This window comes from Pan troglodytes, chromosome 12 (assembly GCF_028858775.2).
Source record: "Pan troglodytes isolate AG18354 chromosome 12, NHGRI_mPanTro3-v2.0_pri, whole genome shotgun sequence".
Lineage (NCBI taxonomy): Eukaryota > Metazoa > Chordata > Mammalia > Primates > Hominidae > Pan > Pan troglodytes.
Genome location: NC_072410.2, coordinates 77,534,768 through 78,688,200, shown reverse-complemented (window position 1 = coordinate 78,688,200; position 1,153,433 = coordinate 77,534,768). Strand labels below are relative to the sequence as shown.

At 41.6% G+C, this 1,153,433-nt stretch overlaps 7 protein-coding genes, 3 long non-coding RNA genes, 1 other non-coding gene and 3 pseudogenes across 35 annotated transcripts in view; 8 read left to right on the top strand and 6 right to left on the bottom strand.

The window, feature by feature from the left end:
- Positions 1-111,292: 111,292 nt before the first annotated feature.
- On the bottom strand, positions 111,293-111,399 carry LOC112208232 (U6 spliceosomal RNA). Its single transcript, XR_002942652.1, has one exon. It is a non-coding gene; the product is annotated as a U6 spliceosomal RNA (small nuclear RNA).
- Positions 111,400-122,615: 11,216 nt separating this feature from the next.
- LOC134807921 (uncharacterized) lies at positions 122,616-123,470 on the bottom strand. Its single transcript, XR_010149546.1, has 2 exons — positions 123,333-123,470; positions 122,616-122,890 (listed from the first exon to the last, which is right to left on the bottom strand). It is a non-coding gene; the product is annotated as an uncharacterized LOC134807921 (long non-coding RNA).
- A 1,179-nt stretch (positions 123,471-124,649) lies between these two features.
- On the top strand, positions 124,650-208,971 carry PPM1B (protein phosphatase, Mg2+/Mn2+ dependent 1B). Of its 6 annotated transcripts, none has more exons than XR_010149545.1 (7): positions 124,865-125,320; positions 162,854-163,713; positions 170,902-171,019; positions 175,366-175,427; positions 179,665-179,776; positions 180,178-180,235; positions 193,981-195,739. XR_010149545.1 is itself a non-coding variant. In XM_063789899.1 (7 exons), exons 2-6 carry the CDS (start codon positions 162,868-162,870, stop codon positions 186,953-186,955), a joined length of 1,197 nt encoding a protein of 398 aa, XP_063645969.1. In that variant the 5' UTR covers positions 124,865-125,320; positions 162,854-162,867; the 3' UTR covers positions 186,956-186,982; positions 205,869-206,023. The 6 variants fall into 6 exon arrangements, 4 of the variants coding, with proteins under 4 accessions (XP_001144167.1, XP_525747.1, XP_016803941.1 ...); XR_010149544.1 differs by lacking the exon at positions 193,981-195,739 and adding an exon at positions 192,079-193,138; XM_063789899.1 differs by lacking the exons at positions 175,366-175,427; positions 193,981-195,739 and adding exons at positions 186,893-186,982; positions 205,869-206,023.
- On the bottom strand, positions 201,219-201,312 carry LOC112208287 (small nucleolar RNA U13; annotated as a pseudogene).
- Positions 208,972-240,412: 31,441 nt separating the features above from the next.
- Positions 240,413-241,480, top strand: LOC459193 (large ribosomal subunit protein uL11-like; annotated as a pseudogene).
- Positions 241,481-245,682: 4,202 nt separating this feature from the next.
- SLC3A1 (solute carrier family 3 member 1) lies at positions 245,683-291,354 on the top strand. 2 transcript variants are annotated; one of them, XM_054677817.2, is made up of 10 exons: positions 245,683-246,221; positions 250,938-251,117; positions 251,626-251,780; positions 256,266-256,391; positions 270,591-270,710; positions 271,624-271,748; positions 274,679-274,874; positions 283,094-283,261; positions 284,380-284,496; positions 290,729-291,354. In XM_054677817.2, exons 1-10 carry the CDS (start codon positions 245,768-245,770, stop codon positions 291,167-291,169), a joined length of 2,082 nt encoding a protein of 693 aa, XP_054533792.1. In that variant the 5' UTR covers positions 245,683-245,767; the 3' UTR covers positions 291,170-291,354. The 2 variants fall into 2 exon arrangements, with proteins under 2 accessions (XP_054533792.1, XP_515443.3); XM_515443.7 differs by having other exon boundaries at positions 245,684-246,197.
- Positions 289,293-332,441, bottom strand: PREPL (prolyl endopeptidase like). Of its 14 annotated transcripts, none has more exons than XM_054677812.2 (15): positions 332,104-332,441; positions 330,077-330,330; positions 316,827-316,949; positions 315,072-315,138; positions 314,300-314,506; positions 312,976-313,111; positions 309,714-309,930; positions 308,919-309,104; positions 303,026-303,223; positions 299,499-299,674; positions 297,248-297,464; positions 293,795-293,944; positions 293,262-293,385; positions 292,358-292,431; positions 289,293-291,976 (listed from the first exon to the last, which is right to left on the bottom strand). In XM_054677812.2, the coding sequence occupies exons 2-15, from the start codon at positions 330,293-330,295 to the stop codon at positions 291,887-291,889; spliced, it is 2,184 nt and encodes a 727-aa protein (XP_054533787.1). In that variant the 5' UTR covers positions 330,296-330,330; positions 332,104-332,441; the 3' UTR covers positions 289,293-291,886. The 14 variants fall into 14 exon arrangements, with proteins under 14 accessions (XP_054533787.1, XP_001144400.1, XP_054533788.1 ...); XM_001144400.6 differs by having other exon boundaries at positions 330,077-330,618; positions 331,960-332,418; XM_054677813.1 differs by having other exon boundaries at positions 330,077-330,618; positions 332,104-332,415.
- A 74-nt stretch (positions 332,442-332,515) lies between these two features.
- Positions 332,516-747,036, top strand: CAMKMT (calmodulin-lysine N-methyltransferase). 3 transcript variants are annotated; one of them, XM_001145471.8, is made up of 11 exons: positions 332,516-332,723; positions 343,289-343,461; positions 360,822-360,886; positions 677,711-677,771; positions 679,715-679,769; positions 680,829-680,892; positions 688,680-688,746; positions 718,058-718,132; positions 728,468-728,531; positions 740,847-740,978; positions 746,478-747,036. In XM_001145471.8, the coding sequence occupies exons 1-11, from the start codon at positions 332,586-332,588 to the stop codon at positions 746,553-746,555; spliced, it is 972 nt and encodes a 323-aa protein (XP_001145471.1). In that variant the 5' UTR covers positions 332,516-332,585; the 3' UTR covers positions 746,556-747,036. The 3 variants fall into 3 exon arrangements, with proteins under 3 accessions (XP_001145471.1, XP_009440680.1, XP_009440681.1); XM_009442405.5 differs by lacking the exon at positions 718,058-718,132 and having other exon boundaries at positions 332,586-332,723; XM_009442406.5 differs by lacking the exon at positions 740,847-740,978 and having other exon boundaries at positions 332,586-332,723.
- Positions 368,949-371,624, top strand: LOC134807920 (uncharacterized). Its single transcript, XR_010149543.1, has 3 exons — positions 368,949-369,041; positions 371,385-371,497; positions 371,608-371,624. It is a non-coding gene; the product is annotated as an uncharacterized LOC134807920 (long non-coding RNA).
- A 148,726-nt stretch (positions 747,037-895,762) lies between the features above and the next one.
- LOC100610590 (uncharacterized) lies at positions 895,763-914,015 on the bottom strand. Of its 3 annotated transcripts, XR_010149542.1 has the most exons (4): positions 913,484-914,009; positions 898,053-898,261; positions 896,867-896,974; positions 895,763-895,892 (listed from the first exon to the last, which is right to left on the bottom strand). XR_010149542.1 is itself a non-coding variant. In XM_054677819.2 (2 exons), the coding sequence occupies exon 2, from the start codon at positions 897,038-897,040 to the stop codon at positions 896,357-896,359; it is 684 nt and encodes a 227-aa protein (XP_054533794.1). In that variant the 5' UTR covers positions 897,041-898,261; positions 913,484-914,015; the 3' UTR covers positions 895,763-896,356. The 3 variants fall into 3 exon arrangements, 2 of the variants coding, with proteins under 2 accessions (XP_054533794.1, XP_054533795.1); XM_054677819.2 differs by having other exon boundaries at positions 895,763-898,261; positions 913,484-914,015; XM_054677820.2 differs by lacking the exon at positions 913,484-914,009 and adding an exon at positions 909,940-910,446 and having other exon boundaries at positions 895,763-898,261.
- A 2,611-nt stretch (positions 914,016-916,626) lies between these two features.
- SIX3 (SIX homeobox 3) lies at positions 916,627-920,719 on the top strand. The gene is made up of 2 exons (XM_016948454.3): positions 916,627-917,563; positions 919,220-920,719. Exons 1-2 carry the CDS (start codon positions 916,761-916,763, stop codon positions 919,410-919,412), a joined length of 996 nt encoding a protein of 331 aa, XP_016803943.1. The 5' UTR covers positions 916,627-916,760; the 3' UTR covers positions 919,413-920,719.
- Positions 920,720-970,921: 50,202 nt separating this feature from the next.
- Positions 970,922-971,358, top strand: LOC129143115 (keratinocyte-associated protein 2-like; annotated as a pseudogene).
- An 8,316-nt stretch (positions 971,359-979,674) lies between these two features.
- Positions 979,675-984,140, bottom strand: SIX2 (SIX homeobox 2). Of its 2 annotated transcripts, none has more exons than XM_515444.8 (2): positions 983,074-984,138; positions 979,675-980,984 (listed from the first exon to the last, which is right to left on the bottom strand). In XM_515444.8, the coding sequence occupies exons 1-2, from the start codon at positions 983,631-983,633 to the stop codon at positions 980,669-980,671; spliced, it is 876 nt and encodes a 291-aa protein (XP_515444.3). In that variant the 5' UTR covers positions 983,634-984,138; the 3' UTR covers positions 979,675-980,668. The 2 variants fall into 2 exon arrangements, with proteins under 2 accessions (XP_515444.3, XP_009440689.1); XM_009442414.5 differs by having other exon boundaries at positions 979,682-980,984; positions 983,068-984,140.
- A 167,761-nt stretch (positions 984,141-1,151,901) lies between these two features.
- The window catches only part of LOC107973449 (uncharacterized), a 1,903-nt gene continuing 371 nt past the window's right edge, over positions 1,151,902-1,153,433 (top strand). Inside the window, exons 1-2 of the long non-coding RNA XR_001715755.2 lie at positions 1,151,902-1,152,449; positions 1,153,395-1,153,433. The exon at positions 1,153,395-1,153,433 is cut by the window's right edge and continues 371 nt beyond it. This is a non-coding gene — a long non-coding RNA (uncharacterized LOC107973449). The remainder of the gene's footprint in view (positions 1,152,450-1,153,394) is intronic.

Sequence of the window (1,153,433 nt, the reverse complement as noted above, 5' to 3'; positions counted from 1 at the left end):
TTCCTGCCAAAGTGGAATTACAGGTGTGAGCCATCACGCCAGGCCCTCATTTGGTTTTATTTGGATTTATATTTCAGCACCGGCTGGGAAGAGAATGTGTTCTCATGCCCTGTGGGCATTTGGACACTCTCACAGGTCCTGGTGGGTGTGCTAGGGTCTGTGTGAGGGTCAGGTTATGTGTGTGATTTTGCATGTGCCTCTGTGGGTGTGTCAGTGCCACACGTGCCTTCGTTTCTCTGTTCTGGCAGTTGTCTTTTCAAATCTAAAGTGTTTGAAGGAAGGAATCTCCCAAACTTCCCCAAAGATATTTCTTGCCTCTTCTCTATAAGTCTCCCTATTCTCAGACACCAGACTGAGGCTGAATTTTACATAATATGAAATAACCATGATCTGCATGAGGGTCAAGGGCACCATGAAGAGTGTGTGTGTGTGTGTGTGTGTGTGTTATGGAAATTTCTAAATATACTCAAAACATTAGAATAAAAAGAATCTCCATGTATCCATCACCCAGCCTCAATCATTATCAACATTTGGCCAATCTTGCTTCCTCTCCCCCAACTCTTTTTTCCTTCTAGTGTATATTAAAGCAAATATTAGGTAGTTTGTCATTTCGTTTGGAACACTTAAGTTTTAATCTGTAATTGATAAGACTTTTTAATACATTTCACAATGTCATTGTTTACTTAAAAAAAAGAACAATTCCTCAATATCATCTAAACTCAATCCATATTCAAATTACCTGATTATCTCAAAGACATCTTTTTTCAGTTGTTTTTTAAAACTCCACATATTGCATATGGTTGTGTCTTTTTCGTTTCTTTTATTCTGAAGCAGTTCACCCTTGTCACTGATTTGACAGGGAATCAGGTAATTTGTTCTGTACAATGTCTTAAGTTCCGTATCTGTCTGCTTCACCGTGGAGTGGTTAACATATTCTTCCATCCTCCATATTTCCTGTAAACTGATAGTTATATCTGGGGCCTTGATTAGATTCAAGGTCAATGTTTTTAGGCACCTATACTTTCTAGGGTGGCATTACTGTGGGACATATAATATTAATATCTTTTTTTTCACTTTTAATGCTAATAGGATTGATCAATGGGTTTAGGTAGCATCATCCCATAAAGTTCTCCATTAACCTTTCACCTGATGATTTTAGCATTTGTTGATTGTGACCTAAGTCTATTATGTCATTTCAAGTCTTAGTGATTTAAAAAATTTTTTTTCAGGCCGGGCACGGTGGCTCATGCCTGTAAACCCAGCACTTTGGGAGGCTGAGGCAGGCGGATCACGAGGTCAAGAGATCGAGACCATCCTGGCCAACATGGTGAAACCCCATCTCTGCTGAAAATACAGAAATTAGCTGGGTGTGTTGGCACACGCCTATAGTCCCAGCTACTCGGGAGGCTGAGGCAGGAGAATCACTTGAACTCAGGAAGCAGAGGTTGCAGTGAGCCAAGATTGTGCCACTGCCCTCCAGCCTGGCGACAGAGTGAGACTCTGTCTCAAAAAAAAAAAAAATTTTTTTTTTCTTCCTTCTGCATATATTATCTGGTATTCTTCGAGCTCCAGAATTTTGCTGATCAAAGGGAATAGTGGAGTTGCCAGGCTCTCAAGGCCAAATGAGGGCCCTGTTTTCTTGGCCTCTTTCCATGTTAAAAAGGTTAATCCACCCTCCCCATAGTGGCCACACCTAAATTCTAGTCTCTAACCGAAGGCAACTCTTTGTGCTCAGATGAGGTGGAAGTCAGCAACGATCCTAGTAGAGGGGTCAACCCTTTGCTCCAGGTAAAAGGGGCTCTAGGAGTAGCAGCAAGGCCTTCCCAGGACACAGGGAACTCAAGGCTGCTCAGGAACTGAGGCCTGATCTCCAGAGATCATCATTAGTTTGGGGAGGGCTCCCTTTGCTCCACCCCCTTACCCTACCCCAGTCAGGCTCATTCTGGGGCCCTGGATTTCTGCTCTTCTCCAGGGAAGCAGCAACATTCAGCCGCTCACACCAGAAACAAATGTCTGGGGCTGTGGCTTTGACTTTCTGGTGCTTTTCCCTGTATCCTCAGATGAGCTCCATGTCCTTTGCCACCCTTGGCTTGGGCACTGGGCTGCATACCTCCTGCAGTTGCCCTTCTTTGAGGAGCAGGGACAGAGCTGATCTCCTGTTCCATGTCCCTCCATTAGCCCTTTCCTAGATCTAAGTCTTCCCCAAAAAGCCCTGGGACAAGCAGTCCCAAAGGCAGGGCCCAATTGCTGGATTAAGTGCTTAACTCCGAAGGTCCAGGATATATTTTATATATATATATATATATATATCTCGATTATTAACTCCATCCCAGGCTCCATCCCAGGCTCCATCCCAGGCTCCATCCCAGGCTCCATCCCAGGCTCAGTGTGGATAACTCTCCCCTCAGCAGCCGAATAAATCAGACCATTCTTCCTCTCCTATAGAAGTTAGGTCTGCATGGTAAAGACAGCACTTACACTCATTTCTAAGAGGAAGATGTACTTTAAATTCTGTATGAAAACATTGAGTTCCATGGTATACACTGTTGGCATGAAAACAATGAGACTTTTAATTCCTCCCAAAACTCTAATATATATTAGAGTTAATAATTAATATATAATATAATAGATATTATTATATGTAATATTTTATATATATATATATATATATATACTTGAAAATAGTCACCTGCCTTTAGACAGTTATAAGCCACAGGGGAAACTCTTTGAATTCCCACCAATAACCATTTGGCTTAGAACGACTTTCAGCTGTTTCTAAAAATCAAATTCACCCTGAAATGAGGGTGGTTTGCTCTCACCTCACGATGGTGGGGAGGAGGTGGGCAGCAGTTAAATATGCTGTGGGGCTGAATGTGACCAACACGACAGTGCAAGGAAAGCTCCTTTGTCCCTGCGCGGCCCAGACTGGGACGCTAGATGGCAGGCTTACCTTCTAGATGGAAGCTTCCGGCTCCTTCTAGAGGGAAGCAGCCAGCCCTGGCAGCCCGGCCTCTGCTGGCAGTAGCCACACACTCCTGAGCAGTTCCCAGGGGCCTCCAGTGGGCTCCCCAGGGAGGGTGTGACCGATCCTCAGTGGGAGGCCCCAGAGGTGTCTGATGTGAGAACAGGGAACGCCTGCCTGTCTCCTGCAGCTGCAGTGGGATCAGGGTTAGGGCCCACTTGATCCCAAACCTCATGGTTTGTGGCTATGGTGACTTTAAATTCCATATGGTGACTTTAAAATCCACTGGGCTGCCAGCCACACCCTCCTCCCACCTGCCTGTCCCCGTATGGGGCTGAGAAATGTCTCCAGCTTTCTTGGGCTGGCCCAAGGTTCAAGGTCTTTCACGATGTCTGAAACTTGAGGTTACGCTTTATGCAACCTATTATCAAATAGAGGGTCTGGTGGGGTGTGGTGGCTCATGCCTGCAATCCCAGCACTTTGGGAGGCCAAGGCGGGCAGATCACCTGAGGTCAGGCGTTCTAGACCAGCCTGGCCAACATGGCGTAACCCCATCTCTAGTAAAAATACAAAAAAAAAAAAAAAAGAAAAAAAAATAGCGGGGTGTAGTGGTGCGCACCTGTAGTCCCAGCTACTCGGGAGGCTGAGGCAGGAGAATCACTTGAACCTGGGAGGCGGAGGTTGCAGTGAGCCAAGATCACGCCACTGCACTCCAGCCTGGATGACAGAGCGAGACTGTCTCAAAAACAAAAACAAAAACAAAAAAAAACCGAGGGTTCTATTCTGGGTGTGGGCACTGCTGAGTGCCAGGAAAGAAATGTACAAGCCTGGGCTGACCACTGGGCTTGGGGTCTGTGGTTTCATTAATGTTCACGCCTCAGAGCATTCTTCACCCTTCTTCTTTTGGCTGCCCCTGCCCTCCTCCCATCCTACCCAGGGTTTACCCATAAGTACAAGTTCTCTTAAAGGGCAAGAACCTTCAAGGACTTGCTTCTGGATTCCTGTGCCTGCTGCGTGGTGAGGCTCAGTGAATGTCTGCTAAATGAGTGATTGATTAAATAAATTAATGTTGGGATCCAGAAATCATCTGGCTGAGCCTCCTCCTTTTAGAAAGGGTATCAACTAATTGGAAATGTATTATGTTTTCTAGGATGCCTGCTTTCATCTTTACCCTCCTTCCCCTCTCCCATTTGAGATCCCACTCCCAGGGTCTCCATTTGGGAGTGCCTGAACCTTTCTTACATCTAGCTGAAATCCCACACACTGCAATTTGAGACTGATCTTTTTTGCTCTGACTTCAGTGTAAGCCAAAGATGGAATTGGGGAATAATATTGTTATGGGCTGAACTCTGTCCCCTATAAATTTTCTACTGGGAAATTTGAGGTACTCCCAGTATCTCAGAATGTGATTGTATTTGGAGACAGGGCCTTTAGTTAAAGTGGGGCCATTAGAAGGTGGCCTAATCCAGTCTGACTGATGTCCTTGTAAGAGGAAATTTGGACTAAAAGATACCACAGAATCACACACAGAGGAAAGACCAGGTGAGGAGACAGCAATCGGGTTGACATTTGCAAGCCACGAGTGGAGGTCTCGGAAGAAACCAAACCTGCTGACACCTCAACGTTGGACTTCCAGCCTCCAGAACTGTGAGCAAATAAGTATCTGTTGCTTAAGCATTCCCCCTCCCCTAAGACTGTAGTATGTTGTTAGGGCAGTCCTAGCAAACTAAGACAAATATGACAGCTACATGATTATGCATGATACCTGATTATGATAGAAAGATACATGATTATAATAGAATATAATAAAAATGCTATGATACAGAATACTTTGCCCCTTTGTCGGCATGTCCAGCATCTATAGAACTATTATCCAGCTGATGTGATGGTAACTGAGGTTTCCACCCCCACCTCTGGCTGCTGGCTCTTGCCAGACAGGCAAAGAGGAGGGAGAAAGACCCCTTAAGAAAGGAGAGATGTTCACAGCTTTAGTCAGCGTGGGCTGCCTGCCTGGCTAGGTTTTTTTTTTGTTTTTTTTTTTAGAAAACCAGGCTCAAATGTGATGAAAAATAGGTTGGTACGGCTCCCAGGAGAGGGGGTTACCTAGTAGGACAAAAGCCAAGCTCCCCAAAAAGGTCAGCACAGCCTCAGTGGCCCAGAGGTTGACACATCAAGATAAATAAGGTTTGTCAGAGAGAGAAAGGAGCAAAAGAGGCTGCTCGTTGGAGATTAGATTAGACCAGAGAAGACTGTGTAAAGGCTACACAACGGGGGGATTGAGGAGATGGGACGAAAAGAGGGAGGGCACAGGGCTGGCTGAGGAAACGACAAAGAGAAGCTGAAACTTTGAAGCAAAATCAGCCCAGTGAACACAGAGCACCTTGGGGTCAGAGATGAGCCAGGGAAAGCTGTGAAAATCAAGGCAATGTCTCTCTCCTACCTGGGTCACATTTAAGTGGTAGGATTTGGTCTTTTGAGAACTGACTAAAAGTAATTGACTCTCTTTAAAGTGGAAATTCTTTTCTTTTTTTTTTTGAGACAGAGTCTCACTCTCTTGCCCAGGCTGGAGTGTAAAGGCGCAATCTCGGCTCACTGCAACCTCCGCCTCCCGGATTCAAGCGATTCTCCTGCCTCAGCCTCCCAAGTATCTGGGATTACAGGCACCCATCACCATGCCCAGCTAATTTTTGTATTTTTTTTAGTAGAGCCAGAGTTTCACCATGTTGGTCAGGGTGGTCTTGAACTCCTGACCTCAGTTAATCTACCCACCTCGGCCTCCCAAAGTGCTGGGATTACAGGCATGAGCCACCATACCTGGCCTAAGGTGGAACTTCTGGAGCACACGGAGAGTGAAGGGGGAGGATGGATGGAGAAAGCTAAAACTGAGAATCTGCTCTCCTGGACACGTAGCCACAGGACATTTCTGGGGCACAGTCAGACCCTCCCTTTCCTTATGCTTCCAGAGACCATTTCTCTCCTCCCGTAAATGTCACTGTAAGATATCATTGGGAAAAAGAGAGAAATTCCCCAACAGGAGCACATGTAGAGGTGAGACCATCATCCACAGACTGTCTCCCGCCTGGCACAGACCTGCAAGAAGGAAATCAGGGAAAGGGGGATAAAATTTAGATGTCCCCTTTGTCCATCCTCTCTCCTCTGCCCCCAATTTCCACCAACTTAGCCTGGCTCAGATGAGGAAACAAAGAATGGACCTTGGCTCTGCCTCTCAGTGCCCTTGGTCTCTTGGTCCTGGATTTAGAGAAGTGACCACACTCCCACCCCCAATGCCCTTTCCCTCCTTCTCACCATATTCCTCACTCAGGGAAAGGGATGGAGGAAAACCTGGTCTTGCAGCTCCAACCATGTGTGCATGGGTAGCAGAGTTGGGAGGTTGCACTTTAGTTTTAGTAATACTTGGGTCCCTAAGGAAAAAGAACAAATCTTGAAAAGCTTAGAGATCATCAAAATAACTCCCCCACTTTCTTGATAAAGTTGTTGCATTAGTCCATTTTCATGCTGCTGAGAAAGACATACCCAAGACTGGGTAATTTATAGAGAAAAAGAAGTTTAATGTACTCACAGTTCCACGTGGGTGGGGAGGCCTCACAATCATGGTGGAAGGTGAAAGGCACATCTTATATGGCGGCAGACAAGAGAGAATGAGAGCCAAGCAAAAGGGGAAAATTCCTTATAAAATCATCACATCTTGTGAGACTTGTTTACTACCATGAGAACAATATGGGGGAAACCAGCCCCATGATTCTATTATCTCCCACTGAGTCCCTCCCACAACACGTGGGAATTATGGGAGATACAATTCAAGATGAGACTCGGGTGGGGATGTAGCTGAACCATATCAGTTGTTGAGACCCACAATGGGGAAAGGACCTACTGAAGGTCACAGAGGACCGATCATATTGTCCAATAGGTTTTCCCGAATATATCAAAGCCATGTAGGTCATTTAAAAACATGTCCCATAGAGGCCAGGCACTGTGGCTCACACTTGTAATCCCAGCAGTTTGGGAAGCCAAGGTGGGAGGATTGCTTGAGCCTAGGAGTTTGAGACCAGCCTGGCAACATGGCGAAACCCCATCTCTAAAAAAAAAGTACAAAAAACTAGCCAGGTGTGGTGGTGCTTGCCTGTAGTTCCAGCTATTTGGAAGGCTGAGGTGGGAGAATCAACTAAACCAGGGAGGGCCAGACTGCAGTGAGCCATGATCGTGCCACTACACTCCAGCCTGGGTGATGGAGTGAGACCCTGTCCCAAAACAAACAACAATGACAACAAAAGCCTAACACCATGTCCCATAGAGCAATAGCTTAAATCCAGTCTATTTTCAAAAGGCCAGTTCTTGAAGCACATTATAATCCCCATAACTACTTTATGCCAAATAAAATTGTAACATGCCCAAGAAAATAGATGGAATCTGGTCCCATGTAACTGCATCTGGGTGAAGGTTCACTTCTGGCCTTGGGTTTTATAAGGGACATCAACGTGGTAGATGAGGGGTGGCCTGACTATGGTGGTGAGGAGTTCAGAAACTAGGTCATACGAGAGCACAGAAGAGAAACTAGAAGTCAGATTCGGATGAAGAGTAAAGAACTTTCCAGGTTAGAGTGTGATAGAATGAGATTTTCTTTCCTCCTCACTCCTCTCTGGAAAGGAAAGGGTCTTTGGTAAGATGTAACTGAAATTCACAAGAGAAAGGCTGTGACCTTGTAGATGATTCCCTCTGAGGGACCCAGAGCCACCTCAGAGACCTCAAGGAACTGCAGTCTTTCCATGGTGGAACCAGCATTCTGTGCAGAGGGCAGATAAGAAGATGGCAGAGGAGGAGAGGAGTGGAGAAAGAGGGGCTCCAGAATCCATGAGTGCTGTGGTACTGCTGAAGCAGCGGGAGCTGGTGGTGCAGTTCAGTCTCAGCTGGAGGTGTGCAGTATGTGAGTGCTCTGAGTACAATGACGCTCCAGTGCTCTCTGTTCAGGGACATGGGAGCCATTTTGCAGGGCACATAGATCTCAAGGTTGGATTGGGGTTTCCTTTGTGCATCACGGTTGCAAATGCAGCAGTCGATATCATGCACACAATATTTTTGAATGGGTTGATGGGGGTTGCACGTTGAGTGCCCTCAGCCCTTTCCAGTGGAGGAGAGTGGAGAGCGACTCAGTGGCAGTAAAGGCAAGGCCACCGTAGGGGAAGAAACACAAAGTACTTGCACCGTCGTTTTACGTACGTTCTCTTTTGCCTTGAAGCCTGGCTGCAGCATGTAGTTGTGTAGGTTGTGCACTGCACCACTCCAGGAGGCATTATTCACAACCTGTGCAACTCTAACTGGCAGGGACTATGTAAAAGCCAAGAGCCAGTCCCAAATTGCCATTCAAAAAGACTCATTGCCTTGAGGGGGACAACTAGCCTTTTCACAGACATTGGGATGAGATTAACAAGATTCCACCCACACCTCTGATGAAAGAGGAGTAGCCCTTCCAGTTATTTTCCCACTGGAGACGACCTTCAGGAAAATGACAATGTCAGTTGTTCTCAAGTTCTAACTTTTTTATTTTTTTGAGATGGAGCCTCACTGTGTCGCCCAGGCTGGAGTGCAGTAGCACAATCTCGGCTTACCTCTGCCTCCCAGGCTTAAGCAATTCTCATGCTTCAGCCTCCCGAGTAGCTGGGAATACAGCCACGCACCACCACGTCTGGCTAATTTTTGTATTTTTAGTAGAGACAGGGTTTCGCCATGTTGGCCAGGCTGGTCTTGAACACCTGACCTCAAGTGATCCGCCCGCCTCAGCCTCCCAAAGTGCTGGGATTAGAGGCGTGAGCCACCACCCCCGGCCTCAAGTTCTAACTCTTGATATTTCTATTTTATTTTTTATTTACAACACTCAGAAGCAACTTAACCACAATGATATGCGGATGGAAAATGTTGCAGACTTGGACCCCAAAGTATAAGTTATAGGCCTAATTTTGGCCTAATGTGATTTGAAATGGGAAACCATAGTTGCAAATAGCCCTGAATGTGATTAAACCCCAATGGGGGTTGGAAATGATGGAGACATGACAGATCCCTTGCAATAGCTCACCCCACACAATAGGCTAATGAAATTACATTACCGACACAGAGTATTTTCTGAAAACTGAAAATGCATCTCTGCAGTTCATATGCTGGGTATTTTTTTCCTATGGAGAACATTAAATTTCTAAAAATTACTTGTTATATCTTTTTAACTTGCAGGAAGAACTGATTTGCCAGTTCTGTTTCTTAGAGAATATACAGTTCTCCTGAAAAAACGTCCACCTTCTTTCATAGGTTAATAAGAGAAATCTGGAAGGAAGAATGATAAATTGGCCAGGATGTTGGGGAAGGAGAAAGTTTGATGTGGACAAAGTCACAAGACTGGGATTAAAATAAGGCATAAGCTGGCCTGGTTTTCACAGAAACTTGGGGTGGAGATTCCTTCAACCACTGAAAGCTCTAGAGTAGACTTAATTTTGGTACAATCTTGACATATTGTGAGCAAATGTGTTTTGAAGACAGTTTTTACACCCCATTTTTAAAAAATCCTTTTTTAATCCTACTACTTTATCTCATTGATCTGTTTCCCTGTATTGCAAAGTTTCTTAAAAGTTCACTATTCCTATTGAAACCACTTCAGTGCAAGCTTTTGCCTCTACGACTTCACAAAAACCATGCTGCCTAAGGTCACCAATGGTCACCATGTAATGGAATGTGTAATGGAATGTGATAGTTCTTAGTCCCTCTCTTCCTTTTCCTGTCCTTTTTTTTTTTTTTTTTTTGAGAGGGAGTCTCACTGTGTCACCCAGGCTGGAGTGCAGAGGTATCATCTTGGCTCATTACAATCTCCGCCTCCCAGGTTCAAGCGATTGTCCTGCCTCAGCCTCCTAAGTAGCTGGGATTATAGGCGTGCACCGTCACGCCCAGCTAATTTTTGTATTTTTAGTAGAGATGTGGTTTCACCATGTTGGCCAGGCCTACCTCAGCCTCCCAAAGTGCTCAGAGACCAGCACAGTGCCCAGTGGGGTGGACATCTGACCTTCATGTTGGGAAATGCCTAGCAAGATAGATTTGGGTCAGATGGTGGAGGCCCTTGAATGCCTGTCTCAGGAGTTTGGCCTTGATCCTGCATTTTCCAGTAGGCTTCAGTTTAAGGGGAGTGGGAGCAACTATGAAATTCACTTAGCATAGTTATCTCAGCTGCCTGCCAAGTAGTCTATTTAGTCCAATTCACAGGCAGAGCTTTGTTGAGCATTGAGAAGTCACTTGCTCCATATGAATCCAATCACCACGGCAGGCACACCTCAAAGAGGCAACACACAGCAGCCTCTGAAAAGCCTGCCCCATACTTCAGCAACTCAATTCATGAATATGCTTTTCCAATGTCTGACGCTGCTGCTTAGCAAAGATATTATGGGACAAATCCTTGATTTGACCTTTTGTATCTCTATCCATCCCACTGTGCTAAAAGCAATTATGTGCATCTTGTGTGTGGCTGTTGGAATGGGGAGTCACTTAGCGACGGGTCCTTTTCACACTCCAACTGTCCTCTCGCTCATTCCTTTCCCTCTCTCAAGCTGGCCCGCACAGCAGGCCTCCTCGGCTGCTTGGCAGAGTCTAAAATGGCATCAGGGGGAGGCAAGCAGGGATGTAAACAGGTGGAAACAGTTCCTGTCATGGTGATTAGCATTCTTCTTGGCCAGGCACAGCTATGGATGAAAGAATGGGGCCACAAGGGGGACAGGGAGGAGGAAGCTGGCCAGGGAGCGGGAGACAGAGGAGGGATGAACACTTTGTCAAAGGCACAGACAACTTCCTGCAAAAACTTCCTAGGAAAAAAAGCAATCCCAGTGTCAGGGTGGGTAGTAGTGGTCTCTGCTGGGGACAGATCACTTGTCACTGTCTTCTTTGCCTGTACTAAGTAGACTCGTGTATGCTTATGTCTGTGTGATTAAATACGAAGATTGACGTCTGTGTATGATAGAATGTACAGTTATGTCTTTGCGTATCTTATGTTGATAACAATGTTTGAATGTCTGTATAATGCCTGTGTGCTATATATTTATATACTGTGTCTATATACTTATATGTATATGATGCCTATGTCTATATACTTATATGTATGGGTGCCTCAGAGAGCTCATGTCAGTGTGTGTCTACATATGTGTTAGGGTGTGTATATGGCGCATGAATGCATGCATGACTGTGCGCATGTCATTTCCAGATGTGTTGAATTCCTTTATGTATATGCGTGCATGGGTGTGCATGCTGGAATGAAGTACTAGAAAAGGACTGAGTGGGAAAGAGCTCCCGTATCCTCTTGCTGGAGCAGTTCGGCATGACTACAGAGGCCACTCCAATCCTGTCCAGAGAGAGGAGCCCTGATCTTGCTAAATAGGCTGAGGGTCTGGATCTTCAGGAACTGGTATCGTTTACTCAGTTCCCCACTTCCCCCAAACTCCAGGCCTAAAAAGTAGGGGGAAGACCCCAGAGCTAAGGAAGATATCCAGCAAGACAACAGAGGGAGAGAGTTAAAATGCTGGAGGCAAGACTCTGGAGGAATTGGAGGAAGATCAAGGATTTTTTCTGAACTTTTGAATATAAATAATTTACCATGGGAAAGTGAGCTGGACTCTTGGGCAAGAGGTAAATGCAGATATAATAGTGAGTAAAGTGATCTGCTCTCAGCTGAGGCTCACTCCTGATTGAGTTGGGACTTGGCTGCAGAAGGAGAGTAAATAAAACCGGTGCTTGGTGGGGAGTTATCTGAGCTGACCTAGACCAGCTCTGCTGTTTGAAAGAGCTGAGGACACAGGAGTTGGTCCCAGGTAAAGTCACCTGATGGACTCAACATTGACTCTGGAAACTAGAGCAGAAAGGAGAAAATTAGCAATGTCTACAGTCAGAATTGTGCCTTGTTACCCAAAAAACTTCCTTGGCCAAGAACCCTGGGAGGCTGATGTGGGTAGATCGCTTGAGCCTAGGAGTTCAAGACCAGCATTGGCAACATGACAAAACTCCATCTCTATAAAAATACAAAAATTAGCCGGGCATAGTGGTGCATGCCTGTGGACCCAGCTACTAGGGAGGTGAGTGGGAGGATGAATTGAGCCCACAAGGCCGAGGCTGCAGTGAGCTGTGATTGCATCACTGCACTCCAGCCTGACAGAGCAAGACCTTGTCTCAAAACAAAAACAAAAACAACAAAAAACCTCCCAAGCACAGCAGATTTTACTGCAATTGGCAGCTTTCTGCCATACCAACTTCCAGCCATATGTGACCTGGCATGATCTTACCACCTATTACAGATCACCTTTGGGCCACTCAGGTTATTCTCAAAGTAAGAAGGGAGTGATGAAACCCCAGGGTCCGGCCATTCACTTTAAAAATCATCCAAGAGGCTCATTCAGACAGGCCTTTTATGATTACCCATTAATCGTATGCACATTAAGAATGGAGATATAAAATAAAAATTATCCATGAGTGCCTGTAATCCCAGCACTTTGGGAAGCTGAGGTGGGTGAATCATGTGAGGTTAGGAGTTCAAGGCTAGCCTGGCCAACATGGTGAAACCCTGTCTCTACCAAAAGTATAAAAATTAGCTGGGCGTGGTGGCAGGTGCCTATAATCCCAGCTACTTGGGAGGCTGAGGTGGAGGCTGCAGTGAGCTGAGATTGCACCACTGCACTCCAGCCTGGGCAACAGAGCAAGACTCTGTCTCAAAAAAAAAAAAAAAAAATTATCCATGAGGGTATAACCTGGAAATAACCAACATTTAACATTCTGACAGATAGCTTCCCAGGCTTTTTCCCACCTTCCTTTGTCTTCTGTGTATATAGCTATTCACATGTACATATATATCTATAAGCTATAACTTATTTTCTTCACTTATTAATACATCAAATATCTTTTCATATCAACACAAATGTACATTATATTTATTTTATTTTATTTTATTTTATTTTATTATTTTAAGACAGGGTCTCGCTGTGCTGCCGAGCCTGAAGTGCAGTGGCCCCATCACAGCTCGCCGCAGCCTTGACTTCCCAAGCTCAAGCGATCCTCCCAGCTCAGCCTCCTGAGTAGCTTGAGCTACAGGCATGCACCACCATGCCCAGCTTTTTTTTTAATTTTTAGTTTTTGTAGAAACAGGCTGATCCTGAACTCCTGGGCCCAAGTGATCCTCCTACCTTGGCCTCTCAAAGTGCTAGGATTATAGGGGTGAACCATACACTGTCAGTTTATTTTATTTGTTTGTTTGTTTATTTATTTATTTATTTTTGAGATGGAGTCTCCTTCTGTTGCCCAGGCTAGAGTGCAGTGGTGCGATCTTGGCTCACTGCAACCTCCACCTTCCGGCTTCAAACGATTCTCCTGCCTCAGCCTCCCAAGTAGCTGGGATTACAGGTGTCCGCCACCACACTCAGCTAATTTTTTGTATTTGTAGTAGAAATGGGGTTTCACCATGTTGCCCAGGCTGGTCTGAAACTTCTGACCTCAAGTGTTCCACCCACCTCGGCCTCCCAAAGTGCTGAGATTACAGGTGTGAGCCACTGCGCCCAGCCTTATACGCTGTCATTTTAAATGGCTGCTAAATATCTCATTGCATGGGCACATTATAATTTATTTAACAGATCTTCATTTGTTAGATATTTATGGTTTTTCTTTTTTTTTGGTCTGGATTTTAAAACTTGTGAATAATGATAATCCATAATTTAAAACAATAGTTCTTTTATAGTCCCCTAGGTGGTACTGGTGGCAAAGGTGACATTCGAAGCAGAATGTTTGACTCTGGGGTTTTTATCACCCCCTCCTCACCTTGAGAATAATCTAAGGAGGTCTGAAGGTGACCTGGGATGATGATAAGATCATGCAGGTCCTATACCACTAGCTTGAAGCTGCAGTTGCAGGAAGCCACCAGCTGCCATGCAATTTGCAGTGTTTGGAGGGTTTCAGAGTGATGGATCTTATCTGATTGTAGACACTGCTAACTTTCTCTAGGAAGCAGCCTTCTTGTTCTGGTTCCATGCACAATGGCAGCATCACTGAGAACCCTATGGAGAACAACCACTCTCTGCCTTCAGCCCTTGCAGACAGCAGAGAAGGCCAGGGCACAGAGCAGAGACTTCAGCAGATTTGCTCAATCTTGGCAAAGAGTTTCATATAGAGGGTGTTTTTCCTGTTCTGAATCAATCTGGTTGCTATTTCTACCTGGATCTCCTGAAATTTGTTTTACCTGCTTTGTCCTTCAAGTATTTTCTGAACAGAAGGAGGAAGCAGAGATTAAGAGATACCACAGCTCTCACTCTTCCAGACCCAGGTGAACGCTTCATGTCTCCATAAATCCTCCCAGGCAGGGGGCAAGACTTCTCCATCTTGGCTCCCACATCTCAGCCTGTACTGCTCTTACCACAGGACTGTCTGCACCTGAGACTGAGAGCCTCTAAAGGCCAGGGACTAGATTCTACTTACCTGCTTGCACGCAACACCTGGCCTAGTGTTGTACACATGGCACAATGCTTAATGAGTGCTGCATAGAAGGGTACATAGCAGCACGAACCCACCCCAGTTCCACTGCATCATCATTCCAGCCAACCCCCGATGACCAGTCCCCTCTGCTCCTGCGGACGATCTCAGCTAAGTAAGCCTGTAGACTCTGAAGCCAGGGCATGTGGGTTCAGATCTCTTCTCCATTTACTAGTATGATCTTGGGTTACTCACCTAACATAGCTGTGCTTCAGTGTCCTCATCTGTCAAATAGAGGTAACAATAGGACCTACCTCATTATTAGGCAGGGTGAAGATTATTTGGCTAGTGTGTGTAAAGCACTAAGAGCAGTAGTGGGTACACGGGAAGTTCTCAGTCATGGCTAGCTGTGCTCATTCTTTCAAAAGAAAAGAAGTGTTCCTTGAGTGAGCCTTATAGCCAACCTTGGAAGACTTGGCTTCTTGTGATTATATCTCTTCTGACTGTTTAAAAGTAGCTCTGCTCTTTCAAGTTTCTCTCTTCCTCTCTCTAGGGGCCTAAACCATGGCTCTCTGGAAGCCATTAAGCATAGCATGAGCTGTGCTGTCCATGTTTATCCAATGAAGAGTACCTGGACTTTATTACTCTACTGCATCAGAGGGTTTGTTTTGTTTTGTTTTGTTTTTTTTGAGACAGGGTCTCACTCCTGTTGCCCAGGCTGGAATGCAGTGGTGTGATCACAGCTCACTGAACCCTTGACTTTCTGGGCTTAAGTGATTCTCCCATCTCAGCCTCCTGAGTAACTGGGATTACAGGTGCTTTTTTAGAGATGAGGTTTCACCATGTTGCCCAGACTGGTCTCAAACTCCTGGGCTCAAGTGATCCACACACCTTGGCCTCCCAAAGTTCTCAGATTATAGGTGTGAGCCACAGCACCCGGCCCAGAGGTGGGTCTCTCTCAAGCATATATTTCAGGGATTAAAGGATAATCTTTGTCCCCTGACCTTACACAATCAAAATCTGATGCTTGGTTCCAAACTCACCTTTGTCATTTCCCCCCAGGACCCTGGAAGCCCCATTCATGCCAGTAGGGTGTTGGTGGCCTATAGTGACACCAAGAGTGTTTAAGGTAGACACAGTGATTCATTGGCACATTGGCTTTCATCAGAAGAAAATGACACATGCTCTAAATTGTACATGGAGGCTTGGGTATGGGCTCATGGAATTGTTCACATTCTCAGAGTCCATTGTAATATCTAGTACATTACATTTCTTAAAAAGAGCTTTTCTGGGGCCAAGCATGGTGCCTCATGTCTATAATCCCAGCACCTTGGGAGGCCGAGGTGGGTGGATCACTTGAGGTCAGGAGTTTGAGACCAACCTGGCCAATATGGTGAAACCTATCTATGAAAAGTACAAAAAATTAGTCAGGCATGGTGGCAGGCACCTGTAATCCCAGTTACTCAGGAGGCTGAGGCAAGAGAATGACTTGAATCCTGGAGGCAGAGTTTGCAGTGAGCCAAGATCGCGTCACTGCACTCCAGCCTGGGTGACAGAGTAAGACCCCATCTCAATAAAAAAATAAAATTTAAAAATTGACTTTTCTGGAATTAGAAAAACCGTGTGTGTCTCAAGCAAGGCAAGTCTTTCACAACATGTGGAGGAGGTAAACTCTGTCCCCAGTACATTCATCTGTTCATTCAAGCCCTGTTTACTGATTCATGCTGTATTTGTTGAGTGACTACTATGCTGGGCAGTGTCATAGCCAAAAGTCAGACATGGAACTTGTGCCCTGGGGGCTCACAGTTAACCGGAGGATACAGACAATACATGTAGTACAGTGCATAATATGCTCCAATGAAGGAAGTACAAGGAACTATGGGGATATGAGGCTGGGGCATCAAACTCTGACTGAGATGAGTGGGGAAGTGTTCCTGGAGGACTGATGTCTGAAATGAAATCTGAAGAATGCATAGGAGTTAGGCAGTCAAAGGAGTGGGTGCAACATGTTTAAAGCAAAGGTCAGAAAGCAAATGAGAGCAGGGAATGGGGAAGGGCATGAAAGATGTTGGGTGTTGCAGGATTCTAGTGTTACAAAGGCGAGGGTGATGAGAGATAAAGCTGGGAAGGCAGGCAAGGGCCAGAGCATGACGGGTATTGTGAGCCAGGTAAGGAACTGGACTGTTCTCTCCACCCCATAAATATTGTCCTGTGTCCCATTCTTCCTGATTCCCAGTTACTGTCAGCTGATAAGGCCTAATACTCACTGGGAAGGTGGGGAGGTGCTGCATTTTAGAAAGGACCACAGACGAGGAGTAAAACATTTTGCCCAAGACAATGAGACTATAATGGTGTAATGACAGGCAGTGGGATGGACATTCCAAAAGTGGGGAATTTGACTGAAATCCTCTTCAAGCAGCACTTTTTAAGTAACTGGCTGCTGCTGAGACTCAGGAGACTGAGTTCTTTGTTTTCGTTTTTCCTAAGAGTCAAGTGGACTAATTTTTGCCTCGTAAGAACACAGAAGCCGTAACTTTCTGCATTGTGCCCAGGCAGTAGCCAGCAAGCACACAGGAGCAGTTTAAACGGACTGAAAGCAAGGGGACATGTGTCACAGGGCCTCTCACAGCAGACAGCACAGAGTAGACACTAAATAAACACTTGCTGAACTTGACACCCTTTTGACTAGCCATCCTCAGATGCTCAACGGCCCCTCCCGAGCACCAGGCATAGTGTGCAGTAAGTGGTGCTAAGAAGTACAAAGACAAATCAAGACCCAGGAGTGTGTGGTCCAGTTCAGCAGTTCAGACATCTCCACTTTGAATGCACATGGCACCACATGGCAGTATTGAGGCCCAACAAATGGATGGCTGAGACAAGCAGGGCTTTCGGTGCTGTCTTCTGGAAAGTTTCCTGGAGGAGACAGGATTTGAGGAGGTATATTAGTCTGTTCTCATGCTGCTATGAAGAAATACCCAAGACTGGGTAATTTGTAAAGGAAAGAAATTTAATTGACTCACAGTTCTGCATGGCTGGGGAGGCCTCAAGAAACTTACAATCATGGTGGAAGGCACCTTTTCACAGGGCGGCAGGAGAGAGAATGAGTGCAAGTAGGGGAAATGCCAGACGCTTATAAAACCATCAGATCTCGTGAGAACTCATTCACTATCACAAGAACAGCATGGAAGTAACCACCCCCATGATTCAATTACCTCCCACCGGGTCCCTCCCACGACACATGGGGATTATGGGAACTACAATTTGAGATGAGATTTGAGTAGGGACACAGCCAAACCATATCATTCTGCCCCTGGCCCCTCCCAAATTTCCTGTCCTCATATTTCAAAACACAATCATGCCTTCCCAACAGTCCCACAAAGTCTTAACTCATTCCAGGGCACAGTGGCTCACACCTGTAATCCCAGAACTTTGGGAGGCTGAGGCAGGCAGCTCACCTGAGGTCAGGAGTTTGAGACCAGCCTGGCCAACATGGTGAAACCTGTCTCTACTAAAAATACAAAAATTAGCCAGGTATGGTGGCAGGTGCCTGTAATCTCAGCTACTTGGGAGGCTGAGGTAGGGGAATGGCTTGAATCCAGGAGGTGGAGGTTGCAGTGAGCCGAGATTGCACCACTGCACTCCAGCCTGGGTGACAGAGTGGGACTCTGTCTCAAAAAAAAAAAAAAAAAAAGTCTTAGTTCATTCCAGCATTAACCCAAAAGTCCAAGTCCAAAGTCTCATCTGAGACAAGGCAAGTCCATTCTGCCTATGAGCCTGTAAAATCAAAATCAAATTAGTTACTTCCTAGATACAATGGGGGTCCAGGCATTGGATAAACACACCCACTCCAAATGGGAGAAATTGGCCAAAACAAAGGGGATACTGGCCCCATGAAAGTCCAAAATCCATAGGGCAGGCATTAAACCTTAAAGGTGCAAAATAATCTCCTTTGACTCCATGTCTCACATCCAGGCCGTGCTGATGCAACAGGTGGGCTCCCACGGCCTTGGGCAGTTCCACCCCTGTGGCTTTGCAGGTTACATCCCCCCTCCTGGCTGCTTTCACAGGCTGGTGTTGAGTGTCTGCGGCTCTTCCAGGCACATGGTGCAAGCTGTTGGTAGATCTACCATTCTGGGGTCTGGAGGATGGTGGACCTTTTCTCACAGCTCCATTAGGCAGTGCCTCAGCGGGGACTTTGTGTGGGGACTCCAAGTCTACATTTCCCTTCCTCACTGCCCTAGCAGAGGTTCTCCATGAGGGTTCTGCCCCTGCAGCAAACTTCTGCCTGGACATCCAGGCATTTTCATACATCCTCTGAAATCTAGGCAAAGGTTCCCAAACCTCAGTCCTTGACTTCTGTGCACCAACAGACTCAACACCACATGGAAGTTGCTAAGGCTTGAGGCTTCCGCTCTCTGAAGCCATGGCCTGAGCTGTACCTTGGCCCCTTTTAGGCACAGCTGGAGTGGCTGAGATGCAGGGCACCAAGTCCCTAGGCTAACACACAGCAGGGGGTCCCTGGGCCTGGCCTAAGAAACCATTTCCTTCCTCCTAGGTCTCTGGGCCAGAGATGGGAGAGGCTGCTGTGAAGGTCTCTAGCAGGCCCTGGAGACATTTTCCCCATTGTCTTCGTGATTAACATTTGGCACCTCGTTACTTATGCAAATTTCTGCAGCTGGCTTGAATTTCTCCCCAGAAAATGGGGTTTTTGTTTCTATTGCATCAGCAGGCTGCAAATTTTCCAAACTTTTATGCTCTGCCTCCTCTTCAGTACTTTGCCGCTTAGGAATTTCTTCCACCAGATACCCTAAAACATCTCTCTCAAGTTCAAAGTTCCAAAGATCTCTAGGGCAGAGGTAAAATTCCAGCAGTCTCATTGCATAGCAAGAGTCACCTTTACTCCAGTTCCCAAGAAGTTCCTCATCTCCATCTGAGACCACCTCAGCCTGGACTTCATCATCCTTATCACTATCAGCACTTTGATCAAAGCCATTCATCAAGTCTTTAGGAAGTTCCAAACTTTCCCACATCTTCCTGTCTTCTGAGCTCTCTAAGTCTCTAGGAGTAAAAAGAGTAGAGAAAGGGGAGGTGACACCAAGGTTCATTAAGGTATATTGACCTGCAGGTGATGAGAAGTCAATATTGATTTCTAGTGGAAAGTTTTACTGTGAATCAAAATCCAAAGTACAAAAGAGTTGTTTGATGTTTTCTATCACAATACAGCTCACTGATGTGTAGGCTTGGCTATAATTTCATTTTGCCTCCTGGGGTGGTATAACAAGTACACTTGAAGGCAGAAACATGTTCTTTTCCCTAGGTGGGTTGAAAGGGTTGCCTCAGGTCTGGCTGTGTCAGTGAGGGTCTGTCATGCAAAAAAGGAAAACACAGGTAACCAATCCTGCGTCTTCCTCCCCGTTGCTCTGCACTGCTCCGAAAAGTCCCCATTCTGGCTCCCTTTTTCTTCTTCTTCTTTTTTTTTTTTTTTAAATTTAAAAGTAAACTTTAATGTCAAAAATGAAAACGTGGGGAGGGCAGAAAGATCACACACAGGGCAGCCACTTCACACTTGGAGGGTTGCACAGCAGCCGGGCAGAGGCGCTCCTCACTTCCCAGACAGGGTGGCCTCTGGGCAGAGGCGCCACTTCCCAGACGGTGTGGCGGCCGGGCGAGGTGCTCCTCTCTTACCCGACGGTGTGGCGGCCGGGCGAGGCGCTCCTCTCTTCCCAGACGGAGCGGCGACTGGGCAGAGGCGCTTCTCACTTGCCAGATGGTGGGGCGGACGGGCGAGGCGCTCTTCACTTCCCGCACAGTGCGGCAGCCAGGCAGAGGCATTCATCTCTTCACAGACGGTGTGGCGACCGGGCAGAGGCGCTCCTCACTTCCCAGACAGTGCGGCGGCCGGGCGAGGTGTTCCTCACTTCCCAAACTGTGCGGCAGCCAGGCAGAGGTGCTCATCTCTTCACAGACAGTGGGGCAGCCGGGTGAGGCACTCCTCACTTGCCAGACGGTGGGGCGGCCGGGCAGAGGCGCTCCTCACTTCAGAAATAAGCCCCGGAACCAATGTCTCTCTCTGTTCTTTGCCCCAACCTCCCTGTCGCTCTGGTCCTTTTTCCCGAAGAAGCAATAGAAGGGACCCTCTCTGGAATTTGCTTATCTGATTTCTAAGAACGCTTAAATGCAATTGTCTTAAGACTCCCTCCCTGGGGAGCTCATCAACTAACCAGGAATGATCAACCATGAGAGAAGAGACTCAAGTCATCACCATGCCGAGGCTGACTCTTCCTCTGTTATGAGGGTAGCTCCAAGAGATTACCCGCAGCGGGGAACTTTAGTTGCATAATAAGACAACCTTTGTTCCTGTGAAGCAACCTCTGTTCCTTACGTTTCTGTACTGGTGGCCTCCCAACGCCATTCGTTCTCCCTAATGATTTACTACCCCTTCAAAGAATTGTCTACAATTCCCATCTCCCCACTCCCTTATGAAAAAAGGGGAGCTTCTGGACCGCACTGGTTTTTGGGTGATCAGTCTGTAATTTCCTCCCATGCATGTAAATGTTTTTATGCCTTTTCTCCAATGAATCTGCCTTTAGTCAGTTGGTTTTCAGTGAATTTTCAGACACTTCCCTGGAGGAGACATGAGGGCTTTAGGTGGCAACCTAGGGAGGTTACAGGGAGCTGCTCTTGGCAACTATAACTGTAAGGGAGTAAGGACTAAGAAGAGAGAGAAACTGAGCTCTGGCACTGTTAATAAAGGCCTCCATTGATCCCGTGGGGAGCTCTGAAGCTGGGATAGTCTTTTAGAATTGCTCTCAAATGGCTGCGTGCAGCGGCTCATGCCTGTAATCCCAGCACTTTGAAAAGCCAAGGCAGATGGATCACTTGAGGTCAAGAGTTCAAGACCAGCCTGACCAACAGGGCGAAACCCCGTTTCCACTAAAAAATACAAAAAATTAGCTCAGCATGGTGGCATGCGCCTGTAATCCCAGCTACTCGGGAGGCTGAGGCAGGATAATCGCTTGAACCCAGGAGGCAGAGGTTGCAGTGAACTGAGACTGCAGCACTGTACTCCAGCCTGGGTGACAGAGTGAGACTCCATCTCAAATAAATAAATAAATAGTTCCAAATTGAGGCAAGGGAGCTGAATCCATGTATCCCTATTTTGACCACTCATTAGATGCATTCCCCTTCCCCCACCCAGGAGGGGTATACCTGAGAAAGAACTCAGCTGTACGACATCTGTGCCCAACATTCCTGGCAGATCTAAAGGGCAAATCTAGATGGTGCACTGCAGTCTCTACTATGAGAGTCATCATGGAGAGAGAGGTACAGAGTCATCTGTAGAGGAGTCCAAGCTGGTGACTGGTTGGGAGTTGCAGCCTGACCTCAGAAGATCTGCAGAACCAGTATGAGCAGAGGTGGAGCCAAGTCACTATGGAGGAGGTGGCAGCACTCCGGGGGGAACAGGGCTGTGCATTTCCCAAGCGAAGGGAACACATTGTGCTTCATGCCACCCATGATGCCTCAGCAGCAGAGGCAGAGAACCAAAGCCAATGCCTGCAGATAAGTAGGAGAAGGCAGCTCAGCTGGAGAGCACATGGGCAGCAGCAGCCCCTCCCACAAGGCCATGAGGTTCTGTAGGGCCTTACTGTTCTCAGCTACTATCCTGGGAGGGAGGAAGGGAAGCCTTCTCTGGAGGAGAGATTTTAGGGGGTATTTGGAAGACTGAGCAATTTACATTTGAAAGACTGTAATTTCTCAGCAAAAACTGAGTTAACAACTCTCAATCCCGCCATTTTTTTAAAGCTAGATGTAATAGAATTCGCCTATTTATTTATTTATTTTTGAGACGGAGTCTCTCTTTCGCCAAGGCTGGAGTGCAGTGATGCGATATCGTCTCACTGCAACCTCCACCTCCTGGATTCAAGTGATTCTCCTGCCTCAGCCTCCCGAGTAGCTGGGATTACAGGCGTGTGCCACCACACCCAGATGATTTTTTTTTTTTTTTTTTTTTTTTGAGATGGAGTCTCACTCTGTCACCCAGGCTAGAATGCAGTGGCGCGATCTCGGCTCACTGCAAGCTCTGCCTCCTGGGTTCACGCCATTCTCCTGCCTGAGCCTCCCGAGTAGCTGGGACTACAGGCGCCCGCCACCACACCTGGCTAATTTTTTATATTTTTAGTAGAGACGGGGTTTCACCATGTTAGCCAGGATCGTCTCGATCTCCTGACCTTGTGATCTACCCGCCTCAGCCTCTCAAAGTGCAGGGATTACAGGTGTGAGCCACCATGCCCGGCCCACACCCGGCTGATTTTTAGATTTTTAGTAGAGACGGGGTTTCACCATGTTGGCCAGGCTGGTCTTGAACTCCTGACCTCAGGCGATCCACTTGCCTCAGCCTCCCAAAGTTCTGGGATTACAGGCGTGAGCCACTGCACCTGGCCAGAATTAGCTTCAATTGGGAAGTTTAAGTCGTCATCTCACCGTAACCATTAGAGGAATTGGGGTCTTTTTTTATTTTTTGTTTTTTGAGACAGAGTTTTTGCTCTTGTTGCTCAGGCTGGAGTACAATGGCGCAATCTCAGCTCAACGCAACCTCTGCCCCCCGGGTTCAAGCGACTCTCCTGCCTCAGCCTCCAAGTAGCTGGGATTACAGGCATGCACCACCATGCCCAGCTAATTTTTTTGTGTTTTTAGTAGAGCTGGGGTTGCTCCATGTTGGTCAGGCTGGTCTCAAACTTCTGACCTCAGATGATCCGCCTGCCTCGGCCTCCCAAAGTGCTGGGATTACAGGCGTGAGCCACTGCACCTGGCCTGAGGAATGGGGTCAAGAGAGAAAGAAAAAGTAAGTTACAAGGAATAAAGAAGCAGGCCTGTGCACTGTCCCACAGCTGTAATCCCAGCATTTTGGGAGACTGAGGTGGGAGGATCCCTTGAGGCCAGGAGTTTCAGACTAGCCTAGGCAATGCAGAGAGACTCTGTCTCTAAAAGAAACTAAAGAATTAGCCAGATGTGGTGGTGTGTGCCTGTAATCACAGCTACTAGAGAGGCTGAGGGGGAGAGGATTCCTTGAGCTCAGGAGTTCAAGGCTGCAGTGCTTATTTATGCACTCCAGCCTGGGCAACAGAGCAAGACCCTGTTTAAAAAAAAAAAGTGAAGAAGCTAATTTTTTCCCCCAGCTGAATTCTGATATGTAAATTTCATCCCTCCCAGTTCCCTCTTTCCCTCAAGCCTTATCCTAAACAACTACTTCCAAAGTTATCTTTAGGAAACACAGGTTTGATCATGATGCTTCCCTGTTCAAACCATTGATGGCACTCCAATTGCATGTAGAACACTACACTTGATCTTAGCCAAAAGGCTGAGAAGCAATTGCCTATAAAATAAAGTTAAAACTGCTAAGCTTTTCATACCCTGTCTATTCCCACCTACCATTTCCAGAGATATCAGCCCTGTCTCAAGACAGGGTTTTGCCATGTTGGCCAGGCTGGTCTCGAACTCCTGACCTCAGGTGATCCACCCACCTCAGGCTCCCAAAGTGCTGGAATTACAGGCATGATCTACTGAGCCCAGCCTTGGCTACTTTTTCTTTAAAGTTTTTGTAGAGATGAAGTCTTGCTATGTTGCCCAGGCTGGTATCAAACTCCTGGACTCAAGAAACCCTCCAGTGCTGGCCCCCCAAAACACTAGGATTACAGGCATGAGACACCACGCCTGGCCCTAGCATGGTTTTTTGGGTTTTTTTTTCACCGTGTAAGGAATTTTTATTAAAGCAAGAATTTTATAATCCAAATTACGTTTCCTTGCTCAGTTATCAATTCTGTTACTTAAAACAGAACTGACATTTTGAGCTATTTCACAGTAAATAATTATAAAATTAAAGAAAGGAATGCTTTAAATTTTTGTACTTTGGTGAAAATTCTTTTTCCCGGGGTCTATAAAACATTAATTTGTTTTTATATTTTACTACTTTTTGTGGGTTTTTTTGTTTGTTTTTAAATCAATAAGTAATCTAGGACTAGCATTATGTTTGCTAGACCTGGCATTTGCTCAGTACGTAAGGTTCAAAGTTTCCTTTCCTTTTTTTATTTGTTTTATAGTTTGCAATTTTTTCCCATAATATTTAAGTTTTCTGATGTTTAGTTATTTTTCTTTGGTGCAGCACAAGTTTCTTTTCATGGTTCCTGATCAATTTTAAACAGTTGAACAGCAGTGGCACTGTTAACTGCTTTCTGGGCAGCCTCTTTAGCTTGGTGGGCTTGTAGTACAGCTACAGCTTCAACAACCTTAGAACGGAGTGACTCTGGAGACTCGAGCATATGAAGAAGTTCTGAATTATGATGTCTCCAACCACATGCCAGTGATTTTACCGGCAAGAGTAGGGTGCATGGCTTGAATAAGAGGAAACAGCCGTTCACCCAATATTCGCTTTTGCTCTTGAGGAGGGGCAGATGCCAACATGGAAGCAAAGGTTCCTGACCTTGTACATGAACAGCAGCAGGCTGTTGCATTGTAACTTGAAGCACAGTTTTGTTTTTTTTTTAACCTCCCTCTTTTTTTTAACTTCCCCAAAGTGCCTATAGGATTCACTGCTCCCTCTACCATGATTCTATAACACTTTGTAAAGATCTGTTACAAATCCTGACACACTGTAATATCATTTGCTGTGAAGATGCCTGTATCTGTACTCACCCTTAGATTATGAATCCTACGCATCCTTCAAATCCTCACCTCCTTTTTATAGCTTTGTTGTTTGTCTCCTGAATGACTCTGCTGTTCTTACGTACCTTGTCCTAACCTTGGCACACTTAGGCAGGGGAGCAACAGAGTCACTGTAACTGCTATGGGATAAGAGATTTAATTCCATAGATTAAAGAGTTAGAATTTGCAAAAGAGCTGGGGAACTGAAGATCCAGAACAGGAAGTTAGAGAATCAGAGAAAGAGTCACCCACCTGTCCATCCAAAGAGCCAACTCTATCTAGTCACTGAGGCAGAGGCATCCATGGGAAGCTGTTGCCTATAGGTAGCTACCCTCTTTGTCAATTCACAACCAATAATTTGGTGTTGGGGAGGGGCCACTGTTGGTCAGTGGGGCCAGGCTGGTCACAGAGAGTGAGAGTGAGAACAAGCTGGAAACTGCTGGGCAACTCTGTGTCTGTTGGTCATCTCATCTTACCATCAAATGACTCTCAGAGAAATGACTCCTCTTCCAAATCTCATGCAAGTTCTTTTGTCCAACTTTAACCCAGAACCATACAGAGAAGGAGACCCTGGGAACACCAGTTTAGCCAACTTGACACAGCACAAACAACCATGACACTGTATTATAGCCATCATTTACTTCTGTCTGTCTGCCCCTCAACAGGGCTGAGAATTCCCCAGTGTGAGCAAGAATTCACCAACTTTTTTTTTTTTTTTTTTTTTTGAGACTGAGTCTTGCTCTATTGCCCAGGCTGGAGTGCAGTAGCACAATCTCGGCTCACTGCAACCTCCACCTTCTGGGTTCAAGTGATTCTTGTGCCTTAGCCTCTTGAGTAGCTGGGATTACAGGAGCGCTCCACCATGTCTGGCTAATTTTTGTATTTTTTTTTTTTTGTAGAGACAGGATTTCACCATGTTGGCCAGGCTGGTCTCGAACTCCTGACCTCAGGTGATCCGCCTGCCTTGGCCTCCCAAAGTTTGGGGATTACAGGCATGAGCCACCACGCTCAGCCTGTCTTCCTTTTTTAAAAACTTTTTTTTGGTGTAGTCAAAGCCTAGGACATTATTGGCAGCATTGTAGACTAGATATCAATGGCTATTTTTGGAATTAAATTCAAAATGAAATACACTGAATTGAATAGACAGCAACTGAGTCTTATCCTTGTGTCTACAGCTCGGAGCACAGTACCTGAGGGCTCATGCTTCTCAATGGTAAGTGTCAAGTGGATATTTGTTAACACATGGAATTTCCCAGAGAGGTTGTTTCAGAAGGAAGATGGAATACACTTTGAGTGGAGGGTGAATCTGAGGATAAGTTCCAGCTGTTTCTATTGTTCATTGTTTGATTTTTTGATACTAGCCATTCTATTAGAAGAAAACATAGGAGATATGCTTCAGGACATAGACTTTTTTCATTCAAGATTAATAGAAGACATGGGCAGAGGGGTATGTGTGCAGGGGTGGAGGAATTATGCCCTTTTCCATGGAAATGAGAGAATGTGGAGAATGGTGACTTGTGCAGAACAGAGCTCAGGGAAGAGAGAGGTAATTGAAACACCTGGTGATGCCAAACCGTCATCTCAAGATTTTCTTATTGCTAAGCGCATGTTTAACTTCTTTTTGGTAATTTGGCTGGGAATCTGCCTCTACGGTAGTAGTTTGTCCAGTTAAGTATATCTATATAAAATCAGCAGTGCCTTGTTGTTCTAATAACCTGTTTCACTCGACCAAATGAAAAGCCAGATTTTGACAGATTCCTTCTTGATTGGGGGATGTGTGCTGCTGTCTATCTGTAGAGATGGAGAATTGTGATTGGTGTTTTTTTTTTTTGTTTTTTTTTTTGCCCCCACAGTTAAAGCATGCTCCTGGCTTAGGAAGGGCAAGAAGCCACAGTGTCTTGCAGCTGCTCCTAAAGACTTCTTATCTGGGTGTGGGGGCTCACACCTATAATCCCAGCACTTTGGGAGGCAGAGGCAGGCAATGGCTTGAGCCCAGGAGTTCGAGAACAGCCTGGGCAACATAGTGAGACCCCCCCCCATCTCTATTAAAAATAATAATAATAATAAAACAAAACCTTCTAATTCTGGGTCAACCCTATACTTCCCCTGACCAGCTGTGGAGCTTTCTTCATCTAGGGCAGCAAGACATCAAAGGCAGAGGAGAGGTTGACGCTTCCTGAAATCAGAATTTGTCCTCATACAGCAACTCTTGCCAGGCCTAGAAGAGAAAAACCTCTCAAAATTTACCTGCAAAAAAGGGAGAGAAAGAGTAAGAAAAAGTTTACTTACACTGGAAAAATGCCATGGTTAGCAATGACCAACAAAAGCTCTTCCTGGATTAGGAGTGCAGACCTAGATACTTTGGCCTGACCATTGACTGAAATCTCTTTAGTCTGATCTCTTAATACACACACACACACACACACAAACTCGTACTAGATACATAAGAGTATATTGGCCAGTTGCAGTGGCTCACGCCTGTAATTCCAGCACTTTGGCTGAGATGGGTGGATCACCTGAGGTCAGTTCAAAACCAGCCTAGCCGACATGGCAAAACCCTGTCTCTACTAAAAATACAAAACTTAACCAGTCAAATAATAAAAAGTGTTTGTGAGGATGTGAAAATATTGAAACCTTCATATACTGCTGATAGAAATATAAAATGGTGCCATCACTTTGGAAAACAGTCTAACAGCTCATCAAAAATGTAAACATAGACTTTGCATTTGGTCCAGCAATTCCAGTCCTAGTTGTATACCCAAAAGGAATGAAAACAGGGCCAGGTGTGGTAGCTCACACCTATAATCCCAGCACTTTGGGAGGCCGAGGCAGGTGGATCACTTGAGGCCAGGAGTTTGAGACTAGCCTGGCCAACACGGCAAAAACCTGTCTCTACTAAAAATACAAAACTTAGGCTGGCATGGTGGCACATGCCTATAGTCCCAGCTACTCAGGAGGCTGAGGCAGAAGAATCACTTGAACCTGGGAGGCGAAGGTTGCACTGAGCCGAGATCGCACCACTATATTCCAGCCTGGGTGACAGAGTGAGACTTTGTCTCAAAAAAAGAGTATATCGCCCGTGTTATAAGAAGAACCAGTTGTACTTCTTGTAAGAGGCTTCAATTTGTATTTCCTTAATGATTAGTAACATTGAGCATTTTTTCATATATTTGTTGCCCATTTATGTGTCTTTTAAGAAATGTTCATTTCAGTTTCTTTGCCTATTTTTAAATCAGATTATTTGGGGATTTTTGCTGTTGAGTTGTTTGAGTTCCTTGTGTATTCTAGATATTAGCCACTTGTCAGATGAATCATTTTCCCCCACTCTCCAGGTTGTCTCTGTACTTTGTTGATTGCTACCTTTGCTATGCAGAAGCTTTGCCATTTAATACAGTCCCATTTGGCTGCTTTTGTTTTTGTTGCTTGTGTTTTTGAAGTCTTAGCTCAAAGCTTTGCCTAGACCAATCTCCTGAAGCATATCCCCTATGTTTTCTTCTAAGAGAATGGCTGTTATCAAACAAACAGCAACAGATACTGGCAAGGATATGGAGAAAAGGGAACTCTTATATACTGTTGGTGGGAATGTAAATTAGTATAGCCATATGGAAAAGAATATGGTGGTTTCTTAAAAAAAAAAAAAACAACAACAACTAAAAATAGAGCTACCATATGATCCGTCAGTCCTGCTACTGGGTATTTATACAAAGGAAAGAAAATCAGTATATCAAAGGGATACCTGAAACCTCATGTCTATTGCAGAACTATTCACAATAGCTATGATAGTTTGGGCAAAGTGGCTTACACCTGTAATACCAACACTTTGGGAGGCCGAGGTGGGTGGCTCACTTGAGGTCAGCCTGGTCAACATGGTAAAACCCTGTCTCTACTAAAAATACAAAAATTAGCCTGGTGTGGTGGTGCATGCCTATAATCCCAGCTACTGGGGAGGCTGAGGTACAAGAACTTGAACCTGGGAGGTGAGGTTGCAGTGAGCCGAGATTGCGCCATTGCACCCCAGCCTGGGTGACAGAGCAAGACAAAAAAAAACAAAAAACAAAAAACCTCACAATAGCTATGATATGGGATCAACTTAAATGACCATCAACAGATGAATGGATAAAGAAAATGTGGTATATACACAATGGAATAGTATTCAGCCTTAAAAAATGAATGAAATCCTGGCGTTCACAGCAACATGGATGAGCCTGGGGGACATTATGTTAAATGAAACAAGGCAGGCACAGAAAGATAAATACTGCATGTTCCCACTCACATGTGGAAGCTAAAAAAACTTTTTTGAGCTCATGAAAGTAGAGAGGAGATCGTCGTATTAGAAGTTAGGAAGGGTAGGGAGAAAGGAAGGATGCAGAGAGGTTGGTTAAAAGATAACAAAATTACAGCTAGTTAGGAAGAATGAGTTCTAATGTTCTTCAGCACTGTAGAGTGAATATAATTTATTGTGTATCTTCAAAAAGCTAGAAGAGAGGATTCTGAATGTTCACAACACAAAAAATAGTAAATATTTGAGATGATGGGTATGCAAATTACCCTTATTTGATCATTATACATTGAATACATGTATCAAAATATCAGTCTGTATCCATTAACATGTACAATTATTGCATGCCAACTAAAAATAAAGGGAGCAGGGAAGAGCTTTCATTTATAAGGCACTTTTTGCAAACATTATCTTGTTTCATCCTCACATGAGATAACCGAGGGTCAGAAAACAGCTTGTCCAATGTCACATAGATGTCAAGTGCTGGAGTCTTTTTACTCCAAAACCCATGCTATTTCAGCACCTCAAAAGTGCCTCACACACACACGGGGAGCCAAAGCCACTGGAGGGTTTGTTAGAGGAAAAAGATATTAAAACTATATTTATATGGCTGGGCACGGTGGCTCATGCCTGTAATCCCAGCACTTTGAGAGACTGAGGCAGGTAGATCTCCTGAGGTCAGGAGTCTGAGACCAGCCTGGCCAACATGGTGGAACCTCATCTCTACTAAAAATACAAAAATTAGCAGGACGTGGTGGCGTGTACCTGTAATCCCAGCTACTCGGGAGTCTGAGGCAGGAGAATCAATTGAACCTAGGCGACGGAGTTTTCAGTGAGCCAAGATCACACTGCTGCACTCCAACCTGGGCAACAGAGCAAGACTCTGTCTCGAAAAAACAAAAACAAAAACAAACAAACAAAAAACAATATTTATAGCTGGGCATGATAATTATGTGGGGCCTGAGACAAGAGGATCATTTGAGCCCAGAAGTTTGAGGCTGTAGTGCACTATGATTGTGCCTATGAATAGCCACTACACTCTAGCCTGGGCAACATAGCAAGACCTTAACTCTAAAAAAGTTTTTTTAACTTAAAAAACAATATGCTAGGCCAGGTGTAGTGGCTCATGCCTCTAATCCCAACACTTTGGGAGGCCAAGGCGGGTGGATCACCTGAGGTCAGGAGTTTGAGACCAGCCTGGTCTACATGGTGAAACCCCATCTCTACTAAAAATACAAAAAGCCAGATGTGGTGGCATGTGCCTGTAATCCTAGATACTCAGGAGGCTGAGGCAGGAGAATCGCTTGAACTTGGGAGGCAGAAGTTGCAGTGAGCCTAGATTTTGCCACTGCACTCCAGCCTTTGCAACAGGGTGAGACTGTGTCTCAAAACACACATGCACACACACACACGCACACGCATACAAAACTATATTTATAACTGGGCACGATGATTATGTGGGGCCTGAGAAAACAAAAAAACCCACTATGCTAATAGTGTGACCTTCATCTGTATGAAAACATATTTATATGTATATATACCTGCACAGAAAACAGGAGGGCACAATACATTGAAATAGATGGGTATATTGGTGACTTGTTCTTTTTGACTCTCAGTATAACCTAGAGCAGCAATGTCCAATAGAGCTGCCTGCCATGATGGAAACGTCTGTGTTGTCCAATATGACTAGCCACTAGTGACATGGGTTTATTGGGCCCTTGATGATGTGTTGTATCTGTGAAGTACACACTGGGTTTTTAAGACTTGGTCTGAAAAGCAAAATGTGAAATATCTAATTAGTTATTTTTTATATTGGTTAAATGTTGAAATAATAATATTTTGGATATATTGGGCTAAATGAACCAGTGTCAAAATTAATCTTATTTATTTCTTTTTTCTTCTTTTAATGTGGCTATTAGAAAATTTTAAATGATATATGTGGCTCACACAGTATATTTCTGTTGAACAGCACTGGTCTAGAGTGCTTTTTTTTTTTTTTTTTTTTTTTTTTGAGAAAAGGTCTTACTCTGTCACCCAGACTGGAGTGCAGTGGCATGATCTCGGCTCACCACAACCTCCGCCTCCCAGGCTCAAGTGATTCTCCTGCCTCAGCCTCCTGAACAGCTAGGATTACAGGCGCATGCCACTATGCCCGGCTAACTTTTGTATTTTTAGTAGAGATAGTGTTTCGCCATGTTGGCCAGGCTGGTCTTGAACTCCTGACCTCAAATGATCCACCCACCTCGGCCTCCCAAAGCACTGGGATTACAGGCATGAATTACCGCACCCGGCCTAGAGTGCTTTTTGTTGTTGTTTTTTCTTTTAGTCAACTGATCATATCACATGGTCTAGAGTTTAAGTGCATGGAATTTGAAATCAGACAAACTGGAGTTTAATTCCCAGTCTTCACTTTTCTAACTAGGTGACCTTGAGCTGGTTACTTAATCCCCAACCCTTGTTTTTTTTTTAGTTGTCAAACAGGGGTAATGGCTGAACCTAACTCAGATAGTTCTGTGAGGATTAAATGAGTCGCTCATGTAAAGGCCCTACTACAGGGAATACCTGCCATATATTAACTGCTCAATAAAAATTAATAGTTATTCTGGTTTCTAAATTTTCTATGGTGAATATGAATTTTTTATGTAATAAAGAGTAAAAAGAAAATCAAAACAATTAAATTTAATATTAAAGCAATTTATTCTTAACCACAATCAGAAGATAAATATCTTGTTCTAAAGCTGTGTAATAATGTTTGCTTTGTCATGTATTGGGTGTGTGTGTGTGTGTGTGTGTGTGCAACCCTTGGATGGGAGTGGAGTTGAGGACCGTGACGTGACCATTTATTAGGTAATCCCATTCTTCCCTCTGACCCTGGTCCTCTCTATTCCATCAAGGGGAGGGGATAATTGCATCATGGTTCTCCCTGGCACTCACAACACACCATGTGTTCGCCTATATTTAGCCAACATGAAGTCACTGAAACTCTATGCCCACTGGAGGCAATTTGTGCTTTGTTGTTTGTGGCTCACATGGCTTCTATCCTGACTGCTCTGCATAGTTTATGTCCTTAGATGAATTTAAAGGACTGAAAACCTTTTGTTGGTGGAAAAACTGTGTTTGGGGAGTCGAAACTGAAATACCAAATCAATGAGATCCTTGGAAGGGTCCCTGAGATGAATACCTGATGTTTCTCGCAAGCCAGAGAGACCTCAATTATCCTCTTCTTTGACAGAAGGAGAAGGACCAGGGTGAGCAGGCTGGGGAGGGAGGAATTGTCTATATTCCACTCAAATGGTAAAAGCAGCACATCCATTCCGCGGCTCCCAGTAACAATGCCAACTCTACTCTCCTTCCAGCAATTAGAAACGACACATGGAGGCCGGGCACAGTGGCTCATGCCTGTAATCCCAGCCCTTTGGGAGGCTGAGGCAGGTGGATCACTTGAGGCCAGGAGTTCGAGACCAGCTTGGCCAACCTGGCTAAACCCTGTCTCTACTAAAACAAAAAAATGAGCTGGGTGTGGTGGTGCATGCTTGTAATTCCAGCTACTCGGGAGGCTGAAGCACAAGAATCACTTGAACCTGGAAGGCAGAGGCTGCAGTGAGCTGAGATCGCACCATTGCACTCCAGCCTGGGTGACAGAGCGAGACCCTGTTTCAGGAAAAAATAAAAATAAAAAAAATAAGGGCTGGGCACAGTGGCTCATGCCTATAATCCCAGCACTTTGGGAGGCCGAGACGGGTGGATCACTTGAGGTCAGGAGTTTGAGACCAGCCTGGCCAATATGCTGTAACCCTGTCTCTACTAAAAATATAAAAATTAGTGGGGCATGGTGGTGCACACCTGTAATCTCAGCTGCTCAGGAAGCTAAGGCAGGAGAATTGCTTGAATTGCTTCAACCTGGGAGGTGGAGGTTGCAGTCTGGGCAACAGATTAAGACTCCGTCTAAAAAAAAAAAAAAAAAAGAAATGACGCACAGAATGCAGACACATAGCAGCTCAACAAGGCTAATGTTACAAGAGGACAAGAGATGGAGGGGCTGCCCACAAGGTGTGGTTTCAGAGGTTCAACCTGTTGGCTGCTACTTAGATTTTACTCTCAGTGTCTCCTTCCTCTAGCTTGAGGCTCTGAACGTGTGTGTGTGTGTGTGTGTGCGTGTGTGCGTAGGCAGGTAAACATTGGGAACCTCAGCTTAGCATCTCAATTCTCAATTTTTTGTCTCTCACTTTGGATGAAAATTGTAGAAGAGACTTACTCCTATCAGAGAATACAGTTTTGTTTAACAAACAAAATAGCTTCAAGGGAGTGGCCAAAGAAATAAGGCAAACACTAATATATATATTTTTGAGACAGGGTCTCGCTCTGTCACGCAGCTGGAGTACAGTGGTTCCATCATAGCTCACTGCAGCCTCGACCTCTTGGGCTCAAGCTATCCTCCTGCCTCAGCCTCCCAAAGTGTTGGGACTGCAGATGTAACCCAGTGTGCCCAGCCAATAAGTTTTAAATAGTCATTTAGTCATTAATTCAACAAATATTTATTGAGTACTCAGTGTGAATAATACTAGTTACATTTCACTTGTGTCATTGCTTTATCTGTTTTTATTAATCATAATTATTTATATATTTTTATTACAAATTAACAATTTATAATTGTATATATCTATAGGGTAAAAAGTGATGTTATGATTTATGAATACAATGTGGAATACGTAAGCCAAGCTAATTACCACACCCATCACCTCAAATATTTATCATTTTTTGTAGTTAGAACATTTGAAATTTACTGTCTTAATTTTGAATTAATTATAATGTTTAAAGTTTTACTAAAAAACATGTTTCCAGTCTCATTCTTCTTCACTTCCACTATAGATTTGGTAAGCTTATTAAAAATGTATCCTTGGGTAACATTAAAAAGAAAACAAAAACAACCACATAAGCTCAACTCACTCACAAGGCAATTTGAAGAGGGCCCTGGCTTTAATGCTGTATCATTATATCCCTATGGGCTGTAACAAAGAGGTTATGGACAATTACCAGCACACCTGTTTTCTCTTACAAAGGAAGCAAGCAAATAAGAGTCAGGTGAATTCATTTCAGGAGAAACAGTGAGTTAACTCAGATTTATTAAAAAGTAAATTATTTCAAACTTCGGCACTTTATTATTAGTAACAAGTTAATTTCCACATACCTCACACTCTAATGAGAATGACTGTGTTGGACAGCAACCAGTCATCAACACCTCAGTGTGAATGAGGATCTGAGAGTAGATTGTAAGAGGTGGAATGAGGCACAGAAAACAGTGGGTCCTTGGAGTAGGGAGTGGACAACCTGGGGACAAAATGTCTCTAACTTCCTAATTTTGCACAGGGACCTTGTCTCAGGAGTAACTTCCCTATGTCCTTGTCCTACTGGCCTCAAAATCACAGAAACTGAGTTCTTTAAAATTGTGGTTTATATTTTACTGCCGCTAATTGCTATGATTATCGCTACTAATTACCATGATAGAAAAGGAAAGTCTGCTCTTTCTGAAGCTTTTATACATTGACAGTCATTATAGTCACCACTTACGGTAAATTTTTGAATGCTTTAATTGGTTATAGTGAGGCTGGGGGTAAATACTGTTACTATGTTTTTAAGATATAAATACATAAAAATAATAATTCCATTAGTACAACAGTCTCAAATGTGCCACAGTATAATTATCAATAGCTTTTACTGCTATAACTGCATAACAGGGTACTTTTTCAAGAATGTTCTGTAAAGATGATGTATTCCAAATCTGTGTATAAAATAGATTATTCATTAAATGGGGTACCCATCTGAAAAAGAAAATGAAAGTGAATCTCTATCTTGATCCTCATAAAATACATTTCAAACAATGTATGATTTAAAAATAAAATAAATGAATCACTTATAGAAGGTAAACTGAGTAAATATTTTTATAGTCTTGGAGTAACGACATTCTTTTTTAGCTGAAATCCTCAAGGAAGATTGTCAATTGGGGCTTTTTTTTTTTTTAAGTGGAAATGTCTTCAAAACAAAATACATAAGAAACAAGGTTGCATCAATGCTGGGGAAAATATTGCAATATTTGTGACAGAGGGATATGATACGATATACATAAATTTACATATAATGACCACAATAACTTTTACATGTAAGAACAAACAATCCTGCCTGGGCGTGGTAGCACACGCCTGTAATCCCAGCACTTTGGGAGGCCGAGGTGGGCAGATCACTTGAGGTCAGGAGTTCAAGACCAGCCTGGCTAACATAGTGAAACCCCGTCTCTACAAAAAATACAAAAAATTAGCCAGATGTGGTGGCGGGTGCCTGTAGTCCCAGCTACTCGGGAGGCTGAGGCAAGAGAATTGCTTGAACCCGGGAGGTGGAGATTGTAGTTAGCTGAGATGGAGCCACTGCACCCCAGCCCAGGTGATAGAGCAAGACTTTGTCTCAAAAAAATAAAATAAAATAAAGAACAAACAATCCTAAAAATAGGTGGGGGCGGGTGTAAAAAAATGACAAACAATCCTAAAAATAAATGGGCAAGGGGCTTGAATAAGGAGTTCACAGAAGTACAATGGTCCCCAAACTATTCAGCACAGTAAGATGTGAGAGCCAGAAACACTTTGGAGATGACCAGCCTAACCCACTGCTTTACACAGGAGGAAACAGAGGCTCGGAGGTGTTTGGTGATGTGCCTCATGTCACCTCACCAGTTGGTGCAGATTTAATTCAACTTCACATTGAAACAGTCTACAGGATCTTTACACATCGAATGTGAGGAAAAGCAGATCTAGTTGCAGCCCCCACATTCAGACTTCCACATGTCGCCCTTGGAAAGCATCAGGGACAACACCAGGAAAGAAAATGGAGATTCCCAAGGCCCCATTTGCACTCTTCGTTGCAGAACATGTGAGATGTGAGCTCATTTGGCCTGGGCCAGTCATGTAGCAGCTTCAGAGGCTGGGATGTGGGACACTGAGTTAAAAAGACATTCCAGGTCAGCCACCATTTGTTTGGATGACAGCCTCTAGCCCAGCTCTGCTAAAGGTCACTACCTGCAGGGCAAGGCTTTGCTGACAATGGATGCAAAGACCTGGCCAGCAGTCCAGGGCTGGACACTGATACAATCTGAATAGAAGTCAAGAGGGAGGCAAAGAAAGCAAAGGATGTGTCGTCCTAGTGGCTGCCACTATCACCCAGGTCAGGGGTTCCCCAAGTCTGGACTGCACACAACTGAGGGCATGGGAAATAATTATTTTAGGTAGCACCCAGATACTTTATATTTAATGGCCTTGTATTTGTTTTAATGTGTGTAAAAACATAACTGGAACATCAAAATCATGATTTCATATATATGGGGTTTTTTTGGTGGTTTTTGTTTTTTGTTTTGTTTTGTTTTCTTTATTTTTTTAGGATGAGGCTGCAGTAGGTATTTAGGTTAAAAGGTGACTTTACTTAGGCTGGGCATGGTGGCTCACGCCTGTAATCCCAGCACTTTGGGAGACTGAGGTGGGCAGATCACTTGAGGTCAGGAGTTCGAGACCAGCCTGGCCAACATCGTGAAACCCCATCTCTATTAAAAATACAAAAATTAGCTGGGTGCAGTGGTGCATGCCTGTAATCCCAGCTGCTCTAGAGGCTGAGGCAGGAGAATCACTTGAACCCTGGAGGTGGAGGTTGCAGTGAGCCGAGATGGCGCCACTGCACTCCAGCCTGGGCAACAAATAGAGACTTTGTCTCAAAAAAAAAAAAAATTGACTCCATTTAAAGAACAATACTAGGCCAGGCAAGGTGGCTCATGCCTGTAACCCCAGCACCTTGGGACGCCAAAGCAGGAGGATGACTTAAGCCCAGGAGTTTGAGACCAGCCTGGGCAACATAGGGAGACCCCATCTCTACAAAATTAAAAAAAAAAAAATTAGCTGTGTGTGGTGGCATGCACCTCTAGTCCCAACTACTCTGGTGGCTGAGGTGGGAGGATCATTTGAGCCCAGGAGGTCGAGGCTGTAGTGAGTTCAGATCACATCACTACACTCCATCCTGAGCAACACAGCGATACCCTGCCTCAAACAAACAAACAAACAAACAACAAAATAAAGCACAATACTAAGCAATTAATGGTGCAGGTGTTATTTGAATACAGTCACAATTGTGAATGAGGTATGCAAATGACTGAAGTTTGGGAAACACTGATATAGTCCATGTTGTATAATTTTTTTTTTACCACTCTGGAAAGAAATGCAGTTATTATTATTATTATTTTTTTTTTTTTTTTGAGACAGAGTCTTGCTCTGTTGCCCAGACTGGAGTGCAGTGGTGCGATCTTGGCTCACTGCAACCTCTGCCTCCCGGGTTCAAGTGATTCTTCTACCTCAGCCTCCCAAGTAGCTGGGACTACAAGTACGCACCACCATGCCCGGCTAATTTTTGTATTTTTAGTACAGACAGAGTTTCACCATATTGGCCAGGCTGGTGTCGAATTCCTGACCTCGTGATCCGCCCGCCTCAGCCTCCCAAAGTGCTGGGATTACAGGTGTGAGCCACTGCGCCTGGTCAAGAGATACATTTTATAATGCCTGCCAACCCATACATACATACATTTATGCAGGAGTACAAAGCTTTTGTGAAACAACATTATTCCTGTTTGTGTGATGCACTCTGGACCCTAGATGCATTTGACTTTCACTTTCCCTTTCTTTCCCCTTCTCCTCATGTCTCTAAATCCTTTCTGTCAGTTCTGCCGCTGCTTTTTTTTTTTTTTTTTTTTCCCCGAAAAAGAGTCTTGCTCTGTCGCCCAAGCTGGAGTGCAGTGGTGCCATCTCAGCTCACTGCAACCTCTACCTCCGTGGTTCAAGCGATTCTCCTGCCTCAGCTTACCAAGTAGCTGGGATTACAGGTGCACGCCACCCCGCTTGGCTTTTTTTCTTTTCAGAAACAGGTTCTCACTCTGTCACCCAGGCTGAAATGCAGTGGCACAGTTATGGCTCACTGCAGCGTCGACCTCCTGTGCTCAAGCAATCCTCCTACCTCTGTCTCCTAAAGCACTGGGATTACAGGCACGTGCCACCATACCCAGGCCAGTTCTCCTTCTAAAAGGTCTTTATGCATTCTCTTTCTCATCTCCAGTGCTTCAGTCCTGGTCTATGCCCCATCACCTTTCACTTGGACTATATCTTAACTCATCTTGTCACTTCCAATCCAATTTTTCCCCTTCAATAAACCCTCCACACTATTGCCAAAAAGATCTTTCAAAAACTCTGATTTGGTGGGCGTGGTGGCTCACGCCTGTTATCCTAGCACTTTGGAAGGCCGAGGCAGGCAGATGGCTTGAACACAAGAGTTCAAGACCAGCCTAGGCAACATGGTGAAACCCTGTGTCTACAAAAAATAAAAAAAATTAGCCAGGCATGGTGGCACATATCTGTAATCCCAGCTACCCGGGAGGCTGAGGTGGGAGGATCGCTTGAGCCCAGGAGTTTGAGGCCACTGAGATCATGCCACTGCACTACAGCCTAGGCAACAGAGCGAGACCCTGTCTCAGTAAAAAAAAAACAAACTCTGATTTGGCCCTGTCATGCCCCAGGGCACAGGAGAAAGTCCAAGCTACTCAGTAAGACTTTAAAGGAATTTGGTTGCTGGTGCCTGCTGACCTTCCCAGACTCAAATGCTGGCACATCAGGACTTGAAACCCTTCTAGATTCTCGAATCTAGTGCTCTTCTCAACACATCATACTGCCTCCTCAAAGACACTCTCCTGGTTGTTCTCATTCCACATGTGATACCTGCAGAGGTGACTCCTGCCTCTCTGGCACAGGGCATTTTGAGTAAACCCTGTTCTGAAATAAACAGAATGTCACAAAGTAGGTTGGACATGAAGGGTATTGTGTCTTTGAACACATAATATAATCAGTGGAGGTCACAGAATGAACTAGTGATCAAAGCGAATCAAAAGGAAATTAAAAGTGGACCGGGCGCAGTGGCTCACATCTGTAATCCCAGCACTTTGGGAGGCTGAAGTGGGTGGATTACCTGAGGTCAGAAGTTTGAGACCAGCCTGGACAACATGGTGAAACCCCGTCTCTACTAAAAATACAAAAATTAGCCAGGCATGGTGGCCGGTGCCTGTAATCTCAGCTACTCGGGAGGCTAAGGCAGAATTGCTTGAACCCGGGAGGTAGATATTGCAGTGAGCCAAGATCCTGCCGCTACACTGCAGCCTGGGTGACACAGCCAGAGTCCATCTCAAAAAGAAAAAAAAAAAGGGAAATTAGAAGTGTTTATTAGGCAACACTGCACTCACACTGGAGCCCGCCAATACTGCACAATGATCTGTGCCAGCCCCACTTTGCAATTCTTCCACAAGAAGCCAATGTCTCCAGGGAGCAGACAATGACCCACCGCTTATATTTCAGTCTGGATTAGTTCACAACTGAGCTGTCACTTCCAGCGGTCTTCTGTGGGGTTTGATGTGCCCCCTTGCCAAGGACAGCAGTGTGAGTCCTGAGACTTTTGGCCCACTGCTGTCCCAGCGGCCTTGGGCATTTCTGGTACAAAGGGTAAGAGTGTCAGAAACCTGTGAGATTGAAAGGCCTTTAACAGCTTCTATTAAATGTTTGCTTATTCATTTATCTAAAAAATATTTATCCAAAAAATATTTATCCAGCATATACTACATGTCAGGTACTAGACTACGTGCGAAGAGATAATGGTGAGCAAGACAGGTGGGGTCTGGCTTTGATACTCTTGATGCTTCTAGTTAGCTTAGGGTTTAAACAAGTGATTTTCATAAATCATGATTCCAGCTTTGATAAGGGACATATAGAATGGTATGGAAACACAGTGCAAGAACAGCCAAAGCCAGGGGGCTGCGGCAGGAACACTGAGGCCAGGAATTTGAGACTGCAATGTGCTGTGATCACCCATATGAATAGCCACTATACTTTAACCTGGGCAACATAGAGAGACTCTTTAAAAAAAAGTTAGGGCCGGGCGCGGTGGCTCACTCTTGTAATTCTAGCATTTTGGGAGGCCGAGGCGGGCAGATCACTTGAGGTCAGGAGTTCGAGACTAGCCTGGCTGACATACAGGCTGGTCTCTACTAAAAATACACGTGCCTGTAATCCCAGCTACTTGGGAGGCTGAGGCAGGAGAATCACTTGAACCAAAGAGGCAGAGATTGCAGTGAGCCATGATCGCACTGAGCCAAGATCGCGCCACTGCACTACAGCCTGGGCGACAGAGCTATACTCTGTCTCAAGAGTGGAAAAAAAAATAGGAAAAAATATAATAAAAGAATAGTTAACCAAGTGTGGAAGGAGTAAGAGGTGGCTTCCAGGAAGAAATGATTCTTAACCTGAGACCTCAAGGATGGTGTGTAGGAACTAGTCAGAAAAGGATAGCGGCAGCTATAGCCAGTAGAGGTGCTAGCATGTGCAATGTGCAGAAATTGGCAGCCAGAGAAACAATTTCAGACTGCATATCTGATTATATCAACCCACACCCTCATAGTGCACACTTTTTGCTGCCTCTCCAAAAGACCATTTCCCTCTCCCTCCCTCCTTGCTGGCAGAAACCTCCTTCCATGAGACAGGCTCCCTAGTTCCTTCAACTAGGCCTTGGGCACATAACCTAATTGTGGCCGGTGAGGCTGACATAAATTCTCTGCTTGGCCAAACTCTAGTCAGGCTTCTGAACTTTCTCCTAAGCCCATCTGTATACTTCCTTGTAAAATCCAGTTTTAGCAAAAACCCCGCTAAGTCAATTTGCCAAGAATATCCCACTCTCATTGTCTGATCGCCTTTAATATCTGACTGAGTTCCTCATTCTCCATCATCTTCCAGATGATAACTGATAACCATGGACTGCCTTCAACAAGAATCCTGTCAGGTCAGTTTAGCCAGAATTTCCCCTAACCCACTCGGATGCCTTTCTCTCTCCCTCCCTCCCTTCCTTCCTTCCTTCCTTTCTCTCTCTCTTTTCTTTCTTTCCTTCTTTCTCTCTCTCCTTTCTTTCCTTATTTCTCTCTCTTTCTTTTCTTTTCCTTTTTTTTGTTCTTTCTTTCCTCCTTTCTTCCTTTCCTTCCTTTCTTCCTCCCTTCCTTCCCTTCCTTTCTATTCTCAGGGTCTCACTCTGTTGCCCAGGCAGGAGTGCAGTGAAGCGATTGTAGTTTACTGTAACCCTGAACTTCTGGGCTCAAGCGATCATCCCACCTCAGCCTCCTGAGCAGCTGGGACTACAGGCATGCACCACCATGCCCAGCTAATTTTTTTAGTTTATGTAGAGATGAAGTCTTGCTAACTTGCCCAGGCCAGTCTTGAACTCCTGGCCTCAAGCCTCCCACCTCAGGATCTCAAAGTGCTGGGATTACAGGTGATAGCCACTGTGTCCAGCTTATGTTTTCTCTTAGTAATTTTCCATCCACTGCCCCCCCAACCACAACCCTGCTTCTTAGCTTAAATTCCCAGTGGCCCTTGCGGTCAGAGTTGAGCTCAATCTCACTTGCACTGGAAAATCCCATTTCAGTAGTCCCTACACCTATGACAATGGTCCTGAATAAAGTCTTCCTTACTGTACTTTAACAAGTATCATTAAATAATTCTTTTTTGTTAACAGGGCCTGAGGGCAAGTCTGTTTGGGGGTTTCTGGGAAAGGTTTTCCTCCTTTGTAAAAAGTTGCAAGGAAAAAAAATTTAACTTTCTTTGGCTAGATGGAGTCATGTCTATACGATACCTGGGACTGAGGCAGCTACTTTGTGGCCATAAGGTAACAAACCTAAGGACAAGTCCAATAGGCTAAGGATAGTGAAGATAAAAGGATCCTTCATGACAATATTGACCACCCCAAACTACTCTGGAAGCACCTGTCTTTTGCTTTTTGTTACATGAGATAATAAATATCCTTATGTTTAAGTCACTTCTAGTTGGGTCTACTGTTATATGTAGCTAAAAAACCTTCTCACCAATACAGCCCTTAAATAGTTGGCTGGGCACAGTGGCTCACGCCTGTAATCCCAGCAATTTAGGAGGCCGAGGCAGGTAGATCACCTGAGGTCAGGAGTTCGAGACCAACCTGGACAATATAGTGAAACCCCATCTCTACTAAAAATACAAAAATTAGGCCAGGTGTGGTGGCTCACGCCTGCAATCCCAGCACTTTGGGAGGCCGAGGTGGGCAGATCACTTGAGGTCAGGAGTTTGAGACCAGCCTGGCCAAGATGGCAAAACCCCGTCTCTACCAAACATACAAAAATTAGCCAGACATGCTGGCGGACGCCTGTAATCCCAGCTACTCCGGAGGCTGAGGCAGGAGAATCACTTGAACCCCAGTGGCAGAGGTTGCAGTGAGCAGAGATCCTGCCACTGCACTCCAGCCTGGGCGACAGAGTGAAACTCTGTCTCAAAAAAAAAAAAAAAAAGCTTTAAATTATGTAGGTATGTATTTATTTATTTTAGTAGACACGGAGTCTCAATATGTGGCCCAGGCTAGTCTTCAACTCCCGGGCTCAAGCAATCCTCCCACCTTTGGCTTCCCAAACCCATTATTTTTAGAATGAAGAAGGAATTCTCTTGTGACTCCCAAGGCCCTACTTGACCCCTGGGAAGTGTGCTCTTCTGTTTTCCCCCCGCGCTCTAGCACCACTCGCCTTCTTTCACCTCCCTCTCCCCTGCAAGAAAAAAACCTTTCATACCCGCGGCTCTCTCTGCCAGGAGAACCCTTCCTCCTCCATTCCCCTACCTGGTTCTCAGCACTTTGAGGTGGTTTGTAACGCAGCAAAACTGATCCAAAAGTAAAGTGAGTTTGTGTTTGTTTTCATCAAGTTAAAAACCAACTCATTTTCCTTTTGTGGATCATGTGCAGGGGAAAAGCAATAATGCGCAGTTGACCTTCCCCGACCCCGGGCCCAGCGCATTTCTGGGGCATCTCCCAGCATGCTGCTTGTGTCCTGCAGAAAGCTCCGCAGCCTCCTCGCATTAGCCTGACGGGAAAGTAAATTAGGGCTATTTCACCCCCGCACTCCCTCCCCCGCCCCAGTCCCAGCGAAGCCCGAAGCAAAACCCCAAATCCGGTAGCCCTCTGCGATTAGCCTGGCCATGCCGCTGCTTCTCCCTCCAGGACTGGAAATCTGGGAATTGCTTTCATTAAGGGTGCCCAACCTTGGGGATTGTGTCCCCACCCAGTTTTAGCTAGAAGTTATTCTGGCGAGAGTTCACGGTGTCTGACTCCTTTTATAAAAAGAATGCTCCCAGGAATCAGAAGCCAGACGGGACAGCGCAGTAACGCCCAATGGCCCGGATTACGCAGCCCTCGTTTTCCTCTAGCTGAGGTCACGGAGGAGCTTCTTGCCCCTCTGTGGGTTTCTTCCCTTCCCCGCGACTTTCCAGCGCCGGCCAGTTCTCCCCCAGTTCCCTTCCAGCCGTCCCAGGTCCGCTTCCCCTGGGCCCGGAGCCGCCGCGCCATTGAGGACACTCTCCTCGAGGTGGCAGTAGAGAGCCGTTCCCTGCCCAGTCCGCTGACGTCACCTTGTTTACCCGGCTCCGGGTCATTTTTAGATCTAAGATCACAGGATGTTAATTGGGCCAATGATTTCCCATTCATTTGGGCAAGAGGCCCTCCTACTGGGCGTTCGGACAAGTATGATGTCCTTCTTGATACATATTGCTGCGGGGAGTATTTATTTGCAAACACTTGTAGTTTCATCTTCAGGAGATAAGGGTGCTACCAGTGGCTCCATGCTATGGGCTTTTTAGGGTCACTTGAGTTTTGGAGCCTGAATGAGGGTGGCATTAACTGGGGAGAGAAGAAAGGGTAGATATTACAGTGGTGTTTGGGGAGGCATCCTTAGAGCCAGCAGAGAGCCTCCAGAGGGAATCTGCCTTTTTACTTCCCCTTCCCTTCCCCTTGTAAAGTAACCTCTGTAGTCAGCAGGAAAGCCTTTGGACTTTGGAACTTGGAGGGAGAAGGAAAGCAGCTGATTTGGCCTAATTGTGTCCTGATTAGTCGTGGGAAGGCACCTTGTAACTTAGGGGCCAAGAGGCCCCTGCTTTGGATGCTCTCACCCAGGAATTGGGTCTGAATGCCTCAGAGCCATAAATCACACGTTTCACACACTGGAACTTTTCATCCCAACAGTAGCAAGCACACACTATTTCTTACGGGTCACTCCCAGCTACCCAGCTGCGGATGAGGAAAGGTGAGGCACACAGCAGCTGAATGACCGAGCTCACTCTCTCATCTCCAGGCCCTGCCTAGTTTTAGCAAAAGTAAAAACATCAAAAGCACCGGGACGCCTGCTCTTCCAGCGCCAGGTTTGGTGGGTGGCGAATGGAAGGAGCTGGGAGTTTGTCTCTGACTGTTCCAGAGGCAAAATAAGCAAATACAAGCAAAAAGGATCAGCTATGAGATCCTTTACAAGACAGCAGAAGCGTCTTATGCGAAGGAGAAGAAAGAGAAAAGCTATAATGTTAAAAACAAATGAGCCTTAGAAGTTTTTAAAGTGCCTGCTCCTTCCTCTCTACCTCCCATTCCACCTTTTTACGTGCTGCTGCAGCTGCCATATGAATACCAACTCCCAGAAAGGGCAGAAGCGCTCTTCCTAGTTTGCAGTCCTCTGGAGTGATCAGGCTAGGCTGAAGAGATAGATGGTTTTCATGCAGGCAAGAAGAGAAGGAAAATTCGATTCAGTTCAATTCAACAACCATTTCTTGAGCTCCTATTCTGCGTCAACTACTCAGACAGGCAATATAGCTTATGAAAACATGGAAAGATACCATTCCTGCCACTGTGGAACTTTGAGTCTTGATGAGTGTATAGACATGGGGAGCTTTTTGTTCCCTTGGTGAAGCACAGGATGAAAGAAGGATGGAGAGAGACATTACATTGCAATAGAAAGGGAGAACGCCAAGTGAATGGCTTTGAAAAGCATTTCTCCACTCTGCTGTGGCATCTGCTTAAAAGTAGTGTTGAGGACAGAACCTGGAAACAGTGGGAGAGCTGCTTGGCAGAGAACAGGAGTCCCACACCACAGGCACTCGGACCTCTAAGGAGGCTGAGAGAGGCTGAAAGAGAAGAGAGGAAGCCACTTGCTCAGAGATCAAACTGGACATTGAAGGGCAGGGATTTTGGCAAAAGTTAAGAAGCGTCACAGAACCATGCAAGGAAAGTACAGGGGTGTGGAGCATCCCCTATAGCTGTCCCAGGTGTACGTTCAGGAAAAGCATTTAGACCCAGCCTGAGTTTCTTGCATCTGTGAATAGGAAGAAATATGTGACCAGGAAGAAATAAGTGCTCCCAGGTCCCCTCGTCACCAATAATATCATCTTTTCAAAGGCCTTTTGTTGAGAACCTGGTGATAATTCAGATCCATCCTAACCACAGGGAGGTAGAGAGGAAGGAGCAGGCACTTTAAAAACAAGGAGAAAGCAGACAATAAAAAGTTTTTATTTTTCATGGTTATATGAAATTTTGAAAATATTTCTAAAGCTCTTAAATTGTTAAATTTAAAACAAATACAGACAACAGCATAAAACAAATATACAGCTTCAAAATGCATAAAGCAAACATTCTAGTAACCTTGTAACCACCCATGAGAAGAGATAGGACCATGTCAACCACCCCAGCAAGAACTTTTTAAACTATAGTAACTGCTGTAGGCTCCAAGACTGGGCGGATTACTTCCAGGATGTTATGAAGCCTCCAAGGAAGGAAAGGGCCTTTCAACTATCAATCAAGCAATATGATCAAGTGCATATAATAGTGTCACATACAAAGTGTAGGACCCTATCCCCACACATTTACCTGAGAGAGGTAAGGAAGGAAGAGGACGAAAGAAGAGAGAAAGGAAAGGAAGGAGACAAGGAAGACAAGAAAGGATTCAGTATTCATGGAGTGCCTGCTATATGCTAAGCGCTTCACCTACGTTCTCTCTCCCTTTTAATTTTTAATTTTTTTTTTTTTTTTTGGGGGGGGGACAGAGTCTTGCTCTGTATTCCAGGCTGGAGTGCAATGGCATGATCTTGGCTCACTGCAACCTCCACCTCTGGGGTTCAAGTGAGTCTCCTGCCTCAGCCTACCCAGTAGCTGGGAATACAGGCGTGGGCCACCATGCCTGGCTAATTTTTGCGTTTTCAGTAGAGACGGGATTTCACCACGTTGGCCAAGCTGGTCTCAAACTCCTGACCTCCAGTGATCCACCTGCCTCAGCTTCCCAAAGTGCTGGGATTATAGGCATGAGCCACTGCGCTCGGCCTGTATGTTATCTCTGAAGGAGATACATGAAACATTAATCCTCACTACAGTTCTGAGGTTGGTGTTGTTAGGCCTACTTTACAGATGAGGACACTGATGCACAGAGAGGTTAAGTAACTTGTGCAGAGTCACATGGCACGAATGGGGCAGAGTCGCTCCAGAGCTCCAGTCTTCCTCCCCACTCTAAATAGTGTTATGTATTAAGACTATTAGTTAGTGTTAGTTATGTTAGTTAGTGTTAGTTAGGTTAGTATGCTGGATGCTTCGGTTTGCCTTTCTAAATCGACTCGTGATTCTTTTCTACTCTGCCCTATGCCACTAACGGTATCAATGGGCTTGGTTACTCTTTGGCTTCTAGTTGGGTTTAGCCAGTGGGTATCCTAGGTAGGAGATCAGAGGGAGGAAAAGGTGTGGGAGCCCTGGGGGATCACCTCTGGGCTGGCTGTATCCTTTGACACATGGTCGCAGCTCTTCTCAGGTGCTGCTAAACATGCAGGGCATACTCTACAGGTTCTGGTGACTGCACCACCCCTGACCCCTTGAGCCCTAGGGTGGCCAAGTTGCTGTTACTTATTACACTACCCCTGTGGTTTCCCTACATCCTGTCTGCACCTTTGTAAATAGCCCCTTTATTCAACTCTTCTCAAATTACTCAATTTGAGTGTGCCATCTGTTTCCTGCCCAGGTCTGGCCTGATATAAATAGAAAGTCAGGAAAGCAGCAGCCCAGAGGCCTCCCCGCTAAGTGCGCTGCATTCCTCAAGGGTACAGGACCAGTCACAGGTGAATCAAGACACCCTCTCATGTGAAGGGCTTCAGGACGCGCTCTGTCTCTCTCCCTCTCTCTCGCTCTGTGTGTGTGTGTGTGTGTGTGTGTGTGTGTGTGAACACATCTTTGGCTTCCATGTAAGCCTAGACATCCTCCCACTGTTTCAGGTTTCTCAATGTTATGCCAAGGAGCTCTTGCAGTGTCTGTTCATTGATTCAGAGATTCGTTCATTGATCAGGCCTTCACAGTGTTTCAGGAAATGTGAAGAAAATTCCGTCTTTGGGTGACCATTAGATGCATGAGACTAATAGGAATTGGAGAAGGAAGAGGTGGTAAGCCAAGGATAAACACTGCAGATGGTGCCGGAATGGTCTCTAATCTGTCTCAACTAGCAGCTCTGGGGGTTTGTGGCAGTTGTCTCTGGGTTTTTATGGTCAACTGCCATCCTCGTTTTACAAGGGAAGAAAATGGAAGCTGGAGGGTATGGGATTTATTCATTTCCTTGGGCAAGGTCAACAAGGAGAGGCAGTGCTTGATAGGAACTGAAGAAACCCCCACACTTTCCTACCCGTGTCCTGCAGAGTCTCCAGAAAATAATATTCAGTCTATAACACCTTCCAAGCTTTTACCAGAATCAGTGCTCTCTTGAGCAAGCCAGGATCAGAATAGGGCCAGCACTCAGTCCCAAGAGCTTAGTACCACCATTCTCTGTCTTTACTGGGCACCACGAGCGTGTGTGTTTGGGGAAAGTATCTGGGGAGGTGATGGGGAAGGGAGAGGCAAACACAGGAAACAGCTCTTTTTGAGCTTGTCTGCAGAGACTGTATTATGAATATGAGGGATAGGATTTCCCTCAGTGAGAAATGCATGAGAGAAGCCAGTGTCAAAAGTTTTAGCCTTTCCCAATTCCAAATGCCATGGCAAGGTTTGCAGGACCAATCCAGAGACCCAGTATCAAAATGTCCAAGGGTGTTTCCCATTCCTCCTTCTTGCTTAGAAGCAGCATCCGGGACCTCTCATAATGGCTGCTTTGGATGAGGACAATGGCTTCATTACCCATCCAGGCAGTTTCAGGAGATGGGATTTCTCCTTTTTGTTTCTTCTATGCCATACCATCAAACCAACTAGTCTTCCTCAGTATGCTTGTCCTCATTTCTTCCATTGTGTGGAAGCTAAGAAGAGGTGGAATGTAGAGAAAAACATGGAGGCAGACTAGATCTGGGTTTGAATCTGTGTTGCAGGACATAATAACTGGGCAACTTATATAAATTTACCTATGGCTTTAGAGTCTCAGTTTCCTCATCTGTAAAAAGCAAATAATAAAAATCACCTCAGGGAGTTATTGTGAGGATTAAAGTCAATGTTTGTATGGTCCTGGTGCATGGCTGGTGCTCAGTAAACAGTATCTGTTATAATAAGGTTCCCACCAAGCTGGCCTTTCACCTAAATACCTCCTATACAAAAAGATCTGGTTAACTAATTTTGTCAATTAGGATGATTTCAGCTATAATAAACAAAAAATCCAACTGAGAATAGCTTAACAATAAGGAACACAGTATTTATTTAGTAAGAAATCTAGAGGTAGCCTCAGGGTTGGCTGATCCATAGCTTAACAATATCATGGATCCCACAGATTCTTTCATCTCTCTGCTCTACATCCTCAACCTGTCTACATTGTCCCCAGGTAGTCTTCTTGTGGTTTCAAGATAATGGGCACAGTTCTAGGAGTCACATGGAAACACAACACTGAAAAGCAGAAGACGTCTTTCTTTCCTTTCTCTTTCCTTTCTTTCCTTTCTCTTTCCTTTCTTTCCTTTCTTTCTTTCTTTCTTGATGGAGTTTCACTCTTGTTGCCCAGGCTAGAGTGCAATGGTGTGATCTCGGCTCACTGCAACCTCTGCCTCCACAGTTCAAGCAATTCTCTGGCCTCAGCCTCCTGAGTAGCTGGGATTACAGGCTTGCACCACCACGCCCGGCTAATTTTGTGTTTTTGGTAGAGATGGGGTTTCTCCATGTTGGTCAGGCTGGTCTCGAACTCCTGACCTCAGGTGATTCGCCCACCTCGGCCTCCCAAAGTGCTGGGATTACAGGCATGAGCCACCACACCCCACCCAGGACTGTCTCTTTCTATGTCTACCTTTTAAAGCAAGGAAATCCTTCCAGAATCTCCCCAGCAAACTTTTGATCTTATCTCATTCATCAGAATTATCTCATTTACTTATGTTTGATCAAGAAGAATATGATTACTGCAACTGATTGTTTCAATCAGGTTTTGTTGCTGAAACAGGGAGGATGATTATTAGATACCAAATGCCAGGTTTGAGTGTGTCCTCCGGAATTCAAGTGCTGGAAATTTGGTCCCTGATGGGGAAGTGTTGGGATGTGGGGCCTTAAGAGATGATTAGGTTGTAAAGAGGGATTGATGCCATTCTCACAGGACTGAGTTCATTCTTGAAGGAGTGAGTGAGTTCTCATTATTACAGGACCGGGTTCGTTACCATGAGAGTGTGTTGTCATAAAGTGAGGCTGCCCCTTGTGTTTTGCCAGTTTTGCCTGTGCCCGCTTCTCCTGCTGCTTCTCTGTCATGTTATGATGCAGCACGAGGCCCTTACCAGAAGCTGATCACATGTGGTCACCCTGTCTTGGACTTTCCAGCCTCCAGAAACATGAAACCAAATAAACCTCTTTCTTTATAAATTATACAGTCTGTGGTATTCCATTATAGCAACAGAAAATGGACTAAGACATCATTTAACCAATGATCTGCTCCATTATTTGTCTACAATATCACCACCTCCAAATTTATTGAGCAACTATTATGTTCTCAGGCTTTGGAGGTACAGACACAATAGTTTAATGTCAACCACTGCAAATTTAGAATCTAAACAATGGATTTTAACTCACAGAGAGGAGACTCCCAGAAATTTCCTATGAAGCAAGGAGCTAAAGGGCAAGGCTGAGGTGCCTGGGCCAAGTTCATAAGTATTTATGGCCAGGCAGCTGCAGTTTTGAAGGCATGGCTTGCTAAGGAGGTGAGGAGCTCCCAATGTTTCAAGCTGGCACTCAGCTCCCAATTACGATTCCAGAATTATTAGCTTTGATTCTGTGAGAAAGGAACACATCAAAGCCAGAATCCGATGAATTAAAATGTTGACTAATAGAGCTAATTATAGTTCAGTCATCTGAATTTTCACACAATGAGCTGAGTTCTCATGAAAGCCTTCTCTTGGGCAGGAGGCTTTGATGATGAAGCAGCCATTTATGTCCCAGACCTAGTCCTCCTCACTCTGGCCAGGGGATCTTCACTGAAGTGCCTTTGGTCAACTCAATCCCTTTATGAGTTTGGCCCCAGGTTTCTTAAAAGCTAAGGCAAACACAGTTGAGGTGGAGATTACGAAGATGTTGGGAGCAAGACTGCCCTGCCTGGAGAAACATCTAACCAGTGTGTCAGGATGTCATGAAAGGATTCTTTTCATTTTCAATTTTATTCCAGATTTTAAAATACTTAGGTAATTTACATCACCTAATTATACTTTAGGGAGAATCTTCTCAACATGTCTCAGTTATCAGATGCAGAGTGGTATAATAAATTTTAATCACTGTTTAGATGTTCTTTGCTGCAGAGTTAATAATATAGACTAAGCCTAAATCTTTGATGAGCTAGAATAGGAGAATTCCAGCTATAAGGTAGCTCTTCCAAGAGAGAATTCACTAATTTTAAGCATCAGTTGGATGCCAGAAAAAATGATGTGTTAAGGAGTGGTTCTCAACTGGGGAAAATTTTTGGACCCCTCCTCCCTTTACCCCTTGCCAGGGACATTTGTCAATGTCTGAAGACAGTTTGGGTTGTCACAACTGGGGAGGTGGCAGAATACTATTGGCATCTAAAGGACAGGGATGGTGCTAAATATCCCCCCAATGCACAGTTTAGGCCCTCACAATAAAGAACGGTCGGACCCAAAATGTTGATAATGCCAAGGTTGAAAAACCCTGTGTTACAGGGTGAAAGTTTTCTACTCAACATTAGTCATACATTAAGGTGACAGCATCTTTGCTTAAATGGTGTTACATGCCACCAAAAGATATATTTGGGCAGACTTCTTTACATTTAGCATTTCTAAAAGAGAGCTAAGAATAAAGAAGTGGGTTGAATACATGACTATCGTAGTCTTGAGTCTTATGGGAGATGATTAATTCTTCCTACTCAATATGCTTGCTTCTCAGGTAGCCTGTACTTGATGAATGACAGTGATGTCTGTTTATGGATGCACAGGCCCACTGATTAGGCATTCTTCCTGTCTGGACAATTTTAAAAGTAGGTATATAGAACATGATCCACCCAGTATATTTCTGTCCCCAAAATACCTCTTTATTAAGGAAGTTTTTATTAATCTCTATTATAAATATAATATATAAGCAACAAGAAGGTTTAAAATAACACAAGGCCTAGGTACAAATAAATACCCTTGTAATCAGCTGTTATCGAACAGTGCCTACATCAACCAAGACATTTTTACCTTATTCCTGACTCTAATCCCTTCCTATGTTATCCATTGTATTTAGAACTTGAAGTTAATTTATCTTTCTACACATTCTTAACTGTAAAGACTTTCTGTTTTGTCTTATCCTTTTGGAGAAAGGTTACTTCAAAATTGTTTTAATAAATACATAAATATAATTTTAAAAGTTCAATAGTATTAAAAGACCAGTGAAATTCAGCTGTTTCCTTTTTTATTCTTTCTCCCTCTCCCCAGTCTTGTTTCTTCAGGCATTTACACATTGCCATATGTTAAATAATATGCATGTACTATTCTCTTTTGATTAGATAATTTAGATATATGATTTTCCTATTATGGTAAATGAGAATTTAGCACTCTTTTCAGCCATCTCTTCTGTTTTCTCTCCCTAATTCTCCCTGCATAATTATATTATAATTTTTGGTTAATTCACTGTGTGTTTCCATTATCATATACATGTAAAAAAAGTGGAGCATTGTAGTGTATTATGATTAAATTTCTTTGTTGCATTTTGTTTTTCCTGAAGTTAATAATTGCCTTGTGTTTTCATTGGTGACTACTTTAAATTTCTTCCTTTGCAGTCACTTTGATCAAAAGTATCATACTGACTGGGTGCAGTGGCTCATGCCTGTAATCCCAGCACTTTGGGAGGCTGAGGCAGGAGGATCACTTGAGGTCAGGAGTTCAAGACCAACCTGGGCAACACAGGGAGACCCTGTCTCTACAAATAATTTTAAAAATTAGCCAGACATAGTGGCACATTCCTGTGGTTCCAGGTACTTAGGAGGTCAGGAGGAGTGCCTGAGCCTGGGAGGTTGAGGTTGCAGTGAGCTGCGATCTTGCCACCGCACTCTAGCCTGGGTGACAGAGTAAAATGCTGTCTCCAAAAAAAAAAAAGCATTGTACTTGTCATGTAATTTCTCTTTACCTAGCTGACATTTAGCTAACATTTTAAAGTTTTGGCCCCTGGATGTCATCTCTCTCATGAATCACTAAAAAGAGACTAACCTAGAGGCACAGCCCATTTGCCATATTAGCTTTATTTTCCCGAAATGGGTCATTCTTCAATCAGAGGTTTTCATTGCCATTTAAAAACCTACCTCTGCCAGGCAATGTGGCTGATGCCTATAATCCCTGCACTTTGGGAGGCTGAGGCAGATGGATTGCTTGAGGCCAGGAGTTCGAGACCAGCCTTGGCAACATGGCAAAACCCCATCTCTACAAAAAATACAAAACTTAGCTGGGTGTGGTGATGCACGCCTGTAGTCCCAGCTACTCAGGAGGCTGAGATGGGAGGATCACTTGAGTCCAGGAGGTTGAGGCTGTGGTGAGCCATGACTGAGACACTGCGCTCCAGCCTGGATGACAGCAGGAGAGCCTGTCTCGAAAAAAATAATAATAATGACGTTAAAGAAGTAGCAACCCTCTTCTGGCTTCTGGCTTCACTGAGAATGGTCTATCACATCCTCAGGATTTATTGCCCTATTCCTATAGTCTGCTCTATTAGGATCTATGCTGTTGCCAATATCTGAACCCCGAAGCTGGTATTCTGGCCCCAAGTGCGAGAGGATCTGTCATAGAAGATGAGAACTCCGATATTGAGGAGATGGAACCTCACTAAAAATAGGCATGTTTCAATTCCTCCGGAGAAAAGGCCTCATTCAGCAGAGCATCTCCATCAGAAGAGCTCCTCTCCTGAAGTATGCTGGCGTCTCATGGTGCTGATGGTGGCTTCCTGACTTAGCTGATTTAGCTCTGATCTGCCCACTCTTGGAGAATGCTTGATCATGGATCATGGCAGCTTCTTGGTGATAACTGGCCTTAGTCTGCCAAGCCTATGTCTATTCCTGTACCCCTTCTTATAAAATTTCTTCCCATCCAAAATCAAGTAGTTGAGGGAGGAAGTCAAGCAGTCTACCTTAAAAAATTTGAAAGCATCCAGGTCTTCCCCCAAACTCAATAACGCTTGCTTCTAACAGAACAACAGGCACACACACACACGCTGAGGCTCAGTAACACTATCTCTTCCTCAGCGACGACCCTGGGTTTCTACTTCTGTATCTCTGCTCACTTCTCAACACAGAACAAAGGGATTTTTGTGGGGGCAGACACACCCCACATTCCTAGTTTACAGAATTTATTTTTGGCCAGAGCTGCATTTAGCAATATATGAGCAACTCTACTAGTAATAAGGAGAGGAAGAAGAGAAGGCGTATGTGTGGATTTATCTTCCTAGGGCTATGTGGCTCAGGTTAATATTTAAAATGGTCTTGCATTCTCTGAGCACACACTGACTGTCTGATGGGGGAGGTGATGAGGAGAGGGACAGGTGGCATGGGGAAAGCTGACCTAGGATTAAAAATTAATTGTGCTCGATTTTCAAATCAGATCATTGTAGACAGATGGCTATGAATTTTAATGTGATTTCATGTTTAACTTTTTTTTGAGGAGATTTAAACTCTATTATTCACCAGCTAGGCAATTTATGAACTCACATTTCTGCTTTAATTCTACCTCATCACAAGCAGAATTATAGGGCTGGAAAAACTCCACCAATCATCCTCTGTTTGAAAGAACCACACCCAAAGCTAACCAAGGCAACAGGGATTCCTAACACATCTTCTATGCCTTCTAATTTAAGGTATTCCACAGCCAGTCTCTCTTAGGAGCAAATTCTGGTGTTCTGCATTTCTATTCTGTCAGCCTCTGCTATGTTCCCTCTTCCCCTGCTCCATGAAGCTGTGTAGACAGAGAAGGCTTCCACCCACCCCAAGGCTTCATCAGTTTCAGCCTCAGCCTTAACATTGCATGGGGCCTGACATCCTGTTCTGTGGGCTGTGAAGTCAGGCATGCTGAATCAGGCCACAACCCTGCAACAAAAGGGAGGGAGAGTAAACAGGGAGAATCCTGCCCACTTAGGGTATAGGACTTGGGCTGGAAGGAACGAACCCAATCCCAGAGACTGGCCTCCAACAGAACTTGGCCTATTCAAGATGTGGTACCCAAAGGGCAAAGAAAGCTTTGGACAAACAGTGATATTAGGGGGTCCTATTTGGATGGTGGTGTATAGCAGGGAGGGATTCCAGGCAGCAGCAATAAGGCAGGAATTAAATGCAGCAGAGTTGTGGTTCTGGAAGAGCTGAACACTCATGGAGTATATTGGCAAGTAGATGAGGGCACAGAGAGAAATATGTTTTTTGTTTTTTGTTTTTGAGACAGTCTCATTCTGTTGCCCAGGCTGGAGTACAGTGGTGCGATCTCGGCTCACTGCAACCTCTGGCTCCCAGGTTCAAGCTAGTCTCCTGCCTCAACCTCCCAAGTAGCTGGGATTACAGGCGCCGGCCACCACACCAAGCTAATTTTTGTATTTTTAGTAGAGATGAGGTTTCACAATGTTGGCCAGGCTGCTCTTGAACTCCTGACTTCAAGTGATCCGCCTGCCTTGGCCTCCCAAAGTGCTAGGATTACAGGCTTGAGTCACCACGCCTGGCCGAAATATGTGTTCTTTAAGGAAAAGAAACTGGCAAGAACAAGGCAGGGTATCAGGGCCATGAATAAGTAAGCAGGGGATCAAAATAGCCTTCAAGCTCTGGAGGGAAAGTGGGGCCCCTTGGAGCAGTCATTATAGATGCAGCGCTGCTCATCCTGCCTACTCTGCCTGAGTGCCTCATTACATCGTTGAAGTCAGTGACCTCCAGGATAACTGCCTTTCTTTAGATCTCCAGTCTAGGCCCTTTCCTGGACTTCAGCCCTTCATATCCAGCTGCCCACTGGGCCCTTTCACTTACATGTCCAAAGAAACTCACTCGTTTTTTCCAACCTGCTTCTCTTCCTATACTCTTTATCTTTTTTTTTTTTTTTTTTTTTTTTGAGACGGAGTTTCACTCTGTCACCCACGCTGGAGTGCAATGGCGCGATCTCAGCTCACTGCAGCCTCCACCTCCCAGGTTCAAGCAATTCTCCTGCCTCAGCCTCCCGAGTAGCTGGGATTACAGGCGTGCACCACCATGCCCGGCCAATTTTGTATTTTTAGTGGAGATGGGGTTTCACCATGTTGGTCAGGCTGGTCTCAAACTCCTGACCTCAGATGATCCACCTGCTTCGGCCTCATGAAGTGCTAGGATTACAGGCGTGAGCCACCGCACCCAGCTACTCGTAAGAGAAGCAGTCATTCTTGTCTCTTCCTTCTTCACACCCACTATATTTAGTCTTTGGTCAATTTCAGTTGTGTTGGCCTCCTAAATTGCTCCTACTTCCATTCCCTCTCTGCTATTTCAGTACTAATGTCTTCATTCCAGTCACCATTACCTCTCACCAGAATTTGCACTACAACCTCTTAACTATTCTCCCTGCCTCTAGTAGTGCATGCCCTTTGCCAGTCCTTCCTCCTCAATGCAATCCCAATTTGATGTCTCTTTTGCTCATACTCCTTCACTGCTACCCATTGTCCCCAGGATAAAGTGCAAAACATATTAGTATAACTAAAATGCTCATGACCTGCCCCTCTTGCCTGTCCATCTTCACCTCTTGTCCCTTCCTACACCCTCCACGTCATTGTCCAGCCATGTCATTGTCTAGTAGGTCCCTGAAGAGCCTTGAAGTCTCCACAGCTGTGCACCTGGGGTTCTCACTGTTTTCATCTGGGCAACTTTTACTCATCTTGTGGGATTCCATGCAAAGGATTATCTTCCTTAGGAACCCTTCTCTGGATAGGGCACCTCCTACATGCTCTCATACCTGCTCAGTCTCCCTCTGACCTCATGCCTGTGTCTATCTCCCTGACTAGACCGGGAACACTTTGAGGTAGAAACCGGGTTTTGTTTTTTTTTTTGCTGAGGAGCAGTTCTGCAATGGGGAGATGATGGCCTTCGGAATCAACCAGATCTGTGTTTGAAAACCAAATGTAGGTTAACACACCCTGGGCATGAGTATCACCTCAGGATCTCTGTCTCATTAACTATGAAATAATAGCACTTCCTCCTAAGCAGTTGTCAGGATTAAATGCGGTAATAACACAAAGCACTTGGCATTGAGCCTGACACATCATAGATGCTCAATATCGTTGGATGAAAAAGTTCAGGAGGAGAAGCTCCAAATAGCCTTATGGGCTTGTGGTCAGTCATGAGAGAGGCTTATGTGAGTCACCGTGGCCTTGGCCAGCAAGGCAGAGAGACAGCAGAGCTGGGTGGAGTTGAGGTCAGAGCCTTTGTCTAGGGAGGAAATGCTAACTGAGCAGGAGCCAGGCAGCAACCAAGACTGATGAAGAGCAAGACAGGGAAGACAGAAAGTTAATGCAGGAGGCCTCGGTGAGATTGCATGGCAGCATCTGGCTGGGCCCTTAATGAAGGTTCATGGCCCAGCTCAAAAGGGCAGGCTTGCCAAATGCTGTAAGCCAGCACTGGGCATTAGGAAGCACATTCTCACCCTCAGTCTTGAAGCTTTGGCCAACACTCTTGCCTGATCCCCATCTCCAGAGGTTTGGCTTCAGGTGCTCTAAGGTAGGCCAAGGATCGGGCATTTTTAGAAGCTCTTCAGAGAATTCACGTGCATTGAAGGCTAAGAATCATCACTCTAGAGTGAAGGCAGCCCTGTACAGATTGGGGAAGGAAGCACCACATCTCAAAGGCTACATGGTCACTGGGTTTGCCCCTGGGCCTCTAGGCTGTTTTCACTGATGATAACTGAGGGGATCAAGGGTGGAAGGTAGCTGCTACTCACTCACCTACCCTGGTGAGGACTAGCTTAGCTAGATCAAGTGTGAGGGAGCAGAGGAAGACAGAGAAGAAACAACGAGGCTGGGATGAATGCACATCCTTCCTTATCTCAGAATCCCAGCCTGCCTGCCCAGTCCCTCCCCAGAGGAGATCAGTTGCTCTTTGAGAGGTAGGAAATCCTTTGGGAGGTGATGGGATGGAGAAACACCTTCTCTTCCTTTGTATTTATTCCAGTGGTAGAGGGGGAGGCCAACGGGAAGTTGCTTTTACTTCTCCTGGGGAATAGCTCAGAGATAGCAGTTTAGAACTCAAGGCCATACTGAGAATTTAAAGAATTTTTTAAGATAAGAAATGAATCCCCAGCCAGATGCAGTGGACTCTTAGTTTGAAGAGGTCATAAAACAGAATGAGAACAAAGTCTTATTAGAAAATTAGAATCAACTGACATTTATTTGAAAAATGCCTACTTCTCTGCTCTGTGGATTTCTACAATCTGTGTATCTGCTCTTTTCAAAAGTAATCCAGAAGATACATATATTATAGTTCACAAGGAACAGACCCACGAAGAAGTGGCATCGCAAAGCGACTTTCAGTAAAACTATCCTTTATTCGACCACCTTGGTTCTCACTAGACCCTGCAAATGTTTGATCATGCAAACATGATCAAGCATCATTGATCATGGGTCTATGCAATTCAAGCAGTCTCTTTCTTAATCCCAGCATAGAAAAGATGAAAAGGATAGCCATGAATCAGTAAGAAGTACAAGTGGGCCCGGCACGGTGGCTGACGCCTGTAATCTCAGCACTTTGGGAGGCTGAGCGGGTGGATCACAAGGTCAGGAGTTCAAGAACAGTGTGGCCAAGATGGTGAAACCCCATCTCTACTAAAAATACAAAAATTAGCCAGGTGTGGTGGTGGGCGCCTGTAATCCTGTCTACTCGGGAGGCTGAGGCAGAGAAGTGCTTGAACCCAGGAGGCGGAAGTTGTAGTGAGCAGAGACCACACCACTGCACTCCAGCCTAGGCGACAGAGCAAGACTCCATCTCAAAAATAAATAAATAAATAAGAAGTACAAGTGGGCTGGACATGGTGGCTCACACCTGCAATCTTAGCACTTTGGAAGGCCAAGGCAGGAAAATCACCTGAGCCCAGGAGTTCAAGACCAGCCTGGGTAACATAGCGAGACCCCATCTCTACAAAAAAAATTTTTTAAATTAGCCAGATGTGATGGCGCACACCTGTAGTCCCAGCTACTTGGGAGGCTGAGGTGTGCAGATTGCTTGGGCCCGAGGGGTCAAGGCTGCAATTGTGCCACTGCACTCTGCCTGGGCAACAGAGTGAGACCCTGTATCAAAGAAAAAAAGAAGAAGAAGAAGTACAAGTGGCATCCCCTCCCATCAGCTGTCAGTGCAGAGGCAAAGCCCTGAGCGGGAGAGCACATGAAATAAAAAGTAACACAAGGCATGAGGTCTACTTGTTTCTAACTTCTGTGTGTGTTTCTATCTCCCCAGCCCCCTACCCTCAACACCTTTCACTGATGTGCACCTATATAAACACCTATTCCTCTTACCACCTTACACTAAAATCCCTTCTATACAAGAACTATAGCTTTGTGTCAACAAAGCATTGCACCCCTATGCCAAAAACAAACAAACAAACAAAAAACCTTAGAAATGTTGTCGTGTGGTTCGTAATCTTCCTGGAACTTACCTAATTGTAAAAAGACCCGAAAATAAAAGGACTTCTGTTCCCTATGGGCAGAGAAGTGACGTAGACTATTTTATAGTTCAATCATCTCTTCCTTTCTGGAAATTAACAGCTCAAGTCTCTATTGATTTAACATGCTGTCCCTGTGATACAGTGGGGGGTTCACACAAGTAATGAGGACAGGCCGTTCTGTGATTATTGAATCCTTCTTGTTCTTTGTTTTGTAATTTTCTCTACATGATAACAACTCCAATACATGGAATAATCTACTAAAGGGAACGAGACCAACATCAGCATGACCTCTTGTATTTTGAAGATATAGACTGAAACATACTGTAGAAATAAGGAGATTTCAGTCTGTGTCATTGCATTGTGCTTCTGAACCACAGATATTCTTGTGAAAGAGCAGGCTCTGCAATACATTAGGACAATAAGCAAGTGCCTGGGCAGGAAATAGAGGGAGGAATGAATATAGTCCTTGATTTTCTTTCCTGGGTCTCTGACTCTTTGTTTCAGAGTACTCTGAGGCTGTGTTTGCTGGGGATGATATCAACTTGCTGTGGGGAGAAATTATGACGGTGGCCTAAATTAGGCACCATGACTTCAGTGTTGGGATGAAGAGGAGGAGGGAGGAGAGGAGGCCAGAGCTGCTGTTTAAAGTACACTAAATGGAGTAACTGTCAGGATCGATCAGTTACTTTGTACCAAATTGAATCTTCAGGGATGATTCTTTCCTTTGTTTTGAGGAAGGAAAAAGCAAAGTCCTTTATTCCTCATGATTTTAAGGACAAGGAAAAGTCTTCCAAATTGTGAGAGGGGAGAAAATAAAAAGAGAAGCCTCATTACCCTGACTACTTAGCAAATGTTCAATGAGCATCTTCTATGTGCGGAAGCCTGAGCTGGCAATGCAGGAGAAGCCCTGTCTCTGCTGTGGAACGGGGAATCGTGTGGGTGGAGAGGTCACCATGACATCCTGGCTTGTACCATGTTTGGACAGTGTTTCAGTCTCACACACTATTACAAGTCAGTAAAATTGGCTTCCGCAATCCTCCTCCCCACGCTTACCTTGTCTGGGGTCATCCCTGTGTGGTCTTCAGGTTTTGCCCCATTGCCTCCCAACCTGGACACTCCCCTTTCATTTTCACCTCCCTGAGTGCACCATCATTCTTTCTCTCACTTAAATGCTGCATGGGGCAGTGGAAAGAACATTGGTCTGCCCTCACTGGCTAAACTTTGATAAGTCGTTTCATTTCTTTGAGGTTCAATATTTCCTGTAAATAACAATAGCAACACTTGTGAGGATTACATGAAATAATGATTGTGAAATTCATTATAGCTAACCTTTTTTTCACTTTTAAAAAAATAGGCCGGGCGCAGTGGCTCACGCCTGTAATCCCAGAGCTTTGGGAGGCTGAGGTGGGTAGATCACTTGAGGTCAGGAGTTTGAGACCAGCCTGGTCAACATGGTGAAACCCAGTCTCTACTAAAAGTACAAAAATTAGCCGGGCATGGTGGTATGAACCTGTGAGCCCGGCTACTTGGGAGGCTGAGGCACGAGAATCGTTTGAACCCGGGAGGCGGAGTCTGTGGTGAGCCAAATGCCACTGCACTCCAGCCTGGGTGACAGAGTAAGACTCTGTCTCAAAAAAAAAAATTATATATATATAGAGAGAGACTGAGAGAGAGAGAGAGAGAGAGAGAGAGAGACTCACCATGCTGGCCAGGCTGGTCTCCAACTTCTGAGCTCAAGTGATCCTCCCACCTTGGCCTCCCAAAGTGCTGGGATTACAGGCATGAACCACTGCACCAGGCCATGATAGTTAATCTTTACAGAAGATGTGGCACATGCAGACATCATGCTGAATGCTCGGTGTACAATATCCCATGTCATCCTCCCAACAGTCAGTAATGCAGGTATTCTCTTCCTCGTTTACAGGGAGGAAACTGAGGCTGAGACTCAGTAACTTTCTCAAGTCACACAGCCAGTTTGTGGAAGTGTCAAGATTGAATCAGTTTGTGTCTTACTCCAAAGTCCATGCTAGTAACCACAATACCACACTGCCTCTGTAAATGACCCTGTAAAATGTTATGTCAACAGAAGATAATTTTTACTAGAATCACAGCTAACACATAGTACCATTCCTTTGTAGACAAATTTGAATGTACCAAAGATCACATCATTTACAGATTTTTTTAAATGCAGGGCAATTAATTTACATACAACCACAGGCTTGTAGAGGTGAAAGGGACCTTTGAGATGATCTAGGCTTGTGGTTTTCAAATTCTGCTTCTCAGAGGCCACATATCAAGCTTGGCTTTGATCTGTTTTAGAATGCAGTGTTATTTGTAAGCAGCATTTTGTCTGAAGAATGGTTCTATAGCTTATTCTTTTCTAATCCACACTATTGTTATACAGTGGCCTTTTTTGTGGCATTTTACTGAAGTCTTTAAAGACAAAAAGAGGCCTAAGTTTTCCTGACTTCTGATCCAGGAGTCTCTCCATTCCTCAGCCCTATCTCTTGACACACTGTGTCCAATGCAGTAAAGCATTGAGAATATTAAAAATTAATAATCAAGAAGGACTTTTGGAAAGAAATCTCTCTCTCTCTCTCTTTTTTTTTTTTTTTTTTTGAGACAGAGTTTCACTCTTGTTGCCCAGGCTAGAGTGCAGTGGCGTGATCTCGGCTCATCGCAACCTCTGCCTCCCTGGTCCTGGTTGAAGCAGTTCTCCGCCTCAGCCTCTTGAGTAGCTGGGATTACAGGCACGCGCCACCATGCCCAGCTAATTTTTGTATTTTTAGTAGAGACGGGGTTTCACCATGTTGGCCAGGCTGGTCTCGGACTCCTGACCTCGTGATCCGCCCGCTTCAGCCTCCCAAAGTGCTGAGATTACAGGCGTGAGCCACTGCGCCTGGCCCAGAAAGAAATATCTTAAGAGAGCAAATAGGTCTGGCTGATCGAAGTAAAGGCAATGTAAGTCTCAACCACAAGAAAATGAGGCATGGTAATGGGAATAAGAAAAAAAGATTCTGAGGAGGCTTGGAAATGATGGCAGCAACGAGTATTATGGAAGTTGTGTCCTATGAGAATAAACAGAAAAATACCATTTTGTTACAGTAAAGGGGTCCAGGTCCAGACCCCAAGAGAGGGTCCTTGGATCTCGCCCAAGAAAGAATTCAGGGCGAGTCCACAGAGTAGAGTGAAAGCAAGTTTATTAAGAAAGTAGAGGAATAAAAGAATGGCTACTCCAAAGGCAGAGGGCTGCTGGTTGCCCATTTTTACGGTTATTTCTTGATTATATGCTAAACAAGGGGTGGATTATTTATGCCTCCCCTTTTCAGACAATACAAGGTAATTTCCTGATGTAGCCATGGCATTTGTAAACCGTAATGGCACTGGTAGGAGTGTAGCAGTGAAGACGACCAGAGGTTCTCTGTGGCCATCTTGGTTTTGGTGGGTTTTAGCCAGCTTCTTTACTGTAACCAGTTTTATCAGCAAGGCCTTTTTGTTGTTGTTGTTGAGAAGGAGTCTCCCTCTTGTTGCCCAGGCTGGAGTGCAGTGGCGCAATCTCAGCTCACTGCAACCTCTGCCTCCAGGGTTCAAGCCATTCTCCTGCCTCAGCCTCCTGACTAGCTGGGATTACAGGCACCGGCCACCAAGCCCTGTTAACTTTTTGTATTTTTAGTAGAGATGGGGTTTCATCATGTTGGTCAGGCTGGTCTCAAACTCCTGGCCTCAGGTGATCCACCCACCTCGGCCTCCCAAAGTGCTAAGATTACAGGCGTGAGCCACCACGCCCGGCCTATCAGCAAGGTCTTTATGACCTGTATCTTGTGCTGACTAAGTCCTGTGACTTAGAACGCTTTAACCATCTGGGAACGCAGCCAATTGGTCTCAGCCTCGTTTCACTCAGCCCCTATTCAAGATGCAGTTGCTCTGGTTCAAACGCCTCTGACAATTTCATGAGGTCTTTAGGTTCATCCATTCATTCCACCATCATTTATAAACCGTCTGCTGTATGCCAGGCACTGTGGTAGGCAGAGGGACCAAAAGGTGAATAAAACAGTGTCCCTGGCTGGGCACGGTGGCTCTCACCTGTAATCCCAGCACTTTGGGAGGCTGAGGTGGGCGGATCACCTAAGCTCAGGAGTTCGAGACCAGCCTGGCCAATATGGTGAAACCCTGTCTCTACTAAAAATACCAAAAATGAGCCGGGGATAGTGGCAGGCACCTGTAATCTCAGCTACTCAGGAGGCTGAGACAGGAGAATCACTTGAATCCAGGAGGCAGAGGTTGCAGTGAGCCGAGGTCGTGCCATTACACTCTGTTGCCTAGGCAACAAGAGCGAAACTCTGTCTGAAACAAACAAACAAAAAAACAAAAAAACAAAAAACAAAACAGTGTCCCTGAGCTCACAAATGGGTGTAGGGTTGGCCATGAGGCTGAGAGGTTGTGCAGTAAAACCAATGATAGGGATCTACAAAGAATCTTAGAGGTACTTAGAGAAGGAACAGATGTTCCTTCTCTCTCATCCAGCCATTAGTGGGGAGAGGTGGTGGTCAGGAAACACTTCCTGGAAGACAGAACACCTGAGAGAATTCAAAACGAGAGGAGATCCACGTGGGTGAGTAGCCTTGTTTTGGCCTTAGGTAGAACAGAATTTAGTTTCTACTTTCTCTGATGAGGCAGAGACGGGCAAGATGGCAAGTCTTCTTGACTGTAAGTCACAAACTGATAAACCCAAACCACATAGTCTCAGGGCAATTGCTAACTAGAATTTCTGCTTTCAATTACTAAAAATAGTTTCTTATAAAAATTTTTTCTCACAGTGATGAAAACAGCTATTCCTCAGAGTCAGAGCTGGGGAGTATCTTCCTCAGTGATCACTTAGATTTTAGCCCCTTTGGATGGCTTCTAAATAAGTGTATGCTGTGGTAGCTACACTACATATCTATGGGATGCTTGCAAGAATACAAAAATGAACTTTACTAGTTATGAGAGACTACATTGCTGAAGCCAATGGACTCTAAAGTACAGTGGTTCAAACCCAATAGAAGATTATCGCACATAAAGCAGGGTGAATATTCCAAGTCAGCAGCAACGGTCTTCCGCATGGAAAATCAGGACTTCAAGCTCCTCCATCTGAGATTCAGCTTTCCTAAGGTCTTGATGTCTCTTTGGTCCAGTTAAAGGAAGTGGGGTGGGGAAGGAAGGTGTGGACACTTTCTTAAAGGGCTACGCTAGGGACTGGTACACCATATTTCTCCTTATATTTTGTTGGCAAAAATTAATCACATGGCCACAGACAGCTGCAAGAGCTGCTGGGAAAGTTAGTTCCAGGTTGCGCAACTGCTTCCAGTCATAACTCTATTTCTATGGACGAGGAAGATCTTGGTGAGCAGGTATTGTCTTACTCACAAAAACTGAGAGAAAGAAAATGGATAAAATGGATAGCCACAGAAAATCTAAGTTAAGTCACTAATAAAAATGCCTCTCTGCTCCAGAATGTTTTATTATTATTTGCTTGGTAATATCAATACCTGACCAGAAATACCCTTCTTAAAAGCTTCAGATACAAGCCCATCCATATATGAGCAACAACCAGGTGATTATATATTGTTCATTAGTTAAAAACCTGGTTCTTTTTTTTTAAATTCCAAGAATCTGATAATGAGATAGTATTCACAGCAGGAAGTCATGGGAAGCTGTCAGATTTTTCTAATCAGAGCAATTTAAAAACATAAACAAATATTTTTCAATGCCTTTCCTACACTAAATATTTTGGGGTAATAGTTTTAAAAAACACTGTCATAAATAGATATATTTATATACATACACACACAATTAAGACTGAAATACAAGTGATGTAACTCAGTAATATTACTGATTGCTAAAGGGGTTGTTCAGAAAAAAATGTAGGTCAGAAGGCATGGTGAAAGGAAGATTAGTGCAAAGCCTGAGCTATGGGTAAAATGTTGATAGGTATAACGGATGGGGATATAGACTGGATGTTTGTCCCCCCTTCAAATCTCATGTTGAGATGTGATCCCCAATATTGGAGGTGGGGCCTGGTGGGAGGTGATTGGATCACAGGGGCGGATCCGTCATGAATGGTTTAGCACCATCCCTTTGGTGATAAGTGAGTTCTTACTCTGAGTTAATGAGATACCTGGTTGTTTAAAAAGTGTGTGGCACCATCCCCCTCAACTCTCTGTTGCTACCACTCTCACCATGTGAGACATCACTTCCCCCCTTCACCTTCCGCCATGATCAGAATCTTCCTGAGACCGTCACCAGAAGCCAAGCAGATGTTGGTGCCATGCTTGTACAGCCTGCAGAATTGTGAGCCAATTAAACCACTTTTCTTTATTAATTATCCAGTCTCAGTATTCCTTTATGGTAACACCAGAATGGCCTAACATGAATGGGAAGTCATTACATGTATCAGAGTTTCAGAAGCAGATGAGAACAAAACATATGCAGGGCAGAGGGGAGATCATCATCATGAATGCAGAAGTTGATAACAGTGACTCATTATGATGGAGATTTTCCATGAATGAGATGAGGGTGGGAGAACAGGAGTTAACCTTCTATTCCCTAGGTGAAGATGAGGCAAAAAGTAGTATGTGTAGCTTAAAAACAGACCGATGACATTCTGTTGCTGTCTTCATTGAAACATTATGAAACATCAGTTTAAATATGTTATATTTAATCATTTATTGAAAATGTTTGCTGGGCATGGTGGCTCATGCCTGTTATCCCAGCACTTTGGGAGGCCAAGGTGGGCAGATTACTTGAAGTCAGGCATTCCAGACCAACCTGGCCAACATGGTGTAACTCTGTCTCTACTAAAATAACAAAAACTAGCCAGGCAGGGTGGCACGTGCCTGTAGTCCCAGCTACTCAGGAGGCTGAGGCAGGAGAATAGCTTGAACTCGGGAGGCGGAGGTTGCAGTGAGCTAAGATCACACCACTGCACTCCAGCCTGGGCAACAGAGCGAGACTCCATAAAAAAAAAAAAAAAAAAGAAAGGAAGGAAGGAAGGAGGAAAGAAGAAAGAAAGAAAGAAATGAAAAGAAAAGAAGAAAAAAAAGTTTGACTTAAAAAAAATTTTTAGCCTGGGATAGATTTCAGGTTTGAAGCACCTGAAACAATTTTCAGATGAAAAATAAGATTCTGGCCGGGCAAGGTGGCTCACGCCTGTAATCCCAGCATTTTGGGAGACAGAGGAGGACCGATCGCAAGGCCAGGAGTTCGACACCAGTCTGACCAACATGATGAAACCCTGTCTCTACTAAAAATACAAAAATTAGTCAGGCGTGGAGGCGCGCACCTATAATCCCAGCTACTTGGGAGGCTGGGGCAGGAGAATCGCTTGAACCCGGGAGGCGGAGGTTGCAGTGAGCGAAGATCATACCACTGCACTCCAGCCTGGGTGACAGGGCGAGACTCCATCTCAAAAAAAAAAAAAAAAAAGAAGATTCCATTTAGTATAAGTGTGACTGATGTGATGTACTTAGTCAAAGGCCAATAAATAATTGTTATTTAATTGATAAACATTGACAAGCACCTTAAGATAGATTCATAGAATCTATGTAGTAGGAAGAATTTTAAAAGTAGCCACTAAGATTCCTATCCCCTGGCTCTTCAACCAAACACAAATCTAGGCAATGCTATGAAGCAATTTTGCAGGGATAATTACAGTCCCAAGTTAGTTGACTTTAAGATATGGAGGCAGGGAGTTATCTCTGGCTGAGAGCAAAAGATGATGTCAGAGAGATCGACAAGGCATGAGAAGAACTTATTGGGCTATTCCTGACTTTGAAGATAGAGCAGACCACATGAAAAAGAATGTGGATGGCCTTTAGAAGCAGCAAGTGGCCTCTGAGTGACAGCCACCGAGGAAACAAAACCTCAGTTGCAAGGAACTAGATGCTAACAACAACCTGAATGGAGTTGGAAGGTTCTTTCTGAAAGCTTCCACATAAGAGCCCAGTCTGGCCAACACTTTGATTTCAGCCTTGTGAGACTCTAAGCAGAGAGCCCAGTTGAGCTCCTCCAGACTTCTGACCCTCAGAACTATGAGCTAATATATAAATGTTGCTTTGAGCTGCTAAGCATGTGGCGATTTGTTATATAGCAATAGAAAACTAATACACATAGATATCTGAATGAGATTCAAGCAGTTGGCCAGATGTGGTAGCTCACACCTGTAATCCCAGCGCTTTGGAAGGTCAAGGCAGGGGCATCACTTGAGGCCAGGAGTTCGAGACCAGCCTGGCCAACATGGTGAAACCCTGTCTCTACTAAAAATACAAAAATTAGCCGAGTGTGGTGGTGGGAGCTTGTAATCCCAGCTACTGGGGAGCCTGAGGAAAGAAAATCACTTGAACCCAAGAGGCAGAGGCTACAGTGAGCTGAGATTGCACCAGTGCACTCCAGCCTGGGCGACAGAGCAAGACTCTGTCTCAAAAAACAAACAAACAAAAAAACAAATTTAAGCACAGTGTGGTGGCTCATGCCTGTAATCCCTGCACTTTGGGAAGCTGAGGTCAGCTGATCACTTGAGACCAGCATGGGCAACATGGCGAAACTCCATTCTCTACAAAAAATACAAAAATTAGCCAGGTGTGGTGGCACATGCCTGTAATCCCAGCTGCCCAGGAGGCTGAGGCGGGAGAATCACTTGAGTCCAGGAGGTGAAGGTTACAGTGAGCCAAGATCATGCCACTGCACTCCAGCCTGGTGACAGAGCCAGACCCTGTTAAAATAAATATATATATATATATAGTACAATCTCTGCTTATTTTATATATATATATAATTTATATAATATAATATAATATATAATTGTATATAATATATATTATATAATATAATACATATAAATATATATTTATATATATAATTTATATTTATATAAATTATATATATATTTATATATAAATTATATATATTTATATAAATATAAATTTTATATATATATATATATAAAAATAAGCAGAGATTGTACAATTCAAGACCCAGTTTTAATCTTCCATGAAATCCTTCCTGATCACCCCAGAGTGATCCTTTTTTCCTCTCTACTTTTACAGGACTTAGTTTTTTATCATTCTGGAATCAGATATCACAAATTACCTGGTACTTTGTGTACCTAACTTGTTTTATCCCCCCAGATGATGAGCTCCTTGATGGCAAGAATCAAGTCTTTGCAATTTCTGCTTCTAAGAGTTCGAGATTATAGGAGGAGGTGGTATGCAAGCCAGATTTTCAGAATTTTCTATCAAAAAATACAAATGAAATGTTCTTGAGGATGAGCAAATGGCTATTGATTTCTCTCAATAAATAAGAACCTGAGACAATACTCAGTTGCTAAGATCAATGTTAAAGATCTGTGAGTGCTAGCCTGACCAGGGTACTATTGCTACATAATGGGCAAACCAGAACGACTGGTTTGACTCATAAAGGTATAATTGAGACCCTCCTCCATTTATGAGTCTGTTTTATTCTTAGTGCCAGTTATTACTCCATAACCATGGTTTCACCCTGTTCCTGTTTGCTGCTGAAGCTGTGATCGTGGCAGGGCATTAAAGCCTGGCTTGCAAATTCTAATGTTTTTTTCTTAGGTAATCATGTGAAAACAGTCCTACCAGCCTCTAGATGCAATATCATTTATTTCCAAGAAGCTCCTTAATTCACATCTTTTTGATGCACATCTATTATAAGTGGATTTCATCCATGTACTTTTATGCATAAGCCACTAATGCAAATAATTTAAATTTTTTTAATGTCCACATGTTATAAACTGGTAGACTGATTCTGTAAAGGATTGGCAATGCACTCACATAGTTCTGGAAGGAGTGTGAGGGCCTGCTTGGGACAGATAATTCATTTCTTCTTCCTTCCCCCATGGGTAGCAAAGGAAAAATTATCCCTTTTGAGGCAACCTGCAGTGATAGAGCGAGTGAGGGAGTGATCAGACAATCCCTGAAACAGAATATTTTGCTTGGGATCAGTGGGTTTGTGTGTGTGTGTTTGCTTTTTGTCTTTTTTTTTTTTTTTTTTTTTTTTTTGAGACAGGGTCTCACTCTGTCACCCAGGCTGGAGTGCAGTAGTGCAATCTCAGCTCACTGCAACCTCCAACTCCCAGGTTCAAGCGATTCTTCTGCCTCAGCCCCCCAAGTAGCTGGAATTACAGGTGTGTGCCATCACACCTGGCTAATTTTTGTATTTTTAGTAGAGATGGGGTTTGGCCATGTTGGTCAGGCTGGTCTAGAGCTCCTGACCTCAGGTGATCTGCCCGCCTCGGCCTCCCAAAGTGCTGGGATTACAGGTGTAAGCCACTGCACCTGGCCAGGGACCAGTGTTTAACCTGAGGTTAGAATGCCTGGCCAGGTATGGTGGCTCATGCCTGTAATCCTAGCACTGTGGGAGGCCCAGGTGGGCAGATAACCTAAGGTCAGGAGTTTGAGACCAGCCTGGCTAACATGGTGAAACCCCGTCTCTACTAATACACAAAAATTAGCTGGGCTTGGTGGCGTGTGCCTGTAATCCCAGCTACCCAGGAGGCTGAGGCAGGAGAATCGCTAGAAACCGGGAAGTGGAGGCTGCAGTGAGCCGAGACCGTGCCACTGCACTCCAGCCTGAGCAACAGAGCGAGACTCCATCTCAAAAAAAAAAAAAAAAAAATCCTGATTTTAGGAAACTGTCATGGCATTCAATGGTGACTGGACCTGGTAAGTTTAGGAACAAAATCAAATGTGGTTTTCTTTTTCTTTTTTCAGTTAAAAAAAGATTTTAAAATTTGCCAGCAATATTTTTACTGGATCCTCAGCCTCAAGTACCCTACAATTGTTCTTCTACTTTTAGACTAATCTATTCACCCCTTTTCCCGTTTTGCAGTAATTCAGAAAGTATCTTAAAGTCCTACTCAGTCCCTTCCACCACTGCAATATGCAAGTACGTATTGAACAAATCCAGGATATTCTACCTCCAAAATATCTTTCTTTCTTTTTTATTTATTTATTTTTTTGAGATGGAGTTTTGCTCTTGTTGCCCAGGCTGAAGTGCAATGGCACAAACTCGGCTCACCACAGCCTCCATCTCCACCTCCCGTGTTCAAGCGATTCTCCTGCCTCAGCCTCCCGAGTAGCTGGGATTGTAGGCACGTGCCGCCACCATGCCCAGCTAATTTTGTGTTTTTGGTAGAGACAGGGTTTCTCCATGTTGGTCAGGCTGGTCTCGAACTCCCCACCTCAGGTGATCCGCCCGCCTCAGCCTCCCAAACTGTTGGGATTACAAGCGTGAGCCACCGCGCCCAGCCTCTCAAAATATCTTTCAAAATCATTCTCATGTCTCCATCTTCATCCCCCTCCTTTGGTTAAGATCTCCAGTCTCCTGGCCTTTCTTCCCTGCAAACTTGAGCTGAAATGATTTTTCTAAAACATCAACCTAGTCATAACTCTCACTGTTTTGCTTAAAATCCTCCATATCATTTCCATCAGGGTATACTTTAAACTCATGAGCTAGACAGACCATGCCTTTGCCTGCTTTGCCAACTTTAACTCCTGTCTTCTCCCACTTCTTTTCTTCAGTATTTCTCAAAGTATGGTCTTTGGACCATCCCCAAAAGAATTGCCACTTATTAAAATTACAGATTTGGCCAGGAGCAGTGGCTCATGCCTGTACTCCCAGCACTTTGGGACGGGGAGACCGGTGGATCTCTTGAGCTCAGGAATTCAAGACCAACCTGAGCAACATAGTGAGACCTCATCCCTACAAAAAAATTTAAAAATTACTCAGGTGGGGTGGCATGCACCTGTGGTCCTAGCTACTCAGGAGGCTGAGGCGGAAGATCACTTAAGCCCAGGAGGTCAAGACTGGAGTGAGCCGTGATTGCACCATTGCACTCCAGCCTGGGTGAGAGAGGAAGGCCCTGTCTCCAAAAACATTAAGTAAATAAATAAAATTACAGATCACTGGGCCCTGTCTGAGGCCTGTAGAATCTGAAACCATGAAGGTAGGATCCAGAAATCTTTCTGGTTAACAAGCATCACCGCTGAATTGATTCTTAGGCAACATGAAAACAGAATAGCTGCTAGTAGCTACTTCTTCAGTGCCTCACATTCTCTCTTCTTCTTGCCTTTGATGGGATTGAAAATATGCTTCCCCAAAATATGGCACCTTGACATTTGACGAAACAGCAGAAGCAAGCCATAGAAACTAGAAAGAATTCCCTCTGCCCCTTCTCGCCTGATGTGGGCCATAAAACCCAGCTGACCGTCCCTGAAAATAGGTCATAAAACCTCATTCCAGATATTCTGCGGATAGACCCTTTCCTATACCCAGAGGAGAAGACTATCCTTACTCTGGAAGACACACAGAGATGCCAAGAAAACTCTAAGCAAACAGGCCTTGCTTACCTCCCCGCAGTGCATTGCCATTGGCTCATACCTTCTGTCCTCTGATCATATTTCTGCACCACTGTCCATAAAAATATAATTTTTCCTCTTTCTTTGGGTCTTCATTTCTGAAGGCTTCTGTGTCACATAAATTTAAATTAAATAAATGTGTATGCTTTTCTCTTGTTAATCTGTCTTGTTATAGGGGCCTCAGCCATGAATTTTGTGATGGGTGAGGAAAAGCTATCACTGGTCCCCAACACCTTTCTTTGTGCTGTGTGCCCCGCACACAACACATGCTTCTTTGCCTGGCTGACTTTGGACTGCCTTTCTAGAATAGTTTAAATCCTCCCTAAGAGTCACCTCGAGAGGCCGGGCACTGTGGCTCATGCCTGTAATCCCAGCACTTTGGGAGGCTGAGGCAGGCGGATCACCTGAGGTCAGGAGTTCGAGACCAGCCTGACCAACATGGAGAAACTCCATCTCTACTAAAAATACAAAAAATTAGCCGGATGTGGTGGCACATGCCTGTAATCCCAGCTACTCCGGAGGCTGAGGCAGGAGAATCGCTTGAACCCGGGAGGTGGAGGTTGTGGTGAGCCAAGATCGCGCCATTACACTCCAGCCTGGGCAACAAGAGCTAAACTCCATTTAAAAAAAAAAAAAAGAGTCACCTTGGGAAGCCTTCCCTGACCCTGCTAGGCTGTCTAAGGAACTAGCTTCTGCATTGCCCTTATCAATATTATCAAAAAATAACAATATTTGTTATTGTTGGTGATGATTCTTTTACCACCAGATTAGATGCTTATAAATGGGGACTGTTTCTTTCATCTCTGTCCACAGAGTTTGGCAGAGTTCTGCGGATGTTGTGGTTCCTAGTAAGTATTTGTACATTTGTGAATAAATAAATGTACAATTTTCAGATCTTAGTATCTTCAGTATCTTCACATAATTTGATACAAGAGGAAAAAATTAAGAGTTTCTTAAACTCAGGGAATTTTGCTTTTTTCTAGTAGACAGTCATTGATTGTAACTCATAGCATCAATAATTCCAATCACTGGTAGACAACAGTTTTGTAGATAAAAACACTTGTTTCTCTGAATTTTTCATTTTTTCCCAAGGATGCCCTGAGCTCTGATGCACTGTGCTATAGGAAAGACAGATGGATCTGGGAGTTGGACAGTCCTGGATTTCAATCTCAGCTCCGCCAAGCGCTAGCTGTGTGACTTTTAGCAAGTTTTTAAATTTCTCTGAGTCTGTTTCCTCATTGTGTGAGTCAGAGAAGCCTTTCTACACGTGAACAGAAGGAATGATAATATGCAGTCATAGAGGGAAAATGGTATGGAACAAAATACAGTGTGTAAGACAATAGCAGGTAGTGAAAAAAATCATTCTCTTTTCTTTATAGTAAAAAAGGAACTTAAATTGTTACTGCATTTCTGTTGTTTGTTAAGTGTTTTGTTAGATATTGGAGATGGAAGAGTAATGGATAAAAATAGAGAGATTATATACTTTCTAATTCAAGAGACAGTATTTTTGAGAGAGCTTGTAAGGTAATGAGCATTATAAACAAATTAATAAACCAATTTTATTAATTTTTATACACAAAAAAGTCTCAGCTACAAGGAGACTGCCAGTTGTCCTCTAGAATCCATTCTCTCCTTCTTCTACAGTGGTAGAATCCTTAACTTTAAGCCAAATACATGGCCACCTGGAATAAAAAGGTTACAGTTACATGTGACCATATGTCTTACTTTTGGCTAATGTAGTATGAATATAATGTAAGGAAATTCCAGGAAGCATCCTTAAAGAGAAGAATGCTCTTCTTCCATTTTCTTATTTATTTATTTATTTATTTGTTTGTTTGTTTGTTTATTTGAGACTGAGTCTCACTCTGTTGCCCAGGCTGAAGTGCAGTGGCTCAATCTCAGCTCGCTGCAAACTCTGCCTCCCGGTTCAAGTGATTCTCATGCCTCAGCCTCCCGAGTAGCTGGGATTACAGGCACATGCCACCACGCCCAGCTAATTTTTGTATTTTTAGTAGAGGCAGGGTTTCACCATGTTGTCCAGGCTGGTCACGAACTCCTGACCTCAAGTGATCTGCCTGCCTCAGCCTCCCAAGGTGCTGGGATTACAGGCGTGAGCCACCTCTCCTGGCCCCATTTTCTTCTTTTTGCTGATAGATGGTGGACTTGATAATTGGAGTAAGAAAAGTCACTGGGACCGTAATGTAGAAGCTATGTGTTGAGGATGGAGAAGCAGCAAAACTCAAGGAGCTTGGTCCCTGATGGTCTTAAGATGCCATCATATTAGACATATATTGCCTGTGTTTATCTGAGAGACAAATAAACTTTAACCCACTGTTTGGGGGGCTTTCTATCACTCACAGCTGAAGTTAATCCTAATGCAAACTAATAGGTGTTTACAAAACTTCAAGCTGCCTTTCCAGTCTGGTCTCGAACTCCTGGCCTCAAGCAGTCCTCCCACCTTGGCCTCCCAGAGTGTTGAGATTACAGGCATGAGCCACTGTGCCTGGCCCTTTTTTTGAGTTTTTAATGCAGAAAGGGTTATGTCATAATGGTGAGTTAAAACAATGCAGGAGACAACGTTGTGTGTGCAAAAATACATAGAAGACATATAGGAAGAAAATATACCAAAGTATTAATTTGTTGGCTTAAGATAATAGAAAAATGGGTAGGTTTTTTTCCAGTTTCATATTTCTGTATTTCCCCCCAGTTTTTAATTAAAAATTATATTTTCCTTTTTTTTTTTTTTTTTTTTTTGAGACAGAGTCTCACTCTGTCACCCAGGCTGGAGTGCAGTGGCGCGACCTCGGCTCACTGCAAGCTCCGCCTCCCGGGTTCACGCCATTCTCCTGCCTCAGCCTCTCCGAGTAGCTGGGACTACACGCGCCCACCACCACGCCCGGCTAATTTTTTGTATTTTTAGTAGAGACGGGGTTTCACCGTGGTCTCGATCTCCTGACCTCGTGATCCGCTCGCCTCGGCCTCCCAAAGTGCTGGGATTACAAGCGTGAGCCACCGTGCCCGGCCTATTTTCCATTTTTTTAGTGGATATACATTGCAGTTCAATTAGTAGTAGTCATTGTACACATCTCAGTGCTTTTGTTATCCTGTAGTTCTAAAAACTTGACGTCATTTCCTATATCTGGGGTTGATCACAGCAAAGTGATTGAGAGCATGACTCTTGAGTCAGCCAGTCCTGGGTTCAGTATTGCATTCTGACTGTTTGACCTCTGGCAAGTTACTTATCTGGGCTGGTCGCGGTGGCTCACACCTGTAATCTCAGCACTTTGGGAGGCCGAAGCGGGTGGATTGCTTGAGGCCAGGAGTTCGAGACTAGCCTGGCCAAATGGTGAAACCCCATCTCTACTAAAAATACAAAAGTTAGCCAAGTGTGATGGCGGGCCCCTGTAATACCAACTACTCAGGAGGCTGAGGCAGGAGAATTGCTTGAACCCGGGAGGCAGAGGGTGCAGTGAGCCGAGATTGTGCAACTGCACTCCAGCCTGGGCAACAGAGTGAGACTCTGTCTCAAAAAAAAAAAAAAAAAAAAAAAAAAAAGAGAACTCAGGTAAGTTACTTATCTGAACCCCAGTTTCTTTATCTGTAAACTAGGCATGATAATTTTACCTATTTCATAAGATTATGGCCTGAATTAAATAAGGTAATGGGTATAAAAACTGCTTAGCACCATGTGCATAGTAAGCAGTCAATACATTCTGCATAATATAGTTATTATATCTATTTCTATGTATCAATATAGTCTACTTACTGGCATTTTCACCAGCCACATAATGTCAGTATTTTATAGCTTGCTTAGCTATGTCCTTACTACTACAAATGGATGTTGTTTTCAATTTTTCATTAGTAGATGAAATAGACTTGAATTATTCAAGAGAAGAGGCTCTCCCTGGCCAGAGAGTCATGGGTGAAAGCTAAGGTGACTATCTATGATCTGCTAATAAGAAAACTATAGCATTTAAAATCAGGACTGTTTCAGAAATCCTGGAATATTATTACTGATAAGAATTTAGCAAGTGGTTAAAAAACAAATGGCATGGTGTTCCAATAAATATGTATTAATTTGTTTTAAATAAAAAATTGTTTCAGTGAGAGCAAAAAAAAGCCTTATTTTCAGAGAAGTAAGATAATAGGCTAGAGAAGTGTGTGTGTGTGTGTGTGTGTGTGTGTGTATGTGTGTGTGGTGGCATGATTATCGAGGAAGGATCTTGAGGGGTAGTCTGAAGAGTTTGAATTAGAAACAAAAAGAGTTCTGGGCCAAGTGTGGTGGCTCATGCCTATAATCCCAGGATTTTGGGGGATCAAGGCAGGAAGATTGCTTAAGGCTAGGAGTTTGAGACCAGCCTGGGCAACATAATGAGACTGAGTCTCTAACAACAATAACAGCAGAAGTGTTCTGGAATAAATATGAATTCAACTAGTAAGCTTTTCGGTTTTTTCTAATGTTCCCCTCAGGGTGGTCAAGGGTTTATTTTTATTGGAAATTATATTGTAACAGAAGGACAAAGTAACTCATGCTCAATTATAAAAGAAAAATCATAAAAGAAACATCAGGAGGGTTAAAAGTAAAACAAGGAAAGAAATCAGCATGTATTCTTTTGAAACAGTAGAAAGAATTCCTATTCATTTTAAATTAAATACTAATAAAGTCTTGCTTTTCATAAAGGGATAAATAAATCTGTTACTATTTTTATTAAGAGAAAATCTGGATGATTGGAGAGCTATACTTATTTAACCAGATCCTAAGATAAATTAGTAGTTGTTCACCTAGTATTTCATGTTTCCCAATACTTCCCAGCCTCCTTGTCAGTTTAGGGCCATATGACCAGTCCTTCCTGGTAGACTGTGAGCAGAAGTGATTATGTTTGGGCCACTACACTTAAGCCTGGGCAACATAGCAAGACACCATCTCTTTTTTTTTTTTTTTTTTAAAGGGATATGAAAGACTTTTATTCACTATGAATACTTTATCATATATATATAATGAACTTCCTCCATTTTATAGAGTACAGGGAAAATTTATTGAGAACTTAATTCAGTGCCAAGCCCTGTTAAAAATATACCATTCTAATATAGTACCTTAAATTCTAAGTGAATTATATGTATTAACATTAACTCATTATAGCCTTAAAATAACCCTACAAAATGGATGCTATTATTATCCATTTTACAGATGAGGACAGTAGGCACAGATGGGTTAAAGACCTGCCCAAGAGTACACAGATGGTGAATGATGAAGCCAGAATTTGAACCCAGGCAGTCTTTCTGGAGCTGCATGTACAGCCTTTACTAATTCCAAGCAACAACGTTTTGAATCTATGAATTCTGTGGTTAGATTTTGTGGTTTGCTTTTTTCCCCATGCCTTGCATGCAGTGCTTGAGTCACGTTTCCTCTTTGATGCCTTTGAAAAGTGACTCTTTGGTTTGGAAACCAGTTAAAACTCTTGCCCTAAGAAATGGTATATTTCAAAACATGAGTAAACGTAGTATGAGCTGAGGATCAGTGCTTTAATTGCAACCAATTCAATTCAGCAAAGTATTTGTTGAGTAACTACTATATGCCAATCTCTGTATTGTGTACTGGGGATACAATAGAGACGCTATCCTTGCCTCATAGGACCAAGCCACCATTACTGAGGGGTTTATGGTATTTTCCTCAGGTGTGTTAGTGAGGAAAAAAATCAGGACCATGGTGTTTTCTATCTATACTAAGCTACTAAGGAGGAACTTAGAAATTAAAACTCAGAATTTAATAATGTTTATTTACTCATTTAAAATACTAATAAATCAGCCAGTTGCGGTGGCTCATGCCTGTAGTTCCAGCACTTTTGGAGGCCGAGGCAAGTGGATCACCTGAGGTCAGGAGTTTGAGACCAGCTTGTCCAATATGGTGAAACCCCATCTCTACTAAAAATGCAAAAAGTAGCCAGTCGTGGTGGCATATGCCTATAGTCCTAGCTACTCGGGAGGCTGAGGCAGGAGAATTGCTTGAACCCGGGAGGCGGGGGTTGCAGTAAGCCAAGATTGCGCCACTGCACTCCAGCCTGGGCAATGGAGGGAGACTCTGTCTCAAAACACTAAATAAATAAAATAAAATACTAATAAACCCATTATATAAACAGGTTGACAATAATAATATGTTTGATGAAAACAATTATTTCCAAAACAAAAAAAAAATGGTGAAAAGAGTGGCATTGGTTTTCTCTTCTTTTGGCTAGTCTCCATAATATCTTACTTAATAGAAGACAGGTAGGTTCTCATATCCACTCCTGCATTCGATCTATTGCAATATGTCGTTTTAGTTGAAATATATGAAGAACATCTGGCCTCACACAGGTAGTTGGAAAAGGAGGGACATTTTAGTAGTCATTTCAGATTCAGATAAGTGTGGATATTCTTATTTGATATTACACCAAAACTTGACAAGTTGTAGTTTCCTAAAGGTTAGTAGCAATTTGAGATCTGACCTTCACATGCTGTTATATTAAAATCAACTTATCTGGCCGAGCGCAGTGGCTCATGCCTGTAATCCCAGGGCTTTGGGAGGCCAAGGAGGGTAGATCACGTGAGATCAGGAGTTTGAGGCCAGCCTGGCCAACATCGTGAAACCCCATCTCCACTAAAAATACAAAAATTATCTGGGCGTGGTTGTGCATGCCTCTAGTCCTGGCTACTTGGGAGGCTGAGGCGGGAGAATCACTTGAACTCAGGAGGCAGAGGTTGCAGTCAGCCGAGATCACGCCACTGCACTACAGCCTAAGTGACAAAGTGAGACTCCATCTCAAAAAAAAAAAAACAATTTATCTATCATGCTTTGAATAAGTATTTCACCACTGCATGATTGTACAATATCACACGTTGTTCCTTCAGAAAATATTGGTCTAGTGAGTTATACAGATCTTCCCAATGTTGACACATCTCACTACACAAAACCCAGAAAAATCATGTTCATTAATATCACCACCAATCTCATTGGAAAGGACTTTAAATACGGTGAAGCTGTCAAGTTCACAGTAGCAAACACAGGTTTTCGAAAATTCAGATTTTTTACTTGAAAGCTCCAATTCGATCACTGGTAAATTTGGAAATACTGTCAATTGTTTTCCTTGAAGTGACAGGCCCACTTTGTTCATTTTTGAAAAAATATCTGCCAAATACCCAAGCATGAATAACTGTAATTTGTCCATCAGTCATTGTTTTAAATCAAAATGGTGTTCCATTAAAAAACAGTTAGTTCACCTTGCGCCTCAAACCACAGGTGCTTTTCCTCAAGATAGCTCCCTAGCTCAGTATGCAGCATGAGGACTTGATGTGTGCTTCCCATTTTGTCACACAACACATTAAAAAGACATGTACTTTAGGACCAAGGTTTAATAAAATTGAGAATTTTACTGCTTCCCCAAGTACTTTTGTTGTTGTTGTTTTTGTTGAGACAGAGACTCGGTCTGTCACCCAGGCTGGAGTACAGTGGCGAGATCTCGGCTCACTGCAACCTCCGCCACCCGGGTTCAAGTCATTCTCCTGCCTCAGCCTCCTGAGTAGCTGGGATTACAGGCGCCCACCACCATGCACGGCTAATTTTTGTATTTTTAGTAGAGACGGGGTTTCGCCATGTTGGCCAGGCTGGTCTCAAACTCCTGACTTCAGGTGATCCATCCACGTCGGCCTCCCAAAGTGCTGGGATTACTGGCATGAGCCATCGCACTCGGCCCCCCAAGTACATTCTTAAGTGAAACTTGTATTTTAAATTTAATTGATTGTATTTATTTGCTACTAGTGCTTGGCAATAAACAATGTAATGACTGTTATTACAGTTTGGTGCAACTGCCTTCATTGGTGTTAAGGCAACAGCAGTTTTACCCACCACTGGTTTGGTACCATCAATGTTAATATCGACACAATGAAAAAGGCAAACATTGTTTTAGTATAAAGAATAGTTTTGACTTCATGGATTTCCTGAAAGTGTTTTGGTGGCCTCGAGGGGGTTGCAGACCATATTTTTAGAACTGTCATGCTAGAAAATAACTGTATTTCCTCACGAAGACTTTAATATCTGAAATAGAACACTGGGGTAGATCACTGATTATTATACATGCCCTTTTAATAAGATAAACACTATAAAATCACAGACATAAGAAAACAAAAGGATTTAGTACTCATTTAGCTTTTCTAGTGGATGTGCTTAGAAAGCAAACTTAGATTCAAAAGTTTAGAGACTTTAGGCCAGGCACGGTGTCTCACACCTGTCATCCCGGCACTTTGGGAGGCTGAGGCAGGTGGATCACCTGAGGTCAGGAGTTCTAGACCAGCCTGGCCAACATGGCAAAACCATGTCTCTACTAAAAATACAAAAATTAGCTGGGTGTGGTGGCGGTGCCTATAATCCCAGCTACCTGGGAGCTGAGGCAGGAGAATTGTAAAAGTTTACAGACTTTAAATTTAGATTAGTTAATTCTTTTTGTTTTTAAGCATTAGAAGATCTATTAGTGAGATGGTTTTCTCTCTCTTGTTACTTGTTCTCTAAAAAATAATTATATTAATGAGAAAGGATCCGAATGGACATTTCTCCAAAGAAGACATATGAATGGCCAATAAACATATGAAAAGATGCTCAACATCACTAATCACGAGGGAAATGCAAATCAAAATCACAGTGAGATACCACTTCCTACCCACTAGGATGGCTAGAAATTATGAAGTCAGACAACAATAAGTATTGGTGAGGATGTGGTGAAATTATAATCCTCATACACTGCTGGTGAGAATACATAATAGTCCAGCTACTTTGGAAAACAATTTGGCAGTTCCGTAAACAATTAAACATAGTTACTGGCTGGTTGCAGTGGCTCATGGCTGTAATCCCAGCATTTTGGGAGGTCGAGGTGAGAGGATTGCTTGAGACCAGGAGTTTGAGACCAGCCTGGCCAATATGGTAAAACCCCATCTCTACTAAAAACACAAAAATTAGCCAGACATGGTGGCACACGCTTATAATCCCAGCTACTCAGGAGGCTGAGGCAGGAGAATCACTTGAAGCTGAGGCAGAGGTTGCAGTGAGCCGAGTCATGCCACTGCATTCCAGCCTGGGCAACAGACCAAGACTCCATCTCAAAAAAAAAAAAAAAAAAATAGAGTTACCATATGATCCAGCAATTCCATACCCAGGTACATACCCAAAAGACAGGAAAACATACGTTCGCACAAAAACTTGTATACAAATGTTTATGGTAGCATTATTCATAATAATAAAAATGTGAAAATAACCAAAATGTTCATCAACAGACAAATGAATGAACAAAATTTGGTATATCCATTCAATGACCTATTATTTAGCCACAAAAAGAATGAAGTACTAATATATGCTACAACATGGATGAACCTTGAAAACATTACGTTGCCTGAAAGAAGTCAGTCACAGAGCACATACTAATACAGTTTGACTCATATGAAAGCCCAAAATAGGGAAATCTGTAGAGACAGAAAGTAGATTGGTGATTACTTCGGAGTAGGGTGGCGTGGGGCATGCGGGAGAATGTGCTAGCCAAAGGGATATGTGATTTCTTCTTGAGGTGATTAAAATGTTCTAAACAATCTAAAAGATGGTTGCACACATAAAAAAAAACATTGCATTGTACACTTTAAATGGGTTAATTGTATGGAATGTGACTCATATCTCAATAAAGCTGTTAAAACTAAATACAGTATAGAAAAAATTAGCAATAAGCTTTTTTTAGAGAAACTTTTTTCTTTCCTTTTTTTTTTTTTTTTGAGACCGAGTCTTGCTCTGTTGCCAGGCTGGAGTGCAGTGGCGCTATCATGGCTCACTGCAACCTCTGCCTCCCAGGTTCAAGCAATTCTGCCTCAGCCTCCCAAGTAGCTGGGACTACATGCGCACGCCACCATGCCCAGCTAATTTTTGTATTTTTAGTAGAGATGGGATTTCACCATGTTGGCCAGGCTGGTCTCAAGCTCCCGACCTCATGATCCACCCGTCTTGGACTCCCAAAGTGCTGGGATTACAGGCGTAAGTCACCGCGCCTAGGGAGAAATCATTTTATAGATGGGAAGACTGATCCCCAGAGAGATGAGGGGACTGACCCAAAGTCACAAAAACCTGGGAAAAGAACCCAGGTTTCTCTTTTTTTTTTTGAGACATAGTCTCCCTCTGTCGCCCAAGCTGGAGTGCAGTGGTGCGATCTTGGCTCACTGCAACCACCACCTCCTGCGTTCAAGTGATTCTCCTGACTTAGCCTACTGAGTAACTGAGTAGCTGGGACTACAGGCATGTGTCACCACGTCCAGATAATTTTTGAATTTTTAGTAGAGACAAGGTTTTGCCATGTTGGCCAGGCTGGTCTTGAACTCCTGATCTCAGGTGACCCACCCACCTCGGCCTCCCAAAGTGCTGGGATTACAGGTGTGAGCCACTGTGTTCCGACGAGAACACAGGTTTCTAATTCCTGTAGTAGAGTACATTTCCTCCCCCAGAATAGTAATACAATGCCCTTTTTTCACTCCTGCGGTGAAAATGACAATGATCTTACCAAATGCATTCAAACTGGAGTCAGCCTAAGAGGTGAAAAGAAAGTATCTACAAGTCCTCTATCTACAATTCTGCTCTGAACAATGTCACCCTTTGTGGAAAGAAATAGGAAACTGCAGAAAAGCTGAGCAGAATAAGAGAGGAAAAATGAACATCACCTTCTCACTTTCAACACCAAACCGCTTATGGATGGTCTTATAAATGTTGTCATACCAGTGGCATAGGCTTTTGTCAACTCGTCTTAAAATAGCTGTCCATAAAAATAGTAGACAAAATACAGCACAAATATTTTGGTATGTCCACTGGGCTAGTAAGTATAATACCCATTCATGTTCAAAGATATAAAGGACAGCAATAGCGCTTTTCTCACAAATGCCTGGGTTGCAATGCTAGTCAGAATTACGGTAATACCTCTGATGTATCATACTTTGAGTTTCAACTTACTTTTACACAATCCCATCTGACGCTCAAAACAGCCTTGTGAAATCAATAGGGCAGGTATTATTAGCCCCATTTTGCAGATAGGAAACTATTTTTAGGAAAGTAAGACAAGGTTTATTACCATCCTCATTTTATGAATGAGGAGACTTATTTTACATGAGCAACGTGCTATAAATAGCAACAGGAGAGAGCTTAAACCTGTAGCTGGTACATGAAATTTGGGGAACTATTTAAAACTGGAGACTAAGAGAACAGAGTATGCAGCTGGGATACTCACGAAAATGACAGGTTTATTGCTGCTTTTTATTTATTGCATTCCATAAACTGCTTTTAGGCAGATCAGAACCTGCACTTCCAAGCCCTGGTATGATAGAGAATGATTGACAGGGCTCTGCCTTGCACAACTTCAGGGGACAGCATTCAGATGAGGTGATGCCATCCCCGGAGCATTTGTTACTCAAGTGGAGCCTTGACCCTAAATCAGAGATGCTATATAGATGTCTCAGACACGAATCAGGAAAATCTCAAGACCCATCACAAACTGCACCTCCTCCATGAAATTTCCGATAACTTTTCCTGTCCTAACAGAGTCCATTGTATGCATCATATATTTTGGTATTCAAGTATATTCCATTTTAACTAAAATTTATCTTTTATATTATTCCTCAATGTTTCATCTTTATTTGACTTGTAGTACAAGTTTTATCCTCTTCAAAAGATTCTAACCCTTTGAGGGCAAAAACCGTGCTATTTTCCATTTCTTTATGCTTCAAACTTTCTTCTGCATAACGATAAGTACAGTAGTCAGTAATTCAGTTGAATTCATCAATTTGCCCTCAACAATTTAGTCATTTGATATCATAAGTACAGTAAAAGAATATAAGTAAATCTAGAAATATGTCAATTATTCCACGAATAATATTTGCCTTTGAATTTACTAATTTATTTATACTTCATTTGTATAGCTTTCTGGTGTTTAGATTACTGCCTTAAATCTTTGTGCCCTTATTGGTGAAGCATATGGACAAACAAATTTGAATTCTATTTACTAATGCTATTAAGTTTCAAGAGCCAACTGCTGGTAGAACAATTACCCAGTCATTCAAAGATATATCTGGATTGCATTTTCTAAGTCAGGAGATGTACATAGCTTATAATTCCAAATAGCTTATCTAAAAGCCATGACTTTAAGGAAAAGTCTAAATTAATTTAAAACAAATAACTCTTTTTAAAAAGTGTATCAGCGGCCGGGTGCTGTGACCACCTGAGGTCAGGAGTTTGAGACCAGCCTGACCAACATGGTGAAACCCTATCTTTATTAAATACAAAATTAGCTGGGTGTGGTAGTGGGTGCCTGTAGTCTCAGCTACTCCTTGGGAGGCTGAGACAGGATAATTGCTTGAACCCGGGAAATGGAGATTCCGTTTCAATAAGCAGCAACTAGAAAAACGTATCAGCTGGGCACAGTGGCTCATGCCTGTAATCCAGGCATTTTGGGAGGCCAAGGCAGGCGGTTAGCTTGAGTCCAGAGTTCAAGACCAACCTGGGCAACATGGTGAAGACCTGTCTACAAAAAATTAGCCTGGTGCCATGGCACATACCTGTAGTAACAGCTACTCAGGAGGCTGAAGTGGGAGGATTGCTTGAGTCCAAGAGGTCAAGGCTGCAATGAGCCATGATCATGCCACTGCACTCCAGCCTGGGCGACAGAGTGAGACCCCATCTAAAAAAACAGAGAGAGGCCGGGTGCGGTGGCTCACGCCTGTAATCCCAGCACTTTGGGAGGCCAAGGTGGGCAGATCACTTGAGGTCAGGAGTTCAAGGCCAGCCTGGCCAAGATGGTGAAACCCCGTCTCTACTAAAAATACAAAAAAAAAAAAAAAAATTAGCCGGGCATGGTGGTAGGTGCCTGTAATCCCAGCTACTTGGGAGGCTGAGGCAGAGAATTGCTTGAACCCGGGAGGCGGAGGTTGCAGTGAGCCGAGATGGTGCCACTCCACTCCCGCCTGGGCAACAGAGCGAGACTCTGTCTCAAAAAAAAACCAAATAGAAAAACAAAACAAAAAATGTATCAGTGAGAGGTTGACTTTAGCTGCATCTATTATAAATTTGACGACACTGGTAATCCTAACCAAATAAGGTTTTAGTGTTTTCAAATTACAAGATGTCTAGAGGCAGACAGGGTAGCCAGCTTTAGGAAATAGAAAGCAGTGAACCCAGTTAAATTTGAATTTCAGATAAACAACAAATAATTTTTTAGTGTAAGTATGTTGCACATACAAGTTTAACTGGGCAACATGCATTTTATCTGGCAATCCTAGGAGCAGGCATGGCTGGTGCAGTGGTTCAAGGATGTCTGCAGACTTCTTTCATTCTATCCTACTGTCTCTTTCTTTGTGATTTTACCCTCATGGTTGCAAGATGGATGCTCTACCTCCACATATCAAATTTGTGTTTTAGGTGGGATGAATGGCAAAAGAAAAATGGGAAGGACAATAGAAGTAAGCCAGGTTTTCTGACCCCAGAAAATAATAGATTCTCTGGAACTCTCTTTGAATCAGGAAAACAGTAGCTTCTCTGGAAACTCCATGCAATAGACATCCACTTACATTTTATCTGCTGGAACTGGGTTGCATGGCCACTACTAGCTGCAAAGGCGACCAGGGAGGTAAATATTTTTAATTGGGTACTCTGCCAATCTGAACAAATTGAGTTTTCATTAGGAAGAAGGAAGAGAAGAGTAGATGAGGGTAGGCAACTTCCAATATCTACAATGAAAGATGAATGTCATTTTCAATGTCCAGTTTCTAATGTTGTGTTCTTACATTTTGTAGTTTATATACACATATATGCATTGTGAATTTTGGAAGATGAAAGACACCCCAAAGGTAGAATTTCCCATTTTTAGTCTTAACTACCTTAGGACCCTCTAACTTTCTAAGAAATTATTGCCCACAGTTTTAAGAATAGTCTTTACTCTAGAAAATTTGTGGGAGGGCTGGGCATGGTGGCTCATGCCTATAATTCCAGCACTTTGGGAGGCCGAGGCAGGTGGGTCACCTGAGGTCAGGAGTTTAAGACCAGCATGGCCAACATGGTGAAACCCCGTCTCTACTAAAAATACAAAAATTATCCTGGCGTGACGGCACGCCTGTAATTCCAGCTACTTGGGAGGCTGAGGCAGGAGAATTGCTTGAACCCAGGAGGCAGAGGTTGCAGTGAGCTGAAATCGCGCCACTGCACTCCAGCCTGAGCAAAAGAGCGGAACTCCATCTCAAAACAAACAAACAAAAAAAAAGTAAAGAAAAGAAAGAAAGAAAATTAGTGGAAAAAAGATTTTGCTGGTAGGCATGACCCGAAAGTGGAAATGGGGTCTCTAGAACCATACTTCAAAGGCTATTGCTAGGAAGATGTGTCTGTTGCCTGGAAGATCCATAATAACTATGTTACTTTGTTGAAGTCCTTAAAGGAAATTCATCTAAAAAATATCGATTAATGATTCCAACTCCATGGTCAAAAATTCTTAGACTTGATAAACTGAAGTCCTCTTATCCTGCACAATTTTACAATGAGATTTTGTCCCTGATCTAAAAGTATCATGTGTATGATTTTCTTATCAAGAGACAATTAACTAACACCAGACACCAGCACCTCTCTCAACATCTTTAAACAATTAACATCAAATTATTTCTTTTCTTGTGGAAATTAAAAAGGAAATCACTAACAAATGCTACCCAATTGCCAGTTACAAGATTTTGTTTTTCCTATTTGATAGTGGGCTTACAAATACTAGTGGGTTGTTGTTGTTGTTGTTGTTTTTCCTGGCTATACCATCAGGAGTCTGACAATTTTGATGGAATATTTTCCATCAGCAACAAAAGTATTGGTTCACCTAATTTGACACTATCAAAAGCAGTATCATGTGATGACCTTAGTTTTGTTTTTCTGTACAGATAGCGAGCTATATGTAAAACAAGCATGCAATTTGTGCCATGAGCAATATATTACCATTATGATTACTATATAGATAAATTCTCAAAGAAAAATAGAAATTTCTTTTTACTAAGCCTTTGTTCATTTTGTTTTATTTTTACAACTTGGCTGCCTGTCTGCCTTTATTAAGGTAATACTTATTCAATATCTAGTTAAAATAAAAGATTTATGTCTAACTGAATAAGCAGCATAATTATTTTGTCAGAGACTCATGAAAACGAACATCTTCTTAATTTTTTGGAATGGTATAGTTTTTACAAGGTATCATTCAGTTAAGGTCAGACCAAATAGAAGTTTTGCTCATTGGATTAAAAATAGATCAGCTCAGTGACTCAGCATGTAGCTTATTGCAGTTGCCTACTGAGAACATCTTAATTCTTCCTTGTGCTACATTACAGTGGAGTACTCATGTGGCTTTATGGGGATTAGCTTATTTAGCTATTAGAAATAAGATCGCAGTATATCTAGGACATTTTGTGAGACACGACACTGAGTATTATGGGTCAAATTCTGGTTAAGTATACATAGGCGTATATTCAACCTATCTATTTAAATTCCTTTTACTAAGAGTGTTATGGGTAACATTCTGGTTAAATATAAGCAAGCACATAGTCAGAATAATAATTTAAGTTTCTTTTAGTAAATTTACAGTAATATTATGGCTAAATTAAAAGTGAAAGGTGGAATCAGGTTACAGAGAGAACTTGACTGTGCTCTGATTTCTAGAGCAATGCCTGCTTTATTATTTCATGAAACTTTCTACCTGATTCTGCTGCTGTGTGGGAAACTTTGGTAGGGGAAGGGGGCTTTAATACCTCTCTTTTGTTTTAAAGACCACTGAAGGGAATCAGAATATGCCACCTCAATATGCCACTTTGGCATAAGGACTACTTGAGCTCAACACAATTGAGAAATAGCAGAAACAGGAGACGCTCTTTGCCCTTCCCCTATCTGCCTAAAAGCAGGGCATTAAATTTTCATTTGTAAAAGTGTCCCACTCTCCCATATAAAGGAGAGGAGAATGACTCCAGAGACAGCTCTTATCACCAGGGACAACTTGAATCTGCATAACAAACCTTACTAAAAAATCCTTATCTACCACACATTTCCTAGTCACCTTCCCACAGTTTACCTCTCTATAACCCAAATGCCCTTTTTCTTTGTCTAGTCACTTGTCCACAATTTATTGCCCTTTGTTAAAATGGTATATAAGCCCCCAGGTCTAATCACCTGTTTGGGTTTTCACTTCTTTGCTGTGACTCCTCTTGCACATAAAATAAAATTTGTAGGCCTTTTCTACTGTTAATCTGCTTTTGTCAGTTTAATTTGCATATTCCAAGTAAGGAACCCAAGAGTTCAGAGGAAAAGTTTTTTCTACTTCTATATCCACATTCAGGCAGTGACCAGGAAAAGTTATCTCTAGTCCCAATCAGATAATCTTATGCACAAATGGAAGTTCTCCTAAAAGGAGACAGGAGGAATAGAAGACCCATCCTCCCTCCAAAATATCTCCCTCCAAATTATTGGCTATCAATAGAGAAACACTGGGCCAGGCATGGTGGCTCATGCCTGTAATCCCAGCACTTCAGGAAGCCAAGGCAAGAGGATTGCTTGAAGCCAGGAGTTTGAGACCAGCATTCACTTAAAAATCACCTTTGGGCGGGGTACTGTGGCTCACACCTGTAACCCCAGCACTTTGGGAGGCTGAGGTAGGAGGATCACTTGAGGTCAGGAGTTCAAGATCAGCTTGGCCAACATGGTGAAACCCCATCTCTACTAAAAATACAAAAATTAGGCAGGCATGGTGGCATGCGCCTGTAATCCCAACTACTTGGGAGACTGAGGCAGGAGAATCGCTTGAACAGAGGAGGCAGAGCTTGCAGTGAGCCAAGATTGTGCCCTTGCACTATACAGCCTGGGCAACAGAGCAAGACTCCATCTCAAAAAAAAAAAAAAAAATCACCCTTGTACAGCCATCCTATGTCACATGCCAAAGATAAAAAAATGACGCTTCCTTGAGCTCCTGATTTATCAGATCCCTGAGTAAATAGACAGGTAAGTTGTGATGTGAGGGAAAAAAAAAAAGTATGAAGATGAGAAGTAGGAGAATGCAGGTCTTGCATAGCACTACAGTAGAGCATCATCTTGAGTCAGCCAGGATAGCAGGCCTAGAAGGAGCAGTTTGAGGGCTCTAGAGGCTTTGAAGAGAGGCATAAAATCAACATGGGGTTATGAGAGGGGCAGAAAATGAGCTTCATTATCACAAAATTTGGCCTTGAGCTAACTTTGGAAATATCATCTGGTTTAGTCCATCCTCTCTTAGGTTAGGCCTTCAACAAAACAGAGGTAACTGAAACCTATCTTTGGCAGGCAGTCTATACTCCTTTAGTACGGCTATTTTTCCTCCAGAATTGAATTTACTGTAATTTCCTCCCAGTCCCTGTCACGTGGAGACCTTTCTTCTCTGCTAATATTATTAATTGATAGGAAGAAGTTATGGAACACTTAATTGATAAGGACTTAAAGTGAGTTCCTTGCTAGTAATATTTGCATTTTAACTCTTCAAAGGAGACCCCTAAAACTGCAATCTAAAATCAGACTCTAAGGTTAACTTATAAGGTTATTCTTATTCACTATCTCAAGTCTTTGTCCTAGGTCATAGCCCTCTAAAGTTTCATTGAAAAATAACAGACATGTTAAGTAGGTAGTTAGGCAGAGAGGAGTAGGGCAGTAGAGAGCCTCCCTGACCCCTACCCAGGAATGTCAGGTGACCATCAGGTGATGGTCAGGTGGTTGTTAAGCTGTCTCTCTGAAATAATAATTGGTTGCAGCTAGTCCCAGGGAAAGGCAGTCTCCCAATAGATAGAAAATACCTGAAACTGGTGATCAGCAACTTCCCGATAAGATCTCGGGAGCTGGGCAAATGGGCTCAAGCATGCGCACTGAGGCAAAATGGTGGAGTTTAACTACTGTATGACATTCCTCTAGGAACACTTGACCGGTGAGGGAAAAATGCCTCAAATGAGCATTGCACGCAATTTCAGTAAACACACTGCACATGCAGACAGCCCACCCCAAGGGAAGAATAAGGGGCAAAGAGATGTAAGACCTCGGAAGCATGCCAATGTATAAAACCCAAGTCAGAGGTCAAAAAGTGGCCAGGTGCAGTGGTTCATGCCTGTAATCCCAGCACTTTGGGAGGCCAAGGCAAGTGAATCACTTGAGGTCAGGAGTTTGAGACCAGCCTGGCCAACATAGTGAAACCCTATCTCTACTAAAAATACAAAAATTAACCACACGTGGTGGCAGGCACCTGTAATCCAGCTGTTCAGGAAGCTAAGGCAGGAGAATCACTTGAACCGAGGAGCTAGAGGTTGCAGTGAGCCGAGATGGTGCCACTGCAGTCCAGCCTGGGCAACAGAGCAAGACTCCATCTCAAAAAAAAAAAAAAAAAATCAAACAGCTCAGCTGAATCTCTCAAGTCACCTGCTTGGCCCTCTTCCAAGTGTACTTAACTCCTTTTGTTCCTGCTCTAAAACTTTTTAATAAACTTTCACTCCTGCTCTAAAACTTGCCTCAGTCTCTCACTTTGCCTTATGCCCTTTGGACAAATTATTTCTTCTGAGGAGGCAAGAATTGAGGTTGCTGCAGACCTGTATGGATTTGCCACTGCCAACAACATGAGGCAGACTGATTAACAGGAGAAAAAGCACACAAATTTATTTAACATGTATATACATACATAGAAACCTTCCCAGTGAAGACCCAACCTGCTAATGAGGTACAGAAGCTCATATACCATCTTCAAGTTACAGAAAGAATGTGGACTCAGAGTGTGGCCAAAAACAGGTTTTAGTGGCAAGATAGGTAATGGGAGGGTGAAAGGAAGAGGCTTGGCTAGTAAAGTTGGTCTTGTTTTTTTTTTGTTGTTGTTGTTGTTGTTGTTTTGAGACAGAGTTTCGCTCTGTCACCCAGGCTGGAGTGCAGTGGCACGATCTTGGCTCACTGCAAGCTCCGCCTCTCGGGCTCACACCATTCTCCCGCCTCAGCCTCCCGAGTGGCTGGGACTACGGGTGCCCGTGACCACACCTGGCTAATTTTTTTGTGTTTTTAGTAGAGACAGGGTTTCACCATGTTAGCCAGGATGGTCTTGATCTCCTGACCTCGTGATCTGCCTGCCTCGGCCTCCCAAAGTGCTGGGATTACAGGCGTGAGCCACCATGCCCAGCGAGTTGGTCTTGTTATAAAGATGAAGCATTCTAGGTAGCAGCCCTCAGAGACAATAGATGGTAAATCTTTTTTTTTTTTTTTCCCCAGATTTTGAAAGGTGTCAGATTCTCAGTTAATCTCTCCTAGATCTGGGAAAGGCCTAGAAAGGAGGGCCTGGATGAATAATGGAGACTCTCTAGAGATGCAAATTTTCCCAGTGAAAAGTAGTTTCAGAGGGCTACCTTAGTTAGATGGCTTGGCAGCAGCCATTTCAAAATATATTTGGGGGGAAAATATTTTTATTTCCTTCAGCCTCCTAATTTTACTTCTTTCATTATATATCAGTTAGCTTTGTAAATGACTTAAACAAACAAACAAACAAAACAAAACAAACAGACAGGACCTTGCTCTGTCACCCAGGCTGGAGTGCAGTGGTGTGATCGTACCTCACTGCAGCCTCGAACTCCTGAACTCAAATGATCCTCCTCTCTCAGCCCCGCAAATACAGGCAAGCACCACCATGCTTGGCTAATTTTTTTGTTTTTATTGTTTGTAGAGGTGGTATCTCCCTCTGTTCCAGGCTAGTCTTGAACTTCTGGCCTCAAGCAATCCTCCTGCCTCAGCCTCCCAAAGTGCTGGGATTACAGGTGTGAGCCAAAGCTGTGTAGGGGAGAAAAAATAATTTTCTTTCTACCTTTCATAATTATTAACAGGGAGTCCCTTTAACAAAAGACAGATTACCAAGAGAAAATCAAACAGAAGTTTATTAACATGCATGCCTCATGGATACATGGTGGGAGCCAGGGGCAGAACGCAGCACAAACCCCAAGAAATTAATAAATCTTCAGAGTGGATCTCAAAGAAAGTTTAAACTTCAGGCTTAAATATTACCTTTTTCTGAAACAAAGAAAGAAGGGAAAAATGAGATGGCCAGGAAAAGTACATTAAACAAAGGTAGTATTTATTATGCAGATTTAAATCCATACCTTCTCCATTGTTCAAGAGTCTCTTATGATTTAGTCACCCTTTTCTTCCTGGTGCAGAGAAGACAGTCTTACAAATGGAGATTTCCTTTACAGATGTAAATTTCTCTTACAAAAGGATAACTATGTCTATAGTTTCTCAAAATAATCAATATGCTAAAGAGACATATTTTGGGGTGGCATATTCTGGTCTTCTACGTTTGTTGGGCTGTTGTGTCCTGAGCCCCATGAGTTGAGTATAAAAAAAAATAGTTGAGTAGGAATTTTCTAAACTGTATTTAAAGGTTTATCTATCTAACTTACCTGGGAACTACTACTAAGGTAGACTTAAATATATTCTCTGCTCACAAATTCTTTGGGACAGAATTGCTCATAACTTCCAAAAGGCAGACTCATGTGTTGTCTTTGGGCCCCAGACCCTTTCTCTTGCCTGACTCTGGTCTGTTTGGCAATGGATTGAACTCCAACAACTTCACATTTTGCTCCTAAGTTCTTGGAGCTGAAAGCTGTAATCATTTCATAAGATTTTCTACGTCCTTCTTCTTGGCAAAGGAATTACAAGTTTATATAAATAGAGTTTATATCAGTCCAAGAAAATGACTTGCAAAAATTTACAAAGCAACATAAAATTAGATATAAATAAATACAGGGAAAAAATAGTGTATGAAGTAAGTCTGAGAATATTGACTGATCTTTAATGCTAGATGAAATGTAAGGGCAAATGCAAAATTTCCTTCGGTAGAAAAATAAGGGAAGAGTATTTTCTCTCACTTCTTCCTTTTCTTTTGGAGTTTATTTCTCTGTCCTTGTCAAAAGTATGTAAATTATTTTAATGGCTAAATAAGCCACTGGCCAGTCTCACAACTCAGGAATGTTTCCTCAAGGACTTGGGAGTCATCGCTTTGAAATGTTATCATTTAAGAAGATAACGCACCACCTGATGCCACTCCCATCTTTCAGTTTTGTGGGAAATGATGGACCTGCCTACATTGTCACCTGATTCCAAATTGCAAAACCTATCTAACAGTTTGCATGGATTGGGCTATGGTTCGAATGTTTCCTCCAAAACTCATGTTGAAACTTAATAGCCATTGTGACAGTATTAGGACGAGAGACCTTTAAGAGGTGGTTGGATCATGTGGGCTCTGCCTTCCTTCATTAGTGGATTGATGCATTATTGCAGGAGTGTGTTCCTAATGAAAGGATAAAGTTTGGCTCCCATTCCCTCTCTGTCTCTCGTGCTTGCTTGCCCTTCTACCTTCCCTGGTGAGATAACGCAGCACAAAGGCCCTTGCCAGATCCCAGTACCATGTTCTTGGGTTTTCTGGCCTCCAGAACTGTGAGAAAGAAATGTCTTTACTTTCCAATTATCCAGTCTCTGATATTCTATTACTGCAGCAGAGAACAGACTAAGAGAGTTTGTATCCACTTAGCTATAAAAAGAGTCAAATTCCTTTCTAACTTTGCAAACCCTTTAGTAGGTTTCCTATATTGTGCATCACATTCTGGTTTAATGCTTATTCAATAATAAAATCATTGTCTTTCTCTTCTACCTTTACGGAGGGGTTTTCTGGGTTGGGAGAAGATTTTGTTTTTAATTATATTTCTCTCAACACAGGATGAGCTGAGCTTTTCTGGAAGCTGTGACATTGATGCCAGGTAGTTTCAATCATGACATTAATCCTCTCTGTTTTCTCTAAGTAATAGAGAATAATTGCAGCATGGTGGTCAAGAATGTGGACTCTGGAATTAAAACCCTTGCCTTCAAATTCTCGCTGTGATTCACCAACAATGTAACTGTGTGCCAATCAATTAGATGTTATGCTGAACTGTCCCCAGTCTAAATTTTCTCATCAGCTTTTCTTAGCCGCAGTTTTCTCATCTCTAAAATGGTGAATTATGAATAGTGCTCACTCTATAGGGTTGTAAAAATTGGGTGAAACAGCATATGCTTGGTATAGTGCCTGGCATACAGTAAGCACTCAAAAACATGTTAGCTGTTATTTAAATTCTGACAAAGGAATTCATATTAATTATTGCTGTATAACTAGATTATTCTCAAAATGACATTTTTATTCTTAAGAAAGTGTTTAAAATTCATTTTATTATTTTTAAATTTTAATTTTTAACACTGAGCACTAGTGTTATAAAAAGGAGTAATTGTTTCATCTAAGAACAAATCTCTCACAGAGATCTAATTAAAAATAGAAACAAGTTTTCATAGTTTTTCCCCTTCCTTTGTACTTTATTCTTAAAACAGGTCTTTTTTAAACCCCAGGTTCTAGGGGTAACTATTAACAGTTTGATGTGCATCCTTCTAGACATATAAGTCCAGTTCCCCACTCTACCTGGATCATACTACACGTAGCAATTTGCTTTAAAGACCTAGCAATATATCATTGATATAGTTCCATGTGAGATGATATTGTAACTGTAATAGGTTCATTGCCCAATGCATGGCAAGTAAATATGCTGAGACACCAGGTTGCAGCAGAGGAAATGGTTTACTCACAGGGCCACTGAACAAGGAGATAGGAGGAAACCTCAAATCCATCTCCCCAAGGAGTTTGGAGCTAGGGATCTTAAGGGTTTTGGAATGGGCCAAACTGTGGAGATCATTGATTGGTTGAAGAATGCAGGGTAAAGTCATGGAACAGAGAAATGAAGAAACTGTATTCTCATGCTGATTTAGTTTCTCTATGGGGATCTTCAAACTGGGTGGTATCAGCTGTTCCAGTGGATTTCAGAATCTGAAACACATTCTAAGTAGTTTTTTTTTTTCCTTCTTTCTTTCTCTCTCTCTTTTTTTTTTTTTTTTTTTGAGAGTCTCTCTCTGTCACTTAGGCTGGAGTGCAGTGATGCAATCTCAGCTCACTGCAATCTCTGTCTTGCAGGTTCAAGTGATTCTCATGCCTCAGCCTCCTGAATAGATGGGACTACAGGCATATGCCACAACGCCTGGCTACTTTGTGTATTTTTAGTAGAGATGGGGTTTTGCCATGTTGCCCAGGCTGGTCTTGAACTCCTGGTCTCAACTGATCCACCCGCCTTGGCCTCCCAAATTACTAGGATTACAGGCATGAGCCACTGTAACCGGCCCTAAGCAGTTTTCAAACAAAAACCTTATGATTCCAACATCAGACATCTTATCTATAGGAGCAATGGGGATCCAAATCATCAGTATCTAGTGCTACATGATTTTACAAGGAAGTGGGCCAACTTGCAGCCTCATTAATGCTTAATTATAACTATATTTCTGTCCAGAATTCTTGTTAACCCTGTGAGGACAGCTTCAATATAGATAAATTTCATTCTTTATGGCTATGTGGTATCCAATAAGACAAATGTACTTTGATTTACTTAACCATTCAATGTTAACAGATATTAAGGTTATTTCCAATCTTCAGCTATTTTAAACCATGCTACTGTATGTCCTTGGAGGAGCATTTCCTTATTTTAGTTTCCAAGGCCGAGCATTTGAAACCATCTGTCAAATTACACACCCACAAATTGTGTACGAACAGAGTAGTTTCCCTTATCGCCATTGCTCGATCTTATTTATTTTCATTGTTGCCAATTGGAAAAACCAATAGTATCTCCTAATTTTTAAAATTTTCATTTCTTTGATTATTCGTGATTTAGAATTTTTTGTATTTTTTGTCACTTGTTCTTATTCTGTGAAATGTCTATTTGTATCATCTGCTTTCTCTCGCTTATGATTTGTCTATTTCTTAATGATTTGTAGGATTCTCTTTTTTTTTTTTTTTTTTTTTTTTGAGACAGAGTCTCATTCTGTCGCCCAGGCTAGAGTGCAGTGTCTCTATCTTGGCTCACTGCAACCTCCACCTCCTGGGTTCAAGCGATTCTCCTGCCTCAGCCTCCTGAGTAGCTGGGATTACAGGTGCCCACTACCAGGCCTGGCTTTTTTTTTTTTTTTTTTTTTTTTTTTGTATTTTTAGTAGAGACGGGGTTTCACCATGTTGGCCAGGCTGGTCTCGAAATCCTGACCTCAGGTGATCCGCCCACCTTCACCTCCCAAAGTGTTGTGATTACAGGTATGAACCACAGTGCCTGGCCTGTAGGATTCTTTATATAGAACATCATTAATGTGTTATCTGCCCTTTAGCTCTGTTTCTGGAACTGCTGTTTCCCTGAATTTGGATCAGTACTCACCCCTATAACTTTGCAACCTACTTCTGGTCTTCACTTTTCCTTGCCCTCAACTCAGGTTTCCCAACTCTCCCCTCTTGGACCTATTTGGGGCACTCCTTGTGAATTCTCACTCTTGATCTTACCTTTGTATTTTTCTCACTGAGAACTGTGAAGAACTGGGAAAGAGTGGGATTATAGAAGGTAGAGATGAAAGTACCAGGAAGGTGGTGAAGGTAGAGATTTGTAATATCTATACCATTGCTCATGTGACTTCCTTTTTTTATGTGCTTCAAAGATGGCACTTTGTTGTGGTGTCCTCACATGGCAGAAGAGACGAACACTGTGCCCTCATATGATGGAATGGGCAAGAAAGCTTTCTCAAGCCTCTTTTATAAGGGCACTAAATCTAGTTTATGAGGGGAAACCCTCATGACTTAATCACTTCCCAAAAGCCCCATATCCTATTTCTATCACATTGGGTATTAGGTTCCAACATATGAATATTGAGGGGACACCAACATTTAGACTGTAGCAGACTCCTTCCTGGAGGCATAGCCTAGAATCTGCATACAATCCCTTCCAATATTTTTGCAAGCACTTAATTCCTTAGATTATATTCCATTTCATGTATTACCATTTACTAGTAAAGTCACCTCAATTATCTGCAAAGTAAGTCCTGATTAATTCATCCCAATTAATTAATAGAACATAGTAAGAATTTTGGATTTTATTTAGTGAAAGGATGGAAGCTTCTCTGAGGAAGCAATGCTTGAGCTGATTTCTAAAAGATATATATATGTTAATTAGTGAAACGAAAGGAGGAGAATATTCCTGGCAGAGGACTTAGTGTATGCAAAGATGCTGTTGTTTAGGAGGGAACTTGGAGAGAGAAAAAATGGCTGTAAGAAGCCTATGTGGCTGGAGCATGGAGAGTGAAAGGGAGGGAGGCACCAAATGAGGATGGACAATAGGAAGAATGGGAAAGTAATAAGGGAGGAGGTAATAATTTGATCAGATTTGCATTTTGAAAATATTACTCTAGCTTTGGTGGAAAAGGAGATTGGATAGGGTCCAGAGATGATGAAGATACATCAGTGTGTTGGAGCCTCCCAAAAGATACATGAGAAGATTTTGGATTAGCAGCTCACTAGCAGGTGATGAAAGAAGTGGATGGTTGATGAATTTTGATAAGACTTGGCGATGGGGCCAGGCACGTTGGCTCACACCTATAATCCCAGCACTTTGGGAGGCCGAGGCGGATGGATCACCTGAGGTCAGGAGTTCAAGACCAGCCTGGGCAACGTGGTGAAACCCCATCTCTACTAAAAACACAAAAATTAGCTGGGCATGGTGGCACGTGCCTGTAATCTCAGCTACTCAGGAGGCTGAGGCAGGAGAATCGCTTGAGCCCAGGAGGCAGAGGTTGCAGTAAGCCAAGATTTTGCCATTGCACTCCAGCCTGGGCGACAGAGTGAGACTCCATCTCAAAAAAAAAAAGAGACTTGTTGATGGACTGGAGATGGGGGTGAGAAAGAAGCAAGTGTTCAGGATAACTCCTCGGGGTCTAGTTTGCCAGTTGTATGGAGAGCAGTGACATTCACTGAGACAGAAAACCCTTGGAGAGCGCAGGGTTGCTTAGAAAGGAATTTGGGGCTTAAATAACTAATAATTCCGGGGGGTAATTTTGGGATTTACCTCAGGAATAACTGTCTCCAAGGGCTCAAAAAATTACAGTAGAATACACTATATCTGTCTGTCCCTAGGACAGGCTCTCTCTCCATGTGGCAGAGACTATTCCCACCAAATGTCCAAGACATGTTCTCTCTCGCTCTTTTTTTTTTTTTTTTTTTCTGTAGGGTTGAGGTCTTACTATAGTGCCCAGGCTGATCTTGAACTCCTGACCTCAAGTGATCCTTCTGCCATGGCCTCCTAAAGTATTGGGATTACAGGTGTGAGCCACTGCACCCAACTAAGACATGTTCTAACAGCTTGGTAACCCTAGTGCACAGCAGCAAAGTTCAAGGTTTGCATTCTGATTGGCCTGGCTTGGATCACATTCCCACCCCTGAACCAATCAGTGTAGCCAGAGAAAGATGGTGTCCTTGACTGATCAGGCCTGGATTATGCATTCAGCCCTTTCATGGTAGGAAGAGGAAGTTTGGGAAGGTCAGTCCTAGATGAATCTTATGGAAATTATTTTCCAAAATAGAAAAGTGGATGGGGATGCTAGACAGGCCATAGCAACTGTTGGCAAGACCACTGTTAATCTTCTACCACTCAATGTTAAGCTCCTTGAAGGCAGGAGCCATGTCTCACTTAATAGCTTCAATGCCAAAAATAGTACCTAATATTTAATAAGTGTTCAATAAATATTTGCTGAATGAATACATAAGGAATAAATCAATATCATAGGCAAAGTTTCAGAGGTCACAAAGTTGGAACAAGTAATGTAGAGAGTAGCGGTGGGAAATATGACTGAGGTATAGGTGAAGACCGTATAGTAGGAATGCTTAAAAGGAATTTGTGGATTACTATGTAGACGGGAGGGAACCACTAAAGGGAAATAATAGGATCAGAGCTAAACATTAAGAAGACTAAACCAGTAGAAAGGTCTGGAATGAATTGGTGATAGGACCCCAACAAATAGGAAGATCTTTCTAACAGAAGGCTATGGCAATTATTTGGTTAGAGCAGTAGCTCTCAACTGGGGATTAAGATTTTTTTCCTCAGGGGATATTTGGCAATGTCTGGGGATATATTTGATTTTCACAACTGAGGGGGGTGCAATTATCAGTGGGTAGAGGTCAAAGATGCTGTTAAACATCCTACAATGCATGGAACAGCTTCTCACAATAAAGAATGATCTTGTCCAAAATATCTATTGCACTCTACTTGGGAAAACCCTGGGTTAGAGGTAATTAGAGTAGATAACAGGAAGTGAAAGAATGGAGCAAACCTGCATGGCACCATGGAAGTAGAACACACAGAATTTTGAAAACATATAGGGCAGAGAGAAGGCAGGATTAAAAAGAAAATTCCAAGGGTTAGAGCTGATAACTGAGAAGATGATGGTGTCACGAACAGAAACAGAGAAATTAGAAGGAGAATCAAATCTTAAGGGGGGCCAGGTGTGATGGCTCATGCCTATAATCCCAGAACATTGGGAGGCCAAGGCAGGCAGATCACTTGAGGTCAGGAGTTCAAGACCAGCCTGGCCAACATGGCAAAACCATATCTCTACTAAATATACAAAAATTATGCTGGTGTGGTGGCACGTGCCCATTCTCCCAGCTACTCGGAAGGCAGAGGTTGCAGTAAGCTGAGATGGTGCCACTGCACTCCACCCTGGGTGACAGGGTGAGAGTCCATCTTAAAAAAAAAAAAAATCTTAAGGGAGGATGACGAATTTGTTTTGAGTTTAAGATGGCAACTGGATACCCTAGCGCAGATCCAGAGGCAGTTGAAAATGTACTTGCAAAGCCTAGCAAGAGCTTAACACCAGAGATACAGATTTTAGGAGACATTGGCATTGAGTTATTGGATAAGGAAAGGGGAGCATATGAGAGGCTGAGAAAGAGCAAAGAGCAGAAGAGGTCTGAGAACAGACTTGTGAAACGCTGGGCAAGAAATGCAAAGATCTGTCAGTCGGTGTAAGGCAGTGATGTTTATAAAATCATATTGTTTTTCAGAATAATTATTTGCTTCAGTGATTAATTTTTCCCCACAAATGTTTCATACTAATTAGACTACCTGGAAGTGAGTCTTTCCTAACTGTTCCTTAACTCTTGTTAAATCCATATCAAAGAGCCTCTTGTTCTCTTGTTTTTAAATCACGATTTTATTAAATCCTCAAATCCTCTTATAAATCTCAAACATATTTTCAAGCTTGGCTCAATGGAACAGTGTTTTTAAAGCATTCTTTTCCTTTTTTTTATGTGACTATCTTTAGTATTTAAGAATTGTTTCAAAATTATTTTTAAGGTCGACCCTCTGCAAAATTGGGAACTAGGTTATTTGATTTCGGAGCATAACAAGCCTGAGGCTTTTTTCCTCTCCATAAAGGAAGGGAGTGTGAGCATGAGAGTTTCTATCTCAGCTCTGCCACCAGTAAGCTATGTGACCTTTGGTAATTTTTTCTCTCTCTCTCTGTTTTTTACAGCTTTTAATTGAATAATACCACACCTACAAAAAAAATCACAAGCTTTGTAAGAGAATGACATAAACATTTAATGTGGTAGTTTCCCATCACTGTGTAATTCATTGCTTGTCTCTTCAGTGTAAATTCCAAGGCGCAATTCAGAAGCATGACAGATTTTCACAAACTTTCCAAAGTATTTTTTGTTTTGTTTTCTCTTTTCCTTTTTTAGGTCTCCCAGGCTGGAGTGCAGTGGTACAATCATAGCTCACTGTAATCATGAACTTCTGGCCTCAAGGGACTCTCCTGCCTCAGCCTACCTAGCAGCTGGGACTACAGGCGTGCACCACCATACCTAGATAACTTTATTTTTTTACTTTTTTTTTTTTTGAGACGAGTCTTGCTCTGTCCCCTAGGCTGGAGTGCAGTGGCGCAATCTCGGCTCACTGCCAGTTCCGCCTCGTGGGTTCACACAATTCTCCTGCCTCAGCCTCCTCAGTAGCTGGAACTACAGGCGCCTGCCACCACGCCAGGCTAATTTTTTATATTTTTAGCAGAAACGGGGTTTCACTGTGTTAGCCAGGATGGTCTTGATCTCCTGACCTTGTGATCCGCCCTCCTTGGCCTCCCAAAGTGCTGGGATTACAGGTGTGAGCCATCACGCCTGGTCTTATTTTTTCACTTTTGTAGAGACAGGATCTTGCTATGTTGCTCAGACTTGTCTCAAACTCTTGAATTCCTGGTCTCAAGTGATCCTCCCACCTTGGCATCCCAAAGTGCTGGGATTACAGGTATAAACCACTGCGCCTGGCCTTCCAAATTTTTTATTTTGAAAAATGCCAAATCTATAAAAAGTTGAAAACAATAATACAACGAGTACTGATATACCATTCACCTAGACTCACCTATCATTAACTTTTATAGCATTTGCTTATCTATCTGCCTCTAACTATCTGTATTTTTTTGTTAAATCACTTGAAAGTAAGTTAAAGATATCATGAAACTTTACCCCTAAGCACCGAGTATATATCTCCTAAGAATTAGAACATTTTACTATATAACCACAATATTATTATCTCACACAAAAAAATTGTGCATTAATAAAGTAGTATTATCTAATATGTATTCAAAAAATTTAAATTGTTGCCCAGATAAGTTTTATTTATTTATTTATTTTTATTTTTTGAGACAGAGTCTCACGCTGTTGCCCAGGCTGGAGTGCAGTGGTGTGATCTTTGCTCACTGCAACCTCAGCCTCCTGGGTTCAAGTGATTCTTCTGCCTCAGCCTCCTGAGTAGCTGGGATTATAGGATGCGTGCCACCACGTCCAGCTAATTTTTGTATTTTTAGTAGAGACAGGGTTTCTGCCATGTTGGCCAGGCTGGTCTTGACCTCCTGATCTCAAGTGATCTGCCTGCCTTGGCTTCCCAAAGTGCTGGAATTACAGATGTGAGCCACTGTGCCCTGCCATGAAGGCACCACCTTTGAAGCAGAGAGCAGCCCTTATTAGACGCCAAATTTGCTGGCACCTTGATCTTGGACTTCCCAGCCTCTAGAACTGTGAGCAACAAATTTCTGTTGTTTATAAACTACCCAGTCTAAGGTATTTTATTATAGCAGCAGAGATGGACTAAGACACTTGAGTGTGTTTGTTAATGTAATAGCTATGGCAGGCCAGACATGGTAGCTCATTCTTGTAATCTCAGCACTTAGGGAGACCAAGGGAGGAGGACTGCTTGAGCCCAGGAGTTCAATTCCAGCCTGGGCAACATAGCAAGACCCCGTCTCTACAAAAATAAAAATAAATCCCCACTTGGAGTTATCTGCAGTGCTGTTAAGGGACTGCAGATGCTCGAGGAGTTGCAGTTACCCTACATTCCCAGGCAGATGTTCTCTACTCTCTTTGCCTTCTTTGACCTCACTGCTGCAAACTTCCACTTGTATTGAACATATTTATTGAATATATGTTGAGGAGTGCTACAACATTTTACTTGAATGTATGTTGATGAATGCTACATTTCACTGTGGCCTCAATTCACTCCTCTGCAAGATAACTTCAGTAATTTAGAAGCATTATCACTAGTTTTGTAATGTTTCTTTAGAAATGTTAAAGGCATCTATAGGTAGTCACTGAATTGTGAAGAGTATGAGATCAATATTTAGATGAAGCTGAGGTCAGCATGTGTCATTATGAAAGTAATCCTATTCGTCATCATATATATATATATTTTTTTAGAGACGGAGTTTTGCTTTTGTTGCCCAGGATGGAGTGCAATGGTGCGGTCTCAGCTCACTGCGACCTCCTCCTCCTGGGTTCAAGTGATTCTCCTGCCTCAGCCTCCCAAGTAGCTGGGATTACAGGCACCCACCACCATGCCCAGCTAATTTTTGTATTTTTAGTAGAGATGGGGTTTCACCGTGTTGGCCAGGCTGGTGGCAAACTCCTTACTTCAGGTAATTCACCCACCTCGGCTTCCCAAAGTGATGGGATTACAGGCGTGAGCCACCGCGCCCAGCCTTGTTATCATATTTTACAGACCCTGTCCATGTGAAAACTAAGCCATTATACCCAGTTACTCCAAGATAACAAAAGTCATTGGGTCTCTTTCAAACATGAAGGGGTCTACTTCAGATTTACAGAAGTATGTGTGCCCAGGAGAAAAGTGACACAGGTTTGGTGAGTAGTCAAAGGGCTATAAAAGGTTTGATAAATCCCCACTTGGGGTTTTTCCTGGAACAAATGAACAAAAAGCAATATTTAAATATTTAAAAGGTCTTCCTGACTGCTGTGTTACAAGGAAACCTACTGAGGCCTAAACTGAAGTGAAAGCAGGAATCTTAAGAGGTAAAGTGAGTACCAAAGATGGCTTAGTCCTAAGGTTTCTGAAGAACTCTGGAGACCTTGAACTTCTACTCTGAAGGCTGCACAGTGTTTGGGGGACAGAAGATAATACCTAGGGCCTACCCAAGTAGAGAGTCTACTACAGGGTCCCCATAAAGCTGAGAACTCCCTGCCCCAAATCCCAGAGAGAAATAGACTTACCACTTAGAAGTGAACAGCAGGCTGGGCGCAGTGGCTCATGCCTGTAATTCCAGCACTTTGGGAGGCCGAGGTGGGTGGATCACCTGAGGTCAGGAGTTCAAGACCAGCCTGACCAACATAGTGAAACCCTGTCTCTACTAAAATACAAAAATTAGCCAGGCATGGTGGCGGATGCCTGTAATCTCAGCTACTTGGGAGGCTGAGGCAGGATAATCGCTTGAACCCAGGAGGCAGAGGTCACAGTGAACTGAGATCATGCCATTGCACTCCAGTCTGGGCAACAAGAGCAAAACTCCGTCTCAAAAAAAAAAAAAAAAAAAAAAAGTGGTGAACAGCAAACAATTTGCTTATCTTGAACTTGACTCTGGGTAAGGAGAACAAGATAGAAAAATTCCCCCCTGGGCATTTGCTACCACAGACTGGCCTCCAAGTGGATTTTTAGTCCAATAGCATGCTCCCTATGAGGTTTGAAAACCTAAAATGATCATTTATATGGTTTGGCTCTGTGTCCCTACCCAAATCTCATCTCAAATTATAATCCCTATGTGTCAGGGGAGGCAGCTGGTGGGAAGTAATTGGATCATGGTGGCAGATTTCCCCCATGCTGTTCTTATGATAGTAAGTTCTCATGAGATCTGATGGTTTAAAAGTGTGGCACTCCCCATCCCTGCCCCCACCACCTCCTGCCACCATGTAAGATGTGCCTTGCTTCCCCTCCTGCCATGACTGTAAGTTTCCTGAGGCCTCCCCAGCCATGTGGAACTGCGAGTCAACTAAACCTCTTTTCTTTATAAATTACCCAGTCTCAGGTCTGCCATATTCTCAGGTCTGAGACTGGGTAATTTATAAAGAAAAGAGGTTTAATTGACTCACAGCTGTATAGCAATGTGAAAACAGACTAATAGAGTCATATAACTTGAAGTGGTCCCAGGCTGGTAGTTCCTTCAGTAAATAGGCAAGAGGATTGCAATTTCAACCTGGACCTCAAAGAAATCCTGCCAATAAAATGCTAAGGCTGGCCAGTCGCAGTGGCTCATGCCTGTAATCCCAGCACTTTGCGAGGCCAAGGTGGGCAGATCATGAGGTCAGGAGATCGAGACCATCCTGGCTAACATGGTGAAACCCTGTCTCTAATAAAAATACAAAAAAAATTAGCCAGGGTGTGGTGGCGGGCACCTGTAGTCCCAGCTACTCGGGAGGCTGAGGCAGGAGAATGGCGTGAGCTCAGGAGATAGAGCTTGCAGTGAGCCGAGATTGCGCCACTGCACTCCAGTGTGGGTGACAGAGCAAGACTCTGTCTCAAAAAAAAAAAAAGCTAAAGCCAGTGATTCAGCTCACAGTGAAAGATCTAATGACACAAAGAAATAAGGCACTCAAAGCCAAGAAATAGCCAAAACTAAAGAGCAAAATCGGCTAGGCTAGGTGGCTCATGCCTGTAATCCCAGCACTTTGGGAGGCCAAGGCAGGTGGATCACCTGAGATCTGGGGTTCGAGACCAGCCTGGCCAACATGGTGAAACCCCATCTCTACTAAAAGTACAAAAATTAGCCGGGCGTAGTGGCAGGTGCCTGTAATCCCAGCTACTTGGGAGACTGAGGTAGGAGAATCTCTTGAACCTGGGGGGCGGAGATTGCAGTGAGCCATTGCACTCCAGGCTGGGCAACAAGAGAGCGAAACTCCGTCTCAAAAAATCAAAAAAAACAAAAAAACAAAAAACAAAACAAACAAACAAAAAAACACTAAACAGCAAAATCAAATCTGCAAAGACTTCAGATGTTGAAATTGTCAGATCCGACATCAAATTACTGTTTTGTATATTTAAAGAAATAAAAGGGTGGTTTCAAAATATGAGCAAGGAACAAAAGACTATAAAAATAGTTAAGCCAATATGATAAAGAGCCAAAGAGAATTTCTAGAGATGAAAATTTTAATCATTGAAATTGAAAACTCAATAGATGGATTAAGCTTCAGAATAGAAACAGCTGAGAAGAGAATTTGTAGAAGAGTCCAGTCCAGGCTTATAGTCACATAACTCCAGTTTTGTCCAGGGCAGTTTCAAAATTCCAAATGTGTTCAAAGCTAAATCTTCTCTGATTCTCCAGCTCAGGGCTGCCTCAAGCATCAGAGCCAGAGGTAGGAGAGGCAGGCTTGTCAGCCACTCCTCTCCTCCCATACCACCTCCTGAACTTGCTAACTGCTGTTTCTGACCTCTCCACCCTGTACCAGTGGGGAAAGGGGATTAGGGGAAAAGGCAAACAGTCTTTTATACCTAGTACAGTGTCCTCTGGCATCAGTGCCCTCTGGGAATGGAAAATGCCCAAAGCTGACTCTCTCTCCCAGGTCACCCCTCTCTCCCCACCTACCCTGACTGCAGTTCCCTGATGCAGACAACACTTCTCTGGCTGTCAGCTTTTGATGACTTCCTCAATTTGGGCTTCTGGTGGTTCCTTCACTCCTTGAGGAGCGAGGAGGCAAGATTTCTCTTCAGTTCATCCCAGGTGCAATGGTTTGAATGTCTCTTCCAACATTCATGTTGAAATGTAATTGCCATTAATCCAGATTAGGTCATGGACTAATGCCATTATCACAGGAGTGGATTAGTTATTATAGGCTTGCAGGCTCCCTTTTCTCTCTGTCTCGTGCACTCTCTTGCTCTTCCACCTTCTGACAAGCGATAATGCAGCAAGAAGACCTTGACCAGATGCAGCCCCTCAGTCTTGGACTTCCCAGCCTCTAGAACCATGAGCCAAATAAATCTCTTTCCCTAATACATTACCCAGTCTGTGGTATTCTGTTATAGCTGTGGAAAACAGACTACAAAAATTGGTACCAAGAAGTGGAGCTGTTGCTATAACAAATGCTTGAAAATTTGGAAGTGTCTTTGGAACTGGATGATGGGTAGAGGCTTGAAGAATTTGGAGGAACAGGCTAGAAAAAGCCTGGATTGCTGTGAATGGAGCATAAAGGGAGATTCTGATGAGGACTCAGGAGAAGAGCTGTAGGGAAAACTCTTAGAGATTAATCGATGGCTGTGATCAGAACGTTGGTAGAAATATGAATGGTAAAGCCCATTTTGATGAGGTCTCAGGTGGAAATGAGGAAGAAGGTGATGGAAACTGAAGTAAAGGCCATTCTTGTTGTGCAGTTGCAAAAATTTGGCAAAATTGTGTCAGTGTCCAAGAACTTTATGGAACGCAGATCTTAAGAGCAATGAACTAGGATATCTGGCAGGAAAAAATATCTGAACAGCAAAGCATCTGGGCTGCTATGTGTCTACTTTTAGTCACATACAGTGAGATGCAAGAGGAAAGACATGAACTTAAATTTATAATTTTTTTTTGGAGATGGAGTCTCTCTGTCATGCAGGCTGGAGTGCAGCTGCACAATCTCAGCTTACTGCAACCTCTGCCTCCCAGGTTCAGGTGATTCTCCTGCCTCAGCCTCCCAAGCAGCTGGGATTAAAGGCGCATGCCACCAAGTCCAGCTAATTTTTGTATTTTTAGTAGAGATGGGGTTTCGTCATGTTGGCCAGGCTGGTCTCAAACTCCTGACCTCAAGTGATCCGTTCGCCTCGGCCTCCCAAAGTGCTGGAATTACAGGCGTGAGCCACTGCATCCAGCCAGGAATTTATATTTAAAAGTGAAGCAGAATAGAAAAATTTGGAAAATTTGCAGGCTGGTCATGTAGAGAGTGAAAAGGCATTTTTTAGGAGAGCAAACCAATGCTGTGGCCAAGCAACCATTTGCTAAAGAGCTTACCGTAGATAGAAGGGAGCCAGGTGCTAGTTACCAAAACAGTGGGAAAAATACCCTGAAGGCATCTCAGAGAGTTACAAGGCTGCCCCTTACAGCACAGGCCCAGAGCTATAGGAGGTTTCAGGGGATAGGCCTGGGACACCTTCCGCAAGCTCCTTCCCAGGGCTGCCACAGGTCTCTGATCCCAATAGCCTTCCTCAGCTGCCCCAGCTACGGCTCAAGTGGGCCCAGGTGTGGCTCCACCCACTGCTTCAGAGTCTATAACTGGTAAGCCTTGACAGCATCCACATGCTGCTCATTCAACAGATGCATAGAATGCAAGAGTTATAAGGGCATAGCTTCCTCCACCTAGATTCCAAAGGATGTCATGGACAGACTGTGGGTCCAGACAGAGACTTGTCATAGGGCTGAGCCACCGCAGAGTCCCCCCTAGAGTAATGCCTAGTGGAGCTGTGGGAGCAGGACCACCAATGAGGCCCCAGAACTGTAGAGCTACAAATGTACAATGCCAGCCTGAGAGAGTCACGAGCACAAGACTTCAACCTGTGAGACCTGCTGAGTGGACTGAGCCCACGAAAGCCACAGGGGTGGGGCTGCCTGAGGTCTTGAGGGCCAACCCACACATCAGTGTGTCCAGAATATGGGACATGAAGTCAAAGGAGATTATTCTTTAAGACTTAATGTTGTTTTTTTCTGATGGGTTTTGTACTTGCTTAGGACCAGTTAACCCTCCTTTTTTGTCTAGTTCTTCCCTCTAGAACGGGAATGTGTATTTTATGTGTGTCGCACCATTGTATTTTGGAAAAAGATAATGTTGTGATTTCCCAGGCTCACAGCTGGAGGGAATTTGCCTCAGAATGAATTGTGCCTTGAGTCTCATTCATATCTAATTTATTTCATTTTATTTATTTATTTATTGAGACAGGGCTTCACTCTTGTCACCCAGGTTGCAGTGCAATGGTGCCATCTCAGCTCATTGCAACCTCTACCTCCTGTGCTAAAGCAATTGTCCTGCCTCAGCTCCTGCATATCTGGGACTACAGGCGCACGCCACCACACCCAGCTAATTTTTGTATTTTTCGTAGAGACGGGATTTCACCATGTTGCCCAGGTTGGTCTCACACTCCTGAGCTCAAGTGATGCACTTGCCTCAGCCTCCCAAAGTGCTGGGATTACAGGTGTAAGCCACCACACCTGGCTTTCATTCATATCTAATTTAGATGAGACTCTTTGGAATTTTGAGTTGATGCTGAAATTAGTTAAGACTTTTGGGACTTTGGTGATAGAATGAAAGTGTTTTGTTTATAAGAAGGACACGAAGTTTGAGGGGCCAGGGGCAGTGCTGTGGTTTACATGTCTCCTCCAAAACTCATGTTGAAACATTTTTTTCCAATTACCCGGTTTCGGGTACTCATGTTGAAATTTAATTGCCAGTGTAACAGTGTTGAAAGGTGGGAACTTCAACAGGCGTTAGTCCTCATGAGTTGATTAATGCAGATGACAGGAGTGGGCTCGTTATCACAGGAGTTTGGCTCCCTTTCTCTGTCTCATGAACTCTCTTGCCCTTTCACCTTCTGCCAGGGGATAAAATGGCAAGACCCTCCCCAGATGTGGCCTCTCCACCTCAGACTTCCCAGCCTCCAGAACCGTGAGCCAAATAAATCTTTTTTCTTTATAAATCACTCAATGTGGTATTATATTATAGCAACAGACAACAAGCTGAGGCTGGGTGTGGTGGCTCACGCCTGTAATCCCAGTACTTTAGGAGGCCGAAGCAGGAGAATCACTTGAGATAAGTAGTTTGAGACCAGCCTGGCCAACATGGTGAAACCCCATCTCTACTGAAAATACAAAAATTAGCCAGGCATGGTGGCACATGCCTGTAATCCCAGCTACTCGGGAGGCTGAGACAGGAGAATCGCTTGATCTGGGAGGTGGAGGTTGCAGTGAGCAGAGATTGGACCACTGTACTCCAGCCTGGGCGAAGAGTAAGACTGTCTCAAAAACAACAACAACAACAACAAAACAGAGACATCCAGCACTTTTTGTGGATTCCACTTTGTTCCCTGGGAATATTTTCCTTTACCCACTGTAAATGAAAGTCCACCAGCCTGGCCAACATGGTGAAACCCTGTCTCTACTAAAAATACAAAAATTAGTTGGGCGTGGTGGCAGGTGCCTGTAGTCTCCATTACTCAGAAGGCTAAGGCGGAAGAATCGCTTGAACCTTGGAGGCAGAGGTTGCAGTGAGCTGAGATCATACCACTGCACTACAGGCTGGGTGACCGACTCTGTCTCAAAAAACAAAAAAAGAAAAGAAAGTCCAGTTTACACCCAATGTGACCTTGCGAACAGGTGAACCTTTGGCCATTTTTTCTACCTTCATACTTGGCGAGGATCAGACCCAAGTCTTTCTTCCTGAAACTCCAGGGGACAAATTCTGGGAGGTCTCCTTGAGGCACCTTTCCTTTGGCTTGAGGTGAGGAGAGGAGGCACCTTTCTCCCTGCCCGCATGTGAAAGTCAGGGGAGGAGAAAGCACTTTCTAAAGAAATCCTCACTCTCGCTCTTTCTACCTCAACCTCCTCATACTTTGAAGGTCAATGATGGGTTCATGAAAGCCAGAAGTGTGTTTATGATCTTAACAGGTCCAGAGTGACTGTGGGAGTACTAGTCCCCAATGGATTGGTCTCAGCTTTTGGGGCCTGACTAAAACAGAGAGAGAGAGAGAAATGCCATTTGAGCATATGGTTCCATTGGATTTTATCCCAAATAATCAAAATCATTATGTTTTTAAAAGAAGTAGAAAAATGCAAATAAGATGTCTCCATTTCTTTGAAGTCAAAAATTCAAAGCTAAAAATGCAAACCACAGAGGAAGAGAAGATATTTACAATGCATATTACAAAGAGCTTATGTTCAGAATACATAAAGAATTCCTATAAACCAGTAGAAAAATGGGCAAAATCTTGAATAGGCTCTTCACAAAAGAGGATAGTCAAATGACCAATGAACATAAAAATGTACTCAAACTCATTAGAAATCAGAGAAAAGCCGGGCGCGGTGGCTCGTGCCTGTAATCCTAACACTTTGGGAGGCCCAGGCGGGTGGATCACGAGGTCAGGAGATCGAGACTATCCTGGCTAACATGGTGAAACCCCATCTCTACTAAAAATACAAAAAATTAGCCAGGCGTGGTGGCGGGCGCCTGTAATCCCAGTTACTCAGGAGGCTGAGGCAGGAGAATGGCATGAACCCGGGAGGCAGAGCTGGCAGTGAGCCGAGATTGCGCCACTGCACTCCAGCCTGGGCGACAGAGCAAGACTCCATCTCAAAATAAATAAATAAATAAATAAATAAATAAATAAAATTAAATAAAATTAAATAAACACTGAAGCGGCTGGGTGTGGTGGCTCACGCCTGTAATCCCAGCACTTTGGGAGGCCGAGGCGGGCACATCGTGAGGTTAGCAGATCGAGACCATCCTGGCTAACATGCTGAAACCCCGTCTCTACTAAAAATACAAAAATTAGCTGGGCGTGGTGGTGGGCGCCTGTAGTCCCGGCTACTCGGGAGGCTGAGACAGGAGAATGGCGTGAACCTGGGAGGTGGAGTTTGCAGTGAGCTGAGTTCGCGGCATTGCACTCCAGCCTAGGCGACAGAGCGAGACTCCGTCTCAAAAAAAAAAAAAAAAAGAGAAATCAGGGAAAAGCAAGTTTAAATTATACTGAGATATACCATTACACACTCACTAGGATGGCTAAAGTTAAAAGCAGAAAACACCAAGTGTTGATGAGAATATGGAGCAACTGAAATTTTTCTGTATCAGAGGAGTGGAAGCATAAATTGATCTAACCACATTGGAAAACTGCCAGGAGTAGCTATTAAGTCTGAACTTTTGACTTAGCAATTTCATTCCTAGGTATTTACTTAATAGGGCATATATGTGGTGTACTAAAAGATATATTCATGAATGACCATAGCAGTATCATTCATTATAGCCCCAAACTGGAAACAGTTCAAGTATTTATAGATAATAGAATGGATGCATGCATCATACTGTATTCATAAAATGGAATACAATGTAGGAATAGAAATTAATGTACTGTTACCCACTTAAATGCAAGCAAATCTCACATGAATAAAAGAAGTTGAACACAAAAGTATCCATAATGCATGATTCCATTTATTTATTTATATATATATTTATTTTTTAATGAATGCTTCATAAATTTGCATGTCATTCTTCCACAGGGGCCATGCTACTCTTCTCTGTATGCATGATTCCATTTATATAAAGTTTGTAAACAGGCAAATCTATGATATTAAAAATCAAGAAGGTGATTTCCTTTGGGGAAGAAGGAGAGAATAGCTATTGGGAGGGGGCAGAAGGGGAGTTCTGGGGTGCCAGTCATGACCAATTTCATGCCTTGTTGGTGGTTACATGGTGTGTACAGTTTGTGATAATTCATTGAGCTTTATACACTTATGATTTATGCACTTTTTGGTATCCATTTTATACTTCAATAGAAAAAAATAGTTTCTAAAGGGAAAACAAAAACCAGAACCATCTTAAAACTCCTGCTATAAGAAGACAAAGATGAAATATGAGTACAGAAACAGCACTGGTTTTGAGTCGGTGTTGTATCCTTGTTAGATTAATGACATTAAACTTGATCAGTGTCACTGATCACTTGATCAAACTTGATGTCGCTGAGCCTCAGTTTCTTCATTTATGAAATAGGAATGATATCACAATACTTTCTTAGAGGACTATTGTGAAGGTCAAATGAGAGAATGTGTACAAATGCGCTTTGAAAACTAAAATATTTGTTTATGAGTAGTCATGCCAAAAAAATCTAAAACAAACATCACATATAATAATACATATATTAAATGACAAAAAATTCAAGGCCATTTTTCCTTCACAATTTGTTCTCTCAAGAAATCATCTATCCCAAGCACAGCTGCTTTTTTTTTTTTTTTCTTTTTTTTTTTCTTTTGAGACAGGATCTCTCTGTGTCATCTAGGCTGGAATGTGGTGGCACTATCAGAGCTTACTGCAACTTCCACCTCCCGAGCTCAAGTGATCCTCCCACCTCAGCCTTCCGAGTAGCTGGGACTGTAAGTGTGCACCACCACATCTGGCTAATTTTTTATTTTTTTAGAGGTAGGATCTCCCAGTCTTGCCTAGGCTGGTCTCGAACTTCTGGGCTCAAGCTATCCTCTCGCATTGGCTTTCCAAAGGGCCGGGATTACAGGCATGAGCCACCATACTCAGCCCTCACAGCTGCATTTTTAAAAAGAAAAGAAATAATCTAACACCCAATTAAGAATCAGGTAACAAAGGCCTCCCATGCTATTTAATCCTCATGAGTCACCAACGGATGTACTGTATAGCCATGCAGATATGTGAGTCTACAGATAAATTTAGAAACTTTTCATGGCCATGAAATAGTGGCATCTTGATACAACTGACTTGTCTCAATGGACAAGTGTAGGAATCCTTTTTCTTACTTTTAATCTGGATGTCTCAGTTACAACTATTTTGGTTGCAAATAACGGAAATCAACTCAAGCTAATTTAAGCAAAAAAAGAATGTGGAGATATCTCACAAAACTCAAGGGCTTCTGGAATCAGAAACTCTTAGCCTTGAAGAATCCAGGCAGAGCTGGCTCCTTTCTCTCAGCCCTACCCCTTTAAGTCTCTCTGCTTCATTCTTCTCTCACAACTAACTGGCTCTCTCTCCTTCTCTGGGCACAGAATGGGGAAAGGTGGCCTGAAAGCTCTCTGAGTTGACAGCATTTCCTCTCAAAATACAAGCTTAGCCTGATGGACATTTTCTTGGTCTCAAATCAAATTTCCCAGGAAAAAAAAAAATAGTTTGGCCTGACTTAGGAAGAGTGACCACTGTGGTCTGGTCAAATGACCAGACCTCCAGTGTCATTTAGTACCAATGCATCTGTTGGAGACCCATCCCACTGGGCAGTGGGTAAAATTCTCAGAGGAAGGGGTTATGATCTGGGAATACACCCACAAAAGTTTTTTCTCTAGACTTTAACTGTAGTAGTTGCATCCATCAAGTTGCCTGCCTTCTGTGTCTTTTCTGTACTTTGAGGGTTGTTTCCACAACCCTTAAAGCCTATCAGATGGCAAAGGCCTTGCTATCCAGGTGATAGCTGATTGGGCCAGGGATTAATATGTAACCCATTATAGGCCAATTATATTTTTTCTGCCAGAAATTTGGAAATGGGATGTAAAGGCTGGGTCAGTTACCCATGGGTCTTGGGTAAGGTAGAAAGTGGATGCTGGAGTAGCCATGCTGATACACATACAGAGGAGAGAAACCAGCCTCCATCTGTGCGTGAGGCAGAAGCAGCTGGACAGAGAAATGGAGAGAAGACAGACTATGTCAGCTTTTAGAAAAAGAGACTGGTTTCTGACCTCCCAGTTCCCAGTTGCAGAGACATGCAGTCTTAATCACCAACCTGTAGTTGGGTTCTATGAAATCCTCCTGTCTGTTTATTATAGATGTCTATGTAGCTAAACCAACTTAATTAGATTTATGCTCACTGTAACCAGAGGATCTGAATGAATTTGAAAACATCAAATGGATGGAGCCTCGCTCTGTCGCCCAGGCTGGTGTACAGTGGTGCAATCTCGGCTCACTGCAACCTCCACCTCCCTGGTTCAAGCAATTCCCCTGCCTCAGCCTCCTGAGTAGCTGGGATTACAGGTGCACGTCACCATGCCTGGCTAATTTTTTTGTATTTTTAGCAGAGACGGGGTTTCACCATGTTGGCCAGACTGGTCTCGAACTCCTGACCTCAGGCAATCCGCCCGCCCGCCTTAGCCTCCCAAAGTGCTGGGATTACAGGCATGAGCCACTGTGTCTGGCCTAGTGAGAGTCCTTTCTACCCCACACAGAAATGAAGTCATTTGCTTTGAGCTCTAGCCATAGTTGTACAGAAGCAATTGCTCTTTCTGGATTTTCCCATAAATAATCAACAAGATATGAATGGGTGCCTACCATGTTTAGCATAAAAAGCCATAACAGAAGTATGATACATGGTCCTAGCCTCTGGGACTACAGTCTAGTTGAGAAGAGACTACATAACATACCTGATACAATTAGAGACTAGCACAAAACAGTATATAATTAAGTATAAAATTGCGCAGCACAAAAACATTACTACTGTAGCTCAGGAAAGAGAGAGGAGATCCTGTAATCTGTTGTGACCAGCAGAGATGATAGAGGAGGGAGAGAGGGGGCTATAGTGAGTAAACTAGCGGGATTGCAGAAGGTGGTTCAGGTTGTTAATTGGTAGGAAATTTGCTTAAAAATATTTCTCTTATGTCTGATTACTAGCTTCCAGTTGGTGTTGAGTTCTGTTGAAGTGTTGGGAAATTATAAGACACATTGCTTTAATTTAAGTTGTTCTTTTCTGTAATCTTATAGCATTTTCTATCCAATATACTTTCACTCACTTCAGCTTGAGATACAGAGATTAGGTTTCCTGGGGCCATTCAGCTGTTTGTCCCCATTGAGAAAGTATTTTGCAAAAAATCTAGCAATCATGTCTAATACTTTATGTTGGTTATTCTATATTGTCCTGAATGATGGTGATTAATAGCAAACAAACCATAATACAGTTGCCCAAATATGAACAAATGTGCATATTCATGTAGCAACTGAAATTCACAAAAGTGCTTAACTTTATAATATAATCACCCCACAGTAAGTAAATAAAAGTAACACTGCAAAGTTATTGTAAAAGAAAATTGTTTCAGTGGTTGTATGTAATCTTCTAAAGCACACAAAGAAACATGTCCAGGAGAAAGTAACAAAAATATAAATACATGCTTTTATGACTTATGAAATTATTATAATTATAAAATTGACCTATAAAATTATGAACAATGACCTTTATTTGGTGTATATCCTTGCTATAAATTGTATGAATTTGGTATTACAAAATCACCAAAATAGTTGTCCTTCGTGGATAGACATAACTATGATAGAGTTTGAAAATTATACTCAATTTATTGTTGTTTTTTTTTCGAGACAGACTCTTGCTCTGTCGCCCAGGCTGGAGTGCAGTGGCATGATATTGGCTCACTGCAACCTCCGCCTCCCAGGTTCAAGCGATTCTCATGCCTCAGCCTCACAAGTAGCTGGGATTACAGGTGTGCACCACCATGCCCAGCTAATTTTTTGTAGTTTTAGTGGAGACAGGGTTTCACCATGTTGGCTAGGCCGGTCTCGGCCTCCTGACCTCAGGCAATCTGCCCACCTCAGCCTCCCTCCCAAAGTACTGGGATTACAGGCATGAGCCACTGCGCCCATCCCAATTTATTGATAGACAATTGAGTTCCAAAATAATACAATGAAAAAAAAGCTTTGGCAGATGGCTTTCTCCCTCTCTATAGCTATTTACTGGGTCAAATTTAACCTTAAGATATAGCGATAAATATAAATCTACGTAGAGAATTTTCTCACCTAGTCTATCCATTTTGCATCCTTTTCTAAATAGTACTCTGAAAATAATCATTTTTTAATTTTTATTTTAAGTTTGGGATACGTGTGAAGGTTTGTTACATAGCTAAACATGTCAGGGGGGTTTGTTGTACATATTATTATATCACCCAAGTATTAAGCCCAGTACTCAATAGTTATCTTTTCTGAAGAATTTTTTTTTTTTTTTGTCTTTTTTTAGGCAGAGTCTCGCTCTTGTCGCCCAGGCTGGAGTGCAATGGCATGATCTCGGCTCACCGCAACCTCCGCCTCCCACTTTCAAGTGATTCTCCTGCCTCAGCCTCCCGAGTAGCTGGGATTACAGGCGTGCGCCACCATGCCTGGCTAATTTTGTATTTTTAGTAGAGACGGGGTTTCGCCACGTTGGCCAGGCTGGTTTCAAACCCCTGACCTCAGGTAATCCGCCTGCCTTGGCCTCCCAAAGTGCTGGGATTATAGACATGGCCACCACGCCCGGCCAGAATTTTTCTTTTTTTTTGAGTCAGGATTACGCTTTGTGATTTAGACTAGAGTGCAGTGGTGCAATCATAGCTCACTGTAACCTCAAACTCCCAGACTCAAGCAATCCTCCTGCCTCAGCCCCCAGAGTGGCTGTGACCACAGGTGCGCATCATCATACTTGGCTAATTTTTAAGTTTTTTTGTAGAGACTGGGTCTCGTTGTGTGGCCCAGGCTGGTCTCAAACTCCTGGGCTCAAGTGATCCCCCATCCTTGGCCTCCCAAAGGACTAGGATTACAGGCATGAGCCACTATGCCCAGCCTGAAAAGAATTATCCTTTTTTTCTTTTTTTGAGATGGAGTTTCACTCTTGTCACCCAGGCTGGGGTGCAATGGCACGATCTCAGCTCACTGCAACCTCAGCCTTCCAGATTCAAGCGATTCTCCTGCCTCAGCCTCCCCAGTAGCGGGGATTACAGGCACCCGCTACCATGCCTGGCTAATTTTTGTATTTTTTAGTAAAGATGGGGTTTCACCATGTTGGCCAGGCTAGTCTTGAACTCCTGACTTCAGGTGATCCACCCACCTTGGCTTCCCAAAGTGCTGGGATTATAGGTATGAGCCACCGCACCTGGCCAAGAATTATTCTTTTAATCTTTAATGTCTTATTTTATCTTTCCACTTCAAAGATAATGAGGGCAATTTCAAGGCATTAGCCAGACAATTTTTTTTTTTTTTTTGAGACGGAGTCTCACTCTGTCGCCAGGCTGGAGTGCAGTGGCATGATCTCAGCTCACTGCAACCTCCGCCTCCCGGGTTCAAGCAATTCTCCTGCCTCAGCCTCCTGAGTAGCTGGGACTATAGGCATGTGTCACCATGCCCAGCTAATTTTTGTATTTTTAGTAGGGGTGGGGTTTCACCATGTTGGCCAGGATGGTCTTGATCTGTTGACCTTGTGATCCGCCCACCTTGGCCTCCCAAAGTGCTGGGATTATAAGTGTGAGCCACTTATAAACAGAGGGAGACCCTGTTTAAAAAAAAAAGAAAAGAAAAGAAAATTCAACCAAAAGAGGCACATAAAATAAGGAAAATTACTATCACACTTAATGAGAAATTCAAGAGTAGAGTGGTTCCAAGGTTGTTTAATTCAATAGCTTGACAATATCATCAATGGTTAAGGTCCTTTCCACATTTTCACTCTTTCATGCATAGTGACTTGCTCTTTGTCCTCTAGTTTGGTCCCTTCATGGTCACAAATGGCTGTCATAGCTCCAAGCATCACATCCTTACAAAATAATAATAATAATATAGCTAAAATTTGCACAGTAATTTTGATAAGCAAAAGACTGCTCTAAGTACTTTACATATATTAATTCTTTTGGTCCTCACAGCAACCCTATGAGTTGGTTCTATTATCCTATTTTACAGATGAGGAAACCGAGTTACAGGGATATTAAATAATTTTCCCAGAGTCACTAGGTAGTGAGTGGCATAACTGAGATACACTGCAGGAATCTGGGTCCAAGAAAGGAACAGTGGGTATCTTTTCTCATAGTCCTCATTCTTATGAGGATTATGAGGAACTATTCTTACGAGGATTATGAGGAACTATTTAGGATCCTCCACTTCCAGCATATTTCCTATCAAGTGTCATTAGCCTGACTTGCCTCACATGCACATTCCTAAACCAATCACCCGAAAGGGGGAATGATATTATCATAGATAGCTTAGACTGATTAAGATTAATCTCTGGGGCTGGAGAGCAGCTCAGTCTCCCCCAGAGCATACCTCAATTAAGTGAGGTTCTATAGCAGGATACAAGATCGATTTAGGGGGGCTGCCAAGAAGGCAACCAATAGGAGAGAAGTGCCATGGGATGTTGAAATGGACAAATCCAGTAGGTAGCTGAGGACACATCAAGAGGATGGAGCTGGTGCTCCACACTTGGAGCTCAGATGCATTGAGGCAGTAGTTGAAGTCATGAGAATGGGACACATTTCCAAGGAAGATATCAAAATCAGCAGACTAAAAACTGAACCTTAAAAAAATTGGTGGGAGGGATGTTTGAAGCAATAAAACAAAATGTTCAGAATTGTTTAAGCTATGTGATAGGTACACAGGGTATATTATATAATACTACTCTCTTTAGTTTTGTGTGTGTCTGAAATTTGGAATAAAATGGTTTGAAAAAAACAAATTCAATCCCAGAGCCTTTGCAAACTCTCTCTCAATATGAAAAAGCCCCCTGTCCTTGGTCCCCAACCTCTCGGTAGACTTGTAATTCGACCCTTGTAGAAGGTTTATATCTACCCCCATATTTTGGGACAAGTTCTGGTCCCAGGCGGGGAGACAATAAGAAGCCCTAGTGTGCTCTCTAACTGGCTCATTTTCCAGCCGTTTTTGCTGCTGGTTAGTTCTGGTAACTCAGCTGGGAGTCTCTTGCATCCTCTCCTGTAACCATTTCTATCTGGCCTCAGAGCCTGAACTTTTCAACACTGATCTCCAATCTTCCTATGCCCAGGTCCTGATAAGTTACCTGCCTCCAGACCAGTTACCTAATTGCGAGGATCTCTGCTTACTTGCCAGAATTAGGCCTCTATGTAAAGGACATTAAATATGGGCCTTAATACAAAACCTTTTTCTTTTTTTTTTTTTTTTTTTTTGAGGCGGAGTTTCGCTCTTATTGCCCAGGCTGGAGTGCAATGGCGCAATCTCGGCTCACTGCATCCTCTGCCTCCCAGGTTCAAGCGATTCTCCTACCTCAGCCTCCTGAGTAGCTGGGGTTATAGGCACCTGCCACCACGCCCAGCTAATTTTTTGTATTTTTAGTAGAGATGGGGTTTCACTATGTTGGCCAGGCTGGTCTCAAACTCCTGACCTCAGGTGATCCACCCGCCTCAGCCTCCCAAAGTGCTGGGATTACAGGCGTGAGCCACCCGGCCCAATATGAAACCTTTTAAACTAATTGCACTGAAGTCCTGCATGACTCTTTCACCAAGAATTTTCGATTTGCAGGTTTCCTACAACTATATCCCTGCATACTTGTCGAATAATAGACTTGTGATTTTACTCCTATGTTCATCTCCTTGATGTCTGCTCCAGTGTGAGTCCGCTGAGATTCCTTTTTTGTTTTTTTGAGATGGAGTCTCTCTCTGTCGTCCAGGCTGGAATGCAGTGGCGCAATCTCGGCTCACTGCAAGCTCCACCTCCTGGGTTCACGCCATTCTCCTGCCTCAGCCTCCTGAGTAGCTGGAACTACAGGCGCCCACCACCACACCCGGGTAATTTTTTGTGTTTTTAGTAGAGACGGGGTTTCACCATGTTAGCCAGGATGGTCTTGATCTCCTGACCTTGTGATCCGCCAGCCTCGGCCTACCAAAGGGCTGGGATTACAGGCGTGAGCCACCGCGCCCGGCCGAGCACAGTTTCACTAGCAGGAGAAAAAGAGCTTTCAGACAAGTAAACAGGAAGAGTTGCTGCAGATGTGGAAGGAACATAAGGGAAAAGTAGCGCAATGTTGCCCTTAGGTTTTTGAAGCATGAGCAAACCACCACATTGGATGAGCAAATGGCAACGCTATGATAAAGCGAAAGATGAAGAGTTGGCAGAAATGTATACTTTATTGTAAAAAGAAAAAAATAACAAAATCAATGAATAATGTAAATGAATTTGGGCATAAATGCTAAACTGCTTACACAAATGGCTGTTATTAGAGTTTTCCACAGCCAAGCATATTTAAACATTTAGTAATGTTGCACCATTTATAGTTGGGCTCCATGTGAATAGTTTTCCTGATACCACCCACTGTGTTATAATCATAATCTCAATCATCTTATGTGTATGACACTCACTTTAAAACATAAAGGAGGATCTGGTTCTGAGGAAGCCAGTTTTGGCCTCCTAGGCTGTGGGGATTGCATGTAAGATGGTGATAGCTTGATCAACTTCCTCTCTAAGGAGGAAGCAGGGTTGGGGGACAGGCCCAGGCTTCAGGTCGTAGAACTGAGAAAAGGAAAAATGTCCAGCAAACTACTTGAAATCCTCCAAATGCAATTCAAGAAATACTTATCAAGCATCTATTGTGTATGATTTACAATAAAAGAAACGATGTCCTTGCTGAATTGGAGGTTATAGTCCACAGTAGGGGTACGACCTCCTGCATGCCTTTTTTTGGGCAAAGGTTCCCTTTGGTGAATCCTGTGGATTTCTTCTCAGAATAACATTTAAAAATACATAAAGCTCATTAAGATTATAAAGGAAAACCAATTATAATTAAAGACAGTTATCAAACAAGTACATTTGTGATATGCTTCTTTTTTTTTTTGAGACAGAGTCTCACCCTGTCACCCAGGCCGGAGTGCAATGGCATGGTCTTGGCTCACTGCAACCTCCGACTCCCAGGTTCAGGTGATTCTCCTGCCTCAGCCTCCCGAGTAGCTGGGACTACAGGCACGTGCCTCCACACCTGGCTAATTTTTGTATTTAGTAGAGACAGGGTTTCACTAGGTTGGCCAGGCTGGTCTCAAACTCCTGACCTCGTGATCCACCCGCCTCAGCCTCCCAAAGTGCTGGGATTACAGGCATGAGCCACCACGCCCAGCCTATGCTTCTTTATTAATGCATGAAATAACAAGATCTAGTGATGAGTATAATAATTATAATAATTTCAAAAGAGTGGTGAGTATAAATGACATCTAAAGAGATTGTGATGCTTGGTAAAGACTGGGAATCTCTGCTCTAAGCAACTTGTGACCTCGCAGTTCCCTAATTGTTTGGGCTCCCTTGCAGCTAGGGGTGATCATGTGATTTCCTCACCCAACTTTTTCTACATTACATTTAATATTGTTTTTATTTAAAACTATATATTGGGGAATGATTTGCATTACTAAGAGACTCTAAAACTCTTCATGTGGCTCTGGAGAAAGATGTTACGATTCCCATTTTGCAGAACAAACCAAGGCTCAGATAGCTTAGTTACTAGCTCAAGTCACACAGCTAGTTCGTAGCAGAGCACATTATGATGGTACTCAGGGTTTATGACACATTATGTTTATGATGGTAAACACCAGTTTTCAAAGTTGTGAATCTTGTTGGGCTTTCTTTAATGGTTAAGTGTTTTAAGCAAATAAAGCATACAACAAAGTTAACCTTCAAATCTGTTCTGGGGTGTCTCCATACTTTTTTTTTTTTTTTGCTCTTGGTGATTGAAAGTATGAATGATATGTAATTATCAGCCCACCTAAATGACTGAGCTTTGTATTTGTTTTTGGGTCAACCAAGGGAAGGTGAGAAGGAAGTCAAGCAAGCCAAGAAACTGTTCTCATGCCTTTCTGTGGTTGCTTGTATTCACAGGACAAGGGTCCCTAAATGTCTTCAGTTTTTTATCCTTCGCATGGTTCCCATTTTAGAAGCTGAGGTCTCAGACTCCCTTCTGCTTACATAAGGGGTGTCAGGCAATGGAGTGTGATTAAAGAAAATTTAATTTTTTTTATAAGTCACTTCAATAATACTTCCTGCAGACTGTATGATCTCACGCTGATAATAAAGGGGACAGTGGAAATGTGAGATATACATATGTTCTCCCAACATGCAAAAGTGAGGAAATTAATTTACTTTTCATCTGCCTCCATTATCCTGTGCCAGAGGGTCTCAAACATTGATGCGCATAAAAATCATCTGCAGGCCAGGTGCGGTGGCTCACGCCTGTAATCCCAGCACTTTGGGAGGCTGAGGTGGGAGGATCACTTGAGGTCAGGAGTTTGTGACCAGCCTGACCAACATGGTGAAACCCCGTCTCTACTAAAAATACAAAAATTAGCCAGGCGTGGTGGTGGGTGCCTGCAATCCCAGCTACTCGGGAGGCTGAGGCAGGAGAATCACTTGAACCTGGGAGGCGGAGGTTGCAGTGAACCGAGATTGCACCACTGCACTCCAGCCTGGGCGTCAGAGTGAGACTCCGTCTCAAAAAAAAAAAAAAAAAAAAATCATCTGGGGAGCTATTTTAAAATTCACCTTTCTGAGCCTTGTCCCCAGAGTCCCTGATTTGTAGGCATGAGTGGACCTGGGAATCTCTATCCCAGAATCCCAGATGATTCGGATGCTGGTGGTCTATTCATCATGCTGTAAGAAACACCATTCTCACACAAACTTGATGAGTAGGTTTTAAAAATCTGAATTGCAGAGGCGGAGCCGCCACCCTGCCGCGACTTTCAGACTCCGACCATGGCCTCACGCTGGTGGCGGTGTGCCCGGCTCCCCCGGCCTTGCAGGGCCTCCAGGGCCGCGCGCCGCTGCCGGCGCCCGCGCTCAGGCTCATAGGCGGAAGGGATTCGGCTTCTCTCAGATACCCTATTTTAGTCTTGTGAAGCGCTTAACATCTGCCTGTCCAAATGTATACAGTATATCACGGTTTTATCACACAACCCCGGACAGTAAAACACACAGTGGTGAGAAATATACAGATCACCGATCCTTTCAAATTCGGTTGCAGAGACTTGAAAGGTCTGTATGAGGACATTAGAAAGGAACTGCTCATATCAACAACAGAACTTCAGGAAATGTCTGAGTACTACTTTGATGGAAAAGGAAAAGCCTTTCGACCAATTATTGGGGTGCTAATGGCCCGAGCATGTAATATCCATCATAACAACTCCCGATCCGATGTCCAATTTTCACAAGCTGATTGCTGAGAAGGTTCTAGGCGGCGTCTGTTAAAAAGCATTGCTGTCTGTTAATTTGACATGTGCAAGCCAACCACCGCGCCATAGCCTTAATTGCAGAAATGATCCACACTGCTAGTCTGGTTCACGATGACGTTATTGACGATACAAGTTCTCGAAGAGGAAAACACACAGTTAATAAGATCTGGGGTGAAAAGAAGATACGGTTTTTTGGTTTTTAAAAATCTCTCTTACCGAATCACATGCTTTTTGGACCGCGTTTGCTTTTCAGATTTGTCTTATTAAAAAGTAAAATATGCTTGATCAAAAAACAAAAAAACCCGAATTGCAATTAAGTCTTTGTTTCTGCCGTCCTTATGACGGCCTGGACAATTGTCCTATTACTAAATTTGCCCTTTTCTATAAAACATTGACAGCCCCTAACCTGAATAGCACTCTGTTGGGTCTAAGCTTAAATTGTCTACCCAAACCAATTTATACCAAAGTAGGAAATAGGTTTAAGTTCTTTTAGGACATTCGGATTAAATATATATATATATATATACACACACACATATACATATATATATATATCCTAAGGTAAGTATTATAATACCTCTATTACACTTTTGTTTCTCGTTTGGAGAATTAACATGGCAGCATCGTCTAATTTGATAGCTAGAGGAGTCATGTCCACTTTCCCCATCGGCCTGTTAAACCCCTATCATTCATTCTTGACTCATCCTGTGTCTTTGTGAAGCCTTTCTTGGTAAACCTATCCACAAGGAAGACCCTTTATGTCGTCACCAGCCCTTGTGCATGTTTCAATTGTAGTACCTATCATCTTGTACTGCGATTGCCTAATTTATTTTTGTATCTCCAGTTCTACATACAGTACCTGGCAAACAGCAGGCGCTCAATAACTGCGAAATGAACAAGTCCATGTCAAGAGACTAGGCTGGGAGTTTTAATATCAATGCCGACTGAGAAACAAAATACGGAAATGTCAAGGGCTGGTATAAAAATAATCTCTAATAGCACAAAATCCTCCTGAAGGGAACACCTGTCCCACTTTCTCACGTTGCTTTCCAGGTTCTTCCGACACCCCAATTTCCCGCCCACTCTTCTCACTCCGGGGTACAGGTCAGGCAGGTATCCCAGCTCGGCGGCTCTGATAGGTCGGCGATGATTTCATTGTTAGGGAACATCCGGGCCTTTCCCCTCCCCGCAACACCTCCCCAGAGCCCGGCCTTCCCAGTTTCCCACTCTCGCGTGCGCCCCACCCGCGGCTGAAGCAAAACAACCGCCTCTCCCCTGCCCACTTCTTGTCCTCGTCTGAGCCGTCCCTTCTCGTCTCCACGCCGAAGAGAGGCGTTTAGATCCTCCAATGAGAGCCTAGGAGGACTTTCTTAGCCAATCAGTAGCCAAGCCCCTGCAATTCCGGGTGGGACCAGGCGTCCACACCTATAGCTGGACTGCTCGTTGGTCCCTTATGGCGCTTCTTTTACGCGAGGCTTAGAGGTCAAATACAAGGGGGCACGGTCCTCACAGAACGGAAAGGATCCGTACAGACTCTCCGGGTTTGACCGTTTTCTAGGACGAACCAATCGCTTTCCAGATACTTCCCCGCCTTTTGCGCGTTCATTTGAAAAAAGCCGGTGTGACGGACTTGGAAATTGGCTCAGTGACTGACCCGCAAGAAAGCCAGTGACTGGGGGTTCGGATCACGAGTTGGACCAATAAGAAAAGACAATCGCTGGGGCCGGGGCTTTGCTAGGAGGAGCGCAGGTGGGCGTTATTTGATTGACGGAGGGCTCTACTTATGGCTGGTAGCGGGGGCTGGTCCCTGACGTTCGGGAGGTAGGACCTAGCGGAGGCGGGGCCGAATAAAGTAAATGGTAATAAAGGGTTGGGTCTCACTTGGTGGGCGGTGTTTGATGGACAGCTGACCTTGCCAATTGAAAGTAGCCACTGATGCCCAATGGGAAATTAGAAACGCAGAGGCGGGGCCGGGTGGGCGGGGTAAACTAAGTACGGAGGTGCCGAGGGAGCAGCACGGGGTGGGGGGGAGCGGTGATTGACAAGACTCCCAGCAAACCGGGGGCCGTGAGAGGGCGCGCGGCATCCCAGTGGGTGGCAGCTGGAGGCGGGGCTCCCTGAGGGGCGGGGAAGGACTAGGGTGCGGGGAGGGGGTTGCAGAAGGAGCCGAGCGGCTTCTGCTCAATGGCGGAAAAGCCGCCGGTTCTCTGACGGCCTCGTTCCCCTAGCAGTTGCGGGGGAGTTTCCTGCCGGCGCGGCTGGAGTCTCTGATTCTCAGGGTTCGGTGGTTGGAAGATGCTCCAGAGAGACGAGGCTGCGACGGAGGAGGTGGCGGCGGCCGAATCGGCAACGGCGCTAGGGTGGAGAGAAGGCGGCAGCGGCGGCGGCGGCGGCGTGAGGGGTCGGGCGGTGTAAACAGCCCCGGAGGCGGCGGAGGCGGCGGTCGAGACCCCGAGGGGGAAGCGGCGGCTGAGTCAGGGTCGCGCCTCCGTTGGAAACTTGGGCTGAGTACCGCGGCGGGCGCGAGCGAGGCGCCCTAGACATCTTCTCCCTCCCTTGCCTCAGGTAAGGCCGCCCGGCACCCCGCCGGAGGGGAAGCGGCTGACCGGCCGCGCCGCCGAGGCCCCGGGCCCTGGACAGGTTTTCGCGCTGCTGCCGAGCCGCGGCCGGGGCCTATGTCCTTCCGAATCCTCGCTGCTTTCCCTGCTGCCGCGGAGCCTAGGCAGGGGAACGCCGGGCCTGGCTCTCGGGTATAGGCCCCTTCCCCGGCCGCCGCCTCCGCTGGGCTGAGGTCTGGGAGAGGCGCGGGGAGAGAATGGGAGTTTGCTGGAACGCCTGGAAGCCGACTGATTCTCTCTTCCCTCCGCTTCAGTCTGCAAGCATCTCTTTCACACGAAAGCACTGGGGCTACCCCAAGCCTTGGCGCTTCTCTTCCTGGTGCATGCCCTGTTTGAAAACACTATCTTTTCCCATTCGTTTCCTCATCAGCTTCTGCCCTACTCTGCGCTCCACTTCCTTGTTAAATCGTCTTTCTCTGCTGTCTATGCGTTCTACCCTCGCCTTCCCTCCTTAGTGGCTTTAAATTGTGTGTTTCTCTTTTCTTCGTACCCCGGCATCTCTTGCCTGTCTTCCCTAGCACCACCCTTTTCGGATGTCATTCCTAACAGTGAAGTTCTTAATTGAAACTGCCACTTATTGTCAGTACCCCAAATCTACCGGAGCCCCATTAAGAGTATAGACTGACTAGCCATATGTGGTAAATCAGTTTTTTATAGTTTAAGCCTAACAACCTTGAAAAAATTGTATTATTAAACGTAAAGTGTGAAAATAACACCGAAAATAATTTTTTAAATGAAGGACTCAGTGAGTGTTGGAAATAGTTATTTCTTCATTTTTTAAACTTGCATGACCTCTCATATCAGATTTAGCAGATCTGGGACGTTTGCCCATCTTATTCGGCAAAAAAAGTGCTTCTTAGGCGTTTGATAGCAGCCCAAATTCATCAATATTCAATTTCTTCTAAGAACAACTTGAAAACTTTTTTAAAAAGAGACATTAATAACTGGGAAGTTGTTTTGATAGTCACAGTTAAAGAGCTTTTAAAATAGGCTCCACATGTTTAATGTATCAAAATAAAGTTGGCAGGCATGTTGTAAAAGGATTATTTAGGAATTTGAGTAGTCTTAGTGTTATGTAGCTATTTTAGGAAAAACATTCTTTTTCTGTTAACAAACGTTTACAACTACGGTGATGTGAGAATTACTGAGGCTTATTGTGGGATTAACACAGGAACTGTCTTTATTTGAGCTACTGCATGGATGAAGAAGTGGTAAATTGTTCAGAGTAGACAGTGTAAGTCACAGTATGTTCTAGGAGATGGAGAAACATGCCATGGACACTGAATGTTAATAGATGTTATTTCATTTACTTTCTCTGTTGTGCAATAGCAAAGTTCCTATTGTTGGCCTACTTTTAAATGGAGCATTTCTAAGTAAATAGTGAGACAAGTTATTCTAATTATTATGATAGTCTTTTCCAAGTGTACAGGCCTTTTAAAAATATAGTTGAAGTAATGGTAATTTTTTAAGGAAATGTTTTTGTAGGTCTGCCAAATGGACAGTGTGTTGTTCTAATCGAAATTTTAAGATTAAGTATTTAGAACAGAATATTTTAGTCCACACATTTTCAGGGATAATCTTTATTTTGTGCTGCTTCTCTCAATGCTTTCTTTGTCTTTTTTTTTTTTTTTGTCTTAATGGTTGTTGTGTTTTCGCCTCTTCATTTGTTTTTGCTCTCATGAAGTCTTATAACAGTTTCTGCAGTGGTTCTTTTTGTTGCTGTATATTAGCAAGCAGTAGTATTTTTATTTGAGCTTTCATACTCTAAGATTTCCCCAGTTTCTAGTACGTTATCCTCTGGATTTGTTGAAGTGATTGTTCTCTTTGAAGTGACCAGCAGAGCTTTCAACACCGTTTTCTTTCACTGGGTGTCTGATTTCTGTGAAGACTCTAGGAATAGGTGAAAGGCCTTTCAATTTAGTCATGTCAGTAAATACTGTTTTATGTTAGTAATTCACCTAATTACTAAATTCCTTAAGATTACATCATCTGAAGGAATAGTGTAGTGTCCAAGTAACTGTGCTTCTAAGAACAGCTGATTCACAGGTTGACAGGGTCAGAAAAAGTGGCTCTTGTTCAAAGTTATCTTTTCTATAACAAACATTTTTTATGGAATCTTTTGAATTAAAATATGATGCTGATTATGTCTTGGCAGTCTTGGAAGCGTAGAATTGGCCACGGTATCACTTAGTGATTGCGGTGATTCATTAAAAAGAGGCTATATAGGCCAGGTGCGGTGGCTCATGCCTGTAATCCCAGCACTTTGGGAGGCTGAGGCGTGTGGATCACTTGAAGTTAGGAGTTCATGACCAGCCTGGCCAACATGGTGAAACACCATCTCTACTGAAAATACAAAAATTAGCCAGGTGTGGTGGCGCGTGCTTGTAATCCCAGCTACTCAGGAGGCTGAGGCAGGAGAATCACTTGGACTCATGAGGTGGAGGTTGCAGTGAGCCGAGATTGTGCCACTGCACTCTAGCCTGGGTGCCAGAGTAAGACTCTGTCTCAAAAAAAAAAAAAAAAAAAAGCTGTATTTCATGAATATTTTTATATGTAACTATTTTAAAGTATTTTGTGACATTACCTAGCATAGAAAGTAGTTAAGTAGTATAATTCTAACTCTCGCTTTTAAAAATGCAACATACAGTATTTTATATTTTCTGTGAAATATGCCTTTCACAATTCACTGATTTTAGTAAAAATTAGCAAACAAATAACTGGTGGCATCAGAATAATAAAAGTTGGTTTAATCCAAAATTATAATAGCAAAATTTATTCAAGTAATAGCATAAAATGTGAAATCATGATTATGGTAAGATAATTTTTGGGAGTATGATATTCCTGAATTTTCAGTTATTCTTCACATTGTACCTGATTTCTTTTTGTTTTTCCCTTGCTGAATTAATTTCAGAATTGGAATGAAATGGAATACTGCTATTATATTAGCAGCTTTTAAGTTTTATTGTAAAATGTATCTTATATTAGCAGAATTGATGGTTAAGTATAGTGACATTTCACTGTCCTATACTCAAACATTGATGGTGAAATAGAGTTTTGGGAACTATTTAATTTTTGTAGTTTGTAGTTGGCTTTCATAAAATTTGCAGAATGACAGAACTGATCATCAGCTTCTAGTGGCTGATCTAACAAGAACAGGTGAAGAAAAAGGTACATGAGCTTCATAATGTGTATTTTTTCTTTGTTTTTGTTGGTGTTCACTTACATCAATACATTGAGTTAAAAAATGGGTTTTCATCTTTTGGACTAATTTAAGTATGCTAAAGCCATTTTAGAATCTTTACAAGTAAAATGTTTCTAGGCCGGGCACAGTGGCTCACTCCTGTCCCAACATTTTGGGAGGCTGAGGCAGATGGATTGTTTGAGACCAGCCTGGGCAACATAGCAAGACCCTGTCTCTACAAAAAATAAAGTTAGCTGGGCGTGGTGGTGTGTGCACCTGTAGTTAGCTGCTTGGGAGGCTGAGGTGGGAGGATCGCTTGAGCCAGGGAGGTCAAAGCTGCAGCGAGCTGTGATTGCACCAGTTTGCTCCAGCCTGGACGACAGAGTGAAACCACGCCTCTATTTTTTAAAAAATTCTGATGTGACTTAATCTCTTTGTGTCCATTTGATTTAAGATGATTGACACTTTTGAACATTTCCATCCATATTCCTTTTCTTAAAGACTACCTAGAAGACTAACAAGTGTGGCCAGGCGTGGTGGCTCACGCCCATAATCCCAGCACTTTGGGAAGCCAAGGCAGGCAGATCAGTTGAGAACAGCCTGGCCTGGCCAACGTGGTAAAACCCAGTCCCTACTAAAAATATAGAAATTAGCCAGGTGTACTGGCCGGCCAAAAAAGACTAACAGACCAGATACTTGAATCAGCGTTATGGTGAAAAGAACCCTTTACTAAATTCTTGATGATGTTACAAAATTTTCCAAAAGTGTAATCTATATAGTGTATTTATTTCTCAGAGTATTTAAAGATTTTGAGATTTAGTTTTTAGTAACATATAACATCCTAGGAAACATAAATACTGTACAATAACTTATATACTTTTTTCTTTTTAGTTTTCTTTTTTCATTTCTTTTTTGCCCCTCAAGATCTCATACTTCGTAGTTTTCCTTCAAATTACAGGGTGCTTTATTTCTCCCCTTTGGTTTAACTTTAATAACAACCATAAATACTTCTGAATTAATGGTAAACCATGACACAGAACAGTGCTTAAATACATTTTTTTCTTTTTGTTTTACTATAACTAATCACATCTACAGTATCTTGTTATTGCTTGGCATAACATATACCTTTTATAATAATACTCTTCATGGCCGGGCACAGTGGCTCATGCCTGTAATCCCAGTACTTTGGGAGCCTGAGGTTGGTGAATCACTTGAGGTCAGGAGTTCGAGACTAGCCTGGCCAACATGATGAAACCCTGTCTTTACCAAAAAATGCAAAAATTAGCCAGGTGTGGTGGCACATGCCTGTAGTCCCAGCTACCCCGGAGGCTGTGGTGGAGAATTGCTTGTACCCGAGAGGTGAAGGTTGTAGTAAGCCAAGATCACGCCACTGCACTCCAGCCTGGGCGACAGAGTGAGACCCTGTCTCGAAACAAAAATAATAATACTCTTTGTAATAACTTGTTTAACCTCAAGAACCTTGTAGCTTAATCAATTGTAGTATTTTAATTTGTTAGTTCATATATTATACATTTGACATGGTTTATAACATTTAAAACACACTTTACTAATTTAAAACTTTTGATTTATCACACAGTTTAATATTAACTTGCTAAATATAAAATGGATTCAAAGTTTTCTCTTGGAGAATGTTTAAGTATCATCAGTATTCTATTTTTTAGCTTTAAATTGATTCATTTCTTGAAAATTAAAAATCTTAAAGTTTAGAAACATAACACTTCTTGGAAAATTGTTTTGCATCCTTGTGAACAAAAGAAGATCCAGTTAAATCCGATCTCATACTTACAGGAGACAGACAAACTTTGGAAGCCATGTATTGACTATTAAGGAACTTGTCTTTCTCTTAGAGATGGTACCAGTTACTGGTAGTGATATAGGGAGGATAAGACCTGTCTCTAGGATTGCTGTGATTATTGTCTACGTAGAATGGCCTTCACTTCAGAATCAGTTGTGAATGAAAAGTACATTTGTGTGCTAGAAATAGGAAAAAACCTTGTCTTTTATAGAAAACTTTTAAAATGCAGTTATGTTATCAGGTAGATTCAAACGTATAATACACAAGAAAATAAAACAAATGAATAAGTGTTGTTTGCCTGAGAAGAAGCAGTTCTGATAAATAATATGTAGAGTAATTTGTAAGAGTTTGAAGGCTTGTGAAGCGCTTTTAAGCTTGAGAGTAATGTCAACTCATTTTTAAATCTAATCGCATTTTATTTTCTTGATTGTAGGTATCAAGAGCACTCCTCGCATTGAAAAGGGCTGGTTACTAGATGTTCTTATGAGTAGGAGAATCTAGAAGTGTCAGTATGGGTGTTTAACCTATTTGGGCAGTGTTTTTCCTTTTCCTTGTTCTGACTAAAGCATTTATCTCTGAGGTGGGGAAATGGCATTTTCTGTTGAACATAGGTGGCCCTTCTTAGTCCCTTAAAAAGAGGACATGACTGGGCCTGGTGGCTCATGCGTATAATCCTAGCACTTTGGGAGGCCGAGGTGGGTGGATTGTCTGAGCTCAGGAGTTCGAGACCAGCCTGGCAACACGGTGAAACCCCATCTCTACTAAAATACAGAAAATTAGCTGGGTGTGGCGGCATGTGCCTGTAATCCTAGCTACCTAGGAGGCTGAGACAGGAGAATCGCTTGAACCCAGGAGGTGGAGGTTCAACCCAGCTGAAATCGCGCCACTGCATTCCAGCCTGGGCAAAAGTGAGACTCCGTCTCAAAAAAAAAAAGTGGGGGTGGGGGAACATAATTAATTCAAAGCACTCCAAATGTTAAGATTATATAGGAGATTTCGTTGAGCTTTGGGAGGCTTTCTGCTTTTATTTACTCTGAGCTACCAACCCACTGAGAAGTAAAGAATTCAGAACAGTCTAATAGTATTTAGTCTGTAACCCTCCAGCCAATTCTTATGTTCACTGAGTGCCTTCTGTGTGCAAAGGCCCCCATTTCATGCCAGTATCTGAACAAAACAGACAAAATCCCAAATCCTTGTCATTGACGATCTTGCATTCTGTTAACCAGCAACTCCCAGTTTACATTACAGCTGAACTCCTTATGTGGCTGGCTTAAAAACTTGAGTGGAAAATTTGGGGTGTGTGTGTTTTGTACACTAAACTTAAAAGCTGTGATTAGAGCTTTACTATTTTTAACAAAAGGAAAGGAAGAGGTTTTCTGTAATTGGATAAAAACTAGACTGAAAAGAGGAAAGAGGAAATACTGTTGTGCCTTAGAGAAAGACATTGGTTTAAGATTTTTTTTTTTTTTGAGACGGAGTCTCAGTCTGTCACCCAGGCTGGAGTGCAGTGGCATGATCTCGGCTCACTGCAACCTCCGCCTCCCAGGTTCAGGCAGTTCTCCTCCCTCAGCTTCCCGAGTAGCTGGGATCACAGGCATGCACCACCACACCTGGCTAATTTTTGTACTTTTAGTAGAGATGGGGTTTCGCTATGTTGGTCATGCTGGTCTGGAACTCCTGACCTCGTGATCCACCTGCCTCGGCCTCCCCAAGTGCTGGGATTACAGGCGTGAGTCACCATGCCCTGCCTGGTTTAAGATTAAAAGATGACCCAAAGAGAGAAAAAGAGATCCCTGCATTAGACAGACATGAGGGAAATTTGGGGCCTTCAGGTGTTTCCATTTACTGTACAACCTTGGATAGATGAGTTCCTGGAAAGGAGGATGGGAGTAAAGGTGGAACAATAGGAGAAGGGTGAACAGGATTTTTTAAGTCTGATTTAAATAATTGGGATATACCTATAAAATATATGTTGTCATTTATGTTTAAAAAGCTTTCTGTTCTTACGTGAGTATAGCTGAAGGATTAGTGGTTGACCAATAGTGCCTGGTACTGATTTGTAATGGCTACTTTTGTGCTCTTAGCAAAGATGGCTAATGGAGCCAATTTGTCTCTTGGTTTATTGTGCACAACTTGGTCTATATATTTATCAATGCTTCTCCTTCCATAGCTTTGTTGTATTACTTAACGTTGTGCCTTTGTTTTTTCTGCATGTGAGATTGGCATATTGCCCTTAGATGTGTGAAGCAGGTGCTTAATTTTTGCTTTTTGTTCTTTCTATTGCTTTCCTACTGAACCAGTTTGGTAAAGAGGCCTCTTCTTCAGTTTATACAAACATTGCAAACTTAAGCATAAAAGATCTTTCATCTTTTTGTTCTTATTTTAATGCTTGGTGGTCTTGTGCTTTCATTTATGAGTCAGTTTCATTTGATCTTCATTGCTAAAGTGAATCAAGATTGATTTTTTAATTTTAAAGCAAATCAACCAACTTGCATTTATTTCAGTGCCTCAATATAAAAATGAATGTTCTATTTATGACTTAAGATTCCTCATTTATTATGCCCAAATACGCCTTCAGATTACTAGTATATTTGTGTGTGGGGGTGTATGTGTATTTTTATTATGTATTTATTTATTTTTTGAGACGAAGTCTTGTTCTGTCACCCAGGCTGGGGTGCAGTGGTGCAATCTCGGCTCATTGCAGCCTCCACCTCCCAGTTCAAGCGATTCTCCTGCCTCAGCCTCCCAAGTAGCTGGGATTACAGGCCTGCGGCACCACGCCCAGCTAATTTTGTATTTTTCGTAAAGACGGGGTTTCACCATGTTGGCCAAGCTGGTCTCAAACTCCTGACCTCAGGTGATCTGCCCGCCTCAGCCTTCCAAATTGCTGGGATTACAGGCATGAGCCACCGTGCCCAGCCTAGTTTCATTTTTAATGTATTTTTGTAATTCTGTTACTTTATCAAAATGCTGATATGCAAGAGAACTTGAATTTTTGGAATATATTAAATTTAGTATTGTAATTCAGTCCAGATTCATTAAGTTGTTCAACATTTGGCCATCTATCTTAGATTTAAAAATAACCAAAAACAACCTTACTTGAATTTAAAAAAATTATCTCTTGTAACTGGTTTTGTTTATATAATCTAACATTTTATTAAATCTTTGGTGGTTGCTAGTCCTAAACTTAAGGAAATTGAGTTTGTTTCTATTCAGCTGTTCTGGAGTGTTTGGAATTGCAATGTGAAAGTGAAATAACTTTTTTTTTTTTTTTTTGAGATGGAGTTTTGCTCTTGTTGCCCAGGCTGGAGTGCAATGGCGCAATCTTGGCGCACCACAACCTCCACCTCCCAGGTTCAAGCAATTCTCTTACCTCAGCCTCCCGAGTAGCTGGGATCATAGGCATGTGCCACCATGCCCGGCTAATTTTTTGTATTTTTAGTAGAGACAGGGTTTCTCCATGTTGATCAGGCTGGTCTCTAACTCCCGACCTTAGGTGATCGCCCTCCTCAGCCTCCCAAAGTGCTGGAATTACAGGCGTGAGCCTCCGTGCCTGGCCATGAAATAACTTTTAGCTTAATATGTAAAATATATGTAGTGGTTTTCAGTTATGCCCCTCCCACCCTCCTTTTTTTATGAACTCTAACTGTAGTTTGTAAGGGCAGGTTTGGAAAGATTAGTGATGATATTGACTTGCATTATTGTTCTTACTCTACATCTTGGATCTTCTTCCCAGTGACATAGGTTTACATTTAAGTTTAGGTTACACTTCAATGTGCTTTTGCTTTGAGTTGCTTTTTCTGCCTATGTCTTTGCTTAACTGATTTTTAAGTACAGGGTGGCCACCAAGTTTGTATACACAGGTGGATATGCAGTAATTGTATATTGGTGGTGTATTACAGAATATGAAAATAATATCTATGTTGGCCAGGGGCAGTGGCTCACCCCTGTAATCCCAGCACTTTGAGAGGTGGGCAGATCACGGAGTCAGGAGTTCGAGACCATCCTGGCCAGCATGGTGAAACCCCATTTCTACTAAAAATACAAAAATTAGCTGGGCATGGTGGTTTGCACCTGTAGTCCCAGCTACTCGGGAGGCTGAGGCAGGAGAATTGCTTGAACCCAGGAGGCGGAGGTTGCAGTGAGCCAAGATTGCACCACTGCACTCCAGCCTGGCAACAGAGCGAGACTCCGTCTCAAAAAAAAAAAAAAAAAAAAAAAAAAATCTGTGTTTTCAGACCTTATGACCACCCTACAGAGGGCAGTTCATGTAGCTGAGTCTTTTTGTTCAGATTTATATTGCCAAATTATGGAGTCAAGTATAAGGCATATTTGAATATAAAGGAGTAGTGATAATTATAGAGAACCGTCTGGAATCACATTGAACCTATGTTTTTAAGAGGACTGAAAGCAATCTCAAGGTAAAAATGAGTTTGATATTTAGTTGGTCGTCAGATACTTTGGCTAAAAAAAGTTCGGGAGATGCTAGACAGCAGTTGTTTCAGTGGTGTATTTGAAAGATGGTTAGAGAAGTTGTCCATATGGTAATGATATTGGTATTATTGTTTCTCAAATGTGGATGAGGTATCTTCTCAACAGATTTAGATAAATATTTCTGAATTGTTGCTACTCTGTGCTTGCAGGTAATGCTGTAGGATGCTTATCACTGTTTATAAGTGTATAAAGTGTAAGAAGCCTTTATACTTAGAGTGGGTTATATTTCTGGAAAAAGGAGGACAGCGATTGGGAACATTGACTCCAAAGTGATATTCTTGGATTTGAATCCCTGCTTCACCACATAGACAGGTTACCTACCCTAGGGTAGGTTACTTAATGTTTCTAAACTTCAGTTTTCTCATTTGTAAAGTGAGATTGTTCATAAGATTGTTGGGTTGGGATAATCTATGTAAAGCTTTTAGCATAGAGACTGGCACATTGTAATGGGTAACCTTTATTCAGTGCTTTCTATTGCTGTTACTACTATTAATACTGCTACTATTATACTACTAAATGATATATGGTAAGTTGAAAGAGTACTGAAACTTGGGAACAGAAGACCCTGTTTGTGGTTCCCACTCAACCTTTTAATGGTTCTGTGGCATGTGTACTTACTCTTTCTAGGATTTAGTAGCCTTAACCTTCAATCTTAACATTTTTATCAGAGTTAAGGGAGAGACCTGGACTGTGTAATATCTTGAGGTTCTTTTGACTCTAAAATCAGGAGTCCTGTTCTAAGATTCTCATTTTCTACCAGAGCGTGAGCCACATAAGGGCAGTAACTGTTAGTTTTGTATGCTGATTTATCCACGTATCTGTATTGTGTTCTACAAATATTAGCTGAATAAATGAGTAAATGAGCTAAACAGCATCTTCTAGGGAGAGGAAAGGAGTAATGCAGAGGTCCCCAACCTTTTTGGCACCGGGGACCGGTTTCATGGAAGACAGTTTTTTCCATGGATGGTGTGGGGGTTTCAGGATGATTCAAGCACGTTACATTTATTGTGCCCTTTATTTCTATTATTACATTGTAATATGTAATGAAATAATTAACACAGTTTACCATAATGTAGAATCAGTGGAAGCCCTGACCTTGTTTTCCTGCAACTAGATGGTCCCATCTGAGGGTAATAGGAGACAATGACTGATCATCAGGCATTAGATTCTTATAAGGAGTACACAACCTAGACCCCTTGCATGTGCAGTTCACAGTAAGGTTTGCACTCCTGTAAGAATCTAATGCCGCTGCTGATGTGACAGGAGGTGGAGCTCAGGCAATAATGCCAGCCATGGGGAGCAGCAGTAGCTTCACTTGCTTGCCTACTGCTCACCTCCTGCTGTGCAGCCTGGTTCCTGAAGTCCACAGAGGGTACTGGTCTATGGCTTGGGGGTTGGGGATTCCTGGATTCGTGGGTAGGAAGAGGGAAAAGGATGGTTGTTGAAAGTATGAACAAGCGGAGGTTGTGGTGAGCCGAGATCGTGCCACTGCACTCCAGCCTGGACGACAGAGTGACACTCTGTGTCAAAATAAAATAAATAAATAAACACAAATTTCCTTCTATTCATTTTTGTTTAATCAATAAATATTGTCTATGGGCATTAGTCGCTTTGGAGAACAATGATAATTCAAAGTATCTTGTGATTTTTGCCTTGTCCTCACTTTTAGAAATCACATGCTTAAAAGGAAAAACATCAGGGTCATGACCTTTTGGAGAATTTATTTTGGGTAGATTTTGATATTTAACCTTGAGGACTCTAGGGGAGACTTAGGACTACTTTAATATTTGGGGGGAGAGTAACAAATTTAATAAATTATAAATCATCTCATACTGGATTTTTTGCTTAATATGGAAAATTTTAATGCTGCAAAACATTATAGTAGTACACTGAGTGCCTGTATACCAGTCACTAAATTCAACAGTATTTTGTATTTTTGCCTGTCTTAGTTCAGGCTGCTGTAAAAGAATACCACAGACTGGGTGGCCTATAAAAAACAGAAATGTATTTCTTACAGTTCTGAAAGCTGGCAAGTTCTAAGATGAAGGTGTTGGCAGATCTGGTGTCTGATGAGGGCTGTCTTTCTGGTTTGCACATGGCTATCTTGTGTGCTTACATGGTAGACAGAGCTAGAGAGCTCTTTGGGGTCCTTTTTATAAGGGCACTAATGGCATTCATGAAGGCTCCAACCTGATGACCGGATTACCTTCCAAAGGCCCCACCTCATATCACATTGGGGGTTAGGATTTTAACATATAAATTGTGGGGGAGGAGCGGACACAGATTCAGTCCATAACATTGCCATATGAGCCATTTAGAAATTACAGAGATGTCATGTCACTTTACTCCTAAACGCCTAAGTATGAATCTCCAAAAAATGATTTTCCTCTATACCTGCAAAATTATCTTACCTGACAAAATTAATTCCCCAATTCATCTGGTCCACAATCCATATTCAGACTTCCCCAGTTGGGTAAAAAAAAAGTCTTATGTAGCATTCCCCCTGCAAACCAAGGTCTTTGAAAATTGTGCATTACATCATGTTTGTTATTGTGCCTCCATTCTCTTACAAATTTTTTTTTTTTTTTTTGAGATGGAGTTTCACTCTTTTTGCCCAGGCTGGAGTGCAATGGCACAATCTCGGCTCACCGCAACCTCCGCCTCCCGGGTTCAAGCAATTCTCAGGACTCAGCCTCCCAAGTAGCTGAGATTACAGGCTTGCGCCACCACGCCTGGCTAATTTTGTATTTTTAGTAGAGACGGGGTTTCTCCATGTTGGTCATGGTGGTCTTGAACTCATGACCTCAGGTGATCCACCTGCCTCGGTCTCCCAACGTGCTGGGATTATAGGCGTGAGCCACTGGGCCCGGCCTTGTTCTCTTACAAATTTAAACACTCAAATGATTTTCTCTTTTTGAGGGTACCAATTATCTTGTAAAATGTCCTGTATTCAGAATTCGTCTGATTATTTCTTTGAGATTTTGTTTAAAACTTATTTCTTTGTCTTCTCAAACTATTAAGTTAGATCTAATGACTGTTAAATTTAGGTTAACCATTTTGGCCAGGATAGGTTATAGGTGATGCTACTTTATGTTATATTTCATCAGAAGCACAAACTGCCTGGCTTTTTGTTTGTTTGTTTGTTTTTGAGACAGAGTCTCATTGTGTCACCCAGGTTGGAGTGTAGTGGCGCAATCTCAGCTCACTGCAACCTCTGCCGCCCGTCTTCAATCTATTGTCCTGACTCAGCCTCCCGAGTAGCTGGGATTACAGGCGCCTGCCACCGCACCTGGATAATTTTTGTAGTTTTTTAGTAGAGATGGGGTTTCACCATCTTGGCCAGGCTGGTCTTGAACTCTTGACGTCGTGATTCACTTGCCTCAGCCTACCAAAGTGTGGGGATTACAGGCATGAGCCACCATGCCTGGCCAATGCCTGACTTTAACATTAGTAGTGGTGCTAAGTTTGATCACTGGGTTAAGGGTGGTGGTAACTGCTAGATGTCTCTATGGAGAAGGAACATTTTCTCTTTTGTAATTATCAGATGATCATGGCATATATTGTTACTATGCAAATCCATTTCCCCTTCAGACTTTCACTTAATAGATTTACTGATACCTTTTTTAAAGGTGGATCTGGACAGGTGTCATCAAACTATAACCTCTCAGCCAAATTTGGCCTGCTGCTGCTTTTTGTAAAGTTTTATTTGAAGATAGCCATGCTCACTTGTCTATGGCAGCTTTCCCATTACTAAAGCAGAGTTGAGTACTTGAGAGGGGAACCATATGGCCTTGCAAACCCAAAAATATTTACCCTTTTGACCTTAAAAGAGAAAGTTTGTTGACCCCAATCTAGGGTGTATGTTTTGTTCCCTTTTTCTCGTTGTAGTGGTATACAATTGGTATTTATGTATTTGGTGTTTATATTTTTGGTGTTTGCTGCATCTCCTGTACCCTGGTGTTATTCAAGGGATAACTGCTTTTAACATTGTTAAAATTGTGCAGTTACTGCTTCATTATGTCCCCCAAACCATAAAGTATACCCAGTTAGTGCTACACGTGGTATGTAAAGTCTTCTGTTAAAAGTTTGGAAATATTTGAGACATAGAGTTACAAATATTGAACAATGAAGTGCCCACCACCCAGCTTTGTTTAGGTAGTTGAAGTTCTTCTGTAATCTTCCTGAATTCCATCTCCTTTCTCTGCCTCGATCTTAAATTTCATGCCTGCCTTATAGATATGATCTTCATACATGTATCTGTTTCTTTTTCTTTTTCTCTTTTTTTTTTTTTTTTTTTGAGACAGAGTTTCCTCTTGTTGCCCAGGCTGGAGTGTAGTGGCATGATCTCGGCTCACTGCAGCCTCCGCCTTCAGGTTTTAAGTAATTCTCCTGTCTCAGCCTCGTGAGTAGCTGAGATTACAGGCACGTGCCACCACGCTCAGCTAATTTTTGTATTTTTAGTAGAGACAGGGGTCTCACCATGTTGGCCAGGCTGGTCTCGAACTCCTGACCTCAAGATCTGCCCGCCTCGGCCTCCCAAAGTGCTGGGATTACAGACATGAGCCACCGCGCCCGGCCTACATGTATCTATTTCTAAATAGCCTATAGTACTGTTTTAAGAGGCGTATGTACATGACCATATACAGAATTTTTTTTTTTTTTATAATTTGTTCTTGTCACTTAATATTTTTGCAGTTCTTTTTTTGTTCTAGTCCCTTTTTTCCATAGTATTGCATATATATTGCATAGTATTCCACTGTATGATTAGAACAGTTCTTTTTTTTTTTTTTTTAATAAGACAGTCTGGCTCTGTTGCTCAGGCAAGAGTGCAGTGGCTCAATCTTGGCTCACTGCAGCCTTGCCCTCCCAGGCTCCAGTGATCCTCCCACCTCAGCCTCCCAAATACCTGGAACTACAGGCGTGCACCAACACATCTGGCTAATTTTTGTGGTTTTTTTGTAGAGATGAGGTTTCACCATGCTGCCCAGGCTGGCCTCTAATCCCTGAGCTCAAGTGATCCACCTCCTTTGGCCTCCTAAAGTGTTGTGATTACAGGCGTGAGCCACCACACGCAGCTAGAACACATTTTGTCTAGTCTTTTTTGGAAGGACATTTGGATTATTTTTGTAATTTTAATCAATGGTCTAAAACCATTTACATGCCATATATATATGCGAGAATTTCTCTAGGGAGTAAAATGGCTGAACTGTAGGCCATCCTTATCTTATAGCCCTAACTAGATATTTCCAAAATTCTCTCCAATGTTGCTATACCAATTTATACTCCTACCAATGGTGTATTTTATATATATATATATATATATTTTTTTTTTTTTTTTTTTTAGACAGAGTTTCGCTCTTGTCACCCAGGCTGGAGTGCAATGATGCAATCTTGGCTCATTGCAACCTCCACTTCCTGGGTTCAAGCGATACTCCTGTTTCAGCCTCCTGAAGTAGCTGGGATTACAGCCACCTGCCACCACACCCAGCTAATTGTTTTGTATTTTTAGTAGAGATGGGGTTTCACCATGTTGGCCAGGGTGGTCTGAACTCCTGACCTCAGGTGATCCTCCCGCCATGGCCTCCCAAAGTGCTGGGATTACAGGCATGAGCCACCATGCCCAGCCAGAAGTTTCTGTTGTTTTAATTCAGTGCTGTCCTATATAAATGTAAGGTAATTTAAATTTTTCTAGTAGCCACATTAATAAAAAAGAAATAGGCAAAGTTAATTTTAGTAATGTATTTTATTTAATCCAGTATTTCCAAAATGATTCAATATATAAACAGTGAAGTTAATTAGATATTTTACATTCTTTTAAAAAATAAATGGTGTGATTGGGCTGTGTCCCCACCCAAGTCTCATCTTGAATTCCCAGGTGTTCTGAGAGGGACCCTGTGGGAGGTAATTGAATCATGGGGACAGGTCTTTCCTGTGCTGTTCTCATGATAATGAGTAAGTCTCATGAGATCTGATGGTTTTATAATGGAGAGCTTCCCTACACAAGCTCTCTCTTTGCCTGCTGCCATCTATGTAAGATGTGACCTGCTCCTTCTTGCCTTCAGCAGTGATCATGAGGCCTCCCTGGCCACGTGGAACTGAAAGTCCATTAAACCTCTCTTTCTTTTGTAAATTGCCCAGTCTTGGGTATGTCTTTATCAGCAGTGTGAAAAAGTACTAATAAATTAAATATTTAAAATCCATTGTGTATTTTACACTTACAGCAAATCTCTATTAGCATTAGCCTCATTTAACATTCCTACTAGCCCCGAGTGGTTAGTGGCTACTATGCCAAACAGCAAAGCTCTGTGTTCTTGTCTGTGTTTGATATTGAGAGTCTCTCTCTCTCTCTCTTTTTTTTTTAATCTAAGGAGAGAGAAATGGTGTTTTATTTTGACTTTAATTTTGCATCTTCCTATTAGTTTTCCTAATGACAAAATCTTACAGGCATAAATATGGAATTACTTTGCTGTTGGAATGCAGGTGTTTATTTTGTTAATTGTGTTTAACAGTTTTTAGATATTAGATATTAGATTTAGATGTTAGTGTGTCTATAAAATGATGGTACTAATTAAAGACTTTAACCTGGCCGGGCATGGTGGCTCATGCCTGTAATCCCAGCACTTTGGGAGGCCGAGGTGGGTGGATCACCTGAGGTCAGAAGTTCAAGACCAGCCTGGTCAACATGGTGAAACTCCGTCTCTACTAAATATACAAAAATTAGCCAGCTGTGGTGGTGGGTTCCTGTAATCCCAGCTACTCAGGAGGCTGAGGCAGGAGAATCGCTTGAACCCGGGAGGCAGAGGTTGCAGTGAGCCGAGATCCTACCATTGCACCCCAGCCTGGGCAACAAGAGCGAAACTTCGTTCCAAAAAAAAAAGACTTTAACCTCAAGTCAACTCTAAAATATTCCCCAAAATGTGTATTTGGATTGAAATGAATGCTTGGAAGGACAGTACTTGAATGGCAATAATAGGGGTAGGAACAAGGCAATTGCTTAATACTTATGGGAAACAATCCTTTGTATATATTTCTTTTCCTTCATATATTTCTCCCTTTGTTTTGCTTAATCTTGATCTTTCTTTCCTCACTTAGGAAGAGTTGGCTGAATGGATCTGATCTAGAGCCAAAGATGTTCTCAAAAAGGGCTACAGGGATAGACTGACTTTGGGAGTTGGGGATACTCTATGCCCATCATCAGGAAACAAACCAAGTAATATAAATTCATTAGTGTGTCCTCTGCCCACAGTAAGTAGGTGTAATTGGCTAGGTGATTTAAATGAATCAGCAGAAATAAAATTGCTGGAAATCAAGGACTGCTTGTACTTAATAAATGTTGCAGTGGATAATAGAGGTTAATCAGCATTCCAATAGATTTTTAGGTCTCTGCCAATTTAATATTTCTGGGAATGTTAAAAAATTTAACTAGGACATTCTTTCTTGAAGAAGGATCTTTTTAAATTACTTTTGGTTTTTTTGGAGATGGTGTCTCACTCTGTTGCCCAGGCTAGAGTGCAGGAGTGTGATCATATCTCACTGCAGCCTTAAACTTCTGGGCTCAAGCTATCCTTCTGCCTCAGCTTCCCGAGGAGCTAGGACTACAGGCGTGGGGCACCATGCCTGGTTAAGAAGTGTCTTTTAAGTTAACACATATTTTATTTAGTACCTACTAGATGCCAAGGTCACGAATTAGGGTAGGAAAGGAGCTAAGAAGAGCAAAAATGTTAAAAGGAATCCAAATGATTTTATAGGAGTGGTGAGATGGTGGTAGGAAGAGTTGGGATGACATCAAGGTGGAAGAAGTGTTTTGTTTTGTTTTGGAGACAGGGACTTGCTCTTTTGCCCAGGCTGGAGTGCAGATCACAGCTCACTGCAGCCTCGATCTCCTGGGTTCAAGCAGTCGTCCTACCCCAGCCTCCCAAGCAGCCGGGACCACGGATGTGTGTCACCATACCTGGCTAATTTTTAAATTGTTTGTATAGACAGAGTCTCACTATGTTGCCCAAGCTGATTGGTCTCCGACTCCTGTGCTCAAGTGATCTTCCCATTTTGGCCTCCAGAAGTGCTGGGATTACAGGCATGAGGCACCATACCCAGCCTAGGAAATATTATTTCACAGGCACCTTGAAGGATTTGGCTAGCTAAATAAAGTAGAAAAAACTGACTGTGAGATGGGAATGACCATGATGAAGTTGAGCTGTGTAGAGCCTAGGCATGACAAATTAGAGAAGGTTCTTGATAAGGGTGTAAAAAACCACTGCATCTTTTAGGGACATTTAACGTGTGTTTTAGGGAAATCAAGCTCATGATAATCTGTAGGTGGATTAGAGGAAGATGGGGTTGAAGTCAGGGAGATCCACTAGGAAGAAGTTAGATAATCAATGCATTATGTGATGATGCTAAAATTAGGATGGGAGGGTAAGAGAGACACTGAAAAACAAGATTGATGGAACATAGTGATTTAATGGTGGTTGAATATATATCAAAAGATTTATGGCTTCTGTCCTGGATTAATACTAGAGGAATGCTCTTACTAATACAAATAGGTGGGTAGGCATATGAAGGTGGCTTGGGTGCAGAGATGAAGTTTTTGATTATGTTATATTTGAAGAGAGATGTAGCATAGCCAAGCTTTATGTTTAAAATCTAGACTAAAATTCATCTGAGAAGTCAGTGTAGACATAGCTTAAGCCATGAGATTGCATCAGAGGGCAGATACTGTGTTTTGGGTTGAAGGTTAATTATTATCTTGGGACCCCACTTCCCTTTTTCAGAGGGTACAGAAAAAAGAATAAAGAATAAAGAAAAAAGAATAAAGATTTTTTTGATTTGAGAGTGTTTTGAAAGTCAACACAAGTGTTAAGAGTTTCCAGAATCGAGGCGTTACCAATAGTTTGAAATGCCACAAAGTATCTTATTTTGAGAAGCTGCTTCTTACGACTGATAGTTGGCTAATTCTACCACACAGGACATCAGTGTTTGAGCTGTTTGGTCAGGAATATTGGTGTTTTGGGTTCTGAAATGGCTGTATGTTATATCGTGAGAAACATTCTCTATGGATGATACTCCAGACATATGGGAAATACTAGTAATTTCTTTTTTTTCTTAATTTTTATTTATTTATTTTTTTGAGACAGAGTTTTGCTCTTGTTGCCCAGGCTGGAGTGCAATGGCATGATCTTGGCTCATCGCCACCTCCGCCTCCCGGGTTCAAGTGATTCTCCTGCCTCAGCCTCCTGAGTAGCTGGGATTACAGGCATGCACCACCACGCCTGGCTAATTTTTTGTATTTTTAGTAGAGATGGGGTTTCTCCATGTTGGTCAGGCTGGTCTCAAACTCCCCACCTCAGGTGATCCACCTGCCTCGGCCTCCCAAAGTACTGGGATTACAGGAGTGAACCACAGTGCCTGGCCAATACTAGTAATTTATAATTACTTTGTTCTTGATTACCTAATATTTAAGTTTTCTAATTGTGATTTGCTTTTCTTTTTTTACTTTTCTCTTTAGTTTGTTTTGAAATAATAGGTTACAGGTTTCCTCTGTTTAGTAGGCACTTTTTTCCTAGTATGCTTTCTTTGACTCTAGGGGCTTTATTTTTCATACTTTTTTTCTTTCTTATAATTACTTTGTGTAGAATTGGACCGTGATGTTTTCCTGAACTTTTAGGAAGGTAGGGTATGTGTGGATTTTTTTGTAATTTAGAGTTTCTTCTTAGCAGTTTTTCTTTAGTGTAGAGCTTCATCTAACAAGGGAGCATTTATTTCAGAGTTTATGGGATCTAGATTGCTCCAGCACTATCAGATCTTGTTGTATATTGGTCCCTTTGCATGACCCCAGCAGTTGGGTCTTGCAGAATTCCCTTTCAGTTTTAGCTGTTACTAGATTATCCTGTCACACTTTTCAGTGAGTAGCTATTGGTGATGTTGGAGTTTCTCTCATCTCAGGATCTTCAGAAGCCTGTTTTCCTTTTGCTTCCTTTTGCACAAATGCTAATACCACTTGGGTCTTATAACAGTTTGTAGTTTATGGGGGAATAATACCTTTGTTGTTGGATTGCTTTGTCTGGGGGAGGATATTAAAAACCTCTGCTGTGACCACCACTACCATCTTAGACTGTCCCATGTGCATGTTCTTAAGTACTGTGTTGTATTACTTGCCAAGTGACATTCGATGAAATCAGACCATTTAGATGAGGAATATCCACATTTTGCCTTGAACATTCTTCCCGTGTGGTTTTGGAAACAAATATCTGCACAGAGTAGGATAAGTAAGACAGAATAATAGGTATTTAACTGGTTGGAGAGTCAGTCTCCAGAATCAAGTACAGCTGGATACTGGGATAAGGTTTACATAAGTTGTTAGGTAGGCCTGAATGACCTAAAACCAGAGGAAGCTAAAAGGCCTGCCTCCTCATCACCACCCAGTAAAGCCTAAAGCTTCAGCTTCTTTATTACTTAAGTACGTTGAAGGGCATACCAGTGAGCCCCAGGAGGAAGGGAGAGAATTAGCCAGAGAGCTTTTTGACACAACTTTGAGCCTGAGGATGAGATTTGGCTTTGGAATTGGACTGCATGGTTTAGTATCTTAGTTTTTTTTTCTTCTTTTTTTCAAGACAGAGTCTCGCTCAATCGCCCAGGCTGGAGTGCAGTGGCGCGATCTCGGCTCACTGCAAGCTCCGCCTTCCGGGTTCACACCATTCTCCTGCCTCAGCCTCCAGAGTAGCTGGGACTACAGGCATCCACCACCGTGCCTGGCTAATTTTTTGTGTCTTTATTAGAGATGGGGTTTCACCGTATTAGCCAGTATGGTCTCGATCTCTTGACCTTGTGATCCGCCCACCTCGGCCTCCCAAAGTGCTGGCATTACAGGCGTGAGCCACTGTGCCCGGCCTAGTTCTTAGTTTTACCACTTGATAGTTGTGTGTCTTTGGCAAGTTCTTAACCTCATTGTATGTTTCCTTATTTGTAATGTAGTGATTATAATAGTACCTTCCTCATAGGATTATTGTGAGGATTAAATGAGTTCATGCCTGTAAATACGTTGAAACAATTCTTAGCACATAGAAAATGTCTGCTGCTCTAATAGGTATCCAGTGGTTGTTCTTTTTGATAGGACATTGACCTGTTAGCAGCATTTGACGCAGTTCATCACTTCCTCCTCTGTAAGCACATTTTTCTTTGTTGTCAGGGGTACCACACTGTTGGTTTTCCTCCCACAACTCTGGTTGCTGATTCTCAGTAATTTTTACTGCATTTTTTTTCATCTCTTGACCTTTAAATGTTGGAGTGCTAAAGAACTTAGTTCTTTAGTGTCTTCTCTTTTTAAATTATATTTACTCTGTTCTCAAGGGGTTTAAGTGGAGATTTAATTATCATATAAATGCCCCCAAATTTATGTCTTCATTCTTGATCCCACTCCTGAATGCTTTATTTCTGGATCCACCTTCCTGCAGTATCTCCACTGGACATATAATAGACATCTCTAACTGAACATGTTCAAAACTGACTACTTGATAGATTATGCCTCCCTTCTTCTCCCCTAAGTTGCTGTTGGCACAGACTAAATCAGGGATTCTTAAGCTGGAGCCCACAGACCCACATAGGGATCTATCAGTAAAATTCAGGAGGATGATGTTTTTATTTTCACTAATCTCTAACTGAATTTTAACATTTTCTTCAATTATCAATGTAGTATAGCAATACTTTTTTACTTGTCTTCTTTAGAAGTCACATATTTCTATATCACTTTATAGTTGTTGCAGGTATCTTAAAATATTATTAAACTCACCACTACTTCAGAATTATGACACTTATTAGACCTGCCACTAGATACTATTGTGTTAGTGAAGAAGACATGTATTACTATGCCAAGTTTTAAAAAATATTTTGATAATGACTTTAATATTATTGGGTTTTATAGTAATCCTAATTATTGTATACATTTTATGCTTACCTGGCTTCTAAACTGTTTTGCCTGTTTTTACATTTCATTTAAATGGAATCATACATTGTATACTCTTTGATTTCTAGTTTCTTTCAGCATTGTTAATGAGATTCATCTAAGTTCCTGCCTATAGTTGTGTCTTGTAGAATTTGAAAAAGCATGACAAGTGACGTTAAATTAATTCCTCTTGTATGATACCTTGCCCTGTGTTGAGAACTGCTACTTTAAAGTTGATTAAGTGGTACTTTTCTGTTTTTGATATAGCCTGAATATATACTTTTCATAGGTCTGCATGTAGTTTGGTTTTTAGAGCACACTGTATGTATTCAGTGTGATAGATTTTTTTTCTCAGATTAAATTTGCGACTAAAGCAAAATACCACTGTCAACAAAGCTATTTCCGTTTTATGAACTATATTTTTCTTGTTGAAAGGCTTGGAGAGGGATAAGTTACACTGTTGTCCTGAGTTTGAAATTTCTAGCTGAGCTTTTGATTTGGGACAAGAAAATCTAAATTATTCTTGTATCTGGGGTCTCTCACTTATGATTTCAGAGAATCTGATTTACTGAATAAGTTTGTTTTCATAATCTTGCTCTAATGTAGAGCTATAGTTTCCAGCTTTTGGAGAATTATTAAAAGTGACTAGCCTATTTTTATCAGTAACATCTCCTTGCCATTGGACCTGGGTGTGGTCAATGCCAATGTTATTCAGCAATTATAATGAAAACTGTAAAATATCTCTTAAACAATTATTCAAGCCCTTTTGAATGTCAGTTATGATTTTGAAAATCTTAAGTGAATGCTACTACAGTTTATCAGAATTGATTTGGAGGGGGGAGGACTTAAATAATTTAATTCTGATGATACTAAGAATTGGAAGAAAGGATGTGAGCTACATGTTCTGTTTCTGTGAGTTTACTGATGGGTGGAGTTGTTTTTCTTTTGCTTCTCATTCAAGCAGTTTAGGATTTGATGCAGGTGTTTGTGAATGAGTATGTTCTGTAAGGTCCTGGAATGGTGTTATTAGTATGTGACTTTTCAAGCATCTCTTTGAACATAAGCTGGTTATTAGATTTTATTACTACTATCATTTATTTTAGCAATGTTTTATAATAATGAAAGCCATTAATCTACACATTGTCTAGGAACAGGCTGGAAGTGAAGAGTACTTGGCTATATCATAGAAATATTTCTTGGTAACACTTTGGAGTATATGTGGCATCAGTTAAATTTTGAAGATAGAAGCACATTATTTTAAGTATTTCATGTGTACAAGCTTTTTTTCTTTTGAGACAGGGTCTTGCTCTGTCATCGAGGCTGGAACACAGTCATATCATCTCAGCTCACTGCACCCTCCACCTCCTGGGCTCAAGCAATCCTCCCACCTCAGCCTCCCAGGTAGCTGGGGCTACAGGCGCACACCACCGTGCCCAGTTAATTTTTGAAGTTGTTTTTTTTTTATAGAGACAGGGTCTCACTATGTTGCCCAGGCTGGTCTCAAACTGCTGGACTCAGGCAATCCACCCGCCTGAGCCTCCCAAAGTGCTGGGATTATTGGCGTGAGCCATTGTGCCTGGCCTGATTTTTAACTAAAAGGTTTATACAACTATTTAATGATTTTTCATTTAGACATTATCATTTGATTTTCTGCTGTGGAATGTCAAAGGAATTTTCTGTGGTCTAGTTTTGTTGATGAGAAGTCTCGTGCTATTTGGATTCTTCTTTTTGTGTAGATGACTTTCTAGCTCTACTCTTACCCCCAAAAGCTTAAATAAAATTTAATTGTAGTACAAAAAGCACATAATACAACATAACCATCTTAACCATTTTTAAGTGTACAGTTCATATCAGGCCATGGTTGCTGCAAAAAAGAAAAATAAGCATACAGTTCAGTAGTGTTAAGTATATTCACATTATTGTGCAACAAATCTCCAGAACTTTTTCATCTTGCAAAACTGAAACTCTGTGCCCATTAAACAACAGCTTCCCCTTTCCCCTTCTACCTCCAGTCCATGGTAACTATCACTCTGCTTTCTTTTTCTATGAATTTGACTGTTTTAGATACCCCATGTAAGTGGAATCATGTAGTATTTGTCTTTTTGTGACTGACATGTTGTCCATGTTGTAGCATGTGACGGGATTTGCTTCACTTTTTTTAAGGCTGAAGAATAATTCATTCTGTGTATATACTACATTTTGTTTATCCATTCGTTTGTCATTGGACATTTGGGTTGCTTCTACCTCTTGGCTGTTATGCATAATATGGGTACTACGATCATGGGTGTACAAATAGAAATGTCTCTTTGAGATCCCACTGTCATTTTTTTGGATACATACACAGAAGTGGCATTGCTGGATCATATGGTTGTTTTATTTATAATTTTTTGAAGAAGCACCATACTGCTTCCAAAAGCTTTTAAGTTTCTTTTAATTCTTGGCCATCTGAAAGTCCATAATGATCTGTCTAAACATGGGATCTCTCCCCTACTCTGCCTCTCCGCCAAGCAGTAGGCTTTGAGTCTGAGTATTTGTATCTTCCCTCAGCTCTGAAAAATTATTTTTGTTTTATTGTTTCTTTGATAATTTCATTTCTTCTCAATTTCTGGAATATTTGGTCCAGCACTGCATTTCCTGGATTGAACCTCTGTGATGTTCACCTTTACTTTTTTTTTTTTTTTTTTTTGAAATGGAGTCTTGCTCTATCGCCCAGGCTGGAGTGCAGTGGTGCGATCTTGGCTGACTGCAAGCTCCGCCTCCCGGGTTCATGCCGTTCTCCTGCCTCATCCTCCCGAGTAGCTGGGACTACAGGTGCCCGCCACCAGGCCCCGCTAACTTTTTGTATTTTTCTTAGAGATGGGGTTTCACCATGTTAGCCAGGGTGGTCTCAATCTCCTGACCTCGCCATCTGCCCACCTCGGCCTCCCAAGGTGCTAGGATTACAGGCGTGAGACACCGCGCCCAGCCTTCACCTTTAAATTTTTTAATTTGATACACAGTCCAGGAGATTGCTTTGGCTTACTTTAACTTTCAAAAACCATCAAGAATTTTGGGGTTTTGTTTGTTTGTTTTTAAGAAGGGGGATGGATTGAGGCAGTCATGTTTAAATCTGAAAAGCAGTTTTTTTGTACTATGTTCCATTTGTTAACATCCTGTTATTCTATGGAAGCCAGATGAAGTATCTTTTTGAATCTGAGGATTCTGATTTCTGATTTAAAAGAAGAAGTCTTCTTTGATTTAGTTTTTTCCTTCTCTTCTCCCAGTGTTTATCATGGCTTTAGTGCTGCTGCGTTTCTTTCTTTTTTTTTTGAGACAGGGTCTTGCTTTGTTGCTCAGGCTGGAGTACAACAGTACGATCATGGCTCACTGCAGCCTCAACCTCCCAGGCTTAAGCAGTCCACCCATCTCAGCCTCCTGAATTGGCTGGGATCAGAGGCACGTGCCAGCATGACTGGTTAATTTTTTAATCTGTCGTAGAGATGGGACATTGCTGTGTTCCCTGGGCTGGTCTTCAACTCCTGTCCTCAAGCGATCCTCCTGCCTCAGCCTTCCGAAGTGCTAGGATTACAGGCATGAGCCACTATGCCCAGTTTGCCTGCCTGCTTTCCTTCCTTCCTTCCTTCCTTCCTTCCTTCCTTCCTTCCTTCCTTCCTTCCTTCCCTCCTTCCCTCCTTCCCTCCTTCCCTCCCCTTCCCACTCCCCTCCCCCTCCCCCCACCTCCTCCCCCTCCCACTCTTTTCTTTCTTTTACTGGGATCACATAGCAACAGAGGAAGCAAGATAGAGAGGGGAGGTGCCAATTTGGGTTTTTTGTTGTTGTTGTTTTCCCCCCAAGCACTTCAGCCTTGATCTCCTGGGCTAAGGTAATCTTCCCACTTCAGTCTCCCGGGTAGCTGGGACTACAGGCATGCCGCCACCACACCTGGCTAATCTTTTTGTATTTTTTATGGAGATGAGGTTTCACCATATTGCCCAGGCTGGTCTTGAACTCCTGGGCTCAAGCAGTCCACCTGCTTCAGCCTCCCAAAGTGGTGGGATTACAGGTGTGAGCCACCATGCCCAGCCATGCTGCCTTTGTTTCTTCACATGCCTCATTATCCTTAGCTGTTTATACTTATTCTTAAATATGAATAGAGAATTCATCTTAAGTTTCTTGAGAAAAGACAGAACACTTCTGCTTTTTGTCTGTATGAGAGGAGACTGGGGTTGATGGTTCTCTATAACTTAGTTTCACCCTCATTCTTACTTGCAGGCATGATCCTATTTTACTACGTCTGTGAACGTACTATGTCTGAGTTCTCAAACTGTCTAGGATTCCCTCCGCAGTTCTAACTTGCTAAGCTGCTGGTCCTTCCATTCTTTTTTATTTTTATTTATTTATTTATTTTCGAGAGCCTCTGTCGCCAGGCTGGAGTGCAATGGCGTGATCTCAGCTCACTGCAACCTCTGCCTACCAGGTTCAAGCAATTCTCCTGCCTCAGCCTCCCAAGTAGCTGGGATTACAGGTGCCTGCCACCACGCCCGGCTAATTTTTTGTATTTTTAGTAGAGATGGGGTTTCGCCATGTTGGCCAGGCTGGTCTCGAACTCCTGACCTCAGTTTATCCACCTGCCTTGGCCTCCCAAAGTGCTGGGATTACAGGCATGAGCCACTGTAGCCTGCCCATTGTTTTTTATTAATCACTGCTTCTATCTGCTTTATGGCTTCCAAAGGCTTTTGATATCTCTACCCATTGATGGCATACCTCTCGCCCCCATTTCCTGCTCTTAATTTTTCATTGCTTCGTGTTTTACACCTTTTTAAAATTTTTTCTTTACTAACATTTTGATGGCATGTTGGGAGGGATTAGAGATAAATGGCTTTGTTCCACCTGTCTTGAACTAGAAACACTTTTATCATGTGGATTGTATCTTGTGAATGTGAATGTTTTCATTATAAAAATATTTCACAAAAGATTAAGCTACCACTGGGCATTGTGGACAGATCATTATTTGATACTAGTAGAGTGGACAGATCATTATTTGATACTAGTAGAGAAATTTGAGTTTATTTGATTTTTTTTTTTTTTTTTTTTTTTTGAGACCGTCTTGCCCTGTTGCCCAGGCTGGAGTGCAATGGCCCAATCTCAGCTCACTGCAACCTCTGCCCCCAGGTTCAAGCAAGTCTCCTGCCTCAGCCTCTCGAGTAGCTGGGACTATAGGTGCCCGCCACCACATCCAGCTAATTTTTTTGTGTATTTTTAGTAGAGATGGAGTTTCACCATGTTGGCCAGGCTGGTCTCAAACTCTTGAAGTCAGGTGATCTGCCCATCTCAGCCTCCCAAAGTGTTGGGATTACAGGCGTGAGCCACTGTGCCTGGCCATGTATATTTGATTTTGAGAAAATATTGAAACTTACTCTCATGTCTTTTTTTCCTGTATCACTTTTTGAAGCTTTTCTCCCCTTTGCTTGTTCTTACTTTTTAAGGCATTTTTTTCCATTTCTTTTGAAAGTAATTTTAAAGAACTCTCAAAAAATTTAGTAGGCAGATACATTTAAATGAGTTGATCTTTTATTTGTAAGCGTTAGACCAGGCGTCTGTTAAAACAGAAGTGACATTTATTTTGGCTAAACAGTTTCTGTTCTACATATGTGTTTACATAGCATTTTCACACTCCATAAATTGAACAGCGCAAGTACCCATATTTTTGTTGACTAAGTTTTACTGTAATATTTGTCAAGGAAATGGGTATTTAATGACCATTTAATAATAAAATAAATTGTACAATTATTGTGTTGAAATAAGATTTTACTGAGACATGAACTGTTGTTATATCAGTGTGTGCAGCTTATTTGAATAGTCTTGCAGCATGAACATTTTTGCTTCTTAACATAAGGATCCATGTTCTCACCACTAAGATTTAACAGACATTAACATTTTGCTGTTTGCTTCAAATTGATCTCAGAGACATGTTAACCAACTTTAAATATTACCACTTCACTATTTCCCTAGAAGTAAGTACTATCAAGTTGGTCTTAGTAGTTTTAGTGTTTATACAACTCAAGCATGTTTTTAAATACTTTTGCCACATATTCATGTATGTAAACTAATCTATTGCTTTGTAAATTTTATTTGTTTGTGTTTTTGTTTTTTTGAGACGGAGTCTCGTTCTGTTTCCCAGGCTGGAGTGCAGTGGAGTGATCTCGGCTCACTGCAACCTCTGCATCCCAGGTTCAAGCTATTCTCCTGCCTCAGCCTGCCGAACAGCTGAGATTACAGGTGCCCGCCACTATGCCTGGTTAATTTTTTTCTATTTTTAGTAGAGATGGGGTTTCACCATGTTGGCCAGGCTGGTGTCGAACTCCTGACCTTGTGATTCGCCTGCCTCAGCTTCCCAAAGTGCTGGGATTACAGGCGTGAGCCACCGCTCCCAGCTTCTGCTTTGTAAGTTTTATAACTTTGCATAATGGCATCATACTGTATGTATCATTTTCCAGCTACTTTGTTTTGATTTACTCATGGTGATACAAGTTAATGTAATCTATACTTTTAAATTCTGTAGAGATTTACATTGTATCAGCATTATTGTATGCTTCTGCTTGTATATATGTGAAAATTTCTCTGGGTGGATACTCTATAACCAACAATTCTCCAGGAAATTATATGCATTTTTATTCTACCAAATATCACTCTGGAGATTTCTCATGCTGTTTGGGTTCTTAATTCTTTATGTGTGACTTATTTTTTCCCCTTTTTTCCCTCTGGGAAATTTTAGGTTTTATCTTTATCACCAGTGTTTTGAAATTTCAGTTGCTTTTTGTGTCTCTGTATGTGTGTGTGGTTGGTTCTACTTTCAGTCCTGACACTTAGGGTGTTTAGTTCTCTTTCCTTTTCTTCTTCTTTCTGTAATAACTGTTAGTTTCAGGACTGATCCTGCAGCTTTCTTAGTTTTATTCTTTACTACTTTGAGTCTGTTTGGTTTTTGTGAAGGGGAGGGGTCTGGGGGATTTTACTTTGGATTTTTTTTTTTTTCAGTTTGATTTTCTAAACTTTTATTGACAATTTTCTGTCATTTTAATTATTTTTATTTTATGTTATTTTATGTTATGTTATTGTATTGTATTGTATTGTATTGTATTGTATTGAGATGGAGTCTCGCTCTGTCGCCCAGGCTGGAGTGCAGTGGCACGATCTCGGCTCAATGCAACCTCCATCTCCTGGATTCAAGCGATTTTCCTGCCTCAGCCTCCCGAGTAGCTGGGATTACAGCCCACAAACCATGCCCGGCTAATTTTTGTATTTTCAGTAGAGATGGGGTTTTGCCATGTTGGCCAGGGTGGTCTCAAACTCCTGACCTCAGGTGATTTGCCTGCCTCGGCCTCCCAAAGTACTGGGATTACAGGCGTGAGTCACTGTGCCTGGCCTGTCATTTTTATTTTTAAAATGTTTTCTTTAATTTGACATTATAATCTTACATATGTAGTAGGTATAAAATGATGTTATAAGATATGTATGCAGTGTAAAATGATTGAATCAAGCTAATGAACGTATCTATCACCTTAAATAATTATTATTTATTCCACCTGTCTAACCACAACTTTCTATCCTTTGACCAACATCTCCCCATTTTGCACCACCCTCCCAGCCTCTGGTAACTACCATTCTACTCTCTGCTTCTATGAGTTTGATTGTTTTAGATGTCACATGCAAGTGAGAATATACAATATTTGTCTTTCTATTCCTGGCTTATTTTACTTAGCATAATATCCTCCAGGTTCATCCATGTTGTTGTAAATGACAGAATTTCCTTCTTTTTTTAAGGCTGAACAGTATTCCATTGTGTATATATACACCACATTTTCTTTATCCATTCATTCATTGATGGACACTTAGGTTGATTGCATAACTTGGTTTTGGTAAATAATGCCACAGTGAACATGGGAGTGCCGATACTTCTTCCACATACTGAATTCAGTTCCTTAGGGTTATATACCCAGAAGTGGGATTGCTGGATCATATGGTAATTCTGGTTTTAGTTTTTTGAAGAATAGATAGTTGTCCAGAATTACTGTAATAATTTATATAACCACCATCAGTGTACAAAGGTTCAGTTTTCTCCATATCCTTACCAATACCTGTTATCTTTTCCTAATAGCCATTCTGAGAGGTGTGAGATGATATGTCATTGTGCCTTTAATTTGCGTTTCCCTGATGATTAGTGAGGTTGAGCATTTTTTCACATATCTATTGGCCATTTGTATGCCATTTTAATTTCAAAAAGCACTTTTCTTTCCTCTGAATTTTTTTTTTTTTTTTTTTTTTTTTTTTTTAGAGACATGTTGTCACTCTGTTACCCAGGCTGAAGTACAGTGGCCCATCACTACAGTCTTGAACTCCTGGGCTAAGGCAGTCCTCCCGCTGCAGCTTCCCTAGTAGCTAGGACTACATGTGCTTGCTACTGTACCCAGCTAATTAAAATTTTTTTTCTTTCTTTCTTTTTTTTTTTTTTTTGAGAGACAGAGTCTCGCTCCATTGCCCAGGCTGGAGTGCAGTGGTACGATCTCAGCTCACTGTAACCTCCGTCTCTCAGGTTCAAGTGATCCTCCTGCTTCAGCCCCCCAGTAGCTGGGATTACAGGCACGTGCCACCATGCCCGGCTAATTTTTGTAATTTTAGTAGAGATGGGGTTTTACCGTGTTGGCCAGGCTGGTCTCGAACTCCTGACGTAAGGTGATCCACCCGCGTCGGCTTCCCAAAGTGCTGGGATTACAGGCGTGAGCCACTGTGCCCGGCATAAAAAAATTTTTTTTTATAGAGACAGAGTCTCACTTTGTTGTCCAGGCTGGTCTCGAGCTACTGGCCTCAAGCAGTCCTCCTACCTTGAACTCCCAAAGCCCTGGGGTTGCAGGCATGAACTACTGCATCACCCAGCCTGGTTTTGTTTATTTGTTTGTTTGTTTGTTTGTTTGTTTTTAATATCTTTTTGGTTCACGAATAGAATACTTTTTTATTTCTCTTAAGGATTTTTTTTTCCCTAGTCCTTGCATGGTTTTTTCCTTCTGATTCCTTTTTCTTTGTTTGATTTATTTTGCTTTTCATGTTGTATGTTTCCTTTCAGTATCTGGTAATCTTTGGATAGCTCCTCATATTTAAGTGTAGCCTTGACAGGGATGTCATTTGATAGGCCTCGCTGTGGGATGATTGTGGAGACCAAGCATTTTATGGAGTATTCCTGTGTGTAAGTAATCTGTGGGTACTTTCTCTGGGACTAGTGAATTTCCTCAGAGAGCAATAGAGCTGTTGCCTGCTTGTGGTTTCCTTGATTTCTGGGAGTTGGTAAAGAAGGCTGAGCAGGCCTGGCTTGTTGGCTCATGCCTGTAATCCCAGCACTTTGGGAGGCCGAGGCGGGCGGATCACGAGGTCAGGAGATCAAGACCTTCCTAGCTAACACGGTGAAACCCCGTCTCTACTAAAAATAGAAAAAATTAGCCAGGCGTGGTGGCGGGCGCCTGTAGTCCCAGCTACTTGGGAGGCTGAGGCAGGAGAATGGTGTGAACCTGGGAGGCGGAGCTTGCAGTGAGCCGAGATCGCGCTACTGCACTCCAGCCTGGGCGACAGAGGAAGACTCCATCTCAAAAAAAAAAGAAGGCTGAGCAGGCTGAGCATATCAGCATTCATTATGCAAATTTATAGTTTATATCACTGGTTTTCTGTAAGGCTTCTTACTCTGGTCCTCAGCTAAATCTGCTGTCTCTAAACCCAGAGTCTCTATAGTTCACTCTTTGCAAGATAAACCTCCAGTCTTTTGCTTTTTTTTTTTTTGAGACGGGGTCTTACTCTGTCACCCAGGCTGGAGTGCGGTGGCGCAATCACTGCAACCTCCACCTCTCAGGTTCAAGTGATCTTCCTGCTTCAGCCTCCTAAGTAGCTGGGATGACAGGCGCTTGCCACCACACCGGGGCTAATTTTTGTATTTTTAGTAGAGACAGGGTTTCACCATATTGGCCAGGCTGATCTCAAACTCCTGACCTCAGGTGATCTGCCCTCCTCGGCCTCCCAAAGTGCTGGGATTACAGGCGTGAGCCACCCCACCTGGCCTTTTTTTTCTTTCTTTTTTTTTTTTTCAAGAGACAGGGTCTCACTCTGTCGCTCAGGCTAGAGTATAGTGGCATGATCATAGTTCACTACAGCCTCAATCTCTTGGGCTCAAGTGATCCTCCTGCCTCAGCCTCCCAAGTAACTGGTGCTGCAGGCATACGCCACCATGCTAGGCTAATATTTTTCCCCAATTTTTTTTTGGTAGAGATAGGGTCTTGCTATGTTGCCCAGGCGGCCTCGAACTCCTGGCCTCCAGTGATCCTCCCAGCTAGGCGTCCCAAAGTGCTTGGATTCCAGGCATGAGCCACCATGCCCAGCCCAGACATGTATTAAAACTACCAAACAGGCCAGGTGTGGTGGCTCACACCTGTAATTCCAGCACTTTTGAGGTGGGAGGATTGCTGGAGGCCAGGAGTTCAAGGCTGCAGTGGTCTATGATTGTACCACTGCACTCCAACATGGGTGACAGAGCAAGATCCTGTCTCTAAAAATAAAAAATACATGTCTGCAACCTATTTAGTAATCTTCTCCTTTGAGTGGTGGGGTCTACGTTCCTTTGTCTTCAATCTGAACAAGACTTAGTGACTTTCTTGTAACCAATAATGCAGCAGAAGTGACTTCTGAGGGTGGGTCAGAAAATACCATGTACCTCTGCCTGGGAAACCAGGTGACATGTAAGAAGCCTGACCGTGTTGAAATCCTCAAACTGGAGAGGCCACATACAGAAGATACTCCTTGGGACAGTCTCAGCTAAATTCCTAGCCAACATCCCTCATCAGCTGCCTATCATGTTAAGTGAGCTTTCAGGTGACCTTCTCCCCAGCCAGTATTTGTATGCAGTAATATGAGAAAACCCAAGTGAGAACTGTCCACTTGAACCCTTACAATTAATGAGCCAATACTGATACATTGTTAACTAAAGCCCATAAAGCCCATTCTTTATTTGCATTTTCTTAGTTTTAACCTAATGTCCTTTTTCTATCCAAGATCCCATTAAGGATGTACCACGTTACATTTAGTCATCATGTCTCCTTAGGCCCCTGTTGGCTGTGGCAGTTTCTCAGGCTTTTCTTGTTTTTTATCGTCTTGACAATTTTGAGGAGTACTGGTCAGATATTTTGTAGGATATCCTTCTATTGGAGTTTCTGTAATGCTTTTCTTATGATTAGACTGGGGTTATTATGGATTTTGTTTTGGAGGAAGACCACTGAGGTAAAGTGCCTTTCTCATTAGATTATGCCAAGAATATAAACCGTTGATGTCAAGTTTGATTACCTGGCTGAGGTAGTGTTTGTCAGATTTCTCCACTGTAGAGTTATTCTCTCCCTCGTTTTCATTTTGTACTTTTTGAAAAGAAAATAACTGCCCAATCCACCCTTATGGGGTGGGAAGTTGTGCTTGACCTATTTGAAGGTGGAAGATCTACATAAACTGTTTGGCATTCTTCTGCATTAAAGGTTTGTCTGGTATCCCCATTCATTTACGTATTCAGTCCTTTATTTTTATCAGTAAAGACTCATGAATGTTTGTACTATGGGTTATAATCCAATATTACGTTATTTTGTTGCTCAGATTGTTTATCCATTAAAAAAGAAAATGATCTGTCATAGACCAAGAGTGGTTATAACATCTCAGAAATAGAATCACTGGATCGGAGTTTCCAATTATTATATAATCTTGGTATTTTTAGGATACATTTCTAAGCCACCTTAGCATGTTTGGCAAAATCACAGGTGGAGAGATTTTCCATAGCCAGTCTACCTTGCTTGTACTACACTGTACTTGGAATGACTTAACTGAGGCTTACCTTTTAGTTTTCATTTTTTAAATAAACTTTTAATGTTGAAATAATTTCAGATTTACAGAAAAGTTTGCAAAGGTAGTACAGAGTCTTCCCCATCTACCCCCTACCCAGTTTCCACTAACGTTAACTTTTTTTTTGAGACAGGGTCTTGCTGTGTCACCTGTCATACCACTGGAGTGCAGTGGTATAATCAGGGCTCACTGCAGCCTCAACCTCCCAGGCTCCGGAGATCTCCCACCCCAGCCTCCTGAGTAACCCAGGCTACAGCTGTGCGCCACCATGTCTGGCTAATTTTTAATTTTTTGTAGAAATGGAGTCTCATTATGTTGTCCAGGCTGATCTCGAACTCCTGGGCCCAAGTGATTCTCCTACCTTGGCCTCCCAAAGTGTTGAGATTACAGGCATGAGCTACCACACTTGGCCACTAATGTTAACTTTTTGCATTTACTGTAGTGCATTTATCAAAAACTAAAAAAAACTAACATTACTCTTCTGTTAACTAAACTCTAGTCTTTGGATTTCACCAGTTTTTCTAGTAATTCTGTTTATCTGTGTCAGTATCCAGTCAGGGATATGACATTGAGTTGCCTTTTGAGCCCCTGAACATTTATATAACTATTATTTATTTTTTAAAAGGAAGAAAAAAGCTTGCAATACCTTAGCCACTGAAGCCCAGAGTTTGAGAATGCAAGATTTAGGCTAGTCTTAATAGGTTCTATTTCTGATTAGCCACTTAGTTGTGTTGTCTGGATACCCTAGGTATCCCAGTTTTCTCAAGGTAAAATGAGAATATAAATAGTGCTAACCTTATTAAGTTGTTATTAGAATTAAATGATATAGTGTATATCAGTATCTTAGTGTAGTGCCTGACATCTAGAACTCATTAAAAAATGAGGCATTGTTATCGCTATTTATGTTACTTTTCTAGTCGAAAGAGCAACTTACTAGCCTTCAGAAACCTTTGGGAAAAATTTTATCCATGAGCCTGAAGCATCCCTAACACCACCGCATTTTCTTTGATAGGAAGCAGATGGGATTGACAGATTGTGCTGTTCTTAAGCAAGGCTTGCCAATGTCCATGTGCCCCCTCTAAAAAAGTGTGCCAAGTGCAGTAAGGAGGAGAATTTTGAAGTATTTGGTCGTCTTTTCTTGAAGTTTTATGATTTTTTGTTTGTTTGTTTTTGAGACGGAGTCTTGCTCTGTTGCCCAGGCTAGAGTACAGTGGCACGATCCCGGCTCACCACAACCTCTGCCTCCCAGGTTCAAGCAGTTCTCCTGTCTCAGCCCCCCGAGTAGCTGGGATCACAGGCACCCACCACCATGCCCGGCCAATTGTTGTATTTTTAATAGAGACGGGGTTTCACCATGTTGACCAGGCTGGTCTCAAACTCTTTGCCTCAAGTGATCCACCCGCCTCAGCCTCCCAAAGTGTTGGGATTACAGGCATGAGCCACCGCACCCACCCTGAAGATTTTTTATTAAAGGTTTCCCTGATAATTGTTTGCTTTTTTGATATTTGTTTTTCTAAAGAGTAGAATTTAAATTAGTTAATGTTTGTGAAGCATTTAAGACAGAGCCTACCACAGAACAAGCACTACAGAAGTATTTGCTTATTCCTTGGTCCCTCAAATAAGATAAAAGCGTAACATAATGTGCCTCTGTTACAAAAATGAAACGAAATAATAAGAGGTACGAGGGTCATTAACTCTCTCAGATTACTTCCCTGGTTGTCTCTGCAGGGGCTTGGTTTCGGACCAGACCTATGTGCAGTCTGCCCCATCATGCTCTTAAGACTGTTGAAGATTCTTAACTTTTGGTCATAGGGCTGGTAAAAGTGCAGGTAGTGTCTGGCATTTGTAATTAGTAGGGAATAAAGGGAGAATGAATTAGTTTAAGCAGTTTTTTCACTACGTATTTTGCAGTTGAAAATTTCATTACAATCACAAGTATCCCATATATGGCTACTAGGAAGAAATGGTCCTGGCCAGGCGTGGTGGCTCATGCCTGTGATCCTAGCACTTTGGGAGGCCGAGGTGGGCAGATCACAAGGTCAGGAGTTCAAGACCAATCTGGCCAACATAGCGAAACCCCATCTCTACTAAAAATACAAAAAATTAGCTGGGTGTGGTGGCGCGTGCCTGTAACCCCAGCTACCCGGGAGGCTGAGGCAGGAGAATGGTGTGAACCTGAGAGGCGGAGGTTGCAGTGAGCCGAGATTGTGCCGTTGCACTCCAGCCTGGGCGATAAAGCGAGATTCCATCTCAAAAAAAAAGAGCCGGGTGTGGTGGCACGTGCCTGTAGATCTCAAAAAAAAAAAAAAAAAAATTGAGCCAGGTATGGTGGCACGTGCCTGTAGTCCCAGCTACTTGGGTGGCTGAAGCAGGAGAATGGCTTGTGAACCTGGGAGGCGGAGGTTGCAGTGAGATGGCACCACTCAACAGAGTGAGACTGCATCCCCTCACCCCCCAAAAAAGAAAGAAAAGTGATTTAGTAAATACAGCCAACAATTCTGTTTGATTTGCATTTAAGTATCTTTTAAAGTTGCCTTTCAGATGAAATAGCCTATACAAGCAAGCATATAAAAATGTACTTAGAACTAGGCTTTAAAATCATTGTATCACAGAGAATTAAACCAGCATGTTCAAAAGTAATCAAGCATATTCTGTTACATTGCTCTCAGTACAAAATATGACATTCTGCTGATAGAATGAAAAATAATTTTTACATGATTTTAATCTTATCCTTTCAGGACTCTTTTTCTATAAATACATTTGTAATTTATTAATACAGTATCACATATAACCCAGGAAAATTATAAAACTGGTATGTAACTTATATTTACATATATATATCGAGTGGTTCATCAGATTTTTAAAAATGGGGATATGTAATTTTATTGTAAAGTTCAATAATGATCATACCTGGAAAAAATCTCACAAAGATACGTAGACCCAAATGGAGGTAAAATTGATCTAGACCAGTGTCTCTCAAAACTTTAAATCACCAGCATGCTTTTTTGATGATTCCATCTAAGATCTATTGAAAAAAATCCTTAGGTGTGGGAATAGGGCTATGGAGTCTGCATTTTGAGCAGATATAACAGCAAACATTTTATGGTGTTTATTGTGTTTTAAGTGCTGTTTTAAGCACTTTACATTGACTCATTCTTCACAGCAGCCCTATGAGGTATAGGTATAGGTGACTAAGAAATTTGCCCAAGGTCACCTAGTTAGAGTGTAGCGTTAGCATTGTATGTAGAAAACATACCAGAGAATTCTTTTGCATACTTTTGGGAACCATTACTCTAAGTCTAATCTAAGTCATTTGAAATTGGGAAAGCTTTATTCTATAAAATAGTAAATTTGGGTAGGCGGGGAGAGGGTGATGCATAGTAGTACTTTCCAGTTCTAAGGATTTTAAGTCTTTGTCAGTCAACACTGGGTAGCTACTTCATGGATTTTAAGTTCAGCAAAGTGAAGTCCATTTTTTAGCACCATGTTAAAGGTATGTTTTTAACAGAATCAAAGTAATGATAAGGTTTTCAGTTTTATAGATATATAGTAAAAGTGATAAAACCAAATGTGTGTAGAATGGAGATTTTTATGTTTTAATTGAATTTTGGGGTTGTCTTTAGGTTCACTGGGAGGAGAAATCTTGATTTCAATACTTGCTTTTGAAAGTCTTCTAAAATATATTAGTATACCTTCCTACCTTGATTTATTGAACAAGATGACTCACTGTTTTGAATATTCTCATTGTCCAGTCTTCTGTAAACTTACATGTCGAACCCTAGACTCACCTTGTAAATTAAATCAGAATAAAATTATTAACGAAGTTTTATTTCTTGTTTTTTCCTTTCTCCTAGAACAGTGGTCTCAACGTGGCTGCACATACAAGTCACCAGAGAGGCTTTTAAAAGATGATATCTGTGTCCCATCCCTAGGGATTCTGATTTAATTGGTCTGATTATTCTTACGCGCTAGGGCTGAGAAACCACTGTTCTGTAGGATGTAGGGGAGGAAATTTCTTGGGCTTTTGTTGTTGCTCCCGTAAATTAGGATAATACAAAAAAAAAATACTTGAGGTAGGAGTTACTAGACTATAGAGGGAATATTGTAGATACATTTTCTGTCAAATTTAAACATTTAACACCTGCATTTTTTATTTCAGATTTATTGCTAAACATGGGTGCATTTTTGGATAAACCCAAAACTGAAAAACATAATGCTCATGGTGCTGGGAATGGTTTACGTTATGGCCTGAGCAGCATGCAAGGATGGAGAGTGGAAATGGAAGATGCACACACAGCTGTTGTAGGTATTCCTCACGGCTTGGAAGACTGGTCATTTTTTGCAGTTTATGATGGTCATGCTGGATCCCGAGTGGCAAATTACTGCTCAACACATTTATTAGAACACATCACTACTAACGAAGACTTTAGGGCAGCTGGAAAATCAGGATCTGCTCTTGAGCTTTCAGTGGAAAATGTTAAGAATGGTATCAGAACTGGATTTTTGAAAATTGATGAATACATGCGTAACTTTTCAGACCTCAGAAACGGGATGGACAGGAGTGGTTCAACTGCAGTGGGAGTTATGATTTCACCTAAGCATATCTACTTTATCAACTGTGGTGATTCACGTGCTGTTCTGTATAGGAATGGACAAGTCTGCTTTTCTACCCAGGATCACAAACCTTGCAATCCAAGGGAAAAGGAGCGAATCCAAAATGCAGGAGGCAGCGTGATGATACAACGTGTTAATGGTTCATTAGCAGTATCTCGTGCTCTGGGGGACTATGATTACAAGTGTGTTGATGGCAAGGGCCCAACAGAACAACTTGTTTCTCCAGAGCCTGAGGTTTATGAAATTTTAAGAGCAGAAGAGGATGAATTTATCATATTGGCTTGTGATGGGATCTGGGATGTTATGAGTAATGAGGAGCTCTGTGAATATGTTAAATCTAGGCTTGAGGTATCTGATGACCTGGAAAATGTGTGCAATTGGGTAGTGGACACTTGTTTACACAAGGTATGTAAACTTTTTTGTCATTAAAATAACATGTTAATTTTGAAAAGTTACGGTAGGTAAAGTTAAGCTAACTTAAAATTTTAAAACTTTTAATATTTTCACAGAAGCTGTATATTTTGAAATACTTTACCAGAAATGAAACCATTGTTTTCTTTGCCATCCTAGTTTGTCCCAGCCTTCTAATTTGAAAATTAAGCTTGATAAATTTGAGGCATTTGTTGTCATTTAAGTACTTCATAGCTTGTTGCTGTAGCAAAAGCATTTACACAGAGTGACTTTTTCTTGACATTGGCAGTAACCATCTTATGCCTGATTATGAAGCAGCTTGATAAAATATGTATATAGTAGAATTCTGTACTAGATATTACTAAAAGATCAAGAGCCATGTGAAATATTGGAAGATGTACTAGATGCCTAGCCTGTATAAAATTTAGTCCTGAGCCTCCTAGCAGTGAAGACAAAAACTGAAATAAAAATATGGGTTGTATATTTCTCATTGTCTTCTAAAAGCAGCTCTTATCTGGCAATACAATCTAAAAAGGATTTACATGTGGCTCTCTATGTAAGTAATACATGACTTGGATAGTATCTTTTGTAGAAGATAAAATTCTTTTCATATAGATGTTTTTATTATTTCTGATTAAAAACCAAAGGCTTATATAAAACATAATCTTGTGAAAAATTCCTGTGGAACACTAAAGTTTATTTAGATTTGTAATTTTGTATGAATCATTGCTTGATACGGTAATAGAAAAAAAGTCCAGAGTAATAGATAATTGGCAATCCTTTGAATATCTTTAAAATACTCAGTTGTTTCAAGTGGGTTTTTGACAGCATCTATATATAATTCAATTAAAATTTGAGTTATCTGGCCAGTGTCTGGAGTGTGTAAGTATTTGACTGAAAAGATACCAAGGTAAAACTGACCTTTAGTTATATGAAATAAATAAAGGGTTTGACTTATTTATTCTGTCTAGATTAGAACCATTGTATCTCCCTACTCCAAAATGTACTGTGGAAGGTATGGGCATAACCAGAAAGTTTTTCAGAAAGGATCTCTGGGTCTCTGGAAATGCCCAGATTTTGGTTAAATACCGATTTATTTTTAATAGAATGGAAAGAGGCAGTTTTAAAAACAGAAGATTTGAAGGCCGTTCTTGTCAGTGGACAGCCTTTTTCTGAAAGGATTTTAATGATGGTACCTCTAGCTCCTCTGATTTTTATTTTTAACACACTGTATCTTTTTACTTCTGGGTGAGTTAAGTAAAGAAGTATTGATGGTTGTCAGTGATCAAATAGTAAGTGGGTCTAAAATTAATGTATTTGTCTTTGAAGTCTAAATGAAGCAATTCTGACCTGTAGATTTTTGAGACAAGCATAGGCATATGTTTGTTGCCTGACTAGCTAATGAAAACAGCATTTTCCCCAATTATAAAAAAAAAAAGGTATATACTTATTATTGGAAAAAAAATCCAGATGATGAAGAAAATATAGAGAAACACCCAAAATTTTGCCATCCACCCTAAGTCAGCTACTTTAATTGTTGTGGTGTATATTGTTCCAGTCTTTTCTGCCTTCCTGCGATTGTGTGAATTTTTATAAAACCGAGATGATTATACTTGTTATTCTACAGCCTGCCTTTTCCAACAATATATTGTAGAGAGATCTCCATGCCTATAAGTATTGATCTGTATCATTTTTCTTGGCTGCGTAGTATTTTATTGAAAGAATGAGGTTGTGAGGGAATAGCCAAAAAATCTATTAGGTCTGTAATTTGGACTAAGGAAAGAAGTTTGTGTTAGTAGATTAACTCACTTATCCATTGAAAGGATGCTAGTTTTTGAGAATTTTGACTCGACCCTTCTGAATGAGGTTTAAATATTTCTGGTGGTATATCTTCACTTGCTAGCTTTTATCAATTTAGAGTGATTAAATGTTCATGTTGATGGTGTTAAAAGATTCTAGATGGCATCCTAGAATCTCAGAAATGAGGAATGATAATAACAGACAAGAAGTTGGGGCCCATGATTCATTCAATGTTAATGGAAGCTGACCATCATAGTTCCTTCTAATGGAGCTGCATTCAAATTGAAATCAGTTTGGAGGTTTGAATTGAAACAAAACAGACTTAAAATTATTTTTGAACCTTTGAAAGTTACTTATGGAAACCTTCATTTCTGTTTACCTTCGTAATTTTGTCTTTCCATTTATTTGTATTGTCAAAGCAAGGGTTAGCAATAAGATCAAATATAATTACTTTGAATTTACTCAGAAAAATTGTAAGTTAAAAATTCATGGAAAGCACTTAGCGATTGCACAGTAGTTACCTGCTTTAAGAGGAGAGGAAACATTAATAAGTAGATGTTTCCCTGATAAAGAGATTTAAATGAAGTCCTAGTTTTTTCTAACACCTCCATCACTTGTCATACTTTCATAATTTATAAGCACTTTTATCTTAACTCATTAAATCTTGGGAGGTTATCATAATCATAATCGTGGTAGTATTAGTAAATTATTGCTTTCTGTAAGCCAAACGCTATTCTAAATACTTTACATATTTTAACTCATGTAATTTTCACAACCATATGAGGTAGTTAGGATGATGAGGTCAGGAGATCGAGACCATCCTGGCTAACACAGTGAAACCCCGTCTCTACTAAAAAATAGAAAAAATCGGCCGGGCGTTGTGGTGGGCGCTTGTAGTCCCAGCTACTCAGGAGGCTGAGGCAGGAGAATGACTTGAACCCGGGAGGCGGAGCTTGCAGTGAGCCGAGATCACGCCACCGCACTCCAGTCTGGGTGACAGAGCGAGACTCCGTCTCAAAAAAAAAAAAAAAAAAAAAGATAAGCATTTTTCAGGGTTGCCAGTTAATATTAATCTGTAAGTGTTGGATGACTGTGGTCAGGTATTATCCTATTTCAATTAGGTATTTGACTCGAGGGGAGAATGGGAGCTAAGAAAGCAACCCTCCCATTTTATTTCCAATGCTGGCATTTATGGTGTTTACTGCCAACTAATTTCGGGTTGTTTAAAATATGTAACTGCCACGTGCATAGCTTTTCATAACTTGTAAATGATACATACTTATTAATCCTCATAGTAACTTTCTGAGGTGAACAAAATAAAAGTTTTTTAAATTTGCAAGTAAGGAAATGGAGGTTGTTTGATATTAAAAGATATCCATAAGTCATATACTTGGTGAGTATTGAGGCTGAGACTAGTTTTCTGACTCAAGTTTAGTATTTTTGTTAACAGTATTTCCCAGAAGGGTCTGATAAAATAAAGAAGAGTGTGTGTGGGTGTGGGTGTGGGTGTGTGGGTGTGGGTGTGGGTGTGTGTGTCAGGGTGTGTGTGTGTGTGTGTGTGTAAGTGTCTGTCTGTTTCGGTTTTCATGGTCTGAGAAATTTTTCCCCAAGGGAAACATTAAGACTAAATTTTTTTTGTAACAGAGATGTTTGAAGTAAAGTGATTCCCCTTGATGTTTCTGCTTTCCAGTCTCATCTCACTTAGGGAACCACTGCTCATGGTTTGCTGTATATCTTTCCAAATGGTTCTCTGTGATTATTGATAGAAATGTATAAACGTAAAATAGGATTTTTTCTTTTTTTCTATTTTATAGAAAAAGATCATGCTATGTTTGTTACTTTGTCACCTGTTTTGTTTTTCTTAAATTATAAAAGTCGGTATTCTTTTAAATTGTTCTTTTAAAACATTATTTGATTTTCCAAAATTTCATTTATATACCAGCTACCAGAAGCCTATTTATTTTAAAACATGAGATAGTACCTCATAGTTGGATAAAATTGAGGGAAATTATCATTTTCCAAAGGCAACATCATTCTATATTAATTTATATAACATAGAAAATGTAACCCCCTCAATAATTGTTTAGTTCTAAACTCAGGAGAATTGCTTGAACCTGGGAGGCAGAGGTTGCAGTGAGCTGAGATCGCGCCATTGCACTCCAGCCTGGGCGACAGAGTGAGACTCTGTGTCAAAAAAACAAAAACAAACAAAAAACTGTATCAGATTGTTTTCTGTTTAAGTTCAGGTGCCCTTATTTATGGCAGGGGCACTGGCTTCTTTGATCTAGTACTATGATTATTAAGAGTGTTAACTGCTGTGCTGTTGTAAAAAGTAAAAAGAATATGTAATAATCAATTTTTATATGCAGAGCTAATTTCTTTAGTTATCCAAACTGGATTTAGAAAAAAAAATGTTTTATTTATGGACTTAGTGAAAACTTTATACTGATTATACAAGGATGATTTGTCTCTAAAAAACAATGGCACAAAGGAAAGGACCTTTTCTGTTGCTGTATAACAGCTACTGAAACATATTCATACTTGGTGTTTAGGGGAAAGCCATCTTTACATAGAAATAGAAGCAAGCCAGGCAAGGTGGCTAAGAAGCAACATCACTGAAATCACACATGCCTGAGATGTAAATATAAATTATTTCCCTTAAATGTCTTTGGAGAACCATAAATTTATTGGAACTCTCTTTCAATTAATTTTCCAAAAGTATTTATATTTTATAACTTACAAAAATCGAATGGAAATTAGATAAGGAAATGTTCCACAATGCTCATGTTGTTGTTACCAAAACTAAAAAGGGTTAAATTAGATTTCTAAAAGTGTAAGGTGTTAATTCCGTTTATGCATAAAATTGCTTTATAAAGTGTAATTATGCTTGATTCTTTTGTTGTTGTTGTTGTGTTTTAGAAAGGGTGTCTCACTATGTTGCCCGGGCTAGTCTCAAACTCCTGGCCTTAAATGATCCTCCTGTCTCAGCCTCCCAAACTGCGGGGATTACAGGCAGCCACCATGCCCAACTGTTTGATTCTTGAATATCCATGGTGTACTTTAAAATTATTTTTAATTAAAAATTTTTGCTTGAACTGCCCTTATGACATTTATACAAGTATATTCATATAACCAAACACATACAGTATTTCTAATATAAAAGTTTTGGTGGGTTTCATTAAGGAATGAATTAATTTGGCCAATTTGGAAATTGTTTTTCCAGATAACCGGGAATCTAATGAAATACTCATGTTGGTTCCTTGTTCCAAAGCACAACAATCTGTGACAAGTTAATTTATTTTGAAGTCTTCTGAAGACCCAACCTTCACTGCCTTCAAACTTTACTCCCATTGAATTAGGAGGTGAAGGCAGAAGTTATTCAAGGCCACCTGTCTTTTGGGCTGTGTCATGTAGGTTCTGAAAGGCACAAGTCTGAACCGAGCCATGCCTGCCTAGATTCTAACCATAATAACTGAAAAGACTAGAAAGGGTGTGGTCTTGGTTTCTTTCACTTGAGTTGGCAAATTTGGCAAACACTATCAGACAAAATAGCCTACCACCTCCATTGACTTTGTTTTTTAGAGTGAACAGAAAAAGAAAGTTTGAAAAAAATCATTATTCCAAGAACAGTTTCATCTGCTTCTGCTCTTAGAAACTCAGTTAAAGTAATATACCTTTAGAAAAAGTAATGAGAACGTATTTTTAATTGATTGCACATAATCTCATGGTACTAGAGTAGTATATATTATATGCTTTTTTTTTTGAGAGAGAGTCTTGCTCTGTTGCCCAGGCTAGAGTGCAGTGGTGTCATCACGGCTCACTGCAATCTCCACCTCCCAGGCTTAAGCGATCCTTCCACCTTAGCCTCCCGAGTAGCTGGGACCTGGGACTACAGGTGTGTGCCACTAAGCCCAGTTAATTTTTGTGTTTTTTGAAGAGACAAGGTTTTGCCATGATGCCCAGGCTGGTCTGGAACTCTTGGGCTAAAATAGTCTGCTCGCCGAGGCCTCCCGAAGTGCTGGGATTACAGCCATGAGTCACAGTGCCTGGCTTTATGCTTTTTTTTTTTTTTTTTGGAGACAGAGTCTCACTCTGTTGCCCAGGCTGGAGTACAGTGGCTCAATCTCAGCTCACTGCAACCTCCACCTCCCGGGTTCAAGTGATTCTCCTGCCTCAGCCTCCTGAGTAGCTGGTATTACAGGTGCACGCCACCACGCCTGGATAATTTTTGTATATTTGTGTAGAGATGGGGTTTCACCATTTTAGTCAGGCTGGTCTTGAACCCCTCACCTTGTGATCTGCCCTCCTCAGCCTCCCAAAGTGCTGGGATTACAGGCGTGAGCCACCGTGCCCAGCGTATGCTTCCTTTTTAACATAGGTAATTTGTGATGGTGTGGTTAAAAGGGAGGAATAAAATATGTCCTTAAATTAACTATTTTAGCCACTTTATAAAGATTCTGAAACTACTTGCGACTGTATAGCAATCTTATGTCTTTTCTTTTAAAAGTTATCACATGACTACAGTTGGATCTCAGTTGTCCAGTTACAGTCCACCCTGTTGCTGTGCCCTCTGAATAGTTTCTTGTATTAATAGTTGTGGGGCTGGGCGCGGTGGCTCATGCCTATAATCCCAGCACTTTGGGAGGCTGAGGTGGGTGGATCACCCGAGGTCAGAAGTTCAAGACCAGCCTGGTCAACATGGTGAAACCCCATCTCTACTAAATATAAAAAAATTAGCCGGGCCTGGTGGCCGTCACCTGTAATGCCAGCTACTCAGGAGGCTGAGGCAGGAGAATTGCTTGAACCTGGGAGGCGGAGGTTGCAGTGAGCCGAGATCGCGCCATTGTGCTCCAGCCTGGGCAACAAGAGCGAAACTTTGTCTCAAATAGTAATAATAATAATAATTGTTTAGTTTAGTATTTTGGGTATTCTGCCGAATAACAATTTTCAGCTATGTTAAATTCATGGAGTCGTAGCATTGCTCTGAGGCAGTTTAAAAGCTAAGCTGGAAAACATTTGCATATGTGTTTGGGAGGATCCATTGTGGACTTAAGCCAGCTTGGGAATAGACAATCTTGAGTGGGAAATAGTTTAGAAGATTTAATATGTATTGAAGATATCTTCATTTCTCATACTGGAATGGCTGCGGGTAATAATAGTTCACCAGAATTAAAAATACAGAAATGCTTACAGATCTACCCATACTTAGACACCTTGTTTCTTCAAGTTGTGTTTTTAGTAGTTCATTGGAATAAAAATGAATGTGTTAAACATAAACGTTCTGGATGATTAAATAAACTATAATTGCTTGAAGTATTTTGAAGTAAATAATAGTTGATTGTAGAAATACAATTTTTTTTCTTTTTTTTCTTTAATACACAGGGAAGTCGAGATAACATGAGTATTGTACTAGTTTGCTTTTCAAATGCTCCCAAGGTCTCAGATGAAGCGGTGAAAAAAGATTCAGAGTTGGATAAGCACTTGGAATCACGGGTTGAAGGTAAGACAAATGCTTTTTAAAAATATAGACAGGCCAGGCGCGGTAGCTCATGCCTGTAATCCTAGCACTTTTGTCGCCTGGGCGACACACCAAGGCTCTGTCTCAAAAAAAAAAAAATTTAGAGAGGGAAAGTATTCTTTTTGTTTATCAAATGATTATTTTAAAATTTCCTGGTCAGGCGCAGTGGCTCACACCTGTAATCCCAGCACTTTGGGAGGCTGAGGCGGGCAGATCATGAGGTCAGATCGACACCATCCTGGCTACACGGTGAAACCCCGTCTCTGCTAAAAATACAAAAAATTAGCCGGGCATGGTGGCACACACCTGTAGTCCCAGCTACTCGGGAGGCTGAGGCAGGAGCATTGCTTGAATCTGGGAGGTGGAGGTTGCAGTGAGCCGAGATTGCACCACTGCACTCCAGCCTGGGCAACAGAGTGAGACTCCATCTCCAAAAAAAAAAAAAATTCCATAGGACAAGTATTTCAAAACAAGTCCTTGAAAAAACACATCTATCTGTCTAAAATTTACTATCTTGGACCAATTTCTGGGGATTTATTGACAGGGAGAAGACAAATATGTCTGTTTCACCACCAAAGAGAAACATAATTTGAAGGTAGTTGGTTAGAGCTTGCTGGTTTATTTTTTTCTTTCTTTTTCTTTCCCTGCGTACATTCCTAGTAGTAAGTGGAGAATCCAGTGAAATTTCCCCTAACAGTGTCATGAAAACAAGTACTCTTAATTCCACTAATACTAATTCTCCCTTCTCGGGTTAATTATCATTGGAATTCATTACGGTATCCTTTCCCTTTTATTGATAGAGTTAACATTAGTGTTTCAAAAGATTATTTTACATATTTTTTTAAACTTCATTTGGCAATAAATTTTTTTTTTTTTTTTTTGAGATAGGGTCTTGCTCTGTTGACTAGGCTGGAGTACAGTGGCATGATCTCAGCTCACTACAGCCTCAACTCCCTGGGCTCAAGTGATCCTCTCACCTCAGCCTCTCCCAAGTAGCTGGAACTACAGGCACGTGCCACCACAGCTGGCTAGTTTTCTTTATTTTTTGTAAAGATGAGGTCTCACTGTGTTGCCCAGGGTGGTCTCAAACTCCTGGACTCAAGCAGTCCTCCCACATTGGCCTACCAAAGTGCTGGGATTACAGGCATGAGCCAGCACAGCCAGCCTAATAATTTTAAACATACAGAAAAGTTGCAGAAGTATTACAGGAGCTCCCATGTACATGTAGTATCCTTTACCTAGATTCCTTATTTGTTTATGTAACACCACGTTTGGCTTATCTCTATATATACTTTCTGTAACATTCTCATTTTCTCTCTCCCTCCTTCCTTCCTTCCCTCTCCACCTCTCTCTCCTCTTATTCCCCTGCCCCCCATATTACTAACCTTTTTCCTGAGCCAAATCAATTGAAAGTTGCAAATATGATATATCAGTACTACTTAATAAAACGAAGATTACGTGACACTACATAACTGTAGTATATCCATAAAAATTAGGAAATTGACCCAGCACGGTGGCTCCCACCTATAATCCCAGCACTTTGGGAGGCTGAGGTGCACGGCTCACGAGGCCAGGAGTTCGAGACCAGCCTGGCCAACATGGTGAAATCCCATCTGTACTAAAAATACAAAAATTAGTCGGGCGTGGTGGCAGGTGCCTGTAATCCCAGCTACTCCGGAGGCTGAGGCGGGAGAACTGCTTGAACCTGGAAGGTGGAGATTACAGTGAGCCGAGATCATGCCACTGTACTCTAGCCTGGATTACAGAGCAAGACTCCATCTCGGGAAAAAAAAAATTAAGAAATTAACGTTGATACAATATTACTGTGTAATCCACAGATCCCATTTAAATTTCCCTAATTATCCCAGTAATGTCATATGTAGGTCCAGGATGCACTCTAGAGCATGTGTGCTGCATTTAGCTGTCATGCCTCTTTAGTCTCCCTCAATGGAAAAAGTTCCATAGTCTTTTTTATTTCTGTTGACCTTGACATTTTTCAAGAGTACAGGTTTGTGGAATGTGCAGCTTGGGTTGGCTGATGTTTCCTCTTGGTAAGATTTAGGTTATACATTGGCAGGAATACTGTGGAAGTGATTCTAGATTCTTCTCAGTGCATCACAATCAGGGAGGCATGTGATGTTGATTTATAATGTTAACATCTTTTGTGACTTGCTTGGGTTGTTGTCTTTCAGGTTACTTAATTAATAATTATGTTATACCTAATAAGTATTTAATAAATATGTTATACTTATTCATAAGTATTCTATGGGGAGGCACTTTGAGATTGTTAATAACCTATTGCTCATTAAGATTTTAGCAGATAGTTTTAGCATCCATTTGCGATTTTTGCCTGAAGAATGATAGCCAACTGGTGATTTTCTGATTCTGTCTTTTTTTTTTTTTTTTTTTTTGTGATGGAGTTTCACTGTTGTTGCCCAGGCTGTAGTGCAGTGGCGTGATCTTGGCTTACCGCAGCCTCGGCCTCCGGGGTTCAAGTGATTCTCCTGCCTCACCCTTCTGAGTAGCTGGGATTACAGGCATGTGCCACCACACCTGGCCAATTTTGTATGTTTAGTAGAGAGGGGGTTTCTCCATGTTGGTCAGGCTGATCTCGAACTTCCTGACCTCAGGTGATCCGCCCGCCTTGGCCTCCCAAAGTGCTGGGATTACAGGCGTGAATCACCGCGCCTGGTTTAGTCATTCTTTTTATATGTATTAGCATTTTACTGCAAGGAAAAATGTTCTTTTCTGCCTGTTTGTTTATATGAGCACAGACTCACGGATTCCTGTTCTATTCATTGTATTATCACCTGTTTCAGCCAATGAGAGCCTCTTAAAACTTGTTGTAGCATCTTTTTGTCCTGCCTGCAACTATACAGTACTACAGGATTTATTATAGTTTTCTCCCTTTTCATATTTATAACTCTATTCTACAGAAAGAAACCTGTCCTCTACTGTCAACCCAACAAATCTGTCACGGCTAACTCTCATGCATATGCCTTCCTCACTCCAAATTGCCCATCCCAGTTCACCCTATAGCCATCCTAAAGCTATGCTTACTGTGGTTAGGCATGAATATCCCATTCTGGACCAATTTGTGGCCACTATTTCCCCCTCCACTCCCTGAAAGATTTGTTTTGCTTAGCTAAACAAATCCAATCGTGTTGGACAAAATTATTCAGGAACATGAGAAGGGAGAAGCTAGTCTGTTTATCTTTAACATAATTGCTGATATGTTTGAGTTTAAATCTGCCGTCTTTCGTGTTTCATCTATTTTTTTTTATCCTCCATTCTTGCCTTCTTTTAGATGTATTCCAGTTCATCCTAGGATTTGCTTATTAGTTACACGTTCTTTAAAAAATTCCATTTAGTAGGCCAGTCATGGTGGCTCACGCCTGTAATCCCAGCACTTTGGGAGACCAAGGCGGGCAGATCACGAGGTCAGGAGATTGAGACCATCCTGGCTAACACGGTGAAAACCCGTATCTACTAAAAATACAAAAAGAAATTAGCCGGGCGTGGTGGTGGGCGCCTGTAGTCCGAGCTACTCAGGAGGCTGAGGCAGGAGAATGGCGTGAACCTGGGAGGTGGAGCTTGCAGTGAGCCAAGATCCTGCCACTGCACTCCAGGCTGGGCGACAGAGCAAGACTCTGTTTCCAAAAAAAAAAAATTCCATTTAGTAAAAAGGAAGAAATTTAGTGGTTACCCTGAGAAAATGAAAAATTTTCAGTCTTAAGGCCCTTTTCTTTTTTTTTTTTTTCTTTTCCACTTTCAACCCTGAGAAGCTAAGTATCATAATATAACCTTTTGGTTTTATATATGCTGTTTTTAAGATATGAAATTACTTTTTATAAAGTTAGATTGTCAATCTTTTTTCTTTTCTTTGTGGGAGGACTTTGATATCATACCAAGCTCTTCCACTCAAGGTTACATAGTTACCTGTATTTTCTCCTAACACTTTTATGTTTTGATTCTTTTTTTTTTTTTTGGAAAAAATACATTTGAATGATATAACTTACGATGATGGTATAATAGTTTGTTGTATTTGGCCATTTTGTATATAGTATAATAGCTTTGTTGGATTTGGTCATTTTGTATATAGTAGGCCACAGTAATTGGTGAGAGTTTTGAAGTGTGAAGATGTGTGATTTCTAATATGTAATTACAATTAAAAGTATAAAACCAAGAAGAGAGTCTTTTGCAAATTTGGAGAATGGGGATTTATCTTTTCTGTCTCTACAACTATCTAGCTATGCACCCTAAACAATGTGCTTAAAGTTTTTTGTGCACCTACAATTTCCTCAGCCCTAAATTAATCTTGTTTTTAGGTCTCAATGCTTTTGAGTCTCAATGAGTCCTGCTTTGAGGGTGATGAAAACGTGAGAAACATGTAAGAACACATTGAAGATTATGTCAGATGCGGTCATATTCTTATTGATAATATCATTAAGAGGAGCTGTTTTTATAGGAGTTAATATTTAATGATAAATTGTAGTATATTGGGGTTGCAGATTGCTGACTATAGTTTATCAGAAGGTGGGAGGAATTCTCTTAGTTTCCTTCTTCCTCATTCATAAAGAAACTGGGTAGTTTTTATTTTAGGAAGAGCTCTCTAGTTTGGTCAGCTGGCTGTTATGTGAACTTATCCAACTTGCTTAACCCCTCAAGGCGCCAGTTTCTTTATTGGAAACTAAAGATAAAAACACCAACCATAGAGTTTTTTGTTTTTTGAGACAGAGTCTCGCACTGTCACCCAGGCTGGAATGCAGTGGCGCGATCTCGGCTCACTGCAAGCTTAGCTGCCCGGGTTCACACCATTCTTCTGCCTCAGCCTCCCAAGTAGCTGGGACTACAGATGCCCGCCACCACGCCTGGCTAATTTTTTGTATTTTTAGTAGAGATGGGGTTTCACTGTATTAGCTCAATCTCGTGACCTCGTGATCTGCCCGCCTCAGCCTCCCAAAGTGCTGGGATTACAGGCGTGAGCCACTGCGCCCGGCCCCATAGAGTTTTTTTTTTTTCTTAAATAAATTGTTACAAAAAAAGCTTATTGATGACACTTGTTAAAGATGGTAAGGCAGATATTTTTTCGGGGGTGGGGGGGGCATGGCAGTAGATATAGGGACCACTATGATAGAATCTTGCAGTGGCAGAAAGAAATTAAACTCAACTTGGGGTCCCATAAAGATAAGTGGAATTTATAACTAAGGAGCTGAGTGCTTGAAGGGAGTGTCAGTGGATGGAAAATTATTACTAAGAGGAAGCATCAACATAAGGGGTTTCTGGCTAAACTGACTTGATAGCATGGCAGGCCAGGCTAAAATATCCAGAGTGGTCATATATCAAGTGTGTGGGGGTTTTCAGTAAACTGACTGAGCAGGATTCTCATTCAGCCTGGTTTCTACAAGGACAGAGAGGGAGCCTAAAGGTCTGCTAGTCAGAAAGAACTCAAGAGTCTTGCTGAAGGTTTGGTCCAAGCAAAGAGTTTTTGTCAAAATAAATGAGAATTATGTTTGTTAAGCACCTATTATGGTGCCTAGCACGTAAGTCCTCAGCAAACTGTAACTTTATATGAACTCTTAACTTCTGTAATAGCCACATTTTAATTTCTTAAAGGTGTGGTCAATTCAGTTTAACATGAGTTAATAATTTAATATTAATTTTCTTCTGCATAGTTAATAACTTTCTAAAGTATATATTATATAGGAGAGATAACAAATATGTAATATGATCTCTAGGGCCTGTAGCAAATAGTTATTATTAATCAGGAGACAAAATTGTTAGCTAGGCAGCCACTACAAATCAATTTAAGTTGGTACTTAAAATGTAACTTCACAGTAGCTTACACCTATAATCCTTGGGATGCTGAGGCAGAAGGATTGCTTGAGACTAGGAGTTCAAGACCAGCCTCGGCATCATAGAGCTACAAAAAAGTTTTAAAGATTAGCTGAGCATGGTGGTGCACACCTGTAGTTCCAGCTACTTGAAGACTGAAGCAGGAGGATCACTTGAGTCCAGGAGTTTGGTGTTACAGTGAGCTATGATGGCACCACCGCACTCCAGCCTGGGCCACAGAGTAAGAACATGTCTTTAAGAAAAAAAAAAAGTAACTTTTTATTTGTAAAGCAGTGTTCTTCAGGAGCATTGTGTTTCTTCTGGGATTTTAAATCATGTAATATGACATTAAATTTTGTGGTAAATACATTCTGGTGTACTTGGTAAATCTGTGTATGCTTTTAATGATGACTGGTCAGGTGGGAAAGGAATAATATTAAAATAAACAGGGAATAGTAGTTCACCTAAATTGATGAATTATATATTTAATGATTGCTTTCTACATACAGGTTTACTCAGTGTTTATTGAACATGAGTCACTGAGGATATAGCAGAAAAAGAAATCTCATGGAATTTGTATTCTAGTAAAAACCTATTTTTTAATAGAGAAATAAAATTGAGTAAGTAGAGAACAACAAGGAATATTGGTTAGAAATGTCTCTGTGAGGAAGGACGTTTGAGCAGCCCTGCATGGAGAGAGAATATCTGAGGGAAGAACATTCCAGGCAATGAGAACAGCAAAGACTAGGAGGGAATGTTCTTAGTGAGTGCAGCTGGGTTAGAATAAGCCAGTAGAAAACTAGAGGAAAATTAAGAGGTTTGTAGGAGGCGTATCATGTAGCGTCCTGTAGACCAAAGTGAGGACTTTGGACTTTGACTTGTGGGAATTCATTGGAAGATTTTGAGTACAAGAGTGATTTGTTCTTTTTTCCAAAGGATCTCTCTTAGTTGCTGTAAGGAGAAGAGATTGTATAAAAGGGACAAGAGAAGCCAAAATACTGATTAGAAATTATGCATTAATGCATGGTAGTGGTAAATTGGACTAGAGTAGAGGAGTGTAAAAATGTCTGGAGACATTTTTGGTGTCATAGCTGAGGGGGTGCCACTGGCATCTAGTGAATGGAGGCCAGGGATGCTGCTTAATATTCCACAGCACACAGGACAGCCCCCACAACAAAAAAATTGTCTGGTGTAAAATGTCGGTGTTGTTGATGTTGAAAAGCCTTATACTATAAGACACAGATTTAAGGTAGAAAACTTACAGTCCTGCTTTCATGAAGCTTGCAGTCTATGACCCAATAAACATCGTGTATATGGGAGTATATAGCATTATGGTATACAGTACATGTCATGCATATGGGAGTGTATTGCAGTGTACCTACTCAGACTTAGGTCAGAGAAGGATTTGAGAATGTGACATATAAAATTGAAACCTCAAGGATGAAAATAGGCATTCATAGCTGGGCGTGGTGGCTCAGGCCTGTAATCCCAGCATTTTGAGAGGCTGAGGTGGGTGGATCACGAGGTCAGGAATTCAAGACCAGCCTGGCCAACATGGTGAAACCCCATCTCTACTAAAATACAAAAATTAGCTGGGCGTGGTGGCACATGCCTGTAATCCCAGCTACTTGGGAGGCTGAGGCAGGAGAATCGCTTGAACCAGGGAGTCAGAGGTTGCAGTGAGCTGAGATAGTGCCACTGCACTCCAGTGTCTCAAAAAAAAAAAAAAAGGGACATTCACCATACAGAGGGGTTGGATTAGAGTGAAAAGTGTTCCCAAACCAACGAAAAGAGTATGTGAAGATCTAGAAGTAGAAGTCTTTGAATGGATCCTTTGGAGATGAGGGAGGCGGGCAGAGTTGAAAGAGTAGTGGAAGTCAACGTAAGGGTCTTGTGAGGCATGGTAAACAGTTGTTTTGAAAGTAAGGCCTGGGCTGGGTGTGGTGGCTCATGCCTGTAATCCCAGCACTTTGGGAGGCCGAGGTGGGTGGATCACTTGAGGTTGGGAGTTTGAGATCAGCCTGACCAACATGGAGAAACCCCGTCTCTACTAAAAATACAAAATTAGCCAGGCATGGTAGCACATGCCTGTAATCCCAGCTACTCGGGAGGCTGAGGCAGGAGAATTGCTTGAACCCAGGAGGCAGAGGTTGCAGTGAGCCAAGATCACACCATTGCACTCCAGCCTGGGCAACAAGAGTGAAACTCCGTCTCAAAAAAAAAAAAAAAAAAAAAAAAAAGCTGTAGAATGTAACTATTTCAGGTAAGTATCAACTTGTAAAAATGATTTTTAATTTGTCCCCTTTTTCTTATAATTCTTATCTAGCTAAACTTTTATTATCCTTTAGTAATGGCATTCATAACTTTTATATTGTTTTTACTTAATATTAGATCAGAAGTATTTTTCCATATAGCTGTTACTGTATTCATCAAGACACCTATTTCATAATTTTTAGTGATTATAAACCATTTCACTCAATGGCTACACCAAAGTTTTTAACTGTCCTCTTGTTGCTGAACATTTAGTTTGTTCCAGTTTTTGCTTTTTATGAATAATGCTGGAATGAACATACATATGCAAATAACTGTTTTTTCTTTTTTCCCCCTGCATAACAATGTTTCAGTCAATAAGTAGCTTTTTGTATTGCTTTTTAAAAATTTTTTGTGTGTTGATGGTAATTTTTTAAAATATATTTTAAAATAGGTACTACCAAATAGTATCTCTTGTTTCACTTCTTGGTGAGTACTGGCTTATCACATTAATTGAGGAACTTTTTTAAAAAAACCTACAGAGATTATGGAGAAGTCTGGCGAGGAAGGAATGCCTGATCTTGCCCATGTCATGCGCATCTTGTCTGCAGAAAATATCCCAAATTTGCCTCCTGGGGGAGGTCTTGCTGGCAAGTAAGTAGAACAAAAAGCTAATTTTGAGTTTGTTCGTAATTAGTAATTAAATAATTTGGGGTAAGAAAACTTAAATCAGAAGTACATCAATTATCTAGAGGTGAAATGGGTTAGTGTTTCTTATACTAGAGAAGAACTCTTAAAATTTCATCCAAAAACGATTTTTTAAAAGGAATTATCTATCATACTCTTTGAGTATGAAGGTCCTTCTTTCCTTGCTAAGGAGTACAAATGGATTGTGCAAAATCAGATTCTGAGAGTAAAGTGTAGAAGGTATGTTCTTGACAAGTATAGAGTGTAGCAGTTACTTTTTTAGTGTGGTCAGGATGAAATATTGAGATATTCACAAGCTTAAAATTCTGTGTAATTTAATAAAACTAAAGCATTTTTTTTTTTTTTAGGCGTAATGTTATTGAAGCTGTTTATAGTAGACTGAATCCACATAGAGAAAGTGATGGGGTAAGTTTTATTTTATTTCATAAGCATTTGAAGTAATTTCACGATATAAATACTAAATATGAATACATTCACATTAACGAAGTCTATAATAAATTATAGTCTGTAGTAAATTACTACTGCTTTTCATTTTAAAGTGTCAGTTAAAGTTTAAGAAAACGTATTGAAGGTAGAGATAAAATTTTGTTTTGTAGATAGTTTTGTTGTCACTTTCTGGGCATCAAATGACCTTTTTTGTTTGGGCTGTCTTTATTTCTTCTCTATATGTCTGCTTTTCCTTCTTCTCCTTTAAACCTTAATTTTGAGGCAAGAATGCTCTTTTAAATATCTCAATTTCTCCTCCAGCAGGCTGCTGCCATCACCAGAAGTTAGTGATAGTGAGTGAGTTGTTATTTTAATAACTAGACCTTTCAGTACCCCTGTATGCCCACTTGGAATACCCAAGGATAGTTTTTTTCTAATATTATTGTTGTATTATGGGTATATGAGTGTTGAGCTGAGATAACCATTTCTGTTGTACCTTGCTGTACTTCATCAGAGCAAGACTCTATACCCTTACCTTTTATTTTGCTTTTCTTCGAAATGTCAGTGAGCTGCCAGCTGCCCCTCTATATTGTTTTGTTTTGTTTTAGTACTATTACCAGGAGACAGAAGTGTCCTTTTTTTTTTTTAAAATCCAAGTTAGTTCAAATAAGTATTTTTCTCTTGGGTTTTCAAGTTTTTATGTCTAAAAATAAATTATTTAATTTTTAATATATATGCTTCAAAGCTTTAAGGGAACCAAACTTAGAAATGAAACTGATTGGTAGGAAGAGCCCACCTCCAGTCTCCAGCTCCTCTTGGCAGATTGAGAGAGAGAGTATCCATTGGCTAGAAATCATATGTCATCTCAATTGCATTATTTGCTAGGATTCATTGTTGCACAGCAATATAATATGATTTCTTTTCCTTAACAGTAAAAGTTATCCTGGCAAAAAGGAAAATTTAACAATTAATATAATTTTAGTGAGTCATATAAAAGTGATGCTATATATTGCTAATTATAATTTATATCTTGGTCTAGAGCAGTGATTCTGAGTCTTTTTTTGTGGCAGGTTCCTCAAAGTATTAAGAATTGTACCCAAGGCCGGGCACGGTGGCTCATGCCTGTAATCCCAGCAGTTTGGGAGGCCGAGGCGGGCGGATCACCTGAGGTTGGGAGTTTGAGACCAGCCTGACCAACATGGAGAAACCCCGTCTCTACTAAACATACAAAATTAACTGGGCATGGTGGCGCATGTCTGTAATCCCAGCTACTCGGGAGGCTGAGGCAGGAGAATCGCTTGAACCCGGGAGGTGGAGGTTGTGGTGAGCCGAGATCATGCCATTGCACTCCACCCTGGGCAACAAGAGCAAAACTCCGTCTCAAAAAAAAAAAAAAAAAAAAGAATTGACCCAAAGCTGAGAAAATTAATTTAAAAATCCAAATATTTTATGTGATCCATCAGAGAACCCTCAAAGAAATGAGTATAGGATGTTGACATGACTAAAAGGATGGTGGTAATTTGGAAGGTTGAGAGAAGAGAATCTTACCTCTTCAGCTAGATTATAGATTCTTCAGGGCATCCACTACCTTGATTAGAGGAAATAAGCCCTCAGAAGACAGTTATTGATTCATTATTAGCCATAGAAGTACTCCCATTTCCTCAGGTGTTTCAAAGTGTCAACCCTCATGTGTAATCTTTAAAAATACATATATATATACCTTGCTGGATTTTGGGGTCCTTCATAGTCTATTTTTACTCCAAACATGGTTTTCTGTTTAACATATACCAAGGATAACTTTTAAATTTTTTAAAAAGAAAAAATGATTACACATAGTAGCTACATAAACAGGGAATAAATAGGCAACGTAACTATGAAACTGGGGGGAAATGCTCAATATATAAACCTTACCTTAAATAGATTATTATTTGGCTATAGAAATGGGATATATGTACTTAATTACCTTTATACATAAATGTTCTATCAACATCAGCAGATCAAACACTGACAGTGTGTCGTATAGTGGATTCACAGAGGGAGAAGACTAGAAAACGTAAGACATGACCCCACCTGTGTGTCTAGTGCAGCTTACACTGTAGTTATAAACACACCTTAAATGATCAAAATATTTCGTATAGCTTGGTAACAAATAAATGACAAAATCCAGAATGTGACCATTGCCATGTGACTTGGACAGTGATTGCTGTAAAAGTTCAGCTACTTAAGCAGGGGGAAAGTCAGCTTCTTAGAGAAAAGATAGTATTTGAAGAATGATTTGAATGGTAGAAATGACATGAGGATGATGACCTTTCAAGTGGACTAGAGAGGCAGGGACAAAGTATAAGATATCTTCAAAAGAAAGGACATCTTTTTTGGCTAAAGCAGAGAACTGTTGTGGTGAAAAATAAGAATTTAGGTTGCAGAGGTACTTGCTAAGAGAGCAGCCTTTTGAACATCATTTTAGGGTAATGGACCACCTTATGTTTAGAGCATAAGAATGATAGATTCAAAAAAATATCTGTGGTATTTTAATCTGTTAGAAACATTTACCGTATTAGATTAAAGAGATGCAGGCAGTCAGGTAGTTGAGAAATAATTACAGAGACCAAATGGTAACTGTAAACTTATTATCATTACATAGATATGTGGATTAAAGGAACTTTCCTTGTTTACTGTGAAAACTGACTTTACAGCCTAGAATTTTAAATGGGGAAATATTATATGCCTTTCACAATAATCACTAACTTAGAAAAATGTTGAACTATAATTGCAAGTAGCAGAAATGTGCTGAAAAATACCGCAGAAGGAGAAAGAATGAAGAAAATACAGACGTGATTAAATTCTGAGCTCTTAACTTGACCCACTGTAGCAAAAAGCTAGCCGCAAAGGTGCTCCATAAATGCTTCTTAACAGTGTGGATGATGTCGCCAGGAGCTGGATGTTAACTTGCGGGGTGGGAAAGATGAAAGTATGCTAGAATTACAGAAGAGGAGAAAGTTGGAAGGTATTATAAAAATTAAGTTTTTTTAAATAACAAAAATTATTTTTGTTTAGATATTTAAACAAAGAATTCTAGCCAGAGTTAAATCAGAGGGTTTTTTTAGACTCCTGAATGTCTGCTTTATGTCGGAGAGAATTGTTCTGTTGTAAATGATTACAAGTAGTACCACTAGAAATAGGGATTCATTCATTTTTCTTATAATTAAGACAAATCTTTTAAATAAATATTTTTCAGAAAGTAGAGTTGAGTATAAGTCATAAATTAAGTAATTTTAATATATATTCAGAAAGGTTACTATTTAGGGGAAACTTCTTAAGTTCTTTACTAAATTTGTTATTTAGTATGCGTTCCATACTAAACTAACTTTTTAGAATGTGTTCCATCTTCTTACCACAAACAATATTGATATTTTCCCAACTTTTAAAATACAAATTTGTAACAAAGAGTTTAGCAGGGATTCTTAGTCTAGGGATTCACGAATCCCCAGAAATCTTTTGGAAAATTTCCAGAAAAAGCAAAACTACATTTTGCTGTAAGTTGTCTTTATATTAGACAGGGCTCTGGGATCACACTTCTTCCCTTTTTCTAAATTGCTAGTTTGTGTTTTATAATTAGAATATAAATTCTGTGAGATCTGGGACTTGATCTGATTCATTTATGTCTATAGTCCAAGCACAATCCTGGCATACGGTGAAAGCTCAGTAAATATTTTTTGAATAGGAAATATTTGTATTTATTCATTTCTAGTAATTTGCTTAAGGCTGTCCTTAAGTCATATATTTAAAAATTAATATGAGGTTACTAATTGGTATGAAAGTCTGTATTTATAGAGTTTTATACTTTCATGCAAAAAGTTCTTCCCTTGAAAAAGACTCATAATGCTTTTGAATTAGTATGCCACTGATCAAGTAGTTGCATAAGTTGGTAATTTTCCAAGGGTAAAGTTGAGCCGGGGGGTGACCTGTATTTACCCAGCTCCTACTTGTGCCAGGCCCCTTATTTATACATACACAGAGTCATAGGTAATCTCAGCACCCTTCTTTTACACATGAGACTTACAGAGATGAGGTAGTTTGCACAGGTCACAAAGCTAAATAAATCACGCAGCCAGAATTTGAATTAGTCTGACTCCTGTTCTCTTTACATTATTCCATGTGGCCTCTTTAAGGTAGAGATTATGTATGTCTGTACCCCACCTCTGTCTACCATGCAGGAAAAATCATTTCCCATTCTTTTGTAAATATCATGTTTATCAGTCTTAAGATACTCTATTTTATTGATTGAGACAGGGTCTCATTCTTTGTCCCAGGCTGGAGTGCTATGGCACCATCATGGCTCTCTGTACCCTCAACCTCCCAGGCTCAAGCGATCCTCCCAGCTCAGCCTCCTGAGTAGCTGGGATTACAGGCACACAGCACCACACTCGGCTAATTTTTTGTATTTTTTGTAGGGATAGGGTCTCGCTTCATTGCCAGGGCTAGTCTTGAACTCCTGGGCTCAAGTTATCTTCCTACCTCAGCCTCCCAAAGTTCTGGGATTACAGACATGAGCCACTGCATCCAACCACAAGATAATCTGTTTTTAATGGTAAATATTTTATAAAGTTGTTGAAAGGAATGAGTTAAGCCCAATTCCTTGTCAGTTATTTTTCACTTAAATACACATATTTATCTTAATCCAAAAATGGTTTAAGGCATTTTGATCTTAGAGAAGGGAAGGAAAAACAGGACAGATTAGTCTCTTTTTGAGCCCAAAAGAATCTCTGTATTGTTTTCAGATTATTAAATTTTGCATGCATTTTTCTGTTTTACTTCAAACAGATAAATGCAATACCCATAGCTGCTTTTACATTTTTATATCACAGTTTTTAGAACTATGTGAATATTAGTTTTTTCATATTTACTTTTTATTCACTTGTCAAAGCATTGCTATGGAGAAGACCTATACTGTTTGAAAATGCAGGCCGGGCGCGGTGGCTCATGCCTGTAGTGCCAGCACTTTGGGAGGGCGAGGCAGGAGGATCACGAGGTCAGGAGATCAAGACCATCCTGGCTAACACGGTGAAACCCCGTCTCTACTAAAAATACAAAAAAAACAAAACTAGCCAGGCGTGGTGGTGGGCGCCTGTAGTCTCAGCTACTCGGGAGGTTGGGGCAGGAGAATGGTGTGAACCTGGGAGGTGGAGCTTGCGGTGAGCCAAGATTGCACCACTGCACTCCAGCCTGGGCAACAGAGTGGGACTCTGTCTAAAAAAAAAAAAAAAAAAAAGAGAGAGAGAAAATGCACTAACATTAGTCACTATGTTTTTAAGGTATGATTGACATAACACTTAACTTTGCTATGTGGTCTTGACCATTCAAATGACACTGTCTAAAATTATTCATTAAATTTGACATGATTCTTCAAGTAACATGTAATTTATTAGAGTCTTCGTTAGTCATCAATTGTATCACATTTTGTCATATTCGAGAATTTTTAGTTTAAAAATTTTTTTGTCTGACAAGCAGCACATAGGACTTCACAAGAAACATTTTTACTAGTGTTTACTTTTTCTCTACTGTTATAAGTAGTCATTTTAAGAATTTTGGTTATGGGCCAGGCACAGTGGCTCACGCCTGTAATCCCAACACTTTGGGAGGCCGAGGTGGGCGGATCACAAGGTCAGGAGATTGAGACCATCCTGGCTAACATGGTCATACCCTGCCTTTACTAAAAATACAAAAAATTAGCCGGGCGTGGTGGCGGGCGCCTGTAGTCCCAGCTACTCGGGAGGCTGAGGCAGGAGAATGGCGTGAACCCAGGAGGCAGAGCTTTCACTGAGCTGAAATCGTGCCACTGCACTCCAGCCTGGGTGACAGAGCAAGACTCTGTCTCCAAAAAAAAAAAAAAAAAAAAAAAGAATTTTGGTTATGAGAGCTGTGTTTCAAAAGATAAATATTGCTGCAAATAAATATTAGCTGGTTAAATTTTATTTTTTTAAATGTGCTTAGTTCCCTTCCTTCCCCCTCCTATTACTACTCTCTGCTTGATTTATCTAATTTCTATGTCTTATTTGGTGTAAGTTAGTATTTTCATCATGAGAGATTCGACTTTTAAGCTATGTTAGTCTAGCTGATAGTAAAAGCTTAAAAACTAGGGTGGATGGGAGATGTCCTGAATTCTCATCTCAGTAATTGCCTTCAATTTACTTTACAGAATAATTGTAAACATCCCAGCTGATATGATAGTTTAATCAACATAACTAGTGTTCTATAGTTTTATTAATTTTACTATATTAAGGAAATATAAACTTCAATATGAAATAACCTGTGGTGTTCTATGATAATTTCACCAATATTTCTTTAGTAAGAGTCTTACTTGTATGAGGTACTTCCTATGCAAAAAAGGTCACTCGCCATAATGTATTCAACAGAGCGCAAAGATAGACATTGATGTTAATTATACCTGTGCACAAATCAGAGCCCTGCCATTTACTAAGATTGTCACCGTGACAAATAACTTAAATCTCTCCGAGCTTTAGTTTCATCACTTATAAAAATGATAACTGGAGTCCTTACTTTGTAGGGTACCTGTGAGGATTCAGTAAGATTATGTATATAAAGTTCTTAGCACAAATATTATTTTTCCTTCCCTAGATGGTAGGAGGACATAGAATGGAATATGAAATTGTCTTTACTCTAAAAGAGTTTGCAGTCTAAGTGGAGAGTCTTGTGAACCGTTGCAAGGTAGAGTTAATTGCTATAATAGATGTGTAAAAATAGGTGTGCTATATCAACTGTACGAGTTCAGATAAAGAAAGTGCAGGAACCTAGATAATAGGTTTCTCTTCTAATATTAAGGAAAGCCCATGAGAGAGTTACATAACAGTGTTTGGAAAAATCAAATATAATGGCTGGGGAAGAGGTTTCAGTCCTCTATTGTCTATCCAGAGTGATGAGAAAATGTAATTTGCCATAAGATAAAATGACTTTTAAGTGTGGTCATTAGCTAAAGTTCTTCTCAATTTAGTGATTCTGTAATGTCAGCCATTGCAAATCCGTGTCTACTTGATTTATTGGTTTGGTTTTCTTTTGCTTTTTATTTTTTTATTTTTCATTTTTTGAGACAGAGTCTCACCCTGTCACCGAGGCTGTAATGCAGTGGTGCAATCTCGGCTCACTGTAACCTCTGCCTTCCAGGTTCAAGCGATTCTCCTGCCTCACCCTCCCAAGTAGCTGGGACTACAGGCATGCACCACCACGCCTGGCTAATTTTTCTATTTTTAGTTGAGATGGGTTTCACCATGTTGATCAGGCTAGTCTCGAACTCCTGAACTAAAGTGATCCACCTACCTCGGCCTCCAAAAGTACTGGGATTACAGGCATGAGCCACCGTGCCTGGCTATGGTTTGGTTTTAGTATGTCTTTTTTTTTCTTTTTTTTTTTGAGACAGAGTCTTGCTCTGTCGCCCAGGCTGGAGTGCAGTGGTGCCATCTCAGCTCACTGCAAGCTCCGTCTCCCAGGTTCACGCCATTCTCCTGCCTCAGCCTCCTAAGTAGCTGGGACGACAGGTGCCCGCCACCACGCCCAGCTAACTTTTTGTATTTTTAGTAGAGACAGGGTTTCACTGTATTAGCCAGGATGGTCTCGATTTCTTGACCTCGTGATCTGCCTGCCTCAGCCTCCCAAAGTGCTGGGATTACAGACCTGAGCCACTGCGCCCGACCTAGTATATCTTTTAAAAAGCAACTTCTCTTCCCCAACTGTCACTACTATAGCAATTCACAGAAATACAGGTGATTAATAATGTAAGTGTCAGTTGGAAAGCGAGAGGTACTTTATCTGTTGAACTTGCCAAAATTGACCCAAATACGACAAATGGAACAACCTTTCATCAAACCTTATTAATAAGTCCACCTCCAAATAGAGTCATGCCATTTAGTCTATATCAGTGATTCTCAACCCTGGCTGTATATCAGAATTACCTGTCAGGCTTTAAAAGAACAACTCAAATCCACTGAATCTGTGTATTTTGAAATGGAACTTTGGCATGTGTGCAATTTTAAAAGCTCCACAGGTAATTCCAATGTGGAGCAAGGGTTGATAATCACTTTATATGTAAATCTTTGAAGCAGATTTTGTTTTAATGTCCTGTAATTTTTTTTTAATAAAATGGTAGGTTTTTATCTTTTTTTTTTTTTTTTTGGTTTGGGGGTTTTCGGGGGGAGAGGGTTGTAGGCCCTGCATTAAAAGGTCTTTGTGATATACCATAAAGTAGAAAATTTCCTCTTAAAGACTGACAAGGTTTATCATTAGAGTATACTTATCACATGTTGTTCCATCTCAACCCTTCCTGAATAGATTAAAATGGGAAACTTTTTATTTATTTATTTATGAATGAATGAATGAATGACAGGGTCTTCCTCCATTGCCCAGGCTGGAGTGTAGAGGCATGAACATGGCTTACTGTAATCTCAACCTCCTGGGCTCAAGTGATCCTCCCACCTTAGCTTCCCAAGTAGCTGGGACCAGAGGTGTGTGCTGCCACACCTAATTTTTAAAATTTTTGTTTTGTAGAGACGGGGTCTCCCCGTGTTGCTCGGGCTGGTCTCAAACTCCTGGGCTCAAGTGATCCTTTCACCTTGGCCTCCCAAAGTGCTGGGATTACAGGCATGAGCCACCAGCCCTGGATGAGAAACTTTATTTAGGGAAACATGTTTTAAGTCCACATAATAAATTTTGCAATTAAATGACAACTAATATGCTTGTTGTGGAAAATTGGAAAATTCAAAGAAAATAAAGTATCTAGAACTCCCTACCCATTATCATTATATTGCTGTATTTCCTTTCTTTCCAGGTATTTTTACATATGCTAACATGAACAGATACACAGACGTATATGTACCCAAAAATCATGGGCCATACACAGTATCATCTTTTTTTTTTTTTTGGAGATGGAGTCTTGCTCTGTCGCCTAGGCTGGAGTGCAGTGGGTGTGATCTTGGCTCACTGCAACCTCCACCTCCCGAGTTCAAGCAATTCTCCTGCCTCAGCCTCCCGAGTTGCTGAGATTACTGGTGCACACACACCATACCTGGCTAATTTTTGTATTTTTAGTAGAGATGGGGTTTCACCATGTTGGCCAGGCTGATCTCGAACTCCTGACCTCAGGTGATCCACCCATCTCAGCCTCCCAAAGTGCTGCGATTACAGGCATGAGCTACCATGCCCGGCCCAGTAACATCCATTTTTTGCCATGAGGATACTTCCCCGCCCCATCCCCACCACCACCCCGTCTGAGGCAGGAAAACAAGCACTTTTTTTTTTCTTTTTCTTTTCTTTTTTTTTTTTTTTTTTTGAGATAGAGTCTCACTTTGTCACCCAGGCTGGAGTGCAGTGGTGCGATCTCGGGTCACTGCAACCTCCGCCCTCCGAGTTCAAGCGATTCTCCTGCCTCAGCCTCCTGGAGTAGCTGGGATTGCAGGCACCTGCCACTGCGTGCTGCTAATTTTTTGTATTTTTAGTAGAGATAGGGTTTCACCATCTTGGCCAGGCTGGTCTTGAATTCCTGACCTCGTGATCCACCCGCTTGAGCCTAACAAGCCCCTTTTTTTTTTTTTTTTTTTTTTAAAGAGGGTCTCACTCTGTCGTTCAGACTGGTGTTCATTGGTACGGTCATGGGTCACTGAAGCCTCAACCTCCTCGACTTAGCTCAACCTCTCACCTCAGTTCCCCAAGTAGTTGGGACTATGGGCGTGTTCCTTTTAAACATTTTTTGTAGAGATAGGGTCTCATTGTGTTTCCCAGGCTGGCCTAGAACTCCTGACCTCAAGCAATCCTCCTACCCCTGTCTCCCAAAGTGGTGAAATTGCAGACATGAGTCACTGCTCCTGGCCAATGAGGGCAACTTTTTAAAAAATAACATTCATCTGCTCTCATTTTTCTAATAAAACATTGCCATTTATTATATGGCTTTATTAGTGTTATCTGTGTTGCAAAAGTATATGTAATAGTCACTAAAGATGGTTAAGAGTTTGTGTCACATCAACTGTATCAATAACCTGTTTTGTATTTCATTTTCCCAATATTTTAAGATGAAAACTTCCAAATGTATTTAAAAAGGGGATATGATATATTGGAACAGCTGTATATTGTCTGTCTAGATTCAACAACTGTTAACATTTTGCCATAGTTGCTTTATTTTTCTTTCTATATCTACTGTTTTTTTTTTCTTTCTTTGACTGAACCCTTTGAGAGAAAATTGCAGACATCATATTTTACCTGTAAACATTTAAGCATGCAGCTCTTAAGAATGAAGATATTTTTCAGCCAGACACGGTAGCTCACACCTGTAATCCCAGCACTTTGGGAGGCCGAAGCAGGCAGATCACCTGAGGTTGGGAGTTCGAGACCAGCCTGACCAACATGGAGAAACCCTGTCTCTACTAAAAATACAAAATTAGCCGGGCGTGGTGGCACATGCCTGTAATCCCAGCTACTACTCGGGAGGCTGAGGCAGGAGAATCGCTTAAATCCTCGAGGTGGAGGTTGCGGTGAGCCGAGATCATGCCATTGCCCTCCAGCCTGGGCAACAAGAGTGAAACTCCATCCCAAAAAAAAAAAAAGAATGAAGACATTTTTCTATATAACCATAATACCATTATTATACCTAAGAAAATTCATTTTTTTAAATTTATTTTTAATTTTTGTGGGTACACTGTAGGTATATAAAATAATAAATTGTATAATATCAAATATCAAGTTTAAATTTCCCTAGTTGTCACTAGAATGACTATTATAATTGTTATTTTGAATCCCAGTCTAATCAAGTTTATCAATCAAGCACATTAAACAAGTCTTTAATCAGTCAAGCCCCTCACCTGTTTTTTTCCCCTTGAAACTGACTTTGAAGAATCTGAGCCAGTTTTTTACAATACGTCCTGCATTCTGAATTCATATGATTGTTTTCTCATGTGTGCTCTTAACTTGATCCTCTATTCCCTTTTTTCCTGTAAACTGGGAATTAGCATTATTAGATTCATTCTAAACATTTTTTGGCACGAATACAGGACATGACTGTACTTTATAATGCATCATATCAAGAGGCACATAATGTGAAGATATCTTTATTTTAGTCTGTCGGCTTAACTGTCATCAGCTTGGATGATTAGAGCTTGTTCTGTACAGTATTAAGTAGTTACTATTGTAGAAACCTGTAGATTTTCCAAAATTCACTAAAATATGAAAGGATTGAGTAGTTTATTATTCATACTGAGAATACTTAATTTATTTTTATCTAGAGATGTTTTTATCAAAATAAGAGCAAAAAGTAAATACAATTTTTATCCATGAAAACTCTGAAATCTTTCAAAAATCTGTTTGAATCTATATAGTTTTATGTTTTGTATTTCCTACTTATTTAGCAGAAATGATGAAGAAACTGTTCTGATGGCCTGCTTTTCTGTCCTTTTCCTACTGCTTTAAACATTGATTTTCTTTTGTACTAAATCATATAGCCAAATATTGTTTAAGTAAGTCAGTTTTAGGAAATGCTTGTGTTGCTGTTGAATTATAAAGGCTGAGTAAATTTCAGATTAAACTTTAAATGACTGTGAAATAAGACATAAACTAGTTAATGGTAATTTGCTTAAAATGACTTGAGATTATAATTGGAAGTTTTTATTATTTGATACAGGTAAGAATCGATATTTAATAAAATGTTCTCATGCTTAGACTATATTACTTTTTGGTAGAGAAATTAGTATCTTGCTGTAATGTGTTATGAAATACATGTGATATCCTAGTTTGTCTACTGACACTGGGGTCTTGAATCTTAAAAAAAGGCCTCCGATGAAGCAGAGGAAAGTGGATCACAGGGAAAATTGGTGGAAGCTCTCAGGCAAATGAGAATTAATCATAGGGGAAACTACCGACAACTTCTGGAGGAGATGCTGACTAGTTACAGGCTAGCTAAAGTAGAGGGAGAAGAAAGCCCTGCTGAACCAGCTGCCACAGCTACTTCTTCGAACAGTGATGCTGGAAACCCAGTGACAATGCAGGAAAGCCATACTGAATCAGAAAGTGGTCTTGCTGAATTAGACAGCTCTAATGAAGATGCAGGGACAAAGATGAGTGGTGAAAAAATATGACTTTCCTTTTTGGTAATATTTTTGTGATCTTTGATGGTTTTTAACCTAGGAAGTGTAATGTATGCATTTATATAACCGTTTTGTTATTTGAATCTTGGAAAACTAGTTTTATTATATTCAGATAGCCTTGTTTTTTAAAAAGGCCTTTGCATACACCTTTATGAGATAGTGTAAAATTGACTATTTATAGTACTCTGGATTTAATGAAATTATATGTCATTTCACATTGTATGCCAGAAATTAGGCTATCAATTATGAATTAAAGTCAGTAGTTAAATTAATACTAGATAGATTTAGAAATTTTGATTAGAGAGATTATGCTATATTATGGAAAAACTTGTTAATGTAGAATTATACTGCTTCATATTATTTTACCTATTAGTACACTCATAGTTAGCTTTGTAATAAATTTATGTTTTCTTTAATAATTTTAGTTCTTCAAAGAATGGCTGATGCTGGCCTGTAATTTTTCTTTCAAGGATGATAATTTGTGTGTTGTTTGATTTGTTTATATTTTACATCTCTGTAGTTTTATTTTTAGAAGTTGTGAGATATTGGATGTGTGGCTATTTTTCCTTTCTCTGTATTCTTTATGAAACATAACTTTTGAAAAACCTATGTATTATTCATACAGCTTTGGTTTGTATATTCTGTATAGCCTAACTACACACATCAAAATGTATGTCAACCAAGTGTTTAGAATGAAATTATAAGTGTTTAAGTCCAAATAAAGCATGTGATGTGGAATAATCTATGCATGTTGTACTTATTTTTGAATTAATTTTTTAAAAACAACCAAGTTTGGTATATTGGAAGAATACCCATTAGAAATTCATTTGTATTTATATAACATTTAGAACACTTTTGGCTTACCTTTTTTCATTAACAAAAAGGAAAAGTTTAATATTAAAATATATGTGTTGCATACTTAAATCTATTCTTTTTCTTATCCATCTTTTGTGGTACAAAATATTAATCTTTGGACATTATGGGCACACATAGACATGTGAGAAAATTGCCACAGTGAGCATTTTAAAGATTGCAGAATTGTCCATTTTGTTACAAATTTTTATTAGTTATTAATAAATTGAATAATTATGGGCTATTTTTAAAATAGTGGCAGATGAGAGTTTTTGTTTAAAGGGATTTTTAAATTATAGATTTGTCACATAGGGAAAAATATTTTTTAAAAATTATTTTATGACTGTAGAACATTAACTTTTCGTCTTTACGTTTATATTTATATCATGTGTCTAAAGTTGCTTTAAGTTACCATAAATTGAAACTTCGGAATCTTTGGATGTTATAGCTGATGTTTTGATGTATTTTTCCAATGCCAGAATATTTTTAAGTGCTTTGAGAAAGGAAGGCATTTGATGGAGAGGGGAGGAAAATAACCCAACCCAGTTATCTATCTATATTAGATACACGTGTACACACACAATATGCAATACACAACATCTCTCTGTAAAAGTACCCTTTTCAGACAAAGAAAGGAAGGTAATTTGTTCATCAATTTTGTTTTCTTTTGAAATTCAATCCAATCTGGAAGTGGTATAGGTAAATAATAATATTCTTCCTTTTCTCTTCCTGTAGGGTGCTGGAGATCTAGAAGACCCATGGTAGCCTTAAAAACCTTCTAAAATGCTTTTGATTCTGAAAATTGGGGGAAAAAACTTTTAATCACAATTTTCTTCAATACAAGGGGAAAATATTCTTGCGGATTCCCAACGTTTTGTGATATGAGCAGAAAATCATTAGCATTTCCCATCATTTGTTCATATTTGTGTTTTCTGACAGTTGCCACTTGTAGCATTGCCTGTACTACAGTATTTTTTGCCAACCTCAGGCATACTCGTTACATCTGTATTGAACTTTTGGCCCTAGAAACCAGTGGAGTTATTTCACCACAAATCAACAATGTGCCTGAGGTGCATGGGAAATATAGTTAGCTATACTCTGAAAATACATTATGTTTTTTTTTCTTTAAACAAAACACACAACATGTAAGCATGTAAGAGTAAAGAATTGTATGATATGTTCCTTTTTTCAGTTCACCAAGTTGGAAGCCTTTTGCAGCTCTGTGGCTTGGAATTTCATTTGAGCAATTTCTATAGGATATGTATTTATTATTGATTGTTATTTAATTTTTTTCCAATTTTACCTGTATTACCAAACTGGGTTCTCCAATAATGTCCAAATTGTAATGTTGCCTTGCTTCAAGATAAAGTGTATTTGGGAATAATATTATAAACCCTTACAAATTTTATGCATGTATCTACTGCATCCTTCAACTCTCACTAGAAAATCTTTTGAAACCAAATGGATTAATTTATGGCTATTTATAATTTGCTTTGACATCTTACTGTTGGAAATTTTTTAAAGATGAGATTTGCCTTTATAATGTAAATTGTGATTTTTGTTTTACATGCGGGTTTCTATAGTTTTAATTTTTTCAGCTTTTAAGATACGAGTTTTGTGTAATTTGGTATTTTTAATCATTTATGTTATTTTAAAAGCTCAGAATATCACATTGAAATTACTATAAATACATTTAAAATTATCTATTTTAGATCTAAGGAAATACTACAGAGATATTTTCATGGGTTCAGTAACTTTTCATTTTATAACATTGGGCACGGTACAGAGTGATTGTCACATAAGGTACTTGAAGATTTATTAGTTTAATTCTATTTTTACAGTAACCTTGAATTCTTCTGAGTTTTGCATGTATTAAATTCAATTAATGCTGAACATGAAGAATAAAGTATTTATCTGAAAGAAGTTTCTGGGTTAGGAGAAGTAATGAATGTATCCATTTGTACATGGTTTACATGTTGTGGATGCTTTGTGAACATTTTCCTGTATGTTTAAATAGTGTTTCAGCAGGATGTAATTGCCCTTGTGTGTAGTTAAAATGAGTCATCATCTGGTCCTATGTGAAATGGAATTCATGGTATTTTCTGTAACGTTTTCCTGAAGCTGTTTCTGGAGAGCCACACATTTAAATACAGACAGCTTTCCTGATCATTTGATTTATTGTGCACCTGATTTTTGGTCTAAAAGGAATTATTGCCACAATATATTTTATTTATTCTTTAGATTTTAGCCTTGTAAGTTAAAGTGCTTTATATGATGATGTGAAAAGCTGTTTGTCCCTTTACTGGGTTTGGGGGGTTGTTAAAAGATAGGGAATGAAGAATGCAAAATGGTTTATCGTTCAAACTGTCCACTCTGATCCAACCCTGTACTGATAGTACTTCCCAGTATGATATTGTGATGTTTCATACAATGCAGTGAACATAACCAACTTGTTACCTAAATAAAGAATTGATAAAAACAGTGTGACATATTACTATTTGGTATGATTCAGTTTTTAATGTTATTTTAAACTTCTTATATGGTTGGCATATTTCTGAAAATTTAATTCCAAAGAGGAATTAACCAAACTGTACAGGACAATATTAACCCCTTCTGTACTCCAGAAATATTTATACTCCTTTTAAAAAAACCTGCCTTTGGCCGGGTGCATTGGCTCACGCCTGTAATCCCAGCACTTTGGGAGGCCAAGGCGGGTGGATCACGAGGTCAAGAGATCGTGACCATCCTGGCCAACACGGTGAAACCCTGCCTCTACTAAAAATACAAAGATTAGCTGGGCATGGTGGTGCTTGCCTGTAATCCCACCTGCTTGGGAGGCTGAGGCAGAAGAATTGCTTGAACCCAGGAGGCGGAGGTTGCAGTGAGCTAAGATCGCGCCACTGCACTCCAGCCTGGCGACAGAGCGAGACTCCGTCTCAAAAAAAAAAACCTTTCCGGCAGGGGGCAGGGTGGGGGTTACTGGTGCTTGAAACAGAAATAATGTATGAGTTAGTAAAAGAAAAACCCATATTCAGTGTTGACTCATCTGAATTTCCTAGCCTGGCTATTCTCAAGTATTTTGGTCTGAGGACCCACTTATACTCTTACAAATTGTATACTCCAGTGAACTTTTGCTTTTGTGGATACTATCGATATTTACTATATTAGAAATTAAAGCTGAGAAATTATACATACCGTTTTAATTTGTTAACAAAACAATTACATGTTAATATAGAAACCATTTTATGAAAAATAATTGTCTTATAAGTTAGGATACAAAAATTCAGTGTAAAAAGGACCATTTTTCATTTTTGTGAGCCCTTTAATGTTGAACTGAATTCTTGTTTGTGCTTCTGCGTTCAGTCTGTTGAAGTGTGGTATGGCCCGATGGTTGAAGTATATGAAGAAACCTGGCCTCACACAGATAGGTAGTTGGAAAACAGGAATATTTTAGTCACTTCAGATAACTGTGGATATCAAAACTTGACAACTGATAGTTTCTTGAAGATTGGTTGCAATGTGAAATCGGAAAGTTTATTAGAGGACTTTTCTTAGTTTGTTATGTTAAAATCCACTGGGTCTCTCTTGCATTTTGAATGGACCTTCTGGCTATGCATGATTTTGTCACATCATGAATTAGTCATTTGGAAAATACTGGTTCACTGAATTATGCAGTTCTTCTAAATATTGATCCGTTATTCTGCAATGATTAAAGTTTTTTGTTAAGGGTAGGCACAGTGATTCATGCCTGTAATCCCAGCACTTTGGGAGGCCGAGGCAGGCAGATCACCTGAGATCGGGAGTTTGAGACCAGCCTGACCAACATGGAGAAACCCTGTCTTTACTAAAAATACAAAATTAGCCAGGCATGGTGGCGCATGCCCATAATCCCAGCTACTCGGGAGGCTGAGCCAGGAGAATTACTTGAACCCAGGTGATGGAGGTTGCAGTGAGCTGAGATCATGCCATTGCACTCCAGCCTGGGCAACAAAAGCAAAATTCCATCTCAAAAAAAAAAAAGACTGCTTAGCTGAATGTGGTAGCTTATGCCTGTAATAAAGCAGGAGGATTGCTTGAGGCCAGTTCAAGACCCGCCTGGACAACATAGCAAGACCTGGTTTCTACACACAAAAAAATTTTAATTACTCTAGCATGGTGTCACATGCCTATAGTCCCAGCTAGTTGGGAAACTGAGGCAGGAGGATTGCTTGAGTTCAGGAGTTCAAGGCTGCAGTGAGCTATGATCCAGCCACTGCACAGCAGCCTGGGCAACAGTGAGACTCCATCTCAAATTTTAAATATATGTCTCTTTTATATTAAAAAAACTCAAATTTTAAAATAACATTGTGAAGGAATAAACAATCTAAGCAACAAATGCTTCCAAGCTGCTTCACCGTTAGTTTATTAACCTGAGTAGAATTTACCACCAAGAGTCATAATTTCTTAATGCTAAAAGTAGAAATCCACTGGGAGTTGCATTGTCATTGAAAAAAAATTATAATGAAGGCCCGGTGCAGTGGCTCACGCCTGTAATCCCAGCACTTTGGCAGGCCAAGGTGGGGCAGATCACTTGAGGTCAACAGTTTGAGACCAGCCTGGCTAAAATGGTGAAACCTGTCTCTACTTAAAAAATAAAAGTAAAAAAATTAACTTGGTGTGGTGCTGCGTGCCTGTAGTCCTAGCTACTCGGGAGTTTGAGGCAGGAGAATCGCTTGAACCTGGGAGGTGGAGATTGCAGTGAGCCGAGATCGCGCCACTGCACTACAGCCTGGGCGACAGAGGGAGACTCCGTCTCAAAAAAAAAAAAAAAAAAAAAAAAAGTTGTAATGAACTGGTCTTCCTATATGAAAATAATGGCGCTGCCTTGCTAGTTGTGATTCTTCTTTCTACCCAGGCTTTAAAATGGTTTTTAATAACAGGAGAAATAATATTAGTTGGGGAAAAAATGTTTCTATAATCATATTAGCCTTATATTTGAGCCAGGAATTGACAGCCTCATTAGTTTACTTTTCAAACTGCCTGATATATTTTCTGAAACCTTGGAAAATACGCAAACCAGAGGAATATATGGTGCCCAAGTCTTTATCCAGCTTCAGTACTTGAAATTAACTGGAACATGTCCATCAAATATCTTTTGCTGACCAAATATTATTCTTCATTGTCTTGAATTTAAGGTTTTATTTTTTAAATGACATCTCACACTGACATTTCCTCTTCCAAATTGCCTTCATTTGTGTTTTGAAGTTCATCTGGTTTAAGTATTAAGGGAAAACATGTGATAAGATTTCTTGTGGAACACATTTTGTTTTGAGAAGCTAAATAGTATTTAGTGAAAAATAGCAAAGTGTGATGTTTTTCACATATTAGACAATTCCTAGTTGTGCAAAAAATCCATTATATATGTAAAATAGTCAAATGCTAACATAATTGTTAAGATGAATTCAAGCAATGATTTAATTTCAAAGCAATTCTGAAGTTACTTTTTAAATTCTGTACTAGAAAATGCACTGAAATGAAGTTACTTGCTTTTAGTTCATAATGGGCATTATAACAATTTGCACTGTCGGTTTTATGCTAAATTGCTTTTAAGTTTTTTTCTATTCAACTTTGGGAGTTATTTTGTAAACCCTAAAGAAAATGCTAAACAAGTGTTTGTTTTTGCCTGTTGTTTTGATGATTCGTGTATGTTACATTATGGTCTAGAAGTAAATAGGTGTAGCTACTAATAGAGAATACATTGCTTTTCAGGCAGCATCACCGCCATTTCTCACTTCCTGCTGGCTTTTCTGGCTGTGGTATTTTCTCCCCCTTATTTCCTTTTTCAGTTTTGTTTTACCTGCAAACACCACTTACTAGTACACTGTTTTGTGCTCAGATGTAACTGGTAGATATGCTCTTCTAATTCAGAGGTGAGGGTCACTTAGGAAGTCAGTATTTCTGCTATCTTGTAAGTATCCACAACTCCAGTGGGACACAAAAGAGCCATACCTTTTATGGAAGGGTAGAATGAAAGAATGGGCTTTACTTCTTTTAACTAGTAAACCTAGTCTATAATATTGGCAACAGTGATTTTTTTAATGATTAAATCTGTACAACAAATGTATTCTTTCCATATAACATTCACCTATAATGCATTTAAGATGAAGAGGACCAGTACCACCCAGGAGTTACTCTAATAGTGGATCTGATACCTTCTTTCCCTCTCCTGAGTCGTTTACACTTACTTTTTTGGGCACTGATTATGAAGAGGTGGTTTTGCTTCATTCCTAAGTCTTGAAGTTATGAAATGCAATTTATTATTTATTATTATTTGAGATGGAGTTTCATGTTTGTTGCCCAGGCTGGAGTGCAATGGCACGATCTCGGCTCACTGCAACCTCCACCTCCCGGGTTCAAGCGATTCTTCTGCCTCAGCCTCATGAGTAGCTGGGATTACAGGTGTCCACCACCATGCCCAGCTAATTTTTTTGTATTTTTAGTAGAGATGGAGTTTCACCATGTTGGCCAGGCTAGTCTTGAACTCCTGACCTTGGGTGATCCGCCCGCCTTGGCCTCCTGAAGTGCTGGGATTCCAGGCGTGAGCCACCGCGCCCAGCCTGAAATGCAATTTATCTTAACAAAATTCCACAGTAACATGATACAGAGTACCATGGGGTTTATTTTCATGAGATTTTGCCTATGAATAATCATAATTATATAGTATAAAGCTTATTTTAAATATTTAATATTTGCTATTAAAATTGTATTTAAGACTGCTTATGATTGATATAGCACTTTGGTTCTACTGAAGTATACTCTTGAAAGTTACTGGGTTCTGCTGGGCACAGTGCCTCACGCCTGTAATCCCAGCAGTTTGGGAGGCCGAGGTGGGTGGATCACCTGAGGTCAGGAGTTAAGGGACCGGCCTGGCCAACCTGGTGAAACCCCGTCTCTACTAAAAATAGAAAAATTAGCTGAGCCTGGTGGCAGGTGCCTATAGGCCTAGCTACTCAGGAGGCTGAGACAGGAAAATCTCTTGAACCTGGGAGGCGGAGGTTGCAGTGAGCCAAAATCGTGCCACTGCACTCCAGCCTGGGCGACAGAGCGAGACTCTGTCTCAAAAAAAGAAAAAAAAAAAAAACATTTTAGGGGGAGCTTGAACTACATAAACATTCTTAAGTCTAGTTTACTTCTGACTGTAACTAATTTTAAAATGTGAAGTCTTCATGAAAGTTCTGTAGGCTCCTAAAGATCCTATACTCCAAGAGTTAATTAAATCCAATAACTTTAAAATGTATTTTAAATGGTTGTAATAATATATATTTTACATGTACAATCAAAAGCCTTAATGTAAACTGAAATTATTTCACTAAAAATCCTAACTGAAAAGAGGAGGGAGAGGGAGAGAGGGAGAGAGAGAGGAGGAAAACAAACAAAACAGAAAATTGGCTGGACATGGTGGCGTGTACCTGTAGTCCTAGCTACTTGGAGGCTGAAGCAGGAGGATCCCTTAAGCCCAGGAGTTCAAGTCTGCAGTGAGCTACAAATGGATCACTGCATGCCAGCCTGGGTAACAGAATGAGACCCTGTCTCTAATACCAAAAAAAAAAAAAAAAAAAAAGAAAAAAATCCAGTTGGATAAGCATGAAATAGTATATAATTTGCATTTCTGATTACATGTGAGAAAAACATCTTTCCTATATATATTGGCCATTTGAGTTTCCTCTTTTCTGAATTGAATGCTCACACCAATTGTCCATTTTTCCATTGGGTTTGTCTTTTTCTAATTGATTTGTCTTTTTCTATATAGTCTAGATACCAATCCTTTGTTATGCGAGCTGCAAAACCTCTCAGACTGTTTTTCTTTTTTTCTTTGTTTATGCAGTCTTGCTATTTGTCATTTTTTTGCTGTATGTTTTTCTTGTTTAGGAAATCATCCTCATCCCAAGTTCATATAGTCTCTAATTTTTTACATTTATATATTTTCATTTTCATATCAGGTGGATAATGTAGTAACAAGGCTGAGGGGAGGCACATCTCATGTAAGTGTGAAAACCCAATCATCATGCTTGTGAACTACAGAAGGATCTCTAATGTTACCTTCCAGCCATTTTAGAAGTCTACCTCCCAAGCACATATATTTAGGTTTTTAATCATTCTTGAATTTCTTGTTACATAGTACGTGAACTAAGGAATCTTTATTTTCCATCCAGCTAGCTAATTGTGCCAACACCATGCCACCCCTGTCAGATTCCCATTCCCCAAATATGTGTGGTCCATTTCTAGTTTCTTCTGCTCTATTGTTTTTTTTTTTTTGTCTAACCCTGTGGAAATATCACATCATTTTGATTACTATAGCCTCTTAAGCGCTGACATCTGGCAGGTATACATTGTCTTCACCATATTTAAATTTAGTTCCTTTTATTTTTTATTTTCAAGACAAGGTCTCACTCTGTTGCCTAGGCTGGAGTGTAGTGGCACCATAGCGCACTGCAGCATGGAACTCCTGTCCTCAAGCAATCCTCCTGCCTCGGCCTCCCAAAGTACTGGGAGTACAGACATGAGCCACCGCACATGGCCTAAATCTAGTTCCTTCTAATAAAATACAACTAATAATCCACATTCTAATATAAAGAGCTTGCATCCATTTGGGGATATAATATTGAAAATTGTTCGCCCTTCCTATAATTATTTTGTGTGTTTCTGTTGTACATTTACATTTTTAATTGTACTCTGGGACCATGTTGCTCACTCATTTTAATCTGTCACTCCCTTTCCTCCCCCTGTAAAACAGGATTAGTAACTATACCATGCCAAGTCATGTGGGAGCCTAAGGCAAATGGAAAACTCTGTAATGATTATTTTTTTCCCTTTTTCTTTTTTTCAGCAGAGAGTAGATTCTGTCTTATTTAAAATTTTTATATTATGTTCGTCATTTTGTATTAGTTTTGACTTTTTTAATGTTGCATCAAAATATCTAAAATTAAAAAAAAAAATTTATCTTGATTACTTGCCATTCCTTAAATTTTGTCCCCAAAGCAAGTGCTTCACCCTGGTCCCAGATGATATGTGAATTCCTGGGCCCTTGAAAAGACCATTTTCCTGATTTAAGGCAGATGTTCCCAAGAAGGAATAACTCCTTAGCCTACTAGTACCCATTAGCATGAAACAGCGTTTTCTGGGGTGGCTCTGTAAAATGGAGGGAGCGCTAAGCTAAGAGAGTCCCGAGCTCCAGCAGCAGCCAGGTGCTGTTGGCTTCCTTACGCAGTGAGCTGTCTTTTAATACTTTGAAAACATGATGCTGAGAGAAAGCAAGTTATAAGGGGATGTCTTGTATGTAAATTTGTCTCCAAAATTAATTCCAAAACACTTCGTATTTTAATTTCTTTGAAATTGGGAAGCATCTTTATTTTTATTTTTTATTTTTTTTTTTTGAGATGGAGTTTCACTCTTGTCGCCCAGGCTGCAGTGCAATGGCGCGATCTTGGCTCACTGCAACTTCCGCCTCCCGGGTTCAAGCGATTCTCCTGCCTCAGCGTCCCAAGTAGCTGGGATTACAGGAATGCGTCACCACGCCCGGCTGATTTTGTATTTTCAGTAGAGTGGGGGTTTCTCCATGCTGGCCAGGCTGGTCTCGAACTCCCGACCTCAGGTGATCCGCCCCCCTTGGCCTCCCAAAGTGCTGGGATTACAGGTGTGAGCCACCGTGCCCGGCCAGGAAGCATCTTAACAATTGTCTTTGACTAAGGCAGCCATCATGGCATAGTTGCACCAGCTTGGTCATATCTCAATTCACAATTGGGTTTTGTACTGTGTCGGGAATACATGTGTTAATATTTAAGTGCTGTTTAAAATGTCTTCAAGGCCAGGCTCGGTGGCTCACACCTGTAATCCCAGCACTATGGGAGGGCGACCTGGACAGATCACTTGAGGTCAAGAGTTCGAGACCAGCCTGGCCAGCATGGTGAAACCCCATCTCTACTAAAAATACAAAAATTAGCCAGGCGTGGTGGTGTGCACCTGTAATCCCAGCTACCTGGGAGGCTGAGGCAGGAGAATCGCTTGAATCCAGGAGGCAGAGTCTTCAGTGAGCTGAGATCATGTCACTGCACTCCAGCTTGGGTGACAGAGCAAGACTCTGTCTCAAAACATAAAATGTCTTCAAAATGATTATATTATGATTTGGCATATAACACAGAAATAATAGCATATGTAAGATTAAAAAGAGATCTGTCCTAAAAACCTGTTATAATAAGTATTAGAAAATAATCTTTTTTTTTTTTTTTTTTTTTTGAGACGGAGTCTCGCACTCTCGTCCAGGCTGGAGAGCAGTGGCGCGATCTCAGCTCACTGCGAGCTCCGCCTCCCAGGTTCACGCCATTCTCCTGCCCCAGCCTTCCGAGTAGCTGGGACTACAGGCACCTGCCACCACGCCCGGCTAATTTTTTGTATTTTTAGTAGAGACGGGGTTTCACCGTGTTAGCCAAGATGGTCTCGATCTCCTGACCTTGTGATCCACCCGCCTCGGCCTCCCAAAGTGCTGGGATTACAGGCATGAGCCACCACGCCTGGCCAGAAAATAATCTTAAATGTTAACAAAACATTATTTCGTAGTTTAATTGGCAGCATTTTTTCTTAACATATAAAAGAATGGTATTTAAAATAATGGAATCTTAGAGTTGATGAAATATGATAGGTACAATTTATGGATAGTAGTATGTACATATAAGACACACATGAAAATAATACACATTAACTTTAGAACAGTGGTTACTTTTTTAAAGATATTGGGAAAAGGAGCTTTTTATTTTCTCCTTAAAAAAGGTAAAGATGTCAAAATGTTAAATCTGGGCAATAGGTAAAATTGTTGTATTTTCTCTAATTTTCCATATGTTTGAATTTTTCATAAAATCTTGAGTTAAAATACAGAAACAAAATTCAGTGTCCTAAATTGCCTTTCAGGAAGAGGGTACATATTTACAATCTTAATAGTATACAAGAGTAGCCATGTTTTTCACTTTCTTACCAGTGTTGCACATTGCCAAGCTGCTGGGTAAAATATTGTAACCTACATTTTCTTGATTTAATTCCCAATTATTTGATTACTAGTGAGTGAAAATGTTTTTCTCATATTTGCTTATTCTTTTATTATAAGCCTGCTCACACATGTTAATTGGCAGCATTTTTTCTTAACATATAAAGGATATTCTGTTTACATATTTATAATTTTTCTTGATTTGTGAGAGCTCTTTATACATGTAGGATTTTAACCATTATTCTGTTACCTATGTCATGAATTATTTTCCTGAGTTCACCATTTGCCTTTCAATACTGTAATACTGTGTATGGTTTGTTGTTGTTGTTTTTAAGGAAAGATATTCACAGATTTGACTAAGACCAAAGGACATCTAGCCATACCGAAATGACCTAATTTTTGAAAAAAACACAATCTCAACCTCATAGGGATTTCCCCCCCAAAAAAATCACATCATGCAACTTCTGAGCTTTTTCTTACACAATAACTTTTTGTTTCGATGCCAGCTTTTCCTACAGGCAGAATAAGGGCTTTCTACTCACTATGATTGGAGTGGTACTAGAGAGAGGGCTAAGATGCTCAGAGCTGAAGAGTATAAGAGAGCTCTCCTTGGTCAAAAATATTCCCTTTTACCCTTCATATACACTTTTAAATCAAATAGGATTTATTTTGTTTTATTTTACTTTAAAAGAATTGAAAATTTACATACAGTAAACTACAAAGAGCTTTTGTGTTAAATTTGATATGTTTCAACAAGTGTCATACTTTTACATTCAAAATTTTCAGAATTTTCTTTAACAGTTTCATCAACCTTCAGTTGCATACAAAGACAATTTTTTATATCCTAAGTAAATATTTACATATATTTTAAGACATTGGCCTTTTGAATATTTGTACTTTAATACAACTGGAACTTATTTCTGAGGTAAAAATCTAATATAACATTTTCCTATAGATTTTTTCATTATCCCCTTATACCAGCTATTACATAAGCCAATCTTTTCTCATTATTTGAAGTTGTCCTTTATGACATATTCATGTATATGCTTGTATTTTTATAAGCATTCTATTTTATCGTTTTGTGTTGTGTGTCAGTACCATGTCATCTTAATTATCATATTTTTATTATACATTTTATTATCTGATAGGGAAAATGCCCCTTATCATTCTACATTTACAAAAATTGAATGTGTTTATTTTTCCAGATGAATTTTTCAATAACTTGGCCAAGATTTCCCTGCCAAATAAAAATCTCATTAATGTGTTGATTGAATTGTCATATGTGTAGATTAATGTAGGGGTCATTGGTATCTTTAGCCAAGGTGAGTTCCACCAGGAAGATGCTACATCTTTCTATTTATACTAGTGTTTTTAATGTCCCCAGTACAGTTTTGTAATTTTCTCCATATGATCTACACCGTTCTTAAATTAATTCCTTGTTATTTTATATTTCTTATTGCTGTGATGAGTGAACGCCCCTCCTCAGTATATTTTAAATGTATACCTTCTTAGACAACTAGTTTTATTTACTTACCAACCCCAATCCTGCAAGAAAAAAAAAACATATATATATATATATATATATTTCAATTTCTATCATATCCACCAGATGGCAGTCTTGGGCACGTCCATTTGTAAACCTGCTGAGAGCTCTGGTGACAAGAAAGGCAGTGGCTGGCAGACCTTCCAAGCACTCAGAAGCACGCGGACAAAAAGGTTTTTTTGTAAACCCGAACGAAAAATAAACCCAGCATTATATAATTATAGTATTTGTCCTGCTGTTAACCTTTAATCTTATAACCCATTAGTGGAGACGGAGAAGAACTGTCACTGTGCCCTTCAAAATCATATTTTTTCCTGTCCATGTGATAAACACCTGTGGCTTCTTGGCAGCACTTTTGGTTTGATTCCAGGGACTCTTATGGTTAAAGGCAGGCTTTAATCTGGCGTTGTTTTCCTTCTCCTAAAAGCACCATTTAAATCGGAAGTTACTGGATTTCTAAACGGTTAAGACCGTCTTCCGACTGGTTTTTATCATTCCCAGATCTCTTCTGAATGGAGGTGGTGTGCATAGTTAATATGAAAGGAACTGGCTTGTTCTACGCGAATACAAATCTGAATAACTCTTCTATATTAGACCTTTTTTTTTTTTTTTACTTTAGTGACTTCCAGTATCTATATTTAGAAGTGTAAAGTGAATTACTTGAGATATATATATATATATATATATATACACATATATAGTGTGTGTGTGTATGTATCTATGTGTATATATATACATATACACATGTATTTTTAGGGCTTTTGGCTTTTTTAGGGCGGGACACGTGAATCTGGCAGTTGAGACAGAATTTTTCCTATAGCGGTGTAACAGTGTACAATACTAAACTAATGAAATGTCTTTCACTATCAACAATTTACGTATCCATGCTGATTGCTTTAACACTAGAAAAAATATGCCAAAATAAACTACATTTTCTAGACGCTTTCACACCAAAAACACACACACACACCTGCTTGCCCATTTGAGAACAGCCAATAAAGCAAACTCTTTGAATGATTTGTGGTTTTGTGTCCCCAGAAGTTTTAACAGTAGTTCTGAAGATTTGTCATTTGTGTGTGCTTCAAAGATAGAGTAATACATTTTATAGCTGGGCAGATCTCTAACTATGTAGTTATAAAATCTCAAAGCTGAGAAAACCCTGAATGCCAGATGATCTTTCAGCAGCCTCTAGTGTGAGTGTCAGGAATGAGTTCATTTCCATCTTTGATCAGCTCTGCCTGTCCTGTTGCATCTCTGCTTCTTCTCCTCAGTTGTCTTATTAACCCTCGGGGCTATGAAAATAAGTATTTAAAAGCTCCTGGAACCCACAAAAAACACTAAGCCTTGAGAGAGATGTAGTTGATCTGAGTCACATATGCTAACAACTTTTTATTTCCCTGATTATTCTTCCTGTTCTGTACAATGACTAGAGAGAATAAAACTACATCAGGTACAAAAACCACCTGCCTTCTTAATTAATGACCTTTGTTATAGATTAACTTCTTCTTTGTTGTCCTGCTTCACTTAGATCAGATGACAGAAAACCCATGACTACACCCTCTGTAAAAGGTGTTCAGTGTACCTTTCCCAAGAGAAACACTGCCTGTAACCAAATTGCTGTAACTATGTGCCAACCTTGTAAGAAAAATGTTGCAATCCTGCCAAAAACTCCTGTCTCTGCCTATGGAAATGAAACCTTGAGCTTCCTTCCTTCAGCACGCTGACTCCATTCCTTTGGAGCTGGTGCTCCTGGGTAGGCTGTCCTCAAACTCTGCGCTTGAATAATCTGTTTAAATTAGATTCTGACCTTTTTGATTATTTTAGGTTGATAGGGCCAAAATTTAACCCCACCTATTAGGATGACTTCCAGCATATTCTCTTTTCTGTCCCCCATTATTTCATTGATTACCATTATATATCCTAACGCCAACTGTATTCACCATCCAGGACCCTTTTCTCCCAATGTGCTCTCATTTTCTTGATCATTCTTAAAGTATGCAACCCAGAACTGAACATTTTTGGGTAGCAGAACTGTCTCCTCCTTTATTCTCATTAATACTTTTCTGTTCTTCTGTTTAACACCCAAATATTGAACTAGATTTTCTGGCAACTGCATGATACTGTTTGAGTCCTTCGAGCTTATTTTTGGTTGGTGTTTTGGTTAACCTATTTTGCAGGACCTTTATTTGTTCCTATTAAGTTTTCTTGGGTAAAATTTATTAACCTTTTGGGTTGGTTGTGGATTTATCTAAGATATGTTAGCTATCTTCTTCTTTCCAGTAACTCCAAAATTTCATACATAAACCTCCCATACTGAATGAAACAGGTCCAAGTACTGAGGCCCTGTGGGAGGCCTCAGAAACTTCTCTTCAGTAGGATGCAAATTGACCAATCTTTTACTCAACACCCATTAGGTAAGAATTTCAGCAATTTACTGATCCACTTATCTGCTCATATTTCTCCAGTTTATCTACAAGGATATCATAGGATTTTACATTCTTTGCAGAAGTCACTTGCATATAACCCAGCTTATGCGGAGGCTTCACTTTGACCTATTCCTCTAGGTCCTTGCAAATTTTTGGTGTTGGTTTTTGCTTGTGGTATTGCTTGCATCATTTATGCATTTTAAAAATCCTGAGCTTGTTACAGTTCTTCCTGTGTAACTGCTGATTTCTTGGTTTTGTTTTCATTGTTGTTTTATTATTTTTAGGTACCTCTGCCTTTTTATTCTGTATGTATGTTATACTTCAATTAAAATATTTTTTAAAATATCCCTGATGCATTGAAAAAAATCAAAACTACAAGTTGCTCTGCAACCTGAAGGCCAACTGTAGCAGTGTAGGTTGGTTAAGGTAGAACAGTGCCTCATCCACAGACACCAGTCGCATCACAGACACGTGGACTTAGATGTTGCAACCACTCTCCAGCAAGTGGCAGGAAAGTGTTCTAATTCTAATGAAACTAGTATAGTTATATTGCAACAAATACCTGACAGGTGGAAGTAACATGACTTGCAAAAAAAGTGCTTTCTTTGGAAGTGGTTTTTCCAATTTACCGAATCTGCCACATGGGCCAGCAGCAGCCCTGGAGCCTTGAATTCCTCTGGGAGAGGAGACGAGGTAGCTCTGCACCCTACATTCTCCCCTACCTGATATATATCCTCTTTCTTAAAAAAAAAAAAAAAAAAAAAAAAAGAACAATGGAAAAAGGCGACACTGTAGGACTGTGGCACAGGAATTAAGCAGCATCTGAGCAATCTTAAAGGACCAGTTTTGGTTTCCTAGGCTGGAGTTCAGCCGTTTTGGAAGGGCCTGTGACACACTCAGTATGTCCTTCTACAACTCTTATTCTCTTGACTTCCTCAGTCACCAGGCTGAAAAAATAGCAAATGAGAAATAGTGGAAAGGAAGGGAATGCCCCAGATGTAGATAGCATTGTAAATTTCTGCAGATATATGTGTTATTTATAATGTGTATATAGATAGTGTATATTTTTGTGCACATTTCGGTATATATGCTATACTTCAATAAAAATTTAAAGAACCTTGAATAATGCAATAAACCTTCATATATATTTATTTATATGAGGTTTCTGTTGGTGGAAAACATGGCAACAGTTGAATAGATGTGGATATGCTTCGGAGAATATGGATTAAAATATAAATTACATTTATGAAAAAGTCATTTTCAGGGAAGGAGTGCACACCTTCCAAGAGACAGGCAACAGTTTAGTCAGGGTAAGCTAAATTGCTATAACAGAACCAAATCTGTAATGTTCAAACATAACAGAAGTTTGTTTCTTGTTCATCTATAGACCAGGCTAGGTGTTCCAGGTCAGAGGCTTCTTCTCTTCCATGTGGTGACTCAAGTTTGAGGCATTTTGCATCTGGTGGCTACTATCACCCAGGGCCTTATTGTTATATATATCCCACCAGCACAAGGGGAAAGAGAGCAAGGGAAGGGTACCCCTGCTTCTTCAAAGCCTCAACCTGAAGGTGGTGCACTTTGTTGCTGTTCGCACTTCGTTGATGAGAACATGGCCACACTTAGCTGTAGGTGCAAGGTGTGGGGCTGAGAAACTATTCCTGGTTAGTAGCTGCATTGCAGCTACAACTCAGTTACTATGGAAGATAGGAAGCACAGTGTGAGGGCAACTCCTGTGTCTGCCACAGGCAGCCATTCTCCAGAGCAGGTAAACAGGGTCCACCACTTCGGAGAGATGAGGCATACATATTAAGGCACTGTGGACAGAGAAAACGAATGATTCAAACACAAACTTCAAAAATGAGATACTCCACGCACCCACCAGAATTACTAAGATTAAAAAGACAGATAATACCATATGTTGGCGAAGGTTTGTAACAACCAGAACTGTTGGCATTACTGGTGGAAGCATAATGACATAATCATTTTGGGAAAAGTTTTGGGGTTTCTTTTTTTCTTTTTTTTAATTACACTTTAAGTTCTAGGGTACATGTGGACAACGTGCAGTTTTGTTACATAGGTATACATGTGCCATGTTGGTTTGCTGCACCCATCAACTCATCATTTACATTAGGCATTTCTCCTAATGCTATCCTTCCCTCAGCCCCCCACCCCCCGACATGCCCTGGTGTGTGATGTTCCCCTCCCTGTGTCCATGTGTTCTTGTTGTTCAGTTCCCACCTATGAGTGAGAACATGCTGTGTTTGGTTTTCTGTCCTTGTGATAGTTTGCTTAGAATGATAGTTTCCAGCTTCATCCATGTCTCTGCAAGGGACATGAACTCATACTTTTTATGGCTGCAGAGTATTCCATGGTGTATATGTGCCACATTTTCTTAATCCAGTCTTTCATTGATGGACATTTGGGTGGGTTCCAAGTCTTTGCTATTGTGAATAGTGCCACAGTAAACATACGTGTGCATGTGTCTTTATCATAGAATGATTTATAATCCTTTGGGTATATGCCCAGTAATGGGATTGCTGGGTCAAATGGTATTTCTTATAAAACAAAACATACACCTACATTATGTCCCGTCATTTCCAGGCGTAGGTATTTACCTAAGAGAAATAAAACATATGTCCTGCCTAGTGCAGTAGCTCCCACCTGTAATCCCAGCATTTTGGAAGGCCAAGGCAGGCAGATTGCTTGAACACGGGAGTTTGAGACCAGTCTGGGCAACATGACAAAACCCCATCTCTACTAAAAGTACAAAAAATGAGCCAAGCGTGGTGACACGTGCCTGTGGTCCCAGCTACTCAGGAGGCTGAGGTGGGAGGATCACCTGAGCCCAGGAGGTCAAACCTGCAGTGAGCCATGATTACATTACTGCATTCCAGCCTGGGCAATGGAGTGTGACCCTGTCTCAACAAAGTAAATAGGCCAGGCGTGGTGGCTCACGGCTGTAATCCCAGCACTTTGGGAGGCCAAGGTGGTGGATCACCTGAGGTTAGGAGTTCGAGACCAGCCTGGCCAACATGGCGAAACCAACCCCATCTCTACTAAAAATACAAAAATCACCCAGGTGTGGTGGTGGGTGCCTGTAATCCCAGCTACTTGGGAGGCAGAGGCAGAAGAATTGCTCGAACCCGGCAGGCGGAGGTTGCAGTGAGCCGAGATCGCACCATTGAACTCCAGCCTGGGTAACAGAGCAAGACTCTGTCTCAAAAAAAAAAAAAAAAAAAGAAAGAAAGAAAAAGAAAACAACATACGTCCACAAAAAGACTTGTACAGGAATGTTCCGAGCAGCTCTATTCCTAACAGTGTCAAAAGGAGGACAGCCCAGCTATCCATCAGTAGGAGAATAGATCACTGCAGTATAATCACAAAATAGAATGCTACTCAACAATAGAAAGAACTATCACTCTATGCAATGGCGTGGATGAATCCCACAACATTAAGCTGAATAAAAGGAGCTTTACACAAAGAGTGTGCAGCATATGACTATGACTACATGACTTTTTAGAAGAGGCAAAACTATGATGAAAAAGAATCAGCCTGGTGGGTGCTTCAGTTGGGCAGGGGAGCTGGAGGTTGACTAGGAAGGGGCATGAGGGAACTTTCTGGGATGACAGGAATGTTCTGTATTGTGATAAGAGGCTTGGGCTACACAGGTAGATGCATTTGTCAAAATGTAGCACATGTTCACTTAAGATGTATTCATTTCATTGTATATAAATTTTATCTCAAAGGATAAAATTTATAAATGAATTTTACTCATATGCTTGTTAAAGTATTTAGGGGGGAATGCACTGTTACCTGAAGTTTATCTTGAAATGCATAAAGAAATAAGAGGGCTGGGTGGATAGAGGGATGCATAGATGGATAGGTCTGTGATAAAACATTATGAGACATCCAGACTGCTCAAAATGGAGAAACAGGAACTGGACAGAGTCTTTCACATTATGCAAATAGAAAACCAGGCAAAATACCCGAAACAAAGGCTTATAGACAGTAGGCTATAGGCAATATGAAAATGAGATTGCTGATTGAAGGTTAAAAAATGAAGTGTGTCCTTTGGTTTCTCCAGCTTCCTGTCTAGAAGCAGTTTCCAGGCCATGGCACAGAGTATGGGAACCCAGACAGAACTGGGTAGTCTTACTGAGTTAGCAAAGAGAAATCCGAATTTAGAGAGCCCACAGTGCTATATTTCAGCCAGAGAGCAGTGAGCTGCATGGAGAGAAAGGACCCTAGAAACCTGCAGAGGTTTCCTTCAAGTTTTTACTTTTTTTTTTTTTTTTGAGATGGAGTTTCATTCTTGTCGCCCAGGCTCAAGTGCAATGGCACAATCTCAGCTCACTGCAACCTCTGCCTCTCGGGTTCAAGCGATTCTCCTGCCTCAGCCTCCTGAGTAGCTGGGATTACAGCCACCATGCCTGGCTAATTTTTTTGTATTTGGGTTTCACCATGTTGGCCAGGCTGATCTCGAACTCCTGAGCTCAAGCAGTTCTTCTGCCTTGGCCTCCCAAAGTGCTGGGATTATAGGCATGAGCCACCATACCTAGCTTCCTTAAAGTTTGGCTGAGTACTGAGATCCTATACAGGTGAGAGGAAACCCCACCTGAGGCCTGAAACAACTACAGGCAGACCTTGTTTCCTTGTGCTTCACTTTATTGCACTCCACAGACCCTGCATCAAGCAAGTCTTATGAATGAGCAAAGAAAGTGGTTTCTTGAGATGGAATCTACTCCTGGTTCTGAAGAAGCTGTGAACACTGTTGAAATTACAGCAAAGAATTTAGAATATTCCATAAACTTAGTTGATAAAGCAGTGGCAGGGTTTGAGAGGGCCAATTTCAATTTTGAACATTTTACTTTGGGTAAAATGCTACCAAACAGCATTGAATGCTACAGAGAACTCTTTCATGAAAGGAAAAGTCCAATGATATAGCAAACTTCATTGTTGTCTTAGTTTAAGAAGTTGCCACAGCTATCCTAACCTTCAGCAACTCCCACCCTGATCACCCAGCAGCCATCAACATCAAGGCAAGACCCTCCACCAGCAAAAAGCTTAGGATTCACTGAGGGCTCAGATCAATTATTAAAATACATTAGCAAAAAGCATTTTTAAATAAGGTATGTACTTTTTTAGACATAATGCTATTGCACACATAATAGACTACAGTATAGTGCAAACACAACTTTTATATGCACTGGGAAACAAAAATGTTTGTGTGGCTCCCTTTGTTGTGATATTCACTTTATTGTGATGGTCTGGAACTGAGCCCACAACATCTCCAAGGTGTGTCTGTACTTGAAAGGAGTAGGCAGAACAATGAATAAAATATACACAGGTCTAGGAGGAGTTTGTGTCCCCATAAGCCAGAGTGAAACAACTTCATAAGACAAGGGGCATCGAGAAAAATCCTTAGAAGAGTGTGGACTTAATAATGGGACTAAGTTAGCCCTAGAGAAAGTGTATCTCTGGATACATCCTAACAATTCTTTTTTTTTTTCCTTTTTTTTTCTTTTTTTGAGACAGAGTCTTGCTCTGTCACCCAGGCTGGAGTGTAGTGGTGCGATCTCGGCTCACTGCAACCTCTGCCTCCTGGGTTCAAGTGATTCTCCTGACTCAGCCTCCCAAGTAGCTGGAATTACAGGCATGTGCCACCACGCCCGGCTTATTTTTGTATTTTTAGTAGAGACAGGGTTTCATCATGTTGGCCAGGCTGGTCTCGAACTCCTGACCTCAGGTAATCCTCCTGCCTCGGCCTCCCAAAGTGCTGGGATTACATGCGTGAGCCACCGCGCCCGGCAGATCCATCCTAACAATTCTTAAAGTCAAGTCTCAAAAAGTTCAAACCACTGTGAACCAGAACCAAATCTAACACTATTTAAAGGAATACAACAAAACCCAGCAACTACCAATGTAAAGGTCTCCATTTCCAGCATCCAATAACAAACTACCAGGCATGCAGAGAAGCAGAAAAAATATAACCGATAGGCAAGAGACAAGCCAGTCAATAGAGACTGAGAAATGGCAAGGATGATGGAACTATCAACAGGTAAGTTAACATGGCTACTATTAAATATGGTCCATTTATTCAAGAAGACAGAGGAAAATATAAGCATGATGAGGAGAGTTGCAGAAAAAAATTTAAAATACAGTATTAGAAATTCTAGAGAAGAAAAATATAATATCTGAAATAAAAATCCATTGGAATGGATTAACATTAGATTAGATACTACAGAACAAACGATTGGTGAGCTTGAAGAAATAGCAATAGAAATTATCCAAAATGAAGCACAGAGAAAAATGATAGGAAAAACAAAACAAAAGAAGAAAACATTAGCAACCAGTGAGAAAATATCAAGTGATCTAACATATATGCAGTTGGAGCATCAGAAGAAAGGACGGTGAGAAAATAAGGCCTAAAATTTTGTCAAAGCTGAGAACTATAAACCCTCAGATACAAGAAGTCCAAAGAACCATAGCTGGATAAATAGGAAGAAAACAACACCACATCACATCATAATCAAATTGCTAAAAACCAGGGATAAAGAAAATCCCTTAAAAGACAGTGAAAGACAAATTATGTATAGAGAACAAAGGAAAGAATGACAGTATATTTCTCATCGGAAGCTTCACAAACCTGAAGACACTGAAGAGACATCTTTAAAGCCCTGAATAATCTGCCCGTGTAGAATTCCTTACCTACCAAAAATAACTGTCCAGTGTTATTTGGACAACAACTCTTTCAGATAAACAAAAGCTTAGAAAATTCAAAAACTTTATAATTTTTCTCATTTTTGATTATTTAAAAGAAAATTCTTGGCCAGGCACAGTGGCTCACACCTGTAGTTCTAGCACTTTGGGAGGCCAAGGTGGGTGGATCACAAGGTCAGGGGTTCGAGACCAGCCATGACCAATATGGTGAAACCCTGTCTCTACTAAAAATACAAAAATTAGACAGGTGTGGTGGCACACACCTGTAATCCCAGCTACTCAGGAGGCTGAGGCAGGGGAATTGCTTGAACCCGGGAAGCAGAGGTTGCAGTGAGCCGAGATCACGCCACTGCACTCCAGCCTGAGCAACAGAGTGAGACTCCGCCTCAAAAAAAAAAAAAAAAAATTCTCTGTTCAAACAAATATAATGTAGGTTGTGTAGCATATTTATAAGTAAAATGTATGACAAAAATGACAAAAGATAGGAAAGAGGAAATGGAGGTATGAGATTCTTACATAATACATGAAGCTGTATAATATTATTTAAAGGTGGAATGTGATAAGACAAAAGTGTATATTGTAAAATTCAGAGCAATTGATTAAAAAATAAAGAGATATGGCTATAATGGCATTTAATGAAGATAAAATTAAATCATACAAATCAATTCAAAAGAAAGCAGAAAAAGGAAAATATAAAGAGCAGGTACAACAAATGAAAAACAAATAGATTCATAGTGGGCATAAACCCAACCATATCCATGATTAGACCAAATGTAAATGGTCTAAACACTTCTGTAAAAGGCAGAGATTATCACCTGATGCAGTGGCATGTCCTGCAGTCCCAGCTACTCAGAGGCTGAGGCGAGAGGATTGCTTGAGGTTGGCAGTTCAAGGCTACAGTGTGCTATGACTGTACCAGTGAATTACCACTGCATTCCAACCTGACTGACATAGCAAGACCCAATCTCTTAAAAAAAAAAAAAAAGGGCAGAGGTTATCTAGTTAGATAATATAATCATTTATGGAAAGTTCAACTATATGTTACCTACAAGAAAACTTCTTTAAAAATAAAGACACAGATAAAGTAAAAGGATAGGAGAAAATGTACCATAAAAAATACTAATCAAAGGAAAGATAGAGAAGAACAAAATTGAAGGACTCATGCTTTCTAATTTCAAAACCTTACAAACAAAGCTAACAGTAATCAAAACAATGTGATACAGATATAAAAATAGGCATATAGGCTGGGCGCGATGGCTCACGCCTGTAATCCCACCACTTTGGGAGGCGAAGGTGGGGTGTCACAAGGTCAGGAGTTCGAGACCAGCCTGGCCAACATGGTGAAACCCCGTCTCTACTAAAAATACGAAAATTAGCCAGCCTTTGTGGTGCACACCTGTAGTCCTAGCTACTCAGGAGGCTGAGGCAGAAGAATCACTTGAACCCGGGAGGCAGAGATTGCAGTAAGCCGAGATCGTGCTGCTGCACTCAAGCCTGGGTGACAGAGCAAGACTACGTCTCAAAAAAAAAAAAAAAAAAAGGCATATAGATCAGTGGAATAGAATTCAGAGTCCATAAATAAACCCATACATCTATGGTCAATTGATTTTCACCCAGGGTGAAAAGGCCATCCAATGGGGAAAGAATACTCTGTTCAATAAATGGTCCTGGGACAACTGGATATACACATGCAGAAGAATGAAGTTGGATTCCTATTCACACCATATACAAAAATTAACTCAAAATGGATCAACTTAAATATAAGAGCTAAAACCATAAAATTCTTACAAAAAAAACATAGGGGCAAATCTTTATGATCATGGATTTGGCAGTGAAAGATAGGTTATCAAAACACATGAAACTAAACAAATATAGATAAATAGAGCTTCATCAAAATTAAATACTTTAGTGCAACAAAGGACACCATGAAGAAAGTGAAAAGAATCTACATAATGAGAGAAAATATTTGCAAATCATATATCTGATAAGGGTCTAACATCAGAATATATAAATAATGCTTACAACTCACCAAAAAGACAAAACAGCACCATTTAAAAATAGGCAAAACCCAGTTAAAAATTTGAATAGACATCTCTCCAAAGAAGATATTAAATGGCCAACATGCATACATACGGATGCTCAACATCATTAGTCATTAGGAAAATGCAGATCAAAACCACATGGAGATATCACTTCACACCTACAAGAATGGCTACGGTTGAAGTGGGGAAAGTGTTGGATGATGTCTTAGTCCATTTGTGTTGCCATACAGCAATACTTGAGGCTGGGTAATTTATAAAGAAAAGAGGTTTATTTGTCTCATGTTTCTGCAGGCTGTACAAGAAGCATGGTGCCAGTATCTGCCTCTGGTGAGGGCTTCAGACTGCTTCTGCTCATGGTGGAAGGTAAAGCTGAACTGACATGTGCAGGGATCACATGGAAGAAAGAGAGAGGGGGGAAATGCCTAGTTTTTTTCATTTATGTTTGTTTTTGAGACAAAGGGCAAGGTCTTGCTCTGTCATTCAGGCTGGAGTGCAGTGGCATGATCACAGCTCACTGCAGCCTTGACCTCCTGGGCTCAAGTGATCCTCCTGCCTCAGCCTCCTAAGTAGCTGGGACCACAGGTGCACACCACCATGCCCAACTAAGTAAAAAACAATTTTTTTTTGTAGAGATGGGGTCTCCCTATGTTGCTCAGGCTGGTCTCAAACTCCTGGGCTCAAGTGATCTCCCGCCTTGGCCTCCCAAAGTGCTGGGATTACAGGCATGAGTCACCACAACTGGCCCCAATTTTTTTTTAACAACCAGCTCTTGCGGAAACTAATAGAGCAAGAGCTCATTCATTACTGCAAGAAAGGCAGCAAGACATTCATGAGGGATCCACCCCTATAACCAGAAACACCTCCCATTAGGCCCCACCTCCAGCATTGGGAATGAAATTTCAACCTGAAGCTTGAGGGGACTTAACATCCAAACTGCAGCAGGAGGATGTGGAAAAATTGGAACCCTTGTACATTGCTGATAGGGATGGAAAATTGTGCAGCCACAGCAGAAAACAATGTGATGGTTCTCAATAAGTTAATCGTAGAATTACCATATGACCCAGCAGTTGCAGCCCTGCACACTTACCCAAAATTGTAGAAAACATTTTGGCTATTCATAATAACCAAAAAGTGGAAATAATACAAATTTTCATTTACTGATGAAGGGGTAAACAAAATGCAGCATATATATACAATGGAATATTATTCATACATAAAAAGGAATAAAGTACCAATATGTGCTACAACATGGACAAACCTTCAAAACATTATAAGTGAAATAAGTCAGACACAAAAGGCAGAATGCTGTATGATTCCATTTTTATGCAGTGTCCAGAAGAGGCAAATCCATAAAGATAGAAAGCGAATTAGTGCTTGCCAGGGGAAGAGGGGAGTGGGGAAGGGGAGTGGCTGTTTAGAGGGTTGTGGGTTTGTTTTTGGTGTTATGAAAAGATTCTGGAACTAGATAGTGGTGATGGGTACACAACATTGTTAAAGTACTAAATGTTACTAATTGTAAATATTACATATGTCACAAGAAAAAATAAAAGAAAGCTAGGTAGCTATATTAATATCAGATGAAGTAGATATTAGGACAATGACTGATACCAGGGAGAAAGAGAGACATATCATAATGATAAAAGGCTCAATTAATTGGCCGGGCACAGTGGCTAACACCTGTAACCCCAGCCCTTTGGGAGGCTGAGGCTGGCAGTTCACATGAGGTCAGGAGTTCAAGACCAGCCTGGCCAACATGGTGAAACCCCATCTCTACTAAAAGTACAAAAAGTTAGCTGGGCATGGTGGTGCACACCTGTAGTCCTAGCTACTCAGGAGGCTGAGGCAGGAGAATTGCTTGAACCCGGGAGGCAGAGGCTGCAGTGAAACAAGATTGCACTACTGCACTCCAGCCTGGGCGACAGAGTGAGACTCCATCTCAAAAAAAAAAAAGGCTCAATTAATCAAAAGGATTATAAATATAAACATGTATGTATCTAATAACAGTTTCAAAATACACAAGGCAAAAGCTGATAGAACTAAGAAGAGAACTGGACAAATTCACCTTTATAGTTGGAGGTCTCAACACTTCTCTGTCAATAATTGATAGAACAAGTAGACAAAAAATGGATAAGGATATAGAAGACTTGGCCGGGCACGGTGGCTCACGCCTGTAATACCAGCACTTGGGGAGGCCAAGGCAGGTGGATCATGAGGTCAGGAGTTCAAGACCAACCTGGCCAACATGATGAATCCCCGTCTCTACGAAAAATACAAAAATCAGCCAGAAGTGGTCGTGGACCTGTAATCCCAGCTATTCGGGAGGCTGAGGCAGGAGAATTGCTTGAATCCAGGAGGCAGAGGTTGCAGTGAGCCAAGATCGTGGCACTGCACTCCAGCCTGGGTAGCAGTGAGACTCTGTCTCAGAAAAAAAACACAACACCACCAATCAACTTGCCTAAAATGACATTTATACAATACTCCACCCAACAACACCAGACTACATATTCTTTTTAAATGCCCACAAAACATCCACAAAGATGGACTATGTTCTGGGCTATACAGGGAGTCTCACTAAATGTAAGGAAGGTTGAAATTATACAAGGCATGTTTCTGGTCATGGGGAGGATCCCTCATGACTGTCTTGTGCCTTTCTTGCAGTAATGAATGAGCTTTTGCTCTATTAGTTCCCAGAAGAACTGGTTGTTAAAAAAAAACTTGGGGCCAGCCGTGGTAACTCATGCCTGTAATCCCAGCACTTTGGGAGGCCAAGGTGGGAGGATCACTTGAGCCCAGGAGTTTGAGACCAGCCTGAGCAACATAGGGAGACCCCATCTCTACAAAAAAAAAAATCGTTTTTTACTTAGTTGGGTGTGGTGGTGTGCACCTGTGGTCCCAGCTACTTAGGAGGCTGAGGCAGGAGGATCACTTGAGCCCAGGAGGTCAAGGCTGCAGTGAGCTGTGATCATGCCACTGCACTCCAGCCTGAATGACAGAGCAAGACCTTGCCCTTTGTCTCAAAAACAAAAACAAATGAAAAAAACTAGGCATATCCCCCCTTTCTCTTGCTTCTATGTGATCCCTGCACATGTCAGTTCAGCTTTACCTTCCACCATGAGCAGAAGCAGTCTGAAGCCCTCACCAGAAGCAGATACTGGCACCATGCTTCTTGTACAGCCTGCAGAAACAAGAGACAAATAAGCCTCTTTTCTTTATAAATTACCCAGCCTCAAGTATTGCTGTATGGCAACACAAATGGACTAAGACATCTTCCAACACTTTCCCTACTTCAAATGTAGCCATTCTTTTAGGTGTGATTTCCATGTTAGAATTAACCTAGTAATAACTGAAGGATAAAAACAACACACTGCTAAATAATTCATGTGCAAAGAATATATTACAAGTGAAATTAGAAAATACCTTGACTAGCATGAAAATGAAAACAATTTATCAAAATCTGTGGGCTGCAGCTAAGGCAGTGTTTACAGGGAAATTTATAACTTGAAACACATATTAGTCCAGTTGTGGTGCCTCACGCCTATAATCCTAACACTTTGCGAGGCCGAGGCAGGCGGATTACTTGAACTCAGGAGTTAGAGACCAGCCAGGGCAACATGGCGAAACCCTGTCTCTACTAAAAATACAAAAAATTAGCCGGGCAGGGTGGCACGGGCCTGTAATCCCAGCTACTCGGGAGGCTGAGTCACGAGAATAGCTTGAACCTGGGAGGTGGAGGTTACAGTGAGCCGAAATCATGCCACTGCACTCCAGCCTGGGTGACAGACTCTGTCTCCAAAAAGAAAAAAGTAAAAGAAAAAACACATATTAGAAAAAATGTAAGATCACAGATTAATGATTTACCAACTTAAGAATTAAATACAAGTGCAAGAAAGGAAGGAAACAATAAGAGTAGAAATGGATGGCATAGAATATGGAAAATAGAGGAAAATCAAAAGCTGGCTCTTTGAAAAATATGAATAGCATTAATAAACCTCTCTAACCAGACCAAATCAGGAAAAAAGAAAGACACACATTATTAATATCAGGAATGAAAGGGAAGATATCACGACAAACTTGACAGACATTTTTTTTCTTGAGACAGGGTCTCACTCTGTTGTCCAGGCTAGAGTGCAGTGGCACCATCATAGCTTCCTGCAGTTTTTTTTTTTCTCTTTTGAAACGGAGTTTCCACTCTTGTTGCACAGGCTGGAGTGCAGTGGCGCAATCTCAGCTCACTGCAACCTCCACCTCCCGGGTTCAAGCTATTCTCCTGCCTCAGCCTCCCGAGTAGTTGGGATTACAGGCACGCACCACCACACCCGGCTAACTTTTTGTATTTTTAGTAGAGATGGGGTTTTACCATGTTGGCCAGGCTGGTCTCAAACTCCTGACTTCAAGTGATCTGCCCGTCTCAGCCTCCCAAAGTGTTGGGATTACAGGTGTGAGCCACTGCGCCCAGTATAGCTTCCTGCAGCCTTGACCTCCCAGTCTTGAGTGATCCTCCCACCTCAGCCTCCTGAGTAGCTGGGTCTACAGAAGTGTGCACCCATTTCTAGCTAATTTTTGTATTTTTAATATAAACAGGGTTTCACTGTGTTGCCTAGGCTATCTCGAACTCCTGGGCTCAAGGGATCCTCCTGCCTTGGCCTCTCAAAGTGCTGGGATTACAGGCATGAGCCACCATGCCTGGGCTAGACATTTTTTTAAAGTTAAAGGAATACCATGAAAATGTTTATACTAATAAATTTGACACCTTAAAGGAAATGAACAAATCCCTTGAAATGCATAAACTACCAAAGTTCACTCAAGAAAAAACAGGTAACTTGAATAGCCCTGTGTTTTTTGAAGAAATTGAATTCATAATTGGATAGCCCTATATCTATTACAGAAATAATTGCCTAGATATAATACTAAATATACATAAAGTCTCCCAGAGAATTGAAGAGGAGGGAGTCCCTCCAAAACCATTTTATAAAATTACCATTACTTTGATATGAAACCAGACAAATCTATTACAAGGAGAAAAAACTACAGACCAATATCTCTAATAAATATTGTTGCAATAATTTTTAACAAAATTTCAGCAAACTGAATCTAGCACAATACAACAAGAATAACAGCTTATGACCAAGTGGGATGCATCCCAAGAATGCAAGATAGGTTTAACATTTGGAAGTCAATCAATGCAATTCGACATGTGAAGTTGAAAAAAATCAAAAAACAAAACCATTTCATTGCCTCGTTAGATTCAGAAAAAGCATTTGACAAATATGGGACCCAGTCAAGACAGAAATTCTCAGCAAACTACCAATAAAAGAAAAACTGGAAGCATTCCCTTTGAAAACTGGCACAAGACAGGGATGCCCTCTCTCACCACTCCTATTCAACATAGTGTTGGAAGTTCTGGCCAGGGCAATTAGGCAGGAGAAGGAAATAAATGGTATTCAATTAGGAAAAGAGGAAGTCAAATTGTCCCTGTTTGCAGATGACATGATTGTATATCTAGAAAACCCCATTGTCTCAGCCCAAAATCTCCTTAAGCTGAAAAGCAACTTCAGCAAAGTCTCAGGATACAAAATCAATGTACAAAAATCACAAGCATTCTTATACACCAATAACAGACAAACAGAGAGCCAAATCATGAGTGAACTCCCATTCACAATTGCTTCAAAGACAATAAAATACCTAGGAATCCAACTTACAAGGGATGTGAAGGACCTCTTCAAGGAGAACTACAAACCACTGCTCAAGGAAATAAAAGAGGATACAAACAAATGGAAGAACATTCCATGCTCATGGGTAGGAAGAATCAATATCGTGAAAATGGCCATACTGCCCAAGGTAATTTATAGATTCAATGCCATCCCCATCAAGCTACCAATGACTTTCTTCACAGAATTGGAAAAAACTACTTTAAAGTTCATATGGAACCAAAAAAGAGCCCGCATCGCCAAGTCAATCCTAAGCCAAAAGAACAAAGCCAGAGGCATCACACTACCTGACTTCAAACTATACTACAAGGCTACAGTAACCAAAACAGCATGTTACTGGTACCAAAACAGAGATATAGATCAATGGAACAGAACAGAGCCCTCAGAAATAATGCCGCATATCTACGACCATCTGATCTTTGACAAACCTGTCAAAAACAAGCAATGGGGAAAGGATTCCCTATTTAATAAATGGTGCTGGGAAAACTGGCTAGCCATATGTAGAAAGCTGAAACTGGATCCCTTCCTTACACCTTATACAAAAATCAATTCAAGATGGATTAAAGACTTAAACGTTGGACCTAAAACCATAAAAACCCTAGAAGAAAACTTAGGCAATACCATTCAGGACATAGGCATGGGCAAGGACTTCATGTCTAAAACACAAAAAGCAATGGCAACAAAAGCCAAAATTGACAAACGGGATCTAATTAAACTAAAGAGCTTCTGCACAGCAAAAGAAACTACCATCAGAGTGAACAGGCAACCTACAAAATGGGAGAAAATTATCTCAACCTACTCATCTGACAAAGGGCTAATATCCAGAATCTACAATGAACTCAAACAAATTTACAAGAAAAAAACAAACAACCCCATCAAAAACTGGGTGAAGGATATGAACAGGCACTTCTCAAAAGAAGACATTTATGCAGCCAGAAAACACACGAAAAAATGCTCATCATCACTGGCCTTCAGAGAAATGCAAATCAAAACCACAATGAGATACCATCTCACACCAGTTAGAATGGCAATGATTAAAAAGTCAAGAAACAACAGGTGCTGGAGAGGATGTGGAGAAATAGGAACACTTCTACACTGTTGGTGGGACTGTAAACTAGTTCAACCATTGTTGAAGTCAGTGTGGTGATTCCTCAGGGATCTAGAACTAGAAATACCATTTGACCCAGCCATCCCATTACTGGGTATATACCCAAAGGATTGTAAATCATGCTGCTATAAAGACACATGCACACGTATGTTTATTGCGGCACTATTCACAATAGCAAAGACTTGGAACCAACCCAAATGTCCAACAACGATAGACTGGATTAAGAAAAGGTGGCAAATATACACCATGGAATACTATGCAGCCATAAAAAGTGATGAGTTCATGTCCTTTGTAGGGACATGGATGAAACTGGAAACCATCATTCTTAGCAAACTATGGCAAGGACAAAAAACCAAACACCGCATGTTCTCACTCATAGGTGGGAATTGAACATGAGAACACATGGACACAGGTAGGAACATCACACTCCGGGGACTGTTGTGGGGTGGGGGGAGGGGGGAGGGATAGCATTAGGTATATACCTAATATTAAATGACAAGTTAATGGGTGCAGCACACCAACATGGCACATGTATACATATGTAACTAACCTGCACATTGTGCACATGTACCCTAAAACTTAAAGTGTACTAATAATAAAATTAAAAAAAAGAAAAACACAGGAAAACAAACAAACAAACAAAAGAAACCGTAGAAGGTATTTAGGTGGGGTGGGGGAAGGGGTTGTCACTTTTTATTTTATACACTTCTGTATCATTTGAATTTCTAAAAAAGTTTGTATCAGGATTGTTAACAAAAAATGAATAAGAGAACATAAATAAGTTTAGAAGGTGTCAAAAAAAAAAAAAAAAAGAGAGAAACTGCTCAACTTGATAAAGGATAACTATGTTACAACTAAACCTAACATCATGCTGGGTGGTGAATCCATAAAGGTCTGCAGCAACCTCAGTTCTTGCCTCCTCAGATGAAATAATTCGACTAAGTGACAGAAGGCAGAGTGTGAGACTGAGGCAAGTTTTAGAGCAGGAGTGAAAGCTTATTAAAAAGCTTTAGAGCAGGAATGCAAGGAAGTAAAGTACACTTGGAAGAGGGTCAAGTGGATCAAGTGCAGTTTCACCTTTGACTTGGGATTTTATACATTTGTGTGCTTCTGGGGTCTTGCATCCCTTCTCTGATTCTTCCCTTGAGGTGGGCTGTCCAAGTGCGCAGCGGCCTGTCAGCGCTTCGAAGGGGTCACGCGTGCAGTGTGTTTACTGGAGTTGTATGCATGCTTACTTGAGGCATTCTTCCCTTACCAAAGGTTCCTAGGTCATAGGCCAGTTAAATGCCACCATTTTTGCCTTCAGTGCACATATGTGAGCCCACTCGCCCTACTCCTGAGATTTTATTGGGAAGCTGCTGATCGCGTTTCAGGTTTTTTCTGTCTATTGGGAGGCTGCCCCTTCCTGGTGCCAGTTGCAACCAATTATTATTTTAGAGTGACAGTTAACAACCACCTGACCATCACCTGCTGGTTGCCTGATATTCCTGGGGGAAGGCAAGGGGCCCTCTCCTGCCCTGCTCATGCCTGACCAGCTACCTACTGTAACAATACTTAATGGTAAAAGACTGGATGTTCCCTCTAACACAGGGAACAAGGCAAGAATGTCTGTCTGCTCTCACCACTTGTATTCAGTATTGACTGGAGATCAATTGCCAGTACAGTAAGGCAAAACAAATAAATAAAAGGAAATAAAAGGCATAAATATTGGAAAGAAACAAAATGGTCTTTATTTGCAGATGACATGATTATGTAAACAGAAATTCATAAAGAATCTATAAATAAGGTATTAATAAGCTTAGCAAGGTCACAGGATTCAAGGTCAATGTACCAGTATGCATTTCTATATATTAGGATCAAACAGTTAAAAAATGAAATTAAAAAATCAATACCATTTACGATAGCATTCAAAACTATGAAATACGGCCAGGTGCAGTGGCTCACGCCTTTAATGTCAGCACTTTAGGAGGCCGAGGCAGGTGGATCACCTGAGGTCAGGAGTTCAAGACCAGCCTGGCCAACAAGGCAAAACCCCATCTCTACTAAAAAATACAAAAATTAGCTGGGTGTGGTGGTGGTCACCTGTAGTCCCAGCTACTCGGGAAGCTGAGGCAAGAGAATCACTTGAACCCGTGAGGCAGAGGTTGCAGTGAGCCAAGATCACACCACTGCACTCCAGCCTGGGTGACAGGGCGAGACCCCATCTCAAAAAAAACAAAAAACAAAAAAACCTATGAAATATTAAAGATAAATTTAACAAAATATGTGCAAGACCTGAACCTGGGAAACTACAAACCTTTTTGAGAGAAATTAAAGAAGACTTAGATAAACGAAAAGAGATACCATGTTCTTGGATGTAAGATTAATATTGTTAAGATGTCAATTATCCACAAATTGATTTATAGATAAAATAAAATTCTTGACAGAGTCTCACTCTGTCGCCCAGGCTGGAATGCAAAGGCATGATCTCAGCTCACTGCAAGTTCTGCCTCCTGGGTTCAAGCAGTTCTCCTGCCTCAGCCTCCCAAGTAGCTGGGGTTACAGGCACCTGCTATCACCCCCGGCTAATTTGTTGTATTTTTAGTAGAGACAGGGTTTCACCATGATGGCCAGGCTGGTCTTGAACTCCTGACCTCAAGTGATTCGCCTGCCTTGTTCTCCCAAAGTGCTGGGATTATGTGAGCCACTGCGCCTGGCCAATTTATAGATTAAATAAAATCTAATGAAAATTCTACTAGCCATTTTTTTGGGGTAGAGTTTGACAGGCTGATTGTAAAATTTATTTTAAATCTTAAATAATGCAAGTGACCTTGAATAGCCAAAACAACTTTGATAAAGGGATTAAATTGGTGGATTCATATTACTGGATTACAAGAATTCCTATAAAGTTGTGGCAATTAAGATAATGTGGTTTTGGTGTCAGGATCTATATATCAAGGGAACACAATAGAGAATCTTGAAATAGACCTGTATATATATGGTTGCTTGAGTTTTAACAAAAATGACATGGGAATTCAATAGCAGAAAGGAAAGTTCTTTATTTTTTATTCTTTGAGACGGAGTCTTGCTCTACTGCCCAGGCTGGAGTGCAGTGATGCGATCTTGGCTCACTGCAGGCTGGACCTCTGGGGTTCAAGAGATCTTCCCACTTTAGTCTCCCAAGTAGCTGGGACTACAGGCATGCACCACCACACTGGCTAACTTTCGTATTTTTTGTAGAGATGCATTTTCCCTGTGTTGCCCAGGCTGTTCTCAAACTCCTGGGCTCAAGTGATCTGCCCACCTCGGCCTCCCGGAGTGCTGGGATTACAGGTGTGAGCTACCACGCCCAGCTGAAAAGTCTTTTTAACAAATGGTTTTGGAACAAATTCATAGCCATATGCAACTACAACAGTAACAGCAAAATCAACCTTGACCTTCTTATCTCATGCCACACAAGAATTAACTAGCAATTAATCACAGCCTTAATGATAAGAGCTAAAACTAAAATTTCTAGATGATAACAGTGGAGGAAATCTTTGTGACCTTGAGTTAGGCAACACTCAGATAAGATACAGAAAACATAAGAATAAGTACCATAAAAGAAATTACTGGTGAATTCGATTTAATAAAAATTAGAAACTTCTACTCTTCAAGAGAAACTGTCAAGAAAATTAAAAGTCAAGCCTTAGGCAACACATATCTGATAAATAACTCATACTTACAAGAAACAACTTTTACAACTCAGTAACAAAAAGCAGAAATAGGTAAAATATTGCAAAATTGAATGAGCATTTCACTAAGGAAGATATACAAATGGCAAATAAACGCTAATGTTCAAAGTTATTGGCCTTTAAGGAAGCACAAATTATAATTTTGCTCACTAGAATGCCTAAAGTTACAAAAACTGGCATTGCCTGTTGTCAGCGAGAACGTGGAGCAATGGATCTTTCACACATTGCTCATGGGAATGTAAAAAGGTCCAAACCTTTTAGGAAAGAGTATGGCAGTTTCTTGTAAAGTTGAACATTATACTATATACTGGTCTTATGATCCAGTAATTCTATTCCTCAGCATTTACCCAAAATAAATAAAAACATAGCCAGGCACGGTGGCTCATGCCCGTAATCCCAGCACTTTTGGAGGCCAAGGCGGGCAGATCATTTGAGGTCAGGAGTTTGAGACCAGCCTGGCCAACATGGTGAAACCCTGTCTCTACTAAAATTACAAAAAATAGCCAGGTGTGGTGGTGGGTGCTTGTAATCCCAGCTACTTGGGAGGCTGAGGCAGAAGAATGGCTTGAACCCGGGAGGCGGACGGAGGTTGTGGTGAGCTGAGACTGTGCCACTGCACTCCATCCTGGGTGACAGAGTGAGAGACTCTGTCTCAAAAAATAAATAAATAGCTGGGCGCGGTGGCTCACGCCTGTAATTCCAGCACTTTGAGAGGCTGAGGAGGGCAGATCACAAGGTCAGGAGTTCAAGACGAGCCTGACCAACATGGTTGAAACCTGGTCTCTATAAAAATACAAAAACTAGCTGGGTGTGGTGGCATGTCCCTGTAATCCCAGCTACTCCAGAGGCTGAGGCAGGAGAATCGCCTGAACCCGGGAGGTGGAGGTTGCAGTGAGCCAAGATCGCTTCACTGCAATGGGTGAGCCTGGGTGACAGAGTGAGACTCTGTCTCAAAAAAAATAAAAAATAAAAATAAATAATAAAAACGTATGTCCACACAAAAACCTATCTGTACATAAATGTTCACGAGACCCATTATTCATAATAGTCCAAAATTGGAAACACCCCAAAACACCATCAACTGGTGAATGAATAAACCATATCTATAACAAGGAATGCTATTTAGCAACAAAATGGAATCAATTACTACAATAATTAATTCAACAACATGGGTGAATCTCAAAAGCATCATACTAAATGAAAGAAGACAGACAAAAAAGACTACATACTATTTGAATCCAATGATCTGAAATTCTAGAAGAGGCAAAATTAGAGTGACAGAAAGCAGGTCAATTGTTGGCAGGGGCTGGATTTAGGGGAAGGACGTGAGGAATCTTTGGTTTGGGGTGATGGCACCATTCTGTATCATGATTGTGGTGGTGGTTACATTTATCAAAACTCATCAAATTATATGCCGAAAAATGGTGAGTATGCATTTGATGCCTCATTAGTGAAGAAGAGGAAGAGGAGGAGGAGGAGGAAGATGTTAATGTAGATGTTGGGTTTGTTGGTATTTATTGTAAAATTTTTTCAAATCTAGTTTATATTTGGTAATTTTTATTTTAAAATACTCCAAAGCAGTCAGGGTGGCCGAGCTGTCTAAGGCGCTGCATTCAGGTCGCAGCCTCCCCTGGAGTTATGGGTTCAATTCTCACTTCTGACAAAGCTGAATTTCCTGCTGGGTGTGGTGGCTGACACCTGTAATCCTAGCACTTTGGGAGGCCACGGCGGGCAGATCATCTGAGGTCAGGAGTTGGAGACCAGCCTGACTAACATGGAGAAACCCTGTCTCTACTTAAAAAAATACAAAAATTAGCCAGGCGTAGTGGTGAGTGCCTGGAGTCCCAGCTACTTGGGAGGCTGAGGCAGGAGAATGGCTTGAACCTGGGAGGCAGAGGTATATATATTATATATATATATGTATATATATGTGTGTGTGTGTGTGTATATATATATATATGAATGTATTTATTATCTGAATTATTTAATCATTTAATGATTTTCCTGAACAACTGCTGGGTGATGGTGGTGATGGAGTAAGGAGGAAAGCTAGTATAAAATACTTTGCCAAGTAATCCATTTATATAGGTTGAATTATATCATATGAAATTGATCAAGCCTTCTTTTATTTTATTTTATTTTATGTTATTTTTTGAGACAGAGTCTCGCTCTGTCACCCAGGCTGGAGTGCAGTGGCACAATCTTGGCTCACTGCAACCTCCACCTCCCGGGTTCAAGCAATTCTCCTGCCTCTGCCATCCAAGTAGCTGGGACTCCAGGCATCTGCCACCAAGCCCGGCTAATTTTTTTGTGTTTTTAGTAGAGATGGGGTTTCACCATGTTGGTCAGGTTGGTCTCCAACTCCTGACCTTAAATAGTCTGCCACCTCGGCCTCCCAAAGTGCTGAGATTGCAGGCGTGAGCCACTGCGCCCGGCCAGCTTCTTTATTTTATAATCCCATCTAATACCCTCACCCAACAATCAGGAAGACCTATTAATAGAATCTAACTTTGGAATGTTGTAAAAGTTACTAAAGCTTTATTGAAATCCAACTACAGAAGATGCTCATAGTTGGTTTTTTTTTTTTTTTTGCTTTTCAAGATCACAGTTTTGTAACCTTTTAGAACAGTCCCTTTTGCATGGCATTCTCACTAATGCAACTGATACGGTTTGGCTGTGTCCCCACCAAATCTCAACTTGAATTGTAGCTCCCTGAAATCCCAGGTGTTCTGGGAGGGACCCAGGAGGAGGTAATTGAATCATGGGGGCCGGTCTTTCCCGTGCTATTCTCGTGATAGTGAATAAGTCTCACGAAATCTGATGGGTTTAGCGGGGTTTCCGCTTTTGCTTCTTGTTCATTTTTCTCTTGCTGCCACCACAGAAGAAGTGCTTTTCGCCTCCTGCCATGATTCTGAGGCCTTCCCAGCCATGTGGAACTGTAAGTCCAATTAAACCTGTTTTTCTTCCCAGTCTCGGATATGTCTTTATCAGCAGCGTGAAAACAGAATAATGCAGTAAATGTTGCCAAAGCCATGCACACTTTCATTTGCTACTTATAAGGTGTAGGGTGCCTCCATTTTAATTTCGACTTCTATTTTGATGCCTCTCTCAAGCTTTAGGAAAGCAGGCTTCTACCTTTTAAGCAAAGATGATTGCCTTTCCTGTAAAAAGGTATGCTATAGGCTTAGGACGGCATCCTTTAAGGCTCTGGAAGTGGTAACATTGTTAGTAATGATCCCTTAACATATATGGTTATTGTTCTTTATTCTATAGATCAGAGTCAACAAACTTTGTAAAGGGCCAGAGAGTGAATATTTTAGACTTTGAAAGTCATGTGGTCTCTGTCTCTCAACTCTGCTGTTATGACAAACAGCCATAGACAACACATCAACAAATTACAGTGCTTGTGTTCCAATAAAACTTCATATACAAAAACAGGCTTGGAGCTGGATTTGACTTGTGCTGAAGTTTATTGGCCCCAGCTGTAGATTGTAAACATCACTGAAAACAAATGTGCAACTTGTTATGATAGACTGTTAGTACAATCAAATAACATAGGTGCTTCTATGAAGAGAACTAATACTGGATAGTGAAATATCCATCAGGAATTCCCCATATCTGAAAATTAGGGTGTGCATCTTCTAGGACTCTGCATGATTAACTGGTATGCAAAAATCTCTGATTTATAGAAAATATGAAGATATTTATCCAAGATAGTTTAGAAATGTTTCACAGGTTAACCACTTTGTTTGCTAATCGAAGTATACTTTAGCTGCAAATGTAAAATTCAGATTAGGTTTTACTTTTACTTTGACTTTCTAAAAGATTATACTTTTTTATATTTAGCAAGTAATATAAGGTGACCATTATCCTTGTTAAAACATTCCAACAAATCAGATTGACTCCTATTGAAGATTTAGCTCTACAGTTTTTTATTCTTGGCTATAAGGAGTAGATAAGGACACAGCTGCCATCTATGACTATAATTTATGCAATTTGCAGTGTTCCCTTGTACTAGGATCATTTCCCTTGACTTAAAACAGAATTATTACTTAAGAACTTCTGAACAATCATGATTTACACAAAGGTACTATTATTAAATAGAACTTAGGGCCGGGCGCAGTGGCTTATGCCTGTAATCCCAGTACTTTGGGTGGCTGAGGCAGGTGGATCACGAGGTCAGGAGATCGAGACCATCCTGGCTAACACAGTGAAACCCTGTCTCTACTAGAAATACAAAAAAATTAGCTGGGCGTGGTGGCACACACCTGTAGCCACAGCTACTCGGGAGGCTGAGGCAGGAGAATCATTTGAACCCAGAAGACAGAGGTTCCAGTGAGCCAAGCTCATGCCACTGCACTCCAGCCTGGGAGACAGAGCGAGACTCCATCTCAAAAAATAATAATAATAAAAAATAAAAAAAATTAGCTGGGCATGGTAGTGCACTCCTGTAATCCCAGCTACTTGGGAGGTTGAGGCAGGAGAATCACTTGAACCATGGAGGCAGAGGTTGCAGTGAGCTGAGATTGTGCCACTGCACTCCAGCCTGGGTGATAAAGCAAGACTCCATCTCAAAAAATAAAATAAAATAAATAGAACTTAGAAGAGCTAAGAGTCTTTGTCCTCATGGTCATATCATTTCTATTAAACAAATATATTTTAAAGGATGGAAAGGAGGAAAGAGAAACAAAAAAGATATTATGGTGAATATATATTGTTTTGTTGTTCTAGTCTCTTCCTACTTGGTGTTTACTATCAAGTAGAGCTAGTATTTATTTCTTATTTAGTGAGAGAATTTTCTAGCTTCTTTTTGGGATAAGTGAGGATAGAAAAATTACTTCCACCAGGCGCTCACATCCGTAATCCCAACACTTTGGAAGCCTGAGGCGGGAGGATCGCTTGAGCCCAGGAGTTCAAGACCAGCCTGGGCAATATAGGGAGACCCATCTCTACAAAACAAACAAACAAACAGCAATAACAACCACAAAAAACAACTTAAAAACAATTAGTCAAACATGGTGGAGTACCCTGGTGGGACAATCACTTGAGTCTAGGAGGCAGAGGTTGCAGTGAGCCAAGATCACACCACTGCACTCCAGCCTGGGCGACAGAGCAAGACCCTGTTAAAAAAAGAAAGGAAAGGAGAGGAGGGAAGGAAAGGAAAGGAGCAAAGGGAAAGTAAAAGGGAAAGGGAAATTACTTCCAAGGAGATCATTCTTATCTTGTGAAGAATAATTTGAGATGTTCCCTTTAGTTATGTAAATGTAGTGAGTAGACCCCATTGTCCTGAGAGATAGACCTTAATACTGACTGTACTTTTATTATCATACTTATTTTAACAATGACAACTTTTATCCATGATATAGGCCTTGCTATGCAAAGCTCTTTGCTGGCGAGGGAGCTGACCAATTTTTACAAGAGGAGCCCATTACCACTGGTAGGTAGTTTAATATGCCATTTTATTTAATCTTTATAACAACGTTATAAAATAAGTGTAACAGGCCAGGCGTGGTGGCTCACGCCTGTAATCCCAGCACTTTGGGAGACCAAGGCAGGTGAATCACCTGAGGTCAGGACTTTGAGACCAGCCTGGCCAACATGGTGAAACCCCACCTCTACTAAAAATACAAAAATTAGCCAGGCGTGGTGGTGTGCACCTGTAATCCCAGCTACTTGAGAAGCTGAGGTAGGAGAATTGCTTGAACCTGGGAGGCAGAGGTTGCAGTGAGCTGAGACCAGGCCATTGCACTCCAGCCTGGGCAACAAGAGCAAAAATCCGTCTCAAAAAATAAAAATAAATAAAAACAAAGTAAGTGTAACAGATGAAAAAGTAAAGAGACTGAGTAACTTATCCAAGACCACAAAGCTCGGAAGTTGCTGATCTGAGATTCACACCCATGTCGATCTGGCTCAAAACCTGTACTTTCCCATTTCAACATGCTGAGTGAAGACGAATTACCATGAAACTATAACTCCATCAGAGAGAGCAGAGGGAGCACTAGGCTATGCCCTTAAAGCATGAGACTCCGAGCAGGTCATGGAGTCTTTCTGTGTCCCACTTCTCTTAACTGTCAATAGGATGACTCCGATAATCAATGGTTCCCCAAAACCAGAACTTGGGTCAAAATTTGCACATGTCCATCATACAATTACAAAAATAAGGACTGCCAGGTGTGGTGGCTCACGCCTGTAATCCCAGCACTCTGGGAGGTGGGTGGATTCCTTGACCTCAAGAGTTCAAGACCAGCCTGGCCAACATGGCAAAACCCCATCTCTACAAAAATACAAAAATTAGCCAGGCATGGTGGCGTGCTCCTGTAGTCCCAGCTACTGGGGAGACTGATGGGTTGAGCCCAGGAGGTAGAGGTTGCAGTGAGCCAAGATTGAGCCACTGCATTCCAGCCTGGGAGACAGAGCCAGAGTCTGTCTTAAAAAAAGGAAAAAGAAGAACAATGTAGATTTTCCATAAAGCTACCATTTATTCTACTTAAAAGAGCTATCCTTTGATGTAAGATTATGTTTTTTTCTGCATGTTTTACAATGTCCTTCACAAAATAAGATATTGGGAGGAGATGATAGATTATTTTTATTTTATATTATTATTTTTTTTTGAGACTGAGTCTCGCTCTGTCACCCAGGCTGCTTATTAGCCTACAGGGCTCCAAATACAAAATTTCAGTTTCATGTGTCTTCTAAGCCAAGCCTAGAATTCTCTTCCGTATAAATTCCTGGATTCCTATATAAGAGAATAAGCGAAAAAGTCCAAATTTAGCAAGTTCAAAGGCAGTCTGAGAGTGGAAACAAAGACTCCTCAAATATTGGCACAAACTTACCTTCTGTGTTGCAGTTGCACTCCTTCTCAGACCCATGTGCCGACATTTCTCACCTTATTTAGTTAGTTAGTTAGTTAGTTAGTTAGTTAGTTAGTTTTGAGATGGAGTCTTGCTCTTGTTGCCCAGGCTGGAGTGCATTGGCACAATCTTGGTTCACTGCACCTCTGCCTCCTGGGTTCAAGCGATTCTCCTGCCTCAGCCTCCCAAGTAGCTGGGACTACAGGCATGTGCCACCACACCCAGGTAATTTTTGTATTTTTAGTAGAGACGGGGTTTCACCATGTTGGCCAGGCTGGTCTCAAACTCCTGACCTTGTGATCGTCCCGTCTCGGCCTCCCAAAGTGCTGGGATTACAGGCATGAGCCACCATGCCCGGCCTTTTTGTCGTTGTTGTTTTTGAAACGGAGTCTTGCTCTGTTGCCCAGGCTGGAGTGCAGTGGCACCATCTCAGCTCACTGCAACCTCCATCTCCCAGGTTCAAGTGATTCTCCTGCCTCAGACTCCCAAGTAGCTGAGATTACAGATGTGTGCCAACACACCTGGCTTTTTTTTTTTTTTTTTTTGAGACAGAGTTTCGCTCTTGTCACCCAGGCTCGAGTGCAATGGCGCAATCTCGGCTCACTGCAACCTCTGCCTCCCGGGCTCAAGCAATTCTCCTGCCTCAGCCTCCCAAGTATCTGGGACCACAAGCGCCTGCTACCATGCCTGGCTAGTTTTCATATTTTTAGTAGAAATGGCGTTTTACCATGTTGACCAGGCTGGTCTTGAACTCCTGACCTCAGGTGATCCACCCGCCTCGGCCTCCCAAAGTGCTGGGATTACAAGCGTGAGCCACCATACCCAGCTAATTTTTGTGTGTATATGTGTGTGTGTGTGTGTGTGTGTATAATAATAATAATTTTTTTTTTTTTTGCGATAGAGTTTCGCTCTTGTTGCCCAGGCTGGAGAGTGCAATGGCGCGATTTCAGCTCACCACGATCTCCACCTCCTAGGTTCAAGCGATTGTCCTGCCTCAGCCTCCCGAGTAGCTGGGATTACAAGCATGTGCCACCATGCCTGGCTAATCTTGTGTTTTTAGTAGAGATGGGGTTTCTCCATGTTGGTTAGACTGGTCTCGAACTCCCGACCTCAAGTGATCTGCCTGCCTTGGCCTCCCAAAGTGCTGGGATTACAGGTGTAAGTCACCACGCCCAGCCAATTTTTCTATTTTTTGTTAGAGACAGGGTTTCACCATGTTGGCCAGGCTGGTCTCAAACTCCTGACCTCAACTGATCCACCGCCTCAGGCTCCCAAAGTGCTGGGATTACAGGCATGAGCCATCACACCCAGCCAGATTATTTTTAAATATCTTTATTGAGCAAAATAAGATGTTGACACCCTACTTTGGCTTCTAAAATATTGTTGGACTTTTTTGGGAATTTTCCTTGCCTATGAAATCCCAAAATTTGGGAACCATTGTTCTAATTGAACACACAAACTGGCCAGGTGTAGTGGTTCATGCCTGTAATCCCAGCACTTTGGGAGGCCGAGGCGGGTGGATCACCTGAGATCAGGAGTTCGAGACCAGCCTGACCAACATGGTGAAATCCCATCTCTACTAAAAATACAAAAATTAGCCAGGCGTGCTGGTAGGCGCCGGTAATCTCAACTACTCAGGAGGCTAAGGCAGGAGAATCGCTTGAACCCGGGAGGCAGGGGTTGCAGTCAGCCAAGATCGTGCCATTGCACTCCAACAGAGTGAGACTCTGTCTCAAAACAAAACAAAACAAAACAAACAAACAAAAAAAAACCACCACACACACACACACACACACACACACACACACAAACAAACTAGCAGAGGTTGACTATTTATTGATTAAGGGACAGATTTTTTTTTTTTAGTTAATTTCTTTTTTCAGTTTAAAGAATGCTGTTGTATAAATAAACCCTGGTATAGAGAGACAGTTATAACCTCAGAAGAGCAAGGACTCGGAGTATTATTCCATCACACAAAAGGTCCTTTAAATCAAACATGAATTTGAGTGTATTGGCAACATTTAAAATGGGCAGAATTTTACTTGTTAATACAGATTTCCAGCTTCCCTAGAAAAATTAGATCTGGCCATCTTGAGCCCACATGTTGCTGGAGCACAGTGGCTGTGGCCCTGCAGGCATGGCATGAGCCTCTGGTTTGCCATCATCCCCACCGTTTTCTACTGCATGTCACCCTGCCTGCTTCATTCATATGAGTGTGCCATCCCAATCCTGCAAGTTTTTATGTTTGCAACCTCATGCAAGTGCAGTCTAGGGACCACAGCACTGATGTCACCTGGGAGGTGGTCAGAAATGCAGAATCTCAGGCTCCACCCAAAATCTACTGAATCAAAACCTGCGTTTTAACAAAATCTCCAGGAAAATCTTATGCACATTACAGTTTGAGAAGTCCTTTGAGAAGAACCTGGAACTTCAAGATCCTTTCCTCAACCAGATTCTGTGACCATGGGCAAAACTCTGAACTATTCACTGTGGCAACAGGTACAACTCACAGTGCCTAGGGTGGGAAGACAGAACAAAATCATATATTAAAATAGCTACCGCTGGGCATGGTGGCTCACACCTGTAATCCCAGCACTTAGGGAGGCCGAGGTGGGCAGATCACGAGGTCAGGAGTTCGAGACCAGCCTGGCCAATATGGTGAAACCCCATCTCTACTAAAAATACAAAAATTAGCCGGGCTTGGTGGCAGGCGCCTGTAGTCCCAGCTACTCAGGAGGCTGAGGCAGAAGAATTGCTTGAACCCGGGAGGCAGAGGTTGCAGTGAGCCGAGATTGCGCCACTGCACTCCAGCCGGGGTGACAGAGCGAGACTGCATCTCAAAAAAAAAAGCTACCATGCCAGGCGCAGTGGCTCACGCCTGTAATCCCAGGACTTCAGGAGGCTGAGGCAGGCAGATCACCTGAGGTCAGGAGTTTGACACCAGCCTGGGCAACACGGTGAAACCCCGTCTCTACTAAAAATACAAAAAAATTAGCTGGGCACGGTGATGTGCGCCTGTAGTCCCAGCTACTCGGAAGCTGAGGCAGGAGAATTGTTTGAACCTGGAGGCAGAGGTTGCAGTGAGCCAAGATCATGCCACTGCACTCCAGCCTGGGTGACAGAGTGAGACCCTGTCACAAAAAAAAAAAAAAAAGAAAAAAAGAAAAGAAAGAAAAAAGAAAGCTACCATTATAAGGATGAACGTACAAATAAATGACGCAGACCGGGCTGGATCAGTGTCTCCTGGTCTGAGGGTGGTGGTAGGGGGATGGAGGCTGGAGTTGGGCCTCAAAGACAAGAGGGAGAAACTGTTCAGAATGAGGTGCTCACAGTCTGTAGTGAGGGAACCCTCGGCAGTGCTGATCGGGTGGAGCACAGAGCCTGATTTGGAAATACTAAGATAGCAAAAAGATTGGAAATATATTTTGAGCATAAACTGTAGCTTAGACTTCTATACTAAGATATTGGCATTTGTTCTCTTTATAATGAGAAGCCATTGATAGCTTTAGAGGTGTGAAATGAGTGTTTTGAGGTTAATAGTCTGACAGATTGTGCAGGGTCAGTGGGTTTTATGTTAAAGTGACACATTCAGAATGGTTTTATACACAAGCCTAGATGTGAATAAAGCAAATTCCTTAAGGTATCATACATTTTGTGTCTTTCCCACCTATAATGGCATGCATTTCTCTGATATGTGTATTCAGAGTCCCTGACCCAGCACCCAAAGTCATGATGAATCTTCCCTGGCTTTTTATCAGGCCTTGCCATGAGAGTGACCATTAAAGGTCAGAGAGTCATACGGCCTCTCCCAGGGATACTGGGCTGGCCTGGGAATTGAGGAATTCACTCCGCATCCAAGAACCACATTTCCCCAGCTGTAAGATGGCAGAGAATAATGTTTGTGTCCCAATGAAGTTCTAACACACAGTGTTCTCAGATGACTGGCAGCATTTTGAAAGTAACATGTGACTGTGTAATTTATGCTCTTTGAATTTGCAGTGAGACTATTTGTGGCAGTACAATGTCTATCCATGCTCCTAATTAGAAGTTTTCCAGAACAGCTCATGTGTCTGAATTAGAAATATTTGTCACAGGGCATTAAATGTGGTATTTAGCTGTTGGGTGATTTTTTCAATAGAACTTTGTTAAAGACCAGATATAATGTGTCATTGTTTCTTTTGTGATTCTGGATTTTTTTGAGAACTAAATGTTTAAGCAGTAAAGAGCTGAGACACCCTATGGGTAAGATCCTTTATAAATCAGCCCATTACACCGTGAATTCACTTACATTGTTGGTCAATGACGTCATGTAAGGATCAGATTATGCTTTTCTGTTTGGGTGTGTTTTGTGTTGATTTGTCAAGCCTGGAGGGTTGGCCACCAGGAAGAAGTTGAAATGGCCACTGAAATCCCCTGGCTGTGATTGTCACAAACTTGGGTCTCAGATACACAGAAACACTTGCCTGTCATCAGGCTGAAGCTTTCAGCTCAGGCTGTGCCAGTGCCTGTTGGAAATATAAATGAAAGCATTTTTACAACTCAGCAACAAAATATCCAATAGCCTAATAAAAAGATGGGCAAAAGACTCGAACAGACATTTCTCCAAAGATGATATCCTAATAGCCAATGAGGACACATGAAAAGATGCTCAACTTCACCAATTTCATTAGAGAAATGCAAATCAAAACCACACTGAGCTATCACCTCACACTCATTGGGATGGCTACTATCAAAATACAAAACAAAACAAAACAAAAAACGGAAAATAACAAGTGTTGATGAGGACGTTGCAAAATTGAAGCCCCTGTGCACTGTTAGTGGGATTGTAAAATGGGGTAACTTCTATAGAAAACAGTATGAACAGTCCTCAAAAACTTAAAAATAGAACTACCATGTGGCACAGCAATCTCACTTTTGAATATATATCCAAAAGAATTGAAAGCAGCGTCTCAAAAAAATATTTGCACACTCATTTTCATAGCAGTGTTATTCACAATAGCCAAAAGATGGAAGCAAAGCAAGTGTTTGACTGATAAACGGATAAACAAAATGTAGTATATACATACAATGGAATATTATCCAGCCTTAAAAAGGAAAGGCCAGACACAGTGGCTCATGCCTATGATCCTAGCACTTTGGGAGGCCAAGGCAGGAGGACTGCCTGAGGCCAAGAGTTTGAGACCAGCCTGGGCAACATAGTGAGACCCCCCCATCTCTACAAAAAACAAAAATTAGCTGGATGTGGTGGTGCATGCCTGTAGTCCCAGCTACTTAGGAGGCTGAGGCAGGAGGATCGCTTGAGCCCAGGAGTTCAAGACTACAGTGAGCTATGATTGTGCCACTGCACTCCAGCCTAGGCAACAGAGCAAGATCTTGTTTTTAAAAAAAAAAATAAAAAGGAAAGAAATCCTGTCACATGCTACAACATGTATGAACCTTGAAGACATTGTGCTAAGTGAAATAAGCCAATCACAAAAGACAAATGCTATAGGATTGCACTTATATATCTACAGTGGTCAATTCATAGAAACAAAGTAGAATGTTGGTTACCCTGGGCTGAGGGGAGGCAAGGGGGAGTTGTTCAAAGGATATATACAGTTTCAGATTTGCAAGATGAAAAACTTCTGGAGATTGGTTTCACAGCAATGTGAATATACTTAACACACAACCATTTAATTAAAAATGATTAAGATGATAAATTTTATATGTTTCTACTACAATAAAAATTGCACAATAGATAATTGCATTAATAGCCCAATTTGTAGCCTCCTGTATTTATGTCCTTTGCCTTATAACTTCTTAGTCCCTTCACACACTGTCTCTGGGCTTGGCACATAAAGTACAGTCAAAAACAAGCTATGTAACTTCTGAGGCTAGGTCACAAAAAGGATATTCTTTCTGCCTTGCCTGCTTTCTCAACTGGGACACTAACATTTGGTACCAAGCCAGCATGCTATGAAGACGCCCACAGTAGCCAACATGGAGACTACATTGAAGCAGCACAGGTATTGAGAACAGAGATGCCCCCAGCCCCACTCCCCACCCAGCTGGCTGCCAGCATCAGCTGCAACAAGGAAGATGTATGGATGGCAAATAAGCACATGAAAAGATACTCAACACCATTAGTCTTTACAGAAGTACAAATTAAAACCACAATGAGACACTGCTACTTACCTACTAGAATCACTGAAATTAAACAGACAACAGAGCAAGTGCTGGCAAGAATGTGGAAGAATTCACACTCTCATACACCAATGAAGGCAACGCAAAATGGTACTGTCACCGGTAGAGGGAAGTGACTGCAAATTGTCCAGGTTCTTGGCGTTTTGAACAAAGAATTGGACAAAACACGCAGCAAAGAAAGAATGAAGCAACAAAAGAACGAAAGCAGCTCTCTCGGCTTTCGGCTCGGAGGAGGCCAAGGTGCAACTTTCTTCGGTCGTCTCGAATCCGGGTTCATCCGACACCAGCCGCCTCCACCATGCCGCCGAAGTTCCACCCCAATGAGATCAAAGTCGTATACTTCACGTGCACTGGAGTTGAAGTCGGTGCCACTTCTGCCCTGGCCCCCAAGATTGGCCCCGCGGGTCTGTCTCCAAAAGAGGTTGGTGATGACATTGCCAAAGTAACGGGTGACTGGAAGGGCCTGAGGATTAGAGTGAAACTGACCATTCAGAACAGACAGGCCCAGATTGAAGTGGTACCTTCTGCCTCCGCCCTGATCATCAAAAGGAACCACCAAGAGACAGAAAGAAACAGAAAAACATTAAACACAGGGGGAATATCACTTTTTATGAGATCGTCAACATTGCTCGACAGATGCGGCACTGATCCTTAGCCAGAGAACTCTCTGGAACCATTAAAGAGATCCTGGGGACTGCCCAGTCTGTGGGCTGTGATGTTGATGGCCGCCACCCTCAGGACATCATAGATGACATCAACAGTGGTGCTGTGGAATGACCAGCCAGTTAAGCACAAAGGAAAATATTTCAATAAAGGATCATTTGACAACTGGTTAAAAAAGAACGAAAGCAGGGATTTATTGAAAATGAAAGTACACTCCACAGTGTGAGAGCGTGCCGAGCAGTGGCTTAAGGGCCCCGGATACAGAATCTTCTTGGGTCCAAATACCCTCTAGAAGTTTCCCATTGGCTACTTCATGCCCACCTCAGGTAAATGAAGTGGTAGCCCACAATCAGTCTGATCGGTTGCAGAAAGCAGCCAACCAGAGGATGACGTGGTTACAAAAGTTACACTCCTGTGCAAACGTATGATTGGTTGCAGAAAGCAACCAATCAGAGGCTAGGGTGAAGTTACAAATTTATACTTCTATGCAAACGAAGACTCCGCCCGCAATCAGTCTGATTGGTTGTGGACAGCAACCAACCATTCGGAGGCTGGAGTGAAGTTACAAAGTTGCAAAGGAACACTCAACCCGCAATCAGTCCGATTGGTTGCCAATTTCCCATGCCTGGCAGAGGAGGTGGGGGGTTTGCAAAGGGGAGTAGCCTCTGGTCCTTTTGTGATTTAGTCATGTAAAGTTAGGGTTTTCCTTTCTGTTTAGTTCTAGGAACGCTGCGTGAAACAGCCTTAGGTTCCCTGCCTCCAAACCCTATATTCTCCTGCCTCAATACAACTACTTTCCAAAACAGTTTGGCAGTTTCTTAAACATTAATTATACGCTTACCATATTATCCAGCTATTTCACTGCTAGTTGGTTCCTAAGAGAGAAGGAAGCTATATCCTTAGAAAGAGTTGTACATGATTGCTCGTAGCAATTTTATTTATAATAGCCAAAAACAAACGAAAAAAATCCCACATGCCCACTTATAAACTGTGGTGTATATTCTTTTATTGTTTTGAACCTTACTCTGTCACCTAGGCTGGAGTGCAGTGGGGTGATCACAGCTCACTGCAGTCTTGGCCTCCTGGGCTCAAGCAATCCTGCCTTAGCCTCCTGAGTAGCTGGGATTACAGGTGCACGCCACCCCGCCCAGCTAATTTTGTATTTTTGAGTAGAGACAGGGTTTCCTCATGTTTGTCAGGCTTGTCCTCAACTCCTGACCTCAGGTGATCTGCCCGCCTTGGCCTCCTAAAGTGCTGGGATTACAGGCCTGAGCCACGACGCCTGGCCAGGAGCAGAGGTTTAATAGGCGGAAGAAGGAGAAAGGCAAAGGAAAATAGCTCTCTCTCTAGTGAGAAAGAAGGCACTTCCAAGAGGAAAAGGTCAGCTGCTGGATACGCCAGATTTTATAGTCCAGATTGAGGAGGCCGTGTCTGATTTAGGTAGGCCTCACGGGTTTTTTGGGTCAGGTGTGACGTTTACATAGCACACAGGGAAATCTGGTGGCCCCACCCTAATCTTATTATGCGAATGAACTCTCCCCTTGGCCGGTGCCATCTTGTCTGCTCCTTACTGTACACGTGGCTGGCAGAGAAGGGGAGGTGCAGCCGCCATTTTGAACATGTCTAGTCCCAGGTAGTTCTTTCCTGTCGCATCCACCTGTGCAAGCTCCCAGCTTGCTTGTCTATGTCTGCAGCTTGACTTTACTGGCTGCTCTTTGTTAGAAAAAGATTTGGGGCCTGGCGTGGTGGCTCACGCCTATAATCCCAGCACTTTGGGAGGCCGAGTCAGGTGGATCAGCTGAGGTCAGGAGTCGGAGAGCAGTCTGGCCAACTTAGTGAAACCCTGTCTCTACTAAAAATACAAAAAATTAGTTGGGTGTGTTGGCGGGCACCTGTAATCCCAGCTGCACAGCAGGCTGAGGCAGGAGAATCGGTTGAACCCGGGAGGTGGAGGTTGTGGGTGAGCTGAGATCACGCCATTGCCCTCCAGCCTGGGCAATAAGAGTGAAACTCCATCTCAAAAAATAAAAATAAAAAATATTCAATGGGCATAATTAATAATAATGAGAGGTATCACTGGGTGCATTCAGTGAGCCAAGTATTGGGATTTACTCAGTTTTAAATGTAATTTGTCCAAGATCAAGTAGCTCATTCCTCCATACCTCTATACTATACAATGCTTCTAAGCCACTCCACAAAGAGACACTAAGATTAGGGCCCCAGATAACTATCATCATTTAAAAGAAAAAAAAGTCTCATTATCAGATCAAATGATTCGTAGGACTGTATGTGCTCCTGATGAAAGGGACATCATAAATCATTACGTTCCTTTTTGTTGTTGTTGAGACAGAATCTTGCTCTGTCACCCAGGCTGGAGTGCAGTGGCGTGATCTCAGCTCACTGCAACCTCTGCCTCCTCGGCTCATCTCAGCTCACTGCAACCTCTGCCTCCTGGGCTCAAGTGATCCTCCCACATCAGCCTGCCTCCTGAGTAATTGGGACTACATGGGTGCACCACCATGTTCAGCTAATTTTAAATTTCTTTTGTAGAGATGAGGTCTTACTATATTGTCCAGGCTGGTCTCCAACTCCTGGGCTTAAGCTATCTTCCCACTTTCTCTATTTAACCATGTATAAGAAAAATAATTTCCCCCCAAAGTAATTTTTCTTATACCTGGCTAAATAGAGAAAGCTTTAAGCTTTAAAAAAAGTTGTGGTAAAACATATATAACATTTCAGTGGCATTACGTATGTTTATACTGTTATGCAACCATCACCACTATCATCTCAGGAACACTTTTCATCATCCCAAACTGAAATTCTCTGCCCAATGAACAATAACTCCCCATCATTCCCTTCCTCCAACCTCCAGTAACCACCTTTCTATTTTCTGTTCCTATGAATCCTACTACTCAAGATACCTCATCTAAGTGAAATCACACTTGCCCTTTTGGGTCTGGCTTATTGCACTTAGCATAATGTCCTCCAGGTTCATCTATGTTGCAGCATGTGTCAGAATTTCAGTCCTTTATTTATGTATTGGAGACAGTCTCACTCCATCACCCAAGCTGGAGTGCAGTGGTGCTATCTCAGCTCATTGCAACCTCTGCCTCCTGGGTTCAAGCGATTCTCCTGCCTCAGCCTCCCAAGTAGCTGGAATTACAGCATGTGTCCCCATGCCCAGCTATTTTTTTTTTTTTTGAGATGGAGTTTCACTCTTGTTGCCCAGGCTGGACCGCAATGGCGTGATCTCCATTCACCGCAACCTCCGCCTCCCAGGTTCAAGCGATTCTCCTGCCTCAGCCTCCCGAGTAGCTGGGACTACAGGCATGCGCCACCACACCTGGCTAATTTTGTATTTTTAGTAGAGATGGGGTTTCTCCATGTTGGTCAGGCTGGTCTTGAACTCCCAACCTCAGGTGATTCACTGGCCTCGGCCTCCTAAAGTATTGAGATTACAGGCGTGAGCCACCGCGCCTGGCCTAATTTTTGTATTTTTAATAGAGATGGGTTTGCCATGTTGGCCAGGCTGGTCTCCAATTCCTGACCTCAAGTGATCCACCCGCCTTGTCCTCCCAAAGTGTTGGGATTACAGGCGTGATCCACCATGCCCAGCCTTCATTCCTTTTCAAAGCTGAATAATATTTCACTATATGTATAACCACCTTGTTTATCTATCCATCTGATGATAGCTACCTGGGTTGTTTCCAATTTTTAATTTTTTAATTTATTTTTAGTTTCATTTTATTTTTATTCTCTTTCTTAATTATTTATTTTATTTTTTGAGACAGACTCTCCCTCTGTCACCCAGGGTGGAGTGCCGTGGCTCGATGTCAGCTCACTGCAACCTCTGCCTCCTGTGTTCAAGTGATTCTCCTGCCTCAGCCTCCTGAGTAGCTGGGATTACAGGCATGCACCACCACACCCGGCTAATTTTTGTATTTTTAGTAGAGATGGGGTTTCACCATGTTGGCCAGGCTGGTCTTAAACTCTTGACCTCGGGTGACCTGCCTGCCTCAGCCTCCCAAACTGCTGGGATTACAGGTGTGAGCCAAGGTGCCCAGTGGAGAATTTTTTTTTTTTTTTTTTGTGGGATGGATTCTCGCTCTTGTCGCCCAGGCTGGAGTGCAGTGGTACGATCTCGGCTCACTGCAACGTCTGTCTTCCGGGGTCAAACGATTCTCCTGCCTCAGCCTCCCGAGCAGCTGGGATTACAGGTGCACACCACCACACCTGGCTAATTTTTGTACCTTTAGTAGAGACAGGGTTTGGCCATGTTGGCCAGGCTAGTCTCAAACTCCTGCCCTTGGTGATCTGCCCGCCTCGGCCTCCCAAAGTGCTGGGATTACAGGCATGAACCACCGCGCCAGTCCCGAGATTTTTTTTTTTTAAACCTCTGTACTTTTACCCTTTCTTCCTTGGCTGGACTTTGTCCAGCTAGGTTTATTTATAAACCACACAAAGTTCATTAACAAGACCAAGCATTCAGCAAGCCACTCTTCCACCTCCCTTACTGCAGGAAGGCACTCCGAAGACATAAGTCGGTGAGACATGGCTGAAGATAAAAGCAAGAGAGACTCCATCGAGATGAGTATGAAGGGATGCCAGACAAACAACGGGTTTGTCCGTAATGAAGACATTCTGGAGCAGACCCCGGATCCAGGCAGCTCAACAGACAACCTGAAGCACAGCACCAGGAGCAACCTTGGCTCCCAGGAGCCCGACTTCAAGGGCGTCCGGCCCTATGCGGGGATGCCCAAGGAGGTGCTGTTCCAGTTCTCTGGCCAGGCCCGCTACCGCATACCTCGGGAGATCCTCTTCTGGCTCACAGTGGCTTCTGTGCTGGTGCTCATCGCGGCCACCATAGCCATCATTGCCCTCTCTCCAAAGTGCCTAGACTGGTGGCAGGAGGGGCCCATGTACCAGATCTACCCAAGGTCTTTCAAGGACAGTAACAAGGATGGGAACGGAGATCTGAAAGGTACATGCCCAGAGATCATTCAGGGTGGGTGCCAGGATGAGATTGGTTTATGGTTCTTTTGTTCTTCAGAACCAAATTATGCCTGGGTTGTTCAGTAAGCACATTCCATTATGACTGGTCATGCCAAGTTGCTCCTTGTTTATGATATTCTTAGAAAATCACTCAGCAGAACCCAGCAGTTATTTTACTAGCTGAAGGGCTATTTGCTGAAGGCCTTTGAGCCAAACGAGTTGTTTAATTTATTGCCCACTAAGTACATACAGTTGTTCAGTCATCAATTCTAACTTCTTAGAGCAGCCTTCCTTCTAAAATCTATGTCCTGTTTCTGGGGACTTTATAGTTGAATATGTCAGGGTGGCAGTTGGGAATTGCTTTCCCAGTATACGAAGCAGCTAGTTTGGCTGTGTGGCTGGGAGTGTATTAGTGAATAAAGCATAAATAATATTTTTTTTAAAAATCAAGTGATATCTGTAAAAAGTATAGGCTGAGTCTTAAAGTTTAAATTCTAAAAAAGGAAGGGAAGTAGAAAAGGTGTAGCAGTATGCATTCGTCATTACTTGAATTAAGGATTGTTTAAAACCATGTCCGTATTAGTATAAAACAAGTAAAGAATTAACCAGGGGTAGTGGCACATGACTGTAGTTGCAGCTACTTGGGAGGCTGAGGTGGGAGGATCGCTTGAGCCCAGGAGCTCTCAGCCACAGCTTAGGCAACATAGGGAGACCCCGTCTCCAAAAAGAAAAAAAAAGTGAAAAATTATTTTTTAAAAGCTAAGTTAATTTCTTGGTGGGTTATGTGTAAAACATCCTTACAATATATTGCTCAAACCAGAACATACTTCAGAGTAAAATTATGCCAGATGGCAGGCACACACTGGGAACTTCTGAGCAAATTGGTTGGTATGGTCACTCTACTTCAAGGCAACAATAGGAAACAAATAAGGAAACTAACAAACTAATGTTTTACAATGATAATTGGTTTGAAGAAAACAAAACAGGATGATATGAATGTGGAAAGTAGGAATGGGCTTAATGTATCTTTAAAATGCTACAAATGAATTCTTGAAACCTGCAGCTTTCTTTAATCACTAGTAAAAGGCTTTTCTTTTTCACGCTCCTATCATTCTCTCTCTCTTTTTTTTTTTTTTGTGATGGAGTTTCACTCTTGTTGCCCAGGCTGGAGTGCAATGGCATAATCTCATCTCACTGCAGCCTCCGTCACCTGGGTTCAAGCAATTCTCCCGGCTCAGCCTCCCGAGTAGCTGGGATTACAGGCATGCACCATCATGCCTGGCTAATTTTGTATTTTTAATAGAGACGAGGGTTCTCCATGTTGGTCAGGCTAGTCTCGAACTCCTGACCTCAGGTGATTTGCCCCCCCTTGGCCTCCCAAAACTCTGGGATTACAGGCATGAGCCACCACATCCGGCTGTATCATTCTCGTTTTAAAAATCATCCTGCATTGTCACTCATTGAAGAAGAGTGTATATGTCCTTCATGGTGCAGCTCAAACCCATTGCCTTCATTACTCTTTCTTTAGCCTCCCTAATCAGACCATGGGCTCCCCACCCCAGATCTTCGGCTTTGGATGTGTTTCTAGCATCCTTTAATCCTGCCTTGAGTGACTCCCTTTCCCCTGACTCATGACCTATGACCTGCTGCCTTTTGCACATTGAGTGCTTAGGAAAAGCAATGCTCTGACTGCATAGACCTAAAGCCCTAAATCCAGAGATACATTTACCACTTCCTGGCCCTGCCTTCCTAATAATCTTCTGGATAGGTCCAACATTCCTATAAACATGGTGGTCTGTAATCAGCTCTGGTGTTTGTCATTTCCAATACCTGTTCTTGGAGGAATGTTTTACTTCCTGCAATCCATAGGCATTTGTCTTCGAGGTTGAAGGGATTTCATTGTTGTTATTATGAAGATCCCATTCCAGCTTTGAGTCTGGTTTTGGTGATTGCCCTCTCTCCTCCTAAAATGTGGGGTGGGATCCCTTGTTTACTTTCTCCAGCCACTTTGTTTTCATCCTCATGTTCCTTTGTGCCTCATCATAAGATATATTGTGTTGCTGTGCTGGCTTAGATCAAAACCCTCTTGCTGCCTGTTGATACTGTGTGAGATCTTGCAGCTACCCATATGGGGGAACTGGGGTACAGAGACAGAAATAAGCAGCCTGTCAGGCCAGGCGTGGTGGCTCACGCCTGTAATCCCAGCACTTTGGGAGGGCAAGGCGGGTGGATCACGAGGTCAGGAGATTGAGACCATCCTGGCTAACACGGTGAAACCCCATCTCTACTAAAAAAATACAAAAAATTAGCTGGGCGTGGTGGCGGGCGCCTGTAGTCCCAGCTATTTGGGTGGCTGAGGCAGGAGAATGGCGTGAACCCAGGAGGCGGAGGTTGCAGTGAGCTGAGATCGCACCACTGCACTCCAGCCTGGGCGACAGAGCGAGACTCCAGCTCAAAATAAATAAATAAATAAATAAGTAGATAAATAAATAAAATAAAATAAATAAGCAGCGTGTTATAGGGGAAGAGCCCAGATCCCAGGTGTCGAATGACTCTGTGCTTTGGAATTAGTGACCTTCAGCCTGCGGTGTGGCCTCTGACAGTCTAATTCTAGGAAGCCACATCAGGATTACACAGAAAGTTACTGGAGATTGAATTCTAGACTCAAGTTGCTGAATATGCATTTGGGACTCTGAACTAGAAGGAGAAAACACATTATCTGCTCATTATCCTACAAAGTTCTAAATACAAAGTTTCATTTCCACGTCTTCTCAGCCAAGCCTAGAATTCTCTTCTGTATAAATTCCTGGATTCCTATATAAGAGAATAACCGAAAAAGTCCAAATTTAGCAAGTTCAAAGGCAGTCTGAGAGTGGAAACAAAGACTCCTCAAATATTGGCACAAACTTACCTTCTGTGTTGCAGTTGCACTCCTTCTCAGACCCCGTGCACCGACAACATTTATCACCTTTTTAAATTAATTGATGCATTTACTTATTTATTTATATTTATTATTATTATTATTTTTGAGATGGAGTCTCACTCTGTCGCCTAGGCTGGAGTGCAGTGGCACAATCTTACCTCACTACAACCTCCGCCTCCCAGGTTCAAGCAATTCTCCTGCCTCAGCCTCCCGAGTAGCTGGGATTACAGGCATGCACCACCGTCCCCAGCTAATTTTTGTATTTTTTAGTAGAAATGGGGTTTCACCATGTTGGCCAGGCTGGTCTTGACCTCCTGACCTCAAGTGATCCACCTGTCTCAGCCTCCCTAAGTGTTGGGATTACAGGCGTGAGCCACTGTGTCCTGCCTTCTCATCCTTTTTTAGACATGCCCTGTCTATTCTTGCTCCCTCCTTTCCTTTGCTGTGCCTGGAAGCCCTTCACTCTGATCCCCTTTGCCCACACCATCCTGGACCTTCTCTGTCCTTACCCTCAGGGGTCATCAGCTTCCTCTGCCCCTGGCGGTCAAGGGCCAATGCCCCGATGCCCTTAAAGCACTTTCTGCAGCTCTTCCTTAGCTCTTCCGTCTGATCATCATCCCACCCCTGCCTGCAGACACTTCCGAGACCAACACCGCCCAAAAGAAATACAATGGGAGCCACATAAGAAATTGTAAATTTTGTAGTAGCCACATTAAAAAAAGGAAAAAAGAAGCAGGCGAAATTAATTTTCATATGTTCTGTTTAATCCAATGTATCATTTCAACACATAATCAGTATAAAAATAAATACATATTGTTATTATTTTTTTGTATTTTAAGACGGGGTTTTATCATGTTACCCAGACTGGTCTCGAACACCTGAGCCCAAACAATCTGCCCACCATGGCCTCCCAAAGTGCTGGGATTACAGGCACATGCCACCATGCCCGGCCCAGTATAAAAATATTAATGAGATTTTTACATTCTTTCTTTTTGTACAAGGTCTTCAAAATCCAATACATGTTGTTCCCTTACAGCACATCTCAATTCCAACCAGCCACCCTGCAAGTGCTCAGTAGCCACATGTGGCTCTTAGACAGAACAGTGCAGTGTAGACCACGTGACCGACAGGGGCCATGCGTTACTCTACTCTGTTCCTTGACACTTAGCCCAGCAGCTGGCATAGATTAGCTGCTCAAAAACCATGTGTAGAATAAATGAACAATACCACAGTCTTGGTTTTAAATATAAAATATGAGTAAGTCACAGATTTTTTTATAATGCTACGTTAAAGGTCATCAATTACTGATAGATAACTAATTAGATTTTCTCTTTCTTTTTTTTTTTTGAGAAAGGGTCTTGCTCTGTCGCCCAGGCTAGAGTGCAGTGGTGTGATCTTGAGTCATTGTAGCCTCCGCTTCCCAGGTTCAAGCGATTCTCCTGCCTCAGCCTCCCAGGTAGCTGGGATCATAGGCATGTGCTACTGTACCCAACTAATTTTTGTATTTTTAATAGAGACGGGGTTTTGTCATGTTGGCCAGGATGGTCTCGAACTCTTGACCTTAGGTATCCTCCCACCTTGGCCTCCCAAAGTGCTGGGATTACAGGCGTGAACCACTACACACGGCCTAATTTGATATTTTTTGTAGAGCTAGATCTTCCTATTTGAATTATACTCAAATTCAACAAAATTCTAAGTATTTTTGCCTTCATGTAAATATTTCTATCTTAGGCATATTTGTTATATTTTTTGTCCTTTAACTAAAACAAAGTAGGATTTATTCATGACTTTGACTTTTTTCTTCAGGTATTCAAGATAAACTGGACTACATCACAGCTTTAAATATAAAAACTGTTTGGATTACTTCATTTTATAAATCGTCCCTTAAAGATTTCAGATATGGTGTTGAAGATTTCCGGGAAGTTGATCCCATTTTTGGAACGATGGAAGATTTTGAGAATCTGGTTGCAGCCATACATGATAAAGGTAAGTTGAATGGAAAGTGGGCAAGATGGGGATGAGGGTTGAGAGAAGCACTTTTTCAAATGTTTACTTAAAGCAGTTCTTCTCCTTAACTGTCATATACTATTTCTTTCCCTCCCTCCCTCCCTTCCTTCTTTCTTTCCTTCCCTCTTTCTCTTTCTTCCTTTCCTTCCCTTCCCTTCCGTTTCCTTTTTTCCTTTCTCCTTTCCTTTTTCCTTCACTATCTCCTTTCTTCCCCTCCCCTCCCCTCCCCTCTCCTTTCCCTGCTTTTTTTTTTTTTTTTTTTTTTTTTTTTTTTTTCCAGGCAGGGTCTTGCTCTGTCTCCCAGGCTGGAGTGCAGTGGTGCAATCATGGCTCACTTCAGCCTCCACCTCCTGGGCTCAAGCAATCCTCCTACCTTAGCCTCCCAATGTATTGGGGTTACAGGCGTTAGCCATTACTGTGCCTGGCCTGTCATATGTTATTCTAATACAATCTTTCCCTAGCACTTGAAATGTCTTTTACTCATTAGGTTTAAAATTAATCATCGATTTCATACCAAACCACACGAGTGATAAACATATTTGGTTTCAATTGAGTCGGACACGGACAGGAAAATATACTGATTATTATATCTGGCATGACTGTACCCATGAAAATGGCAAAACCATTCCACCCAACAACTGGGTAAGTGTCAACCTGTCTGATTTACAAAGGGGTAAAAGGCAGATATGTAGTGATTGAACTGATTTAGTAAAACCCTTTTGAGGGAAAAATGAATGAATATAGTTTATCGGAAGGGGGCAAGTTTCTGAAAGAAATAGAAATAAGGTTTCCAGTTATTATTTACTCAGGCTTCCAATTATTATTTAGATTTCTGATTTCATCATAGAGATGATGTGTTCTAGCAAATTCAAACCTATTTTCTCTCCTTCCACCCTTCCTTTACTTCCTACCCGGTCCAACTTGGATTCCATGTCCCATTAGTTTGATAACCATTTTTATACTATCCATACCCCTTTGCATTTTTTTTTCTTGAGATGGAGTTTTGCTCTTGTCTCCCAGGCTGGAGTGCAATAGCACAATCTCGGCTCACTGCAACCTCCACCTGGGTTCAAGCAATTCTCCTGCCTCAGCCTTCCCGGTAGCTATGATTACAGGCGCGTGTCATCGTACTCGGCTAATTTTTGTATTTTTAGTAGAGATGGGGTTTCACCATGTTGGCCACTCTGTTCTTGAACTCCTGATCTCAGGTGATCCACCTGCCTCGGCCTCCCAAAGCGCTGGGATTACAGGTGTAAGCCACCGCTCCTGGCCCCCTTTGCCTTTCTGACTTTTTGTCTCCTCTGTCTGACAAAACCCTAGCCATGAATGGACCCAATTATCTACTTTCTTTTTGCCTAAACCTTAGTAGTTGAGTCTCTGGAGACATCACACCTTCATTGTCCCCACCTGAACTGAGCCATCCACTCTTCTTGGGAATTTTGCTAATTTCAACCGATCAACTTTCCCTCCCACCCTCATTTCAAACATCGTATCTGCCTCTACCCCATCTTATCACTCTCAGCAGCAAACTCGACTTCACAGAGAAAACAGAAGCCATCAAGCCTGCCTGCCCCATTCCCACCCTCTTCCTACTCACTCCTTTTACAACAGAAGCCAGATCCCTCCTTTCCGGGGTGACCAGATTTAGCAAATAAAAATTCACAATGCCCAGTTAAATCTGAATTTTGGATAAGCAGTGCATAAATAATTTTTTAGTGTGGACCATACTTTCTTTTTTATTTTTATTTTTCAGAGACAGGGTCTTGCTCTGTCTCCCAGGCTGGAGTGCAGTGGCTTGATCATGGCTTACTGCAGTGGCTTGATCATGGCTCACCGCAGTCTTTGCCTCCTGGGCTCAAACAATCCTCCCAGCTATTCCTCCCAAGTAGCTGAGACCACAAATGTGTGCCACCATGCCCAGCTAATATTTTATTTTTTTGTAAAGACAGGGCCTCACTCTGTTGTCCAGGCTGGTCTTGAACTCCTGGGCTCAAGTGATCCTCCCGCTTCGGCCTTGCAAAGTGCTGGGATTACAGGTGTAAGCCACTGTGCCTGGCCACATGAGTAATACTTATACTCAAGAATATGCGTGTTGATCTGAATTCAGATGTAACTGGGCATCCTGCACTTCATCTGGCAGCTCTGCTTCTGTCTCAGGCCAGAGCTTCCCCTTGCCCGGGTTTGTGTTCTCTCCTGCCTTTATTCTGGATCATCCCTCCCTCTTCCAGTCCCTCCTTCTCTCTTCTGGACCTTCTCCATAAATATTTAAACATCAACTTTTAGGTGATCCAAGGACACTCAGAATTGATATATTTGCAGGTCAACTTTGTGATGTGTGATTTTCTCCCTATATCCTTCCGTCTCCCAGGTTCAGTGAATGGTACTACCATGCAGCCTGAGGAACAGGCTGTCAGCAAGTCCTGGCAGTTTCACCTCTTTTTTTCCTTCAGTTCACTGACTTGTTAAAATTGCAATGACATTAGCAAACATTTACAAAATACTTACTCTGTGCCAGGCTCTGTGCTAAGTGTTTTATATTCATTAATTTAGTTAATCCACTCTATAATCCTATGAGTCAGGTGTAATTCCTGTTTTGCAGATAGGCAGACTGAGTTTACTCAGCTAATAAATGACAGGGCTAAAGATGGGATCTAGTCATTTCAGCTCCATAGTCTGCTTTTAAAGATTGCTGCCATACTCAAACTATATCATTTCTTGCTTATAGAATGATCACAGCTGCCTTTTTTGTCATCCAGTTTTTCCATTGCTTTTTTAGTTCTCCACTATAGTCAAGGTTGCATTTTCTAATGTAATAGTTAATATGTTCAAAAATATGTATATGTATATGATGGATAAACACCTTGTAGTATATCATATATATAACCATATATTGCAAGACTTCGACTCTAAAAAAATTATGTTTTAGTTTCCTCTATTTTGAACTTTATGAAAAGTGTCATGCTAGGTATAGTCTTCTTAACTAACTTTTTCACGATTTATTCATGTAGCTTCAGGTAGCTATGGTTCATACATTTTCATTGTTGTATATTTCACAGTGTGAACAATCCATGGCTTACTTATCCACTCTTCAGTTGATGGGAAGTTGGGCTACTTCCTTTTTTTTTTATTATGAACAATGTTACTATAAACACTGTCATTAATCTATCTTGGGGTACATGTGCAAGGGCTTCTTTTTTTTATTTTTGAGATGGTCTTGCTCTGTCGCCCAGGCTGGACTGCAGTGGTGCGATCTTGGCTCACTGCAACCTCTGCCTCCCCAGTTCAAGTGATTCTCCTGCCTCAGCCTCTCAAGTAGCTGGAACGACAGGCACCCATCACCACGCCCACCTAATTTTTGTATCTTTAGTAGAGACAGGGTTTCACCATATTGGCCAGGTTGGTCTTCAACTCCTGACCTTGTGATCTGCCCAGGTCGGCTTCCCAAAGTGCTAGGATTACAGGCGTGAGCCACCACGCCCAACAAGGGCTTCTTTAAGGTAAATAACTAGGAGTAAAATTGCTGTGCAGGATGTTGCATGCTCAGCTCTACAGGATAGTGTCAAATTCATTATCAAAATGGTTGTACTAATTTATATCCCCCACAGATGTATAAAAAATACACATTCTCATTAATTCCTGATATTGCCCAACTTTGTAATTTTTATTTAAAAATTATTATTATTTTGTGTCAGGGTCTCATTCTGTCACCAAGGCTGAAGCATAGTGGCTCAATCATAGCTTACTGCAGCCTCGAGCTCCTAGGCCCAAGCAATCCTCGCCACCTCAGCCTCCTTAGTAGCTGGGACCACAGGCACGCACCATCATGCGTGGCTGAGTTTTTAAATTTTTTTGTAAATATGGGCTCTCACTATGTTGCCCAAGCTGGTCTTGAACTTCTGGCCTCAAGCAGTCCTCCCGCTTCAGCCCTCAAAGTGCTGTGATTACTAGCATGAGCTGCCATGCCCAGCCCAGACTTAAAACAATATTGCATTGAGATCTTAATTTTATATTTATTTAATTACTAATGATGATGTGTCTAATTCCTAATACAGTAATTATCTAATTCCTAATGATGCTGAACATCTTTTCTTACATTTATTCATTTGAGTGTCCATTTCTGTGAAACATCTCTTTATGGTTTCTTTCTTTTGAATTATTTATCCCTTTGAAATTGCTTTCTTCAGTTCCTTTTGTATTCTGGATACTGATTTTTTATTGTTTATGTACACTAAAAATCTCTTGCCCTGGTTGTGTCCAGGTGGGCTGTGTGTTGAATTGGAAAGGGTGCATGTCCTTGAAAGGCAGCAGCTACTACTCAGCATCTGCCTGGTGTTGCCATGGACATGTGGACTCAGTGTAACTACGTCTTCCAACTCAAAAAGATTTATGTAAAACCTCCCAGTTGTTAAATGTTTTCCAGATGTTCTCTTTAACATGAAATGGACAAAAGGCCTAGGACAGAGCCCCATGAAACTCTCACATTCAAGGGCCCACAGCGTTGACTTAAGGAGTGGCCAGAGATGTGGGAGGGCAGCCGGGAGAGTCATACCATGGGGCCATAAATGTGAGCATTTCCAGACAGAGGAGACCAGCGACAGCGTCAACTATTGCTGAGTACCAACACTTGAAGTTGCTTTTTATTCTTGGAGACTGGTAGAGATTTTAAGTGAAGGATTCTAATAATTTTCTGGGGATATAATTTAAATATTCAGTCTATCTGGACTCAAGCTCCAAGATGAGCGGAATGTTTCTTTCTTCCAAATTGACTACCATTTTGCTTCTCTTCACAAACAAGAGTTTGGATCCTGGACAGAATATTCAAGAAAATACATTAGTAATGTCAGTTCCTTAAGTTGACCTTGTCTTGGGTTTGAGAACATTGGTTTGCTGTTGCAGTTGTTACAAACAGCATCTACTGTAAAAATACATTGCAACCATGTTTGTGAGGCATTAGGCCAATGGGGTGGGGGGTATTTGGAAGGGGTTTCTTTAACCTGCTGCTCTCTGTAGAAGGAAAACTCTCAGGATTTACATACTCTGCCTGCAAAGGATCAGGGAGGGCAATGATCTTTATTTGTGGGCAATACCATTATAGGTCACTGATGTGCTGTTTTCTTTGTTTGCCAGTTAAGTGTGTATGGAAACTCCAGTTGGCACTTTGACGAAGTGCGAAACCAATGTTATTTTCATCAGTTTATGAAAGAGCAACCTGATTTAAATTTCCGCAATCCTGATGTTCAAGAAGAAATAAAAGTGAGTATAGATACCCACACAGACTTCTCCATTAATGGAGGTTTAGGTATTTATTTAAAACACTTTATATTGCACAGTAATTGTGTAGGCAAAATCAAGTCTTTAATTATTTGAAATACTCTATAGTTATTTGAAACACTTTATATTGCACAATAATTGTGTAGGCAATAATCAAGCCTGAATTAAATCCCAGGATTAAGCTCTCTGGTGCAAATGTAGACTCTCAGACATGTCTGTGACTCCTTCCTTCATCTAACCCAGAGTACCCTAAATGGAAGGAGTCAGAAACACCTGCCACCCTAGCTCCAAGTTGCCCCGCCACCTGTGACAGTGAGCTGTACGGTGCCTGTGACGGTGAGCTGTGCGGTGCCTGTGACTGAGCTGTGCGGTGCCTGTGACGGTGAGCTGTGCGGTGTCTGTGACGGTGAGCTGTGCGGTGCCTGTGACGGTGAGCTGTGCGGTGCCTGTGACTGAGCTGTGCGGTGCCTGTGACGGTGAGCTGTGCGGTGCCTGTGACGGTGAGCTGTGCGGTGTCTGTGACGGTGAGCTGTGCGGTGCCTGTGACTGAGCTGTGCGGTGTCTGTGACGGTGAGCTGTGCGGTGCCTGTGACTGAGCTGTGCGGTGCCTGTGACTGAGCTGTGCGGTGTCTGTGACGGTGAGCTGTGAGGTGCCTGTGACTGAGCTGTGCGGTGCCTGTGACTGAGCTGTGTGGTGTCTGTGACGGTGAGTTGTGCGGTGCCTGTGACGGTGAGCTGTGCGGTGTCTGTGACTGAGCTGTGCGGTGCCTGTGACTGAGCTGTGCGGTGCCTGTGACGGTGAGCTGTGCGGTGCCTGTGACTGAGCTGTGCGGTGCCTGTGACGGTGAGCTGTGCGGTGCCTGTGACGGTGAGCTGTGCGGTGCCTGTGACTGAGCTGTGCGGTGCCTGTGACTGAGCTGTGCGGTGCCTGTGACGGTGAGCTGTGCGGTGCCTGTGACGGTGAGCTGTGCGGTGTCTGTGACTGAGCTGTGCGGTGCCTGTGACTGAGCTGTGCGGTGCCTGTGACTGAGCTGTGCGGTGTCTGTGACGGTGAGCTGTGCGGTGCCTGTGACGGTGAGCTGGTGCAGGGAGGTGGGTCATTTGGGGTCTGGCTCCTGCATCTAAAATGGGCTTCTTGATGGTTATTTGGCTTTCATGTCTTAGCTGTCTCATCTATGAAACACAGTTGGTGGCAATATTTGTCTCATAGGGCTGTTTGGAAGATTAGATGAGATAACCCATGCACGACACTTCTGTACTCATTCAGTAAATATTAACATATTGCCTACTCCGTGCCAGGCCCTGTTCTAAGCACTGGGAATGCAGCAGTGAATAAAAGAAGCCTTACCCTCAAGGAGTCTCCAATATACTGAGGGGAAAGCAGGCAATTAGCCACTAAATATACATATATATGTTAGGTGGTGGTGAATGCCAAGGGGAAGGGGCATCGGAGTGTCAGGTAAAAGTGGCTCTTCTATATAAAGTGTGTAGGAGACACTTTCTTATGATGAGATACTGTTTGGACAAAAACCTGAAGTGAGAAAGGAACCATGTGACTATCTGGGGGAAGAGAATTTCGGGCAGAAAGAAGAACAAATGGAAAGGTCCCGAGGTGAGAGTGTGGTTCATGTGTTTCAGGGATGGCATGGAGGCCAGAGTGTAGGGTTGCCAAATTTAGCAAAGAAAAATACAGAATGTCCAGTTAAATTTTAAATGAATGATGCAAGATTTGAGACATACTGCTACCAAAAAATTGTTCATTGATTACCTGAAATTGAAATGTAATTGAGTGTCTTGTATTTTATCTGGCAACCCTACCAGTATGCTGGAGTGAAATGGGTTAGGGCGCTGAAGTAAGAGGTGGGGGCTGATCAGTTCTCACAATACAATTCACAAAACATATCAGCTATGTTCTTGTTCTTGTTCTTGCTGCTCCTATGGCTCCAGTGGGCAGAAACTTAGGGGAGTAGGGGAGTCCTCTGAGCCAAGTAGGTGGGAAGGAGACCCTAACAGAACGGGGAGCATTGGGTGCCTTTCCACAGCTCACCACGTCAGCCAGATAGAGTGGATGCAAGCTGTCATGCTGGAGTCACTGGGGGCACCTAGAACCCTTGGTTTAGTTTAATTTTGAAATAACAGTTTAATTGACATATAATTCACATACCATAAAATTCACCCCTTTTGAGTGTGTAATTCAGTGGTTTTAGTATCTTCACAGAGTTTCACAATCACTACTAATTTCTGAACTTTTTTTTTTTTTTGAGACAGTCTTGCTCTGTCGCCCAGGCTGGAGTGTAGTGGCATGATCTTGGCTCACTGCAACTTGTGCCTCCCAGGTTCAAGCGATTCTCCTGCCTCAGCCTCCGAGTAGCTGGGACTACAGGCATGTACCACCATGCCCGGCTAATTTTTGTATTTTTGTAGAGACAGGGTTTTGCCATGTTGGCCAGGCTGGTCTCAAACTCCTGGCCTCAAATGATCCACCCGTCTCAGCTTCCCAAAGTGCTGGGATTACAGGTATGAGCCACTGCACCTGGCCTAATTTCAGAACACTTTTATCTTCTCAAAGAGAAACCCCATATCCATCAACAGTCACTCCTTATGGCCCCCTCCCTTTCTTCCCCCACCCCCTGGGAAACCACAAATCTACTTTCTATCTTTTTACCCACCTAAGCCTCAGTTAGATAGATTTTGCCTATTCTGGACACTTTGTACAACAGAATCATGCTGTATCTGTATATCCCTGGTAGGTGTCTGTATCTGTGTTTATTTGAGAAACTGCCAAGTTGTTTTTCAAAGCAGCTGCATAATTTTACATTTCCATTAACAATGGGTAAGCGTTCTAATTTCTCCACATTCTCACCAACACTTGTTATTGCATATATTTTTTATTACAGTCACCCTAGTGGGTATGAAGTGGCATCTCACTGGTTGTATTTGCCAAATGGCTAAAGACGCTGAACATCTTTTTATGTGCTTATAGTTAGTTCATTTGTATATCTGCATTGTAGAAATGTCTATTTAAATCTTTGCCCATTTTTATTTATTTATTTTTTTTGAGATAGAGTTTCACTCTGTCACCCAGGCTGGAGTGCAGTGGTGCAGTCTTGGCTCACTGCAACCCCAGTCTCCCAGGCTCAAGTGATTCTTGCGCCTCAGCTTCCTGAGTACCTGGGACTATAGGCATGTGCCACCATGCCCAACTAATTTTTGTATTTTTTGTAGAGATGGGGTTTCTCCATGTTGGCCAGGCTGGTCTCGAGCTCCTGGTCTCAAGCAATCCTCCCTCCTTGGCCTCCCACAGTGCTGGGATTACAGGTGTGAGCCACCGCACCTGGCCCTTTGCCCATTGTTAAACAGGGTTGTCTTTTTATTATTGGGTTGTAAAAGTTCTTACATATTCTTTTTCTTTCTTTTTTTTTTTTTTTTTTTGAGACAGGGTCTCACTCTGTTACCCAGGCTGGAGTGCAGTGGCGTGATCTCGGCTCACTGCAACCTCCACCTCCTGGGTTCAAGTGACTCTCCTACCTCAGCCACCCAAGTAGCTGAGATTACAGGTGCGCATCACCATACCTGGCAAATTTTTGTATTTTTAGTAGAGACGGGGTTTCACCATGTTGGCCAGGCTGGTCTCGAACTCGTGGTCTCAAGCAATCCTCCTGCCTCAGCCTCCCAAAGTGCTGGGATTATAGGCATGAGCCACCACACCTGGCCTCTTTTCATATTCTTGATACATGATTTACAAATAATTTTTCCTATTCTGTTGGTTGTCTTTTTACTTTCTTGATGGTGCCTTTTGAAGCACAAGCGTTTTTAATTTTGATGATGTCCTATTTATTTATTTGTTTTTTGAGACAGAGTTATGCTCTTGTTACCGAGGCTGGGGTGCAGTGGCACAATCTCAGCTCACTGCAACCTCCGCCTCCTGGGTTCAAGTGATTTTCCTGATGCAGCCTCCTGAGTAGCTGGGATTATAGGTGCGCACCACCATGCCCAGCTAATTTTTTGTATTTTTAGTAGAGACAGGGGTTTTATCATGTTGGCTAGGCTGGTCTTGAACTCCTGACCTCAGGTGATCCACCCACCTCGGCCTCCCAAAGTGCAGGGATTACAGGCATGAGCCACCGCGCCTGGCCCAATTTATTTATTTTTTTCTTTTGTTGCTTGTGCCTTTAGTGTCGTATCTAAGAACCATTGCCTAATCCAAGGTCATGAAGATTTACTCCTATGTTTTCTTCTCAGTTTCATAGTTTTAGTCTTACATTTTAGATTGTCTGTGATCCATTTTTTGTTAATTTTTATATAGGGTGTGAAGGTAAGGAGTCCGACTTCTTTTTTTTTTTTTTTTTGCATGTGGCTATTCAGTTATTCCAATCACGTATGTTTAAAAATACTATTCTTTCCCTACTGAATTGTCTGTCAACTTTTGTTGAAAATCAATTGACCATAAATGCATAGGTTTATTTCTGGACTCTCAATTCTGTTCCATTCATCTATATGTCTGTCCTTATGTCAGTACCACACACTGTCTGAATTACTAGCGCTTTGTAGTAAGTTTTGAAATCGGGAAGTGAGAATCCTACAACTTTGTTCTTTTTCAGTATTGTTTCACTATTCCAAGTCCTTTGGATTTCCATGTGAATTTCTGAGTCAGCTTGACAATGTTTGCAAAGAAGCCTGCTGGGGTTTTGATAGGGATTGCATTGAATCTGTGGTTCACTCTGGGGAATATAGCCATCTTATGTTAAGTCTTCCAATTCATGAACATGAGATGTCTTTCCATTTATTTATGTGTTCTTTCATTTCTTTCAACAATGTTTTGCAGTTCTCAGAGTACATGTCTTGTACTTCTTTTGTTAAATGTATTCCTATAGACTACTTATTTTTAAGACTTTTTTTTTTTTTTTTTTTTTTTTACTATATATGTTTGGTGTTTCCAGAATTTGTATGAATTGTTTTGGAATTGGTTCTGGAAGTAAGCACCATGAGTGAGGGCACCTTGCCTTCATGGGGTTGTGGGGTTGTGGGGTTGTGGGGTGGGTAGTTGTAGACATGGTCAGCAGACTAACTAGGGGTTAGTTTTAAACTTCTCTGGTAGCCTGTGGACTCTCCTCTTCTTCATCACCAAAACTCCTTAGCACAGCCACGCCTCATGCTCTCCCCACACATTCTATGTGCTAAGTGCTGTTCCTGGATAATTTAATGCTCAGAATAAGCCTAATTTATGAGGTTTTGTGATCATTTTACAGAGAAGGAAATTGAGGCTTAGGTAGGTAAAGTCACCAACCTTGGGAGTCATGGAGCAGGATTGAAATCCAGACACTCGGACTTGAGTTCATGCTCTTAACCACAATCCTACACCTGCTTTGAGGCAATGTATGTGTTTCCCTCTCCATGCTTCACTTTTTCTGCACAGATTTGTCAAGGAGGTTTTCAGTTATATTTTGATAAATGTGAGTATAAACCAGCTGGTTTACAGTTGGTTTATCAGGCAGTAGATTTTTCCAGGCTCCTTGTGGCAATAGTGATGAATTGTCTGGGGATGTTTAGACAAGTGTGATAAATTCTGCAAAAATGTGCCAGCCAATACATTAATTATTTTTTTGACTAACCCAGCTGTGCTCTTCCAGATACCCAAGCCATGGAGTATGTGGATAGGATCCTTATTTACTGGTCTTCTGGCTGAAATCCCTCATGTGATGAATTATTAATGCCTCCGGTTGAGAGATTAGACTTTATTTGCAAGACTGGTTTAGAAGATTTACTATTAGAAGTAAATAAGAAATGCTGATAAGCTGAGAGGAAAGCCTCTTTGCTCCTGGAAAGGGACCTTTGGCATGAAGGAGACTTCTGTCACCCTCCTCCCCACCTTACCCCCAGCAGCGCTTGTTTCTGCAATAGAGTTAAGCAGGTTAATAATTTGCAGCTCAGAGGGTTTGTGTGGAGGCGGCGTTTGGAATGACTTGCTTGCATACCAACTTGTACTCCTGGAGCCTGAGCCCACTTCCTCCCCGCTCCTATCAGATTTTGCTTTATCTGCACAGTGGGAAGCTGGCATGCTGGGGAAATCCAGCGGAGAGCACCCTCTGCTCTCCTTCTCTTTCTCCTCCTCTTTGTACTGGCCATCAGGGGACTTGGCTCTGCTCTGAACCTCTTGGGGCTTGAGTGCTTTCAGCTGAAGAAGTCAGAAAACCTTCTCTGAGGTATCAGGGGTATATATTTGTATAATATTTTATACTTTCCCAATCACTTTGGTTTTTACTGGTCCTCCAAATTTCTTATTTGACAAATGAGGAAACTGAGACACAGAGAGGTGAAGTAACCCAGCGGGTTAGCAGCATGGCAAGGAAGAGACTCCAGATGGCCTGGCCTCGTATCTGGGGTTTGGAGTGATCCTACACCTGCCGTATGGGAATGCCGAGCCCCAGGGTAGGGACTGCTGGGGAGACCCAGCTGAGAGGGAACCCAGAGCACAGGCGTAGGCTCCGTTCTGTCCCTACTAAGCATGATACTGCTGGAGGCAGCAGCTCAATTCAAAACACAATTCGCTCACTACCTGCTTGATTAGCCATCTCTATGCTTGATAATAATAATTGTGCCATTTATTGCACCTCCTCTATGCCAGGCACTTTATTATAATCATTCACTCATTTAATGATAGGTATTGTGTGTCTTGACCATGTGCTAAGGGTGTGGGGGCTGGTAAGATAGATACCTCTTGTGGCCATCCTGGGGCTTATATTCTGGGGTGGGAGGTGGACAATTAAACAGGCAATTACAATAAAATGTGCCAAGCGGTCATGACAGTAGGAGGTAGGAATACACAGGGCAAGCGCCTAACCTGGACACATTTGCAGAGGAGGTGAGATACCTGAGGAACAGGCATGAGCTAAGTGAAGAGGCATGGGTGGGAGTGTTTCCAGCAGAGGAAAGCATGGATCATGACACATTAGAGGTGCTGGGAGTTGTCCAGTATCACTGGGATGTGATATATAGAGCAGGGAGTGACCCGATGAGACTAGAGAGGTCACTGGGGGTGAGGTCAGGAGCACCACTGAAGGCCCTGGTAAGGATTTGGGCTTAAAAGGTCTTAGGTATTTATTTTTATTTTTTTTCAATTTGAGAAATCAGTCTGGTTTTGGAGAAGGGGTTTGAGTAGGGCAGGTTTGGAGGCTTTGGGGCCAGGGAGGAGGATGGTGCAGTAATCGGGAAAGAAATTCTGGTGGCTTTAGGCCAGTGATGGAGGCATAGAGGTGCAGAGAAATCATCAGGGCTCTCGAGAGGAGTCCCCTGTGAATCCCAGGTTTTAGATTTGAATATGGGGTGGGTGGCAGAACCATTGTCTGAGATGGGAGACACAGGAAGAGAGAGGGAAATATCTTAGGTATGTAGAGTTGGAGCTGCCTGTGACACATCCAAGTGTTCAGTGGACAGTTAGATATAAGGACACTGGGCTGGGCACAGTGGCTTATGCCTGTAATCCCAGCACTTTGGGAGGCTGAGGCAGGTGGATCACATGGTCAGGAGTTCAAGACCAGACTGGCCAACATGGTGAAACCCTATCTCTCCTAAAAATACAAAAATTAGCCAGGCATGGTGGTGGGCACCTGTAATCCCAACTACTTGGGACGCTGAGGCAGGAGAATTGCTTGAGCCCATGAGGCAGAGGTTGCAGTGAGCCGAGATCATGCCACTGCACTCCAGCCTGGGCAACGGAGCAAGACACCGTCTTAGGAAAAAAAAAAAAAGATATAAGGACACGGAGCTCAGGGAAAAGTCTGGTCTAGAGATAAAACTTTGGGACTTGTTGACGTGGCTGATGTCTACAGAGCTCAGGCAGGTGTTTGGTGAGAGAAGCAGGCTAGGTAATGTGAGCAAGAGGGCCAACTGCAACGTAGCTGGAGCGAATTGCTCACATGTGAATGAGGGCCTGGTGTTGGTAGACCTTCCAATTAAAAGAAAAAACCAAGGGAGCCAGGCTAGCAAATAAGTCAGGGCACCGTACAGTTGCAATTCTGCTGCCACCACTTACCAACCATGACCTTGTCAAAGGCACATCATCTTCCTGAGCCACAGTTTCCTCATTGGTAAAGGGGGAACAATAATGGTACGTACCTAATGGGGTTACTTGAAGATTAAATGGTTTAACCTTTGTAAAGCACTTAGGATGCTATGTTTTTTACTGTATACAGTACTTGTTAAATAGTCAGTAAATTGGTAAGTAAATAAATACTATTGTGAAGTGAAATGTCCAGAGGGTGTAAGATGGAGCCCCAAGGAGCACTGACATCAAAGAGCTGCAGGAGAGACAGAGAAGGGAGGCAAACCAAGGGGCAGGGTATAACGGAACTAAGGTATCTGAGTGTTTCTAGAAGATGAGATTGGTCAACAGTGTCAAATGATGCAGAGAGATTGGGTAATATAAAGACTGAAAGGGGTCCGGGCGTGGTGGCTCATGCCTGTAATCTCAGCACTTTGGGAGGCTGAGGTGGGTGGATCACTTGAGGTCAGGAGTTCGAGATGAGCCTGGTCAACATGGTGAAACTCCATCTCTACTAAAAATACAAAAATTAGCCAGACGTGGTGACGGGCACCTGTAATCCCAGCTACTCAGGAGGCCGAGGCAGGAGAATTGCTTGAACCCGGGAGGCAAAGGTTGCAGAGCTGAGATCACACCACTGTACGCCAGCCTGGGTGACAGAGTGAGACTCCATCTCAAAAAAAAAAAAAAAATTGAAAAGTCAATTGACTCTGGCAGCAATACCTTATTTACTCCATACAGAAACCCTCCCTACTATGTTATTGATGGAGACACTGAGGCTTAGCTGGTCTTGCAGATGCCCTATGTCATGCAGCTGGACAGCGAGAGAGCTGGGTTGTACCCAGAGTGTCAGATTCTGAAGTCCTTGATCTTTCCTCTACTTCCTGCTTCTGGAGGAGTTAGCAAAGAATTTTTCCAAGATTTCTGAACATGAGTAGGGTCAGTTTTCTTTCTCTTGCCTCTAAGTAGAGAACCAGTTTCCTCTGTACTCTGAAATATTCTTTCTCATTCCTTCTTGAGATGGACAACCTGGGATTGATGACATTTTCAAGAGGATGTCTTCTGTTTGTTTTTTTTTTTTTGGTTTGTTTTTGTTTTCTTAATAGAGACAGGGTCTCACTTTGTTGCCCAGGCTGGTCTTGAACTCCTGAGCTTAAGTGATCCTCCCACCTCGGTCTCTGAAAGTGCTAGGATTACAGGCATGAGCCACCACACCTGGCTGAAGAGGATGTCTTCTCTATCATCCCATGTAAGAGTAGACAGAGCTTTTCCCAAACATGGGTTTTTAGGTAAACGGGCCCCCAAATGTCAGCCATCTGAAAAGGAAAGGCTTGGCTCGAGGTTCCATGTATTTGGATATGTTAACTTGCTTCCATGATGTTGACTTGCTTTCTTTTCACTCAGAGCAGCGAGTTATTTAAAGAGAAAGGAGTTAAAAGGTGCCCAGTGGAAAAACCAGGAGTGCGTGATGTCATGGGAGTCAGACAGGAGTCAAGGACGTAGTGTATAGTCCAGTTCCCAGAGTCCACGGCACCTACATGGGTCACTAGACCTAGCTGACCCAGGCTCTGTGCCCATTTTTGCATCTGGAACCCTGGGAGACCTTCACGGGAGTAAAGAGGGTTAACAATTAAAATCTGAAGCTCTTTTCCCTCCTGGTTGAGAGAATAAATAGCATGAAGCAAATATTTTTCACGAGCAAACTTTGGATTATCTTGGTGATAATCTGAATTATCAGCATTTAAAATGACTTTCAGAAAATGTCCATCAAGCTTTTACTGTTTTGTCTCATTAAACAATGATAATATTTCTGATTATGCTAGGGCCATAAACCTTCTGTGTGGTACAAGTTTCTCATGTTTAATGTCAGGTCAACATTTCACAATGCTGAGATCCGGACTCCGTAAGGAAAAGGACTGGCTTTATTTTAGGAAATCAGTGCCCAAAAGCTTGATGTTTACACAGAATGATGCTTAATGTTTTCCCACATTTTTGTCACAGGCTGCTTGGATGCCTTCAGTTATTCGTGCTCTGCCCCAACCAATGTTCACACTTTTAAAGAACAGCACCACCTGGGGGTGGACACAGGTTGCGCGGGGTCTGAAGCTGATAGTAATTTAGGGCCTTCTTAAAATAGAGCACAAAATTAAGTACAGAAAAGTTGGTATTTACTTAGAATGAGCAAAGAAGGGGAGTTAGATGAGTGCAAGTGAGAGGTCTTGAAGCTTAAGTTTGGTTAGCTTCATAGTAAGGTCACTCCTGAAGCCACTGAAAACCTGTTCTAGAAATGAGGTGCCTTTCTTTGCCCCACCAGACTTCTCTAGCCCATTCTCTGATGAATGGCTGTCACTTCCTGTTTGCCAGCTGCAAACCCTCCCCAGGGCGAATTGCTGTTTTACCCTCTTGTATTACTATGTTTCTCTCCTTTGTCTCAGCTGTGATTTAAATATTTTTGTGTTGCTATTTGTCTAGCTGGAGATTCTAAAATAATCCGGGAGACCTAGGACTGTGTCTGTTGTATTTTGCTTGTGGTTGTAGTTCCAGGGCTTGCCTAAGTGCCTGGTATACACTAGGAGTTCACATACTTATTGAATGAATGAATTTGGTAAAAGATAAAGGCACTAGTAAGAACAAATTTGTTTTTTATGCCCCAGAGAAAAATTCTACTGGGTAGAGATTACTGGAGGTTATTTGGGTCACCTGTGCCCAAGATAAGAGTTATTCGCCCCAGAACCTGCTCTTAGGCATAAAAAATTGATTCAAGCTTCACCATTCAAAATCTCAGCTTAAAGTGAATTGACAGGAGCAGTATTAACCCTTGCATTTAGCTGTTGAGACCCTTGACTTGACTTGAAACCTCCATATTCACGTGCAGATAGAAACGCACTTCAAGTCAAACAAGTTGATATGGTTTGGCTGTGTCCTCACCCCAGTCTCATCTTGAATTGTAATTCCCATAATCCCCATGTGTTGTGGGGCGGAGCAGGTGGAGATAATTGAATCATGGGTGTGGTTTCCTCCATCCTGTTCTCGTGATAGTGAGTTCTGATGGTTTTATAAGTGGGAGTTCTTCTGCACAAAGTCTCTCGCCTGCTGTCATGTAAGATGTGACTTTGCTCCTCATTCGCCTTCTGCCATGATTGTGAGGCCTCCCCAGCGCTGTGAAACTGTGAGTCAATTAAACAGCTTTACAAATTACCCTGTCTTAGATATGTCTCTATTAGCAGCATGAGAACAAACTCTAATACACAAGTGAACTGTGGGATAGTTGTCATTTGGGATCTGTGGCTCTGTTTCCCTCCGTAGGTGAAAATTGGCTGTTCAACTCTAGTACTTTACAGATGGTTCTGCTCTAAAATGATATATACATTCCTGTGAAACCTTCCATACAGCAAGGGATGAGAAAAGTAGGGAGAGCCACTGTTCCTTTGCAGAGCTTGTGAGCAGGTGCCGGAGCCGGAGCAGGCCTTGCTGGGAGAGGCTGGCTGGGGGGTTGAGGCAGGTAGCTGAGGCTCAGGACCTCTGCTTTTCAAGGTCACCTGGTCCTCCCACCTGTCCCAGTACAGGCCAGCCTCTGCCTCCACACTTGGCTCATGTTGTCCCATTCCCACCCTCCATTGAAATCCCACCAGGTCATCTAGGTCAAGTTCAAGCCCTAGCTCTTCCTTCTCCTGCTGTGCCCACCCACATATTTTGAAATGTCTTGAAGCTCTTGCAGCCCTGTAGGCAGAGGTGTCTCCTCTCATGAGGACCTGCATTATTAGGTGACCATCCCTTGACCCACATGTCCCCAACTGTTCTATAGACCTGAAGCCAGGGAACATGCTGTACTTCTGTAATGTTTGGTCATTCAGGCTCAATATGTCATTCTTTCATGCTGCAATTTGTTCAGTAAGTACCAGGTGCTGTTTCAGAGGCCTACAGACATGTACCACCACACGCAGCTAATTTTTCATTTTTTGTAGAGACAGGGTTTTGTCATGTTGCCCGGCTGGTCTAGAACTCCTGGGCTCAAGCGATCCTCCCACCTCAGCCTCCTAAATTGCTGAGATTACAGGTGTGAGCCATCACACCTGGCTAGAAAAATCTTTTCAAGGTTCATCCATGTTGTAGCATGTGTCAGCACATTGTTCCTTTCCATGGCCAAATATTCATCGTATGGATAGACCATTGGGTTGTTTCCACTTTCTGGCTATTATTAATAATGCTGCTATGAATATTTGTGAACAAGTTTTTGCGTGGACATAAGTTTTCATTTCTCTTGGGTATATACCTATGCGTGAAATTGCTGGGTCTTATGGTAACTTGATGTTTAACCTTTTGAGGAAATGCCATACTATACAGTTGATTCTTCACACATCAGATCTTTAAAAAAAAGTTAAGTCAGCCCACAGCCTTTTCTGATTAAAAATCCCTCCAGGGGTTTCCCATCACCCTCACAAAAATCCCAGATGTTTCCTGTTAACTACAAAGCTGAGCATGATGAGTTAGTTCTCTTTACCTCCTCCTCCTCTTACTTATGCTCCTCTGGCCACACTGGCCACCCCCCTATCCCTGCCACTGCCTTTTTTTTTTTGAAACAGGATCTCCTTCTGCCACCCAGGCTGGAGTGCAGTGGCATGATCTTGGCTCACTGCAACCTCCGATTTTTAGGTTCAAGCAATTCTCATGCTCAGCCTCCCAAGTAGCTGGGACTACAGGTGCATGCCTCCATGCCCAACTAATTTTTGTATGTTTAGTAGAGGCGGGGTTTTACCATGTTGGCCAGGCTGGTCACAAACTCCTGGCCTCAAGTGATCCACTCGCCTCGGCCTCCCAAAGTGCTGGGATTATAGGCGTGAGCCGCTGCACCCGGACTAACCACTTATTTGCACCAGTCTTCATCTCTCTAATCTTTGGCTTCAGCATTAAAAATGCCTGGGAACAAGGCAGCCCACGATGATGCTCTCAGGAGCAGGTGAGGCAGGGGAGAGGCTGAGCAGGCAATGACTACCTTCTCTCTAGCAAGGTGTGTTGGAAGAGTAGGGCAGGAGAGGAGAGTGAGCCAGGGGCATTCATACAATAATTGGGTTTCCAGCACACACCTTTGGAAGAAAGTCTGTCACCAAAGAATAAAATTAAATGTATGAGAACCTGGATTTTTAGCTTAACCATTTGTGTTTGGGATCAATTTATCTGTGAAATTAAAGCCAGTGGAATAATGTAGATTCCTTTTTTTTTTTTTTTTTTTTTAAAGACAGAGTTTTGCTCTTGTTGCCCAGGCTGGAGTGCAATGGCCCAATCTCGGCTCACCACAACTTCCACCTCCCGGGTTCAAGTGATTCTCCTGCCTCGGCCTCCCGAGTAGCTGGGATTATGGGCACCCGCCACCATGCCTGGCTACTTTTTGTATTTTTAGTAGAGACAGGGTTTCATCATGTTGGCCAGGCTGGTGTCAAACTCCTGACCTCAGGTGATCCGCCTGCCTCGGCCTCCCAGAGTGCTGGGATTACAGGCATGAGCCACCGTGCCCAGCCCATTTCATCTTTTATTATCTGAGTGTATTCAAGACAACGCTTGTATCTGAGTTTTACCACAGGATCGTCACTATTCTTAGTTATTTACTTGGTTGATGGTTGATTCTATTTTTTTTCTGTGTGTTCCTTCCATATTACTCCTAGCAGGAGATCCTTTAATATCTAAGCACTTATCTGCCTTCCTAATAAGGAGTGAAATATTTAACTATTGAACAATGTGTTATTTTCTTTGAGTTTGCAGTGACAGTTAAGGAGTTGGGCATGAGGGAGATGAGAAACTTTCCTAGTTTATTCTGAGTCCTATCTTTTTTTATGGTTTCATTCTTTCATTTTTAGTAGATTCTCTAAACTTTGAAAACATCCTTATAACATCCATTACAAATGTAACTAATTGTAATTCTGAATTCACATATGAAGGAGGTGTGGGAGTCGCTAAATGCAGTTAGAGTGCATTTTAGTAAGACAGTTATGCTAAATAGATAAAAATAGACTGTGAATACTGTGCTTGTTCTGTATGTAGATATCTATTTTATGATGCCAAGTCGTTAACAGTCAAAACTTTTATTAAACGTTGTGATAATAACATAGTTAATGTAACCAAGCATTTTGCTTCTTCATCTTTAGGAAATTTTACGGTTCTGGCTCACAAAGGGTGTTGATGGTTTTAGTTTTGATGCTGTTAAATTCCTCCTAGAAGCAAAGCATCTGAGAGATGAGATCCAAGTAAATAAGACCCAAATCCCGGTAAAGTTTTATTTTAAACGTTTTTCTTTTGCCTTTTCTGAAAATGTCATCAGAGTGTTTTCTTTCTCAGCCTGAGATACCAGTTACAAAGATGAGTTTTGTCCTGTGTCTAGCAAGTACCTTGATTTATTTCTTTAGGAAATGTGCAAGAGTTTCAAATGCATATGCACTAGATGTTTTTTTCCACTGGTTCCCTCCAGAGCGAGGGATCCCTTGAGGAGTCCTTCAGTGACAAGGGTTCTGAAGACATGGACAGTGTAGGCTCTACCAAGGGCCACAAAATAGAGGACATTTACTCCTGCAATTTTGTCATCTGACATAGGCTCAAGTGAGGAGGCCTTGGCTTGTATGAGATGTAATTTTTTGTTTTGATTCTAGGAGATTATTGTCATCCTAGAAAGACGTAGAAATGAGACACTGACATAGAAATCCTACAAAGATACAGAAACTAGGAAAAATTTACTGAAACCCCGAGAAAGTATAACAGTTAGGAGAAAGGATAGTGATGGTAAAGAAACAAATTTAAGTGCATGATGTTAATAGTTTTGTGAGCAGATAAAGTATACATGTAATAATGAGCTCTATAACCACTAAGATCTTTTTTTTTTGTTTTTAAAAGGGTCTGAAACATTTTGACAATTATGTGTTGAGAACTCTGTAATCAGTGTTTTGCTTGGTAAAATTTATTTGCTAAAATGGATGACAGTTTATTAGAGAAATATTGCTTAGTAGATTTATACAGTTAACAACTTGAGCATCAAATGAAGCATTCTTCTCCATCCACAAAACCATGTTTGAGTGTGCGTCTCGCTTGGCTTGAGCCCTTTGAAGAGGTTGTCTACATTCACATAGAGCGAGCTGTGGGCATGCGATGTATGAAATGAGGGTAACCATGTCGTCCTGGTTTTCAAAGGACACGGTCACACAATACTCGGAGCTGTACCATGACTTCACCACCACGCAGGTGGGAATGCACGACATTGTCCGCAGCTTCCGGCAGACCATGGACCAATACAGCACGGAGCCCGGCAGATACAGGTGACCACGGCATATGCTCTCATTTCTTCCCAGGCTTAGTGTGTGACCTGCAGTGTATCCCTCACAACCAAGTGTATTTGGAGGTTCAAGTAATAATGTAACAAGCCTGCATAACTCTAATTGATTACAGTTTGGTTGTACCAGGGCCTGCCATATTCCTTTCCTGTTTGCTTACTTTGCTGACTTTCAGTTTCCTCTTTTGTAAAATGATGCAGATCACACTACGTACTTCACAGGAGTTTTGTGAAAATTAGGTTAATGAAAAAGAGATTATATTAGCTAAATGTTAGCCATGAGCTATTATTTTTTCTTTTTCAAAAACCAGTTCCAGGCCGGGCACAGTGGCTCACGCCTGTAAACCCAGCACTGTAGGAGGCCAAGGCAGGCGGATCACGAGGTCAGGAGTTCAAGACCAGCCTGGCCAACGTGGTGAAACCCCATCTCTACTAAAAATACAAAAAATTAGCTGGGCGTGGTGGTATGCACCTGTAATCCTAGCTGGGTGTGGTGGTGGGTGCCTGTAATCCCAGCTACTTGGGAGGCTGAGGCAGGAGAATCACTTGAACCCGGGAAGCAGAGGTTGCAGCGAGTCAAGATTGCACCACTGCACTCCAGCCTGGGCGACAGAGCGAGACTCCATCACAAAAAAAAAAAAAAAAAAAAAAAAGAAGAACCAAAAAAACAAAACCAGCTCCAGCTGGGTGCGGTAGCTCATGCCTGTAATCCCAGCACTGTGTGAGGTCGAGGCTGGTGGATCACCTGACGGTGTTCGAGACCAGCCTGGGCAACATGGCGAAACCCCTCCTCTACTAGAACTACAAAAATGGGCAAGGTGGCACATGCCTGTAATACCAGCTACTCGGGAGGCTGAGGCAGGAGAATTGCTTGAACCGGGGAGGTGGAGGTTGCAGTGAGCTGAGATCATGCCACTGTGCTCGAGTCTGGGCAACAGAGCAAGACTCCATCTCAAGAAAAAAATAAAAATACCAGCTCCTTCTCTGCAGTATTATTTTTATCATTGTTATTGGATCTATAGTTTCCTTGTACAGTATATAAATCCATATGTTTCAGCTAAAGTATCAGGAACACAGCTTTGGAATCAGGTAGGTCTGAAGGAGTCCTGCTCTGTAGCTGTGTGACCTAGGGCCGGTTAATTAACATAAGTCTCAGTTTTCTCATCAATAAAAAAAGGATAGCAATAACCTTTAAGGAGAAGGTTATTTCATCTCCTTAAAGTAGGTACTCCGATTACTCTGTCTCCATTTTATAGACAAGGAAACTGAGGCTCTGAGCATGTATGTAATGTCCACAGGTAGGAGTGGCAGCTATGGGATTTGAACTGAAGCAGTTGGGCTCCAGAGACCATGCACTTATCCATAAATATGCTGCCTCAAATAGCTAAAGCCAGCATTGATCGGAGTCATTTCAGGTGAATGTGTCTTCCCCCAGGGTTTTGCTTTCAGCAATTGAGAGTGCACACCAATAATAAGGCAGGATGTTATAGGGACTCCAATACAAGGGGGAAGTTCTTTTGAAGAAAATACCCCACCTTATTTGCAGACATAAACTTTAGATTCTAAATGGAGTGATGAGAATTGCTAAAGAAAGTCTTCACGGATGTCAACGAGTTTTAGTGTCAGGATGTTACTGAATTTTGATTCTAGGAGATTATTTCTCCTAGGATTCTAGGTTTAGAAAGAAAAGAACAGGCTGGGTGCGGTGGCTCATGCCTGTAATCCCAACAGTTTGGGAGGCCAAGGCGGGCAGATCATCTGAGGTCAGGAGTTTGAGACCAGCCTGGCCAACATGGTGAAACCCTGTGTCTACTAAAAACACAAAAAAAATTAGCTGGGCATGGTGGTGGGTGCCTGTAATCCCAGCTACTCGGGAGGCTGAGGCAGGAGAATCGCTTGAACCTGGGAGGTGGAGGTTGCAGTAAGCCAAGATCACGCCATTGCACTCCAGCCTGGGCAATAAGAGTGAAACTCTGTCTCAAGAAACAATAACAAAGAAACAACCAATATAGACTGAGATCCAATTTTTTTTTTTTTTTAAAGACATTCTCACTTTGTTGCCCAGGCTGGAGTGTGGTGGCATGATCTCATCTCACTGCAACCTTCACCTCCCAAATTCAAGAGATTCTCCTGCCTTGGCCTTCCGAGTAGCTGGGATTACAGGCGCATATCACCACACCTAATTTTTGTATATTTGGTAGAGATGTTTCTCCACGTTGGCCAGGCTGGTCTCAAACTCCTGACCTCAAGTTATCCACCTGCCTCGGCCTCCCAAAGTGTTGGGATTACAGGCGTGAGACACTGCACCTGGCACCCAAATGTGTTTCATTTTTTGGGGGGGGGGGTGGATTTTTCTGCCTTTTTATTATTATACTTTTAGTTCTGGGGTACATGTGTACAACATGCAGGTTTGTTACATAGGTATACATGGGCCATGTTGGTTTGCTGCACCCATCAACTTGTCATTTACATTAGGTATTTCTCCTAATGCTATCCTTCCCTTAGCCCCCCACCCACTGACAGGCCCCGGTGTGTGATGTTCCCTGCCCTGTGTCCATGTGTTCTCGTTATTCAACTCCCACCTATGAGTGAGAACATGCGGTGTTTGGTTTTCTGTCCTTGTGATAGTTTGCTTAGAATGATGGTTTCCAGCTTCATCCATGTCCCTGCAAAGGACGTGGACTCATCCTTTTTTATGGCTGCATAGTATTCCATGGTGTGTATGTGCCACATTTTCTTAATCCAGTCTAACATTTGGTGACAGCTTGATTATGCTTTCTAGAAGGTGCTAGTCCTATATGGTTAATAGTGTGCATTCAGCCCCTACATCTTGTACATGCAAGATAAGCAGCTATGGAGTGCCTTCCCAGTCTTCTGACAGGCCCCGATGACATTGAACCTTGTCAACTCTTATAGGTTCATGGGGACTGAAGCCTATGCAGAGAGTATTGACAGGACCGTGATGTACTATGGATTGCCATTTATCCAAGAAGCTGATTTTCCCTTCAACAATTACCTCACCATGCTAGACACTGTTTCTGGGAACAGCGTGTATGAGGTTATCACATCCTGGATGGAAAACATGCCAGAAGGAAAATGGCCTAACTGGATGGTAAGTCCTCAAGACAACAGAGTACATAATGTGCTGCTGTTGCCTTTGCTGTCCAGTTACCTCTAAAATACAATGGACCTTTGTCTCTAAGTGACCATCACCTCTGCCTTATTTGGTGATTGTTCAGTGGTCAGGCCTGTCACAGCCTCTGCCAGGTTCTTTTCGTTAAGGGAGGGAGACTGCCTACTGAATGGAATGAATATTGAATGAGTGCTTGTCTATGCTCAGAACACTGCTAGGCTTTTTGGGGATGGATATCAAACCATAATTTCTCCCCACATATCTCAGAGTTTATGATGTCAATGGGAAGAAGGAGGATTTTGGGTGTGGAAGAGGTACACAGCAATTCAGGGCAACATAAAACTGTGACAAAACACCAATTTGTGGGGCAGGATGCACTGCAAAAAGCATTTAAACTACAGAGATTCTCAGAGAAAGAATTTCTCCCCCTTCTGTACTACACTCTTCAAAACAATTTTTTTTTTTTTTTTTGAGACAGGGGCTCACTCTGCACCAAGCCTGGAGTGCAATGGTGCAATCATGGCTCACTGCAGCCTCGACCTCTGAGGCTCAAGCAATCCTCCCACCTCAGCCTCCTGAGTAGCTGGGACTACAGGTGCATGCCACCATGCCTGGCTAATTATTTTTGTTTTTGTATTTTTAGTAGGGACGGGGTTTCACCATGTTGGCCAGGCTTGTCTTAAACTCCTGACCTCAAGTGATCTGCCTGCCCACCTTGGTCTCCCAAAGTGCTGGGAATACAGGCATGAGCTACCACGCCCAGCACTAACATTTTTCAAGACTGGCAATACATTACTTCAGTGAAGAACAAAAGATATAGCAATACATACCTGTGGTAACAGACCAGTATTCTCACTTCCACACCCATCAGGGTTGCTTTCCCTGATCTGATTTTTCTGTCTTTGGGTTTGAGTTAGAGGTCAATATTAGGCTCCTTCGTAAGATGTCTGTAGTATTATAGATGTAAGCCCTGCTGCTTCAAAGTCCCACGGTAATAGTGGTTTAAACAAAATGCAAGTTTCTTTCTCTCATATAAAAGACAACCTTTCTTTTCTTTCTTTTTGAGACGGAGCCTCCCTCTGTTGCCCAGGCTGGAGTGCATGGCGTGATCTTGGCTTACTGCAACCTCCACCTCCTGGGTTCAAGCAATTTTTCTGCCTCAGCCTCCTGAGTAGCTGGGATTACAGGTGCACGCCACGATGCCTGGCTAATTTTTTTATTTTTAGTACAGACGGGGTTTTACCATGTTTGTCAGGCTGGTCTTGAACTCCTGACCTCGTGATCCACCCCCACCTCAGCCTCCCAAAAGTGCTGGGATTATGGGCATGAGCCACCACTCCTGGCCTTCCTTTAATATATTATAAATGTAAACTCTAAAATGCCTCTTTAGTCTCGATAATCCTCCATCTCTCTGTATCTCTACCCCCTTAGGCTGTTTCTGTGGTCTCATCGTTTAGGTCTCAGGTAGGTGTCACCACAGGAAGCCTTCTGGAGCCCCCAAATGAGGTGTCAGTTCTACCTATTGTATACTATAGCACCCGTTCATTCCCTTTCCTTAAAGTCCACACAATTCCACGATGTCTGCTTTCCCCACTAGACAGTTCACTGGTTAAGGGCAGAGGCAGGTTCCCAGCATCCTTGCACGGTGCCCACCTCACACCGAGGTGCTCAGGCTCAGGGTTTGTTTGTTACTGGTGCTGTTGTTATTCGTATGCAGTTCAGCGACTTACCAAAGGTGTGCCTTATATATAGAGAGAGAGTTGCCTTACACTAGTCAATATCTTCTGTTGTACCCCCACAATACCTGTAGGTTTGATCTGGGCCCTGAAAAGTGGTATGATTTTGATACTTTTCGCACAGATCCTGCCAGCTATCTTACACAGCCTGATGAAAACCTGAAAGGATAAAGGAGAAAATGCAGCCTAGGCAGAAAAACACTGGCAGAATCTATGAACCACAATTAAGCTTATTTCAATCTTTTCTGATGCTTTAATAGGCAGGAATGTGTGTTTCCATTGCCAGAGCCTTTCTCCGTCTGGTGAGGGGAAAGAGGCTCAAATTTTTAGGCATGGTAAAAGCTTTAATTTATTAAATGTAAGTATTAAAACTATACTACAATTTTTAAATAACAGCTTTGTCGAGATAGATATAATTCACATACCATAAAACTTTTTTTTTTTTTTCAGACGGAGTTTTGCTCGTTACCCAGGCTGGGGTGCAGTGGTGTGATCCCGGCTCACTTCAACCTCTGCCTCCTGGGTTCAAGTAATTCTCCTGCCTCAGCCTTTAGAGTAGCTGGGATTACAGGTGCCCACCACCACACCCAGCTAATTTTTTGTATTTTTAGTAGGGACACGGGGTTTCATCATGTTGGCCAGGCTGGTCTCGAACTCCTGACCTCAGGTGATCCACCCATCTTGGCCTCCCAAAGTGCTGGGATTACAGGTGTGAGCCACTGAGCCCAGCCAAAATTTACCGTTATTAAAGTATATAATTAAGTGGATTTTTGGTATATTCACAGAATTATGCAACCATCACCAATGTCTCATTCCAGAGCATTTTCATCACCCCCAAAATAAACCACATCTCCACTAGCAATAACTGTGCATGGCCCCTCCCTCTCTGTCCTCAGTCTCTGGCAACCACTCACCTACTTTCCGTGTCTATGGATTTGCCTATTCAGGGCATTTCATATTAATGGAGCTATACGATATGGGCCTTTTGTGTCTAGCTTCTTTCACTTAACACAGTGTTTTCAAGGTTTATCCATGTTGTAGTATGTATCAGTACATCGTTCCTTTTTATGGCTGAATAGTAACTTCCATAAAGCACATTTTGTTTATCTGATCATGAATTGACAGAGATTTGTTTTCACTTTTGGACTATTATGAATAGTGATGCTATGGACATTTGTGTACAAGTTTTTATAAAAACATGTTTTCAATTATCTCTGATATACATCCAGGAGTGGAATTGCCCCACTGGGCATATGGTAAGTCTACATTTAACTATTTGAGGAACTGCCAAACTGTTTTCCAAAGTAGTTACACCATTTTACATTCCCACCAGCAATGTTACGAGGGTTCTAATTTTTCCACATCTCATCAAGCCTTGTGATGGTCTGCCTTTCTGATGATGGCCTTCCTACTGAGTGTCAAGTTGTTATCTCATTGCATTTTTTTTTTTTTTTTGCATTTCCCTGATGGCTAATTTTGTTGAGGGTATTTTCATGTGCTTATTGGACATCTGCATGTCTTATTTGGAGTAATGTCTGTTCAGATTCTTTGCCTATAATTAAATTTGGTTGTCTTTTTATTGTTTAGTTGTAAGAATTCCTGATATATACTGGATAGGTGATTTGTAAGTATTTTCTCCCATTCTGTGGGCTTTCATGTCACTTTCTTGATAGTGTCCCTTGAAAAGCATAAAAGTTTTTAATTTTTATGAAGTCCAATTGTTTTGTTGTTGTTGTTGCTTGTACTTTTAGTGTTATATTAGAAACCACTGCCTGGTCCATTTATTCCAGCACCACATACTAAAAAGACTATTCTTTGCTTCACTGGATTATCATGGAATCTTTGTTGAAAAATCAACTGATTGTAGGCTGGGCGTGGTGGCTCACATGTGAAATCCCAGCACTTTGGGAGGCTGAGGTGGGAGTTGAGCCCAGGAGTTCAAGTTTGCCTTGAGCCATGATTACACTCCAGGGTGAACTCCAGCCTGGGTGACAGAGTGAGACCCCGTCTCTAAATGTAAAACAAAACAAAAAAAAGAAAATCAGTTGATTAGATTTCCAGACTCTCAGTTCTGTTCATCTATATGTCTGTCTGTATGCCTGAACACCCTGAGTTGATTAGTGTAGCTTAATAAGTTTTGACATAGAGAAGTATGGGTCCTCCAACTTTGTTATTTTTCAAGATTGTTTTAGCTGTTCTGGGTACCTTATATTTCCATGTGAATTTTAGGATTTCCATATAAATTTTAGAATAGCCAACTGGGATTTTGATAGGGATTGCATTGAATCTGTTTATCATTTTTGGCAATCATGCCATCTTGTCTTCTAATCCATGAAGACAGATGTATCTTATTTAGGTCTTTAATTTCTTTGATGATGTTTTGTATTTTTCATTGTACGAGTCTTACATTTTTTGTTCAATTTATTCCTAAGTATTTTGTTCTTTTGATATTATTGTAAGCTGAAGTGTTTTCTTAATTTCATTATTGGATTCTTTATTATTAGTGTATAGAAATACAATAGATTTGTGTATATTGATCTTGTATCCTAAAACATTGCTGAACTTGTTTTTCGTTTCTAATAGTTTATTGTGAATTTCTGAAGCATTTTTTTTTTTTTAATTTGAGGCAGAGTCTTGCTCTGTTGCCCAGGCTGGAGTGCAGTGGTGTGATCTCAGCTCATTGCAAGCTCCGCCTCCCAGGTTCACGCCATTCTCCTGTCTTGGCCTCCCAAATAGCTGGGACTACAGGTGCCTGCCACCATGCCTGGCTAACTTCTTGTATTTTTAGTAGAGACGGGGTTTCACCGTGTTAGCCAAGATGGCCTCGGTCTCCTGACCTCATGATCCGCCTGCCTCAGCCTCCCAAAGTGCTGGGATTACAGGCGTGAGCTACTGTGCCTGGCCTTCTGAGGAATTTTTTGTTTTAAAATTATTGCAAAATATACATAAAACAATTTTAAACATTCAAAAGTGTGTAATTCAGCGCATTAAATACATTCAAAATGTTGTACAACCATCACCATTATCAGTTTCTAGAACTTTTATCATCCCAAACAGAAAATCTGTACCCACTAAACAATAATTCCTCACTTCCACCACTAACCCCTGATATCCTCCATTCTCTTTTCAGCCTCTATAAATTTGCCTATTCTAGGTACCTCATATAAGTGGAATCATAACAATATTTGTCCTTTTGTGTCTGCCTCATTTCACTTAGCTTAATGTTTTCAACTTTCCTTCATACATACAATAGCATGTATCAGATCTTACTCCTTCTTATGACTGAATAACATTCCATGGTACCTATGTAACACGTTATCTATTCATCTGTTGGTGACATTTGTGGTTTTGCCTCCTTTTGGTTGTTGGAATAATGTTAGAAACCAATGGTGTACAAGTATCTGTTTAAGCCCCAGATTTCAATTCTTTTGGATCTATACCATGGAGTGGAATTGCTGGATCACATAATACTTCTTGTTTTTGTTTTGTTTTTTGAGATGGAGTCTCACTGTATCACCCAGGCTAGAGTGCAGTGGTATGATCTCGGCTCACTGCAACCTCTGCCTCTGGGTTCAAGCAATTCTTATGCCTTAGCCTCCTGTGTAGCTTGGATTACAGGCATGTGCCAACATGACTGGCTAATTTTTGTATTTTTAGTAGAAATGGGGTTTTACCATGTTGGCCAGGCTGGTCTGGAACTCCTGGCCTCAAGTGATTTGCTGCCTTGGCCTCCCAAAGTGCTGGGATTACAGGCATAAGCCACCATGCCCAGCCTTTTTTTTTGAGACAGGGTCTCACTTTGTCACCTAGGCTGGAGCACTGTGGTGTGAACATGGCTCACTGCAGCCTTGACCTCCTGGACTCAAGCAATCCTCCTGCCTTAGCTCCCACCAAGTAGCTGGGACTATAGGTGCATACCACCATACCTGGATAATTTTTGTATTTTTTCTGGAGATGGGGTTTCGCCATGTTGTCCAGGCTGGTCTTGAACTCCTGAGCTCAAGTGATCTTCCCACCTTGGCCCTTAAAGTGTTAGGATTACAGGTGTGAGCCACTGTGCCCAGCCTTGGATTATATAGTACTTCTGTGATTTTGAGGAACTACCAAACTGTTTTCCATAGTGACTTCTCCGTTTTACATTCCCATCAGCCATGTACGAAGGTTCCAATTTCTTTTCATCCTCACCAACACTTTTCTGTCTTGATTTAAAAAATTATACTCATCATAGTACATATGAAGTGGTATCTCATTTTTTCATATTGAATAACAGTTTTGTTGGATATAGAAATCTTGGTTTACAGTTCTTTCTTTCATCACTTCGAATATGTCATCCCATTGCCCTCTGGCCTTCATGGTTTCTGCTAAGAAGTCAGTTGCTAATCTTATTGAGACTCCTTACATGTGATGTACCAATTTTCTTTGCTCCTTTAAAGATTCTGTGTCTTTTAACGGTTTAACTGATACGTCCAAGTGTGGGTTTTTAAAAATTTTGTCCTACTTGGAGTTCATTGAGGTTCTTAGATACACAATTTAAAAAAAAATCAAATTTGGGAAGTTGTTGGCTATTGTTTTTTTAAATATTGTTTCTGACCATTTCTCTTCCTTCTCTCCTTTTGAGACTCCCATTATGCATATGTTGGTATGCATGATAGTATCCCACAGGTCTCTGAGAGTCTGGTTTTTTTTTTTTGAGACAGGGTTTTGCTCTGTTGCCCAGGCTGGAGTGCAGTGGTGTAAACATGGGTCACTGCAACCTTGATGTCCTGTGCTCAATTTTCCCATCTCAGCTTCTTGAGTAGCTGAGACTACAGGTGCATGCCACCATGCCTGGCTAAATTTTTAATTTTTTTGTAGACATGGGGTCTCACCATGTTGCCCAGGCTGGTTTAGAACTCCTGAGCTCAAGCATCTTCCTGCCTTGGTATCCCAAAGCACTGGGATTACAGGTGGGAGCCACAGCGCCTTGCCTCATTCTTCTTTTTCTTTCTGGTTCTCAGGCCAGATACTCTCAATTGAGTCTTCAAGTAAGTTTTCTGATTCCTTTGCTAGTTCAAATTTGTCAAGTCCCTCTAGTAAATGTCTCACTTTAGCTATTGTACTTCTTAACTCTAACACTTTTATTTTTTCATAATTTCTCTTATCTATTTGATAACTGTTCATATACTTTAAATTCTTCAGGCACAGGTTTTTTCTTTGAATATCAAAATATTAGCTGGTTTAAAGTCTTTGTCTAGTAAGTCCAATGTTTGGTCTTCCTAAGCAATATTTGCTATTGACTCCCCCCACCATTATATGAGCCATATTTTCCTGTTTTCTTTGACTGTTTTGTATATTTGTTGTTGTTGTTAAAAACCCGACATTTTAAGTAGTATGACAATTCTGGAAATCACATTCTTCCTTTCCCAGTGTTTGTTGTGCTCTATGTCCAGAAGTCTTGAGAAATCAAAGGGTTTCTTGTCAGAAGATCTCATGACAGCGAAAAGAATAAAAGGATGGAGGCAAAAATTGACCTAATTTTCTGGCCATAAACATAGAAAAATACTTCACAATGGTCTATAAAAACGTAATTATAAAGATCATTTTCATACAGCTAAGGAAGTTAAAAAAAAAAAAAAAAACCAACCTCCTATTTCTTGAATTGTAGCAATTAAGTCTTGTCCTAAGACTCAAGTTCGAACGCTAGTTCTGTCTTACACTACTACTTGAATAAATGATGTAATTTCTCAGAGCTTGTTTCCTCATTTGTAAAATGGAGATAGTACTTGCTAGCACTGTTGTGTGAAGGAGGGAAATATAGGTGTGAAAGTACTTTTTAAAAAGTAAAGTGCCATGCTCAGCGTATGCACATGAGGGTTTGAGTTGTGGGTTATGGAGAGAGTTGTCAGGTGATTTAAAAAAATTCTTATTTAAACAAACTTATTTAAATAAGGGCTAGAATATACCTAGAACATTTAACATGGAAATGTATTTACAAATAGAAAACACTTAATAAAATTTCATCTTGGACTATGTAAATTCTAAAAGTTGATTTACTTTAAAAATTTTGTCTGGATAGTTCATAAGTCAAAACAATTTTTTAAAAGAGGACACATCAGAAGTCTCTCATGCCTGTCCCTTTTACCTGGGTTCCCTTGTCTTGCTCTCTGCCACAGTTTTGCTTCCTTTCCTGTCAATATTCTCTTATCCAGATATGAGAAAATATGACTTTGTACCCTCTGAGTTTTATTTGCAATATCATTGTACAATAAATTCTTATCACCCTTTTCTTGCTCATCAGTGGCCAAGATAATAAATTGGTCAGTTAGACAGCAAATAGCAGGCCTAGGACTCAAGTCCAGGCTTGCTAGTACCAAGGTACCACATCTACTTTGTTTTCCTGCGTTGTGAACTTTCTGTGAAATAGGGTAAATCTTTCAGAAAACTGTGTATACAGCTGTGTTCTTAACAATATCTGCCTTTCAGATTGGTGGACCAGACAGTTCACGGCTGACTTCGCGTTTGGGGAATCAGTATGTCAACGTGATGAACATGCTTCTTTTCACACTCCCTGGAACTCCTATAACTTACTATGGAGAAGAAATTGGAATGGGAAATATTGTAGCCACAAATCTCAATGAAAGCTATGATATTGTAAGTTGAATACAACTTGACTATTCATCACAGCTATAAAACCAAGTATTCATTTTTTATTTTTTGCCAAATCAGAGAACTTACTATCTCTCTATTCCATTGCTGAAAATCATGGTTACTTTGCTTTTCTTTCTTACTGTTAGTAAGAATTCTCAGCTTTCTTGGTGGTCTGAGAGCTTATTTTAAAAATGCTTTGGAGCCATACAACTAATTTTCTTGGGTAGGGCATTTTAAAGATGTTTTCTACCTGATAGGCACATTAAAATTTATTTATTTATTTTGCCAGGAATACTGTGTTGAGAGGCACACTAAAATTGGAGAACCAGTGGTTTAGTTTAGAATATGATTCATTTCCCTCTACTTGAAATGTGGAGTTAGGAACACTTATTTCTTTAGTTCTCATTTGTCCTGTTTGGTCTTGGGTGACCACAGCACAAGGACCCTTTTCTTTTCTGTTATCAGGTGCAGTGCACAGCCTCAGAGTTAAGCAGTTTTTATTTTGTAGCTACAGATTTCAGAATTGTGTTGCTGGGTAGATGACTATCTTGCAACTTTAATTGCCTAGTTAGCTTTCAACTGTATGAGATCCAATTTCCCTAATATTTGATTAAGGTGAAGCTTTTTTTCCTCTATCAGCTCCTGTATTTGTGTGTGTGCACTCATGAGCAATAATCAGGCTGAATAAACGAGTAGGACAGAATTCATACTCACTTGTACATGGCAGTGTTCTTAAATTCACCAACACTGTACCATAGTAGAAGTCGTATAAACTGGCAATAGCACATTTTGAAATCCTGTATTATTGATTTTTAGGAAAAAGCAGCAGAGATTTCAAGCATGTATTAAAGTTCGATTAGTATTGTCTATTCAAACTCAAAATGTTAAAGTTAAATTAGTATTGTCTATTCAAACTCAAAATGTTATTAGGTACTTTCTAGTTAAAAGGGTGAAACTGGTTTATGTACCGAAAGTTGAGCCCTTTTCATCACAAATGCTAATCAGTACAAACACTAGCTAAGAACTATAGGGAATTAAATAATTATGAAGTAAATCAGGACCAAAGCACATTTCTTTTAATAACCAAACCACTGTTTTCCCTTTCTGGTCTTTTGACATAGAATACCCTTCGCTCAAAGTCACCAATGCAGTGGGACAATAGTTCAAATGCTGGTTTTTCTGAAGCTAGTCACACCTGGTTACCTACCAATTCAGATTACCACACTGTGAATGTTGATGTAAGTATCAGTGAAAATTTTATGTTGATTCTAGAAACAAGAAATGGGTTTCTACTGAAAGTACACGCTCACCCTGAATGTGTCTAAACCTTAACGGATACTCTTTAAATCAATCACAGACTTCCTTGCAGTTTTCCATTTGTAAGGAGTTTGTAAATCATGCCTTTGTGAAAATACAAACTGGTACAAATCTACCAAGTGAAGTGAAGTATCATATAGAATATACAAGTCTTCATTGCAATGACCTTTACTAAGGCCTTTGAGCTATGAAGGAAATTTTATGAAGTTTTTTAGCTAGCCCAGCTGCCTTTCCTCCTCTCTTCCCCTCAAAAGGCAGGGAGAGAGGTGAGTGGATAGGCAGCCATGCAGGCAGGAAGGAGATCAATCAATCAACCCAGAGCAAGGCTCAAATCCACACTACTGTTCTGAAGAAACAGAAGCCATACATGATCCTTAAAGTGGTTGCTCTGGCATACTAATACAACTTTGGCTTTTACCCTTTTTTCTGTTCCCATAGTGATCAAGCACTCATGTCATTCACTAGTGAAAACTTCACTGGAAAACAAACTAAACCAATTTAGGGGAAATGAAATTATAGATGCCACATGGAGATACTTAAGAAATGCATAGCACCCTCTGCCACACACACACACACCATGCCCATCCCAGTCTACTGAGTAATCTGAGGAAACTCCCCAGGATATTCAGATATAGAAAGCCACACAAACCCTTCTGCTCCCACAGCTCCCTGCTACAAGCACCACTGAGAATTCTTGGATAGTATAAGCTTTGTTTTATATAGTTGTAAGTCTTGAAGACACAAAATATATATGGGTTGAATGCCTCTTGATTCTCATTATGTCTAAAATATTCCCATAGGCCAAGGCCAATCTGAATACAGTATGTAGGAAGTCCTACATAAAAATGCATACCAGCAAAGATGGAGAAAATGCAAATTAAAACAGTGATTTTTTTTTTTTTTTTTTTTTTTTTGAGATGGAGTTTTGCTTTTGTTGCCCGGGCTAGAGTGCAATGGTGTGGTCTTGGCTCACCGCAACCTCCATCTCCTGGGTTCAAGCGATTCTCCTACCTTGGCCTCCCAAGTATCTGGGATTACAGGTGCCCGCCAGGCGCCTGCCACCATGTATGGCTGATTTTTGTATTTTTAGTGGAGACGGGGTTTCACCATGTTGGGCAGGCTGGTTTCAAACTCCTGACCTCAAGTGATCCGCCCAGCTCGGCCTCCCAAAGTGTTGGGATTACAGGCGTGAGCCACCACGCCCAGCCAACAATGACACTTTTTTCTAAGTTATAAATCCCAGACAATGCCATTTTAATAAAATACATCCAAATGACCCTGGAAAGGAACAGAAGATTTAAGTAATTTCTAAAATATATAAAGTAAAATTAGGGCTGGGCACCATGGCTCAAAGCTGTAATCCCAGCATTTTGGGAGGCAAAAGCCAGAGGAATGCTTGAGCACAGGAGTTTGAGACCAGCCTAGGCAATATAGTGAGACCTTGTTTCTACCTTCCCCCTACCCCCACCAAAAAAAAAAAAAAGGGAAATTAGCTGGGCCTGGTGACATGTGCCTGTCATCCCAGCTACTCAGGAGGCTGAGCCCAAGAGATCAAGGTTGCAGTGAGTTGTGATTACCCCAGTGCACTCCAGCCTGGGTGCCAGAGTAAGACCGTCTCAAAAAAAAAAAAAAAAAGCAGAGAATAGAAGTGGGAGTCTAAAACATACAGGAGAAAAACAGTTCTAACAGAGACAGCACTGTAGGAATTTCCTGAACTCCTGCAATTTGCCATGGCATAATTTCCCTAAGGAAAAAAAAATCCAGAACTGTTTGGTGATCACATGCATGGCAGAATTAGTAGAACAAAGCCTGAAGCTTCTACAAGTGCATCAGAAGAAAGAAAAGAAGGAAAACAAGACCTAACTCTAGCACTGTCCCCTGGCGAGAATTCGCTGTGGAATGCTCTCAGAAAGGAGAGCTTTTACTACTCAGCTCAGAGTCACAGAGACCAGGAGAAAAAAGGTGGGAATCTAGAAAGCTTATCACCTTCAAGTAGGAAAAGAACCCTACATCCCAATGTCCCAAAGACAAGTCAGACCCACATCCAAGTTGGCTTCCCATTATGAGAGGCAGGCAACCAAAGACAGGCAAACAAGGAAGGTCAAAACACAAAAGCAAACAGATCAAGAATCACACAGTATCTGAGAAAAACCAAGGCCATGAAAGGGAGACACCATTCCTAACAGAACACTGTAGAAAGCAGAGAAAATTATAGCAAACATAAGACTTAAATATAAGTATAAATACCCCCAGTAGATTGCTGTTTAATGGAGCTCCTTGACATTCTTTCAAGAAGTGATTAGATCTCTCAGAAGTATAAAAGACTGTCAAACAATGAAATAAAATAGAACATAAGTGCTAATTAGTGTGCTGAAAAATTGATCCAGGGGCTTGTCCAGAACGTACTGAAAAAGACAAAGAATTAAAAGCATAAGAAAAAATCAGGATACATGGAAGATAGATACAGAATTCCGTACGTGCAGTAACAACAATTGCACAGGAGAACAGACTGGAGGAAACATACAAAGAAATAAAATACATAACCCAGAGATAAAGGAAGACTTTGTCTTCTTTCAGAACAGGTAGGATAAAGAGAACTCCAAAACTACTCAGAAAGAAACCAAACCTGAAAATAGATTGCCTGAGAAAAGGGTTGAGAATTGGACTAGCATCAGACTTCTCAATTGGATACTACACCACATTAGAACTCTATCTTCAAAGTTGTAATGGAAACTGAATTCTATATCCATTCAAACTAGCATGTAAGAGCAAAACAGAGATGGAAAAGCAAGGACCCACATTTTACCATGCGTGGCCACTTTCTGAAAGAATAGTCAAGGGACTATCCAACAAAACATAACAATTCTAAGAGATACAATGTATTAAAGAAGGAAAAGGAAATAACTTGATTTAAATAATTTTTGATACACAATGTAAAACAAGGTATTCTGGAACAAAAATCTTAGTGATTTGATTCTATATGGGAAATGCTAGCAGGGAGGGTGGGTGGGAGGGGGCACACAGGAGCAAGCAAATGAGAGAGCAGTGTTTGTTTTGCACAGGAAAAAGAGTAACTCTAGATTTGAGCTGTTCAGTAGCCATTAACCACTGTGACTATTACATTAAATAGAATTAAACATTTAGTTCCTGCTGGGTATGGTGGCTCACGCCTATAATCCCAGCACTTTGGGAGGCCAAGACTGGAGGATCACTTGATCCTAGGAGTTTGAGACCAGCCTAGGCAACACAGTAAGACCCTATCTCTTAAGAAAAAAATTAGCTGGGCATAATGGCACACACCTGTAGTCCCAACTACTCAGGAGGCTGAGGTGGGAGGATCACTTGAGCCCAGGATGTTGAGGCTGCAGTGAGCCATGATCATGCCACTGCACTCCAGCTTGGGCAACAGAGGGAGATTGTGTCAAAAAAAAAAAAATTCAGTTCCCATGTCATAGTAACACTTCAAGTGCTCATTAGCTGCCATATTGGATGGCTCTGATATAGAACATTTCCAGCATTACAGAAAGTTCTATTGGCCAGCATTGTTCTAGACATTGAGAAACATTATTTTCAAGTGGTCATAATTTTAATGGTAAAATTAGGACATAAAAATAATTTTCAAAGAATTATTTTCAAAGAACACTAGACATAAAATATAACATTTTCAAATTTTCAAAGAATACTAGAAGAAAAAAATTATACAGTCAATCCAATAAAAAGCTTAATAGAAAAAAAACCCAAACAATAGTATAACTACAAATAAAATAGGGCTTCCGAATTATGTCTAAATAATACAATAATTACAAATATGAATGGGTTAAATTAGCCTATTAAAAGATAAAACCACTCAGATAACAAAAACAGACATAAGAAACACTAAAATACAAAGAATTAAAATGAAGATATAGCAAGCAAATAGAAAGCTTGCAACCCAGCTATAGCTATAAACACAAAAAATGAAGTTATCTTTTGACCTAATAATTCCATTCCTAATACTTAGAAATATTTGCACATGTGCACAATAATACTTAAAGGATCTCAACACTTTTTTTTTTTGAGACAGTCTTGCTCTGTCACCCATGCTCGAGTGCAGTGGCGTGATCTCGGCACACTGCAGCCTCTGCCTCCTGGGTTCAAGTGATTCTCCTGCTGCAGCCTCCCAAGTAGCTGGGATTACAGGTGCACGTCATTATGCCCGGGTAATTTCTGTATTTTTTAGTAGAGATGGTGTTTCACCATGTTGGCCAGGCTGGTCTTGAACTCCTGACCTCTGGTGATCTGCCTGCCTTGCCTCCCAAAGTGCTAGGATTACAGGCCTGAGCCACCTTGCCTGGCCTGCAATATTTGTTTTTAATAGAAGACACAAGAAATGATTTAAATATTTTATCAATAGAAAACCAGTTCTATCAACTATGGGCCCAGTATGCAGCTTTTAAAAATGAGAGTTCTATATACATTGATATGAGACAATTTCAAACATGTATTCAATAAAGTATAGAATGGTAACATATCACCAACTGTGTAAAGAAAAATATATAAACATATGTTAGCATAGGCACAGAATGTATCATTTCATATGATACATAAAAACAAAAGAACATATAAATAGTTATAGTGCCTGTCTCTGAGGGGAACTGTGAAGCTATGGAAAGGTGTTGAAGAAAACCTTTTTATAGTATGTATTCTTGTAATTGAATAAAAAATAAAATTACAAAAATCAGGCTTGGAAATATTTAATAGCAGACAAAATATAGTTCAATATGAAAAGCATTATATGAGACAAAGGCAATTTTCAAAAATTGATAAAACATTCCACCAAAAATCATGACTATGCATCTAACAGCTTCAAAATATAGAAAATACTGAAATGCAAAATCAACAAATCTGCAATTACAGAAAAAGACTTCAACATACCTTTAGAAAGTAGTAACTCAAGTAGACAATAATAGCTAACACTTACCGGGCACTTCTTATGTGAGTGGCACTGAAACATGTGCTTTCATGCATTACCTAAGGCTAGAGAAAATGTTAATAACTTTGACAAGTCATACATGTATCACAAATATCTTTGTACCTGACAAACAGAATAAACATCTTTTTAAACACCATTAGATAATTATTTAAAGACCACATATTGGGAACCTACCCCTAAAGAACAATAACAACCACAATAACAACTATCACCCCAGTAAACATGGCTGGCAAGAATACAATTAAATGAACATTATCACTGATTTGGCAACAGCTCTTATGAAGAATAATTTGGCATTATGTATCAAGTGCCCATACTCTTTGACAAAGTAACTGTCTTTCTGATACTCTACCTTAAGTAATACAAAAATGAAGGGAGGGGAATAAAAGTAGAAAATATTAGAAACACTACCGTCAAAATGAAAGGGCATGGCTGAGTATGGTACAACCGTTCAACAGAATATTGTCATTAAAAACATTTATGGAGGCTATATTATATAGTCAATAATAGAAAATGCTTGAAAGGTTAGAAGTACATCATCAAATTATGTTTTATATAGCTGTAAAATAAACCCAAATAATCTTTAATGAACACATACTATTATGGTAAAAAAAAGTCTACAATTTCTAACTTTCACCTTAGGCAGCTTTTTATTTTGCATCCTTTTTTTCAACTTTGTCTTCTATTAGCTGTGCAAGAAATACATGTCTGCTAAAGTTACACTATCTTCGCACAACAGCAACCTACACATTAGTCTACAAAGGGGAACAAACCCAAATTCCTCAGAAGTCTGAGTCCACTGTTGCCTTCCTTCTGGCCATCTGGCAGTTACAATATAGCACAGAATGACTATGCAAGTTAAATATTCATCTTAGACATGGACATTTGCTTTGGGACTCCTAAAGTGGAGTCAAATTTGATCTCTACAGAAACTCTACAATGTAGCAGAGCACTGTGCATACTTATTGACTCCCAGACAAGCTGAAACCCCGAATTTGTCATTTCTATCAGTTTTTATATAAATTGTTCTTACCTACTTATTGATGCTTACAATTTGGCAATTATAAGGGGCAAAATTGGAGCAAGTGTTTTGGGTAAATAACTCCTTACAATATATTAAAAATACTTACAAACAATTCTTAGAATCAAACACTTATGTAAATACTTTTTTTAAAAAATAGGTCCAAAAGACTCAGCCCAGATCGGCTTTGAAGTTATATCAAGATTTAAGTCTACTTCATGCCAATGAGCTACTCCTCAACAGGGGCTGGTTTTGCCATTTGAGGAATGACAGCCACTATGTTGTGTACACAAGAGAGCTGGATGGCATCGACAGAATCTTTATCGTGGTTCTGAATTTTGGAGAATCAACACTGTTAAATCTACATAATATGATTTCGGGCCTTCCCGCTACAATGAGAATAAGGTTAAGTACCAATTCTGCCGACAAAGGCAGTAAAGTTGATACAAGTGGCATTTTTCTGGACAAGGGAGAGGGACTCATCTTTGAACACAACACGAAGAATCTCCTTCATCGCCAAACAGCTTTCAGAGATAGATGCTTTGTTTCCAATCGAGCATGCTATTCCAGTGTACTGAACATACTGTATACCTCGTGTTAGGCACCTTTATGAAGAGATGAAGACACTGGCATTTCACTGGGATTGTAAGCATTTGTAATAGCTTCATGTACAGCATGCTGCTTGGTGAACAATCATTAATTCTTCGATATTTCTGTAGCTTGAATGTAACTGCTTTAAGAAAGGTTCTCAAATGTTTTGAAAAAAATAAAATGTTTAAAAGTAAATTATGGCTTATAGGAGCTTATAACTTTATTCAGATAGCATCAATCAGGGATGACCAGAACACATTAGGACCCCAGATTATTCAAAAACTTTAACGAATTTTAAGGGGAAGAATTTTATCTTTTCCCTTAAAATGCAGTCATAGAAATTAGAGGATGACTCACTGCCACAGTGTCTAAAAGCATTTGCTAGCAAAGAGGCAGGACACTAATTTGTAAACTGCTCAACTGTTCTGACTGGAAGGGAGGCCTGGAGCTCTGCTATCACCAATCCTTCCCTTCCCTCTACTCCACATCCTTCTAAGGAGCATGATTTGAAAACTACTTTCCTAGGTTAATGGGCATGTGCATCAATGGAGAGAATAGTATAAGCAAGTGAGATGTAGACTAAGCAAAATTTAGATGGAGAAGCACATTTTAAAAAATTAATAACTTAAAAGTCTCAAGTTATTAATTTTTTTTTTTGCTAACTCAATTGGAAGTAAGACTATGAAATATTTCAGTGTGTTTCCAATTCCCAGTTGAATGCAGTGTTTCAGAATTTCAGGTATTTCTTAAGATCCTCGAAAACACTGGTGCTGTCAAGTCCAAGTTCCTCGTACAGGAATTTAATTTGGGCTGTAATCTAAAAGAAACACATTAAAAAAATTAAATAGAAGGCCTTTGTAGTAAAATGCCATTGTTTAAGCTTCTCTTTATCTATCCATCTTTACCTAACCGTGAAGTCAGCAATTTATGGCAAGAATACTTTCATTCGAGAGAGAGGCAAAAGGCTTCCAACAATTAAGATTAAATTATTTTCTTTAACAGAGCTCATGTATCAAGTACAAGAGAGAGACATTTCTCTTGATTGACACAGTGTCCCTCCCTCCCCTCCTGGGTCTCACCCATAGATAGGACATTTGTGAAGTGGCTTTGTCATAAACCTGCTGCAACCACTGAAAATGTGAAAACAACATGTATCTAGTTCGGGAATCTGTCCACTGAGAGGGCCTTGATAACATACCTTTTTGTGAGAATCCTCAATTACATGATTGCCTCCAGGCTGAATATCTAGAATAATATTAGGGGTCTGATAGCCTGGAAGAGTTAACATGTAGAACAATTAGAAGATTGTATGGGATCTTCTTTGGAAGATTGAGACCCATTCCTCCCCTCTTCTTTGAGTACTCAGTTCAAATAATAGTAAAGGAATAAAAAGCAAAAACCACCATCATCAACAAAAAGATGGGAGGGGACAAGCAGCAGAAGACAAACTTCTGACACAGCAAAAGCAGGAAGAGGCCGTATAGAAAAGACTATATGGTGCCACACGGACAAGGTTGAAACCCAGGAGATCATCAACCTGCCCTGTGGAATCTGAGAGTCTTATGCCCTGAAAACACCAACTACAGCAATGGATGCGGGTGACAAATGGAGATGAATACAGGGAGACTGATATGGCATGTAGTTTCAAGGCAAAAGGGAGGGATTCTTATCTCATAAAGCTGAAACAGCTAGCTAGAGGAAATTCATGCAGCTAAACAGTTTGGGCACTGATGGCCCAAAACAAAAATCTCAGAATCTGTCTTTTAGAGATTCCCAAGAATAACAGCTCAATAAATATTGTTAAATGAATTAATAATTGTATGGCAGTGCATCTCCAAGTTATATCTGATTCTTAAATTTCCTGTTTCCTTTGTGTCCTGCCTACCTATTTTAATACTGTCCTTTGAAAAAGAGGTGAGGCAGTGTATGTATAGATATGTAGTTACGTACACTTTAACTGGGGAGTCAACATAGCAAAATAATTGTTTGCCCTAAATCCTGGGCAGATGATTTGGCTACAGCCTGAAATATATTCCTCTGAGCAGTGTGCTGTGGGTAGTAGTCTGTTTGGCCATGTTCCCTGCTTCTAGGGGGTCTCCTACCTTCACCTGTGTCCTTAGCATGCTCCGCGATGGTTTCCTTGAGTTTCTCAGTATAACTTACAATTCCTTTCAGAGGTACTCGTTCATCGTTTTCATATGCCGTTATGTGAATTGAAGGATAATGCTGAAAGAAAATACATGCACAAAGAGTTTACATTATTTCTTACGGTCCCTTGCCACTATAGAGACTATGAAAAATAATTACCTCCAATTTTTCCCTGTAAGTGCTCTATGCTTTTTCTCACTTGCTATCTTGAGAGAGCCTCAGCATTACAGTAGTAGACTACTTGTTATCTGGAATAGCCTTTTCTTGACTAAAGGACCTTAGCTAATTTAGTAATTAAGGCATGATAAGTCTATTCCCCTGAGGTATTAAACATGAAGCATGAGCAGAGATGGTGCTGAAGATATCTGGGCATCATAAGTAGAAACATCTCTAAAGCTCCTATTTTTGCTTCAGCCTGGATAAGTTTTTTTTTTTTATTATCTTCTGTGTAAATTCAGGATAGTCTAACACAATTGTCTTTCACTACCTGAGGTTTAATATTTTGATAGGGACAGTAACGTTTTATGTAGTTCTTGTGTTTTTCATCAGATGAAGGATTCCCCCATTCTTCTAATTCTTCTAATGTCAGAGGAAGTGTAGTGTCCATCATGGTGTTGAGAACATCCAAGAAAGGTGCCTAAAAAAAAGGCAAAGAAACTTATACTTCAAGTAAGAGGTTGGTAAGTGAGTTTCAGAAAAACATTCTATTTTATGAATATACATACTAATAAGAGAGAAAATAACTCAAGCCATGTAGATTCCTAGGAGCTAGAATACTCCGTCCTTAACCAGGGCCTGTAATTTATAACCTACTTTTAAAGTCTTCAGATTCCTTAAATGACATATAACAAGAAATGGTTTATCTTCTAATTTCACAATATTTATTTTTAGCTTAGTACCTTTTATTCATTTATATTTTTTCTTATATAAAAGCAATAAATGCTACTGTCTCATACCAATTAGGACAGTTAGTTATTATATTAAAACAACAACAACAACAACAACAAGTATTGGCAGTAATGTGGAGAAACCGGAATCCTGATACACTGGTGGTTGGAATGTAAAATGGGGGAGCTGCTATGGAAAACAGTATTGTGGTTCATCAAAGAGTTAAGCTTAAGATTACCATATGATCCAGCAATTCCACTCCTGGCATATAATCCCCAAAACTGAAAGCAGGGTCTTAAAGAGATCTGCATACCTATGTTCACAGCAGCATATTCACAACAGCCAAAAGGTGGAAGCAACTCAAGTGTCCATTAACCAAAGAACGAATAAGCAAAATGTGGTATACACATGCAATATTACATGGAATATTATTCAGCCTTAAAAACGAATAAAATTCTGATCCATGCTACAATATGGATGAACCTCAAGGATATAATCTAAGTGAAATAAGCCAGTCACAAAAAATTTTGTATGACTCCACCTATGTGAGGTGTTTGAGTAGTCAAATTCACAGAGACAGAGGCTGTGGGAAGAAGCAAATGGAGAGCTGTTTAATCGGTACAGGGTTTCAGTTTTGTTAAGATGAAAAGCGAGTTCTGGAGATTGACTGCATAAGCCTATGAGTGCACTTACCACTACTGAACTATTCACTTAAAAATGGTTGAGATGGAAAATTTTATGGTATTTTACCATAATTAAAAATTTTTAAATGAAAAAAATACACAAGGAATAAAGTCTTTTTGACCAGTTGGACATTTTATATTAAAAGCAAAAAACGCTAAGTAAAGAAACTCTGGAAAATACCCAAGGTGAAAGAAGAGAAAACAACCCATTGTCTTATAATTAGTGTTACAAAATTTAATAAAACGAAGGCTGGGTCGCACATGGTGGCTCATGCCTGTAATCCCAGCACGTTGGGAGGCTGAGGTGGGCAAATCACTTGAGCCCAGGAGTTTGAAACTAGCCTGGGTAGCATGGTAAAACCACATCTCTACAAAACAACAACAACAACAAACCACAAAAATTAGCAGGGCATGGTGGCACATGCCTGTAGTCCCAGATACTCAGGAGGCTGAGGTGGGAGGATCACCTGAGCCCCAGAGGTTGAGGCTGTAGTGAGCTGTGTTCGTGTGCCATTGCATTCCAGCCTGGGTGAAAGAGCAAAACTCTGACTCAAAAAACAAAACAACACAAAACAAAAAAACAAAAACCCCACAAAAACAACAAAACAAAAATGAAGGCTGTATTTTTCACTTAGCTTTATTTTCTTCTGTTAACAGACTTTTTAGCTTTCCCTCATATTAACATTAACCAATTATAGTGAGTCATCTGTAATTCTTTTTGGCTGCCTACCATATGAACTTTTTTGCATTTGAAAAACCTCCAACCTTATCAGCTAGAGCCTGCCTCTCACTGTGGAGATACTAAGTGCTAGACTTCTCTTTCCCATTTTTCCCTGCAGCTTGGGAGTAGCTGTGTGACCCATGTGTGACTTGGGTCTATCAACCAGACACATGTGCTTTACATTCTGCATGGGAAGTTAGTGATTCAAAGAAGCAGTGATCACAGATAATTTATTCTGGCAAAAGTGCCACAGCTATATCCAGCTCTAGAAGTTGCACTGGCAGTGTGAGGTGATTTGTGCTTGGCGGTGGCGGCAGTAATAGTTTCATTGGGCCAATTCTATGCCTTTGGCTCTGAAGCCTCTAACACTGGTCTGAAGATACCTACATTTTCCTAATGCCCTTTAATCCCTTTTCTGCTTAAATTAGGGTTGATTTTTGGTGCTTATAAGAAGAATTTGACTTATATATGTATAAAAGGTTGTCTCCTAGTCTTCACTATAATAAGCAACCTAGCATAAATATCCTTCTCATTATTTCCTTTTATATTTCTAAAAGTCAAAAGCTAGTTGCTTTTTCTTTAAACTGTAAATAATTCTGCCATTATCTTTGTGCATAGGCTATTCTCCACATTTTTCTGTTTTTAAAAAATAGACTTACAGGTGACTACTATTTAACACTTATTTACAAGCCCACAGTATAAACTCCCCAACCTCAAAATAAAAAATCCTGAAAATAATTTACTCTCTCCCATCTCAGTCATTATTTTTCAGAGTAACCCAGAAGTAGGAGAATGATAGCAGTGAAACCAACTGCTATAATGTAACTTCGTAATTTCTGACACTGGGAAAAGATCATCATTTTCAGAACAGGGTAAGATATTTCAATTAAAATACGGAAAAACTATGCCCAAACGACCATTAAGAATGGGCTATCTAAAAATAAAGAGCCTATAAATCTAGGACTGAAATGTTGATGGGCAGTAGCCTGTCAAGGTGACCAGGAGCCAAAGGACTCAGTGCATTCCAGAGTCACAGCGTGCTTTGCCTGGCTTTCTCAACTGGGACTCATATATGCTTCAGTGCTTTTTCACCAATTCTAAATGTCCTTACAAATACAAATGAGCAATGGAAATAGCCATTAATATCTTTCAGTGGAAAGCCTTAAAGATAATAAAGAACACTGTATCAGAGAAGAATAAGGGTTAATAGTTGGATTAAAATAACTTTAGAAGTTCTCCTCAAGCTATAATTCTGAGTTTAAAACTTAAAAGCTTTGTTATACTCCTATGCTATGGTAAAACTGTAACAGAAATGTTTCTCTTTCCTTTTTTTTTTTTTGACAACGTCTCACTCTGTTGCCCAGGCTGGAGCACAGTGGTCCACTGCAGCCTCAACCTCTTAAGAGATCCTCTTACCAACAAGCCTGGGTAGGTTTTTTTTTTTTTTAATTTCTTGCAGAGACAGGGTCTCGCCATGTTGCCCAGGCTGGTCTCGAGCTCCTGGTAAGCAATCTGCCCACCTCAGTTTCCCAAAGTGCTGGGATTACAGGCATGAGCCGCTGTGCCAGCCCAAAAACATTTTTCTTAGAGTAGCCTATGGCTTCACACCTCCCCCATTCCATAAACAGTAGAGACAGAGCGTACTCACCTCCAAAGTCACCGCTCTCACCAGCTCTGGATTAGAATTACACAATGCTCCTGCAAGCACCCCTCCAGCACTGAAAGCAGTCAGGGTTGTTAGACTTGGCTGAGAAAAGCCTTGGCCATGAAGCGTCTTAATGCAAGCCTCTAAATCAGCAAGGCCATTGAGTTTTTTAGTTAGGCGGCCATCAGCATGCCACTGGAGGCCTAACTCACCACCACCTCTGAAATTGAAGGGCAAAAAAGTTTTAGTGGAAAAAAAAAGTTAATAATGTAGGCTGGGGTCAGCAAACTACACCTGGAGGCCTGTTTTTGTGTGGCCCTGGAGCTAAGACTGGTTTTTGCTTTTTAAAGGTTGAGTGAAAACAAGGAAATGTGCAACAGAAACTGTATGCGGCCTGCAAAGCTTAAAATGTGACTATGTAGTTCTTTAGAGAAAAAGGTTTGCCAACTCCTGATATAGACAATCCAGAATTGATTCAACGAATATATTTTGAGTGCCCGCCCATTTATCAGGGATTAAGTACAGACCTTAAAAGTAGAAACAAACGAAAATCCCCTACCCTGGAGAAGACAGTAATTTTGTGGGGTAAGAAAACAATGACTTACCCAGCAATGTGGTGTCATTGCTACAACACAAGTGTATTTAAGGTATTACAGGAGCAGAGGAAAAGAACATCCATCTGCCAGGTGAGGGGTATATACACGAGTCAGGAACACAAATGCTTTTAAGGAGATGATGCCTAAACTGAGTTGTGAAGGAAAAATTTGAGTTTCCAGAGGGCAAAGAAAAGGCATTAAGACACAGATACGACACAGCATGTATAAGGGCAAGGAGGTGACAGAGCATGTCATTTAAAAGACATGACTTTGGGGGCTGGGCACAGTGCCTCAAGCCTGTCATCTCAGCATTTTGGTAGGCTGAGGTGAGCAGATCACTTGAGGTCAGGAGTTTGAGACCAGACTGGTCAACATGGTGAAACCCCCGTCTCTCCTAAAAATAGAAAAAATTAGCCAGGTGTGGTGGTGCGTGCCTATAAGCCCAACTACTCGGGAAGCTGAGGCAAGAGAATTACTTGAACCTGGGAGGCGGAGGTTGCAGTGAGCGGAGATTGCGCCACTGCACTCTAGCCTGGGAGACAGAGTGAGACTCCATCTCAAAAAAATAAAAAACAAAAAAAAAAAAAAATAAAAGGACATGACTTTGGAAGGCTGAGGCGGGCGGACTGCTTGAGCTCAGGAGTTCGAGACCAGCCTGGGCAACATTGGAAAACCCTGTCTCTACTAAAATACAAAAAAATCAGGCTGGTGCGGTGGCTCATGCCTGTAATCCCAGCACTTTGGGAGGCTGAGGCAGGCGGATCACTTGAGGTCAGGAGTTCGAGACCAGCCTGGCCAACATGGTGAAACCCCATCTCTACAAAAATTTCAAAAATTAGTCAGGAGTTATGGCAGGCACCTGTAATCCCAGCTACTCAGGAGGCTGAGGCAGGAGAATCGCTTGAACACTGGAGGCAGAGGCTGCAGTAAGCCAAGATCATGCCACTGCACACTCCAGCCTGGGCAACAGAGCAAGATTCTATCTCAAAAAAAAAAAAAAAAAATTCAGACAGTGTGGTGGTGTGCGCCTGTAGTCCCAGCTACTCAGGAGCCTGAAGCATGAGAATCACTTGAACCTGGGAGGCAGAGGTTGCAGTGAGCCGAGATTGTGCCACTGCACTCCAGCCTGGGCGACAAAGCAAAACTGTCTCAAACAAACAAACAAACAAACAAACAAACAAAAAAGGGTCTGATGATAAATGCCACTACAGAGATCAATCAGACCATTAGGAGTATTATACTGGGGAATCTGGACTTTGTTCTAGAGATGGGGAGGTGGAGAAGAATTTTAAGCAGAAATACAAAATAATATTTGTGTCTTGAAAACAGCTGAAATAAAATGGAAGTTAAATGGAAAACAGTTCAGATTGAGAGGCTACTTAAACCTAAATTCAGGAGAACTGAAAGGAAATAATAATATTACTAAATAAGTACAGAGTCTGGTACCGCTATGCAAAAATCCTAAAAACCTATCCTTTTGCTTTTTGGATCAACTAATCTTTTACAGAATCAAGTTTCACCAGTGCTGGTTTAGGAATACAAAAATTGAATAATAAGAATGAAAAAAATAAGCTTTTGTTCCCTGATATATATTGTTATTCTTGACATCTCTCACAATGGTCTAGCACTTACATGCCAGGTAAAATATACTGACTCACCGAACATGGCAGTATGCTAATATCCATCCATCATCCACCAGGACCCGCCTCTCAGGCCTGAAATTCATTTTCAAATCCATTCCGTAAGCTCCATATACATGTACCAAGAGAGGTTTCTTCTGCAAGTCCTCAGAGTCAGTTTTGTGGAAAACAGTCATTGGCACTAATTTTCCATCCTAGAAATGAAGAATTACTATGTATGTAAAGAAGAGTCTTTTATAATAACTGTTTTATCCCAATTTAAAATACATTGAGGTGCACTATCCCCACTTGTGTGCTACCTACTGATGTTGAGCACAAATTTGTTTAAGAAAAAGAATTATGGTCTCTAAAAATAAATCATGGCTTTTGGTTTCAGCTACCTTGCTGTCCTACAGTATTAACCAGAAAAGAGCAGCAAGATTGGCCTGAAAACATTTTATTAAATGCAGCTTTTCATGACAATAATGTAATTTTAAAGAGTTCTTCACTACCTACTATAATTTTAAATTTTCAGATGAAACCAAAATACTTACCAAGGTTAGAAGTCCTAGTATAGCACTCTTTCTATGCCTAAGAGCTAGATATGGGCATTTTTCACTTTTGAGTATCTACAAATATGCTGACTAAAGTCTTACCAGCTCAATTTTCTATCCTCTGTAGTCGGAATTCTCAACCATTAAGACCTGAAATCTTACTGATGTTACTGATAACTACCACAATCCTCTTCAAAGGCCCATTTAACTTTATTAAAAAAAAATTTTAAGTGGTTTTAAAATTTTTAGGTAAAATTCTTTGTAGGGTTAAAGTAAGTTAAATTATTTGTAAGGTTACTAAGTTACTTGTAGGTTATGTAACCATCCCCCAATGTAGCTCAAACTCATCAATTCCAGTTGATTGAAACTAGGCAGTCTCGGAACAGACAAAAGAACTAATTCTGATCTACCTTTCACAGAAAAAAGATAAAGAAATTGGTTTTCACCCTGCTTAAACTAATGAAATAGCACCGTTTACATAAAGAAAATAAATAATATATCCAAGTCACTCTTCATATTTTCATTCTCATTTTGAAAACTTCACTTTGGGGCAATAACTGGAGACAGCAAAATGTAATCAAATAAGGAGGAAATTCTCCTCTCATTCTTCTTTAAAATACCCAAGTTGTTATGACATTGTTAACTTTCACTTTTAGTAAGATTCACTTTTATAAAACTTGATGTAGATTAATTTCTATAAAACGCTCTTGGTCTTTTCACTTCCCAACTCTTCCCCAACTTCAATTATACAATCAGAAAAACTTGCTTGTTGAAAAGTTTTGAAAGGAAGAGGTAAAACAGTAGCTACTCCTGTGATGGGCTGGATCTGGGTTTGCCAGCAGTACTAAAATGCCTGTGGAAAGGTATAGCGCTTCCATTCAGCAGCTGCTTCCCTTCTCCCCTCTTGGCTCTCCAAGAACATGGTGCTTAACTGTTCTTTCCATCTCGGGTCCAATAATTGCAACATTTTGATAGACTAGTCTAATTCCATGTTTGTAAAACCAAACAAAACCTATCTAAAAGATAATACACTAAGTGGGTAACAATGATTATTTCTAAGAGGTGCAGCAAGCAAATGGTACTGAGAAGTAGTCATTTAAGATTTGTTCTGTATTTTTGCATCTGTTCAACAAGCATGTATTGCTTTTGTAATATAAAAATATTAATATTTACTTAAAGATTGTCAGAGAAAAATAAATGAATTAAAGAAAAAAATTCCTAAGAATAAAAGGCTTGTGTTGTAATTCATTGTGTCAGCACATGTGAAATTATCTGATATATGATATGCTAAAGTCTGAAGTTTCCTTAAATTCAAGGCTATAGTTTATATATTAATTTGTTCCCTACTTGCATAAATTTGTAAATTCTGTATATTGAGTATACTTGGAATATGGATATTTGTTATTTCCTTTTCTGTGTCTCATCTCTCTCTACTCCTCACCCTGCCAATCTTCCCTCTTTTACTTGATTTTGGCCATAATGGCCTCCTTTGTATTTGTTCTTTTTCTGAGACAGGATCTTACTCTGTCACACAGGCTGGAATGCAATGGCGCAATCACAACTCACTGCAGCCTCAACCTCCTGGGCTCAAGCAATCCTCCCACATCAGCTTCCCAAGAAGCAGGGGACTACAAGCATATGCCACCATGCCTGGCTAATATTTTTGGTTTTTGTAGAGATGAGGTCTCACTATATTGCCCAGGTTGGTTTCTAACTTCTGGGCTCAAGTGATCCTCCCAGCTTGGCCTCCCAAAGTGTTGGGATTACAAGTTTGAGCCACTGTGCCTAGCCCTACACTTCTTCTGTAGACTGGAGAGCAGTGGTGAGGTCTTGGCTCACTGCAACCTCTGCCTCCTGGGTTCAAAGGATTCTCCTGCCTCAGCCTCCTGAGTAGCTGACATTACAGGCACCTGCCACCACGCCCGGCTAATTTTTTGTATTTTTAGTAGAGATGGGGTTTCACCATATTGGCCAGGCTGGTCTCGACCTCGTGACCTCGTGATCTGCCCGCATCAGCCTCCCAAAGTGCTGGGATTATAGGTGTGAGCCACTGCGCCCGGCCAGCCCTACACTTCTTGAATTGTATAATTTCTCCCCAAATTCAGGGCCTCTATACAAAATGGAATCCCCTATCTCCCTTCTAGTTTACTCTTAATCATCCTAGTGGTCTTACCTGAGACATAACTTCCTTGGAGAAAACTTCCCTGATCTCTCTAGACTAGGTAAAATCCCTTTGCTCTATGCTCCCACTGTACTCAGTATGTCCTCCTTTGCAGCAGTCAGTACATTATTAATGACTTTTTAAACATGTCATCTTTCCTGCTAGATGTAAGCTCCATGAGGGCAGGGACTGTATCAGTCTAGTTTACTCTAGTCAACTACCACCTTCACTATTTTTGCCATAACTACATACCAACTCTATTAATTTTTTCTTAAAATCAACTTTAAAAAATCGGACATAAACAATATGTAAAATAAAAAGTTTGACATGCTATAAATTTTCTTTTTTTTTTTTTTTGAGACGGAGTCTTGCTCTGTAGCCCAGGCTGGAGTGCAGTGGCACGATCTAGGCTCACTGCATGCTCCGCCTCCTGGGTTCACGCCATTCTCCTGCCTCAGCCTCCCAAGTAGCTGGGACTACAGGCGCCCGCCACCATGCCCAGCTAATTTTTTGTATTTTTAGTAGAGATGGGGTTTCACCGTGTTAGCCAGGATGGTCTCGATCTCCTGACCTTGTGATCCACCCGCCTCGGCCTCCCAAAGTGCTGGGATTACAGGCGTGAGCCACCGCGCCCGGCCGACATGCTATAAATTTTCTAATCCATGTTAAAACAAACATGAATATTAAGGTTAAAAAAAATTCACGTATCCCTAAAGTCATTTGGGTATTACTGTGGTCTAAGAAATCTACATTACGAAACCGTGCTAATGTAACTCCAACAACTGCATGGCATCTGGCAAACGGTATGCTTTCAGTAAATGGGAGCTGAAAGTGAAGATTATAAGACCTACCTTGCTTTTGGCTTCTAGACGTAAAACGCGACTAGTCTTTGTGATTGGGTCTTCATGCCCAGTTTCCTCAAACAGTTTGCCTTCTGCAAACTTGTATGTGTAATATTTTGGGGGACGTATTGGAGAGCAAAGTTGAAAGGGGCAGTTCTTTGGGTCAGAATTTGTATCCATTATGAATCCACAGGCCCAAGGAGGGAGCTAAAGAAATAAAACAGCTATTTTTATTCTTTATTTAGGCCACCAAGTATCATTAATTAAATTTCTAAGTCTTCTGCAAACAAGATGATGTGGATATCTCGTTTACTTTTTGTTACCACGTGATGCCTCATTCAAGGATTACTTTATCACAACAACATATATTTCAAATAAAAAACAAAACTGTACATTAATGACCAATAAAATAAGACAAACTATAGGAAAATGATTTATCATGATTCTAGCTTTACATGAAATTGCCTTTAACATAAAAGTTTATTTTGGGGTATAATCTTGGATAATAAAATAGTAAAATGGAAGAATAAGAGCAAATCAAATAGTAATTCCAGAACCCACTGACACTGCCAAGATCTCTGTTCTCAAAGAACATGAAATTCCTCACATGCGTGTGTTTTTCATAATTTCCCACTAGTCCTTACCCTGCTGCCTGGACAGCCACAGTGATGACAGTTATTATTTCAGGGCTATAAACGGGCTCAGCAGCATTAAGGCATTTGCAATTTGTTTCTAACTTTTAGCTCCTAGGCTAACCATTGTGCAGAACAAAACCTCTTCTGGCACATCTACTCTGAGAGACTCACAGCTATTATACTCAAGGTTCTTAACTTTAAGAAAAAAGGAAAGGAATCAAAATTTATTCTCTCAGAGCAGCAGGGTCCAGCTTCAAGCCTTGCACTAACATCCCTCTTACACCTTTTAAAGAACTCTGGTAAGCAGGTTGACAGAGTGTTAGAAATGGTACCAAGAGGCAGAACATTAAAAGAAAATTGCCTTTCTTTTCCTGAGTAATTGTAGAAAGAGCAAATTCCTTAGAAAATCAGAGGCACAGAAACATCACTGGTGGGCACTATTGAAAAAGGGCAGCCGGGGATTTGTGCGTAAAGAGGATACCATTCCACCCGCAGCAACTACAGCCAGAGTTTACGTTCTCTGAGCAAATCTCTTATTAATAAAAAAAAAAAAAAATCTATTTTCATGAAACACTAATAAGGACACACATCTGCAATCTCTAAAAGCTCCTAATGTATGCTTCTCACATTGAGGGTTGTTTTAAAGGATAACTTGTCTATTTAAATTTAAGCCATAACTGGAGAGTAAAATGTAAACAAAAATTGAGAAATCTGGTAGCATAGTTATAAGCAAGCAAACTGAGACTTGAGAGGGAAAAAAAGGAAGCACTGCTACAAACCTCATAACCAGGCCTCAGAGCGAGGGTACAAGGTTCCTTAGCCCATGGAAGCTCAAGTTTTTCTGCCCTTTGATGAGACTTCAGGACAGTCTCTATGTGACCCACGCAGTAAGCTGTCTTAGCTTTAGACCAAGTGGTTCCAATAAATCAAAAAGTATTTTTGGTGTTTTTCTAAAACTAATGGGACCAACATTAATGTTTTAATCATAATAAAAACTGTTTCAAGGCTATGGACTTTTAAAAGTTCATCCAGCTAATGCAGATATAAGTATTAACTAACTCGAGGATATCTTAAGCCACATTTCCTATTCAGATAAGCCTGCCGTGTATCTGTGTATATTAATGGACAGCACCAGAGAGTAAGTAGGCCAGGAGATAGGGAGACATTCCTTAGATACCTGACAGAAACAGGTTCAGTTTTAGCACTCTACCAGCAAACTATAGTTATTTCATCAAAAGAATAAGACATACATGCCGAAAGAAAATTGGCCTGAATATGCAGACTCCTCCTCTAAATAAAACTGATGTTAGCATACAGCAAAAAACGTCCCAACTGGCCTAAATTAAATATCATAACTTCTTTTTGTGACAAAAAAAAAAATACTTCCAGAAAATACTGATGGCATGATGACCAAGGATACGAGGCAAATATGTGAAGGGTTTTACATTTCTGTTGCTAAGATAGAATTTATTTATTTATTTAGAGACGGAGTCTTGCTCTTGCACCCAGGCTGGAATGCAGTGGCGTGATCTCGGCTCACTGCAGCCTCCAGCTCTCGGCTTCAAGTGACTCTCCTGCCTCAGCCTCCAGAATAGCTGGGACTATAGGCGCCTGCCACCACGCCTGGCTAGTTTTTGTATTTTTAGTATTCTTTGTATTTTATATTTTTTGTATTTTTAGTAGAGACAGGGTTTTGCCATGTTGGCCAGGGTGGTCTTGAACTCCTGACCTCAGGTGATCTGCCTGCCTTGGTCTCCCAAAGTCCTGGGATTACAGGCTGAGATTGAATTTAAAAAGATCTTTTAATCAAGTGCCCACCAGGCAGAGATACTGCATAAAGAAATATTTTATAATGCACTCACGCTATGGTTACAGATTTTGTCTTTTGTGTATGGATGGCACTGTCTATGTATATTAATTAACATTATTCAGGTTCATAAAAAGGGTCTGATCTATAAAATTCTCTTTATTATATACCAGGTACTAACCAGAAAGATCAAGAAGTATTTAATTCCACTTGATGATGACTAGAACATTATAAAAGTCGTAATAGGTACTATCATTTGGGAAGGGTCAGAAAATGAAGAGATAGAAGATACAGAATAAATTAAAGACATAATGTTTGTTCCAGTGGAATTTAAAACCATGGAAACTGGGGCATATCTTTAAAATAAGAATACTTACAAAAAACATAAAAGGTCATATTTACTTAGAAGTCAAATCATATAGCAGAGTAAACTCCACATGACATTTCTAACTTTCCTGACATAGAATTTTGTTCTAACAAGTGCATTGCTAGAAATTACATATTCTCTCCCATTCTTATTCATACAGACTGAAATAATAATAGATGCTCCACCAGTTTCCCAACTGAAGATGTCTGAATTTGGCACCAGTTAACATGTAAATGGTTAGCCATAGGCAGAAGATTGAAAACTGGACCCCTTCCTTACACCATATATACAAATCAACTCAAGATGAATTAAAGACTTAAATGTAAAACCTAAGACTATAAAAACCCTTGAAGAAAACCTAGGAAATATAATTCTACAGAAACGCAAAGATTTTATGACAAAGATGCCAAAAGCAATTGCAACAAAAACAAAAACCAGCAACTGGAAACTAAAGAGTTCCTGCACAGCAAAATAAACTATCAACAGAGTAAATAGACAACCTACAGAATGGGAGAAAATATTTACAAACTATGCATCTGACAAAGATCTAGTATCCAGAATTTATAAGGAACTTATATTAACAAGCAAAACAAACAAAAACAGAAAAAAACCCCAACACCATAAAAAAGTGGGCAAAGGACATGAACAGATATTTTTAAAAGAAGACATACATGCAGCCAACAAGCATACGAAAAAAATGCTCAACATCACTAACCATTAGAGGAATGCAAATCGAAACCACAATGAGATACCATCTCACATCAGTTAGAATGACTGTAGTTAAAAAGTCAAAATATAACAGATGCTGGTGAGGCTGCAGAAAAAAGGGAAAGCTTATACACTGCTAGTGGAAATGTAAGTTCAGCCACTGCGGAAAGCAGTTTGGGAATTTCTCAAAGAATGTAAAACAGAACTACTATTTGACTCAGCAATCCCATTATTGGATATATAACCAAAGGAATACAAATCGCTCTACCATAAAGACACATGCACACATTATGTTCATCACAATAGCAAAGACATGGAATCAACCTAAATGTCCATCAATGATAGACTGGATACAGAAAATGTGGTACATATATACCATAGAATACTACACAGCCATAAAAAAGAGATAATGTTCTTTGCAGCAACATGGATGAAGCTGGAGGCCATTATCCTAAGCAAGCCAACGGAGGAACAGAAAATCAAACACCACATGTTCTCACTTATAAGTGGGAGCTAAACATTGTGTCCATATGGACACAAGGAAGAGAATAACAGACACTGGGGCCTACCTGAGGGTTGAAGGAGGGTGAGGATTGAAAAACTACCTATTGGGTACTATACTTATTACCTGGGTGACAAAATAATAGGTATATCAAACCCCTATGGCAGACAATTTATCTATTGAACCAACCTGCACATGTACCCCTGAAAGTAAAAGTTAAAAAAAAGAAATGCTATCTAAAATAATAATATTAAAATTTTTAAAATTAGCAAGTGAAAAGAAATACTTTGCACTCCAGCAGATGAAGACAATAAGGACAACCCTCCAGTCAGTCACCATTTTGGTTTTAGGACACTTACATAGTGTTCTAAAAGACTGGACATTACATTTGATCTTTTGATTTTAGGGAGTAGCTGGAGAATTTCAGTTATTTCAGGCCCTTGTTATTTCTTATTTATACCAATAAAACAATCTCAAAACTAGCTTCCTGCCCCTTACTTCTTTTTGGTTTAGTGTATCCTAATATGGCTGCCACTCCTCAAACCATTCCCCTGCTCAAAAACTTCAAATGTTACCTTTCATAATTAATAAATTCCTCATATTGACACTCACAAAAAGTCAAATCATGGCTTCATCCCCCAGAAATGTATAGCGCTTTAATAAAACAGAACAATTAACAGTTTCCTGAACATTTTCTGAATGTCAGAGCATACAGCTTCATTTGATGGCTTTCTCATCTTGGAATACCATCCCCTCTCCACCTGTCAAAATCCTCTCTCTCCTCTCTGGTTTATTTCACATTCAACCAACTTTACCAAAAGCTTTCCTGGGCCTTCTTCTCTAGTTTGAGCCCCACAGCACATTTTATGTTTTTGATACTACTTATTTAAATCCATGATATACTTAACCTTTGTGTACTAGTTTAATCTTATGATTAACTATATCTTCCTTAAGGCTAGGATATTCTGCTTTAACAGCTTTTGATTCTATACTGCCCGATACAGTATTGTGCACATAAAAGTTCAATAAAAAGCCACTGAATTGACTGAAATTGCATTTTTACAGGAGTTTTAAGAATATTGGAGTTAGGGAGGTATAAATGGTCTATGCTGTTTGCTCATCAACTGGCTCAATAACTCTTTTCATATCAAACAAAATGGAAGCCATCCTCTTCCCTTCAGTGCCTACTACCTCAACTCACATGTTAATGCTGCTTTAAAACTAGGCAATAAGGTTGTCATTCACCAATTTTAGGAAGTTCACTTGTGAAGGCAGGTTATCTTTCCTGGTAGCCACAAGCAGTATCAACTAGTCAGCTTGCCAAGCAGTCTTGCCACTATTACCCTTCTGTGCTGCTGTGGAGACCACTGCTACTCCTACACTGAAAGAAACCAAAGTTTGCTCCCTGCATCCCCTGCGGATAAGAAAACTGGCAGAGAGAAGATGATGCAGACAAAAGCATGTAGTGGCTAAAACACAGTGGATACCACTACTGTCCCTGTTGGGGATGTGGGATGGGGGAACAGCAGTCAGTGTTTAGGCACTAGCTACCAAGTTTGGCCTGAGTTTTTACTATATCTAAAGTTGTAGAGATATGTGAGGTAGAGAGATATACAGAAAGAGAAATATTAGCACTTAACTCTACTTGTAAAGTCCATGCCATAAGACACTATCTTAAGTAAAACTGCATAAAAAGCAAGATCCTCTAAGTAATTCTAAGATAATCCTCCTAAACCCAAGAGTGAGTTTGCTAAATTCCATTTAAGTTACATTCCTTTCAAGAAAAAGAACACTGCTGCCACTATTCAAAATGTGATGTTCTGTTAAGCTAAACTGCATATATATTTTGATTAACAGTATTAACTTCTGAAAATTAAACATACCTTTAGAGACCGAACTGAATCATCAGCCAGACCAATCACATTAACATAAAGGAGATTGCTGTGCTTCAGAAATAGAACACAGTGATCCTTAAACATGTCCAAGTCTATCACTTTTGTATTTCTCTTCATTGTAAAAAATAAATCCCAATTCATAATTGCAGGGGTATCAGCCGCTGTTCTCATTAGCTACGTGGAACAAAGTTAGAAGACATATAGGTAAGAAAACACGAAAGCTGCAGCATGCAGAGATGCAATCACTGAGAACTAGACCATACTAGTCCTCACTGTTTTATGAAACGCTGAAGGAACTAACGCTGCATCAGGGATAAAGTGTGACCATCAACCATACGAATGAGTCCTGACTAGCCTGCTGGGTGGCGAGACAGTATGTCCAGTGCTTAGCCAACCACTGGACATTTGAGTGAGGGCACTGACAGCTAGCTGACTACAGATACATCAGTGAGCTTAGCTGATACCAGGAGAAGAACTGCCTAGCTGAGATCAATCCAAATTGCCAACTCATAAAATCACGAGTTTATAAGTTTGCTCTTTTAAGCTACTAAGTTTGATTTTGTTAACATAAACTCAGACGGAATATGTTTTATTTACTAACTTTTTAGGCACAATTAAAATATGTAGAGGCATTAGCTCTAAGGGAAAAGAAATGGGATTGGTTATACATAGGAAGGTGGCATCAATTTATAAAACAATGAGCTCTTGGAGCAAGAAATGTTGTTGATCGAAGTGTGACACTTCTTAACAGCCCAAATAGGAACAACGAGCATCCAGGATTACCTTAAATTCTGTAGGTTCTCCAACATTAGTGAGAATGTATAATTCATCATCTCTGTGTTCAACATAGTAAAGGACCCCATGTATTCGCTTCTGGATAAGTACTGGTGGGTCCCAAGGGCTCAGGCCATCTATCAACCACACTTCAGAAGTAGTCTTGTTCATAATATTTATGGTTAGGAAACGACTGTCTTTTGTAAGATAAAGGAAAACAAAGTAGCTAGAGAGAGAGAGAGAGACATGAGATCACAGTTTATTTCAGATGCATGCTACCTTGTTAAGGACAGTATCTCAGAGGTGGTCAGTATACATGTTGATTTATAATGCAGATAGGAAATTAAAATAATTCCTTAGTGAATATTACTTGTAACTTTAACAATTAGCTATTATTTTTCTCATTTTCTCCTAAAGGGCATTCAAAATAATTTACTTCTAACATTTTATCATAAATGTTTTTCAAAAATACAGAAAAGTTGAAAAAACCATCTTGATTCCATCATCGCTAACATTTTGCTATATTTACTTTATTACATATCTATGCACCTATTAATCCATCTTTATTTGGATGCATTTCAAGGTAAACTACAAACGTCATTTCTCAATCACATGAGTAGATAACATAGCTTTTTGCTGAGAAGAGGAAATAAACTTTGTATAGGAGACACAAATAGGGAATAAAAGGGACACGGAGTTATTTTTATTTTCTTCTTTCTCTGCATGCATCTTGGATTTTTTTTTCCTTTCTCCCAGTTTTTACAACAAAATAGAATAGGAAGAAAACCCCTCACCATCTTACTAATGTAATACATTTAAAACTTAACATAGCTATTTTACTTTTTAAATTTTTCCTTCTAAGTTATATTTATATTTCATGTGTGTCTTTAAATAGATGTAATTATAGATACAATTTTTGCTTCTGTATTTCTTACTTCATTTATCAATTTTCTCCCTACATGAGTTGAAAGTCTTTGTGATTATTATTTTTAATGGCTACCTAATATTATAACAGGTTTAATGGCTACCTAATATATCATAATTCTTAAAAATTTAGATTTTAATGTTTCATTATAATAAACAATATAACAAGAAACATATTCATGAAGATATTTTCCCCTTCCATGATCTTCACAATTATTTTCCCAAGACAAATTTTTAGAAATGGAAATACTAATAAGTGTATTTTTATGACTTGATGAATATAATCAAATAATATCCTAGAAGCACTATACTAACATAATGAGTGGCTTTAAATGTTATATTTATATTTTCCTTACTATAAAAGTAATTTATACTGAAACTACTGAAAAATGTAAAGAATCCCAATGCCCCCAAATAACAACTGCTTATAGTTTGGTAAAATTTCTTCTGTATTGGATCACATTACCATGTTTATTTGTCAATCGTTATTTCTTTTGTGAAATGTCTGTGTCTATTTTAAACTTTGAATGTAGCTTAAATTATTAGTATGTAAATAGCTCTTTAAAAATTAAGAATATTCGCTGGGCACAGTGGCTCACAACTGTAATCCCAGCACTCTGGGAGGCCAAAGCGGGCAGATCACCTGAGATCAGGAGTTCAAGACCACCCTGGCCAACATGGTGAAACCCCGTCTCCACAAAAAATACAAAAATTAGCCAGGCATGGTGGCAGGTGCCTGTAATCCCAGCTACTTGGGAGGCTGAGGCAGAAGAATCACTTGAACCTGGGAGGCAGAGGTTGCAGTGAGCTGAGATTGCGCCACTGCACTCCAGTCTGGGTGACAGAGTGAGACTCTGTTTCAAAAAAAAAAAAAAAAAATTAAGAATATTAACTTGTCTTTTTGTTGAAAACACTTTCCTCCATTTTGTTATCTAGATTTTAACTATTTACAATAGTTTTTGTGGTTTTTGACTTGAGTTTAATATTTTAGGTAATCGAGACTGCTACTACCCTTTGTAATTTCTTATATTGATTTTATGTTTCAAAAATATTCCAACCAAGTTGACTAAAAAGCTTATATTTTCATCTTATTAAAAAATTATTTTTCTCAATGGATTCTTTAAATCTCTTAGGAATGTATGCTGACATATACAATGATGAAAATTATTTTTTCCCAAATAGTATTTCCCATTGCATTATAAAATAACACCGATTCATTTTTCATTAGTTTGTGATGCCTTTTATCATATAAATTTTCACATAGACTAGGATCTGTTTTAGAGTTATTCTAGGCTCTATTATTTGTCTATCAATTTGTATTATTTTTACTGTTATTGCTTTATATGCTTTAATATATAATTGTAGGGCAAGTCCCCTACCCTACTTTGCTCTTTATTTTCAACACTTTCTTCGCTGTTTTTATATATTTTTGTTTGCTTGGTTTGGTGATGACAAATTAAAAATAAACTACTTGACCAAATAGTTGGTAGATATGTGGTTACAGGAAGTGAGAACACAAGTGGCTCTAGGGTAAAATGTGTCTAAGAGAATATAAGAAATATAACGAACTAGACGTTAATCTTTTTTTCCAATTATCTCTATCGACAATTATTTTTAAATTTAAAATGTATTATAAAAATAATAATGCTTATTACAAAAAGAAAAAAAGAAAAGTAAAAAAAAAACCATTGTTAGTACTTTGGGTATATTTCCTTTCAATCTTTTAAAAATGCATCTTTTTTCCTTGATACCCAATTGAAACCATAGCATATATTTAATTTTTTCACCTAGCACAATAATACATTTTTGAGTTAGTTTTAATTTATAATTTAGTAGCAACACATACTTTAAATTCTTCTAAATATTACTAAGAATTTAATGGTTAAAAGGTACTCAACAATCATCAGGAACAAGGGGTTTTAGTTTGAAAGAGAGATACCTATCTAAGTATATACCATTTATTTAAGCAATAGATACTGACTAAATAGCACTATACAACCTGGCACCCTGCTTATCAATTAAGATGCAAAGGTGAAACAGACTCAGTCTGTTCACAATCTAGCAGTTCTAGGTCATCTTTATGAATTTACATGAATGAACTATGTTGTAATTCACAAAATCAATTTCAGTTTTTAATAAAATATTAGTGATATATCTGTATTTACTCTGATTTTGAATATTACCAGACTCCAATTTTGAATACAAACAACTAATAAAAGAATGATCATCTTAGCCTTATTATTCCTGGTTCCAACCAAAATAAACATTTTAAGTCAACCAAAGTCAGTACTTTAAATAACTGGAGGAAGGTTCTGGAGAGAAAGATTTAATTATATTATTCTAGTACCTTGGGTCTTTTTCTGTGTAAAAGCGTTCATTACGTTTGTTATCACCAAAAGTGGCTCGATATACGTCATGACAGCGAAGGTTCCGCTGGAAGGTGTAGAATAAAACATCTTCATCTTCCTCGTCCTTTACCCATTCTGAAAGAAAATAATGAGATAATTATACATAATCACCTATATTCCATTAAAAAAAAAAAGCACAGCACATTCTAATTTTGAATGCCAGTGAGAACATGTGCAAGTTTATCCCTGGAAATCTAAATATTTGACTGTATCTAATCTGTGCTGTATATAAGCCAGAGAGCTTTCCTGAGAATAAACCACTACTACACCATTCCAAGGTTTCAAGTAGTTATCAGTCTCAGGGTACTCAAGTTTCTAAATAAGAGCTAAATGCTCAATATTTAGGAAAGACATTGGTAAAGTCACATTTGCTTTTAGGAGGTGAATTCCGTCTCAGTCTACAACTTGAAACTGTAAGTCTGAAGAAATATTGCATCTTTCTCTCATGTGTAAAACTTCTCTGTCTGCTTTCAAGCCACAGGATATCTCCAACTACCAAACACAATTTAATGCTGATTCTTGATCCCACCAGAAGCTGTCAACAGAAGTTTGCACACAATTACACCATGACTGCCACCTGGCTGACAGTGATTGTAAGTCATCATTGTATAATATGCACCATGATCTTAAAGGTTATAAAATGTAGAAAATATATGTCTTAGAATTCAATAGTTAGGGTATAATTTCAATTCACTGCAACAACATTTAGTTAAACAATGGAGAAAATGATGGCAGAAAATGAAAAGAGAGGACAAAATGTAACATATGTACCACTCAATGATAAATTTAAAGTTAGTTCTATTACTAAAAATGTCACAGCTTCCATTGATAAACAGGTTAGTTCAACACATACCAAGTTCTTTGGTAGTGACTTTATGCTGTAACAGCTCTATAAGATAACATGAAATTAAAAAAATACATTCAAGCTTAAAGTTGAATAAAATATTAAGATGCAACTTACGTGTAAAAATTTATTCTAGATAATAATTTGGCAAATAATTCTGATAAATCAAAACATATTGTATGACATGGACTCTAATTGTAACACTTTTAAAAACATGAGTATTTTAAAATTACCCATCTAGATATATAATTAAATAAGGGAAGGTCTCCTGAATAAGAGGTACATAGGAAGATGTATAGTCCATAGGGATATATGAATCAGGCATTCACCTTCTCCCTCACTCACATGCGACAAAAAAATGTTTCAAAAGTGTTACCGTTGCCTTTCAACACAGAGGACTATTTTGGTTGGTGGCTTACCAAAACTGGACACATTCGGGAAAGAAGCTTCCATTACGGGCTGATCGCTGAGCTTTATAATTACACAGGTAGATGCTTCAGAATCTTCAGTTCTTATCTTGGCAGCCACATATTTTTCATCTGGAGCAACTCTGATACAATCAATGAAGGGCTGGTCTAACTTAAGTTCCTCCAAATTGAATAAAACTTCATAATTATCATTGTCTGCTGTATAAAGAAAAATACGAAAGTGATAACTTCACAGGATGTACTTTAAAAAATTAAAACTGTATTTTAATGTTTTAAATTAGAATTCCCATTCTGTGAGAGGCCATATCCTAGCTTCTTTCAACAATGATGGCAGCTTAACTTGCACATCAACTGACAATAAGTTATTTAATATTACCTTATACTATTCAATACTATTCTGTGCATCAACCTGAGACATTATTTGATATTGTTATAGTCTAGTTTAGTATTTACAGACCATACAGAACCTAGAAAGTAAGTGAATATAAATGACAATCAACAATATATGCCAAGTGCCTAGCATAGTACCCAAGACACAGCAGATGCTCAAAAAATGCTGGATGCCATCTCCATTCTCCCTGCCAAAGCTTCTGAGTCTAACTATATCTTACACAAACCCAGATATTAAAAACTAGTCATTAAAAAAAATTCAGAAATAATCTTTAAAAAAATCTTTTCTCTATCTTTGAGAAATTAATAAATTTCCTATAAAAAATATGAAATCTGAAAATTAGAGCATGTAAAAAGAAAAATTGTGGTGTACCTTCTTCATCTTTGGAACGAACCAAGCAACAACCTTCTTGGTAATAAACAAAACCACCATGTTTAACCTGATAAAAGAAACATGCAGTTTACTTAATAATAATTTAATTAACCTTTTCATAGTCTGACTATTCAAGATGAAGATGAAATGAAGGCTCTTATAAAAAACAGACCTGTTGAAGTATATGAATGAACACATATGAAATATAAAATTGACCATTTTTACAATATAGTTGATAAGATATGGTTTTCATATGTTCATAACCACTAGAGGGGTTTTTAATACATAAATACAAGAGGCAATAAAGAAAAGGTATAACAAAATCTGTCAGTTCTCACAACTGTACAAACCACTTCTGCTACATTTTAGAAACATCTGATACCTGTACAGTGGGAGTCAATTAACAGAAATCAAGTGTCATCTTTAAGACAATCCAAAATGATGCAGATGAGGAAACTGTGGCTCAGACTAGCCTGAAAACCCAGTCAATAACTTTCTGAGACTCTTTCCTTTAAAATATGCTGTCACCAACAACTATACACAGTCTTGACTTAACACAAACTACTTCACCTGCTGTAGGGTGACAAATACAATTTGAAATTGAGAGAATTAATATTACCCAAATATAAATAGTGTTCTTGTCTAATGCCTACATATTAAATGTAATTGATTGGTTGATATGATTTCAGTGGCTTACATTTATTATCTGTTAGTTGGTGGCGTAATTTAAATCTGGAGATCCTTATTCTTAACCTACTATTTCCACTCTACTATGTAAGTGATTTTCACCTATTGCGGTTCAATTTTCCAATCTTATTGAAAAATTCAATTCATTTTTTCTTTTTTTTTTTTTTTTGAGACAGAGTCTTGCTCTGTCACCCAGGCTGGAGTGCAGTGGTGCAATCTTGGCTCAGGGCAACCTCTGCATCCTGAGTTCAAGTGATTCTCCTACCTCAGCCTCCTGAGTGGCTGGGACTACAGGCGCCTGCCACCATGCCTAATTTTTGTATTTTTAGTAGAGATGGGATTTCACCATGTTGGCTAGGCTGGTCTTGAACTCTTGACCTCAGGTGATCTGCCCACCTTGACCTCCCAAAGTGCTGGGATTACAGGCGTGAGCCACTGCACGCACAGCCCTCAATTCATTTCGACTGACTATTTATGACTGTGATAACCATAAAATGGTTAAACAGATACTTGGCTTTCACGGTACTATACTACTTAAAGTGAATTCCTTTTATTAAAAAATTTAGACAAAACAATCAAGTAATTTTCAAATAACAACAAAGTATGAACTACTTTCATTTGAACTTCTCCTTAGAATCATTAAAAAATTTTTAAATCAGTGCTGGGCATGGTGGCTCACACCTATAATGTCAGCACTTTGGGAGGCTGAGGTGGGAGGGTTGCTTGAGCCCAGGAGTTCAAGATCAGCCAGGGCAACACAGTGAGACCCTGTCTCTTGAAATTTTTTTTTTTTTAAATCGGAACTGATTGTTTGCAAAAACCAGAATTAATATATTACAGTTTAAAATTTATCTTACTTTCGATCTTTACATTTATTGAAAGATGTAAAGGATCACATTCTGTGATCACAATCTCTGAAATCTTTGCTTTTTAAGTTTTTCTGCATATTTTAAAGGCCAAAAGCAGTATAATCTTGACGTGGACTATGTCTCTAAATCACCAAGTATCTCATTTGCATCTTGATTGGTAATATCAAAAATTTTTTTTTAAAGACATGAGATATCTTACTTCCACATTGATGATTTCATATTCTTCTTGTGGCTGTGTTTCTAATTTTGTTCTCACTTTTTCAAATGCATCCATGTTTTCTGGAAGGGGTTTTTCGTTTTCTTGTTTAACAGGCTGAAGATCCTGGAAAAAGTTTTGTTATGATGAAAATATTTCAAACTAGGGAAAAAAAACTTTTGCTTTTTAAAGATAAGTACGTCTATACCGTAGACTTAACATTGTACAAAAAAGAAATAAGATTAAATAGTAGGCATTTCACAGATTTTAAATGTTCTTTCCTAGGCTCATCAATAAAATGATCTTTTTCGTTAAAAAAAGTAAACAAAGTAAGATAGACATTTGATGGTTATACTATTATTTTAGATGAATAAGTCCTTAAGAAGCAGGAATACTAAGAAGCTCAGAAGAATGTTCAGAAATACTATGGGGAAAATTTATACACAATTAAGGAGAAAATAAAATTCCATGAACTTTTACATATTTAATAGGAAAATCAGGTAGAGAAAAAAATCTTTCACGTTTTATAAGTACTGAAGTACTTCCTAAAAGAAGGGAAATATCAAAGAAGTGGAAGACATTATCACTACTAATAAATGTTCACTATTATTTTATTCACAGCCAGAGTGATAAGAAATATTTCCCTACTTCATTAACTATAATTTTTTACTTTTAAAATTTTTTAAATTTAAATGGGTCTGAGAACCAAGGGATATAATTTTCTTTTCTTTTGGGAATAACTAAGCCCCAAAATAGAACTGTTTATCAAATCAAAAAGTAAACTGGCGAGGCGCAGTGGCTCATGCCTGTAACCCCAGCATTTTGGGAGGCCAAGGAGAATGGATCACTTGAGCCCAGGAGCTCAAGACCAGCCTGGGCAACATAGCGAGACCCCGTCTCTATAAAAAAATACAAAAAAATTTAGCCAGGTGTGGTGGCACACACCTGTAGTCCCAGCTACTTGGGAAGCTGAGGTGGGAGGGATCACCTGAGCCCAGGAGGTTGAGGCTGCAGTGAGGCATGATCATGCCATTGCACTCCAGCATGCAGAGTGAGACCCTGTCTCAACAACAACAACAACAAAAAAGGGAATTAATGCCTAATGAAACAGAGCTTCTTTTTCAGTTTCTTTGAGGAAAAATAATATGTTCACTTTATGAAAGGAAGAACCAGGAAAAATAATAGAAAATAATGAACATGAGTGGAGATATAGATGAAAGCTAAATAAGCATTCACTGTGTCTTATCAAGAGTGACTAATAAGCTGAGAGCTTTATTTGAGTTCTGGTAAGCAAATTAATATCATATAAATCATTACAATTTGGATAAAGCAAAACCTGTTATCAAATTTAAAAACTGTTTAATAATTCAACACTCCAGTGGTTTGCCTTGTTTAAGCAAAAGGATTCTGGCCAAGATATTTTACTTCAGCTCTCTGCCAAAGATGACAATTGTACAGTGATTTGTACCAGAGGGGGGACTTAAGTCTTTGGTAAGGATCGCCAACAGCTGGAAAGTATTTATTGCATAAAATATGTCCATGATACTTTACCAACATTGTAGAGAATGTAAACTATAAATACAGTTTATATTACAAAGAGTTTACAATCTAAAATTAAACACAAGAATATAACGGAAAAATCACCAAAACAAATTAAATGGAAAATAATCATTTTCACAAAGGTTTTCCTTTTAGATTTTTTTGGGACACATTATTATTTGAATTAGATTAAAATTAGCAATAATGGTTGTTATGACAGTCTCAATCATTTAGCCTCTACTTACTATCATATAATTTTCTGAATTTTTTTTAAGAGACAGGGTCTCACTATGTTGCCCAGGCTGGACTCAAACTCCTGGGCTCAAGCAATCTTCCTGCCTCAGCCTCCCAAGTAGATGGGACTATAGATAGGTGTGTGCCTCCTCATTCCATACAGTTAAATTTTTTGAATAATTATTTGAAGATCAAATACTGGAGGCTTATATATTTATTTTTCATTCATTTTTAAAGCATTTCTATAAAATCTATGGTTGATCTTTAAAGTGGTGAGACATGATATCTGTATCAATAATCCCCTCATATCACCATCATAAGTCAGAAGATGACTAAAAATCTATTCTGAAACTGTAAAATAGCAATAGGAGCTGCCTTTGTATTTCTAGATTCAGGATTGTCTGTTCTGTAATTTCCATTAAAACTTTTTAAGTAGAGTCAGGATTATCTCTCTACTACCCTGTAGCTTCTAGCACATTCTAGGTCATGGAGCTGGGTTCTGTCACTTTTAAATACTCATTCTTACTGAGAGTCATAGCCAACATAGAGCCAAAAGCAACAGAGCGGGCTCCAAAACTCATCTTCTTAACTTTACATTCCTTCCTGATTAACATTTTTTCTGTCATATATCCAAATAAACTGAGCTTATCTGAACCAAAATAACTCTGAAAGCAATAGGATTTTTGACTCCCTTAACGAAATTCAAGCAGAACTCAACAGCTTTCTAAGTAACTCTTCTAAAGGAATTACTCCCATGGAAACTGAGATTTTATATAATATTCATTAAGTACTCCAAGTTACTTTTGGTTTTTGTTGCATCCCAAGGATACCTGCTAAGTGTTTTAAGCTTTCATTTCAATTTCAGCTAGCAATATCATTAGGGTACACAGCTAAAGCCATTCATTTTAGCCAGGTATCTTAGTCCAGTTGTTTCAAAGGCATATACTACCTAATGGAGCTGAGGTAAGGATGGCTTTACCTTCAGATTTTGAGAAGGTTACTGGTACAGTATCACTCCATTAGTGGTAAAAAGAAGCACTCCTTCCCACTCCCCAAGTGACCCACCACTAAATCATTTTAACAATGAAAGCTGTTATAAAATAGAAGGAGAATGATATGTGTTAACTTTATCATGGCAAAGATGCTGAACTCTAAAGATAGAAAAAATGGTGAAGGAGAAAGACACCGGACAGCCCTTCAGTCAAGACTAATTAGCCATTAGTAAATGGCTAATTCTAAGGCTAGGGCAGGGAGAAAATACATGGTAGGTCTGGGAAATCTTATGCCAGAAAATAAGGAAGTGCTCAAAGTTTAATGGAGACATGTCAAAAGAATACAAGTGTCAACTGAAGGGGTTTCTACAGGCCACATTTTGGACAACTGGAGCATCAAAAAGAATAATAAATAATAAATAATACATTGAAAAAACATAAATCCACAGCAATTGAAAAACAGAATGCAATATGAAGCATTTCAATTTAGGAAAACAGAAAAAGAGTAAGTCTTAAGGAAGTAGAAGAAAGGTAAGAAAATTAATTTTTGAAATTAAGTTGATAACAAAGAAACTAAAGAGAATCAAATTAAAAGTTGGTTCTTTTAGAAACCTATTAAAAAACAAACATCACAAAACTGATAGAAAAAAGAATACGAGGCCGGGCGTGGTGGCTCACGCCTGTAATCTCGGCACTTTGGGAGGCCAAGGCGGGTGGATCACGAGGTCAAGAAAAAAGAATACGAGGAGAGAAAAAGGCATAATTACAGATACAACAGAGATTTTTAAAAATTACAATAAGCTTCATGTGAATCTATTTGAAAATAAATGAAATGGGTAATTTTCCAGAAAGAAAAATTACCAAAATTGACTCAAGAAATAGAAAAGCTATATAAGTCACTAACTCTTAAAGAAATTAAATTGGAAACTAAATGTCCCCTTCTTGAAAGAAACACCAAGCCCAGACGCTTTCAAAGGTAGCTTTCTTGGATCTTCAAGAAACAGCTAATCTTTTCATATGTCAACTATTTAAAAAAATAGTAAAAGAGGTAAAACTACTCATTTTATTAGGCTAATATAACCTTGACATCAAAATTAGACAATGATGATATGAGACAATTAAAAAAATCAATCTTATTCTAAAATAAAACTTGATAAAATCAAATTTTTAATTTTAAAAAGCACAAAATAAGAACAGTAATAGTAATACCAATTAAACTTAATGTGACCAAGAAGGATTTTTTCCTAGGAATGAAAGGATGGTCCAACATCAGAAAAAAATCTATCAATGTAATCTAACACAAATAAAGGAGATAAATCTTAGAGCCATTTTTGATAAATGCAGGGAAAAAATAAAAAATAATCACGCTTTAAAAAAATGATAAAACCTTAAATTAGGAATAGAGAGGAACTTCCTTAATAGTTTCTGTCAGTTATCTTACACAGAAATATACTGAATCTGTAAACAAAATACCTGAAATTAATTCATATTAGCATATGCATGGTATTTAGCAACCATGAAACACCAATGAGATTTCCAAAATTTTAATAATGTTCATGTAAAATAACTAATTGTATTTGCTGTTAACTCATTTTATTTTTTAAAAACAACTGTTAAATGAAGGAAACTTGTTCCTTTCATCTTCTGCCTCCAATTCTTCTCCTTACCCCTTCTCTAGAGCCCAGACTTTTGCTCTTCTTATGCCACTGACTGCTCCTGTCAAGGTCACTCAATGGCTACCACATTGCAAAGTGCAAAAGTTAATGTTCAGTATTCATATTACTTGACCTGTCAGGATCATGATACAATTGATCACTTCCTCCTCCTAAAAACACTTTTCTTTACTTGGCTTCCAGGACACCTCATTCTCCTTGTTTTCCTCTTACTTCACTGGCCCTTCCTTCTCAGTATCTTTAGCTAGTTCCTTCTCAACTCCCTGGCTTTTTTTTGTTTGAGATGGGATTTCGGCTCCCTGCAACCTCTGCCTCCTGGGTTCAAGCGATTCTCCTGCCTCCGCCTCCTGAGTAGCTGGGATTACAGGCACTTGCCCACCACGCTGGCTAATTTTTTTTTTTTTTTTGTATTTTTAGTAGAGATGGGGTTTCACCATATTGGCTAGGCTGGTCTGAAACTCCTGACCTCAGGTGAACCACCCGCCTCAGCCTCCCGAAGTGCTGGGATTACAGGCTTGAGCCACTGGGCCTGGCATCTCCCTGGCTTTTTAACACTGGCAGAGCTCAATTCCTGCACTAAGTACTTCTCTTCTTTGCAGTCTGCACTAATTCCCTTGGTGATCTCATCCAGTCATGACCTTAAATACTATTTATATGCTGAGGACTCCCAAATTTACAGATGTAGCCTGAACAACCCTGAACAAGATGAACTTGTATATCCAACTGACTACCCAACATTTTTACTTAGATGTCTAATATGCCAAAAAATGTCCGAATCTGAACTTTAAATCTCCCCATATATCCCTTGCCCTATTAAAAAAAAAAAACAAAACCCTGTTCTCCAGGCAATCTTTCCAATTTACATAAATGACAAATCTGTCCTCCCAGCTACTCAGGCTTAAAAACATTACAGTTGGCTTTGTCTTTTTCTCTTGCCACAAACAACTGGTCTGCTAAATCCTGTCAATTCTACTTTCAACATATATTTAGAATCTGACCACTTCTCACACTTGGACTGGACTACTCGGCTAGCATCATCATCATTTCTCCCTTGGATTACTGCAAAAGCCCAAAAGCTTTCTCTGCTTCTGTGCTTGCCTCCCGGTCTATTTTCAAACAAAGGAGCTTGTGTGAGTCTGAAGTCAGATTATGTTACTCCACTCAAAACCCTCCAGTGGTTTCCCATCTTGCTCAAGAGGAAAAGCAAAAATTTTTACAATGGTCTACAAAGTCCTAAAGAATCTTGTCCCATTACATTGATGACCTAATCTACTGCTACACGCCAAGCCCACTTAGTCCAGTTAATCCATACTTGATGTTTCTTGAACATATCAAGCTTGCTCCCATATCAGTTTCTTAGAACTTGGGCCCTATGCCCAAATACCTCCTTAAAGCTATTGCTCAAATGTCATCTTCTAAGTTAGGCCTTTCCTAACCATTTTACTAAAATAACACCCCTCCCTATCCCCACACTGCCTATTCACATCTTCCCTGTCTTTTTTTTCTTTTCTTCTTCGCCATAACTATCGCTTTTGACCCACTTTGTATTTCATTCATGTAATTCTTTTTATTGAGAGATGAGGACTTGCTTGTGTCCACCTCAGTTGGAGTGCAGTGGCATGATCTCGGCTCATTGCAACCTCTGCCTCCTGGGCTCAAGCAATTGATCCTTCATCTCAGCTCTCAAGTAGCTGAGACTACAGGCGCCACCATGCCCAGCTAATTTTTGCATTGTTTGTAGAGACAGAGTTTTGCCATGTTGCCCAGGCTGTTCTTGAACTTCTGGGCTCAAGCAATGAGCCCACCTCAGCCTCCCAAAGTATATTACAGGCATGACCCACTGCACCTAGCCTTGTTCATGTAATTCTTTATTCTTTCCCTTTTCCTTTCTCAAGTAGGATGGTAAGCTTCACAAAGGCAGGGATTTTTGTTTATTTTGTTCAGTGTTATATCTCCAGTGCCTAGAATGGTGCATAGCAAGTGTTCAACAAATATTTGCTGAGTTGAATAAAATTCAGACAGCATAAAACATAAAATGAAAAAAACATATTTAACAAAAGATATCATAAACTGATAAGAAATACTAATAGGACACATATGGAGAAGATATCTACAGCACATCTAAAAGACAAAGGACACGTAAAGAAATCTTATGAATCAGTAAGAAAAGGACAGACAATTAAAAGAAGGTCAAAAGACAAGAATAGACATTCAAGAAGAAAAACCATAGGATCAATAAATGTAAGAAAAGATGCTCACTGGCCATGAGTGGCAGCTCATGCCTGTAATCCCAGCACTTTGGGAAGCTGAGGCAGGAGAATTGCTTGAGCCCAAGAGCTTCAGACTAGCCTGGGCAACATAGCAAGACTCTGTCTCTATTTAAAAAAGTTTTGGATTTTGGAGCATTTCAGATTTTGGATTAGGGATGGTCTACCTGTACTACAAGATATTAAAAAAGAAAGGTACTGTGAATTAGGCTAACTTAGGTCTACTTCTGACTCTACTAGTTTTCTTACTTAACTTTAGGCTCTGTGGCTTTAGTTTCTTCATTTGTTTAGAAAGAATTCACACGCTTCCTGATTTTAAGACTTATTACAGGCCAGGCGCAGTGGCTCATGCCTGTAATCCCAGCACTTTGGGAGGCCAAGTCGGGCAGATCACCCCGAGGTCAGGAGTTTGAGACCAGCCTGGCCAACATGGTGAAACCCCGTCTCTACTAAAAATAAAAAAAAAATTAGCTGGGCATGGTGGCAGGCACCTGTAATCCCAGCTACTCGGGGGGCCTTGGCAGGAGAACTGTTTGAATCTGGGAGGCAGAGGTTGCAGTGAGCTGAGATGGCACCACTGCACTGCAACCTGGGCGACAGAGCGAGAGCCCATCTCAAAAATAAATAAATAAATAAATAAAACGTATTACAAAGCTATAGTAATTAAATGTGTAGTACTGGCATAATGACAGACATATAGAAAAATAAGATGAAAGTGAGAGTCAAGAATAAACCACTGAATTTATGGTCAGTTGATTTTCAGAAAGGACACCAAGACAATTCAATGGAAAAAGAACACTCTTTTCAACAAATGTTGCTCAGACAATGGATATCCACAAGCAAAATAATAAAGTTGTACCCCAATCCCTTGCACTATAAACAAAATGAACTCAAAATGGGTCATAGGGCTGGGCATGGTGGGTCACACATGTAATCCCAGCACTCTGGGAGGCTGAGGCAGGAGGATTACTTGAACTTAGGAGTTTGAGACAAGCCTGCACAACAAAGTGAGACCCTGTCTCCACACACACAAAAAATCAAAAAATTAGCTGGGCATAGTTGTGGGCCCAGCTACTTGCAAGGTAAGGCAGGAAGATAGCATAAGCCCAGGAGGTTGAGGCTGCAGTAAGCCATGTTTGTGCCTCTGCACTCCAGCCTGAGCAACAGAGTGAGGCCCTCTCTCAAAAAAAAAAAAAAAAAAAAAAAAAAAAAAAGTATCAAAGACCTAAAGAAAGAGCTCAGATGGGATGATTTCTGGGGTATGTTTTCTAGCAATAAAATTTATGGTTATATGAAAAGAAAAAATGCATTAATTTAACTATTAATTCATTCTATAAACACGTTGCTTATCTACAATGTGGCAGTCATTATGCTATGTGCTGGCAAGATGTGTATTATAAAATTCTTGTCTTTAAGGACCTCCCAATATAATGGGGAGACAGGAAAACTTTAAAATGATGTAGTAATAGCAGAGAGGTAAATATAGTGATTTGACTCCTATGGCTTCAACTGCTATCTACATGTAACAACTCTCCCCAAATTCCAGACTCATATATCCAACTGCTACTGAAATCTCCACTTTACTAGTGAGTTATATTTATCCTTTCCTCTTCTTTTTTTTTTTTTGAGATGGAGCCTCGCTCCCATCACACCAGGCTGGAGTGCAGTGGCACGATCTCAGATCACTGCAATCTCCACCTCCCGGGTTCAAGTGATTCTCCTTCCTCAGCCTCCCGAGTAGCTGGGATTACAGGCATGCGCCACCAGGCCCGGCTAAAATTTTTGGATTTTCAGTAGCAATGGGGTTCTGCCATGTTGGTCAGACTGGTCTTGAACTTCTGACCTCAGGCAATCCACCCGCCTCAGCCGCCCAAAGTGCTAGGATTATAGGCGTGAGGCGCCACGCCCGGCCTTCTTCACCCTTAAGATCTGAATATCAGTAAGGTTACATACATGATTGTGAAATAAGTCCATCTGAAACATAAAGATAAACCAGGTACGTTTTAGAATTTTGAGATTTTGGAATGTTAACTGGGTACCTTATCTCAGTTTACAGGGGAACAACACTCTAATCAAATGCAGTAACGTTTTAGAGCCAAACATCTACTAATTGGGATAAAGATCGTAATAGCTTTGTGTCAGTTTAGGTCAGGTTTTGCCCATTCTCAATACCCTCCAATCAGTTAAAAAAAAATCGTTTGTTTTCTAACAGGCTTTTGGATTTTAGAATCCAAAGAGATGAGGAATTATCACTCAAGCTCTCTAGTCTTCCATTAAGATGTCTCAAATAAAATGTAATCAGGGCCAGCTGCGGTGGCTCATGCCTGTAATCCCAGCACCTTGAGAGGGCAAGGCAGGTGGATTGCTTGAGGCTGGGCTTCCAGACCAGCCTAGCCAACATGGCGAAACCCTGTCTCTACTTAAAATATAAAAAAATTAGCTGGGTGTGGTGGCACATGCCTGTAATTCCAGTTACTCAGGAGGCTAAGGCGCGAGAATCACTTGAGCCTGGGAGGTGGAGGTTGCAGTGAGCAGAGACTGTGCCACTGCACTACAGACTGGGTGACAGAGTGAGACACTGTCTCAAAAAAAAAAAAAAAAAAAAAGCAATCACCCTGTAAAGACTCTCATCTTCACTCATCTGAGTTACTGACAAGGCTTCCTACTTCCAATTTATTCTCTATTCTGTCAGAGTGATTCTTCTAAAATGCAAATCTGATTGCGCCTACATTTTTCAATAACATTCTACTGCTTAAAAGGATGTAGCTCAAACTTTTTGCAAGATATACAAAACTACATATATATAATATATATTATATATATAATATATATATACACACACACACACATATGAATATGAGACTATTGCAGGAGCTGCTAACCTGTATTGTAGAAATAGGCAAATGACATGTTTAACCAAAGGATTTAGTCTTCTCTCCTTAATTATACAATTTCATTTTTGTATCTTGTTCAAATTATCACTATTAAAGATTTTGGGAATTATTTTTTAGGCAGAGCAGAGCAGGATGATGTGAAAGATAAAGAAATGTGATATCTGGATGGATGCTAGTCTTTGAATATCACTGGCTGGCTTGTAAGTATAATAGAGTAAGTTCATCTTGCCATCTGCCTAATGTAAAATGGAAAGCTGAGGTACTTGCCAATAAGAACTGCAGAACTGAATGAATTCAATAAGGTTTAGATCGGCAACACTTGATCATCAAACATTTCCAGTTTCTAAATACAGGTCCACTGTCAGTCAAGTTGTGAGTTCCAGAATTACCTGATGTGAACTTCAAAAAACAGATCTGGGGCCGGGCATGGTGGCTCACTCCTGTAATCCCAGCACTTTGGGAGGCCGAGGCAGGTCGATCACCTGAAGTCAGGAGTTCGAGACCAGCCTGACCAACATGGTGAAACCCTGTCTCTACTAAAAAATACAAAAAAATTTAGCTGGGCATGGTGGTGGACGCCTGTAATCCCAGCTACTTGGCAGCTGAGGCAGGAGAATTGCCTGAATCTTGGAGGTGGAGGTTGCAGTGAGCCAAGATCATGCCATTGCACTCCGGCCTGGGCAACAAAGCAAGACTCCCTCTCAAACAAACAAACAAACAACAGATGTGTAGGCCTCAACCATAGAGATTTTCATTACGCAGATGTGGGGTGAGATCCAGGAATCTGCATTTCTAAAAAGCTCTCCAGGATTTCTGATATACAGTTAGACTGCAGAAGTTGATACTGAAGAGTCTCCAAACTTATAGGCAGTAATTCGTTGCTAAGGTAACAAGAGGTATAGAATCATGAAATTTTAGCACCTGTAAGACTTTCTACAGAATGACAAGTTGAAACTCCCTATTTTTTTTTTTTTTGAGACAGGGTATCCTTCTGTCACCCAGGCTGAAGATCTCACTGTGCCTCAACCTCACTGCAGCCTCACTGCAGCCTCGACCTCCCAGGCTGAATCAATCATCCCACCTCAGCCTTCCAAGCAGCTGGGATTACAGGCGTGCGCCACCACACCCAGCTAATTTTTAGTCTTTTTGGTAGAGTTGGGGTTTTGCCATGTTGCCAAGGCTGGTCTCGAATTCCTGGGCTCGGACAATCTGCTCGCCTTGGCCTCCCAATGTTCTGGGATTACTGGCGTGAGCCAGTATGCCTGATCAGAACTCCCTAATTTTTTCAGTCAGGAAAATTAGGAGTCCTGATTAGTTCAGTCACACCAATCGTGGCTAGATCTTTTGCCTTCTAACATTCCCACTACACATGCTACTTTTCTGTTCCTTAGTTAACTTATATAGGTAATAGCTCTTTAAGCAGACATTTTAATTTACCTAAAAGCAGTAACTACTTTTTCTACTTTATTGCACCCTATAAAAGTGGACAGAGTTGGAATTCAGTGGATGCTTGCTGAAAGAAGGAAATGTGCATTCTTCTCTACAGGTGTTTTCACAGCTGCAGGGGCATCTTTATAAAGCTTCCCCAGGTCTCAGTGATAAAGACCATGGCTTTTATATTACATCATTTCTCATAGAGGGAATGGTTGATACATGACATGTGACAGCAGGATTACTTTATCAGGTAAAGGAATTACTAAATGAACTATTAATACTTGAAGTTATTGAGTCAGGTTAAAGTTTCCAGGTAGTGGGAATCTATAAAAGAGAACAGAAAAGTTGCTTCAGGAACAAATGGAGGGAAAAAATAGTCAACCTTCTGTTCAGAATGTGAGCTAATATCACAGCTGTTACTCTGATGGTAATTCCTGCCTACTATTTATAAACTAAGTGTTAAGACAAAGTACGACATGATAAAATGTTCTAAACACAATGCAAAATAAAACAACCTAAAGGTCCAAAATTTAGTTCAATAGGTGAAATTAAAAATTTTATCTTTCTGAAGTAGGAAAGATACAAAAAACACAAAAATGAAATAAAAAGAAGTTATAAAGAATTTCTAAATGAGTAAAGAAAGTACTAAACTAAGGCAAGACACTACAAAAAGGAAAAGAATTTCAAAGACTAAAACATAAACAGTAAAAGTCTAGGAAGACTAGGGGGCTAACATATAAAATGTTAAAAGCAAAAGAGACACACACAACACCTAAATAGGTATCAGCTAAGATAGCGGCAAAAATTGAACAAAAACTAGAAAAACTGAGTAAAATTAGATTGAAAAGATAGTTTCTAAAATGAGAAGAATCTGCCCAAGTGTCCATCAATTAGAGGAATGGATAAACAAAATGTGGTTTATACATACAAAGGAATATTATTCAACTATAAAAAGAAATGAAGTTATGATACATGCATACAACACAGATGAACTTTGAAAGCCACTGAATTGCATACTTTAAAATGGATCAAGTGGAAAACTTTGTTATACATATATTTTACCCGAAGAAAGGAGGAAGCCAAAACATACTAAAAGAAAAATCAGTATGTGACAAAACCAGAAATTAAAATAAAAAAAATTAAAATCATAAATTTGTGAAACTATTGCAAGAATACCACCCCCAAATATCATTAAGGAACCTAAGGAACATAAGAAGTAAAAGGTAGGAGAGGGATGTCAAAGCAGTAGCAGCACAAATAGATCATTTAATCCTACTTACTGTAGGATGACCATATAATTTACCATTCTAACCAGGACACTTTTGAAAGGAAAGGGGACACTATTAATAATTACACAGGGACAACAGGTGTAGGCTGGAGCTGTCCCAGGCAAAAGTGGTTATGTGGTTACTCTCTATATAAGGGCAATCAGGTCCTTAACGTTGAGTTCACGCCCACAGCTTGGGGTCTGGCAGAAGTACAATACTCTGACAGTGTCTTCCTGTATGACTCAAGTGGTCAAAAACGCAAGATTATTTTTCATTTTTTTTACAGAGAAATAAAATACAATTCATGGCCTTTACTGAAGTTTACTGATTCGTGATTCATAAAACAATTAGGGTATCATTAGATTTTATTAAGAGCTATAATTTAGTGTTCTAGGAATTTTAGAAGGCCGAATTATACTTTGAAATGCACTGGCAGGCATACTAAGGAAGTCCTGAGGTGAATCATTTTTTATAAACCTACATTTTTATATATTACATTAGAGCCCTATAAATATATGTATACACTTTTTTTTTTTTTTTTTTTGAGACAGAGTCTCCCTGTCACCCAGGCTGGAGTGCTGTGGTGCGATCTCAGCTCACCGCAACCTCTGCCTCCTGGGTTCAAGAGATTCTCTGCCTCAGCCTCCCAAGTAGCTGGGATTACAGGTGGGTGCCATGACGTCTAGCTAACTTTTGTATTTTTAGTAGAGACAGGGTTTTACCATGTTGGCCAGGCTGGTCTCGAACTCCTGACCTCAGGTGATCTGCCTGCCTCGATATATATACTCTTTTATACTTACTTTTGACTAGAGACAATTGAGACTTGAAAATTAGAAAAATCAAGTTAGAATTACTGAGAAAATTAGTAGCTCTGATATTCTACCCATTCTTTATTTTTAAATTAAAATTAATCTTAATGACCTACAAATAGATTAACTTAAACAGTCCATACCTTACATGAGAAGCTCCGACTTGGGATGTTTCTTGCTAACTCTGATATCTTGGGTTTATTCTGAAGACACTTGGTTAGGTGATATTTTTTCAATTTTATTCTATTGTAATAATGATCAGCGAAGTTATAGTGATTCAAATGCTGTTTCTGCATGCATTTTCCAAGGTGAGGAATACTATACTTCAAAGCTTGGAGAAATAATTTGGTCTTCTGCTGCATGATATCAAAGTCCCTGGTTTATGCTCCTTTTGGGGCTGCCAGCACACGAATGATTTTATAGGTATGATTACAGAGTAGTGGGTTCTCAGAGTAACTAAGATCAGCAGTTCTCATCCCTCCTTTTCAGGGCCATGCCCCACTTAGGTTATGAATAACTTCAGACAGCTGATAACTTAGGCTAACTAAATCTAAAAACCTGTGTAAGTTAAAGTTTCATTCAAATCATAATTCTTGGCAGATGTGACTTAAATGTCTCATTTGTAAAGTTAATCCTATCAGGCTCAAACTGTGCAGCACTGACTCTGGCACACATAGGGGTTAAACTAAAACAAAAAACAAAACAAGAAACAAAATAAAAATTTGCAAATAAGTACACAGACTTAATGGGGTATCTCAGGAACTCAGGGCTGTAAAAGGTAAAAAGCCCTTTGGTCTTACATAATTATGAACATATCTTTGGTATATATGTGGAAGATAAACTGGAAAAGCCTAATTATTTAATAAAGGTGGGGGAGGGAAGATTAATTATTGTTGAGTGTTAACTAACTGCCAGGTGCTTTTATCTTGTTTGTCTAATTTAAATTTTATATGGACTTAATAAAGTAGATATTACAATGCACATTTTACAGATTGCCAAACTGTGGCTGTGGGAGGTTCTAAGCAACTGTTCCAGGTCACTTGGACAGTAACCTGTATAGCAAAAAATCCAATTTGGTTTGGTTCCAAATACTGGACATACTCAACTTCGGATTTTTAATGTTAAAAAGGTATTTAGCGCTTTAATTAAAAACAACAAAAAACCCCTGCAAGATGCACAAATAAAATGTAAGGCCATCTCTGGTTTGTCAGGAGGTAGCTTTTATTAACCTTGATTGCTAATAAGTAGTTAAGAGTCAGAGAGACCTGGGTTGAGGTCTTAGCTCCTACACTTAACTGTGTCTCCGGGCCTCAGTTTCTTCATCTGCAAAAATGAAATGACACCATTTACCTTCTAGGGTTGTTGTTGTAAAGACAAAATGAGACAGCTTAACGTTAAGACCATACAGTGCCTGGCACATAGTGACCACTCAATAAATGGCAGTTGCTATTATTTACGACAGGAATAATCTAGGTATGTTGCACACCGCTGAATGTCATTATGGAAGTCTTCCACAAAATGCCCCCTGGTATCAAAGGTAGAATGCTACGTCAAATTTACCATAGATCAGATGTGCTACGACGCCCCCGCCCCCCTTAATCCCTTTCCATGTCGCAACAAAATAATGGGCGATTGGGGGTAGGGGAGCAACACTAGTTTACTAGCCGACACTAGTAAAAAAAGGGGAAAAAAGACCCGAATAACAAGGGCCTGCAAAGGTCCTACATCACCACGTTCCCACAGCCTTTATCCATCCATCTTTCATCCTCAAGAAGACAGTATGCAAGGCTAGGATGGGGGTGGGGTAGATAAATGGGTGTTCTCAGGAGAACCTATTCGTTTTCCCCGTGCAACTCTCCACGCCAGGGATGAGGCGATCTGAATGCAACAGGGAGAGGGACCAGGTGACACGCACGCAGTGCCGGGACATTAGTCAAAAAGCGAGGACCTGGGGACTGAGGGGTGGGTGGCTGGGCGGGGGGAGAAAGGGGAGAAGGAAAGAGACCAGCACACCCCCCATACATACGCAAATTGAGAGAATCAGTCCGGCTCTGGACACAAACCAGTGAAGACAGGCCGGAGAACCTGAAGCTCTCAGAGGGGAGCAGGTGTCACCGCAGGCAAGTCCAGCCGAAGTCTGCGTTCCGCAGCCCACAGAACGACAACCTACCCAGAGCCGCCTAGAGCTGGTTTGCAGCACGCCGATCTACGTAACCTCAATCTAGCACCAGCAACAGGCAGATTTCGCCATCTTTGTTGTGGTCAAGGAGTCTTCTTGGGTTCCTGGGTTCTTTAGTCTCGAAATATATAAGACTTTTCGTTCTTCGCTAGTCTTCTGAGCTCGAGATGAAGCACAGAAGGCTAAAACAATGAGGGACAGCGTTCCAGTAGCCCTGCCACAGCTCTCTCATCCTCTGGTCCGCCCTCACTCAAGATGGCTACCAGCAAAATGGTGCAATGGCGTGACAGCGCGGCCCTGGTTGCCAAGGAGATGCGAGTACCGGAAATGCGGAATTCGGGGAGAGCGCGCATGCCTGGTCCGGTGGAGGGGGGTGCCGGGCGTCACAGGTCCTGACAGGGAAGAAGTTGGCAGGTCCTGGCAGGGGACGAGCTGTGGCGGTGGCACCTCCGGGTGTGGAAGGCTCCAGTGAGATGGAGTCGCGAGTCGCGGACGCTGGGACCGGCGAGACCGCGCGAGCAGCGGGCGGGGGTCCGGCAGTTGGCTGCACCACTCGGGGGCCCGTAGTCTCGGCGCCCCTGGGAGCCGCCCGGTGGAAGCTCCTGCGGCAGGTAAGGGAGAATCTGCTCGCCTCACCTTTGCCTCTGGTCACTCCTCTCTCACGTACCGGGGGAGCGACTGTTCGCAGCTCTTTCCTCTTGGCAGCTCTGGGAGACCCTTCTCAGTTTGCCGGGAGCCACCTGCGAAGCTCCCCCTCGCTTCACCTAAGCGTCCCATCCAAGAGGAGGAATCATGTGGGGTTGGGTGGGGAGCGGGACAGCCAAGGCTGAGCTCCTGGGAAACTCAGATCGAAGTAGAAGAACCCCTTCTAGACATTTTTGTGCGTCTGGGGGACTTTTCCCCTTCTCGCCAGTCTCTGGTGCGCCCGCCGCTCCCCACTGCTCTTTTCCTGCTTCTGTTTTGCCTCCTTCCCCAGTTTCTTCTAGCTTAACTCCCAGCCTGGTTCGAGTTACCGATATTCGTCTGCACCCTCTGGCCCCGTCTTTTGCCCAGCGTGGTTGACTATGCCGGGACTGAGACACGGCATGCGTTCCCTCGGCATCTTCCGTACAGCGGAGCGTGCAAGGAGTAGGAAAAGCTGATACCGTCTCTCACTGAGGTCTCAAAGTTAAATGATTATCTTGTAGTTTATAGTGATCAGCGAGATTCTCCGTGTCCAAGGTGGGCTAGTCAAAGTGTGTTCGTTTTTGAATGATGGTATCTTCTGGTACTTCAAAGTTTCTGCTGTTACTTACAACTTCACTCTTGCAAGCTTGACGGAAGTTCTGATTTATGATCACTCACATTCTTCGCTCACTTCTTGAAGTGAAGTCTGGTTATTGTTTTTGCATACCAGTGTTATGCCTCTGCCTGAAATTTTCTGCCGAAAACTTTACTCAGGAGGACATTTTTCCATTTCTGACAGTTGTGTTTGGAAAAGAGTTTCCCAGCTATTGCCACTTTACTTGAGATTGTGCTTTTAGTATTTTGGGGATCACTTTGTTTGCAGTTGCCTTGAGTCACCTTTTCATACAGTGGTCTTTTAGTGCTTTTAGAGTTATGAGTTAAGTAGATCATCAGAGTTAATTAATATTTATTTGCTGATACATTGACAGTCTTTCCAGACCAGTAATGATCTGGTTTTGCTATTGTTACAAATGGTATTACAGGATAAGAAAATGCATGTCCTCACAGATCATCATAGGAAGTATCTATAATAAAGTAAATATCTATTTTTTTTTAATAGTGACCACTAAATGAGATCTTGCGTGAGCTGGGGGAGAGTGGACTCAACCCCCCTTCCCCCCTCCTTTTTTTTGAAATGAAGTTTCCCTCTTGTTGCCCAGGCTGGAGTGCAATGGCTGCCATCTCCGCTCACCACAACCTCCGCCTCCAGGGTTCAAATGATTCTCCTTCCTCAGTCTCCCCAGTAGCTGGGAATACAGGCATGCACCACCACGCCTGGCTAATTTTTTTTTTTTTAAGTAGAGACGGGGTTTCTCCATGTTGGTCAAGCTGGTCTCGAACTCCCCACCTCAGGTGATCCACCCACCTCGGCTTCCCAAAGTACTGGGATTACAGGCATGAGCCACCGTGCCCGGCAACCCCCCTCTTTTTTTTTTTTTTTTTTTTTTTTCTCGATACAGAGCCTTACTGTGTTGCCCAGACGTGAGTGCGGTGGCGCAATCTCGGCTCACTGCAGCCTCCGCCTCCCTGGTTCAAGCAATTCTCCCGTACTCAGCCTTCCGAATAGCTGGGATTACAGGTGCTCGCCATTACGCCCAGCTAATTTTTGTGTTTTTAGTAGAGACGGAGTTTCGCCATGTTGGCCAGGCTGGTCTGAAACTCCTGACCTCAGGTGATTCACTTGCCTCGCCTCCCGAAGTGCTGGGATTACAGGTATCAGCCACCATGCCTGCCACGCCCACCGCCCCCACCCTTCCTTTTTTTTTTTTTTTTTTAAATAAGATAGAGTCTTGCTTGTTGCCCAGGCAGGTAACTCCTGGGCTCAAGCAATCCTCCCACCTCAGCCTCCTGAGTAGTTGGGATTACAGGGGTATGCCATGATACCTGGCTTTCAGTGATTCTCAGTATAGTAAAAACTACAGCACTTATGTTCATTCTATATTGCGGTCTAAATGAAAACAATGACAAGTTTCAGCTGTGGCTGTTACATGAAGTCCCCACACGTTCTGACATCGAAACTTTTGGTATATATCTGCCTGCTTAGAGTCTTTTTATCTTCTCTACTTGGTGAATGATTGTTCATTCTTCACACTTCCATTTCAAACTACTCTTCTGTGAAGCCACCCCTAATGCCTCTGGGCTAAGTTAGACCCTCAGCCCACTCTACCAGTGAGCCCTTTATATTATTTTATGATCATGTGATCAGGGTCTCTTTTTCTTACTAGAATGGGCATTCTCCCTGGGAAAAGGTGATGTTTTATTAATTTACATCCTCTGCACCTAGCGCAGGGCCTGGTTAATTGATTTTTAGTAGATGTTGTTAAGTGTCTGTGGAAAGCCTGAGAGTAAGGACAGTCTTTAAGTGGCGCATAGCACCTAGTCCTTAGTGTATTTTATCAGTAAGCTATTGCTAAGTAAGAACCGCAACATCACAGTGGCATACAACAGTTAGTATTTATTTTGTTGGTGCATCTGGGGGCCACCTGGGAGCTGACCGACATAGGCTGTAGTCATCTGGGTATCTCTATGATGCACATGTGGTCCATATGTCTCTAATCTTTGGACTAGTGGGCTAAAGTCCTCATGGTGATAGCAGAGGTATAAGAGCAAGGCCAACCACAGAGACACATTTTAAACCCCTGCTCACATCATGTGTTTATTTCCTATTGGCCAAAGTAAGATATTTGGCAAAGGCCAAATTCAAGGGGCAGGGAAATACAACTCCTTCCTTGGAGGTGACAAAGAGGAAGTGAATATTTTTCTATTACAATTTAATCGATCACATATATTAAACATTTACAAGCTCTTAGTAAATGTATTTCAAATGAATGAACCATTCCTATCTTATATGCATCTAGTACTGGAAAACTATAAGGAATCTAAGCAGTGCTAGAGATATGTGACTCCTTTTCTCGCTCGTGGGACATCTGAAGAACATCTGCTCTGTCTACTTGTTTTTTCCTTTAAAATTCTGTCTTTCCATTACCCTATAGAGCTCCAAGGCTGTCTCATGGCCTTTTACTTTATGTTAACTATTCAGTATTTTCTGTGTTTTGTAATTAACAAAACATAGGTTTTGAGAGAAAACCTGGTTGACCTAGTGCATCATTTGGTTCCAGGTTACATGGTAAGTTGCCAAGATTTGAGTCAAGCGAGTACTTAAATTAGATGAGGTCTGGAAGTTGATGAATCAATATCAGTAGAGGTTATGGATGTTGTTCTGTTTTCCTCTTTGTTGAGTCTCATTACATGTTGACGAAGATGGCCACTGGCAACTCCGGGCTTTCATATCCATCCAGCTAGTAATCCAGAAGAAATAACTCTTTTCCCCAACATCCAAATCATTTCCTCCAAAGGACTCTGATAGGCCAAGTTTAGACCAATTGCTGTGTCCAGAATGGGGCACTTTGGCTAACCTGGGTTATCAGCCCACCCTGTGGCAGGTAAGGTAACAACCTCACTAGAATTACATAGAGTGAGGGAGGGGCAGTTCCTAAAAGGAGGCAATGTAGGGCAGATGAAAAAGTAGCAATGACTGTTACACACGTATTTACAAACCACCTACCGAATGAAAAATCTTGCCTAGAGGTATGAATACTTGGCTGAAGAATCTGATTATGGAATATTTCACAGTTCAGTTTATATCAAAGTAGGATGCTTTTTCCTGGATTGGCTAATTGAAAAAGTTGGTTAAGAGGTGAATTGTAATAACGATACATATTCCAAGTGAAGTTATTTTCTGAGTGTCAAATCTTTCTAGATATTTGTAATTCTTCAAATGTTTATAGTTGGCTTCCAACACCTAAACTGATAGTAAACTTTTAAGCAACTTACCTTTATCTTTCTCAAACATTCAACTTGGCTTTTAGGGTAACGATAACTCCCTTTCAGCTCTATGTTATTAGTTTTGTAATATTTAATTAATGACAAGTTAAATATTTAATTGACGACAAATTTAATTTGTTATTTTGAAGAATAAGTAGAATAAAAAGGTTTGTGAAGAAGCACAGTTAACTTGGCAAGCATACAACTTGACACTGGCGTCAGATGCATCTAAGTCTTGATCCAGTCCTAGGTCTACTACCACGTACTGGATGCTCTTCACTGATCTATATCAAGTATTTAGATTGTTTTGGAATGTATTTTTGTTTCACCTTTATTCTTGACTTTGTTTTATATGCTTACTTTTGCTTTCTCTTTTTCTTCATAAATGTTATCTTGTTGTATTGTTCATCTTTTTAAGCCATCTTGAATCCTTTTGGTAATAGTTGTCATATAAGTCTTCCATAAGTTGTTGGAATTTGGACAACTTTTTACTTTCTAACCTCAGTTTTCTCTTCACTTAATGGGAGTGATAACACATACTTTGGAGGGTTGTTTTGAGTATTTGAGATAATATTTGTAAAATGTTTAGCTTGGAATCTGCCACATCATAGACTCAAAATAAATAGCAGCTATTGTTATTATTATTATTATTATTATTTGAGACAAAGTCTCACTCCATCATCCAGGCTGAAGTGCAGCAGTGTGATCTCGGCTCACTGCAACCTCCATGTCCTGGGTTCAAACGATTCTTGTGCCTTAGTCTTCTGAGTAGCTGGGACTACAGGTGCACACCACCACGCCTGGCTAATTTTTGTATTTTTTTTGGCAGGGATGGGGTTTTGCCATGTTGCCCAGGATGGTCTCGAACTCCTGAGCTCAAGCAATCTGCCCACCTCAGCCTCCCAAAGTGCTGGGATTACACGTGTGAGCCACCATGCCCGGCCTGTTGCTGTGTCTTAAAAACGGGAAACACTATAGCTTCTGCATGTAAAGGATAAGGTTTTCTGGTTTTTACTTGCATCCGTGAGCATAGATTCATATATAAATATAGGGATTCAGAATTCTGTTAACTGTCCTCTTAACTGTAGGGTAACTGGAATTGGCCATTTTTGTTGAGTGGATCCCAAATGTCAGTATCTACAGGTCTTTTTTTCTTGTTCCAATATCCGAGAAAGGAAACCAGGTTAAGTATCCCTAATACAAAAATTAAAGATCTTAAATGCTTCAATATCCGAAACTTTTTGAGAGCCGACATGTTGCCACGAATGGAAAATTCCATGCTTGACCTCATGTGACAAGTCGCAATTAAAATACAGTCAGAACTTTGTTTTATGCATAAAATTATTTTAAAAATTATATAAATTGCCTTCAGGCTGTGTGTATAAGGTATATATGAAAAACAAACGAATTTCATGTTTAGACTTGGGTCCCATCCCAAGCCTTCTCTTTATGTTTTGCAAATATTCCCAAATCCAAACAAATCCAAAATCTGAACACATTCAAAATCCAAAACACTTCTGGTTCCATTTTGGATAAGGGGTACTCATTCTATATTGCACTCTCCTCTCTGGCAGATATAAGACTAGCTGCCTATTATCTGGAAGCTAAGTGAAGGAAAGGGATATTGATCAGAATGAAGAGCCTGTTATACTACTTTAAGCTGTACTTGATGTTTAAGATCAGAACTGTTACTCATCTTCTCTAGAAATGTATCTATCAAAGTACCATTGTGGGGAAGTGTGGTTGCCTGGTGTTGATGATGTAATCAGGGCATCTAGCTACTCTTCTAAAAGATTTTCAACCAATACTTTTGTGTTTAGCCTTACTTCTCTACCCATCTGGTCTTCATAAGTGTTTCTGTATAGTTATGATCAGTTTAGTTAGTTCTGGAGTAAACAAACATTTCAGGTTAATAAATGGGTCTTTGACTTCCATTGTGTTCAGTTGCATACGTTGTTTACCTAATGGGTTTAGGGACCTTAGGACTTCATGTCTTTTTTTTCTTCTTCTGATACTTAATCTTTTGACATGAACTTATTTGGTATAGCATTGATATTTGACTAAATAGCTCATTGACTTACTTAGGAGAATGAGAAAATGCCTTGACTATTCCTTCACCCCAGATAATTTCATTTGAATATTATTTAATTATATAACATGGGTATTTGAAGGAGGTCTTCTAAAAGTGGTAGATGATAAGGTTATAACTTGATGGGAGATTTGAGTATCCCCTCAGTTCATTAAACTACCAATATTATTGATGGCCTTAAAATAACTGAATCTTCTTTTTAAAGCAATGTCAAAAGTAATTTGACTTGATTTCCTATTGCAATTACTTTTACCTAACATGGATTATATAAATGTCTTATTTGTTCTAAATATGTTGCCTGTTACTTTCATTGAGTATTAGCTTGTTGTCATATTGTCGATCATGTAGATCACGTTGTCATACTGTAGATCATGCAGATCATACTAAACTATGTAAGCCCCTTCCAGTATTATACATGTGGTGACTTAAATTATTTTTTACATTAGCGGTTTATGGTACCATTACCTTGACATCAGAGTACCTTGGTGCCATTACCTTGACATCAGAGTAATTTAGACTATTAAAAGGTATTTACTGTTTGGAGTTTAATTGGGCAAGATTGAAGATAATTTATAATGTCTACATTTTATATTTTTAAAAATTTAATACTTGGTTTTTTCCTAAGAGTAAGCTCTGTTGAGTAGTTTGTTTTTCTTCCTGTTGCCCATAGTTGACAGACTATAATAAGACCCTGTATTATTATTATTATTTTTAAACAGAATCTTGCTCTGTTGCCTGTGCTGGAGTGCAGTAGTGCAATCTGGCTCAAACAATTCTCATGCCTTCTGTGCCTTCTGCTTCCCAGGCTCAAGCAGTTCTCGTGCCTCAGCCTCTCAAGAACCTGGGATTACAGGTGCATGCCATGCACCACCTAATTTTTGTATTTTTAGTAGAGATGGGGTTTCATCATGTTGCCAGGCTGGTATCGAACTCCTGGCCTCCAGTGATCTACCCACGTTTGCCTCTGAAAGTGCTGGGATTACAGGCATGAGCCACCATGCCTGAACAAGACCCTGCTTTTGATTAAGTCTTTTAAACAATTAAAAATAAATAAAACCTTCAAAGAGAGACTACCTTTTCCGATCCTCCATTTAAAAAACTAACCTTCTAAAACTTCTACATAGTATATAAAATTTAAACATTTTTCCTATGAAATATATTCATACTGATATATTTTCTTGATTGTTTTGATCTCAGTTTGCCCTTCTACACATAAGATTTATGCATCTTTGGAATAAGGGTTCCTTTTTTGAAAATAGAAACCACTCTAGCTACTTTAAGCAGAAGGGGGTTTAGCATAGTGAATTAAGTGCTTACAAAATCACTGGAGAAACAGTCTAAGAGTGAATCCCAGAACAACAGAGTGCCAGAACAGTATAAAGCTGAAACTGGCCAGCCAAGTGAAATACTACCTCTACCACAATAAAGAACCTGAAGCTGTCTCCAGGATTACATCACTTTAGCTGTGATCTTTGGTGAACAGGAAGCTGCTGTGCCATAACTATAGATTCTAGAAGCAAAGTATGCCATAACTATAGATTCTAGAAGCAACCAGGAGAAGTGATGCCACTTGTGCTCCCTCTCACTCTCCATTAAATTAGAGAGTCAACACTGGAACCTCTGTTAAAGCTGCTTCAGAAAAACCAAGTATCTTTACAACTATTCTAAGCAGCACAAGTTGGTTGTGAATTATAGTTAACACCATCTTTCCTTGTTTCAAATCTCATGTTAGTGCATCTGATTAGTTAAACCAAAATCACATCTGAAACTTTGGCTGCTAAGGATTCCAGGAAATACAGCTTCTAGCTTTCCAACTCTATAAAATAGAAAGGTATCTTGGAAGCTGGAATGGATAGGTGATGCCGGTTTATCATATTCTCTACAAGCAGAGGTGTTAAGAGTTTAGGGTCTGTAGTCAGGCAGCCTGGATTTTAACCTTGGGTTTGCCTCTTGTGAGCTCTCTGACGTTGGGCAAATTGCTTAACTGCCCTGTGTTCTAGTTTTTTCTCTCACGTAGTAGATATCTATCCCATAGTGTTGTTTGAGTATTTAATGAAGAATGTGGTAAGACTTGAATTAATTCTTACTCAGACATGTAATGTAATTTTCTTGTAAGCAATCTAGGCCTGGAGTTTTCTTTGTGGTAAGTTTTATATTTATGAATTCAGTTTTTGAAATAGTTTAGACTATTCGGATTTTCCATTTCTTCTTGTGTCAGTTTTAGTAGTTGTGTTTTTCTAGGAATTTGTCCGTTTCATCTAAATTTTTAAAGTTAGTTTTCATAAATATCCCTTTATTATTATTTTTTAATGTCTACAGGATTTATAGTAATCTCCCTGTATCACATTGATACTTCTTCCTTTTTTCTTATTAGTCTTATTAAGGATTTATCAGTTTTATCAATCTTTTCAAAGAAACAACGTTTAGTATTATTGATCCTCTCTCCTGTGTTTGTGTTCTACTTCATTAACCTGTACTCTTTTAGGGATCTATTTTGCTTATTTTTCAAATTTTTGCAATGAATGCTTATTAACTTTTGGCCTTTCTATATTTTTTTCTGTAAGCCTGGATTTAGCTGCATGTCATATGTTTTGAAATGTATTTCTATTGTCATTCAATTCAAAATACTTTATAATTTTCTTTGTTTTTTCAGAGATAGAGCCTCACTCTGTTGCCCAATTTGGAGTGCAATGGCTTGATCATTGCTCACTACAACCTCAAACTCCTATGCCCAAGCAATCCTCTTGCCTCAGCTTCCTGAGTAGCTAGGACTACAGGCAGACACCACCACATCCTACTAATTATTTTTATTTTAAAATTTTTTTGAGGCAGAGTCTCGCTGTTGTCAACCAGGCTGGAGTGCAATGGCACAATCTCGGCTTACTGCAACCTCTGCCTCCTGGGTTCAAGCGATTCTCCTGCCTCAGCCTCCCCATTAGCTGGGATTACAGGCCCCCGCCACCACACCTGGCTAATTTTTGTATTTTTAGTAAGGATGGGGTTTCACCATGTTGGCCAGGCTGGTCTCAAACTCCTGACCTCTGGTGATCTACCCGCCTCAGCCTCCCCAAAGTGCTGGGATTACAGGCATGAGCCACTGTGCCCAGCCTATTTTTATTTTTTGTAGATATGGGGTCTTGCCATGTTGCTCAGGCTGGTCTGGAATTCCTGGCCTCAAGCAGTCCTCCTGCCTCAGCCTTCCAAAGTGTTAGGATTACAGACATGAGCCACTGCACCTGGCCTATAGTTTTTATTATGTGTTCTTTTTCTGTTTCACAGGTTATTTATAAGTACATTGCCTAGTTTCCAAATATATTTGGCTTTTCAAATCTTTTTCTTTATTTTTGTTTGCTTATGAGTCCGAAGTTATTTTATATCTAAGATTTTTCTATCATGGGAAATATAAAACATATATAAAGCTAGAGAGAAGAATACAATAATCATTCAGGTACTGATAAGCTTCAACAATTTTAACTCATGAACAGCTGTGTTTATTCTCACTTCTCCCATTGCCCCACCACCATTATTTTGAAGCAAATCTCAGATGTCATTTTTTCTTTAAATATTTCATTATGAACTTATAAAAATGACATTAAAAAATCACAATACCACATCAACCCAGAATAATTAATTGATGTCATGAAATATCTGATCAGTTTTCAAATTTTCCCCATTTTGTCATAATTTTTCTTTATAATTTGATTATTTTGGAGGAGGATCCAAATAAAATCCAAGCATTATTATTGGTTGATATGTCCCACACTTAAAAACCTGGCTTTCAGCAACACCAGCAAAATTATTCATTATGCTAAAACATACATACCTTGCATACTCAATATACCTCCCCATTCCTAGGTAAGCTTTGAAATTCGACTTTTCTCTCCTAGCTCCATAGGTTGTTAAAGAAGCAGCTTATCTTCTTGGTTCTTTCTTTTGGAATTGACAAATATCCCCAGGAGAAAAGTGGTTGCAAAAGTCAGAGTAACCTTTGTAGGTTTTCTCCTTTTAAAGATATGAGACTGCAAGCCAAGTGCTGTGGCTCACATCTGTAATCCCAGCACTTTGGGAGGCCAGGGTTGAAGATCACTTGAGCCCAGGAGTTTGAATCCAGCCTGGGTAATATAGGGAGACCCCATCTCTACAAAAAATTTAAAAAATTAACCAGACGTGGTGGTGCATACTTTTAGTTCCAGCTGCTAGGGAGCCTGAGGTAGGAGGATCGCCTGAACCCAGCTGGGTGACAGGCTGGGTGACAGTGAGGCTGCGTGACAAAGTAAGATCCTGTCTCAAAAAATAAAAAAAAGATATCAGACTTGTAAATCTTCACTGTCTTTGCTCTCTGATGTCTTCAAGTAATGCTTTAAAATATTTTGTTCATCTTTTATAGTTTTCTTCAGTAGGAGATATATCTGAATTATCTAATCTGCCATTATTAGAAGGGAAAGTCCCCTTACCACTTAAATTTTGAACATTTTGAACACTAAACTTACTATATGTTTAGATAACATGACTGCAATATTTGGCTTTATTTCAAAGGTTCTGAAGCAAAAACACCTGGATGATTGCCTGCGACATGTATCTGTAAGAAGATTTGAATCATTTAATCTGTTTTCAGTAACAGAAGGCAAAGAAAGGGAAACTGAAGAGGAGGTTGGTGCATGGGTCCAATATACAAGCATCTTCTGTCCTGAATACAGTATCTCCTTAAGGTAACCATTATTCTAGTTAAGATTTTGTAAACACTAGATTTGTCTTGGATAAGAAAAACAATCTAATAAGAATCATCATTATTTATTCTATTGAGTTTACGGGCAATCTTTTTCAGAACTTAGGTTTTACAACTTGTTTTAGGAAATCCTGCTATTTTAACTGGGTCTTGCTGTATTATCAGACTAAAGGAAACAAATTCTCACAAATATAGTGGCATTTGAAGATAAGGTGGTTGCAAATCAAAGGGTTCATTTAAACATTCTGTCATAGCATTTGTTTATGACAAAAAGCCATGTTTGTTCTGAGGCAAAGAAGGAGCTGAAAGTGAAAACAGAATTTTTCCAAACTACCCTTCAAGTAGTAATCTGAAAAATCAAGCTTTGGTATTTTTTCCATTTATTTTTTTTTTATTACTTTCAGAATAGAATCAATCTTAAGACTAAAGGAGAAAATTCAACTGAAAACACTGATATTGTAAGAAGCGTATGGACTGTTCTGACTTTAAAAATCGTTAGAAAAGAGACAAGAGAGTTACAGACTGCAATAACAAGATACCATTTTACTGAATTAATTTTCTCTCACAGTTATGTTCTAGCATGTTGCAATATTACTGTAGGTGTTTGATTTTATAAAATCTGCCTTTTCTGACAGTATTTCACATTTTGAAAGGGAGGGAGGAGCACATTTACAGTAACTGTAAGAAGAGCAAAAAACATTTTAAGTGTAAATGTGACTGAATAAGGTTTAGGTGAGGCTAGGAATAATTTTAAGAAAAAAATTTTCACAAAGGGTATCTTTTTATAGTATATGTTTCTCGAGCTATTTTAGTTTACAATATCTAAGCTTTAAAATATAATAGCTAAAAATTTGGGATTTGGATAAAAAGTGACTAGGTTGGGCAGGAAAGAACAATTAGAATCTGGTTTTATAATATTATTTTACTGAAAATGCCGGCTGGGCGCAGTGGCTCATGCCTGTAATCCTAGCACTTCAGGAGGCCAAGGTGGGTGGATCACTTGACCCTAGGAGTTCAAGACCAGCCTGGGCAACATGGCAAAACCCCACCTTTACAAAAAATACAAAAATTAATTGGGCATGGTGGCATGTGCCTATGGTCTTAGCTACTCCAGAGGCTGAGGTGGAAAGATTGATTGAGCCCGGGAGGTTGAGGCTGCTGTGAGCTGTGCCATTACATTCTACCCTGGATGACAGAGTAAGACTCTGCCTCAAAAAAAAAAAAAAAAAAAAAAAAAAACAAAGTAAATAAAATGCCAAATAAAATATATAAACTTACAGATTTTGGGGTGTACCTGTACATTAATTATGAGATTCTCATTAGGATACCCCAACTGCTTTGCCTTTTGATGGAGATAATCAGTTTTGTCCTTGATGAGAAAGGAAAGAAAGGTATATGCTTACTCTGTGTCAGGTACAGAGCTAGGTGTTTTGATGTATTCCATTTCAAGTGATCCTTACAATAACTTTGTGAAGCAGGAATGGAAATGATTAAACATTTAGAAGGAAATGAAAGACAAGAAAGGACAGAGTGATCCAGTAGGGGTCTTTAGGTATAAAGTTCTAAAACTTATCTTCTGCATCCACTGGTGAAAAGAGACAATAAGTATAAATTATAGCAAGAATAATTTCCTGACATCTTCAAGGCCCTGGTAAGGGTTAGCCAGTGAGAATGTGAAATAGTCTCTTCTTGAGATCTTTCAAAGCAAGTCATGGTTATCCACTTGTAGAGATGATCCTCATGTAGTACTATCCAGAGCCCAAGCTATAGAGTAAATTGGGACTCCTTTCCAACAGCATTGTTCTTTGTGATATATCTTCTTGTGATATATGAAAGAATAAATGTATATCTATACAAATATGACATTGAGTTGGAAAAAAGACACGTGACTGAGCTAAAATTTTGGCTTCATTGGCTGCCAAGATTTTTTTTTTCAAACTAGTTAGTATCTGTCCACATTAGTGCAAAAATAACAGTACTTTGGGAGGCCGAAGCAAGAGGATCACTTGAGGCCAGGAGTTCAAGACTAGCCTTGGCAACATAGGGAAACCCTGTCTCTACAAAAAATTTTAAAAATTAGCCAGGGGTGGTGGTATGTGCTTGTAGTCCCATGTACTCAGGAGGCTGAGGCAGGAGAATCCTTACAGCCCAGGATTTCAAGGCTGCAGTGAGCCATGATCATGCCACTGCACTCCAGTTTGGGTGATAGAGCGAGACCCCTTTAGGGATTACAGGCTTGAGCCACCATGCCTGGCCAGGGTTTCTGTTTTTTTGTTTTGTTTTGTTTTTTAATATTACTTGGAATAGCCCAAAGCAGTGGTTTAGAAGTAGTTTTGCAATGAAGTGGAGTACTCTCATCTTCCTCTATATTTTTTAAGTTTGTTTAATCAGCAGTAATGACGATTGAAAAAAAAGGGATGAATAGTGTTAAATTCAAACCAATAAATATTTAATAGCACCTTCTATATATATATAAAAAAACAGAAAGAAATATAAATATACAATACTATGCTTAAGGAGCTGAAATAGATAAAAGTTAAATAATAAAAATAATTAAATAAGGAAAGTTAACTATTCAGCGTAAGAACTCTCACCAGGCTGTGCATAAGTACTTTCAAAATGAGTGGAATACTCACACTTAATAGAAGTTTAGAGGTAGGAGTGAGTTTTGGAAATGATTTTTAAAAAAACTGGATCTGGAAGTACTTGAAAGTTCTGGGAGAAGGGGATGCCCAGATGATGGCAAAGGTACTAGAAAATACACAGGGTAAGAAAGAGCAAGACAGAATCATCAGAGGCTACTGAGAAGAGGCCATTGCAGTCTTTAGCTGGAGGAATGATTATCAATATATATTATATGGTGGATCTGCTCCAGGTTCTTGGTTTTTTTTTTCCTTTTTAGAGAAGGAGTCTCAATCTGTCACACAGGCTGGAGTGCAATAGCCCATTCTCAGCTTACTGCAACCTTTACCTCCAGGGTTCAAGTGACTCTCCTGCCTCAGCCTCCTGAGTAGCTGGGATTATAGGTGTGTGCCATGACACCTGGCTAATTTTTTTGTATATTTAATAGAGACAGGGTTTCACCATGTTGGGCAGGCTGGTTTTGAACTCCTGAAATCAAGTGATCCACCTGCCTTGGCCTCCCAAAGTGCTGGGATTACAGGTGTGAGCCACCACGCCCAGCCTGCTCCAGGTTCTGTTAAGGGGCTAAGCATTGGAGATTTTGGGCTGGGCACAGTGGCTCATGCCTGTAGTTTCAGCACTTTGGGAGGCTGAGAAGGGTGGATCACTTGAGCCTAGGAGTTTGAGACCAGCCTGGCCAACATGCTGAAACCCTGTCTCTACTAAAAATACAAAAAAAATTAGCTGGACATGGTGGTTCATGCCTGTAATCCCAGTATCCCAGTTACTCGGTGGCTAACACATGAGAATTGCTTGAACGTGGGAGGTGGAGGTTGCAGTCAGATGAGATTGTGCCACTGAACTCCAGCCTGGTGACAAAGTGAGACTCTGTATCAAAAAAAAAAAAAAAAAAAAAAAATAGACACTGGGGATGTTACAAGTTCCTCACAAATCATAATTGTAAACCCCATTTTCACTTTCTCAGTTCTTATCGCCTAGGATCACCTGCCACAGCTTAACAGAGATAACACACACAGGGTGATCAGCACTTGTTATCAATACTTATTAGTTTTGTCTATCTTAAACTTTTGCTACCCATTCATTTCTGTCTCCTTAAAGTTTTATTAGAGTTGAAATGAATACCCCCAAGAGGGTTAATGCCTAGGTATTTGTGAATTCAAAATACCTAGTTGTATCTTGTTTATATAAGCAGTGACCTTAAAAACTTTGACCATTATTTTCTGTCAGCCTTACATGATAATAATTAAAATGAAGGAATAATTTTCCCTTAGTGACTTTTCATCTGAAGCTAAAGTTTAAACAATGTAAAAGTTAGGTTACAAAATTCCCAAGGTTTGTTGTAGTCTTTGTCTACCTGTGGATGGTTGACTCTTTCTTTCAAATTACGTGTTGAGAGTTATGAAATGAAAATCCAGGGTATGACTCCTGGATTTTGTTCCTTGACAAACTATTCTTGCCTGTCTGGTACTTTCTTTCTTTCTCTTTTTTGAGACGGTCTCACTCTGTTGCCCAGGCTGGTATGAAGTGGCATGATCATAGCTCACTGAAGCCTTGACCTCCCAGGCTTAAGCAATCCGCCCGCCTTAGTCTCCCAAGTGGCTAGGACTACAGTTACATGCCACCATGCCCAGCTAATTTTTGTATATTTTGTAGAGATGGGGTTTTGCTGTGTTGCGCAGGCTGGTCTCAAACTGCTGAGGTCAAGGGATCTGCCTGCCTTGACCTCCCAAAGTGCTGGGATTACAGGTGTAAGCCACTATGCCTGGACTTTGGTACTTTGTTTCTTAGAACTTTGTAGAAGAGGCTCTTGTTATTAGATAGATGCAAGTATATAAGCTAAGAGACACCAGGAGATGTTTATACTAAAATTCTTTAATTAAAATTTCCTTTTCCCTATCTCATAAACTATAATCTATTGTTGTATAAAGCTTGCTGTGTAGATACAAGAAATTGTTCCTATCTCCCATATTTCAACTTAATTCCAGCACAGCAGGAATTTGCATATTCTGGAAGCTTTAAATTGCTTCCATTATATATGGAACCATAGAAGTGCCTGAGTTATTCATTTATAAGTGTATACGTGTCTTAGGTATAGAGAAAGCTGAGAGGCCTGAACTGTCCTTCTTTGTTTGAATAAGACTACTGTTACTATGGTAATTGCTGAATTCGAAGGCTAGAACTCTTGACTTTTGCCTTGTCCTGGGAACTTAGAATGGGCAAAAAGTCAAGAATGACTTTGTCTTTGACTGTGTTGCATCTTTCTATTATAACAAATGCACTACACCGAGATCATGCCTTCCATTTCTAGGGAAAGAAAAAGACAAACCAAACCCTCACCTCATTATTTTAGTTATATAGCTTGTGAATGTTCAGTAAATAAAAACTAGTGATTAGATGGTTTGCTTATGAAATTAGATGTATGGCAGATTATTTTTGTATGTGTGGTATAACCTAGGTACGTATATAGAGCTTGGCAAGGCTGGCATCTAAGACAAATACGAATACTGCATTTATATTTAAAAGCATAGTTTTATTGTTAGTAGTGATATTAACAACAGAGGTGATTATAGCAATAAAACAACGTTTTTTAGGACCTTTAAAATATGATCCGTAGTTTCCAGAAAACTGTGAATTCCATTGTGTCACATTTTTATGGATCTTAAATCATAGATATGGGCTAGTATAACTTAGTTTTCTAATTTGTTTTAAATTTCATTGCAATTTTTTATGTAACGTGCTTACATCTAAATATACTGTTTCAGTAAATTGAAATGTTCCCTTAAACATTTTCCAAATCCCAATATAGTACATGTAGAAACCATCTACTAATTTCCTAAAACTCATAAGACTGGAAAACATCTCTTTAGCTATTTTTAAAATTTGTAATTTTTAACCACTTATTTTTGAAAGAACTCCAAAGCATCTAGAATTAAGTTTGTTTGTTTGTTTGTTTGTTTGTTTTGAGACAGAGTCTTGCTCTGTCACCAGGCTGGAGTGCAGTGGCGCGATCTTGGCTCACTGCAACCTCCGCCTCCCGGGTTCAAGCGATTCTCCTGCCTCAGCCTCCTGATTAGCTGGGACTACAGGCATGTGCCACCATGCCTAGCTAATTTTTGTGTTTTTAGTAGAGACGGGATTTCACCATGTTGGCCAGGATGGTCTCTATCTCTTGACCTCATGATCCACCCACCTTGGCCTCCCAAAGTGCTGGTATTATAAGCATGAGCCACCGCGCCTGGCCTAGAATTAAGTTTTTAAAACCTTCTGAAAACCTCTCCTCTTTGTTCTTCTGCAGCCTTTTAGGACCCACTCCACTCTCTGGCTTACTTTGTATTTTTGGATCAATTTTCTTTCACTCACAATACAATTTACATAACAAAATTTGCTATTTTAATCACTTTAAAGTATGCAATTCAGTGGTTTTAAGTATATTTACAATGTTGTACAGCCTTCACCACTATTCCAGAACTTTTTCATTACCCTGAAAAGAAACCCCATATACATTGGCTGTAACTCCCCATTCTCCTCCTTCCTCTAGTCCCTGGCAACCAGTACTTGACTTTCTGTCTCTATGTGTCGTCTGTTCTGGACACTTTATGTAAATGGAATCCTACAATATGTGGCCCTGTATGTCTATCTTCTTTCACTGAGCATAATCTTTTTAAATTTAAGATTCAGCCATATTGTACCACATAACAGTACCTCATACTTTTTTTATGGCATCCCACTGTATGGCTAATGTATTTTGTTTTTTTCATCAGTTGATGAACATTTGGATTGTTTCTAATTTTGGGCTATTATGAATAATGCCACTATGAATATGCATGTACAGGTTTTTGTGTGAACATATGCTTTTAATTCTCTTGGGTATGTACCCAGGAGTGGAATTGCTGGGTCATGTGGTAACTCTATGTTGAACTTTTTGAGGAGTAGCCAACTATTTTTCATAGGGCTGTACCATTTTATATTCTAGGAATGTATGAGTGTTTTAGTTTCTCCCCATGCTTATCAGTGAAGCATTTGTTAATTTTTCTTCTTTTTTAAAAAATATTATAACCCTTATAGTGGATATGAACTGATATCTCACTGTGGCTTTGATATGCATTTCTCTATTGTCTAATGATGTTGAGTATCTTTTCATGTGCTTATTGGCCATTTGTATTTTTTTTCTTTTTTTTGAGAAATGCCTATTCAAGTTCTTTGCCTGCTTTTTTTTTAAATGTTTTATTTTCTTTCGAATGGGACTTTTGCACTCCTGTCTTTGTGTTTTTAATTGAGCTGTCTCTTTTTATTGTCAGAGTTATTTTTATATATTCTGGATATTAGACCCTATCATACATGTGATATTTGCAAATATTTTCTCCTAGGCTGTGCATTTTCTTTTAACTTTCTTGATATGTAGTATCTTTTGATGCACAAAATTTTTAATTTTGATGAGGTGTAACATGTCTATTTTTTCATTTGTTATCTATAATTTTAATGTCATATTTATCCATGGCTTGCTTTTCACCTCTAGTTTCAACCTCTTGGCATGTTTAGGCTTCAGATTTTTCCTCTAGCAGCTTTTCTTTTTCCCTCTTCAAATAATTATCTGCCCCAATGACTCGTTCCTCAGTCCTTACTCAGCAGGCCCTTTTTAGGAGGAAACTCAAAGTTCCTCAGTTCTAGGATAGCTTTAGGTGCTTGTCAAAAAAATGGTTTGGCCCTGGGGAGAAGAATCTGGCCATTGTTAATGGTTTGGGATAAAGCTTTGAAGTTTAGGACAAAGATGGAGTGAACTTTTTATACTCTGAATATGTTGGCAAAAAATCGTAGTTGTCACATAACATTAATTACAAGTATAATGCTAAGACTGAAGTTTTTAAGAATTTAAGTTTGAGCAGTTTCTTTTGTTATAGGCATTACTAGCGAACCACAGAGATCAGACAGGACCTAGGTAAATAGTTGAAAAACTAAGACTAGACAAGAGCTTGTAGACTTGACGCTTGAATAAAGTAGATGACTCAGTGAAAAAGAACAGTCCTTAAGTTTGGAACAAATGAAATGGAACTTGAAGTAACCAAACTGAATCTTCGTCATATTATATTGATAGCAGTTTTCCTATAATTAGAACTAACTTCTTATAGTTTTGAAAATAGTGATTATTAACATTATTCTTTCATAAGATGCCATCTTTTAGGGTTTTTAAACCCTGATAATTTCATGGATAATTGATTTCATTTTTATTAGTATCTTAGAGGTATAGGATGAGGTTTACTGTTTCTCCACTGCCTACCCCCTTAAAAAGGTCATAGGGTAAGCATTCTGTTTCTTTAAGAAATAATGCTTTCGGCTGGGCATGGTGGCTCACACCTGTAATCCCAGCACTTTGGGAGGCTGAGGTGGGCGGGTCACGAGGTCAGGAGTTTGAGACCAGCCTGGCCAACATAGTGAAACCCCATCTGTACTAAAAATACAAAAATTAGCCGGGAGTGGTGGCAGACACCTGTAATCCCAGCTACTCGGGAGGCTGAGGCAGGAGAATCGCTTGAACCCGGGAGGCAGAGGTTGCAGTGAGCTCAGATCGCGCCATTGCACTCCACCCTGGGCGACAGTGCAAGACTCCATCTCAAAAAAGAAATAATGCTTTCAAGAATGACAAGTTTTGTTTCAGTGATAAGTTGAAATCAAATTTTTTATTTTGAATAGTGTTTTTAACTTTAAAAACATGTACTTAACTTCTATTATCTCGGTTTGTTTTTTAGAAATTAAAAAAAATTACCATTATTACAAAATATGTGCATGTTATTTCTACTTGTTTCAGATTTAATTACAAGTATTTATTTCATCCTGATATATGAGAGACAGAGAGAGAGAGAGACAGATGCAAGAAGAAGAGAATATTCTTATTAAAATTAGGCCATAAAACAATTCCACTTTTAGCAACGTATCTTAAGTAAACAATCAGAAATAGATTTGATGTTTTCCACAAGAATGTTCACTGCAGCAGTGTGCACAATAGTACAAAATTGGGCACAATCTTAAAATCCAACATAAAGTTCTGGTTCAATAAATTATGGTGCAGACATCCATTGAACTTGGCAGCCATTAAAATCATGTTATGGGATATTACTTAATGATGTGGGAAACTGTTTATAATACATAATTTGTTATAATTGGTGAATAACAAATTGCAAAACAATATGGACAAGTGCTTTCAGTTCTTTAATAAAAGGAATATGTGAACATAGAATAAGATTTGAAGGCTGCGTACCAAAATTCTCATGTTATCTCTCCATGTTAGGATTATGAGCAGTTTTTTCTTGAAGGAACCGTATATTGCTTTTATATTAAAACTTTTTTTGGATTTCAATACTGTATTGTTGATAATTTTAATAGTTTTATCTTACACTTTTTTTTTTTTTTTTTTTTGAGATGGAGTTTCGCTCTTGTCACCCAGGCTGGAATGCAATGGCACGATCTCGGCTCACAGCAGCCTCTGCCTCCCGGGTTCAAGCGATTCTCCTGCCTCAGCCTCCTGAGTAGTTGGGATTACAGACGCCTGCCACTACACCTGGCTAATTTTTGTATTTTTAGTAGAGACAGGGTTTCACCATGTTGGCCCGGCTGGTCTTGAACTCCTGACCTTAGGTGATTCTACCTGCCTCAACCTCCTAAAGTGCTGGGATTATAGGCGTGAGTCATCTTGCATTTTGGAGGTTAAATATTTTGCTCATTTTCATGTTTTTTTAGTATTTACTGTAGTTTTCCATATTAGTGTAAATAACCTCATCTCTACCTAGAATCTTATAGGCCCAGAGAAGACAAAGAATCATTATGTTATTATGATTGTTTTATTTGTGATTGGTGACTTTGTTTTTTCAGATTATGATACTTTGGGGCCTAGTGCTTATTTGGTCAGTCATATTGCAAATAACTTTTTTCTTTTTCTTTTTCTTTTTTTTTTTTTTGAGACAGAGTCTCGCTCTGTCACCCAGGCTGGAGTACAGTGGTGCGATCTCCACTCACTGCAAGCTCCGCCTCCCGGGTTCATGCCAATCTTCTGCCTCAGCTTCCTGAGTAGCTGGGACTACAGGTGCCTGCCACCACGCTCAGCTAATTTTTTGGTATTTTTAGTAGATACGGGGTTTCACTGTGTTAGCCTGGATGGTCTCGATCTCCTGACCTGGTGATCCACCCGCCTTGGCCTCCCAAAGTGCTGGGATTACAGGCGTGAGCCACCATGCCCGGCCAACTTTTTTCATCTCATTTAATTACCCTGTCAAAGAACTGGGCCTCTGTGGCAGAAATAAAGAAAAGCTCTATTTTTATGGAAAGGGTAATACAGTTTACACGTATTCTCTTACTATGTTTTAGTTTGCTTGGCTGCCAAACCAAAACACCACATACTGGGGGGCTTAAACAAGAGAAATTTAGTTTCTTGCAGCTCTGGGAGCTAGAAATCTGAGATCAAGGTGTTGGCAGGTTTGGTTTCTTCTGAGGCCTCTTCCCTTTGGCTTGCAGATGGCCGCCCTCACACTGCCTTTTCGGAGGCCATTCCTCTGTGCATGCATGACCCTGATGTCTCTCTGTGTCCTACCTCCTCTTTTTTTTTTCAGTTGATAATTTATTTTATTTTAGTTTAGTTTTATTTTTTGAGGCAGAATCTCACTCTGTCACCCAGGCTGGAGTGCAGTGGCGTGATCTCTGCTCACTGCATCCTTCACCTCCCAGGTTCAAGCAATTCTCCTGCCTCAGCCTCCCGAGAGGCTGGGACTACAGGCGCATGCCACCACACCTGGCTAATTTTTGTATTTTTATTAGAGATGAGGTTTCACCATACTGGCCAAGCTGGTCTCAAACTCCTGACCTTGTGATCCGCCTGCCTCGGCCTCCCAAAGTGCTGGGATTACAGGCATGAGCCACTGCACCTGACCCCTTTTTTTTAATTTGTAATTTTAATTTTCATTTTTTTCCATAAGTTATTGGGGTATAGGTGGTATTTGGTTGCATAAGTAAGTTCTTTTGTGGTGTTTTGTGAGATTTTGGTTCACCCATCAGCTGAGCAGTATACAGTGTACCATATTTGTTTATCCCTTGTACCCCTCCCACTCTTCCCCGCAAGTCCCCAAAGTCCATTGTATCATTCTTATGCCTTTGCATCCTCATAGCTTAGCTCCCACATATCAGTGAGAATATATGATGTTTGGTTTTCCATTCCCGAGTTACTTCATTTAGAATAATAGTCTCCAATCCCATCCAGGTCACTGCAAATGCCCTTAATTCTTCCTTTGTGTAGTATTCCATTGTATATATATATATACCACAGTTTCTTTATCCACTCGTTGATTGATGGGCATTTGGGTTGGTTCCACGATTTTGCAATTGTGAATTGTGCTGCTATAAACATGAGTGTGCAAGTGTCTTTTTTGAATAATGACTTATTTTCCTCTGGGTAGATACCAAGTAGTGGGATTGCTGGATCAAATGGTAGTTCTACTTTTAGTTCTTTAAGGAATCTCCACGCTGTTTCCATAGTGGTTGTACTAGTTTTCATTCCCACCAGCAGTGTAGAGGTGTTCCCTGATCACAGCATCCACGCCAGTATCTATTGTTTTTTGACTTTTTGTTTATAGCCATTCTTGCAGGAGTAAGGTGGTATTGCATTGTGCTTTTGATTTGCTTTTCCCTGATCACTAGTGATGTTGAGCATTTTTTTCATATATTTGTTGGCCATTTATATATCTTCTTTTGAGAATTGTCTATTCATGTCCTTAGTCCACTTTTTGATGGGATTGTTTGTTTTTTTCTTACTGATTCGTTTGAGTTCGTTGTGGATTCTGAATATTAGGCCTTTGTCAGATGTTTAGATTGTGAAGATTTTCTCCCACTCTCTGGGTTGTCTGTTTACGCTGCTGACTGTTCCTTTTGCTGTACAAAAGCTCCTTAGTTTAATTAGATCTCAGCTATTTATCTTTTTTTTTTTGCATTTGCTTTTGGGTTCTTGGTCATGAAATCCTTGCCTAAGACAATGTCTAGCAGAGTTTTTCCAATGTTATCTTCTAGAATTTTGATAGTTTCAGGTCTTAGATTTAAGTCCTCAATCCATCCTAAGTTGATTTTTTATAAGGTGATATGAGTATCCAGTTTCATTCTCTGCATATAGCTAGCCAATTATTCCAGCACCATTTGTTGAAAAGGGTGTCCTTTCCCCCACTTTTTGTTTTGTTTACTTTGTAAAAGATCAGTTGGCTGTAAGTATTTGGATTTATTTCTGGGTTCTCTATTCTGTTCCAATGGTCTCTGTGCTTATTTTTATATCAGTACCACGCTGTTTTAGTGACTGTGGCTTTATAGTATAGTTGAAATCAGGTAGTGTGATGCCTCCAGATTTGTTCTTTTTGCTTAGTCTTGCTTTGGCTATGCAGGTTCTTTTTTGGTTCCATATAAATTTTAGAATTGTTTTTTCTAATTCGGTGAAGAATGATGGTGGTATTTTGATGGGGATTGAATTGAATTTGTAGATTGCTTTTGGCAGTATGGTCATTTTCACCATATTGATTCTACCTATCCATGAGCATGGGATGTGTTTCCAATTGTTTGTGTCATCTGTGATTTCTTTCAGCTGTGTTTTGTAGTTTTCCTTGTAGAGGTCTTTTGACTTCTTGGTTAGGTATATTCCTAAGTATTCCCTTTTTTTTTTTTTTTTTTTTTTTGCAGCCATTGCAAAAAGGGTTGAGTTCTTGATTTGATTCTCTACTTGGTTGCCGTTGGTGTATAGAAAAACTATTGATTTGTGTACATTAACCTTGTATTTGGAAATTTTGCTGAATTCTTTTATCAGTTCTAGGAGCTTTCTGGAGGAGTCTTTAGGGTTGTCGAGGTAAACAATCATATCATCAGCAAACAGTGACAGTTTGACTTCCTCTTTACTGATTTGGATGCCCTTTCTTTCTTTCTCTTGTGTTTGCTCTGGCTAGGACTTCCAGTACTATGTTGAAGAGCAGTGGTGAGAGTGGGCATCCTTGTCTTGTTCCTGTTCTCAGAGGGACTGCTTTCAGCTTTTCCCCATTCAGTATTATGTTGGCTGTGGGTTTATCATAGATGGCTTTTATTACATTAAGGAATGTCCCTTGTATGCCAGTTTTGCTGAGAGTTTTAATCATAAAGCAAAGCTGGATTTTGTCGAATGCTTTTTCTGCATCTATTGAGATGATCATGTGATTTTTGTTTTTAATTCTGTTTATGTGGTATATCACATTTATTGATTTGCATATGTTAAGGCATCCCTGCATCCCTGATATGAAACCCACTTGATCATGGTGGATTATCTTTTTGATATGTTGTTGGATTCAGTTAACTGGTATTTTGTTAAAGATTTTAACATCTGTGTTCATCAAGGATATCAGTCTGTAGTTTTCTTTTTTGGTTATGTCCGTCCCTGGTTTTGGTATTAGAGTGATGCTGGCTTCATAGAATGAATTAGGGAGGGTTTCTTATTTCTTTAGCTTGTGGAATAGTGTTAAAAGGATTGGTACCAATTCTTCTTTCAATGTCTGGTAGAATTCTGCTGTGAATCCATCTGGTCCTGGACTTTTTTTTGTTGGTAATTTTAAAATTACCATTTCAGTCTCGCTGCTTGTTATTGTTCTGTTCAGGGTATCTAATTCTCATGCTTTACTGACTGGGCTAGCTGGGTGCCTCAGGGTATCTAATTTTTCCTGATTTAAGCTAGGAGGGTTATATTTTTCCAGGAATTTATCCATCTCTTCTAGGTTTTCTAGTTTATGTGTGTAAATATAGTAGCCTTGAATGATCTTTTGTGTTTCAGTGGTGTCAGTTGCAGTATCTCCTGTTTCCTAGTGAGGTTATTTGGATTTTCTCTCTTCTTTTCTTGGTTAATCTTGCTAATGGTCTATCAATTTTATTTATCTTTTCAAAGAACCAGCTTTTTCTTTCATTTGTCTTTTGTATTTTGTTGTTGTTGTTTCAATTTCATTTAGTTCTGCCCTGATCTTGGTTATTTTCTTTCTTCTGCTGTGTTTAGGTTTGGTTTGTTCTTGTTTCTCTAGTTCCTTGAGGTGTGACCTTAGACTGACAGTTTGTGCTCTTTCAGTCATTTTGATGTAGGCATTTAGGGCTATGAACTTTCCTCTTAGCATCACCTTTGCTGTATCCCATAGATTTTGATAGGTTGTGTCATTATTGTCATTCAGTTCGAAGAATTTTTTAATTTCCACCTTGATTTCGTTTTTGGCCCAGTGCTCATTTAGTAGCAGGTTATTTAATTTTCATATATTTGCATGGTTTTGAAGGTTCCTTTTGGAGTTGATTTCCACTTTTATTCCACCATGGTCTGAGAGGGTGCTTGATATAATTCCAGTTTTCTTAAATGTATTTAGGCTCGTTTTATGGCCTATCATATGGTCTGTCTTGGAGAAAGTTCCATGTGCTGTTGAATAAAATGTTTATTCTGCAGTTGTTGGACAAAATGTTCTGTATGTATCTGTTAAGTCCATTTGTTCCAAGGTATAGTTTAAATCTATTGTTTCTTTGTTGACTTTCTGTCTTGATGACCCGTCTAGTGCTATCAGTGGAGTATTGAAGTCCTCTGCTATTATTGTGTTGCTGTCTATCTCATTTCTTAGGCATTAGTAATTGTTTTATAAATTTGGGAGCTCCAGTGTTAGGTACATATATGTTTAGGATCGTGATATTTTCCTGTTGGACAAGGCCTTTTACCATTATATAATGTCTCTCTTTGTCTCTTTTAACTGCTGTTGCTTTAAGGTTTGTTTTGTCTGATATAAGAATAGCTACGCCTGCTAGTTTTTGGTATCCATTTGCATGAAATGCCTTTTTCCACCCCTTTAAGTTAAGTGTGAGTCCTTATGTGTTAGATGAGTCTCCTGAAGGCGCAGATAGTTGGTTGGTGAGTTCTGATCTATTTTACGGTTCTGTGTCTTTTAAGTGGAGCATTTAGGCTATTTACATTCATTGTTAGTATTGAAATGTGAGGTACGCTTGCATTAATTGTACTCTTTGTTGCCTGAGTACTTTGTTTTTTTTTGTTTTTGCTTTTTAACTTGTATTTTTGTTTTATAGGTCCTGTGTGATTTATGCTTTAAAGAGGTTCTACTTTGATGTGTTTCCAGGATTTGCTTCAATATTTAGAGCTCTTTTTAGCAGTTCTTGTGGTGGTGGCTTGGTAATGGTGAATTCTCTCAGTATTTGTCTGAAAAAGACTGTAATTTCCTTCATATATGATGCCTACTTATATGATGCCTTGTTTCACTGGATACAAAATTCTTGGTTGACAATTGTTTTGTTTGTTTGAGAGGCCCCAGTCCCTTCCGCATTGTAGGGTTTCTGCTGAGAAATCTGCTGTTGATCTGATAGGATTTTCTTTATAGGTTACCTGGTGCTTTTGCCTCACAGCTCTTAAGATTCTTTCCTTCATCTTAACTTTTGATAATCGATGGCAGTGTGCCTAGGTGATGATCCTTTTGCGATGAATTTCCCAGAGCTTCTTGTAGATGGATGTCTAGGTCTCTAGCAAGGCCGGGAAAATTTTCCTTGATTATTCCCCCAAATATGTTTTCCAAGCTTCTTCCTCAGGAACACCGATTATTCTTCAGTTTGGTCATTTAACATAATCCCAGACTTCTTGGAGGCTTTGTTCATATTTTCTTATTCTTTTTCTCTTTGTTGGATTGGGTTAATTTGAAGATCTTGTTTTTGAGCTCGGAATTTCTTTCTTCTACTTATTCAATTCTATTGTTGAGACTTTCCAGAGCATTTCACATTTCTAAAAGTGTGTCTGAAGTTTTCTGACGTTTTGACTGTTTTTTCTTTATGCTATCTATTTCCTTGAATGTTTCTGCCTTCACTTCTTATATTGTTCTTTTGGATTTGCTTGCATTGGGCTTTGCTTTTCTCTGGTGCCTCCCTGATTAGCTTAATAACTAACCTCCTGAATTCTTTTTCAGGTAAATCAGGGATTTCTTCTTGGTCCGGATCCATTGCTGGTTAACTAGTGTGATTTTTTTGGGGGTGCTAAAGAGCCTTGTTTAGTCACATTAACAGGGTTGTTTTTCTGGTTCCTTCTCATTTGGGTAGGCTCCGTCAGAGGGAAGGTCTAGGGCTGAAGGCTGTTGTTCAGATTCTTTTGTCCCACTGGGTGTTCCCTTGATGTAGTACTCTCCCCGTTTTCCTATGGATGTGGCTTCCTATGAGCAGAACTGCTGTGATGTCTCTCCTGGGTTCTAGCTACCCAGTGAGTCTACTGGCCCGGGGCTGGTACTGGAGGTTGTCTGCACGGAGTCCTGTGATGTGAACTGTCTATGGGTCTCTTAGCTGTGGATACTAGTGCCTGTTCTGGTGGAGGTGGCGGGGCGGGGGGTACAATGGAGTCCGTGAGGGTTCTTAGCTTTGGTGGTTTAATGCTCTATTTTTGTGCTGGTTGGCCTCCTGCTGGGAGGTGGTGCTTTCCAGAGAGCATCAACTGTAGTAATACGGAGAGGAACTGGTGGTGGGCGGGGCCCTAGACCTCCCAAGAGTATATGCCCTTTGCCTTCAGCTACCAGGGTGGGTAGGGAAGGACCATCATGTAGGGGCAGAGCTAGGCCTGTCTGAGCTCAGAATCTCCTTGGGTGGGTCTTGCTGTAGCTGCTGTGGGGGATGGGGGTGAGATTCCCAATACCTCCTCTTCTTATAAAGAAACCAGTCACATTGCATTAGGGCCCACCCTAATGACCCTATTTTAACTAAATTACCTTTAAAAGCCCTATTGCTAAATATAGTCACCTTTCGAGGTACCAGGGTTAGGGCTTCAGCATAAGAATTTGGGGAAAGTGGGAGGCACACTTCAGTCCGTAATTCTATATATCACTTATGACAAGTTTTAAATGACAAAGTGAATGTTGAAGTAAATTTTTATGAATTATCAATGATTATTACAAACTTTTATAACGTTCTAAAGAACTTCAGCTGTAAATTATATGGGAGAGAATGTAGAGGATTGTAGATGGATTAGCACTAATTTTTTTTTTTCCCTGAGAAACTCAAACTCTATGACCTATTGCACAATTGAGTCTATTTGTATATAACAAATAGTATTTTTCATAGGTATTAATAAAATATCAGTGTCAAGTCAAATATTTAAAAGAGTTGTTAACTGAAGCAGGATTAGAATTAAAGGCATTAGAATTAAGATTAGTGGGCAAAAGATACAAAAACTTTGCTCCCTGACATTCATGACTGTCTGTAGATGGAATAGCAGACCTGAAGATTGGCTATTTCTTTGTGACTGAAGTTCTGAATTTTTTGTGCTGTTATAGAGTAAATTTATGTATTGAGTGTGGTTCTGGAAGGTGATGATTTTTCAGCTTGATTCTCTAAGTATACTGTGTGGGTTTTTGGCTTTAAAAAGGTTAAGAACTTCCCTTTACATAATGAAAACCCAACAAGTAAATATTATTTGTTAGTACTTTAAGATGTAGATTAATCATTTAAAAAGTCATTATGTTAAATATTCTGAGGACCATACTGTTATTTCTTTCCTTCTCCCTCTAGTGGGCAGAAAATATTCTTAAAATATAGCATGGAATAATTTATTGCTATTGGGTATACCATAATATAGAGTCTCAGTCTCAGCTTTTTTGAAAACTAAAAATGTTAACATTTCAGAATCACTAAAGCAAACGCTTTACTCCTTTCTAGGCATAATAGTGGATCCTTGAATGTTGAAGATGTCCTTACCAGCTTTGACAATACAGGAAATGTTTGTAAGTTATACATTCACTCTATAGAAATATATTTAGTGTTTTACAAAGTGAATTTATAGTTGATGTTTTCTTCTCACTAATATTTATTATACTCACTAAATGTGTGCATATATGTATATATAATAGAAAGTTTTACTGTCTTTAGCTGCAAAATAAGCCTTGTATAAGGTACACCGACAAAATGGGATACTGCAGTTTCTACACTTTGCAGGTGTGTGTGTGGGGGGGGGGGGAGGTGGGGGAGGGAGAGAGAGAGGGAGAGAGAGAGGGAGAGGGAGAGAGTAGGTCAGAAAGAACACTGGACACTGAAGTACTGTCCCTTTTATTTTTGTTTCCATTTTGACCTCAGTTAATTCAGTAGTGGGGCTGTTTCTTCCTTCTTTGCTTTGTTTCGGGTGCTTTCTTTGCCATTCCCTGCTTCTTTACTTTCACTGTAGAATAAACCCAGAACATATTTTTCTTGATGCTACTATACATTAATACCAGAGTGTTTTTGTTTGATGCAGTATTACAATATTACAGAATATATTGCCTTTTCATCAAAGCTTCTGATTAATTGGTGATAGATTTGTCCACTGAGAAAATCACTTAAATATTTCTTATAGTTCTTGTAATTAATTTCATGTGATGAAAGAAATCAGCCAAGAATACCTTTATGTCACTGAGTTAAACAGCATACCATCATAGGAGCTATGGACTTTTTATGTTTTTTGTATAGGACATTTCTCTTAAGATAGTGAATTGTCAATGAAATATGAGCATTTTAAATGTAAAAATAGTACTCATACTCTTTTTCTCAAAGAAAATTTCAGAACTGTTAACTTTTGGCTGAATTTAGGTAGTGTCTTTGGCTTAACAATGCAGCTTTATCAAATAAATAGATTTGCATAGAATTGTGTTCAGTAATACTCAGACAACACTTGTTCTTATGTCCACATTATGATAAGCTTTTGATTTTATAGAAAAATATTTGTGGTTCACTAAGGAATCTATAAATGTCCTTAAATTATCCTAAATACCTAAAATAATGTAGGTTTCTTTTTTATGGATAGTGACAGATGTGCCTTTTAGTTTCTTTCTTTTTTTTAAAAATTTTCCAAACACCAACTTGAACCTGAATGCCTTTTAGTTTCTCCATGTTGGCATTTAGTGAATTCTTTCCCACTTAGGTGTATCTCATATTTTTATTAGGTCTAGGCAAGGACTGGGCAAAGCATACCAATGATGGTTGAGGATACATACTCTTTTAGTTCTGGAGTAATGTTAAATATCATTGAGTCAGGCTTAAACATATGTAATTTCAGAAAATGATTCTAGAATGTTAAATGTGGAATTTTTGATTCAGTAATGTAAAAGTCAAGTATTGTTCCCCATTGGCTCAGTATGAAATAGGGTCACTAGCTGACAGCATTATGTAAAATAAAAATAATTTCCTAAAGGCATCAATTATTATTTTAGGCATGAATAACTGTCTTAGCCTTCTCTAACATTTTTTCCCATCAACTTGTTCCATACCCCGTGTTGTTGTTGCATGAACAAACGGAAATATTGCATATTCAGGGTGTTTTTTCACTGTTGTCTGTTGTTTGGTAGAAAGGTTTAAGACTTTGGAATGATACTCACCTGCGTTTGACTTCTGGCTCTGAAACTCATCTTGAGCAATTTGTATCATCTCTATGAACCTCAACTGTTTTCATCTCTTAGGGCTGGCTGTGTTATAAAGAAAGTACATACATACTGCATGGCTGAGAGTTGATATGCAATAAAAGTTATTAATTATTACTGGCGATGAGTACCTATATAACCTCTTTTGGTTTTTTCCTAATAAAGAAGATAATATTATTAGGATTATTCTGTCTTATACTATTTTAATTGAACTAACAGGGCAGAAAAATTAGATAAAATTAGCAAAATAGCTGTTTATTAAAATGCCTCATTATAAATATTGCCTTAAAAACCTGGATATATTGCTGAGTGATAGAAGTGGTGACAAAAATAAGACCTCTTAAAATATGTTGTTTTGTGTACCTTTTATGTTTACTTTTTATTGTAACAGAAAAATCTATATAGATGTTTCATTTAATGATAAATTGGTAAAGCCCTGTTCCAATGAAGTAAATATTGATTATGACTTTTATATAATCTTGGACGTAAAGTAACCATGGACTGAAAAAGTGATTTTTCACTTGATGCCTCAAAAATTTGATTTTATTATGCCGATAGTGATATTGAGTTTGTGACTAGAAAACCCAGCAGAGGGCGCCACAATCATAATTCTTTGTCATAGCCCAATATAATTAGGATAAATAGCTCAAATAATAACCCTAAGCTTTTACCATGTAGACATATAAAGATGTGTCTAAACATTTCTATTTGATTCATTTATAATATATTTAATATATTCAGTAATTCAAAAATACAAAAAAATAGATTTTTCCTGGCCGATTTTTTAGTTTAATTTTTAAAAATATCAGTTTAATTTTTGTACTTCTAGCTTTAAATAAAGAAGTACTTTTGATACAGAGCGAAAGTTCCATACAAGAGTATCAGTTCATAAATCACCACCATGGTAGTACGTTAAAGGACAATTAGAATGAGGAAAAAAGTTTCTAATAGATGAGAGAACCAAGAGATGGAATTATCTATTTATTTTAAGAATTTGTTTCTAGGTTAATAATGCTTCCTAGTAATAGAAAAAACAGCTTAACTAAAACATTTTCTAGTCACAAAAACCTGATATGTGTAGATACAGTAAAAAAAGGTATGGTCATGGTTTAGTAGAACCATTAATTTCAATTTTAAGTTCATTTTGAATATCAGGGGATGATTATATTCATTGCAAATTTTCAGAGATGAAAGGATCAGTCTTACCTTCTGAATTGGTTTATGCTCTAAGTGAAAAGACTTGGAAAAATCTCTTTAATTTTGGAAAATAAACCTCTAGATAACTTATTTACTTTTAGAAAAGATAATTTTTTTGTATTTACTTTTTTGTATAGAAGTTTTGTGGTTTTAAATGTATGAACTGCAAAGTGTTTTATATTTTTGAGGTAACTTTTCATTGCTTGAATTTCTTCGAATGTTGTGGGAAGAAATTAAGAGGAATCTCGTACAGAATGAATCACGTCTGCGTATTGATTTATTGCTGTGTGATATACGACCCAACCTTCTTTTTATATATTTATATTTACTATGGTGGAAAACAAACCATTTTGAAAGTGCTTACCTTTAACTAGGAATAGGTATGTATATTTCATTATTTGGTTTCTACTACTTGAGAACCTACTTTCTTTTGAGATATCAAAGCTTCTTGGTCAGGAGGTTGTGTCTACTATTGATTCATTGTGCCCAGAAATACGTGCTGACAAGCTACCTAGGGAAGAGTATAGGATGACATCTTTCACCTCAGATGAGGTACTGGCTGCTTCTGTGTCTCCTTTGATATGTCGCTCAGATACCTTGGGTAACAAGGGAGTGCTCTATAAGCATTGTAGCAGATTTCTTGCTTCTGCTTTTTCTGTGGGCAGGGACTCCTTTCTAGCTTGTCCTCTGACCTCTGGTCAAATAAGCTGCACCATGCTGTCTCTTCCAAAATCATTTTCCTTTTCTCCAAAGTCATTTCGTTCCACTACTGAAAGGAATTTTTAAAAATGTAATTCTCAGTGCTTACTTGATCCAAATTTGGATACCATAGTATCTAATTTAACTATTTGTTGTTTATAACATCTCATCTTATGCTTGGGTCTGTGATAGATTCATTGGAACATTTTAAGCACATCATCCTTTGTTGAGTAGTATGAACAGAAGTGTTAGTACTTCGTATAGTTTATTATAAACTATGTACAATATAATGTATATAATCCTTTAAAGGATAGGAGGTCAGCAGTTATATCATTTCAGTAATATCATTGTGAAGCAGGATTCCTGGCAAATGTTGCAGCTTAAGTCTGGGGGATGTATTGGTAAAACTTCTCTACTATTCTTTGAAAAAAATTTTTTTTCTTGGTTGAGCTCCATGACAGGACCCTGTGGTAGTTGGTGTCGCATTATCTCCTGGAGGAATTTGTAGACCCTCTGCCATATGTACTTGTACATGTGACAGTGGTGATTTTTGTTTTCCCCAGTGAATTCTAAGACTGACCAGGATTTTTTTTTTTTTTTAATGGAGTTTCACTCTTGTCCCCCAGGCTAGAGTGCGATGGTGCAATCTTGGTTCACTGCAACCTCTGCCTCCCAGGTTCAAGTGATTCTCCTGCCTCAGCCTCCCGAGTAGCTGGGATTACAGGCGCCTGCTACTATGTCCAGCTAATTTTTGTCTTTTTAGTAGAGACGGAGTTTCACCATGTTGGCCAGGCTGGTCTCGAACTGCTGACCTCAGGTGATTTACCCGCCACAGCCTCCCAAAGTGCTGGGATTATAGGCAAGAGCCACTGTGCCTGACCTGACCAGGATTTTTAATGCACACAGTTATAGACTTTGCTTCCTAGTGGTCTGATAGCAGAATCTGTTTGTCTGTTTGTGATGTATCTAAAACTGATCTCTTTTGGGGTGGTAATCAGTTATTATTGAAAGAAAGACTCATTAAAATAAAAGTCAGGTGTGGAGGTATGTTCTTGTAGTTCCAGCTACTCAGAAGGCTAAGGCTGGATGATTGCTTGAGCCCAAGAATTTGAGGCAAGCCTGGGCAATATAGCAAGACTTTTCCTGTAAAAACAAGACAATCAAATATTTATCTTCCTGGTTTTTCTAGAGGAAAAAAAATTATATGTTTTCACTTTTTACTTGTATTTAGGAAACCAAAGGTAATAGTTTCTTTGGAAATATGGTCTAAATTTTTAGTTTTTCAGTTTCATTGTTGTTATGTTATAAAGTTAGGGTTTGGAATGTTGGTGAAATTATCAAAGCTTCAAGAATGTCAGCTTGGATTTTAAAATGCTATTCTTATTCAAATAAAGATGTCTATATATGTAATGCATATGCATGTATATATGTATATGTAGCTATATAATGCATATATGTAGCATGTGTGTATACATATGCATATATACATATATGTAGTATATGTGTATACATGTACATATGCAGATATATAATGCATCTATGTAGTGTATGTGTATATATATGCATTATATATACATATATGCATTGTATATCTATATTTATATACAGATATATACATATACACAGTACAGTGGTTTGATTAAAAAATGAAAAAGTTGGGCTTTTATGGGTCATTGCTCTGTTTTTAATTTAGAGTGGTTATGGAAGGTATATGGGATATGAAGTTCAGGTTTTAGCTCTGCGGCTTATTAGCTGTGTAATTGTAGACAAGTCTTTGTACAAGTCTTAACTCCGTATGTAAAATTGAATAGGAAACAATAAGTGCTTTATAGTGAGGTGAACATAATATTAGATAATGTGAAAGTACCAAGTAAACTGTAAATAGTATTTGTATTTTTTATGGTTAGTAATATCATCTGCCTCATTCTTGAATTTTTTCAGTACCTTTGTTATTCAAAATAATACAAGATAGAAGATATTTTTGGTATGTGCCATTCTGTTTTAATATCATACATTATTTTGTTATGTGAAAACAATGTAAAGCTACACAATTAAAATAGTGTGGCATTATTGCAGAAATACACATATAAATCAATATTTTTAGAATAAAGTGTTCACAAAGACCTAAATGTATGTGACTTAACATATGATGAAGATACGATTTTAGTAAGAGAGGAAAGGATGGATTCTTTAATAAATAGTATTGGGACCATTGCCTAGGAATTTAGGAAGCTAATAAAGCTGACTCCCTCCTATATACTATATGCCAAAATAAATTTAATATGGGTTAAGTATTTAATTAAAAACATAACACTCTTAGATATTTCAGATGAATAATTTTAATATATTGAAATCAAGAAGGTCCTTCTAAGTGCGAGTCAAACACCATGAATTTAAAGGTTAATAGATTGACTAATTTAAGATTTAAAGACCCTTTATTCAAAAAGCAGCATCAAAAAAATTGAAATACAAATTACACACTGGAAATTATTATTTATGACATATATTCAGATGAAGATGTATTTTCTTTATAAAGAGCTCTTACAAATCCATAATAAAAAGACAATCTGAAAACCAGTAAGATAGAGAAAAACGTAGCCAAAAATTTAAGAAGAGGTATTTCACAAGAGAAATAGCAATGTTCTGTATGTACATCAAATGGTTATTTTATTAGGAATTGAAGGAATGATTTTTAAAAGTGAGATAATTTTTGCTTATCAGGTTGGCAAAGATGAAAGAAGTTAAGCAGTAATCAGTAAATTGTGGGGAACTGGGTATTCTCATACACTGTTGGTGGAGGGGGGTAGGTAAATTAATTCTACTTTTCCAGAGGCAGTCTGATTATATCTTTCATAATTTTAAATATCCATATCTTTCAACTAATGATTACCTTTCTAAAAAAAAAGAAAGAAAGAAAGAAAGAAAGAAAGAAAGGAACCAGGATGGGAACTGTGGCTCACACCTGTAATCCCAGCACTTTGGGAAGCCAAGGTGGGCGGATCACAAGGTCAGGAGATCGAGACCATCCTGGCCAACATGGTGAAACCCTGTCTCTACTAAAAATACAAAAATTAGCTGGGCGTAGTGGCGTGAGGCTGTAGTCTCAGCTACTCAGGAGGCTGAGGCAGTAGAATCGCTTGAACCCAGGAGGCGAAGGTTGCAGTGAGCCGAGATTGCGCCACTGCCCTTCAGCCCGGGCGACAGAGTGAGACTCCATCTCAAAAAAAAAAAAAAAGAAAAAGTATACAATATTTTGTTTTAAAATAATACTTTTCTTGAAGGAGCTCACAGCATGTTAGATGTTAATGTATTAGTCCCCCATTACACGTATGAGATAAGGAATCAGAGATCAAATCATTTTAACCCTTTCTTAGGTTGGGAAAGTACAAAGAGGTTAAAGTCAGTCAGTGGCAGAATATTGAGCTTTGGGCATAGAAAATTTATAAGTTGTGTTACAAAATAAATATTTAAGGTCATCAATGCATTATGTGGTTAGAACGCATGGGTAATGATCAGCAGCCCTGAGAGTATAGGGGACCTGAAAGCCAGTGGAGCACTGATGGTATGCAGCATGGCAGTAGATTCTTAGTCCCTCTTTAGCATCGTAATGTACATGTAGTCTTTGATTCTTAGTCTGTGTTAGAATTTTTGAAGGTTGGCTTCAGTTGCTAGATGGCAATTTCCCTAGCCATGTGTCTCCAACTTCTTAGCTCCACAGTTGTCAGGACAGTTTTTTCTTTTGGCTCAAAATTAGGTAAGCGTGCCCCTAATTCATAAACAGAGCCCTACACATTTGTTATCAATTACCAGAGAAGGAAAAAGACACATTTGTTATCAATTACCAGAGAAGGAAAAAGACACATTTGTTATCAATTACCAGAGAAGGAAAAAGAAGTCTCTTTTTAATGTATTTAAAAAATTTCTATTTGAAATAAGAAACCACAGAATTGGAATGATTCTTTGACAGTAGAACTTGGTGCTATCATGGGAACTGACTGAAATAAACCCTATAATCCTTTGTAGATTCATATGCCTTAATCAGTACAATAATATAGAGAGGTAGCTCATGTCTTTGTCATAAACCTGCTAGTTTCTCCCTCTTTTAAATATCTAAAGGGATGTTTCTAATTTAGGTACTTCCAAGTTTTAGCACAAGATATGCCAAGAAAGTCTTTTTATTTTTCCCCTGAGCAAATACTGAGTAGTTTTCCTTTGTCTGTCTTTTAAATAGCTACCATTACTTTTGCATCCTTTACAGTATTTGTCAGGAGCTTTGTAAGTACTGTCCCGTTTAATAATCTTAACGTCTTTACAAGGGGTGAGGAAACTGATGTCCAGAACAAGGTAATTTGCTTAAAGATTTAGTAGGTGGTGGCACAGGAATTTAACTATTCTACTTTATTTCTTAAAGCCTACATTTCTCCAAAACGGCGAGAAATGAATTTTAAAAGTTTGTGATGGGAATTGAAACTGAAAGTGGTAACTTGAAGGGCTAGAAAATAACTTTGGCAAATGGAATTCTGTGCAGCAGATTGTGTCTCAGAGAAGACTGATTAAAGGTCAAGAAAAATGGGCTCTCCAGGGTTTCTGCAAGGTAGTTGACAATCTAATGGAATGGGGATTTGGGGAGTGTGGATAAGGGACAAAGAATGCGTTTTCTTTTAATAGTCTTAAACCAAATGCGGGCTTTGTTTTACTTCAGTTTCTTTCTTTTTTCTTTTCTTTTCTTTTCTTTTTTTTTTTTTTTTTGAGAAGTGCTGATTTTTGTAACGGTAATACAATAGTAATAACAAGTTATGTTTTAACATAGCCCCTTCTCTAAGGTACTTCTCAAGCTTATGGCTATATATTTTAAAAGTGCTTACATAAACGTAAATCACCCAAAGAGCTCAACTAAAAGGATGTTCTTGATTTTAACAAAGTTGTTTGGATTGTGGATAGCCTTTCCACAGAGAATTGTTATATTTGACATTTATATGAACTGCGTATATTGCACTGCTCTTGTTAATGCTTGATAAGGACAAAATATTTGATGATTGAATGAATTTAGTGTTTGTGTGTATATACTCCATGTTAAAAAAAATTTTCTCTTCTCTGAACTTTTACTCTCCACTCAGCCCTGAGTCTGAATATTTTCATTATTTTCTGGGAGGTGGGAACAGTTTGCAGGAAGGAATAAGGAAAAGTTTCCAATCATTCTGTGTGTATGAGATTGAAAAGGTGCATGTTTTGTGTAATTATAGATACGCCACATGCTCACAATCTGCTTGTCCTGGTATACTGGATCAGGTGTAGTCTTTGCTGCACATGGTAAATTCATAGTTCATCTTAAGCCTTTGCCCTTCCAGGGTTTTGAAGATCAGACTTCTGTATCACTTAATTTCTGATTGATTTTCTACAAAAAAGTATTGTTTTTAATTGTGTGATAGTCAAACACAGACAAATAATATTTTGGTTAATCCTGGACTTTGTTTTTATTTTAATACTTGGTGACTTAATCAGAATTTAGTGGGGATTGACTGCACTGCCATTAGATACAAGTAAGAAATGATATGTGTGGGATGAAAACCACAAGTTCTCTGCTTGTGCCTATCCTCTGAATTTCTTTAAAAGAGAAATTAATGTAACAATAAATTTGTTGGGGGAGGGGGCATTGATTCTTATTGCCCTATTTGATCTTTCTCTTGTTTCCCACAGATTTGTTACCATTTCCTTTTTTTTCCCTCTCTCATCTACTGCCATCTCACATTGCTACTGGTTCTACACCTCTTAAATACAAAATAATCAAGAAAAAAAAAAAGCTAAGAAAAAATTCTAACTCTTGTATCCATCATGAGAAAACTCTTGTCTTCCATTTTACCCCCTTTCCTTCTGATTTCGTCATGATAGAACTGAGGAAGACGGCTGTCAATGTAGGATTTTTCTTGCAGGAGGTGAGCCTGGGGTAGGTAGACTGGAAGAAGAAGAGACAGAAACAGACCAGGTTCTTTTAGTTAGGGTGACTGTACAGCCTCGTTTGCCTCCAGTGGTCGCAGTTGTTCTTATCATAATTATTAACAATGCTTACTTTCACTCCCAAAAGTGCTCTGATTTGGATGATAAATTATATGTGTATGTTTAGAAGACAAGGAAAGAGAAAGATTGGAAGCTTAATTATTTATAGTCATTTATAACTCTTTATCCCAGCATAGTACCTTTCACAAAGCCTGACCCAAGTGGTATTCAGTAAGTATGCATTGATTCATTTGAATCCCAAGTCATACCCAAACAAATCTGTTCATTCTACACAAGTGTATTTATATTTGATATGTTAATATGTTCTATATAATGGAGAGGTAAATCTAAGTTTCAATTTTAGAGGACATATACCACAAGCCCTATAAACTAATAGAAACTGAGTTCAGAACACATACATTTTTTATTTAGGTAATACAATAATTTTTAAAAAATTACAACCAGGATTTAAAAATCAGAAATATTCACATAAAAATGTCGATTTTTCAGTTTCTTTTAGAGAAAAAAAAAATGATCTAATGGCCCCAGTCTGAGCTCACATGGTAATTATTATATGGAATGAGCAGGGTCTTTATTTTGCCTTGGCACTCCCCACTCTACCCATGGACATTCAGATTTGCAATCCCTGATGCATATTGTATATTTGGAAGCATTTAAGGTGTTAAACTTTGTATATTTAGTTATCTACTTAAGATGAGCCAGTTCTCATTAGTCATGTTGTTTATCAAAGCTATTTAAATGAAATACTTAAAAATTCTTTTGGTGATAAGCCTTTTAAAAAAAATTCAACAAGTTAATCATTAATCTTTGGGAAATATTTTTTTCCCATACCGTCCATGAGTGGCAACAGCTATTAACAAATATTTATATTATTTTATTTAATAAAAAATAAGCTAACACTATTTTAAATATTTTTCAACAGCCAGTATCTTCGAGAAAGCGTATTTTTGAAACATACTTATTTGAGTTAAAATTGTGAAATGCATTTAAAAATTGAAATTGGAAGTAGAACTACTGGAGAAGTTTTAAATATTTGTGAGTACATGTATGTGTGTATGTGCATGTATACTTTTGTGTATATATATATGTATGTACATAAAATACATAGTTAACTTGTTCTTCATTTGGTTCTTGTTTATTTATAGATTGGAACAGAAAGAGCAATCTCCACAAGTGTTTAAGTTCCTATTATGTGCTGTCCTGCATTTTCAATTCTCAAATGATTTATCAACTTTGAAGTACAAAGTAGTAAAACATTCTTTCTACACATGTTGAAGAAACTACTGCAAGTTAAATTTGGATAAATATCTCAGTATCTGATGCATCCAGGTACTTGGATGATTTCTGTGAACTATATCTGACTTCTCACCAGCAAACATGTTTTAAAAATAATACAAAGACGGGGCACAGTGGCTCACGCCTGTAATCTCAGCACTTTGGGAGGCGAGGTGGGTGGATCACCTGAGGTCAGGAGTTTGAGACCAGCCTGGCCAACATGGTGAAACTCCATCTCTACTAAAAATAGAAAAATTAGCCAGGCATGGTGGCGGACGCCTGTAGTCTTAGCTATTCAAGAGGCTGAGGCAGGAGAATCTGTTGAACCCGGGAGGCGGAGGTTGCAGTGAGCTGAGATTGCGTCACTGCACTCCAGACTGGGTGACAGAGACTCTGTCTCAAAAAAATAATAATAATAAAATTTAAAATAGCTACATTGCTTCACCAATGAAGAATTTACCCTGCTAACAATTTTTAGAATTTTGGCAAAAAAATGGCTTGAATAACTACATTAAATATGAATTTAATGGCTTGAACATATTGTCTCAGGACATGATTTTATTTGTACATTTTTAAGGTTTAATATATTTTCAGTTAAAATTATCTATATGTAAATCAATTTCTTGCTTTTGGAGTCTTTTCTGAAGCCTTCTGATGTCTTCCAGTTTGACCTACCCCAGCAACAAGCATCTTGACATCTTCCTTCACTATCGTCTTGAGGATTCATTTCATTTCTTTTGTTTTGTATCTCGTTCTAAATTCCATGGCTTCCTTTTTGTCTGGTCTGTTGTTTTGGAGGATTAGAAACTCCAATAGCTTCCTGAGAAAGTAAGGGGAAGTAATTTTTTGAGAACTTGTGATACTTTGGTTGGATATAAAATGATAGAATTGGCCGGGCGCGGTGGCTCACGCCTATAGTCCCAGCACTTTGGGAGGCCAAGGCGGGTGGATCACCTGAGGTTGGGCGTTCGAGACCAGCCTGGCGAACATGGTGAAACCCCGTCTCTACTAAAAATACAAAAAAATTAGCCAGGCCTGGTGGCGGGTGCCTGTAATCATAGCTACTCGGGAGGCTGAGGCAGAAGAATTGCTTGAACCCGGGAGGCAGAGCTTGCAGTGAGCCAAGATCTCACCATTGCACCCCAGCTTGGGTGACACAGCAAGACTCTGTCTAAAAAAAAAAAAAAAAAGATAGAATTTGAAACAATTTCCTCTTCAAAGTTTTACAGTAATGTGTCATAGCTTCTAGAGTTGCATTTGAGTAGTCCAATGCTATTCTAACTTATCATTTTTATGAAACTTGTTAATTCTCTGTTGATTGAATCTTCTGTTATTCCCATTATTCCAATATTTTATGATAAAATATCTTTGTGTGGCTGTATTTTCAAACATTGTGTTGGACATTTCTTGGGCACTTTTCAGTTTAGAAAGTCATATTTTTCAGTCTGGAAAATTTTTTTGAATTACTCTTTTAATGACTTTCTTCCATCTGTTTTCTCTGTTTCTTTCAGAAACTTCCATTTTTTGAATGTTGTACATCCTGGACAGTTCTCTAATTATCTTTTCATCTTTTGTTTTGCTTTTTTTTTTTTTTTTTTTTTACTTTTTCTTTACTTTTAACCTTTCTGTTGAGTTTTTTATTTCTATTTTTACGCTTTTTAATGTCCAAAAGTTCTTTTTCTCTTTTCTTAGATTTTTCCCCCATAGCATTCTTTTCATATTTCTTAATTGCCTTTCTTGCTTTTTTTGAAGATATTACTGAAAGTTTTTTTTTTTCTGTCTTTATAGTCTTTGTTTCCTTTAAATCGCTTTTTCTGTTTCTTTTCTTTGGTCTCTGTCTGTTATAGTAGAGGCTTTCATTACATTTCTGATGATCCTTAAGAGTTGTGTACTACAAAACTGATTGGAAGGGACACTGATATTACAGTTTCCTCTGTGGGATGATCTGGTTGGGTTGATTCTTAGGGAACCATGGCTGTCCATATGGTGTTTCCCTTGAGCTGGCCAGTTTATCAGAGAAAACACTTTTGAGTTTGCTGCTTTGGGCAGTGTGTATACCTTAGCAGCTAGCATTTTGGAAGATGGATGAGAAGAGTCCTCAGTTACTCAACCCCCCGATTCAGTTACTCCACCCCCAATTAAAAAGTATTTTACCTTCCTTACCACCACCCTCCTTGAGCTGCACGAATGCCCTCCAGTCTGGAGAGACTAGACCCGAAGACATCTGACAGGATGGAGCAGGGGTAGTTGCACAAATCTTTGGAATAAGAGATGAGATTTCAAGATCTAATTGTTTTGTAAGTAGATTTTCAACAAATTCTTCTGTGTTTAGTCCATCCTTGTCTCTACTCATAGACATGTAACTCCGGTTGCTTCTTAGCTTCTCACTACTGCTGATTTAAGATTCAGCTTTTTGTGCCTTTATGAACCTTCATTTTGTTTTTAAATATACTTACTTTTATTTTAGGTGGGGTGTCAGGAAGAGAGGGAAGCTAATAGGTAGATTCACTCTAACATCTTTAGCTGCCATCTTTAACGCATACACACATATATGCACTCATGTACATTAATTTCACATAAATGCTATAATCACTTAAAAATAAGGTAATAAAATTTTTAATACTTCATTTAATTAGACTACATATGGTTCTTGTCAAATCTACACTAGAACAGCATTTCCAGTTTACATGTATTGAGATAAATCACCAAGGCTTTGCATAAAGTTTAGAAATTCTTTCTTCCCTAATTTCTGAATTCTTCAGCCTTCAAGATTCAACTCACATGTCACCTATAAAGCTTTTCCTGACTCTCCTAAGCTATAGTTTATTGGTCCTTTCTATGTTTACCTATAGACTTTTTAATTTAATATACCATTAAAACATATCACATTGTGTTATAACTATGTCTAAATCACTTACTAGACTGTAAGCTTCCAGAAGGCAGGAGTGATGTGTTGTTTGTACAGTGCCTGGCATATAATGAATACCCAATATATGCTTTGTGGATTACTGAACTTATTATTTAAAAAAGCAAACCACACTTTAAGTAAATAAATTAGGATATGATTATTTTAGAAAATATTCACTATACAAAATAATTTACAATGCATTTAAAATTTCATTACATGGCTTGTTTTCCCCTCCAGGAACATGTTCATATTAGTATCATTTTTGCATATGTGTGTACATATGTATGCATTTTGCATTGTTCTTCTTTAGTAGTGGTGTTACTCGTCTTTTAAAATACATACGTGTTATTTTGTTACATATTGGCGATATTTTCCCCTCCAGATATCTTTTGCTAGGAGAGCAGTAAGTTGCTATTCATCTAGTTTTTTGATCACTGCAATATATTTTAAGCAACTAGTTCAAAAATACATTCAAATAGCATGCCCTATTCCTCATGAATTGCTATTTCTTTGCTTAAATTTCCCACTCAGACCACCAGCAATCCCTTAAGTACTTTTCCTACCAGCTAATGCTAGCTTTTAAAAATCTACTTAATGTTTCTCTTTTCTTTCTCTTTGTTGCCTCTGTCACTTAATATACCTGTGTGCCTGTCTCGATATTGTTCCTTCTCAAGGTCTTTTTATGCTTTTAGGATGATCTTTCCTAGTTTCTTTTTCTACTGTCTTAGATGCTTTGATTCTGCTGTTTCTCCATTGCAGAGAGCTTAGTGGAAGGAGGAAGTGAATATTAAGAGTGTCTTTTTAAAAAAAGTTGTTATGTATAATATTAAAGACAATATAAATGCTGGTGGTTACTATATAACTAGTGCTCCAAAAAGGATTTTGATAAACTTTTAGAGTCTTTCATGGAGGCAAAAATACGAAAATGCGTTGTGTTTAAATTTCTTAGACAAGGGGAAAAGGGAGCATTGAAATTGGGCAATTGTAAAAAATGAATGATAGATAAATGGGAGTTCATTATTTTCTATCTCTATGTTTTTGTGTATATTAAAATCTATCTAAATACAAGGTTTAAAAGAGGTTAAGTATCATTTTTCATTTCTTTTCACCCAATAATCCCACTTCTGGGTGTCAGTCCTCTAGCTCATAAAGACAGATGAGCAAGGATGTTAAATATAGCACTATTTGGATTGGAAAGGAACATAACTTGAAAACAGTCTGACAGCTGTACTTCCATTACTAATGGAATTGTTGGATAAATTATAGTGTGTCCATACAATATTATATAGCAATCAAAAAGAATGGATTGAGTTATATGCTATATTCTGGAGGGATGTCCAAGATGTATTTTTAGGTGTTCAGTAATGCATAAAATGTAATTTCATTTTAATAAGAAGAAGCTATGAATATTGCAAAAAGCTGTGAAGGCATATATACCAATTTATCAAAGTTACTTATTTTAGGAAATTGGAACTTGAAGGAATGGGGTAGAAGAAAAATTAACTTTATTAATCTTTGTACTTAATTTGTTTCAAGTATGTGTTACTTTTGGGGAAAATGTAATGAAGATTTGAAAAAAATTTAAAAATAAAATATTTTAAAAATGAATGTCAACTCATCCAAGATAATAATAACTCATTTTTAAAGCTGTAAAGAGACACAGAATGTGATATGCATAAGAAACTAAATGATGAATTAGATCATAATTTGCCCTTGGAAAGAAACATAAATGGATTGATAGCTCATGCCTATGAAATGTATATTCAACTCTGATTCTATTCCCAAACTTCTAACAGAAATTGCTGGGTAATAATTAGAAAGGAGACTTTGGCCTTTTGTATATTAATTCAGTATTCTCCTAAAATCTGTGCCTAAACTTTAAGACTTTTTGTTATGGTAACTGAACCAATCAATTTCATAGTTAAAGATGTCCCATTTTCAACAGACCATATTTAACTTGGAACCAGGGGTATCTAGTTATATCAGTTAGGGTTCTTTGGTTGTGAGCAACAGAAACTGAGTCTAGCCAACTTAGACAAAAAGAAATGTATTGGAAAGATACTAAGCAGGTAATAGAATTCATGTTTCACCTGACAGTTGGGCATTTCTTTTTGTGTTTTAGTATGCCTCTAATTATATTCTCTGCTTTCAATTATAGCATTGCTCCAAAAGTTCCTAACCAAGCGCCTTTGTCATTTTGCCTTAAGTCTTTTTTTTTTAATTACCATTTTTTAAAAGGGGAATTTATGTAACATCTGTTGTTCAAATTGTGCCCTAGTAAATGTTGAGTTTGGAGTTATAATAAGTTTGATTTATTATAAGAGATATTCCTATTCAGATACTTACAGATAGTTTCAACCTACATATTTTATTTTAGAATTGTCACCCTTGAGTTTCTCTTTAATACCACCCCAGTGTCTTTGTGTGTGTGTGTGTTTAGCACATTTGTTTTGTTTATCTTTTTTGTTGTTGTTGTTGTTTTGGTAAGTTTTCTGGGGAGATTAATTGTAAAATGTTTATTAACATTAAATTATTATTATTTTTGAGACAACGTCTCACTCTGTTGCCCAGGCTGGAATGCAGTGGCACCATCATGGCCTACTGCATCCGCAACTTCCTGGACCCAGGTGATCCTCCCACCTCAGCCTCCCAAGTAGCTGGGACTATGGAAGCGCACTACCAGGCCCTGCTTGTTTTTTGTATGGTTTTGTAGAAACGAGGTTTCTCCATGTTGCCCAGCCAGGCTGGTCTAGAACTCCTGGGCTCAAGCAATCCGCCCACCACACCACATCTTCCCAAAGTGCTGGGATTACAGGCGTGAGCCACTGCGCCCAGCCAAATTATTTTTTTATACCTATGCTATTCTTTATAATTTCTGTCTACTTAACTGGAACAGTCTCTTGTGCTTTTTAATTGGATTCCAGACATTGTGTGTAAAAGGACAGCAGGGACTAAGGTAATAAGATTCATGCCCAAAAGTGGTCATGCCTCTTCTGTTAGGTCATTAGTGTAGGAGATTAAGTCAATTTAGGCAGTAGTGAAACTGAGTTTGGTTTTGTTGTTGCTGTAGTTATCTTCAGTTGTTCTGGTGGGCTATCATTACCTTGTGCTTAGTTTAGAGCCTGGGGTCTTAGAGAGTTTTTCTCAATAATTTTGCTCCCTTCACAGCTTTCAGCAGACTTTGCACCCCTGTATGACAGATCTCTGTGCTCCTGAGCCTCTCTAGAAGTAGACTGTTAAGTTGGTTCAAGGCTTATGGTAGGGCCTGGAGGGCTCATTCTTGGCCATACCCTGTGCACCTGAGTCTCAGGGGTTAGACGTTTTCAATGTTTGTGCTTCTCCCCAGACGGCAATACACTTTTGCTTTGTATTAGTGCAGGATCCTTGGCATGAGTGGGTTTTCTCCCCTTTCACAGCAGCAGGTGTCTTTTGCCTAGTGTCAGGGCAAGGTAAGAATGAGGTGGAGATTGCCTTGGCCAAGTTAACCTTATGAACCTCTGCAGTAAAATGGAAATGATACTACTATCTGATGTAGCAGTGAAACATTTAGTTTAGTTTATTTGGTACTATACAGATGTTTGTTAATTAGGTAATATTTAATGCAGAAGATATAGGTTGAGCCATGGCTAAAAGGATTAGGACTTAGATGGGCAGACTGAAGGCAAGAGGGCATCTTGGGTAGGTTAAGATAAAATAATGATAGGCAGCTGCAATTTGATGTGAAAGTATTTTTTCTTAAATCAGTTATTCTATACCTCAAGATGTCATTCATTCATTCAGTTAGTCATTGTCTCTTGCTGCGCTTTACTAAAAGTTGGGGCTTCAGAAGCATATGGCTCAACTGTAATAGTAAGTTGTACTAATAGATGTCCCAGTATACTGGGAATGATCAGGGAAACTTAATTGAGGCCTGGGTTGGTTTAGAGGCAGAAGACAACAGTAGAGCATGTCTTTTTTTTTGAGATGGAGTCTCACTCTGTCCCCAGGCTGGAGTGCAGTGACGTGATCTCGGCTCACTGCAACCTCCACCTCCCAGGTTCAAGCGATTTTCCTGCCTCAGCCTCCCGAGTAGCTGGGACTACAGGTGCACACCACCACGTCCAGCTAATTTTTGTATTTTTAATAAAGATGGGGTTTCACCATATTGGCTAGGCTGGTCTCGATCTACTAACCTTGTGATCCACCCGCCTCGGCCTCCCAAAGTTCTGGGATTACAGGCGTGAGCCACCGCGCCTGGCCGTCTTTTACTCTTTATAGATTGCTATAAAGAGTTACTTGTAAGTAAAGTAAAGATAATGACAATAACAGTAAAATGATAATAGTAGCTCTAGTTTATAGAAAGGTTTCTTGTTTTTTATTGTTTGTTTTTGTCTAGGCATTGACCTCTTTTATTAAAGCCCTGCAATACATAAATTCTTATTTCCTATTTATTTCTTTACATCTTCAGATGAAGAAACTGTATCTCAGAAGAGTTAAGTGAGTTGCTCAAGGCCACTCAGCTAGTTTAAATTAGAGCATGACTTTGAATAAGGTTAGTATAACTTCAAAGTCTGAACTCATTTTGTTTTATTACTCTGCCTCCCAAGACTCAGATATCTAGTAAGGAAAGCTAGTATTCAGAAACATCTAATCAAGAAGCTCCTATGTTAAATTTAATTAATTAATTAATTTTTTTGAGACAGGGTCTTGCTCTGTCACCCAGGCCAGAGTATAGTGGCATGATCATGGCTCACTGCAGCCTCAACTTTCTGGGCCCAAGCAATTCTCCCACCCCAGCCTCCTGGGTAGCTGGGACTACAGGTGCACACCACCACACCTGGCTAATATTTGTATTTTTTATAGAGACAGTGTTTTGCCACGTTGCCCAGGCTGGTCTTGAACTCCTGAGCTCAAGCAATTTGCCTGCCTCGGCCTCCCAAAGAGTCAGGATTACAGGCATGAGCCACCGCACCCAGCCTGCTTCTATATTTTTAATTTTTAGTTGTTATTTCAGCCGATATATATATATTGCTACATAAAGACAACTAGCCAAAATTCAACGAAGCATCCAGCCAGTGCTTTGTTATGAATCCAGCATTCTTGCAGGTATGTATTATCTTAATAGTTAGTTGACATTTGGACTCCTAGAGATAATCATGACTTACTGGTGATATCTACCATGACATTTGTTATGTTCTTCAGACTCAGAAACATTTACACTTTCATATCATGTGGGGTTGTATGATTTACAAATTAGGTATTGGCTGGTTTTTTATCTCCTCTTGAAATTTCACATGAATCTTGGTTTGATTCTAAAAGTAGATGTTATTGTGTTATCACAAATTAGTAAATTTGGAATTTTGTCAAGTTTTTATATACTTCTTTGGCCTCAAAGCATATCTTAAAGCCATTTTATAGTAAGACTAGCAACTATTACAGTGGCAGATTTGGATGGCTAAATATTAAAAAACATAGAAGACTTGACATTGTTGTAAAAATGTCAGATCATACATTATGTCTTAAGATGGTAATAGAAAACATTTTATCTTTAATTGTGGAATACTCTAATTTATAGATACTTTAATAAAATAATTCATATGGAAAATCACTGTTTTTTTAATTGTCAAAATGCAGAGAAGCAATATGATGGAGATGTATGTAAGGACTGTGTCGTTTGTTCATTCATTAATTCAGTTAACCAATATTTACCATGCTGGACAATCTGTTAGGTCCTGGGGTATAAAGAGAAATAATATCTGGTCCTTGTTCTCAAATGGTTTAGAGTTTAATGAAATAGACAAATAATTTGATGAACTATAATATGTTTTAATAAAAGTAGGAAATAACTGCTGTGGAAGTATAGACAAGAGCTGAGAGCTGTGTATAGTTTTTAGTACGTTTTCTTTATGTAACATGGTTTTTATATTTCTGTAGAAAAGTATGAAACTGGTAGGGGGTCTTTTTCAGCAGTTTCTTACCATGTACTACCAAAGAAGGAGAATGTAAGAGACCAGTAATCCAGTAGTAATATGTGTATCCTGACAAACTTAAGTAATTAGCTTAGCATAAACCATAAATTGAAATGTCATCAGTAGATTAGTAAATACGAGTCCGGTATCAGTATATATATATATATATATATATATATATTTTTTTTTTTTTTTGAGATGGAGTCTTGCTCTGTCGCCCACGCTGGAGTGCAGTGGCGCGATCTTGGCTCACTGCAGGCTCTGCCCCCAGGGGTTCACCCCCTTCTCCTGCCTCAGCCTCCCGAGTAGCTGGGACTACAGGTGCCCGCCACCTTGCCCAGCTAATTTTTTTTGTATTTTTAGTAAAGATGGGGTTTCACCGTGTTAGCCAGGAAGTATATTTTACAAGACGCTTTTTGTGATTTATCAGCATACTTTCATGCCAGTGTAAAATGTGAGAGATCTTAAAATTGAGAGCTACAATCAACCCTGAAATTCCAAATCTATTGAAAGCCCAACGTAGACTCTGATGACTGTCATTTCACCTAAAGAGAACATATTCTAATTAATTCAAAGCAATATGTCAGTTGTCTGTTCTTTAATATGCTAAAAGATGGATATAGTAATTTGGAGAAATAACTTCATTAACAAGTGAAGGATTGCTGAAGCAAAGAGTAATTGTCTGATACTAATGGGATAGCAATATACCCAGAGATTAAAGAGTTTTAAGAGGTTAAAAACAAACAAATTCTGTTTAAGGATTGGTGAATTTTAGCTCCCCACCCCCCATCTAAAAATGAAGCAATTACTTTCTAAAATGAAATGTATCATTATGTATAAAATTAATTTTTAAAAGTAATTAATAGTTCTAAAGTAATAAATAACTTTTGGTTAAGATGTTCCTATTGGGATTATATACCTTAATAAAGGAAATGTAATCTTTTGAATACCCATCTTGAGTGTTATCAGAAATGGCCTTTACTGTCATACCCATTAGTTCCTACTTGTAGAATTTCTAAAAGTTGAAAATTTGATTTAGTTTTTTAAAATACTTCTCTTGTTTGAACAAATGTAATTTGCAGTCTTTATAGACAAAACCTTGTACATTATATTCCTGGGCATCCAGATTTGTTAGGGTAGGTATTTTTGTGAGTAATATTCTGGCTAGCTGAGCATTCATTCGTTTACTCATTACATATTTGAGTGACTATTGCGTGGCAAGTACTAGGCTAAGCACTGGGGATACAAAGGTAAAAAAAAGACATCGTCTTATAGAAAAGTGACATTTGGTTTATAAAGTTTCTGAAGATTTAGACTCCAAGGAAATGTATACTTTATACTCAATTGCATGTATTAGAAAATTTGACCTTGGTCATATGGTATCTCTAGATTTTAGCTCCCTCATTTATGAAGTGAATGCATCTGGATTAGGTAATCTACAGATTCTCAGAGAGATTTTAATAGTCTGTCAGTGCCTCATGATTCTGAATAAGGGTTAAAATTTAGAAAAAAATCCTGAGTACCAAACTTTTTTTCATATTTTATTCATTAGTATATTGAATATGCAAATAAATACTGCCTTGGACAATGTAACATTATTGTCTTTCTCTTATATATTGTATCCTTTCCCCAAGTTTTGTCTCAAGTATTTTTGTAAAATTCCATCCATCAAACTATTTTTTAAATGGTTTCCACCAGTTGCCTTAGTTTTTTTAAAGTCATCATTCAAGATAGTCTTTTTAATTTTTTTTAAATTGGCATCCTAGGGGCTTCAATTTCAGCTAAATCTTTAACCTCTCTTTCATTGTTGATTCATTGCCCAAAGTATCATTAACATTATTAAGAAACTTTGGCTTTGGATACATAAGCAATTAATATTTAACATGAACATTCTCTTCAATTTTTTTTTTTTTTTTTTAAGCAGACAGTGTAGATTTTCACTGAATCCTCCGTAATTCTTCTGCCAGGACTCTTCTAGGATAAAGACATTGTCAGAGAAAACACAGCATATAAAAGTAACCACAAGGAGATGGAACTGCTTGTCATACGCATTATGTTTCAATGTATTGACTCGAATAGCTAGTGATAACCCACAAAGAGTCTGTCCATTTATTCTGTACACCCCCTGCAATGCCTGTTCTACTCCCGTACATACAATGGGGGTTCAAATATCTGTTAAATGAATGAGTGAATAACCAAAATAATGGCTAGCATATCTTTGACACAAATTGTTTTTGGGCCATTATAATGTTTGTTTAAGTTTTTTTTGTTTGTTTGTTTTTGTTTTTGAGACAGAGTCTGGCTCTGTCGCCTAGGCTGAAGTACAATGGCACAATCTTGGCTCACTGCAACCTCTGCCTCCCAGGTTCAAGCAATTCTCCTGCCTCGGCTTCCCGAGTGGCTGGGATTACAGGTGCCTGCCACCACGCCCAGCTAATTTTTGTATTTTTAGTAGAGACAGGTTTTGCCATATTGGCCAGGCTGGTCTTAAATTCCTGACCTCAGGTGATCCACCCATCTTGGCATCCCAAAGTGCTGTGATTACAGGCGTGAGCCACTGGGCCCAGCCAGGTGAGTCTTTTGAATCAATACATTTCATTGAATTACTTACAAGCCTTCTAAAACTATTTTGACACTGAATAAGTAAATAAGCAGTAACTTAAGCAATAGGAAACATCCTCAAAATATCCTAAAAATTCAATTTGGAATGTAGTTTAAAAATAAAGAGGCTGGGCACGGTGGCTCACACCTGTAATCCCAGCACTTTGGGAGGCGGAGGTGGGCAGATTACCTGAGGTCAGGAGTTTGCGACCAGCTTGACCAACATGGTGAAACCCCGTCTCCACTAAAAATACAAAAATTAGCCAGGTGTGGTGGCGTGCGCCTGTAAACCCAGCTATTAGGGGGGCGGAGGCAGTAGAATGGCTTGAACCCGGGAAGCAGAGGTTGCAGGGAGCTGAGATTGTGCCACCACACTCCAGCCTGGGCAACAGAGCAGGACTCCATCTCAAAAAAAATAAAATAAAATAAATAAATTAAATAAATAAATAAATAATAAACTAATGGTGTTATCCATTCTGTACAGTTCTCTGGGGGCTGATTACAAGTGCTGAATGGCAGTATTAATCTCTGTTGTTTTTCACTTGAGTGATCCTATACATTAAAGTCACAGTGTACATTGTTTCTCTGCTTGATTTCTCCTCATCTCAAAATGTAGGGTCAAATGAAAGAGGTAGGTAGATATTTAGAGAAGAGCATTTTAATCTAAATATAACCATCACATACTATTAGTAAAGAAATTAAGAGGCTGGGCATGGTGGCTCATGCCTGTAATCCCAGCACTTTGGGAGGCCAAGGCGGGTGGATCATGAGGTCAGGAGTTCAAGACCAGCCTGGACAACATAGTGAAACCCCGTGTCTACTAAAAATACAAAAATTAGCTGGGCAGGGTGGCATGCGCCTATAATCCTAGCTTCTTGGGAGGCTGAGGCAGGAGAATCAGTTGAACTGGGGCGGTAGAGGTCGCAGTGAGCCGAGATTGCGCCACTGCACTTCAGTCAGGGTGACAGAGTGAGACTCCGTCTCAAAAAAAAAAAAAAAAATAAGAAATGGATCCATGGGAAATATATACATTTGTTGAACTGAAAATTATTTTTCTACACTTGATTTATATCTACTGTGTTGTTCACTTAAAAAGCAGGCAAAATGAAGATGATGCTTTAAAAGGAGTTATAGTTAGAAATTTGGAACTACCATACTGTTCCAGAAGACTCGATTTAATATTTGGTCATGAGTTGCACAATTAATAAATTTTAGACCTCATTAAATATATTTTCATGCCTGATTTATCCTTGATTGAGAACTCAATACAAGATTCATAGTAATATTTTAGCTTTCTAGACAGGATATTTAGTAGCCAGGCTCAGGGTTGCATTGTATTGGTATGCCAGTTAGTAGGCCTTTTGACTATACATTGGCAGGATAACTTGAATGATACCCTCTCCCAAACCTGTCCCACATCCTCATATCTCTGGCAACTCTATTGTAGAGTAGTTAGCCAGAGGTGATTGCTTGTAGGGGAATATAATGGTTATTTTCTGGTTGTTCCAAAGGAAAGAAAATATTATCTGCATGTATTATTTATTGCTATATAGCACATTGCCCCAAATTTAGCAGCTTAAAACAAATATTTATTATCTAACAAAGTTCCTGAAGATCAGGAATTTGGGTATGAATGGTTCCTATGGTTCTGGCCCAGTGTGTCTTTATCAGGTTGCAGGTAAGCTGTCAGCTGAGGTTGCCGTTATCTCAGTGCTTGACTGGGACTGGAAAATCTTTCCGGGGTCACTCACATGGTTGTTGGCAGGCCTCAGTTTCTTGCTAACTGTTGATTAGATGCTTCAGTTTTTCACCCTGTGGGCCTTCCATGAGGTTCACAATATGGCAGCTTCCACTAGAGTGTAAGATCAGAGAGACAGAGAGTGGACACCCAAGATGAGAGTCATAGTCTTTTGTAACCTAATTTCAGAAGTGACATACCATTACTGCAGCCATGTGGTGATCATACAGACCAACCCTAATCCCCTGAGAGAGGGGACTACACAGGGTGGAAATATGAAGATGCAAAGATCATTGAGGACCATCTTGGAGGCTGGCCACCAAACTCCTCGTGATGGATATCATCATTGGTAGTTCTCTAGCTGGCTATCTGTAAGTCTCCAAAGCTACACTTGAACTGTCTAGCATTTAGATTAGTACAGCTAGAGGAGCTAAGTTTGAATTTTTAAAAAATCGGCCAGGCGTGGTGGCTTATGCCTGTAATCCCAGCATGCTGGGAGGCCGAGGCGGGCGGATCACGAGGTCAAGAGATCGAGACCATCCTGGCCAACATGGTAAAACCCCATCTCTACTAAAAATACAAACATTATCTGGGCGTGGCGGTGCGCCTGTAGTCCTAGCTACTCAGGAGGCTGAGGCAGGAAATCACTTGAACCCGGGAGGCAGAGAATGCAGTGAGCTGAGATGGCGCCACTGCACTGCAGCCTGGTGATAGAGTGAGACTCCGTCTCGAAAAAAAGAAAAAAAATTCTGGGTATTATTCTTATTAGATACGTGTCAGATTATCAGATTACTTGGTGTTAGGCCTGGTATCTACAACTGAGTTACTAAAAGATTTCATCAAGTAGGTAGCTGATATTTAGGAAGAGTACTTAAAGAAAATGACTTGTTTTTAAATTTTCCTTCTTTATAGGTCCAGGTTTAATTCACTACAGAGGATAATTTTGTTTGCTTTGCAAGACAGCCAGACTAGAGGTTAAATGTTTTTTTTGACAGTATGTGGTTACAAATCAGTCTTGCCAGTCCTATGTTAATTCGTTATTTCCACTGTCTCCAGACTCTGGTGATAGTGATACAAATTAAGATAATCACATGAATAAATTAGTGGCAATAATTTCTTTGAGTCTTTTTCTTGGCCTTTAAGTTGGTCACTTTGCATTACTTGTATAAATTTCTAATGTAAACAGAGAGCAAATTGTGTGTGTGTGTATGCACATGAGTGAAATCTATAATGAAATCACAGTTTAGAGAAGGAATTATACGTTTAAAGTCTTCAATTTTATGAAAACAATGATTCCACATTTCTTCAAGTGGCTGCCATAGAATGGAAATTGAAATCGCTGGGTGGGAAGTGTGCTAGAAATCATAGTATTCCTTTTCAAAGTATTTTGCATCCCCTTATACATATATTCAGTACTTCATTTCTAACCCCTACACACTAAATCATGCTGTGATTCATAATACTCTGTTATGTTTTAAATTCAAATATTGTTTTTAAAGGGAAATTGCTACTAATGTTGGCTAAGCTGCACATAATAGTTTAGTAAATGGTTGTAGGTTTGATTCTTCTCATGTCAATCTAAATGTGAACTAACATTATTCAAAATCCTTTTAAGATACTGAGTAATTGTTTCAGTTAACTAAATGCTTCATCAAGTAATATCAATTTATGAAGTATGGTTGGGTTTAGGGCATTTATTATTTAAAGAAAAAAGCAATAGGTACATACCTACATAACAATGTTAATGGATATCTTTTGGGTGCCATGTGTTTGAAGAAAAAGGGATTTTCGTATCTTAACAGAACAAGTATAGATCATTGAAAAAATTTAAAAGTAATGTATGATTTAGTTTACTCTTATTTAATTTGTTAAAATATCAGCTTTAATGAGATATAATTTACAGAAATGCACCAATTTTGATGTACATTTTGATGAGTTTTGGAAGTTCTATACATTCATGTAACCTATGGAACATTTCTATCACCCCAGAATGTTTTCTTCTGTTTTTCTTCCAGTCAAATACTACTTCTCGGGTAAAAACTGATCTATTCTCTGTCACTATTGATTAGATTAAACTCTTCTAGTGTTTCATATAAATGCATTCTTATATGTTCTCTTTTTTTTCCCTAACATGTTTCACTTAGCATGATTTTTTTTTTTTTTTTTTTGAGATAGAGTCTTGCTCTGTCGCCTAGGCTGGAGTGCACTGGTGTGATCTTGGCTCACTGCAACCTGTGCCTCCTGGGTTCAAGTGATTCTCCCTGCCTCAGCCTCCTAAGTAGCTGTGATTACAGGTGCCCACCACCACACCCGGCTAATTTTTGTATTTTTAGTAGGGACAGTGTTTCACTATGTTGGCCAGGCTGGTCTCTAACTCCTAACCTCAGGTGATCCACCCTCCTCGGCCTCCCAAATTGTTGGTATTACAGGTGTGAGCCACCGCGCCTGGCCAGCATGATGTTTTTGAGATTCATCCATGTTGTGGTGTGTATCTGTTGTTCGTTTCTTTATTTTTTTCACTTTTTTTAGAGACAGGGTCTCCCTCTGTTGCCCAGGCTGGAGTGTAGTGGCCTGATCATGGCTCACTGAAACCTGAAAATCCTGGGCTTAAGTGATCCTCCTACCTTAGCCTCCTGGGTTGCTGGGATTACAGACATATATCATCATGCCTGGCTTTGTTTCCTTTTTATTCCCAAGTAGTATTGCGTTGTATAAATATGGCCACACTTTGGGAGGCTGAGGCACGGATCACGAGGTCAGGAGTTCAAGACCAGCCTGACCAACATGGTGAAACCCTGTCTCTACTAAAAATACAAAAAAAATTAGCTGGGCTTGGTAGTGCACACCAGTAATCCCAGCTACTCAGGAGGCTGAGGCAGGAGAATTGCTTGAATCCGGGAGGCAGAGGTTGCCGTGAGCTGAGATTGCACCACTGCATTCCAGCCTGGGTGAAAGAGGAAGACTCTGTCTCAAAAAATAAAAAATAAAAATAAAAAATAAATATGCCCACAATTCATTTATGTATTCATCTATTGACAGACATTCGGGTTGTTTCCGGTTTTTGGCTGTTTTGCATAAAACTAGTGTGAACATTCATATACAAGTTTTTGTGTGCGTGGACATGTGTTTTTCTTTCTCTTGGGTAAATACCTAGGAGTAGAATTGCTAGATTGTGTAAGTGTACATTTAACTTTGTAAGATATTACCAAACTGTTTTCCCAAGTGGTTGTACTATTTTACATTGCCACTAATAATGTATGAGAGTTCCAGTTGCTTCACATTTTTGCTAATGCTTGGTACTGTCAATTATCTTTAACCATTCTGCTAGGTGTGTAGTGTATCTCATTGCGGTTCTATGCAGATTCCTGATGACGATGACGTTGAACATCTTTTCATGTGCTTATTGGCCATTCATATATCTTCATCTGTGAAGTGTATGTCAAATGTTTTGCCCATTTAAAAAATCAGATTGTCTTCTTAATGAGTTGTAGGCCGGGCATTGTGGCTCATGCCTGTAATCCCAGCACTTTGGGAAGCCGAGGCGGGTAGATACCTGAGGTCAGGAATTCGAGACCAGCCTGACCAACATGGCGAAACCCCATCTCTACTAAAAATATAAAAAGTAGTCGGGCATGGTGGCACGTGCCTATAATCCCAAATACTCTGGAGGCTGAGGCAGGAGAATCGATTGAACCTGGGAGGCAGAGGTTGCAGTGAGCCAAGATCGCACCATTGCACTCTAGCCTGGGCGACAAGAGCGGAACTCTGTCTCAAAAAAAAAAAAAAAAAAAAGAATTGTAAGAGCTCGTTATATACTCTGAAGACAAGTCTTTTGTCAGGCATGTACTAAGAGTATTTCCTCCTTTGTGTATCCTGTTTAAAAAAATCTATGAATTTTTTTTTTATGTGTTCTTCTAGAAGTTTTATAGTTCTGGCTTTTATATTTTTAGTCTATGGTCCATTTTGAGTTAATATATACATATAGCATGAAGTAGAAATTAAGGTTCTTTTGTTGTTGTTTTTGTTGTTGTTGTTGTTTTTCACGTGGGTATTTGGTTGTTTTGGTATTATTGATTGAAAACACTGTCATTTCTCCATTAACTTATTGTTGCACATCCTTTTTGAAAATCATTTACCCAAATACGTATTAGTCTTTTCTAGAGTCTGTATTCTGTTTCATTGATCCATCTTTTATGCCAATGGCACTACATTGTCATGATTATTATAGCTTCATAGTGAGTCTGGAAATGGGATATTGTAAGTCCTCTGAATTTGTTTTTGTTTTTTCAAAATTGTTTTGTCCATTCTAGGTTCTTGCATTTCCATACAAATTTTAGGCTAAACTTATCAATGTCTACTAAGAAGTCTACTACAATTTTGATTGGATGGCACTAAATTTGTAGCTGAATTTGGGGAGAATTGACATTTTAACAATATTTGGTCATCCAATCTATAAACCTGATATGGTTCTCTCTTTATGTAGGTATTCCTTAATTTCTCTTAGTAAAGTTTTGTATTTTTCATTTTACAGGTCTTGCATATATTTTGTTAAATTTATTCCTAAATATTGCATTTTAAAAATAATATTTTAAATAATCTTTTAAACATTTTAATTTCCTGGTTTTTGTTGCTAGAAATCAGTTATTGAAACAAGGAAATATATTTCAAGCTAAATTATTAGAAAAAGCCCTTTTGATTTAAAGTATGTGCTATTTATGAGATCTGAAGAAGCAGGCAAACTAAAACTACTTTTCCAGGTTCCGTCGCAGCTAAGGTGCTAAATATGAATTAGGTTGTACCACTTAGATGCGCTTAGATGAGATTTGAAATGTGGACCTAAGATGATGCCTTGGCCAGCTCTTTCTGCTGGAAAGCACAGTGATGGACATGTTGAATGTTTCTACAAAAGCATTCCAGTGTTTGGTCATTAGCTTCATGGGTGAAAGTGGAAGGTACGATGGCAGCTTCCTGATCCCTAAATCTCAGGTATGTATTCTTGAACTCAGCAGTTCTAGTGGTGGCCTCCTATTCCCCCATCTGGAAGAGGAAAGAAGGCAGCAGTGAGCCAAAGGATGTTTGCAGCTTCTAGAAGCTTGTAATGGCAAGGACATAGATTCTCCTCTAGGCCTCTAGAACAGATAGTAATTTGCATACATCTTGATTTTAACCCACTGTTGTTGTTAAAAGACAGTCTCGCTCTGTCACCCAGCCTGGAGTGCAGTGGCACAGTCATCACCGTAACCCTGAACTTCTGGGCTCAAGTAATCTTTCTGCCTTAACCTCCCAGGTAGCTAGGACACAGGCGCATGCTAAAAATGTTATTTTTCCAAGAGGCAGAGGCTGAGGTAGGAGGATCACTTGAGCCCAAGAATTCAAAGCTGTTGTGCACAATGATCACACCTGTGAATAGCCACTGCACTCTAGCCTGGGCAATATGGTGAGACCTCCCCTCTTTAAAAAAAATTTTTTTTTCTTCTGTGGTTGCTAATATCTTTTTTAAAGTGCAAAGAGTCGTCTCACAGTCATTAGACACAATAGATGATGTAATGCCATTGTTTCTTTTTTTAGTATTTAGAGCTTTTTGCCATCTGAAAAATACTCATACAAGATTGCTGATCGCCCAAGTTTAGGTGAATACTCAGGAGAGGAAATTACACAATTATTTTAGTTAATTATATGTGAAGATTTATTAATTGTGTAAATGTAATGTGAGTTTAATAATAGGATATAGCTTAAATCTCTGGCTTCTATTTGAAAAATTTCTAAGGATCACATCCAGGCATATGAAATAAAAAGGTGACATGTTAATCTGTGTATAATTTGTATATTTCTGCATAATTATATGGTCAAGTCTCAGAGTGTTTTCTAATTAACATTTACTGTTGCTTTCATATTGTTTTTATCTTTCTTTAATCTTAGAATCCAACCAATACTTTTCTCTACATTGCTAGAGGGGGAATATATATGTAGAGATAAATAATAAAGTTGACTCTTGAACAATGCAGGGGTTAGGAGTGCTGACTCCTCCCTAATCAAAAATTTGCATATAACTTTTGACTATTAATAAACCTACAGTTGACTTTTATTGATGAAAATCCAGGTATATGTGGACCTGTGCAGTTCAAACATGTGTTGTTCAAGAGTCAACTATATATATATATATATATATATATTTTTTTTTTCTCTTCTTTTTGTGAAAACTGTCCAGGAGTCAACTGTGTATAAAACCTGGGAGCAGTGAGGCACCTCCCAGACAATATCTGCATTATTACTAAACCCTAGAAGATAGTGTGGATAATTTGGAGCTAAAATAATTTAATTATATTTTTTATAAAATATTTGTTGATAGGTTTGTACCCAGGGCTGTCATTCAAGATAGAGTATCATTTATTTCATAGCCTATATTCCACTAGCAGAAGCTTACTTTTTTTTTTCCCCCCTTGGGTAATTTTTTTTAATTGTCTAAGGGATTAACTATCACCTCATTATCTTTGTTAATCACTTCCAGAGCTTTTCGCTATTGTTCATCACAGTAGTCAAGAGGATCACAAAGAAAGTGCTAAATCCTTATTTACAAAGAAAATTGATTCTCAGCTTTGCTTATATCTGCTATATATTTCCTTTGAATATTTGTTAGGGTAGCAATGGTTAAAATTAAATATTTATTGAGAAGTGATTTTTAATGTTGTGGGAAAAGATTTTATGTCAGAAAAATATTGAATCTCAAAACCATGGAAAATAGAAAAAAATCATTAAGAGACTTGACTAATGTCTCCTCAGAATGGTTTACAATATTCTGCTATTCATTTACTTTCTTCGTGAGCAGTGATCTTGAAAGTTTTGAAGAAAGACTTTTGTCTTTTGTTAAATACTTTGGAATTTTTTTGGCAATGTGAAGAAATTTTATTTACATGTTTGATAAGAACATCCACAGACATCTCTTTTAAAAATAAAAAACTTCAATATGAAAATTGAAGTTATAAACTAAAGATCCTCTCTCAGCTAAGAATTCCTTTTTAGAAATGTATAAATACAATTATCCTTTAACAAATAAACATATCTTCAAATTTTCTCAGTAATGTGTCACTGAAACACATTAAAAGATGACATCGCTACTCACAATAACAGTACAAAATGAAGAAAATAATTGAAACATAGATCAAGGATGTTAAAGATGGGTGAAAAAAATTATCTTGCTTTTTATAACTAAAATTTGTTTAATATTCATAACAGGCTTATAGAATTCTTAATTGTTCTAAGTAAAATACCTAATTTTCTTTGTTTTGAAAGCATTCTTTTTTTCTTACTAAATCAAAAACAGAGAAAACTTAGAGTACACGAATCAATTATGGTTTTTAGAACAACAATGGATAAGAATGTTTTAAAGATTTAGGAATCTTTTAATCTCTGTGATGTTTCATCATTTCCATTCTGTGTTGAGTTTTTGGTTGCAAAGTAATAGAAACTGATGTTGAATAACTTGAGTAGAAATAAATTCATTGGATATCAAGCAATTCTCAGAGTCTATTTTGAAGGCTGGAAAATGGGACTTGGGAAATAAAGAGGAACCAAGGCAGGCTAGGCCCAGGAACCTCTACACAGATCAACCTGCATGATACAGTTTGGATATATGTCCCTGTCAAATCTCGCATTGAAATGTAATCCCCAGTGTTGGAGGTGTGGCCTGGTGGGAGGTGTTTGGGTCATGGAGGTGGAGTCCTCATTGCTTGGTGCCGTCCTTGTAATAGTGAGTACTTACAGAATCTGGTTATTTAAAAGTGTGTAGCTCCTCGCTTGCACTGTCTCATGAGTAAAAGCTCCCTGAGGCCTCACCGGAAGCTGAGCAGATGCTGGTGCAATACTTATACAGCCTGTAGAACTGTGAGCCAATTAAACTTCTTTTCTTTATAAATTACCCAGTCTCAGGTATTTCTTTATAGCAATGCAAGAATGGACTAGCACATTAATGTTGACTAACTTATGTAGAAATAAATTTGCTGAATATTGGACAATTCTCAGAACCTGGGGAAGGCTAGAAAATGGGGCTTGGGAAATAAAGAGGGACCCAGCCAGGAACCTCTACACAGATCAACGTGCAGGATCAGTCTTGTTGTATGGATGCTCCTCTCAGACACACATCAGTGCTAGCACTACTGGATTCTTAATGCTAGTTCTGCTGTTGCTGCTGCAAATACTTTATCACCTGCATCTGTATTTTGCCTTACTCCCTCAAGATTCAAAGTCCAGAATTGGACTATCCAAATATATTGGTCATTAGTTGGAACACAAATTTCTTTTTTTTTTTTTTTAATTTTCAAACATCTCAACAGCCAGATGGAGCATAAATTTTATCTTGTAGATCAGTGTTTTACTCTCACAAAGTTTTGTCTCCCAGTTGACACTCTAATGGAGTTGCCAGTTCAGCTTCTCTAAGAGGTGAGCTGCTTTTTGATGAAGAGATACATAGAACCAGTGAATTCCCTGGGTTATCAGCTCATGGCTTTATTTTTATCACTGTAAGGTGAGCTCCTTGTTCAGAACCAATGTGGTATGGTATACCAAATGTCCATTACATCTTTAGTCTCAGATTTTCTTTCTCATCTTCACTCTGTATCTTCCACCTGCAGCAGCAATAAAGGTATCACAAACAATTATTTTTTAGAATTCCTCAAGAGGAATAATATTTGTTCTACTGATCATCCTGGTTTCAATAGAATTATCCTAGGAGTGAGCAGTAATCATATGCACAGATTCAGACATCAGGACTCTATTTTATTTTATTTTATTTATTTATTTTGAGACAGAGTCTCCCTCTGTCACCCAGGCTGCAGTGCAATGGTGCGATCTTGGCTCACTGCAACCTCTACCTCCTGGGTTCAAGTGATTCTCCTGCCTCAGCCACCTGAGTAGCTGGGATTACAGTCATGCACCACCACTCCTGGCTAATTTTTGTATTTGTAGTAGAGACGGGGTTTTACCATGTTGGCCACACTGGTCTCGAACTCCTGACCTCAAGTGATCCACCTGCCTGCCTTGGCCTCCCGAAATGCTGGGATTACAGGCATGAGCCATCGCGCTGGGCCAAAACCCTTAACTCAAATAGCACTTCAAGCATCAGTTCTCTGTCTCCTCCCTTTCTGTTTTCCTGTGCTGCAGAGATGCCATCTTATAAATAATTCTGTGAGCCTAGTTATCACAATGAATTGTAATTTTGTTTTGTACATCATCTTCCTCATGGACTATGAGCTGCTGGAGAGCAGGAAGTTTTAATTTGTCTTTGTGTTTTCTGCACTTAACACTACATTTGGGACACAGTAATGGCTCAGTTTTTTAAAATCAAAGTAACATATACATACAGTTAAAATAAAATATATTGAAGGCTTTATAATGAAAATCAACAGTCTCCTTTTCTAACCTGTCCTGCTTCTTAGAGGCCAACATTTTTAACTTTTCTAAGTAGTCTTCTGGCAGTTATTTCCATATTTCTTTAAAAATATGTTTATCATGGTATTTCTTGATTCATCAATTTTAGAAAATTTATTGACCACCCGCCAACATTCCTGAGATATGTATGTATGTATGTGGGAGTATATATAGCTGTTTTTGTTTTTATGAATAATTAGCATGTATATTATTTGAACTATGCAAATTACATTCATTACAGAGCCAAGTAGTGTTTTGTAATTATATTTTCCATCTTACACAGCTTTCTTTTCTCGTCCTCTTATACTATTTGCTATTATATTTCCTTTCTTATACCACTTCTATACCTTATATATTATCTAATGTTTCTGTACGGTATGTATTTCTTAATTTTTTTCAAGCCCTCCTATAGTGGGAGCGGTCGCAGACAAAACCTCTTGGACACCGGTTTTAGGAAGGAATGGGCTTTAGTCAGCTGGGAGCATCGGTAGACTCTCATCTCAAGGTCCAAGCTCCCCAAAGTAAAGATTCCTGTCCCTTTTATGGGCTTACAACTCTAAGGGGTCCATGTGAAAGGGCCGTGATACATTGCGCAAGTGGGGGCTATGTGACTGAGGGCTACATGCATCAGTGATGGGGGCTAGCAGAACAGAACAGAAGGTTTCACAATGTTTCCTCATACAATATCTGGAATCTATAGATAACACAAGCAGTTAGGTCAGGAGTTGATCTTTAACTACCAGGCCTGATGGAATACTTCTCAGCCATAAAAAGGAACGAATTAATGGCATTCACAGCAACCTGGATGAGATTGGAGACTATTATTCTAAGTGAAGCAACTCAGGAATGGAAAACCAAACATCATATGTTCCCACTCATAAGTGGGAGCTAAGCTATGAGGATGCAAAGAATGACACAGTACACTTTGGGGACTTAGGGGGAAAGGGTGAGAAGGGAGTAAGGGATAAAAGACTACAAATTGGGTGCAGTGTATACTGCTCGGGTGATGGGTGTGCCAAAATCTCACAAACCACCACTAAAGAACTTACTCATGTAACCAAACACCACCTGTTCCCCAATAACTTATAGAAATAAAAAAATTAAAAAGAAAAAGAACACAGAGTGGAATGGGGACAAAACTGTAAAGTTTTTGGGATATACATGATCTAGAACATGAAACAAAAAAGTACCCGTTTTGATAAATAGATTTCATATCCTCCTGTAATATTCACAATTAGAACACATTCAATATTGTCACTCAAAGTTAAAGAATAAAATGTTGCATATTTTCAAATTGCATGGACTCCTTTAGAGATTCTGAATCAGAATAATAAAATAATTAAAAATAAACATAAAGAATAATGAAAAATAAAGCTATCTAACAATAGTTAATGGCTGGGTTTTTAAATGAATAAAACATTATCTTATCATTATCTTACCAAAAGACAACAATATTTCAAATCTACTTATGAAGACATTAATGATATGACTATCTAGTGTCTACTAACCATTATTATAACAACCATTTTGGTGGAGATTTACTACCTTGTTAGAAGAATATCATGACTAAAAGAAGAGAAATAGCAATTGCAAGTTATCGTAGAAGTATAAAGACAAGGTCATTATAGACTGATAGTTAATAGAGCAATAGAAAAATGACATTTGATATGAACTGTTTTGATTACAGAAAAGGCTGTGACTCATTTTTACATTCATATATTTATAAGAAAATTCCAGGTTTATAAGATTGATCCTTCAATTATTTTTTTCTTTTTTGTAACATAAAATGAGTAATTGATGTTACATTTTTCAAAGGGCAAAAGAATTGTTAAATCAAAAGCCGTATGTATAAGGTAGAGAGTATTTCAGGGAGACCAGTGTATTATCTCTCTGGTTCTATGTAGGATTCTATCTTTTTTTTTTTTTTCTGAGACAGAGTTTCACTCTTGTTGCCCAGGCTGGAGTGCAATAGCATGATCTTGGCTCACTGCAACCTCCACCTCCCGAGTTTAAGCCATTCTTCTGCCTCAGCCTCCCAAGTAGCTGGGATTACATGCATGCGCCACCATACCTGGCTAATTTTTGTATTTTTAGTAGAGAGGTGATTTCACCATGTTGGTCAGGCTGGTCTCGAACTCCTGACCTCAGGTGATCCACCCGCCTTGGCCTCCCAAAGTGCTAGGATTACAGGCGTGAGCCACTCTGCCCAGCCAGGATTGTATCTTTTAAGCAGAAAACTTAATAGCTTTGTTCATGAGTTAAAAAAAATACCATGAGAATCATTTTACCAAGTAATTTACTTTATACAAATAATTAGAAATTATGCTATCACTAAAACATAGTTTAAATATTTTTGAAAATAACTTAGTGTTGTTATAAAATAGAATTGGAAAAGGCGGGTAAATCAACATAATTGGTAACTGGCAAAAGTTTCAAGCATTCTGCCTAAGAACTGGAGCAAGACAAGGATGCCCATTCTTACCACTCCTATTCAATTTAGTACTGGAAGTCTTAACCAGAGCAATCAGGCAAGAGAAAGAAAGAAAAGGCATATAGATGGGAAAAAATGAAGTTAAATTGTCTCTCTTCATTGACCATGTGGTTCTGTACCTAGAAAACCCTGAAGATTCTGCTCAAAGACTCCTAGACCTGATAAATGACTTCAGTAAGGTCTCAGGATACAAAAGCAATGTACAAAAATCTGTAGCATTTCTATGTACCAATAACATTCAAGCTGAGAACCAAAATAAGAATGCAGTCCCATTTACAATACACATACCTAGGAATACTTGTAACCAAGGAGGTGAAAAATCTCTACGAGGAGAACTTAAAACACTGCTGAAAGAAATTATAGATGACACAAACAAATGGAAAAACATTCCATGCTCATGTACTGGAAGAATCGATATCATTAAAATGCCCATACTGCCCAAAGTAATTTACAGATTCAATGCTATTTCTATGAAATTACCAATGTCACTTTTCACAGTATTAGAAAAACTATCTAAAATTCATATGGAACCAAAAAAGAGCCCAAGTAGCCAAAGCAAGCCTAAGCAAAAAGAACAAAACCAGAGGCATCACATTACACAATTTTAAACTAAACTACAGGGCTGCAGTAACCAAAACAGCATGGAACTGGTACAAAAATAGACACATAGACCAATGGAACAGAATAGAGAATCCTGAAATAAAGCCATATACCTACAGCCAACTGATGTTCTACAAGGTCAACAATGGGGGAAGGATACCCTATTCAATAAATGGTGCTGGGAAAACTGGTTAACCATATGCCGAAGAATGAAATGACATCTACCTCTGACCATATACAAAAACTAACTTAAGATGGATTAAAGATTTAAATATAAGATCTTGAACTATAAAAATTCTAGTAGAAAACCTAGGAAATACTCTTCTGGACATTGGCCTAGGCAAATAATGTACGACCAAGTCCTCAAAAACAAATGCAACAAAAAAATTGACAATTGGTCCTAATTAGACAAAAGAACTTCTGCACAGCAAAATAAACTATCAACAGATTAAACAGACAACATACAGAATGGGAGAAAATATTTGAAAGCTACACATTTGACAAAAGACTAGTATCCAGAATCTATAAGGAATGTAAACAAATCAACAAGAAAAAAAATGCCATTGAAAAGTGGGCAAAGGACACGAACAGATACTTCTCAAAAGAAGACATCCAAGTGGCCAACAAACATGAAAAAATTCTCAACTTCATGAATCTAGAGGGATGCACATCGAAAACACAATGAGATACCAAACCTTAGCACCATACAATATACTCATGTCACAAACCACCACAAGTATCCTCTGAATCTTAAAATATGTATATGTATTTTTTTTTTAGCCTTCAAATGTAAATTAACATGGAGCCCAAGAGGCCAAAAAACAGCTGCTACAAAATATACTAGATTTGTATTATATTGAATTTGTGGCCTAAACCAGACCATATATTTTTCTGCCTGGTAAAAATGTGATAGTGAAATGGGAGAGTTCCTTTGACCCCCTCATGGGACTTGGACAGGGGTGGCTCGTTTGCTCAGCTGCCGTGCCCAAACCCCTTGTGGGAAAGGGAGCATACAGGTGAGGGGGTGCAGTCTCTGGGGTGAATGCCTTTGGGCACTGGCAGGAACAAACCTGCAGCAGCCTCTAGGGGTTGCCCACAACCTCTGGAGCCCCTAAGGGTGTGTGTTACAAACAATGCTCTTTTAGCATTTGCCTTCTACTGTTGGCTAAGTGTTAACCAGCTCAGTGGAGGGTCAGGGTGACAGCTTTTTACACCCTGCCCTCTTGGTACCTAGGTTCTTGTCCAATGTCCAGGAAGAATCAGATCACACGGACTTGAAGGATGGTGAATGCGGAGATTTCATTGAGTGGTGGAAGTGGCTGTCAGCAGGATGGAGAGTTGGAAATGGGATGGAGTGAGAAGATAATCTTCCCCTAGAGTTCGGTCGTTCCCAGCCCAACTCCTCTTTGACCATAGTCTCTGATGTTCAGCTGCCTCTTCTCTTCTCGACGTTCAGACACATCTTCTCTTCTTTCCTTCTCTGTTGTGCTGCCCTGCTCCTCTGCCAATGGAGGTTGTGATTTTTATGGGCACATGATAGGAAGTGTGGGGGGCAAAAAGGCAGCACTAGGGTAGGAAAGCAGAGATGTGAAGTTCTCATTTAGGGCCGCAGGTCCAGGCTCGAGGGTGGAACCCTCGCCAGGGAACCCACCCTTTTCTACTCAGTATTTCCCTGCCTCCTGTCCATATCAATAGATGTTGGCAGTTCTTTTAGTTAACATAGTCCAAGGTTTTTCTTGAATTTTTGTATGTTTGTGTATATGTATATTTTATATGTATGTATGTCTGTATGTATGTATGTATATCTTCAATTTTCTCAGACTTCATACCACAGCTTAGATTTATGCAGTCACGTTAACCATAATAACTCAAATTCCACCAGATACAACTCCAAATGCAAGTTTATGATGACTGCATGAGTTTGTAAAACTGTTAAAGACTTTCAAGGATCTCAAAGCACGGGCAGAAGGCATTTGTTTCTGGGCAATGTGCTCTGCTTGTTGGAGTGACCCAGCTAAACAGAGCAAGAAGTTATTTTGCCTTTTCCTGCCATTTCTCCATGCATTTGGGGGCTTTAAGAGTGCTTTGAGTCTAAGAAATATATTTGAAATGTAGGTTGGAATCATCTTTGTTCCAGTCATGTTGAACTTAAGGCTAAAGTCAAAGAGCCCAACTCTTCTTACAGGGCTCCTTGAGCCCCACCAGTGAAATTGTTTCTTGTCTGACCAGCCTAGACATACCAGAATCTCAGTTAGACTCAAACTGACATCCCTACCCTACAAGCTATGAAGCTGACTTTGAAGCAATGTGGAATGTGTTTGCTTTGGTGACTCAGGAGGTTTTATATATATGTGTGTGTGTGTGTATGTGTGTGTGTGTGTGTGTATGTGTGTGTATGTCTTATGGATGGTGAATTATACTGTTAATTCAAACTAATATTTCTGGATAATACATATTATATTCCTACTACTGTTTCGGTTTGTTCAATCTGAAATAGCCCTAGCTGGACCTGTATCTCTTTGCTTCTTTCCTGGTCTCTATGTTATCATACTTACTTCATCATCATTTAACATAATGGAGCTACTAATGACTCTTCCAAGGTTTTTGTTGTTGTTGTTTGAGAGTGTTACTTTAATGGGACCAAAAGAAGAACGTATAAGACAAAAGAATAAAACCTATCAGAGTCAGGTGCTAATTTACCCGTAATTATGTAGGGTCTCATTATATGATCTTGTTAAAGTTTGTGATAGTGATTATATATATGTGTATATATATGTATTGAGACAAAAATCTCTAAATGATAAAAATAATTAGTCATCCAGGACTCTTTATAGAGAAGCTCTCTATAAAGATGAGAGAATTTTGGGGGGAAATTATGACTTCTTGATATTTTCAATGGGCTTTCGGCTATGAATGTTTGAGATTCTCATGGTGCTGGATTAAGTCAAAGTATTCCATCTAAAACAGTGGTACTCTTGGTGGAAGCTAAAGAATAACCTGCCTTGTAGTCTCTGATGTTTCAAAAGAATCTGCCCAAACATATGATCTCCATCAACTGTAAAGTTAGGGCCTGGAATCACACCTTTCATTTTCTTTTTGTCTCCTTTAGCAGCCCTGAAGAGTTTTCACCAAATTGCAAACTGGAGTCAGGTAATAATGTTTGTTTCTGAGCTTTCAGAGGAAGCTGTTTATTTTAGTAGGCAATTTTCATGTGTGATGAAGTGAAATGTTGAGAAGGCAGCCTCTCATCAGTGGACAAACAATGCCTAAGAATTTAGCTAATGGCCCCCCTTCAGTGCAGAGAATAGATGGTAACAATTGTACTTGCATACTAGACCCAGAGCTACTTGTTTGGCTGCTAGGTGTTAATGCAAATTTGTTCTTCAGCTCATTCAACCCTGGGGCTCCCATCCTTTGATTTAATTAAATGTAATTGGTTACATTGCTCCTCCCAGGCCCCCGAGGTGTTTTTGTTTATTGCTTACTCTTTGCAATAAAGCTTCAATTCATGGCACAAAATGCTGGATAAATAAGAGTCTTTTTTTCCTGTGTTGGATTTGTTGGGAGATTATTTCTTTCAAATAGTTTGGCTTTACTGTTAAAAGTAAATGACCAGTGAAATAAACTCATTGGGTGGCAAATGTAGCATATCCAGAAGCAAGGAATTAAGTAGGGTAAATTACATGAGATTAGGAAAAGATAGGAAGTTGTAATGTTAAATTAGTAAAGATTTGCAAAAGTACTATAAGAGCTATCAACACTGTAAACAAAGCTTTAATAAGTGAGATTATCATTTTTGTAGCACGTTATTAAAAAGTTACTTTAAAATTTCAGTTATGAAATACTCAATTTATTTTGTAATCATACATAATTCTCTTACAAATATGCAGGTGGCATTGATTCAGGATAAAAGTGAGAATAATATTGATTTAAATTAGGTCAGCACAATTAACCTATTCTTTTTAATGAGAGAGATTTTCCCTCTGAAGTAAGTATATATATTTTTTCTACCTGAAGATATTATAAATAACATTTTTTGGTAAACTGATACTTTTTTTTTCCCTTTCAAGTTTTAATCTTAATTTGAGAAGTGGGGTAAATTAACTTTGTATTAACTTCTGAGGAATAACTCAGAAACTTAGGAAAATTGAGAAAATATTATTAGCACTTCCCAATTCAATTTTAAGTACCAAATTGTATAAATGACTTTTTTCCCTTTTTGTTACTGTCAATGGGATAAAATGGCCTCCAGAAGCTGCCATTTATTATAGTGCTACCTGGTTAGTTCCTTTGTTGCTTTCTTCTTTCCCTGGTCTTTATTTTTCCCTTTTTTACTGTAGAGGTAACATCAGTGACATTTTCATTAGTGCAACAGAGTTTCTAAATCTTGCTGTGTCACAGGCCTAACTCATATCTCTTCTGATGGAAAAAATGAAAAATCCATGATAAGAACCTAGGTATTCCCAGTGCAATATGAAGCTTCAGTTTCCCACAATAGGATTGTTTTGCAGAAATTTTTTTCTAGGCTCCTCTCACATTCTATTGTTGAGATACTGGGGTTTTAGGCTTATCATCTTGTGCTGTCGGGTTAGGCCTTTCTTCTGGTGGATGCCCCTGATGAAAACCAAGTGGTAATAGACAACTAGAAAACACTCCCATTGGGAAATGGGGAACTAGTCTAAGATGTTAGCTCAATTGTAAGTGTTCAGAGAAGAAATCAAGTACCCAATTTACTTCCTGGAAATGAGCTGTTAAAAAGGCTGTGCTTCACTTTCAGAGCAAGCTTTGTTTAGCTCCTACCAGCTCAGGTATAGGCAGAAAACCCAACTGTGGTCCTGGGTCCAAAAATCTTGGATGGAAATTACAGGCTTTCTTGACAGCAAGGCCAGGATGATTTAACTTCTTGGCTGGTTTAGTCGCATCTTAAAATAACTCTTGCCCCACATACAGAGAAATAAGAATGTTTAAAATATTATAATGTAGTGGTTACTGAGGGTTTCCTTTGTAAATGAATGTAATGTCATAGACAAAAGGGAGAGAAATGTTCCAGTGGTCTTTTAGATAAAACCAGATACTCCTGTACTTGAGTAATTTTCCTCCCTGCACACGGGTAATAATAAGCCCATTGCCCATCCCCTGACTCTCCTGTGACTCTCCTGAATCCACAGCTTTGATTGGAAACTCTCAACCCCTGACCAGCCTTGGGAGCACTGATTACGAAGGCACCCCACACACTTCCTTCATAAACATTTGGCAGATCAGGAAGTGCTGAAAAGCAATGCCCCTGGGTCTCAGAAGAGAATACTGGTGGGAGAAGAAATGGAACATTTTCCCTCTTGCAGCTGTCAAAGAGTGATTATGTCAAATGGGTTTTCAAGGAGCCACGAAGTAATTACAGGGTAACTTCTTGACATTATTTTCCAATGTTTGACTCAGCAGATGATGATTAATTGATGCATATTATTTTATGGCTCTCTGAAACTTTGTTTGATACTTCAGATAGAGGCAGAGCTAAGTCTTCACTTAGACTAACATAACAAAGTTGCCTTAAATTTTAACATGTTAACTCTTTCTTTGTAATAGATGATTTCCTAAACTAACTGGTCTTCTGGTTGCTAATAGAGACTGTGTTTGAGCTAACTTTTCATGTAAATTAAAAAAAAAATCATATGCTTTCCAAGTAGTGTTTCATTCTTTTACTAAGATGTTACTGTTAATTTTCCGTGGCTATTGTGAGAATTAAATGAGTTAAATAATGAAAAGAGCTTAATAGTTGGCACATGGTAAATGCTCAGTAAATAGCAGCTATAATAAAACATGACATAGTAATCATTAAACTCAGAAAGGTATTTCCTTATATTCTCTCTCAAATGTGGTCCTTTTGGCAGAGAGGAATTTGAACACCCAGCTCATTTTCTTGTGTAGTTATGTTACATTAGAGCTGGTCTATCTATTGGTTTATATCTTTTTACAAATTTTAGTTCAAGTTAAAATAGTTGGGAGTATTTAAATACAGTGGACTTGAAATACATATATATATCCTTTTCCAGGGTGTATTTTATATATGAATGTCTAATATTATTTGATTCCAAGCAAGTAATTGATTCAGGTAAGCCAAGATCTGGACATTCATGACTGATGCAATAGACGTGAAGAAAGATTAATTAACATAGTAAGTAATACATATCGTGGAACTTTTACTGAGTTTGTAAGCTTTAAGTGTATTTTTTTTTCAAATTCAAGTTGTCAATGATATAAGCATTTTGTGATCTTAGGGTTTTCGTAAGTTTGTATACGAAAAGATGTTTTGTAGCCAGAATGTTTCTTATAAGAAAAATGGAAGTGTCTGACATTATGAGAATTTGTAACACTTTTTGCTTAGTCTAAATTTAAAAAAGTCTTAAGTTTTATTTTTGCCTTTGTTTCATGCAAAATAAGTTCTATATGCTGACCCTAAACTGTTCATTAAAAAATAATTATACTGAGCATGATAATGTCATATGAATGACTTGGTATAGCATGAACCACTAATACTTGATTAACTTTTGAAAACATGCTTACATATAGCTTATGCAAGTAAGTGCTTTTGAGTAGAATTTTTTAAAAATTCAGTTATCAATGTTTATTCAAAGTATTATTTTTCCTCAATTTAAGAGAAATCTTTTAGAATCAAAGATCTTGCTATAGTGGGATCTCACCATGCCCTTTTACATACCAAATACATTCATCTGTCTGGTGGTGTGTCTGTGTGCCGTGGTTTGTAAATAAATGTGTGTTTTGTAAACAAATGGAGTAGGTGAGTTGTTTGTAAACTGTGCTGCTTCTGCCTGCCAACTAGATGTATCATCAACATTCCAGGTACAAAAGATGTTTAACCAGTTCAACTGAATAGTCCTCCTTTGTCTCCACACGTATTTCACAAAGAAAAGATGCTGCTTTCATGGTAACAGAAGGATGGTAGTCTAGGGTTTGCAGTGCCATCTTCATTATGTGTATGCTGAATGAAAAGAAACCAAGTATTCAACTGTGGGCTGCTGTACAGTTGTGAGGGATTTTTTTTTTTTTTTTTTTTTTTTTGGTGTTGGTTGAGGTTTCCATTGATAGAATATTTTAGACTTTTAAAAAACCATCTGTTTATCGGAAGCACAGGAAGTGCATCCGTCTGTTGACTTTATTAAGTGTATTGCAAATAACAGATGGCTTAATATTAGGTTTGCTCTTCTGTAGGAATTTGTTGCTTCTAAAAGTAACAAATTTTTGTCTTTCAATATTAACTCATTTAGGACATTTGGACTGATGTTTGATTTCATTCTAAAATAAAGCTTTCATTGACAATCTGACCTAAGCTCTCCATTTATGCCCTAATTGTAATATTGTCCTATTGTATGGTAATTATCTGCTTACTTGGCAATGTCCTTAGCAAAGAAGGTAGTGACTTTGTCTTATTCAATATTGTCTCCCCAAGATCAATTAACACAAGTATGTTGAATGAATGAAGCAGCTTTGTGTGTGTGTGTATGTGTCTGTGACAATCCAGAAGAAACATCCAGAGATGCTGTAAATTCCTCTGATTTAGGGATTGGTGAAATTCAGCTATTTTGTGAAAGCTCTCCTCCCATTTTTAGATAAAGGTTGCTAATAGGTTTCCAACAAAAAATGGCAGAAACCTAGACTGCTAATTTACTGTTTATGTTTGCATATATTAAACTAGGACCCTAAATGAAAATATCAGAGTAGCATGTTAATCACAATTTGAGGTCAAGTCAATTAGAAAACATTATAAGTAAGTTTGCTGTTATTTCCAACTTCATATAATGGCATCATTGTCTCTGGGGCACGTATGTTTTCAAATATGAGCATCGTTAGGTTCTTTTGAACAACGGTACACCATCTAATGAATTTACATACGTAAATACTACTAATTAACATTGGTTTATTATTTTGCATTTCACTGCTATTTACTAACAGATTTCAAGACAATGGACAATTTTGTAACCTCGATTTTATAAAAACCACTAGTATTTTTGGTCCCTAGCAACCATTTAGTATGTAAATTAGGTATTCTCAGGCTTAATGTACTTCATTTTTATAAAACAAATACATCATTAATCTGATTAAGTTCTTGGGTGGGAGTGCTGTCCTCAGATCATTGTGGATTATTTATTGTTGGGCACGCATCCAAAAAAAAATTCAAGCATGGCACTTACAGTCTAGATTTAGGAGAATTGTTGAAACCCCCTAAATGACATTTTCCAGAAGAATAGAAAGGCACTGCTTACTTACAATTGCAAGCATTACCTAAAACTTAATGATGTTCTTATCCTTAATTACAACTCAGTTTGATGATGATTCAGTGCCTGAAATTATGCCATGTTTTGCTTTGATGTTATAAAATGTATAATGAAATAAAGGTGATCCGAGTGAATCAAAAATAGATTCTGGCTTTCCAGTAGTGACTTAATCACTATGTTTCTGAATTCACAACTTGCTTGACTGTCATGGCTATTATTTGGTATGTCTTTAGCTTTTAGTCAAATTTACTACTTAAGAAGTGAGAATGTTTAATTTTAAGGTTAAGGAAAGTTCATGATGTTCTCATTCACATAGCAGAAGGACCTTTTAAAGAAAACTTAAAATTATTTGAATTCTGCCTTTTTAGTTCATAGTTTACCAAGTTGTATATCTTCCTTTTGGAGGTAGTCTTTGTCTAATGCAGCACGACATAATAATGGTTTTCATTTACTGAATGTCTCCCATAGTACTTCATTCATTTTGCCTAGAAATCCTGTGAAGTTGGTTATGTTTATACCCATTTTACAAATGATTAAACAAAGGCTCTGTGAGGTTAAGCAGATACCCAAGGTCATTATAGATAGCATGTGCTTAATCTAGGAATCAAACTCAATTCTTTTTTTCTTTTTTCTTGTTTTTTGAGACAGAGTCTCCCTCTGTCACTCAGGCTGGAGTGCAGTGGCGCAATCTCAGCTCACTGCAACCTCCACCTCCCAGGTTCAAGCGATTCTCGTGCCTCAGCCTCCTGAGTAACTGGGACTACAGATGTGCGCCACCATGCCCAGCAAACTTTTTTGTATTTTTAGTAGAGACAGGGTTTCACCATGTTGGCCAGGCTGGTCTCGAACTCCTGACCTCAAATGATCTGCCCACCTCAGCCTCCCAAAGTGCTGGGATTATAGGTATGAGCCCCTGGTCTGGCCAAACTCAATTCTCACTTCAGAGCCTCTGCCTCCTCAGATAGGGCAGATAAAGAAAGGGGACACCAATTTCCAAGGCGTGCTAGGCTGGGATCATTTCAGACAGGGATTGGGAAACTTTTTCTGTAAAAGGTCAGATAGTAAATATTTTAGGTTTTGAGGGCCACACAGGGTCTTTGTCAAATATTCTTATTTTTAATTTTTTTTTTTTTTACAAACTTTAAAAAATATAAAACCACTCTTAACTCCAGGGCCATACAAAAACATTCTGAGGGCCAGATTTGACCAAAAGTCCTTAGTTTGCCAACCTCAGATTTAGGACTGTGTCAGTAAGCCCTATAGGTATCTATTCTCTCAGGACTATGTGATTACAGTCAACAATAAAATAACTTATATCCATAATAGTGACTTTTAAACACTAAGAAAATGGATAAATTATGGTTCTCTATGCCCTATTTAAGAAGGCTTGCAAGTATTACATCTTAGATTTTCATCAAAAAAATAAAAATAAGGTTTTGGTGTTTATAATGATATTTTAGGTACCTGAAAGATTCAACTTTTTGAAACACTTCATTTCATAACAGATAAAATGAAAGGTATTATTACAAGTGGATTTTGACAGTTACAGAATTTATAACATACCATTTTAGTTTCATACCTGAGCGTTTAATTTTATTTTTAAAAATCTTACCTCCTTGATATTTGAGTGCTTACTATTCTGTCCAGATTTTTCATATTGCAGACTGTTACTTCCTTACCCACCCCCCAACAGTATACATTTTATTGAAGAATACAAAGGAGTAGCTGAGAAAATGGTTCTTTATCCTTCTTAAGAAAAAAGCATTTTATAACAATAGGTATCAGTTATCAGAGATTTTTGCTGATAGATTAATGTTTATATACATATGAATGTTTCTTTCTCCAACTCCTTAATTCATTAACCATCAATTTTTGACAGGCTAAAGTGAATCAGACTTCTGCTTCAATCCCTTTGCTTAAAGAGGCCCCAAGCAGGGTTACTGGGGGGGATAGTTGTTCTGTTGGGGAATAGGGGATGGCAAGGGACCTGGGGCCGTCAAACCAGTAGTTGAAAATGTTTTTTATTTAATTCCTTTATGTCCATGTTTTTCTGATTTCTTTGTTTTTCTTCAAGCCATAAGCTGTTAGTAGTGTTCTTTTGAAAAAGTCAGTATTGGCTGATCACAGTGGCTTACACCTGTAATCCCAGCACTTTGGGAGGCCGAGGTGGTTGGATCATTTGCACTCAGGAGTTCAAGTCCGGTCTGGGCAACATGGTAAAACCCCCGTCTCTACAAAAATTACAAAAATCATTTGGGCGTGGTGCATACTTGTAGACCCAGCTACTCGGGAGGTTGAGGTAGGAGGATTGCTTGAGCCCAGGAGTTTGAAGCTGCAGTGATTCAGCCACTGTACTTTGGCTCAGGCAACAGAGCAAGACCCTGCTACAAAAAAAAAAAAAAAAAAAAAAAAAAAAAGTATGATCAAACAGGATTCAGATTCAGAGAACTACTACCTTCTCTGAGTCTTCTTTTCTATGTAAGCTCCTCCAGAGATCCACCAAGTAATGTGTGTTTTTTTTTCCTGCCACCTCTACTGGTTTTTTAATAAAGTAAAAAATACAGACAGCTTCTTATTCCATGTTCTAAGCTCTTTATATGTATTAATTTACATGATCTTGGCAGTAACTCTTTGAGAAAGGTACTTATAGCCGCATGAGAAAACTAAGGCACCAAGAGGTTAAGTAATTTCTTAACTAGATCAAGGTCACTCAGCTAGTAAAATGGGGAGCTGGGAGTTGAACTCAGGCAGGCTAGCTCCAGTGTTCATGGTCTTAACCATTCCTCTAAACTCTCTCTCAAATATAATACTAGACTTGCATCTTCCTACTATTAAATTCAATATGAGTGAATTTGTTTCAGTAAAACAACATTATTCATTACATTAAATTGATGAGTTAAGTTTGAATATAATTGGTTTTGAAATTTCGTTTGTGTTTAGTTTATAAACTTGGTTTCATGGTTATATAAAAGCTATAACTTTGAGGAAGTTTTACTTGTGTTTGTGCATAATAATTATAATTACAAAAATAATAAGAGTTAAAGAGTAGTCCTCAACAACTGTAAATTTTTTCCTATTCATTTACATAACATTGCTTAAGTTTAGGAAACACTAGTCTGTGACATAAAGTTAGGCTCTTAATGCAGTATAGAGTTCCTTAAAGATATGATCCCTACCTGTCTTCAGTTTGATTTCTCACCATTTCCACCTTTATACTTTTTGACACTGAACTACTCAGGTGTGTGTTTTTTTTTGTTTGTTTTGTTTTTTTTGAGATGGAGTCTCACTCTGCAGTGCAGGTTGGAGTGCAGTGGCACAATCACGGCTCACTGCAGCCTTTGCCTCCCAGGTTCAAGTGATTCTCCTGCCTCAGCCTCTTGAGTACCAGGTGTGCTTTTTGTTTGTTTCAACTCACCCTTGCATAGGACTATCTCCTCTTATCTGCCCCTCCTACTGGGAAAATGGACACGGCATCCCCTTAACCCCTTGCCTGAGCTTGGTTGGTGCCCTTTTTTGGTAACCGCATAGTGTCCTGTGTACCCTTCTCTCATTTTACTCACCACATTGTTTCATAATTTTTGTACCTGTTTTAATTAAACTGATGACCTGAGCAAAGGGACAGGTACAGAAGAAACAGCTATAGTGAAAAGTAACCATACTTTCCTGGCCAGTTAGTTTCATTTTCTTGAAGCCACCATCTTTTTTTTCTCACTGTCTTTTGGAACCCAAATTGAAACCACCATCACTTGTTATTAAAACATTAAGAACTCTCATTGGGACACAGTTTATTATACTACATTCTTTCTCGTATAATTAGATCCTTCTCTTACCACCCCAATGACTTTATCCTACAATTAATCCTCTCTCTCTCCTACATCCTTAATTCCTCCTTCTTTGTAGAGTCATTTCCATCAGCAAACAAACATGTAGTACTTCCCTTCTTAAAAATAATTCTCTCTTGACCCCATTTCCAATCTAGTTGTTGTTCCGCTTCCCTGCCACCCACCTCCTCTTTTGATTCCTTTTTATAGAAAAACTTTTTGGTAGAGTTAGTTCTAGTTGCTTCCCCTCACATTCTTTCTGCTGATACTGGATTCAAGAAATGCCAATATGGGCCGGGCGCAGTGGCTCACACCTGTAATCCCAGCACTTTGGGAGGCCGAAGCAGGTGGATCACGAGGTCAGGAGATCGAGACCATCCTGGCTAACACGGTGAAACCCCGTCTCTACTAAAAATACAAAAAATTAGCCGGGCGTCGTGGCGGCCGCCTGTAGTCCCAGCTACTCGGGAGGCTGAGGTAGGAGAATGGCGTGAACCCGGGAGAGCAAGACTCCATCTCATAAAATAAATAAATAAATAAATAAATAAATAAATAAATAAATAAGAAATGCCAATATGCTGGGAGGACTTACATCCATCTGAAAACGTTTCCAGGGCTTATGAATGCTATAAGTCAGGAAATGTCAGGAGCCAACAGAGTTACTGAATGAAACCCCTGAAGATAAATATTTTCTACTTGGAGACAAAGGTCTCACTGGCAGGCTCAAGCCTCTCATCTTTTCTGACAGTGCCTCCATCTCATGGGATATGGCTTCTTATGGCGCAGGTCAGAATGAGAAAGGCGAGTGCTTAGAGGTAAAGAGTGTTGAATTAGAAAGGGTTTTGTTTGTTGTTGTTTGTTTTTTACTTATACAGGTCTTATAAAAATGTACTCATTTGAGCTGGACTTGGGATGCTGCATCCTCTAGTCCCATGATTCTAGTGCAGCCCATGATTTCCTTGAGTTTCCTGAGGTTCTAAAAGCCAACTTGGGCTCTTGATGTAACCTCGGGACCTCAGGGAAATCACACAAAGAGTGGGTCTTGATAGCAGTAATAGAAAATGCGGTATTATTTTATTTTTTGGATGAAGAACCCAACATTCAGATTGTCCCCAGGGCACCATGCTAGTAAATACTAGTAAATGTCAATGCTGGCATTTGAAAACCAGATCCTACTTTTTCATAGCATGTGCTCTTCCCATTCTTTCACCTATAAAAGATACACAAACACTTTAAGTCTTAAGCTGCACTATCCAATATGGTAGCCACTAACTCTGTGGCTTTTTAAATTCTAAATTTAATAAATTATGATAAAATTTAATTTAATAAATTAAATCAAAATTTCAGCTCCCCATTTCACATTTCAATGCACATTTCAATGGCTCAGTAACCACATGTGGCTACTATATTGGACAGGAATGATATAGAGTATTTCTATCAGAAAGATGTATTAAGACAGTGCTACTTCCTTTCCAAGACATTAATTTTCCACAGTAGTATCACATACTCTTAGAATTCTGTGCTATTGGTATTGATCGTAATTGTAGAACCTTTTATCCCTTATTTTTTTTATTATCCATTTTTAATATCATGGCATTATTTTTCACAGAATCCCTCTTTTACTTGGTGTAGTCAGAATTCTCCATTCCTCCTCTTAACTTACATTTTCTCTTTTCTTAAAATGGCCTGTTTGGAATTAGCCTTGCCACCCCTACTAATTTGAATTCCACATCATGAAATGAAAGTTCATACTTTGTGCTTACCTGGCCAGTACCTGGGGGAATTCACCTATTAAATCATATTCTTCCCCTTAATATATTCCTTTGGTTACTCTTCCTTAACAATTTTTTTTCTCACTTATTTGGTGTCTGTTAAATATCAAAACACTTTTCCTGTGACTCAATATATGTTTATATGCCAAGTCTTTTTTTCAGTTTGAGGTGTCTGGATACTTGAAGTTCGTGCCTTTTCGTTTGACTTGCTGGAAAATAGTTATTCCTTCCCTACATCATGAGTTTTCAGGATTAAAAGGTTTTTTGACCTTTAAATTGTAACTAATAATTTGCCTAAATCAGTGTTGCTGGGTGATAACATCTAGGATAACAAGTGAGTTACAGGTTCACAGTGATGACTCGGAATTAATCCTTAGCCTGTGTCATCAAGCTTGCAAATAGAGGAGTCTTTAGAACTAAGACATAGTACCAAGCATTTCATCTTGTGCACTCAATAGATGTAGATGATTAACTGTATAAAAAGACTGCGCTATCTTAGGGTAGGGTTAACTATCTCTTGATACTTCTTTTTTTTTTTTAACCCAACACAGACTGAATAATATAGTGCCTTCGAATATCTTTCAGATTGGTGCATTGATATTTGTAGATATAATTTCAAATTTAGAAAGTGCTTGGTCTTCTGCCATATCACTCTGTAGGTATGTATTCTCCTTATATAACTAGTTGTACTGTAGAAGGTGATTTGGAGCCTTACAGCTTTAAATCATTCTTGCCTTTTTAATATTTATAAGGAACCACAGTTTTCTGTGCATTTTGACATGGTAGCTTTTATACTTGAAATAATATAATGGCAAGGAAAATATCCTCTTTTATCTAGACTTCTAAGGCTTAAGCTTTGTTTTTTGTTTTTTCATTTTCTTTCAGCACCTGCGGTATGCAGCTATATACAAGGCTGATGGAGAGCAAAAGAGGCTGCCCTATAGCACTTTAAAGAAAAGTTATTAGGCTGGTCTTCAAATTGGCCCTTGAGAAGCAGGTAGCTCCCTTGCTACTAAACAGATGTGCTGGTAGCAGCTTGGGAATAAAGAGCAGCAGCAGAGTCTGGCCCAAATACTCATTTTTACCCAAGCAAGACTCCAGTCTGAGAGAAAAAGAACTGATTAGATAAGGTGAATGAAAGAGAAGTATGTATGACTCAGTTCTTTCATTTGCCTTGCAAACCCATCTGTGGCTCTAGTGGAGAGCAGGTCAGAAGCCCAAGAGCAATGGTTATCATTTCCCATAGAGTTGTGTGTATATATATACACACATATATAAAGCAAAATTATATACATAAAAATGATATATATCTCTCTATACATACATGTACGTATACATATTTTACATCTGCTCATTTTGCTTTGTTAGTCTAATGCCAAGGTTTCTATGAGTATGGCACCCTTGTAGTCCTTCACAGAACAGACTTGAAACCTATGGTTTCTAGGCACTAAACGTTATCTCTTGCTACTAAGCCATATTGTATTCCTCACATTCTCAGGTCAAACCTTTTGGTGACTCCTTGCATTTCAATATAATGTTACCTCTGTCTTCAAGGTCTCCTCTTAATTCTCTGACCGACTTCTACTGATGTTTCTAAATACAATTGAAATGCTACCTTCTTGTTAAAGCCTTTCCAAATTCCTTCAGGCCAGTGGTTCTATCCCTTGTGCTCCCGAAGTACTTAGTTCATCCTGCTGTTGCAGCACTAGGCACCTACTGTAATTAACACTTTATTTGTCTGTCATCCCTCTCTCTGATGAGCTGCTGGAGCAGGGATTGTTTTCATATCCTTAACATCTAGCACAGACCTAGACTTCATAATAGGTGCTCAATAAATGAGTGACTGCAAGAATAAATGAATGAATAAAATATACCACCTCATGTTTGAAATGTACTTGAATTCTTCCAACCAGCCTTTTCTTTTGTGCTGCTTTTCTTTATCTTCTTCCCGGCAGCACGTTCTTCTGTCCTACCTGGTAGATTTTAGAGCTTAGGAAATACGTGTTTGAAGATTTAAAATATAGTTCTTTGAACTCCTTAGAGGAAAAGTCTATGAATAAATAATTAGACTCATTTCACATCAAAATCTAAAGTGTGAAAAAATGTTCGTATCATTTGGTGCTTTATTCACTTGTATGGTAATCTAATGGCGTATCCATTGTTAACACTGAACTATACTGAAATATTTTACTCTCAGGGCTTTTCATCTGACAAAGGAGGCTTTTTGAAAATGAAAAATCACAGCTCCTGTCCCTGGTATGCTATGGGGAAATTTATTAGTTTTGTAATGCATGGGTTAATATTACCATTTTTTTATATTGAATATTACTTGAAAAAATTACTATTAGTATCACTGCAGCATGTATGTATATAAGTCCTGTCATCTTTGGGGTATGTAAATCAGGAATGTTGCTGAAGAACTACTTAGCATTTTCTTGGGGGTGAAGTGCTTAGTTTTGGAATTTAATTGTAGGTTTTACATTTAAGCTGTTCAGTATTACTCTTCTAAAGGTTCTATAAATTTCTTGCTTTGTAGTTTAACAGGTTTAGTCACCACAGTTGAAAGGCATCATCCTCATAATGAAGCCAGAGAAGAATAAAGGTTGATCATGCAGGGCTGGCTGGCTGTGACATTGAACAATAGAGCTTGACTTCTTCATGTCTGTTAAATTAGACTATGGGGTGTGCTTATCTTGCTGCAATGATACTGAATTGTAACATGAAAATGTTATGTTGTGCAGCTCTGCGAAGGGAGTGCATCCGTTCTCACCTCATATGTATGGCAAATGCTTTAAAATACTACTGAAGCTGCCTAGTGGGCTTAAAGTCTAATGGCACAGAATTGGGCATAATAATGAAACAAATAAAGAAAAAGTGCAAAGGCCTTTAAATGTCTTGTAAAATTTTATTTATAGTAGTCTTTTAAGGGTCTAAGGCAGAACACAAGAAGGGTATGCTGGAAAAATTCCATTTGGAAGAGGTCTTTGAAGGAGATAAGTGTTACGGCCTGAAGGAAAGGTAAGAAGATATGTTGCATAGGTGAGTGATTTGTTCTAAACTTTTCTACACGTGTACTTGATACATACAACTCAATTCTTTAAATATTGATAAAATACCTACTATGTTCCCAGCACCGTGTTGGATACCATAGGAGATTTTGAAAGAGCATTAAATTCAGTCCTGCCTTGAGGAATTTAGTATTTTTTGAGGCGACAGAAATGAAATCCATGAAATAATTTCTTAGAATTGTCGGATATGTGAATGACAGTATTATAAGCTGTCAAGATCATGTAAAATTTTGATTCTGTTATTATATGTATCATTCCCAGATGTGTCACATGAGCTTTTGATAGGCATACCTTTTATGTTTTTAAGTCTCTGATAAAAATGTTAAAAAGTCAAGGCCATGGTTAGGTTAGGGGCAAGAAAAAGCCTTCTGACACTTCCCATACTTGTTCTTCACACATGCTTTTTGTCTACTTTTGAACCTGTGTTATTTTCTAAATGTGTATAAACCACAAATTAGTAATCTGTTACAAAATTTTATCGTGGATGTTAAGCTACTGTTCAAGTTATACACACATACATGCGTGTGTAAAAATCTGGATTAATATTCTAGTTCTTTCAGAGCAATTATCCTGCAAATCCTGCCAGGTGATGGGAATAAATAGGGTGCCCATCACCCAGAGGTTTCCTTTTTGGGAAAGTAAGAGCATGGGAGCTAACCAACACCAAGCACCATGTACCCAAATCTCAGCAAGCATAACTATAGCTACCAGTTATCTGGGCATGTCACAGGACATCCAAGGAGGACTCAATTCCACAGTTTCACCTTAGCATTCGGCTTATGAAAAGGAGTCCATGCAACCCCCCAAGACACATTTTTGTCCCAAATTCAATTCCAAGCTTTGGGTCAAAGCCCTAGGAAAGAAAACTGGATCTAAGGGATCTAGAGGCAGATGATAATAGAGGTTAAAAGGCACAGTGCAGGTGAGCATGGCTAGTTTCTGCCAATTAAGCCAAGCCTCCCATTTCATGGATAAAGGTCAAGCTAATATTCATGGCATAAATGAGGTCCCGGGAACTCCAAGGCTACTGACAGTAGCAGGGATAGAGACATAGGTGAGAGCAGATAATTCCTATTCTCTAGGCCCTCCCTGCTTCATGGCTACAAACTGCTTTGGCACCCATGAGTGGCACCTGTTATGGTTTCTAGGACTCAGGGATGCAAGGATGGAAGAGGGAAAGAGGACTCACTTCCTTCTTTCCCTCACATACCCCAGGTATTTGCTAGGAAGAGAAGGGAACCAGGGATGCCTGCTCCCCTCTTTCTAGATGAGTAGCCATTCATCTTCAGTTTGTATCCCTTTCAAATGCATCCTGAACCCCTGGGATTCCCTTGAAAAATGCCGTCTTTTTTCTTTTCTCCTCCTTGGTTCTCTCTTCACGGATAGGTAATTGTGTCTCCATACTACGGGACATTCCCCTAAGATGCACCCTCCATACTGGGAAAAGTTAATTTCCCAAACCTTAAACTGGTTGGCTTAGGACTGGGCTCAGGGGAAGTCCAACATGTCGGCAAAAGGGTAGTTTTTTTTTTTTTTTTTTTTTTTACCAGTTGGGCTTTTGGTCTTCCTCTCCCCATGCAAACTGGTAAAAGGCCTCAGGATTTTTGAGGTGTCCTCAGCCCCCTCCTCTTGTTTCATTTTAATACATGTTTTCTAATAACCCAGTTTGTCTCTTCTTACTTTCAGACCATCAAACTCCAAATGGTCATGCAACCAAAGTCTTGAAGTCTCAGACAATGACCCCTTCTGCCAGGAACTCTTAGATAGGCCTCTGACTGCCGTTTTCCCCTAAACAAGACCCTCTGTCAGCAGGAAGCAGTTAAGATCTGTCTTCATCCTTATCTTTATCCTTATTCTAATGTCAGTTAGACATACTTCTTTAGAGGGGGGAATGTGACAGCCAAGTATAAAGGGGTCGCTGGAGAACCTCTGGGACTACAGGTGTGTGCTACCACACCCGGCTAATTTTTTGTATTTTTAGTAGAGATGGAGTTTCACCATGTTCGCCAGGCTGGTCTCGAATTCTTGACCTCAGGTGATCGGCTCACCTTGGCCTCCCAAAATGCTGGGATTACAGGTGTGAGCCACTGCGCCTGGCAACAGATACTTACTGAATGCCAGTTATGTGTCAGGTTCAGTTGCGTTGATTATTCACTCTCAGAGCCTCCCAGATTTGGTCTTTCCCTTATATTATTTATTTATTTATTTGAAACAGAGTCTCGCTGTGTCACCCAGGCTGGAGTGTAGTGTTGTGATCTCAGTTCACTGCAACCTCTGCCTCCTGGGTTCAAGCAATTCTCATGCCTCAGCCACCGAGTAGCTTGGATTACAGGTGTGTGCCACCATGTCCAGCTAATTTTTGTATTTTTAGTAGAGACGGGGTTTTGCCATGTTGGCCAGGCTGGTCTTGAACTCCTGGCCTCAAGTGATCCACCCACCTCTGCCTCCCAAAGTGCTGGGATTACAGGCACGCGCCACTATGCCCAGCCTTTTCCCTTATATTCTCATTCACTTCAATAACTTAAGTTCCGACCTAGAGGCCTCCATCTCAGTCTTCCACCACACTGTATACCTTGTTGTGCTGCCACAGGGTTTGTGGTGTCAAAGCAGGCATCTCAGTCCAGCATTGAGGGCTTTCATCATCACAGTCTTTCTATCTAAAGTTTATCTTCTGTCATTCCTCATCATACCCACAAGATTTGGCCATACCTGTGTCATTACCTTTGTTGTTGTTGTACATACACATGTTATGATTTACATTTGGGCTTTTCCTTATTCCTTTTCCACGTTAGCATTTATGAAGGTAGTCTATACTTGATTACCCAGGTGCTCTTTATTTAATGTAACTCGTATTCCTGACAAGCTTATCTGCACAAAATTTTGGTACATTGGACCATTTAAGACAAGAGTAAATAATCAATTTTAATTTATCTTTGTTTAAAGTTGGAGTTTTATTTAGTGGAGATATGATGCATCTGTATATTGCTTTGTGCTTTGTTAATGTTCAGATAAGGAAACTGAGATTCCTAGTGGTTAAGAGATTGGCGTAGGACATTTGGCTAGTAAATAGAGAGAGTAGGATTAAAAGTCACATTTTATAACTCATTGTCGAGTATGCTTTTCACTAGAATAGTTGATTTCCTTTTATTCTCCTCGTTTTATGTAATTCTGTTATAATATCCCTAAAGGTAAGAGCTGTATTTTGTATCACACCCCTCCTCCAAATATTCATAACATTAGTGCCTACAGTAGTTTTGGATAAAGAGATTTAATTGCCATGTTGATATATGTGAATGTATCAGTCATAGTGGGATAGGTTATGTTGCAATAATAAACAGCCCATCCCCCCCAACCTCAGTGGCTTACAACACTAACATTTCTTTCATGTTGCATGTTTATCTTGGGTTTATTGTGGCTATGTTTCATGTTGTCTGCAGTCTACAACCTGGGATCAATAAGCAACTTCTTGAACACTTGTAGTGGATAGAAAAAGGGCACAATAACCCATGTACTACTTCTCAAACAGTAATGTTTTCACATCTTATTGGCCAGAGCAATTTACATGGCGAAGCCTGTTGTCAGTAGGGCATAAAAGTATAATCCTTCTGTAGGTAGGGGCAGCAAATATTTTTGAAAAATAATACTCCCCCCAAAAAATCTGTGACCTTACATACAGAGCATTGAGCAACTTGTATTTTTCAGTTTATGGCATACTATCATCATTGGTCCCTGTCTGGCCACTTTGTTTTTTAATTCATTTGTCTGTCTGTTTTAATGTATTCTTATAAAATGCATTCTATTGTTTGGGATATGTATTTTAAATTTATAAGTGGTATAATGCTAGAGATTGTATTCTGTTTCTTAATTTTTTTTCACTTAACATTTATTATAAGATTTATTCACATTTCTGCACATTCATCCAGTTTGTTGCATCTGGTGAATATAGTTGTCCCTTGGTACATGTGGGGAACTAACCAGTTCTATACCAAAATCCACACACAGTCACATCTGAAAGTTGACCCTGCAGAAACTGCATATATGAAAAGCACCCCACCACCCACTGCTCCTTACGCACGGGTTTGCATCTGGGGAATGTTGTATTTTCCATCTGCCTTTAGTTGAAAAAAAATCCACATATAAGTGTATCTGCACATTTCAAACCTGTGTTGTTCAAGGGTCAGCTATCTATAGTATTGCATGATAAATATCCACTACACTTTACCTGTCCGCTTCCCTAGAGGGTCTTCAATTCTGTACTACAATAAATGGTGCTGCGTGAGAATTTCTTTGGGCTGTACACCCAGGTATAATATTGCTGGGTCTTTGGACATACATATATTTAACTATTTAAGTATTGCTTTCTTATTATTTTTACTAAGTCTTCACAGCTATTAAGCCTTGGTATTATGAGAGTTTAGTAATTGTGTATTCTATCTTGTAAGTTAACCTTACTAATTCTGTAAATAAAGTCCACCCAATTAAGAACACACGTGTAACTAATGTGACATGTAATTCACCTCTGTAAACAGATTTTTCACTAATGATTATGTATATGCATATGTTATAAACTGTTATTCTGAGGCATTATTTTGTATCTCTGTAAATCAGTGAGTGGATAAACAAAATGTGGTATATTTATTCAATGGAATATTTTTCAGCAATAAAAATGAATGAATTAATGATACAACCTGGATGAACCTCAGAAACATTGTGCTAAGTATAAGAATCCAGTCACAAAAGACTATTTTAAGATAGCATTTATATGAACGGTCTAGAACAGGCAAATCTGTAGAGACAGTAGATTAGTAGTTGCCTCGTGCAGGAAACTAGGGAGTATGGACGGAATGGGCTTTCTTTTGGGGGTGATGAAAATGTTGAAAAATTGATTGCGACAATGTTTGCACACCTGTGTAAATACACAAAAAACTATTGAGTTGTACCATTTAACTGGGTGAACTTTGTGGAATGTAAATTATGTCTTAATAAACCTGTTAAAGACAAAACAAAACTTCAATCAGATCATTTTCCAAGAAGCAGGTTAGAAATGAGTTAAATGTTGACCCCTTCATGTAGGGGGAAGATTTTCTCCCCTTGTGAGAACCTGAAGGGGAAAAATTGGGACAGTTTTATTCCCAAACTCTATCCTCAAGTTATTTGAAAATAAACCCATGCATGTTATTTCAACTGACCATCTCTGTGCTGATATACCCTCAGCCCTGATAATTTGTTTAACTGTTTAGTTATCTTCAGGATATTTTTACTTGTATAACCCACCACTAATTTTCTTCCCAATTATCCAATTTCTGCTGTCCTTTCGGTTTTTTATATCTCAGTAGTTTATATCTCAATAAATCTTGGTGATGTCTTTCTTTTTTCTCATTTCTAGATCAACCTTTTATCATGTCATATCATATTATCTTGAAATTATTTTTCACATATGCTTCTTTTTATTCTTTAGACTTTACACTGCCCAAAAGGAGAAAATAATTTCTTTCTTCAATGTTTTAGAAACAATAGCATTGGCAGATGTATGCTAATTAATACTTGCTTAAAAACAGCAAGGAAATTTCTTCTTTCAACACTATTAACAAGTGTCTGACATGAACTAACACTTTCACAAGTAAAAGGGATTCTGATATTTTACGTTCCTTAGTAAATCTTTGGAGGGGGTTAGTACTAGAAATTTTTTTCCTTTGGAGGACTGGTAAATTCAGTTCTAATTTTTACATTGTTTTACATATGTCCTTTTATGATCACTATAACATTGGTGTTTATCAAATAAGTTAAAGTATAGTAATTTTTAAGTTAAGTAGCAAAATCCATGATAATCCAGAGATGCTCAAGTGACTTGAATGCTTCAACTTGAGATGGGTCAGCTTTAGGGGTGAAGTTGTGAAGAGAAAGCCATCACACACACTTCATCAACACTGTGGAATGAGGGACCGATGCTTTTACTGAGCAGTGGATTTCCAGTGAGCATATAAACTAATTGGTGGGTGAACATACCCCAGGAGCAATGATTTTAAGGTCATAGCAGGCTCAGTGAATAATGCTGACTTACACTGCGTCTCACTGATAGCTGATCTTACCAATGAGCAGTTTAGAGGCATTCAAGCCTGAGCTCTCTTCCATGTGCCTTGAATGGCATGTCAGTGGTCACTGTTTTTGACATCCTTTGTATTTGTCCAGTCAGCTCTAAATCTTTAGGTTCAGCTTCAGAGTACTCAGGAAAGAAAAGAGAGAAGCAATTATTTTCAGTCATTGAGTTTTGAAGATCTTAGCGTTAATTATGCCAAACATTGTTGGTTCATCAACAAATACAAACCTTAAAAGGGGTTATGAAGCATTCTAAACTTGCTTAAACATAGTTTATGGTGATTAAGAGAATCTTGTATACACTAATATATTTTTAGGTACACTTTCACCCATATATTTTCATATACAGTTTCAAAACCAAATATTCAAATTAAAGCTAATTTCAGTTTTGGTTAATAAATTTTGAAATGCTTATTCACTTTAATTAGCATTTCTTTCGTATTTGAAAAAAGAGGAATAAAAAGGTACAATTCACTATTTCTCTGTGGAGTCCAGAGTAATTTTGGGTGTGAAAAATATTTCAATAAAACAAAAATCACAATGTCATAGCTCTAGTAACGCTATTTAAAAATTGAAAAGCCACTATTAAAGTGGGCTTTGAGATTTAGAAATTTTCTCCCACTTAAATCTTTAATTTATCAAAGATTATTTGAGCATTAAAAATGTGCTTTGCCTATTGTTTTCCAACTCTCTGTGCTCTCTGACTTGTTGAAGTTTTGCAGGAAGTGCCCAATCAAAGGATTTGAGGAAGCAGTACTGAACATTCTTTGGAAGTGTTCATCTGAGAAAATGAAAGTTAGAGGCTAAACTAGTTTTCTTGTTTGCAACTCAAATTTTAAATCTAATTTCCCATGTAAATAAAATAAGTGAAAAGCACAAAGGATGTAAACTTCCTAAATCTGCCAGAATCTTGTGTGTTAATTAAAAAATAATTTTATCATAGCAAAAGAAACACATTTAGTTCCTAAAGAAAATACCATGGGTGGTATTCTTTTGTTGTATTAGAGGTTTGAAGTAGAATAGTTGTTTCTCATGTACATGTATTACAGTAGACAAAGTGTTGAATAGTTTTCATTTCTGATACATTAATGATTAGAAAAATCATTACCCTAATCCTTTTTTTATAACTCAAAAACAAACTAAAATGGTTTTTGTTTTTTGGAGGATCTGTTCTTTCCAAGAGGCTGGTGTTCTTCTACCTTTACTGTCCTAACCTTGCCTTTCAAATTAAGATATAATAGTTAGAATCTACTATAAATTAATTTAGATTCAGTTGTCTCTATTAACAGAAAGTGATATAGTTTTAAAAAACGCAGATGATCATTTATGAGAATCTGGCTGTAATCAAAAGCAGTAACTACTATCCTTAGAAGTTCTTTATTCAGTAAAGAATTATCCTCTTTTTGCTATTCTTTATTTCATTTATTCTTGTGAAATATGTTTACCTTTTTATCAAAACTTTCTATTTTACGTGGCTAGATATGTGATAAAACAAGCATGGTAAAATGTTAAGGATAGAATCTAGGTGGTAGGTATATGGTCTTCTCTGTAAAATTTGCTTCTCTTTCACATTTGCTGTATGTTTGAAATTTTCATGAGACAATTTTAGAGAAAAAAAGCTTTCTATTTTGATTGTAATAGCCAATAGCCAAAAACCTTATTCCATTTTTGAAAAAAAACCTAGATATTTTAAGTTTCTTTTACTTATCTAAGCATAACAATGCAAATACCATATAATATATATTGATAATATCACACATTTAGTGAGTTAGAAAATATAAAACTGGCTTTTAATTGTTAAATATGTGTACTATATACCATTCATATTTTAGCTGCTGGTTTAAAAAGCTAACTTAGGCATTATTTAAACTGAATTAGGGTAATTACATCAAAAGTAGATTCTTAGCCAGAATAATTTTCCATTTTGTTAAAGGAGCCATGATGAAATGAAGTGTTTGGAGAGTTTTAGGAATAAAATGTGGGTGTGTATTCTTTAACATAGAATGAATATGCTTTCCAGTGGACTTTGGAATGGGAAAAGTATCAATAAATAATGCTTATTAAGCTTCTAACTAGGCATAGTGCCAGTTATCTCATACTTGAGAGAGAAGTTTTTCCTTAAATAAATGCAACCATTGCATTTTGGGGGTGCTTTTCTTACTGTTGTCATTCAACTGTTTGCCACATGTGTGCCTGATATATTATTGAATCATAGAAATAATGTTTAAATATATGTGGGCTCCCCACCTACCTCCTTTTTAAAGAAATAGATATTAAACACACAAAAAATATTACTATTGTTTCTTCCCTGAAATCTTTCATGGCACACTTGGCTTACAGGGTTTAGTTTTGCTGAAATAAGAGTTTATAAGTCATTTTACCTTTGATATTCCAAAGTTGGAAACCTAGAGATAATTTTTAAGTAAAATTTATCTTTATCCTTTGTATTATAATCTGTTTTTACATGAGTCTGCAAGTAGCCTCTCTTTATTAATGAAAATAAAGACTAGTGAAAAAATTTTACAAATGATTAACCTAGTTCTTGCATTCATTAGGTATATTTACAAGTCATCTGTGATCAGTTTAGTTACCATCCCTTTGATATCCTGCAGCCATTATTGGATGCCTTTGGGGTTATGATATCATGCTGGGGAAGAATGGTTCGGCTGCAGGTTTTATGTGTCTTTTTATAGTTGTTCACAATATCCCATGCTAAATTATATGGTGAATTATTATACATTAGCTAGTTTAAAAGATGTCTAATTGATTTACTATGCTAAAATATCAAAGACTATATGCTGCAGGAGTGATGCTTCCAGTTAACAACTTATCATGTATTCATGGAGACGACAATGCTTGCTCACATATTGGCACTATTGTCTAATTTGGTGTGCCTTGTGTTGAAATTCAATCATCTATTATTAAAAGTAGATGTGGCTGTAGGGAGCAAAGCCACATACAAATCCATAAACATACATATGTGCATATTTACTTATACTCACATATATGTTCAATAAGGTTTTTGTTTTACCTGCTATTAATGTTTGTACTAGTGAGTCATAAATGGAAAATATCTATTAGCTCTAAGGTAAAATAAAATAGGTTTTGATTTAGTTCAAGTGAACCATCTCATTTAAAATTAGCCCAGGGGTCTTGTAAAGAATGCAAGTAATCTAAACATAATAATGCACATTGCCCAATTGCTTCTGTGTATGATACAGGTTCAGTGCTGTAGTGCTTTGACAGCCCATTACTGAATGTAATGAACAGCTATTTTTAAACAGAAGAAATTCAAGTTGACAGCTTGGCAATGAAATTCAGCTAGTGGGATAATTTTTGTCATCTTTAGTATAGAGAATGGATTCAGTTTGGTTTAAGCAAATTTGTATCATGTAGTTTATAGCGCAAACATTTTTATTAAAAGATAATTTTATTGTCCATTTTGTGGAGAGGGGCAGATGTTACTGTTAAGAATATGTAATCAGCTTTTAATGAATACTTTAATGAATTACTGAAACATCATTTCTAGAACCTAGGTTTAAAATGAAATTTCTCATTTTTCTTTCCTGCCATGGGTGAAATAGTCTAATAAAACGACTATAAGATTAAGAGGTGTTTTTCTATGCTGCTTTTTAGTCTTTCAGAGTTTAAAACAAGTAGTTTTAAGAAATAAGATAGTCTTTGGAAATGAATATAAAGCTTGAGGCAGTGTTGTCTTAATGGAAGTAAGAATTAGACAAAATACCATTGAGAGAGAGAAGGAAAATGTCTGCCTGACTATATTTTAGAGAAATTCTTTCACTAAGAATAAGGAGACGGTAACATCTGATTTTGACAACTCTTAAAAAATAAGTTGGAGAAGCTTCGTCTGCAATTCTTAAATAAAACATTTATTTTTAACTCATACTATGAAAAATAATAGGGTAAGTCAGAGTGAGTTATTTCATTCTCTTCTGTTTACAGCAGAAATTGTTTGAGAATTCTAATTGCTATTTTTTCTAAGTTGAGCTAATTGCCAGAGCTTTTAAAATAGAGACTTCAGGTTCAACGTTGTGCATTGTGTTAAATGTGGCTTGAAAAATACATTACTCAACGAAATCTGGGTGAACAAAGTAAGTAAACTGAGTACTTTACCCAATATCCAATAATGTTTCTGACTCTACCAGTAAAATAAACTAAATATATAGCAGTGGTGAAAATTTTAAAATTGTCAGAAATCCCCCTCTAAATGCATTGCCAGAAAGCTTTGTTCATGGGTCTTCATTACCCCTTCATGCTTCCAGGGCACCTCCTCTGGGTTCCCAAGGCACTGGGAACTTAAGAGTTAGCTTTGCTTAGTAACTATGCCTTGAAGTAGGATAGTAAAACAAATCATTTTTAATAGCCAGTAGATTTTTTTCCATTTCTGATCTGTTTCTCTATTTTACTTATCTCTTGGAAGGCATGATGGCCCCAAACCTAATATAGCAATGAATCTGTGTAGAAGTCAAGCATTTTTGGAGAGGCTTTCATGTTAGGTCACTACTGTACTCTTTAGAATTGTATTGTATCAGTGAATCAAAAGAATTTCTTGACATGAAAGAATTGGTACACATCTATAAACATTTTATTTAAACCTAGAGAGGATATTATTTATCTAACAGAATCCAGCTTATTTCTAGCAACAGTACCATCAGTTTGTAGCCTGGTCTTTGAACTGTTGATTTTGTTGTGAAGTGACCCTCTTGAAATCTTAATTTACCCGTGGATAGAGGACGTTGTATGAGGCAGAAGGGCATCATCACATTAGCCCTGCTTCTCTATGGCATCATGAGATGCTAAGATAAGCACTTGAAAGGTATTTTAACTTTCTTGATCTCAGAATAACTTGAGAAGAAATTCATGGTACCCACATACTGGGTTAACAAAATAATTAGTCGCATTTGGTTATTTGTGAGGAGGAAACTGTGAAACGTGAAAGTAGGACTGGGGATTCCAGAACGAAGCCTAGAGATAGATTTTTTTTAGAAGGAGGCTTATCTCTGAAGATGGTTAAGATGAAAGAAGTCACCAGCGATTCCAGTGGATGCTTTCTGTGTTATGTGACTTCATTTTTCTTTCTGCTTGCCCTTTGAACTTTGAGGTCTGAGCAGTGCAGGAAGAAGAGAAGAAATTGCGTTGCCATGATACACTGTAAGGGCTTCAGGAAAATGGGATATGGCAGTGGTTTGAAAGATATTGAGAAGGTTTCCAACCCAATTGTCATTCATTGCAGCTGTAAGAATTTAATGGGATATGGTCTAATGAAGCATACCCATTGAAAAGTTCTTAAACTAGTGTCTTGAGAGTCAAAATTGTTTGCTGGTTAGGACACATTCTGTCTGGAGCTTGACTGCCTGGGCTTAAGCCCTATCACTAGCTGTGTAACTTTGACCAAGTTATTTAACCACTTTGTGCCATTGTTTCTTTATTTGCAACAAAAATCACAACTCCCAGGGTTAGTATAAGGATCACATGGGTTAAACATTTAAAATTCTTAAAAAGCTATTTTTTTTTAATGCAAAAAGAGCTTAATTTGTGTAATCTATTGTTGTTGTTTCAGAATTCATTGTAGTTGGAATGCTGTGTGTCAAAAACGTTGGTCCTTAATTGAAGGTTAAAGTTTTCAGGAATCCTAACTTTGAAAAAGGAAAGTCTAAATGAGAATTCAGTTCCATTTGGTTAATATTTATCATTCATAAATATTAAGTAGCATGGGATGGGATTTATAAAATATTGAAATCATAGCTTCTACCCTACTAGTAAACTCTTTGAGGATAGGGAACGTGCTGTATGCTACCAGTCTTGTAACCTAAATGGTGCCTTGTGTAATTCAAATATTTGTTCAGTAAAAGTCAGGTCAACATGAATCCAAATATATTGCTAGTACATATTAAATACTTAATATGTGTAACTTAAGTGAAAGGATTTATTTATGTGCGTGAGTATGAAAACAAGTGTTCATTTTCACTGGTGATGAAGGACTTGAATTACAACAAAAGAGTTATAGGTTATAAATAGAAGTAATCTGACTATAGGGTTGGTAAACATCCTAGTTCTTTCCTAAGAGAAATAACAGAATCTATATATTGTAAAGAATAGGTTATCAGGTGACATTTAACTGTCTTTATTTGTTGTAGAAGAATATTTAGGTCTTTTAGCCCTCTTACCCTCTATTTCTCAGAATTATTATATAAATATGTACATTCTTGTGAAGGAAGAAACAAAAAGACCTTGGAATGAAAAGCTTTAACTACAGCCAAGTTTACCTTTTCTATACATGTCATCCTTTCTCTTTTAGGGGAAGCAACCAGGGGAAAATGAAGATATCACCATCAGTAGTAACTCTTCCTTTTTTGTTTAAATGGTAAATATGCCTGGGGAGATGGGACTTACAAGAAAAGATGTTTTGGCCAAGGCAGCCTACGTCTGCTTGTCTTCATGATCTTCATTACAATCATAGCAGAAATCCTCATGCTAAATGTTTTTCTTTTCCTTCTTTTCTGGGAGATCATTAATCAGCTATCCTATTTTCCTATTTTACGATTTCTCCTTCTCCAGCCCAATTATGTTTTCTACAAAGCTAGTGTCTGGGATACTAACTCTTAACTCATTCAAGCAAGCTTCTCGGCTATATCATTACAATAAATTCTATTTAAAATACTTAGTGAAGTACAGTATTCATAAGCCAGTTATTGCATTAGGTGTAGCTGCAGTGACACTGATTAGCATTCATCGTAAAGATAGTTGAATATGATTTATTTATATTTGTATGTAAGTATATCTATTTTGAATATGTACTATGCTCATATGATTCAAAATTCAAAATGGCCTCAAGAGAATAAACTGTGAAGTCTCCTTTCCATCTGTCCTTCATCAACCCAGTTTCCCTCTCTGGAAATAACCACAATGACTAATTTCTTTTGTATTCTTCCAGAGTTATTTTCTGCATACAAATAAAAACATGTATGGTTGCATATATTTCTGTATACTTAAAAAATGGAGATGACTCTTTTGTTTTTTGGTTAACATCACTTTCTGGAAGGCAAAAGATGATCATAAATTCCTTCTGAGAGCATCAACTTGCCAACTTGCCTTAAGTCATATTTCTTTCTTTTTATTTTCTTTCTCTCTCTTTTTTTTTTTTTTTGAGACAGAATCTTGCTCTGTCACCCAGGCTGGAGTGCAGTGGCATGATCTTGGCTCACTGCAACCTCCGCCTCCTGGGTTCAAGCGATTCTCCCACCTCAGCCTCCCGAGTAGCTAGGACTACAGGTGCGTGTCACCACACCCGGCTAATTTTTGTATTTTTAGTAGAGATGGGGTTTCACCATGTTGGCCAGGCTGGTCTCAAACTCCTGACCTCGTGATCCACCCGCCTCGGCCTCCCAAAAGTGCTGGGATTACAGGCATGAGCCACCGTGCCCGGCCCTTAAGTCATATTTCTTAAAAGTGCCTAGTGTACAAGAGTCTTTGAAACTAGAAATAAGAAGAGAAAGCAAAGATAGATTAGAAACCCTCAATATTTGTTTTCTTCTTTTGGAAATTCTCAACAGAAATTCCAGATGTTACAAAGTTGAATTAGCTAGTTCCTCCATGGCTGCTTGCTGATGGATAAGCCATTCCCCTGCAAATGAATAGTGAACCCTCAGATTCTCTTGGAAGCATGGAACAGCCTGCACATTAGTGTAAAGAACATCCCCCATTTTGGAGTCAGATTAATCTGGGTTTGGAGACACAGATCTAGCATTAGGACTTTGTAGCTTTGTGACTTTTTTTTTTTTTTTTTTTTGCCAGAGTCTCGCTCTGTTGCTCAGGCTTGAGTGCAGTGGTGCATTCTCGGCTCACTGCAACCTCTGCCTCCCCGGTTCAAACGATCTTCCCACCTCAGCCTCCCACATAGCTGGAATTACAGGCATGTGCCATCATGCCCGGCTAATTTTTGTATTTTTAGTAGAGGCAGGGTTTCACCATGTTGGCTAGGCTAGTCTCGAACTCCTGATCTCAAGTGATCCGCCCGCCTCGGCCTCCCAGAGTGCTGGGATAACAGGTGTGAGCCACTGCGCCCTGCCAGCTTTGACTTTTAGCAAATGACTGAGTCACCTCGTGAAAACTCTGTAAATAGAGAGTAATCCAACCAAACCTGTGGTATATTTCACATGGTTAAATGAGATCATGTAAGTGAATACTGTCTGGACACAAAGTAGGTGCTCAATAAATGTCAGCTTCTTTATTCGCCATTCTGCCAGTACATTTAAGATGAAAAGGTCTACTTTCAGGGGTTTGTGCTGTTCAATCTTACTGTGCTTCTCAGAATTGAAAACAGCATTTAGAAAGATGTTTTTATATAATTATTCATCTTGTAAGGATGCAAGTGTCAGAATCTATTTTTAATCTAACAACCAGCTTTTCTGTAGTGTTTTAACAGTTTACAAATGTTAACTTTCCATTCTCTCTAGGGAGATGAGAGAAATCGATAAAAGGCGATTACAAATGAATACTCCTATAGCAATACTTGATACATTAAATTGTTTAAAAGTGTTTTTTTTCTTCTTCCTCTTCTAGTTGCAGTAATACGAGGTTTCTAAAGGCCATACGTAACTGTGTACATAAAGAGGAAAGCTACTTGGGATAGAAGGACTCTCAGATTGGGTTTTAACTTCTCAAGTATAAAAATAAGACAAGTAGGCAAAAATATCACATTCTGAAGTTTTAAGTGACAGATAAACAAATTCAACATGCACCACCAACTTTTTGAGTTTTAGGTACACTAACTTATTGTGGGATCTGGGCCAGCTGCTCTACCCTCTGTAGACATTTCTAAGTGGGAAAAAAAAAAAAAAAAGATTTAGGAATAGTACCCTTTTCAGATTCTCTCAGAATTATAGTTGTAAGCACTATGTAAATTCATAGAACATAGTTTTGAAGACCAGCTTTAGAATTTCAATAGTTATTGTATATTCAAAACAGCTACACAAGCACTTTATTTTCATTTTAAAGATTTACAATTAAAGTCATTTTATGTATACCTGAAATGCCTGATTATATACAAACCCATTACAGGGTTTATACACACATTAAATCCCTTCTTATTATGGGGTTTTGTGCACATTAAATGCCTGGTTGTTATAGATTGTTGTTTTTCTTGTTACCATTAAATGTAACATTTCCCTAGGTGATGAAATGTATTATTATTTAGAACATTTATTTTAGTATGTGTTCTGTATTTTAAAAGAGAAAGGTATTTAAGCAGCAAAGATGTAACTGTTATGAAATTTATTTTTATAAATAGCTTTCAGCAGAAATCAGAACAGTGCTTTAAAATTACAGTTAAAAAATCATTTAATCATCACACTCCTTGATGGCTAATAGAGTAGTAAGTGACTCCCCCATATCCCCCGCAATAGGCTATTCTCGATATGCTCACTAAGTGGCCCTAAGAATAGTACTAGTATATTTTATGTTAGCAAGCCTTGATAGCAAAGTGCCAAAAGTTCAGGGGGCATTTGTCTCCTTTCTCAAAAATTCATTTAAGTCTTGCTGGAGCTTTAACTGGGGCAGACAGCCATACAAATGACTTGAGATAAAATGAAAATAATGGACTGAGCTGGGTGCTGGGGATGGTAGTTATGCTGAGCACACATCAATAAGCTTGGAGTGTGATTCTATGCTAATGCAAGCCTGATGGATCAGCTTTCTCTTTTAGCCTGGAGGACCATTAAGCTCTGGAAGCTGAGTCAAACTGATAGAGTTGGCAAATACAGCCCATCAGTTAGCAGCAATAGTTAACTGACTGTGATTCCTAATATGCGAAACTAACATTGCTTAAAAACCCTCCATGTTCAGGACATAGATCAGAAAGGAGATAATAGATTCTGCTTTAATTTGCATAATCAAAGCTTCTCATTTTCCCACCTATAGTTAACAGAAGAGGGAAAAAAAGCCATGGCTACCTTCATTTTGTTGTTAGTCTTGAATCATAGCAAATAATTTTCATAAAAATGTAAATAACTTGTTTCAAAATAAAAGAGTATATTTGAAAGATTCTCTGTGTTATTTCTTTGGAATTAAACTGTAGGCACAGTTACACGGGTTGGGTAGTAAGTGTCTTGGGGATATGAAAAGTAACAAAGTCTTAAAAAATTGTGAGTCTTTTTAGTGATTGATTATTTTCATATATAATTTATAAAGTTCTATACTTTTACTTGAGGATATTGGCTTTGCAAACTTATCAAAAACAGTTCAAATTCTGTTGAATTCATATTTTTGTGTTGTGAGGACTTTCTGTTCATTTAAAAACATTTGTTGAGCACCCATTTATTTCAGGCACTGCATTGGACACTGGTGACGTGATTGTCCTCTTGGAGCTTACTTTTTTTTCTTTACAGGGGAGGTAATAAACTAGTAAACAAAGACATAATACAGTTTCAGTGAGTGATAGATTTTTTTTTTTTTTTTGAGACAGAGTCTTGCTCTGTCACCCAGGCTGGAGTGTGCAGTGGCATGATCTCCACTTACTGCAACCTCCACTTCCCAGGTTCACACGATTCTCCAGCCTCAGCCTCCCGAGTAGCTGAGATTACAGGCGCATACCACCACACCCGGCTAATTTTTGTACTTTTGGTAAAGATGGCTTTTTGCCATGTTGGCCAGGCTGGTCTCGAACTCCTGGCCTCAAGTGATCCACCCGCCTCAGCCTCCCAAAGTGCTGGGATTATAGGCATGAGCCACCATGCCTGCCCTGAGTGATAGATTCTTAAGTAGAGCCTTCTCCATCTGAGAGATTCTACTCTGACCAAGTTTTTGCCAAATAGACTCAAACATTAAATATGCTGTTTTCAATCACAGGTTTCCAGATGGTCTAAAAATTTTCTAAATGTAAGGAAAATAATAAATAAATTTGTGTTGAAGAAAAATTAAGGGCTTTTGTGTATACCTCGTTGTAATCCAGACTGACATCTCTGTGAAAACCCTAATAAAAGTCTATATGCATGACTTTCTGAGTGTTTAATATGTGCTGGCTCTCTTCTAAGCAGTTTACTCATTAAATATCTCATTAAAAAAACCTCTAAAGAAGGTACTATTATTCCCAGATGAGGAAATTGAGACAATAAATGTTAAATAACTTGCTCAAAGTTATATAGCTAGTAAGTGGGTGAGGTGGGATTAAAACCTAGGCAGTTTGGCTCCAGAGTAAGTGTTCTTAATCACTGTTACTCTATGGCAACCTGAAGAAATTTGTTTAGCTGAAAATGTATTGCTACTTTAGAATGCAAGGTTTGAGAGGACAGGGAATTCATCTGTCTTGTTCACCTCTAACTCTGCACTTAGCACTGAACCTGGGCTATAGAGGGTGGCCAATAAGTATTTCTTGAATAAGTGAGTGTAAATGACTACTGTTATATGTTTAAATTGAAAGTAATATTTCATACAAATTCTTTTCAAAATTTATTTTGCTACATATGTTTTTCTGGTGCCCTAAATTAGTATGTGCCTTATATGTACAATCCAGTGCTAGTTAGAATGATAATATGATCAATTCCTATGGATGGGGTAAGGGTAGGGCCAGAATTCCTTGACCTACATCAGTTCTATAGCCTATCTACCCTAGGTATATGGGATTTCTCAGTGGATCACATCACATCGAGCTCATACTGTGTTCTTGTATAATACCTGCTACCCTTGACTCACAGAATGTTTTGTGTGATGTCAAGTAGCAAATGCTTACATATTTCTACTTCCAATTATGTTTCCTTTCTCCTTATATCTTTGGAGAAGACAATAACATTGTTCTGTAAGTATCAAACTGATATTAAATGATTGAATGAATGGGGGTTTCTCCTGTACATGGTTTGTTTTTAGAATATAAAAATGAAAAATAATTTTTCTAAATATGATATACAGGAAAACTCATGTAGAAAATTCAAATAATAAAGAAAAGGGTAATAAAGTAAAAATAAAGCATATTCTCATTACTCAAAATAATTTATGTTATCACTTACATGTATTAATTCTCAGTTAACATTTTGGTAATCATCCTTTCAGATAACTCTATGTATACATAGACAGTTACACATGATTTTAAATAAATGAGTTTATAATGTGCATATGATTGGATAACCTGCATTTTTTCACTCAATAATGAAACTTGGAAATTTTTTTTCATGTCAATGAACATTATTATAGTTTTTAATGACCTACTCTGTTGTTTGGATTTATGATTATTTAATTGGCCTTATAATAATAGATCTAAATTCATTTTTTTGCTTTTATTTTTGATGTTCCAAACAAAACTGTAGTGAATATGTATTCATATATCTACATGAATTGTTGCTGGGTCAAAGGTTTTATTTTTTGGGTCATGTGTAATCTGACAGTTTAAAATTATACAAAAATGTGCTGAAGTCCTTGCGTTCATTGCTTAGGGAGTATCTGTGTGCAAGAGGAACATTATATGAATGAATAGAAATATAATTCAGGTCTCAGCTATTTAGAAAAAAAATGCTTCTTAATTCTCTTAATCTAAAGATTTCTTCTTTATCTCCTTTTGCTTTTTCTCCTTGCACTTTGTTAAAGAAACTATTGTTCTGTAGGTTTTCCTGTAGAGTCTGAGTTTTGCTGATTGCATCCCCATATTGTCATTTAACATGAACTGCTACCTTCTGTATTTCCTATACATTGATAGTTAAATCTAGAGGCTTGAGCCAATTCAAGTTTGATTTTATTTACTTATTTATTCAAAGCTACTTCATAGGGAGAGCTTTTCTTCTCTGCCAGAAGGCCACAGTATCAATCTTATTGTAGTATTGTAGTACTTACAGCCATTCTTGATCAATGCCATGGATACCTATGTTAATGTCTTTGCAGTCCTTTAAGTTGTTCCAGTTTGGATTTGCATAACAAACCGCTTCAAAACTTAATGGCTTACAGTAATGTCAGCAAGAATAGGAAGCCCTAGACCTTGTTTTCCCACAAAGACACTGACTTAACAATATATGACCCAAAAACATTTAGGATAGCTCCAGAAGCCAGTTGTGAATTCACAGCACCCTAGGCAGGATCAAAGCCATGAATAGTTCTATTGAAAGAGATAAGAAAAGTAGTTCCATTTGAATGATGTCAGCCCCTCTCTTAAGCCAGCATAGCTCATAATAGGGAGGAAAAGCCCAACTCATGGCTTCTGCCTTGAGAGGAAAATAGAAAAGTGAAATGTACATGCAATATACTAGCTTTTTAGGGGGCGAAAAAGTAAGGGGTTGGGTGGGAGTTGGGCTGCCCAGAATGTTGATTTCAGTCTTGCCTGACTCAGAGTGCTAGCTGAACCAGCATACCTTGGATACCTGGGGTCTACAGTGAACAAAAGAGAGCTTAGTAGCTTTTTGCAGCACCAAGAACCCTGCCAGTACCACAGACAGGCGCAAGAGGGAGGAAGAAACTATAAACTGAAAAAGAAACTGACAAACTTCTCTAATTGGGAATTTACATGCAGAGAGTGAGAGAAGATACATCTCCCCATAAAAGGATTGAGAGGCTATCAGATTCTCTGGCTGTGCTGTTTGGTGAAGGTCTTCCCCTATAGAAAACCAGTATGTAAAGATTGGGAGAGGTGGCTGTTTTTCAAATTCAAAAATCACAACAAAAAATAACAAGGCACACAAAGAAACAGGGAAATCAGTCAAAGAAACAAAATAAATCTCCATTAACTGACTCCGAAGAAACAGAGATCTATTAGTTACCTGAAAAAGAATTTATGATAATCTTAAAGAAGCTCAATGTGTTACAAGAGAATACAGATAGACAGCTAAATGAAATCAGGCAAACAAAGCATGAACAGAATGAGGATATGAACAAAGATATAGAAACTATAAAAAAGAACAAACTAGAAATTCTGGAGCTGAAGAAAACAACTGGTTAGGAAAATTCACTGTGGAAGACCAACAAGAGACTTGATCAAACAGGAAAGAATCAGCTAACTCAAAGACAAGTCATTTGAAATTATTGAGTCAGAGTAACAACAACAACACAAGAATGAAGAAAAGTAAAGAAAGCCTGAAGGACTTACGGTGTACCATCTGGCTGACCAATATATACATTATGGGAGTTCTAGAAGGGGAAGAGAGAATAGGACAGAGAGCTTATTTGAAGAAATAATGGTCAAAAACTTCCAAAATCTGAGGAAGAAAATGGACATTCAAATTCAAAAAACTCAACAGACTGTAGATATGATGAATCAGAAGAGGTCCACACTGAGACACATTATAAACTGTCGAATGTCAAAGACAGAATCTGCAAAGCAGCAAGAGAAAAGCAACTTGACACATACAAGGGAGCTCCCATAAGTTATCAGTGGATTTCTATCAGAAATGTTACAGGTCAGAAAGAGTTGGAAGATATACTAAAAGTGCTGAAAGAAAAAAACTGCCAATAATACTGTATCTGGCAAAATTATCATTTAAAGATGGAGAAATAAAGACCTTCTTGGATAAACAAAAGCTGAGGGAATTCATCATTTATCATCACTAGACCTTCTTTACAAGAAATGCTAAAAGGAATCTTTCAAGTTGAAACAGAAGGATGCTAGACAGCAACACAAAAACATATGAAAATATAAAGCTCTCTAGTGAAGGAAAATATATAGATAAATACAGAATCCTATAATCTGTTATGAAGTGCATAAATCACTTAATTCCAAAGTGATTCCAATTTAAAATTGGATATTTATCTTTTAAATTGGATTATCTTTTAAATTCCAGTTTAAAAGATAAAAGCACTGAAAATAGCTAACTATAAAACTATGTTAATGAATATAAAATATAAAAAGATACGTAATTTGTGACACTGGTAACATAGAGGGAAGAGATGTAAAGGAATGAAATATTTATATGTGATTTATCAGTTTAAAAGAGATCATTATAACTATGTTTTATGTAATCCTCATAGTAACCACAAAGAAAATACCTACAGAAGCTGCACAAAAAAAATGAGAACAGAATAAAAACACATCACTAAAAAAATCAATGAAACAGGCTGGACACAGTAGATCACTCCTGTAATCCCAGCACTTTGGTAGGCCAAGGCAGGTAGATCGCTTGAGGTTAGGAGTTCAAGACCAGCCTGACCAATATGGTGAAATCCCGTCTCTACTAAAAATACAAAAATCAGCTGGGTGGTGGCGCATGCCTGTACTCCCAGCTACTCGGGAGGCTGAGGCACGAGAATTGCTGGAACCTGGGAGGCAGAGGCTGCAGTGAGCCAAGTTTGTGCCACTGTACTCTGTCAAAAAAAAAAAAAAAAAATCAATGAAACATAAAGGGAGACAGCAAGAGAGAAAAGGAGAGACAAAATAACTGGAAAACATAGAAATAGTAAGTTCAATGGGAACGGTGAGAGCTTCTCTATCAGAAGTTACTTCAAATGTGAATGTTTACTTTAAACTCCTTAATCAAAGAACAGAGAGTAGCTGATTTAATTATAAAAACTTCAAACAATAAATGCTATTTATAAGGCACTCACTGTAGATATGAAGACTTAGGCTGAAAGTGAAAGGATGGAAAAAGATACTCCATGCAAATAGCAACCAAAGGAAAAAGGAGGTTAGCCCTACTTAGACAAAATAAACTTTAAGTCAAAAACTGTCACAAGAGACAAAGAAGGACATTATATAATGATAAAAGGATCAGTTCTCCAGGAACTCAAAACAAGTCTAAATATATATGCATCTAACAGTAGAGCACCCAAATATATAAAGCAAACACTAGCAGAATTGAAGGAAGAAATAGTAACACAATAACAGTAGGATATTTAAATATTTCACTTTTCATAAGGGATAGATCAACTAGACAGAAGATCATAAGGAAACAAAGGACTTCGATAACATTATAGTCCAATTGGACCTAACAGATATACAGAACACTCCACTCAACAGCAGCATAACACACATTTTTCTCAAGCACATATAGAACGTTTTCCAGTATAAATCACGTTAGGCCATCAAAAGCGGTCTTAACAAATTTAAGTAGATTGAAATCACTTTATGTATTTTTTCTGACCACACTGAAATGAAACTAGAAATCAACATCAAAAGGGAAACTGGAAAATTCATAAATATGTGGTGATTAATCAACACACTCTTGAACAACCACTGTGTCAAAAAAATCACCAGAGAAATTAGAAAACATCTGAAGGCAAATGAAAACGAATACACAACATATTAAAACTTATGGAATGCAGCAAAAGCAGTACTCAGAGGAAAGTTTATAGTGGTAGACACATTAAAAAAGAAGGCTCTCATATCAACAAAATCACTTTACACTCAAGGAACCAGAAAAAGAACAAACTAATCCCGAAGCTAGTAGAAGGAAGGATATAATAAAGATTTGAACAGAAATAAATAAAAAGAGAATAAAAATGATTTTAAAAAATTAACAAAACTAAGATGTCTTTTAGAAAATATCAACAAAATTGACTAGCCATTAGCTAGACTTAAATAAAAAAAGACAAGACTCCAATAACAAAAATCAGAAATGAAAGAGCAGACAAAACAACGGATGCCACAGAACTGAAAAGGACTATAAGAGACTACTATGAACAATTACACAGCAACACATTTGATAACCTAGAAATGGATAAATTTCTAGAAACATATAACCTACCAAGACTGAATCACTAAGAAATAAAAATAGGCCAGTCATGGTGGCTCACACCTGTAATCCCAGCACCTTGGGAGGCCAATACAGGAGGATTGCTTGAGTCCAGGAGTTTGAGATCAGCCTGGGCAACATAGTGAGACCCTGTCTGTACAAAAAATAAAAGCAAAATTAGCCAGGCATGGTGGCACATACCTGCAGTCTCAGCTACTCAGGAGGCTGAGGTGGGAGGATTGCTTGAGCCTGGGAGGTCAAGGCTGCAGCAGTGAGCTGTGATCATGACACTGTACTCAGCAAGACCCTGTCTCCAAAAACAAAAACAAACAGGTGGCTCACGCCTGTAATCCCAGCACTTTGGGAGGCCAAGGCAGGCAGACCACCTGAGATCAGGAGTTCGAGACCAGCCTGGCCAACATGGTGAAACCCTGTCTCTACTAAAAATACAAAAATTAGCCAGGCATGGTGGTGGGTGCCTGTAATCCCAGCTACTAGGGTCCCAGCTACTAGGGAGGATGAGACAGGAGAATCCCTTGAACATGGGAGGCAGAGGTTGTAGTGAGCTGTGAGCTGTGATTGCACCACTGCACTCCAGCCTGGGTGATAAGAGCAAAACTCTGTCTCAGAAAAAAAAAAACAAAAAAAACAAAGCCAAACCAACAAACAAAAACTCACCACCACCACCACCAAAATGTACTACAAAGCGACAGTCAGCAAAACAATATGGTACTGGCATGAAAACTAACATGTAGACCAATAGAATACAGAACCAAGAAATAAGTTTGTGTATCTATAGCCAACTGATTTTTGAGAAAGGTATTCCAAAAATATGTTGAGGGGAAGGACAGTCTCTTCAGTAAATAGTGGTGGGAAAACTGGATATCCATATGTAGAAGAATGAAACTAGACTCCAAGTTCTCACCATGCACAAAAATCATCTCAAGATGGATTACGGACTCAAATATAAGACCCAAAACTATGAAACTACCAGAAGAAAGCATGGGAGAAATGCTTCAGGGCATTGGTCTGGGCAAAGATTTTATGGCTAAGACCTCAAAAACATAGGCAACAAAAGCAAAAATAGACAAATAGTATTATATAAAACTAAAAAGCTTTTGCACAACAGAATAAACAATCAACAGAGTGAAAAGACAACTGGAAGAATGGGAGAAAATATTTGCAAACTATCCAACAAGAGTTTAATATCCAGAATATACAAGGAACTCAACAATTCAACAGCAAAAAAGCAAATAATCTAACAAAAATGAGGCTATAATCTGAATAGATATTTTTCAGCAGAAGTCATATTAAAGGCCAACAAGTATATGAAACAATGTTCCACATCACTGGTCATCAGGAAAGTATAAATCAAAACCATGATGATATATCATCTCTCACTCCAGGTACAATGGCTGTCAACAAAAAGACAAAAAATAACAAATGCTGGTGAGGATACAGAGAAGGGGGAGCTCATACACTGCTGGTGGGAATGTAGATTAATACAGCCATTATGGAAAACAGTATGGAGTTTCCTCAGAAAACTATCATATGATTCACCAGTATCACTGTTGGGTATATATCCAAAGTAATTGAAATCAGTATGTTGAAGAGCTATCTGCACTCCCATGTTTATTGCAGCACTGTTCATAGTAGCCAAGATATGGAATCAATCTGTGTTCATCTGGAGATGGATAGATAAAGAAAATATAAGGCCAGGTGTGGTGGCTTATGCCTGTAATCCCAGCACTTTGGGAGGCTGAGGAGAGAGGATTGTTTGAACCTAGAAGTTTGAGACCAGCCTGAGCAACAAAGCAAGACCCAGTCTCTACAAAAATTACAAAAATTATTTGGGTATGGTGGTACATGCCTATAATCCTAGGTACTCAGGAGGCTGAGGTGGGAGGATTGCTTGAGCTGGGAGGTTGAGGCTGTGGTGAGCCATGATTGCTCCATTGTACTACAGCCTGGATGACAGAGTGTGAGACCCTGTCTCAAAAACAACAACAAAAAAACAAAGGAAAAGAAAGAAAAATGTATGTTCTCACTCGTGTGGAAGCTAAAAATGTTGATCTCATGGAAGTAGGGAATGGAAGGCTAGGAAGAGTAGGGTGAAGGAAGGTATTGGGAGAGGTTGGTTAATGTATACAATATTAAAGCTAGATGAGAGGAATCAGTTCTAGTGTTCTATAGCACTGTAGAGTGACTATCGTTAACAAAGAAATGATATATGTTTGAGGTAAGATATGCTAATTACCCTGATTTGATCATTACACATTGTACATATATATCAAAGTATCATACTGTATCCATAAATGTGTACAATTACTATGTGTTAGTTAAATATAATAATAATTTTTTAAAAATTAGCTAATTTTTCATTGAGTGTCTTAATCTATTTGGCTGTTGAATCTTATTAAACCTGATTTTTTTTTTGTTATAAATAATTTGGTCATGTTGTCTGAAAATCCAAAGATTGTGTATTTGGTGTGTGCCCTTTCAATGCGTAGCTTTAAGTATATTTCTTTGTTTATAAATTTTAGAAACATTTTCTTGGATGATAATTCCACATTTGTTGTAATCCATTACTTTTCTTTTTCAGGAGCTCCTCTTACATGTGTGTTAAATCTTCTTCTTTTTGTTTCTTTATATGTTACTTTATCTCATGTTTATAATTGCTTTCTTAATTTGTTTTCTTTCCAAATTTTTTATTGTGTTAAAATGCACCTATCACAAAATTTACCATCTTAACCATTTTTAGTATTCAGTGGTATTAAATACATACATAATGTTGTACGCTTATCATCACCATGCATCTGTCTCCTCACATTTTCAGTTTTTATTTTGTCTTTAATTGTATCCTTTTCATCTTCTATTACTTTTAAGGTATTATCAGTTACGTTTGTTTGCTCTCATGTTCCTTCTGGTTTTGTTTTCATTTTTGAAAAAAAAATTTCTTTCATTTCTAATTTTTTTTTGCATTTTATCACCTTATTTCTGGGTTTTCTAATTCTGATTTTATATTTAAATATCTTCTATTGCTTTCTTAATTTCTTCTAGCTTGTTTGGACATAATAAGTTAGATTTTCTATATAGATATTTTCTGTATCTATCCATAGATATAATTTTTCCCTTTATCTTTTTTTTCTCTCTAATAAGAACTTTCCATGAGATTCAACTGTAATATTTCCTGTGTCTCATTTTAATGTAAAAGTAGTTATTCTAAATATTTAGGTAGGAGAGTTGTGTCAATATAGCTTTTGTAGCTTTCCAGTTCTAAAATTCTCAATTCTGTTTTTAAAACTATGGCCTCATACTGTGAAGTTTCCTGGGTTTTCTCCTCTCCCATTTTTACCTGGGTCATTTCTTTGCTTTAATTCTATTGCCCCATCCTGCCCAATTTGCATTCCACTACCAGCCACTTGTCCTTTGTGAGGGCAGCTTCAGACCCTTTGTACTCTCACCTGTGAGTTGGAATGGGCAGTAGTGTCTCTCATTTTCAGTTGCTGTTCTCAAATTGACCCTCCATGCTTCTCAAGGAATACCTTGGAAGAAGTTTGCAATTTGGAGGTGTCAGTGGTTTCTTCCCACCTGTTTGTATTTTGTCATTCATGGAGATACCTTGTTATAGCTGTGTTGTAGATTGTCAAGGGGGTTTTGGTTTTTCTACTTAAAAAGTACGTTTACTGTCTTTATTTAAGAAGCTGATTATTGAATTTTGCTATACATTAATAAAATGATATCCAGACAAAGTCATTGCTAATATATATGCATGTCTGTTTTTTCCTTCTCCAACAACCTTGCGTATTATCTGTCTTTTGAAATTGTCAGTTGGCAAAAAGTAATACCTTATTGAGTTCTTATTTACATTTATTGATTACTTATGAGATTAACCACTTTTCATGTATTTGAGGTCCACTTGCATTTTTTTCTATTGTAAATTAATTGTTCTTTTGTCAGTTTATCTGCTATGTTTATCTTTTTCTTATTGGATTTTGAGAGCTCTTTGAATATTAGGAATATTAATGTTTTGTTTTTCACTATTGTTAATGTTTCTTCTCTCTCTCTCTCTCTTTTTTTTTTTTTGAGACAGTTTTGCTCTCTCACCCAGGCTGGAGTGCAGTGGTGCGATCTTGGCTCACTGCAACCTCCGCCTTCCGATTTCAAGCGATTCTCCTGCCTCAGCCTCCCAAGTAGCTGGGATTACAGGCGCCCGCCATCACACCTAACCAAGTTTTGTATTTTTAGTAGAGACGGGGTTTCACCATGTTGGCCAGGCTGGTCTCAAACTCCTGACCTCAGGTGGTCTGCCTGCCTTGGCCTCCCAAAGTGCTGGCATTACAGGGGTGAGCCACCGCGCCCGGCTCTAATGTTTCTTCTCTAGCTGTTTGCTTTTAATGCTTTAAAAACATTTTTTTATAAAATTTTATGGAATAGCCAGGCACAGTGGATCACTTGAGTCTAGGAGTTTGAGACCAGCCAAGGCAACATAGCAAAACCCCGTCTCTAAAAAATATATACAAAATTTAGCTGGTGGTGGTGGTGGGTGCCTGTCGTCCCAGTTACTAGGGAGGTTGAGGTAGGTGGATCGCTTGAGTCAAGGAGGTGGAGGCTGCAGAGAGCCATGATCGTGCCAGTACACTCTAGCCTGAGTAACAGAGCAAGACCCTGTCTCAGAAAAAAAATAAACTAACAAAAGAAAGAACATGACCTTGGAGTCAAGTAGTTAGATGGTATAGCTTAAGCATTTACTAGCTATGTGAGTTGAGTCAAATCACTCTTCTGTGATTCTTGATGTAAAGTATGGAGTCTCATTCTGTTGCCCAGACTGTCTGCAGCCTCCACCTCCTGGTTCAAGTAATTCTTGTGCCTCAGCCTCCCGTGTAGCTGAGATTAGAGGTGTGCACCACCACGCCTGGGTAATTTTTGTATTTTTAGTAGAAATGGGGTTTCTCCACGTAGAGAAGGCTGGTCTCAAACTACTGACCTCAAGTGATCCACCTGCCTGGGGCTCCCAAAGTGCTGGGATTACAGGCGTGAGCCACCATGCCTGGCCTAAAGTACTATTTTCAAATAGTACTTTAAGGGGTTGGTATAAAGATTTTCAAAAGAACTATTTATGATTCTTCCTAAAAGAATTAAATGGGCAATTCTTTTTTGCTTTGAGATGGAGTCTCGCTCTGTTGCCCCGGCTGGAGTGCAATGGCACAATCTCAGCTAACTGCAAGCTCCGCTCCCTGGGTTCACGCCATTCTTCTGCCTCAGCATCCCGAGTAGCTGGGACTACAGGTGCCCGCCACCACACCTGGCTAATTTTTTTGTGTGTTTTTAGTAGAGATGGGGTTTCACTCTGTTAGCCAGGATATTAAATGGGCAATTCTTTTTTAATCAGTGTATGAAATTTGCTTTGGAATTTCATTTGAATGATTATTTTTTATTGTGAAGAATAAATGAGATAATGTATATAAAGTACATACCATAGTAGTCAGCTAATAAATGGTAGCTATTACTACTGTTGCTGTGAGGCTCAATCTAATAACTTGTCTAAGGTTCGAACTTTTGCATCAGCCCCCAAAATCCTGTTTGTACTAAAATATACTATCTAAAAACATTCATAATACAAATATTCCATATATCCTCTTTCATTTTAACAAATATTTATGGATGATACAATGTAAGCAAGAACCTGAGGATACAAAAAAGTAAGACTTGGTGCCTGTCACCTAGGAGCCCACAGTTGGTAGAGAGGACGGGCAGATATAGGAAAGAAGAAATTGCTTTTCCTAAATTATGCATCCCAGAAAATAGCATTCTGGAGTGTGGTTTTGAACAGAATTCTATTCTGCAGATAGCAAAACATAAGTTACATGTTGATGAGATTAAATGTTCAAATCAAATAATGAAATATATTTATTTAGATACATTTAATGTCTTCTTATATAAGTTATCAAGTTGCATTTTTTCTAGCTGCATTTAAATCTATGTGCATTTCCTTCCTACTTCTCCTGAGATTGATATGCGGCCAGCCCATTTCAGTTACCAGCATGAGGAATAAACCGGGAGAGAGGAAAGATAGTGAAGCAGCTGTCTTCCATTACAACGTGTCTAAATGGATAGTTCTACCATGATGTTTCTTTCAATTCCTTCTGGGTTTGGGTGAGAGGGGTGGAAGGAATGTTTCCATTGGTGAAATGGTAGCTGAACTGCCAAATGGTATGACCTGCTATCAACACTACTAAAAAGAAAATCAGAGACATGGATTATTATTGGCCAACATATGTTTTTTTGTGGGCATTTCCTTTGTGTTTCATTTTATGAAAAATGATAGGTATCGCATTAAAAAATCAAATAGGTTATAATAATTGGAACCTCATTAGTAGATTTTACGTTTTATATACCAAAATGTTAACAATCTATGTTTTAAAAATTAAACCTCCAACCACTAACAAATCAGAGCTAAAGAAATAATCCCATTATTGAAGAAGGATCATTGTGGTAGATTGAGTGCCAGAATTTTTTTTAAAAACAGTGCTATGTTTAGTACATTTTAGAAATAATTCCATAAAATGGTATGTTTTATAAGCGTGGATTTAGAGATAAATTATCTTGGGAAGGTAAGTTAACGAAGACAAATTCTGTTTAATATGTAATAACCAACTCTGGACAATGAAACCTTTCCATCCATGACTTTACTCTGTGTGGAATTTTTTAGTAGATACCTGAAGTTACAAAATACAAAAACAATCCTCTCTCCTTGGGGAATTTACAGTTTAATGTGGAATAAGTAAACTCCACATTTAATGTAGAATAAGTATGGTAGAAACCCAATTGACAAAAGTTAAAACAGTTTATGCAGTGAGAATTCAACTATCTAGAGACTTGTGGACTTTCTAGAATCATTGTCTTCTGTGCCTGATCTTTGGTTATTACTGGGATACCCGTCATTTATCTCTGCCCTTCTTTTACAAACCTTTCAATCAGTAAACTGGGACCAGTTGTTCTATTTAGAGATTACCCATGAGGCACCATCCAAATTGAATACTACTAAGCAGCAATTACATGATTTATAGCAGAGATTATTTGGCTATTTGCAGCACAAGGCAAAGAAGAAGGAATATAATCTCCATTCACATATACCTGTGTGCATATACATGGTATATTTGCATCATAATAAACATCACAGTTCTTCTTTGGAATTGTGAAATATCCTCTGAACTTAATAGAAATTTAGTAAGCATTGGGCCGGGCGTCGTGGCTCACACCTGTAATCCCAGCACTTTGGGAGGCTGAGGCAGGCGGATCACCTGAGGTTAGGAGTTCATGACTAGCCTGGCAAACATAGTGAAACCCCATCTCTACTAAAAATACAAAAAATTAGCTGGCTGTGGTGGCAGGTGCCTATAATCCCAGCTACTCGGGAGGCTGAGGCAGGAGAATTGCTTGAACCCAGGAGATGGAGGTTGCAGTGGGCTGAGATTGTGCCATTGCACTCCAGCCTGGGTGACAGAGCGAGACTCCGTCTCAAAAAAAAAAAAAAAAAAAAAAAAAGAAAAAAGAAATGTAGTAAGTATCGAGAGGTAAGTAGTGAGTAAGAGAGAGATAAAGAGGGAGAGCGAAATGCTAATTTTTTTCAAAGGAAATATAACCAAGTCAACATGAAAATCATTCTGTTACTATTTAATTCCTATATGTCTATCAACCCAACTAGACCTATAATCTCTAAGGCAGTGACTGCTTCCTTTCAGATTCAAATTCAGCAAACAACTGTGTTAAATGTTATTCCTGACCTTCCTCACTATGCCAGAACAAATGCTCCTCCCTGTACTCCAAATAACATTGCGTGATATCTCTATTAATTGTACTAACAGCACTGTAAATACATTGAAACCCTCTATGCTGAAATTCTCTATTTCCGTTTTTGCTCTCTATTCTGCTAAAATGTAAGCTCCTCATACTAATAACTTTTCTTTATTCAGTGCCTGGTATGTAGAACTGAGTAATATTTATGACATTCATCGTGAAAGACTGGCCAGACACAAGAATGACAAGAAAAGATCTGAGACATAGTGACAGATGAAACTCGAGAATGTATTATTATTTGAACAAACTTGATTCTAATATTTACCAAAATGATACAGTTGAAAAGAGTCAAAATGTAATCCTTCTATAGCGTGTGGCTTAGTTTAATATCCATGTTCCATTATTTCTTTTGTATCCTCTTGAGTATTTAATAAATTTTATTAATATCTGATTTAAATTTTAAAGTAGATAAATTAGGCTTTAATAAAAACAAATGGAAACTTTTAGTAAGTGGTTGGACTTGTTCTGAATAAAGGAATATAGAATGGACCTTATTTGAAAAGTTGAAGCTTTTAAATAGTAAGAATATAGGTTGAAATTTTTTTTGTTTTTGAGATGGAGTCTTGCTCTGTCACCCAGGCTGGAGTGCAGTGGCATCATCTTGGCTCATTGCAACCTCCGCCTCCTGGGTTCAAGTGATTCTCCTGTCTCAGCTTCCTGAGTAGCTAGGATTACAGGTGCGTGCCACCACACCCAGCTAATTTTTGTAGTTTTAGTAGAGATGGGGTTTCACCATGTTGGCCAGGATGGTCTTGATCTCTTCACCTTGTGATCCGCCCGTCTTGGCTCCCAAAGTGCTGGGATTACAGGCATGAGCCACCGCGCCTGGCCTATAGGTAGAAATTTTTGAAAGGAATAACTGGTGTGGCAAGTAGAGCTGGCAATATTGTGTATATTACAAGGATGGCCTTCAAAAGGCAGAGGACTGTTGGATACCTCACTATTTTAAAGAGAAATTTTATTTAAAAAAGAAATCTTATGCATGATCTCATTTCGGTTTTGATTTACTAGAAGCATATGATGGACCTACGAACAGGACCCTTCAAATCAAAATGCATCGTTTAGGAATATTCTGAAGGGGAAAGTCTGTGACTGCATTCTCTGAGAACCATCTGCTCACCTACTTATGTCCCTTAAAACTGAAGCTTTAGGATATCCTTTGAAACCTTTTTGTTTCTTATAATATATGGTACCATAAATACCATTGCATTTGATTTTTGTGTGAAACAACACTAAATCACTACTAAAAAGGAAAGAATGAGGTTATCTTGCTGACAATTTAAAGAAAAGACTTCTTCATAATATATTTACGACATCTAAAATGCCTTTTGTCCTCAGGGTAGCACTGTAGTTCTTCGGTGCTTGAGTTGATACTGCAATTTAATACTGTACCTACAAAGAAAATTACAGTTTTTAAACTGTTTATTCCAAGTGCTTTCAAAATGAAGACACTACTAAAGTGGTGAAAGCATGTAGTTGGAAAAAAAAAGTAGTAGGAGATTATTAATTTCTTAAAGGTAAAGATTATTGCAAATTCAAAAGATCCCACTCATTATCAATATGGGGTCCTTCTACAGTTTTGCATAGTATAACATATTCTTAAAATGGGATACATAGTGACTTTGTAGCATCAACTATTTAAATTTTCTAGCTCCTGAGTCCTTTTCTTGCTGTGAAATGTGTTCATTTTATTGTGTGATGATATTAACATATATCAAGAATATAAGTGAAATATTAAATCTTGTCACGTTCAGGGTTTTAGGGTTCTTAAAAATGTGTAAAGGTTTTTTTACACTGTGTAAAAAAAAACTTTATATGTTTGTGAGATTTTGAGTTACCTAATTTTATAAACTAAATTACTTTGTGAAAAAAAATGCTTAGAATCATATGTTCCATGTAGCTCAATATTGTTTTCTGGAATTGAATTAAATTATATCTACAGTTGCTTAACAGAAAGAGCACTTAATTTGTAATCCACAGACCTTGTGGTCTTAGGCAAGCCATGTAATTTCCTTGTCTTTCAATTTCCTCATCTGTAAAATGGGGATAATAACTCAAAGGATTGGTCTAAGGATCAATGCTTATGAATAAAAAGCACCTAGTACATGACACATGGTGGGTGCTATATCCCAGCTATTATTATTATCCAAATGGCGTATTACTGAAGTAATGAAAGAAAGCTTTTATACAGTCATATCAATGGTAGTTCTGGGTTATAGTCTCAGAGACATCATTACTATGAGGATATAGAGAATTTAGGAAAATTTTAAAAATTATTTAAACAAAATTTGAAAAACATTGTAGGAATGTATTACCACATACAATTATATCTGCCTACCTATGTATTTAATCACTATCTTTTAGAAAACACACAACAAAAGTTCAGTTTGCTATAGTTCATTATAGAGTTAATAGGAGCTTGGAGATTTGATCTAATAAAATGCACTTCATAGTAGAGCAAACCCATGATGTTATCAGAAATTTTGGAGAAGTCCAGGATTGGTGTATACAGGTGTACCCACCCTGAGAACCAGTGGATCTATATAAGTCTGGTGTATTGGTTTCAGTACAATGATATTTATATACAACTTTGTATCAAATAAGTTTGCTAAGCCCTATTATAAGTTAAAACTATTTTTAAACCATATTTCCCCACCCTGGTTTGGAAATTGATAAAACAGTTTAAAGCTGAAAAACATAAACTACAATAACTCAATAAACAATTTAAAAATAAGTTGTGTAGGTAGCTGGAAAAAATTATAAATCTCAAAAGTATAGATTTAAGATAAAGCCCAGTTATCTAGAATTATAAGGTTATAGTACATTTTTGGTTGAGCACATTTAGCTTTTTCTATTCCTCCATTTTGCCTAGCTGCCTTTTCTTAACTATGAAAGGAATTGAAAAGTCCATCAGAGCTTTTGTTCGCACTAAAGAATAGTCATTTGAAGAAAATGGTGCCAGGCCAGACATGTAAAGATATTTAAAGAAAAGAAGGAAGGTGATAGGCCTAAATTCAGGACTATTAGCATATTCACAATGGTACAGGTATAGGCTAAGCTTGGTCACAGGTGAAAGGCAGTAGTGTGAGAACTCATGGAATTAACAAAGCTACTTCACACAAAGGGACGGATGGTACTTCCTCCATGTCCATTCCTTTCTAAGATTTCAGTGGCAAACAGCCTATGTAAGGCTGCAGTGACAATTTGTTTCAGTGGCCCTAAAAAATACCCATATGTACCATAGATTTAATGTGTAAAATTAAAAGCAATGTATATTAAATATTTTCTAGGAATCTGTGATTTTGTGACCAAAGATCTGAATATACTTAAAAACAAATCCTAATTTTTTTCTAAAGAAACATGATAAATATCTGGATAGCTGGCTACATTTTGAAATATTCACCCAATATTTCTGCAATAGTCAGCATTTCAATAATAATTTTATTTGCTTTTTCATGGCTTTGAATTGGGTATTATTTTGTTTCTTTGTTTTGTCCTAAGTCTATATATTTTTTTCTTGCCACCATTTGCTGTGATTACAGATATAGGTTTAGAGTTTAGCCTTTGCAATATCATCAGTTGATGGCATGTCTACAGCAATATGGTGGATAATATTTTTTATTTTCATAGTATGAGTGCTACTTGACTCTGACTGAATGATTTTCTGTTACAAGATTTTCTTTGGTTTATAGACCTACTTTACCTTGGCTTCTGAATATGCTGAAATCCTTCTGCCCTTGGTTATAACACCTTTTATTTGTTAACATTTAAAATGCTTTCAAATCTTTAACAGTAATAAAGGCATTAGTTATTTTAATTAATTTGTATGGATGGAATAAAACCAAAGGGAAGGTGTCATTTTCGGTTACAATAAAAAGATATAAAAGTTAATTGCTTTTCTTTTCTTTCTTTCTTTCTTTTTTTTTTTTGAGAGGCGTCTCGCTCTGTCGCCCAGGCTGGAGTGCAGTGGCACGATCTCGGCTCACTGCAAGCTCCGCCTCCTGGGTTCACCCCATTCTCCTGCCTCAGCCTCCCGAGTAGCCGGGACTACAGGCGCCCGCCACCACGCCGGCTAATTTTTTGTATTTTTAGTAGAGACGGGGTTTCATCATGTTAGCCAGGATGGTCTCGATCTCCTGACCTCGTGATCCGCCCGCCTCGGCCTCCCAAGGTGCTGGGATTACAGGCGTGAGCCACCGCGCCCGGCAATTGCTTTTCTTTTCTAAGAAAATTTTGCTGACATCTTTGGTACATATTGCTATTCTTAAAGGTTTGAGTTTACTAATCCTCAACAGTAAATATCTTTAAAAATGTATAACCTTGCTTAATATTAATTACCTAAGAATGCCACAAGAAACTGGCATCTTTATAGTTACTTTATATTACAGAGTGTAATAAATTCTAGAAAGATGGGACTAATTATGGTAACAGACATTTTATACTCAATAAAAACTTTCCTTAATTTCACCCTTATGCAGGGAGTCTCAGCAGAGTACCTCTCTTTTGTGTCTTGGTTGGTATGGCATGGCACTAAGTGACATTAGATTAGCAACTGGGGAACAACTTTGTGAAACTGTTCATGGAAGTGAATTTTCAGAGTTCAAGGTTGTGGGTTTTTTTCCTATGTCAGATCACCTAGCAACTTTAGATTCAGGCGGAAGTTGGAGTTTATTTTACAAAACATGAAAAAGCTTTTAAGCCAACATTTTTGAGGTAAATCTGTAGCAAAAGTGAGGCCACCTGCTGTTAAGAAAAGTGCCTACACATTCATCACATTTCTGTCCCCAGTAGAGGGTACTGCTGAGTAAAACACTGCCATTGTTGTTCAGATCCTATAGGTGGCAGCAGTTCCTACAGTTTCAGAGCATAACAATGGCTCGATTTGTGGGTCTAAGAATAAAGCTGTCACGAACTCATGGGATCTTTATACTGTAAGGGCTCTTCTTTGAAATGTCATACATGAGAAAATTACCATTAATGTTTAGTTTCCCTTTTAAGATTTAAGTAGCTTATCTTTCTTTTAAGTTCCATTTTGTATTTGAAATTGTGTCCCCAAACAAGTATTGACAGCCGTAATTTTATGGTGTTAAATTATGAAGTATAAATTTTTAGGTAATCTCAGGGAAAGATATGATGTAAACTTTTTTTTCTTTTCCTCTCCAACCCTAGCCTTCCACCCCAATTACAAGAATAATCCATTGTTAATGTTGACTGCTGCTGCATTCTTGAGAAGGAAATCCTAGTTGCTATACAAGCATAATTTTCTCCATGTTCAGGAGCTGAGTAGTTAATGGTTTTAACATTGCCATTCAACTTTTAGGAGGATTTGAACCAAATTGTAGCACCTATCAAAGAGTGATTTTATAACTCTCTTTAAGAAAAAAGATTTGAATCATACTGTAGTTTCTGTTAGGCGACACAGAACTGAGGATGTAAGTACTGTACTCTTAGAGCAACTCACCTTTTGCCTCTCCCAAGCAGCAGAGTGCTTGTTACTTCAGTGGGTCACTTGCACACACATATACACACCCTCCACACATCCAGAATAAACTCCATATTAGGTATAACAATTGTAATTCATTCAGTTTTAACGGTCAAGTGAACATTTAAAAAGTTTTCCCTGCTAATTATTGTGTTTAGTTCAGAGAGTTACAAAATGCTAAATAAAACTAGTTTTTTGGTTCAAGTCAAAATAGAGTTAAGCCTATCTCTAGAAATGTTTATTCAGAAATTCAGCAACCCTTGTCTTATTGCTCAAATTAATTATCCAGAAACTGTATTATGATCGTTTACTCAAATTAATATGAAAATCTGAGAATTCTATCTTTGTTTTAAATTCAGGAAAGACTAGATTCTTTTTATTTATCATTTGAGATAACAAAGTAAACTAATGGCAATGTATGAGTATCTTAAAGTATTTTGAAGGGAATATGTTAAACTGTTACTCTTTTGGAGCTGATCTCTTTGTATCAATTAGGTACATTTGTAAACTCTATATTTTTGAACCATATTTTTGGAACTAATCTAAAGCTGTGAAATGAATACATTATTTCAAATTAAAACATACATATTTATATGTATTATACATATCATACATAGAGATGCATATATATATTTATTGAAGATGAAGGAAATGTAGGTTTTAGGGTTGTAGAACATTTGGATCATATAAATAGGAGATACGTGCCTATACCTTCTATCATCCATATTATGTGTGTGTGTGTGTGTGTGTGTATGTATATATGAATACATTTATTCAATAGTATGTTCAGAATGATGTTTTTCGTGAAGAATTATTAGTGTCACATATGATTCCATTTCCCATTTGGTGGATATGAAAGGAAACAGAATTATATAAGCAAAAAAGTTTGCTGGGAACCTTACATGCTCTTAGTAATTATTTTGTGCATTGTCAGCTACTGAAAAAATTATTTATTTTTAAAGGAACTACTAGGAGCAAAGTATAAATCAACTTATTTTTGAACACTTGTAATATTATATGTTCATATAAAATCTATTTTTGATGGCATAATGACAGTTTAATTATGTGCATTTTTTTGTCCTTGCTGTTGTTTTTAGCATATTTATAATAGCTAGCTGAATAGGAAAAAATCATCACTTAAGGCAAGGCTCTTCAGGTCATCTGTGAACATTCTGTCTATCCTTTAAAAATATTTTGAACACCAAGATATGACAAGATAAATTCCATTTTTATTTTTGCAACTCTCTTTCAGAAGCTTATGTTAAAATTAATTTCAGTTTATATTATTTTCTTATGTAAATTATGAACATGTAAGGATGATCACTTTGTTCTAATTTGTAAATTTTTACAAAGTATTTTAGTAAAATGATATATGTCCTTCAGTGAATTCATATTGCTATTCAACAAAATATTCCCTAATGATAAAGTTGATATTTATGTTTTGTAAGTAAAATCATTTCGATGAATGACAAAGCTTTTGATGAATCAGATAATATCAAAGCTTGGAGTTGTTTTCAGAAATTGAATGTATGGTGGTTTAAAAAATAAGCTAAAACATATTTTTAGGTATCATACATATGGGGAAAAAATGAGATATATAGTTAAGTTTGAACAGCTTAGACTCATTTAAACCCGGGTTTTAGAAATTTCAATTCCTTGTAATTAAAAATTCTGTTGATCTATTTAAAAATGAATATGTATTTAACTTTCCCATATTTAACAGTAGTAAACTTTAATATTAGTAAAATATTACCTAAAAGATGTTCACAGAAACTGTTGACATGTTTGAAAGGATAGAATATAATTAACTCATGCATTTTGAGGGGAATTTTAGGGCTTAGAAAATTGCATGATAGACTGATAGGGAAAGACTTTCAGGAGAGGGAGCACAGTGACTGATATGCCTGAATTTGAGAAAGCAGCAGATACAATAAATGTCTGATTCTATGTAACAAGTAGTAAATGGAATTTTTCACTAATTGAATTTTTCTGTTTAACCTAGTGTCCATATGTACGTATTGTACATATGACTAGTTTTGTAAGCATTAGAATATAATAAACTTAATCTTAAACATACACCCAAAACAATTACTTCCAAAAATTCTTCAGGAGGTCTATTGGAATCTTTAGTGTGAATGATTATCATTGTGAGCATCTATTGCTATTTTAGAGTCTTGCTTATGGGGAAAAATAATTTGATAATGATTGAGCTTTCTGATTACCTGGGTACTACATAAATAAGAGTTTGTTAACACTAATTTCTGTACATTTAGGTAAATATATTTACTTATAAACATTTAACGAAAATATTATTATTAAACATAGTTCTATTTTGAGTAAATAATTTAAAATGCTGGGACCATTTTCTCTGAGTGGCCTTCTTCAGACTTCTGGACCCTAGAAATGGCCTTATACTTCACCCTAGGAGGGCCCTTTTTTTCACAGGCCTGAAACTCTGTAGAATCCATGTTGGATATTATTAATGAACATGTTTCTTTTTGTAGAGGGGAGAATGATGATTAGAAAGGTAAATTAGTATCATAAACACTCCAGATATTTCAGCATATGGGGGAAATTATTCTCTCTCTTCATGGAATCCATTGTCTTCATGTGCATCTAGTTTCGTGACCTACAAAAGAGGACTTCTGAGCCATGGGCATGTACAATCAGGTTCTGCTTAAAGTCAACATTTCTTATAAAGGCACCATCTGTATTACAAAGAATCATGATGCCAATGCTGTAGCTTTGAGTGCTGTCCAATCGAATCAACAAGTACATATAGCATGCATGTTGTGGGCAAGACATGTGCTTAGCACTATATAAAAATACAGTAAAGGCTCCTACAACTGACATTTTCCCATTCAGGCCTGACTCTTCAGCCCTCTCTACTCTCTTACCTGAATAGATATGTCACCCTCAGTCAGTGTGGGGAGAATAAAGCTGAATGTGAAATTTAGCTTCCTTAACATTTAAAGTCAACTTTTCATTTAACTCATTTTTTTCTTCTGTGCTTTCAGAAAAACAATGATGAGATCAAAATTAGTTACTCATGAATTCAACCACAGTTATTAAACTTTACTATTTTTGAGGTATAGGGATCCAATAGTACCTGTTCTGAAGTTCATTTTAGTCTAATGGACTTTATTAGCCTTAAAGATGTTATCTAGTTAATGCAATATATTACACATAGGCAGTGTAATTGCTCTCCTCTGTTCAGAGAGTGTGTATGAGTAGTCATAAATTCTTGATGGCATAACCCAAACTGGTATCCTAAATCCTTGACTTCTAATTTTAGACCATTGTACTTCTAAAGTTTGCTTGTAATTTGAGTATTAAGAAATTAAAGGACAAGAACATATGAAGGCCATCATGTAGCTCAAAGTCTAAGGGAAAATAATGCTGTTTCAGTTCTCAATATAAAACAAAAATAATTATATGAGTAATTATTCATTTTGAAAACTGATCTTCAAGTAAAACTGGGCTTAATCAAAAAAGGAGTAAGCCCTGAAGACCTTTTGCATTGTAAAATTCTAGCAAAGTTGTGATTCCCGTTGATTTTAAAGAGTGATATGAATGGAGCTTCTGAATATCCCCTGAGATTTTAGAAGTATATGATACTGGCAATTATCACAAAAATATATTTCTAGAGAAGTCTGAATAATTGACTCTTTAAAAATTATGTTTTCTTGCAAAATCTCTAAGGAACTGAAGAAGTTTCTAAGAATCACAGGCATGCTCTTAAAGCATTACCATGAGCCTTTACTCTGAAATACCTCATATTGGTACCTCATACCTTCTTTGCAGAAATGAGTGCCTAAGTCCTAATGGGGAGAAATGTACTCCAAAATGATCTGAAGCCATTGGCAGGGAGACAGAAGAGATACTATTAGCAGAGCAGAAACAAAAATAGGTGGATAGAGCCAATGGGTTTTTTTTTTTTTTGGTAGAAACTGACAAACGATTTTAATGTTTATATGAAAATGTAAAGAACCAATAATAGTCAAAATCATCTGGAAGAAAAGGAAGAAAGTTGGAAGATTTACACTACCAGATATCAAGGCTTGTTATAAAGCTACAGTAATTAAGATAGCGTGGTATTGGTGTAAGGATTGATGAAAGTCAAATAAAATGATAAGGAGTCCAAAAATATACCCACATATATGTAGAAACTTGATTTTATAACATAGGTAGCACTGCAAAACAATGAAGATGGATGGTATTTTTAATAAAATATTCTGATCCAACTGGATAACCTCATGGAAAAAAATCATGGTCCTCTACCTCATACCATATACAAATATCAATTTCAGATTTCTATTTAGACTATAAGTCTAAATATAGAGGGTAAAGCAGTAAAGCTTCTAACATTAATGCATAAGAATATCTTCATGACCCTGAGTTAGGTAAGGATATCTTAAATAGGACAAAAAAAAAAAAAACCATACAGAAAAGATTGATAAATTGGTCTATGTTATAATTAGGAATTTCTGTTATTGAAGGACACTATTTAGAAAGTAGAAATGTAAGTTACAGAGTAGGAGGTGGTATTTGAAATGCATATAACTAAGGACTTATTTTCAGAATATATAACAAATTCTTACAAATCAACAGGAAAAAAAAGAACCTAATTTCACAAATGTGAAAAACGTGAACAGGCACTTCACAAACAGTATATCCAAATGGCCGATAAACAGAAAAAGATACTAAACCGAAATAGATGCCAGGTAAATACAAGTTGAAACCAAAATAAGATACCAACATATTTCCAACAGAATGGTGAAAACTAAGACTGGCAAAACCAAGTATTGATAATAACATTGAGCAATTGAAACTCATATACACTACTAATGGAAAAACCATTTTGGAAAACTGCTTGACAGTGTCTGTTAAAGCTGAAAGTATATGCATCCCGTTTCCTGGCAATTTCGTTCTCTGGTATAGTAGACCCTACAAAAATGTGTGCACCAAAAGACGTATGCAAGAATGTTCATAGTATTTTTCATAATAGCTAAACATTGGAAATAACTCAAATGCCCAACAACATTAGAAAAGACAAATAAATTGTGGTTTATTCATATAATGGAATATTTTTAAAGCAAAGAAAATGAATCAACTATTTCCACACACAATATGCTGTACAAATCTCACAAACATAATGTTGAGCAAAAGATGACAGACTCAAAATAATACATACAGTCATGCATCACTTAACAATGGCGATACGTTCTGAAAAATGTGTCCTTAGGCAATTTTGTTGCGCGAACATCATAGAGTGTACTTACACAAACCTAGATGGTATAGCCTGCTGCACACATAGGCTATGTGGTATAGCCTACTGCTCTGAGGCTACAAACCTCTCCAGCATGTTACTGTACTGGATACTGTGGGCAACTGTAACACAATGGTAAGTATTTATGTATCTAAACATAGGAAGGGTACAATAAAAAACTGATATTATAATCTGAAGGGACCACCATATATGTGGTCCTTCTCTTACCAAAACATCCTTATGCAGCAGATGACTATACTATATGATTCCAGTTGTATAAAGTCCAAAGGATGGCAAAACCAATCTGTGGTGTTAGAAATCAGGATAATGCTTACCTCTGGGGAAGAGAGAAAGGGAACAAGGGAAGCTTCAGGAGTGCTAGTAATATTCCATTTCTTAAACTGGGTGATGATTATGTGGGTGTGTTCACTTTTTTTATTTTTATTTTTTGAGATGGAGTCTCACTCTGTCGCCCAGGCTTGAGTGCAGTGGTGCGGTCTCAGCCCACTGCAACCTCTGTCCCCTGGGTTCAAGCAATTCTCATGCCTCAGCCTCCTGAGTAGCTGGGATTACAGGCCCGTGCCACCACGCCTGGCTAATCTTTGTATTTTTTTAGTAGAGACGGAGTTTCACCATGTTGGCCAGGCTGGCCTTGAACTCCTGGCCTCAAGTGATCCACCCACCTTGGCCTCCCAAAGTGCTGGGATTACAGGTGTGAGCCACCATGTCTGGCCTGGGTGTGTTCACTTTGTGATAATTCTTTCAGCCATGATCTTATTTTTTTACTTTTCTGTATGTACATTGTACTTCAGTAAACAAGTTTAATAAAAAAGAGAGGTAACAGAAGTTGTGTTTTGTTTGTTGTTTGTTTGTTTGTTTTTTAGCTTTTCCAATACAGAGCAGAGGAAAAGCAGTCTAGAATGTGGATAAGAAGCTCTGGAAGCTTTTTCTGATTTGAAAGAGGTGGTTCACGAGATAAATATTTTTAACTTAGGCACAAACTCATAGTGTGTACTGATGTTGGTCATAGAATGCCTCAATGTTGCAAGGTTCTTCGGGCTGTGGTTCTTTACCTACACAGGATAGTGTTTATGAACCTGAATGTTGTTAAAGAAACTTTAGTCAGAGAGCTGAAAGCCATTGAGCATATATGTTGCTCAGCACAGATACCGCTTCTTCCAGAAAGCCTTCCCAGGCCCATCAGTTTGGGCCAAATGCTTTCCTTCTGTGTTCCCACAAATCCTTGGTGTACCCCCCAAGAAACTGTAAGCTTCCTGAGTGAAGTTGTCTGTGTTGTCTGTCCTGAGAGACATTGTCTGTGTTGTTATAATTTAGATTCCAGTGCCTAACATTGTGCCCAGTACTGAATAAAATAAGTACATGAATGAATGTTTGTAAGTCAGTCGTTCATAACATGAAATATGCTTAACTATGTGTTTAACTATTTTATAGATAGATTTGATCATTTTGGAACATGTAATTCTTATCAGCACTGAATATTAGGATGAGGAATTTGGGACCCTTTTGTAGGCACTAGCCTTTTGTTACTGTAGTTAAATTTTACGATAAACTAAAACTTGAGGATAAGTGGTCAAAATAAAAAAAAGTTTATGATAAAGTAGAAACTTAAAAAGGCCTGGTATTCACTTTCAGAACAAACTACTTTTCTCAGAGTAACAGTGTGCTCATCTTTAAGTTACTTTATAAAAATGTGAAATCAGCTTTTTTTTTTCTGATAACATAGAGCTTAGTGATATTTTGAAGTTGCTCTTAAATCATCTACAGCTTAAAAAGAACTTTCTAGGAAAGTCATTATAGGTAATGATTTCTCAAATGTTTTGTTTGAGTTTTTAGTATTTGTTTATTATATAAAGTTGAAATATGTACTATCATGATAATTATAATCAAATAGAGAGGTCAGACTTGAATTTTATATTTCTACCACTGACATGCTTTCTGTCAAATTAACAGGTTTTTTTAAAATAAAGTTTTGACATTGGATTCATAAGGACTGATGTCTGTATCATACTACAAATATAAACTGTTTAATTTAATGACAATGCCTAAACCAGGTAACCGGAGTGAAGACAAATGAAATTCTTCCTTTTGTACTGGTCATTGTGTGAAGGCAATCATAGACACAACCTGTGTCCTGGGATGAGATATGTGAAATGGATGCAAGTCCTCAAATGTTATCATTTTATGCATTCAAATGGATAGTCAGAAGACCCATAAGGCCCCTAATTTAGAAATTCCCACAGTTCTCAATAAAGTGGCTTTCCACTAGTTTGAGTTGTCACCTTTTCGAAAGACTTGACACCACATCTTCCTCAATGAAGTAATTCTGCTTCAAGCAGGTAGATTTTCATATTCATGGCCTACAGGCCAGATTTCAAATGCTCTTTAGTATTTTCTTTATGTCATAGCACACTTGGCTTTTGGGTAGTTTCTGCCTCATTTTCATACTAGCTTTGTAAAGATTTCTGTAGTATGTAAGAGAACTCTAAAATTGAGGCTTATGTAATTAAATGAGATATATTTTAGACTTATGAATGAACGGCATGAAGTATGTGTCTCATACCAATATCAATGACATTAAAGTCTCCATATGTATCAGTTATCTATCTTTAGGGATATGAAATGTGTAAGTTTGCCAGTATATAATTCAGTAATATTTGAGTGTGTTGGCCGGGCGCGGTGGCTCACACCTGTAATCCCAGCCTTTTGGGAGGCCAAGGCGGGTGGATCACCTGAGGTCAGGAGTTCGAGACACCAGCCTGACCAACATGGTGAAACCCCATCTCTACTAAAAATACAAAAAAAATTAGCTGAGTGTGGTGGCGCATGCCTGTAATCCCAGCTATTTGGGAGACTGAGGCAGGAGAATCGCTTGAACCCAGGAGGCAGAGGTTGTAGTAAGCCAAGATTGTGCCATTGCACTCCAGCCTGAGTAACAAGAGCAAAACTCTGTCTTTTAAAAAAAATTTGAGTATGTTATTAATAACTTATTTGTATACAGAAATTAGCCAGGCATGGTGGTGTGCACCTGTGATCCCAGCTACACAGGAGGCTGAGGTGGGAGGATCACTTGAGCCCAGGAAGCGAAGGTTGCAGTGAGCCATGATTGCTCCACTGCACTCCAGCCTGGGTGACAAGCGAGATCCTCTCTCAAATCAAACAAAAAAAAACTCACCCCAAAAAACCCAAACTTATTTGTAAAGTGGTGTTCAGTTGCATTGTTATGAAATATGGAGTCATAATTTTTTTAAGCACAAGGATACTTATTAAAAATTAGAAAAGCCTTAGGATATTTGTGTGTGTGTGTGTGTGTGTGTGTGTGTGTGTGTGTGTGTTTTAAGAAATGGAGTCCCTTTCCATTGCCCAGACTGGAGTACAGTGGCACAGTCATAGCTCACTGCAGCCTTGAACTCGTGGGCTCAAGGGATCCTCCTGTCCCCGGGTCCTGAGGAGCTGGGACTGCAGGTATATACCACCATGCCCGGCTAAGTTTTAAACATTGTTTTAGAAATGGAGTCTAGCCATGTTGTCCAGGCTGGTTTCAAACTTCTGGTCTCAAGCAATCCTCCTCCTGCCTCAGCCTCCCAAAGTTCTGGGATTACAGGCATGACCCACCAACGCTGGACTTTTAATTTTTGACATTTTAAAAATTCTTCCTCTAGTCTAATGGTTTTCATATTTATTTGTTCATGGAATACTATTTTTTTTTTTTTTTGAGATGGAGTCTTGCTCTGTTGCCCAGGCTGGAGTGCAATGGCGCAATCTTGGCTCACTGCAATCTCTGCCTCCCAGGTTCAAGCAATTCTCCTGCCTCAGCCTCTCGAGTATTTGGGATTACAGGCACCCGCCACCATGCCCAGCTAATTTTTGTATTTTTAGTAAAGACGGGGTTTCACCATGTTGGTCAGGCTGGTCTCGAACTCCTGAACTCAGATGATCCACCTGCCTTGGCCTCCCAAAGTGCCGGGATTACATGTGTGAGCCACTGCGCCTGGCCGGAATACTTTTTATATTCTGATGTGGTGGAAGAACTCCAAAATGAAGTAATGAGGTATAATAGTATATTGCAATACTTGGATTACAATTGACAGGAAAATAAAACCTTGCAAACTAATTGCCGTGAGAAGTGGCAATTGTGATTCTTATGCTTTGAAAACTTTAACAGAATGGAAAAAATAATGGTAACATATTAGAAAAATTGGATTATTGTAAAAAGAACAAGAAAAACCTAATTTAAAATGAAATTAAAAAACACTTTCAATGAGAACAGTGTTTTTATGTCTTATCCATACCCATCTAATATAAGGAGAACTACTTATTGGGTTCCATGTTCACTATTTGGGTGAAGGGTTCACTTGAAGCCCAAACCTCAGTATTATGCAATATACCCATGTAATAAACCTGCACATATACTTGCTGAATCTAATATATATATTAAATTAATACACACACACGCACACTCACACACACACACAAATATATGGGCAATGTTTCACTGTTGGATCTGCATACCAGATGCAACATCCAGTTATAGTATTATATATATTTTTAATGCAGACAAATGCAAAAATCCTTTTCCACACAGATATGTTAGAAATAAAAGGAAAAATATATAGACTTTTACAATAGTTAGGTACTCTTGAATCAGACCATTCCAAAGTGTTTAATTATATAATTTTCAATAATAGCTCATTTGTCGTCTTTTTCTTTTCTTTTTCTTTCTTTCTTTCTTTTTTTTTGAGATGGAGTTTTGCTCTCGTTGCCCAGACTGTAGTGCAATGGCGCGATCTTGGCTCACCGCAACCTCCGCCTCCTGGGTTCAAGTGATTCTCCTGCCTCAGCCTCCTGAGTAGCTGGGATTACAGGCATGCGCCACCACACTCGGCTAATGTTGTATTTTTAGTAGAGATGGGGTTTCATCATGTTGGTCAGGCTGGTCTCGAACTCCCGACCTCAGGTGATCCACCTGCCTCGGCTTCCCAAAGTGCTGGGATTACAGGCATGAGCCACTGCACCCAGCCTTATCGTTTTTCTAGAAGCTAAAATCTCCACATATTTATCTTCATTTTGAAGTATTCTGGATTTCAAGTACTCATGTACTTGAAAGTTATATGTATTATAACTTATGTTCTGAGAGCAGTATTTTACTAGATGAACAGTATGTATTTCTCTCCATTCCAGCCTAATAATTCAATAAGATCTAAATTCAGCTTTACTATTTTCTTTGTAAAGTCCTTAAAATTGAACAAACAGGAGGAGAAAAAGGAAGAGAAGAAAACAGCAATGAAGTCATTTAGGAATGATAAGCAAATGTGGCCAGGTGAGGTGGCTCACACCTATAATTACAACACTTTGGGAGTCCTAGGTGGGTGAATCAGTTGAGCTCAAGAATTTGACACCAGCTTGGGCAAAATGGTGAAACCTTGTCTCTACAAAAAATACAAAAAAAATTAGCTGGGCATGGTGGCATGCCTGTAGTCTCAGCTACTTGGGAGGCTGAGGTGGGAGGATGGCTCGAGCCCAGGAGACAGAGGTTGCAGTGAGCTGAGATCACGCCACTGCACTCCAGCCTGAGCAGTAGAGCCAGACCTTGTCTCAAAAAAAAAGAAAAGGTAAATGCAGAGTATTCCAGAGATTGTGACAAACTCTTAGCTATTTCTATGTTTTTGAGATTTCCAGCAAGGTTGTGCCAGTGGCTGGAGGGGATAGAAGAGGTGGTCCATTCTAGGGCAATGAAGTGAGTTAGATAATTTTTCAAAAAAAAATAATAAAATTGAAAGTTGTTCTGCTTTTAATTATCACATGTGCCTAAAATTTTTTTAAATGCCAGTGGTAAAATACCTCTCCCTATCCTTATTCATGTAGACCACTCCTACCATGCCGTACCTTTTGGTATACCATTGGCTTCCAGGATATTTAAAAACTGAAGAAAATACCGAAAACAGGGTTACAAAAATTTTGGAATATTTTAAATGTTATAATTTAATAAAGTAACTCTTTGTACAAAGGCAATTTAATTGAGCTATTCATAGAATAGTTGTATAATATAGAAATATGTAACTTACACTGCACTATGATAAATGCCTGACTTTCAGCCCTGTCAGGTTATCACTTGTGACTATACATCTGACCTTTTTTTGATTTTCTTTATGGCTATGAGGGCAGACCATACACTTTTCTTGTTGCTGTTCTTTTACCTATTGCACCCCCTTAACCAGAATGGGCCCTTTTTAATTGGTAACTAATTGCCTTAAAGGTATGTTGAGAATATAGCATTCTTTGAAGGTATCAACAAATTTATAAGAAAAGTTTGTAGAGCATGAAATTCAGGAAATGTTTTCTTTCTTTCTTTTTTAATCAATTAAGTAATTAGATTTAGTTCTACTAATATTACTGATTTACCTTAAATCGTGAATCCAGCTGATGAACTTTTTGAAATGTGAAGCACTGGTTAGGAATTTGAGAACTGCAGATGTGAGACTCATCTAGATCTTAGTTATGATTTTATTGTTCACTTCATTTGAAGGACAGAGAAAAAAAGGCAGGGGTTAAACATAAATCTCAGAGACTGTATGAGGATTAATGAAATTATGTCCCTTACAAAACATTTGAGTTTTTTTTTGGTAGAATGCCAGTATGTGAGAATAAAGGAGGATATTCACCAGTGTCTTCTAACATTTAAAATGTTAGAAGCAGATCATATTTGAAAATGAAATTTAGTCTATGGTTAATAGTTTATTTCCTCTTAAAATTGTTATCAACTTCCATAAATGCAAATTATATATTTTTATTTTCATATTTTTTGATAGTCAATACTTGTTTCCAACATGGACAATATTAAACTGTTAAGTTTCTGAAGTACTCCAGGTTTCTCAAATACTCTTATTTCCAGGTAAGAATAAAAAATGTAAAAAATATTTTAAAAGTTAAAAAAATAATATTGTAAGTAAGCAATGTAGGCAAGGTGTTGTGCATCTGAGAGTGCGTTTGCCCAACTTAACTAATAGGGCAAAAGCACTATTGTGATGACATCTTTGACGAATCTTTCTTGGACCCAGTGTCACCGATGATGTTGGTTTGTGGGTTGGGCCTTCTTCACTGCTTGGTTTATCTTTGGTGTCAATCAGTGGTAATGATACAATCCATGACAAAATATTTTTTGTTGAATATTTATCATCACTCAAAATGGGATACAGTTCTTTCTAAAGATAAAGGCTTTCTCCTAAGGCATTTGTTCCTACTTTAAGGATTTACTGTAGCAGAATATGCTTCTTGGATTTTATTTATTAGAGCTAAGTTATCTGATCTTTGGGGGACATATTGTATCTTTTTTTTTTTTTTCTTTTTTTGGGACAGAGTCTTGCCCTGTTGCCCAGGCTAGAGTGCAATGGCATGATCTTAGCTCACTGCAACCTCCACCTCCTGGGTTCAAGCGATTCTCCTGCCTCAGCCTCCTGAGTAGCTGGGATTACAGGCATGTACCACCATGCCCAGCTAATTTTTGTAATTTTTTTAGTAGAGACGGGGTTTCACCATGCTGGCCAGGCTGGTCTCGAGCTCCTGACCTCGTGATCCACCCACCTCAGGCTTCCAAAGTGCTGGGATTACAGGCATGAGCCACTGCACCTGGCCTTAATATTTTGCTCTATTAAGCACTGGTCAACAGGAAAAAAACATGAATTTACTTTGAATCCTAAATTAGTTATGACTTTAGAACTAAAGTCACCTGTGCCAGGTACCTGAGGCCTCAGAAACAAATATCTGCCTATATACTGTATATTTGAAAACAAAGTAGCAAAACTTTTTGTTTTTAAGTTTTAGTTCTGGACTTCTACTCCTGCAGCCCGTTAGAAATCATTCTGTCTTTCTCTGTCTCTCTCAAGTCTAAACAACCCCAGAGGATGTACTGTTGTTTTTATTTGTTTTATAAAGTGCTAATCAAACTATTGATGGTTTAAAAAATTATTTGATAATAATGATTTTGCTTTTTGTTTTTATTCTTCTTCATGAGATGTGTTTTTCCCAGGGCAAGTTGATAAAGACATTTTTGGCCACCTGATTTTTGCCTGTTGCCATTGACTTTTCCTTTTTGAAGTGTGACTAAACTTTGAGAGCTCCTTCTTTGGTAATTTATAGAAGAAAAAGCCTTGGAAAAAATATTTGTACTTGATTTTAAGGGGTAACAAAATTTCTTTGTTGTTTGTTTTTTGGAATTGTGTTAAAGAAAATTATGAAATTGTAATGACTAAGTGCATATTTTTGAAGGGTTTTACTTTGTTTATTTCCTTCATCAAAAAAATAAGCAAACCAGTAACTGTTAACCCTAATTTATTTTTACTCTTCAAGTGACATTACTTTTAACTGGCTACATTTGGATAATAAAAGCCATGGATTTTAAACCACTTAGTAATTTGGTTTCATTTTTAACACAAATAACACCTTTTCATCCATTTTATATAAACTTCAAACAACATATGTTTTAACTTACTGCCAAATAAGAAGAAATGTGTTACATTAAAGTGCATGTTGTTTGCCTGCGCATTTGGAAATACCATTCATTTTATAGCAATTTTGAGTTATTTTTCTGTCACTTTGTATTCCTATTCAAAGAGACATACAGAAACCCTCACTCAAAACAACTCCCTTAGGGTTTACTCTTGGATGTCAGTAGACATGAACGGGAGGTACTGTATACAACAAGCTTAGGTCATGGAAATGTCAACTCTTGTTGACTTGCATTTATTATTATCCTTTGAATTGTGTCCTCTTGAGATTTTGTGAGTGGTATTTTAATATATTTCTTTTATGTTTGAGGTGGGCAAAAGAGAGAGACCACCTCACTTTTTTTCCCCCCTCTTCCCTCTGTTTACGTACAAAAATGAGATACTCTCATTCTCTAGAATTTGATCCAAATTTTAAAACTGTTGCTAAGGGATAATGGTCATACAGATTGTGAAATGTTAATAACATAAAACACTAGGACATAAAAATGGAAACATTTTCAGTGCTAACATGCAATTCAAAGTGTTGGATTGTTTTTAAATTAATGAGAAAGTATTTTTAAAGCCCTTTTTCTTTAGGATCTTAAATTGTACCAAGAGAACATGGATTCTTTTAAAGAACACAGGTTAGAGTTAGTTAAAACCTACCAATTAGTATAGGAAAGAGAGACTCCATTATGACAGATAAGGTTTAGATAGAATTATTATTAGTAAATTAGAAAATTTAAAAACATCCCCAGGAAGCTTTCTCTGACCTCTCACCTCCTGCCCTTGTTGGGTTAGGTGCCTGCCACTCTGTGAAGCTCAAGTAATCAGAGCACTGTGCTTAGCACATCCTCACTAGTCTGTGAGCTCTTTCAAGGCAGGTACTGTATCTTCTTTGGCTTAGTTTTCTCATCCATCTCACACAGTAGTTGCTCAGGAAGTTATCTGTTGAATGAACGTGAGATGTAGAGTGATGATGGGTAGACCCTAATTATGTCCACATCCATGTAATAAAATAAGCAGTATATTTAGGTTTGAAAATAATCTCACTACTTTTTTAAAGAAATAAATGCCTCTGCAATCTTTCTAAAAATAATTGATTTTTATTTTTAGCCAGGTTCTTGCTCTGTCACCCAGGCTAGAATGGTAGTAGTGTGATCATAGGTCACTGCAGCCTTGAACTCCTGAGCTTAAGCAATCCTCCTGCCTCAGCCTCCTGAGTAGCCTGGACTACAGGTGCATGCCACCTGCCCAGCTAATTTTTTAAATTTTTTTGGTAGCGGTCAGGATCTTGCTACGGTGCCCAGGCTGGTCTTGAACTCCTGGCCTCAAGCAATCCTCCTGCCTTGGTCTACCAAAGTGCTGGGATTAAAGATGTGAGCCACCGTGCACAGCCAAGAATTGATATTTATTTTGAGGACTGACTAGAAGTTTTAAAATTAAAAAGAAAATTCATTGCAGTTTTGTAATATGTGAAAAAAATCATGAAAATATATTGTTAAAAATGTCATCACAATTCTGGTAATCTAACTTTGGGTTTCTAAAAGCTTTTGTAGTGTTAATGTTAATACTGCCCTTTATTGTAGGCCAAGGATGTCGGTTGGAAGCAATTCTTACTACTGGTCGTTGGCAAGTTGCATGAGCAAGGCAGATTTGGACCCAGCCTGAAATCTCTAGTCAGCTCCATTCTTTAGCAGCTGTCACAGTGTAGTTCCAGCAGTGGTGTGTACCTTTCTTGTTCCGCATTATGAGCCCACAAAGAAAGCCACCAGTGAACAGGACCAGCTAAAAGTTTTATTCTCCTTCTATTGGGTTGCTTTTGAGTAGATCCAATTTCATTTTTGTTAGTGATTCAGTTTCTTCCACGTATAATCACACGTCTTTGGCAGAATCTCTTACTTTCTTATGAATACCTAGTAACTCAAAGTAAAGAACAGTGAATAATCCTTAAATACAGAGTATTTAGTTTTTTTCCCTCCTGCATTCAGAGTAAGGCCATGGTTGCACTAGGCCATACCCACGTTAATAATTTGTAAAATGCCAAAGCATTTGAAGCTTTTCAGATTTCTATTGTAAAAGTCCTCAGTACAATTTTACACTATCCTTTATATTGACCAATCTAAAGATTTGACTATTAATTTAACCAGCATTATTGTACTTTTCCTCTGGAATAAATCAGGGCTTTTTAAATGAATTGATCCCTTACTGTCTTATAACAATAAAGCATATTCAGCGTCATATTTTTCCGATACTATTGCACAATATTGTCAATACTTGAATAGAGGAACAGCTGTTGTCTAGAGAGTGAAGGTTAAAGGTAAACACTCCCTACTGATTCAAAGAAACACGGGCACCCTATTTATTATGTATTTGTAAGTAGAGCTCTGCAGAGTATTGCCACCTTTAATGTATATTTCATAGAGTAACAAAAGCATTTTCCACTTTTGACTAATACAGTTTTTAGAGCCCATCCTTGTAGGTGACTTGTACGTATGCCTTACAGGCACACAATAAATATTAGCTGATGATGAGAGATGAATATCCTTGCTTTTCACTTCTGAACATGAGATAACCAAGCCTTTTAGGTAGAGTTAATTAATATCTGGTGGTCTTCTACGTTCCTAAGGGAATATGACTTTGAATTCTCTCTCTTCATCATAGATAAATGTGTAGTCACAAATGTGGTGTTCCAGTTTTGGGCTTGGGAAATGAAGTTTAAATGAATAATGGTCATCCATGGTAATAAAAATGCTTAGTTCTACTGGGTGTTTAAGTCTAATGTGTAGGCATCTGGGGACTCTGATACACTGATTTACTTGTAGGTAAAAACCTTTAGAGCTGCTGGCAGTGTTTTTTGTTGGGATCATTTGTTGCATTTTTAGTGTAACAGTGGACTTAGAAGTTAAATGTCAACCTTTGGCCGAAATAATCTGCTAGTCAAAGACCTTGGACATTTAGGGGTTTTTAAATTGGAAGTGGGAGGGTATCCTCATTTGTTATTCATAGCTACAGTATGTTAGTTATTATTCTTTTGTTAAAAATGTGACAAAATTAAAGGCAAATGTAGTTTTAAAGGCTCCAGAGTAAATTAGAAAACTGATTTCATACATCTCCAAAAATTTTATTAGCTGATTATTTTACCTCAATTAATATTGGGAATGTTGACAGATAACTACACATCGCTGTTTCACAAGAAATATTTTGTGTATGTTTATTCTTTATGATCAGAAAAATAAATAGTGTAGATTGGACAGTGTTCATTTTTCATAAATGGAAAAGAACATTGTTCTTTTACTAGCCAGAGTTGGAAGAAAGTACTTGGGATAAGAAATAAAAATGAATGTGTACATTTCAGTATGTGTAGTGGAATGGATTCAGGAAATTCATTCTTTCATATTAATTTTTCTAAACATTTTTTATGCAGGGATGACAGATAAGAGAGAGTTAAAAAAATCCCATTTAGTAAAAAAACAAACATATTTGTATAGATGTAGTAAAGATATACCTGAAAGTTACATACCAAATTATTAACTGTTCTTTTGGGGGAATAAACCTCTAACCAGGGACCTTTTCTTTTTAAGAATTTTTATACCTGCATATTATTTGATTTTATTTTGAGGAGCATGTATTATACCTGTAATTTAAAAAAATTAAGCAGGCAAAGAGAGAGAGAGAGAGAGAGAGAGAGAGGGATAGTATATGAAGGGCTATAGGCAGCCCCAGAAGAGCAAGAAAGGCAAAGACCAAGCAGGCATCAGAGCCGGATCCTGACATAGCGAGCAATTCAGACACCTGCCAGGCATCGGGGCAGGGTGAGTCTTCTTACCAGAAGAGAAATCTGGAGCGGGGAAGTCGGGGGACCTGTGTGGGGTAGGGAGGAGGTTTGTAAATTGGAATGTTGTGGTAGAGTAAGACTGGAAAGGTAAGGTCATTCATTATGGAGATAGTCTGAAATAAGGACATCAGGGATCATGGAGTGTAGTTAGGATATAAGCATTTTGTACAAGAGTTTGATGCTTGTTTCCTTTCTATTTTTACCCTGTGGAGCCCTTGGGAGTTCAAGTATGTGTCTATTGAGAGAGATCCATCATAGCACCTTTATTTATTTATTATTACTATTTATTAGAAAATGAGCAATGCTTAACCTCTCTAGATAGCTTTAGTACAGTGACATGACTTCATGTTGTAGAGTTGGACAGGTTATATGAACATGCAGAAATGTAGCTATTCAGTTTCTCAGTTTTGGTGATGACCCATGTCAAATATTTTTTAAATTGTCTAATATGAGATTAGGCTCTTACACTGAGAAATTAAAGTAAAACAAGCTATTTATTAACAGAGTAGGTGGACTAATCCTTTGCTAGAGTAAATATGAGGAGCCACATCAACACACATATACATTCTCTACGTAAGGTTAAGATGTATGTAGCTAAATATATTCATTAGTATTACTTAGGAGATGCTCTTTCTTTTGTCATGTTTCTTTGGCAAAAGCTAGCAGTTCTGTTAGCAGTGGTTTTGATGATAAAATCCTGTAATTCAAGAGGTTGGCTTATTCAACTAAACAACTGCTACCTTGGGCAATACTGGACCAACTGCGAGGGGACTGTTTTCTTGAGACCTGGAAAGCTGTTCTGTTTGCTAAACAAAGGAATTGTTGATTTCAGTGATTTAATTCCCCTTTTGGCTAAAGGCTGCTGAATGAAAACAGTGCTTGTTTGGGAAGGAATCTGTTGCTAGGGCAACTGATATCTCCTTAATTATTGGCCAATATTCCCAAATGAGATTGGTCTCTTTTGATTGTTGGAAATAACCAAATTATCCTGAGCACTTTCAAGTCTTGAATTTTGTGGTAATGGCGGGGGTTGGGGGAGGGATTTCTCTCAAGTATATAAACAGATATCTCCCATTTGGGTTGGCATAGTGTGGGCACTGTGTTTATGAGGGTAAAAATATAGATGATATTTGCAAAACCTCTTTTATTGTAAGAGATCTTATTACTTAAGACGAGTTGCAGTTCTGAGATGAGTGACCTATGTTTAATCTTTTTTAAAAAAATGAATTATTTGATTTCTGTAAGAAAATATAATACGTCTAATCATTTATCCTCAAGAATAGGCAGATATACGGAGAAACTTGTAAGTATTATTTGAATGATGCTAACAAGGACTGTCTTCAGAAGCGTCTGCAGCCATTTATGTGAGGTTCTTTACTTGAATGTTTCTAGCACTGCATATGCTGACCTTGGAGAGTGACCTCTTTTCTGTCTATCACTTTGTAGGATCATGTAAAAGACCTGTGGTTTCTTGTCTCTTGGCAGTACAGTTGTTTGATCATTGAAAATTAATTGAAGCTTTGAATATAGTCAGGCTCAAGTTCTAGTGTATTCATATCATACTTTGTAATTGCTCTCTAGTGTGAAGGACATACTAAAACATCAGTACAATTCTTACAAAATGGGAATTTGTCTTTATAATTTTATTGTATGTCTTTTAAATTCTTATAGTGAATCATAGAGATCACACATTATTATCTCATATCCTTACAACAAAACCGGAATTCACTGTTCTTTGGTACTTGTCCTGTGACAAGCCTGGTGAGCATTGATGAAATTCTTCTAATATTACTTGGGGTATCCCAGATCTTCCAGTTGAGTGAACATGAGGTTCTAAAGTGTGACTGTTTATGATTTCTGTGTTGTAGAACCATGAAAATTTTGTAGGAGTCTCACATGAAAGGCTTTTGGCACAATAGCACTGAGTAAAATCTGTTTTGTGATACTTCTGAATGGTTATAGTTCTTACTTAGGAGTAGTCTTTCCATGTTTCATTCATAGAGATGACATTGGGTTTATACCTTGCGTTGAATTGAATATAAAAAGCTTTGTACTATGTATTGGAAGAATACTTGAGTTGGATTTCATGTACATATTTATTATCCTAGATTTATGAAATTTCACTCTTCATTTTAAATAGCTTCAAGAAGTAAATACAAGATTCACTTGATGAAAATATTAAAATACATGAAAAGGATAATATCCTGCGAAACTGTTGACTAAAATATAAGCACAGAACCACAGAATATAAGTTCAAAGCTGTCCCTACATGTCTCTAGAGTATCATTAATCTAGTTCTCACTAGGGTTTTACAGTATCTAAGTAGGTTTTACACTATCTACTGAAGTTCTTCCATATCAGACTATAAATATAAGCATACAGTTAAATCTGTGATACATTTTGAATTAGCCTCCCTTTTTAGGACTCTTTTGAGCTTGTCTTATTTAAAATATGTTGAAGTATGAACTATCAGACTTCAAAAACATTGTTCTTTGAAAAACATTTTTGTGCTGTATTTTTAAATTCCTTGATATTTATAATTATTTAAAAGATTTTTGTTGTAGTCATCTAGTTTATAAGATTAATTTTTTCCTGGATTATTGTAGGAAAAAAACAAGTTTTTAAATAAGATAATGTAAAGAGAATTTATATATTTATGTTGATTAGATCATAAAAATTTGACCCAAGTTATTATATATGTTAAATTCTATGAATTTATTACTTTGTTTTGTCACATATTAGTTGACTCAATTTTCCAACATTTCCAGCATTTTGCCCTTTTCTCAGATACTTTTTTTTTTTTGTTTTCTGGAGTCTTGCTCTGTTGCCCAGGCTGGAGTGCAGTGGCACAATCTCAGCTCACTGTAACCTTTGCCTCCTGGATTCAAACGATTCTCCTGCCTCAGCCTCCTGAGTAGCTGGGATTATAGGCAAGCACCATCACACCCAGCTAATTTTTGTATTTTTAGTAGAGATGGGGTTTCACCATGTTGACCAGACTGGTCTTGAACTCCTGACCTCAAATGATCCTCCCACTTTGGCCTCCCAAAGTGCTGTGATTACAGGCATGAGTCATCATGCCCAGCCTCAGATTAATTGAAGATCAAAGATACATAGAGAGAATATTTTGTTAGCAATTTCTTAGCTTTTTTTTTAACCTTATATATTTTGGTTTTTTTTTTTTCCTGGAGACTTGTACTTAGTACTAACTTCAGTTTGCATAATATATATTTATATATTCAATGTGAATATTTTATATACATACCTATGACAAATCTTAATTTTTATATACACATATATGGCAGTGTTCTTTTTCTTTTTGCAATGGTAGGTTTTTTCTTCAATTCAAGACTAATTCAGTATTTTATTTACCTTTATTTATAACCATGTGTGGTATCTTTCTTTTGAGAAAGCATTGACACTCTATTGCTATTAAACACTTTCACTGGGTGAGATAGAACTGTTGTTGACTGTACATTATGTGTGTGCCAGAGAATATAAAGGAACAATGGAGAAATGTCCCATCACAATTTTGAAAGGGTCTATTTTAAATGCTACATGTTTCTACTAGAATATAGAGCTGTAATTTGGAACAGGAGTGAAGAAAGAGACTTGTAGAATTTAAGTTGCCTATCTCCTATCTCCTAACTCATTGGGAGGCTGGGTCTTCATTGTGAAGTCTCTCATGTATACCTGTTAAATGAATTTGTATGCCTTTTGTCCTATTAAAAAATTAATTAATAAAGGGCTCGGACAAATTGAAACACTGGGTCTACTCAGGAAATATTTTTATAGGTGCAGTTCGAGTGTTTGAATTAGGATGTAACATTAGAAAACGTAAAGGAGCTGGGCATGGTGGCTCGTGCTTGTAGTCCCAGCAGGAGGCTGAGGCAGGAGTTTCGCTTGAGCCCAGGAGTTGGAGTTGAAGGTTGCAGTGAGCTATAATTACATCACTGCATTCCAACCTGGGCAATAGAGTAGCGGGGTGGGTTGGAGGCGAAACAAGAATAAAATGATACAACAAAAACAAAAAAGCAAAACAACAAAAAGAGAAAATGTAAAGGCTATGTAAGGCTTGCCTCAGGCAAAAATTATCAAATAGGCCAGGCGCAGTGCCTCACACATGTAATGTCAGCCTGGCCAACATGGTGAAACTTGTCTCTACAAAAAATACAAAATATTAGCTGGATATGGTGGCAGGTACCTGTAATCCCAACTACTCAGGAGGCTGAGGCAGGAGAATTGCTTGAACCCAGGAGGCAGAGGTTGCAGTGAGCCGAGATCGCACCACTACACTCCAGCCTGGACAACAGAGTTGAAACTCTGTCTTTAAAAAAAAAAATTACCGAATAAATATACATTTATCTTTGGTGTTTCCCAACTTAGATTTGAATTGTTGTATCTCTCCCCTAAACCCTGCCCTGTGCTCTTGTGTGCCCTGTGACTGATTAGTATCCTTGTCTCTGTCACTCCAGGTCTGCTCTCTTTTTCCTTTTCCCTTTCTGCACTTCAAGCCTTCCTTACCTCCCATGCCCTTGTACCCTTTTAACTGTCTTTAAAAATGGCCAGTGCTTTATTTCAGTTTCACTGTGTCCATTCTCTAGAAATTAATCTGATGCACTAATCACCATTAAATTGATAATGCTTGATAATGTCTTGCCTTGATCTGGTTTGCCATCTTAATTAGAATTTTAACTTAGCTTTTTAGAGAAGAACATTTCAAGACATACCACCTTGATTGTTGAACCTGGGTTTAGATAATATTTCAAGGTGGTTCATAAAGGTATTTATTTTAAAGGAAAAAGAACACTGAGAGCCCAGCATGCATATCCACCTTCAAGATTTAATAATTTGAGATTTCAACTGTCCCTTAAGGAAAGCTGATTTTAGAAGAGAGAAGGTAAAACTATTCAATCATTATGATCCATAATAAAATATATTATAGTTCCTTTTTCTTAGCCAATTAAAGGAAAATACTATGTATTAATAGGATATGTAATTTGGGGGTATAGAAAACATTTTTTTAACTCATCTAATTATTTTTAGTTTTTGTGTTGATGACTACTGATTTGTCCTGTGCTACATATAATTCTTTGTCACAGTTTTATTAGCATATATTATAGCCAAGTGCTTGCTTGGCTATGAAGAGGGCATTTTTATTCTGTTCCATGTTATTTTTCTTACCAAAAAATGCAACAAAAAACTAAAGTCTATTCAAAAAAAGCTTATTTCATTATTTAAAAAAATTCTTTCCCATATTCCATATTTCTTTTGTTAGTGTAATAACCAATTTTTTTTTCCAGAAATTTAACCTCTCCCCTGCTTGTGTCATTCAGGTTTGGCCCAAAAGCAAACAATGGAAGTACTTCTGACCTACCTTTGTTAGAAACTTTGCATATCTAAATCATTGCTTGCAAGAGTGTGAGGGAAAGTAAGAGTAAAGAGGATAGAATATAAGAGATTGCTTTGTCCTAAGATATTGATGGTCTATTGGGAAATCAGATAACCACATATGACACACTCTATCAGCAAGCGAGATTACTTTTAAGTTCTAAGATATGTGAAAAAGTTAATAGTATCAGTCTTCAGAGAGAAAAGAGGAATTACAGCAGGCTTGAGATGTCATAGAAGTTTTAGACTAAACTTTGGTGATAAAAGGGAAGAGGACCTTTGAGATGAAAATTTTTAAATATTCCTATCAGAATTTTCAGCCCAGAGATGATACATGCAGCAGACTGAGAAAAAGAGGAAAAAAGAATCGCTTCTAGGCTTCTTCATTTGTCCACGCGAAGTCTGTCCAAACCCAGTGTGACAGACTTGTAGTTTCAAGCACCCTGTTATTAGATCTTAGACTGCTGTGACAAAATACCTTAGACTGGTTGGCTTAAACAACAGAAATCTATTTCTCACACTTCTGCAGGCTAGGAAATCTAAGATCAAGGTGCCTCCAGATTCTGTTCTTGCTGAGTTCGTCTCCTGGCTTGTCCTAGAAGGGCTGTCTTATCCTTATGTTCTTACATGGCTTTTCCTTGATGAATTTACTTGTGGAGGGAGAGAAAGAGGAAAGGAGAGAGGGGAAGAGGGGGTGGGGAGAGAGAGACAGAGAGAGAGAGAACAAAAGGGGAAGGGGGAGAGAGAGTTGTCTCCTCTTTTTGTAAGGGCCCAGATGCTGTTATGAAGGCCCCATCTTCATGACCTCATCTAAGCCTTATTACTTCCCAAAGGCCCTATCTTCAAATACCATCACATTAGGGATTAGGGTTTCAACATATCAATTTTGAGGGACACAAACATTCAGACCATAACATAACCCAGAACTCATCTGTGTTATGGTGAGTCCCACCCTTGCCTTAATTCCCTATCTTTCCCCAGAATCCTAGAAGATAAGACATACTGCTCAAATGACTTAGGACTTAGTTTAGGGCACTCCCTTTAGGGTCATATGTTGTATTAGTTCAGATTTCAAGTATTTCTAGATATTTTTGAATTTATGTTTAATTCTTTATTCAAAAGGAGCTTTTTGAGAGCTCATAATTGGCTTACCTTATGATTCCATAAAAGTGAATATTTGGCTTTAGACAAGTGTAATTTGTTTATTTAACAACCATTTAATGGATGCGTATGATGTGCTTCTTTCTGATTTTTGGCCTAGGGGTTTGTTCAATTTCCTATGCCTCTTACAAGGGCAGAATTGAGGTGGGGCCTTTTAGTTTTTCTGCGTCCTTGCCAGCCTTTGGTGTTGCTGTTATTTTTATTTTAGCCATTTTAATAGATGTATGATGATATCTCATTATGGCTTTAATTTGCATTTCCTTAATGGCTGATGGTGTCAAAGATCTCTTAATGTGCTTATTTTCCATCTGTATATCCTTTTTTGTGAAATACCTGTTCAGTGTTTTGCCCATTGTGTTAGTCTGGTTTTTTGTTCCTATGAAGGAATATCTGAAGCTGGGTAATTTATAAAGAAAAGAGGTTTATTTGGCTCATGGTTCTACAGCTTGTACAAGAAGCATGGCACCAGCATCTGCTTCTGGCGATGGCCTCCAGCTGCTTCCACTCATGACAGAAGGCAAAGGGGAGCCAGTGTGCACAGAGGTCATGTGGTGAGGGGTGGGAGGAGAGATGCCAGGCTCTTTTTCACAACTAGCTCTCACTGAATCTAATAGACCAAGAATTCACTTATTACTGCAAGGATGACACCAAGCCATTTGTGAATGATCCCATCCCTGTGAACCAAACACCTCACGTTAGGCCCCACCTCCAACACAGGGGATCAGATTTCAACATGAGATTTGGAGGGGTCAAACAAACCATATTGAAACTAGAGCACCCACTTTCTAATTGTTTTTTTTTAATAATTGAGTTTTGAGAATTTGTAAATATATTCTACATGCTACTCTTTGTTGGATATGCAGTAGTTTGCAAATGTTTTCTCTCAGTCTGCAGCTACTCTTTTCATCTGCTTAATAGGGTCTTTTGCTGAGCAAAGGCTTTTAGTTTTGATGAAGTCCAATTTATTTTTCTTTGTGGGTTGTGCTTTTGGCATCAATTCTAAGAACTAGTTTTGTAGCTCTAGGTCCTGAAAACTTTTCTTCTGTTTTTATCTGAAAGTTTTATAGTCTTATGTTTTACATTAAGTCTGTGGTCCAGTTTGAGTTAATTTTTTGTATAAGGTGCGAGTTTTTGGTGAAGATTCACTTTTTTGCTGATGTCCAGTTGCTCTATTCTTTATCATAAAGGTCTTCATCCTCATCATCTTACCATTGAATAGGCTGAGGTGAAGGAGGCGGAAAAGGAGGAGTTTGTCTTGCTGTCTCACGGGTGTCAGAGGCAGAAGAAAATCCATGTGTAAGTGGACCGGTGCAGTTCAAATCCGTGTTGTCCAAGAGTCAACTGTACTTCCTTTATAAAATGTCAGCTTGTTCCTGTTACATTAAGGAGAAACAAGGAGTTTATTTACTTTACTTATTTATTTATTTATCTGAGACAGAGTCTGGCTCTGTTGCCCAGGCTGAAGTGCAGTGGCGCGATCTTGGCTTACTGCAACCTCCTCCTCTCAGGTTCAAGCATCCTCCCAGCTCAGCCTCCCAAGTAGCTGTGCATCACCATGCCTGGCTAATTTTTGTATTTTTTTATAGAGACAGGATTTCACCATGTTGCTCAGGCTGGTCTCGAACTCCTGGGCTCAAGCAGTTCATTCCACCTTGGCCTCCCAAAGTGCTAGCATTACGGGCATGAGCCACCGCATCCTGTGAAACTAAAAGTTTAAATCTGTGCTTGTTTCAAGGAAAGAAGGAGAAAATGGTAAATGTTCCTAAGCTAAGTGGTAGGGGTATAAAAGTGAGAAAATGAAATAAGGAAAGTTGAAATTCAAGGAGAATGAGTTGAAGACTACTTGTATACCTCATCTCTTCTACAAAATATATTTATTTCTATTGGAGAATTTTTCTCATGCCTTAAGGATTTTGTAAATAAAGGGATGATTCTCTTCCTTGCATGTGAGACAGTTTTCAGCGATTTTCATTTAAATATGTGAGTTATTTTTCATATTTCTTTCTGATTATACTGTTTTAAACATCTGGGGATAATAGTGATTGGTTTTAGTCAATATCTGTATAATTTATTCTTTGTTTATATTTTGGGATAGATATTATGTTAAAATCCTAGTTATGTTCTGGTCGGACAGAAATAAACGCCATTTCTCAATGTAGGGGGACTCTGTGAATACAGATACTGGTAAACCCAGATTTTTAGTGCTAATAATGAATAATAACATGAGACATTTCACATGGTATAAATATAGTTCAAGAAATCCGTCTCCTTATACCAAATTGGATTTCTGTAATAAGTGTGCTTTACTGACTAATTTTCTTTCAAAATTAACTCTGTTTAAACCGTTCTTGCTTTTTGTCATATTTCAAAATGTGTTAGCTAATATTACTTTAAATAATCAAGGTATCATTTTTATCTTGCAAATTTATGCTGATCAAAAAATCTTCAAATCTGAAATGTTTATAAAAATGACTATGTGACGGAATGGCAAACATACTCTTTAAAACGTTTTAATTCGAAAAGCTCACAAGGCATTTAGAAAGGTAGTGCCTACAAGAAAATTCTTATCTTCAATATTATTTACCTGTTCATTTTGGAATTCATAAAATTTGTGCAATCTTTTTTTTTTTGAATATGTGTGTCCTTATCAGAAAGGAATAGAAAAATTGAAGGCAGTTTGGAGCTGAATAGAAGTTATTAATGAGCTTAACTTTGACTGAAATGACAGATTAATGGCTAAATTTTCTTCTATAGCAAGTCTGTTAGAACTTCTACCTTGCTTCAGTAAATTCTTTTTGTCATTACAAATTGGAGGCAAAAGGCAAAGTAGGTTTAATTTCAATTTTGAAACTCAGACCTTAAATCTTCAATGACCTTCAGTCAGAACCAGGATTGGTTGTACTTCTTTGGAGCACTTATAAAAAAAACCTTATGGATAGTATGCATCATGGAACACATCACATTTTCTCCTTTTTGTTGACTGCAAAAAAGCACTGAACCAAATTCATGGTGGCCTACTTCTAATTGGTGTACTGTACCATGTAGTATGCCCTTTTTGTAATGACCCTGATTTCATCTCATTTTTTTCTTGTCTATTTTCTGTTTGCAGTGATCTCCTCATCATTTTAGAAGTCCTGTTGTGATAATAGTGAAAGTAATAATTATTCATATTTATTTAGTTCTGTTTATAAGCACTCTACATGTTACATTAAGTTTAATGTTTAACATCCCTTTGTGATAGTTACTCTCATTATCCCCATTTTACTGATGAAGTAGAGTAGTGCTACTCAAAGCACTAGACTGAGAGGAGTTTAGCAGCTTGTACCAGAATTAAATCAACTTACTGCTTCCTTCATCAAGAAAGTCATGCTGTGAAAAAAGTGTCAGCCAAACTAAACAATGTGCTTAATGATCTGCATTCTGATGCAAGAAACTTACCTCGGCACAAACTGGCAACAGACACTTCATTGTCAGCCTGTACATCAAACTTTGAGTAGCACTGTTCCAGAACAGTGTTTCTCAAACTATCTGTGGTGAAGGACTTTTATGCATGTGTTTAAATGTTTAGCACTTATGGGCTGAGACTTTCATAAAGTAAAAACGTTGTGGTAATGTGAAAAGTTTCTAAGTACTTTAATGTAATGACCTTGTCTTGAACAAGTAACAGTGACTTTAAGGACTGGCATAGGTAGACCCTGTTTTGAGTAGCACTGGTATAGAGTGAATTAGTGTATCAATTGTGATTGATTCTAGATCCTAGGGAGAATCACAGTGTCTTATTCAGCATCAACACATGAGAGTTGCCTAATTTGCGTAAATGTAAACCTATAGCCACATTGGTGGGGAATAGCAGAGCAAATATCTAGGTATTAATCCTGTGGCATCAGCACCTTAGGTTTATCTGGTTTGCATATAGCCAGTCACAGCAAGGGAGTGAGTAGGCAGTATACCTATAGGTATAGAATCAGTTACAGGAAGGGAGTTCCCCACTACAGTGTTTAAAAATTCTGAGCTTTCATGCGCAATGAAAGCATGTTTCTTTCCTTCCCTCACACTCAAAGGTTGTGAACATCCTACAAGAGACCATTGTAGACATCCATCTAGAGGTTCCAGTATTGTGGCTGTTTACCTTATCCCAAAGGAATATGTATGTGTATATGTAGGATGTGTAGTAAAAGGAAAGTTTGGCCTGGATAGATTGAATAACTTTCTATGGGATTTTTTTTCCTTTAGGTAAATAATCCTATGATAAATATAAGTAATCTGGATAGGATATCCTTATCAATTTCTATATTATTATGTTAAAGGCAGTGGAAAAATATGATGTAACTTGTATGTCTTAAATTGTATGTCTCGGCTGGGTGTGGTGGCTCACGCCTGTAATCCCAGCACTCCGGGAGGCCAAGGCAGGTGGATCACCTGAGGTCATGAGTTCGAGACCAGCCTGACCAATATGGTGAAACCCTGTCTCTACTAAAAATACAAAAATTAGCCGGGTGTGGTGGCATGTGCCTGTAGTCCCAGCTACTCGGGAGGCTGAGACAGGAGAATTGCTTGAACCTGGGAGGTGGAGGTTGCAGTGAGCCGAGATCTTGCCACTACACTCCAGGCTGGATGACAGACCCAGACCCCATCTCAAAAAAAAAAAAATTATATGTCTTAAATTCCTGTAGCTTTAATGTGAGAACACTGAAGCACAGAAAGGTGACAAGAGCTAATGAGGGACTGAGCCAGGGTTTCAGCTCAGCCAGGGTTTGAGCTCAGGGAACTGTCTCCAATAGCCTAATTATTTTTCTTTGTTTTTAACTTTTAGTTATTTTAGACTATTATAAAAAAAAAGTTTTTTGTTTTTGTTTTTTGTTTTGTTTTGTTTTGAGTCAGGGTCTCTCTTTGTCAGCCAGGCTGGAGTGCAGTCATCTTGGCTCACTGCAACCTCCACCTCCTGGACTCAAGTGATCTTCCCACCTCAGCCTTCTAAGTAGCTGGGACTACAAGCACATGCCACCATGCCTGGCCAATTTTTTGTGTTTTTTGTAGAGATGGGGTTTCAGCATGTTGCCCAGGCTGGTCTTGATCTCTTGAGCTCAAGCAATCTTCCCACCTCGGCCTCCTGAATAAAAGTTTTAAAATAAGTATAATTCCTGCTGTGGTTTGAGTATGTCACCAGAATTCATGTGTTGGAAATATGGTCCCTGGTATGGCAGTGTTGGGAGGTGGGGCCTTAAGGTGGTTAAGAGGGATTAATGATGCTCTTGCAGGACTCGGTAATTCTCATGGGAGTAAGTGAGTTGTCACTATTGTAGAACTGAATTGGTACCATGAGAGCAAGTTATAAAGTGAGGCTACCCTTTGTGTTTTGCCCACTTCCTTTTTGACTTCTGTGCTATGTTACAACGTGGGACAAGACTTTCACCAGAAACCAACGAGTTGTGGCTGCCCAATCTTGGGCTTCCTGGTCTCCAGAACTGTGAATCAGAATAAACCTTTTTCTTTGTAAATTACCCAGGCTCAGGTATTCTGTTATAGCAATAAAAAATGGACTATGACAGTTCTCAAATACTTTTCCCCTGGCTTCCCTGAATGTTAACATCTTACATTACCATAGAATAATTATTGAAATCTCAGAATTGACATTGATACTGTTAACTGCTCTACAGAGCTTATTCAAATTTCACCAGAATTTTAGTTTTTCTATTAATATCCTTTTTCTGGTCCATGATCCAATCCAAGAGCACATACTGCATTTAGCTGTCATTTTATTTTAGTCTCTTTAAATCTGTGGTAATTCCTTAGTCTTTCTCTGTCTTTCACGGCCTTGATACTTTAAAGAGTACTAGTCAATTATTTTGTAGAATGTCTGTTAATTTGAGTTCATCTGATGTCTTCTCATGATTACATTGAGATTTTAAAGTTTAAACTAGAATATTACAGAAGTGATGTGCTCCTTCTCAGTGAATCATACTGGGGCTACATGATACTAACATGACTCAATTACTGGTAATGTTCACCTTGATCACTTGGCTGAAGTGGTGGATCCTAGGATCCTCCATTACAACACTACTATTTTCCCCTTTGTAATTAATATTAATAAATATCTTATTGAGACATACTTTGAGACTATACAAATATCCCATTTCTCATTATACTTTCCCTCTCAGATTTTACATTCCACTGATTCCATCGCCTACATTCTTTTTAAAAAACTTCATTTCAATAGTTTTTGGGGTACAGATGGTTTTTGGTCACATGGATAAGTTCTTTAGTGGTGATTTCTGAGATTTTAGTGCACCCATCACCTGAACGGTATACACTGTACCCAGTATGTAGTCTTTTATCCCTCACCTCCCTGTCAACCTTCCTCCTCGAGTCCCCAAAGTCCATTATATCACTTTTTTTTTTTTGAGGTGGAGTCTTGCTGTGTTGCCCAGGCTGGAGTTTCGTGGCACGATCTTGGCTCACTGCATGCTCCACCTCTTGGGTTCAAGTGATTCTCCTGCCTCAGCCTCCCAAGTAGCTGGGATTACAGGAATGTGCCACTGTGCTCAGCTAATTTTTGTATTTTTAGTAGAGACGGGGTTTCACCATATTGGCCAGGTTGGTCTTGGGCTCCTGACCTCAAGTGATCTGCCCGCCTCAGCCTCCCAAAGTGCTGGGATTACAGGCGTGAGCCACTGTGCCTGGCCCATTATATCAATCTTATGCCTTTTCATCCCCATAGCTTAGCTCCCACTTTTAAGTGACAGCATACGATATTTAGTTTTCCATTCATGAGTTACTTCACTTAGAATAATGGCCTGTAGCTCCATCCAAGTTGCTGCAAAGGACATTATTTCATTCCTTTTATTTTTTAAGACGGAGTCTCGCTCTGTCACGCAGGCTGGCGTACAATGGCGCCATCTCGGCTCACTGCAACCTCCGCCTACTAGGTTCAAGCAATTCTCATGCCTCAGCTACCTGAGTAGCTGGGACTACAGGTGTGCACCAACACGCCTGGCTAATTTTTGTATTTTTAGTGGAGACAGGGTATCACCATGTTAGCCGGGCTGGTCTCAAACTCCTGACCTCAGGCAATCTGCCTGCCTCAGCCTCCCAAAGTGTTGGGATTACAGATATGAGCCACCATGCCTGGCCTATTTCATTCCTTTTTATGGCTGACTAGTATTTCATGTCCTACATTCTTAATCGTTACATTGGACTTTTGTAAATTATCTGAAAGTAAAAAGGTACTTCAACTGAGGGCTGAGAGATCTGCCTCCTAAAACCATCTGGGGCTCTTGCTCCCTCCAGCTGTTCCCTCCTCCTGGACTGTTCTTCCCTCAGATTTTATCTTTTGGTTGGGTCCCTCACTTCAAGTGTTTACACAAATTTGACCTTGTTAGTGAGACCTCCTTGACCACCCTATTTAATAATACTGCAAACCAATCTGTCCAACCTGCTTACTCTGCCCACCCCCCATCTTCTAATAGTACTGTACTTTGTGCTTACCTAGGCTGTCCTTCTTGTAGCTCCTTGTAATTTCAGACTTTAGAACAGGTATGAATGAAAACGTTCTGAGAACTTTCTCTGCTTGTGGGTGGAGGAAGGAGTGCACAGTGAAATTGTTCTTCGGATTGCGTCTTCCTTACGTCAGCCATGACACTTGTAGTCACTGCTGCTACCACTTCCCAAGGAACTCAGACTCCAGGCTGCCACTACCTTGCAGGACAATAGTAGCTGATGCTTGACCATGTCTATGTAATTTTGTACACAAGACAAAAAAGGGGCAAAAAGTTACTAGCTCCTCCCCTTAGCCAACATTTTGACTTTGGACAAATAAGTTCACCTTTCTGTTTCTCATTTTCTTTATAAACTGAGGCTAATAAATCATAGGTTTGCTGTAGGGATGAAATAAGAAAACACATAAAGCACTTAGCATAGCACCTGGCATGTTGTAAGCATTAAATGAGTGGCAGCCATTATTATTATTATCTAGCTTTTATGGATGTATTTTACACATGGCACAAAATTGTACTTTCATTTATCTCATTTTGACAGTATACCTCTTCTTCTGACCTACATGTACCTAAATTTAAAGAACAGTTTTTCCTACCCTTTCATTATTGCTAGCCTTTCAAGAGTCTCCTACTTTTTTTGTGCTTTCTCAATTCCTGTATGATGTTTCTAAACTACAATAAATTAAAGCTAGTATTTCTTCTCTATTGGAAGGCCAGCTGGTTAAAGACAACATCAAAATATCTATACCTAAATCTGTATGAAATTTTGAAAGACAGGATGTGTAGTCAACTTACAATGGGCTTCATTATACTTGCTTAAAATTAAATTTTTATTTGATTTATATTTTCAATGTTTTTTTCTTAAGATAAATGCAAACCAACTTCCATTCTCAAAGCAAATAAAATAAATGTCAGTATTCCTAGGATCTCCTGAAGAGCTTGGAATGATATGATGTATGCTGTCCCCCATCTGCATGGATGAAGCCAGTTCAGGAAAACAAAAACAAAATATCTATTTAATTACATTTGGTGTTAATCTTTTCACAAGCAGTCCTGCATTTTCACGGAATTAAAAAACATTCTGATGAGAGCTTTGGTAATAAAACATTCTGATGAGTGCTTTGGTAATTTGCTGTATGTGTTTATTTTCACATCTATGCTAGCTATTGATCACAATTTCCAAGCCATTTAGAGGGAGAAATGCCCTCAGGCCGCTCTTCTGTGTGGCCTACTGCAGACAGCCAAATTACCCCACTGACAGGCCCCTTCCTGCACCCACCCCCACCCACCCAATACCTTATTCTTCACACAGAATGCGACAAGGGCCAAAGGAGAGGGGGACTGGAACATAGGAGTGTGACTAGTACATAGTAGTAGCTCGATAACTGTTGTTGAATTAATGAATTAACAAATGAACAAATTATGTTTCTAGTACACTATGACTGCTAGTAAGGTCAGAGCTAAATTTGCTATTCCATTGCATCAACTAGGATAATGTCTGATATACCTTATCTCTATTCCTAGTTGTTTTTGAATTTTTATTATCCTGCTTATGGATGCTTTAATATCATAAGCTCCTTCCCATGTTTGGACTATGAAACTTAAGAAAGATGTTTCAAGTTCTTGGTACACAAGAAAGGAGAGCTCCTCTCGGGACCATAGGCCAGTTCCAAATGCGCCTTCTTCTAATCATAGCCCACAGAACTTACTTCTCTTTCCCTTCTTGGGTAGGAGCACTGGAAAGGACATCTTCAATCACTATGGATGTTGACTTATTCTGACAATGCAGAGCAGTGTGCCGTAAAATCTGGGGCAGACATTTCCCCCAACTTCCGATATAGAAGAGAAAAAATTACTAAGAAAATCCTGGCCAGGAATGGTGGCTCACACCTGTAATCACAGCACTTTGGAAGGCTGAGGTGGGCAGATCGCTTGAGCCCAGGAGTTCAAGACCAGCCTGGGCAACATGATGAAACCCCGTCTCTACAAAAAAATGTAAAACTTAGCCAGGCATGGTAGTGCATGCCTGTAGTTTCAGCTATTTGGGAGTCTGAGGTGGGAGAATCACCTGGGTTCGGGAGGTGGAGTTTGCAATGAGTTGAGATTGCGCCACTACACTCTAGCCTGGGTGACAGAGCGAGACCCTGTCTCAAAAAAAAAAAAAAAAAAAAAGAAAATCCTTCAGTGCTTAGAGAAATCAGAGGGTGAATGGTTATATAGAAGCCAGCAGGAAAAGCATCATTAGAGGAGGTGAAGAATCTGAAGTAATTGTCCGGGGCTAGGACCTATATCCAAGAAGGGCAAATGTGTTTAGGAGTAACATAAAACTTAATGTTTATGCCAGATGATGTAGGAAAAATACCTTCTGCCACACCTTGGTGACTGACTAGATAGAGAGGCTGTTAAAGAGGTGAGCCTATTGAATGAAGCATTTTTAGTATGGCATGATATAGGTGGCCCAGAGTGTCTCGAGTTTGCCCAAGCTTTTTCCTCTCTAAGAACTAACCAAGCCTAGTGCTTCTTTGCTCGGAGAGCAGGCGGACATTGGTTTATGGTGGCTAGTTTGTACTAGGTAGAAAGGCAAAAGAGGGAATGCTACATGGATTAATCAAGGATGTCCAATTCTAAAACAAAGGATGCTGAGATGACAAGAAAGGCCAAGGAAGAACTATTGAGATTGTAAATGCCCTGAGAGCAGGGACCTTTTCTGTCTTGTTCGCTGCTCTGTTTCCAGCTCCTAGACTAGGGCCTGACACATGGCAGATAGAGTAAGTAAGTTTGAATGACTACATTAATAGGAGAAACTTTTGAAAGATAAAATGCAAGGTCAATTATATGCAACGGTTGTTGCTATAGCAATGATATTCGTGCCTAGATTCTTCCTCATATCCTTCCTGAATATTTTAAGATAAGTATATATAAAAGGAATATGATGGATACTCATAAATCATAGGATATGGCTGCTATGACTTATGGGATGGGACAAATGAGAACTTGGTATATTTACGAGAAAGGGAACTGCATAGCCTCTGAGAAGTTGGGCAGTCCTGTGTAGACCACTCACTTATTTGTACCAGGCCAAGAGGCAAATAAAGCTGACCTGATATACTTTTGTGTCTTAATCTCTATGTTTTAACTCTAAGGGGTGGGAGAAGCCATGGCTAGGGAAAGACAGAGGTTTTAGGATTAACATCACAATATTAGCTACAGAGATTTTACCTAGAAGTAACTGGAGCCTCATTTGTGTTTTGAATTTCCATAAGGGAGGGTTTGATATACTGCCAGATCAGTACTGGCTTTGGTGTCTGAAAGCTTTTTGGGAGAGTGGCTCTGGTCACTAGTAGAGGCTTTTCAGTGGGACTGGGAGGAGTTAGGTAGAACTTTGGATTTGGGTATAAAGGGACTTGTAAAACTCAGTCAAAATGCTTACAATCTGGCAAAGGTAGCTCTTCAGGCTCTGGTAAGGGATATCTATAATCTCTGTGGAATATCTTAGAACACATGGGATTAGGGGAGTTACATGATCAATGGAATAGGCAATTCATTCACCTGTCAGTCACAGAGATCTTACTTCTAGGGAAAATCTGAAATTGGAGGACTTACTCTGTTACATGAATCAAAGATATGACCTTGAAAAATGGGAGTAACCATGGCACCAGTGAGTGAGTCAGTGATTTGGGAGGGGAAACTGGTTTGGGAAGAAGGATTATCATTTCGGTTTTAGAAATTCTGAGTTTAAAGCTACACAGCACATGTTGAAATTTCTAGTAGACAGCTGGGAGGAACTAATGGAAGCTTAGGTGAGAAGACAAGTTAGGGGTTGTTAGCTCTGTTTTCTTCTTTGTCCAACTCCTCTGAGAAAGCAGAAAGTAAAGATGCCAGCTTTAGTCTGTGGCTACTTAGTTTTTAGGCCCTTTACCTATTTTTAGTCTAAGACATTGCTGGGATACATCAAATGGGGAGAGCACAAGCAGTTGCATCTATTTATGAGAAAGAACAAGTCTAAAGAATGAGAGTCATGGAGAAGCAATTTTCTTTGCATTTTATTTTTATTTTTATTTTTTGAGAACTTCTCATTATTACCAAGCTTCTGTCAGGAAATATGTACTAGAAGCCAAACAAAATTATTTCATTGCTTACGGTGAAATGTACCAGGGGTGCTGATGGGCAAAAAAGAGCGCCTCATATGAAACACCAAATGTTCCAGTAATCCTGCTCCAAACCATGCCAGTTTACTTAAAATTTCTTTCACAGTTCTCGTTAGACTCATGCAGTAAATAAATTAAGTACCTTTCCCACTGCGAGTTTTTTAGAAACACTTAATGAAGTAAATGCCACAGTGTTAGGCCAGGGGGAAGCCATGCAGTTAAATTATTTTTAGCATGCATTTTCTAGTTTAATTTTTGTTGGTTTCTTTTGATCTGGGCTTGAGTCTTAGCCAGATAGTGTGATTCAGGGGACAGAGGACATGGATGAAAGAGAGGTTTGTCTTTACTGCCTAGTGAATATAACTAAGGGAAGCTTCTTTTTTTTCCCAAATGTTAAAAAATTTTGTTCCTCTCTAAATATATTTAGGATTGCCTCTCTAAATATCAAAATAATTCTATTTGGGATAGCTATAAAGAGATATACTATTAACTCATTACCCTTGAATATTTAGAAAAGCTCTTTATGTTTAATTTTAATTATATGGCCTTTCAATAAAAGTATTATATATGCTATTTTTAAAATACTTAAAAACATAAGATTATTTTAAATATAGTTTAATCTTTCTAATTAAGGATGCTTCTTGAGATTTTTTTTTTTTTTTTTTTTTGAGACGGAGTCTCACTCTGTCACCCAGGTTGGAGTGCAATGGCACAATCTCAGCTCATTGCAACACCCGCCTCCTGGGTTCAAGCGATTCTCCTGCCTCAGCCTCCCGAGTAGCTGGGATTACAGGCATGTGCCACCACGCCCAGCTAATTTTTGTACTTTTAGTGGAGATGGGGTTTCACCATGTTGGTCAGGCTGGATTCAAACTCCTGACCTCAAATGATCCACCTGTCTCAGCCTCCCAAAGTGCTGGGATTACAGGCATGAGCCACCCTGCCCGGCCTTGTGGTTTTGAAGAGCTTGAATCATCATTTTGAGAATTAAATGATTATTTTATTATAAATGTGCATAAGTGTTTGTTAATGAAATTTCTGATTAATATTTCCTTTTAAAAAAACAGGAACTATAACCACATTCTTTTAATAACTAAAAGCATTTGTTAAAGTGACCAAAACTAATTGTTTCAAAAATTTTTTTTTGAATGAAGACAATGCAAAAATGTATCAGAGAAGGTACACTGTGTCTGGAAACAATCGGTGTCTAGAAAGAAGTCTTCAATTTTGATTAATATGTTTTATGAGCAACTTAAGAATTAATGCAATATGTTAGGCAAAATACAGCAATAATTTTTCATTGCTAAATTGTTCAGCAGACTCTTCTAATTTTCAAGGGGTGTGCTGTTGTGAGTATGGGATTTTATTCTGAAGGAACAAAAACCAAAGTCAAAAAGATGGTTTCCTTTTTGCACAGAACTCTCTAATACCTCTGTCACTATCTCAACAGGGAGTGGTGCTTCTTATTTTAACTTGAAGAGTATAGTGAGGACTGTCCAGCCTTTCTGCAATCTCCAAGTAATCAGAAAGTATTGAAAGGTGTAATAGGAACAAAGTGGAAAACGGCAGTATCCTCAAGTTACAGGCCAAATTGGTAACTCTAGGAGAAAGATTTTGACAGCCATAAATATTTCATCTCTCAAGGCCCTGATGCTACTGTGTGAGAACAATTTAGTTAGAAAGATCATCAACAATTAGTTGACATCTGTATCACACCTATTACTGAGTTGAAATTTCACTGACATGAATAATAAGGGGTCTTGTTTGACATTTAGCAGTTTAATTAATTTGTTTCCTAAAGTGAATGATGTTTTACACTGTGATTTTTCAATACGCCGTCTCCATACACTTGAATTTTTTTATTTTGCTTTTCTTGGGGAAACCAGTTAGTTTTCCTTTTCACTTAACAAACTACCTACCCATCTTGGCTCTGGTGCCAGCCAGTGTTTTGTGGGGCTTAGGGGGCGGGGATAGTGTGGGGAAATTGAGGAAGTGCTGCAGATCATCCTCTACTATTCAATTTTGGGGGAGAGATAATGTAGGAGTATGGAAAAGGAAAACAAAAACACTTTTTTTTTCAAGAAAATTTAGTACTTTTTGGCATTATTGTTAGACAAAAATACAAGTCTTGTCTCTCTGGTTATTCTAGTCATCGAGAATCAACAAGGAAGGGGCCGTTATGGGTAGTCATTGCCTGCCATGTGGCATAACTATTTGCATTATTCTTTATATATTACTGACTTTATTGGTTTCTGTATACCTTCAAGATATGTTGTATATTAATGTGATTTCTGTAATGCTATTTTTGAAAATAAAAAACATAATGTTTGCTAAAAGTCACTTTTAAAACAGCTGCTGTGAAAGTAGGAGGAATAATCCAATGTAACAATAGAACGCATGAATCTACTGTATATTCTTACAGATAAAAATAGACTTTTGAAAAATTAGTCAACTCAATTAAATTATTTACTCTAATTACCTCTATACAAACCCCTAAATACCTACCTTAAGCTGCTTCCCTTTGCAGAGTTTTTTAAAAACCGAAGATATGTGGAAAAGCTATTTCTCTCCCACTCTAAACTGTAGGTCATGAAGGTAAATGATATTCTGTATTCGCCAGAGTGCAGGTGTCCTTAACTACCTGATGATGATGTATATTTCTGATCGATGGGGCTTAGCTAGGTAGACGTACCCAGATGAAATCAAGTGAGTGCATATTCATGACACATGTGAGTGGGAAGAATGTCTTAGAACATGTCATGCTGAAGAGACAATGCTGAAGTGTTGAAGGTTGAATATTAAAAGGGGAAGATAGGCTCCAGCTTTTGGAGGAAAGGTAGTCCAGTATATACCTACCATATTATACTTCTTTCCGTGTTGTCGGTTCTTATTTTATAATGGTGTCTAAAAAATAAACAGGTACCACTACTTTACTAACCTGCTTTTGGACCAAATATAATGAAAGTGATACGGAACTGATTTTTAACTATTGAACCTCTAGGATAGATGAACTCTTAATGCTATCACAAAGCACCATGAGATACTTCAGCATAATAGAGTGCTAGCAAAGTTGAAATTGCTGCTATTGTGTATCTCAGACTTGTTAAAGCTGTTCCAGACTCATGGTGAAATAGATTGCTTTCTTCTACTGGTGGAAATTGAACTTTTTCCCTCTATACATGTGTTTATAAACAAACAGTGACATAAACTTTTCCATTGGAACATATTGAAGCAGAGATATGTGTTTGTAGAGAGCATCATATATATCATTTAAATGTATTTTTTTTCCAAAACAAGTTTCCAGGTCATAATTTTGAACCTGTATAATTTTCATTATGATTTTCCTGTCTGAACTGAAAGGCCATGCAATAAGTGAAAATATTTTATGTTTATTTTTGTTAAGTACCTCTCCCTCTCTGCCTTAGTACGAGGCATAGCAAGGAAGGATTAAGGATAATTTCATAAAGATAATTAAACATAAGCCTTGAGTGACTTCTTTCTATCAGAAAGACTTCAGAAAGGAAAGAGTTGAATTAGCATGGTATGTTTAAAAACGAAACAAAACAAAAAAGTGTGACTTAGGACACAGGAGATGTATGTTACTAAAAAGTTTTACTATGTGCCAGGCACTGTGCTTCAAACTCAACATGCACTATTTCATTTGGTCCCAACAACCCAGTGAGGTAGTTGTATTATCTTAATTTTGTACATGGTGGCATGATCATAGCTGAGAATTCCTGGGCTCAAGTGATCCTTCTGCCTCAGCCTCCTGAGTAGCTGGGACTACAGGTGCACAGCATCATTCCCAGCTAGTTTTTAAATTTTAGTTGAGATGGCCGGGCGTGGTGGCTCATGCCTGTAATCCCAGCACTTTGGGAGGCTGAGACGGGCGGATCACGAGGTCAGGAGATCGAAACCATTCTGGCTAACACGGTGAAACCCTGTCTCAACTAAAAATACAAAAAAAAAAAAAAAAAAATTAGCCAGGCGTGGTGGTGGGCACCTGTGGTCCCAGCTATTCGGGAGGCTGAGGCAGGAGAATGGCGTGAACCTGGGAGGCGGAGCTTGCAGTGAGCCGAGATCACGCCACTGCACTCCAGCCTGGGCGACAGAGCGAGACTCCGTCTCGATAAATAAATAAATAAATAAATAAATTTATTTTAGTTGAGATGGGGTCTCGCTATGTTGCCCAGACTATGTTGCCCAGTTCTAGACTAGTCTAGAACTACTACCCTCGAGGGAGATCCTCTTATCTATCTCAGCCTCCCGATCCGCCTGCCGTGGACTCCCAAGTTGCTAGGATTACAGGAGTGAGCCACTGCATCCAGCCCTCAAAGCATTTGAAATTACTATGCAATACTTCTACTCATCAACCCTCTATCATTAAGTGGTTATATCATCATGAGTGAATTACTTAGGCTTTGAGAGAGGTAATTTCTTTCCCTATTAAGTGATGGTCATGGTACCTGCTCCTCTTATTTCAAATGCAACATGATACAATGGAAAAGGCAATGGACTTAGAGTCAGAGAATATGAATTCAAAGACTGACTCTATTAGTTATTAGTTGTATTATCCTGAATTATGCACCTAATCTCTCTGATGTGGTTTGGCTTTGTGTCCCCACTCAAATCTCACCTTGAATTGTAATCCCCATAATCCCCAAGTGTCAAGGTAGGGACAGGTGGAGGTAATTGGATCATGGGGGCAGTTCCCCCATGCTATTCTCGTGATAATGAGTGAGTCTTATGAGATCTGATGGGTTTATACATGTCTGGCATTTCCCTTGCTTGCATTCATTCTTTCTCCTGCCGCTCTGTGAAGAGGTGGCTTCTGCCATGACTGTAAGTTTCCTGAGGCTTCCCCAGCCATGTGGAACTGTGAGCCAATTAAACCTCTTTTCTTTATAAATTACCCAGTCGTGGGCATTTCTTCATAGCAGAGTGAGAACAGACTAATACACTCTGTAAACTTGGTATCTTCAGCATGTACCATGGGAATAATATCAGCACAACCTATCTCCACAAGGTTGATACTGAAGTTGAAAGTGACATAATGTAGGTGAATATGGCTTGTGGTAAATGGTATGGATTTACTTTTATTAGATGCTCTGCTCATGGTAATACTGTTTTCAACAGCATTTTACACTTTATCTCTTTTATTTTGAATGACTTTATATTGTAGGCACTATTATCCCAATATTTTTTTTTTAATAGACAGAGTCTTGCTCTGTTGCCAGGCTGGAGTGCAGTGGCACAATCTCCACTCACTGCAACCTCTGCCTCCCAGGTTCAAGCGATTCCTGTGCCTCAGCCTCCCGAGTAGCTGGGACTACAGGTGTGCACTACCACACCTGGCCAATGTTTTGTATTTTTTAGTAGAGATGGGGTTTCACCATGTTGGCCAGGATGGTCTCAATCCCCTGACCTCGTGATTCACCCGCCTTGGCCTCCCAAAGTGCTGGGATTACAGGCCTGAGCCATCACGCCCGTCTAGTATCCCAATTTTATAGTTGAGAACACTGAGGCATAACGAGGTTAGGCAACTTGCCTAGAATTATGTAGCTAATAAGTGGCAGAGCCACTCAGTTTGAATGTAGTAATCTCCCTCCAGATCCCATGCTCTCAGCCTTCCATAAAGACAGGTTATAATGTCAGCTACTGGGCTGACTGAGATGGGAGTATCCCTTGAGCTCAGGAATTTGAGGCTGCAGAATTTGAGGGTTGTACCATTGCTCTCCAGCCTGGGCAATACAGCAAGATTCTGTCTCTAAAAATAAAAATAAAATAAGACAGAATTGTGGTAAAATACATGTAACATAAAATTTACTAATGTAACCATTTTTAAGTGTACAGTTCGGTAGTATTATTAAGTACATTCACAGTTATGCAACCTCTGTTTTCTCTTCTTTTCTTTCTTTTTTTTTTTTTTTTGACAGACTCTCACTCTGTCACCAGGCTGGAGTGCAGTGGCACAATCTCAGCTCACTGCAGCCTGCCCCTGCCAGGTTCAAGCAATTCTCCTGCCTCAGCCTCCCGAGTAGCTGGGACTACAGGCACATGCCACCACTCCTGGCTAATTTTTTGTATTTTTTTAGTAGAGATGGGGTTTCACTGTATTAGCTGGGACGGTCTCGATCTCCTGACCTCGTGATCTGCCCACCTCGGCCTCCCAAATTGCTGGGATTACAGGCATGAGCCACCGAGCCTGGCCCCTCTTTTCATTTCATATTCTGTCTGTCCCTTTCTGTCTAAACTGATACAATTCCTTTAAAAATTTTGTAGGTTTACTGTATATGTTACAATCTATCACATTAGACAAAAGCCACACTCACTAATACGCACTTCTCTCTCTTGGGCTCCTTGTAAAGCTGCTGTGGGGCAATCCCCTTAAGATACTTAGAACCCCTATTGTTATCACAGGAGGTCTTCTACACATAGCCTTAAGATCTTCAGAAGTTCTTTTGTCTGTCTGAAAGGGTTTGTAATGCATTACCTTAAATCATTCTGGGGTCATTGAGGGTTTTACAGCCACACTCTGAGATGCTTTCTTGATAGGACCTGGGATTTTATTTTTACCTTGAAGGCATTTCTTAATTTGAGAAGTATTTCCTGTCTGAAGAGTCTGGGAATGAGAAACAAATTTAGTTTTTTAACGCAGCAAGTCCTGGATCCTTTACATTACCTCTAAATTTTGTTTGAGAATGGAATAGTTCATTCTTCAGTTCATCTTTCTCCTCTGACATTTTATTATGGGGAGCAAGAATAAGCCAGGTAGCACTTCCAGTGTTCCACCTGCAGAATTCCTTAGCTAGATCACAAATCTATTAAGTACATTTCCTTTTTTCATACTACCAAATTTCAAGCTGTTACACAAGGATCTTCTTTCTCCTAAGTTCCAGTAACATCTTTGTTACATTTTTTATTTATGCTTCAGTGTTAGCCTCTAGAGTACTGTTCCAAAACTAATGCCATGTGTTTTAGATTTTGTTACAACAGCACCAAACTTTTAGTAATGAAATTTGTTCTGGTTAGCTTTGCTGCATTAAAAAAAAAGCCTACCAATATTAATTGTGTAAAGTCACAACTTTTTAACTTTGCTCATAGATTCTGTAGGTCAAGAATTTGGGATAGTCACAGCAGGCATGTCTCTTCTCTGCTACATGATGTCTTGGGCTTCTGCTGGGGTCAAGGGGACCCACTTTTTTTTTTTTTTGGAGACAGAGTCTCACTCTGTCACCCAGGGTATAGTGCAATGGTGCGATCTTGGCTCACTGCAATCTCCGCCTCCCGGGTTCAAGCATTTCTCCTGACTCAGCCTCCTGAGTAGCTGGGATTACAGGTGCCTGCCACCACACTCAGCTAATTTTTTGCATTTTTTTGTAGAGAAAGAGTTTCACCATGTTGGCCAGGCTGGTCTTGAACTCCTGACCTCAGGTGATCCACCCACCTCGGCCTCCCAAAGTGTTGGGATTACAGGAATGAGTCACCACACCTGTCCAAGGGGACCCACTTATAAGATGATTTCTTTGCTCACATGTCTGGTAACTGACCTAGGATGACCTAAAGGCTTAACTGGGACCATAGACTAGAGTACCTGTATATGACCTCTATGGGGCTTGGACTTCTTGCATGATTGTGCTGGGTTCAGAGAAGAGCCTCCAGAGAGCGAGCATTTTTTTTTTTTTTTTTGAGATGGAGTCTCGCCCTGTCACCCAGGCTGGAGTGCAGTGGCGTGATCTCGGCTCACTGCAACCTTTGCCTCCCCGGTTCAAGTGATTCTCCTGCCTCAGCCTCTTGAGTAGCTGGAATTACAGGCATGCACCACCATGCCCAGCTAATTTTGTATTTTTAGTAGAGATGGGGTTTCATCATGTTGGCCAGGCTGGTCTCAAACTCCTGACCTCAGGTGATCTGCTCGCCTCGGCCTCCCAAAGTGCTGGGATTACAGGCGTGAGCCACCGTGCTGAGCACAGAGAGCAAGTATTCTAAGAAGATCAAGTACAAGTTGTGTAGCCTTTTCTGACCTAGCCTCAGAAGTCACAGAGCATCACTTCCACTGAACTCTATTGGTCAAAGCAGTCACAAGTCTGCCTAGATTTAAGGGATGGGGACATAGAATATAAAAAAATTGGGGGCTCATGTTTTAAAACCACCACGGGGGTGGTAAAATTCAAGGATAATACAGTCCATCTTCATAGCCAGTAACATTACTCCCCAATCCCCCCATCCCATAACCAGGAGTTGCCTTTTTCCAGGACTAACCTTGGATGCTTGGTGATAATTATTTTGTTAAGAATGGGAACATTTCTACCCAAAGGTGCATTATTATTATCGTTTTCCATTTTGCTAATGGTCTTCTCCTTTTTATTTTTCTTCTCTTCTTCCTCTTTCTTCTTTTTTCCTTCTCCTCCTCCTTTCTTTTTTTTCTTCCTCCTCTTCTTTCCTTTACCATTCTTCTTCCTTCCTCTTCCCTCATCTTCATCATCAAGCAGTGTACACTGGACATCCCTTAGCATCTGTTTTCATTTGGTTTTGCAGTTAGCTATGCCTTACTTCATGCTCCAGAAATACTTTTTATATCCCTCTGTTAGCCTTTATCTCATTCTGTTGGAATTATTTGTGTATTTACCTGTATGTCACAATAACTGGGACTCCTGATGGGCAAAGGCCATGTCCTGTTCATCATTAATCCACCAGGCCTTGGCACAGTACTTGGAATCCAGCAAATGTTTTTGGAATGGTTAAATCATTGAATGATTTTTTTCTGCCTATCTTCTATACAATAGATATTATGCCTCCTAAGATCTTTTGTTTTTACTTTGAGCAGTTTAAGAGCCTCTCCATAAGTGCAAATTTCATTAAAAAAAAACAATTTAGCTTGTTAATCATCCCTTTTGTATTATTTTCATTAAATATTCATTTAAAGCCTTTTATTTTATATGAGGATAAGTGAGATTAAGATAGCACACGTTAGTAGTTATAGTAGTAGTAATACTGGAAATTTTTCAGGTATTTATATAAATTTTATAGGTTAGATGACACAAAATATATAGTAAATTAGATTATTATTTTAGAACTGTTCATGTTTAGCTTGTTGATGACTGAAATCCAACAGTAACTATTATAAAATTGTCCTAAAATTACTAAAGAGATATTTTTTTTTTGAGATGGAGTCTTGCTCTATTGCCCAGGCTGGAGTGCAATGGTGTGATCTCAGCTCACTGCAACCTCTGCCTCCCGGATTCAAGCGATTCTCCTGCCTCAGCCTCCTAGTAGCTGGGACTACAGGTGCTTGCCACCATACCCAGATAATTTTTTGTATTTTTAGTAGAGACAGAGTTTCACCATATTAGCCAGGATGGTCTCGATCTCCTGACCTCGTGATCCACCCTCCTCGGCCTCCCAAAGTGCTGGGATTACAGGTGTGAGCCACCGTGCTGGGCTGAGATATTCTTTTCTTTTGAAAATATTACTATACATTTTCACAGAATAAATTTTAATTGTTTCTAGTTTTTTGAGTATAAGCTGGTTTATACCATCGTATGTCATGCAGTTCTTATCATCATCTTATTAGGTGGGAATTAGTGTACTTATTTTATAGATGAGAAACTGAGGCTGGAAGAGGGTAATTCATTTGTATGAGGTCAACAGCTAATAAGTAGCTGAGCTAAGATTCAAATCCGAATCTATCAGACCCAAAAGCCTCTTAAGCAATATGCCTCTTTCCCAAGATTTCTTTTCTTTTCTTTTATTATTATTATACTTTAAGTTTTAGGGTACATGTGCACAATGTGCAGGTTAGTTACATATGTATACATGTGCCATGCTGGTGTGCTGCACCCATTAACTCGTCATTTAGCATTAGGTATATCTCCTCATGCTATCCCTCCCCTCTCTGGATTAAGAAAATGTGGCACATATACACCATGGAATACTAGGCAGCCATAGAAAATGATGAGTTCATGTCCTTTGTAGGGACATGGATGAAACTGGAAATCATCATTCTCAGTAAACTATCACAAGGACAAAAAACCTCTTTCCCAAGATTTCTTAAGCAATATGCCTCTTTCCCAAGATTTCAAAGTGAAATTTTGTCCCAATAAATTGAATATAATCTGAATAATTTTATGAAATTAATATTGTCTGCCTAGAAAATGTATAATGCTAAGAGCATTCACTAGTAATTTCCTATTTTTATACATGTAGATATAAAATTTCTATTAGGGTTCTCCAGAGAAATAGAACCAGTAGAGTATATATAGATAGATAAACAGAGAGAGATTTATTATGAAGGCTTGGCTCAGGCAGTTATGCAGGCAGAGAAGGCACAATCGGTTGTCTGCAAGCTGGAGGCCCAGAAAAGCTGGTCATATAGTTCCAGTCCAGGCCCTAGGGACCAAGAACCAGGTGGCCAGCAGTGCAAGTCTGTAAGTCCTGGTCTGAGTCCGAAGGTCCAAGAACCAGGAGTCCTGTTTGAGGGCAAGAAGACGGATGCCCCAGCTCAGGTAGAGAGAGAGCAAATTCACCCATCCTTTGTCTTTTCCCTCTGTTTGGGCCCTCAACTGATTGGACGATGCCCACCTACACTGGCAAGGGCGATTTTTTTTTACAGTCTACTGATTCAAATGCTAACCTTTTCTGGAGGGTTCCCAGGCACACCCCAAAATAGTATTTTATCAGCTATCGGGGAATCCCTTAGTTGATGCATAAAATTAACCATTACAAAAGCCCCCAAATATTTTCTTTTTTATAAGGACTTCAGTAAGATATAGTTCATACACATACCATACAATTAATCCCTTTAGGGTGTATAATTTAGTGGTTTTTAGTATGTTCCTAAGGTTGTGCAACCAGTTTTAAAACAATTTTACAACCAATTATAGAACATTTTCATCACCCAAAAAGAAACCCTATACCCATTAGCAGTCACTGCCCATTTCCTCCAGCCCCCTTATTCCTTGACAACCACCCCCAGTTTTTTTTTTTTTCTTTCTTTCTAAGACAGGGTCTTGCTCTGTCACCCAAGCTGGAGTGCAGTGGTATGATCACAGCTGACTGCAGCCTTGACCTCCCAGGCTCCAGTGATCCTCCCATCTCAGCCTCCCTAGTAGTAGCTGGGACTACAGGTGAATGCCACCATATCTGGCAATATATATATGTTATATATATATATAATATATATAATACACATATATATACATAATACACATATACATATATTATATATACATATATAATACACATATACATATATTATATATACATATATAATACACATATACATATATTATATATACATATATAATACATATATACATATATTATATATACATATATAATACATATATACAGATATTATATATACATATATAATACATATATACATATATTATATATACATATATAATACATATATACATATATTATATATACATACATAATACATATATACATATATTATATATACATACATATAATATATAATATATGTGTATGTATATGTGTATATATATATTTTATATATATATAATATATATTTTATATATATATTATATATATTTATATATATAATATATATTTTATATATATTATATATATTTTATATATATATTATATATATATTTTATATATATATTATATATATATTTTATATATATATTATATATATATTTTATATATATATATATTTTTTTTTTTTTGGTAGAGATGAGGTCTCTCTCTGTTGCCCAGGCTGGTCTTGAACTCCTGGGCTCAAGCCATCCAGCTTTGGCTTCCCAGTGGGATTATAGACACAAGCTACCACTCTTGTTTAATGTCAAATCTTTAATATCCTACAATATTTTAAAGATTTACTCACTGAGACAATAATAGATCTTTAAGAAGCAGCAGTGTTCTGATTTTGTGCAACATGTTCATGAGTGTTTTACAGTTCCTTTTTTTCTTTTTAAAATACTTCATTTTTTAGAACAGTGTTAGGTTCACAGGAAAATTAAACACAAAGTACAGAGCATCCTCATGACCCCCTCCTCCCACATGTGTACAGCCCCCCTCCATTATCAATATACTCAATGTTTGTTACATTTGTTACAATTGATGAACCTACCTTGACACATTATCAACCAAAGTCTATAGTTTACATTAGGGATTACTCTTCCTCTTTTGACGTTCTGAGTTTTGACAAATGTATAAATGACATGTATTTGCCATGACTGTATCATAGAGAATAGTTTCAGTGTCCTAAAAATCTTCTGTGCTTCACCTATTCGTTCCTTGTAGTTCTTTTAAAGACTACAGAATTACAGAAATTCGTCGTGGGAAGGTATTGAGAGATTATTTGGTGCAGCAAACCAGTTGGGAAGGATGTAGTCAAAATTCTCAGTCTCTTCAGCTGAATTTGTCCCTTTCTTTCTTTTGTTGATTGTCATAAATATAAGCATTTTTTTTCTTTTTTTGTAGTTTCCCCTTTCTTACCACAAAGGGTCATTTCCTAACTTAGAATGAGCCAGGCAACAAATTTTAGAATTTAACAAGAAAACAGTTATTTCCTTAGTTCTTGTTTTATGAAAAATTAGTTATTTATATTAGAAAAATTTAAAAATATTCAAATACTAGAGAGCACAAAAATAGTTATCCATTCCCCAGTTACCAACACTTGGCCAATCTCTTTTCATTTGTCCTTCCACTCATTGCCACCCCCTTAACTGCATTATTTCAAAATGATTTATAGATATATCATTTTATTTGTATGTATTTTAAAAGATACACTTTAAGAGAAAAAAATTATCACAACCATTATCATACTGTAATACTGCTAATTCCTTAATACCACTAGATAGGTAATCATTATTTAAATTCCCCCAATACTTCATAACTTTTTCTTTATTGTCAGTTTGTTTGAATCACATCCAAACAATATCCACACATTGCATTTGTCTCTTTCAGTCTATAGCTTCCCTCCCTTGTTTGCTTCTTCTCCCTTGCTTCTTCTTTGTTGAAGAAAGTGGACTATTCATCTTGTTTCTTGCACACAGGATTTCCTTATTGCATCTCTGTGGTATTTAATGCATTTTTCTCCTGTGAACTGGCAGTTTACTTAAGAAGTTTGATCTGATTCCAGGGTGTTTTTTTGTTCTGTTTTGTTTTGTTAAGAATACTTCATTGATGGTACACTGCATTTTAATTTCTACTAAGTTTCTGTTTGTCTATTTTATGATGTTAGTGGCCATTATTTCATTAGGGGTTTGCAAAGTGGTGATATTCTAATGTGTTTATCTTTCTTCATTTATTAGTTGGACTATTTCTATAAAGAGAAACTTATCAATAACCTGAGGTATAGTTTGTATAGAAAAGGCAGATTAAATGCTTGATTTCCTTCCCTTTAACTGCTAGTTTTCAGAATAATGAATTGGTTCACTAGCATCCTCCAAAGGAGACCAATCAGGTTTTGTTTGGTTTGTTTCTTTAATATCATTATGAACTCATAGATTTTTTAACCTATTTCATGTGTTTCAATCAAATACAGTTATTATTCTACTGATACTCAAACTTGAAAATCAACATAAAATTTAAAAATTGTATCACTTAAGGGTGGTTTTATTATAAATTATTTCCCCCTAGAATTTATGAAAATGAAAAGCTTCCATGTGTAGTTACACATGAATGTTCAGGAGTATACCTACCATGTAAAGTGGGTTGAACTTTCACAGGGGTTTATTTATGCATATACACTGAAATAAATGTGTTAGTGTGGTTATCTAAGACAGTCTATGATACTCTAAGGAATGAATACATGTTCACCTTTATACAAGAAATCTGGAGTCATGTACTTTGGGCTAGGGTTGCTTCTGGGATGGCAGCCATTCTGCAGCAGCCCTTCTGTACCTTAAAAACCAGCACAGTCTCCTTGGAACACATTCTTCAGCTCTGACCACAGGAGACCAGCTGGGCTAACACTCAGTGATTTGTCAGATTTACCTGCATTTTCGTAGTATTTCTATCAAAGAAATTTGTCCTAAGTGTCAAATTGCTGATTTTTCCAGTAACTAAAAGGTTTCATGCGGACTTCTGTTGTTATTTACATGTATATGGAGAAAATTGCAATCTGTGAGTAATTTGAGAAATTTCAACACTTTCAGCAGTAGTGATCTAGAAATTAAATGGGTTTCAAATACAATGTTCCAGTGCAGTGCCGCATATATAATGTATGTGCAGCATATGCTGAGGTCTTTTTCAAAACATTTACATTAAACCTGTCAGGTATTTATGAATAGCAAAAATTAATTTCCCCTAGTTCTGTCATCAGTTAGAGAAATGGATTTTAGCATGGAAGACTGTCAGTATTTCCTGCATACTAGAACAGCTCCCTTCAATGTCATAGTATTACACCAGGTGGCCTTCTAAGAGTCAGCTTAATGTGATTTCAAATGATAGGGTAGTGAATGTGAGGGAAATTAAAATAGTATCATACTTATGATTTAAAAGCAAGTTAATTACAAGGGCTTGTTAATAAACAAAGAAAAATTCTGAATGTATTATCTGTTATACAGCATATCAGTAACAAGTGTGATGCTTTGAAAACAAAAAACTCTACCACTATGTGACTTTGAGATGACTTAAAAATATTTAATTAAATTGTTGACAAATGTGTTAGTCTACTAATGGCCTTATAGCATTTGAAAGAATTTTTAGATATTCATTTAGCTCTTAAGGCACTTCTAAAAGCATTGTTTAACTGAAAAGATTAGCTACATTGTTGGCATTTTATCTAGAAAATCACTGATGTGTTTGATATGAATGATCCTAGCAGCACTGTACTTTGTCAATGTTCAGTCAATGCATTTTTCCCAATCGGGTACTTTTGAGGTTCTTATAGGGCCAAAGCATGTGCAATATCACTATTACTAAAATGAGAGACATTTTATTTGATGAATTATTTAGTATTTTTTGATGGTTTTGGGTGATGTGCCTCCACCCTGCCCCTATCTTATATATTAGGGGGAAGAAAAGGGAGGATATCTGATGCATTTTAAGAAATTATTAACGTTCTGATTTTTAAAAATATCATTGTGAAATTTTAATTTTAGAAGGTATTAAAAATGTCCACTATTTATGAACCTGTGAAAATTTCATAATATTTTTAAATCTAGAGGTTTAGAAACAATTATTATTAATAATTTCATAGTGTGGTAGCCTTAGAAGGAACAAGATATGATGACAAAGATCTTCCCCATTGTGCATATGAACTTGCTGGGAGCCTGATATATATATATATATATTTTTTTTTATATATATATTTATATATATAATATATATATTTTATATATATATCATATATAAATATATATATAAATATATAAATATATATCATATTTATATATATATAAATAAATAATTAATATGAGGAACACAGGCTGATTTTTTAAATATATGGCTTATGAAAATCTCATTTTCTAGTCACAAGACAAACTGAGGATAATTCTTCCCTTCCTGGATTATACTGTTATGTAGTTAATAAACCTATTCTTTTAAAGATTATTTCAAGGAATTTTAATAGTTTTTGTTCCACGTGGTTTTTAAGATTAAAAATTAAGCCCAATTCTTAAGAGGTTGCCTTTTAAATAATAGGTCTAATTCACCAGGGTCACATAGAGTTCAAATCCTGGAAATATATGGCTCTACTTACACGTTTTATGTGGTTTTTCTTTTAAAAATTGTCCTCTTTAATATACTGTGGAATAATTTGAGTCTGTACAATCCCATTTTAAGGACTTCTTTGTAAAATCCAGCTGTTTTAAGGTTCTTTAAATATCCTGGCTGACAACCACAACTGACACTGCTGTGCTGATGTGGATATAAGAAATTTCATTTGAATGAGAAGGACAGCTGACATTATATTCATAGTTTTATCAGTGGCCATAGGGTTATTAGTCATAGGAGCCAATACTTTGTTCTGGTCATGTATCCCTTTTTTCATAGGGCTTTCCACTTTATGATTATTGTTTGTTAACATTTTATCTTTTAAGTAAATCAACAGTGATACTGCAAATCTCTGTGGTACAAATCTGCATCTGTTTTACTTGAGGATTGTCTATGTTATTGCAATTTTGATAAACCTTTGAATCTCATGATATTACACTTGTATTTCCTTGGTTATATACAGATTCCTTTTAAGAAAACTAAGGCAAATATTTTAAAATACATTTAAAAAGAACATAATTTTTGCATGTTTTGTCTTATCACAGTTTTAAAGTGCTATAATTCTGAGGCTTCTTCTAGAGGAGGTTAAGCATTACAAAATAAAAGGCAGGAAAGGACAATTTTAGGAACTGTGCAACTAAGTTAAAACAAATATTATATCCTAGTAATTGAGGATTAGGACTCTTGATTCCATTCCTTGTAGTGCTCTCCTATAGACCTCTGTACAGGATGTGTATATGTAGGTATGTACATGTATTTTCTGAATACGGCTACTTGCTGGTATAGTGTCATTTTAATCAACATTTTAATCTAGTCGTTGTTAAAATGCTACTTACAATGTAGAGAGAGGCTGGCTATTTGCTTTTAAAGTGTCAACAAAAATGCTGGAACAATCACATGTTTTTGTTGATCAAAGAATGTACAAATGTCTGGGAGATCACAATCACTATTACCATATATGGATTATGTTGACAAAATACATGGGTGTGTGAATTCAAAAGGGAATAAATCTGATGATCTGTTAATTTGGAAACAGAAAATTATAAGAACTGTGCAGTTGGAGTGAATTCAAAAGTTAAGGAAAGTTTGAATATCTGCTTGCATGCTATAGCACTTGGAATACATTTAGACCTGTGTCACAGACATTGAGTTCCTACTATAGTCAGCTTCTGTATTTGGTGTATTAGATGAGTATGACAATTTGCCTCCCCTCAAACAGCTTAAACCATACTGGGGAAAACTGGCATGGAAATAAACAATGACAATGCATAATAGCTGTAATAGGATGCATACTTTCCAATGGGAAAGCAAAAGGGGGCAAATTTATTTTTATGTGGAAGCCAGAAAAGACTTCACCAGTAAGGCACATTTGTAAGGGAGGCACAAAATGGAAATAATGAAGCTGAAAAAATTTATGAGGACTTCATAAGGTCATGTTAAACAATTTTACTTTTATCATGAAGGTAATTGTATGCCATTAAAGATTTTTTTTTTTTTTTTTTGAGACAGAGTCTCGCTGTCACCCAGGCTGGAGTACAGTGGTGTGATCACAGCTCACTGCAACCTCTGTCTCCCAAGTTCAAGCGATTCTCCTGCCTCAGCCTCCTGAGTAGCTGGGATTACAGGCATGCACCACCACACCCGGCTAATTTTTGTATTTTTTAGTAGAGACGGGGTTTCACCATGTTGGCCAGGCTGGCCTCGAACTCCTGACTTCAGGTGATTCACCCACTTCCACCTCCGAAAGTGCTGGGATTACAGGCATGAGCCACCGCTCCTGACCTAAAGATTTTTAAACGGAGTAATAGATCACATATTTGTGTTAGAAATACAACTTTAAGATGGCAGATAACTGCATCTTTTTTCTGAGGGGCAAATCCAGTAATCTCATTAAAAAATAATTAATAACAGATTTTTTTTTTTTTGAGACAGAGTTTCGCTTTTGTCGCCCAGGCTGGAGTGCAATGGTGTGATCTCGGCTCACTGCAACCTCTGCCTCCTTGGTTCAAGCAATTCTCCTGCCTCAGCCTCCTAAGTAGCTGGGATTACAGGTGCCCACCACCACACCCAGCTGATTTTTGTATTTTTAGTAGAGACAGGGTTTCACCATGTTGGCCAGGCTGGTCTTGAACTCCTGACCTCAGATGATCCATCTGCGTTGGCCTCCCAAAGTGTTGGGATTACAGGCATGAGCCACTGCATCTAGCCAAGAATATTATATCTAGCAAAATTATTCTTCATAAATGAAGGAGAAATAAATTCTTTCCCAGGCATGCAAAAGCTGACAGAATTCATTACCACTAGGCCCTAGAAGAAATACTTAAGGGAGTCCTAAACCTGGAAGTGAAAGGATATCTACCATTGTGAAAACATGTGGAAGTATAAAGCTCACTGGTAAAGCAAACACACAAATGAGGAAGAGGAAGGACTCAAATGTTACCGCTAAAGAAAAACACCAAACCACAATGATAAACAATAAGAGATGACGAAAGGAACAAAGAATATATAAAACATTCAGAACACAATTAACAATATAACAGGAGCATATCAATAATACCCTCAAATGTAAGTGGATTAAATTTTCCACTTAAAACATAGAGGCTAGCTGAATGAATTACAAAACATTACCTAACTTTATGCTGCCTACAAGAAACTCACTTCACCTGTGAAGACATGTATAGACTGTAAGTAAAGGGATGGAAAAATATATTCCATGCAAACAGAAACCAAAAGCAAGCAAGAATAGCTATACTTACATAAAACAGACTTTAAGTCAAAACAGTAAAAAGACACAAAGAAAAGTTATATAATGACAAAGGAATCACTTCAGCAAGAGGATATAACAATTCTAAATATATATGCACCCAACACTGGAGCACCCAGATTATAAAGCAGATATTACTAGATCTAAATAAAGAGATAGACTTCCTATACAATAATAGTTGGGAATTCAGTATTCCACTCATAGTCTAATGCAACTAGCATTAGACAGATCATCCAAACAGAAAATCAACAACGAGACATTGGGTTTAAACTGGACTTTATACCAAATGGGCTTTATAGACGTTTATACAACATTTTACCCAACAGCTCCAGAGTGCACATTCTTCTCATCATTATATTGAACATTCTGCAGGATAGAACATATGTTAGGCCAGAAAACAAATCTCAATAAATTTTTAAGAATAGCAATCATATCAGTATCTTCTCAGATCACAATTAAACTAGAAATCAATAGAAATCAGCAATAATTTGAAAACTATACAAACATATGGAAATTAAACAACGTGCTCCTGAAGGACCATTGACTAAATGAAGAAATTAACATGAAAATCAAAAAATATCTTAAATGAAAATGGAAACACAACATAACAAAATCCTCAGGATACAGCAAAAGCAGTGCTAAGAGAAGTTTATAGCATTCAATGCCTACATCAAAAAAGTAGAAAGATTTCAAATAAATAATCTAGCAATGCACCTCAAGGAACTTGAAAAGCAAGAACAAACCGAACCTAAAATTACTAAAAGGAAAGAAACAATAAAGATCAAATCAGAACTAAAGAATATAGAGATTATCAAAGAAAACAATAAAAAGGATCAGTGAAATGAAAAGTTGGCTTTTTTAACATGTAAAGTTGATAAATGGCTATAACCAAAAATTGCTATAACCAAAGGGGAGAGGGGGAGAGAGAGAGAGAGACCCAAATAAAATCAGAAATGAGAAAGGAGATATTACAACTGATACCACAGAAATACAAAAGATATCAGAGGCTATTATGAACAACTGTATTCGAACAAACTTTAAAACCTTAAAGAAATGCATAAATTCTGGGGCATACAACCTACCAAGATTGAATCAGGAAGAAATAGAAAACCTGAATAGACCAATAACAAGTAATGAGATTGAATCAGTAATAAAAAGTCTCCCAACAAAGAAAAGCCCAGGATTAATGGCTTCACTGCCTATTTCTACCAAATGTATAAAGAAGGACTCACTCCTCAAACCATTCCAAAAAATGCAAGAGGAGGGAATTCTCCCCAACTTGTTCTATGAGGCCAGCATTACCCTGATAACAAAACCAGTCAAGAACAAAACAACAGCAACAAAAACTACAGGCCAATATTTCTGATGAACATAGGTGCAAAGATTCTCAACAAAATTCTAACAAACTGAATTCTACAGCACATCAAAATGATAATACACCATGATCAAGTGGGATTTAAAACAGGGATGCAAAGATTGCTCAATATATGCAAATCAACAAACGTGATTCATCACACCAACAGAATGAAGGACAAAAATCATATGACCATTTCAATAGGCACAGAAAAAGCATTAGATAAAATTCAACACCCATTCATAATAAAAACTCTCAGCAAACTTGCTCTAGAAGCAACATATATCAACATAATAAAGGCCATATATGACAAGCCCATGTAACATCATACTGAGTGGGGGCAAAGCTGAAATCCTTTCCTGTAAGAACTAGAATAAGACAAGGTTGCCTACTTTCACCACTCCTATTCAACATAGGAACAATCAGGCAAGAGGAAGAATTAAAAGCATCCAGATTGGAAAAGACAAAGTTACATTGTTCTTTGCAGACAAAAATAATTTTATATTTAGAAAAACCAAAAGACTCCACCAAAAAACTCATTAAACTGTTAAATTCAGTAAAGTTGCAGGATACAAAATCAACATACAAAATCAGTAGCATTTCTATACACCAATAATGAACTAGCTGAAAGAGAAATCAAATAAGTAATCTCATTTGCAATAGCTGCAAAGAAAATATCTAGACATAAATTTAACAAAGGAAGTGAAAGACCTCTATTAGAAAAAGTATAAAATACTGATGAAAGAAATTGAACAGAACACAAACAAATGGAAAGATATTCCATGTTTGTGGGTCAGAAGAATTAATATTGTTAAAATGACCATACTACCCAAAGAAATCTGTAGATTCAATGCAGTCCCTATTAAAATACCAACTTTTTTTTTTTTTTAAGGTGGAGTCTCACTCTGTTGCCCCGGCTGGAGTGCAGTGGTGTGATCTTGGCTCATTGCAACTTCTGCCTCCTGGGTTCCAGCGATTCTCCTACCTCAGCCTCCCAAGTAGCTGGGATTATAGGTGCCCGCCACCATGCCCAGCTAATTTTTTTGTATTTTTAGTAGAGATGGGGTTTCACCATGTTGGCCAGGCTGGTTTCATACTCCCGACCTCAAGTGATCCACCCGCCTCAGCCTCCCAAAGTGCTAGGATTACAGGTGTGAGCCACCACACCTGGCCTCCAACATTATTTTTCGTAGAAATAGAAAAAATAATCCCCAAATTTGTATGGAACCAAAAAAGAGCCTGAATAGGCAAACCAATCCTGAGCAAAAAGAACAAAGCTGGAGGCATCATATTACCTGACTTTAAAGTATATTACAAGGATATAGTAACCCAAACAGCATGGTATCAGTATAAAAATTGACGTATAGACCAATGGAACAGAATAGAGAACCCAGAAGTAAATGCACATATTTACAGCCAACCGATTTTTGACAAAGGCAACAACAATATACGTTAGTAGGACAGTCTCCTCAATAAATGGTGCTGGGAAAGCTGGATATTTATATGCAGAAGAATGAAACTGGACCCATATCTCTCTCCATGTACCAAAAAGCCAACTCCAGATGGATTAAGGACTTAAATATCAGATTCCAAACTATGGAACTATTAGATCAAAACATAGGGGAAACAGTTTAGGACACTGGTCTAGGCAAAGATTTTATAGTTAAGACCTCCAAAGCATAGACAACAAAAACAAAAATGTACAAATGGGACAATATTAAACTAAAACGCCTCTGCACAGCAAAGGAAACAATCAACAGAATAAAGGCATAACCTTCTGAATAGGAGAAAATATTTGCAAACTACTTATCTGACAAGGGACTAATATCCAGAATATACAAGGAACTCAAACAACTCAACAGTAAAACAAACAAACAAACAGTTCCATTAAAAAGTGAGAAGGGACATGAATATACATTTATCAATAGAAGACATACAAATGGCCAGTAGGTATATGAACAAATGTTTCACATGACTAATCATCAGGGAAATGCAAATGAAAACCACAATGAGATATTGTTGTATCTTATGTCAGTTAGAATGGCTGTTATTAAAAAGACAAAAAATAACAGATGCTGGTGAGGATGGAGAGAAAAGGGAACTCTTTTTCTTTCTTTCTTTCTTTCTAAGACAGGATCTCATTTCTGTCACTCAGGCTGAGTGCAATGGTGCAATTATGGCTCACTGCAGCCTCGACCCCAGGGCTCAAGTGATCCTCCCACCTCAGCCTCCCAAGTAGCTGGTACTACGGGCATGTGCCAACACGGTCAGCTAATTTTTTATATTTTGTAGAAACAGAGTCTTGCAATGTTGTCCTGGCTGTTCTTGAACTACTGGACTCCAGTGATTCTCCTGCCTTGGCCTCCTAAAGTGTTGGGATCACAGGCGTGAACCACTGTGCTGTGTAAATTAGTACAACCTCTATGGAAAACAGTATGGAGGTTCCTTAAAGAACTAAAAGTAGATCTACCATTCAATCCAGCAGTCCCACTACTGGGTATCTACCCAAGGGAAAAGAAATCATATGAAAAAGGCACATGCACACATGTGTTTATAGCAGCACAGTTCCAAATTGCAAAGATATGGAACCAATCTAAGTGCCCACCAATCAATGAACAGAGAAAGAAAATGTGGCCGGGCGTGGTCACTCACACCTGTAATCCCAGCACTTTGGGAGACCGAGGCGGGTGGATCACGAGGTCAGGTGTTCAAGACCACCCTGGCCAAGATGGTGAAACCCTGTCTCTACTAAAAATACAAAAATTTAGCCAGGTGTGGTTGTGGGCACTTGTAATCCCAGCTACTCAGGAAGCTGAGGCAGAGAATTGCTTGAACCCGGGAGGTGGAGGTTGCAGTGAGCCGAGATTGTGCCACTGCACTCCAGCCTGGGCGACAGAGCGAGACTCCATCTCAAAAACAAAAAAAAAAGAAAAGAAAAGAAAAGAAAAAAAGAAAATGTAGTATATATACACCATGGCATACTACTCAGCCATAAAAAGGAATGAAATAATGTTTTTTGCAGCAACTTGGATTGAGTTGGAGGCCATTTTTTAAGTGAACTAACTCAGGAATGGAAAACCAAATATGGTTTATTCTGACTTATAAGTGGGAACTAAACTATGAAAATGCAAAGATACAGATTGATATAATGGACTTCAGGGACTCAGGAGGAGAGGTTGGGGTGGGGGTGATAGATAAAAGACTGCATATTGGCCACAGTATATACTGCTTGGGTGATGGGTGTGCTAAAATCTCAGAGTTCACCACTGTAGAATTCAACCATGTAACCAAAAACCACTTGTACCCCCAAAGCTATTCAAATAATCATTTAAAAAAAAGTTTTTTAGCTTCAAACCTAAGGAAAAGTTGCATACCATTTACTTATACTTGTATGCCCTTTATAATAATACCATTATTACATCTGTCCCATTTATTATATACCAAATAATTGGTATACCAAATAATTGGTATACCAATTATTTGCATCTACACTTTTCTTTCTCTCTCTCTCTCTCTCTATGTGTGTGTGTGTGTGTGTGTGTGTGTGTGTGTGTATGTATATAATACTTCTCGGCTGGGCGCAGTGGCTCACGCCTGTAATCCTAGCACTTTGGGAGGCCGAGGTGGGTGGATTGCCTGAGCTCAGGAGTTCGAAACCAGCCTGGGCAACATAGTGAAACCCCATCTCTACTAAAAATACAAAAACTTAGCCTGGCATGGTGGCGGATGCCTGTAATCCCAGCTACTCAGGAGGCTGAGGCCGGAGAATCACTTGAACCCAGGAGGTGGAGTTTGCAGTGAGCCAAGATTGTGCCACTGTACTCCAGAAGTCTCAAAAAGAAAAAAAAAAACCCAAAAAACTTCTCTATATCTCTTTATATCTTTTAAATCTATTTTAATCTGTCTATATTGTTTTTCTGAACCATTTGCAAGTAAGTTGCAGACATGATATCCCTTTACTTAAAAGTATTTCAGTGTGAATTTTCTAAGAACAAGAATATCCTCTTATGTAACCACAGTACAATTATCAAAATCAGGAAATTTGATGTTGGTGCAAAACTGTGATCTAATCCTTAAACCATATTCAGATTTCATCAATTGCCTCAATGATAGTCTTTATAGCTATTTTTCTTACGCTAGTGTCCAGTTCACAATCATGCCTTTCCTTTGCTTGTTGTGTCTATTTACTCTCTTTTAACCTTGAACAGTTCCTCAGCCTTTCTTTGGTCTCTTTTGCCATTGACAGTTTTGAGGAGGCCAGTTATTTTGTTGAATGTCCTTCATTCTGGGTTTGTCTTCTGTTTTCTCATGACCATATGCGGGTTAGGCACTTTTGGCAAGCATATTACCAGAAATGATGATGCACTTTATTGGCATGTCATATCAGGGAATGACATTGATGTGTCTCATTATTGGTGATCTTGACTGTGATCAATTGGTGATGACAAAGGTGATGACTTCCAGGTTTTCCAGTGTAAAGTTACTGTTTTTCTTTTTATAACTAATAAGCAATCATGAGGCGATACTTTGAAACTATTGAAACATATTGTTCCTCATTAAACTTTCAGTTTTAGCATACATTGACAAATAATCATGCCCGAATCAATTATTAATATAATTGTTGCCAAATTGTCCCTTCTACATTCATTAATTGGCATTCTGTTATAAGGAGAAGCTTCCCATTTTCCCTCTCTTATATATGTATATACATATATATATATGTACATATGTTTTAGTATGGATTAAGTGATTCCTGTGTTATTCAGTGGATTAAAATCTTTGCTTTCATTATTTATTCTGATGTTCAAATTGTCCCAGATTTTGTCTGTGAGAACCCCTTCAAGCTGGTCCCTTTGTCCTTTTATCTTACCATTCTTTGTATACTTTTTAACTTTCTAATACAACAGTGTGTTCCAGGATCATCTTGTGCTTTCTCTGACATAGCCATGGAACCAGTGAGTCCTCCAGGGAACATTGATTCTTTTTAGTGGAAAGTGTTATTTAAAAACTCAGATACGAGGCCAGGCCAGTGGCTCATGCCTGTAATCCCAGCACTTCGGGAGGCCGAGGTGTGCGGATCCCTTGAGTTCAGGCATTCAAGACCAGCCTGGGCAACATGGCAAAACCTCATCTCTAAACAAAACACAAAAATTAGCCGGACATGGTGGTACATGCCTGTGGTCCCAGCTACTTGGGAGGCTGAGGTGGGAGGAACGCTGGACCCTGGAAGGGCAAGGCTGCAGTGAGCTGTCATTGTGCCACTGCACTCCAGCCTAGGCAACACAGCAAGACCCTATCTCAAAAAAGAAACTCAGATATGGGTTCTAGATATACTCATTGTTACTGAGATGTAATTGCTTTTAGGCCCCCACAGGGGACAAAGCTAAAAAAATTTATATTTATATATGTGGATCTGTGATCCATTTGAAGTTTATTCTTATGCGTGATGTAAGATATGTGTCTAATTACATTTTTTCCAAATGGCTCAGCAATTATCCTAGCATCATTTACTAAAAAGTTCATCTTTGTCTCAATGATTTGACATGTCATTTTATTATATACTAATTTCTGTATGTACATGGGTATATTTCTGTACCTTTTGTTCTATTCTACTGGTCAGTCTATTTGTGTGCCAGTATCACAATGTTTTAGTTATAGAAGCTTAATGTTTTAATGACAGTATGGCTAGTCCCATCTCATAGGTTTTCATTATCAGTATTTTCCTGACTAAACTTGCATGTTGTTGTTTCATATGAACTTTAGTACCAACTTTGTTCCATTTTAAAAAAAGTGATATTTTTATTGAGATTGCATTGAATTTATAAATTAGCTTAGAGAGAATAGACATCTTTATGCTGTTGAGTCATTCTGTCTTATAGTAGGAGATGTCTTTCCATTTGTTCAAGTCTACTCTTGGGGCTTTCAGAAGTCTTTAAAAATTTTCCTCACTTAGGTTTTGCCATTTCTTTTTATGTTTATCTATATTTTATTATCTTTGTTGCTATTAAAAGGAAGTTTTCTGGTTATTATGTGTGTACAGTATTTGAAGGCTATCAGTTTCTGAATATAATTTTATATCCTGCTACCTCACTGAATTTTTACTGTTGAAGGATACATATATATATATGCCTGGGTAACATGGTGAAATCCCATCTTGACAAAAAATACAAAAATTAGCTGGGCATAGTGGTGCATCCTTGTAGTCCCAGCTGCTTGGGAGGCTGAGGTAAGAGGATCACTGGATCCCAGGAGGTTGAGGCTGCAGTGAGCCATCAGTGTGCCGGTGAACACCAGCTTGGGTGGCAGAGTGAAACTCTGTCTCAAAAAAAAAAAAAAAAAAAGATACATATATATTTTTACTAAGACTATTACTTCAGAAAAGCTATAAAAATAGCCATATCGGCCAGGCACGATGGCTCACGCCTATAATCTCAGCATTTGGGAGGCTGAGGCGGGCAGATCACCTGCAGTCAGGAGTTTGAGACCAACCTGACCAACATGGAGAAACCCTGTCTCTACTAAAAATACAAAATAAATCGGGCATGGTGGCGCACGCCTGTAAATCCCAGCTACTTGGGAGGCTGAGGCAGGAGAATCGCTTGAACCCGGGAGGTGGAGGTTGCGGCGAGCCGAGATCGTGCCATTGCACTCCAGCCTGGGCAACAAGAGTGAAACTCTGTCTCAAAAAAAAAGAAAGAAAGAAAGAAAAAAAAAAGCCATATCTTTGTCTCTAACAGTATAGTCAGCTCAAATCTAAGTCTTCCCCTGTGAACATAAATTATTTTCAGATACTGTTTGGTGCTTAAGGAGGCACATAATTTCTTTCAAGTCATTTGGAGTTTATTCAGCAAGCATAGAGTTGTCATTGTACAAATATATGTTTTCCATATAGGGCCCCCAAAAATCAACTGGAAAATTCTCAAACCAATACTTACTGAGATATTTCCATGCATAAACACTGCTAGGCATTTCGATGTTGCAACAAAAAAAATAGAAGATGCTGACAGCAAAGACCTCCACTCAAGTTGCTTAGAGTCTAACTCAGGAGGTAAGACACATACACATACACAGACACACACACACACACACACACTCTCTCTCTCTCTCTCTCTCCATGTATGTATATATTTCTATACATGTGTAAAGAAACTTGGCTGGCAATTCAAGGCATTATATAGAAAGATCTAAATGAGTTAGTTGCAAGATAAGAAGAGGTCAGAGGAAGAAGGAAGAGGGAGAGGGGAGGTTTCCTGGAAGAGGCAGAATCACTGTCAGGCCTAGAAGCAGGGACAGTATTCCAAGAAACTGGGGTCTCAGGATAGCAGTTATGGGGTACTTAAGACAGGGACCAGATAAAAGATCATCCCAGCATGGCTTCATCTGGTGAGCTGTGTGTGGGAGATAAAACTGGAAACCTAGACTAATTTAGGTCAGATGGCGGGAGATCCTGGGTGTCAGGTTAGAGAGCTTAGACTTTACTTCCCTTCATCCTCCATTCCTCACTATTATTAAGCTTTTAACAGTTATACTTACTTATTAAAATAGAGAACCGAGTTTAAGTATCATATAGCTTCTTAGATGCAAATTATCTTTTACTAGTATCTTTAACTAGGGGAATAAAGTAGGAATAACCTGGAAATTATGTTCATTTATATGTGATTTTCCTGCTTTTTAAATTAATGCTTTGAAGCAACTGGGGCAAACTTTCTCCCAATTAAAGAGAAATCTCATTACTTACTGAAGACCTTAAGAGAAAAGCTGAGAATCTACAGAAGTGCCTTCTTTTAATGTAAATAGTGGCTCATTTAGTGCCTTTTAGAGCCTCTATTTCTTCCAGTATGATTTCTGCCGTGTAAGTGTAGCCACCAGCACAAATGAAAAGGATGCAAAGACATTTCCCTGTATTAAAACAATGAATTAATAAAGAGAGCTCTGTTCTGGATTAGTTATGCTTTTAATTTTAATATAAAATAGTCTCTTTAGAATCAAATGCCCTGTGGGACCTATATCTAGAAGGAGGAAGAATGAGCCCCCAGGATTAAGGCTACAAAGAACTGACTGTGGTGCTCAATGTAAACAACAGCTGAGATTAACTATGCTAGTATTTTTATTAGTATTGTTATTATTTTTCCTTATATTCTGGGTAGAGTTTTGAGTGGTCCAACCCAACCCTATTTTTCTTATAAGCCATATTATTATTTTTTGGTGCATAATTTTTGAGAATGCAAGGATTTTCAGGAAAGCTAGGTGGTTGGTTTTACAAGATATAAAATTAGAAAATACCAAATTTTTACACAACATAGTTGATGTAATGTAGTAATCATGTATTTTATTTCTCTGAAAATTGTATCCTCACTTATGAAAGCCAGAATACTATTTTAGTAGCATTTATCTATTTAACTTTCATTGTCTGTTGACAGATGTATTTAGAAAATCAAAGTTAATGTAGGATAACCTGGTCGAGTTAGCATTTATTTTAGTTTCTGTTCAGAAGGTAGCAAATATTGGTTTAACCAAAGGTCAGGGGCTAAGATAGGTCAAATGAAGTTTATGAGATTCCATACACTTTCTGGACAAAAATCTACTATACTACTCTTGGAAAAATAATTTGAAAAAGACGTTTTTGAGTAGGCTTAATGTTCTTAATTTAGTGCTCCCCAAAAGAGGAGTATGAGAAAAACATTTAAATTTTGGTATTATGTTAAATACATCCCATGTTTATACCTAAAATAGTCAATGAAATTCTTTTCCTGTGTCAACGATTATTTCAGTGATTACCTGGACATTTGGGAAAGTTAGCAATTAATGCCAAGGGTTATTTATTTTGTCACTGGTTCAGAAATGCCTGTTTATACAAATCAAGACTTCCAGCAACTTGAGCCTTCTTTTTCTTTTTGAGCTGGTAGAGTCAATGGTTAAAGGACAAAAATTCTACAATTGATTGAGTTACAAATGAATACAGTGTTAATTAAGCCAGGCCATTGTCTTTAAAATGGAGTCAGTACATTGGAAGTCAGATTTCTCTTGCTGTTTAGTCAAACTGCCTAAGGCTGCAACTGCTTCCTTATTAGGTTACTAGCTTTGGGGAGATGTCATTGTTTGCTGCTGTAGCTAGGCTTTCTGTTAAAAATCACAGCATGAGGCTTAAACTGCTGCAACCATTATCCAGTGCTAACATGTCACTAAAGGTCTGCTAATAGAACAAGAGGAAAAATATCAATCTTTAATTTTAGATCAGCTAAGTAATCTGTAGCACCTGTTCATTTTCTCTCATCAACCCATTTAAAACAAGACTAGAGTGATTCTTTGATGGGCAGGCTATAAGATTCTAATATTTTTTGCCTTTTCTTATCAGAGGAAAACTTAGACTTTAAGACTAAAGAATAGAAAAAATAAACTGTAAGTACATTTCTTTTAAAAATTTTATTTAAGAGGTAGAATTATCTGATGTAATCCAATGATGACTAGGTTATTATAAATAATTTTTTAAAGAATAATTTTGTTTAATTTTCTGAAATTTACTTTTTAGATAAAAGCTAATCACTGAGGACATAATACACTGGTCCAAACAGCAAATTTTCCATAGAGAGCAGAAACTCTTTCAAGCTTTAGATGACAACCAACTTACATTTACCTATTCAGATATAATAAACAGAATTAGAACTTAGCAGCTGCTAGCTTTCCCTTACATAGACCTCAAGGCTCTGTCACGGTATGGGGCAAAATTAAAGAAAACATTGTGTCCTGCTCTTAGGAGAGGTGAAAGGATTGCTTCTGCAAACCACCATTAGCAATGCGAGTTCCAAAACATTCCCAGTGATGCTAGACCAAGTACTACACTTAGCAAATAAACATATAATAAGAGAAACATAAAACTTAGTAAACCTTTACAGTCCCCAAGTATATCCATCTTTTATTTAAATTAAAAAGTCAGTTACTACTCTGAGCCTGTCTCTTTACTAGGCATTGAGAACATCAAAATGAGTCATAATACATGTACCCTGCTCTTCCTCGTGGAACTTATGGTCTATTATTGATCCTCTGTATAAAACCTTTCTCAGAGCTAGTACACATGCAGTTTTTGTTTTGTTTTGTTTTTGTTTTTGTTTTTTTTGCTGGTGAGGAAGTTGAGATACAGGGAGGTTGTGACTTGTCTATGGTCACAAGATAAGTGGCAGAGTAAGGATTAGAAGAATCCAGTGTTCTAACTTCTAGACTCGGTCTTTTTTTTTTTTTTTTTTAACTGTATCAAGATGAAGATACTGGAGGGGAGAAGGGGATTATGAAGGCACAGTTTTAATGGACACCTTGTAGAATAATACAAGAGTGGAGTGACAGTAAGGGAGCCTTTGATTAAAAAATTAATTCTAATGATGAAAATCTAGAAGCCAGATATAATTTAAGTATCTTCAAAAGGAGGGATCATCAACTCATTTAAAACAAGTCTAGAGTGATCCTTTGATGAACAGGCTATAAGATTCTAATATTTTTTGCCTTCTCTTATCAGAGGAAAATTTAGACTTTAAATAAGACTAAAGAATAGAAAAAATAAACTGTAAGTAAATTTCTCTTAAAAATTTTATGTAAGAGGTAAGATTAGCAAATTGCATCTTTTATATAGAGAGTTATCTTTTGTCTATAACATTCATCAGTATCTGATCATATTCTTTTGGATCTGGCTATCTTAGACTGCTAGGACACACACACACACACACACACACACACACACACACACACATACATGCACATACCCCTATACCTATGACCAATTTCACATCTAAGTTCTGACATTTAGCCCTAAAATCTCCTTCTTAGCCCAAAGCTTCTGTTGGCCTTGTCCTGGAAATTCCAACTTTTAGCATTTTCTTCAGTGGTCACTTGTGTGATGCATCTCTCCTGAGGTCTACATCAGAGCAGGCTCAGCCTCATTCTGCCACGACCATTTCCATCATCACAAGTACTTGATCTGTTTCACGTTTTATGGAATCAATAAATCTCATCCCTAAAGAGTCCAGCAGGCCTTTGATTCCTGACCTGACATTTGCTAATGCTATTCCTGATGACCTGCCACTACGGATCTGCAGCACTGTACTCTGTGTTTGACAACACTCATAATATGAATCAATATTCAGCATTCAGTAAGTGAGCTGGGGAGTCATTTCACTGCTGCAAAAGGCTGCGTTGCCCCTGGGCAGCTGTCAGAAATGGGTAGTTATTAATAGCCCTCTCTTTTCACTTAGCATAGTCAGTAGGGGTCAGGCATGAAATGATTTAATCAGTTTATGATATCTGTGACAGAGAGCACTTAAAATGTAATCACAAAATTTAGGTAGAAGTGTCCCTGGGCTGTTGTAATGTTTTTCTCACTTAATTTTCCCTAATGCTGATACAGTGTAGTGCACACTGAGAGATTGACCATACAACAAAATGACATATGAGTTGGTGTTGGTTTCATTTCTCCCTCAGTAAAGTTGCCTTTTTAGTGGGGGTTTTTACTTCACAACATAGACCACAAATCCTAAGGGTAAGTGAGTATAAATCCCTTGGGTTGGCTTGCTTGGCTCTGCAAAATGTGTCCAAAATGTGTTGAGGGGTCTTGAGGGTGGGGAAGAACTTGATTGAGCAGAAAAATGTCAAGCTTAGGTTTTTTGTTATTGTTATTTTCTGTATCCTCAAAGAAAATGTTAATGTGCTAGGATTCAGAGGACATTTTCCAGGTACACAAACCTAGTTTAACAATATCAGTAGTCTTATTGGGTCCTCTAGCAGTCACTTAGAAATAAGCTCAGCAGAAGTAAGAGTAAAAACTGTTCTATGCTGATAGTTGGAAAGACAGTACCTCAGCAGGGATTGGTCAAGCTGGGAATTCAGGGTTCAAGTAAGAGGAGTGGCTCTAAAAAATGTTAGATGATGCTGACGTGGTGGTGCATGCCTGTGGGGCTACTCCGAAGGCCGAGGCAGGAGGATCACCTGAGACCGGGAACTTGAGGCTGTAGTGCACCGTGATCATGTCTGTGAATAGTCACTGCACTCCTGCCTGGGCAACATAGTAAGACCTCATCTCTAAAAAACAAGAAAGATATGATAGGTGAAAGATGACCCTAAACTTAAAAGGCAGTGAAAAAAATCATCACAGGTGTAAAAGTTAGCAATGCATGGAACAAGATTAGTACAATGTTTAGGTCTTGGGGTCTGGAATACCCAGGTTCAAATGCCATCTCTGTACTATCATTTCCTCATTTGAAATAATACCCATTTCATAGGGTTACTATGAGAATTAAATACGAGCTTATGTAATATATCTGACACATAGGAGAAGTTCAAATAATATTACTTCTCTCTTTCCTTATCTCTAACGGCCTAAATTTGGTTAATTATAATGCAAAAGGGAGGGCAAGTTTTGAGCTGAAGCTGCAGTGGAAAGGGATCATCAAGACAGCTGTCCTTGACTGTCCCTCCTGCAGTACTGTCTCTCATTGGCTGCTTGCCCATCAGAGGCACACTAATCACTCTAAATATCCTGGTAGAGAGTGGGGAAAAACTTGGCCCTGGACATCTTCCTGCAGATTTAGGGAGACAGAAGAAAGAAAAAAGCACAGAATATGCTGAGTTCAGATTTGTGATTCTAATGTTAATTAATGCTTGCCTTCAAATGGGCTTAGTTCTTTTATTCAACAAGTATTTACTTAGCATCCTACTATGTGCTTTCTATGTGCTGGCAAAATTTATGGGAACAACCAGCTCGAAGTCCCCTCCTGCCTCATTCCTGACTCTGTTGGGTATCATAGGATGAACATTAGACAAAGACATACCCCTTCTATATTTCTCTGTGAATCCAGAGCCTTAAAAGCTCTGGCATTGTCCAAGACCCACTTACCTCTAAGTGCTTTGGTTTGTACTGGTTCTTTATCTTTCTAAGCTAGAAAGCCATGGTCTCACATGAAACCACAAGCCCTGATAACAGGTGTCTCCTGTGGTAGGCAGAATTCTAAAATGGCCCCCAAGATTCCCGGCCCTGCTGTACACACACCCTCTCCCAGGTATTTAGCCATACGTTATCTAGATACTGCTGTGGAAAGATTTTGCAGATGTAGTTAAGGTCCCAAATCAGTTGACCATAAAGCAGTGACATTATCTGAGTGGATCTGACCTAATGACATAACCCCTTTAAATCTGGGTCTAGAGGTCAGAGACAGGAAGTCAGAGACGAAGCAGGAGAAGGATTTGCTGGCTTGAAGATGGAGGCAGCTACGTAGCAAGGAATTTTTTTAGCTGAGAGTGGCCCTTGTTTGCCAGCCAGAGAGGAAATGGGGACCTCAATTCTACAGCTACAAGGAGCTGAATTTTGCCAGGAAGAATGAGGTTGGAAGCAGAACTTTTTTAGAGCCTCCAGATGAGAACTCAATCTGGTTGCCACTGTTATTTCAGCCTTGTGATTCCCTGAGCAGAAAACTCAACCATGCCATACCAGACTTCTGACCTAAAGAGTTGTGAACTGATAAATGAGTGATGGTTTAAGCTGCTAAATTTCTGGTGATTTGTTATGCACCGATAAAAAACTAATACATCTTGTTTACATCTTGCCTGTTCCACATATGTTTCCTCCGAGATCAGATGGAAACATGATCCCCTTTTTCTGTTTTCAAATCTTATGTCTCTTTCTGGTACATCGGCTAACCTCTTCTTTCTGTTGGAGAAAAATGTTCTATATTCATTTGCCAAAAGAGATGATTGCAATCTTCTGAATCTGGTGAATGCCTGAGGCTCTCTCACCAGTTTACCAGCTCTGTCCACTTCTTTGGGCTCTCTTTGGTGACTAATCACTCAAGCATCCTCCTTCCCAACCCCTGTGGGAATTCTCTGCCAGATTACTATGATTATAGTTTTATAATTCTAAAAAAAAAGACCTGAAAATGTACAGAGTGACAAACATAATTCACCCCAAGGGAAGAGAAGAACCTCTCTCACACAGCAGGAAGACTCAGTTTTTCCTGTCCAGTCACTTGCCACAATCTCTTGAACTAAAAACCACAATTACTTTTGCACCAAACTAAAATGTATATATAATTTTTTTTCTTTTTTTCTTAGACACAGGGTCTCACTCTGTTGCCCAGGCTGGAGTACAGTGGTGATCATAACTCAGTGCAGCCTCAAACTCCTGAATTGCTCATATATTTAAGAAACACTTCTTGGCAGAAGATTATGATACTCTTGCTTATTTATTGGCTTAAGGATCCCCAAAGTCTCAGACTTCAGTAAGTAAGCCTATGTCCTACATGATGTCTGTAAACTCCACTCCCTCTTAGACTTACATCCTAGAACAAAGACATAGGGGGCTTCTTCAACTGTGGCCATACATTTTTGTCCCAGACCCAGCTTCATTGTGTTAAAAGTCATGGCGTTATGTGAAGAGTGTCTTGTTCCATCCTTCCGTCATTCAGTGTAGAGTTCTAGGATTTTTGAAATAGGATAGATTCATTCTGACCTGCCTGAATTGAAAGTCATATTAAAATGTGGGCAGGGAATGGGGAAGGGAAATGTGGAGAAAGGGAATGTGTGTGTAGTCATATTCACAAAAATACCTTGATAAAGAGCCAATACCAGCACAAAGAACATCAGCATATATGTTTTTAAGACTGACAGCCGCTGGGCGTGGTGATTCACATTTATAATCCCATCACTCTGGGAGGCTGAGGTGGGTGGATTGCTTGAGCCCAGGAGTTTGAGACCAACCAGGGCAACATAGGGAGACTCCGTTTCTACAAATCATTAAAAAAATTAGGCAGGTCTGGTGACACATGACTGTAGTCCCAGCTACTCTAGAGGCTGAGGCTTAAGCCTGAGAGGTTGAGGATTCAGTGACCTATGGTAGTGCCACTGCACTCCAGCCTGGGTGACAGAGTGAGACTCTGTCTCAAAAAAAGAAAAAAAAAGAAAGAAAAAAGACTGACAGTCATGTCAGATCACATTTACATATAAAATGCATATATGCAATATTTCTTATATGAAGATGAATAGTAAAGGAATTAAATCAATTTAATTTCTACTAGTATAGAATTAAATGTCTACTATAAAGTTATCACTAAGCTGAGCTCTTAGGGAGACACTGAACCCAAGGAATTTATAGGCTCCATCTATCTTTTTTCTATTCCATGTGGTATGAGAGAAGTCAGTTACCAAGATCTATTGACCATCTATCCACTCTTTTCTGAACCAAAGGCATACTCTAAAAGCTTGCAGTGACTGGATGAGTCAAATTCTGTCACTTCCTCTTTACAAGTTGTTTTGTAATGATTAAACCAGTGATACATTGTATCATACATTGATTGAGGAGGCATTTAATACTTAAAGTGAGAACTGTTGCAAGTTATCAAAGGAACTGTGGGTGTTCTGTATATTCTCTGTATATCTTCATAGAGACTGCCAAGGATGGGGCTTGAGACTAAAGTTTTAAACAACTCATTCATGAATGTCCATCTACCTAAACTTCTGTACACAATATATGACAACTTGCAAGACCTGAAAACCAGATGTTTTTAAAATCGTTTTCTTCAGTGTTTTATTGTAAAAAGTCTCATCTATTCTACCTAGCCACATAATTCCAGGTGGTGTTCTAGGGTTCAGGGTAGAGTACGTGGCAGTAATGTAGTCACAAGATTATGTAGTCCTGTTTAATGGGGCAGAAACCCACATCTGCAAGATCTTTATTCTCTCAGATTGCTGAGACAAAGAACTGGATACGGGGCTTTACACAGTGTCATGCAGTGCGTGGGCATGCCTTATATGTCACATTAATTGTATTGATAAATTTACTCCAGAAACCTGAGCATGAAGACTCTAAATTCTCATTGTTCAGGTGACTCTAAGCAGATGGCTTATGCATAAGATTGGAAGGATTGGAAGTTCTAAAGGGAATTGTGCGTGTTGCCCTTTGTGTTCCATAGGCCATTACCACTGGGCCTCCCTGGAGTTTTATGCATAAGAAAGAAAGATGTCAAATTTGCCTTCTTGAGTAGTTTTATCAAGGTCACCTATGATCTGTATTTAACATTTGGTTGCAAGGGAGAGTTCCCAACAAAAAGATGCTGGAACACAGCCAGTCCATTAGCAATGAGGCCATGCTTTCTTCAAAACATCCTGGGCTCTAAACCAAAGTATGCTTTTTAAATGGCAGCAGTGGAAAAGATTTGTCGAAAACTCATGTCACTATAGATGAATTCGCTCTGAAGAATAGAGATCATTATCAGCCCAGTAAATTTTGAGACATCAGAGTGAAGCACTGTACTAAGTGCTTTTGTACATGTCACTTCACTTCATCTTCATAATAGTCCTGAGAATCACATAATTATTATTCTCATTTTACACAAGAGAAAACTGAGTCCTATATATGACGTACCTTGTATACCTATGGAGAGCTTTCCTTTGTTGGCAATATTATACCAGAAACAGTTTAGCTTACTCAGGGTGAAGTGTAATATGGGTTTCTAACATATAGATTTTTTTTTAGTTTTCATTTTTTAATAGATTTAGAGGGGGACAAGTGCAGTTTTGTTACATGGACATATTGTGTAGTAGTGAAGTCTGGGCGTTGAATGTAAGCATCACTTGAATAGTGTACATTGTTTTACCCATTAGGTGATTTCTCATCTCTCATCCTCCCCTCCGAGTCTCCAGTGTCTATTATTCCACTCTATGCCCATAGGTATGCATTATTTAGCTCCCGTTTGTGAGTGAGAACACTAACCTACAGTTTGAATGTATGTTCACAGTGATACACAATGATATTTCGATTGTACTCATTATTACTTTTGAGTCTTTTAAATAAAATTCAGAAGAGAATTTTATTTAAAAGACTGTGGCTTTCTCATTAACAAGACAGGCAAACTGAACCAATTCACTTACCTATCTAGTGCTTGACATGGAGGATTTAAGAAATCCTAGAAAAGATTTCTAAAATGGAAGATTTTACTTGGTGATCTTTACAGTCAATAACAACTCCAAAATCCTGGAATCTTATGCAGATAGAGTCCTTTCATACAAAATACTGTGGCAGTGCTCAGAATCTGGTGTGAGGTCTGAGGCAACCACTCACCTCCATATTTTCCATTTATTGAGCACTTACGTTTCAGGAACCATGCTAAGCGATTTACATACATCATCTCATTTAATTCTTACAACTGTTCTGCTAATATTATTTCCATTTTACATATGAGGAAACTGAGATACAGAGAGGCTTAAGTAATTTGTCCAAAGTCATATGGTATGTGATGGTAGAGCTGAGATGTGAAAACCAGCCTGTTTGACCATCAAGGTAGCCTCTTACCATTGGGCTATTTACTTTATTTATTTATTCAGCCTTAGGGACAGGATAAGTTTATGTCATTTAGTCAGGACCCTTTCCCCTGATAATCATTGGACAAATCAGCAATAATTTTAAAAGAAAGAGACAAATATTTTAGAGGAAGGGAATAGGATAATTGGAAAGAAAGTAAGAGGGTGCTGTGAAAGTATACATAAGGCGAAAGGAGGCTTAGCCAAAGAGTTCAAAGTCAGAATGCTCCCTTGTCACAGAAATTAAGTACTAGATGTGTGCTATGATTTAAATTTTCATGGCACATTAAAGTCTTTTGTTGAAAAACCTGTAACATCTTCAGCAAGTAGTAGACACTATTTAAGTACCTGTAATTGACCAATACGATACTATACTACTGGTGTTCTGTTCACTGTTGACCCAGAAGGCCACATGTGTAGATAGCATATGAACCATCTTCACTTTATACTCTGTTCTCTCATACAAGTGCTCTAAATTGACTTTTAATCTCTGTTATGTATAGTTTTATCCATTAAGAGGATATGACATCTTTTCATTCAGAGTGAGACACTTTTTTTTGGGGGGGGGTACAGTCTCGCTCTGTCACCCAGGCTGGAGTGCAGTAGCGCAATCTTGGCTTACTGTAACCTCCACCTCCTGGGTTCAGGTGATTCTTGTGTCTAAGACTCCTGAGTAGCTGCAACTATAGGCATGGGCCACCACGCCCCACTAATTTTTGTGCTTTTAATAGAGATGGGGTTTTGCCTTATTGGCCAGGCTGATCTCGAATTCCTGGCCTCAAGCCATCTACCCAACTCAGCCTCCCAAAGTGCTAGAATTACAGTTGTGAGACACCGTACTTGGCCACGTTTTTGTTGTTGTTGTTAGAAATGTGCTCTGAGACTGGCATTTCCTCTCTGTGACTAATCAACATTAGATGGGAAGATAGTCAACTGTTGCATTCTTTTTCTATTCTAATTATTGTCATGGCTCTGGTAGAATTTCTAACTATAATTTTATACTAAAATAAAAAGAATAATTTATCAAATGAAGCTATTTTAGTGAATTTAAAATGTATGACATCCCTCTCATAAGGTAGCTTTGCTTGGTTACTTTTATTGTTTTGTTGAGTATTCTGGTTCTATAAAACACAACATTTAAAAAAGAGGTTGTAGGCATTAATATTAAGTGACTTGCAAATAAAGAAGTATGGAGAATCTTAGGAGGTGGGTGCCTGTTTATCTCTTTAAAGAACACAGTTTTAGAAATGTTTGCTTTATCCATTATGACCTTTTGCTAACTCATTCATTCATTCAGTAGACATTTAGTGTTTGTATGTTCAGTCGGAGTTCCTGGGGTAAGAATTAGACATTCGAAGACAACTAAGATAGAGTCTATACCTTTGAGAAGCTGACTGTTTTGTGAGGGAGATAGACAAGGGAGGAGGAAAATCCAGTAGTTAGTTAAACATTATGATAGAGGTATGCACTGGATGGTGTGTGAGCACAAAAATCTTCCTAGTAACCCAGATTGCCTAGGTTCAAATCCTGGCTTTGCCACTTGTTGACTATGGGTCTTGGACAAGTTACTTGACCTTTCTGTGCCTCATTTTTCATACAGCCCTTAGAACAGTACTTGATACACCATAAATATTCGCCGGGCACAGTGGCTCATGCCTGTAATCCTGACAGTTCAGGAGGCCAAGACAGAAGGATTATGTGAAACTAGGAGTTCAAGACCAGCCTGGGCAGCATAGTGAGACCCTGTTCCTACAAAAATTTAAAAAATTAGTTGAGCATAGTGGTACATGCCTATAGTCCCAGTTACTTGGGAGTCTGAGGTGGGAGGATCACTTGAGCCCAGGAAGTCAAGATCAGCCTTGGCAACATAGTTAGATCTTGTCTCTATAAAATAAAAAATAAAATTTACCCAGGTGTGGTGGCATATGCCTGTAGGCCCAGCTATTTGGGAGGCTGAGGTGGGAGAATCGCTTGAGCCCAGGAGGTCAAGGCTGCAGTGAACCATGATCATACCCTGCACTCCGGCCCGAGTGACAGAGTGAGACTGTCCTCAAAATAAAATGAAATGAAAACACAATAAATACTGCATTAGGATCTGTTAAATAAGATATTTAAAGCAGAATGGATGAATAGGAATTAACCAGATGAAGGGCGTTTTGGTTGGGGTGGGAGTAGGGAAGATAGGATGGTTTTGAGGAAACTGCATGTATGGAAGGCCTTGGCAAGAGGGATCTCGGGACTGTTGAAAAGGGTGGAAAGGGGGCAGCAGCAAAAGAATAAACTGGAGAAGTAAGCAGAAACCATATTACACAGTCGTGTCTGAAAACATGGCAATAATTTACATTATTCATTCAGGTTCATATTTTTACCATATTTTCATGGAGGATAGATTGGAGCAGGGAAACCAGTCAGAGGCTGTTGACATGGTTCAGATAAAAACCGATTGAGACCTTAAACTAGGGGTATTGGTGGTAGGGATAGAGAAGAAGTGAATTGATTAGAAAGCTGTTGAAAGTGTGGGATAAGGGACAAGGGACAGGTGGGAGTCAGACACATCTGACGGTTTCTGGCTTGTTTGACATATTGCTGAAGCAGGGACTACAGGAAGAACAGATTAGGGTGAGGATGGGGAGGGAGGATGGGTTCCATGTTAGATATTTTTGAGTGAGTGGAGCCTGTGGGACAGTTAGAAGAGCTTTCCCAATAGGCCTTTGGCTGTTGAGAAGGTCTAGGCATCAGGAGAGTGGTCTCATCTGTAGAAATTGATTTGGGAGTCATCTTCAAATGAATGTGGGTTGAAGCCATGAGAGTGGGTGAGATTAAGAAAAGGAATAAAAAAAGAATATAATAGAATTTAGGATAGATTCCTGGTGATCACTAATTTGAGGACTGGGTATATAGACTGAAACAGACTGAAAGGTAATGCCCAGAGAGGAGGAAAACCAGAAGTTGTCATAGAAACCAAGGGAGGAGAAACTTTCAAGGGCAAGAGAGTGGCCAACCATGTCAAATCCTGCAGAGCTTTTGGTTAGGATGGGGACAGAAAAGTGTCCATTGAATTTAGCAACAAAGAGGTCATTACTGATTTTGGCCAGAGAGGCTTCCAGCAGGGAAGAAGGAGTGGCAGCCAGATTGCAGTGGGCTAAGGGGTGAGTGAATGGGAGGAGCAGAAGTATAGCTTGTCTAAAGGAAAATCAAGACATGGGGCAGCAGAAAGGGGAATGCAGGGTTATACCTGTCTGTGTTATAGGTAGCATCTTCATTGCAAAGTGAAAGGCTATTTAAAAATACCTACAATATTTTTTTATTTTTATTTATTTACTTATTTTGAGATGGAGTCTTGCTCTGTCACCCAGGCTGGAGTGCAGTGGCGCCATCTCAGCTCACTGCAACCTCCGTCTCCCAGGTTCAAGTGATTCTCCTGCCTCAGCCTCCCAAGTAGCTGGGATTACAGGTGGCTGCCACCATGCCTGGCTAATTTTTGTATTTTTAGTAGAGACAGGGTTTCACCATGTTGTCCAGGCTGTTCTTGAACTCCTGACCTCTGGTGATCCACCTGCCTCGGCCTCTCAAAGTGCTGGGATTACAGGCATGAGCCACCGTGCCCAGCCAATTTTTCTTTTTCTTTTTTTTTTAAAGTACTAATCCGCTAGGCACAGTGGCTCACGCCTGTAATCCTAGCACTTTGGGAGGCCAAAGCAGGAGGCTCCCTTGAACCCAGAAATTTGAGACCAGCCTGGCAAGATAATGAGACCCCGTCTCTACAAAAAAAATTTACAAAATGATACAAGGGAGGATGATGTAAGTTTATTTCAGGGAGAAAATGCACAGGAACTACCCACTCCCTGCTGGAATGCAACAGCATGCAAAAGTTTTATCTTTTTTACTTTCACCTATGTGGTTTGCTTTAACTCTTTTCACTGAGGAAATGCCTTGTTTATTAACTTTTCTAGACATAGGATTCATTCATAATTAATGATAATGTGGTTTCCAAGTATTATTTGTCAAAGAAATGTCCACTAGAAATGATAATGGTACTAACTGTGTCCTCTTTCTGCCATCACTTTAATCTTACTCATATCTCTGTGGGAGGATGGAGCTGAAAGATAAACCTTTGGTACATTTTCTAGTTTTGTTTCTGGCTTTTTTTTTTCCTATTTAAAAGTGTTAGTACATTCTCTTATTTGAGGAAATAAAACTAACACATGAAACAAATAGGAAGCAAAAATAAACAGTGCTTAAGAAGGTAGTTAATTTTATGGTACAATAAGGGCAGGCCATTGGTTGTTTTCTTTGTTTAGAGGGCAGTCCTTTTTTGAGGAAGGGGAATATTAGTGGAATGGTCTGGTGATGTTGCTCCTCATCTTGACCTGAGGGAATGTCTTGAACAAGTCAATTAACTTATTTCTTCCTTCTTTCCTCCCTCCTTCCCTTCTTTCCTTCCTCCCTTCTTCTATGTGTAAAATAGAAACAGTAACAGCAGTAATAATCTCTTTAGAGAAGCTTGAGAAAAAAAAGGTTTCTAAATAAATAGAAGAATGGTTAGCACCATATTTCTGAGTCCTTGTCCATTTTCTTGTTACCGGGAGGTGATCACTTTTTGTGGAGAAAGTATTTTTAAGGCACTTTTTATTATTTTCTACATTTTTCTAATTTCATGTTGCTGTTTTTAAAATATAAGGAATAGACAAAGAAGGAAGTTTAAGATTAACCATTGCTCTCTGCTCTGTATCAATTTAGGTTGGTCTCCACTCCCCACTGCCCATGTCAGTCAGTTTAAAATATCTGTTATCAGGACCCTGATTGGCATTAAAGGAAAACTTACATAATGAGTTTCACCCAGGGATGATCAACTGCAATACTATTGTGAGTTTTATTCATTCATTCATTCATTCATTCATTCGATGAGATCTTGCTCTGTCATCCAGGCTGGAGTGCAGTGATGTCCATATAGCTCACTGCAGCCTCGAACTCCTGGGCTCAAGTGATCCTTCTGCCTCAGCCTCCTGAGTACCCACCACCACACTCAGCTAATTTTTTAAATTTTTTGTAGAGATGGCATCTTGCTATGTTGCCCAGGCTGATCTTGAACTCCTGAGCTCAAGTGAGCCTCCCGCCTTGGCCTCCCAAAGTTCTAAGATTACGAGAGTGAGCCACTGTGCCTGGATAATTGTCGGTTTTCTAAGAGCTCTATTGCATTGCCCCAGTTTCCTTGGTACTTGCTAAGTTTAGACCTCGGGTGGACCAATTTACATATATGGGAATATGCAGGAAATGCTTTTATCATCTGTTGGAGCCTCAAAAGATAGTTCCTAAGGCAGAAGTCTATCTTCAATAGATAGAGTTCAGAGAGACAAATTAATTAATTCTCAGAGGTGGATTGGATAAGGAAATTGTGGTACATATGCCCCATGGACTACTACACAGGCATAAAAAAGAAGGAAATCATGTCCTTTACAGCAACATGGATGCAGTGGGAGGCCATTATCCTAAGCAAATTAATGCCAGAACAGAAAATCAAATGTCACATGTTCTCACGTATAGCTGGGAGCTAAACGTTGAGTACACACAGACTCAAAGATGAGAACAATAGACACTTGGGACTCCTGGGGTGGGATGTGGAAGAGAGGTGAGGGTTCAAAAACTAACTATTGGGTATTATGTTCACTACCTTGGTGATGGGATTATTCGTACACCAAACCTTAGTGACACTTGAATTACTCATGTAACAAACTTGAATACATACCCCCTGAACCTAAAATAAAAGTCTGGAAAATGTGTCTCTGTGTGTGTGTGTGTGTGTGTGTATGGATAGATAGATAGATAGATAAACAGACAGACATTATCTGTCTATCTAACTATCTATCTATCATCTATCTAGAATCCAAAATAAAATTAATTCTCAGTTTCTACAACAGATGGTTCTTCAAAGGCTTAGATCCACTAAAGCTATCCAACTTGAACACTTTTGGATTAGGGATGCAACTTAGTGGTGGTGCTGTTTTAATTAGGGCACACTATTTGCAGAATCATGAAATGGTGGTGTTGGAAGGGACTGTATAGTCTTCTATTGCAGATTCCCCTTCAGTTGAGGAACTCCTCCGAGAGCATCTGTCACAGACTTGTGAGCATCTTCACTAATAGGAATGCATTCCTTTTGAGGTGGTACACAGTTAAACTGTTGCAGGTGTGAAGAAATGTTCTTCATCAAGAGCCTATGTGTTCCTCTCTGTGATAATGTACATTCTTTGCTCTGCTCTCTAGAGCACCACCTTATTTTCATGACAGTCCTTCAAGTATTTCATGACAACTCTCATGGCTTTTGTAAACGTTTATTTCTTCAAACTAAGAATTTCTATTTTACATAACCACTTTTTTTTTAATGTGGTCTTCAGATTTTTCACCCTCTTCTCTACCAAATCTGTTATCCCTTTGAAAGATGTGTCTTACACAGGGTCTAGTTGAGCAGACTAGTATGTCTGTAGAGCTGAACCCTCTATCTACTTACTGGAGGATAATTATGGAGGAGGGGAAAGAGTCTAGCTCAATGCCTGAAACAGTTATTGATTTAAATTTACATAAATGGTTCATGATAAAGCATTTTATGACTATTCAAAATCAAGTTTTTTATTTGAACTGCTAGCAAACTAGGTCTTGTCCAATTTGTACATGGGACCTAATTTTTTGTTTAAAATAAAAAAGCTTCTCTATGTTTTCGCCTGCAAAATTTCATTTGACTTTGAATAATATTGGTTTTTAAACTCATTTTTATATTGACTTTGAATAATATTGGTTTTTAAACTCATTTTATGCCAATCAAAGTCAATTCAAGTTTTTATTCATCATCTGTATTATTAACTAGCCCTCTTGCTTTGGCTATTGGGAAATGTGTAAGTTTGCCTTTGAAGTCGCTTTTCAAGTTGTCAATAAAATATTTGAATAGGCTAGAGCTAAACACAACACACTGGGAGTTTCTGTTAGGAAAAATTGACATCCATCAACTGACTTGGCCAGTTTTTCTTAGTCTTGTCCATAAGAATCTATCTGAGGCTTAGTTAAATGTCTTCTTGGAACTAAGAGATACTCTAACATACTTGTTTTTTAAAATTTATTTTCTTTTAGAGATAAGGTCTCACTCTGTTGCTCAGGCTGGAGTACAGTGGCATGATCATAGCTCACTCCTGGGCTCAAGCGATCCTCCCACTCAGCCACCTAAGTAGCTAGGACTACAGGAGCATACCACTATGCCCAGCTTATTTTTTAATTTTTTTTTTCTGGAGACAGTGTCTTGCTATATTGCCCAGGCAGGTCTCGAACTTCTGGCCTCAAACAATCTTCCTGCCTTGGCCTTCCAAAGTGCTGGGATTATAGGCGTGAGCCATGGTGCCCAGCAGGTGGCATCCTTCTAATGATAGACTGACCAGTCTAAAAAGAAAAAAGCATGCTCTCATTTATTAATATCTAATATTATATAGTTTGAGGTGGTATATTTAAGCTCTTTGGACAATAGTTAACCTAATCTAATTTTATCCTTCAAAATCATCTGAGCAAAGCCTACCTATGCCCATCTGCATTTCCCTGGCAGCTCCCCCATTCTTTGGGATGTCTCAAAGTTACTAATATTGATTTTGCACACTTGCCCTCAAGTTCTTTCAGTACCCTGGAGTGTAATTTGTCTAAGCTTGAAAACTTGAATTCACTTGAAGTGACTTCATGCTGTTTTCCTACTATCTTACACCTTAGATGGGGGCTTTGAGTCTTTCTTTTTGGTTCTTGTTCTACCATTTTCAGAGAGAAAATTAAATCTAAGCAAAACAGGAATTGATAAGTACAGCTGCCTTCCTGTCACCCTTTATTATTATGTCATATGGCCTGACCACTGGTTTTGTAACATTCTTGTTTGTCTTCTTATTCCAAACAACCTTCTTATAATCTTTATCATTTTTTTTTTCTTTCTTCTTGCATGCCTCAGCATTCTGGAATTTAGCCTTTCTGATACTGTGTTTTGTAAGTTCCTACCAACTTGGCAGCATACGCCTGGTGAGGTGAAGCTCCTCAACATTACTACATCTTACCAAAATCATGGTTTTGTATCTAGACTTAGAAATAGATTATCTGAATTCTCCATCTAGCTGGTGGTTTATAGTATGCATACTTCCACAAGACTACCATTACTGTTTTCCTTTCTTAATCTCCACTTTTTCTTTCCTTCTTTGTGTTTGATTTTTACATAGATAAATATATTCTGAACATACAGTTTACTTATTATTCATCACTATGAATTGATATATAAGCATGTGACTTTCTTTTCCTCGTTGCTTTCACTTGGGATAACGTGGTGACATTTCCCAATATAATTCTTCTAAGTCATACCTGCAGGCCTTTTTATTAATATTCCCATTTACTCTCAATCAATTCAGCTAGTTTTTTGTCAAACATGTTCTGCTCCCTTTTCAGGAGGTGAATGCTATCTCTTATTAGGAGTTTTTCAATCTGCCAGCTTAAGCTATAGATAAACAATATTATGGGGTTTAGAGCAAGTGGCACTTAAGACATTGATGAGGGACCTTAAGATCTGGTCACATTGGATCCCCTCACTCATTTCTGATAAAGAAAATAAAGTAGATCTGATACTGCTAAATGAACAAGGAAGTGGAATTATCTGTAAGAGTCTTTGAGGACATGGATGGGTCAGGAAAAGTCAAGGAAATCACTAGGCGATGGCCAGGTAGGGAAGTGAGTCATGGACAGGGCTGGAGAATATAAGAGGGAGAAAAAAGTGAGCCTCCATTCCAAGTGATGGTGATAGTGTGAAGCAGTTGTGGTGGTGGACTTGCTTGTGACAGGTGGTGAACTTGTATAAAATGAAAACAGAAGATCAAGCTGATGCTTGGAAACTGGGTAGGAGGTTTATTGGGGTATTCTGCCAAGGGCTTTGTAACTTGCCACCCAGCTGCTGTCTTTGAGTAGAAAGTCCTCTAGTGGTGAGCCAGTGAGAGGGGCTAAGAGCCCTGCCCCCCTTCCCATTCCACTCTGTGTTCTACATCAGAATTTCAGGTCCAGAGCAGTTTTTACAACAAACGAATTCTATTTTTCTTGGCACTATCCACAGTCTCTGTTTACCCTTCTTTCTTTTCTAATCCATTTGCTTATTATAATTATTATTACAACAGAAGCATAACCATTAACAACAATAATAGCTAGCACTTTATGAGCTTTCCTTATATGCCGAATATAAGTATTAACTCATTTAATTCACACAACATCCCTGGGAGGTGAGTATTATTATTTCTATTTCACAAATGATGAAACCAAGGCTTAGAGAGGTTGGGTAACTTGCCTAAGGTCACACAGCTAGTAAGCCGTGTCTTCAAAGCCATGCTCTCTTTTTTTTGAGACGGAATCTCACTCTGTCACCTGGGCTGGAGTGCAATGACACAATCTCAGTTCACTGCAACATCCATCTCCTGGGTTCAAGCAATTCTTCTGCCTCAGCCTCCCGAGTAGCTAGGATTACAGATGCCCGCCACCACACCCAGCTAATTCTTGTATTTTTAGTAGAGACGGGGTTTCAACATGTTGGCCAGGCTGGTCTCAAACTCCTGACCTCAAGTAATCTGCCCGCCTGGGTCTTCCAAGGTGCTGGGATTACAGGCGTGATCCACAGTGCCCGGCCCAAAGCAGTGCTCTTAATATCATATTCCCATCTGCCTCCCCTGCTCAAGAGGACCCTACTCTCTCAGTACTGGTGGTATTTGTGGTAAGATATGGAGAAAATGATAACTTAAGTATGTATTTCACAATATGTAAAGGTTTTTTCTTTTTTAACAGACATTACATTATTTGATCTAACCAACTCCTATGCCATAACTAGTGTTATTCCTATTTTATGGAAGAGAAAAATAAGGCCGAGAGATTAAATTAAAACTTAGAAGGTTTATTTTTATTGAATTAATTTTTAAATTATTTTTATAAAAATAATCCTACAATCCCACAACTTAGAGGTATCTACTCTTATCTCTTCGGGATGTATTTCCCATAGGTGTATATACAAATTTTTGTTTCTTTCTTAAAAAAAGGATTATACTACCTGTACTGTTTTATAACCTGACTTTTTTTACTTCAAAATGTACTATGAGTATTTTCAGTGTGATTAAATTTTCTTCTACAATATTATTTTAATAGTATTATTGTGTTGCATTATGTAGATATTACCATTTGTGCTCCTGACACAGTAAAACAGTAAAGATGATAATATCAAGGGAGAGTATAGTCATTAGTTTCTTTTTTTTTTATTATTATCCCCCATACTTTAAGTTCTAGGGTACATGTGCACAACGTGCAGGTTTGTTACATATGTATACATGTGCCATGTTGGTTTGCTGCACCCATTAACTCATCATTTACGTTAGGTATATCTCCTAATGCTATCCCTCCCCCTTCCCCCAACCCCATGACAGGCCCCGGTGTGTGATGTTCCCCACCCTGTGTCCAAGTGTTCTCATTGTTCAGTTCCCACCTATGAGTGAGAACATGCGGTGTTTGGTTTTCTGTCTTTGGCGATAGTTTGCTCAGAATGATGGTTTCCAGCTTCATCCATGTCCCTACAAAGGACACGAACTCATCCTTTTTTATGGCTGCATAGTATTCCATGGTGTATATGTGCCACATTTTCTTAATCCAGTCTATCATTGTTGGACATTTGGGTTGGTTCCAAGGCTTTGCTATTGTGAATAGTGCCGCAGTAAACATACATGTGCATATGTCTTATAGCCGCATGATTTATAATCCTTTGGGTATATACCCAGTAATGGGATGGCTGGGTCAAATGGTATTTCTAGTTCTAGATCCTTGAGGAATCGCCACACTGTCTTCCACAATGATTGAACTAGTTTACAGTCCCACCAATAGTGTAAAAGTGTTCCTATTTAGAGTCATTAGTTTCATATTATTTATACAGTTGGGGTTCGAAGCATACTAGTTGATCAGAACTTTTTTTTTTTTTTTTGAGACGGAATCTCACTCTCTTGCCCAGGCTGGAGTGCAGTGGCTCAATTTCGGTTCACTGCAACCTCCGCCTCCCGGGTTCAAGCGATTCTCCTGCCTCAGCCTCCCAAGTAGCTGGATTACAGGAGCGCGCCACTATGCCCGGCTAATTTTTGTATTTTTAATAGAAACGGGGTTTCACCACCTTGGCCAGGTTAGTCTCAAACTCCTGACTTCAACTGATCCACCTGCCTCGGCCTCCCAAAGTGCTGTTATTACAGGCGTGAGCCACCACACATGGCCTAGAACTTTTCTCAGAGTGAATAAAGGCCTGCATTGCTATTATTTACCAAACTGATAACACATTTTGTTTGTTTGTTTGTTTGTTTTTAGGCAGATTTTCGCTCTTGTCACCCAGGAAGCTGGAGTGCAGTGTGGCAAGATCTCACCTCAGTCTCCCAGGTTCAAGCGATTCTCTCCTGCCTCAGCCTCCCGAGTAGCTGAGATTACAGGCATGTGCCACCATGCCCAGCTAATTTTATATTTTTAATAGAGATGGGGTTTTACCATGTTGGCCAGGCTGGTCTTGAACTTCTGACCTCAGGTGATCCACCTGCTTTGGCCCCCCAAAGAACTGGGATTACAGGCATGAGCTACCACACCCGGCCCAAGGTGATAACACTTTAAATCTTGGTTGGACTTGGTAGTGTCATTACATATATGCAGGTATCCACTCTTGTCTGTAAGTGAATTTCATGAACTAAGCCACCCTGTTAGGGTTGTGCAAGATGAAACCATAGTCCAAAGAGATTTCCAGGGCTATCCACTGTTTCCTCACTTGGTCTGCCTGGCGTTGCTGTCATGTGTATTCGTGTCTTAATTTTTTTCTACTGGGTTGAGGGTTCTTCAGAGAAGGCATCTTTCTCATCTTTGTCTCTCACATTTCCTAGCATAGTGCTGGCCAAGGGGACCCCCCAAGTGGTTTAACTTTATATTCACTTAACTATGGCAAGGGTGGCTTGATGGCAACACCTTCAAACATTTTTATCCATATACATTTGATCTATAAATTGGATCAAGAATGCTCAGAAAAAGAAATAAACATTAAAAAATTAATAAAGTAGGCAATGTGGTGTCCTGGAAAGAACACTGAATTGCAGCAAGAAGATGTAGCTGTAAAGCTTTGGCACTAACTTCTGGAGAGAACTCGGTAAAGTCACTTGACTTCTCTGGTTCTCCATCTCTCCTTTTGAAAAATGAAGGAGAGATGAGATACTTTTTTAGATCCTTCCAATTAGTGATGTGTGAGGATTACATAATTTAATATTGCCAGAGTTTGTGCTTACTTTACAAAAAGCAAGAAAAAACTTCAGGAATAAACAGATTCTAAAGCAGTTCTTCTAAAATTTGGCTACACATTGGAAGCACATAGTGAGCTACAAAACAAAGCAAAACAAAAAAACGATGCCTGGATCCTACTCAGAGAATCAGATCTAAGTAACCTGTAGAGTGGTCTGAGTCTGGAATTAAAAAAACACACACAAAAAAAACAAAACTCCCCAGGTGATTTTATGTAGAGCCAAAACCACTGTTTTAAAAGTTTTCCCCATTGTCTTATTCACAAGTGATCAATTACTGGTCTTGGCACAGGTATTACTATTTTGACCCTAAAAATAAATAGGAAGGCTGACTGCTCTAAAGTTGATGATGCTATTTCAGATCTTTTCACACAGATGTCACTTGCCCTACAATATTGTTTTGTCATGCCACAACATGTGTTTGTGTAACCGCACATGCATGTGTACGTGGCTTGTAAATCTGTGGGGTAAATTAGATGGCGCTAAAAAGTAATTGAGGATTACAAATTATCTCTACCGGCTGTTGAATATTTTATGTCAATTAAACATTTGTAAAAACCAAGTATAGTATTACGATCTACTCATAACTATTACAAGACTGGCACATCTCCATACAGCAAGAGCCATTGCTAAGGCTACTGTACTACTCTGGCATGAATCATAATAAATTGGGATCCCCCTGGACATAATGAACAGTAATATAATTTTGTAGTTATTCTCCTAGCATGATGAAGCAGCAAGCCAAATTGAGTTTCTAGATAAATTTTGACATATGGGTCTTATTCCTAAGGAAAAAGAGCTATTGTTGCTTTGGCTTTGTTCCAGAATTCTGCAGAAATCCACATGGTAGCTTATTGTTGTATTACAAAAAGGTACTACAAGTATTTTTTATGAAAAAGAATAAATTGCTAAGTTCAATTAGTCCTTTGGGGCAGAATTTGGAATTTCTTTTCAGTCAGGCTGCTGGATCGTATGTGAACTATTGTTTGACTCACACAGGGGCTGTCCCAAAGGCCTATGAGCCATAAGGCCACCGTGGAGGCTTCTAGTTGATGGTGGAAGGATCAAGCAGCCCTCTTTGCCACAGCAGCAAAACATGATGTTGACATCATTTAAAAAAAAAATTAGCCATAGGAAGGAGGTTAAGAAGTTGTGGCAGAATTGAAACAAATCTAGGCCTCTCAACTGACAAGCTGAGAACCCTGCTTGACATTTATGAGTGGATGCGTTTGAGGAATTACGTAAGAATAGTAAGTTAAAGGATGCTTTTAATTTAAAAAATTAAGATAACCTGAAAACATACCTGTAAAAACATTTCAGTTGACACAGTCTCTTATGCTTATAACAAGGATTACTGTTAATGTGTTTTTGCGGAGTTGGGCTGTGATCTGTAAATATTTCTCAGGGAGATAAGAGTCTATGGTTAAACAGTCGTAGTAGTAGTAGCAGAATTCGGGTGTCATTGTATAGCCAAATTCAGAAGCTTGGGGGAAAAGAATAGCTAGCATAGGAACCAGTATTTCAGAAGCAAGTTCTGCTTGTGAGAGTTATCAGTTGACCAAGGGATTCCTGTGTAGGTTTGTAAAGAGTGTCAGATCTGGCATTCTCAGTATGGAATTACTGGCATGATGCAATGGAGGAACAGGAATTTTTCTGCAGCTCTTTCAGTAGTATTGGTTCGGTGTTGGGTTATCCAAATAATGCTCAGATTGTCCTAATTAACATTAATTCATCCCCTCTGTTGGGCTTATGTGACATATGCAACCCGACCATCAGTCAGTGGCGTATTAAAATGCTCTCCACAGGACCACAGAGCAGTGGGTGACCTCTGCATGGACATGATGTTTGCTGAGCAGGAATACTCATATTTCTGCCCTAAGCACAGAGCAACAGCTACCAACTGGGATAGAAAAATTATGTTCATTCAGGAGACTCCTGAAACATCTTACTTCTCTCCTATGTCAATCCTTTGTAATAGAGTAAGGGAAAAGCACATACACTTTTGAGTAACAGTTTCCATGCAAATGCACTGATGAAAGTAGGGTCCCATTTGGAGGAAGCTCAGTTCAGGGCTCAGCTTGTTTTCTGGAAGCAAAAGACTGCTATTAGACAGAGACAGACATGGGAAGGGTGAGTACTGAAATAAGATAAAAAGAGAGGATTTTCCTTGTCAGGTTTCTTCTGCAGTTATGTCTTGTCCTGTCACGTCCTGCTAGCACAACTTTTGGCAGAATCCAAAATTTGGGAGCCAAACTAGACATTAACAATGTTTCTTCAACAGCTCAGCCATAGAAGCTGATTTCAAAGTTAACAGTAACTGCTCTCTTTGGATCGAGAGTCATTCATTCATTCAGCAGGTATTTATCGAGTGCTTACTTAGCACTGGGGAAACTGGTGAATGAGGTAAAATGCTACTCCTGTTCTTATTTACAAGTAAGTACTGGGGACCAAGGTTAATTGTTTACTTGCAGTTATGATAAGGGTCGCTCTTAGAGCTTATAATAAGGAGCTCTAACTTTGCCAGGGGCCAGGGTGGGTGTGGGTGATCAAAGCATGCAACCTTGAGGAAGTAACAGTTGAGCATAAATCTGAAGGATGCACTGGAGAGCGAGATGAAGGAGTAGGGCAAAGTGTTCTAAACAATGGGAAGAGCATAGGCAAAGTCCTGAAATGAGCAAAACGAGCAAAACAAGGTGAGCCTGAATTGAGCTTCCTCCAAATGGGACCCTACTTTCATCAGTGCATTTGCTTGGAAACTGTTACTCAAAAGTATATGTGTGTTGTGTCTTTTGCCTTAGTCTATTACAAGAACTTACATAGGAGAGAAGCAAGATGTTTCCAGACCCTCCTGAATGAACATAATTTTTCAATCACAGTTGGTAGCTGTTGCTCTGAGCTTAGGGCAGAAATATGAGTATTCCTGCTCAGCAAACATCATGTCCATGCAGAGGTCACCCACTGCTCTGTGGTCCTGTGGAGAGCAATCCACCCACTGACTGATGGCTGGATTGGATATGTCACATAAGCCTGACAGGTAGCAAGGAGATTGGTTTTAGAGGAACTGAAGGTCTAAAAAGGCCACCCTGGCTGAAGCAGGTCAGCATAACAGGAGAGGAAGGAGAAGGGGCCAGACTGTGCAGCACCTCATGGACATGGCAGGGGTTTTTGCCTTTATCCTAAAACCAATAGGAAGACATTGAAAGTACAAAGCTGGGGAAGTGACATGTGCAGCCCCTGCTTACAGAGGGCACAAAAGACTAAGGTTAGAATAGGGTGTGGGTTCTGAGAGGCCCTGTGGAGGCTAGTGCAGAAGCCCAGACCACAGAACAGGAACGAGGGAGATGGCAGTGGAAGAGAAGTGGAAGCATGCAAGCTACATTTCCAAGTTACAAGGGTCAAGTCTTGGCTTAGAAGCAATGGTGGTGATTGAAATGTCAGTCTCTAGGGCAGTGTCAGAATTCCACCTGATGGCTCTGGCCATCACATCTCAGTTTCTGGATTGTTCGGGTTAATGCTAGACAGGTAGAGCCCCAAACTAAGTATGTGCTCTGAGAGACTCTGCCTCATGAATAAAAATCATGCTGTCCTGTGATTTTTATTCATGGAACAATTGTACCTAGAGACAACTCAATAGGAAAACTATTAATAACTGGTGATAATATCATCTCACTTCTTCAAAATAAATGTTTTTCATTTTCAAAAGTTCTAAGTTCAGTTACTTGCAATATTTCTGCTTACATGGTAAAGGTCTATAAATCAAGATGCAAATATTGTCGGCTTCTTACAGGGTATTATACGAATGGCGATTTTCTAGGAGTTATTTCACTAAATTTGCATATGTAATCCAATGGAATATATTCATTGCAAATGATTCTGAAAATCATTTTCTTTTTTTATTTTAAAAATGAGTTTTTGTTTAATAACCTTACATTCCCAATCTGTGTACTGTTACTATTGTCATTCTCCTTCAGTAGTGCTGTGAAATCTCTTCCAACTCTCAGATTCCATGATTTTCCTTTGTCCCTGCCTCTCTTATTATCTTTCATTGCATCTCTTCTCTCAGTGTCCTGTCTTTCTCTCTTTGTGGAGGTAGTAGCTGGCATGATAGATGGAAGTTAGAATGCTGAGGAAGGGTAGTTATCAAGGGAAGCTTGGGCCCTAGTCATCGCCAATCCTCTTTCCTCAATTTCCTCTGTGCATTAGCTTCAAGTGCAGTCATTACTCATTTAGTCCTCAAATAAAATGCTCTTTGTTGCGATGACAATTTTTTTCTAGTATAAGGCAAAATGGCATATCAGTCTGATGATGTGGATTTTATAGCAACCGGCAGATTTTATTTGTGTAAGGAGTTTTTATAGTTGTTGGTTACCTTTTTTTTAAGTTGCCATTTGGATCAAGGAGGATTTTATTTCTTAACTAGGATTATTCCTTTATCGGATATTAACTTAGCCTTTTTTCTCTAAATACCAAATTCATAGAGATGCTACATAGTTAATTTTTTTCTTTTTAACTAGATTATCCCCATATCAGGTATTTCATAAAGCCAGGATAAATGTATTTAACAGAAAATATCCATCTTATAAGTAATGTTTCCCCCAAATACAATGAGGTCCATTTAAATGAATGTCTGAAATAAAAATAATCCTAATGATAGATCTAATGCACTTTGTATCAGACCCATTGAGTTTCTTTAAACTCTATTCAATAAATGCCTGATTAATAAATAATCCTGTTAAATGAATAAAACCCCAGTGTGCCAAATGGAGACATACAAAGCAATCATGATCAGACTTGTTATGGGAGAATGATAGATGAATAAATCTACTGTGCAATTAATTTATGACTGAACTATGATGAAATCCCAGTGGCAATACTAAATCTGTTAGAGGAATAGATTTATCATCTTCTTTCAAACAATTACATTCCAGGAACTTTACAAAAATACTATTATCTGAATCTTATCATAACAGAGATATCTGTTCATTTACATGGGGAAGAATTCCTTCTGTGCCGTCAGAGCTAAATTAGTGTTTATTATTTTTGATGCTAACCAAAACAGAAACAATATAGGACAGAAACTACTAATGTGGTTAGCTATTCTTATCTGCTTCTGTTTCTTCAAACTTGATCAAAATTGCCTAATTTTTAGACAGTTTTTTTGTTTGAATAATTTTACTTTTTAAAAGATGAAAAGCAAACGAATAAAAAACAGGTTATAGGCTATTTTGAAAGCAATCTGTGTTACTTCATAATGTGGTTACATGTAGGTTATGAAGGCACAAATTTGGGGACCATGTTTTAAGAAGATCATTGGGGATTGGTAGTATTTCAGGGTATTGTTACATATTTTAGCTTCAAAAGACAGTCGACTGTATTTTAGTGCTGTCGTTCTTTTAGACAGGCACTTATTGATACCAAAAAACACCACAAAAAGTAAAAAGGAAAACCCAAACCACAAGAAACATTTTGATTTAAAGGTTAGATAGTCTGAATTCATGAGAACTTAGATTCAGAGCATGGCAAGGTTAAAAGAAATTTTATTAGGATCAAGACACAAACCATGTTTAATGCAGTCTTTTTGTTCTGGGGGAACTAGAGCTGATATTTTAAATCTAGTCGTTTTTACCAATGTAAGGGAATTTAAGAGATAAAATTTGAATAAAAAGGTAAGATTTGTATAGTGATTACAAAGATGTGACCTTTAACAGAGGGTTTTGTTGTGTTTGTTTTCCACATAAAAGAATGAAGAATTTGTGAGGGTGAGGTAAAAGAGAAGGGGTCTCCTTAAAACTTGAGAGAAGGAAAGAATTTGTCCCATTGTAGCAATATTTGAAAACAGGTTTTATTAAGGTTTTAATATGTGTTGAAGTAAATAATTATGCAAATTGAACTAGAAACTTCTTAGTTTAAATCTAGTCTGCTATTTACAGTGTTAGTAGCTGGACATCATACTTTTTTAAATTAATGTAATATTGATAAATAGCAATCCTGTATATTCTCTTATTTCTCAGACTTAATAACAAAGACTTTATAAATCCACATATGTAGTGGGTTTCAGTTGTTTGCACGTTATTCATGACCAATATTATGTACATAGCATTGTTCTAAGGCCTTCTTTGATCTGATCTTGGGTATAAAGAAACAAAAACAAGCCGGGTGAGGTGGTCTATGTTTGTAGTCCCGGGTGCCCTGGAGACTGAGGCAGGAGGATTGCATGAACTAGGGAGTTCGAGACCAGCCTGGTGGCAACATAGTGAGACCCTGTCTCTAAAAAATAAAAATTAAAAACTAAAAAAGAGACAAAACAAATAACAGTTATTACTTGCAGAGCTTATACTTGAGATGATATTAACATGAAATAACAAATTCGAACACTGACACATCACTCGTTTGTGAACTACCTTCATGAATTATTGCCAAAAATCCTATTTTAAAATATTTTTTATCATGGTAAAACATATATAATCTTTTACGTATCTTAAGTATACAATTCAGTGGCACTAAGTATATTTATATTGTTGTGCAACCATCACCACCATCCATCTCTAGAACTTTTTCATCTCCCCAGACTGAGACTGTACCCATTAAGCAGTAATTCTACAATCTCCCCTTCTCCCAGTCCCTGGCAACCACCATTCTACTTTTGTCTCTGTGAATTTCTTTTTTTAAAAATTTAATTCTTTTGTAGAGACAGGTTCTCCCTGTGTTGCCCAGGCTGGTCTTAAACTCCTGGGCTCAAGCAATCTTCCCATCATGGCCTCCCAAAGTGCTGGGATTACAGGCGTGAGCTGCCATGCCTAGGCTCTATGAATTTCATATAAGACGAATCATACAGGGTTTGTCCTTTAGTGAATGACTTAATTCACTTGAGATAATGGCATCAAGATTCATCTGTGTTGTAACGTGTCAGAATTTCATTCCTTTTTGAGGCTGAATATTATTCTATTGCATGTATATATTAGTACTATATTTTGTCAGTCCATTTATTCATTGATGGACATTTAGGTTATTTCCATCTGTTGGCTGTTACGAGTAATGCTGCTGTGGACACAGGTGTACACATGTCTGTTGGAGTCCCTGCTTTAATTTTTTGGGGTCTATCTCTGGAAGTGGAATTGGCTGTTATGAGTAATGCTGCTATGTTGGCTTTTATGAGTAACGCTGCTATGGACACAGGTGTACACATGTCTACTGGAGTCCCTGCTTTAATTTTTGGGGGTCTATCTCTGGAAGTGGAATTGCTGGATCATATGGTAATTTTATGTTTCATTATTTTTAGGAACCACCATAGTGTTTTCCACGGTGGCTACATCGTTTTACATTCCCACCAGCAGAGCACAAGGGTTCCAATTGTATCTCTTGTGGTTTTTGATTTGCATTTCCCTAATGATTAGGAATGTTAATCTTTTCATGTGCTGTTTGGCCATCTATATCTTAGTAATAGTAATCTTTTCGTGTGCTGCTATTACTGTTAGTAATAGTAATCTTTTCATGTGCTGCTATTAGTAAAAGTAATCTTTTCATGTGCTATTTGGCCGTCTATATCTTAGTAATAGTAATCTTTTCATGTGCTGCTATTACTGTTAGTAATAGTAATCTTCATATGCTGCTATTAGTAATAGTAATCTTTTCATGTGCTTTTTGGCCATCTGTATATTTTCTTTGGAGAAATGTCTATCCAAGTTCTTTGTCCAGTTTTCAATCAGGTGTTTTGTTGTTGAGTTGTAGGAGTTCTTTATAATATTATGAGTAGTAATGTCTTGTTAGATATATGATTTGCAAATATTTTCTCCCTTCCTATAGGTTGCTTTTTCACTGTTTTTTTTTTAGTGTATATTATCTTTTATTTACCTATGTAATGACTTTAATCAGTGCTCATTATTTCTTTGTGTGGATTCCATTCATTCTGTTGATAATGTCTTCTGATGGACAAAAGTTTTTAATTTTGATGAAGTTTGATTTTTTAATTTTCTTACTGCGTGTGCTTTTGGTGTCATATATCTTTTTCATTTTGTAGTTTCCTTTAAGTCTTCCGGCTTTTGTGTTTTGTTAGGGAGGCCATCTACATCATAAGATTATAAAAATATTCTCTGAAATTTTCTTCAAATACTATTGTAATTTTTTTAAACATTTGGTTCTATAATCTCGTCTGGAATTTAGTTTTGTGTATGATGTGAGGTAAAATTCCAAATTTATTTTTTCTATATGGATATTCATTTGTTCAAACCAAATGTATTAGTTTATTTTTTCTTCACTGTTCTGAAATACAACCTTTACCATATACTGTATCCACATATGTAAGTATGTCTATTTCTGAATACTCTATTATGTCTCACTGATTTGTCAGTTTCTGCTTTAATTATTTTATAGTTATGTTTTGATTTCTGATAGGGCAGGTCCCTTCTGATTATTCTCTGTAAATTTTTTCTTGAGTGTTTTTATTTATTCTTCCAGATGAACATTTGAATCTACATATTGGATTTTTAGAAATACAGTAGTATATTACAGTTTACCCAGGATTTGTTTTAATCAGGTTTGGTAAGACATGCAGACATGGACATAATTATCATGAAGGAAACGTTTAGACTTATATATCCCTAGAAACGGCTATTATACAATGCCACTCAGAGCCACATGGGGAAGACCAAGATTGGGCAAGAGGCAGAACCAGGGAGCATGGCCCAGTGCCTTTATTGGGGTTTTCACAGGATCGAATGGGTGAGGTAGGGTAGGTATGTTGAATAAGTTTAGGATTGGAGAGTTTGAGTAATTTTGGTGGGCTCTGGGTTATAGCTGCAGCCCCTAATTATCTGATATCTAGCCCTAGGCAGATTTAGGCTGGCAGGAATATTGGCTTGGTGTGTGAGAGTTAGATACAGGAGATGGCTGGGGATGTGTGCTCTGGATTGGTTGACTTAAATATCAAAGGTGCACTTGCAAAGAAATCCTTTGTCTTCTCTAGGAATTAGCTAGCCCTGAGAGGGGCAATCTAAGATGAAGACTCCAAAATGCCAGAGTATCAAGAATACAGGGGAAAAAAAAAGTCAAAACAAGCTATGATTTTTTTTTTGACTGAGGTTGCATTGACTTATAGAGTAATTTGATAATGAAATGACATCATTACTACAGAGTGCTCCCATCTAGGAAAATGATATGTCTTATTAATTAATTAATTAATTGAGATGGAGTCTAGCTCTGTCTGCCAGGCTAGAGTGCAGTGGCGCGGTCTCGGCTCACAGCAACCTCCATCTCCCAGGTTCAAGCAATTCTCCTGCCTCAGCCTTCCAAGTAGCTGGGACTACAGGCATGAGCCACCACGCCCAGCTAACTGGCTATTTTTTCGTTTTTGTATTTTTAGTAGAGACCAGGTTTTACCCTGTTGGCCACACTGGTCTCGAACTCCTGACCTCAAATGATCCACCCACCTTAGCCTCCCAAAGTGCTGGGATTACATTGTGAGCCACCACGCCTGGCCATGTTTCTCCTTTTATTTATTTTTATTTTATTTTACTTTTTGAGACAGAGTCTCACTCTGTCACCCAGGCTGGGGTGCAGTGGCGCAATCTCGGCTCACTGCAACCTCCGTCTCCCGGTTTCAAGTGATTCTCCTGCCTCGGTCTCCTGAGTAGCTGGAATTACAGGCACATACCACCACTCTCGGCTAATTTTTGTATTTTTAGTAGAGATGGGGTTTTGTCATGTTGGCCAGGCTGATCTTGAACTCCTGACCTCAAGTCATCCTCCCACCTCGGTATCCCAAAATGCTGAGATTACAGGCATGAGCCACCACGCCCAGCCCTTCTCCATTTATTTAGATATTCTTTTATATTTTCAGTAACATTGCATATTTTTCTTCACATAGGTCTTGCCCATTGTTGTTATTCTTATAAATATTCCTAAGATTTTTATTGCTATTCTTTTTTTCTGTGTGGCTTTACCAAACATGACACCCTTACAGATCTTGTTCAATATTCAATCATTCATTTATTTTCCCAGAAAATATTTGTTGCCAGGTGCATTGGCTCACGCCTGTAATCTCAGCACTATGGGAGACTGAGGTAGGTGGATCTCTTGAGCTCAGGAGTTCGATACCAGCCTTGGCAACATGGCGAAACCCCATCTCTCTACTAATAATGCAAAAATTAGCTTGGCATTAGTACCAGCTATTCAGGAGGCTGAGGTGGGAGGATTGCTTGAGCTTCGGAGGTCAAGACTGCAGTCAGCCATGTAACTGCACCACTACACTCCAGTCTCGGTGACGGTGAGACCCTGTCTCAAAAAAATTTAAAAAATTGTTAAGTGCTTGTAAAGTATGAGTGAGACTCTAAGGTAGCCACTAGGCAGTCCCCTTCCTAGTGACTTATTATATCCTGATCTGGGAAATGTTGAACATAGAGAGGGCACAGGTGGTGAAACTGGTCTCAGAGAAGTTGAGAAAACATGGGTTCAAGAACGCAGGTGGGAGGCTGGGTGCAGTGGCTCACGCCTGCAATCGCAGCACTTTGGGAGGCCGAGGTCGGCAGATCACCTGAGGTCAGGAGTTCGAGACCAGCCTGGCTAACATGGTGAAACCCCATTTCTATTAAAAATTCAATAAATTAGCCAGGCATGGTGGCACATGCCTGTAATCCCAGCTACTCAGGAGGCTGAGGCAGGAGAATTGCTTGAACCCAGGAAGCAGAGGTTGCAGTGAGCCGAGATTGCGTCATGGCACTTCAGCTTGGGCAACAAGAGTGAAACTCTGTCTAAAAAAAAAAAAAAAGAAAAAAAGAAAGAACACAGGTGGGAGAAAGGAGAAACAGAAGCAAAGGAAGACACAGGGAATCTGAAGTAGAGTATAGAAGTTGTGAGACATAGTGTTCAGTAGCCTCAATATATTTCAATAACTTGGGAAGCAGTCATCTGCTAAAAATGAGAGGGCAGGGACAAGTCTTCCTGGTGGAGAATAATTTGTTGTAATAAAAGCAGCTTGTTAGATTACATGAGGGTCCAGCGTGAATGTGATCAGTGGTCAAAGTCAATGTGATTTTGTGACTTACACTGATAGCATTCAGCAACCACAGGAGTAGGTGAGGACAGTGTGGTTGGTGAGATTATTCAGGTCTGAGGAGTGGCATGTTAGGATTAGTGAGAGAAAGGTCAAAAATAAAAGTAAGTGCACTGTGGAGGCTAGAGTGCTACCATTTGCTCAGAAATAGCCTCACTTGCACAGTTTTAAAAATGCAACTCAAAAGATAATTATTGACAATTAAATAGCCCCATGGCTTCAACACTAATCATAACAAAACAAAAATACTGCAAGGAATGTTCATTCATTCCATTTTTGTGGAAAGAATACCTGTGTTAGATGCTGGAACTGTTTTCAAGGAGCTCATTTCTAAAAAATTTACTTTCTTGGACCATTTATCCAAAGAAGAAATGCCGTTTCTTCAAAGATGTGTGTTTTTCAAATCTGCACTATCTTCTGTAAGCATTCTGGTTAAATAATTCCCCAGGATAGGAAAGTCACTTTGATGCTGGTTGTACAAGGGAAATGCCATGAATTCCCAGATGCTTTTAAAATACAGGTGGGTTATAAAGACAAAGGTGATGCAACTTGTTGAATGTCTCATTTTTAAATTATAACTTTCAAAGGAGTGAAGGACTTGCCATCCCAAAATATGTCAAACTGGCATATTAATTATTTTGAAAACATTGGAGAAATTGTAGTTTCAGAAAGGGGTAGCTGACCTGCATGCAGCAAGCCATAAAGCTTCTTCTGTGGCTCACGCCTGTAATCTCAGCACTTCGGGAGGCCAAGGCAGGAAGATCGTTTAAGTTTAGGCATTAGAGACCAGCCTAGGCAACATGATGAGACCCCATCTCTACAAAAAATATGGAAATTAGCCAGGTGTGGTAGTACATGCCTATAGTGGCAGCTACCTGGGAGGCTGAGATGGGAGGATCATCTGAGTCTGAGAGGTCCAGGCTGCAGTGATCTATGATCACACCACTGCACTCCAGCCTGAGAGACAGAGTGAGACCCTGTCTCAAAAAAAATGAAAGAAAGAAAGGAGGGGGAGGGGGAGAGAGAGGGAGAGGGAGAGGGAGACAGAGAGGGAGAGGGAGAGGGAGACAGAGAGGGAGAGGGAGAGGGAGACAGAGAGGGAGAGGGAGAGGGAGACAGAGAGGGAGAGGGAGACAGAGAGGGAGAGGGAGACGGAGAGGGAGAGGGAGAGGGAGACAGAGAGGGAGAGGGAGACGGAGAGGGAGAGGGAGAGGGAGAGGGAGACAGAGAGGGAGAGGGAGAGGGAGACGGAGAGGGAGAGGGAGAGGGAGACAGAGAGGGAGAGGGAGACAGAGAGGGAGAGGGAGAGGGAGAGGGAGAATATTCCTTTGGACGAGATCTTCCCTTTACTAGAGCCAGGAAATAGCTCTTATCAACCAGAGGCTGGGAACTGGGGGCTGCAGTGGACCCAGTTAAATATATTTTCCAAAGTAACCCTTATCTTCTACTAGTTTTACACCCCGCTTGTATCTCCTGGTGACTCCCCTAGGAATTTATTGCCCGTAGACAGATCGCCTTTGTCCTATCATTTCTTCTTAAGTTTATTATTCTTCATCCAAAAAGTATAAAAGCATCTTGCTTTGGCCACTTCTTCAGACTTCACTCTCTTGTGAAGATCCCCATGTACATGTAAAACTAATAAAATGTGTATGCTTTTCTCTTGTAAATCTGCCTTGTGTCAATTTGGTTTCTAGATCCAGCTGAAGGGCCCACATGAGAGCTCAGGCGGGTTGGAGGTGATCTCTCATTACCTACACGTTATATAAATTCAGCATAGGAATAATGCTTGAGGGTAAATTAACATTGTTAAAAAGAATACACCGTAACATAAAGTACTTTAACATTTATAATATGAGACCATTTATTAAAGAAAATACCATTATATAATGATGAGGCTAATAATTTCATATGGAAATAATACTGTATTAATTCGATGTATTCATACTAACAGTGAACATGATATTTTAAATTTTGCTGTCACATAATTATGCTGCTGCTTTATGAAATGTTATACTGTCACCTAGAAAAACCCTTATTTGAGTGTAGATCTGCGATCTTCAGCCTCAGATGGCAGGTTGTAATGTGTTACTGAGGTATTTTTAAGTGAAGAGGTGGGAAAAACTCCTGGCTGAGTCATAAAGCTGAGGATTCTTTCTTTCCTAATCTGCCTGGAGCAAAGCTGTCTAGGCTAACACTGGCCTTTAGCAAAGAACTGAAACACTTTTCTAGTTCTACAAGGCAAATTGGGTAATGGGATGTGGTATTGGGTAATGGGATGTGGTGTTAAGTTTGGAACGAGGAGATATCTTAGGGTTGTGAGTCATGGTCCATATTATTTTTAAGTTGTTGCTTAAAAATAAAAAAGCAACAAAAAGCAATCAAAGGGAAAGTGAGAGTTAGAAGAAGTTGAAGACCAAATAATTTTGTACTAGTCAGTAAATAGTAGTATTATGACTACAAATGACTATTTGGTACAGGCATCTTAACTCCTCAGCTCTGTTAGCACTGATTAAAAGTGAAAAAGTTGATTCATTGTGTATTGGAATAAATAATGTCTCAAAGTTTACGCAGTGGTGGAAGTGAAACCAAAATACAAAGCTCCATTTGTGACTGAAGTTTGCTAACATTTCAAGAAGTAGGTTGAAGTGACAGTGGGTAATAGGAAAAGCAGACATATTTCTTTGCCATGAGATTTTATAGCTGTCATTGGCAGTGTGTTTTCTTAAACTGATATCAGCTACCATTTATACACTTAACAATTTCTGGTCAGATTAGGGCAGAAGGTTGTGGTACCCACATATATAAAATAGTATAATAATGTTCTATTTTTTTTTGGAACAAATTTGTTACATGAAATGTCAGATGAGTCATTTTGCTCATGTCAGGTATTTAAAAGTAATGGAAAGATGCCAACGTGGAAGCCCAGTAATTCATGCGCTGGTGTAATGGAGCAAATGAAATGCAAAGCTCTTGTACAGGTCCAATTTCAGCACCAAACGCTTACCTGTCAGTCAGCAAAATTGTCCCTGAATAAAAATGAACCCCATCTGAGAGGCAAAGCATTTTAATATACATCACATTCTTTGACTCTATTGCGAGGTAGAAGCTGCATGGAAAGAAAGAGAATGCTGTTGAAAAAGACATTTAACAGCAACCTCTGAGCATGCTGAAAATCTCACTCGCACTACTGCCCACAAAAGGTTTTTGGTTTGCCCTTTCTCTCCTGAGCTATTGACAAACTCTTGAGCCTTGCTGCCCTCCCCGGCTCTGTGTCTCTTATCTACATGGAAAGGCAGCTGATTTACTCCAGACAGTGAGAGATTTGGCCACTCAGGGATGTGGAGACCAAGTTTTAGACAGGTAACTTTATTGCTGCCTGGGTGCAGCTGGGGGATGTATTTATGGACGTGACAATTAAAAGTGTGTGTTGCACAAATCGAAAGTCAGACATACCCTTGTAGAAATGATTATTGTGGTCCAAAGTGACTGCCATTCTTTTGGAAAGCCTTTCATTTGGAATCAGTTCCCAGTTTTCTATATGAGCAAGCATCTTACAGAAATGAGGTGTCCTAGTTTTTTTTAGGCCCAATTCCTGTGGTTTTTAAAAAGCAAATGGGAAAGTTAAGAATTTGTGTGCTTCAGTGCCCACGCACCCAGGGATTCTTGTACCCTACCTCTAGGAGTCATGATTTGTTCTACCTTTGAAATGTCTGTTTTCCATTTCTGTGTTTTAAGACTCTAAGTGCTTATAGGAACCCAAGCAGCTATTGAAAACCAGTAATGACTAGTTCTTCTAAATGCTAATGATTGAGAATGAACTAGCAATCAGGGCTCAAAAATAAAATAAAATAAAATAAAGTGTGCTGAATTAGAAACGATAATAATTAAATCAAGCCATGGTGCCCTATACTTATGACTGCACTAATGCTTGAAAAATTATGAGTACAGAGAAAATTTACATAAATCCTCTTTAAATGATGTATGTGAAAAAAAAGAAAGAAGGAAAAACCATGGTCACAGGACTGAATTTATTTTAATCCCCTGGTTCAAGTGGTCCTAGAAATAATCATACTTGTATCAATCTATATTGCATGACTTTTGTAAGATGTGAAAATAGTGTTTTTCACTAAATTGTCACTTATTATTGTTCATTTAGGGCCACTAACATAGAAAAATTTCTCAGCTACAGTGTCAAAAGAATAGGGACAATTTGATGTTTTCTTTTGATGCTGTTTGTTGATATCTAGACCACTGTAGCTTGATTGCCTAACATTAAACCTATAATAACAGTGCAATCATAGCAGTATCATCATGAATGTTGTTACAATAGAAACAACATTTACACGGCTTCAGAATGGCAATTATCAAACTTTTTGTCATGAAGCGCTTATTTGCTAGCATTGATCTGCCCCGGTCAGTTGTTAGCTCTTCTCATCTGAGGTGTATTGATTGTATAATCAGTAGATAGAGGCTGTGGGCAGATGAAATTCAGTGTTGTTGGGCAAATTATCGGCTGCTTGCCTGTTGACCTGGACCCTGCTGGTTGTACCTTAGATGCTGGTGGGATTATTACTCATTTCAGTGACCCTACTTTATGACAGAGCACTCTGTATTATTATAAAAGATAAATGCCATCCTGCTTGCTGTGGTTGTGGTTGACTACACAAATGTCAGAATATAGCTAGTCTGCAAACTAGGCAGTGCAAGTATGTTTCCGATGAGATCAAAAGGAGAAATTTTCAAAGACTACCTTTTCTGAATTTGTCTCTTTGCAAGAATGTAATAACAAAAAGCCTATGTGTATCTAGCTGATGATAATAATGAAACCTTTATGTATATAGCTCTTTATCATGTGCTAAGGATTGTGACAAATCACTTAATATTTTGTTTTACCAGTAAGAACACTGAAGCCTACATTAAGCTAAGCAAATGGGCTAAGATCACATGTCAATGAGCAGTAGAGCTTGGAATTAAATCTGTTTCTTCTGAATACAAGTCAAGTTTGTTATATTCTACTGCTCTGTCTTATTAGGTTATCCAGGCGGACCATTAAATATGTGTATACTGACAGATCTAAGGTTTCATCCAACTGGATTAAAAAATAAAGACCTCAATGTTACTTAAATAAATTATTGCATTGGGTAATTTTTGAGACTATTTGAGCTATTAAATAATTATAACATTCCAAAGCCCAAGGTCTAACATGGGATTACTTTTATAGACAAAATCATTTTATATAAACAGCACTGTAAATTTTATAGCTGGTGGCTGTTTTTAAAAAATCTAGATGGTTTTGGCCGGGCGTGGTGGCTCACACCTGTAATCCCAGCACTTTGGGAGGCTGAGGTGGGTGGATCACAAAGTCAGGAGTTCGAGACCAGCCTGGCCAATATGGTGAAACCCCATCTCTACTAAAAGTACACAAATTAGCCAGGCGTGGTGCCGCGCACCTGTAGTCCCAGCTATTCGGGAGGCTGAGGCAGATGAATCGCTTGAACCATGGAGGCAGAGGTTGCAGTGAGCCAAGATCATGCCGCTGCACTCCAGGCTGGGCAACAAAGCGAGACTCCATCTCAAAAACAAAAACAAAAACTAGATGGTTTTAACAGAATGTTTTGTTTATATGAAAAAATTCTCAAACGTTATTTATGTTACCATGTCCTATTTTGCTTGTACTTTAGGATCATTCTATCCATCGTAGGTAAGTACAGGATGGCATCACATCCTAATACCTAAACCGGGCCTTTCTGAAACTACATGGAAGAACAGAAAGAATGTCTTTAGTCTATTATGACATTTAGATTGCTTCACAAATACATATATGTGAACTTGACAGTGTTCACAGTGGCATTTTTGCTCTTTCTCTCTGAAAAGAAAAGAGCATAAAAAGGATGTACCTCACTAACAGTGCAATGCCATAAAAGTATTAATGTTTTGGTGCTGATCATTCAAATTCCCAAATAGTAAAATAGATGAAGCGATACTTAAACATAATTCTCCATTTCTAAATGCACTCAGTTGTGCCTGGTAAGCTGTCTCATTCTTTGTGCCAACTTCTGGGCCATTGTTTTATAAAGGTCAGTGGTTACCTGCTCATTGTATTTTAAAGGCACACTCACAGCACATAGTCCAATAAGCAAGTCCAGCAATACCACATTCCTCTTTGGTCTTAAATTCTGCAGCCGTTGAATCATGATTGGGCAATGATTTTTTTTCCTCCTAGTTAACTACTTTATGTTCTTACTTTTAAAAGACTAAGTGACTGATCTCTTACCCAAAATGTTGGAGGAGATAATGGGTGGAGTACATGCAGAGGTGGCTTAGAGTTGAGATATTTAGTGGTTTCCCTCTCTGTGAATACCAGAAAACACAGCTGTTTGAGTACTTCCTTAACATTGCTTACCTAAGCAGGGGAAATAACTAAGAAAGTGACTCCCAGTTTCTAGCATTGTAAGGTTTTCAAGAGAAGCCTAAATTTGTGTGTATATTCCTTTCCTTTATCTTTTGGCTGCTGAAATACATACTATCAGCATAGTATTTCAACAAAAATGATGATCTTTTTTGGAAATTCGAATTGTTCTGATACTCCCCACAAAAAACCCTTAAAATACATGTAATACATAATAGTCATTATTTGGGTACTGATCCTATTATACTGTTAGCTCTTCACATCTGACCTATTTTAGTATTTCCTGCATTGCTCACTACTATACTTTGTGTATAGAAGGAGCTTTATTGATTAAAATGGACTGGATATTCATTCAACAAGTATCTATTGGATGCCTACTAGATATGAGGCACGGTGGGAGCCATCAGATACAGTAATCAATGAGCAAGACACACACACAGTCCCTGCTCTTAAAGAGCTCATGATGAGAAAGATGTAAGACAGGCATTAAGTGACCAATTACATAATTTTTAATGCAAGTTTTACCTTAATATTATGTGCTTAAATAAAATTCAGGATGTTAGAGGATTCTTCAATAAGAAATCAGATCAAGTTTATGCTTCTCAAAGACAGGGACCTTTAAAAATCAACACTTAAAACTCAATTTTTTGCACTTAAAAATAAAATGAGGCTGAGGACCATGGCTCACCCTATAATCCCAGCACTTTGGGAGGCTGAGACAAGAAGGTTTCTTAAGACCAGGAGTTTGAGACCAGCTTAGGCTGGTCTCATAGGGAGATTCTGTCTCTACAAAAAATAAAAAATTAGCTGGGCATGGTGGCACACGCCTGTAGTCCTAGCTACTTTGGAGGGTGAGGGGGAAGGATGGCTCGAGCCCAGAAGTTCAAGGCTGCAGTGAGCTATGTTTGAGCCACAGCACCGCATCCTGGGCAACAGATCAAGACCCTGTCTCTGAAAAGAAGAAAGAAAGAAAAAAGAAGGAAGGAAGGAGACAAAAAATAAAATGCACACATTGCAAGTGTACATTTCAATGAATTTAGACAAGTGTATACAAATATCCATATGTGAGTGAATATATTATATAGGTAGAGATGAGTATATATGTATGTATAAGCATATACATATATAACTGTATACATACCCACACATCCCCTCATTCAACATACAGGATATTTACATGACCCCAGAAAGCTTCCTTTGTGCTCTTTCCTTGAGTACAACTCATCATTTTCCCCAGGCTCCTAGATTGTTTTTCGAGTTTCAGATAAATGAAATCACATAGTATGTACTCTGTGTCTGACTTCTTTTGCTCAGCCTGATGTTTCTGAGATCCATCCATGTTCTTATGTGTATCACTGGTGTTTTCCTTATTATTACTGATTAGCATTTTATTTTATAGATACACCACAATTTGTTTATTCATTTATCCACTGATTGACAAAAATAAACCTTAATTTATTGCTCATAAGGTAAGATGAAAGAAGTGGTACATTTTTATTTATGAGCTGTGAAAATGTACTAGAGGACCTGGGATATTACCTTATATTCACCACATATGAATAGTGTTGGCCCTCACTGAAGTAATTTTTATCCCCAAATGAGCCTGTTATAAAGACATGTCCCACCTGAAAAAACAGTTTCATTGATAATTTATGGATAATATTAAATGCTTCCTAAGTTGTTGAGTAGAATGCTGAACTAACAGGTAAAACACTAAAATTAATCTGATTCTGTGTATTGTGGGCTACTTACAGAATGCAACAATTATTTTTGGAATTCAAATTCAAGTCAAAAAATATTTATGAATGTCTGCTATACATAAAGCATGGTATTCAGTTCTATAAGGCAATAGAAGATAAGCAAGATGGAGTTCCTTCCTTGGAGGTCTAGTGGCCTAAAGTGGGAAATTGGGTGTCTGCATGAAATAATTAAAAAAAATAGTGGGCCGGGTGCGGTGGCTCACACCTGTAATCCCAGCACTTTGGGAGGCTGAAGCGGGTGGATCACGAGGTCAGGAGATCAAGACCATCCTGGCTAACATGGTGAAACCCTGTCTCTACTAAAAATACAAAAAAATTATCCGGGCGTGGTGGTGGGCACCTGTAGTCCCAGCTACTTGGGAGGCTGAGGCAGGAGAATGATATGAACCCACGAGGTAGAGGTTGCAGTGAGCCGAGATCGCACCACTGCACTCCAGCCTGGGTGACAGAGTGAGACTCCGTCTGAAAAAAAAAAAAAATGTAAAAAGGCTTGTTGATTAAACCAAAGTAGTTTTAGTGCCCAGCTTTTTAAAAGGGGAGTAAATTATACCTCCTATAAGCCAGTCAAGTTAATTTTGATACCTTTAAAGATTCTGCACTAGATGAAATCATTGAACAATCAATTAGTCACCACATAGGAGAGCATGAAGCACTGGGTAGTCACTGTCTTGGCTTTGCAAAGAGCAAATTGTACCAGATCGATTTAATTTCCTTCATGAAGAGATTGACAGTTTATACATACATTTAGGAAGCAGGATATGTAATTCAGCTGAACTTCAGAAAGGATTTTGATTCAGCCACACATGACATTTTAGCACTAACTCAAAGGATGTGGTGTAGGCCAGACCGTATTCCTGTAGGAAGTGGCCTGCTTCTCTGAGGGGTTATATTTGAAAAGTGTTATGAAGGGCTTAGTGTCAACCATGAATCTTGTTTTATAAATACATATCCAAATGCTGGAGTTATTCTGAATTTCTGTGTCATGCATAAATAATTGAAAATAAACTCATATGTTGGCAAAGGAAAACCTTGATATGAGTACTCTGGAAGATTGTTATAGATTAAATGAAATGATCTTAAACCATAAAAGTGACAATTGTGTACTTTATGAAGGGCTGTAAGATCAAGTTCAAGTAACATGCTATGGTGATCCTACGCTTTACCAAAGATAGATGCAAGATGGGACCAGCTAGGCCATAAATAAGACAAGAGACTTAGGAGTCATAGTGGAATTCAATCCATATATTGCTGATCAATTCTGTGTTATTATTTATAAACAATGCATAATTTTAGAGTGTGTAAAGGGGAATATGATTTGGAAGCATATGGAGCCCAAAGGTCGTTACTCTGCAATAGTCAATTTTAATCACAACTCTCAGACTGTTCTAATTTTACACTACAGGGAAGCTATAGGGTCCAGAGAAAAACATTCTAAATATACAAGAAGATAAATAAATGTTTCTTTAAAGTTCAGACTAGAGAAGAGAGACCACTCTTCAAATCGTACAGAGGTATCATTTCATTTCATAGTCATTTATTGTGCAGCCAGCTGTATCTCAGCTTGTCATGATAAGTTTATGGAGCAATTGTTTTTTGTTGTTTTAATTTTCATAGCAAAGAATATAGAGCAAACAAGCTTAAATGTAGCAAGACTTTAGTTAGGTAAAGGAGGAACTCTTACTTTTGAAGTCATTGAGCACCAAAACATGTCATCAAAGAGTTTCTGAAATGCTTTTTCTTTTCTTTTCTTTTTTGTTTTAGTAGAGACAGAGTTTCACCATGTTGGCCAGGCTGGTGTTGAACTCCTGACCTTAGGTGATTCACCAGCCTCAGCCTCCCAAAGTGCTGAGATTACAGGTGTGAGACACTGTACCCAGCCCTGAAATGCTTTTTCTTGAAAGCTGTTTGGAAACAGAATAGGCAGCCTTCTGCCCAAGGTGGCATAGGTGTTAAAGGCTTGGTTTAGTTTAAGGGTTCGAAAATCTGATAGGGTTTCAGGATCACTTGGATAGAATTTTTTGAAACACAGCTTTATTGAAGTATAATTGATTTACTATACATTGCACGTATCTCAAGTGTACAATTTGATAAGTTTTAACATATGTATATATATATGTTAAAAGGATTCCCTATTTAATGAAACTATTACCACAATCAAAATAATGAACATATTTATCACCCCCAAAAGTTTTCCCCTGCTCTTTTGTAGTCCTTCCTACCCTTCCCTAGGCAAATATTATCTGCTTTCTCTCACTATAGATTCATTTTCATTTTCTAGCTTTATGTAAATAGAAGCAAACAAATTGTATTCTTTTTCATCAGGCTTCTTTCACTCAGCATAACTATTTTGAGCATGCTTTCACTCAGCATAATTATTTATATTTAATTCTTGCATATTGTAGTGTGTTTGAGTCTTCCATTCCTTTTTTATTGCTGAGTAGTATTCTGTTGTGTGCAGGTACATGCAGTATATTTATCCATTTATCCATTGATGGACATTTGGGTTGTTTCCAGCTTTGGGTTATTATATATAAAGCTGTTGTGACATTTATGTAGAATCTTTTATTTAGACATATGCTCTTATTTTTCTAGAGTAAATACATAGGAGTAGAAATGCTTAGATCATGTGGTAGGTATATGTTTAACTTTTAAAGAAACTGCCAAACTGTTTTCCAGAGGGGTGGTTCTATTTTACATTGCCAGCAGCAGCATGGGAAAGGTCTGTCAACACTTGGTTGGTGAGTCCTTTCCATTTTAGTCATTCTAGTAGATGTATTAGAATCTCATTGTGGTTTTAATTTAAACTTCTCAAATGATCATCTTTTCATTGCTTATTTGTCATCTATGTATCTTCTTTGGTTGAGTGTGTATTCAGGATTTTTTTTGCCCACTGTTAAATTTGATAATTTGTTTTCTTGTTATTGAATTTTGAGAATTCTTCATTCTGAATACAAGTCCTTTAGCAGATTCTGATGAGAACTGCATTGAATCAATAGCTTAATTTGGGAAGAAGTGACTTCTTAACAATACTGAGTCTTTAATCAATGGACATGGCAGATTTTGCTGTTATTTTAAATTTTAAACTTCTTTCAGCAATATTTTGCAATTTTCAAAGTACAGGTTTTACATATCTTTTGTCAGATTTACCCCTAAGAATTGTATATTTTTAATGCTATTGTAAATTTTATTTAAAAAAATTTTAATTTCCAATAGTTTGTTGCTGGTATATAGAAATACAACTGTTATTTGTGTATTGACCTTGTGTCCTGCAACCTCACTCAACATACTTGTTAGTTCTAGTCAGTTTTCTGTACATTCCATCAAATTTTCCACATGGACGGTCATGTTGTCTGCTAATATTGACATTCCTTTCCCATCTAGATGCCTTTTATTTCTTTTCTTCCCATACTGCATTGGCTAGAACCTCTAGTATAGTGTTTAATAGAAGCAGCAACAGAGAATATCTATGTCTATGGGGGATATTGGTCTGTAGTTTTCTCTTTGTCTTTGTCTGGTTTTTGTATTGGAGTAATGCTTTCTTCATTAAGTAAGCCAGAAAATATTCTTCCTTTTCAATTTTCTCAAAGAGTTTGAGAAAGAATTGGTGTTATTTCTCCTTCAATATTTGGTAGAATTCACCAGTGAAGCCAGCTAGGCCTAGAATTTTCTTTGTGGGAAAGTTTTTATACTACAAATTTCTGACTTTTTAATGATTGCCATTCTAACTGGCATGAGATGGTATCTCATTGTGGTTTTGATTTGCATTTCTCTGATGGCCAGTGATGGTGAGCATTTTTTCATGTGTTTTTTGGCTGCATAAATGTCTTCCTTTGAGAAGTGTCTGTTCATGTCCTTCACCCACTTTTTGATGGGGTTGTTTGTTTTTTTCTTGCAAATTTGAGTTCATTGTAGATTCTGGATATTAGCCCTTTGTCAGATGAGTAGGTTGTGAAAATTTTCTCCCATTTTATGGGTTGCCTGTTCACTCTGATGGTAGTTTCTTTTGCTGTGCAGAAGCTCTTTAGTTTAATGAGATCCCATTTGTCAATTTTGGCTTTTGTTGCCATTGCTTTTGGTGTTTTAGACATGAAGTCCTTGCCCATGCCTATGTCCTGAATGGTAATGCCTAGGTTTTCTTCTAGGGTTTTTATGGTTTTAGGTCTTACGTTTAAGTCTTTAATCCATCTTGAATTGATTTTTGTATAAGGTGTAAGGTAGGGATCCAGTTTCAGCTTTCTACATATGGCTAGCCAGTTTTCCCAGCACCATTTATTAAACAGGGAATCCTTTCCCCATTGCTTATTTTTCTCAGGTTTGTCAAAGATCAGATAGTTGTAGATATGTGGCGTTATTTCTGAGGGCTCTGTTCTGTTCCATTGATCTATATCTCTGTTTTGGTACCAGTACCATGCTGTTTTGGTTACTGTAGCCTTGTAGTATAGTTTGAAGTCAGGTAGTGTGATGCCTCCAGCTTTGTTCTTTTGGCTTAGGATTGACTTGGCCATGTGGGCTCTTTTTTGGTTCCATATGAGCTTTAAAGTAGTTTTTTCCAATTCTGTGAAGAAAGTCATTGGTAGCTTGATGGGGATGGCATTGAATCTATAAATTACCTTGGGCAGTATGACCATTTTCACGATATTGATTCTTCCTACCCATGAGCATGGAATGTTCTTCCATTTGTTTGTATCCTCTTTTATTTCATTGAGCAGTGGTTTGTAGTTCTCCTTGAAGAGGTCCTTCACGTCCCTTGTAAGTTGGATTCCTAGGTATTTTATTCTCTTTGAAGCAATTGTGAATGGGAGTTCACTCATGATTTGGCTCTCTGTTTGTCTGTTATTGGTGCTGGAGAGGATGTGGAGAAATAGGAACACTTTTACACTGTTAGTGGGACTGTAAACTAGTTCAACCATTGTGGAAGTCAGTGTGGCGATTCCTCAGGGATCTAGAACTAGAAATACCATTTGACCCAGCCATCCCATTACTGGGTATATACCCAAAGGACTATAAATCATGCTGCTATAAAGACACATGCACACGTATGTTTATTGCAGCACTATTCACGATAGTAAAGACTTGGAACCAACCCAAATGTCCAACAATGATAGACTGGATTAAGAAAATGTGGCACATATACACCATGGAATACTATGCAGCCATAAAAAATGATGAGTTCATGTCCTTTGTAGGAACATGGATGAAATTGGAAATCATCATTCTCAGTAAAGTATCACAAGAACAAAAAACCAAACACCGAATATTCTCACTCATAGGTGGGAATTGAGCAATGAGAACACATGGACACAGGAAGGGGAACATCACACTCTGGGGACTGTTGTGGGGTGGGGGGAAGGGGGAGGGATAGCATTAGGAGATACACCTAATGCTAAATGACGAGTTAATGGGTGCAGCACACCAGCATGGCACATGTATACATATGTAACTAACCTGAATATTGTGCACATGTACCCTAAAAGTTAAAGTATAATAATAATAAATAAATAAATAAATAAACTACGAATTCATTTTTTTATGGGTACTGCAATATTCAGGTTATTTCTTCTTGAATAATCTTTGATAGTTGGTGTCTTTCAAAGAACTTGTGCCTTCCATTTCATCTAAGTTGTCAAACTTACTGGCATAATGTTATTTATAATTTTCCTTTATTATCTTTTTACCATCTATAGAATCTATAGTGATGCCATCTTTCTTATTCCTTATATTGGTCATTTTTGTCTTTTCTATGGCTGTCTTGGTTATCAGATTAATGGTCCTCAGTGCTTGGGTTCAAGTAACCCTTATTTTACTAATAATGGCCCCAAAGTGCAAGACCAACGATGCTGGCATATTGTTATAATTGTTCTGTTTTATTATGTTATTATTGTTAATCTCTTACTATGCCTAATTTTTAAAGTAAACTTTATCATAGGTATGTAAGTATAGGAAAAAACATAGTATATACAGGGTTCAGTCCTATCTGCGATTTCAGGCATCCACTAGGACCTTGGCATGTATCTCCCAAGGATAAGGGAGGACTACTGTACTTTGTGATCAGAGAACATATTTTGCATGGCTTACATCTTTTTAAGTGTATTGTTTTGTGGCCTAGAATATGGTCTAGCTTGGTAAAGCTTCCACTGGCATTTCAGAATACTGTATTCAGCTCTATTGGGTGGTGTGTTCTATAAATGTCAATTAAGTTGGTTGGTAATGTTATTCAAGCCTTCTATGTCCTTACTGGTTTCTGTATACTTGTTATATCAATTATAACATGTTAAAATCTCTGACTATAATGATAAGTATTTATAATAAATATTCTTGAGTTTTGTTTTGTGAAGCAGATGTGTTACTGGGAAACAGCTTGATCCTTTCAGATCTTGCTTTTAAGATTTGTTAGGTGGGACCAGCAATATTTATGTAGGGCAAATTTTTCCACACCACTGAGGCAAAACTCTTTTGTGTACTCAACTCAATGTTCAATGCATTAAGAAGTTTTTCTTGTCAGACTGGCAGAAACATGCACAATTTCCAGTTCTTTGTGAACACTGGATACTATTTCCTTTAATCCATTCTGATAGGTCTTTCCCTGGCCTCCTGTAGTTTTCTCAGATACATGTGCTTATCAATACTCTGATGAATACTCAAAGGGAGGCATTTTTCAGATATGCTGGGTTCTATCTCTTTGCAGCTCTCTACTCTCTGATACTCTGTCCTTTGAACTCTAGCCACATTGTTTTTTCCAGACTTTCAACTCTGGTACTCTGCAGGGCTCCACTTGGGTTCCCTGTCCCAGTGCCACAGCCCGGAATCTCTCTTAAACTTGAGATAATTGTTGGACTCACTCACCTCATTTGTATTCTGTCTCCCAGGGATAACTGCCCTTCCTGTCTGCTGCCCACTGTCTTGAATACCATAGTTTCATTTATTATATTTGATTTGTAGTTGTTTTAGGTGAGGGAGTAAATCTGGTCACTGTTGCTCCAACTTGAATAAAAGCAGAAGTCTCCCTGGGGAACTTTTGAAAAAGACAACTTCCTTTTTTTTTTTTTTTTTGAGGCGGAATTTTGATCTTGTTGCCCAGGCTGGAGTGCAATGGCGTGATCTCAGCTCACCACAACCTCTGCCTCCCGGGTTCAAGCGATTCTTCTGCCTCAGCCTCCCAAGTAGCTGGGATTACAGGCATGTACCACCACGCCTGGCTAATTTGGTATTTTTAGTAGAGATGGGGTTTCTCTGTGTTGGTCAGGCTGGTCTCGAACTCCCCACCTCAGGTGATCTGCCCGCCTCAGCCTCCAAAAGTGCTGGGATTACAGGTGTGAGCCACCATGCCTGGCAATTGCTACAAAGAGAATAAAATACCTAGGAATACAACTTACAAGGGTTGTGAAGGACCTCTGCAAGGAGAACTACAAATCACTGCTCAAGGAAATGAGAGGACACAAACAAATGGAAAAACATTCCATGCTCATGGATAGGAAGAGTCAATATTGTGAAAATGGCCATACTGCCCAAAGTAATTTATAAATTCAATGCTATCTCCATCAAGCTACCATTGACTTTCTTCACAGAATTGGAAAAAACTACTTTAAATTTCATATGGAACCAAAAAAGAGCCCGTATAGCCAAGACAATCCTGAGCAAAAAGAACAAAGCTGGAAGCATCATGCTACCTGACTTCAAACTACGCTACAAGGCTGCAGTAACCAAAACAGCATGGTACTGGTACCAAAACAGATATATAGACCAATGGAACAAAACAGAGGCCTCAGAAATAACACCACACATCTAAAACCATCTGATCTTTGACAAACCTGACAGAAACAAGCAATGGGGAAAGGATTCCCTATTTAATAAATGGTGCTGGGAAAACTGGCTAGCCATATGCAGGAAGCTGAAACTGGATCCCTTCCTTACACCTTATACAAAAATTAACTCAAGATGGATTAAAGACTTAAGCGTAAGACCTAAAATCATAAAAACCCTAGAAGAAAACCTAGGCAATACCATTCAGGACATAGGCATGGGCAAAGACTTTATGACTAAAACACCAAAAGCAATGGCAACAAAATCCAAAATTGACAAGTGGGATCTAATTAAATGAAAGAGCTTCTGCACAGCAAAAGAAACTATCATCAGAGTGAACAGGCAACCTACAAAATGGGAGAAAACTTTTGCAATCTATCCATCTGACAAAGGGGTGATATCCAGAATCTACAAACAACTTAAATTTACAAGAAAAAAACAACCCCATCAAAAAGTGGGTGAAGGATATGAACGGACGCTTGTCAAAAGAAGACGTTTATGCAGCCAGCAAACATGAAAAAAGCTCATCATCACTGTTCATTAGAGAAATGCAAATCAAAACCACAATGAGATACCATCTCATGCCAGTTAGAATGGTGATCATTAAAAAGTCAGGAAACAACAGATGCTGGAGAGGATGTGGAGAAATAGGAACACTTTTACACTGTTGGTGGGAGGGTAAATTAGTTCAACCATTGTGGAAGACAGTGTTACAATTCACCAGGGATCTGGTACTAGAAATACCATTTGACCCAGCCATCCCGTTACTGGGTATATACCCAAAGGATTATAAATGAACTCCCGACTGCAGGTGATCTGCCCGCCTCAGCGTCCAAAGTGCTGGGATTACAGGCGTGAGCCACCATGCCTGGCAATTGCTACAAAGAGAATAAAATACCTAGGAATACAACTTATAAGGACCTCTTCAAGGAGAGCTACAAACCACTGCTCAAGGAAATAAAAGAGGACACAAACAAATGGAAAAACATTGCATGCTCATGGATAGGAAGAATCAATATTGTGAAAATGACCATACTGCCCAAAGTAATTTATAGATTCAGTGCTATCCCCATGAAGCTACCATTGACTTTCTTCACAGAATTGGAAAAAGCTACTTTAAAGTTTAAAAAACTACTATAAAGACACATGCACATGTATGTTTATTGTGGCACTGTTCACAATAGCAAAGACTTGGAACCAACCTAAATGCCCATGAATCATAGACTGGATAAAGAAAATGTGGCACATATACACCATGGAACAGTATGCAGCCGTAAAAAAGGATGAATTCATGTCCTTTGCAGGGACATGGATGAAGCTGGAAACCATCATTCTCAGCAAACTAACACAAGAAGAGAAAACCAAACACTGCATGTTCTCACTCGTAAGTGGGAGCTGAACAGTGAGAACACATGGACATGTGGCTGGAGGGGCATCACACACTGGGGCCTGATGGGAGGTGGGGGACTGGGGGAGGGGTAGCATTAGGAGAAATACCTAATGTAGATGATGGGTTGATGGGTGCAGCAAACCACCATGGCACGTATATACCTATGTAACAAACCTGCATGTTCTGCACATGTACCCCAGAACTTATAATTTAAAAAAAAAAAGAAAGAAAAAGACGAATTCTTGGCTGGACACAGTGGCTCACACCTGTAATCCAAGCACTTTGGGAGGACGAGGTAGGTGGATCACTTCAGGTCAGGAGTTCAAGACCAGCCTGGCCAACATGGTGAAACCCTGTCTCTACCAAAAAATACAAAAATTAGCTGGCGTGGTGGTATGTGCCTGTAGTCCCAGCTACTTGGGAGGCTGAGATGGGAGAATTGCTTAAACCCTGGAGGCGGAGGTTGCAATGAACTAAACATGTGCCACTGCACTCCAGGCTGGGTAACAGAGCGAGACTCTGTCTCAAAAAAAGAAAAAAAGAAAAAAAAGAAAAGAAAGAAAAAGACAAATTCTTATATCCATCACAGACCTACTGAAACCCAGTCTGTGGATGAATCCAGAAATCTCTAACAAGCTCCCCATCTGATTCTGTAGTACACACATTTTAGAACCACTGATTTGATCAAATGTAATCTCTTAAAGTCCAGTCCAATTCATCAAGCAGCCAAGGCAGTGGCATCTCTCAAGAGACAATGAGGTCATGATCAGTTTCTCAGTTTCAACTTTGAATTGTGCTTGCATCATCACAGACCTACACCAGTGAACCGTGGAAATCTCACCCCGAGAAAATCCCAGGCAAAAAACTCTGTCAGGAGACTACTGGTTGTAAAAATTCTAAGGTTTACTTAGTCATTAAAATTATGCATATATAATAGATTCCTTTCTATTTTCATTGCCAATAGAAAATTGAACGTTTGCTTCAACCTTCATGAAATCAAAACTTATAGTAAAACGATCTTTTTATAAGGAAAATGAGTTATTCCATGTTACTAATTAGATCTTAGCTGTTAAATTTTGGAATGATTAAAATCCTTTTCAATAATTGCAAAATTTGCTTTGATAAAGTCACCCTAGAAGTTGATTATGCAGTGTAGTTTCAAGTTCGTCATGTTGTCTTCTTGGGGACAGCTTTCTGTCTGGGGGTGTCAGTAGTGGCAATCCCCTAAGTGCATGTTGGTTGTTGGGTTGATGTAGCCACAAAAGATTTGATAAACTGTGATATGACTGCTTTTATACAGGTCCAACTTCCACATAGACTAGTTAACTCTATATATAACTAAGTTCCGTCCTTGGCAGATGGATTAATTTGTGAATAATGAATTTCCCTTAGCTACCTCCATACCTCCATTTTGGTTTACTAAATATAGAATCATTTAAGAAATCTGTCCATAATTATCTGCAGTGAATCCACAATTAATAATAACATCAGCCAGTGATATACCAACTTACATAGGGAGGATGTCACATTCTGAACTCTTTGTTAATCCTAATTTACATTCCAGTAAAAATGTGGTAGATGGTGTGTAAGTATGCATATTATAATCCCTTTAGCTCAGAGGTTCTTAACCCTTGCTGTGTCATGAGCCCCTTTGGTATCTTGTGATTCTGCTTATGGATCCCTTCTCAAAATAATGTTACAAGTGTATTAAATAAAATCCAAAAAGCAATTACATTGAAATACAGTTATCAAAATATGTTTAAAATACAATTGTGGTATAGTAACATATATGCTTCCTTATTATTTTTTGTTTGTTTGTTTGTTTGTCTGTTTTGAGATGGAGTCTTGCTCTTCACCTGGGCTGGAGTGCAGTGGTGCGATCTCAGCTCACTGCAACCTTCACCTCCCTGGTTCAAGCGATTCTCCTGCCTCAGCCTCCTGAGTAGCTGGGATTACAGGCATGCACCACCACGCTGGGCTAATTTTTGTGTTTTTAGTAGAGACGGGGTTTCACCATGTTGGTCAGGCTGGTCTCGAACTCCTGACCTTTTGATCCACCTGCCTCGGCCTCCCAAATTGCTGGGATTACAGGTGTGAGCCACCGCACCCAGCCTATGCTTCCTTATTAATGCCATAAAATAATAAGATCTAGTTGTAGCTCTAATAATGATTATAATTTTTCATTAAGAATGAGCTACTAAATATCATTTCCAAGCAAACAATGACAAAAATTATAATGTTAGATGAAAATATTACTGTTCATAGCCTACACTTGTAATATAAGGAAATGCTAAATTTGGTTAGTTTAGTAAAAATAAGAATATTTTTTCCTTGCAAGTTCATGGACCCCCTGAATTCTTTCTATGAATCCTAAGAACCTCTGCCTTCCTTCTGTTAATTTTTAATGAAAATTTAGATTTTAGTCACAAAAACCAAGTTATGCAAAAATAGATTATGAGGGAATATGGGAGAAAAGAAATGAAGTTCCAGTTTTCTCGTGGAATTGGTTGAAAGGCTTTATTCAACATTAAGATATATACACTGTGCATTTTTTTTACTTTCCATTACTTCCTGCTGGAATTAGCATTGTCCTCTTCAATGAGTCACTAATGAACAGCCTGACAAGTATGACTTAATCATACAGCACTTTTAATCTATGAAACCTACTTAGAATGTTAGCACAAAGTAGAAATACAATGATTAAAGGAGAAACTTATATACTATAATGAAATCTTAGCTCAGAAGAACCTAATTTGCAGCAAGCTTAGGACCTTTAAAATCAGAGGTCCTTTGGGTCTTGTCTTAGCAACTTACTTGTTAAAGGCTCTGGGTGGGGAGGTGGTTGTAAGGCGATATAAGAAAATGAAAGGAAGGAATAAATAAAGTCATGGTTTCACAATGTGAAGTTCAAAAAGGCTATATACCATCACAGGTGTTCAGTACATATACCAAACCTCATATTTACAAGTTGCTAACTGGAATTGCATGATTAGATTGAGTAATCACACGTGTCGGTAAAAAGCTGTAATTACCTAAGAAAAGCATAGCATTTTTGTCTGTGCAGGGCTCACCTATTTTGTATGTCTTTAAAACTTTGACCAATTATAAATCTGTTAGCAAGGTAGAGAGTAAAATCCTATATTTTCTGTGGATCTTGACATATGTAAGTTCCTGATCATTATTTACTAAACAATTAGCTTTAACATGTAAGATGGAATGGGAAAAACATTTAAACCTAATGTGAATTGCCTAGGTATGAGAAGCCTTAGAACTTTGTTAGAAATTTCTGTTTTCCATTTCTCAAATACTGTGACCATAACTCATAGTTTACTTATAAATGGAAAGTGACACTTCATAATACCTGGCAGCTTTCAAAACTAGATTATATCTGTCTTTGCCTGAAGGGCTCCAGTAACACTATTGTACAATATTTTCTTCTGACCATCTGGCAGTTCTTAGGAACCAACCTCTGTCAACATTTTATAGCTACTTCACTGGTTACAGCTAATCCTTTCAATGAATGAGCTGGAAAAAATGTAGATACATCAATATCGTATTCCTTTAGAGCCCATTTAATACATGCCCTGTTATTATTTTGTTTGATAGGGCCATTATCTTCTGTGAGAATGAAAAGTAATTTGTCAGAAGCATTTTTTTAAATTTAAAGATCAATCTATGTAAATTTTTCTTAAATAAAAGAAACCACAGCTTTTTAAAAAAAGAACCTCAAACATAATCATTAAGAGTCTCAGAAATGAGAACTTAGGGCTTAGATTCCACAAACATTTTTAGCTATTATTTTCTAATCTGGGTTCTAACATGTTTAGTCTAATAACCAAGCCTGGATTGGGCTATTTCTGAGAGGATTTTATGTTAACAGTGGAGTTGACACCTTGGCAAGGTTTAAAAAAAAAAAAAAAAATTGTATGTTTCTCTTGTTGTTTGCTTTAAGAAACTAGGAAGCAATTCATTCCAATGTGGGAATTTTTATGAATTTTTCTTCAAAACGATTTGGTACTCTATGGACTTTGAATAACTAATGATTTTAAAGTACTTTATTTTGCAGTTTATGAATAAAAGTTGTGGAAACTTTCCAATGTTCTCATTCTAACCTATCTTTACTTCATAAAAACCCATGTTGGTTGAATAATTTTCTTAGAAAGGCTGTTAGTTATTTCTGTATTCTGAAATTTACATTTATCATTGAATTGAAATGGGAAAAGATATTGATCTTTTTTTCAGATTCAGAGTTTAAAACTCTGCTCATAATAACAGATGATAAAAGAGATTCTTCTCAGCTTCACCATTCCATTACATACCACCACTATCATGAGACCAAGATTTTTTTTTTTTTTTTTGATTTTTGAGACAGAGTGTCGCTCTGTTGCCCAGTCTGGAGTCCAGTGGCACCATCATAGCTCACTACACCCTCAAACTCCTGGGCTCAGGTGATCCTCCCACCTCAGCCTTCCGAGTAGCTGGGACTACAGGTGCACACCAGCACACCCAGCTAATTTTTGTATTTTTGGTAGAGAGACAGGGTTTTGCCATGTTGCTAAGGCTGGTCTCAAACTCCTGGGCTCAAGCCATCCTTTGACCTCAGCCTCCCAAGCACTGGGATTACAGATGTAAGCCATGGTGCCTGGCCAAGATCAAGTTTTTGACAGAAACCTTTTCTCTGTAAATGTTTTGCACTTTCATATTTAGGTACCTCAACTTGGGCAAGGTTGTTCAGTTAACATATACAGATACAGACACACACACATATGTGTCTGTGCACACAAACTGTTCCTAGGTTGTTAGATGAAATTGGTTTGTTATTCCCATAGTTTTTTGGTATCAAAATTAATGTTTAAAATTTCTTTAGAGAGTTTTATGGTGACTTTTAGAAAATGTTTTCCCTTTCTTTTCTATCAGATGGAGATTAAAACTACTACAATTATATTACAATGTTGAGTAGACTCGGGAATTTATGTAAGATGTGGCTAACAATTTTGATAACTGTACATTAGAGTGTGTCAAGACAATGAGGCTTCTTTGATATTGTCTTTTCTTCTTCTAATTACCAGGTTTCTGTCATATCCTAAATTTAGGGAGGGAATAATATTCATCTCCAAATTAAGTATAACATCTAGCTATATTTTGATACTTTTTAGTTGATACATATAATATAACCAATATCAATTAAAAAGTACCAAAATATAGCCAGATGTTTTACTTAATATATATAAAGGTATGCCATTACTTTTTTAGAAAAAGTCATATGGTGGCTCACGCCTGTAATCCCAGCACTTTGGGAGGCCAAGATGGGCAGATCACCTGAGGTGAGGAGTTTGAGACCAGCCTGACCAACATGGAGAAACCCCATCTCTACTAAAAATACAAAATTAGCCAGGCATGGTGGTACATGCCTCTAATTCCAGCTACTCGGGAGGCTGAGGCAGGAGAATTGCTTGAACCCTGGAGGCGGAGGTTGCGGTGAGCCAAGATTGTGCCATTGCACTCCAGCCTGGGCAACAAGAGTGAAACTCTGTCTCAAAAAAATAATGATAATTAATAAATAAATAATAAATAACAAAATTTTAAAAAATCATAAAATTGGAAGAAACCTAAAGAGGTCGCTAGTATAATTTATTTTCTTGGAGATACTATGTTTCTGGAAAGAGGAAAGCTATAGCCTCTGTTCTAACATGTAGTGACTTTTGTTATCAAATAATTCCATATAGGTAAATAAACTCTTTCTTACTATTCTCTAAATTCCATTCATTATTTTATTTTTTTCTTGCTCTAAGACATTGAATACCTTTGTTTTTTTAAGTTATTTTTAAAACCAGAAGATTTAAACTTAATATTAAACATTTCCTCTCAATTCTCTTAATTACTTTTTAATTTTTCCTACTAAGAAGGACAGTTTGGAAAACACAAAGCTAAAAGGAAAAGTAATCATGATTCCATGTCTAGAGGTAATAGCTTAGCATATGTCCTTTGATTCTTTTTTCTCTATATCTGTACTTTTTAAGTTGTGTTTTACAAAAATGATACCATATTGCATATACTATATTGTAGTTTGCTTTTTAAAAATATATTTATTTATTTATTTATTTAAGACGGGGTCTCACTCTGTCACCCAGGCTGGAGTGTAGTGGTGCCATCTCAGTTCACTGCAACCTCCACCTTTCAGGCTCAAGCGATCCTCCCACCTCAGCCTCTCTAGTAGCTGGGACTACAGGTGCACACCCCCACACCTGGCTGATTTTTGTGTTTTTTGTAGAGATGGGGTTTCACCATGTTGCCCAGTCTCGAACTCCTGAGCTGTAGTGATCTGCCTGCCCCAGCCTCCCAAAGTGCTGGTATTACAAGCGTGAGCCACCATGCCTGGCCCTGCTTTTAGAAAATTTATTAGCCAATTTTGATAATAAACATTCCTCCACCTATTATTTTTAATGACTACCTAGTATTCTATAGTGTGAATGCACCATAATTTACTCAACCTGTTTTCCAACATTTTTATTAAGAGAACAACAAAAATGTTAAAATAATTTTATAGTAAACACACATATATCCACCATTTAGATTTTACAACTAACATCTTATTATACTTGCTATTAGTCTGTTCTCACACTGCTCTAAAGAACTACCTGAGACTGGGTAATTTATGAAGAAAAGAGATTTAATTGACTCACAGTTCCACAAGCTTAACAGGAAGTATGACTGGGAGGCTTCAGGAAACTTACAATCATGGCGGAAAGTGAAGGGGAAGCAAGCACGTCTTACTACGGCAGAGCTGGAGAGAGAGAGAACAAGGGAGGAAGTGCCACACTTTAAACTATCAGATCTCATGAGAACTCCCTCACTAACATGAGAATAGCATGAGGGAAATTCGCCTCCACGATCCAGTGACCTCCCACCAGGTCCCTCCCCTGACACCTGGGGATTACGATTCGACATGAGATTTGGGTGGGGACACAGAGACAAATCGTATCATCTGTTTTATCACATACCATTCAAACTAGCTATCTCTCCATTATTTTTTGTGTATTGCCAAGTAAGTTGTAGTCATTAGTATATTCCCCTCACCCAAGTATTTAAGCATCATTAACCAGAGTTCAGTATGTGCTTATGTACCCAACCTATATATACACACACACATATATATATAGATACACACACATATATATGTGTTTATATATATAGATACACACACATATATATATGTGTTTATATATATCTTTGTTTTTTGAGACAGAGACTTGCTTTGTCACCCAGGCTGGAGTGCAGCAGCATGATCTTGGCTCACTGCAGCCTCTGCCTCCTGGCTTCAAGCAATTCTCGTGCCTCAGCCTCCTGAGTAGCTGGGATTACGACATGTGCCACCACACCTGGCTAATATTTTGTATTTTTTTAGTAGAGACAGGGTTTCACCATGTTGGCCAGGCTGGTCTTGAACTCCTGGCCTCAAGTGATCCACCCACCTTAGCCTCCCAAAGTGCTGAGATTACAGGCATGAGCCACCAACTGGACCCCCAACCTATATTTTAAAGGATTCTTTTACATTTATTAATTATATGTATTTATTAATATAACTGGATCAGCTATATATTGCCACACAACAAAATACCCCAAAATTTAGTGGCTGAAAACAAACAAATACTTTATTTGCTTTTGATTCTGTGGGTCAGCAACATAGGCTAAGGTCAGCTGAGTGATTTTTCTGCTTACTTCACTAGAGTTTTTCATGCAATAATAGTCATCTGGCCATTCCACCAAGGCTGGATGGAGAAAGATGGTCTCACTTGATAAATTCCTGGAATTGGAGTTACTTAATAAAAAGGTATACATACACATAGTCAAATTGCCCTCTTTAATTATTTAAAATGTATTCCCCTGCCCCAGATTCTATTTGCATTCTTTCAATTCAAAGTCAGTAATTTTTTGAGATGCTGGCTGGATTCATTTTAATGAATATATTGAGTATCTCTTGGCTAGGTATTGAGAAGGATACAAGAGAAAGAAATACAAGATATTGTCTGTTCTTCAGGAATTTATAATCTAGTTGTGTAGATAACACCAACACTAATAAGATGGTCAAACTGAATTATAAGACCTGGTACAGTTGTCAAATTGCTTACCTCTTTCTCCTCTTCTCACAGGACAGGATATGTTAATTACTTGACATCTAATAAGTATTCAGTAAATAATTGTTTAGTGTTTATCACTGAATTTAAGAGAAGCTCTGAGTTAAAGTCCTCTAGATGAGGGGTTTTGTTAAAGAGGTGGGCCTTGATATGGCCCTTGAATTAGAGGTACAATTTAGAATTAGAACAAGGAAAGGAATACAGATTTAGTAATCATTTTCTTAAAATCTGTTTTATTTTGTATGTATGGCTAGAAATTACTTTTCTTGTTTGTTTACTATAAACACAAGACTATCTGCTAAATATTTCCCTACTGAGTTCATAACTAAGATTGCCAAAGTGCTTGTTTCACTACCATATTTTAATTTCTGACCATCCTTTATCATGCAAGGTGTGACTAGAAGGGAAACAACCAATTTTCTCAAACAAATTCAGAAACCCTTATCTGAAAACCCCATGTAGTAGGGTAATTCAGAGTAGGAAGATTTTCAACATATTGGAGGAAATAGTTAAGGGAGGGTTGTGGGTATAAGCAAACCTATGAAAGCCAATCTGGTTTTTTTTGTTGTTGTTGTTTGTTTTTTTTTTACATTTTTAAAGTAAAATATCAATTTGGGCACCCTAAATACACATAGTAAAATAGTTACAATGAGATTCTGAACCATTAATATACATTTACTATTTTTTCACTGTAAACTTTCAGGATCTCCATCTTCCTTGATTTCCACTCTATGCTTAGAAGTTCAGATTGCTTTGTTGCTGAGGGTGCTTATACTAAAGGTTTTTGCTTTTTTCCTGAATGTAATTGTCAGTCCTCCAGGAAATTTTATGACACAGAGTTGTTGACTTCCATTATCTGATTCCCACTATGGTCTCAGAGTCAAAGAAAACTGAACAAATAAGCTGTTTGTGGCTCACTTTCATTAACCAACCTGAACAAGTATTTCTTTCTGCCTATTTCAACGTGTTATTTTCCCTTAGTTCCAAATGGAGTGCCATCAGTCCCTGATGAACTGAGCTAAAAAGTTGAGGACATGCAATTACCAGGCCCTCATATACTTTTTCTCACCTTCTGTCTGTCTTCCAAAAATTCATGGTAGTAATTCTGTTCTCTTCTCCTTTATTTGCCTGCTCTTTTTCTTAATTATTTGTGTAATAGGGAGACAAAAACTCTTGAGGATGAAGAAGCCGTAAATAAAAGTGAATTTCACTTAAGGGGAAATCAAGGTTGAGAAATTATTATTATATAGTGGCACTTATCCATACAGATGAGTGTTGCCCTCTTCACATTTTTTATCTTAGCTCAACTGTGCTGCTGTTGCTCAAAGTATGTTTTTGTTATGGCCTTTACAAACTGTAGCACATTTTTTTGAACATACTTGGTGGTGGCATGTCTTTCTTGAGGGTGAGTTTTGTTTTGTAAACAAGTTATCTACAATCAAAATTGGTGATTTTGGCAGATGGAATCACACTGCATAATATGTCTACACATATACACGTTCATATACACACAGGTATATCATCACACATACATAAAGTAATGAGAATAACTCAGAGTTTGTATATCATTGAAAAAGTGTAGTTTCCTAAGTGTTTGGGGACAACATTTTTTATTTTTAAGAATCAAAAAGAACTGAAAGAGCCTTGGAGGTCATTTATTTCAATACCTCAAGGAAACTAAGACACAGAACAAGAAAATGACTTGTCAAAGTCTCATGGGCAGTGATTGAGAACTCCTTAGATTTCAGTTTCTTTGTTGATGATCACATATCTTGCTTGTCCTAATTCCTTTGAGAGTGAGTGCTGAGGGAATACAGATTAGAGTCTTGCATGTAGAGATTCCTAAGAAATTATTATGTTGGCATAGAAGGAAAAAAACCACTCATACATAGAGCTTCTTTAAAATATTTTAAAAGCTCCAAATTCTATTGATAGAATTATAATAATCTATAGGCAAAATTTCCTTTCAATCAGAAAAATACTAAAGAAAGTAAGAATTCTATATAGTTCATGAACCATTTGAATAATTTGAGCCTGCACCTAATAATTCCTGAGTATTGTTCAAAATGAACTACTCCAGGAACGTCATTTAAATGTTTTTGTGTTTTGTGAGTGTTTGTGGCTCTGTTTTCAAGCATGTTTCTTTTACAAAATCAGCTGTCTACTACTTTCCCCAATCTGGACTTCTAAAATAGCCACTAAAGTATTAGCCAAAAGTGATCCCCATTGCTGTCACAAACTATGTATCTGAAATACCTATTTTGTTTGGAAAAGAAAACAGCTCATGAGGAAATTAAGTGATAATATATGATCATTCAGAGAAATGGATTGGCTGAAACGATTACCTCTCAAAATGACAAATATCTTTTTCCATTTAAATAACCTAGTCAATCTAACATTTAGAGAGTCAAAGTTCTTTTAGACCTTATGATTCCCACTCAATGTTGGAAGAGGCTGGAGTGATGGCATTCAAACACCAGATCCACAGACTGGTACTAGCCTATGAGAAGGAGTCTGTGACAGCATTTTAGCCTATCAGTAGTGAAATGAGGAAAAAGAAGATGATATGGTGAGCTTATTAGAAAACTAAATATATCCAGCTTTTTATTATTTAAATATCATTTTTGAAATGGTAGTGATAATAGATATTTTTTGTTGTTTGTTTTTATCATGTTCTTACCTTAGCAAAGGTGAATCCCCAAACTTAAAAAGTCATCCAATTCAATGTTCTACCCTTTCAGAATATAAACAAAGTGCCTGCTATAGAATTTGAGTTATTTTATAAAAGTAGAATAAATGACTTAGAAATTTCTTAATGTGACCCCCCCCCACCAAGATTACTGTGAGAGTTCAGTTTATCTATAGTTTATCATTAAAAGTTTACTGCAGCTGGTTCTAAGCAGTGATTCCCTACCCCCCCTTCCATTTTCATGACCGTCTTGAACCTTTCATTGAAGCTCAGGCTGCTTAGGTAGAGTCTGAATTGTTTTGTCAGTATTAGTAGCTCATAATTAACATTGTGATTTGTCACATAGCACCTCTAACTGCACTATTCTGTGGTTTCAAGAAGTTATTTTGGTAGCAGTTCCTTTATGATCAGAAGGAACATTTTGCTACAATAGGAAATGCATTCTGTGCAGACAGGCTGCAAATTCCCATGACAGGGCAGGCTCATCTGTCAAAGAATATTTTTTATTCCCATTTACCTCTTTGATTACATTCAGAATGCCCCAGTAATGCTGATGAGATCATTCTAACTCTTAAGAACATTTTCCTCATGTTTTCTATCATCTCCAATAACATTAAAATGTTTATCACAGTGGAAATGGTAGAGAAATCTCTGTTTTTCTCTTTAGGAAGCTAATTTGGGGAAGGAAGGTTGGTATATGAATGTCTAAAAAGTATTTTTTTAATTATCAGTACCAGTGTTTATTATTTAACTGAACACTAAATTGCTCTTGCATGTGTCGCATTTGCATATACGATGGTTTCTAGTAGTGAACATAAAAGCACCAGTGATTTACTCAAAAAAAGATATTTTCTGTTTATTTTCAATTCTACCTATACTATATTGAAAGACTAGGAAATACTATGAATTATTGATATGTTTTTTAGTGAAATATGGTGTTTTATGTACCATAATGAAAACCAAAATAGGTAAACACTTGGTTACAGTGATTTAAGTGCAGAAATGTGTAATTGATGCAATTAGGTGGTTCATTGGCATTTTAAATGAAGTCTGTATTTCTGCATATGTAATTATAATTTGAATATATTCTGATTTTTTGTCCTCTACTTTTTTCCAAGTTATAGTGTTATATATGCTCAGTACTTTATTTTTAAAAAACTTTTTATTATGAAATGTAAACGATTCAAAAAAGTAAAGAAAATAGTATAGTGAGAGCAATATACCCATTACCCAATATACCCATTAGCATGACTGATCTTATTCCACTTATATCTCCATTCACCACCCTTCTCCCACCACTAGATTATGTAAAATCACATACCAGGTATCATTTTATCCTTAAATACTTTCATATGTAAACTGTATACCAATAGATATTTAAAATATATTTTCCTTTTTTTTTTTTTTTTTTTTTTTTTTTGAGGCGGAGTCTCGCTCCGTCGCCCAGGCTGGAGTGCAGTGGCAGCATCTCAGCTCACTGCAAGCTCCGCCTCCCGGGTTCACGCCATTCTCCTGCCTCAGCCTCCCAAGTAGCTGGGACTACAGGCACCCACCACCGCGCCTGGCTAATTTTTTGTATTTTTAGTAGAGACGGGGTTTCACCGTGTTAGCCAAGATGGTCTCGATCTCCTGACCTCGTGATCCGCCCACCTCGGCCTCCCAAAGTGCTGGGATTACAGGCATGAGCCACCGCACCCAGCCTATTTTCCTTTTTTGTACTTTTAAGTTTTATTTTTTAAAAATTGACAAATAATAATTGTACTTATTTATGGGGCACCTATTGACATTTCAATACATGTAATGTATAGTAATCAGATCAGGTATTAGCATATCCATCATCTCAAACATTTATCGTTTTCTTGTGTTGGGAACATTTAGTATCCCTTTCTAGCCATTTGAAACTATATAATGTATTATAAAATATATTTTCTTCATACCGTCAAATATTCAAAGAGTTAAGTTTTCCTCCCTCTTGATTATCTCTCTCTCTTTCTCTTTTTGACAATTTGTTTGAATCTGGATCCAATCAGAATCCACTGTATTTGGCTGATATTTCTCCTGAATCCTTAAACTTAGGTTTCCTCCTCCTCCCTCTTTTATTTTCTTACCAGTCATTTTTGAAGAAAACAGGGTCATTTGTCCTGTAAAATTCCCATATTCTGGATTTTGCTGATTATATTCCCTTGTGGGTATTGCTAATAGGTGCCTCTAAGCTGTTAGTTTCAGTATTTTAAGATTATTTTCCAGTTTTTATTTTGAATGTAAATCTCAACATGTCATTTTTCTATTCAAGTAATTTAAATCTCTATTCAAGTCCAATCCAAAATCTACCTTTTTCTTGCCATACCAGTCAATCACATTTGCAGTATTTTAAAAGAAGATTGCACATGAAAAGATTGCTTTTCCACTTGTTCCTAGACCTCAAAGAGAGATTAATTGAAAGACATATACTGTAGCTCGTATCCTAAGAAAGTTGATCTCACCGAAGTAGAGGGTAGAATGGCGATTGCCAGAGACTGGGGTGGTTAATGTGGAGGGAGAATGGGAAGATGTTGGTCAAAGAACACATAATTACAGTTAAATAGGAGGAATAAGTTCAAGAGACATACTGTACAGTGTGGTTACCATAGTTAATGGTGATATATTGTATTTTTGAAAAATGCAGAGTGGATGTTAAGTGCTGTTATCACAAAAATGATAACCATGTGAGGTAATCCGTTTGTTAATTAGCTAACTATTCCATAGGTGTATGTACACAATTTCCTGTCAATTTTTAAATAAAACACTTTTTAACAGAAAAAATAGGAGCTTAATCAATAAAAAATTTAGTTTATTAAGTTATGCGACATGTGAGTGGCATAGACTGCTACAAGGAATATAAAGGCCATTTTAATCCCTGTGGGTAAAAGTCTTCAAAAGTGACTCCTAATGTGGTCATAAATTCTTCATTACTAAGTGCTTCTTGACCATTGCAATTTTATAGGATTTGATTTCTGAAATTACAAACTTTGTTCTGATGAACTCATTCTCTCCTCTTCATAACTGTTCTAATTTAGTGTTTTTCTGCTTGCTATGGAGGGATGGAGGAGAAATGGCTCATTTCCAGAAGGGTGGATTGGAATCACTCATAGGGCTCTTAACGCCTCCTGCTGAATTGATGATTACTGTTGCAGTGACCCACTGCTACTGATGGAATTACAAAACATCTTTCAGATGTGCTGGGGTGGAAAAACAGTTGAAAACCATTGTCAAGAGTCTCTGTAAGACTTTCATGAGAAAGTTGCTGTATAAAGTTGTAATATACCTAGTTGACTTTCAAAGGCATCTTAGCCTAAGGCATTGACTGTCAAGAAAATAAAAAGGTCACAGAACATAATGACCTCTTTTTCCCCACTAAGGAAGCAGGTTTATATTATATACCTTGATTATTAGTGAAGAGGCTACATTTCTGAATATAGAAATGTGTTCATTGAGAAGAGATTTATTGAGCATCTATTTAACTGCATTGTGTAAGTCTCTGAGGAAAAAAGGAAATAAAAGTGTAAAGTGTCTCTTGGTTCCATGAGAGCTTATAGTCTATTAATAGTTGAAGAGAAAGGCATATAGGGTTAAAAGAGTTAAATAAAAATGAAAGATACTATTAGATTAAGCATTAGAATTTGGAATGATAAAGTCTTAAGGAAGCAGAATAAAGGGAAGAATAAGGACCAAATAGGATTTCTGAAGAAGTCTGGGGTCTCTCCTATTTGGGAGGTGGCACTTTTATCATGTGAAGTGGAATGGATGACCCTCTCCAAAACCTCTAAGTTTCCTCCATATTTGTGATTCATGCTAGAATATTATCAAAATCTAAAGTTTCGATGGACAAAAACTGTCAGTATGACCAAAATAATGTAACCCTTTCAATTAAACTGACAAGCTACATTTGCGACATATTTGCCAAAAATAAATGAAATATCTCAAAGTAAAAATACGTATCAGCAGTAAGCCCCAATTGTGTCATTGTTTAAATGAAGTTAAAAATATATAAGAGTTCTTAAACTTTTTGTGTTGAGTCTGTAGAGAACTGATGAAAGATATAGAACTCTTCTCCTGAAAAATACTTATATTTACATACAGAATATTGTACATATTTCAGGGATTCATGGACCCTTTAAAATGGATCCATAGACTCAATTTTTGAGAATTTTGACATATAAGAATAAAACAGAATCAAACTTTCTAATCTCCCTCAAGTCATGAGAATGGAAGGGCTTAAAGCTATAGACATTTCACAAATTGGGCCCAAGAAACAGTGTTAGTGGGCAGAATAAAGAGAAGTAGATAGAGAAGGGCTTATCAGAGCAAAAGCAGGAGTGGTCCAGGGAGGATAATAGTCTCAAGATAGTATCTGAGATTGGGTTTTCTTATTCCCAATATGTTCCTGAAGGCATATTCTATGGTTAGGCTGAGTCCATTTAAAGAGTATCTACTCAGGGCTGGGCATGGTGGCTCATGCCTGTAATCCCAGCACTTTGGGAGGCTGAGGTGGGTGGATCACCCGAGGTCAGGAGTTCGAGACCAACCTGGCCAACATGGTGAAACCCCATCTCTACTTAAAATAGAAAAAATTAGCTGGGTGTGGTGGTACACACCTGTAATCCCAGCTACTCGGGAGGGTGAGGCAGGAGAATCACTTGAACCTGGGAGGCGGAGGTGGCAGTGAGCCGAGATCGTGCCATTGCACTCCAGACTGGGGGACAAGAGCAAGACTTTGTCCCAAAAAAAAAAAAAAAAAAAAAAAAAGTATCTACCCAGATACTTTTAGGAGAATACAGAACAATTTTGACTACAATTAATAGTGAAAAAATGAAGAAATTACAAAGTAAGTCACATGATTCCTAGCAGTTTTAATTTAAGAACTCGTGTTCTGGAACACCCACAAAAGGGAGTTTAAATAATATTTTCTTCAGCCCTTTAAGCATGGTGTATTAGGCCATTTTTGCACTTCTATAAAGAAATACCTAAGAGTGGGTAATTTATAAAGAAAAGAGGTTTAATTGGCTCATGGTTGTGCAGGCTTTACAGGAAGCATGGTGCCGGCATCTGCTTGGCTTCTAGAGAGGCCTCAGGAAGCTTCCAATCATGGTGGAAGGTGAAGGGGAGCAGGCACATCACATGGCGAAAGCAGGAGCAAATGAGGTTGGGGGAGGTGCCACACACTTTTAAATGACCAGCTCTTGTGTGAACTCAGAGCAAGAGCTCACTTATCACCAAAGAGATGGTCCACGCCATTTGTGAGGGATCTGCCCCCATGATTCAAACACCTCCCACCAGGCCCCACCTCCAGTATTGTGGATCTCAACATGAGATTTCAGTGGGGAAACATCCAAACTATATCATCTCGGTAACTTTCTAATAAACTATGTATGTGATGTCAAATGTAATTACCATATGTAATTTTAAATTTTAAAAGCCTTTTACTTAACTTTTATGCACTGGAATTGTGTTTTAAACCTAACAGGAAGCCGTTATCATTAGAATGATCAAAACCTGATAATAGTAAACAAAAGAGAAAGTTAATTTATGGGAATAATCATTCAGGCAATAGAATAACCAGCATATATTGCTGTCTTAAAGGGGAGTAGCTGTCAACATGTGTTACTAATAGTTAAAGGTTTCCAGAAAATTTTCAGTATCTCCCTGCCAATCAATAAAGATAGCATCACACTCATCACCATAGCTTTAGTTGTCAGAAATGGTGTATTTATTGTCTAAATGCAGCACTTTGAAAAGGCAAAAAGGAGAGTTAACTTCGAGGAAGTAGTGATTACAGAATTTCAGTAGTAGTAATTTCCTCTCACTCTGAATAATATTACAGTTATGGATATTTCCCTATTCTTAGGACTAAATACTTATTTAGTAGTTATATAACTTTGGAAATACAGCACAATACTTTATTAGTTCCTATCATTAAAAGGTCCATGAATAGAAAATGGCTTACTTGCATTTGGACCAGCCCACCAAAAAATCAACATTGGCCAAATGCAGATGAAAGGTTGATTCTGGAGTTTAAATGCAGAGTTTATTAAGTAACATGTTTATTAAATTATAACAGGGACTCAAAAGTGATATAAAAACTCATTGAACTGATAACTAGTAAGACTGTTTTAATTATTGTTAAGCTTACTTTTCAATCCCCCTCCTTTCCTTCCTCTTTTTCTCTCTCACTCATTAACGTCATTGACTTTTAAAGCCTAAGTCAAGATTTTCTCTAGACTTGCATAGGTCTTTGCCAGTCTACAATTTCTGTTGTCTGCATACACATTTCTTCCAGATACATTGTCTGGCAATATGGGTAATGGTGAAAGGAAAAGATGAATGGGTAGAAGAATATAGGAATCTATGGTATTCTCTTAAATTTACATGAGATTTCAATGAGTCTTTTGGGGAGCAGTAAAAGATTTCTGTATTTGACATTATTTTGGTAACATGGAAATGTCATTGACAGAAAATTTTAACTCTTATGTTTGTTTTTTATTTATGTAATTAGCATTTGCCTGTCTACTATATGCAGCAGTCAGCTGGTATACAGCAGAACAAGGATACCAGTTGTTAAAATGCTGAAATATTTCTATACTGGTAGAGAAATGGCACTTTCTTGAATGCCATACCCCACCTCTCAGGCTCTGGAAGTCCTAGATCCTCCTCCAGAAACCTCCAGATCTCCCTGTGACCCAGAAAATGAAAGGAAAATGAATAGCACAGCAGCAGGACTTCAGGACCCTCATCTAGTGCCAGGGCAACATCATTCTGATTGGTCAGGACTGTATGCTGTGCCAGTTGTTAAAATATTTAATATTTAATATTACCTTTGGCTATATGCAAAGCACTGTGTTTAACTCATCAGGAAATAAAAGGGTGAATAAGTCACATCCCCTGCTCTCAAGGAGCTCACAGATGAATCAGTAGTAATAATTATACCAACGGCTGACATTTACTGAGCACTTACTAGCAGCATTGTTCTAAGCACTTCTCATATATCATCTCATTAACCCTGATGATATCCTTAGGAGTTTATTTTCTCTTTTACAGAGGAGAAATCTTAGGTATAGGGAGATTAAGTCCATATCAGCCAGTCTGACTCCTTAAAGAGTATTGGAGGAAGCACGTGGAGTTCTAATTTGTCACTAGTCATGTGATCCCCTTGGTTTTCACGTCCGTCTCTATGGAATGAAGAGGTTCAATTACATGATGTCTAACAGTCTTAAAAACCTGTTATTCCATAACAGTGATAAGACAAATATTAATTAAAGGCAGAAATCATAAGCATAACTCAAGGCAGAATATGAAAAGCCCTATAAAATAGATAAATACAAATGTAGAAGGGGCTATACATAATTTGTTTCCAGAAAACCTATAATGCTTTTTTTTCTCCCATTTCTCCTTTTCAATTAAAATAATTCTTAGAAAAAAAATCACATATAGTTTCTTTTAAAAGGTTGTATTTGGACTAGATATTGAAAGTGAAAAACAGAAGAGAGGGCATTTTGGGCAAAGAGGATAGCATGAACCAGTAAGTGTTTCACAGGGGAAGAGAGAGATGGGTTTATGGAAACTTGAGTGTCTTCCCTGTGCCAGGGACTGTGTTAAGTGCAAGGAACACAAAACTGACTGAAATACAGTTCCTGTCTGGTGAGAATGACGGAGAAGTAAACCAACAGTAATGATACTGTGACTGGGGAACAGTTGCATTGCATTCTTCATATTTGTCGAAGGCACATATTTATTGAATGTGTCTGTTTTCCAGGCACATGGAAGATGCTGGAGATACACCAGAGAGCAAAATGGACCAAAATCTCTGCCTTCATGAAGGCTATACTCTTATGAGCAAGATAAGCAGAACATAAATAAATAAAATATAGAGTATAACAGATGGTGATAAGTGCATTGGAGAAAAACAAGGCAAGGAAGGGGATGAAATCTGCTGGAGTTGAGAGAAATGAGTTGCAATTTTAAATACAGAGGTCAAGAAAAGCCTCATTGAGGAAACATTTGAATAAAATGCTGAAAGCCACAAAGAGGTAGCAAGTCCTGTGACTCTAGAGTGAAAGATGTTCCAAGCAGAAAGCTGTGTCCCCTCCAGAGTCTTGTCTCAGTATGCTTCACACACACCAGCAGTTTGCTTCTTTTTCTTTTGCATCATCAGTCTGCTGCTACTGTCCCGTGCACCACCCAGTCTGCTACTACTGACCCTTATTCACTCTAACCAGCTCTTTGGTCTCCTTGCTTTTTTTTTTTTTTTTTTTTTTTTTTTGAGACAGGGTATTGCTCTGTTGCCCAGGCTAGAGTGCAGTGGTGAGATCATAGCTCACCTGGGCTCAAGCAATCCTGCCATCTCAGCCACCTGAGTAGTTGGGACTACAGGTGCACCACCACACCCGGCTAATTTTTAAAAATTATTTTAGAGATAGGGTCTTGCTATGTTGCCCAGGCTGGTGGCAAACTTCTGGCCTCAAGTGATCCCCCGACCTCAGCCTCCCAAAGCATTGGGATTACAGGTTGAATTACTATGCCCTGCCTGGTTTCCTTGCTATTCCATTAACATGCCAGATGACTTTCACATCAGGGGGTTTGCATTTGGCTGGTATATAGAGAATGAATTAGAAAGATGTAAGTCCAAAGTCAGAGAAACCATTTGGGGTCGGGGAAGAGCAATAATCAAGGTTAAAGATGATTAGCAACTGAATTACGGCTATGGCCAGGGGAATCAAGAAAAGTAGACAGATTGAGAGAGATTTAGAAGGAAAAAAATTACTAGAACTTGGTGACTGCTTGGATATGGTAACCAAAGGAGAATGGAGACGCAAGATAATTCCCAGGTTTCTGCCTTGGGTAGCTGGCAGGATGATGATGCAGTTCACTGAGGAGGGTACAGTTTTGGAGGCATTTAGGTGAGATGATGGATGTGGTTTGGGGAATATTACATTTGAGGGGCATTGGGCATGATTTGAGTTGGTATACCATACAGATTAATTTCTTGTCAATATTTTTAAAGTATTGTAATGTGTTTTTTTAACCACACCCTATAATTTAAGTAACAATAGGATCTCCAGAATAAGAATAATAGGGGGACCCATAGAGAGATGGCCTCTCAAAGGCAGTAGCCTTTTAGTGGGATCTGAAAGATGAGAGATGCCAACTGTGCAGTTAGGGAAGACTCCAGGCAGAGGCACAGCAGACATGCAGGCATTCATCCCATGTCACCAAAACATCCAGTATGTTTTCAGCAAATGCTGAAAACTGAATTACAGCCTATTCTCTGTCCCTTGCTCTCCCTCTAGTTTCCCTAGATCAGGGTGGAAACTGTCCATCCAGCCAACCGTGCACTTCAAAAACCCAGAGGTCAGCCTGGACACCTCTTCTCCCCCGACCTCCAGTCATAAGTCCTGTGGATTGTCCTTGAAATCTGACTGTCACTCTGCCTCCCTTCTGTCCTAGCTGCCATCTTCTGTCTCTTGAACTGTGCAGCAGCCCCCTGCTGGTGCCCTGCTTTCATTCTTGTGCTCTTCCAACCCAATCTCCATATTCAGCTGAGTGATCTTTGAAAAACACAAGTTTGCTCCTGTCATTCCCTGTTGCAATGTATTTTTACAAACACATCCTAAGATAGTTAGTCACGTACCAACTTTTAGACCTTTAAAAATTGCATTTATCTGCCAAGCAATTGTTCCCCATGGAAGAAGAGCTCTAGTGACTACTTTGTTCCTTTGTTGTCTCTAATTTTAATATTCCAAAACCCACATTTTTTTTTACAATTGTCATTTGATTTGGATGACTTAAAAGCTTTTTATTACAAGCCATATATATACTAATAGAACAACCTTTAACAATATTTTTTTTTTTTTGATTAACCAGAAAAGGTGATCATTTCTTGATCACAAGCAGTAAGGTTTCTTGTCCTCAGCTCAACCTCATTGTAACTATATATTTGAACAAACTTAGATATCCTCTGAACTGAGTCACCTCATCTCAGGGTTCAACTGACATGGGGAATTACCTTATTTTAGTCAGAAAGCCTTAATTAGATTAGGTTGGCCTTTCTGAACTTTATGTGTTGCTACATACAGGAGTTAAAAACCTTGATCTACACATATCACACAAATCAGGAGAAAACGAAAGCAGAAATGAACTCATGTTTCTATATGCAGCTGCTTTGATGAAGACATTTCAAATAGAAACCAGAAAACCAAAAGCACAAAACTGAGGAGATAATAGCCAATGAAGGGGAGAAGTGATTAATTCAGATCAGGAAAAAAAGCTGCAGAGTTCAAAGAGACTATGATGAAATTATTAGGGGCTGTTGGAGATGTAATCCATATCTCCTTGTCACATGTGTCCTATGTGATAGTGCCGTGAATGTCATGGGATAAAATTAGTGCCTTACAAAATAAACATGTTTAAACTTTGTGAAAAATACCCACACAAGAGACTGATACACATACATTCAGAGGTGGACACATTTGTCTCTACAGGGAAATTCATCTGCTATGTGGTGAGAGCAGCTGATAATCAGGAAACTCAAAGTCACATTCTAGCAGAAACTTTTATTAATATTGACCCATAACTGTGGCTCTGCAGGAGTTTTTAATCTCATTGTATTTATGTAGTGTCTTTTGTAATATGATAACACATTTCAAGATTATTATTGTTGAATTGCCAACAAAATGCATCCTAAACACACACTCCTTAGGTAAGGGAAGAGACCCCATGTATGCTGTCCTCTGCTATTGGAAACAAGTTAAAAAAGAGTTATCCAGTAATCTTTTTCTTAAAAACAGTCACAACATCTTGATGATACTGATTCAATTGTAAATTATTTTGGAATAATTCAAACTATAAAAGCTCTAATCTTCAAGATGGGAGGCTTGAATGTGGGAATGTAAGCACAGATGTTTATCTAATTTTATCCAATAGTTTATACTGCATGATGGGCTCACTGAGCCATATTTCCTCACTTTGAAGTTACCTGGAGTTCCACCTGGTCACAGGCTTGCCTGATGTATGTGAGTGAGGAAGGAAAACCACTTAAATGAAGAGTGTGGCTTTAAAGAATATAGTGCATTTTCTCTGAGTGAGCATTCATGACTTCTGCAGGAAGGTAGATGATATTGGACAACAGATTACTTTGTTTTGATTGAAGATTGAATTAATATTACAATACCAATGCTTTGTCTGTTCGCAGGCAACAAATAAATGAGTGTGTGATACTGAAATGAAAAAAATAGGATATAGATGGCTTATGTAAGAGCCAAATATAGCAGAAGCATACAACTATCAAACTTTATTCAGACATCAAGAAAGCATCATATATGAGCTATTCTTTTCATCTCCTTCCTGTTTCTTTGTATACACTTCTAGTAGTTAAACTGATTTTAATGGATGGATTTTCATTTAAAAGTAAAAAATGATGTTCTCTGCTTCAAGCAGCAGGTGTGTTTTTAATCTTTAATAGGTCACCTTCCCAAGTGCAAGCAGGCAAGCTGTTATTGATCAAAGAGGTTTTGTTGGGTAGCTCTCAGATTATTGAGTGACAAACTTTATTGAATTTGACTTAACAGAATTCAGAAGACAGCTGAAGCATAAGAGCTTGCACTGCCATCAGAGTCATTTTACGACAGCCAGGGAGCAAAGCTCAGAGATGGATACTGAGCTCTTTGCTGGCCCTTGGAGATTAACTGAACAGCCTTCCTACCAATTCCCAAGCCTGTCAGCAGAACCAATTAGATTTTCAACCAGTAGACAAGAAGGGTGGCACTTGGGGACCTTTTTGCTTTAGGTCGAAGGCTTTTCAGACTGCGATGAGATGACATTGATGATGACACGTTGAGCATTGGTTGGTTTTAAGACAAGTTAAATTAGCAGTCTTGAAATGATTCCAACTGTCTCCTGACTTCTCACTGTTGCCATATTCAGTGGATCCTGTCAGGAGCAAGTTGATGACTTAATAGTCTTTCTTGAGTGGATTTGAGCACTTTGGCTGTGTGTTTATGTGTAGTTGTCATGCTTAAAATATTCATATGAAGGTTTGAAATATTTATTTGAAGGCGCCTTCTGCAGAGTTCAGCAGTAAGGCTCTCAGTGCTTCTACCTACTTTTTATTTTTTATTTTTTGCTTCTCTAAGCAGTTATTTTGTACAACTACCTTTTATTCTATTTCATGTATAATTGATGACAATGTTTCATGTAATTATTGATAACTTCATTTATGATAAACTTAAAAAGCCTTTCTGACATCATGCATTTCTCCCAGACTACTGTAAATTCAGATCTACTCATAAATAGTTTGGAAATCACTGGGGATTAGGAAGGGCACTATTGTTTTTATTCTGTGACCTTTGGTCCAAGAAGACTGAGGCAGATTTTCATGGAAGGGATATAAACAGAAGGATGGAAACATAGATGGAAACGTGTAGTACTAATACACGTAAGATTGTCTTAAACGATGGAAACAGGATATCTTTGAGAAGCTTCATTTTTGACCTTGAAAAAGTTCTACAGGATACTTATTTGAGGTATTGAAAACACCATTACTCAAGTCTGCATTTGAACTTAAAGATTACTGAATAGTCTTAACATCTACTAATATCAGAAAGTTGTTGTGAGTGTACTTCTGTGTTATATAGATAATTGAGATTTTAAATTCTCAAATTTAAAGTTTTTGGTATTTAGTAGGGTTACCTGGCAAATAACTTAAATATAATAATTTGTAATTCATTGCACCTACTCTTGTACATTTTTATAAGTGAGAATAATTTTAGCTGATTATGTGTGTATATATATATATGCATCTGCAAACACATATGTGTGTGTATATATAAATAATTCATGTTTTGTAACAAAGTTCTACATTTTCTACAGTTACATGCTGGTGCTATCACTTGGCAATTGCTGACCCTCCAAAAGGCATGAAAATGAAAATATTTTACAGTATAAATTCTTTCAGGCTACTAGAGAGTACTTTTTGCTAAGCTAGACTTGAAATTTTATAGCTAGCTCCTTGGCAACCTACAGTGGTTACGTCCTTTTTGAAGAGCTTGATTTATAAACAGGGCATTCTTGGTGTATGCACTTAACATTGGATTTAGAATTCTGACGCTATGGTTTCATACCTATACAATGCTGTGGATAGCAATGATGATATGTAGGAAATAAATATTTCAACATTAGACTCATGTTTTCAAAGTGGATTCTTCTAGATGCTTTTTAAGATAGCCACATTTGGCCAGAACCCCATGTAATCATCACCCAGTCCCAGTAAGTGACAACCCATGCCCAGTCTTGCCCGCTGAAAATCCCATTCAGTACTTCTTTTGTATTATTTTGAAGCAAACCCAAGATAATCATATAATTTTTTCCACAAATATTTCAGTGTCTATCTCTAAAAGATAACCACAATACCATTAACACATCTAAAAAGACTTAGCAATAATTTCTTAATATAATTAAGATAGAATTAGTATTGAGATGTCATTTATTGTTATTCAGAATTACCAGTGATTAAGATTGTGATAGATTTTTTCTAAACACACCTATTTTTCTTCCCAAATCTGTTATCCTATTGTCCTTTGATACTTTTTTTTTTTTAAACTCCTTTTCGTCTTGCCCAGCCAGGACCCTACTGTTGGACATTTCAACCACACTCTTATCACTACCTTTAATTCTTTCACCCGTTGACCCTCTTTTATGCTTACTCATCCTATCATTAACCCTACATAAAGCTAAAATTGGTTTTCTCTGTGCCTGGGCTGTCAAAAGCTATTGAAGAAAAATGCATAACTGTTGATGGCACCATTACACATTTATGATTTTCAGCCTCAGGTGGCCCCTTTGTACCACCTGGTGGTCATTTTACCCATTCCCCATTGAAACAGGAACTATTTCAAATCCATACCTCTTTAATTCCTCAACTTGGCCTCTAGCCAATTTCATCAGGCATCATAGATGACTTGAACATCTATTCTGTGAGAAAGGACAATAGTTGTGAGTTATTTCAAACTTCTTCCTTACTCTATATTTATTTATCTTTAATTCCTACCCTCTGTTTCAAAACAAACAGATTCTTTCTTCCAAAAAAGTTAATGTTTAATACCATGGATTCTGGTGCCAGATTGCCTGTTTAGAATTCAGGCTCCACCCCTTCTTAGCTATGTGTCATTGGGCAAGTTATTCAACTCCTTTGTGCTTCAGTTTTCTCATCTGTAAAATTATAGTTATTACAGTTCTTGTCTTTAGGATTGCTAACAAAATAAAGTGACAATATATGTAAAATTCTTAGAACAGAGCCTGGAGCAGGCCGGGTGCGGTGGCTCACGCCTATAATCCCAGCACTTTGGGAGGCCGAGGCGGGCGGATCACGAGGTCAGGAGATTGAGACCATCCTGGCTAAAACGGTGAAACCCCGTCTCTACTAAAAATACAAAAAATTAGCTGGGCGTGGTGATGGGCGCTTGTAGTCCCAGCTATTCGGGAGGCTGAGGCAGGAGAATGGCGCGAACCCGGGAGGCGGAGCTTGCAGTGAGACGAGATCGCACCACTGCACTCCAGCCTGGGCGACAGAGCAAGACTCCATCTCAAAAAAAAAAAAAAAAAGCATAAGAAAGCACAACCCATGTAACAGTTGTTGTTACAGTTATATTTCCAAAACTCTACTCATGTTCCTGACTCAGGGTCTTTCCAAGGCTCTACCTGTGTTCCTGATTGTGAAAAGTAGGATACAAGAAAGGGATGGGGGAGGCTGCTTTACATTGGATGGCCTGGCAGGCTTCTCTGAGGAAGCGACATTTGAACTGAGATCTAAAGGATGAGAATAGACCAGTCAAGGGGAAAGCTGGGAGAACATATTCTAGGCAGAGGAAACAAATACAAAGGACCTGAAAGAAGGAATGTGTTTAGTATGTTTGAGGAAATGAAAGAAAACTAATTATGGCTGAAGTGTAGCAGGAAGGGTGAGAATGGTTCAAGATGAAGTTGGGGAAATAAGCTGGGTCCAGATCATATATGGCCTTGTAGGGCAGAGTAAAGTGTGTGGATTATATTCTTAGTTCAGTGGAAAGCTATTGGGGGTTTTAACCAAAGGAATAGCATGATCTAATTGGTATCTTGTGAAGATTATTCTTTTTGCTCCATGGAGAATAGATTTTTAGGACAAGAGTAAAACGGGGAAAAGTTGATAAAAGACTCTTGCATTATTCTAAGTTAGAGGTGATAGTCATTTGGATTGTGGTGGTGGCAATAGTAATGGATTGAAATACATGAATTCAAGATGTAATTTGGAGGTAAAAGGTGATGGATTAGATGTGAGGGATGTTGAAGGAAAGATAAGAATCAAGTATAACTTCTAAATTATTGGCTTGAACAATAAGGCAGATAGTGGTTTAATTTACATAAATCATTCTCTAGGAGAGTCAACAATCTCCAGGCACCCAAAGGTAGTGGTAAGGAATGATACAAGGTCAACTACAAAGTTACTCATTTTGGTTTCAAAAATGGCCTTGGCTTCTCATTCCTCATAGATTGGTAAATCTTGAGGAAAACTTCCACTTATTTATGTCTGGTGTCTTTTTAGCTTTTAAAAAATCAACTCCATAGAGGTAAAATTTGCATATAATCAATGCACCCATTTTATTTTTTATTTACTTTTTCTTTTTAAAAACATTTATTTTAGATTCTGGGGAGTATATGTGCAGGTTTGTTACAAAGACATATTGCATGATGCTGAGGTTTGAAGTACACTTGAACCCATCACCCAGAAAGTGAGCATAGTACCTAATAGGCAGTTTTTCAACCCCTGTCATCCTCCTTCCCTCCTTCCTCTTATATTCCCCAATGTCTGTTCCCATCTTTGAATCTGTGTGTACTTAATGTTTGGCTCCCACTTATAAGTGAGAACATGCAGTATTTGGTTGTCTGTTCCTGCATTAATTTGCTTAGGATAATGGCCTCCAGCCACATCCTAATTGCTGCAAAGAATATGATTTATTTTTTATGGTTGCATAGTATTCCGTGGTATATATGTAACATATTTTCTTTATCCAGTCCACTGTTGATGGGCTGGTTTGATTCCATGTCTTTGCCACTGTGAATAGTGCTGTGATGAACATAGAAGTACATGTGTCTTATTGGTAGAATGATTATATTCCTTTGAGTATATATCCAGTAATGGGATTGCTGGGTCAAATGGTAGTTCAATTTTCAGTTCTTTTCAGAAATCTCCAAACTTCTGTCCATGATGGTTGAACTAATATGCATTCCCACCAACAGTGTATAAGCATTCCCTTTTCTCTGCAGCCCTCACCAACATCTGTTATTTCTTGACTTTTTAACAAAAGCTGTTCTGACCAGTGTGAGATGGTATGTCGGTGATTTGCATTTCTCTGATGATTTGTGGTGATGAGCATTTTTTCATGTGTTTATTGGCCATTTGTATGTCTTCTTTTGAGAAGTGTCTGTTCATGTCCTTTGCCTACTTCTTAATGGGATTATTTGTTTTTTGCTTGTTGAATTAAGCTCCTTATAGATTCTAGATATTAGGCCTTTGTTGGTATAGTTTACAGATATTTTTCTCCATTCCGTAGGCTGTCTGTTTACTCTGTTGATGGTGTTTCTCTTGCTGTGCAGAAGCTCTTTAGTTTACTTAGGTCCCATTTGCCAATTTTTGGTTTTGGTGCAATTGCTTTTGAGAACTTAGCCATAAATTATTTGCCAAGGCTGATACAGAGGAGGGTATTTCCTAGCTTTTCTTCTGAGATTTTTATAGGTTGAGGTCTTCTGTTTAAGTCTTTAATCCATCTTGAGTTAATTTTTTTATATGGTGATAGCTAGGGGGCCAGTTTCATTCTTCAGCATATGATTAGCCTGTTACCCCAGCACCATTTATTGAATAGGGAGTCTTTTCCTCCTTGCTTGTTTTTGTCAACTTTGTTGAAAATCAGATGGTTGTAGATGTGTGGCTTTATCTCTGTGTTCTTTATTCTGTTCCATTAGTCTTAAGTGTGCATTTTAATGAGTTTTAATGAATGGATATACCAGTGTAAACACTACTCCAATCAAGTTATTGTTTCTGCTGTATTACTCTGAAAATTCCCACATGTCCCTTTTCAGGCAATCCCCTACTCCACCCCCAGGAAGCTACAGATCCATGTATTGTCACTATAGTTTAGACTGTTGTAGAATTATATATAAATGGAATTATACAGTATGTAATATTTTATGGATGCCTTTTTTCCCTCAAATCATTATTTTTTGAGATTCATTCATGTTGTTTGTTTTCTATTAGTAGTTTAGTCTTTTTGAATTTTGGAGTAGTATTCCACTGTATGAATTTACTACCACAGATTTGTTCATCCATTCCACCCAACTGTTGATAAAACAAAAATTGGCAAGTGGGACCTAAGTAAACTAAAGAGCTAAGTAAACACCATCAGCAGAGTAAGCAGCCTACAGAATGGGAGAAAAATGAATACTGTTAATAAAGAGTTGGGTTGTTTCCAGCTGGAAGCTATTGTGAATCAAGCTGTTAGGGACATTTGTGCACAAGATTTTTTGTGAATATAAATTTTCATTATTCTTGGGTAAATATCTAGGAATGGAATGGCTGGGGTTTTTTTTCTTTTTTCTATTTAAAATTTTATTTGTCTTTTTTATTATTATACTTTAAGTTTTAGGGTACATGTGCACAATGTGCAGGTTTGTTACATATGTATACATGTGCCATGTTGGTGTGCTGCACCTATTAACTCGTCATTTAGCATTAGGTATATCTCCTAATGCTGTCCCTCCCCTGTGCCCCCACCCCACAACAGTCCCCAGTGTGTGATGTTCCCCTTCCTGTGTCCATGTGTTCTCATTGTTCAGTTCCTACCTATGAGTGAGAACATGCGGTGTTTGGTTTTTTGTCCTTGCAGTAGTTTGCTGAGAATGATGGTTTCCAGCTTCATCCATGTTCCTACAAAGGACATGAACTCATCATTTTTCATGGCTGCATGGTATTCCATGGTGTATATGTGCCACATTTTCTTAATCCAGTCTATCATTGTTGGACATTTGGGTTGGTTCCAAGTCTTTGCTATTGTGAATAGTGCCACAATAAACATACGTGTGCATGTGTCTTTATAGCAGCATGATTTATAGTCCTTTGGGTATATACCCAATAATGGGATGGCTGGGTCAAATAGTATTTCTAGTTCTAGATCCCTGAGGAATCGCCACACTGACTTCCACAATGGTTGAACTAGTTTACAGTCCCACCAACAGTGTAAAAGTGTTCCTATTTCTCCACATCCTCTCCAGCACCTGTTGTTTCCTGACTTTCTAATGATTGCCGGAATGGCTGGGTTTTATGGTATGTATGGTATATGTTTAACTTTGTAAGAAACTGCCAGACTGTTCTCTAAAGTGATTGTACCATTTTACATCCCCCAGCAGTGTATGAGAGTTTCAGTTGCTTCACATCCTTACTAACGCTTGGTATGATTAGTCTTTTTAAATTTAGCCATTCCAATGGCTATGTAATAGTATCTTATTGTGATTTTAATTTGCATTTCCCTAATGATTGCTGATGTTGAATTTTTTTCATGTGTTTATTGACCATTTGTATATATTTTTTGGGACATGTTCAAATCTTTTGTACAGTTTTTAGTTGAATTGGATGCCTTCTTTTTATTAAATTGCAATAATTCTGTATATAACCTATACAAATACATTTAATAAATACATATATTTAACAAATCAGTTGTTAAATGTAAGTATTGCAGATTTTTTCCCAGTCTTTGGCTTGCCTTTTTATTTTATTAATACTGTCTTTTTAAGAGCAGAAGATTTTAGTTTTTATAAAATCTAAGTTATCTTTTTTTTCTTTTATGGCTAGTGCATTTTGTGTTCTAAAAATTTTTGCTCACACAAACATCATGAAGATTTTTCTCCTATGTTTTAATTTGGATATTTTAAAGCTTTAGCATTTATGTTTAGGAATGTGATATATTTGAATATTATTTTTAATACAGTGTGAGGTAAGGGTCAAGGTTCATTTTTTCCGTACCGATATCCAGTTGTTCTAGCATTACTTGGTGAAAAGATCATCTTTTCCCCCATTGAATTACTTTTACATATTGTTGAAAATTAATTGATGTAAATGTCCAGATCTCTTACTGGACTGTCTTTTCTATTCCCTTAATCTGTATGTCTACCATTATGCCAATACCATACTGTTTTGATTACTGTAGATTTACAAGTCTTTAAATCAGGTACTGTAAGTCATCTAATTTTGTTCTACTTTTTCCACATTGGTTTTGGATATTTTAGGTCCTTTGTATTTCATATAAACGTTAGAATCAGGTTGGCAATCTCTAAAAAATCAAAAGAAGAAGGCTGTTGTGATTTTAATTGGGATTGCATTGAATTCATAGATGAATTTAAAGAGAAGATAATTCACATCTTAATAATATTGAGTCTTTTGATCCATAATAATGATATCTCACTCCATTTATTTAGGTCTTCTTTAATTTCTATTAGTAGTGTTTTGTAGTTTTCAGTGAACAGATCTTGTACACCCACTCTGATGTGCGTAATTATTCCTATTATTTTGTTTTCTTTTTAAATGCTATTGTTAATGGTATTGTATTTTTATTTCATTTTCCAATTGTTTAGTGCTAGCATATAGAAATACAATTGATTTTTATACTGACCTTTAATGCTGTGACATTGCTAAATTCACTTATTAATTCTGATAGCTTTTTAAAGGATTTTATAGAATATTTTATGTATAACAGTGATTTAGTCCATTTGGGCTATTATGTCAACATACCATAAACTGGGTAGCTTATAAAAAACAGAAATTTATTTCTCAGTTTTGGAAGCTGGGAAGTCCTCAAGGCACCAGCAGATTAGGTGTCTGATGAGGGCCCATTCCTTCTCGACTGTATCCTCACACGGTAGAAGGGGCTAGCTAGCTCTTTGGGGTCTTCTTTATAAGTGCACTAATTCCATTCATGAGAGCTTCACCCTAATGACTTAATCACCTCCTAAAGGCCATACCTCCTAAACTCATCATTTTGGGGGTTAGGATTTCAACATATGAATTTTGGGGGGACACAACATTCAGAACATTGCACGAGACCATGTCCTGTATGAATAAAGACAATTTTACTTCACCCTTTCTAGTCTATATGTCTTGATTTCCTTTTCTTGCTCTAGTGCACTGGCTGGGAGATCCAGTGCAGCACTGAAGAGAAGTGTTTACAGTGGATATCCTTGCCTCGTTTCTGATCTTAGGATAGGGATTTAGTGTTTCACCATTAATTAAGATGTTAAGTATAGATTTTTTTGGTGAATGTCCTTTATGAGAGAATGTCCTTCTATTTCTAGTTTGTTGAGAAATTTTTTCATAAATGTATGTTAAATTTTGTGAAATTATTTTCCTGCTTCTTTTGAGATGATTGTATAGCTTTTCTCCTTTACTTTGTTAATGTGGTAAATTACATGATTTTCTAATGTTAATTCAACCTTACAGAATAGGGATTAAATACTGTTTTATCATAAGGTATTATCCTTTATAGATATTACTGGATTTGATTTGCTATTTTGTTTAGGATTATATGATTTTATTAAGGATGATGTCATCTATGTTCATACTAGTTAAAGTCTTTTTAAATAAGTTTTATTATAGTTTCTTTTTGTCTGGTTTTGGTATCAGGGTATTGCTGGACTCATAAAATACACTGGCAAATGTTCTTCCTTCTTATGTTTTGTGAAAAAATTTACAGAAGATTGCTAGTAATACTTCCCTTAATGCTTGATAGAATTAATCAGTGAATCCATCTGAACCTGGAGTGTGTTTGGGAAAAAAAGTTGCATTGACAGATTCAATTAAATAGACATAGGCCTCTTCAGATTTTTTTACTTCTTCTTGTGTCAGTTTTGACAATTTATATCTTTCAAGGAATTTGTCTATTTCATGTAATTTTCCAAACTTATTAGCATAAACTTATTTATAATGGTCCCGTTTTATCCTTTTTTTTTTTTTTTTTTTTTTTGAGATGGAGTCTCACTCTGTCACCTAGGCTGGAGTGCAGTGGTGCAATCTCAGACTCTGCCTCCCGGATTCAAGCGATTCTCATTCCTCAGCCTCCCAAGTAGCTGGGACTACAGATGCGTGCCACCACACCTGGCTAATTTTTGTATTTTTAGTAGAGACAGAATTTCACCATGTTGGCCAGGCTGGTCTCTAACTCCTGACCTCAGGTGATCCACCCACCTTCTCGGCCTCCCAGAGTGCTGGGATTATAGGCATGAGCCACCATGCCTAGCCCCTTTTTATTCTTTTAATGTCTATAGGAACTGTAGCAATCAATGTTCCCTATTTCAGTCCCAACAGTGCAAGTAGCTGGGACTACAGACACATTCCACCGTGCATGGCTAATTTTTAAATTTTTTTGTAGAGATGGCATCTCACTATGTCACCCAGGCTAGTCTCAAACTCTTGAGCTCGAGCAATCCTCCCACCTTGGGGTCCCAAAATGCTGAGATTACAGGCATGAGCCACCGTGCCCATCATTAATTTGTATTTCATCTCTCTTTTTCTTCTTGAGCAGTCTAGCTTCTAGCTTAAGGTTTATCAATTTTATTAATTTCTTCAGAGAACTGGCTTTTTGTTTCATTGTTTTTCTCTATTGTTTGTCTGTTTTCTATATCTTTTCTTTCTCCTTTTATCTTTTCAATTCCTTATTTCTAATTACTTGGGGTTTAATATAGACTTTTCTAGCTTCCAAAAGCTAATTATTTGGGGCTTAACGTAAATTTTTCTAGTTTCTGAAAGTGAAATCTTAGGTCATTGATTTCAAACCTTTTTTTCTAAGTTTTTTTTTTTTTTTAGATACAAGGTCTCACTATGTTGTCCAGGCTGGTCTTGAGCTCCTAGGTTCAAGTGATCCACCTGCCTCAGTCAAATCTTTTTTCTTATGTAAGCATTCAAAGCTGCAAATTGACCCTGTAAGCCCTACTCTTCCAACAAATTTTGATATGCTATATTTTCGTTTGGTTCAACATATTTTTAATGTTTCTTATGATTTATTCTTTGACCTATACATTTTTTAAACAGTATATTGTTTAATTGCCAAATATTTGAGAGTTTTCAAGACATCTTTTTTGTTATTGATTTTCAACTTAATTTTAGTTTGGTCAGAGAATAGAGTCTGGATAATTTCAGTCTTTAAGTTATTGAAGAATTGTTATATAGCCCATCAAATGGTTTATCTGGGTAAATGTTTCATGTACACTTGAAAAAACATATATTCTGCCCTTGTTTGAGGTCCTGTTTTGTAAATATCAGGTAAAACAAGTTGGTTAATAGTGTTATTGTCATATTCTACATCCTTACTCATTTTATGTCTACTTGCTCTGCCAATTACTGAGAGGAGAGTAGTGAAATCTCCTATATAATATATACGTATGTGTCTATATTTCTGTTTATTTCTATCAGCTTCTGCTTCATGTATTTTGAAGCTCATATTTGTTGCATACATATTTATGATTGTTATGTTGTCTTTTTGATGATTTGACTCCTACGTCTTTATGAAATGTCTTTCTTTATCCTCGGTAATATTTGTTCTTTGAAGTCTGCTGTGTCTGATATCAATACAGCTACACTAACCTCATGATTAGTGTGCACATGGCATATCTCTTACCGTTCATTTATGTTTTACCTACCTATCTCATTGTGTATGCATTTCTTTCTTTCTTTCTTTTTCTCTTTTTTTTTTTTTGAGACAGGGTCTCACTCTGTCACCCAGATTGTAGTGCAGTGGCCTAATCTTGGCTCACTGCAACGTCCACCTCCACAATGGCTCAAGCAATCCTCCCACCTTGACCTCCCAGGTAGCGGGGACTACAGGTGCACACCACCATGCCCGGCTAATTAACAGAGAGCCAAATCATGAGTGAACTCCCATTCACAATTGCTTCAAAGAGAATAAAATACCTAGGAATCCACCTTACAAAGGACATGAAGGACCTCTTCAAGGAGAACTACAGACCACTGCTCAATGAAATAAAAGAGGATACAAACAAATGGAAGAACATTCTATGCTCATGGGTAGGAAGAATCAATATCGTGAAAATGGCCATACTGCCCAAGGTAATTTATAGATTCAATGCCATCCCCATCAAGCTACCAATGACTTTCTTCACAGAATTGGAAAAAACTACTTTAAAGTTCATATGGAACCAAAAAAGAGCCCGCATCGCCAAGTCAATCCTAAGCCAAAAGAACAAAGCCAAAGGCATCACGCTACCTGACTTCAAACTATACTACAAGGCTACAGTAACCAAAACAGCATGGTACTGGTACCAAAACAGAGATGTAGATCAATGGAACAGAACAGAGCCCTCAGAAATAACACCACATATCTACAACTATTTGATCTTTGACAAACCTGAGAAAAATAAGCAATGGGGAAAGGATTCCCTATTTAATAAATGGTGCTGGGAAAACTGGCTAGCCATATGTAGAAAGCTGAAACTGGATCCCTTCCTTACACCTTATACAAAAATTAATTCAAGATGGATTAAAGACTTAAACGTTAGACCTAAAACCATAAAAACCCTAGAAGAAAACCTAGGCATTACCATTCAGGACATAGGCACGGGGAAGGACTTCATGTCTAAAACACCAAAAGCAATGGCAACAAAAGCCAAAATTGACAAATGAGATCTCATTAAACTAAAGAGCTTCTGCACAGCAAAAGAAACTACCATCAGAGTGAACAGGCAACCCACAAAATGGGAGAAAATTTTTGCAACCTACTCATCTGACAAAGGGCTAATATCCAGAATCTACAATGAACTCAAACAAATTACAAGGAAAAAACAAACAACCCCATCAAAAAGTGGGCGAAGGACATGAACAGACACTTCTCAAAAGAAGACATTTATGCAGCCAAAAAACACATGAAAAAATGCTCACCATCACTGGCTATCAGAGAAATGCAAATCAAAACCACAATGAGATATCATCTCACATCAGTTAGAATGGCAATCATTAAAAAGTCAGGAAACAACAGGTGCTGGAGAGGATGTGGAGAAATAGGAACACTTTTACACTGTTGGTGGGACTGTAAACTAGTTCATCCATTGGGGAAGTCAGTGTGGCGATTCCTCAGGGATCTAGAACTAGAAATACCATTTGACCCAGCCATCCCATTACTGGGTATATACCCAAAGGACTATAAATCATGCTGCTATAAAGACACATGCACATGTATGTTTATTGCGGCACTATTCACAATAGCAAAGACTTGGAACCAACCCAAATGTCCAACAATGATAGACTGGATTAAGAAAATGTGGCACATATACACCATGGAATACTATGCAGCCATAAAAAATGATGAGTTCATGTCCTTTGTAGGAACATGGATAAAGTTGGAAATCATCATTCTCAGTAAACTATCGCAAGAAAAAAAAACCAAACACCGTATATTCTCACTCATAGGTGGGAACTGAACAGTGAGACCTCATGGACACAGGAAGGGGAACATCACACTCTGGGGACTGTTGTGGGGTGGGGGTAGGGAGGAGGGATAGCACTGAGAGATATACCTAATGCTAGATGACGAGTTAGTGGGTGCAGCGCACCAGCATGTCACATGTATACATATGTAACTAACCTGCACGTTGTGCACATGTACCCTAAAACTTAAAGTATAATAATAATAATAATAATAAAAAAGAAAGGAAATACAAATCAAAGAGTTTAAATAAGAAAAAAAAACAATTTTTTATTTTTTTTGTACAGATGATGTCTCACTTTATTGCCCAGGTTGGTCTTGACTTCCTGGACTCAAGCAATCCTCCTGCCTCAGCCTCCCGAAGTGTGATTAGTAGCATGAGCCACTGCTCCCAGCTGTGTATGCATTTCTTGCGGACAGTTGTATAGTTGGGTCTTGGATTTTGAGCCCATCTGACAAGTTTTTCTTTTTAATTGTACTGTTTAATTGAACTGAATTTAATTATTGATATGGTTATGTTTAAGTTTACTATCTTGCTATTTGTTTTCTGTTTGTCTTATTTGTTCATTATTCTTTTTACCTCTTTCCTGTCTTCTTTTGTATTATTTTTTATTATTTCAGTTTTCTCTACTCTTGGTTTAGTGGCTATACCTCTTTGTTTAGAATTTAGGTGTTCCCTAAGGTTTAAACTATATAACTTTAATTTATATTCACCTTCACATAATATTATACTATTTCACATATAATGTTAGAAGCTTTAAGAATATACTTCCACTTCCCCACCCTCTCCTTTATGCTGTTATCATACATTTTACTTCTACAGATGTCATAAACCTCACAATACACTGGCATTATTTTTTCTTTAAATGGTTAATTTTCCTTGAAAGCAACTTTAAAAAAGAAAAATGTTTGTATTTACCCATGTACTTACCATTTTCAGCACTCTTCACTGATTTTTATATATACCTGAGTTTCTATGTAGTATTAATATCATTTTCCTTTCACTTGAAGACCTTCTTTAATTATTTCTCACTGTGCAAGTCTGCTAGTAATATCATCTTTTGTTTGTCAGGAAAATTTTTATTTTTTCCTTTATCATTGTAGTAACTTTTCAATGAACATAGAATACTGAGTTGATGTCATTTTTTAAACACTTTTCTCTGGATAAATTATTTTTTATTTTTTGAGGCATTAGTTTATTTTTCAAAATAAATTTCATCGTATGTATTTGAGGTTTACAACATGATGTTATAGATACACATAGATAGTAAAGTTGTGACAACAGTGAAACAGATTAACATGTCTATAATTTCACAGTCACTTTTTTTGTGTCACAAGAGCAACTAAAGTCCTACATATCTAACAAAAATCCCTAATATAGTACAGTGATGGTTAATACTGAGTATCAACTTGGTTGGATTGAAAGATGCAAAGTATTGATCCTGGGTGTGTCTGTGAGGGTGTTGCCAAAGGAGATTAACATTTGAGTCAGTGGGCTGGGAAAGGCAGACTCCCTTTAATCTGGGTCGGCAGCATCTAATCAGCTCCCAGTGTGGCTAGAATATAAGGCAGGCAGAAAAACATACAAAGACTAGACTGGCCTAGCCTCCCAGCCTACATCTTTCTCCTATGCTGAATGCTTCCTGCCCTGGAACATCAGACTCAAAGTTCTTTAGTTTTGGGTCTCAGGCTGGCTCTCCTTGCTCCTCATCTTGCAGATGGCCTATTGTGGAACCTTGTGATCATGTGAGTTAATACTTAATAAACTCCCCTTTCTATATATATATATATCTATCCTATTAGTTCTTTCCCTCTAGAGAACCCTGACTAACACAAGTACAATTTTATTAACTGCGTAAAGAATTTACTTGGATTTTTTTCTTTAATACTTGAAAATTTTCATTCCATTGTCCCCTGGCTTCTATTATTTCTGACGAGAAGTCAAAAGTACACTCATTTTTGTTATTTTGAATGTACTGTCTTTGGGGAGTGGTGATTATAAAATTTTCTCTTTATCACTGGTTTTCAGTAATTTGATTATGATGTGCCTTAATGTTATTTTCTTTGTATTTACTCTGCTTTGGGTTTGCTGGCCTTATGTATCTTTGGTTTTATGATTTTCATCAAGTTTTGGGCTTGTTCCTTTGAATATATTTCTGTGCCATTTCTTTCCCCATTCCTGTGGGGCATCAATTATGTATATGTTAGGCAGATGTTATTCAATATGTCACTGAGGCTCTGTTGTTTTTCGTTTTTTACCCCTTTCTCTTTCTCTTTCAGTTTGGTTAGTTTCTATCACTCTTACCAATGTTTACATCTGCACTGACTAATCTGATGTTAAGCCTATCTGACAAAATTTTAATTTCAGATATTATATATTTTTTACTCTAAGAGTTCATTTGTTTTCTTTCTTTTTGGTTTCTATTTCTCTTTTCATTATGTTTCTATTTTCCTTTAATCTTTGAATATGTTTGTATTATCCTTTTATATACTTGTTGTTTTGCTAAATCCATCATCTTTGTCACTCTGAGTCCACTTCTATGGTTAAATTTTCTTGAGTTTCTTTATCATACTTTTTTTCTTCTTTAAACATCTAGTAAGTTTTTGAGGATGCAGGATACTGTGAACATTACATTGTTGAGGGTCTGAATTTATTTTTTGTTTTGGTAGTCAGTTAAGCTACTTGTGGATCAGTTTGATTCTTTCAACACTTATTTTTGGTTTTGGTTTTTGGGGTTTTTTTAAGCTTTTGGAGGACATGTCTAGTGTGACCTTTACTTTATGCTAGTTTAACCCTACTATTAAAGCCTTACCTTTTGGTGTTTTCACTGAATGCCTCTGTTATTTAATAATATCTCTCTACTATGGCTAGAAGTAACTGGAACATCTTACAGACTATTGTTTTTTTGCCTAGCCTCATGGAGTCTCACACTGCAACACACAGCTTAGTGCTCAGGCAAAGATTCAAGGAGGACTCTGCATCGGTTTCTGAAACTCTACTTATGCATAGCTCCCTCTTCTCTGGTATTGTGCCCTGAAAATTCCAGCCACCTCAGCCTCCCCTAATTTCATCTCTACCTCCTCAACTTAATGAGTCATCCACTTTCTGCTTGTAGTGATCTTAAGGCTCACTTCACTTGTTTCCCTTTTCTCAGAGATCGCAGTCCTTTGCTGCCTGTTGTCCAATAGCTGAAAACAATGGTTCCATATATTTTGTCCAGTTTTCCAATTGTTTATAATTGGAGGTCCACTCTAGTACCAGCTTTCAGTCATCACTAGAAGCAGAAGCATTTTAATGCCTTTTAAATATAATAGTTTATTGTTTAGAAATTTACTTATACATCATACCACAGTGATTTATTGAGTACCTACGATGTGCTAGGTACCATGCCAGGATTTGGGGATACAAAGGAATAACTCTTTCTATCTTCAAGGAAGCTCACAGTCTATTAGAGAGGACAAACATGTAATATAAATAGTTAGAAAGGTGTTTGGGAGCTTAAATGAGGTCATAAGTAACTATATGGTGTGGGGTAGAAGTATTTATGAAGCAACTAGTCTGGTTTTATAGGTATTCTCCAGGTTGAGGGCTAGCCAAAAAGAAAAAAAAAAAAAAAAAGCATTCTAGTCAGACAGAGCAATAAATGGAAAGGTACAGAGTTATAAAATAGCACAGTGTGTTTATAAAGCTAGTTTCATTAATTAATCATTCATTTAATAAATGTGTCTGTAGGGCTGGGTGCAGTGGCTCATACCTGTAATCGCAGTGCTTTGGGAGGCCAAGGTGGAGGATCGCTTGAGCCTGGGAGTTTGAGGTTACAATGAACTATACTTGCACCATTGCATTCCAGTTTGGATGACAGAGTGGGACACTATTTCAAAAACAATAAATAAAAGAAGAAATATTAGATGCTATGCAAGGTGTTAAGTGTTGAGCATCCAAAGGGTGAGTAAGATGTTCATGACTTCTGCCTTCATAGAGCATACAGTCTACTGTTTAGTGTGAATGGAGCATAAGGTGTCTAGATAAGGATATTATTTATGGACAAGGTAGCAGGAATGGCCAGTAGAAGGCAGATTGTAAGCTACCTTAAATGGTACCCTAAGGGGCTAGTTATTGTTATGAAAGCTACTGGCCTCCAAAGTTTTCTGACTATATATCCAGCCTATAAAAATTTCACATATTTACCCCAACATATGTATACATTTATTAATAAACTCTATAATGTATATTATTGTACTGATATATACACTGTAAAATACACCAAAAAATATAAATGGGATAATTTAAATATAAATAGACAAGCTAGTATTCTCTTCCTGCATTCCATGCTCCATCTTGCATATCTTGGGTTCACGCACCTTACTTTGTAAACTAGCAGGAAATGGGAAGCATTCAAGCTTCTTTTGCAGCAAAAAGATTTGATCAGAATTCTGATTCATAAAGATTCTGAATATGACTTTTATTTTAGTTGTGCTGAATAATGTTTTTAAAAGCATAGGAGAAGCTGGGCTCATATGATTCCTTCCAGTTCCAGGGTTTTATAGCTGGGGGTGCTCCTTAGAAGAGGTTAGCAATCTAACCTAGTGTTGTTGATTAGTTGTGTTATTAAGATACAATACACAAGACTAACCAAGTGACTTAAAATAGACTATCCAATATGGAGTTGGTATTCCCTGCAGTGAAACTGACTTTGTTACTTGCAAGTCACCACTTTATAAATAAATGAGTCACAGCAAACAATCCAACTGGTTTCCTATATAGATATTTCAGTGGGCTAGGTGTCAGTTTTCATAGATAGGCCATGCTTTTTTATATTAGAAAAACACAAAACCAAAGAAGTTGATTTGTATAAGGCAGTGCTTCTTAAATGGAAGTAATAAATCTGACAGGAATATTTTTTTCCTCAATAAACTTTGGCAAATTACTTTTTGATTCATCCATATTATACCTGGAAGTAGAGAAATAAAGGTGGGGCACACTATCCAAAAAGCTGGACTAAGGGAGCAGAACTGGGCAGTTTTAGAGGTCCCAGAAATCAGTGGTACAGGATAGCAGAGACATAAGGCAGATGAGATGCCAGGTTGTTTAGAAGGCTAGTAACTGGGAAGACAGAATTAGGACGAGTTATTCCAAATCAGGAAGACACAATTACCAGAGTTAGGACCCAGATGTGCAAGAGTTTGGAGAATGCATGTAAAGAACCAGTCCCGAGGAAAACCTCAATGACTGAAGAGGCGGCTTGCTTCAGCTCAGCAGGTCTCTGTGCAAACACTAAGGTGGTTACCAGGGTAACTTAGGTGCAGCTGAGAACCTGACTGGAATGGGACACAAAAAGGCTGAAAGAAAGATGGTTTGCAAGAAGTCAGTGTGCCCCAAATTCATCTTCCTAATGAAACATTTATATTACTTATTTCTGAACTTTCAACGGTTCTTTTATGGTTTTAAAAATATTCTCTCATAGAATAAAGGGAAGTGTTCTTCCTAAATTACATGAGAATGTATTAACTGTGTCTTTATGTATACATTTCCTTTGCAGTTTAAGAGCAACAATACATAAACTCATTTTACCAATTGGAAAACTATGACAAGAAAACTTAGGTAGGAGACGGTTCGGTTTGTTTTTGTCGGTTTCCCCCCAACTTTGATTTTGTTCCCTGTCTAAATACTGTAATTGCTTTGTAGCAAATGCACCTTTCTCTTGCCCCACTTTACCTCACCTCTCTCAAACAACTGAGGTAACATCACATCACAAGCCAAGAACATTCTCATTCTGAGTTCACTTGGCAGTAGATAGAACAGTACTCCAACTTGACAAGCATTATAGCAGGTAAGAGGGGAAAAAAAATGGGTTACTGATTTGACATACTGCTGTTGAAAGCTGTCCTAAGGCTAGTGGGTGTTCGCTAAAACCAAAATGGGCCATGGCTAGAGGCACCTGTAGAATAGTTAATGACAGTCATTTAGCTTTCATTCATTTTTCAGTTCAAATTATTTTAGAATACTTTGTTAGTTCAGAACATGTTTGCTTAAGTCATTTCAGTAGTAATGCTTTTCTACAGGAGGCAATTAGGTATTCTTCATTTTACAGCTCTTGAATAATAGCTGAGAAAACTGCAATTGCACAAGCAAAGTGCAGATAAACACCAGATTATCATATTAAAGTTCTTATTAGTCTGTCAGAAGAATTTTTTGCACTGAATGCTTTTTAGTTTTTTTATTATCCATTTTCTAAAGTCAGACTTTTCCCCAATGTTAGTTTAGTTTTAAATAAATTCATCAGTCTACATTTTTACTAGGAAACTAATCTTTACTTCACGTCCCTGCCACCATTAACTTCAGCCTAAAATAGCAAATTTCCCTTCAAAATTTTAAAAATATGTATAATTTTAATTTTTTTTTTCTGGGCTACCCAATGGCTTCTCTACTACAAGCTGTATTAGAAAAGGTGAACCTCTTCCTATGTCAGGTGTGATTGCATTGTTAAGAAGCCTATTAGTAATCCTAAACCCAGTATGACAGTGGTCGTTTAAAATAATAGTAAGTTTCCCATGTGTTTGCAGAGTTTCCTAGGTATTTGAAAAGCCACCAGCCAGGCACGTGGGCTCACGCCTGTAATCCCAACACTTTGGGAGGTTGAGGCGGGCAGATCGCAAGGTCAAATGATTGAGACCATCCTGGCCAACATGGTGAAACCCCATCTCCACTACAAATACAAAAATTAGCTGGGCATGGTGGCACGTGCCTGTAGTCCCGGCTACTTGGGAGGCTGAGGCAGGAGAATCGCTTGAACCCGGGAGGCAGAGGTTGCAGTGAGCCGAGATCATGCCAGCCTGGGCGACCGAGCGAGACTCCATCTCAAAAAAAAAAAAAAAAAAAAAAAGAAAAAGAAAAAGAAAAAAGAAAAGCCACCAAATTAAAGTGTTCTTAAATTTACATGAATATTTATGTTTTGCCTATGAAACTATATATACTTTCTTTTCAACTATGGTTTCATCTTCTGGAAGGGAGAAACTGTATCTTTGGCAACTATTTCTCTTGTTTCTTTCAACATTCAGGGGAGTGTTAAGAAAGTTAGACTATCAGTTAATATTTCTCAGTTTCTATTTGAAATAGGGTGTTTTTTTCCCAAGATCTGAAGAGAATACACAGAGATTCCCCCTCGTAAGATCTAAAAGCAACCTTCCCTTTACTGCAGGCATTATTGCAGGTTAAAAACAAAAGGAAAGAAACTGAAGTTACCTTAGAGTGTCATAAAAAATTACCAAGAAGTCTAAAATCCTGCCATCTGCTTTACGTGAAAACTCTCCTAGTGAGAACCCAAGGCAAAAACTGTGTGTTTCTTCTATAATACTTCCTCAGAGTATCTATTGTCTTTCAAATGGGGCCAAGGCTTCTCAAGGGAAAGGAAATACTCTAAAATAAAATTGTAGGGTGCAACATAATTTGTGATTTGTTTTCTTTTATGAGTAAAATTACATGGTATTTTGGCCACCTGTTTATAACTGTGTAGGTCCTCCCATGAGGAATATTGTTGGGTCCAGAAGAAAAATAGACAAGTAGGAGGCATGCACCATTCTTTCAGATACCATCTGATTAATTGCCTCTGACATTCCCTGACCTTTGTCTGCTCCAGCACGTGTTGTCAGTGACAGAGGCCTTGGACTGCCAGTTTTGCTATCTTTGCTGGCAGAGGGGCAGAACCGACACTTTTGTAGCCACTGGCAAGACTAAGCCTTCAAGTGGGGAAAAAGATTATTTCTGGGTTGTCTGAACTGCCAAGTTGGCTCCCCAAATGGTTTGTGCCACAGCAGGTTTGATCTTTTCATTGCATCTTGAGTTACATCGATTTCCTTTGGCTTTTTGACATGGAGAAAACAAGACATAAGAAAATGAACCAAGACCAGTTCTTTAGTATTTAAGAACTATTCCAGTCAAAACGAAATAGTCTGGGTATATTGACAAAGCTAGCTTGGAATATTAACAAAGTTAATTCAGGTCAGGATATCTGACAGAAATAACTAGTTAGTGGGCAAGGAATTAATTTATTGTGTTCATCTGAACTTCCAATGAGCTTATATCAAGGTAATGAATATGACCAGATTATGGTTTGCCTGTTGCACAAACAGCAAATGCCATCTTTCAGATTTCCTGGGGGGTTATATTCAGTTCTTATGGACAGCTTAGCATAGCAGTTAAGAGCACAGATGCTGGAGTCAGACTGCATGGGATTCAATCGCAACTCTGCCACTTTCTAGTAAATTTGGGCAAATTAATCTATGCGCTTCAGTTTCCTTATCTTTAAAATGGGGATAATTATGGTACCTACTTCATAAGGTTGTAATGAGTTATAATCAGTGACTTGCTAGGTATGAAAGCACTTTAGCTTAGTGCCTGATATTGGGAAAGCACTATACAAGTGTAGCAGTAGCAGTGGGTGGTTTATATATGACATACATGTCATTGGAACAACTTTCAGCACCAGCTCCTATCTTTTGTGGTTGGATGCTGGATATTTTGAGGACATTTGGGGAGTATGTCAAGCCTGGTTTCTTTTATTCTATTCAACCTATTTTTCAGGGTGCCTTATTTAATAAAAGTTGATTTGTTGCTTTGGAAATACAAGCTAATTTTATGAATTATATAAGGACATCAGGGTAACTTAAAAGCACATAATGCATTTGTAAATATTTGGGATTGGTTTATGTTTTGGATTGTCAGAACAGCTACCCTTGACCCCAACTTGGTTGACCCAGTGAATGCATGTGAATTTATAGCAGTCTTGGGTTTTTGCCCGGCAGGAAGCATCTATCAAGTACCCAGCAAATACCCATTTCCCTCCTGCTTGAAAACTGAGCTTTTCTTGTGGAACACATATCCTTGCACTTAATACCTGGTTTCTGAATATTCACATTAAACAACAGATAATTTGAGTTATTTTACTATTGATGTGTCATCAAATAGGAAGATGACTATCAATAATATGACTTTTGGTAAAATGGAATAGAAGGAGTACTTTAAATAGAGGCATCATTAGAAAAATGAACACTAGTTCTTAATACTTAAAAAACACTGGTTTTAACAATACAATATAAAGAAATATCACCTATGATTTTGTTCCCCTTTTATGTAGAGTTTTATTTTGAAAGGTCGCATTTTGAGTATTTGAGAGACTGAGCTCCTCTGCCTGGATAATCTCCAGGTGCAAAACATAGGAATGTCTGTGAATACACACTGGGTTGCACATAATTTAACCACATGGGCTTTGGAATTATGCTGCCTGTCCTCATATCCTGGCTTTGCCACTCTCTGGCTGTATGGTTTGTCCAAGTTACCTAACCTCTGTAGTCCTCAGTTTCCTCATACATAACAGTGTTGTGAGAATGAAATGAATTAACAATATAAATGAAGCACACCACACACTGCCCAATTGTTAGTAAAAATTAGTTGCTGCTACTGCTACTTACTATTACTATTATTGGTGCTTTGCTATTATTAGTACTACTACTAATAATGTCATTATTCAACCAAGTTTCTTTCCCTAACAAACAAAATCACCAAAAAGTACTGTGTGGAGAGCATGCCCTCTGTAATGTTGCTATTGAAAAGATTAGAGATATTCTCAAGCTTCTTTAATATCTCAATGTTAATCCACCAGCCATGAATTTTCCCAAAGCCTTTTCGAACATCTAAACATGTCCAGCTAGTGCTGCCTCTTGAAGTCATGAGTTCCATGATCTTCCTGGGCTATATAGAAACTGACATAGAGTGACCAAGGCCACTTGGTTCCAGCGTCATGAAGTGGTGCCTCCCTCCTTTTTATGTTACAGACTTGGTGAACATATCACTTTTGATCTCTTTCAAACACACCGAGTGATTTTTTATAAATCCCTGTTGCCCCCCTTTTATCTCACACATTATCTTCTAAGCCTAAAGAATCTTTCAAGTAATGGTATAGATATATAATATCTTCTTAAATGGCAGCTTTTCCCCCAGTAAAATGACATTCAAGAGTAAGGCAGTGGTTGTTTCTCTATCATCATTTCTAATTTTTCTAGATTCTAGCGTAGATGACCTACGGTTGCCTATTCTTTTTCTAATGTACATCTTTTTAAGCTCCTTTCAAAGAATTATAGAGAAAGACGGTCCTATGCACCCATTCAGTCTTCCTGACTTGGGCAAACATCCCTTCTATGTATTAGGAACAGCAGTTTTCCCAGCTGAGATGATAACAATCCTAGTCTTGCAAAAACCCAACCCCAGACCTAAGGCAGTAGACTCAAACACATGCATGTGACAATCATTTTTTGTTGCTGTTATAGAGCCAAGTTCCATTGTTCAGAATTTTTATGATATTTTATATATATATATATAATTTTGAGACAGGGTCTCACTCTGTCACCCAGGCTGGAGTGCAGTGGTATAAACTTGGCTCACTGTAACCTCCATCTCTTGGCCTCAAGCAATCCTCCCACCTCAGCCTTCTGAGTAGCTGGGACTACAGGTGCATGTCACCAAACCAAAATAACTTTTGTATTTTTTGTAGAGATGGGGTTTTGCCTTGTTGCCCAGGCTGGTCTTGAACTCCAAGGCTCAAGTGATCTGCCCGGCTTAGCCTCCCAAAGTGCTGGGATTATAGGCGTGAGCCACCGCACCCAGCTCTGATGTATTTTTATCTGATCCTCAACATGAACCAGGACTTTAGAAGAGAAATGCCATCCTTGCGCCAATATTAACTATCACATTTCCCAGCATCTACTGAGCTGTCTTCACCCATCTTGCCACCTGACATCCTGAAATTTGGGTGAAAGTCTTCTCTGGCTTACTATTCTGAAAGGCTTGTGTTGTTTCCAGACCTCTTACCTTATTTGTTTGTATTTTATCATACAGACATAGTAAAATGGTAATGAATATGCTATTTTATATTTTTTCTGCCTCCTATATAAAAATAATTAGTGGAAACTATTTGTTATCTTGATTGCCAGTCTGAATAGTGCCATGGATGGTATAGGCAGGCCTGGGGCATAGATGGGAACAAACCTAAAAGATAAGCAAAGAATGGGTGGAGAGAAGATAAGGGAGCAGAGAAAACAGAGGCTCATCTGGTAGAAAGAAATAAAGTGCCCTCTGAAAGTGTCTCAAGTGCTTCCTAGTGGCACTGGTGCCATAAGGCAGCTGTGTTGAGTCTAAGCTGAGTATCTTCCTGATCTCCACTGCTTCCTGCGGCTGAACGGGGCACAGGTCTTTCATACACATTTATTGTAATTTAGGGAGTGAACATGGTCCAGGTATTTGAAAAGAAGACTGGTTGTCAGGAAGCATTCCTTCTGCTTCTCTGCATTGTGTGTCTGTGATTATGTGTGTGACTTTATGAGAAGTATCTGACCTTCTCTCTACACAATTCCTCCTGCTTGTGAGATAAGGTGTGCCCTGGCTGGGGTGTTGGCAAGCCCGGTGAACATGTCTAAACTACTCTGGGGGAGAGAATTGTGAGGGTGGGGAGGGGGTGCCCTTGGGTCCAGCCTTCCCAGAGCATAAAAAGAAGTGACACCCTGGGACCCAGCCACTCTGAGGCTCAGGGAGGGCTTGGTAAATGACTTCATCCAAGGTATGAAATGGTTAATTTTTCTTTGTCTGAATAAAGATAGAACATACAATTACTCATGGATGATTCTCAGGTAAAGGCTCATATTGAGTGTCCGCTGTGTTTATGGCATGGTTGTAAGCCTAATGGATAATTAAGAACACCTAATCCTCACTCTAAAGGCAAAGACAGTAAAATAGGGGAGGGGTAGGCAGACTGACAGGAAACACATACATAGAACCCTATAAATCAGTATTATTTTATCAGTTAGTGACATGTCTCTTTAGCATTCATTATACTTTTTAAAAAACTCCCAATTAAATTATTGTCTATGAGTATATTGAAAGCTCTTCTATTTTATTTGTAAAAGTTTGGCTACTTAATATTCCTTCAGAAACATTAATGAAAATAAGATTTTCCAATTAGTCAAGTAAATTCAGGAGCACTGTGTAAGGCATGGAGAGGGTGAGAGATGAGGGAACTCAAATTAATTTATTGAAACATTAAAGAAACTGTATGGAACTACTAACAAATAACATGAAAAGATACATAATTCTTTGCAAGTATAATGAATGGACTATATTGAAGTTATCCAAATGAATGGAATATTGTGATAGGTTGGAAAAGTGAGAGAGGTCTAGATGGAGGAAAAAGAGCTTGAACAGTTCTTAAAAGACAGGTAGGAGCTAGATCGGTAAAGATGAGATGAGTTTTCTAGCTAAAGGAAATAACTAACCTATAAAATTGTTTTTAAAATTTTAATAGTAAAAGCCATACTCATTCTTACTTATTACTAGTTGGGAAAGAATAAAATATTTCCAAAGGAATTTGGGTGTTTGAAAAAATTGTAGAAATATTCTGTATTTTTCTCAGAAAAAAATTAAATATTGTATTTAAAAGTGACCATTAGCCTTTCTGGTGTGACTCAGAAATGTTTCTGTATTTAAATATCATTGCAACTTTAGTTATATCTTTTCCCTGTGAGCCTGGAAAGACAAGATGCTGGTATCATACCTGAGATCAATTAACATTTTTATAGTGTGTCGATATGATTGATATTAATACATTATAATAAAACAGACTAATTAGAGTTAGCGACAAACTGTTGAGATGGTGGTATTGATGAAATATCTCTGTCCATTGCAGGAGAGTTGCAGCAATCCACTCATATAGTGATTACACCTTGTGACAAAAGACAATATCTTCATATTTCTTCATTTTAAGTCAAAGCATAAATGTAGGCAGAGATGTTTTTAACTAACATGACTATGATCATCTATGTGCCATTATCTAATTGCTCACAGAAATCAAATTGTACAAGTGCCGAGGAATCTGAATCCAGTCTTGAGCTGTCAGTGGAGAATGTCAGTCATTTCAGTAAATTGCCCCCTTAGGGTCATCCTGTATAATTCTTTAATTTTAGGCCCAAAAAACTATGAAAGGAATTTTGTGTAAAATGTACCAAAAGAACTGTCCCATTTAAAACATTTTATGCCATGCTTGGAAATGAAAATGGACCCTACAACAAGTAAGTCTATAAGTTGTTTTATCAACTTATAGATGTTACTCAGATGGAATGGTAACAACTTGGCTTGTGTGTTCTCTAAAAAATTATCACGTTTTCAAGTTATGCATTTAACCTGTATTGACATATGGAAGTTTTGATGTAGTTTCCTTTCTCAATCAACTCCAAAGAGTCAAAAGTGATTATCAAAGCTGAAAAGGCTTTTTGTATTTTCTTCAAATGTTAAAGCCATGTATGTGAACAACAAGGCTGATGAATTTGCTGTTTTATTTCGTTGACATCTTAATTCAAAATGTAAACTGAAGTTTCTTTTCATTTCTTTGCACTGTTAATATTATTCTGTTTTTGGTTAGCTTGGGTAAAAACTGTTCACTGGTGTCATTTTTTATAATTAGCCTTTTATAGCTTGGGGTTTTTGGTAAGCAAATAAATATTTTAAATGTAATTGGTGCAATTACTGTATGTGCACTGAACAACTTTATATTGAGCTTCATGTCATGTCACATTTTTATGCTAGTGGTTTCTTATGATTTTTTTAATTGTATGTGGTATTCTTCTGAAATATATAATTACCAACTCACCCTGAGTTGGAGAAGCAAGAGTTCTGTCGTTCTCTCAAACAGACTTGTATTGAAAGATATAAAAAAGCTTGCTTTATTCTAACATTATTTCCCCATCGATAAAAGTGGTTCATGTCTATGTTATTTTTACATCTTGTACAATCCCAGCATTACATTGTTCTAGTAGGAGTACAAACAGATAACCCAAGCTTAGTCCAGATTTGATTTGGGAGAAACTAGAAGGCTGGGAAAGGTAGATGGAAGGTTGTGATGAGTAGGAGGCCGGGGTAAAAGCAGAAGGAAACAAGAATAATGTAACCATTAGCTAAACATGAACTTTTACCCCTGCTCCTGCCTTCGTAGCATCACATAACATGGAGAGTTTTAAGATGGCATATTTGTTCTAGCTTCATCTTTTCTCAGAATGCCACCCAGCAGCACATTCAGGCCACATACAAACCACAGTGGAGAGGCTAGGGCAAGGATTAGTGTGAGGGTGAGCCCAAGGAGAAGGGGAAAGTAGCATAGCCCTGGGCTCTAGGAAGTTTTGGAGAGGTTTTAGAATGGCAGGATGAAAAGTAGTGTCAAACAAAACCAAAAGGTCCTTATTAAAATCAATTAGCAAAAAGAATCTAGACCAGGCACAATGGCTCACACCTATAATCCCAGCACTTTGGGAGGCCGAGGCAGGCAGATCACTTGAGGTCAGGAGTTCAAGACCAGCCTGGCCAACATGGTGAAACCCCATCTCTACTAAAAATACAAATATTAGCCAGTCATGGTGGCAGGTGCCTGTAATCCAAGCTACTCGGGAGGCTGAGGCAGGAGAATCGCTTAAACCAGGGAGGTGGAGGCTGCAGTGAGCTGAGATCATGCCACTGCACTCCAGCCTGGGCAACAGAGCAAGACTCCATCTCAAAAGGAATCTAAGAGGAGTCAAAATCTAAGTCTAAGATAATCATTCCCAAATACTCTCTTCCAAAGGGTAGGAAGACTGACAGTGTCCTACTGAAGGGCCAGAAAAAGAAATTATCTTTGCTCAGTGTTGAACTATTCTGTTATAAAGCATTGTGAACATTATAGCAACACTTATGACCATTATAACCCTACATGTGTTCCCATTGCATGTTTAATAATTTCTCTACTTTAAAAAAATTGAGAACTAGATTGAGAAGAAAACTGATTGTAGAACAGTCAGAGAGCTTCGTGCTGGTGAACATTAATAGAGCTATAATAGTCTGCCAAAATTATGATGAAATCACTGGAGGCATCAAGGCAAAAAAACAAATCAAGGGGAAGCTATTAACAGTTTAGCATTTCTAGTTTGTGTGAGAATATGGATTCCAGCTACCAGAAGAATACTTCAACTCAGATTGGCTGTTAGGCATTGCTAGAAATCTTGTTTTGTTTTTGTTTTTTTTTGTTTGTTTGTTTTTTTCAAAAATAATATTGAATTCTATACTGGTTCTGAAGGTCACCTTAATAGGAGGGCTAGTTTACCTGTCTCATAACGTTACAGAAAAATATGAGCCTGAGGGAAAGAGAAAGTTCAACAAACTTCTTACAATTCCATCCAGTGATTCTGAAGCTGAATTAGTACTGACTGCAATAAAACCTAGTAGATTATTTCAAATCTTCACTGCTTAGATGTGCGAAGTCCTGTCAGAATCTCTTCACCAAATCTGTGCACTTTATACTAAGGTGAACATTTGCCCAGCCCGTTCTTTAAGCTAGCCTAGAAAATCTTCCCACAAGAAACTTTCTACCCTTTTTCCCCAAAACCATGAATCTCAATAATCTTACATTGATTATAATTTGGAAACACTTTATTCAAATTGCTTCAAAGAAAACCACCACCAGGCCCCCAAGTTTCCTTAGTGAGAAGCCAAAGACTTTAGAGACACTAGATTCTCCAGGAAGGTATATTAGTGCTTTTTAAAGAGCTGCATGTTGTCTCTGGTTAGTAAACGATGGTTCATGTCTTAGATGAAAGAAGGATGAGAGCCAATGGGTCTGTGCTCTTCTCCAGTTGGAAGGTGAAAGTGATATGAAAAGGCTATTAGGGAAAGTATATTTTTCTGCTTACTTTTCTTATCAATGGTATATTTTAAAAGTATTCCTTGGCCGGGCGCAGTGGCTCACGCCTGTAATTCCAGCACTTTGGGAGGCCGAGGCGGGCAGAACACGAGGTCAGGAGATCGAGACCATCCTGGCTAACATGGTGAAACCCCGTCTCTACTAAAAATACAAAAAACTAGCTGGGCGAGGTGGCGGGCACCTGTAGTCCCAGCTACTTGGGAGGCTGAGGCAGGGGAATGGTGTGAACCCGGGAGGCAGAGCTTGCAGTGAGCCGAGATTGCACCACTGCACTCCAGCCCGGGAGACAGCGAGACTCCGTCTCAAAACAAAAAAAAACAAAAAAAAAAACAAAAAAAGTATTCCTCAAGTTATCTTATACTTAATTGCAATGAATAGTTCATCTATACATATCATATTACTGCTTCATGCCTCTTACTGTGAAAGTAAATGATATCCACCATTGGATTTTGGTTGAGAAGGATTATCAGAGCTTTTGCCTTGATAGAACGAACCTGAGCATTAGGGTCAGATAGACCTGAGTTTGAGTCTTAGAGTGCATTTTGTAAGCAAAATCTGACCTTGAGCACCTAATCCCTTAGAGCCTTACATTCCTTATCCATCAAAAGGAGAAAGTAATACTAACTTAAAATGTTTAGAGTTTAAAACTAAATGTTATATATGTATACACCTAACACAGTGCCTGACTCGATAGTATTATTTTTTCTTTTTTTTCATTAATTTCACGGATATTATTAAGCATCTACTTAGCACTGGACACTGTACTGGATACCACACATGGGAAGGAGCACATAATCCAGCCCCTTAGGAACTCAAAGTGTGAAAAGCGCTACAACTGAGTGGTATCCAAAAGGCCATGTGAGCACAAAGGAGGACGCAGTTTCCTTGGCCTGGGAAAACTGGGAGATGCTATAAAGAGGTGACACTCAAGCTGTGGGTTTAAAGGGGTGAGTAGGTGGGAAAAGTTAGAAAGGCATTCCAGGCAAAGACATAGACTTAGAAAGGGCCAGTTCAGTAGGAGTTAAAGCATACAGTTTGGGTAGAGGAGTAGCAGAAGAGAAGTCTGAGAAGTGATATTTGGTCCTGGGATGCCATGGATTTTCAAACAGTGAAAGGACTTCATCAAATCCGGACTTGGAAATCTCCTTCCACTGGACATATGGAGGACAAATGACAAGGAAGCCTAGCAGGAAGGAGTCTGGTGAGGAGGCTCTCTCCCCAGCCCAGAGCAGAGGCTGAGGCCTGACCTGAGGCAGGGCAAAGGGAATGAGATGAGAGGGTCTCAGAGGCAGAGCTTCTAGAGCTTGGTGGCTGGTTAGAAGGGGATGGCAGTAACAGATGACAGCAGCTTGGTGGATAGTGATACCATTTGTTTATAAAGAGGATATGGGAGACTATGAAGGTAAGATGCATTCGTTCTGGACTAGTTAAATTTGAGGAGTTTAGGATACTTTGGTGGAGATGTCTTGTAAGCACTTGGAAGCTTTTGTTCTGGACTAGAGATAAAGCTTTGGCCCTCACTGGTAAATAAATCATAGTCAGATGTGCTTATTACACACTACATGGCTATATCAAAATATTTCATGTACTCCATAAATATGTACACCTATATGCCCATAAAATTAAAAAAAAAATCATAGTGAAATATTTGGAAAGGATGTCTTTATTCAGGGAACACCTACAAAGTGAGAAAGACGGGGTCCTGGGAAGCACACTTCCCAGCTGGAAGCCAGTAGAGCACAAAAAGACTACCTGGCCAAGACAGAAAAGAGAGATAGAGAGAAGAGAGAATAAGAAGACTGAACATGGTAACAACCATGTGAAGAGGAGAAGCAGGAAAATTCTCTCAGAAATAAAGGAGGGAGAGAATTTTAAGCTACAAAGTGTATAGAACAACATCAGGTGCTGCAAATAATTCAAAGTAGAAAGAAGACTGAAAAACGGCCATTAGATTTGCTCTTTGGGACATCATTGATGATCTTAGTGTTTAATGCAGAGGTGAAGGTAGAAAGCATTCCTTTGAGTGAACTAGGAAGTGCAGGCAGCAATGTGATAACTGAGCCCACGTGACTCGTCTTTTACAAAATCTTTACGAAATCACTGAGAATGGAAGAGGTGCCCCAACACTAAAAATGAGCAAATGTCTTCTCAATTTTTGACAGCTAATGGAAAGCTTAAGCTTCATCGCCTCTCCCAGGCTCTTAGAAGGGGCCCATGCATGTGAAGGTCCATGAAGCTTAAGCCTCAAGAGCTTCACGAAGAGTCTAGTCTCTATCTGAGAGAATTAGATCCATAACTGCTTAGTACTGTGGCTCAAAGATGCAGTCCCAAAAGTAGACCTCGGTTCAAATCTAAATTCAACCTCTTTCTTGTTCTAGGATTTTTATTTGATTCATTGATTGAGACAGGGTCTCATTCTATCATCCAGGCTGGAGTGCAGTGGCTCAATGTAACTTCTAACTCCTGGGCTCAAACAATCTTTCTGCCTCAACCTCCCTGGTAACTAGGGCTATAGGCACTTACCATCATGTTCGGCTAAATTTTTTTTTTTTTTAAGTGACCGGGTCTCGCTGTGTTGCCCAGTTGGTCTTGAACTCCTGGCCTCAAGCAATTCCCCAACCTCAGCTTCCCAAAGTGCTGATATTACAGGTGTGAGCCACTGGGACTGGCTGTTGTAGGATTTTAATGAAAGTCACTTAATCTCTGTGAGCTTTAGTTTTCTCATTTGTAAAACAGAAATAGTAAAAGTATCTGTTTCATAGAATTGTTGTAAAGATTAAATCATACATAACCTGAAAACCATTAGCACAATACTTGGCATACATTTTAAGTGTTGGGAAATGGTACCCACATGAATATTACATTATTAGTTATTTTTGTATTATCAAGTAATTACTGTACCTGGGGGTGCTGAAGAGAGGATTCTTGCATTGTGTTTTACTATATCTTCCATCCTGTTCTAATTTAAAATTTTATTAATGATGATTTGAAAATATACAGGTCTTCTCATCTAATATACAGATAATGAGAAAACGCATTGGTGGGCAGAACCTGAATCCTAGATTAGACAGTGGAGCAAAGGACTAAACATAATAAGATTAAATTTTAAAAGCCATAAATGTGAGGCCTGAAACTAGGGCCCCTAGAGCTGACTTAGTACATGACAAATATGTGTTTTATAACAGCATGGGTAAAATATTGAAGGGTTTGAGGTAACATGTCAAAAGATAACACCATTGTAGCTATATTAATCAAAGTATTAACCTCAGAATATTTCTTTGCTATTTTGTCCTAGTTAGCTCATACTTAAGGGTATCGTCTTCAGTTCCGAGGGCCACACCTTGCAAGAGATATAGATAACCACTTTCAAAGTTTCTTGACTAGGGCAGTAAAAGGACGCAATTCCATGTCATTTGGCAAGCAATATTAAATTCCTTGAGCTACAGTTTTTAATGATATGGACAAAAGGAGACTATGATACCCCCTTTATATAGTTTGGATCTGTGTGCCTTCCCAAATCTCATGGAGAATTGTAATCCCTAGTGTTGGAGGTGGGGCCTGATGGGAGATGATTGGATCATGGAAGTGGTTTCTCATGGTTTAACACCGTCTTCTTTGGTGTTGTCATTGCAACAGTGAGTTCTCATGAGATCTGGTTGTTTAAAAGTCTGTGGCACCTCCCAACTCTCGCTCTTCCTCCTGTTCCAGCCATGTGAAGTCCCTTGCTTCCCCTCTGCCTTCCACTATGATTGGAAGCTTCCTGAGGCCTCCCTAGAAGCAGAAGCCACTATACTTCCTGTACAGCCTGCAGAACTGTGAGCCAATTAAGCCTCTTTTCTTTTTTCTTTTTTTTTTTTTTTTTTTTGGTTTTGAGATGGAGTCTCACTCTGTCACCCAGGCTAGAGTGCAGTGGCGTTATCTTGGCTTACTATAGCCTCTGCCTCCTGAGTTGAAGCAATTCTCCTGCCTCAGCCTCCTGAGTAGCTGGGACTACAGGCATATGCCACCACTCTTGGCTAACTTTTGTATTTTTAGTAGAGACAGGGTTTCACCATGTTGTCTAGGCTTGAACTCCTGACCTCAAGTGATCCACCCACCTCAGCCTCCCAAAGTGCTAGGATTACAGGTGTCAGCCACCACACCCAGCCAAGCCTCTTTTCTTTATAAATTACCCAGTCTCAAGTATTACTCTATAGCAGTGTGAGAATGGACTAATACACCCCTGGATGAGAATACCACTTAGAGGACAATCTGACAGTACCTATCAAAATTAAAAATGCACACACCCTTTCACTTAACATTCCACTTCTAAGAATCTATCCAACAGAAATGTTCACATTAAATGTCCATGAATGTAAGTACAGGCCATCCTCATTTTCCACAGTAGTATGGGACTGTAAAAACGACACTGCCAATTGAAACTGTGCAAAGCAATCTTAATAATCAGTGGAAAAAATTATGATTGTTTTATGATCTTTAAAAATTTTTGTCAAAAACACTTAAAAACTTTCTTACTGTTGGTTATAAATGTATAGGAAAGTGGGGAAAATAGTAAAACTAATATTTAGTTCACTGAAATTTAAAATGTTAGAAACATTGAAAATTAAAGTATTTTATCTCTTTGCAAAAAAGTTATCAAGAGCAGTTTGAACAGCAAGGGAAAGGGAAAGCAGAAGGGTGAAGACAAGTTGGCTAATGGGTACAAAAATAATTAGATGGAATAAATTCTAGTATTTGAGAGTACAGTAGGGAAATTACAGTTGACAATAATTTATTATATGTTTCAAAATAGCCAGAAGACAAGACTGGTAATGATCCTAACACAAAGATGAATGTTTGAGGTGATAATATCCCAATTACCCTGTTTTAATCATTATATATTGTATACATATATCAAAATATCACATGTACCCCCAAAATATTTAAAACTCTGATAGATCAATAAAGAATACAAAAAAATCTAAAAATTAGAAAAGAGTAGTTTGAGCAATGCTTGCCTTTATAGTCTCATCATATAGCTTACCATATAAAGGAAGCATCTTTTCTGTGCCTTAATGAATTGTCATACTCCTGTCTAAATTTCTATCCGTTTCTAACATTTTACCCTTTGCACTTTTGATGTTGAATCTTCAAGAATTCTTTTAATGTGAAGTTTTTTGCTGGTGTTAATTCCTCTGGGACCTCTTCATCCTCTCTATCACCACCACTTTCCTCATTTATATTAATAAGTTTGCCTTTACTAAGTTCCTTTAGCTACGTAGCTAGCTAGAGTCTCCCCAGTGGCAGCAATTGTCAACATTCCTGTGGTCAACTACAATAACTCCATTGACATTCAATTCAAATTTTAATTCTACTGTTATCACTTTTAGTTTCTTTGTTGTACCTTCCTTTTTGTTGGTCAGTTTTCCTATCTCAGTTACCCCTTTTTGTCAAGTGTCACGTTGGTTTATCACTGGGAGACACGGAAAAGCACAACTACATTCTTTGCTGTCTGTGCATGGACTGAATAATGAAGTGCAGTGAACAATCACCAACAGACTTTAAAAGAAGTGATGTGATTGGTCACTGATCATGATGCGCATGTGTTATTTACATAGCAATTTGTGGAGATCAAGCAGTGAAGTTTGTACTTCATGCAGTTACTCATAGTTAACATACTGTGGTAACTGAAACTTGAACTGTGTTGCTCGGGGGACAACTGTGATAACTGAAATTTGTGAATATTGAAACTATGGGCCGGGTGCAGTGGCTCACACCTGTAATCCTAGCACTTCGGGAGGCCGAGGCGGGTGGATCACGAGGTCAGGAGATCAAGACCATCCTGGCTAACACGGTGAAACCCCGTCTCTACTAAAAAAATACAAAAAAATTAGCCAGGCGTGGTAGTGGGCGCCTGTAGTCCCAGCTACTCGGGAGGCTGAGGCAGGAGAATGGTGTGAACCCAGGAGGTGGAGCTTGCAGTGAGCCGAGATCCCACCACTACACTCCAGCCTGGGCAACAGAGTGAGACTCCGTCTCAAAAAAAAAAAAAAAAAAAAAGAAACTATGAACAGCAACGATTGCCTGTATAAGGATGTTCACTACACCATTATCTGTATTAGGAAAAAGTGGAGATTAAAAACCTGAATGAAGAAACAGTTAAGTAAAAGTTAGCACATCTACACTATGCAATTGTTAAAAAGAATGAGGTCAATCTTATATGTATTGACAGGGAAGGGTGTCCAATGACATGTCATGAAAAAAAAGCTTGTTGTAGAACATTATGTATAGTATAATGCCATGTATATAAAAAAGAAATATTTATGTATATTTGTTTATTTTTATATTTAGGTTTGATAGAAAAAGCTCTGGAAGGCCCACCTAATTGTCAGCAACAATTACTCCTGCAGAGGAGAAATTGAGGACTGGAGTTTGGTGGTGGGCAGACTTTCAAATTGTATTCTCACACTTTTTAATAATTTTTTCCCCAATAAATGCATGATTATTTGTTAAATTTTCAAAAAAAGTACAAAAATTTAAAATCTCATATGAGGAACCATTTAAGATATTTTGCCTGTCATGGAGAACATGATGGCATTCTTCAAACATTTGAAGGGCCGTCACTGGAAGAAAGATTACATTTGTTCTGAAAGATATTGAACAGCTGATATGGGACCAATGGATGCAATAAAATCATTTCTTAAACTATAAGAAATGTAAAATCCTTATAAAGACCATACACAGGGCTTTCAGTCAGAATGCCTGAGTCTTAACTCCTTCACCATCACTTACTAACCTTGGGTGTATTTCTTAACCTTTCTAGGTCTCAGCTTTTATATCTGTGAAATGAGTAATCAGACTAATGCTGCCTTTGAGAGCAGTGATATCTTCAAGGTGAAGTTAGCGTTGCTTCATAACCCTTCTATAATCTCCATCAGCTTTCTCCCCTAGACTACCCCAAATAAATATACAATCTAAGTAAAAACAAAAACATGAGCCAGCTAGGTGAACACAGCTTCCAGGCAAGTACTACAGTCATCCACTTCTAACCAAATTACTACTATAAACCCTTCCTTTATAAAAAGTCATCTAGAGCTGCCACTGCCTCAGAAGGTGTTGAAGGGATTAAATGAGATATTTAATATAAGACTTCTAGCGTGATGCCTAGCACATAGTAAATACTAATGAAACAAAAATCACACATACACATATCCCACTAAATCATGTTATAAGTGAGATGACATTTTAACTGGGGGTACATTGAACAGGTTTTCCCTTCAGTGAGTGGGGGAAAATGGTTTGATAATTAAAAGCCTAGCACACTCTTGTTGCTCTTGGATCCTGTTTCCTTTCAGTTTTCCTGCCCTTGAGGTTCAGTGACTTTTCTCATTCTTTTGTTAATTCGGCCACCATTTATTGAGTACCTACTGAGTTCCAGGTTCAGTCCTAGGTGCTGGCCATACTAAGATGAAAAAACAGGGACTCTGTGCTCAGACGGCTCTAGTCAGAAAGAGAAGGAAGTTGGATAATTGCAATATGATGTGATCTGGATTAAAAATAAAGGTCTGTAAATGACATTAATGGAGCAAGCAGAAAAACATACTGAGGTCAGTCTGAGGGAGCCAGAGAAAGCATCCTAAAGGGAGAAACGTCTGAACTGGAGCTTGAAGGGAAGACAGGCATCTGCTGGGTAGAAATCCTCTTCATAGGATGTATGCAGACGCTGCTTGATATGGGTTGTGAAATTTTCCATGACTGTTCATAAAGCTGAAATGACAGTAAATTTTGGCTTCTCTTTTTCCCAACATTTGGCTGTAGTGATGGAAAACCGAACAAGTAATTATTCAAATATGTTAGAGATGTGGTAGAACAAACTCACCCATTCCTGCTCTCCTGTCCTTACCCTGTGGCTTTCATTCTTAGTATCAAGCAGGTCACTGTACCTTTAGCCAAGGCCTTCTCCCTGTGAAGCTTTGTAATTTTATCAGGAAGGAAAGTCTTTCCCCTAAATCTTCCACTTATGTCTTATTAGACAAAATGGTATCACGCAGCCACCATAAGTTGTGAAGGAGGCTGACAATTAATCTAGCAAACTACAGTGCCTGCCGGAGCAAGAAATACAACTTCTCCATCATTCCTAGCTGGTTTGGTCTTATTTTTATAGTTGTAGCCATTTGTTTTAGTTCTCTGGGGTTTCTGTAACAAAGTACCACACACTAAGTTACCTAAAACAACAAAACTCTTCTTTCACAGTTCTGGAGGCTAGAAGTCCAAAATCAAGGTGCAGAGCCATGCTCCATCTGAAACCCCTAGGGGAGTCCGTCACTGCCTCCTTGTAGCTTCTGCTGTCAATCTTTGGCGTCCCTGGGCTTGCAGCTGCATCACTCCAGTCTCCACCTTTGTCGTCACCTGGTGCTCTCCCTGGGTGTCTCTCTGTCTTCACATGGCCAGTCATATTGGACGAGGGGCCCACTGTACTCCAGTGTCACCTCATCTTAACCTAACTAACAATATCTGCAGTGACCCTGTTTCCAAATAAGGTCATATTTTGAGGTATTGTGGGTTAGGTGGAGAGAAGGAGATCAATCCATAATATCACTGCTTTGTGCTTAGTATATAAATAAGAAATGCTCTATTTCCAAGTGACGTTTCTTTATACCTAGGATTAGTAATGAACTTTTAAAAGCCTTATTTTTATTCCTAGTTTGAGAAACAATTACTTTAACTACAAAACTGTGGCAATATGAAAGATTACTTGATAAACCATTTTCAAATAACTGGTTACAAATTTAGAAGAAAGTTTAAAAATCCAGACTATACTGTATGCCAAAAAAATGTACACATGTGTTAAAGAGTTAAATATTTTATAGAATTGCAGGAACTGGTCTTTTGAATATTTGTGTGGTTATAAGAATCAGTAAAGATTATAAAAGATTCATAAGTCCTAACTGTATAAAGTTGTAAAACTTATTGCACAAGAAAAAAAAAACAGTGGGAAATGACAGACTGGAAACATTACGACGAATAATTCAGACAATAGACATGAACAATTCATACAACTATTAAGACCCCAATAGCTAGCTGGTCAAAGGATGTGGCCAATCTAAAAACACCATGTTTGTTAAGCAAGCATATGGGAAAATGTTCAGTAATAGTTTAAAAGCGCAGTTTAAAGTGAAGTGTGACTGATAAATTACTCTATTGCTGATGGTGATATAAATTGATATAATCCTTCTGAAAAGCATTTGGCAAATACATCCAGAGCTATAAAATGTTCATTCAATTGATGTTTCTGGGAACTTACCCTAACTAAATAGGCTAAAGAAGAAAAAAGCTGTGTTTATGAAGCTGTTAATTGCAGAACCATTTGTAATAAAGTGAAAACTTGGGAGCAATCTAGTTATCTGAAAGCAGAATAGTCAACTGACTTACGCATCCTTTTTTTGGAATATGCAGACATCAAAAGGTCTTGTAATGACCTGTGGCAACATGAAGAAATACCTGTGTTTTAAAGTTGCATGTTTTTTAGCCAGATGCCGTGGCATAGGCCTGTAATCCCAGCACTTTGCTAGGCCGAGGCGGGTGGATCACCTGAGGTCAGGAGTTTAAGACCAGCCTGGCCAACGTGGTGAAACCCTGTCTCTACTAAAGATACAAAAAAAGGCACTCTAGTCTGGGTGACAGAGTAAAACTTTGTCTTAAATAAATAAGTAAAGTTGCATGTTTTTAGAAAGTGGCATCTATGATTGCAGTTATGGTAAATTTAAAAGTATGCATGTGGAAAAAGTCAGCAACAGTGAGATAGTGAAGTGTGTAGAAGGTATTAGGGAGCCTGGAGTTGTGTTAAGGTGAATGATTACGAATCCTTTTCCCAACTTTCGTATAATTTAAAAAATATTTAAATGTATTCAACTTACAATGAGTTTAAAATCCTCCTGTACTTTTTGCATGTTAATGAAACCATTAGAAGGAAAGAAGAATTTAATGAGCTTTCTGGGAGAAAAAATAATTTTGCTCACAGTAGTATTGTAAATCACACCAGATGTTTTTCTGTCATAGAAAAGTCTGTACTAAGTAGTGGGATTATTCTAATGTGAAAAAGTGACATTTGAAGAAAGCTTTTTAATACAGTATATGTGCATTATATGATTAATCGTGATGTTTTTGACTGGTGAAGTAATTATTTTAATCCTGTCTCATCATTCACTGTAGTTTTGTTTTGTGGCTGAGATTTTAAAGCTATGTTTATAAATAAAATAACTCTACCCACAGGCTGGAGAGAAATAGTTTTACTTTCACCATGACAAATGATCTCTTCTGACTTTCTAGTTATGACTTAATAGTGTGGATTTAATGGCAGGTGATCAATGTAGTTGATACTATTTTAGCAATCCCTTTTACTTGTGTTCTTATAAAGAGGACTTGCCCCTCGCTTCTCAGAGTCAGAGTTTATGAGAACTGTAAAAACATGATCATTAGCCCTGTTCCTTGTTCCTGGTGGGGCACCCCTAGCATGTTTCCTAGGCTTGCTGAACTGCTCAGCGTCCCCAAGGGAACACAGGTGCTGACTTTCTTTGGGGGTGTGAGAAGTAACCAGGGATGACAACCCCTCTGGGGTCTCCACAGGTAAAGCTTGATTATGCCTCTATGGTTGACTAGGCTTTGAATTCACTGGTCTGAATTTACTACCTGAATATTAAGGTTGGGTGGTAGTGCATCTCACCACCACTGCCTCCCCCTCTCCAAAGTAACAAGCGCATGCGCACACGTGTGTACAGACACACACTCTTGCACACTGGTTTAATGTGAAACAATCAACATATCCTTTAAGAGAAAAGGCGGGGTCTAGTGGGAGGAGTGTGGGAGTGGGAGTGATGATGGAAAGGAGTTAATCCATGTCTCCGAAATAAAGACTAGACAATGAGGAGCCCTGCAAAGCAGTGCTGGACAATTGACATCCACTGACTCCCTAGTGAAATGCAGCCTGCCCTCAGTTATTCAGAGACCGAGCATCTAAAGTGTGGATTATCCAGGCCATATGCTTCTCCTCCTTTGCCATCTGGCCGGTTGCCTGCTTCCCTTCTTATTCACATGGAAAATAGTCAAAATACCTCAGTCCATTTCTGCCAAACCTTTTCTATTACCTCTATCAACCCTCCCTTTAAGCTTATTCTGTGCACATCCTGGTCAAATCTGGTCACTTGGCATATTCTGATTCCTCCCAGGACACATTGGCTAGTTTCTAACGTACAGTCTTGTGCTTGTTGATCCTGGCTTCATAAGAGTCTTTTTTTTTATTGTTTCTCACTTCACTAGCTCGTGAGCTCCTTTAAAGCAAGGGACATCTCCTCTGCTTTTAATATCCTCTTCAACTGGCCCAGAGAGCTCCTCTTCACAAGGCAGGTGTGGGACAAGTGTTGTTGGCTAAGTACTGTTCATTGTCATTTCAACCAGATAAGTAATAAGAAAGTCACAACAGAGAGGAGAAGTAAGCTGAAGTGCCATTTGCTGTAAAAATCAACCAAAAGAGAATCGCAGACTTTTAGAATTGGAAGGAACATTAGATATAGTTTTATCTCATTGATAGAGAAACATGGGCCCTTAGGAGTGAAGTAACTTGTCCTTGGTCACCCAGAGCATTTGTAGCAGAGCTAGGACTAGACTTCACCTCCTTAGAGCCCATTTCTCTTATACTCCAGTCATCCAAGGATTATAAAGGAATGGAGTTATGCAGAAGGTATGCAGAAAAGGAGTGGCTTAGGTTAGGTTCCCAGGAGGAGGAGTCTATATTAGTGACAGGTGACTAACCAAGATTAATGAAAAATTTTATCCCCCTTTTAAGTGAATTAATCTTTTGGGATTATAGATATAATAGCAATAATTTGGAGTTATTTTTATTCATTTTAATGACTGATCTAAAACAAGAATTGAAAAGATCTCATCGAGTGCCTAGAACAAAACTGACACATAGTAGACATCAATTAATATTTGTTGAGTGAAAGAATGAAACCAAAACTGTCACATTTTAGCCTAAGGACTAGGAGTATTTTTCAGTTCCAGTATAATCAAACCTATTTATGAAAATTGTTAGAGTCTTTCTTTGAATTAAAATTTTCTTAGTTTGCCGTGTATTTTAATTGACTCTGGACAAATAATTCAGCCATGAATTACAATGAACTTATAAATACCTGTTTTTGGATGCTGTAAATTACCAGAGAAAGCTAGTGCCCTGTCACTTACCAATGAAATGTCCATTGAACATTTTATGATCTTAGCCTAAACATTTCAAATAGGATTCCTGTAAATATCCAAGGTGAATCTCAAACATCAGATAACATTTCCAAATCCAGTTGTGGGGGAATGTAATTCTATGTAATTTACATATAATTTAGGTTTAGAATTATATAATTTATGAACCTTTACATGAAGGCAAAATTGAATTCTATTGTTTTCTTTAAGTTTTTTACATTACTCAAATAATACATATTCATGGTAGAGAAAAATTAGAAAATATAGGTAATCATGAAGAAGAAAAAAACTACTCTTAATCCTAGAAGCCAAAGATTAACTGTTAACAATTAGTTGTATACCCTTTAGACCTTTTTACACATATTCATGGAGTCATATGCTACAAACCATTTTTCGTTTTTGTTTTTTTGTGAAACAGAGTCTCACTCTGTCACCCAGGCTGGAGTACAATGGCATGATCTTGGCTCACTGCAACCTCCACCTCCTGGGTTCAAGCAGTTCTTGTGTCTTGGCCTCCCGAGTAGCTGGGACTACAGACGTGTGCCACCATGCCTGGTGAATTTTTTGTATTTTTTGGTAGAGACAGGGTTTCGCCACGTTGGCCAGATTGGTCTCAAACTCCCGGCCTCGAGTGATCCACCTGCTTCGGCCTCCCAAAGTGCTGGGATTATAGGCGTGAGCCACTGCGCCCGGCCTACACGCCATTTTAAAACAACTTTTTTCATGTCTTAGGAATATTTCTCAGTGTCAATAAATATTTCTAGGAACCATTCTTAATGGTTGCAGAGTATCCTGTTATGTACATGTACCATAATTTGTCTAACTAACCCCTTGCGTTTGGATATTTAGGTTATTTTCCATTTTTTTGCCATTATAAATGATGCTGTGATGAACTTTCTTATTTATATATCTTGACTCACGTGTTCAGTGATATTCTTAGAATGCATTCTGAAGAGTACAATTGCTGAATTTAAAATATATCCAGTTTTAAGAGTGGAAAATAGGAATTTTTAGGTGTCAGAGATCACTTTCATGTAGACTTTGAAATGCTGGCTTTTAGAGACTTAGTACTTAATTTTGGCTCTTCATGGCAATAATAAACACATTTTTATTATGTATTAATACAATTGTATTTGATAAATGATAAGCTCCCAAATGCATTGTTTTAGATGATTTTCAAACATTTAAATGCTTTAAATGCTGGTATTCTTCTAGTAATAATAATGATACATTATGCCTATCAGTTTCCTCATTATTTTCAAAGCCTGGATGCTTTGTTTGGCTAGTTGACATGAGGCAGTTTCTTGCTGGAGGCAAAATGTCATTGGACCATGAACTAATCTCCCTTCCCCCTCCCGATTTTACCCACTTCTAGGCTGATTATATAAACAATAATGTGTTGTCTTTTTAATTAAGTGAAAGTGACTCATTACAGGTGCTTTTCAACCATCTGAACTTATCTCCTAAATAGGCCTTGCATTATCTATACGCAAATGAGAATATGATTATCCAGGCAAGACCACTCTAGAAAAGCATTTAAAGCAAGGAGCAGAGAGTCTTCTCCAGTTTTGCACGCGATAGGATGTAAGAGCAGAGCTATCCAATTAGAAAAGGAGACAGGGGAGGCGGGGAATGAGGCCATGCTTACCGAGCTTGTTCAGCTTGATGACATTATGGTTTTCATGATAAAGTCTGCAATAACCTTTATCTTTTTGCATTCAAGTTAATGGCCTTGGAATCTGGAGAAGCCAGTAGGACCTCATTTACCATGTAGCAAACATCAGCCTCTTCTGGTACAATATTTTGTGCTAACTAAAAGAGACATGAAATTAAAAATAGGTCAGAAGGCTTTCTGTTCCAGTTCTGTTGATTTAAGTGGGGCAGTGGGGAGGGTAGGCAAAACATTAGTTTCTTTTAAGTGATATTATGGAGAAAATAATCTATTAATGAGTGAAAAGAGATTATAGCACTATGAGAAAAGTAAAGATTATGTTTTGTGAAAAGAGCTCTTTCTGAAGCGTCAGAGAAGCATAATTCCCAAAATGATTTCAAGTTATCTACAAGTAGTTTTGGCTTGAAGAAAGTAAGGGAATGTTATTTATTGGAAATATTTTAATTGTCTTTATGTAAGGCTGTGATGGAAGAGGTGAATGTGTGTTTTACCAAATCATTTCTTCATTCATAAGACAGTACATTTAAATCCTATGAGAAACTTTTCTCAAAAGGAATTTTTTTTCTTTTTTTAAAAAAAAAATGAACAAAAATAATGCTGCTTCTGAAAGTATGTTTAGAAGGCCCTGGCTTCTCAATAAGAGTGGTTAAGGAATGTAAACTCAGGTACATTACAGCTTTTCTCAAAAAGAATTTAATTATAAGAGTGTGGATAATAAATGTAAATTCTGGGCCATGGCTACATGACTGTAATGAAACACATTATAGAAATACAAATAGCTGTTGACATTCTAGGTGAGTTATTTCTCCCTTCTCCATTCCACTATGACAGTCGCTCTGTTTCACTGAGCACGCTGAAACCCATTGTGCCCTCTAATTATGATGCTAAAGGCCTCTGGAAAAGGTCCCCCCCACCCCACCTTTTTTTTATTGGTCACTAACAAATCCCTCATTATTATTCCCAAATTAAGAAAAAAAACTTATGGCAAGAGTCAAAGTGGGCAGAGATGACCTTCTGACAGAAAAGAAGTTCCTATTTTAAATGACGTAGCACACTTAAACTTATATTCGAACAATGTGATCCCTCTCAAATACACTGGATAAATATTTTTCTGACACTGCAAGCAGGAAGATAAGCATCTCCTTATACACCAGGGCCACAAGTGCTCTCAAGAAGCACCTACTATCAGAAAGAACCACAAAACTAAAATGATTGATTTTTGACAGGGACATTCTGAATCCAGACTGGGTCAAATTAATGTGTTTAACAGGTTGTTTCAGATATCCTTCAGATATCTGAGGATACAGGCAGTTGCTAATTTGTTCTAATGTGCTGGTCAGAGTGCAGCCCCACCTGAAATCCAATTTGTATGAGAGCCATATGAAGGCCATCCCGTGGAGAGGTCAGGACCTCTCAGAGTTGAATTTTAGAAGATTCAGATAACTTCTTCAATTTGAGGTTCCTGGTACATTAAAGAATAAAGAAATGCCAGAAGAGTGTTGCACAAGTTAATTGATTTTCAGTGGTTACATATAACATATCAATGTCTAACCTGACTCATTTGGAGAGGGCTTTAAAAGTCTTAGCATTGAGGATCCCCATGAATATTGTGAACCTGAAGTTCAGAATGACTCTTCCACCCTCCCTTTGAAAGGATTGGCAGATCAGAAATTTGGTTACATGTGCCATCAAGATATTTCTGGCCAAGGTCATGCCTTCCATGCTTTATGGTATGTAAGTCTGGAATTAAACTAAGTCTTCAAGTTCATGAATAGATGGACATAGAACTTTTTTCTGAACAATTCGTGTCCCTGACTACAAGTGTTCCTGGGGCCACTTCTGAAAGCAGCTTATCACTTCACTAATACAGCAAAAGCAAGGCATTCTGTTGTTCAAAATACATCTTTGCCAGGTACATGCTTACTACTTTGTAGATTTTTAGGACCAAAAAAAGCTTATTTTGGTAACCGAATAACTGACAATGATGGATTCTCAAACATTTCTGCTAACCAAAGAAGGAAAATGAGATTGTACCCCTTTAGAGCTGGAGTCCAAAATAGTATGGCATACTTAACGTTTATCTAACATCTTAGGTGTTCATTTCAAAATTCATATAAATGTCTCATTTTCCTCCATACTCTGTTTTTATATAAAATAATGGTATCTCTCTCCTCAAATTATTTTTCACACAGATTTACTCTCCTGAATTTTCCAGAAATGTAGATCCTTTTAAATCAAAGAAAGTTTGTATTTTGTTTTGTTCAGAACTTTTCTATTCCAGAAAATCATGTCAATTGACAGCAAAGCCACTTGTGGTCATTGAGCCTCCTGTGTAAAGCACCGACGTCATTCTGTAGTTGTCATCACTGTATTCAGGGTGATTCTACACGTAGGAGTGAGCATTTGACTGCTTCCATGTCTTCTAGTGCGGCTGAGAATTTACGTATTAAGATACACATTATTTATTATCAATTACTTTCCTGTTTCAATGTCCATTTAGAGCACTAAAAATATCTTTGTAGGTAGTTGATATTACTTATGAATTTTATTTCAGGAGAGCAAAGGAAAATACAAGATAGTTGTTATGAAAAGGGGTGGGGCACTGGGTGTGCTAGAGTGGCTCACCACCGCCCTACACAGTGGGCTAATTGGCTGGAGAGTAGAGCTGACTCTGCACAGTTGCATGCTGACCCTCTGAAGAATTTTTTACAAAAACGTGACGTCACGTGAAGACCTTGACAGAATTAGCAAAGCGGTTGAGATGCATACTTTGGAGTCAGACAGACTCCAGTTCACATCTTGGCTTTTATACTTACAGCTGTATGACCGTAGACAATCTATTTACCCTCTGGCCGACTCCATTTCCTCAATTATAAGATAGGATAACTTGTGAAATGCTTTCCACAAGGTTACTATTGCATTTATTCTCCTCACCACTCTTAATGAAGAGAGTCTTGTAACAGATAACTCTAATTGTCTTCAGAGTTCAGGTCCCCAAGAAAGATTATGCCTTCTAAAACTAGTCTGTTTCCTTCCAGTGGGAGCCATTTGATTCATGCCGCTCTACTCTTTACTTGGACTGCTAGCAAACATGGAGCTAAGTACTCATGCTTAATTGCTGTGGCTTTCCTCAAATAGGGTTTCAATACTGTAGTTTGCTCTCACTCCATTCCCTCCTCCAATTCCCCCTTACTGCTAAATTTTGGTCTTTCATCCCATGTTGTTAGCTGTTGGTCCTAGTGATCCTGTGGTTTTTATTATAAAACCACTTTTGTGTGTGTGTGTGGTTTTTTTTTTTTTTTTTTTGGTAAAATGATTATCTTGAATCATTTAGAAAAAGTAGGTGAGGCTGGGCACAGTGGCTCACACCTGTAACCCCAACATTTTCAAGGCCAAGGCAGGAGGATTGCTTGAGCCCAGGAGTTCAAGATCAGCTTAGGCAACATAGTGAGACCTTATCTCTACAAAATAAAAAATAAAAAAATTAGCCAGGTTTGGTGGCTACATGCCTGTAGGCCCAGCTACTTGGGAGGCTGAAGTGGAAGGACAGCTAGAGCCCAGGAGGTTGAGGCTGCAGTGAGCTGTGATTATAACACTGCACTCCAGCCTGGGCAACAGAACAAGACCCAGTTTCAAGAAAGAAAAAGTGGCGGAGGGCGGAGTTCAGTGGGTCATGCCTATAATCCCAGCCCTTTGGGAGGCTGAGGTGGGAGGATCCTCTGAGCTCAGGAGTTCTAGACCAGCCTGGGCAACTTAGGGAAACCCCATCTCTACAAAAAAAAAAAAAAAAGAAAAGAAAAAAAGAAAAATTAGATGGAAATTAAATAAGTAAAATAAGAACGAAATAATAAAGCTCCATTCTCTTTATGGTACTTTATAGTATTTATTTCTGTAGGTGGCAAAGTTACTTTTTTTCCTTAATTTATACTGTCTATTCATGGTAGTATTAGATCTTTACTGTATCACTTACTTGGGGAAATATGACAATAACACTAAGATGATATTTTACCTAAAATACTCATCTATAGAGTTATTTCAACATAAACTATTTCTGTTTTCTTAGCAAAAATCTGAAGAATAGCACACATTGCTGTCTCTCATCATATTATTATGGAACAGTAATTCTTAAGATTTTTGATCCCTGGACACCTCTTTGCACTTTTAAAAATTATTGAAGACCCAAAGAACTTTTGTTTATATGAGTTATATCTATCAATATTTATTGTATTAGAAATTAAAACTGAGAAATTTTAAAAATATTTACAAACTCATTCAAAATAACATTAAACTCACTATATCTTAACATAAATAACATATTTTTATGAAAAGTAATTATATTTTCCAAAACAACAATAATGGGCAAAACATTCTTATAGAAGAGTGTCATTATTTTTACAAACCTCTTTAATGTCTGTCTTAGTGGAAGACAGCTGGACTGTCTTATCTGCTTCTGCATTTAGTCTGTTGCCATAACGTATGTTATGTGGCCTCATGTGAGAATGAGAGTGAAAAGGGCAAATATGTATCATTACTATTATTATCGTTAAAATAGCTTGGACCTTATAGATCTCCTGGAAGTGTCAAGGGGATGCTCCAGGGTCTGGACTACACTTTGAGAACTGCTGCTGTATAGAAGATAGCCAATGCGTATTGCAACATAAGAAATGGAAATAATATTTTGCTCACATTTCAATTTTTAGTGGTTTCAAAGAGCTACAAAGTTTTAAAAAATATGCCTCTTAATCCTTCTTCCAAAGTCTACAGAAACATTAAGGTCAAACTATGGTTGACAGGAAAGTTTAGATTTTTTCCTTGAAGATCTGGCCAATGTATTTTGGTTTTTTGTTTGTTTTGAGACAGGGTCTCATGCTGATGCCTAGGCTGGAGTACAGTGGCACAATCATGGCTCACTGCAGCATCAGCTCAGGTGATCCTCTCACCTCAGCTTCCTGAGTAGCTGGGACTATGGGCACATACTACCATGCCTGGCAAATGTTTTGTGTATTTTGTAGAGACAGGGTCTCACTATGTTGCCCAGGCTGGTCTTGAACTCCTGGGTTCAAGTGATCCTCCCATCTTGGCCTCCCACACCTGGCCACCACACCTGGCCAGGCCAGTGTATTTTGAAAGGTACTAGCAATATATGGCATCAATGTTATGTTTTTGGGAATAGTTTTTTTTTAAATATATGTATTGAACAGGGATGATCCTTTTACTTGTGGTATATAAGAAAACTTAGCTTTTTTACCCTTCCAATCTATAGTGGTAAAGCTAGCTTTATTAAACCATTATTTTTATTTGTGTGTGTTGCTTGTTATATCATCTTTATACCATTCAAGAATGAGAGTAGAACAAATTGATTTCTCTTATTCCTGCTGTGAGATGGTTCATAATGAAAGGTAGATGGCTTGCCTAATTTACAGAGTGGCATTAGGTTCAGAATGAGTTAGTACAGAAGAATAACACATTTTATTTTGCTCTATTTTATTTTTCTTTATTTAGGTAATAACAATAATGGTTGTGAGCAGCCTTTTTTTTTTTTTTTTTTTTTTTGAGATGGAGTCTCGCTCAGCTGCCCAGGCTGGAGTGCAGTGGCATGATCTCAGCTTACTGCTACCACTGTTTCCTGGGTTCAAGCGATTCTCCCATCTCAGCCTCCTTAGCAGCTGGGATTACAGGCACTCGTCATTATGCCCAGCTAATTTCTGTATTTTTAGTAGAGAAAGGGTTTCACCATGTTGGCCAGGCTGGTCTTGAACTCCTGACCTCAGGTGAGCAGACTTTAAGCCTTGGTATTGCTATAAGACTAAGGATGGCAGCTGCACTTTCAGTGTGATAGAATCTCCATTACAGTGTGATTTTGCTAGTTTCATTAATTACTTGTGTTTTGTTTCTCTTTCCATGAAAGAACAATCTTAAATATCAAGCACTTCCCCAGGAGAAAATGGATCACTTGCCCAACAGTGGCATTAGAGTTAGGTTTAGGATATTTTGAAGTGGCAGAGGTGTTAAGTAGTCTTAGTAGACACAACCCAACTAAATTTCTTTGGGTTTCAGACAGGTGGTGGTAAAATAGACAAGGTCAAGAAGTGTCAACTACTATCCCTAGTGACTACATGAGTCCTTGCTGGGCCCTGTGAATCTCCTTTATATCACATCAGACTTTTCATGGAAGATTAGATTATGCCTTCACCTAAAAAATACCTTGCCCATATGAGTCTATATCTATCACTGTATGCAACCCTCATGATTTGGGACAGCTGTAATTATTGGGAAAGCTTTTTTCCCAACTTAATCAGAGACTAACAGATACTGTTGTCCACACTATAGTACCTCAAGCGTTTGAAGACAGTTCCCATGTTTTACTCTTGGATCTGCATGAGCCTTCTCATCTCCAGCCTCAGCTCTGTTCTTCATATGAAAATGTTGCCAGTCCCTTTCCTACCCTTGTTCTCTCTCCTGTTGTCCTGTTCCAGTTTTCAATGTCCGTCTTAAAAGTGTGATGCCTAGAATGACAATCAGTGCTTCTGATATTGAACGACTATAATAGAGGAGAGTGGGGCCAACTGCTTTGTTACTGCCATTGTCTGCTAATGAAGCTGAAGATCTGGCTTCTTTGGCATTTGTATCACAGGAACTTGTACTGTGTTTACTGTCAATGGAAATTGTGTCTTAGTCACATCAAACTATTAAGCTATATTTTCCTCATCCTGCATTTGTGCAATTGTACGTGCACATTCAAAACTGAATCCATTGAAGTTTCACAAGAAAGTGTTCTTTTTTGTTTTCTGTTTTTGTCAGTGGAAATAACATTTTATTTAATTTTTTTAGATATATGGGGGTCTCACTTTGTCACCCAAGATGGAGTGCAGTGGTGCCATCATAGCTCACTGCTCAGGTAATCCTCTCACCTCAGCATCCTGAGTAGCTGGGACTACAGGTATGCATCACCATGCCAGGTTAAATTTTAATTTTTTTGTAGAGATGGGATTTTGCCATATTGCCCAGGCTGGTCTTGAACTCCTGGGCTCAAGCGACTTTCCTACCTCAGCCTCCCAAAGTGCTGGGATTACAGGTGTGATCTATTGTTCCTGGCCTAACTTTTTATTTTGCTGTAATTTTAAATTTACAGGAAGGTTTCAAGAATAGTTCAAAAGATTCCTATATGTCATTTGCTTTATCATTCTCTAAATGAATAAATATAGATTAGATACACATATAAATAATTACATATAAGTTTTTTCTGGACAATTTGAGAGTAAATTGCAGATTATCATGCCTCTTTAAATATTTCAGTTTATTTTTACCAAGAATAAGAATATTTTCTTAAACAGCCATGGTATAATTATAAAATCAGGAAATTTAACATTGGTATAATACCATTATCTAATCCATGATCCACACTCAAGTCTCACCAATTATCCCACTAAGGTCCTTTATAGTGTTTTTGGAAGTGGGAGGGTTTCCAGGTCCAGAATCCAATCTAGGATCATGCATTTCATTCATATACCTGCTAATTTCTCCACCTGAGAAGAGATGTTCTTATCCTTCAAAAATTGGATAGTAGCTGTGTGGATTACCCACTCCTTTGTCCATAGCTTCTACATCATTGATTCGCAAACATTCCACTACCATCTTCAAGCAAAACCAAAACAAATAAATCAGTCTGTTCATCTTTGAGCTTCCCCTTCTGCGAAATCTTGTTTAGTATCTTGACTATGGACATTTCAATGTGGACATCAGAGAGCAATAACTTTTAAAAGGTTCATTATTCTCCACTCAAGTTCATTTTCAGAAGCTTTGCATTCAGTGAGCCTTTCTTCTCCTTCCTGCAGATGTGGCATGGCTGTTAGATTGTCCTTTTGCCCTGAGACTCCCATGTCAGTTATGCCCTGATGCCTATTCTCATGGGGTTTCAATTGCCTATAACATTTTATTGTTCACCCTCTTCAGCCTCCTAAACTCTATTTATTTCTCAAGTTACCATCTTGTTCATGAATCTTTCCATTCATTCATATAACAAATGGTCACCTTCTATGTGGTAACATTGTTCTTAGGTGCTGGGAGTACAGCAGTGAGCAAACCACAAATAGTCTTGCCTTTTAACACTTACATTCTTGTGGGGGAAGATAAATAAGATAAATAAAATTTATGGTAAGTGAGATGGTAATAAGTCTAAGGAGAAAAAAAAATAATCAAAGGAGATAAGGAGTGATGGGGGAGGTACAGTTTAAGTAGGGTGGCCAGGGAAGGTTGCTAAGTCATTACTGCAGCAAAGCCTCGGAACTCTGCTTTCTCTGAATTCTTCAGTCTGTAAGTAGTTAATCTCAATTAAACAATTGGGTTATAATTGTTTCATGATAATCTGTTTATTAAAAGCAGCAGAGTGGAAAGCACTTGGGTTCTGAAATTAGACATAAGTTTGAATATACATTTAGTTGCCATGTAAACTTGGATAAAATATGTAACCTCTCTAAGACTATACTTTTATGATCTATAAAATGAGGCTAATGATGCCTTATAGGTTTGTTAAGAGGATTAAATGAAATAGCAAAGATGTAGCATCTAACATTGCTTGGAACAAATGTTAGAAATTTCACAAATGTTAAATTTAACAAATGTTAGAAATCCTATTGTCTCCTCTATGTGGAATCCTATTGTCTCCTCTTGGTGTCACCCACAGGAGCTAAGCTCAGTGCTGGGTATAGAATAGATGTGTAATAGACATGTTCGGTAATCAGTGTCCTATTATTGGCTCAGCTTTTATTTCATTAATTTAGTCACATGACATTTACTAGCACTCTCTGTATATAAGGTGCTATGAATATTAATACAACCCTAAGGTGTTTATAATTTAATAGAGGAAATAAAACAAATACATAAATTAAGCTAGAATGTAAAGATAAAAGTAAAGACAAATACCATAAGAGAGGCAGGCACAAATTGATATTGGTATTCACATGAGATTGCCTCCTCAGTGGAGAGAAAGTTTTAAGAAGAGGTGACATTGGAACTGTGTCCTAAATTTCTGAAAGGGTTTTAAAGGAGATTTCAAAAAAAAAGAGCAGACAGAAAATGAGCAGAAACTAGTGGATGGAAAATAGCCTTCAGAATGCAAGAAACTGGCAGGTGGCTCAGTGTGGGTCACAGTGATTCTCAGCTCTGGCTGTAGAGTAGATACTGGAAGGGCCCTATAAAAGATACTGCTATTCATTACTACCCCCCAGGAATTCTGATATAGTTGGTCTAGGATGGGACTTAAACATTGTCAATTTTAAAAAAAGAAGAAGAAGTTCTCAAAGAGGTTTTTTTGTTTGCTTGTTTTTTGTTTTTGAGACTGAGTCTTGCTTTGTTGCCCAGGCTGGAGTGCAGTGGTGCGATCTCGGCTCACTGCAACCTCTGCCTCCCGGGTTCAAGCAATTCTCTTGCCTCATCCTCCTGAGTAGCTGGGATTACAGGCACCCGCCATCATGCCCGGCTAATCTTTGTATTTTTGGTAGAGACGGGGTTTCACCATGTTGGCCATGTTGGTCTTGAACTCCTGACCTCAGGTGATCCTCCCGCCTCTGCCTCCCAAAGTGCTGGGATTACAGGCGTGAGCCACCATGCCCGGCCTCAGAGAGGTTTTAACGTGCAGCCATGGGCTGAGACCTCAGCCCGGAGTATATTATAGGGGAAAGGTTTAAGATCAACCAAGAACCATATATTGAGGCCATATTGTAGAGGCCTTGTTTCAGATTAAGGAGTTTGATTTTAATTTAGGAAATCATTGCCCTTGAACCAGGCAATGATAGCTGGACCACTTCTGAACTTCCTGGATGGTTGATCAGATTTTTAAGGCATTTGTCCCTCAATGCTCCTGTCTTCATTGTATTACTGTGATTTGGGTACATTTCTTATATGCCCTATAAGCATACCAAAGGTGAAAAGGGGGTTGTACTCATCTTTCCGTCTTCTTCAGTACCTAATATTGTCTTACATTTATATTCCCTGTAAGTGTTTGTTGAATGAGTGAATGAATTAGTCAAGGATCAGAGCTGCAATTCGATTTGGGGTCCATACATCAAATCAGTAGACTGCTGCAATATGAGCACCTGGGTAAGAACACTGGCAGCAGGGATGGAGAGAAGACACCCATAATACCTGCTGCAGAAGAAGTGGTTCTATTTTGTCCTTTAAAGGTGGCCAAATCACTCACCCGTCAAACTGACTCAGAGTTAAAGCGGACTAGGAAAAACATGGAGATAATGAAAGAAATAAGCAAGCCAGTGAATTTAGGAGAAGATAGATTTTAAATAGTTTGCATTGAAACTTCAGAGATACATCCAGATTGAGCTGTTTCTCAGGCAGATGGAAATGTAGGTTTGATCTTTGGAAAGAGGTTAAGAGATTTACATTTATAACTTAAGCATAGATAAGGAAAAAATGAAATGTGAGGGAAAAAATTGTTCGACCTGAATAGGCAGATGGAAAGTAGTGGTTCTGAGCAAAACTTCAGACAGTTTCATCAAGTCATTGATTTTCTAAAAAATAAATACTGTTATAATTTGGGGCTTTCTGTTCTTTACCTGAAACATAACTAAATTCTGCTTTTTCTTTATCAACATTTTCCCACTGCACTATCTATTCACAGCTTGATGAAAAAGTCCAGGACCCCCCCGAGCCCTTTGGCCTCCAGAATGCGATAAGCAGCCTAAGCCCGGCCTGGTGTCCTTAACTTCCCCTCCTGCAAACAGGGCGAACAGATAGACACCAAGATCTAAGTTCAGGAAGGAGAAGCCACCACGTTCTCCAGTCCAATTTTATTAGTAATAAAACTGAACTTGTATTTTGATCTCCTTTTGGCTCCTGGAATCTTTTTTTTTTTTTTTTTTGAGACATAGTCTGGCTCTGTCACCCAAGCTGGAATGCAGTGGCACAGTCTTGGCTCACTGAGCCTCCGCCTCCTGGGTTCAAGGGATTCTCCTGCCTCAGCCTCTGAGTAGCTGGGAGTACAGGCGCGAGCCGCCATGCCCGGCTAATTTTTGTATTTTTAGTAAAGATGGGATTTCTCCATGTTGGCCAGGATGGTCTTGATCTCCTGACCTCGTGATCCGCCCGCCTCGGCCTCCCAAAGTGCTGGGATTACAGGTGTGAGCTACCACGCCCAGCCATGTTCTTAATTTGTTAAGAATCCATACAGAAGGAGAAGTAACCAATTTGCCTACCCCCAAACCTTCTGCACTTATAAACCTTAAATCTTTGTACAGCAGTCTGGTCATATATTGAATCTAAAGATATAGCCATACTCATCTAGGGATTTGATAAAATGTTCTGAAATGGACATTTTAGCTGCAGGGAGGCAAAACCCGAGAGACCTTTGTATCAGCTTGTGTTCTTGGAAAGAGAGCCTCCAATTCAGACCACCCATCGCTGGGAGCTTTAGGATCCAACAGTTCCCTAAGGGCCTTAGCTTCTAGCTAAAGTCTCCTGACTAAATGGATTGATTTCCTATCTTCCCATAAGGGACTATGTTGACTCACTCCATCCACCCCCTATTTACCTCTATCACCAGCAGATGATATCCCCATCCAGCTCTCTCCTGAGGACCCTGCTTCCCTTGCAGCCCTCTCAGCAGCTGAAGAGGTTTCTTTCATCCTTCCTACTGTGGCTCCACATTGCCACCTTCACACATTTCTCCTGTCTCAAGAACTGTAGACCCTTTAAAGCACAAGTTGCTATTATCCGCTAATGTTTAAGACACTCCCTCTTATTTGCTGAAGATTTTAGAACTTGGCTCACTATCTTCCTCTTTGTCATTATTCTCAAAGTCTTCAACATCACATAGATAGATCATCTATCTGTAGTTTGTTATTCCTCCCCTTTATCTCCATAGTTCTTTCCCTGCACACCCTCTTAGCTACCTACCCCCACAGTCATACCCCAGACCTTGTCATCACCAATAACCACACCACCTCTGAAATCTCCAGGTCAAGCGTCCCATTCTCTGATCCCCGACTTCTTTTTCTACAGCTCAGGTACTGTGATAGCTCCACTCCAACAGTGTTTAATTTTGGACCTCCACTCCAGCACCCTTTACGTTTTTCATTGCCCATCACTCCCTCCTCCCTGCCTGCCTCAGGTTCTCATTTCTCTTCTTCCCTATTTAGGTTCCATGCCCATGACTAGGTATTTCATCCTCGACACTCGGCCTCTATGCCCCTTCCTCTCTCACTTCAACAATCCAGCTCTAATTAAACTCTGAGCCTGTCCCTGAGCAGCTGACTGTGGCAATCAACCATGCTGAATGGCTTTGGTTTGAATAATGACCACTGATCTCAAATCAGCATTTGAGAAATCCTGCCACATTTCCCTGGTAAATTTGTTCTTCAAACCCCTCCAATATCTCCTCTCCTATTATTCTCAGCTGATGACCTGGCTGATATTGCATTGAGGAAACAGAAGCAACTACACCAGAACTACTTCATTTCCCATCACTAGAGCCACCTGTCCACCTGTGTCTGTGTCGTGTCCTCCTTTTCCTTTGGTAACAGTGAATGAATGGACCACGCTTGCTCCTCTCTAAGGCTAGGCATTCTTCTTATGCTTCAGACCCCAGCTCTCCTCGCCAGCTTAAGTATTTTGCTCCTAAAATTATTCCATTTCCTTCATTACCACATTCCTCTCTCTGCTGATTGACTCCTATCACCATAAAATCATGTGGCAGTATCACTCATCTTCAGAAAAGGAAAGACAAGACCCCTCTTGACTCCACAGTGTCCTCTAGCTATCTTGTTTCTCTGCTCTTTTTCACAGCAAAGTACCCTGAGTTGTCTATAGTGTTCTACTGCCTCACCTCCAGTTCACTCTTATTTTTCTTTACTTTTTTTGAAATACACATACAAGACAGCATATATAATTCGTAGAATATTACCAATGTTTTTAACACTTTGTGCATCCTTTCCAAATAGTGTGCCCTTACCTCCACTGCTTAAGTAACCACTCTCTCGAATTTTTGCCATCATTTACTTGCTTTTCTTTTCTTTTCTTTTTTCTTTTTCTTTTTTTTTTTTTTTTTTTTTTTTGAGACAGAGTCTCACTCTGATGCCCAGGCTAGAGTACAGTGGTGCAATCTTGGCTCACTACAACCTCTGCCTCCCAGGTTGAAGCAATTGTTATGCCTCAGCCTCCCAAGTAGCTGGGACTACAGGTGCCTGCCACAACGCCTGGCTAATTTTTTTGTGTTTTAGTAGAGGCAGGGTTTCACCATGTTGGCCAGGCTGGTCTTGAACTCCAGAGCTCAGGCAATCCACCCACTTCGGCCTCCCACAGTGCTGGAATTACAGGAGTGAGCCACTGCACCTGACCCCCACTTGTTTTTTGTTTGTTTGTTTTTGTTTTTAATAATTTTACAATATACGTATGTATCCCTAAATAATACATTTTTGTTTTGCATGTTTTGGACTTATGTATATGGAATCTTATTATATATTCTTCTATGAATTGCTTATGTTGCTCACCTTTAGATTTTTTAAAACTTCATATGGTGTATAATTCATTTTCACTGCAATATAATATTCTACTGTATGATATTAATTTTTCCAGTGTATTGTTGATGGACACTTGGGTCACTTCTGGATTTTTTGCCATTACAGACAAAGCTACTATGGACATCCTCGTACTTGGCTCCTAGCACATGTGTGCAAAAATTTCTGTAGGGCATATACTGAGGAGTGGAATTAGTGGGTTGCCTTTACTTGACGTTACCTGATTATCCTCTGAAGTGTTGTATCAATTTATACTAATATAAGCACTGGATGAAAGTTCCCATCCACCATATGTTTGTCAAAACTTGGTGCTATCTGACTTTTAAAAATTTTGCTAGTCCATTCGTTAACTAATGGCATCTCATTATGTTTTTTTTTTTTTTCTTTCTTTTTCTTCAGACAGGGTCTCGCTCTGTCACCCAGGCTGGAGTGCAGTGGCACAATCCCGGCTCATTGCAGCCTCAGCCTCCTGGGCTTAGGTGATCCTCCCACCTCAGCCTTCCAAGTAGCTGGGACTACAGGTGTGTGCCACCACATCTGGCTAATTTTTGTATTTTTTGTAGAGACGAAGTTTCACCATGTTGCCCAGGCTGGTCTCGAACTCCTGGGCTCAAGTGATCTGCTCACCTCAGCCTCCCAAAGTGCCAGGATTACAGGTGTGAGTCCCTGTGCCTGGCTCATTATGGTTTTAATCTGTATTTCCCTATTTACTAATCAGCTACTTTTCAATGATTATAGGCTTTCATGTTTTCTCTCTTGTGAAATGCCTATTTGTATTTTTGGCCCATTTTTCTACTGGGTTAATTGTCTTTCCCTTATTGATTTGTAAGAATGTCTTATATATTCTGAATACTAATCCTTGATCAGTTATGTGTTACAATTATCTTCTCCCAGTTTTTAGCTTGTCTGTTTACTGTTGTTATGGTGCCTTAATGAACAGAAATTTCTTGAACTATAAGAAATTGCTTATATGTGATGATTTTCACTTACACAAACTATTCCATGTGGTTCCTGGAGAGCTCATTAAAACACAGACTGGGCTGGGTGTGGTGGCTCCACCTATAATCTCAATACTTTTGGAGGCTGAGGCAGGAGGATCACTTGACACCAGGAGTTCAAGACCAGCCTGGTCAACATAGGGAGACCCCATCTCTACAAAAATCATTGGAGTGCAGTGATTGCACCACTGCACTCCAGACTGGGCAGCAGAGTGAGACCTTCTCTCTAAAAATAATAATAAAAATTAGTTGGGCATGCTGGTGCATACCTATGGTCCTAGCCACTCAGGAGGCTGAGGTGGGAGGATCAGTTGAGCCCCAGTGTTCAAGGCTGCAGAGAGCTATGATCATGCTACGATAATGCCATTGCACTGCAGCCTGGGTGTCAGTGAGACCCTGTCTCTAAAAAATAAATAAATAAATAATAAAAATTAAAAAACACAGATTGCTGGACCCCACCTCCAGAGTTTCTGATTCGGTAGGTCTGGGATGGAGCCTTAAAATTTGCATTTCTAGAAAGTCCCTAGGTTATGCTGCTGATCCAGGAACTACACTTTAAGAAACCCTGCCTCAGCCAGGTCTGTCTTCTGAACATCTTTCGCCAATCCTCTCTCCATGGTTCCTTAGAGATTACACTCTATTGCCTAAAATATAATCCATCTCTTCTGCTCTTGACCTATCAATTTTTGGGCCCTGGGTCACCTTAATTGACTTTTTACCAGGCCTTCTCAATCCTGGGTACAGATAGCTAGTTGCCTAAGGAATGCTTGCAATATTAATAAATGCTGCCTTTTTGTTCAAAGTTAACAGGTAGCTTTTAGAATGGCCTAGTATTATTGATTAGCTGACTTTGTAGTCTCCTTTAGGAGTATAAGTGTGCTGAAGTTATTCTGATACAACGTTAAGTCATGAATCAAACTCATTGTCCTTCCATGCTCCAGTACCTAGTCTCCTTCCCCAAAATCCTACCCCATTTTTTCCTTCAAAATTGCACTTCAGATCTGCATCCTTTCCTGTCATCAGTTAGTCCCCTAAATCCCCAGTCCTATTTGTGATACCCATGTATTTTTCTGGGACATGAATAACAACCTCAAACATCTTAATAATAAAGCCTCAGATGGGTAACAGGAATACACTGTAAAAATTAAATTACAATATTTAAGCCTTCCTTGTATTTTATTTAGAGCCAGGTTTCCCAGCAGTGACACTGTTGGCCTTCTGGGCGGATGACTCTTTGTTGTCTGGGCCTGCCCGGTGCACTGAGGGTGTTCAGCAGCAGCAGTGGCCTCCACTCACCGTGCCAGTGGCACTCCACCCTCACCCCGTGTGGCCACCCCAAATGTCCTTTGAGGGCAAAAACCTCCTCTGGTTGAGAACCACTGATTTAGAGACATCTCATGCCTTATTTGAATTTTCAGGGATTTTTTTGGTGTGAAATATTGTCAGCTGGTTTGGGCCTTTTAAAATTTCAACTCCCCAAGCCCTTTTAATCTTCTCCATTTCTTTTTTATCATATATTTCTCTTTGTTTCTGGCTAAAAGAGGGCATTGTATTTTCATGATTTTTTAAAAACAGATTCTCAACCACATTTCTCCAAGACAAAGGGCAGTTCCCACCAAACACACAGAAGCAGACCCTAGGACACACTTCAGATTCTTTTCCTGCCCTTCCTGCAAGTATTACTCTCACCATAGGATGGTGGTAGTTACTGTGATTAATATACTTTTAACTGTAATGCGATTATAGCAAATCATGCCAAAATTGCTAGAGCTAAAACTTGACCTGCCCTGACAGGATGATGAAAACTCAATACCATTCTCCCTGACCCTCCCCACCCGCCTCACTCCCCAAATAGTCTTGCTTCTTAATGAGTAAGAGTAGTTTAAGCTGCAATTATTTCCTCTTACACTGACTGTCCTTTTCACCCTGATTACTCTTTGGATGTATAATGGGGAGATAGCTGCTTGCAGACTAGCAAGGAGGTCTGGTGAATGGCAGCAATACATACTTACTCGGGAAGAGTGCATTCCACTCTCAGAACAACCTGCCCAAACTGAATGCGGCTCACAAGTGGAGTGGGCAGAGCTTTTTACAATTTCAATTTGAAATGCCACTTTTCTAGTTTTTGTGGCTAAAATAGTAAATAATTTTGTGGGTTTTTTTTTCAGCTGCTCTTCATTTGACATTTGCTGAGCCCCTCTTGAATTTACTTTTGCAGAACAAGACCATTTGTACCCCAACTGTTTGTACCATTAGGCCACTGCTCCTTTTTAGTTGCATTTAGGGACCTTCTCCAATTCAGTCTCTTTCTACATGAGCAGAGCACCTATTCATTCAAAGGGAACACCGTGACACAGCCAGAGACTATGCCTCGGGAGTGTAAGGAGCTTTGTGTCTGCTTCCCAGTTTCAGAAACTCAGAGTTGCTTATTTACCAGATATCAACCAAGTTCTGGGTACCAGGCACTTTTGTACATTTCTAGTTTTGTCTTAGCTGAGATAAATACCAACTACCCTGAAGTACTGTAAGATGTACAAGTACCTTATTAATCATCCAAAAAAAAAAAGCCTAAGCAGTAACAATGTTTTATATTAGTTTGAGGGTTAGATGAATTCTATTTTTAGCTATATTTTTCTAGGTAGCAGTTCTAATAAACAGACATTTCATAAGCACTAATCAAAATAAGTCAATGCCTTGGTTATCTGTAATTTTCTCTTACAACAACTTTAGACACTGGAATAGCACTGAAATAGGGAGTAATGATCTTAATTGTGTATTTCTTGGTAAATGACAGAATTCCTCCGTATATATGATTTTGTTTGATTTTTTTAATTGGCACTACGGGCAAAGGAAGAAACTTTGGGGCAATGAATGGTTTTAAAAACATAGGCTGGGTGACGTGGCTCATGCCTGTAATCCCAGCATTTTGGGAGGCTGAGATGGGAGGATTGCTGGAGGCCAGGAGTTTGCAATCACCCTGGTCAATACAAGGAGACCCCATCTCTACAAAAATTTCAAAAAGTCAGCAGGGTATGGTGGCATGTACCTGTGGGTCCAGCTACTTGGGAGGCTGAGGTGGGAGGATCATTTGAGCTTCAGAGGTCAAGGCTGCAGTAAGCCATGATTGCACGCCACTGCACTCCAGCCTGGGGGACAGAATGAGACCCTGTTTAAAAAAAAAAAGAGAGAGAAAGAGAAAGAAAGAGAGGAAGGAAGGAAGGAACGAAGGAAGGAAGGAAGGAAGAAATCTATACACCCAAAAACCTAAACATCATCCCTGACGAGTGTGACCAGCTTGCTTATCAAAAGGCAAAGAGGGGTTCTCATTTGGTGGCGGTAGCTATCTAAACCAAGGCACTTGCTGCAAAACCTAGGAACATGGGAAAATGACAAATAAAGGAGCCAAGCAAAATGAGCATTAAGGAAAGGGGGAAGAAGAAAATATGAAGACTGCAGGACAAAGAAGAGAGATGATTGGAAAGAGAAGTGAAGATTTCAACACTGATGTGAGAAAGTGACAGCATAAGTTACAAAGAATTTGGGAAAGATTAAATACTTCTTCAGGGTGGGAACAAACAGCCGAGCATAATGGAGCAGTCTTTTAGGACACCCAGCCCTCAGAGCTCCAGACACCTCACTTCATACCAGTTTAGCCCAGTAACTGCTCTTCATAGCAAATCTCCTTCTTGCTGAAGAAAAGTTTGAATCATGTTTGCTATTTTCATGCACCAAAACCTTCAAAATTACCTAAAGAAAAAAAGTTTGCTTAATTTCCCCTGTAATGAAAGTCTGTGTGGAATCACTTATTGTCTGACAGGGCTCACTAAATTTGACGTTCCTGTCCTGGATTTATCAGGATACCTCATTACTTCATCATGCTATATGTAAGAGTCAACTAGAATATAGTCAACTCATTATTGTTTGAATGATGTAAGAAGGAAAGGTTGATAATCCAAAAGGGTATGCAACCCCCTGTGATTTATACTTGGTTATTTGCATTTGTATTTTGATATTATAAACTTGCCCCTTTGTATTGTAACAATCTGTTAACCCATCTGTCTCCTCCACTAGACTATCAGCATCTTGACTGCAGGGACCATCTTAGTATCCAAAACCTAGAGCACAGTCTCTGGCACATAGCTGGGGTTCGAAAAATGTTAAATAAATGAAGAAAAAGATGTATCTGATCTGAGAAATCACTGCAAACAAAGTAATGCCTCCACACAATGAAAACACTCAGTAACACCTGGAAAGCTTAACTGCTTGTCTCTCAGACTGCTGCGAAGCCCCCAACCTCAACCAAAGTGCCCTACTGTAAATCTTTTCCCAGAATAACGGAAGTGGTTAAGTGTTCAGGTGTCAAAATGCTACCCTGCTGGGCTGCAGGCCACATACAAAGTTATATTACATTGAGTTTGAAATGCTAACAAAGCAAGTAATTAAGCTGAGTAAGTGCTAACTTGCTTGCAAGCAAGATTTGAAGCTGATAAACCAAAATGCTGATAATTAAGAGTTGATTATACAGCTTTGTTGTTTCTCTACCCTGCTAATAGCCTCTCATTCTTGGCATGTAATGATTTCTTCCCCACAAGGAAAAAAAAAAAACACACAAAACTATCAGTCTTCTCCTCCTGTCTCCCATCCTGAAAAAGGTGTGACTCCCTCCTTTCTTAAGCTAAATCCTCTCCCTGTGGTCTTGATCCTTCTCTCTATTGCATCTTTTACCTCTCACTCTCCATGAATTTCTTCTTTTCTGTTTGCAAACATGCTCGGGATTTACCAACCTTAAGGGAAAAAAAAAAAAAGGCAAGCCAGCAAATGATAGTAGGAGAATCTTCCCTTACTCTACATTCCCTTAATTCTCTCCCATCTTTCTCCTCTGTATCCCCTAACCTCTTGGAAAAGGAATCTGTGTTCCTTGTCTCCTCAACTTGACGGCTGATTGCTTTTTATTCCCTTAAACACTTCTCCTGGTTTCAGCACTCTAATGAGGCTCTTTCAAAAGCTATAAATAATTCTTAATTGTCAGATTCCGGAATCTTTATTTTCTTCATCTCTGCAATCTTTCACATGGTTGACCTGCCCCTTTGGTAGAACTATTAAAGGGGCTTTTATGACTTCCATGACATTCTTACCTTTCTGGTTTTCTTCTTCCTTCTCTTATTACTCTCCTCACCCTCCCTGTTCTCCTTCTTTCTTTTCCTTCTTCCTTTCTGGTAAGAGAGGAAAAGAAACTAATATTTATTGATATACAAGACAAATTATATGTCAGATGTTGTGCCAAGTTTTCAAACGTCTTTTATTGTCACATCAACCCTAGGATATAGATATTCTTATCTCCATTTTAAAAATTATTTATTTTTAATTGTGGTAAAATACACATAATGTAAAATTTACCATTTGCATCATTTTAAGTGTACAGTTCAATGGTATTAATTATATTCACATCATTGTGCAAACATTACCACCATCAATTTCCAGAGCTCTTTTCATTTTCCCAAACTCAAACTCTGTCACCATTAAACAATAGCTCTCCATTCTCCCCTCCCCCAGCCCTTGGCAACCATCATTCTACTTTCTTTCTTTGTGAATTTGACCACTCTGGGTACCGCAAATAAGTAAAATTGTACAGTATTTGTCTTTTTGTGGCTAGCTTGTTTTACTTAGCATGATGTCCCCCAAGGTTCATCCATGTTGTAACATGTGCCAGAATTTCTTTCCTTTTTAAAGCCGAATAATATTCCATTGCATATACATACCATATTTTGTTTATCCACCCAACTTTCAATCATCCACATATAAATGGTGAAACTGTGGCTCAGACTAGTGCAGTAAACTCATTGAGGTTGCACAGCTTTTCCCTCTGGGGAAGCATTCTTCTAAATTCTATCCTTAGTCTTATTTCCTCTTTCCCTCTCTCACTCGCTCTCTCTTCCCTCTCTTTGCTGATCTACTCCCATATTTTTAATTTTAATCTCCATCCGTGTGGGTGTTTCTTAAATGTATATCCCAAATTTATCCTTGGTACTGAATCTAGTTCCATATTTCCAGTAGATCCAACCAGAATATTCCCATATTGCTTTCAATTCACTATGTATAAAATCCAAGTGCGTTATCATCTGATCCTCAAAACAGGCTTGACTTTCTCACACTCCTATTGTTGTTAATGGCACCACAAATTTCCCAGTCATCTGGACCCTAAACCTCTGAGTCATCCTTAAGTCTCTTTCTCCACATCTCCCAAATTCCGTAAATCCTAAAGTCAGTCTTGTCAGTTGGGTCTCCCTAATCATCTTCATGCCCATTCTAGCCTTGCTGTGCCTGCAGAAGGGGTCCTACAGTCTGGTGGGTCTAAGAGCTTGGTTTGGGCTTAAGTCCCAGCCCAGCCACTCACTGGCATGGAGAGGATGGAAGGTGTTTGGCTAGTCACCTGACCTCACTGAGCCTCAGCTTCCTCATCTGAGAGAGACAACCTAATGAGCAAGGTATGTTGATCATTAAATGAAATAGTATTTATGAATAGTTCAGCACAATGCCCAGCATTTAGTAGACGCTAAGTAAATGGTTATTTTTTCTTCTTTTTAAAAAAATTCTGCTTCTAATTCACTAGCCTTCTTCCCTCATAAGGATTTTTTTTCTCTCTCTCAGAATTCTCTGCAGGAAACAAACCACTGTATTTTAGCATTATGTTTTATATTACAATGCCCTTGATTCTTTATACCAATCAGAGGACAGTGACTGTGTTGACCCTTTACATTTGTGTTTCAACAATCCTGAAGGGAATTTTCATCTCCTGAACTGCTTTATCAATATTGTTTTATAAACAATTGTGACCTACAAAATTTATTGAGCCCAACCTCATTTTTTAAAGGACTGCTATAAAGTCAGTGGAATAGCATTTTCATGATTAAGAGCAGTCGGAGGGATTAATGGAGAGGCAGCATGAGCTTATTCCTAACTTTGAGTGTGCCAGGAGTCTTAACGGGGATAAGAGGAGTCACCAAACATCTCTTCCCTGTCCCTTGTATTATTTTGCAAGAACATAGGCAAACTTGTGCATTTTTCAGCAGAAGGGATATCTGGGTAGAAGATTGCATTCAGTTTGTGGAGTAAGGGCATGCAAGCAATTAAATCCCAACTTCCTCATCAGCAATCTGTACTCAGGAGAGCTGTCCAGAGTAGCCAGGCCACATCCAGCCACACTGGAGATAGGAATTCCATGTATATGGCGAAACCCTATCTCTACTAAAAATTCAAAAATTAGCTGGGCATGGTGGCGGGCACCTGTAATCCCAGCTACTCAGGAGGCTGAGGCAGGAGAATCACTTGAACCAGGGAGGTGGATGTTGCAGTGAGCCGAGATCGCACCACTGCACTCCAGACTGGGCAACAGAATTGAGACTCCGTCTAAAAAAAAAAAAGCGTATTTACTTTCAGAAGGTTGTGTTATTTTTTACAATTCTCTTATAACAATGCACCTCCTTATTGCCCGCACCTGGCATACTCCATTCCAATCTCCTTGCTCTTGGGGTATGTGTGTGTGTGTGTGTGTGTGTGTGTAAAACGTCTGGCATAAAACACAAGTGTGTGTGAGAGTCAATGTGTATGTGTATTTCACAGCTGGACTCATGCATAACACCCAGTTAATGGTGTCACTAAGGAGTACAATTAGAGGATGTATAAAGAAGAGAGAACTGACAAACTTTTCTGTACTACGAAAATTTTACAATGGGAAATAACTCTTTACAATACAGTTTTTTCAATAAGAAAAAAAAAAGGAATTCCATGTATGAATCCTAAAGTAAGTGTGTTCCTTACCTAGCTGGGTTGCTGCGTTTCCGAAGACCCATTAGCAACAAAAACACCAACAAAACCCCAAACAATCTTTATGAGTAGCTTGGAAAAAAATTTTTTAAATGCGTGAAAAAAGTAGACTTGTGATGGTGCACTTCAGATTAATTCTTTCCGTTAACATTTTGAAATGTTAAGTAAATAGGTAGTGAAATGGGGATGGTGCTAGTTCTTCATCTTGTGTTAGACATCCAGGTCTAGCCATGTCTGTACTTCTCTAAACGTGACTGCGTATTCACTGAGATTGCTGCTGAGCCTACCTGAGATCATGAGGCTGCTTACTCATCAGTGAACAGCATGACCACCCTTGGTACACACTCCAGCTTCGAGCTAATGGTTCAGGCATATCTAAAATGGCCAATCTCTCCAAACACTTGGGCTGAATTCATTACTCCTGCCTCATTCCTGAAGTGCATAATCAAATTCTAAAGACCGATTGCTTGATATTCATATTTTTTTTCCTACAGCAGGTTTTACTCAGCAAAAAAACGGACAATACTACTCAATGGATAACTTAGCAGTTCAGAAGCCATGTTATGTTTTGTGCTTGTATTTTTTATCTCATGAGTAAGACTGTAATTGTGAATGTTTGTATATTGTCTTCTGAGTGTTCTTTTCTCCTGATAGCCTTCCTTCTCATCTTTTCTCAGTCTGTCTCTTATGAGTCCTGAAAGTAGGAGCCCCTGGTATTCCATGTACATGTTTTGTGAAAATGGCAGACTCTGCTACTCACTTTCCTTTATTCATAATTGACTATCTTGGCCCAAATCCTATTTTTCTCCCATTCTAAGTGAGAAATTTGCTTCTCTTCTCTCTACATTGAGTTGAAAATCCCCAGGAACCCAATAGCAGACTGGTTGTTAAGTTGATTTTGTCCCAAAAGAACCTTAACAAAATCCTCTTTCTACTCTTATGAATCGAATTCCCCAAACTCTTTTGAATAAACCATCCTGGTTTCCTCTAAGCTGATGGTTAGAGTTGGGTCGTGGAGTTCAGGGTGGAAGTATTAACTCAGAAAGTCAAACTCCAGTGTTTTGGGGCCTGTGGGTGAATCAATGCTTGAAGAATATTGTGACCATTTATTTGCCTATTCTCTTTTGTCCCTGCCCAGCACCTCAACATAGTGATATTAAATTTTATAAATGTGGCTCAAAACTTGACAACTATTATATTTGATACTGGACTGCAGCCATCCTCTCAGGGATCTCTGCCCTCATTTTTTTCCACTCTGAGTACTTGCCTCTGAGTGAAGGGTTCAAGAATAAATGCATTACCAAAATGAAGGGAAACAGTCTTTGAACTTCTGAGTGGAGAACTGTAAAGTGACCAAGAATTTGATTACTAGTCAGGCTTCTAGATGGTTTATTAATGAAGCAGTGCATTCTCCACGAGGGGAAAGAAATGCCATTAATGTTATACCCTTGGCACGAAAGTTCCTATTTAAGGAAAAGTAAATGCATAGCCTGCGCCATGTCAGAAAACTAATTTTAACGTTAACAATGAGTTGAGTATTCTTATAGTTATGAGAAAATATTCCAGCCTTCATTGCCTTCCACAAATAAGTTGCTGGAAGTAAACGAGGTGTGCTATTTCAGTACCAATTTAGCAATACCTCTGCTCTATTATCAGCAACATGCACAGTTGGTTCATGGCAGAATGCAAGCCACTCTTGTCTGTGAATAAGCATCAGGCTGACTGTGCAGGATGATAATTGCTCTGCCTGCACTTCCTTTGGCACCTACTGATCTCCGCTAAGTGGTTAGTAAAACATATTTTTGAAGGAATGTCAAGCACTTCTAAAAATTTGAAGGACTTCATCTTTGATTGTTCTTTTTCTTATGTTTAAGTTTGAAGAAAGTTCACACCAAGCCATTCCACGGCTGCCATTACTCCTAGCAAATGTCTGAAATAGCAGGGTGCCAGTGTGTCTGTGCTTGGCATCTTTTAATCAGCGGTGTTTTCTTTTTCATGATACTGTGACACTGGCTGGATGTGTTGGGATATCAAGTGACGGACTTCAAATAGATGGCAAATTCACTAAAGTGAAAATGATTGTGATACTTCCCTCATTTCCTCCTGCAGTGTATGCAAAACTGACTTTTAAAGTGTTTAGTGGATAATAGATCATGTAAGGTCAGTGCTAGCCATGGCGGCCATGGCTATTATTTTCCCTTTTCATGGGAGTGTGCTCAGCAAAATGAGATTGTCACACTCTTTTTTTGAGAGGACAGCGACAGACAGTTAAAAGCCTCTTCATGTAAGGATGTTATTTCATAAGGACACCAGCACTGGATTATCCCCTTCACTTTAAACTTCTGCCAGCTTGTACAAAGAGATAAAACAAAATAGCCCTGGTCCCAGGGGTGGGGAAGTGCCGGCCAGCGCAGCCTGGGTCCACAGGCTTTCATTTTGATTAGTCACATGTGAGGAAAATTCACTTAGGCTGAGAGGTAAATTTAATACCAGTTATGCCCATGCTGTTCATATCACAACCATTTTCACATGATGCCACTTAATTCCCTAAGAAGCAGAAAGGTAAATCGGTGGCTGGCCAGCAAAGGTGTCACAATGCATTAAGACCAGGACTCGCTGCAGGGGATAATGGTTCTGATTGCTGTTGACTCATGTCTCCACCAACTGCCTCATGTAAAATAAGTGACATTTAAAAGACATCAAGATGTGAGAAGAGGTAAGGGAGAGAGAAAGAAAGAGAGAGGAGGGTAAAAAGTATGCGCGACTAAACTTGCCACCCGAATGTGCAGTTTCTTTTCCACCCTAAGTGGTAGGAAATGATAACTCGACATGCCATGGGTGACCTGCGCTAAGCTTTTAACTTCCTGTCTTGTGTTTTTAGAGAAAAATCTGTAAAATTGCTTCTGGGAACTGCTCCAACATGTTATCATTTATTTCCAATTTAATTTTTTTTAAACTCTTATTCTTTTGCCCTCACATATCAGTCTATTCATCTCTTTAAAAGCTTTAGGCTGAATCAAGTTAGGCAGTGGTAGACAACAAGAGGCAGTCTACTTTCTGAAGGCCCATTTATGTCTATTTTTATAAAGAGAATCAAATTCCAGTTTACAGTAAGCATATGCTTCAGTTGACATCTGTTTCTAAGACTTGGACGCTTTGTTTGCATAACAGTCACCAATAAATGGCCTTGTTTTAAGTCTGCTCACTGAGTTGTATGTGGGTTGTTCAGCTGGGGATTTTAGTCGCAGCTGATCCCCTACCGCTCATAGCTGATAGGAAGGAGGAAAATCCGAGAAGCCCAGTCCTATTTATTAATGCAGATTTTAACATTCTCAATGAACCACTTATCCAGTGTGATTCGGCAACCAAATCCTTATTTGCTCAGGCAGAGGAGGGGGTGTTCTTAAAGTGCTGAATTAAAGCTCTTACCAGCTTTTTTTTTTCGGAGGGGGAGGGGAATGGGGAAGAAGAAGCAAGAGCAAGGTCCTTTCTTCAGCCAGTCTCTGATAATTTGGAGTACAATGAGATCGAATCTTTAAACAGGACATCATAAACCAAGCTTATGTTTAATGAATTTGTTGTAAACTAAGATGATCAGATGTTTGCAGAGCCCTAAATGTTGGCCCTTTGTGCAAAGTCTTGATGATTTTATTTAATACCACTTAAATATCAGTTTAGAGTTTGATAGAACAGGGTTATGTTTCCTTCATTCATCTGGTTTTTGTTTCATTTTAAAGCATATCTGATTCTGCATACGTGGGAAACGGACACAATATTAAAATATTTCAAGATATACATGTGACTGTCTTTAGAATCGTTACTGCTAATTAAAGAAGTTACTACTTGTGTTAAGCAGCTTCAAATACAAAGCTAATCCTCGGTCTCGATAAGTCTGCCCTTTTTTTCTCTGCCCCTGAAAGGCATGCCAGCAGTTAAAAATATTAAAAGTCCAAAGATGGGGTCGATGTGCCTTAGAGTGTAAACCTGATTAATAGAGGGCTTTCCTTTAATTCCCTTTTTTACATAGAAGAGATCTAACTGTAATGTATTTGAAAATATGTGTTCACTGACAAATACACTGAACTTTTTCCCCTGAATTATTGTATAATATTCAGTAATCGTTTATGAAATGTGTAACATTTTTCAAGGGGATTTACATATCAACTTTTCCTAGTGGAATCAACAACAGTAGCATGAAATGTATCTACTCCATTTACTCTTATCCAGTGCTCCTACTTTCTTTTTCCCTTTAATTTTTATATATGGTAAAAATTTCATTGAAGAGAGATTTTAGATGACAGGACTGTAATTTTAAACCCAATAGAAGAGGTGTAAGCAATTTGAGCTTAGCTGAAGCATAATCTTAGGTTGTCAAGAAGAAACCCATTCTCCCTATGCTAATCAATCAGTGTATCAACCAACCAATCATCTCTTCAGCTTAGCATATATCCTAAGGTTTGATATATCTATTAACTGCCCATCATGCAGCTGGTCTCTGGATGATGAGATTCCCCCTATCTTGGCATTTGGCGGCAGACGACCGAGCTATCACAGCCTCAGATAAATACCAAAGTGGAGATTTCAATCCTGTTCCTGAGTGCAGAGACAATCGAGAAACGTTGAAAATATTCTTAGAAGAGAATACACAGAAAATTACATTTCTCAACACTGTTGTTTGTGAAAATTGTATATATTACATGATTGTCCCTCCCTAGACACAACAATGTAAAATAAAATTACTCTTTTATTATGATTGGAATGCTGGTAATCAAAAGAATTGTTGGAATCTGCTACAAACTCTTAATTGCAAGACAAATTACATGTAGACATCTGAATAAGTAAGACTAATGACCGTGTAGATGATAAATTTCCTGAAAACAAACAGAAGCCCAATTATATAAAGCAAGGCACACAATCATTATAATTCTGGAGAAGGAGGTCACTATTTCTAAAGATTTTATATTGCTTCCTGGCCTCTATTCAGAGATTCTGATATTAGGTAAGCTGCAGCTGAATGTATCTCTAGCCTCTTCCACCAGCCAGTGTATTGGAGCATGGAAAGGAGGCAGGGTTTCTATAAAACTGTTTATTGAGAAATAGAAACCAAAAAAAAATGATTTAAATTTAATTGCTAAGCATCTGTGAATATGTTGAAATTGGGATGAGTACGATTCATTTCTTCAAACACTGATATCCACCTGGAAGGTAAAATCTCTCCACAAGATGCAAACTCAAATCATGTCTTTCCCACACTATAGTTAAAGTCTCATACTCTGAAAAGAGAACCATAGTGAGGTATTAGGGGACTGAGGTTCTAGCCCAAACTTGGTCATTAACTAGCTAGACTCTGTGTGCTAAGCAAGCCCCTGGATCCTTTAGACCTTACTTCATAAATTGCAATGTCTCTAAAGCACCTATGAAAAACAGTAACGAGGCAGGGCGCGGTGGCTCACGCCTATAATCCCAGCACTTTGGGAGGCCGAGGCGGACAGATCACAAGGTCAGGAGATCGAGACCATCCTGGCTAACACAGTGAAACCCCCTCTCTACTAAAAAAATACAAAAAAATTAGCGAGCATGGTGGCGGGCGCCTGTAGTCCCAGCTACTCGGGAGGCTGAGGCAGGAGAAGGGCGTGAACCCGGGAGGCAGAGCTTGCAGTGAGCCGAGATCATGCCACTGCACACCAGCCTGGGCGACAGAGCGAGACTCTGTCTCAAAAAAAAGAAAAAAGAAAAAGAAAAGAAAAATAGTAATGAATTACTCTCCTGATAAGTAAACACGATTTTATATTCTTCCAAAAGGTTATTGTTTTTCATGTCACTAATGGTATGAATGTAGACTTCCACCATAGTATTTGCTCAGCCAAAATCTCTTCAGTGCTGTTGGGCAGCATAAACAAATGAGAAACATATTCTAGCCTAAATACAACGTTCTGGGTTTGAAGCCATTGTTTCAATCATTTGTTGAGGGTGGGGCCAAGGAGGAGAAATGATGGAGTTCACAATAACATGAACTCTTTACTGCTGGAGAGAGAAGGAAATCTGTTTTCCGTCCTGAGAAGTCCAGCATGAGTCCATAGAGACCGTGATGACTTCTCCGTTCTCAACAACTCAGCCTGTGCACTTTGATCTCAACTTAAGAACACTCGTGTGTCCTGGTGTGAAAGGGCTGATAACAATATAACAGCTCTAGAATTTTTGTATTTTTCCCAACAGAAGGATAATTGTGGTGTCAAGTTCAGAGCAAGAGTTCGGTTTAAATAGTGTATTTTGAAAACCTTTCTCGAGGAGTTGTGATTCTAAGAGAAAACAATTTTCTATATGGGTTAAGGTTACGAATTTTATCATAGCAAAGAGAAGGGGACAAAAAAAAAAAACCCAGACAGAATCATTTTCTCTCTCTCAAGTCACTTAAAGGGCCCATTCTACGACTCATTCCAGGCTCCTATGATTAGAGACCTGCATGTTTGTAGATATCCCCAGATAAGCCCCAGATATGAGCACCCATGACATGGGCTCTGCTGAACAAAGCAAAAGGATTGATTTAGAGAAAGATGGCCTATTGAATGTGGATTCTTCCATGTTGCTGGCCTGGAAACTGGTAAGCATGCACCTTTCAGGCCCAGGGCAGTCCTCCTCCCCAGAGGATCTATCCTGTCTACTGGTGATAATTGTCCTGCAAGGTCTACAGATTGTGGATATAGATAAGAAAGTCAGTGAAAGTGGATTGAGTGCAATTAGAAATTTACCCACACAAGAATTGACCTGTGATTGCATTTGTAGGTAGAATCAGGTCTGGAGTAGAGAGACAGCATTTAAAGCTCAGCAAATAGATCTTGCAAAAGAAGAGGGATTCATTTTTTATTGCTGAGTTCTAGGTTTAGAACAATTTGTTGCTATTCTCCATGAATACAGCATAACTTCATGTGCATCGTGTAAATATGCCCCCGAGAAGAAAACAATGAGGTCCCTGTCCTCAAGCAGTTTATGTTCAAAGACAACATAAAGAAAGAGATCAAAGTATTTTAATGAAACCTTGAAGGTGGGATCAGCAAATTTTCTTTATCAAAGTATGATTGATTTTTGCTTTTTAAAAGAAAGGTTTGCTCTTATGTTATGAATTCTCTCAAATAGAAAAAGTGGGCACTAAAACAGACGTGAGGATGAAAGTGAAAAGAAGGAGAGAGAATGAGATGGACAGAGGGAAAACTGAGGGAATCAAGGGAGGGAGAAAGCAATGGGCAAAGTGAAGGGAGGGAGTTCTTTCAGCTTAGAATACATTTGGGCTGGAGAGGGAGTATGCACCCAAACATCAGGCACCAAGGTTTGACCACCAGTTATAGCTAGAGAGAATCTCCCCAAAGGTGTCCTTTCCAACTTGCTCTTGGAGAGACCACCATTAACCAGTACAAAGCCTATGAATCTCTGCAGGATTCTAGAAGCATTATGCTCAGCCATTAAAACAGTGCAGCAGACAAGGGAAGAAAGCAGGCACAGAGAGGAGAGGGAACATAGTGAATGCTTTATAAACACTCTAAATGGGGGGAAATAATGACCTCTGACTTCTTTGTGGTTCTCAACTCATGCTGCCACAAGATTGGTTATAAGGTCCATATCACACTGTGATATGAAAGTATTAATTGAATAGGAGCAATCAGCATTTCTTTGTGAATAATGACTTAGAAATAATATTCTGCCCATTTCAACAATGGAACAGGAAACCAAGGCTTCACCTGGCTACACAGTTCTTTTGATGAGGTCAGATTTTTTTTTAACTCTGAGGTATATATATTTTGTGTCCTGTTTTAACACTTCAATCTGATACGCATTTCTTTAGAGTAACTTAAGAAGATGGAATAAAATTAAGGGAAGGCAATATATGATAGATGATAGTATTGTCCTTTAAGTTCAAATTATGACTTTCTGACAGACACCTTCATCAGCTCTCATCTGAACAGTGACTCTTCTATTAAAAGCGAACCCTTGGCCAGGCCCAGTGGCTCACGCCTGTAATCCCAGCACTTTGGGAGGCTGAGGTGGGCGGATCATGAGGTCAGGAGATCGAGACCATCCTGGCTAACATGATGAAACACCGTATCTACTAAAAATACAAAAAATTAGCCGGGCATGGTGGCGGGCGCCTGTAGTCCCAGCTACTCGGGAGGCTGAGTCAGGAGAATGGCGTGAACCTGGGAGGCAAAGCTTGCAGTGAGCTGAGATCATGCCACTGCACTCCAGCCTGGGCAACAGAGCGAGACTCTGCCTCAAAAAAAAAACAAAAAACAAAAAACAAACAAACAAAAAAACAAACCCTCGTTTAGTTCATAGTAATGAACCAATGTCCGTTTCTTAATTTCGAGAAGTATAAGATGTTAACAATGGGAGAAACTGAGCGAATGCTAGGAACTCTACTATCTTTGCAACTTTTCTGTAAATCTAAAATTATTCCAGAATAAAAAGCTTATTTAAGGAAAAAAAATGCAACCATGTATATGGGCTTTGCCATGAACACGTTTGAATAAGAAAGCCCTCAGTGCTACATTTATGGGAGCATTTTCTTAATCTTTCTGGAAATGAACGCTTATTGGAGCTTGATATCCTGAGAAGCTGATGACTAACCCTATGCTCGTGTATACCACCAGACAGGTCACTAGCTGATCAGGCTGAAATGCTCACTTATCCAATGTTGAGTCAGAAAGAGAGGAGAATTTAAAATTAGCTGACTTCTTGGACTGGCACCTAGCACTAAAATAAAATAATCCCTTAGCATGTTTACTAGCCAAAACGTACTGTATCACATTGTAAGTTGCTTTAAAGTTTGTATTTTCTATTAAGCTTGCTGCATGGTGATCATGTAAAAGTGTCTAATGGTTACTGTAAAATTAGAGGCTGTCCAAACAAAACTTAAAATCCTGAAACTTTCTCTCCAATGTATGATAATTCTTGGCTACACTAGTAAACAGTTTGACATGTGTTTAAACATAATTCAATTTTTTTATCAGATCGTCTTTTCTTAAAGGTATGTCTAATGAAGTGTGTGACTGTATAATAGAGGAGACAGTATTTGATTTTTAATTTTTATGTTAAATGGTTTCCACTGTTGTATGCCCATTTGAGTTTTTACAATAAAAGACAAATATAAAAATGTGTATCTGTATCACTGTGCTTACCATATTGTTTTACTGATGTTTTTGTGTTCATCTTTTCCCTTAAAGAGTGAACTCCTTGAGAGAAGGGGCTGTGGTGTTAGTATCTCTCCCAGTGCAACATATAGTAAGGATTCAGTAAATATTTGTTTGGATGAATAAATGAATGAAATCACATTCAAATGCATTATTTCTCCTTTGAAGGGAACCAAATAGCTGCCAGTCAATTTGCTCTCTTCACTGCCCTTGTTTTAGGGTGGCCTCACAGTTTGGCCTGGTTTTTATCATTGCTATCATTCAGCTACATATACTAACCTTTCAAATCTGCAAAAAGTATTTAAAAGAAAGAGAAATTGTTCATGTTTCAAAACCTATTATAATGCATCTTCAAATATGTCAGACACATCTTTGTTAAAATTAAACCAGGGATTGGTTTTGAGCGAATAGCCCTATATCCTTACAGATGCTGTGGATGGATGCATCTAAGCTGCTTATTATATTGATGGGTTTTGCTGCTCTGCAGCAAATGAAAACAGGCAGCTGCTTCCTCCATCAAAGCAAAAAGCAGCCTGAGTTTTTATTAACCGAGTGTTCATTTCTTCTATTGCCAAAATTCTTACACAAAACAAAAGAGCAGTTTTAGCACATTATTGCTTAACTAGACATGAACAACTGACAGCAAGTGATAAGCCTGTCTGCTTTTCACAACTGGTAATCATTTTTGGAATAGATGTTTTAATATAGTTGAATATAAATTTTGTAATTTACATCTACAATGGTACGTAAATTTATAGATCCAGTTTGTTGCAGGAGAATGAAGGCTATAATCACAAAAGGCTTTTCCCAGTGTTGTTTAATTTTTAATGACTATTTGAAAACTGGGGAAGGAAAATGAAATCAAATTCATTTCTTTAACAAAAAAAAAAAGGTGTTAAAGACAATCATACAAGTTGGTTGGAGACATTTGTAGATGGCCCCAACAGAGCAAGACCGCTGTGTTTACAGCCAGGACGTGCTTAGCACTACATTTCCACATTAGTTGCAGTGAGCTGCCCAAGTTAGTGCAGCAGCAGAAATTTTTGGAAAGCAGACTGTCACATTTCCTTCATATCGATGAATAATGATGAGTGGAGATACAGGAAGGACAGAGTCCTGGCCATTTTGCACAGCTGAGATTCTCAGCCAGCTCTGATACATATATATGTGTATATATACACATACATATATATACATATATATATATTTTAGCAATCTGAATGTCATATATTTAATTTCAGATGGCATGGCAAAGTGAGGTTTGTTTAAAGTAGGTTTAGACTAAACCCCAATGAGATGTTGCCCTACTTACCATGTCAATTTGCTGAGTAGTGTTTTACCTTTTGGAACTTGCTAATGGCAATTCCTGCTGTTAGAAGGGGAGGCAGTTCTCCTCCTTCCCCCTTCCCCACACAGAAATGATTCTTTCCTCAAGACCTAAGAGAGGAAACTTGGAATAAATGCAGTGTGATATGCTGGGACGTGCACCTTCCAAACAACATTGCTAAAATAAGTTATGCTGCCTAACAGCCTGATACCAGGACTGTTTAATGAATGTGTTCTGTTCTTGCATCTGGAACATGCACCTCCTAAATACTATTTACTCTCCGGGAAAGCTTGCATAAATGTGTAGAGCATGCATTCCACATGGAACACATGGCTTTCAATTTGTTTGGAATTTAGCCATAGTGTTTACCTGCAAATGAGATAAAGCTGGACCCCGAGGCAGGAAAATGCTTTAGAAATCAAATTCATGAATCACAGGTAACTCCAGGGAAGAAGCTCACTTTTGCTATTTTGGTATGCCCTGTAACAAGTATGTGTCTGTGTTCGGGATGTGGCTGAACACCTAAGACAGGGAACAATAACAATTATTCCTAATACTTTATTTCCTCCACTCCATTGGCACATTGCTGCTCTTACATGACTTTTCAAGACATGACCCAGCACTATTTTTATTTATTTATTTATTTATTTATTTATTTATTTATTTATTTTGAGACAGGGAGAGTCTCGCTCTGTTGCCCAGGCTGGAGTGCAGTGGCATGATCTTGGCTCACTGCAACCTCCGCCTCCCCGGTTCAAGCGATTCTCCTGCCTCAGCCTCCCTGTAACACGGCACAGTTTTAAAAGGGAAAAGGGTGATCTCATCAGAATGATGGCCTGTTCATCCCACCCTGAGGACACTCAAGCACAGCAGGGCCTTGGGGGAAGGCATTACTTCCCCCACGTAAAGGAATAAAACTGACAATGAAAGTCTTCCTTTTTCTTCTTCTCTTTTTCGTTTTTCCACTGTGGGAAGGACATGTGGTGTTTCTGGGGAAATCCATGTCATGTTTTCCCTCCTGCTAGGAACTCTGTGGTCTGATTTTCTGGGTCCACCTGTCCTAGACATGCTTCTTCTCACTTTCTGACATCCTCTCTGACCAATGGAGATGGAGCATTTTCTCACATAGGCCCAGATAGCTCACATCAGGAGATGTTCTTGTACCTGTGCTTTGAGACCTCAGGAAAATCTCTTCTGCCCTTAGGTAGTTTTGTTACACTGAGGAGAAGGAAATTCTTCTGAGGAAAAAATTACAGCAGAGAGCTGTGCTCAGTATTGGAGAGGGAAAATCATACTTGAAGATGTTTTCTGTTATTAATATGCTTGATTAACTAAATAAGCATTCACATCTAGTGTATATAGGTGTAGGGCAGTTATTTTCTGAAGCTCTGAGATTTAATTAACAAAGGTAGTTCTAATTCCATTGAAATAGACATGTAATGAAGATTTAACTTCTAGGACCATTTCGAAACCCATCTAAAATATTTCTTGGTAGAGGTTTAAATTTGAGATTATAGTGAAAATAAAATATTTTAACCAATCTAATTTCTTTAAAATGTCACAGGCTAGAGCCCACTGGTAATTTTATAGTTTTCATTTGGAAGTGTACACATATAATGATCTCTAGTCATTGGATTTAGAGTTGGAGGAGGCCTCAGAAATCAACTCAACTCTTCCATTTTTATTTTTGAAGTGAGAGCCCAAATATGATTTGTCCAAAGTCCCCAAATTAGTTATTGACAGAGCTATGAGAACTAGCAACTAGTTCTCTTGATTCTAGGACCAGCCATCAGGGTTGGGGCACAGAATGCAGTGATGAGAGACTGGGCTCTAGAGTTAGAGTATGTGGGCCTAAACCCTGGCTGTGCCGCTTCAGCTTGCTGTTCTGTTTATGCTATATTTCACTGTGCCTTTTAGCTGGTCATAAGGATAATGCATATCTTATAGGGGTTGTTTTAAGGATTAAATGTGATCATCCATGTAAAGTACACAGCCCAGTGTTTGCCAAGTAGTAAGTGTTCAACAAGTGATGCTGCCACTGCCAATAATAATAGCTGGGTGTGGTGGCTCACGCCTGTAATACCAGCACTTTGGGAGGCTGAGGTGGGTGGATCACCTGAGGTCAGGAGTTCGAGACCAGACTGACTAACATGGCGAAACCCCGTCTCTACTAAAAATATAAAAATCAGCTGGGTGTGGTGGTGTGTGCCTGTAATCCCAGCTGTTCGGGAGGCTGGGGCACGAGAATCACTTGAACCCAGAAGGCAGAGGTTGCAGCGAGCCGAGATCGCCCCACTGCACTCCAGCCTGGGCAACAAAGTGAGACTCCATCTCAAAAAAAAAATAACAATGATAATAATAATACTAGCAAACACTAACTGAGCACTTACTAGCTCCTATTCTGATTAATCCCCAGTCTATAGTATGGAGTAGGTAGTATTATTACTTTCAGATAAGGAATCGGGGAAGGAGAAGTTAAATGACTTGCTGAGGTCACAAAGATATTAAGTGTGAGAGGTGCCTTCCAAGTTCATGTCTTCACGCTCTAAGCCACTGCGGCGATGGCTATGGCTGCCGTGCATTTCTTTTTCTCAGCAGTGCTTCCGTATCCTCTGGTCCTGTCTCCATTTCTCATCTGTCACTCAGCTGCTTTCTCAGCATCTGCTGGAAAACTGACTATCAGCCCTACGACCAGGGCCTCGGGGAATGTTGCCTGAAGGCTGTCTTCCCCTCCCTGCTTCAGTGTCAGGACGTGGCTGGCACCTTGTCCATCTTTTCTTTACCTCCTAATCGTCACATTAATAGTCTGAGTTAAAATGGACATTTTAAATTTTAATGCATTTTTAATCAAATCACACCCATAATAAACAGGCCATCCTATAGTCCTAGAAGAATTTATTGTTGAAATACTTGAGTAATTTTTTATGCCCCTTCATTTCTCCTGCTTCCACATGCTCCTTATCTGCCCTTCTCTCAGCTCAGGTCAGTTGGCAATCAGATTGGACCCTTGTTTTTGTAATCTAGTGAGAGGCAGCAGATCCCAGAGGTTAAGAATAACAGGTCTATAATCAGATTGCCTGGGCTCAAATTCCAGCTCTGTGACCCAGTATCTGTATGACTGGGGAGGTTTCCAAACCTCCCTGTGCCTTGATTTCTTCCTCTGCCTCATAGTCCCTGGGCAGCATCAACGTTCCATAAATTGTAGAGTGTCACAAGGAAGGCCTCCACCTGCCCACCTGCCCACCATTCTGGACTATTCAGACATTCTCTCCTACTCAGATGTTCTTTGTGACCTGGCTCCACAAATATAGGGAGGCCTGCACTTAATCATATATTGTACAGAGTGAGTCTGCTAATGGGTCAAAGCGGGAGGACAAGTATAGAACATGTATTGTCCATATACATGTAATGATTGTTTTGGATCCATTTTCAAAGCTCCCATAACAAGGGCACATTTATCCAAAGTTCAGTTTGTTTTGATTTTGTGGGTTATCTATGAGGAATAATAATATCCCTGAAAGTACCATAAAAATGTAATTCTGGTTGATAAAATTCCCTGAATAGAAACTTGTCACAACAGTAATAGCAGCAGCATCATTTCTGTTTTTAATAGTAAAAAAATTACTCTATGTTAGGCACACTTCTAAATGTCTTACATGCATTATCTCATTTAATCCCCACAGCACCCCATGAGAAGGTACTTTTATTGCTTGTACTTAACAAATGAGAGAAGTGAGGCATTACCCAACAATCTGGCCAAAGTAGCCACCTGTCCCACTCCCATAATTATTCTCTATTTCGTTAACATGTTTTATTTCCTTCACAGCACTATTCACTGTCTGAAATGATCTTACTTGTGTCTATTTTCCCTATGAAAGTTATTTAGGCAAAGGCCTTGTTTTAATCACTGCTGTATCCTCAGCTTCTAGAACAGGCCTGGCTGCCTTGATAATTGTATGTTGCATGAGTAAATGAGGCTTAAAAAGTTTAAATACCTTGCCCAAGATCACAGAACCATAAGAGCCAGTATTCAAGCTGCACTGTAACTCAGGAAGATGAGAGCTGACTTTCTACTGTAGCTTTTTATAGTTGAAGACCCCCCAGACATAATCTAACCCAAGGCTATCATTTTGCAGATGAGGTTACTGAAGCTCAGAAAGGATAAATTACTTTCTAATATCTCACAGTTTGTTAGTGGCAGAGCCAGAATCAGACCCCAGATCCCTAGGTAGTGTTTTTTTGCACCATGAATTCAGCCTCCTCATTTCGTATAAAATTGAAGGAAAATCCTATATGCGTCTGCTGTACATCATCCGCCCACTTATTCATGCCATAAACCTAAGTCATACTTGACACTTCCCTCTCCGTTACCACCCCCTTCATCTAATTAACTAGTAAGTCTTGTCAGTGTACCTTCTAAATATATCTCACATCTTTCCACTTTTCTTCATCTCTGCTAACCATCACCCAAGCCACCACCAGCTCTCATCTGGATATTAGTAGTGGCCTCCTGCCTAGTTTCTCCCTGCCTCCTCTTGCCCCCTTTCATCTAATTTCTTAGAGTAGCCAGAATTATCTTCTAAACAGTATTATAAATCTGGTCATACCACGATGCTGCCTAAAACATATCATTTATTCTAAGGTGTGACTTAAAATTCTTACCATGGCCTCTGGGCCTGAGGGGTCTGGCCCCTAACCACCCCTCCTCCAGTCTTATCTTGTATTACTCTCTTCCTTTTTCATTTATTCTAGAGCTCCACTGACCTTATTTCCATTCCTACAACATTAAGCCCTCTTCTTAAGACTTTGTTTCATGGAGCTCCCCTTCTGTGGACCACTTCTTCCACTTTGTCCTCCTCTTCCTTCTTTATTGGGTTCTTCCCCCTCTGGGTCTCAAAATAGACTGAAGCCCCAGTGACCATGCTGTCTCCATCCCTGTTGATCCACAGGGCCCGAAACATTGTAGATGCCCAATAAATATTTGAGGAGCATTCTGTAGTCCTCTTGTGGATTTCTGCACTGGGTTGACACATCAGTGACAAAGCAGAAATGTGAGTTGGATTAAAAGAAAAGGAGACAGAGTACAAACACTGAAATGAGCCCAGGAAGCTTCCATACTCATTCCAACATGAGCAGCTTTTCTTTTTAGTAACATCTACCAGTGCATTTATTCTTCCAGAAGGTTTGATGGCTTAGCTAAGTGTGTGTTGGCCTCTCCACTTGAGTCTCAGATTTGAGAGAGGCCTTTTTTTACTGACTCTGTGTGATAGGCTTGATCACTTCCCTTGAGGGAGCTAGAGAGAAAGGTGCTGCTTCGATGGACATCAGCTGATCACAGAAAAGCTGTATGTCTGCTGTGAGAGCTAGATGTGTTGTCATCATGGAGCAAGTACAAGCAGTTGGTGGGTAGGAGGGAGCCAGCAGTGCTGCTTGTTGGATGCTGTCGATCAAAGCCTTAGGACTGTCCTCCAGGACGAACTATGAGAAGTGAAAAGCTCGCAAATGGAACTGATCTAGAAGGCCCCAAGCTTAGCTGGATCCTCAGGTTACTGAATTTTAGGATTTGCTCAGTCATCAGGTTAATCATCGTTGTGCTGTTTGTTTCCAGATTAACTATGAAACTTGACATTTAAAATAATTCTCGGCCAGGTGTGGTGGCTCATGCCTGTAATCCCAGCACTTTGGGAGGCTGAGGCAGGAGGATCACTTGAGCCCAGGAGTTCGAGACCAGCCTGAGTAACATGGTGAAACCCTATCTCTACCAAAAATAGAAAAATTAGCTGGGTGTGGTGGTGCACACCTGTAGTCCCAGCTACTTGGGAGAGAATCACCTAAGCCTAGGAAGTCAAGGCTGCAGTGAGCCATGACGGTGCCACTGCACTCCAGCCTGGCTGACAGAGTGAGATCCTGTCTCCAAAAATAAAATAAAATAATTCGAAACTAGCTACTTCACTAACAATAACAACAACAAAGTGGTTGCTTATATTAAGTAGATCACATTGCCAGTTTTCCACCTCACTCTTGCTACACAGACAGCTGTTTTAGTGTTGGCTGGCTATAGGCTTTCTAAAGTCTGACAAGTTCAACAGGCCCAGTTCTGACAGAAGCAACTGCAGGGAACCAAGCCTTTGTTCAAAAGAAATGTGATAAAACAAAATGACCATCGATATGCAAGTATAGTGTAGTACTCTTCCTTTTCCAGACAGAACTCTTGTTTAGCCAATGCTTTTATGGAGGCCCAAAGGATGAAGGAGGCCTTTCCTCCTATGAAATAAACTCATTTGATTTATACAGAAAGCACTAAAGAATAGGAAATGATATGCTTCTTAATAACATTTATAACGTGTTTAGAGAATACTTTATCTAGAATAAACTATTAATTTAAAGTTTGGGGATGCTTTTTTCGATTAACACTTTAGCTACTATAAATGCCACTTTGGGCATTCTGCAACACTTCATTGAGTGACGTCAATAATGTAGCAGAAGTGCTATAATTTTCAGATAAGCATTATAATCTATTTTTTTAAACTTTTATTTTAAGTTCAGGGGTACATGTTTGGGTTTGTTATACAGATAAATTGCATGTCACGGGGGTCTGGTGTACAGATTATTTCATCACCCAGTTAATAACCATAGTAGTATAATATTATTAAGGGAACATAAGAACCTTGGGATCTCATCATTAGTGTTCTTGTCTTGTACGTCCTTCTCCTAAAAATTATTCTCACCACCTTTCCAATGAATTTCTCTCTAGTCTATGAAGTCCCCCTACTCGCTATTCTTCCAGAATGAGTTAATGAAACCCCACCATTCTGAGCTTAAAGCATTGATGCTAAAATGTACTCTGGAAGAGATAAGAATATGTCTTGGATTCCAGAACTGTCCTACAAAGCTGTATTCAAAAGACCATGCATTTCTAGGTTTCAGGTAAACTTGGAGACTGAACAATGCACTCCTTTAAAAAACCTCACTAAACCTCTACATAGGGATGTTTTTTAAGGCATAAACCCACGTGAATGACACAATGGCCATTTTAAGGGGCAGCATGCAATAGCAATAAAATTTCGGAAGCTGGAAGGCAAATGCATTGACTTAGCAGATATGAGAAAGCCAGCAGTTGGCAAAGCTGAGAATCAACCCAATTTAAACTTCTGGAGCCTTGAAAGGATCGAAAATTGGTGGCATCAGATGTAGCTGGTTCTCCGTATCCATGGATTCTGCATCTGAGGATTCAGCCAACCTCTGATCCAAAATATTCAAAAAAAAAAAAAAAAAAAAGACTAAAAATAACACAAAAAATTTTATTTTATTTTTTGAGACAGGGTCTCACTCTGTCACCCAGGCTGGAGTGGAGTGGCGTGATCTCGGCTCACTGAAACCTCCAACTCCCAGGTTCAGGCGATTTTCCTGCCTCAGCCTCCCGAGTAACTGGAATTATAGGCGTACACCACCATGCCTGGCTAATTTTTGTATTTTTAGTAGAAACGGGGTTTCACTATGTTGGCCAGGGTGGTCTTGAACTCCTGACCTTAAGTGATCTGCCCGCCTCAGCCTCCCAAAGTGCTGGGATTACAGGCGTGAGCCACTGTGCCCAGCCAAAAATGTTTAAAAACATTATAGCAAATATTTACATAGCACTTATATTGGATATGCATGGAAATATTACATCATGTTATATAAGGGACTTTAATATCTGCAAATTTTGGTATGGAGTGGAGGAGTCCTAGAACTAATCCCCCACAAATATTGAGGGGCAGTTGTACTTCTAAAAGAAGGAGTTGAAGGGGATGAAACTAAGGAGAATTGATTGAAAGTTGTTTAAGATGTAGTTATATCCCCATTTCAGGCGACTGGGCAACTATTCTCCCTCTACTCCAACAAAAAACTGGAGGTTTATTCTTTGGAGAGGGTTAAACTGGGGATTTTGGGCTTGGGAGACACCAGGTACAGTCGAAAGCAGAGAATACGAAAAGCCAGGTGGAGTGACTAAGTGAACATATGCAGACTGAATGCTGAGCCCCACACCCTCACCCCACTCACCTACACTCAGCCTTCTTTACTTCCAGAATTACCAGATACCTGAGGGAAGCTTTTAATGTGACAGACAACAAAACCAAGAAACAGAAAAAAACAACTTGAAGAAAACAGACTTTATAAAGATGAGAAAACTTAAAAGAAACTATAATTAATACTTTCAAATAATTAAGACATTGCATTCATGAAACAGGAGTAGGATGCTTATAAAAGAAACATTCAGAGAATGACCATCAATAACAATAGCATATATTAAAAGAACAATAAAAAGGTTAGAAGATAAAGTTGAGGACATTTCCAAGAAAGTAGAAAACAATAAGAGATGCAAAGCAAGAAAGAAAAGATTTTTTAAAATAAAAGGATGAGTTCAGGAGATTCAACATCCAAATAATAACAGTTGCAGAAGAAGAGAACAGAGAAATATGGAGATAAGGAAATAATCGATGATACTTTGTAAGAAACTTTCCAAGAACTGAAGAACATGGAGTTTCTGGATTGAAATTACCCACTGAATCATGCAAGTTCTTAAACATTTACCTCTCATACCCCCTTTTTCAAGAAACTACTGGAGGATGTGTTACACTAAAATGAGGGAATAAACCAAGAAAGAGGAAGACAATGGGTAGAGGAAACAAGAGATTGACACAAGAAAGGCAAAAGGAGCCTGGGATGATAGTGAAGATTAGGCTGTCAGCTGTGTACCAAGCATAGAGGGCATTCAGTCCAGACTAAGGCAGGTTAGAAGATACCAGGAGAGATTTCCTCATAAGGTTGATAGAACACCCATTGTGAATGAATGTATTGAGAGGAGAAATTGACAACTGAAGTTTGAGGTTGCCTAAAAATCTTAGCAAATGAGGGGGGAAAAGACCTTTATAAACTCCAGAGAAAACAAAAATGTGTGCATGAAAGAAAAAACAATCATAGTTTACTACATAGCTGTTTTATTTCCTAGTCATAATAAAATCACCTGGGGAGTGATCTTACCAAAATTTTAGCATTATAACTATTATTGTAATATTAAAATATAATATTAAGCAGATGGCGTGGGGTGGATAAGGGGCGCACATATGTGATGTGGGAAGAGGAATAGATTTAAAAGCAAAAAATGCTAATTTTGCACAGTGAGGGGTCAGTAGATTTTGCTTGAAACTGAAAAATCAAGAAGCAACAATACAAACTTATTATGTAGAAATATAGACACAATTACCAGAAGAATTAGCTAAAAGAGTTGAAAGTAATAGTTTCTGGGGAAGCAGAAATACTGGGGAAAGGGGCTTGGTGCTACTGTTTGTCTTAGCCATTCTAATAGATCCCAATGGCTCTTTAAACTATGTGTCTCTATAACTAATTTGAAAAGAAAATCTTTTTGAAAGGCCATTTTATTCCCACAAATAAGAATGAGAAAACTTTAAAAAGTAGCAGCTTTATTGAGATATAATTCACATACCATACAATTCATCCAGTGGTATTTAGTGTATTCACACACTTGTGCAACTGTCACCACAATTTTAGAATATTTTGTCACCTCCAAAAGAAACCTTATACTCATTGGCAGTCATGCTCCATTTACACCTAACCATTGTTGCCCTGGGCAGTTACCATGCCACACTCCATCTTTATGAATATACCTATTCTGGATATTTCATATAAATAAAAACATACAACATGTGGTCCTTTGTAACTGGTTTCTTTCACTCAGTACAGGCATACCTTGGAGATATTGAGGGTTTGGTTCCAGACCACTGCAATTAAGTGAATATCACAATCAAGTAAGTCACACAAATTCTTTGCTTTCCTGGTGCATATAAAAGTTTGCACTATACTGTAGCTTAAGTGTGCAATAGCATTATGTCTAAAAAGATGCACATACCTTACTAAAAATACTTTATTGCTAAAAAATACTAATGATCATCTGAGCTTTCTGTGAGTTGTCATCTTTTTGCTGGTAGAGGGTCTTGCCTTGATGATGGCTGCTAACTGATGGTTAGCAGGGTGATGGTTGCTGAAAGTTAGGGTGGCTGTGGCAATTTCTTAAAATAAGACAATGCAGTTTGCCGCATTGGTTGACTCTTCCTTTCAGGAAAGATTTCTGTGTAGCATGCAATGCTATTTGACAGCATTTTACCCACAGTAGAACTTCTTTCAGAATTGGAGTCAATCCTCTCAAACCCTGCCACTGCTTTATCAACTCAGTTTATGTAATATTCTAAATCCTTTGTTGTAATTTCTACAGTGTTCACAGCATCTTCACCAGGAATTGATTCCATCTTAAGAAACTACCTTCTTTACCCATGCGTAAGAAGGAACTCCTCATCCTTTCAGGTTTGATCATGAGATTGCAGCAATTCAGTCACGTCTTCAGGCTCCATTTCTCATTCTAGTTCTCTTGCTATTTCCACCTCTCAAAATCATCCACGAATGCTGAAATCAACTTCTTCCAACTCCTGTTAACACTGATATTTTGACCTCCTCCCATGACTCTCAAATGTTCTTAATGGCATCCAGAATAGTGAGTCCTTTCCAGAAGATTTTCAACTGACTTTGCTCAGATGCATCAGAAGAATCACTATATTTGGCAGCTATATCCTTATGAAATGTATTTCTGAAATAATAAGATTTGAAAGTCAAAATTACTCCTTGATCCATGGACTACAGAATGGATGCTGTGTTAGCAGGCATGGAAACAACATTAATCTCCTTGCATATCTCCATCAGTGCCCTTTGGTGACCAGGTGCATTGTCAATGAGCAGTATATAATATTTTGAAGGGAAGTGCTTTTTTCGGAGCAGTAGGTCTTAGCAGTGAGCTTAAAATATTCAGTAAACCATGCTATAAACAGATGTACTATCATCCAGGCTTTACTGTTCCATTTATAGAGCATAAGCAGAGTAAATTTCGCATAATTCCTTTTCTCTTATTTTTTTTTTTTAAGAGACAGGGTTTCACTATGTTGTCCAGGGTGGAGTGCAGTGGCTATTCACATATTCAATCCTAGCCTACTACAGCCTCCAGCTCCTGGGCTTACTCAAGCAATCCTCCTTCCTCACCCTCCTGAGTAGCCCGATAGGCACCTGCCACTGAGCCAGGCTAGATTTAGCATAATTCTTAAAGGCGCTATGATTTTTAGAATGGTGCAGAGCATTGGCATCAACTTAGTCACCAGCCGCACTAGCCCCTAACAAGAGACTCAGCCTGTCCTTTGGATCTTTGAAGCCAGGCAGTGAATTCTCTCTAGCTACCAAAGTCCTAGATGGCATCTGCTTCCAATGGAAGGCTTCCAATGTTTGTCTGCATTGAAAATCTGTTGGTTAGTGTAGTCACCTTCATCAGTGATCTTAACTACATCTTCTGGATAACTTGCTACAGCTTCTACATCAGCACTTACTGCTTTGCCTTGCACTTTTATGTTACGGAAATGGCTTCTTTATTTAAACTTCTTGAACTAACCTCCACTAGCTTCAAACTTTTCTTCTGCAGATTCCTCACCTTCAGCCTTCGTAGAATTGAAGAGTTAGGGCCTTGCTCTGGACTGGGCTTTGGCTTAAGAGAACGTTGTGGCTGGTTTGATCTATCCAGACCACTAAAACTTTCTCCATATCAGCAATAAGGCTGTTTCGTCTTCGTATCATTCGTGTGTTCACTGGAGTAACACTTTTAAATTCCTTCAAGAACTTTTCTTTTACATTCGCAACTTGTCCGTTTAGTGCAAGAGGCCTAGCTTTCAGCCTATCTCAGCTTTCAACATGCATTCTCCATAAGTGGAATCATTTCTAGCTTTTGATTTAAAGTGAGAGACATGCAACTATTCCTTTCACTTGAACACTTAGAGACCATTGTAAGTTTATTAATTAGCCTAATAATAGGGAGGCCTGGGGAGAGGGAGAGAGATGGGGGAATGCCGACTGGTGAAGAAGTCAGAACACACACAAGATTTATTGATTAAGTTTGCTAGCTATCTTATATGGACGCAATTCATGCCGCCCCAAAACAATTACCATAGTAACATCAAAGGTCATTGATCACAGATCACCATATCAGATATAATAATAATGAAAAATTTTGAAATATTGTGAGAATGACCAAAATCTGTCACAGAGACACTAGTTGAGCACATGCTGTTGGAAAAATGGCACCAATGGACTTGCTCAGTGCAGGGTTGCCACAAACCTTCAATTTGTAAAACTGAAGATATGCAGCATCTACAAAGCACAATAAAGAAAGCTGCAATAAAATGGAGTATTGCCTGTATAACATTTTCAAGTCCCATCTATGTTGTAGCATGTATCAGTTCTTTTTTTATTGTCAAATAATAATCCATTGTATGGACGTACCACATTTTATTTATCCGTTAGTCAGTTGATGGACATTGGGGTTGTTTCCACTTTTGGGCTACTAAGAACAATGCTGCTATGAGCATTCGTGTACAAGTTTTTGTTGGACATATTTTGATTTATCTTGGGTAGCAGTGGAATTGCTGGGTCATATTATAATCTACATTTAACCTTTTAAGGAACTGCTACACAATTTTCCAAAGTGGCTGCATGATTTTACATTCCCACCAGCAGTGCATCAGGGTTCCAATTTCTCCACATCCTCACCAGCCCAACGTTCGTTATAACCTGACTATTTGATTGTAGCCATCCTAGTGGGTGTGAAGTGGTATCTCATTTAGGTTTTGATTTTCACTGAGATAACTTTTAAAAACTTTGATTAGCAAAAATTAGTTATGTTGAAAAAATCCTATCTGGGCAAGGCTTTGAGGCAACAAACACTCTGATTAGGAGTGTAACTAGGTACACATTTTATGGAGGTCAGTTTGATATATTTAAATGCAAAATATATGTAACCTCTGACCAGATATCCCATTTCCTAGTATTTGACCTAAGGAGAAAACCATAGGTTGGGAAAAGATGGGTTGTCATATTGTACTACTGTTGATGTTAATGGCAAAAACCACAATTACTTTTGCATCAACACAATAATCTCATCATATCAACAACTTTGAAACTAACTTAAATGTCTATCAAGAGGAAACTGGTTAAATGAATTCTGATGCACACATAGAATGTCTAAGCAATCATTATAAATAATGATGCAGGCAAAGTACATTTTTATTTTCTAGTAAAGCTATCTACCGCATATTGAATGAGGGAAAATCAGGTTATTGAATATCTTCATGAAAAGATCCCATTGGTGTAAAATATCTGTTTGCCTAGAAAGATCTTTTGAGATGACGTCCAAAATGTTAACAGTGATTATATCCTAGTGGTCACATTTTACGTGATTTTTTTTTTTTTACTTTGTTCTTTGTATGTAATTTTGTTAAAAATCAACCTCTATAATTTTTTGAGACAATTATAAAACTATTACAAAATACTGCATTTTAGAAGTCGCATTTTTGTACTTAATCAAGGCTTAAATTTTAGTTAGATACTCTTTGTCTATCATTTTTTTAAAACCTCAAGCTAAAGGCATAAAGAAATTCATTATAGTGGTGATTATATTCACTTGGTATACAGCATTGTCTTATGCTCTTCCTTCAGAGACTTTTATTTATACTTTGGTCTTAAGAGAGTTATTTTTATGTGGAGATATGACAGGTATTAGGATTTGCGGTAACAGGTCAAAATGGTTTTCCATTTTTCTGGTTATTGGGATACTAATTTTGGATTCACATATTCTCTCTTCCACTCTTCCATCCCTCTTTGCTGGAGAATAACATTAACAATGCTTTCTTTTTCTTTGATCTTATTATGTGTTAGGAACCATTCTAAACATAGGCATGTATTTTACTCATCTCTCAGGCCAGTCCTGTGAGGTTGACAATACTGCAATGATATTTTACAAATGAGGAGCGTGAGGGATAGGCAGGTTAAGTAACCTGTCCAAGGTCACTCCACAGGGGAATGGCAGAGCTGGCACTGGAGCCCAATAAGTCTGGTTCCAAAATATCTGTGATCTTAACTGCCACATTCCACTGCCTCTCTTACTTTCCTCCTAAATATGACTGCAAACACTTCTTGCTGGTTTTCCTTGTTTCTCCCTCAAGCTGTCATTCCTACCAGAAATGCCAGAGAGGCTGAGGTAGTGTGTACACCTGACTGGGCTTCCCTGCAACAAATGCTCTATGGAGACACCTCTTTGCTGTTTATATATTTACCCCCTGAATCTCTTAGGAGTTTACTTAACATTTCTTTAACACCCTCTTCTCTGAAATGTTTGGATTTCTTACTCCTCAAAGTTGGAGGTTCATCTAGGGGAAAAAAATTAAGCCTTTTGTAGATGTTTCAACTTTGCATTAAGACCATCAGCAGAGTGCTTGGTGTTGAGTTAGAGAACATTTGCCACCCGTTCCCAGGACTGCATGGTGCTCTCAGCCTTAGGAAGTGCAAGATGCCTGGTGCTCTGCCTGATCTTTGAGTTTGATTAATTGGGGGAAAACATAATTTTTATAAGGTTATAATTTATTCTAATTATAAGGGTAATATATGCTTATTGTAAAAATTTTGGAAAATACAAAAAAGCATAAAGAAAAAAATTAAAAACACTTATAATCCTACCATCCTGTGATAACAACTAGAAACTACAATTTCCAAGCATGTTTGTCTTCTCTTTAAGCAATTCATATCCATTCATGAAGACTAAGTATTTGAAATCAGTGATTTATGGATGACAATTTTAGAAAATGTCCATCCATGCAATTTAGCAGGTTGAATTATTGTTAAATTTAAAGATGTACCAAAGTTGGTGAAATTAAAATTTCTTAATCTTACACAGCAGTTTGATTTTATTTAACTGAAGAAAGACATAATTGTGGCCAGGCACAGTAGCTCACACCAGTAATCCCAGCACTTTGGGAGGCCGAGGCAGGCAGATCACGAGGTCAGGAGTTCGAGACCAGCTTGACCAACATGGTGAAACCCAGTCTCTACTGAAAATACAAAAATTAGCTGGGCGTGGTGGTGTGCATCTGTAATCTCAGCTACTCAGGAGGCTGAGGCAGGAGAATCACTTGAATCCAGGAGGCAGACTTTACAGTGAGCTGAGATCTCGCCACTGCACTCCAGCCTGGCGACAGAGCAAGATTCTAAAAAAAAAAAAAAAGACAGAATTGTGCATGTTTAAAAATATTAGCATGGAATCAAACAAAAAAGTGTAGTGACGTCAGTGGTTTTGTTTGCTCCTGTGTGTGATCGTCCCATTTATTTTTGCCTAATATGGGCTGCATATATAAGTAAGTCTTCAACTGATACTAATTAATTTTATGTGCACAAGATGAAGATCTATGTGAAGTACCATCAAAATTTAACTTGATATTTGTGATTTTGGTTGTTACTGTTTTGGCTATCTTGTGATCAAAATTTAGTATAATTTATTTAGGATATTTTTCTATTATCCTTGGGAAAGAGTTATAAATCTCACCACTATAAAAATAACAACAATAAAAGACACTCGTGACATGACGTATTATAAGTAATAACAATGTTGTTTGATTGAAGTTGAAATAGCTTGTACTGAACATTATTTTTAAAAGCCATTTCTTAAAAGAATGATTTCTATAATCAAAAGGTTTATCCTCTTGTGTTTTCTAGGCATCTGGCCATCTGAAGAGGTTTTGGCTTACTACTGCCTCAAGCACAATAATATATTCAGGTACAGAGCTGCACTTAAGATATTTTTTAGCCCATCATGGATATTGAATCAACATATTAAAAATTGCCATGATTATATTCTTCAAATTAAATTGTTAGAAAAAAATATAAAAAAAGAAAAACAGGAAGAAAAGGAAAACAGAAAGAGGGGGAAAAGTTCACAGTGAACACATGTTGCTTCTCAAGTGAAATCTGAATTGCCTTGGGTACTAATATTGCACAGCAAGATTTTTGCTATATGTCAAAGGCTTTTGATTTCCACTCAAGGCATTTTATTTCACTTTGATTTGGGGGAAACAAAAGTGAAGCTCCAATCAATCCTTACTGATTGTGAAGGTCAAAAAAAAAAAAAAAAAAACCAATAAAGACATTCTTTAAACTTCTGCTGGGGAAGTCACTACAGAATGTCTGATAAATAAATACCTCACAGCTATTATTTAAAGATGCCATCCCACCCCTGGTTTTAAAGGTATTTTTATATATCTAACAATATGTATTTGTGAACTATAAATTACCATTACGGATTCATGCTATGGAAATAAGTGTTTTCAACTGTTAGTGTGCATTACAGATCGAACCCATGGATGGAATTTAGGAAAAAAAAAAAAACTTTATTTGAAAATTCTAAAGATGTTTGGTAGACCCAGAAAATATAGGTTTTTCATTTTAATTCTCATTTTATAAAAGTCATTCAATATATACTTCCTGAATAGCTCATTATGATAGCAGATAAGCCACTAGTGATCATAGCGTGTGTTTTAACCGTATGTACTTACAAGATTGGGTCAATAATATGTATTTTTTTAAGCTCTATGGGTCCATATTTACCAACCAGTCTTTAATTGCTTTAAACAACCAAACACTCATTAAGTGTGTTTTGAAATATTAATGTCCTTGCTTGGCTTCTTCTCCTCCCTTTCCCCCTCTTCCCACCTCTCCCTCCCTTTTAATTTTGCTTTTTTTCTCCTCTTGAGGTAATAAACTTCCCAAACTGGGAAGAGGAAACAATCCTAAGAGTCTAAGCATATAAATAAGAACAGGGCAATTTTGAATGTGGGCTGCAGAGCTGCCCTGGAAGTCTGGCATTTGCTCATCTCGCTGTGCTTAAGCTTGACTGGAGCTCCAATCAGCGAGCAGTGGGCCAGGGCGAGAATGTCACACGTTAAGGGCTGATATTTAGGCACAAAGGGGAAGGTAAGTGCAGAGTGCCACCCTAGACTGTCAGCTTTAACTCTGAGCTGCTTTACTTTTGAGCTGTGAAGTCAGAGCCCAGTCATTACTTTAGCCTGGGTTTGCTGGCTTAACCATATTATGTCCCTGCATTGTTTATTCACTGTGTTGTGTTGGGGTCAATTGTGATTTAAGTGTTAATTGCTAAATGCTCTTTGTGTAATTGTTCTTTATGGGGACTGTTCAGCTTTCCAAAATGTTTCAGTTTGTTTAAGAATTTTTTTTTTTTAATTCAGGATTGCATCTATTTATTTTGTGTGTGTTGTTTGTATGTAACTATAATATAGGTATATACACACTCATATATATTCTTCATTTACTTGTCTAACTGTTTTTGAAGGAATGAATGTGGATTAACAGTGTTATCCTTTCCTAACAATTCTCTTTCGCTACTCTAGCTAGTTTAGTTCTAAAAGACAGCGCCATTGACAACGGAAAAAAAGGGAACCTTCTCAGATTTTTCAGCTCAGCGGTGGTAATGTTGCAGTGAACACTAATGAGGGAACCCCCACTGATTTGCCTGCTTTGTGACTTTTCTATTTCATAATTATTTTTAAAACGCAAAACGACATGAGGTAGCCTAGTCATGTCTCTACAACTTCCTGGTAGCGCCGTTCTTACTGCAGATGGCAATTTGTTCTTGTAACATATATCTCTCTCTGACCATTTTCATCTAATTTGTATGGGTTCTACCATTTCTTTTCTCTCTTTCAGGGCCCTTGCTGTGTGTGAGCTAGGGGGTGGCATGACATGCTTGGCTGGGCTCATGGTAGGTCTTTTCTCCATTCCAATCCCATTCAGAGGGAGGAACAAAAGGAAAAATGTTCCAGGGCCTCCAACTGCTGGGTCAGAGAACCGTCAACAGCATCAGCTGCGGTCAAGCTGCCGGGTCTTGAGAGACCTTCTAGATTGACTTAACTTTCGGATCATATTGATTTTATGGTTGCCTCGATGAGCAGAAACATTTTACCTCAGTGTAGTCAATATTGCTTGTTGTGACATTCCAGGCCTCGCACAGTCTTTCTTTGCCATAGCGAAAGCATTTTTTTTTTTTTTTTTCAGATTATAGTCCCATTTGCTAAGATACAGGAATAGCCCGGCGAATCACAGTTGGAGCACCATGATATAGCTGCTAATGTTTTGCCTGCATTATTACACCAACAAACATGATCCAGAGCGCTCAGTAATTAGATTCTTTTGAATTAGATTGGCCATTCAGGAACGTCGTTCCCCATTCTCTGGGTTCTGAGTCATGTATTCAGGAGATATTATGTAGCAGCACAGTGCATTAGACAAGTTTTTATGTCTCTACAAATAAAAGCATATTGTTACACTGATTGGCATTTGACAAACCTGTCGCTCTTATACAATGTGTCGAGGTTACAGCCCAATGTGCGAGCATGTCAAAGCTCACAAAAAAATTACCCTCACAAAGCCATCTGCCTGCAATGCAAAGTTATATGAAGGGCATCAGGCAGTCAGACAGAAGCAAGCTGAAAGGCAGAGTGACAGCCTTGTATGATGGCTCTACTAGATAAACAGAAGCCCACAAATGAAAGCCTCTCAGAATACCATCATCCGCTGTCACAATGCAATTACCGAACAGAATGATAGCAAGATAGAGGCTCCCGCAAATGGAATGATAAAAGTATTGACTGATTTGATTGAATGATTAAAATAATGCAGACATAAAATGAAAAAAGATTGAAGATTGTTACAGAGAAATAGGTGAGGAAGCATGATACTGAAGGCTTGTCACTCCTGTCTTCACTTCCACACAGACAAGCATATTTGCTCATTGTTTGCTGTGCTCCCTTTTTTTTTTCAGGTTGCTATTTCTGCAGATGTCAAAGAAGTTCTGTTAACTGATGGGAATGAAAAGGCCATCAGAAGTATCCTTATTCAGATAGAAAACGGGTTTGTTGTGCTCATTCCTTTTTCCCGGCTGAGTAACAATTGATATAAAGAAAGACAGCATGGGGTATTAAAAGAGAGTTTCCCCCCTACATACATGATAAGTAATTAAGAAAAAGTAGAAATATATGAATTCCTTGCATACAACTCCGTGGGTTTTTTTCTTTCCATAGATTTTTATAGACATCTCTCATGAAAGGACCCTACAAAATTTGTTTCATAATAATTTTCAAGCATTCTTGTTCTTTTATTTCCATTGGAATTTGCCAGTGTAAAATAAATTATTTGGTATTTATTGTATTTGGATATTGCTGGCAAATATTAACTTCCAGCTTCATGTTTGTTATTACATTTATGCACTTGATATTGTATGTACTGTGTAATATTGTGCCTGCTCTAATTGCTGAGGGTACCTATATTCCCCCACTGGAACAGCTGTCAGTTCTTCATTATTTCCTTTTATTTAGGATTTTATTTAGGATTATACAAGCTATCTCTATTTTTCCGCTATGCTATTACAGTTCAAACTCCATTAGATTATGCTTTACTAATATGTACACAGAGTTCATGAAAATTGAACTGTACTTTAACTAAGAAAGCAAGCATAAATGTAGCTATTTTAGCAGTCGAGCTGATTTGTTCAGGGGCAGTTAACAGCTGTTAGAAACTGAGAGGAAAAGTGGAAGATATGTTTGCTTTGGATTTTTTTTTTTTTTTTGGTGTGCCTTACATTTACATTATGAGGGAGACAATCTACTTATTTGAATTTTAAGCTCCTAAACTGCCAAAGCAGTTTTGATTTCTGTGGCATCTTACATACAATCTATTTCTGATTTTCCTTTTCGAGTTCTGCCATATGATTTTTTCAAAATATGCAGCAGCTTCATCAAGCTGCTCAAACAGGAGAAAGGAGGAACGAGAAGCACAGTAGCTAATATTGTTCAGTAACATTTGTATGCTCTACAGAGCCCCACCCAGCTAATTGCCTGACAGACTTAAAAAAAATTCAGGAAGGAAAAACAGCCAATCACAATCTTGGCCTTTCACACAAGGGAAGGAGATCACAAAAGGTGCTTCCTTTTTTTAAATGCAGGATTTTAATCACATTCTTGAGACTGTCTCAAGTTTTTCAAAATATTCCTGAAGATGAGCGGATGTTGTTTCATTCACTCTGCTTTATTCTGAGTTATTTCGTGCATGTATCCATGTATCATTTCACTGTGCTCCTCCTCCTTATGTCAGGGAATACAGAGCAAGAGGAAGCTCAGGTATGCCAGCTCAGCCCCAGAGGATTTTTAGAGGGTGGGGGGAGCAGGATTATTGGACAAGAGAAGATTATTTTAGCCACAGAAACTTTCAGCTTGGGCCCGGTAACCTAAGGTTTTTTTCAAGTCAGCAGGTGTCTTATTTAATAGCATCAGAAACCAATTAGAACTTTTATCAAACTATGGGAAACATCTGTAGTCAGTATGTAAATCTAATTGTTCTAAAATTATTATTGAGCTAAACTACAGAGCTTCCAAAGAAGGGAAGCAATGCTAATGTCATTAATTAACACACCTTTGCTTTAAACAACAAAGATGCCATGCCAGCTTTTGAAATCAGAGAGGAAATCTCAGATTCTGTATTCATTCTGCCGGCCTTTCAAAGAAATGATTGGTACAGCCCCCTCCCAAGAAAATGGATTTTTAACATTTGGTCCTCAGAAGCTCAGCCCTGAGAGTGCTTTATTGTGCTGGGTTTTACAATGGGTTTAATATAGCGGGGTGCCAAAGGGCAGGAGGGGAAGAACTTTACAAAGTAGATAAAGTAGGTCTTTTCAGGATGCAGACCAAAACTGGTAGTGTGTTTTATTTCATCTCTTAGGACTTTCCTGATGGAGTTCCGTTTTTACCATGCAGTTGTTCTGTGTTTGTATGCCTTTTTCTGTTGTAACCAGATCTAATTTTTTTTAATTAAGAGAAAAAGCATGCATAAAGCCTTAAAATTGGCAATGTGTTTTTCCTGCTTTTAATACTAATGTTATTCTTGATTTGCTAACAGAGCTTACAACTGGCATTCGTTGTCATCTGTTTTACTGACTGAGGTTAATATGAATGATTTTTTTTTCTATTTGCATGCCCACTTTCTGTAAGAATAACTAATTCACTGAATCACATACTATTGATGCATATAGATTGAAACAAACTTATTTAAAAATTACTGTTTACATCTTTCCTTTAAAATTTTAGGAAGTCTAAATTATATAGCAGTTGTAGGATATTATTCAAAAATTACTTTCTAAAAAGTAAAAGTGGATGTCAACAAAAAAAGGGGGAGAAACATTGCCAGAAGCCAGAAAATCTGTTAGTAAAGCTGCTAATTATTCTTAATGGGCAAGATGAGCACATTAAGAAACAAATGAATACATCAGTGAAGTGTAATTGAAAATTGGCCTGGCAATGGCATATCGCATCTGAGTACTGGCCTGTATATTATTCTTATCATTTTAAAAATTATTTTTGTTGTTCTTGGCTTCTGAATTTAATGAATCCAACTGAATCTTCTTAGTCTCTTAAGCTTCTAAGATTCTGATTTTTACCTTTTTTTAAAAAAAAACAGTATTTCCTGATATTTCCTTTTAATTTTACATTATTTCTATTTGTTTTAGTATGTGAGGCAATGAATGGATTGGTTCTGAATCTTTATATCACAGAAGCATGTCAACCAGTTTTGAGTTTATTTATTATCTCCCTAAAATGTATCAGATGGATTGCCTATGTCTTCTTGAGTTTTCCAACTTGACTCTGAAAAGCTAGATGTTGATCTGAGATTTATTAAACAGAAATGTCTGGAAAGATATTAAGACTTGAGGTAAAAATTTTTAAGTCACAAATATTTTCTTAGATTCATGGGTAGTTTTCCCTAAGGTCTCCTTGATCCTTAAACTGCATTGCTGGGTCTACGAACTCAAAGCCCCCACACCTGAGAGCTGCTCTTCCCTACAGATGCCATTTTATCTGTATCCCAAGAGAACAAAGGATAAATTAGAAATGGGATCATTTGGTTTGTCCAGTTCTCAAATTTATTCTAAAATAGTGTGAAACATGTTCCTTTTCTTTTTTTTTTGGCAATGCCCCTTTAGTGTCAAGAAAGAAATCTTCAACTGCCCACATATAATAATTACTCCATAAGGTTTGTAACTTGTGATAACAATGACCTAGGAATAGGAGAGAGACATGGTATACTGAGTTATTATTGATGCTAAGCCTCTTCTAAATTATAATGAATAAAAGTAGAACTCCTGAAGGTGAGCAACCCTCTCTGGCTACAATCACTAATGTGCCCAGCACAAGCACGCTGCCTTAGTAAACATCTAGCAGTTCTATGCAGAAAATTCCAATGTTTGGTGACCCATTTCTCTGTAAGCATCTTATCCCCATAGTATGCACAGTGTGGATCATGATCTTGAACTTAGGATTCTCCAAAAATGGGTAAATCCCCTGTGCTTTTTAAAGGAGACACCCCTGGTTTAACATTATTTTTATTTAATACAATCCCTGACTTGAGTAACTAATAAGTGAAGCTTCGTGTGGGCTGTGCAGCCTGTACCATAGATGGTTAACAACACGGAAATCCCGGGCCATCTTCCTGTGTCCAGGCTTCTTCTTCCAATGCCAGCTGTACTTCCATCTACTGATGAGTCATAAGTAAACTATATGTGCCTCACATTGGGTAGCAGCACAACAAATATGTATTTTTTGGAATTAAATTAAAATTAATTCAACCAATATTAATGGCATGTCATTACAGGTGCTAAAGATCCAATAGTGGACAAGATAGGTCTAGTACCTATCCTTGTGGGGCACAGATTTTGCCTTGGCTAGAATACATTTATATACATGAAGGGCAGAAGTTCTTTGATAACTTTGGTTATTTAAATTCTACAGTATAAATGTTCACATAATTAATTCTAACTTTTTTTCTTCTCCTTTTTGTGGAGAATGAGGTCTTGCTATGTTGCCCAGGCAGTCTTGAACTTCTGGGCTCAAGCTATCCTCCTGCCTCCACCTCCCTAAGTGTTGGGATTACAGGCGTGAGCCACTGTGCCCGGTTCAGGTAATTAATTCTAAGCAGCAGGAAAAGAAAATAAAGTGTAACTGCCAAACCTCATGTTAGTTACTTTACCCACCTCTTCACCCTACCAAAGCTTCTGCCTGAATTATACACTAAGATAATGAATTGACATGAATTGGGCACCTACTGTGTGCCAGGCCCATCACACGTGATACTCCATGAAGCCTAACAAATAGGTATCATTACTTCTGTTTTAGAGATGGAGCTCAGAGAGATTAATTTACCCCAGGACACACAGCCCCCAAATATTAGAACCAGCCCTAGAAGCCAGGTTCATTTGACTTCAAAGCTTATGTTTTTTCGATTTAAACCATTCTGGGTCACCAAAAACTAAAATGATTTGGTGAACGTCATCTTGCATTTCCTTACATGCTCTGGAAATAAAGGCCTCTCATCCATGAACATAACAATTGGCATTGCTAACAGAGTTTATAGTACCTCTATGGTATCTTCTCAATTCATATGAGTAATAAGCACATTTAAGAATATTTTGCAGCCTTAAATTAGCAAATATTGCCACATTAAGCATTAAAAAAAAAACTTGAGAGATCAAAATGAATAGGGTTTATATTATAATCTCATAGTTTCCTACCCTCATTTTTGGTATTCCAGCGAAAATAAAGATAACATAAACCAAGAAAGTGGTGCTTTGTGAATCACAGTGTTATTATTTTTGAAATATTTTCTTGCTTAAACAACATGCCAACTCTCAAAATATATATATAACTACTGATAAATAATTGCTAATTGCAGGAGGAGGCTGATATTTTTAACAATATGACGCATACATATAACATGTATATAATTTGTTTAAATTACTATTATATAAAAATATTTTTTAAGAATAAAAATCAACTGAAACAAAATTGAAATGGAGCCCTACCTCTGAACAGGGCTTTATTTGAGAAGAAAACCTAGAGATAGAATTCCGGTTTCTTTTTAGCCACAAACATATATCCTGTAGCTCTGGAAGTCCAGTTGCCTAGACAAGGGGATTGGAGGCAATTACTCTGTATTCATTTAATCAGAAATCACATTAAGGCTTTCTTTGCACCCAGTCCCTCCCACTGAAGTCCTCCAGAAGGTGGGTGCGGTTCAGAGAACACGATTTGGCCCGTTGTGTTGAACGCTATCCTGGACATATTGACTCAATGTGATTGGATTTCCTTTATTACCCTGAGGTGACACAGAAGAATGATAAAATCTATTATTGGACAACACAGTGCCATCCAGAAGAACCATCAAAATCTGACCTAAAGTAAGGGGTGGGGAGCAGGATATCTGAATTTATCTCTTAAGGTAATATTTTAATATACTGTTGACATTTTTTCTTCTCATGCTCATTTTAATATTTAAAAAAACCTCTTAAACCACAAAACTTATTTCCTGTCCAGTTCTAAAAATAAAGCAGCCTAAATACTGCTGTTGAATTTTTTTATTTAAAAAATTGCTTCTAGAATATAAATACATATGTTTGCTTCAGCCTGACCACCTGGAGTCACAGGTTTATAAATTGTATAAAAGTATATAGTGTTAAGATGTTTACTAAAAATTATTAATAGGTTTTCTGAGTTATATAATTTAACTTCCCTGAGACTATTTTATAAAAAGTATTACCTCCACTAACAAAATAATATGTTTTGCTTGATAGATTAGTCATGTACTCATACGACTCTACAGGTGTACTGGGCACATTATGGCATGCGGTTGGATGCCATGGAAACTCTAAGGAGGGTGTGGCCAGAGTGTGGGGGAACTTAATCAAAAACAGTTGTCAGTTGACTCTTTACTAATTTTGTTCTTCTCAGAATAAAGATGTCAGCTGTCCTTTTCTGCAAGACATTTCATTTAGAAGACTTTCCTGAAATAATTTCTTCCTGAAATAGACAGAACTGTAGGCCGATGTGTCATTTTAGTTAATCAAAACAAGTAGGCAAATTAGTCTCTTTTATTTTTTTAATGAATGTAATTTAACGGTATTTAATTTGCATACAGGAAAGTTCACCCAGGAAAAAAAAAGTCTGCATTATAGCACTTTTGTAAACCTCAACAAAGCCCTTCATTAGCAGACCTAATTGATTTTTCCTACCCACCCCTGGGGGAAGAAAGCTATCACAGTACCTGCTTATTCACTCAGAGAAGAAATGGGTGTGCCTGGTGGTTCAAGCAGAGATTTGGGTTAAAAAGTCCTGTGGCTCTGTTTTTGCAGGGAGATCTTGGTCAATGCTTGCTTTGAGCATTCAGGAAATTTGTTTTTCTGAGCAATAGGAGAACATCGCTTGTCTGCTTGGTGTCCTCCCCATGGGCCCAATTTAGTTCAACTTGCAGCCTTCACTGGAATTATTTTATTTCTTGTTTATTTAAACCTGCCTTATTCCAAAAGAGGGATTTTGAGGCTTCTTACCGTGACACATAGAATATACCATATAAAATGAATGGGAAAGTGAGGGCAGTTGGAAATTGGAAAGCCAGGAAAATATGATGAAGCCAGGAATAGAGGTCAGTAGAGAAAACATATGCAACAGGGTCTTTTGTGGTTGTTAGAGTTAGGCCACACATTTGGCTCTGAGTTGCACAGGTGCTGGAGCAAAGAAAAAGAGGATCAACTCTAAGAGTTATAGTGCCAGGAAGTGGAAGCAACATCCCGTGATCTGCAGACCAGCCTTTCCTGGTGCTGAAACCTGACTATTTTTTCCAACGGGCCCTTGTAAATATGGCGCTGGGTGATGTAATGAACCAGCTCCTGAAAACATGGCTTCCATAAATGTGGCTCTTTTGTACAAGTCCTTCCATGCCAAAGGCCATAGCGTAAGTCTGTAAAGACAGTTCTTCAGGGGACTTTTCACTCAACTGACTTTCTTCAGTAATTCATTTTCTCTCAAAGATTCTCCAAGATTTTCTTCATCTTTTTCTTCTCACTTCCTCCCAAGTCTCATCCTGCTGCTCCTCTCCACCCCTCCCTAGCAGCATTTAGGAGATTGGAAATACTTCACACTGGAAAGTCTCAGGAGACTGACATTGCTCTCCCTGCTGACAGAGAGGCTTGCCTTTGGACTCCTTGCCCTTTTAAGCAAGTAGGACATGGCACCTATGGGACAGTCATTTCCCACCAGCACTCATAACTCTGGGGCTTGCCATGATGATCCATCTCAGGTGATAAAATGCAGCCCAGGGAAGTAAAAGAGCTTGCCTGTGGCAAGTCAGCATCCTGCTTCACACCTCACATACAGCTCTTCTCCTTTCGCTGTGCTTATCCCATGTATGATAAAAAGATCGGCCAGGCGCAGTGGCTCACGCCTGTAATCCCAGTATTTTGGGAAACTGAGACAGGTGGATTACCTGAGGTCAGGAGTTCGAGACCAGCCTGGCCAACATGGTGAAGCCCATCTCTACTAAAGATACAAAAATTAGCTGGGTGTGGTGGCTCATGCCTTTAGTCCCAGCTACTAGGGAGGCTGAGGTGGGAGGATCACTTGAACCCAGGAGGTAGAGGGTGCAGTGAGCTGAGATCACGCCACTGCACTCCAGCCTGGGCAACAGAGCCAGACCCTGTCTCAAAAAAAAAAATAAAATAAAATAACTGTTTCTGGACCTTTTTTTTTGGTCAGTTCACAATCACTGCAGATGTTTTCTTAACTGTGTCCTGTAGATGTGCAAGACATCATCACAAGGAATCAGAAGGCTGGTGTGTTTAAGACCCAGAAAATATCAAGCTGGTAAGATACCTTTCTGCATTAAAAATTCCCATTGAAATTGCTTTTCTTGATACTATGGATGGTTATTAAAAATAATAATGGCTAACATTTATTGAGCACCTGCTGTGTGTCAGGCACTGTTTTAAGCACTTTACAAGTATTATCTCATTTAATGCTCATTGGAATACTATGAGGCAGACAGACACTCTCATTAGCTCCAATTAATAGATGAGAAAACAAGTATATTAAACACTGGGTTGGGGATGATTTATGATTATACAGTATGAGGCTGGGAGAAGCCAGGCCTGGGAACTCCTTAAATGGCTCTCTTCCAGTGAGTCTCAGCCTAGGAGCAGTTTTGCCCCCAAGGGGACTTTTGGCATTCCCTGGAGACTTTTTTTTTGTTGTCATGACTTGGTAGGAGAGCGGGGAATGTTGCTACTGGCATCTAGTGGTAGAGACCAGGGATTCCACTGAACATCCTATGTTGCTTAGGACACCCCCATATAACAAAGAAACATCTGGCCCAGAATGTCAATAGTGCCAACACTGAGAAACCCTGCTCTGTTTCATGATTTTAAAATAGTCTAGGTGTCCATTCGCTTTTAGATTCTGTTAATTCTTATACAAACTAGGAGGAATGCTTGCTCTTAGCTACAACAATGGTGTGTCTGTGATGCTACATTTTATTTTTGCCCTGTTGGTAATGGATCTAGAGAAGTGAGTAATCATTTCATAGTTTTCAGATGAAATAGCTGTATTTGTGCATTTTTTGTCATTCATTTAACCACAGACTTTATTAGAATAACTCTCTGTTAAATTAATTGTTTTCTTTATTACTGTGAAGCTGTCATCATTTGGTATTTTGAATTTTCCCTATGGTGAAGATACTTTCCCACCCCAACTTCCCAGTTTGATTTTTTTTATTAGTTATATAAACTACTCATTAACAGACAAAGCCTACAGACTGATTTCTCTTGGACACACCCACAATACAGCCCCGGCGGCCCGTGATCTTGGTGTGCTGGCTTCGGACATGGAAATAGCTACAATGCTTAAAAACCAAAGTGATGACACATATTGGTGTGAGGCTATGGAATAGCAATAATTTTTTTCTCTTATATTAATTGGTGAATGTAATGAAGTGCCCATATGTGTATTTTTAAATCCTGTTTAAAATGTTGGGAGTAAGCTGGTGGCACAGGGGACAGCATATTCTGTGTTTCTCATATAAATGAACAAACCACTTCTGTTTCCCAGAAACCTGGGGTAGGTTGAGAGAAAGAGAAAGGGTCGGCCGTTACCTGTGGGGTCCTCATTGTTAGGACAGCCTTTCCTTCACAGTGCAGACAGCCTTACCCTTCTGGAGAGGACTTCATTTTTGGACATGATTTTCAACCTGGTCTTTTAGTTATCAATCAAAAGTGCATTTTCTATGTTGTCCTCATTTACATTTATTTAATGTTTAAGGTCATTTGTGACCATTTGAGTGTATTTCAGCATATGGAATCAGGGAATAATAGATTTCAGCTTCATGCTGTGAAGAGAGATTGTGTTTTTACAAGACATAATGTTGTTTACTGGGTGTTAATAATCACTAATTAATAAACATATCTAGACTTCTAAAATGTTGCATTTTGAGGAATAAAAATGTCAAGTGTTTAACTTATGGAGTGCAATGGTATTTTCTGTCATCTCTTCATAAAATAATTAAGTTACATAAACAAGCAAAATGTCATTATTCAACAAAGGACATATACCAAATGCTTAATACATGGCCTTTGTTTCTATTTTTCTGTTCTCAAAAATGCTATTTCTAGATATATTGCTCTGATATGTACCTGGACATATAGACTATATGTCAATAATAGTCATATAGAAACCTCCAAGATGAGGGTGGGCTTTTTTTGTCATCTTTATCTCATACTAATTGTGGTCAGTTTCTTTTCTTTTGACCCCGCAAGCATTTTGTTCAAAGTCTACTAAAGCACTTTCTAGTGAACAGGTAGATGAGTTAGTCCTTGAAATGCCTTGATCTTATATTAAGGAGTGACTTGATCACTTAACTGTCAAGAAGCTAAGAGAAATGGCCAACCACTGATGTAATAATCAGTATTCTCCCTCCATCCACTGCTTTCCCACCCATAACCAGTACAATGTGATGAAAGTATTAGTTCCATGAGAGAAGAAATAAAAGGAAGCCATTCACAAAAGAGCTAAGATAGAGTTCAATATTCTTTTTTAGTGCCTCAATGCATATGCAGAATTTCTCCTCCAAATTGGAGGTGTGGAATAAGAGTAGCGACAGATAACTAAGAGGTATTTACCATAGCTATAAAGCCCACATGTGAGCCAAATATTTCTGCTATTAAATAGCACTTCAAAGCTTGACATGAAGTTTGTAACAGCTGAATGTCTCTTGTGACTTCATTTACAAAGAAGATGTATAAGCTGAAAGGAAAGTCGTGGTATGAGAACTATAAGCCTAAGAAATGGTATTTAAAAAAAAAAAAAAAAAAGCTGCCCAGAAATTTGACTGGCACCCAAGCTCCTATTCCCACTACTCCGATGATGTTCTCAGTAACTATCAGCATTTCTCCTGCTACCAACCTCTTCCTACCTCTTACACAGGGGCAGACCCAGGTTGTGTGGGGCCTGAAACTTATTTTGAGGGCCCACTTAGGAAGAATGAATTCTATTATACCTTACTTTGATAAATTTTACAGAAATATATGACCATGTGAACACATTACTAGGGCTTGTCCAAGGGCCTTGGAAGGGGCGTTGCAAGAGGCTCTGACGCTGAACCTTCATTAGCTTCACAGTCAATCCACCTCTGCTGTCATAAGCACCACCATCCTTGCCTAAAGTAACTCTTCTCTTAGCTACCAAACTTTCCTGCTCCCTCTATCCATTTTAATCATAGTCTGATTGTAGCTAAATGTGAAAGACATGCTGGTGAAAGTCTGGAAGCCTTAGCCCTGGCTGAATCTAAGATCCACATATATGAAGCATTATATTCATTACATCTCAGCTTAATGCAGTCATTTGGTTTATTTGTTGTCCATCCATGCAGCCATCCATTCACTTAACAAGTATGTCCAAAGTACTCTGCTTTTGAGAATATAAATATGCAGTTATCAAAAATAATTCTTGAACAAAGGAAACCATGCTACTAAATATAGCTAGAGATTGATGAAAGAGCAAGGATATTTACAGTATCTCAATTGTTGGGTTTATCTAAAGCTGTCTTCAAAATTGTGACTGTTTAACAAAGAACCATTTGGAGCTTTCGACGTCTACGTATTTCTAGGTCTTCCAGAATTAGTGAATAGCGTCATTCTCTGGTTAATATTAGTTGAGAGTTACTAAAAAATCTATTAAATTTACCCTGCTGTGATGATGTAAGTAAGTTTCACTTAAGAGTGTATGTATCTTTGTGTGAAAGTTGCTAGTGAATTCAGGCTTATGACCTTTATTATTCTTTGATAAACCATGAATTTTAGTAAACTATGGAACTTGTGTTAAGACTTTTTTTATAACCCAAACTTTACCTTTATGTGGGCCCCCAAGATTGGTTATTGGTCCCATTGCCCTATTGCTTTTTAAAGATTTATGCCTCCTCTGAGACTCAGTTTCCTTTACAGGTTAAAATGGGGATGTGGAAAATGATTTTTGAAAGGTACGTTCCAACCAAGTGGAATCCAGTGCCTGATTTTCGTGGGCCTTCTGCAGTCTGCCTTTATATCCACATCTCATCTAGCTGCTGCCTCCTCTTTTGGTTACCCAGGACCCCTCACTTGCCTCCAACAGATATGATCTCTCCATCTCTAGTCTTTGCCATTCTTGTTTCTCTCCTCTTCTCCATCTAAATCCTTCCTTCTAGGATGGCTCCACTGCCATTTTCCCCTTGCCTTCTCAGCCTACCTTAATCTTTTTAATTTCTGCTGCCCTTAGAATAGTACCACAGTTGAACATGGCATAGTTTCTTTTTGTTCAAAGCATGTTGGCTTTGTTTGCATGTTCACTGGTTTATCTACTTGTTGACAAATATTTTGACCACCTTCTGTTTGCCAAGTCCTATTCTAGATGCTAGAGATGGAGTGGTAAACAAGATGGAAAAGGCCGTGCCTTCTTGGAGTTTATGTCCTAGGGAGGGAAACAGATCATTTTCTTGAAGGCAAGAATTCTGCTTAATATGTTTTTGTACTCCCTGAAGCAATTAGTACACTTTATCCTTGGTATATGAAAGCTTTTAAAATTGGTATTTAGAGAACATTTTGAAAGACATGAATCCATAAGGCTTATGGAACCAAACCATTTTTAGTAGAGGAAAGTCAAGCTCTAGAGAATCAGACATCCATTTCTACATCAGATAGCTGACTTTCATTTCAGTGTTGGCCTCTTCTCAGGCATGCGCATGTAGTGTCTGTAGACAAACTGACAGTGTGAGTAGGCATTTATCCGTTCTTTGTCAGGTTGAAGAGGAAGGTTAGTAGAAGGTAACTGAGATAAGGAAGCTGAAGGCTCTCTTTAAGAAATTTTCTGATAAAATATACCTGTTAATGAGTTTTGCTAGAATTATAGTAACAGAATCCTGAAGACCGCTGAGAATTCTAGAGATGCCACACTCCTGTTTCCTTCTGTTGCTATCCTGGCTATGACAAAATGAAATTCTCATGTGTACTTTCTGTTACTAACATAACACTGTTGATTTGCTTAACAAGTTTATAGATGGGCTCATATCCCTACTATTTAGTGTTTTGCACTGAAGACACCAACTCCCATAAGAACGTTAGCCGGTTCAGCTATTTTTGATAGAGTTATCCTTTTTGTATTAAAATGAGCCAGACTTTAAAATAGGAGGATGCTGTATTTTTAGGGACCCTCTTAAACTACAGTCAATTAAAAATTAAGGCCTTTTATTTTAGAATAACATTGTATTGATTCTTTGGATTTGCCCACTTCTACTTTTTACCAAGGTCAAAATCTCACTACCAAAAATAGGCCAGGTGCTGTATTGATAGCTAGGTATGCAAGTCAGACTACTGTATTCTCTGTGAAAATGTCTTCTGGTTTTAAGAGAGAAATCCTTCTCCCTTCACAGAATTTTATATCGCAGAAGTTACATATCAATAAAAATATTTTTGTTTTCAAAGGAGTTCTTCACTTAAAAATAGAGCCATCTTAAAAAATTATTTTAGAGAATGGCCACATGATAAATCATTGTTAAACAATCATTTATTTTTTACCTTAATAATGGACATTAGTTTGTTTTCAATATTTTGTTATTATAAACTGCTGCAGTGAGACACATCTTTACATAAATTATACATTTGCAAGTGTGTCTACACAACAAATTTTCAGAAGTGGATTGTGTCTATTTGTACAACCCTACCAAACTGCATAATTTTTGTCACTGTAACTTTGTAATATATTTTCATATTTCATATTTACTAAGACTTGACATTTTAAAAACTGGGAATCTTTCTATGCAAGAACAGGTATTCTCTTTTTAAGTTTTTAAAGGTGTTTCACTAGCATTTTTATTTCTCTTAAGTTTATTTTTAGAAACTTTTTGTTGGTCTTACAAATAGGGTTTTTTCTTCTATTATATTTTCTACTTCCATTATGTTTTACTATGGGGTTTGATATAGTAAACGTTTAGTCACCTCAGTGGGTTATTGTTTTGAATATTTTGCAGGTTTATCCTCTTGAGTTTTCCAAACAAACAATCACATCATCTGCAGATGATGACAATTGTAACTTCTTTCTAATTCTCATACCTCCTTTTTCTCTCTTGTATAATTTTATTGGATAAAAATTTCCACCATGATTATTAAATAATAGGCATCATTGAGTCTGACTTTGTTGGGAATCTACTAATTTTTCACCATTAAGTATGCATTAGCTTTTGAGTTGAGATAAATATGATATTTTTTATCTTCTTAAAATTTCTTAAGAGATGTTATCACAAGTAAATATGGAACTTTAGCAGATATCTTTTCAGCACCTATGGAGATGTTCAAATTGCTTTCCCTATTTTATTTGTAACTATGACAAATCATATCAAAAGGTTTCCTAATATTGAAACATCCCTGCATTTCTAGTAGTTACTTGTTCACAGTGTCTTAATTCTTCTTTTAATATGCTTCTGTGTTCTAATAACAAATTATCTGAGATTTTTGAAAATTACAACTTTATTGAGATATAATTTACTTACTATACAAGTCACCCACTGAAAGCATATATAATTAAATGGCTTTTAGTGTATTCACAGAGTTGTGCAAGCATCACAATCATTTTAGAGTATTTTCATCACCCCCAAAAGAAAGCTCATACTTGGCCAGATGTGCTGGTTCACACCTATAATCCCAGCACTTTGGGGTGCCGAGGTGGGAGGGTTGCTTGAGCCTAGGAGTTTGAAATCAGCCTGGGAGTTTGAAATCAGCCTGGGCAACATAGTGAAACCCCATCTATTGAAAAGAAAAGAAGAGGAGAGGGGAGGGGAGGGGAGGGAAGGGGAGGCCCTCATACTCATGCCCCTTCCTCACTCCTCCCTCCTCCCTTCCAGGGCTAGGCAACCACTAATCTATGTTCTGTTGCTATGCCTTTGCTTATTCTGGACATTTCACATAAATGGAAGTGTATAATATGTGGTCTTTCACATCTGGAATCTATTGCTTAAAATAGTGTTTTTAAGGTTATTCATGTGTAGCATATATCAGGGCATTTGTCATTTTTGGTACTATTCCATTGTATGGATAGACCACACTTTATCCACTCATCAGCTGATGGATATTTGAGATGTTTCCTTTTTCTTTTTTCTTTTTTTTTTTTTTTTCTATTCTGGATAATGCTGCTATGAACATTTGTGTACACATTTTTGTGACAAGTTTCATTTCTCTTGGGTTTATATGGTCACATGGTAACTATATTTAACCTTTTGAGGACCTGCCAGACTGTTTTTGAAAGTGGCTGAACCACTTTAAATTTTCTACCAAAAAGTATGTGATGTTTTCTGAGCTGCTTGCTTAGATATTCATCAGTAAAATTGGTCCAGAATTTTCTTTATTGTGCAATCTTCGTCTGATTTTAAATAGCACTGACATAATAGCTATTTAAAAGAATTTGGAAGTTTGTCTTATCTTTTGAACCACCTCTTAGTGGGTTGCCCTACACTGCTACCATAATTCTAGATCAGAACAATTTTTACCCCATTATTTTGTACGTGATATTTGGAGATATAGTGGCAAGAAAGAACAAAATTACATTAAAAAATGCACTGCACTTGAAAGTATGTAAGTTTGAAACATTAAAAAAGGAAGAAAAATAAATGAAAACACCAAAAAGCAATAAATAATTTTGTGATTTCATCTGAGATGGTATATAATTGTACTTTCTAGTCCATTCATTCTAATATTTTGTTGTCACTTTGTTTTGCTACTATGTAAGTTAATCAGCTGTCATAGGATCAGAGATACTTGAAATGGAAAATATAATTAGTAAAATAATTAGTACCTTTCATTTCAAGGTCTTGAAACCCTTTCTAGTCCTCTTTAACCAGTGCAGAATATACTGGTCCCCAGCATGAGGGGGGTCTGAATGTTAGGAAAATATCCCTCTTTTGGACTCTGAAATAAGTTCATTTCTGCTAAATTCCAAACAAAAACACAGAGCTGGGATCAGTTTTAAAGTCAGTCCAGAAAAATGTAAGTGATAAGCTGGAACAACAGTTCTCAAACTTTCTTCTCAGAATCATTTGTAGAGCTTGTTATGACGCATTCTTGATCCCCACACCCTGAGAGACTGAGGCAGGCCTGGGGTTTTGCATTCTAACAGGTAACTCTGACGCCTGGTCTGGAGCCCTCACGTGGGGACCACCAAACTAGAGTTCTCGCTGAGAGCTTCTCATTCAATTCTGCAGTGTTCCATTGCTTTAAAATTGTTCAAATTTTCTTGCCGGGAGTTGTAGCTCATGCCTGTAGTCCCAGCACTTTGGGAGGCCAGGGTGGGTGGATCACGAAGTTGGGAGTTCGAGACCTGCGTGGCCAACATGGTGAAACCCCACCTCTACTAAAAACAGAAAAATTAGCCAGGCGTGTCAGCGGGCACCTGTAATCCCAGCTACTTGGGAGGCTGAGGCAGGAGAATTGCTTGAACTTGGGAGGCAGAGGTTGCAGTGAGCAGAGATCACACCACTGCACTCCAGCCCAGGAGACAGAGCAAGACTCCGTCTCAAAATAAATAAATAAATAAAATAATAAAGTTGTTCAGATTTCCATTCATTGAAGCCACTTCCATCCACTGTATTTTCTTGCTTATTTCGTAGATGTTATGCACTTACAAGAAAGGAAAGGACCTGACTTACAGTCAGCTCTCATTTGTTTGGAATTAATTAATCTTATAGGTCTTCTGAGGTAAACATTTCATTGAGACCTAATTTTACTTCCCCCTCGCCTTTCTCCCAGCCTTATTCCTAGTCCAGAAATGTAAAATAATTTTGTTTCATGATAAAATCAATCAAGTTGATCAGATAATCTGTTTCAAGGAATTTACATATGTGAAATCCTGTTTTGGTTAATCTGTGATGTTGCTTCCTTCTCTGAGATAAGGGAAGTGTTCTTAATCAAGTCTGTCTTTAGGGGAACTGTCACTTCTCTGGAATGGCACTTTCTTTAAATGCTTGGGACTAAAAAGCCTAGGCCTGTGGCTAAAGGATGTTCTAGCCAGGTGCAGTGGCGTGTGCCTGTAGTCCCAGCTACTAGGGACACTGAAGCAGGAGGATTGCTTGAGGCCAGGAGTTCAAAGCTGTAGTGTGTCATCATCCTGCCTGTGAATAGCCACAGTACTCCAGCCTGGGCAACACGGCAAGATCCCCTCTCTTAAAATTTTTTTAAAAAGAATATTCTAAATGTAAATTCATACAGGTAGAGATCTTCTGAAACAAGATTTTCTTTTTTTTTTTTTTTTTTTCAGGATGGGTTTTTTTTTTTTTTTTTCTTTTTTATTGATCATTCTTGGGTGTTTCTCGCAGAGGGGGATTTGGCAGGGTCACAGGACAATAGTGGAGGGAAGGTCAGCAGATAAACAAGTGAACAAAGTTCTCTGGTTTTCCTAGGCAGAGGACCCTGCGGCCTTCCGCAGTGTTTGTGTCCCTGGGTACTTGAGATTAAGGAGTGGTGATGACTCTTAACGAACATGCTGCCTTCAAGCATCTGTTTAACAAAGCATATCTTGCACCGCCCTTAATCCATTCAACCCTGAGTGGATACAGCACATGTTTCAGAGAGCACAGGGTTGGGGGTAAGGTCACAGATCAACAGGATCCCAAGGCAGAAGAATTTTTCTTAGTACAGAACAAAATGAAAAGTCTCCCATGTCTACCTCTTTCTACACAGACACAGCAACCATCCGATTTCTCAATCTTTTCCCCACCTTTCCCCCCTTTCTATTCCACAAAACCGCCATTGTCTTCATGGCCCGTTCTCAATGAGCTGTTGAGTACACCTCCCAGATGGGGTGGTGGCCGGGCAGAGGAGCTCCTCACTTCCCAGTAGGGGCGGCCGGGCAGAAGCGCCCCTCACCTCCCGGACGGGGCGGCTGGCCGGGCGGGGGGCTGACCCCCCCCACCTCCCTCCCGGACGGGGCGGCTGGCTGGGCGGGGGGCTGACCCCCCACCTCCCTCCCGGACAGGGCGGCTGGCCTGAAACAAGATTTTCAAAGTGGTTCATGACCCATCATCACCTGTAGTGCTAATTTTAAAAACAGGTTTCCAGACATCACATAAACCTTGCTGAAGCAAACTCCATAGAGTTGAGGTTCATTTGAACAACCCGACATTTGAACAATCTGACAGTTGAATCACCTTCTCAGGTGATTCTAATATATCTGAAGCACAGAGCATGCTTCGAGAAGCCCATTTTATATCCCTGGATTGTTGCTCAGATGAATAAACTGAAAGCGTGAGAGTGAATCCATGGATAGCCTCTGTTTGTCATTAGAAGAGGCATTTTTTTACTCTCATGTGAGAGCTTTACTCCCCACGTTGGACTCTGAATTTCTATGGTATCATCTTAGTGAAGATGTGACCTCAGTGGAAAGGGGAAAGTTGTATAGATAAGAAAGTAATTCTGATTCGTTTCTTGTCTACATCACAGCTTTTAGTTGTTGGGATTCAACAAGAAGCACATATCGGAGGTGGACAGGCCTGAGGGGATAGTCCAACCACAGTTCTCAACCAGAAGTGGACTGTGTGTCCACTTCTGCACTATTTGTAATCATATGGGACATTTTTGTTTTATTGTCACAATAGCTAAGTGCTATTATAGTACTGGGAAGAGCAGCAACTGTAAATATTCTGCAATGCAAGGGACAGTTCACCACAATGAAGAATTGTCCTGTTCCTCAAGACTATCCCAGCTGAGAAATATTAGTTCCAGACTAGATGAGAAATGGAGATCCAAAAATATTGCCTGGATCTCTTTTATAGCATTGTCTTGCTTTCTGCGTGTGTGTGTGTGTGTGTGTGTGTGTGTGTGTGTGTGTGTGTGTACCTGTATGCATGTGAGTGCTATATCGGTCTTACATACATTCTTCTTTAAATAAGGGCATGGAATTGATTTTTCTAATGAATAAAAGTTTTTTGCCTAAAATATTTTACTAAGTTGCTATTCTAGTCCAACTTGTATTATTCAGTTCAGTGCAATGAAATATAATTTAGTGTCTGCTATGTGTAAGGTACTATGCTGGGCTTTTTATGGGTTATAAAGATTAAGGTGAGGTTTCTGCCTTTAGTAAGCTCAAGATGTCCAGACAAGAGATGGACATTTCCCCAGCTACCAAGTTACAAGACAGAGTCTGCTCTAATTGAGTTAACCATGCTATGTGAGTATAAAGAGATCTGCCAATTCAAGGTGGAAGGATCTGAGAAAGCTTCATGAAGGAGGTGGACCTTGAGCTGTGATCTAGCAAATTAAAGATAACGAAAGGAAAGAAGTTGAAGTGGGCATTCCTGGTATAAAAGGCAGGGAGGAAATAAGACGTAGAAGTAGAAAAGATGTGTCCAGGAAGATTTAGCTATTTGTGATAAATGGAGAGAGGCTAGAGGCAGAAAGACCAGTTAAGAAATCATCACACTGGGGTAAAAGGGGAGATGAATGAGACAGAGCACATGAAGGGACTTCTAAGGTTCCAAGAGAAGTTCTATTTCTTTTTTTTTTTCAACTTTTATTTAAGATACAAGGAGTACATGTGCAGATTTGTTAGATGGGAATATTGCATGATGCTGGGATTTGGAGTACAGATCCCATCACCCAGGTAGTGAGCATAGTATCTGATAGGTAGTTTTTTAAAACTGCCCCCCACCTTCTAATAGTCCGCTGTGTCTATTGTTCACACATATTTATATCCATGTGTGCTCAATGTTTAGCTCCCGCTTATAAGTGAGAATACGTGGTATTTGGTTTCCTGTGCCTTTTTGGTAGAATGATTTGTTTTCTTTGGGGTATATACCCAGTAATGGGATTGCTGGGTCGAATGGTTGCTCTGTTTTAAGTTATTTGAGAAATTTTCAGACAGCTTTCCATGGTGGTTGGACTAATTTACATTCCTGTCAACAGTGTGTAAGCGTTCCCTTTTCTCCACAGCCTCGCCAGCATCTGTTGTATCTTGACCTTTTAAGAATAGCCATTCTGACTGGTGTGAGGTGCTATCTCACTGTGGTATTGATTTGCATTTCTCTGGTAATTAGTGATGCTGGCATTTTTTATATGTTTGTTGGCCACTTGGTGTATCTTCTTTTGAGAAGTGTCTGTTCACGTCCTTTGCCCTTTTTAAATGAGGTTATTGTTTTTTGCTTATTAAGTTCCCTAGAGATTCTAGATATTATGCCTTTGTTGGATGCATAGTTTACAAATATGTTTTCCCATTCTGTGTATTGTCCATTTACCCTGTTGGTAGTTTCTTTTGATATACAGAAGCTCTTTCGTGTAATCAGGTCACACGTGTCTATTTTTGTTTTTGTTGCAGTTGCTGTTGGAGACTTAGCCAAAAATTATTTGCCAAGGCCAATGTCAAGAGAGTATTTCCTAGGTTGTCTTCCAGGATTTTTGTAGTTTGAGGTCTTACATTTAAAACTGTAATCCATTTTGATTTAATTTTTGTATATGGCGATAGGTAGGGGTCCAATTTTATTCTTCTGCATATGGTTAGCCAGTTATCTCAGCACCATTTATTGAACAGGGTGTCCTTTCCCCCTTGGTTGTTTTTGTCAGCTTTGTTGAAGATCAGATGGTTGTAAGTGTGCGGCTTTATTTCTGAGCTTTCTATTCTGTTCCATTGGTCTATGTGTCTATTTTTATACCAGTACCAAGCTGTTTTGGTGACTATGGCTTTATAGTATAGCTTGAAGTCAATAGTGTGGTGCCTCTGGCTTTGTTCTTTTTGCTCAGGATTGTTTTGGCTATTCGGACTCTTTTTTGGTTCCATATGAATTTTAAAATAACCTTTTTCTAATTCTGCGAAGAATGACATTGGTAGTTTGATAGGAATGGCCTTGAACCTGTCAATTGCTTTGGGCAGTATGGCCATTTTTACAACCTTGATTCTTCTCATCCATGAGCCTGGAATGTTTTTCCATTTATTTGTGTTGTCTTTGATTTCTTTCAGCAGTGTTTTATAGTTCTCCTTGCAGAGATCTTTTACCTCCTTGGTTAGCTGTATTTCTAGGTATTTCATTTTCTTTGTGGCTTATTTAAGTGGGATTGTGTTCCTGATTTCACTCTCAGCCTGGACATTGTGTAAAGAAATGCTACTGATTGTTGTACATTGATTTTGTATCCTGAAACTTTACTAAAGTCATTTATCAATTCTAGGAGCCTTTTGGCAGAGTCTTTAGGATTTTCTAAGTATAGAATCGTATCAACAGCAAAGAGAGATAGTTTGACTTTTTATTTGGATACCTTTTATTTCTTTCTCTTTGCTAATTGTTCTGCCTAGGACTTCTAGTACTATATTGAATAGGAGTGGTGAGACTGGGAATCCTTGTCTTGTTCCAGTTCTCAAGGGAAATGGTTTGAGCTTTTGCCCATTCAGGATGATATTGGCTGTGGGTTTGTCATAGATGGCTCTTATTATTTTGAGGTATGTTCCTTCTATGCTTAGTCTGTTGAGGTTTTTTTATCATGAAGGGATGTTGGAGTTTATCAGAAACTTTTTCTGCATCTATTGAGATGATCATATGGTTTTTGCTTTTGATTCTGTTTATGTGGTGAACCACATTTATTGATTTACATATGCTTGTTTGTTTTTAGAGACAGGGTTTTACTCTGTCACCCAAGCTGGAGTGCAGTGGTGTGACCATGGCTCACGGCAGCCTCAACCTCCCGGGGTCAAGCATTCCTCCTTCCTCAGCCTCCCATGTAGATGGGACTATAGGTGTGTGCCACCACACCAGGGTATTTTTATTTTTATTTTTTGTAGAGACGGGGTCTAATTTTGCTGCCCAGCCTGGTCTTGAACTCATGGACTCAAGAAATCCTCCTGCCTCGGCCTCCCAAATTGCTGGGATTACAGGCGTGATCCAGTGCACCTGGCTGTTTTGTGTATGTTGCGCCAGCCTTGCATCCCAGGAATAAAGCCTACTTGATCATGGGGTATTAACTTTTTGATCTGCTGCTAGATTCAATTTGCTAGTATTTTGTTGAGGATTTCTGTGTCTGTGGTCATGAGGGATATTGGTCTGAAGTTTCCTTTTATCATTGTGTCTTTGCCAGAGATTGGTATCAGGCTGATGCTGGCTTCATAGAATGAGTTAGGGAGGAGCCCCTCCTCCTCAATTTTTTGGAATAGTTTCAGTAGGATTGGTATCAGTTCTTCTTCATATGTCTGGCAGAATTCAGCTGTGAATCCATCTGGTCCAGGGCTTTTTTTTTGTTGTAGGTTATGACTGACTTAATTTCAGAAGTTGATGTTGGTCTATGCAAGGTTTCCATCTCTTCCTGATTCGATCTTGGGAGACTGTGTGCTTCCAGGAATGTATCCATTTCCTCTAGATTTTCTAATTTGTATGCATAGAGTTGTTCATAGTAGTCTCTGAGGATCTCTTATATTTCTGTGGCATCAGTTGTAATGTCACCTTTGTTGTTTCTGATTGTGCTTATTTGTATCTTTTATTCCTTTTTCTTTGTTAAGATAGCTAGGGGGGTCTATCCTTTTTTTTTTGGAGAACCAACTCTTGGTTTCATTGATCTTTTGTATGGATTTTCTATTTCTTAATCTGGGTGGTGGTTAGAAGGGTGTTTGCCTGATAATAGTTAAGGCATGTATTTATTCCATGTGGTTTACTGTGTCTTATTTCACAAAACAGCATGTCTTTTGTTTTTTTAAAAAAAGCCATTTCAGTAGTACCAGAGACAGAAAAAGAGGGAGCCCCGGCCTGAATGAGAGTGGAAAATGGTGAGCAAATATGGGGTCATTCCAGAGAAGTGACTGTATGTAGAATGTAAAATAGAGGCAGAGTAAGAGATAGCCATTTGGAAATTTACATTTGAGATGGCAGTAGAACAGATATGTGACAGTAACTACAAGAGGTTAGAAATAAAAGTTCAGATCTCAGAAAAATATTGTGCTAGAAGATTTGGAGATCAAAATCAAGTGATCAGAACATAACTACGGGAATTGGAAAGTCAGAAGAGAAGATGGCCAAGGACAGAATCTTAGAAAATGTCTGTGTGTCAGGAGTAGTAAAAAGAGCCAGAAAGGGATACTAAGAAGGGACTGGAGAGCAAGGTTGATGGCTCAGGGTGGTACGGTATAATACCACTTCTTAATGGAAGAAGTCCAAGAAAGCATTTCAAGGAGAGTGTGGTTGGCTGCTGCAGATTACTGAAGGTACATCAGGCAGATTGCAAAGTAGTTCTGTGACTGTTGGAAGAAAGGTCATATCATCAGGGCAGGTGAAGCAATGGGAGTGTCCACTCCCATAAGAATGTTGGTGGCAAAGGGAGAGAAGTTGTGTGTGTGCTAAGGGGAAGCTGAGGTGGAAGAGTTGAGCATGTGATCAGGCAAGCCACTACAGCCAAGAAAGAAGAAAGAAGTGGAGACAAGAAAGGGAGATGTTTGATGAGGCAAAGATCTAGATCAGGGCTTCTCAAAGTGTGGCCCCCTGACCAGCACCATCAGCATCAGTTGTATACCTGTTGGAAATGCATATTCCAAGGCCCCACCTCAGACCTACTGAATTGGAAACTCTGGAGTTGAAGCTCAGGAATGTGTATTTCAACAGACTGTCTAAGAATTATGATGTATGCCGAAGTTTGAAAACCACTAGGGAAGAGGAAGGGGTGGCTTTATCCAGCACACAGATGGAGAAGTTCTCCTTAATGAGAAGAGTGACCCTACTTCCTTTTAGACAAGAGGAAAGGAGAAAAAGAAGAAGAGGAGAAAGATGGTATCAGATAGATAGCCTCAGGCTTTCTGTAAGGTCACCTGCTGAGAACAAAGACTTGGGATATTTGGGGAGCTTAAAGCATGAGTGTGTTCATTCCAGCCTCCAAACCCTGGCCTCTTCTTTAGGCTTTGTCTGATATGTCCTCTTGCTTCTTCATTCCCCATCCAGATCCTGTGTGTAAGATCACATGCAGTTCCACCTTCTTCAGGATACCTTCCCCAACTTGTCCAGTCCACAGTGATTACTCCCTTGGTAGTACCTTACTTACATAGGGCCATCTGTAATTCTTTTGTTTCATTTGAATGTCTTGTCTTCCGAATATGACTGTATGTTCCTTTTGACGATTATGATTTTGTTACTTGAGGAACATGTCCTCATTATACTGCTGCTCACAGCATCCACTGAGGTTTCAATAACATTTATAGACAGACGACTCCCAAATTAGGAAGTCAACAGATCAATATCCCCTTTCATTCTGAGTTTTCAATTCCAGATTTAGATGGTGTCCTTTTCTCTAAGTGTTTAAAACACTTTCTTAGAGAGGCTTCTATGATATGGAAGTTTAAAACTCTATAAAAGATAAGGAAAAGTGGAGGAGAAAGTGGCAAATAGGAAATCATTTGAAAGAAGAGAAGTGATTCACTGGTTTGGGTAAACACCGTAAATGACTTGAACACTGTAAACACTGTAAATGGCCCTCTACAAGAGTGAGCTGTGCCAACATAGACTTTGAGAAGTGACATAAAAGAAACTGTGGGAAAGGATACTGGAATCCTCTGTAAAGAATGCCTATAATAGCCATACAAAGAACATGGCTGCCTTCCCTACTGCTGGTAAGATAGCTTGTTTTCGAAGTTCATTACATTTAGCAAGCATGATCAAGAATTCTATCAGTGCACTACTTTCACAAATACACAAGAAACTACCTTTTTAACAGCAGAGTTTAAAACCAAGACTCAGCCGGCACAGTGGCCCACGCCTGTAATCCCAGCACTTTGGGAGGCTGAAGCGGGTTGATCACTTGAGGCCAGAAGTTTGAGACCAGCCTGGCCAACATGGCGAAACCCCGTCTCTACTAAAAGTACAAAAATTAGCTGGGCATGGTAGCACATGCCTGTAATTCCAGCCACTAGGGAGGCTGAGGCAGAATTGCTTGAACCCAGGGGGCAGAGGTTGCAGTGAGCTGAGATTGCGCCACTGCACTCCACCCTGGGTGACAGAGCAAGACTCTGTCTCAGAAAACAAACAAACAAACAAACAACAGGACTCACTCCCCTACAGCCAGGAGTCTGAAAATGTAAAGGTAAACAAAGAAATACTAAACATGAGAATATGAGAAAATAAATTCTTTAAATCTCTATAGGGAGAGTTATCTGTGATCACTGCAATGAAATACAAATTAGGGTGAACCCATTTGACATTAGGTTTTATTACAAACTTGAAACAGAGACTCTCTGTTTGAGAAATTCTTTCAGTGTGAGTTTTGCATCACAAGGTAAAAATCCTATCAGAAATTGACTTGGTTTTGTTTTTCAGATTGAAACCCCAAACTCAAAGCCAGAATGAAAGGACATAAGTTAGTACAAGAATAAGGGAAGGGAAACTAATATTTCTTAAGCACCTATAATGTGGTTTCATTTACTCCATCTCTTTCAATTCTTAATGAGTCCTGTGATGCAACTCTTACTGTCTCATTTTTTACAGATGAGGGCATTGATATTCAGCATCTCTCATCTTCACTGGCTTGCGTTTGAACTCAGAGCTATCTAGCTACAAAGCCCATGCATTCTTTCTGCTATACTATACCTGTTAAACTTCATAGGTTTGGCATGTCCACAGCTGTTACGATTTTTCTTTATTTTTAAAATTAGAGACAGGATCTTACCTTGTCATCCAGGCTGGCGTACAGTGGCAAGATCATAGCTCACTGTAACCTCAAATTCCTGGACTCAAGTGATCCTCCTGTCTCAGACTCCTGAGTAGCTAGGACAACAGGTACATACCACCACAACTGGCTAATTTTTTATTTTTTTTGTAGAGACAGGGGTCTCACTATGTTGCTTAGGCTGGTCTCAAACTCTTGGCCTCAAGCAATCCTCCCACCTTGGCCTTTCAAAGTGCTGGGATTACAGGCATGAGCCATAGTGCCCAGCCAAGATTTTTCTCAAACATGGAGAATTCTATAATGATTATTGATTTTGTGATATTTCTGCTTACAAAATTGTATTTTACTTTGTAATGAATTTTGAATGGAAATAAGATTTTAATATTGTGATGAAATAAAATGGAGAGAATATAAATTTTACTTTGGTGTCAGTGTAATTACAAGCAACATGTTGACATGATTTGATGTCTGGTAGAACCATCCTTTACATGTCTTCGCACATGAATGTTATGCTTTAGATGGTAAAACTTATATAGGTAAGGGTCCTACTTGTATGCGCCTTGCTCTTTTTCAGAAAGCATTTTCTGTTCAGTTTGTTTAAAAAACAGTTTTGTAGCTGGGACTATAGGCACATGTCACCATGCCCAGCTTGGAGTTCTAATTTGAATTTCCCTAGGGACTAATGATGTTGAATATATATATATATATATATATATATATATATTTTTTTTTTTTTTTTTTTTTTTTTGAGACGGAGTCTCGCTCTGTCGCCCAGGCTGGAGTGCAGTGGCGCGATCTCGGCTCACTGCAAGCTCCGCCTCCCGGGTTCACGCCATTCTCCTGCCTCAGCCTCCCGAGTAGCTGGGACTACAGGCGCCCGCTACCACGCCCGGCTAATTTTTTGTATTTTTAGTAGAGACGGGGTTTCACCGTGTTAGCCAGGATGGTCTCGATCTCCTGACCTCGTGATCCGCCCGCCTCGGCCTCCCAAAGTGCTGGGATTACAGGCGTGAGCCACCGCGCCCGGCCGATGTTGAATATATTTTCATGTACTTATTTGCCATTCACGTATCTTCTCTGGTGAAGTGTCTGTTCAAATGCTTTGCCCATTTTTTAAAAAATTGGGTTTCTTGTTTTTCTTATCATTGACATACTCTGGGAGTTCTTTATATATTCTGGATATAAGCTTATATCAGATACTATATATGGTTTGCCATTTTCTTCCAGCCTGTAGCTCGTCTTCATTCTCCTCACAGGATCTTTCAAAGTGCAAATGTTTTTAATTTTAATAAAGTCTGATTTACCAATTTGTTCTTTTAAGGATCAAGACTCTTGTGTGTGTCTAAGAAATCTTTACCTAACTCAAGGTTACAAAGATTTTCTCTTGCATTTTCATCTACAAGTTTTATAGTTTTGGGTTTTACATTTAGGTTTATGATTCATTTTGCATCAATATTTGCATATGGTGTGAGATATAGATTGAAGTTCTGTTTTTAAAAAATGGAGACTCAATTGTTAAAACATCATTTCATCCTTTGCTCACCAAATTGCCTCCATTTACTTAGGTCTTATTTAATTTCTCTCATCCATTGTCAGAATTATCTTTAAGTGTTTCATATTTTTATGCTATTATAAACAGAATGGTTTTTTAATGCTGTTGTAAACAGTATAAAATTGGAAATTCCAACTTCCAATTATTTGTTGATTTTATGAAGAAATACAACTGATTCTTGTACATTGATCTTGTATCCCACAATCCTACTAAAGTCACTTATTAGTTCTAGAAGCTTATTTTTGTATATCTCTTTATACAGAAAGGGACTGTAATCTCCAGTGCAGTGTTGAAGAATGAAAGAAAACATACTTTTCTTATGCCTGATGTTAGGAAGAAAGCATCAGGTCTTTCACCATTAAGTATGATGTTAACTATAGGTTTTTCATAGATGACCTTTTTCAGGCCAAAGAATTTCCTTTCTATTTTTAGGTTGCTGGAAGTTTTTAGCAGGAACAGACATTAATCTTTGTCAGAAGCATTTTCTGCCTTTATTGAGATGATCATATGTTTTTTCTTTTTTGGCTTGCTAATATACTAGATTATATTGATCAATTTTCAAATGTTAAACCAACCGTCTTATATTCTTAAGATAAGCCCCACTTGATCATGATGCATTGCCATATGTATGTTCATATGTATATTATGGACAACTTTGGATATGTTGTATTAATATTGCATAAATATTATCCTCTTAATATTTATGGACTCTGTATTGATGGCACCTCTCATATTCATGATCTTGGTGATTTATATCTTCTCCCTTTTTTCCTGATAAGTCAGGCTAGAGGTTTATCAATTTTATTGATCTCAAAGAATCAGTGTTTGGTTTCATTGATTTTTCTCTATTATTTTTCTGTTTTCCTTTTTATTCACTTCTGCTCTAATCTTTATTACTTCTTTTTTTTTCTGGTTAAGTTTAACTTACTCTTCTTTTTCTTGAATATTTAGCTAGAAACTGAGTTCACTAATTGAGACCTTTCCTAATATAGGCATTTAGTGCTATTAATTTCCTCTAAGTACTTCATTCGTGGCATCCCATAAATTTTGATGTGTTGTATTTTCATTCAATGCAAAATAATTGTCAGTTTGTGTTTTCATTTATTCTTTGGACCCCAGGTTATTTAGAAGTATGTTATTTATTTTCCAAATATTTGAGAATTTTACAGAGATTATTGATTTCTAGTTTAATTCCATTGTGGTCAGGAAACATTCTTTTTTTTTATTTTTTTTTTTGAGACAGGTTCTCGCTGTGATGCCCAGGCTGGAGTGCAATGGTGCAATCTCAGCTCACTGCAACCTCTGCCTCCTGGGTTCAAGCTATTCTCCTGCTCCAGCCTCCTGAGTGGCCGGGACTACAGGCATGCACCACCATGCCAGGCTAATTTTTGTATTTTTAGTATAGATGGTGTTTCACCATATTGGCCAGGCTGGTCTCAACTTCTGACCTCAAGTGATCCACCCCCTCAGCCTCCCAAAGTGCTGGATTACAGGCATGAGCCACCATGCCCAGCCAGGGAACATATTTTTTGTATGACTAGAATCATTTTAAATTTATTGAGACTTACACTATGACCCAGAATAGGTATATATTGGTAAATGGTCTATTTGAAAAGAACATCTGTTCTGCTATTGTTGAGTGTATTCTATAAATATCAATTAAGTCAAGTTATTGATAGTGTTGTTTAAGTCATCTGTAGCTTTGCTTATTTTCTGTCTACTTGTTCCATCAATTACTGAGAGGGGAGTATTGAAATCTCTGACAGTAATTTGGTTTCGTCTGTGGTTTTTTGTAGTTGTACTTCTATCCATTTCAGCTTCATAAATTTGAAGCTCTGTTATTCAGTGCGTGAATATTTAGAATTGTTATGTCTGCTTCTTGACCCTTTAACATTGTAAAGTGATCTTCCTTATTCCTAGTACATTCTTTGCTCTGAAATCTACTATGTCTGATATGAATATAGACACTCCAGCTTTCTTTTGACTAGTGTTGCTTGGTATATCTTTGTCCATCTTTTTACTTTTAACCTAGTTGTGTCTGTATATTTAAAATGCATTTATTGCAAGCCACATGTACTTCGGTCTAGCTGTTTTGTCCAGTCTGACACACTCTGCCTTTTAATTGGAGTGTTCAGACCATTTTTGTTTAGTACAGTTACTGATGGGGTTAGATTTAAATCTGTCATTTTACTATTTGTTTTGTGTTTCATCTATTCTTTGTTCCCCCTTTCATCTTGTTCTGCTTGCTTTTGGATTAAATGAGTTTATTTTCTTATTCTATTTTATCTCCTTTGTTGGCTTACTAGCTGTAACTCTTTGTTTTTTATTTTAGTGGTTGCTTTAGATTTTATAGTATGTATCTTTAACTTATCACAGACTATCCTCAAATGATATACCATTTCATGTATATTATTAAAACCTGTGGCTGGGCATGGTGGCTCATGCCTATAATCCCAGCACTTTGGGAGGCCAAAGTGGGTGGATCACTTAAGGCCAAGAGTTTGAAACCAGCCTGGCCATCATGATGAAACCCCATCTCTACTGAAAAAAAAAACAAAAACAAAAATTAGCCAGGCGTGGTCATTGGTGCCTGTAATTCCAGCTACTCGGGAGGCTGAGACAGGAGAATAGCTTCAACCTGGGAGGCGGAGGCTGCAGTGAGCTGAGATCATGCTACTGTACTCGAGCCTGCTCTGTCTCAAACAAAACAAAACAAAACAAAACCTTACAGTAGTATACTGCCATTGGTCCCCTGCCAGTCTTTATGCTACTATTGTCCTACTTTTTATCTATACATATATTATCACCCCACAATACTTGCTTGTTTAACCAATTATATTTAAAGAGGTTTAAGTAATAAGAAACAGTCATATATATATTTACCTATATAGTTAGTATTTCTGATTCCTTCATGTACATTTCCATCTGATATCATTTTTCTTCTGCCTTAAGGATTTCCTTTAACATTTCTTGCAGCGTAGGTCTGCTGGTGATTAATTCCTTCAGCTTTTTGTATGTCTGAAAACATCTGTTTCACCTTGTTTTGAAATATATTTTCACTGGCTATACAATTCTAGGTTGACAGTTGTTTTTTATTCCTTTCAGTACTTTAAAGATGCTGCTCCACTGTCTTCTAACTTGCCTATTCCTCACACAAAAAAATATGCTGTCATCCTTATCTTTGTTTTTATATAAAACATCTTTTTCCTCTGGGTGCTTTTCAGATTTTCTCTTTATCACTACTTTTAGGCAATTCGATTATTATTATGTGCCTGCTAGTTTTCTTCATGTTTCTTGTGTTTGGGCTTGTTGAAATTTCTTGCTGAGTTAACAGTTTTCATTAAATTAGGACATTTTTCAGCCATTATTTCTTCAAATATTTTTTCTGTTGTCTCCTTTCTCCTATTTTTTGAGAAGTCCAGTTTCACATGTATTGACCACTTAAAATTGTCCCACAGCTCACTCTTTATTTTATTCCTTTTTTTCTCCATATATTTCATTTTGGATAGTTTCTATCACTATGTTTTCAAGTTCACTAGTCTTCTCTTTTGCGGTGTCTAATCTGCTGTTAATCTTATCCAATGTATTGTTCTTCTCAGGCATTGTAGTTTTCATCTCTAGAAGTTTGATTTGGGGCTTTAAAAGGTATCTCCCATGTCTCTACCTGATTCTTAGAATATATTAAAGACCATTATGATAACTATTGTAATGCCCATGTCTGCTAATTCTGACATCTCTGTCAGTTTTCGATTGAGTTCAGTTGTTTGATTTGTCTTGTCATTATGGTTTCTATTTTTTCAATTTTTTATATGTCTGGCCATCTTGGATTATATACTAGGTATTTTGAATTTTACTTTGTTGGGATCTGAATGTTTTTATATTTCTGTAAATGTTTTTGAGATTTTGTGTTTGTTTTAGAGACAGAGTCTCACTCAGTCATGCAGGCTGGAGTGGAGTGGCACAATCACAGCTTACTACAGCTTCAACTTCCCAGGCTCAAGTGGTCCTCCCTTCTCAGCCCCCCAGGTAGCTGGGACCACAAGCATGCACCACCATGCTCATCTAATTTTTGTATTTTTTGTAGAGATGGGATCTTGCCATGTTGCCCATGCTGTTTTTGAACGCCTGACCTCAAGCAGTCCTCCCACCTTGACCGCCCAAAGTGTGTTTTTGAGTTTTGTTCTGGGATACAGTTAAATTACTTTGAAATAGTTTGATATGTTTGGGTCTTGCTTTTAAGATTTGTTAGGCAGAACCAGAGCAGCATTTAGTCTAGGGCTAATTATTCCCTACTATTGAGACAAGACCCTTCTGAGGACTCTACACAATGCTTGTAAATTATGAGGTTTTCTAATCTGGCTGGTGGAACACGCACTATTCCTGGCCCTGTGTGAGCACTGACCTACTCCCCTTCAATTTTTTGACATGATCTTTCCCCAACTTCAGATAGTTTTCTCACATACATGCATGATCAGTCATCCACAGAATATTCTAGGGGGACCATCCACAGATCTCCAGAGTTCTCTCTCTCTTTCTCTCTCTCTCTCTCTCTCTCTCTCCAGTGCTCTCCTATTCAGTATTTTATCCTGGGAACTCAAGTTTCTTAGACTCTCAGTTCCATCTTCTTTTTTTTCTTTTTTCTTTTTTCTTGAGATGGAGTCTCGCTCTGTTACCCAGGCTGGAGTGCAGTGGTGTGATCTAGGCTCACTACAACCTCTGCCTCCCAGGTTCAAGCGATTCTCCTGCCTCAGCCTCCCAAGTAGCTGGGATTACAGGTGCCCAACATCGTGCCCAGCTAATTTTTTTATTTTTAGTAGAGACGGGGTTTCACCATCTTGGCTAGCCCAGTCTCAAACTCCTGACCTCATGATCCACCCGCCTCAGCCTCCCAAAGTGCTGGGATTACAGGCATGAGCCACCATGCCTGGCCCCATCTTCTTAACTCAGGCAGTCCACCTGCTTCTTTCTCATTTCCTCCATCTATGCTATGGCCTGGAAACTCTCAAGGCAGTAAGCTGGGGTAAAGGTAGGGCTCATTTCATTTATTTCTGTCTTCTTAAGGATTACTGTCCTGTGTTGCTGATGTTCAGTGTCTTGAAAACTATTGTTTTATATGTTTTGTGTAGGTTTTCTGTTGTTGTTTTAGACAAAAAGCTAAATGAGGGCCTTGTTACGCCATCTTTGCTGGAAGCAGAAATCTTTAGAAAGCATTTTAAGTGGACTTCATATCTAGCTAATCCACACATTCTATTCAAAGAGCAATTTAACAATAGAAACCTCTATTTCGTGAGGGCCTTCTGCGTGCCAGGCACTGTGCTAGGTACATTCACACACAATTCATCCATATGGCATATTTATTGAACAGCTATTAGGTGCTAGGGACTATTCTAGACATTGGAAATACATCACTGTACAAAACAGATTTTAAAAATCTGTATCCCGGTGGTGCTTATATTCTAGTGGGGAAAGAGAGAAGAAACAAAATCAATAATTTAGTTATATTGCACATTAAAGGGTAATAGCTGCTACAGAAAAATAAAGAGCAAGATAAGGGGGTTTTAGAAGTGCTGGACTGAAAATAAATGATTGCAGTTTTAAAGAGGATGGTCAGGGGAGGCCTCCCTGAGAAGGTAAGACATATACACAAAGACCTGAAGGAGGTGACGGAGTGAGCTGTAGCTATAGAGATATCTGGAGGAAGAGCATTTTGGCTGCTCAAGCAGCCAGTATTAAGACCCTAGAACAGAACCATGCTAGTGTATTCAGGAAAGCATAAGGAGGCCAGTGTTACTAGAGCAAAGAGGCCAAGGAGGAGAGTAATAGTAGATGAGGACAGAGTGGTAACCAGGCCCAATTGTGTAAGGGTTTTCAGGTCATTGTAAAGACTTTGGCTTTTGCTCTGAGTGAAGAGAGAAAAGGCTCATGATCTGATACATGTTTTAAAAGAATCACTCTGGCTGCTCTCTTGAGCAGAGATTGTTGGATGACAGATGGAAGCAGGGAGACCAATTAGGGGGCTATGAAATAATTCAGATGAGAGATGATAGTAGTTTAGACTGGGGAGAGCAGTAAAGATAGAGAGAAGTGGTTAGATTTTGATATATTTCAAAGGTAGAATGACCTGCACTTGTGGCATATTCAATGTGGACTGTAAGAGAAAGAGTCAAAGATATATTCAAGGTCTTTGGCCTGAGCAACTGGAAAGATGGAATTACCAATAACGAGATTTAAAAAAGACTGAATGAAGTGAGTTTTAGGGAAAATGATTGGGAATTCAAATTTGGACATGTTAGGTTTGAGATGTCTAGTAGATACCCAAGTGGAAATATTAAAATAGGAAGTTGGATATATGAATCTAGAGTTCATGGGAGAGGTTCAGGCTGATAGGTCAAGTAAGATAAAGACTAAGAACTGACCTAAATTTAGCAATGTGGAGATCTTTGGTGAGTTTGACAGCAGCATTTTTGGTGGAACAGTGGGGACAAAAGCCTGGCTGGAGTGAATTTTAAGAGAATGAGAGGAGAGGAATTGGCAACAGAGTGTCAAACAATTTTCTCAAAGAGTTTTGCTGCAAAGGAGGAATAGAGAAATGGTGCAATAACTGTCAGGAGAGGATATTTTACAAAGGGGGAAATAACTCCATGTTTGAATACTGATGGAAGTAATCCAGAGAGAGAAAAGAACTGATATAGGAAACAGAAGGGAAATTGCTAGAGCACGTCCTAGAATAGATCAAAGGGGATGGATCTAGGTGGCATAAGAGAAGGTACTGGCTGTAGATAGGAGTATAGATAGTTCATCTATGGTAATGGGCAGGAAGGCAGAATGTGTAGATGCAGATGCTATTAGGAGCATAAGTGTGGTGGTAGGAGTTTATGGAAGTTCTTAACTGATTGCTGCATTTTTTTTTTTTTTTTTTTGAGAAAGGGTCTCATTTTTGTCACCCAGGCTGGAGTGCAGTGGCTAGATCATGGCTCACTGCAGCCTTGACTTCCTGGGCTCAGATGATCCTCCCACCTTAGCCTCCGGAGTGGCTGAGACCACAGGTGTGTGCCACCACACCCAGCTAATTTTTTGTATTTTTAGCAGCGAGGGGGTATCGCCATGTTGCCCAGGCTAGTCTCGAGCTCCTAGGCTTAAGCAATCCACCCGCTTCGGTCTCCCAAAGTGCTAGGATTACAGGCATGAGCCACCGTGCCCGGCTTGATTGCTGCAATTTTGACAGTAAAGCAAGAAGCAGGGTCATCAGCTGAAAGTGAGGAGGAGGGGAATAGTGTCAGAATTTTGAAGGGAGAGCAGAAAGTGCAAAATAATGACCTAGGATAGTGGGAAACTAAATGGACAAAGGAAATGTAAGTATAACTGCCAGATGTCATTAAGGGTCCACTTGAGGTTCATAGTCATGAATTTAAAGCAAAGCCAGTGAGGATGCTTGTGTGCTGTCTCTAGCCACATTCAGGTGCACAGGTGCAGTCATGGACCAGGTAGAGAGCTGGATTTAACAAATACGAGGAAGTAAGAGAGGGACAAGGAAGTTGAGGGTGTATGCAAGGGAGTAATTACAATGATAAGTCATGAAATTTAAGCTGAGCAAGAAAGAAAGATAAATATTAGGGAAGTGGGATAGTGACATGGTGATAAGATCAGTGTGGGCCAGTGGGACTGAAGAGTACCTTCTAGAAAGAATGAGCTGTGAAAGATAGGAGGGGTTGGTCAGAGATTGGCTAGAGTTGCAGTAACTGGTAAAGATAGGTTTGGAGGAGTGCCACTCAATGAGTAGGCCATGGACTGGTGCCAGTCTGTGAACTGTGTGTTACTGATCTGCAAGGAGATAAGTTCAGAAATTGAAAATAAATGTTTAGAAACACTGCTGCGACATCCAAGCATATGATCAGTGGACCTGTATTTGGAATGTCTTTGTGTTTTTAATCTCATTTTTGTGACTATATTTTACAAAAGTATTGGTCTGCAACAGATTAGATACAAACACAGTCTGGTCCTCCCCCACAGTGGAAGCACATGCTCTCACGAGCATGCATGGGAGTGTATCTCCAAAGGTGGAGGACAAGGTCACTGGAGGAGAGGAGTGAACAGTGAACTCACCATCATCTCTAGTCTTCCAAGATAGCAGGCTGCCTGACTGCACAGCTCCAGGAAGCACCATTCTCATTGTATGTTACATGAACAATACAAGTCCAGGTACTGTATGAATGGTGCTCTTAGAATGTTCAAGGAGATAGCTAGTGTTATCCCCATCTTACAGATCAGAAAACAAGCTCAGTAAGGTTAAATAATTGCCTAAACTCATACAGCTACTAAGGGGAGGAGCCAAGATTTGAACCTAGGTCTGTCTGCTGTGCTAAAGCTGAACTCTGTCCACAATACCACTCTCTTTCTCTGTCACATGCATGTAGCACAGCCATAAGCCTCATGAGAACTGGGGAAAAATACCTTTTGGGAATGTGTTATGGTCCATGTGACCGAGCCAGGCATTTCAATTTATTTTAGAGTCACGACTCATTACAGCTGCTGTGGGAATCCATACCCAGTCGCTGCTTAGACCCCCATCTCTCCAGTTTGTCTTTGTTGAACCAAGGGGCTGAAGCATCTCAGGAATACAGCATCCACTATCACCACAGGATTTCCTGCAGTCTGTTCTTGTGCTTTAGTAATTGCATATGTATTAAAAGCAAATTCTAAAGAGACATTTATGGAATGGTAAGATTATGAGTAATTTTAATACTTTAATCTTTTTTTTTCAAAATTCATATGATGGATAGATACATTACTTTTCTGATCAGAGAATGTCTAGTATAGATGTATACTTTAAACCATCTTGCTCATGGTTCAAGTCTTAGATTCTAAAACTCAGGGCTGTGATGAGGGCTGGGAAGGCCCCATCTCTCACTGAGCCTGAGTCCCAGATACACTGGGAGCCTCAGCATTTCCAGAAAAGTTGGTGTTTGTTGCTTCCTGCTCTCCCCAGGTGCATGGAGTTTCTGAGAAATCCGTAAACAACGTAAGCATTGATCTCTTAGGATTTCCTAATTTCCTTCATTTCTTGCCTATCCAGTAGGCCTCAGCAAGTACAGCAACACTAAAGTTAATTTGTAAAGCTTATCTGGGTGTTACTGGACTTGTGAACCCTGAGGTAACCCACTGCTTCTGGAAAGCCCTCCCATGCTCCAAGTCTGTATATTCACCCAATGCATAGGATACAGCGTAGGAATTGGGGGTTTCTGTGTCCATATGGCCCATCAAGCTGCCCCTGTGAAGGCATGGTCTATGGCACAGCACAGGACCTGACACACAGTGAGGAGTGGCTCAGTAGGAACGAGTTGGACAAGTCAATGAACAACTGCTGCCCAGCCTGTGTAGGTATTTTTGTGGTGATGTCTTTAATCTTTTCTACCTTGAGAAATTTACTGGCATTAATATATATTAATGTATTGTATATGAAAAGAACTTTTGGGCTGACTAGTATAAGACTTATTATTATATTCAGACACATGACTTTTCACCTAGGGAAGATATAGAAGAAATGAATCCACCAAAATAAGCAAATATAACTGGGCAGGGTAGGACATGTTCAATCCGGTTAGGTTTAAAGAATCAAAATAGAAAATAGGAACAGAATTTTACTTTGAAAAATAGTACTGTAAATCACAGTTTTGGTGCTGTGGTAAGACGAATCATTAAAATACTTGAATATGGTAAAATGCTAATCATCACAGTTATTAATTGAGAGTAACTAAAAACCTCTGGTTGGCCTCATAAGCATTAGTAAAGTTTTCAAATGCATGTTACTAATTATTGTTATTAATGTGAAGTTTTAAACCTGATCCCCTTTGGGAGACTAAGTGTCAGTGTGGGTGAATTTTTCACTATGCCTAAAAACCAAGAACTACCAAATGAAATTTGACTCTTCTTTTCTTCCATCTTACCAAATTGCTCATTTCATCAATATGAAAAGCAACTGATATGCCAGGCAGTATAGATATAAGCTGTCTCACATCATTTATTTTTATAAATTTGTATTCCAGTCAAATGTGGAATACTTTGGTTTCAATATGTACCTTATTGATGTTAAGGGTCTAGAATCATTATAATGACTACGGTAAAGATAAGATATTTTTCTCTAGTTTGTCTACAAAAACCTATAAAAACTAGCAAAAAGGTTAACTATTTTATTTAAGTAGAGAATTCTTCTTCTAGATTTGAATACTAAATACTAAATACTAAATAAAACTAAATACTAAATAAATAAATAAATACTAAATAAAACACAGAAGACAGTTACATCCTATTTTTATTATACCTTTTGAAATAATTTGTATATACCTTTTAAATAATTTCAAGTGCCACAAAAAATAATGTTAATAGCTCAAAATCAAAATTAAAAAAAAACCCTATGTATAATTTTTAAAATCTTTTTCTCCTCAAGCGTTTTACGATGGGATAATGAGACAGATGTCTCTCAACTGGAAGGACATTTTGACATTGTTATGTGTGCTGACTGGTAAGTACATAAAAATCACAAAACTCCTGTTAGAAAAAAATAGCTTTGCTGGAGTAATTGGGCTGTGTTGCTTAGCTGACGGCTAAGCAAAGTCAACAAATGAAGCACAAAGCCACCTTAACCTCAACAAATTAATATTCATCTCCATGTGACAGTTATAAGGTAGTCTTCTATCACACAGTAACTTCTACCACATTATTTCCCAAAGATTGATTTTGAGAAGCATTTCCATTTTCTGGAATTGCCTCTGTTTCATGCTTGACGTATCAGTAAATGGACGACTTAGGCAAATTGCAAATAATTATGGCTCGGAGAGGAATAGTCTGGAGAAAAAGGAGTTTATCAACACAAACAGCTCAATTAGCTTACTTCTTAGGAGAGATCTGACTATTGATATAAGGGAAAATATATGTGTGTGTGTACACACACATACTCTCTAGCAAATAAACATATCTGTGGAATATCTTTGGGGAAATCGCTTTTCTTAAAATATATGTTTGCTATCTAATGTTTTCAGTGTATTCAATTATAATATTTAATTATACCTAAAACAAAAATTATAAAATTACATTTTATTCTTATGCAAATAATAACATGACAATCTCTGTCAGGTGTCTGCCTTTTAAAAATAATTTACATTCGGTATTTTGCCCTCTATTTTAGCCCAATCTACTTATTTGTTAATGAAAGTCTGATCGTAAGTTACAGGATAAATATGCATCAGACCTTAATAATTATTTCAACTAATCTTATGTATTTCTTCATGCAGTTTGAATAATAATTATTTCAGCTTATGGGAAACATTGACAATTCACAAGTATTTTCCCTGTTAAGAGTAAGATCTTGTTTGAGGTTTTATCATGATGTTTATTAGGACACTTTAGATTTGAAAACACATTAAGTTCAGATTCTGAAGAAGTTCTGTTATATTGATAAGGCCAATCATAAGATCCAGAACTCAGGGAAGACTTTCCCTAGAGGAGAGTTGAATGAAATTTTCAGGAAGTGGGTTTTGTTATTATTATTATTTTAATAAGATTTTCAATGGATAACTTTTCTACAAAAGTCATTGGAATTAGGTTTGCTTTTTTTCTTCGGAAAAAAAAATACTTCTCCATGAAAAATAAATATTTTGTCTATTCTTAGCTGAGAGTTTCTAGTTTTTCATAGCCCTTTTAGTCTTTTTGCACCCAATTTCAGGAAATCTTGTTCCAAAAATAGGAGAAACCTGGATTTCTGACTAATCAATGATAATGTGCCTCAATGCTGCAGCCCTCATCTAATCAAAAATAAGGAGCTAAAACCTCACCGTATGATTCGAGCAAGTAATTTAGTAAATGCCTTTCCTCACCAAATATGAGAAAGAATCCTCCAGGTTTCATTGCACAGATGAAGATAATGCTGGCAGGATTAGATCAGATTAAGCATGAAAGTCAGATCAGAGAGCAGCGGCAAGAGGGAAGGGGCAGCATCTTCCTGAAGCTTTAGACAAGGGTCACACGTGGATGGGCTCTGATTATATGGGGAAGGCAGGTCTGGCCAAGAGATTTAGAGTTAAATTTGTCCCTTACACAAATATCAAAACAGCCTGGCTTTGTCATACCTTGTGTTATGGACACTCTCACCATGTCATCCTATTTGTACCAGAGGGAAAAGCAGAGGAAGTAAGATTTAAGCTCTTTTCTGATTAATGTTCTCAGGTTAAAAATAGCCACACAACATGTTTGGAAAACATTCTTTTTTCCCTAGCCGACAACAGGGTCACGTACACTGATATACATAATGCATATTCAATTTAAGACTTACATTACACACACATAACATAATATTATATGTATACACACACACATAGATACACATCTGGTAGCTGTGTGAGAATTTATGGCTTCAAATGAACTAAATACACCAAGCTTCATTTTATAAATGGCTTTTCCATGCATGAATTGTTTTTTTTTTTCCCCTGGGTGTTGTAAATGCCAGAATGTCAGCCTGTTTATAGTTTCCCATTTGTAAATGTGAAACATTAAGCTACTCTCACTGTGATGCTGATAGTATTTCCAAAAGAAATGCTTTGGTAATGGTCTCTCTTCATATTCGCGGGGATGGGTAAGCTGCTTAGAAACTTAGAAAGTACAGTAATATTTCTAATATGCACGTTGTGCATGTAGCAGTGAAGCACAGGATTCCACGAGTTCTTTATGTCCTGTTGGTGTGGTGTTTCTCTGTAAGAGTTATTGCATGGATGCTGCTTCTAGGGGCAGGCAGACAGGCAGGCAAACCGTGCTACATATTTTTAAGAATGTCACTGGGGAGGAAAAGAAAGCTCTCTTTAGACACTACCTCCAAGACGAAACCTGAAATCCTCAGTGTCAGGAAGAGGTGCCACACATAAATAGATCACATTAAGTCTCACACCATCCTTCAGTCATTGTCAGCAATGAGATCTGGATTAGGCCACAGGAATATGAAGCAAGAGTCGGAGTTCAAATATTAGGTACATGGATTAAAATCTTATTGAAGCGTTTCCAGCAAGGGTGGCATTGTCTGATTCCCTGAATAGCTAACCAGTGGTACTGCTTGATCCCATTTACATGAAAACAAGCTCTATTCACAAACCTATTCCAAACCCACATTGTGGTTCAAGTAAAATGCACATGATTACAACAAACGGTGATATGTTTATGTTCTTAAATCATTCATATATTCAGATATTTACATTCAAACATTCAAAAACCTATAGGCAGTGGGGGAAATAACTTATTTCCCAGAAGAGACAGTCTGTTAGTTCACAACTAAATTTAGTAGCTCAACTAGATTATAAAATAAAGAGGCAAACTGTGAAAGCTAGTCATTATTTCACCATTCAGCATTTTTGACAATGAAAAATAGTTTCATGGTTCAGCAGTTCCTAAATAACTTGTAAAATGTCAACTTTGAAATAAACAGAAGGAAAAATTGAGGTGCAGCCATACCTGCAAAAGGATGCTATTGACAAACATCAAAATATTAGAATATTTAACCACAGGTGTAGAAAAAAACCTGCCTATTAATTTCCTCAGTTGACTTGTTTAATGTTGAGTTTAATATAAGGATTCCTTTCTGCTGGAATGCAGTCCAGCCTGGTCCTTGCTGAGTTAGAATAGTGAGTGATTGTTAATTTTAAGCCTGCCTTTCCAGACTCCTGTTCAATCACAATATAATCTAAGGGTCTGGAAGTAAGATGTTTTATATCCAATGAACGCTTTCATTCAGTGTTTGACGGCCCTCCAGTTTATTGTAGCTCTGCAAAAATAGAAATGACTCTGTGCATTTGAATTCTCAAAAGGCTTAGAAAGCATATCTGAAATGCCACCCATACCCTGACCGGCCCATTGAGCTGGGTATGCAGGACAATCAGCACATCTGTGCGCCTGCAGCCCGAGACTTTGGAAAGAAATAGGGGAAAGTACATTGGCCTGTAGCAACCCACCCCGATTGCTCTCTCAGCGTTTTTGCACTTGCTATATACTCTAAATTGTTTCTTTTTTTTTTTAGTCCTTTTTACTTTACTCTAAATGATGAAAAATGTTTGATTTTTAAGCTGATTTTGTGAAAATTTTTTTCCCTCAAAATGGAAATACTGTAGGCTCTAGAATTTGTTTTCTTTCAGATGCTGTGATCATGGACAGCTCCAAATCACAACTCACGGAAGTTTACACCTGAAAATATCTTTCGCCCAAATATAGTCAGCCCTTTCACCTGACACCTGAGAAGACTCAGTCCCAGAGAAAATACATGAATCACCCAAGATTACTCAACTAAAGGGATAGAGCCAAGTAAAATTAGAATACAGCATTATTCTGAGCTCTCATAAAAATCAGTTGGTAAATACTGAAAGAGGTCATTCCTTTGCTGAAGTTAAATCTAAAACAGTGACTTTAACTCAGCACATTTCACATTGAAAATTACATAGGGGTCTTCCTTTCTGTGGCTATTGACAGAGAAAAATGTCTCCTTGTTCTCTGCACTAATTAACTTCCCTATGAGAGGAATTACAGATGCTCTGCAGTCTGCATGAAACTGATTCTAAGGGAGGTGATGAAAATGGTCTGGCACCTTTCCTTTGTTGGAAAATCTGTGATTCAGATCAATGGAAGAAAGCAAGTGTTGATCCACAAGTGAATTATATAGAGGTCTGTGTGTCTGTGTGTGTGTGTGCGTGGGTGCCCTTTAATGGTCAAACTAGACTGCCAATGTATTTTGATCAGTAACTGAAGTGAGAGTTAAAATGGTATCTCTGTCCCCATCACTGACCCACTCAGCCTTTTTTAATAGATCCACTTAAGCTACTGCTGTTCTCTCAGCCCATTAAGACTTATTTAAGGGGTGAATTTTCAGGAGATTATATATCATTCCCTCTAAAACACATTGAAATTGCTCAGATGACATACTCTACAAAGTGTTATAAATTCTGCATCAGAGCTAAGTAGCAAGTGAGCTTACTTGGAATAAAGATCTATTAGAGAACTACAAAGAATTAATTTTGGGAAATTTGATTTGGAGAGATGGAGTAGACAGCATTACCTTTCAAATAAGTCTGTTTGGAATGTGTGCCGTGTGTTAAGCTGTGATGTTAACATCTTTGTAATCCTGACCAACTTTAAGGAGAAATAGCACTTTATAAGGGCATGTTTGAAGCTCAGTTCTTAAGGTGCTGTTCGTTTTTTTTTTCTAACAATCTTACCAGTTTTAGGATGCACAGATATAAACTGAGTGTGGTCCTTTGCTTAAATGCTGCATGTCCCAACCAGCCAGGTTTCCCGTAGGCCTGGGTAACTGACAGAGATATTTTCCTACAATCATAATCTTCTTTTAAAAATCCAGAATGCTTAATTATTAAAACTCAAGATATTGGGCCAGACGCAGTGGCTCATGCCTGTAGTCCCAGCACTTTGGGAGGCCGAGGCGGGCAGATCATGAGGTCAGGAGATCGAGACCATCCTGGCTAACGGTGAAACCCCATCTCTACTAAAAATAATTAAAAAAAAATTAGATGGGCATGGTGGTGGGCACCTGTAGTCCCAGCTACTCGGGAGACTGAGGCAGGAGAATGGCATGAACCCAGGAGGCGGAGCTTGCAGTGAGCCGAGATCGCTCAAGATATTATTACCTCACTAAGGAATAAAATAGAGAGTCCTGAAGAGCGAATATTTTAAAGACATAGTTTGATTCCTTTCTCATTAATTCTTAATGGTTATTAATTACTGTTTAATATGACTTAATGGCAAATTTGTGTAGCACTTAATTTACATACATTCTGTGCTCCAAGATTTGAGAATGTAGTTTTGGGAAAGATAAAGTCTTTCCATGGGTAATAATCAGGTCATCATGAGTGATGGATGGAATGGGATGAGGTTCCATTCTGGACGTGGTTTCTAGCTCATCTGAGGATTCTTTTCCCATTGCTCAAAGTGACCTTCCATAGAAGAACCTTCCATGGAACCTGTGGTGACCAAAGACACTCAAGCAATGACTTTTTGGAAACTTCTTATAAGCTGCTCTCCTCAGAGGAGAAAATCATCAGATTGGAAGAGAACCTAGTCTGTTGAAATATCCTACCTGAAAGTTGATTCATCCTTGACAGTATCAGTAAAGGAGTGTGTACTACCCACTTTAGGGACATTGAAACTAACACCCTACATAAGCTCCTCAATTCCAAGGACTGTGATGATCTGCCAGTCTGTCCACAAGTAACTGCCAGTCTGTGTGTAGGCTGTGCTGGAACTATTAATAGTAAAGCGAAATGAAGACAGAATGGAAGCTCCTTGAGAATGGGAACTTTGTCTTATTCATAGCTCATCCCCAGTGCCTAAATTTGCCCTTAGTATATAGTAGATGCTCAACAAACCTTTATCAACTAACATATCTTATTAATTTGATGTCCACATAGTCATATAGGTGGGTGTTTATTGACAAGGAACCTGAGGCTTCACATGAAGTGACCTGCCCAAAGTCACACAGCAGCAACATCAAAGCCAGAGCTCTTTAAAACCCTGAACCAAGTTCCTCCCTTGTCTGAAGTACAGCTCCACGCAACAGCCCCCTCTGAGCGAGGACAGCAGCCCTCCCACTGACAGCTGATACTCACCCTTAGCTAAAAAGAATGATGCAGGGCCCTAGAGTAGGTGGTGCTTACTCTTGCTGTGTGAAGAGACAGGAGGCCAAATCAGAGGGGTCTGACCTGCAGCATTAGAAATGGGAGTAGGGGGCCTTACTTAGGCCCCTCATGGAGATGGCTGATGCACAAGGTTGCTGAGTGTTCTAGCTTAAGGTAAGGGACTCACCGTTAGAGAAGAAATTCAAGTTGTGAATGGAACAGTTTTCCATATTACTTTCCAAACAAATGCATTTGAAATGCTGTTATGGGTTAAGAGGTTTCAAAAGTAGTTTTGCTGTCACTGCTTTTTTTTTCTCTCTCTCTCGAGACAAAGTCTCACTCTGTCACCCAGGCCAGAATGCAATGTCACGATCTCAGCCCACTGCAGCCTCCGCCTCCGCCTCAAAGGTTCAAGCGACCCTCCTGCCTCAGCCTCCCAAGTAGCTGGGATTACAGGCACACACCACCACGCCTGGCTAATTTTTGTATTTTTAGTAGAGTTGAGATTTCACTATGTTGGTCAGGCTGGCCTTGAACTCCTGACCTCAGATGATCCACCCACCTTGGTCTCCCAAAGTGCTGGGATTACAGGTTTGAGCCACCGTGCCCTGTCTGCTGTCCCTGCTTTTTAAAAAGACATCGTTGTCAATTTTTATTAAGTAGAAGACAGCCCTTTTATTTATTTATTGCTTTGCAACAGACACAGCCTAGAACTGATGGCTCTAAAGCTGAAGATGTATGTCTCATACACTCCTCAAGCCATACACTATCACTATAGTGACTACCTCTACAGCACGGCTGTTCTTCCCCAGGAATCAACGTTTTCGTCTACTGTGTCCTCAGCTGTTTTCCAAATGTTATGAGAGAGGCAAAGAAATGCAAAGGTGAGGCCGGGCACGGTGGCTCACGCCTATAATCCCAACAATTTGGGAGACTGAGGTGGGCAGATCACCTGAGGTCAGGAGTTTGAGACCAACCTGGACAACATGGTGAAACCCTGCCTCTACTAAAATACAAAAATTAGCTGGGCATGATGGCGCATGTCTGTAATCCCAGCTACTTGGGAGGCTGAGGCAGGAGAATCGCTTGAACCCAGGAGGTGGAGGTTGCAGTGAGTCAAGATTGTGCCACTGCACTCCAGCCTGGGCAACAGAGTGAGACTCAGTCTCAAAAAAAAAAAAGAAATGCAGATGCTCTCTGCCTTCAAGAAGCATAGCAGCTGAATGAGAGGACAGCTGAATGAGAGGACAACAATGAAATGCAGGGACCTGGGAGAACCTCCAAATTCTCTACTTCTTGTACTGAGCTTGGAAAAGGGAGAGATCACTATGGATGCAAGTAAACAGGGATGGCTTTCTCGACCAACCCCGCCTAACTCTAGTCATCTGATGACCTCCCTCTTTTGCCTAAACCAGTCAGTGCTCTCTTCCGTACATTATTTCATGCTCAGGAGTAATTACAATTAGATGTGAGAGGCAGTACCGAGCAGTGGCTCAGAGCACAGACTCTGAAGCCAATATGGTACAGAGGTGAATCCCAGCCCTGCCAATTAGTAGCTGTGTGACTCCAAACCTCTCTGTGCCTTCGTTTCCTTAGCTGTAAAATGTGGACAATAATAATAATGCTAACAGTAAAAACTACCTCATAGGATTGATGTGAGGATTAAATGAGCTATGAAAACCTCTTAGAAGGTACCTGTTACCTAGTACTCAGCTCAGTGAGTATTAACTGTTTTGTTATTAAAACGTGTGTGTCTCTGCCATTTGTATTAAACATGTGTCCTTGTGCCTGGCTTACCTCCCTATTATACTGTAACCTCCGTAAGGACAGGCATAGTGCCCCCTTCTTCCTTATCTCTTTACTACTTGTATTAGTCCATCTTGCGCTGCTACAAAGGTACATCTGAAGCTAGGTAATTTATAAAGACATGAGATTTAATTGGCTTATGGTTCTGCAGGCTGTGCAGGAAGCATATTGCTGGCATCTGCTTCTGGTGAAGACCTCAGGAAGTTGCCTTATGGCAGAAGGCACAGGGGAAGCAGGCAGTCACATGGTGAGAGAGAAGGAGCAATAGAGAGAAACAGGAGGTTCTTTCAACCAACCAGATCTCACATGAGCTCATTACCACGGGGAGTTCACCAAGACAAGGATGAAGGATCCGCCCCTATGACCCAATACCTCCCACTAGGCCCCACCTCCAACATTGGGGATCACATTTCAACACAAGATTTGGAGGGGAGAAACATCCAAACAGTATCACTGCTTTTCGGTGCTGTATATACAATTTGGGCCCCATGGTTTTGGCATCCTGGATATTCCAGTACTGTTCAGATTTCAAAGATTCAGCTGTACTTTCTAAGCTCGGTTATTATGACCTCAGTTCATAGTTACTATGTTGGTGCAAAAGTAATTGCAGTTTTTGCCATTAAAGGTATGGCAAAAACCGCAATTACTTTTGCACCAACATAATATCAGATCACGTATCCCAATATGGGGTTCAGAAAAAAAGTCCCTATCAATAGGTATCATTGGCAGCCTCTAGCAGCTTTGCTTTCTCTTGGCAGAGTGCTCTAGCAATGCCCAGGAGCCCTTCTGCAGAGGCTGGACAACTCCCCTGGTGTTTGGCAGCCAGCTCTGTTCTGCATGCCTTCGGCACAATATGCTTTCACCTGTCCCCACCCTAACCCCACCCACAGAATCCTTTCCTTGGTTTTAATAAACATCCAGCTGTCTTTGTCCATTTTCTGCTGCTATAACAGAATACCACAGATTGGGTCATTGATAAAGAACAGAAATGTAATTCTCACAGTTCCAGAGGCTGGTAAATCCAAGATCAAGGCACGGGCAGGTTGGTGTCTGGTGAGCATCTGGTCTCTTCTGCCAAGATGACACCTAGAATGCTGCATCCTCTGGAGAAGAAGAACACGTGTCCTCACATGGCACAAGGCAGGAAGGCAAAAAGGAGCCAAACTCCCCACCTCTCAATACTGTTGCATTGGGGATTAAGTCTCCAACACATGAATTTGGGGGAAACATTCAGACCATAGCATCAGGCATGGCCAAGTTAAGTAACTTGCCACCTACTGCCAAGCAACCCAAACTCAAAGGTCTGGGACCTGCAAGTTCAGATAAGGAAACTGTCTCAAGCTTCCAAGATAATAACTGGTGAAGACAGAGTCAGACTGACCCAAGCAAAGGGGTGACAGAGCTGCATGAACAGAAATTCTCTAAAGATCAGGGATGGAAAATGAAAAATCAAAATGAACTATAAAAACATGAACCTGGGTTGGGTACAGTGGCATGTGCCTGTAATCCCAGCACTTTGGGAGGTTGAGGCAGGAAGACTGCTTGAGCCCAGTAGTTCAAGACCAGCCCTGGCAACAGAGTGAGACCCTGTCTCTACAAAAAAAAAAAAGAACTAGCTGGGCATGGTGGTGCACAACTGTAGTCCCAGCTACTTGGGAGGCTGGGGTGGGAGGATTGCTTGAGCCCTGGCATTTGAGGCTGCAGTAACTGGATGACAGTGCAAAATCCTGTCTCAGAAAGAAAAAAAAAAAAAAAAAGAAAGAAAGAAAACAAAGAAAAGAAAAAAAACAAAAAATCAATGTAGAGGCCCAGAGAGGAAAATCCAAAGTTGCCATGGTCTCTGTGATATATTGTCTGAGCTTGTTCTTTGTTTTTGTAGCTGTTCACTCCTAAGTCAGACGTTGAATCTAACCTCAGTGCTGTTTCTAGTCACTAAACTCTATTACCTCCTGAGATATATTTCATGGTTTGGGTGTCATAGGGCTGGTGGTTTGTGGTCTGAGGGCAGCCACACAGCACCCTTGGTGGGCAGAGGGCCCAGGTCTAAGGGAGACTAGGCTCTAATGACAGGAAGTTGCCAGAGTGCTTCATCTCAACCAGATGGCTACCCCAAACAGCAGTTTGGAAATTGTCCCTGTAACATTAACACATGGCCCAGTCACGTGTGAATCCTGGCCCATTGCATGTTGACAACTTGGCTTTAGTTGGATAACACTGACCACAATATCTTCTCCCCTCCCACCCCCTCCAGTGAGACACTTGAATGGTAGGAAACAATTTCTCTTTTTTAGCGTTGGGTAAACATGTGTAATTAGCCTTGTACTTATCTCCATTAGTATCATTAGACTTGAAAACCCAGTTTAATCTGGATTCTGCTCTCTTCTCAATGTCAGCCTGTTTCTGGACCAGTACAGAGCCAGCCTTGTTGATGCAATAAAGAGATTACTCCAGCCCAGGGTAAGTATGTTTCTATTTTCTCCTGAACACTGGCTACAGAATAATTAGTCTGTGCACAAAGATGGAGAGAGTAATGGAATGGCAGGATTAATGTCATGTAATACTTTAATACTTATTATGTCCAACTTCAATTGGGTCTTCTGATCTATTAGATTCTTTCCTAATCATAACTAGGAAACTTCTTACCCTTGGCCTTCTGATAAGAAACACAGTGGGTAGTGAAATAAATGCAGCCGCTTCAAAGATAGTGTGAGGTTATTTTTATCAAAGAATTTCTTGAGTCTTTTCCCTTGATAACAATATCTTCATATTAAAGTTGAAGTATGATATTGAAAGTTTTCTGTTGACTTCTGTCATTTTCAATTCCTTCAATGGCAACCTTTCTCATTGGTTATTTATTTATTGCAAAAGAATACTTTTTTCTTTTTATTTCTGTTTATATTAAAGAAAAAGGACTTCAGATGAATCTGTATATTAATAGTTCTTTGCTTTAAAAGGAAGCCATTATTTACATATTATAAACATTAGGTCACAATGAAGCCAAGCATGGCATAAAATATTGTGCACATTTTTACATTTATATATCCATTTATGCCTGTGAGTAAATTACAGAGTTTGTATCCACTCTTATTTTGTTGGACTGTTAAACTAAGCTAGGAGGTCCTGCAGCCTAAACGGAGAGTTAATATACATCTATTTAAAGTAAGAAAATGAGTTTAAAGCTCATGCATTAAAAAAAAAAAACCTTATAACTATGTAAGACTCTTGCTGTGCCATAGGAGTTTAAAATAGGTTAACAGTATTAATACAGTCGAAGATAGGAACGCATATTTATCTGAGAACACTGAAGTGTGTGTGTGTTTCTAAAGTATTTTTTTAAAAAGGTCCACTCTAGTCTTCTGACTCAGTGAGACTTACAGACCAATACCTTTCAACCTCTCTTTTATATCTTTTTCATAACCTTCAGTGGTTCCCAGAGCAATCTGATAATCATCCTTTGCCATACACTGTTGCTTTTTATTTTGCTATCTCTATGTAGCTCAGAAACTTAAAACAGGTGTCTTGGAGGAGTAGCCATAGCTTCGTAAGTGGTAGTCAGTCCAATTCAATTGGCCTCCTCAGTTCCCCTGTGAAATGGGCACCAGATCTTGAGGCAAGGAAGGGGCATGTTCCAAGCTATTGACGGCCACTGCATGGTTGAATAGGTCACCCAAGTTGAGGACAGAAGAAGGAATTTTGGGTTTCAGCATCCCCCCACCCCTGTCGGCTTTGGGTGATTCTTGTGGGCATTTGCAAGACTAGGATTTTCAGGGGCGGCTCAAGATTCTTGAATATGAAGGCCTCTATGAAAATGTATCATACATAAATATAATGCTTTCAAGGACTCCTGAATCTCACACTGTACAAATAGTACTTCACTCATCACCAATACCCCTTCAAAGCCCATTTGTGGCAAATACTCCATTTTGCAGCAGATTTGCATGATTTACCTAGGATCTATTGTAAATCATTCGCATGATTTACAATAGAAAAGTGCCCAAGCTATGAATAGACCTAAACGCAGATTAGACTGGAATCCAGCAGCTCTTCTGTACCCTCTAATAAACCCTGAACACACTCCCTCCATCTGAATCGTGGCCACACGCAGCAGCCCCCTCTGAGCAAGGACAGTAGTCCTCCTGCTAACAGCTGATACTCACCCTTAGCCTAGAGAAGGGTGAGGCAGGGCCCTAGGGGAGGTGGCACTTACTCCTGCTATGAGAGGAACAGGGAGGCCAAGTCAGAGGGGCTCACACTAACCCGTAGCATTAGAATGGCAGTGGGGGGGGGCCTCACTTAGGCCCCTCTTGGAATGGCTGATACTCAAGCCTGCCAGGTATTCTAGCCTAAAGTGTAAGGAGCCCACCATCAGAGGGGAAATCCTAGTTGTGGATGGCACATGGACTTACTGAAATTACCACCCAGGAACCTCATCCCCATCAACAGGTCTGGGGTAGTGGGCAGTTGTCCTCCCTGAGCCTCCACCCAAATGGACCACAGAAGGACCATGTGGGCTTGCCAGTGAAGAGCCCAGTCCCACATCCTGTGTTGATGGGCTAGGAGGCTGTCCAGAGCATGGGAGCAACCAGTAGAAAACCGGACTTTTCTTCTTAGCTCTCAGGGCTGGCTGTTTGGCTTCTGGAGGACCTCCCCCTCTGAGTATACAGTCCAAGACTAAGAAAATGGTCAAGGTTTTATTTCATTACAATTAGAGCTGGTTTTAGTGTTCTCTTGAGCCCAGACAACAACTCCATGGTTTTGTGGCCCAGAGGCTGAAGGTGTCACAAGAAGTCCACAAAGATGGCTGGGCACAGTGGCTCACACTTGTAATCCCAGCACTTTGGGAGGCCGAGGCGGGCGGATCACAAGGTCAGGAGATCGAGACCATCCTGGCTAATATGGTGAAACCCCGTCTCTACTGAAAATACAAAAAAATTAGCCAGGCATGGTGGCGGGCGCCTGTAGTCCCAGCTACTCGGGAGGCTGAGGCAGGAGAATGGCGTGAACCCTGGAGGCGGAGCTTGCAGTGAGCCGAGATCGCGTCACTGCATTCTGGCCTGGGCGACCGAGCAAGACTCTGTCTCAAAAAAAAAAAAAAAAAAAAAAAAAAGAAGCCCACAAAGAAACAACACAGGGGCTACATGGTGGATCCTGAGTTCTTGATGATTCAATGCAAGATACAGCAAGTTCTCCGTGCACTTCCAGCAAATGCAAACACTGCACTTCCAGCAAATGCTTCAAGTTCATAGTGTGGCCCCGGTTTCTGAAGGTCTAGTGTAGTGGGTGGAAAGAGTCAGAAAAATCTGCATACAAACACCAAGTCTACATTAACTACCTTGTCTCTCTGAGCCTGCATTTCCTCACGTGTCAAAAGGCAAGGCTAGTGCCCACCTTGTGGATTGGTGTGAAATATTTACATACGTATAAATCCTTGATCTGTGCCTGGCTTACAGGAGGTGCTCCTTAAGGGGAGCTGCTTCTCTTTTATTGCTGTAGAACTTATCAAGGTTAATCCACATGAGATGTTTATCCAGGGGGATGCTGGCTTGGCTGATGGGATGCCTGAGTTCCAGGCCTAGTGTGGCCCTAACAGGCTCTGGAACCGCCTCTTGCTCCATTCTCCCCAAAGAGGGAAAATGAGGGAGTTCACCTGTGCTCTCATAGAGTTCTATCAGCTCTGAAATCCTGCATTCTCCTCGCAGAGAGAAGGTATACATGGGCTGCGGAGGCAGAAAGTTTAGGCCCATATCTGATCTCTGCCACTGACTGAATTAATGTCTGGAAGCCTCAGTTTCTCATCTGTAAAATGGGGAGTGAAAAAGCTGATGCACTGTAATGCACATGATTGGCTCTGAGTATCTATTCGAGGCTAGCTCTGGTTACTTTGGTAAATACAGACTATGGGGGCTTTTTTTTTTTTTGAGATGGAGTCTCGCTCTGTCGCCCAGGCTGGAGTGCAGTGGTGCAATCTCAGCTTATTGCAACTTCTGCCTCCCAGGTTCAAGCAATTCTCCTGCCTGGGCCTCCTGAGTAGCTGGGATTACAGACACGCACCACCATGCTAGCTAATTTTTCTATTTTTGGTAGAGATGGGGTTTCACCTATGTTGATCAGGCTGGTCTCGAACTCCTGACCTCGTGATCCACCCCCGCCCCGACCCCTTGGTCTACCAAAGTGCTGGGATTACAGGCATGAGCCACCACGCCCGGCCTTATGGGGGCCTTTTTCCAAGCATTTTCCTGGAGAAATGCTGGTGGGAGGGGAAGACATGATTTTCTTGACCTGGACTTTGAGAATTTCTGCACATAATTGGCACACTGCATCTCCCCTGCACATGTATCCTGAACACCTGTAGCAGGCCCTGTACTGGTTCTGGGAGGATTGCCTACCTGGACGAAGATGACACTTTACTATAGACGGTCCCCACGGAGTGGGGGAGAGTACTCTACATTGGCAAGACAGAAGTAACTGCAAAATGAAGGTTCAAGTGTCAAGCTGTGGGAACAAATGAATTCTGCCATCTAGGGGAGTATGGTTGATTTCTACCTTGAGCAAATCAGTTTTCTGGAGTCAGAGGGTCCAGAAGCAAAGAAAGTAGATGGAGAGGGGGAGTTTCCCTGCCTTTCATTTTCTATACTGAAGCTATGAATGAAGAGAGGTCCCCAGAGAGACCTTAGCCACCAGGGTGGGCTCCTTGCTTGGCCCAGGGGTGATGTCAGATCCCAGGCTGAGCTTAGATTCTCAATCAAACAGGCACCTGTGCCTGAAAAGTCTTTACAGGAGGCCCCAAATTTTAGCAGGGAATATTTGTTACCACCTGAAATGCAGGCTTTCCTCAACCTGCTAGTCTAAAGAAACTGTAAAGATAGTTAACTCCTGTCATAACACTACAAGGGACTCTCCAGCAAACTTAATAGATGAAAACAATAGAATAGGCATGAAAAAGGAATGAAATCAGCACATTTTACCCATTCCAAGAAGCAATGTCCCCCTCAACCCCCCACTCACTTTTCCCTCTGGTGAGTGGCTTCTTGTTGCTGATGATTGATAGGGTGACTCACTGTCATTGTATTCCTTAAAAGTCCATGACAACAGCAGTGTCCAGTATCAGAGGACCCAAACGTAATTTAAAATATAGGCGCAGCAGCCTGCAAGTTGAACTTTCATCCAGAAATGACAACCAACAAATGGTATCTACTAATATTCCTCTGAAATTACTTTGGGTACAGGGAGGGGAGCCAAGCCAACCAGACAGCATGAGTTTACTCAGGACCAGAGGATAGAATATTGACAGTAATCCAGCTTGTTACCACTGCTAACCAACTGTCAAGAATTCAGAAATATCACTGTGGAATTCACTTAACCTTCTTCAGAAATTGGCCCTACCTGATCACCAGATTCCCAGAGTCCTGCCTATCTCCAAGGTGTGCTATAAATGTAAATCATAAACTCTCATATTATAAAAGCAATTTTTTTGGGGGGAGGACAGGGTCTCACTTGGGCACCAGGCTGGAGTACAGTGGCACCATCACTGCTCACTGAAGCCACAAACTCCTGGACTCAGGTGATCCTCCTGCCTTAGCCTCTCAAATAGCTAGGACTACAGGCATGCACCACCATGCCTGGCTAATTTTTGTATTTTTAGAGATGGGCTTTTGCCATGTTGCCCAGGCTGGTCTTGAACTCCTGGGCTCAAGCAATCCTCCTCCTTGGCCTCCCAAAGTGCTGGGATGACAGGCATGAGCCACTATGCCCAGCCAAGTTCTTTTTGCTCAGATACTTTCTCATCTTTTTTTTTTTTTAAAGTCTAACATCTCTGCCCACTTCTGTACAAACCTTTTTGTTTGCTTGTTTCAGGGAAATTGCCTTGTGTATGTGGGATCAGTACCGTGAACTGAAATGGTGCTGAGACACTTGGGTTCTTATCTGCTTACTGAGTCAGAGACCCAGCGACTCCTCACCAGTGCTTGGTGAGAAGTTAGCTCCTACAGTTGTAGGATTGCCCTTGACACAAGGGTTGTAGCTTATAGAGAGTCCTCAGATGGTTTTAAGACCCTCAGTGCAGGGGCCCAGCCCTGAGAAGTCCTTTTCTAATATCTACCCAGATGCTGTTCAGCACATACAGTAATGTGTGCTTAGCAGAGAATACCAAGACATGAGGTAGAATCTCTGCCCCCAAAGACGTTGCAGTCTGGTTGTGGAGATATAACATACACACAGGAAGAACTATAGCAGACAATGTAAAATACAGCCCAGTGCTATTTTTATTTGTTTGGTGAATCTTTCGAATTTACGCCTTAGTATTGGACTCTGTCCTGATTCAACAAACATTTGTTGAGCAACTGCTATCTGCTTGGCACTGACGCCATTCCTATGCGCTGAGGAATGTGGGCTAGGAGAATGAATATGCACTAGGAGCACTGTGGGAATCTCATAGTTTAGCAGGACAGATGAACACATGAACTCCCAGGAATTACAGTGCAATATGGTGGGTGCCAGGAAAGAGGTACCAGGAGAAAGCACCAAGAGTGACTGCCTGAGGAAGGTTTCCCTAGAGGCAGTGGTGTCTGACTTTGGTCTTAAATAGTAAGAAGGGCACTTTGAGTGTGTGGAGTAAGAAAAATCATGGTGTGTTTTGGGATCAACAAGAAGTTTGCTCTGGCTGGAGTGTGAGAGTGTCTGTGGTTTTGAGGTTAGGGTTGGGGAAGGGCAGGAAGATGAAGTTAAAGAGTTATGAATGGCCATCGAGACCATCCTGGCTAACACAGTGAAACCCCGTCTCTACTAAAAAATACAAAAAATTAGCCGGGCCTTATGGCGGGCGCCTGTAGTCTCAGCTACTCAGGAGGCTGAGGCAGGAGAATGGTGTGAACCCGGGAGGTGGAGCTTGCAGTGAGCGGAGATTGCACCACTGCACTCCAGACTAGGCAACAGAGCGAGATTCCATCTCAAAAAAAAAAAAAAAAAGAGTTAGGAATGGCCAAGAACATTGTGATGAAGAGACCAGGCTCTACTGTATGGGTAACGGAGAGCCATTGAAAGTTTTTGAGCAGTGGTGTGGTCAGGTGTACCTTCTAGAAAGATCACTCTGCCCATAGCATAAAGGGTAGATTGGAGTAAGGGAGAGCTTGAAAGCAATGAAGCTCCTCAGAGGTCCAGTGTGGACCAATATCCACCTGGAATCATCCATTTAGGAGCTAGTGAAGACCTGAAAATGGAGAAGAGGACAATGAATGGATATTCACTGAGCGTTCCACTCAGCAAACATTTATTGAGTGCCTCTCAGATGCCAGTCACTGTGCCAGGCCCCGGGGATAGAGTTAGATGTGACCTAACCCTACACTGGAGGGGCTTACAGTCTAGAGACAAGCAAGGGACGATCACCTGGTGGTGTGTGATTGGCACAGCAGAGGTGTGGGCAACACTTGGGGGCAGGGAGTGGAGGTGGCCAACTGGGGAGGAGGCACAGTAGGGAGGCCAGAGAAGTCAGCAAAGGCGTCACAAGGGCAGGGAGTCTAACCTGGGTGCTGAGGGATGAGTAAGAGTAACCAGGCAGACAGAAAACTGGAGGTGAGAGAGGCATTCCACTCAAGGGGAGCATGTGCATGTTTGAACACACAGGATACATAAAAGAACAGATGGGGGATGTGATGAGGTTGGCCTGACTAGAGCCCAAGATGTGTATGAGGGAGTGGCAGGAGACCAGGCTGCGATAAAGGCATGGGGCCTGTCACGTGGGGCTTTGCCTGCCATCCCAAGAAGGTGGGACCTAAGTCAAGGTTTTCAAACCCTGTTTAAATGGCAGAATGCTTTGGTCAAAATTTTTTAGCCAGCACCCCAATTACAAAACAGATAAAAATGATGCAGCTTTAGTTAAACTAAATGTGAGACTGGTACTTCCTCTGTCTTGGTCTTCCTCTTATCCCTCCAGGCCACCCCTGAAGCAATTCAGAACACAGTTTGAGAACCACCTGCAGTAAGTGACAGTGATGCAGGTAGAGGGATGTGGCACTGAGAGGTCTTGAAGGGCAATGCCATGGTTCCCAAGTTTCCAGCTTTATTTCGAAAGTGACAGATACGGAAGTGCTTGGTACCTAAGAGGTACTCAGCTTGCATATCTGAGTGTATGCGTGTGTGTGTGCTGCATTTGATGGATCCTTCCCTGGGAAGGGTAGGGGTTAGCAGTCAAGAATATTGAGTTTTATTTTGGACAAAATGGATTAAAGGTATTTTCAGAATACCCACATGCAGAGATGTAGTAGGCACTTGAAAATGTAGGTGTGAGCCCTGGGCAATGGTGAAAGCTATAGTTATAGACTTGGGAGTTATTGGTCTATAAGTGATAGCTGAAGCCATGGACATCAGTACAATTGCCAAGAATTAGATGGAACGTGATGAAAAAGTAGGCAGAGCCCTGAGGACCACTGACAATTAAAAGACAGGTCAGAGAAGAGAAGCTACAAAAGGAGACAGAGAGACTGAGAGAGATGCCAGGAGAGGAAGCAAGTGAAAGCTGCATTTCAGAAACCAGGTAAAGAAAATAGGCTGGACACAGTGGCTCACATCTGTAATCCCAACACTTTGGGAGACCAACGTGGGAGGATCGCTTGAGGCCAAGAGTTCAAGAGCAGCCTGGGCAGCATAACAAGACCTCGTCTTTATAAATGACAACAAAGAAATAGAAAATCAGCATAAGCTTAAACATAGAATTGGTATTTAATAGTTTGGTTGCTAGGAAGTGAAAAAGGAACAAACTAAATGTGAGAATAGTGCTTCCTCTGTCTTGGTCTTCCTCCCCTAATGCATTTTATTGGCATAGCGTATTCCTTTTAAAATAAATCTGAAGCTGGGGGGAGTGGGGAGGGATAGCATTAGGAGATATACCTAATGTTAAATGACAAGTTAGTGGGTGCAGCACACCAACATGGCACATGTATACATATGTAACAAACCTGCACGTTGTGCACATGTACTCTAAAACTTAAAGTATAATAAAAAATAAAATCAAATAAAAATAAATCTGAAGCATACCAATTTTTTCCAGAAGTACACTCCCTTTAATGTGTAAGTATAGATTAGTCTAGCAAAATAACAACAACTGAGCTCACAAGGTAAGCAGTATCTCTGTGGTTTAGTGGAACTTCTCCCTCTCCTCTCCAGGAATAAATGAATTATCTTAAATTTCTGCTCATCAGTCGAAGTGTTACATTCAATTGAGTATTCATTCTGAGTTTAAAATAATTCTGCAACGGAATGCTTAGAAAGTTGTGCTTTGGCAAATTGAAAATAATTTTTCTAAAGTGATGGGCTAATTTGAAATCCATATTCCTTTTCTGGTTTTGATTTGTGCAGCTGAAATTGTAAAGCATATCCCTCTGATGGTACTGTTCCACCTGTGACGTGTTCTCTCCCCTGGGGATACTGGGGTCTTCTGAACCCATTCATTATGGGGAGGGGGAGATGCTGGCACTCAGTAGGGCTCAGTGAATGAATGGATGATGGGCTATTTTCCATCCTAACTATTAATCCACACCTCAAAGGTGTCTGTATTCAATGAACTGAAAAAGAAAACAAAACTCCTAAGTAGTTAGAGATTAAAACTACTGCCCAGTCTTTCTCTTTCTCGTGGGTACAGTGTTGTGCACAGAATGCTGCTCTCTAAAACCCCATCATGGCAGCTGACTCTGTAAAAGCTTCTAGGGAAAATCTTTTCAAAGGAATAAGCAATAGAACGTGGCTTTTGAATTCCCAAAGACTCAAATTCTTTAGATTACTCAACTTCTGGATTTAGTTTATTGTCTCATCAAATATTGACTGAGTGCTTACTATGTGCTAGGCACTGAGAAAACGTAGTGAATAAAACATTAGAAGATCCTGTTGTCACGGAGTATGCATTCCAGCCAGAGAAGACAGGGCAATAACAAACAAGGATACAATGTGTGTCCCTGGTGGTAAGTGCTAAGAACAAAAATAAGCCCGGCGAGGGACTGGAGAGTGATGGGGCAGGGGCTGCGTTCTGAACAGGGTGGCTAGGGAAGGACAGGTAAACTGAGAGCTGAAGGAGGAAAGGGATGTTTAGGCAGAGAGTGCTGTCACATGCTTAGCTGCTATCCCTTACAGCTTACCCCAACCAGGGCATGTGGAGATGCATTGCTTTGTCAATGCAAGGATCAGCCCAACCTAGAAACCTGTAGCCTTGTGAACATGATGATATGCAGCTTAGATAATAGCTGTTAAAAACCGACTCTTCAAGTGTTACTGTGAGACAATTTTTTGCAGGTGACTTTTAAATAAAACAGCTTCCATTATTCAAAAATCCAGAATGGCAACCAGCTCTTAGAAATGACTAAAATGACCTACCAGCATTCCCTGTTGTTTTTTTTTTTCTAATGGAGACTTTTGCTGTCCTGCTGAGACCATGTATTATATCTAGTTTCACATAAAAATGAATTTTTGCTGCTAAGTTTGAAAACTGCCTGAAAATAGCAATTAATATTGAAAAAGCTGACAGAACCTTAAGTGTAGTGGCATGATTGGTGCTGCTATAATTATGTGCCTGAGTGTGTACAGGCTGATGTAAACACAGTATGAAAACACACTTGATGCTCAGGACAGTGTAGCCACGTATTTTCTTACGGGTAAGTGAGGGCGAAGGGGAGAGGGAGAGAGAACTGATAGCATTTTTAGAGTACTGTTAGGTGGTGTAGATCTTTCTAATCTTACATCAGTATAATCTTTCTAATTATTTTCACATTCTGCATTTGATCCTCACAATTTGTTGGGGGGGAAAAGGCAGGGCAGGCTTTGTTCTTCCCATTTAATGGATGAGAAAACTCAGTGGATCAGCGAGGATGGGTTAAGGTTCTTATCGACAAAATGGAGAGATTGGACTACATTATTTCCAAGCTTCCCTCTAACTCAAAAGTTCTATGATTATTTTCTGATTGTCCTGAGGTGACACAGCTGTTTAATGGTGGAGACTCCCCTTAAGTCCAGTCCTTTCTGCCACAGTTCCTCCTTATATTCTTCAAATCCTTCACTGTATGTTTAATCATCTGTAAAATGCAATGTCTACTGTACAGGTTGTTGAGAAGATCGCTGAGGGGATTAAAGGAGGATTTGTGAAGCACCTAGTACAGTGGTAGCTATCATTATCATTGTCATCACTGTTACTAATAAGGAGACATGTAGTGTAGTGGAGAGAGCATCAGTGCTGGGGCTTCTGATCATTCACTGACAGAGTTGATAATACCTACAACATAGGGTGGTTTAAAGACTAAAGGAGGGTTGGGCACGGTGGCTCATGCCTGTAATCCCAGCACTTTGGGAGGCCAAGGTGGGAGGACCACCTGAGGTCAGGAGTTTGAGACCAACCTGGTCAACATGGCGAAACCCCATCTCGACTAAAAATACAAAAAAAAAATTAGCCAGGCGTGGTGGACTGTGCCTGTAATTCCAGCTACTCAGGAGGCTGAGGCAAGAGAATTGCTTGAACCCAGGAGGCAGAGGTTCCAGTGAACCGAGATCGCACCACTGCACTCCAGCCTGGGTGACAGAGTGGGACTCTGTCTCAAAAAAAAAAATGTCTAAAGGAGATGATATTTATATGAATGCCTAGCCCAGTGTCTGACTACACTATACCTACAACATAGAGTGGCTTAAAGACTAAAGGAGAGGATATTCATATGAATGCCTAGCACAGTGTCTGACTACCAGGTGCTCAAGAAATGGCTGGCTGGTGTGAATGATAAACCACCCTTCATAAGAAACTCAGATATATTTTCATGATTCCCTCAAAACCTAAAGAGGCATTTCACAGAGGTGAAGTGTAACCTTGAGAGTAACAGAAGCATATAGCCATCTTTATTTAAAAAAAAAAAAAAAAAAAAGAAGATTCTGAAGTTTGGCCATTCTGTACACATCTGAGAGGGAGGAAAAATCCGCATGCATCCAATAGTTAGCAAATGGTCATTGTGAAGTTTCATGTCAGATGGTCTTCTGAAATCCAGTACATACTTTATTCAGTTCCTCCCATTCTCCCCACTGCAACAATCACATAAGATTGTGTGGATTATTTAGAAAAGCCTGTTTACACTCATTATACCACTTTCTTTGAAAAGCAGTCATGTGAATACTATGAGGAACTGCTTTGCTATAGTGATGACCATCATGAGGGATTCAATAAAGTTGGAAACCAAGATCCTGGAGCCTGTATCTGACAGCGTGGTCACAGAAAAGGCTAGGGCAGGACTGAAATATGAAAACTCTCCAAGAGGAATTGTGGTTACTTGTCTCTATGAAGGATTTCTTGGTACTGAATTTTCAGGGCGCAAAAAACTAACAGATGTAAGCGTCTGTTGTCACATGCCCCAGGACTGTGTTGGGGAAGCGTTGGCAGGTGCTAAGGAGTCACAAGGTGAATGGCACTGCCCTGGACCAGTTACTCTAAAATCTAGTCAATGGCTTAACCCACTGGACCTGAGACAATGCATATTGTTCGGAACACCGGCTTTCAACCACATTTTGTTTTTTATAAGTATTATTTGAAAAAGATAAAACACAGCAACTGGCCATTTGGATGTGAAATCGATTCTTATATGATATACATCTCTCCTGGAAATTATTCTCACTGTGAATGTCCATCCTGCATAGACATCTCAAGAACAATTGAGTTTTTCTACTTGAGAGCAGTACATTAAATGCTTTGACCAATGTCTGTTATGTTTGGTTACCTTCCAGTTTTAAAATGTGTGAATTTCCTTTTTACTGTTCTAGGGGAAAGCAATGGTATTTGCCCCACGCCGAGGGAATACTTTAAACCAGTTTTGCAATCTAGCTGAAAAAGCTGGTTTCTGTATCCAAAGACATGAAAATTATGATGAACACATTTCAAACTTCCACTCCAAGGTTAGTTTTCTGCTTGTGTTAGATAACACTTTAATCCGCATTGCATTTTGAAGAGATCATGGTCTTTTTGGCAGGTAACCTAAATATTTGATTAAAGTACTCCTTAGGTGTGTTGCTTCTGAACAGCTATTTGTATCTGATTATTTTGTGTGGTAAAGCCATCTTCTATCTTTGCATGTCTAGAAGGATTTTACAGAAACCATTCCTGTTTACTCTTTTCTCTGAAACAAACTAATCTTTTCATTCATAATAGACTAATTTGTAGGATGTAAGGGGAGGTGGCATAGAATGAATAACATGCATTTATATTTTAATGAAAAACCTTCAGCTTTTAAGTAGGTTAAATGCTTAGCCACACTGAAATAAATAGAAGGTGAATGTCTAATTGTATCATGTTGGACTGTAAATCTTTATCTCTGCTTGCTTTATAGCTGGGTCAGTTGGCAGTTTGAGACTGTTAAATCTCATACAGAATTTCACAGTTGTGGGGTTATATGTCAGATGGAGGCACTACAAGATTTAGGTCAAAAGCACTTATCTGAGAGTGATTTCTAAGCCTGCTTACATAAAGCAATGTTATCAGCCTTTTTATTATTTATAGGTATAGACCAATATAGGACACTGAGAGGCGAGTGTTTCACTGAAAACTTTTTAGGATTCTCGTGTTTGCTAGTAGTACATGTCACAGTGACTAGTATAACATGTATTATTTCAGTAATTTTGTGCCTTACGGAAATCTCCCTTCACTGAGCTAGTCTGACCTTGGCAAGAGACTTTAACTTGTCATGATTTCACAAGTTGTAACTGCAGAAAAATAAAGGCCCGAGCTTAATTTTCTCCTGGGACAATGTGAACAGCATCCTTTATTACCCAGGACTATAATATAATGTAGAAGTGTGTTGGCTTTTGGAAAAATATATGCAAAATTAATCTGATCTTCCAAGCAAGAGAAAGAAATTCTCACTTTCTGAAAATGAATTTATTTATTTGAATCTTTAAGGTTCCATTTAGCCTCTGGGGGAAAAATGGTGCTTTGTGAACTGAAAGAGTTAAATTACATCCTCTCACTGGTGGAGTCAGGCCCATTGCTCACGATCAGAAAATAAAAACAGGATGGTATGTGATTCAGATCTTACCAGCCTCTCTAGAATGATGTTTTCCCCTTTTCAATCCCTCCCCCTAAAAAAAAGCGGGTCTTTACCTGGTAGGAAAAGGGTCCCTCCTGGCTCCCTGGACTCTTCCACCCAAAGGAATAATGTGGCTTTCTCTCCAGGGTCGGGCTGGAACTACAAGGATCAGCTGACAGCTGCTTCAATGTCGTGCCATTCACTTTCCCCCTAGAACAACAAATGCTTTTAGTTTCCCAGTGACAGCTCAGGAGAGCAAAGGCTTGGGTTTCTCCACCAGCAAAGATGTTCAGCATTGTGCCTGATACCCTCTGTCTCCTCCCTGAAAGATCTGAGGAGTGTTGGGACATGCCAGGCACGCCCACCTCTCCTTTGTCTGGAACTTTAGAGTGTTAGCGCCTGGTGGCCAGCACACCTCCTCTTTTTATTTCCAACGTTGTACACTACCCTGCTAAGTGAAGCACATAAATAAGTGGCCTTATTTTTTCTCTGGTCATAATTGCTGAAAAGTCAAATTCACAGTTTGCTGACATTGGTACATTGGACTAAGAAATAGTTGTCTTCGTTGTTGGGGGTGGGGAGAGTGTAGAACCCTAGGAGAATATTCTGCAGAGTTGGCACATCCTGGATAAAAGGTATAAACGGGCGCCCATGAGATAGATAGATAGATAGATAGATAGATAGATAGATAGATAGATATATTTTTTTTTAATAATGAGAGCTATTTCAGCTGGTGTGGGGTTCTGCTTCTAGCAAAAGAATGCCTCTGGTCCCTCCTGTACCTGCCCCAGCAGCGGGGATACTGTGTGCTGACCGGGCTGGCACGTGCAGTTGTGCTCCTTTGCAGGAGAAGGAGCTCGCCCAGAGGCCGGAGCAGTGAGCCGGGGGCCACGCTGGAGGGAGCGGGCAGCGCCGCTGCTCCTCGCCCATCCCCATGCCCTGCAGCAGGGCGCGAAGGCGGAGGCCCAAGGCAGCACCCCTGCCCCTCCAGCCCTGCCCGCCCGCCCGCCCGGGGCTCCGGGACGCGGCCGCCGGGAGCCTCCACCCTGGCGGCTTTTGTTGGCCGCGTGCTAATAGCCAGGGCTTAAAAGTTTTCCATCTTGAGCGGCAATCAGCTTTCTTCCTCTCCATCTCTGGCCACAGCCCCCTCGTCCCTGGGACGCGCTGCTCCCCAATGGAGGAGCGGCGTTTTCCTTCAGGCTGCGTGTTATCCTCTTAGCCCTACTGTGTTGGAATAGAGCGTAACCAGCTGGAGGACTGTAAGACGCCTGATAATGCCGCTCTTTTCCGCTGTCCCGTCTTAATCTTGTTACACAAATGGTCGTGAAGAGATTCATGAATTTTAATTTTGCCCTCTGCATTAGTGCCTCGCGTCACTCATACACAGCTGCCTTCGAAGCCGAGTTTTTCACCCCTCCTCTTACAACAGGGGAAAAAATTAGTTACTTGGCAGTAGTGCAAGGTAAAAAAAAAAAAAAAAATCTACAGATTTAGGCAACCACCCATGAAGCTGATTAACAGTCAGTGATCAGGAGGAACAGCTTTGCCTCTTAAACTTTTCACCTCTCATTGTTAACTGTGAAATTTTATTTCCGTTAAAAAGCAAGCCTGTAATCAAAACGGTGCCATTCCGCACTTTTCTGCCAGTGCTTTTGTTAAACTGTGCCCACACCATGCAGCCAGTGTGCTCAGGAACCAGGCAGCCAAAGGTGTAGTATGTTTTAAAAATATTGCTTTTCAGTCCATCCTTGCAAGGGAAGAAAAATAAAACACTTCCCTCTCCTCCCCAGCCTTTTGGTCTCCTCAAGGTTGAGAATCAAATTCATTGCCCTCATAGTGTGGTTCAAAACCTTTCGGATAGTAAGATAGCAAATCGTTTTGTAAGGTAGAGATGTGACTTCGAGATTACAGCTGGCTTGATGCTAGTTGGTAAAAATACTCTCATTCATGCAAATGTTCTTTGAAATATAATTTTACATGCCGTGGGTTTTTTTTTATAAACTTTCACAAAACCACCCTGAAGTGTTTATTTTTCTGTATTTTTGTACATAGCTCTGAAAATAGGCTTGGGCTGGGCTGGGAAGTCAGTACATTGTGTTAAAAACACGGCCATATTGCACTTCTGCTTATCTATTCAAAATGCCACATTACAAGTGGCTGGTGCTTATAATCTGTGTGGTGTGCTGTTGATAATTGTGGATACTGTAAAGGGTAAACAGTCTGAACTCCACTCCTGCTGCTGCTGTTCACGCCGTCGTAAGGCTGAGCGTGTTACATCCAATTATGAAGTAAAGCATAATGCTACTAATAGCAGCTATATAATTTAGTTTAGTCCTCAAAGACCCTGTTTTAACCTATGAAATTGGAAAATTGTTTTATTCATGATTTGCTTTTTCTTCATTTTCTTTCAAGGTGCCTTTTGATATTTGTTAAAATTGTAATTATTAATTGGGCAAGGAAGTACAGCCTGGGTAAATGGAATTATTCTTAAAACTCATAACATTCCCCCATCGAAGCAAGTATTGGCTAAGAGCTTTGTATGTGTTCAAGTACCCTCACATAACAGACTTGCTTGATTCAGAAATGATCCAGGGCTGGGTTATAGTGTTGCCTTTGAGGGTTGTCAGCTCTTCCCCATTGTGGAAAGGTCTCACAGGCAAGATGGGGCTGGCCCCTGGCCCCTTTCAGCAACGAAGCCTCCACTTTGGCCTCCAGAGGTCAGCATAGAATCCAAGTTAAAAGTGATTTCTAACCCATATTTACAGAAGAATTATTTATCCCACATATTACCTCAGGGACTTGATAAAGAGCTCATTTGAGTCTCTGTATATTAGTGCATTGTGAGTGAGTAGGTCAGCTGACTGCCACTGAGTAATCAACTTTCCCTTATCCCCAATCCCCAAGGAAAGAATTGAGCTAGCTTGGTCCTCTCTTCCCTCTATAAAATACTTCAGTGAGCTCCCTCTATCACTAGGGCAACTGGCAACAAAAGTATTTACAGTGGTAAGTCCCGGTCAGTGGGTATGGACTGGGAAGTTGGTGAAGCCATTTTCTCAGCATTTTCTAAAATTAGACTAAATAGTAAGGTTGGAGGACCTGTGTTTAGGCTTAACACTCTCGCTACTTTGGTAGCAGCAAAAATCCACAAGGATCTTCCTAAATAGATAACAAATCATCTGTACACAGAACAAACTCTGTCTAAGAAAACAGAATGAAGTCACCTCAGTGACTGTACCACCATCAGTTCTTGGGAAAGTGGATTGGAAAGTGGATTAGAAATTAAAGGCTGAATTAGCTTTATGTTCCCCAGCGGAAAAGGGGAATTGGGCTCATGACTCCTGTCCTTAATAGTGACAGCATGTCCATGTCATGGTTTGGGAATATGATTTAGAAGGAACATGCACTTCGAAAAGATTCAAGTTAACATGCCCCAGAGGGACCAACCTGGGAGAGTGTGATGTTGAGGCCATTCATTTTGCTTTAGGGTGGGTGGAGTGGGTGGTGTTGGACTAATTTAAACAATAAAGGAATTGACTCCCTGTATAATTTAAAGAAATATTTATTTTTTTATTCTTATAATCTAAAAAGAAATTAACAATTGGCTCATAAATTCCAACTTCAAAAATATTAATTTTGTCTTTATAAATGGCAAATTTTTATTTGCTAGAATAAATATAAATATAACTTTAAAACTATTCCAGCTGAATGAAGAAAAAGTGTACTTCATATGTGAGAAACCTAACTGGATTTTAAAATCTTATCACAGAAAGATCCTCAGAACTTCCCTGCACAGTGTGAACAGGAATGGTGCTAGTCTAATTGTTGCAGTATGTTCTCCTCCTCAGAGAAAAGAATTTTTGAGTGACTTATTATTAATGTTAAAACCCCTAAGAAGCACCTGGAGAGCCTTTGCAGTGTCTTGGGCCCCACAAGCCTTTCCCTGTGCCCAGATGTTGCCACGGACTCCAAGCAGTGATCTGAAATGCCCGCCTGCCTGAATAGTGTGGCATTGGTCAGAGGCAGAGGGTACAGAGAGCAGAAACTTCTATGTCAAATGCCCAGTCAGGTGATGATGAATGAGCCCCAGCTCTGCCTTCTGTCAAGTACCTCACAGTTTATAGAGGTCAAAGTGCAGTTTGGGTATTTATGAAAAAAACCGTACCCACCCCCACCAAAAACAATCCCCATGTTAATGTATAGAATTGTCACATTAGTGCCACTGAGAACTACTTTGAGTTGCTTTTCTGTGATTTATTTTTCCAGAACTATATATTTTGGTGTAAAAGTCATCATGGTACTCAACATTAATATTGACTGGTAAAGATCCCTAATTGGAGTCCCCTTACCTTTTTCTTTCTATTATTGTTTTCAGTTGAAAAAGGAAAACCCGGACATATATGAAGAAAACCTTCATTACCCGCTTCTGCTTATTTTAACCAAACATGGATAGAAGATTAAGCTTCTCAAAGACGAAGAAAAATATCAAGTGCACAGGGAATATTTTTACAAAAACGGAAATCTGTAAGGGGTATAATCGCCTGCCTGCGCCCTTTGCAGCATTTGACATGTGGGCTATGGACTCCACCTGTCCTCACCCACGTTATTCCCCAGCTGCCCTCTCCAGCTCCCTCCCCGCCTCTTTTTACACTCTGCTTGTTGCTCGTCCTGCCCTAAACCTTTGTTTGTCTTTAAATATGTATAAGCTGCCTGTCTGTGACTTGAATTTGGTGAACAAACTAAATATTTTTCCCTGTAATTGAGACAGAATTTCTTTTGATGATACCCATCCCTCCTTCATTTTTTTTTTTTTTTTTTTTTTGGTCTTTGTTCTGTTTTGGTGGTGGTAGTTTTTAATCAGTAAACCCAGCAAATATCATGATTCTTTCCTGGTTAAAAAAATAAATAAAGCGTATCTTTTTATCTCCCTCCAATTAATTGTATTAAATCCGCCATCCCTTTCTCTGTCCCTCTCTCTCCTTCTTTTTTTCCTTTTAAACAGTATGTTTTTTTCCCTATAGATGTATAAGAAATGACTTCATCAGCCCAAAGCCTCATAAACTGACCGTTTGTCCTCTGGACACAATAGCGTGGCCAGCCCTCTGCTCCTCCTCCCCAATTATGTGTGATTAGTCTCAGTGTGCTGTGTCAAGGAGGGGGAGTGTGCTGAGTGCTTATTATCTGTTTAGGTACAAGAAGAGCACATTTAGGCTCTGACTATGAATGAAAAGTGAGCCTTTATCAGGGCTTAAATCTAACTGCTGCTGTTCTCCAGGCCTCTTTCAAAATAGGTCCTTCCCAGAGAAATTTTGAGTAAATGGTTGATAAACCAGATTGCAACCAGGGGGAGTTTTTTAAAAAACTCAATCACACAATTATCTTATTTAAAATAAGTATATATTGTTATATGCTGTGATTCAAGTGTATGGTAAACATTTAATAGGTGCTACCTAGGATTAAGAGAGAATGACTTTTCTGCAGGGAACCCAAGCTTATCCTTGCCTCGTGCATCCATGAGATGCTCTAATGCCTTTTGTAGAAATTCAGATGTTTATCTGTAAGGAATCATCTGTGCCCACTTTAGCAGTAATGTCATTAGTAGGTTAGCTATATATCCTCATGTCTTTAGTAGAGGCAAAAACATGTATTCAGTGTGATACAATTAAAGTGATAGGTGAGAGACTGGGGGTGCATCCTTTTGCATGTTAAACAAACTTAGCTGTCATAAAAGCAGCGACTCTCAAATGTCTTCTCTGCTCACTTCTATCATCAAACAAATTTTTCACCATCAGTTTGCATGTCCTTGTATTCACCACTTTTTCTGCTCCATTAGAGCACCTAGATGGATCTCAGAAGGCATAGGTCAAGTCGCAGTTAGATCATACATTTCTTTCTCACAAAAACTTGAATTGCAATGCCAAGTGATGGGCTAACATCACAATAACAGCAATTTATTCCTCTTTGGATAAAACAGCAGTCTATTCTCAGTGCTAGATAAAGACCAGGGCAATGCAAACCAGCCATTTAGCTGAGTAGTTCAGCTAGTGGCAGCTCTCCTTTGGTGACTGTATAGGTTGCACACTGGCTTCATATTTTCTTGTTTAAAAATTAGAATTTGGCATGTTTTAAAAGGCAACACAAGCCATTCCATTTATACTGGTGAAAATACGGCAAAATTATTTCCTCTGTAAAACCTGCAACTAACTCTGCCAGACAAAGAAAACGCATCCCTGTAGTAGCACCTAAGATGGTCTATTCTTTTTTCTTTTTAAATATGGAACAGCAGGACTATGAGAATATTTTCTTTTTTCTCTCAAGAAAATACGTGAATTGGCAAGAATTCAATTTGCATTTGTGTGTTGTGGGTGGAGAAATCCAGTGTTTATGTCTCTGGGAGATACTATATTTTAAAAAGTAAACTAGGAATGTATTTTTTTAAATATCTGAGAACAGTGTTTCAGAATTGAACTGTTGCTACCAAGAGATACGTAGTAAGGAAATTCACTTATTATGTAATTAAAACCTAGAGAATCTCCTATACAATGTTAAGGGTTTCCTAGATCTGCTCTTCATGGGATCCTCACCTGGAAATCTCTCTAGTCCAGGTTCTTTGAAAGTTTGTAAGAAATGTTCTATATTATTGAATACTTTTACAGTTTTTATTTTCCCAAAGTTTAATGGAATGCCGATACTGAAAAGTGAAATAGAGCAGCTTTGGAAGTTTGTCCATTTACATTTCTTTTGAACTTTATGATTATTTCTATGCGTCAATTGCAACTGAAATGGCCCATTCCATAATTGCCTATGTAATTATGCATGTGTTTGTTTCAGAAAGGAAGCCTGTCTGCTTAGGAAATCCTAAGAATAATATTTCTTTTCTTTGTGTACCTTTATCTTCTGATAAAACTCATGATTTTCCTTTGTCATAGTAAGTAGATTTGGTTGGATGAAAGAATGTTTCTAATATTGCCCGTGGTCAGTTCTAATGCTGTGAGATGAATAGCTACATACAAGTTGGTTATAAGAAATATATTTTACTTTATAGCAAGACATATGCCATGAATTGGGATAAAAGTGCTAGAAAAGACTACCTAAGAGGTTGATGCTATTTTGTATAAATTGTGTATTTTGTTGGCTTTTTGACTGAGCATGAAAATGTAACTTCCATTAGGGAAGGGTAATTTAGGTGCTCAGTATTCAGCAGAAAACTTGTCAGGGCCATGAAAGCTTTTCTGGCTAGTTCCTCGGGTGTTTTCAGAGAAGAGCTGCCCGCCCCTTGCTGATTTTCCCTTTGGCTTCAGTATGGGCTGAATTTACCACTGCATACCTGTTGAATCAATTTGGGGGATCCAGCAGTTAACTGAGTGAATGGAAGGATTAGTTGCCCTCCGGAGCCCTATTTCAACAGCCAGGTGTCTGTCCTAAACTAGTTAACTGCTTTTGACAGCTGAAGAACCTGGTTTCAATACCAGAGGCAGGAGGTAGTGGTGTTTTTTTCCATCTCTCTGCTACCAAAGTGGGGCAACCTTCTCATGAGGGTTAGGTGGTTTTTGTTTTTTAATAGGAACCCAGCTTCCATGGATTTTCTTTGTGCTTAGTCAGCATTTGACTTGTTTCCAATCTATGCCAGACAATTCATTAGCATTGTCTGGCAAGAACCTCTCACTGGACTCTGGGGGTGGGGCAGAATGCCCACACAGGGGAGAGAGTCAAAGTATATGTACAAGCATATACACACACACACTCACAGGAAAGATTAAGCTATTTAGACCCGAGATCTGGGCTCCAGCCGCCAGATTCCAGGTACATCCCCACCCTAGATCAAAATCCCCTGAGTTCAGGCTGTATGAAACATCATAACTATGTTGATTGTATACCATAAAGAAAAAATGGATTTGAAAGTCAGGCTGATTTTAGGCAGGGTAAATATGTTTTCCTGAGTGGACTATTTCCAAATTAGGAAGGATCCTGTTAGTGTTTATCAAACCATTAAGCCTGAAATGCCACTTTTAATTCTCACATTTCATTTTACCCAGAGAGCTTACCTTCCAGGCTGTGGCTAAATGCTCACAGTGTTCTCTGCCCTGGAAGTCTGTGCATTTGGAATCTGTATTTTGCCTTTTTTGTCCCCCTGACTCTTCAATTAATACATTTTTTTAACAGATAAAACAGATCATACCGTGACTTTTAAAATGTCAACAAGCTTGTAAACAGAAATGTAATAAAATGGCTAATAGGAGATTCAATAGTTAATAGAGGGCCTGAAGTGTGAGCAAATACAGTAGCTGTATATTGGAAACTGTGCAAGTGAAGATGGCTTTAGTATTGCAAACTGAGGAAGAAAATTGTTTTTAATTAGCACCTTCATAAGAACTGCTGATTAATACTGTTTTGTTTGGTGAAAAGCTTTCAGCTGAGTAATTTGTACAGCCATTACAACAGTTTTGTTAGAGCGGGACTCCTGTTGTTAAACACAAACAGCAGATGATAATGGTGGAAGATGAGTTTGTCATGTAACAATTTACCTTATTGAAAAAAGCTTTATATAAAACCCAATACAGTAGGTACCAGCAGAAATCACATATTTTAAATCCTTCCAAAATTGCAGTGTGCCATGCTTATAGTTTTTTTTTTCCTCAGGGCTAGAAGCAGATTTTATATCATTTATAAAATTATATACACAATTTAAAGGTGGTGTAGCGTGGACAGACCACTTTCTTAGCAGCAGTTTACATTGGAGCAGTAAAGTGGCATGTATTCAAACATTTCCTAACTACACAAAGAAGGTGGAAAAATGGAAGCCTAATTAAATAATGTTACTCAAATGTAAATTTGCATTGCGACTGGATGCAGGGAAATAAGAATTGGTGTTTCTGCCTTAAGTGGGTTTATCATGTATAGGATCTTTAAAAAAAAAAATCTCAACAGAAGTTTAAGTAACCCTTTTTTTTTTTTTTTTTTTTTTTTCTGGTGATGTTTTAACTGACCCAGAGGAAACAGTGCTCAATCAGTGAGACCTGACCAGAGAATAAGAGGCCGATTTCAGTGAACTCCCATAAAATGGATATTTTGCTAGCCAGAAGCATGGGAAATTGTGTGTATGTGTGTGTGTGTGTGCTTAAAATAAAATCCAATGGTAAAGCATATTTGCATTAAAATATTACGCTAACCAAGGCTGGTAAGAACTGTAAATTATTGGAGTGGCGTAATAGAGCATGAGATTTTTTTTTTTAGACAGGCCTTCGGGGTAATAACAAGGGTTGAGGCTCACGACAGTGCCAAATAAGCTTTAGACAGCATAATAGTCTGCAAAGAAAGCCACAGAGCACTAATGTGAAGGAAGAGCTGTCCACCACATGCAGCAAAAATCACCAAAGGTCATTTTATGGTAGCAATTGTGACATAAAATTGGTGGTCATGCTACATGTCTAATACTCAGCACAGCTTTATAAATGATGGGCCCCTAGCGATGGCTGTCATTAAGTGCTTTCATCATAATAAACTTTAAACTGTTGGCTTTATGAATCGCCAGCTAGCTTCAGCTGTTCGTTGGATGGAGCTTGCAGTGCCTTAAGTGTGACAAGACCTATTAGGAATTGCAACCATGTTTCAAGCGTACTTGGCTTCCCCACTCCTGGGGTGATTGCTGCCTATTAAACGGCGTCTGGGAAGATTTTCCTCCAGCAATCTCTGATCAAGAGCTTTTTTGGGCTTTGACCTGCATTTCCTTCAAGACTTTCTCTGAGGAGTTTTATAAGAGCAAAACTCCAGAGGATTTATAGCCACTTCTGATTAATACCTTTCCAGTTTTTCTAGCAACTCTCCCACTGCTGCATAGAGAAAAGCTTTCATTGTTCCTGAGGTGCTTATTTGTGACCTTTTTTCTGCTTCCTGATTCCCTCTAACGTGTTCTCTCAGTGAAATCCTCGGGGTGGAACCCAGACAGTTGGTGAAGTTGTTACAGCTGGAGAGACAGAGAAGGAAAGAGAGAGGCTGTTATATTTTTAAAGGATTACATGCAGAGCAGCCTGGCCCCGCCCATTTAAATACTAATGTGACGTCACCTGCCGCCCGCTGTACCAAACGCATCCTTAATGAGCCCTCGGTGTAAATTGAGCCGACACATAAAGATTTCATGATTCAAATTACACTTTCATTAACCTTTAGCATGGGAAGTCTTTTAGTTTCTATAAATCTTACAGTGGCTTATCGTCTGTCCTACTGATGTGAATAATAGATGTTCGGAGAATCACTCTTTAAAAACCAGTGTTACTTAATTTACAAGGGCTAAATACATATTTCAGACTCACTTAGCAAGAACTTTATTTACTTCTTGTTGCTTGGTCTGACTTTGAGGCCACCCCTCATCCTCCCACCCCGTTTTCTTCTGCTTGACTCAGATGTTTTGGAGATGGTAAAAGCTTTCAATGTCTAAGTCCCTGTCTTAATACTCTTATTTGTCTTTCTTTTAGGCTAAGTAGTGTCCTAAAGATAGTTCAGGGAATGTCTCAGGTGTGGACCATTACACAATTAAATTAGCAAACCTCAGAGGGCTTGGATTAGAACCCGGCAGGGAACACTTGGGGATTCGAGGGCAGAGCCAAGCTTTCTGAATGGCAGTGGCTCTCCCAGGAACAGCAAGGGTTGGCCCGCTTGGTAGTCTCAGTCACAGACTTGTCTTACCAGATAAAGTATTGCAGGCACTCTTTTTTTCTCCTGGGAGTGAACAGGAAATACATTAGTGAATGTGTCAAGCCGAAGGGAAAACAGGAGTTGGAGGGCTCGTGGTTTTTCACATACAAAGGCATCCGCCATCCCACCACGGGAGCCGGCCAAGGGTGGACAAGTGCATTTTGAGGCTGCTGCCCAGGTGCAAGGGGAGGGGGCGGGGCGGGCCGCAGAATGCCCCCGAACAAAGGCGCCTCCAGGGGCCTGTGCAGAGGTCACCTGCTGCCTCCAGGGCAGATTAAGGAGGACTGCAGAGGGCATTTGGAGGAAATGGTGCTGTGCTTCTTTGGGAAATCAATTCGTCCCACCCTTAATAGGGCATTTTGCCCTCCCTCTTTGGGAGTCCCAGGCGAACATGCTTCCAGGTCTCTCAAAATCAGTTATAACAGACCCACGTTTGAAGAGGCGGCACCTTTCCCTGCCTGCGTTCCTTCAATAGCCTGTGCCCCCTGAGAATCTCTTTCTGCTCTCTGCAACATCTCACTTCCCTTTTCTCTCTTCTTTGGGCTCCCCCGCCCCTCTCTACCGAGGCCTCTTTCATAATTAGGCTGAAAGTGGAACTTTCCCCCACTCCCTTACTTTGAGATTTCTTTTTTCCCAGTGACCTGGGCTGCACTTTGCCCCCACTCCCTGCCTGCCAATCTCTTCAGGGTTAGGGCCTCTCTCTTTCCATTCTTGCCGCTCCCCCTCCTTGAGAGCTCCGGGAGGCCCAGCCTCCCTGAATCCCATCGGCTTCCAACACAGCAGCCCCCCTGTGGAGGAAGGAAGAGGCCTCCTCAGAATGAATGGCTGGTAAGGAGGTTTTTAATTTGTCTGGAGCTACAAGAAAAAGGCCTCAGAGCAGCGTTCCCTCCCTCACCTCTGCCGCCCACGCTGGGCCACTCTGCCTTCCCGGTGGGCACCGAGGCCGCACCATCCCAGGCCAGGTCCATGGTGAAAGCTGGGCGGTGGGATCTGAAAATGTTGGCTTGTTGTCTGGGCATCACCTGTGCAATCTAGAATAAGGACTCGGCTTTGTATATGAAATTCTACTTTTTGATGGTTTGCAGCCTACCAATGTGAGAAAGGTAGAAGCTGAACACGACGTGACTGTCAGACTAGGTCGGAAAGTGAGCTCAGGCCATCACTGTCTTGATCTGCAGTCTGCCTTCTGATGGCCGAGCTCTCCTTGAGCTTGAGGGAATGTCACCATGCTGTTCCCAACCCAGAAGGCAGTACATTTAAAAGCTTTGCCCACCTGACCTATGGTTCCACCTCCAGGTACATTAGCCTTCATTTTCCTCCACAGGCTTTATTTTTAGGAGCAGAGGCCACATCCCTGATCCAGCCTACATTTTGAGTGGATCTCTCACTGTCCCTCTGTCTCTCTCTCAAGCAGCATCTCATGATGCCAAGCGAGAGCAAGTATGAAGCAGCTTGGAGGAGAATGAAGCCGCTCACAGCTTCTGAGTGTCCAGAGATCTTTCCTCTCTCCAGGGATACTCCTGGTTGGCCCACCTTCTGCCCCATAAGATGAGAACCTCGGCTCTGGGCTGGGTGACAGAGGTTTTGAGTCTCCAGCTTGCATTTCTGCCAGCTGTTAGTGGTTTTCCCTCACCTCACAGCCAGGTGCTGCTTCTGGGTCCTCTCACACACACCCTCACCCCCAAGAGACTAGATAAACCATCAGTGGTTACAATAATCTCAATATGAATATGATACTGTAGGTATTTATCCAGCTCTACCCTTGTGGTAGATTGGTGGGGTGGGGGAATAGCAACAGTACTTTCCAGCGCCTTCCATCAAGAAATGGACTCTTTCTTCACTCCTTGATTCTGAACTTGGCTTGGCTTGCTTTGGCCAAGGAGACATTAGTAAACATGAGTACAAGCGGAGGTTTGGAAATCACTTGTGCATTGAGGTTTGTCCTATCTTGATGTTTTTGGAACCCAGCTACCATGTGAAAAAACCCAGGCTGTGTTGCTAGACAGTGGAGACATGTGGCCTAGTCACCCCCATTATTCAGCCATGAGCCACTGAACGGCAGTGGCTCTCCCAGGAACAGCGAGGGTTGGCCTGCTTGGTAGTCTCAGTCACAGACTTGTCTTACCAGATAAAGTATTGCAGGCTCAACTCTTTTTTCCTGGGAGTGAACAGAAAACCAGGACCAAACAGCCCCTGGGAGATGCAGCTCTGGCTGCAGCTGTGTGAGTGGGCCAGGTGAGCCAGCAGAAGAACTGCCCAGCTGAGCTCAACCCAAATTGCCTGCTCACAGAACATGAGCTAAAAATGGTGGTGTTTTAAAGCAACTACATTTGGGGCAGTCTGTTAACTAAGTGATGAGCAACCGATAACTCATGCAGTTCCAGATCTATTCTCTGGGGGTACTTTTCTGCGTCCTTACGTTTAACTTTTGATACAGTGTTTTGCCTAAAATGTGGTGAGTTACATAGTGACTAACATTTCAAAAACACAAAAATAGGATGCAAGTACCACAGGCCTCATTTACCCTTCAGAAATTCAACCTATTACAGAGGCACATCACTCTCAGGCTACTGAGAGAGGACACCAGAGAAAGTGGGCTACAGGAGAAAGAACAATGAACCTTGAATCAGAATACCTAGTCCAGCCTGGACTCTACCAGTACCAAGCTGGTGATTGTAGGCAAGCTGCTTAATCTCTGTGGACATCAGTTTCCTCTTCTGTAACATAGGAGAGCTGAACGACATAATTTGATTTCCCAGTTCATGCTAACTTCTGAAGTATTTGAGATAAAAAACATTCTATTAGGAGGACCAGAGATATTGGCCACCTCAGGGAGTTAGAATTCTCTGGTACTGTCAGAGAGTTGTCAGACATTAGCTTGGCCCTAGAGAATATGTAATACATTGCAGGGGACTTTCTCCCATGAGGTTCTGGGGTGGATCCCAATGTTTCACCTTCCTCTGCCCCAGGCTGAACATTGCAGGGCTACCTCAGGTACCACTGCGGGGGAAGGGAGGAGCGGTGGGGGCCCAAACTCCTCCATTTTTATTCACTGATCTAATCAATACAGACATACTTTTATCACACTTAGGAGATAATTGCATTTTTTCTTTTTTTTCCAAATTGAAGGTCTGTGACAATTCTTTGAGCAAGTCTATTGGCTCCATTTTTCCAACAGCATGTGCTCACTTCATGTCTCTGTCACATTTTTGTAATTCTCACAATATTTACTTTTTCACTATTAAATTGTTATGGTGATCTGTGATCAGTAATCTTTGATGATACTATTGTAATTGTTTTAGGGCACCACAAACTGTAGCCAGATAAGATGGCGAACTTAATAAATGTTCTGGGTGCTCTAACTGCTCCAATGAAAGGCTGTTCCCTGTCTCTCTCCCTCTTCTGGGCCTCCCTATTCTCTGAGACACAACAATATTGAAATTAGCCCAGTTAATAACCCTGCAATGGCGTTCAACTGTTCAAGTGAAAGGAAGAGTTGCATGTCTCTCACTTCAAATCAAAAGCTGGAAATGGTGAAGCTTCATGAGGAAGACGTGTCAAATGTTGAGACAGGCTGAAAGCTAGGCCTCTTGTACCAGTTAGCCAAGGTGTGAATGCAAAGGAAAAGTTCTTGAAGGAAATTAAAAGTGATACTCCAGTGAACACAGGAATGATAAGAAAACAAAACAGCCTTATTGCTGATAGGGAGAAAGTTTGAGTGGTCTGGATAGAATATCAAACCAGCCACAACATTCCCTTAAGCCAAAGCCTAATCCAGAGCAAGTCCCCAACTCTCTTCAGTTCTATGAAGGCTGACAGGTGTGGAATCTTCAGAAGAAATGTTTGAAGCTAGTGGAGGTTGATTCATGAGGTTTAAGGAAAGAAGTCATTTCCAGAACATAAAAGTGCAAGGCAAAGCAGCAAGTTATCCAGAAGATCTAGCTAAGATCACTGATGAAGGTGGCTACACTAAACAACAGACTTTCCATGTAGATGAAACAGCCTTCTATTGAAAGAAGATACCACCTAGGATTTTCATAGCTAGAGAGAAGAAGCCAATGCCTGGCTTCAGAGGACAAGCTGACTCTTTTTTTAGGGGCTAATGCAGCTTTTGGTGACTTTAAGCCAAAGCCAGTGCTCATTTACCATTCTGCAAACCCTATGGCCCTTAGGAATTATGCTATATCTATTCCACCAGTGTTCTGTCAATGGAACAATAAAGCCTGGATGACAGCACATCTGTTTACAGCATGGTTTACTAAATATTTTAAGCCCACTGTTGAGACCTACTGCTCAAAATAAACATCCCTTTCAAAATACTCATTGACAAAATATTCATTGACAATGCACCTGGTCACCTGAGGGCTCTGATGGAGATTAATGTTGTTTTCATGCCTGCTAACACAACATCCATTTGGTAGCCCATGGATCAAGGAGTAATTCTGACTTTCAAGTCTTATTTCAGAAATACCTTAAGCAAGGCTATAGCTGCCATAGATAGTGATTCCTCTTATGGATCTGGGCAAAGTCAATTGATAACTTTTTGGAAAGGATTCATTATTCTAGATGCCATTAAGAACGTTTTTGAGTCATGAGAGGAGGTAAAAATATAAAAGTTAAGAGGAATTTGGAACAAATTGATCTTAGCATTTGTGGATGATTTTGAGGGATGCAAGACTTCAGTGGAGGAAGTCACTGCAGATGTAGTGGAAATAGCAAGAAAACTAGAATTAGAAGTGGAGCCTGGGCCGGGTGCGGTGGCTCACACCTGTAATCCCAGCACTTTGGGAGGCCGAGGCGGGCAGATCATGAGGTCAGGAGATTGAAACCATCCTGGCTAACATGGTGAAACCCCGTCTCTACTAAAAAATATAAAAATTAGCCGGGTGTTGTGGTGGGCGCCTGTAGTCCCAGCTACTCCAGAGGCTAAGGCAGGAGAATGGCATGAACCCGGGAGGCGGAGCTTGCAGTGAGCCGAGATTGTGCCACTGCACTCCAGCGTGGGCGACAGAGCGAGACTCTGTCTCAAAAAATAAATAAATAAATAAATAAATAAATAAATAAAAAGTGGAGCTTGAAGACGCGACTGAATTGCTATAATCACATGATGAAACTTGAGTGGATGAGGAGTCACTTCTTAGAGATGAACAAAAGTCATTTCTTGAGATGGAATCTACTTCGGGGTGAAGATGCTGTTGAAATAATGACAAAGAATGAAGAATATTACAGAAACTGAGTTGATAAAGCAGGGGCAGGGTTTCAAAGGATTGTCTCCAATTTTGAAAGAAATTTTACTATGGGTAAAATGCTATCAGTCAGCATTGCATGCTGCAGAGAAATCTTTCCTGAAAGTAAGAGTCAACTGATACAGCAAACTTTATTGTCTTATTTTAAGAAGTTGCCACAACCTCCCGAACCTTCAGCAACCACCACCCTGATCTGTCAGCAGCCATCGACATCGAGGCAAGACCCTCCACCAGCAAAGACTGTGACTCACTGAAGGCTCAGATGAATGTTAGCATTTTTGAGCAATAAACTATTTTTAATTACAGATGTACATTTTGAAGACAATACTATTGTAAACCTAATAGACTACAGTATAGTGTAAACATAAGTTTTCTGTGTGCTGGGAAACCAAAACATTCATGTGACTCACTTTATTGTGACATTGGTTTTACTGTGGTGATCTGGAATCAAGCTCACAATATCTCTGAGGTATGCCTCTATCTGTTGTGTGCTAGGCACCCTGGGGAATCTAATACTGAACACGAAAAACCCTATTACATGTTGAAGCCAAGTGAGAAAGACAAAATGACCGCCCACACATAGCTTGCATTTGAAATGTGCCAGTGCATTTATAAAATAATTATAAATTACCAGCCAGGTGTGGTGGCTCACGCCTATAATCCCAGCACTTTAGGAGGCCAAGACAGGTGGATCACTTGAGCCCAGGTATTTGAGACCAGCCTGCGCAACATGGCAAAACTCTGTATTTATGAAAAGTAAAAAAATTTTCTGGTTGTGGTGGCGTGCGCCTGTAGTCCTAGCTACTCCAGAGACTGAACTGGGAGAATCGCTTGAACCCAGGAGGCAGAGATTGCAATGAGCCGAGATTGAGCCACCGTACTCCAGCCTGAGTGGCAGAGTGAGACTCTATCTCAAAAAATCATAATTATTAGTAAATGGTATGATAAATTCTATGAAAAACAGATAAGGTCCTATTGGGAGAGAATAATAGTGGGGCCCTACTTCAGACAGGATGGTCAGAGAAAGCCTCCCTGACGAGGGTCTCAACTGGTGAGAAGGAGCCAGTCCCGTGAAGAGATGGTGGTGGGGCGAGGAGCCCAGACAGAGGGAGTGGGTGGTGGAGGCCCTGGGGGAGCTGAGTCTACTGCCTCTGAGGCATGGGAAGCTGGCCAGGGTGGTGGGGGCCCCATGCAGAGGGACTTGAGCTGGGCAAGGGCCAGAATGTGCAGGATTTAGTGAGTTTGGATTTTATTTGGAGGCCGAGCAGCCATTGAAGGGTTCATAGTCATGAGAATGACATAACGAGGTGCACATTTTTTAGAGGTCACTCTGAATGCTGGATGGAAAGTGGGCTAGAAGTGGAGAGTCCAGTTAGGAGACTCCTATAACGTAGTCTTGGTGAGAGAAAATAGCAGCTTGGACTGGCGACGTGAGTGACAATGGGGAAAGGGGAGCAAACCACTTCTAAGTGTGTTTGACCCCAAAGAAAGAGGAGTTGCTGGCGGTTCCTCAAAGTTTCAGGTGAAGATAAGGTTGGTCAGCCTTATCTGCACCTAATGCTGTAGGAATTCAAGTCCCTTTGCCTGTGATCTGCCTCAGCCGACCCCACCCCACCTTAAGGCCTGGGATAGGCAGAGACGTGAGAGGACGGGCCCTGGAGAGGGGATGGACCCTCCACATGCTTCCACTTTCTGCTGCACAGGCTGCAAGTTCATAGCACTTGGGAACATGGAGGGTGGGGGGTCTTTGTATCCCATTGCCTTCTTGGCCCCCGAGATGGGCCCTGTCTAACATCCTCTTATACTCTCGGAGAGGGAGGTGGCAGTGGCTAAATAGGTTGGGGCCACAGAATAAGAAGTCCATTTCTGCTCTTTCCATAGATAGAAACCCTAGGCTTTGATTCACATTGTTTTTCTGGGCATCCAGCACTGCAGTGGAAATGTCTGCTCTTGGGGTTTCTCAAGGAAAGACCCATGGAGGCCAGGGCTGGCCTCTGTCCAGGTCGTGGCACCCCACATTGCTGGAGAGATGCAAAGCAAGTACTTGCTGATGTGGCAAGATTTCAGGAGCACAGGAAAGCTCTTGGGTGGGAAAAATGTGTCATTGATGTGAAAATTCCACCAAGAGAACATCTGCCCCTTAGCTCTAGTGAGGGATTGCTGTGAGCTAGGCTGTCCTCAGGAGAGGTAATACTCTCATGGTCCTTTGTGTACACGAGCTGAGAATAGGCCTCACTGTGGGGGAGGGGAGCAGAGGACACTGGGAACCCAGATGAAGTAAAGGGACCCCAATAACTGGCAAAGGAACAGAAATGGGAGAATTTTAGTGTGAAGAAACCACTCCTGGCCGAGCATGTGACTCATACCTGTAATCCCAGCACTTTGGGAGGCTGAGGCAGGTGGATCACCTAGGGTTGGGAGTTCAAGACCAGCCTGACCAACATGGAGAAACCCTGTCTCTACTAAAAATACAAAATTAGCCGGGCATGGCGGTGCATGCCTGTAATCTCAGCTACTCGGGAGGGCTGAGGCAAGAGAAGTGCTTGAACCCAGAAGGCTGAGGTTGCGGTGACCCGAGATTGTGCCACTGCACTCCAGCCTGGGCAACAAAAGTGAAACTCTATCTCAAAAACAAAACAAAACAAAACAAACATTCATCAGCTTCACAGAGTGATCTGGGGCCAGGAGGGCTGTCCTCATTCAACCTGGTACACACCTTCTGCAAGTCCTTCCTGCACACAGGAATGTGAGAACAAAGCAGGTGGAAGGCCCTGCCCATGTGGTGCTTATAATCTAGTAGGGCAGACAGAGCATGTCCTCAAATATGCCAGATCAATGGAAGAGGAGGGGACTGGCTGAGGGTTGTTAGAGATCAGAAGAAGGAGCAACTACCTTATGGGAGAGGAGGCAGAATTGGTATTAGCCTTCGAAAGTTGTGGAAGTGGAAAGAAAGGGCATACCAGGGGCTTGAAGCTTATGAGCTGAGGCCCACAGGAAGATTTCAGGAAATGTTTGACTTGGCAGGAATGTGGAGTTCAATGGGGTAAAGATTATCCATTCACTCATCTCATAGATACTCCCTGAATGCCTAAGAGGTGTCAGACAGTCCGGGGAGAGCAGCGAACAAGATGGACAAAGTCCCTGATCTCAAGGAGCCAACACTTCAGTAGGGGGAGAAAGGCAACAGAAATTTAGACAAATAAGACTGGTTCAAATTGGGATAGAGGCAGTGAGGACAATAAAACGAGGTGATGTTTTAGAAAGTGACTGGGCTTCCTTTGGATCCGAGGTCAAGGAAGCTGTCTCTAAGGCAGCAGCATTTTAGTTGAAACCTAAATGACAATGAAGTCAACCTTTCAAGATTGAGGGGAAGGCCATTCCAGGCAGAGGCAGTGGCAAGTGCAAAGGTCCTGAGGCAGGAGCAAACCTGCAGATGCGCAGGGAGCAGAGCAAGGCATCCGCCAGGGAGTGTGCAGGCCCAGTTGTGCAGTGCAGGACCTTGTAGGCCATGGAGGGGAAGCTGGACTTCATTTCAATGGGAAGCCACTGGAGGATCCTAAGAAGGGGAGTGGCATGGTCTGATTCTTATGTTTATTTTTTATTTTATTTTATATTTTGAGATGGAGTCTTGCTCTGTCACCCAGGCTAGAGTGCAGTGGCATGATCTCGGCACACTGCAAACTCCGCCTCCTGGGTTCAAGTGATTCTCCTGCGTCAGCCTTCTGAGTAGCTGGGATTACAGGCACCCGCCACTGTACCCAGCTAATTTTGTATTTTTAGTAGAGGGTTTCGCCATCTTGGCCAGGCTGGTCTCGAACTCCTGATCTCGTGATCCATCCACCTTGGCCTCTCAAAGTGCTAGGATTACAGGCATGAGCCACCGCGCCTGGACTATTTTTTATTTTTTTGAGACAGAGTCTCACTCTGTTGCCCAGGCTAGAGTGCAGTGGTGTGATCTTGGCTCATTGCACCCCCCACCTCTTTGTTCAAGTGGTTCTCCTGCCTCAGCCTCCTGAGCAGCTGAGATTACAGGCACATGCCACCACGCCCGGCTAATTTTGTATTTTTAGAAGAGATGGGATTTCACCATATTGCCCAGGCAATGAGCTCAGGCAGTCCACCCACCTCGACCTCCCAAAGTGCTGGGATTATAGGCCTGAGCCACCACGCCCGGCCTGATTCTTAGAAACTTACTCTGGCTGCTGTGAGGAGAATGGGTGAGGAAGAAGGCCCAGTGAGAGGCTGTTCCAGCCACTCTGGCAGGTAGTGGTGGGGACAGGAGGACACACAGAGCCAGCTGAGGGCTGGGGAGTGAGAAAGGAGAGTGAGAATGCTGGAATTTATTTGGGAGCAGTGGGGGCCCTGGGGGCTGCTAACCTCATGTCACCCATCCAAGGACCTGGAGTGATGATGCTCCTGCACTGGTGGGTGCAGATGTGGAAGCACAGTCCTAGGTCTGTCTTTGGTGTGTGTGCCAAGTGCAGGAGTGCAGGACTTTCCTAGGGCTCTCTGTTAGACCTTGGAGCCCAGGGCCGATGTGCTGCCCGGAGGTGGGGTCAGTGCCTCACTCGCTGAGGTGTGGCAGCAACTGGCACCTGGTGAGTAGTCGGTACAGCATGGCTGATTGACGGGAAGGCCAGAGGGAGGAGGCTGGACAAGTGCCCACTCAAGACATATCTCTGGCTCCATCTCTACCCTCTTTTCTGAGCTGCATTCCGGAGTTGGTGAAATGTCACAAGCCTCCTAAGAGCAACTCTAAAAATTGTCTTTGGAGGTCACATATTTTATAATCATGGAACTATTTAAAGGACAGAAAACACTGGCTGAGGATTGGAAGGACCCCAAGGGAAATAGGAGCTCAGATTCATTGGGCACCTAACTGTATTAAATCAGGAAAATGAGGCTCAGAGAGGTGAGGCAACCTACCCAAGGAGAGGCCAGTTGGCTGCCTGGCCACCTCTGCCCAGATGAATCCTGGCCACTCTGCCTGTGACCTTCTTGCCCAGAGGAAAGGCTCACCTAAAAAGAAGGCTTCCAGGTGAATTCAAATGCAAAGGAAGAGAAGGGTGGCATCACCCATGCTTGGTTCTCAGCCTGGTAGCACTGTTAAAGCAAACGAAGAGTTGAAAACTGTTTCTGAGCAATGAGCTCTTAGAGCTGGGGCTGTGATGTGTATGAGTTGGGCAGATGTGAGACAGTCTATCCCACCAGATGCAGGCACATCTGATTCTCAGCCACCATCTAAAGTGGCATGCCAAGCCTTCATTCCCTGCCTCACACATGGTGCTCATGCACACACCCACACCCACACCCACACCCTGCCTGAAAAGAAGCTTTCCCTGGGCTTTAGGCTCTGGCCTCCCAAGACCTCAACCAGTAGCCAATGGTTGGGTGATCCTGGTGGCCATCTCTAAAATCACCTTAGATGTCACTTTTGCCTTGGGACTTGATTGCCAACCCCTGAAACAGGTGTTGGGAGCGTGGGTAGAATTTCTCCTGTGACATCAGCACTGCTCCAGCAGCTGCACCCACCCACATCGTGGGGTCACTTGCGGCCTGCACAGTAGGACCAAAGTGAGGCTCTAGAATCTCCGGGACAGCAATGCCAAAAGATATTTCTTTCCCATATTTCCTTCCATTCTTCATTGGCAAGGTAGAAACCAAATTTTTGACAGAGAAATTAGATGTGTCAGTGATTCACCCCCTTACAGTGTGATTAAGCTGCTTTTGATCATCTGTGCTAGATGTAAAGACTACGAAAATTCAGGAAAACAGAAGTGTTAAGGAAATAGAGCCAGCACATCAACATGTTAGGACTGATTTCCATCTTCGGGAGGACAGAACAAAAGATGGGTCTTCACCAGGAAGCAAGGGACAAAAAGAAGCCCAACAATCAGCTGATGTGCTGTGAGTAGGGACAAGAAAACTGCACAGAGAATCTGCGGATAAATTATTCCTGGGTAATTCTGACTCTTGATGCAGAGGAGCCCACACAGAACTCTGTCTCACAGGTGCTGGTTGCCTGGCTGCCTGGTTGCCAAGTAGAGAAGGAAGATACAAAAAATTCTGTTCCCTTACAGTGCACTTGACGTCACTACAGTAATTTTTTTTTAAATCAAGCACATTTAGACATTTCTTCCTTTTAGACATTCTCTTTGAAGGATCAAAGAGGGAGGAATTTGGGTGCGGTGTGAGGCAGCATACAATTCTCAGAGGACCTCTGGGCTGCCTGTGCGTCGTGAGCAGTGGGCTGGGGGAGAGAGCTCCCATCCTAAAGGCTTTGTAGCTTGCAAGGCTCAGAACAAACAGATTTTAGTTCATTGCTTATCTGATCAGTATTCACTTCCTAGATTTTTTTTTCAGTTAGGACTAACATTCTTTATTGTCAATTGAATATTAATGATTTGGAATTTTCCACCTTTGATACTGGCAACGACAGGTGCTAACCTGACATCAACAACCCAGGACTCTTCCCTTGAGTTTGCTGCAAGGGGTCTCCAGAAAGGGGCTGATGGGAGTGAGGTGTTTACCCAGCTCCTTCCATCCCAAATTAAATATTCAAATTGGGTTTGTTCTGGGGCATTGTTAAGGCTTGAGCTTTAATTTAATGGAAATGGCATTGTCCCTGGAAGAAAGGTTTCATTAGGCCAGCCCGCAAACTTTTCCCATTATCCTCTGGAGGAAACAATCTGGGTGACAGCCTGCCCGTCATAATCCCCGCTCCAGATTTATGGTGACAAAAGACTCTTAATACTGAAAATGTTCGGGGGGAGGAGAAACACTTCCCAAACAAGAAGTCTCTCCCTTCCAGGCCAGGTAACAAAGGGTCAGGAGGAATTTGGTGGGGGCCTCCTGGCCACCTGCCGGTTAAGCCCATGGTCAGTAGATTAACTGCAGCTCTGACTGAGTGTTTAGAAAGGCAAGTTACATGGCAGAGCAAACAAAATTCAGACTGTGCTTTACACATGGTAATCCCAAATTTAATAAGGCTTCACCACTGGGAAGCCAGAGCCCAAAAGGTAGCTGAGGTGCGGGGCTCTATTGTTCCCAGCCAGGGATGTCGCCATTGGTTGTCTGAGCAGCCTCTGGGCCCACCCCCCTGGGGGTCTGTGGCCTCAGCTAAGAAAATTCCTCCTGGCCCTTTGGGGGGAGTCTGTTGTTTTCCTTCCTGCCAAGCTTCACCGGCCTTGTCCAGAGTCAAGTCACAACTTTGCCTGAACAAAGTCCCTGCAGAAGGCTTGGGTGGTCAGAAGGCCATATGAGCTTCCAGCCCTGTGGGCTGCACCAGAATCCGCCTCCCTGACCTGTGGGCTCATCATGGATGGAGCTGAGGCTTCACGAAAGAGTCCTGGGAAGTCTGTGATCCAGCCTTGGTCAAAGCTGCTGAGGGCCCAGATGTTTGTGCCCTGTTGAATTTCAGGCCTCTAAGGTGGGGGGTATGTGGGGTAGGTGTGAGTTATTTCTGAAATTATAATGAGCTGAAGGAATGTTTCTCTGTGGCCATCTTCCTGATTGTATTAGTCCATTTTCACACTGCCGATGAAAACATACCCAAGACTGGGTAATTTATAAAGAAAAAGAGGTTTAATGGACTCACAATCCCATGTGGCTGAGGAGGCCTCACAATCATGGTGGAAGGCAAAAGGCACTTCTTACATGGCGGTGGCAAGAGAGAATGGGAGCCAAGCAAAAGTGAAACCCCTTATAAAACCATCAGATCTCATGAGACTTATTAACTACCACGAGAACAGCATGGGGGAACCGCCACCATGATTCAGTTGTCTCCCACTGGGTCCCTTCCACAACACATGGGAATTATGGGAGCTACAATTCAAGATGAGATTTGGGTGGGGACACAGCCAAACCATATCAATGATCATTCTTCATTGAGCAGCTATTTATCAACTACCTGCTATGTGCCAGGCACTGTGTTCAAATGCTCAGGACATTAAGGTGAAACAGAAAATAGACATGATCTTGCTTCACAAGGACCACAAACTGAGCTAAGTGCTGCAAAGGAGAGAATAATTGTCCCATGAGCCCATACAATACAGGGACTTCACTGAGTCAAGGGGAACAGGGAGGACTTTTCTAAGGAAATGAGCCACAGCAGAGATCTGAAGGGTACCAAAGGGCTAAGCCAGGCTGACGATGGGAGCAGAAGGGAATGCAGGGTGAAGGGAAGCCCACCAGTGTGGTAGAGTGTCTCAACAAGATGTGTACAAGTTGTATACAAGGAAGCTGGCCTCCTTCATTCTGACTCCTGGGGATCACAAGCCTGCACAAGAAGAAATGTGGGAAAAGCAGGGAATCTGGGAAATACTAAAAATACAAAAATTAGGTGAGCATGGTGGCTTGTGCCTGTAATCCCATCTATTCAGGAGGCTGAGGCAGGAGAATCACTTGAACCCGGGAAGTGTTCCTAGTTTATGTGTATCATTTGTAAGAGGGCCACGGGATGCCGAGAATCTGTAAACAATTCCTGAGGAAACCCTAAACCTCAGGTGAACCTCCTGGACCTGGGCACCAAGCTGCTGAAAGATGAAGCAATTAAAAATGAAAAAACAATGTTCAAAAAGATAGTTTTCTGAATCTCCTTATTGTTCAAGATGTAAACCCAGTACACACATTTGCCTCCCATCTTTCCAGACATCTTGCTGAAATAGTTTTAGAATTCCAAAAAGACATAAACCCATAATACTAAGGAGAGGAGGAGGAGGTCACCCACAGATAAGAGATGTAAGCAGATTTCTGGAATACGTGAAGTGTATGGGAGACATTATTAGAGGAAACAGCTGATGACGGCCACATAAAATGCTCCATGGAGGGGCAACAGAGAAGATGGAAGCCGGTTCACCCAGGAAACCTCAGAAAGATTCAGGAAAGGTATGTACACAATTGCACAGTAAATCCACACCATCTGTAGTGCTTTTATTTTCCAAAATTTGGGTTTACTGTGATGACTGAGGAGGCATAAATGGAGAAATGAGGAGAACCATTTGCATGAATGAAATATATGAAAATAAACAAGCAGTTACCCAGTGCAGTGGCATGTACCTGTAGTCCTAGCTATTCTGGAGGCTGAGGCAGGAGAATCACTTGAGCCTGGAAGTTTGAGGACAGTTTGGACAATGTAGCAAGACCCTATCTCTTAAAAAAAAAAAAACAGAAAAATATCACTTCTGGGGAAACAGAACTTAAAGAACAGATTACTCAAAAATTTTTTTTAGAATTCTCCAACAGAATTGGGAAGATAATACATTCTAAAAATGGGATCTTGAGAACAAAATGAGCTCTTGGAAATTAAAAATGCAATTGGTGAAATAAAATAGTAGAAGGACTAAAAAGTTGAAATATCACAAAGCATAGAGCAGAAAGACAAAATGAGAAAATATGAGGGGGAAAATAATAAAAGACATATGTAATAATCCAAGATCTAAAAGGCATCCTAGAAAGAAAAAAGAAGTAAAGGGGAGAGAATTCTCAAAGCACAGAAGAACATTTCCTAGGGCTGAATAAGAATAGTCCTATGAAAAAGATCCACAACTAGACATAATCCAGGTAAAATTTCAAAACATGAAGTAAAAACAATAGATTGTAAAAGTCTCCAAAGCAAAAGAGCAGGACACCTACAAATAAGCAGCAGTCAGAATGGCATCAGACTTCTCAGCAACACTAGATGCTGGAAAATAATGGGTGCTGAGGGAAAACGGTTTTCAGTCTAGAATCCTATACACAAACTATCCACCAAGAAGAGGACAACAGGAGAGTTTTCAAACAAACAGGTACAGAAAGTTTACCTCCAACAGGCCCTTTCTTAGGAAGTTGCTGGAGCAAGTTACTCCTGCAAAAGCAGGACATAAGATGGGAGAGAGAAGAAAATCTGAGATTGAACTTAGGAAAGCCATAAAGAGTCTCAAGGGGACAGCTGTGCAGCACCTTGGAGAGCAGCCAGCCATACTGCTGTGGGATCACAGAAGACTTAAGAGGAACAGGGGAAAGGCAATTATCAGTAGATTAGAGAACATAATTCATTTAAAATTCAGATTTAAAATAACACAGAGCCGAGCATGGTGGCATGTGCCTGTAGTCTCAGCTACTCAGGAGGCTAAGGTGGGATGATAGTTTGAGCCCAGGAGTTCAAGCTCAGCCTGGGCAACATAGCAAGACCCTGTCTCTAAAAAAAAAAACACACAAAAAAAAAAACAAAAATGAAAAGAAAATTAACATAATAGCAAATAATGCAAGCAAGAATAAAGGCATCTGGAAACCCTATGGAGAAAAATTGGGTTAAAAAAAAGTCAAGCTCTGAATATGAAGCAAACTAGGAGACATGATATGAAGCAACTGACGAAGTATAAGGAATGAGAATCCTTTTGACTTGGTGCTGGAAATACACTCTTTTTAGAGGTCCAGTGATCATGACACTGAACTTGAAGAGCAGGAAGTATAATCCTAACATTACTATTAGTAAATAAGAATTACATAATAATACAATGAAGCCAATGTGATCAGTTTCCCATTTTAAGACTCAACCTTTAAACAAAGCTTAGAAAACTAGGGTGTGTGCATCTGACAAAGGGCTAATATCCAGAATCTACAAAGAACTTAAACAAATTTACAAGAAAAAATTAACCCCATCAAAAAGTGGGCAAAGGATATGAACAGACACTTCTCAAAAGAAGACACTTATGCAGCCAATAGACACATGAAAAAATGCTCATCATCACTGGCCATCAGAGAAATGCAAATCAAAACCACAATGAGATACTATCTCACACCAGTTAGAATGACGATCATTAAAAAGTCAGGAAACAACAGGTGCTGGAGAGGATGTGGAGAAATAGGAACGCTTTTACACTGTTGGTGGGACTATAAACTAGTTCAACCATTGTGGAAGACAGTGTGGCAACTCCTCAAGGATCTAGAACTAGAAATACCATTTGACCCAGCCATCCCATTATTGGGTATATACCCAAAGGATTATAAATCATGCTGCTATAAAGACACATGCACACGTATGTTTACTGCAGCACTATTCACAATAGCAGAGACTTGGAACCAACCCAAATGTCCATCAATGATAGACTAGATTAAGAAATTGTGGCACATATACACCATGGAATACTATGCAGCCATAAAAAAAGGATGAGTTCATGTCCTTTGTAGGGACATAGATGAAGCTGGAATCCATCATTCTGAGCAAACTATCACAAGGACAGAAAACCAAACACCACATGTTCTCACTCATAGGTGGGAATTGAACAATGAGAACACTTGGACACAGGAAGGGGAACATCACACACCGGGGCCTGTCGTGGGGTGGGGGGAGGGGGGAGGGATAGCATTAGGAGATATACCTAATGTAAATGACGAGTTAACAGGTGCAGCACACCAACATGGCCCATGTATACATATGTAACAAACCTGCATGTTGTGTATATGTACCATAGAACTTAAAGTATAATAAAAAAATTTAAAAACTAGGGTGTGTGGCAGGACAGAATAGAAACTTTAACCTTAATAATGTAAAAGTACAACTGTAGTGGCAGAAGGTAGGATGTAGAAAGGAAAAGAAAGGTTAGAGGAGAGGATATTTGTAATAATATCCTCAACTTGCAAAGCAGATAGTCAAGAGGCACTGGGGAAAGTTGACAGATCCATAAATATAGGTTTAAACATTTTATCAAAGTTACAAAGGCAAACCATAGAAGACATGAATATCTAAATACTGAACATTGAAATTCACACTCAGAATTCCACAGATACCTGAAAAATTGGTAAATGAAAACGTAGAAATAAAAGTATATTACAAGTATAATGTGTATATGTTATATGGGGAAATCCACCTAGGGCCAGATAAAATATAATATTATGCAGTATTTGGGACGTATCTATTCATTGTTTATCTGACATTTGAATTTGATAGGGCATCCTGTATTTTTTTTTTCTCCTAAGTCTGGCAACCCTAGATCCACTAGAGGAACTAAAAATCAAAAGTGTGCAGGCTGGGCACGGTGGCTCATGCCTGTAATCCCAGCACTTTGGCAGGCCAAGGAGGGTGGATCACCTGAGGTCGGGAGTTCGAGACCAGACTGACCAACATGGAGAAACCCCGTCTCTACTAAAAATACAAAATTAGCTGGGCATGGTGGCACATGCCTGTAATCCCAGCTACTAGGGAGGCTGAGGCAGGAGAATCACTTGAACCTGGGAGGTGGAGTCTGCGGTGAGCCAAGATCATAGCATTGTACTCCAGCCTGGGCAACAAGAGCGAAACTCTGTCTCAAAAAAAAAAAAAGTATATACTACTTGATCTGTAACTGTAGGTTTGCATTATTTTGATAAGAATAAAAAATTTCAGATGTGTTCAGTGCATTTAGGAAATCAATCCCTTATTTTGAATATATATAGGAAGAGGCATATTTATTAAATCAGCCTTGCCCTGTCCCACTTAATACATTTTAAGCAAGTATTTAAAGAATATTAGTTTGCAAGGATTCCATTTGTAAGCCTGTCAGGCACCAACAGGACTTAGGTGCTTTGGTCAAGTATGTGCCAGATGCTGTGGGAGGTTGCTGAGTCTAGGAACTGGCGAAGAGACAAGATATATATTGTGTACAGAACAGCTAACTCTTTAAGGGAGGTTGGCTTCTATTGAAGTCAGATGATTGTGGGAAAATGGTGGTAAAGGTGGTGACTGCTAAGTGCTACAGGGGCTGAGCTGAGGGAGCAGGTGAAAAGCAGAACAGGGTTGGTGATGAAGATGAGGCTTAGAGGAAGAGGAGGAGGGTTTGGAAAAGGAAGAGGCAGCGATTCTAGCGCCTGCTTTTAAAGACCCTGATTTAACCACACCTTAGGGCTGGGCGTGTTGGCTCACGACGGTAATCCCAGCACTCTGGGAGGTCGAGGCAGGTGGATTGCCTGAGCTCAGGAGTTCAAGACCACCCTGGGCAACATGGTGAAACCCTGTCTCTACTAAAATATAAAAAATTAGCCAGACATGGTGATGCTCGCCTGTAATCCCAGCTACCTGGGAGGCTAAGGCAGGAGAATTGCTTGAGGCCAGGAGGCAGAGTTTGCAGTGAGTCAAGATCATGCCACTGCACTCCAGACTGGGTGACAGAGTGAGACTCCATCTCAAAAAATAAAAAAAACCACACCTTAGCAAAGCATTAGCTGTCTGCCTGCCCCCAACCTCTCCCAAATGCACCCCAACGAGCACCCACTTTTTGTGGGTCTCCAAACCTTCAAAAGGCTACTCAACCAGTGGATAAATGTCCAAGAGCCCTTCCAAAGTGATGAATCAATGGTCAAGAGGTGATGGGGAACCACTGCTTTGGCTGGGTCTAAGCAAACCCTGGCTAGAGGTCTCCCAGGCCTGGCGGGCCGAGAGGATGAGCCTAACCCCTAGGGAAAAGTCCCTTCCCTGATCAACTCAGTGCGAGGTGTTAACCTTGTTTGAATCCTGATTTGAAACACCATCTGCCAAAGTTCATTTCTAAGCCAAATGAGGAAATTTGAACATTGCCTCAATATTGGTAGGATTGAGAAACTACCGTCAATTTTTTAAAGTAATGAACTATGGTTGTGCTTTTAAAGGAGACTTTAAATATTCGGAAATACTTATATCTACATATTTGAGAATTAATTTAGTATAATCCAATGTGGTCTTGCCGCAGGGGGTTGTGTGTTAAAACTATTGGCTATAAATTCTTGTACTTTAGTATGTGTTTAAAATTGTCAATAATAAAATTCCTCACTTAATATTCCTTGCTCTCTCTATAGATAACAGTCCCTTAGACTTGCTTAGCATGTATGGGTTACATTTATATCAAATTACCCTTGTGATCCCTGGAATACTCCAGTTGGGCAGTTAGGAAATTTTTACTGATGAGGAAACAGAAAGACAAAGGCACACGAAGGGCTGACTTGGAGAGAGGTTCTCCCTCCTCTCTCAGGACACCTAAAGGTGGCAGGAAATACCTTCATGGCTTACAAAATATTTTACCTTTCTGAGTGCTCAATAAGAAGTACTCCTGGCACCACTTTGTTTCTTTATTCAACATATAGCTGTTGAGCATCTGCTGTTTGTCATACTTTCCAGGGTGGCAGAGATAGAGATACCAGACATTTTTCCTACTTCCAGTTCTTCAGATATTTTTCCAAAATCAGATGGGATATTTTGCCCCAAATCTGAAGACCCTTTAACTAGAAACTCCCTAGAGAGGAAAAAACCACAGCCCTAGCCCCTGCCCATACCCAGGAACCTTAGCTCATTCCTAGATACCAAATCACAGGGCAGGCCCCATTGATTCTGACTCCTGCAATTCCTGTCCTTCCCTCTGGGGAAAGACTCAGCAGGGCAGGGAACCTATGCTTGGGACAAGAACATCTTCCCCATGACCTTCACTGGAGGCCCCCAAAGCAGAACTTGAGCACCCCCTTGGTCTGCTGCTGTCTTCCATGTGGCAATACCCAATTGCCCAAGGGCAACAAACATTCTAGGACCTGGCCCCTAGGCACCTGACAGGCAGCCACCTCGCCACTGCAATGGCCCCAGCTCCCACTTCCCTGGGTTGCTGGAGGGTTTCTTACCTCAGCTAGGTTGCCCCTCCTCCACCCCATAAACACCCCGTAAAAGAGAGACTCCAGCTGTCTCTCTTCCTTGGACAGCCTCCGTCAGCCAGGCATTTTGTGGTTCCTCCTCAGCACTCAGCACTGTGCCACCGTCCTCCTCCTCCCATGGGGCTGAAACAGCCATGGCTGACGTCTCCAGGGAGCATCTCATGAAGAGACCCCATGATGGGTGGTGCTTAGACAGCCATTGTTCCTCCTCTGGCTTCCCTAGCCTGCTTTCCTCCAGCCCCGCATACTGTTCCCCTTCCCTTCCCTCTGTCTTCCTCAGTCAGTACCTACCTTCTGTCCCACAGGCTGGCCAAAGACTTCACTGTCCCATCTCCTCAGGGATCACTCTGGAAGACCGTCTCATAGCTGAGGGGGCTGGCCTGCGAGTTCTCCACAAGTGGTGGGCTCTGGCCCTCTTCCCGCCATGTACCAGCTTGTTGGCCTGTCCTTTGTCTCTTCCTTCAACTTAGCTTGAGCCAGCTCACTGAGTAGGGACAGTCACATCCAATTCAAGACCTTCCCACTGTTCATGTTTCTTTTCCTGGAGCCAGGATTTTAAATTTGAGGTGGATTTATTGGGCATTTACTATATGCTAGGAAATGTGCTAAATACTTTTGTACATTATTTCGTGTAATCTGCCAAACAATGAGGTTTTTAAATTAAATTTCCTCTAAGACATCTGAAGATACTATTATCTTAGGCTTAGAGAGGGTAAGGAGCTTGCAGAACCAAGGTTTAAACCCAGGCAGTTCATCTCCAGAGAGGGCTTGAAGGCTGAATAAAGTGGGTAACAATTACATCATAAATAGAACCACCCATGGACATAAGGAGATCCAAACTCTACTCTCACCTCTGCCATGAAACAGATGTGGGCAAATTATTTAATCATTCTGAGCGTCACTTTTTTCATCTTCAAAATGTGCATTGGAGAAGCAGGGCTAACAGACACTCTCTCGTGGGATGCAGTGTAACACAATGATTAAGCATGTGGATTCCAGTGCTAGGTTGTCTGGGTTCAAATGGTAGTTCTATTCATGAATTATGTGACCAAATTGCCTTGTGTCTCAGTTTCCTCATCTGTGAAATGGGTATGATGATAACAGTACCTATGGCATAGCATTATGGTGAGAACTAATTGGTGCATATCTGGTAGAGCAGTGCCTGGCATATAGCCACCATTAATATCATTATTATTATTATAACGAATGGTCTCTTCCATCAAAATTCTATTATTTTAGGATGCATTCAAATTTTTTTTTTTTTGAGACGGAGTCCTGCTGTGTCACCCAGGCTGGAGTGCAGTGGTGTGATCTCAGCTCACTGCAACCTCCTCCTCCTGGGTTCAAGCGATTCTCCTGCCTCAGCCTCCCAAGTAGCTGGGATTACAGATGCCTGCCACCATGCCCAGCTAATTTTTGTATTTTTAATAGAGATGGGGTTTCACTGTGTTGGCCAGGCTGGTCTCGAACTCCTGACCTCGGTGATCCGCCTGCCTCGACCTCCCAAAGTGCTGGGATTACAAGCATGAGCCACCACACCCGGCCTGCATTCAAACTTTTAGCACCATTCTTAATGTAGCCAGAGTTTTCATGTTTAGAAATCAGGAGTTAAAGCCTCGTCTTTAATAAGAAAAATCCTCACACTTCTACAGTAAGTCACTCCCTTCAAAACACATGCACATATAATCTTACATTAGGACCTCATAATTCTGGTAAGTCAGCAATAAAACTACATTTGTGCAGCTCTTCACAGTGACTGATGCATTTGAACCCACTTCCATTCACTTTGGCCCCACCCCACACTATGAGGCAGGTAGGATAGGCAATGTGGCCACTCAGGGACAAGGAAGCCTTCAGTCAGATGTAGTAGGTGACTTGCTTGAGGTCACACATTAATGGGCAACTGAACCAGCCTTGATGCTGAAAGATCCTAATTTCCAGTCTAGAAATCTCTCCAGAAAGAAATCTCTCTCTGTTCTGCAAGGTACTTTGTGCTTATATGTGTGTTGGGTCCCCGCAGACCTGAACCAGAATGTGGGTAGAATTCACCCCTGGCAAAAAGAGCTCCTCTCTTGTAACCACGGACTTAACCAGTCTTTATCTAGAATGGAATCCCCTTTTCTAGAGATTGTAGGTACCTAGGGTCCCTGTTACCTCACAAAGGGTGGAAAAAAGAGGGGAAAAGGCCCTGGGCTCAGAGACACCCCTGTTCTCATCCCTGCGCTGGCCCTTGATAAGCTTTGTGGTCTTAGGCAAATCATGAGAGCTGTCTAAACTCTCTGAGAAATGTGGACGGGCACAACCACTTTGTCGGGAAGCTGAAAGCTTTAGCAATGACACGTCGTAGGCATCAAGGAGGCGTTCAATAAATGGTAGTTTAAAAACAAAACAAAACAACAACAAAACTCCTTTCTCCAGAAGGCCAGTATGGCTGACAGACCAGCCTCTGGCCTTACTTCTGCCCTTGGAGATGCTGGCGCCCAGAAAGGCAGCAGGCAACGCAGACAGGTGACTTTCAGTCCTGAAACATATATTCTCACCTTGGGTACCTGCGGTTTTTAATGACTAATTTTTTCCCCCTGATACAGCCATCATTTAGCAAATACCAGGGCTAGTTATTAATTTAAAAACATCTTCAGCCTGTGCTTACAGAAACTGCCATTTCCCCCCTCGGGAATGAGTTTTTCGTTATGTTTTTAAAATTAGCTGGCGCTTGGATTTCATTTTCCATCCAAGCTTCCCTGTTATCTGTAAGGTCACAGAAACACATAGGCCGCGGACAGTCCAATCCCAGATATTAGGCTCCCGGAATTAAAAGCTGAAATAAGTAAATAAAGAGAGAACGCCCAGGGATTTTTTCAGAGCAGAAAGCCGGTCCCCAGCGTGACGCGGAAGCCAGGTTGCCTCCTCAAGTGACTCTTCCCTTACATTTGGAGGTGAAGGCTGAGGAAGAAGAGGTGACAGAGAAGGAAAAAGGCCTGTGCCCTATATCGCCAAGATCTGTTTCTTCTCCGCTCAGCAACGTGAAAGAATGAGAATGCATTCTGGAGGAAGAAGGAAAAAAAAAAAAAAACAAGCGCTGATTGTCCCTTTAAGCCATTTCAATCACAGTCTCGCAGTTAAAATAATGCTCACCTACTGCGCTTCCAACTGGGCCATCTACCTTTTCCGCCGGGTCAGGCCCAGTCAAGCCTGAGGAGGCGGCCGCGGCCCTCGTGAGCCCGCTCTAGGCCCGGTTACACCTGTTTATCACCAAGTCGCTTCATTTCCCTTCCCCTCCTCCCTGCTTGAAAAGGAGCATTAATTAAACCGGTAAACAAGCCGGCTCCCATTCTAAATCAGAGCTGCAGGCAAAGGAGAGATAACTTAGGCTCCGGAGAAGAGGGATTTTCAGTTAATTTATGGAATCCACCGTCACACTCTCTCCGAGCAGCCAGCTCCCCGCTTAACGGGGAAATTGAAGCAGACAGCCTTTGTCTAAACACTTCTCTTGCCCAGAATATCTTAATTTTTCTATTTGAATGTTTAATAAGGTTTGGGGTGCAGCAGCTTCCTTTTAATTGTGACGGTGCGGCCGCTTGGGCGTGATCCCTTGGCTGGGGCTGCAGGGGGCCCGTCCTCCAGGGGCGCGGAGGGAAGGACCAGCGTTTCCAAGCCGGGCTCTGGCCGCCGGCGCGAGAGCGAGGCCAAGGTCTGGGGGCAGTTTAGGGGGACCCCGAAGTCGGGACGGCCCAGAAACGCTTTGCCCACAGCCACCGCCCTTTCCTTTGTCAGTTTCCCCAAAGCCGTCGGTGCGACCCGGCGCCGACTCTCCTCCTCTTCTCCCTGCGAGGGCCCGCGCCGCCCGGGCCCAGTCCTGGGGGGATAGATCCCTCGGGGCCCAAGGGTTGGGCCACCGCCGGTCTCCGGCCACTGCTGCGAGGACAGGCGCTGCCTAACTAATTTCTCCTCTAAGGGGGCTGTGCGTGCGTCTCCTTCCCAACTGATGTCTGGAATTTCACAGTGTAAGTGGGACTCCCACTGAAATTGTAGTTTTCCTAAGATTACAGACAGTCCAAGAAAAACAGCTCGGTACGTCTTTGTCATTTCCTCTGTAAACCTTCAGGAAACAACACAGGAACGTCTTACATAGACTTCAAGTCAGACTGCTTTTCCGGGTGGCGTATCCAGTAATCATGTTGACAAATTAATGGTAGAGAATTAGTTGTACATTAAAGATTTAAATTATATTATGCAGCACATTGTCATAAAGTGATATAAAACAATAGGAAAATAAATGTAAATGAATTCAAGTTACTGACATGTAAAACGCCAGACTGACATCTGTACACTTAGCTACTCGCTCAGCCGCGGTGGCGGGGCCCGCGCGGTCCCTCCGCAGACTCGCGGGCCGGGGGAGGCCCTGCTGCGGCGCCGCGGCGTACCAAGGGTTAAGCGGCGCGGCTCGCGGCCCTCCCGGCTCCCCTCCCCTGCGTGTTGATTTTCAGGCCCACCGAGCCGCCCGAGAAAGTTTTCAATTCGATGGGGCTGCAGCGTCTCAGGGGCTGAGCTCCTTAGAAAGCTTCGGGGGCCCCCGAGGGCCGCCTTGCGGGGAGGGGGCGGCTGCCCCGTCCGGGACCCGCTAATTACAGGGATTCGGTTTCCCCGCTCTGAAGGAATGCATTACCTGCAGCAAAGGAGGCGCGGCCTCTCAGGAAGGCCCCGAGAGGAAGCTGAATGCCCCAGTGCATTCCAGCCCCATCCCTAGGTTTATACCCGCAACCTCAGCCCATGCTGAGAGACTAATCGCTGGGCCATTGTCAGGGCTGTTGTCCAATCAGCCCCTGAATAGGAAAACTTCACAATGCCGAGTATGAATTAGAGGGGAACAAATGTGGATGCAGACTTTTTTTGCAACAATACCTAACTGAGCCTTTCAGACAGGACAACGGATGCACAAAAGCTCGACGGAAATTGGAGTAACTTTTGGAGGCCCTTGTAGCTGCCGTCAATAAGCGTCAGCCCCATAATGGCGGCTGCGCCTCCGCCACCAATTCCCCCCCAACGCTTTTTTTTTTTTTTTTTGTGAGATGGACCAATTGTTCATGGGGTGGGGGGAAATTGTTGTAAAAATTGGGCATTTTTGTTGTCCTTGTCTTGGAAACGGTGGCTCTCTGCTGAACGCAGCCAAATGGATTGTCTCTTCCTGACGTGGATTGTAGATTTGGTCATTATCTAGCCCACATAAAGTACTGACAATGTCCCCTCCCTCCGTCTGCCCACCCCCAAAAGAACAGAATAGCTTCTTGAGCTGTACAAATGTCAGGTCTCTGTTTTAAAATTTAGCTTTGTTTACCCAACAGAATGGAATTCATTACTGTGTAAAAGTGGCTCCATTTTCTGATCTTTTTATTCAAAATGTTGAGAGTATCAAAAAGCTCATTTGAAGGTCACAGGTTTATGTATCTATTCTCTTAAGTGTTTTAGAAATTCATAGGGAGGACACAAAAGGTGGAAAATGTGAAAACATACTGTTCATTGTTTATCCTAACCTTGCCATGGTTATTAGATAAATGAGTGTAGGGGAAAAAATGGCATTAAAAGCCATTGTGAACTGGGAATTTTTTTCCCCTGAAGACTGTTAATTTTAGCCCTTGATCTGTAAAGGTCAATTTCTAATTCTTTTTACTGTGCAGTTTATATAACTTCTGCATTTCAAGTCTATAAAAAGCTTTTGCAGACTTTTCATAATGTAAGTAGCAATTTATTTCATTATGGTCTGAATTTTTTATGTAATTCCTATGGACATTCTGATGAAATTGTCAGGCTTAAAAGCTGTAGTGCTTTTCATTTGGGGATATGTGGACTTTTTTTTTTTTTTTTTTTTTTTTTTGCTCGGGTCCATTCTTGCTGGATAATTTAAAATTAGAAAGATTAATCAGTTCAGTGATTTAAAAGACCACACTTTGGTTGGAACAAGGTCTGAGGCAAAATCATTTTTTTATTAGTAAATGATTTAAAAGGTCTTTTCAGCTAGTTATCTGAAGCTGATATTTAACTGTTACTTATTCCACTAATTTCTACCTTTTGTTAAAAGAACTTTCCAGCCTAAATCTCCTCGCTCTGTCCCATGCTAATTGCAGCTTACATTATATAAATGGCTTTGTAAAGAAAACTATAACTCCAAACCTTGAAAGTTGCGTGTTTCTATTTGCTCAAACTTGATGCACTTGTTTGAAGAGGGTCATTGCAGGGAGAGCTGTGTAGCCTGTAAGAATGTCCTGGATAACAAGCTTAAACAGAACCTTTTGTTGTGCCTAGTATTCTCAGGACTCCAAAATGAGGCCTCCTTTTTCTAACTGTGGGCTGAAGTGGTTCATTACTGCTGTTTCCTCCGCCAGGCCAGGGCTCAGCCATTCCCACTACTGAAGGTCTGTAACTTCCTTAAAAAGGAAGAAGGAAAACATGGCCCAGAAAGGTCTTGTTAGCACTTCCTATGTGAAATTAGCAGCTTTCTAAAAGGTACAACTCCAATTACCTCACATTGTGGAGGCGAGCACAAACTCAACAATATGCACAGCCCAGCAAGTGACATTCTGTCTTTCTAGAGTTACTTCCCTAATTAGGAATGAAGAAGCTCTATTCTGCTGAGTGCATCTATTTACAGTGGCCACAATGCTTTAACTTGAGCATCCTTCTCAAAGACCAGTGTTAAAAAACACAAGTGCTCTTTTCGCCGAGCAGGCTATGGTGAGGCGACACATTCCTAACGGTTACGCCCTCGCGGGGGGAGAAAAAAAGTGTAGCTGCTTTGGCAGGATTGTTAACACTTCAGGATTCATTTTCCACAATAACGCCCCTGCCCAGAGAGCTCTGGGAATTACAGTGGACAATGGGGAGGCATTCTTAGGAGGGTCTAATGATGGAATAAAAAGAAAAATATTTATTGCTTTTGACAGTTCCACAAGGGGCAAAAATCCTTGTCGTGGCTAAAGTTTCCCTAGCTGTTGGAGGAAGGCGGCTCACTGGGACTCAAACAGTTCCACTTCCTTTGTTAGGAGGCTGAGTACCAGGGCCAAGCTGGGAAATTAAAGATTAAGTTCATTAAGGTAAGATAATTGTGCGGAGGCATTGTTGTTGATACAGGTGGAGTGATGGGGGCTGGGGTAGGAAGCCCATTTACATGTAGGGACGACCCATTAAACAGGCTTAACAGACGTGCGAGGCAAATATGTTTATTATTTGCCTGATGGCTGACCTATGCTTTCACTGTTGCATTAGTCAACGGCCCCCCCAAAGGAGGGCCAGGACTCCCTGCGGGGAACCAGGTGGAAGTGAAGGCAAAACAGTCTCCAGCGAGCAAAGATACAGTCCTGTGGGCCCTTGGGGAAGACTGGCCTTTCTCCTCCCTCCAATGTCCTGTTACCCTGCTACCCGAGAGGACCAACGCCCCTCCAGCTAAGGAGAGGAGACAGTGCTCTCCCACCTGAGGGATGTCTTTAAATCTTTCTGGATGCTGACAGGAAACATTTGTGCAGAAGCGCCCTTTGGATGCCCTTCTTAAAGAAGACCTCACGCTCTCTTTTCTCCCTCTGATAGGAGGGAGATACCCTGATTTTCCATCAGGGAGCTTCTCAAACGCTTCCTTCCCCAGTGTTACTGACCTCCTCAGAATCTGACTTCGGGAATCTGGGCTGCCTACCTTCCATTTCATTCTTCTAAGAAAAACAAACCAAACATCATTCCCTTTCCCTGCCCTATCTGTCCCACACGCACAGACCCACCCTGCTTTGTTATTGAAAACTGGAGTTTGGCTTTGTTGGGAAGAGCTCCACCCTGCCCCCTTCCCAACTTGGAGACCTATAAATAGTGAGAACTTTAGAAAAACAAACAAAAAAAAGTATGAGATGGATGGTGGAATTTTGGGGAGCATGGGGGTCCGTCCTTGCGATCTGTCCGAAGGGAGGGAGAAGGTGGAGAGAGAGGTGCCCAGACTGTGCCCAAGTGGCTGAGAATGTGCCCGGTGCAGTGTTCAAGAAAATTATTTCTTCACAAGCACCCTTATTTTTGCTGTGTCTTGGGCAGGAGGAGAAAGATCCGCATTTACTTTTGTTGGGGTCACTAGTTCATCATCTCTGGTGCCTGCACCTATTTTTTCTATTTCTGGTGAGGAACTGAGAAACACAGTTAAGGGTTGGAGATGTCTTTGATAATAGATATCCCGAAAGAAATTCACTTGTTTATCTGCGTGATAGGGTCACCTCTTACACAAAAACTCACCTGCCGTCCTCTCTTTCCCCTCCTGCCCTCCCTCCACTCCCCCAGGGAGGAAAATGAACAGTGGCATAATGATTTTGGTAAATAGAATTCTTTTTAAAGCCATCTGATCACGGGGAGACATTCTGAGAAGACCCTAGGATTTAGTCAGTGCTGATGTGTAAAAAAAAAAGACTAATTTCAGAGAGGTTTTTAAAAAATATATGTAGATACAATCACATGGTGAGAAGAGTTTCAGGAGTTAAGAATAAACGTATTTTGATTCATTCAGATTCTATGATCTCTCCCTACTTGTTGCTGCTGTTATTTTCTCTGAACGGAAAGATTGTTGATTTCCTTTAGCTCACCAAGCATCCATATTGTAGAGTGATGCGGAGAGTCCTTTGGTTATTTTCATAGATTATATCAGAGAAGTTTTTGAATGAAGCATTTTCAGTATTATGTATCTGTGGGTTTGAGTAGAACTTGAAGTAATTCTCAAGCAAGCAAGCAACATTTACCAATGTTTTTCTCCTCTTGTGTTGATGTCAGGAGTTCTTTTTATTTATTTCTATAAAGCGTCCTTTGTCCTTGAGAATGTTGAATAGACTTCTTACAAAAGTTATCAGAGGCCAGTCTGATAAATCAGACGAGAAATTAGGAACATCTGAGTTATTTTCTAAGATGGGTTAATGAAGAGATGAGGATTTGCATTTTCTTTTAAAGACCTAAGGAGGGAGGCAGGCTCCTCGGCTGTCACATTGTGATTTACCAGAAAGCAGAAAGGAAAATTTCATACACACCAGATTCCAGGCTGCAGGTTACTCGGAATGTATTAACTTTTTGAGAACAAGTGTGTAATCACTGGCCTTTAACGACTAAAAATGAAGTTTGAAAACCTTGTACAATGTCCTCAGAATGTTTGTGTGCAAGGAAACATTTATCTCCATAAACAGCCCTTTAACGGAAAAGAAAAACTGTTTTGCCAATAATCAGAAACGAAAAGATTGCTGCCTAAACTGGAAGAAACGACATTTATATTTTCAACCCTACTGAACTACTGAATTGAGATTGTTAAGAGGCTTTTTCTTTACTGCATTAAAAAAAATAGCCTGTCATCACATTGTCATAAAAGGAGGGAAGTCTCGTTTTGGAAATTATTTACAAGTTTGACGTCCTTAGAAATACCACCTTGAATCTGGAACTGTGATTAAAGTTGGTGAAAGGATGGGAGTGGAGAGACTGCACGTCTGTCTTCTGGCACTTGGAACATTTCTCGGATGGGGAAGAAACCTGGAGACTTCTTTCTCTTCCTTCCCTTTACAGTGTGATGGGGACATGGTGGGGGGCGCAAACTGGAGCAGCCAGGGAGGGGTCTGCAAAGCCCTGTAAACACCTCTCACTAAGCCATGAGTGCTTCACATATTTCAGGCTATTATTTGCATCACAATTTCTGGAAATTCTGTTGTAACTTTTAAATTTTATCTATTAAATACTGATTTTTGTTTTTAAATAAAAAACTTCCTACTTTATGTTTTTAAAATTTTTTAAATAAAAAACATAAAAATGTTTATGGGCTGTTTTGTACTTTACAGTGGATATGAAAAAATGAGAATATGCCTTGTTGAATTTAATGAAAGGTTGCTATTTCCTGGTCTGTGCAGTTCTTTTAAAAATGGGGGTGAAATTTACATAACATCAAATTAAACATTTTAAAATGTACAATTCAGTGTTATTTAGTACATTCACAATGTTTATCTGTAGTTTACTTTCTAGTTATAATTTTAGTTACAGAATAACCAACAAGTATTTGTAGAATTGTTATTAAATATTAATATTCATTCAACAAACATTTATTGAGCAAATTGTTACAAGAATGGCACTAGGCTAAGCCCTATGGGGTTTATAAAAATGAAAAAGGACTATCATATCCTCAATTTTTTTTTTTAATGTACGAGAGGTTGTGCTAAAGGCATCAACAACTTTAGTCTGGAAATATTTATTGAATTTATTAATAAACATTATTTGACCCCACAGAGTCTTATCGTTCTAAAACATCACAATATTGCTAAACATTTCTCAGCAACAATAGCCAATATAATTAAACTACCTACAAAGAGTTGAGAATATTTACTGTACTATATTTCTCAGAGTGATTTTATTTTCTCTGACACATTCCAGAGTTTTCAAAACTTATAATACGTAAGTTGGACTTGGTTCAGTATGTTTGCTTTGATGGGCATTGACTTTGTTTGGGTAGGGCTGTTATTTCAAAGTGAAAATTTCTGTGTAGTTTTTTGTCAAACTCCAGCTTATATGGCTGAAAGAGGGTAGCAGGAGGCTCCAAGACGATAGAAGTCACTTAACTTTGCTGGAAAAGCCATGCATGTTTCTCAAGGGACTCTAAGGCAAATGGTTCAGCACACTAGAAGAGTAGTAATATAGGTAATGAACCCAAGAATATTTTTAGCCGCAACTAGTTTTTAAAGATTGAAATTGTTTAATGTTAAAAAAAATGCTCTGTTAAAGCGTTTATCTTTTCCTTGAAGGTATCTGTCCTTCAAGTAGAATCTGAATTTTGATGATGATGATGATGATGATGTTGATGATGGTGGTGGTGCTGGTCCTGAGGTAAGGGAGTTGGCACAAAGGAAACGTGACAAAGACCTCGTCTCATTAAGGCTAGTTGATACAACTTTGTGTGATCAGTTAGTGAAGGGTCTTCTTTGGCCTCCAATATAGGAAGAAAATAACAAATGGACAAATACTGAGTCGCCTTTCAGGAAAGGCTTTGCGTAGCTTCATTTGGGGGAATAAGCGCAGTAGTGAAAAGAGCTCGATGGTTGGGAGTTCCAGTCCTAGTTCTGCCACTTTCTAGTTGGGTACTTTTTGGCAAATTACTTGTCTGCTCTGAGCCTCAATTTCTTCATCTGGAGGGACAGTAATAGCTGCCTTGCATGGTCCCCTGTGAGGATCAGCACTAGTATGATGCTAAGTACATCCTCCATTCTCAATAAATCAGTAATTGCTGAGACAAATACACATACCAGGTCTGCTTGCCATGCCTTTCAATGACAGAACAAAGTAGAACATTCCACCGGGACAAGCAAAGCACCTTTTGGTGTGAGTTTTGCAAACCATAAAACATCAAATTAATTTCTCATAGTGTGTATGACTATGAATGGAGGCATGGAGGCTTCAGAATTAGTATTTTGAATGGGAATGTTAGAATCTATACCTCTGTTGAATACCATCTCTTGCTGCCACTGAAAGCTTACAAATACTACCTGAAAAATTACATCAATTTGCCATCAGACTGGAACCATCAATTTATGCCTGAAATGTGTCAAAATGTTGGGTATTTCTATAATGATAAAAATGATTGGAATTGCCATGTTTAATTAAAATGTTAATCCACTGTCATCTTAAATGATCTCTATTTACAGAGAATTTTCTGTTTGCTGTTAAGATGTTTTATTATTAAACGTAAACCTTGCTGTTTAGCCAATGCCTGACACTAACTTAAGGAAGAGGTGACAATCTTCCAGGAGTGGGGAGAGGTGACCCCTTCATCAGGAGAGTGTCTCGTATAGGTTGGAGGAGGAGTGACTGCTGCGTGGGAGCCAGAAAGACCACCCTGGCTCTCAAATCCTCCACAGCCTCTGCTCCCTTATGTTCAAGATCTTTTAATGGTAGAGTTGACTGAAATGCAAATATTTTTGGAAAAAGGAACACCAAAGTTTGAATTTGCAAAAGGATGTAAGATGCCCAATACCAACCCCTTTTCTGGGAATGAGGTTGAGAGGTTTGAGGGTTACAAAATGGGAAGAAGTCTATCTGCAGAATTTATAATTGGCTGAAATTGACCTGACTCCGAGGAAAACTAGATTTCCTCTGTGTGTGTTGGTGGGAAGGTGGGTGAGTGAGGAGCAAGGGGCACTGAAACTTTGTGCCCCCCCCCCTTTTTTTTTTTGAGACGGAGTTTCGCTCTTGTTGCTCAGGCTGGAATGCAATGGTAAGATCTTGCCTCACCGCAACCTTCGCCTTCCAGGTTCAAGCGATTCTCCTGCCTCAGCCACCCGAGTAGCTGGGATTACAGGCATGCACCACCACGCCCAGCTAATTTTGTATTTTTAGTAGAGACGTGGTTTCTCCATGTTGGTCAGGCTGGTCTTGAACTCCCGACCTCAGGTTATCCACCCGCCTCGGCCTCCCAAAGTGCTGGGATTACAGGCGTGAGCCACCGCACCCAGATGAAATTTTGCCCTTAGGGAACTGATATTATGTCTACTTTCTGGCCCAGGGGATGGCTGGGTACAGGAGCAGTCTCCCTTGAGGTACAAGAAGAGATCCGGAAAGAGATGTGGGAAGAGATTTGGAATAATTACAAGGGTCCCTGCTTGGTGTGGCTGCCATCTTAGATTGGATGTAGTCCGTTCTGCCTGGGTTACTCTGTACAAGTACCCTTCCTGTGTGACTCTTCCAGAACTTGGAGGATGTCTCCACTACACTGCGCCTTCCCTCCCTCTCCAGATGGCCACACTCCCTCCACACCTTGGTTAATGCAGCGCCCCCTCCCGCCCCCAGGTGGGCTGCTCCTCTGACTTCACTGGACTCACTTCCTCCTGTGATTTGCAGTTCCCCTCCCAGCCCATTGCTTCTTGGGGTGGTGGCTCCGTGATAGGACACCCGCCACCCACTTCCCACTCAAGCCTTTGTCCCATGCTACTCTGTGCAGCGTGGGCACTTTCTTCCTGGCCTGCAGGACAGCTTCACAGCAGGTGGCGGTGCAGCCGGTCAGCCTCAGGCCCACACGTCCCCTGCGTCCCCTGCGGAGCTACTGTGCCTGTGAGGCTCCTGGAGCCCTGCCCTTCCCGCTGTTAGCCTGTTCTGCTTAAAGTTCTTCCTCCATCTCCCCCAGCCAAATCCTACTCAAGTCATACCTCCTCCGTGATGCCTTACTTGACCTTTCCAGCCTTCTCTGGATAACAATCATTTTTCCGAAATTGCGGTAAAAATACATAACACAAAATCTACCCTTCAGAAACCTTGTTCCCATTAAACACTTACGTCCACTCCCCCAAGCCCCTAGTCCCCTCTAATCTGCTCTCTGTCTCTATAAATTTGCCTATTCTAGGGATCTTATATAAGTGGAATCAAAATATTTGTCCTTTTGTGTCTAGCATATTCCTTTTTAAAAAATTGAGATAGGGTCTCACTCTATTGCACAGGCTGGAGTATAGTGGTGTGCTAATGGCTCACTGCAGCCTCGACCTTCCAGGCTCAAGTGATCCTCCCACCTCAGCCTCCTGAGTGGCTGAGACTGCAGGCTCGCACCATCATGCCCAGCTAATTTTTAAATATTTTGTAGAGATGGGGCCTCACTGTGTTGCCTGGGCTTGTCTCAAACTCCTGGGCTCAAGCAATCCTTCCACCTTGGCATCCCTAAGTGCTGGAATTACAGATGTAAGCCACAACATCTGGCCTTGTATTTCACTTAGCATAATGTCTTCAAGGTTTATCATGTAGCATATGTCAGAGTTTCATTCTTTTTTAAGGCTGAATAATATTCCTTTGTGTCTATGTACTACATATTGTATATTCATTCATATGTGCTGGACATTTGGGTTGTTTCCACCTTTTGGCTGTTGTGAGTAATGCTACTATTAACATTGGTATACAAATTTGAATCCCTGTTTTCTGTTCTTTTGGGTATATACCTAGGAGTGGAATTGCTCCATCATATGGTAATTCTATATTTAACTTTTTGAGGAGCTTCCAAACAATAATCATTTTGAGAGTGAACGATAGTTCACATTCACATGGCACCTTATGGTTTACCAAGTGCTGGCTGGTCCATTGGCTTCTCAGAACAAGCCTGTTTGACAAGTACTGTCATTAACATCATCTTTACTCAGGTGAAGCAAGTGAGGCTCAGAGAGGTTCAGTGACTTTATGAGTCACAGAACACATTGATGGGGACTTTACCTCAAAGTAAAATTGTGTAACTGTGCTACCATAAGTTTTCCAGGGCTGCATGCTACCGTATAGTGTTCCCTCATTGCTTTATCCCAATGCTAGAGTAACCCTTAAGTCACCATGATTATGAATGTGTCTTGACTCCCTCGCCAGGCTGCCAACCTCAAGGACAGGGGCTATGTCATGATTGTCTCTCCCATACTGTGCAAGGGCTGATACATAATAGGCTCGCAATAAATGTCAGTTGAATGAATAAGTGAATGAGTGGGTTCTTGATGGAGAGGGAGGTGAAAAGAGGGAGGAATGCCCCAGAGGGCTTCATGGCACCTTTCTGTTCTGCCCCAGACACAGAGGTGGAGCTGATGTCTTTGCATTGGCAGTGACCTCCACCGTCAGTGGGAAGGTTATCAGAGAGAATACAGGACTCCCAGTTAAACTTGAATTTCAGATAACTGATGAATAATTTTCTTTAGTATAATACATGCTTATATGAAAAACTTATTCATTGTTTATCTGAAATTCAAATTTAACTGGGCATCCTGTATTTTTATTTGCTAAACTGGCAGCCCTAATCACTAGGTACGTATTACTTACTGTCACGTCACCAAAATCCTCAGAACTGCTGAGGAGGAATAGGAAACTGGCTTTCCAAAGCTGAATTGCTAACTACTTTTTAATTTACAAAATGCAGATGGGGGGGGCATTTTCTCCTAAATGGAAAATAATCCTACACCTGCAGTGATTTAATTCCCATTTGAAATTGCAGTTTCTGCTGCCTCCCAGATAGCTCCGCTCTGGTGTCAAAATAGTGTCTGCCATGCCTTTGGCTAATTCTGGCACCCAAGCCATTCATGCTGGGAAGGTGCCTGCTTGTGGCTATTTGGGACATTCCCTGAAGGCTGACACACAGGGATCCCCCTCCACTCACTACTATTCTGACATGTGGAATTTATTACACTCCAATTTCTGCAAGATCTTTTGGGCTTGTCTGTTCTATAATGCAGAACTTCCTGACCAAGACTTAATTAGAATCCTGACTCGGTTCCCCCATAAGCCTGTTTTAAATTGTGGCACTGGTTAGAGACGCTGCCTAATCTCCCTGAGGGTCCTCTCAAGTTCACCCGAGACCCCTGGGATCAGTTCTTCTCACTGCATATGTCTCAGACATCTGGGAAGGAAGGAGGTGAAGGAATCTAGGTGAGGTGTACAGTCACTGTTGCTTTGACCAGGTTGGTGTCTTTGGGGGCTGGGGATCTAGGGGGCTGAGACTCAGGGTGGTGGCAGAAAGGGTTGTCAGGATGACCCAAGGGAGGAAATAAGACTCTTGCATTGTTGTTTACTCAGGGAGTATCCTCCTAAGTAGTGAATGATCACCCTTCCCTGCTGCTTTTCTAACTCGTCTAATTTAATATTGCCAGGATGCAATTACTTATGCGTCTGCTGATTTGGGGACTTTATTTTTTAAACATTAGCTTTTCAGACTTAGAAGCAGCTGGGCTAGTGAAAAGTCACACATTTGGGGTCAGGGAGTGGTGGAAAGAAGGTGGCGGTGGCTCACCCAGGGCCTTGTGAACAGCAGCCAGGCGAATGGAGTGGCCAAGAGCATGGATCCAGCAGATACTGCAGCTGCTCTGCAACTCAGAGCACTTTCAGAAGTTTGGGGTCCCACCCAGAGAGTGGTGGGGTGGGGAAAGGGCAGAGAGATCACACAACCTGGGGATGTCCCTGTTATTTAACATCCAAACTTGGTATCTTGATCTTAGAAAGTTCCTGGGCTAAGGGACTGAGAAGTCTGCATTCTTCCAGGGCCTCAGTTTCCCTTGTGCTCCAAGTGTAGAGGACAATCTCCCAACTGTGGTCTGGCCAGGGTGAGGGGGCACGGCAGGAACTGCAAGAGGGTCTGGCATTTTGCATATTTAGGAAGACAGGTATCATCCAAAGTAGAGTTGGAATAGGTACAAAGTGAACAAGGTGGAGAATGCCCTTCCAGAGTCATGCATGGGGTGGGGGAAGGCCAGGATGTACAGTGGTGCCGTGAAGGTTGAGTTATTCTGTGAGAGCTCTGCTCCCCTCTGGAACCAGGAAATGGAATTTGCCTTATAACTTAAAATCCCAGCTATACTTGGGCTGTCACTCATTTGAGGGGACCTGGTGGGACCTGACTGATGTGGGGCAAGGCAGTCCAGAGAAATCAGCCTGCCCTGTGGGACTTGTCACAAAATCCCTAAATGTCCCAAACACCAGGGCTGAGGCTGAAACAGAGCACTCAATGGGGAACTCATCACCCGATATCCCATTCCATCCCATCTCTGGAGGGGAGAGTCATCTGGGGTAAAGTAGCCCTAGGTTGGGTTTTAGAATCTGTGACCGAAAAAACTAATTTTGCTATCACGAGAGACCCAAAAAGGACGTCCATGGAGATTTCACCCCCTGATTACAACCACTTATCGGATTATATAGAAGACCTGACATGTGAGCTGCCCCCTGGTTACCTAGTCAACAAGGAAGGGGCAGAGAGGAAGAGGGAAGATCACTAAGAGGGGAGAAGGCAGGGTAGGTTCTGTGGGGACTGTTAAGCCCCACAGCCCTTGCCCCATTAGGAGGGGCCTCCTGGTAGACACACAGGAATCATCGAGAGACTTCTGAACCCTCAGGAAGGGCCAAAGAATGGACCAGGTCTCAGTCCTCCAGAAGCCTGAATCCAAAAGACAACCCCTGTCCTCTTCCTGGACTTCAGGGTCCCTTCCCAGCCAGGACCCTCTCTGACCGGATCAACAAAATGTGATTATTTTGCAAAGGTCTAAGAAATCAGATGATGAGGTTTTATAATCCCAACTTCTCCATCCTCTGCCCTTTGTGGAATGTTATGTTCATTCCAAATTAGTATCAGGAGTGGCTTTGCTGGTGGCCTATGGGACAGAAGGTCTGGCTGGTATGGAGGGGGGCTGTGAGCAAGCCACGTCTGTGACTGGGGGGCCACCTGGGTGAGGTGGAGTGTGGCCCCTCAGGATGCTGCTGTGAGTGGAACTGGAGAGGAGGCAGGGGGCTGAGGAAGGGAGCAGATCACTCCCTGAGGTCTCCACTCCTCATTCCCCTCAGCCCGGGCCTCTCTCCCAGATCCCCTTATTCCTTGCCACTTGTGCGTTGATGATGTGAGGATGGCCAGAGGGGAGCCAGGGTGCTGGCCTCTTGTATAATCTGATAATTGGCCATAATCTGTGTACGAAATATTTGGAGATCTGCCTCCCCATTAACTCCTGCTTGAAGAATAATCACATCTCCACATACAGGCCTTTGGGCCAAGTTCTCCCTCACATCTCTGAAGCTCCTATCACAGCTTCAGTGCTACCCAGGATTTTTGTAATTGCCCACACCCTGTTCATTTTTAACTTTTACCACACATTTTTAAAGAAATACTCTTTAAAGAGAAGGCCTTCCATGGATGTCTTTGAGTAAATATGGGAGTATTAATAAAATTCTTTTTTTTTTTTTTTTTTGAGATGGAGTCACGTTCTGTCACCCAGGCTGGAGTGCAGTGGCATGATCTTGGCTCACTGCAACGTCTGCCTCCCGGGTTCCAGTGATTCTCCTGCTTCAGCCTCCTGAGTAGCTGGGATTACAGGTGTGCGCCACCATGCCCAGCTAATTTTTTATTAGTAGTAGAGATGGGGTTTCACCATGTTGGCCAGGTTGGTCTCAAACTCCTGACCTCAGGTGATCCACCCACCTCAGCCTCCCTAAGTGATGGGATCACGGGTGTGAGCCACCACTCCTGGCAATAAAATTCTTAGAAGCTGACAGGAAGGGGGTCTGTTAGGCAGAGCGTGCATATGCTCCACGGGACCATAAGAGGGTCTTAGTGAGAATCCTGGGCGTGGGGATAAAACATTGTGTGTGGGGATTTGTGTTATAGATGTAGAAGGACAGCGATGACTTCGGTTGTCATGGAAACAGCACACGGAGGTTGTTGAGATGTGGGACAGTTGGGTGGCCGGCCTGACACTCTGGGGTAGCCACAGCAAGCCAAGGACGGGGTAAATGTGGAGACGCTGGTCTGGAGCCCCCTTCTCTGGGAGCTGGCCTCTGAGTCTGCTCTTAGTGTGGGAAGCCACTTAAGGACAGGAAGAGAACAGAAGTGAGAACCAGAGGGGCTAGGGACCCTCTCAGGTGTTCAGTGCTGGTGATGTCTGTACAAAGAGAGCTTTTCAGCCCTTCAAGAGCCCCCCAGGGCAGGAGGAAGCAGCCCGAAGCAGGACAACCCCAGTAGGTTTGAATCAGCCTGAAATAGCGTGTTGAGTTGATGCTACATCACTGTGTTGATTTATTGATTCATTCAGGCAGGGCTGGCATTATAGGGCAGATGGACTGTAGGTGGTTCATAGTTGATATTTGAGGGGAGGGGGGTACCAAAAGAGCCCTTCTGTTCCCAATTCCCCTCCAGCACTCATCAATGTTACCATCTGAGTTTTATGCCTTTGGCTGAAACATATCCCTCCTGGGGCTCTTCCTCTCCATTGCAGGCTCTCCAGGGGAGCCCCACATTGAATCACTGCAACCTCTTGTGGACTATTTTATCAAATACTTTGGCAGGACCAGAGCAGCCTGGACTCTCAGGGAACCTGGCTTGGAGAGTGCGTGCTGGAAGAAGGGAGAAGGATGAAGAAATAGGAAGTGAAACTTTCCAGAGGTAAACTTTTCCATTCTCCCAATTTGTCCATCTGTCCCTCAAGGCCCTGGTGGGTCACAGAGATGCTGTGTGCACGGCATTGCCTACAGTTTCCGGACACTTCTCTTTTCTGCCATGCTTGGCTAGTTCGCTCAGGAGGTTGAGGGGAGGCTGCTCTGAAAGGAGGCAGTCGCTACCCAGGATGTGTGAGCTGTGAGCTGTGACATCCAAGCATTAGGAAGGATCTGCTCTGGTGCCTTATTCCAGATGCTGCTGCTCGTCTCTTCCTGCGCTTGGCCTGGGATGCCCTGTGAGTAGATTTGCCAGATTAAATGCAGGAGGCGCCATTAAACTTGAATCTCAGATCAACAGCAAGTGAATTTCTAGTATAAGTATGTCCCACATATTGCGTAGAACATAATTATTACTGTTTATCAAAAATTTGCATTTAACTGGGTATCCTGTATTGTCATTTGCTGAATTTGGCAACTCTAGCTGTGAGTAACTTGGAATTCCAGGGCCCTGCTTGGCCTTCCTTTCCTTCAACATGAGGCTTCTGTGAAGATCAGCAATAGTTTCTATCCTTGCCCCTCACCCCCACCATCTCCTGCTCCTTTCCCTGCCTCCTGTCTTTTTCTTCCTTTGTTTCCCTTCCCCCAATCTCTCTCTCCAAGAACAGAAGTTTTAGAGTCTGACACACCCAGACACAATCTTTGCCTCCCTATTTACTGCCTGCATGATCCTAGAAAAGTAACTTTACTTATTTGAGCTTCATGTCCCTTAAGTAATATGGAAATGATAGTAAGGCCTCATGAGGCCACTGCTAGGATTAAGTGAAGTAATAGAAAAAGAAAAGGCCAATTATGGGGCTGATGTCATTAAACCTGCAAACAGCTTTTGAGCTGACAGCTCTCCACTCCAACTCAGGGATTTATGTGCACAGGTGCTGTCTGTTTTCATCCCAACCCAAGTGCAAACCCTGGCACCTCTCACAGTCCCCAAAGAGGCTTTTCCTAGCACCATTTGTGAGTAGTGGAGACTGCATTACGAGAAACAGTGATACCACTTACTTTGCAACCAACCTCAAAACTCTAGGAGACTTATGTTTCCTCCATTGTCACTCTGAGGTTTCTTTATTGCTTTTTCTCTCTTTATTAACTCTTCCCCCTTCTGCATGTGGTGGGCAGCCTCTCTCTCCTGCTCCCTCGCAGTGGTGATGCAAATCTGGCACTTCACACTCTGCAGCCAGTTAGCAGCCAGCTTTTGCTCTTGAGTTTTCCTTTCCTGCCTCACCCTCCTCTTGATGTCATCTAGCCTTTTGATGTCATCTAGCCTTTTGATGTCATCTAGCAGATTTCCTCCAAGCAGGCACAAGGCTCTCACCGAGAGGAATTCTGTGGAACTTGATTTTCTGCTTATCCTTACTCTGTGTGATAGGGCCCAAAACACTTGCATGTAGGATACTCATTTACATTAATCCTTACAGCAACTCTGTGATGCAGGGATTGTTAGTACTCCCATTCACAGATAAGGAAACTGGGGCTTAAAAGAACCCCTACAAATCCACAAGGAAATGATCTACAATCCAATAGAAAAGGAATTTTCAAAAGGATCTATAAAATATGGTACCCATCATATAAAACTTTAAGCCTGTGAAAGCAGCATATATTTTTATACAGAGGTTCCCCCAACCTTTTTGGCACCAGGGACTGGTTTCGTGGAAGACAATTTTTCCATGGACCAGGGGGTGGGGGGATGATTCAAGCACATTACATTTATTTTGCACTTTATTTCTATTATTATGACATTGTAATATATAATGAAATAACTATACAACTCACCATGATGTAGAATCAGTGGGAGCCCTGAGCTTGTTTTCCTGCAACTAGACGGTCCCATCTGGGGGTGGTGGGAGACAGTGACAGATCGTCTGGCATTAGATTCTCCTAAGGAGTGTGCAACCTAGATCCCTCGAATGCACAGTTCACAATAGGGTTTGAGCTCCTATGAGAATTTAATGCCGACACTGATTTGACAGGAGGCAGAGCTCAGGTGGTAATGTGGGCAATGGGGAGTGGCTATAAATACAGATGAAGCCTCACTTACTCACCCGCCACTTACCTCTTGCATGTATGATACTCATGTATGAACTGTGTACTCCAGTTCCTAATAGGCCATGGACTGGTACTGGTCCGTGGCCTGGGAGTTGGGGACCCCTGGTTTTATTATAGATACTCACATATTCAGTAAATGTTTTTCAAAATGCACTGGAATAATAAACACCAACTTCAAGAAACTGGTTACCTTTGGAGAGGAAGGAAGGGGAAGAGAAGAGGATTGTTTTAGCTAATTGTTAACCTTTCATTTCTTCTTTCAAAAAAGGGTGATAGGAAGTAACTATAATGCAATGTTTATGTCTTTAATGCTAGTGGAAAATACATGAGTACCTCATATATAAATGTAAAGATTATATATAAATACTTGTTACATAGTTCTCTGAAATATTTTGTCAATAAACTGAGACATTTTAAGAAAAAAGAGATTAAATAACCTCTTAAGATCACCCAGCTGGGAAGAGGCAGATTTCAAGGGTTAGATTTGAACTCAAGTCCATCAGACCCCAGAGATAAACTCATAACTACACACCTTATGTCTCCCTTAATTTATTGACATAAGTATTCAATTAATGGTCTTTCTCTTTGTGTCTCATCTGAGAGTTTATAAACAAGAGTAGAAGTGAGTCCCTGGGACCCAGTGTTTCCCACAGGCCCTGCTGGTGTCAAGCAGTTTTGCTCAGCCAGTCCTCAGCAGTTTCCTGGGTTCTGTCCATTCATGTACAGAAGAAGACTCAGGCCTGCCCCCAGGGTTCACTGACACCATAGGGTCCATCAGAAGACAATGCAACAGCCAGGTGCGGTGGCTCATGCCTGTAATTCCAGCACTTTCAGAGGCTGAGGCAAGTGGATCACCTGAGGTCAGGAGTTCGAGACCAGCCTGGCCAACATGGTGAAAACCCATCTCTACTGAAAATACAAAAATTAGCTGGGCATGGTGGTGGGCGCCTGTAATCCCAGCTACTTGGGAGGCTGAAGCAGGAGAATTGCTTGAATCCAGGAGGTGGAGGTTGCAGTGAGCTGAGATTGTGCCACTGTATTACAGTCTGGGTGACAAGAGTGAAACTCTGTCTTGAAAAAAAAAAAAAAGGCAACATAATATGCTGGCAAACAGAATATGACAAGATGCCTAAACGTAACCTTGACATCTCAACAGGCCTGGTGTGAAGACAGTGGCCTAGGGTCATGCAGAGGCATGGGCTCCATATGGGTCCTTTTAGACTTTGTGGAGCCACCCAGGAAGCTTCCAGAAATTTTGTTTTCTGAGTCCTCATTGAAAGAGTATTTCCTCCTCCTTGTCTTCCCCTTAAAATAGCACCCACCAACCATTCCTATCATCCTTGTCCTCTCAGAAGAGTGGGGAATCAAATGGGAAAGGGGGCTCCTGCCAGTGCACACAGACCCTGGGCATGGTGTGCATACAAAGCCCTCCTCCCACCACACCCCACCTCGAAGGCCATGATGGCCAGGCCCAGGGCAGATGGGAGTCAGTGCTCCTGCCCCTAAGCCCTTACTCTCCCCGGCACCCATGTGCCTCTCACTTCCAGAAATGCCTTCTCTTTTGTCTCCTTTGTTCTATCCATCTTTTAAGGCCTATTTAAAAGCCCACCTCCTCTAGGAAGCCTGCCCCGATTCTTAGCCCACAGTGGCCTCTCACCTCAGAACTCCCACAGTATTTGCTATTCGGAGCTCTCGAAAGCTCCTGATGCATTGCTGGGTTCCGTACTCTTTCCCCTCTGCTAGTTTGACCTGTGCGTGACTGCAGCTCAAGGCCTGAGCTTCATTTGTTCTTTCCCATGGTACTTGGCATGCCGGGCACACTGTAAGCATTCAATAAGTCTTTGCAAATAAACCGATGAAGGAAGAAACGAATAAAGCATATTTGAAGAAGCTCTGAGAAGTTATTCCTAATGAAGGAGACAGCCCCAAACCAGGTCAGGTGAAAGTCAGCCCATCCCAGTCTGGCTTCCAGGAAGACCTTGGACACCCTCTGCCTGGGGGAGGAGCTGGCCTTGGAGGGGCAGGAGAGAGAGAGGGAGGCGCAGTGACCAGACTGGATGCGGATGTAGTAGGTGCAGGGGTCACTTGGGAGGGTTGAGGGGAGACCTTGTCCTTGACCTCCCCTCATTATATTTTTGTTTATTTTTCTGTTTTTGCCCAATTACCTCAGACAATGCCCCCATTCTGGCTAAGAAATGTGAAAACAGCTGAAGAAGAAATAAAGCAAAAGAGAAAAACAAGGAAAAGAGGGTAAACAAAGAGAGAATTCACCTTTCACTCGCCTGCAAAGTCCTCGGTTGGAGAATGAAGTTAAGACACAAAAGCTTAGCAACAACAACATTGTGGGGGAAGGCACGAGAGGGAAGCCGAACAGCCATTAAAGCAATTAAGAAAAGATTAAGGTCGCTGGTGGTGGAGAGAGAGAGAGACCCATTAATCAATAGGCCAGAAATCGCAGCAGGCTACAAAATTATAAAACTAGGCAAACTGGAGAACCACAGAGGCTCACCTCAACCAAGATGCCTGAGTAACTCAAAAACAGAAACATTATATTCATTTCTCAAGCTTGGGGAAAAAAAACAGGTCTTAGAAGAACTCTTTCCTTTTAATCAGCTAATGGAGACTTCCTGAGGTGGGGGTGAGATCCATGTTGATTTCAAGGCAAATTCTAAAGCATCAAGGTCTAAAGAAAAATTTGTAATAATGAGTGATAAACAATGTTAGTGGGCTGAGGGGATATCATAGCAGAAAGCTGTGTGGTAATCTTAGGCAGGGTCCTAAAATGCCCTAGGGTAGGTTACATTATTGTTCACAAATATTTGCTGCCCCTGCCTGGGGAAGACATACATCCCAGCCCCACTGACAGCCCGCTTGGCTCTCTGACTTGCTTTGGCCAATGCAGTACGTGTCCCTTCCAGGCGGAAGCTTTAAGAGCCAGGGGCACATGGTTTGCCATATGCTTTTTGTCCCTTTGCAATAATAGCACAGCAATATTCTAGATCCAACTTGTCCAACCTGCGGCTGGCTGGCCACCTGTGACCAGCTTTGAATGCAGCCCAACACAAATTCATAAACTTTCTTAACACATTATGAGATTTGTGTGTGTGTGTGATTTTTTTTTTCTTTTCCCTCATCAGCTCTCGTTGGTGTTAGCATACTTTGTGTGGCCCAAGACAATTCTTCTTCTTCCAATGTGACCCAGGGAAGCCAAAAGATTGGACAATGCTGTTCGAGATAGATTCCCCAGACTGAAACTAAATGGGGCAAAGGCTCAGCCGACAGGCAGAGGACCTGTAACTTGAGCAAGAAATAAATTTTGTTGGCTTAGTACTGAGAAATGGGGGAGGAGTGTTTGTTCCACAACCTATCCTGATTAATACATTTCCTTGTGACACGTCACTGCCACACAGAACCTTCATTGGCTCCCTATTTCTTACAAGATAAATCCTGAACTCTTGGTCTTGATATCAAGCCCTACTCCCTGCACCCATTCATCTTAGATTCTGCTGTTCTCTTTGTGTCTTGATTGACTTGTTTCCTCACTGTGCCCCACACATAACTTTTTGGGCAAGCGTTGGTGAAGTTCTCCTCTGCCAAGAGATCCAAATTGTGCAGGCGTTTGATCATGCTCTCTCTGACACCTGCTCTGTAAAGCCATTTCTAATCATCTCCATCTCAAAGCTATTTCTAGATCATTCCAGCTTATGATATCTGCCATTCAAATAACACTTATTTTTACTTAAAAGACACATCATGTAGTGCTTACCAAGTGCGAGACATTCTATTCAGAGCTTTATATATTTTAGTACTTTTAATTTTCACATAACCTTGTATTCCCATTTTATGGATGAAGAAATAGAGGCCCAAAGTAAACTCATAAAGCTGGGAAGTGCAGACTAAAGATTCAAACCTGGGCAATTGGACTCTGTGCCCTTAACCTCTCGAGCACATTGCCCACCTGCTTCTGCACTGTCTTACCCATGATCAGCCTTATCTCCCCAACAAGATGGTAGAACCCCAGAAGGCCCCTTCTAGACCACTTGTATCTTCCCCAGCATTTAGTCTCATAGCTGGTCTATCAGCTCCAGGCCAGTATTTGTTCTTTGATTTAAAATCTAATGAATCAGTTGACTTCATGCATTCCCTTGACTCCAGGTAAAATAGAGGCAAAGCCATCCATTATAGAGGAGGCTTCCTGAAATCTAGCTCAAGTCTCTACTGCTGCAACATTGACTTGTTTTTGTTTGTTTGTTTTAGGCTTTCATGAAGATTGATAGCAGATTAATAGATCTTTCTTATGACAACTATCACATCCTAAAACTATTATTTTATTAATTCCTTTTGAACTCTGCCTTGTTCCAAAAAGGATATAGGGTGGCTAATAAGAAACCATAGGCCGGGCGTGGTGGCTCGTGCCTGTAATCCCAGCAGTTTGGGAGGCTGAGGCGGGTGGATCACCTGAGGTCAGGGGTTTGAGACCAGCCTGGCCAACATGGTAAAACCCCCATCTCTACTAAAAATGCAAAAGTTAGCCGGGTGTGGGGGCACTTGCCTGTAATCCCAGCTACTTGGAAGGCTGAGGCAGGAGAATTGCTTGAACTTGGGAGGTGGAGAGGTGGAGGTTGCAGTGAGCCAAGATTGTGCCATTGCACTCCAGCCTGGGCAACAAGAGTGGCACTCTGTCTCGAAAAAAAAAGAAACCACAAAATACAACAGAGAATACATATAAAGAGTGGGAAAGAAACAAAACAAAACACATTGTTACATTATTAATAAAAAGCACATTGCAAAATAATGCATACTGTGATCATGTATACAACTCATAGAAAAAATCTAACCACAGATTTCTATAAGCACATATAAATATTTGTTATTTTAAAAAGAAATATTAGAAGCAAACTCAATAGTGGTTGCTGCTGGGGTGGTAGGGGTGTGGTGGAACAGTTTTAGAGGGAGACAGATGGCGTTCAACTTCATGTAATGTTTTATGGGTTTGAAGCAAATAAAATAGTAACAGTTGTCCATTTTGTGTGGCAGGGATCAAGTATAGTATTATTTTGTATATTGGAATTTGAAAAGTTTCTTCAGTTTGAAAAAAAAAAGGGAAAGAAATACAAAAAGATTTGAACAAATATCTCAAAGCTGTGTTTCTTTGCTCTAGGGAGCCACTCATTTGTCTCTAAGCTGTTTTTTTGTTTGTTTGTTTTGCTTTTTTGAGACAGAGTCTCACTCTGTCGCCCAGGCTGGAGTGCCATGGTGCAATGTCACCTCACTTCAATCTCCATCTCCTGGGCTCAAGCTATCCTCCTGCCTCGGCCTCCTGAGTACCTGGAACTACAGTCACACGCCATCATGCCTGGCTAATTTTTTGTATTTTTGGTAGAGACAGGGTTTTGCCATGCTGCCCAGGCTAGTCTTGAACTCCTGGGCTCAAGTGATCTGCCCGCTTCAGCCTCCCAAAGTGCTAGGATTACAGGCATGAGCCACTGTGCCTGGCCCTGTCTCTAAGCTTTCTAACAGCCAATATAAAGGAAGGAACCAGGTCAGTTGTATAATTCCCAAGGTCTGGTCATGAGTGTCTTCAGTGTGGAAACAGATCCAGGCTTTGGGAACCCAGCTACCCTAGTACTAAGAACCCTAGAAGCAGTGGCAGCTCTAGAATGTCCACACAGGAGGGTGTATAAGCCAACCACTGGGCGTTCAGGAGTATGTGTGCATGGAGGACGGGGCTGTTTGTTAGGAATCTGCATTTGTATATCTCTTCACCTAAACTTGTTTGTAAGAAAGGCTCAGGTGGGGACCACCTTTGGTTCTGCTGCTGTGTGATGTCATGAACAGCCTCCCCTTGACAGCCTTGCCACCGACCAGTGACCAGTTTATTTGAATGGTATCCGGCAAGGTTCAATCCCTAAAGCCCGACTCCTGTAGGGCAGACCCCCAGCTCTCTGCTGAGCTAGCCTGGCCCAGGGGTGGACTTTTGAACCCCTGAAAGAGTAAAGAGGACATGCATCCTTAAAGCAAGTACAAACAATATATCCCTCCTTTTGGCTGAGCTTGCCACAAAGGCAGAGGAGTGATAAGCTGAAGGGTGTGCTGCCTGGCAGGCACCTGGGAGGTCACCAATATCTTCTTCCCCTTGTAAGATAAGACAGTCAAGTTGGGAGCAGGCATGGCTGCACCCTTGTGGAAGCTCAGGAGATTGGGGGCTTGCCTCTCTAGACTGCCATCCCACCCCCTCTCAAGAGGAGCCCAGGGGGTCTCACGGCTCCACCAGGTTTGTCTTTGGGAAGCGTGTGGAGTTGGCTCTATCCCACAAATATACGGTGATGGAGGCATCTGGGGTCTACTCCAGGACAGTCTAGCCTGAAAAATGTTTAACGCAGACGTAACCAGATATCCACCCCCACCCCCACCAATTCTGCCAAAAAAGAATTTGAGAATGTTTGCCCAGACGCCCCACTCTTCCTGGTGTGTCCCCTGGGTGCACTGCTTGGGAAATGAACTCCACTGTGACAGCATGAGGTGTGAAGCTGACGTTTGACAATCGGTTTATGTGGCTTTCAGAAGAGTTGCTCTATTTCCTTTCCCTGTGGCAATAATTAACAAAGAGAACCAACTGCCTATTGAGGCCTCGCCCAGAACACTTATTCTCTAAACAGCTGCTCTGCAGAGCGAGGGTTCTGGAGCCAGAATCCAGCCCCACCCCTTCCTAGGTGGCAAATTACTTCAACTTGCTGAGTTTCAGCATCCTTATCTGTAAAGGGGAGATAATCATGTACCTGCTTCCCTAGGTTGTTGTGGGAAGTGCGTGAGTGGGCTTGCGCTAATCATAAACATTTACTATTATTATTATTTATGTGGGTGGTAGCATTTCTACCATCGAGTTCTTCCTTCTACCTTCTGCCCTCCAGACAAATCTCAATTCCTCTGTGACTCGACCCTCCAGGCCTTGAAATGCTTTCCTTGATTTGATACCGGCAGCAAGTCATTCCACCTCTTCATGGCAACACCAGCTCAGACAAACCATGCTTCAGTCTGGGCCTTAAGACAGTTTCCTGGGTCAGATGGTTTCTGGGGTTCTGGGGTTTGTGTCATTGAGCGGAGGTGGAGTGGGGGTTGGCAGCGCCAGGCCCCTCACCCCAGTGGCAGCTTTCTGAGAAGGGCATCCCCTTTTCCCTCACTCCTTCTCTCCCACTCTCCCCACCATCTCCAAGGGAGAGTGAAAATTGGGATTCAGTTAATCCTGAAGAAAACTTCCCTCAACTCTTTCTTTGGAAAAAGGGTCTGTGAGCTGAGAAGTCCTGGTTGCTGGATTGGCCAAGTTGTGTGGAATGAAACAAGTAATTTCTGAGGTGATAAGAGAGACTCACAGGCCTTTACAAAGAAGAAATAGGAAAGGCCTGCTGGATATTGTGGGGAGGATGCCCAGGGACCCTTGCTAAGCTCCCTTCTGCACACAGCTGGTCTGCCTGCATTAGCATGCCAGTGCTGAGGGCCGCTGGGAGCCACACTTTATGGATTATCTGGAGCTAAGAGTAATCCCAAAATTCACAAACACAGGCCCCAGGAATAACAGAGAGATGAAAATTGAGTGGGTAGGGTGAAGGGGCACTGACTCCTGGCAAGCAAATAATATTATGTTCCCATGAAAATATTCTCAAACTTTTAGATTTCAGAACACGTTTTCACTCTTAAAAATTATTGAGAACTCAATAAAATAAAATAAAGAACTTTGTTTTTATGGGCTATATCTGTTGATATTTACTGCATTAGAAAGTAAAACTAAGAATATTTAAAATATGTATTTATTTACACCAAGAATAGCCAAATAAGCCCATTACGTGTTAGTACAAATAGCATGTATTCATGAAAAATGACTATATTTTCCACAGCAAAAAAAAAAAAAGAAAAAATCAATGAGAAGAGTGGCATTGTTTTGCACTTTTGCAAATCTCTTCAGTGTCTGGCTTAACAGAAGATAGCTGGATTCTTCTACCTGCTTCTGTAGTCGGTCTTTTGTCATATTGCACATTGCGTAGCTTCTGGAAAACACCAGTGTATACTCCTGAGAGAATGAAAGTGAAAAAAACAAATAATATCTTAGTATTACTATGAAAATAATTTTGATCTCAGGCCCCCACCCCCATCCAGGGGTCTCCAAACCACACTTTGGGAACTGCTGTTCTAGTGAACTCTGGAAATAACTCTTCCACCCTTCTAAGATTCCAAAAGTTTCTTCTCACTTTGTAGCTTCCTTCCGTTTTATTCTTTCTCTAACCCTGGTCTGCATCCTAGACCCCTGGGCCATTGGAGAATCTCAGACGGGGAGGCTGAAGGCTGAGAATCAGGAGATTTGAACCACTGTCCAGGTGCCAGCTCCGTGTAGCCTGAGAAGTACCAGTGGTGGCTGGGATTCTGTAGCACCTCCAGTGAAGCACAGAGATGGCCTTGTTGGGACCCTCCCCGTATACTATGATGGGAGAAGACTCAGGACAGCACCAGACTGGAAGATGTGTGTTTTGCCTGAGTTCCTGGGCCAATCGGTAGCAGGACCAATATGAAAACTGACATTGGCTGGTCCTAGCACCTTATCCACCAACCCGCATTACTCAGTTTCCCCACGTATAAAATGGAGATGATTGTGCTGTCCATTCCTAGAATTTGATTTTGCCCTTTTTTTGCCTGGGTCGTTGATCATCTGTTTCAATACCATTATTTTATAGATACTGAAATTGAGACCAGAGATCAAGTGACCCATCTAAACTCACATGGCCAGTACTCAAGCTCCTGGTTTCTGCACTAAGGCCAATTTTTTTTTTTTTTTTTTTAGATGGAGTCTTGCTTTCTCGCCCAGGCTGGAGTGCAGTAGTGGCACAAGCTTGGCTCACCGCAACCTCCGCCTCCTGGGTTTAAGCGATTCTCCTGCCTCAGCCTCCTGAGTAGCTGGGATTACAGATGTGTGCCACCACACCCAGCTAGTTTTTTGTATTTTTAGTAGAGACAGGGTTTCACCATGTTGGCCAGGCTGGTCTTGAACTCCTGACCTCAAAGGATCCGTCGGCCCCAGCATCCCAAAGTGCTAGGATTACAGGCGTGAACCAATGTGCCTGACCTTAAGGCCAGTATTTTTTTCACTGCCTGGCTCATGCCTGTAATCCCAGCACTTTGGGTGGCCGAGGTGGGCAGGTCGCTTGAGCTCAGCAGTTGGAGACAAGCCTGGGCAACATAGTGAAACCCTATGTCTACAAAATATACAAAAATTAGCTGGGCATGGTGGCACATGTCTGTGGTCAGAAGGCTGAGGTGGGAGGATCGCTTCAGTCTGGGAGGCAGAGGTTGCAGTGAGCGGAGATCACATCACTGCACTTCAGCCTGGGTGACCGAATGAGACTCTGTCTCAAAGAAAAAAAAAAAAAAAAGGGAAGAAAGAAAAGGAGGAACGGAGGGAGGGAGGGAATATAAAATGAGACAGTTGGACAAGAATAATCTTCAAGTCCTTTCCAGCTCTGGAGTTTAGCAAATCTCATTTAACTTGTGCTGAATGCTGGCCCAGTTTTCTGGAAAAGTTCTTGGTCATCGTGTCCTAAGTGAAGTGTTTGCTGCATGTTCTATAGACAAAGCAGCTTCCCTCTGCGGATTTTTCACTGCATGATCCTAACAGAAGAACAGAGACCCCACAGATACTGCTAACGGTTACAGCACTTTCCGAAGATATGGCTGGGGGAAGCTTGAAAACTTCTCTGTAATGAAAAAAGAGCTAGAAAACGAGATACTTCCTTACCCCGGTGAGACCGTATGCCTCTCCACCACTGTTGTTTCTCTTTCTGCTGCTTCATACCTGCATCCGCGAGAGTCAGGCAAGACCCCAGGAGTGGAGAAGGCTCCATAACGGCCCCTTCACATCTCCTGGTACAAGGTACAGGAGCACCTATGATCAAATGAGTAGTCAGTGGTACATAAAGGAGCAAAATAATACATTATATCCAAGAATAATCGGATCAAGCAAGTGGAGGGGGGAGATTAATGAATTAGGAACCAAATGAGAGTGGATGGAGAGCCTCAGAAGGCTGGAATGAGGCTGATTGAAAATCCATTTCCCATAAATCAACTGCCTTCTCTGCAGAGGCTCAAGGCTGTGTGGACAATAATATGTAGATTGGCGGGAAAGCTATCCTCCTTGCAAGCTGGAGAGAGACAGTGTTTTTTTGTGGCGCTAGATAAGAAAGAGCGGCATGAAGAGAGAAACAGATCAACGGAACAGTAGGGGCCATTTGCTTTTCTACATCGTTCCGTCTGCTCTAGGTTCTGGGGTCTCTGATTAGCTCTGTGTCTTGCTGGGTGATTTAACAGATTTTTTTTTCTGACTTACTGACAAGGAAGCTCCAAACTTCCAATAAACCTGCCAAGGAAGCCAGCTGGGACCCAAGGAGAGAGCCACAAGGGTGTTTTAAAAGCACCTGGCTCTCTGGGGAAGCTGCTGAGATGTAGGTGTTAGTAATTCTCTCTCTGACTGCTTCTTGCTGCAGGCTGGCCAGCCTTGGCTTACCCCAGAGGGCGACAGGGACTTTGGCCAGAAGAGTCAGGGAAGGAGACGGGGTGCAAACTGGGTGAGACCAACCTTGATCATTGTAGGATCCCAAGCCCTCAGAGTGGGGCCAGGCCTCTAGGGTAGGCCCACGGTCATGGGCCCAAGTTGCAGGAGGACTCACTTGTTATAGGACGCATCTGATTCTTCTGCAAGGGAGATTCGTGTCCAGAGGAGAGCCATAACTTGCTAGGGCTGGAGTCGATTCCCCGTCCACACCCACCTCCTCTTATATGTGTGTGATTCTTCAGCCACTGTTACATGGAAGCAGAGGTGAAACATTGCCTCTGGTATGAGAATACAGGCCTTCTTACACTGCTGCAAAAGTATGAATTGGTAAACTCTGGTGGGGGTTAATTTGGCAATACATGACAAAAGCCTTAAACAGGCAATGCTTTCACCCAACAACTGCATTTCCAAAAATATATTCACAGGAAATAATCAAACAGCATTTGAAAGTGAATGTACAAGGGTGCTTTTGTATTGTTGATTATCACAGCATCAGAACACTGGGAAAGCTCTCGACATCCACCAATAGCGTTGGTTAGTAACTGAGGGTATAACCATGCCTTGGAGTAGTAGATAACCATTCAGAATGATGCTGTGGTGCCATATGTGTCAACACGGACGCATATTTACAACAAGTTGGATTTTAAACGGCCAATTACAAAACAGCATTGCATGATGTAATTCCTCTTGTTTTAAACAAATAAATATCACACATATGCATGAAAACAGTCTGAAGGATACATATGACATGTTGACCGTGGCCATTCAACGTGCTAGGGTTTCAGATGGTTGTTTTTCTTTTTGCATGCCCATTCTATATAATAAGGATATATTTACTTGTGCAGTGTTTAAAGGGTAAGGTGGGGAAAACCTGGGTCTATTGCTGGTCAGCTCCTAGCTCTGCTGTTCCTCATTGTTGAGCCCAGGAAGGCAAGGCTTAATCCACCTTCCCGAAAGACCACCAGGAGACACAGTCTCATTACACAGTGCAGGCAGCTCTGGTAGAGGGACCAACCCAATTCCAGAAAATCCTCAGGGGCCCAGAACCATCCTCCCCTTTCCTCTAGAGATGGAAAAAGTCCACCAGGGCAGGGACCCTGAATCACTTGTCCCCCTGCCTTCAGAGGAAGCCCGGAAGCCCTCCCAGGCTCTCACCATGCTGCCCAGGTCATGGGTAGGGGAAATGTGGGAACAGCAGGAGGGAAATAGAGAATAAATGGCATAAACTAAATTTGTCTGATGTTCCAGCAGAGAAAATCTTGTGATGAAGCCGACAAGCATTAAAAAAATTTTTTCCATACAACAACAAAACATTTTGATCCCAGTGCCTGTTAACCTTTTCTTTCATCCACCAAGGAAAAACCAAGTCTTTAAGGCATCTCACCTTTTCACTTGTGATAATTTAGGGGATGTGCAGGATAAAATCATTGGTGAACAAATGTATAGTTCCTTTCCACATATATTGCATCTTTAGATTCTAAGCCTCCCAAGCATATTAGAGTAAATGCCTCCTTTCTGAGGTTCTGATGGACTAAAGAGCAGCCCAAGGACTAGTGACCAATTGTGAAACAAAGTGTGGCTGTAAGAGTCACTGGCCTGGGCCGGGTGCGGTGGCTCATGCCTGTAGTCTCAGAACTTTGGGAGGCTGAGGCGGGAAGATCACGACGTCAGGAGTTCGAGACGAGCCTGGCCAACATGGTGAAACCCCATCTCTACAAAAAATACAAAAGTTAGCCAGGCATGGTGGCCCGTGCAGAAGGATCGCTTGAACCCAGGAGGTGGAGGTTGCAGTGAGCCAAGATTGTCAGCCTGGGCAACAGAGCGAGACTCCATCTCAAAAAAATAAAAAATAAAAAAATAAAAAATAAGAGAAGAAGAGACTCTGGGCCAATACTGGCTTCCCCCAAAACAGGGCTCTGATAAAAGCAGGGCTGGAGAACATGGCCTTAGACTTCCCATCAAAGTGGCAGCTGCTACTCCTTTTCCCCAAATCTCTGCCTATTCTTTCCGCAGAACCCAAGGATATGGTGCTAGGAAAGGCCAATTTGAAGCACATTTGCTAGAGAAAAAAAGAGCAAGCCAAGACAGTAAACCTGTCTATGCCTCCAAAGTGGAGCAGATAAGCCAGCTGGGCTACCCAAACCCCATGGTCAGGCAGAGGCAAGGCAGGGAGTGAAACAGGAAGGAGCAAAGTGGTCATGAATCTCTCATGTAGAGTGACAGTTCATCTCTGGCAGTCTTTCCTCCCCCTGTAGGGAGAGAGCCCGGACATGGGAGCATGAATGGTTTCCCACACTCACCCCAGGGGGGAAGAGGGCTGAGAGAAGTTCTGTCCCCCATACAGACAGAGGCAGAAACAATGGGAGGAGAGGGACAAGTTTCCTCTCTCAACAGCAATGCCACAGCTGATGGAAAGAAAAGGACTGAAGGTCAGTCTTGAGACACCTTCATTCATCCCACCTTGTGTCCAGACCAGCCCTAATCTCTGCTTTTCTGATTGACCTGCCTTGACTTGGAGAGAACTTCCCAACATCTTCTTCCTGCCTGTCGATCTGCTCAGCCTTGTCTCTCCATCTCCCTAGTTGACCTGTCTGTGCAGCAGGGACTCTGTAGCCACTCCCTGGGATACCCTCAACTTGCTCAAGGAGACAATCGTCCTTGGTTGCCAATCTTGTCACACTTCCTGAAGTGCTGATGAAAGACAGTGAGGGCCTAGGCGTGGTGGCTCACGCTTGTAATCCCAGCACTTTGGGAGACCAAGGCAGGCGGGCAACTTGAGACCAGGAGCTCACGACCAGCCTGGCCAACATGGCAAAACCTCGTCAATAATAACAATAACAATAATAATAATAATAATAATAATAATAAAATTAGTTAGGCTTGCTGGCATGTGCCTGTAATCCCAGCTACTCAGGAGGCTGAGGCACAAGAATTGCTTGAACCTAGGAGGCAGAGGTTGCAGTGAGCCAAGATCACATCACTGCACTCTAGCCTGGGCAACAGAGCCAAACTCCTCTCAAAAAAAAAAAAAAAAAAAAAAAAAGGAGAGAGAGAGAAAGAGAAGATCAGACAGGAGAGGAGAGGAGGGGTTGGGCCAGAGGGATGAAATTTTGTTCCCAGGACACAGAACTAATCTCAAAATCAAGTTTCATAAATGACCTGCCCACTCTCTCCTTTAGACAATAAGCAATATAGATGATTTAATAAGGATCCCTAATAACCAACCAGAGGACTCCCTCCTATTTCAGAAAATGGCCTTAGTTATGAAATAGCCATAGATAACATATTTGGAGGGCCGGCCCCTTTTCTGGGAACTAAATTCTGCCCACAGTCCCTCTGCAAGGGCAGGTTTAGATGGCCATGACTTGTCTTAGGTTATTTTCCCCTCCCCTCCAGCTGCAGTTGATTGGACCAGGGGTGGTCACCTGATTTCAGAGAAGCTTGTATAAGTTGGTGAGTTCAGCCAATCAGATTCTCCCTTGCATATGCAAAACGAGAGTATTTGGTGGTGGGCATTTGAGAAAGGCCTCACAGAATGGGAGTTAGAGTTAATGCCAGGGAAAACCCAAGCCACATGCAAGACAAAATTGGAGGGGAGAGGGTGGCCAGAGGAAGTGGAACAAGATGGTTTGCAAAGAGAATAAAGCAGACCAGGCGAGAAAAGCCAAGGTTGAGGAAAAATGGGAAGTGGGGAGAAGCGGGAAAGAGGATGGAAAGAAGGAAAGAGAAATGCAAAGAGACAGAGATATGGGAGGTGGTGGAGGAGGGAAAGAAATCTTCTTGGCTTCTTGTGGCTTCTCCATTACCAGCTTTAGTTTCTGAAAGGCATATCTTTATTTCTATTTCTGTAACCTGGTTCCATGTCCTTGTAGTCATCATCTGTTTCTTTAAGTTTCTGTTTCTCACAACCATTGAGCTCTGACTCAAACTATGATCTTAGCCATTGTAGCAGGATGGGGCAACTTGAGAGAGTTGCAGTCTGCCACTGGACATGCTCCATCAAGTGGAACAGGCACTGGAGCGACACAGCCAGTTGCAGGGACTAAACAAAATCAGGGGCAGGTTCCACATGGAAATCTGGGCAGATGAGCAATTGGCATCTGCAAAGAGATTGGCAGAGAACTGGGTCCTGGGCTGAGAGATAAGAAAGGGCAGGAAGGGAGAAGGGAACTGGTCAAGTCAAAGCTGGGTTCTAGTTCTGGACATACTGGGTAGGGATTCACCCAGATGGATCCCATAACCAGAACCAGGGGCCAAGAGCTTGGGCGTTATCTTTTAAAGACCTTTATAGGAAAAAAACTCTTAAAAAAACAATAAATACCATTTTTGTAAGTGTCTCCAAAGGCACCACAGAGTTGGTGTCTTTATTTAAAGTGGTAGCTAATGCCAAGTCATTTCCTGCAAGCTTTGGAGGACTTGAACTCTAACTCCAAAGTGCCTGGGGCCTCTATCTCACTCCACAAATACTCTATCCTCTTCTAGTTTATTGTTGTTATTTGCAGTAGTTATGTTCTATAAAGTTGCCTCCAATGCTGAATTAGCAAACACTAAGCCATTGCTCCCAGGGGAAATATAGGGTTAGGTTCCTGCAAGCCTCTGGTCACATTTTCACCAACAGATCAATACATAACCTTATTTTGTGTGTGTTTTGCTTCAAGATGCCATATTTAGTATATATTGTTGCCTCATTAACAGTGAATTCACAGCCAACAGTGCAATAATTCACACCTGAACAGTTCATCTAATAAATGTATTTTCTTTAGAAGACCCCACTAGACAGCCCAACTGAACATTGAGGACCCCTGCCAATTTCTTGTACTCTCCTATGCTTCTGGGCCTTGCTACATGTTATTGCTGCTTCTCTAAGTGTCTTTTGCAATCCTCCCTCCCCACAGACTCTTTCTACAACTTGCCCTGCCCCCTAATACCCTGACAGCTGTTGAACATCTACTCATTTTTCAGCCTTGGGTCCAGCACTACCTCCTCAGTGAAACTTTTGCTGAAAATCTAGAGTGTCAGAGGTTCTCCCTCACGATCTGTTTCTGTTAGCACTAGAACCCTTACCATGCTGGTGGTATAATTCTTTACAAATGTGTAAAGAACTCTGATTCTTTTGGGGAAGGGAGCATTATGAATTATTAATTCTTGTAGCCATAGTGCGTAGCACAGTACCTGGCTCCTAAGAGTCGCACAATAAATATCTGACGAAAGAATCATCCAGGCAGGAAGGAAGCCCAGAGTCTGTGCTGGGCTAATAGCAATGGGGACTGTATCTGATTCTCAGCGAGCTTACCTGCTGATCAGACTTGGTCCTATCAGATGCTGAGCTTGCAGGAAGGGATCCAGCTGAGAAGAGAGGGGTCAACACCAGGTAGGGCCTGGGAGCATTCATCATTGCAGACAGGTGAGTACAGGTCACCATTAACTTTCAGTTGGAGGAGCGCTCATGTGCACTCACAATATGGGCAGCCAAGTTCTAGGCCTCGGAGGATCAGGCTGAATTGGTGGAGGGATCAAGGAGATGTTGCAGCTGGAAATAAAAAGAGATACATGTATTATGCAATTGCACTTACTTACATAAAACTACTGAGAAATAATTTGCTTCATTACCGTGCTACTAAAACTGCTAGTTGTAATGTTGGGTCAAATAAATAAGTTATACAAAAAGCCATATGTACAGATCATTGCTTTCCTAACTTTTGTCTCCCTCCTTTTATTAGTTTACCCCCTGACCTCTATATTTTAAAAGATACTGTCATCCATCAGAGAAGTGGCATTTTTAGTAACTCTTTTTCCATTATTATTAGAGATACAGAACTGCCAATCAAGCTTCTGACCACCAAGAAATACCACTTGGATTTGCTCTATTCCAGCCAAAAGTAAAGAAGCTTGCTATTTACTCTCCTTAAGGTGGTTAAATATATTGTTTCTACCTGGCTTTTAAAATATTGAAATACAGTTTGGGAGGTCGAGGCTGGCAGATCGCTTGAGCCCAGGAGTTTGAGACCAGCCTGAGTAATGTGGTGAAACCTCATCTCAAAAAAAAAAAAAAAAAAATTTACTCTGGAGTGGCAGCATGCACCTGTAGTTTCATCTACTCAGGAGGCTGAGGTGGGAGGATTGCTTGAGCCCAGGTGATAGAGGCTGCAGTGAGCTGAGATGGCACCACTGCACTCCAGCCTGGGCAACAGAGTGAGACCCTGTCTCAAAAAAAAAAAAATTGAAATAACTTCCCCGTTACTCATTACTAAGAGTGTCATGGACCTCTTCAGAAATGTTGGGTTGAGAAAAACTGAAATCGATGTCTGAATTTGCCAGTGGTTCATGATGGTGGCGGAGATATGTGAAGACGCTACTTGTGTTTTTGCCCATGACTCACCCAGCCCAGGTTGAGGAAAACTGAAATCAACGTCTGAATTCGCCAGTGGCTCATGACAGCAGTGTAGATAAGTGAAGATGCGACTTAGGTTTTTGCCCATGACTCACCCAGCCCGGGTAAGGTGACTTTCAGCCTCTCTCCAGTGCTTTGTTCTCAATAGATCCAGACGATCCTCCTCAGCTGTCCCTACCCTTGGCATGGTGAGCTGTGAACTTTGGTTTTTCCTGTATTTTCCACAGCCCCCTGCACAGTGGCAATCAATGTTGATTGAATGATCACATCTTCAATGGTGGCCCACAGCTCCCTGTGGTAAAGTGTAAAATTCTCTTGTCTAAGGTCCCTCTTGTGATGTTCCTAGGGTCTCTGGGCGCTTTTTGCTGAGAAGATGTACAAGAAATGGCCAACCCTGTGCTAGAGAGTTCAGAAAAAGAATTCCAGGAAAGCTGTGGGGCACAGCGGAGATGGAGCAGGCTGCCATCTCATCGTCACTGCACCAGTTCGAAGAAGTAAATTACATAATTATATGTTTGAAAGCTTTCATAGGCACATAAGATGAAATTCCTTGGCAGACCACTGTTCCTATCCACAGGGAGAAGTTCCTGAGGTCCTTCTGCTTTGTGGTTGACACTTGCTAGTTGGACATTGCTGTTCCCTGAACTCCTTCTCTGTCACCTCCTCCCTGCTGCCCAGAGTAGCCTGTCAGCTCACCCAGGCTGCGCCTCTGAAGATCATGGAAACACCTTTGGCTGAGGTGCCAGTGAGGCCTGGGTGCTGATTCTAGACAGACAGAAAGCACTGAATTGGGAGGCAAGGCCCCAGGCTCTGCTTTAGCTCTGAAATTTACTTATCTGTGGGGCCTCAGTTTCTCCACCAAGGGTTGTCTGCTCTGGAGAAATGCAGTCCCCTCTTCCATGGTCCTGTGAATCTGGTTGGAGCAAAGCACATAGCCATGCTGACTGGCCTCACTTTCAACTCCTCACCATGAGTCTCAGGTGGGCGCTCAGCACTGTCTAGAAGTCCTCACACATTTCTCCATGGGAGTTCCTCTCCCTTCTTCCAAACGAGTGCCCCCTACCTTCTCTGCTCTTCTCAAACCTTAGATCCTTTCCCCTTGCTCATTAGTCTCAGCTAATATATGGTTTATTTCACTGAAAAAAGTAGAAGCATCAAAAGGGAACCACCTTTCATCCTGTCACTGATCGGCCAACCCACCCACATCTGCGTCATCTGCTCGGCCTCCCCTGTCCCTGCAGCCCAGGTCTCTAAGGCTGAGCCTCCACTAGGGTGACCAATCATCTCAGTTTCCTTGGGTCTGAGGGGCTGTCTGGGAGGTGGGACTTTCAGTACAAAGAATGGGCAAGTCCTGGACAAATGGGGATGAGTTGGTCACCCTACCTTCCCCCGTACACTAGATTCCACCTCATCATGTAATCAGGGGCTCTGCTCCTGTAATTGTGTCTTCTCTTTCCTGCACTACCATTTTTTCTTTCTTGTCTTAATGAGTCTCATTAGCACATAGACATGCCGTGAATTTGCCCATCTTTGGAAATCTTGGGAGAATCACTTGAGTCCAGGAGTTTGAGACTAGCCTGGGCAACAAAGGGAGACCCCGACTCTACAAAAAGTACAAAAGTTAGTTGGGCATGGTGGTGTGCACCTGTAGTCCCAGCTACTCAGGAGGATGAGGTGGGAGGATTGCCTGAGCCTGGGAGGTCGAGGCTGCAGTGAGCCATGATCAGGCCACTGGACTCCAGCCTGGGCAACAGAGTGAGGTGCCACTCTCAAAAACAAAAATAAAAATCCTTCCTAGGTCCCACTTTCCCCTCAGCTCCTGCTCCATCTCTCTGCTTGCCTTTAGAGCTAAACTAGCAGTTAGCCAGGTCCTACTTTCTCCACATACTGGCTTATGGGCCTTCAGGGTTAGCGCTGCGAGCTGGGTGTCATGGGCCTTAACGCTGACTCATAATGTGAGCCAGTGCTTCCCATATTACAGCTAGGGGTGCCAGGGGCCTGATGAATCGGGGTCATTTGGTTATGCGTCAGTCCTTTTCACCTCCGGCTATGAACTACTTGCCTGGGGCCTTGCTCTGCTCATCTCTGCATGCCCATTATCTAGGACATTGCCAGAGACATAGTAGGAGCACAATCAGTATCTGCTGAGTACATGACCAAACACATAGATGAATTTCAGGCCCAGTTCAAAGTGTCTGACCACTTCGGTCACACAGGCCTTGCCCTCCTCTGAACTTCTGGAGCACTTCTTGCCCTGGCTAGGTAGGTGACACTTAGCCACAGTTCCGTGTCACATTTTCCCTATTCCTATGTGGCTGTTTATCTCCAATGGTGTACTAACTCGCAGGCGCCAGGCTTAGCCTTCCTGCATAAAGCTCGCTAGTGCCTTGTAGGCAGCCTGTGCCTTCCACGGCATTGACAGCAGTCAATAAATACATGTGGAATGGCGGAATGCATCCGTCCACTGATATAAATTGTGAAATATTCTAATTGGTACACTCTTCCAGGTACTGTGGGCCATTCCAACAAAAGACATGGCTATTTCTTGTAGGAGTTTGCACAATAAAAGAATGAGAGGTTGGATAAAGAATGACAGAGGCCTATTGTTGCCACATAGGAGCCCGCCTTTTTTTTTTTTTTTAATTTTACTTGAAGTTCTGGGATACACGTGCAGAACGTGCAGGTTTGTTACATAGGTATACGTGTGCCATGGTGGTTTGCTGCACCTATCAACTCGTCTTCTAGGTTTTAAGCCTCACTTGCATTAGCTATTTGTCCTGATGCTCTCCCTCTCCTTCCCCTGACCTGACAGGTCCCGGTGTGTGATGTTCCCCTCCCTGTGTCCATGTGTTCTTATTGTTCAGCTCCCACTTATGAGCCAGAACATGCGATATTTGGTTTTCTGTTCCTGTGGTAGTTTGCTGAGGATGGTGAGGATTCCACCTTTTGACCTATCCCAGGGCTCAGGAAAAACAGATATTTGGGGCTCTGGGGAGAGCCAGCAGCCTGCAGTGAAAAATCATTGAACAATGCTTGGGAGATGGGCTCATCAGGCTTCCCGGTATATCTTGGAAATATAATAAATCTGACCCCAGAATACATCACCTGGATGGGCCTGCTTTTAGCGCATTCCCCTAAAATGTCTTTTCCTCCTGTGATTGCAATGTTTGGTTGTGGTTATAACAGCAGATGTCCCACCAAAGAAATATTTCAGTCCTTGCCGGATGAGGTTGGTTGTCTCTAATTTCCTCTCTTAAAACGCTACCCTCTCTACCTGCGACTGCCTTCCTCCCCCCAGTCTCCAAAGAAATACCCACTGAGGCGCTTGGGTACCAGCCTCTGGCAGCCTTTTAGCTCTTCTCTTCCATGCCTTCCATTTTCTCCTCCCCTGGAAAGGCACCTGCAGCCCTAGCAGAAACGTGGAAGTCAATGTGTGTGGCTGGTGCAAGCGTTTTAGCATATTGAGTGGTCCAAATATTTAAATATCTATGATATAGGAAGCGTGGAGAACATTAAAAACCATTTTCTCCCTGCTGATTGCAAGAGAGGAAATACACACAGTCCTGCTCTCCTGCACAGTTGCAAAACTGCTGGCCTAATCATATTGCCTATGTAAAGAACCTCTCCCGCCTCCACGAATCTGGCTTTAGGTTGCATTTACTGTAAAGAAAGATGTATTTGGGGGGGGCAGTTGGATTGAGTTTATTGTTTATGTAAATCTCTCAGAATGTGACATAGCAAGATAGCTTCCTATGTTGTGTTGATCCACATTTTAGGCCAACAGCCAGAGTATTTTATCTTTTCCTTCATTATAGTGATCTTCCAATTAGCCGTGGTCTGTAATACCCTGATTTTGGTGGCAGTGGTTTGGACAGGATTGTTTGATAGTTCTGCTCGAGAGGCAAAATAAGGGGCCTTATTATAGAAGTGCAGAGGTTGTGCAGGAGCTGAGTTCTGTTGCAAAGTTTGCCGATAAGGGGAAAACCGGCCCTTAAGCGTCCATTCTGTTCTGTATATTAACACTTCTAATCTGCACTGCTGATAAAACTGCAAGCCATTTGCCTTTGGAGGAATTAGTTCTGCCTCACTTGTGTAACCAGGCGATGGTGATTAACCTTTAAACTGTCCAATATTCCCAGCAGCCTCCTGCTCCAGATTAGAAACTATTTAGTTATGACCAACTAAATTAACAACACTCCCTTCTCTGAAGAATGAGATTTGGAAGGTGGATGCATTTTAAGGTGGAATTGTGTTTTGAATTGGTGATCCATCCTTCTAAGGTGTTTATTTCCTCATCCTTAAAGTTCAGGCTGCCACACTGGGCATGGAAGGCTCAGCTGGGGAGTGGGGAGGTAAGTAGAACGAGAGGGAGACCAGTTGTCCTGGTTGGATTTGTAGACACAAGGTTTTATGGGCACAAAAGAAACCTGCCTTGGGTTCAGATTTCCTTCCTTGTTATCATCCCAGGTGAAAAGGGGACATTAGCTCTTCCGCAAGACCTAAACCATGCTCACAGTGGGACTGAGCAGTTGTTGCTAATGGGGAGATTAAGGAATAAATAAAGTAGCTCCCTTACTCCCAATTTCTTCCTGGAGTTGAATGTCAGGAAGAGAGGCGCTAACTAACTTTCATGTTCCAGACATAGGGATATGCCCACCGCAGGTGGGTCTACCCAGTTGAGCTGCAGCCATGCTAACAATCCTGGTTCAGCCCTCTCCTATCTGCCCATTTCAAATGTGTAATTTATCAGTTGAAACATACCCTCAGTGGTGAGGGCCAGGCAATTATGTAATCGTGTTATGCCTTAAATCCCCAGATTGTTGGTCCTCCCTGGATAACAAATAAAATGGAGCAGCAATCCTCACCACCAGTACCCCACCACCACCCAATGCTGGTAGCGACCTTTTCTGTTTTACCAGTTTCATATTAGCTACCTCCTTAAGAACTGCTAATCTAGATACTGCATTAGCAGGATGTCAGTCAAGCCGTAGTCCACGGCAAAGCCTTCTTCATATACCAATTTAAATCATTCATGGTCTTTTCTTTGGCATTATTCAAAAGATCATAATAATTTTCTTGTGCCCACAGCACAAAAAAATCAATTATTTCCCCACAAAGACTTGAAAGTACTTAGCGAGTGCGGCAAGAAAAGCTGAGGGTGATATCAAATTGAAATTGCACTCATTACATACAACACAATTAGTTGCCACTAGCCTGGCCGGGCTTTAATTCTGAATGGCATATCTTTATTATTACAGAAACAAGCATGCAAATGGCATTGTTCAGGATTTGCCGAAATCAATAGGATATAGTGCTGTGTGTTTGGTGGCCACTGTCACTCACGCTGCTGTGGATGCGAGATAATGTGTGTGTTTGAATTAATGAAGGGAGCAGGCAACATCATAAGTGACACCCAAATAAAAGAAATGGGTACATGATATTTGTAATTATTCTACTTGTGTTTTTGTTGTAAATACTTGTGCTTTTTGTTTTTTAATCAAAGGATTAATTGCATTTTAATAAGGCATTATGATTTGCCGAGCTTTAGTTAATTAAAACTTGTAGTATATAATTATGAAGTGATGCTGAGATTTTCTAAAGATCACCCATATGTTTAGAATATGTATAATTTTTCTGTTAAGCAGTGGCAACCTCCCCTCCACCCCTTTTTCCTTGGTCCCTCCCCCAGCAACGGAAGACATGGATGACTTACGTGAAATGTTGGTGAATTGACAATTCTAGGTGGATCTCTCTAAGTGACAAATAGAACCCAATTTAGGTTATTGCACAAACTAAAATGATTCTGAAGGAGCACTCATGTGATAAACTGTAGCAGAAAACTTTCTCCTTGACACTTGCCTTGTCGTTAATCTTCCTGAGATGTAGCGCTATAGAAGCCTGGGGAGTTGATGTGAGTTTTAGAGTGCAAACATTGAGATTTTAGACCTGGGTGAGGTGATCTCACTGAGTTGGAATCTAGTTGGTTCTCTGCAGCTAGGCCAAAACCCCGGTGGAGTCACTGAACCCCAGCTTGTCCTCTGTGACACTCAAGAGCTTATTTGGGAGGAATGGGATGGGGAGAGGGGATGCTGAAAGTCAAGGGAGCTTGGAATTCCCTAGTGTTAACACATTAGTAATTCACAGTGGAATCCAGCCCAGAGATGTGTAATTGCGTTTCCTGTAGGTGTGTATTATGTGAAGACTGATGGATTAATTGCTAGATAGATGGAATAGAGCTAAGGTAAAACATTATTAAAAAGTTTTAAAATCTTAATGTAACATTTTGAAGTTTGCTTTGGGGATTATTTTTCAACTCAGTCTCCTACTTTCCATACTCTCTGGGATCAGGAGTGTTAGTTGTCTTTGCAGAAGGAGGGGTCCATTTGTTGGGAGCTTAATATGTCCTTTGTGAAGGTCAGGTGGCCCTGTGAGGGCAGGTGGATGTGGGAGCTAGGAGCTGGATCTCGTGTGGCCAGTGATGTGACGGGATGAGCTGACTGCAAAAGCCTGGACTCCAGTTACCCTTTGGGGTATTGCCTGGACACCAAGGGCTAATTATTCCCTCCCTATAAACACCCAGATGCTGCAATGAGTAGTATCAAGAATCCCCCCCCAACCCCCTGCAAGACAAAGTGAAAGATGAAGTTGAAGGGAACATCCCACGATGTTCATGTCCCAAGCCTGGTTCCCTGGGATGCCCACAATAGTGCTCTAAGTAGGGTGGCCCAAAGCTGATTTAAAATCTAATACTCTCAGGTTGGTCATGGCTTCCTACTTTAACTCTGAAAACCTAGAGCTTGAAAAGGTGGTTCATTCAAAGCTTGCTAAAATATTTGCTCAGCAGCACAATGGTGTGTGATGGAAAATAAACTCTTGTGGCTTGCTTCATCCTATCAGCCGCGGCCTGCAGCAGGGAAAGAACGAGGGGAGGTCAGTCAATTATGTGTGGTAATCACCGTAAGCATATTATCTGAGACACAGATGTCTTCTATGACCCCACACGACATGGCTATTAACCTCGGAGCAATATAAAAATGGAGTGGGCTTTGGGGGAGGTGTGGAGGTAGGCCAGACTTTCAGGCTAGCCTTGTTCACAGGCTCAGAAAAACAAGTTCTGGACATGAAGACTATTTTCAGAAACCCATCCAACAAACTGACCCCCGCTCACTGTGGCCGGATCCTCTCACCCCACCTTGCTGGAGACCTTTCTGTAGGCCTAGTCATGTGCTTAAGGACTTGCCTCATCTGAAAATGAGACTGACAAATTGACTTGGGAGATATCTTGGACACACAATGGCTCTGGAATGCTACTTTCTGTTCACCAGAGAAAAGGAGAGAGAGGAAAGCAATTTGGGTGTTTGTGTGTGCGTTTAAATAAGTCCCCCTCCAGTTGTGGATGTGGGTGGTGAGGGAGGACAATGGGGTCACCCAGGCATGTTGGGGGGACCCAGCAAGGCCGCCCAGGGGACACGGACTCTTGGAAGTCAGCGTTGTTGTGCCTAATGGGCTTTTACCCCATATCTAACCCTGATTCTGTGGTCTTTCCAAAGAATTTCATGCTAGAGCCTGGCACGGGGCTGGGCACAAGGGGATATTCCTTGAACGCTGTTGCTGGTTTGGCGACTGGCCCCAGATGCACACATTTAGGTAAATGTTTGCCCTCTTAAACACCCTGGAGCAGGTACTGAGGACTCAAAAATAAATAAACCTACTTCCAGTGCCCCAGGAGCTTAGATTCTACAGGGGGGAGGATGGAGGAAAGCCTTGAACATAAATGAGTGTAAAAGACATGTTTCAGATGGTGGAAGAGGCCTGCCCAAAGGGTCCATGTAGAAAAGAAGAAAGGATTGTTCCAGCCAAGGGGCTTGGAAAATTTCCCTAGAGGAGATGATACTTGAGCTGGGATGCCTGAGTTGATAATAATAACCATCTTTCTGGAGAACTTGCTAGGAGCAGGGGACTGTCCTAGGCACGGCGCGATCTCGGCTCACTGCAAGCTCTGCCTCCCAGGTTCACGCCATTCTCCTCCCTCAGCCTCCCGTGTAGCTGGGACTTCAGCCACCTGCCCCAACGCCCGGCTAATTTTTTTTGTATTTTTAGTAGAGACGGGGTTTCACCGTGTTAGCCTGGATGGTCTCGATCTCCCGACCTTGTGATTCACCCGCCTCAGTCTCCCAAAGTGCTGGGATTACAGGCATGAGCCACCGTGCCCGGCCCTGGTTCTCACAACAACTCTGCAAGCAGCATTGGACCAATCAAGAAGCTGAGGCTCCAGGGCTGGTAAAGCTACTTGCTCCAGGTGTCAAAGCTGGTGAGCAGTGTAGCTAAGATTAGAATTGGATCCAGTTGGATCCAAACTCCACTAAAAAGGACAATGTGTTTGCCTGTTGTGCAAGAGGGACAGCATTTGAGGTGAAGGGAGGAGTGTAGGTAAGAGTTGGAGGCATGTCCTAGGAAGTGCAGGAACCACTGAGGGTTCGAATAGGCAGTTGTGTGACCAGCAATCCAGCGAGGTAGTCAGAGCCAGTCGTGGGGCCATTGGCTTCATTCTGTCAGCAACAGAAGGACAGCATGGTCAGAAGCATGTTTCTAAAAGGGTTGAGAGTTGCAGGGCAAATGAATTGGAGGGGCTGAAGATTGGAGACCAGATGCCAGTTGGGGAGCAATTGCAGCTAGTCCCACTGCAGGTTGTGAGCAGGATGATGATGGAGAGGCAGCGATGGAGGCCCCATGTGTTAGAGAGGGGCCAGGAGGGCTTGGCAGCTGACGGGATGTGGTGGGGAGGGAAAGGGAGAAGTCCAGGATGACTCAACCCCTTATGTGTCATTCAGTGGATGCTACTTTCATCTCTTTTTTTGTGATAAAGAAATCGAGGTTCAAAAATGTTGAGTCAATTGCTCAAAGTCAAGTAACTTGTCTTTTCTCCAAGTCAGGTTTGTAACGAAGCCTCTGGCTTTGCAGCTAAGGCTAGTTCTTGCCCACTATGCTCTTCTGTCCGTGTGTGTGTGTGTGTGTGTGTGTGTGTGTGTGTGTGTGTGTGTGTTTGGGGGCTGGGTGGGGAGCAGAAAATTACTCCTTTAATCCGTGACCTCCTGCCCTTTCATGTGCCTCCTTCTTTCTTCCCTTTCCCTAAACTTTCACTACTGAAAAAGAAGTTTGGTGGCATGTTATCAAAACTGCAGTGGCAACCCCAGCTACTTTTATATTTAAAAGCTGTTATGAGAAGGTGATATTGCCAAATGGGCTACCGAAGAGATTGTGTTGTAACATATTAGAAAAGAAACTTAAAATAGCTGAATGTGCCCCTGCCACGGTGAGCTTGACTTGTAAATGACCCTATTGAATTTGTTTTTACAAAGTCATAGCAGACATGCTAGGAGGTCATTTCAGCATCCTCTCTACTACTTTCCATCTTCCTAACAGATGATTTGGTTCAGATGTCCACCTGACTCAGCGTGGCCTTCTGCTTCTGGGGAAGCTGGCTCTGATCTTAGCCTCAAAGGGCAAATCTTGATTGGTTCAAGCTAGTCATATGGTCCCCTGGGCCTGGGTGGGTGATGTAATGAAATGGTCAACGAAACATGGATAGATATGCTGGAAGCCTTCTGGGAAATGTTCCCTGTCTCCTGAGGAAATCCCTCTGTCTCAGTCAGTTTGAGCAGCTATTAAAAAATACCTTAGACTGGGTAACTTATAAACAACAGAAATGTATGGCTCACAGTTCTGGAGGCTGGGAAGTCGAAGACCAAGTTACCAGCAGATTCAGCCCATTCCTCATAGATGGTGCCTTCTATGTGTCCTCACGTAGAAGGGCAAAAGGGCACTAATTCTATTCATGAGGCGGCCCCAAGACCTAATCACCTCCCCAAGGCCTCCCCTAATACATCACGTTGGGGTTTAGGTTTCTTTCTTTCCTTCTTTATCTGGAGATGGAGTCTGGAGTTCAGTGGTGCAATCACAGCTAGCTGAAGCCTCAAACTCCTAGGCTCAAGCAATCCTCCTGCCTCAGCTTTCTGAGAGCTGGAAATACAGATGCGTGCCACCATGCCTGGCTAAATTAAAAAAAAATTTTTGGCCGGGTGCAGTGGCCCACGCCTGTAATCTCAGCACTTTTGGAGGCCAAGGCCGGCAGATCATCTGAGGTCAGGAGTTCGAGAGTAGCCTGGCCAACATGCCAATGCCACGTCTCTACTAAAAATACAAAAAAATTAGCCAGGCGTGGTGGTGTGCACCTGTGGTCCCAGCTACTCAGGAGGCTGAGGCAGGAGAGTCACTTGAACCTGGGAGGCAGAGGTTGCAATGAGCCGAGGTCAGGCCAACTGCACTCCAACAAGGGCAATAGAGCGAGACTCCATCTAGAAAAAAAATTTTTTTTTAGAGATAGGGTCTCACTCTGTTGCCTAGGCTGGTCTCTAACTCATGGGCTTAAGTGATCCTCTCAAAGTGTTGGGATTACAGGTGTGAGCCATGGCCTAGGGGGTTAGGTTTCATCATAAGAATGTGGGGGGTGGGGGAATAAAATTCAGACCATAGCATCCTCTTTCCCCAGGAAAAAAGGGTCTCTTTTACCTCTATAATGTGTCACGTTTGGGTGTGGTGTGTACAAATGCAGTGTCCATCCTATGATCACAAGAAGAGCAAGATACACACTCAGCAAAGGCAGAGCAGAAAGATGAAATGACCTGAGTTGTCGATGATGTAGCCACCAAGCATAAACTATGCAGTTGGCCTACCTGTGGACCTTGTGTGAAGTGTGATTATTTTAAATTTCCTTGGTAAGTCACGTTTTAAAAAAATTGTGGTAAAATATACGTAGCATAAATTTTACTATTTAAACCATTTTAAGTGTATAGTTCAGTACTTTAGTAAGTACATTCACATTGTTGTACAACCATTACCACCATCCATCTTCAGAACCTCCACCTTCGAAAACTGTAATTCTGTACCCATTAAACACTAACTTCCTATTCCCCCTCGCCCCAGCTCCTGGCAACCACCATTCTACTTTCTCACACTGTGAATTTGACTACTCTAGGTCCCCCGGATAAAAGGAATCTTACAGTATTTGTTCCTTTGACTGGCTTATTTCATTCAGCATCATGTCTTCCAGCTTCATCTATATTGTAGGATGTGTAAGTCACTTTGAGATGGGTTTTCTGATACTTGCAATTGAAGGCCTCACAAGTCATAAACCCATCAAATCAAGGTTTAAATTTGGTCTTGCCGTCACTGACTCTCAAGTGTAATGGTTAAGAGCATGGACTCTGGAGCCCAAGACCCTAGGCTTACATCCTCACTCTACCACTTACTAGCGGTGTGAACTCAGATGATGTGCTTACCTATCTGTGCTTCAGCTTTCCTAACTGTAAAATGTGAAAAATAAGATTTATTCTGGCACAGGGTTGCTGGAGAACTGAGTTATTACATATAAAGAACCAAGGGGGTGGGGGCTGGCACGCAGTTCCTCCTCTCCTTTTCTTTTCTCCTCCTCTTTTTCCTCGTCCTCTTCCTTCTTCCTCCTCTTTCTTCTTCTTCCCCTTCCCCTTCTTCTTCGGCTTCTTCTTCCCCTCCTCCTTCTTCTTCTTCTTCCTTCTCCTTCCTGTTCTCCTTCTTCTTCCCCTTCTCCTTTTCCCCCTTCTTCTCCATTGTCTTCTCTCTTCTTCTTTGCTATGAGCAGGCAGCCACTTTAGCAGCTTTCCCTGAATGTCCTGCATGAGTTTGTCCTACACCCAGCCTACCTTTAGCAGATGGAGGGTCTGGAATGGCTCACCTCCCCTGCCATCCATTGTTGGTCTGCCTGGAATGAAGATTCTGGGCCTTCTCAGTCTTTCTCTTACTTGAGTCTTTGTGCTCCCATCTGAGCAACATGTCCAGCTTCCTCCTGTTCCCCATTCAATTCTGGAAGGACCAACCCAAAGGTCTCAGGTCCCAGAAGTCTAGAGGTGGCTGGTGCTGGAGACAGAAAGCTGGGTGGGCTCAAGGAGGGCGGTACTGGAGTCATGGTGTTGGACCTGGGCGCATGGATGGGAAAGAGCAGAGTGAGCCTGGCTCCTTGCCCCTCTGTCTGGGAATCTGAGGAGATGAGATGCAGCAAGAATCTGGTGGGTGAACTGAGGGAGGATCAGCGGCACAGAAAGCTCCACAGACTGGGATGTAGACCCAGACACACTTGCTTTGCCTCCAGCAGCTCTGATAAAGGGTCTAAACAGCCCACTGTTGTCACAGTGGCACTAGAGATGTGACTAACGAAGGAGGAGAGAATAAGGAAATTGCCTTAAAGAGTAGAGGGTAGGAGTCAAAGAAGCAACTCTAGAGGTAGAGATAGGGATGTGTGTGGGGGGGAGGGGTGGAGAGAGAGAGAGACAGAGAGAAATGTGTCTCAATTTCCCCGTCTGCATCAAGGGGATTAAAAAAATGGCTGCCTTTCTTATATTAGGAAGATTTTTCCAAGAACAAATTAATGCATTAGAAAGCACGTTGCAGGCCAGGTGCAGTGGCTCACACCTATAATTCCAGCACTTTGGGAGACCGAGGTGGGAGGATCACTTGAATCTAGAAATTTGAGACCAGCCTGGGCAATATAATGAGACCTCATCTCTACTAAAAATAAAAAAAATTACTCCGGTGCGGTGATGCATGCCTGTGGTCCCAGCTACTCGGGAGGCTGAGGCAGGAGGATTGCTTGAGCCCAGGAGGTCGAGGCTGCAGTGAGCCGAGATTGCACCACTGCACTCCAGCCTGGGTGACAGAGCAAGGCCCTGTATCAGAAAGAAAAAAGGTGCTTTGCAAAGAACAACATTTAAAAGACATCATTTGGACCTAACCTCATGATGATAGAAGGAAATCTGCACTTTGATGTGGTGAGGACACCACCTTGTTTGTGCCACATTTAGCTGCCAGTGGAGGGAGGCACAAAAAGGCATCTTAGGAGACCTACATGCTGATTTTTCACTCTCTCCTCTACAGAAACACTCTTGTCTGCAGGGTAGGCTCTGGAGTGCCGGGTTGGGCTGTAACTCTTGGGAAACTCAGTTGTACAGAAGGGAAAGCAAACTCAGATTTTATTAGTAGGAGGGAAGCCAAGAGGGGCAAGTGCCGCTAGATGCGGGGTGGCTGCCTGATAAACTGTATATTTGGTGGAGGGACAAGAAGGAGATAAAAGATTAAAAAAATGTAATAGAAGATTTGCTTACACTTCTTGGAATGGTAATTAACTTTATTTATAGTTATGGAAACTTTGGAGAAGGGAGGAAAAGCAATTTAAATGCCGAGTTTTCACAGGGCAACTGCAAATGGCTTGCTTTAACGGTGCCTCGGAAGGTTAACAGAATGGCAGGGAGGTCAGACTGAAGTGCATATGATAAGTGACAAGTGTTAACATGGCAAATCATGTATTTAAAATTACTCTGAGCTTTATCAAATGTTTCCTCTCGAAAATAAACTATCCTGGAAGGAAAGGTTAACAGAGGAAAGAGTATTACTCTAATGTTCTCCTGATGACCTGGGGGAGGGGCTGGAGATTCTGTAATGTGGGAGAAGTGATGATAAATATAAATAGGTTGTTATGTTATTAACAGCAAAGAAACAAAAATATTCAACTTACAGTACACTATGAGGAAAGGCAAGTGAATGTTCCTTCCCCTCTTATTCTTCCCTGTCTACATTAGCTAAGCAGCTTCCCAGCCAACCCTTTGAGTGGAAAGGAGACACACAGCCAATGAGATACTAAAGAAAGAGTAATAGCCAGTGCCTCTGCAGCTGGAACTGTCCATGGGCAGCTTTGGCCATTAGGAGGAAGTCATCAGATTCTCTGAAGTCCTCCATCCACTGCTCCTCTCACCTGGTCTCCATCTGTCCCAGGATTCTCTCTGCCTCTGTCTGGAGGAAGGGCTAAGATGGGCAACAGAGCAAAGCAGAGGCATGCCTGCAACCCAACCTGGCCAATGGGACAAACTTATGGAGTGTTAATGAGGGTCACGGACTTTGCCACCATCTTTTCCTCTTAGCCTCAGTTTCTTCCAACTTATTGGAGCAAAACCTCAAGTGGTTGGATGAAGCAGTAGGAACAACCTCATTAAAGTCAAAAACGAATCAGGGGCCGGGTGTGACATCTCATGCCTATAATCCCAGCACTTTGGGAGGCCAAGGAGGGTGGATCACTTGAGGTCAGGAGTTTGAGACCAGCTTGGTCAACGTGGTGAAATCCCGTCTCTACTAAAAATACAAAAATTAACTGGGCATGGTGGTGCGCACCTGTAGTCCTAGCTACTTGCAAGGCTGAGGCAGGAGAATCGCTTGAACCTGGGAGGTGGAGGTTGCAGTGAGCCAAGCTGGTGCCACTGCACTCCAGCCTGGGCAACAGTGTGAGAACTCTGTCACAAACAAACAAACCAACCAACACAAGTCAGGAATGGTCTTTTTGATTGCTATTAGTTAATAGTGTCCTGGAAGAACCGTCCAGCACAATGAGACAAGAAATAAATGAAATTATCATTTGTTTTACTTATGATGTTACTTTTTTTTACAAGAGGGAATAAACCAATAAGAGAATCAACTAAAAAACTGCTACAATTCAGTAACATGGCCGGGTATAAAGTTAATGTAAAGAAATTTATGGTATTTCTAAATAAAAGTTAGAGATAATGCAAGAAATGATACTATGAACAAACGAAGGAAGGTTCAAGAGATGGATCATTTAAAATGCTAATGAGTGGCAACATAAATCAAAAAAGATGTGAACAGACAAACCCCATATTCTTGTAAGGAAAGATTCAACATCATAAAGATGTTGATATTCCCTAAATTAATCTGTAAATCCCAATGACTTTTTTTTTTTTTTTTTTTTTTTGGCTAGGGCAAGGAGAGTATCAGAGAAGCAGACACTAAATTTCACATGGAAAAATAATCAAGTGAAAATAGCCAGAAAAAATTATAAAAGTGATGAGGGGAACTGGCCCAGCCAGATATTAAAATATATTATAAAGCTGCAAAATTAAAGCAGTCAAGTACTGGCACATAGACAGACCAATGAAACTATGTATAAAAATCAATTTGTACTCCTATCTTGTATCTTATGCTTAAAGATCCAGATACCCAGATAGGTCAAAGATCTTACAAATGAAATTTAAAGGAGCAAGAAGGAAACAAGAAAAGTTTTTTAATGATCCTGGAGTGAGAAAAGCATCTCTAGGTATGCCATAAGACCCAGACACTATAAAAAGAAAAAAATTGATAAATGTAATTGTATAAAAATTGAAGTTTATGCATGGGAAGAAACACCATAAACAATGTCAAAAACAAACAGAAAGCTGGAAAAAAAATTTGCAATTCATATCTTCTAAACAAAGGACAAATTACCTTTTTTGTTCTTACTGTTATTTGCTTTTAGAGATGGGGTCTTGCTATGTTGCCCAGTCTGGTCTTGAACTCCTGGCTTCAAGTGATCCTCCCACCTTGGCCTTTCAAAGTGCTGGGATAACAGGCATGTGCCACCAGGTTCCACCAGCTAATTACCTTAATATGAAAAGTTTCCATAAGTCAGAGAGCAGAAGACCAACTAACAAAAAATAAAACATAAATAATTTTTTAAAGTGAAAAGAGGCCTAATGGCTCTCATAATAGAAGAGATATGAAATAAAATGACCATAAATTACCATTTTTCACTTATCAAATAGGAAAAAAGTTGAAAATGCATTGGAAAAAGTTTAAGGAAATAGAAACTCTGCTGATGGGAGTAAAAATTAATATAATCCTTATGAAGAGCAAGTTGGAAATGTCTATAAAGAGTAAAAATTGAACATTCTCTTTGACTGAGGAATTTAGTATCTAGGAATTTATTCTATTGATTTCTTTGCACAAGTACATATAAGAATATTTATTGAAGCATATTTGTAATAGCCAAAATGGGAAATAACCTAAATGCTCATCCCTGACATTGATTGAATAAATTATTGTTCTTTCATGCAGTGCTATGAAACAATCTCCAAACTATATTTGTAAGTGAAAAAGAGTGAAGTGCATTCTATTCAACGTAAATGAATCCTAAAACTATAATATTCTGCAAAAATTTAAAAAGTAAGACCAAAAAGAATACACAAATATGATTCCATTAATATAAGCTTCTAAACCAGATACGACTAAACTTTATTGTTTAGAGATACATTTAGAGGAGGCAAAGCTGTAGGGAAAAGCAAGGAAATTAATATCACAAAAGTCAAGATAAGGCTCTCTCTGCAAGGAAGGAACCGATGATGAAGGAAGAGCAAACAGGAAGCTTGTGGAGTGCTGACAATGTTCTGCTTCTTGATCTGGGTGCTAGCTACATAGATGTACAGTTTTTAGTTATTAACTAAACTCTACATACATTTTTTTTTGCATTTTATATGCGCATTATTTTCCCCAATAACTTTTGTCACAAAAAGTAGGTGCAGAACTATGTATATTGTATTATATCATTCATTTTCTAAAATAAGATATACATATTTGCTTGCCTATGCATAAAATAACCCCGAAATACAGACACACAACTGATAGCAGAATTTGCTTCTGGGGAACTGAGCTACTTGAGGACAGAGATCTTTCTATAGAAAGCAGGGAAATCTACTTTCCATTGTGTACCTGTTAGTGCCTTTTGAATGCTTGACAGGTGCATCTATTACCTTTTCAAAAACAGTTTTAAAAGCACTGAATAAACTTTAAGATGATCCATACTAAAGATAGGTAAACATTTTTAAGTGGGCTTTTACAGAAAGGAAACTAAAAACATAATGTACCCTGATTCTAGGGAAATAGCCATAAAAACAATTTCATCTATTTGTTAGGGCATTGTAGGGAACGGAATTCACTGTAGCAAGTTCAATAGAAAGGAGTTTCTTGGAGGGTATTAAATAGCTCACAGAATCATTGCACTAAAGAAACAGACTCGAGGTTGAGCTTTCAGAAACAGTCCCCAAAGTCACCCTAAATTGGGCCACCAAGATAGCTGCTGCCTCTTACATGATCTGAAGCCACCATGATCAGGAAGCTGCCCCTTTGGTTTACACCAGCCAAATGGATGCCCTGTACCCTGAAGACAAGGGACCAGACCCTGGGACCCCTGATAATGCTGCTGCAGAAAACAAATGCCTCCATTTGTTGTAATGCTGCTAGCTAGCAGGTGCAACAGACCCATGGCCTCTGCCTTACTTCCCCTTCCAGATTTCACATAAGTGCATCTTATTGGCAGAATCAGATCATATCTGGAACCCTAGATGCAAGAAAAGCTGAAAACTACACCAAATATATGTAAGTTGTACCACCACTAGGTATACCAATTTTGTAATATCTAATAAAGTTGAAATTGTGCCTACCTTAAGACAAGGAAATACTACTTCAAAGTAAATATTCTTTTTTTTTTTTTTTTTTTTTTTTTGAGATAGGGTTTCACTCCCATCAGCCAGGTTGGGGAACAATGGCACAATCTTGGTTCACTGCAACCTCCACCTCCCAGTCTCAAGTGATTCTCCTTCCTTAGCCTCCTGAGTAGCTGGGACTAACTTTTTGTATTTCTTGTAGAGATGAGGTTTCACCACGTTGGCCAGGCTGGTCTCAAACTCCTGAGCTCAAGCAATCTGCCCGCCTTGACCTCCCAAAATGCTAGGATCACTGGTGTGAGCCACTGTGCCCAGCCAAAGTAAATATTCTAAAGAAACTCATACACATTTGCCCAAGGATCTACATATAAGAAAATGTATTCCAATGGTATTTGTGACAGTAAAACATTGGAAACAACCAAATATCCATCAACAAGAGAATGGATTGTGGCACATTTACTCAATGGATACTATACAGCAATTAAAGATAGGATCTAGAGCCATACAGGCTAAAATAAATAAATCTCAACATAATGATATTGAAAACAATGTTGTAGAATTACACATATGTCATTTATATAAAAGTTCTAAAACCACAGAGCAACATTATATATGAGTCATGGCAACATACATATGTCACGTGGATGGAAATCATAAATGCCAGATTCAGATTAGTTCTTGCCTCTGGAGAGAAAGACAGATGTGGGACCAGAGTTGGGTACATAGAGTTTTTAGCCACTCAGTAATACTTTATTTCATTATAAAATATCTGAGGCAAACATGGGCAAATGTTACATTCGATAAAACTAAATAATTACATTGATGAGTGTATTATTGAGTATATGTACAACTGTCCATGCATTTTAAATATTTTAAATATTTCATAATAAAAAATTTAAATTTATGAGTAATCATTACAACACTGAAAACATGTCATTTCCAAATTAGCAGAGAAAACAAAAATAGTTGGGATGAAGGAAATGTCATCAATCAAATAGTGGACAGAAAAGGCATAGAAAAATAACCCAAGGGAAAACATGGAAAAAAGGAAAATAAAAAGTACATAGAAATAATTCCACATGTCAGTTATAATCATAAATATAAGCAGTCTAAACTCGAACTATAAAAAACATGAGACTGTTACATTTTAAAAATCCAAATATGTGCCCCCTACAGGTACAACCCAAACTGAAATGATAGAAATATTGAAACCAAGTGGACGGCAAAAGGTATACAAGACAAATACTAATCAAAATAACCATATCAGACAAAATATTAATTTAAGACAAGAAGCATAAATATGATGAAGTGGGACATTGCATAATGGAAAGAACAATTCACAAATAAGATAACGTTTATCATAGAATTGAATGTGCATAATAAGATAGCCTCATATAAATATGTAAATTATTATATATCAATAAAAGAGAAAAAAGCCTCAAAATATATAAAGTAAAAAAAGTCAGACATAGTTACAATGAAAAATAAATCCAAAATTGCAGTGGGAAATTTTAGTATGCCTCTATCAGATGAATAGATTAAGCAGAAAATAGAGTTTTTAAATAATAATATAGGGTGGTAAAAGAAGACGTAACTACAGATGTAGTGGAAATGTTAAAATCATAATCTATTGGCAATTTATGCCATTAAATTAGAAAACTTAGATAAATAAAAAATTATCAAAACTGGACTAAGCATGGTGGCTCACACCTGTAATCCCAGCACTTTGGGAGGCTGAGGTGGGTGGGTCATCTGAGGTCAGGAGTTCGAGACCAGCCTGGCCAGCATCGTAAAACCCTGTCTCTACTAAAAACACAAAAAAATTAGCCGGGCATGGTGGCACTTGCCTGTAGTCCCAGCTACTCAGGAGCTGAGGTAGGAGAATTGCTTGAACCCAGGAGGTGGAGGTTGCAGTGAGCCGAGAATGCGCCACTTGCACTGCAGCCTGGGTGACAGAGCAAGACTCCGTCTTAAAAAAAAAAAAAAAATCAAAACTGACTTAGGAAAAATTGATCATTTTCAGGGCCTTGTAATCATAATCATTGTTAAATAAATTAAAGCAGTACCTAAGTCCATTATCAAAACAAACTGTACGAGAAAACAGAAAATTAGGAAAAGCTAACTCATTGAAGAAAGTTAGTTTCACCTTGGTGCTAAACCTGGACAAGGATAGTAGGTTAATAGAAAAATTATATGATAATGTTACTTATGAACGTAGATGTAAAACACTAAATTAAATTAAGCTCAGAGTTGTTTAAAGCTAATAATATGTCCTGACCAAGTAGAATTCTTCCCAGGAATCTAAGTATCACTCATTAGCAGAAAATAAATCAATGTAATTGACCACTTATCAGATTAAAGGAGAAAAAACATATGCTCATCTCAGTAGATGCAGAAAATATTTGATAAAATACACTACTCTTTCATAACTAAAAGAAAAGAAAGAAAAATGCTTATTTAACTAGAAGTAGAAGGGACTTTTTGATTTCATAAAGAGTAGGATCTAAAAATCTACAATAATGTCTTTCTTAATGGTATTTTTTTTTTTTTTTTTTTTGAAACAGAGTCTTACTCTGTCACCCAGGCTGGAGTACAGTGGTGCAATCTCTGCTCATTGCACCCTCCGCCTTCCAAGTTCAAGCAATTCTCCTGTTTCAGCCTCCCGAGCAGCTTGGAATACAGGCGCCCACCACCACGCATGCCCAGCTGATTTTTTGTATTTTTAGTAGAAACGGGGTTTCACCATGTTGGCCAGCATGGTCTGGAACTCCTGGCCTCAAGTGATCTGCCCACCTTGGCCTCCCAAAGTGCTGAGATTACAAGCGTGAGCCACCGTGCCTGGCCGTTAATGTTTAAATTTTAGCAAGATTTCCTTTGAAGTCAAGAACAAGATATGAATGCCCATTATTACTCCTCTTACAGAAGATTATACTGGAGGTCCTAGAGTATGCAATAACACAAGGAAAAAGTAGATAGAAGGAAGGAAAAAAAATATTATTTGCAGAAAACATAATTATCTACATAGAAAATCCAAAAACATAGCCGGGCATGGTGGCATGTGCCTGTAATACCAGCTACTCAGGAGGCTGAGGCAGGAGAATCGCTTGAACCTGGACGGCAGAGGTTGCAGTGAGCCAAGATGGTGCCACTGCACTCCAACCTGGGTGATAGAGTGAGACTCCATCTCAAAAAAAAAAAAGAAGGTGGCATCCAGCAGGGCACAGGGTGTATACAGCTGAGAACCCATGACAAACTGGAAAGCAGAGTTTGGAGCCCAAGCCACCCAGAAGCACACACCACACTGAGAGCTTTTCCCAGGCATCACATACAGCCTTCCGTGTGAATAAAGACCCCTTTCCCCACAAAAAAAAAAAAAAAAGAAAGAAGGAAAATCCAAAAACCAAACTCTTAAAACTAATCAGAGCATTTGGCAAGGCTGCTGGGTACAGCACCAATATACAAAAATTCTAGACACAAATAATAACCTATTAGCCAATACTTGATATTCAATGTAATTTCAAACAAAGTTCAAGAGGATTTTTTACAGAACTTAATCTGATTAAAACATAAAAGTATAAGGGCATAAGTAACCAAGATAAATCTGAAAAAGAGGAAAGATAAACAATTTACTCTATAAACTATCAAGACATATCATGAAGTTGACCAATTCACCAAACACCAATTTGTCAAATGGCCAATTCCATGAATGGCCAGTTTGACAAAGGCCAATTTCCCAAAAGTCAGTTTGCTAATGAATTAACTTCACAAATGACTGATTCACAGAATTTACAAGATGTACTGAATAGCTACAAATGTGTTTTAAGTAATATTGACTTCTAGTTTTTCTTTAGTCAAAATTCTAAGAAAGAATATATTCGACATAATAGATAGCCAAGGATCTATTCAAGACTATATACTTCAAAATATATTCTTCATGAATATAGTAATGTGCCATATAATGACGTTTCAGTCAATGATGGACCACATAAAATCACAATACCATATTTTTACTGTACCTTTTATTGTTTAGATATGTTAGATACAGAAATACTTAGCATTGTTTTACAATTGCTTACAGTATGCAGAGCAGTAGCATGCTGTACTGGTTTGTAGCCTAGGAACAGTTTGGTATTGCCCATAGCCCAGGTATGTAGTAGGCTATACCACCTAGGTTTGGGTACGTACACTCTATGGGTTTGCACAAGGATGAAATTGACTAATGATTCATTTCTCAGAACTTATCCCCATCATTAAGCAACACATGACTGTATAACCAATGACTTCATAATAAGACAGTCTTTATTAACATATTCTTATAAGCAATATACATGAGAAAAGATCAAATATATACATGAATATATTCGAGACTACATTAAATATATTCTGAAACATACTTTTCATAACTCAACCTTTGATAAATGATTTGTTCAGTGCTGCTAAGAAAAATGCAAGTTAGAATATATATAACCTATTTGTGAATATAGGCTTAAGAATATTGTCATACTTCTAAAATATTTGAGAAGGCTGTGTCTTAAAATTTTTGATATGTTAGTAAATTTAATAACTTTAGCAAATTGAACATTAGATAGAGTGACTTAAAACTGGCTTTTACAGACGCAAAAGACCACATAGTGTGCGATTCCATTTATACGATTTGTCTAAAAAAGGCCAATTTATAGAGATGAAAAGCAGATCAGTTGTTGCTTAGGGCTGGGGGAGGGGTGAGAGGAGTGGAGATTAACTGCAAAAGGGCATGGAGGAACTTTATGGGGTGATGGAAATGCTCTAAAACTGAATTGTAGCAATTGCAAAACTCTATAAATTTACTAAAATCATTGAATTGCACATGTGCAATGGATGAATTTTATGGCGTGTAAATTATAACTCAATAAAGCTGTTAAGAAGGGAAAAATTGGCTTTCAGTAAATTGATTGCCAGCATATTAACCTAGGACTATTATTACAAAAATATAGTAATTAAGACAGTGTGATGTTTGTACAGGAGTAGATGAAAAGAACAATAGGGTAGAATAGAAAGCTCAGAAACAGACTCAAGTGTGTGTAGGATCTTGATCTATTAACGAGATAGCATTAAACAATCAGTGGGGAAAGAATAGACTATTCAATAATTGGTATTGTACCTCTTGGCTAACCATATAAAAATAAAATAAAATTTTATATCTTTATTTCATTAGACACAAAATTAAGCTCTGGATTTATTAAAAAGCTAAATGTTAAAAATAAAACTAGACTTCCAGTTTATAGCCTAGTATATAAAGAGGCTAGAAGTCTTTACTTTATCCTAACATAAAGTAAAAACTTAATGAAATATCAACAACTCTTTTTAGATCTGTCAGAGAAGTGAGGTCACAGGGCAACCACTGCTCCCAAAATTGGAAAGACAGACAGGTGGATACAGAAAATCACAACTTACTTGAGCCAAAATTTATGAGTGGGAACTTCTGTGGGAACCAGTACTGGGATAGAAACACATTAATCGTAATTGACAAATTGCTGGAGGCTCAGTGTGGACAAGCTTAAGAGAGAAAAACTCCAGGTGGACCCAGTCACAGGGGGAGCTGCGCACTATTGAGTTTTGCTTGCAAGAGCTCTCCCAGCTCCTTATAGTAAATAGAGAAAAATCTCTTTGTGCTTCTGGCAGCGGGGAGAGGAAAAGGAATCATTTTGAAATATGCCAGCACATTCTGTTCTTTGTAACAAGACCTGCCCTCAAGAGAAATTATTTTAACAGAGCCTAACCTGCTGGGAAAGGAAGATATTCAAATCCAGGTGACTCTAACCTTCCACATGGTGCAAGAGAAAGCCCCAGCTGTAGCTCCCTCTAGGCTTCCACGTAGGGGAGGAGAGTACACAACTCTAGTCCCCTTCTGCTATCTGTCTCAGCTATGTAGGGAGTACTGAGGAGCATTAGTGAAGTTGGCAGTCCAGGGGCATAGGCTCACCAAAAGACTGGGACCCAATTATATGCATATAAAACACTTTTTCTTCCCTAACACCTTACCATTTCATTACTAAAAGCCTGCTTACTAATTTTTTTCCTAGTACTTCCTGTCTGCCTTTCAAGAAAAGATTACAAGGCATATTAAAAGGCAAAAACACAGCTTGAAGAGACTTAACAAGCATCAGAGTCAGATATGGCAGCAATGTTGGATTTTTCAGACCAGGAATTATAGCAATTTATGATTACTATGTTAAGGGCTCTACTGGAAAAATTAGGCAACATGCAAAGAGATGGATAATGTAAGCAGAGAAATGGAAATTCTAAGAAAGATTAAAGAGAAATGCTAGAAATCCCAAACACTGTAACAGAAATGAAGAAAGGCTTTGATGGGCTTATTAGTTGATTGGATAGAGTTGATGATATGACAATAGAAACTCCCAAAACTGAAAAGCTAAGAGAACGATAACTGAATGAAAACAGAAAAGGCTATCCAAGAACTGTGGGAAAACTACAAAAGGTGTAATGTATGCATGATGACAATCTCAGAAGAAGGAGAAAGAGAGAAAGGAACAAAAGCAATATTCCAAGCAATAATGATTGAGAGTTTCTCCAACTACTGTCAGACATCAAACCACAAATTCAGGAAGCTCAGAGAACACCAAGTAGAGTAAATGCAAAGAAACCAACAAACAAAACCAAAAACTACACATAGGCATATCGTATTTCATGTGGTTTGGATATGTGTTCCCTCTAAATCTCAGGTTGAATTGTAATCCCCAATGTTGGAGGTGGGGCCTGGTGGGAGGTAATTAGATCAAGGGGTGGATTTCTCATGAATGATTAACACGATCCCCTTGGTGCTGTCCTCATGATAGTGAGTGAGTTCTTGTGAGATCTGGTTGTTGTAAAGTGTGGCACCTCCTTTCCCACTCTCTTTCTTGCTCCCATTCTTACCATGTGAGATGCCTGCTCTCCCTTTGCCTTCCACCATGATTATAAGCTTCCTGAAGCCTCCCCAGAAGACAAGCAGATGCCAGTACCATACTTCCTGTAAAGCCTGCAGAACCATAAGCCAATTAAACCTCTTTTCTTTATAAATTACCCAGTCTCGGGTATTTCTTTATAGCAATGCACGACAATATTCAAACTTAAGAAAATCAAAGATAAACAATCTTGAAAGAAGTAAAAAAGCACCTTACTTATAGGAGAGAAAATAATTAAATCCAACTTCTCCTCAGAAACCAGGTAAACAAGAATAGAGCAGGGTGAAATAGTTAAAGTATTGAGATTAAAAAACCACCAGCCTAGAATTCTGTACCCAGCAAAATCATCCTTTAAAAGTGAAGGAAAAATAAAAGACTCTCATACAAGCAAAAGTTGAGGAAATTTGTTGCCAGTAGACCTGCCTTGCAAGAAATGTTAAAGTAAGTTCTTCACAGAGAAGGAACATGATATAGGTCAGAAACTCAGATCTACATAAAGAAAGGATCTACATAAAGAAAGGAAGAGCATCAGAGAATGAATAAGTGAAGGTATAATACAAATATTTTGTCATTCTTAATCTAACATATAACAGTTTGTTCAAAATAACGATAACAGTGTCTTTGATTATACTCATGTATACATATATACTTATGTATGCTTATGTATAAGTGAAATGATTGATGGCAATGATAACAAAAGAGGGGAGGAAAGAATTAGAATTATTTTGTTATTATAAGGTACTTGCACTACCTGAAAACAGCTTAGTGTTATTTGAAAGTGAACTTAGTTGTAAATGTATGTTGCAAATTCTAGGACAATGAATTAGAAAGTGAAAAAGGAAATACAATTGATATGCTAAGAAAGGAGATAAAAAAGAATCATATAAAATGCTCAATTAAAACCACAAAAGGCAGAAAAAGTGTAAAAGACAAAAATAAGAACAAGCAGAACCAATACAAAACAGTAACAAATCTGGTAGATATTAATTCAACTATATTAATAATGCCCTTAAATGTCAAGGGTCTAAATATACCAATTAAAAGGCAGAGACTGTCAGTGGATCAAAATCAAGACCCAACTGTATGTTGTCTATAAGAAATCCACTTTAAATGTAAAGACACATATAGATTAAAAATAAATGAATGGAGAAAGATATACCACTCTAACATCAATGAAAAGAAAGTAGGTGTAGGTATATTAATTTCAGACAGAGGATTTCAGAGCAAGGAAATTTATCAGGGATAAAGAGGAACAATATGTAATAATAAAGGAGTCAGTACTCCATGAAGACATAATAATCCTTAATGTGTATACATCTAACAACAGAGCATCAAAATACATGAGGCAAAAACTTGACAGAATTGCAAGAAGTAAATGAATTCACTATTATAACTGGAGACTTAAAACATTCCTCTATCAGAAATAGACAGATCTAGCCGACAGATCATCAGTAAGGACATAATTGAACTCAACACCACCGCCAATCAACTGGATATAATTGACATCTATTGATTACTTTATCCAATAATAGCAGAACACACATTCTTCTTAAGTTCACCTGGAACAATTACCCAGATAAACCACATTTTGCGTGATAAAACATCTTAACACATTTGAAATAATAGAAATCATACAATGTCTGCTCTTAGAACACAGTGGAATTCAACTAGAAATCAATAACAGAAAGAAAGCTGGAAAATCACCATATAGTTGGAGATAAAATAGCACACTGCTAATCAACATATGGGTCAAAGAAGAAATCCCAAGAGAAATTTTTAAATATTTGAACTAAATAGAAATGAAAATAAAACTTATCAAAGTTTGTGAGATGCAGTGAAAGCAGTGCATAGAGGGAAATTTATGGCATTGAAAACATGTATTAGAAAAGAAGAAAGATCTAAAATCAATGATCTAAACTTCTACCATAGGAAACTAGAAAAAGAATTAAATGCAAAGTGAGCAGAAGAAAAATAATAATTAGATTCGAAATTTATACAATTGGAAACAGGAAATCATTAGAGAAAATCAACAAAACCAAAAGCTGTTTCTTCAAAAAGATCAACGAAACTGGTAAGACTATACCAGCATAAGACAAAAAATTGAAGGACGCCACTGCACTCCAGCCTGGATGACAGAGTGAGATCCTGTCTCCAAAAATAAAGAAAAAAAAGACATGAATTATTCCTATCAGAAATGAAAGAGGAGACATCACTATAGATCCCATGGACATTAAAAGGATAATAAAGGAATATTATGAACAACTCTATACTCACAAATTTCATAACTTAATAAAATGGAACAATTCCTTAAAACACACCGTCTGCCAAAAATGCACACAAGAGGACATAGACAATCTGAATAGGCCTATTTCTATTAAATAAATTGAATCAATAACTAATAACTTTGTAAAACAGAAAGCATCATGCCTACATGTGTTCAGTGGTGTATTCTACCAAAAATTTAAAGGAGAAATTATACCAGTTCTCTACAATCACTTCCAGAAGATAGAATCAGAGGGAGTACTCCCTAACTCATTCTGTGAGCCAAGACATTATAAGAAGGGAAAACTACAGATCAATATCTCTCATGAACATAAATGTAAAAATCCTGAATAAAATATTAGCAAACTGAATCCAGTGACATATAAAAAGAATTATATACCACAACCAATTGGGATTTATCCCAGGTGTGCAGGGCTGGTTCAACATTCAAAAATCAATTAATGTAATTCACCACATTAGCAGATAAAAGAAGAAAAGTCTCATGATCTCATCAATAGATACATAAAAAGCATTTGACAAAAATCCAACACCCACAGGTGATTTTTAAAACTCTCAGAAAACTAAGAATGGAGGAGAACTTGCTCAATTTTATGAAGAACATGTACAAAAACCCTACAGTTAAAATCACACTTAACAGTGAGAAACTTGAAGCTTTCCTGCTAAGATCAGGAACAAGAAAAGGATGTTCCCTCTCACCGCTACTTTTCAACATTATACTAGAAGTTCTAGCTAATGCAACAAGACAAAAAAAGAAGGAAATAGAAGGTATACAGACTGGGAACAGATGGTATGATTGATTGTCTCTGTAGAAAATCTGAAAGAATCAATTTTTAAAACTCCTACAACTAATAAGAGATGATAGCAAGGTTTCAGGGTGCAAAATTAATATATGAAAGTCAATCACTTTCCTATATACCAGCAATAAACAAGTGGAATTTGAAATTAAAAATGCATTACGATTTATATTAGCATCCCTCAAAATGACATACTTACATATAAATCTAATAAAATATGAACAAGATCTATATGAGGAAAACTCTAATTAAAGATATCAAAGAACAACAGAATACATGGGAGAGATATTCCATGATCATGGATAGGAAGACTCAATATTGTTAAAATTTCAGTTTTTCCCAATTTGATCTATAGATTCAGCACAACCCCAATCAAAATCCCAGCAAGCTATTTTGTAGATATTGATGAACTGATTCTAAAGTTTATATAGAGAGGGAAAAGACCCAGAACAGCCAACACAATATTGAAGGAAAAGAACGAAGTTGGAGGACTGACACTACTTGACTTCAGGAGTTACTATAAAGCTACAGTAATCAAGACAGTGTGGTGAAAAGAAATAGACTAATAGATTAATGGGGCCTAATAGCCCAGAAACAGACCCATGTGAACATAGTCTACTGATCTTTGACAAAAGAGCAAAGGAAATACAATGGAAAAAAGACTGTCTTTTTCAACCAATGATACTGGAATAACTGAACATCCACAGGCAAAATTAATAATAATAATAATAATAATAATAAGGAATCTAGACACAGACCTTATAAAATTTATCTCAAGATGAATCACAGACCTAAATGTAAAATACAAAACTATAAAACTTTTAGAAGATAATATAAGAGAAAATCTAGATGACCTTGGGTATGGTGGTGACTTTTTGGATATAACACCAAAAGCACAATCCATGAAAGAAATAATCCTGAACTTCATTAAATAAGCTGAACTTCATTAAAATTAAAACCTTCTGCTCTGTGAATGGCAATGTCAAGAGAATAAGACAAGCCACAGAATGGGAGAAAATATTTTGTAAAAAATATCTGATATAGAACTGTTATTCAAAATGTACCAAGAACTATTAAAACTCAAAAATAGGAAAATAAATAACCTAATTAAAAAATGAACAGATACCTAAACAGATACCTCAGCAAAGAAGATATACAGATGTTAAGTATATTAAAAGATACTCAGCATTATTTTTCATTAGGGAATTAAAAATTCAAACAGCAAAAAGGTACCACTACACACCTATTAGAATGGCCAAAATCCCAAACAATGACAATACCAAATGCAGGTGAGGATGTGGAGCAATGGGAACTCTCATTCATTGCTGATGGGAATGCCAGATGGTATAGCCATTTTGGAAGACAGCTTGGCTGTCTTACATAACTAACATACTCTTAGCATATAATCCAGCAATCATACTTTTTGGTGTTTACCCAAATGAACTGAAAACTTATGTCCACACAAAAACCTGCATGTAGATGTTTATAGCAGCTTTATTCATAATTGTCAAAACTCGGAAGCAATCAAGATGTCCTTCAGCAGGTGAACGGATAAATTGTAATATGTCCAGACTATGAAATATTACTCAGCACTAAAAAGAAATGAGCTATCAAGCCATGAAAAGACAATGAAGAAACTAAATGCATATTACTAAGTGAAATAAGCCAGCTTGAAAAGGCTACACACTGTGATTCCAAAAACATGACATTCCATAAAAGGCAGAACTATGGAGACTGTAAAAAAGATCAGTGGTTTCCAAGAGTTAGGAGGAGGGAGGGATGAATAGACATAGCATAGAGGATTTTTAGAGCAGTGAAATTATTCTATATGAAACTACAATGGTGGGTACGTGCCACACATTTGTCATAACCCATAGAATGCACAACAACAACAGTGAACCCTAATGTAGTCTATGGACACTGGGTGGTAATAATGTGTCAATATAGGTTTGATTGCGATATATGTACCATTCTGGTGCAGGATGTTAATCCTAAATGAGGTCGTGGGTGTGTGGGGACAAGGGAGTTATGAGAACTTCGTACATTTTGTTCAATTTTGCCATAGACCTAAAGCTGATCTAAAAAATAGTTTATTAATAAAAAATAAAATAGAATACATTTTTAATTATTTAAAGAAAATACAGAAAAATACATTTATTATTCCCAAATAAGGAGTGATTATTTTCAGACAAGATCTGGTGCGTTCAGGATGGTATGAAGGTAGGCAGGAGTGATTATTTTCAAAGACACACACACACACACACCATGAATGGAGAAATCATAAAAGAAATCATAAAAGAGAGATTGCAAAAAAAACCCATCAAAATTGAAAGCTCTGTGGAATAAAAGACACCATAAACAAAATTAATAGCCAAGCGGTAGACTGGGGGAAGGTATTTACATCATATGTAACAATCAAAAGATTACCATTCAGAATGAAGCATTACTAACAACCAAACAGGAAAATGTGTGATTCATGTAAGAAGAAACTTGGATAGCCTAAAAACACATTTTAAAAAGCTTGGTTTCCCTAGAATCAAGGCAGCACTAATTAAATTCACAATGAGAGATCATTTCACACACATAAGATTAGCAGAAAATAAATTCTGATTGTTGAAAAGGATATTGGGAAACAGAAGTCTTAAACAATGCTGGTGGGAATGCAAATTGGCATAACCACTTTGGAGATCAACTAGGCAATATCTAGCAAAATGCATAATATGCATATCCTATGCCCCAGCAGATCTATCTCTAGTCAAAAACCCTAGAAAAACACTCGCACATGCATTCAAGAAGATGTCACAAGCACAGGTGTTCAAGATGTTATAAGAATGTTCATTTCAGCATTGTTTGTAATAGCAAAAAACCAGAAACAATCCAAATGTCCATTAATAGAAAAAGGAATAAATAAATTGTACTATGTTTAAACTACTATGTATAATGGGGCCAAAATTCATTGACTGTATTTAAAGGTATCAACATGGATAGAAAAAAATATAGAGGAGAAAAGAATCTTGCAGAACACTACCAACCGTATGCTTTCATTTAAGTAAATTTTTAAAAATATAAATCAATATGATACTGGTTATGACTTTACATGTGTGTAATAAAACATACAATTATTGTGGATATCCTGTCAGTTAGGATCTTTTAAATACAAGTAAAAGAATCCCCAGCTCAAGATGGCTTCAATAATCAAGAGATTTATTATCTTGACATAACAAGAGATCCAGAAGTAGGACAGTTCCAAGGTATTTAATCCAGCAGTTTAAACATCTTACCAAGGACTTAGGATTGTCCATATTTTCATTCAGCAATTTAAAATGTGTTCTCCTCAGCCTAACCCTTCTTTTGGACACCATATGGCTACCATAATCCCAGGCACCACATGTGGAAACAACAAGATCCAATGAAAGAGAAAAGAGCACATCTTTGCTGTACATCTCTATCATAAAGCAAAGATCTCTTAACCAGACCACCCAGTAAACTTCCCCTCCAGACATCTCCATTGGCCAGAACTGTGTCTCCCAAACCAATTACAAGGGAAATAGGATCACCAGGACTGGCTTAGATCATTGGGTTACATTGGGGAAAGGTCAGCAGAACAAAATTGGGGCTCCTCATAGAAGAAGGGGGAAATTTGGATGCATAGGCAATGATATTGGCCAAAGATTAGGAAACAAAATCTATTGTAGAGAAATAGGTGCTTATGAAATCTCTGGAGGGTTGAGGGAGCAGGCTATGGGTTGAGCCTCTAATGACTTCTAGAACATCATAGTCCAGTTGCTACTACCTCTGGCATAAAAAGAAAAGCAGGGCATCAGGCAGCCACCGGGGAGCTCTTGATTCAAGAATACACAGCCATAGCTATGATCCAGGATTTGGGAAGCTTGTATCCAGAAACACTGCCATAGTCACAACTGCCAGTTGTCACCAACTTTGCAAATATCTTTCAGTACTGCCCCCCCCACCACACACACACACACACACACACACACATTGGATACTGGACCTTGGGATCTCTACAACCTTGCTTGCCATGAGAAAAGAGCCAAAACAGCTTGGAAAATGGGTGCTGTTGCAGGATTATTTTCTAAATATCACGTTAAGTGCATGTAATTGGTAGAACTTAATTTTCATGCAGAACCCTAACTGCAAAACAGTCCTGGAGATTTAGTTTTAACTTTCCAGCCTTTGCAGTAGAGGATGGCATGTGGGAAGAGGTGAGGATGGATGCTGTGTGTCAATTGATTAGTCCTTCACGGCAAGAAATAATGTCTACTACAGTCCATCCCTTTGCCTACCCTCACATTCAGCATAAAAAATGCTCATGCCGACATAAAATACATTCATCCCCCTCACAAGAAAGAGATGACTCAAAATCTCCTTCAGTTACGGCATCCAGATCCAGGTCCAGGATCTCTGAGTGGGGTAAATTCTTGTCCATCAAGTCCCAGTATGGTGGGACCAGATGGTACTGGGGGAGAGGAGATTGGAAAACATTTGCAAAGTAGGTTGCATCTGAATTATATCTACCTTCCAAACAGTTGTGACTATGGTCCAGTGATAGCCATGTTCAAAATACCCAAAATAGAATAAAAACTCCCAATCAGAAAAGGAGGGGAAAAGGTAGACAGACACACATGCACACACACAGTAATCACTGATCCATGTTCCACAGCATATATCATCATGGTCTGCTGGGCTCTACGTCCTGTAAATGTTGTAAGATCCTTTGTCAGCTAGTCTGGCAGCCCTCAGTTCTGCTCCCTTGGAGAATCTCTCTTGTTCTTCATCCTTATGGCCACATCTGAGATGGGCATTAGGGAGAGTATCTCTTTATTGGGGCCGCACAGTTTTAAGAACACATTACTTTTGGTGCCAGATCAGGAGCTGAGAGATTGCCTAAGAGGCTGAACTGTCATGGGTTGCTGTGAGTAGTCTTGGCATTTCTTTGGCAATACAGTTCTTTTAGCAGGTTTCTCATGTTTTTGCTTCAGGGAGTTATATGGGCTAATAATCTTAAGCCAAAATCTTGTCTGGATACAATCTTTGGTCCTGATAATACCTTCTCCTAGCCATGTCCAACCCCTGTCCTTCGATCTATTGGCCTCTGTCTTAATTGTCTTAAGGCAATTCTAAACAGTCCTGAGTGCCAAGACCCAGTGTGTCAGGAGAGGACTGGGAGCTTTCTGACTCTTGCTGAGTCTTCCTCTTTTCTCTGCTACAGGGATGCCTGTGGCCATCTATATCCTGGAGGACTTTACCAAAAGCAGTAAGCAGTAGCAACACACATACCACGATTCTGAATTTTTTCCTAATACTACAGCCCCTATACGTATGTGGCCTAAATCCCAAGGAACAGGGAGGGACACTTGTTATGAATCAAGGGTCCCCAACTTCCCAGCCTCCTCTTTCCTACCACCTCCACTCAGCCAATTCCATGTTTTAGAGTCTGATACTTGCAGCACCCACTTCCTAATTAAAAAAAAGGGAAATTATTTTGGCATAGGCCAATAAAACACACACACATACACACACACAAATTATAAAAACATTAACTGGATACAAACCAAATTCATTATAGTAGTTGCCTATGGGGAGGACAAAACTGGAGAAGGACATAGGAGAATCAATGTTATCTGTAAAAAATTCATCTTATTAAAAAAGATCTAATATGGAAAAAATACAAAATATTTTACTGTTTGGGGTGACATGTACCATCATTGCAATGAATGACAGAGCATTTGTTATATTATCCTCTATGCTTTGCTGTGTATTTTATGGGCAAGTTGGACAGAGCCTATGACCCATGGGAAAAAATTCAGCAAAGTGATTAGTCTGGCACAACAAGCAAGCAGCTGGCAGCCAAGAAGTTGTGCCCTCTGCTCTGCCTATCTAAATCCTGGTTATCTTTTCAGGCTCTGCTGAAGTCCCACTCCTCAAGGAAGCCTACCTGGACTATTCCAGCTCACAGTCACCTCTCCCTCTACTGAACTATCAGAACCCCTCGAGCCACTACTCCCCTAGTATGTCACTAATTCTTCATTTCATGAGTTTTAGGATGGGGACTGCATGGTAAATGCATAGTCTTACTTAGCTGGGGAACACTGAGGAGAGTTACTATTTCTGATTGGGCCTGACTTTTTCCTGTTCCCCACCAGTGAGTATGTCCAGGGCCTCCCTCTGGCTCCCCAAACCACAAACCATTACTGGAAGGCAGTCTCAGACATCACCTGACTGAGAACGTGCAGCCAGCAGAAACAGGCCCATTTGTCACAATTCATCAGGTCCAGCTCTTAGCTCGGAGGAGCCCCGATCCCCTCAGAACGCATTTTCCTTTTGTGTGAGAATGTAAAACACTCCTAATGTGAGGATCCTCAGAGAGAGCTCACACTGCCCAGCTAAGTGTTTTTTAAAGAATCAAGCTCTTACTTTTTAAAATTACACCAGGGTGGTATTGTTCAAATATGTAAGACTGACTACTCCAGAAAGCGGCAACAACAGGATACAATGCACTAATTTTACCCCACTTTGACTTAGAAAATATAATCGGTACTTAGAAAAATTGTAAATACTGAAGAATCAAGGGAATAGGATTATTCTAAAATAGGGCGCTAATACAGCAAGCAAAATAGCTTTCGCTAGTCTTAACTGAGGGCCATTATCTATCAGAGAAGATATACCTCTGGCCTATAATGTAAAGAAACACAAATGACTAAAGAAGCTTGCCAATATTTCTAGGAGGAGGAAGAGAGGAAAGAGTCTGTAACAAGACAGAAACTTGGAAAAGGCAAGAGATGCAACAGGGTAGGCAAACAGCCTCCAGTGTGCCTGACAGGGGGAAAACCCCGGCCTGATTCAATTCCCATCATTTCCACGGAGTCTTTTTCCTTCTCCTCTCTGAATTGCTGTGGCTTTCACACAATCCAGGACTTCCTTATCCTTGGTGGTGGTGTCCAATCATTGCATGTATCTCCCCAACTAAAATACAGCCCCTCAGGGTAGAAACTGTACCCTATATTTCTCTCCTATATCAGCACATATCATCCTACTTTCCGACCAGCAAACCTAGCCCAGATTGGCCATCCAGTAGCCTTGAGCCTCAGGGCATAACCTACTTTCTTCCTCTTCCCACCTCCCTTTCTGTGATAAATGGAGAGGATTTTGAGACAATCCTCCCTGCAGCCCTGGTAGCCAATGTGGTAGCCACATTGTCTTCCCGCAGGTACGCAGAGATTAGTAGGAGGCATTTAGCTTGGACAAAATTCCAAGATAGAAAGGTGGGATATTCTAAATAGAAAAGATTTCAGCTGCCAAGCGCTACTGAGGTACAGTGAAGATTTTGTGTTTAGAAGATACTAGTTTGATTACAGTGGGGATCAAAACTGTTGGAGAGTTGACGGACAAGTGTGAGGAGAAGAGAGCCCAATCTTCTTGTTGGAAACTAGAGGCTCATTGGTAATGACCAAGCAATGCACAGCGTGTCCATTTTTATTAGTATCCTTACTCGTATGGGCACCACCCAATCTCCTCAGTGGCCACAAAATCCATCCCCCTGATGCTACACCTAAACTTAGTTCCAAGAACATGAGGTGGAGCAAATCAGTACCCATCATACTTTTTGTGCTTCTAACTTTTTGTGTGATTCTCAGTGGAGGAATAAAAAACGAGTAGAGGAAGCTTTCATTTCATATTGCATATGTATTATATGTGTGTGTGTCTCTCTCTGTCTCTCTCTCTGTGTGTGTGTGTGTGTGTGTATGAGTATATGAGAGAATTCCTCTTATTTTTGTTCTCTATACCAAATCCAGTTCATTTTTATCCATGCGCATCTGGATAGGTCTACATGTTTTCTTTTCAACAATCAAATGCAAAACATACTTATTAGCTCTTGATTCTAAAAGAATGCCAAAGCCACGTGTGGTGGGCTCATGCCTGTAATCCCAGCACTTTCGGAAGCTGAGGTGGGAGGATTATTTGAGCCCAGGAGTTCAAGACCAGCCTGGGCAATACAGTGAAACCCCATCGCTACAAAATATTTTAAAAAATTAGCTGGGCATGGGGGCACCCACCTTTTGTCCCAGCTACTTGGGAGGCTGAGGCTGAGGATCTCTTGAGCCCAGGAAGTTGAGTCTGCAGTGAGCTGTGATTGTGCCACTGCACTCCAGCCTGGGTGACAGAATAAGACCCTGTCTCAAAAAAAAAAAAAAAAAAAAAAGAGAGAGAGAAAGAAAAAAACCCCACAAAATCAAAATAAATATTTGCTAGATTAAATATCTATGTCATATTTCTTATTTGTCATTGTTAAATTTGCTATTCATAAAATATTATATTTGAAAATAATTCATAAAATAGATTTGCCCCTTTCCAGAATTCCTGAGTAGACACCATATTGCCAGACATAACTGACATATTAATTGTCATTTATGACTTAATTGAGTTATTCTTAGCCAGATAATTTTAAAGGCAAAAGTTTAAAAGTATAAAAAAAGATTTGTGAAAAATGTTTCATACACAAAACACACATGTAATGTGAGTAAAACTGCATTTTAATATGCTGGATATGATGTGTGGTGGGACTCCAAATTAAAATTGTCTTTTGTCTATGATGGTTTTAGGGTGACTGATGGTGCCAGCTTGGTCTCTATGAAAAATTGCTGTCTTGGTTCCAATGAAAGACTTAATGTTTCCATTTACTTTGTGTGTGTGTGTGTGTGTGTGTATGTGTCTAAAACATATGTAAGATAAAATGTGTAATTTTAGCCATTTCATTTACTTTTTAAATAAATACAAAATAGTATTTATGTTGCCTGTATCATTCTTTTGGGCATTTGATCATTCCTGTTCTAGGTTGTTCTGTAACGGGTGTTTCTAGTCTTTCCTCTAAGATGGTAAGCTTTTCAAGGTAGAGTAAGTGGCTTCTTTCTTTCATGAGTTATAGGGTTAAGAACAGAACTGAGTACTTAAATGGAATTCAAAAAATACCAACTGAGTGAATGAATATGTGAATAAATGACAGAAATTTGATGACACACTTGATTCAAGGCTGTGCGGTGCCCCACTGGTTTTCAAACTCTGTTTCGTAAGGGAAAAGCCAATGTATCTAACTGATTACAATGGAGAAGCTCTGAACCAGGATGATCCAGGATGGAGAAACTGATACCACCTCTGCCTCTAAGTTTCTGGAAGCCTCCCTAAATCATTCCAGATTGGAGCATGTCTTCTAGGATCCAACCCCCCGCTAAGAAATTCACAGGACTCTCCCTGGCTACCGGGAACTTCTGCTTGTCTAACTTCCATCTATGTCCCTATAGTAAAGAGATGACCACAAATCATAAGACACTCCCTCTCCTAGGACAAGTAATTCCCATTCATTTACCTTTCCCCTTGATGTTCATCTTAAAACCATTAACAGACATTGTCCCTCTCCTAACTCCTTCCCTGGTTCTCACCATCTGTTTGCATTCTGGGACCTGCATAAATGCACAGATAAAGACTGAACTGAACTCATGACTCAGCATCAAGTACCTAGAGTCAAAATCTAGCTGAGGCACTAGCTGTGTGACCTTGGACAAGTTACTTAACTTCTCTGACCTTCAGTTTCCTCCTTTGCCACCTGGGATTGGTAATATAACTCACAGCTTATGGATTAAGTGAGATAATGTACTTGAAATCACTTGGCACACAGTAGATGCTCAATCATGGTTGTATTTCTTTTTTTTTTTTTTTTTTGAGATGGAGTTTCACTCTTGTTGCCCGGGCTGGAGTGCAATGGTGCGATCTTGGCTCACCGCAACCTCTGCCTCCTGGGTTCAAGTGATTCTCCTGCCTCAGCCTTCCTGAGTAGCTGGGATTATGGGCATGCGCCACCATGCCCGGCTAATTTTGTATGTTTAGTAGAGACAGGGTTTCTCCATGTTGGTCAGGCTGGTCTTGAACTCCTGACCTCAGATGACCCACCCGCCTTGGCCTCCCAAAGTGCTGGGATTACAGGTGTGAGCCACCGCGTCCGGCCCATGGTTGTATCTCTTAATGTAACTTAGTTATTGCTTCTGTTTCTTGTTCTTCTGCTTTCGTCAGTCCCTTCTGGTTCTGCATGATTCTTGCTGAACACACTGGTAGTCCCTGGTCATTTCATTAACTGCTGCACATAGTTTTGAAATATTTATTTATCTATTTGTTGCCTCTTTAGTGATAGAATTAGAGGTGTTATTTAGATTTATGCCATCTTCCAAAGAACTCCTTATGAACAAGCTGTAAAATTAACTTGTCTGACTCGGGAACATGTTGTTTTTGCCTTGTCAATTGCTCTCAACGGAGTCCTCCCTTTCTTCTCTGTGTCAGAAGTAACATAATGGCAGATATGCATGAGTTCTTTGGAGAACAAAGAAGGACTTCACAGAGCTCAATTTGGGAGAATACACAAGTGTTGTCATAGAGTGATAATCTCATCACACTTGCAAGTAGAAAATGAACTGGATACCAGATGAAGTGAGGGAATTTGGGGGGAGAGAAACTTTCCTCCAAAGTGAACAAAATGAAAAGGCCTGCAGCCAGGCAGAACTGGGCAGAGAATTCTATAGATGGGGTGTGCAAGTTAATTAACCATCCACCCCCAACTTCTGCCACTGCCACCTTGGCCACCACTGTAGATGATTACTCTGAACTCCTGAGGGCAAGGTTAGTTTACTGGGAACTTATTTTCTTTTCCTTGTCTTTTTTACTTCTTTTTTTCTCTCTTTTTTGGTTTAATTTAGGGGTGGGAGTCATAAGTACCTCAGTCCTTGAGATCTCTAATAGCTTTCTAGGGATCAATAATTCTTCATTCAACAAACATGTATTGAGTAACTGTATGAAATAGACAGATCCTGGTTCACCCAAGTAGTCAGCCTTGAGGGTGACAAACGGATTCCCTGATGGGTTGCAGGGAAACTCTTTTCTTCTACTTTTAACCTTATCGACTTTTTTTTTCTTCAGGTACTACGGTGAATACATCAGTTCCCAATTCCAAGTTGGTCCAATACAATTCCAAATCTTGTGTGAGTGTATCTAGTTAGGCAGAACCTAATTCAAATCCAGAACTGGGCCAGGCACAGTGGCTCATCCTGTAATCCCAACATTTTGGGAGGCCAAGGTGGGCAGATTACTTGAGCCTAGGAGTTTGAGACTAGCCTGGGCAACATAGTGAAACCCCATCCCTACAAAAACAAAAACAAAAAATTAGCCAGGCGTGAAGGCACACACCTATAGTCCCAGCTACTGGGGAGGCTGAGGTGGGAGGATTACCTGAACCCAGGAATTCGAAGGCTGCAGTGAGCCATGATGGTACCACTACATTCCAGCTTGGGCAACAGAGTAAGACCCTGTCTCAAAACAAAAACAAAAACAAATCCAGAACTCTACTAGCAAGAAAATTCAGAAATCAATTTTTTAGCTTTTGAGTCTCTCAAACTACAAGGAGGCTGGAGGGAAGGCTGAGTGAGCCATTCCAGAGTGTATGGCACATTAGTGTACCCCAGTCATATGAAGAAGATGGGCTTTGAAATAGGCCTCCAAAATGTGTAGGATTTGTTTTAATAGGGACTCTTTTAGGGAAGAGAATTCCTGGTGGGTAGAGAGGAAAATTAAATAGAGATAATAAGAATAGCTTAGCTGAACTGGACTGGAGTGGGCATGCTGGGAAGGCATGAGGTGTTTGGGAACCGAGAGGACTCTTTAGGGGAGACTGAACTTGATCTTCTAGGCAGGGGAGTGGAGGAGACATTGAAGTTCATTAAGCATGGGAGTTTGAAGACTGTAAGTTAATGCTACCATTCCTATTATCTTAATCAGTCTATACCTATTAAGTGGTGATCTCTACCATTCAACTTTTCTCTAGTTCTTTAAATCTATCAGTAAGTTACTACTATGATAATCACTGATATGAGTTTCCTGGATGAATATATTGAGTTTACTGGTGTAATATATTTAGAATTAGTATGCAATCCTGAGAAATAGAGAAATGCTTGAAAAAGCTAGAGGATAATAATTTCTACCCTAGAATTCTATACCTAGCCAAACTATCAATCAAGTATTTAGGCAGAATAATGACATTTTCATTCATATGAGAGCTCAAAAAAAAATTCACCTCCCCCTTATCTTACATATATTTTTACCATGATGCTTCTGAAAAAATAAACCAAGAAAAAAGAAGACATTGGTTGCCAAAAACAGGGAATCTAATACAAGAGAAAAGCTGATAGAATCACCAGAATAATCCCAGGAACAATTCCAGGACAATAACTCTACAATAGGTTAGGAAATAACCTGTCCAGATTGAAGCAGGAGCAGAGAGAGCTATGAGATGCAAGTCTCTAGGAAAAAAAAAATAAAATGGATAAAATATTTTGAACATACTGAGAGAAGATTTACAATGTTTAGGGTTGAATTAGTGTTAAGTATGTCAGAAAACTGAGCAAAAGGGAGAGAATTATTAACTCTACTGGAAACAAAGAAAGGAAATACGAGAAAGGAAATATAATCATAGACTACACACAGCTCCACAGGAAATGATATTTTCATAATCATAGCAATATAAATGATAAATATTGACTCTATGGGAAATTAGGATACAACTATGTTGTAAGCACCAGGCCAGAGAGGGTGTTGGTAGAGAGGGAGCAGAGGTGAATGGGGTGGTAAGGGGATGTAAGAAAGCCAGCTCCTCATCTTCCTGAGTAGGAAGCTAGCAGACAGTGTCTAAAATAGGAAATTCTAGAAATAACAGCACAAGCATGTCATTTAGCAATATGGAAGTAAATAATAGAAGAAGCTGCTAAAAATGTGAAATGGTGGCCTCTGGAAAATGTGAAAAGGGAGTTGGGTAAATCCTTCTAGAATCACATTTAAAAAAAACTTCTTAAACTATGTACTGTTTAACTTTGATAAAAAATAATGTTTTGCAAAGGTTTACAGTAAATTCTCAAGCTTAATTCTCCAATCACAGTTTTCCTGTCACCAATCCCTGTGAGTCCTGAGACCTGTCTATCTACTAGCTACCAGCTACTTGCTGGCCATTTCTATCAAACCACAGCCTCCCGCTGGCAAATGGGTAGCTCAAACTTTGTTGAATTCTGTATTTGCTGCAAAATCAGAAGCTTCAGGAATCTCTTAAAACATGACTATTACCAGTGACCTTAGCTTGTTGCGTGCAGCCAAGGGACGACAAAAAATGGCATGAAGAAAGCAAGCCCACAGTAGTAACAGATGTTTTTCTTTTAAAGAGCCGCTTGGGTCATTATATACCTTAGCTGGGGACAAAGCATCTTAAAAACATTGTAAATGTGGGAGGAACAAAGATATAACACATTCTATAAATTAATTTTAGTCCGTGGCATAAAATTATGCATCCTATCCCTTCAAAACAGGCTGCAAAAATAATGGGTAATTTCTCAAGGAAACCAATAAATAGCTGCTCCTGGGCGAAAAATCAGGAAAACTGTGTCATATTGTCAAACCTTCCTCTAGCTGTGTTCTATCTTTCTGTAGTTCCCTTGGATGGCGTGGCTTTGGGAAGAGGGGGAGATAATCATTGTTGTTCAGGAGGGAGGGAAAGCTATTTGTTCAATATCAGAAATTTAGAAAGTGTTTCATTTTCTGAGCTCCTCGTTACTAATGTATTAAATTCTCTGAAAAATTCCCTTCATCATTTTCTGCGATTTTTAAAATGCAGCATAAAGCTCCAGTAGAAGGCAAAGATGTTTCCTTGTCTGAATTACTGCCACCGTGAAATAGATTGAAAAAATATATCATTTTGTATCAACCAGTAGCATCCCCGTCCACGGAGGGGTGTCTCCTAAAGCCATCAAGATAGTATCAGGGTATTAATCATTTCTGGGACAGTGAGAGCCCCAACACCATCCAGCACCCACAAAGACTGCAACCCCAGGGCCAGCTGCAGCCATCCATGACAATCTCAGAGCTCTGTGACCATGAGCACGTGCTGACTGACTCCTGATATTTGACTAAAAGGCTACTGCCAGGCACTGCAGCTGAGTGGGACCCAACTCCTCAAAGCTGGAGACTCACAAAGCCCTGGTCATTGCTAACTGTCAGGAAGGCTGGAAATGGAGTGGGACAGACACGTGGGATTGCTGCAAAGATACCCATATACCATACCAGTGTGCGCTAAATCTGCATAATCAAATATCTCTTTTGTGGATACACACTTTGTGCAGGCTGGCCTCACGTGAAGCTGTAAGGCATAGTGGCTAAGAGCGCAGCTTTAGGGTGAGAGTGGTTTCAACAGTCAGCTGACAGTTCCTTAACTTCTCGAAGCCCGTTTTCTCATCAGTAAAATAGGGATAATAATACTGCTCACCTCTGAGGGTCTTGTAAAGATTAAATGAAGTCCTGATGCCCCGAATAAAAGTGATTCAAGTAGAGGAATATCTGATTGAGTTGTTTCATTTCCATGGGGGAAATCTTCAGTGTTCCACTCTCCCTGCCTCCTTCTAGCCCCAGATTCTGGAAGAACCCTCCCAATTCATTTAGAGCCCAACCATGGTTCCCTGAGGTAGTGCTCTCTTGCCTGCCTGCAGCTCACTGTGTGACCAGAGCTCAGGGGCCAGTGGTGTAGGGTGAGAGATTTTCTTTTTTGTGCCAGCCAACGAAACAGACTTTAGAATCCAGCAGCCCCTGGGAGGAGGTAGTGATTTACCATCATGCCGGAAGTCTTTCTCATCCTTTGTTACCACTGAATCCCTACATCCCACACTTTGCAGGTAGGGGTTATTGGCCTCATTTTACATAGGAGGTTAGGATTACGGGATATAAGGTGACACAAACTAGTTAAGGTTATGCAATCTCTCAGCTTCTTGGCTAGGGGTTTTCCCACCACTTGGACCAAGATATGCATCCAGACCCTTTCCCATCACAGGCAGTCTGGGCTGGGATTGTAAAATGAATTCACATGTAGTTCCTGCTATCAGGCAGTTTGCAGTCCCCAGGTGAAATAAAACACACATATGTTAAAAGGTAGCTGACCAATTATTACTCAGTAAATTATTGGAGTCTCACATGAATGATGTGTCGCTGGGGATACGACAAGGTGCCACTCCTCTGCCCTCGGGAGCTTATGTTCTAAATTATCCAAAGAAGGCCGCAGGCAAGTGTGAAAAGAGGGTTAGATGGTGGACAGGACAGGGCACAGACAGGGCTTGCAGGGGCTGGGGGAGTCAGGAGACAGCACAGTTTGAACTGGGCTTGGACTAACAGCTGAGTGGAAAGAGGCCTTCTGGGGTTCCAGACGGGAAGAAGATAAGCGGGTGTGGTGAGCCACGGGTCCACCTTCTGGGACCAGAAGGGTCCTGTGAGGAAGAAGTGGATGATGAGTGAGGAAAGGTAGTTGGGGCCAGACTATGGAAGTAATAGAGAGGGTCTTGATGTTTGCCAACATGAGAGTGGAGTAGGAGGAGGACTCAGAAGGTGATGGCAGCACAGAGGCCAGGTGTGAAATGATGTCAGAGGAAGGAGTTGACGAGGCCCTGGCCAAGCAAGAGCCGTGGTACAGTGGAAGTAAAGGAGAGGTGAGTTTATGCTTGGTAATCAAGAGATAGACCCGAGTTGCAACCCCAGGTGTGATCCTGGGCAAGTTACTTTACCCCAGGCGTGATCCCAGGCAAGTTACACTCTGAACCAGGTACATACCTGCCTCAGAGGGCTGCTGTGACACTTACGTGGGATAAAGCATACTGAATGCTTAGGACAGTGCCTGGCCTGTTGCAGCTATTATGACTATTGCCAGTACCACTGCTATTGTTATTATTATTTTTGTTAATGTGAGGACAGACAGAGGTTAATGACATGAGACTAAGGATCTGTGAGCCTGAGAAATAGGAGATTCATAGACAGGATGGTGGCTGGGGCAGAGATGGACAGCCTCAGTGTGCCCTGTGGGGAGGTGTGGTGGGGTTGAATATTCCCCAGGCCAGAGCCCTTGGGGGCTCCTCTGCAGAGCAGAAGCCCCTCCCTGGTCTCAAGCCCTCCTTTCCTCCCTCCCACATCCCACCTGCCTCCTGCTTTTAGAAATCAGGCTTCGTTCCCTGTGGGATAAGCATGTGTCTTCCTGGGGAAATCGAATTCTACCCGGAAAGGCTTCACCCTTTCTAACTCCTTCTCCCCACTCGAGACTAAGGGAGGGAGAGGATCGATGAAACAACCTACATACTCAGAACCAAGGCAGCCCCTCGCTCAGCAGCGCCGCGCTCAGAGGCAGCTGGAGCGCCAGGCCGAGGGCTTTCCCTGTGAGAATCAGTTTCAAATATGAGGTTGATTTTATTTTCCCCGGTTGCAATTAACTGAAAAAAATATTTCAAAGCTGTATAATTAAAGGCCGGCATTTTATTAGGGTTTGAAATAGTCGCTATGAAATTTGCTCCTGCCATTGGTAATTACAACGTACATCTTAATATCCCCCTGCTTGCCAGCCCCGAGATAACAGCGCTGTGTGTGCTGCATTTGGCTTTGCAGAGAAGGTAAAATCCTTATCTTATCTCCATCTGCACACAACAACCAGCCTCTCTTCCAATTCAACCCTAATCTTCTTAGTAAATAATACTGATATTTTTCACCATAACAAAATGGAGCTGGTGCCAGATTCTCACTGATAACACCTCTCGTTTACACACCATTCTCTGTCAAAATCGGCCCGATTTTTCTTAATCTCTTTAACTTATCAAAAAAAATACTTTTTACATTTGGCCATAGTAAGTTCTTTTCTACCAAATAATAATATTATAAATAAATCCCTTTGCCTACAGCTGACTCATTGAAAAGATACTCAGCCTCCTCATTTTCTTCATGAATGGAAATTGTTCTGCTCTTCAATTTTCCTCCCAAGTTTGGGGTCCACACCAAGGGAATTGTTCCCAGGCAGGCCCTGAGCCATCTTTGTATCTTGCAGGGGGTCATCTTGGTCCAGGATGTGCATGCTTCTCTTTATTTTCATTGTCCTGGACATGGTGGGCTTCCTATAACCCCCACCTACATCCACCTCAAACTCTTGCCGCCCAGGGAAAATGCAGAGATTTAAGGCAAATCCTGGCAGGCTCTTCCCCCACCCTGTAGGCCCCCCCACACACACTGGGACAGGCTTTTGCTCACTGTAGACCCCCCCACACACAGAGACGGGCTTTTGCTCGGCGCCCCATCTTGGCAGAAACCAGGAGCAACTGCCTTCTCCTGCTGCCTTTCAATGTGAATTGCAGAATTGTCACACAACCAGGGCAGGGAAAGCTGAGAAGTGTTCAGCACACAGCACGTATTTATTTGACCAGCCTTAGCCTGGTAGGGATTCCAGAGATGGAAAGCACAGTTGTGGCTGGCCAGGACCACATCACATATAGGTTCGCTCCAGGCGTGAAGAGAACTTCCAATGGAGGAGGACTGAGGTTTAAGGAATTTAAGATGTTATAGGAAGAATAGGATCGGGACAAGGAGATTGACAATGAACCCTTGGAAGCCTTTTGAATATTTGTGTAATCACTAAGACAAAGCAGAAAGAAGACAGTAACAAAGACGCTATCAATAACATTTTACACAGTTCAAATTAATAATCATCAGCACTGTACCGGGAGATTCCAATTTCCATTTCCAATTTCCTTGTTCACTAGAAACTTTCTATGATTTCCCTCTCCTGCAGTTTCCATAATATGCTTGTAAATTTACTTGACTTTGTTGCAGATAATGCACACCTAGGAGGGGTTTTATTTTCTGCATCTGTCCTCCTTCCAAATGTCCAGCGCTTTCCTATTTGAGGACTCTCCAGTCCTTGGCAGCTGCCTCCTATCTCCGGGGCCTTGACTCCCCTGAGGCAGGAGTTCTTCTCCCTCCCCCAAGACCCCAGTGGATCCAGATGCTTGAAACAGGAAAGGCAGGGAGTGGGGGGGTGTACCCTGTGTTTAAGCATTTCTTAACTCCACTTGGCTCCTAAATACTCAGAACTATCAAATGTGGACTCTTCGTGGTATCATCTTGCCAAAGCACATGACACCAGCTCCTTTGACGCGTGTGCCCCCTGCACTTGCCTTACAAGCTAAGGATGTGTGTTTCTGCAGCTGTGTTTATTCCCCTTATCTTCCTTTATCTTTCACAAGGTACCAGTAAAAACCCTTCCATTCTTTCCTTATCCATCTGACTTATATGCCTTTTTTATTCCCGGTACCCAATTGCCTCATTATCTAGGGGGCAGGAGGGTGTAGTTATTAAGAATCAGAATCAGACAAACTTGAATTTTAGTCCTAACTCTGCCACTTGACTGCTGTGTGACTTTGATCAAGTTACTTAACCTCTCTGAGTCTGTTTCCTTATCTGCAAAAATGGACATAATAATGGGATCTATTTCATTGGACCAATGTAAAGTATTTTATGAGATGATTTAATAATCTGTCTATATACCTGATCATAGTAAAGGCTCAATAAATGATAGCTATGTTAACAAAGCTGTTAATTGAAACTCAGAGAAGAGAGATATCCGTGTGAATATCCTTGGTTGGGAATCTATCCATAGTGAAAGAGCATCTGTGAGAGCTGATCATAGAAGACCAGGCTAGTTGTTTAAAGACGCCTCTTGGCATTTTAGTTTGGAAACATCTTCAGAAGCTTGGTGTTTTCTGGACCCACTCACCTCTCGGGAACAGCATGAAGAACACAGACAGTTCAATAAACAACTTTGTGCCTCAGCTGATAATAATAAAGACAAAAAAGGTACAAAATTTGTTTTTTGAAATGAAGTTCTTCCTAAGCGTTCCGGGAAGTCAGTTTAACCCAAAGCTTATCTACAAAACTCTCCAGGGTCTTGAAGCTGCTGCTTACACGCACCTCTCAAGCAGTTGTTGTGCAAAAACAACTAAATAGAGATGAATCATAGTGCCAGACCTGCCCCCTTCCTCATCTTCCTGGGACACTCATCCTACAGACCAGTTGCTCTTGTGTTTCCACTTCCAAAGCCCTTTCCAGCTGCTCCTCTGAGATTCCTTCCTCCTCTCCTTGCACCAACAAGGTTTAAGCAGGAGATAATCCAATGTGTCAGTCACTCACTAGCAGTCCTGTTGGGATGTGTAATAAGTGCTCTCTCTATCCCAGGCACTATGCTAGACTCTTCACATATGCTAGACTGTTCACCTCATTCAATCATCCAACAACCCTGTTAGGCAGGTACCGTTATATTATCCCATTTTACTGATAAGAAAACTGAGACTTAGGAAGATTAAGTAATTTGCCCAAGGTTACGGGGCTAGTACTGACAAGCAAGTTCAAAACCAGTTTACTGCAGCAAAGACGGAGCCTCTATTTGAGGGGTAAAAAAGGAAAAAGATTAAAGCAAACAAACAGGAAAACTTAAAGAGATAACATTATATACTTTCAAGGTGACATCTTACCAGAACACTGCACTCAAAGATGCAAAAGCTTGCTTAACGAATTAATTTTCAAGGAAAATGTCCTCAGGTCACCCAGGCCATGAGAAAGTCCCACAAGGAAGACCTTAGCAGCATTGTGGGAACCTCTTAGGGGTGCCCTCTGTCAAGGGGGAAGCCGCCGCCCTCATGGCAGCCCTGTCTCCATGCTGCTGCCAGGCTGGGAATCATCTTGTCTACCCCTTCGATGGGAACCTACATGGTTCCTTTGCTGTCCTTTAAAAGTCTCACTCCTCAGCCTGGCTTGGTGCCTCTCTATGTGACATCTCACTCCTCCCCCAGTACCTGCTGGCCTCACTGCTCCGCTGTCCTCACCATGCCCCCAACCCTCATCGAGCATGTCCATCTTAACTCAGCCTTCCACTGGTCCTCTCCGGAGATTTTTCTCCGTCTTTGAAGACCCCACCATGTCCCATGGACTGGAGAAAAGCATTTTAGACCTTCTTCAATCACCATGGTGTCTCCCTCCCTGACCTCAGGTCACTGTGACATTGTTATTTCATTGAGAGGTATGTGTTGTGCTTTTGTTCCTGCAAGATTTTGAGGCCCCCTTGAGCACAGATGAACTGTGGAATCATAGACCACTAGGGCTAGCAGTCTTGTCAGGCATGATTCATCCAACACCTCATTTTGTAGATGAGGACACCAAAGGCAGTCCAGGTGGAATATGTTTTCTTTTGTATCCCCTGTGACTTCCTGCATAGGATGGGTACTTAGTAAATGCTCAATAAATACCGAGCCCATCTGTTTGGATCCAGCCCTCCTCCATAATTTACTATGAAATCTGTGATACAAGCTTTTGTCAAGAACTCATTTTAATTGACCGTATTAATAATAAACACAACATAAGAGAAATTCCACTTTAAGAAACTCTAATATGCTAGCTTCCTAAACCAGATGAACTAACATGAATTATTCATTTTAAAAGCTGAGCTCCTTTAAATAGCTCCTATAGTTATGATAAGATTGGATTTGAACACTTTGAATGTAAATTGAACTTTTCGGCCACATTATGAAACTGTAGAGAATAGGGTGCTCTTGTACCTCACTTGCCTTGCAAACAAAATGGATCCTTTTAGGAGCTCAGAGGCCAACAGATTTGTCTCTGAATCTGAACTGTACTTGAAGAGTCATCATCAAACCCAGGCTGGCCAGAAGCATGGGCAGCTAGAGGCAGGGATGTGGACCTGAACGCTGGGGAGCTGGGTCTCCAGATAAAAAGGTGGGAGGCAGCTGGGTCAGAATGGGGCCCTGCTCAGCTGGGGTACTGCTCACACACTTGCTCAAGCATTGCAGCAACAGGATTGCCTCCTCAAGGGAGGCTCCGGCTGAACACGCTCCCCTCTTCTTTCCTTGCCTGTCTCTTGCCTATCCTGGTCTTTCCTGGTGTCCTCCTCTCTCTATTCCCAGGCTCTGTTCTCTTTTCTTTTCCCTCACCCTTGTACCCTCCTCTCCATCACCCTCTCTCTGTGACTATGTATGGGAGATGGGAAATAACCATGTAACAGTGCTTAACATAGATTTTCTATTAGTTGGGCGGTTTTTAAATGTTCATATATGTATTTTAAAGGCCCTGGCTCCTTTAAGAAGTCAGTAGGTAAATAATGGAAGCTCTTGCAAGCACAGATAGGGCAATTCTGAGAAGATTAATTAGAAGTAAACTGCTGACACAGGGATATTCAGTGCCTCTGTGAATTTCCTACCCTTCTCAATCATCCACCCTGGGAGAAAGCCTATTCTATTGGGCCGAAGTTACCATAAATAGTCCCCACTGTTGACCTGATTGTTGGAGCCACAGGGAATAAATCTGCCCCAGAGGAACCCCAACCTTTGCCAGTGCCTGGAAATGACCAGCACCCTTTAGGATCTGAAACAGAAATTCTTTTTTTTTTCTTTTTTTTTTTTTTTTGAGACGGAGTCTCGCTCTGTCGCCCAGGCTGGAGTGCAGTGGCGCGATCTCGGCTCACTGCAAGCTCCGCCTCCCGGGTTCACGCCATTCTCCTGCCTCAGCCTCCCGAGTAGCTGGGACTACAGGCGCCCGCTACGACGCCCGGCTAATTTTTTGTATTTTTAGTAGAGACGGGGTTTCACCGTGTTAGCCAGGATGGTCTCGATCTCCTGACCTCGTGATCCGCCCGCCTCGGCCTCCCAAAGTGCTGGGATTACAGGCGTGAGCCACCGCGCCCGGCCTGAAACAGAAATTCTTATGTGAAACCTGCCTCTTCCAGGCAGCGTTTGTTGCTCAGCCCCACTTTCTCTCTGTGAACCTCCTCGCATACGAATGTTTTAATGCCTTGCATTTAATCCGCACCTGACTGTTTTGCATTTGCTGCCATGTTGTTCTGTGATTATTCCCTCCTCTTTCATGTGGTTATATTTCATTTACTTACCCAACTAGACCATGAGCTTAAGAATAAGAAGAACAAACATTTATTAAGTGACTCTTACGAACCACCCACTGTGCTTAGCACTTGGCAAATATAATATTATTTAATTCTCAGACAATTCAGAAGGTAAAGATGATGCTCTCATTTTACAGATGAGGAAACGGAAGTTTAGAGAAGGTAAATAAATGTCTGAGCCTGACACTACACCTTTGTCCCAGCTTTCTGCACTTGCCTTTGACCCTGGACTGTGCACATCACACTCATTTTGCAAGTGCCACCAACTGGGAGTCAGGGTCCCCATCCCCGGCTTCCAGTCCTGGGGCCTCCAAGCCCAAGTTCATGAATATTGAGATGTGTCTTTCATGGCCGTGTTGGGGAACTCGGCACCTGGGCATCCCTCCCCCCTACTCCTTGCTTACTTGCCTGCTGCAAGTTCTGGGGTAGTTAGGCTTACTGTACGATAAAGTGGCAGCCCAAACATGCCTGGAAAGTGATGTCTGCTCACACGGAAGAAGCAGTTTCCAAAATGTGAGACTGAAAAATGGCTGGAGTTGTGGCTGTTGTCTCGGTGGCAGAAGCAGCTGTAGCAGCCCCAGCCTGGGAATGCTGGTGAGGGTGCTGGGGACACTCTCCAAGTCAAGGGCAAAACCTTCTCAGCGTGGCTTTCCCTGCCAAGTACGGACCCGCCCTGCATGTGGCAGCCTTAATTGGACCCTCGTTTATTATTGTAATGAGGATCCCTTTTCTAATGTGTTTTCCTAGCCCTCATGTGGCTGAACTGTTATTTTTCTCACTTGACTTTTTTTGCCTGTGAAATGTTTGGGATAAATATGCAGCTGAAATGGCTTGTTACTAACTGTGTACATTTTTGGTTGAATGAAAAGTAAAGAAATACAGCATTTCGCATATAAAATATTCTGTTAATGTTATATAATTTGGCTGTGGAGTATCATTTTGCTTTTATGAAAGGGTCTGGTGAAACCCTCAGGAATAGCAGATGGCTAACATGTAGTAATTATTGGTTACTAAATATCACTTATATCACACTGATCTATTCATACAAGTATAACCACATTAAATGTATATTTTTTGAAAAGACAATACGTAATGTGAGTGCTTGAAACAATGGTGGGACCTAAGTAAAATGGAGGAACTAGTCTAAGGTGTAAGTGATTTTAGGAGCCTTGTTTCAGCGACAGTGCCCTCCTTTCCCCCAACCCTCGCCCCATCTCACTTTGCCCTCTGTTCTAGGTTTTCACAGGGAGCTGGTCTCTGCCTGCCGACAGACAGCTGGGCAGGGCGGGAATATGAGGAATGCAGTGTGGAGGTCAGCACTTGAGCAGATGTTTTGAATTCTCTGCCTGGAAGCTGATGTTTGGGACTGGCCATGACTGCCGTTCTTGGCATCATTTCTATCTGGCTGTGAGTCGTCCGCTTGATGCATGGTCCATAGCTGATTTTCATTCCCCAAACAATCCCCATCGAAGGTCACACAACGTCCAGTTCTCCTGCCCTTCTCTGTCACTCTGTTCCCAGAAAATGAAGCCCCAGTCTAGATAAGTCACTACCATGTTGGGAAAGCCACACTGCTCCATACAGTAAGTGCCTGATCAGTGGTTGCTGCCTCATTGTCACAGGGAAGGGACTTCAAAGCTACATCAAAGTGGTTTTAAGTTGCCTGCTGATTTCAGATGAGCAAATCGCAGGGTGGCAAGTAGGTTTTAAATCTTGGACCAGTTTGGATCAATCAGGAGGGACTTCTTGGAGTACTCTTCTTGAGGAATCTGAAGTTGAGTCCTGATTGGAGAAAAGGGGTGCCATAATCAGTTAGGGATTTCTGCTATGGAAAGGGGCATGAGGGAACAGCAATATATTGAGAATGCAGCTCTGCTTATCCTTAAATCTCACCTCAATGGTCACCTGCTCGGGAAGGCCTTCCCTGACTTCTCAGCAACATAGCCTGGGTTTTGAGAGCACAGGATCAGGGTCCACCATCAAGGCTTGAATTTTGACCCTGCTACTCACTGGCTTTCTGACCTTGAGGAAAACATTTCACTTCTTTGTGCAGCAGTTTCCTTATCTGCAAAATGGGACCAAAAATAGCACCACTTCATGGGACTATTGTGAATATTAAACACGTCGAGACATTGATTAATGTCACCTACAATAGTCAGACACAGAGGTAGGCCCTCCTTAAGATGTACCTAGCTAGTATTACTTCCAGGCTAGCCCAGGGGCCACTGTTGTCCTGTTGGCAGAGTTCTCTCTCCTTGATTGTACTAACCCAATGGTATTTTTACATTTGTAGTGTGAGTATTGGTTAATGTCTGCTTCTAGTCATCATTGTATGACCAGTGCCTGGCACCAAGCAGTGTCCAGTAAATATGTGTTGAATGAATGGATGGTCTCCTGGGCTGGTTGACTCATCCAGCAAGGGAGAAATAACTGATGGCTTCTGGGGGCACCCTAAGCCTTCCTCAAGAAGATTCTCTATTCTAACTTAAGATTGTGCTAACATTGCTGCAAGAGAAAGATCTCAAGATCTTTCCCCACAAGATGGTAGGGAAAGAAATGAGGTAGTGGGGAGGAGGAGGAGGAAGAGGGGGAACAATCTGTAGAAGTGAGAAAAGAAAGCTAGAGACAGAGAGGAAGGAAAGGAAGAAAAAGAGGGGAACACCTTTTAAAATACGGGAAACAAGAAGGATGAGAAAATTAAATAAATGAGAAGAGGGGAAAGGAATAGAAGGAAAATTACCAAATGCCTAAGGCAGGCAAATCTGTTGATGAAGGTGACATACCAGCCCAGGGAACAGGCAACCAGAAGCTTCCAGCAGACTGAGAATCTCCTTGGCCTTGGGACCAGTTCTCTCTGGAGGGACCTGCTTAGAGGGTCTGTACTTACATACCTGAGTATGAATCCTGACACCCCCACATACTGCCTGAGTAATGCTGGTCAAGCCACTTATCTGAGCCTTGGTTTTCCCTCCGATGAAACTCTGATGAAAATTGCCTATTTTATAAAATCATTGTATTATCGAGATAACCCATGTCAAAATTCTTAAGTTATTGGCACACAGTAAGCTCACAATGAATAATAATAATTGCTATTATTGGAAAATGCCAGGTGGGCAGGAGTGCCTCTAGTCAATCCTCCCTGCTTTATGGTTTGACCTCCTAGCCATGCTTTGGCTAGGATCCCTGGAGCACTAAGCTTGCAGCACCAGTGGCTAGCTCATATCAGCACCTTTTATTGAGGACCCTTTGGTGTCAAGTTCCATCATGGGCCCTGGGGATACAGGAAAGGCACCAGGGACCACTTTGGACCCTTGGCAGGTCCTGAAGCCCATTCTTAGCTTCCATCTCCCTGGTGACATTGGGCCTTCTCATTCTCAGGATAAGTCTTCACCTCCAAAGTGGAAGGTGAGGGTTAGAAGCTGTGAACTGACTGTCAGGCAGAGGAGAGCCCAGGAGAAGGAGGGAAACAGGCTCACAATCAGAACGCCCCGATTCCAGCCCCAGCACCTCCCTGATACTACCATGAGACCTTGAGAGAATCTGTTAACCTCTCTGAGCCTCACTTGGTTTGCACTTTTGTAAATGGAGGAAATAATGCCTGCTGTAGCCTACTTCATAGGATCACAAAGATTTTGAAAATAGCAGGATTCACTCAATGCCCAAGATTTTTATTATTGTAATAATGATCTGTTCTCAAAAAGATGCTAAAATTTCGAGCCAGGATAGAACAATCTTTTTGAAGAGCCTTTTTTGGGGGTGGGTAGATGGGGGATAGAGGCCTTGACTGTCATGGAAAAACACTACAAAGAGGGCTCAGGTGGGTGGAGGGAATGAACTCTCAGAGGAGACGTGCTTGGGGCACAAGGGGGTGGCCGGATGGTCCGTAAATGTTGAGACTGGATTGAACCTTTGCCCCTCTCTGAACTTCCTCCTTTAGGGACTGGACAGGAAGACAAGATCCTGAAATACCATAAGAATGGTGTTTCTCATTCCTCTCCAGTCCAAACAAGGAAGCTGGGAAATCTTGCAAGGGCACGCTTTAGTTCAAAGGCCTCAAGTCCAAAGAGCAGAGTAAGTTCAGCTGGAGTCAGGAGCCAAGGCCTGGAATGCTTGAATAGTCTAGCCCTAGGCCTCTGGGTCTTCCCAGACACCTTAGCTTCTGAGAAGCTGTTTAATCTGAACCACTAATATTTTGATTGACTCAAGTGTCAATCAAAGTAGTGGCTGGTCAGCAAATGACTTGTCTCACTATAAAGTTATATGAATAATTAAAAAGCATTCATTCATTTGTTCTTTCAACAACTATCTGCCAATAAAGGTCATAGAATTTTAGAGGCTAATGATTGAATGGATAGTAATAAGAATACTGGACTTCTCTCACAGCCTATGCTCATGTGGCTACAGTAAAATCTTTCTTTAAATATGGAATCACAGAACTAGAGGGACTGTTTGGCTACTTTAAATTTATTCCATTTCCAAATTACTTTTCAGAAAGGCAATCATATTTATAATTCAGTCCCACGAAAGCTTCCCTCATGTACCCTTCCAATCGATACTGCCCCTCACCACCAAAAGGTGACCTCTATCACCAAGAATTCATTTTTTCTGTTCTTGAGATTCACATAAATAGAATTGCACAGTATGTACTCTTTTTGTGTCTGCTTACTTTCACTTAACACTTTGTCATTGGATATATCAGTAGTTCTTTTTTATTGCTGTGTAATACTCCATTGTGTGAATACATCACCTTTCATTTACCCTTTCTACTGTTGATGGGCATGTGGGTTGTTTCCAATTTGAGACCACTATGAATACAGTTGCTATAAATATTCTCATGCATGTCTTCCTGTTCACATAAGAACTCATTTATGTCAGGTGTATACTCACTCAATGTTAACTTTATCAATCTGAAATGGGCCTTTGTGGCCACTTAATTCAAGCAATGCCTATATTCCCAGGTGAAGGCAAATACCTTTGGATTCCACAAGTTTTACAATCTAGTACCTGAGCAGCCGTTCTGCTCAAAGACTTCCCATGTTTCTTCTATTCTATTCCATATATCTGAAACCACAACCAATTTTTCTTAGGCATAATAGTGCCCAGCATATACTCAGGAAATGTATAGCCTCCCTCACACAGTCACATTCAGGATTCTGAGTCTCTGTGCTGTATCAGACTCAGAGCCATTTAAAAATCAGGGCAGAAAGTCATTTTTCACACTGAGATTTAACTGGCCTGCTAAAACCAACTTTTGAATGTGACCCACAAAATCCTGAGTGGATAAAAGGAGGTCAAAGCTGAACAAACCCTCACTAAGTTGATGTAGGTGGAGAGCGAGGTGAAAGTGTTGGTCGACCTTCTACCCCCTGGAGCAAGGCCCTCTTTTATGTTTTATCATTATTAGTGAACTCATTGTGGTCACTGTCCTAAGCAATTTTCCTAGGCAGAGGCCTCATGAACAGCCTAATGCCCCTGTATTTTCTGGTCTGTAGTATCCAAGGGCAGATGCCTCATGAACAGCCTAATGCTCCTGTATTATCTGGTCTGTAGTACCTAACATTAGTTGATATGAAAAATCTTTAATTATTAATTATAGACATGTCATTGTCATTTTTCTTCTCTGCTAGTGAGAAGAGGGAATTTGGACCAGAGTTTGAGAGATGAGTAACAGTAGTATGAAAGCACCATCTTTTACTAAGCATGGTCACTATGTAAAGCATCTCACATTGCTTACCTGCAGTCTTGTAGCTCCATTCTCACAAATGTGGAAACTCAGGCTCAGAAAGGCTAAGTAACTTGCCAAGGGCCAAACTGTTAGTGTGTTAGTCTGTTCTCACACTGCTATAAGCACTTACTTGAGACTGGGTAATTTATAAAGGAAAGAGGGTTTAACTGACTCACAGTTCCACATGGCTGAGGAGACATCAGATCTCATGAGAGCTCACTCACTATCATGAGAAGAGCATGGGGTAACTGCCCCCATGATTCAATTACCTCCCACCAGGTCCCTCCCATGACACATGAGGATTATGGGAACTACAGTTTGAGATGAGATTTGGGTGGGGACACAGCCAAACAATATAATTCTGTCCCTGGCCTCTCCCAAATCTCATGTCCTCACATTTCAAAACACAATCATGTCTTCCCAACAGTCCCCAAAAGTCTTAACTAATTCCAGCATTAACCCAAAAGTCCAAGTCCAAAGTCTCATCTGAGATAAGGCAAGTCCCTTCCACCTATGAGCCTGTAAAATCAAAAGCAAGTTAATTACTTCCTAGATATAATGGAGGTACAGGCATTGGGTAAACACATCCATTCTAAATGGGAGAAATTGGCCAAAACAAAGGGGTCTACAGGGCCCATGCAAGTCCAAAATCCAATACGGCAGCCATTAAACCTTAAAGTTACAAAATGATCTCCTTTGACTCCATGTCTCACGTCCAGGTCACACTGATGCAAGAGGTGGGCTCCCATGGCCTTGAGCAGCCCCCACCCCTGTGGCTTTGCAGGGTACAGCCCCCTCCCTGCCCCAGCTGCTTTCATGAGGTGGTGTTGAGTGTCTGTGGCTTTTCCAGGAACACAGTGCAAGCTGTCAATGGATCTACCATTCTGGGGTCTGGAGGATAGTGGCCCTCTTCTCACAGCTCCACTCTGTTGAGGCTCCAACACCACATTTCCCTTCTGTACTGCCCTAGCAGAGGTTCTCCATGAGGGCTCTGCCCTGCAGTAAACTTCTGCCTGGACATCCAGGAATTTCCATACATCCTCTGAAAATCTAGGTTGAGGTTCCCCAACCTCAATTCTTGACTTCTGTGCATCCTCAGGCCCAATACCATGTGTAAACCACCAAGGCTTGGGGCTTGCACCCTCTAAAGCCATGGTCTGAGCCATACATTGACCCTGAGCTGTATGTTGCTCCTTTTAGTCATGGCTGGGACACAGGGCACCAAGTCCCAAGACTGCACAAAGCAGCAAGGCCCTGGGCCTGGCCCACAAAACCATTTTTTCCTTCTAGGCCTCCATGCCTGTGATGGGAGGGGCTGCCGTGAAGGTCTATGACATGCCCTGGAGACATTTTCCACATAGTCTTTGTGATTAACATTTGACTGCTCATTACTTATGCAAATTTCTGTAGCTGGCTTGAATTTCTCCTCAGAAAATGGGTTTTTATTTTCTGTCACATCGTCAGGCTGCAAATTTTTCCAACTTTTATGCTCTGCTTTCCTTTTAAACTAAGTTCCAATCCCAAACTATATTTTGTGAATGCATAAAACTGAAAGCCTTTAATAGCACTCAAGTCATTGTGATCACTGTCCTAAGCAGTTTTCTAAGGGCAGAATGCTTTGCTGCTTAGAAATTTCTTCTGCCAGATACCCTATATCATCTTTCTCAAGTTCAAAGTTTCACAGATCTCTAGGGCAGGGGCAAAATGTTGCATCTTTTTGCTAAAGCATAGCAAGCATCACCTTTATTCCAGTTCCCAAGAAGTTCCTCATCTCTACCTGAGACCACTTCAGTCTGGACTTCATTGTCCATATTACCATCAGCATTTTGGTCAAAGCCATTCAACAAGTCTCTAGGAAGTTCCAAACTGTCCCACATCTTCTCTTCTTCTGAGCACTCCAAACTATTCCAACCTCTGCCTGCTACCTAGTTCCAAAGTTGCTTCCACATTTTTGGGTATCTTTATAGCTACACCCCACTCTCTGTGGTACTAATTTACTGTATTAGTCCATTCTTATGCTGCCATAAGGACATAACCGAGACTGGGTAATTTATGAAGGAAAGAAGCTTAATTGACTCACAGTTCTGCATGGCTGGGGAGGCCTCAGGAAACTTACAATCATGAGAGAAGGGGAAGCAAACACGTCCTTCTTCACATGGCAGCAGGAGAGAGAAGTTCCAAGCAAAGGGGGAAAAGCCCCTTATAAAACCATCAGCTCTCATGAGAACTCACTCACTGTCATGAGAAAAGCATGGGGGTAACCACTCCCATGATTCAATTACCTCCCACTGGGTCCCTGCCACAACATGTGGAGAGTGTGGGAACTACAATTCAAGATGAAATTTGCGTGGGGACAAAACCAAACCATATCAGTTAGTAATCTGCCACCCCGGGATTCAGGCCCAAAGTGCCTCCTAAAAAACCCAAGCTCTCTCTACCTCAAGCTGCATTTATGTGTTACTTTCCAATTTGCCAAGCACTTTTTTAGACATTTGTGTCATTTAATTTTCATTATAAAAGATATTGTGTCATTTTAATTTTCATTACAAACACTTAATAGTGTCACACAGCTGGTAGGTGGCAGAGTCAAGATTTGAACCCAGGTTGCCTGGCACCAAATCCCGCTCCTCTTCTACTATACCACAACTACCTTCCCAAAAAAACCTTCTTCCAAAGTTCCTAAAACAAGTATCGTTTCAACACACTGGATTTGATGACAATGCAAGTTACCTAGAAAGTAAGGACAGAAATTTATTGCTTTAAGAGTATGGCGCCTTAAGAAAATTTTAGGCTCGCAGCTGTGTTGAGGGTTGGTGGGTGAATATCTTCACTGAGGTCAGGGAAAACAGAGTACTGGCATAATCAAAAGGACCAGGCCTGGAAGTAAATGAGGTGATCAACAGAATAGATTTCCCTTCCTCAAGAGAGATGTTGAACTGGTAAGAAAGAAAGCCCAGGATGCACGTACTGCTACCCAGTCTCCTTACCCCAATCAAAAATTATTCCTCTGACACACTGTTGTGTTCTCATTCTTTGAAAGATATTATGTGTTGCTCATTGAAAGGTGCTTGCTCTTTGAAAAGTGCAGTGTTCCACATAAATGCAGGGCAGTGGTGTCTTTATTGTTATCGTGATTATTTCTGCAGGGGAAGAAGAGGAGGAGCCAGGGGAGCTGAGGTTCTTTCCCCAGGGCCCTCCCTCCTGCCGCGTCTGCTGACTGATCGGCAGGATGCCTCTGCTAGGTGTCGATAGAAGAGTCAGACTGAAAGTATTGTCTGAGGACATCACGAATAATGCAGGCAGAATGAATCAAAAAGAAATCAATGGTCCTAAAAATAGCAAAGAGACGTTCCCAGAATAAAGTCTTAATGGGAAAAAAAGGGGGTTGAATGATGTGTTATATTGTAAAAAGTCAAATGTTTTAAAAATGTCTATATAGAAAGATGAGTGATCAGCTTATAACAGAGTGACATCCAGGCTGAGAAGGTCCTGGAATCCAGCCTGGGAAGGGCCCACTGGGAGAGAACTTGCCCTTCTTCTGTTAGCTGCAACTTCTTTCTAGTACCTTGGGGGAAGAAAACCATGGGGAAGGTGGTCATCTTCTGATAATAAAAATCACCTAGGGCCCGGGCTCAGTGGCTCACATGTGTAATCCTTGCACTTTGGGAGGCCGAGGTGGGTGGATCACCTGAGCTCAGGAGTTTGAGGCCAGCCTGGCCAACATGGTGAAACCCCATCACTACTTAAAAAAAAAAAAAAAAAAAAAAAAAAAAGAATTAGCCAGGCATGGTGGCAGGCACCTGTAATCCCAGATACTCAGGAGGCTGAAGCAGGAGAATTGCTTGAACCTGGGAGGTGGAGGTTGCAGTGAGCTGAGATCACACCATTGCACTCCAGCCTGGGTGACAAGAGCTAAACTTCATCAAAAAGAAAAAAAAATCACCCAGGTAATAAGGAGCATGCAGCCATGACAAGGTTTATTTGTGCACACACACACACATACATGCTCACCTGCTCTAGTTTTTATTGTTGGGTCCGTTGTATTGTGTTACACTGTGTTGCATTGAATTGTGTGGGTTTGGTTGGATTTCATTGAACTGTGCTGAATTTGAGATTGTACTCTATGTGGGTGTAAAGCAGGTGAATATTCCCATTTTCAACCAAACAGTGTGAATCTTTAGATAAGAATCTTGAAATTTGAAGAAAAGCCAGTTTGCCAGGGTTCTTTAGAATTCTTTCTGGCCTTGCTCTCTTGGGTAATGACTCAGAAGCTTAGAGAAAACATTAGCAAGAAAGTTATCTTACTCCTGAAGATAATATTATTGTTGCCAAGCTTGCTAAAGTAATGGACCTTTACTGGCATTAGTAACCTAATGACCAAACACGGTTGGCAGGTTTTATTGGCAACGTACAGTGTATGTGGAGGCCCATATGGAGAGTTTTTAAGGTGTAACATGGGAGACCTTCATATCCATTAGTAAGCTTTCAACTTCAAGTAACAGAAGATCTAGCAGTAGTTTAATGATAACAATGTTTATTGTTTATTTAAAATAAGTCCAGAGGTTGGTGGTCTAGGGGTTGGTTTAACAACCCAGTACTGTCATCAGGGACCAGGCTTTTGGCATCCCTTATTTTATTGTCTTGAATATCTTGGTTTTTGTCCTCAAGTTATTGCCTCATCGTTACAAGATGGCTGCCACTGCTTCTTAAGACGTGCAAGGAAAGGAAAGAAGGGGGCAAAAAGGTTTCTTCCTTGTGCTGTTCTTTTGCCAGGGAGGGAATATTTTCCCAGAAGCCCCCGTAGATTTTCCTCCACATCTAGAGACAGGGGAGAGGACAGAAGTTCTGAGGTCAGACTCATATCCAGGTTCTTACACTTATCACCTGTGTGAACCTGAGCAAGTTCTCTGCACCCAAAAAAATGTCAAAATAATAGTGCCTATCTCTAAGTTTGCCATGAGAATTAAAGGGTCAATATACATAAAGGTCTTAGAACAGTGCCTGGTATATAGCACATATACAATACGTGTCAGCTATTATTTTAATAACATTGTCACCATTCTCATTTTATTGGCTAGATCTGTGTTGTAGGTACAAGAGTGTCTCTCAACTCAGAGGCTATGAGGGTAGATATATCAACAAGGATTCAAATCTTTCAACCAAAAATCACAGGCAAAGAACACCTTAAGTATTTGACTTCTGATACTTTATTTTATTTTTTTCTGAGATGGAGTCTCACTCTGTCACCCAGGCTGGAGTGCAGAGGTGCGATCTCAGCTCACTGCAAGCTCTGCCTCCTGGGTTCACGCCATTCTCCTGCCTCAGCCTCCTGAGTAGCTGGGACTACAGGCGCCCACAACCATGCCCGACTAATTTTTATATTTTTAGTAGGGACCGGGTTGCGCCGTGTTAGCCGGGATGGTCTCGATCTCCTGACCTCGTGATCCACCCGCCTCGGCCTCCCAAAGTGCTGGGATTACAGTCGTGAGCCACTGTGCCCGGCAACTTCTGATACTTCAGTCCAAGAATTTGATGCTCAAATAATTTTCCTAGTTAGCAGCTCACTGGGAACTAGGCTGGAGGAAAACAGATGAAAGAGAAGCCCCCAGGAGGCAGAGATCTGAGGGCAGGGGATCTCAAACAAAAGCCATGCGGTCAAACTTGGCCAGCTTTACAGTTCTGTCCAGTGTGAAGGAAGTATTCAAAGGATATACTGTTATCGATTTCACATATGACTATCCTCTGCAGAGTTACAAGGACAGTACAATTCTAACCTTGACATTGACCCAGAAGATTATGGAGGCCAGGGAGACCCAAAGACAGGATTCCCTGGAGCCTCACTGACATAAATCTTATTATGCCAACCAAGCTGAGTTCCTTCAAAGCAAAGACCATTGATTTCTCATTCTTCTGCCATCCCTACAGCACCTTAAATAGATATAATAGTGTTCAATATTTACCAGTTGCTCAGTGTCCAATATTTACCATATTCCTCCAAGTAAGAGCAGGTGTCCTGTATTTCTAAGGGAGGGTAACTGGTGCATTAAAGGCAGCCAAATAATGTCAACTAGGTTGGCACCCATCTGGATCCCTTGGAGAGTTGAGGAGGAGAGATGGTTAAGAAACAACCAATATGCCAAACACTGTTCCAGGTCATTGTGACCATTATTTGTTTATTTCTCACAGCAATCTTATGAGCTAGGTACCATGATCCCCCTTTGTAGATAAGGAAACTGAGGCTTAGGAAACTTGTTATTTTGTAATTAGGCTATAAGGGTAGATACATCAACAAGGATTCAAGCCTTAAGTGGCTGTGTCACTTAAGAGATTGAAGACTTAACCTCAGTCTACCTTGCTACAAACACATACCTTCTCTATGCTGTTTCTTGCAGGTGATCCTGGGTGAAAAGGGAAGGAATCTCAAGTTTAACATTGGGGTGCTGCACATAAATCGAAACCTGTGCTCCTGTGCCCTGATGTCATATGTGTTTCTGGCAGATGGTGGCCAGGAGACAAACTGTCTAGGAACCCCATGAACTTAACTTTTGACTCTGCCTCCCAAAACCAGCTTTATCCATGAACAGTAGATGGCAGTCCTGCCCCTGATGCCCATGCACACGTCTGTAGTTGTTCATGTTAGGCTCAATGTGCGGTTAATGTGCAGCTTGGTTCCCAGGCCTGCAAGGTTAAACCCAGCCATTGTCCCTGCAAGTGCAATGCACTGAGTTGCATTCACATCCAAATTCCACCCCTCCCCAATGAGTAGCAAACAAACAGATTGGGTGAAGTTGACTGCATCCGCAGCACAAGGAGTTCAGAGGACAGCAGGCCTAGGTCAGACCTCAACAGTTGGTTAGGAAGTGATTCAATCAGAGAGAAATTCAGAACCTTTGAGTGGTAAAAGCTACCCTTTCCTTTCCCTGGAGTGAATGAAGAGTATATTGCCTTCTTTGTTTCTGCAGACATCTTGTGGCTATCAGGGTAGCCAGCCTGTATACCACACCCACACACAGAGAAGGATAAAGCCCAGAGAAATGCAGAGAAATGGGATTGAAGCCCTAATCAAAGAATATCTAGGCCGGGTGCAGTGCCTTACACCTGTAATCCCAGCACTTTGGGAGACCAAGGTGGCGGATCACCTGAGGTCAGGAGTTTGAGACCAGCCTGGCCAACATGGAGGAACCCCATCTCTACTAAAAATACAAAAAGAATTAGCCAGACTTGGTGGCAGGTGCCTGTAATCCCAGCTTCTTGGGAGGCTGAGGCAGGAGAATCACTTGAACCTGGGAGGCAGATGTTGCAGTGAGCCGAGATCACACCACTGCACTCCAGCCTAGGTAACAGAGCTAGACTCCGTCTCAAAACAAACAAACAAACAAAAAAACCAAAAAGCAAACAAACATAGAAATCAAAGAACATCTAAAGCTCACCCGCTCTAAGCTTTACATTAGACAATAAATCCAAGTCATTTTTAAGCTAGTTCTATTGGCTTATTTTTTCCACTTGCAACCAAAAGCATCCTAGCTGATATACCCCAGCTTCCTATGCACTTACTTCTGGGTTTCATCTGAAGGATGGGTCATTTCTGGTGGGCAACACCTGAGGAAGAAGCATAGCTATCCTATGGAAAAATGAAGAGATGGGCCCTACTTGGAAGTGTGAATGAGAAAGCTATGTTGGCCGTTTAGCACTTTGGGAGGCTGAGGCGGGTGGATCACCTGAGGTCAGGAGTTTGAGGCCAGCCCGGCCAACATGGTGAAACCCCATCTCTACTAAAAATATAAAAATTAGCTGGGCATGGTGACATGCACCTATAGTCCCAGCTACTCGGGAGGCTAAGGCAGGAGAGTCCCTTGAACCTGGGAGGTGGAGGTTGCAGTGAGCCAAGATTGCGCCACTGCACTCCAGCCTGGCGACAGAGAGAGACTCCATCTCAAAAAAAATAAATAAATAAATAAAAGAAAGAAAAAAAGAAAGCTATGTTGGCTGTTTTAGTTCCTTACACTTTCTATGTTAATTTTCATTTGGTCCTCTTCAAATTTACTAAAGTCTTTAGGGTGCTTCCCTGACTCAGATATGCTGAGGCACAGAACATGAAGATATATGGTGAATTGCACCGCATCCATTCCTATTTCTTTCTTCACAAACTGGAGAGGCTGGAAAACCAAAAACAACAGATTTCTTTGCACTTGGGGTTCTAGGTGCCAATTTGTTTCTGCCAGTTATGTGCACTGTCGTGAGACACAGAAGATGAAGTGGCAGAGGGGCATCTTCCCTCCTCCTGGCACTAGCAGGAGAGTGAGAGGCAGCTGGGTCGGAGGGTGCTCCCTGATTCCTGGATCACACCTTGGTGACATGTTCTGTGCTGATTCTGGTGCTGGCTGCCAGATCCTCCCCCCTCCTGATGTGCAGAAGCAGCAGCTCCTTGGTGGATCAGTTCTGTGATGGTGTTCTGGGAATTGATCCTGGAGTCCAGGGCAGTGCCAGCTCCTGTAGCCCTTCTCGTGGTTTCACAAGTGCTTTGTGTCAAGTACTGTGCTTAAAATATATAAAATGTCTTATTTCTTGGGTAACTCAACTCTGCATGATAGAGGAAGTAAAGGTGAACATAATGTTTCTGCTGAAGACAGCATCAAAGGACAGAAGCATTCCTCAGAGCCTACAACGAATTCAGCGGGAGAGAATTAGTGTTGTGAGATCAGCTGGCAGATTTTCCTTCCTAGACCACATCCATGGAAGGTCTGGACTTTGTTTACTAAAATCAGCATCCCCTTACAGACAATAGTGACATGATTTTATGCACTTTACCATTTGTGTGGCATTTCATCTGCAGGTCCTCAGTCAATCATCATATTCTGTAACTCTGACAGAAGTTAAGACACAAGCCTGTTGTTACAATCCCTATTTTACCAATTAAGACACCAGTCTTCAGAGAGTATGATCCAAGGGAACCTGACAAATATCTCACCAGACTCCAAAACGTCAGATCTTTCAGTGTCTACCAATTCCACCATTAGAGGCTCATTCCTCTGGCTTAAGCATGGATCTCTACAGGTTCTTCTAAAACCAATTTTCTAGGTTCAAGGGCCATACATTGAGTTCCTAATAGGCCAGTATAAATGAGTTTATGATCTTGTCCTTGATAAAAGGGCTGTGGCATCATAGAAGCACTCAATGCCTACAGAGTAGGGGTGGGGTGAGTTTGAGAAGACTCTTGCTGAGAAATTTCTATGCCATATTTCTTGGACACTCTTGATAACTTTTCTAAGGGCAAATCCTGCTGTCATTCATCTCCCTTCTTCAGGATGGAGAATGTCATGGATCTGCTGGAGGGACAGTTACGGCAGCTGGGGTAGAGGACTCAGGGGTGGATGTGAGAGTGTGAACTGGCACAGGAGCCTGGCACCTTCCTTTGCCAGGAAGCTTGGCAGAATTAGGCCCCTAGAAAACCCTGTGTGGTCAAGGACTTGCCAGGGACCCTGGAGCTAGAAACAGCAAAATTACCAGACTAGGTAAAGAGGCAACGGCTGGGGAGGATCGACTTGTCAGCAGTTTGTTGGAAGATTTCCCCATCCTCAGACCAGGTGTCCTTGGGAGCAGCCTCGTCCATCTCCAGCAGGCCTCTCCTTTCTGGCAACCTGCAAAGCAGCAGTGCCTGTGGTCAGCTCCTACTATCCTGGCTGACAAAGAGAACTCACGGGGGCCAGCCCACTGCCAACCAGTAGATGCTGCCTCAGGAAGATGTAACTGCAGACAACACTGCCTGAGTGAAGCCAGCTAAAACTTCATTTCCCCCTTTATTAACGTTTTCCAAAGAAGGCTCCTGACTCAGGGGTGGCTCACAGAGGAATTTGATAGGAAGATGTGACACCTCATCTTAAATTTCTTCACCACATTTCTGAAGTTGACGGGAGTGTCGGGAAGTGAGGCTGATAAAGTCTGCTGTCCCCTCCAAGTAGACTAATCAGACGTGAAGTCTTGGCAAGAGATAACCAGATTATAAGAGAGCCAAAATGACATCGCATCAACTCCATTTCAGATCCTGTACACACCAGTGCCTATCACCGCTCCAGGTGGCTGGCATCTTTGATGCACAAGAGGTATTTTCATACCAGGATGTCTGTCCCCCATTACCCTATAGCTGTCATTCACCGGTATGCTGGGAACCTGTTTGTCACTATGTGTAAAGCCACACACATTAAGGGGTGGCCACTCTGTAGGTGAAGGCTGCTTTGTACTGCCCTCCCCCCTGCCCAGGCATTTGTGACAGAAAGACCTTGCCCTGGGCATCCAAGACAGAGACCAGGGGTTGTACCTTCCTGAGTCCACACACCCAGATAGTAGGACGGGCTTTCTCTCTGAAGAGTTATTCACATCAATAATGAATTTTGAATAATTTATTCACGTCAGGAGTAAGTGGTTGGCATACAATCCTTGCCACTGGTTTGTGGAGATAATTGATTTCATGTAGTTTAAAGATGGGGAAAAGAAACAAATGACAACTGGAACGGGTTTGGAGGCAATTGTGAATGCCATATCAGTTTAATTATAGCTCCATCTTTAGCTGACATGGGTTCTTTCCTCTTCAAATTAAAATATCCAAGCAACTTGAAATGTAACAGTGATGAATTTTTCATGTTCTGCTCCCTACCTTGCATCCTGGCTCAGGGCACTGTTACAAGCACACTTCGAGCTTTTTTCAATAGATAGTTAACGTGACATGGAAGAGTCGTCTGTGTGACATAGATAACTCGGGGGAACAGCACAAAGTAAATGAGATGCATTAGTGTCTGGATGGGAACTGAAGATAGAAGTTCTCAGAACTTCTTGTTTAATTTATAGAAACGGATTTTCCTCCTGTGCTTAAGATTTCAAAATAGTAATCATATTCTGAAGAGGAGATGTTCCCACTCCAGGTACTAATATCAATATGTAAAAGAAAATCATTAACTGGATGTACCTCTCAGCAGCACCTATTATATGTCAACAAGCTAACTGAGGTGATAAAACAAACTGTTAGTGGAAATTTAATTACTAGCCATTGAGATTTGGGCAAGGAATGGGGATTCTAGATTCATTACTCTGGCACCAGAGGCTGCTGGAAGCAACCATCTGCCCGGAACAAACATTTTTAATAGGTGTTTTCCTTCCCTCTCAAAAATCAGAGCACCAAAGGCCAATCAGGAACTTTTCAAATTCGGTTCCTTGGGGAAGGCAAGGGCAATGTGGAAATGGAGGCTTATGTAAAAAATAAAAGAAAATGAAACTGCTTCCAACCACAAATCTTGTCAACTTTGGGGATGCCTTGGGGGCCTTTGAGTTCATTTTGTAAGTGATTTCTGCACAATTAATTATGTCAGATTCCTGGCCAATAGCCACTTTTCAAGCTGGCGTGATTTATGATTTATAGTGTGATATAAAATGGGGTCCTGCCCTCTGTGAAGCTAGCTAAGCCTGTTTCCCTTCTCCGGAGGCCCCATCTGTGCAAGCCTAGCCACCACCAGTCCTGCCCCTACCCCAGTGAAGTGCTTAAGAGTACCTTCTCTGCAGTAACTTTGTACTCCCCACCACCCCCACAATCTTCATCCCCATAGGAAATGAGGGTGGGCACAAAGTCTGACAAATAGCAGGTGTCCAATAAAAGGCTGAGTGTGTGATGGATGTCAGTAGTGTTACCAATTGAGGGTAGCTGTGCAGATTCTTGGCGTTTTAAACAAAGAATTGGACAAAACACACAAAACAAAACAAGACAGTGAAAGCAGACATTTATTTTAAAGGAAAGTGCACTCCACAGGGTGGGAGCAGGCTGGAGCAAGCCACTCAAGAGCCTTGGTTACAGAATTTTCTGGGATTTAAATATCTTCTAGAGGTTTCCCATTGGCCCACGACCAGTTTTATTGGTTGTGGGAGGGGACCAATCAGAGGTACTTTCATTTTTCAACTACCACACAGAAAAAGGAGGGGTTGCAACTGCCAGCAGCAACAGCCCTGCAGAAAAAGAAGGTGCTGAAAAGTGGAGAGCCTCTGATATCTAGTCAGCATGAATCAGCCTTAGGTTCCCTTCCTCCAGACCTTTTTCTCCTTCCTCAGTAGGGCTCAGCTGTCACCTGGAGCTGCCTTGCTGCAAGGTCTAAGATAATCATGGCATCAAACCACACCAGTTCCGCCAACTCCAAAGCCCTCTTACAAGATATCTGCAAATTCGTGGGGAGCTTATCATCTCAAGGAGCCTTCAGCCTCTAGAGATTTGCTAGTATCCCACACTATTTCAACCCTGGAATGAAACTCACCTGTCCAGTTTTCCAAAGGAAAAAAGTTATTCGTATCAAGTATTTTTGAATTAATGAACTTCCGTAAAATTAGGAGGGTCATTAAATTGTACACTTCTATGGCGGGACCACAGGCCCCATCCTCTACTGTTTTGTCTCTTCACTCCCTTAGCTCCTTCCTGTTCTCTTTCCTGAAATGCCTGGAAGCTCCTCCCTCCTTCCATTATGCAGAAGAACTGAACCAATGTGGGTGGGCAATAATAGGGTGACCAACCTTCCTTATTTGGCTGGGACTGAGAAGTTTCCTGCGGCATAGGATTTTCCATGCTAAAACTGGGACAACAAACTGGATTGGGGTCACCTGAGAGGTGACTATCCCAGCACAGATAGTGCAAGTTATCAAAGAGATGATGTTGTCTCCCCCATGTAATATCAGCGTCTTCCTCCCTCGCTCACCTGGGAGAGTCCTTTAGAAATCATTGCTCTCAACCTTAGCTGCACCTTAGAATCATCTGTGAAGATTTAAATCATCTCAATGTCCGGTACTCATCCTGGAACAATTGAATCAGGCTCTGTGGAGGCAGGAACTAAGCAGCAGTGCTTTATAAATTTCTCAAGGTGATTCCAATGTGTTCCCGGGGTTGAGGACCAATGCATTGGAGAAGGGATTTCAAGGAGCTCTTAAGGTTGGTCTCCTTTTGGGTGTGTCTGTTCAGCAGCCTGAGCTATCTTGGGTGCTTCAAAAGAAGTCTGTGTTTTGGTAAAATGAATGATGTAAAAATGTGCTGTTTCTTTTTTCTTTTTTCTTTTTGAGATGGAGTCTCTCTGTCGCCCAGGCTGGAGTGCAGTGGCATGATCTCAGCTCACCGCAAGCTCCACCTCCCGGGTTCACGCCATTCTTCTGCTTCAGCCTCCCCAGTAGCTGGGACTACAGGCACCTGCCACCATGCCCGGCTAATTTTTTATTGTATTTTTAGTAGACACGGGGTTTCACCATGTTAGCCAGGATGATCTCAATCTCGACCTCGTGATCCACCCACCTCGGCCTCCCAAAGTGCTGGGATTACAAGCGTGAGCCACCGTGCCCGGCCAAAAATGTGCTGTGTTTCTAACTGAATCTACTGACTGCATTTTTAAGGCCTCATTAAGATAACCAGACTCGTTGTATTGCTCCCTTTCCCCCTCCTTAAAGAAAAAAAAAAAAGTCTTCGGCTTCTAACTTTCTTGGTAGGTGGCTAGAACTGATTGACATCTTAGGCAATCCAAATGCAAATGACATGAAACCCTGAGGCCCTGCCACAGGGGACCTTTTGTAAAGGGAGATAGGTGATGGCCGCCCTAAAAATAATTACCTAGCTACCTGGATGACCTTGACAAGCCCAGGTAGCTCTCAAACCAAGGCCAAAGTCTTGTCAGTCTCTTCCTGTGCAGAACTTCTGAGGTCTGGGGTCTGTAAATTCTCTTTAGGAAATCCTAGTTAGATCCTAAGACTGGAAATCCCTGACTAAGACTTTTTAAGCAGAGAGAAATGTCTACTTTTGTGTCTGTTTCTGAAAATTTGATTGATGCTTCTGCTGCTGCTGTGGATATAGGTACCAAGAGACTTTCCCAATTAAATCAAGTGAGTCTGGGTAGAGACTGTAAGTCTGTTAAATTCTCTGTGCCTCAGTTTTCTCACCTGATATATGTTAGGATGCTAGTAATGAAGGTGCCCACTTGGAAGCAGAGTTTGAGGAGAAGGGTTGTGATGGAGATAAAGCTGTCTTTCACATGTGAATTCCACAAACATGCATTGCACCTTTAGTATGTAAATAAACATGAGTAAGAAATTGTCCCTGCCTTCAAGAGTCTTACAATCTAGTAAATGTCTAGTAAGAGCTATAAAAGTACTTGGCACAGTGGAATGTGCCATATTAAGTTGAGATAGTGGTGTCCTTGAAAGGAGACCTTAGGAAGCTCATGTAGCAACTAGAACAATTGAGTTTAATCCAGATGAATAGATTAGATTGGCTTACCCTTTTGCTATCTTGGTAGTATCGTTTAAAATAGGAAATATTTAATATTCACTAAGTGCCTAAAGAACCTGTAACCCCTTGCTGATATGGTTGGATAGCATATCTCTAGCACTTTGCAACTCTTCAGGGGGCCCACAGTCAAAAGTGTCTATAGGCCGGGTGAGGTGGTTCACACCTGTAATCCGAGCACTTTGGGAGGCTGAGGTGGGTGGATCACCTGAGGTCAGGAGTTCGATACCAGCCCAACCAACATGGTGAAACCCCATCTCTACTAGAAATACAAAAATTAGCCAGGCATGGTGGTGGGTGCCTGTAGTCCCAGCTACTTGGGAGGCTGAGGCAGGAGAATCGCTTGAACCCAGGAGGCGGAGGTTACAGTGAGCCGAGATTGCACTGCTGCACTACAGCCTGGGCAACAGAGCAAGACTCCGTCTCAAAAAAAAAAAAAAAAGTATCTGTAACAGTGACTGACAACCATTGTGTCAATTTCATAGATGGGCACACTGAACCAGGAGTAAAGAAAAGGTGGTAGCCTGGGAAAAGAGCTCCAGAAATAAGTTCTAGCTTTTCAGGCCAATATCCCCGTGCTTCACAAGAAAACATCTTCTTCCTTAGCTCCTTTTTTTCAATCCCCAGAGACCAGAAAGACCCATAGCACTATCAACTTGCTGTCGTTTCACATTTGTACCTCGCTCTTCCTTCATTTTTCTGCCTCTTCTTGACATTCAAGCAATTTCTTGATATTCAGGTCTTAGCTTAGCTCAGATATCACCTGCTCACCTGTTTCCAGGCTCAAGTAGCCTTCCTGGTTTCTCTCTATCAAATCATTCTGTTTTATTGTTTCCAGAGCACACACTATTGTCTGAAGTTATCTTGTCCATTTACTTGTGTATTGTCTTCTTCTCCTAAGAAAATGGAACCTCATGGCTGGGCATGGTGGCTCACATCCATAATCCCAGCATTTTGGGAGGCAGAGGCTGGTGGATCACTTGAGCTCAGGAGTTTGAGACCAGCCTGTGCAACATAGTGAAATCCCATCTTTAAAAAAAATGCAAAGATTAATTGGATGTGGTGGTGCATGCCTGTAGTTCCAGCTACTCAGGAGGCTGAGGTGAGAGGATTGCTTGAGCCCAGGAGGTAAAGGCTGCACTGAGCTGAGACTACACCACTGCACTCCAACCTGGGCGACAGAGTGAGACCCTGTCTCAAAAACAAACAAACAAACAAACAAATAACAACAATGAAAGAAAGAAGGAAAGAAGAGAAAAGAAAAGGAAAAAAAGAAAAGGGAACCACTACAAGATTAGGACTTTGTCTCATTCACTGCTGTATCCACAAATGGCTGGTACATAGTACGTGCCCATTAAAAATTTGTTAAATTATTTAGTATGTTCATACTCTCTGAGATGCCGATGTCAGGAAGGTCAGCGAAAAGAGAAGGGAAGTGTTTGTCCCAGCCACTACAGCGAGGAAGTCTGCAGCCAGTCTGTGCCTCAGCTTTCTTGCCTGTAAAATCGGACCCAGCAGAGGATCTGAGAAAAGAGGTTCTGAGGACCAAATGAGAAAATGGTGGTGAAAGTACTTTGACAAGTGAAAATGCAAGTTAAGTGGGAGATGTTATTATCTTCCGCTATCTGCTTTACTTTAATCTTTTTTCCTCTGTAAGCGGACCTATTGATTGTAGCTTGCTGAAGGAAGCTCTCACTGTCTAATTACTGCCCCAGCTCAGCCTGTCACTGTGTCCTCTGCAGTCAGCACGTCCTGACACTGACCCCTGATGCCTCAGCCCTTTGCAGAGCAGCCAGCCCTGGCACTTTGCACCCAGCACAGAGGGGCAGATCTCCTCGGCACCGTGGGAGGGCTGCTCTCCTCTCCAGGGAGCTGAAACCCCAGAAAGGCGGACAGCCCAGCTAAGGAGATGCAAGGACACAGGTGCTGCTGCAGCCAGAGACGGCAGAAATGTGATTCTTCCCTGGAGCCAGAGCCTGCGGCCAGACAGGGATGTGTCCTGTGATGACACACGGTTTTGAGCATTCTCAGACCGTGGCTTCCAAGATAATAATCCCTGCACATTTTTTTCTGGCCTGGGATATCATGAGTGGGGGAGAGGCTGAGAATAAGTCATTTCTTTTTCCTTTCTTTTTGAGACGGAGTTTCGCTCTTTTGCCTAGGCTGGAGTGCAGGGGCGTGATCTCGGCTCACTGCAGCCTCCGCCTCCTGGATTCAATTGATTCTCCTGCCTCAACCTCCTGAGTAGCTGGGATTACAGGTGTGCACCACCACGCCTGGCTAATTTTTTTATTTTTTGTATTTTTAGTAGAGATGGGGTTTCATTATGTTGGCCAGGCTGGACTTGAACTCCTGACCTCAGGTGAGCTGCCTGCTTTGGCCTCTCAAAGTGCCTGAATTACAGGTGTGAGCCACCATGCCCGGCCGAGAATAAATCATTTCTAATACTGGGCAATAATAATTCCCTGCCCTCAAATTGTAGAAAGTTTCCAAATTTCCACGGTATTCTCATCTGCATTACCTCACCTGGCCCTCACAATACTCCTGTGATTAATATTCCCGCTTTGTAGGAATGGGATGTGTGGTCTTTGGAGCTGAGGGGTGTGACTTTCCCAAGTTCAAATATCCAAGTGGAGAGGGGAATTAGAATGCAGGTTTCCTCTCAGTCTACACTGTTTAAAAATGCTAAAGGAACTGAGACTTTTTTAACCAGCGAGGGAAATGAGGATATGCTAGAAAATATATGTTAGTTTTATGTCAATCCTTTAGAAGAAAGAAAAAGGCTGTATAAGCAAACAGCACAAGATTTATTTTTATAAGTTTAAATAAACCATAATTTTGTATTGAATTCAACACCTCTGGAAACAATGGAACCAAGTAACCCCAGGCTAGGGAAGTGCTATGTAGAATGTGCTTGGCAAATCCTTGTTGAGAGAATGGCTGAATATTGACCTGAATTATAAATCTCCTTTGCTGGCTTTTTTCACTCATCTTAATGAAGAAGAAAATATATTTTAACGTGATACAGTTTCACAAAACACTCTAATATTGGTATACTGCTATACTTTTTAGTTTAAGAGATCTTTCCTTTGGGAGGCTGAGGTGGGCAGATCATGAGGTCAGGAGTTCAAGACCAGACTGACCAATATGGTGAAACCCCATCTCTACTAAAAATACAAAAATTAGCCAGACGTGGTGGCGGGCACTTGTAATCCCAGCTACTCAGGAGGCTGAGTCAGGAGAATCGTTCGAACCTGGGAGTCGGAGATTGTAGTGAGCCAAGATCACGCCACTGCACTCCAGCCTGGGAGACAGAGAAAGACTCCGTCTCAAAAAAAAAAAAAAAAAAAAAAATCTTTCATGTGGAGCATCTCAGTTGATCCTCAAATGACCCTCCAAAATAGACAATTTTATAGGTGAGAAGACTGAGGTTTGGAGAGATCAATTGTTTGCCCAGGGTCAGAAACATAGTAGGCAAAAGAACATTTTTAAATGTGCTAATAAATTGGAAAGAAACTAAGAAATACTCAGAATCCAGAAACCAGATGAAAGTGAAAATCCACAGAAATAAGTGGAGCACTAAAGTTTGCTTTGGTCTTGAGGATATTTGCCAAATCAGGTAAACTTTAGTTTTTAGTTTTCACAAGTTCACAAGGCCAGAGGGAAAGGAGAAAAAGCCTACTATGTACCCAAGCGGGGGAGTATAGCTGATATTCCCTATCCATAAAGCTGACACTGGCCGGGCATGGTGGCTCATACCTAAAATCCCAGCACTTTGGGAGGCAGAGGTGGGAGGATAGCTTGAGCTCAGGAGTTTGAGACCAGCCTGGGCAATATAGGGAGACTACTCTCTCTACAAAAAATACAAAAATTAGACAGACTTGGTGGCATGCACCTGTAGTTCCAGCTACTTGGGAGGCTGAAGTGGGAGGATCACTTGAGCCTGGGAGGTTGAGGCTGCAGTGAGCCATGTTAGTGTCACTGCACTCCAGCATGAGGGGTAAGACAAGACCCTGTTGGCCAGGCGCAGTGGCTCATGCCTGTAATCCTAGCACTTTGGGAGGCTGAGGCGGGTGGATCGCCTGAGGTCAGGAGTTTGAGACCAGCCTGGCCAACATAGTGAAACCCCGTCTCTACTTAAAATGCAAACAATTAGCTGGGTGTGGTGGCAGTCACCTATAATCCCAGCTACTAGGGAGGCTGAGGCAGGAGAATTGCTTGAACCCAGGAGGCGGAGGTTGCAGTGAGCCGAGATTGCACCATTGCATGCCAGCCTGGACAACAAGAGCAATACTCTGTCTCAAAAAACAAAACAAAACAAAACCCTGTCTCAAAAAAAATAAATAAAATAAAAATAAATAATAAAAATAAAGCTGATATCCAAAGTTATTGCACCATCAGTGTAAAGATGGAGGAGAAATAAACCAGACTGTACTCTCACAACAGGGACTATAAAAAAAATCATGCCTCTCTGACTTTGACCCTAAATAGAGGAAGATAATTATTCTGAGAATTTATAACCATAAACCAGGCCTTCCTTGGGTTTGCACTCAATTCATACTCCCTGGGTCTAAGAGGCCTCAAATTAAGAATTTGAGAAAGAATCTCTAAGTTAATAGTCGCCCCAGGCATCTAGGGGATAAGGTGCTATCTCTCTGAAGGAACTTTAATCCAAACCTCAAAGAGTTCCCACAGATAAAATTTCAAAGATATAACTCATAGTCAAATATCCTAAAGGACTCAAGGAAGCAAAGCACCATGAGCAAGAGCCAGCAGACAGCAGAATTGGATCCACAATAATGTTAGATATTGAAAGTATCAGGTATAAATATAAAATAATATGTTTAAAATAAATTTAAAGAAATAAAAGGATTAAAACTATGACTAAGGAAAGTCTATTGAGCTAGGCACGGTGGCTCATGCCTGTAATCCCAGCTGTTAGGGAGGCAGAGGTGGGAGGATAGCTTGAGCCCAGGAGTTGGAGACCTGCCTGGGCAATATAGCGAGACCCCGTTCTCCACAAAAAGGGGGGAAAAAAAGACAAAAAAAATAGTGATAAGTGTAAGAAGAGTCTATAGAAATGCCCAAGGAGATTGGAAAATGATTCAAATGGAGCTTTCATTATTAAAAAATATATAATCATTGAAATTAAAAATTCAATACATGGCTTCAACAGGAGATTGGACATAACTGAAAGGAGAATGAACTAGAATATAGATCTGAAAAAGAAAATCCAGAATGCAGCTCTCAGAAAGACAAAGAGAGGGAAAATGTGAAAGAAATGTTAAGAAGCATGTAGGATAGAGTGAACATATCTTACATGCATCTCAAGAAGATTACAGAGGAGAGGAGAGGAAGAATAGGGCAGAGGTAATGTTTTAAAAATAAGAATTTTTCACAGATTCTGAAAGCCTCCAGAATGCCAAGAGGGATAAATGAAAGATAAAATTAGATGGCAGAGTAGGCCCTACAAGTTAGTATGACTTACAGAGATATTTGGGTTCTGACCTTGTTCTAGTCTTACATCACAAGTTTAAGACCAAACCGAGAGTGATGAATAAGAATTGTGTTCATGCACAAGAAGACTATATTATACTGTACTGAACTTTGTGGTCATATTACATATTGTATAGCACCAAGATTGTACACAAAATTGGTCTTAGAAGGGGAAGGTGTTTTTCTAGAAAGTCTGATATGACCTTTGCTCACTTAGAAATTGTCATCTACAACAGTGTACTCCTTTGTGAAAATTTGGTTCCAGAATGTATTAGTCCATTCTCACACTGCTATAAAGAACTACCTGAGACTGCATAATTTATGAAGAAAAGAGGTTTAATTGACGCACAGTTCCACAGGTTTAACAGGAAGCATGACTGGGAGGCCTCAGGAAACTTACAATCATGGTGGAAGGGCAAAGGGAGAGGAAGCAGTGTCTTCACATGGTGGCAGGAGGGGCAGGGGAAGTGCCACACACTTTTAAACCATCAGATCTTGTGAGAACTCACTCCCTATCATAAGAACAGCATGGGGGAAATCTGCCCACATGATCCAATCACCTCCTACCAGGTCCCTCCCGCAACACAGGGAATTACAATTCAACCTGAGATTTGGGTGGGGACACAGAGCCCAGCCACATCACAGAAGCTTACACCTCTGTCTTTCTCTGCTGTGTACTCACTATGCTGACTCCTATCTGTATCATATAGATAAGCAAACCTCATCTGAATTATCTGTGTGATGTACGTGTCTGGTTTTTCTACCAATTTGAACCTACTGCTGATGTTTTCAATTCAGGGGCCATGCACATGCCCATACACATCACAGTGCAATTGCAGAACACAAAAGACAAAGAGAAAATCTCAAAGACAGCCAGAGAAGGCTTGGTGCAGTGGCTAATGCCTGTAATCCCAGCACTTTGGGAGGCCAAAGAGGGCAGATCACCTCGGGTCAAGAGTTTGAGAACAGCCTGGCCAAAATGGTGAAACCCTATCTCTACTAAAAATACAAAAATTAGCTGGCCGTGGTGGTGCACACCTGTAATCCCAGCTACTTGGTAGGCTGAGACAGGAGAATTGCTTGAACCCAGGAGGCGGAGGTTGCAGTGAGCCGAGATTGCATCACTGTACTCCAGCGTGGGCAACAAAGCAAGACTCTGTCTCAAAAAAAAAAAAGCAGCCAGAGAGAAAAAAGTATTATTTTCAAAGGAATGATAATTAGAGTAGTGACTGCCTTCCCAGCAGCAACAATGGAAGCCAGAAGATAATGGAAAAAATAGTATCTTCAATGTGCTGAAAGAAAACGACTGGCAACCTGAAAGTCTATACTTAGAAAAAGTATATTTCAATGCATTTCCAGACAAACAAATTTTTATTTCAACAGACTCTCACTAAGGAAAATTAGAAAATCCTGAAAGATAAACTTCTACATCTCAAAAATTGTGGGACACAGCCAAGGCAGTTCTTAGGAGGAAAATTCTAACCTGATGTGATCATATTAGAAATGAGCTAAGCATCTGACTCAAGGAGGTGGGCAAAGCCAGGGATCTGACCTCAGCCTGAGTCCTTGCCACAATCTGAGGTAATTATATCTGAGAGTGAATTGCAACTAAGAGCACTTAGAGGGGTTGGAGCATAAGTAGCGATGAACTGATGGAAGCCCACACAGTAAGAGATGACACTGTATTTTCATGTTCCCAAAGATTTTGGTTCTGGGAATTGGAGTGGCAAGGATGGACATAAGGAGAACCTGAACTTGAAAAATGGGGGCAGAAGTAGAGCCCTCTTGCTCTTCCCTCAGGGTGAGGGGCTCTTATATTCTTCCTGTGTCCTGGCCTCTCTGAGCCCAGGTATCCTGCTCTGCAGGAGCCAGCAGAGGCCCATGAGAGTGGAGGCAGAATGATTCAGAACACTCACTAAATGCAGAGTACAAATATAAATGAGGCGCTGTCCTTAAAGGGTGAGATTCCCTTTCTGAGGTAAGGATTGCACGTAAGGAAACTAAACATCTCTTCACTACACTCAGGAAAACATCTGTCTCTGGTCCTTTCTAAAGAAGGATGTGACTTTACTGTCTGCCTTTGGAGGGAATCCACAAGTGGGTGGGAATCATCCTGACGTGATTCACAGCGTCTGGTGGCCAGAGTTGGTGGAGGCTATTTGTTTAACACCCGTTCCCCTGGGCACCTAAGTCTTGTGTCTGACACTGATTGGCTATGTGATCTTGAAACAAATTGCAACACTTCCCTGGGACTCCCAGTCTCAGTCTGGCTGATGTTGTAACTGTAATTGAGCTAGAAATGTGCTTTGCTGGGAAGGTTTATGAAACACAGGATGCTGTCCAGGCTCCGTGGCTCATGCCTGTAATCTTAGCACTTTGGTAGGCCAAGGCAGGCAGATTGCCTGAGTTCAGGAGTTCGAGACCAGCCTGAGCAACATGCAAAACCCTGTCTGTACTAAAAATTCAAAAAAATTAGCTGGGCGTGGTGGTGTGCACCTGTAGTCCCCGCTACTTGGGAGGCTGAGACATGAGAATCAATTGAACCTGGGAGGTGGCGGAGGTTGCAGTGAGCTGAGATCACGCCACTGCACTCCAGCCTGGGCAGCAAAGAGAGACTCTATCGCAAAACAAAACCAAAAGACAGAAAACAAAAAACAAACAAAAACCAAGATGCTGTTTGTCACCAAAGCCTAGCCTCCTTTGGGAGCCTGGCAGAAAGCCCCAGCTCTCTCCTGGCATCCCGCAAACATTCCTTCCTGTCAGACCCAATGGTCTGATCCAACAATTTGAAAAAGGAGTGAAGTTAGGAAAATGTAATTCTTTGTGCCCTGAAAGAATTCACATCCCTCTGAATCTCTCATTTGCAGTTGTTTTGCTTGTTTGTTTTGTTGTTGTTTATTTTTATCCCCTTTCTCCATAAAAATAAAGCGTTTGGATCAGAGGAATAATTCTTAAATTCCACTTCATTTACAATCACCTGAGAGACATTCAAATGCGCTGTCGCCTGGGCCCATTCCAGGCTGGTGGAATCAGAATCTCTGGGTGAGGGGCCCTGGCTCTGGTATTTTTTATAAGCTCCCCAGTGGATTCTGATGCATGGCGAGGGCTCAAAGCCCCAGCCTGGGGGATGTCTGCAGTCCTTTCCAGTTCTCTGATTCTGTGACCCACCTATCTAGAAGGCTGCAGCCTGTAGCCCATTGGGATGCAGCACAGATGAGTTGTGTGAGTCATACCACATATGCCCTGAACACAATGCACTCACCTTGGTCAACATTCTGAGAGTCATTATCCCAGACCCCCTCAATCTCTACAAAATTGCCCTCTGGTGCCCCTAGTCAGAGTCAGAATCCTGACTTATGAGGCCACTCTGGTGTTTTAAGGCACAGGAAAACCAAACCTAAACTAATAACTGAACAACTGCTATGTACCAGGCACATACATCTATAATTGCTAATCCTTACAACCACCTTCCAAGACAGGTTATATTATTTTCATTCTACAAAGGAAACAAGGGGCTCAGGAGGGTTAAGCAACTTTAATAGAGCAGTAGCTGGTGAACTAAGGCTGAGATTCAAGCTCAGGTTCTGGATCCAAACCCCACATTCTTTCCATTATACCCACTTTGCCAAAGCTAGGGCCATGACTTGGGCCAGGAGAAGACAGCGTTACCTAAGGCAAAACCATTGGGTTCAGCTGCGTCGCTGGCTATTAAAGGTCCGAAGCCCCACAGTCAGGTGTGAGCTGGGTCCCATGGCCTGCTCAGCTCCGGGCCTCCCTGTGTGGGGAGACAGTCCCCTTGTCTAATACACATCAGGCTGCCAGCCTCAGTTTGTATTTTTACAGTCCACTAATTAGGCCATTTTAACTAATTTGTTTGCATTTTGTATGAGCAAGTTGGGCTTTTGGATTGACTAATGTAATTGCAGCTGGTTTCTGCCAAATACAAATTACTCAGTCTAGTGTGGGCTAGGGAGAAAAGCAAATATTTAATAGACATCAATACCCTTGTAGCTTTTTAGTGGAGCCTTTTTTTCCCCTATGGAAAGTTGAAGTAATTTCTCCAGCATCTGATTGAACTTTCATGTTGGGGAATTACTTTTTAATCATTTTTTAAAAAAATAATGAGACAAATGCTTTACTGACTCTGTTGGGTTTTATCTCTGATCCATTTGCCCCTAAGCTTGGGAAACTCACGGGACTTTTACGCGTCCAGCCTGGCTCCCCACAATCCCTTTCTGCGTGGGCTAGTCCAGCAACTGCGCATCAGTCTGCATCACAAATTGTCACAGCCGAAAGGGGCCTGAGAGATCATCTAGTTCAGTAGTTCTCCAAGTGTATTCCTGAGCCGGAAGCACTGGCCACACCTGGGAACTTGTTAGAAATGCATATTCTCAGGCCTACTGAATCAGAAGCTCTGGGGGTAGGGCCCAGCAAGCTGTGTTTTAACAAACCCTCCAGGTGGTTCGGATGGAGGCTGAACTTGAGAACCACTGATCTAGTTCAAGCATTTCATTTTACAAATGAGGAAACTGGGGCCTGGAAAGAGTCTATGCTTCTGGTCACAGCAGGGACTGTGCCTGTTTCACTCACTGTGCATCCCCCAACACACAGGGCCTGGCTCGTGGTAAGCACTCAGTAAATCTTTGCTGAATAGATGAATAAGGGAATGAATAAGCCAGAACTAGAAACAACATCTCTGAGTCCTAACTCACTCCACCAGAGCTTTCTCTTGCCCCAGGGAAGGATGGAGGCATGGGGGAAGAACTGCTTCTTGGTTCTTGCTTTGTGAGAGGCTTGAAGCATTGTATCTGTGGCCTGTCCTGTAGGAGGATGGCAGCTCTACCCCCAAGGTCTTGCTCCCCAGCCATGGGCCAGTCTTGTTCACTGTCCCTGCACCAGTAGTTTGACCAAGCCCATGCCCCACTAGGAATTGTGTCTGTTGCTTTCATAGATCCTGTCACTGTCTGAGGCATAATCAGGCCCCCTGCCTAGGCCTTAGATTCCCTGACCAATAAGCTCAGCTCAGAGAGTGAATGGGGAGAATTAAAGTGAGATCCAATTCATGAAAAAAGAGATTTCTAAGGCAAGGTTCCTAGGAAGGTGTGTCTTCAGGTTCAGTTACTGGGTCCTGTGAAGCCAAGGAGGAGGGGGTGGGGAGAGGGAGGGAGAGAGGGAGAGGAAGAGAGGAGAGAGAGACAGAGAGAGAGAGAGAGAAAGAGAGAGAGAGAGTCAGTCCTCAAAGTTTTTAGTTGCAGACATGTAGAGCCATGTTGCCTGGATCTGGGTGACGTACCCCTGGCTGCCTTGGTCCCCCAGCCCTGGCCTGCTGACCCTCTCTGAAATGAGAAGAAGGGGAAGGCCAACAGGGTTCAAGAGTTTTTAAACAAAAAAGGAGATCTCCCAGGGCATGAGTAACAGGCTTCTGAGAAGGTTCCTGGGTCCCTGATCCTGTTACATTCTATGAACTAACTAAGCAACTGAAAGTATCAATCCACATGGATCCAACCACTCAAAGAGCTTATGTTCTTCGAACCTCAAGTTCAAATGGCTCTCATGCCATACAGCTACCCAAGTCCCTTATCTTTGATTGTCTACATGCCTGTAGTCCCCACAGAAGAGCAGAGTGATCTTTCCAATGCTGAAAGAAAACTCTTTGGATACTCAATGCCTTCATAATTATTGCCACACTTCCCTGAGACCTATCCTTAGGAAAGAACTTGATAAACTCATTCACTTACAGGTGGTAGCAACCAGTAAGAGCTGCCATTTCCATCCCCATGGAAGATTTAAGCTGATGATTTCATACCTTAGTGCTAGCTATTAATTCCTAACTTGTGGTTGACTAACCCACAACTTCTTCTCTGGGCCCTGCATATTTTGTATTTTTTCATGCTCTTTGGGGCTCCCAGTAGAGGGATAAAGAGATTCCTAGTTGCAGACAGATTCTTAACTTTATGTGTTCTTGAGTTAAAGAGCTCTATTGTAAAGGGTAACTTTACTAACAGATAATTATTGGGCACCTACTGGGGCAAGGCAATGTTCTAGATGCTGACGGTGAAAAAAGACAGATGAGTTTCCTGCATCCATGGGTTTACATTCTAGATCAAGGAAATGGAAAATAAACAAGTTAACAAATAAGTGAGGAACATAACTTCCAAAGGCAAGAAATGCTGTGAAAACAATAAAGCAGAGTGACTGCTTTATTGAAGCAGAGTGACTTTAGGAGCCAAGTTAGATGTGTTCCTCAGGGAAAGCCTCTCTAAGGAGGTGCCATTTGAGCTAACTGAACAGGAAGGAGCCAGCTCTGGAATGTGAGGGAAGAGCATTCCGTCCGAGAGAAGGGCCTGGGTAAAGGTCTGGAGTCGGGGGTGAACTTAGTGTGTTCAGAAACAGAGGCCTGTGTGGCTAGATGTGCATGTTCCTTGAGAAGAACAATCTTAGGGGAGGGTTGGGGGCAGGTGGCAGACTGTGACAACATCCTTAGTTCTTTGGAATTGTTTTATGATGAAAGGAAGCAGGTAAATGGGCTGGAAACTGGAGGAGGTAATCAAGTTCAAGGGAGGAATCTGTTGTGGTGATCTGGTTTGTGTGTCTGTGTGTGTGCTTTGTTTTTTGTTTTTGAGACAGAGTTTTGCTCTTATTGCCCAGGCTGGAGTGCAAAGGCACAATCTCAGCTCACCACAATTACCGCCTCCCAGGTTCAAGTGATTCTTCTGCCTCAGCCTCCCGAGTAGCTGGGATTACAGGTATGCATCACCACACCCAGCTAATTTTGTATTTTTAGTTGAGACGGGTTTCACCATGTTGGTCAGGCTGGTCTCGAACTCCTGACCTCAGGTGATCCACCCGCCTCAGCCTCCCAAAGTGCTGGGATTACACGCGTGAGCCACCACAGCTGGCCAGGTTTGTGTGTTTTTATGGAAGAGGGTTGGATGTTGATAGGGATGATCAACACACGTTCCTATGTGAGAACTCCCAACCCTGACCCTCCTACCCTCTGCGGAAGGGCCAGGCAATTGACAAAGACCCCCACCTACTGCTCCTTCATCCCTGCATGCTGCCTACACCGGCAGACACTCAGAGAAGACTCTCAACCCTCTATTTGTGCTGACTGCACACCATCTTGAGCTGCAGTAGATATTGGGGTCACCTTGGAGCCCCAGTCCTTGCAGAGACTTTCCCAGCTGAATCTTATTATGTCTACATGTCCTTATCAACCTGGTCAATCCCAGGAGCTCAAGCCACCCAGTCCCTTTGCCAGATCTCACCCAAGACAGCCTTGTACATCCTAACCTGGCTTAGGTTCTACCCATGTCTTCCAATCCTCAAAACCCTTCCACTAGGCACACTGGAAATCAACACAGCTCCTATTGCTTCAGTAACTTTCCTGCATGCTTTTCTCCTCTTCTCACATAACTGAAGCCCATTCTCTCTGAGGACTTGCCACCCTGTCACGTGGAGGTTATTTTATCTCCCATATCTCCTAAACCAGTGGGTCTGGAGGTGAGATGGGGCTGTCTTGTTCCCATTACTACTTCCAGACCAATCTCCTCTCTCCTTCAGAGTCCTTAGCTATTGAGGACCTAGACCTGACTCACTTCCTCTCCACAATATAGACTGCCACAATCTGGGTGGCCTCCCAGTGTCTTAGCTCCCTTGACTCCCTCACTTATCTCAGCCTTCCTCTCCCACAGTCATACCCCCAGACCCTGCCATTACCAGAAACTGCCCCACCTCTGGAATCTGGACGGCAGGCACCTCACTCTCTGAGCTCCTATCTTTCGAGCTCTCTTATTCTCCAAAAATGCTTTGTTCTCAGGGAGACCTCCAACCCATTCATTCACCCCACCGCATTCTCCACTGTCCTTCACCTTCCTCTTTCGTTATTACCCTTCTCACCAGCTTAGATTCCATGACTCACCTTTATAATTAGTCACCCCTTGCCCATTTAAGTCCACTGCCCCTCTCTCCCTTTATTGTACTTGCCTGGCAAAACCCCAACAATGATTAAACCCAACTTCTGACTCACTGTATGCTTGCACCAGAGCCCACAAACATTGATGAAGAATATCACACCATGGTGCTGCTCACTGCGTGCAGGTTAAATTCATGACCACAGCACTGCCTAAGCATCCTAACAAAATGTCCTCATTTGCTCATTTCCCCACTCTACAATTTCCCCTTGGTCCTTAAACCTCCGTTAATCCCTGCCCAAACTTTTAGCTTGTTTCACACTTCATTAAGACAGAGCTAATAGAAACAATGGGTAGGAGGCCAGGCGCAGTGGCTCACGTCTGTAATCCCAGCACTTTGGGAGGCCGAGGTGGGCGTATCACCTGAGGTCAGGAGTTCGAGACCAGCCTGGCCAACATGGTGAAGCCCCATCTCTACTAAAAATACAAAAATTAGCTGGGTGTGGTGGCACATGCCTGAATCCCAGCTACTCGGGGGGCTGAGGCAGAAGAATCGCTTGAACCTGGGAAGCAGAGGTTGCAGTGAGCTGAGATGGTGTCATTGCACTCCAGCCTGGGTGACAGAGTGAGACTTAGTCTTAAAAAAAACAAAAACAAAAACGGGTAGGAGGTAGAAATGCCATCCTTTTCCTGTCTGCATTTGTTCTCATTTTCTGCTTTGCTGTTTGTTACAGTGGATGAAGTGTCCTCACTCATGAAGACCCATTCCTTCACTTGTGTTCTGGAACCTGTTGCCTGCTTCCTCCCTGTGGCTTTTGTTTCTGCAGTCCTCGCCTCGCCCCTCTAGTGCTAGAATCATCAGTTTGTCATCTCTACTTGACCAGTCAAACATCCTCTGTAATCTAAAACAGGGATTAGCAAACTCTGTAAAAGGCCAGATAGTAAACATTTCAAGCTTGATGGGCCACATGGTCTCTGTCGATTGGCCTTGTGGTTGTAGCAGGAAAGCAGCTACGTATAATGTGTATAAATGAATGGCCATGGCTCTGATCCAATAAGATTTTATTCACAAAACAGGTAGCATGAGAATGAATTTGTTCCATGAGCCAAAGTTTGCCTAATCAAGGATAGTATATAGACTCTTACTGGGTTAAACAACCATGTGCTCTGTCAATAAAATTATGATAGAGGCTAGGTGCGGTGGCTCAAGCCTGTAATCCCAGCACTTTGGGAGGCCAAGGTGGCAGATTGCTTGAGCCCAGGACTTTGAGACCAACCTGGGCAACATAGTGAGACCATGCCTCCACAGACAATAAAAAAAAATTAGCCAGTCGTGGTGGCGTGTGCCTGTGGTCCCAGCTAGTCAGGAGACTGAGGTGGGAGGATCACTTGAGCCCCGGAGGTCAAGACTTCAGTGAGCCAGATAGCTGGCAGGGAGAGAGGTGAGAATGTACAGGGTCCAGGGTGATTTTTGAAGGTAATGGTTATGTTTTTATTTTCATGGATGTTTTGTGCATGTCCATAAGTTATTTTGGATATAAACGGCAAAATATAGGAGATAGCCACATCCTATTTTTATTATTGGCAATTCAATTGGCTGTTTAATTTTTTCCATTATTTCTTTTAGAAAACACTTGAGTAGTTCTTTCCAAAATTGTTGGAGATTCTGCTATCTCTCATGTGATGATCACGACACCTGGATTAGGAGTTGGACTCCAGATGAGATCTATGACTGTTGGGTTCCCTGGGATGGGGTTGGTTTTGTGTGTGTGGGTTGTGGGGGGAGGTGTGTGTGTGTGTGTGTGTGTTGGGGGAGGTGTGTGTGTGTGTGTGACAGAGAGAGAGAGAATGTGTGTACATATGCAGGAGGTGCTCTGGAAGGGTCTCACCTAACAAAACAGCCTTCACTTTTAGCCCACAGTTACAGTCTGCATGCAATAGTTATTGCAAGGTTGCCTTTAAAGACATCCTCATACACTCTAGATAGCTCTCTTCTACTTAGCCATTTCAGAGCACAGTTTAGGAAAAGCTTTGCTGAAGTCCCTTTGGTTGGATATGTTCTCTGCTTGGGGAAACCACGGCCACTATGAATAGAACCCTGTTTGCTGCCTGTTGTCACTCTCCAATAGTATCTCCAGGGCTAAGACACTATTGTAGAGAGTTGACATGTCTTCTCTTCTTCTGTGATGTCTCGAACTGCTGAGAGCAATTGGTGCAGGTATCCCAGGGCCTGAGTTAGACCAGGATCCATCTCATCTCTGGGTAGTTAACCTGGGTCCTCTGCCCTCTCCCCCTGCAGGGGTAGTGAGTGTCAACACTCTTTCTGCCTTACCATGCCTGGCCACTGGGAGTATAACTGATTTCTTTTCTTTATCCTATCCCTTCTGGAATAACTAAAAGATTTCAAAAAGAACTCAAAACTGAGACACAATAAACACACACACAAATTGTGGCATTTACAATTTTAGATTATTAGACTGTTGAATCTCTGTGTGGCCAAAGACCTGTACAGGGGGCTTTGGAGGGGTCACAGGGGGCCAGGAGTCAGAGGGGATGGTTTCTCAACCCAAGAGACAGGAGGTCAAACCTAAAGGAGAAGAAAAGCCAAAGATGATGTTAGAAAAAAAGAACAAAAACAGAAGGGAGCCTGGGAGGGGCCCAAACTAAGGCGTCTAGAACGAGATATCAAAATTAGAGCTTGAGTGGGGCTTAAAGAGCCAGAAGTAAAACTAAAGCATCTCAATCTGTAGCATCTCGCAAAAGGTTAACCTGGCTGGCACAGTTTTGTGGGGTACAATGCTTTTCCTTGGCTTCAGGAGACCCCCTTTCCCAACTCCTTTGACCTTCAAACATCAATTGCAGAATCAATGTTCATTGATTATTGTGCTTTCATTGGGACACAGCGCAGACATGCACAAATCAGCCAGCTCTTCCCTGACTATGGTGGTGGCCTAGTCCATCTGGGCTGCTATAACAAAATACCTTAAACTGGGTGGCTCATAAACAACAGAAATGTGTTTCCCACAGTTCTGGAGACTGGGAAGTCCGAGATCAAGGAACCGGCAGATTCGGTGTCTGGTGAGGGCCCATTTCCTGGTTCACAGATGGTGATTTACATGATGGAGGGGGCAAGGCAGCCTTTTTTATGAGGCTCCCCCTCCATGACCTAATAAAGTCCCAAAGTCCCCACCTTATTACACCATCACATTTGTGATTAAATTTCAACATATTAATTTGGGGAAGACACAAACATTCAGACCATAGCTGGTGGGCAACGGCTGAATCCCCCTTGGCGCACAGCCCAGGGGATTGAGAACATTTGGAAAGGGAGAACTGGAGTGAACAAGCCATGTTGAAGGGTGAGTGAGTGCCCAGAAGCCACAGTCCTGGGAGTAGCATGATGGCAGTGGACAGGCACACAAACAGGAAGAAACTGGCAGGTCTTTCCGGTGGTGACGTGAAACTCAAAGCCATTGGAAGGATGGCCATGTGTTCTGAAAACGAATCACCAGGGAGAAAGGAGCCTCTTCCACCCAGACATACAAGATACATCTCACCTACCCAATTATGGCCAATATTTGGGAGCCAGGATTTATGATTCAGAGTCAGTTTTCTTTTTCTTTTTTTCTTTTTTTTTTTTGCGGGGGAGAAGTCATGGTGATTTTGAACCTTGGAGGAAAAGAATAAAGCCATTATGGAGAAAGCTGGGTGTATGAGTGGATTATAAGCCTGCATGGAGGCCTGCTTGGGGCTGTCACCCCCTTAATTAGAGTTACAGATTGCTCATACCTCAAATATCCTGAGTAGGAAAGGAAGGAGCAAAAATGGAATGAGAATAATAATAAGAATAATAATAATAATAATAAAGAATTTGCTGATATCAAATGTTTTCTCCTTGGTTTCTGCTTGCCCAGGTCTGAGTGGTGCAGCTTATAATTAGTCTCTGCTTGCAGAAGTGTGGTTCCAAAGACTTGAGGATTAAAGACAAACTCTAGAATTTCTCAGTACCTGACAAGTTGTAACGTGAAAAGCTACACTTAGTCCATTAAAGATTTTTCACAGTGACATTTGAGTGCAGCTTCAGAAATATGCCACCTTGCCATTTATCATTTTCAGGGCACGGGTGTCGGAAAGGAGTTTGCTATGAAGAACAAGACAAAATGGATTGCATGTGTAGAGGTGAGCTGGCGGATACTGATAAATGTACTTCACTGAATGTCAGCAAATGTCACTTGAGAAGCCATTTGCAGCTACCATAACAGCCTCCCAAACCCAACAAAGAGTAGCAAAAACGGGCAAAATGAACTGGGCGTCTTGCTTCCGCATGAATAAGCAATCAGCCCTCTCAGAAGTTACACCAGAAAGTTGTTAAACTTGATAGAAGCAGCTTTTCCAACCATACTGATGCATACTATAGATTGCTACAGAGGGCTGGAGACCTTCTGAGGACGTCAACGCTGTGACTCTGGGCAGAACTTCACAACCCCTTCTCTTCCAGGTAGGTGCCTTCCTTTTGTATGTGCAGCCACTGGCTGTCTCTGAGACATATTTTCTGGGTTTTCCTACACCAGCTTGCTGCTTTTGCTGTGTCTAGAGACCCCTCTACTCCCTACCCACTCCTAATCTACCCTCCCTTGCAGTGTAATTTGGGAGTGGCTGCAGATGGGACGTGGGATGCAGTCCTCACATGCCATATAAAGAGAAGACCCAAAAGAAACACCCTTGAGCCAAAATTTCAGTCTCTCACTCAAGAAAACAATTTTCAGTGTGTCTCCTGGTTAATGTGAAAATTGGAGTAATGGACTCAGCTTCTGGTTCATTCTTGGTGCCCTGGCCAAAACTTTCCCTCTGTGTGATTTAGGATTTCTGGAAGGTGGGGCCAAGTGTTCTTCAGAATTCCGCTTGGGTTGAGATGTTCCCTTCTTCCTCCTCAGCTTGGTGAGTCTCCAGACTTTCCTGCAGAGAAGTAAATGGGAAAACAGATCATATTCTCAGAAAAGCTCTCCATGGAATGTGAGATTAATTAAAATAAAATTCCAGCCCCTCTTCATTTTCTAATCTCTGGGGGCTCCTCCTCCTCTTTAACACATACGAGGTCATCCAATACTTTTTTCCTCCTTTATACCAAGAGACTTTAACAGAGTAGCCTGAATTTTCCTGGCCTTGTGAAATATACCCCACACACACGCACGCACGCGCGCACATTGCCCATACAAACTGAGGTCAGTTAGGCTTTCATTGGTGCAATGCTGTGGTATAGGGCTCAGATACAAGAAGCCCTTTGTTGAATGTACATCTCAGACTCCGTCCCTGAATGTGCTAATGGACACACTTCCCTCTTCACACTGTTCTGCCATATGTTTAGCCTGTGTACATTGGAAATGAACACATTTTACAACCAGGAAAAGATGGGCTCTTGGGAAAGTGAGCTTCCCTCAGATGAACTCGGAGGGATGGTGCAGCAAGGAGGGGTTGGAAGCTAGCTCCTCTTCAGCCACACTCCTTGCAGAGTTCTTAATTCTTAGTGTTTCCTCCTTTTGAATTAGGTGCTTCCCATGGAAGGGCCTTTACTTGGGTCTCGGGAACTCACAAGCCATCTGCTTATTATTGAAATTGAATTGCCCTCAACTTGTTGACTTTCATGTCAACAAGTTTAGTTTAGGAAGAAACAGTGGCATGTTTAGGAGAGAGAAAAGGAGAAGATGAAAGCCAGATCTCTGGATCAGAGGTGGAGGTGAGGGAAAAGTGGAAGACATCCTCCAGAGAGAATGAGATGTGAAATGTTCCGCTTGAGGCAGGACCCATAATACAGCCTGGCAGCACTTTACTCAGTTAAGGCACTTTCTGAAGAGCAAATCTCTGCTGCGTCCCAGCGTGGAATGTATGTCCCAGACCCAAAAAGCTACTAAAGCATAAAAACACATTCTAAAGAAAAGACAATATGGGTGCAGATTTCTCATTGTGCCAGTATTCTTTATTTTCTTAGTTGCTGTAATTTTAAAATTTGTATCTTAAAGCTCAAGCTAATAAGCATCTGTTCCCTGGTGTGAAAAGAAACTGTTCATAATTGATTAATATCACACGAATCCTGTAATTGCTTGAGGCTAGAGCTATGTAAAAACCTACCTTCCCATTGTTTTGTCTTTAAAGAACAAAAACAAAAACTGTGTCATATAGACAAGGGTAGCCAATATTGTCTCTTTCAGTGAGAAAAAGCAAAGCTGATTTGGGTGAGCTACTTTACCCACTAATTAGTGGCAGTAGCAGGTTTCCTTGTTTTTAATCCAGAAGCTGTTTACAGTGGATTCTTCTCTGCTCTATTTAAAAACCTAACAAGGCCGCTTTAACCATTTTGCATTCTGGGATGTTTCAAACAAAATGTTAAATTGCTACCACAAGAAGAAGATTTGTTTAAAATACAAAACTGCTTAGAATTGCAGTAATCCCCTCATTCTTGCAAGAATGTAAACAGGATATCAGTTTAGGGAACATTTGCCCATGGAAAAGTCTCCTCTGAGCAAGAAACTTCACCCACTGCATGGGAGCAATGGGCATCATTTAATCAGCTCTAGACATTCCCAATTTCAAACTGAGCTCCCCTGTCCTTGAAGGAGTGGAAAGATACATTAAAGTGGGAGATAAATAAGCAAATTTCAGGTTAACACTGCAGGCAGGCCATCCTAAGGAGAAATGTTTAGAGGAATTTATTATCAGACTTCCACATAACTTCACTCACGTATTCATTCATTCAAGTAGGCACTTTTAAATGCCTACCTTATGTCAGACCTGACATAATATCTTACCTAGATAGCAAGTTTGCTTAGAAGTCACACTCTTTGCCATCTAGAATCACACTCTTTATGGCTCAGCTCAAACCCCATCTCTTCCTTCTAAGGTTTCTCCCATGCTTCCCTGTGTGCTTCCAACCAAGACATCCATAAAGCAGCATTGTTCTGTGCTGTCCTGAACTGGGTACATCTTTCTCCACAACAAGTGTTAGTTCCTTGAAAAAAGGGTCTCTATCTTATCTCTGCATCACTGAGATAGTCTTTCCTAGTCTGCTCTTTAAAATGAGATTTAAGGCACTGAAAACTGGGTTATCTCTCATTCACATAGAGATCTAAACGACTTTGGTGTGAATACATGGGAAGCAGCCTTCTCCTCCTTGGCTACTGATAGTGTCTGGATTCAGCAGTCAATGAAGGTTGTACCAACGATGTAGGTTGGGGAGGAAGTGGATGAGTCCATCCGGATAATCTGGGTGCCATGCAGGCAACATCAGACTGGTTAATTTGGAGGAATAGGAGCTGAATTATCCAAACAATTGTGTAGATGCAGCCTCTGCTGGCAGAGCCATTTTCCCCACCTCTGTATCAAATATGCTTTAGAGATTTGGGAGTTGACACCGCATCCAGATATAATGGGAGAGAAATGGAGAACATTCACATTTTGCTCTACAGTTGCCAGACTTGAGGCATCCAAGCTTCTTTCCTACTACAGTAACTTATACTATTTCCCAGTGGGAAGAGTTTGGTGTAGGAATCATTCTATCTTCCCTCTCTTGTTTCTGCCCAGGTGGTCACAGGGGAGAGAATACATAGCCCCACCAACCCCACACAGCCAATTTTGCTATTGAAATCTAAGATTTTGCATGAGATCCACACATGTTAATGACTTTTGATGAAGAGATTTTCTTTTTTAAATCAGGGATTCAGAAATTCCCTTCCTTCCTCGTGATGCCTATTATTTTCATGTGGGCCTTTCAGGGAAGAATCTTTAAAATTTTCAATCTTTTAAAGCAGAGTCCCCCAAGCAGGCAGAATACATCCTGTCAGAGCCAAATGTCAGGCCAGAAGAACCTGTGCTTCGAGTCACTTGGCAAATGCGCAGAGTTTAACAAGCTCTATTTTTTCCCTTAAAAATACACAAAACTCACTTAACATAATTCATAGTAACACTTTCTTATTTCAAATATTTCATTTCAGTTCCTTAAAATGTATTTGTTTCCCTGCCCAATTAGGGCGGAAAATCTGCTTCAATTTTAAGAAGAAAAATATAAAGTTTCTAAAAGTAAGGATAGCTGAGAAGTTTTTTCCCCTCTTAAATTGAGATTCAGAAAAAATAAATTTCTATATTCATTTACTTCTGTTGTGAGAGCAGAAATGCCACCTTTGTTCAAAGAAAGTTTTTGAAATGATACAAATCTACATGTGCATGTTTCTAGAATTAATACCCATATGTTCACTGTAGCGGTGGGATTTTCTACTAGGGGAATCCGCATTGGGAGAAGTATCCCCGCCTTGGGAGCAGTATCCCCGCCTTGGGAGCATTTAAGGAAATTTTAATATCCAAACAAAAGCAGTATTACCATCACTACCCACTCCCTCCCTTCGAGGAAAAACAATTAATAATTTGCATATGCTCATGACACAAATTAAAGACAAAGGGCCACTCACAGGCTGTGGGCACTACATAGCCCTCCGCAGGCTGCAGAGTCCCAGCGCCGAACGGTTCTAGCTTCCGAATGAATAGCATTAAGCTGCACCACTAAAGCGAGGTGTTCTGGGCCCTCTGGCCCATTCCCACAATAGAATCGAGTTTCCCCAATCAGAAACATCTCCCAATCTTTCCGTAAGCTTTTAGGGGGGGAAAAAAGAACATATAGTTCCAAGGGGGGAAAAAATACATATATACTTTGCCCTTTTTATTTTAATAGCCAAACATGTAATGCTAGCTAAATAGAAATTCTTGTCTGTTAATAGGTTCCTTTAGTTTGTAATAAATAGGAATGCTAATGAGTAAAATTTGGTATTTGGTATGCATTAGCTTTTGTGAGCTTTTCTTTACAGTCCTCATTGACATGCAATATGGCAAGCTTCCTTTGAAACATATTTATAAAATAACTACAGTATAATTAAACCAACAAAGCCATCTTTTAAGTAAGCTTAATAGCACAGGTTTTTTTCACCTCGGTAAAATTTACTTTAAAAAAGAAAAATAGTTATGCCTCAATCCCACTGTATATTTTATTCTGTGCATCTAATATTTCCTTTGCATCTACAATCTATGCATATCTAATTCTTTTTGACAACTATGATTATTAATAAAGTGCTTGTGAAAGATATGCTTCATAGCTTCTTCAACAAGAATAATGTTTTTTTGTTAATGGAAATTGTAACATATCTTGACAGATACAATATATAAGATGTGCTTTTTTCTTAATTGTTAATATTGCTATGCTGCATACACAAGGAGCAGATCAACAGATATGGCAGGTAATAATCAGAGTGGATGCCATTTTACACAATGTAACTAAAAATATTTTAATGATATAAAAGCAATAGATAAATAAAAGCAATTATGTTTAATTTTGCTTTTGGTGTGCCGGCAATTTTTGGTTGTTGCTGCTGTTGCCAGTGCGCTTAGCAGAGTAAGGAAGCTCGAAGCGCAAAGCAACCGGACCGAGGCAGCTCTGCCTTCTTGCAGCCCAAGGGTCCTGCAAGCCGCCCTTTCTCTCTCCGCAGCTTCAGCGATCCAGGCGCGCAGGGCCCGGCTGAATGCTAATTTGGGATACACAGGAGCGCAAGTTCACCGAGTTTTCCGCAGTTTTGCAAATCCTTTTCCCTCTCCCCATGCCTCGCGGTTTAAGACCACGCGATTTCCCAAAAAGAAAAACTCAAAAGATGCCAGGCGCCGGGCTGGAGTCACTTAGAGCCAGCTCTGGCTGCTCCTCCGCCTCCCCGACCCCCGGCCGCCGCTCCGCCCTGCCCCTCGCGCCTCGACCCCTTCTCCCGAAACTCTGTCCTCTCCGCCGAGGGGCTGCCTTGCCCCCAACCCACCCCCCGCGTGGAGAATAAACACAGTTGACATCACTCTTATAATCTTTATTTAAAACTGTTTCCAAGGTTACAAATTGCCGAGCCTCGTATGCAACAGGTTCCTCCAAAGCGGTATCATTACAGATTAACTGTAATGTGTAGGATTAGAATAAAAGCATAAGGGATTAGGTAAAAGGGCGACGCTCCAGACATAACGCCCGAGAGCATCTCGACTGAGTCAGCCTAGGGAGACTGCGAAGGCGCAGGGTGTCGGGGCGCCACGGGGCCGCAAAGCCGGACTCGGTTCCTCCGCTCCCTGCCCTGGCCCCGGCCCCAGAGCAGTCGGGACAGCGGCGCCGGAAGGGCCAACGCGGCCGAAGGTTTCGGAGCCAGGCTTCCCGGGCGTCAGGGGCTAGGGACGGGTCCCCGGAGCTGGGGAAGATGAGGGACCGAGAGGCCGTGGAGGCGGAGGACGCGGGCAAGCCACGGCCCGGCTGGGAGCTTCGGGAAGCGCCGCGCCCGGGACGCGGTCTCCGGGCGGGGCAAAGCGCAGGGAAGGCGGCGAGGGAGTCCCCACACCCGCACGGGGCACCGGGTTTGTCCATGTGGGTGACACTGCCTTCAAGGCCCAGGCCCGATGGGGCCCTTCCTGGCGTCCTCCTCACCCCCACTCCGCCGCGCCTCCCCTGTCCAGCTGGGGCTGGGGACAGCGGCAGGGGCTGGGCAGCCGCGCAGGCCGCCCGCACCCTTCCGAGCCCAGGCCTCGGGCCTTCGCCGCCCGCCCAGGCCGTGCGCCCTATTGGACCACCTTCCTGCCGGCCTTCGCCTGCCCCTCTCGCGCCAGGAAGGCCCTGGAGCTCCCTCTCCCCCTCACACCGCTTCCTGCGGGGCCAGGGCTCGCCGTGCTGGCCCCATTTGGACTCAGGCCTGACCTGGGCCACGGCCTCAGGCCGCTGACGCAGCCCCGAGGGCTGTTTGCGTGTTGGGGTGGAGGGCGCGGGGCTGGAAAAACAAACAGGGCGGGGGCGCGGAGGTTTGGGGTGGGGGCCGCAGGGGGCTGGAAGGAAGTGCGCAGTGTGGCGAGAGCGCGAACAAAGACCTCTCCGGAGCCCCGTCACCCCTCGGTGACCCCAGGCCCGCCCCGCTGAGCCGCGGGGCTCCCGGGCCTCGCCTCCGAGCAGGCCGCACCGCTCGGTGGGCGCACGTCAGGCCTCCGCGGCTGCCCGGGCCAGTGCTCCCCTCGGTCCCCGCAGGCCGAGCCCGCGGCCGGCCCCGAAGGCGCGAGGGACAGCGCGGCCGGCGGTGGAGCCTCACTCTGCCACGGAGCCCACAGAGCGAGGCTGAGGAGGACTCCATGCTGTTGTCCGTCGGGAAACCAGACTACTATGGGGCGCGCTGGAGCCACCATTCTGCCAGCAGCCGGGGAGGGGCCGCGAGGGCTCCCAAGTGGACGGAAGTAGGCGACCAACTTCGCCGCGACTCCTGCTTCCTAGAGAAGGGCCTTGGCTGAGGAGGCGGCGGGAGGGGACTGTTGCAAACAGCTGTTCCTCATACATATTTCATTACACAATCAGATAATGCGTCCCACCACCTTCTCAATTATTCACAGATAAACATTTTCAAGACGTTTTGACATCTGTCTTAGTGCCTGCTATTAATTTAGTAATCACTGTAGTTAAAAATGTATGGGATTTTTGCCGTCGGAGCACCTCCTATCCGGCGCGCGGGCCCAGTGTGGGACTGCGGCTAGGAGCCCGGGCCCTCCGGGAGTGAAGATACCTTTGGAGGTGAGACGGCCTCTCTAGCGCGTTGACACTGTTGATGGAAGGGATTAAAGGGGTATCAGGTTATTTTAATTTATTGTTGAAGATGATGACTGCCCCCTCCCCCACCCGCATACCGTCCTCACTTTCCCACCCCAACCCTAGACCCGACAACACGGTTCAGTCCTTTGCCCCGGGCAGCGGAAATGGTTAGCTTCATCTAGGAGTTTCTGCTGAGGAAGGCGCAGGCAAACCCTGGTCGGCTTAGAGAGAGAGAACCGCACGCAATCACCGAGCACGATTTCTCCCAACAAAAAAAACTAACAATAATAGCGATCCACACACTCAAGAGGTCTCAAACCTCCGAAGTTTTGCCCCGAGTCTTGTGGCCCTGGCAGAGGTGACAAGGGCATTTGGGAAAGACAGAGAAAAATAAATTCGCTCCAGTGACTGTACACGGGGCATTTGAGGCTATGAGAAAACGAGTTGCTTTTCTGCTTGAGTGATAAATGTTGCAACGGGCATAGCTATGTAGAAGCAAACAGTTTTTAAAACCAGAGAAGCAGAGTTTGACGAACCTTGTAAGGCTGAAAATAATAGCATACATTTCCAACTTCAAGATGCTGTGATTAATTGTTGGGAAAGCTCTAGATAAATTACCCAAACGGAGGAAATACTCAAAGGTAAACGAGTTTGTTTCTTTGTGTTCTGAATCTCAGCTGCCAGGAATGAAAGTTACACTTTGAGAGTGATGTCTATTTATTTCTCTTCCTTCTGTCGCAGTCTCTTTCCCAGGTGAGTTAGCAAGTGGACTTTGATTTTTAAAACTATCTCATTTGGGAACGAGGAAAAACAAATCTGGTGAAAGAAAATGGCCCTGGAAGAAACTGCCCTTCCAACGAAGATTAAGTGACTCCAAAGTGATTTTCACTCTTTATTGTTCAAAACATCCACAAGAACAAACTCGCTAAAATTTCCAGGAGTTAACTGTATCTAGAAAAAGAAAAGGACATAGTGTTTGCCCCCAAAAGAGAAGACATTCACACCCCCATACTCTTCTGTTTCTAGGGCAACTACATCTGCAGAAACATGTCCTCCTGTGGCGTTTTCCGGGTAGTTGATTTCTTCTTCACAAAATGGGCCCTCCTCTGCCCCTTGGAGGGTGGTCATCCGACTTGCTGGCCCAGAAAGTCCTTTTTTTCCACCTTCTTTGTCTAAATGAATCTTCTTGGACTTACACTCCACTTTCAGATGAGAGAGCGAGGCTCAGAAGATGTGCTCAAAAGAGAGAAAGTTGGGAAAGGAAGTGAACTGGAAGCGAGGGCGCCCCTGCTCCCAGGGAGCCTGCCTCTTCTGCAGGAAACCCGGAGGTAGCCACTGGAACTGGTTAGGCAAAGGGAGCTCACACTAAAAACAAGCCTATGTAGAGTCGTTTCTCAGGCCTTGCCCAAGAGCCACTCTGGAAACTCCTCTCTGCATCCCCCCAACTCCGCCCGGACACCGTGCTCAGCCAGAGACAGGGGAGCAGGGGGTGAGGATTTCCCAATATATCACAAAAAATTTTTTTTAAATAAACTATGTAATTTGGTTTACTTTGAAGTGTGTTCTTCTGCAAACGTATCTGACATACAGGGTATTGGGGTGGAGATGGGGGCAGGAGGGTGTGGATCCTTTTGAATGATCAAGTTTAGGATAAGAAGGGTGAAAGGGGCAAAATAAGGGCCCTCCAGCTTCTCAGGCCATGGTTAGAGCTAAATGTTCCTATTAAGAATTATGAATCTCCCAGCAGTGAGTGAGAACTTGCATACACCACCCAAATCCTTTTTCAGAATGCAAACCCCTAGGTCAAAAATAATAAGAAATAAACAATAAAAACAATCTCGGTCAAAATGAATCTTTCCTGGATTGTCCTTTTCTGGGTATCTCCAACAGAGCTGAGAGGAAGGCTAAAAGGTTGGCTCTGAGTGGATGAGGCCTTGGTTCTTTCTAGTGGCCAGGACTTGACCTGAAACCTTTCACCCAGTCGGCTCAACAAAGTTTCTCCCTCCGAGCCAACGTCCCTCTAGCAGGAAGCCCCCTTGGCCTTGCGGCCTGCGTCCTCATTCGGCGAACTCTCCCGTTCACGGCTTCCTGTACATCTGCCCTTGTGGTTGGGGTCACTCCTCGCAGGCACTGTGGCTTTTGTCTGCATCTGGACAACAGGGTGTGCACCCGTTTATTCAAATAATTATGCCTGTGGGCACTTCTTTATTCCTCAAATTCCTGTTAGTGTTCCTTTAATTCTCCCATGTGTATTCGGTACGATTGCCTGTATGTTCCGGGCATAGTCAGGTGACTCAGCTTGAGTCTGAGCTCAAACGTGCGCGACCCCCTGGGTCTGCATGGGGAGAAGGAGGTGTGCACGTGCAAACGCGGGACTTTGGGTGGAGTGTGAGGTTGATAGGCCTTTCGGCCCCAGGGCCCTCTAGGCCTCTTTTAAATACCTTCATCTGCCCAATTTCTTAACCTTTCAGGACAAGGAGGGAGACCCTCCGGGATCCTGCGCCTTGCCACCCTTTGCGAAGGATAGGACCATCATCTAGGGCGTCTCTCGGTGGACTGTGGCTGGGCCGGGCTGAATGGGCGGGCGGAGGTCTCGAGGTCGTCTCCTGGCTCTCGATTGCTCCCATCACCCAAGCCACCTCGAGGTCGAGTGCGCCCTGGGGCTATGTCTGGGGAGGTCATGGCGTCTCGGGGCGAAAGATATGCACGTTTTGGGGCAAAACTCTCCTAGGCCTCGCAGGAGCAGCTGTATTTGTAACTTGGAATTGGCCTGGGCCCGCCTCCCTTGGCTCCTCCTCCAGCTCCTACCTCAACACGCAGCGCTCAGCGGGCTGCCAGAGTGAGCTTCCCGGACCACCCCCAAGCACCCTGGGGCCTCACCATCCTTCAGGGTCCCTGGGGCATCCTAGAGGCCTGGATCTGGAAGAATGGGGGCCAACAAGAGTGGCCAGGGCTCTCCTGGGGCGGTTTTGCGATGTATTCCTCCGCTAGAATTAGCCTTTCGGGCCTGCGCGCCTACAGGTTTCAGAGGCTAGCGGGAACCGTGGCCTCGGGTGTGTGGGGGTGAGGGGTGTGGTGTGTGTGCACGTGTTCACGCGCGACTAGAAGCGGTTCCTTGTGCATTTCTAGAATCTTGTAGATGTTTTTTCTCGTGAGAATGATGCAGACTTACTGCTGACTTAAGGTCAGTTTGTTTGAAAAGGGAGAACGTCAGTCCGATGGTCGGTGGTTGTGTCTCTCCTGAGCATTCGTACAAAGTGAAGCCACCTCCCCTCCGCCATGCAGTCTCCCAGACCGGGTCAAAGGACCCAGGCTCCAGGTCGCTGAGGCCTGGAGGGCTGATGCCCTTGCTGTGCGCCCTGGTGCTCTGATCCCAAGGCCCAAGCTGCCCCGGTACCCACTTAGGGTCAGGGTGGGAAGCCTACGTGGGAAAGGGGGACCTGGAGAACTACCCCCACGCCCATGGCAGGGTGGAGTCCCGACCTTGGCATATTGGACCCACTCACTTGGCATCTCCCTGCCCCGACCCCGTCTGGGATCCGTATTGGCAGGGACGAGGAAGGGAGGAATGGTAAGGGAGTTGGGTCGGTACAGGACGGAAGTGAAGATGGAAAGAGAGAAGAAAAATAAACAAAACTGGGTAGGGACATGGAGATGGGTGAGGCTAGGGTAGGGGTGGAGTTGCGGCTGCCTCGGGGAGCAGCGGCTTTTCACCCTGCTATAGGGAGGTACGTTTGGCTGAGCTGTCCCCCCACCAAATAAAGCTAATGATGTAGTAATTTAGGAGGGGGAGAGGGGCTGGGCAAAAGGAGAGAGGGGAGAGGATGGGGAAACGCGCGCCCCAAGAGCAAAAGCAAACAGCTGTGGAGGCGCTGCCCGCGGCTCAGGCTTCCCAACAGGTTAGCTATACTGGGATCCACCCGGCATTTCGCAGGAAGGGGTGGGGGGAAGACAGAGCGAGAGGGGGAGAGAGCCTCACAAGAGGACAGAGGGAGGGAGGGAAAGAGAGATAGGAGCCAGAGAGCGCACCGCGCGGCTTAAAAGGAGAGACTTACTAATGAATATTTATCCGCCGCTGCTCCGTGCTCCCGGCTTCCCTTACCTTTCGGCAGGTAAGATCCTCCCTGTGCCCCAGCCCCGGGGGCCCTCCTAGCTCCCCAGTCGGGGAGCCTGTGGCTGGGCGGGAGGGCTCTCCGTTGGTGGGGGTGGGAGGGCGGCTCTACTCTGCGTTCACTTTGGGTGCCCGGGCATGCGACCCTGCACGACTAGGAACGGCGTGCGTGGGCTCCATGTGTGGAATGAGTGTGAGCATGTAAGAGTGTGTTTGTGTGTGTGCGAGAGAGAGACAGACTATGCGCCCGCAAGCGCGCGCGCGCGCCTGTTTGTGGCGCGCTCTGGAAACATTTTCCGACTTTTCACTCGGACGCCCTGGATTTCTCGCCTTTGCCTTTCTCTGCTTCCCCTCCCTCTTCTCTCGCCCTCCCCTCCCCCACCCAGGTCTTCCCCACCCTACCCCACTCCTACCCCGGCTGCTGAGGCGCTCTTCTGCCGGCTATTGTACGGCTGGCGCGGGCTCCCCCTGGCCACATCCCGGGCCTCTCATACAAGAAGAATAGTTCTGTTTCCGCCGTAAACCCCCACACAAAGGCTGCCCGGCCACCGGGTCCCCTGTCCCCCTTCCCGGGGACTTCGGCTTTTGAGGTGCTGCGGCGCGTTCTTTCTCCCTCCCCCTCTCAGGGCGCCAGGGCCCAGACCAAGGAGCTAAGAGTGATCGGGACTTGGGGGTACCGGGTGGAACTCCTTGGCGGCCGCCCGCCAGGCTTCCTGGGCTGCAACTCGGAGCCCAGAGACCCCCAGGGGAAGGGCGCCTCTTCCCCCACCACCACCCCAGCCGTCGCCTGCGGGAGGAGCACGGGGAACCCGGCCCAGCCAAAGGGGAAAGAGGGAGGGGAAAAGGAAGAAGGTCGGGGAGGGGCTGACCATATAACCAGAATTCTTGAAACGGACTTACCCGGCCACCTGTTGAGAATCCATGTGGGGTCGGCTGGCTCCGGAGTTGCGCAAGGTGGACGCACAAAACCAAAAGCCGGAGTTGGGAAAAGAAAATTCTTTCTCTGACCATGCCAGACGCGGCCGGTCAGGCTCGCAGCTCCGCGCTAGGATCGGGCGGCTGTACAACCAAGATCGACTTTGCCCTGTCCCCCAACGCCCCCCTCATCCCACGGCTCCACGGCTGGGAGGCTCCGGACTCAGAGCTCGCGGACTCGGCGCTCAGGGTCAGCACCAGCAGCTCGGCTTAAGCCGGGGCAGGCTCTCTAAGCCCTGCTCAGAAGTCAAGAGCAGCAGTGCTGCCTCTCCTCGCCGCCTTTCATGCCGCGGCCGCTCCTTATTCTTGTGTCTCGGCCTCTCCCGGCCCCCTCGGACAAAACCCCCAGAGCCCGGCCACTCTCTTCCCGCTAAATCCCCTTCGGGGTCAGTGCTCTACCAGCACCGGGCCGCGCGCCTCTCCTGCCAGCCGTGTGGCTCTTAAAGAGCTGCACCCCTCCTCCGCCCTGCGCGATCCCCCGACCCCCGCCTCCCCTCCCCTCTCCTCCGGATCTAGCCCCCCACGCCGACGCCTGAGGTCCCTGCTGCCCCGACCGATGCCTGCGGACTCCCAGCCCCCTCCCCTCGCCTCCTCCCCTGAGCAGCCGGTGGGCCTGGCCTCGAGGCCACAGGGCTGAGTTCTACCCTCGCCTCAGGTCCCCTTTCTCACCAGCAGCGCCCACCCCTCCCTTCCCTGCCCCTACTTTAGCCCTCTGGGTCGATCAAGGCCCGGGCACCGCCTTTGCCCAGCTCAGAGGTGATGCCTAAAGATTGCCAGTTTAGGGTTAAGTTAGGGGGTTATGTGATGGGAAATGGGGCAGGGCATGCTAGTGGAGCTAGAGAAAGAGAAAGGAAGAGAAGCAAACCAGACGGACTTGGAGGGCTCTCTGTATCCCAGGGCCTACCTGGCCTTTTGATTCCTTCCCACGACCTCCCAGAGACGCTCACGCGGGCACAGGGTCCTGAGGTTACCAACCTGACCAGGCCCACTGTGTGTCTGAGGGATCCTGGGCATGTTTGTGTTTGTGTGTTGGGGGGTGGGGTCCAGAAAGTCCTGAGTGTGGATTTGGAGCAGCCTGCTTCCCAAGCCCAGAGCATTAATTCCCCCCAAAAGTAACCCTTAAGGGCCCAAGAGCTGTGTATGCAAGGAGGGAGTGAAGGACCTTGAGATCCGACTGTCCAGGGAAAAGGGTATCAGAGGAGAGGGGAGACAGAAAGGGAAGGAAGGCTACTCTTCCTGAGGACTGAAGCACAGTTTTTAAGAGCGAGTCTTATATTTACTGGCCAGCCATGTCAGCTGCCCCACCAAGAAAAGGTGAAGTAGATGACTGCTTTGGTTTCCCTTCCTTCCAGAGCTCTGGCTCTCTGCCTCTCTGCCAGGCTGCCAGGCCAGTCTTGCAGGGTGGTCTTGCCTATAGCACTTTTTTTTGCCAGGCCTCCCTGGGACTAGAAGCCAAAGAAGGGATACCTCTGTTGAGGGGGAGTGCAGGACGGGCTGTGGTCCCTTGCCTTCCCTACTGCCACTTGTCATAACATGTGACTGGGCTCTGTGAATGGTGGAGGCAATGATGGGTTAGGGAGGGGAGCTGCCCACCCTTTCTCAAATCCAAGTCCTGGCACACCAGGTCTGGCTGTTCAGAAGGGGAACCTTGGGAAGAAGTGTGTGGCCTCTGGGCAGTGGAAGCCAAGAGAACCTAAGGTGATAGGAGGATGGAAGGCTGACCCTCAGCCACCCCAGCATTAGTCCAGATGCACCTTTAAGGAACTGGAGTGACTAATTGATTTGCAATTGGTCCACTTGGGAGAGGCTGGCAGTGCACTCCCTGGGCTGGATCCTGAGACAGCAAAAGCCTCTCCCGCCACCCGCCCCCCTCCCTGCACTGCCCCCAACCAGTATGGCTCACACCTCCCAACTCTCCAGCCCCTCTCTCTTGGGAATGGGTAACTGCAGGCAGCTAGGCTGGGTTTGTGCCCACCCTCCTGGGCCTGGCAGTGGGAGGTGCCGTGGTTCAAGACAGAGCCAAACTTCCCCTGTTTCAGAATGTGGGGGGTGGAGGGTCCTTTAGAGGGCGGCGGGGCTCATTAGGCAGAGCAGGGTGCCGAGAGGTGCGCGTCGCCGGCCCCTGAGGCCGCCTTTGAGCCGTCGGGGCGGCTTCATTAAGCTGCGCTAACAAGGCGTACAAATGCCGAGCCCAGCAGCTTTCTTGCAATGCCCGGCCTTAGCAGGGCGCCGGACTAATGAGGGTCACTCAAAGGGGCTGATCAAATATTCAAATTTCCCCGCACGCCAGGAACTTTTATGCATGGAGAAAGTTGAGGCAACTGAGCTGTGTTTACTGTCCCGGGCGACAATTGCTTGGAGCGCCAGTCCCCGGAGGCTAAGGCGGGGGGCGGGGGTGCGGGGAGGGAGCAGTTGTTGTTGTTGTTTTTCAAAGGAAAGTAATCGGGGTCCTTGAAGGGCTTCACGGCCTCCCCGCCTGCGTGCTGCGCTCCCCTGCGCCCTCCCTGGCCGCCCGCGCCAAGCGCCTCAGTTTGCAGCTTGCGGGGAGGCCCAGACTACGGGCCACCCGGCCAGCCTCCGCCTCCCGACATCCTGGGAGCCGGAAGGGGCGTTGCCCCCACAGGGCAAACCTTCCCCCGGCCTCCTGGTCGGCTGTTTAGAGCTGAGCAAGGCCAAGTGGGTGCAGCTGCCCCAACCCTCCGGATCCTCGTCTCCCGGAGGCCTGCAGACCCGTTGGCTTTCCCTGTAACCCAAAACAAGGAGAGAGTGGGAGGTCTCTCGGGCGTTCTCCAGATGTGGTTGAGACTTTCCCAGTGCTGGGGTTGCGGGTGACATTTGTAAATAAATGCCAGTTGGTCCGGGTACAAGGAGAACACTATTTAAACCCCAAAGACATCTTTTCTCCCTGCCCCACCTGAAGGCTATATTTTCGATCGCCGGGGCCAGGATTGAAGCGGGGATGATGGCAGCAAATTTGTTCTGCACAGGTGACCCGGCCTGTACGGGCGCCAAGTCCCAGGTCCCGCAATCAGAGCGGCCAGAGAGCAGAGAAGAGACCTAGAGGATCTGCAAGCTGACCTATCCACCCGAGACTCTCCGCTCTGAGCGACCCCAGGGTGCAGGCGCCCTCCACGCGCCACCTCCTCTAGCGGTCCCCCAGGGTCCCTTCCCAGTCCTCGCACTGCCCTAGGGCTTGCTTGGTTCCCACACCAGCGTGGAAGGCCGCTGGGCCCCGGAACCCAAGGTCCCTCTGCTTCTGCTCCACTCCCCAGTGCCCAGCGCCTGGGAATTTGGGAGGGGAAGCTCTGGCGCTCCACAGCCCTGCTTCCCACCCTAACACACACTCAGAACCCCTCGACTGAGATCCTTTGGAGCCTGCGCCCCCAGCCCGGCGGGGAGCCAGTCCGGCCCTCAGCTCTGGGACTAGCCGCCCCGCCTCCCTGCCCTGCTCTCCGGACTCTCAACTTACCCGCTCCAGGCGGCGGGAGTACTGCTTCAGGCCAGAGCCGAGAGGCGCTGGCGGCGGCTGGACCGCGAGGTGGGCTCGGTGGGCGGCGCCGAGCTCGGCTCTGCTGGGAGGCGCGGACAGCCTGGGGCTGCCACCTGCCCCACCGGGTCCCGGCGCACAAAGCTACACGCCTCTCTGCAGCCCTCTGCCCTGCTTCGCGTTCCGGAGCCGCGGTCGCCACCCAAGCAGGCGGGGTGCGTCAGGGCGGCAGGGCGGCAGGCGCTGGGGCAGAGGCTGGAGGGCGGGAGTGTCGCCAGAGTCTCAGCCCCACTTGCTTCAGTTCTCCCTGAGTGGCGATGGTTTTTTATTTCAGCGCTTTCGGCAGAGCCCGCAGCACCTGCCCAGCCTCCCTCCGGGGCTGGCCCGGCAGTGGCAGGGAGAGGCCAGGTCGCCCCCACCCGGAGGCGGGGGTTTCGGGGACGGGGAGGGGACTGACCGGGTTCACCCGCCCGCCCGGCGCCTGGGTCCCCGGCTCCGGGGGATGCAGTTTCGGGGTCACGAGCTGCTTTCAAAAAGTTGAACACAATATTCGGAAACCCACCCGTAGGAATTCTCCCCCCACACGCGGCACAATACCCACTCCCCTCCCCTTTTTCATTCCTTCCTCCCCCGCTTCCTCCTCCTGCCCCTTCCCCCTCCCACCCTTCAGCCTATAATCCTTCCCCTACAAGAGAAAGGAATCGGGAAGAAAACATGAAGTGTCTGTTTTTGTGTCCCAACCTTTGGGCTCTTTCTGGGCCCTCAGTGAATGACCGCCCAGAGCTTCTCAGCTGCGTGGAGAAGGACTCATGGCCAGGAGGAGAGGAAATATATATGCAGTGGCGAGAGCACTGAAATGCGGCTTGGCAGGTCTTCCCTTTGGAGGAATATTTTTCTGCCCCAGTCGTCGTGTTTAAGACCTGCTACCCCACGGCTGCCTCTGGCTAAGTGAGCCAGTATTGGCCCCTCGCCGGACCCAGGGCCTCCCTGCCGCCCGGAATCCTCCAAGGAGGCTTGCACTTGTCAGCTTGCTCTTCTCCCCGGCCCTCAGAGGCCTGGCACTGCGGGAGTCAAGGCCTAAGCAGGGCTTCAGCTCGGGGTTTAGGGGCTGGGACACTCACAGCCCCAGTCACGTTAGGTTTCCCATTTAAATTCTCTCTCAACCTCTCTTTCTCTCTTCCCTCATTGAGATCACCAAAGTGGTGTGGACACGGCGCCTTGCCCCCAGATCTGCATCGGAATGCAGAAAAGATCTTTAAAAAAAAAAAAAAGTTTTGAATTCCTCAATGATTTTTCTTCTGGAAAGGCAGCTTAGGATAATTATTTCAGCTTTATTGAGGGCAGATTAGTTGAAGTCTGGGCGCTGCGTTTCAATACGCGTTGTACACGGGCCGACAATGTGGTCATTGTTGGCTACTGTGTGTGAATCCATTCAACATATACACTTTTTAACACCAAACCGAGTCCTGTCTAAATATACACAGTGCTCAGGGAAAGACGTCTCTGACCCCGACAAATCTGCGTAAATCACACTTCCATAGTTACAGAAGCCTCACAAAGGGAGGCCCGGCTCAAGATGCTGATTACATCTTCTTAAAAGCAACATACCTAAGAATAAATACCCATGCCTGGCCTAGGGGCTGTGGTGGCCAGAGGCAGAGAGGGCCCTCTGTGTTCTATGGGCCTTTTGGCGTCTGTTTTAGGCTTTCGATGTTACTTTCCCTAGAGAAATTAGACAGTTTAAAAATAATAATGGTAATTATTATTATTTTACAATACGAGCAAACAAGCAATTTTCAGGCCTTATTCACTTCATCCGGGTGGCTGGCCTCCAAAGTTTGAGTGCCCTCTGGGGCTGGCAGGCAGGACCAGAGCTCCTTCTGTTGTGTGGTGAGGAGTGGGCATCTGTGGGACTTTTCTGGGTCCAGAGGGCTCTTGGGCTTCTCGGCTCTCGCAGCTCCTCCACCACTCCTCAGAGAGGCAGCTGAATTCTGGGAAGAAACAAAGAGTTGAGTTGCTTCTTAAGATGGAAAGAAGTGTACTGTTTGGACTGTTATTTTAAAATACAGGGTGGTGGGGGAAATCGAGGCTCCTTGGCCGGGGGGGGGGGAGTAAAGAGAAGCCTAATTGATGAAGAGGGAGTTGAGGTGAATGTGGTCCATGGGCATCGATGGGGGAGGCAAGAGCGGCCTCCAGCACCCTGGGAATTGGGCTCAGGCTCCCTGGCGCCAGATACCCTCGGAATCCGGGATCCCTGGCTGGCGCCACGGCCCGCTGGGCCAAGGTCGGTGCTTGGTGGGCCCCATGATCTCATCTCTCCTTTCTTCCTTGCCACTATTAGTGCTTACATAGGCAGAAAGAGGCGGCCCGACGTGCACACCATGTGCAAACCGCGCCCGCTGGGCTGGTCAGCCGTCTTTCCTTGCCTGCCGACCTGGACTATGTGGAGCCTGGGGGACCCTCTTGCCTCCCAACAAAATCCCCGCTCTAATTGCACATCCCATTCAACAACTCTGCCCAGGGCTTTTCGAATTTCTGGATCAACTTCTTTAGGAAAAAGGGAAGAAGAAGGCTCAGAGACAGCGGTAGAGAAAAGAGGAGAGAGAGGGAGAAGAGAGAAGAGAGGAGGGGGAAGTAGCGAGATTAAGAGTTGCAAAGATAAAAAAAATTCTCTTTATTCCCCCACTTCTCCCTCCTTCCCTGCTCTCCCCCTCCCCCCGCCCTCTGGCTAAGTGGTAAAACCGTCCTTACGTTCTCGGTATTGATTGGCAGGGCTGACAGTGATTGGCAGTGGTTGCCGTGGCAACGCCACAACGACAGGCCACAGACCAATAGAAAAGCGAAACAAAATGTTTCAATGCTGCACTCACTGTGGATTTAGGGGAGATATTATGAGGCTGTTGTCATTAGGGCGATTGCGGTGGAATCGCTGAATCTTGACTCGGCGGTGGTTGGCTCTCCCTCTCCTCTCTCCCTCTCCCTCTCTGTCTCGGGTTCTCTCTCTGCGCGCGCGCACCGGGCCGCTCTCCTACCTCCCTCTCTATGTGGCTGCGCGGGTGTGTGTGTGTGTGGATGTGTGTGGGGTGTGGGTGTCCCTTACGCCCTTCCTCCTCCCCCTCCTCCTCCTGCTCCCCCCTCCTTTCCTTCTCCTCCTCCCCCCTCTCCTCTCCCTCCTCCTGGTCCTCATCGCCCCTCTCCTCCTCTTCCTCCCCTCTCTCTTCCTCTCCCTGAATTTTCTCCTCTCCTCTCAGGTCAGTCCATGGTATTCCGCTCCCCCCTAGACCTCTATTCCTCCCACTTCTTGTTGCCAAACTTCGCCGATTCTCACCACCGCTCCATACTTCTGGCGAGTAGCGGCGGCGGGAACGGTGCGGGAGGCGGCGGCGACGCGGGAGGCGGCAGCGGCGGCGGGAACGGTGCGGGAGGCGGCGGTGCTGGCGGAGCAGGCGGCGGCGGCGGCGGCTCCAGGGCCCCCCCGGAAGAGTTGTCCATGTTCCAGCTGCCCACCCTCAACTTCTCGCCGGAGCAGGTGGCCAGCGTCTGTGAGACGCTGGAGGAGACGGGCGACATCGAGCGGCTGGGCCGCTTCCTCTGGTCGCTGCCCGTGGCCCCCGGGGCGTGCGAGGCCATCAACAAACACGAGTCGATCCTGCGCGCGCGCGCCGTGGTCGCCTTCCACACGGGCAACTTCCGCGACCTCTACCACATCCTTGAGAACCACAAGTTCACCAAGGAGTCTCACGGCAAGCTGCAGGCCATGTGGCTCGAGGCGCACTACCAGGAGGCCGAGAAGCTGCGCGGCCGCCCACTCGGCCCGGTGGACAAGTACCGCGTGCGCAAGAAGTTCCCGCTGCCACGCACCATCTGGGACGGCGAGCAGAAGACGCACTGCTTCAAGGAGCGGACTCGGAGCCTGTTGCGGGAGTGGTACCTGCAGGACCCCTACCCCAACCCCAGCAAGAAACGCGAACTGGCGCAGGCCACCGGCCTCACTCCCACACAAGTAGGCAACTGGTTTAAGAACCGGCGGCAGCGCGACCGCGCCGCGGCGGCCAAGAACAGGTTAGTGGCGGGGCCCGCGGCCTGGCTACAGCCTCAGAGGCCTGGGAAGGGGAGAGGGGTTGAGATGGGGCTAGCGGAGCGGCCGCTGAGAGCCAGGGAAGCCGTGACTCCTGGCCAGTCGGAGAAAGTTTCCGCTTGTCCGGGGCGCGCGGAAGAGGGGGCGGACTGGCTGTGGGTGTATTGATTGCTTTGACCAAGAGGGGCTTTCGTCAGGGCAGAGAGTGTCTGCTTGCGACCCGAGTTCCCGCAGCCCCTGGGAGACTTAGCCCTGCGCTGCACCCGTGCCTGCCTCCTCAGCCCTGCCGCCAGCTCGGCGATCCTCTGGAGCCTAGAGACAGGGAGGGAAGGAAAGCACTCTTTGCCGTCTGGTTCTTATTTCTGTGCATTGCAAAACCCCGAGAGAAATCCACTAGCGTCAGAGAGAGGAAAGTGAACCTGGGTCCCTACCACAAGGGGAAAAGGCCGGAGGCCACTGCGCAGCGGGCCTGTTTCCCCGCAACGCTGCACGTTGCCTGACTGGGAGCAGGAGAGCCGGGCTGGGAGTGGAGAGGCCTAGCGTGTGCGTGTGCGTGTGTGTGTGCACGCGCGTGTGCATGTACTCGCCCTCCTGTTTCAGCCGAGGAGAATCCCTTTGGTCCTCTAAGCTGGGAAGCGGGCACGAGCAGCCTCGTTGCCGGCAAGTTGGCCACAAAGTCACAAAATTGTATAGGGCTTGACCAACATCACAGGAGCTGGGCCTGGGGGAAGGAGAAAAAGAACCAGAGGGAAAGAAGTGGATAGGCGAAAGGAGTGGGGAGAGAAGGGAGAAAGAAGAGAGGAAGTTGGGTGAAAGCCCTGATGTGGAGCCTGTGTCTCTCTCTTTCCAGCCAGGAAGGCCCAGGGCCTGGTGTACCTCAGGGAGCAGGACCCCCAGCTGCTGACAGCTGCCCGTGGGTGGGGGCTGGGTGTGAGTTTCTGGAGGTGTGTTCGAGTTTAGGCGGCCGGGACCTGAGCCCATGGCCCTCTCACCCCTGCCGTGGAGCCCACTTTTCGTCTGATGAGGGGAGCGCCCAGGGTCAAGCCAAGGCCTCCCTGTGGAGAGAATTCCAGACACCAGGTCCAGGCAGAAGGTTCCCGGTGGGGGAAAGGGCAGCTGGAGACTGCTCTGTGCGCCTCTCTTGCCTTCTCCTTTGCCCCTTTTCTGTCTCCCTGCTCTTTCCCCACTTTTCCACCGCCAGCTTTCCTATTTTCTCTACCCTCGGTCCTGCGCTCTGCGCTGGCATCCAGAGAGCAAAGTATGCGGTTCTACCCGGAGACTGGCCGGGCGGTGAGGAACCCGCAGCTCCCGGTGTGTGTTTGAAGGAGCAGGGACGGGGTTACTAGGGGAACTCGACCGGTCGCGGGGCAGCCGGCTCAGTTTGAAGAGCCCCAGGGACTGCGAAGGGAAGAAGCGCCCGGCTCCTCTCCGACTTCTGCTTCTCCAGGGCTTGGCGTACTTTGTCGCTTGCACCCAGGCCTCCCCAAGCGGCCGGGCTCGGGTTCTGCCTCTCCTCCGAGGCCAGCCTCTATCTGAGAAGACTTGGGACGCTCCCGAAAGCGGAGTGGGGAGCGGCGGCGCGGGGGAGCCGGGTGGCGGGCCTCTGTGTCAGGGCGGGCGCGGCTCTCTTTCTCCCGCAGGCTCCAGCACCAGGCCATTGGACCGAGCGGCATGCGCTCGCTGGCCGAGCCCGGCTGCCCCACGCACGGCTCGGCAGAGTCGCCGTCCACGGCGGCCAGCCCGACCACCAGCGTGTCCAGCCTGACGGAGCGCGCGGACACCGGCACCTCCATCCTCTCGGTAACCTCCAGCGACTCGGAATGTGATGTATGATAGCCAAGGCCGCCCTCCTCCCCCTCCTTCCCCTCCTCCCCCACTCCTTCCCCTCCGCCTCCTAGCCCTCCTCCTCTTCCTCCTCTTCCTTCTCCTCCTCCATCCCCAGAACAAACCGAAATCAGGATACCCAACCATACACACATACAAGTCCACACACACTCCCACCCCAGCCAAAAATGTATAAAAAACAAGAAAATAACAAATTAACCGCAAACTATCAACAACCCCCAACCACCATCTACCACTACGGCCACCCCAAAGGACCCCGACGCCAACAGACAGTCAAACGCTGATGTTGCGGGCAGAAAACATAAAAGAGGTGACAATTGTATACTTTCTAGGACAAGCACGGCTTCTCCTTTCGGTTCCCATGGACCCGGCACCCCACCTGCATGACGATTTATTTGTATCTGGGAAAATATTCTCTCTAGTTAAAAATGATTTAAAGAGTCGACTATACAAAAATCAATCACCACCACGAGGACAAGAGGACAAAAGCAAAACAGACAAAAAGAAAAAAAATCGCCGTCTCCGTTCCGAATTTGTTAAAAAAAAAAAAAAAAAAAAAAAAAGACAGGGGGAAAAAAAAAAAAAGAACTCCTGGAGAGGGAAATAGCAAATGTGTCTTGCCTTTTGTTGCTCTCTCTCTCTTTTTTTTTCTCTCGCTCTCTTTCTTTCTCTTCTTCTCTCTGTTTTTAAGTCAAGTATTGGTCAAAAAAATGCAATCTTCTGTTTTTTGTTCAGCAGACAATCATTTTCTTCGTAAGCACCTTTTTCTCTCAACTCTGTCACTGCCTGTGTGGGTACTGGTTATAAATGTGGAAAAAGAATAGTTATGACTGTAACAGATTTTTATTTTTATTTCAAAATTTTATATGAATTATGTATATCTTAATGATCGGTCATTTTCCCAGTTTGTAATATATGTGTAGAAATTGCCTGTATATGATATTGCTTTTTCTCCTCTCCCTTTCTCTTTCTCTCCTCTCCCTCTCTCTATCTTCCTCCCTGCTCACCTGTCTCTTTTCTTTTTGGGGTTCTCCTCCCACTCGGTGCTCCTGGTGTCGACTTGGCAGTCAAGGAGGGGCATGGTGGCCTGGGTTAGGAAGAGGGACCCCGTCGCTAGCAAAAGTGGAGAGTGAGATTGTAGTATTCTTATGCAAAAGCTATTTCCAGTATTTCTTAGCAGCTTCAGAGGTATCTCTCACTCCCTGTAGGGCGCTTTTACTGTTATCTTAAACTGCGTGTTTATCTATATGTAAAAACTTTCTAAAGCAAATACAGTATTCTCCATTTTCTTATCACTCCCAGAGACTGGTGTTTTTGTCTGCCCCTGGCCCGCAGCCGCGGGGTGCTCGGCCTTCACTTCCACTCCTGCTCACCTGAGCCGGGGCAGAATTTCAAGGCTGGATCTCAGCATTTTTTTCCCCCCCTGAGGGCATTGGGAAGACCAGAACAGGCCCTCCGGAAAAGAGCCAAAGCTGGATCCTGAGCAAAAAGGCAAAGAGGGTTCAAGGGTTGGGAGCGGGAGGCTACCGCCAGTTTCTTCAGAGTCAGAAGCTAGGCCCACTTCACCACAGTATGCATTCAGCCGGAATTGTAGCCTGCCAAGACCCTGTGGGTCCTTGGGGGTGTGCTGGGCGTCTTTCAGTTGTTGTTGCTTTGTTTTTTAAAAGGAAAAACATACAAGGCCGCCAAACCCCAGCATCCATCCCGAGTAGATCTGACAGGTTTTGTCTTCTTTTTGGGGGGTGGGGTGGTGGGGGGGACAGTAGCCTGAGTGGGGAAGGCAGGAGGAGTGAGGGAGGAGGTCGCTTGCAGAGTTTAGGGTCTAGAATCAGGATGGACTCCCCTCGTCACCTCCTGAGTGTGTGTCTATGTGACAGTGTGATTTGCCTTACGGCTCTCGATCTGTCTCCCTGAAATTTCTTCCCATCTTTGGGGTTCAGCTGGAGTCTCTCGAGCCCCTAAGACATTTCAGAGTTGGTTTACACTTTAAAATGAAAACAAAAAAGTCACCACCTCTTACTAACCATGTTCCTACTGGCCCCAAGGCCTCCATGCCCTGGCTGGGGCCCCCACAATTCCCTGGGATGGCTTGGCTGGCCGTGCATCTGCCGCTCTGGGCCAGGGTGGCCTGCACCCAAGGAGGAGCAAAAGGGGTAATTTCAGAAAACTTGCTTTTACTTGAAAGTCCAATTTCCAAAGCAAGGAGGATTGGGGGAAACGTGCCTGGAATTTTGCATCCGTTTCCAAACTAATTTTGACTTCCGATTTCCTTTTGTCCCCATCCCGAGCAGCACCAGGGGGTTTAGGAGGGCCAGGCTGGGCAGAGAGGCTGTCTGGCCCAGAGGTGCCCTGAGTGTTCCAGTGGGACCTTGCATGTCCAGGGCGTGCATTTGCCAGGCAGGGAAGGTTCCTGAGTGCGCCCCTACTTAGAACCAGAGCATCCAGCTGACCTCCAGAGCTCCCAAGTTCTGTGGCCTGGCACATGGTGTCAGAATCTCTGTGTGTGTTCACTGCTCGGGAAAATATTCCTTGTCCTGCCACATTTCCGGCAATATTGACCAGGTGGTAGGAATTTGGGAAAAGGACTGCCTGGATTCTACCCAACTTGAGCCTCTGTTCTGGGATGAGGAGCTCTGTCACCCACCTTTGCTTTTAGATAATCAGTCACATACTTGACACAGAGCTTGGGCCTGGAAACCCAAAGAAGTGCCTGCCTCAGTGTGGAGAGTCTGGATGGACACTGCTCAGCCAACTGACCAGAATTGACGGATGAAAGGCAAGAAGTTGCTCTGCTGGAGGGTGACTCCTGGAAGGGCCTGCCTAGATAGAGGATATCAAGGAGCAGGTGCCTTTTTGTCTAGGGGACAGGAGACAAACCTGGAAGTTAAAATGATTTCCTATCTCAACACACGGTGCAGAGAAAGCAGATTTGGGGCATCCAGTGCCCACTCCTTCTGTATTACAGAAAACTGTCCATCAGACTCCACAGCAGCCTTTAGCTTTGGAGGGCCTGGGTCTTACTGGGTGTCAGCAGCCTGTTGTCTGTCTGTCTATCCTGCTATCTATCATGTATCACTCTCTCATCTCCTGTGTTTCCATCCAGGTCTGCATGAATACCAATACTCTATGCTTTGTACTTTCTGACCTTACATATAGGTTCCCTGCAGGAAGGACATGTGTGTTTGTTGTGGGTATGTAGATGTGTGCAATTCTGGATGCTGGGCTTTCAACCCTCAGTCAAGGTCTGAGGGCATACAAAAGGATGTGTGTGTGTGATGTTTGGTATAAATGTGTGTACAGTGCATTGGGGTGTGTCCAGTATGTTTTCATGTATACTGCATAGCACAGGTATTTGTGTATGGCTTAGACAGTTTCTCTGTCCTTAGTTCTGCAAGGAGTGCATATTGGGGGGCTCCAATACACCTACAAGGTACTTGGGCATGTGTCTTGTGGGTCTTGGGTCTAGTGTAGACATGTGTGGGTTCCCTTGTTCTAGGCACTCCCTAGATATGACTGCCAGGCTGCCCACCTCTAACAGGTCTTCCTGTCCCTTTAAGACTTAAGGGATCTCAATGGGTATTCATTGGCTGGAGGGCAGAGGGGGATTGGGCTCTTTGGCTATCCCAGTCCATCCTTTATTCTGTTTGATTTACTGGGGATATTATGGTTGATTTGGCCTTTGCCCCTTTAAACATCAGAGTGAGAGAATAGAGGCCCCTTTCTGGCCAGATCTTGCCTTTTACCAGCTGCTGGCCTAGTCTCTTTCTGGGCCCCTCAAAGCCCTGGCCAAAGCAGTCAACACCCTACGGGCCACTCAGACAGAGCTTGAGGGCAAGGCCAGGCTGAAGTTCCACCTGCAGAAAGCCATCTCAGTCACTGCACAGCCCCCACCTCCTGGGAATGCTGCAGGTTGTGCCTGGGCCAGGAGAATGTGTGCATTGGTGTGTGCGCTCTCGTGGGTCTTGTGAGCCTGGGTCAGGCCCAATATGCAGGCCTAAGTGCTAATCATCTGTCCCCTATGTCTGGGCCATGCAGCAGCCAGTAGGCTGGCTCCTCTGCTTCTGGCGTTCCAGTGAGTCGGCACCCACTACCCTGCACGCAGCACACTTCCGCCTGGCATCCCAGCGGAGTGTTCTGGCTCGGAGCCTTCCCTGTGTGCTTAGACCTCCTGTGTACCTCAGTCACTTACCGTAAGTTTCCAGATGCTTGAGGAATAATAGCCAACTTGGCTATTTTCTCAAAGAAAAATAATGACAATCCAAGATTTGCATTGGAAACCTGAACAGGCAGAATGGGGTGTGAAACTGGGCAAATCTGTATCAAAGTCTTTGACCCCTAGATGTGCCTGCCTGAGGGAAGAGGCCCGTCTACCCCTTCTGGCCTGCTCACTCTCTCCGCACCCAGCCCTCTTCCGTCCCTGCCCCTAGCCCTGGCTCTGAGCCCCCCACCTGGCCTCTCTTCTTGCCCTCCATGAATCCTGCGGAATCGACTGCCCAGTGCCAGTGCAGTTGATTATCCCCGGCGAGACACACAACTGATTAAAATGAAATGACCCGGAAGCTGCCACGGCGCGGGGCGGAGATGCCGATCAATAGTGGGGCTGGAGGCACATGAGTCTGGCCAGTGCCGGCTGGGAATGGGGTTGAAGACGAAGGTCCCAGCCTGGGGGTGCCTGAGACTTTGGGCGGGGAGACGGTTCAGTGAGGCAGCGGGAAGGCCCGTGCCTGGGCTTGCCGAGGGGGCTGTGATGGTGGAGTGGCCCCCAGGTTCTTCTGCAAGGAGAATAGGACAGCCTGGTACATTCTCGACCCAGCGCATCACCCGGGACCCCGGAGCTCGAAGTCCATTCCCAGGCCTGTGGCGCACTGGATGCACTCGGCGTCTTGAGCAGTCTCTTCTCCCTCTCTTCTTCCTCTGCCTCTGTGGCCCTGTCAGTCCCGCCTAAGCCTTTGTGTGGCCGTCACCTGGAGCACCGGCTGTGCCTCAGGGACTTTCCCGGGCCTTCCCCTTGTCCTCTCTGTCCCCCAGCGCTGGAGCTGAGATGCCCGGCTCGCGGGACGCTCGACCCCCTGGTACGCGCGCTGAGGCCCCCACGGCTTCCCACCGCTCAGGCCCTTTCCGGCCCCAGCTGAGCTGAAGCTCCCTGGCCCCAGTGTGCGGGCCCCGGTGGCCGTCTGGCCCGAGGGAGGGCGGGGGCAGGCGAGAGGGAGCCATGGAGGAGGGGAGCAGTACTAGCCCGGCTCCAATTTCTCCGGTCAGCTGAGCACAACTTTCCATTCGAGTGTATTCATGCAGCGGCTGATTGAGCTCCACTGTGCCGGGCGGGGCTCGGCGGGAGCGGGCAGGAACAGCCAGGCTGACAGAGGCTACACACACACACACACACACACACACACACACACACACACACGTATGTGCAATTCATCTCATCTACATAAACATGCCCTCTATGTTATATCACACCTCACCTCCAGCCGTGCCATCATAAACACAGCCGAGCCCCTTCCCTCAGGCACCTACCTGCCCTCAGAGCAGTTTCCCAGCACCCATAGACCTGCTTCTCTACACAACATAAGGCCTGCCTTTCTGATTTTCCCCTTATGGATTCTACACCGGTCCTCAGATACAAACACAAGAATCCTTCATCTGCCTTTCCTGCAGGCACACTCTCCAGGATGCATGCACTCCAAATCTGTACAGACGCACGCACAAAATGCCCAGGCTCACAATCGCACCCTCCTACAGAGCTACCCAGATTCACACAATAGAAATACACATCTGCATAAAATGGCATTAGCACCAATAGACATTTAGTGCACAGCCTGTTGTAAGTACACAGTGTGCTGGGGCTAACCAAAAGTTTAAACACAAGAAAGGGAGAAAATGAACAATAAATCCAGTCAGAGAACACAGCCACTACACAGTCACCATGACAAACACACAGAGGAAACCTTCGGGCGCACACACATACCTGTGAGCCAACCCAAAGACATAAGACATGCCACCCAGAGGCATGCCAACCTCCAAACCACAGAGCTTGACTCTAGGGACTCACAGACCACCCATTCATTGCGCGCACACACACACACACACACACACACACACACACACACACACACACACACACACTAGGCTAGGGCCCAAAGAAGATAGGTAGGGAACTAGATAAGCACCTTGAGAGAAGCATGCCTGCTGTTGGGAGTGAGCAGGTAAACAGAGGCCTCTGTGTTACAGTCCACCCCTAAACGCCCATGGTATGCTGTTCTGCAGAGCAAGAAGAGAGAGTGAAGAAGAGGGAGATAAATTATAGAGTGAGGATAAAGGCAAAAGGAAAAGGGAGAGAAAGGAGAGGGAGTTGAAACAAAAAGTGAGGAGAGGAGAGAACAGGGAAGGGGCGGGAGCTGGAAGGGTCTGAGGGAAGATGGGGAGCAGCTTCCCAGGCTTAAGCTGGGGGAGGGCCAAGACTGGTTGGGGAGAGGGTGTCATTGCAGCAGGAGAGCAATTCCTTCTCCAAGAAAGCGCCTAGGGGAGCACGTTGACTTGTGGCCGGCTGGACTTGGGAAGTGAGACGAATACTGGGGGTGCACAGCAGCTTGGGGCCCAACAGCATCCATTCCCCTTGTGGGCTGGGGAGGTCATGCAGCTTCCTCTGCCCAGAAGAGGCCCACCCAGGGAAGCACCCACCTTCCCATGCCTCCCTTCCCTGGACTCAGGGGCAGCTTCTCCCCTCACACTACACACTCTTAGAGATGCCCCCAATATGATTCCATTCGTAAGACACACATAGTCACTGCTCTGCATGCACACACACACACACACACACACACCCCTCTGCCTTCTACAGTGGGCATAGGCAACCACCCACTTCTGCTCAGGGATGCGGCAAGGGACAGAAGCATATCTCCACTCCTAGTAACGACTCCCCACTTTTTACAAATAAAACCACGACTCTAACTGGTTTCTACACACACTCTTTTTGGAAAAGAAAAGGGCTTTAACCTGCAGGAGTCTAACCCGTCAAGACGTCGAGGACCTTACAGAATGTGCTGGCAAGAAAGGAGAGCACAGGCAAGTCACACACAAATGCATGTGCCAGGCTCTGCCTACACTCCAGCCCCGCCAGGCTGCTCACGGCAGGCTCAGTCAGGGTGGAGCCCCTCTCTGTCTGAGGATGGAAATGGCTGTGTGGCTGGAGGAGCTACAGACCAGCCAGGCACTGGCTGTTCTCTTTTATTTTTTATTTTTATTTTTTTCTGAAAAGATGAGGCTTGGCAGGAGGGGCGAGTTCCCTGGGGACTTCTCGGATCCCTGAAGGCAGGAAGAGTGTGCGGGGCCCAGGAACCGAAACAGGAGGTCCGAGGGACCGAGGCAGGGTCCAGACGTGAGGGGGAGCGCGGCGGGGCGTGGGGGACGCGGCCCCCGGGGCAGGGGTCCGGGATCTGCGGACGTGGCCCGGTGGGGAGCGCGCCCCTTGGTCCCCGCTCCGCCCTCCGGCCTTCGCGGCGCTCTCTCGCTGGGCCTTTGTCCCCACCTCTCAGGCTCGGACTCCGTCTTTCTTCTTTCAGGCCGCTGGGAGGCGCTGTGGCCGAAGCCCCGGCCTCTCCCAGCCTGATGCCCTGGTCCTCCAGCCGCGCCGTCTTTCTCCGAACCCGGTTCCCGCGGGGCTGGGCTGCCTCAGGCGATGGCCCGGCCTGTGGCTGGGGGCGGCCTGGAGCCCTTCCAGGCCCGCACTGGCTTTGGTTTGTTGGATTTTGCGATATTTACCATAATAATTAATTTGCCGCCATTCAACAGAGTATCTTAGCAAGGCCCCTTAACGACTGGAAGCGCTGCTAATTCCCTGCGTATGCGCCTCTCCCTCTGCAGCCCGGGACAGGCGCAGCCGCCTTATGCCTGCCCCTACCTCGCCCGGGACACACTGGCGCCGCCTGGCCAGGCCCGACTGGGAGGAAGGACAGAGGACCGACGGACACGTGTACATGTGCGGGCGCACGGAACCCAGGCCCCGGCCACCGCTGCCTTTCCCCTGTGTGTCTGAGCTGAAGCGGCTACGCTTATACCGGGAGGTGAAACGGAAGCTCAGAGAGGGCCATAATTTGGCCACTGTCACACAGCCAACCTCCACCTTCACCGGGCTACACCAACACACTCGATGACCCTCTCTGTCTTCCTCGCCGTGCGCTCCCGATAGCGGGGGAAATACTTTTCTGAGACGCCTCTCTGGGCACGCAAGATGAGGCAAAAGCGGGAGAAGGGAGTGGGATAGGACCGGGAGCGGGCGGCCCTAGGCTCTGCCCTTCTGGGCGCGCCATCGCTCCCGCCACCTGCGCTAGGACTTTGCAGGAACGCGCCTCCTACGCGCTGCCTAGGAGGACCAGACCCGAGACAAGCGCTCAGCAAGCAGCTACGTGCAGGCAGCCCTACCAAGCCCGGAGAAAGAGCGGGGATTTCAGGGGCCTCCGCTCCCACAGCGGACCGGCCTCCGCTTAAACCACCAGCACTTCCCAGTGGGCTGGGAATCGAGGATGTGAAGTGTGTGGATACATGTGAACGTTGTTGAGTGTGCAGTGAGACTGTTGTGCAGATTCTCATGAATTGCAAGAGAAATATTTACCTTGTGCGGGTGACAAGTCTACCTGCAGATGAGCCCGGGGGCTTGTCCAGTGCTTGTGAGCATGATGCAGAAATATCAACTAAGTTCTCGAAGAATGGAGGGGAGAGGGACAAGCACAACTGAGCCCCGTCCTCAAGTTTCTCACGATCCAGTCGGAGGGACAGTTGAGGTCACCACTTAAAAACAAACCAACCCCGTGGAGTTGCACACAGTGTTTCCCGGAGTGTCAACTTCGCAATTAATTACTACAACGTTGGCGGTGGGGATAGAGAGGGCTTCTCTGAGTTCTCTGAGCAGATGGCACTGACCCAGAAGGATGAATCGGATTGAGTGGAGGAGATTCTAGGCAGGAATGGCAGGCGGGAAGGCATGGAGGAGGTGTCAGGTCCAGTGGGGAGCAGTGCAGTGTGGCTGGCCCGCCGGGAGTACTGTAGTGTGGGGCCCATGAGTTTTTGAGAGGTTGGTAATTGATTCTGAGGGAAGAGGGAGTAGGGATTAATTACAAGATCAGGCAAGTTGTGTGGCCTTGATCCCATGGGTACTGGGGAGCCAAATAAAACTGTATGAAAGTGGCTGGGCGCGGTGGCTCACGCCTGTAATCCCAGGACTTTGGGAGGCCGAGGCGGGCGGATTACGTGGTCAGGAGATCGAGCCCATCCTGGCCAACATGGTGAAACCCCGTCTCTAATAAAAATACAAAAATTAGCTGGGTGTGGTGGCACATGCCTGTAATCCCAGCCACTCGGGAGGCCGAGGCACAAGAAGCACTTGCACCCAGGAGGCGGAGGTTGCAGTGAGCTGAGATTGCCGCACTGCACTCCAGCCTGGAGACAGAGGGAGACTCCGTCTCAAAACAGTCAAACAAACAAACAGACAAACAAAAAAACTGTATGAAAGCTTAAGTGGTAATATCCAGTGTCCTGCTTAAGGACTGTAGTCGGGGGCAGTGAGGCTGTAGACAGGAAGGCCCCTAGGAAACTATTCCAATAGGCAGGACTGAGCTAAGACGCCAGAATGGGTTAAAGGCATTTCCAAGGAGGAATGGTGAGGACTTGATGACCAGCTGCAGACCTTATAGGCTGCCCTCCGACCTTCAGCTTCATGTGCGCTCACAATTCACGTGCTCACACGTGCTCCTTAGAGGGGTCTGTCGGTGGACGCCGCGAACCAATCAAACCCTTGCACTTTGTTCCAAAACCCATTCCCTACCAGAATGGGAGTCCTGTAGGGCCAGGTCTCCTCCCATACCCACCCATTTCGGCCTTTGTTCTACTGCACAATAACAGCTGGCACTGGGGTGCGGGAGGACGGTGAAAGCTCGAGTCCCAGGCTCCAAATCCTCCAGGAGTAACTGGGGTGACCCGAGGAGAGCAGCGCACTGGGTGAGTGGAAGCGTGGCCCGTGAGAAGGGTACCGAGGGTCAGAAGTGTCGCAAGGGACCCAGGACTCGCGCGCCTCCGAACCCCTGAGTCTTCGCAGGCTCTGCGAAACTTCAGTGCGCGCAGCCTCCTTGCACACCGTTTTCGCGCGACCTCCTTGCCTCGGTCTCCAGGGGTCAAGCCAACCCAGCGGGGGAATGTTCCATTTGCCCTTTTGGGACATTCAGGGAGGCTTTTCCGGGCTGCCGCGGCGCTTCCACGCAGAGGAGGCGTCGGCTTCCAGGCAGCTTGGCGATCTTGTTATTGGACACGCGAGAGTTTAGAGACCCAGAGAAATGGAGTGAGTCAAAGTCAAACTCAAGTTTCTCGGCCCCTAGTCCTGCGATTCTTCCATTGCACATTGCACCCCTGGGCCTTTCACATCTGCTCCTAGCGAGCTTGGAGTGTAGGTGCGACCAGGGCGCATCTGTGCCAGTGCGTGTCTGCGTGCGTGGCCTTTGGGTGACTCCACGCCCGCAACTGTCTCCGAGTGTGTGGGCGCGTGTGTGGCAGGTACCCAGGAGCAGGACGGGGAGGGAAGCCTCAGCTTCCAGACCCGCTCTCGGGTGCTGGCGGAAGCGGTGGGTAGGAGCAGGAGGTATGTGGTGAAGGATGCAGGCGGACTAGGGCTCTGTGACCGCAGAAGAGTCCAGGACGCAACCCCTCACGCCGGGCCAGCGGGGAGGCAGGAGTATGGACCCGTTCCCCCGGGGATGGGAGAGCTGAGGAAGGCTGCAGGTCGGACAGCTAGATTCCATGATGCCCTCAAGAAGTTGCCAGACTCCAGTCTGGGAGCTCTCAAGAGCCAGAGACCCAGGGAAGTCCCCTCTTTGGCCTCCGAGGACCCCGAAGCCTGGCAGCAGTGCTCAGCCTCGGACCCCGCGGTTCCGCGGCCGGACGCCCCTCGGCGCTGGCTGTGCGCGCCCTGGCGCAAAGCACTACAGGTTGGAGGCGGAAAGCAGCGCGCTCTGGGGCCACTGGCGGGTTTTTGCTGCCACCTCGCGGCGATGGTGCGTAGCATGCGAACCCTCCGCACCGCGGGCCTTGGTAGTGCATGTGGGTGGTGTGGGGGGCCTTGCCCTGCCGCGCTGTCCTTTTCTGCTCGAGTTTTCGCAACACCTCTTCCACCGGGATAGCCTGCTTCTCCTCTTGAGGGACTGCGCGCTGTCTTATACCAAAGTCCACCATTTTGCGTGGGTAGGACCCTCCACCCTGGCCTGTGGGATTTGGAGTCACCTTTCTAGCTCCTTTCTGTTGCTTTACTACTTGATCCCGTGGCTGGCCACCTGGACTTGCAATAGGTCTCATGCTAATATTTCCCTTCTTCGGCACTATTAACTTCTTGTCTTGCAGATAGATGCCTCTAGGTCTCCTACAGCAGGAGTGTGGGGCTGTCTTCCACGGTGATAGGCTGTCTGGTGGGAAGCCATGCCGAGCTAGTACCCTCTCCTCCTCTCCACAAGGTCTTGCTGAAGGCCTTGCATATGCCTGACGCTGCCACACCTTGGAGACAGCCAATGGCAGCCTAGACCCTGGCCCTGCGATTATAGTTTAGTGCAAGCAGAGAAACACAATACACAAATTATCATTGAAGCTGCCATATGGAGGTATGGACAAAGTGGGAGCCCGAGGAGGGCCTTTGAAACAGATCTTGATGGATGAGCATGAGTTTTCCAGGCCAGTGAGGAGGGAAGGACAGTCAAGGGACTGGGAAGTGTGTGTCCAAAGACACCTGAGTACAAAAGAGCATTGGGTGCTGAGAGGGACAGCTGTTTCCTGGGGTGCTCCACAGTCTGATGGTGAAGACATTGCTTTGCTCTGGACAGCATAGCCAGCCAGCTTGGGCGAATGTATTGATAAGAGTATCAAGTGTCAGCAGTGAAAGGACTATTTGGAATTGCTTCTTTTTCCATTTAAATAGACAAGGAAACCGAGATTCTGGCTAAGTCTCTGTCCTTAAGTACAAAGCTAGTTAGGTGGCCGATTGCTCTATAGAGTCCACCATGGTGCCTAAGGGAGGCTGCGTTCCAGTGCCAGGTGGTCTGGAAAGAGGAGGGTGGTGGTGGTGGTGGGGAGTGGTTAAGAGGAGCCATCACAGGCTCTTTTCCTTTTCTCAGCTACAGTTTTGCTTGCCTGCTTCTCTCTCAGGCAGCATAAATACTAACCCTTACTCTCTTCTCTACAGATGCAATCATTCTAAAAGCTTTGGGGTTTTTTGTTTGTTTGGTATGTTTGCTGCCAAAACTATTTGGCAGCCAAACCTGACCTAAACAGTATGAAGCTATTTATAGTCTTTATTTATCCTGCTTGGCATAGATATCAGATGTTTCACTGCAGAAATGCTGATGTGTTGGATTACAGGTACTGCTCTGGACCCCCTTGGGTGGTGTTATGTAATACAGAATATACGGACCATTATATGTACCTTTCTGAAATCTCCAAAACTATGAATTTCCCAAGGTTTTTGGAAAGGTTTTGTGGTCCTTTGGGATTGAGCCTGGATTGTCTTATGATAAAGAGGTTCATGGTGGGAGAGGAAGTCAGGAGAGACTGGGAATTTAAACAACGTAATGAGATAAACCATGATTGGTAGTTTGCAGGAAGAGTAGGTCAAGTTGGCTGTGGGACAGGGTCACAGGGCCAGCCCAGCAAAGCTGCTGGCATCCTGGAGGGCCTCAGGGGCTAGGGTCTTAAATTTCTTTTTTTCCTTTGAGACAGGGCCTCGCTCTGTCACCCAGGCTGCAGTGCAGTTGCATTATCATGGCTCACTGCAGCCTCACCCTTCAGGGCTCAAGCAGTCCTCCCACCTCAGCCTCCTGAGTAGCTGGGACAAAAGATGCACACCACCATGCCCAGCTAATTTTTGTATTTTTTTAAGAGACAGGGTTTCACTATGTTGCCCAAGCTGGTCTCAAACTCCTGGGCTCAAGTAGTCCTCCCACCTTGGCCTTCCAAAGTGCTGGGATTACAGACGTAAGCCACCGCACCCAGCCCTTAGATTTCTACACAAGCTGGAGAAGGTAGATAAGATCCTGGCTCCAGGCATTTTTTTCATGGCCGTTCTCTCCCAGAGTCAGACTCTCCCCTTGATGCCAGAATTCTCCCTTTCTCCAGACCCAGGGAACACCTAACTCCACCTCTCTGGGTCAGTCAGGTAGGGGCAGCCAGATGCTCACCCTATCCCCTGGATGTCCTGGGGGAAAATCCATCTCTATCATAAAGCCATAGTAAGTGACTAAAATGTGAAAACTTTACATGAGAGAGACAGCTGCGAAGGAGGAAGAAAGTGAAAATTTATGACTGAATGCTTTCTAGGCATCCAGCCATGTCCTAGGTTCTTACACCAGCTTATTTTTTTTTTCATCCTTGCAGCATCCTGGGAGATCAGTATTTTCATCCTCCTTTTTATAGTTGAGGGAATTGAGGGCCTGAGGTTATAGGATTCTTGCTAGTCCTCCTTCTCCCCCTGAAGTCCCCCTGCAATAGGGTAAGAAGTTCTAGTCCAAGCTTTCCTCTCTTCCATCTTCCAGGAAAGCGGAGAGACTGGAGCCCTGGTAGTGTGTGTTGGAGGGGAGAATGTGGGTCCCTTGGAAGGGAGTGGCTGGGGGCCCTGAGCTCTGGGGGATAATCCAGGCCAACCCTGTGGTGCTCCTTTCCCAAAGCTCCATCAGAGACAAATAGAATTGTGACATATCCCCTTGTCCCTCCAGGGAAGGCTGCTCCCTCCTCAGTGGGTGTCACCTCCGTCTGCAGCTGTTTAGCTCTTCCTTCTGTGTCAACACTCCCCCCTTGTCTCTTTGTGAGAACTTCGGTTGTATTGTTGTTGTTCTTCTTGTTGTTGTTGAGATGGAGTCTCCCTCCGATGGAGTCTCCTTCCATCACCCAGGCTGGAGTGCAGTGGCTCCATCTCAGCTCACTGCAACCTCTGCCTCCTGGGTTCAAGTGATTCTCCTTCCTCAGCCTCTTCAATAGCTGGGACTACAGGTGCACACCACCATGCCCAGCTTATTTTTCTTTTTTTTATTTTTAGTAGAAACAGGGTTTCAGCATATTGGCCAGGCTGGTCTTGAACTCCTGACCTCAAGTGATCTGCCTGCCTTGGCCTCCCAAAGTGCTGGGATTACAGGCATGAGCCACCGTGCCCGGCCGGCTGTATTGTTTTCTATGTTTATTTAAAACTAAAAACTTGCAATGATGCGAGTTTGGAACTGCATGCCCCAGGAACATCTGGGCTCCTGAGTCACTGGAGAACAGCTTAGAGACAGGGTGGGGACAGTAAGCTAAGCTGGGAAGAGTGACTCAGAGATACCAGAGTCATCATGACCTGTCCAGAAGCAGAGGAAACAGCGACCCTGCAGATGGGCCAGAAGGAGCTGGGATTTTTCAAGTAGCAGGAGAAAGGATGCACCTCAGGTGGTGGGGGAAGTGACAGTGCAGAAAATGGTGCCCTCATGGAGCTATCCTGGCCAGCAGAGAGCCCCAGACCACATTCTGCCTGGCTTTACTGTGATTGCAGTGCATGGCTTATTTCTCCTGCTAGACTGGGGATGGGGCTGTGTTAAATGCACCTTTTGTATTGCCCACAGCACCTAACACAAAGCCAGACTCTGTTGATTGGATGGGTGAGTGAATGAATAAGTACCATAGGCTTAAAAACCAGGCAGTGCCGGGTGCGGTGGCTCACGCCTGTAATCCCAGCACTTCGGGAGGCCGAGGTGGGCGGATCACGAGGTCAGGAGATGGAGACCATCCTGGCTAAAATGGTGAAACCCTGTCTCTCCTAAAAATACAAAAAAATTAGCCGGGCATGGTGGCATGTGCCTATAGTCCCAGCTACTTGGGAAGTTGAGGCAGGAGAGTCGCTTGAACTCAGGAGTTGGAGGTTGCAGTGAGCCAAGATCGTGCCACTGCACTCCAGCCTGGGCGACAGAGTGAGACTCCATCTCAAAAACAAAACAAAACAAAACAAAACAAAAAAACAGGCATTACCAGCCTGCCACAGAATATGCCTAGAGAAATCTACAGGTGACCCTGATGGGGCATGCAGAACCCAGAGCCGTGGAAATCACCTAAAAGGAGGGGACCACCTAAAAGGAGGGGACAGGAGAGCATCTGAGCAGACTGTCTGTTGCCTGGAGCAACAGGAGGACTCTCTGGGGTCAGCTGAAAGGGAAGCAGTCAGGGAACTTGCAAGGGGGGAGTACCACTCGGGCAAGGGCAGGAGAATAACAGGCGGTGCCCTGGAGGAACACTGCATGCTGCTGAGGAAGGAGGGTGGCCTTGGCGATGATGTCACCATGAAGCACTTGGAATTGAGACAGAACATTCTCACTTGGGGTCAGTTTGTACCCTCATACTGAAAGTTATTCCCTGGTGCTATCTGTACTCATCATATTTTGACAAACTTTAGAGTAACCCTTCCATCTCTCCCTGCTTCTTTTTGAATTTAAACATCAAGCATTTGAACACAAGTCTTCATGTCCATTTATCTCAGTGTAAAGAGGAACAACTGGGCTGGGCGTGGTGGCTCATGCCCTCTCTTGGTACTTGATATAGTCAGTTGCCTGACTGCAAACCCAGGCCTACCCTGGGTAGAAAGAAAAGGGAGTTGTGACAGTTGCCAGGAAGATTTCTCTGTGGAAGCAGCTGGTGTTTTTCTGAGTGGAAACTTTGTGGAGGGAACTAGCATTTAATTAAAAAACAGGCTGGGCGCAGTGCCTTACACCTGTAATCCCAGCACTTTGGGAGGCCGAGGCGGGTGGATCACTTGAGGTCAGGAATTCGAGACCAGCCTGGCCAGTATGGCGAAACCCCATCTCCAATAAAAATACAAAAAATTAGCCAGGTTTAGTGGCCGGCACCTGTAATCCCAGCTACTTAGGAGGCTGAGGCAGGAGAATTGCTTGAACCTGGGAGGCGGAGGTTGCAGTGAGCCAAGATCGGGCCACTGCACTATAGCCTGGGCAACAGAGTGAGACTCCATCTCAAAAAAAAAAAAATAGGAATAACTGATGGGATCACGTTGACTTTCCCATTCTCTCCACATAGACATGTGCTCAACAACTGCCTCTAGAGAGGAAGCAGGCCTGGTGGTGGCAGCTGTGGAGTGGGGACACGGTGGCTGGGATGGGGGTGGAGCTAGGGAGTGGGAAGCCGAGGGTCTATCTCCTGCCCATGGGCTTTTCCTATCTGGCCACATGGTAGATGAGCCCCTGCTCCTGGCCAGTTCTGCCCTCCTTGCCTCCATTTCATTTCAGGATTCCTGGCCACTCTCTCTGGTTGCCAGCCCAGCACCAAGCCTCCCAGACATTGATTCTCTGCTGCTCTGTGGCATAGAAGACTACAGTGATGGGCTCTGCAGACTTCGCCTTGGAGTTCCCCTTTCATCCCTGCTCATTAGTCTCCTCCTTGGTTGTTTGGAGGGGACTTTTTCCTAATGCCAAGGGGTAGGGGCAACTTATGATATCTTCACTTTTTTACATCTCAGCATGACCCTGGCTTCCCCTCCTTCCTCCTTCCTGCTGCCTTGCCTTTTTACCCATCTACCTCCTGCTCACAGGATGGACACTGCCTTGTCCCTAGCAGCTCCAGCAGCCCCCTTCTCCAAATGCCCCCCTTCTCTAGGTGGCCCTTTCCGTCATGTCCTGGCCTTTGGATGTTGGTTCCCATAATGCAGATGAGAAGGTGGAGGCAGAGAGAGGGGAAGAAGCCGGCCAAGGCTGAACACTGAAGCACCCTCAGGGCCAAGGCAGGCATTCTCCTGCTGGAGTGAAGGGCCCCTGGGAGACCCAGGATTCCCATGAAGAAGGTTCCCATCCCTGGGGCCCTGCTAAAGCTTCCCAGTGGGGGCCACATGTCTCCCACACTTCTAGGGCAGTGTTTCCCAAACTTACCTGACCATGAGGGGCACCTGAGGCTCTTGTCAAATGGTCACAGTTCTGAGTCCTTATTGCATTGGAATCCCCAGGTGCTGGAGGTGATTCTTATGAATAGGCAGGATGGGAAAATACTGCCTGATGGCCTTGTTCCTCAGTGCAAGGGTGAGGGAGGGGTCCTAGCAGCGCTAGTATCTCTTGGGGACTCGTTAGAAACGCATTTTAGAGTTTGAGACCAGCCTGGCCAACGTGGTGAAACTCTGTCTCTACTAAAAATACAAAAATTACCAGCATGGTGGTGCTGGCCTGTAGTCCCAGCTACTTGGGAGACTGAGGCAGGAGAATTGCTTGAACCTGGGAAGCAGAGGCTGCAGTGAGCCAAGATTGTGCCACTGCACTCCAGCCTGGGTGATGACTCCGTCTCAAAAAAAAGAAAAAGAAAAAGAAAAAAGAAAAGTGCATTTTAACAAGATCCCAGGTGATTTGTAGCACAGGGGTGTCTCTGGGTTGGGAATTCTTCAAGGTGACACCTTGTGTCAGGGAGAAATGCAGGCCTTGTAACCTTGGTCCTGTCATTTCAGCAATCTGAGCTCTGGTCTTGCTCCTCTGTGAACTGGTGGTAATAACAGCTGGGCACTGGTTGTGATGACCAGATTGGATGTGGGGCTGGAAACATTTCACCAAGTTTAGAAATGTGGTCTGCCCCTGGTGTCTGGCCCTTGTCCTTGGCAGCTGCTCATTTCACTGTGGCCACCCCAGGACTCCCTATCCCATCTGTCTTCTCACAGGTGCTGCCCTCCCTGCCAGCCCCGGCCGCAGTGGGGCTCTTCGACTCTTGCAGATAAACTCTTGAGAAGATGGCCAGCCTCTAGGGGGGGTATCCGCCTTGGCCACAACCACAGCCCCTCCTTCCTACCCCCACCTCTGGTCATGGAAACCAGACGCCCCAGTCACTCAATGGACAGATGCTGAAGAACTTGGAGAATAATCACAGACAGAGCCCCCTTCCCAGAGCGACAGACCCATTGCCAAGGCCTCAGCCCAGAGGGACTGTGCTGGTCCCAGAAACAGCCTACATAGAAATGGTTTGGACGATTGGCTGGCCTTGTAAGGGTGGCTGGACGGGGGCCAGCTGGTAAAACATCGCGGTGGTGAGGAAAGGTGCCTGGAGCTAATGTGTATAGATAGGAGTATCATTGTGCCACCGGGCCAGGCATTCCCCACCCAGCTGACCTGACTTATGGATGGAGGACAAGATGCTGCTGCTGCCAGCTTCCCCAGACCCCCAGACCACGCAGCACTTCCTGGCCTCAGACAGTTCCTCCTCTATGAAGATTTGTCCAATCAGAGCAGCCACAGGCTGCCCCAGCCTCTCTGTATTCACATCCTGGACCTTCCTGGCCTGACACCCTCAATTTTATACTGCATCTTGTTTGCTTCCATAAATGTCATCCTGTGTGTCAGATCACATGTCCCCCTTTTTTTGGTCTCAGAAAATAAGATTGTTATATTTACATTACTTCATTGAGTTTTATTTTGTGGAAGGCAGAGGGAGAGCGTAAGTAATGAGTTTGTTGTGTCTTGCTTTCCAACCCATTGTAGATTTCCTATTTTTTTCTTTCCTGTTGTAAATGTTAATCAATCAATCTACAATCATGTATAATAATAACGCTTATACTTTCGGTTGGTGGCTCTGAGTTCTACTGACTTAAGTCCCATACACCCACCAGCCTGGAATTCCTTCCAGTGGGGCTACCCCACAGCTTTCTGGGGCACAGCCTTGCTTTCTCTCACAGTCTGGTCACTGTTGAAAAAAGCCGACATTGTCTTCTTGATTCAAATAGGCCTTCTGGAAAACATTATTCTGAACAATCTCACAAAGATCTATAAAGAGTTTTCTTTCTTTCTTTTTCTTTCCTTCTTTCTTTCTTTCTTTCTTTTTCTGAGTTGGATTATCTTTCTGTCACCCAGGCTGGAGTGCAGTGGCATGATCTCGGCTTACTGCAACCTCCACTTCCCGGGTTAAAGTGATCCTCCTGCCTCAGCCTCCCAAGTAGCTGGGACTAGTGTGCCCACCACCATGCCTGGCTAATTTCTGTATTTTTAGTAGAGATGGGGTTTCATCATGTTGGCCAGACTAGTCTTGAACTCCTGGCCTCAAGTAATTCACCCGCTTCAGCCTCCCAAAGTGCTGGAATTACAGGCATGAGCCACCGCACCCAGCCAAGAGTTTTCAAAAATTGTGAACCAAACACCTAGCACCTTAAAGTATGTGAGAAGTTTAACATTCCACAATTAGACCACTTGATCTCCACACGGGGGATACTGTGATCCCGGGAGAGCCTTGCCCGGGAAGCCTGGATTGTTCTAAAGCTTGGAAGTGACATCCCAGGTCCACACTGTAGGTTTCCTCTCAGCTCTGGGTCTGGGGGCCTTTGTCATGGCTGCAACTTGCAGAGAGGTGTCTTAGGACTGGGATGCTGCTGGCTGAGGCCCTCTTGAGGGTCCTTTTTCCCTTTCTACAGCCACATATTGGATTCTCTTATCGGAGCTTGGCAAGCTCTTCCCAGGGGATTTGCTGTTCCTGGCTACTTCCTCTCTTCCTCCTCTCCCCTTCCTTCTTAAGTCCCCACCCTCTTCATCTTCTTCTTTTCCCTTCTTCTCCCTTTTCTTTTCTGTCTTTCTTTTTTTGAGATGGAGTCTCGCTCTGTCGCCCAGGCTGGAGTGCAGTGGCATGATCTCGGCTCACTGCAACCTCCACCTCCTGGGTTTGAATGATTTTCCTGCCTCAGTCTCCTGAGTAGCTGGGATTATGGGCACACACCACCATGCCCAGTTAATTTTTTTTTTTTTTTTTTTTTTAGTAGAGATGGGATTTCACCATGTTGGCCAGGCTGGTCTCAAACTCCTGACCTCAGGTGATCCACCCACGTCGGCCTCCCAAAGTGTTGGGATTACAGGCATGAGCCACCAAACCTGGTGTTCTTCACCCTTTTCTTGCCCTTCCCTCATCTGCCTTTCTGGACAGCCCCGCCCAGTGTTCCCTCTCCCTGGGGTCTGTGTTCCGTGTGACAGCCCCCTGCAGGTGGAGGAGCCAGCTCCCCGTGTCCTTGCCTCCCCGGTGCGCCAGCCTCCCTGCCTGGCTCAGCCGCCTCGGCAGATGCAGGCACCCCCTGCATTGTTTCCTGTCCTGAAGACGAGCAGCTGCCGCACTAATTGCCACCAGCAGGGGGGCCGGGCTGTGCTCGCACTCCTCCTGCCGATTAGGGGGCGACAGGGGGGCGGTGGGGGGGGCAGTTTTCAGGAGCCGAATGAGCTGAGCCAGTGTTGAGCATTATTCCAGGAATTTTAAACACTCGTTAAAGGCTTTGCCATGTCTCACTTCAGTACACATCATGCTCCAGTTACTGCTCGGAACTGCGGGGGCATCAGCCCGGGCAGCACTTATCAATATTTTAGCACGAGAAAGGCAAATGATGTTGAAACATTGAACTATATTTCCATCTGTTCAAACTGAAATGGAACAAGCTTAGCTCAGGAAATGGAATCTCTCCTCCCCAGCTGCCTTGGAAGCAGCAATACCCACTGGCCTGGCCTTGGCCCTTGCCTCAGTTTCCCCTTCACCTCTCTTCTCGATTAGTCCCCAGTGTTCATAGCTTATGGGCATGATATTGAGCAGGTGTTAGGTTTGTGGGTAGAGCAGGAGTGGTGGCACCTCAAAGAACCTGAGAGGGACCCCCGCTCTTGTTAAAACGTGCCTTCCCCATTGACTGACAGAGAACAGTGGGGTCAAATGCCGTCTGTCTTAGTGCCAGGGGACATCCTCTCCATCCCCTGCACGGGCCTGTTTCAGTGTCTCTGGACTGTCCGTCCTGCAGGAAGACCCAGGATGGCTGGCTGGATGTGAAAAGGAAAGCACTGACCATATACAGGTGGACGAACACCGTAAATACCACATACAAATAAAGCATTTATGGTAGAACCCTGTTTCCCCTGGAACAAAACAGAATTTATTGGCAGGAAAGAAACTTAAGAAATATTGGCATTCAGTTGTCTGGGAAGAACAGAGAAGTTTCTACAGTGTGGAAAGCAGGGTGGCTGATGTGAGTGGAGATGAGTCATCTCATGTGATTTAGGGGAGAGCCCATGGCATGTCTCCTCCAGCAGGGCCCCCAAAAGGCCTGTGATTCACAGTATTCAAGGAAGAAGGAACCCTTTTGTCCCCAGCCCTAAAGCAGAATGGGGGATTGCTTCTTCCCATTTCCCCTCAGACTGTCTTTTGGCAACCTCTCCCTTTGAGGCTGTTCAGTTTAATTTGGTTCATCTGCAGGGAAATAGGGGTGGGGTGGGTGAAGGGCATGTGGTAAGAGATGGGCCCAGAGCCTGCATTCCCCAAGACTCACCCTGCTAAGAGGGGTCCTGGGGACTGGTGTGGGGTATATACTTTTTGTTTCTGGCATCAACTGAAGAATAATTGCAAGACATTCGTCACCCAGGCCCCCATGCAGGCAGCTAGGCTGGTGACAACTTGCCTTTTGGGGAAGGGGTTTCCACTGTGACAAGTGTAGCAGCAGCAGAGAGGCTCTTGTCTGTCACAGGAGATCGAGGGCTGCAAAAGCCTGAGAACCCACTGATTTCATCCCTCTCTCTTTTTGCTGACAAGGCCACCTACATCCCAAGCCAGCTGGAAAAGCAGCTTCCAGTCTTCAGAGATGGGCCCCTCTTCTTCAGTTGGCCTTGGTAGTCAGGACAGAGGACAGAGGGGTATATTGTAACATATATCGTAAAATTTGAGCCACATACACGGGATAAAAGACAACGCAAATAATCATCTCCGAAAAGAAATCTGACATCCGACGACTTAGAGGCCAGAGCCATTGCTGACGCTCCTGGGGATGAACATTCTTTGCAAGCATTTGTGCCTCAGTGAGGGTGGTGGGGAGCCAGCAAAGTGCTGGGCTCTGCAGAAATCTAGGGGGCTGCCTGGGTGATGTACAAATGCAGACCTATTACATCAATAGAAAAATGTAATGTGTTCATTACTATCAAGGCGGAGTGCTTTTTAAATTCACCATTTCTGAAAGACTCAGGATTAATGTCAAACTGTATGAAAAGACCCAGCCTTTCACCTTTCTTTCTCTTGACCATAGAATGCGGGTCTAGTAGGGGGAGAGCAAAGGGGGCACTTTAGAAGAATTGTGAAGCAAGCACAGACAGGGTCACAGAGAGCCCTGGTATAGCAGAGGTCCACCCCCACCCTGGTGTCCTCATACACATTATCGCACTAAGGAACTAGGCAGAACTCTAAGAAGGGCTGGTGAAAGAGAGAAGACCCGGGGACTCAGCACATTGGCTGTGCTGACATATGTGAGCCTGAGTTGGAAGATGGCATGAATTTAGACTGAAGCCAAGACCCCCTCCCTCAAAAACAGCATTTATAGATGTTAGAGGGCAGAAAGGCAAAGTCAGAGGAAGCCTAAGGTTAAGTGAGTACGTACCCTGCACCGGGCACTATCCAAGGTACTTTACATGAATTCTTAAAGAGCTTCTGAGATATAAATATTATTATAAAACCCATTTGACTAATGGAAACCTGAGGGTCAGAGAGGTTAAATAATGCACTAAATGACATACTTGAGGTCACCGAGATAGAGAGTGGCATATTCAGAATCAGAAACTAAATCTGTAATACCTCCCAGGCTCATGTTCCTTTTATGCCACATGCCATGTGTAGCCCCAATGTCAAGGGCTAGGGGTGGGGAAAAAGAGCAGACAGAAGGCAGGATGAGACTCCCTGGAGGTCTGAGGGAAGGAACATCCTGGTGTAGGAATATTGTGCCTGCAAGGTTGCTGAGATATGTCTGTACACAGCCTGGTGAATCTGGAAGTGTTGAAGAAATGGCTTTTTTTTGTTGTTTTGTTCTGTTTTTTTAAACAGGAGCCAGAAACCAGAGGGATCCCTAAGAGGACCAAGACAGCTGCAGAGCAAGTCCAGGTTACCCTGAAACTGAAGGTGTGAAGGTGCAAGCTCAGAGCCCAAACCCAAAGGCCACCATACAGATGGGGGACTGGTGGGCCACCAGCATTCCTGGGGCTCAGTGTGAGTGCAGGCAGCATGGACAGGGGGTGACAACATACAGTGAGGGTGGGGGCAGGCCATGTCCTGGCTTCATGAGACAGGCTAATGTTGTTTGCATGCCCAGCTATTTACAATCAGGAGACTGAACTGTGACTCTGCAGAGGCTTATACCAGCTATATACAGGAGCCCTTTTTCTTGTATGCTTTGCCCACTGTAGACACTCACGACTGTAGGGATCCCAGGTAGGAAGGTAATGAGGGAGACTAGGCTCCATCTAGCAACCATATGTGCAGAAATGACAAAGAAAACAGGACCTAGAGTCTGGAGAGAGGGTAGGTGGGGTTCTTCTGACTTCTCAGAGTACAGAGTCACATGGTTTCCCAGAAAGCAAGGTTCACAGGACACATGCATATGGACATGAACACAAGAAGAGTCTCGATCATAAGGCTGGGCCTCCAGGAACCTGAGGAAAGCTGCCCAGCCATGCCTCATGGAGAGTGAATGTTTAAAAATCAGAAGGTCATTCAAGACTGAGGACATCTCTGGAACCAGGTTTTAAGGCTGTCCTCTTAGCAGGTGGGTTTTGTCCACTCTTCAGCTCCACCGCTGACATTGTCAGACTTTTTCCTGTAGGCACCAGAGTCACGGGGCCTATGACAATGTTTCAGATCTTGAAAATACATTATGAGTCCAAAATATGAAACAAGAACTATAAAAATCCCATTGATACACATTTTATTAGTATACCCAAAGTTCATTAATTTAATATTTGTGCTGGGTGTGGTGGCTTTACACCTGTAATCTCGGTGCTTTGGGAGGCCAAGGTTGGAGGACTGCTTGAAGCCAGGAGTTTGAGACCTGCCTGGGCGACACAGGGAGACCCCACATCTCTACAAAAAATAAAGATAAAAATTAGCTGGGCGCAGTTGTGTTTGCCTGTTGTCCCACCTACTCGGGAGGCGGAAGTGGGAGGATCGCTTGAGCCCAGGAGTTTCAAGTGCAATGAGCCATGATCCCTTCACTGCCCTACAGCCTGGGCAACAGAGCAAAACACTGTCACTAATAAATAAATAAATATTTAATATTTGTAAAATATTTGAAATCAAATTGTAAGTTAGGATCTCATATTTCCCAAATATGCCCAATGATTGAGACATCAAAGCCAATCATAAATGAAATGTGTCAAGATTCTATAGACAGGAAATTGTAAGCAGGAAACTTAATGTGAGCATGGTAACATTTTAGTGTGTTTGATGTGCAGCCTCTGAAGCTCTTCAAATTGGCCTGGAGGAGATTCAGCACTTTATGTGAGTCAATTCAACATTGTTTATTAAGCACCTACTATGTACTAGGCATTGTTCCAGAAACTTGAGTGACATTGATGGACCCAAAAAAGATGTGTCCTCATCTCTAAAGAGAAACAGTGAAAAGGAAGCAAAATCAATAAGTAAAACATGTAGTGTGTTTGAAGGTAACAAGGAATAATAAAAAGTGAGGCCAGGTAAGGGGACCAGGAGGGGTGGGGTGGGGTGGGGTGGGGGAAAGCAGTGGCAAGAAATGGAGTTGTCAGTTTAGGCCTCTGTTAAAAAGTGAGATGTGAGAAGGACTTGAAGAAGGTGAGCCAAGGAAATATCTGGAAGGAATGTGTTCCAAGAAGGGCGAACAGCTACAGTAAAGGCCTAAGATATGCCTGCTGTGCTTGAGGAACAGCAAGGGGGCCAGTGTAACTTGAAGTGGGAGGCACAGAAACAATGTTGGGTCAGGGTGCAGGTCCGCCAGGCCCTACAGGTCATCACAGGGAATTGCTTCACACTCAAGGAAATTGGGGACCCTAGGAAGTTCTGAGCAAGTGGAAGGTGGGAGCTGCCATTGGCAGGAACTGGGAGAGTTGAGGGTGAGAGTAAGGCATGTTTGGGGTAGGAACAGGAGCAATCAGGATTTCAGGCTGGACATGTTGAGTCTGAGCATCTGTGAAACATTCAGATAGAGAGGTTAAGTGGGCAGTTGGGCCTATGAGTAGGAGCTCGGGAGAGGTGGACAGGTTCGAGTTTTTGGCAGATTTTATAGAGATGATGTTTAAGGCCACAGAGTGGGATGACCTCACTAAGGGAGAGTGGAGAAGGAGAAAAGAAAAGGAAAAAGGCCAGAACCCTGGGCACTCCGACTGTTATGGGCTGGGGAGAAGAGAGACGAGGAAGAACCAGCAAAACAAGCTGATGCGTGACCGGGGACACAGGAGGAAAACCAAGAGAGTGTTGTCCAGGAAGTCAACGCAGCACAGGAAGGCAGAGGGCTGCCATGATGAACATACAGGAATGCAAGTGCAGGTCTGAACAGGGCTTAGACATATGAACAACTCAGCAAGTGATAGCTATTTTTTTTTTTTTTTTTGAGACAGTGTCTTGCTCTGTCACCCAAGCTGGAGTGCAGTGGTGCAATCATGATTCACTGCAGTCTTTACCTCCTGGGCTCAAGCAATCCTCCTGCTTCAGCCTCCCAAGTAGCTGAGACCACAGGCATGTGCCAATACAACCAGCTAATTTTTTAATTTTTTTGTAGTTGTACAAAAAAATTAAATTTTTAAATTTTTTTTTGCTGCCCAGGCTGGTCTCAATCCTCCCACTTTGGCCTCCCAAAGTGCTGGGATTACAGGTGTGAGCCACTGTGCCCAGCCATCATTGTTATTTGAATTACTGTATGAGTAGTGTTACGTGAGCACTGCGTGAGCGGAGGAAGGTGGAAGGCCTGGCAGAGAAACGAGCTCTTTGCTAATCAGATTATCATGGCTAAGAATCTACAGTCAACCAGAGTCTGATGGAGGGGCATCTTTGCTTAGCTACTTGCAGATTAAAGCAATTCTGCCCTGAGGAAAAGGTCCCAGGTTTAGAGACAGGGCCTTTCTGCTCCTTCCGGCCCCCTGCATTCCCCACGGTGGGGAATCTGCAGGCAGGACACTGTTCTGCTGGTGCTCGGTATTGTCCCCCGGCTTGAGCTGTCAGATGATTCCCTGGACCCCTTTTGACCTCTGCCTTTGACCTGGGGATCAGGTGATGTGTGACTGGAGGCAGGTCTGCGCATCCTCTGAGGTGACAGCTCACTTGAGCTCCCCCTTGTCTCTGCCTGTCACCAGGAGAAAACACCCCCTGTTGGGTTTTCTAAACACGCATCAGCTTGGGCGGTGACCCAGCCATAGACACTGAGGAGCGGCTGAAGCAAGGTGTGGCGAAGGTTCCAGCAGAGCCTGGGGAAGGGCCCCCAGAAAGTCAGATTCTCCCCAAGGCCATCTCTGGAGCTTGGCTTGAGTGTGGTTGTCTGCCAGGCTCTGGGGGCCCTGCAGTGGTGACTCATGGGCCATTTTTGGAGCCCAGACAACTGGAGAGATCATCAGACGGTTTGCTGGCTGTCTCATGAGGCTGCACGTGTAGCTCTGCCATCCGTCCGTGTGTCCTCGGCAGCTTGCACATGCCCGTAAGTGCTCAATGTGGGATGCCCATGAAGCCCGGAATGCACGACCCTCTCACTGCCACCCGATCCTTAACCCTCCCAGGCAAGATCTCCAGCAGGGATGGCACTCTCCCATCTCAGCTCTAGTTCCTAGATGTATTCACTTGCTATAGGATTCTGTGCTTTTACTGAGATGCTCCTTGAAGCAAGGGAGCTTCACAGTTAAGGGTCTGTGTTTTTAACATGCGTTGGAGGTGATTCTCATGTGCAGCCGATCTGGGATCTTCAAGTATACCCAGACCTTCCTGCCTGGGGAAGTGCTGACTGGCAGTACCAGTGATTGTTCTGTAGGCTAAATGAGTCCCCAGGTGGGACAGGGAGCGAGATGGGGTGAAAAAGTGCCAGAAAACCCCTCTGTCCCCAAAGATGCCCTCATCTAACCTGCCAATCCCACCTTCAGTCCCACCATGGAGGATCACTCAAGCCTGTGGGGCTGAGTGCTGTCCTCTCTAGAACCTCTTAGAAATGCAGCTCTCGGCCGGGCGTTGTGGCTCACATCTGTAATCCCAGCACTTTGGGAGGCTGAGGTGGGCGGATCACGAAGTCAAGAGATCAAGACCGGCTGGGCACAGTGGCTCATGCCTGTAATCCCAGCACTTTGGGAGGCCAAGGCGGGTGGATCACGAGGTCAGGAGATCGAGACCATCCTGGCTAACAGTGAAACCCCATCTCTACTAAAAATACAAAAAAAAAAAAAAAAAAATTAGCCGGGCGTGTTGGCAGGCGCCTGTGGTCCCAGCTGTTCGTAGTCCCAGCTACTTGGGAGGCTGAGGCAGGAGAATGGCATGAACCCAGGAGGCGGAGCTTGCAGTAAGCTGAGATAGCGCCACTGCACTCCAGCCTGGGTTGACAGAGCCAGACTCCGTGTCAAAAAAAAAAAAAAAAAAAAAAAAAAGAGATCAAGACCATCCCGGCCAACATGGTGAAACCCCGTCTCTACTAAAAATACAAAAATTATCTGGGATTGGTGGTACACACCTGTAGTCCCAGCTACTCGGGAGGCTGAGGCAGGAGAATCACTTGAACCTGGAAGGCAGAGGTTGCAGTGAGCCAAGATGGTGCCACTGCACTGCACTCCAGCCTGGTCTGGGGACCGAGCTAGACTCTGTCTCAAAAAAAAAAAAAATGCAGCTCTCTCATGAGAGTCCATTCTTCTGCCCCAAGGATAGAGGCTGCAAAAACTGCCCACGTCATCTGGCCCAGGACACATCCTGCCTGTGGGGTGGGCTGACCTCATACCTGCCACATACTGGGAGCCCAGAGTCCTCCCACTTCAGCCCAGCCCAGTCCAGGGCCACCAGCTCTTAGGTTCTGAAGTAGCCCTTTGAGAGGGTGAGGGTGACATGCCATGTCTCTCTGTTCCCATCCTCCTGCCAGTCTTCTCTCCACCCTAGCATTTCAGGCAAAGGAACAGAAAGCCAGTCTGTGCCCCCACCTGACACTCTCTCCAGGAAGTGTCAGGGAGTGGGCTCTGCTGCCTGGCCCCTCACGCCAGGCTTCAGGATGAAAGGAAACTCCAGAATGACAGTTTGGGATTATCTAGTGCCCTGGGCCAGATAGTCTCCTGTGAGGATTAGTGGCATCTTTGAAAAGCAGCGGCCACTCCTTTACACAATACCTCCTCTTCAGGGGATCTCCTCCCACTCTCCCATACAGGGAGCTCTGAATCTGCAGAGGACAGCTTATCTTGGAACACCTTTGGGATGGGAAACTGATCACCTTTCAAGGAAGCCCAGTCCATCTGCATCTGTGCTAGAAAGTTCTTCCTTCTACCGACTCAGAAGCAGTCTCCCTGCTGTTTCCTCCTTGCATCACGGAGCAAAGCCTGCTGCTTTTTCCAGGAGCAGTGGGGGCACGAAATGTCCTATTGTTTACGTACCCAAAGAGTGCTTGCTCTAAACTCCTTCTCCACGAGAACTCTGCAGCTGCCGCTGACCACAGGATGCTCGTTTGGACAATGAAGCCCCTTTCTAATGGGAGGATACTTTCAGGATTGTTGCCCCTAGTGAGCTTCCTACTCCTCCCCTTCCGGTTGCCCCCGGTGTGCCCTCAGGCTCCTGGCAACTCCACTGCTTCACTCAGCCATCACTCCAACTAGCTTTCTATATCTCCATGCCCCTGTGTTCAGTCCTAAGTGGAGCTACTGGATATTTGAGCCTCTCACTCAGCAAGCCTTGGAGCTCCTTCCCTTAAGCCCTACTAGCACCCTTCCCCCATGCATATAGGTCCCGGGGCCCAGCCACCACTGCAGGCACGGAGGAAGGGGGTGGGCAGTGCACAGGTATCCATGGCAAAGGGCCAGCGGGCTGTATCTGTGGAAACAGAATCTGTAGCCTCCCTCACTGATCCTCTCTGAATCCCCAACGCTGGAGGGTGTAATTTTTTATTGTGAAATATATGTAACAAAAAATTTGACGTCTATCTCAGTCCATTTTCTGCTGCCATATCAGAATACTTGAGCCTGGGTGATAAAGAAAAGTAGTATATTTGGCTCACTCACAGTTCTGGTAGCTGGAAAGTCCAAGATCAGGTCTCTGATGAACCAGGGTGACACCAACCAGGAAGCCTGGTATTTTGCAAGAGACAGTGTCTTAACCCAAAGCAATGCATCTATAACCGGGGAATGTCAGGCACCGGTAATGGACAAAAGAGAGATTTGGGGTGAAGGGTCCTCAAATCATACCTCTTGGCAGTTACCTATTTTGATAGACTCAGAAGCCCCAGATTAGGGAAGGTGAAAGTCATTTACTCTAGTACCTCTTCCAGTCCCAAATCCTCTTGAGCTCACCCAGCCTCTGCCTGATCACCTCCAGTGACTGAGAACTTGTCACTTCCAAACCAGCCCAGCCATCTCTGGACTCACCTCTGAAGAGTTCTTTCTTCCTGACTCAAAGTCTGTTCCTATAGCGCCCTCTATGGGTCCCTTATCTACCCCTGGGGCTTCCTCAGGATGAATCCCATCCCATTCCTATAAGTAGTGAGGTACCCCTTGAATTGAAGACCAGCATTCAGTCACTCTGAGGCATTCTGTTTTCGTGTAACATCCTGAGCTTTGGAAACTCTTCGTTCTAGAACCCCGTTTTGGTCTAAGGTGTCCCTTGCCTAGACCTGACCACAGAATCTCAGTCCAGCTACAGCCACAGGGGCCTGTTTTGCCGGAGGTGGCTTGGTCCTTCTCCTCTCCTAGTCCCAGTGCCGAGAAGGGTGTGGAGGAGGAAGGGAGAAACACCAGACTCTGTTGAGTGCCGGCAGTTGTGGAGTTATGTTCTGTGCTAGGCTTTTGCTATGGTCTCAATGTTTGTGACCTCCCCAGTTTCTTTTTCTTTTTCTTTCTTTCTTTCTTTTTTTTTTTTGAGACGGAGACTTGCTCTGTCACCCAGGCTGGAGTGCAGTGGTGCGATCTTGGCTCACTGTAACCTCTGCCTCCCAGTTCAAACGATTCTCCTGCCTCAGCCTCCTGAGTAGATGGGACTACAGGTGCGTGCCACCACACCTAGCTATTTTTTTGTATTTTTAGTAGAGATAGGGTTTCACCATGTTGGCCAGCCTGTACTTGAACTCCTGACGTCAGGTGATCCACCCACTTTGGCCTCCCAAAGTGCTGGGATTACAGGCTTGAGCCTCGGTGCCCGGCTGACCTTCCCAATTTCATCTGTTGAAACCTAATCACCAGTGTGATTGTACTAAGAAGTGGGGCCTCTGGGAGGTGATTAGGTCACAAGGACAGAACCCTCATAAATGGGATTAGTGCTTTTATAAAAGAGACCCCAGAGAGATCTCCTGCCCTTTCCACCATGTGATGAACCAGAAAGGGATCCTTCACAAGACGTCGAATCTGCCAGTGCCTTGATCTTGGACTTGCCAGTTTCAGGTCCCTGAGAAATAAATTTCTGTTGTTCGTAAGGTTGGCATTTTGTTATAGCAGCCTGAGGGGACTAAGATAACTTTTTGCATGTATTATCCCATTTAAGCGATTAGTCCCACTTTACAGGTGAGGAAACTGAGGCTGAAAGAAGTTAAGATTCTAGGACTCTTGACAAAAGTTTTGTGTAAACAAGAGTCGCTACAAAATCACTTTTCTAATAGCAGCAGCAGCAGCAGCTTCCTATTTGCTCAAACTGGGAGGTAAAAGCAGAGGGAGAAGATGGTCTTTATATTTAGAGTTACCTAAGGGACTTCCTGGGCTGGGAGGGGGTGAGCGGGATTCCAGTGCTTCAGAGAGGAGCTGCTGGGCTGTGGGCAAGACCCTGGCTGGTGTGGAACTATGCAGCCCCCAGCCCTGGCTAAGCCCCGCCTCTCAGGCCCTGGAGGCAGAAAGCTCCTCAGCCTGGCCCCTCCGGGATTCTGGATCCAGCTGTCCTGGTTGCTGCCTAACTTTCAGCCGTGTCCAGCATATCTGTGAACTGATCTGGGGCCAGAGCTCAGGGAAAATCAGAGGTAAGGTGTGGTGAGGACCTCCCCAACCCTACGCACACACACGCACACACATGCGCAGCAAGACTCCTCCCTGGAGGTGGAAGTAGCGGTGATGTCAGGCTCCCGGACTTGTCTATTCAACCCGGTGAGTTAACAGGAGAAAGAGTAGAAGCCGGGGGCGGGAGGATGTTGAGGCTCCTCTCTGTTCCCGCCTCTCTACCCCTTCTCCAATCCCCTTCAGTAGTGGGTCAGGATCCTGGCCTAGACATGGAATTCCCTAATGAAGTAGGAAGAGGGGTCTAAATAAGCGGAATTGGGGTGGGAGGAGCCGGGCCAGTTCTGGTGGGGGAGAGGCCGCCTCCTGCTCCTTCGGCTGCCTCCTCAGCCTCCCTGCTTGTTGGCGGCTCACACACCCTTGGCCAGGTGAGGCGGGCGTGGGCCTGCAGCCTGGGCCTGCTCAGCTGTGGACCTTGATTGTTTCTTACTAGATGACCTGTTTCTCACCACTGGAGCTACTGAAGCTCACAACCAATTTGGGAGGGGACAGGCATAGTGACTGTTTGGCCCATGGTGGCTCGTGGTGCTGTGGTCATTAGCCGGGAGTAAACGGAGTCTGTCCCACCTGGCCCACGAGGGCACCATGTCAGGGTTTGGGCACATAGTGGTATGTGATAATGAGCTTTGTTACACATTCCCTTGGTACTTCAGTTTTCCTATCTGTAAAATGAAGGCAACAATATCCACCTTATGGGTTTGTTATGAAGATTAAACAACAAATCAAGACACGAAGCAACTGCCTGGCACTTAGTAAGTGCTCAGTCAATGCAGGTCACTATTGTAGTTATCATCATCATTATTACAAAGATTATGGTTATTATTCTTGCTTGTCCTTTGGGCACATACTTCTCTCAAGAATGCATTGGAAGCTGGGTGCGGTGGCTCACGCCTGTAATCCTAGCACTTTGGGAGGCTGAGGCAGGCAGATCTCCTGAGGTCAGGAGTTTGAGACCAGCCTGGCCAACATGGCAAAACTCCATCTCTGCTAAAAATACAAAACTAATTAGCCAGGTGTGGTGGCACATACCTGTAGTCCCAGCCACATGGGAGGCTGAGGCAGGAGAATTGCTTGAAGCCAGGAGGTGGAGGTTGCAGTGAGCTGAGATAGCGCTGTTGAACTCCAGTCTGGGTGACAGAGTGAGACTCCGTCTCAAAAAAAAAAAAAAAAAAAAAAAAAAAGAATGCACTGGGTTCATTGGGTTCAGATGCTCTTGGGCTGTGGTCTTCCAGCTGTAGCCTCCCATTTCTATGACCTAGCATGTCTACATTCACACTGACTATTTTTTTCTCCTCATCCTTTGTGGGAAACCTGCTTCTCCTCCTGAATGCCCCAGTTTGGTGAATGGCACACTATCCCTTAATGCATGGCGTCCCTTCCGTATCCTTCCCTTCCCTCAGCCCGCTGTGCTCAGCCAGTGTGCAAATCACATCTGGGCCCAGCTACCCCACTCCAGGAGGAGTTGGTCACTCACTCACCTGCACCTGGAGTGCTTTTCCATAAGGCCAGAGTAGTGCTTGTCACATATGCTGTCATTTTTGTTTTTAAGCCTATCTTCCCTGTACAGAATGCCTAAGGGTTACGTCTTCTGTTTCTTTTATGAGGCAGGTATCAAGGATGGCTGGATAGGAAAGAGGGTGCAGGGAAGCATTGTGAACCTTGGGTCTAGTGACATCGCTATCATTCTCTCTAAACTTTAATGACCCCTCTTTGTGGTGATTAAACTGAATCTGCTCTCGCTCCTTCTAGACACTCAGGAAAATGAAGCAACCATTTCCTCCCTCCACCAGGATATGTTGATCCTAAGCCCAGAAAGGTTAGGCGACTTGCCTAAGGACACAGAGCAAATAAAAGGATTAACACATCTGAATGCAAGACATTGAGGAGTTGACACTGCCAGTTCCTCCCACTTCTTAAACAAAGCATCAGTGTGCTTCCCTGGCACCATCCACAAAGGGTGGGTGGGTTGAGAAGCGGGAAGATGTAGAAGTATGGGGGTTGCACTCAAAGCCACAGGTTTGGGGGACTTGTCTCAACACACACAGGAGAGGGGAAGGACAAAGTCAAAACAAGTTCCAGACTTTTTGTGGCAAAGAAATATGCCAGAAAGATTTGAACTGTTCTAGGGAAGGCTTGCTGGAAGAAACCATCTCTCTTTTCTGACTAGGCACCCACTCCTCTGTTCAGGCAACAGCCAGTAGCAATCTTTATGGAAGACATAATCAGGCCCTCTTTTGCATAGCTGGAGATACTGAGTGAGCTATTTTCAGATGCCCAGTTCTGGGAGAGTTAGGAGATTTAGGTGTAAGCAAGATTGGGGTGAGTTGGAAAAGGAGGGAGGAGAAGTGTGGCCAGGCCAAAATGACAGAGATTGACAGGGAAGTAGAGAGACAGTGCTGGTATGGGGCCACTGGAGCAGGGGAAGGTGTAAGAGTGATGGCCACTGGCATTTACTAAGCATCCACTGGGCACCACAGCCATGCCAGGGGGATGGTAAACTCATTTTACGGAGGTAGAGACTAAGGTTAGGGGAGGTTGAGTAAATCACCTGGAATTACAATGGCAGAATCAGCATTGGAACTCAAATCTCTGACTCCAGATCCCAGGCTCTTTCCTTTGTTCACATAAAGGAGAACTTTGGGGTTGGGTCTAGGGACCACAGGGCCAGGGCTTGTTTGCCTGAAGGGGTAAAGAAGGACTTCATGACAGGGGCCATCTCTCCCAACTCTCTCCTCCAGACACACACACACACACACACACACACACCACACACACATGCCCATTCCTTCAACTGGCTGGAAAGTGCAGGATTTGGAGTTAGAGATCAGGTTCATCTCTGAATTATTGAGTGGATAGCCTTTCTATCTCTGCACTTCATAAAATCATGACCACTGTCAGGCCAGGCGCAGTGGCTCATGCCTGTAATCTCAGCACCGTGGGAGGCTGAGGCAAGTGGATCACTTCAGCCCAGGAGTTTGGTACCAGCATGGGCAACATAGCGAAACCCTAACTTTACAAAAAATACAGAAATTGGCCTGGTATGGTGGCATGCGCCTGTAGTCCTAGCTACTCTGGGGGCTGCGGTGGGAGGATCGCTTGAGCACAGGAGGTCAAGGCTGCAGTGAGCTGTGACAGCAGCACTTCACTCCAGCCCGGGTGACAGAGTGATGCCTTGTTTCACAAAACAAACAAACAAACAAACAAAAAAACATCGGATCTCCCAGAGAATATATGATACACCTAAGTCCTTAATAACCATATGGTTCCTGATAGAAGTTCATAATATTTAAAATATTAATGCTATATAGTTGCTATTGCCACTGCTCACGCCACGTTGAGAATTGAGGGGTGTTTTTTTTTTTTTTTTTTCCCCTTGAGACAGAGTCTCACTCTGGCCCAGGCTGGAGCGCAATGGTGCGATCTTAGCTCACGGCAACCTCTGCCTCCTGGGTTCAAGCGATTCTCCTGCCTCATCCTCCCGAGTAGCTGGGATTACAGGCATTTGCCACCACACCCGGCTTTTTTTTTTTTTTTTTAGACGGAGTTTTGTTCTCGTTGCCCAGGCTGGAGTGCAATGGTGTGATCTTGGCTCACTGCAACCTCTGCCTCCTGGGTTCAAGTGTTTCTCCTGCCTCAGCCTCCCTCCGGAATAGCTGGGATTACAGGTGCTCACCACCACACCCAGCTAATTTTTTGTATTTTTAGTAGAGATGGGGTTTCACTGTGTTGGCCAGGCTGGTCTCGAACTCCTGACCTCAGGTGATCCACTCGCCTCAGCCTCCCAAAGTGCTGGGTTTGTAGTCGTGAGCCACCATGCCCTGTCCTAATTTTTGTATTTTTAGTAGAGACGGTCTTCACCATGTTAGTCAGACTGGTCTCGAACTCTTGACCTCAGGTGATCCACCCCGCTCAGCCTCTCAAAGTGCTGGGATTACAGGCATGAGCCGCCGCGCCTGGCCGAGGGATAGTGTTTTAAGAGGCCTGACCTAACCTCTTGTGAAGAGCACAGGGAAGACCAAGTGGACTTTTCTTGGTCTCCATTCATCACTGAGGTAAAACAACCTGGCCATCTCATCCATCCCCCTGCCTCTCAGCTACCTCCCTGTCCCTCCTGTCCTCATTTATCCAAGCATTATCACTTCTTTTAAACTTTTCCTTGAAGGAAGTTCTGAGTTATTCTTGAGGATTAATTTCATACCTTTAGAACAATATTCTTACACTTTTTTGTGTGCCAGAGCCCCTCCTCCCTTCCCCCCTCCTCCCTTCCCCCCTCCTCCCCGGGCAGTCTGAATAACACTTTCAAACGCACAAAAGATAATACATAGGACATCAAAGGAAACCAGTCATTTTGAAATACAGTTATCACAATATTTTTAAAGCAGTGATATAGTAATATGTGCTTCTCCATTAATGGATTAAAGAATAAAATCTACTGGCAGGACTAGTAACCATTGGAGTTTTAAAACACGGATAAGCATAGATGATATTTGCAGAAACCTGCCACTACTGTAATGGGATTGGAAAATATCTGTTATCACCGCTAATACTACTGTGGTCTGTTACCTACATTCATCATTTTTTAAAAAGCTAAATTTCAGTTGGAAGTTAGTGAAGATAAAGACGTAAGCCTTTTCCCAACCAAAGTCATGGACCCCTTTGAATTCTACCTATTAATCTCTTGGTGAAGGGAAGGGGGTGTCTGTGGACTCCAAGTTAAAAGGATTTGTTTTAGAACAGTGTTTCTTGCAGTGTGGTTCCAGCACCAGCAATATTAGCATTATCTGGGAAACTATCAGAAATGTAAATTCTTGCCCCCAACCCCAGCAGATTTACTGAATCAGAAACTCTGGGGTGGGGCCCAGCAATCTGTGCTTGAATAAGCCTCCAGGTGAGTCTGCTATGAGCTCAAGTTTGAGAACCACTGCCTTTGAGTTGGGTAGGATACAATCTCCGAAGCAGAATGCATGGCCAAGATGACTCCTTCCCCCCAAAGTCTTAGAGAATGATCTATTGCCTATTTTCCTGCTCCACTTCCTTCAGACTAACTCTGAATCTGGGGTACACTGTGGTTTGGAGTTTAAAAACCCGAGATCCTTGTTAATGCGTAATGAAGTGCTACAAAGCAGCTTCTGTCACAAGGGTGGTATAAAATACAGCTGCAGGGACAGCGGTTAAAGTTTCACTCTTTTATGGACATAAAAAATAATTGGCCTTCTAATTATCTCCATAAAAGTGAGAAAACTTGCCTGGCTTATTGGCATCTTTATTAGCACTAGGAAATAATTAGACATCCTTAATAGCTTTCTAATGATCCCTAGAGGAGGGAGCCATTTTCAGGGCATCTGCTGCCATGATTGGGTCATTATGGAGCCCTTCAGACCTGGTCTACACAGAGTGGAGTGCTTGCACATTCATCAGTGCCCGGTACTGGCTTTGGATCTCTGATGGCTCACGTGCCTGGAAAGGCGTATCTCTCATGGGCCCATGACTCTTTCCGGAGCCTTGGCAGCATCTGTCCCTGGTCTGGGAAGAGGACCCTCACTATGGTGGGCTGACAAGGGGAGCTGATTATTTATGGATAGGTGAACCTACTCTGGTCCTATCTTTTTAAGGAACTTGGAGCATGTTTATTCTATCCCAGTCTCCTTTGGGAAAGATTGCTAGGCTTGTAACATTGCAATTCTCAGACCCCAAAGCACAAGCTTTGAAAAACTGAAGTCGTATTGGTAAGCAGGACACTGGTTTTCCACCTGGTTGGTACATGGCACCCTTGCAGGTTTGGGGTCTCTGGAGGATTGAGCTTTAGGGCTGAGTGTTAGGGAGGAACGGAATCTCTAAGTGGAGGGAATCCAAGCCTACGTTTCTCCAGCAGGTGGCGCCATAACTTTACCTTCCGCGTCTCCGTGGCCTGCGATGGAAGCTGAATTTGCAGGCAGTGATGTGAGGCAGCTGTCTGGGAATCCTCTCCTCTGTATTTAGGGCTTTAATATCTCATAGAAACCCACATCATCTTCTCTCCAACTGACCTTCTCCAAGCCACTCTCATCCCCAAACCCTCGATATTTCTGATTCTTTATCTGAGCATCGTGAACAACCCTTCATAAACATGTCAGAAATACTGACGGTCCTTCCAGACCTGGAACACTGTGGAAGAGTTTGGGCAAGTCATAAGTGATGCTCTCGATCACTCCCACATTCTGCGACTGTCCGCAGACCCTCCGTCTCTTCTCAGAGGTCTGCCATCAGGATCTGCAGCGTCTATGATTTGCTTACTTTGTCAGCCTAATCATAAGGTAACTTGAGCTCATAGCAGACTCACCTGGAGGCTTATTCAAGCACAGATTGCTGGGCCCAACCCCAGAGTTTCTGATTCAGTAAATCTGCTGGGATGGGGGGCAAGAATTTACATTTCTGATAGTTTCCCAGATAATGCTAATATTGCTGGTGCTGGAACCACACTGCGAGAAATACTGTTCTAAAACAAATCCTTTTAACTTGGAGTCCACAGACACCCCCTTCCCTTCACCAAGAGATTAATAGGGTTTTTAAACATCTCTCAGGGGTTAGGTAAAGCCACAAGGCAGATGATCATCTGGATTTCACTCTGAACAGTGTTTGGAAAGATGGACTCTGGACCGATAAGGTTGGAGCATACATACATATGTGTGTGTGTGTGTGTGTGTGTGTGTGTGTGTGTATATATATATATACTTTTTTTTTTTTTTTTTGAGGAAGAGTCTCTCTCAGTCACCCAGGCTGGAGTGCAGTGGTACCATCTCAGCTCACTGCAACCTCCACCTCCCAGGTTCAAGCAATTCTCCTGCCTCAGCCTCCTGAGTACCTGGGATTACAGGTACAGGCCACCATAACTGCCTGATTTTTGTATTTTTAGTAGAGATGGGGTTTGACCATGTTGGCCAGGCTGGTCTCGAACTCCTGACCTCAAGTGATCTGCCTGCCTCGGCCTCCCGAAGTGCCAGGATTACAGGCATGGGCCACTGCGCTGGACCAAGAGCATATATTTTTACACATGTTTACACCTTACTACATGAGTTAGGACTGATCCTGGTTTTACAGAATCTCAGAGTTCACTTACCTAATTCAATTGCTCACCCAATGCAGGCATCCTTCCTGCAATTTGACAACTTGATAGCAGCAGGGTCCCTTCCAGTTTGCAGATGATGTTCATAGCTCTTTAATGCTCACTGCAACCCTGTGAGGAACACTGGTGAAGTGACTCACCCAAGGACTCCTAGCTACTAAGTGGCAGGATTTATTAGTGTCATCTGACTTCAAGGTCAGCACTCTGTGCAACACAGCTACCTCCCCATCATGCTTGGTAAATGTTTCTCCACTTCTTTTCTTTCCTTTTTTTTTTTTTTTTTTTTGAGACAGAGTCTCACTCTGTCGCCCAGGCTGGAGTGCAGTGGTGCCATCTCAGCTCACTGCAACCTCCACCTCCTGGGTTCAAGCGATTTTCCTGCCTCAGCCTCTTGAGTAGCTGGGATTACAGGCATGCGCCATCACCCCCGGCTAATTTTTGTATTTTTAGTAGAGATGAAGTTTCACCATGTTGGCCAGGCTGGTCACGAACTCCTGACCTCAGGTGATCTGCCTGCCTCAGCCTCCCAAAGTGCTGGGATTACAGGCATGAGCCACTGCGCCCGGCCCATCCAATTCTTAGTGAATACTGATACAGTGGCCACAATTACTCCCTCCTAAGGTGGTGAGTCCCACTGTTTGAGACCTTGGGTTTTGAAAAACACTTTCCTTATTGTCTGGTAATCCTCTGCTGCATAACCACTTTACCCCAAAACTTAGTGATTTAAAACAACAGGCTGGGCATAGTGTCTTACACCTGTAATCCCAGCTCTTTGGAAGGGTGATGTGGGAGGATCGCTTGAGTCCAGGAGTTTGAGACCAGCCTGGCCAACATGGTGAGACTCTATCTCCACAAAAAGTAAAAAAAATAGCCAGGTGTGGTGGCACACACCTGTAGTTACTTGGAAAGCCAAGGTAGGAGAATGGCTTCAGTCCAGGAGGTTGAAGGTTTGGTGAGCTGTGTTTGTGCCACTGCACTCCAGCTTGGGCAACAGAGTGAGACCCTGTCTCAAAACAAAACCAACCACAACCAAAACCCCAAAAAACCAAAACCAAACCAAAACAACAACCACGTTCTTATATCTCATGATTTTGTGCACGAGGAATTCAGAGAGCACTCGCTTGGATGATTCTTCTGTTCCGTGGGGCATTTAGTTGGCCAGTGAGCTGGTCTGGAGGGTCCAAGACAGCTTCTCTTGCACATCTGGTGCCTTGGCAGGGAGGGCTGGAAGGCTGGGCTGGTCTGGACCTATCAACTAGAGCACATCATGGGCCTCAGGGCAGTTGGGCTTCTCTCAGGGAGGCTCAGAGCTCCCCAAGTGAGCGAGTGAGAGTTCCAGTAAATGAGGTGGAACCTGCATACCCTTTTATGACCTAGACTTGGAAGTTACATAACACCACTTCCACCACATCCTCATTGTCAGAGGCCTGCCCAGGTTGGAAGAGAAGGGAGATAAATTCTGCCTCTTGATAGGACAAGTATAAAAACTTTTGCCACCATGCTTTGAAACCACGTTATTTAATTGAAGTTTGCTTTTCTGTATCTGCCTCTAGCTGTACACTTTCTAAATCTAGTCTTTATTCTCTATTTAAAATCTTTTTGTCAAGGTTCAAGGCAGCCTCTCTAGATACCTAAGGTCGATGACTCAGTCCACAAAATGATGCCTTGGGGTGAGACACCAAAATAACAGAACTCTCATTCGTATTTTAATTTTACCTAAAGAATGTAAAGTGAGCCTTTACTAATGTTTTATATAAGATTTGACACTGACACCCACCTTCAGGCTGTGTTTCAGGTGGGTATTTGTTACCTGCTATACACAAGCTATGCCAAGGGAAGAGGGGGTGTTCCCCAACAGGATTGCAAGTGGGGACTTGAGCCATTTGTGTGCCTTGTGTTACAGAAATGCTTGAGTTTATGGGTGCCAAGACAATGGGATCTAGCTTCAGTAAAATTACCCATCCCCAAATGGTTAAGAAACTTTCAAAGATTTTTGTAAACAATCTTTAGATTGAAAAACTAGACAATTAATACAATCAAACAATGGGAAAAAAAATGACAGAGTAGGCATTTCAGCTCCTGGCTTGGACACTTCATCTGTCATGTTATGAGGTGAAAACAATAATACCCTGGTCAGATCAGACAAGGCCAGACCAAAAAAAAAATAAAAATTATGGAGGTTATTTGAAATATGAATTTGCATCTACTATTGGTATTGCTGTTAAATTTGCATCTACTATTGGTATTGCTGTTAAAAATAAGATATTAAAATGTTAGAGCTAATTTTATACCTTATTCAATTTTAATAATTTTTATGTGGTTTATAATGTACATAATATCGTATACTATATATTTAAAATACACATATGGGTCATGCTCAAATTTTTTTTCTGATTCAGCATATGAACAAAAACTTTGGAGACCAATGGAATCTATTTCCATCTTTCCATTAATTTAGCAAATATTTATTAAGCATGTACTATACAAATGTACATAATATACTAAATATTAAATATACAAAAATAAGTAAGGTCTTTGCCTTCAGGTATTTTGGAAGATATGTTTTTTTCAAAATTACAGCTGGACGTGGTGGTTCACACCTGTAATCCCAGCACTTTGGGAGGCCAAGGCGGGTGGATCACCTGAGGTCAGGAGCTCGAGACCAGCCTGGCCAACATGGTGAAACCCCGTTTCTACTAAAAATACAAAAATTAGCCGGACATGGTGGCACGCACCTGTAATCCCAGCTACCCTGGAGACTGAGGCAGGAGAATCGCTGGAACCCAGGAGGCAGAGGCTTCAGTGAGCTGAGACTGTGCCACTGCACTCCAGCTTGGGCAATAGAGTGAGACTCTGTCTCAAAAATAATAAAATAAAATAAAATAATAAAATTATTTGAAATAAAGTGTCATGATAGCATTGTTCACAAAGTACTGTGAAACACTCGAGTAAAAGTACATCAATTCAGGATGGGCGCGGTGGCTCATGCCTGTAATCCCAGCACTTTGGGAGGCTGAGGCGGGTGGATCACAAGGTCAGGAGATTGAGACCATCCTGGCTAACACGATTAAACCCCGTCTCTACTAACAATACAAAAAATTAGCCAGGCACGGTGGCGGGTGCCTGTAGTCCCAGCTTCTCAAGAGGCTGAGGCAGGAGAATGGCATGAACCCGGGAGGTGGAGCTTGCAATGAGCCGAGACCACACCACTGCACTCCAGCCTGGGCAACAGAGCAAGACTCCATCTCAAAAAAAAAAAAAAAAAAAAAAAGTAAGTCAATTCTACCTAGGGGAATCAACCATGGAGGACTTCACAGAGGAGGTGACATATGTAACAAGTGCATGGTGGCAGACACTTGCCTTCTTGTTCTTTCTCTTCTTTGGACCTTCTCCAGCTCTGTTATGGCTTCCTTTGAGCATAGTGATCCATTTTGCACACAGTATTCCAAAGAACAGGGAAGAAGAGTATTTCCAAACCTCTTCCTGTTGACATTTGGAAATAGGCTATGTACTCCATGATGTCAGGGTCCACGTTATGCACATATTTGCAAACTGGCACTGGGTATGATGCCTGGCACATCATAGACTCTTGATTAATGTTGTGCAATTGAATTGCATTGGACTTCTTGACTACACCAGTTCATTAGTTAATGTCTTTGGAGAGTAGCTAAGAATAATCTGTGTGCCTTCACCTTCAGCTCCCAACTCACACATTTAGGTGGGTTATTATCCATCTCCAGTCTGGCCATCACTTACCTCAGTTTACTGGTCTTTTTCTCAGGAGCCTTCATGAGATCTTCCTGAATTTGTTCACATCCTCTTGGTCCTTCACTCCCTCAAAAGCATAGTGTCTTCTGAAAATCTGGAGATTTTATCATATTCTTCCAGATTATTCATAAAAATTAGGTAAAAATATTTCTGGTACTGATTCAATAGGCTGGAAAGTGGAAAAATTAAACTCTCTCTGTTTTTCAATAGCTTATCTCCTCCTTAGCTATGAAAAAAAAAAAAAAACAGCTGTGGGTTTTAAACAGACCTCTTCTACTTCTGGGCTTTTCCTGAGAGAGGTAGCCTGATAAAAATCTGAACTAAAAGTGAGAACATCTCTGGAAGTCACCTGAGTCCACACAAATTCATCTAGGGATCTATGTGGCTGAACACTTCCTGCATCCAGTGCCTAGCTGTACTGCAACTTACCTGTCCATAATACCCTCTGGTGGGAACAGCATGCAATGGGAAATGAGGCGCTGCACCTTCTTGGCTAAGCCCATTCATTGCCTTAGGCTGTACTTTCAACTGAGTCATATAATTTTTCTGTCCATTAAGTAAGAATGGTCAGACTTAATACTATACCCCAAGGAAATATTAAGAGAATGAATGCAAATTACAGAAACAAAAGGACTGTAGGGTTCCAGGAGAAAGATTATGCTTTTTGAATATGGAAAGGTAGTTTTGAAGTTAGAATTAGATGCAAGCACATGTGCCAGAAAACCCAAGAAATTGATAACTAAAATAAGATCAGAGTTTATCTCTCTTTTACTTAAATGAAGTCTGGAGTCAGAAGTCTAGGGCTAGATAGCTACTCAAAATCATGTAAGTTTCAGGCTCCTGTCTGGCTGCTCCACCAACTTTAGCATACTGCCTCTTGGTCCACGGTGGTTGTGCAAGCTCCAGTCATCATATCCGTATTCCTGTCATCAGGAAGGAGGAATGGAGAAGAAAGGAATCTTCTTCCTTGAAGAACACTTCTAGAAATTTGCATACAACACTTCCAATTATATTTATTAGCTGAAACTTAGTTACATAGTACATCTAGCTGCAAGGGAGGCTGGACAATGTAGTTTTATTTTGAGCACCATGTACCCAGCTACAAATTGCAAGTTTTATTATCAGGAAAGAAGTGGAGACTAAATAAAGGAGACTAATAGCAGTGCATGAAGTAGGAATGTGCAGATCATTGCCAGAAAGAAAATTATACTAATAGCCTATCAAGCACATACACAAAGTACTAAGAAATATGAAAATTATTGCTTATTTTATTTTAATACACAAGGGGGGACCTCCTTGTGTATTAATGCATTTTTGCAGTGCTGTAAGGAAATACCTGAGACTGGGTAATGTATAGAGACAAGAGGTTTCATTGGCTCACGGTTCTGCAGGCTGCACAGGAAGTATAGTGGCTTCTACTTCTGAAGAGGCCCCAGGAAGCTTCTAATCATGGCAGAAGGCAAAGTGGGAGTAAGGTGTCTCACATGGCAGGATCAGGAGTGAGGGGTGGGGGTTCTACACACTTTTAAACAACAAGATTTCATAAGAACTCATTCATTCAGTATCATGAGAACACCACCAAGGAGATGGTGCTAAAGCATTCATGAGAAATCCACCCCCATGATCCAGTCACCTCCCACCAGACCCCACCTCCAACACTGGGGATTACAATTCAACATGAGATTTGGGCAGAGCCACAGATCCAAACCCTATCACCTTTGGTCACCTAATGGGTCTATACTGGATTCACCTTAGAGGAGCATCAGGAAGTTTCTTCTCTCTGATCTTTTATTTTCTTCCCTCCTCATTGCCACTCCCCCCCATCTTTTCACACTCTGATTTTCCCTCAAAGTCTTAATTCTTCCTCCTCTTAGCCTCTAGCTCCAGCTGTCAGTCATCACTCTGGCATAGAAAATGCAGGAAGATAGCCCTTCCCAGGCCAGCTTCACAGAATACAGCAGCAAAACAGACCCCTATGTTGCTAATACTGATTGCTTCTTAGAGCACACTATGATAACTGAGCCTCTATCACTTTTTTATTTTTTCTTTTCTTTTTTGTTTTTTTGAAATGGACTTTTGCTCTTGTCACCCAGGCTGGAGTCCATTGGCATGATCTTGGCTCACTGCAACTTCCACCTCCTGGGTTCAAGCAATTCTCCTGTCTCAGCCTCACGAGTAGCTGGGATTACAGGTGCCCACCACCACACAAGCTGATTTTTGTATTTTTAGTAGAGATGGGGTTTCACCATGTTGGCTAGGCTGGGCTCAAACTCCTGACCTCAAGTGATCTACTCACCTCGGCCTCCCAAAGTGCTGGGATTATAGGCGTGAACCACCGTGCCCAGCTTCTGTCACTTTTTTTCTATCTCATCAAAGATCTCCTGTTTTCCTGATTCGGAGATAAAGTAATTCTCCCTGCTCAATTTTTGAGAAACTAAATATCCCACATGTGGATTTTCCAAGTTCTCATTGGTAAGCAATGCCCTCATTACACATCATATGTTATCTGACTATAGCACATTCCAGAAGTGGGTAGGATATTTATAAATAATGGGTATGGGGGCAGAAGCATTGCCTAGGGGGATTCCAGTCTTAGGAAACTGGCTGGGAGGCATCAGAGCTAAGAATTCAAGAGATCTTGTTCTAGGATAAAATTCCCTGTTTGCCGTTGGTATTTGTTTGAAGCGTCACCCCTAGCACTCTGCAGAAGGTCAGCCTGGGTTTCCTTGATGAAAGGAAATATGGGATAAGGGCCTGTGATTTCTGACAGGATTGAAGCCAGTGGAATGTGGTGTCAGTAAGATGCTTTTGGTCCCAAGAAACAGAATATCCAATGATGGGAAAATGTTTTTGGTTCACATAAATGAAATATCTAGAGGTAGGGCAACCTTCAAGTATAATTGGATCAAGGCTCTGGCTTACTTTCTCCAGAATTCTCAAAAGTCAGCCGTCCTCAGTGTGGTGGCCTTGCCCTCAGGCTATCTTCCCTCTTGGTAGCAAAATGACTGCAGCAGTTCCAGATCACAAACCTCATATCACTCAGTCAAAACAGAGAGAGAAAGCAATCTTCTCTTCCTTTAATGGACTTAGGTCCTTAAGTTCTGCACTTCTCTGTGATTTAACAAATCTAAACCAATCATGACTGCATGCAGACTGCCATGTTGATCTAGGCCTGGGTTACATGACCATCCTTTTAAGCAATTACTGTGGCAAGAGGGGTGGAGTTATATTGTTGGTATTAAGACAATCAGGATCCTCCCCTGAAGCTGGGGCTGGGGTCAGTATGAGCCAAACCTACACGGCTGCTATGCAAGGGGGAGAGATGAGTAGCCAAAGGAAAATCTATGGGCTGTTAGGAAGAGATAGGAGTCAAGGAATGGTATCTGGTATAAGTGACCCTACCAGGGTATCTTATTTCTGGGTTCTACCGAAATCAAAGGACTGTCAAGAGGGAAGGGAAGAAGTCCAGATGAGCAACTAAACCAGGTTAGTGGCCTGAGGCAGCTGTAGGGCTCTAGATTGGAGGATGAAGCCAGGTGGGCACAGAACCAAGAAGGTAGCAGGAAATATTGGAAGGAACCATTTTTAGTAAAATCCTTTTTGAAGTTCTGGCAAAATTTTAGCTGTGTTATAAGAACGAGGGTAAGGCTGGGCATGGTGACTCAATGTCTGTAATCCCAGCACTTTGGGAGGCCAAGGCAGGTGGATTGCCTTGAGTTTGAAACCAGCCTGGGCAACATGGCAAAACTTCATCTCTACAAAAACATACCAAAAAATTAGCTGGGCATGGTGATGTGTGCCTGTAGTCGTGGCTACTTAGAAGGCTGAGATGGCAGGACCGTTCAAGCCCTGGAGATGGAAGCTGCAGTGATCTGTGCTGGTGCCACTGCGCTCCAGCCCAGGCAAGACTCTGTCTCAATAAAACAGAAACAAAAACAAAAAACAAAACAAAGATAGCGTTTATTGCTGGGCCAGTGTCAAGCCCTGAACTGGCCCTTGGAGCTACCATGATAGTGTTAATCAGCAAAAGAAAGTATAGAGGGATGTGGCCAGGGTTCTGTGGGCCAAGACCCTATGCCACCAAGAGATTCTACCTCTCATGTTGACTTCTATATTTCATGGTGCAAAAGAAGATGACATTGCTTTGCAACTTCTCTGAGGTATGGGAATGTGGCACCTCCCATTCTAGGAAAACTGTGAGTTGATTATGGATAAATCCAGGTATCCCTGAGCTTCCTGACTCCTCACTTTGACTCCTCCTATATCTTCCTTTCCTTCTTACCTTATATTCCTCTTGATTCCTCTTCTGTCTTCTTTTTCCTGTAAGCTTTTTCTTTTCTCTTTTCCTTTTTTTGTCCAGTCTCTTCATTTCTCTTCATTCTGTTTTTTCCTTCTCTGTCTTCATGTTCTCTTCTCTCCATCTCCTTTTTTCTTTCTTCTGATATCTCACAGATGTCTGACTAAATTATCTCTTCTATATAGATTTGAGCTTGATTTGAAAAATGATTATAGAGGGTGGAGGAAGGAGGAGTCAACAATGCCTGTGGAGCCAGGACAACCAGCCACCTGGGTAGGTTCAGGAAAGTCACTTCATCTCTCTGAATCTTAGCTTTCTCAACTGAAAAATTGAGAGGTGGATTATATGTTTTTTTTTCCCCAGGGCCCTTGTACTGCCCTTTAGGACATCTGGAAAAGGAGGCTAGGGGCCAGTCCCTCTGAATCTAGCCCTGGGTTTGTTTTTATTTGGGGTGAGTGGGGGCAAAAGTGGCATCTCTAATGGTGGGGGTGAAGATTAGTGACTGCTAATTGGCAGTTCAGGACAATGACCAAACTGAGGACCATGGCCTTTTCCCATCCTGGTAGGAGAGTCATGGTTTTGTAAAATAGTATTCAGTGTAAACTGGAGGCTCATTTCGTAGCACTTGAGAATATTGTCAGACAACAAAACTCACTTTATCTGGGAATGTCTAATTTCTCCTTCATTTCTGAAGGATGGTTTTGTCAGATGTAGAATCTCAGTTGAGAAGTGTTTATTTTTCTTTTTTTCAGCACTTTGAATATGTCATCCTACTGTCTTTTGGCTTCCACGGTTTCTGATCAGAAATCAGCTGTTAATCTGATTGAGGGTCCCTTGTACATGATGAGTTGCTTCTTTGTTGATGTTTTCAAGATTCTCTCTTTATCTTGCAACACTTTGATTATAATGTGTATCATCATGGATCTCTTTGAGGTTTTCCTGCCTGGAATTCATTGAGTTTCTTGGATATGTACATTTATGCTTTTCATCAAATTTGGGAAGTTTTTGTTCATTATTTTATCAAATGTTCTTTTCTGTCTGTCCCTTTCTTTCTCTTCTCTCCTTCTGGGACTATCATTATGCTTATGTTGGTATGCTTGATGATGTCCCACAGATCTCATAAGTTCTGTTCATTTTTCTTCATTCTTTTTTCTTTCCGTTGCTTAGACTAAATAATCTCAACTGACCTATCTTCAAGTTTGCTCATTCCTTTGTCTGCCAGATAAAATCTTCTGCTGTATTCCTCTAGTAAAATTTTTCAGTTACTGTACTTTTCAACTCCAGAATTTCGATATGGTTCCTTTTTATAGTTTCTATTTCTTTATTGCTATTTTCTATTTTGGTGATACATCATTCTCATGTTTTCCTTTAGTTCTTCTTTTAAACATTTTTTATTTATTCATTTGTTTATTTTTATAGAGATGAGGCCTCACTATGTTGCCCAGACTGGTCTCAAACTCCTGGGTTCAAGCAATGCTTCCAAAGTGCTGGGATTACAGGCATGAGCCACTGTCCCTGGCCTCCTTTAGTTCTTTAAACAGAGTTTCCTATAGTTCTTTGAACTGATCTCAAAGTCCTTATCTAGTAAGTCCAATGTATGGGCTTCTTCAGGGTCAGTTTCTATTGATTCCATTTTTTTCTGCATGTGGGAAATTTTTCTTATTTCTTTGCATGCCTCGTAATCTTTTATTAAAGCTGTATATTTTCAATATTATGTGGCAACTCTGGAAATCAGATATTACCCTGTCTCTAGCATTTGCTACTATTGCTGTTTGCTTAGTGACTTTTCTAAACTAATTTAGTAAATTCTGTATTCTTTTTCATATGTGGCCACTGAAATCTCTGTTCCATTAGCTTAGTAGTCAGCTAATTAGACAGAGATTTCCTTAAACACTTGGAACAATGGCAACAACAAAAACACCCGGTCTTTGCAGAAGGAGTAAGTGTGTATGTTGGGCATGTCTTCAACACTCAGCTAGGAATTTTACAACACTGCTTTACATTCTGCTTGTGCACAGCCTCAAGGTCAACCAGAGATAAGAACCCTATTAGAGCCTCCTCAGGTCTTACCTGGGCACACACACAACCTTGGGTATGCACATGGCCTTCTAGATTCCCAAGAATATATTGAATCTTTACAAAGCTCTTATTTCTCAAAGCATCTCACTCCCCAGCCTTTCCTCCCAAGCTTTTGGGTTAGCCTATTGTGTGCCCAACCATTATCCATTGCCTTAGGCAGCAGAAGCTAAAACATTTGCCTATAACTGTTATTGATAAATGCCTTTTGGTAGTGACTTTGGCATAAGACAACTTTTAGTCAGGCTGGCAAGATAAAGTCAAATCTTTTCAACAGGACTTCTGGGAGCCACCACCATCAACTAAGGATAATTTGTAAATGAGGTCCATCTGCTCCCTCCTGTATTAGTTCTGATGTGGGCTATTACTTTCAAGACTACTGCTGAGATGGTGAGCGTGGGATGCAACTAGGGGTAAGTCAAAATGTCACAAAGCTCTTTGTTCTTACTGAGATTCAGCTGGCTTCTTGAATAAGTGCTCCCTGGATTGCTGCAAGCTTTTATCTAGTTTCCAGAGTTTTAGAAAGGTTGATTCTGACAGTTTTTGCTAATTAAAAAAATTGCCTTTATGGAAGTGTGGGCTTTTGGAATTCCTTATTCTGCCATTTTCACTGCCATTAAACTGGAGGGTTTTCCCCAAGAAACTCATTTTAAAATCCCAGCACAGCAGTTCAAAGACAGTAGGTTTAACTAATTATCTTCCAACCCAGTACTTAGTGTGTTAGTGTGAGTACTGCTCTACTTTATGTGACTTCTAAAGGACCAATGCTTTTATCCATGTGATCATTCTGAAGGTCTTTCTTCCAAAGATTTTAGGTTGCTTTCCGTGCTGATCATATTTCCTCTGTCACATCTATGAAATAAGAGGCTATGGACAGTCCTCTTTCCCATTATTATCACGGAACTGAAGTTCACAGAGTTTGCTGACTTGCTCAAGGTTTCACAGGAAGGTGAAGATGGAGGTAAAATTCCAGTCCTCCTGATTCCCCATCTAGTGCTGTCTCCGTGAGATAAAGATGGGAGATGTGTGCAGGTTGCTCTGTGTGAGTAAATCAGAATTTCATCTTTTCCATTAGCCTTAAGTGTTGGCCTCAGTTGATCTCTCCCTATACCCACTTCCTCTTTACCCCACCCCCCCATTTCCATCGATCATGAAGAAAAGAATTCCTTGGACTCTTTGACAGGCTGCTACCCTCTCTGGCTTTCAGGGAAAGAACATTCTTATTGAAAGCATTGATTCCAGAAGAGTTTACTCTTTTAGAGTTCTCTGCTGCCTGCTGTGGTCTATCCCAGAGAATCACACATGTTAGAGTTGGAAAGGATGCCTTTCCACTTTATAAATGAGGACACAGATCCAGTCATCTATCTACATTGGAGATTCTCTGCCTAGAATGCACATCACATTTATCTAGTTTATTAATTTGGCTGTTGTGCTCCAGGGGCAGATAAAGCACAGTGTGAATGGTGCCTATTGGGGTTGGTGATACTCTGGAATTGAATTAGACTAAATTACTGTAGGAAATAGATCCCAAAACATGTTGGCTCAAACACAAAAGCAGTTTATCTCTTCCTTTTTCTGGGACAGCTATCCCAGGTTGCAGGAGGGAAGTTACTCAGTGCTCCACTCCATGTAGTAATTTAGGGACCCAGGCTAACGATAGCGCTGCCATTTTCAAAGCATGACTTCCAAGGTGACTCTGGTTTTTGCCATTCAACAAGGAAATGGAAATGGAAAAACAGCATGGGGAAGCACAGGTGGGAGATCTTATGGGCTGGGTCTTGAAGTGGCTCACAATGTGTCCACTCACATTTCTTTAGAAAAAACATGGTCTTAGGGCCACACTTAACAGCAAAATAGGCTGGGAAAGGTCATGTAGTTGGTCAGCCATATGCCAGGCTATAGTTGTTTCCAATGAAGATGGAAAAATGATGTTTATATCCTCATATCTGGTACTGAGCAGACAGGTACTTAGAAAATATTAAGTTATGGGATAGATGAACAAGGGAAATGTTGAATAAATGAATGAAGGAGTGGGGTGATTCTTCCTTGGTTGTACAGCTAGTTACAGAAATTTTTCTGCAGACTTTACTATTTTTATTAGCAGTGAAAAAGGTTACAGATCCCCCCAATATTTCTCCACATTTGCAGAAAACATTGTCACATGAACGCATGGGAAAATAACAATTGTCCCACTCTAAGGAAATTCAGTGGATAGAATTCTGAAACTACATTATATATATTTGGAGATATTCTTATTGATGTGATTTTAAACTTTACAAATGAATTAGCCACGGGTTATTGTTAACAAATTGATGTAGTGCTGTTTTTTAAGCAACTTTTTAAAATATACAATTTGCTATTGTTTTTGTGTTTGTGTTATTGGTTTTATAGAAACTCAGAACAACAATAAAGGTCCTTGGAGATAAACAAGTTCAATTCCCAATGAGTTCAGATACAATGTTCTTTCCTTCTTCAGCAATAGGATTTTAGCTGTATTAATACATGGTTGTCCCAAATAAAGCCCATATTTCACAGTCTTCCTATAAGTGCAGTGTGATCCTGAGGCTAGGTTCTGGACAATGGGATGTTGTGTAGCAGCTTCTAGGAATCTTACTTAAGAGACAGAATGCATGTGACTTTACCTTTTTCTTCAGTCTTCCTGGTGTCATCTTGGGACATGAGATTGAGATTATATACAGTGGAGCAACTAAGTAGGAGGAGCTTGACTTTGCACCAAACCTAGACTGCCTACCTAGACTTTAATGTGTGGGAGAAATAATCTTCTATTTTGCTTGAGACCTCTCATTTGGCTTTTTAAAAAAATGACTTCCAGCTGCAACTTGCCCAAATTATTACTCTATGCAACAATGAGGAAATGAAATGACTTGTGGTCGCTTGTAGGAATTGGATCTCATGCAGTACCTCTACGTGCATTCCTCACTACAGAAAAAACAAGATAAGAAAAAAAAACCCACCCCAAAACAAAACAAACAAAATACAATCCCCAAAACACTATGCAAACACCATGATAGTAAAAACAGCAACACTAATAACTACACATGCATAGAAAAAGGAAATTTACAGAGCACTGTTGCTTCTGTTCTAAAATCACTGAGAACTGACTAACATTTCATACACACTCAGTAAATCCTTTTCCTGGGATTTTTTTTCCCTGGCCACACAGGTAGCTCCATTTTCCAGCTTCCCTTGCAGTTGGTTGGTCATGTGACAAAGCTCCAGCCAATTGAATAAGAGTAAAAGTGCCGTTTCCTTGGTCAGAGGCGCCAATTTGACTCACAGGCAGGGCATGATGGTGGTGGGTACAGACACCTCACTGGCGATCTCCTCCCTCCTGTCCCTGCTGCTCTTCACTGGGATGCAGATGTAGATCCATCAGCTGGCCTCCACCTAGTGGCTTACCATCCACGGTGGCCTGCATGGCTCAGGTCTCTTCGTGCTCTCCCTCACTGCCTTCAAGATTCTGGAGAATCTTGTGTTTGGCAAAGGATCCCAAGCAAATACCTTCCCTGAGATTCTCCTGTGCCTCCTGTTGGCTCTCTTTGCATCTGGCCTCATCCACCGAGTCTGTGTCACCACCTGCTTCATCTTCTCCGTGATTGGTCTGTGCTACATCAACAAGATCTCCACTCTGTATCAGGCAGCAGCTGCAGTCCTCACAGGACCTTGGCTCTTGCCAAGGTCACAGGCAAGAGCAAGAAGAGAAATTGACCTTGAATGTTCAATAAAGTTGATTCTTTGTTTAAAAAAAAAAAAAGAGTAAAAGTGTACCACTTCTAAACCGGCCCCCACCTCACACCTCCCATGCCTGTCCTCCACACTCGTTACTTATCCAGCAACTAAGTGCAAAGGATTCTAAGGTCCTAGGTGAGGATGGAACCATTTGATAAAAGAGCCTGGGTCCTTGAATCTCCCTGTGGGAAACCACCTGCTCACCGGAAGCACTCCTATTGAACTTTTGGGTAGGTGAAAAATAAGCTTATGTTTTGGAATTTATTTGTTACAGTGACACCTTATGTAGTCTTTTTTCCTGTTCTTTACCTCAACTCCATCTGGGTTGGAAGCTGACCTGTGTTGGGCAGATTTTGAGTTTGAGGTAGGTTTTTGTTGACATGCTACCAGGTATGGTGGGATTTTAGTCTTTCCTGGTCTCTGGTTTGGTGCCCAACACATCTTAGTTGTCTCTAGGTGATGTGGTGCTACACGTTTGTGCCTTCCTTGGCTCCTTCCTGGTCTCTAGGGAGGAAGGTGCTGCTGGCTGACGCCTGCCTGACTCCAAGTTTGCGTCTTGGCTCCAGATATCCTGGACTCTCACCTCCATCACCCTTTGTCATCACTCTTGTCTTCACTCATTCCTTGCCCCTAATTCCCTTCCCATTTCTTGCCATTGAATAGTATTCGCCTTCAGGGCACTTGATTTACCTACTCCTTTAAGGTATAATAAATAAATTATAAAGTGATTCTCAGCCGGGCACTGTGGCTCACGCCTGTTATCCCAGCACTTTGGGAGGTGGAGATGGGCGGATCACCTGAGGTCACGAGTTCGAGACCAGCCTGGCCAACATGGTGAAATCCCGTCTCTACTAAAAACATAAAAATTACTTGAGCATCGTGGTGCATGCCTGTAATCCCAGCTACTCAGGGGGCTGAGGCAGGAGAATCGTTTGAACCCGGGAGGTGGTGGAGGTTGCAGTGAGCCGAGATCGCACCACTGCACTCCAGCCTGGGCGACAGAGTGAGACTCCGTCTTAAAAAACAAACAAAAAAAAAAACCAAAAAAAAAAGTGATTCTTGACGTCTACACTTAAGGCTCCAGACCAACATCAGGGTCTAACCAGGGTCTAGGCTTTCAGATTAAACAAAAGCCTTGAGTCCCTTCTCATTTTCTCCAGTTACAAAATCTGCAGCTCTTTGGGCATCACCTACAAAACCTTGACCTTCTAAGAAAATCTCTGGCTCCAAGCTCATTGGCTGAAAGCTTTAACTGACAGGTCTCGAGTCCAGTGACAGAACAAAGCTCTGGTTCTCAGTTCTATCCACTTCCCCAGGCTTCTCTTGTATGGAAGTGGCCTCAGGCATTCCTTTTAGTTATTTCAGAGGCAGATTGTTCTGATTTTGAGATACTTTTACTTTAAGTCTCTGTGGCATCATCTAGACCTCCATGATGGCTGCCATCTCTCCACATCCTTCCCCCAATCCCAGAAGAGCAATCTTTATTCTTTGGGCTGGTTTGGTATCTGCTCTTTCCCCAAAACTTAACAAGTCACCTCAAAAGTAGAGTGTAGAAGAAAGAGCCTCCATTAGCTCTGGGACCTCAGGAGAGCCACACATAACATATTGAGCCTCAGTTTCTCATCTGCCAAACATGGACCAGAATTACTTTCCTGCCTACCTATATAATTGTGAATATTAAGCAATGAGAATTTTGTGAAACCATTGAAATTCTGCAAAGTACCACATAAAGAATGCTAGGAACTATTCATATTACTTTGCTTTTTGAAACGATTCAGCTTCACCTTCTCTGCTTTTCTAATTCCCTCTGGCCACCTTCCCCACCCCATCAGTGCCAGGGCTCTTCCCTGGGAAGGAAATGGGAGGAGTACTCACACTTCTGGGTTTATCTCCTTAAGTTTAGCATCACCCTTAAGTTTAGCTCACTTCGCTAGGCTTGGATGGGTGACCTCCTTCATCAGTTCATGGTAGCTTTCCCGTGTCACCAAAAGCTTTGCCTCAGGACAATAGCCTATTTCATACACTTTATCTTAAAACTGATAGAATCATCTAGCTCTGGTGAAATCAGAGAGCTTGTACCACCAATATCTCCGCAGGTGGAGAAGGGGATGAGGGCTTCCAGTGGGGCCTGTGTGAGGCTGGGGGAGCAGAGATGGCCAGCTCCGTTCTGGTCTTTAGAGAGCAGGGTCTGGGTTCCCCCTCCCTCCCTGGCCTCCTTGCTCTGCAGTGGTAAACCAGAGTGACTGGAATGATGCTTTAATATACTGGCTCCCAGACAGAGAACTTTGCCCCCAACCCACCAGTGTGGGATTAATGGGGTAGGGTGGGGTGGGGAGAGGAGGACATCCCACAAGGACTAATGTCTCAGCCCTCAGGGTCCTTCTATCATCCTCAGTCTCATCTTCCTGAGCTGAGTGGCTGAGACCAGGTGGAGGTTGCAGAAGGAGGGGAAAGAGGGAGATAGCAGCAGGATGACCTTGGGGTTCCACGGTTCCATCTTTACTCTGGAATAGCCAGCACTGGTAGAAACCCCTTCTGGGCTGCTGGACCGTGAGTCATGTCTACACAGTAGAGAGCAAGTGAGGAAAGAGTAATTTTGTGAATTGTTGAGGATATAAACTCTTTCACAGGATTTAAGCTATTTAAGGTGATCACTGAGGCTGTGAGTTCTGTTACCACCCCTTGGTCTACGTTTCACATAGCCCCAGAGCTGCTGATCCCTGCCTTTTTCATGGCCAAAATTGTATTTCCTACAAGGACTAACTGAGGATTGAGTAGCACGGTGTTCTCTCCCCACACCTAAGAGCTGTCCAGATCCCCCCACCGACCCCGCACCGTGGGAGTCACCACACCCGCCCCTGCTATCCAGAGCTCCTGGACCATGTGGGGCTCCAATCTCAAGCACTGAGCTCACTCACAGGCAGTCGGCATCCTGGGAAGAAAGTGGCTGCAAACTCTGAGACTGAGTTCAAATGCTCGTCCTGCTGCTGTAATTAATGTGTAACTCCAGCAAGTTCCTGATCCTGGCACCTTCGTTTCTTATACTGGTAATAATAATTTCTTGGTATGGGCTCTGTGAGAATTAAACAGATACCAAGTGTCTAAAGTGCTCTATGCACATAGTATATGGTCAATAAATGGTAGTTATACGCCAGGTGCAGTGGCTCACCCTCATAATCCCAGCACTTTGGGAGGCTGAGGTGGGAGGATTATTTGAGCCCAGGAGTTCAAGACCAGGGTAGGCAATGTAAGGAGACCCCATCTCTACAAAAAACTAAAAAAATTAGCCAAGCATGGTCACGCGCCAGTAGTCCTAGCTACTGGGGAGACTGAGGCAGGGAGGATCATTTGAGCCCAGAAGTTCGAGTGAGCTATGATCGCACCACTGCGCCTGCACCCTGCGGCTGCTCTTACCCTCCTGCCCCACAGACCGGTTACTCTTTAGACGATCTCAGGTAGCTTAAGTCTGACTCTGGGGCTGGAGCAGCCGAGACAGCGCTCCCCCGCGGGACTACAGAATCCTGGGTGTCGGCCTGGGGGCCCTGGATTGGCAGTGGTGGAGTCTTCTGAGCCTAACAGCTACTAGGAATGACAGAGTTGCAGATGGCTTTGTCGCCCGCGGGGCGGCTCAAGCGTCCTGGGTCCCAGGCCTCTGTCCTACGGCCAGGCCGCCGGCTCAACGGGCCGAAGGGAATCGGGCTGACCAGTCCTAAGGTCCCACGCTCACCTGACCTCAGGGCCCAGAGCCTCGCATTACCCCGAGCAGTGCGTTGGTTACTCTCCCTGGAAAGCCGCCCCCGCCGGGGCAAGTGGGAGTTGCTGCACTGCGGTCTTTGGAGGCCTAGGTCGCCCAGAGTAGGCGGAGCCCTGTATCCCTCCTGGAGCCGGCCTGCGGTGAGGTCGGTACCCGGTACTTAGGGAGGGAGGACGCGCTTGGTGCTCAGGGTAGGCTGGGCCGCTGCTAGCTCTTGATTTAGTCTCATGTCCGCCTTTGTGCCGGCCTCTCCGATTTGTGGGTCCTTCCAAGGAAGAGTCCTCTAGGGCAGCTAGGGTCGTCTCTTGGGTCTGGCGAGGCGGCAGGCCTTCTTCGGACCTATCCCCAGAGGTGTAACGGAGACTTTCTCCACTGCAGGGCGGCCTGGGGCGGGCATCTGCCAGGCGAGGGAGCTGCCCTGCCGCCGAGAGTGTGGGGAAACGGCGTGGAAGACACCCCATCGGAGGGCACCCAATCTGCCTCTGCACTCCGATTCCATCCTGCAACCCAGGAGAAACCATTTCCGAGTTCCAGCCGCAGAGGTACCCGCGGAGTTTCCAAAAGAGACTCCCGCGAGGTCGCTCGGAACCTTGACCCTGACACCTGGACGCGAGGTCTTTCAGGACCAGTCTCGGCTCCGTAGCCTGGTCCCCGACCGCCGCGACCAGGAGTTCCTTCTTCCCTTCCTGCTCACCAGCCGGCCGCCGGCAGCGGCTCCAGGAAGGAGCACCAACCCGCGCTGGGGGGGTGTTCAGGCGGCAGGAATGGAGAGGCTGATCCTCCTCTAGCCCCGGCGCATTCACTTAGGTGCGGGAGCCCTGAGGTTCAGCCTGACTTTCCCGACTCCGCCGGGCACTTGGTGGGCTCCTGGGCTTCTGCGCTCACCCTTACACCTGTGTACTAAAGGGCTGCTACCCTCCCGAGGTGTACGTCCGCCCCCTCGGCGCTCATCGGGGTGTTTTTTCACCCTCTCGCGGTGCACGCTTTTTCTCTCACGTCAGCTCACATCTTTCAGTACACAGCCACTGGGTCTCCCTGCCCCTCCAGCCTTTCCTAGGCAGCTTTGAGGGCCCAGACGACTGAAGTCTTACTGCTAGGATGGGAACACGTTGAAAAAGGAAGGGGCCCAGTCAAAAGTCCTCTCCTCTTCGGTTTTTCTTCAACTGTCCCTCACAAAAACATTTACTTCTGTTCCAGCGCCCTCGCGGATTTCGGCAGATGGGCCCTAGAGGGTTGTGGAGGCCAAATTCCCAGGATGCTGGTCCTGCCTTTTTCATTGGCCAAAACTGTATTTCCTACAACGACTAAGGATAACCAAGAACTGAGTAGACCCTGTTCTCTCACCAGATCTCCCTGGCTCTGTTTAACTTTTCGTGGTGCAATGCGATGGCACCACCAGTTCCCCAGGCAGGCACCACTCCCTCAAGATACCATTTGGGGTAGGGATTTGAGTCCTGGAGAGGGTCAGCGGGGCGCCAGGGTGGGGGTGGGAAGGAGACTGACAGGGACACACGGCGAGCTCCGCATACTCTCCTCTGCCCCCTGTAGCCCGGGGCTTTAATGACCCCAAGCAGATTTCCTGTCTCTGGTCTAGCCAGCTGCCCCTAGGGCTGGATTTTATTTCTTCACGGGGTTTCACCCTAAAGGGCCCCCTGGTCATGGGACCTGGTTGGGAACAAATGAAGGGTGTCTTGTAGCAAATGCTTTCAGGGGAGCAGAAAAGAAGATTGGGCACTTCCAGTCACTTGGTTACTTTAGGTGGCTGGAGCAAAACTGGTGACTTTCATGACTGCTACAGGGTGAGGGGGGTGGAGGGTGGCAGAGAGGTGACAAGCCACTGGGAATCCTATTCAGTGGGGATGCCGACAGGGAGTGGCTGTAATCAACTGAGCAACATCTGTGTGAATGTTATTCGCAGGTCAGGACAGCAGCTCGGTCTTCCCAGGTGAGGAACTGAGGACTGGCCTGTATAGATTTGTGCAGTAGGTGAGTAGCTTCCAAATTTATTTTCAGAACTTCCACGTAGTACCCGCCTCTCCGTTTAAATATTTTTTAAAATTTTATTTATTTAAATATTTTCTTGGTTGGCTTTCCAAGAGGGAGGAAAAGAGGGGAGTTGCAACAAGTAGTGCCCCTATTCTGGGATTCATTTTCCAGAGTAAAGCCTGGGACTGGCACCCTGACCCCTACCGGCAGGTGAAAACTCCAGGCAAACTCCTGAGATCCCACCTGGGCTGGCTGAGAGAGTGCCTGGGGTGCATCCCTCAGCAGCTGCCACCTGGGCCCTGGGACCATCTCTTTCTCTGGCATCAAGTAGCCAGGTGTCAAGGCCTTCCCAGCAATCCATGCTGCATGGCTGGGTCTTGTTCTAGCAGGTCGATGGGCAGGGACTGGTTGCTTAGCCAGGGCACCAGTGTGTGGCTGTGGGTTTGTGTGCTTCTGTGGAGAAGCATGATGTGTATGTGTGTGTGTGTGGGCACAGGCATGAGGAAGGGTTCATTTGTGCAGGTATCTCCCATGTATATCAGTGTGGGAGAGTGCCTGAGGATGTGTTTGTGTGTCTGAAAATGGGCGGAGGGTCTGTTGTGCTAATGTGTGCAGGGGTGAACATGTGTGTGACAGTCTGTGTGTTTCCCTGAGTGGTGGCTGCGTGAGAGGGTGAGGGGATTTGGTGTTGTCTACCATGCCTGGCACATAGCAGGCTCTTAATAATCTTGAATTTAATTAATGTTAAATGTGTATGTTCCCATCCTTGTGGAAGTTGGTATAGAGCCTGTTTTCCTGTGAGTGTGAGACTGGAAAATGGGGGACGGGCAGGGGCGAGACAGGATACAGAGGCTACTGTTTTCTTCCTCCCTAGAAGTAAGTACATAGAAGAGTGGGCTCTGGCACCTCACGGGACATCACCAAGTCCTGTGTGGCTGGCTAGGCTGTCCCAAGGTGGCTTCAGGCATCACTTGAGTCTTTTGAGACCTTCAGGCAGTAGCCTGCCATTCACCCTGTCAGTCAGCAGAAGTTGGGCCCACACAGGCCATAGAAACACAGACCAGTTCCCGGGAGGACCTGAGCTGTCCCTGAGAGCAGAGCTTCCAGGAGAGGCCGCAGGAACTGCCTTGACCGGAATTCCTCTTGGGGTGCAAAGGTGGAGGGACGCATGGTGCGACCCCAGGCAGAGGACTGCAGCCACTCCGTGCAGTCCCAGCCTCTGGGGTAGCCCCTTGACCTCCAGGCCTGCCCAGATCCCAGGCCGAGGTCCAGGCTCCAGCGCCAAATTAGCTGGCTTAGCAGCCTGCAGCTGCTCTAATCTCAACTAGGAAGGAATCCTTGCTGCTTAGAAAGTCCAAGCGAAAGGGTATTCTGATTTTATCCCGGTTTTACCAGAAAACGCTGAAAGGAAAAGCCCCGAGAGGACACAGTGCTCTAGGAACTCGGGGCGCCACGAGCGCCTCATCCCCTCCCTTCCGCCCAGCCGCGGTGCCCTGGTCGCTGAGGGACGCGGTCAGTACCTACCGCCACTGCGACCCGAGAAGGGAAAGCCTCAACTTCTTCCTCTCGGAGTCCTGCCCACTACGGATCTGCCTGGACTGGTTCAGATGCGTCGTTTAAAGAGGGGGCTGGCACTCCAGAGAGGAGGGGGCGCTGCAGGTTAATTGATAGCCACGGAAGCACCTAGGCGCCCCATGCGCGGAGCCGGAGCCGCCAGCTCAGTCTGACCCCTGTCTTTTCTCTCCTCTTCCCTCTCCCACCCCTCACTCCGGGAAAGCGAGGGCCGAGGTAGGGGCAGATAGACCACCAGACAGGAGGAGAAGGACAGGAGTACAGATGGAGGGACCAGGACACAGAATGCAAAAGACTGGCAGGTGAGAAGAAGGGAGAAACAGAGAGGGAGAGAGAAAGGGAGAAACAGGAGAGCAGAGGCGGCCGCCGGCCCGGCCGCCCTGAGTCCGATTTCCCTCCTTCCCTGACCCTTCAGTTTCACTGCAAATCCACAGAAGCAGGTTTGCGAGCTCGAATACCTTTGCTCCACTGCCGCACGCAGCACGGGGACTGCGCGTCTGGAGCTTAAGTCTGGGGGTCTGAGCCTGGGACCGGCAAATCCGCGCAGCGCATCGCGCCCAGTCTCGGAGACTGCAACCACCGCCAAGGAGTACGCGCGGCAGGAAACTTCTGCGGCCCAATTTCTTCCCCAGCTTTGGCATCTCCGAAGGCACGTACCCGCCCTCGGCACAAGCTTTCTCGTCTTCCACTTCGACCTCGAGGTGAAGAAAGAGGCTGGCAAGGGCTGTGCGCGTCGCTGGTGTGGGGAGGGCAGCAGGCTGCCCCTCCCCGCTTCTGCAGCGAGTTTTCCCAGCCAGGAAAAGGGAGGGGGGTGTTTCAGGAATTTCAGTGCCTTCACCTAGCGACTGACACACGTTGTGTGCATAGGAAGGCGTCTCGCTGTTTCGGGACTCACCAGAGAGCATCGCCAACCAGAACGGCCCACCCGGGGTGTCGAGTCTTGGTAGGGAAATCAGACACTGCTGCACTCCCGGCCCGCGGGCCTTGTGGCATATAACCATTTATATATTTATGATTTCTAATTTTATTATAAAATAAAAGCAGAAATATTTCCCAAAGAACATTCACATGAGGGCATTACGGGGAGACGGCAAGTCGGCGGCTCGGAGGGCGCGCTCAGCCGGGAGCGCTGTAGTCACAGTCCCGGGAGGAAGAGCGCGGTGTGGCGGGGCCTCGCCAAGAGAGAAGGAGGAGGGGCGTATGACGAGGCGGCGTTTAGGGGCTTCTGTGGCGCTGCCCTTTCTCTCTCACTTAAGTTACTAGACGAAAAGCTGACACCTGCAGCTCCCACTGACCCACATGGGCGAGGGAAAGGGCCTCAGGAGATGGCCTAGGTTCAAAGTCCCTGTCTTTTCTCTCCTCTTCCCTCTCCCATCCCCTACTCCGGTAAAACGAGGGCCAGAGGTAGGGGCAGATAGACCACCAGTCAGGAGGAGAAAGACAGGGGTACATACGGAGGGACCAGGACACAGAGTACAAGAGACTGGCAGGAGAGAAGAGAGGAGAAACAGAGAAGGAGAGAGAAAGGGAGAGACAGGAGGAGAGAATGAACGGTGGCAAGCTAGAAATCTAGAAGGAAAGCAATACAAGGAGAGGGAGAAAGACAGACAGAAAGCAGAAAAAAGAAAAGAGAAGGAAGGGAAAGGAAGAGGAAAGGGGGAAAAGGCAAGGCAAGAGAGGGTAAAAGGAAGAGACAGAGGGAGAGAGAGAATGACAGTGGTGTATAATTTATTCCCTTCTGTGGTTCAAGACTCAGTCTCCAGCCCCAAAAGGATCCTAAAAGTAACTTGTTGAAAATAAATCCCAAACAAGAACCAACATAGACAGCTATCTGCCCTACCCGGCTGTTCTACCCGCTCAGCCTGCGGGTCTTTCAGTACCTGGTGGGGCCGCAGGGGCGGGGCGCCCCTGGACACCGCCACTCTCAGGTCCCCAGTGTCAAGTCACAAAAGGCAAGCTCATCAAGGCAAACGGGTTCTAGGAGCCCAGGTCCACGAGGTTGGCTGACATGGGGTTGAGGATGGAGTCCTGCAGGCCATGGTGGTGTTGCAGTGGGTCCGCTCCACCTCCGCCTGGCACCGGCACTGGCACTGCGCTGGGGCCCGGAGGGTGGCCCAGGCTGTGCAGGGACGGCAGCCCAGGGGGCGGCGGGCTGAGGAGCAGTGCGGGGCTGGATGATGAGTGGTCTGGCGTCCCCGATGGAGTCTTCTCATCCTCCGAGCTGCCTAACACCGACTTGCCGCTGCCATTCAGCGGGTTGTGGCTGTTAGAATTGGAGTTCTCGTTGTTCTCCCTGCAAGTGCGGGAGCAAAGCAGCGGGGTCAGCAGGGACATCGAGACCACCTAGCGCCATCTCAGTCACAGTCAGAGCCAGCCACCAGCCTCTGGAGACAGATCCCGGGCTTGTGGCCTGCGGGTGTTTTCGGTTTCTACCATTTCCTCGACCTGGTCTGGGTTCTCCTTTCTGCCCGTTCTCTCCATCTCTCAACACCCAATTTCTCTTGCCCCTCTGCCCTTATCGTCCCCACCTCTCATGCTGTCAATCTCATCAATATCTTTGCTATATTTCCTCTTTCCCCCCTTCCCCAATATTTCTTTTCAGGAACAGAGGTGCAGGAGAACAGGGTTCCCTGAAGTTGTGGGGTGAGCAGGGAGGAAGAGACGATGCCTGGATTTTCAGATCACTCTAGGCTCCACAAGCCAGGTTTGCTGGGTAGATGTGGGGCTAGGAGGTTAAGGAACCCTGGATCCCAGGTCAAGGGATTTAGGGCCTCTCACAAGCCTTCATTTCCCTTTGCTTTTTCTGCCCGAGGGAGACCCCTGGCTGGGAGACAGGCTCCTGGGGCTAAGCGTCCTTTCCCTGTAGCTCCAAACTGGGCAGCCCTGTGAGGGCTCTCCTTGCTGGGCCTAGAGACAAGGGTCCAAGGATGGAGGACTCCCTTTCTGTGGTGGTACAGTGAAAACGTCAGCTGGGAGACCAGAAGCTTGGGGGATAAAGGGCAGCCCCTGGGAGAAGGCCGAGGCTTTTCCATTGTAGCCAGCCACTCCGGGTATCTGCAGCTCTCATCTGGGGCCTGGTCTGAGAACCCAGGTTTTCAGGAGTCTGATCACATGCCGGTTTGGGTGGAGGGGGACCCAGCAGAGAGAACCCACCTCCTTCTATGCCTTTGACTGACAGCTCCTCCCCAGATTTGGATATTTAAAATCCTGGGTAGGATCTCTTGTCACCAGCTTCCGGAGGGTTTTTCTTTCTGCTTTCCTGGGAGGGAGCTTCCCACAGGGCTGGCAGCTGAGACCTCACCACTGTGGAAACTCCAACCTCAGGGTCTCAGATACCTGGAAGTATCTGAGCCTGCAGCACTCCCCCTAAGATGTTTCTGGTTCAGCACCCTCACCTCTGACCCTGATCGTTCAAACTCAGGGTGGAACACACCCCATATCACCAACCCCAGGTGTCCTGTTTTGCTCTTACCCCGGGCTGGATTCTGTTCCCATAATAAGTTTCTCTCCAGGTTTGAGGTCCTGAGGGGTTATAGGGCAGGCAGTGGCAAGGGCCTAATGATCAACCTTTAGGCTGGTTCAGGAAGTCCTGGTTTACCTGAGGACATCCAACTCCCAGCCCCTCTGTGCCTCTCAGCTCACCGCAGACATTCCGACCTACCCATCAGAGGTAGGGCCCAAGGAGAGAGGCATCAAGGGCCTGGAGTGCCAGGGAAGGGCGGCTATCTCTAGCAAGGCAGAAAACAGGGCATGCGTCTCTTCTCTCCCAGAACTGACACTTCCTCCCTTTCACCTCTGGATCCTTTCTAAGGAGATAAAGGACCCGCTCTCAACTCCATGTGACAACGAAAATTCATGGCCTGGCTTTTTCCCATCCAGGTCATTCTAGGGAAGTTCCAGCCCCAGTCCCAACCCCATCACACTTTGGCCTGGAGCTAAGGCTGGGGGGAAATGCCGGGAAGCACCACCAGCAAGAAATCTGCAAGCACCACCAGCAAGAAATCTGCAAATCCCCTTTCATCTGGGCTCAAACCCCTCTGTCCTGAGGATGACCAGACCTACTGTGCCTGCCTCACAGGGGATACAGGCCCACAGTCCTGCGCTGCCCCGAAGCTCTCTGCTTCTCCACCCTTTTCCTCTAGCGACCGAGTAGTTAGTTGACAACTTCCTGAATTGCTCTGCCCGCTTTAGACAAATCCCTGCTCGCCGGGTCTCCGGCATAGAAAGGCCTAAGCATCGTCCAAGTCAGGCCGGGCTGCAGCTGGGATGTGGCCGGGACTGGGGGCCCAGTTTAGGCCTCTCCGGGGGACCGGCAGAAGCCCTGCGAACCCCTCCCTTGGGCCCCGGGGAGCTGGCGCCGAAGAAGGTCTACTTACTCGTACCTTTCCTTGGCCTCGGCCGCCCGGTCGCGCTGCCGCCGGTTCTTGAACCAGTTGCTGACCTGTGTGGTGGTGAGGCCCGTGGCCTCCGCCAGCTCACGCTTCTCGCGGGGTGAAGGGTAGGGGTTGTGCGCGTACCACTCGCGCAGCACGCTGCGACTCTTTTCCTTGAAGCAGTAGCTGGTCTCCTCGCCGTCCCAGATGGAGCGCGGCAGCGGGAATTTGCGGCGCACGCGGTATTTGCCCACGGCGCCCAGGGGTCGGCCGCGCAGCTTCTCCGCCTCGATGTAGTGTGCCTTGAGCCACAGCTGCTGCAGCTTGGCGTGGTTGTGCGGCGAGAACTGGTGGCTCTCCAGGATCTTGTAGAGCTCGCGGAAGTTGCCGCGGTGGAAGGCCACCACGGCCTTGGCCTTGAGCACGCTTTCATTCTTGTGAAGGTGCTCGCAGGCGGGCAGCGACCACAGGAAGCGGCCCAGCCGCTCGATGTTGCCGCCCTGCTGCAGCACCTCGCACACGCACGCCACTTGCTCCTGCGTGAAGCCGAAGGTGGGCAGCATGGACATGGTGCCGGCTGCGTCCCCGCCCGCCCGCGCGCGCCCTCACCGGGCCGCGCGGTCCCGCATGGGAGCTTCCCCGCCGGGCCGTGCGGGCCGAGACGCGGGCGGGGCTGGCCCCCTGGCCTGGCACTGGCCCCCGGTGAGCCCCGAGTCACTGCCGTACGTCCCCGCGCCGGCCGCGGGTCCCACGAAGCTCCGAACCCCAACGGCCCGCGCGCCTGGCCCAAGCCCTCGCCCAAGCCCGGGGGCCGCCCGGGGCGCCGCTCCGCATGCTCCGCGCCCGCCCGCCGTTCCCTCGCTCGCTTCTCACTCGTTCTCCCTCCCGTCTAGCTAGCTCTCAGCTTTCTTAATAATATTATTCTAAGCGGGCATGAGGCGCGGCGGCCCGCGCCCTGATTGGTCCGGTTATCTGACCCGGGGCCTGCCAGCGCCAGACAATAGTCGGAGTCAAATTATTCGCCATGGAGACGCTGTCAGTCACTGGTAACCCGAGCCTCGGCGGGCCGGGCGGCTCCCCCCGGCCGGCTCCGCTGACAGATCGCCCCGCTCCGCGCAGAACGGAGGGCGGCTCGACTGGAGCCTGGGGCGCTCTGAGAGCCTGGGAGGCGGAGAGGGGCCGGGTTGGGGCCGGCGGCGGCGGAGATTGACGGGGCGGATGCCCAAAGAGGGAGGGAGGAGGAGGACAGGAGAGCCGGGGGAGCGGGCGAAGACGAAAAGGGGTGGATCGAGGTGGGGAGAGAAGAGGAGAGAAGGGAAGGCGGAGACCGTTTAAGGGGGTGTCCAGGAGGAAGGGGAGGGAGAGGGGTGGAAGGAGCCTCCAGGGGAAGAAAGTTTGGGCAGCTTTGGCTAGGAGAGGGCTCTGCAGCCTCACCCAGACCCTACAGGGTTCCCCTTCTCCCCAGGTCACCACGTCCCTCCCAGGCTCTCTGTTCACCGGGCACATTCTACCCCGGCGCAGGCCAGTGGGATGGGAGAGTTTGGACGTGCTCGGGTGCCGCCCAAAGACTTGGCTTTTTCTGCTGACAGCGCCCCACCCCCATCCTAGAAACTCTGGACTCAGCGGTCCTCGAGGGAAAAGGGGAGGGAGTAGACGAAAGAAATGGGGAAGATTTGGCAGTGGCCGCAGGCGGACGCCGGAGAATCGACTTCCCGGAGGATCCCGCCTTTCCTCCCTCTCCTAGCCCCGCCGGCTGCCTGGCGGCCTGTACCGCCCCAACTCTGCGCTCTCTGCTCCTCGCCGGGCGGGGACTCAGACTTAACTCCACGGGTCCCACAGCCCGAGGAGCGCCAGGCAGTTCCGTGTGGCCTCTATGGAAGCTGACTCCGGCCGGCAGCTGCGACGCAGAACCCCGGACGGCGCAGACCCGCAGTCTGCCCACTGGGGCGGGGGAGAGGGGCGACGGCAGGGACTCTAGGACGGTGGTGGGGCTTCCCCGGTGGGTGGTCGGGGAGGAGAACCGAGGCAAGATTCCCAGTCCTCCCACTTCGCCGCTGGGGATCGGCTCGGCTCCTGGCCACTCCAGCCTGGGAACCGGCTCGCCGAGCTCCTGGATGAGGTGCTTTAAAAGGGGGTCCTGTTTTTTGCTTCTTTGTCAGGGTGCCAATGGAAACATGTGGTGCTGGTCCTGTGGGAGAAGGGCTCGCACAAAGGTGGGAGAACTGAGGATGGGTGTGCTCTTGCTCTACGTTTTGAAAAGCCCGGGGCTTAGCTCCTTCCCGGACATGTCCTTTCCACTTCCTTCAGTTTCCTCCTCTTCCCCCCTCAGCTGCTGCAGGCCAGGAGCTCCTAGGGCCATACTCAGTGCCTGACCCAAGCCAGCACAAATCCTGGGCTCTGCCCTCAGCCAGTCTAGGGCTATGGAACCCGAGTCTAGGCCAGTTCCTTCTTTCCCACCCTTTAATGCTTTCTATGGAGTTTGTGCTAGGAGCACGGAATGGGAGTCTAGAACCCTGGGTTCAACTTTTGGCTTTGCTTGGTGTAAGGCATATATTTATTCCTTTGTGTTTATTTCCTTCTCTGCAAGATTTCAAAAATTTTCCCTCTGCTGCAGCATTCCGGAAGTCCTTTGGGAGTGTTGTAGGCATGAGAGAGTGGAACCCTGGGACTCCTCTTAAGACTTTAGCTTCCAGGGGCCTACTCTGGCATGTTGAATGAGGCCACAGGGCTGACAAAGTAGGTCCCAAGCCAGTGCAGGTGCAGAAAGGGGAAGCTTTCTGCAGAAATCCAGGTGGCATCTTTAGAGTCTGTATCTGTGGGCTGGGAGGAGGCCTGCTGTGTCCAGGCCACCCTATCCAGAGTCCTATGCACTGCTGCACAGGGGCTGCCCCAGAGTTGGATCTAAGGACTCTGGGAGACATGGAGAAGAATTTACCGCAGACTGTGATGAGGTTCAAAGCCCAATTTGCTGACCTCCAACAAAAGTGCAACGTACTCTTTTCAGCACGTCTCCTTCAGCTACGTGGTTAAAAGGATTCAGCTGGCTGGCTGGTCCCAGCCCTGGCAATGGCCATCTTACATCTTAGCGTGCTTAGGCTGGGGCTGTAGAGGAGCACCCTGGCCTGGTGTGGGTGAGTGAGACCAGGCAGTCACTTCCTGGTATGAGACCCTGGGCCAGTCCCCAGTCTGCTCTTCATTCTCTTCCACTATTAGATTGAAGCCTGGGTAATCTCTCAAGTTCCTGCTGGTTCTGGGATGGGGTGGGTCTAAGAACACTAACCTTGAAAAAGCATACAATCTCTGCAACCTCAGCCACAGCCTTCACCATGAATGTGCCACTCCTCTGACCCATGAAGCTTTAAGATTAAACTTCCCCCAGGACTGGGTCCCCGCCTACATTCAGATTTTTCTGGAGCTTCAGACTCACTGTTCCTCCAAGTGCTGCCCTCTTTGCAGCTCCTGGGCCCTAAGCCCATGAGTCAGACCTGCCAGGAGGCTCCAGGCAACACTAAGCAGCACAGAGAGAACAGAACAGACATGGGGCCTGCCACCGTGGATAACATAGTGTGTGCCATATGAAAAGTCATTACAGAGGAAGCACTGAAAACCTGGAGCACCATTACCCGATGAATGGGTGTGTGTCAATATGCCCTTCATTCTCCTCCTCCCCCATGTATGTAGAAAACTGGTTCCAGCAGGTCTGGGCCAGAACCTCTTGGTAGCAGCAGTAGCTGGGTTACATGCTGAATGAGGGTCTCCTCACACTCCTCAGCCCCTTCCCTGCCTGGCCCATTCCCCGATAGTCTTTGCCACAGAACAGAATACTTGGGAGGTGTCTGGATGAGGATTTAATAGCCAGCCTGAGCCAATGACAATCTCAGCCCCCTAGTTGCAGTGCCCAGAGCAATTGCTGAGAGGCCTACGGGGTGCTGAAACTTTTGGGTCTACCTCACTCCAATCTCCGGAATCCCTGTCCTCCTTCCTGTCCAAAGACCCATTCCCAAGAGGCTTGCGCTTGCTTTTTATCCAGCAAAAACGGGAGAAACTCCATGGCTAGGGGGAGAAACCTTTCCGGAACCATGGAAATTTGAGCTTTACTGAAACACCTCCTTTCACCTCCAAGCTTCCCTGAAGTCCCTGGGAGGATGAGACTTTCTGGAAAGCAGCAGCAGGGGTGGGTGGGTGCTCCCCAGTGATCTCAGGCTGATGGAATAGCTTTGTCCCAGACGAATTGTCAGGGACAGTTTGGGGTCTTTGTGCCTGGAGTTGGGCAGGAAGCGCCCAGGACAGAGCCAGAAGGCACCTACTGTCCGGCGCCCATTGGGCAGCCCAGGGCTGGCACACCGCGCCCACCGGGTGCACTTCTGGGAAAAGGAAGAAGTCAGCCCACTGGCCTCCCGAGGGCTTCCCTGGTTTTGGGATGGGGCCGTTTTGGAAAGAATAGGGTAATCTAGGAAGAAGGAGCTGCTCTCTGGCTATTTCCAAGGCCAGCGGATGGGTAGGCCTTTGTTCTGGGCAAATCAGAAACCTTGTTTGTGACAGAGGGAAAAAGAGAAGGGGGCGGGTGCCCGGTGCCAAGTCAGGGGACCAGAGCTTTTTTTTTTTTCGGTTTGTTTTTGATCTTTATTTTTCCAGCCTATAAAGGCGGCAGAAATCCCCTGGGTAGACTCTGACCCTGGCGCCGCCCGCCTCGGGCGCTCCATGCTGCTCCGCACCTCGGGCTCTGGGATGCTCTGGCCTGGGTGGAGGCTCTCCGCCCTCTCCCAGCTCCGAGCGCCCCAGCCGAGATGGGCCTGGCGCGTTCCCCAGACAGTCCCGGAGTTCTCTGGGCCTGGGCGACGTGTTTCGTTGAAAGCGGGCCGGTGGTTCCGGGCGGGGCTGCGCTGAGGCTCCGGTGCCTCCCCACCTGCCCCTCGTACCTGCCGGTCTGTCAGGTCCCGGCGGACGCAACCAGCTACTCGCAAACCCTGCACCAGCGGTTTTCCGTGTTGTCCTAAGAGGGGCAGGTCAGGGCGAGGCCAGACGGCTCACACGAATTCTCCGTGTCGGAGAACGCGCCCCGCGACGTTCCGAGCCCGGGCAGGGTTGAGAGGCGCTGGCCTCCGGGCGGCCGCACTCCTGGAACCGCGCGAACCGCGGCGTCGCCCGCGCCGCACGTGGCTGGGGCAGTCACAGGCCCCGAGAGCTGGAGCAACCGGGTCCCCGGGGTCACCGCCACCCCTCTGCCCTCCGGGCCTTTACCTTGAGACCCACGCGGCAGCCTGGAGGGCCCACAAGAGCAAACGGTTTAGAGGCCGCGGGCTCACGAGGGATCTTGTTCAAACGAAAAGAACGAGCACAGGGGCTCGGGGCCAGCCTGGAGGCCGGCAAAGAGGCGAGTCGGCCCGGGTGGCGCCGGGACCAGGCAGGATTTGGGGCGGGTATCCGGGCCCGGGCGCTGGCAGCCTCCCTGCGACCCCCGGCCCTGCGTCCCCGCCCGCGGTCCCGCCTTAGTCCTGGAGTCCCTTCCTGGGCCCCTTCGCCTGGGTGCGGAGGGGCGCGGGCGCGGCGGGCAGGGCCACGGGGCGAGGGGACGGGCTTGCGGCTTTGGGTTCAGAGAGCCGCGGAGCTCCACCGCCGGGTTGTTTTGCAGTGGGGCTTTGGAGGCGCTGCGCGTCCCGGGCCCCATGGCTCCGCCGGGTCTGCACGCCAGCGCCCCCACGCGGCGGGCCCAGAGTTCACGCCGGCGGGGCTGCGCGCTCGGCTCCCCGCAGGCCTGTAGCCCAGGAGGGAGAGGAGGGAGAGGACGCGGAGAGGGCCCGCTGGTTCTTCCCTCCTCACCCCAGCACTGACCCGCCTGTGCGCTGGCACGGAGGGCTCGAAAATCGGGGCGCGTCCGCGAAGAGCGAGACCTCGGAGAAAGACACACAACCCAGAGGTGCACTAGGTTGCCAGACGGTCTGATCACAGGATTCTTGGGGGGATAGACGCTGGCTTTTCTCCATCACACGTTTTCCCTGCAACGTCTGGGTGCCCAGGAAATGTTTGAATGGATGCCTGAATGACCAATCGGGTTTGACTGACAGCAACAGCTGGGAAGTGACCAGGCCAGTAGGAGAATGGCCCTCTTCCTCCTCTTTCCTCGCGCTCTTCTCTCCCAGCCCCCCTCTTACTCTCCTGTTCCTTGGAGGGGAAGTCTCAGAGAGTGGACGCTTTCCTTCAACCAGGAGCCCTGGGTGCTGGAGTCTCCCCAGGGCCCGAGGAGCTACAGACTGAACTCACTGCCCTTAGAAATTCCAGGTCTAACTGCCTATAGCATCACCAGGTTCCCATGGTTCTTGGCCCAGACCCACCACTTTCTGCAGGAAAGAAAGTTTTCTAAGTAGAGTTACTCCAATTTTTCTGGGGCTGCCGTCTTCAGTTGCATTTCCTTACTTTACAAAAAATCCTCTGTAGGCAATGAGTAGATCAGGTTTCCTGTTAGAAGTGACTTTTTTTCTTCTTCTTTCCATTACCTGAAAGAAACTCTATCCTGTCGTAGAGATTCCTGGCTTGGCACTTCTCTCTCATGTGGTATCTATTTTTATTACCATTAATTACAATGCGTCAGCCCGACTCATCAGTGATACCCCCTCCTGCCTGGCTGGTGACTACTGTTGGCTTTACCCATTTGGGTAGCGCCTGGGCAAGAGGCAACTCCCACCCGGCCATTGGAGGCAGCCACATAAGGGTTTCTACCGAGTTCTACATTTTTAAAGGGAACCTAGAAAAAGCTAGCATTGTTCTTAACTTGGAAATCCAATACTTTACTTTGTTGTCTCTGAATTAAGGCTAAAACCCAGGGGCTGTTTCTTGTAGAAGAATATGTGCTAATTAATTTATGCACAGTGCTGTGAGAACACTCTAATGAAGCAGGTAGAAACAAGATACAGCCCTGCTGGGTAGGGCAGATCGCTCAGGGAAACCTGTGCATGAGCCTGCAGCAGTGGGACCTGGTCAGAGTTAGCTGCAAAGAGGTGTCTTTCCGGTAGCGCTGTGGTATTCTGGTTTGTGGTGACAGGTAGGGTCAGCTCTTTGTTCCAACTCTTGTAATGTAGTCACACTATTATAAATGCTCACACACACAGAGAAAGGTACGGTGAGTAGAGTGGAGAATGTGGGCTTTGGTGTCAGACAGGCCTGGGTTCTTGACCCAGACCCACCCCTTTAGTAAGTTACTCAATCTTGGAGCCTTATTTTGTGCATTCGTAAAATGGGGATTTTAGAGCCCAGTGTTTGGCACGCAGTAAGCATTCAACAAATAAATTGTTGAATTGAATACAACCACTTTGGGGATTAGAGAGAAAGTTTATGAAACATCTGGTACATAGAAGATGCTTAGTAATTGACCCTATTGTCACTAGGGCTGTGATCATGATAGTGTGTTTACAGTTGCATACAATTAATGTTATTTCAGAAAGCACCTGACTTCAATATCAAAAAATGGATTGACTTTCCAGGTGACAATTATTATCAAGACTATTATATGCCCAGACCTGGACTAAGCACCCTGGGAAATGCTGAGATACGTGACTGGAGGTCCTCGGGGGCAGTTGGAAAGACAGGAATGGGTACAACAGGAGACCACCTTGGCGTCTGCGGTTCACTATCCACAGCAACTGTGGACTGTGGGCTTTGGAGTCAGGCTATCTGGGTTAAATACTGCCCCTGCCACTTAATAACAGTGTGACCAAAGGTAAGCAACTTTATCTTATGGAGTCAGTTTCCTGGTCTTGGTAGATGGCAGAGGGAATAAAAGTAGGTGTAACTGGCTGGGTGCAGTGGCTCACCCCTGTAATCCCAGCACTTTCGGAGGCAGAAGCAGGCGGATCACTTGAGGCCAGGAGTTCAAGACCAGCCTGGCTAATATGGAGAAACCCCATCTCTGGTAAAAATACAAAAATTAGCTGGGTGTGGTGGCACAAGCCTGTAATCCCAGCTACTCGGGGGGCTGAGAATTGCTCAAACCCAGGAGTTGGAGGTTGCAGTGGGCTGAGATCACGCCACTACACTCCAGCCTGGGTGACAAAGTGAGATTCTGTCTCAAAAATAAAATAAAATAAAATAAATAAGGCGTAACCATCACCTTGCTTCCAGGGGTTTAAGAAGAGGAAATAAGCTAATGTATATGACAAGGCTGGATTCCCTGTGTGGAGACAAACTGGAGAACTTCAGCTGCCATCATGTTTTACATTATCTGATAGTATTTCCAGGATTTTGGTCACATTAGAATAATTCTCAGAAAGCAAAAGGCAGCTGCATACAAATGTGGCATTGCATATTTCGATGGGGTTGAGATGAAGTTTTCTGTTTCTATTGTGTTTGTTCTCAGGACTGAATACAAAGCAGAACTCATACTGAAGGCTCTGTAGGTGTGTGTGGACTGTGATTGCGACCAAGATAAAATAAAGTGACTCCTCTTCCCTTCCCTAACTCCATCCTGAGCCCTCTGAGCCTTGAGAGAGAGCCAGGTGTATCTGTTGAAATAAAAAATAGCTTCCACTAATAGAGTATCTTCTATGCACAAAATGGTATATTAAGGTAGAGTGGGTACAATAATCCTGTAATGTGGGTATTATCAGCATTTACAGGCGAGGAGACAGGTTCAGAGAGGTTAAGCAACTTGCCCAAAGTCATACAGCTCATAAGGAGCCTCTGGAATTTCAGTCTTTGATGCCAGAACCCGTAGTATAAACCATAAGCCTTGCTGCCCTTAGTTCCTCTGTAATAGCAAAAGTAATGATAGGAAGAAGTTACTGAATGCTTATTATGTGCTAGGCATTGTGCTATTTCACATAATCTCAAATACCGGTATGAACTGGATGTGATTAGCATCTCCATCTTACAGGTGATGACGCTGGGGCTCGTAGAGGTAAGGTGTAAGTCTGGCAGCTATGCTAGAGCTGGGTTCTCGAACCGAGGCCATTTGGCTGCAGAGTGCATGCTCTGACCCACTACACTGGGGCCTGGTTTTCTACCAAGTTCTCCTCCTTCACTCACAAAGCTATTCCTCTCTCTGAGCTTGGGTTCCCAGATACTTCCAGCTTCCAATGGTTGAGAGTTCCTTCCAGGTATCAGGAAGATAGGTCTAGCTTCTAGGAAAAGCCATCCCTTGTCCTCCTCAAGTCTCAGCCCCCCAGGCCCTGAGATTTTCTGAGATTGGTGACCTTCAGTCCCTGTTTTCGCCTGGTGAGAAGGAGCCCACTGTGACCAGGGCAAACAATCCCGCAGCATCCTCAGCCCCACAGCTGGGAAAGTCTGGACATGCTCATGGCCCCATTGAGTTGGTATCCATTATGCCTGGGGTGAGCCTGGGGGACTCAGAGAATTTGAATGTCTTAGTCAAGGTACTTTGAAGCACAAGTCATAGAAATCCACTGAGACAAACAGAAGTCACAAAAATAAATTTATTTTAAGGATTCAGGGGCAGCACACGCATTCAAGGGTAAGGAACACCGTTGTCCTTAAGAGAAGTGGAATAGAACCTGGGAAATAGTTGGAAATCAAGGCAGGCACACTTTCCCCCACTCTGAATGGGAGAATGGTCTCTTTTCTGTGTTCCCTTCCAAGCGTCTTTGTTCTTCTCTCTCTGAAGAGCAACTTGCCCTGGGTGCTTCCCTAGTCTTTGTGTGTCCTCCTAGTTCAGGCACTCCAGAGGCACTCAGAAATCTCTGCCCCTGTTCCAAATTCCTGAGGGAGGATATGGGGGTGGAGAGAGAGAGAATCTTGTAGACTCCTCTTAGGTCAGTGATTCCCACTCTGATCAGTGATATTCAGGTTGGTGGGTGGGAGGGATTCTATGGCCCACTGCCCAATCAACAGGGACTGTGAGCCCAGACTTGGAAGAATGAAGTGACTGTACCACTGCGATTCATGTCTGCTATCAATGTGAGAGTCTAGTGCTTGGTACATAAGACGTATTAAATAAATATTGATTTCCTTTCTTTCCTCTTCCTCCTCGCTCCCCAATGTCAGTCCTTTTCCAAGTTGCCCATCACAAATCAGCCAGAACAACCAGTTTAGAACACAGATAAGATTGTGCCACTCTGTCTTTACATTCCTCTAATGGCACCTATTAACCTCAGGATGGTATTTAGCCTCCTTACCATGGCTAATGGGGCCCTTTGCTATTGGACTTTGCACATATGAGCAGCCTACCTCTCCCCACTGCCCACTTCTTCCTCAAGGCTTCAGCCAGCCTGAATAATTTGCAGCTCTTGGACTCTTCCACCCCTTCTGCAGCTGTGCATCACCATGACCTGTGCTCCTGTAGAGAAGCAGAAGCCCCAGCCTCATTGACTCTGGGTTCAGTTGTGTGACAGGCTTTGATCAATGAAATGTGAGTGGATGAGCAGAAGCTTTTAGAGACATTGCAAGTTGCCACCATGACGCTTCCTTCTTTGTCCTGCATACCCCAGATAGGTGCTGCTCCAGCCTGTGTCACAGAATGAAAAGGAAGGTGGCGCAGAGCTCCATCCTGAAGCAAAGTCACAGATGCCCTGCAGCCTACGTTCAATATGAGCGAGGAATAATGTGTATGATTGTAAACCTCTGAGGTTTGGGGGTTGTTGGTTACTATGGCAAAGCTGAGTAATGTATTTCCCTCTCTCACCTCAAATCTCCCTAGAAATGTCTCCCTCCTTTCCCAATCTCTTAATCTTTCAGGACTCAGATTAGATGTTACTTTCCCTGGAAAACTTTCCTGACATTCTTCTTCCCCAGGTCAGGCCATGGCCCTACTCCAGTTCCCATATGACCTTCCTGTCCTCACTCCCAGCATTGCACTTATGTCACAGTGCTCTCACCCCTTGATTTCACACCTGATGGCACCATGACTGGGAGCTCCTTGAAGGCAGGGACTATATCCTTCTGGTTCCCCACTCCTCACCTTTTAAGTCCTCAAAAAAGATTTGTTGAAAAAGGAATGAATTTAGTTGTATGAGTAATCTTCTACCTGTGTGGTAGATTTTATTTTCTAAAGATGACTACAACATCTCCCATCCCATGTGCTTTTCTTTTCTTTTCTTTCGTTCTTTTTTTTTTTTTTTTTTGAGACAGTCTAGCTCTGTCACCCAAGTTGGAGTGCAGTGGTGCAATCTTGGCTTACTACAACCTTCACTTCCTGGGTTCAAGCGATTCTCATGCCTCAGCTTCCCAAGTAGCTGGGATTATAGGCACACACCACTACACCAGTCTAACTTTTATATCTTTTTAGTAGAGATGGTGTTTTACCATGTTGGCCAGGCAGGTCTCAAACTCCTAGCCTCAAGTGATTGGCCTGCCTCGGCCTCCCAAAGTGCTGGGATTACAGGTGTGAGCCACCGCACCTGGCTCCACATGCTTTTCTTTTAATGTGACTTTGACATTGCTCTAGTTGAGGGGTGTGTGTGTGTGTGTTTCTCTTAAATCTGGGTGGGCTTGTAAATATGGCAGAAGTAACAGAATGTGACTTCTGAGGCTAGGTCATGAAAGGCAGTACCGTGTCCGCCTAGTTCTCTTGGGACACTTGTTCTTGGAACCAGCCACCATGCTGTAAGGAAGCCCAAATAGCCTGTGAAGGGGCCCATGTGCAAAAGAATTAAGGCTCCTTAGGCTTGAACTCTCAAGCAAGCACCAGCACCAATTTGCCAGGCATGTCAGTGAGCCATCTTGAAAGAGGATCCTCCACCTCCAGTCACAGTGTCCCACTGATGCCACAAGGAACATAGAGAAGCCATTCCTGTCAAGCCCTGGCCACATTTTATTCATAAGTAAAATAAACAATTGCCCTTGTTTTAAGCCACTAGGTTTTGGAGTGATTGCTACACAGCAATACATAATCAGAACTTTTGGCTTTCCTCTTAGTAATCCAATTTTCTCGTGGATCTGAATACCTGTCCTGAACTCCAGACCCCTGCCTTGGGCCTTAAGAACTGTATCCCCTGGGGATCAAATATTATGCTCACACCCCTAGCCACTAGCTGGGATAACTCTCAGATGGATCTTAGCCTCTGGAACTCTGTGGCTGCCCCCTATCTGGCTTCAGGTAATACGTTCCCCAGTGTCTGTTCCCTACACTAGGGGCAGACCCAGTGCAAAGGTATCACAGGGAAACTAGCATAGGCAGAGAACAGATTCAGACTGGGAAGGCCATGAGCCCTTCATAGGGTGAGATTTCCTCATGGGAAAGGCTTACATTAAGCCTACAAGGTTATTAAGTGATGTCTTTTGCAGCCCTAGCAAGACTATTTAGAATTCTTTTTAAACTTTTCTTCCTTTTTTTTGAGACAGGGTCTCACCCTGTTGCCCAGGCTGGAGTGCAGTAATGCGATCATAGCTCATTGCAGCCTCAAACTCCTGGGTTCAAGCAATCCTCCTGCTTCAGCCTCCTAAACAGCTGGGGCTAATTTAGAGTTCTTGCTGAAAGGATATAAAAAGGGACTCACACACATAAACACACACATAGAATCAAATACGAATGTACATGCACACATGTAAGTAAACATACATATAGGCAAGTATCTGTCTCAACACATACATATAAAAATACATTATACTTATAATTAGTAGGAATGATGGATATGCATATTCATAGTCACATGCAGATATAATTTCTGAAGCCATGGGGACTGGTTTGCCTTCAATGTACCACGTGTTTCTGGGTCACTCCCAAACCAGTTCTTTATAAGGGACTTTAGTCACAGTTTCTAGTGATGGTTTTGGGGGAGGGAGACTTGGTTGGTAAGAACAGTAGAACCTGAAACTAGAAAATGTAAACAAATGGCCAGGCACTGTGGCTCACACCTGTAATCCCAGCACTTTGGGAGGTCGAGGCGGGTGGATCGCGAGGTCAGGAGATCGAGACCATCCTGGCCAACATGGTGAAATCCCGTCTCTACTAAAAATACAAAAATTAGCTGGGTGTGGTGGCACGTGCCTGTAATCCCAGCTACTCAAGAGGCTGAGGCAGGAGAATCGCTTGAACCCAGGAGGTGGAGGTTGCAGTGAGCCGAGATCACACCAATGCACTCCAGCCTAGTGACAGAGCGAGACTCCGTCTCAAAAAAAAAAACAAAAACAAAAAGTAAACAAACTCAGTTACTGAACTTTCCCCCTTCTCAATAGCTAGCATTCTTCATTGGGAAAATTTGTAAGCTCAATCTGTTATCATCTTTGTAGCTGGGACTGTGGTCATGTAGCACACGGCTGGGGCTGTGGTCATTCACAAGGAATCTGTAATTTCTACTACCTTTTTTCTAGCCTATATTTAATCTGAGAAGTTTCTAGGAGGTCATATGTCACCTACATCAGTACTTACAATGCCCACCAGCAATTCAATCCAATCTAATCTCATTCCATTCCAGTCAATGGACAAATATATACTTCTTTTCCCACAGTATAAATCTGAGGAGTATTTACGCTGCCTTTACTCTATACCCAGCTCTGTGTTAGGCTGTCACGGGGGGAAGGCTAGCTGGTCAACAAAACTCACCTGTGTGAAGCAGAAGAGAGCAAGACCACCCACCACTCCTCACCACCATGATTGGGACACAGGTGTGCCTAGGTGGGCAAGGAAGGCTTCTCCGATGGGGAAGGTGGTCTTGGTCTGGGGTTTGAAGAAGGAGAATTAGGATAAGGGAGGTGTGCCCCTGAGGCTGAACGGGCCTGGGCGAACAGGAGGAAACCATGCTATTTCCTTTCTTGGCTCAGAGACCAGCCACATCTTGGCCTTGTGTTTGCTTCTGACTTTGGATCAAAGGAAGCAGGGAACCCCAGAGTCTCCTATTTAAGACTATGAGCTCCGTGAGGTCAGGGTGTGTGGCTGTCTTGTTCGTCATGGGGTCCCCTGGGTCTGGCTTGGCACCTGGTATGTGGCTTCCTTGCTTCTTCTCTTCCCAACAATTCTCCACCGCAGTCCTAGTGACTTTCAAAATGTGTCACATTACTTTGATGTTTAAAATTATCTGATAGTTCCCCACTGCCCCCAGCACAAACTCCCTACGGAGATCTCCAAGGGCGAAGGTGATCCAGCCCCTGCTTCTCTTTCTCACTGCTTCTGATGCTCTTTCTCTGTCTCTTTGCTCATTATGCTTCTGCTGCCCTAGCTTCCTTCCTATTCTTCAAACGTGCCAAACTTGTTCCCACCTCTAGGCTTTTACCTTGAGTGTCTCCTGCTCTCTCCACTATATAATTATGTTTTATCTTCACACTTACCACCATCTGAAAGTATCATGCTTGTCTGATTATCGTTGACTGTTTCATTCTTAGAGTATAAACTGCATGGCAAAAGGGACTTTGCCTGATGGACTCATGGCTATATCTCCAACATCTGGAACAGTGCATGGCACACAGTAGGTCCTCAATAAATGTTTGTTGAAGAAAGGAATGACTAGCAGTATTATGGTGCACAATGACTTGTAAATGACTGCAGGCTTCAGTTCCAGTCCCTAACTGGGTCAGGTGAGGAGGGACTGCTGCCTTCCTGACCTACCTTAGCCGTACCTGAGAAAGCCTGCTAGGCTTTGTGTTTGTTGCCTATCTCCCTCCAGGTGTCCAAAGTGAGAGATTTCTGGGAAAAGCTGAAATACATAGAAATATACAGAGTCAACCAATACACATTTACTCTGGCCATATCAGATGATGGTGATGGATGGCAAATACAGTCTGGTTGAAGAGAGAGGACTGGTGCTAACAATATCATCTGAGAATCATGCTGGACGGGATGAAGTTAATCCATAGAGCAGTGGTTCTAAACCTTTTGAGGTCAGGGACCCCATTGAAAACATGAAGAAAATGTGTCTTCCCAAGAAAATTCTCACATGCACATAGACATGAAAGGCAGCCTTCAATGCAGGGACTCACAGACCCCAGCATCCCTCCACCAGCCCTGAGCTCATCCCTGGATCCATGGTGGGGGCAGGCTGACAGAGCTTCTAGATCCACCAGTAGAAGGCCTCCTGCTTCTTCCTCGGGAGTCCTAGCACCCCTTTGGGTCTAGAACAGGGCGTTTGTGTCCCTTCATAGCCACTAGTATGACAGGCATGAGAATGGGAAATAATCTTCACACTCCCTCACCCCATCCTACTGCACCAGGGGTCTCCCATCTCATCTAGGGCAGAGGCCATTCTTAGCCTTTAGTCAATACTGTCGGTTTCCTCAGACATCAAATACTTTTCCTTTCTCATAACTGTTCATAATTTACTGGATTAAATAATTTCTCCCTCCCTTCCCTTGCCCAGCCATAATGAACACAGAAATGGTCCAGCATCTAGCATGGCAACTTGTACCCCGCAGAAGCTTTTTAAAAAGTCTTTTTGTTAATTTATAAATAGTAGCTGTCTTTTATTGAGTGCTCACTATGACACTGAACAAGGGGCTTGAGAAGAAGGATTTGTGACTCTAAGGTGGAGACTGCCATTAGGCCCATTTTACGTAATGGAAAGTGGGTACTTGGGGTGCAGGGAGGTTAAACTAGGGACAGAGAAGGGAGTTGAAGCAAGGTCTGCTTGCAGAGTCTGGGCATGTGGCCACTGTCCTGTATTGCTACCCTGAGCAGCAGGACTGTTGAGTTCATGTTGAATGCACTGACCATGCTTTGGATTCGGCAGGAGCAGAAGGGAGGAAGGGAGAATCCAGGTGCTGCTTGGTGGCCAGGTGGGCTAGTCGATGCCCACATGACCAAGCCAGGCTGCCAGGCCAGGATGCTTCTCCCCTCCTCCTGGCATGGTCCTGGAGCCCGGGCCACCTGATCTGGGATGCAGCGACGGGTGGATGCTATGACGCTTGCTGGTATTCTATATCAGTGGTAGCCAGGGCAGGAGGGAAACCGCCTCACTGGCAGAGCTGGCTCATTCTGGAATGGAGATTGATTTCCCAGTGTCCCCTCCTGCATCTCCGGAGCTGGTTGGTGTCAGAAGGAGGATATTTTTGTAAGGATGAACTGTTCTTGAATGTTTCCTGCAGCTGCTGGCCCAGGTCTCCCTCCAGCAGTTACAGGGCCTGTTATCTACACCTCCCTTTGCTTCCCAACATATTCAAATGAGAAGAAGGCCCCTCTCTGAAGAGTCCCTGGCTCTCAGGAACCAGCGGGATGCAAGAGTGGGAGCAGGCACGGTGGCTCCCCACCAGCCACCTGTGGTGTGGGGGCTGGAGAGAAGCTGTGTATTTACAGATTCTTCCTTTAATACAGGGCTGCAGCTGTTTTGAGGAAGGATTAATTTGCATCTTTCACCAGCTCAGAGAGGTCCTGGGCAGACATCAGGGAGAAAGAGTGACAATTTGGGGAACCCTAAGAGGTTTTGATTTATCTGGTCTCAACTTTCTCATCTATAAAATGGGGTTGCCAAGTCCATCAACAGGAGGTGCTCTTTCTCCATCCCTGACTGGTTAGAAGGTTGGCAGAGCAGCTCACACTTCAGGTGCCCAGATTTGACATGGCTGGGCTCCAAGCCTGGCACAGTGACATCACAAAGTCAGCTGGACCCTCTGTGCTTCCTGCATGACAGAATGAAAGTGGCTTTTTTTTTTTTTTTTTTCTTCATTTGGAATCCAAGATGCTGAGTCATTCACCAGCTCAGAAGAGGCGATTTGGTTGTAAAACAATCCAAAAGGCCCCTCCCCGCGTCCTTGCCCAGCATTCTAGGCCTCGCCCCAATGTTAATTCTGAGGGGATGCCTCCAGGAAAGCATGACAGCAGATGGAGAGGGCGGGGCTGGATGAAGTAGATTCTGGGAGGAAAACCAGGGTTTCAGAGTTTCCTAGGGGTGAACCCAAGCCAGGCATGTGCCCTGGGGGACCACGTATACTTACTTTCTTCAGATTCTATGTTATTCTTAAAGTCTTTATTGATCATCTATTGTGTGCCCAGCCATGTGCTTGTCTTTGGGGACCCTGAAAGGGAATACAGTTCCTAACCTAGATGACCTGATCATTTAGCTGAGGGTGGGGGAGACAAGTGTAGCTCACCAGATACAGTGCATCTCCCAAAGAGTATGTGCTCAGTGCCTGGTGTGTGTTACAGGCAGGCCGGGAGAAGGTGGGGAGAGCTGGATGAAGGGAAAGGGACTTGGAGAAGAGGCAGAGGGCACAGCGGAGGGCATTCCAGGAAAAGCTGTCAGTCTGAGCAAATGAGTAGGAATGGTTTTGATTAGTAGTGGTGTTAAGGACACTGTGATGAGATTAACCAGAATTGAAGTAAATGGCAAACATTGGAGCAGTGTAGGGTATGGATTATGGAGGACTGGCTATCCACCGAAGACTTTTGAGCAGGAGAATATCTGAATAGAGTTGATTTTGGCTGCATAGCAGGCATGCAGGAGTGTGCAGGTCCCCAGGTTTCTGAGTCTAAGCCCTAACTTAATCCTGAGTTATTGCTCTCCTGGCTTTCTAAATGTAGCAACCATCCATCTATCCATTCATTTATTATCGATCTATCTATCCATCTATTAATTACCCATCCATCTATTTATTCATCCACTCATTCCCTTATTTTCCTCCTCACTGGCCTTTAGTGTAAGATCCTTCTCTAGGCCAGAGACACTGTTCTCTGCCATATTCCTGGTTTCTAGCATCGTTCCTGGTACATCGTAGGCCCTCAATAAATATTTTTGAGCAAATTCTCTTGCTGAGCATTCACTCACACATGTACACTTTGCACAGGATATTGAGTCCATTCTGCTCTACTCTTTGGGGGAGCCATAGCTGGTTATTTGAGGGGGTCCTAGAATGGTTCTTCAGTATCCCAACAAAGTCCTAGAGAGATCCTTTCCCCACTAGTTTAGACAAGAGCCTTGAGCTTTTAGAGGAGACCTGAAGGCTAGTCCCAGTTTTGCAAAGTATGCGGCCTTGAGCACTAACATTTTCCCTTTGTTTCTTTGGCAGAGAAATGAATAAGCTTGGGATAAGAGAGCTTTGAGAGTCATCAGACTCTGACAGGTTATAATTCTATAACCCTAATCCTTCTCATTATAGGGCAAATAAAACTATGTTAAAAAACTGTTGGAAATCAGGCGAGGTGGCTCACACCTGTAATCTCAGCACTTTGGGAGGCTGAGGCAGGAGGAATGTTTGAGGCCAGAAGTTCCAGACCAGCCTCGGCAACAAAGTGAGACCCTGTCTCTACCAAAAATAAAAAATTATCTGGGTGTGATGGCGTGCACCCGTGGTCCCAGCTAGACAGGAGGAAGAGGCAGGAGGATCACCTGAGCCAGGGAGGTCGAGGCTGCAGTGAGCCATGGTCATGCCACTGCACTCCAGCCTGGGTGACAGAGCAGGACTCTGTCTCAGAAACAAGAAACAAAACAAAGCAAAAAACAGCAAACCTGCTTGGATTCAATCAAAGGAAAGTTTCCCCAAATTCAGCAATTTAATAGGTTTCTCAGCAACATGGAGTCTCCATAGCTGAGTAGCTAAGTGTTTTTCAGCCCTGGAATAGAATTATCTTCTGGTAGTCCCAGTATGAATGCAATACCCCACTCATAATTAGGAGAATCCAGCAGTGCCCAGAAAGCAACTTAATTGCTCTGAGACTGAGTTCCTTTTCCTGATTAAGTCACTTAATAAATGACCACATCAAGTAGCCTGAGGCTGGACATTTCCAAGGAGGACCTAAATCCCTTTTAATTTTCAGGGCTGTGTGCTTTCCTTTTGCAGCCTCGAGCTGCAATGCCCAGCCTGCCATCTGAGAAGCATTTCTTCAAGGTGTCAAAAGGATGTGTCATGCATTTGGAACGAGGGCTAAATTAAAAGGCCGTACGACACATAGTTACATAAATTGAGGTATTTGGGCTGTTTCTTCCAGTATAAGCTACTCATTTGGCAGTTTTTTCTGGAGCAGAAACACAGTGTGCAGTGGGACACTTGCCTGACGTTTACACCTCCCCACATGCATACGCATGCACAAGTGCACACACATGTGCAAGTGCACACACACACACAGTCAGGAAGGGAAGTGCAGGATCCCCTGAATTGGACATATCCATTTGGCCATATGGATTTTGTTGCTCAGAAGAGGCAAAGATTGGTGACTGATAACTTGGCACTTCTAATTTTCATGCTTGCTTCTGAGAATGGCCCTGGGACTTGGTCCCCTTGCCTCTTGAGAGACTTGGGTTCTGTGATGAACTCATATAGCATGTTATATTTCTTATTTTTATTTTTATGATTTTTTGAGACTGAGTCTCACTCTGTCGCCCAGGATGGAGGGCAGTGGCGCGATCTTGGCTCACTGCAACCTCTGCTTCCTGGGTTCAAGCAACTCTCCTACCTCAGCTTCCTGAGTAGCTGGGATTACAGGCATGCGCCACCACACCTGGCTAATTTTTGTATTTTTAGTAGAGACAGGGTTTCACCATGTTGGCCAGGCTGGTCTCAAAGTCCTGACCTCAAGTGATCCACCCTCCTTGGCCTCCCAAAGTGCTGGGATTACAGGCGTGAGCCACCGCACCCAGCCATGTATTTCCTAACTCGGAGGGGAGAAGAAACTTAAGTGATTTAATCCAACTGCCTCAATTTTAAGATGAAGACACCAGTGCCCACTAGTGCATAGCCCGAGAAAGCCAGAGCCAGTGCCAGGCCCCAGGTTTTTTGGTTCTTTATACCACATTCCCTACCCACCAAGGTTTAGAGGGCATCATTTGCACCAGTCAGCAAAGTGACTGTCCTTGTCACTTCAGCTTTTGCTTTGCCTGGCAACTGGGCTGATGGGCACAGCCCCAGCCACACAGCAAAGGCACTGTAGCAGATAGTCTCCCCAAAAGCCTCCCACTATGGGGCAACCCTCCCAGAATTCACACCAGTCCCTCCTACACTAAATCTGGGCTGGCCCTTTTAATCACCAGAATGCAGCAGAGGTAAGTAACACTTTGTGACTTCTGAGGCTGAGTCATAGAAAGCCTTGCAGCTTCTTCCTTGGACTCTGGAAACACAAGTTCAGGGAAAAGCCACTACTGTGTAAGAAGTCTGATACTCCAGACTGCCATATTGTGAAGGAGCTCAAACTAGCCATGTGGCAAGAATGTGTGGGATGTGTGGGGGCCATCATCCAGTGTTCCCACTATCCCTGCCCAGGTGCCAGACATGTGTGTAAAGAAGCCTTTTGGGACACAGCCTAGTTGAGGCTTCAGATGTCTTTAGCTCCTGCTGACATCAGAAGAGACCCAAAGTGAGAACTGCCCAGCTGATCCTGTTCAACCCCCAGAACCATGTGAAATTTATTTATTTCATTTTATTTTTAAATTAAAAAAGTAAAAAAAATTTTAAGAGACAGGGTCTCTTAAAATTCTGCTACCCAGGTTGGAGGGCAGTGGCACAGTCATAGCTCACTGCATCACTCAAACTCCTGGGCTCAAGCAATCCTCTTGCCTCAGCCTCCTGAGTAGCTAGGACCAAAGGCATGTGTCACCACACCCAGCTAATTAAAAAAAATTTTTTTTTTTGTAGAGACAAGATCTTGCTATGTTGCCCAGGCTGGTCTTGAACTCCTGGCCTCAAGCTATCCTCCCGCCTCAGCCTCCCAAAGTGTTGGGTTTAGACACATGAGCCGCTGCACCAGGCTAAGAAATTTAAATAAATTGCTTTAAGCCACTGTTTTGGGGGTGATTGTTACACAGCAACAGACACTGGAACTGGCACGAACGCATGCCATGGTTTCTCTGCTCTGTCCTGCCTCTAGTCAGGACCCCCTTTTCCCTTTCCTTCTGTACCCAGTCCCCCTCTCCCTCATCCCGGAGTTATCCCAGCTCAGATAGGCCACAAGACAGAAAATTGAGAGCAGACTGCCTTGGCTACTGATTTTACCCCAGGGAGAATACAAGTGCTTGTGGCCAGCTGAGAAGTCCCAGCTGCTCACAGCATGCTCTGAAACTGTGGGCTCCGGAGAGGCTGACGGCTTTGCTTCTACTTCATGCTGGTAAGAGACTTCTTCCACCACCTGCCAGGAGCTTTCAGATATTTTGCCATTTGCATTTCTGCTCTTTATCTAGTTTTGAAGGTTGTTTTTTCTTTTCATTTAAAAAAGTCACCGTTTTCTCCAATTAAACTCTTACTGGGTGGGAGAGCCTAGGGCCAGCACTTCTGAGACAAATGAGGGTGAAAGAGCTTCTGAGCCAAGCTCAGCTTCCAACCCAGGAATGAATGAACCTGCGGAGAGAAAACCACCAAACCTCCTGGGCCCTTTGCCCAGACTCAGTACCATGCTCTGTCAACCTCTTCCTGGCCCTACAGGGTGGAGGGACCATCTGAGCTAAATGGAACAGGAGTTTACCTCTGAAAAGCCTGGACAGTGAGAGACAACAGTTTCTGGGCGCCCATTACTGCCAGGTGCTGAACTGAATGCCTTCTCCTTAGGTATTTAATTGAAGGCTCCCTGAGATCGGGGGCACCTGGCCCTGGATTGACCTCAGGCTGAACTTTGGAATGCTGTGATCACTCATTCTCCCAACAGGATCCATCACAGTCTCTCGGAGATGCCTTCCAGCCCTGCCCCTGGGGACACCAAGGCTCAGACAGGCTAGTTGTAGGGCTCCTGAGCTCTGAGGGCTGCTTCCCCTGCTCCCGTTCCTTTGTCACCTATAGGAGGGTGGCAGATTTGGCAAATAAAAACACAGGTCACCCAGTTCAACTTGAATTCAGATAAACAAATATTTTTAGTATAAGTATGTCCCATGCAATGTTTGGGATATACCTATGTTCAAAAAAATTATTCATTGGTTTACTTGAAATTCAAATTGAATTGGGTATCTTCATTTTATCTGGGAAGTCTAACCTATAGGGTTCTGCATAATTCTTCATTTGACTAAAGGGATCGTGCAGAGTGAAAAGACAGTTGAAAGTTACAAATCAGTAACCTAAATCAAGGTCAACCCAGTTACTTTATTATTTTCCAGGAAAACTCAGAGAAGGGAAGTGACTTTTCCAAGCTTACCCAGGGAGCCAGTGTAAGTTGGAGCTGGAAGCTGCTCTGTTTCTAGTCTTTGCTCCAATGTCACCTTCTCAATCAGGGTACCTCTGATCTCCTCAATTTAAAATTGCATATCTCCCATCCCTGAGAACCTTCCCTGTTTTATTTTCTCCGTATTTTCTTTCTTTCTTTCTTTTTCTTTCTGTCTCTCTCTCTTTCCTTCCTTCCTTCTCTTTCTTTCTTTCCTTCTTTGTTTCTCTTTCTTGTTTCTTTCCTCTCTTCTTCTCCATCTCCTTCTTCCTCTCTCTCTCTCTCTCTCTCTAGAGTATAATCTCTATGATGGGAGTCATCTTACTTGTTCACATCTGTGTCCATAATGCCAAGAAAAGGGCCTGGCCCTGTGTTGGCTTGAAGTACATATTTGTTGAAGGAGGAATGAAAGAATCCGGGGCTCAGCTTACCGCGGGAGCTCTTCTCCTTGCAGCCCTCGGTTTTCCCCATCATCTCTTCACTGCCCAAATCTGCCTTGTGTAGAGGGAATTGTTTGCAACAGCTTCCTTGGGGACTGTGTGAAGATGAGTTTTGGGGTGGAGTGAGGAAGGGCCGCCCTTGGAGTTTGCCCTTAAATCCCAACCCCTCCTGCCGTCCTTCTTGGTGCCCCAGCTGCTCTGGGGCAGGCAGGAGAGTGAGTAGATGACTCCCAGGAGGGCAGAAAGAAGGGAGGAGTGTGTGGAGGAGGAGCTCTCTCTGTGGCAATGAGAACTCAGCCAACTGCAGTTGCTTCTCCTCACAGCGCTGCTGTCTACTGAGAGTAGAGAGGCAAATGTGTCTTGGAAAGAGGTCTGGACTAGAGCTGGAAAGAGTTGATGGGGAATTTTCTCTTACTTCTCATGCTTGGGAGTCACTGCTGGCCTGGAAATCTCACATGGGGAGGGCTGAACCCCTTCTGCCATCCTCACCAGCCTCCAGTGGGACCGGACATAGTTCCCGGTACTGCCTTGCCGCCTACCCCATTGAACTCACTGCGAGGTGAACCTTTATGAGAGCACACCTCACAGGGTGGGGAACCAGCGTGTGGGGCCTGTTGCTTCTCAGTCCGAGGAGGTTCCCCATTCCCTTCTCTTAGCCTCCTCTCTTGGACTCAATAAAAATAACAACAAGGCCTGGTGTGGTGGCTCACATCCGTAATCCTGGCATTTTGGAAGGCCAGAGCTAGGGGATCGCTTGATGCCAGGAGTTTGAGGCCAGCCTGGGCAAAATAATGAGACCTTGTCCTTGCAAAAAATTTTAAAAAAAATTAGCCAGGTATGATGGCACATGCCTGTAGTCCCAGCTACTCAGGAGGCTGAGGTGGGAGGATTGCTTGAGCCCAGGAGGTCGAGGCTGCAGTGAGCCATGATCGTGCCACTGCACTGCAGGCTGGGGCAACATCCTGTCTCAAAACAAAACAAACAAACAAAACCCCAAAACCAAAACAAATGAAAAAAATCAGCATCTCCCTTTTACTGAGTCCTGGCAGACACCAGCTATAGTGCTAAGTGCATTACACATATTAGTTTATGTATAATTCCAACAGTATTGTGAGGCTGATACTACTTCCTATTCCCACCTAATAAACAAGGAAACAGAGACTTAGAGAGATCAAGTCCCTTACCCAGAGTCACACAGAAAAGCCCTTGCACCTGACTCTACTCTTGTGGGAGGGCCTCATCTCAGGGCAGGACAAGAATTCCACGTTTCTTTTTCTTTGCTACTGAATGACTCTGCTGTGACTTTGCAAGAGCTTTCCTAAATTCTAGCCTCATTAGCTTAACATGAAAACAGATGCCACCTGAGCTTTGCAGCCAGGGGTCCTGATTTATTCTGTTAATGATTCCATTTATCAGCAGCTTTATGAACATATTCTCTGAACATCCGGATTACAAAATTCATGAAGACTAGAATTCTTATGGAAACATGTCAGGGGATTACAGGTGAGAGTTGGTTCATTATCTTTCCTTTCCAAATGGAAATTGACCTTAATTGTGAAATATTAATCCACTTATTTTATGCATTACATGAAACCTTCGTTTTTGGCATGCAGAGCAAAGAAGGCACAACTGTGGCTACATAATTGTTTTTAATTTAAATGCATCAGTTAATTAATACTTGCAAAAAACCCAAGGTTTTTCAGGAAATGTACAATTAAAATCAATTTAAATGTACAGCTACATTAATATGGTGACAAGTCCAATAATAAAACCTAAATGATTGCAGGCAAGTGCTGAACAGATGTGTGAATAGGCGTGCAGGCTTTGGGTTGAGTACAGATCATAATGGAAAGTGGGGCAGAGACTTCCACTCCTGGGCCCCAGCATCAGCTCCAGCCCCTAGCCCCTTTGTATGATTGGATGGCTGGCCCCTTGAAATAGGCCACAGATAGACCTGCTCTCTATGTTTTGATTAATACACAACACACATATCTGACACTGATCTCCTCATTTTATTCACTTCCTAGCTATCACAGAGAGTTATTTCTCAGTGCTGAGAAGGTAGGTACCTCTCAAACTATCTTTAGAGCCCAAAATGGTCAGAGGGGTCCAAGGAGCCCACCAGAGCAGAGATGACATGGACCAGGAAGGGTCCCTTCTCCTTCTCACCTCCCTCCTTCTTGGCCCTGCTGCCACCTTTCTGTAGACAATCATCAAGGTATCACCCTGCAGTTGCCACATAGGAGAGTAAATCCTGTACAGGAAATTGGGATTACTTCTGACTTGCTGTTTGCTTGGCAACTGCGTGACCTTGGGCAAGTCCACTTACCCTTTCTAAGCCTCAATTTTTCTATCTGTCCAATGGGGAATCGTGGCAATTTTAAAATATGTTGTGTACATTCTTGGGCACTCTTGTCATTGAGAGGTGAAAGTTAATGTCCCTCATCCTTGAATGTGGGCCAACCTTAGTGACTCACTTGAAGCCAATAGAGGGCAGTTGAAAGTGACACTGCATGACCTCAGAGACTAAAATTAGAAAAGGTCACAGAGCTTTTCCCTGGTTCTTCTGGGACACTCACCTTTGGAGCTTCACCAGAGAAGAAGTTCAAATACCCTGAGGCCAGCATGCTGTGGGGAAGCCCAAACCACAGGAAGAGGCCATGTGTAGGTGTTCTGGCCAATGTGCCCAGCCAAGTTCTCAGCTGACAGTGGGCACCAACCGGTAGAGGACTCCATCTTTTAGCTGAGGACCCAGAGGTCATGCAGCAGACTCAGGAGTATAATAACTTCATTTCCAAATGTGCTGGGTTGCTGTGAGGTACAAAGGCAACTATATACAAAAAAGCCTTTGAAAAGGTGATATAAAGATAATTATTATTTTTGTGGCTATTTTTATAATCAGGTTTAGTCCTGCATTAGGTTATATAAGAAGAATATAAAAAACAGAGGAGATAAGGTCTTTGCTCTCAAAGAATCTATTCTAGTTGGAAAAGAGAAGACCAAGAAACAGAAAATTACAGCAAATAGTACAGAATACGGCTAAAAGGACCAGGTGTGAGGTGCAGATTAAGTGCTCTAGTTGTTAGTAGGAGGAAAAAGGGGATGGACCAAGAAACGCTCCTTGGAGGATGTGTGCACCTTGAAGGATGGGGAAGATTTAGGTTGCTTGAGAGGAAGTTGGGGAGACGGAGAGGCCTTGGGAAACCAGTTGAGTAAAGGCACAGACAAGGCAGGCTTGTCAAGGTGAAGAGAGGGCTGCAGGCTGAGGGAACCTACCTGTTAAGCGTGGATGAGGTCCCCAATGCCAGCCGGGAGTCAGGGAAGCTTTCCATGTGTTTTCTGAATCCGCGTGGGGAGGATTTCACGGCTCCTCTGGCTGGCCCTTCCTGATATAACTGTGGACCTTTTCTCAGAGGCAGGGAAGCAGCCTCCCGGCTCAATGATCCCCTTCTCTAGAAACTTATTCCCTTGCCCCTTCTTGGTATCTTTTTCATGCGCGTCCGTGTGAAGAGACCACCAAACAGGCTTTGTGTGAGCAACATGGCTGTTTATTTCACCTGGGTGCAGGTGGGCCGAGTCCGAAAAGAGAGTCAGCAAAGAGTGGTGGATTATCATTAGTTCTTATAGGTTTTGGGACAGGTGGTGAAGTTAAGAGCAATGTTTTGCGGGCAGGGGTGGATCTCACAAAGTACATTCTCAAGGGTGGGGAGAATTACAAAAAACCTTCTTAAGGGTGGGGGAGATTACAAAGTACATTGATCAGTTAGGGTGGGGCAGGAACAAATCACAATGGTGGGGTGTCATTAGTTAAGGCTATTTTTACTTCTTTTGTGGATCTTCAGTTACTTCAGGCCAACTGGATGTATACGTGCAAGTCACAGGGGATGCGATGGCTTGGCTTGGGCTCGGAGGCCTGACATTCCTGCCTTCTTATATTAATAAAAAAAAAACACAAAATAGTGTTGAAGTCTTGGGGCGGTGAAAATTTTTGGGGGGTGGTATGGAGAGAGAATGGGCGATGTTTCTCAGGGCTGCTTCAAGCAGGATTAGGGGTGGCGTGGGAACCTAAAGTGGGAGAGACTAAGCTGAAGGAAGATTTTGTGGTAAGGGGTGATATTGTGGGGTTGTTAGAAGAAACATTTGTTGTGTAGAATTATTGGTGATGGCCTGGATATGGTTTTGTATGAATTGAAAAACTAAATGGAATAAGGAGAAAAACAGGTATAAAAGGTCTAAGAATTGGGAGGACCTAGGACATCTCATTAGAGAGTGCCTAAGGAGATTCAGTATAGTCCTGCCAGCAAAGATTATTTATTTACTTCAAGAGTTAAGAGGGGCAGTTTGGGGATAGCACGAGGAGATATCAGCTGTGATGGCTTGGAGAAACGGTGTAAACCGGCAGTGTAAACAAGAGCAGGGCATGTATGAGTAGTTGAGAACGGTGAATAGGAGTATGACTAGACAGAAAATAGTAGGGATGACAAGTTTTTTTTGGGGCACAGTCTAAGTTGGTCCGGTGTCTGGAATGAGACTGGGGCCTAATAAAAAGGAGCTCAAATGAGCTGTACCTTGCAGCAGTCTGAGGACAGGCCTGAATTCTGAGAAGGGAAAGTGGTAAAAGTATTGTCCAGTCCTTTTTAAGTTGGTGGCTGAGCTTGGTGAGGTGTGTTTTTAAAAGACCTTTAGTCCATTCTACTTTTCTTGAAGACGGAGGACCGTAAGGGATATAAAGATTTCACTGAATACTAAGAGCCTGAAAAACTGCTTGGCTGATTTGACTAATAAAGGCTGGTCTGTTATCGGACTGTATAGAGGTGGGAAGGCTAAACTGAGGAATTATGTCTGACAGAAGGGAAGAAATGACTGCGGTGGCCTTCTCAGACCCTGTAGGAAAGCCCTTTGCTTATTCAGTGAAAGTGTCTATTTAGACTAAGAGGTATTTTAGTTTCCTGACTCAGGGCATGTTGAGTAAAGCTAATTTGCCAGTCCTGGGTGGGGGCAAATCCTCGAGCTTGATGTGTAGGGAAGGGAGGGGGCCTGAATAATCCCTGAGGAGTAGTAGAATAGCAGATGGAGCACTGAGAAGTTATTTCCTTGAGGATAGATTTCCATGATGGAAAGGAAATGAGAGGTTCTGAGAGGCGGGCTAGTGGCTTGTACTATAGCATAGCCGGCCTTTGCTGGTGTGTGGTGATTACGCCTGGTGGAACTGCCATCAATAAATCAAGTGTGACCAGGTGAGGAACAGGAAAGAAGGAAATATGGGGAAATGGGGTGAATATCAGGTGGATCAGAGAGATACAGTCACGGGGGTCAGGTGTGGTATCAGGAATAATGTGGGAGGCCGGATTGAAGTCCGGGCCAGGAACAATGGTAACTGTGGGACTTAACAAAGAGTGAGTACAGCTGAAGGAGCCAGGGAGCAGAAAGTATATGCGTCAGGTATGAGGAAGAAAATAGATTTTGGAAGTTATGAGAAATGTAGAGAGTGAGTTGAGCATTGTTTGTGATTTTGAGGGCCTCTAAAAGTATTAAAGCAGCAGCAGCCACTGCACGCAGACTTGAGGGCTAGGCTAAAACAGTAAGGTCAAGTTGTTTGGACAGAAAGCCTGCAGGGTGCAGTCCTGGCTCTTGTGTAAGAATTCTGACCTAACTAACCATGCCTAGGAAGGAAAGGAGTTGTTGTTTTGTAAGGGATTGAGGTTTGGGAGATTAATCGGACACGATCAGCAGGGAGAGCACGTGTGTTTTTATGAGAATTATGCCAAGATAGGTAACAGATGAGGTTGAAATTTGGGCTTGACTGAAGTAATGGGGGCTGTCTGTGAAGCCTTGCGGCAGTACAGCCCAGGTGATTTGCTGAGCCTAATGGGTGTCAGGGTCAGTCTAAGTGAAAGCAAAGAGAGACTGGGATGAAGGGTGCAAAGGAATAGTAAAGAAAGCATGTTTGAGATCCAGAACAGAATAATGGGTAGTAGAGAGAGGGGTATTGAGGATAGGAGAGTATATGGGTTTGGCACCACGGGGTGGATAGGCAAAACAATTTGGTTGATAAGGCGCAGATTCTGAACTAACTTGTAAGCCTTGTCTGGTTTTAGGACAGGTGAAAAGGGGGAATGGTAAGGAGAGTTTATAGGTTTTAGAAGCCTATGCTGTAGCAGGCGAGTGATAACAGGCTTTAATCCTTTTAAAGCATGCTGTGGGATGGGATATTGGCATTGAGAGGGGTAAGGGTGATTAGGTTTTAATGGGATGGTAACGGGCATGTGATCGGTTGCCAGGGAAGGAGTAGAGATGTCCCATACTTGTGGGTTAAGGTCGGGGGATATGAGAGGAAGACGTGAAGGAGGCTTTGGGTTGGGGAGAAGGGCAGCAATGAGATGTGGCTGTAGTCCAGGAATAGTCAAGGAAGCAGATAATTTGGTTAAAATATCTCGGCCTAATAAGGGAACTGGGCAGGTGGGGATAAATAAAAAAGTGCATAAAATAGTGTTGTCCGAGTTGGCACCAGAGTTGGGGAGTTTTAAGAGGTTTAGAAGCCTGGCCGTCAATACCCACAACAGTTATGGAGGCAAGGGAAATAGGCCCTTGAAAAGAAGGTAATGTGGATGGGTAGCCTCCATATTGATTAAGAAGAGGACGGACTTACCTTCCACTGTGAGAGTTACCTGAAGCTCAGCAACCATGATGGTCTAGGGGGCTTCCGAGGCGATCGGGCAGCGTCAGTCTTCAGCCACTAAGCTGAGAAGATCTGGGAAGGAGTCAGCCTTGGGCCAGAGTTCCAGGGGCTCTGGAAGTGGCTACCAGGTGAGTTGAACAATCCGATTTTCATTGGGGTCCCACACAGATGGGACACGGCTTAGGAGGAATCCTGGGCTGCGGGCATTCCTTGGCTTGGTGGCCAGATTTTTGGCACTTGTAGCAAGCTCCTGGGGGAGGAGGTTCTGGAGGAATGCCTCGCCGCTGCGGTTCAGGCGTTTGGAAGTTCTTGTGTGCTGGAGATGTGGCTGGGGTTTGTCTCACAGTGGAGGCAAGGAATTGCAACTTTTTTCTATTATTGTACACCTTGAAGGTGAGGTTAATTAAGTCCTGTTGTGGGGTTTGAGGGCCAGATTCTAATTTTTGGAGTTTTATTTAATGTCAGGAGCAGATTGGGTAATAAAATGTATATTGAGAATAAGACGGCCTTTTGACCTTTTAGGGTCTAGGGCTGTAAAGCGTCTCAGGGTTGCTGCCAAACGAGCCATGAACTGGGCTGGATTTTTATATTTGATGAATAAGAGCCTAAATGCTATCTGACTTGGGATAAAGAAAAAGGAGCATTAACCTTGACTATGCCTTTAGCTCTAGCCACCTTTTTAAGAGTAAATTGCTGGGCAGGTGGGGAAGAGCTGGTCGTGGAACTAAACTGTAAGCCGGACCGGGTGTGAGGAGGGGAGGTGATAGAAGGATTATAGGGTGGAGGAGTGGAGGCTGAGGAAGAATTGGGACTTAGCTCAGCCTGGCGACGAGCAGCCTGGGGAGAAGGGGAAAGGTCAGATGGGTCTGTAGAAAAGGAAGACTGGAAAGACTCAGCGACGCTTGGGGTTGGGACTGAGGGGACAGGCGGGAGGGAAAGAAGGAGGATCTGGGAGGAATCACATTGGGAACAAGGCTAGGGAGGGAATGAAGTGTGAAAAATGCCTGGACGTAAGGTACCTCAGAGCATTTGCCCATTTTTCGACAAAAATTATTTAGGTCTTGTAGGATGGAGAAATCGAAAGTGCTGTTTTCTGGCCATTTTGAGCCATTGTCAGGTTTGTATTGGGGCCAAGCGGTGTTGCAGAAGAAAATAAGGTGTTTAGGTTTTAGGTCAGATGTGAGTTGAAGAGGTTTTAAGTTCTTGAGAACACAGGCTAAGGGAGAAGAAGGAGGAATGGAGGGTGGAAGGTTGCCTATAGTGAAGGAGGCAAACCCAGAGAAAAAAAGAGTGTAGAGACACGGAGGGAAGGGGTTCAGGGTTCTTACCCTCCAGAAAAGCGGGAAGGGGGGTTGGGGCACAGAAATAAGGGATTGAGGCACAGAGATAAGAGGTTGGGGTGTGGAAATAAGGGATTGGGGCACAGAGATAAGAGGTTGGGGTGTGGAAATAAGGGATTGGGGCACAGAGATAAGAGGTCGGGGTGTGGAAATAAGGGATTGGGGGTTCTTGCCCCCTAGAAAAGTGGGACTTGTCGCTAAGGGTGAAGGAGAAGGGGTTGAGGGGTACTTGCTCCTCCCGCAGAAAAGCATAGAAGGGGTAGAGACACGGAGAGAAGGGGTTGGGGTACTTGCCCCTCCTCCAGAAAAGCAGGACTTGCCGCTAAGGGTGAAGGACCAAGGCAGGTGTCCCTGCATGGTCTGACACCTTTGAAACGTGGTTGAATAATTAGAGAGGTGTCCCTGCAATGATTAAACACCAAGGGAAGGCTGCCTTCCCAGTCCATGACCGGCGCCGGAGTTTTGGGTCCAAGGATAAAACGTGTCTTCTTTGTCTCTACCAGAAAATGAAAGGAATTGAAATTAAGAGAAGGGAGAGATTGAAGTATGGCGCCAAGATTGAAAGGAGGAAGAGGTTGAGGGATAGTGAGGGAAGTTGGAGAAGAGAGTAAAAAGAGGCCGCTTACCGGATTTGAAATTGGTGAGATGTTTCTTGGGCTGGTCGGTCTGAGGACCTGAGGTCGTACGTGGATCTTTCTCACGGAGCAAAGAGCAGGAGGACAGGGGATTGATCTCCTAAGGGAGGTCCCCCGATCCGAGTCATGGCACCAAATCTCATGCGCATCCGTGTGAAGAGACCACCAAACAGGCTTTGTGTGAGCAACATAGCTGTTTATTTCACCTGGGTGCAGGTGGGCCGAGTCCGAAAAGAGAGTTAGCAAAGGGTGGTGGATTATCATTAGTTCTTATAGGTTTTGGGATAGGTGGTGAAGTTAAGAGCAATGTTTTGCAGGCAGGGGTGGATCTCAGTACATTCTCAAGGGTGGGGGAGATTACAAAGTACATTAATCAGTTAGGGTGGGGCAGGAACAAATCACAATGGTGGAGTGTCATCAGTTAAGGCTATTTTTACTTCTTCTGCGGATCTTCAGTTACTTCAGGCCATCTGGATGTATACGTGCAAGTCACAGGGGATGCGATGGCTTGGCTTGGGCTCAGAGGCCTGACAATCTTTGTCTCTACCCGTGCCCCTGACCTGCTGGCCAAGCTCACTGACCTTGGGAGTACACCAAATCAAGCTGGAATAGTCTTTTTTTCCCCAGGAGTTTTGTAACTTTGATTCACTGAAGCCATAAGTTGGCACCAGGTGCCCTGGAAAGTCCACAAATCCTGCTGCTCAGGCCTCACTGCCCTGCTTCCTTTTCACCTGGGGTGCAGCTTTTTATTGCATTCTGATAGTTCTTCTAGAAATCTTCTAGTAAATATAAAACATTCTCCTTGCCTTCTGGATTGTTTCTTATTTATTTAGCCAGCAGCTGTTGGTGTCCAGTACTAGTGACTACAGTCACCTTAACCAATACCAGCCACAACTGAAGCATGGCTTAGTGCTGAAGAGGCCAAGCCTGCACTTGAATCTTGCCATCACACTCACCAGCTGTGTGACTTTGGGCACATCACTTTTTCTCTGAGTCTCGGTCTCCTTATCAAAATGAGGAAAATAAGCCCCATTGCGTAGATTAATTGTGTGGATTTTCTGAGGTAATCTATGCTTGGCATGCATTACATTCTGAAAAAAATAAAACAAAACAAAACTATTAGCTGCTGTTATATTATTATTTGAGTTTAAAGGGTTGCAAGCAGGCTCCCTGGAACTGGGAGCTCCCATTTACCATGCTTGGTGTAGCACATTGATAACAAACACAGACGATAAAGGGGGCTAGACTGATTTTTTAAGTGGCCTTTTGACATGCAGTGGAAGGCACTTGACCTCTGACAGCAGATTAATTTTTAGAACAGAGTCCCAGGCTTGGTGTCCATTCTGGATTATCCAGCTATTTACATCACAAAGGGGAGTCATGTGGGCTGGCCAGCTCTGTGGATTGGAGCAGAGTCTGAACTGATGAGGTCAACGTTTGAGCGTACAAGCTGAAGAAGTACTTTCCAGGCCACAGACTGCATCCCCTTTTTAGCCATCCAGTATGTGCAGTGAGGATGCAGTCAGTGGCCTGGAAAAGTATTTCTCACCTGGGGGAGAGTGTGGTTGGCTCCATGGAACCCCTTGCCACTGCTGGAAAGAGTCCAGAATGTTTGCTCCTAGCTGAGTGTTTTGCAGGGGTTGTTAGTCCACTGGGGTTTCAGGTACTGAGGTGTCTGGGGTATGAGACTAGGAGATAGTGTCAGAGAATTTTGCTGCTGGTAATAAAATAAAACTCCAAGTAGATTTAGCTCTGGAAGGGCTTTCTTGATGTGGGAAAAACAATTGGGACCAAATGGCCCTTGTGTGTCAATGCTAGTCATTCTTGGGGCTTGCCACTACCCACCCCGCTGCCACCCCTTGGCTCCCACTACCTTCTTAGGCCCAGTAGCTGAGGTTGCTATTTTATTCTTTTTTTTCCTCTTTTTCTGGGACAGGGTCTTGCTCTGTTGCTCAGGCTGGAGTGCAGTGACACGATCATGGCTCATTGCAGCTTGGAACTCTGGGCCTCAAATGATGTTCCCATGGCAGCCTCCTGAGTAGCTGGGACTACAGGTGTGTGCTACCGCGCCTGGCTTTTTTTTTTTTTTTTTTTTTGAGTAGAGACAGGATCTTACTATGCTGCTCAGGCTGATCTCAAACTCCTGGGCTCAAGCAATCCTCCCACTTTGGCCTCCCAATGTGCTGGGATTACAGGCATGCCCCACCGCACCCAGCCTGTGGCTGCGCTTTCAATGCCCCAGTCCAACTGGGCACAAATCCTTTGTCTTATCTCCCTTTAGCTCAGATGTGGCAGCTGGAATTTCTCAAAATCTGGAAATCTTAAGGGAGGACGCAGAAAATAACAGTAGAAGAGTAAAAGCCAGGCTGGCTTCAAGAGAACAGAGACCTCCTGCCCACCTGTTTTATTCCCAGAGGGTCCCAAGAAGAGATTTATTTCTCCCTTCTTGTCCCAAAGGGTTGGGCCACCTCTGCAGGCACTTGCTGGCTTTCCTTCTTAGCTTCCTCTGGGCTTTCTCCAGGGAGTGGGCGCTAAATCACCATCCCTACCCAGGCAGCCTCTCTTACACAGCTTAGCCCTCCTTAGTTCTCCCTTAATATGCAAGGCTGGAAGGACCCCAGGAAAAACCTCAGCTCTTCAGAGGAGGCTTTGTCTGCCACAGACTGGAAGCAATGCCGGCTTCATGCAGGTCTGCTGTTGAGGCAGCAACTATCTAAGTGTTACCCACCAAGTCCAGAGGGCTGTTCTCTCACAGAGGTTTTAGGTACATGTTTCTTTCATTGGAAAACTAAAATTCAAATGTGGTTAAATGACATGCCCAAGGTCACTGATTGATGCTGAAATTACGGTTCAATTCATGTCCCCTGATGGCAAGCCTTGTTCTCTTTACCTTATACACACACCCTGAGATTGTATTGTTTCATGCCTGCCTTCCCCACTTCTCTCTCCTCTCCTCCCCCAGAATTCACTGTCCCATGACCAAAGTCCTTGGAGCTATTTTGATTTACAGATGAAGGAAACATTTACAGAAACTCAGTGGACACTCAATAAGTCTCGGTTGAATGACATTGACAGAAAGAGTTGTTGATAATCGTAGAGATAATAATGCAACTAAATGATCCATTTTAAAGGGGAAAAAGTCTTTCTGAAAAGGAATAGACAGCAGTGATTTAAAATCTGATGACTCTGTGGTCTCAGGGTAATTTTTCATGGCGTTACATTCTGGCTTCCACAGTGCTTTTGGTAAGGGGACATACCTATTTCACAAGAGTGGAGGATAACATAATAATTAATATTAAACATTTTTCTTTGAAGGTTCTGCAATTGAGTAACAAAAACCAGCAAAGCTTTAGTATGAGAAGCCAGGGAATCATGGCCATAGGAATAACATTCATATTTAATTGATTTAAATGACAGCCTCAAATACAATGCGATTAAAAGAAATACAACAAACATGTGGTGGAGTTTAGAGCATCTGGGTCTGTTTAAATTGCTCTTGTTTTTCAAGATCAAGGGTATTATTGATAAAAACAAAAATCTTTGTAATCACTAAATTTAATCCAACTAACGATGATGAGAAGACCGTTGTAAACATGAAACATAACTTGGGAACTAAATCTTACATATTTTCCTTTTTGGGAAAGGCATGCTTTCAGTCACTTGCACTGGAGAACGCTGCAGGACCAGCAAGGCAGGGCTTATGGGCTAATCAGTTGCCAGAGAGACAGCCCCAACCAGCCGGCACTTCAGAAGGATGGAACTGTTAGCCACAGCAACGCTGAACAGCAGCAGGGAATTACCTCTGGTCTCATAAAACCTGTAGGAGGAAAAGAAGCAATTGTGCATCTTCCTTCCTCCCTCCCTCCCTCCCTCCCTTCCTTCCTTCCTTCCTTCCTCCCTCCCTCCCTCCGTCCCTCCGTCCCTCCGTCCCTCCCTCCCTCCCTCCCTCCCTCCGTCCCTCCGTCCCTCTCTCCCTCCCTCCCTCCCTCCGTCCCTCCCTCTCTGCTTTCTTCCTTCCTTACTGTCTCTTCTTTCTTTGTTTCCTTCCTTACTCTCTCTTCTTCCTTTCCTTTCTCTTTCCTTTCCTTTCCATTTGCTGAGGCTGGGCTCACATGCTCCTACTGCTTCAGCCTGCTGAGTAGCTGGGACTATAGGCATGCACCACCACACCCAGCTTCAACCTCAGTATTTCCTACGTTTTTCCTTTGCATCCACAGCAAATCTGACCAGTCTTTTCTGAACCTCATATCCCAACACGACCACAACTTCCCTGAAACTTCAAAGCATTGTGTTTGCTCCTCTTTGACACACACATCTGTTCAGCTTTGTACTGACTTAGTTGTGTTTCTTACATCCTATTTAGATAATACGCTCCTTGAAGTCAAGGGCTTTCTTACTCTTTCTTTACTTTTTACCTCTGCAAATCTCGCACAGGGTCTCACAGTGATAAGTGCTCAAATTGCACACTTGTTGGATTAACTTGGATACCAGACTCCAAGTGCAATGCATTGAGATGAGCTGAACTGGTCCCTGCCACTGCTTCTGGTTTGGGGGTCCCCATTAGACCTGGCTCCCAATCTCTGGAGAGGCCTGAGGAACAGGAAGATGAACCTTAGGTTCTGTTGGTTGTAAGAAACAGAGACTCACTCAAGTAACTACAGGAGAAGGGAGGATGGCCCAGACCAGAATGTGATGTAGAACCAAGGAAGCTGGCATAGAGTTTTCTCCCATAGGTGGCCTGGTCTATTTGTATCCCCATGTTTCTGCCGCTTTTTGTGTGTTTTTTCCATTCTCCTTCTGGTAACTCTTTGAGTCTAGCTTCTGTTTACTTATAATTTCTGTTCCCATGTAACTTTGGCTTTTACTAAATTATCATGGCTTCTCTGGTTTCTTCATCCATTACAAATGTTCTGTTTTAGCCTCATTGCTGATTACATCCTTCACTTGGCATACCTTGGTTCGAATGCCTTGGAAAGAGACTAGGATGGGCACAGCTCATCTTTGGGATTGACTGCCCTTGATCTAGGTGTCTGCCCCTGGTCCAATCAGCAATTCCAGGGCTCAAGATGTAGAAAGAGCAGGTCATTCATTGCAAAACCATAGCTCCTTAAAGATTATGCATAACACAAGTAACTTCTGTCAGAACAGCATTGAAGGTGTGGCAGGCATTCTGAGGCTGGGTCTGTCCAGTTTGGGGATATCCTCCAGGGCTGTCTTTTGCTGCTATGTTGGGAACCAGAGCACAAGTAAATGCAGGAATGGTCAAGAGAAACAATCTTCTAGTTGTCCGGAATCTCCATCATCTCACAACGTCACATCTTCCTTTCCCCAATACACACCCTCACCAGAGTGTTTCCGGACATGAGATGTGTAAAGAGGGGCAAGATGGAAGAAAATCAGCAAACCAAGCAGTCTTAATATTAATGTGAGGAAGCGCTGTGAATTTTACAAGTGAGAACATCAGTCTCCACTAGAAAGATCACAAGGAGAGAAAAAGAAGATAGACTGAGCGATGAACTTAATACCCAGCCAATTCAGAGGGTGAGAGAAGCCAGGCCCTCAGGATGCTGACAGGAGAATCTAATAAAATGGCAATTGATGTAATCAAGAGTAACTACAGCTTTAGATGTGAGAATGAATTTTAAAAGGATGAGTACTGATTTTCCAACACTAGTACAGTGTTGACCAACAGAAGGGACACCATCCTAGCCTTTCCATTTGCAGCTTCAAGTGAATTTCATAAATTACCAATGAATTTCTCCTTTTTGCAATGCCTGAATTTTCTCTGGATATGTATACGGAGATACTTTAAAAGAAAAAAGCCAACAGTTATAGATCAACCTTTATTCTGTATTTAGAAGCAACTGCAAAGTCCTTCCTTCCATTCTTCCTTCCTTCTTCCTCTCCTCCCTTATTCTTTTTCCTTTCTTCATTACTTCTTTCCTTCCTCCAATATTTGTGAACATCCTTTTTGTGTAAGTCGTAGTATGCATAAATAGAATTTTTATTCAACAGCATAAGAAATATAAATATATACAGTAGTACAACAAATCCAACATTTATTAAAGGCTTTCTGTGTCCTAGGTGCTATTCTAAGCTCCTTACATATATCAGTTAATCCTCTCAATGGCCTTAAATGTGGGTACTAATATTATCCTCTCTTGTAAAAAAAAAAAAAAAAAGAAAAAAGAAAAAGGAGTAAGTGGATCAATGACTTTCTCAAGATCATTGTCTTAATCTGATAGAGCTACCATAACAAAATACCATAGACTATGTGGCTTAAACCACAGGCATTTATTTCTGACAGTTCTGGAAGCTGAGGAGTCCAAGATCAAGTGTAGCTGATTCGGTTCCTGGTAAGGGCTCCCTTCCTGGTTTGCAGACAGCTGCCTTCTAACGCCATGTTTACATAAACTTTCCTCAGCGAGTGATCTCTCTCTCTCTACTTACAAGGCAACTAATCCCATATTGACCGCCCCACCCTCATGACTTAATTTAATCCTAATTACCTCCCAAAGGCCTCATCTTCAATGCTGTCACAATGGAGGTTAGGACTTCAGCATATAAATTTGGGAGGGAGGACACCAACATTAAGTCTCTAACAATCATACAGTCAAAAAAGTGGAAAAAAAGTAATCAGCTTCAATGTTAGTAGAACCACAAGCAGTGTGAGTGGACCACTCAGGCCATTGTGGGATGTAGAAGGAGAGGAGCTCAGGGGAAAGGAGAAAGAGGAGGAAGAGCCTGCATGTCTGCTCACAGCTGACCCAGAATTACTTTCTGGAGGGAGAAGTTTCAGGAGGAGGGTACGGGAGAATAGTCTACCACAAGCACAGGCCATTAAGGAATGTGGAGGCTGTTAGGTTCAAGCCCTGAACTTGAGTCCTGCCTTTACTACTTCCCACCTGAATATCCTTGGGCAAGTCTTTTATCCTGTCTTTCCACAGTTGTGTAGACCATTTGAGGAGGCATCTTGTATACTGTGAAAAGCCATTTGGATATTTCATTTGAAATGGCCATAGCCAGGTGAGACATGATTTGAGCAAAACTGATGTCTGTAGCAGTGGCCAGCTCTTCTTGGTCTGCACTGTAAGCACAGGCCTGGACCACAGTCCTCAACCATACTGTGTCTACTTGTGTCGACCTGTTCCCTTTGATAAAGCTAAGTCCCCATAGGTCATGGGGCCTGGACCAGCCACTGGAGGAAGCCTGGGCTTCCTCAGGAGAATTTGCTCCAGGACTGTTACCATTTTTCCTAGACTAGTGACTTCTAGGCCTTCTTAAGAAATTAGTGAGGCAAGCCTGCTTGTGGCAAGATAAAAGAGAAGGGAAGACAGTCACAAAGGACCACATATTCTATAATTCCATTTACACAGAATAGGCAAATCCATAGAGACAGAAAACTAATTTGTGGTTACCAGAAGCCGGGGGAGAGACGGAGTGATTGCTGTGGGTATGGGGTTTCTTTTTGGAGTGATGAAAATATTCTGGAATGCGATTGTGGTGATGGTTGCACAACCTTGTGAATATACTAAAAAGGATTGAACATAGGGTCTGTAAAAAGATGAATTTTATGGTATATAAATTAAATCACAATTTTATAAAAGTTAAGAGATGAGGCCCCCAGCAAGGTTCCTATTGTTGTGGGAGATTTCCTTATTGTGGATGTCCCTCTGAGTGGAGGGGACACCACAGGGTCCCAGAGCTTCAAAGAAGGTAACCCTCTGCAGGGTATGATGGGGGCAACTCTGAGGGGGATTCACAGACAGGTCCCTGGCACAGATGGCCCGTGGGAAGAGAGGCAGATAGGCCTGAGGTCAGCTCCTCCCTGAGCAACAGTCCCCAGAAGACCAAAGTGATGTCAGTGTGGCAGAGGGCACACGGGGTGGGGGGAATTCCTGCCTCTGAAAGTCCACCCCAAGCACTTTAAGATGGTCATTGGAAGAGGAAACCATGACCCAGACTGGGCACATAGCTTGTGGTTTGGTGGGAGGAAGGGCACTGTGCTCGTGTCAACCCCAGTCTAGCATGGAGGTCTTGAAAGGCTGCCTGGATGCTTTGCAGCTTTGCTTGTGGCTTTACCTCCAGCACATGCACACCCTCTCCTCCCTTTAGTGGAGGTCTTGGGAGGATAATTTTTGCAATTTTTTTAAAAGAAAATATAGCAAGTATTCATCTTGATCTGCGAACTCAGGTACACACACACACAGAAATCACTTTATATATTTTCTTTAAATCAGCTTAATTCCAACTCTAAACCCTCATCCTGTGGGCTGGTGGGAAATCCATTAAGGGCTCCACCTACCACCTGGCCTTGGGCAGCACTAGGATCTAGGAAGTTTATGTGGTGTCTGGAGAAAAGGAAGTGCCTCCACCCCTTAGTGAATCAAACTCCAGGCATGAGTGTTCCCTTGAAATCTCACGGCATGGGGCAGGGGTCTTGGATGGGGCAGGGACTCTCTCAGTTTTCCCTGCTGAGGGCTTACCACCTCCCTAGGAAGCTGCCCTGAGCTATGTGGGAGACCCTGCTCCTGCAAGACACACCATGGCCTGTTTTATCCATTAGATACTAAAGCCCAAGAGCTTTGCAACGGCTTAGAAAATATCTGATCATTGGAAGAAAGTCCATGGGCTTCAAAATTTAAAAAGAGAACTGCAAAATGGAAATAAACACATGCTTAATTGTGTTTACGAAATCTAATACTGTCATCTTCATTAATTGTTAAACTTAATATTCTTGAAAACATCATTCTATTTGAAAACAATTTGCTGGTTTATCTCACTTTGCAAGAATTTCTGAGTATAATAATGTTGGCTAAGGGGTCATTCTTGGTCAGGAAAAAAGAAAAGCAGCACCAGGGAACAACTTCTGGAATAATGAAGAAATGATATTCAAACTATGCCAGGTTTCTTAAAGCAGGGCTTCTCAAATACTAATACGTGCCCATGAGTCACCACCTGGGGGTCAAGTTAAAATGCAGATTTGGATTCAGTAAGTATCAGGTGAGGTAAAGCTGATACTGGTAGTCTCCAGACCACGGTTTGTTTAGCCAAGTTCAAAAACATGCTTTCATTTACTGCTTTTATTCAAGAATGTCAGTACTTTCAGCTGACCTGATGGTTAAGCAGAGTCCTCTGGCCCCATTAGATAATGGCACTTAGATACTGACCCCTCTTTCCACTGGGGTCTCACTGATCTTCTGTGTCAGCATGCTTATTCCAGCTCCCAGGCCTTTGCTCCGGCCATTTCTCTGCCTGTAATGAATGCCTCTCCCTTCTAATCTCTGCCAAGTGAGATCCCATCTACCCTTCAGTATCCAACTCTACTGCTTCCTCTATGAAATTTGCCCCAAACTTGCAGCCAGTATTGCTCCCGTCCTTCCCTGAATTCAGTATTTGTAACCCTCAGTTTGGCTCTGATTATACACTCCGTCCTGGTTTTAGATAACCTTTTTGAAGATATCTGTCTTATTTCTCTGACTAAGGTGTGAGGCCCTGGTGGACAGTGTTAATGTTTCCCACTTTTTCTGCAGTCTAGACGTGGCCCTGCCATTTATTTGCCACACTATCTTAGAAAAATCACTTCCCTTCTCTTGGGTCCTTCATTTTTAAAATGAGTCAAACTAACTTGAGACCTCTGAAGGTCTGTCTGCCTCTAAAATTCCTTGGTTCCATATGGTTCTGACTGCTACACGTTGCCTAGGACATGGTTGACATTCAAGAACACACCTAGTAGATTTAATTAAGCTGAAATTTCCAGCAAGGAAAAGCTATATGTCTCCAGAGAGGCCCGGGATGAATGGCCCTGGGCAAGGCAACACATCATGGCGCAGGAGGGGCTCCTCCTTCCCCGTGCCTCCCCCACTTCTCCTAGGTCTGTCCTCGGCATCTGGAATTCACCATTTCTTCTCAGTACCAGGCCTTCCCTCCTTGCATTCTTTACCAGGAACACAAAGAAAACAAAATATGATGAGGGAAATGTGGGCCCAGGGGTGTGAGAAAGGGGGGAGAAAAAGGAAGGGGGGTGGGGAAGGGGAGGACAAGAACAGAACCCGAGGTCATAATCTGGAGGAATCAGACGTTTCAGAAATCATCTGTCACAGCACCCCGGCCACCAGAAGATGTAAATAAATTAAGGTGGTAATTCCATCTCAGATTTGCAGTGATGTGAACAGCCCTTCCAAGCCCGGCTCTCACGGTGTGTGATGTCACCCACATGCCTTGATGGAATTAGAGCCCTAATTTATTTATGGTTGGGGATACGCTATTCCTTATGGCATTGCAATTGTCTTTATTTTATAGGCTGCTTGAAGCAATTTAATATGGTTCGATCCCACAGAGGATGCATACCGACAGAAACTCAACAAGTGAGAGCTGGCTTGCTGGGGGCACCACAGCACCCCCGCCTTGTAGACAGCCTGCTGCCCAGGGCTGTGGCGGGTCTGCCAGAAGCAGGGGTTTTCTTCTCATCTCCCTCAGGGAGCAGGGAGCTCTCCCGTGCGATAATGAGCAGCAGTCGCAGTGGCGGCGTTCTTCACAGAGACCTGGCCAGGGCACCTCTTGGAAACCAACCCCCGGCGGGATCAAAGAGGGTCAAACTTCAAGAGGATGACTCCAGGTTCACGGCTGAAGCAGGTCTTTGTTCAAACTATTCCACACCTGAAAAGAGGACCCTAGAGCAAGAAGCGCTGTGGAATAGTGTAAGAATTTGGAGTCAGGAGTCCTGGGTGCAAGTCTTGATTTTGCCACTGTGTTGTCCTGTGCAACTCACTCCACTAAACCTCAGTCCTTGTGGGTAAAATGAAAATAATATTATCTACTGCAGAAGGTTGTTGGGATGTCCAGATAACAATGTAGTAAAGTGTTGGTCATCTCTGAGTGCTGCATAGACAGACGGTAGCTTCAGCCTAGGGAGGCAAGTGTGAATGACCTCCTTGTAACACAATCTCACCTCTGGAAGCTCCTGAACTCCCAAGGAAACCCAAACTCAAGACAACGAAGTCCCCTACTGCTACCCTGCATCCCTCGCCCCTGAACCCACAATCATCATGGGGACTGACTGAGTCCTGACACTGGACTTCTCCCGGCTACAATGCAGGGGGACCTTAGATTCTTTATGGGCCAGGGTTCTCTCCTCCTTTGTAACCTCTCCTTCCACCCCTCTTCCCATAAAACGTAGAAGTAGCGCACGTTTTATTTATTTCGTGGTTTCATACCTTAATTTGTCTTTCTTGAGTGCACTGAAAACACTCATTATGTCTTGGAGAAACACTTCTTTTTAGGCTCCAAGTTTCTAGAATATTCTGAGGTCTCACTGGAGGAAGAAATAATGAAGTGCAGTAAGAACTGTACACTGACAGTTAGAAAACCTACTACATCCTAATTACTATGGGCTGTGGCTATTTAAAGAAATAGTCAAATGAAAAATAAACAAGTAAATAAAGATTACACAACTGTCCACCTTAGCATACACAGCACTTTCTTCACCTATGAAATGAGAAGTTTTGACCAAATGACTCTGACAGGATAATATTCTTTAGATCTGTAGTGTATTCTATCATAGGCAAATATGTTATATAGGGTCCACTATCTGTAGCAGACACCATTAATTTTTTTTTATTGTACTTTAATTCTGGGATACATGTGCAGAACGTGCAGGTTTGTTACATAGGAATACATGGGCCATGGTGGTTTGCTGCACCTATCAACCCGTCATCTAGGTTTTAAGCCCCACGTGCATTAGGTATTTGTTCTAATGCTCTCCCTCCCTTTGCCTCCCACCTCACGACAGGCCCTGGACACCACTAATTAACCACAGCACTGTTCTCCTCTGCTTCAAACAATCCCTTCCCAAATCATATTACCACAGGAGATGAAGCCCATTTGCCACCCAGGTATACTCATTCAGTCATCAAGCTACTGTTTAATAACCTTCGTTTTTTCTTCTTTAAACAATTCATTTTTCCGTCTCCCCTATTTCCTTAGTTTCCCCATGACCATTACCCTGAGGGAGGTTCCATAAGAAAAATACAAAGTTCAGTGGATAAAAATATTTTGGGATGAAGAATGAGGAATGGCATTATGGAAAAGGTGGCTCTTGAAATATGATTATTTAAACAATACTAATAACCACTTCCATGTAGCAGAGGGCCTGCCCCATGCCAGGTATTTAGTCTGCCCTTGAACTTACCAAGGCTGACAACAACACTTTCAGGTACAGTACTTGTTATTTTTTCTATCTTACAGATAAAGAAGCTGAGACTCGGAGGAGTTAAATCACTTGCACAGGCCAGGCACAGTGGCTCATGCCTGTAATCCCAGCACTTTGGGAGGCCAAGGCAGGAGGATCACCAGAGATTAAGAGTTCGAGACCAGCCTGGCCAATATGGTGAAACTCCGTCTCTATTAAAAATACAAAAATTAGCCAGGCGTGGTGGTATGTGCCTGTAGTCCCAGCCATTTGGGAGGCTGAGCTAGGAGAACTGCTTGAGCCCAGAAGGCAGAGGTTGCAGTGAACTGAGATCATGCCACTGCACTCCAGCCTGGGTGATAGAAGCGAGACTCCATCTCAAAAAAAAATCACTTGCTCGGGGTCACACAGCATGTGAGCGTCAGAGCTGGGACCCATCTTTGAAGCCCATGGTGGATTTTCAACGTAGAAGTAGAGGGAAGGGCAGAAGAGGACATAGAAAAAGGAAAGTATTTAACTGTTAATTTATTTCTCTTTCAATTTTTATTTTAGGTTCAGTGGGTATATGTGCAGGTTTGTTATATGGCTATATTGTGTGCCACTGAGGCTTGATGTATGAATGATCCTATCACCCAGGGAGTGAGCATAGCGCCCGATAGGTGGTTTTTCAACCCTTGCCCCCTCCCATCCTCTCCTCTCTGGGAGTTCCTAGTGTCTATTGCTCCCATCCTTATGTCCATGTGTGCTCAGTGTTTAGCTCCCACTTGTAAGTGAGAACATGCGGCATTTGCTTTTCTGGTCCTGTGTTAATTCACTTAGGATAATGGCCTCTAGCTGTATTCATGTTCCTGCAAGGGACATGATTTTGTTTTTTTTAATCACACATACACACACACACACACACACACATGCACTATCTTTATCCAGTACATCACTGATGGGCATCTGGGTTGATTCCATGTCTTTGCTATTGTGAATGCTGTTGCAAGTGAATGTGTCTTTTGGTAGAACTAGGTAACTGTTTAAAACATACTGTAATTAATATGCCGTTGGTCCATGCATAATGAGATGAGCACACAGGATAACTGGCCCATTTGAAAGTAGACGTGTGTATCCCAGAGCAGAGAGAGCCACCTAAGGTCATTGAGTACTCACCTAGGCCATGAAGAAGAAGCAAGGAATCCACAAGGAAACTTCTGTAGACTGGAAGCCCAGTGCCTCAACTTCTGCATTCTTGCTACAGAAGGGGGCAGGCCTCAATTCAGGGCTCGTGTGCTGCCTCTGCTAGATGGGTTTGAGGACCAGCAATGTCCAGATTGGCAGGTTCCAGGATGGAAAAAAGCCCACCATTTCAGGATGCGAAGAAAGGTCCTGCCTCTTTGTGGTCAGAGTAGAGAATAGAATGCAGAGAGGTTGGTGGTGTTCTGATGGAACCAGGGATGTGCTAGCTTTAGTAATGTCATTCTCTGATCTCTCCAGGTCAGAAGCTGAGAGGGGTGTCTCATTCAATGGCCCCATAAAGTCCAGCTACTAAGAGATGAGTTGGTGTGACCAGGTCAGGCTGAGCCAAGTTAGTGGGAGGTAGAGCCTGTTGTGCAAAGTAATTTCCTGAGGCAACTCTGAACATTGTGGGCAGGGGCTGAGGGATAAAGGACAGTGTGAAATTCCATTGGGAAATGACTGAGCAGGACGACCCCATAGTGTTCTCTTCCAAATGCCTAAGAGGACAGGGGTGGGGGGGCAGGGGTGAGTGGTCCCATGAGCAGAGGGTAAAGAAATTGGAGGCTGCTTCCAAACATGTCGCTAAGAGCATTTTAGGGTCTTCTGCATGAGGGGCAGAGTCAGAAAATGGCTCATGAATGGCTGACCAGTGTGGATGACTGGCCAGTGGTTGTCTGAGATGATGGCTGGTACCCTCCTCTGGGGAAGATGAGAATAAATGGCTTATGTTCCAGTGAAAGAGATTTGAGAGGTATCCTGAGGGTGAGAAGCCTCGTTCCCTGAGGACTCCCCACCCTGGCTCGAGTTTCTGAGGGGCTGCACACCCCCATCCCTTGAGTAGAACACAAGCATGGACTTTTTTTTTTCCAGGTAGATTTCAGGCCTCTCGAAGGACCTCAGCCCCAAGTCCCTCTTGACTTGGAGATGTGGCAGACCTCGGGTCCATTTCTCTTTCCCACCCCACCCACCCATGCCCTTCCCGTTATTCCTGTGTCCAGGCCCTCCTTGCTGGCCAGCGCTCTCCAGGTAGACACGCCTGCAGGTCTAGCCACTCTGAAGGTTGCTTTGTGTTCACTCTGCATAGAATTCCTGTCTCTTTGCTCATTTATTTGGGATTTATCGAGCATGTCTTCTGTGTTCCATCAGGCAGGCATGTCGTGTGGGCACCCTCGTGTGACACAGGGGGAAGAACAGCCAGAGTGATTGCTTTAAAACTTGAGTCAGATCAAGCCATTCTGCACCCCCGACTCCCAAATTCCCCCACCCCTGCAATCATCTCATGCAGAGCAAAAGCCAGAGTCCTTAGGCGCCTGCGAAGCTTTGCACTCTGTGATCACTCCTGCCCTGCATAGCCTCCCCGACCTCCCCACAGTGTCTCCTCACTCTGCTCAGGCCACACTGGCCTTCTCAGTGTTTCTGCAACTTGCCAGGCACTTCCCTGCCTAAGGGCCTTTGCACCTGAGCCACATCGCTCATCCTTTCACCTCCTCAAGGCCTTTGCTCATATGCCGCCTTCCTAGAAGAACTTCCCAGCCACTGTTGTCAAAAGGTCTCCCCCAAAACCCCTTTTCTTCTAACACCTGCTTCCTTCCTTCTAACACCCCCTTCCCTGCTTTAGTTTTCTCTGTAGCACTTTTCAGTATGTGATGTGCTATATATTTTTGCTTACTTAATTTGCTGATTGCCTGCATCATGCCACTAGATGTGAGCCACATGAGGGCAGAGATTATTGCCTGTTTTCGTTCAGTACAACAGTTGTTGAGCTGTATAACTAGTTGTTGAGCTGGAGACTTCGGCTGTGATCCTGAATAAGGCATTAACTAACGATGTGTTATTGGGCCAATCAGTTCCCCTCCCTGGGCCTCATTTTAAAATGACACATGGAATAGGTAACTCCCCTGCGTTCCTTCCCACTACAGAGTTGGTCCTGTGAGAAGCCACAGAAAGCCCTTGTCTTTAGGGAACCTGGAATCTGACTAAAGAAGCTCAAGACAGAACATACTAGTCTGTAAATGTGTTGCACAGACATTGAATGTCAGGGTGGGGTGGGTGGGGGGCGGCGGTGAGCTGGGGAGGCCGGTGAGCTGGGGGCTAGGGGCTCAGGGCTCAGGCCAAATCGCACAGAAGCCTCTGATTGGGAGCCAGGTCAGACTCTGACTGTGCTTGTGAGCTCTTCCCCAGGCCCACAGCCACCGGTGGCCTCTCCCGCTTCTCACAATTGGGCGAGGGGCCCAGGTTGGGTGATGGGGGAGTTGAGAGAGGGAGCTGCCTGCTCAGAGACCCCACCCTTCATGAGTGCCAATGGCTTCCCTGCCTCTTTCGGCCACAGAGATGCTAACCTGTAGGCCCCAGTGGTGGCTCAGCCCACATCTTGAACTCATTTTCCAGCATGAGAGAGTCTGGTTTTATGTCACAGTCCAAGGCACGTGTTTACTCAGCTTCTCTGCTCCCCAGCCCAAGGAGAGATAACTGAACTTGATGGATAACCACTAATTGGATCATTACCTTCATTTCGAAATGATTGCTCCTAGCCACTGGGGGCATTAGTTCCGAGCTGGGGCCCTGCAATCCGGCATGCTCCATCAGCCCAGACCCCAGCAGGATTGTAACCCCACAAGGGCTCACAGCTGTGCTCCTGTCTAACTGTAACCTCTAACCAGCCCCCTCCCTACGCTCTCCCAACTCAGTGTCCAGCTGGTCATTGTGCACCTTGCCCCCACCGACTCTCTCCTCTGGAGTGCCCTCTCTGTTGCCAGGGCTCCCAGGAACACCAGTTCCCACCACACCCTCCTCTCTGGCTACCTCTCTGTTCTCTGATTCTCTGATAGGCGTATAGTTTGCCTCTCCAGACAGAGAACAGGGTCCTTGAAGGCAGGGCAACCTCTCTTCTTCCAGATGCTCCTTGTATTGCTGACACTGGGCTGGGCACACAGTGGTGGCTGTTGGTTGATTGATGTTATGAGGCAGGAGGGAAGGGCCGGAAGGGAGTGCGATTGATTCCAGCTGAAAATGGGGAGGCAGGGGCAGGCAGAGGGTAATGATGACTGGGGGTGGGGGCAGGTGGGTCAGGAGCTCCGAAGGACCCACCCCCACCCTACCCTTGTGACTCTGACCTGGGAGCCTGAGTTTAAAAAAAATAGTTTATAGAATAATCCCTCTGAGAGTGGTTAAATAAATTACCATAACTCCTGAGATGAAATATTACAGCCATTAAAAATGTCTCGAAGGATATTTAATGATCACACTAAATGAGTGAAAAAAAGTTACAAAAAGTAATGCACAATATGATTCCATTCAAAGATGTTGCTAAACACACTTATAGAAAAATAGCAGGTGGTATTTATTGAGCTCTTACTGCAAGCCCTGCATTGTGCCACGGGTGTCCTGCGTATCATCTCATGCAGTCTTCATATCAATCCCAGGAGCTGGGTTGTTTCTTTATCCCCATTTTACATGCGTGGAAACTGAGGCCCAGAAGTGAGGTGATTTTCCCAAGGTCATACAGCATAATCGGTCTCCCTTAGTGCTGAAGTTTGGACAGGTTAAAGTCTTTGAGCTCTGAACTTCTTATGCTGTCAGGAGGTCCCTTAGGCAAGAGGAATCAGGTCAAAACGGTGTCAAAACCATGTGGTAGGGAGAGTAGCCAGATGGCATGTGCACCTGCTCTGTGCGCTGAGGGCCCTGGAGCCCAAGACCACATTTTTCAACATTTCCCACCAAGGGTTACCAGGGAGAGCTCGAGCAGTGAAACATGCTTACCCCAAACAGTGTTATCCTGGGGTTAAACAGTGTTATTGACTGGGGGTAGGGAGATTGGGGCAGGGAGATGGAGTCTGTTCTGTGTTCTGGCCTTCCATGGCCTCCTGAGATGTTGCATAAATCTGGCCATCCTGGGACTGGGAGGTGGGACAGGGCTGGGGTGGTGAGGGTGGGGAAGTGTCATCTGAGGGAGAGGGTCAGAGAGTCCACTTACAGTTTTCCAGGCAGCTCCTTGACTTTGAAGAGGGACATTGGGATGAAAAATAAAGCTACAGTATCCCTGCACTCACAGTGCCTGCTGCTGCTGATGGTGGGGTTTGGTAGCACAGTGGATCCTTGAACATCAGGGTTTGAACTGCATGGGTCCAATCATATGCAATTTTTTTAACCAAACATGAATGGAAAACATTGTATTCAAGGGATGTGAAACCTGTGTATATGAAGGGCTGACTTTCTGTACACTTGGGTTCCACAGGGCTGACTGCAGGTCTTGAGTATGTGTGAATTTTGTTATATGTGGGAGTCCTGGAACCCATCCCCCACACATACTGAGGGACAACTATATGAATCAGCCTGTCTTGATTGCCTACTAATTGAGTATCTGGTGTGTGTGTGTGTGTGTGTACCTGTGTGTGGGCACATGTTTGTGTGTGTGTGTTTGAGGCATGAAGAGAAGGCATGACTCCACTCTGGGAATAAGACTGATCCAGGAGGGAACTGTTCACAGTAAACTTGAAAGGCTGGATGCCACACTCTGTTACAAGCAAGGGAGACAAGAGCTGCTTATCTGCCTAAACTCATGTTGAAATTTAATTGCTGTAGTAACAGTGTTAAGAGGTGGAACATTTAAGATGTGATTAAGTCATGAGGGATCTGACCTCTTGGGTGGGATTAATGTCTTTATAAAAGGGCAAGTTCAGCCCCCTTTTTCCTCTTTGCTCTTCTGCCTTCCACCATGCGAGGTTGCAGTGTTTGAGGCACCATCTTAGAGTCAGAATTGCCAACCCTGCTGGTGGCTTGATCTTGGACTTCCCAGACTCCAGAACTGTGAGCCAATAAGTTTCTGTTCATTATAAATTACCCTGTCTTGAATTTTTTTCTTAGAGCAACACAAAACAGACTAAGACATGTGCCCTCAGATGTAGAAGGATATGTTGTGAAGACTGACATAAGTTTGAATCCTGGGCAAATTGGCCAACTCCTTCCACTGAGTTACTCGCCTTCCACCTCTCCCCACCTCCTCTCTTCTTTTTTATTTCCCTCTTCCCTCAACTTCAACCTATGGGGAAGCAGTCCTCTTATTCTGCCCTGTACATGGCGTTGTTTTTCTTTTGGAGGAGGCCTCAGGGAGGGGCTAGGGAAACTGGGAGGTGGCATTTGCTTGTATTGAACACCTACTATGGGCAGGCCTTTGTGTTAGGCATGCCTGTGGGGGACAGAAGGTGAATAAGACATGGTCCTTGTCTTCATGGAGCTCATGAGTGGCACAGCAGAACCACAAGGCTTAAGGTGATGGAGTGTAGGGCTTGTGGGTAGGTGTGGGGGGGACTCAGAGATGGCAATAAGGCCCCACACCTGGGGACTGAGTGCCTGAGCAGGGGTAGGGAGTTTGGTGGATGGGGGACAAGGATGAGGATAAGATGATGATTTTGGGGAAAGTGGGTCAGGGTTTGCCTAGGCTGACTTTTGAGGGTGAGCAAGCATCACCCATGGTTAGGCAAAGCAAGATGGCAATAAAAACTTCTATCCAAGCCCCTGGAATGCTTAATGTTTCTCATGGACCCTGGTATGGTCTGGCCAGGTAAGGATGCAGTCTGACATCTATTAATAACTAATCCTCTGCTTCCCCTGCCCCATCCTTCCCTGATATCTGACCGTCTACCCTGGAATTCTTCAGTTATTTACCATGGGGCCCTGTGGGAAGCATCCAGAATGCCAGCACACCCAGGATGCCCACCCAGGTGGGGTGCTGAGAGCAGTGGGAGGCTCTGTGGACTGACCTAGCAGTGGTCTTTGCTCTTCCCCACTGAGGAGTTGCCCCCTGGGTGTGAGGAGAATGAACATGGGATGGCTCAGCCTAAACAGGTCTGATTTTGATGGCCCCTTGGGCCCATTTGATGTGGCCCAGTGCTGAGTAGTGCCCACTTCCTCATGTCCTCTGACATGGCCTGCCCTCCTGGATCCTGGGTTTTTTCCCCTCGTCCTGACATTGCCTTCCTCCTTTCCTCAGAAATCTTGCGCCCAGGAAGAATTAGTTTATTTCTGGAGTAGGCCCCATGGACTTTGTATACAAACTTTGATGATAGCTTCTCTGAATTCTCCAGCCTGTTTCAGCTGCAGAAAACCAGTCACTTCCAGTTTCCATACTCTCCTTCAGGCAGCATAGTCCCCCCTCTGTTAAGTGGTCCCCTTACATTGCTTTACTGGGATGATTCTAATTTTTGGCATGACTCTAACCTTGTTGACCAAGGTGCCAGTTCCCCATTACACAAAGTCTCTTTAGCCCTTTTCTCTCCCTCTCCCAGCTCTTTCTTGGTACCCATCTGGAGAAAGGAGGGAAAAACACTCAATATATGTTAGACAATGAGCTGGGTGTTTGACCTTTTTTGTTTTCTCATTTAAGCCTCTCAATATCTCTCCTATGTATTGTTATGCTTTTTCACATAGAGAAGGAATCTGAGTTTCAGACAGGTTATCTCAGTTTCCCAGGATCTTAAGGGTGGTGAGACCAAGCAGGATTAGAAACGCATCTCTCTGGCTCCAGAGTTTCTGCTTGTTTTTTTTTTTTTTTATTAAAGTTTTAGGGTACATGTGCACATTGTGCAGGTTAGTTACATATGTATACATGTGCCATGCTGGTGTGCTGCACCCACTAACTCGTCATCTAGCATTAGGTATATCTCCCAATGCTATCCCTCCCCCCTCCCCCCTCCCCACCACAGTCCCCAGAGTGTGATATTCCCCTTCCTGTGTCCATGTGATCTCATTGTTCAATTCCCACCTATGAGTGAGAATATGTGGTGTTTGGTTTTTTATTCTTGCGATAGTTTACTGAGAATGATGATTTCCAATTTCATCCATGTCCCTACAAAGGACATGAATTCATCATTTTTTATGGCTGCATAGTATTCCATGGTGTATATGTGCCACATTTTCTTAATCCAGTCTATCATTGTTGGACATTTGGGTTGGTTCCAAGTCTTTGCTATTGTGAATAATGCCGCAATAAACATACGTGTGCATGTATCTTTATAGCAGCAAGATTTATAGTCCTTTGGGTATATACCCAGTAATGGGATGGCTGGGTCAAATGGTATTTCTAGTTCGAGATCCCTGAGGAATCGCCACACTGACTTCCACAATGGTTGAACTAGCTTACAGTCCCACCAACAGTGTAAAAGTGTTCCTATTTCTCCACATCCTCTCCAGCACCTGTTGTTTCCTGACTTTTTAATGATTGCCATTCTAACTGGTGTGAGATGGTATCTCATTGTGGTTTTGATTTGCATTTCTCTGATGGCCAGTGATGATGAGCATTTTTTCATGTGTTTTTTGGCTGCATAAATGTCTTCTTTTGAGAAGTGTCTGTTCATGTCCTTCGCCCACTTTTTGATGGGGTTGTTTGTTTTTTTCTTGTAAATGTGTTTGAGTTCATTGTAGATTCTGGATATTAGCCCTTTGTCAGATGAGTAGGTTGCGAAAATTTTCTCCCATTTTGTAGGTTGCCTGTTCACTCTGATGGTAGTTTCTTTTGCTGTGCAGAAGCTCTTTAGTTTAATTAGATCCCATTTGTCAATTTTGGCTTTTGTTGCCATTGCTTTTGGTGTTTTGGACATGAAGTCCTTGCCCATGCCTATGTCCTGAATGGTGATGCCTAGGTTTTCTTCTAGGGTTTTTATGGTTTTAGGTCTAACGTTTAAGTCTTTAATCCATCTTGAATTGATTTTTGTATAAGGTGTAAGGAAGGGATCCAGTTTCAGCTTTCTACATATGGCTAGCCAGTTTTCCCAGCACCATTTATTAAATAGGGAATCCTTTCCCCATTGCTTGTTTTTCTCAGGTTTGTCAAAGATCAGATAGTTGCAGATATGCGGCGTTATTTCTGAGGGCTCTGTTCTGTTCCATTGATCTATATCTCTGTTTTGGTACCAGTACCATGCTGTTTTGGTTACTGTGGCCTTGTAGTATAGTTTGAAGTCAGGTAGTGTGATGCCTCCAACTTTGTTCTTTTGGCTTAGGGTTGCCTTGGCGATGCGGGCTCTTTTTTGGTTCCATATGAACTGTAAAGTAGTTTTTTCCAATTCTGTGAAGAAAGTCATTGGTAGCTTGATGGGGATGGCATTGAATCTGTAAATTACCTTGGGCAATATGGCCATTTTCACGATATTGATTCTTCCTACCCATGAGCATGGAATGTTCTTCCATTTGTTTGTATCCTCTTTTATTTCCTTGAGCAGTGGTTTGTAGTTCTCCTTGAAGAGGTCCTTCACATCCCTTGTAAGTTGGATTCCTAGGTATTTTATTCTCTTTGAAGCAATTGTGAATGGGAGTTCACTCATGATTTGGCTCTCTGTTTGTCTGTTACTGGTGTATAAGAATGCTTGTGATTTTTGTACATTGATTTTGTATCCTGAGACTTTGCTGAAGTTGCTTATCAACTTAAGGAGATTTTGGGCTGAGACAATGGGGTTTTCTGGCTATACAATCATGTCATCTGCAAACAGGGACAATTTGACTTCCTCTTTTCCTAATTGAATACCCTTTATTTCCTTCTCCTGCCTAATTGCCCTGGCCAGAACTTCCAACACTATGTTGAATAGGAGTGGTGAGAGAGGGCATCCCTGTCTTGTGCCAGTTTTCAAAGGGAATGCTTCCAGTTTTTGCCCATTCAGTATGATATTGGCTGTGGGTTTGTCATAGATAGCTCTTATTATTTTGAAATACGTCCCATCAATACCTAATTTATTGAGAGTTTTTAGCATGAAGGGTTGTTGAATTTTGTCAAAGGCTTTTTCTGCATCTATTGAGCTAATCATGTGGTTTTTGTCTTTGGCTCTGTTTATATGCTGGATTACATTTATTGATTTGCATATATTGAACCAGCCTTGCATCCCAGGGATGAAGCCTACTTGACCATGGTGGATAAGCTTTTTGATGTGCTGCTGGATTCGTTTTGCCAGTATTTCATTGAGGATTTTTGCATCAATGTTCATCAAGGATATTGGTCTAAAATTCTTTTTTGGTTGTGTCTCTGCCTGGCTTTGGTATCAGAATGATGCTGGCCTCATAAAATGAGTTAGGGAGGATTCCCTCTTTTTCTATTGATTGGAATAGTTTCAGAAGGAATGGTACCAGTTCCTCCTTGTACCTCTGATAGAATTCGGCTGTCAATCCATCTGGTCCTGGACTCTTTTTGGTTGGTAAACTATTGATTATTGCCACAATTTCAGCTCCTGTTATTGGTCTATTCAGAGATTCAACTTCTTCCTGGTTTAGTCTTGGGAGAGTGTATGTGTCGAGGAATTTATCCATTTCTTCTAGATTTTCTAGTTTATTTGCATAGAGGTGTTTGTAGTATTCTCTGATGGTAGTTTGTATTTCTGTGGGATCGGCGGTGATATCCCCTTTATCATTTTTTATTGCGTCTATTTGATTCTTCTTTTTTTCTTTATTAGTCTTGCTAGTGGTCTATCAATTTTGTTGATCCTTTCAAAAAACCAGCTCCTGGATTCATTAATTTTTTGAAGGGTTTTTTGTGTCTCTATTTCCTTCAGTTCTGCTCTGATTTTAGTTATTTCTTGCCTTCTGCTAGCTTTTGAATGTGTTTGCTCTTGCTTTTCTAGTTCTTTTAATTGTGATGTTAGGGTGTCAATTTTGGATCTTTCCTGCTTTCTCTTGTGGGCATTTAGTGCTATAAATTTCCCTCTACACACTGCTTTGAATGCATCCCAGAGATTCTGGTATGTTGTGTCTTTGTTCTCGTTGGTTTCAAAGAACATCTTTATTTCTGCCTTCATTTCGTTATGTATCCAGTAGTCATTCAGGAGCAGGTTGTTCAGTTTCCATGTAGTTGAGCGGTTTTGAGTGAGACTCTTAATCCTGAGTTCTAGTTTGATTGCACTGTGGTCTGAGAGATAGTTCGTTATAATTTGTGTTCTTTTACATTTGCTGAGGAGAGCTTTACCTCCAAGTATGTGGTCAATTTTGGAATAGGTGTGGTGTGGTGCTGAAAAAAATGTATATTCTGTTGATTTGGGGTGGAGAGTTCTGTAGATGTCTATTAGGTCCGCTTGGTGCAGAGCTGAGTTCAATTCCTGGGTATCCTTGTTGACTTTCTGTCTCGTTGATCTGTCTAATGTTGACAGTGGGGTGTTAAAGTCTCCCATTATTAATGTGTGGGAGTCTAAGTCTCTTTGTAGGTCACTCAGGACTTGCTTTATGAATCTGGGTGCTCCTGTATTGGGTGCATATATATTTAGGATAGTTAGCTCTTCTTGTTGAATTGATCCCTTTACCATTATGTAATGGCCTTCTTTGTCTCTTTTGATCTTTGTTGGTTGAAAGTCTGTTTTATCAGAGACTAGGATTGCAACCCCTGCCTTTTTTTGTTTTCCATTTGCTTGGTAGATCTTCCTCCATCCTTTTATTTTGAGCCTATATGTGTCTCTGCACGTGAGATGGGTTTCCTGAATACAGCACACTGATGGATCTTGACTCTTTATCCAATTTGCCAGTCTGTGTCTTTTAATTGGAGCATTTAGTCCATTTATATTTAAAGTTAATATTGTTATGTGTGAATTTGACCCTGTCATTATGATGTTAGCTGGTTATTTTGCACGTTAGCTGATGCAGTTTCTTCCTAGTCTCGATGGTCTTTACATTTTGGCATGATTTTGCAGCGGCTGGTACCGGTTGTTCCTTTCCATGTTTAGCGCTTCCTTCAGGAGCTCTTTCAGGGCAGGCCTGGTGGTGACAAAATCTCTCAGCATTTGCTTGTCTGTAAAGTATTTTATTTCTCCTTCACTTATGAAGCTTAGTTTGGCTGGATATGAAATTCTGGGTTGAAAATTCTTTTCTTTAAGAATGTTGAATATTGGCCCCCACTCTCTTCTGGCTTGTAGGGTTTCTGCCAAGAGATCCGCTGTTAGTCTGATGGGCTTCCCTTTGAGGGTAACCCGAACTTTCTCTCTGACTGCCCTTAACATTTTTTCCTTCATTTCAACTTTGGTGAATCTGACAATTATGTGTCTTGGAGTTGCTCTTCTCGAGGAGTATCTTTGTGGCGTTCTCTGTATTTCCTGAATCTGAACGTTGGCCTGCCTTGCTAGATTGGGGAAGTTCTCCTGGATAATATCCTGCAGAGTGTTTTCCAACTTGGTTCCATTCTCCCCATCACTTTCAGGTACACCAATCAGACGTAGATTTGGTCTTTTCACATAGTCCCATATTTCTTGGAGGCTTTGCTCATGTCTTTTTATTCTTTTTTCTCTAAACTTCCCTTCTCGCTTCATTTCATTCATTTCATCTTCCATCGCTGATACCCTTTCTTCCAGTTGATCGCATCGGCTCCTGAGGCTTCTGCATTCTTCACGTAGTTCTCGAGCCTTGGTTTTCAGCTCCATCAGCTCCTTTAAGCACTTCTCTGTATTGGTTATTCTAGTTATACATTCTTCTAAATTTTTTTCAAAGTTTTCAACTTCTTTGCCTTTGGTTTGAATGTCCTCCCGTAGCTCAGAGTAATTTGATCGTCTGAAGCCTTCTTCTCTCAGCTAGTCAAAGTCATTCTCCATCCAGCTTTGTTCCGTTGCTGGTGAGGAACTGCGTTCCTTTGGAGGAGGAGAGGCGCTCTGCGTTTTAGAGTTTCCAGTTTTTCTGTTCTGTTTTTCCCCATCTCTGTGGTTTTATCTACTTTTGGTCTTTGATGATGGTGATGTACAGATGGGTTTTTGGTGTGGATGTCCTTTCTGTTTGTTAGTTTTCCTTCTAACAGACAGGACCCTCAGCTGCAGGTCTGTTGGAATACCCTGCCGTGTGAGGTGTCAGTGTGCCCCTGCTGGGGGGTGCCTCCCAGTTAGGCTGCTGGGGGGTCAGGGGTCAGGGACCCACTTGAGGAGGCAGTCTGCCCGTTCTCAGATCTCCAGCTGCATGCTGGGAGAACCACTGCTCTCTTCAAAGCTGTCAGACAGGGACATTTAAGTCTGCAGAGGTTGCTGCTGTCTTTTTGTTTGTCTGTGCCCTGCCCCCAGAGGTGGAGCCTACAGAGGCAGGCAGGCCTCCTTGAGCTGTGGTGGGCTCCACCCAGTTCGAGCTTCCCAGCTGCTTTGTTTACCTAAGCAAGCCTGGGCAATGGAGGGCGCCCCTCCCTCAGCCTGGCTGCCACCTTGCAGTTTGATCTCAGACTGCTGTGCTAGCAATCAGCAAGACTCCGTTGGCGTAGGACCCTCTGAGCCAGGTGCGGGATATAATCTCGTGGTGCGCTGTTTTTTAAGCCGGTCTGAAAAGCGAAATATTTGGGTGGGAGTGACCCGATTTTCCAGGTGCGTCCGTCACCCCTTTCTTTGACTCGGAAAGGGAACTCCCTGACCCCTTGCACTTCCCAAGTGAGGCAATGCCTCGCCCTGCTTCGGCTCGCGCATGGTGCGCGCACCCAGTGACCTGCGCCCACTGTCTGGCACTCCCTAGTGAGATGAACCCGGTACCTCAGATGGAAATGCAGAAATCACCCGTCTTTTGCGTCGCTCACGCTGGGAGCTGTAGACCAGAGCTGTTCCTATTCGGCCATCTTGGCTCCTCCCCACTCTGCTTGGTTTTTGTTATGGGTTGAACTCTATCTCCCAAAAAGAAATGTTGAAGTCTTAACCCTAGTACCTATGAAAGTGACCTTCATCAGAATTAGGGTCTTTGCAGATGTAATCAAGTTACCATGCAGTCATACTGGATTAAGGGTAAGCCCTAATCCTATCACTGATGTCCTTATAAGAAGAGAAAGTTTAGACACAGAGCCAGAGGCACAGGGAGAATACTGTGCGAAAATAGAGGCAGAGATTGGTGCGATGCCTCTACAAGCTGAGAAATGCCTAGGATTGCTGGCAGCCACCAGATACTGGGGGAGAGGCATGGGACGGATGCTCTTTCTGAGCACCCAGATGGAACTGCCCCAACCAACAGCTTTATTTTGGACTTCTTGCCTCTAGAACTGTGAGAGAATAAATTCCTGTTGTTATAACCCACCCGGTTTGTGGTAATTTGTTATGGCAGCCCTGGGAAAATAATACAGTTTCCTATCCCTCACTGTATTAGTCAGGGTATATATACATATAATCAGGGTATATATACATATACATGTACATATATATACATATACCCTGACTAATACTTAATAAACTCCATATATATATATATATATATATATATAAATACTTAACAAACTCCATATATATATATGGAGTTTGTTAAGTATTAGCTTACACAATCACAAGGTCCCACAATAGGCTATCTGCAAGCTTGAGGAGCAAGGAGAGCCAGTCCAAGTCTCAAAACTGAAGCACTTGAAGTCTGATGTTTGAAGGTGGGAGGCATCCAGCATGGGAGAAAGATGTAGGCTGGGAGGCTAGGCCAGTCTCGCCTTTTCACTTCTTTCTGTCTGCTTTATATTCACTGGCAGCTGATTAGATTGTGCCCACCAGATTAAGGGTGGGTCTGCCTTTCCCAACCCAGTGACTCAAATGTTAATCTCCTGAGGCATTGCCCTCACAGACACACCCAGGATCAATACTTTGCATCCTTCAATCCAATCAAGTTGACTCTCAGTATTATTAACCATCACACTCAATTTATTGTAAGAAGAATGTTTCTTTTTCCTGGCCTAAACAGGGGACTCCTTCAGAAATCCACTGGTTTCTTCTCTCTGGGACCCACCTGGATTTGGTTAAGGGGGTATTGTATGAATCCATCTGGGAGCTGCCTCATGAGGCAAGAGAGGACAGTGGATAAAGAAATGACCTATTCTTGAGGCCACCAGAAAAGACTCATGGAGGCAGAAGCATGGCAGAAAACAGAACTTGGAAATGTAGGATAAAGAGCTAATTTGAGGAAGATGGGAGAACAGTGTGTGTCAAAGCACTTGGCATGATAAAGCATGGTGCCTATCACATTGTAGATGCAAAATGAATGTCAGTAACAGAACGTTAAAGAGTGCAAGATGCCTTAAAAGCAGTGTAAACCATCCTATTGCATATGAACTGCTATACATTTGCTGGATACAAGTTTTAGGCAAGAGCATTGTTACCTAAATTGGTTTGAGTGAATTGTCAAAGGTATACATCTGATGCATTGGGGGAAACCGAGGTTCTGGCCTCAGAAATCTGAGTTCTGGCTTTGACTCTGTTGGCTCCTGTTTGTGTGACCTTGGGACCTCATTTGCAAAGTGGAGATAATAACTTTCTTTTTCTTTGTGGAATTGTGGAGATGAAATGGCAAAGAATTTGAAAGTTCAAAGCATAATATGAACATTAACTGCAAAGCACAATGTGAACATAAAGGATTATTATTGTTGTTGTTGTTATCCATTGGCCAGTCTCTTTACTGCTCTGTGAATGCCCCATAACCATTTGAGCCTTTGCTCATGGTCTCTTTACGCACTTGGAAGTCTCTCTGTGTAAAGTTAGGATTAGGTTTAGATACAGTTAACAAAAAACTCAAAATGACAGTGGTGTGTTTCTCTTCCATATGCTAGTCTAGATGCACTCCAGGGCTGGTAAGGGTGACCCAGGATTCTTCTATCTTGATGTTCTGGTGTGCGTGGTTGCCATTTCCAAGGTCACCTTATGGCCCAAGATAGCTGCTGGAGCTGCAGCCATTACAGCCGTATTTTAGCAAGGAGAAAGGAAAGACAGATGGCAGGCTTCCTGTCTTTAAGGACATTCTCTGGGAGTTACATATGCCATTTAAAAATATATCTCATTGGTCAGAACTTCATCATGTGAACACATCTAAGTTCTGGAGAAACTGGCAAAAATGGTTTTTATTCGGAGTGGTCATGTGCCCAGCTAAAAATCAGGGTTCTAATTCATAATCATACTTCAAAATCAAATTCAGTTTATCTGCAAAATAGTTTGTATTAGGCAAATAAAGAGCTCGTCCATAGTACGGTTTCATTATGCTAGTAAATGAGTGAAATGCTTTACATGGATGATCTCATTTAACCTGCAGCCCGGACCTGTGGGCTAGGCACCATCATTGTCTCAGTGTTCTAGATGAGGACCTATGGCTCAGAGTTGTAAAATGTCACTGCTTAGGTTTCCTGTGAAGCAACTCTGAGATGGAAATTAGCAATGAGTAGGCAGGATGTGTATTAGAGAGTGCTTTGGGGGATTAATACCTGCAAAAAGGAGGAGGGCATGGAAACAGGATAGGGCAGAGGGAAAAGTTGAGTTTCCGTTCATTTCAAGTAAGGGTCTCAGCTGACTCCCCAGGGACCTCTGGAGCTAGGATTGCCTTGCAGAGTTGTTCCAAGGCACTAGAGGGATCCCTCTGCTGATCACTCATTGGACACAAGCTGTCCTGGAAGGGAGGCTGACCCTGGGCAAATCACTCTCTCGGGCTGAGGCAATCCTTCTAGGAGGCTGACAGCTGAGGACTTTCTGCAGGCAGCTCTCCTGATGGCTACAAATTTAAGTCCTTCCTTCTTGACACAAAATCCTGTAGGGATCAGAGAGCCCCCCCACATGAAGCCATTTGACTAGGCTTGCACTAAGTAGCAGGTGACAGAGCTGGGACTAGTACCCAGGACATCTGACCCCAGCAGTTGGGATCTTCCTGCTGTGCTGAGGCTTGCGGCAGTTAAACAGCTTGCTGAAAGTCACCGCTAGCAAGTCAAATCCATAATCCCAGCACCCTCCTGTGGGTTCTAAATCAGTTTACTATATCGTCTCCCTAGAGTCTCTGTTGGTACTTTCTCATGGGAAATCTCCCCTGTTTCCTGTGTTGCATCTTCTTTCTTCTCTCTAAACAAGGTCCGGCAGTTAATAGAGCTCTGGTCTCCTAGGGGCTCAGCCCTCTACCAGGTGGAATGGAGTTCTGAGGACATGATCCTGCCCCAGCAGGGTTGCAGGCCACTTGGTGAGCCGAGGTTATCACCCACTGCAATGTTGGCAATTGCGGCAGACAGAGGAGTACTGGGTACTGCCTTGTGAGTCATGTCTGGATGTGCCGTGGGGTTCAGAGGAAGGAAAGGTTCCCCGAGGCTGGATGAGAAGATTTGTGCTCATGCCAGCTCCACCCCCGCTCCCACCACACAGACTCCAGAGGCTGGAGCCATATTTCTCCTCTTTCAGAACCCATCAAGTGCTCAATAAGTGGGAAGGGATTTTAGAACCTTAGAACTGGAAGAAGATGGTCAAGTTTCTTAACTGAGAGATAGGAAAATAGAGGCCCAGAAAGCAGCATGACTTGCCCAAGGGAACACAGCCAGGTGGCAGTAGCATGGCTGGCTTGAGAACCTGGGTTTCCCAACTCCCAGCTTCTCCACCACCATGAGCTGCCCCTGCTGAACAAGGACCATTCAGATGGGCTGGACACAGACTCCAGGCTGGTCCCTGCTTTCAGGCATTCTCAGCAAAGCACTCAGGATCATCACTGTCACAATGAAGAAAGAAACAAAACACCGAATTGTAACTAGATGGCCTGTGGAAACACTCCACAGAACTCTGTAACTGATTTCTACCAGGCCCAGCTGCCTCCTTGTTAGTCCAAGGCAATTGCTCCAACAAAGGGGGATGGGGGGGAAGAGTAAAAATGTTCTATTTTTGGGCTTATCACCTGGGACTTCCGACCATGGCGAGTCTGCAGAGAAGATTTAGGAATGATTCTATAGGAAGCCAGAGTGTGATAATCTTTAGATCGACAGTTCAATATGCAGAAAGCTCTTGCCTACCGCCCAAGAGAGGCTTCCTAATACACTGTAACCTGCATCTTCCTCCTAAAACATCTTAGCTCCATGAAGCAATAAAACAGTCTGGCCTAAGTTACTGAGCTTCTTTGAAGTCCCAGAGAGGCCCATAAATAAGGTAGGTACTTTGGAAGGGGGGGCTCTCATTTTGAGGGGTCCCTACGCAACTCTTTCAGAGCCACATTGATTTGTAGCTGCCTCTAAGTCAATTTCCTGGGGCTCATAAATCTTGATTCGAGCAAAACTAAAATGCCATCAATATTTATTTGATGCATTTCTTGTCACTCCACAGAAAAAAAAATAAAGTCAGCATTCTCATCCGCCCCCCTGGAGAAGGTATGGAACATAGCCATCCCTGGCTCCTCACAGACCATTTCGTTGTGAACCATAAACCCCACCCAGGTAACAAATGTACCATTTCATGGTCAGCAAGAGCGGTAACTGTCACTGGAGAAATAAAACTGAGTTATTGTTTCCAGTTTCCAAAGAACAGCAACAAGTATAAAAAAAAAAAACCTGTATGTGATCCCTGTCCTCTTCCCCTCAGACACCTGCAGCCGTCTAATGTTTCACCGAATCCTGCCACATAAATGCATAGCTTCACTCACTAATCCATATGGCTCCAGAGACCACTGTTACATGAGAACTTAAACTGATGGGGCCAGGCAGCCCAGGGCAGCTTAATCTTTTTTAATTCAAATCGACTGAGTCCCATGTGGCCCGGAGATGATACCCTATATGCTGCAATCAGACTGACCTAGACTTCTTGTGCTCTAAATGATTAATGAAACTGCCTCGAGTTTGTTTCTATGGTGACTGGAAACCCGACCCGGACAGAGGAATCTGCCATTCACGGTGAATGGAACGGAAAGAGGGGAACAGGGGGACCCTGGCTGCTGGTGCTGGTCTTGAAGAGAAGATGCCCAAATGCCTCAACTCCTCCCCCAGGCCTGCTGCTGTGGGTTCAGAAATTGCAGTGAGGGGAGAGGAAGAAAATGGCGCTCCTAGGGAAGTTTTAACTCAACAAAACTGCAGAATTATTTTATTCTCCCAAAGTATTCCTGAAGCAAATGACCAAAGAAGAATTGAGGGAAGTTAGTATTTAATTCACATTTGGTTTCCTAAAATAAATATGTGAGTAACTTAAATAAAACAAAACCATAAAATCTTTGATTCCTTCTTTAGAATGAATGGTTTTGTCTACTATGAACATGACAAGAGCTGCTGAGTATTTCGCATGACCTGTGCACTCTCTGGTTCTATGTAGTTTTATTTGTTTCCCCTCCTTATTTAAAACAGGCTGAATTTGGGCTTCATGCAGCAAAACTTTGCTGTCAGAACTGTCAGAGGCCAGCTGAGCAGAACTTGGGGGGAATTACATGCAGCTGGTGGAGAAGCAATGGATGTGAAGAGTTTGTGCCAAGGGTTACCTGCTGCCATCCACCTGGCAGGACAGTTGGGTCCTGCTTCAGGATGGACTTGATCCTAGCTTTCTCAGCAGAGCCTCCAAACCCTGCCAGGTGCCCAAGTGCCACAAAATACGGAACCTTTAGAGAGGTCTCATACAGGGACTACCAAAGGACAAATGTGAACATTTGAAATCTGACGCCTCATCCAATTGCTATTGACGGAGGGATGGTGAGTATGGGAGTTCATGGGGGCATCCTTTCCTGCTTTCTTCCCTCCTGCTCACCTACCTTTCTTCATTTGATCTCTAGCTACTTCCTTCAACACTCAGTCCCCCTGCACATCAACCTGTGATGCCTTGTATTTCCCATAGAAGAAATTCCAGACTTTTGTAAGACACATGCAGGTACCTACGAGGTTCTGCCCACCTTCCATCCCAGCTTCGTCTCCCACTCATCTCTGCTGACTGACTGTTCACTGCCTGACCTATGTCCATGACTTACCAGTTCTCTGCCTTTGCTTGCACTGTTCCCTCTGTCTGCAATGCCTTCCCCATCTCCATCTGTTGGAATGCTCCTTTTCCCCAAGTTCCAGCTCTGATGCCATCTCCACAACAGGCATCTCAGCTTCTCAGGCACAGGGTCTCTTCCCTGCCTCTCTTCCCCACTGTGGTATCTTTTATAATAAACAGTACCCCTGACTCTGCCTTGCATGATGGGAAATCTTGTTCTTGGTCACAGAGCTCGGCACATAGCACGTACTCAATCTGTGTTTGCCAACTTGAATTTCTATTTCCAACCTTACTTCTAGCTGGTAGGGTCATCTGGCCACACTATCTGTTATCCCCATGATGGTCACTGCTTGCTGTCCCTGAGTGAACAAAGGCTTCAGGACTTTGTGGCTCAGAAAACAGTGAGGGATGCTTCTGGGAAGGCAACCAGGAACCGCTCCACTCAGCTCTAAGCCTCTCTTCCCACCAAGCTGGAGCTCATCTGGCCTAAGTTTCTGCAAATTGAAACCTTCCCTGTTGAAGGCCTGAATGGTCTAAACCAGGGCTCAGTGGTGTTCAGAGGGTCTGGCCAAGCCCTGCCTCCCATCCTGGCCCCTCTATGGCGGCATGGTTGGCTGCCGGCAGCCGGGGCTGGGCCACACCTGTCGGGCAGGGCCCTCCCTCTGCCCTTGGCAGGAGGAGAACCTGAGTGGGAACAGGCCTAAGCCAGTCTCTCACCCATCCACTTAGACATTTTTGCAAGCCACTTCCTGGTGAGGGATCCCTTTGCCTTATCTGAGTCCCCTGTGGAAGTGGATATCATGTGTGCCTGCTCTGCTCCCTGAAGACACAGGTGGTAAAACTTGGGTGTGGGGCCCTGGCAGGGAAGGAGTGGTGTTGAGATGCCTAGAAACAGATATTTGGGTGAGCAGAGTAGAAGGGAAGAGTATGTTAACACAGGGTGACTGTCTGTCCTGGCAGGTAAACCTGGTGGGGAGGGTTACGTCCCCAGCATAGGGTCCACTTTGCCAAATTATAGACCTCGCCCCATCCTGCTCATCTGGAGTCACCCCATGCTGCAGCTCAGAGAAGGCCCCTTACTCACTGTCCTGGCCACTGCTTCTTCATTTTTCTGAAGGACAAGCTTGCAGCCCCTGCATCTGTAACACTTTGTGTGTGGTAAAGAATCTCTCTCCCCTGTTCCCCTTCATCTCCCCTTGTCAACCCCCTTTCTGCCCTAAATGCAACCTGTCATGGCTATTCATTTTTTCAGATTGCATTTTATTCTGAAGGGCTCCAAAAAGCCCCTGTCCTCCATCCAGAAGGCTCTTTCAGGGACCCGAAGAGTGCTCTGCCCAGGCCTGGCGTGGCGAGTGGACTGGTGGGTGACCTCAGACAACGTGGGGACTGAGTCAGCCGCTGCGGGGAGGAAAGTGAGACTTGCAGGAGACACTGAGAGGGAAGTGAAGCCATGAATATTTAGACAGAGGGAGAGTGGAATTCAACCTGACACTGATACACAGGAGGATTGGATTGATAGCAATAGCCTAAAATTAGAAGAGGTCTATGGGGGAGTTCAGAGTTCAGGCTCTGGAGACAGGCTGGGTGAAAAACTCTGAATTGGCCACTTACTAGCCCAGTAACCTTGGGCAAATTGATCAACCTGTCTGTGCCTCAGCTCCCTCATATGTAAAGTAATCTCTACTTTACCTTAATAGACTTCCTCTACGGGACCGTTGTGAGGATTAAGTGACTTCTTGCAACAGTGCTTGGCACATGGTAAGCACATACTTGTTGCATTATAACAGAATAAAGATCCTGTCTTAGGTCTGTTGGGATCTTTCTTTCATCTAGAGTGCCTTTTGCTGCTTTCCAAATCCCCCTTCCACCCTTTTATTTGTTTTGGAGGAAAGAAGTGTGCCATGGGCTGTGGACTGAAAGTTCGTGTCCCCCACAAAATTCATACATTGAAATCCTAACCCCCAAAGTGACAGTATTAGGAGGTGGAGCATTTGGGAGGTGATTGGGTCATGAGGGTGGAGCCTTCATGCACAGGATTAGTGCCCTTATCAAAGGGACCCCAGAGAGCTCTCTAGTTCTCCCTCTGCCATGTGAGGACACAGAGAAGTTAGCAGTCTGCAACCTGGAAGAAGGCCCTCGCCAAAACCCGGCCATGCTGGCGTCCTGATCTTGAAAGTCCAGTCTCCAGAACTGTGAGAAATAAGTATTTGTCTTTTAAGCCACCCAGCCCATGGTAATTTGTTACAGCAGCCCAAGAGGACTGAGATAGATGGTCTAGATCAGCACTGTCCAATAGAAATACGCAAAACACATATGAAATTAAAAATTCCTAGAAGCCACATTAAAAAATAAAGAGAAACAGGTAACATCAATTTCAATTACATATTCCACTTAATTCAATATTTCTAAAACATTATCCTTCCAATATGTAATCAATACAAAGATTTGTGAAAGAGATACTTTGCTTTTTTTTGTTTACTAATCTTTGAAATCCTGTCTATATTTTACTTATAGCACATTTCAATTCAGGCACTAGATCATCATCTGAAATACTTCATTATATTTAGATTTCATCAAATTGACAATTGAACAAGTAGATCCACATACCCAAGTTGTTCCATACAACTTCCCAGTAACTGAAACCAGTATCAGTTTTTAAAGTAAAATTAGTTAAAATGAAATGAAATTCTAGTTCTTCAGGTGCACCAGCCACATTTCAAGTGCTCAGGGGCTACATGTGGCTACTGTATTGAACAGTGCAGGTCTAGAGGTTGCTATGGGGAGGACTTAGCATGGAGAATGGTGTCTGGCTGTAGGAATCTCAGGCACAAGGAACTTACAAGAACAGAGACTCTGGCAACATCCTCAGCTTGTTTCTATTATGGTGGGAGGCAGGTAGGGTGGTGTGGGGACAGGGGTGTAAAGAGAATTGCTTGTTCCTTCAAGAACAAATGCATACCACTATTCACTGTCTACCAGCTGCTGCCCTGGGTGCCAGGGATGCAGTGTGAGTTAGCAGGGAGAAAAGGGACCAGACAAATCCAAGTATTTACTGGAGATATTGATGGAAAGACAATAATACCAGCCGTTGGCATTTGTCTGTTATGAGAAGCCTTCCTGGCCACCATCTCTTTTGGATCTTCACAGCAGCTGAGACTCAGGGAGGGCTCAGGACGTTAAGTGACTTGCCCATAGCATGTGTGGGGAGGAACAAAGGGCAAAGTGCAGGGCTTCTGAACCCAGGTGCAGGCTCTGTGACTTGCTGTCTTCACTCTGGACAAAGGGCTGAAAGGCTGTCATGTGTGGGGCCTCCTGTTGCATGATTTGTAACCATGGTGGTGGGAGTGGTCTCTGGGGAGGCAAACGACTTCAGCTGGGCAGTGGAGGCCTCCCATCCATGATGTTCCCTTCATCTAGGGCCTTTTGGGGTACACAAGGTCTGGTTCCTGCCTCAATTTGTTCCTATGGTGAAAGAGTTATAACTGGAGACACAGAGAATAAAAACTGAAGGAAAAATGAACAAGTAGGGCTCCTCCAGGTGCCCCTGCAGAAGTGCTTCTGGTCTCCCTTCCCCTCCCTGCTGCCTCCAGGTGCATTCTGGAGAGCTGTACCTTTTGGGCATGGCTGTTTAGGGGGCAGCCTTTGCTTACTCAGTGTTGTGATGGGGCAGGGATAAGAGGGATTTGGCACAAGTTGGTAATCATATCTCCACCACAGGACCTCATCAGCACAGCACAGGGTGTTTGCAGAATAAGTGGGTGAAGGAAACAGAGGATCACCCCAAGCTCTTCATCTAAAGAACCTAAGCAGATCACTGAAGTTCTCTAACTGGTGACCCTCCACACATCCCACTGGCTGGGCAGTGATCTCCAAGCCAGGCAAGACCACTGTCCCTCTGCTTTCAAGATGTCTGGCTCTGATTTCCCTACTTATATTAGGCCTGTCCTTTCCTCCTAACAGAGTCTAGACAACAAAGGTTTCTCTTGTTCCCTCTTTGACCTGGGACTTAATTCGAGAAGAGGCCACAGAGCCCATGTGCTGACTTGGTGAACACAGCATCCCAAAGAGACTATGTGGGGGGAGGAGCCAAGATGGCCAAATAGGAACAGCTCCAGTCTACAGCTCCCAGCGTGAGCGACACAGAAGACAGGTGATTTCTGCATTTCCATCTGAGGTACCGGGTTCATCTCACTAGGGAGTGCCAGACAGTGGGCGCAGGTCAGTGGGTGCGCGCACCGTGCGCGAGCCGAAGCAGGGCGAGGCATTGCCTCACTTGGGAAGCACAAGGGGTCAGGGAGTTCCCTTTCTGAGTCAAAGAAAGGGGTGACGGACGCACCTGGAAAATCGGGTCACTCCCACCCGAATATTGCGCTTTTTGGACCGGCTTAAAAAATGGCGCACCACGAGATTATATCCCGCACCTGGCTCGGAGGGTCCTACGCCCATGGAGTCTTGCTGATTGCTAGCACTGCAGTCTGAGATCAAACTGCAAGGCAGCAGCGAGGCTGGGGGAGGGGCGCCCTCCATTGCCCAGGCTTGCTTAGGAAATAAAAGAGGATACAAACAAATGGAAGAACATTCCATGCTCATGGGTAGGAAGAATCAATATCGTGCAAATGGCCATACTGCCCAAGCCAGGAAGCTCGAACTGGGTGGAGCCCACCACAGCTCAAGGAGGCCTGCCTGCCTCTGTAGGCTCCACCTCTGGGGGCAGGGCACAGACAAACAAAAAGACAGCAGCAACCTCTGCAGACTTAAATGTCCCTGTCTGACAGCTTTGAAGAGAGCAGTGGTTCTCCCAGCATGCAGCTGGAGATCTGAGAACGGGCAGACTGCCTCCTCAAGTGGGTCCCTGACCCCTGACCCCCCAGCAGCCTAACTGGGAGGCACCCCCCAGCAGGGGCACACTGACACCTCACACGGCAGGGTATTCCAACAGACCTGCAGCTGAGGGTCCTGTCTGTTAGAAGGAAAACTAACAAACAGAAAGGACATCCACACCAAAAACCCATCTGTACATCACCATCATCAAAGACCAAAAGTAGATAAAACCACAGAGATGGGGAAAAACAGAACAGAAAAACTGGAAACTCTAAAACGCAGAGCGCCTCTCCTCCTTCAAAGGAACGCAGTTCCTCACCAGCAACGGAACAAAGCTGGATGGAGAATGACTTTGACTAGCTGAGAGAAGAAGGCTTCAGACGATCAAATTACTCTGAGCTACGGGAGGACATTCAAACCAAAGGCAAAGAAGTTGAAAACTTTGAAAAAAATTTAGAAGAATGTATAACTAGAATAACCAATACAGAGAAGTGCTTAAAGGAGCTGATGGAGCTGAAAACCAAGGCTCGAGAACTACGTGAAGAATGCAGAAGCCTCAGGAGCCGATGCGATCAACTGGAAGAAAGGGTATCAGCGATGGAAGATGAAATGAATGAAATGAAGCAAGAAGGGAAGTTTAGAGAAAAAATAAAAAGACATGAGCAAAGCCTCCAAGAAATATGGGACTATGTGAAAGGACCAAATCTACGTCTGATTGGTGTACCTGAAAGTGATGGGGAGAATGGAACCAAGTTGGAAAACACTCTGCAGGATATTATCCAGGAGAACTTCCCCAATCTAACAAGGCAGGCCAACGTTCAGATTCAGGAAATACAGAGAACGCCACAAAGATACTCCTCGAGAAGAGCAACTCCAAGACACATAATTGTCAGATTCACCAAAGTTGAAATGAAGGAAAAAATGTTAAGGGCAGTCAGAGAGAAAGTTCGGGTTACCCTCAAAGGGAAGCCCATCAGACTAACAGCGGATCTCTTGGCAGAAACCCTACAAGCCAGAAGAGAGTGGGGGCCAATATTCAACATTCTTAAAGAAAAGAATTTTCAACCCAGAATTTCATATCCAGCCAAACTAAGCTTCATAAGTGAAGGAGAAATAAAATACTTTACAGACAAGCAAATGCTGAGAGATTTTGTCACCACCAGGCCTGCCCTGAAAGAGCTCCTGAAGGAAGCGCTAAACATGGAAAGGAACAACCGGTACCAGCCGCTGCAAAATCATGCCAAAATGTAAAGACCATCGAGACTAGGAAGAAACTGCATCAGCTAACGTGCAAAATAACCAGCTAACATCATAATGACAGGGTCAAATTCACACATAACAATATTAACTTTAAATATAAATGGACTAAATGCTCCAATTAAAAGACACAGACTGGCAAATTGGATAAAGAGTCAAGATCCATCAGTGTGCTGTATTCAGGAAACCCATCTCACATGCAGAGACACATATAGGCTCAAAATAAAAGGATGGAGGAAGATCTACCAAGCAAATGGAAAACAAAAAAAGGCAGGGGTTGCAATCCTAGTCTCTGATAAAACAGACTTTCAACCAACAAAGATCAAAAGAGACAAAGAAGGCCATTACATAATGGTAAAGGGATCAATTCAACAAGAAGAGCTAACTATCCTAAATATATATGCACCCAATACAGGAGCACCCAGATTCATAAAGCAAGTCCTGAGTGACCTACAAAGAGACTTAGACTCCCACACATTAATAATGGGAGACTTTAACACCCCACTGTCAACATTAGACAGATCAACGAGACAGAAAGTCAACAAGGATACCCAGGAATTGAACTCAGCTCTGCACCAAGCGGACCTAATAGACATCTACAGAACTCTCCACCCCAAATCAACAGAATATACATTTTTTTCAGCACCACACCACACCTATTCCAAAATTGACCACATACTTGGAGGTAAAGCTCTCCTCAGCAAATGTAAAAGAACAGAAATTATAACAAACTATCTCTCAGACCACAGTGCAATCAAACTAGAACTCAGGATTAAGAATCTCACTCAAAACCGCTCAACTACATGGAAACTGAACAACCTGCTCCTGAATGACTACTGGATACATAACGAAATGAAGGCAGAAATAAAGATGTTCTTTGAAACCAACGAGAACAAAGACACAACATACCAGAATCTCTGGGATGCATTCAAAGCAGTGTGTAGAGGGAAATTTATAGCACTAAATGCCCACAAGAGAAAGCAGGAAAGATCCAAAATTGACACCCTAACATCACAATTAAAAGAACTAGAAAAGCAAGAGCAAACACATTCAAAAGCTAGCAGAAGGCAAGAAATAACTAAAATCAGAGCAGAACTGAAGGAAATAGAGACACAAAAAACCCTTCAAAAAATTAATGAATCCAGGAGCTGGTTTTTTGAAAGGATCAACAAAATTGATTGATAGACCACTAGCAAGACTAATAAAGAAAAAAGGAGAGAAAAATCAAATAGACGCAATAAAAAATGATAAAGGGGATATCACCACCGATCCCACAGAAATACAAATTACCATCAGAGAATACTACAAACACCTCTATGCAAATAAACTAGAAAATCTAGAAGAAATGGATGAATTCCTCAACACATACACTCTCCCAAGACTAAACCAGGAAGAACTTGAATCTCTGAATAGACCAATAACAGGAGCTGAAATTGTGGCAATAATCAATAGTTTACCAACCAAAAAGAGTCCAGGACCAGATGGATTGACAGCCGAATTCTATCAGAGGTACAAGGAGGAACTGGTACCATTCCTTCTGAAACTATTCCAATCAATAGAAAAAGAGGGAATCCTCCCTAACTCATTTTATGAGGCCAGCATCATTCTGATACCAAAGCCAGGCAGAGACACAACCAAAAAAGAATTTTAGACCAATATCCTTGATGAACATTGATGCAAAAATCCTCAATAAAATACTGGCAAAACGAATCCAGCAGCACATCAAAAAGCTTATCCACCATGGTCAAGTAGGCTTCATCCCTGGGATGCAAGGCTGGTTCAATATATGCAAATCAATAAATGTAATCCAGCATATAAACAGAGCCAAAGACAAAAACCACATGATTAGCTCAATAGATGCAGAAAAAGCCTTTGACAAAATTCAACAACCCTTCATGCTAAAAACTCTCAATAAATTAGGTATTGATGGGACGTATTTCAAAATAATAAGAGCTATCTATGACAAACCCACAGCCAATATCATACTGAATGGGCAAAAACTGGAAGCATTCCCTTTGAAAACTGGCACAAGACAGGGATGCCCTCTCTCACCACTCCTATTCAACATAGTGTTGGAAGTTCTGGCCAGGGCAATTAGGCAGGAGAAGGAAATAAAGGGTATTCAATTAGGAAAAGAGGAAGTCAAATTGTCCCTGTTTGCAGATGACATGATTGTATAGCCAGAAAACCCCATTGTCTCAGCCCAAAATCTCCTTAAGTTGATAAGCAACTTCAGCAAAGTCTCAGGATACAAAATCAATGTACAAAAATCACAAGCATTCTTATACACCAGTAACAGACAAACAGAGAGCCAAATCATGAGTGAACTCCCATTCACAATTGCTTCAAAGAGAATAAAATACCTAGGAATCCAACTTACAAGGGATGTGAAGGACCTCTTCAAGGAGAACTACAAACCACTGCTCAAGGAAATAAAAGAGGATACAAACAAATGGAAGAACATTCCATGCTCATGGGTAGGAAGAATCAATATCGTGAAAATGGCCATATTGCCCAAGGTAATTTACAGATTCAATGCCATCCCCATCAAGCTACCAATGACTTTCTTCACAGAATTGGAAAAAACTACTTTACAGTTCATATGGAACCAAAAAAGAGCCCGCATCGCCAAGGCAACCCTAAGCCAAAAGAACAAAGTTGGAGGCATCACACTACCTGACTTCAAACTATACTACAAGGCCACAGTAACCAAAACAGCATGGTACTGGTACCAAAACAGAGATATAGATCAATGGAACAGAACAGAGCCCTCAGAAATAACGCCGCATATCTGCAACTATCTGATCTTTGACAAACCTGAGAAAAACAAGCAATGGGGAAAGGATTCCCTATTTAATAAATGGTGCTGGGAAAACTGGCTAGCCATATGTAGAAAGCTGAAACTGGATCCCTTCCTTACACCTTATACAAAAATCAATTCAAGATGGATTAAAGACTTAAACGTTAGACCTAAAACCATAAAAACCCTAGAAGAAAACCTAGGCATCACCATTCAGGACATAGGCATGGGCAAGGACTTCATGTCCAAAACACCAAAAGCAATGGCAACAAAAGCCAAAATTGACAAATGGGATCTAATTAAACTAAAGAGCTTCTGCACAGCAAAAGAAACTACCATCAGAGTGAACAGGCAACCTACAAAATGGGAGAAAATTTTCGCAACCTACTCATCTGACAAAGGGCCAATATCCAGAATCTACAATGAACTCAAACAAATTTACAAGAAAAAAACAAACAACCCCATCAAAAAGTGGGCGAAGGACATGAACAGACACTTCTCAAGAGAAGACATTTATGCAGCCAAAAAACACATGAAAAAATGCTCATCATCACTGGCCATCAGAGAAATGCAAATCAAAACCACAATGAGATACCATCTCACACCAGTTAGAATGGCAATCATTAAAAAGTCAGGAAACAACAGGTGCTGGAGTGGATGTGGAGAAATAGGAACACTTTTACACTGTTGGTGGGACTGTAAGCTAGTTCAACCATTGTGGAAGTCAGTGTGGCGATTCCTCAGGGATCTCGAACTAGAAATACCATTTGACCCAGCCATCCCATTACTGGGTATATACCCAAAGGACTATAAATCTTGCTGCTATAAAGACACATGCACACGTATGTTTATTGCGGCACTATTCACAATAGCAAAGACTTGGAACCAACCCAAATGTCCAACAATGATAGACTGGATTAAGAAAATGTGGCACATATACACCATGGAATACTATGCAGCCATAAAAAATGGTGAGTTCATGTCCTTTGTAGGGACATGGATGAAATTGGAAATCATCATTCTCAGTAAACTATCACAAGAACAAAAAACCAAACACCGCATATTCTCACTCATAGGTGGGAATTGAACAATGAGATCACATGGACACAGGAAGGGGAATATCACACTCTGGGGACTGTGGTGGGGTGGGGGGAAGGGGGAGGGATAGCATTGGGAGATATACCTAATGCTAGATGACGAGTTAGTGGGTGCAGCGCACCAGCATGGCACATGTATACATATGTAACTAACCTGCATAATGTGCACATGTACCCTAAAACTTAAAGTATAATAAAAAAATAAAAATAAAAAAAAAAGAAAAAAGAAATCCATTACACCAAAAAAAAAAAAAAGAAAAAGAGACTATGTGACTCGAGGCAAGTCAACCTACCTTTATAAGCCTCTGTTTATTTATCCATCAAAAGAGAATGATGGTATTTATAGCAGACATTGCAAAAGCCTGTTATGATGAGCCAATGAGATACAAAAAGCACCACAAAAAGTTATGCACACGCAGTATTATTTAAATATCTTATTAGTAAACACATACCCTGCTCTGCCACGTTGCTTCAAAGTGGGCAAATGTGTTGCTCGGGCACAATGTGGTATTAGTTTAATATCTTATTAATAAATTAAACCATCTCTGTTATTTCGTTTGATGCTCTTGAGGGATTTTTTTATTAGGGAAAAAATTGACAAATTTTATAGACTAAACCAAAGATGGGGTTTGGGGAACAAGAAAGATCTGTTTTGTTCAGGAACTGAGCATTGTGGAAGGAGGGAACATGAGAACTGTGCAGAGTGTGGAAGGGGTGTTAGAGCATGAAAGGATGGGCCACTCATGGATACGAGGTCAGCAGTGGCTGCAGGAATGGGATGGGGTTGAGCTGCAGCATGGAGACTTTTAGGGTAAAGATCTGGGGAAATGTCTCTGAGCAGTTTGAGGAGATGAAGTTGAAACCCCAAGGACACCCCTCGCTGCCAGGTTCTCCAAACCCAGCTCTGGTCAGCTCACCCAGGCCTGCAGTGAGCTCAGAGGAGCTGGAAGGACCTGGAAGTAGAGGCTGAGAAGAGGGGGAGAAGAAGACCACCCTTAAGAGCAGGGGGAGGGGAAGCCCCTTCCTCTCAGGTCCTGGGGGGCCCTCTGCCATCTGAGGAGGGCTGGAGCCTGCCAGGGTATGGACAAGGGACCCAGTCATGTCAGATTTCTAGGAATGGAGCCTGACTCAGGTAGGTACCCAGAATTTCCACTTCATGCTAGCCCCAAATTCAAAGTTTCCCCAGAAAGAACTGAGCCCACAAGATTGGGAAGGGAAGCCCTGCTCCGTCTTTGCCCAACCAGCATGGAAGGGGTCGGGGAGGGAGTTCCAGCCCTGTTGTCTGTTCATTTGAGGAAAACTGACAGCCCAGCCCTGCCCTGAGGGCATTTCTAGGTTAAGAGGTGCCAGTTCACAAGAGGCAACAAATGGTATGGACTAGGGAAAAGGATATTTGCCTTTTGGGGTTTGGCATATAGACTAAGGAGCCAAATCGCCCAGGTCTAAATCCTGCTTTGCCATTTAAGCTATTTAACTTTGTCCCTCAGTTGTTCCATCTGGAAAATGGGGGTAATAATAGTACCGATTTCAAAGGGCTGTAAATGAGGCTAAAATAAGTGAATCTTGAAGAGTATTTAGTATGGTGCTTGTCACATATGTTTGTTAAATAAATAAAAATTTTCAAAGCGGCTACTGACTATTTGATTCACTGCAGTATCCCCAGCCCCTGGCAAGTGATCAATAAATATTTGTGTAATGAAGGATGTGCTCTCAAGGAGGGCTTTGTAACCAGTTAGAAGGAATAGTTTGACAAGCCACAAAAGGCACGTGCTTCAGTTGCAACTGGTGGTTGCTAACCTGTCTCTGGGTGGTGATGGTGGCTACGAACAGTGGTGGCAGCGTCTGTTCACTGCAGATCTGTTGCTTTGCTGAATGGTTGGGGGGTGAGACTGAGCAGTGTTCCCTGCCCTTCACCCACTGCTCTTGCTATTTCCTCCAGATGTTTAATGAATTTTTAAGCCACCAGTTTCAAGTAATGCCCAATGTGAGCCTGCCCAGGACACCTTGTCTGTCTGAGCCTGCCTGTTGGCTTTGTCTGCTTCTGGGTAAACCTCGGGGAGTGGCAAAGACTAACTGGGTGATGAAGGAGACTAGAGCAAGGAGTTTGGCCAAACTTCACCACATCAGGCAAAAGCTCCTTCTAGGTGGTTAGACTAAGGAGAGCAATTCAGAAACACAGACCATTCCCCCAAGGTCACGGGAATTGAAGCCACACTGAACATCATCCACGATCATGTTTGGGGGGATGTTGGGCCATGGTGGAGGGTGGGGTTGAATAGAGAGAGCAAAGATAAAATGGATCTGCCTGCTAGGTCCCAGGGCTGGTGGTTGGTTTGGAGGTGCATGCATGGCAGATGGTATTATTTAACATCTCACGCCCGTGTGTTGTCTGGAGTGCTTCTGAGAGCTGGCCCGTCTATCACTCACGCTTCTGTGAGACTTACAACAGCACCCATGCCACCCTCCTCTCCCTTCTCCCTGCAGCACGGACACATAGGAGGGTCTCAGGAAATGCCTGCGTTTGGGTGGACTGATGACCTATGCAGGAGGTCAGCTTGCTTTATAAAGTTCCAGGTTGATCCCATTCTGCCCAGGTCATAAAGTATCCACCAAGGTTCTGCTGTGTCCACTTTTGTGCCTTACATAGTGCAGGCCACTGTGGAAACATCTGTGGGGAAATAATTACCTTGGACCCAACCTTGACTGAGCTCTCTGACACTGGGCTGCTCTTTCTTCTGCTCTGACTGGATAAGACAAAAGGCTTTACTCCCTCAATTAAATCTTTATCAGTCTATCTTTATCCAAACAGATGGCGAAACTATTTCACCACTAAGCAAATTAACAGCAATAATAGTATTGAGCACAGTGAATATGTATGGATCACTTACCACTTGCTGAACATGGTGTCCAAGTGATTCATATGTGTCATCTCGTCTAACTCCTACCACAGCCTGTTGAGGTAGTTTCTACTGGAAAGACTGGGGTGTGTGGAGGGTTAAGTGCCCACCCTCTGGTACTGGGCAGCTTGGATTCACCATTTCCAGCTGTGTGATTTTCAGTGCGTGCCTTCGCAGAGCTGTAAAATAGGGATGCAAGTCACAGGATATTTTTGAGAATTGAAGAGACAATGATGCATGAGCTTAAAAATGTGCATACTACATTTTAACAACATTTTAGCTGTTATAATGAGTCCCCATTTGATAGATGAGGAAGCTGAATTAGAATAATTCAGTAGCTTGCGCAAAGTCACAGTAAGTGATACGCTAAGATTTGAACCCTGCCTGACCTCCAAATCCTTGTGTGTAATCCCTATACTACACTACAGTGAATACAAGTTTATTCTTCTTTGCCTCAGGTGCTGTGCTGGTCAGTTTGCAACCAATTATCTCACTTAATCTTCCAAATAATTCTATGAAATGAGCTAATCTCCTGGCCAGGGCAGGGCCTAGGCGGGGCTGCCAGCTGGGCCAGTATGTGGAAGGAAGGTCCCTCCATGATGTGAAAGGGTCACCCCGTTAGATCCACCCAGGGAGTCCTGTCCCATAGGCAGATGCGGAAGAACAGGGCCACAGTAGTTACAGAGGAGGGGCATCCATACTGCTCAGGAGGTCAAGTTTTTCTGAAACAGACATTTCACCTAAAACCATTAAAAACTCAATGAGAACAGGTGTTTTCGTCTGTTTTGTTCACCAGTACATACCCTTTCTCACACAGTACCTGACACATAGTAGGTGCTTAATAAATATCTAGTAAATAAATGGAGAGGGAGCTCTACATTGTGGTTCTAGGGTGAGAGGGCCATGTGTGCAAAGGCACAAGGTGGAGGGGGACAGCATGGCCCACTGGAGGTATAAGTTGGTTGAGCCTATTCTAAACCATGAAAACAATGCTCTAATACAGGTGAATGCTCCTGCTGGGACAGGACGGGAACTGAAGGCTAAGCAGGGCCCAGTTCACCTAAGGGCCTGGGATGGACACCTGAGGGAGAGATGAAGAGGACTGTCCCTGGGGCCCTTAGGCACAGGCAGGGTGGTGAAAGGAGGCAGATGGACAGACAGCCATGGTGAGGTGGTGAAGGAGCCAAGCCCCAGCTCCACAGACACAATGTTCATTAAAAATTCAGGGAAATAGCAGAAGTGCGTGTCCTAGAGGGTGGTAACTGTCAAATGAATGTGAAAGACACAAGTGTTCTTCTTTTGGGGTGGCATCGGTTGAGAGGAAGTTCATCTAAACAAGTGCTTCTTGATTGCCTACTGGAAAAAGACATACAGTGAGGCCCTCTTCACCACCCCGCTCCAACCTTAACCTCTCTTCATTTAATTTTGTAATTTGTGCCCCTCCCCTCAAAAACAACAGAACAAAACAGGTAGCCACTGTTATTAGTTTCTTGTATATACTTCTAGAAATTTAAAAATATATATAAATCCAAGTAATTTTTTAAAAATACGAATTTTATCATTCCGTATCCGTTGTTCTTCATTTTGCTTTTTCCCCCCACCACCCACAATATATCCTTGGACTCTTTCTATATTAGTACATAAAGAGATTTTTCATTTTATTTACTTATTTATGTATTTATTTATTTTTTTGGAGACGGAGTTTCCCTCTGTCGCCCAGGCTGGAGTGCAGTGGCGCAATCTCGGCTCACTGCAAGCTCCGCCTCCCAGGTTTACGCCATTCTCCTGCCTCAGCCTCCCGAGTAGCTGGGACTACAGGCGCCTGCCACCACGCCTGGCTAATTTTTTGAATTTTTAGTAGAGACAGGGTTTCACCGTGTTAGCCAGGATGGTCTCAATCTCCTGACCTTGTGATCTGCCGGCCTCGGTCTCCCAAAGTGTTGGGATTACAGGCGTGAGCCACGCTTTTTCATTTTATTTAAAATTTACATAGCATTCCATTTCATGGTTGTACTATATTTAACTGGTTCCCTATTGATAGACATGTTTAAGTTGCTCCCAGTCTTTTGCTATTACAAGCAGTGCAATAATGAATTATCTGATATTTAAGCAACTGTAAATGTGCTTCTAGAATTCTTACTATAGAAATAGCATTTCACATGCAAATCAAAACTACAATGAGATACCATCTCACGCCAGTTAGAACAGTGATCATTAAAAAGTCAGGAAACAACAGATGCAGGTGAGGATGTGGAGAAATAGGAACACTTTTACACTGTTGGTGGGAGTGTAAATTAGTTCAATCATTGTGGAAAACAGTGTGGTGATTCCCCAAGGATCTAGAACCAGAAATACCATTTAACCCAGTAATCCTATTACTGGGTATATACCCAAAGGATTATAAATCATGCTACTATAAAGACACATGCACACGTATGATTATTGCAGCGCTATTTACAATAGCAAAGACTTGGACCTAACCCAAATGCCCATCAATGATAGACTGGATAAAGAAAATATGGTACATATACACCATGGAATACTATGCAGCCATAAAAAGGAATGAGATCATGCCCTTTGCAGGGACATGGATGAAGCTGAAACCATAATTCTCAGCAAACTAACACATGACCAGAAAACCAAACACCGTGTGTTCTCACTCATAAGTGGGAGTTGAACAATGAGAACACAGGCACACAGGGAGGGGAACATCACACACCAGGGCCAGTTGGGGGTTAGGCGGCAAGGGGAGGGAGAGCATTAGGACAAATACCTAATGCATGCAGGGTTTAATACCTAGATGATGGGTTGATAGGTGCAGCAAACCACCAGGCCACATGTATACCTATGTAACAAACCTGCACATTCTGCACATGAATCCCAGTACTTAAAGTAAAATTAAAAAAAAAAAGAAGAAGAAACGAACAAACAAAAAAAGAAATAGTATTTCACATGCACGCACAATTCTTTACAGTTTTGTTTTTTAATTAAACATTTTATTTTGAGATAATTATAGATTCACATGCAGTTTTATGAAATAATACCCTTTACCCAGGTTTCCCTAACTGGGTGCAAAACTATGTATAATAATAGCGCAACCAGGAAATTAATGTTGATATAACCCACTAAACTCATTCAGGTTTTACCAGTTTTCCATGTGTGTATTAAGTTCTACACAGTTTTATCACCTACAGAGGCTGTAGTATCCATCACCACAGTCAAGAGAGAACAGTTCCATCATCACAAGGATCCCTTTTCCTGGCCTTTTGTAACCACATCCACCTTCCCCCCTGGCTACTGCCTCCACTCCACCCCTACCCCGTCCCTAACCTTTGGTAACCTTGGAACTTTGGCAATGTGTCCTAATTCTCTGTACTTTTGTCTTTTCAAGAATCTTATGTAAATGGAATCATATCATACAGTATATGATACCTCCTGGAATTTGATTTTTAAAAATCAGCATAATCCCCTTGAGATTCATCTAGATTGTTGCATGTATCAATAGTTTGCTCCTTTTTATTGCTTCGTAGTATTTCATGATACAGATATACCACAGTTTTTTTAACCATTCACTCATCGAAGGATATCTGGGGTTCTTTCAGTTGTTGGCTCTTAGGAATAAAGTTGTTATGAACATTTATGTAGAGGTTTTTGTGTAAACATAAAACATTTCATTTTCCTGGGATAAACACCCAAGGGAACAGTCGCTGGCTTATATGGTAATTGCATGTTTAGTTTTATAAGAAATTATCAAACTTTTCCAGAATGGCTGTACCATTTTATAATCCTACCCACAATGGATGAGTGATTTGCATCCGTGCCCACATGTGGTGTTGTCACTATTTTATATTTTAGTTTTTCTGATGTATGTGCATGGCTTTTAAAATTTCTCACCACATTCTTCCAGCTTTAAGTCTCTGGCTTTAAATCTAGGACTTCAATAACAATAACAGTTGCCCTTTATTGAGCTTATGCCATATTCCAGGCACTGTTCCAGGTATTTTACATATACTGCCTTATTTAATTTCACTTATTCCTCAGTATAAGCCTGGGAAGTAGAATCCAGCTGTTCATCACAGGCTTAGTCATTTCTGAAATGGTTGGTGGGCTTTAAATCATTTGCCTCTCAGTGTATCTTTTTCTACCTCCCTTCTCTTCTCTGAGCTTACTGTTTTGTCCTCTCCTTAGGGAGAAAGGAACCGGGGATATTCAGGACTTTACTCTTGCCTTTAAGACAAGTACCAGATGGATGGGAACAGGCCAGAGAGCCAAGGGGCCAGAGTGTAGTAGTGATTGATGGGCTTCTGGTGCCCCCCCCACTTCCTGGTTCATAGCTACGGACTAACCAGCAAAGCTGGTGGGCTGGGGAGGAGGACCGGGAAGGAGGGAGAAAGGGTATTCTTCCCTGGTTGCCATCTACATGCTCAAGCCCTGAATTAAAAATACCTATGGTCCTTCATGTGAGACAGGGTTCTGCTCACTTGCCCATGATCTTCCTGTGGCAAATGAAAACCCTTGACTGCTCCCAGTCCATGAGTTGAATCCAGGCCCACACCCCAGAGCAGCAGGGAAGGAAAAATGCACAGCTGACAGCCGCAAAGTCCCAACGAAAGCTTAGGGGTAAAACTGGAAGCAACTCTAGTCTCTGAGCTAACAAAATGCCTGGAAGTCAATTTGGGTAAATAGTACTGCAATCAATTAAAATTAATAAACATTTTCCTGCACCTTCTGTATACAAAGGACTTTCACAGCATGTCTGAGCTGGAGGGGACCGTAGGGCCATCTCCATTTTCTCCATTTTGCAAATAAAGAAACAGAGTCCATCTGCGAAGAGACCAAAAGTAGGGATGGGATACTTGTACTTACTCCAAATCTTATCTTTTCCAGGCCATTTCATCAAACTGTGAGATTGTTCTTGTTTTATTTTAGTTTTGGGACAAGGAAACTGAGACTCAGCAAGTATAAGGAACTTGTCTACCGTCTCCCAGCAAATTAGCAGCGCCACCAGCCACCAGCATTTGAAAGGAGTCCCCAACCCTGATCTGCTTCTTACAGATGCATCCATGCTACAATAACTACAACAGCAACAAACAATAGAAGGAGTGCTGTATCAAGAGCTCAAGTCTCGCCGTTAACTTGTTGGGTGATCTTAGACAAACTACTTATACTCCTTAGGACTTGGCTTCTTTATTTGGGAAATAGAAAAGCTGGAGATAGCCCTTCCAGCTCAAAAACATTGTGTGGCGGGGACTTAATTAAAGAAGGTATTACCTGTTGATTATCCAGTGAGGACATCTACAGTGTACAGCTCCCAAACAGTGGAGACCATCATGATGTGCCTCTGAATTCTGGAAGCCCCACGAGGGCAGGTGGCATAATAAAAGTACAGGGAGATACATTTCGAGGATGTTTGGGTTCTTATCTCATCTAGGGTGTTCATTTGTTAGGCTAGGAAACTAAAGACAGCTTAAAACCCTGAGCTTTTAAAGCGCCTGGTTTCCCACCCGCTGCCAACACTGATTTTATTTCCCATGTGCTCTGTACCCAGCTCTTCATTCGGTTCTGCATCAGCCCCACAGCTGCACACGTGCATACGTTCAGGCCCCAGACTTAGACAGTTTTGGTTCCTGTAAGTAGCTTTGACAGAGCTCAGCGGTATTCCTTGGGTAGAAGCTGTTTTCTTTTAAAAAGCAGATGTTGATGACAATAAGGTCTAAAGAGAAGACTGCAATGTAACGGAATTTTAAAATCACTTCTATTTAGAGGAATCCACAGGATATGTTTTAAGAAAATACACCCTCCCATGTTATTATATTACTAGTTTCATTGATGAAAAGGCTCACCTACATTTGGCTTAACATCCTTAATACAAAGGGGCACCTCAAAACACATTTCCAGGCCAAAAATGGTGTAGATTTCTTGTCCTTTTCAATTAGACCTTACTTTCTATCAATGGGGTTCCCTTGTTACCTCTTTTTCCTTTTTTAAAATTTTATTTTACTTTAAGTTCTGGGATACATTTGCAGAACATGCAGGTTTGTTACATAGGTATACACGTGCCATGGTGGTTTGCTGCACCTATTAACCCATCCTCCGGGTTTTAAGCCCCACATGCATTAGATATTTGTCCTAATGCTTTCCCTCCCCTTGACCCCACTCCCTGACAGGCCCTGGTATGTGATGTTTCCCTCCCTGTGTCCAGGTGTTCTCATTGTTCAACTCCCACTTATGAGTGAGAACACGCGGTGTTTGGTTTTCTGTTCCTGTGTTAGTTTGCTGAGAATGATGGTTTCCAGCTTCACTCATGTCCCTGCAAAGGACATGAAACATGAACTCTTTCTTTTTTATAGCTGCATAGTATTCCATAGTGTATATGTGCCACATTTTCTTTATCCAGTCTATCATTGATGGGCATTTGGGTTGGGCCAAGTCTTTGCTATTGTAAATAGTGCTGCAATAGACATACGTGTGCATGTGTCTTTATAGTAGAATGATTTAAAATCCTTTGGGTATATACCAGTAATAGGATTGCTGGGTCAAATGGTACTTCTGGTTCTAGATCCTTGAGGAATCATCACCCTCTTTTTCCTTTTTCAAAATTAAGAAAAGCAAGTAGTTTTTCACTTATGAGAAAATAAAAAAAAGAAACAGAAAACAAGGATTTTATTTGGATATTTAACTATTTTTTAAAAATAGAAAACATATTAATATGGTTAAAAGCTCAAAAAAGTCAGAAAGATAATCAGCAAAAACTCCCCCTTCCGCCCCACTCCACAGACACAAAGTTCCCCTCCCCAGAGGCAATCAGTGTCTTTACCCTTCCAGAGGTATGTGATGCATAAGCAAACACACATTCCTGCCCATTATTTTCTCCTTTTACCTATTATATCACACACACTATCTGTTGTTTTTTTCACTTAGCAATATATCCTGGGGTAATTCTCTTTCATTATATGAAGAGTTTTCTTTTCAGCTGTATAATATTTTGTTGCAATTTATTTAGTAAGTCCCCTACTGATAGCTATTTGGGTTGTTCCCAATCTGTTGCGATTACCAAAAGGCTTCCGAAGTACCTTGTATATGCATATCCTTACATATGCTTGGATAGCCTTACAAGAAATTCCTTGAAACAGAAGTTTAGAGTCTACAAAATTAGCCGGATGTGTTGGCGCATGCCTGTAATCCCAGCTACTCAGGAGGCTGAGGCAAAAGAATCTCTTGAATCTTGGAGGCGGAGGCTGCGGTGAGCTGAGATCACACCATTGCACTCCAGCCTGGGCAACAAGAGTGAAACTCTGTCTCAAAAAAAAAAAAAGTTTAGAGTCAAAGATAGGAGCATTTGTAACAGTGATGATGAATTAGACTTTCATTTTATTTTATGTTTTTTTTTTTTTTTTTTGGACAGAGTCCTGCTCTGTCACCCAGGCTGGAGTGCAGTGGCGTGATCTCGGCTCACTGCAACCTCCGCCTCCCAGGTTCAAGCGATCCTCCCACCCAGCCTCCTGAGTAGCTGGGATTACAGGCATGCATCCCCATACCTGGCTAATTTTTGTGTTTTTTGTAGAGACGGGGTTTTGCCATGTTGCCCAGGCTAGTCTTAAATTCCTGGGCTCAAGCAATCCGCTGCCCTGGCCTCCCAAAGTGCTGGGGTTACAGGCGTGAGCCACTGCACCTGGCCTACACTTTCATTTTAAAATCACCTGTAACCCCTTCTTCAGTGTTAGTCATACTAACATTTTAATGTATAATTTTCCAGAAACACTCATTTAACAAACATATACCAAGTCCCGAGGGGCTATGTGTTCTAGTAGGCCCTGAACACAATAGCATAGCACAAAGCTGGCTTCTAGAACGGAGGAAGAGGCACCCAGTAGACGAGAGAAACTGTTATGAGTTGCTCCACGTCACTCGGGTGTGAAATTTTCTCCCTAAATCCCATCAAATCTGGATCTCAGCTCTACCCTTGCCAAAGTCTGCACCAAATTCCATATTAGCGGCCAGGGTCATTTCCTTTCCCATGGATTGTACCAAAATCCTGGGGTTTTTGTGGCCAGAAAATTGAAGGCAGCTCTCACATCCTCAGCCCACTGCTGTCACAGTTTCTGGGGTTGTCCTTGGGGGACCTGCTCCCTGGGGGGCTGGAGAGTGCTTGCTCAAAGCCCTCCTCTGTTCTATCAACCCCCAGGTGGGTTCCCACCATGGAGACATCTGCTTTGCACCCTCAGAGGAAATCCCTGCTCCCACTGAATTCTGCACCCAGGAGTTTATACTCAGTTTCCTGGTGCAGTATTCTTTTTAAAAACACCAGCTTCCACTCCTTCCTTCCCTTGCCCAGTGCTAGCCCCTTCCCTAGAAACTCACCAATAGCTGGGAGCTATGACCCTCCCAAAGAGCCTAGACTGGTTAGACCACACAGGTTCAGCTGCTTTGAGAATTGGGAGAGGGGAAATCACATTTTCCTTCCTGGGGTTTCTGTATCCATGGGAATAAAGCAAAAATTAATATCTAAGTGATTGATCCCACTGCATAAAGGAATAAATAAAAATAAAATGACAAGCTCTGGTAAGCCTTGTTTTGTTGACTGCTGTATTCTCTGCACCTAGAATAATGCCTGACACATAGTAGATGCTCAGGAAATACTTGTTGGCTGAAAGAATGATGTGTTAGGAGGAAAAAGAATGGGGGAATGTCTAAGGGAGAATATTGGAGCTAGTGGATGACTGCTTTAGACTGGGTGGTCACAGAGAGTTTTTCTGAGGAGGTGACATCTTGATGGGTTTTTGAGGATCAGAAGGAATCAGCTCTGTGAACTGTATTGGGAGGAGCCACCCAGGTAGAGGAGGGCATGGAGGGCTTTAGAACTAGAAGAGAGTTGTAGGTGAAGTGAGCCCAGAAAGAAGCCTTGGACAAAGGCAGCAGGTTGTGGGGGTCCTTGCAGGATGTGTGAAGGCATGTGTAGAACGCATGCAAACTGCGACGCAAAAACTTTCAATGACTTTGAGCAGGGGAATAAAATGATTTCTTTTTTAAACTTCTTTACATTTTTAAAGATCTTCCGGGCAGCTGGTTAATAGTAGATTTGAGCAGACAAGCGGGTAAATCAGATCTGTAGAGAGGTTACTGCTACTGTCACTGAGATGACATGGCTGGAACTGGGGTTGGTGCTCGGAAACATGGAAAAGTGTGGGTAGATTTGAGATAAATTTGGAGGCAGACAAAACTCCATTATGGATCCAAGGTGGGAGATGAGAAAAAGAGGGAAACTATAAGAGTTATTCCCAGGCTTTTCCCTCGGAAGAATTGCAATCTGGGCATCACTGGGATGCGAAGTGAGGGTGGGGCAGGGTGAGGAACGCAGGCTGGGGAGTTTGTGACCATTGTCTACATAACATTGGTGTGGTGTTAAGAATGGGGGAGAGTCAGACAGCAAGGTACTAGTCCTGCCTGTGCCAGGGCAACTGTGGGATAATGGGCAGGTTACCCAAACTCTGTGCCCCAGGTTCCTCATCTGGAAGGAAATAATAGTAGTTCGTTTCTAAGTTTTTATAAGGATCAGTGGAGATAATCTATGTAAAATGCTTACAATAGTGTCTGTCACATAGTAAAGTATCCAATACAATTTAGCTATTTTTCTCTACTGCTATACTGGAATTTAAGAGGGATGTACAGTGTTCCATTTTATGAATCGAATATTTATCCAAATCCCCAATTGTATTCTTTTCAGTGTTGCAGCTTATTAATAGTAGCACAGTGTTAAAAGCACAGACTTAGGAGCTAAACTCCCTGGATTCAAATCCTGACCCAAGCACTAACTAGATGTATAACCTTGGGCAAGTTAACTAAGCTCTTGGTGCCTCAGTTTCGTAATCCCTAAAATGAAGATAATAACAATAGCACCTACTAGTACAATCTCAGAAGTGATTCTATCCCAATTAAATCATTACACTCATATATTACACTCATTAAGTTAAATGAGTATAAAAGTCTCGCTCTCTTAGAACAATGCCTTAGAACTTGAATATATTAAACATCGTGTAAGCATTGGCTTTTATCATTATGTGCCAGCTACTCTTTTACATGTGTTATGTGTATTTCCTCATCTAATATTTATAATACCCCTATGAAATAGGTATAACTATTATGCCAATGTTATCAATCAGAAAACTGTGGTGCAGAGATTTAAGCCTAGACTCCAGAATCCCTTGCTTTAACAATTACTATTTATGGCACATCATTTTATATGTATTTTTGCTCATCATATGCCTATTTCTTTAGGATAAATTCCAAGAAATGGAATTTCATAATTTAAAAAACCCTATTTTAAGGTCTTTGGTGCATATTAACAAATTACTTCCCAGAGTTTGTAGCAATTTATAATCCCTTGAAAGCAATATAATAGCTATGCTTTCTCACAGGATTGCTTTCTTTAGAGTTAAGTAATTCTTATTAATATTGCTATACCAGTTCTTTTTTGGTTAATATTTGCATAGTATGTAGTTCTTCCATTCCTTAATTTTAATCTTTTTGTGTCTTTATTTTTTAGATTTACATCTCGTAATCAATGTGTATCTAGATTTTGGCTTTTTATCCATCTGAATACTCTATTTATCATAAAAAGAAAGCTTAATTCATTACTTTCACTGTGATTACCGACATAGTGGGACTTTTGTCCTGATATATAATTTTGCATTTTTAATTTACCATACTTCTTTCTTTTCCTTTCCATCTTTTTAGTCCTCTAATGGATCCATTGAGTTTTCTTTATTCTTCCTTGGTTTCCTTGACTAGTTTGAAATTGTATATTCTATTTCTATTTTTTAAGCAATTGCTCTTACATTTTTAATATGCTTATTTAAGTTAACAAATTCTGTCTTCGTCCCAAGCAAGATTGGCATCTTTATGTACATTCATTGCAAATGATCTGTCCTTCACACATCTATGATAATATTGCTAATAGACTAACTTTATTAATACATTTCTCTCTCTCCAATTATTCTTTAACAAACATTCATGCAGGACTTCTGGCTATGGCCTAATGAGGAAACTGGCAACCTCTCTTCCCATAAAACCAACTATGAAGCCAGACAAAATTGATAAAAATAACCTTTTCAGTACTTTGGAAACTGATCAAAGGCAGACCACCTGAGAAGCTTTTATGCTTGAAAAACTGCTAAACTTCGGGTATGGACAGTGGCAATCTGTAACGTCTTAGCCTGGGGCTGCTCCTCTCCCCAACTTAGCTGATGTGAAGTTTGCCAGGCCTGGGCAGGTCAAGAATACTGGCAGCTTCTCTGCCAGGATTGTAGGGAATTCACCAGATTTGGAGCAGTGGGCAAAGCCCATAACCAGAGGCATTGTTGGTGAAGTGACCATGCCAGCACAGGTAAGTGGGTGGGGACAGTGGTCTACTAGCCTGAGGCTGTGTGGTTGGGGCCAGTGTATTCCTAGCTGAGGCTGTGGGTATACACAGCAGGGAATGAAGAGGGCTCAGAATCCATGTTGGTGAAGTGACCATGCCAGCACAGGTAAGTGGGTGGGGACAGTGGTCTACTAGCCTGAGTCTGTGTGGTTGGGGCCAGTGTATTCCTAGCTGAGGCTGTGGGTATACACAGCAGGGAATGAAGAGGGCTCAGAATCCCCCTTCAAATTCCCACTCAGAATTCCATTGTCATGTCTCCCTAGTATCTTCCAATCTGGGTTAGTTCCTCAGTCTTTTTTTCTTTTCATGGTCTTGACAATTTTTTTTTTTTTCCTTTTTCAGGCAAGGTCTCGCTCTGTCGCCCAGATTGGACTGCAGTGGTGCAATCTCGGCTCACTGCAACCTCCGCCTCCTGGGTTCAAGCAATTCTTGTGCCTCAGCGTCCTGAGGAGTTGGGATTACAGGCGGGCACTGCCAGGTGGACTAATTTTTGTATTTTCAGTAAAGATGGGGTTTCAATATGTTGGCCAGGCTGGTCTTGAACTCCTGACCTCAAGCGATCTGCCGGTCTCAGCCTCCCAAAGTGCCAGGATTAAAGGCGTGAGCCACCATGCCTGGCAGATCTGGGCACTTTTGAAGAGCACTATTGAGCAATTTGTAGAATGAATGCTCCTCAACTTGGAATCAGACAAGGATAACTATTAGGAATGTGCTAGAGAATGTATAGGAAAAGATGGATAGAATGAGTAAAGAATTATATGGGAGTATTTCAGAAGAGAAATGGAAGCACTATAAAACCCAATGAAAATTTTAGAACTGAAAAATACAATATCTGAAATCATGTCTTCAGATGGGATTCATAGCTTCTGGGACATTGGGGTATTCAGAATGAAGGATCTGTGAACTTGGAGATACGGCAAAATAAATTATTCAAACTGAAGCAGAATGAAAACAAAACTATTTTTTTAAATGAACAAACCGTCAGTGACATGTGGAATAATATCAAGTAGTTGACATATGTAATTGAAGTCACAGAAGACAGAACATGACAGAAATAAAATGAAAACAAAAATGATGGCCGAATATTTCTTAAACTTGATGAAAAACATCAATACACAGATCCAAGAAGTTTGACAAATCCCAAATGGGATAAATACAGACACATCATGGTCAAATTGTTTAAAAAGATATGAAGAAAATATTAAAAGAAGCCAGAGGGAAAAAAGAAAAATTATATACAAGGTGACAAGTATTTGTATTGCTGTTGGTTTTTAAAATTAGAAACAACAAAAGCCAGAAGACATTTGAAAAACATCTCTAAAGTGCTGAAAGAAAAAAACCTTCAACCTTAAATCTTGAAATGATATATCCTTAAAAAATTAAGAAGGCCAGGCGCAGTGGCTCACACCTGTAAACCCAGCACTTTGGGAGGCTGAGGTGGGCAGATGACCTGAGGTCAGGAGTTTGAGACCAGCCTGGCCAATATGGTGAAACCTGATCTCTACAAAAAATACAGAAATTTACCCGTGTGGTGCCACACACCTGTAATCTCAGCTACTCGGGAGGCTGAAGCATGAGAATCGCTTGCCAGGAGGCGGAGGTTGCAGTGAGCCGAGATTGTGCCACTGCACTCCAGCCTGGGCAACAGAGTGAGACTTCGTCTCAAAACAAAAACAAAACAAACAAAAAAATTAAGGTGAAATGAAGACATTTTCAGATAAACAAACATTGAGAGAATTTATAGCCAGTAGACCTTCACTACAAGAAGCGCTAAAGAGAGTTTCTCAAACCAAAGGGACACTATCCCAGATAGAAACACATGCGACCAGGAAGAAATGAAGAGTTCCAGAAATAGTAAGCATGGGGGTAAATAGAAAAGGCTTTTTTCTCTTTCCTTAATTTTCTGAATGTGCAATTGATAATTTAAAGCAAATGAATGATAACAATATACCATGGGGTTTATAACATATGTAAAGTAAAATATGTAATCATAATACCACAAAGTACAGTAGGAGCTAAATGAAGTATGTTGTACAGTTTTTATTACATGTGAAGTAGCATAATATTAATAAATTGCAGTCTGTAAAAAACTAAAGTTGCATATTGCAATCTCTAGAGTAAGAGCTACAGATAAAAAAGAGGCATAACTAAAAATCCAATGGAGGAGATAAAATAAAATACTAAGAAATAACACAAAGAAAATCAGAAAAGAAGAAAAAATGAACAAAAATGGGGGAAATAAATAGGAAGCAAATAACATGATAGTAGATGTAATCTAAAATAATTGTTTATCAATAATTACATACATGCAAAGAAGCTAAGCACTTCAATTAAAACCTCAGTGCCTTAAGCACATATCTGGTTCTAATAACTTCATGGTCAATTTGGTTTTTAGTTGGTTTTTACAGCTCTGATTTTAGCTTTCTTTTGTGCTTGTGGATTTCCTTTGTATATTTTTGAGATAGGCTGAATATGAATTGTTTTTAAATAAATATATAATATTTACATAATTATATATATATGTGTATATATGTAATATAAATCACGGCTCACTGCAGCCTCGATCTCCCCAGGCTCAAGCGATCCCCCCACCTCAGCCTTCTGAGTAGCTGAAACTACAGGCACACACTACCATGTCCAGCTAATTTTTGTATTTTTAGTGGAGATGGGGTTTCTCCACGTTTCCTAGGCTGGTCTCGAACCCCATGGCTCAGTCTGCCTGCCTCAGCCTCCCAAAGTGCTGGGATTATAGGCATGAGCCATAGTGCCCGGCTTTTAAATATATATTTAAAGCATAACTTCCCTGTGTTTGGAGGTAGGGTAGGGAATCTGGGAGCTTCCCGTAGCAGTTCTGTCTATGATATTGGCAGCTTTATTTAAAAAATGTAAATAATGAATCCCTGCTGAATTTATTCCATCTTAAGCTAATAAGTTTCTAACTTTATTTTAAAAATAATTGGCTCATTGCCCTCATTTGCTAAATAACCTAGCCTTCCTCCACTGATTACAAACTTTTGGGTGCATTGGTGTATTTCTGCTCTGTCACCATGCTTCTCTGTTTTTGCACCAGTAGTACAGTCTTACAATTATTTCAGCTTTCCATTATTTCCTTCAGTCTTAGTGTCTGCTAGGTAAAAGCCCCTACCATCACCCCTATTCCAAACATTTTGGCTATTCTACTTAGATGAACTATAGGATAATTTTGTCAAGTTAAAACATTTTTTGTTTGGATTTTATTTGGGATAATGTTAAAGATGTAGTATTACTTGGGGGAAGAATTGGTATCTAAGTGGTCTTAGATTTTCCCACCCAGAAACATGACATGCTTTTTCATTTATTCAAGGCAAGAATGTCTCTCAATGAAGTTTTGCAGTTTTCTTCGTGCATGTTCTGTCCACTTTTTCATAAGGGTATTCCTCCATCCCTCTTCAGTAACTGTGTTTTGCTGAGTAAGATCTCTTTATCATATATGTAGGTTTTCTTGTCTTGACCTTGTGTTTAATGAATAGAGTATTAAAAAGGTTTTTCTTTTTAAACATTCACTAACATGGTAATGCATTAAAATTCTTTTTCTTTATTTTTATCTAACTGTTCTGTTTTGTTTTTTGAGATGGAGTCTCTGTCGCCCAGGCTGGAGTGCAGTGGTGCAATCTCAGCTCACTGCAACCTCCATCTCCCTGCTTCAAGCAATTCCCATGACTCAGCCTCCTGAGTAGCTGAGATTACAGGAGCCCACCACCACGTCCGGCTAATTTTTTTTGTATTTTTAGTAGAGACGGGGTTTCACCATGTTGGCCAGACTGGTCTCGAACTCCTGACCTCAGGCAATCCGCCCACCTCGGCCTCCCAAAGTGCTGGGATTATAGGTGTGAGCCACAGTGCCCGGCCTATTTAACTATTTTTATTGAAGCATAAAATGCAATAACATACAATAAACTGTGCAGGGGTACTGATCTTATGTGTTCCTCTTGGTGAATTTTTGCATCTGTATAATCAGGTCAAGATATGGCTCTTTCCAGTACCCCAAAAGCCCCCTTCATGTTCCACTTCCACCCACACCAACCCCTGAGGTAACTACTGTGTATTTCTATCAACAGGGAATAGGTTAGCCTGCTTATGACCTTAATATCAATCAAATCATGCACTATGCACTTTAGTGTCTGGATTCTTCCATTTAATGTAATAGCTTAAGGTCCACCTATTTTGTTGCACTTATTAGTACTTCGTACCTTTTATTGTTTTGTAGTATTCTATTGTATGTTTGTGGGTGCATATGTGTTTATATATTTGTGTGTACACATGCACGCAAATATTTATGTACACACACCTATATTCCATGATTGACGTACCCATTCTCCTGTTGATGGGTCTGTGGGTTGTTTCTAGTTTTTTGCTATTACAAATAAAGCTACTATGAACATTCTTGTGCATGTTTTTTTTCGTGCACATATGTGCAGCTTATTGTTGGGTGAACACAATGGGTGAATTTGCTGGATCACAGGGTATGCACCTGTTGACTTTAATAGATGCTACCAAATGATATTCAAAAGTGGTTATGACATTTTACATCCCAACCACCAGTGATTGAAAGGTCCAGTCGCTTCCTATCCTCACTAGCATTCGGTAGTGTCAGGCTTTTAAATTTTAGTTATTCTGGTGGGTGTGTAGTGGCATCTCATTATGGCTTTAGTTTGCATTTACTTGATAAGTAGTATAACGTGCAGTATTTTTTTCACATGCTTGTTAGCCATTTGGATATTCTCTCCTTTTAAGTGAAATATTTTTACACATTTTAAAATTGGTTTGTTTTCTCGTTGATTTGTAGGAGTTGTTCATATATTTCAGATATGAGTCCTTTTTATTACCTGTACAAAGATATTTGTCTGGGACTTGATTTTTATTCTCTTAATGATTTCTGTTGATGAACAGAAGTCTTCAATTTTAGTGAATTTCAATTAATCAGGTTTTTTTTTTTTTAAAGGCTACTAATTTATTGCGTCCTAAGAACTCTTGGCTTCCTCCAAGGTCTTGAAACTATTCTCTTATATTTCCCTTTGGAAACTTTATTGTTTTATCTTTCATATTTAAGTCTATGATCCATCTCACGTTAATTTCTGTGCATTATAGGAGGTAGGGGTTCACACTTAGTTTTTTTGCCCTATTCAAGTTTCAGCACCAGCTGTTGAAAAGATAATTCTTTCCTCCACTGAATTACACTGGTGTTGTCTTTGTGAATCAGGTGAGCATATATGTGGGTCTATTTCTGCACTGCATTTTATAACACTGATCAACTTATCTATTCTTTCACCAATACCATGCTGTCTTAGTTACTATAGCTTTGTCATTTTTGTAAGACTCAACATTTTGTACTGTAAATTCTCCAATTTTGTTCTTCAAGGCTGTCTTAGCAATTCTAGGTCTCTTGCATTTCCTTGTAAAATTCAGAACCAACTTGTCAATTTCAACAACCATAAACTTTCTGGGATTTTGATTGTGATTTTATTGAACTTATATATCAGTTCAGGAAGAATTAATGTCTTAACGATATTGAGTCATCCAATCTGTGAACATGTGTGTCTCTCATTTATTTAACTCTTTTTAAATTTCTCCCAGTAATTTTGCTGTTATTGTTATTTTTTCAATATACAAGTCTTGCACATATTTTAACTTTATTCTCAAGTATTTCATAAATACATATTTTTATAAATATGTACATAAATATTATATATATATATATATATATATATTTAGAGACAGGTTCTCACTCTGTCACCCAGTCTAGAGTGCAGTATAACCATAGCTTGCTGTAATCTTCAACTCCTCAGCTCAAGCCATTCTCTCACCTCAATCTCCCAAATAGCTGGGACTACCACCATACCCAGCTACTTTTTTTTCTTTCTTTCTTTTTTTTTTTTTTTTTTTTGTAGACAGGGTTTCACTATGCTACTCAGGCTGGTCTTGAACTCCTGGCCTCAAGTGTGTTCCTCCTGCCTTGACCTCCCAAAGTGCTAGGATGACAGGCATGAGCCACTGGGCCCGGCCTATTTTATATTTTTTGAATCCATTATAATGGTATAGACCTTTAAAATTTTTCCTTGCCAATTGTTTGTGGCTATTTTATAGAAATGCAATTTTATAGATTGAGTTTGTATTAATGTACTTATTAGTTCTAATAGTTTGTAATAGATTTTTTGGAATTTCTACATACAAAATTAGGGCATCTGCAAATAAAGACAGTTTTACTTCTTCCTTTCTACTTTTTATGGTCTCTTATTTATTTTTCTTCAGAAAAGACTTCCAAATATTCTCTCTGTAGACTGATGGTCCTAATTGAAGTCATATGTAAAATGGCTATAAAAGTACCAGGACAAGGAAGGCTTCTTTGGAAAGAATATTGGATAATTTAATTGAAGCAATGATCTGAATATGATTTCTCACTGAATGCTCCGTTGATAGAAAATGTTTACATACAAAAATGTATGTAATGTACATGCATAATAAATATGTATATCAACAACAACATGGTGAATCACCTTCATAGCAAATGAAAAAAAAAAAAACACACAAAAAACCAACAACTTTGCCTGAAGGAAAATTCTTGTGGAGTTACCACAAAATGCTCAAAAGCTTGAATGCAGAGGTCTTAAAACAAACTTTGCTTCTATCAAACTTTGCCTCTTTATGTCTCAGGACTTTTTAGAAAGCAATTTTCCCTGTATTTATCCACATAAACACACAAGATAAGGGCAGGATTTCTGTCTTCTATTTCTAAGTTGCACCTTGCCAATTAGGTGTTCCATGGACGTTCCTTGAATGAGTGAATGCACAAATAAATGAAAAGAATGAATGAGTGGATGAGAGAACTCAGACCCAATCCTCAGTTTTCTTTGATAACTGACCCTGTTGGACTTAGAATTTATTTGCTATTTTCCATATGCTGTTCAGATAATCTGGTTTCCCATTTACAACTTGATTCCATTAAAGGAATGTTCCCAGCTGTAGTAAACTGTTTTCAAAGATTGTGCAACAATCTCTTTGCCCCCACTTGCCACATCTACCCTATTTCTCAGAGGTTACCCCTGGTAATAGTCAAACAGAGAATTAGAAAAAGTAGATTGGACAGAATTTGACTTTTTTTTTTTTTTTTTTTGGAGACCGAGTTTCGCTCTTGTTACCCAGTAACTGGGTAACTATTGCACTGGAGTGCAATGGTGCAATCTTGGCTCACTGCAACCTCTGCCTCCTAGGTTCAAGTGATTCTCCTACCTCAGCCTTCCGAGTAGCTGGGATTACAGGCACCCATCACCATGCCCAGCTAAATTTTTGTATTTTTCTTTAGTAGAGACAGGGTTTCACCATATTGGCCAGTCTAGTCTCGAACTCCTGACCTCAGGCAATCTACCCACCTCAGCCTCCCAAAGTGCTGGGATTACAGGCACCCATCACCATGCCCAGCTAAATTTTTGTATTTTTCTTTAGTAGAGACAGGGTTTCACCATATTGGCCAGTCTAGTCTCGAACTCCTGACCTCAGGCAATCTACCCACCTCGGCCTCCCAAAGTGCTGGGATTACAGATGTGAGCCACTGCGCCCAGCCAGAATTTGACTTTTTTTAAAAACTAAATTTGGTTGTATCAATCGTTCTGCATGCATTGTATAGTTATGGTCCTGGAAGTTATGTTATAATTATCATGCAGCTTCAGTGAACTTCAATCCACCATCTACATGCTCTGACCTCTCTACTCATTGCCCCTCCAGCTACATTGAAACAGGTGATCCCACTCTCTGTCTGCACTCAACAGTCCTGCCAATGTCTATCAGTCCTCTATTCCCCATAATAGTTTACTCACTCACCCATGTACATGATCATCTCTCTATATAATTTCCGTAGACCCCAAGGGTCCCAGTGCAGTGCTTTGCAGAAAGTAGAACTTTAGAACAATACTTGCTAAATGCACAAAGTAAAAGAGGAGATGGACAGACGGGTAGACATCAAAGATGGGATGTAACCAATACATAGTCAGTGTTACAATCAGCAAGATATAGTATACATACATTAAATTACATTGGATTGTTTTCTAGTAATTACGGTTCTGGGTTTATAATGGTTTTGAGAGAGGCATTAGCAATTCCTACCTTGGATTAGTCACAATGTTTAGTTTTCTGTCGGAAGGCACATTATTTATTTAATGTCACAATACTAAAATCATTTCATTCTGCAATGTTCAATAAACAGAAAAAACCCGCCTAACATCTATATTAAATTGTTGCTAAGAAAGTAAACATTTCTCCCCCTGTTTTCTCTAAGTTGATCAAGCACCAGTATATTTAAAAATGTTTCCCAAGCCTGAGAAGGCTCCCCTCTGTACTTACAACTATTCGGTGTAGAATGTTTTTCCTACCACTTGATTACAATTTGGCAGTAGTTTCCGAATAATTTACAAATTTTAAATTTCTGTGCCCCAAACACACATGTGTTTGCAGCTAAACAGACTTGAAAGAATATGCAAATTGCACTTTTATGTCAAAAATGAGTGAATGCAGCTTCATGCAGAAAAAAAGCTAACTGTCACCCTTCTGTTTTTGTTTAGACTAATCTGTGTGCTCTCGCCCCCACATCAGACTGCATCAACATTTTCTTTGGGATATTAGACATAAATGTTTATGGCTGCAAAGAGCCTAGGAGGGATTGGCACTTATTAAAAACGACCCTGGAGTATTTTCTTTGGTTTCCACATAAATATCCCGGGGAAGCATTCAATGGAATGAGACTGCCAGGTAGAAGGAAATGAGCATTGCAGCAGGGCGCTGGGGTCTCCTGGGTCCTGTCACATGAGAGGCCTCATCCAGGAGTGCAGCAAGAATGCTGAGACCAGAGAACTGGGTGGAGCTGTCTTCTTCTCACTGTGGAAGATGATGTTGCTGCTGATGGGAAGTGTCTCTCCCTAAGGCCAGGAATTTCTGCTTCCCCTGCCCCTCCCCAAAACTTCAATTTTAAAGAGTCATCTAAAGACTAGATACCATATGTAGATTTCATCCCATCTTCAATGTGGAGGCCAAGCCTTGGTGTGTTATCAAGATGGGGCAACCTTCTACACCACACTCAGTTTCATTCACAGGACGAAGTAGGTGAGAGCTCACTATGCCTTCTCAAAGGTTGGGAGCTGGTTCCTGAAGTTGACACATGGAGGTGTTCTTTCTTGATTTTAGAAAAAGCTAAGAATTTTATACCAGCATCTCAGACATTGAGGACATGATTCTAGTCCTCTCTGATTCAACCAAAATTTATCAAAAATCCACTATACAAAGGCCCATTAAGTTCTCCTGATATTAACCTCTCCAATGTAATCACTGTCCTCTAGCTTTTACCCCTAGACTGCCTGAAATTTAGGTAATGTCAATGCACTCCCAATTGTCTTTACCTCATATCATCCCACTACAGTAGCTATCACCAAGGTCACAAACCACCTCCACAAAACCAAACCAAATGAACATTTTCCAGTTTCCATCTCACCTCTCATCAGTATTGGTGCTTTTGATCACTTCCTCCTTTTTGAAACCCTTTTTTCTCTTGACTTCAATAACACCACACTCACTTTTTCTCCCTCCTATTCCTGGCAGCTACTGTCTTTTTCTTGCAGGCCCATTTCTCTCTACCCAGTCTTTAAATGCTGACAGACTAGAAACCGCACAGTCATCTCAAGAGGCACAGAAAGAGCATTTAACAAAGCCCAACATTCTTTAGTGTTGAAAACACTCAATAAACTAGGAAAAGAAGGGAACTTAACCTGACAAAAGCAAGGAAATGGAACCTGCCCTAGAGCCTCCAGAAAGGAGCAGATCCCAGACAACACACTCCAATCTAGCCTGGTGACACCATGTTGGACTTTGAATCCATTGAACTGGGAGATAATAAATTTATGTCGTTTTAAGCCAATTTATCATAATTAGTTATAGAAGCAATAGAGAACTATTATAATACAGTCATCTATGAAAAACTCTAATAATACAGTATAATAATACAGCCATCTATGAAAAACCCATACCTAACACCAACTTAAGGGTGAAAGACTGGATATTTCCCCCTTAAGATCAAGAACAAGACAAGGATGTCTAGTCGCAGCACTTCCATTCAACATCTAATTCAGGGTATCTAATTCATGGTAATTAGGTGAGAAAAAGAAATAAAAAGCATCCAGATTGGAATGGAAAAAGTAAAACTAGCTCATATTTGCGCATGAAATCATCTTGCATATAGTAAATCCTAAGAAAAGCACAAAAATTGGGCATAATAAATATGTTCAGAATAGTTGCAGGATACAAGATCAATATGCAAAAATTAATTGTATGTCTATAACTAGCAAGAACAATCAGAAAATAAGACAATGATTTCATCTATAATGACATCAAATTTAAAGTACTTAGAAATAAATTTAAAATAAGTTCAAGACATATATACTGAAAACGATAAAACCACTGAAAGAAATTAAAGAAGACTTTAAAAAATGAAAAGTTATTCAATTACAATTGATTGGAATATTTCAAATATTATTATGATATCAATACTCCCCGAATTGATCTACAGATGCAGTGCAATCCCTATCAAAATTCCAGATGGCTTTTCTGTAGGTATTAGTAAGCTCATTATAAAATTCATGTGGAAATTCAAGGGACCCAGAGGAACCAAAACAATACTGAAAAGGAACAAACTTGGAATACTCACACTTTCTACTTTAAAAACACAAAGCTATAGTGATCAAGACTGTGTAGTATAGGCATAAAAATAGACATACACATCCACATAGACGGAATAGAATTGAGAATCCAGACAAAAAAAAACTCTTACATTTTTGGTCAATTGATTTTTGACATGGGGGAAATAGTCTTTCAACAAATGTTGCTAAGACAACTGATATCCACATGCAAAAGGGTGAACTTGGATCCTTATCTCTCTATGTACAAAAGTTAACTGAAAAGGGCCAGAGACCTTCATGTGAGAGCTGAAAATACAAAACTTTTAGAAGAAAATATAGATGTGAATCTTCATGTCCTCAGATTAGGCAATGGTTTCTTAGCCATGACACCAAGAGCACAAGTTGCAAAGAAAAATGTAAATTGCATTTCATCAAAGTAAAACACTTTTGTGCTTCAAAGAATATAATCAATAAAGTGAAAACCCACAGAATGAGAAAGAATTTTTGTAAATCATACATTTCATAAGGGACTTGTATCCAGAATAAAAAATGTATATACAATGCTACAATAAAAAGAAAAATAATCCAATTTTAAAATGGGCAAAAGATTGGAATAAGCATTTCTCCAAAGAGGATATATAAATGGTCAAAAACACATGACAAAATGCTCACATTATTAGGGAAATACAAATCAAAACTGCAATGAGATGTCACTTCATGTCCACTAGGATGACTATAAAAAACAGACAATAACAGGCGTTGATGAGGATATGGAGAGCTTAAACCTCATACATTGCTAGTAGGAATGTAAAATTAATGCAGCTGCTTTGGAAAAACAGTTTGGCAGCTCCTCAAAAAGTTGAACATAGAATTGCCATATGACCCAGCAATTCCACTCCTAGGTATATAAAAAAATTGAAGACGTATGTCCATACAAAAACTTGTATATCATTGTTTATAGCAGCCTTGTTCATAAAAGCCCTAAAATGGAAACAACTCAATGTCCATCAATTGATGAATGGATAAACAAAATGTGGTATAGCTATACAATGGAATATTATTTAGTGATCAAAAGGAATAAAATACTAACACATGCTACAACATGGATGGATCTTAATATCATTATGCTAAGAAGCTGGACATAAGAAGTCACGTATTGTACAATTCCACTTATACAAAATGTCCAGATTAGGGAAATCCACAGATACACAAAGTAAATTAGTGGTTGTCAGAGGTTAGGAAGTTGATGGAATGGGGATGAATGCTAATGGATGTGTGGCTCGTTTTTGGGGTGACAAAAATATTCTGGAATTAGATAGCAGTGATAGCTGCATAACCCTGTGAACTTATTAAAATACTGAATTGTACACTTAAAAATGAATTTTATGTATGCAAATTATATCTCAATAAAGTTTTTATATATTAACAAGACAAAACAAAACAGTAGATGGGCCTCAAGCTTTGGTCCCAAGTCTATTCTTTTTCTGCATTTTCCCTGGGCAATCTCTTTGACTCCTATGGCTTCAGCTATAACCGAGGTACCTGTCAATCTCAAGTTTTTATCTCTATCACAAATCTCTCCTCTGAGTTTCTCTGAATTTCCTACTTGAAGGTTTCAAAAGCACCTCTCATTTGACATAACCCAGGCTAAAATTTTGCTTTCCCTTTCTGCACCAAAGCCTGGTCTTCCTTCAGTGTTGTCTATTCAGCAAGTGGCACCACCATCCACTGGTTTACCAGAGTTGGAAATGGGAATGACACTTTCTTGTTCTTATGCCTTGTTGGTGTTTAGGAGGTAAAATAAACGACAGTCTCTTTCCTCGGCTCAAGTTGATATTCAATGATGTCAGGTTGATATGGAAGAAGATCTTGTTGTCAGCTTTATTACTGATAAAGCCAGTACTGGAAAATATGGCTTAGTTGCTTGGTACCAGGTGATTTCCCAACACTGAGCCCCAGATGTAGGCACACTGAACACTCATTTATAAGCAGAACCAACAACTGCAGCCTCCCCAAACAGGGCCCTGTCTCTGCCTAGCTTAGGGCAAACAGGAGCAGACAGAGATATGTATTTTCAGTGGTCAGAAAGAGGAGGGATCTGGGAGAGAGACATAAACTTGGAATTTGTGGGTATCTCAATTGTAGCTCAGCCATAAGAGTGGGAGATGGCCTGGGGAGAGTATAGAGAAAGAATAGGATTCAAGACTAAGGCTTGAGGCTGGTCAACTTTAAAGGCTGCATAGAGGAATATGAGCTTTTGATGGAGACAGAGCACCAGCCAGAAAAGGAGTGAAGTAATTGTGGTGTTGTGAAAGTCCATGGAAGAGTGTTTCAAGAAGGAAGGAGGCATCAAGCATCTTTATGCAGGGCCTTTGCACCTGTTGTTCTCAGCTGACTGTTCTTCCCCACCTTTTTAGCTGCTTTAATTACTACTCATTTCTCCATCTAAGTGGCATTCCCACAGGGAAATCTTCCCTTATTCCTGACTGCCAGGCCTGGGTTAATCTCTTTCCCCCTTTACATGCTCTTATGGTCCCTGTAAATTTCCTACAACCCCTTGTGTTGACTGAAATATGATTAATACAAATGTAATTTATTAATTGAAATGTAATTAAATGCATGGGTATCATTCAAGTCCCCACTTCACTGTTACTTCCATGACAGTCTATTCACCTCTCTAACCCTTTGCTAAAAAATATTGGTGAGTATATAAACAAATCAGGGAACCATTGTAACAGTTTCGCATAATAAGGGGTAGGTTTCAGGCTCATGTGTGGGTGTTATTTTTGGAAATAGTGACGCTCTGTAGAAAATGCACTTGCCTCCTATGATTCATATTTTCTACTAAATAAAGATAGGGAATAAAATGTATTTGGACTTGAGGCCTGAATTTCAGTGAGCTTTCCTTTCAAGAGGCACCGGGGAGATTATCCTGCAAACTGTTGACCTTCCTGGAAGATTTTGAAAACCCACACCTGCGAATGGGAAGACCCTTTGTGCTTCCTGAGTGTTTGGTGAGTGACACTGAGTGCTTGACAGTGGGGAGGTCTGGGCTCTTTTCTATAAAGATTTTATGGCAGTGACAATGGGATGAGAGCATTTCTCACATGCAGCAGAGCAGAGTTTGTCTCGTGTAGCTCTCCTGTGCTTGCAGCAATGAACCTTTGAGGATCGTCCTGCCATCTTGAACAACACATATACCTTCTTGTGCTCATTTGGACATCTTTTTAGTCTTATTGGGCTCTCTCTAATGGAGAGACACAGTGATCAATTTCACAACTAGGTATGTGGTCATAAAAAACTCATGAGCCGAAGTCCTCTGATGTTTGCAGTTTTCTTCCTCCACTTTTAAAAGTCAGCTTGAAGTTGGGTGATTCTAGTCACCCACTGGGTGTGAGCTGGGTTCCTACATGGACCATGTCTGGGACTTCTTAGATGTACTGATGATTGGGTGATGATGGAAATCTGGATCTGCTCACCCTTAAGACCTGTGTTAGCCCTTCTTCACACTGCTATAAAGAACTAACTGCAGCTGGGTAACTTGTAAACAAAGAGGTTTAATTGACTCACCGTTCTGCGTGGCTGGGGAGGTCTCAGGAAACTTAGAATCATGGCAGAAGGTGAAGGCGAAGCAAGGCATGTCTTACATGGTGTCAGGAGAGAGGGAGAAAGGGAGAGGAGGAGAAGGGGAGACGGGGAGAGGGGGAGAGAGAGAGGCAGGTGAAAGAGGGAGGGAGGGAGGGAGGGAGAGAGCGAGACAGCGAGAGAGAGCGAGAGCAGGGGAAGAGCCATACACTTATCAAACAACCAGATCTCGTGAGAATGCTATCACGAGAACAGCAAGGGGGAAATCCACGCCCATGATTCAATCACCTCCCACCAGACCACTCCCCCAGCATGTGAAGATTATTTGAGATGAGATTTGGGTGGGAACACAGAGCCAAACCATATCAAGAACCATCTGTGCTTAATATGCCTCTGCTCATTATTGGGATTTAACTCAATAGCAGTATAAGTTACTGTGAATATTTGCTGAAAAGCATAACCTACTGACCTCTGTGGGGACATTAAAGGTATACTACCAGAACTCATAATTTTGTCCTTCTTTCCAAAGCTTTCCTGGAGTAGCCTTTTACTAGGGGTAGAGACGGAGAAGTACAGAAGAATGCATTTTGAAGAATCATTTTCTCCTCTCTGTCTCCTTTGACAAGGATTGCTGGGTGTCTGGTTAAACAAGCGGCATCCTATACACCCTGACCTCGGCCCTTGCCACTACCTCCTCCTTCAGAGCCTTGGTTGTCCCATAGTTGCTACCTGTACCCTACCTAAGGCCCCTGCCTTTCATGTGGTCGAACTCACACTGTTGGGGACCAAGAAAAACAAGCTTAGCTGGTAATAGCACAGTCTTAGGAGTCAGACAGACTTGGGTTTGAACACTTGGTGACCTTGGGCAAGTTACTTAGCTTTTCTGGAACTCTGTTTCCTCACCTGGAAGACTGAGATAATAGTACCCACTGCCTCATGAGGTAGTTGGAGGAATAAATGAACTAATGCAGACAAAGCAGAGTGCCCGGAACGTCAAGTTGTCAAATAACTGTCAGTTATCATCATTGCCTTCATCCTCATCATCATCATTATATCCATCAGTAAATTTTAGTTACAAGTGACAGAAGCACAACTTAAGTGAATTTAAGCAAAGAAAGAAAATAGTTTGGCTTGGTTAACTGAAATGTCCAAGAACAGACTTAATCTAGAGGTTCAACAACATCATCCGTGCTCAATCTGTCTCTGAATCTCACTTTGCTTTTTTTCTATCTTGGCTTTATCCTCCAGCAGGTGGATAAAAAGATAACTGAAGGACCCTAGCCCACAGAGGCTCAATCTGCTTCTCCTCCAACCACAAGGCCTGTGTATATGCATGGGGACACTCCAACCCATGTGTCCAAGCTCCAGCCACAAATCTATCTCCCAGAATACAGTCTCCCCTTGTTCTCAGAAACGCAGACTGTGGAAGAAGCCTCCATGGGCCCTGAAATAGGCTCAAGGCTCTTTGGGAAGGAATTCCAGGGTCCTGGGCATCAGGAGCATGGTGTAAAAGTGAGAACGGAAAGGATGCAGGCTCAAGATGGGCATGTTCAGTTGTTCCCACAGAATTGTCACCCCATGGGGAAGGGTAGGGCCAGATGAGGACCAGAACAGAACTTTTTAATGTGCAGGCGCCCTGGTTCCCAGGTCTAAGAGAGGTATTTACTTACTAAGTAGCATATTTATTCACATAGTGATTGCTGTGAAACAGTCTAACACAATGCAATCCAGGATATAATTACATGTTGTGGAGGTTTTAGAGAAGAGAGGGATGGATGCCAACAGGAAAGAGGGTCTTGGAGGATGGAGAGATTGGGATAGGCCCAGGGCATAGAGAAGGCATTCCAGGTGAGGAGAGTTAAGTGAACAAGAGGCTGAGAGATCACACTAGGTCTGCCGTATGTAGGCACAATAGGGAGCCCAGCCTAGTAAGACAGAAGGTGTGTGCGGGAGAAATAGGAGAAGGCTAGGGGGTGGGGGTGGGAGTGAGGGGGTTGGAGGAGACATTTAGCAGGGCTCTAAGGGGGAGGTCAGCTCCAAATCTGTTACCATAAGAATTACGGAGTCTTTGAAGTTTGTGAATAGAGGATGATGGTTGGAAGTGGTGATTGAGAAGCTGGAGCTGAAAGCATGATGCTGGTGGATAAAATGGCCCAGAGCGGAGATCTAGGTTAGTAGATGAGGAATCAGACCAGGGCTACTGTGAAGATGACAAATTAGGGGGAAGTAGAGAAGGAGGAATGCTCATACATACTCCACGGAAGAGGCTACACTAACAAAGTGACCACATCCAGATCTGATGTCCCCAGAAGAACCAAGTACCTAGCACCAAGTGAGTTGCACATGAATGTGTTGCCAAGTTCAGCTGTTGCAGTAGATGGGATGGACACATGTCCAGTCTTATTTGGTGGTTATGATGACCATCTTAACTGCATGAGGTGTTGACTTTTTTCTTTTTTCTTTTTTTTTTTTTTTTGAGACGGAGTCTCGCTCTGTCCCCCAGGCTGGAGTGCAGTGGCGCGATCTCCACCTCCCATGTTCACGCCATTCTCCTTCCTCAGCCTCCCGAGTAGCTGGGACTACAGGTGCCCGCCAACATGCCCGGCTAATTTTTTGTATTTTTAGTAGAGATGGGGTCTCACCGTGTTAGCCAGGATGGTCTCGATCTCCTGACCTCGTGATCCGCCGGCCTTGGCCTCCCAAAGTGTTGGGATTACAGGCGTGAGCCACCGTGCCCGGCCAGTGTTTGCTTTTCAATTTTATTCCAGTCTCATGATGGGCAAATTAAATGCAGTGAGTCCATGGGGCTTGGCCTGGCGAGGGTTACCACCTCTGGGTGTCCCATGGACAGAGCTGGCACCTTGGGCTCAGGCTGACACACTGGTGAGGTTCCTCTGGCCAGAATGGAGGGCTTTTCCCTGGATGGCTTTGCTGGGCAGTTTGTAGGGCCCTGTTTGTTGGTACGGGGTGAATGTGTACTTGAACGCATTTGTAAAGGGGGCTTCCAATCCTGGCCTGTGCCCACTGGCTTCTCACATAAGGAAGGGTCTCCACAGTGCCTGCCAGCTTCATGACTAGAGCGCTGGTGCCCGCAGGTCCAGGTGGGTCCCACCAAAGCCTTGGCTCCTACAGCATGGGGCATACACAGGGACTCAAGGGTATTCCTGGGAGTGAAAAAATCATGCACGGCCATGTGTTGCAGTTCTAGCCTTAAAGCTGGGCAATTTTTAATTACATGGTGTCAGTCAACCCATAATTGTTTATTGATCACCTACCATGTACTCTGCATTGTGTTGAATGCTGCATGAGACACAGAAGAAATTCAAAGGACTTCTAAAGAATCTAGAGGTTTTGAGTCAGAGGACTTTGGTTCAAGTCCCAGCTCTACCATTTACTGGTTATGTGGACTTTAATAAGTCTTTCAACAGTTTCCTTATCTGTAAAGTTGGCACAGAAACACAACCTATCTGACAATATTGATAGAGAAATACATGAGATAGCTATAATGATATCATAAGCTGACAGATATTTATTCTAATTGAATATGTGGAGACTAAAAAATTGATAATTTTCTAATGTTTAATAATAAAAATCCTCCAGTTCTATAATTCAATAGTTCTATGAAACTTTTTCTCGCTCCCAGGAAACATGTCATCTGACTGTAGGAATAAAACTAAGACACGTGTATAACAGCAATGAATACAAGAGAGAAAATATACCATATTTAATGAGACAGAGCATAAGAGCCATTTGGTATTTTCTCAACTTTGATGTCATTTTCTTCCTTCCTGATTGTCACATTTCTACAAGTATCTGGTTTCTCCACAGGCTCCTGAATGTGGAAAGTATCTGTAGCTAAGAGACAATTAGAAGCCACTGTCTCCCCAGCCGCTGTTTACAGATGGGGTGACCAAGGCCTGGGGAAGAGAGGAGTCCTGCCTTGCAAAGATAGTGCCGTTAGGAAGTGGTAGGACCAGGACTTGACCTCTACTGGTTCTTTCCAATCTACTCTGCTGCCCTCTGACCTGGCAGTCATCCACAAGGTGTGAGATCTGGGTGATGAAGGGGCACCTCCCCACTTCACTGCAGGCCACTCTTTGCTTTCCTGTCCTGGGTGGTCCCTCACACATAACCATGTCTTTATAATAATTTATTTTGGCATGAACACACACACACACACACACACACACACACTCACAGAAGAAAGGGAATTTTCAAGTAGGAAATAGGTGGGGAGATAGGTAAGCTAGCCCTCAGCGCTTCTGTCCCCCAGCAGGGTGCACTCCCCCTGACCTTAGGCCTTTTAGGCCCACACAATCCTCATCTCAAGGAAGGATGGCCCATAGCTGCTACTCTCTGTGTGATCCCTCACCAGAAGAGAACGGACCATGAGATCCAGGAGAGAATTTAAAAAATGCCTGAGTCTGACCCTGACCCTATGAGCTGGAATGGAAGAGGAAGGCGGGGCCACCAGAGCAGCTGCAGCAATAAGAATTTGCTTTAGGTGCTTCGGTGGCGGGAGTGGAGGGGAGCAGTCGTCAGCCTCCCCTGGAGCTAAGCACTGGAGCAGGGGGCGTCCAAGTGCTCTTCTTGGTTTTGCCATTTTCATATCTGGCAGGAGCTACTAATCCTTCATTACCGAAAATAACTTCTTTATCCAGGACCCAATCACTGTGAAACCTCATATTATCAGGATGCTGTTCCTTCAGTTTCTACAGTAACCTATGTTCCTAATGATGTCCCTGAGGCCCTGCAACGCCCTGGAACGCCTTCTGAATCATTGAGGAGTATGCGGTTGTGTTCAGTCTAGTTTCAATGTGAAGGGATTCTTACTGTGTTTTTCCAAAGCACGAAATAAATGGCAACTCATGGCAACTACTCAAATGCTCTAGAGAAACAAAAGACACCTGTCTATGGAATGACAGTATGGACCAGTCATTTCAGCCACTCTGGACGTCCTGACATCCATGCTAATCTACATGTACCTGCATATGGTGAATCCATGTGTATCTACCTCAGCTCTGGTTCTATCTATGATGTTTTGTGTTTGTTATCTGGGGTTTGAGGACATGCATTTTTTGCTTATCCTGCTTTGCTTTTTGACTGCAAACTCCTCAAGAGTATGAAACATCCCTCATTGGTTCTCTGTCTTCCAAACATGCTTCTCTGCTGACGGTGGTCACCCAGGTACTAAGTTCATGGAGCTGCTAAGCTCACTACAGGGCCATCTCTAGTCAGAAAACTGCCAGTTCCCTCTAGACAAGTGTCATCTGCAGAAAAATAAACCTACCTCCCAAAAGTGATCAATCCTTGGGTCTGCATTTCCCAAGTACTTTGGCTCTTTTTCCTGGAAGTCAGTCTGCCAGCACATCTCCAAGGAGAGCTATCCACATCACAGTTTCTGCGTGCTGTCTTCACATACTGCCTTAATTACATTATTGCCTCCAGGGACAGGAGGTGGTGAACTGAATGGGGGAAACAGCAGGCAGGGCAGAGGCAATAAGGAAACCTTGGCAATGATATGATAGGGGGCACAGATGTGGCCTTGCATTCTTTCTATGAAGTGACCTCTATAACTTAAGAGGACAAGAACCTTATGTGTCCAGTTCCCCTTTATATTCTTAGCACTGAGGTGAGTGCTAAGTTTATGTTCAATAAATATTTGCTGAAGGAATGACACTTGGACTTCCAAGCCAGTTCAGCCCTTCATGAACTCTCCGGGTCTTTTGCTTTTCCTCATCTCTAAAATGAGAGGGCTGCTGCTGTAGTTCATTTATACTGCTGTATTATATTCTACTGCATAGATCTCAGACATATCATGTTGCGTGGGAAAGAAAAGTAAATATTAGATAATGACATGCAATATTAATTACCATCTTTCAAAGCTAAAAAAAAAAGCAAAAGTAAACAATATGCTGTTCAGGGATACATAGTATATCAGTCAGCTATTGCCACAATAATGCTGCCTAACAAATGACTCCAAAACTCAGTGGCTGACAACATTCATGTATTCTTACCCAGGTGTCTGTGGATTGGCTGGGAGTTGGTTAATCCAGGCTGGGCTCAGTTGCGCTTAGTTCTAACTTCAGATTGGGTCCAGGTCTTCCCCATAGGTCTCTCATCCTCCTTGGAGCAGCAGGTGACCTGAAGCATGTTTTTCTCATGGCAGAGGCAGAAATACAAGAGGGGAACGTGGAAACAGGTGATTCCTCTTAAGGCCTGGGCTCAGAATTTTCACCCTGTCACAGCCTGCAACATTCTACTGACCAAAGCAAATCTAACATCTTGGGCAGAGAAATGTATTTCACTTCCAATGGAAGGAACTGCCAAATTATATGTCAAAGGAAGGATATTTAACTCAGAGCAATAATGCAATCTACCATGCTAACATATTTGGCAAAACTATAAAAATCATTGTTGGTGGGGGGGGGGCTATAAACATAAAGTCCCGGATAGTGGTTATTTCTGTTGGGGAAGTAGGAGGGACATCAATTGTAATGGTCTGGTTCTAAGGTTGAGTGGTGGGTTCACAGGTTTTATTATTATGCTTTATAATTTGCATACATATTATCCTGCACATATGAAATGTTACATAATTAAAACAGTACATTTAAATAAATAGGTAAAGGGTGTCATCCAACTATACGAGAGGTTCTTTTCAGTGGTAACATTATATGTTCTACAGTTCTAAGGTAAGCAGGAACTAGGAGCTCACCTCTGGAGATGGAAAGCTCCTGAACGTTCAGCAGGAATCCTGGCCACCCGGCACCCAGGCTCAGACAGAGGCCTTTCTTAGTGTGGGAAGGTGAGAAGATGTATTCCTTGCCTAGAGAGCTATGAGAAGTCTCTAGGAAACAATTCAATTCAGATGTGAGACAGCACAGAGAGCCCTTGTTTCAACTGCTGGCTGACTTGGCTGCATATCCCAATGGATACTCTGGCCTTGGGAGAGTTAGGTTATCCTCTCAGTCTGTTTCCCTGTTCACGGAGGAGAGGTCGCTATGTCATATCTCGGAGGATGGCTATGAATCTTAGAATGAGGGAGTTTCTATTTGATTTCTGATGTTGAGCAGACAGGCCGTGAGGCATAGTGTGTTGCAAAGTTGAATACCTGTGTCTGAATCTGACTGTACCGCTGGTGAGATGGGGATGGGTCCTCAGGCAGTAAGTTAACTTTTCCAGTTCTCCGTTGCTTTCTGTAATGTAATGGTATATGTTCTGTGGTTGAAATGAATGCTATGTGTTATGTACCTGACACATAGAGGGGAGGGCTCCATAAATGTTAATCCCTTTCCCCTCCCACTTCCATCCTGTACGCAGCTTCCTTCCATCGATGGCACAAAGATGGTGGGGGAAAGAGGTCAAGTTCATGACCAGGTGTCTTCAGGAGGAGAGACGGCATGGATGTTGAATCCAGGCTCCTTGGTTGAAAGGGTGTCTCAGGTGTGGGTACTGGGAGGGGGTTGGGCCTAGGGAAGGATTATGTTTTCCATTATTCAAACATCTCCAATTTCAGCCTCCAATTTGGGGAAGCAAAATAATTTTGGCCCCCCAAGCAGTATCTGTCTCTGGAACTCATTATCTGCTTTGTTAAGTTCAGAGGCATTCTGATAAGGGTAATTGAATTAGGCTTCTCAGGACTCCTACAAGCAGGCTGGCTGCCACAGTAGGGGGTCTTGCTGTCCAGGCTTCTTGACACGCAGGCTCTCCCTCCACTGTTCTGCTTTGGAGTGGGCCCTCCTGGGGGTTGCAGTGCCTTGGGCTTGGCCTTTGAAGATCTCTGCATTGCAGGGAAGCCTCTCTACACTCCAGAGTCTCATCATGCTTCCCAGGGTCCTGCTTTAAATCTCTTCCCAGCCCACTTTGGAGGCCTCTGGAAGTGAGGGGGGCAAGAAGTCTTCCCTTGAGGTGGAGGAATTTCTGGAGGTCAAGGAAATGTCCACCCGGGGACAAAAGAGCAAGAGGTCAAGGTTCAAATGATGTTGACCTAAATTTTTCCCAATTCCAGAAGGTTTTTTTTTGTTTGTTTGTTTTTCCCTCAGGGAAACTTGCTTCCACCCTTCTCACAGATGTGGCAGGGCTCTGACACCTGAAATGACAGAAGCCTGGTCATTTGGAGATATTATTATGACAGCAGCCACTCAAGTTTTCAAACATCTGCAATAAGAGTTACATGACCCCTGTCAGAATGTGTGCAGACCAGGCCCCTATTTCTGACACCTTGGCCATGGTCTCTATACTCCCACCCATTCTTCCTCTTCTTGTGACCTGGCACTAAAAAACCTCATCAGGCCTGTTTGCCGCACACCTCTTAGGAGTTGTTTTTATTTCCTCCCATCGAACCAAGGTCTCATGGAAACTCAGCATAAAGGGAACAGTAACCATGCAGTGTGCCCTTCAAGGTCAGAGCAAGACCTTTCAGTTCCATGAATCTGTTAGTCCCGCCTCATTTCTCCAACCTCTGCCCACCAGGCAGCCCTACGTATCCATCCCCTGATGAGCCCACTGAGCTCCCATCAGTATTATAAGCAAAAGTAATGTATTTCAGAGACTACTAGAACAGATCTGGGTTCAAACCCCAACTCTAGAATTTACTACCAGTGTGATGTTTGGTAACCTGAGAGGATTAGCATTACGCAAAGGCTCCCGAACTTCCTCAGTTCATAGTGTTTTTAGCATCTCAGTAATTTTTCACAGTATCTCTAGGCCTTAAGAAAAATGTGTTTCATTCATCAGGAAGTTAGAACCAAACTATGTAATAGGAATTTATGTCCTGACAAAGTAATTACATATAAATTGAAAGAAAAAAGTAATAGTTTGATTTTATTCTTTTTTTTTTTTTTTTTGAGAAGGAGTCTCACTGTCACCCAGGCTGGAGTGCAGTGGTGCGATCTCGGCTCACTGCAACCTCTGCCTCCTGGGTTCAAGTGATTCTCCTGCCTCAACCTCCTGAGTAGCTGGGATTATAGGCATGCACCACCACACCCGGCTAATTTTGTATTTTTAGTAGAGATGGGGTTTCACCATGTTAGCCAGGCTGGTCTTGAACCCCTGACCTCAAGTGATCTGCCCACCTTGGCCTCCAAAAGTGCTACGATTACAGGTGTGAGCCACCGCACCTGGCTGATTTTATTCTTAAGTAGTAACGATTGCTTATTAATGGGATGCAGACACCTATTGGGCACTGTACAACTTCTCAGACCTTGGAATCTGACTGAACATTGCTTCCCTCATCTCCTGTTACATATTGACTTTCATAGCTCCACAAAGATGTGACATCATCAAAAGGAATGCAGTATGATCTAATGTTGAAACTGTGAACTGCCTTGAGCTAGTAGTTTGCACAGTGTCTAACAGACATTAAGCATCATGATATTACCCTCAAAAATTTAAAATAATCCACGGTCTCCCTACAAATTTGCTTTGGCATCCAGAGTGGGAACTGTAGCAGTAGTGTTTGAAAAGTACCTAACATATTGTAGACATTTAAAAAATGGCAGCTATTATGACTTCTCTTTGAACTTTTAAAGTCACATTTGGTTGCCCTATGACCGAATTGCCGTGCCACCAGGCTAGACTACAGTCTCCCTGAAGGTTGACTTATCTAGGTATCCCCTATGAATGGAACAGAGTATGTGTTGGGTAAATGTTTCTTTAATGGTGGATGGATGGATGGCTTTTGGACCGCTCATCTCTTGGTTCATCTGTATTTACAAGCATGTGTGTATCTATCCATTATTGCATCTATGCATCCTATAAGCAGTGGAAACTTGACTTCTTTGTCAGCTGGAGCTGCCTCTCAACCCCTGTCCCATTCTAATGGATGGTGTTGACTTCTCTTCCCCTTTCTGTCTACCTCATGTTGCCTTGAAGAACCATCATCCTTTGGGCATCAGCTCTAGGATTATCTTTCATGCCTGTAGCTTGTTTTCTCAAAGTCTCTTCAAATTCTTGTAGGATAGAAGCAGGCCTAACTCGCCCATGAATTCCTGCATTTTCTGGTGTGGAATGTTGCTTACAGGGCTGACTGTAGACTAGGTGCTCAGTAAATACTTGCTACATGAATGACTTGATTTATGTTGTGGTTTTATGCAGAAACCAATGTCAACATTTTGATAAACTTGTCTAGTGACTCATTAATTACAAAATATGCAGCAAGTGAGAAGCCAGTACAGCCTCATGGCTCAGTGAAGGAAAGAAGAGTCAGAACAACTTCAGCAGTCAGCGAGGGCTTCACTGAGGAGGGCGCCACAACTGGATGTTGAATGGTGGGCAGGATTCAGAGGAGCCAAAGGAAGGAGGCAGGCATTCAGGACTGGGATGATAGGGCACAGCAAGAAAAATGGCCTGGAGGAAGAAATGGGCTGGGTGCGTGAGGGCCCAGAGAAGCAAAGGGCTTACTTGTATAGAGAGAGAATGAGATGGAATTCCAAGGAGTAACGTTGGCTAAGAAAATCCTAAGATCTTGAAAGCTAGGAGGAAGCAGTTTAAAATGTGAACATTAGCAGTTAACTGGAAGGTATACTACAGAGTTGGCTGCATAAAGGTGGTTCCACCATATTGAATCACTTTACCTAGGGAAAGGGGACAAGGGGTGGAGGGAAAATTAAAATAATATGCCCAGTTACAGGAGAAGTCCAAATGAAAACATTTTGCTTGGGTTTAACTGGCCATAGGTCTGATGGTTTTCTATCCACCACACAAGTAAATAGCTCAAGGGCAGGCTGCCCGCCAGCATAAGCCTTTGTGTGGAAAATACTGCCAGTGTGGCCATGGAAAATGCCCTCTTGCTGACCATAATTATACAGAATGTGTGCAAATAAAAGCTGAAAGAAAACCCTTTTGCAGAAGCATGGTTTTTTCTGTTCATATTTTGACAGAGTGGAAGAGAAATTCACAGACCATTTTCTCATTCTCCCAGTTGGGGCAGAATGAGCTCATGCTGCATGGCTGGGCTGGGGGTTGGGTTTCAGTGAGAGGCCTAAAAACTGGTTTCTCCACAGAGGCCTACATTGATGGGTCTTTCAGTCCTGAGATGGCTTGGTGTGGGGATGAGGGTCATTGAGGAGAAGGCCGCAGAGGCCGTTTCTTTGTTTAGCTCTGATTAACCAGAAAGGTTTGATCTTCTTCAGCCAAAGGGAGATGGGAGAAGTTGGGGGTGTTTAAAGCATGATATCTACTTTTTAAGGTGAACTTCAGCAGAAGGTAATTCTTCTGTGTCCCCAACTCTTTCATGTGGTTCCCATCAGAGACAATTTCTGACTCTGAATAAGCCCAGAGCATGACAAATGTCTCCTAGAGAGAGTCCTCTTTAAGCCACAGGATAACAGATTTTGTTCCTTCAAGTTTTACAACTGCCCTTCCAGAAAACTGCCTGTCCTCTTCTTCTCTTGGATATTTTTAGGAACACTTGAGTGAAAAACACTTGAATGAAGAGTTGGTATTTGCCAGTCTGGCAGTGATGCATGCCTGGATTACCTGGTCCCATCAGGACTGGGCTCCAAAGTGCAAAGAGGCAAAGGATCGACAGCTGCTTTGGTCCAGCTCTGAGCTGCAAGGAGAAGAGAGATACGCTCAGGGTCCCTGCAATTGTAGAAGATTTATTGCAGGACACACATGCAGTGGAGCTGGAAATGGTCTAGGAACTAGAAAATTAGAAGAGTCCAAGGTAACCCTGGAGACCAGTCCCCTTCCCAACATCTCTTGGTCTGTCTGCCTGTCTGGCTCATTCTCTCTGCTTACTCATGGATTCTTTACTTCACCTTGCCTAGGGCCCATCACGACTGCCAGCTTCCTTCACTTCAGCAACTCTCTGTACAACTTTTGGCCTCTATCTCCAATGTTATCTGGCTATTTCTCAGTTTCTTTCTTTCTTTTTTTTTTTTTAAAGACAGAGTCTTGCTCTGTCACCCAGGCTGGAGTGCAGTGGCACAATCTCGGCTCACTGGAACCTCTGCCTCCCAGGTTCAAACAATTCTCCTGCCTCAGCCTCCCGAGCAGCTGTGACTATAGGCACGTGCCCAGCCTCAGTTTCTTAAGAGAAATATAAAGGGCTCAACTAGCCTTGATCATTTGGAGGGGGCAGGGTCTAATGGTCTGGTCAGCTCATGGTTTGGTTGCCCTTGTGTTGAGCACCCACCCAGAGCGCAGTTCATGGAGGGGTGGACAACATAAGGAGCAGAGGTTATGAGTTGGGGTGTGGACAAAGCAAGGACCACTTGCCATATCTATTACAATAATCATTCTGAACAGCACTGACAGGGAAGGCTGTGGTGAGACTACACACATCGTTTTGATCAGTTTAGCTAACATTTATTTCAAATGTAAAAAAAATATTTTTTTGGCCAGGTGCAGTAGCTCACACCTGTAATCCCAGCACTCTGGGAGACTGAGGCGGGTGGATCACTTGATGTCAGGAGTTCAAGACCTGCCTGGCCAACATGGTGAAACCCTGTCTCTACAAAAATACACAAAAATTAGCCAGGTATGGTGGCACATGCCTGTAGTTCCAGCTACTCAGGAGGCTGAGGCAGGAGAATCGCTGGAACCCAGGACGTGGAGGTTGCAGTGAGCCAAGATCATGCCACTGCACTCCAGCCTGGGTGAAAAAGTGAGACCCTGTCTCAAAGGAAAAAAATTATTTTTATGAGAAGAAAGAACCTGATAATGAATACCAGGGGACTGTGACATAGTCTAAGACACGTAGGTATATTTGTACCCAATAATACCCAAATAGCCTGGTAAATAATCTATACTTCTCACTTCAACTCTTTAGTGTCATGTTGGAGAAAAAAACCTCATATTCCATCAAAAACAAAGCAAACCTTATTCAACTGGCTGTTTGCATTTTTAAAATGTGTTTTGTGTTTTAAACATATCATCTATTCAAAGGAGATGAGAGGAATTATAATGTTTAGGTTAAAACCCCCATTTCTTTTTAAACTTAACTTCTTGGGAAGACAACCCTACTTTGTCATAACCAATGCCTCAGGATATGTAAATGCAACCGTGACCTGCCAACATGTATTTAGCATATTCTGGACTCTGTGACAGGTCCCCTTAGTTACAGTAGATGTTGTATTCAGGCATGGCAGAGGGACATGGCAAAGTTTGGGTATAGAATTTAGGATTACATTTTGCTACTAGTAACACATATCCAAATAGCACTAGATAAGACAAAGAAGTTCATTTTTCTCCCGAGTCAAAGTTTACAACAACCCATGGCTTTGCTGTGTTCATTCCAGCCTTGGGAACTCCAATTCTCAGGGGTGGTCCTCCTCCTCCTGTGGTCCAAGACAGAGCTGCACCTGTTGAAACAGCTCTGTTTCAAGCAGTAGGAAGGAGGAAGAGGGAAAGAAGTAGCACAGGGCATGTGCTAGCTTTGTCTTAAGGAAGGTCCTGGCCAAGCAGAACTTTGGGAGGCCGAGGAGAGAGGATAGCTTGGGGCCAGGAGTTTGAGGCCAGCCTGGGCAACATCATGAGACCCTGTGGCTACAAAAAATAAAAAATTAGCTGGGCATGGTGGTGCATGCCTGTAGTCCCAGATACTCGGGAGGCTAAGGCGAGAAGATCACTTGAGCCTAGGAGTTTGAGGATGCAGTGAGCCATGTTTGTGCCACTGCACTGCAGCCTGGGTGACAGAGCAAGACCCTGTCTTAAACAAACAAAACTACAAAAAAGGTCCTTAGACTGTGCTACATGGACTTCTGCTTACACTCCATTGGTCAAAGCTTAGTCATATGCCACACCTAACTACAAGAGACAGAAATGTAGTCTTTATTCCAGAAAGCCACTTGCCCGATAAAATAACTATGCATATGAATCAGGGTTCTCTAGAGAAACAGAATCAATAGTTTGTGCAAGTCTATGGAAAGAGACTTATTATATGGAACTGATTTACATGATTATGGAGGCAAGCAAGTCTAAAATCTGCAGGTAGGCTGGCAGGCTGGAGAATTCTCTCTTACTCAGGGGAGGCAGGTCTTTTGGTTCTATTCAGGCCTTCAACTGATAGGATGAGGCCCACCCACATTATGGAAGGCAATCTGTTTTATTCAGATTCCACTGATTTAAATGTTGTCCATCTCATCCAAAAACACCCTCACAGAAGCAGCCAGAATGACATTCGACCAAATATCAGAGCATCCCAAGGCCCAACCAAGTGACACACAAGATTAACCATCACACATACAAGAAAGGAATTAACCTTTACATTATGGAAGAAGTGGAGCCGGATATTGGGGACAATAGCAGTCTCTATCACTCTGGGAACCAGCAACCTCTTTTTTTTTTTTTTTTTTTTTTTTTTTTTTTGAGACAGAGTCTCCCTCTGTCACTCAGGCTGGAGTGCAGTGGTGCAGTCTCGGCTCACTGCAACCTCCGCCTCCAGGTTCAAGCGGTTCTCCTGCCTCAGCCTCCTAAGTAGCTGGAATTACAGACGCCTGCCACCATGCCGGGCTAATTTTTGTATTTTTAGTAGAGACAGGGTTTCACCACATTGGTCAGGCTGGTCTCGAACTCCTGACCTCGTAATCCGCCGGCCTCAGCTTCCCAAAGTGCTGGGATTACAGGCATGTGCCACCACGCCCAGCAAGCAACCTCTTTTTTTTTTTTTTTTTTTTTGAGATTTTGAATCAGAAGCATGTTATAATTTAATTTATGATTTATGTTTCAAAGATAACCGCAATGTAACCACCCAACAGGTTCATGTTGCCTGCTGCCTAGACAAGGCCAATTTATCAAGACAGGGGAATTGCAATAGAGAAAGAGTAATTCATGCAGGGCCAGCTGTATGGGAGACTAGAGTTTTATTATTACTCAAAATAGTCTCCCTGAGAATTTGGGGATTAGAGTTTTTTTTTTTTTTTTTTTTTTAGTCTTTTTTTTTTTTTTTCTTTTTTATTGATCATTCTTGGGTGTTTCTCGCAGAGGGGGATTTGGCAGGGTCACAGGACAATAGTGGAGGGAAGGTCAGCAGATAAACAAGTGAACAAAGTTCTCTGGTTTTCCTAGGCAGAGGACCCTGCGGCCTTCCGCAGTGTTTGTGTCCCTGGGTACTTGAGATTAAGGAGTGGTGATGACTCTTAACGAACATGCTGCCTTCAAGCATCTGTTTAACAAAGCACATCTTGCACCGCCCTTAATCCATTCAACCCTGAGTGGATACAGCACATGTTTCAGAGAGCACAGGGTTGGGGGTAAGGTCACAGATCAACAGGATCCCAAGGCAGAAGAATTTTTCTTAGTACAGAACAAAATGAAAAGTCTCCCATGTCTACCTCTTTCTACACAGACACAGCAACCATCCAATTTCTCAATCTTTTCCCCACCTTTCCCCCCTTTCTATTCCACAAAACCGCCATTGTCTTCATGGCCCGTTCTCAATGAGCTGTTGAGTACACCTCCCAGATGGGGTGGTGGCCGGGCAGAGGAGCTCCTCACTTCCCAGTAGGGGCGGCCGGGCAGAAGCGCCCCTCACCTCCCGGACGGGGCGGCTGGCCGGGCGGGGGGCTGACCCCCCCCACCTCCCTCCCGGACGGGGCGGCTGGCCGGGCGGGGGGCTGACCCCCCCACCTCCCTCCCGGACGGGGCGGCTGGCCGGGCGGGGGGCTGACCCCCCACCTCCCTCCCGGACGGGGCGGCTGGCCGGGCGGGGGGCTGACCCCCCCACCTCCCTCCCGGAGGGGGCGGCTGGCCAGGCAGAGGGGCTCCTCACTTCCCGGTAGGGGCGGCTGGGCAGAGGCGCCCCTCACCTCCCGGACAGGGCGGCTGGCCGGGCGGGGGGCTGATCCCCCCACCTCCCTCCCGGACGGGGCGGCTGGCCGGGCGGGGGGCTGACCCCCCCACCTCCCTCCCGGACGGGGCGGCTGGCCGGGCGGGGGGCTGACCCCCCACCTCCCTCCCGGACGGGGCGGCTGGCCGGGCGGGGGGCTGACCCCCCCACCTCCCTCCCGGACGGGGCGGCTGGCCGGGCGGGGGGCTGACCCCCCAACCTCCCTCCCGGACGGGGCGGCTGGCCGGGCGGGGGGCTGACCCCCCACCTCCCTCCCGGACGGGGCGGCTGGCCGGGCGGGGGGCTGACCCCCCCACCTCCCTCCCGGACGGGGCGGCTGGCCGGGCGGGGGGCTGACCCCCCCACCTCCCTCCCGGACGGGGCAGCTGGCCGGGTCGGGGGCTGACCCCCCAACCTCCCTCCCGGACGGGGCGGCTGGCCGGGCAGAGGGGCTCCTCACTTCCCAGAAGGGGCGGCCGGGCAGAGGCGCCCCTCACCTCCCGGATGGGGCGGCTGGCCGGGCGGGGGGCTAACCCCCCCACCTCCCTCCCGGACGGGGCGGCTGGCCGGGCCGGGGGCTGACCCCCCCCACCTCCCTCCCAGACAGAGCGGCTGGCCAGGCAGAGGGGCTCCTCACTTCCCAGAAGGGGCGGCCGGGCAGAGGCGCCCCTCACCTCCCGGATGGGGCGGCTGGCCAGGCGGGGGGCTAACCCCCCCACCTCCCTCCCGGACGGGGCGGCTGGCCGGGCCGGGGGCTGACCCCCCCACCTCCCTCCCAGACAGAGCGGCTGGCCGGGCAGAGGGGCTCCTCACTTCCCAGTAGGGGCGGCCGGGCAGAGGCGCCCCCCCCACCTCCTGGACAGGGAGGCTGGCCGGGCAGGGGGCTGATCCCCCCACCTCCCTCCCGGACGGGGCGGCTGGCCAGGCGGGGGGCTGATCCCCCCACCTCCCTCCCGGACGGGGCGGCTGGCCGGGCGGGGGGCTGACCCCCCCACCTCCCTCCCGGATGGGGCGGCTGGCCGGGAGGGGGGCTGACCCCCCCACCTCCCTCCCGGACGGGGCGGCTGGCCGGGCAGAGGGGCTCCTCACTTCCCAGTAGGGGCGGCCGGGCAGAGGCACCCCTCGCCTCCCGGATGGGGCGGCTGGCCAGGCGGGGGGCTGACCCCCCCACCTCCCTCCCGGACGAGGCGGCTGGCCGGGCAGAGGGGCTCCTCACTTCCCGGTAGGGGCGGCCGGGCAGAGGTGCCCCTCACCTCCCGGACGGGGCGGCTGGCCGGGTGGGGGGCTGACCCCCCCACCTCCCTCCCAGACGAGGAGGGAGGACGCTCCTCACTTCTCAGACGGGGTGGCTGCCGGGCGGAGGGGCTCCTCACTTCTCAGACGGGGCGGTTGCCAGGCAGAGGGTCTCCTCACTTCTCAGACAGGGCGGCCGGGCAGAGACACTCCTCACATCCCGGACGGGGCGGCAGGGCAGAGGTGCTCCCCACATCTCAGACGATGGGCGGCCGGGCAGAGACGCTCCTCACTTCCCAGATGTGATGGCGGCCGGGAAGAGGCGCTCCTCACTTCCTAGATGGGATGGCGGCCGGGCAGAGACGCTCCTCACTTTCCAGACTGGGCAGCCAGGCAGAGGGGCTCCTCACATCCCAGACGATGGGCAGTCAGGCGGAGACGCTCCTCACTTCCCAGACGGGGTGGCTGCCAGGCAGAGGCTGCAATCTCGGCACTTAGGGAGGCCAAGGCAGGCGGCTGGGAGGTGGTTGTAGCGAGCCGAGATCACGCCACTGCACTCCAGCCTGGGCGCCATTGAGCACTGAGTTAACGAGACTCCGTCTGCAATCCCGGCACCTCGGGAGGCCGAGGCTGGCGGATCACTCGCGGTTAGGAGCTGGAGACCAGCCCAGCCGACACATCGAAACCCCATCTCCACCAAAAAAATACGAAAACCAGTCAGGCGTGGCGGCGCACGCCTGCAATCGCAGGCACTCGGCAGGCTGAGGCAGGAGAATCGGGCAGGGAGGTTGCAGTGAGCTGAGATGGCAGCAGTACCGTCCAGCTTCTGCTCGGCATCAGAGGGAGACCGTGGAAAGAGGGGAGAGGGGAGAGGGGGGAGGGGGGAGGGGAGAGGGGAGAGGGGAGAGGGGAGAGGGGGGAGGGGGGAGGGGAGAGGGGAGAGGGGAGAGGGAAGAGGGGAGAGGGGAGAGGGAGCTCTATCTACCGCAACCTCTTTTATAAGCAAGAATGTAAAATATCTGAGGGCAATGATTGTCGCCATCATAATTGCAATTTTCATGATACTTTGCACAATAATGGTAACCAACAAATATTTGTTGTGTTAATAAAGAACATATTCAGTGTGCAGAGATGATTAAAATGAGCTGGAACCACAGAGGAGAACAAACTCAGCAAACTTTTTCTAACAAGGCTCAGAAAGCACATATTTTCAACTTCGTGGGCCATGTGGTCTCTGGCCCAGCTCTCCAACTCTGCACTTGTAGATGAAAGCAGCCACAAGATAATATGTAAATGGATGGATGTGGCCAGATTTGACCCAAGGGCAGCAGTGTGCCAAACCCTGGACAAGACTATCAAACTGGGAAGGATCTAGCCTCTCATTTTATAGGAAACCGGAGCAAATTGTCTTGCTCAAGGTTACACCTTGGTCAGTGGCAGCAGAACCAGGACTAGATCATAGGTCTCCTAACTCCTTGTTCAGTACTTAAGACTTATCACTCAAAAATTAATTTTTGAGGGTTAACAATGTGTAATGGACAGCTCTTGTTCCTCACTCAATTTCACAGACCTTGGAATAACAGATGTGATGTGATGTGTGTGTGTGTATGTGTGCACGTGCTTGTGTATGTGTGTTAACAGCCATGGGGAAGGATCATTGTCCTGCCATGGGCCTGAGAGGGCACAGGTGTTTCATGACAACATCACATCCACCTCCATGGATTCCTTGTCAGAGGAAACAGAGCAGAGTACGCCGATCCCACACCTACCACCTCCTGAAGTCATTCATGCCTTAACGAGGGGCATAGACTGAGACCTGGTCTTATCTGTCAGCTGTCAAACTGGACAGGATACCATATGAGAAGAGGATGCCAGGGCAGGTGCATGCTGGGAAAAAGAAAGCCGGGCCCACTTTCCAGAGCCTGAGATGCTATCCATATAAAGCAACTTCTGCCACTGTGGCGGCCATCACTACTCTATGGCTGTGCTGTCCAATGTGGTAGTGTGTGTAGCTATTGGGTACTTGAAATGTGGCTAGTGTGACTGAAGAAATGAATTTCAAATGTATTTCATGTTAGTTCATTTAAATTTAAATGTAAAAACCTAATACTTGATGAAGTCATTAGAAAACTTTTAAGTCTGTGTGGAACAACTTGCATATGTGAATCTACTTTTTCAATGGGATATTTTATGAAATCTACATATGGATCAAGTTTTTCTGATGCAAATTTAGCATATGAGTAGAGATTTTAAATACACAACAGGATCTCACAGTGTTAATGAAAAATAAACAAATTTAAAATATCTCAATAGTTTTGTATTTTAATTACATGTTGAAATGACAGTTTGTGCCTCAGAAGAAGGAGAAAAAAAAAACAAACAAAAACTGGCTGGGTGCAGTGGCTCATGCCTGTACTCCCAGCACTTTGGGAGGCCAAGGCAGGAGGATTATTTGAGCCCAGGAATTCAAGATCAGCCTGGGCAATATGGCAAGACTCTGTGTCTATTTAAAAACAAAATTGTTAAAAAGGAAATGATACTTTGGATATTTTGTGTTAAATTATATTATTAAAATTAATTTCAACTTTTTAAAAAACTTTTTTGTGGTGTGGCTACTAGAAAATGTAAAATGACATAAGTAACTCATGTTATATTACTAAGGGACAGTGCTCTCGTGGAGACACTAGCCTCTCATCCTTAGGAATGACCTGGTTTGCTCCTTGGCCCGCAATTTCCCTCTTAGCACCTATAGCAAATTTTGTCTAAACCAGGACTCCACAATATCTCTGCCTGATCTCTAATTGTTTCATAAAATCACCCTTCTCTCCTTCCTTGTTGAAAGTGGAAGGAGGGAAGAGACGTCATCCTCAACAGAGTAGGGTCACACTAAGGAGGTAATTGGAATGATTCTTGAGCTGGGGATCTGAAAACTGGGACTTTGCACCAATTTCATGGCAATCATGAGACATGCCAGTTAGCACACATGACAGTTAACACACGAGAAAGCTGCTTTACCTCTCTGGATTTCAGATTCTCCATCTACCAAGTGAAAGTAAGATTTCTTGCCCTCTTCTTAGGGCTATTTTAAACATAAGAATTAATATCTGTGGAGAGCTTGAAAAAATGAAAGTGCTATTCTAATGTGAAATAATTTGCATTCACAAAGTGGAGGGATTCTGCTCCTTCCCACCCTCCTTCTCTCCTTCTATCCATTTAGCAAATGCTAAACTTCCTGTGGGCCAGGGCTGCACTTGGCTTCCCTGTGCATCACAGAGCATCTTCCTTACCTGGCCCCATCCTATCCTCTTCCTGCTAGGAGAATCCTGGTTGTCTAAATGGCTCACTCCTCACCTTCTGTAATCACCTCCAATTCGCAAACACAGCTTTGGGGCCAACAGTGGTTTATCCAATTTCATCTTCATCATGAACCCTCCATGAATCTCTGAGGAAGAAATCAGCTCACACGCTGTGTTTCAGGCCCACCATTACTCTCTGCATGATGAAATGTACACAGAGACTCTCAAAATTGGTGTTAAAAGCACATAAACCTCTCGGGTTGTTGAGATTCTTGCCCAAGTAGGGAGAATGTGTAATATCACTAAAAGCAAGTATGATGGATAAAAATGAATGATGGCCCCTTCTAAACGTAAACGGAGCTGCTCATCCTTCAGGGCTGTTTATAAATAGAGGGGAGTCCATTTGTTTGGGATCCCGAGGACAGGCCGGCACTCCATTTAGATAACGACCACATTTCGTGCCCAGCCGCCACTCTCTGGCTTGTAAGGTGGCGATTAATCAAACAGTGTTTTGGTTTCTCCCGATATACATCTAGTCCTTCCGGTTGAGAGTGAGCTGAAGATGGCTTCCACAGTTTACAGAACAGCTGGGGCCTGTACATTAGAAAGTGGCCAGGACGAGGGCCTATCAGGCTGGACATTCCAGTTGGAATTTTTGGTTGGGAGCAGCTGCATGGATGGGAATTCCAGAAGTTTAATCTAGTGTCAGCCTGGCCTTCTGGGACATCACTGACTTGTGCTCAGTCCGAGTGAGGGAATATCCCTTCTCATTAAGATGGAGACCTTGAGGTGAAGGAATACCAGAACTGGAATAATTGGAAGACATACCATTTTTCTGATAATGTCATTTGTGAGACATAGACCAAGGATAACAGAGTCTCTCCCCTGGCCTCCCTGCCTCCATCAGCAGGAGTAAAGAGGGGGTCCCAGTGTTCTGGGTGCTCATGCAAGACACTCCCACCCCAACACGCCCAGGCTTATGACCACAGTCTGCCTTGCAGGCCATCAAAGCTTATTTCATCAAGCCCCTTATTCTGCTTATGTCCATCACGCCAAGAAGCCCAGGGCTCCCAGATCATCCTTTACCCCTTAACTCTCACCTCCAGACAACTCCATGAGGACCCTAGTCTTCATCTCGTGATCCATGGTCCATCTCACGGTCCATCAGAGGTAGAATACTTCCATCCACCGCCTCCCCTGAATGCTCCCTCTGCCTTCTTGCTGTAACCGGATGCTGGCTTTCCAGCAAGGACACTGCTTCCTCTATAGCCCTTCCAAGTGGAGGATGTTTCCTCTCCTCCATCCCTCATGCCACTAAGTCTGAGGCTGGGGTAAGGTCTTCTCTGATACCTCAGTGCTGCTTGGGGACCATAGTCCATCCACCCTCTGCAAAAAGCCTGCTTTGAAGCAAATGCCATCAGCCTACAATCCTGCAATAGCCTCCCTTACAGTTATCTACTGAACCCTGGCTCAATGCACTGCTTTCCACGTTCTTCTGTTATATTTCTTGGTGGCTTCAGTAGTCATGATGATAATGCTTCCAACATTTGGACTTTTCTGTTTCTTGACCCATCTCTCCTCCAATGACCTTGTCCTCCCAGCTATCACAGACACTCATACCTTATAACCATCCATGACCAATGACTGCAACACTCTCACAATGTTAATTTCATCTTCCCACTCTAAAATCACCCCTGCTGTCTTATAGCTCAACCCTCTAGTACCTGGCCCAAACAGTTCTTTGACTCAAGTTGTCATGAACAGTTGTGCATTTTGTGTATTGCACAAAAGTCCTTGGCCAAGGGACAAGTGGGCCCTGAAACCCACCTCAAGTTCTAGGAATGACACTGTGTTCTCTGCCTGGCTCATGGCTTCATCCACCTAAAGGAAGAGGCAGCTTTTTCTTTGCATAACTGCAGGACTGTGTCACCTAGAGGGGAAGCATTTATCTATTTCACTCAAGACACTCTGTGGACTAGTGCCAGCTCTGACTTGGCCCCACTGGGACCTATGATTCATTGCTTTCAGTACCATTCCAATCTCCTCATCCCCCTCATGCCCTTTCCTCCTTTTCCAGCTGACATTTAGTGTTCCATGATTAGAATCTCTCCTTTGCATACATTTTCAAACTCCCTGGCTCCTTCCTCCCTTCTTTGGCAAAATTGTTGTTCCTTTTAAAATGTAACATTCTGTCTACTTCATGCCTGCACCCATGCAGTGGAATACAGCTGGAGGAAAACAGACACATTTTACATTCCCATTCACGGCAGCTAACTTTAAGTGGACCCTTACTTCTGCCTGGTAAGCCTCGTCTAGCTACTCTTTTGCTCTCTCAGACACCAATCTGTTGGGATACCCAGTAAGAGCCCACTTCTTATTTATCCGAGAGAATACAAGCAGTCAGAAGAGAACTTCCACATTCTCCCAGCACCATCGTCACCCATGTATCTGCACCTGTACCTCACACGCTGCCTTCCCCCCATTACTGTAGATGAACTGTCCCTGCTCTTATCCAAAACCAACCCCTCCACTTATATATTAGATATCATCCCTTTTTCGTATGCAAGGCCTTTGCTCCACTAATAATCTCTCCTCTCTCCTGCATCATCATCACTTTTTCCTCTCTCTACTGGATCGTTTAGATCAACATATCAACAAGTTGTAATATCTCTTCTATTTTGAAAAATTCTTTCTTGACTCTGTGACGCCTCCAGCTACTACACCACTTATCTGCTCCATTTTATAGCAAATCTCCTCTCAAGAATGGGTTATCCCTGCTGCCTGTTCTCCCATCCCCTCCTGAACTCACTCCAGCCAGGCTATTGTCCTCATCACTCCACCAAAACTTTTCTTGTCCAAGGTTATCAATGAATCTCATGTTGCTAAATCCATTGGTCAATTTTCAGTCCTCATCTTACTTGACCCAGCAGCTTTTGACACAGCTGATCACTCCATCCTTCTTTACTTGGCTTCTAGGACTCCACTTGGTTTCCTTTTACTATGTTGGTCATGCCCTCGCAGACCCTGTGCTGGTTTTTCTATGTCTCCTCAAGCTCTGAGCTGTGACACAACCCTGGAAAGTTCTTGGACCTCTTCTCTATCCACACTCATCTCCTCTCATGGCTTTAATTATCATCTGTATAATGATGACTCCCAGAACTCTAGACTCACATATCCAACTGCAAACACAGTGTCTCCATTTGGATATGAACGGGACTCAAACCTAGCGTGTCCAAAGAAGAGCTCCTGATTCCACCATCCTTGCCAAGCTGCACATCCTCCATCCTTCCCTAACTCAGTCAATGGCAACCCCATCCTTCCAGCATCTAGGCCAAAAGCCCCGGAGTCATCCTTGATCTCTCGATCTCTCTCTGTCTCTTTCTTCACTTATGAATTACCAGCAAAGTCTGTCAGTTCTGCCTTTAAAATCGATCCAGAATCCAACCACTTTATACCATCTCCATTACTACCACCAACATCCAAGTCACCACTATCTCTCATCTTTATTTCCTGTAGTAGCCTTGACTGGGGACTTCAGCTGGGGCTGTGATCAGAACACTAACATGTAGCCTCTTCACAGTGGCCTGAGCTTTCTCACAACACTGTGGATGGTCTATGGGCAAGTTTTTTGTTTTTGTTTTTTCTCTCCAAGTCTGGAGTGGAGTGGCATGATCATAGCTCACTGCAACCTCAAACTCCTGCGCTCAAGCGACCCTCCTGGCTCAGCTTCATGAGTAGCTGGGGACTACAGGTGCCTTTTCTGACCTAGAACTACTAAGTGACAGATACTACATTAATTAAGCACTGAGGACATAAAGATGAGTAAGAAATAGTTCTTGGGTTCAAGAAGTTTATAGACTTGAAGGGGAGATGGACAAGGGAACTCCATGTGTTAGAACTTAACATTCTAAATGCTGTTACAGAATTAAGCAGAGGGTGCCTTGGGAAATGAGGTGAAGAGGAATAAATTGGCGGAGATTTGAATTGGAATTACACTCTGGAGGAGGAGGAAGGGGCTTCTGCATGATGAAAGCTGCACTTATGCTAGGCAAAGAGGTTAAAGAGGCAGCTATGAGGTTAACAATGGACAGACCATGGGATGAATCGGAACAAATTCAAATCCTCCCTCTTACACTTCCTATTTAAACATAGGGAAATTATGTAATCTCTCTGATCCTGTGTTCTCATTTATAGATTGAGAATTACTCTTCAGACTTGAGAAAATTATCACAGTGTCTAACACTTCATAGGCATCCAATAAATGATGATTTTATAAAAGTTAGTTGATTCAAATTGTCTGATATAGGTTTTTTTTGCAGTTTTTTTCTTTCATGAGCCCTATTCCAATAGGTCCAAACAAACTCCAGAGTTTTCATTTAAGAAATGAAAGAAGAAATTTTGGGGGCAGAGAAACAGAAAGATTACTTTTCTCCAGCTTCATTACTTTTCTTCATCCTCATCATCAAAGCTGCACAGCCTGATTTGCAATATCTTCTTGCCCTTATTTCCAATGCAAAAACTCCTTGCAGCAGGCCTTGTATTTGATTCTGGGGGCTAATCTGGGAATGTTTTCCCAGGATATGGACTGGCAGATGCGGCAATTTCCGGGTCATGTTACCTTCTGTGTTAGCTGGGGCAGATAGGGAGAGGACAGGAAAAAAAGTGGAAATAAAAGGTTTCTTTTAAATTCAATTTTGAAAGTCTATGCTGTCGAGAATAAAGTACATAACATCTGGTCCCTGCCTTAAGATTCGTACATTAAAGCGGGAGACTGAAACTTAATAATCTTGTGTCCGGAGTTGGTTCCTTCCGGTGGGTTCGTGGTCTGGCTGACTTCAAGAATGCAGCCACGGACCTTTGCGGTAACTGTTACAGCTCTTAAAGATGGCACGGACCCAAAGAGTGAGCAGCAGCAAGATTTATTGTGAAGAGCGAAAGAACACAGCTTCCACAACCTGGCAGGAGACCCGAGCGGGTTACCCCTGAAGGCTGGGGTGGCCCAGCGTTTATTCCCGTATTTGTCCCCGCCCATTTCCTGCCAATTGGTCCATTTTACAGAGCGCTGATTGGTCCATTTCACAGAGTGCTGATTGGTCTATTTTATAATCCTCTAGCTAGCTACAGAGCGCCATTTGGTGCATTTTTACAGAGCGCTGATTGGTGCATTTTACAAACCTCTAGCTAGCTACAGAGCACAGATTGGTGCATTTCTACAGAGCACTGATTGACGCATTTTACAATCCCTTTGTAAGACAGAAAAGTTCTCCAAGACCCCACTCGACCCAGGAAGTCCAGCTGGCTTCACTTCTCAATCTTAGTTAGAATCATAGGATATAATCAAGTGCTTCAAATGTCAGAATGGAAGATAGAGACACAGAGGCAGGGTGAAGGTGGGAGGCCCCTATCCCCGCTGCAGTGGCAGAGGAGCCCCTAGCCTGTTTTACCAAGTCTGGCACTGCTGGGGCAGATGGTGCCTCTATACAATCACCTACATTTTTCTCAGCTGTTCATTCCAAGACTGCAACTTTCTAGAAAGGAAGACTCAGCTGGACCCTAAAGCCATTAGGCCAGATCCACCAGAAGGCCTGCCCCACATGCTCTGAGGATTAGCACTGGTCTTATTTAACAATCTAATTAATGTTTTGATAATTTAACAATTTTGTGTGCTTTTTGGAGGGCTTTCGAGAGGAGCGACCTTGGCAGACAAAGCCACATTTTCTTTCGTTCTTAGACAGATGCCTTTTCTGATCCTATTAATGAGAAACACCCTTCCTGTCTGTGCTTGGCCAAGTGAGTAAGAAGAGGCTTTCCTGCAGTTGGGAGGGGGTGGAGGATCCCCAGCAGCTGAGCCAGTGAGGGGTGGGGAGGTGGGGGCTGAGCACAGGAGAGCAGCAGCCGTGTCCTTAGCCCCATCACACCAGGGCCATGCAGGTTTCCAGCTGTAGCTCCACCAGGCAGTATGGTGCTGCAAAAGGTGCTTCAGGCACTGCATGCAGACACCAATTTCCTGAGTTGCCTTGGACTAGGCTCTTCCTTTCCCTGACACTCAATTTCTTCCTATTTCAAATGGTCATGGCAGTCCTTATCTTACCTGCCTTCATGACTGATGAGTCAACCCATTCCTCGGCAGCATACAAGGGATTCCTAAATCACTGGGGAAAGGGAAGGAAGTTAAAATTAGACCTAATTTGAAGATCCCATGTAACCTAAGGACATGTAATGTAAGAAGCTGCAAAAGCCCCTTTGCATGATGAGGTGTGCTTTCCAGGGAAAGACACAACTACCTTTCTCCTTCCAAATCCAGACCCAGTAGAGTGGCGGTCAGAAGTGCAGGCTCCTAGATTGGGTAAATGGAGTTTGAAGTTTTGCTCCATCACTGCCTGGCTGTGTGCCCCTGGGTGCCAATTAGTTGGCCTCCCTGAGCCTCTTGATCTATAAATGGTTACAATAATAGCAATATCTTCATTCTTTGTAAAGTTACCAAGAGAATTAAATGAGATAAAAAGCAGGCAGTTCCCCTTGGCGTAGTTCAAGTAAGTGTGCATTTCAGTTATCATGGTTTAGCTCAATAACCCTGGTCCTCAACAACATACTTTAAATTTCAGTAACCATGTGCATTACCTGTGAGTAAACACATAAGAGTACAAACTTCTCTGCTAGCTCTCCAATCCACAAATCTCTGTGTAGACAACACAGGCATATCATTATCAGTGACCACTTATATCACCTACGGTGCATCTGCTATTCAGTAAATGCACAGACAGCAAAGCATGTAGCTGTGTTGCCTCTTGGGTCCCAATAATGAACTCACATGATATTTTGCAGAAAAGGATACTCAAAAGAGAGAATTGGCCAAGAAAGAGGAAAGTGCAGCAAAGAAAAAAAAGTGATAATAATGGAAGTAAAATTTTAATCCAACATTGAAGGAGTTTATAGAATAAATGACCATGGGAATATTGACTTTGCCATTATTTGAAAGACTGTATGCAGCTGAAGAAATTCAGTGAAGGTGAATTTAGTGACATAAATGAGAGTGGTTGTGATGAAAAGGATGATGATGTCTGTCTTAGTCCATTTTGTGTTGCTATAATGGAATACCTGAAGCTGGGTAATTTATAAAGAGGTTTGTTTGGCTCATGGTTCTGCAGGCTATACAAGAAGCATGGCTCCAGCATCTGCTTCTGGTAAGGGCCTCTGGCTGCTTCCATTCATGGTGGAAGATGAAGGGAGCCAGATGTGTATGAAGATCAGTTGGTAAGAGAGAGGAAGCAAGAGAGAGAGAGAGAGAGGGGAAGTGCCAGGCTCTTTTTAACAACCAGCTCTCCTGGGAACTAATGGAGGAAGAACTCACTCATTACCTTGAGGACAGCACCAAGCCATTCATTAGGGACCCACCCCCATGACCCAAACACTTCCCATTAGGCCCCACCTCCCACGTTGGGGATCAAATTTCAACATGAGATGTGGTGGGGTCAAACAAACCAAACTATATCCATGTCCCAGAGGAAGTGAGACCAGCAAAAATCTTCCCATGAAAGGAAATCTCAGAGATTCTTTTCAATATTGAAAGCACAAATAAGAAAATGTTGGAAGCTGATCCAAACTTAGAGAACATACGACAGTTTGCAAGGCATATAAAAGGGGCTTACTCTGTATCATAAGTTCTACAATGAGAAGCCAGCAAGCACTGTTTACACTTACTAGGTTTTTTTTTTTTTAAACAAAGAAACAAAACATTTTAATTTTCACGCTTTTAATGTTTTAAATTATAGTGTATTGAGTAAATATTGGTTTTACTATAGTTTTCCATTCACTATACTTTTATAACTGAGGGTAAGAGTGTTTTTAATGTTTGACAAAATTTTTAAAGGTCACAGAACAATTATAATTCTCTCCCACGATTGTTAAGTTTGCCTTGCAGGGTTTCAGCTTATACTTCATTTTTACAGTCCCCTACTTCCGTGCTGTCTGCATCTAAAGTTAGATACTGCTAAACGGTTGCTGCCTTCATGATTATATTGGCTCAGGAAGTCCAGAGAGAGAGCAAGAGAGAGGAAGCGACTGAGAACTGGGAGGTGCCAGGCTTTTCTTAACAACCAGCTCTCACGGGAACTAATTGAGCAAGAAGCACCAAGCCATTCATGAGGGATCTGTTGACTCTTCCATTGCTCTTTCTCCTCAACCATCAGATGAGAACCTGGCTGAAGAAAGTCTGAGACAATAAGAAGTTGTAAACATTGAGAGAAGGGAAGGTCCTGAGATGGCTGGCCTTACCCAAAGAACATTCTAAACATTCTACCTGGAGCAAATAAATCTGCAAACCACAGGCAACGTGGCTGGTGGAAATTTGCAAATGCTTTCCTAGCATCTTCAAATGCTTGGCATTTGGTGGGATCTTTCAAATCCCACATTGAACTTCACTGACAATAGAAGAGACAGAAAGTTTCTGGGCAGGTTCAAGATCCTAAAACGAACCCCACCCTCATCTTACTCTCAAAAGAAGACATCTGCAGAGGGTGGTCAAAGGCTTAAAGCACAGACTGGTTCTGAATTTCCAACTATCTCTCATTTCTCAGGTGAACCAGTCAATCTAAAGCATTTATTTTATGCACAACCTGGGCAAAATGGAGGTGTGTGAGTTAGGGGGAAGCTTCCTAGCTGAATGGTTTATTGTGTTCTGGTTTACTATGTATTATGTTTATTGTGTAGCTTGCAGTATAATTTGAAGTCAGATGATGTGACAGTGGGGCTGCAAATAGCTTAGCAGGCAAGCTCTGCGTCAAACTGCTACCTTGAATCTGAGGGACCCTGGTTACTATCCAGAGTTACTGTCCTCCTCATACCTCAGTTGCCTCATTTGTAAAATAAAGATAATAATATCTACTTACACAGTTGTGAGGGTCCACAAGTCATAAGCTATATAAAGCCCTTTGCAAGTCTCTGGCATATAGTGACTGCTCTATAAATGTTTGTTATTAGAAAACAATTAGTGGGGGGAGGAGGGGAAGTATTCACATTCATGCATAAAGTTCCAGAGAATCAGATTTTCACCACCCTCTAAATAAATGAATTCAATCATAAATTGTGCGGTACAGAGAATTTGTGTTGTTTGCCAGTATAAAGAATTGAACATCAAAGCCACTATTGGTCAGCAGACCTCTATGCCCAGTGGACACTTTACAGGACCACCTATCTGTGGGCTCCCACTTCCTCCTCACCAGAATTAATTGTTCTCATCTTAATGAGACACCAGTGAGTTAATTATTTGTAATAACAAGGAGCTTCCCTTCATCTCTCTTTGCCAACAGGGGGTACATTGGTGGCTATTTTATTTATAGGGATGGGGGCATTCAGATCCTCTCCCAACCCTCCTCACCCTTCCTTCTTTTTTTTTTAATCAGGAAAGTGCTTTTGTGAGAGGGCTGGCTAGGGTTAAGGGATGATCTGTTGGGGGAGATGGAGAGCATGGCCTTGTCTGTGAAGTTCTGACTGCTCCAGCCCACACTGAGCCCTTCCTTCCCTGGTTTCTTGACCACCTACCACTAGCCCTTGTTGGCACTCAGCATGTAACACGACTCTGCCTACCAACCCTTGTCCACATAGGCAGATGTTCCCTTCCATGAGGGTACAGCACCATCCTTTCCTGTCTTACTGCTCACACAGTGGGCTCCCCATAGCTGTAAGCAGAAAGAACCTGCTGGATGATTGGGAGGAGGGACCTCTTAGGGAGGTGGGATTGAAGCTCTTGGGCTGGGAATAGCCCAGAGGTGAGGGTGCAGCTTGCATACCCAGAGCCTGCACCTAACTCATCTTTATCCCTGTAACTGGCAGTCTGGACAGAATTTGCCACTTCCCATAGGGTCTGCCTGGAGATGTGTCTTGGGTGACTTCATGGTTCTATGAAAATGAGAGTTGGAAATGGGGTGGGGGGTGTGCTTTTTCGAGACAGTGGGAGGAAAGAGCCTAACCTCTTTTATTTTGAAGTTTTATTTTAAGTTCAGGAGTACATGTGCAGGATATGCAGGTTTGTTACATATGCAAACATGTGTCATGGGAGTTTGTTATACAGATTATTTCATCACCCAGGTATTAAGCCTAGTACCCCTTCACTATTTTTTCCTGATCCTCTCCCTCTTCCCACCTTCCACCCTCTGATAGGCCCCAGTGTGTGTTGTTTCCCTCTACATGTCCATGTGTTCTCATCATTTAGCTCCCACTTATAAGTGAGAACATGTGGTGTTTGGTTTTCTGTTCCTGCATTCGTTTGCGGAGAATAATGGCCTCCAGCTCCATCCATGTTCTTGCAAAGCACATGATCTCATTCCTTTCAATGGCTGCATAGCATTCCATAGTGTATATGTATCACATTTTCTTTGTCCAGTCTATCATTGATGGACATTTAGGTTGATTCCATGTCTTGCTATTGTGAATAGTCCTGTAATGAACATACACATGCATGTGTTTTTATAATAAAATGATTTATATTCCCTTGGGTATATACCCAATAATGGGATTGCTGGGTTGAATGGTATTTCTGTCTTTAGGTCTTTGAGGAATCGCCACACTGTCTTCCACAATAGTTGAACTAATTTACATTCCCACCAACAATGTATAAGCATTCCTTTTTCTCCACAACCTTGCCAGTATCTGTTAGTTATTGACTTTTTAAATAGTAGCCATTCTAAGTGGTATGATATGGTATCTCATTGTGGTTTTGATTTCCATTTCTCTAATGATCAGTGATGTTGAGCTTTCTTTCATATGATTGTTGGTCACATGTATGTCTTCTGTTGAGAAGTGTCTGTTTGTGTTTTTTGCCCACTTTTGAATGGGGTTGTTTGTTTTTTCTTGTAAATTTGTTTAAGTTCCTTACAGAGGCTGGATATTAGACCTTTGTCAGATGCATCGTTTGCAAAAATTTTCTCCCATTCTGTAGATTGTCTGTTTACTCTGATGATAGTTTCTTTTGCTGTGCAGATGCTCTTTAGTTTAATTAGATCCCATTTGTCAGTTTTTGCTTTTGTTGCAATTGCTTTACGTATCTTCGTCATGAAATCTTTGCCCATGCCTATGTCCTAAATGGTATTGCCTAGGTTGTCTTCCGGGGTTTTAATAATTTTGCATTTTACATTTAAGTCTTTAATCCATCTTGTGTTAACTGGCATAAGGAAGGGATCCAATTTCAATTTTCTGCATATGAGCCCAACCTCTTTAAGGACCAACCACACAGCAAATCAGGCCAGCTGCATAATCTGTGGCACCTGGTGCAAAATGAAACTGTGAGGCTCCTTGACCAAAAATTGTTCAGAATTTTAAGATGATGAGTGTAGAGCATTAAGCCAAGTGCAGGCCCATCTGAGGGCGGGGCCTTGTTCTGCCCAGGCTTCATGTCCATGAAGCTGGCCCTGCAACAAATCCAGTAGCTCCTCCTAGCTTGGGCATGGCACATCAACTCACCACTCATACATCTGAACTCCTCAGTGCACCTGGGACTCAGGGACAGAGGAGGAAGGGAGGCATCAGGTAACAGCAGCGTGGGAAGAAGCCTTGCTGGCAGGACCTGTGTGTGTGCCCTCAGGGGAAGCCCACCACCCCCGGATGGAAATGTTCAACACAGTCTGTGTTTATCCCACCCCACTGTCGTGATGCGTGACTAAGACCTGCCTGCAACTCTACACTGGGTGTGCGCAGGAGGAATCAGCCTCGCCATGACAATATTTACTTCACTGTTGCCCCGGGGAGCTCTACATTCTGAGAATGGCATGGCTTTTTTTTTTTTTTTTCTCAATTTTTACCCTCAGGGGCAGCTTCTTTTGCCCCCTGAGAGTGTTCTGGTTTGAAACAAGAATGGGGTGCACCCCAATGGGAGAACACCCAGGGAAACCCAAGACCTTCAAACTTTTACTGTGTCCAAGAATGGGGAGGGGAAGAGGATACTTATGCTCAGTTCCATTTGCCCAACAGCATTGAGCTCGTGAGTGTTTTGTGTGTCTCCTCCGAGTTCTTTGAGATGACAGCAGCGTCCACACCTTGTCTTTCATCTCTGCCCCTCAGCCTCTGGGCCATATGAAGGTGCTCAGTTTACAGAACAGAAGAGGAAGGGAGGAATGGAGGCCAAGAGGTCACTCTCTTATGCTAAGTACTTTGGGCCTTACGAGTTGGGCTAGAGGGTGGTGAGTGACCAGGGCCTGGGAAAATCTGCTCTTCCTGAGACCCATTCATCCTTAGCTCCTCAAGGCAGACCTTGCTGGCTGGAATTCAGGTGTTGTCTTTTGCCAAATACTTTAAGAGGAATAAACATTTAACAGCCTTGTGAAGTTCCCCACAGAGGCACCAAGGTTTTCCTTGACGATTTAGTCTGTCGTGAGTGCATAACACCTAAGAAAACTCTGCTTTTGAGGGTGATGTCCCAGAAAAGCCAGATAAGACAGGGAGATGAGCCTCCTGTTTGCGGCTGCCTAGAAACATAATGTCCTTTTGCTGTATGTAGATACTTCTATTCCCTTCTCATTCTATTCCCTTCTATTCCTTTTGTGGCAATACATTTCCTGATGTGATTTCTGTATGTCAAACCCATCAACCTACATTACTGGAATTATTGTACAGGTGTTACTTTGATAACATAAACTGATATATCTAACTTACATAAAGGAGGCATAACAAAGAAAGTAATTTGTTATAAATTGAAATACTATTTTATTCTATGTAATACATATGTGATACATTGTTATACATGTCATGTGTTAAATGTCAATGTTGTATACCTTATATATTAATAATATTTCACATATATACCACATATATTTCACATGTGTACCATATATGTGAAATATATTAATAGATATGATAGTATTTCATTGATTTAAGTTACTTAGAGATAACTTAGATTTCCTTTTTCCAGAGTTTCAAATACCTTCTGTCCTGATCAGTGCCTTGATGTCACAGGCACCCACTGAAGAAGAGAGGTTTCGTTTTTCAGCTGGTGGCTTTATCAGATCACTAACCATTCTATCCCATTTTAATGTGACACAATTACATAACAGCATATGTCAACAAATTATCATTTGCTCTTTATCTTTGCTAATAGCTTACCAGTACTCATTTCATCTGTAAGGAAGATTAGCTGCAAAGTACTTCATGTCTTTGCGGACGGGGCAGGTAATGGAACACATATGCACAGCAGCCAGTGTCTCAGGGGTGACCATGACAATCGCAGCCGTCTCCATGGTTTTAGCCAATTTACGGAACTGAGTAGTAAACAGAACTTGCTACAGGACCAACTTGATACTCTACTACTTTCTTTTTTTTTTTTGAGACAGGGTCTAACTCTGTCACCCAGGCTGGAGTGCAGTGGCACAATCTTGGTTCACTGCAACTTCCGCCTCCCAGGTTCAAGTAATCCTCCCACCTCAGCCTCCTGAGTAGCTGGGACTACAGACCCCACCACCACGCCCGGCTAATTTTCGTATTTTTAGTAAAGATAGGGTTTTGCCATGTTGGCCAGGCTGTTCTCGAACTCCTGACCTCAAGTGATCCTCCCACCTCGGCCTCCCAGAATGCTGGGATTACAGGCATGAGCCACTGTGCACCACGCCCGGCCAATTCTCTACTACTTTCTTCATGACTTTACTTAAAGTTTTCAGGCTTGGAGGGGTTGGGGGATTTTCTTCAAACAAGGCACTCAGTATCCATAATTCCCAACCTATACCCCACCTCCACCCACCCCACTACTTCTGAACTTTGTTTTCTCCAGTGTTAACACTCAGCTCAAATTAGAAATATCCTCTACATACAGAAAAAGGAGCAGACTTTTGGTGGCCTCTCCAGTATCACCCCCTCCATTGCTTCTTGGTGAATAGTGCCTACCTCCCATCATGAAGGTTCCATGCAGCAGTCTGGGCTTGGACATGTGACCCAGTCCTGGTCAATGGGACCTGAGGGGAAGTAGTCTTGGGGCTTCTGGGAAAGATTTCCCTCTTCGAAAGAACGGCAAGGGGAAACGGCAATTCCTGCACTTGGGTGTGGAGCATGGTGACTAAGAAAATGCACACACTGAGGATGATGGAGCAGGGAAATGGCAAGAGCCTGGGTCTTTAATGTTGTACCAAGTCTCTGCAGTGCCCACTCCTGCTCTTGCCCTGCCCCTCCACTTCTTGTCACGTAAGCTCCTAAATGCCCATGTTGTTCAAGATGCTTTTGGCTTTGCTTTTTGTTTTTTTTGTTTATTTGGCTTTGTTTGAGATGGAGTCTCAGTCTGTCATGCAGGTTGGAGTGCAGTGCCGTAATCTTGGCTCACTGCAACCTCCGCCTCCTAGGTTCAAGTGATTCTTGTGCCTCAGCCTCCTGAGTAGCTGGGATTACAGGCATGTGCCACCATGCCCGGCTAATTTTTGTATTTTTAGTAGAGATGGGGTTTCGCCATGTTGCCCACGCTGGTCTCAAACTCCTGACCTCAGGTGATCCACCCGCCTCGGCCTCACAAAGTGCTGGGATTACAGGCGTAGCCACCGCACCTGGCCTTGCATTTTGTTTTGAGAGCATCCCTCCCAACGAAGAGCATCCATTAATTAACAACATACAGAGTAGATGAAGGACCTTGTATCGGGTACTAACAGGGGGATTAAAAGGAAATCGAAAACATTTATCTCTTTCAATGAGATCATAATCTATTGAGATAAATAAAATATACCTACAAGTGCAACATGAGAATGACTGCCCAGTGTCACATGTTCATGTGCAAAGTGCCACAGTGTAGGCTAAATAGCAATGGCAAAAATATTTGCAGTATTGACTTAGGTTATCCATTTTCATCAGAATGTTTTCACACTATCAACACTATTAAGAGAGCACCAAAGAAAAATTAAATATAAAATGCACTCCCTTTTCTTGCGCGAATCTGCTTGAAAGTTGACATTGCTATCTTTTAAATCACCTACTCTGATATTGTTTCAGGAAATGCTGGGACATAAAATAGTTCTCAGAAATAGAAACTCACCCATAAAGCCTGCTGAACACGTACGCTTTTGCTGATGTCAGATTTGCAAGCACTTTCTCTATTTAAGAATTTATTGCCATCAGATTCATGATTTCCACCTGATATGTAGGGAGCACATCATAGGCACCTTCATGGTTTTTTAAACTTGATCCGTGGCTGAGTGGTTAGTCAGTGTTAGCACAAATGCAAATTTGATGGTCAAAACTAATAATTTCATAGATTTCCGTTTGCCTGGAGGCCACTTCTATTAGGTGTGCTGTGGAAATGGTGACAGAGTATAGGTTCAGGTTTGTGTTACACAGCAGCAATTATGGTGACAGCTTTGGCTCAAACTTTCAAAGTTTGGTGAAATAAGCCTCGTTTGGCCTTACTATCTTCCCAGAAATACCATGAAATAGTACTATGACCTAAATTCCCCTAGAGGAGTTGCAAGGAGACTGGCTGCTGGAGGGCAGCTCTACACCAAAGAGCATCAGGACTTGACCGGACCCTTGTCTGGTGGAGGAGGAAGTGAGAATAACAGGAGGTGTTTTATAGATGCTGGTATTTACACTGTGGGCACACAGCCTAGAAGGGGACTCAACTGTAGAACACAAGACCTACATGAACTCCAGAACCTTCCACCGATCCCTTCTGCTGCCTCAATTTCAAGTCCCTCACCCCAGCTTTCTGTCTGCCCCACCTTTAATCCCATTTATCTCCCTCACTCATCCTCTGGAGGGGGCATGTTCATTCCTGCTTACCTGCCTGTGCTCATGGGATGCCCCCTGTCTGGAATGTCCTCCCTCATCCCATTTTCCTTCTTTTATTTATTTATTTATTTATTTTTTTGAGACAGGATCTCACTATGTCGCCCAGGCTGGAGTGTAGTGATGCAAATACGGCTCACTGCAGCCTCAATCTCCTAGGCTCAAGCAATCCTCCCATCTCAGCCTTCTGAGTAGTCATGACTACAGGCATGCACCACCATACCCAGGTAATCTGTTGATTTTTTGTAGAGATGAGGTCTCACTGTGTTGCCCAGGCTGGCCTTGAACTCCTGACCTCAAGCAATCCTCCTGCCTCCCAAAGTGTTGGGATTACAGGGGTGAGCCACCATACCTGGCCCCATTTTCCTTCTGCATCTCTACTCTTTGCTTTTTCTTCACTGCCTAGTTGAAGCCCTGTCACTTACAGACTATCCTGGCTCTCATTGAACTCTCTCTTCTCATAATAATAGTAATTATCATGTATTGAGCATGAAGGATATGCCTGGCAATTTACACACACGATTGATTGATCATCCTTGCAGTGCCCTTTGCAGGTAAGTAATCTGAAGAAGTTAACGTCCTGAGAAGTTTTACGTGACTTGCAAGAAACCATGCAGGTCAAAAGTGGCTGAGCCCAGATTCCCAGCAGGTCTCTCTGGCTCCAGCTGTTCCCATTCCTCTATCCTGCCTCACTGCACAAGCTTCAGGGCTAATATGCAAACAGCTTTGCCTGCGTGGAGAGAGAAGAAATAGAAGTTTAGCCTCACAGAGTGCTAAATCCTCCTAAGTCATAGGCATACATTGTGCTGTAGTAGACAGCATGAGTGTGGGGGTGCGTTCTGGAAACGAAAGTCCATTGTGACGGGATGGGGTTTTTCTACTCTCCATAGGCTGCTTCCATCCCTTCCCACCTTGGAACCTGGTACACACTGTCCAAAGGGCCCTTGGTAATGCAACTCAAGGAAGAGGACAATTAGAGCTCTTTAGCGAAATGATGCTCAGGTTGTCTTGCAGGTGTTCCACCTCTAGGAGCTAAAGGCCCCAACCCACTCAGAAAAGAATGAGATGGAAGTGAAAGGCTGACAACATTTATCAGAGCTAGGGAGAGGCTGTTGGACGCAAGGATTAGGAGACAAAGGATTACAGTGAAGAGACTCCATAGACAGTAATGACTTGGTTCCTCAGGATAGACAGAGGGATAGCCCATGGGGCTACCCAAAGAGCCATGATCAAAGAAAGAATCTGCTGATATTCCACGCATTCTCAACAGAGGCTGAATAGGCAGGGGAGCTACTCCTCAATTCTCATTCTAGTACAGGCGGTGGGTGAAAGCTCTACTTGAAAAAGAAGAGTTGTTTGTTTGTTTGAACTGTTGTATATTTAGTTTAAGTGTCAGGAAAAATTGTCCTAGACTTGAAAATTGGCAAAAGAGATGACTGGGTGTCCTTTGAGTGGGCACTGCATGTAACTGAGTGGACCATCTAGGGATTCTCTGACCCAATAGGGGAATGCTCCTTTGATTGTCTGTCTGTTGACTCAAATTAACAGTTCTGTAGAGGTAGAGGTTAAATGGTAGAAAATGTTTAGATGCCAATGATTTGAATCTATAGGAGTCAAATAAAATTTTTCCAATAACAATTATTCCCTCCTTGATTGATAAAATGATCTCCAACATCATTACACTTTGTTGTGTTACAGGATAATAACTAGTTTTGCAAATATTTAGCAAATTTGGCTCAGATTTCTGATTTCGTGCGTGTGTGTGTGTGTGTGTGTGTGTGTATAACAATACATACAGAGGACGCGCCGGCGCTGAGGGGTTGGTGCAGCTGCTGGAGCCGTGCAGAAAAGAGAAGCGCCAAAAGAGGCAAACTGAGATGAAGACAAACGATCATCTGTATGCTGATCATTTTGATAAGACCGAAACCTGTCAAAAAATACTACCCTGAAAACTTCATAAATACTATGGTGTGAAGAACCCTCTGTTTATCTTCAGTTTATCATCAGATGTGTTAGGGAGGTTTGATAAAGAACAGCAGGAAACCAAAGCGATCGTCATGGCAGACGGGAGGCAGGACTAGATTGCAGCTCCTACTCAGACGGACAGAGCAGTATGCAGTGGCTTGCATCGTGAATTTTAGCTCCAGAACTACTGCAGGAATAGACCAGGAAGCCCGAGAGGACCCATAGACCCTCTGAAGGAAGCAGACTGCTCCTGCAGGACCCAGGAGACACCCCAAAGACTGTGAGTGCCCAAACTGCGGAAGTGGGAAAGGGAGATCCTCTGCCCCTGAACACACACCCCGACTAGGGAAACTGAAGGTCTAGTTTGCAGAAGATTGTGACCTTACCTGGAGCTGAGTCAATTTAGAGAGCCGAGTGAAATGCAGGGGCAGAGGAAGCAGCTGGAAAGGCCCTGGGAGCTCGCTGGGTACCCAAACAGGCCGTTCCTGCCCAGCATCACAGGGATCCTTTGGGAGGGCAGCCAGGGGCACGGGGAAAACGCCACAGGGAGAAGGAAATCTCCAGCTGAACTTTGTAACAATTTGAACCGAGGTCGAGAAGCCTCCTGGCCAGAACTTGGGGGAGGGCATGAATCCAGCTTACAGACTCTACAGGTGGGAGAAGAACTAAAGCCCTTCTCTTTTGCAGCTGGGAGGCAGGTAGCCTGGGACAAGTTCTCAGCACTGCTCGCCCACTGCCTGGAAACAGACTCGGTGCTGTTAGGGGTGGCACGGTGGGAGTGAGACCAACCCTTCAGATTGTGTGGGAGCTGGGTGAGGCCTGTGACTGCCAGTTTTCTCCCACATCTGCGACAACCTGCATGACTAAGCAAAGGCAGCCATAATCCTCCTAGCCACAGCTCCACTGACCTGGGAACCTTACCCCCATCCCCCACAGCAGCCACAGCAAGACCTACCCAAGGAGAGTCTGAGCTCAGACACGCCTAGCCCTGCCCCAACCTGATGGTCCTTCCCTACCCACCCTGGTAGCTGAAGGCAAAGGGCATATCTTGGGAGTTCTAGGGCCCCGCCCACCACCGGTTCCTCTCTATACTCTTCACAGCTGATGCTCTCTGCGATGTGCCACCTCCCGGCAGGAGGCCAACCAGCACAGAAATAGAGCATTAAACCACCAAGGCTAAGAACCCTCACAGAGTCCATTTCACCCCCCTGCCACCTACACCAGAACGGGTGCTGGTATCCTTGGCTGAGAGACCCATAGACAGTTCACATCACAGGACTCTGTGTGCAGACAATCCCCAGTACCAGCCCAGAGCCTGGTAGACTTGCTGGGTGGCTAGACCCAGAATAGAGATAACAGTCACTACAGCTCACATAGAATACACATTCTATTCAACAGCACATGGAACTTTCTCCAAGATAGACGGTATAATAGGCAACAAAAGGAGCCTCAATAAATTTAAGAAAATTGAAATTATATCAAGCACTCTCTCTGACCACAGTGGAATAAAACTGGAAATCAACTCCAAAAGGAACCTTCAAAACCATGCAAATATATGGAAATTAAATAACCTGCGTCTAGATGATCATTGGATCAAAATTGAAATCAAGATGGAAATTTAAAAAATTTTCACACTGAATGACAGTAGTGATAAACCCTATCAAAACCTCTGGGATATGACACACGCAGTGCTAAGAGGAAAGTTCATAGCCCTAAACACCTACATCAAAAAGACTGAAAAAGCACGAACTGACATTCTAAGGTCACATCTCAAGGAACTAGAGAAACAAGAACAAACCAAAACCAAACCCAGCAGAAGAAAGGAAATAACCAAGATCAGAGCAGAACTAAATGAAATTGTAACAATTTGATGAGTTGAAAAATTTGTCAAATGAAAAAAAATACAAAAGATAAATGAAAGAAAAAGCTGGTTCTTTGAAAAGATAAATAAAACTTATAGACCATAAGCAAGATTACAAACAAGAAAAGAAAAAGAGAGAAAAGAAGAGAGAAAAATCCAAATAACATCAATAAGAAATGAAGTGGGAGATGTTACAACTGACACCACAGAACTACAAAAGATCATTCAAGACTTCTATGAACACCTTTACCTACATAAACTAGAAAACCTAGAAGAGATGGATAAATTCCTGGGGAAATACAACCCTCCTAGCTTAAATCAGGAAGAATTAGATATCCTGAACAGACCAATAACAAGCAGCGAGATTGAAATTGTAATTTAAAAATTACTAACAAAAAAAGTCCAGGACTAGACGTATTCACAGCAGAATTCTACCAGACATTCAAAGAAGAATTGGTACCAATCCTTTTGACACTATTCTACAAGATAGAGCAAGAGGGAACCCTCCCTAATTCATTCTATGAAGCCAGCATGACCCTAATACCAAAACCAGGAAAGGACATAACCAGAAAAGAAAACCACAGACTGATATCCCTGATGAACATAAATGCTAAAATCATTAACAAAATACTAGCTAACTGAATCCAACAACATATCAAAAAGATAATCCACCATGATCAAGTGGGTTTCATACCAGGGATGAAGGGATGGCTTAACATATGCAAGTCAATAAATGTGATACACTACATAAACAGAATTAAAAACAAAAATCACATGATCATCTCAATAGATGCAGAAAAAGCATTTGACAAACTCCAGCATCGCTTTATGATTAAAACTGTCAGCAAAATTGGCATACGAGGGACATAAGGCAATGTAATAAAAGCCATCTATAACAAACCCACAGCTAACATGATACTGAATGGGGAAAAGTTGAAAGCATTCCTATGAGAAGTGGAACAAGACAAGTATGCCCATTCTCACCACTCCTTTTCAACATAGTACTGGAAGTCCTAGCCAGAGCAATCAGACAAGAGAAAGAAATAAAGGGCATCCAAATCAGTAAAGAAAAAGTCAAACTGTCACTGTTTGCTGATAATATGATCATTTGCCTTGAAAACCCTAAAGCACTCTCCAGAAAGCTCCTAAAACTGATAAAATAATTCAGCAAAGTTTCCAGATACAAGATTAATGTACACACATCAGTAGCTCTTCTTACACCAACAGCAACCAAGCAGAGAATCAAATCAAGAATTCAACCCCTTTTACAATAGCTGCCAAAAAAAAAATACTTAGGAATATACCTATCGAAGGATTTGAAAGACCTCTACAAGGAAAACTACAAAACACTGCTAAAAGAAATCATAGATGACACAAACAAATGGAAACACATCCCATGTTCACAGATGGGTAGAATCAATATTGTGAAAATGACCACACTGCCAAAAGCAATCTATGAATTCAATCCAATTCCCATCAAAATACCACCATCATTCTTCACAGAATTAGAAAAAACAATTCTAAAATTCATGTGGAACAAAATAAGAGCCTGCATAGCCAAAACAAGACTTAGCAAAAAAAACAAATCTGGAGGCATCACACTACCTGATTTCAAACTATACTATAAGGCCATAGTCACCAAAACAGCATGGTACTGCTATAAAAATAGGCACATAGACCAATGGAACAGAATAGAGAAGCCAGAAATAAACCCAAATACTTACAGCCAACTGATCTTTGACAAAGCAAAAAAAAAAAAAAAAAAAAAAAAAACATAAAATGGGGAAAGGACACCCTTTTCAACAAAGGGTGCTGGGATAATTGGCTAGCCACATGTAGCAGAATTAAACTGGATCCTCATCTCTCACCTTATACAAAAATCAACTCAAGATGGACTGAGGACTTAAATCTAAGACTAGAAACTATAAAAATTCTGAAAATAACATTGGAAAAACCCTTCTAGACATTGGCTTAGGCAAAGATTTTATGACCAATAACTCAAAAGCAAATGCAACAAAAACAAAGATAAATAGCTGGGACTTAATTAAACTAAAGAGCTTTTGCATGGCAAAAGGAACAGTCACCAGAGTAAACAGACAACCCACAAAGTGAGAGAAAAATCTTCACAATCTATACATCTGACAAAGGACTAATATCCACAATCTACAACAAACTCAAACAAATCAGCAAGAAAAAAACAAACAATCTTATCAAAAAGTGGGCTAAGGACATGAATAGACAATTCTCAAAGGAAGATATACAGATGGGCAACAAACATATGAAAAAACGCTCAACATCACTAATGATCAGGGAAAGTGAAATAGAAATCAAAACCACAATGAGATACCACCTTACTCCTGCAAGAATGGCCATAATCAAAAAATCAAAAACACAGTAGATGTTGGCATGGATGCGGTGATCAGGTAATACTTCTACACTGCTGGTAGGAATGTAAACTAGTATAGCCACTATGGAAAACAGTGTGGAGATTCCTTAAAGAACTAAAAGTAGAACTACCGTTTCATCCAGCAATCCCACTACTTGGTATCCACCCAGAGGAAAAGAAGTCATTATGTGAAAAAAATACTTGCACATGCATATTTATAGCATCACAATTCACAATTGCAAAATCATGGAACCAATCCAAACATCCATCAATCAATGAATGGATAAAGAAACTGTGGGATATACATGTGATGGACTACTACTCAGCCATTAAAAGGAATGCATTACTGGCATTTGCAGTGACCTGGATGAGATTGGAGACTATTATTCTAAGTGAAGTAACTCAGGAATGCAAAACCAAACATGGTATGTTCTCACTGATATGTGGGAGCTAAGCGATGAGGACATAAAGACATAAGAATGATACAATGGACTTTGGGGACTTGGGAATTATGGGAGGGGGCAACGGACAAAAGACTACAAACAGGGTTCAGTGTGTACTGCTTGGGTGATGGGTGCACCAAAATCTCACAAGTCACCACTAAAGAACTTACTCATGTAATCAAACATCACCTGTACCCCAATAACTTATGGAAAAATAAAAAATACTTTAAAAAATACACACACACACACACACCTGTTCTTTACATCCTCCTTTGAATCAGTTTTCACATCTTACTAGCTCTTTAATTTAATGTGTTAAACAAAATATTTAACACATGCTCATTTTGTTTCTGTATGAGGGTCAGTGTGTTTGGCTAGCTGAGGGCATCTAGTGATGACTTCTGCTTCACTTTCTGCCCATGGTGATGGCATAATCCTGAGCTCACAAATGGCAGTGGATGCAGGGCCTCTTATTTTTCTCTTTCAGCTGTCATACTTCAATATCTATGGGAAGCATCAAGAAATCTTTATACTTGGAGTACCTTCCCAATGCATTTTTAGCCCTTTTCTCCGTCTCAAATTATCTGTGATAAAGAACCAGAATTTTTATCTCCAATCCACTGCAGAATAACATTTTTGTCAAATACAGTAAAAGTGAATTACTAGAAAAATAACCATGTGCTGAGATGTTACAATGTCAAATTGTTATAGAAGTTGTTAAATGCTAACTCTGAATTTGTATACTTAGCTCATGGTTACAGACAGTTTTAGTGCTGACACCAGTCTGCAGTCCACATTTTGAGGAGTACTGCTTTATTAAAAGTGCAGAAAAGACTTTAATTCCCTGGACCAACTTGTCCTGTAAAATCCCACCAGACCAAAAAGGCCCAGGTCTATGCAATTCTTTCCTGAGCTTGGGCAGCTTTCATTGAGTAGTACAGAGTATGGGAGAGGCAAGGGCTCAATCTCTGAATGTCTCAATCTCTTCATTGTTCTGAATCAATGGCCCTTCCAGTCTTAGACTTTTGCAAGGAGGGTCCCCCATGAACATTCTCACTCTTCCAACTTTTCTCCTCCAAATCCAGTTTCTTGTCTTTTATTCATCTTATTCTCCATATTAAGTAGAAAACAAGTCTAGCTCTGGTAATAAAGACCAAAATAAGAATGGCGTAAATAAGGTAGGAGTGTTTCTCTCTTTAACAGTCTGAGCATGAACAGTTTGTGTCTACCAGACATCTTGGCAGTGTGTGAACCCTGACTCCTGTCTTGCAGCTCTGCAGTCCTCAGCACACAGCTCCCTTTTTGTGATCTAGGAGCCATTCCAGCTTCCCTGTCATCATGTCTACAGTCCAGTAGGGGGAAGGAGGATGAAGGGAGAAGAGGAGCCCATGCTCCTTTTTCTAGGGACATGACCCAGAATTTGCACATATTACTTCTGTTCACATCCAATTGGCCAAAGTCTAGTCACATGGCAACACTGACAGACAAGGGAGCTGGAAAATGTCGCCTTTAATCCAGGCACCCACGTGCCCAACTAAAACTCTGGGATCTGTTATTAAAACAAAAAAAGAGATGGATATTAGGAGGCAGCTAGCGATCTCTGCCACCATCTTCTTAAATTTCCAGAGTCAGGTGCTTCTGTTCTCCCTTTAGTAGCACCCCCTCCCAACAAAAAGAGGAGGTGCTGCCCCTTAGCACCTTGTTCCTTGCAGAACTTGGGTCAGATGCTCATGAGGCTTTCTTTTGCTTGTCACACACACTGCAAAGGGGTGGATTGTGCTCTGCTCTTATCAGGGTGAATGTGGAGTCTCCAATTCCAGTTCAATTTCCTTCCTAAAAAGAAAGAATGGCTATTTTACTTACCAGAAGAACTGAAGACATCTCACCAAGGCAATTCTTTAAAATGGAAAGGCAGCCCAGCATACTCTCACATGGTGGGAGGACTATTTCTCACTTAGCACGCCTTGGCTCTGCCTGTTTGGGAACAATAGACCTTGTTATTCCTGTTAAGGAGAACTGGATTCTTCCTTGTTCTGCCTGAGCCTGCTCATATTACTCTCCTTTTGCCATCCAGGAAGGAGGACACCAACTCCTCTAAAATGGTTTGGATCTGTGTCTGCACCCAAATCTCATGCTCAGTTGTAATCCCTAGTGTTGGAGCTGGGGCCTGGCAGGAGGTGATTGGATCATGGGGGCAGCTTCCTCACGATGGTTTAGCACCATCCTCTTGGTACTGTTCTCACGATAGTGAGTGAGTTCTCATGAGATCTGGTTATTTAAAAGTGTGCAGCACCTCCCTGCTCACTCTCTTTTGCTCCTGCTCCTACCCTGTGGAAGCTTCACTCTCCCTTCACCTTTTGCCATGATTAGAAGCTTCCTGAGGCCTCCCCAGAGGTAGAAGCTGCTATACTCCTATACAGCCTGCAGAACCATGAGCCAATTAAACCGCTTTTCTTTATAAATTAACCCAGTCTCAGGTATTTCTTTATAGCAGTGCAAAAACAACAAATACAACCTCATTCCATTATTTTTTAATTTCAAGAACGAGTTGCTCATTGTGATGATAATATACAACGATAACAATAACTAAACTTGATTGAGATTTACCAAGCACCAGGTGCTCCTTTCAGTACTTTACTTGCTTTACTTTATTTAATCCTTACGAGAACCCTTTGACGTTAGCAGGATTACTGTTGTTTTTCCACTTATGAAAACAAACAAAAGTTAAAAAGGGTTAAGTAACCTGCTGAAGACCATACAGAACTAAACTCTCTGGTTTAGATTTTTTAAAAATGTGTATTTTGTTTTATTTTTAAATGAATAGTTACTGGGAATTTTTCTAATGATCAATTTTCACTGCATAAAAAAGTATGAAAAAAAAATCACCCACCCTATCATTTTCACAAAGCTAGCCACTCTTAAACATATTGCTGCCACTGTGTTCCAATTTGGGTACATTTTGTGACTGTTCCAATTTGGGTAAATTTTGCTAGACTTCTGGGGCATGAAAAATATTCCCAGGAGGCCAAAGAGAATAAGATGAAGCATTTTCAAGCTCTCTTTCCTCTGTGAAAAAAATCTATCATGCATTATTTAATGCTCATTCTTCTCTCTGAGCTCTTTTTAACATTTATTGACAGTTAGCAAAAGATGCCTTCTTGCGTCAATCATCTTCTGAGTGCATTGGTGGCCTGTCCTCAGCACTCAGTGGTGCATTCATGGTGGCCTTGCTTATTGTCCTCAGCGTCACCCTCATAACCAAGCAAGATATTCCAAGCACAGGGGCTGCTCAAGAGATTATTTTATTTATTTCTGTACACAATTGTAGAGGAAGAATTCCTGCATCTAGATATTGCAAAGAACTCTCTAGACTGACTTCTGGGTGCCCTCTATTCCCCATTTAATTCATTCAATCCTCACAATTCACTGTGAGGGTCCATTCACCCCTTTAAGAAGGAGGAAGCTGAAACTCAGATAAATGATTTGCCCAAGGACCCTCAGAGACCAAACGGCAAAACCAGGGCTGGCAGCGAGGTTTTCTGACCCCAAGCCTGGCCTTCTTGTCCTGATATGACAGCTGTTCACTCTCTGCCACAATTACCAGGCTGTGGGAAAACCCTGGCATTGTGGGGGAGGGGGCAGAAGGAGCACATCCACGGCTTGTGTCTGCATTGCTTGGTCCACTAGCTCACCGTGCGAGGCCCGGATGGGGCTCCATGGCGCACTCCTAGCAGCCTTCGGCTCCTCGTTTTTCTAGGGAGATTCTTTCATTCCTTTATCCCTGCCCCCTCACCTCCCTACTGAATACAGAAACGACCCCAGGAATAAAATGCGAGGGCTCCAGCAACATAAAGCAAAGGTTAGAAATTGAACGCCACCCCTCCCGAAGCCAGGAAATTCCAGAGACGTGGTTCTCATGGCAAGGGGACTTCAAGTTACATATTTTGCAGTCTGGCTAACGGGTTGTACTTTTCAGTGTGAGACTTAAGACAGGGTCTGCTTGTGCCACAAGGGTGCCTCCGGGCTCTCAGACCCATATTAGATTGCACACAGGCTGTACTGTGGATTAGCTGTGAGATTTGCAAATGTATAGTTTACAATGTGGTAAGAACCTGGCGGCCGGGGAGCGTGAGTGAACTCGGAGAGCGTTTACTGTGGTTGTTCATGTTTGGGGAGACCTGTTCAACCCTTGAGGCTGCATTAGCATAGTTGGGGCCTATACAAATCAGTCTAAAGTTAATTTACAGTGAGTTTCAGGAGTTCTCCCTCCTCCCCAAGGAACTGGCTGTGCTTCCCTGGGTAAAACTGTGAATGCCTCAGAAGTCTAGATAACCTGGGATGCCCAAGACTTTAACAGACTATTCTATGCCTGTTGTTTGGCATACATTGTGCTCTTGATCTTCCCAACAGCTCTATTGTTGTCTCCTTTTACAGAAGAAGAAAATGAGTGGTCTTTATTAGAAGTGGTTTCTTAATCAGCTGTGAGCTAAATCTGGGGGTTCTGTGGCTCACCTCATCCTGGCCTCTAGGTTCCCAGTGAGTGGGCAAAGCGCCGGTTCCCAATGTCTAAGGCTGACCACCAACCGCCTGCCCACTGCTCCTCTCCCACCAAAGCAATGCCTGGAGAGTTCTCCCACCCATTGCAAGGCGCAAGACAGACCCTCACCCCAGCCCGGAGAATGCAGAACCCCAAGAGTTTCTCTACAAGTCACCCTAGAGTGGAAGCCTGAGGTTCCCGTGACTTCCTTTCTCTGCTCCCTGAGTTGTTTCACAGGGCAGGCCCCAGGCCTTTACTTATCACTTCTGGATCTTCAATAGTCTCTGTTTCAGCAACAGAAGCCAAGCCCAAGGGTCTCATATGACTCCCCAGATCAGCACTTTGATTTGGGGATCTTTCTCACTTCTTTCCTACATCCCCCTTTCCCCTCTATTCCTCCTCTATTTCCCTGTGGCTTCCTGTGCCTTCTAGATCCCAGCAGCCCTTGCAGGCCAGCCTGCCTTGGACCACACTCTCATGGGGGAGGCTTCACCTTCCCTTCCTCCATCCCTCCTCCCCAGGCCTCCTGCCAGACTTCCTCCCAGCCAGCTGTCACTCAAAGAAAGATCTGATAAAATCAATTAATAATGACTGCCACTATAACCAAACTGCTCTATAACAGAAAAATGTACTTAACAAACATTCTCTCTGAACTCTCATATCAGCCTGCAATATTATTCTCCTCGTTTCACCAGTAATGAAGGAAATAAACATCCATCTCTCCAAGAGGTTAAGTAACCTGTCCCAGATCATGCAACTAAGAAGTGTTAAGATTTGAATCCAAGTTGTCTTATTCCAAATACCTGGCTTGCTCTTTCTTTTCTTTTTTTTTCTTTTCTTCTTTCTTTCTTTCTTTCTTTTTCTTTCTTCTTTTTCTCTTTTTTCTTTCTTTCTTTTCTTTCTCTGTCCCTTTCTCTCTCTCTTCCTCTCTCTCTTTTCTCTCTCTCTCTTTCTTTTCTTTCTTTCGCTATCTCTTCCTTTCTCTCTTTCTTTCTCTCCCTTCCTTTCTCTCTTCTTTTCTCTCCCTTTCTTTTCTTTCTTTCTCTCCCTTTCTTTTCTTTCTTTCTTTCCTTTCTTTTGTTTCTCTCGCTCTCTCTTCCTTTCTCTCTCTGTTCCTTTCTCTCCCTTTCTTTCTTTCTTTTTTCTTTCTTTACTTCTTTCTTTCTCTCCCTTTCTTTTCTTTCTTTCTTTCCTTTCTTTTGTTTCTCTCGCTCTCTCTTCCTTTCTCTCTCTGTTCCTTTCTCTCCCTTTCTTTCTTTCTTTTTTCTTTCTTTCCTTCTTTCTTTCTCTCTCTCTCTGTCTTTCTTTCTTTCTTTTCTCTGTCTTCTTTCCTTCTCTCTTTTTCTTTTTACCAGCTGCTGCTTCCTCACCACTGTCCCACTGAGGGTTAATGTCTGCATAGGACTTAATCTGGTTCTTTTCCCAGCGGAGTTTGATCCAGTGATTGGACCAGGAGAGTAAGCCAGCATTAGAGAGAGGCTGAGGGGCGAGCCTGGAAGGGCCTTTCCAACTCCCTTCCAAGCAGCCTCATAGCAAGGGCTCCTGCTTGACCTGATCAAGAGAGAAGTGGTCATGCTCATGCAGAGCTTCTGAGGGCTCTTTTCTGCCAAATTCTAGAAGGCAAAGCAAGGGAAGGAAGACTTTGCTTGCTGTACCATTCTGAATGGCAAGCTGACATTACGGAGCCTATAGACTCTTCTTCTCTTCCTCTTCTCTTGATTTCTGGAGGTTAATTCTTCACTGTGAGGCAGAGAGGCCTCTCTCAGAGACTCTGGCTGTGGTTGCAAAGCAGGTCCTGCTGCCCAGGAGGCTCAATCTGAAGTGTGAATAAAGCTAGTAATACCTGCCCCTCCCCACATTCTGCCAGAAAGCCCCCCCACCCCACCCCTTATTAAGTATTTGTTGCATGAATAAATGAATGCTGCTCTACCTCTCTGTTCATGGAGCTAAGTCACCCAGTCAACTCATTCTTACAGATGGGGCCTTAAGAGCTTAAGAGGTCACTTTTTTGCTGGAGGAATGCTCAATTGAAAAAAAAAAAAAGATTACTAATGTGAAATTTAAAGGCCCCATATCTCTTGGCTGTAGAAGCTAATTTTATCAGAAGTCATTTTAGTTTACAAGCAAATCTCATATGCAGATGAACATTGATGCAGGCTGCCTTTTACATAATTGAACTAGATGGTTGGCCATTTGGTGTAACTGGAGAAGGGCTGGAATATCTCCTTTATCCTGAACGTCACTCACACTGTTCTGTCTCATTGCCTGGGATCCTCCATTGGAGGTGCACTACCTTGTCATCTTAAGAGCCTTTGAGATAAGTGTTGTCAACAATTCAACATGTGGTTGGCATGACACTAAATATTCAGATACATGTAACTCCATTACTGGGATTGTATAAAGATAGTATCACTATCCTAACCAAATTAAAGAAAACCTACCCAAGATGAGATTCACATGCTTCTTATTTTCTGAAACTGAAGGTACCTCATGTCTCCAGAAGTGCCATGAATTCCAGGCCCCAAGCCTAGAAAAGGAAGCAAAAGTGTAGAAAGAAAAAATGGCCTTGAAATTAGAGTGGGAAACAAGAAACAAGCAAGTAGGAAAGAAGAGTGGAAAAGGAGATGGTGGCAGTGCAGACAGCAAAGAGAACTATGGTGCCCATTTTCTACAGGGAAGCAATGATTTGTTCCTCATGACCCATGAATCCTTTCTCCCTGGACTCACCTTATTCCACTTTGTCTCAGGGCCTGGAATCCCAGCTTTAGGGATGAGCTCCTTTGCACACTTAACAGCCTTTTAGCAAACAGTCACTGTTTAGCCTGGGGCTGGTTCCATGCACTTGCCAGTCTGTAGGCATCTTCTGCTTCTCTGACTGAAGGTCACATCAGGTGAGGCTAGGCTGTGTACACCTAGTCACTTGTGTAGATGCTTCGTTCACATCTTCACGGCTGTGACAAAAAAGTTTTAGGAAAAACTAAATGCGTGGCTTAGATCTAATCAAGTTGCTCAGTGAGATTATTTACCCCAAATGCAGGGAGCTGGAGTTAAAGAGAGGGGGTTCATTCAGCAATGACAAAGCAATGCATTTCCTCATTTGTAGCATCTGGCTTCCAGGCCTCTGTTTTCCCAGTTTGCATTCAGAGCCAAGGATTAACTGCTCCAGAGAATCAAGACGATAAGCAGATGTTGCTTTGCCTGTGTTCTTTTCTGAATCAAATCTGTTTGTAGATATTGGGTGTATGAAGATCAGCCCTGACCCAATACTCTCAGATGTCAGGCCATGCACTTGTCCACCACAGCAGTGTTTTCTAAAGCATTGGCTCTCCAGTGCAAAAGAGAGCTTCAGTCTCCTTAGCAAATGGCTACTGCCATAATCTGCAACGGGCACAGCATGTCTCACCCTTAAGCTTCTGCCAGGACTTCTGGACTGCGGGGGTAGGAGAGAACAGAACATGCAGCTTGACTCTAACTTTCAAAGCATTCTTCATGGTTCCAGGATGCTCTGTCCTCTTAACCCTGAAGAATCTCATTTCACCTCCTTTAGATCTCTGAAAATGCTCCCCAAAACTCAGGAAGAAGACTTACATCTTTAGCGTCCAACTTTTTTTTTCTCCCAGTTGCAACACACTACAGCAGCAATTTTCAAACTCTTTGGTTTCAGGACTCTTTTTCATGCTCTAACAATTACTGAGGATTCCAATGAGCGTTGCTTATATGAATTATATCTATCAATAATTTCCATATTAGCAATTAAGACTGAGAAAAACGGACCATTTATTACCTCATTAAAATTTGAACATTTATTACTTCATTAAAAATAACAATAATAAACCCATTATGTATTAACACAAATAACACTTTTATGAAAAATAACTACATATTCAGAAATAGCAGCAAAATCTAGTGAGAAGCCTGGCACGGACTTCAGTTTTTGAAAATCTTTTAAATGTCTGATTTATTAGAAGCCGGCTTGATTCTCATATATGCTCCTGCATCCAGGGTGTTGTGATATAACACCTCATATGAGCTGTGGAAAATGCCAGTGTACACTCATGAGAGAATGAGAATGAAAAAGGCAAATCATGTCTTAGTACTGTTATGAAGATAGTTTTGACTCATGGACCCCTTTGGGAACCACTGCTTTATAGTGTTAGAGTTGTTAGGCTTCCCAACACCAACGACTTCACCCATGTGCGTGAACACACACACACGTGCACACTTGCATGTGCTTGCCTACTATTTTTGTTTTGGCAATATCATCATGTTCTTGGGATAACTGAAAACTGCACTGAGAATCGACATTCTGCTCTGCAAACTAGTATCAGAAGAGAAGTTATGGACCTCATTTTAGAGCCTCATAGTCCTGGATTTGGATCCTGTCTCTGTCACTACTAAACTCTGTGGCCTGGGGGAAAATTACATAATCTTTTTAAAGCCTCATTTTCTTCCTCTGTAAAATGGAGACAACAATAGAGCTGTTGGGAGGATCAAGAGCACAATGTATGTCAAACAACAGGCATAATATCTGGTAGAGAAAGAATAGGTGCTTAATACATAGTAGATATGATTATCATCATTGTTATTATTATTACTCAGTAACAGTGTAAGCTCCATGAGTGTGGGGGTTTTGTTTGTTCACTGCTATAACTAAACTCTACACCTTTAGTTAGTGCTCAAGAAATATGAATGCATGGACTTTTATACAAATTCAACTTCCTTCAGAACCTACCATCCTGACTCGAGGTAAATTTAGTCACATAAGAGAAGAACAGGTGGCCCCTGTCCTGTGAGCTTTTGGACTAATTAGGGGGAGGAAAGACTGATACTTAAAAAACGGAGCAGTAACAAAGGTGTAGGTTGAAGAGTTGAAATGAGCAGAACCACCAGCATTTATTGCCATTGCTCACAGATGGGAAATTCCAACACCTGGCATGGGGATTGGTGTTGGCTTTGAGGTCTATTTGCCCGCTGTTGTTTGAATTATTCTAGCAACTTGTATGAACAACCATTCAGTGGGAGGAGATGGAGTAGATAGTCCTCAAAGATGGTTACCATCAGGATCACTTGAGGCCAGGAGTTTGAGACCAGCCTGGCCAACGTGGCGAAACACTGTCTCTACAAAAAAATAGAAAAATTAGCTGGCCATGGTGGCACATGCCTGTAATCCCAGCTATTTGGGAGGCTGAGGCAGGAGAATTGCTTGAATCCAGGAGGCAGAGGTTGCTGTGAGCCGAGATTGCACCACTGCACTCCAGCCTGGGCAACAGAGCAAGACACTGTCACACACACACACACATACACACACACAAATTATATATATACATATGTAGTTACCATCAATTCTTCCTGGAATGCTTTTCCTCCCATCAAGATCTCTATTTGATCTGGGCTGGCCTTGTGACTTGATTTAACTATAGAATGCTGTGGAAATGACATTCTGGAACTCCCAAACACAGTTTCTTTCTTTTTTCTTATTCTTTTTTCTTCTTTCTCTTCTTTTTTTTTTTTTTTTTTTTGACAAAGTCTTCCTATATTGTCCAGGCTGGAGTGCAATAGCATGATCTCAGCTCACTGCAACCTCTGCCTTCTGGGTTCAAGAGATTCTCCCTCCTCAGCCTCCTAAGCAGCTGGGATTATAAGTGCACACCACCATACCCAGCTAATTTTTGTATTTTCAGTAGAGACAGGGGTTTCACCATGTTGGCCAGGCTGGTCTTGAACTCCTGACCTCAGGTGGTCTACCCGCCTCAGCCTCCCAAAGTGCTGGGATTACAAGCGTGAGCCGCCGCACTTGGCCACAGTTCTTTCTTAAGACAACTGTTGCTTCCTCTCTCTTGGACGTCAGCAGCCGAGTAAGAAGTCTGACCACCCTAATAGAGCCACCACGTGGGGAGAAAGCCCGACAGAAGGAAGGGCCACATGAAGAAGCACCAAGGCACCAGACATTGCAAGAAGCCTGCCTTGGCCTTCCAGCCCAGCCCATCTAGCAGCTGACTGTAGTCAAGGAGTGACCCCACTTATATTTAATAGTAAGTGGAGCAGAACCACCTGACTGAACCCTGACACACCACTGCAGAATCATGAGAGATAATGAATCGTTGTCTTAAGCCCTTGTGTGTTGGGGGGCATTGCTTATGCCACAACAGAAAACTGCAACAGGAGGACAGGGGCTGGGTATGAAGAGGGAAAGGTGGCAGAGCCGTGGCACTCATAAAGCTCAGGGTCTGGTAGATAGCAGCCTTCCCCTCCAACTTCTGGCACAGAGAACATAGACTCAACACCCTTTTACGAAGGTATGTCTGGATTTAAAATTATATCTTTAAAGAAAATCTTATAAGCAATTTTCAAGTTGGAAGAATGTTAGGTAACAGATAATAGAGCTGCCAGGATAGACATGTCCAAGTTCAACTTCACTAAATGATCATACCCATCCTAGTGGTAATTGTACCCACTATGGTTCCTCTTGAATATTTTTACTTCGCAGGCCACTTTCATGGGGCCAACTAATTCCTGCTGCCAGGCCTTTGCTCATGTTTCCCCCACTCCCTAGACTGTCTTTTCTTTTTTTCTCTTTCAATCTAATTCTACCCTTCTTCAAGATTCTGCTTGGCCCATGGTCTCCATCGCAGGGCTTTTCTAACTCCAGCTTGCACTGGTTACACCCTCCCCTGAAGGTCCACATCCTCAGCATATGTGGTATGTGGCATACAATTTGCCACTGAGAATTCAAGCATCAGTGTCACAGATGGTTAGATGTGACCGGACTTCAGAGATGGTGTCTAAGACAGGAAACTGGAGCTAAGGGAAAGTGACTTGTCTAGGCAAGTCACTAACTACTTGACAACTAACTACTTGTCTTGTAGTTAGTTAGTGGAATACAGAACATCAACACCGCAACCCTATAGTTTTGGTAATCCAAATTTACCAAGTACCTGAATTAAAAATAGAATCAGGACACGGCCCATTGGGAACCAGCAATTGCAAAATGGGCTTATACCTGCTGTAAAACAAAGAGAAGACACTCAGAGGGGGCAGTTACAAAGTTGACTTCTATCAGACTATATGTTTGGCAAGGGAAGATACTCAAAACAAGCATTATCTGGGGGAAAAGATTAAGATCAAAACCATAACAACATATCTGTTGGCCAGGTGTGGTAGCTCACACCTGTAATCCCAGCACTTTGGGAGGCCAAGGAGGGAGGATCACAGGAGTTCGAGACCGGCCTGGCCAACACAGTGAAAACCCATCTCTACTAAAAATACAAAAATTAGCCAGGCATGGTGGAGCATGCTAGTAATCCCAGCTACTTGGGAGGCTGAGGCAGGAAAATTGCTTGAACTCAGGAGGTGGAGGTTGCAGTGAGCCAAGATCGTGCCACTGAACTCCAACCTGGGCAACAGAGCAAGACTGCATCTCAAAATAAATAAATAAATAAATCTGTTTGGCCAGAGCCTATGTTTTGAATAGTTCTGCTGTAATGAACAAAGTCTCTGCATCACAAGGGGCCCAGCCTGTGTGACACTGCCCTTGAGCCGCAGCATTTTGGAGAGTATACTCCAGTCCCTTATCCCCTGTCCTGAATTAAGACCATCCACCTGTATTTGCAACATTAGCTCAGCTGAAAAGGTAATTATGGCTCATCAGGATAGTTGAGTAGAAATCATACCCAACTCGACAAAAAAAGACCTGAATAAAAACAAAGAAAAAGAATCACATTGAAGTGTGTGGTGTTAGCCCTTTTGTAACAGACTGTGTAAGTAAACTGATGAGTTTTGCAATCATCAAATTATTGTCGATTTATTTGTTAAGGCATTTAAAACAATTAGGGGAATTTGATATATTAGAATTGTGAAGACTTGAATTGCTTATGTGTGCACGAAATGTTTACTTGTTAGGGAGAATCTAGTTAAGTTGATGTTTTTGAGTAATTAATTACTTAGTAGTGTGTGAATATTTTCAAAATCTTGATTGCTTAAAGATTAGGAAATTGCACATCAAAGTAGGTAGGAGTTGTTGTGAACACTTCTTTCCATCTCCCAAAGTTGCTGGGACACAACAAGCTTTGGCTTCTCCCAGGGGAGTTCCCCACTTCAGGGCTGGTCACCCTAACAGCTCCCTTGATCACATTCATTTTCCATTGTGGGAGCAGAGATTCAGCATCCTCTCTTTTTTATCCTTCACTGCTAAGAGCAACCCCAAGTTATCTTTACATTTTAAATTAATTGCATTTAACATAATTGAATGAGACTTTTAATCCAATGATAGCAAGAGGCCAGGTTCTATAAAGAACTGAATTAAGTGCAGCTCTTGTCAAGAAATATCCTTGAGGACGTGACACAAAAGGGAAGGTGTTTCCATTGCCAGAGAAGGGAGAGTCTCAACACACTCACCTGGAAAGTACTGTGCTTTTGGATGGTGCTGGTGGGCAGGTGTCCCAGGAGAGGTTCCGAGGGAGGTGGTTACCGCAGGCTCCAGAACTGTTTTAATAGATCATTATAAGGAGGAAGTCAGGACGAACCAAGGGACACCAGGAGTCATGGCTCCAGCCTATCCTTCCTCACTCCCTGAAGCCCCCCACCCCTTCACTCAGGACCAGACAAGTATACCTTTCCTCAGGTATGAAGAAAGCCTGAGAAGGGAGACAGAGCAAGGCCAAGGGTACAGTGAGCTTGGTTGGAGGAGAAAGCCTGAGGGAGAAACTTGGGAAAGGCTGGTTTTGAAAGAAGAGCTCCCAGGATGGCCAAGGCTTACAACCCTAAAGGTGACAACTAGAATTTTATTCGGAAGCCAGTTGGTTACAGAGGCTGGTGATGCAGGAAGGTGCATATCGCCAAGAGAGAAGGAAAGAGGAGTAGCTTGGACCATGGGGAGAAAGCTGCTGAGTCGGGGTGGGGGGGATGCACATTATCTTGAAGAGCAAAAGGCAGCCCCAGAATACGTGGGGACGAAAAGAGCACCAGGAGAAGGCCGCATCCAAGGGGTAAGAAGGGAGAATCCTGGAGAAAAGTCATGGGGTCCTTTGGCCATCAGACAGTTCAGAAGCAGGGATGACTAAGAGACTGTGGGACTAGATTGAGGTGAAAATCTGACATGAGAAAAAGCATTTGAGTTGCGTAAATAAGGCCAGTGAAAACTGCAAGAAATCAAGTTTTCCAGAATAGTGACATTTGGGACCAAATGTCAGCCTTGGTGCCAAGAAGGGTTTCTACATCCATTGCAAGACCTTTGAAAGTTAATCCTATTGTGGTGGGGAAAGCTGTCCCTTTATTTGTACAGTCTGTTATTTTGCCCTTTGGGGAAAACACAGTGATGTGAATCACACTGTGACTTCCATCTCTGGTGAAGAAGGTTGTGTTTGGGAGAGCTGGTAGACATGAAAGCCATGAACATTCAAAAAACAGCCTATGGAAGCATTTCAGAACAAATTCATTTTCATCCAAATAGAATCAGCAGATATTGACCACAGCAGGACTGGCTGATGTGGGACGGATGGGCAACGGCAGAAATATGAACACCGATCATCACTGACTGCACCGAGCACCATGTACACGCTCGGTGTTGCTTTAAGCACTCTGCATACACCGTGTCACTTAATCCTCCTGACAGTCTGTTTTGTGAGACAGTTCTATCACTCACGAGTGAGGGACCTAGGGTGCAGAGTGGTGTGGTAACTTGCCCTACAGCCCAGCACTGCTGGGGGTGTAATGCAGGTTGGTCTGAACCCCAATACACAGCTGAGGATGGGGTGATGGGGAAGCAATAGTGACAGGCAGCACTGAGATCTGAGAGGGGACCACATACAGAGACGGCTTAAACCAAGAGCCAGTGTTGGCTTAAACTGAAAACAAGTTTTGATGTGTTTCACATGGGGAAGGATGGACAATCTGCATGTTTGTAGCTGTACCACTTATTGGCTGCCTGAGACTTCTTGCTTTCCTGTCTGTATATTTTCAGGTATTCATGTTTTGTTCCCTCAACTAGACCAACAGCTCCTGAAGACCGGGTCTGTGCTGTGGGTCTCTTGCCTCCTGCTCGGTACCTATGACTAAGCTCAAAAACCCTTCAGTGGAAATGGAGCTGATTAATTTTTTCAGTCTCTTGTTCTACCCTCTTTGTAAATGAAGGACGGTCAAAACCCAAACGTTAAAAAAATGTGGCAAGCAAATTTTGTAAACAACGCGATTGGGGATTTTCTAAATGCTCTACCAATAGAATGAACTTAATGATGCCCCAAATTTTAATGAAACTTGTTTCATGCTGTCATAGGGCTGATGTTCAATTTAAAAGGTTACACTAGACTTTTTTTGTATTTGTCATTCTCTTTTGTATTTGTCATTCTCTTTTGTATTTGTCATTCTACTGAAGTGTTTAAAAATGTATATTCTGCCTATAAAAATACAATCTTGGGGCTATCTGACTATCCTAAGAGTTATTTTTTGCTTTAAAGACAAAGAGGTTCTAGAGTTATCCTTTAGAATTTCTGTTGGAATAACATGTTGACCATAAAATGCTGAAAATATGGTCAAAAAAGAGAGAGAGAAAAGAACACACATACAGGATAATGCTAATCCCTCCCTGATGTGCACCTGGGAGCAGAGAACTGACCCTACCAGGTCTGGAATGCTTGAAACACTGACAACATGTTGACAACTTTCTGATCAGATTCCATTTGGTACTCTTTCCCAGTCCCGAAATGGATCAAGGACAGCAAGTCGTCCTAGCTTTAGCAATAACTAGACAGAATATCTTTCTGGTTAATGGAAATTCTTCCCCCAGTGTGATGCCAGCTTGGGAGACGCAGAGCTGCAAATGCCCCTCTGCTCATTAGAGCAGGAGTTAGTCTCGGCATTGTATAGTCTCTGAGGGGGATTAAAAAAAAAAAGAAAAAGGGTTTCCTGAGGGAGGCCTGCGCAGTAGTGGTGAATCAACTATTGTCGTAGCTGACTTCAGGGAAGTCCAGTATCAAGAAGGCCTCCGTTTTGTGCAAACTGATCAAATGCAGATGTTTCCAGGGAGTTGACCTTATTGACCGAGACTTCACTGGAGATTGAATGGCGGACAGCCGGTCAAGAGTGGGGTGAAGGCATGTTTTGGCGGGAGAGTGTAAATGTATACATACAGTAGACAGGATGTGGATGATGCTGGGCAAACATCTGTTTTATTGATAAATACATGCTTTACTTCCAAAAGTTTGATACCAGAGAGATGTAGTGAAAAACAAATTTAGTTTCAGGCTTTGTTAGGTGTCTCATGTGCACGTCAAACGCTGAAAGAGATGAAGGGCAAACAAATATTAAAAATGGGTTCAACCTTCCATCTCCCTGAAATATCAGATTTCATATAAAACTCATCAGCTGAACTAAGTATTAGGCTTGATCAATGGCAGGAAACTAGGGGATCAAATGCTAATAAATCAGAAACAGATATCCCCTCTCGAGAAGAAAATATATCACAACACTGAAAATGAGAAAATCATCTGATGATTTTTTAATGCACGTGCATGGAGAAAATAAGCTTTTTTTGTTTTTGATTTTTAGGATCAGGGAGTGCTGCATCTTAAACACAGACAAAGAATAAGATTCTTAAACACCTTAATCAGACTTTGACTTTAACACATGCAAAAGAAACAAGAAAGATCCCTATATTTGGTGAGGAATGAATACTGAGTAGTATTCTGTTTGTGGGTGGGTAGATATTAAAGTGGCAAAGTGAACACATTCAAACCTTGCTAATAATATTTTGCCAGATGTTTTCATGCGTTTCTTTTTCTCTTTAGGAATTATATCCTCAGCCCTCAGCTCCAACCTCTCTGCCTTTTAAAAATATATTGGCTCACAATTCCATGCCTTTACTTCTTAGTATTTTTTCCCTGATTCATTTTCATTTTGTAAAGTACGCGTTTTATTCAAATAAAACATTTATACAGAAAAAATGCATGTCTTAAGTTCACAAATGTGTAAGCTCAATGCGTTTTCATAAGGCAAACACACCTATGTAACAGAATATTATCAGTGCCCCAGAAACTTGTCACTGACTACTCCTCTGAGGATAACCACTACCCTCACTATAGTGGGGCTAGCGTAACACTAGGGATTAGTGCCTGTTTTTGACCTTTATATAAATGGAAGCATAAAGTACGTATTCTTGCGTGTGGCTTCTTTTGCTCAGTATTATGTGTATGCGATTCATCCATGGTGGTTAGTTCTGTATTTATTGATATTTAAATGGTATTGTTTTTAATAATACAGATATATTCATTTCTTTAATGCAGTCTTGTAGGTATAGAAACATGTCGATTTATTTCAGCACATTCACCAGTCTCGGCACTCAGAAGAGAGTTCAACAAAGTAAGCAACCACCAGCAGAAATCACAAAGAAGCCACTGAGCTGTGACAAAATTCTCAAACTGACACGTCTGTAATCAAAGGCGCGTTATCATGAACACCTTTGAAACCTTCATATTTGGTTTCCATGACTTTTTCTTAAAAACACACATGCAAATAACTTTTTTTTTCTTTGACCCACCTTAAACAAGAACCCAGAGAGTGTGGTCCTGCTCTCTGAATGGAGACTGTTTGCTTCTGTGGAAACAGAGAGCTAAATTAAATTAGAAAATCCTGGTATTCAGTAGGACTGAATTTCCCTTCCTTCCTACTTTCGCATTCCACAATCTATCACCTAGAGTAATTAAGAACAGGGAGGTATCATCTTCACTGGATTAACCTTAACTAAATTGTGCTCATTCAACATGCGCCCTTTTGATTAGTCCGAGCAGGGCCTGCTGTCTCGGATACACCCACCTTGTAATTCTACACACTTAATTAATTTCAGATGAATAGAGAGGGGGGATAAGCTAAATTCTCCAATTAATAAACTATAAGTCCTTATAAGTGTCAGAGTAGCTCAAGATTTTCATTCTTCCTTTATTTCTTTACTCTGCAAAGGCTAAATGGAGATTGAAATGGAAAAAAAAAAAAAACACACAACACATACACACAGCTGCAATTGTTTGAGGCTGGTGAGGGGGTGCCTGGGCAGTTTCATCATCGTAAAGGGCAGACCTTAAGAACTGTTGGTAAAATAGATTATTTTTCTGCCAAGCATAATTTTTAATGTCCTTCTCCACCTGGACCTCGATATTTAGTTTTTATTTGCACATATTTCCTGTTCTATGCACAGATTCTTGTTTATGAAAATTCAATATTAATGCCACTAATTTTATATTTTTAAATGCATTTCTCAGAAGTAAAATATTATTAATAGTCTGAGAACTTTTCTGAGAAGTGGTTTGGAGTTATTTGTTTAATCATCAAATTTAACAGCTCTCAATAATATAATAAAAATTTGCCCTCATGGGCATCCCTGACAGCAAAGAAAATAATTTCCTTATAATAAAACTGATCCCAAGGATGTTTATATGCTATAATTTATCTCATACTAAAAGATGGCTAGAAAATTATATAAGATAGATTTACAGTCGCTCCTTCAACTCAGAAAATTTATATGTCTAGTTATTAGTGACTTAAAAACTTCTACTTATCTGCATAATTATATATAAAGAGATTCCCCAGTAGCTTTTATGTCCTATGATTCAACATAATGAGATCAATTATATTCAGGGAATTTAAATTACTGGTACTTAGGGAATAAAACCAACATCACTTTTAGTTTCTTATGATGGTATACAAGAAATTCTACTTACCTAAGACAAAATAACCATCTTAATGCAGCCCATTTTATGTGTTTTAGCAGAGATTTTAAAAGGCCACTAAGAGTTTTTGTCATTTAAGAAACCATATACTCAGTTCCCTAATGTCTTCAGATGTTAAGTCTGTTCTGATCTTGTTTCCTAAAGTTAGTCTTTTGTTCCAAAATGATTTTTTTAAAAAATCCTTGAGTAATTTTGTTAGTATTTTCCACTAGTCTAGAAAAATTAAATGAAATTCTTGCACTCCATTTTTAACCACACTAATTCCCTATTAAATACACCTACAAATTAAATAAGGATACTGCTACTCGATAATTTACCATTAAATGAGTGTAGAATATTTGACTGATTATTTTACTAATTTCTTATATGTGAAAATTCTTAAAATGGTGGAATCATTTGACTAATTGAATGCAAATATTAAATAATTTTTTTATTGATGACATGCATGCTGATAGGCACATCATTTGACGCATCAGCTAATGCCTTGTCAGGTTTGTATTCTCTTTTTTATCTGAGGCTGAGCACATGGGCATTTTAACTCAGGAAGTCTTACTTTCTCTGCCTTCCCTAAAATCAGTGCCTACATTTGACCCTGTGGAAAAACACAAAAGCGAGTAATTTAAATCAGCCCACACCTGCACCATCAGCCAGGCTATCCTTACAGAAACGCTTCGAACATCTTATTCCGGAGCACCTCAAGCGGCTGAAAAGAACAATTTATTCCCCGCTAAAGAACAAAATACTGACATTGAGCTTGTCTTCTTTGGGGTCGGAGGAAAGTTGAGATACTACTCATGAAAAGGCAGCTATGTTTGGCCCTGTGGTGATTTAGATTTACTATACAAACCAACAAATATTTTTGAATGATGGAATTAAGTATTTACACAAGGAGACTTAGCTCTTTAGCTTGGTTATGTCCTGCTGTTTATGTTACATGATCAGAAATCTTATGAGTGCTGTTTTAGGTGATACATCACCAAGAATTCTTACATTAGGAAAGTAACCATATTATCTGAGATCGTTTGCTGTAGGGAAACCTGCAGCAAATTTTGCACTAGCTAAATTTGTTTAGCTAAATTTTGCACTTTACAAAATAATAGAAAAATTCATTCGACTCTCCCCTCAATGTATAGCATGGTCGTCTCATCACCTTGCAGTTTGTCTCATATGCCTGTGTTGAGCTCTTTTAACAGGACTTCCACCAATAAATTCAAGTTTTTATTCTTGTTTATAACCGGCATTTCCAGGTCCGGCCAGGTCCAAAAAAAGAAAAAGGAATTGAGGGTTTGCAACGTTTTTCAATATAACTGGAAGCTGTTTTATCACTTTGTATTTTGAGAACCGCTCCCTTTCCCGCACACGCATTGCTGCCGCCTCTCGGGCTTGGTTAATGAGTCTGTGCGCCAAGCCAGGTCGCTGCGGGCAGTTCGCGCTTCCGCGCCTCGGCACTCGGATGACCGTGTCCTATTCGTCTCTCTGGTGAATGTCGCTGAAAAAAAATAAAAGTTTGTTCTAAGCCCGTGGCATTTCCGCGCGCAGATGGAAAGGCAAGTGGGAGAGGAGGGTGCAGGTGCGGGGCGGGCACGGCGGCCCCTTCCGGCGCCGGGGGCTGGGCTGCCCTGGGCCGGGAGCAGCCCCGCTCCGCGCACGTGGCTGTGGGCGCTGCGGACGGAGGACGGCAGGCGGGGAGTGGGGAGCGGGGAGTGGAGGGTGCAGTGCCCGCAGGTGCCGACGGCTTCCTCCCAGAGCCCTTCGCGCCGCGCCCTGCCTGGCTGGTGGCGCGGGGATACGATGGCAGCATTGCGGCTCCGGCGGGCGGGCTCTGCGCGGGGCCCCACCGAGCTTTCCGGGAGCCTCTCCCGCAGCCGATGGGCATCTAGGGGCGCAGAACGAAGAGTGGGCGCCGAAACGGGTGTAGGCGCTGGAGGCCGACGGGGAGGCCCGGGGCGGTCAGGCTTCTCGGTAGAGAGGGCCGTGCACCCCGCGGCCTGCGGGCTAAGGCGGGGAGCCGCTCCTGCGGCGGCCGGGCGCGCGGACTGGAGGGAGGGAAGCGCCACGGACCGGGGAACCGGGGTGACGGGGAGACGGGGGGGCTGGTGGGGTGGGGTCGGCGGGCAGCAGCCAAGTGGTCTGCAGCTCCGAACCCCGCCACCCTCTGGGCGAACGGAATGGCACCCGCGGAGACGGGCGGGGACGGGCGAAAGCGGGTTTGCTCCGACCCAAAGCTGAGCCCGGGTTGGAGGGCGAGACCGTAGGCGAGGATGGCCGTGCGGGCTGGGAGACCCGGGCCGGGATGGGGTGAGTGGAGCCGCCCGAGGTAGGGTAGTTGGGGATGGTAGCTGTGAAGACAGTCGGAGTCTAGCTCCGGGCAGACGAAACACCGGGGCGCGCCAGGGTCCGTTTCCTCCTTCTCTCTGCTTTCCCACCAGCCCTGTAGATACGGAGCCAGCAGTCGGGCTAGAGCCGAGGCTGAGGGTCGCGGTTCCAAGGGCGGTCTCTCGCCCCGGGTCAGGCCCCACCCCGCGGTGGCGGTCGCGTGGCGCTGTCCTGGACTTGAGCTGTCCCCGCGCCGCGGCGCGCACGCCCAGGACCGCACACCGCCGCCCGCAGGCAAAGACGCCTGCAACCTCGCCCTCTCGCCCGGCTCCCAGCTCGGGGCTGGGAACCGGAAAGGTGCATTTCCGTGTGGGGTGGGGGCGATTCCCGGCTGTCGGCGGTGGGGCTAGGCCTTGCGGCGGATGAGCCAGGCCTTCCCGGCTTTCCAGCCAGCCGGGTTCGGGATTTCCCGACGGTCGGACGGGTGGAGGCGAGGATGGGCGGCTATCCCCCAGCCTCTTCAGGAAGAAGCCGTAGGGCCAAGGAAGGGATGGGTGACGGGGCTCACACCATTCCAGCGCTGCCCTCGAACTCGCGGGCCTCCGTTCCCTTTGCAGTCACTTGGTGTGCGCCCCAGTCCCGGGCAACATTACTGCCCGCGGGCGCCCTGTGTGCATGGCTGCTGCCTGCGGCGCACCGGCCTGAGCCTGGAGGGAGGTGCGGGGCGGGAGAGGCGGCCCTCCCTGGGTCTCCCCTGCCTGTCACATCTGCACTTATTTAAAGCTCGGCTGGTGGTCCGCGCTCTCTGGAATGCCAGTTGCGGGCCTGGCCTCCTACGGCATTTGCACTGATTAGCTAGCGGGTCATGGGGGAGATGAGGGGCTTAGGGGGGAAGACCGGAGGTTCACAATATTCCGCCTGCCTCTGTCCCGCGAGCTAATCGGAGCCCAGTGATTCCCGCTGCACCAATGGCTGAGTGTGTCAGGGAGCAGAGAACCGAACTTGAAGGATGTTGGATGCGTCTGGGAACCGGCCATTGCCACTTAGTAGTATGTTGTGGGCCGGCGCGCACACATGACCCTAAATCTCTGCAGGCTCTAGCGCTGAAGCGGGCGGAGAAGGGGAACGAGTGATGTGACCCCAAGTCCTAAAAGTTTGTACACAGTGTCTGGGATATGCAGTATCCTTGATGCGAAACTCTTAAATGTTTGCTGGTGCAAGTCCATACAAAAAGAGGTTGGCCTGCCTCGCTTAAAATACCGTACACAAAGCGTAAAAAAGGCACGGGCAATCCGCATCAAGGACGCCACCCCAAGCGGAAGAGGCCTGGTGCAAATTCATCGCTGAAAAACAAGCTGGGTTCTAATTTACTGTGACTCCCACGGGCGCAGGGGTTGGGAGGAGAAGCAAAGGGGGACATTTTTTTATTTTTGAAGCCTCAAAAAGTTCGATCTGATTTTGCATTTGCCTTTGGACTTGGTATAATTAAGGGTGAAAATAAGGCCCCTCTGTATTTCTATTCCCCTTTGCTTTTCTGCGGAGCTTTTACCTCAGAGGAAAGTTGTTTTAGTAATCTGGGAAAGAGAAACCATGTGCTGAGTCAGCAAAAACGCGGCACCAGGCCAGTTCAGCTCAATTATACTGCTGTGTGTAATGTACACACTCTATATGCCTTTGTGGAAATAATGAAAAATATATTAGAATTCTCATGGCATAGCAATGCCCACGAAGCCTGTTGGCAGTTGAGAGCCAGATTTCCGTGTCTTCTAATACAAGGAAACAGGTTCTGAACATGTCTTCTAACAAGCCTTAGATCCAAGGCCACTTAATGTGAGAGGACAAGAAAAATGCAGTTCTCAAAACAACACAAAATATTTTACTTTTTTTTCAAATGGTCGTGTTACAGAATGCTTAAATACTCCTTTCTGCTTGTGTTCTTCTGACAAGTGTTCAAGGTGGCTCCAATAGATGGAATCTTAGATTTTTATTTTGCATCATTAAATGCATTTCTCAAAACTGATTCTTGAAAAGGTCTGAAAAGTCTCCTTGCAAGTCCCGTTAGAACCTTGATCATGCATTCTCATTTGTGTGGAAGGAATAAATGTTTTCAGAGTCACTTGGAATGAAACTCTCTTAAACTACTAAGCAATTATTTTTCGGAATAATTGCTTTTAACTGTCCAAGTGTTACCTGAATTTGCAGTATGTGAACATTTCAGCTGTTAAGCAACAGTCTAAATTGTGCTTTTAATGACAGACATTCAGTATTTCTGGGGATATTTCTTCATAGTTATTTTAATTCTAAGAGTTTAGTTGCAGAAAGTGACTTTTGAAAAACAAAAATAGCATTTTACATAAAGAACTAACCAGAAGTTTGCCTCAGTTTCATTTGTCTTTTCTACCTCAAAATGTGAAACTAGTACATCTTTTATGCTTTTACTATTTAAAGTCTTAAAAATATATAGTTGTGTTTCAGTATAATGCAGAAATATCTGGATGTGAAAAATTCAGTCTGTCACCCAACTTCCAGATGTTTGGTGCTACGCAGACAAAACATCAGAATGAATGACCAAATTTTTTTCTCTACAATCCAGATGGCTTAGTGCCTCTTGCTTCTATAAGGAAGCATATTTTCCTTTCTCTAAACATCACATCCTACTGTAGCCCACATAAGGCATGATTTACACTCCTTCAGCTACAAAATGTTAGGCCATTTGGAGTGCAGCAAAGCAATCAGTTAATGAAACTATATGTTTTGGTGAATGTAGTCCAAGTCCAAGTGTTAGTGTGTACTTAGGAGGGAGTGGTGGTGGTGGAGTCAGAAATGGGAAGGTAGGAGAGTGAGTGCCTTGTTCAATGGGAGAATGACTTGGCTGAAAGGACACAGCCTTCCAAAAATCCATCTGTGCCATCCATAATCGTAATAGGTGAAGTGGAACATTTAGCAGCAGCTTCAACGGGGCTGCCTTGTGCCTGAGATGCAGCTGGACTGTGAAATGTCCATCGTGTACTCTGAAGCTTTCTTTCCCTACTGTTCCTTCTTGGAGCATTATAAAATGGAACAGATGAATGTAATGTAACATTAAAACATTAGGACTCATGAACATTATACAGGTGAAAAATTCTCTGTTTTAAAAGTAAAAAGGCAAGTAAGTGATTTAAATATTCATATTGTTATATGGTGAATATTTAAGTCACTCAAAAATGTAGTGATGATGAATGGATTTCTCTTCCTATGACATGTCACCGCATTTTACAGTTGTTGAACTTGGGGCTGAAGACAGCAACATTTTTTCCTTCCCCAAAGTCAAAGAGATTTAAGATCATGAACAGAGAGCCAGAGTTTCTCTGCTTAAACATGTTGAGAAAGAAGGAATAGATATAAAGAGACTTCCACTAGAATCAGCAGATGAAATCAAACCCAGAATGAATTCCATTCTATTTATTAACCTCACACTCCCTGGATTATAGAACAGTGTTTAGATAATGAATGGCAATGAATGTTAAAACATCATAAAACCTGACCACTTAACAATCGCTGCAAGAAAAACATACCATTTTAAATAGACCTTCTTACAACTCAGAATCTGGGCCTTGGATAATAAGACGGGATTTTATACTGGCCCAAGGTCAATTTTAAAGAATAGTTTATGGGAATCTAGTAGAACCTTGGGGTACATATACTGAGTAAAGAGACTCAAAAGTCAAGTGGGAATCTTTAACACCATATAAAACAGAATCACAGTTACTTTTCTTGATTGGATGTTTTCACGACTTTTTTGGTAATTCATTTATTATAATAATAAACTGACAGAGCTGGAATGGACTTAGAGCTCATCCAGGTCTCTGTCTTTATAGATGAGGAAATGGAACCAAAATGAAAGGACCTATCTAAGGCCACACAGTCATTACAAGAAGGGTCAGAACTAGAATCACGGAGTTCTAATTGTGAGTCACAGAGTCCAGCCCTGTCTCCAGGACAGCTTGCCTTTGAATCACTATGACGTGGCTCAGCGTTACAGATTTCCTAGTGGTGTCCAAGAAACTGACACCCATCACTGCAGGCTGGAAATGGCTCAACATCATTCATTTGTATTACACATCTAAGAGCTATAAAACAAACCCAGTGTGAAGGCAAAGTTTCCCCATTTGTCTCCAGAATAAGACAGACTATTGCAAAAACAGAGCTGATAAAACTCTGTCAACTTCAACAACTTGGTTAGAGGTCCTGATAACAAGTGACAGCCTTAGCTTTTTACAGAGAACTTATAGTGCCTTGGAAGCATGTCATGTGCAGAATCCGCTACAGTTTCTTTGAAAATAGCACAGTCAAACATTCAAAATTTAAGTGACGTTAATGGGGAAGAGAGGAGGAGGTGGTGGTTATAGCCATGTCTACACTACTCTTTACAGAAGACATAGATGTCAGTGGTCCTTCACTCATCTCAGAAAACAACTCACGACTCCAGCAGCTTGCATGATGAAACGGAAGGTTAGGATGCAAGGGGAAGGTGGAGGGTGGAAGATGGGGTTGGTGGGTCATATTAGATAGCAATATGAAGCATACTGTTCCCCAGTTTTGAGGAACTGGGGATCTCACTAGTTCTCATGGTGTGAGCCAAGGAAATAGACTCTTATGTGATGTTATCAAAGCTTTTCTGTTTAATGTTTTATTCAACATCAAATGAGAACATAGAAGCATTGCTTCTAGGAAGGGAAGACAACCCCTGACTCCTTCACGAGTATTCTGCTCCAGGAATTGCAAGGAAGTTTAAGGATTAGGAGAGATGGGGGTAGAAGGAATGGGTGAGGTCAGGACTCAGTATGGTTGGCCCTCTATATCTGTGGGTTCCGTATCTGTGGATTCAACCAACCTCGGATGGCAACTATTCAGAAAAAAAAAAAAGGATGGTTTCATCTGTACTGAACGCATCATAGGCTTTTCTTTCTTGTCATTATTCCCTAAGCAATACAGTATAACAACTATTTACAGAGCATTTACATTGTATTAGGTATTATAAGTAATCTAGAGATGACTTAAAGTACAGTACATAAGAGGTTATGCATAGGTTATATGCAAATACCATATAATTTTATACAAGGGACTTGAACATCTGTGGATTTTGGTATTCTTGGGAGGTTCTGGAACCCATCCCCAGTGGATACCAAGGGACTGTATTTGGAGTTGTGAGAAAAGAATGGTCATGTTTTGATTATCTTGTAGAGAAAGGAGATCTTGGTAAGGCCTTCCCTCCAAGCTAATTCAAAGTTAGTGCTCCCTGAGAAGCAGGATCTGGCCAGAATTTGGGAGAGGGGGATGCTGGGAGAAGAGGTCTATATTTTTAAAAAATGCTTAGGGGAGCAACTAAACCAGCAAAAGTTAAACCAAATAAAACCAGCATGCCCACTTACCTCTTTAATTTACTCTCCCAAACAGATCATCATTTGAGCTATTCCACTGAAGTCAAGCATGAAA

Excerpts from the sequence above, each read along its gene's own strand:
- PPM1B (XM_525747.6), top strand. The coding sequence starts at position 162,868 with ATGGGTGCATTTTTGGATAAACCCAAAACTGAAAAACATAATGCTCAT. Across the intron at positions 163,714-170,901 it reads TGGACACTTGTTTACACAAG|GGAAGTCGAGATAACATGAG; the intron begins GTATGTAAACTT and ends TTTAATACACAG. Across the intron at positions 179,777-180,177 it reads GGGGGAGGTCTTGCTGGCAA|GCGTAATGTTATTGAAGCTG; the intron begins GTAAGTAGAACA and ends TTTTTTTTTTAG.
- SLC3A1 (XM_054677817.2), top strand. The coding sequence starts at position 245,768 with ATGGCTGAAGATAAAAGCAAGAGAGACTCCATCGAGATGAGTATGAAG. Across the intron at positions 251,118-251,625 it reads TGCAGCCATACATGATAAAG|GTTTAAAATTAATCATCGAT; the intron begins GTAAGTTGAATG and ends TTTACTCATTAG. Across the intron at positions 251,781-256,265 it reads CCATTCCACCCAACAACTGG|TTAAGTGTGTATGGAAACTC; the intron begins GTAAGTGTCAAC and ends TTTGTTTGCCAG.
- PREPL (XM_054677812.2), bottom strand. The coding sequence starts at position 330,295 with ATGCAGCAGAAGACCAAATTATTTCTCCAAGCTTTGAAGTATAGTATT. Across the intron at positions 313,112-314,299 it reads CCCGAATGTGTCCAGTTTTG|AATGGGTAAAGGACGAGGAA; the intron begins GTAAGCCACCAA and ends ATTTTCTTTCAG. Across the intron at positions 297,465-299,498 it reads TTAGCATACTGCCATGTTCG|AGGTGGTGGTGAGTTAGGCC; the intron begins GTGAGTCAGTAT and ends CTTCAATTTCAG.
- CAMKMT (XM_001145471.8), top strand. The coding sequence starts at position 332,586 with ATGGAGTCGCGAGTCGCGGACGCTGGGACCGGCGAGACCGCGCGAGCA. Across the intron at positions 360,887-677,710 it reads TGACAATACAGGAAATGTTT|GCATCTGGCCATCTGAAGAG; the intron begins GTAAGTTATACA and ends TGTGTTTTCTAG. Across the intron at positions 740,979-746,477 it reads TTTCAAACTTCCACTCCAAG|TTGAAAAAGGAAAACCCGGA; the intron begins GTTAGTTTTCTG and ends TATTGTTTTCAG.
- LOC100610590 (XM_054677819.2), bottom strand. The coding sequence starts at position 897,040 with ATGCAGGCTTATAATCCACTCATACACCCAGCTTTCTCCATAATGGCT.
- SIX3 (XM_016948454.3), top strand. The coding sequence starts at position 916,761 with ATGGTATTCCGCTCCCCCCTAGACCTCTATTCCTCCCACTTCTTGTTG. Across the intron at positions 917,564-919,219 it reads GCCGCGGCGGCCAAGAACAG|GCTCCAGCACCAGGCCATTG; the intron begins GTTAGTGGCGGG and ends TTTCTCCCGCAG.
- SIX2 (XM_009442414.5), bottom strand. The coding sequence starts at position 983,633 with ATGTCCATGCTGCCCACCTTCGGCTTCACGCAGGAGCAAGTGGCGTGC. Across the intron at positions 980,985-983,067 it reads GAGGCCAAGGAAAGGTACGA|GGAGAACAACGAGAACTCCA; the intron begins GTAAGTAGACCT and ends CCGCACTTGCAG.